The 1,038,332-nt window shown below is 36.9% G+C and overlaps 3 protein-coding genes and 5 pseudogenes across 3 annotated transcripts; 5 read left to right on the forward strand and 3 right to left on the reverse strand.

The window, feature by feature from the left end:
• Window positions 1–41,931: 41,931 nt before the first annotated feature.
• Window positions 41,932–42,413, reverse strand: LOC118889017 (annotated as a pseudogene).
• A 166,878-nt stretch (window positions 42,414–209,291) lies between these two features.
• On the forward strand, window positions 209,292–209,606 carry LOC118888792 (small integral membrane protein 12-like). Its single transcript, XM_036840244.1, has one exon. The coding sequence runs from the start codon at window positions 209,297–209,299 to the stop codon at window positions 209,573–209,575; it is 279 nt and encodes a 92-aa protein (XP_036696139.1). The 5' UTR covers window positions 209,292–209,296; the 3' UTR covers window positions 209,576–209,606.
• A 60,565-nt stretch (window positions 209,607–270,171) lies between these two features.
• Window positions 270,172–272,184, forward strand: LOC118889019 (melanoma-associated antigen B16-like). The gene is made up of 2 exons (XM_036840561.1): window positions 270,172–270,282; window positions 271,090–272,184. The coding sequence occupies exons 1-2, from the start codon at window positions 270,172–270,174 to the stop codon at window positions 272,182–272,184; spliced, it is 1,206 nt and encodes a 401-aa protein (XP_036696456.1).
• A 780-nt stretch (window positions 272,185–272,964) lies between these two features.
• LOC118888252 lies at window positions 272,965–280,239 on the forward strand (annotated as a pseudogene).
• Window positions 280,240–356,298: 76,059 nt separating this feature from the next.
• On the reverse strand, window positions 356,299–358,865 carry LOC118889211 (annotated as a pseudogene).
• A 19,596-nt stretch (window positions 358,866–378,461) lies between these two features.
• Window positions 378,462–389,801, forward strand: LOC118888254 (annotated as a pseudogene).
• A 95,481-nt stretch (window positions 389,802–485,282) lies between these two features.
• Window positions 485,283–974,849, forward strand: CFAP47 (cilia and flagella associated protein 47). The gene is given in 73 exon segments (XM_036839258.1): window positions 485,283–485,477; window positions 489,194–489,345; window positions 492,768–492,883; window positions 498,377–498,515; window positions 500,685–500,913; window positions 501,270–501,430; window positions 503,457–503,501; window positions 503,503–503,579; window positions 506,192–506,427; window positions 520,902–521,091; window positions 521,828–522,041; window positions 524,678–524,827; window positions 525,462–525,645; window positions 525,746–525,842; window positions 533,672–533,888; window positions 534,192–534,433; window positions 545,126–545,256; window positions 548,295–548,417; window positions 549,697–549,846; window positions 553,838–553,915; window positions 556,866–556,925; window positions 556,927–557,011; window positions 561,518–561,612; window positions 574,244–574,385; window positions 585,578–585,672; window positions 596,979–597,138; window positions 606,201–606,396; window positions 619,902–619,937; window positions 620,205–620,259; window positions 620,262–620,383; window positions 647,792–647,892; window positions 648,768–648,819; window positions 651,497–651,621; window positions 652,779–653,007; window positions 663,567–663,788; window positions 677,529–677,610; window positions 678,516–678,644; window positions 694,991–695,183; window positions 710,687–710,784; window positions 711,071–711,187; window positions 718,166–718,300; window positions 722,380–722,492; window positions 728,863–729,013; window positions 731,544–731,632; window positions 743,605–743,691; window positions 751,773–751,843; window positions 753,118–753,261; window positions 768,184–768,297; window positions 769,047–769,273; window positions 775,015–775,116; window positions 797,860–797,873; window positions 801,223–801,260; window positions 803,918–804,114; window positions 804,600–804,743; window positions 805,491–805,664; window positions 813,702–813,813; window positions 831,740–832,087; window positions 834,946–835,086; window positions 841,505–841,602; window positions 857,319–857,494; window positions 859,052–859,159; window positions 861,363–861,471; window positions 865,437–865,472; window positions 868,478–868,634; window positions 879,125–879,223; window positions 904,669–904,828; window positions 905,884–905,972; window positions 906,510–906,602; window positions 909,966–910,115; window positions 922,241–922,412; window positions 934,267–934,428; window positions 967,815–967,983; window positions 974,637–974,849. Coding segments are annotated over 73 exon segments (9,912 nt in total).
• On the reverse strand, window positions 507,133–507,614 carry LOC118888784 (annotated as a pseudogene).
• Window positions 974,850–1,038,332: the final 63,483 nt, after the last annotated feature.

The raw sequence follows: 1,038,332 nt of genomic DNA on the forward strand, positions 1-1,038,332 counted from the left end.
TCAAGTTCAAACAATTCTCAACACCAAAACTCTAACAAATCAGGGCTCACTTATGAAGTCAGTGATATTGAAATGCTTTTATTTTCATCAGTTTAATTATCACAAACCTTTTTAGGTACCCAGGCTCAGAGATTGGTGAAGAATGTGTAGTGGAATCTTCACTGTGCCATTAAAATAGCACAATGCTTAATTTTTTAAGTGAAGGAATAAATCTTTAGATAAATCGGGGCTTTGAGCCTATAAATAACAATTCTACTTGAGACTATATCTTATGAATTCATTTATAAGGAACTTGAGTACTGCTAAAATAAAATCAGAGGTTTTTTTGGCAGCTGCAGTGATGATCCAAACAATAAGACAGCAATGTCTAAAGTAAAAAAAAAAAAAAAAAAAAAAAAGCTTCAAGATTTAAATTAGGATAAAATACAAAATATGGATTTATTAAACCTCTTCTAAAAATGCCAGTTTTCAGTCTATGTACTGATTTTTCTTTTCGACAGATTCAACAACAAACTAGGAGGCAGATTAATTATGAAAGTTCAAAATGAGTTTACCAAAAAGTGCCAGTGTGGGGCTGAGAGTGAGACATATAGCTAACAGGATAGAAGCATGCACTCTGAAACCAAAATGCCTGAGTGTGAATCTGACTCCACCAGACTGTAACTGTGTGACCTTTGACAAGTGACTTAACCACTGCACTTTAGTTTCTCTGTCTGTAAAATGAGAGTGATTTAGTACCTACCTCACTCAAAATGTTATGAGGATTAAATTAGTCATTGTGTGTAAAGAATTTACAGCAGTTTAAGCGCCATGGAGTTGTTTGATATTACTATTCTTAAAATTATTTTGGCAATACCAGTATTGTAGTCATGGAAATTGGTCTATTTTTACAGTTGTTGAGGTATAATGCTGTATACTTGAAACTTACATAATAAAAAAAAAATCTGTTTTGAGACATGTTTCAAATTTTCTATTTTGAGACAAGTTTCTGGCCTTCAATATGAGAAATCCAGAAGATGGTATGTGATCCAGCCATTTGAACTCGCATAGAATAATTTGCCTGTACAATTGTAAAGGGGATTTTTGTCTGCCAATTTCCTGGGGAACCAGTGAGGTGTGAATGGGAAAGAAGTTGCAAATATTTTTTTCACAGCTTTTCATATTTGATGGAGACAGAGCTTTATATAAATATGAGAAATAATATAGGTTTGGGCTTCCCTGGTGGCGCAGTGGTTGAATCCGCCTGCCAATGCAGGGGACACGGGTTCAAGCCCTGGTCCGGGAAGATCCCACATGCCGCGGAGCAACTAAGCCCATGCGCCACAACTACTGAGCCTGCGCTCTAGAGCCCATGAGCCACAACTACTGAAGCCCGCGCGCCTAGAGCCCGTGCTCCACAGCAGGAGAAGCCACCGCAATGAGAAGCCCATGCACCGCAATGAAGAGTAGCCCCCGCTCGCCACAACTAGAGAAAAGCCCGCGCGCAGCAACGAAGACCCAATGCAGCCATAAATAAATAACTAAATTAATTAATAATAATAATATAGGTTTGAGGAGACCCAAGTATGAGAAAAAGGCTTTCGCTGCCTGACTCTCCATTTACTTTAAATAAGTCATCAATTCTCAGTTTTTCTATTGATTATTTACTCCCACATCTGAATGTGCAACCTGCTAACAGCAAAGACAAATGCCCAGAATCCAACATAGCACCATTTTGAGGGAGAAGACAATGAGCTACCTGGTGGCAAGTTGATTATAATTAATTCCTTACATCATTTAGGGAGCAGTGATTTGTCCTTCTACCATTACCGCCATCAATGGATGTACAGAATCCCTCATTCATCAACATGGTATCCACACACACATTGTAAAATCTATTTCACAGCAAAGGAAGTAAAGGAATTTTGTCCTGTTCATTCATTGATTTTACCATGTTTCACAACACACAGAAATAAGCTAAACTGTGAAGAGCCTATTGAAGGCTCAGTATGGTGCCCTTGGATGACAACACATTGTGAGTTGGGTATCTGCACTTAAAGGCTCAGTATGTGCTCTGAACCAATGACCAGTATAGGATGCCAATTGTTTCACAGCCAGAATTCCCAAGGCGATGTACCAAGAGGTAGAAATGGAAGTGCCCTCTCTCACTATTACCAGTGATAAGACATGAATAAAAATGTGGCTTCCTGCCACAGTAACTTTGTACTTCCCTGGTTTAGAGCGTTAGTTCCCCCTCCTAAAAGGAATACTTCCACTAGGGTCACAAGAATTCTTCCAGTAAAGTGAAAGCTGAAATTGCCACTGTCCTATTTAGGATTCAGCATTCCAGTTAATGGAAAGACAGAAAGATTTCTCTGTTGGTTCTGTTAGTTGATCCTGATGATTAAGAGGAAACAGGGGGGCTGCTACACAGTTGGATCAAGGTGGATATGTATTAAGTGTGGAATTCAAATGATTCTTCTTTGCAATTCTGAATCTAGTGGTAAAAGTTAATGCAAGATATAGCAACCCAATGCAGGCAGAACTCTAAGGATTCTAACCCTTTAGGAATTAAGGTTCTGAGTCACATCTCCACTTAAACAAATATGACCAGTGTGAGAGCAAAGGAAATATTGACTAAGGAAGAATAACGTTATAAATGCCAACTATGACACTGTGACCAATTACAGTAATCAAGACTTTAGAATGTAAGCAAGTTTTATTCTGCTTGCTTTTTAAATATATATACCAATTTATGTTTTTTATCTTCTCTTTGCCTACTATTTTCTATAATTCATTGTAGGTAAACATCATTTTAGCTTAAAATTTTAAAATATCAAAGGGAGTTTGTGACTGAGGTAGAAGAGGAAAAAATATCGCCCAGTAATGGACAAAGTTTATTGGGAGTTAGTTGTTTCATTTTGGGGATAGAAGGGGAAAGCATTTTCTTTACATCAGATATAGTCACATCATGTTATGGGAAAGCAGGATCTGTTGCTATTTTGGTCATTTGAAAGTTAAATATGGGCAAAAGGGGTGTGTGCATATTGAATTGTCAAAGGAGTAGACTGTATCAGATTATCTGTGTCAGATCAGTATAATCCATACACTGATTTATGCTTGATTCTACATCACAGGGGGAAACTTCAAAACTATATTTCTGAGACTTCACTGACAACAGAGTTCAGGGTTAAATTTTGCCAGTAAGAAGAATCCACATGCTGTTTGAAAGGCAGAAGTGAAGTAGAAGCCATTATTGCCCAGCACATTAAAAAGAGACTCTTGGGAAATGGTAAACATGAGTTTGCGTTAGATTTAGAGTGAGGTCCTTGCTTTAGTCCTACTGGCAGCTTAGATTATCATCAGTGGCTTCCACTTGATTCTTATATTTCCAGATTTCCTGAAAGCCAGGAGTGTTATTTCTTTGAATTTTACTTCTCCAGCACTTTTGATGATTATTACTCTAATTCTCTATATTAAACCACTTTCCACTTGAGATGGGTAGGGGGGCATCTCTTCTATTGACTGATTTCTGATGGATATAGTCACAGATCCATATCTTATGCTGAGGAGGAAGGATTTGGAGAGTTAGGAAGGAAAGTCATTGTTTTAAGTCAAAATGATGCTTGAAAAATCCTTCATAAGGTAACACATTAGGGGCCAAAGTATTACCTAAAAGTTCAACATATGATTTTTTCCAAAACATGGGAGCAGGTTGCTGCTTCTTTGGTTTAGCACCAGATAAAGTGCATGGCTTGCTTTCAAAAGACATATTATATGAAAAATACATATCTTTAAACACTAGAATCACACTCAATACAGATAGCTATTCACTTTATGGGAGCCAATTCAGGTTTCTCACTTTATATTCTCTGTAGGCTGTATGTTTACTGATTGGAATGGTGGACTGAATTGCCCACATTATTTGAACTTTTATTCTCTCCCTGTCTCTTATTCTCTCTTTCTTTCCCCCTCTCAACTCATCCTCACTATCCATCTTACTATTAATCCTTTCCTCTCTCTCCTAAAAAGATAAAATTGAATTTATCTAAGTTAAATGTATAAGTACTTTATGTCCATTGACTTTCCTTTTGTTAATTGCCCTTCTATCTATGTCCTTGAATCATTCATTCCTAGGTATCAATATAAACATATTATAGCCTAGACATAGAATAATTTAAATTTTCTCAGGAAATTTGTCACTCAAATTATACCGTATCCTTTATTTTCAGGTTAACAATTTGAATGAGGTAACAGTTCAACACTGTCATATGTAAATATTTAATAGAATAACATATAAGACATAGATTTTGAGCTCTTGGTTAGCAATAAAAATTACTTTGAACCACAGGGGGAATACCCTAAAGTGAAAGTGATTTAGAATCACAAATATGCTTATATTTGAGCTTTGGACTGTAGTTCCCATTGCAGCTGTGTCAATAACTGCAAAGGATCTCAGATTTACATTGTTTATAAGCTAATAAGCTAGCCTATTTTTATTTCATAGATACTGGCGTAAAGCATAAGATTCCTGGGTTAGGGATAAATAACTTTATTACTCACAGCACGATAAATAGCATAATCATCACCATATTTGTGTCAGTTTTCCTTGCCTAAAGTTCCACAAGGGCAGCACAGATTACTTCCGACCGTAAGCTTAGTGAACCTGAATCTTTTTATAATGGGCAGTAAGCATGCCCTCCCTTTGGTCTAGATAAAGACCTTGTCATTATTATAGTGGAAAGTAAGCTAACCTCTCCTTTGATCCAATGGAAGACACTACATCTGTCTTGCAAGGCTGGTCACTACACAAGCATCCTTGAAGAAATGCAATCCCTTTGCTCACAAGATATCCAGACACATGAGAGTCCCAGGGAAAATTGTCTCTCAACAGGCTGACTTTGCAGTCTAAGGCTTATCTCTTCATTGTGACTTGCTCCCCTCTGCCTGGGAAATGCATTATCAATGTACTGTCTCCTGAAATATTTTTGACTTGAAGTCTTTATGTTTAATCAAAGGACTAGAAGAAAACATGCCCCATAATTTTAAATACTGTGAACTCACAGAAATAAAGTCAACAAAGGACCAATAGCTCTGACCTTCACTTCCTGAATACACACACACACACACACACACACACATACAAATGGAGGAAACAAAAGAGCTTAGCCAAAATTCACTTTATCCTGAGAGAAAAAAATCCTATTCAAAAATAACCAGATACACAAACTGCCCTTCTCCTGGAACCAGGGTTATTTTTTCTTCCAAAAAACAAGTTATATAATGCAGACCAGTCTGACCTCAGGGCAAACCTCTGTTTCTTGGTCAAAAAAAGATGGGTTCGGAAGAGAGACTACCCTACTCCTATTTTTTTTTGGAAATTAAGTAAAAGAGGTAGATTCTTATTTTGTCCTGGAACTGAGAAAGAGAGAAACAGAGACAGACAGACACAGAGAAACAGAGACAGAGAGACAGAGACAAAAAGAGAGCAAAGAGAGACAACAGTGTGGAACCTTGGAAGAACATGCCAGAGCTTTATACAAAGATATACCTGGGTTTCGGTCATAGATCTGCCCCTTACTAGCCATATGCCTTTTATAAACTGAGGTTCTGTGAGCCTCAGTTTTCTTAATTTTTAAATACAGTGCATTCAATAAATTAGAAATAGTTACATGAAAAATCTAGCCCACACTTGGTATTCAATCAGCGTTAGCTGCTAATTACAGGGAGTTGGTAATATATTACCGGAGAAGTCTGGTTAAAGAACTGAGATTCATCCCCATGAGGTGTTAGATAAGTTGTGGAAGTGGATGAGCCCTCCAAAGAAGAGAATATAGATGAGTCAGCATTGCCAGTCCCCAGAGACTAAACAAGGACATTGACGTAGTCTGTGATATTGGCTGCCCCCAATGAATTCACACCCTTGGTCGTCTTCTCCCTTTGAATCAGGGCTGGGTCAGTTTCTTGTTTCAATCAACAGAATGTGGCAGAAGTGATACTATTCCAGTTCTGGGCGTAAGACTTGAAAGCTACTAGAAGCTTCTGCTTTTGTGCTCATGGAACCCTGGGAAGGAGTCCTGTGGGAGGTTCCATATGGAAATAATGTGTAGAAAAGCCATGTGGAGAGGTAGAGGCTCTGTGACTGCAGAGAGAGGGAAAGAGAGAGAGAGACCCAGTCATCCTGGTATCTCAGCAGACCCCAGCCTTCCAGGAGCTGGACCTGTGAGGGAAACATCGTGGATGTTCCAAGCCACAATCTGGCTGGAGCAGCACAAGAGGTTTCAAGTGAGACCAGCAAAAGAATTGTCCGGCTGAGTCCCAGTCATCCACAAAACAGTGAGAAATAGTAAAACATTGTTTTATAAGCCACTAAGTTGGACCAGTTGGTTACACAGCAACAGATAACCGAAACAGACGAGAAAATGCTACATTAAATTTGTCTGTAGTCCATCTGGCCCCAGTGGTTTTCTGCAGGGGACAGATTTTAGGAGCATGATAGTCCTGTCCATAATATTATTCTCAAAAATAAATGATATGTTAGCATCCTCAATTTCCCCATTATATATGTGATTTGCAGTGTATCTAAACCATTCCTGAATCTATGTATATCTTTCATATGCATAACTTCGGGGCATAAATGTTACATATAGTTAGAAACTATCATGTTGATTGTCCATCCTATAAATTGTTCTCAGAAATTATTTTAAATGCTAAGCAATAATTACATTTTGCCTTTTAAGCCAACATTCTCCAAAGAAAAAGCAAGGGAGAGAAATTGAAAGAAAATTAGATAATATATCTGTAACATTTCACTAAACTATTCAATATCTCATGATTTATACAACTGAATTCAGCTCAATTTCTTATTGATCTTCTAGAATTCAAATAATAATATCCATGATGAAAGGGAGTTTGCCTACTTTTGAGGCACTTCTCAATTTGTTTATTTAGCATATTATTAGTGGTAAATTCCATCTAAGATAATCTTAAAGTATATACATTTAATCAGTTCTTAATCCTCTTGCCCTAACTTCAGGGAAGGGAAGCCTCTCCCCATTTACAGGAGTCCATGCTACTGCAGAGATGTAGGTTTTTATTCTATGATTTCTTTGACTCTTTTTTAAACCTTTACGTACAAATATGTGGCTGGAGATGGGGAGGACCAGGGTAGAATGAGAGAGAAAAGGGTTAGAAGAGATGAGGATACTAAGAGCAGGTGATTTTGTCCTGAGATTTATTTACTGAGAATGGCCTGGTCTGAGAAGTTAGGATGTGGCTCAGTGCGGGGTAGTTAAGAAGGAAAGCTAGAATTTCTGTGGTCCAGATACACATGTGAACCAAAGAGAGGATGAAAGAAGAAGCCAGAAGTCTGGTGGACAGTTAGGTAGTAGGTGTGCATGTGGTGTCAAAGAACAAGGCAAACAGTGAGTCAAAGACCAAACCCATTCGCTCTGGTGTGAAAAGGCAAACGTACCAACGAATAAAGAAGGGCTGATGGTCACTGATGGAGAGAGTCAAGAGATTAGTAGAAACCCAAGTAATAAATAAAATAAAATGAACTAAAATTAACTAGGGAAGATGAAGCAAGAAAAGAGACGGCTCTCCTGCTGAACTTTCTGACTCTCACTCTACTCTCTTTCATTAGTTCTGGGCCCCAAGCACAGTTTCCACTTTTGACTGACTGGCTTTATAAAGGGAGTATGGTATGACTCAGTCTCTCAAGTGTTTTGTTCAGCTTTCATGGTAATAGACTCTGAGGATTGGAATGCCCTGTCAAATGCTTATTTTTAAGGGCAATAGAGAGCACTGCTGGTGGACAAAGCAGTGTCGTGGCAGCACTTGCTCCCCCTGCTCAGCCTCAGCACAAGAAATCATCCTTTGTTCCTTCCAAAACAAGGATGAATGGTGTTTTGAATTGGAATGAATTAAAAAAAAATCATACTTTATATTCCATCCAAAGAGGAAAGTAAATCACAACAGAAAGGTATCACACCATCAGCCAGAGGTGCAATCTAAAATCAGGTCTCAAGACTTGCTCCTTTTAATAAGTGAGAAAAACTACATTTTCACCAGCAGTTACAGTCTCAGACCCAAGCATGACAAATCTGGGAGGGGAGGTCATTTCTTAGTCTTTAGCACACGGCTTGACCCAAAGTCTAGACACCTCCAAGGAGCTACACATAGGGAGGAAGAAACTATACATATCATGTGTCATGTGTTGAAGTGTGCTTAGAGAGAATTTAGATGGTCACCATGACAACTGCTAGCCGAGGAGAATTTTTGGTAGTGGGGGTACAGAAATCATTAAACACCACGTGCATGGGGTCATGTTAGTCATATGGCCAAGTGGACCGAAAGCAATTTGACTCCATTTATTCCCATTGTGAAGCCGTTTTATCTCAGTCTTACAATAAATGTCAACAGCAAAGAGCTCAATGGCAGTTACTACACAAATATCTTTGCAGATAATCTTGCCTCATTCTTTTCCCAGCTTCAGACAAACATTTCAAGTGTGGCTTTGCTTAAGTCAGCATAATTAAGAAAAAACACAACTTATTAGTGAAAGCCATTTTGCATCTCTCCCTTCAAAAGTGTTTTTGCTCAACACTTTGTCACTTCCTTTTTGTTAAGGAAGGCTATGAATATCACGTTTCAAAGTTGCTGCCTTGTTTAACAAAAGATAAATGATAAGAGAATTTATTCTCTTGCTGATCCAGCTGAGGAGAGAGGCAGAGAGAGAGAGAGAACATAATGTTGAAATTCCTAATGACTTCATTAAAAGCCCTTTTGTCCCATCTTCAGAAGTAAAACTCCATATACAAAATACACATGGTAGGAATTAATCCTGAATGCTATATATCAAATTCCAAAGCAGTGGTGAATCATTCTCATTTTCCTCTCATTTCCTTCCTTTCCTATTCATATTGGACTCCCAAATCTCTGAATGCCATTCTATAATAAGTTACATACACACTACATGCACTTTTGTAATTTTTCAATAGAGTAGACTTTACAACCTCTTCTGAGTTACTCTTGGTTAACACCCAGTCTCAGCTGCGTGGAACAGTAACTAGGCATGCTGTTTGATGGATGGATTCCATATAAGCTGCAGCAACCTCCATCTCCCCTTCCTCGTGTTCCAGCCTCTCTCCCCTTCACTATGGAATGCACTATGGAATTACATATTCTGGGATATACATGTCAACCCTATTTACTGTCTTATGTTTATGTCAGAGAAGAAGCTTTGTATTAGAGGTATTGAAGGAGGGATAGCAATCAAGCTGATGTCCTAAATGAGATGCTGGGAATCTCTGGATGGGAGACTGGATGGAAGGCTAGAGTTGAGGCTTAGAATAGGAGATGACAGAGAACTGGAATAGGGGCCAAGATGGGTTCTTATGGAATCTATAACCAGTGGATTAGAGGTGGAGTAATGAGGTTAGTCAGAGGGATATTTGAGCACAGAGACAGAAGTCAACTGGGGACTCACACACTCAGGCCAGAGGAGAGGGCAGTTCAGAGGTCTACAGGTTGAGTTTAGTATACAGAATCCTTTTAAGCAAAAGCCAGAATCAAATGCTTGCATCCCACAAAAAGGACCTTTATTTTCCAGTGGCTACAAAGGCTGAAGAACATCACTGTACTGAACTGGCTGGTAATTATCAAGACAAGACGATTATTGTTAAAGGACTAGATTACTGGCTGGGTGCTACCCCTTCAGATGAAAGAGCCTGGAAACACAGGGTATTCTCTTAAATTAGTTATCTGAATAATATGAGACAGCTACAGTTATTTACCCATTCCGTGAATTGCAAAATTCCTAGTGTTCTTTGCTGTTATGAATTATACATTTTAAGCAGTTCTCTGTGATGAACTTCAGTGGAAATTACAAGGAGTGAGATCCAGTGACACTTGGTTGATTATGAAAGCACCAGGCCCATTGTTGCTTAAGTATTATCTATATTATGTCATGATCCCAGTGAACAGACAACACCCATGGCACTCACTGGCCAGGCCATGATTCATCTTTCTGATTACCCATTGTTGCCCATGGTGTTATCCTCTCCTGGACTTGAAATATCACAGTGACTTTATATGTTTCCATCTATAGTATCTAACTGCACATTATATCTAAATAAAACCTTTTAGTCTCCCAGGCCCTTCATGGTGTGACATCAGCCTCCCCTCCCCTCCCCATTACTATGACAATGACATAGTAATTGTCATTATCATCATCATCATTATCATCATCATTTCTAACAGTTATTCAGCATTTATTATGCACCAGACTCCTTTACATAATGTCCTTATTCATCATAACAATGCTATAAAGTGGGCTATATTATTGTTCTTAGTTTACCAATAGGGGCTTAGTGACATTAAAAACCTTCCCCCACACAGCACAGTGTGTAGTGGAGCTGGGATCTATACCATGTCAGTCAGCTTTGAAACCTAGATGTCTCATTGGAAATGCATTGAAAACACAAGGATGATCTTTATAATACATTTATATATCTAGCCAATTTTCTATTTTATTTTATTTATTTGGCTGAATGGGGTGTTAGTCGCGGCGCACGCACGGGCTCTTTGTTGCGGCATGTGGGCTTCTCTCTAGTTGTGACGTGCAGGCTCCAGAGCACATGGGCTCAGTAGTTGCAGCCTGCAGCCTCTCTAGTTGTGGCACACGGGCTTTAGCGCATGCGGGCTCAGTAGTTGTGGCACACGGGCTTAGTTGCCCCACAGCATGTGGGATCTTAGTTCCCCAACCAGGGATCGAACCCACGTCCCCTGCATTGGAAGGCAGATTCTTAACCATTGGACCACCAGGGAAGTCCCCCTCTAGCCAATTTTTAAAGCAACAGGAACTAAGGAGTGTCATAGAAAATTAACCTTAAAAATTATAAACAAAGATGTATAAATCAGGATATTCTGATATAGAATAATCTTGCACAAAGATGGAAGGAATATGGACAAAGAAAGAACTTATTGTCAGGCACTATGGTACCAAAAAGTTGTTTTGTGGTGTATGTAGTTCCAGTTAAAATTCTAAGAATCCCATTGGTTTCTGACCAGCAAACTAGCTTTTGAAATAAGAAATTTATTGGGGTGCACGTATCTTTTCAAATTAGTGTTTTTGGTTTTTTCGGATATGTCCCCAGGAGTGGAATTGCTGGATCATATGGTAGTTCTACTTCTACTTTTTTGAGAAACCTCCATACTGTTTTCCACAGTGGCTGCACCAATTTACATTCCCACCAATAGTGTACGAGGGTTCCCTTTTCTCCACATTCTCACCAACATTCCTTATTTGTGTTTTTTTTGATGTTAGCCATTCTAACAGGTGTGAGGTCATATCTCATTGTGGTTTTGATTTGCATTTCCCTGATGATTAGTGATGTTGAGCATCTTTTCATGTGCCCGTTGGCCATCCACATTTCCTCTTTGGAAAAATCTCTATTCAGTTCTTCTGCCCATTTTAAAATCAGGTTGTTTGGTTTTCTGATGTTGAGTTGTATGAGCTATTTATATATGTTGTATATTAACCCATTATAAGTCATATCATTTGCAAATATTTTCTCCCATCCTGTAGGTTGTCTTTTGGTGTTGCTGATGGTTTCCTTTGCTGTGCAAAAGCTTTTGAGTTTAATTAGGTCCCATTTGTTTATTTTAGCTTTTATCGCATTTCCTTTAGGAGTCAGATCCAAAAAAATATTGCTATAATTTATGTCAGAGAGTGTTCTGCCTATGTTTACCTCTAGGAGTTTTATGGTTTCTGGTCTTACATTTACATCTTTAATCCATTTCAAGTGTGTTTTTGTATATTATGTTAGAGAATGTTCTAATTTCATTCATTTACATGTAGCTGTCCAGTTTTCCCAGCACCACTTATTGAAGAGACTGTCTTTTCTCCATTGTATATTCTTGCCTTCTTTATTGTAGATTAATTGACCATAAGTGCATGGGTTTATATCTGGGCTCTCTATTCTGTTCCATTGATCATTTTTGTGCCAGTACCATACTGTTTTGATTAATGTAGCTTTGTAATATAGTCTTAAGTCAGGGAGCATAATTCCTCCAGCTCTGTTCTTCTTTCTCAAGATTGTTTGGCTATTCAGGGTCTTTTGTGTTTCCATATAAATTTTTAAATTATTTGTTCTAGTTCTGTGAAAAATGCCATTGGTATTTTTTTTTTGGGGGGGCTGTGTTGGGTCTTCATTTAGTGTGAGGGCTTTCTCTAGTTGTGGCAAGCGGGGGCCACTCTTCATCGCGGTGCACGGGCCTTTCACTATCGCGGTCTCTCTTGTTGCGGGGCACAGGCTCCAGACGCGCAGGCTCAGTAGTTGTGGCTCACGGGCCCAGTTGCTCCGCGGCATGTGGGATCTTCCCAGACCAGGGCTCGAACCCGTGTCCCCTGCATTAGCAGGCAGATTCTCAACCACTGCGCCACCAGGGAAGCCCTGCCATTGGTATTTTGATAGGGATTGCACTGAATCTGTAGATTGCCTTGCGTAGTATGGTCATAGCAGCATTATTTACAATTGCCAAGATATGGAAGCAACCTAAGTGTCCATCAACAGATGAAAGGATAAAGAAGACGTGGTATATAGAGACAATGGAATACTACTCAGCCATAAAAAAGAATGAAATGTTGCCATTTGCAGCAACATGGATGGACTTGGAGGGCTTTATGCTAAGTGAAATAGTCAGACAGAGAAAGACAAATGCTGTATGATATCCCTTATATGTGGACTCTAAAAACTACAACTAGTGAATATAACAAAAGAGAAGCAAATTCACAGAGAACAAACTAGTGGATACCAGTGGGGTGAGGGAAGGGAGGAGGGGCAATATAGGGGTAGGGGATTAAGAGGTACAAACTATTAGGTATAAACTAGGCTACAAGGATATATTATACAACATGGGGAATATAGCCAATATTTTATAATAACTATAAATGGAGTATAACCTTTAAAAATTGTGAATCACTCTATTGTAGGCCTGTAACATATAATATTGTATATCAACTATGCTTAAAATAATAAGAAATTTATTTTGGACCTCATTTCTCTATATATCATTTGGACAAATTCTTTTCATTAATTGATAACAGATAAAGAGAGCTCCTACCCTCATATCCTCTTTTTCCCCACCCTTTCCTTTTAGAAACCCAACCTAGATCTTTCACTTGACCCTCTCTTGGGGCTGGTTCCCTGAGTGCCAACAGACAGGATACTTCTTAGGAATGCTTACTTCTTAGGAATCTAGGTCAGGATCCCATTCAATTGGCCTTTTCTTAAACTTTTTCCCAAAGAACACACATGCAGACATCTTCCTACCCCTAAATCTTAGGAATCCTGCATCAGATGCCCTTTCACCATGCCTTTTCTCATCTGTGATTCCTTGAGTGCACATAAGGTGGCCACTTCCTGTATGCTCTTCTTAGGAATCCAGTGTAGGATTCCCTTTCACGTGGTCTTCTCTGGGGACTAATTCCTTGAGTGCACACATGCTGGCCTATTCAATCGCTTTTCTCTTATAAATCCTGCATAGGATTCCCTTTCACCTGGCCCTCACTTGGGGCTGATTCAACCGCTGAGCTTCATCTCCATGGCATGGAGAACAGAGAACTTGGATACAGTTAGTGCTTTTCTGTTTTACAGTCAACTAGAATTATTTACATAGAAAATCTTGGTGGCTTTTTGCATAAGGAGGAGCCCCAAACGTCCTGGTGTTTTTGCATTCCCAGGAAGCAATCCTCTTATTTTATGTAGCACCCACTGACATCTCATTCTGAAAATTTGAGATCTGGATCTCTCTTGCTTGGTTAAGAACCCATCTAGTTCTTCTCTCTGCCTTAGGAACACTTTCAAAATTCAATTCAGGATGCCTAGAACTCAAATTCTAGAGCCCAATTTCTAGTTGTACGTGATCTACAATGTCTACTCATGTCAACAAGTCTCAGAGGACAGAGACAAGGAGGTTCATTATAATAAATCAGGGCAGTCTCTTGAGCATCCATCAAGTTGTGAGTAGTTTGGTGAGTTATGAGAGGCTGGTTCTATAGAAATATAGATCCTTATCCCGTAATTGCTATGGAAAAATACAACTGTGAAATACTGGGGAAAGGGTAAGCAGGATATACAAATAAAAACTGACCTCAGCCAGATTTATTCTAGGAGATCCGTTGGCTCATCTTCCTTCTACCACATGGCCTTGGCAGCCTTTGAAACAATCAAAGGTAGAAGGACTGGCATGAGACAGTACCTCTAACATGCAGGGTACAAACTATGCTATTTGTGAACTCAAGCCTTCTTGATTCAGGGCTTTTTTTTAAAACTTTTTTCCCCCTTTTCTTCAAAAGACATTTTTGAAGCAAATGGATAGCTTGTTTCAACAAGAAATGGGATCATTACTTTGCCAGCTGATGACAATGTTCAAGGTCAGTTTCTCACTAGTAAAAGAAAGCCAGCCCCTGCAGACATCTATGTATCGCTTCAGAGGACTCAGAAGTTATGAGGGAATCACAACCCTGCCAAGCAAACATGCAAACTGTGGAAGTGCACAGCTACATCATTCTGCGGATAAAATTGGAGCATATTTGTGATGATCCATTTCCTTCTCCATGTAACAGGCAGCAGTAATTTTTTTTCTAGTTGTAACTGTACCACAAATAGCCCTCTTCACATGCTAGGGGTACAAATAAGGTCACAGTGGTTTCTAATAATCCACTCAATATTTCTGTAAGTTCTCATATCAGCACTGCAAGGTTATCCATCCCTCCCCCTGTGGGCTCATCACCAGCATCATCCCACTTCTAGCATATGGATCAGAGACCACATACTGGAATATTGTATTCTGTGGGAACTACCTCATGTTTGGAGTTGAAACCCAAATATAAATTGAGGAATTCTGCATCCACTACTGGAAGCAGATGCTAGTCAGCTCACAGTAAAGCCAGAGACTAATGCCCACGCATGGAAATCTGGGGAGGCCATTCCCAAACCTCTACTGTCATGCCAAAGTGACTCACTCTAAGCAGAACACAGAGGGCCAGATTTGACTCCACACTATCTCCACCTCACAGTGTCACTGTTAAAAATCACGTGGTTTGAACAGTCCCATGTCATTCCTGTTTACTGATATAGTAATACTTTCGCTGGTTTGTTTTTTCTTTGAGTTCCTATTGTTAGTTGGAGGTGAGGAGGATATGAGAGTGTGGAGATAAAATGCTCTCTCTCCTCCCACTGTCACGATCAGCTGTGGCTACCACATATAAACTATGTTATAACCTACATTATAACCTGTTATTTTACTATTAATATGCAGTCATTAATCTCAGAGCCATCCCATGTGGTGTTTGAGTTATTTAGTCATAGGAAATGTTTAGATTCAACCTATTTTGCTTGGAACTCCATGCATCAGAGATACTGGCTGGTTGTTTACCAAACCCATTTCCATTTCTTCACAGTCACCTTTTCTGACCTCCCTTGCAACAGGTGAGGCCATGTGGATGAAAGTGATGAACACCAACCACTTACAGGTCCAACACAACAAAATATCTCTTGATCCTCCACTTTCCTATGGCAGACAGAAGAAGAAGAAGAAAAAAAAACAGCAGGAGAACCTGAAGTCCTCTGTGGCAGCAGTGCTATAAGGAGGAACCTGGATTTGAAATCATTCCATCAAAAGCCACCTATCAAACACCCATGTTAAACTAATGCATAAGCCAGCACTCGATCGGTATTATATTAAGCCTCTGAGATTTGGGAGCTGGTCATTGGTCATTACAGTCATAACCTTCCTGGTCTAATACATCCTGGTAATTTAAGGCCAGATTAAGCCTTAGTTACCACTCCAAATTCCTTTCTACTGCTCTCTGCCCAGTTCATTTATAAAAAGATTTCTAAGAATGTGGGATCCCAAATGAGGAGTCATATGTTTTATAGATAGATAGATAGATAGATAGATAGATAGATAGATAGATAGATAGATAGATAGATAGATAGGTAGATGTAGATATACCAAACAAACTTTTTGGCCAACCCAGTATATGTTTTCTCTGAAGAATATTTGGCTCCTTTACTAATTTGTCTATGTCTTTCCTGACAAACTGCTTCTTTCTCCAAAAAGTATGGGAACCACAACTTCTGTGGCTGAATACTTCATCAGTTACTTAGCTGAAGTAAATCCAATTCTCTATGGAAGATTGTACTTTGAAGTCCAAAAATTACTCCAGTTAAATTTGTGTGACATATAAGATCACAGTAATACACACACACACACACACACAGAAAGTACCATAAATGAATGTTGATAAAAACATTAAACTTCAGTATCAGATCCACAAAGATTGCAGATATTGGAATTATCAGACTCATGTTTAATATGATTAAAGAAATAAATTATCATGATTATGACTATGACAAATTCTATACTGTTTGGCAAATATATACCTCCCACCCCTATATGTGAATGTATATGAGGATGTTTGTTGTCTCTGGGCTAGGCTACTGAAACATGACTGAGAATTTTTACTGGTTCCTCCTTGAGAAGAGAGTACTTCCATATCTCCATCCCACTGAGGCTGGACTTGGTCACATGGCTTGCTTTGGCCAAAAGAAATGTGTGGAAGTAACAAGTTGCCAGTTCCAGACCTAGGTCTTAAGAGGCATTGTGCGTTTCCACCCAACCTTTGGGAAAATTTAGATTTCTTCCATGAGAAGAATATGAACTAGGTAGCCATTGCCCCTTCAACCTGTGTCCAAAAATGATACACAGGGGAAGACCTCAGTTTGACACACAGCCTGAAGCAGAGCTTTTTCTAATCACACAAAGGCACTGTATTGGCTAGCAATTGTATTGTTCACATCATTATTCTTTGAATATGTTTGGTGATTTTATATGTATAATGTGTGATAGTAATGGTGATGATGATGATGATAATGATGACAATAAAAGCAGACATCTTATATATTTCAATAGGTATTGAGTCCATATTCTTTCATCAGTGCGTAGAATTTGAGGAATTTTAGGCTAACTGGAGAAATCAGTCAATCTGTGTCAACAGCTATTTTATCAAAAGGAGTAGAGAGGAATACTCTGTGTATTAGTCCCCACCAAGGAAAGGATGAAAGTGACTATGATTATGTCAGCACAGCTCTGAGTTTAGCAGGGAAAATCATCTATGCATTTGGTGAGACTGTTTTAGATAGTTGTGGTTTTAGAGTGTACATTTCCAAAAGAATTTACATAAAGGTATCTGTGGTACTCCTGGGTCAGTGTTCCAAGTATGAAAAAATAAGTATATTTCCAATGCTTGCTTAAAATAAATAGAATGGATGTGTTCCTATGTGTATGTGAATACATATGTGGACCTTTATTTTCTCTGAGCTAGGCTACTGGAATATGGCTGACAATGTTAACTGGTTCTCCCTTAAACAGTTTCAGCTGAGTCTTTTAGAAACTGACGGATCAGGGTTACAGTCTGAAAATAAATCTTCTGGAACACTGTCAGGAAACGAAGGAAATGTGATGACCCAATTTTTGCCCACACAGCATTGCTGGGTAGTGACCTTCCCCTGAAAGTGCAAGTCTGTCAAACCCTAATTGCACCGCACAGTTCACACTGGAGGCCTTTGGATGGCTGTTCCTCATTTCTTCTCATACCAGTGCTCTGACTCCAAATTAGAAAAGTTTATCTTTCTCTACTTAAAAACTGATTTTCCTAACTTGATATAGAGACAGTCATGGTTTTAAGACTGATTTTGAAAATCTAGGAAACAAGTGACAAACTGCATTTATACTACAGTATCTGACCATACAGTGCATAATGCCATGTATTTACCTTTACCCTTGGCATCAACATGCTTCCTTGCCATCATCTGTCTTCTGAGTGTACACAGAAGTTAGCTTTGTGACTGCCAGTGGGTTTGTATAATCAGAGGTACAAACTGCAAAGTGAAATGTAACTCTTCAAGAACAAAACTTAATGAGAATTGTGTGATTAAAATTAGTTTGTAGGATAATCTTGAAATCAGCAGGAAAGGTTATAATTGATGCATACATGGTATGACCTTGGACCTAGATGACTTGTGAATTTTTAAAAATTAAGCATCAATTTGAATATAATTCAGTTTTTATAATTTAATTTTTTATTATAAAATATACCTAACAAAATTTACCATTTTCACCATTTTATATATATATATATATATTTTTTAAAAAAACGGAAGAGAGCAACCAAATCAATAAACAAATCTACCAATGATAATAAAATCTACACACTAAACTAAGATAAACATAAAACCAGAAACAAATTAGATGCAGAAAGCAAACCCCCAAGTCTACAGTTGCTCCCAAAGTCCACCGCCTCAATTTTGGGATAATGTTGTCTATTCAGGTACTCCTCAGATGCAGGGTACATCAAGTTGACTGTGGAGACTTAATCCGCTGCTCCTGAGGCTGCTGGGAGAGACTTCCTTCCTCTTCTTTGTTCACACAGCTCCTGGGGTTCAGCTTTGGATTTGGATCCGCCTCTGCGTGTAGGTCGCCTGAGGGCATCTGTTCTTCGCTCAGACAGGATGGGGTTAAATTAGCAGCTGATTAGGGGGCTCTGGCTCACTCAGGCCGGAGGGAGGGAGGGGTACGTAGTGCGGGGCGAGCCTGCAGCGGCAGAGGCCGGCGTGACGTTGCAACAGCCTGAGGCGCACCGTGTGTTCTCCCGGGTAAGTTGTCCCTGGATCACTGGACCCTGGCAGTGGCGGGCTGCACAGGCTCCCGGGAGGGGAGGTGTGGAGAGTGAGCTGTGCTCGCACACAGGCTTCTTGGTGGCGGTAGCAGCAGCCTTAGCGTCTCATGCCCGTCTCTGGTGTCCGCGCTGATGGCCGCAGCTCGTGCCCGTCTCTGGAGCTCCTTTAAGCGGCGCTCTTAATCCCCTCTCCTCGTGCACCAGGAAACAAAGAGGGAAGAAAAAGTCTCTTGTCCCTTCGGCAGCTCCAGACCTTTTCCCGGACTCCCTCCCAGCCAGCTGTGGCGCACTAACCCCTTCAGGCTGTGTTCACGCCGCCAACCCCAGTCCTCTCCCTGGGATCTGACCTCCGAAGCCAGAGCCTCAGGTCCCAGCCCCCGCCCACCCCGGTGGGTGAGCAGACAAGCCTCTCGGGCTGGTGAGTGCTGGTCGGCACCGATCCTCCGTGCGGGAATCTCTCCGCTTTGCCCTCCGCACCCCTGTGGCTGCGCTCTCCTCCGTGGCTCCGAAGCTCCCCCTCCGCCCCTCGCAGTCTCCGCCCGCGATGGGGCTTCCTAGTGTGTGGACACCTTTCCTCCTTCACAGCTCCCTCCCACTGGTGCAGGTCCTGTCCCTATTCTTTTGTCTCTGTTTTTTCTTTTTTCTTTTGCCCTACCCAGGTACGTGGGGAGTTTCTTGCCTTTGGGAAGTCTGAGGTCTTCTGCCAGTGTTCAGTACGTGTTCTGTAGGAGTTGTTCCACATGTAGTTGTATTCCACATGTAGATGTATTTGTGGGGAGGAAGGTGATCTCCCTGTCTTACTCCTCCTCCATCTTGAAGGTCTCCTCAATATTGCCTATCTCTGATGAGTTGTATACTTGCCCTCATGTAGTGAATTTATTTATTCCTAATAATGCTTTTTACCTTATGATTTATTTTGATGTTAACATTAATGCAGGGGCTTTCTTTTGGTTCGAAAATATCTGCTATATATTTCCCACTTTTTTAACTTTAATACTTTTGTTTCTTTATATGCATGTTTACTCTCTTTTTTTTAAATATTTGAATTTTATTTTATTTTTTTGTACAGCAGGTTCTTATTAGTCATCAGTTTTATACACATCAGTGTATACATGTCAATCCCAATCGCCCAATTCATCACACCACCACCCCCACCCCCCTGCCGCTTTCCCCCCTTGGTGTCTGTACATTTGTTCTCTACATCTGTGTCTCAATTTCTGCCCTGCAGACCGGTTCATCTGTACCATTTTTCTAGGTTCCACGTATATGCGTTAATAAACTATATTTGTTTTTCTCTTTCTGACTTACTTCACTCTGTATGACAGTCTCTAGATCCATGCATGTCTCAACAAATGACCCAATTTCGTTCCTTTTTATGGCTGAGTAATATTCCATTGTATGTATGTACCACATCTTCTTTATCCCTTCATCTGTCGATGGGCATTTAGGTTGCTTCCGTGACCTGGCTATTGTAAATAGTGCTGAAATGAACATTGCGGTGCATGTGTCTTTTTGAATTATGGTTTTCTCTGGGTATATGACCAGTAGTGGGATTGCTGGGTCATATGGTAATTTTATTTTTAGTTTTTTAAGGAACCTCCATACTGTTCTCCATAGTGGCTGTATCAATTTACATTCCCACCAACAGTGCAAGAGGGTTCCCTTTTCTCCACACCCTCTCCAGCATTTGTTGTTTGTAGATTTTCTAATGACGCCCATTCTAACTGGTGTGAGGTGGTACCTCATTGTAGTTTTGATTTGCATTTCTCTAATAATTAGTGATGTTGAGCAGCTTTTCATATGCTTCTTGGCCATCTATATGTCTTCTTTGGAGAAATGTCTATTTAGGTCTTCTGCCCATTTTTAGATTGGGTTGTTTGTTTTCTTGATATTGAGCTGCATGAGCTGCTTGTATATTTTGGAGATTAATCCAGTGTCTGTTGATCTGTTTGCAAATATTCTCTCCCATTCTGAGGCTTGTCTTTTCATTTTGTTTATGGTTTCCTTTGCTGTGCAAAAGCTTTGAGGTTTCATTAGATCCCATTTGTTTATTTTTGGTTTTGTTTCCATTACTCTAGGAAGTGGATCAAAAAAGATCTTGCTGTGATTTATGTCAAAGAGTGTTCTTCCTATGTTTTCCTCTAAGAGTTTTATAGTGTCCGGTCTTATATTTAGGTCTCTAATCCAATTTGAGTTTATTTTTGTGTATGGTGTTAGGGAGTGTTCTAATTTCATTCTTTTACATGTAGCTGTCCAGTTTTCCCAGCACCACTTATTGAAGAGACTGTCTTTTCTCCATTGTATATCCTTGCCTCTTTGTCATAGATTAGTTGACCATAGGTGCATGGGTTTATCTCTGGGCTTTCTATCTTGTTCCATTGATCTATGTTTCTGTTTTTGTGCCAGTACCATATTGTCTTGATTACTGTAGCTTTGTAGTATAGTCTGAAGTCAGGGAATCTGATTCCGTTTTTTTCCCGCAAGACTGCTTTGGCTATTCATGGTCTTTTGTGTCTCCATACAAATTTTAAGATTTCTAGTTCTGGGGCTCCCTGGTGGTGCGGTGGTTGAGAATCTGCCTGCCAATGCAGGGGACATGGGTTTGAGCCCTGGTCTGGGAAGATCCCACATGCCGCGGAGCAACTAGGCCCGTGAGCCACAACTGCTGAGCCTGCGCGTTTGGAGCCTCTGCTCCACAACAAGAGAGGCCACGACAGTGAGAGGCCCGCGCACCGCGATGAAGAGTGGCCCCCAGCTCGCCGCAACTGGAGAAAGCCCTCGCACAGAAACGAAGACCCAACACAGCCAAAAATAAATAAATAAAATAAATAAATAAAAGAATTATTAAAAAAAAAGATTTCTAGTTCTGTAAAAAATGCCATGGGTAATTTGATAGGGATTGCACTGAATCTGTAGATTGCTTTGGGTAGTATAGTCATTTTCACAATATTGATTCTTCCAATCCAAGAACATGGTATATCTCTCCGTCTGTTGGTATCATCTTTAATTTCTTTCATCAGTGTCTTACAGTTTTCTGCATACAGGTCTTTTGTCTCCCTAGGTAAGTTTATTCCTAGGTATTTTATTCTTTTTGTTACAATGGTAAATGGGAGTGTTTCCTTAATTTCTCTTTCAGATTTTTCCTCATTAGTGTATAGGAATGCAAGAGATTTCTGTGCATTAATTTTGTATTCTGCAACTTTACCAAATTCATTGATTAGCTCTACTAGTTTTCTGGTGGCATCTTTAGGATTCTCTATGTATAGTATCATGTCATCTGCAAACTGTGACAGTTTTACTTCTTCTTTTCCAATTTGTATTCCTTTTATTTCTTTTTCTTCTCTGACTGCTGTGGCTAGGACTTCCAAAACTATGTTGAATAATAGTGGTGAGAGTGGACATCCTTGTCTTGTCCCTGATCTTAGAGGAAATGGTTTCAGTTTTTCACCATTGAGAATGATGTTTGCTGTAGGTTTGTCATATATTGCCTTTATTATGTTGAGGTAGGTTCCCTCTATGTGCACTTTCTGGAGAGTTTTTATCATAAATGGGTATGATAAAAATTTTGTCAGAAGCTTTTTCTGCCTCTATTGAGATGATCATATGGTTTTTATTCTTCAATTTGTTAATATGGTGTATCACATTGATTGATTTGCGTATATTGAAGAATCCTTGCATCCCTGGGATAAATCCCACTTGATCATGGTGTATGATCCTTTTAATGTGCTGTTGGAATCTGTTTGCTAGTATTTTGTTGAGGATTTTTGCATCTATAGTCATCAGTGATATTGGTCTGTAATTTTCTTTTTTTGTAGTATCTTTGTCTGGTTTTGGTATCAGGGTGATGGTGGCCTCATAGAATGAGTTTGGGAGTGTTCCTTCCTCTGCAGTTTTTTGGAAGAGTTTGAGAAGGATTGGTGTTAGGTCTTCTCTGAATGTTTTATAGAATTCACCTGTGAAGCCATCTGGTCCTGGTCTTTTGTTTGTTGCAAGATTTTTAATCACAGTTTCAATTTCATTACTTGTGATTGGTCTGTTCATATTTTCTATTTCTTCCTGGTTCAGTCTTGGAAGGTTATACCTTTCTAAGAATTTGTCCATTTCTTCCAGGTTGTCCATTTTATTGGCATAGAGCTGCTTGTAGTAGTCTCTTAGGATGCTTTGTATTTCTGTGCTGTCTGTTGTAACTTCTCCTTTTTCATTTCTAATTTTATTGATTTGAGTCCTCTCCCTCTTTTTCTTGATGAGTCTGGCTAATGGTTTGTCAATTTTATTTATCTTCTCAAATAATCAGGTTTTAGTTTTATTGACCTTTGCTACTGTTTTCTTTGTTTCTATTTCATTTATTTCTGCTCTGATCTTTATGATTTCTTTCCTTCTGCTAACTTTGGGTTTTGTTTGTTCTTCTTTCTCTAGTTCCTTTAGGTGTAAGGTTAGATTGTTTGAGATTTTTCTTGTTTCTTGAGGTAGGCTTGTACTGCTATAAACTTCCTTCTTAGAACTGCTTTTGCTGCATCCCATAGGTTTTGGATCATTGTGTTTTTGTTGTAATTTGTCTCTAGGTATTTTTTGATCTCCTCTTTTATTTCTTCAGTGATCTCTTGGTTATTTAGTAACGTATTGTTTAGCCTCCATGTGTTTGTGTTTTTTACGGTTTTTTCCCTGTAATTCATTTCTAATCTCATAGCGTTGTGGTCAGAAAAGATGCTTGATATGATTTCAATTTTCTTAAATTTACTGAGGCTTGATTTGTGACCCAAGATGTGATCTACCCTGGAGAATGTTCCGTGCACAGTTGAGAAGAAAGTGTCATCTGCTGTTTTTTGGATAGAATGTCCTATAAATATCAATTAAATCTATCTGGTCTATTGTGTCATTTAAAGCTTGTGTTTCCTTATTAATTTTCTGTCTGGATGATCTGTCCATTGCTGTAAGTGAGGTGTTAAAGTCCCCCACTATTATTGTGTTATGGTTGATTTCCTCTTTTATAGCTGTTACCAGTTTCCTTATGTATTGAGATGCTCCTATGTTGAGTGCATATATATTTATAATTGTTATATATTCTTCTTGGATTGATTCCTTGATCATTATGTAGTAACCTCCTTGTCTCTTGTAACATTCTTTTATTTAAAGTCTATTTAATTTAGATCACTTGTGATTTTTTAAAAATTAAGCATCAATTTGAATATAATTCAGTTTTTATAATTTATTTTTTTATTATAAAATATACCTAACAAAATTTACCATTTTCACCATTTTAAATGTATCGTTCAAAGGCATTAAAGTACACTCATTGTTGTACAAGGATTACCACTCTCTCTAGAACTTTTTCATCTTTCCAAACTGTAACTCTGTATCTTTAAACAATAACTTCCCATTCACTCTTCATCACAGACTTTGGCAGCCATAATTCAACTTTCTGTCTCTATGAAGTTCATTGCTCTAGGTATCTCATATAAGTGGAATCGTACAAGATTCACCCTTTTGTGACTAGCTTATTCACTTAGCATAATGTCTCCATGGTTCGTTCATTCATCTATGCTGTAGCATGTGTCAGAATTTCATTTCTTTTTGAGGTTGAATAATATTCCATTGTATGTATATATTCACATTTTGTTTATCTATTCATCCGCTGATGCACATTTGGACTCTTTCCACCTTTTGTGAGTAATGCTTATATGAATATAGGTGTACAAATATCTGTTTGAGTCCCTGCTTTAAATTTGTTTGCATAAATACCCAGAAGTGGAGCTACTAGATCATATGATAATCCTATGCTGAATTTTTTGAGGACTACCGTGCTGTTTTCCACAGTGACTACACAATTTTGCATGCCCACCAGCAATGCATAAGGATTCCAATTTCTCTACATCCTTACCAATACTTGTTTTTTTCTTTCTTTCTTTCTCATGTTCTTTCTTTCTTTCCTTTTTTTCTTATTATTCAATCTTTCTCTTTTTCATATGCAATCTTAATGGATGGTAACTGGCACCTCATTGTGGAGTTGACTTGCATTTCCCTAATGATTAGTGATGTTGGGCATCTTTTCATGTACTTACTGGCCATGAATATCTGTATATCTTTTTTGGAGACATGGCTTTTCAAACCCTTTGTCTATTTTTAATTGGTTTTTTTGTTGTTGTTATTGTTGAGTTGTAAGAGTGATATATTTTAGATGTTAATCCACTATCAGATATATGGTTTGTAAATATTTTCTCCCATTCTGTTGATTCTCTTTTCACTCTGTCGATAATGTCCTTTGATGCATACATTTTTAAAAATTTTGATGAAGTCCAATTTATCATTTTTTTTTCTTTTGTGGCTTGTGTTTTGATGTCAAATCAAAGAAATCATCGCCAAATCCATTGTCCTGAGGATTTTTCCCTGTTTTTCTTATAAAAGTATTATATTTTTAGCTCTTATGTTTAAGTCTTTTATCCATTTTGAGTTAATTTTTGTTTATGATGTGAGATAAAGTTCCAAACTTCAATGTTTTGCATGTGAATGTCCAGTTTTCCCAACACTATTTGTTGAAGACTCTCCTTTTCCTGTTGAATGGTCTAGGACCCTTGAAGAAAATAATTTGAGCATACATGTAAAGGTTTATTTCTAGATTCTCTATTCTACCCCATTGGTCTATATGTTTGTCTTTATGGCAGTACCACACTGTTTTGACTAGTATAGCTTTGTATAAGCTTTGAAAACAGTGAGTCTGAGTGCTCCATCTTTGTTCTTTTTAAAAATTATTTTGGCTATTCTTTGTCTTTTGAGATTCCATATGAATTTTAGAATGGATTTTTCTGTTTCTTCAAAATACATCATTACAATTTTGATAGGGATTATATTGAATCTATAGATTGCTTTAGTAGTATTAATATCGTAACAATATAAAGTCTTCTAATTCATGAATACAGGGTATATTTCCATAAATTTATGTCTTATTTCTCTTCTCAATGTTTGTTTTTTTTAAAAATTTATTTATTTTACTTATTTATTTTTGGCTGCATTGGGTCTTTGTTACTGTGCATGGGTTTCCTCTAGTTGCGGTGAATGGGGGCTACTCTTTCTTGCGGTGCACGGGCTTCTCATTGCGGTGGCTTCTCTTGTTGTGGAGCACGGGCTCTAGGCGCGCCAGCTTCAGTAGTTGTGGCATGTGGGCTTCAGTAATTGTGGCTCGCGGGCTGTAGAGCGCAGGCTCAGTAGTTGGGGCACACGGGCTTAGTTGCTCTGAGGCATGTGGGATCTTCCCGGACCAGGGCTTGAACCTGTGTCCCCTGTATTGGCAGGCGGATTCCCAACCACTGCGCCACCAGGGAAGCCCTTATCAATGTTTTTTAGTTTTCAGTGTATAACTCTTTTGCCTCTTTGGTTAAGTTATTCCTAGGCATTTTCTTCTTTTTGATGCTATTATAAATGGAATTTTTTCCCTTAATTTCCTTTTCGGGTTGTTTATTATTTGTGTAGAGAAACAAAACTAATTTTTTGTGTTGATTTTGTGTCCTAAAACTTTGCTGAATTAATTTAATAGTTCTAAAAGTTTGCATGTGTGTGTGTGATCATTATGGTTTTCAACATATAAGATCATGCCATCTATGAACAGCGATAATTTTACTTCCTCCAATTTCAGTGTCTTTTATTTATTTTTCTTCCCTCATTGCTCTGGCTAGAACTCCAAATGTTATTTTAAATAGAAGTAGCAAAAACAGACTACAATGCAATTTTTAACATCGACCAATATCTATTTTCACTGAAGATCAAATGTACAGTCCCAGTTTACATTAACTCTAATTGATTCATGAAAAAGAAAATAACTTGGGAACATTTACCTTCCTTCCACTAATTACAAGTTGGGAGACCAACAGAAATTAAATAGGATGGATGGGATGGAGAAAGGGTCTAAAAATAAAAAGTAGAATTTGGAGCAAAAGCTAAGAGGTCAGTAGGAATAGCAGCTCTGGATTTTGTAGGATCCGAAGTTTATACAATTTTGGGGTGCTCCTTTAAGGGAAAAAAATACAAAATTATGAATACAAAGTTAAGCAGGAAATTGAATATTTATTTAAGATGAGAAAATAAATAACAAATGTTTGTAGTCTTAGAAATTCAGGTTCTTTCCTCTGAGAAAATTTAGGAAATCCATCAGCAATGATTTTTTTAAACAGGTTTCCTGATTACAGTCTGGTTTCCTCTCCCCATCGACAATACTCTACAACTCCCAGAAACTCTCAGCATTATCAGAAGTCCATAGAATCGGGGCCCTGTTGATGCTGAAGCACCGTTTGCTTCCTGGGGAGTTCACCAGCTGATAGTAGAATGCCTGATTATATATTATTTCCTCACATGTTGGCCCTGATGAGTAAGACTGGGAATAGTTACATTGTATCATTTTGTACAGTTGCTCTAGGACTAAAACTTGAAATACCTGTATTGCATCTGTATTTGATTTTTGCTTGAAAGGAAGGAACATAATCTATAGCCTTATTATAATGCCAGGGAATAAAAAGCATGATTTATTAAACCAATTTATCGTGAAAATTCTTGCGAAGGAAACTTGATTATTGGAAATTCCAGAAGGATTTGCTGACCACTCAGACTCATCCATAGTATAATCACCAGAATTATACACCTCAATATTGTCCGTAAAACTTTTTCAGTGTCTTTAAAAGCTGCGTGTATGTATGTGAATGTGTGTGTGCGTGTATATGTAACCCCTACCAAGGACTCTGATTTTTAGTTCCTTAAAAATATCAGAGGGTTTCCCTGGTGGTGCAGTGGTTAAGAATCCGCCTGCCAATGCAGGGGACACAGATTCAAGCCCTGGTCCGGGAAGATCCCACATGCCATGGAGCAACTAAGCCCGTGTGCCACAACTACTGAGCCCATGTGCCACAACTACTGAAGCCTGCGTGCCTAGAGCCCATGCTCTGCAACAAGAGAAGCCACGACAATGAGAAGCCTGCGCACTGCAACGAAGAGTAGCCTCCACTCACTGCTACTAGAGAAAGCCTGCGCACAGCAACGAAGACCCAACACAGCCATAAATAAATAAATAAATAAATTTATATTTTAAAAAATCAGAAATTCTGCATTAGTGTTTTCACAAACTCAGTAATGTGATATATTCAATAAGAAGAAGAACAGAAAACATTGATATTTTGGTAATTGAGTGTCAAGCCATATTCTTGTATTTACTTACTTGATTCTCACAGCAACCCTATGGGGAAAATTCTGTTATTCCCATTTCCCATAAGAGAAAGCTGAGGCACAAAGAGGATTATTATCTTTCCCAAGATAAAAAATGTAATAAGGTGTGTGCTGGCTCCGGAGACTATGAGCCCAACTGCAACATTTTACTACTTCACCAGGCTGCACCAACTACTAGTGAGTATGTTGTATTTATTTGTGATGTGAGGGTCCTCGATTATAAACGGTTATTCTTTCACCCCCTCAGTAGAAGACCAATTATTTTACATCCTATCCTGTTAGTCACAGAACATGTGGCTGACGTATATTTGCTTTTTGAACTCTTGCTCACCTATTTTCTAGGAAATCTTCCTTAGCTTGTGTACTAAGACTCAACTCTGTCTTCTTTAGTCTCATTTTGCTTTCCCAATTAGAGTTTGTGCTTCATGAGGTCAAGAACCATATTTTCTATTTCCTCTGAATCTCCCAGAATTAGCCCATGGTACTAGATTCATAGAAAGGTAATGATAAACACTGACTTATTTACTGATATTTTTCTAACAACAAGCCAGTGGTAAAACTCAGTTATCTGTAATTTGCATTAAAAAATTATGTGAACCACACATTCCTTCAAACAAGATTTATGGAGGGCCCATATGTGATAAGGATGCAACAAGAATGAAATACAGTTCTGCTGCCATTGAGGGCCTTATGGTATAATAGACAAAATGTAAACAAATAGTTTAGTGATGTGTTACAGAGACATTGTTAAGATTCAGTAAACGTGATGAGTAAATAAATTAGCTTTAGTGGGGATGGAGTGATGTAATCTTGGTAAGAGATACCTGACCCATACTCTATTAGAATTGAAGTAAAGTTTTAGGGATTATTTTTGTCTAATCCTTTATCTTATAGGTAAGAAACTGGAGTAGTAAGATATTGAATGGGATTTTTCCTGTTAGTCCAGGCTTGGCTATTAGGAAAAACATCTGGTAACAAAAGACCCTACGAATCCACTTCATCTGAAGAGGGCCTTTCTATGAACACCATCTTCTTGAAGGAATTTAGAGGCAACAGAATTAGCTCTACTACTACTGTGCACCCTCCCATCCCAGAATTAGCAGAGACTTAGAGACGGGAGGAAAGAGAGTCACGCTGGACAGTTTTTGGAGCGTGCAGGTGCCCAAAGAAAGGCTCTTTCCTTCCTTTTACAAGTTTTTCCTCCTAAATCCAAATGTTGACAGTGATGGGTTTGTATTAAGAGAATAAATCACACATTTTGGCTGAGTCTGCGAGAAGGAGAGACTGAGATCTCTTTTCCTACTTTCTCATCTGGATGTCCTGGTACCATACCCTAAGGGGAGTCAGTAACAAATTTTGGGAATAGTTCGATAAGTGTTCTTTGGAGGTTGGTGGCATATGGAAGAGAAAGATTGATGCCACTTTCTGATCTAGAGATTTCTGAAGATGAGAGTCCCATCGCAGGGGTCAAGACCAGCAAGGCTTTAAGAGATCATGTTTGGAGGCATCTTCACCTCACCCCAGTTTCCACAGTCCTTGGAGAAGGAGACAACACAGTTCCTATGGTTCCAAGAGGAGCTCCAGGGTTTCTCAAGCCACTGACAGTCCAAGCATTGGGATATTCAGCCCAGAGAAGGGATTGGGAGTATGGAGTATTGGCAGGAGGCCAGGGGGAGATAAGGGACTACTGCTCTCTAGGGGTCCTCAGCGATGGAGTGATCCTGGGTAAGGATCACTGATAACCTGAGTATCACCATTCCACCTACATACCAGTAACCACAGAAAGAATTAGACCAAATCAAAGTGAGAAATGGGGCTCCAAAAGGCAGCAGTTACATACAAACATCACTACATTCCTGACTCTCCTCCCTGTTTCCAAACCTGGAGGAGCTATATGCTTAGGAGGGAAGTAGAGAGAATATCCCACCAACATATACACATACACACACACACACACACACACACACACACACACACACACGGTGTCACATTGAGGGAAAGAAGTACGAGAAGGGGAACAGATCACAACCTCTACAACTCCAGTCCTTTTTAGATACAAACCCAGCATTAACTATAATATCTTTAGAATAACAACTGTGATATTAGAGTTTGAAAGAGGACTAGAGAAAAATTTTACTATTCAAAAATAAAGGATTTGCCCAATATTATATTATAAAGGAGAATTTGAGATTTCATGGTTGAGAGTAGTTAAAATAAAGACCATTTCACATTTACAATTTAAACAGTTCATATCAGAATATCAAGGTGGGGAGTGGGCGATAGGGGTGCAGTCTGCCTAGACAGGGCAAGCGATTTTATTACTGACGTTGTTTAAAATTACTGGACCCAGGCTGATAATAAAAAGCATACCTACTTTTCATTGGCTTAGTTATTGTTTTGTTTTCTCCTCCAGGGACAATGCACTCCTTGACTGCTTGGTCTTGGAGCAGGCCCTACCACACCTCCCTTGATACAGGAAGCCAGTTGAGACTCCCCAAAAATTCATTTGCGCTGTGACCAGCCCAAAGAAATAAAACTTCTTTTCCTAGCAAAAGAAAATGTATTAAAGGTGGAGAATTTTGTAGACATTTTATAATTTCTGGCTTTGATTTAAAATCATTTGTATTTTTCTTTAAATTAGTTACAGGTTGAGGCAGATACAGTGGATCATTGGGGTTCTTTGGGAAGCAAACATGGAGACAGAGTTGTGAGCACAGATGATTACTGTGGAATAATGCCTGAGAAAGATAAGGAGGGGGCAGGACTGGGCAGAGAGAGCCTTACTTTACAATGCAGATCTGACAAAGTCTCAGCCAACCCAGTAGGGAGCTGGGAACAAGGATTACTTGTTAGTCCCCTGCATTGGGCAGAAATGGCCAGGTTCTAGTAATACTACTGCCCAGCCATTGACTGGGGGCTACCCAGGAAGACCATGGCATTTTCTGGAAAGCTGAGGCGGATCCTGAAGGCAGTGCAGCTAGAGGCTGTCAGCCAAATGCACCCCTTGCAGCTGAAGAGCACTTCTCTCTTGAAAGGAGATCTAAGTAGTGCATATCCCTGGCTGCCACACCTGATCTCAAGTTAAATATCTGCATCTCCAGCTTTTCTGTTAATTTTACAAGTGTAATAAGTGCTTTGTGATGCCTCATTAGATATTCATCCACCACTTCTATACAGCCAAGTACCATTTGGACACCCAGCATGTTCAACTGTTAAGAAGAGTCAATTTAGTAAACATGGAACTGGAGGCACTGTGTGACTTGGCTCGATTCTGTGTCACATTTCAGCTTCTTTTTGATCAAATAAAGTGCTGATTCTCTGACAACAAAGGAGTATCTTTTATTCATATTTATATCTTCTCACCCCCTACACAAAAAAATACAGGGCCTGACAGGGCAGCTGTTGCCCCGGGGGATGACAGTAAATGTTGTATGTAATAGAATGACTGATCACAGAATGTTTTCCCTTCTCTCCTTTACTCCATATCCATATAAACAGTCTTTGCGTGACTTGATATTGCTGGTGGTTCTGAATCTGGTTTTGAAATCAATATATTTTGTCAGTCTTCTTCTTTATGAAAGAAGGAATAAAAATCCCCAATGGTAAGAGATAATTCAAATAAAACCATGCTAAGAAGAAGAAATGCTGTATATAAAAAAGACGGAAGAGCCATTTTCCGGGACCTGCCACTCCAGTGACATCTCCAGCAAGCTAACCTTCCTCCCACCACACTGGAGAGCAAGGCTGGGAGCAAGATATGTTACAGATTGAGGGAGCCAAGCCCTCATATGTCAACACAAATTCAGAAAAGAAGGAAGGGAAGAAAGAAGGAAGAAAAGGAGGACGGTTATAGAAAATAATTATTTACAAAAATATGAAGGTTGGAAGGCTCCTTTGTGTAAATTTAATAACAACTTTCATTTTATCAGTGGACTGAGGATAGTTTTATGATTGGGGGAAGCTTCCATGATGAGGACATCTAACTACAACAGGGAGGTCCAGGTGGTAGCTAGGATGAAACGTGAATGTCAGAACCTTTAGCAGCCGCCAAGGAAGAACCTGTCCTTTTCAAGTCTGGCGAGTCATGAGGCTGCCATTAAACCTAAATAAGTGAACAGAAACAGTTGTTTCAGAGGATGTGGCTTCACCTGCAAAGGTGTCCACTGATGGATGCCCTTCTGTGCTAGGAGACAGCCGTTGATTCCTGACTCCCCGAGGGGAGCCGTGGAGAGCTGCAAATGGGGAAGCTGAAACAGAGCCACATGGGGGCTTCCTGGAAGGCTCTTTGATGCAACTGATTATGATGTTCTGCGGGATAATTTACTTGTTTCAAGTGCATGATGAATGGGATTATTATTCATAATTAGGAAATGCCCAGAGAGAAAAGAACACAAACAATGTCCTGACTAGCTATCAGTAATTATCAGGCACACACAAATAATGCCCAGGAAATGAAAAGGCTCCAGCATTTTCCTTTAATTTTGTTTAGGAATGTGATTTCCTAACAGCAATCGAGTGCTGTGGGCAGTGTATGTCCTGCCAGTTGTGTCACCTCAAAGCACCATTCCTCACGGCATCCCTTGCAGCATACACAGAGGAGGCCCGTCAGATAGTATTCCTTAATTAATTATGGTCTTTCTTGTAGGCGTCTTTGTAAACAATATCCCCCTCTTCTCCTTCCTCATCTCTTCCTAAAATTGCATGTGCTGCCTGTCCCTTTAGGAGACACACTATATCGGAGAAACTGAATTCTGTTAGCTACCAGCTTAGCCTGTAATGAGAAAGCTTTATAAGGCCAATCAACTCGGTTTGTATGAAATGTCCTCTCTTCTGGTAGTGAGGGGGGAAAAAGTCTTAGCAGCTTTCTTTCTATAGGAACTGCTCCAGTTTTTCTTTTCTTTTTCGTTTTGTTTTGTTTTCTTTGGTACAACTAAATCAAAATACTGTCATGCTCACCATTGCAAATTACTGCAAACTGCAATGAACTGTAGAAAGACCCCGGTCAGAGTGAAGGACCATTTGTAGAGGCACTTGCCAACTTCTCCAGTGGCATATCTTTGGGACTACAGTGATCAGAAAAGCCTGGGCTCCCCTGCGCAAGTGTCCAAAGAAAATAAACAGCGATGAGAGGGAGGAGATAACGGGCCTCAAACACATTTCACAACTCGCTTCTCATTTTGAGTGTGTTCTGTTGGATTTTCAGAAGAATGTATGGCTGCTGTGCTGGGTGCAGCTGTTTGAGTTCTTACAGTTCTAATAGCAAGACAGGGAGGAGGCAGAGTGCATTAGCGAGGACCAATTCAAAGCAAGCTAAGTGCAAAAAGCTAAATGTGGCCATTTGGGCAGCAGGAAGCGAGAGCCCAAACTCTCTGCACAGTTCACACACGCACACAAAAGATTATATTTGGTTCTGCCTCAGAGCACCTAAAGCTATAGTTGAACTGCACAATTTTATCCCCAAATGGGTCACTTTTGCCCATGCCAAGCTGAAACAGAAAATGGAACGGGAGAAGGGTTAAGGTAGCTGGTTCCTACCGGGGCTCTGGGCACAATATTTGTCCCTTCAGCGTATCTAGCCGCTCGCTACTCAAACTATGGTGCATGGTCCAGCATCACCTGGGCGCTTGATAGAAATGCAGAATCTTGGACCCTACCACAGACGCACTGAATTAGAATCTGCATGTTAACAAGATACCCAGGGGATTTCTATGCATATGGCACTTTGGAAAGCCCTGGCCTAGGGCACTTGCTGAAGTTACCTCTGCAGTTTAGAAGGGAGGAAGGTCCATACTGAACTTCATGAAAAATCAGAATAAATCTGTTCAATATCTTATTTAACTTTCTTTCTATAGGAACTTGATTTCCTTTTTAAAACAACTCGATTCCCAAATTTTTAAAAACATAAGATGTACCGTGGCGATGACAAGCATTAGATTTTCCATAACTGGGGAAAAGTTTTAGTGAACAATGGGCTATTTTTAGAGCAGATTTTATATTGTTAGCCCCAGAATTACTATAAATAGTGGGATTCCTCTTCTATGCAGTTGTGGCAGCAGACAAATTCATGGGTACTGCATATTTTATCTCCCAAGGTGCTGAAAATTCTTTTGATCACGTTAAGAATAAATGGCCAGCAGTCTGTTCTCTTTACCTCACTTGAAGTTTTACTATTTTCCATAATATTTATCACCAGAAACGTACTTATTCTATTTAGTGTTTGTTTTATGTCTACCATACCTCCCACTGCTCGAAGAATGTTAACTCCAAATAAGTAGATATCTTGCCTGTGACAGCACTTGGCATATCATAGATGCTCAATCAACTTGTGTTGAATGAGTGAGACTCTGTTGTAGGATAGAGATATTTCTTGGGTCCTTCCAATTATTAGGCATAAATCCCCCTAAACTGTTTTACTCACATTGTTCTAGGTTTATCCTCACAAAGCAAATTCATGTATACTTTGTCTTCCAGGATGTCTGGAGAGTGAAAAAGGAATCTTTGGATTGGACAGTGTTGTTGTTGTGTGTGTGTTTTTTTTTTCCTTTGGCTGCGCCACATGGCATGTGGGATCTTAGTTCCCAGGCCAGGGATTGAACCCGTGCCACCTGCAGTGGAAGCACGGAGTCTTAACCACTAGACCGCCAGGGAAGTCCTGAATCTATGGACTGTTGTTGAATACATCCCTCTTTGGCTTTATTAGACATGATGGTCTCTGGGGAAACTATTGCCCATTAACATTAACAAATTGGCTTCTCTTTCACATAATAGTTTTGTGTGATTTAGTGTGAATCCATTGCAGTGACTAGTCTTTGGGTATATATTTTTTTTTTTTAAGATTTTTTTAAAAATTTATTTATTTATTTATGGCTGTGTTGGGTCTTCGTTTCTGTGCGAGGGCTTTCTCTAGTTGCGGCAAGCGGGGGCCACTCTTCATCGCGGTGCGCGGGCCTCTCACTATCGCAGCCTCTCTCGCTGCGGAGCACAGGCTCCAGACGCGCAGGCTCAGCAGTTGCGGCTCACGGGCCCAGTTGCTCCGCGGCATGTGGGATCTTCCCAGACTAGGGCTCGAACCCATGTCCCCTGCATTGGCAGGCAGACTCTCACCCACTGCGCCACCAGGGAAGCCCAGTCTTTGGGTATATTAATTGCATTCATTTCTATGCCCGAAAAGCTGAGACCAGATGCCAGCACAACATGACTTACACAAGGTGATAATCCTAAGAGGGTGACCAGTTTGCAGCTTTATATGACATCCACCTCTGCTCCTCACCTCTCCCTGGCCCCCACAGGCATGGCAGACACTGTATGCAAAGGGACTTAAGATTTCTTATTCTGCAGTGTAACCAAATGTTGGGAGGTTAAGCATCCCTTATTGTAATTAATGGCACAGACCCACAGAGCATGCTGACACACTGAACAGGTTTAGAAAGTACCATGCAACCACGACGGGGTTCATGCTATACAGTCCTTTTCTGTTTCTTTCTCTTCTTTCTGCCCCTTAGCCTTGGATTGCCCCAGGGTTCAGTCCTTGGTCCCAACTTTATATTCAATATTATACTCAACTCCTTCCCTGTCCCTGCCCCTGGTGAACTTAACTCCCATGGCTTTAAATACTATCTAACTACACTGAAATGTATATCCTAGCTTTGAACTCCATCCTGGACTTCATAGTTATATATACAAGTTGTACATCCAACAATTCTACTTGTTTAACATACATTTCAAATTGAGTGTGTTCTTTTTTAATTTTAATTTTGTTATTGAGATATGATTAACATACAATATTATATTAGTTTCAAGTGTGCCACACAGTGATTCAGTATTTTTCATACATTATGAAATGATCACTGCAACAAGACCAGTTACCATCTCTCATTCCTTGTTAAAAATTTCACTCCCCAAACATACTTTACTCACCATCTCAGTTGAGGGCAATTCTGTTATTTCACTTGTTCAAGCCAAAAACCTTAAGAGTTGCTCTTGGCTCTTCTTTTTCCTTCCCAAGCCTCATCAAAACTGCCAAGAAATTCTGTTGACTCTAACATCAAAATACATCTGCTATATGCCCACTTTTCTCCAGCTTTATTGCTATCCTGGTTGGAGCCACGGTTATTATCTCTTGCCTGGATTATAGTAACAACCTCCTAATTGGCCTCTCTGCTTCCAGTCTCAGGCCCCAATAGATGATTTTCAACAAAACAGCCGGAGATATCCTTTAAAAATTATAGATTACATCACTCTGCTTATCCCCTCCAATGCCTCCCTAGTCCATTCTGAGTCAAAACCAAAGTTCTTACGGGGTCTGGCCCTCTGTGACTGCTCCAACTTCATCTCCTTCTCCTCATCCTCTCTTACTCCACTCCTGCTGCCCTGGCTTCTGCATTGTTCTTGGAACACACCAAGCACACTCCTGCCTTGGGGTTTCGCTCAGTGGTTTCTTCTGCTTCGAACATTCCTCATCCCAGACATCCACACGACTTGCTTCCTCACCTCCTTCATATCTTTGTACAAAGTTTACCTTTACATTGACCACCCCTTTTTGAGTTGCAACTCACTTTTCCCATGTGGTACTCCCATTGATTCTCTCTGCCCTCATTTTTAAAAATTATTTTTTACTGAGGTAACATTGGTTTATAACATCATATAAGTTTCACGTGTACATTATATTTCTCCTGTTTATACTACAGCATGCTCACTACCAAAAATTTAGTTTCCATTTATCACCATACAGTTGACTCCCCTTTACCCATTTCACTTTCCCCCTGCCCCTTCCCTTCTGGTAATCACTATTCTGTTCTCTGTACCTATGTGTTTGTTTTTGTTTGTTTTTTTCATTTATTTTGTTTCGTTGTTTGTTGTATTCCACATGTGAGTGAAATCATAATTTGTCTTTCTCCATCTGACTTATTTAGCATAATACCCTCAAGGTCCATCTATCATGTTGCAAATGGCAGGATTTCATCTTTTTTTATGGTTGAATAGTATTTCATTGTATAAATATATACATCATTCATTGATGGGCACTTAGGTTGTTTCCATATCTTGGCTATTGTAAATAATGCTGCAGTGAACAGAAGTGTGCATATACTTTTTCAAATTAGTGTTTTTGTATCTTTGGATAAGTACCCAGAAGTGGGATAGCTTGATCATATGGTAGTTCTGTTTGTAATTTTTGAGGTATCTGCATACTGTTTTCCATAGTGGCTGCATCAATTTACATTCCCACCAACAGTGTATGACGGTTCCCTTTTCTCCATATCCTTGCCAACACTTGTTATTTATTACATTTTTGATAACAGCCATTCTAACAGGTGTGATGTGATGTCTCACTGTGGTTTTAATTTGCATTTCCCTAATAATTAGTAATGTTGAACACCTTTTCATGTACCTGTTGGCCATCTGTATGTCTTTTTGGGAAAAAATGCCTATTCAGCTCCTCTGCCCATTTTTAATCAGGTTGTTTGTTTTTCTGTGGCTGAGTTATATGCATTCTTTATTCTCTGCATTCCTTTTATCATTGTTTAATTGTACTTAGCACTCCCTAGCATGCTACATAGTTTAGTTATTATCTTTATCGTTTATCGTTCGTGTTTCGAAACTGAAAATGAAGCCTCATGAAATGCAGATTTTGTCTATTTGGTTCACTAATAAATGACAAGCATCTATAACGGGCTGGGTTACTTAGCAGGTGCTTAATAAATTTGTTAAAGGTGTTAATATTTACTAAGTTCCACTTTTACACTGATTGAGAATTTGCCTCCCTGCTATCCTGAAAAACTGACTCCTATTTTGCCCTCTAAAAGAACACAGGGAAAGCTTGCTCTAAGTTTCTCAGGATAACCCCTGGCCAGAGAGTGTATGTGGCTTTTCCCACATACAAATCAGATGCATTTTGCCTGGAACTTTTCATTTATTCCAATGGTGTCTATAATTTTATCCCAGGCCTACCCTGCCATACTTAAGGTAAGCAGTGATGTTTTCCTAACTTCATGATCAATACACAGGCTTGTGTTCATGAATATGATTATGATTTTTGATCCATTAATCTCTGGTCATTATCACCAAAGCCAGGAAGGACTGAACTATTTGAATAGTTTTGCCCAATTGTTGAGGCCATCAGAGACAAGTAGGCCCCAAATAACATTAAATCCAAGGGCATTTGCAAAAACCTTGTGAGTCAATATTTTACAGCTCATATTTCCTTCTTCTCCTTCTGTAACTGATTTATGTAGTCAAGTTCCCTGTGAGTTGAAAGCTTACACCTAGCTGAAAATGACCCACGTGTAGAATCTTGGGCTTTGCCCAGAATATCTCAAGAGAACATAGAGGTTGAGTTGAAATACCAGAAACAATTTAACTCATTATCAACTCAACCAGTAACAGGCATGTCTGGGAAGGAAGCTGCCTAAACTGCATGTGGCCTGTACCAGACCATTAAAGGTTGTTCATGCCCAGAATGTGTTTGCATCCCCAATATGTCAAAGGTCCCTTTGAGGAACTTAACTATTTGAAATATTATTTATATGTCACACATCCCAGTGTCTTAATTTGGGAATACAGGATAGAGTTCTGGAGGAGAAGTAACTGAAAGCTCTTGCTAGAGAAAATGATGGTGCTAACTCTATTGCATCAAATATATATTTACGAATATTTACAAATTATAAACCTCAAAGTAGCCTGGATAGTCATACTATCTATGAAGAAATAATTGCTTAATATAGACTGAAGAGTGTTCTGTCATATTATATCAGACTCATAGAAAGAGCAATGCCATTTCCACCTCTGAGCATTGTGAACTTATTTCCAGAATATTCTTATAACAAAAATCATTTAAGTTTTAGAGGTCTTTTACTTTTCAGTTGACACAGTATTTCCAAATATATAGTTTCAGTAGTCTCATGGAGATGATTTCATCTTTGTTTTGCGGCTGAAGATAATGAAAGTTACAAAGTGAAAGAACTTGCCTAAGACCAAATACCCAGTCTGTAGCACACACAGTCTTGTTGTTCTTGGTCCAGTATGCCTTCCTCCATACCCAGGTGCCTTCATATGCAAGTCTACAGTAGAGTTCTGGAGGGAAGAGGTTTCTCGAAGTTCTTGCTAAAGGAGGTGAAGATGATAAACTCTACTACAGCAAATAATACTTATTTCCATATCTGCCTTTCCTATTAGATGGTAATTCTTCTTAAAGACAATACATTAAATCTGCGTTCCCCCATACCTTGCACAGTATCTAGAATGTAGTCAGTACTAGAAAGATTGAATTTAAAAAGGCTTAATGAGTACAAATGTCAAACTCTCTCAGGTACACCGTGTCCTGTCACTAAGAGCACAGACCCGTCTCCAGACCTGGGAAAATGTTACAAGGTACATGGGAACTGAGTTCATTCATTTAAAAATAAACTACTTACTGAGCATCTACTATGTGCCAGGCACTGTGTTAGGCAAAAGGCATAGTACTGCAGAAGACAGACATGGTGCCTATACTCATAAGAGCATCCAGAGACTTGGAGCTGAGCCTTTAACTCTTGTTATAAAGTATGGACCAGTGATTCTCAAACTTGAATGTGTGTACGAATTGCCCAGGGACCTGGCATTCTGATTCAGTAGGTCTGGGGTGGGCCCAAGAGTCTACATTGCTCACAGACTTCCAGTTGATGCTGATTATGCTGGTCCCAGGCTCACCCCTTGAGTAGCAAGGACCAATGTTATAAAATTTTATTCTCTTGAAACACTGTCCTGTATTACTTCCCCTGCAAGATTTCCCCAGTATTACTTGTTCATGTGTGTGTGTTTAGTTCTATGCAATTTTGTCACATATGTAGGTTTGTAGATTCACCATCACAGTAAACATACAGAACAGTCTTATCACTGCCAACACCCCATCCCACAACATTGCTCACCTCTGGCAACTGCTAATCTGTCATCTATCTCTACAATTTTGTCATTTCGAAAATGTTATATAAATAGAATCATACAGCACATAACCTTTTGAGATTGGTGCTTTCACTCTGTGTACTTTTCTTTTTGCCTGTATCGATAGGTCATTCCTTTCTATTTGACAGAAGTGTTCCATGGGATGAAAGTACCACAGTTAGTTTAACCCGTCACCACTTGAAGGATATCTGGGTTGTGTCCATTTTCAATTATTACAAATAAAACTGCTCTGAACCTTTGTGTACAGATTTTTGTGTGAACATAAGTTTTCATTTCTTTGGGATGAATAACCAAGATTGCAATTGCAGGGCAATATGGCAGTTTCATGTTTAGATTTATAAGAAAGTGCCAAATTGTTGCCCAGAGGGGCTGTAAAATTTTATATGCCCACTAGCAAAGTTTGAGTGTTCCAGTTTCTTTTCATCGTTGTCAGCATTTGGTGCTGTCACTATTTTTTTTTTTAATATTAATGCACACTTCTTTTTATTATATTAAAATCAGGCAATGGTCTGAAAAATGAAAAGGCTGCTTATGGAATACTGTTATGTTAAACTTTACTTACAGGACGTTAAGTCCTTAGAACTAAGGTTTTCCCCAGAAAAAGATTAATGGTAACATCAGCTGTTTTCAGACTTGATGGTTGCTGCTTCTAAAGGTGGTTTTACACACACACTAAAAAAAAAAAAAAAAAAAAAACCTTAGAATACAATGAATTGCTTTTATTTTGGTATGCATCCACATCTCAGCATTTAGTGGTCCTGAACAGAAAAGTGGAAAAACGCAGCAATTTGCCAGGAAGTCAAGCCCACCAATTTTGGGGATCCATTTGGGGTGCAAGCAAGTTCTTTCTTATCCCTGCTGAGGGCCGTGAGAAGCAGCAGCACTGAAATCAAAGTATGCACTGAATCTAAGGTTCTTTTTGTTCCAGTTGTCAGATTCCAAACTAGACCCAAATGGATTGCGAGGATGACCCAATGAGAGTCCTGTTTAAAACGTCTTCAAATTTTAAAAGCAAAAGCTATTACAGGAAAAGAAAACAATTCATTCAGAGGGATTGTGTGTGACTACAAGTGTCTTCTGTGGCCTTTCTCCAAGTTTAACCACCAAGGACTTTGAGAGCTGGCAGGCCTGTGACCCTGGTGACTGTTCTTTTCACCTTATCAAAACCTGAGCTAAAAAAATGCATCAGCTGATGACGACAGCAGAGGGTGGCAGGGCTGAGCACCCAACATTCATTTCCCAGGCTGGTGGAGAATAAAAAGTGTGGTTCCAAAACTAAATGAGGGAGGTCAGAGACGCTTTCCAACCTTACCTGATGGCTTCTGGCCAAAGCAAGGAAGTGTCATGGAAAGTGCTGGGTGGTGATGGTGCAAAAAGGGACTTGAGGAGGAGGAAGGACAAAGCAGCACCCTCGATTAAGGTGGAGGGAGAAGATATAGGGAAAGCCCTGAATTCCTCACCGAAGGCCAATTTCAGAGGGGAGCCGAGGGGGTTACAATCTATGCTCCGCCAAGGGTGGTAGTGGAGAGTGGGAAGAGGATGATGGCTTGGAAGGGGGGCACCATTTAAGACTTAAAGAAAGAAACCAGGGGTGCAGACGAAGCACCCCACACACACCCAGCAGTAGTCCCACAGGCTGTGACCTGAAACCCTCACATCTACTCTAAGAAGCCACCCCCAGCTGGAGGGCTGTTGCAGGGAGGGAGGAGGCAGGGGGAGGGGAAGGGGAGAAGGCAGAGATCCCAGGCCATGTAATCAGCAGCAAGGTGATGGTGTGATGTGTCTTTTCACAGTTGAGTTAGATGTGCCCCACCAGTTATGATGGGAATCGATTTAAATACACTTTCTTGATCCCAGAAGTTCATATGTGGATAGTGGTTACACTTGACAGGATGATTTGTTATGGCACAACTTATATATTTCAAATGGACAAAAAAATTAGTATCACATTTACAGTATCTTAAGATAAACTGCCTTTGAATGGGAGTTTCCTTTCCAGCACTTTGAGGTATACAAGACGTATCTAGAAAATTTACTACTGTGGAAAATGAAGACTGTTTAAATCAAATGGGGGTTAAGGGAGGGCTGGTGGTTTTTCTTTTTGATTCACTGCTGTAACACTGTCCTTCAGGCGGCTGAGGGAGTTTCATATTATCTTTAGACATCATTAGGTACTGAAGCTCTTGCAGGACAACTTTGATGCTATATGAATTCTGCCATTCTGCTAGCACTGATTTGGCTCTTGGGTCCACCACTCCATTAGAACTATTAACTCCATTCATATTAATTTTTGTTACAAATCTTACAAAGGGGGGTGCTTCTAGGTATTTAGCTCCACATTCTATTTTAAGGCTGTATATTTGGTTTTCATAAATTGTTCTTGGGGGCTCAATTATCAACCCTGTCCATCTTGTGTCATGTCTTCATCATCTTCTAGACCCCAGATAATTGTACCAGCTCCTACTCCTTTCTGGCCTTCGTTGAGTTCTTCCAGCAGTTGGAGATGGCAAGGGACTTTTAGTCGCGAGCCTGCAGTGGCTGCCATCTTGTGTTGCTGTCGCTCCTTCACTATCTTTTTTTTTAATTTTAGGAATTCTAATAGACATGTAGTGGTATCTCAGAGTGGTTTTAATTTGCATTTCCCTAATGGCTAATGACGTCAAACATCTTTCTTATGCTTCTTTGTCATCTGAATATTATCTTTGGTTAAGTGTCTGTTTATGTTTTATCCCAGTTTCTAATTGGATTTTTCCTTTGTTGTTTCCATTGAGTTTTAAGAGTTCTTCATATGTTCTGGATACTACTACTTTGTCATATTCTTCTTTAGAAATATTTTCTCCAAGTCTTAAGCTTGTATTTCATTTTCTTCACAGGGTCTTTTGCAGAGCAAAAGTTTATAATTTTAGTGAGGTCCAATTTATCATTTTTTCCTTTTATGGATTATGCTTTGGGTATCAAGTTTAACAACTGTTCACCTAGACCTGATCCCAAAGATTTTCTCCTAGTATTTCTTTTCTCATAAAGGTTTTATAGTTTTAAGTTTTACATTTGAATGCATGAACATTTTGAATTTCTTTTTTTTTTTGGTATAAGGTGTGAGATTTAGATCGGAGTTTATTACACCTGTTGAGGTGTAGCATGAGGTCCAGGTGGGGGTTATGTTCAGTTTCCCACTGGACCCGACCAGCATCACCCTTACAAAAGAGGAAGAGAGCACTTACACCTCACTGCAGACAGTTGAGGTGGAAGTTCAGCCAGCCCTTCCCTCTGCTGACATCTTCCCAGCAGATGTGTGACACTGACTTTCACTGCCTCGTTGATGCTGAGTGAATGTGGAAGCTCAGGTCCCCGCTGGACCCCACTGACACTACATGAGGAGAGGGAAACAGAGTGTCTCCCAGCTCCACCTCTCATCACCTCATCTACCTCATTGCTGCTGGTGGGGGGAGTTGAGAATCTGCTTCCCATTGTGTTCCACAGACACAGGGAAAGGACTGCGAAGCCTAGTGGGGACTAGCTCTGCCTCATACCACCTTATTTCTTCCAGGAAGATGTGGAGAGTCTGTTCACTGCTGGATCCCACTGACACCATCCTGGGGGGGAGGGAGAATGGTAATAACGCCTGCTTCTGGCCGGTGGGGGAATGGAAGATCAGATCTCCACTCAGCTTCGCCAGTACTCTTCCTGTAGGGGAATTGGTGCATAGCCTGCCTATGCTGGGCAGAGGATAGATGACTAGCACCCCCCTCAGCCCTGCCAACTCCACTGGGCAGGGGAATCAGAGGGCTGCCACCTCTCTGTGGTGCAGGGGGGAGTGGCAGAGTGAAAAATCTGCTTGTGCTTGGTTTCAGTGGAACTTTGGGGAAGGGGTACAGTTTTTCCAATGTTCCATTTATTTTGCGCTGGCTTCAGTGGAACTTTGGGGAAGGGGTACAGTTTTTCCAATGTTCCATTTATTTTGCGCTGGAGTAGGGTAGCTATTGCCAAAAAGGATTCTGTTGTTAAGGTACCCATTTTCTGGGCCTTTAGCTAGGGAAAGCAGGTTTTTGTTTTGTTTTGATTTGTTTTAATCTGTGCTTGTTGGCAGTTCTGTGTTGGAAGCTTTTGTAGCATCCTGTCACAAAGATGTATGGAAGTGATAAAAAAAAACCCAGGAAACTCACTGCCATGTTGTTCCTCAAGCCCCCTGCAATCTAAACTTACAAATAACAGACCGCTCTGGGAAGGAATTGGCTTCCTCTGGATTGTTACTGAGGACTGACCCCTTTTCTCAGCCCTGGATATTACGTTCTCTGAACCCTGAGGGCCCAGTCACATGATGCTTTCTTGGTTTCCCATTAAATTGCTCTTTAATAATGATTGAAAGGAACAAGGCTTCAATTCTGAGAGCGACCCTGGTGGCTTCAAGTCTCAAGAAGTGCTATCGGCATCTGGGGGGTTACATGGGATGACAGCAAAGGAAGCTCTGGCCTTCCTCCTTGTAGCTTGATCACATCTGGAAAAAAAAAAAAAAAAGACCTCCTGGCTTCTCTCTCTGCTTCTGAATGTGGTCTTTGCTTATACCCTTCCAAGTCTAACATGCTTCATGTTCCTAATTACTTAGCTTATATTTTCAAATGCTCAGCTCCAGAAAGGTCCTGGCAATTGATGGTGGGACTTCATAGAATTTATTCCTAACCTCTGCCCCTCAGTTCATGTCCTCTCTGCCCACCCTAAGGATAACTCAGAGTGCCCCAAGTTTCATGACACTGTGCATTTTTAACATCCTTTTATGAAATAGAGGAATGTGGCAGACTTGCAGAAATATGTGACAAGCTTTGGTGTTTAAAACACCTTTAAAAACACTTTTAAGATTCATACTAAGACTTTATTAATAAATAGTTATAACTCAGAGCTTACGTGTAAATTTCTCAAATGTATTTTAGTTATAGAAAGTATAAGTTCTCACTCTGTATCAAATATAATGCAGAATCATTAAAGACACAAGTAAATCAACCCAAGTCATCTAGACTTAATAGTAAAATCCAAACACCAATGCCCTTTATAATGGGAAATCTGAAATATTTTCTGTTTATGAAATGATATTATATTTTCTAACTGCACTTGGAGATGAGGGCCCAAAAGGTCACACAATCCAGACTTCATTTGGAGATGAGGAAGCAGGCTCAGAGACGGTAAGTGGCTTGTCCAAGATCACAAACCCAATTAATTCTGAATTACAATTCATATCTCTTAACTCTTGGACCAATATTATTTTCATTACATCAGTGGTTCTTACATTTTAGGGTGCATTAGAATCACCTAGAGGGCATGTTTAAAAACAGAATGCTGGGTCCCACCCTCAGAGTTTCTGATTGAGTTTTCAGGGTGGGACCTGAAGATTTGCATTTCATACCAGATCCCACAAAGCTGCTCATGCTGCTGGTCTCAGGGACCACTTCTGAGAACCACTGAATTGCAGCATTTTCCTCTATTTCTATTCTATTTTACTTCAATGAACACCTTTAACTTTATATTTTGGATAATTTTGAAAATGCACAAAAGTGGACCCATGACTATGTATAAGGAACTCATAAATCCATCGAACACCAACAACCATCCAACAATAGCCAATCTAAAGAACTTCTTAACATACCACTTTATTTTTTATGCATTTTTCTCTTGGGCACAGGTATTCTTAGATGTCCAAAATGTCTAATGAGAACAAGGTCTTGTATTGTTACTCTAGTATTTTTCATTTTGTGGTTTTATGTAATGTAGATTATCTTTACAACTTTACGAAAAGGTAGAGACAGTTGTTTACCAGCTTCTTTATTACAATGAAGGAAAAGGAGGCTCACATGCTTCTTAAGTGATTCACCCAGGACTCATACGGAAGTCTGACTCCACAATTTACCTTGTTGATCATCATCATTCGGTTGCATTAATTAAAGCCAAACTCATCTGATTTAAGGCAAAAGCACTCTCTTAGTCCATTCAGGCTGCTGTAACAGAATGCCATACGCTGGGTGGTTTAAACAACATTTATTCTCACAGTTCTGGAGACTGGAAAGTCCCAGATCAAGGCTCTGGCAGATTCGTTGTCTTGTGAGAGCCTATTTCTTGGCTCATAGACAGCCATTTTGCTGTCTCAAATGGTAGAAGGATGAGGGATCCCTCTAGAATCTCTTTTATAAGGGTACTAATCCCATTCATGAGGGTTCTACCCTCACGACCTAATCACCTCCCAAAGGCCCTACTTCCAAATACCATCATACTGGGGATTAGGATTTCAACATACGAATTTTGGGAGGATGCAAACATTCAGTCTTTAGCAAGCACAAAACTGGCTGCACTTATTTCTATATATGTAGCCAGTAACAGTGACACAATGTTAGTACTTGTGGGCAAATGTTAAGTGGTTAGTGGCCCAGTAAGATTCAGACCTTCTGGTGGAGTGGAGGTGGCTGTATTTTCAGTCAAACTTCCAGTGACATTAATTGCCATAAGGATTTCAACATCACCACCTGATTCAATGTTCATGCTAGAGGATGGAGTTCTTCATTTATGACCTAAGTCTCACTGAGACTGTCTCTTGCTTTCAGAAATGTGGATAGTCTTTGCCATTTATGTGCCTCCAACAAACTGTGAAGTTTAATGAACTATCAAGAGCTTTGTAGATGAATATTCATATATAGTACCATGTGTCTCTAAATAGTTCTCTATATTATACATTTATGAGTAATTCATATGCAGTTATGATCCAGTACTCAGAAATATAAAAGTATAAAATACCTACATGTGTCAAATAAAATGCCACTTAACATTGGCGTCTTATGAAATTTTATCCTAAACTCTAAACCCTTACACTGCTCTAACAGTTATCACCTTTTGAGATATAACTGATATACGTAGTGTGATAATGTACCTCTCTGATTATTTGTGACAGACATTATACCCTGGACTTTCTATGATTAGCACAGAATAAAAAACAAAAAGAGAAAAGCTACCTGAGATGAAACTTGGCAGTTATAGTACTTTCTTATCACTGACCTGTGGCTTTTTAAAATGTGATTCTGGTTTCTTTTGTTCAAGTTTATTAATTTGGGATAATAATGAATAGTTTTAGGAAATTTTGTGAGTTGACAGCTGTTTTTATCTAAGATCTAGAAGAAAAATAAAAACATCTACTTTATGGTACTTTTTATATTAAAAGATTTGCATCCAACACAGATTGATTAGCATATGAAAAGTTGCTCAATATTATTAGTCATCAGAATTGCAACTGCAAACCTCAATGAGATATCACCAGAATAGTTAAAATTAAAAGGACTGACAATGCCAAGTGTTGGCAAGGATGTAGAGTAACTGGAATTCTTTCACACTGCTGGTTGGAAATAAATTGGTAAAACCACTTTGGAAAAATGTTTAACAGCAATTGGCAAGGCTAAAATACAAATACCCTAGGATCCAGTAATTCCACTCTTGGCCACATACACAAACATAAATGTGTACACATGTACCAAAATGCATGGACAAAAAATGATCTTCCCAGCCAAAACCTGAGAACGACACAAATGTGCAACCATGGATGAATGGATAAATACATATGATATATTCATACAATGGGATATAACTCAGCAATAAAAAGAATACACTACCGATATATGCAAATACATGGATGAAACTCACATACATAGTATTGAGCAAAAGAAAGTCAAACACAAAAGAGGACAAACTGTATAATTCCTTTCATATCAAGTTCAAAAAAACAGCCAAAACTTTTGGGAGTATTAGCTAGGAGAGGGCACAAGGGAGCTTCCTGGAGTGCTGGATATGTTCTATATCTTGATGTCAGGTGCTGGTTTCATGGGTGTAAAAATCCATCAAGCTTACTATTATCTACCTGGAAAGGACTATCCTACAAAGGTACACAAGATAGGATGGTGCTCTTGACCTGAAGAGATTCCGGCTATGAAGACATCTGCTGAGGTGTTGCATTTTGCTTTTGCTAAAGTACTGCACCATCCTCTGTTGCCCCAGATACAAAATGACACAGGGAATTAATTCCCAGGAATGAAGCTTAAGTCATGGGTTTTGTTTGTCTTTGGAATGCTTTTTCAGCACTGCCTTTCTGATCTTTGAAATGGAGCAAACCCTTGTTTCCTGGAATTAATTTTTACACCAGAGGACATTCTTGAATATCATTTTTCTTTTGAGAGGGGTCTGTCCTTCATATTGTGGTCATGACATCTTACTAAACTAACAGACTGTTACAAGCCAGGTGCTACTCTTAGGATAGAGAGAGTAGCTGAATGGCTGAAACAAGGTAGAATATAAAAGATGTTTCATGTCCATGGAAGTGGTAGAGGCAGAAAATGAATTGGATTCCTTTAAGATGAATCTTTTATGGATCAGCAGATCTATTTGGAGTTACTAAAAAGGAGTTATTTCATTAGCAACTAACTCTGATCTATGTCAGCAATAAGGCATCCTTAGGTCATTTATTTCAGTATAAGAAGTCACTGCAGAAGAAATGTGATTATTGACTATCTAAGATGGAGATAAATATTGAGGCAAAACTAAGACTTTTTTTACAGAATTATGGATATTACACTTGATTTTAAGCTTCATTTAATCAAAGCATTTGGCTATTATACTTTGGTGAGTAAGTTTATGATCAGGAAAGATGAAATAATTATTTTTTAAAGAACACTAAAGCTAACACATTTTTGCAAAGTTTTTAGCAATGATTTAAGTACAATGCTTAGAGCTATTATATAAGGAGTATGGGAAATGCTGGTTGCTCAACTGATTTTTGACAAAGATGCAAAAGCAATTAAATGGAGAAAAAGTTACCTTTTCAACAAATGATGCTGGAGCAATTGGACATCTACAGGCAAATATATAAAATGAACTTCAGCCTAAATCTCATACCATATACAAAAATTAACTCAAAATGGATTACAAATTTAAATATAAAATTTAAAACTATAAAACTTTTAGAAAAAACAAAGGAGAAAGCCTTTGGGATCTAAGGCTAAGCAAAGAGTTCCTAGACTTGACATGCTCAAGGACAGTCCATTAAAGAAATTCATTAAAGAAAATACTAATAGCAGATTTCATCAAATTTAGAAACTTTTGTTTTATAAAAACACTGTGTTAAGTGGATGAAAACACAAGCTACAGACTGAAAGAAAATAGTTGTAACCAAACCACATACCTGCCCACAGGATTACTATCTACAATATATTAAAACTCTCAAAACTCAACAGTAGGGCTTCCCTGGTGGCCCAGTGGTTAAGAATCCGCCTGCCAATGCAGGGGACACGAGTTCGATCCCTGGTCTGGGAAGATCCCACATGCCGCGGAGCAGCAAAGCCCGTGCGCCACAACTACTGAGCCTGCGCTCTAGAGCCCATGAGCCACAACTACTGAGCCCGCATGCCACAACCACTGAAGCCCGTGTGCCTAGAGCCCGTGCTCCACAACAAGAGAAGCCACCACAATGAGAAGCCCGCACACCACAACAAAGAGTAGCCCCCACTTGCCACAACTAGAGAAAGCCCGTGTGCAGCAACGAAAACCCAACGCAGCCAAAAGTAAATAAATAAATTTATTAAAAAAAACACAAACTCAACAGTAAAACAACAACCAGAACAAAAAAATCTGACTAGAAAATGTTAAAAAGATATGAAGAGGCACTTCATGAAGAGGATATATAGAGGGAAAACAAGCATATGAAAAGATGTTCATCATGAGATGTTACAACAATGCAAATTAAAACCACAATGAGATACCACCATGCCTCGATCAGAATAGTTACAATTAAAAATATTGGCAACGATATTTCTAGAGAGGCTGTGGAGAAACCTGCTCATACAGATGTTGCTGGAGGAAATGTAAAACGGCACAGCCTTTCTGGAATCAATTTGGCAGTTTCCTATAAAACTAAACATACAACTGCCATACAGCTCAGCATTTGCACTGTTGGCTATTCATCCTAGAGAAATGAAAATTTTTGTTTTGCACACAAAAACCTATACATGAAAGTTCATAGTAGCTTTATTTGTAAGTCAAAACTGGAAACAACTCAGATGTTCTTCAACAGGAGAATGGTTACACAAACTATGGCACATCCCTACCATGGACTGCTACTCAACAATAAAAAGGAACAAACTGTTGATACAGTAGTCTGGATGAATCTCCAGAGAATTGTTCTGAGTGAAAAAAGCCAATACCCAAAGGTCACATACTGTATGATTCCATTTATATAATCTTCTTGAAAAGATGTAATTGTAGAAATAAATGGAGAATAGAATAGTGGTTGTCGAGTTTAAAAGAGATGGTAAGAATGAGAATGAGGTAAGCTTGGCCACTGAAGAGCAGCATGAGACATCTTTGTAGTGATGGGATTAGTCTGTATCGATGTCAGTATCCTGGTTATGATATCATACTATAATTTTGTAAGATGTTACTGTTGGGGAAACTAAGCAAAATGTATATGTAATCTCTTCATTTTTACCACTACATGCGAATCTACCATTTCCTTAAAATCTTTTTTAAAGTTTATTTAAAAAAATCATATTCACAATGTGTTTGTAAATTGTGTCAGAAATTGCATTCAGAAATATTATGAATGAGTAATACTGAGATTCTCTTGGACGAAGATACCATAAATCTCCACTAAAAAGCATTTCTCTCATATATAGAAAAAGGACATTACATAGGTATTTGTTCTCTCTATGTCTGGTTTCACCACCTCACCCCAGATTGTCTGACCCTGGTGTGGTAAAAGTGGAGGCCATGAACCTTCTGTATCCCTTATCCATATCCTAGTATTCTTGTGCTTCTTCTTTAAACAGATTCAGAAGGAAATCCATCTGGTAAGCTCATTCAGAGTAAAGAATTAGTGCCTGAATTTTAAATGTAAAGAAGAAATCTGTCAGAAGGATCCAGGTATAATACATTAAACCCAAAGATATGCAATACAGACAGACATCCCCAGTGATACGAACAAGCCACTGGAATGGTATTAGTAAGCAACACACATCATAGCAGCTGCAATTTGTCTCTCTCTGTACAGTTACCTTATCTCTCTGTCTGAAGTCGGGACTTATTGATGGTTGTCATCATTTATTGATGCATACATCGCCGTCTCACAACTCCCAAATTTACCTAACTGAATATTTTGTACCAAAATAGATTCTCCCATCACAGTGCCAAATTCCTACGAAAGAATCTTATGGTTTTTTCCAAGGTCAGTTCCCTGCCCTTTATCCAGTTAACTATGGGGTCATGCAGGAGGATGAACATGGATATTGAGGACTTAGATCTAGAGTCCAGTGGCATTTAGCTTTTGAAAGCTATGATGCACTACACAAACAAATTGGTAAGAAGAGAATCACAGGCATGAATGAGGCACATAACTATAGATGAACCCTTTCTTGGAGTCTGAAAAATACCACTGCCTGGATAGCTTATACGTGGAGTGGGGATGCCCTCATCTATGTGTTGTATAGATGGCAAACGTTTCTGTATCAGTAGTAGGGGAAGAAAGTCATTCATCAGCCTCTGTTAGTATCTCCCCTGTACTCCCTCAACAGTCAAAGTCAAGCACCTGACAACCATGCCTCACTGCAAACTTCTGCCTAAAGACTTTCTTTCACACAAGTGTAAGTTAATGCCCCTAGAAAGATAATGCTACTAGGGAACAGCCCTAAGCCATGACAAATGAGAAGCGGAGGATAAATACCAGACCTAACTCAAAGGAGGGGGGCAACTCTGAGATGTGTTCTGTTCTGGCTTCCAGACACATCCCCTACCCCCAGCAAAACTGAGCCACACTTGTACATATTACTAACCTCTAATAGCATGTATTTCCTGTGGCTTCCTCCCCTTCCTGTCTCCTGTCTCATTCCCCCAATGGCGCTTCCTGTCATCAATTACCAAATAAACTACCTGCCCTCAAGTTCCTAAGGTTTTCTTCTTTGGTATGCAATGTAAGACAGGGGCATAGGACATAAATTGCCAAATGCTCATCTTCAGGGCTGGCATGATGGAGGGAAACAGGAGAGGCCAATAGTTGGCAAAGGTAAGAGAGAGAAGCAGGAGCTGTGAGAAAGCTTCAGGTCTACCATGGACCTGGCTGAGTTGAGTCAGGGTGCACAGTGTGAATACAGCTTGAACACTGGAGGAAGATCTGATCTTTGCAGAGAAGGAAAAAAGAAGCATTGGAGAAGAGGGGGCAACGTCCTCAGCTAGATCATGGCGCAAGATCAGTAACAGACAAGCTAAGTAAGACTCATCCCCTTGAAATCTTAGCAGATGGGAACACAAAGGGAGCAGGGCCTTGTTAGCTTCCGGGAGACATTGGATTCATGTGGTCAGTGACCTGAGGTCAGGGGAACCTTTGAGGTCCAGGGGTGTGAATTAATCCATCAAGCATACAGTCATCCCTCCTCTCAGTATCCATAGGGGATTGGTTCTAGGACCCATTCCAGACACGAAAATCCAGGGATGCTCAAGTCCCAGAGATGGCCCTCCGGCCAGCCCTCCATATCTGCAGGTTCTGCATCCACAGATTCAACCAGCCATGAATCATAAATGTAGTAGAACCCATGGGTGCAGAATGCCCAGAGGGCCGACTGTAGTCTTAGTTCATTTGACTAATTGGTAACCTCTCTAAGCATTAAAATGCAGCCATACCCACAGCCACATTAGATTACTGGCTAATGTTTTGCTTTAGATTAATGAAGAGCTTTTTATAATACAGAAGAACTGTCTCCCTGTAGATATAATTTTAAATAAGGCCCTCAGTTTAAAAGCTCTATAAAACACAATATTTTAAGTCTTCACAACAGAATTTTACTCAGGAACGTGTTAATTTATAAGCAGAGATATGAAGATCCAACAATTTGATATTCAGTGAGGATATGCTAACCCTGGCAGAAAAGGGCATAGCAAATTACTTAGCTAATCCTAAAATGTGGAGACCAAGTCTCTTCTCAGTGATAGCTGATGAGGAGGGACCAGTTCCAATATCCTTAACTAGTTGATTGAATTGGAAAATTTTACATAGCTCTTTAAATGTTAAGCATCTCCTAAAACAGAGCAAAAATAATTTTAGTAACTGATTATCATCTATATTTGTAAAATTCTGGAAACTCCACAGCCATTTTCACTTGAAAGTGGTTGGATTTCCTTCATCAATTAATTTGGCAAAACTCGAATAGAATGTGTAGTTTAAAATTACCCCAGAAACACCAGGAAAAATGGCACACATTCTGTCATTGATGTATCCCCTTTTACTCTACAAACTTGTCAATGAAAGATAAATTATAAAAATAAAAAAAGAATCAAAGAACCTTAGATAAGATAAACATCTCCATAGACCAGAGACAAAACAGAAAGCTGGAATTATAAAGTGAGGCTGAAGATCCATATTCTGAAGCAGGCAGTGGGAGGTATAAATTCACCTCCTTTGGGAAAAGAAGGACTAGAGGTCTTCCATGTGAAATGGAAAAACAGAGTCAGCTTCACTGCATAAAGGCAGGGGCTATAAGTCATAAAAGTAAGGTGAGAAAAATACTGACAACTGCTGCCTGGGGCTACAACTACATGGAGCTGCCAGGTAATGTAACCCTGAGGATATGGACATAGCCTCAGGACAGAGCTGCCTGTGGCTCACTAACCATTTCTGTATATTCTTCACACCCCTACCAGGGAGGAGGCCCAAGCCTTCATTATGAGAGCTGTTTCTCAACTAATGGCCCCAGGACATTCATGGAAGTAGCCTCACAACTTCTTGTCAGTGAGGAAGGAACCTAGAGAGAGAAAGAGAAAACAATGCAAAGCAAAAAAAAAAAAAAAAAGAAAGTTTCCCTTAGATAAGCCTGTGATCTGGAACTCTAAAATGCATGAAGAAATCTAATGTTAAGGAAGAGCCAAAAAAAATAAACCTTAGAACAGGAGTTATTTTCTAATGATGTAAATGTTATGAAATAGACAAATGTTTTAAAATAAGCATGGTTGGGATACTCAAAGGTGTGAGGACCTAACATCCATAAAAAGAACAAGAAAATATTACACAAAAATTTACATACGTAAAAGAAGGTGGGTGTAAAAAAGAATTAAATTGAAATATGGGAAACAAAAATATAATAAAAATAAAATTAATAGACAGGATAAACTCTAAACAGAACACCACTGAAAAGATTAATCCTGACTGATAGCACTGAACACTTCACCTACCACATAGTAAAAAGATAAAAGAGATACATGCAAGAGCAGTTAATATTCCCACAAGATCTGTTGAGTTCTTTTACACTTAAACTTCACTAATCTCTTTGAAAACATGTCCTAGCATACAGACAATACAATGGCATGAAAAGAATATTTGATATTAGCTGAGAATTTTCTGACATTGAAGAGAGACAAAAGTGTTCAAATCAGTAATGCACTTTGAGTACCAAGCAGAAGAGTAACAATAAAATAATAATAACAGAGACTTCCCTGGTGGCGCAGTGGTTAAGAATCCGCCTGCCAATGCAGGGGGACACGGGTTTGAGCCCTGGTCTGGGAAGATCCCACACGCTGTGGAGCAACTAAGCCCGTGTGCCTCAACTACTGAGCCTCTGCGCTCTAGAGCCCGTGAGCCACAACTACTGAGCCCACATGCCACAACTACTGAAGCCCATGCACCTAGAGCCCGTGCTCTGCAAGAAGAGAAGCCACCGCAATGAGAAGCCCAGGCACTGCAATGAAGAGTAGCCCCCACTCTCCGCAACTAGAGAAAGCCCACGTGCAGTAACGAAGACCCAACACAGCCAAAAATAAATTAATTAAAAATAAATAAATGAATAAATGTTTAAAAAAATAATAATAATAGATCCACAGGTAGATACATAATAGAGAAATTTCAAGAAATCAAGGATAAAAGAAAAAAATTTAAAAGCTAGAATAAAGAAAAATCAGTTTATCTAAATGGTAATGGCAATTTGACAGACAGTGTATTTCTCATTATCAACAAGAAAGGACAGAGAAAATGGAATAATAGCCTCAAAGTTCTGAGAGGAAAAACAATTACTATATGAACCCAGAGTTCTATACCCAGCAAATTGTAATTCAAAAGTAAGGGCAAAATGAAGACCTTTTTAGAAATAAAAAGACTAAATGATGTTGCCATAAACAAACCTTATAATATTGACTTTGGTTAGAAGGAAGACCCTAAATAAATGCCATTTTTTTCTTACTGCAAGTAAATTTCAGTAAGATATTTACAGGGAGATTAGATAAGTCTCAAAACTTTCCCCAGACTCTTTATAATCCCCTCTTAACCTTTTCCTTCCCGGGGTGGGGGGAGGGTTGGGGGGGCAGGGAATACTCCATGTTGTCCAGTCTGTTCAGGATCTATGCCTTGCTGTGGTTGGCTTAGTGGGGACAGGACCCCTGACTGATGTACCCTCACCCCAGAAGCAGAATCTAGATATTTCTCATTCTAACCAGTTTCTTCTCAGTTTACACCACTGCCTCTTTTTCTGTCTGTTCACTGCTCTTTAAATGTCTGTTTTTCAGGGTTGTATTCGTGCCCTATTTCTCTTATTGAATATTTTGTCCCAACGTGAACTTTTGAATCACCTGGAGAACTTGTTAAAATATAGATTCTTTAATCTAGCCCCACATACACTGAATCGCAATGAAAGAGAGTGAACCTTATACCTGCATTTTTAGCAATCAACTCAGATAATTCTAATGCATACTAGAGTTTAAGAACCACCACTTTTATAAACTTTCTGTAAGCATTATCATGTATAGCTTTGCTTTTGACTCATAACAATTCACCAGTAAGTCACAAAATTTACGTCAGAATCAAAGCCATGTTCTAAGTTCCACCTGCTAACTGGCCATTTCAATATAAATGTCCTATATTTACCTCTCTTCTAACCCCTTTATTTCCTGAGCTAAGAATGTGAATTACCTTAAACTCCTCTGTTCCCACCTACATTTGTTCCCATGTTTTCTGTCAATCCCCAACCCATTTATCCTGAGCTCCAACCATTGCTTTACTGGTTCCCAGACATGCCAGTCTGAGAGTTCACATGGAAGACTTCACATCCAGGAATATTCTTTTCAAAAGTAATCTTTTCCTTGAAGTCTTTTCTCATTCCCCAGTCAAGCCCCCACCTCCATGTTTCCACACCAAGGTCTCAATCACAGCACTTTCTATATGATCTGGAAACTACTTGCTTGCACCTGTCTTCCCCACCAGTCAGGGAGCACTTGCAGGAAAGGTTTGATCAGGGCTCACTTGTTTTTATATCTCAAGGTTGAGTACAGAACTTAGCTTGGAGTAGTACTTAACACCTGTTTTTTAAGTAAGGGTATAAACACATGAGCAAACTGATAGATACCTGACTAAGGTTCATTGAATCTACAAATTCCAAATCAGCATATGTATTTTCTTAAAGGATAGCGTACGTTTCATGTGGATAAGATTCCCAGAAAACTCGTATCTTCCATTCTGCAGGAAATTCACATAGTAATGAACAAATTGGTGACCCTCAAATAAGAAACTCCAAGTAAAACCTTTTATTGCTTTTTCAGATTCCTTTTTCAATATGAAGCAACGAACATCAACACAATATAGTGTTTTCCTTGTCCTCTTAAGAAGAAGTTTGTGGACATGGGTAGACCTCTTCCTGGTTACTCCCCAGTGTAACTGCTCTAATCTCTGAATTGATCTGATGCCCTTTGATTTTAAGAGCCATTGATATTCACAAGTGTTGGACAAAGAAATAATGAAAATATACAATGCAAAGCTTTCCTCTCCCTGAATCATTTCCCAACACTGCTGGATTCTTAAAGTAAAATAAAATAAAACAAGGACTGGTCGTGCTTGAAGACTCTTTAAAGTTTTACTGATCTCATGTTGCTCCATAGGTTATCATAAGAACTAGGACCATAGCTATATAAAGACAGACATTCTGAACAACATTTCTATAGGAAATTGAAAAAAGTAAAACTGCCAAAGGAACATTTTAAACTCCTGATCTAATTTCAAATCCCTTACAATATTAAAATAATCCACAAATGATGGGTGAGCAGAGCATTTGACACTATGACCTTGCCTCTTATGTCTTCGTGACACTTTTTGTGCCTTGTGACATAGATCCATAAGTCTTGAGGATTCAGATATTTCTTGCTGTCTGGCTACACTGGGGACCATTTCAGATATTCAGATAAATATCAAATTTATAAACTAGGCAAAATATGAAGCCCAAATATCATAAAACAAATAAAGATTGAGAGTTATTTGCTATATGGTTCTGACAGTGACTAGGACTTTGGGAGATCACTTGACAATAAATATTAACTAGAATAGCTTGTACTTCAGATGCCTGCCAGTGGAGAGAGGAATCCAGAATCACCCTCCAAGTCCAAGAGAAGTTCCCACATTTTAAAAATTATGGTATTGATTTACTTCTCTCCCTTACTGCTAGATGCTATTTACATTGACATAGGCCAAATCTCCCCACACCAGTCATCTCAATGGACTGTTCTGGGATTCAAGAACAACTCTTGCATGTTACCTTTTAGAAAACAGCAAAGAAGTAAAAAAATATATATATATATATACATATATACACACACACACACATATATATAGTATATTGAATATGTAGCAACAGTGTGTGACTGTTTATTCATCTTCTTGATGAATACCTTGAAAATCCCACGTACACATGTACCAAAATCACTTTTACAAGATATACATCACAACCAATTAAACTACCCTGACATCCTATGTTCTTCTCAATGCAACATGACTAAAAATTGATTGATCATCTCGTGTCTATATAATAATCACCCCCTAGTGTATGCATAGAAGGGTTCATTAGTGTCAGATCAAAATTCAAAGACCACCATTGCTGATAAAAACAAGCAGAATTAACTGCCCTCCAGGCCAGTGCCTTGAGAGCCAGGAATATCACTCAAGAGACAGGTTCACAGGGTCTCACCAAGTTAAAAGCAAGGCTGGATACAGCGTAAAAACAAAGATTTTCACAAACTAAGGTTCTGAAGGTCATGATTTGAATGAATAAGGAGAGGATGGTAAAGTCTCTTTGGGACTGGTCATGGCACCGGTTTACATCACAAAAGTGTGGGCCCAGAGATCATACATTTACATTAGCAGAGATAATCATTTTCCACTTGCATGGCAGACTACAAGCTCATGGGCCTGGACTTTGTTTCAATTGGTTCTGCACACCAACACCATACCCCTTGTGTCATGCTGGGCGCGTAATGACTGTAAAAAATAATTTTTGAGTAAATGAATGCATGCACATAGGTTATGCAGATGCCACAGCTTTGTATCATCCTCAGAAATATTTGCCTCCATGAATGATTATTTCCAAGTTGAGCACAGTGCTACGCTTTTCCATGTCAACGCTTTCTCTCCAGGAGATTTTCTACTTTGTTATGGGTCTTTGCATGGTTTATAACTGATTCTTTGTCTTCACTTTATTTTCACACTGTGTTCTCTCTGGACCCATATATAAATACAGTACAAAAAGGCCTTTTAAATGAAAATGATGTCAAACACTGAGAGAGTGTCCCCTGAGGACATACATTCTAGTCCACTGGATTAAGGCTAGAATTTCACTCTGTTTTTATCTCTTTGTCTCAATTCCCATCTTGTTTCTGTTTTTAGTCAAGGATGTTAAGGCTTCTTCATCTTTCTCTCACGTGTTCATATAGCAAACTAAATTAAATACCCACTATTAATCCTTTTCTCTCAGCAGTTTGTCTATTGAAGAGCTGCTTAAGCAATCCAATAAATACTTTTAGGGTGCAGGGCTAAGTACAGGTCTGACTGATGCTCTTTGGCTTAATAAGCACTTCTGATACATCAATAATTCTTATCTAGGTCTCTAATAATCATATCACCCCTGCATATGATAAGAAGTTAAGATTCCTCCCTCTTTTTAATGTGTCATCTCTCATCCTAAAGAAGCATGGGTGTGTGGGGAGTAAACCACAGTGTGGCATAAAGGAACAGTGAAAAATGGGGGATGATGTCAGAAGGAGAAATAAAATCAAGAGCCAGGTGGAATATCAAGGTGTCAGTTGGAAGAGGCTATTCAGAGGGCAGAACAGGTGAGGCCTGACAGCAACAAAAGCATCAGAGAATCCAGACAAGAGCGGCTACTTGAATTCCTTGCACGGGTGAGCGTGCGAGCGGCTGGGAGTTGGATAAAGGCGGTCATTCTCAGAGAACTGCCTGAACCCCTGAGGCAGAGCTGTGGACTCATCTCATATTGTGATTGTAGCCCAACCAAGGAAAAGTGAGGGTGGACAAAGAACCAAACTATGGAGGGCACTGTCCCGAGCTGTATTACGAATGGTGCTTTTGATAAACATATTTAAATCCATGGTAATGTCTTGGAAACTGCTTTTACTGGTCCCAAATGTATGGCAGGTAGAAAAAGCCCTGAACTACTAATAGGGAGACAGATTCCAGGACTGCCTCTCCTACTCACTTAAGACTTTTGATGCAAATGTTAAATTCACTTCAAATAACAAGACAATTAATGAACGCTATGCATAACGAATAGCAGTAGGTAATGTGGCAGATACAAAGATGATTAAGTTCCTATCTTCTAAGGGCTCAGAAATAAAGTGAGGGAAACATTCACCCCCAAGTGATAATGAGGCACAGTGTGACAAGAACTGCAATGGTATAAAGCACAGAGAGAAAGAACTCGAATAGAAAACAAGTTAATTCAGATGGAAAACATCTGACATCTAAAAAACTTTATGCTGGAAGAAGAATTTGAGCAGAGTTTTGAAAGACGGAACATATGTTGCTGGGCAGGTATGAGACAGAAGTGTACTTTAAGCAAAAGAAACTGCACAAGCTAAGTTACTGGGCAAGAGATTCACTGTGACCTAAGCTCTGGCTTTGAGGCAGAAGAGGGCACAACATTGTGGAGATAAGACAGTGCAGGGAATGGGGGAAGACTGTTGAATGATTTGGATTTCAAGCTGAGGAAGATGATCTACACTGTAAGTGATGAGAAAACCTTCACAAGTTTGTGAATATGACGAATATTATAAACAAAAACTGTGAATGCATTGGAAAGTGACAAGCTATAGCAATCTAGACACGCTATGGTGTCTGACCAAGGCAGGTGCAATGAGCCTAGGAAGAAAGGGATCGTTACTCATGATGCTAAAAAGGATGAATCAACAGGATCTGGAAAAGAAAAAAAAAAATCAGAAAAGAGAAAAAGGAACTTTTTGGACCAGTTATTAAGTCTGTGGCTTTTAAATCACCTTTGGAGGGCTAGGTTCCATCTCTAGTCTCATGAGTCAGGTTGGCTTGAAGAAGAGGCTGAGGGGGGGGCTTCCTGCTGGAGTGCAGAATGCAGTCAGCAGGTAGTGGGTCCCTTTAATGCTCTCAGATATTGTTATCTGCCTCTTTCCAGATCTCACCCACCCCTGAGCCATGGAGGTCCCACCTCAATACCCTGGGTGCTGCAGTAGTGAAATGGGTTTCTCCAGCAGCATGGCACACAGCTGGGGAAGCAGGGCACCCTCTCACCCCCTCACCAACTTCTCTTTCCTCCCCCCCAGGAGAGGTCAAGGTGGGCAAGTTCAATCACGCTGTGCCACCTTGAGGGAGGGGCGGTGCTGTCAAAATTCCACTTACCTTGTCTAATGCGTCCAAACTCGTTACATTTTTTTTTTCCTGCAACGAAGTGCTGGAATCTCTTTTCAGGAAACCAGGACTTCTACGATGCTCTCTCGTCGTCCATAAGTCAGTGCCCTCCAGGTATTCCGGGACCACAGCCAAGAGGGGCTGAAGTGGGTTCACGAGGCTCCTGCTGGTTCCACAGCCTCTGTCAAGGTCTGTCTGCCTGTTACCCGATTCCCCCCCCACCGCCCCCGCCGAGTCTATGGCCATATGGTCTGCATCTCACAGCTCCCACAGAGGCACTTTTGTTCGTAGATGGATGTCGTTTTAGTTGCTAAAAGGGGGGAGGGGGGCAAAAAGCTGGACGTTTTACACCACCATCGCTGCTGACGTCACTCCACAGTTCCTGTTTTAAATTTTTTATTGGGGCTTGACCTTTCTTTGACCTCAAATAAGTACTGTGAAAAGATTTCGATCTAAAACGGACGGAACCGGAGAACCTCATGCATGCGCCCTCAAAAGAATGGAACTTAACTGAGACTGGCTTTCTGGAAATGACTGATTTACCCAAGACCGAGACTTATCTCCTGACCAATGAACATCCGCCGTGAATCTCTCCCCATCCTCAAGCCAATGAACTTACAGCTTACTGGCTGGACTTCCTGCTCTTTGTGCTCCTTCGCGATAAATACAGCCCATCCTGAACTCTTCACGGACTGGCCCTGTAACTTGTAACATTGTGTCTTCTGGAGTTCTGGTTCCTCTGCTCTTTCCGAGTGAACTCAAGTTCAGGTAATTGGAGCTTACTTCAGTTTACCTCTTTATTTAGGTTGACAGTACCTTATATTCCCTTAAACAAGTTAATTTTTAAGTAGTGGTCGTGTGACAAAAGTAAAAGCAGATCTCCGGAGTTTTGTAGGAAAGGCTAGGAAAAAAGGAATGTTCCTTTTAGACATTAATCATGATTTTATTTTCTGTATTTTATGATGTTTCGATATCTTAAAAATCTTGCTGGCTGGAGAGTGACTCCCCCTCCCAGGGTTAGCCCTTTCTTGGAGATAGCAAAGCGCTCTAGCCAGGAGAATATCTTTTATATACAAACCAACCAGCCCTGAGTCTGTAGCCCGAAACACCTCCTTATCTGACTCCCACTGACAAGCCGGTATTTCCTCTGCCTCATCCTAGGGCCAAGTACAGATAGCTAGAGACCACCCTATAGCCCAGATGCTGCCATAATTACTCAAAGTAGCCAATTCTAAACAACTTTCTCTGCTTTCTCTCACTTTTCCTTCAGAAACCCCATTAAAGGCTCTGGCCTAGAGTTTCCTCTTGCTCCTGTCTTTGCCACCCGACCAAAACCTGGAGCTTCCTCTTTGGCCCTGCACGGCATGCAGTGACTCCCCTCTGGAATCTGTGAGTTTTATAAACTTTTTCCTTTCAAGCCTGGTTCTCATTTCCTCCTGTGGCCACACTCACTTTTCCGTACCATATCCAACATTTACATTCTTAGAATGCTTTACCCATCTACTTGAAGCTGAAAGGATGGAACAGGTGTACTAAAATGCCCCATGAAGGAAGAAACTGGAACTGCTAGACAGTCGCGTGTAACCTTGAAATGGAGCTTACACGGAGCAAGAGATGAAAAGAGATTCAGTCTTAATGACTTTGTTTTTATTCTAAATCTAACCATGGTTGAAGCTGCTTCTTGAGTTTTCAGTAATGTGAGCTAAAAATTCACTTTGTTATTTAATCCAGTCTGAGTTGGGTCTGTTGCCAATTGTACCACAAACAAACCCAGCTGAGGGAGTGCTGAATGTGATGGATCCTACATTATTCAATTAGCTAAGCAGAAGTTAGGTGGAAGCCATTAGGAACTGATATTTTGCTTTGGTATTTGGTACTTTTAAAAACTAATAGTAAGATAGTAGGTTAACGTGTTACTTGTTTTATTTGGCACTAAAACCATGCCAGTGAGGCTGCAGCATCTGGGGTTTGGAAGTAAAAATTCAGGATACACCTTGGAAAATGTTGCGTAGGTTTTTTTTTTTTAATCAGTTTCATGTGGAATGTACAGTGAACATTCAAGCTATAAATATATGCATACATATATATCTCAATGTAAAACTTTAGTTCTCACTTGTTGTTTGAGCCCAAGCCTGCCAGATATATTCTCCTGGATATATCTCTCCAAAAATGATGTGAACAAACTCTAGATGAACAGAAACAAAATCATTATCTACTTCTCTGTTTCCAGTCTTTATTAATGGTACCAGCACTTTACAACTAACCTGGCTCAGAAATGTAGAGACAGGTTTGCTGATGCCTCATTATATTGCCTCGAATGGCCTATAAGATGAAATCTCTATCTTTATTTGCTGTCTTTTTCTTACATTGATAATATCCTCATGTCGTAGCCATATTAAAATTCCCTAATGCACAATTGCTTTAATTGCTCTCCTGTTCAAACATCTTTTGATATCTCCCCACAGCCAATAACACCAAAAAATCAAATATGTACATTGTAGTCTGCCAGTTGAGCTTTTACATAATATGACCATATTTGAACTGAATTGTCTCCTACTACTCTTCCATGCATACCCCCGAAGAGAACTATTCACGGTTTGACAAAATCGCCCCAGACTTTTCCTGCTTCTGTGTACACTGTTCCTTCTGTCTCAAATGTGTCCCCTTTCATCAGTCTTTTATCCTTCACTGTCTAATTCATGTTTTATCTCCACTAGGAACCCTGTTCCATTTCTGTCTCAATTTTTTTTTTCTTAAAGAATCTGAGAGGGGAACAGCATTGACTTGTTTTTCTTTTTAATTAATTAATTAATTTATTTATTTTTTGGCTGCATTGGGTCTTCGTTGCTGTGCACGGGCTTTCTCTAGTTGCGGCGAGTGGGGGCTACTCTTCCTTGCGGTGCTTCTCATTGCAGTGGCTTCTCTTTGTTGTGGAGCACAGGCTCTAGGCACGCAGGCTCAGTAGTTGTGGCTTGCAGGCTGTAGAGCACAGGCTCAGTAGTTGTGGCTCACGGGCTTAGTTGCTCCGCGGCATGTGGAATCTTCCCAGACCAGGGCTCGAACCCATGTCCCCTGCACTGGCAGGCAGATTCTTAACCACTGTGTCACCGGGGAAGTCCCTCTGTCTCAACTATTAATGGCAATTTGTACCTCTCCCAATGTTGGTTGTCACATTCTGATTTGTAATTAATGTTATTTTTTATTTTACTCCCCCAAACTATAAATACCTATAGGATAAGAACTATAGGAGCTATGTCTTTAAATATGCTTCCCAACTCCAAATTAATGCTTTAGAATTTTAACGAGTTGTTTCCATAATATTTTATAGGCATATTTAAATAATGTAGGCTCTTGACAATTTCAAAAATAAGTTAGGACTATAGCATACTCAGTTTAATGTGTGAGTGTGTGTGTTTATATGCGTATGTGTGTCATAAACTGATTCTGAATGTCAATTCAAAAAGTGAAGCTACATATAGTGTTTTGAACAATTGAAATATTACTGTATGTATTATTTCTGAGTGTATAGCAAATGCAGTGTCAAGAAGATAAAATGATTTGCAGCAAAGCTTCAAAATTAGAGTACTCAAACAAGGCTTCATTGCCGAGGTGAGCCTTGAAAAATCAGTAGGCTTTGGATAGGTAGAGCAGAAATTGGAGAAAAAGTCAGGGGAAAAAGGAAAGACATGAGCAAAAGTACAGAAATGAAAATAAATGACGATGGTTATTTTGAAAAGGAATAGGAGGAGCCTTGTCTGCTGACAACAGAGACTAAATGTGAAGGAGGAGGCGTGGTAAATAATGCTGGATGAATAGCATGACGTCACGTTTTAGAGGGCTTTGAAAAATGGTAGAGAGATTTGGACTTGATGTAATAATAATTTGTTATGCTTGTAAAATGACTTATAGTTTACAATGCACAATAGATTTTTTTCCATTTAAACTTTAATTTGTGACAGGCATTTTTGTTTGTTTGTTTTGGATTAACTTTTTTTTTAATACTTCTTTTTTTTGCTTTTAAAAAAAGTTTTATTGAGCTATTTTACATAGCATAGAATTTACCCATTTTAAGTGTACAACACAATGAATTTTAGTATATTTACAAAGTTATACAATCATCTACCAGAATCTAATGTTAGAACAACTCCATTACTCTAAAAAGAAGTTTGTGCCCATCTAATCACTCCCTATTCCCACCTCTAGCCCTAGGCAGCTACTAATTTTCTTTCTTTCTTTCTCTATATATTTTCCTTTTAGGATATTTCACATATGTATTATAGATGAGGAACTAGAACCAGAGCAGTTAAGAACTGCTGAAAATCACGCAGCTAATAAAATGCAGGACACCTGACTTACTACTCAATGTTATTTTTGTGTCTGCACCATGTTATCTTCTGCATTTTTAGGGAACAGATAGAAATAACTGGTATTTTAGGAAATGTGTTCTCTCTATATTGGAGGTAACTCTATTGGAAATATCCAGTTTACAGTATAGAGGCTAAAGATATTTTCTATGTCTAAAACAAAATAGAGGTTAATGGGGCAGGAGAGTGAACACAAAGATGGTAGAAGTTGATGAATGAGATTTTCGTGGGGGGTATCATTTGGAAACAAGAAACAGTTTCTTGTGGTGGCTACTTCCGTGGTGATAGCAAAGCAACATTTCTCTGCATATCACAGTCAGAATGTGTAACTACGTTTCCTTTCTAGAATAGGGATTAATATCAAAAAGATAAACCCTATCCTGTTAAGAAAGCAGATATCAGCACTTAGGAGAGGAAGAAGGCATTCCATAAAATCTGTAAGTCAGATATCAGTGTGGCTTTGCTGTAGCATTGATAGAAAAAATAAAGGAAAATATTCCTAAAAGTTTATGAGACTTTTGCTGGGGTAAAATGTGTTCCTCTATATTGGAAAAGACAAATGAATTCTTCCATCAAACACTGAATCAAATGCAGGTAATGAGCAGTTGAAATATGAAGAGAGGGCAAAAGGGAGACAGGGTGCTCTGGGGAGCATAGATGAGTCAACTTTTTCACAGCAATAACATTGCTACCAGTGGCAATAAGCAGAATGTGTCAGAGGACTGAAATGGCAGCCTGATATTGACAGTCCCTATCAGAGAGTTATAGCAATAAAATGGATTAAATAAATAAAAGTAAACAAGATAAAAAGATATTTTACTGCCTCTAGAATCAATGAGTGGGCTTGTTTGGTAACTTTTTTTTTTTGGTTTTTTACTTGTTAGTTTTTTAAAACTTTTAAAAATGAAAATACATGTCTAGAGAATAAAATAAATGAGTATTAAAATGATTATAGGGAATACGGAATTTAAAGTTACTCTTACAAGCCAATTTTTAAGGAAGAAAGAACATAACAATAGGGGTGCACTGTGTGTTGTTTTCAGATCAATAATTTTATTTTCTAATTTCTTATTTAAAAGATGGGACTCGCATAAAATACCAGTAGCTGAAACTTTCTGAGGCTATTATCAAAAGTGACAGCAATAATAAAGTCACTTCTGATACATTTTTTTTTTTAAGTTTTTTTTTTTTAAATTTATTGATTGATTGATTGATTGTTATGTTGGGTCTTCGTTTCTGTGCTAGGGCTTTCTCTAGTTGCGGCAAGCGGGGGCCACTCTTCATCGCAGTGCGCGGGCCTCTCACTATCGTGGCCTCTCTTGTTGCGGAGCACAGGCTCCAGACGCGCAGGCTCAGTAGTTGTGGCTCACAGGTCTAGTTGCTCCACGGCATGTGGGATCTTCCCAGACCAGGGCGCGAACCCGTGTCCCCTGCATTAGCAGGCAGATTCTCAACCACTGCGCCACCAGGGAAGCCCCCTGATACATTTTAATAGAAGAAGAGTCACAGGTGGAAAAACTGTCAGGCAATTTTGAGATCCTGCTTTTTTTTTTTTTTTTAATTATTTATTTATTATTTATTTATTATTTTAATTTTTGGCTGTGTTGGGGCTTCGTTTCTGTGTGAGGGCTTTCTCCAGTTGCGGCGAGTGGGGGCCACTCTTCATCGCGGTGCGTGGTCCTCTCACTATCGCGGCCTCTCTTGTTGAGGAGCAGAGGCTCCAGACGCTCAGGCTCAGTAGTTGTGGCTCACGGGCCCAGTTGCTCCGCGGCATGTGGGATCCTCCCAGACCAGGGCTCGAACCCGTGTCCCCTGCATTGGCAGGCAGATTCTCAACCACTGCGCCACCAGGGAAGCCCGAGATCCTGCTTTTTAAAGCATAATCCTTGACCTGAAATTCTATGAATTAACTACTTTTCAGCAGCTATGCACCAAGTTACTAAGCATTTAAAGCATATTGCACAATTTCACTGAAAATCAATCCAGTTTATCAGTAGCCTTTCTTCATTGATTATTTTGACTGATAATGACTAGAAACAGTGTTAATATGTGATAGCATAAAGAAAGATAATTTTCATTATTTGATACAAACATGTCAAAAAGCATCAATAACTATAATCTCTGAATGAGTTCATGTACTTTTTCCCCCCCTGGATCCTGAAGTGTGTGCTAAGATAATCAATTCCATGATTACATCTTTTGTATCCTAGATGCCAGACGTTGGCAATTTAAAAGGCAGATCCTAAAATATGATGAATTACTGACCTCTGACATGGCATTTTCGTTGTCTCAAGATAAACGGTATCTAATAGGGATACTAAAAATTTGTTATTTAGAGGAATAATCTCTGATCCATCTTTCAGAAATCACTATCAGCATATAAGGAAAAATGGTAGGCTACAGTTTCTAACCTAATATAAAGTTTTTTTGATGAACTACATTTTGGGAGAAGATGAATACATTCAGAGTTACTGACATAAAACTAGTAATAGCTTACATCTCAGTAGTATAGATGTGGGGAACATTGCTGTGTGCACTCAGATACCACCTCAATGAAGGACTTAATGCCCCAACTGGTAAAAGTGCTGTAGAAAGAATGTCTTTGGCTGTTAGTCCCTTAAGGAATTGCCTCAACTGCAGAGAACGACCTCCTCTAAGGTTGCATCCCTTTCCAGATTGATCTACATCAAATATCAGGTCAATATAAGGGTGTAAATTCCTGGCCATATCAGCCCTACTCCAGACAACTCTAAAGGTATATTCTAGCAGCAGAGATCCTCATGAGGTTGGTCAGAGTTGTCTTTGGGACTGCGTTGCAGCCTAACTTCTTCCTTTATCTGGTCCTGCTTCCTTACCTTTACTTACACGTGTCTTGAGTCTAAAGGTACTCCTTACTATCTCCTGCACGGTAAACCCCATCTCAGTATCTGCTTTCCACAGGACTCAACTCACAGCAATTGTCATTAAAAAATAAACCTTATCTTCCTCAAGAATTAGCTAATTACCTTAATAACTCAAGCACAAATTGAAATACTTTTTTCTTTCTTCTATATGTGAGAAAAAATTTATGTGATTAAAAGTTTAAACCCGAGAGGACCTTCAAGATGGCGGAGGAGTAAGACATGGAGATCACCTTCCACCCCACAAATACATCAAAAATACATCTACATGTGAAACAATTCCTACAGAACACCTACTGAATGCTGGCAGAAGACCTCAGACTTCCCAAAAGATATATATATTTTTTTCCTTTTTCTCTTTTTGTGAGTGTGTATGTGTATGCTTCTTTCTGTGATTTTGTCTGTATAGCTTTGCTTTTACCACCATTTGTCCTAGGGTTCTGTCTGTCCAGTTTTTTGTGTTTTTTTTTTTTTAGTGTAGTTTTTAGTGCTTGTTATCATTGGTGGATTTTTTTTTTGGTTTGGTTGCTCTCTCCTTCTTTCTTTTTTTAATGACTTTAATTTTTTTATTTTTAATAATTTTTTTATTTTAATAATTTTATTTTATTTTTTATATTTTTTCGTTCTTTTTTCTCCCTTTTCTTCTGAACCATGTGGCTGACACGGTCTTGGTGCTCCATCTGGCTGTCAGGCCTGAGCCTCTGAGGTGGGAGAGCCAAGTTCAGGGCGTTGGACCACCAGAGACCTCCCGGCCCCATGTAATATCAATTGGCAGGAGCTCTCCCAGAGATCTCCATCTCAACACTAAAACCCAGCTCCAGTCAACGACCAGCAAGCTCCAGTGCTGGGCACCCCATGCCAAACAACTAGCAAGACAGGAACACAACCCCACCCATTAGCAGAGAGGCTGCCTAAAATCATAATAAGGCCACAGACATCCCAAAACACACCACCAGACATGGTCCTACCCACCAGAAAGACAAGATCCAGCCTCATCCACCACAACACAGGCACCAGTCCCCTCCACCAGGGAGCCTACACAACCCACTGAACCAACCTTACCCACTGGGGGCAGACACAAAAACGGGAACTATGAACCTGCAGCCTGAGAAAAGGAGACCCCAAACACAGTAAGTTAAGCAAAATGAGAAGACAGAGAAATACGCAGCAGATGAAGGAGCAGAGTGAAAACCCACCAGAGCAAACAAATGAAGGGGAAATAGGCAGTCTACCTGAAAAGGAATTCAGAATAATGATAGTAAAAATGATCGAAAATCCTGGAAATAGAATGGAGAAAATACAAGAAACGTTTAACAAGGACCTAGAAGAACTAAAGAGCAAACAAACAATGATGAACGACACAATAAATGAAATTAAAAATTCTCTAGAAGGAATTAATAGCAGAATATCTGAGGCAGAAGAACAGATAAGTGACCTGGAAGATAAAATGGTGGAAATAACTGCCACAGAGCAGAATAAAGAAAAAAGAATGAAAAGAATTGAGGACAGTCTCAGAGACCTCTGGGACAACGTTAAATGCACAACATTCGAATTATAGGGGTCCCAGAAGAAGAAGAGAAAAAGAAAGGAACTGAGAAAATATTTGAAGAGATTATAGTGAAAACTTCCCTAATGTGGGAAAGGAAATAGTCAAGTCCAGGAAGCACAGAGAGTCCCATACAGGATAAATCCAAGGAGAAACATACCAAGACACGTATTATTCAAACTATCAAAAATTAAATACAAAGAAAAAATATTAAAAGCATCAAGGGAAAAGCAACAAATAAACTACAAGGGAATCCCCATAAGGTTAACAGCTGAACTTTCAGCAGAAACTCTGCAAGCCAGAAGGGAGTGACAGGACATATTTAAAGTGATGAAAGGGAAAAACCTACAACCAAGATTACCCAGCAAGGATCTCATTCAGATTCGACAGAGAAATTAACACCTTTCCAGACAAGCAAAAGCTAAGAGAATTCAGCACCACCAAACCAGCTCTGTAACAAATGTTAAAGGAACTTCTTTAAGTGGGAAACACAAGAGAAGAAAAGGACCTATGAAAACAAACCCAAAACAATTAAGACAATGGTAATAGAAACATACATATAGATAATTACCTTAAATGTGAATGGATTAAATGCACCAATCGAAAGACACAGGCTTGCTAAATGGATACAAAAGCAAGACCCGTATATATGCTGTCTACAAGAGACCCACTTCAGACCTAGGGACACATACAGACTGAAAGTGAGGGTATGGAAAAAGATATTCCATGCAAATGGAAATCAAAAGAAAGCTGGAGTAGCAATACTCATATCAGACAACATAGACTTTTAAAAGACTGTTACAGGAGACAAGGAAAGACATTACACAATGATCAAGGGATCAATCCAAGAAGAAGCTATAACAATTGTAAGTATTTATGCACCCGACATAGGAGCTCCTCAGTACATAATGCAAATGCTAACAGCCATAAAAGGAGAAATTGACCGTAACACAATAATAATAGGGGACGTTAACACCCCACTTTCACCACTGGACAGATCATCTAAAATGAACATAAATAAGGAAACACAAGCTTTAAATGGCACATTAAATAAGATGGACTTAATTGATATTTATAGGAAATTCCATCCAAAAACAACAGAATACACTTTCTTCTCAAGTGCTCATGAAACATCCTCTAGGATCATATCTTGGGTCACAAATCATGCGTCGGTGAATTTAAGAAAATTTAAATCATATCAAGTATCTTTTCCAAACACAATGCTATGAGACTGGATATCAATTATAGGAAAAAAAACTGTAAAAAATGCAAACACATGGAGACTAAACAATACAGTACTAAATAACCAAGAGATCACTGAAGAAATCAAAGAGGAAATTAAAAATACCTAGAAACAAATGACAATGAAAACACGATGACCTAAAACCTATGGGATGCAGCAAAAGCAGTTCTAAGAGGGAAGTTTATAGCAATACAGTCCTACCTCAAAAAACAAGAAACATCTGAAATAAACAACCTAACCTTACACCTAAAGCAATTAGAGAAAGAAGAACAAAAAATACCCAGAGTTAGCAGAAAGAAAGAAATCATAAAAATCAGATCAGAAATAAATGAAAAAGAAATGAAGGAAACAATAGCAAAGATCAATAAAACTAAAAGCTGGTTCTTGAGAAGATAAACAAAATTGTTAAACCATTAGCCAGACTCATCAAGAAAAAAAGGGAAAAGACTCAAATCAACAGAATTTGAAATGAAAAAGAAGTAACAACTGACACTGCAGAAATACAAAGGATCATGAGAGATTACTACAAGCAACTATATGCCAATAAAATGGACAACCTGGAAGAAATGGACAAATTCTTAGAAAAGCACAACCTTCGAAGACTGAACCAGGAAGAAGTAGAAAATATAAACAGGCCAATCACAAGCACTGAAATTGAACCTATAATTAAAAATCTTCCAACAAACAAAAGCCCAGGACCAGATGGCTTCACAGGTTAATTGTATCAAACATTTAGAGAAGAGCTAACACCTATCCTTCTCAACCTCTTCCAAAATATAGCAGAGGGAGGAACACTCCCAAACTCATTCTACAAGGCCACCATCACCCTGATACCAAAACCAGACAAAATGTCACAAAGGAAGAAAACTACAGGCCAATATCACTGATGAACATAGATGCAAAAATCATCAATAAAATACTAGCAAACAGAATCCAACAACACAATAAAAGGATTATACACCATGGTCAAGTGGGGTTTATCCCAGGAATGCAAGGATTCTTCAATATATGCAAGTCAATCAATGTGATACACCATAGTAACAAATTGAACGATAAAAACCAAAACCATATGGTAGTCTCAGTAGATGCAGAAAAAGCTTTTGACAAAATTCAACACCCATTTATGATAAAAACTCTACAGAAGGTAGTCATAGAGGGAACCTACCTCAACATAATAAAGGCCATATATAACAAACCCACAGCCAACATTGTCCTCAATGGTGAAAAACTGAAACCATTTCCACTAAGATCAGGAATAAGACAAGGTTGCCCACTCACCACTGTTATTCAACATAGTTTTGGAAGTTTTAGCCACAGCAATCAGAGAAGAAAAAGAAATAAAAGGAATCCAAATCGGAAAAGAAGTAAAACTGTTACTTTTTGCAGATGACATGATACTATATATAGAGAATCCTAAAGATGCTATCAGAAAACTAGTAGAGCTAATCAGTGAATTTGGTAAAGTAGCATGATACAAAATTAATGCACAGAAATCTCTTACATTCCTATACACTAACGATGAATAATCTGAAAGAGAAATTAAGGAAACACTCCCATTTACCATTGCCACAAAAAAGAATAAAATACCTAGGAATAAACCTACCTAAGGAGACAAAAGACCTGTATGCCGAAAACTATAAGACACTGATGAAAGCAATTAAAGATGATACAAACAGATGGAGAGATATACCATGTTCTTGGATTGGAAGAATCAACATTGTGAAAATGACTCTACTACCCAAAGCAATCTACAGATTCAGTGCAATCCCTGTCAAACTACCAATGACATTTTTCACAGAATTAGAACAAAAAATTTCACAGTTTGTATGTAAACACAAAAGACCCCGAATAGCCAAAGCAATCTTGAGAAGGAAAAACGGAGCTGGAGAAAGAAAAATCAGGCTCCCTGGCTTCAGACTGTACTACAAAGCTACAGTAATCAAGACAGTCTGGTACTGGCACAAAAACAGAAATATAGATCAATGGAACAGGATAGAAAGCCCAGAGATAAACCCATGCACAGATGGTCACCTTATTTTTGATAAAGGAGGCAAGAATATACAATGGAGAAAAGACAGCCTCTTCAATAAGTGGTGCTGGGAAAACTGGACAGCTACATGTAAAAGAATGAAATTAGAACACTCCCTAACACCATACACAAAAACAAACTCAAAATGGATTAAAGACCTAAATGTAAGGCCAGACACTATAAAACTCTTAGAGGAAAACATAGGCAGAACAGTCTATTACATAAATCACAGCAAGATCCTTTGTGATCCACCTCCTAGAGTAATGGAAAGAAAAACAAAAATAAACAAATGGGATCTAATGAAAATTAAAAAGCTTTTGCACAGCAAAAGAAACCATAAATTAGACTAAAAGACAACCCTCAGAATGGGAGAAAATATTTGCAAATGAAGCAACTGACAAAGTTTTAATCTCCAAAATTTGCAAGCAGCTCGTGCAGCTCAATATCAAAAAAACAAACAACCCAATCCAAAAATGGGCAGAAGACCTAAATAGACATTTCTCCAAAGAAGATATACAGATTGCCAGCAAACACATGAAAAGATGCTCAACATCACTAATCATTAGAGTAAAGCAAATCAAAACGACAATGAGGTATCACCTCACACTGGTTAGAATGGCCATCATGAAAAAAAATCTACAAACAGTAAATGCTGGAGAGGGTGTGGAGAAAAGGGAACCCTCTTGCACTGTTGGTGGGAATGTAAATTGATACAGCCACTATGGAGAACAGTATGGAGGTTCCTTAAAAAATTAAAAATTGAACGATCATATAACCCAGCAATCCCACTACTGGGCATATACCATGAGAAAACCATAATTCAAATAGCATCATGTACCACAATGTTCATTGCAGCACTATTTACAATAGCCAGGACATGGAAGCAACCTAAGTGTCCATCGACAGATGAATGGATAAAGAAGATGTGGCACATATATACAATGGAATATTACTCAGCCATAAAAAGAAACAAAACTGAGTTATTTGTAGTGAGGTGGATAGACTAGAGTCTGTCATACAGAGTGAAGTAAGTCAGAAAGAGAAAAACAAATACTGTATGCTAACACATATATATGGAATATAAAAAAGTAATGGTTCTGAAGAACTTAGGGGCAGGACAGGAATAAAGATGCAGACGTAGAAAATGGACTTGACACAGGGAGAGGGAAGGATAAGCTGGGAAGAAGTGAGAGAGTGGCATTAACGTATATACACTACCAAATGTGAAATAGATAGCTAGTGGGAAGCCGCATAGCACAGGGAGTTCAGCTTGGTGCTTTGTGACCACCTAGCGGGGTGGGATAGGGAGGGTGGAAGGGAGGCACAAGAGGGAGGGGATATGGGGATATATGTATATGTATAGCTGATTCACTTTGTTATATAGCAGAAACTAATACAACATTGTAAACAATTATACTCCAGTAAAGATGTTAAAAAAAGAAAAAGAAAAAGTCTAAACCCAGGGTTAATTTGAGAGTATGATTCATTGAAAGCATCGAGATGAAAGAATAATCTGGCCCTCTGGTTGATTCATAATTTTAGCAATTATTTGGAAATGCTGAGCAAACACTTGCTGGAGTGTATTTATTTTGTTATATATTGAGAAATACTACCCTGATACAGTTATGAAAGTAATTGGCTTTATCGAGGAATCATAGCCCTTAAAATCTCTTGGGTATTAGTTTTCTATTGCTATGTAACAAATTCCCACAGTTTTACCAGCTTAAAACCAAATGCATATATTGTCTCACAGCTTATGTAGGTTAGACGTCCAGGCATATTTTAATTGGGTCCTCTGCTCAGGGTTTCACAAGACTGAAATTAAGCTGTTGTCTGGAATGCAGTATTATCTGGAAATGTGACTAGCAAGGAATCCATTTCCAAACTTATTTAGGCTGTTGGCAAAATTACTGCCATGTGGTTGGAGAACAGAGTCCCCATTTTATTGCTGATCGTTGGCTGGGTACCACTCTCAGCTGCTATAGATTGCCTTCAGGTCTTTGCAGTCTGGCATCTCCACAGTCTGATCACAACATGGTATTTGCTTATTTAAAACCAGCAGAAGAATCTCTCTTATTTTGAATCTTTCTTGCTCTGAATTCCTCTCTTGAAGGAAGACCTAGATCCTCTTTTAAAGGGCTCCAGGATTGAACAGTGTGGAGGTTCCTTAAAAAACTAAAAATAGAACTACCATACAACCCAGCAATCCCACTACTGGGCATATACCCTGAGAAAACCATAATTCAAAAAGAGTCATGTACCAAAATGTTCATTGCAGCTCTATTTACAATAGCCAGGGCATGGAAGCAACCTAAGTGTCCATCGACAGATGAATGGATAAAGAAGATGTGGCACACATATATAAAATGGAATATTACTCAGCCATAAAAAGAAACGAAATTGAGTTATTTGTAGTGAGGTGGATGGACCTAGAGTCTGTCATACAGAGTGAAGCAAGTCAGAAAGAGAAAAACAAATACCGTATGCTAACACATATATATGGAATCTAAAAAAAAACAAAAAAATGGTTCTGGCGAACCTAGGGGCGGGACAAGAATAAAGACGGAGACGTAGAGAATGGACTTGAGGACGGGGAGGGGGAAGGGTAAGCTGGGACAAAGTGAGAGGGTGGCATGGACATATATACACTACCAAATGTAAAATAGATAGCTAGTGGGAACCAGCTGCATAGCACAGGGAGAGCAGCTCGGTGCTTTGTGATCACCTAGAGGAGTGGGATAGGGAGGGTGGGAGGGAGACGCAAGAGGGAGGAGATATGGGGATATATGTATATGTATAGCTGATTCACTTTGTTATAAAGCAGAAACTAACACACCATTGTAAAGCAATTATACTCCAATAAAGGTGTTAAAAAACAAGCAAACAAACAAACAAAAAGGGCTCCAGGATTAAGTCAAGCTCAGCCAGGAAAACCTCACTTTTGATTAACTCAAGGACAATTTATTAGGAGCCTTTATTACATCTGCAAAATCGCTTCACCTTTGTGATACCAGGTAACCTAATCAAGGAGAGACATCTCACTATATAAGTCCTGCACACACATTCAAGTGGAAGGGATTATAGAGGGTCTGTGTACATAGTGCAGGAAGGGGAATTTCAGAGTCCATATTAGAATTCTGCCTACCACAAATTGGTTTTGTGTTTGGAAACGCCACATTTTCACATAAATTAAATAACTACACATATCTACTTGTCTCAACCCAGGCTTTAGAGCTTTGCAAGGTACTTGACATACATTTTATCTGGTGTGTATATATGTGTGTATGTGTGTGTGTCTGTGTGTGTGTGTGTGTGTGTGAATTATCCAAAATTAGAAGAAAAAAGGAAAAATGTGTGTGTGTGTGTCTTGGCAGGTATTTAATGTCCTTTGAATATTATAGGAGTCACAGGTCCATCTAAAGATTATTTAGAAGAATGAACTTTGACTCACTGTTTACTATTGATTAAGGTTCCCAGACATGATGATGATCCATGTTAAATTACAGATTTTCTTTTAGTATAGGTTCAAATAATTGGTAGAAAAGATAACCCAGAAGTTATAGTTTATAACCATTTGAGTCAATAACCAATTGTATATGTAATCTAGCAATTTTTATATTCCTTTATTAAATTATTTCTATATAGTTCCTCAATTTCTCTTTTAAATGAGTCTCAAAATTGTATTGGTCCCCTCATTCATAAACTACTTAAATAAAGCTTTGACCTCATATATTTACATGAAGGTTATCACAATTACAAGAACTATTTATATAATCCAGCTATTCACCTGAGACTTGGATAGTTTTTACACTCTCGCTGCCAAAGTCAACCTGAGTTTGAACAACATCAGTAATGGGGATCTATTTCCCCATGCTTCCTTTTAATTTTAAGTTGACAGAAAGTCCTTCCTAGAATGAGGGATGATTTCAAAATAAGACAGATTGATGGATAGATGAGTGTGATAAGCAATGGTAAATGTTGATTATAGATTAAGTGATAGGTATATGTATATTCCCTGTATAATTATTTCAATTTTTCTACTTCCTTGAAAATATAATGCAGAAAAAATTTTAATACGGACCCAAATTCAAATTTCTTATACTATATATGTTTTTCTACAAAAATAACACCTATTCCTTACTAAAATTACTTTAGTGGAATAGTCTTATGACACATCAGAAATGTGCAGTGTAAAAAGCAATATTTTCGGGCTTCCCTGGTGGCTCAGTGGTTAAGAATCCGCCTGCCAATGCAGGGGTCACGGGTTCGAGCCCTGGTCTGGGATGATCCCACATGCCTCAGGGCAACAAAGCCCGTGTGCCACAACTACTGAGCCTGCGCTCTAGAGCCCGTGAGCCACAGCTACTGAAGCCCATGTACCTAGAGCCCGTGCTCTGCAGCAAGAGAAGCCACTGCAATGAGAAGCCCATGCACCGCAACGAAAAGTAGCCCCTGCTCGCTGCAACTAGACAAAGCCTGTGTGCAGCAACAAAGACCCAATGCAGCTAAAAATAAAAATAAATAAATAAATAATTTTATTTTTAAAAAAAGAATAGCTATGATTCTCAAAATTTCTTTATATCTTAGCACTACTAATATCAAGCCAAAAGCATCTTCATTTTGTATTAGATGCTTAGGTAGTCAACACCTCATATTTGAATTAATACCTCACGATTTTCAGCCTTCCATTTTTTTTTTTTTGAATGGCAAGATAGCAAATAAAAGAGGAAGAACAGCGCAAATCAGCTGAGGTAATGTTCAGCCACAACAGTTCAAGGAAATAAAAATTAGCAAACTAAGGATGGAATCAGGCCACTTTTTAACCATTGAGTTAATGGGGACCAGAGTTGCATTTGATCAAAACTTAGTATAGCTCAGTAATGCATGTTAAAAAAAAATCAAATTTTCACTTTTAGTTATTCTCTGAATCGTTACTTAGCCACTTTACTATGAATAATAAATATGAAGGCAAAAGTAGTTCAAGTACACTTGGAAAAGTATGCTTAATAACATTGTCAGACCAAAGCTTATAAATAACCAATAAGCAAAAAATCTAAAAGAGATTGTACAGATCCTACTGTAGGCCCAGAACTATGCAGTTGTAAGGCATGCAAAAAATCTTTAAGGAAAAGACTCTGCCTTCCTGAATTTTGTCACCTGATTGAGAGAAATTGGAAGTGATAACATAAGACACTTGGATGTTGGTACAACCACAATAGAATTTGTATGATTTATTTAAAATAGCCCCCTAATTAAGTGGGCTCTTAAACACACTGAGCATGATACAGATAATAAAGTTTCTGTTTTTTTAGTTACTTTAAAATTTTTATGTTTTCTTTTATTTAAATAGAGCTATAATATTTCCTGTTAAGGTCAATTCTCTGATTTAGTAATTCATCAGAATAAATAGATGTTCAGAATAAGAAGGCAAGGAGAGCTCTGAAACAACCTTTGAAAATACACATCCATGTTACTTTGCATGGTGTTTGTGAAGCAATAACACTAGTTGGGTCTACCAGACGTTCTAACACTTGATCTTAGATTGATGAATACCCTGTATATTGTAATAAACTCTGACTTAACAGTCACATAAGCCTCAGTTAAAATTCCTGCTCTGCCACTCACAAGCTATGTGATCATAGAAAAACTACTTTATGTCTTTGAGTTGGCTCTTTCCCTCAGGGTAAATCACATCTATTTTTCAGAGTGAATAAATAAGAAAATATGTCTGTCATAGAACAATTCAAGTACTTATTAAATGGTAGTTCTTTTCCTTATGCCTGCTTCATCAGAATTAGGTTTAAAACACATTTAGTTTTTTCCATCAATATGGCAGAGTAGATGCCCTGGAAAAAGAAAGAAAATAAAAATTATTAGCTAAGTATCTATCAATACTTGGTTAAAAAAAATGTAACAAATGCAGAGATGAACATGTTAAGTAAAGAGATAAAAGAATCTCATAGGAAATGTCAGAAATAAACATAAAAATGAAGGTTAGAAAAAACAGAGATAAGCTAGGGCAGATGCTAAGTCTATGTTGGGGGCTTTTTGCTGATCTTAGTAACCAGATTTTAACAGCTGTGTCAGTAGAGAAGCAAGTCTCCACACGGCAGGGAGTCAAAGATGAGCCTCTAATTTAAAGCCAAGGGCCTTGGAGGGCTGTACCCTCAGTGAAAGTGTAGACTAGATACAGTCTATATGCCAGAAAAGTATGATTAGGAAAATTGAGAATTTATAACCACATGCAAATCCTCATGTTGTACTGTTGCTTGAATGTACAATATCACTAGGATTTGAGAAGTGCCCAAACTAAGATAGTACCATAGATTTGACTCAGGTTAACAATGTTAAAAGCGAATTCTTTATAATGGGACACATCTTCAACCAAGGTCATGCAGTATTCCCACAGTTAGAGTCCTGCTAAACACCAGATCACAAACAAAAATTATAAACAAATGAAAAAATAAGCCATAAGCGCAAAAGTTAGAAAAACTTTAAACAGCAGAAATAAAATTTCAGGAACTACAATTAGTTGAACGTAGCTAGATTTCAAGATATGGCATAGAAGTCACCCAGTTGAAAGCTGGCGATGTGTAATTATGTTTATTTTTATTATAAACAAGGCATGAGCAAAGCTCAGAGAAGATAAACAGGATGTTCAGTTTTGCTGAAAATAAAAGGTATAATGTGTGTCAGTTATCATTATTGACATCACCCTGATAGTATTCTATAATATAGTAAGTACTGGGACTCAGTGTGAAATCCTGGCTGTGTCAAACACTAACTCTATGGCCTTGGGAAAGCTACTTTTACTATCTGTGTCATTGTTTCCTCACTTGTAAAATGAGGATAATAGAATATCTGAGATTAGTGTTTTTATGAAGAAAGAAAGAGATTATGAAAGCATACAATTAGTTCTTCAGTACATATCAGTAAATATTCAACAGGAATATTTCAGTGTATTCATATTATTCAAGTGTGCATTCAAAACATTTTACTATGTGATAAAGTGTTAAGCATTGGTGAACAAAGCTGGTTAAGAAAAAAATAAATGGTCAGGTGGGAAAACTATGCATATAAACTAGCAGTTACAATGCAATGATTTTTTTTGCATTATTACAGATGCATATAAATTGAAACTAAAATATGGAAGAGTGAAAAGACTTTATCATGATATAGTCAGCTTCACATGGAAGGAAATACTCAAGCTGAATGAAAAATGGTAAATAAGATGCAAACTATTATATATATAATAAATAAACAACAAGGTCCTACTGTATAGCACAGGGAACTATATTCAATACCCTGTGGAAAACCATAATGGAAAAGAATATAAAAGAATATAAAAAAGCATATATATATGTATAACTGAATTACTTTGCTATACAGCAGAAATTAACACAACATTGTAAATCAGCTATACTTCAATTTAAAAAAAATGGTTAATAAGAGGAATGGAGACAACAGTGTGGGCAAAGTAAAAAAAAAAAAAAAAAAAAATGTGGGGCATACAAGATTGTACTCCAAAAATGGCAAGTAGTGCCTTGAGGATCAAGTTTACTATATTAAAGGGAATATGGAAGAAAATAAAGAAAGTAGACTAAAACTAGATTGATATGGCTTTGTATGTGACTCTTAGGAGACTACAACCAATATTAAGCATTAGGGGATTTTAATTCATTTTTTAAATTATTTTTCTTTTTTTTTGAATTTTTGAATTTTATTTTATTAATTTTTTATATAGCAGGTTCTTATTACTTATCCATTCTATACATATTAGTGTATACATGTCAATCCCAATCTCCCAATTCATCACGCCACCACCCCCACCCCCGCCACTTTCCCCCCTTGGTGTCCATATGTCTGTTCTCTACATCTGTGTCTCAATTTCTGCCCTGTAAACCGGTTCATCGATACCATTTTTCTAGGTTCTACATATGTGCATTAATATACGATATTTGTTTTTCTCTTTCTGACTTACTTCACTCTGTATGACAGTCTCTACAAATGACCCAATTTCGTTCCCTTTTATGGCTGAGTAATATTCCATTGTATATACGTACCACATCTTCTTTATCCATTCGTCTGTCGATGGGCATTTAGGTTGCTTCCGTGACCTGGCTATTGTAAATAGTGCTGAAATGAACATTGCGGTGCATGTGTCTTTTTGAATTATGGTTTTCTCTGGGTATATGACCAGTAGTGGGATTGCTGGGTCATATGGTAATTTTATTTTTAGTTTTTTAAGGAACCTCCATACTGTTCTCCATAGTGGCTGTATCAATTTACATTCCCACCAACAGTGCAAGAGGGTTCCCTTTTCTCCACACCCTCTCCAGCATTTGTTGTTTGTAGATTTTCTGATGACGCCCATTCTAACTGGTGTGAGGTGATACCTCACTGTAGTTTTGATTTGCATTTCTCTAATAATTAGTGATGTTGAGCAGCTTTTCATGTGCTTCTTGGCCATCTGTATGTCTTCTTTGGAGAAATGTGTATTTAGGTCTTCTGCCCATTTTTGGATTGGGTTGTTTGTTTTTTTAATATTGAGCTGCATGAGCTGTTTATATATTTTGGAGATTAATCCTTTGTCTGTTGATCCGTTTGCAAATATTTTCTCCCATTCTGAGGGTGGTCTTTTCATCTTGTTTGTAGTTTCCTTTGCTTTGCAGAAGCTTTTAAGTTTAATTAGGTCCCATTTGTTTATTTCTGTTTTTATTTCCTTTACTCTAGGAGGTGGATCAAAAAAGATCTTGCTGTGATTTATGTCAAAGAGTGTTCTTCCTATGTTTTCCTCTAAGAGTTTTATAGTGTCCGGTCTTACATTTAGGTCTCTAATCCATTTTGAGTTTATTTTTGTGTATGGTGTTAGGGAGTGTTTTAATTTCATTCTTTTACATGTAGCTGTCCAGTTTTCCCAGCACCACTTATTGAAGAGACTGTCTTTTCTCCATTCTATATCCTTGCCTCCTTTATCATAGATTAGTTGACCATAGGTGCATTGGTTTATCTCTGGACTTTCTATCGTGTTCCATTGATCTATATTTCTGTTTTTGTTTTTGTGCCAGTACCACATTGTCTTGATTACTGTAGCTTTGTAGTATAGTCTGAAGTCAGGGAGTCTGATTCCTCCAGCTCTGTTGTTTTCCCTCAAGACTGCTTTGGCTATTTGGGGTATTTTGTGTCTCCATACAAATTTTAAGATTTTTTTGTTCTAGTTCTGTAAAAAATGCCATTGGTAATTTGATAGGGATTGCATTGAATCTGTAGATTGCTTTGGGTAGTATAGTCATTTTCACAGTATTGATTCTTCCAGTCCAAGAACATGGTGTATCTCTCCATCTGTTGGTATCATCTTTAATTGCTTTCATCAGTGTCTTATAGTTTTTTGCATACAGGTCTTTTGTCTCTCTAGGTAGGTTTATTCCTAGATATTTTATTCTTTTTGTTTCAATGGTAAATAGGAGTGTTTCCTAATTTCTCTGTCAGATTTTTCATCATTAGTGTTTAATTTAATTAATTTTTGTTTCAATGGTAAATAGGAGTGTTTCCTAATTTCTCTGTCAGATTTTTCATCATTAGTGTATAGGAATGCAAGAGATTTCTGTGCATTAACTTTGTATCCTGCAACTTTACCAAATTCATTGATTAGCTCTAGTAGTTTTCTGGTGGCATTTTTAGGATTGTCTATGTATAGTATCATGTCATCTGCAAACCGCGACAGCTTTACTTCTTCTTTTCCAATTTGTATTCCTTTTATTTCTTTTTCTTCTCTGATTGCTGTGGCTAGGACTTCCAAAACTATGTTGAATAATAGTGGCGAGAGTGGACATCCTTGTCTTGTCCCTGATCTTAGAGGAAATGCTTTCAGTTTTTCACCATTGAGAATGATGTTTGCTGTGGGTTTGTCATATACGGTCTTTAGTATGTTGAGGTAAGTTCCCTCTATACCTACTTTCTGAGGGGTTTTTATCATAAATGGGTATTGAATTTTGTCAAAAGTTTTTTCTGCCTCTATTGAGATGATCATATGGTTTTTATTCTTCTACTTGTTAATATGGTGTATCACATTGATTGATTTGTGTATATTGAAGAATCCTTGCATTCCTGGGATAAACCTCACTTGATCATGGTGTATTACCCCTTTAGTGTGCTGTTGGATTCTGTTTGCTAGTATTTTGTTGAGGATTTTTGCATCTATGTTCATCAGTGATATTGGCCTGTAGTTTTCTTTCTTTGTGACATCTTTGTGTGATTTTGGTATCAGAGTGATGGTGGCCTCATAGAATGAGTTTGGGAGTGTTCTTTCCTCTGCAGTTTTTTGGACGAGTTTGAGAAGGATGGGTATTACCTCTTCTCTAAATGATTGATAGAATTCACCTGTGAAGACATCTGGTCCTGGACTTTTGTTTGTTGGAAGACTTTTAATCACAGTTTTAATTTTATTCCTTGTGATTGGTCTGTTCATATTTTCTATTTCTTCCTGGTTCAGTCTTGGAAGATTATACCTTCCTAAGAATTTTCCCATTTCTTCCAGGCTGTCCATTTTATTGGCAAAGAGTTGCTTGTAGTAGTCTCTTATGATGCTTTGTATTTCTGTGGTGTCCTTTGTAACTTTTCATTTTTCATTTCTAATTTTATTGATTTGAGTCCTCTCCCTCTTTTTCTTGATGAGTCTGGCTAATGGTTTATCAATTTTGTTTATCTTCTCAAAGAACCAGGTTTTAGTTTTACTGATCTTTGGTATGGTTTTCTTTGTTTCTATTTCATTTATTTCTGCTCTGATCTTATGATTTCTTTCCTTCTGCTAACTTTGGGTTTTGTTTGTTCTTCTTTCTCTAGTTCCTTTAGGTGTAAGGTTAGATTGTTTATTTGAGATTTTTCTTGTTTCTTGAGGTATGCTTGTACTGCTATAAACTTCCTTCTTAGAACTGTTTTTGCTGAATCCCATAGGTTTTGGACCATTGTGTTTTCATTGTCATTTGTCTCTAGGTTATTTTTGATTTCCTCTTTGATTCATTCAGTGATCTCTTGGTTATTTAGTAACGTATTGTTTAGCCTCCACGTGTTTGTGTCTTTTACATTTTTTTCCTTGTAATTGATTTCTAATCTCATAGCCTTGTTTTCAGAAAAGATGCTTGATATGATTTCAATTTTCTTAAATTTACTGAGGCTTGATTTGTGCCCCAAGGCGTGATCTATTCTAGAGAATGTTCCGTGCACACTTGAGATGAAAGTGTAATCTGCTGTTTTTTGGATGGAATGTCCTATAAATATCAATTAAATTTATCTGGTCTATTGTGTCATTTAAAGCTTGTTTTTCCTTATTAATTTTCTGTCTGGATGATCTGTCCATTGCTGTAAGTGAGGCGTTAAAGTTCCCCACTATTATTTTGTTACAGTCGATTTCCTCTTTTATAGCTGTTAGCAATTGCCTTATGTATTGAGATGCTCCTATGTTGGGTGCATATATATTTATAATTTTTATATCTTCTTCTTGGATTGATTCATTGATCATTATGTAGTGTCCTTCCTTGTCTCTTGTAACATTGTTTATTTTAAAGTCTATTTAATCTGATATGAGTATTGGTACTCCAGCTTTCTTTTGATTTCCATTTGCATGGAATATCTTTTTCCATCCCCTCACTTTCAGTCTGTATGTGTCCCTGGGTCTGAAGTGGGTCTCCTGTAGACAGCATATGTATGGGTCTTGGTTTTGTATCCATTCAGCAAGCCTGTGTCTTTCGGTTGGAGCATTTCATCCATTCACGTTTAAGGTAATTATGGATATGTATGTTCCTATGACCATTTTCTTAATTGTTTTGGGTTTGTTTTTGTAGGTCCTTTTCTTCTCTTGTGTTTCCCACTTAGAGAAGTTCCTTTAGCATTTGTTGTAGAGCTGGTTTGGTGCTGCTTAATTCTCTTAGCTTTTGCTTGTCTGTAAAGCTTTTGATTTCTCCATCGAATCTGAATGAGATCCTTGCTGGGTAGAGTAATCTTGGTTATAGGTTCTTCCCTTTTATCACTTTAAATATATTTTCCACTCCCTTCTGGCTTGTACAGTTTCTGCTGAGAAATCAGCTGTTAGCCTTATGGGAGTTCCCTTGTATGTTATTTGTCGTTTCTCCCTTGCTGTTTTCAATAATTCTTCTTTGTGTTTAAGTTTTGCCAATTTGATTACTCTGTGTCTCGGCGTGTTTCTCCTTGGGTTTATCCTGTATGGGTCTCTCTGCACTTCCTGGACTTGGGTGCCTATTTCCTTTCCCACGTTAGGGAAGTTTTCGACGATAATCTGTTCAAATATTTTCTTGGGTTTTTTCTCTCTCTCTTCTCCTTCTGAGATCCCTATAATGTGAATGTTGTTGCGTTTAATGTTGTCCCAGATGTCTCTTAGGCTGTCTTCATTTCTTTTCATTCTTTTTTCTTTATTCTGTTACGCAGCAGTGAATTCCACCATTCTGTCTTCCTGGTCACTTATCCGTTGTTCTGCCTCAGTTATTTTGCTATTGATTCCTCCTAGTGTATTTTTCATTTCAGTTATTATATTGTTCATCTCTGTTTGTTTGTTCCTTAATTCTTCTAGGTCTTTGTTAAACATTTCTTGCATCTTCTCAATCTTTGCCTCCATTCTTTTTCCGAGGTCCTGGATCATCTTCACTATCATTATTCTGAATTCTTTTTCTGGAAGGTTGCCTATCTCCACTTCATTTAGTTGTTTTTCTGGGGTTTTATCTTGTTCCTTCATCTGGTGAATAGCCCTCTGCCTTTTCATCTTGTCTGTCTTTCTCTGAATGTGGTTTTTGTTACACAGCCTGCAGGATTTTAGTTCTTCTTGCTTCTGCTGTCTGCCCTCTGGTGGATGAGGCTATCTATGAGGCTTGTGTAAGTTTCCTGATGGGATGGACTGGTGGTGGGTAGAGCTGGTTGTTGCTCTGGTGGGCAGAGCTCAGTAAAACTTTAATCCACTTGTCTGCTGATGGGTGGGGCTGGGTTCCCTCCCAGTTGGTTGTTTGGCCTGAGGCGACCCAACTCTGGAGCCTACTGGGCTCTTTGGTGGGGCTAATGGCGTACTCTGGGAGTGCTCATGCCAATGAATACTTCCCAGAACTTCTGCTGCCAGTGTCCATGTCCTCACGGTGAGACACAGCCACCCCACGCCTCTGCAGGAGACCCTCCAACACTAACAGGTAGGTGTGGTTCAGTCTCCTATGGGGTCACTGCTCCTTCCTTTGGGTCATGATGCACACACTGCTTTGTGTGTGCCCTCCAAGAGTGGAGTCTTTGTTTCCCCCAGTCCTGTTGAAGTCCTGCAGTCAAATCCCACTATTCTTCAAAGTCTGATTCTCTAGGAATTCCTCCTCCTGTTGACGGACCCCCAGGGTGGGAAGCTTGACATGGGGCTCAGAACCTTCACTCCAGTGGGTGGACTTCTGTGGCATAATTGTTCTCCAGTTTGTGAGTCGCCCACCCAGCAGTTACGGGATTTGATTTTATTGTGATTGCACCCCTCCTACCGTCTCATTGTGGCTTCTCCTTTGTCTTTCGATGTGGGGTATCTTTTTTTGGTGAGTTCCAGTGTCTTCCTGTTGATGATTGTTCAGCAGTTAGTTGTGATTCCAGTGCCCTCGCAAGAGGGAGTGGGAGCATGTCCTTCTACTCTGCCATATTGAACTAAAATCTCTCTTATTTTTCATATAGACTTCAGTTTTTAGAGTTCAGAGCAAAGTTGAATGGAAGATATAGAAACTTCCCACATATCCCCTGCCCACTACACATGCATGGCCTTCCCACCATCAACATTCTGTATCAAGGTGGTACCTTTGTTACAATCAGTGAATCAACATTGACACATCATTGTCACCCAAAATCCATAGTTTATACATTAGCATTCACTCTTGGTGTTATACATTCTTTGGGCATGGGAAAATATATAATGACATGTATCCACCATTATAGTATCAAACAGGATAGTTTCACTGCCCTAAAAAATCTCTGTGCTTTATCTAGTCATTCCTCCCTCTCTTCCTAACCCCTGGAAAATGCTGACCTTTTTACTGTCTCTTTATTTTTGCTTCTTTTCCAAATGCCATACAGATGGAACCAATTATTTCAGATTGGTTTCTTTTACTTAGTATTAGGCATTAAAGTTCCCTGCATGTTTTTTCTCGGCTTGATAGCTCATTTCTTTTTAGCACTTAATAATCCATTCTTGGACTTCCCTGGTGGCGCAGTGGTTAAGAATCCGCCTGCCAATGCAGGGGGACACGGGTTCAATCCCTAGTCTGGGAAGATCCCACATGCCACAGAGCAGCTAAACCCATGCGCCACAACTACTGGGCCAGTGCTCTAGAGCCCACAAGCCACAACTACTGAGCCCATGTGCCACAACTACTGAAGCCTGTGTACCTAGAGCCTGTGCTCTGCAACAAGAGAAGCCACCACAATGAGAAGCCCGTGTACCACAACGAAGAACAGCCGCCACTCACTGCAACTAGAGAAAGCCCGTGCGCAGCAACAAAGACCCAACGCAGCCAAAAATAAATAAATTAATTTTTTAAAAAAGAGTATACACAATTATTTTTAAAAAAATTATCCATTCTCTTGATGTACCACAGTTTATTTATCCATTCACCTACTGAAAGACAGCTTGGTTGCTTCTAAGGTTTGGCAATTATGAATAAAGCTACTTTAAACATCCATGTGCAGGTTTTGTGTGTGGACGTAAGTTTTCACCTCCTTTGGGTAAATACCAAGGAGCACAATTGGTGGATCATATGGTAAGAGTATGTTTAGTTTTGTGAGAAACTGCCAACTGTATTCCAAAGTGGCTGTACCATTTTGCATTCCCACCAGCAATGAATGAGCGTTCTCTTTGCCCCACATCCCTGGCCAGCATTTGGTGTTGTCACTGTTATGAATTTTGGCCATTCTAGTTGGTGTATACTAATATCTCATTGTTGCTTTATTTTTCCCCAGCTTTATTGAGATATAATAGAAATATAACATGTATAAGTTTAAAATGTACAACGTGATGATTTGATACCTATATATATGTGTGTATATATATACATATATATATATATTAGTGAAATGATTACTACAGTAAGATTAGTAAACGCCTCTATAAACTCACATAATCATCTTTTTTGTTGTTATTTGAGGGAGTGAGAACATTTAAGATCTATTCCCTTAGCAAATTTCAAGTATATAATACAGCATTGTTAACTATAGTCATCCATGCTGTATATTAGATCCCTAGAATGTATTCATCTTATAAGTGGAAGTTTGTACCCTTTGATCAACATGTCTGCATTAACCCTACCCCCTAGCCTCTGACAACCACCATACTGCTCTCTATTTCAATGAGTTGGCTTTTATAGATTCCTCATTTTAGGTGAGATCATACCCTATTTGTCTTTCTTTGTCTAATGTATTTTACTTAGCATTAATATACTCAAGGTCCATTCATGTTGTCACAAATGGCAAAATCTTTTTTATGGCTGAATAAAAGTGCATTTTATTATTACATTATTATTATATATCTACTATATTTTCTTTATTCATTCATATATTGATGAACAGTTAAGTTGTTTCCATGTCTTGGCTATTGTGAATAATGCTGCAATGAAAATGGGAGTGCAGGTATCTGTCCAAGATAGTGATTTCAATTCCTTTAGATATATATGCAAAAGTGAGATTGCTGGATCATATAATAGTTCTATTTTTAATTTTTTGAGGAACCTCCATACAGTTTTCCATAATAGCTGTACCAATTTGTATTACCACCAACAGTATACAAAGGTTCTCTTTTCTCAACCTTCACCAACACTCGTTATCACTTCTCTTTTTGATAATAGCTATCCTAAGAGGTATAAGGTGATATCTTACTGTGATTTTGACTTGAAATTCCCTCGTTATTAGTGATGTTGAGCATCTTCTCATGTACCTTTTGGTCATTTGAATATCTTCCTTGGAAAAATCCCCATTTAAGTCCTTGGCCCACTTTTTAAATTGGCTTATTATTCTTTGTTGTTGTTGTTGTTACTGCATTGTGTGAATGCACCTTATGTATTTTGGATATTAACCTCTTATCAGACATATGGTTTGCAAATAATTTCTCCAATTCTGTAGGTTGCCTTTTCATTTTGTTGATTGTTTCTTTTGCCATGCAGAAGCATTTTAGTTTGATGTAGTCCCACTTGTGGATTTTTGTTTTTGTTACTTGTGCTTTGGGTATCATATCCAAAAAAAATCATTACCAAGATCAGTGTCAAGTTGTTTTTCCCTGTAATTTCTTTTAGGGGTTTTGTGGTTTCAGGTCTTAAGTTTAAGTCTTTAATCTATTCAGAGTTAATTTTTGTGAGTTGTGTAAGATAGGGGTCCAATTTCATTCTTTTGCATGTGATTATCCAGTTTTCCCAGCACCATTTATTGAAGAGATTATCCTTTCCCCATTGAGTATTCTTTGCTCCTTTGTCATATGTTAGGTGACTGAATATGCTTGGGTTATTTTGTGGCTCTCAATTCCGTCCCATTGGTCTATGTGTCTGCTAATTCTTTTGTCTGATGTTTCATATTTGCTGTTGAATGCCTGTAGTGAAACTTTCATTTTAGTTACTGTATTTTTCAACTCCAGAATTTCTGTTTGCTTCTTTCTTATAATGTTCACCTCTTTATTAATTTTCTCTATTTGATAAAACATGGTTATCATACCATTCTTTACTTCTTTAATGATGGTTTTCCATAGTTCTTGGAAATGTATAATGGCTACTTTAAAGTCTTTGTTAAATCTAACATCTGGTTGCTCTCACAGGTAGTTTCTGTTGCATACTTTTTTTTTCCCCCAGTAGATGAGTTATACTTTCCAGTTTCTTTGTTTTGGGGATCAAGGCGGGGCTGCCCCAAAATATGCCGAAGAAGCATATTGATTATTTTGAATTAAATTTTCTTAAGAAACAACCAATACAAGAGGAATACTCTGACCCTCTTCTCTGTCTCCCTGAAAGCAGGAGTTAAATCTCTCATGTAAAAGGTGCTCTCCCTGTATCGGGAGGTAGAAGAATACCCGTATCGCCAAAGACAGGGAATTCAGGGCCAAGAAGCCTCTATAAACAAACTTTGTTACTTCTTTACTGGTGACTGCCCAAGCCCAAACTTTGCTTAAATTCTTTACTAATTAAGTACCCAAACCTAAATTTCTTTGTCCTATCAATTCTTCTCAAATTTATTGTTTCTTTGCCAAAAATGTATAAAAGCTGCCCCTCCTAGGACTAGGAAGTAAAGCTGCCCCTCCTAGGACTAGGAAGTACTGGGGCGTGAGGAAGCTTTGTTTTCTTCCTTACTCCAGTCTAAAGTGGAGTGTCCATCTCATTGACCTTGACCAGGGGAGGGAAGACATGGATCTTGGTTCAGATACCAAAGACTCTCATAATTTTTACCATGCTGTAGTAGATTTTCTTGGATAAGTGTTCTTTATTTGTAGTTCGCCCTTAGGGCCATTTTCTGAGATATTAAATGGTTGTCTTTTTAAGTAATTTTTTGCAGTTTCAATGGCAGGTGGGTCTGTGGAGCTCCTCACACTGCCATGCCAGATGTGGAACCTCAGTTCTTTTTTTATCATGACCTAATTTAATAATGTATTTTATGTCATAATCCAGTAAACACACACACACACACAAAATCGGATTTTACAGAACAATACTTTTCCTTACCAAGTGTGATTCTTGTCAATATTTTTCTATTCTATTTTGCTTAATTAAAAACTGTACCAGTTGGCAATATCTAGATTGATTTTCCACCCACTAACAGATTGAAAAACACTGTTCAAGTTGATTTGCAGTCTTTGTTTATTTGCCCACTCATTTATTCTTTTAATTCAATCTATAATAATTTAGAACAGTAGTTCAATTTTTATTTTTGAAAGACCCACTATGAATGAAATACAATTATTTATTCAGAGGAGCTTAAAATCTACTTGGGGAGCATGTTAAGTGTGAAAATGCTATTGACAAGAGACATACTGTTGGAAGTTTTTGTAACAGGAAAGAGCTAAATCAGACTCCACATTGGATCTGTTTCTTTGACTTTAACTTTGCGTTTCGTTGCTTTGGTTATTCTAATCATACATAATGGCCTGCCTCAGGGAACCCTGCCCCTCTGCTGCTCAGCTCACAGGGAGACAGTCTGACCCTGACCACCTGTGAATGGCTGCAAGAAAGAAGAAACTAACACATCCCCTCATGGAGGCTGGCCATTCCAGGGAATATTTGCAAGACTGATGGCCCTTTTTACTTTACTTCTTCACCGCCTCTCCCTCTCTGAGTCTGTAAAAGAAACTGGCATCCAAACCCCGATAAGATGGTTTTTCAGAGACACTAGTTTGCCATCTTCTCAGTCTGCCAGCTTTCCGAATAAACTTGTGTTCCTTGCCTCAACACCTCATCTCCAGTTTATTGGCCTGTCATGCAGCAAGCAGAGCGAGCTTGGATTCTGTAACATTTTTAACCAGAGGAGTAATGTAATCATGGCTATGTTTCAGTAAGTTAAATCTGGTGGTGGTGTAGAGGTTGGATGGGGACGGGTGATGGGGAGAAACCACAATCTGTTATATTGGTTTGGAGGCTTTTGCATTAAGTCAGTAAACATGGTGTGAGGACTTCCCTGATGGTCCAGTGGTTAAGATGCCATACTTCCACTGCAGGAGGCATGGGTTCGATCCCTGGATGGGGAGCTAGGATCCTGCATGCCCTGTGGTGCAGCCAAAAAAGAAAAAAAAAAAATGGTAAACATTGTGTGAACCCAAATTTAAATATTATGGTAGAATCAGATAAGAGAAAGTTGACGGATGGGAATATAAGAGATATGTAGCAGATAGAGCCAATTAAATGCAGTCATAGGTGGACTTTAGAATAAAGAAGTTTCTTGTACAGTGGAGGGTGCATGCGGCCTTATTAACTTGAGGTGGGAATAGGAGGAAGGAGGAATATGTTTCGAGGAAGTGGAAAAGAAAGTTTCCTTTTGTGCTGATAATTTCTTCATAATTGAGAAAATATGAACTGTTGTTACCAAGTCCAAGCTCACTCTGCTTTTTGCAGCACGACAGGCCAATGAATAGGAGATGAGGTGTTGAGGCAAGGAACGCGACTTTATTCGGAAAGCTGGCAGACCGAGGAGATGGCAGACTAGTGTCTCTGAAAAACCATCTTATCAGGGTTTGGATGCCAGTTTCTTTTATAGCACAGAGAGGGAGAGGAGATGAGGAAGTAAAGTAAAAAGGCCATAAGTTTTGCAAATATCCCCTGGAATGGCCAGCCTCCATGAGGGCATGTGTTAGTTTCTTCTTTCTTGCAGCCATCCACAGGTGGTCAGGGTCAGATTGTCTCCCTGTGAGCTGAGCAGCAGAGGGGCAGGGTTCCCTGAGGCAGGACATGATGTATGATTAGAATAACAAAAGCAACGAAAATCAAAGGTTAAAGTCAAAGAAACAGATCCAATGTGGAGTCTGATTTAGCTCTTGCCTGTTACACTGTGAGGAAAACATTAACTAAAAAGTCCAGTAGAAATTGTAGGAATTTAACAGAAAGTGATCCACCACTGAGTGAAAATAAAAATTATTCAGTAACCCTGATATTTATGGAATTAAAGAATTTTGACTTAATATGTATTATGTAAATGGTATTATTGTTTTTGTGTCTTTTAGTATAGTGCATATTGTCACTTTCATTTTAGTGAAGAGTAGTAATTTATTTAAAAAGAAAGCATTAATTTAAAGAGTTAAGGTAAATTATCTAAAGTACAATGATTACATTTGAAATCATTTATGAACTAAAAAAATAATTTGCAAGAAAAGACCATGATATCAATACATTTTGACTTTAGAATAATAATAGTGAACTATTTTAAAATAAAGTAAGGGACTAAGTTTAGACATTTACTACAGTGCTCTTGATGCTTCTGGGTCCATTAAAAGCAGCAAAAAATAATATTCATTTGTACTTGTTTACTGTAACAAAAATAACATCTGCTTTTTTTTTTTAACGTTTTTATTGGAGTATAATTGCTTTACAATGGTGTGTTAGTTTCTGCTTTATAACAAAGTGAATCAGTTATACATATATCCCCATATCTCTTCCCTCTTGGGTCTCCCTCACTCCCACCCTCCCTATCCCACCCTTCTAGCTGGTTACAAAGCACCAAGCTGATCTCCCTGTGCTATGTGACTGCTTCCCACTAGCTATCTATTTTACATTTGGTATTGTATATATGTCCATATATACACTACCACTCTCTCACTTTGTCCCAGCTTACCCTTCCCCCTCCCCGTGTCCTCAAGTGCATTCTCTAAATCTGCATCTTTATTCCTGTCCTGCCCCTAGGTTCGCCAGAACCATTTTTTTCTTTTATTTTTAGATTCCATATGTATGTGTTAGCATATGGTATTTGTTTTTCTCTTTCTGACTTACTTCACTCTGTATGACAGACTCGAGGTCCATCCAACTCACTACAAATAAGTCAATTTCGTTTCTTTTTATGGCTGAGTAATATTCCATTGTATATATGTGCCACATCTTCTTTATCCATTCATCTGTCGATGGACACTTAGGTTGCTTCCATGTCTTGGCTATTGTAAATACAGCTGCAATGAACGTTGTGGTACATGACTCTGTTTGAATTATGGTTTTTTCAGGGTATATGACCAGTAGTGCGATTGCTGGGTCGTATGGTAGTTCTATTTTTAGTTTTTTAAGGAACCTCCATACTGTTCTCCATAGTGGCTGTATCAATTTAAATTCCCACCAACAGTGTATGAGGGTCCCCTTTTCTCCACACCCTCTCCAGCAATTATTGTTTGTAGATTTTTTGATGATGGCCATTCTGACCGGTGTGAGATGATATCGCATTGTAGTTTTGATTTGCATTTCTCTAATGATTAATGATGTTGAGCATTCTTTCATGTGTTTGTTGGCAATCTGTCTATCTTCTTTGGAGAAATGTCTATTTAGGTCTTCTGCCCATTTTTGGATTGGGTTGTTTGTTTTTTTAACATCTGCTCTTGATCACATAGTTAAGAACCAGTTTCAGATTCCCACACAGTCACTTACTACATGAAAATGAAAAGTAATTTTTTCTTTAAACTGTTTCTTCATCTAAAAGCGAAAAGTAATACTAGCTCCCTCCTAGAGTTGTTGTGAGGATTTAATGCAGGAGCTAAGTAAAGGGATCAGCACCCACACCTGGCATTTAGTAGGTACAAATGAATGAGATACAGAGAAAGACCTGCGTCCACACCACAAAGTTAGTACAAATGAGTGACCTGCTACATCTGACTGCACACAGGATTTCTGGAAGCAATGCAAGAGAAGCAGTATTCCTCCAGTTTAATAGCTATGTTATGGTGCCGAATGACTAATGTCTTTGATGTGAATAATATTATTGCTCAAGTCATGTCATTTTTAGTTAACAGTAATGGCTATAATGCACAAAATTTGACGATGAAGATAACTACATTAGAAACTACTGCCCAGTTGAATGTTTAACCATTAAAGTGGTTTATATATTCCTATATTTTCAGTAATTCTAAGCATTCCAAATAGCTCATATCCTTAGGAACTGCTTCATAATTAGCAGTTACTAAAAAGGGTCAATTTTTGTTAAATGATTACATGTGGTGGTACTAATATATACAGAACAAATTCTCAAATGCAAATTTCTATTAAATTAGTTGTGTGTAAGTTAAAAGTGAGAGCAGAAGCAAGAAGAACTATAATTCTATAGCCTGTGGAAGGAAAACCACATTCATAGAAAGATAGACAAAATGAAAAGGCAGAGGACTTTGTACCAGATGAATGAACAAGATAAAACCCCAGAAAAACAACTAAATGAAGTGGAGATAGGCAACCTTCCAGAAAAAGAATTCAGAATAATGATAGTGAAGATGATCCAGGACCTCGGAAAAAGAATGGAGGCAAAGATTGAGAAGATGCAAGAAATGTTTAACGCAGACCTAGAAGAATTAAAGAACGAGCAAACAGAGACGAACAATACAGTAACTGAAATGAAAAATACACTAGAAGGAATCAATAGCAGAATAACTGAGGCAGAAGAATGGATAAGTGACCTGGAAGACAGAATGGTGGAATTCACTGCCACAGAACAGAATAAAGAAAAAAGAATGAAAAGAAATGAAGACAGCCTAAGAGACCTCTGGGACAAATTAAATGCAACAACATTCGCATTATAGGGGTCCCAGAAGGAGAAGAGAGAGAAAAAGGACACGAGAAAATATTTGAAGAGATTATAGTCAAAAATTTCCCTAACATGGGAGAGGAAATAGCCACCCAAGTCCAGGAAATGCAGAGAGTCTCAGGCAGGATAAACCCAAGGAGAAACACGCCGAGACACACAGTAATCAAATTGACAAAAATTAAAGACAAAGAAAAATTATTGAAAGCAACAAGGGAAAAATGACAAATAACATACAAGGGAACTCCCATAAGGTTAACAGCTGATTTCTCAGCAGAAACTCTACAAGCCAGAAGGGAGTAGCAGGACATATTGAAAGTGATGAAAGGGAAGATCCTACAACCAAGATTACTCTACCTGGCAAGGATCTCATTCAGATTCAACGAAGAAATCAAAAGCTTTACAGACAAGCAAAAGCTAAGAGAATTCAGCACCACCAAACCAGCTCTACAACAAATGCTAAAGGAACTTCTCTAAGTGGGAAACACAAGAGAAGAAAAGGACCTACAAAAACAAACCCATAACAATTAAGACAATGGTAATAGGAACATACATATCGATAATTACTTTAAATGTGAATGGATTAAATGCTCCAACCAAAAGACATAGGCACAGTGAATGGATACAAAAACAAGACCCGTATATATGCTATCTACAGGAGACCCACTTCGGACCTAGGGACACATACAGACTGGAAGTGAGAGGATGGAAAATGATACTCCATGCAAATGGAAATCAAAGAAAGCTGGAGTACCAATACTCATATCAGATTAAATAGACTTTAAAATAAAGAATGGTACAAGAGACAAATAAGGACAAAATGATCACGGGATCAATCCAAGAAGAAGATATAAGTATTATAAATATATATGCACCCAACATAGGAGCACCTCAATACATAAGGCAACTGCTAACAGCTAAAAAAGAGGAAATTGAATGTAACACAATAATAATGGGGAACTGTAACACCTCACAGCAATGGACAGATCATCCAGACAGAGAATTAATAGGGAAACACAAGCTTTAAATGACACAATAGACCAGGTAAATTTAATTGATATTTATAGGGTATTCCATCCAAAAACAGCAGATTACACTTTCTTCTCAAGTGCACACGGAACATTCTCCAGGATAGATCTCATCTTGGGTCACAAACCAAGCCTCAGTAAAGTTAAGAAAGTTGAAATCATATCCAGCATCTTTTCTGGCCACAACGCTATGAGATTAAAAATGAATTACAGGGAAAAAAATGTAAAAAACACAAACACATGGAGGCTAAACAATACGTTACTAAATAACCAAGAGATCACTGAAGAAATAAAAGAGGAGATCAAAAAATACCTAGAGACAAATTACAACAAAAACACAATGAACCAAAACCTATGGCATGCAGCAAAAGCAGTTCTAAGAGGGAAGTTTATAGCAATACAAGCCTACCTCAAGAAATAAGAAAAATCTAAAATAAACAATCTAACTTTACACCTAGAGGAACTAGAGAAAGAAGAACAAACAAAACCCAAAGTTAATGGAAAGAAATCATAAAGATCAGAGTAGAAATAAATGAAATAGAAACAAAGAGAACAATAGCAAAGATCAATAAAACTAAAAGCTGGTTCTTTGAGAAGATAAACAAAATTGATAAATCATTATCCAGACTCATCTAGAAAAAGAGGGAGAGGACTCAAATCAATAAAATTAGAAATGAAAAATGAAAAGTTACAAAGGACACCGCAGAAATACAAAGCATCCTAAGAGACTACTACAAGCAACTCTTTGCCAATAAAATGGACAGCCTGGAAGAAATGGGAAAATTCTTAGAAAGGTATAATCTTCCAAAACTGAACCAGGAAGAAATAGAAAATATGAACAGACCAATCACAAGGAATGAAATTAAAACTGTGATTTAAAATCTTCCAAGAAACAAAAGTCCAGGGCCAGATGGCTTCACAGGTGAATACCATCAAACATTTAGAGAAGAGCTAACACTTATCCTTCTCAAACTCATCCAAATAATTACAGAGGAAGGAACGCTCCGAAACTCATTCTATGAGGCCACCATCACCCTGATACCAAAACCAGACAAAGATACTACAAAAAAAGAAAATTACACCAATATCATTGATGAATATAGATGCAAAAATCCTCAACAAAATACTAGCAAACAGAATCCAACAACACATTAAAAGGATCATATACCATGACCAAGTGGGATTTATCCCAGGGATGCGAAGATTCTTCAATATGTGCAAATCAATCAATGTGTTACACCATATTAACAAATTGAAGAATAAAAACCATATGATCATCTCAATAGATGCAGAAAAAGCTTTTGACAAAATTCAGCACCCGTTTATGATAAAAACTCTCCAGAAAGTGGGTATAGAGGGAACCTACCTCAACATAATAAAGGCCATATATGACAAACCCACAGCAAACATCATTCTCAATGGTGAAAAACTGAAACCATTTCCTCTAAGATCAGGGACAAGACAAGGATGTCCACTCTCACCACTATTATTCAACATAGTTTTGGAAGTCCTAGCCACGGCAATCAGAGGCGTAAAAGAACTAAAAGGAATACAAATTGGAAAAGAAGAAGTAAAACTGTCACTGTTTGCAGATGACACGATACTATACATAGAGAATCCTAAAGATGCCACCAGAAAACTACTAGAGGTAATCAATGAATTTGGTAAAGTTGCAGGGTACCAAATTAATGCACAGAAATCTCTTGCATTCCTATACACTAATGATGAAAAATCTGAAAGAGAAATTAAGGAAACACTCCCCATTTACCATTGCAGCAAAAAGAATAAAATACCTAGGAGTAAACCTACCTAGAAAGACAAAAGACCTGTATGCAGAAAACTATGAGACACTGATGAAAGAAATCAAAGGTGACACAAACAGATGGAGAGATATACCATGTTCTTGGATTGGAAGAATCACTATTGTGAAAATGACTATACTACCCAAAGCAATCTACAGATTCAGTGCAATCCCTATCAAGTTAACGGTGGCATTTTTTACAGAACTGGAACAGAAGATCTTAAAATTTGTATGGAGACACAGAAGACCCCGAATAGCCAAAGCAGTCTTGAAGGAAAAAAATGGAGCAGGAGGAATCAGGCTCCTTGAATTCAAACTATACTACAAAGCTACAGTAATCAAGACAATGTGGTACTGGCACAAAAACAGAAATATAGATCAATGGAACAGGATAGAAAGCCCAGAGATAAACCCACGCACCTATGGTCAACTAACCTATGACAAAGGAGGCAAGGATATATGGTGGAGAAAAGACAGTCTCTTCAGTAAGTGCTGCTGGGAAAACTACACAGCTACATGTAAAAGAATGAAATTACAACACTCCCTAACACCATACACAAAAATAAACTGAGAATGGACTAGAGACTTAAATGTAAGACAGGACACTATAGAACTCTTAGAGGAAAACATAGGAAGAACACTCTTTGACATAAATCACAGCAAGATCTTTTTTGATCCACCTCCTAGAGTAATGGAAATAAAAACAAAAATAAACAAATGGAACCTAATGAAACTTAATAGCTTTTGCAAAGCAAAGGAAACTACAAAGAAGATGAAAAGACCACCCTCAGAATGGGAGAAAATATTTGCAAACGAATCAACGGACAAAGGATTAATCTCCAAAATATATAAACATCTCATGCAGCTCAATATTAAAGAAAAACAACCCAATCAAAAAATGGGCAGAAGACCTAAATACACATTTCTCTGTAGAAGACCTACAGATGGCCAAGAAGCACATGAAAAGCTGTTCAACATCACTAATTATTAGAGAAATGCAAATCAAAAATACAGTGAGGTATCACCTCACACCAGTTAGAATGGGCATCATTAGAAAATCTACTAACAACAAATGCTGGAGAGGGTGTGGAGAGAAGGGAACCCTCTTGCACTGTTGGTGGGAATGTAAATTGATACAGCCACTATGGAGAACAGTATGGAGGTTCCTTAAGAAACTAAAAATTGAATTACCATATGAACCAACAATCCCACTACTGGTCATATACCCAGAGAAAACCATAATTTAAAAAGACACATGCACTGCAATGTTCATTGCAGCACTATTTACAGTAGCCAGGTCACGGAAGCAACCTAAATGCCCATCGACAGATGCATGGGTAAAGAAGATGTGGTACATATATGCAATGGAATATTACTCAGCTGTAAAAAGGAATGAAATTGAGTCATTTGTTGAGACGTGTATGGATCTAGAGACTGTCATACACAGTGAAGTAAGTCAGAAAGAGAAAAACAAATATTGTATATTAACGCATATATGTGGAACCTAGAAAAATGATACAGATGAACCAGTTTGCAGGGCAGAAATAGAGACACAGATGTAGAGAACAAACGTATGGATACCAAGGGGTGAAACTGGCGGGGGTGTAGTGGTGGTGGGATGAACTGGGAGATTGGGATTGACATATACACACTAATATGTATAAAATAGATATCTAATAAGAACCTTCTGTAAAGAAAAATAAATAAAATTTAAAAAAATAAAAAAATAATAAAAGTGAGAACATTATGTATATGGAGTTGCGGATGCCAAAATTTTTAATACATTAGTATCTTAACATAAAGTATGTTGCTCCATAGAATATTTCCTGATAAATTTGAATAATGTACTTTTGGGGATTAATATATGAAACTATCTGCAAGGGCCCATTGGAAATAATAACCTGTAAATATTCTAATTTTAAAGCCTGAATTGTGTGCATTTCAATTAAGTTTCAACTGATTTTACATTAAGAGAACTATATTTTACATCTATATATATTTATCTTTCTATTTATATGATATGATGTGCTAGATATGGTAGTAGATGACGCTAAGCATAAAATGTAGTTCAAAATAGACCAGGGGTATTTCATTTTCTCATATTATTAGAAGGAATGACTTACAGTGGTGGAGTCACAAAATCAGTTAGTAGAAAGTTGACCATATCATTAATCCAATACACTATGTGCTAATAAGCAATACAAGGTTTACTTTATAAAAATAAAGTTAAAAAAATGAAATAAAACGTCTTATATGCCTTTCAGCTAGTTATCAGAGAGATTCACCTTTCCCACCACTTCACCTATAGGGTTTTAAATGTAATCCTGTTACTCATAAACACTTCTCCAAGCCCTCTGAGATGTCAGTTGGACAGACAACTGTGGGCAGTGACAACCAGGCAGCCTGTTGCCAGAGAAGAAGAATGATACTCCTGCTCTAGGGGTTCCTGGTGTGGTGCCCTTGGAGCAGTATCACTGTGTAATTTCCCTTTTCGTTAGCCCTGGTCCTGGAGCAAAATGACTATGGGAGAGGAAAAGAGATAGGGAATATATAAATAACTTGTGTGATATAGAAGTGTGGTAAATAAATATGTATACTTACTTGACCTCTATTATGCCCTTTTTTAGTCTGTGCTTTTGGAAGGGGGTAGGGGGCAGAAGATAAAGACATAACACTTGGGATTTTCAGACATGTCCATGGCAGCAGGCAGGGCTTCCAGCAGAGCTTCAGGTCCTCTGGCCCGTCCAATGCTCTGGGGCCTAGCCAGTCACTGTGAATCTCACACATGCACACACACACACACACACACACACACACACACACACACACACACACACACACACACGGGGATGATACCAGCCACTCCCTACTTTTATTAACCCCTCCAAATCATAGTTCTTATACTGATATTTAACATTCTTTAATCAAATTATAAATAAAAAACAATCACTCCCACGCATGCATTTTGGGGAAGGAAATATTTTCCTCTACCATGTTTGGCTCAAATAGTTGGGAGCCTGAGGACAAACTGACCATAGAGAGATTAACAGGAGAAAAGACAAGGTTCATAAGGTTCATTTACATGTGCACATAGGGGTTGCTCAGTAATGAGCAATTTTGATGAACAATGAGAGATAAAGTTCCATATGCCAGTTTAACAAAACTCTGAGGTAGGGCTTCAGTGGGAAATGTAAAAGCTTCTGTTGGGCTTTTTGAGGCTAATGCACAGCTTAATTCGCACTTCCCAGTGCTAAAAGTCAGTCTTTGCCCAATCAGGAAACTGCCTTGGGGTCAGTGGGGAGGGATATGGCAATAGCAGCTGCATTTTGGGGAGAGTCTCCTTAAGTTTAGATGATGCTTCTTTAGTGGCTGATGATGATTTAGATATTTTCAGTTTAAAGTAATTTTCGTACCACTTTGGTGGACTATGAATCCCAATATTTCCCCCATCTGAAATTTCTCTAAAAGTCTCAAAACAAGTTGCTGGATGGATTGCTGTGGAGAGAAGAATTGGGTTGGAAGTTAGGAAGTAAGAGATCTATAAAGGGCAAGATGAATAGAAATTAGAACAAGGAAATAGGAAGAAAAACAAAGATTAATGATTGGAATCGACTGTAAAACAAGTTTCTGAGTCCATATATTGCAGGAAAGAGTGGGGCATGAGAGGATGGTCACATCCCAGGGCTCAGGTAAGTCCCTGGGACAGGCCAACAGGTGTGGGTTCTTGGCTTCATGCAGGAAAGAATTCAAGAGCTAGCCATAGTAAAGTGAAAGCAGGTTTATTTAGAGAGATGCACATTCCATAGACAGAATGCTGTCCATCTCAGAAAGTGAGAACAGCCCTGGGAGAAACACACTCCACAGACCGAGTGTGGGCCAACTCAAAAGGCAAGAGGCCCCAAAATATGGGGTGGTTAGTTTTTATGGGCAGGGTAATTTCATCGGCTAATGAGTGGGAGGATTATTCCAACTATTTGGGGAATGGGAAGAGATTTCCAGGAATTGGGTCAGCACCCACTTTTTGGCCTTTTATGGTTAGCCTCAGAACTGTCATGGCGCCTGTGGGTGTGTCATTTAGCATATGCTAATGTATTCCAATGAGCATATAATGAGGCTCAAGCTCTACTGGAAGTTGAATGTTCCTCCATCTTAGACCTGGTTATTTCTGACCAGTTTATGTTGTGTCCTCAAAAACTATGTCATTCTTTTAAAGATTGTGCCCTGCCTCCTTCCTGTCTCACGTAGGGAAGCCAGTTGAGAAGATATCTAGATGTTGGGCTTGAAACATCTTTAAATGGTGGAGTGAGGCATCAGTGTCACAGTCATGGTTATTTCCCAGAGCAGAGCATGGAAGATGTGGATGATCTGGTGAACTTCTTAAGTGGCCCGAACTGTTGTGCTGGGAATTCATTTGAAGTCTAGATTGGCTTGTAGCTGCCCTTTGCCTGAAGGCCTACAAACTGAAGCTACATGACTTGATATAAACTTCAAATGACTCAGTAAGGATCTGGGCAGTTAGATTTCAGTTTTTAGTGACACCAAGTCAGGAGAGTGGGAGGAAAAATTAGAATCAATTAATTACTGGCAAAATGTTGCTGAACGCAAGTTCATGGGCTCTATGCACAATGAGGCCAAACAAACAGAAATGTCGGAATTTGGAGCAGAGAAAGGTTTATTGCAGGCCAAGCAAGGAGAACGGATGGTTCGTGCTCAAAAGACCTGAGCTACCAGATGGTTTTCAGGGAGAAGTTTTTATAGGCAAAATTTGGGGTGCGGGCTGCAGGGTGTGTGACTTTCTTCCAATTGGTTGGTGGTGAGGTAACAGGGTGGTGCTCCAGGAATCTCATGCTCAGCCTGAAGTTACCATCCTCCACCTGGGTGGGGTCCTTAGTTCCTGCAGAAGAACTCAAAGGTATTATGTGTATCCCTTGAGGAGGAACCAGGACCCTGCCCCATCTCTGCACTATTGTTTCTTGTCTGCTCCTCCTTTGCTTCTGTGTCCCCTCCCTTCCCTAATTAGCAACTGTTTGAATCTGCATAGGGAAGGTCTAGGAGGCTGAAGCCTTCTTCCTGCAAACCAAAAAAATGGGGACACGGAAAGGCTTTTGTACCTAGGAGGGCCCCACAGGGTCTTGCTTAGTTTCAAAACTGCACAAGACAGCAAGATTAAAATGAAAGATTGTGGTGATCATTTTGTAATGTATTGAAATATTGAATCACTGTGTTGTGCACCAGGAACTAACATAGTGTTATAAGTCAATTATACTTCAAAAACGAACAAACAAACTCATAGAAAAAGAGATAAGATTTGTGGTTACCAGAGGCAGGGTGGAGGAGGGGGAATTGGAAGAAGGTGATCAAAAGGTACAAACTTCCAGTTATAAGATAAATAATGCCAGGGATGTCATGTACAACATGATACATATAATTAACACTGCTGTATGTTATGTATGGAAATAGTTAAGGATAAATACTGAAAGTTCTTATCACAATGAAAAGTTTTTTTTCCTTTATTATGTATCTATATGAGATCATGGATTTTCACTAAACTTATTGTGATAATCATTTCATGATGTATCTACAACAAATCATTATGCTGAACACCTTAAACTTACACAGTGCTGTATGTCAATTATATCTCAATAAAATTAGAAGAAAAATAAGGATTATAATATATACAGTAATACTCATTAGATAGTGATTTAGTTTTTAAATGTGTGTTCTTATTTGTCTTCTGAGACAGCATGGTATTGTTGTTAAGACCAGGCTTTAGGGTCAGACAGACAAACTTTGAACCCTGATTTTTATGATTCTTGGTTTTGATATACATAATAATTTGAATGAATCTCAAGGGTGGTATGTTTAGTTGTAAAAAGCTAATCTTAAAAGGTTACATAGTATATGATTCCATTTATATGACCTTCTCAAAAAGACAAGAGTATAGAGATAGAGAATAGATTAATGGTTTCTAGGGATAGGTAGGCAGTTACTGGGTTGGATTGGACTGTAAAGTGTAAGCACGAGAGAATTCCTCTGTGGTAATAAAGTAGTTCAGTTACTGAACCAAAAACGTGGGTCTGCTTGCCCTCGTGCAGTAAAGCTAATCTGCTGACACCGGGTTGTGGTGAAGGAAAGTGCATTGTTTATTGTAAGGCATCATACAAGGAATCCAGGACAGCTAATGCTCAAAAAGCCCAAACTCCCCAATGAGTTTTAGGGAGGCCTTTTTAAAGGCGAGGTGAGGGAGTGAAGTCACTAGTACGCAATCACCTCATACACAATTCTCTGATTGGTTGATGGTAAGGTAACAGGGTGGTGTCACAGGGGTTTGGGGGCTAGGTCCTCATGGTCATCAAATAGTTAACTTCTTCCATTTTGTGGGGGTTTTAGCATCTGTAAAACAACTCAGGAAATGTGCATCAGATACTATTATCTAGGTACTTCAGAGAGGAACTAAAGCAGAGGACATGGAGGGGTGGGAAGGTCCCATAGGGTCCTGCTCTGTTACAGTTCTGTATCTCTGTTGTGGTTGTCATGAAACAAATCCATATGTGAGTTCAAATTGACTAGAAACACACGTATACACTCACAAACAAATGCGTGTAAAAAATGATGAAAATGGGATGAAGTCTGTAGTCCAGTTAATGGTATTTTACCAATGTAAATTTCCTTGTTTTGGTATTGTACTACAGTTATACAACATGTCACCATTGGGGACAACATTAGGGTAAGAGTTCACAGGACTCTACTATTTTTGCAACTTCCTATGAGTCTATACTTATTCTAAAATGAAGCTTAAATAATGTGAGAATTATAAAACAATTGAAAATTTGAACACTAAATGTGTATTTTATGTGTTAATATTAAGTAATTATTGTTAATTTTTAGATGTGATATTGGTTATGGTTGTGATTTTTGACTTTTAGAGATTAGGAAATATTTGCAGGTGATAGGATGTCTGGGATGTTCTTCAAAATAATATGGAAGGTAGGGAAGGGAGTGGGTATCTGAAGCAGGATTGGCCATGAGTTCGTAAGTATTCATACTGGATGATGAGTGTTTGGAGATTATTCTATTTCTGCACATATTTGGTTTTCCATAAAAAAATAGAATCAACAAAATAGTAATTCCTTAAACATGTTTCAGTCTCAATTTTCCCCACGTAAGCTTTTTTCAAATTGTTCAACTTCACACTAACTGCAAACGTCATGTTCTCAGTCAATACCATATACCAACTTACTGTCTCACAGGAAACCTTCAGTTCTGCTGCCGGTGATTTAATTGTCATATCAATACAGGGCAACCAGGAACATATTTTATTAATAAATCCTCATAAGTAGTTAATTTTAAAAATGTCCATTGTGTGTTAGATAAAATAAACATCATTTTAGTTTGCAAATCTATCTTTAAGAGATTATTTAAGCTCCTTAGAAGGAAAGTATATCCTCTTTTCTTAACCAGCAAGTACAACATGATCACTTTAAATCAAGTATCAGTGCAGGCAAAGGGCTATTTGCAACAAGGCTCTAGAAGTTTTATATTTTTATTACCTGGTTTGTAAGAACTCTTAGAAAGATGAAAAACAGCAATAATTTTCTCAAGCTATATTCAGCATTTTTCTTTTCTCTGTTCATGAAAACAGTAACAACATATTTTTCTGCCCATGGCACTGCCTAATTAGTGTCTAACAGTTTGGTAATCACTTTGGCACCAAGAGTTGTATCTTGAAACATGTCTTTTGTGCCTATGCTACTGAAAGTAGACACAGGCAATAGGCATTTTTTCAGAATTAATTTGAAAGTTATCTTTAACCTAAAAGTTCTTAGTAGAATATATGTGGGAAATTTTATACAGAAATTTTGCCCACTTGTGGAATCTGCAAAACTGTATTTTCCTTTGCTATTAATGAAATGATAGTTTAGCAGACTTTTATATTAATGGCTCATTTTATACTTATTATTTCAATTCAAAAAAATTTAATTATATTTAAATTTTATATTTAATTTATATAAATTTAATTTTATATTTAATTTTCCTCAACATTTCAGACTCAGTTTTTTGCTTACAATACCCTATGCCTTAAAAAAAGATTCCAAAATCTATATCTCAAATCACCTATACTTAATAAAGTCCTTGAAAACATATGTTATAGAAAGGTAATATTTTAATATTAAACCTTTCCGCCCTAGTTTGTTTAATGCTTTTAGTGACATCAAACATCCTTGACTATTGCCTTTATAGAAGTCCCCTGTATCACTAATGTTGCTTTGTATTTTCTATTGTACATTCAAGGTTTAAAACACACATTGATGAGCGTTCCTTCAGTGTCAAATGGAAGAAGTTCTCCAACCTGAGGCTTTACCAAAACTCCAGATCGCTACCAGGTAGGAAGTTTGTGGTGAATTGCTCAGCAAGTCTAGAAAAAAAGTGTAAAAATTGACCTGTTAGATTTGATCATTACCCCATTCTCTTTGTGAGACCTTGATGACTGGAGACTGTATCCTGCTGCAATAGCACTTAGCAGCTGTGAGCCTGATACTTGTTACTGATGCCGAAAATTCAGCCTCTGTGCATCAGTGCCAAGTTGAATATCGGAGACAGAGTTTTGGGTGAAGTAGAAAAGAATAGCTGTATTGCTTTGCCAGGCAAAGGGGACCACAGAAGACTTGTGCCCTCAAAACTGTGTGTCACAGCCCAGGGGGATTTGGTGAGGAGTTTTATAGCAGTGGTTCAAGGGCGGGGTTACTGATAAAGATCAGGGTGTGTGCAGGGCCTTCATTCCTTTAATCTGGCCTCAGGTGGTCTCCTGATGAGCTTCTGTGGTTCTCGAGGTTATCCAACTGTGACCTTCTCTCTGGAATGAACAGTGCTTCATCAAGTAGTTAACATCTTCCATTTGTTGGGGGTTATAGTTCTGCAGAAGAGCTCAAAGTTATTGTTATGTGTATCCCTTGAGGTGGAACCAGGATCGTGTCCCAAGACTGCACTATAGTTTCTTGACTGTTCCTCCCTTGTCTCTGCATCCCCTCCTTTCCCTGATTAGCAACTGTTCAAACATGCCCTTTGGAACTCAGGGAAGGTCATGGAGGCTGGAGTCTATTCCCTACACACAAGAAATAGGGGACAAAGAAAGGCTTCCATGCCCAGGAGCCCCACAGGGTCCTGCTTGGTTTCATTACTTTATGGGATACTTACAGAATAACAGTCAAGAGGCATTTTTTAAATTACTGAAAGGTGTTATTCTTCCCAGAGTAACAAAATGGAATCCTAAAGATTTTTTCATGTATTTATAGTGTACAGAGAAAAAATGTCCCTGTAAAAGAGGGAAGAACTCAATGTCCTATATGAAAATTCAGTCATTTGTGAATTCATATATAAAATGACTGACCACAACAGCTATCATAGTGTTGCCAAACACAAGTTCCTGTGCCCGACACACGGTGAGGCCAAACAAATGGAAACATTCAAGTTTGGAGCAGAGAAAGATTTATGGTAGGGCCAAGCAAGGAGAATGGGTGGCTCATGCTCCAAAATCCTGACCTCCAGGATGGTTTTGAGGGAGAAGTTTTTATAGTCAAAATCTGGGGAGAGGGCTGCAGGGTGTGTGACTTTGTTCTGATTTGTGGGTGGTGAGGTAACAGGGCAGTGCTCTAGGACTCTTGTGCTCAGCCTGAAGTTACCATCTTCCACCTGGGTGGGGGCCTTAGTTCCTGTAGAAGAACTCTAAGATGTATCTGTCATGTATATTCCTTGAGGAGGAACCAGGATCCTGCTTTAATGGCTGCACTATTGTTTCTTGACTGCTCCTCCTTTGTTTCTGCATTCTCTCCCTTCCCTGATTAGCAACTGTTTGAATCTGCCCTTTGGAATTCAGGGAAGGTCAAGGAGACTGGATGAAGCCTGTTTCCTACAAACAAGAAATGGGACCATGGAAAGGATTGGTACCCAAGAAGGCCCCACAGGGTCCTGCTCAGTTTCAATAAGTTTTTTGTTTTAACTACTATTCCATTGTGATATTTACTCACTTCCCTTTAGCTCTCCATTTGCTAACTGAGATGGAAGCACTTTACAGGCTACTTGAGAATTCTTGGGCCTGAAGATGGGTTAAAATGATCTGAAGTGAAGTGAGTGACATTTAAGACTCAAGTGACCATCTTCATGCCAAGGTTAATTACATTTGGGATGAAGACTGTGAAAGAAGTTGAGGAACTTCTTTGTCGAATAAAGCAGGGGAGGAGCATACTGTGTGGGAGGTTGTACACAAAGGAATTTAAAATTCAAACTGATGGGAGATGTAGGTAGAAGGTAAAGTGCAGCCTTCAAGAATGGGTACAACAGTAAAACAAAGAAAAAGAGACAGGGGACATTTATGTTTGGACTCTCTGATCCATTGAGCAAATGTGTGTTGAGTATTATGGCAGAAGTTTTGATAGTGGACTGTGGATATGGATGGCCTGGATTGGAACCCTAGTTCTGTCAAGAGGCATGACTTCAGGTCATTTACTTAACGTGTGCCTCAGTTTTCTCATCCGTTAAATGAACTTAACAACCCATGTAAAGCCATCACATTAGTGCTTGATGTGAAAAGTATCGAGGATTAACCAATATTACTATGGTCATTATTGTTGTTATTGTTTTAACATTTCATTACCAGTGCTAGGCAATGATGCATGATCTAATAAATGAGAGATGAATAAGACAGAGTGTCCATTCTCAAGAAGCTCAATCTAGTGCAGTATTTTAAATCATTGATTTAAAAGCAAAAAATTTCTTACATACATTTCTAAAATGTAAAAGATAAATGTAAGGTATGTAAAATATAAGTGAATTGTTGCCATTAAAGTTGTAATAGGGATCCAGTTAGGAGATGTTGTTGTAATGTTTATTTGTTTTCTAGTTATCTAGTCATTAAGAATAGAGTTTGTGGCTTGGGGTAACCCAGTGCTTCCTAGTATTTTGCTGAGATGTTTTCATAATCAGGGTGTAAGAAGTTTCCTGTCTCTGAATTAATTTCATTATGTGTGATTTCCAATCTTTTACAGTCCAACAGAAAAATATGCAAAATATCCAAGAAACTTAAACACATAAAATCTTAACTACAAAAAATTAGGAACTGAAAAGTCCCATAGATCTAGTACATAAGTATTAGTGACGTAAGAATTACTGATATCAGAACTATATTCATATACCCATGGGCTCTATAGCGCATCTCTATAATAGGTTCATGAATAATAAGGCTTCTTTATTAACAGTTTTAAAAATAACATGTTAATGTGCAGGAGGAAAAGTAATTTTCCCTCTACCCTTCTAGGTTATTGGCTGAGACACCCTGTAATAAAAGATTAAAAAGAGAAAAACAGAAGTTTAATAACATGTATACCTCCTGAATACATGGGAGAGCCCTAGGAAAACTGGGTAACTCTGAAATGGCCCAGGCCACCACCTTAAATACCATCTTTAGCTAAAGACAAAGAAGATGGTGGCGGGAGGTGGGGAGTGGGGGGTGGGGAGCCAGTTTGGGGAGGTAACCAGGAAAAGCACAGTAAACAAGGGTAAGAGTCACCCTTTTCTTCCTGGTACAGAGGGGGAGACACCCTTACAAATGGACATTTCCCTTATAAATGTAAATGTCTCTTACAAAATGGGAACTTGTACTCAGTTTTCAGATCTTATCCTGTATCTGCTATTTTTTTTTAAAAAGTAATCAAATTACCTAAAGTAATCTTCATGCCAAAAAGGCATATTTTGGAGTGATATAGTTTCTTCCCCTTCATTAATAAGGAAGCTTTGTGTTATTTATAGCAGAAACTTAAAATTCGGTATAATTCTAAAAAGCAACTGTTTTTAGAAAACTATGACCCATTTTTCTGTATTTCTTAAAGTTGAGGCACAGAAACCAAGTCTGGGATCTTCAGGAAAAAAATGTTTATGGTGTTAAAAAACAAAATTCAACTGAGTAAATCTGAAGATCTAATTTGCTTTATTCAACAATATGTGAATCAGGAAGCATTACATCTAGCAAGTAGAAAGGTGCTCCAAGGAGCTGTACAAAATGAAGATTTTTAAAGGCAGAAAGGGAATGGGGCAAGAAAGTAAAAGCAAAAGAAAGGACTATTTCAGGCAAGGTCACCTTCCTTTGGGGGAAGGGTGGGAGTCTGTCATGTAGATTACCTCACTAGTGTTGATCAGGAAATTCCAGACTGGTTTAAAATTTCAGTTGTGTAAAGACTAAAACTGCAATTATGTTAGGTATTAAGTTGTGGTTTGCTGACATGGGGCTTAGCACAAGTGACTCCATTTGGGCCCTGCGGTTTCTTTTTTTAAACAATGGACATCAGTGAGCTATGCAGTTTGTTCTTCTTCAATACATTCTGCTATTTTTTTTTTTAAACAAAATCCAAGCAGAACATTAAGGCTATGCCTGGAACTGAGGAAAAAACATCATTGATGAATGGCTCTATGCATGGATAATAAAAGTAATAGCCATCATTTATTAAACTTCTGTCACATCAGATTTCAATCACATCTCTTAAATGAACTTGGAAGAAAGCTTTAACCAGAAATGGGGACAATTTAGACTGGTTTTCAGGAGGGAGAAGGTCAGACAGAAGCCTGGGGTCTAGAACTATATTTCCTAGGGGAATAGAAGAAACTACAAGTATACTCTCTTGCTAATGAGTGAGATGGGCTGATGGATTGGGAGATTTAGTCCCAGGCCAGATGTGGTTGTCTGCCCTTGACACACAATAGCACGTGCTGGTTGTGAAAGCAGTCATCACCGCTTGGGGAGAAGTCATTACCTAACAGTGGTAGCACAGTGTTCCATTACTCTCTCCATTATTGAACTGAGGTTCGGCTGCTTACTGCTGGAAAGTCAATACTCAAGAGACAAGTGTTGCTTGGAAAAGAATGTTTGCTTTGTTTAGGAGGTCAGCAACCAGGGAGAAGGTGGACTCATGTCCAAAACCCAACTCTGAAGATTCTGCTCAACCGTGGAAGTTTTTAAAAGGGAGAAAGGGGAAGTTAATTGCAGTTAATCATTTGGGGAGGGGGTCAGAATCTTTGTTATCTTATACTGTGTGCAGACTTTCTTCTGATTGGTTGGTGGTGAGGTAACAGGGCGGTGCTCTAGGGATCTTGTGCTCAGCCTGAAGTTACCTTCCTCCACCTGGGTAGGGGCCTTCGTTGCTGCAGAAGAGCTCAAAGATATTGTTATGTATATTCCTTGAGGAGGAACCAGGATCCTGCTTTAATTACTGCACTATTGTTTCTTGACTGCTCTTCCCTTGTTTCTGCTTTCCCTCCCTTCCTTGATTAGCAACTGTTTGAATCTGCCCTTTGGAACTCAGGGAAGTTCAGGGAGGCTGAATGAAGCCTATTTCCTACAAACAAGAAACAGGGGACATGGAAAGGATTTGTACGTGGGAGGGCCCCACAGGGTCCTGCTTGGTTTCATCTCCTCTGTGGTTATGCATGTATGCAAGCTTCTCCAGGCTCCACTGGAATCCTTGGCCCCTGTCAAATGAGGAGAAAGCCTGAGCAGGGGTGGCATTGGCCTTGAGGAAGGCAAAAATATGAACAGACAAAGAACTCTTCAGGAAGCTCACAGGGCCTCAGAGCCATGTCCATCCCCCAAAGGCAGCATGGGAAGGGGAAGGGGATGGCAAATATGAGACACCTCAAAAATCCCCTCCCTTTTAGAGCTAGAGAGAAGAAACAGGAGGAGCCCAGACTCAGGAAAATAGATGTGTTATAAATATATATCCAGCCTATAATCTTAAATTCAGGTTTTACACAGATCCCTGTCACACAGACAGCTACCAGCATATTAGTTATTATTATAGTTTTGCCATTATGATGTTCAGACCTAATTGCTTAATGATAGAATTATCTAGATTTCCTTTGTGAGACAAATCTTTTTAAATACCTGCTTTTAAACTGACTTCCCAGTTTACACACGTTTGTTCCCTAGTGCTGACAGATATGGTTTGTGTAGTCTCAGGGATTCATGAGCAGCACTGACATTGTACTAGCAGAGTGATCTGAATAGAGACAAACATTTGAATTATACAGACTGAGGGAGAAGTAACAAGTCACTGAGCCTGTCCTATCCTTGAGCAACCCTAGCGAAATAATGTTCTGTCTTAGTCGTCCCATATGCAATAATAAATCAGTGTTTTATTTTGAAAGTACGTCAAAAATTAAAGATGTCAGCTATTGCCGATGATGGGAGAGGATAAAACTCAAAGCAATTAGTCAAATTTGACTTTTAGAAGAAATACAGAAATGCTGGTTGCATTAGATAATGCAGTGTTGAAGCAGTAGCTTCAACTTGTTATATATGATGTGAATGGGCCTCCTGCAGTTATGGTGAGGAAACAAAAAAATAGGGGGTTTTCTGAAATGACTTTGGTGGATGCTCTGGTCTATGCAAAATATGCTCATCCAATTAGAAAAAAAGCATTAAAGAAAATTGGAGAGTCATTTTAATTGAAGTTCGGGAAATGTATAACTTTTCAAGAGAAGTACAATTCCAGAGACACTCAGCAGGTATTCCTCTATCATCATTACTTCCATTTCATTACAATCAGCTAAGTTCATCTTTAACCTCACTAGAGTTATAATATGCTATAAGATTGGGTATGAGAGTGGCAAAATTCGTTTCAATCGATTTACAGAAAATGTATCCTATATTTATAGAATCATTGAGAGTTTTCAGAGATTGATTTTTTTTTGTTTGTTTTCCTTACAATGTACCATACTTTATGGGGGAAATGATATACTGGAGTTATGGTCACAATATTGGAAATGCAAGAGCTTAAGACATCCCCATCTAGAATATTAAGGGCATGTATTACCTCTAGTTATTTCATTTATTGCCAAATATACTGAGTCCCTATGTTTGTTACATATCCCTAATGGGGGATAGTAACAAATAGAAGTGTAACAAATAGTTCCTGTATTCAAGTAGCTTGGACTCTACTTGGGAAAATGAGCCATGTAGACAAATACCTGTAAAAAAAGAACCAATTAAAATTTGAAAAGATACCATATATCAACAACTAAATAAATGCTGTAGAAAATAAGGATTTTAGGAACTCACAGGAGAAAGGAATCTATGAGGTGGACTGGTCAAAGAAATAGTAGAAGCTTATACTTTAAAAGAATCACTCTGGCTATTCCAAGAATAGACTAGGTAGAAAAAGAACAGTGAAGAAACTTTGCAGTAATACAGGCTGAAGATGTTGGTTGTTAGATCAAGATGGCAGTAGTAGTAGTGGTCAAAAGTACTTGGATTTTGTTTCTATTTTGTAGCTTACGTCGACAAATTTGCTAATGGATCAGATGGGGAGTATCAAAGTTTGCTCGAAGTTTCTTGGCCTGAAAGAATGCAATAATAAAATTGCCATTTACTGAGATGGGAGGACTTTTTTAAAAAATCACTTTGGGAAAACATTCAAGAATCTGTTTTTGGCCATATTATTGATAAAGATGAATATTAGCATACAAATAGTGATGTTGAATAGGTAATTGGTTATATGAGCCTGAAGTTCAGGGAAGAGGCCTAGACTGCAAGTAGGATTTTTGGTTTCTCCAGAGTACAGATGGTAAAGTCATTAGAATGGTGAAATCACCTAGAGAGGGAATGTGGATAAAACAAAAGTCTAAAATTAAGCCGTGGGGCATTACAATGTTACAAAATTAGGGAAACAAGAAAGGATAACTGATGGAATCTGAGAAAGAGTGGCAGTAACAGAGGAGGAAATACAAGAAAGTGTGATGCTTTGAGGGTGGTATGAGCACAGTGGTTCAAGAAAGGAGTGGTGAATGGTACCAGATGATGGACACAAGTTAAGTGAGATGAGGAGTAAGAATTGATCTTTTATTGAAAGCGTGGAGAGAGTACAACAGCCCAAGAGGCAATGGTACTTGGATGCCTCATCTCAGGGGATGTTGAAATCATGGAGAGCCATGCCAGGGATGGTACAGGGGAGTGACATTGAACTGGGTGCTAAGAGGGAGTTATTACAGTGTCTTTAAAATGACAGTATCAAGAAAGAGTAGAGGTGGGAGACAATATAGAGTGAAGTTACCTGCCCAACAGCAGACCCAGTGATCTCGGAGTCATGGGGATGGGAGGTTTAGTACTCCTCCTCCAAGGCTTTAAATGTCTGTAATACCCAACCAAACACTCCCCCATGAATTTTTAAGTACCTTCTAAGAGGGGTATTATGACCCCTGGTTGAAAACCACTGGACGTAGTTCCAAAGCTCATTTGCTCGCTTTTTGTTGGCGCTGCCTCAGCTCTGTGACCTTTTCAAACTTGTAAAGTTCTGTGCACATCTACACCATGATTATTTTTACATAGCAGCAACAGTCTGTTTTAATTGGGGTTGGCATGGTTTCTGGGAGATTCTCCTTTTTTCACCTGGTGTTTTGCAAGACTTCTGTTTTATTGATTTACATTTTTAGCCATGGACTCCTTTGTTCAAACAAGTTATATAGAAGACAAATGAATAAAACAGATGAAATAGAGCTTTTATTTTTAAATACTAATGGTTTGTGTGTGTTTTGGTGGTGGGGGTGTTGGTTGGGGGAGAGAATAGGGTAGCAGTTTTTTAAAATAACAACCTTAATACAAAAGATTACACTCCGAAAGAAGAATTGCAGACCCAGTATGTGATGACAGATATTTATAGAAATTATCCCTTCCTCTATGTGGTATTCCTTAAATTATACTGCTCAGCAGGATACCTATTCTGCCAACATCTGCCAAAGCTAATGCTGGAGATACCTCTAATGGAACAGAGATGCTTAATAGCTTTCTCAGTGATTTTGGTATTGAAAAGATAGCTGGCAGATCTCCTGTGTTCTTTAGTCTACTACAGATCAGAATGGTCTGAATCTGAAATTCACAGAACACTAAGCTAGAGTAGGGATGTGAATAAGGGTGTTTCTATTGAAATGGAGCTGGAGGGAGGTGACAAAGACAATCCTTGACCAAACTTTAGACAGGTTCCTCTGTGCCCTCTTCTCAGCTAGGACTTGACCTTGGGCTTCCCCATCCATCCTTGCTGAGTCCAATCCTAGCAAGAATCCTGCTAAGTTGGTTTAGAGAGAATCTTCCACCCTTGCTATCTCATCACCTTGGCCTGCCTTCAGTAAGAATCCTGTTAAGTCAATTTAGCAAAAATCTCCCTACCCTTGATGTCTCCTCTTAGTAATTCTTCATCCGCTGACCCCGTCACCTTGCTCTTTGTCTATAAATTCCCACTTGTATTTGTAATTGAGCTCATTTCTATACCGAATTATCTTTTTCCCTATTGCAATAGTTTCTGAATAAAATTGGTCTTTACCACTTTAACTAGTATCTAGCTCTGGTTCTCTTTAACAATTTCTTGGTGTTGTGTCTCGGATCTGGATTGGAACCACCATCGGATCCTCAGACATGACACCCAGACCTCTCAGCATGCACCAAGGCCTTTTGTCTCCAGTCTGCTTGCTTATTTTGGTATCCAGTGGTGAATCTGATTCCAAATCCCAGTGCTCCAGATAAATATCCATTCAAGCATGGTGAGAACAGATTGATTTTAAGAATCAAATATACTCTAGAAGTTGCATTAGAGTCTCAGGCAAATAAAAGCTAGTCCTAGGCCTCTCTGTCCATAAGTATAAAGATATCATTAGTCAAGAACATGGAATATTCTTAAATTATTAAAAACCACCCCCCCCCCTTCTCAAACTCTTGCTGACTATATGCTTAACCACTACACTCTAATACTATCCACTTTCTTTCTCCCTGGCAAAGTTTACTAGACACTCATTTGAGCTGCAGTGGCCCCTCTGGGGTTTCTGGGATATCCCCAAATTAATCCACCTGAAAGGAGCCCTAGAGTAAAAGGTACAAAAATCTTGGACACAAAGTGGTCTGCTTATTTCTCTTGGTATGAAGAAGCTGAAAAATGGCTAAATAATTCAAGCCTCCCTCAAACTATTGAAATTTCTACAGAAAAAGTTTTTCTGACCCAGTAAGCTGTCTAGACTCCCTTCCCCTTGGCACCCAAATATTTCCCTCCTAGTTCTCCTCTGAATCCTTCTTTTCCCCAGAATATCCTCCATCATTCACACCCCAGCCCTTCAACTCCCTGTAACCATGAAGTTCACAAGGCCCCCATCTTTTGCACATGAAGCCTAGGGACCTTGGTTTTGCTTTGAATTACATGCCATCACCAAGGGCTTCTCTGACTTCCGAAAGGAAAGGGAAAGATTTACTGAACAATTTAGAATTGTTCTAGGAACATGTTCTCCTGGATTCCCCAATTTATATCAACTTATACACCTATTGGTTGGACCTGGAGATGCCTCCCTTTGATTTAAAAAGCCAAAAGGCCCACCTTTAAAGACCTTCAGAGGTCTCAGACTACTCGATTCCCATTGGAAACTGAGGGAAGTAAAAGAAAAATTACTAGGGGGCATTCCACAACAAAGAGATAAAACTATGGCTATCACCATTGATTGAAGAGAACATGGAAAGGCATTCAGAGCTAGAAATGACTTCCCAAACAGCCTCTGACCACAAACTTCATAAATGGTGTCAGACCAGAGCTCCATGACACATTATAGGAAAATATTAACTGGCAAAATGCAAACACATCTGAGGTCCAGACATTAGCCCAGCATTACGAAAACAGTGTTTCTGAAAACGGAGAATACACAATGCAACCTTATGGCCTTGCAATTAAAACAGTCAGAAAAACCTGAAAAATTTAATCTATGGCAAGCTGCAAAATCACAGTTTCTCACTCATCAAGACACTTGCCAAAATTTTAAGGAAAAAAGACACTGGGTCTGGGATTGTCTAGACCTCAAGAGGAAGGGGAAGCCCGAGTCTTTTTCTCATCAGAGCATGACTGACTATCCTCAGAGGAAGTAAGTGCCCACTGCCCTCAACTATCACTAAACTTGCAAGAGAAAAATAACCCTGCAAGTTGAAGGGCACCCCGCCAAGTTTCTCATTGATATAGGAGCAGCATGTTCCACTTTTAACATCAGTTCATTTCCTGTCCCCCTTCCTCAGAGTCCAAAACTTTAACAGTGATGGGTTTGATAATTTACCTCATGATTTCTTCTGTTGCAACCTCTTAATATTTCTACAAGACCTTTTAAAGCTCAAAACAACTTCCTTCTCAGTTCTACCACCCAAGTAAATCTGTTAGGGAGGGATCGTCTCATGAATTATGGTATCAAAATTTATTGTGCCTCTAAAAGACTCCTTCCTACAGGTCCTCAGCTCCTCCCCTTCATGTGTATGTCCCCTAAGGGCTTTGTCCAACTTGCCTGAGTTTCTTTGCCCCCTTCAGCCTAACACTTATTTGAGTGAAGATTTAAATCAACTGTTAGATAAAATTCTTTCTTATTTATGGGCAACAAATTCCACTAATATTGGACACATGCAGGATGCAGAATCCCTCAAAGTGGAAATATATTCTTTCACACTCTTCCCCAGGATTCCTCAATATCATCTAAAACCAGAAGGACTTGAGAGGCTTTGCCCAATATTCCAGACTTTATTAGACAAAAAACTTTGTCTTCACTTTTGGTCCATGCAATACTTCCATTTTGGCTATTAAGAAAACTAATGGGAAAGGATATCAGTTAGTTCAAGGTCTAACATCTGTCAATAAAACTGTCAAATTTAGATTTTCCTTGTTGCCTAATCCTAACACTATCCTCTCTGCTATCCCTTACAGCACCCAATATTTCACAGTCGTTGATTATGTTCAGCATTTTTGTATTCCCTTTCACAAGGAATCCTAACAGTTGCTTGCCTTCACTGGGGAAACCAACAATATACCTGGCCTGTTATGCCTCAAGAATTTACTGAGGCCTCTACCTTCTCTTGCATACCCTGAATGTCAATTTGAAAGACTTAAAAAAAATCCCAGGAGACTCCACAGTAATCCAGTACATAAATGACTCCCTTATATGTTCTGACAGTTATGACAGGTCCCTTGTGGACACTGAATACCTTCTTAAGACATTAGCAAGAATGGGTCACAAGATGTCTAGAGACAAAATTCAGTTATGCTCTCTGTATATCTGATATCTTGGTCATGACATCTCAGCCACAGGAAAAACTATCTCCGCAGACCAAGAATTTACCATCCAACATTTTTTTTCTCCCTGAAACAAAATGACATCTGAGAGATTTTGGGGGTCTTGTGGGATATTATAAGGTGTAGATACCTAATTTTCCTATGATTGCTTCACCTCTCTATGCTGTGACTAGGGAGTCATCCCCAGACCCAATAATCTCGAATCTCCTATCCGAAGATGCTTGTGAGAACCTTATGGGATCTCTGCTTTCACCTCCCACCCTTGGACTTCCCAATTGCTCTCTGCCTTTTCCCTTGTTTGTTGATGAATGAGAGGGTCATGCCATTGTAGTATTATCCCAGAGGACTAATGGATACCAGAGACCCATGGGGTATTATAGCTTGGCCTTAGACCCAGTAGCTGAGGCAGCCCTCTTGCCTGTGAGCTGTGGCCACAACTGCCAAAATTGTCCATGCTACCTCTGATTTAGTATTAGGTCATCTGCTTGACATAAGTGTTCCTCATGGTATATAAACCCAATTTCTTAATGAATATACACAGTACTGTTCCATATCTTGACTTACTATTTCTTCTTCTCTCTCATCACCATACATTCCTGTTAGAAACTTAACCTTGCCACCCTGTTTGCTTTACCCACTGACAGAATCTCCATGATTGCTTCACTAATACCAGATAATTATCTTATTGTAGGCTAGATTTATCAGAAAACTTCCCCCAAGTTGATCTCATTATTTATGTTCATGGTACCTCCCTCCAGAAGGAATATGGGACCTCCCAGGTTGGGTATGCCCTCAATGATCAACACAAATCTCTTGAATATAAAGCCCTGCTAAATGTTAAGTCGGCTCGGATGGCTGAATGAATTGATATCACTCAGACTTGCCTAAAAGCAGAGGGAAAGAAGGTTAACATTTATACTGACAGCCGCTATGCCTTTAGGGTAGTTTATGATTTTGGTATGTTATGGAAACAAAGGATTCATGACAACAGCTGGTATCCCAGTCAAAAATAGACCCGAAGTAATAGAACTTTTAGAAGCATTGTTATTACCCCAGCATATTGCTATGGTTAAAACTGAGGGGCATAGTATAAAAAACTTAAGCAAGACCCAGGAAAACAAATTGTCTGATAAATATGCTAAACTAGCAGCCTCTTCCCATACCACCTAAGATATTCAAGTGGCTTCCGACTTGGGGCTATGCCCCTGGAGTCTGTTTCAAGGCCCTGCCTGGTGGAATTATTCACTTTTCCTTGAGGGAAACAAATTCTTTAGAATGACTCCCAAGGAAATAATAACAGATATCTGCATGACTCATATAACAGCTTCAGCCTCAAAAAGAACTGGATGGGAAAAGTGGGATGTTCAGTCTACTTGGATAGGCTTTGGAAACACCAAGATGGCCACTGGATGGCTCTTAAGTCTACTGCCCAAGTCATTGTGTATAGTTTACATGATATGACTCACCACGGAAAGGACAAAATGCTGGATATATTAGACAAACAATAGTTTGGGCCATTTAGCTTTTATTTGAACCAAGTAGTTGCCACTTGCTTCATATGACAGAAACATAATCCTGGAAAAACTGTGTGTCCTTTGTGGAGCAAGGAAGGGAGGTAGATCTTCCCCCACCAGACTTTCCTTCATTTGCAAATAGATTACATCAAATTACGAAAAGCACAAGGCTATCCATGTATACTACTCTAATCTGCATGTTTTCTAAATAGTTAGAGGCTGTCCCCTGCCACAATACCTCAGCAACATCAGTTGCCAAAGTTTTTGTAGAATGAATCTTCCCCTCTACTATATCTAGTGACAGAAGATCACATTTCATTGACAGAATTATACAGGAAATTGAAAAGGCAACACGCATTAGTCAAAATCTCCGCTGCTCTTACCATTCTCAGTAATCAGTCACCATAGAAAGAGCCAACAGTACCTCGAGACCAAACTAGCTAAAATATCTGAAGAATGGGACTTACTATGGCCATGAGAGCTTCCTATTGCTCTTATGACTCTCAGAATTTCACCCCTATCTATGCATAAACTATCTCCTTTCGAAATTATCATGGGAAGGCCCATGAGGATGCCTTATTCATTTTGGACTGCAGAAGATTCTATCTTGACACAGTCTGTCATCCTTAGATACTCTCAAGGGTTAATAAAATATACTCAATCCTATATCAGCAAATGAAGGCTGCCTTCCCCTTAGAATTTCCTGATTATCCTTTACATGACTTACAAATAGGTGATCTGGTATTCTTGAAATGCCACCACTGGAAAACCCACCTTGAGCCCAGATGGAAGGGATCTTATTCCAGTTTACTCTGCTAAAACTCCTGTCAAATTATCAATTGTTCAACCTTGCATTCATGTTTCACAATTAAAGAAATACAAGAGCTATTCAGACTGGAGAAGTATTTTAACCAGAGACCTGAAACTGAGGCTATATCAGGAGTTCCAGAAGCAGACAACAGCCAGAAGCAGACAGTCATCCCAAGAACCTCCGAATAAGTAGACTGATATCATAAGGTAGTCAGCTTCTGCCCAAGGGTCACAGAACAAGACTCACCTGGATTCCCCTTCCTTATCCCCTGCTTCTTTTTCCTTGTCATTTGCCTAGAGACTCTCCTGCTCTTTCCAACTCTTTTATCAAGATGTGTTTCTACCCACAATAACTTTCTACCTTCAACATGACCTTTCCTCACCTTAAACTTCATTTTTCTGCCCCTAAATTTAAGATTTTCTGCTCCTCCCTCTACTCCTTCCCCTCTTCCTACCTCTCAGTAAGACTTTTTCACCCACAGAACCTTTGGCAACCCTGGGCCAAACTTCACTAAAGTGAGCATTACTCCATTGTAGCAGGCCTGCATATCCTTAACTCTTTTCTCATTGAAAGGTGGACCCTATGTTCCTTCTCTTCACTGTAACTAATAGAATGTGGCTGAAGTGATGCTGCCTAACTTCTGTGTCTAGGTCAGACAATGTCCTGTGTCTTCTGCCTGGTTCTCTTGGGATACATACTCTATGGGAAACCAGTCATCATGTAGAAAATGCATCTACTTGAAGGATGAATACATATTAGACTATATGTAGGCATTTTTGTTGACAGTCCCAGCTGAGCTGGCAGCCAACGACCAGCATAAACTGCCATTCATGAGAGTTAGCCAGTCAAACCTTAACATGACTGTGGACATGACCAACAAGGGATTGCAACCCTAATTATGAAAGAACCTCAATAATTAAAATGCACCAAAAATGCACCCCAAGCCTACACATTGAATGTAGTTAAAGGAGGAAAATCCCATTTGCTACTGAATATTTTTTAGTCTACCAGTATCAGTATGTATAAGGCTTGCATTATTACATTCTCAGAGCCAAAGTTATACAAAATTAAAGTCTTTATAAAATATTCTGCTGGCACTCTGGATTACTTGGTAATTCTAAGTAATTCACTCAGTATAAAAGGATTATCAGAGTTCAGGGCAGAAGAAACAGTTTTCTTTCATATTTTGAATTCCTTTGACATATATGATTTGATATCATAGAATTCCTGATAAATGCATTCTTTCCCTAGGAAAATGTTTATTGAAAATTAATGAAGTAGGTCTATTTCATATTTCTTTTGAGAGTGTTTTTAAAATTAGTACTTGCATAAATACCCCAGAATAAAAGATAAAAGTTGCTTCTAATTTGAAACAAACACCTCACAGTATATTAGGAATATTAATTAAAAATGAACTCAGCCATTAAGTATGAAACAAAATTATTGCTTTCTGTTTGTTTCTTCCATACAAATATTTTGTCATACTTGCTTCTTTTATTCTCTTAAAAAGATACCAAGGGCATAAGGAAGCAGACGTTATTACATAAGAAACTGAATCTTGTGTCATATATTTTCCAGTGGTACCCATAACTAAGTTACCACAAGGACATAAAAACATGAAGATGTTCAGTGAAAATATGAAATTAAACCAAATGCCAATCTGAAGAAATTAATTTGTAATTGTCTTAGTGTTCTCTTAAAGGCCTAGGGAATGTAGAAATGTAATCTGAAAATCAACTTGGAATTGGATTGAGAAGAAATGAATAAATGTAGGAGAATAAAGAAAGCAAAAGTTGAGCTTCTAATTTATTACTCTGAAAAAACTGATCAAGACATGGATTCAAAATTATCACTTTTATCATAGAAAATAATATGTTCAGCATATCTGTAAAATATTAACATTAGTATTATTACTACTACAGTAGAGTCTATCAAAATTAGGATGATACCCCCCAAATTGAAAGCAAGTCTTACTGGCATCTGAATTAAATTATATATTCAGTAGGATGTGATATGCCCCCGTTCTTCCTCATCTTCTTTCTGAACCTAAATATGGGCCTGTGTTCTATGTCTCCAGTTAACTAACTCCAGGCAGAGTTCCCAGTCACATTTAAAGACAAATTAGACTAATGAATTTTTTTCAACTTAAAAATAATCACGATAGCATTCTTGCAGAAAAAAGCATTTCATTTCAAATCTTTATTGAGAGTTTTCCTTTGTGTCAACCAGAATTTTGAGACTTGTGTTGATTTCAATCTCTTATCACTGATGATTGAGTTACTTAGTTTTATCTGTCAAAAGCAATCACAAGGAGGCAATAGAGGATGGAACTTGTGTTATTTTAATAGAAATTATTTGGTTGCTCTGTTTTCATCAAATTACATGCAGTATACTATTACAGGATGATTAATTAACAAGGGCACAATATAATAGCTCAGTTACTCTGAACTCTATGGATTATTTTCTACAACCAGGAAAGAATAAAGAAAATTTTACTTGTTAAAGACCCATAAAAGTTATGAAATCAGTTTATTTTATTATATTTTAGGTAGAATACATCTGGTATATGTTTAGTTTATTTTCACCTACACTAGAAACTTGTGATGTAGAACATCTAAAATACACTCCTACTAGCAATCGCTCTGAACAAAATCCCAAGTGTTATGTAGGCCAGATGAACATACAGAACTGAATGAAGGAAAATCGATTTCCTACCCAAGAGGCAAATTTCTCAGAGTAAACAAGTATAGTACAATCTACTGACTGCCAAATAAGTAGAAATTCATTTTTGCACTCCTGATTGCAGAGGGAATATTTTCAACCTGAACAAACTGGGAAAGTTATGCAGAACATTTCATCAATTAGTGAAGGAGCAGAGCTCTCATTCATGCCCATAGCTGTGTTTCTTTGGCGCTGATTAACCCATTGAAAAATCCTGTTGTTTATGATAAACAATGTACTTTGAAAAGACTTCATATATATAGATGTACTGGCTTTATCTAGTAAATAGGGATAAGGGTTGCCACAACATAAAACAAACATACAACTTCTTTTTTAAAAATACTTGAAGTTTTTCAAAATCTCTGATTAGAAAAAGTCATTAATTATATATGTCAATAAATTCCCAGAAACCCAAGAAATATACCAAGGCTCTCTTTTCTCCCAAGAGTACTTCAAGGCAGATTTATATTCAAGGCAGATTTATATTTAACAACAGTTAGCATCACCAACTTGTTTGTTAGTTATTGTGGAAACCAAAGTGCTTGGGAATTTTCATTCTTTCTAGGTATACTTATTAAGCATCTCTTACATGCTTCGCACTGTGTTGGTTGTTGGGGATACAGTGGGTGAACAGGGTGACCATGGTTCCTACCCTCATCGAACCCAGGCGCATGATGATAGCAGACATTGCACAAGTAAGGACAACAACATGGATCATTACGAAAGAGAATGATGGTGTGGTGGTGTTATAGGAACATACTTCTAGCTCTCCAGTATGCTTCCAGAAAGAAACAACATTTAGGTTGAGACCTGAGAAATGAGTAGAAATCAGTAGGTGCCGGGAACACTGATGTTCTGCCCGGGTCACCTTTCATGAATGAAGGACTTACTCCCCCAGCTGATGAGAATGTAGCACAAAGCTGTCAGGCCTCTCCAGGAAGTACCCTCATCTGAAGAGAGCTACGTTATCCAAAGACACCCCTCCTTCCTTGGGGGACTACCTGTTAGTGACTAGCCAAGGGAGAAAGAGAAAAACGAGGCCTTCTTACTCCAAACTGGGATAAATTAGAAGAGTTAAGAGCTTGGATGAATCTTTGTTGGGTTTGCATCACAGAGCAATTTCTCCCTCTGCTAAATCCTGCATTTTTTTCTTTCTCCAATGTGTGTTGATTCCCGAGAACACTCTTTACACCATCTGGCTCTGACTGGCCTCTCCAGCAACTTGCTGCCTTTGACGTTTCCTTAGCTTCGTTTTCTCAGTCACACTGGCCTTCAGTGGTCCCATGTCCATGTCCTGCTCTCTCCCCACCAAAGGACCTTTGCCCATGTGGCTTTTTCTGCCTGCAGTCTTCTCCTCTTCCTTCGCCTTCTTACCTCTCTACAACCCTCAAATCTCTCTTCCTGGTAGAGTTTACCTGACCTACACGGAGGAACCAAATTTCCTTATTATATGTATTCAGAGCACTGTTCACTTCTTGTCTTAGTTATCACAGTTAAACTTTCACATTTTTTGTATGATATGTAGTTAATACATTGATTGACTAAATTAATGAATGATAAAATAATTAATGGCTCACACAGGACAATTTTTAAAAACTTTTTCTTCTGCCGAACCTGGGTGAGATGATTTTAAATCTCCTTATTCTGCTTTTGACGTGTTTCTAGATGCCTTAGAACTTTTCAGTGACCTTCTTACAATGCACAATTCAGAATGAATCAATTATTGATATGTCTCTGAGCAGCAGTGTTGAAGCTACATGCTTCAAAATATCCAGATTTTTCTTCCTTGTTGTTATGGCCATTTCTTCCAAATACTTGTGATTTCTACATAATTAAGTTCTTCCTTATGGGATAGAACTAACTGCAGAGGGTAGTAACCATTCTGAGTATAAACCCATCAGCGAGACAGTTAATTTAAGCAATATGGCTAATAGTTGTTACTGCTCTGTCTTGCTTCCTGCCATTTTTTATTATCAGCACAAGGGAGTTACCTCCCATGGCTTATGTCCTGCCAAGTGACCTATAATGTAATTGCTCTTCTCATTTCTTAACCCAAACAAGTTGAGACCTGTTACCACACACAAAAAAAGTTATGCCTTATTACCTATTCATATATATTTGCCTGTTCTAAATATTACCCATTATTTTTGAGAAAAATCTTATGGTTTGAGGTTCTGTTTGTCACATGTGGTATAAATTGATCCAAAGTATTTTTTTGAAAAAAATTAACATAATCCCTACTATAATCTAAATTAATATTTATATCCTGTTCTTTAATAATGACAAAGACTAATAACTTTAAATACTTCTCAAATAGATGAATGATTTTTTTAACCTAAGAAATGACAGTCTTCCACCATGGTCTCTCTTTTCTCAGGTAACCACAATGATTCAGACTTGATTATACTTTTTTGGGGGAATATTAAGGTTCCACACAGCTGTCAAATGTCTACCAGCAAATTACATCCCACCAGTGAAACTGCCTCATTTTTGTTGCTCTCCTCTAAAACCACACAGAAAGTTGATCACATGTTCATTTTGCTATGAAGATTTTTAAGGTGCAGAGAAATCTTACCCACTTACAGCCTTCTCACAGTTCCAAATAGCCATTTTTAATTTACAATTTATAAAATAGTTTTTAAAAAATGAACAAGTACCCAGATAGATACTGAATCTATAAAGCAGAAAGAATTGAAATATATGAAAAAAAGTTATAAACTGTGTGTAAATATAGGATATATGTATGTTTTCTTCCTTTTGTGATTTTTAAATACCTGATTAGGTTGATCCTCAAGAATGATCTCTTCATTCTAATTTCATAATTTTATTTGTGAATTGACTAATCAATATTTCCCAAATCTTAATATGAGTCATTTATTCTACTAGGTGTTAGGTCTTGTGCTCTAGGAACTCATATTCTTGTCAGTGAGAGAAATAAATATGATAACAGGTAATATTTGCTGTAGCTGTAACAAAGATCTTATGGGCACAGAGGACTAGAACAGGAGTGTGCATAATAGTTCTTTATCGAATAAATGAATGAAGAATATTGCCAAAATCAGTTGCCTTCTTACCAGGCCTGAAAAGTGAACTAATCATAGACTCTGGGGGCCCATATACTCATGTTGTTAAGGACTTCTCAATGAAAACTTATCCAGGCTCATCTGCTCCCAGTTTCATTGTGGTAAATAAATTCCAATAATTAGAACTCTTTGTGATTCTTCAAATAGAACATATTGTTTCATGTATCTTATGTCATATGTACACACTGTTCTCTCATCCTGAAATTCCTTCATCATCCTCCTATATATGCCTTGCAAACAACTGTTTAATCTTCAAACCTGAGCTTTAAATGTCTGTTGACTGAAAGAATATATTGAGAAAGTAGGTGGTGAGTTTGCAAATATGAACAATATATAAACCCAGTGGAGCTCACATTCTATGGAGTTGTGGCAGATTATTTTTGCCAAAGCTGGCTGTAATAATCTTTCAACATGCTCTTGCACAGTACGATTTGGGCACCTCATCCTTTGAGAAGAAGAGTCTCAGACTACATCCCTTGAATCTGGGCAACCTTGTGACTATTTTGACAAATAAAGTATGGTAAAATGATGCTGTGTGATTTCTGAGGCTGAGTAGTAAAAGGAGATTCAATCCTGAGATATTCATAGAACTCTGATACACTATGTAAGAAGTCTGGCTACCTCAAGGCTTCCATGCTTTGAGGAAGCCTGCGTCACATGGGGAGGCCACAGGTGATGATGTGGTAGATGCTAAAATCCCAGCTGACAGCTAGAATCAGCCACCAGATATGTGAGTAAACAAACATCCAGATGACTTCAGCCCCAATCATCAAGTCACTGCCAGCCTTTCAGTCTTCCCAGTTGAAACCCCAGACATGGTGGATGGGAGATGAGCCATCTGCACTCTCTGTTCAAACTCCTGACAGAATAAATAAACATAATAGAACAATTCTTTTTAAGTTTTAAAAACTTTTTAACAAAGTTTTTAGTGGTCTGTTATACAACAATAGTGATATCACAAAGAGTAATACATATAATTATTATTTTTCCTTCTTGTTGTCTGATTTTCACAAAGCTTCATCTTCTTTGTATTTGTCTTTAGTAACTAGCATAGTACCTCAACTAAATTAACATCTATTGATTACCCACTATAAGTCAATAACTTACAGACATTTTTTAAAACATAAAAAATTGCATAGTTCTTTAAATTAATGGCCATATCACAGTTTTGATTTTGGTTTATTTTCTGATATTAAAGGAGAGTGACATCTTGTGTTTCTTATACATAAATATAGCAAATTTTTCTAATATTAAAATTATATCCTATTTGACTAAGTAGAACTTTTATCTTGGAATTTTGTTGAATAAATCAAAGAATGAATTATTTCTAAATTATTTTTCATGTATTGATTTCAAATACTAGATGATCTAAGATTACAAAAGATAGTGATAATTACAAAGAGAAATTGTATCTGTTGCCTAAGGAATGTTTCTAACTGGCTGAGGATATAAGTTATAGTCATTAAAAGAAAAGAAAGAAGTTTTCGTTTCAGTTATAATGAAATAAGTAGATTCAAACCTGTATTCCAACTGAATGCAACTAAAAACCCTGAGTTCATTAAGAAGTTATTGAAATAATCTGAAAAGTAATCATAGCAGGTAAATTGGGGTAGGAAACCCAAACTCAAAGTAATATGATTTAGTGGTGAGTTTGCTATTTGTTTTTTGACTCCATTAGGCTTAGCCCTGGAGCCAAAGACAACCAAAAACCCAGAAGTAAGCAGCACTTCTGAACAGAAATAGCTCCAAGGAATCCTCTCTTTTTCTTGTCCAAGAAATGAGCAAGAGTGCCACTGAGGGTTAGAAAAAGTAGAGAAGATGTGAAGTTTTATTTTAGTTTTTTTACCACTCTTTTCTATCACCCATGCAATCCCAAGGCAGCAAAGGAGGTGGCAATGTTGAAATCATTGGCACAAGACAGGCCTTACAACTCAGAAGGAAGGGAACCTTTTTCTGTGACCAGAGGAAATGTGATACCAAGACTGTGGGGAAAATCCCCATTGCTTTTCCCTCACTCTCCCCTCCCATTCCTTGGAAACAGAGGTAGACACAACCATAGAAGTGTATGAAAGAGCCCCAGTTTCTAACTAGACAGCCACACAAGATAGCCACTTTGAGCTGGGAAATGATAGTGAGGAAGGAGTTCAACAAAGCAGTGACACAAAGTTTGGTATAAACTCAAGGACTCACTACAGAAATGCTATCATTTCAGTATGATTATAAACAGTATATCAAAGGCTTTTAGATTGTACTGTGGGATAGATGACCAGCCAGGTCCAGACTGTCCATTGGGTGGTATATAGAACTGAAGATCACTGCAGACACTTTGAAAAAATGAACTGACCTAAGACTATCAGTCCATAGAATACAGTTTGGAAGTTGCAGTCTATACTGAAATAAAACGTCCTACTAAAATGGCAACAATAACAACAAACAATTTCTATAGAAATTAAACTAGACCTATAGACTGTGATAACATAGTATTCAAAATGTCCAGGATAAAAACTAAAATGACTTAACATAAAAGAAACAGGAAAATTTCAAAAACTTTCAAGGGAAAAGACAATTAACAGAAACCAATACTGACATGAAACAAATGCTGAAATTAATAAAGAGTTTAAAGCAACCATTATAACTGTACTATAAGTAAGAGAAGATACTTTTGAAATGAATTTAAAGGCAAGATATCTCAACATGCAAGTAGGTGTAAAGCAAGAGAACAGTAACAACAATTCACTCGAAGTCCTCAAGAACAGGATGGAAATGACAGAGTAAAGAACCAGTGAACTTGAAGATACATCAATAATAATTGTCCAGTCTGAATAACAAGCAGAAATAAATTGACAAACAAAAACCAGAGCTTCCAAAACATGCGGGGCAACACAAAAACGTCTAACATTTGTGTCATTGAAGTCCTAGGAGGAAAGGAGAAAGAGTTTGCTTCATAAAACATATTTGAAGAAGTAATGCCTGAAAATTTTACAAATTGGGAGGAATACAAAAACTTACAGGCTCCAAAACTCAACAAATCTTAAGCAGAATTAACCCACAGAAGCCTATGCCCAGGAAAATTTATAATCAAACGGCTGAAAACTAAATGGAAATAAAAAGTCTTAAATGTAGCCATAGAAAACTGATGCATTGCATGTAGGAGAATAACAATTTGAAAGACTGTAAACTTTTCATCAGAAACCATGGAGGTCAAAAGGCAGTGCAGATATATTTATGAAGTGCTGAGTGAAAATAAATGTTAACTCATAATTCTGTATCCATAAAATATAAATGCCAGGAATTAAGCTCAATTAAAGACATTCTCAGATGAAGGAAACTAAGGGAATGCTATAAGAAATTTTTCAAAAGAGAAGGAAAAAGATACAGGAGAGAAAATTGGAACATTATGAATGAAGGAAAAGTGACAGAAATGGTATATATCTGGGTAAATGTAATAGACAGTTCTTCTCCTTCTGAGTTCTTTAAAGCATGTATTATTGTTAAAAGCAGAAGTTACCACTGTGCTTGATGTAGTGTTAAATGTCTGTAGATGTAATTTATATGACAGCTCCAATATAAAGGGGAAGAGTGAAGGGATGTGTATTGTGGTAAGGGATCTATATTTCAGTTGAAGTCGTAAACTATTCTATGGAGAATATGAAAAGTAAAATGCATAAAGTAATCTCTAGAGAAACTAGTAGTGTTTTCTTCAAAAATATATAGTGAAAAGGATTATATATTTTTATATATAATATAAAAGGATATGCTAAAGTATTCAACTAATCTAAAAGAAGGCAAGAAATGGGAAACACAGAAAGAAGAAAAGAAGAAAGAAGAGGGGTAGAAGGAGGAGGGGGAAGAGGAAGAGAGAGGAGAAGAAGAACAAAGAAAAAGAGAAGAAGGAGGGGGAAGAGGAAGAGAGAGGAGAAGAAGAACAAAGAAAAAGAGAAGAAGGAGGAGGAGGAGGGGAGGGGAAGGGAAGGAGAAGAAGACCACCAATTCCATGACCACCACAACCAGTAGCACCTGAGGGATCAAACAAAATAACTATTAAAATGCTAGACCTAAGTTCAAATATTGTGATTATATAAATGTAAAATGTCTAAACAGACCAATTAAAAGACAGAAATTGTTGGAATTAATTCTAAAACATGTTATCTATAAGAAATCCACTTTAAACATAATGCTATATGTAGGATCAGATTAAAACGATAGAAAGAGAATGTAGCACGCAAAAGCTAAAAACTAATTAAATTAAACTTGGTTGGAATAGCTATATTAAAATCAGACAAAGTAGCCAAAGGCATTGCATAACAAAAAAGGGTTAATTCACCAAGGACATAATAATGTAAAATGTGTATACATCTAAAAACAGAGCTTCAAAATACATGAAACAAAAATTGATAAAATGGAAAGGAGACTTGGACAAATTCACATTATATTTGGAGAATATATCAACGCCCTCTCAGTAATCAATATAGTAAACAGAAAATCAAGGATATATTCGAACTAAAAAAGATTATAAAACACTAACAATGAATCATCCTAAAAGGAAATGAAAAAAAAAATCCTTAACAGTAGCATCAAAAATAATAAAATATTAACAACGAATTTAGCAAGGAGGTAAGAGACTTGTACATTGAAAACTACAAAACATCCGTGAAAGAATTTTAAAAGACATAGTAAAATGGAAACATATTCTGTTATCAACAAACTCCAACTAGAAAAAACACAAAGAAATCTACACCTAGACATATCACAATCAAATTGTGAGAAGACAAAACAGAATCTTGAAAGCAGCAAGAGAGAATTGACTCATCAGATACAGGGGTTTTAACATAAGATGAATAGCTAATGTTTCACCAGAAATAGTAGAGGCCAAAATGCAATGGGATGATGTATTCAAAGTGATAAAAGAAAAAAAAGATTGTAAACCATGAATTCTATTTCCAGAAAATCTACCCTGCAAAAATGAAGAATTTAAGATATCCCCAGATATACAAAAACAGAGACCCATCACTAGCAGGCATGTCCTATAAGAAATACTAATGGCCTGGGGGGTGGGGGGGGTTCCATGCAGGCTGAAATGAAAGGACATTGAACAGTACCTTGAATCCACATGAAGAAATAAAGAACACTGGTAAAGGTACATACACAGTCAAATATAAGATGCTGTATAAATGTATTTTGTATTTTAATGTTTTCTCCTATCTCATTTAAAAGACACCACATAAAGCAATTATAAATATTTGCTAATGGGCACACAATCTATAAATTTTTATTACAATAACAGCAGAAAGGAGGGGAAATGGAGGTACACAGAAGAAATTTTTTTGTACAATATTGAAATTAAATTGGTATTAATCCAAACTACATTGATAAAGGTTAAGATGTAGATAGTAATCCCTAGGGCAACCACTAAGAAAATAGCTCAAAAATACATAGTAGGATAAACAACATTTAAATGGCACACTAGAAAATATCTATTTAACACAAAACAGAACAGTATGGAAGAATGGAGGGTAAAGAGATACTAATCATACAAAAAACAAATAGCAAAATGACACATATAAACTCTAACTTATCAGTAATTAAATTAAAAGGATTTAAACACACCGATTAAAAGGCAGATAGAATTGATTTTAACAAGGATGATCCAATGGAGCAGAATAGAAAGCCCTGAAATAAATACACTCATTTGCAGTCAACTGATCTTCAACGATGGTGCCAAGAACACACAACTGGGAAAGAAATAGTCTCTTTAGCAAGTGGTACTGAGAAAACTAGATATCCACAGGTAAAAGAATGAAGTTGGACCCTTTATCTATTACAGCCATTTAATTTCTAGTAATAAAAACGTCCTTCCCCACCCCCAGAATACTTAAGGCTAGATAGTTTCACTAGTGAACTCGTCAGACTCGAAGAAGAAATAACACAGATTCTACAAAATCTCTTCCAGAAAAAAAGAAGAGGAGGGAAAACTTTCCAACTCATTTTATGAGACCATAATTATCCTGATACTAAAACCAAAGACAGTATAAGAAAAGTAAAATAAATACCAATATCATTCATGAACGTTGACACAAAAATCATCAAAAATATATTACCAATGAAAATATATGAATGGCAAATAATCACATCAAATGAAGTTCACCGTCATTAACAATTAGGGAAGATACAAAGTAAAACCACAAGGAATAACCCCTACATACCTATTAGACTGCCTAAAATCACCACCACCATCATCATCTAAATAACTGACGGTACCAAGTACTGGGAATTATGTGGAGCAACTGGAATTCCCACACTTAATGGTGAGAATGCAAAATGATAAAGCCACTCTGGATAACAGTTTTTTTATAAAATTAAACATAAACTTACCCAGAAATAGGGTCAAAACTAGAGTGAAACAAGTGAGGCATTCATCTGAAGAACAAAATTTAAGGGCAAGTCAAAAAACTCAGTAATTGCAATAAATATTATTTTAATATAATATTTTAAAATATCAAAATTAATGCCAAAATACATAAAGAACAAAACAGCAAAATTTGAATTAGAGAAAGGATCAGTGTTACTGATTATCCCTTAGGCCTCTGGCTCCAGTGTGTCTCAGCATAGCCCTGCCCAGCAGTCTCACACCCAGGTAATTATCCCAGAAAAATGAAAATATGTTTACACATAAACCTGTATACAAATGTTTATAGCAACTCTAGTCATAATTGCCAACACCTGGAGACAATATGAAAGTCCTTTAAAGAGTGAATGGATAAATAAACCATGGTAAATCCATGTACTAGAATACTACTCACAAATAAAAAGAAGCAAACCATTAATACACGTGACAATTTAGATGAATCTTAAAGGCATTATGATGAGTGAAAGAAGACAGTCTGAAAAGCATACATGCTATATAATTTCATTTATATGACCTTCTAAGCAAAGCAAAACTATAGGGATTGAGAACAGGTTGGTGGCTACCAGATATTAAGGATAGGAAGAGTGTTTACAAATGTGCAATAGGAAGGAGTTTTTAGCAGTGATGGGATTTTTCTGTATCTTTATTCTGGTGGCAGTTACAGGAATATATACCTTTGTGAAACTCAGAACAAAGCAACCAATAGTAAATAAGTGAGCTATTCAGTAAGTAAATACATACATACATACATACATACATGAAACAAGTTAACACTATATTGGCATCATAAAGTGAAGTGTGAAACTTGAAAAATAGAATTTAAGTATCAATAGATGGAAAGGAGGTAAGAAGGGAATTTTAGGAGCCTAAAGAAATGAAGGCAGCTGAGAGGTAGTGATGCATGAAAGAGGCTCTGGAAATAGTGACCCTTTGCATAGATTGAAGCAGAGGATCTGTATTAAACATTGGAGAGGAAACCTGGAAAGTCTGAGTAGCCTAGTACTATAGACAGCATTTATAAGTGGAATACTACTCTGCGTAAGTGACAGGGAAACTTCGAATGATTTTGATAAGGGAAGTGACATGTTATAACAATGTACCTATAAGGGAGATTAGTTTTATGACACTCTGTAAGGTGGATTAGAGGTGAAAGAGACTAATTGTATTAGCTCAAACATGAGAAAAACATCCAAGCTAAAATGATATTATTGTGATTGAAATTTTTTTTAAATTAGAGTGACAAATAGTTTCAACATCGGATATAATTTTAAAAATATAATTTCTTGTGACCTGTTTCAACTGTTCTTTGTTAATATTGATATTGCAAAATGTTTCTAACATTTGTTCTGGGGATCACAATGATTATTGGTAAAACCAGTTGAAAATATTTCCCTAAGCCTGAAAAACTCTTTTGAAGGTAGTAAATATATTTGGATTAAAAAAACTAATAATTTGCAATATTTGTAGTTAATTGAAAGAAAATGGTTTAATGACAGTACTGTAACATATTCAAAATGGCTAACTGAGAGCCTTTGCTATCAAAGATGAGAACTCCAGTTATAATATTGATAGGCGATCAGACATTTCACTGCTCATTATTTTTGACTTAAGCCCATAGAATGCATTCATACCTACCCAGTGCCTTTGTAAAGTTCATTTCTATGGTAGATAGAGACCATCCTGAGATACCACAAAGCACAGACAGGCAAGTCATGCCAAAACCATTCTCTGGCAGTTGTAAAAGGAAGAAAATCAATAAATTAGGTACTGCCCTCCCAAATTCATACATCTCCCACCTTGTCTGGCACCAATGAGGGAAGTGTTCAATATGACTTGGGGACATGAACCTCTTATTTCTCCACCCACTAAAGTTTAGCAGTCTGTGTTCAGTGGACACAATGAAACCTCATTAGGGAAAAATCTGCCTTATTCAAACAAAATACCATTTCTCTAGCATGTGGCGAAGAAACTTAAAATAATTAATACCAGTTCCTAGTCAGCATTTCAAATATAAAATAACAGGGAGCATTTGTAGTCAACCAAAGTGTACTTAAAATATACTGTACGTGTGCATGTGAGACAGGCTGAAATGTTGTCACGTAGCATATGATATTACAAGTACAATAAGGACAGTTATAGTAAAACAGGAAAATAAGATAGAAAATGGAATTAACGTGTCACCCAATCATCTCCACTTAGTTAAAGCATTTCATAAGGTAGCACTTTTAATTCTTAATGGAAAAAACCCCACATATGTTAAAAAATAAAATGCATTGGGTTGCCCATTGAAAACCAATAGAAAAATTTTCCTAAAGAATCAATATCTAGTTATTTCCTTTTGCCTCCAACTTTCTTTGGTCTTTACTTTGCAGACACCATATTTTAGCAAATATACTAAATGTATAAAGTTTGAGCATAGAAGCCATGCTGCTCTGGCTTAAGCAGGAAAAGAAGACACAATAGGATTTTCCATCTTAAATTTTGTTTCACAGTTGAGTGTAAATTGCATTAGCAAAAATGAGCCACATACTTTTTCTTGATATATTACCTTCTCTGACTTGTCAGCCTAGAGCCAGTAATAGATTACTTAAAGAAGCCAAGCCTTTCAGTGTCAATGACACCATCCACTTCAAGTTCAGTGACGACCAACATTATGGGAAACTTCCAGATCCTATCATGCACTCTATTATCAGTGTGACTTGAGACACTGAATAAAATAAGAGATGTGTAAAAAATGCTTGTGAGGAAAACAAAGAAAACCATAGCATGTTAAATCAATATCCACGGTGAAAATGTAAACCTTGAGATTTTGGCAAAGCCATTGTGGGTTTTCTTTAAAAAATGCAGGTGGCTATAAACTTGATTTCAGAAATAATTTTTATGCTACAGTTTAAATTGTTATGTTCCCTTCAGGGTAATCATTTTGTAGGGCATCTTATCTAGGCTCCATTTGTTTACTAAGAGCTGGTAGCTTGTATCTAATGGGTGCCACAAATATAACCAGCAGAAACTTTTATAAAGAATACAAGGAAAGATTTGGAAAATAAGCCCAAGTATTTGGATAATAGGCAGGATACATGAGGGTTTTTTGTTTAAAATGGCTAATTGTAAAATAATCATTTTAACTCTTTCATCTCTTCATATAGAAAATGCATATTTTCTGTGAATACTTGCAAAGCCTCGTGACATTACCTAAGAAAGATTTCTATTTTTTAAATTAAATTACGACTGATGACCACAGATACATACCAGCATAACACCCTGTTGTTAATATCACTTCAATGTGTTCAGGGAACTGAGAGTAGAGCCCACTGTACAGTAGGGCAAAACATTGTTTAGTTAAATTCGGCGGTTATGAAAAAGGGAGAAGAAGAAATTTGTTTGTTGACTGTTACCAGCTATTGAACTGATGGCTTTCTGCAACATCTTTTTAGGGACAGCGTTCTTTTTCTAAGTTCACATTCCTTTGTGGACTTTCATACACATACTACTGAGACACAGATCCCCAAACATGGACAGTAATCTGTGATGTCAAAGCCTAAGGGCACGAGGGGAAGCTGCAAACAACATGTTTGGCCTCAGATGCAAACAGTACTTTCCCTACTGATCTGTCTGCCGTGGAAAATTGCCCCAAGAACTCTCATCAGTGTGGCAGGTTGGGTTTTGTGTAAAGTAAGTGCTTCAAGTGCTGGCTTAGCCTAGCCAGGTATTTAAGGTTTGCCAAGATCTCCCATCACATCTTTTAAGCCACACTTAAAGGAGAATCCCTTTTATAGTGACATTTTGTGATCGTCCTTGTAACTTCTCTGTGTCTTCTGTGGGTGAACTGCTAGTCATGTCAAGGTTGGGAGGAACTAGAAGTTGAAATTAGACAAAGATGGATTCTATAGTTTTGTGACCTACTGTATGCACCCTTAGAAAAGTTACATAATTCCATGCAGTCTTGGTTTACTTATATTTATATCAGAGATTTGTATGCAATTAAGTGGCATATGTAACACACACAATGTTTGGCATATCATGAATTCTCTAGATATGTTAGCTTTCTTCTCTTTCTCATATCTTTTCTAGTGACAAAAAACAAAATACATCAAATTGTAAGTAAATGTGAAACTTAATTTCTGAATATGTAAATGAGTACCATCTGTGTATCTGTGAATCAAATTATGAATTTGACCTCAATCCCAGGTTATTGACATTCCTGATATAATTAGAATGGCTTTGGCAAATGGATGCCTTCCTTAGCTACCTTTCACTTTCTTTCTTTCTTTCTTTCTTTCTTATTTACTTTTAAAAAATGAGGTACATTTTGCATCCACTGAAATAAGTTTCCTCATGCCCCTTCCCAGTCAATCACTCCATCCACAGGCAACCTCTCTTCTGATTTCAATTATCATGAGTTAGTTTTGCCTGTTTTACAGCCTCATATGAATGGAACCATACTCTTCTCTATTTTTTTCACACAGCATGAAATGTTTGAGATTCATCCATGTTGATCCACATAACACTAAGTTATTGCTTTTTATTGGAGAGTGGTATTCAATTGCATAAATATATCAGAGTTGTTTATCCATTCCCCTCCATTTTTGCACTTATTTCTTTGTCAGTGTTTCAGTTTGGAAAGTACAGTTGATCATTTGAGCAGGTAAAAAGTTACAGGGATTGTTAAGATAACTAGTATTTCAGAATATATTCCAAGATAGATGATATGTATGGGTCAAATCTGGCGCACCACCTGTTTTTATAAATAAAGTTTTATTGGAACACAGCTATGCTTATTCGCTTATATATTATTTATACCTGCTTCCATGCTACCATGGAAGCATCCACAAAGTCTAAAGTATTTCTATTTGACTCTTTACAGAAAAAGTTTGCTGATCCCTGTTCTAGAATGATTATCAGACTGATTAATGCTATGTGCATCTGCACCTAATCAAAATGTTTTCACTGACTTAAATTATAATATTATATCTTTGATTTTTATTTAAAATCAATATAAAATGACCAAAGGCCATGGAAATAATATTCCTCCATCTTTAATTAAAAAACATAATTTTAGGTCATTGACCATTATTATGTAGTACAATGTATCTTAAAATATTCAAACTAAAAGTTACCTAGAATTTATCAAAGAGATACATTGTTCTGAAGCAATGGTACATTTTCCTTTACCAAACCATGAAAATATGTAATGCATAGTATTTTCTACCTTGCCATTCAAGAAGAGTTAAATTTAATACTTTATGCTGAGGTTTTATTATAATTATTTATTCTGATTTTTTCATAATCTTGAACTATCACTTTTATATTTACTGGTGTTATTTATGTGTGTCTCTTCCAGTGAAGCAAATCAAATACATTTGCAACAAGGAATGACAGAAATCAATTAATATGTAAATATATGCATAAAATAGAATTGTTAAAATACATCAAACCGTCACACAATACTCATAGAAAATTATGAACCTCATGCACACAAATTGTCCTAACTTGGTTTCCAAATTCTTACCAAGAAGCTGTAAATCCAAAAAATTTGACTGAGTATAAATATGGGCATTGACTCTGCCCATATTTACCAATATTATCTCCTCCTCTTCTAGTATTTGCTGGTATTTTTTCATATCACTAAATTAACACAATTTTTAAAAGTGTGAACAAATACTAAAAGTTAAGCACAGAAAACTATGAAAATCAAAGATAAAATGGGGGTAATATTTCAGGTGTAGAGCAAAGTGATTCAGTTTTTTGTTTTTTTGTTTTTTACATCTTTATTGGAGTATAATTGCTTTACAGTGGTGTGTTAGTTTCTGCTTTATAACAAAGTGAATCAGCTATACATACATATATCCCCATATCTCCTCCCTCATGTGTCTCCCTCTCACCCTCCCTATCCCGCACAACATTGTAAATCAACTGTACCCCAATTAAAAAAATATATTTCAAACTTAAAAATAAATTAATTAAATAAAAATAAAATTTTAAAAATAGCGGTAATATTGATATTTATAGCTTAAGTTCTTTGTGTGTGTGTGTTTGAATTACCTATTTTCTGAAAGAGCGTGATTCACAGTGTTAGAACAGAAAGACATGTTAGAAATTCTGCAGTTAATCCCCTCATTCTATTAGACGAAGAAGACAAAGCCTGGCAGATGTTCCCTGGCGCACCAAAGTCAGTGGGAACACCAGGGGCAGAATTAGAGCCAGTTTGTACTGTAATAGTTTATTATCATACCTTGTTGCCTTACCCTTCCTTCCTCCCTCCCTGAAGTATAGTTGAGTTACAGTGTTTCAGATGTACAGCAAAGTGATTGTTATACATATATATATGTGTAACATTCTTTTTCAGATTCTTTTCCATTATAGTTATTACAAGATATTGAATGTAGTTCCCTATGCTATGCAGTAGGTCCTTGTTGGATATCTATTTTATATTTAGTAGTGTATATGTGTTACTTCCAAATTCCCAATTTGTCCCTCCCCTGTCTTTCCCCCTTTGGTAACTACAAGTTGGTTTTCTATGTCTGTGAGTCTATTTTTGTTTTGTAAATAAGTTCATTTGTATCATTTTTTTAGATACACATATAAGTGATATCATATGATATTTGTCTTTTTCTGTCTGACTTACTTCACTTATGTGATGATCTCTAGGTCCATCCATGTTGCTGCAAATGGCATTATGTAATTCTTTTTTATGGCTGAGTAATATTCCATTGTATGTATGTATGTATGTGTGTGTGTGTATATATATATATATATATATATATATATATATATATATATATATATATATATATATATATATATATACCACATCTTCTTTATCAGTTCATCTGTGGATGGACACTTAGGTTGCTTCCATGTCTTGGCTATTGTAAATAGTGCTGCTATGAACATTGGGGTACATGTATCTTTTCGAATTGGAATTTTCATCTTTTCCAGAAATATGTACAGGAGTGGGATTGCTGGCTCATATGGTAACTCTATTTTTAGTTTTTTAATGAACCTCCATACTGTTTTCCGTAGTGGCTGTACCAACTTACATTCCCACCAACAGTGTAGGAGAGTTCCCTTTTCTCCACAACCTCTCCAGCATTTATTATTTGTAGACTTTTTAATGATGGCCATTCTGACTGGTGTGAGGTGATACCTCATTGTGTTTTTTTTTTTTTTTTAATATTTACTTATTTATTTATTTCGCTGTGTCGGGTCTTAGTTGCGGCATGCAGGATCTTTAGTTGTGGCATGCAAACTTTTAGTTATGGCATGTGGGATCTAGTTCCCTGACCAGGGATCGAACCCAGGCCCCCTGCATTGGGAGTGCAGGTCCAGTGGCAGTGGGAGTCTCAGCACTGGACCACCAGGGAAGTCCCCTCATTGTGATTTTTGATTTGCATTTCTCTAATAATTAGCAATGTTGAACATCTTTTCATGTGCCTGTTGGCCATCTGTATGTCCTCTTTGGAGTAATGTATGTGTAGGTCCTCTGCCCATTTTTTGATGGGGTTGTTTGTTTTTTTGATATTAGCTGTAAGAGTTGTTTATATACTTTGGAAATTAATCCCTTGTCAGTTGCATCCTTTGCAAATATTTTCTTCCAGTCCATAGGTTGTCTTTTCATTTTGCTTATGGTTTCCTTGGCCATAAAAAACTTTTAAGTTTAGCCCCATTTGTTTATTTTTGCTTTTGTTTTCATATAACTTATGTTCTTCTTGAAACTTGATTTTATTGCTGCTTTCTAAATATTATTCTGGTATCATTTAGTAATTAGGCATATATATTCAAGGCCATTTTAAGTACATTCATGACCACATTAATAGATACTTTATAGTCATAATTGAAAAACACAATAGATACTTTTGATGTTTTAGGGGATAGGAAAGCTCTTGCCCACCAATCCTACCACTTACTTTTCAGGAAAGATAAAATACCACATCACAAAATATATGAGGGCATTATGCTTAGTGAGATAAGTCAGACAGAGAGAGACAAATACAGCATGTTTTCACTTATATGGGGAATCTAAAAAATGAAACAAATGAACAAATATAACAAAACAGAAACACATCACAAATAAAGAGAACAAACTAGGGGTTACCAGAGGAGAGAGGGGTAGGGGTAGAGACAAAATAGGTGAATGGGATTAGGAGGTACAAACTACTAGTTATAAAATAGCTGAGTTATAAGAATATAATGTACAACACAGAGAATATAGTTAATATTTTATAATAACTTTGTATAATGTGTAATCTATAAAAATATCTAATTATTTTGTATACCTGAAACTAATTTTATATTGTAAGTCAACTATACTTAAATTAGAGAAAAAAAAAATAGTACAGGTGAGAATGAGTTCCCTCCATTGAACAGGTCAGGACAGGTCACATATCCCTGAGCCTGGGGGACAAAGCTACCAGAAATTCTTCTGCTCTTGGAGGAGGAGGATTCTGAGAAGAAAGGACTTAGACATACATGATAATTTTGCACCCAAAGAAGGCCAGATGCGTCCATGGATCTTTTCATGAGACCTAAAGTGATAGAATGGCTCAGTTAATGGAGGGCAGCTTGCCATATCCTGTGACACTCTGTAGGAAAGGCAAAGGAAATCACACAAGTATCTTCCTTAACAGTCCCATATTCATGTTGTCTGTGGTGATTAAGTGTTCACAGTGTATCATTGGCCATATTAAATTAGCATTCTTAATTTGAATGTTTTGGTTTGGTTGTTTTCTTTTTATTGAATTCATAAACTGATTATTTTTATAGCCGCATAAAAGCTGTAAGCTAAAGATATGCTTTTTTAATATATTTGTTTGAACAAATTTAGTAATTGGCTAGTAAAAATAATTGAAACCCACAGAGGGAGAAGAAAATAACTTTTTTCTTTTCCTTAAATTGTCTGAACAGTGACCAAATTTGAGAAGCATGGCTTTCAAAAAGTAACAAATGCTATTAAGATGGTCCCCTTGACAACAGAATAATAAAAAATTGTGCTGCCAAAACAAGCTTGAAAATACAGATGAAAACAACACTGAGACATTTTCCCTCACCTATCAGATTGGCAAAAAAAAATCAAAGTTTGACCATTCACCTTTCTGTGACATTATGAAGTACTAGGCACTGTCGTACACTGCTAGTGTCAGTGCAAAATGGTACATCCCTATGGAAGAAAATCTGTCGATATTTATCAAAACTACCATTTGATCCAGCAATCCTACTTCTAAAAATCTACCCTACAGATACACCTGCATATGCACCAATTGACAGGCTTTTTAGCTAGATCAATAATTCTGAAAGGAGGGGGAGGTGATTTTTGCCTTCCACCAGGGGATATTTGGTGAAGAGTGGAGACTTTTTTGGCTGCTACAAATAGGGGAGGGGGTGCTATTCGTATCTAGTGGGCAGAGGCCAGGGCTGCTGCTAAACATCGTACAATGCATAAGCTAGCCCCCTGAACAAAGAATTATCTGTCCCAAATATCAGTAGTGCCAAAGTTGAGAAACCCTGATATAGATCAGTTCTTTTATTTATATGATAAACTATGCTACTTTGTATAATTCATATCTTCTGTTTTGCTTTCAGATTTTAGGGACAGCTTTCACGGTTCTAGTCAGCATTTATGGTTTAGGTTTGTTTTGCTATGATTCCTCTGTGATAACAATGAACTTAGATTAGAAATATCTAGTAAGGGACTTCCCTGGCGGTCCAGTGGTTAAGACTTCACCTTCCAATGCAGGGGGTGCAGGTTCAATCCCTGCTCAGGGAGCTAAGATCCCATATGCCTCAGGGCCAAAAAAACCCAAAACATAAAGCAGAAGAAATATCTAGTAAGTTAAAATATTTTAATAATTACAGCCTCTCAAGGGGGAAGAAAGTCTACGTGCCAAAACAAAAGCAATTGTAAGCATTTACTTGCTGCCTCTTACTTAGCTTTTTGTATCCCTGCACTGAAAATCTAATTTAGAGCTTTGAAATCAGCAAAATACAATTAGATTTTCATCAGATACACAAAGTCTAAAGGGTACTGTGTTACTATATCAGTATTTCCTTTCTGTGAATATTTAAAAATTTCTGGAGGGTTCCTTGACACAAATGCTGCCTAAACAAAGTGACAGCAGCTTGAGGCAAAGAGGTCATGTACCTTCACTGAAAATTGTGAGCTGTATGATTTGCACATGTGATCACTGTACTTGGAGCCCAAAATCTTTTCAAATGTTTATGAAAAACAGCTAACACATAAAACATCAGAAAAATATAAACTGTTTTATGAAAGTACTGTGCTATGATAACTAACGCATAAAGTTTACATCTCTGCTTCTCAAAGAATGTGTATATATTTTATACTTGAAAAAATTTTAAGATCCTTTATCTTTGTTTCTCCAAAAATGGATTGTACAAAATCCTGTTTTTAGGAGAGAACTTTCTCTCTCACTCTCTATAGAAAAAATATTTTGAAATTGAGAAAACCTCCACAAAAATTCAACCACTCCCTCATTTTCTTCCTCTCTCTTACTTCTGGATATTTCCATTTCCCTTCAGCCTAATATTTCTACTGGATATACTAATCTACTTCCAGAGACATAAGTACTGTATATAGTTGATATCTGCATGTATTTCTGTTTAATTATTGAAGCCTTTATGAGCAGTGTCAAAATGAAGCTAAGAAATGAGAAGCTAATTTTAGTTTCAGAAGTATTGAACCTCCTGTGGGGATCTGTCTCTATGGCTGTAATAATTCTGATTATAAGAATATCTACTGGCAAAAGTAGAGATGTGATTATCAGCTGTGGGCAGAGGGTGAGGCAAGTAATAACCAAGCGAGTATATTTTCATGATACATACATCCCCCTTGTATATAACTCAAATATATTGGATATAAGCCCCTAAGGAAGAAGGACAGCATCACAATTGACAAAAATTATGATAAACTGACATTTCACATTATGTTTTAAAATTGATCTGTTAGAGTTTCAGTATTTTATTTGAAAAGTCATATTCTTAATTAAGAAATATGCCATTCACTGTATTTCTAATTTGGCAGAATCTATATAGTGTGTGGATTGGGTTGATAACAGCTGTCATTGAATTATCATCAGGTTGTTAGATAAAATCAATCTTTTATGATAAACATAGCTGACAACTTTAAGAGAATAAATGTAGGTTTCTAAAATAGTACTTCTAAATTCAAAGTTACAAGTCAACAGTCCTTAGTACTACTGTTAACAAACCTTTTAATATTGGAGAAAATTTCTGCCCATCTTTAGCAAATCCTTAGAAAGACACTTCGTGAAATATGTACTCAGAATAAGTATATATTTAACCTCAGTTGTGTTTGAACAGGGGTGTAAATATTTAATAACTTCTTTGTTTTTCTATCTTACAATATAGAATGATTAGCACTGGCTTCTCTCCTCAAAGCACCTCCCATTGTCAGTTGTCTCCCATTCTCTGAAGAGCTTCAGGAACCACTGACTAAGACCTATAGATTCCACCACAGTTAAACTTTCTTATTGTGGCTAAATTCATAAATATGGGATAGATAATTTTGTTTCTACAGCCAATATCTAAACATACTTTAAAAACATATTTCTTATGATTTATATTTTCATTCCTTTATTCATTCAGCAAATAGTAATTGAGGGCTTTCATTGAAATGAGAAGTATCATTCTTGTCCTCATGGAGCTTATGATCACTAGAAAAGAAGTGACAAACTGCCAATAACACAACTTGTTTTAGAATGATTACTGTGGAAATAAATAAATAAATAAGATTACTGTGATAACTGTTACCATGAACAAGTCAAGGAGGCTATGAGAGCATAGGTCCTGGGACCCTGACTACCAAAGATCCACCATGAGAAGACCAATACACCAAACCTGAAGGGTGAGTCAGAGTTAGCTGGACATGGAGATGGAAAAAATCACCTTCTAGGCCTCAGAGAAGCATGCGGGAATTTTTCATGGTGGAAACCAGCTTGGCCCGTTTGAGCAAGAACTTATGTGGGTGGAGCAGAGGGAATAGAAAGAACTTGTCAAGAGAGAAAGTAAGCAGGGACTTCCCTGGTGGTGCAGCGGTTAAGAATCCGCCTGCCAATGCAGCAGACACGGGTTCAAGCCCTGGTCTGGGAAGATCCCACATGCCGCGGAGCAACTAAGCCCGTGTGCCACAACTACTGAGCCTGCGCACCACAACTACTGAAGCCCACCTGCCTAGAGCCTGTGCTCCGCAACAAAGAGAAGCCACTGCAATGAGAAGCCCGTGCACCACAACGAACAGTAGCCCCCGCTCGCCGCAACTAGAGAGAAAGCCTGCACACAGCAACAAAGACCCAATGCAGCCATAAGTAAATAAATTTATTTTTTAAAAAAAGAGAGAGATAAAGTAGGCAAAGTTGGCAAGACCATGCAGGGTATGGTGAAGATTTGGGACTTCTAATAATAGTGGGGGCCACAGAATGTTTTAAATATGAAAATAATAGGTTCTTTTAATGGTAAATTGAGTAAAGGAGATTCAAGGAGAAAAGTTAATGAGGTTTCCACAGTAGTTCAGGCCAGGTAGTGGCTTGCACAAGGGTGAAAGGAACATGTTAATTAAGATCAAGTAATGCCCTGCTATGTATGAAGCAGGTGCTATGTGAGCAGTCATGACCGGTAACTAGAATCATCAATCATCATGAACTTACCACTTCAGTACTGAATTCACACCCTTTATATATATATATATATTTTTTGTTTTAATCAAACAGGTTTCAGAGAATTGTAGAGTTATCAATCTACCTATCTATCTAACAAAATAGTGTCATAAAACAATAATGGTAATAATCATTTGGATGTGCCAGCAAACTCATTATACTGCACAAAAGGGGTAAGTCTCCTATCCAGATATTGTCCCTGCATAATTAGTATTCAACCTAATGTGTATATTATAGTGCCAGCAGATCGTGCAGTAAGAGCTATATTGGCCAAGAGTGCCTGTTATTTGGGTGAATCAGGAAGTGTGATTGAGTTTTAATCAATACAGTAAAATATTAGTAATTTTTAAAAACAGAGTACTTGATTAAACATGATAAATTTGTTAACTTTATTTATTTTAAATTTATTTTTGGCTGCTTTGGATCTTCATTGCTGTGCGCTCTAGTTGTGGCGAGCGGGGTCTACTCTTCGTTGTGGTGCGTGGGCTTCTCATTGCGGTGGCTTCTCTTGTTGTGGAGCATGGGCTCTAGGTGCGTGGGCTTCAGTAGTTGTGGCACTTGGGCTCAGTAGTTGTGGTGGACAGGCTTAGTTGCTCCGCAGCATGTGGGATCTTCCCAGACCAGGGATCAAACCCGTGTCCCCTGCATTGGCAGGCGGATTCTTAACCACTGCGCCACCAGGGAAGTCCCTGTGATAAATAATTTAAAATTCTACTGAATTATAAAAAATTATTTACAAAATCATTAAACATTTTAATCTATAAGAAATATTTTTTATGGCAAACAACAAAAATATCTCAATGATGGAGAAATAAATGTCAAGGTATAATGGAAATTGTTATCCACGTAATTTCCATGAATTTCTGTTGTTTTCTATGCTGTAATATAAAGCATATACACTTGTTTAACAGGAGAACTTAATAGGCATATAAGAAATTAATGGAATCACTGAAGGCACATTTGAAATAAGATAAAGATTACAAGGTATTCAGAGAAAATAGAGGATGATGGATGAATTACAAGAAGTTATTTTATTTGAATATATAATTAAGTAATGCCACCTATATACTCGTATTATCTTTACAAACTTGTGTATCTTTTTCAAGAGGTATTTCATTTACCTGTTTTTACTTCACTTTCATAAGGTCATTTGAAAGACCAGACATTTTGATTAACTTAAAATAACTTACATTTTCCTCTGCTATGGCTGCAAGAACAGTAAACAACAAAATAAAAATTCAGAGAGAAAAGTTGCTGCACATCTAATGCTCTTCTTACATGTTTTCTTCTAAAAAATGATACTAGAAATGAAAGATACGGGGACTTCTGAAACATAAATATTTTATCTGAGCTTTTAGCGATTAGCATCCAATTTCAGACTCTATCCACGACTTAGGCTTCATGTTTTGTACTTTATTTTCATAGAGTATTCTTTTGTGTAATTCTGAGAAAACTTACCAAAATTAGAAGGTGGGCACTCTAGTACATCACTGTCACAGAATACCAAACTAGAGCTTAAATGATAATAATGGTAATGTGTAACACTTACGGAACAGTCACTGGGAACCAGGACTTTCTAAGGATTCCATATGCATTTGCACCTTGAATATCCAAAAATAATCTTTGTAACAGATACTATCATCATCTCCCCATTACAGTTGAAGAAACTGAGTTTATAGTGAAGAAATTTTCTCAAGGTCCTACAGAGACCAAATGGAAGAACCCAAGGCGTCTGACTTCAGATGTCACAACCTAGGATACCAGGCCTGTCATATGGCACAACTACTAAGAAGATGCCATCAGCATCATCATTAAATGTGCAGGATGTAACCTGTAACCTGTGCAATGGAGTATGGTGGCCCTCAGGGTCAGAGATCAGAGGAAGAGGTCAGAGATCAGAGGAAGAGGAATAGAAATGGAGAAGGGACAGCCAGGGTGATAATTAATAAAGCTAGTCATGAAAGCCAAGAACAGAAAGAACTTCAGCTGGTCAAACAGTAAATACTGCTGATGGGTTGAGTGAGCTCAGAACACAAATCTGACCCTTGGATTAGAGGCATAATAGACAAGGTTGGCAGTCTTGTCAAGGGCAGTCCTACTAAAATGAGGAGGACGGGAGCCTTAACAAAGTGAATTGATGAGAGGAAACAACGTGAGGGAGAGTGGAGCAAAGGGTCACAGTCTGGGAGCCAATGTGGGGTCATGGGAGGACCAATGACAGGTTTCTCAGGAGCTGTTTGTGATTACAGACCAAACCCGATGTTGGAGATTACATTCAGCTTGCAAACAAAGCACAACAAGATGACTGGCCTTGAGTGAAATGAGACCAGCATGACTCATAAATCAGCAAATCAGACGCAAAAAAAGACAAATTAGTCAAAGAACAATGTCGTCGAGCTACAGAACACCTGGGAAATGAAAGAAGAGTCATGAATCTGACATACAGTTAAACAGTAAAACCACTCCCACAGAGAACATCCCACACAGAAAAGTAACTGAACTAATCCCCAGGGAGGCACAAAGAGTACCTGGACCAAGAGTTACTTAGGAAGAAGAAATACAAGTATAGGGCAAATTTTGCCTGCAGAGAATGATTTGTAATCTTAAAGAAGTGACATGGCGAAACAAAGTCTAAATGTCTACCGAGAATAATATCCTGGCAAGGAAATACTAACTGATTTAAATAGAATGGACGCATAAATAAAACATGTTGGAAAGATGTTCATCAAACCTCTTGACAACGGAGTCTGTGTTTTGTTCATTTTAGCATCTGAGACTGAGCATACTATCTGGCAGCAAAGATGCACACTCAACTGTTGTTGAATGATAACAGTGTTAAAATGATCTATCCTGGTTAGTGCGAGCACATGTGTGTGAGGAGTGGGGATGGAGAGAGAGAAGAGGGGTCCTAGCATTTTCATTAAATGAGGCTTGATAGTTTTACTGGACAGATGGAACAAAGATAATGAAGATAAAGGGAGGCTGATGGAAAAGGAGTGGTGAGGATTCTTATCTCCTACTTACCACGTTTACATATAAGAGCCTGTTCGCTCAGGAGGGGGAAAAGTATAGGAGAAAAAAAAATCCCAGCTTCAACCTGCCTCCTCCCTCATGATTCCCCATGGGAGAAAAAGCAACGTATCAGTTCAGTGAATTTGGGTGAAGGAATGAAACATGAGCGGATGATTGGAGGCTTCTCTTTCTTTCCCAGTAACTTGAATCCAGGAATCCATCTTTTCTCCTCCTCCTCCTTCATGTGCAGGTTTTTGTTTTTTTTTTTTTCCTGCAAGAAGTCTACAGCTGGCCAGTTTGGTGTGAATACGTTCAATTTTGGTGGAAAGTATTAATAAGCCAGTTGTGTCCAAAGTGCCAAACCACCATCCAATTCATCTTTATAAATAATTAGCTGACATTTTAATCTTCCTCTGCCTTATTTCTACATCTACTTCTCAGTTGGTTTTACACTCAGATGAGGTAAGGGTGTCATTAGTTAGTCCTAACACCTAATCACAGTCCAAGCCACAGAGTGAAGTATTTTCATTTCTACCATAAGGCATTTAAGAGACTATAAAAAGTACAAAATTGCACAGACAACATTACCCTTTTGGACACTATTTAATGTGCTGAGTAAACTGTAATTAAGTTATACTCAAGGGGGAGTATAGCTGGTTTGCCTCTACATATGCTAAAGAATAAAATCATATTCAGAGTTGTGACCAAACTCGTCCCTTCATACAAAAAATAGGTATTTTAGTTTCCACATCTAAGCAAAAATATACAGTATTTGTCTTTCTCTGTCTGACTTATTTCTCTTAGCATAATATCCTCCAGGTCCATCTGTGTTGTTGCAAATGGCAAAATTTCATTCTTTTTATGGTGCATGGGTTTATTCCATTGTGTGTGTGTGTATATATATATATATATATATATATATATATATATATACACACCATATCTCCTTTGATCCATTCATCTCTTGATGCACACTGAGATTGCTTCTATATCTTAGCTATAGTAAATAATGACGCTAAGAATATTGGAGTGCATATATCTTTTCTAATTAGTGTTTATGGTTTTTTGGGGTTTTTTTTTTTTTGATATATACCCAGGAGTGGAATTGCTGGGTCATATGATAGTTCTATTTTTAGTTTTTTGAGGACCTCCATAGTGTTTTCCACAGTGGCTGCACCAATTTACATTCTCACCAATAGTGTAGGAGAGTTCTCTTTTCTTCACATCCTCGCAGTGTTTGTTATTTGTGTTCTTTTTGGCAATGGCCATTCTGACAGGTGTGAGGTCATATCTCACTGTGGTTTTGATTTGCATTTCCCTGATGGTTAGCGATGTTGAGCATCTTTTCATGTGCCTGTTGGCCATCTGCATTTCCTCTTTGGAAAAATGTTTATTCAGTTCTTCTACCCATTTTTAAATCAGGTTGTTTGGTTTTTTGATGTTGAGTTGTATGAGCTGTTTATATATTTTGGATGTGAACCCCTTATCAGTCATATCATCTACCAATATTTTCTCCCATTCTGTAGGTTGTCTTTTCATTTTGTTTATGGTTTCCTTTGCTGTGCAAAAGATTTTAAGTTTCATTAGGTCCCATTTGTTTATTTTTGCTTTTATTTCCATTATTCTAGGAGACAGATCCAAAAAAATATTGCTGCGATTTATGTCAAAGAGTGTTCTGCCTATGTTTTCCTCTAGGAGTTTTATAGTGTCTGGTCTTACATTTAGGTCTTTAATCCATTTTGAGTTTATTTTTCTGTATGGTGTTAAGGAGTGTTGTAATTTCATTCTTTTACATGTAACTGTCCAGTTTTCCCAGCACCACTTGTGGAAGAGACTGTATTTTTTCCATCGTATATTCTTGCCTCCTTTGTTGTAGATTAATTGACCATAAGTGCGTGGGTTTATTTTTAGGCTCTCTCCTGTTCCATTGATCTATGTCTCTGTTTTTGTGCCAGTACCATACTGTTCTGATTACTGTAGCTTTGTAGAATAGTCTGAAGTCAGGGAGCGTGATTCCTCCAGCTCTGTTCTTCCTTCTCAAGATTGTTTTGGCTATTTGGGGTCTTTTGTATTTCCATACAAATTTTTAAATTATTTGTTCTAGTTCTGTGAAAAATATGATTGGTCTTTTGATAGGCATTTCCCTGACAACATGAATGGACCTGGAGGGTATTATACTTAGTGACATAAGGCAGACAGAGAAAGATAAATACTGTATGTTTCCACTTATATGTGGAATCTAAAAAACAAAAAATTTGACAAAATAGAAACAGACTCACAGATACAGAGAACAAAAGAGTGGTTACCAGAGGGGAGAGCAGTGGGGGGTAAGGGAAAAATAGGTGAAGGGGATTATTAAGAGGTACAGACTACGAGTTACAAAATAAATAATTTACAAGATGTAATGCACAGCACAGGGAATATGGTCAGTATTTTATAATAACTTTGTATGGAGTGTAATCCATAAAAATATCAAATTACTCTGTTGTACACCTGAAACTAATATAACATTGTATGTCAACTATACTTTAATTGAAAGAAAAAGTAGGGCTTCCCTGGTGGCACAGTGGTTAAGAATCTGCCTGCTAATGCAGGGGACATGGGTTCAAGCCCTGGTCCGGGAAGATCCCTCATACCACGGAGCAACTAAGCCTGTGCACCACAGCTACTGAGCCTGTGCTCTAGAGCCCGGGAGCCACAACTACTGAAGCCCATGTGCCTAGAGCCTGTGCTCCACAACAAGAGAAGCCACCACAATGAGAAGCCCATGAACCACAACAAAGAGTAGCCCCTGCTCGAGAAAGCCTGCGTGCAGCAACGAAGACCCAATGCAGCCAAAAGTAAATAAATAAATAAATCTATAAAAAAAAAAAAGAAAGAAAAAGTAAACCAGTTGGTGGGGGGGGGGGAGATCATAAGGGAAGGGTAGCAGGGGGACTTATTAAGAGTGCAGGCAAGTTGATCACACCCTTAGAATAAGGGTAGGGAAAGGAATCACATTATTGCCAAGTGCCTTTAAGGAACCCAGACGAGGCAGAGGTCAGCTGATTTATCAAATATTCAGGTACCATAAAGACAGAGAAAAATATTAAAGTCAGGTGGGGACTGATCAAATCTACTTCCATATGGCAAGACATAGTTCTGGAGAACAAAAACGTTCACAAATTAAAGTGTCTTTAGCCTTAAAATAATGAGCTTGTTGAATTTGGTAGCACCAAGCAGAGAAAGAAGTATTTCAGAGGGCATTATGGGTGAAGATATGCCTGTACTCTTTCCATATAGTTATTTTTAGCATTTAGTATTATTTTTCAGTATGAAAAGCAATGAAGCAGTAAAATTAGGACCATATCAAAACATGTATTTTCAAGAGCTATTTGAGAGAGATTATTTTTCTGTTTTGCCTTTCAAATTTTCAAAAATGATATTGGAATTTTCCTTATAGATCCTGTTATCAGATAGGAGAAAGTACAGCGTTTCTTAGGTAGTAACATAAAAAAAAAATTTTTTTCAGTTTTATTGAGATTGCTGGGGAGGAGAAAATTTCCCCATTTCCCCTCTTGAGTTTTTGTGGTTGGACTAATAATAAAATTGACACAAGACAGATTAACAGGAGAAAAAGAAACAAATTTTAACTCATGCGCATGGAGGTCCGATAAAAATTGGACCAAAGAAGTGACCAAAGCAAACAGCTTTTATACTTTTTAGACAAAAGAGTTTGTGATGAATTGACCAGACAAAGAAACTTAGGTTTTGGGTGCTTAATTAGTGAGGAATCTAAACAGAGTTTGGGTTTGGGGTAGTCAATTAAAGAAGTAACAAGGTTTGTATATATAGACTTCTCAGCCTGAATTCCCCATCTCTGGCGATAAGGATGTTCTTTTACCTGCAGATGCAGGGAGTGCATCTTTCACATGAGAGATTTTGTTTCCTGCTTTCAGGGAGACAGAAGTGTCAGAGTGTCCCTCTTGCATCGGCCATTTCTTCAGTAACTGTAATTCAAAATAGTAAATATGCCCTTGAGGTACATTCGGGGGTGGCCTACCGTGGGCCCCAACAGAATATAACTGACATACAGTACTGTATAAGTTTAAGGTGCACAGCATAATGACTTGAGTTAAATATATTTGCAAAATGATTACCACAGTAAGTTTAGTTAACATCTATCATCTTATATAGTTACAATTTTTTTTTTCCTTTTGATGAGAACTTTCAGGATCCTACTACTCTCTTAGCAACTTTCAAATATTTTAGGTAGTAACTTTTAATCAATTTATCAGATTTAATATTTCTTTAGTTTACAACCTGAAAGCGTACAAGGCAGTAGTGAGTTACAATGGTTCCTACATACAAACATTCATTCTACCTTCCTTTATATATAGAACTGTTTTCCTTCCTCAGGATAGGTTTCCAATAGAAATAAAGCCTTAAACACTTAACCCCAGTTAAGTTTCTACAATGAAATTTAATCAACCATTAAACTTCACTTAGGTGTAGCAGGATGACACAAAACAATCTTTTCACATCTGAATGAGACTGGTCATTCCTGGGGTACTATAAATGTCGTTTGTCTGCTTATTAAAATTTGTTCCATTTTAATCATGAAATACTTAAATTTGTTTTAGCCCATGAAATTGGCAGTCCAGTGTTACACATTTGAACTAGGAGGCAATCCACTCTAATATCTGCTTCCCTGATTTGCCTATTAATCCGTTTTTGCTGTTAGTTGAAGAAAGGAAGGCTTACAGGGTTCCATTTATTAAATATTGTATTTCTAAAATTTCTCTAATTATTTTACTAAAGCCAGTTCTGGATCCAGGTTATAATATTTCCAAGATAGGAGGGATTGGTTTCTATCTGTCCAATTTTAATTTGAGGAAATAATTCCATACATTAAAGAGTAAGTGAGAAAGTTGGCAATAGAATAGTCTGTACTTTCCATCTGGATATAGTCCAATTTTATTTATAAATTTAAGCCCTATGTGATTAATTTGGCCCTGTTTACTCAAACAGATTAAAAGAAATAACAACTATTAAAATTTAATTGTACAGCCTAACAATACTGTTTCCTTTTGCATAATGTGTATTACTATTATCTAGTTGGTAAATAAAAAGAATGTAATTTGTGTGAGTTATCAAACTTTCTGTGAAATTTCTAAGAACCTATGGGTTATAATTGGGTGCATATAATAGGAGATTTTCATTTCATAATTCTTTCTCCACTCTTAAGAAAAAATAATTATCTGTTTCAGTAAAGATGGGAGGAGAATTATTCTGACAACTTTTTTCATTTATTTACTTAATGAAATTTAATAGTTCCTAAACTCTACCATGTGTTTTGTCAAGACTATAGTTTGCAAGAAACAGCACCCACTGAAAGTTCTGTGTCCTGGGAAGCGTTTTAGTCACGAGGAAACTGGGATTACTAGTCACCCTATTCCTATTCCAGTACACTGGAGCTTAGAAAAGATTTCTCATCTCAGTAGGGGATTTGACATACTGACCAGAAACTGACTGGGGCTCTATCCTGAAGAATGGGGACACCAACTTTGATGGTTGGAACGAGGTGGGAGTTTGTGAAGGCAAAAGCTTCCCTCACCATCATGTCACCAGGCACAGAAAAATACTTCATGTATAATAGCTTCTTAATAAGTACTTTTGGATAGATATATAGATTTTATAAATCCATAGTAAATAAAGTATGACAGATTCTGCTAAATGTTTCCCCAATATTTATTTCCTTCCTTCCCCTTTTTAAATATAGAGGGTCCCTCAGTTCTATGAGGGCATGCCGAGAGACATTTCCCAGCCTCAGTTGCAGCTGGGAGCATCCATATGACTGAGTTCAGACCAATGGGATGCAGGTAGAAATGATGTATGCTTCTTCAGGTCATAGTTTAAAGGGAACCAGCTTGCTCTTCACTGCAGATGTGACTGTACAATTGATCATGTGGATGAGGACAACTTAGTAGGTGGTGGAGCAATAAGAAAAAAGGAACTAGAATCCCTGAAAATCTCAAGGGGCGTAGGCACTACATTCCCTAACCCATGCACAAGTCCAGGCTTTCGTGTGAAAAAGAAATAAGCCTGTCTTATTTGTCACTGGTTTTCGGTCACTTAAAATAGCTGAAGTGCATTCCTAACCAACATGTACCGTGACTTATTTGTTTTCTGTTTAAAAAATGTTCCTGCTTCTCAAGTATTCATGGAAGCATGGACGATCATGTGCCTAATTGTTTATGGTATAACATTATCTGAGTTGGATTGGATTGAGTTGTGGGAGGAGGGAGCTATCCATATTACTTCAGCAACTTCTTGAATTGTTAAAAATGAAAATTTTAGTAAAGTAATAGAAGTAGCCATTATTATAAAATATTAAAACTACTATATCTCTCTCATAACTCCTTCAGTTATGTCTCATTTATTTTCTTTTATCATTGAAATACTTAGAGACAGTGTTAATAAAACTAAGATCAAAGTAAAACAAAATAGATATAAGTGAAGCAAAGTAGGGAAGATATTTGTGTTCTTGCAAGGAATTGTGTGTTCAATTTTGTAGTCAGCTTGCTTTTTACATAATATATAACTATAGATTTTTTTCCCCTTGAATTTAATGAAATACTGCTATAGGACTATCCCTTTTGATGTGGATTAGGCTCATTCCAATGTAGTTCATCTGGAAATCAATTGAAAAATAAAGTTTGCATCATTGGGATTTGATTTTGCCAGATGATTATATTGACTTTTTGAGAAGTCTTAAGACTAAATGTCAGAGGGATTATGGGGGACCAAGTTCACTGTCTGAAATTCAAATCAAGATGGTTTTGTCTTTCTGTACTCGTGTGTGGTTTCTGTCCTTACTAAATTCACTTTTAGTCAAGTTTGGCCAAAAAACCTGAATCCTAAAGCTGAATTTGTTTAAAACAGACCTTTCACTAATTAGTAGCTTCTATCTGTGCTTAAAAACAAATGCTGCTTGCTGAGCACTGTACAGACCTCAGAAGAATGATCACTTTAGATACCAGAGGGAGAAAGTGATTGCCTTGCTGGTATCTTAGCACTTTGACTTTTATTTACTTTTTTACTGGTATTATACTAAACACAAACATTATGGTTATTAAGCTTGACTTCCTAGCAGGCATCAGATACATCTAGCAATAATGACTTCCACAAACATAAATCACTCCACTACTACCAGGGTCAAAACATTTCATTACCAAAATGCTTACCTGAAAAGATGAAGTGCCCCAAATCAATATCTTGATATATATTCAAAAGTACAAAACTTATAAGAGCAATCAGTAGCTTGTTCAAAATGCTGTGTCTTCCGTGTGGTTGGTGGTATATTTTTTTATTTCAAGTGAAAAATCTCATATTTGGAAAATTAGGTAAAGTATTTCAAATTATTTAGAGTCAAAATTAGATATCAACTTTATGAGTAAAAAGCTGTAATTTAAATGTAATGTATGCCTTATACTTAATTATAAAAAATGTTTGGGCATTATATCTAATTTGTGTCCATTTTTCTATTTCGTTAAATAAGAGGCATTTTATCCAAGCTTGTATTTCTAAAATTAAGGCTGCGACACATGGCCTCAATCATGTTACTTAAAATCAAAAGGAAATCACAAAGAGAAAGGAAGAAATTAAAGTAGGCTGGAAGTAGAAATTGCAGTTATTAGATTTTCCTCTTTTCACTGCTGACAGAATCACAGTCTGTGTCTTATAAACCTGTTAATAATTTTAATTGCCGTCATTTGGGGGTGTTACCATGAAGTGAAGACAGCAAATGTAAGAACTGAGCACTCATTAAACACTACTCAAATGATGTATTATATTAAAAAAGTAAATGGACAGCACTCTGCAACTCAAGCAAACTGTGTTTTTAATGGCTTAAAAGAAGATTCATGATTGTGATTCTCTTACCCTTGACATCTTCATTACAATTATCTGAACTCCTTTATAAAACACTGCACAGTCTGTCAGTTTGAGATAAAATTGTTCAAAAAAAATTCACCAGTGTGACTTCTACAGTATTCTCCACCTGATTCCTAGAGAGAAATTTTTCCAGTTACTTTGACTCTTAGTTTATATGATCATACTTGAGATATCAGAAAATAAACTATGTCATGAAATATAAAACTTCCTTGGTTTGTATTATCTGGTCATTTCCTGTGGTATTTATACATAAATACACAAATAACTATTATACAAGTATAATAGTGGGCCAAAAGGTTCGTTCAGTGTTTTCTGTAAGATGGCTCCAGTAGTACTTTGTTGTCTTTAACTTCATTCAGAACAATTTTGTTAGATTGTGTGTGACAGCTGTCATATCAGCATGCATTTAAAAAAAGACTTATCAAAATTGGTGAATCTTTGTGTAGTCATTTTAATATTGAAGTTGGAAGAAAAAAAGCAACATTTTTGGCATATTATGCTTTATTATTTCAAGAAAGGTGAAAATGCAACCGAAATGCAAAAAAAAGATTTGTGCAGTGTATGGAGAAGGTGCTGTGACTGATCAAACCTGTCAAAAGTGGTTTGCGAAGTTTCGTGCTGGAGATTTCCTGCTGGACGATGCTCCACGGTCGGGTAGACCAGTTGAAGTTGACAGCAATCAAATCAAGACATTAATTGACACCAATCAACATTATACCACGCGGGAGACAGCTGACATACTCAAAATATCCAAATCAAGTGCTGAAAATCATTTGCACCAGCTTGGTTATGTCAATCGCTTTGTTGTTTGGGTTCCACGTAAGTTAAGCGAAAAAAATCTTCGTATTTCCGCACGCGATTCTCCACTTAAACGTAATGAAAACGTTCCGTTTTTAAAACAAATTGTGACGGGCGATGAAAAGTGGATACTGTACAACAATGTGGAACGGAAGAGATCGTGGGGCAAGCAAAATGAACAACCAGCAACCACACCAAAGGCCCGTCTTCATCCAAAGAAGGTGATGTTGTGTATATGGTGGGATTGGAAGGGAGTCCTCTATTATGAGCTCCTTCCAGAAAACCAGACGATTAAATCCAACAAGCACTGCTCCCAATTAGACCAACTGAAAGCAGCACTCGACAAAAAGCGTCCAGAATTAATCCATAGAAAACGCATAATCTTCCATCAGGATAACGCAAGACCGCATGTTTCTTTGATGACCAGGCAAAAACTGTTACAGCTTGGCTGTGAAGTTCTGATTCATCTACCGTATTCATCAGATATTGCACCTTCAGATTTCCATTTATTTTAGTCTTAACAAAATTCTCTTAATGGAAAAAATTTCAATTCCCTGGAAGACTGTTTAGCACCTGGAACAGTTCTTTGCTCAAAAAGATAAAATGTTTTGGGAAGATGGAATTATGAAGTTGCCTGAAAAATGGCAGAAGGTAGTAGAACAAAAGAGTGAATGTGTTGTTCAATAAAGTTCTTGGTGAAAATGAAAAATGTGTCTTTTATTTTTACTTAAAAACCGAAGGCACTTTTTGGCCCACCCAATATATATATAAATATAAATTTATATATAAATATATGAACACACACACACATTCTGCCTGCAAAAAAAGGGATAACTGGTAACTGGTAAAGAATATACAGGATTATGGAGATGAATACTAAATAATATATAAAAAAGATGCTACTACAAAAAATATGTATGAAAGATATGGACTAGATTAAAGAAGACCAGATTAGTACATAGGAAATCTGCTCCAAAAATATAATTATATGACTAATTCAACTGGTCACTGTGAACATATGAATTTTGTCATTGTGACAGTAATAACCTCTATTTTTATAATAACTTTGTATTACTTAGTGTGACACTATAACAAATGTGCTTTATGTTTTTATGCTTTAAATATTTTTCTTATTCAAATAATTCCTTACTCAAACTACTTATTCAAATGTACCTTATTAATGTTTATTTAAACTAATTTTGTAAAATATTTTAAATTTTTATTTTTTGAATTGCTCTTCCATTTATAAAATTAACAGACTATTATGTTTTTAATTGTGAAGAAACAAATATAGTTGTAATTAATTATCTCAAAAATAAGCTTACATACAAGATTACATTTTCTGTTTTTTGATTTGTCTTGTTTTGTGGCTGTACCTTGCAGCATGCGGGATCTTCCCTGACCAGGGATTGAACCCATACCCCCTGCAGTGGAGGCACGGAGTCTTAACCACTGTACCGCCAGGGAGATCCACAAGATTACATTTTTATGGAATGCATATATATATTTCTATGTAGATGGAGGAGAAATTGTCAGTGATCTTGTGAGAAATAAAAACATAATTTATCTGGACAGACAGTAATTACGCAAAGACATGGTATTAATATTTTCCTTGTGCCTTAGCTCTCAAGTATTCTGGAGACATGTTAGAGTTCAAATAAATACGAATATGGTTCCTCACCAATATGTCAGGTATTATACTTTTATTAAGTCAGATGCACAGAAAATATAAATTCATTCTGTGGGAAAAGGGGAATTATAATACAGATAAGAGATTTTGAATTTATTATACTATGTTTTGTGGCATAAATAATCATATATCCATCTAAACTGCAAAATTGCTAAGTGTGCTCAAATTTATGTGTATTTGCAATATAATATGTAGCACATTTGTAATATAATATCTAAAATTTATATTTATTCTAAAATTTACAGGTTGATATAGAACACTCTAGACCTAGATTAAATATGTGAAATAAACAATAAAGATACAGTTAGATGTAATTTGTGAGGATTGGAATGGCTGAGAATATGTATAAGCTTTTCTGATTATAATTAGCTTCACTGGCTTTTAAAGCATTAAATTGAAAATTAGTGTGATGAAAGTTACAGTATCATGTCACTGATCTTTTCCTATAAGTCCTTAAGAAATTAGTGCCCTGACAGTGGAAGCACCCACTCAGTCATAATGAATTCATGTTTCATTGTATTTCCACTGTGACAGGGAATAAGTCCTTTTCCAATAATCTCTCCCAGTGGGCAGAAGATAAGAGTGCACAAAGAGAAAAGGTGGCTCACAAAATAAAACCAAAAAAGGACCTTGGACCCCGTGTTTGCAGATAACATAGGTGATAGATACATAGAAATAAATAAATAAATAAAAGTAAAATATCAACAGATGATCCAGTTGAAAAGGAGAAGTACACAGCTAATCTCCTATGATCTACTAAGTAAATACTGGGGACTGGGCTCTACAGAATGTCTATGATACATATCTGTACAATTACATCAATGTGCTTCTTAAGGACATTTATAGATTAAAAATTACTAATATATCTTTCAGTTCTTTGATAAAATGATTTAGTATCTAGTATACAATCTATTTCACAACACTGCCATTAATGCTTGTTTTTGCTACTATAATCCAGCATAGCCTTGATAAAGACCTCACATTTAATTTTATAATCAAGTAATTGCGAAGCCAAGTGAGTAAAGGGAACATGTCTACATCACCTATAACTTTCTGGACCTTGTGCTGAAACTTTCATGTAAAATGATGTGCAAGAAATTTATACTTTTGTGTTCTCATTGGCCTTGTTTTAGATGGAAATTTTCTCTTTTCATTTTTAATATGGGAAAAACAGTGTCTCCAGAAGACACAAGCAACATTACTGTTAAAATTCCAGTAGAGCAATAGCTAGGCTCTATTATATCACTTTGATTAGATGACTCAGTATTATAAATTTAAAACTTCTTATCTGTGGAAACTATACAATCAGTTATCTTCTAGAGAAAAAAAAAACAAAAACATTTTGACCTGTTTCTGAAACATCTTGAAAATAATCTAGTAGTTAATGAAATATTTATATATGCTATATGTTTTTTTTGCCCAAAAGTAAGAGTACTACAAGTAAAAAAAGTGATATTATTGTCAAAAGTACTGCTAGAAATGTGGATTTTCACTCCATTTGTTAAAATTAAAACTATATAAGCAATGGTTTTGGCTTCCATCCACGCTGGCTTTTAGAGAAGTTGAAAGGAGTTCTGCTTCCACCCTTACAGTAAAAAAGAGCCAGAACAACTTCAAATTACATGGCATTTCTTGAGCTACCAGAAAGCTGAGGTCACTGGTCGCAAATCCAAGGAAAGACCATGACTGCAGGGAAAGATAAGAGATGAACATGCACTCACCTGGGGTAGACATAATCAGGTCCCGATAAGAAGAGTTCAGCTACAAGCAAGGACAATTGGTGAAGACCAAGTGTGGCCTGTTGAGACAGTGTGAAACCCCTGAGAGCATTGGAAATTGGAGGAGTCCATGTCCCCTTGCATGTCCTTTCTCAGCAAACCCCAACAGGTGCTTGCAGAAAAGATTGGAAAGAGCCCTGAGGAATGTCCACTGCAGTGCAGGCCCTAGACGGAAGCAACAGCCATATGGGAGGGGCAAGAAACTCTACCAGTGTTCTTTTCCTGGAGCTCCTATACAGAACAATAGCCTGCCTCTGTGAGGAGAAGGGCAACAAGCACTGTTGATCTTAAAGAATTGGCGAACAGTCATGACATGTGGGATAATTGAATAGGTGTAAAAACCCTACTCATGGAGAAGAGGAATGATTACACATTCAACTTATGGCTGCAATTTAGAGAGAGGCAGGATAACCAAGAAACCACATCCCTGGCACTCGAGTAAATTGTACATGCCTCTGACCCTTAGTCACAACAGCACCACCCCCATTGCCATGGTAAGACATTTTAAGTAACAAGTGACAGCGGACTACAGCTGGAATAGGACAGGAGAGGAATAAGTGTGCAAAGAAACTTTCTCTGAGTCACAAAGTGACACAGTATCCCCTAGTCATGTCAGTGTTTCATTAGGATTTCCATCACTTGGTGAATGCCAGCATCAGAAGTCTTATACTTTTCCCAGACATACCTGTTTGAGGTTGTTCTCTGGATACTGATTATTTATTGTCTTAGTAGACACTAATATCCCAATTTAAAAGGAATCTTCTTGCATGTCTCTGACTATGATTTATTGGGAATGATACTGACAGTTGAACTTGTTCATCACTTCAAACTTCAAATCAGCAATGGAATATACTATACTCAAAATAACATATTTTCCCCTTCTGAGAATATAAATCTCATCATTTAAGACATCATGAAATAAATTCATCACCACAGAATCATGAATTTTATATTGTATATGCATAGCATGTAAAAGAAACCAATCAGATCAGTGTTAGTTAAAATAATTTCACCTCGATATTCTTATTTAAATGTTTTATCTCTATATCCAGTTCATCACAATCGTAAATTTACCATTTGCACTCATCATCTGAATAACTACCAGTGTTTTGTGTAATTTCATAAAGCTGGAGCTAAATAGTAAGAGTATCTGTATTCTTAGAGGTAGTACATTTACATCTGTAAAGCATTAAAAATTAATTTTAATGTGATAAATATTTGCGGAATACAAATCTAGCAGCAGTAGTAAGTAATCTACTTCCTTTAGAGATTATCAATGTATCAAAATCACTTTTAGATTCATCTGGATATTTATCCAAAAGAATAGAAATCAGGATCTTGAAGAGAGATTAGCATGACTATGTTCATTGCAGCACTATTCACTGTAGCCAAGGTATAGAAACAATCTAAATGTCCATTGATGGATGATTGGATAGAGAAATTGGGCTATATACAACAATGGAATACTATTCAGCCTTAAAAAAGTAGGAAATTATGCCATGTGCACCAACATGGAGGAACGTTGAGGACATTATGCTAAGTAAAATGAGACAGTCACAGAAAGACAAATACTGCACAATTCCACTTATATAAGGTATCTAAAATAGATTCATAGAACCAAAGTGTGAAATGGTTGCCAGGGGCTGGGAGAAGGGGGAAATAGGGAGTTACTAGTCCATGGGCATAAAATTTCACTTAAGCAAGATGAATAAGCTCTAGAGATTTTCCATACAATAAAGCAACTATAGTCAACAATAATAATGTGTTGTACACTTAAAAATTGGTTAAGAAGGTAGATCTCATATTAAGTATCCTTACCATAATAAAATAATATTTTTTAAGAAATTGGTTTTAAACAAAAATTACAGTATGATAAATTGCAGGTGTTCTGTTACCATTTTATCTCAAAAGATATCAATCAGCCCTATTAGAAAACAGTCAACCCTTATTTCTCTGGGAAATGTCATAAGGAACAGCTGGGGTTTCTGAGATAAGGAACCGTAAAACTCATGAGTCTATCTTGCTTCACAGAAAGAGAAATTACATCCAAATGCATTAGTTAAAGAAAAAACTTTCGTTTCTGGTGTATGTATTTCCACTGTAAAACAGGTCTGGGTCTCCATTTGAAGCCTCAAAATTGCTGCCAGTAATCACTGTTCATTTCCTTGACTGATCCAAGATGGAGATCAAAGGTTATTTGTAAAAGAAAGAGGAAAATTCTCACTCTTGTGAAAGCCAGAAGGCAGAATGATTGATAGCAGTTTCTTATGTCATACTAGATTAGGGTTTCTTAAACTTTAGTATGTATAAAAATCACCTATGGAGCTTGCTAAAAAGAAAGCCTGATGAGTCCCACCTCCTGAGATTCTGATTCATTCAATCTGGCTGGTGTCCAGGAAGCTGCCTTTTTTTTTTTTAATTTATTTACTTATTTGGTTTTGGCTGTGTTGGGTCTTGTTTTGCTGTGCGCGGGCTTTCTCTAGTTGTGGAGAGCAGAAGCTTCTCATTGCGGTGGCTTCTCTTGTTGTGGAGCACGGGCTCTAGGTGTGCAGGTTTCAGTAGTTGTAGCACACGGGCTCAGTAGTTGTGGCTTGTGGGCTCTAGAGCGCAGGCTCAGTAGTTGTGGCGCACGGACTTAGTTGCTCCGTGGCATGTGGGATCTTCCCGGACCAGGGCTCTAACCTGTGTCCCCTGCATTGGCAGGCGGATTCTTAACCACTGCGCCACCAGGGAAGTCCCGAAGCTGCCATTTTAAGGCACAGCTTTAATTACACACTAAGAGATTCAGAATTAAATGATCATGGGGGCATACTTTGAAAAACAACATGTTTGTGACAGGTATTGAGAGGTTGCAGAAGTTAGGAGTTTTTTTACTGTCAGTAACAGTGGGAAATTAAAAAAGAATGACATCTTCCTTCATGATACTAAAGTACTGTTGGCTGTATTTTTCTCTTATTCTTTCTAATAAGACATACGGTATTCAGAGACATTTCACCAAAGGTGATACTTTTTACTAAACCATTAATAAAGTCAAAAAAAGAAAGAGAAATTTTCCCCAAATTAACATTCTTATAATCCCCCTAAATGTTAACTTTATTCCTTAATAAATGCGAATTTATCAAGTTCACTATTACTAAATATACCACAGAGAGTAATTAATAGTAACTAATTATTAAGTCCTTAATATGTGCTGGTCTCTGTTCTAGGTATTTGGCTTATATCATCTCATTTAATCATCAGAAAACTTCATATGAGTTAAGTGCTATAATTATTCCCATTTTATAAATAGGAAATTGAGATAGTAAGATTAAAACATTTGCATAATGTCACAAATCTTGTAAGATACAGTAATTATATATTTTTTCAGAGATATCAATAAAAGAGTATGAGGTTAACTAGCATATCTATATAAGGCTTTTTATCTTCCAATTTGTCTTTATAAGCTCTATATTTTTCATGAATCATTGTTTTGTGAGATACCATACAGTTAATAAAAAGGGAACATTTTTTCTGAAAAATAAACATAGTATAAAATATTATGTTTGTCATTAAATTATGCATGCACTAAAATCTTGGTATAGATCTGTAAGACCCATTTGACTCTTAAACCTTTTTTTTCCATTTTAATCAACATTTTACTTATGATTCTTGATCATTCATAGCAAAATAAGAAAGACCTTTTGTTAATAATTTAAAGTCTATAAATTCCCTTGCAGGGTTATGAAAGAATAATGTAGTTGACTTCATATTTCAAAGGTCACAAGTACAAATCTGATGAAGTATATAGTTTGTGAAAAAATCCACCTCTTCTTTTTTCATTATACTACAATAATAGATCGGTTCTTTTAAAAATATTTTTGGAACACAAAACAGCAAGAGCTGATTCAAGTAAACCATGCATCTCAAAATAATCAAGTTTAGGAAATAGCATTTAAACTGACAAGAGCTATTTTTCACTAAAAACATACTTTGACATTTATGTAATCTAAGGAGACAAAGCATAGATAAGGTTATCCATTCTTTATACCATCCTTGCTTATAATATTTTAATTAAAAAGCAGGATATGATGATGTCAAGACAAATAAGCTCATTTAAGTAAAAATCCAGTAACATGTTTGTGCCTATATCTATTTGCCACATCTAAAAGGAGAATCATAGTTTTCCCCTGAATTTACCGTAAGACTTCTTTAGTTTTAATTATACTCTTAAAGGGTAAGAGTCAGTGTTCTTGCTAACCTGTGAAACTGTAGTGCAATGTTCACAACTTCTGAGAAATAATAAAGTCTTGAAATTGAAGATAACTTTGAGATTTTATCAAATTCATTTAATATCTCACTAATAATAAATATTCCATAACATCTGTGTATTTTCTGTTCTTCTTGGCAACATTCTGAACAGGAAAATGGAGATGGGGATAATTTTGATGTAATATAAATGGAAGAAGTCAGTAGGCATGCATGTGTTCTAACAGTGAATAAAAAAAGCAACAGGACAACATGGAGATCCTGAAATGCTATTTGAAAGACAATGAAAATTGTAAATCAAAGAGATTGCAAACTAAAAAAGAGTTGAAAGAATTTATCTGAGAAGTGTTATGAGTTTTTTTCAAAATAAAATATGCTTTTTCAAGGGAAAGCATGTCTTCTTAGCCATTTTAAAGTCTTTCAGTTCAGAGCATGGCACATAGTATGCCCTGAAAGAATAAATGGATGAATGAATTCATGAGAGCTCTGCCTATGTGAGAGCAACCTGATACTGGCAGAGTTTGGAGAAAGAAATTGGAGTAGTATTTGGAAATTTCAGAATGCTTTTGAGATCTTTCATTATCTCATCTTCATCATTATGAACATCATTTAGATTGTACTCCTAAGAAGACAGGTGCATAAAAACTAATTAAGACCTGGTAAAATAGCAAACTTCCTAAATTATAAATATATATATATATATATATGTATTAATGTAACGTGGGAATGGAGGATGTACATCACCACACAGTAATTACACAGGCAAAATTCTCATAATAAGTGATGTTTATATTCTACCTGGCTTGAAAGTCACACTAAAATAAATAAACTCACTGTTGAGCATGGTTATTATCTCCAGAAAACCAGGGTCACAATGAGAATTACAGGAGTGAATGAAGATCCTGAAAAGTGTCTCCTCCTCTAACTTTTACTTTAAATATGAATGTATTTAAGTTGTTTCACCTTAAGAATCTCAATAAAACTGGAAGAAAAAAAAAGAATCCTTCGGTGGAGAAGACAGCAACCAGAAGTAAGGGAGGCTCACCTACATTTTGGATAATGAACATTAGTCTACCTACAGTAATACTGTATGCCTGGCTTTATAATTCCAGGCTTGGGAAGGAGACTTCAGGGAATTGAGGAAGTACTATTGGATAGGAAAGTATTCTGCATGCTGCATGCAAACTGTGGAAATCGGAATGAAGAAATTAAATGGAAAGAGATGAAATGAACAAATCAAAATGAAGATTGTCAGATGGGATTTAAAAAAACACAACGTATATACTGTTTACAAGAGACACATCTAACATATATGGATACAGAAAAGTTGAAAGTCAATGTATAGGTTAAAAAATTCTCTGTAAATATGAACCAAAAAGAGTTTGTAAAGTTAAATTTATAGAAAACAAAGTAGACTTTAAGGAAAAATGATTACTGGAAATAAATGGGAGTATTTTATAGTTATTAAAGATTAAATTGATGAGGAAGATATAATTCTAATTTATTAAAAAATCAATATCTATAAAAAACAAACCATCAGGATACATAGATACATACATAATGAGGTTGGAATATATTAACAAAACCCTCTCAGCAGGCTTCCCTGGTGGCGCAGTGGATAAGAATCCGCCTGCCAATGCAGGAGACAGGGGTTCGAGCCCTGGTCCGGGAAGATCCCACATGCCATGGAGCAACTAAGCCTGTGGGCCACAACTACTGAGCCTACACTCTAGAGCCCGCAACTCACAACTACTGAGCCCACGTGCCACAACTACTGAAGCCCGTGCACCTAGAGCCCATGCTCCGCAACAAGAGAAGCCACAGCAATAAGCCCGTGCACCACAACAAAGAGTAGCCCCCTCTCACCACAACTAGAGAAAAGTCCACGTGCAGCAACGAAGACCCAATGCAGCCAAAAATAAATTAAATAAATAAATAAATTTATTTAAAAAAAAAAACCCTCTCAGTAGCACATACAACCAGCAAGTTAAAAATTACTAAGGGTTGGGACTTCCCTGGTGGCACAGTGGTTAAGAATCTGCCTTCCAACGCAGGGGGCCCCGGTTTGATCCCTGGTCAGGGAACTAGATCCCACATGCTTGCCACAACTAAGAGTTCGCATGCCACAACTAAGGAGCCCATGAGCCGCAACTAAGGAGCCCACCGGCTACAACTAAGAAGCACATGTGTCGCAAGTAAAGGAGCCGGCGAGCCGCAACTAAAGGAGCCGGTGAGCCACAAATGAAAGAGCCGGTGAGCCACAACTAAGAAGCCCGCCTGCCGCAACTAAGACCACTGGCGCAACCAAAATAAATAATAAAATAAAAAAATTTTTTTAAATTACTAAGTGTTTAGAAGATATAAACAATGGTATTAAGAAATATAACCTAATATATCTGTATGGAATACCATACCCAACAATTCCTGAATTCATGCTTTATAAGCACATAGGCAGTATTAACAAAAATGTGTCATATATGTCTCCATAGAAGATATAAACAATGGTATTAAGAAATATAACCTAGGGCTTCCCTGGTGGCGCAGTGGTTGAGAATCTGCCTGCTAATGCAGGGGACACGGGTTCGAGCCCTGGTCTGGGAAGATCCCACATGCCGCGGAGCGGCTGGGCCCGTGAGCCACAATTACTGAGCCTGCGCGTCTGGAGCCTGTGCCCCGCAACGGGAGGGGCCGCGATAGTGAAAGGCCCGCGCACCGCGATGAAGAGTGGTCCCCGCACCGCGACGAAGAGTGGCCCCCGCTTGCCGCAACTGGAGAAAGCCCTCGCACGAACCGAAGATCCAGCACAGCCAAAAATAAATAAATAAAAAAAAAATTAAATAGCTTACTTTAAAAAAAAAAAAAAAAGAAATATAACCTAATATATCTGTATGGAATACCATACCCAACAATTCCTGAATTCATGCTTTATAAGCACATAGGCAGTATTAACAAAAATGTGTCATATATGTCTCCATATAGCAAGTCTCAAACAATTTCAAGAGATAAAACTCAGAGTAATTTTCTGATTGCAGTGCAATTGCAGTAAGAATCAATAACAAAAATAGAGGCAAAAATCTCCAAATGGTGATTATCAGGGGCTAGAGGGAGAGTGAAAAGAGGAATTGTTTTTAGTTGGGTATAGTGTTTCAGATTTGCCAGATGAAAAAGTTCTGAGGATCTATTTCATAACACTGTGCATATATTTAATGTTAAAGAACTTAAAAATGGTTAAGATGATAACTTTTATATTGTATTTTTTACCACAATAAAAATATTTGTGGGATAAAACTAAATCATAAATTAAAGAGTATTAATTTTATGTGAGAAAAGGAAGGCTGGATATTTTCTTTAAAATCTATTGCCACAGGACAGGAATAAAGATGCAGACAGAGAGAATGGACTTGAGGACACAGGGAGGGGAAAGGGTAAGCTGGGATGAAGTGAGAGAGTGGCGTGGACATACATACACTACCAAATGTAAAATAGCTAGCTAGTGGGAAGCACCTGCACAGTACAGGGAGATCAGCTTGGTGCTTTGTGTCCACCTAGAGGGGTGGGATAGGGAGGGTAGGAGGGAGATGCAAGAGGGAGGAGATATGGGGATATATGTATATGTATAGCTGATTCACTTTGTTATACAGCAGAAACTAACACACCATTGTAAAACAATTATACTCCAATAAAGTTGTTTAAAAAAAAAAATCTATTGCCAAATCTAAGGTCTTGAAAATTTACCCCTATATTTTCTTATAAGACATTTGCAGCTTTAGCTAGTTCATTTGGGTCTTTGATCCATTTTGAATTAATGTTTGTACATAGTGTGAGCTAGAGATCCCACTTTATTCTTTTTCATGTGATGTGGATATCCTGTTGTTCCAGTGCCATTTGTTGAAGAGACTATTTTTCCCCCATTGAATGGTCTTGGCAGTATTGTCAAAAATCATTGTATGTCAGATGGCCAAGAAGCACATGAAAAGCTGCTCAACATCACTAATTATTAGAGAAATGCAAATCAAAACTACAATGAGGTATCACCTTACACCAGTTAGAATGGGCATCATCAGAAAATCTACAAACAACAAATGCTGGAGAGGGTGTGGAGAAAAGGGAACCCTATTGCACTGTTGGTGGGAATGTCAATTGATACAGCCACTATGGAGAACAATATGGAGGTTCCTTAAAAAACTAAAAATAGAATTACCATATGATCCAGCAATCCCACTACTGGGCATATACCCAGAGAAAACTGTAATTCAAAAAGACACATGCACCCCAATGTTCATTGCAGCACTATTTACAGTAGCCAGGTCATGGAAGCAACCTAAATGCCCATCGACAGATGAATGGATAAAGAAGTTGTGGTACATATATACAATGGATTATTACTCAGCCATAAAAAGGAACGAAATTGGGTCATTTGTTGAGACGTGGATGGATCTAGAGACTGTCATACAGAGTGAAGTAAGTCAGAAAGAGAAAAACAAATATCGTATATTAACACATGTTAATAGAACCTAGAAAAATGGTACAGATGAACTGGTTTGCAGGGCAGAAGTTGAGACACAGATGTAGAGAACAAACATATGGACACCAAGGGGGGAAAACCGCGGTGGGGTGGGGATGGTGGTGTGCTGAATTGGGAGATTGAGATTGACATGTATACAATGATGTGTATAAAATTGATGACTGATTAAAAAAAAACATTGTATGTATGGATTTATTTCTGGACTCAGTTCTATTCTGTTGGTCAAAAGGTCTATCCTTATGACAGTATGAAGCTGTTTTTGTTACTGTAGCTTTGTAGTAAGTTTAGAAGTCTGGAAGTGTGAGCCCTCCAAATTTTTTCTTTTTCAAGACAGTTTTGGATATTTAGGATTCCTTATGAATTCCATATGAATTTTAGGATCAAGTTTTCCATTTCTGAAAAAAGATCATTAGGATTTTATGGGAATTGCAAAGAATCTGAAGATAACTGTGAGGAGTATGGCTATCTTAACAATATTAAGTTTTCAGTCCGTGAACCCAGAGTGTCTTTCAGTTTGTTTGGGTCTTCTTTAATTTCTTTCCCAATTTTTTGTAGTTTTCAGTGTATAAGTCTTACATCTACTTGGCTAAGTTTATTTCTAAGTACTGTATTTTTTTGGATGCTGTTATAAATAGAACTGTTTTGTTACCTTCCTTTTCAGATAGTTCATTGACGGTATACAGAAATGCAACTGAGTTTTTACATGCTACTCTTATATCCTGCAACTTCACTGAATTTATTTATTAGCTCTAACGGGTTTTTTTGTGTGTGTGCATTCTTTAGGATTTTCTGTATATACGGCCATATCATCTGTGAATAGAAATAGTTTTCCTACTTCCTTTCCAACTTGGATGCCTTTGACTACTTTTTCTTTCCTAATTGCTCTGTCTTGAACTTCCAGTATAATACTGAATAGAAGTGATGAGGTGAATTTCCTCATCTTGATCTTAGAGGAGAAGCTTTCACCATTAAGTATGATGTTAGCTGTACATTTTTCATAAATGCACTTTATCATTTTGAGGAAGTTCCCTTCTATTCCTAGTTTGTGGACTGTTTTTATCAAGAAAGAGTGTTGGAGTTAGTCAAATACGCTTTCTGCATCAATCTAGAACATCATGGGTTATTTTTTCCCCTTCATTTCACTAATGTAGCTCCAGAGTAAAAGAGATGATCACCTGTGAAGTAAGATAAGTATGATTTAATAATTGAATTTGCCAACATGGGAATCATAGTGACCTGAACAATAGTTGGTTTGATGAAATGTAACAAATCTTGACTTGACTGAATCCAGGCTCAACAGGAAATGAGAGGTGAGAAATTAGAGCTCTCAGCTCTTGAGGTCTCTTCAGCTCTTTTGAGGAACTTTGCTATAAATGAGGGGTTAGGAAATGAGGAGGTATCTTGAAGGAGATGCAGTGGGTATGAGTTCTTTTTAAAGATAGGAGAAATTATAGCATTTTATACGCAAATAAGAATGATTTAGAAGGGGGGGAAATTGAAGCTAGTGTTAAAGGAGAATCACTGGAGCCAGTAAGGATGGTGTCTAGTAGACAGGTCGAGAGAGTGACCTAAACAGAAGTTCTGACAGTTTCTCCACCATAAAAGGAAAAAGACCATATGGTCACAGGTACATGTATCTGAGTTACTGAGATGGTGAGGGTTTTTAGATGTTCTCATTTGATTGCCTCTGTATTCTCAGTATGTTAGAACTATCAACTGTTGAGACTGAGGATGTGGGAAGAGGTTTTAGCTGTATGAGGAGAGAGGAAAAGGTGTGAAATGGTCAGAGGGAGAAAGCTCAGGAAATGTGATATGATTGTAAGGTGTCATTTGGGACCTGATATATATTATATAATATATGCAAATATATATTATATACTTTATAGAATTCTATGTATTATGTATATAAAAGTCTATATAAAAATTATGTATATACATATAGAGAAATATGTGTATATATAATTATATATTATGTAATTATTAATGGTTCTATATTATATATATATATATGTATGTGGAGAGTTTGCTAATGTACCCAGGAATTGAGTGCTTGGTACAAGATGAATGTCTCACCATTTGCCCTTTTCCTCCTATCAATTTTCCTTATGATAGAATTTGTGGTAAATATCAGCACATCATTTACATGTGATAAAAAGATAAATATAACTCAATGATTACTCTGTCTACTTCTAACAAGGAGGCAGGGGTCCCAGTACCTGCCCGGTTTCTATAGGAAAGGACATCTATTTTAGCTACCATAATTAAGGAAGAATAAACAGGAACAAAAAGTCATGAGTCGTTGTGCCCAAAGGAGGGAAATCTGAGAATATATTTTTTTAAAGTAAAATGTATTCACTATTTCCCTTATATGAGATGGCTAAAAAAATGTGAAACTAATCCATTCTGTAAGACTAAACTGACTTGCTCACAAAGCTGTTGATGGTAGAATTTTTAGTTTGTGTGAATTCTTAGATATGACACAAAAAGCCAAACCTCTATTATCTAAACCCCAGCTAACCCACACATATGGGTTAGTGTAAAGTCTTGTCGTTCTAAAACACAGTTTTAAGGTGTTTTTAAAATTTTTTGTAGGACATCTGTAGCAATAACTGCTGGAGCCACTGGGGGGACATGATCTTACTATTGAGATACCTACAGTATTCCACACACAGTGCTCTTCTATAGAGGCCTGATGACTAAATGAATGAACAATTAAAAAATTAAAACTTAGCTTCCACATTTAACACCAATTGTGATTCCAGGAATCACATCTCTAATATAAATAATGCCCTTGAATTGTACCCCAGCTACAATGTTCCTTAATTAAATACTATTCATGTCCATTATACAAGTATCTGAGTTAGAAAATGTTACCCTTTTTTATCTGATAATTTTGTACATATATTACTGGCTAACTTTATTTTTTGTTTTATTTAATAAACATTTATATTGAGCTTATATGTTAGATACTCTTCTAAGTAACGATAAAAATATTGATTTCCTCCTCATAGAATTGTCTGTGTTAGGTGTTGTTATCAGTTTTATTCTAAAGATAATTAAACTGAGGCTCATAAGTTTAAGCAGTTTGTCTAAAGTAATCAGATATTAAGTATTGAAGCTGGGTTTGAATACAGGCAGTCTGGCTTCAGGATCTGGGCTCTTACCCAATAAACAATACTGTTATAAATAAAATATAACAGTAAAAGTGGATAAATAACTAATAAAATGAAAATGTAAAACATTTGTCTGTATATCACTCAGAATTATCTTAATTAACACTGTTCAATGTCAGGGAGCATGCACTGAAAAGGAGATTAGTTTCCAAGAAGTTTATTAAGGAGTGCTTTCAGGAGCAGCACCTGTTGGGGAAGAGAATGAAACATGATTAAGCAGAAGGTGGGCTGTGATTCAGTCACACGCAGAAAAGTCTTAGCTGACCTCACGTGAAGAAGCTCTGAACGTAGAAAGACTCTTCAAAGTAGTCCTAAATTGAGGTGTTGGAATCAAGATTTTATATCCCTGCCTCCACCAGTCCTTGGATACAGTCTGCCGGCAGAAAAAAGGCCTAACCTTGTGCAAGGCTGCTCTCTTCAATCAAGGGCAATTCTCCAAAAGGGCTGACAGCTGCAAGTTCTCTCTCAACAGATAGTACTTCCCACTAGCTGGGTTTCCATTTTGAAGCGTTTGCTGGGTGGTATATAATAGCCTCCACTACAACTTCCACAGGTATAGGAAACACAGTTTGGGTAGCATTGGCCTAAGCCATGATCTTTTAGAACACTTTACATCACACCAGGTCAAGAGTAATCTGTATTTTGTTAACTACCCTTTTTTACACAGGGGTAGTGAGTTTGAGGGATTTCGAGGCTGATCGAAAAGGATCTGATCAATAGGTAGCATACAAGGAGTTGTATTCAGGCAGCATTTGGATAGGTTGGATTCAAGGGGAAGTCCCTTACTGCAGGCCACCTTCCAGAGGCAGCAGCGCAAGGGCTGCCCCCACAAGGGGAAAAGGACATGGGAACTCCTGGGGGAGATGGGGCATCAGGAGGTTTATGTGTGTAGGTGATATTGATTGCTCAGCAGCAAGGTGGGGAGTCTTTCAGTCAGAGAACTCTGAAGGGCAGCAGTGACTAGGGTCTTTTAGAGCTACAGAGTTTATCTAGATTTAACAGATGTTGGGTGCAGTTTTGTGGAGGTATGCAAAACAGGAAAGGTCTCAATGGCTAACAATCTGCTTTATTTGTGGTATTTTAAAAATAATCAGATATATAAAAATTTAAGTTTGGTGCCGATAGGCTTTTGGCTACTGTAAGAAGTAAACAATGTAGAGCCAAGGCACATAAGCCATCTGACTCATTTATATAATACCTGCTATGGCCTTTATCCAGGTACTAAAGCCTATATAACAAGACCACCATATGTATGGCATTCAACTTAGTGGAATACAATTCCTGTATTTTAAAATTTAATATGAAAATACAACCAATGTAATGACATCAGAATATTTTTTAAAATGCTACAAATGAATATTCCATGTGGCTTAAGTTGTATTCTTTATTATAAAGTGTAAATTTTGCTATGTATCCATATGATCTACATTATTGATTTGGTATTTCATGTACTAGAGCCTTACTGAAGTATTAAAGTATCATAATATTAGTGTGTTTTTATCTTTTATTTTCTCCTCGTATCCCTTGTGGTTGCTCTGTTTTTATTTATTTATTTATTTATTTTTGGCTGTGTTGGGTCTTCATTTCTGTGTGAGGGCTTTCTCTAGTTGTGGCGAGCGGGGGCCACTCTTCATCGCGGTGCGCGGGCCTCTCACTATCGCGGCCTCTCTTGTTGCGGAGCACAGGTTCCAGACGCGCAAGCTCAGTAGTTGTGGCTCACGGGCCTAGTTGCTCCGCGGCATGTGGGATCTTCCCAGACCAGGGCTCGAACCCGTGTCCCTTGCATTAGCAGGCAGATTCTCAACCACTGCGCCACCAGGGAAGCCCGGTTGCTCTGTTTTTAGTGCATAGTTATTCGTAACTATTATATATACAATTTGATTATGACTTCAGTATTAAAAAGTGCCATTCTTTCCCATGAATAATGCTTTTGGCTCAAATTATACTTTATTTGATATCAGGTATTAAATCTTTGATTGCTTATTGTTTCCTTTTGCCTAGTACATCTTGGCATATTCCTTTATTTTAGCCTTTATGAATCACTTTGTTTAATACAGAATATACTTGTATCTTAGATTGTAAGTCAGATTGGATATTATTTTTAATACATGTGTTAAGCCCATAGTGTTTCTGACAGGGTTGAATTTGAACATTTTTTTGACTCCTAGTCAAGTGCTCCTTGTAACTCTATCAGTGGCTTCCAACCCTGGATCCTTAGAACCCTGGATGTCTAGGGATACTTGAAGGAAGAAATATGGGCATTATTTTAAAAGCTCAAGTAGAAATCAGTTATCCATTTCCCCATAAAAAGGCCATGTGGGTAAATGAAAAGGTGAAGTGTGGTAGCTGGAATTACAGGAACTCAGTGAGGAACATAGCTATTCCCTTACTCTTGAGAGAAACTCTATTGAATGATTTCATATTTTAATAAGAATAGGTAAATGAGGATTAATCAGTAAACACAACTTTTTTGAAAGCCAGCATCTTTCAGAACACCAGGAAAAATCAAAATAAAGGTCATCTTGGTTGAAAAAGGGTTGTGAACTGTTACACTGAAATATGCATACCATTTTATACATTTTATTTTTACTGTCATGAAATATATATATAACATGAAATTTGCCATTTTATCCATTTTTAATGTACAGTTCAGTGGCATTAATTACATTCACAATGTTGCATATTTATTATCACTATTTTCACCTCAAACATAAATTATGTAACCATTAATCAATAATTCTGATTCCCCCTCCACCCAGCTCCTGGTAACCTCTAATCTACATTCTGATTATATGATTTTTTTTCTTTTCCAGATATTTCATATAAATGAATCATATAATATTTATACCTTTGTGTTTGGCTTCACTTAGCATAATATTTTCAATATTTGTCCATGTTATAGCATGTATCAGAACTTCATTTTTTTATTATTTAGGGCTGAATAATATTCCATTGTATGTATATCCCACATTTGTTTATCCTTTCATCTGTGGATGAACACTTAGGGTTTTTCTACCTTTGCCTATTATGAATGATGGTACAATGAACAATGGTACACAGTGTATGAGTGTTTTTAGTGATTTTGTGTATATAACTAAAAGTGGAATTTATAGGTAGTATAATAATACTATGTTTACGTTTTAAGTATTCAAGTCCTTTGCACATTTTTTTAGTTGAGTTGTTTGTCTTTTTGTTGAGTTGTAATATTGTTTGTGTATATATATATTATAAAGCTATAGATATACACACAGAAAAATATATGTTCTAGATATTAAAACTTTATCCAATACATGATTTATAAGAATTTTCTCTCATTTTGTGGGTATTTTCACTTCCTTAATAATGTCTTTCGAGGGACAAAAGCTTTTAATGAAGTCCAGTTATCACTTTTTTCACCTTGTGCTTCATGCAGATTTCAAAAATAGTTCAGCAGATTCAATGACAGAACTTTAGTTAGCAATAATGTTGGAATTCTGAAGTTGCCCAGGACTAATAATGCTATCTTAGGCTTTTAATTGATGTTCAAATCCTGACTTTTCCAGTGCCAGATTATTTCTGTGGGCCCTAAGGGCCTATGTCACTGTGAATCAGCATGATTGGCATGCCATAATTAAGCACAAAATATGACAAATAACTGTCATTCATTTTTACCAAAATATTTTTCTGCATACTGCTGACTTCATAAATGGGGATACATTTAAAAACCCAGGAAGGCAATTACAGAGAAACGTAAAGTGATAAAGTTGTGATGGAAGTATTAGCTAGTTTAAAAGTAATATCTTGTACTCTGATAGGCACCCTGTACATTACATCTGTTAAAATCAGACTGGCAGTTAGAATTTAAGAAAATAGGTTTGACAGCATAGCCAAATGCTCACCGATTACACAGATGACTCAATATGTAACTTCCTGGCATTTTGATAGTTGCTGAGATTAATAAAGCACATCAGTGATTACCATAAATAATATAAGAATGTATTTTGAGCACTTATAGCTAGCTAGATTATCAAAAATTATTATACAGCTATTATAAACAAAGTTCTATGCTGTCTACCCAGCCTATTTTCGGGCCTGTAAGTAGGCACACCCTTATAACTTGATGTATCCACACAAACGCACATGCACACACACACACACCCTGCACTAAGAACATACTTCAATAACATAAGATAAAATGAGGTTTATGCACTTAAATGATCACACCTAGTGGCCATCCAAGAGCAAGAAGCTTTGCGTGCATTCTGTCATGCTTCAGCACCACAACCAGCTTGGAAGCGAAATTCCCCAAATGGATAGTCCAGAAGATAAATATTTGGTTATGGCTTATTGATGCGTCCTTGAATCTCCATCCAGGCACCCCATCCCATTCATGTTTTGTAGTTGGTAGGCATTAAGACATGTGTGGACCCCTGAAACATAATCTTTTCTATACATTGCCTTGCATAATGCTCAACTGAAATTTCTTTCAAGAGCTTGCTATGTTTCTTTTGCTTTAGTTTGTACGTGTCCTTGCCTGGAGTCTTCTGTTCCTAAAGTGAATAAGACAGGAAAAATCCAAAAGAAGTTGAAAACTGCAGTCCTCTCCTATTGGTTTATCACGTCATGGGTAGGATATTTCCGCAGCAATCAAAAGTTTTGAAATAAACTATGGTGCTTCTTGGCTCATATGTGCATTTACTTATGCTTCATCTGTTACAAAAACTTTTAAAGGTATCACAAAGATATAAAACACAAGAAAAAATGAATTACAAGTAATTTTTTAGGAAGTTGAAACAAGATTAGAGACATCACGTGCAGTCAGGGATGAGATATAGTATGGTCATGTCACTTGCTCTGGAGAAGCCAAAATGTTTTTCTAGCAGCCAGTGTATGGAGGAAAAATGAAGAGTGGCACAATCATGCTCCATGAGATAAAAACCAACTAATTACTTCAGAGTCAACTACTCTTCCTGATACTAACATCTGAAAGCCATTTCTCCCTAAGTTTTCATTGAAAAGACTGGAAAGCCTTTGATAACATCCTTACCTAAACATCAAGATGAATCCCTTAGAATATTTCTGTGTCATCTGAAGTTGTGGGTAGATGACATCACAACACAGTATTCACTGAATGAAATCTTAGTGTGGTTGGGAGAAGACATAGTAGATTTTAGGTACAGGGCTCTTGGCTCAGTGATTTAATCATTGAGTAGATTTTAGAGCACCTAGAGGAATAGATAGATTGCAAGACTTTCCTCTAATCATTTACTAGTATTACTTTTTCAGTAGAGATTTTAGGTTTTGTGTATACCTAGGTGAGCAGTTAGTGAGATAGTGTTCTGTCTGTTTACTGAGAGACCGTGTGCAAAGTGATTCAGAGACCCAGCTTTGCAGTCTTGGGTTTTTATGCCAGCAACATCACTTAATACCTCTGTGATCTTGAGCAAGTTGTTAAGCCTTGCTATGCCTCAGTTTTCTTATCTGTAAAAACAGAGATAATTGCCTATTTGAAAGGGTTCGTGCCCTGGGTAGGCTGAGCAGGCTTTGACGTCCTGAGAAAGCTCCTAGGAAATGAGTTGTGGTTCTTGGCAGTTGGAAGATGGCCCAGATAAATTCCATGCAGGAAACCAAAAATGTCCTGGGATGAAAATGAAGGGCTCTGTAGAGTGCCTGTCATAATTCCCATCTTAAATATCAGCTATTGTATATCACCTAAATTACAGCCGTTCAGTTACAAGTAAACAATATATACCGTAACTAACAGTTGAGTTAGAGGTTGAGTTCACATCCTCCTGTGGAAATTGAGGAGCATAATAAGGATTTATGCGTAAGTGGAAGGCAACCCACCCCACTCAGGAAGTTCTTGTGAATGGGGTCAAAATTCTCCTTAGGACATAATTGTGAGCCTGCTTTAATGCACAGACCAGTGTGTGAGCAAGGTCTCCAATTTCTGCTCCAAAAGCACAGCCAGGAAAATTTTTAACTTGGGATATTTTTTTTTTAATTGTGGTAAAATTGATGTAACATAAAACTAACAATTTTTAAAGTGTACATCTGGTTGGTATTTAGCACATTCACAATGTAGTACAACCACCATCTCTATCTAACTCCAAAACTGTCACTTCTACAAAAGGAGGTCTTGTACCCATTAAGCAGTTACTCCCTAAGGTCCTCTCCTCCAGCTTCTGGCAAGCACCAGTATGCTTTCTGTACTATGGATTTACCTCTGCTGGACATTTCATATAAATGGAATCATACAGTATCTGATCTTTTATATCTGGCTTCCTTCACTTAATGTTTTCAAGGCACGTTTATGTTGTAGCATTTATCAGTACTTCTTTTCCTTCTATGGCTGCAAAGTAATGCCACAGTTTATTTATCCATTGATGGGCATTTGGGCTGTTTCTACCTTTTCACTACTGTGAATAGTGCTATGCGAACATGTGTATCAAGTATTTGTTTGTGTATCCTTTTTCAATTCTTTTGTTTTTAAACCTGGAAGTGGAATTCTTGGGTCATATGGCATTCTATGTTTAGGTTTATAAGAGCAGCTAAACTGTTTTCCAGAGTGGCTGCTCCATTTTACATTTCCACCATCTATTTACAAGGGTTCCAATCTCTCCACATCCTCACCAATACTTGTTATATTCTATTCTTTTTAAATTACATGAAGTGGCATATCATTGTGTTTTTGATTTGCATTTCCCTAATGGCAGTTGACATCAATCATCTTTTCATGTGCTTGTTGGCCATTTGTATATCTTATCACATATATGATTTGCAGATATTTTCTTCTATTCTTTAGGTTGCCTTTTCACCTTCTTGATAATATCTTGTGATATACAATTTTTAAACATTTTTGTTAAGGTCCAGTTTATCTATTTTTTTCTTTTTTTGCTCATGTTTTAAGGTCTTATCTAATAATCCATCACCAAATCTGTAGTCACTAGGATTTCTTCTAATATTTTTATATTTTTAGCTCTAATACTTAGGTTACTGGTCCATTTTGAGTTATTTTTTTGTATATACAGTACTGTAAGGTAGAGTTCCAAATTCATTCTATTGCATGTGGACATCCTTTTTTCTCAGCACCATTTGTTGAAAAGACTACCTCTTCCCCCATTGAATGGTAAATTCTCTCTTTCTCTCTCTCTTTTCCCCAAATGACCTGTGCATCTTTCTCATATACCTATGCATGCTCTTCTTCTGCCTTCAGTTCTTTTCCCCACATTTTCATCTGCCTAACTTTAGTCACCCTGTCTTCAGGTACCATCCTGTCTTCAGGTGCCATCCTGTCTTAAGGTACATGACACCTCTCTCCAGATCTTCTCTGCATCTGCTAAGCCTGGAATGATTACTTCCCTTACTGGAATCATGTGGCAGCTGATACACACCTTTATTGCAATATTTGTCACTGTTATTATAGTTAATGTTTGTCTTTCCCACCATATTGTGAGATCTTTTGAAGGCAGGGTTTGTGTATTAGGCACTTGTATAGCAAATGGGAGAGAGCAGTCCTTCAGTGCTTCTCTGCTGGATGACTGGACCATGAATAAAGTATTATAAATATCTAGAAGTTAGAGTTAACAAACTAGAAATAAAGTGAAAAAGATTACTTGATTTTCAAAGGGCAATATTTCTGGGACAGGTGGTAAAAGTGGAAATAGCCAAGATGTCAGGAGGAAAAAAGATGTTAGAGAAATAAGGAATCTAAAAGTTTGATAATGAGTTTGCAACTCCAAAAATTATTTTCTTGGAAAAATAGTGGTGTGTGTGTGTGTGTGTGTGTGTGTGTGTGTGTGTGTGTGTGTAGAAGGGGGGCAGCCAGGCAAGATGCAGGATCTGAAATACTGTGAGATCACTAACATCCACAAATTTCCCATTTGCTGATACATCATGAACCTTACTCTCAACCTGCCACTAACAGAGATCCTGTGATTTCTGTACCATCTAAAGGCACATTCATATTGTCTGTTGAAAGACAGCAAGAGAGAACATAGTCCTCTCTTGAAATAATGTTAAGACATTTACAAGTATTTAAATGAGAAGTGATTAGTGCCTTTTGTAATGAGTACATTTAGCATATATGTTAAACATGTTTATTCTTCCTGGCATCATGTTTCCCTATAGCCCTTTGACAATGCAGGCCACATTATGAGGCTTTGTCACCAAGGAATATGAGTACAACAAGATATGTAGTTGGTGCCTAAAGAAAAAACAAAAGACAGAAAGTAAGTTATTAGAGAGAGGGAGATATCATTACCAAGAAAAGGTAAGGAAGATCCTTTTCATATAGAAGAGAGAGAGAAGATATCGGAGGTTGGTGTCTTTCTTTGCTCCCATTCCTTATAGTGCATTTCAGAGGGGGAAGGCAAATGAGAAGATTAGAAAAACAAGATAATTGTTGCAGAAAAACAGACCTCAGAGGCAATTTTGTGCCACATCGAGTTTGCGAACCTAGGTGAGGAGCACCTGACGGTGAGCACCCTGTGAACACATGGTACCCACATCAGAGTGAAAGTAAAGTGTGAAAAGTAGAATTTCAGGCAGAAGGAAGATGAAATAGAACCGAAGGGTCTCCTGTGGCAGCTGTGTGCAATCGATCCATGAGTTCCTTATTGCCCTATTGAGGTCATATAAAATAGCTGATGGTGTAGGCTAGAGGTGCAAGGAGATCAACAGAGTGCGTCAAAGAGCCCATCTGTTTGAAAGCTACTGGGCCAGTTCATGCCTGTTCAGTGATTCCGATGGGCGTTACAGTCAACCTCGTGGGACTTCTCATGCTGAGATAAAGCCTGCTCAGCCCTTAGAACTTGTCTATGACAAGGGAATAACTCAGACCTTTCACCAGCCTTGGATTTAAAGAGAGAAGACCACCAAGGACCACAAGAATAGTAAGAGGATTCAGCTGTGAATGTAGAGCTACCTCTCCCATCACCAGAAAAGCACTCCAGCAGTACACTGTTCATTCCTACCCACACCACTATATGAAGAAAAAGGGAGGAGAAACTCTGAGAGTCTGAACATTTACCCTAGAGATAGTGAGTTTACTGGAAAGAAACTTTTGAACTTGAAACACATTGGTATTCTTTTGATTGGCAAGTTTACTGTTTTTTCTAGCTATGGAGTAGAAAGCAGTTTAAACCAATTGTGAGATATTAAAAAGAAAAACTATTTCCCAATTTATTTTTAATGTTAACATACTGATCCAACTGTATTTTCATAAATTTCATATTCATATAATGCTTTATTAAGTATTTGATCTCTTTGTTAAAAGTTTCCCCACAAAACATCTAAAACATTTAAGATAATAAATCATATTTGGTTACTATCAGATAGTTTAAATTATTTGTGTATATGATGCTAAGCGTGCATTTATAAAGTAACATGTCCACCATCAAGAGAATAAGGAAGGAGCTGGCACACTAGGGCCCAGGGGTCAAATGCAGCCCACTGCTTGTTTTTGTAAATAAAGTTTTATTGGAATGTAGCCATGATCATCTGTTTAAATATTGTCTATGTCTGCTTTTGCACTAAAACAGCAGAGTGGTTGCAACAGAGACCATGTGGGCTGCAAAGCCAAAAATATTTACTATCTGTCCCTTTACAGATAAAGTTTGTTGAGCCCTGGCATGAGGAATCAGTCATTGCAGATATTTGACATATTTTTATTTTATTGCAATACCAACAGTCTGTCTCTGCAGCTTCTATTTGTTAAGGAGCTTAACTCACAAATATGTGAAGATATTTTTAGAAGCACACTGAGTATCTGCATAATTATGTAAAGGCTTAGGTATAATTAGATAACAAATGGTTGCTTACTTTTTGGGTATTTTATGAAATAAATCCTGTATAACAGAAATCACGTAACTTGAAACCATCACGATGACAAGCTACAAAAAGAAGAAAGTCATGTTTTCTTGTTTCCCCAAGTGTCCTGGTATAATGGAGTTTTTCTGTGCTTCTCTGCTAAGACACATTCTGCAATTGAACACAATAAGCAGTGGAACACTAATATCCACTAATGCCCTAGCCGTTGCTTAAATTATCCACTTGGGTGTAGAGAAGAAAATTAAAAAGTAACCTGGTGAGCATGTGCATTTTTAAAAAAACAAGTAACATTTTTAGCCCATCTTAATTGCAGTCTTCTAAAGGAGAGGCAGTAAAATCTTTAAAGCTTCAATTCTATTGTTTCTAAAAGATAAAACAAGTAGAGGCAGAGAGAGCAAATCTGGCTTACACATTGAGCAGAGCTCCAGGATGTCAAAACGTGCTGAAAATCAACAGAGCTTTGCATAGACACAGGCTGTGAGGACCATAGACTCAAGCTGGGTTATCAAAACACTTTGATTGTATATCTTCTTCCCTCATTTTTGCTATTCTGACCTTTAGGTGAAGAGAGTCAAACAATCAAGTAAGAATCAAATAAATAATGCCAACTCTTTGAAAATTAAAAATGGAACAACTGAAGACCAAGAAAGAAAATATCAGAATATAGTGTTTCAGACCAAAGAGAGCCCCCAATTCCCACATTTGTTGTTTATTACTGTTCCTTTTATCCTGTTATGCAGTAATGCAGTCTCATTTAGAGACTCTGGTAGCATAATAGGAGTTCATGATATTTGCACTTGTGATATCTTAACCAAATTAATTTCAAGATTCAAAATCTACACAAAACAACTCTAGCCTAAAGATTTTGCAATGCAGAGATCTTTACATGAATCCAAGCCAGAAACAAATGAAGCGAATAGTAATCCATAGCCATTTTCCCTAGTTCAGGCAAGCGGCGTGATCAGAAATAGTTAAAGCTTATCCTATAAGCACTGCCATTTGTTGATTTTAGATTAGTCAGCGATTCAGATATATGTGTCAGTTCAGATACATTTAATCAGTGAAATCAAGAGAAGAAATACAATCTGAATGAGGTTTTTTTTCATAATGGCTAAAAGTTATTTCAGACTCTTAGATCTAGAAAAATAAACCCTGAAATTTTATTTTAAAAAGCTCCATTAGATGTCTGCACTTACCTGATATACACTATATTTTCAAAAGTTTATTCAATTAACACTTTGCAATGAACTGCTTTTTGTTTGAAAAGAATGCCAACTAAATGAATTAAATAAAAGAAGAAAACCAGAATGATTCAGGGATGAAAAGGGCAGGACAGATTGCAAAGGTTAGAGCAATACATTGAAAAGGTTGAAGGAGTTTGGATCCAGCAGCTGAAAGGATGAGTTATTGATTCAAGTCTAGCTTCAGATGAATTGTTGGAGATTTGTTACATCTCATGAGAAGATACTCAGAATGAAATCAAGTACCAGTACTCAACTGGTCCACAAAAGATTTGAGTTGATTATTTACTTGTTTGATTTCTTTTGTGTTTGGTGGAGAATTTCAGCTTCCAGACTAGGATCTCCTAATGCTATTAATATTCAGAACTGATAATCACCCTGCTGATCTATTTGTATAAAAAAGTAATCTCTTCTATATTTTCCCTTCTGTATGAGGATTACTGTTTTATTTATTTATTTATTTATTTATTTTTTGGACAATCAAGAATATTTCTAAAATATTTGGTTGAGGTCATGTATAAATCAGTTACCTGTTAGTCTCAAAACAATTCTTCTAAAACATAATTACATTTGGAAAAGGCAACATTTCAATTACCCACAAGCTATGCACTGATTTTAGGACTCCTGTATTATATTTGATTGCACTGCCTCTCAGATGGCAGAGTTATTAGAGTTCTTTGGTGTTCTCCAAGATATAAAGTGCATTCCTCCATTGACTTTCTTCCCCATCAAGATTTAAAGAAAAAAATGAATAATAATACCTTTAAGTACTGTCTACATTTTTCATTGGCAGTAAAAGAGTTACAATCGCTTGGCAAACTGTAGGTACCTGTGAAAAGTAGTCGTGAAGACAAACTTAAGTCAGATATCCTGGGTTCAGGTCTTGGCTCAGCCTCTTACTTGCTGCCTGATCTTAATTTCTCTGTGTCTCAGTTTCCTGATCCATAAAATGGGGTCGAAAACAATACTTCCAGTATAGGATTATAGTGAGAATGCACTGAGAAAATTCTTAGGCTGGTAGGTAGCACCTTTAGAGATGCTCAAAAACTGATTAACTATCGTTGTTTTTAAAAATTATTATTCAAGCATACTGTGCAGATGAAATGGAGTGAAAAATAACACATATGCAAAATCACACTCTCTACATTTTTATATTTATGTTCGTAAAAAGTTGAATAGTAAAAACCCAAGCCAGAAAATTAACATAAATGCCAGCAATTTGGCATTTACATTATAATACCTATCTTTTAAATCTGAGTATAGATTCTGGTTGATTCAAGCAATCTAGTGATACAAATATTTATTGATTTTAAAATTTAATTAATTGACTTGGTCTAAGAATACATTATCATATCTTAGCATAGTGGAAGTTGATTGGAGCCTGATGAATAACCTTCCTGAGTACAGAAGGATGAAACTGAACAGATACCTCTACAGTGAAGTGAAGAGGTATGAGCAACTGTGCAAATATGGAGAGAAGCAAAAGAGAACAAAAATCAATACTATTGTTTGAGTCAGCATCTTTGTGTACTAGGTATAGGCAAGGTTGATGTTCATGTGATTAATGTCTTGCCTTGCACACATTCTTCATTCTCAGCAGGCCTGCTCAGGATATTGGTAAAGCAGCCCTTGGTAAACAGTGTTTAGTGGTGTTCGAAGCACACTGACCACCCGGAATTACTGGATATATAAAAGGAAGTCAGGATTAATTTTTTAAGCTGATTCAGAGGCCCCAATAGAAATGTACCTTTTATTTTGAAGCCCATAGTGCACAGCTGGTTCTTCATATCCATGGGTTCTATGTCTGTGGATTCAATCAACAGTGGGTTGAAACTATTAAGAAAAAAAAATTCCAGAAAGTTCCAAAAAAGCAAAACTTGAGTTTACAGCTATTTATATAGCAGTTACATTGTATTCACAGCTATTTACATAGCATTTACATTTTATTAGGTATTCTAAGTTATCTAGAGATGATTTAAAGTATACAGAAAGAAGAGCATAGGCTATATGCAAATGCTACAGCATATTATATAAGGGATTTGAGTATCTGCAGATTTTGGTATCCTTGGGGGTCCTGGAACCAATCCCCTGTGGATACCAAGGGATGACTGCATCATTCATCCAGTGGTACATATCAAAGCACTGGGAACCAAAGGCTTGATGAAGTCAAAAGATTCTAAGCATAGATATGACTTTTTTTTTTACTATGCAATGAAGTTTTTCTTATTCTCCTATCACATACACATTCAGGGTACAAATATGATCAGCTGGAATAAATTGAGACTGTATGGTGTTAAATTAAGTTACCACTTTAGAAGTTGTGAAAGAAGCCAGCAACTCCATCACAACATAATGAGAGCGAGAGTATCTTCTGTCATCAAAATGCTACAGTGGGCATAATGTAATATTTAATATGAACATTTACAGAATGAGTGATACATGTTTGAAAGGTAAGCCAATTATTTTTCACTAATGTGTTTTGTCAGATAATGTTTCAAAAAATAAAATTACAATTTAGCAGTATAATTCAGTCTTTGTAAAATATAGCACTTGATACTCAAGAAACTTTGATAATTATCATGAAATACAAAGAAAACTAAATTTTTTATTTATAGCAGTGTCATTATGTATATGAGTAGTTTATCTACAGCAAGTATCTTTACCTCGTGCTGGCCTCCCTCTGACACCTCAAATATTACAGGGTTATCAGTTAGTATACACTTCAGGAATATAAATTAATTTTTATATCAGTCTTAGCCAAAAAAAAGTAAATAAGAAAATAATTGCACTCCATATATTCTTGCAGCTTAGCTAATATGAAAAAGAAAGTGGTGTGTGTAGGTATCTTTCTCTGTCTCTATCTCTGTCTCTTTGTTTTTCTGTCCATATCTATCTATATTTACTTATAGGGAGCTATCTATTTCATTGCAAAGAAGATAAATTACTACATGAACCTGTATTTTATTCTCGTTCTGCCACTTGTCAACCATGCAGTTTAAGTACTTTACCCTCTATGGCCTCAAGTGCCTCCTCTATAACTGTATGTGAGAGGCCTATGGTGTAGATTAACTGAAGTAGTGTAAATAACTAATCAGTAGTTCAATCAAAATCCTTTATTTTTGCTAAAAATTCATTGAAATTCACTGAAAATATATCTTCCATGGTTTCAAGGAAAGAAAGATAAATACCATTGACAGCAAACTACTGGATTATTGAAATGGGCTATATTTAAGATGCTAAATGTAGGAAATTTTCAAACCTTTAAAAATATTTTATTAAAAATAAGTGTCAAGAAGTGACATCAAAAGATGGTAGAGTAAGAAGACCTGGACCCTCCTTCCTCCCACAAACATACCAATTCATGGACAGTTCCCTTTGGAACTTTTTCCCTTCTGGAAAAATCCAGAAACTAATTGAAAGGACCCTGCATCCCAAGTGAATGCAAAACCAGTCTTCAAAGCCAGTAGAGAGATTCAGGACACCCATTCACTGGAGTCCTTTCCCCTGGCATAGTACCATACAATCAGGAAGAGACTCCCTATCTCCCAGATTCACCAGGGGAGGAGGGGAGTTGGTTCACATGTCCAGTACCCCAACTTTTCCCAGAGGGCTCCCTAGAGGACTGGCTTATGGTTTGCCAGTCTTGGAGCTCTGATGAGTGCAGCACAGTCTAGCCACTCAGGGTAGAACATAGGTGGTGGCTAGGGCTGGTAGGTGTCATAGATCACCCCTTTCTCTGCTTAGCAAAGAAAGAAAAGATGAAAACTCCCAGCTCTCAGCTTTTCCCTTGGGGGGGAAAGGGTTGATCTAGATGTCCTGTGTCCCAATTTCTCCAGAGCTGCCCAAAGAATTGTCTGCTGGCCTGCATCTGAACTGGCTTCTTGGAACTCTGATAAATATGGCAAAATCTAGACACCTGGGGAGAACATAGATGATGGTTTGGACAGGTAGATGCCATCGGTCCCCAACCACTGGATCAGCACAGAGTGAATAAGACACGACCACAGCTACCTGCTTCCTCCTGGAGAGGGAAGGATTTTGGAGGGGGTGGGCAGAATCTCTGGCTGGACTGATTGGTGAAGATCTTCTCCTGTATGAGGCCAGGACGGCTGGGAGAGGTGCCTGTTTTGTCTAATTTGCAGACATCAATACAGAAAGTCAAGGAAATTGAAGAATCAGGCAAAAATGTTCCGAACAAAGGAACAAGATAAATCTCCAGAAACCAATCCAATGAAAGTTATGATGTACCTGGCAGAGAATTCAAAGTAACTGTCATAAAGATGCTCACTGAGGTCAAGAGAACAATGCATGAACATTGTAAAAATGTCAGCAAAGATATAGAAAATATTAAAAGGTACCAGACAGAAACCATGGAGCTGAACACGATAATTGAACTGAAAAATTTACTAGAGGGGTTGAGCAGAAGACTAGACCAAGCAGAAAAAAAATATCAATGAAATCAAAGACAGGTCATTGGAAATAATTCAGTCAGAAGCACCAAAACAAAACAGAATGAAAGAGTAAAGAACACTTAAAGGACTTATGGGGTCTAATAAAGCAGACCAATATACACATATGGGAGTCCCAGAAGGAGAAGAGAGAGAAAGGACAGAAAGCTTACTCAAAGAAGTAATGGCTGAAAACTTACCAAATCTGGGTAAGGAAATGGACATCCAGACCCAAGAATCTCAAAAGAACCCACTAAATTATATGACTCTAAAGAAATCCACACCATGACACATTATAATCAAATTTTCAAAAGTCAAAGACAAAGTTTAATTTGTGAAAACAGCAAGAGAAAGGCAACTTGTCATACATAAGGAACTCCCATAAAACTGAGCTGAATTTTCATCAGAAACCTTGTAGGCCACCAGGTAGAGGGATGATATATTAAATGTGCTTAAAGAAAAAAAAACCTACCAGACAAAAATACTATACCTGGCAAAAGCGTCCTCCAAAAATGAAGACTTTCCCAGACAAACAAAAACTATACCGATGGACCTACCTTACATGAAATGCTAAAGGTTCTTCAGGTTGAAAAGGAAAGGGTGCCAAACAGCAACATGATAGTGTAAATGAGTATAAAACTCACTGATAAAAGTAAATATATAGACAGATACATAATACTGTACTACTGTAACTGTAATCAGTAAATGAGTTTGAATTTAAAGTTAAAACACAAAAGTATTAAACATTACTATAACTAAAAAAATATATTAAAAGATAATATGAATAGTGTAAATGGTGCCAACAGTAAGATAAAATATAGATGGGGGGAGAAGTTAAATGCAGAATTTGTATACAAGATTGAACTTGAACTTGTTTTTTTCAACTTAAAGTAGATTGTTATAACTGTAAAGTATTTTATGTAAGCTCCAAGGTGACCACACACACACACACACTCACTCGCTCACTCTTATACATCTGGTAAATGAGAAAATACCCACATCACCCACCTCAAAATGGAGAAAAAAGCCTGAGACACTCACCGTAAAACCCTTTCTCAGCATAGTGCCATACAATTGACAGAAGACTCCCAACTCCAAGTGTCTCCCCAGGGAGTGAAGAATTTTGGGCACCACATCTAGAGAGGCCCAACTTTTAAAACTCCCATCTTAGGGACAGGACCCCAAAACAGTTAGCTCTGAAAGCCCATAGGGCTTGTGTCCATGAGGCCCACAAGGGTATAGCAAACAAAGAAACAGTTCCTAAAAGGGCTCATGAGGGCTTGCTGGGGCTATTACCTCAAGGCTCATGAGGACTTGCTGGGGCTATTACCTCAAGGCTCGGAGCAGCAGGAGCAGGCAAAGAAGCCTGCCTCCCAGTCTCCCTGAGAGAGGCCTGCTTACATACCTTAACAGCTACTGCCTGAGGGTCACACTTCTAATGTAATATGCATCTAGGGACTAAGTGTGATTCTCCCAAGAAACCGGGGAAGACAGCGAACTCCACCTCTGCCTTCTCTCTTGAACCTGCCCCAGGTCTCCAATATCTTTCTGGAAGGAGCTTGCACACATCTGGCAGCCCAGCTTTTGTACCTGCTGCCCAAGGGATGGACCCCTAGATCACCTGGCTCTGATAGCCAATGGGGCTTGCATTCACCAGTCCCATAGGACTATGGCAAACAAAGAAACAGTTCTTAATCAGCTATCCTCACAGGGCTCCGGAGAGGGAACAGACAGTCTTTCCCTGAAAGAGGCCTATTTGCATACCTTAAACTGAAACTTCACTCCTAAGGCGGGACTCAACCCAGCCCAAACTCAGTTTGGGGCTGGGACTTGAACCCACCTGCACCTCAGATTGGGATTTGAACCCAGGATCCTGACTTAGGAGGGGACTCAAACCCACTGTCTTTCTTTCTTTCTTTCTTTCTTTCTTTCTTTCTTTCTTTCTTTCTTTCTTTCTTTCTTGATTGCTGCATTGGATCTTGTTGCTGTGCCTGGGTTGCGGTGCTCGGGCTTCTCAGTGTGGTGGCTTCTCTTGTGGAGCACAGGCTCTAGGCTCACGGACTTCAGTAGTTGTAGCACACAGGCTCAGTAGTTGTGGCTTGCAGGCTCTAGAGCACAGGCTCAGTAGTTGTGGCACATGGGCTTAGTTGCTCTGCGGCATGTGAAACCCGCTGTCTTTTAATGGAAACTGCTCATCTGGTGTCAGGACTTACTGAAGCTCAGGTACTTTTTGTCTAATTGCAGAAAGAATTCAGCATGAGGCAAAGTGGCAGGCAAAGAGTGAGTTTATTAGCATAGGACACTAGTGAGAGATACAAACGGACAGCTCTGCCCTGAAGACTGAGAGGACTTTATTTTTTGTATCTTTTTTTTTTAGATTTCGCATATAAGCAATATCATATGATATTTGTCTTTCTCTGACTTACTTCGCTTAGTATGATAATCTCCAGGTTCATCCATGTTGCTGCAAATGGCATTATTTCATTCTTTTTAATGACTGATATTCCATTGTATATATGTATCACATCTTTTTTATCCATTCCTCTGTCAATGGACATTTAGGTTGCTTCCATATCTTAGCTATTGTGAACAGCACTGCAATGAACATTGGGGTGCATGTATCCTTTCGAACCATGTTTTTCTCTGGATATATGCCCAGGAGTAGGATTGCTGGATCATATGGTAGCTGTATTTTTAGTTTCTTAAGGAACCTCCATACTGTTCTTCATAGTGGCTGTACCAATTTACATTCCCACCAACAGTGTAGGAGGGTTCCCATTTCTCTACACCCTCTCCAACATTTATTGTTTGTAGATTTTTTTGATGATGGCCATTCTGATGAGTGTGAGGTGATATCTCATTATAGTTTTGATTTGTATTTCTCTAATAATTAGCGATGTTGAGCATCTTTTCATGTGCTTCTTGGCCATCTGTATGTCTTCTTTGGAGAAATGTCTATTTAGGTCTTCTGCCCATTTTTTGATTGCATTGTTTGTTTTTTTGATATTGAGCTGCATGAACTATTTGTAAATTTTGGAGACTAAATCCTTTGTCGGTCGCATTGTTTGCAAATATTTTCTCCCATTCTGAGGGCTGTCTTTTCATTTTGTCTATGGTTTCCTTTGCTGTGCAAAGGCTTTTGAGTTTAATTAGGTCCCATTTGTTTATTTTTGTTTTTATTTCCATTGCTCTAGGAAGCGGCTTGAAAAAGATATTGCTGCAATTTATGTCAAAGAGTGTTCTATGTTTTCCTCTAAGAGTTTTATAGTGTCTGGTCTTACATTTAGGTCTTTAACCCATTTTGAGTTTATTTTTGTGTATGGTGTTAAAGAGTGTTCTAATTTCATTTTTCTACATGTAGCTGACCAGTTTCCCCAGCACCATTTATTGAAGAGACTGTCTTTCCTCCATTGTGTAGAGAGAGGACTTTATAAACAAAAGAAAAATGGGGAGGGGGAGAAGACCACTTTCTTCCTTGTTCTTGGGTAAATGTCAAGGCTTATATCATTAGTTCCTCCTTTGACCCTATATGGTTTAGCCAGGACTGTCTTGTCGCTATTTAAATCATATGTATATTAGCAGAAGGGTGGTACCATATACTAAAATATGGTAATTCATCTCAGGATTTGGTATAATGTCCCCTTTCACCTAATTTTTTTCCCCTTTCACCTATATTTTTGTCTTGGCTACATGCAGAAATGCTACTCTTCAAGGGCTATTAACTCCCTGACTTCATGTAACAAGAATCAGACCCCATATCTATTGTCTTGTGTTTTAACTGTCAGGGTTTGTGGCTTGAATGTGTCTGGCACTTGGATGCACCTGGTCTTCCTTCAAGGTAGTATAGATTGTTGCTAGGTTACTGGATTCTTTTCTTGAGTGGTCATTAGCTTACAACAGTCTCCCAAACTCCCTTAAAATTCCCTTTCTGTCTTTAATCCCCTAGTGTGATTTCTAAACTGACTATTTAATTATCCTACTCTATCCCTATCAAAACTGCTACCTGAGGGCTTGGCTTCTAATTTAGCATACATCTACTGGCTCACTGTGATACTCCCCAGAGACTGGGGAAGCCTATGCACACCTCCCCTGCGCTCTCTATCTAGCCTGGTCCAAGTCACCATTTTCTCCCTGAAAGGAGCTTATACATGCCTCTGGTGCCCCAGCTTTTGTGGATATATACCCAGAAGTGGAATTGCTGAATCATTATGCTAAACGAAATAAGCCAGTGACAGAAGGACAAATACTGCCTGACTCCATTTATATGAGGAATCTAAAATAGTCAAATTCATAGATGCAGAGAGTAGAATGGTGGTTGCCAGGGGCTGAGGGAAAGGGAAAATGGGAAGTTGTTGTTCAAAGTGTATACAGTTTCAGTTATACAAGATGAGTAAATTCTGGAAATCTGCTGTAGCACATTGTGCCTATGGTTAACAATAGTGTATTGTACCCTTAAAAATTTAAGAGGGTAGACCTTATTTTAAGTGTTACCACCACAATAAAAAAAAAAAAATGAAAGTAAAAAAGTCACTTGCTCAGAGAAGACTGATTGTCTCATTGGCTAATAAATAAAGAAAAATCCTTTATTCACATTTCTTCGAGAAACTTGATTAAAGAAATGAAAGTAACATTTTAAGCCATTTTTCCTTTTCATGTTTTTATTGATCCTGAAAGTAGCAACTGGAAGACTGAAGTTCAGTGGAACTTTAAGCTAACTCATAAGTCTGCAGCGTAGGGGAAGGCATGATTTCAGGGTCAATCATGGAGGATGAGTCCTAGAAGAGACTTCAGACTTTCCACTGGAACCATGAAATAATCCCCTCTGAGATTAACAGTATAAACTTCAAGCATCTCAATTCCTGATTGGATTTATGTGATTTGGACTGCTGGCTCACCTCTCTTAGCTGATTGCTCTGTTGCATTATTATTTTTTTTTAAATTAATTTATTTATTTATTTATTTTTGGCTGTGTTGGGTCTTCGTTTCTGTGCGAGGGCTTTCTCTAGTTGCGGCGAGCGGGGGCCACTCTTCATCGCGGTGCGTGGGCCTCTCACTATCGTGGCCTCTCTTGTTGCGGAGCACAGGCTCCAGACGCGCAGGCTCAGTAGTTGTGGCTCATGGGCCCAGTTGTTCCGCGGCATGTGGGATCCTCCCAGACCAGGGCCCGAACCCGTGTCCCCTGCATTGGCAGGCGGATTCTCAACCACTGCACCACCACCAGGGAAGCCCTATTATTTTTTTTTTATGGCATGAAAAGAAACTATTCTCCAAGGTCACAAGTTACTTCTGGTATTGTGGTTGGTTGTGGTATTTCAGTAGTCAATCTCAGTAAATATCTCAACTCTAAAACTTTATCAGGCTGAAAACAAAACTAGAGGAGATACATGTATATAATCTTGTCATTACATGTAGTTTTCATAATAATTTTGATATAAAAGTGCAAAATTGTTAGAATTATATGGTTTAAGGTGCCCTGTTGGTAAATGCACTGTGACACGGTGCTCATTGTGATGTATTTTTTAACATTTATTTTATGGTGAAGAGATTACTTCATCATTTCTTACTTAAGAAAAATAGTGAACTTGGCATTAACACTTGTTAAACTTAAGGAATTTTAATGTATTGTCTGAACTAACACAGGAAATGTAATTAAATCAAATTTGGTTTCTTGAATTGAATGCATGTATATTTTTATGTGAATGTTATCAAGTGACATATATTTCTGGAGGGCTCCATTTATAATCAACATGTGTTCAGCTCCAGTGGAGAGAGCCTGTGACACACTAATATCTTAACTGTGCTGGTATCCCAGCTCCATCACTATTTATTTGTACAAATTTGGACAAGTAAATTAAGATCTACAAGCCTCAGTTCCATCATCTATAAAATGGGATGATGCATTCATACCTCTTATGAGTGCTGTGGGAATTTTCTGTGTGTATGTGTAAAATACGTGCCACAATGAAGATAACAGAGTAGACAGTCAATAAGTATTAGGTAAAACTATATCTTAATGTAGGCTGATAAAGAAAATACAAGATTTGGTCTTTGCTCACAAAGTTCATACAATCACATTGGGGAGATGAAGTTGAAAGCCACCCCCCCCCCAAATGATATATCTGTGTCAAATTCCTGGAACCTGTGAATGTTACCTTATTTGGAAAAAGGATATTTACAGATGTAATTAATTTAAGGTCTTAAGATAAGGAGATCTTCTTGAATTATCCCTCTAGGCCTTTAATACTGTAAGAGTCCTTATAAGAGAAAGGCAGAGGGATATTTGAGATAGAAGGGAAAACAGAGAGAAAAGAGGTTGAGGCAGTGTGACCATGAGACAGATTGGAGTGCTGGAGATGCAAGCCAAGAAATGCCTGCAGCTAACAGAAGCCAGAAGCAGTAGACTCTCCCATAGTGCCTTCTGAGGGAGTGTGACCCTGCTGACACCTTGATTTCAGACTGTTGGCCTCCAGAACTGGGAGAAAATAATTTTTTTAATTAAAATTTTTATTTTGAGATAATTGTTGATTTCCATGCAATTGTAAGAAATAATACAGAAGGATCCTATGTACCCTTCACCCAATCTCCCCCGATGGTAACATGTTGCAAAACTTTAGTATAATATCACAACCAGGAAACTGACACTGATACAGTCAAAATATAGACCATTTCATCATTCCACATTCCATCACCATGAGGACCCCTCATTGGGAGACAATGAATTTCAGTTCTTTTGAGCCACCCAGTTTGTAGCAGCTCTAGGAAACTAATATGGGAGATGAGACAAGGCTATATTTCTAGTGGCAGTTTATTAAAGAGTGCCCATTATAATAAGTTATATACTTTTTTTTTTTTTGCTTCAAATTACAAGATAGTTTTAGCCTTTAAAACTTGGCAGATTAAGTCATTTATTAGTGCATTTAAGTGGTAATTACTTGGTTCTGATAATATGACAGATCAGTGCTAGGGGAATAGATATGAATTATTATTACTCTGAAAGAGCTTATAAACTAACAAAGGGTGTTTTCGTGGAATAAAATTAAATTCAATGTACAAATCATACCTAAGTCACTTGTGGACTTTAAAATAGCAGTAAATAATTTAGAGATTAATTTTGAAACACATATCATAAAGTTGATTTTATTAAAGTAATTGAATTACTCACGTGTATATACACACATACATACATATATATATGTGTGTGTGTGTCTTTTCACAAGTAAATTTTTCACAAACAAATTAAATGCTAAAAGATCACCTGCTAACATTTTTTATTTAAATTTTTTCTTGTTCTCTAAACGGGCACTGTCTGATTACTGGAGAATTTAAGTGGAAATTAATTTTTATTAAGGGAATTGAATAGTCTGATCCTTCTCATATAATAATTTTCATTTGGTTCTATTTTTTGTTCTCAGAAAGTGAAATGGAAAAAAGAGGGGGGGCATAAAGAGAAATTTAGGAATTATTTAATTCAGTATTCCATAAGGCTATTATTAGGCAGAAATCATTTTAATTTTAAGAAAGACCAGTTGTACATAAATAACATTTTAACGTAAGAAATAAAGAAGAGTGGCACTTTGGATATAAATCAGAAGTGGTAATGGATATAATTTAGAACAAAGAGATATTTTGACATTTATCAAATAACATTACAGAGGTGACAAGACAACTTTGATAATAAGGTGGTGACAGAAGAGATATTCACAAAGCACATCTTCAAAATGACGATTACAGCTTGGTCCGTAAGTATTTCAGAAGGCCCAACTCCCAGAAAATATGCTTGGTTACCTCTGCAAATAAATAAGTGGGGGAATAATACGTTTTAGGAGATTAGAGACAAAATTTAGGGCAGTGAATAACATCTGGCGAGGAAAGATGGAAATCAAGAATATACACAAGTTTACAATTCAACTTGAGCAATTATAATTTATTATAAATAAGTTTTAATTGTAAAAACAATGGAAAAGTGCTTTCTACAATAGTTACAGGTGATGTTAGAATCATGGGTTCATAAGATAAATGGGCGCTCAAAGAACTACAGTAAAATATTCAATGCTTATAATTATAAAGAAGCAAAAATAAAACTATAAAAGGCAAAACACTGGACAATGACTAATTTCCTCGTCAACATGGCATATTTTATAAAATTGGTATAGGATTAGGCCTCCAAGGAATATTTCAATGGTCAAGCAAATCAACAACTAAAGCAAAGGAATATGCCAGAATAACAAACACCATCAACCATATATTGCCCTAGAAACTTTGCCTAGGGTTTAAGAGAGAAAATGAGAAAATTAAAATGATATATTTGTGCCTAGGCATTTGTTCTGGTCTAATATTCAGATATTTATTAGAGAAGAACAGTGTCAGTTCAAGAGAATGCTACAGCTTCTTCACGGAAGTGAAAATGCCAATGATTTTCAAGATGTTTTCACCCCAGAAGTATCACAAAATAATTCCTACCCTTACCACATGTGATGTTCTCTGATATTTTCTATTCTCTTTTACTGTAGTCTATTTCTTCAAAAATAATGCTACTTTTGATTCACTCATGGATTGACACCTGCATATTGTAAAATCCTCGTCGAAAGAGGAATAAAATACTGGAATATAGAATTGACTTAGGTCTTATCGTCACGTATAAGCCTTGAACACAAAATAAAACCACTAAAACCTACTCTTTTCTCTGTGAGCTGCAACCTATTTAATAGGAGCATGCCCTCATGTTACAAAGTTGTGAGCTGCAACCTATTTAATAGGAGCATGCCCTCATGTTACAAAGATGTTATAACATTCTATGGTTGGCTGAATCTTAAGAGTAGGAAATGGGGATAGCAGCTGTGGGGCTTATGTCACAGCTGTTCCTTGGCATCCTTGCCACATCCATGGCAAACATCACTAACTGATCACTCTAATCAGTAGGTCTGGTTACCCCTTCAAAATCCTTCACACAGCAACCCTTCAGATAGCCAGTGTTGATTGATTAGAGCTGCCAGCACAGCAATCTCTTGGGAACCCCTGGAATCTAATTCTCTAGGGTTTCTAAATAAGAAAGAGACTCACTAGAAAGAAAATTTTTCATTATAATTAAAAGTTTAAGCTTCTAATTACAGTGACGTCAGCATTTGGTAGAATAGGAAGCTCTCTCCCCATGGAAACAACAATTTAACAACAATGCTAATCGCCTTTAGGAGAAATCCAGAAACCAGTTAAGAAGTTCCTGCACCTCAGGTGACACATAGACAAGAAGAACCATATTGAGTCCAGTAGGAAAAGTTATGGCATTTACTCTCTATAGTGCCTCACTACAGGACAGCACTACATGATTGGGAAGAAATTCCCAATTCCCAGCTTCTCACTGGAGAGGGAAAGAGAAGAGTGGAGCATATATCCAACATTCAACATTCTTACTTTTTGAATGGCTGACTAAGGGACTAGTTTCAGTCTTGCCTGAACCTAAGTGCTGACAGGAACATGCAACAGGTTGGAGGCTTCTGAGAAATAAGATCATTGCACCTTAGACTAGCACCAGAGAGCCTGCAGTACCACAGACACACACTACCCAAAACAAGTTTGAAAAAGATGATAGTCAGAGCCCTCACACTTCCTGTTTTGAAAACATACTACAAAATAACAGTAATCAAGATGGTGTGCTACTGGCGCAGATAGGCCAATGGAACAAAACAGTTCAGAAATAAACCCTTGTGCCATGTGGTTAAATGTGGTTAAATGTGGTCAACAGGGGTGCTACACAATGGGGAAGGACAAATGGTGTTAGGAAAAATGGATATCTACATGCAAAAGAATGAAGATAGACCCTTATCTTACACCATACACAAAAATTAACTCAAAATTTTACATCATATGCAAAAAATTAACTCAAAATGAATTAAAAACCTAAACACAAGACCCCAAACTGTTAAATTCGTAGAAAAAAACATAAGGAAGAAGCTTCACAATATTGGATTTGGCAAGGATTTCTTGGATATGACATCAAAAGCATAGGCAACCAAAGTAAAAATAGACAAATAAGACTACATTGAACTTAAAACCGAATTGCATCAAAGGAACAATTGATAAAATGAAAAGGCTCCCTGTGGAATGGGAGAAAATATTTGCAAATCATAATCTGATAAGGGGTTAATAACCAGAGTATGTGAGGAACTCCTACAACTCAACAAAAATTTAAATAACCCAATTAAAAAATTGACAAATGATTTTTTTTTTAAAGTTAAATTTTTTTAAATTTATTTATTTATTTACTTATGGCTGTGTTGGGTCTTCGTTTCTGTGCGAGGGCTTTCTCTAGTTGTGGCAAGTGGGGGCCACTCTTCATCGCGGTGCGCGGGCCTCTCACTGTAGTGGCCTCTCTTGTTGCAGAGCACAGGCTCCAGACGCGCAGGCTCAGTAATTATGGCTCACGGGCCCAGTTGCTCCGCGGCATGTGGGATCTTCCCAGACCAGGGCTTGAACCCGTGTCCCCTGCATTGGCAGGCAGATTCTCAACCACTGCGCCACCAGGGAAGCCCAATGATTTTAATAGACATTCCTCCAAAGATGATATATAAATGACCAAAGAGCATATAAAAAGATGCTCAACATGACTAATTGTATGAGAAAAGCAAATCAAAACTGCAGTGAATATCACCTCATACCCATTAGGATAGCTACTATCAAAGGAAGAGACAATAACAAGTATTGGCAAGGATGTGGAGAAATTGGAACCCGTGTGTACTGTTCCTGGGAATGTAAAATGGCGCAGCCACTATGGAAAAAATTAAGGAGTTTCCTCAAAAAATTAAAACTAGAATTACCATATGATCCAGCAATCCTACTTCTGGGTACATATCCAAAAGAATTTGAAGGAGGATCTCGAAAAGATGTTTACACACCCATGTTTTCTGCAGCGTTATTCACAATGGCCAAGAGGCGAAAGTAACCCAAATGTCCATCAAGGAACAAATGGATAAAGAAAATGTGGTATAAACATACAATGAAATATTATGCAGCATTTAAAAAAGATGAAAATAATGTTACATGCTGCGACATGAGTGAACCACGAGGACATTATGCTAAGTGAAGTAATAAGCCAGTCATGAAAGGACATAGACTATATGATTCCACTCATGTGAAGTATCTAAAAGTCAAAATGATAGAAACAGAAAGTGGAAAGGTGGGTGGGTGCCAAGGGCTGGGAGAAAAGGAGAATTAGTGTTCAATTAGAGCTTCAGTTTTATAAGATGAAAAATTCTAGAGATCTGTTGCACAACAATGTGAATATACTTAACACTACTGAACTGTACACTTGCAAATGTTTAAGATGGTTGTTGTGATTTTGTCAAATTAGCACTTATTATTATGTGGAGCATAGGGTACCAGATGGTGAGCTGTAGTTCAGTAATAGACCACAAGAGGAATTGAAATAGAGAAATTTACTATTCACAATACCTGGCAACCTCTAGGGCCCACACAGGGAAGTCAAGACAGAGTGCAGACAGAGAGAGGCAGGACCTGGAGCATATGCTTTTATTAAGGTCCATGGGTGGAGTGCTCTGAGGTTTCTTGGCTAAGGCTGGACTAGTCAATTCAAACCAAAAGAGCAGGGTTTTGGTAAGACCCACAGGGCTCTTATCTTAGGGATGCATAAGGCATATAGGTGCTAGAAGGCTGGGGAGACTGTCGATCACAGTGGTTGTTGGGGAAGTCATATCAGAAACTTATATTTACTTGTGACTCTTCTGGCTGCTACATAGGGCATGTGCTTGCATGAGGGGCTAGTGCCAGCTTAAGGCCATTGTAGGCTGCTTGACCAAACAAAATGGATGCTGAAGCAGCAATACCATGGCGTAGCTTAGCTAAATTCTTGACAATGGTAAATATGTAATGCGTTTTCTACAATTAGAAAAAAAAGTTTATACCTTCCAATTAACCATAATGAATCTCTATGAGGCTAAAAAAAAAGTCAAACTTAACTATAATATTATAAAAATAATTTCTAAATTTAATTATGGTTTGAATATTATTTTCTTCCAAGTTTGAATATGTAAACGTATCTAAATGACACTTTTAAGCTATGTTATTATACTAATAACTTTTATAATAAATATCCATCTGCCAAAACGTTGTCACATCAAAACTAATTTAGGCAATGTTAGTTTCCTAACCAACAATATTTTTAATTCTAAAAAAATAGACCCTTTAGTTTAATGTATTTATTAGACTCAGTAAGTAAATGAGAATGACATTTTGTTATTCATCATTTTATGAGATGGCCAAAATACATGTAAATTCATTCTTGGAACGTCTCCCTTATGTCAACTATATCATTCCAGAAATGCAGAAGTATCTTGAGCAAACACCATGCAAAATAAAATTTATAAAGAAAATTCCATATGTAAAAGCAGTTTATCTTGTTGTCTAAGGTATCCTGCCCCCATCCCATTTAAGAGAAATGGGTCTCACACAGGAAGTACACCAAGTACAGTCTTTTGAATTTCTGTGAAAAGTTTAATATGTTTGGATATTTGGCTAGTATCTTGGCTTACTTTGATGAGTGGGCTTTTATTCCTCCACTTTGATGAGTGGGCTTTTATTGTTAATTTATGTTTATGACTGTTAGACCAATTTTTTTTTAATACAGGTAAAATAATAATGACTGTACGTGGTGACTTCAGAAAGTGTATTTCATCTTCATATGGACTCTTTTAGGTTCAATGATAGAGAATGTTGGGGCTCAGGGTGGGCTGCCCCAAAATATGCTGCAATGACATATTGATTATTTTGAATTAAAGTTACTTAAGAAATGGCCAGTGCAGAAGGGGCACGCTGATTCTCCTTTGTCTCCCTGAAAGCAGGAAATAAATCTCCCATGTGAAAGGTGCACTCCCTGCATCTGGAGGTAGGACACCCTTATTGCCAGAGATGGGGAATTCAGGCAGAGAAGCCTGTATAAACAAACCTTGCTACTTCTTTAATGGACTACCCCAAGCTCACACTCTGTTTAGATTCTTCACTAATTGAACACCCAAAACCTAAGTTTCTTTTTCCTGTCAATTCCTCATAAATTTTTTGTTTCTTTGTTTGATAAGTATAAAAGCTGTCTACTTTGGCCACTTCTTAAGTCCTATTTCTATGAGACCTCCATGAGTTTGAATTAAAATTTGTTTCTTTTTCTCCTGTTAATCTGTCTTGTATCAATTTTATTATCAGTCCAGCTACAAGAACTCAAGAGAGGTAGAGGGGGAAATTTCCCACTCCTCATCATGAACATTCCTTTATAAAGCGGTTTTTCTCTTACATGTACTTAAAGAATAGATTAACCAGCATAATGACTTAACATTCTATGTGAAAGAATTTCTGCTTGTTCAAAGAAATTGCCTCCATTTCTCACAATCTTTTATTAAAGGACTATACCATGTATATTCAATCTTGTGGCATAGAAGGGCAGATTTTAAAACAAGGACGTTCAAAAGATGTTGAAATTTAGAAAACTGAAAACAAATTCAAGTAATCAGAAAAGATGGGGATACTATTTTAAAATATGAACAGACGTGTATCAAACTTTGCAAGTTATAAACCTTTTCAGTAGAAATTTTAATACCTTATACATTTTTAAATAGATGTAAGGTATTTGCAGCAATTAAAATAGTATAATTTTTGTTATTATTTTCTTAAAGACAAGAAACATTTGAGAGGTAGTAGACTCTAGACACATATTGAATTAAATTACCCAGCTACAATTCCAGGGAACACAGTTAAGGAAATCCTGTGCTAGGATTTTTTTTTTTTTTTAAGTTGAGTTCATTTTAATAGAAGTAAATGTGACTTCTTGATCATGCAGGTTTTTTGTACCACAGCCAGATTAAAACCCAGGTTCCTATATTCCCAGGCCAGGGATCTTCCTGTTACTCCACATTGTTTAAAAGTTTTAACAAAGAAGAGCAGATTGGAATTTTCATCTGTGGCAAAACTGCTTTTGGTATTTCACCTTTATTTTCTGCCATTTTATCACTTTGCTAACTACATGTAATTGCTCTTTGATGCATGATGATAAATAGTTACATAACCATGGTTATGTGGACATATAAATTATAATTGTGTTATTTTAAATATATTATCATATTTCATTTATTCATTTGTTTAGTCAGTAAATATTTATTGAATTCTGCTCTGTGCAAGGTGTTGTGATAGACACTCAGAATAGAGCAAATCAACTGGACAGTAATGACCCTGTGTTAGTGGCACTTACATACTAGCAAGGGAAACATTAAATATAATGATTAGTTTAATTATAATTGGAATTATTTAACTAGAGCAGTGATAAATTACAAAGGAAAAGTGCAGGCTGGTATGAGGGCATACAACAGGGGACGCTGAATAAGCTGGAGAGTTAGGAACGGCCTCTTTGAGGAACCGACCTCTAGAGGATGAATAGTAGACAAAAAAGTAGTAGGGAGCAGGGAAAATTAGAGCAGAGGTAAGAAGAACATTCATTTCTAGGAGAAGCTCCGTAAAGGTGCTGTGGCTAGAGTTGGAGACTAGGGGGAATGATCACAAGATTTTATGTTGGTGAGATGGGCAGGGGCTTTTAGGATATATTAAAGAGTTTGATGTTTATCCCAAGAACAATGCAAAGTCATTGCAGTGTTTTAAGGAGGAGACCCTCATCATTAGATGGATTATTTTGAAGCAGTGTAATGAATGCTACAGGGAAGATGAGTTGGAAGGAGGCAAGACTGATTTGATTGGATATAGATGGTCAGGACAAGGGTCCAATTCAAAATATTTAATGATTGGTCCGTGGGTGCTACCAATCAGAACAGATGTCACCAATAAACAATAATCATGGCAGCATAAGTGTGAACCTCCTGGATATAAGACCAGGCTGGTGAACTTCAGTGCATAGCTGTATCTCTTGCCGAGATGGGAAGAGTGGGAATAATTTTGAAGAAACAGGTAAGGCTTAGAATAATGACTATTTTAAAAGCAAGTTAAAGAGACAAAGTAAAGGTATAACTGATTTCCCTTTATTCATTCTGCTATGAAAATTCCAATCAAGGAGGACACTGAAAGGCTGAATAAACCATATTCCATAATAATCTTATTTTTAAAAGGAGAACCTTCTTCTGAAAATTTCTGCTTGCTTAATATTCACTTCAACTAATTAAGCCTCTTGAGAGGGGATATTTTTCCTAAAAAAGAACTTAATCATTTTTGCACTAAAAATATTATGTCTATTATTGTTATAAAATTAAACAAAGCTATATGAAGCCATATTAACGCTGAGTTTAACAATGACTTTAGAGGTCACTGAAGAAGTCATTTCTAATTAAAAATTACAAGTTTAAAAATTACAGCATAGGATCCAAAGAAAAGTTACAGTAAATTTTCAAAATACTTTGCTTTAAAAAATTAATATCCCAATATTATATCACTTATAGTTCCATGAAGTTTTCTCTCCCTTTCTAAACATTTGTTTTCCTTAAAAATTCTATTGTATTTTCAGATGAATTCATGTTATCCCTAAAATAGCCAATTTGGTACTCTATAAACATTTGACAAACAAATGAAGCAAATGTGTTTTTTACACTATTTTTTTCTCCCTCTAATAAAAACAACATAGAACTCAAAGCATAGAAATCACAGTCAGAAAGCCTGGGTAACAGTAGATGCACAGTATATGTGAACCACAGTTTCCTGATTTGAACACAATACCTACCTTTAAGGGATATTAAGCTGTACAGATCTTTACAGAATATTAATTTTTGTTATTATCCCTCCAGATGATTGAAAGGAATTATATTTACTGGTGTTAGTACTAAGCTCTCAAAGAACCATTGTTCCCACTCCAAATTGTTACCCAGAATCTTGTATAGCCCTCAAAAAAGGTAGTTACATGTTCAAGTTGGAACAGTAGAAAAATCACTTTGAGTTTTTGCATGTGGACATTGGTAGAGAAAGTAGAGCCAATAAAATAAACAAACACACACATTCAGGGATTGTTTTACCTTTTTTAAATTGTTGGTAAAGATCATAAATTCTGGGGCTTCCCTGGTGGCGCAGTGGTTGAGAGTCTGCCTGCCAATGCAGGGGACATGGGTTCGAGCCCTGGTCTGGGAAGATCCCACATGCCGCGGAGCAACTAGGCCCGTGAGCCACAACTACTGAGCCTGCGCGTCTGGAGCCTGTGCTCCCCAACAAGAGAGGCCGCGATAGTGAGAGGCCCGCGCACCGCGATGAAGAGTGGCCCCCGCTTGCCGCAACTGGAGAAAGCCCTCGCACAGAAACGAAGACCCAACACAGCCATAAATAAATAAATAAATAAAAATTAAAAAAAAAAAAAGCAACAGTCTTTAAAGATTATCTTTAAAAAAAAAAAAAAAAGATCATAAATTCTGAGGATGTGCTATCCACTACTGTAGCCATATGCTCTGTTAAAATTGAGACAACAGGCCCAAAATGGAGTCACTTATGCTAAGCCCCATATAACCAAACCCAGACAGCTTAATTACAGTTTCAGCTTTCCCAGAAATGGAATCTTAAACCAGTCAATCAGGAATAGCCTGATCAGCACTAGTTAGGTAATCTGCCTCATAGACACCTGCCATCCCCTAAAGGAAAGTAAGCTTGCAATAACTGACCTGCTTTTTTTCCTAGTGTAGCTTCCCTATTTTTGCTCCCTTCTGTCTATAAAAGTTTTTCATTTTGTATAGCTCCTCTGAGCTCCTTTCTGCTGTACTAGCTGCTGCCCAATTTGGATTGATTTTTGCTCACATAAACTCTTAAAATTTTTAATATGCCTCAGTTTATCTTTTAATTCTTAGCATTTGAGACATGACTAAATTGAGATGTATCATAAGTCCAAATACACACTGAATTTCAAAGACTTAGTATGAAATAGGAATGTAAACCATCTGCTGAATAATTTTAATGTAATCAACATCATATTGGATTATATTATTAATATATATAATATTATAGTGAAATTATAGCAATGTTATATTGAAATTATAATATTTTGGTTATGTTGGGGTAAAGTGTTTTTTGAAATTAATTTCACTTGTTAATTTTTACTTTTTAATTGTAGCTACTAGAAAATATAAAATTACATATTAAATTATATTTTTATTGGGTAATACTGTTCTAGAAGGCACAAAGGATAAAAAAAGAGGCCCCTACTTTTCTTCAAGCTGTACACCATCATGCCCAATTGTTGGTTTACACTAATGCTCTTACAATGTTTATATACATACATGAAGCATAATAAATGCATCTACATGAATTATGTTAATACCTAGAGATATTTTTCATGAATATGTCCTCTTCAGAATTATGTATATTTTAATTCTGATAATAATCCCAAGAGTTTACCATCTTATCTTCAAATATCTCCTTGATTCGAGGTGAGAAGAATATGTGTGCAAACAGAAGAAAATGCATATTTTAGTTAATAAATTGTTCACACAGATATTTTAATTAGGAAACTTTGTCATAGCTTTCCCAATGCTGAAGACTTTGTGTACTTTTCATTCTGACTGTTGGGTAAATACTCTAACAAAGAACGTGATAGTAGAAATTATATCTCGTAACATAGCTGTCTCTATGTTGCTGTGATGGTAGAGAAGACAGTCTGATCCTGACATCAGAACTCCTTTGACAGATGTATGATCTTACCACATATTAATAAAATGACCTTGGTCAACTCATCTCACCATCTGATACATGTTGATACATTAAGCTTGGTAACTTCTCTACCTCTGAGTATATATGGCCCACTCCTATGCAGAAGTAAGGGAGTTTTTCATGCAGGTAGTAACGTTATCTGGGCACCTCAATTTTCATAATAGAATGTCAACCCTACACCTGGCATAAAATTCTTCAGTAGAAGCCCCCATCAAGAAGTACGATCTCAAATTCTCTGCTATTCAGCCCCCATCAAAAGTTTGATACAGGAAAGTAAAACTTAGACAACTTTATATAAAGCACTAGTTCTCAACTGCATATATTTTATGAAAAAAGTATAGGAATTATTATCGTTCATTGATAATAGCCTACACCAATACTGCTGATAATAATATTTATTGCCAAAGTTGTTAAACATAAAATAATGTTGTTGCCAAGGAAGTTTTTTTAAGAAAATCCATAGCCTGTAGTTCTGTTTTACTCAATCTACTACCCAAGGCTATTGCTAATACGCCATGATGTACCATGATAGGGTATGTATGAGAATTGTTTGAGTTAGTAAATGTGTGAATAATTTGTACATAAGATCAAACTGTAGTAATGACAAGTATAAAAAAAGTTTGTCATGGTAATTCTTGTTTTTTTGTTTGAATTCTAAGGATTTTTGCTTCAGACCAATGCTTTTAATGTCAGTCAGGTGATCCATGAGTATATAATGAGACAAGAGAGAGGGACTTGGTGAGCTGAACAGAGACAGAGGGAATTATGTCATAGTAAAATTTCTAGTTCTATTAAAATATAATCAGTTGAACCTATACAGTAACATTTTATGTTTCTGTTTCCATCTCTGTTTCTTAGAAATATCTCCGAATTAATACAACAGTACCTAAACCTGTATTTCATTTCCAGTTAGAATTTGATAGAGTGAATTGAATGATCTCCAAGATTTCTTTAATGACTATGATTCTAAGATTTTTCTCTAAAGATTTGATTCTCCATTCCCATTGCTACCCAATGCATAAAGTGTCTCCAGAGAATTCTTGCTGATGGCCCTTCCTCTGTATTTCTCCGTCCCCTTCTATTGTCCAATTTTTGACATATAATGTAGTGAAGACTTTACCTTGATGTCATTTTGAGCTTTTCACTTAAAATTACTCCAGGTATTCCTGTTGCCAGAAACTCTTCCCTTAACCAAAGGGCCTCTTATTCTACTTGATTTGGGACCATCCAGCTCTTACTGTATTTGGCAGTACTGCAAGCCAACCCCCATATAAACTGTCCTCTCTTTGGCCTCTATATCACTAAATATGCCACTTAATTTGCCTAGAAGTCGTCCCCATTTTGCAGTGTCAAATCATCTGCCTCACTCATTAAAAACTTTCTCAAGGCCAGTGATCCTAATTATACAATGAAACCTCTTTATCCAGCCTTTTCACCAGTCTAAACACTTAAGCACTTAATGGGAACATCTATAATTGGCTGTATAAATGTTTTCTACATATGCATAATTTTCTTTGGTTCTTGTATCTCTCTCATTAAGCCAAACAACTGACTTCAGGAAACTTATCTTTTATTTCCCTTGAAACTCTTCACTGCATCCAGCAAAGGGTTCAGCATTCAGAAGATGTCTAACAAATATGTTGCCTAAGAAAATCAGCACTAGACCTTGATAAACTATTGCTCTCTGTGCTTCAGTTTTTTTGCAGTTTACAAAAAAGAATACTGTGAAGGTAATTTACCATTAGAAAAGTGTTTTGAAATCCTTGAACAGAGAGTACTCTTCAGCAATTGCATGAAATACTGCTGCAATTACAGTGATTTCTGGATGCCACTCTGCTACAAATCTGCCACCTCGGAACAAAAGAAAATGCCGCTTGAAGAAAACTGGTTAACAAAGTGCTGTGCAAGGCCAAATGCCACCTCCTCCACCCTACATCAAAAGTAGACTTTGCTTTAGTTTCCTGATACTAGAAAAAAATAATTTTAAGAAAATTTTAGCTAAGGAAAAACTCTTTGAAAAAAAACAAAAGAATTCTCTACAAAGAACAGCTTGGTTCCAGCCTGGAATGCCTATTTTCTTTTTTTCTAGGTAATCTGATAGAATTTAAAAATTTCTAACAGATGGACTCTCTACTGTAAATCAGTTTAAATAAGTGGTCACTTAACACTATAAAAGTCTGTAAAATTTTTTGAATGAGTAGCTAGGAAAACATTCTACTAATCTAATGACAAGGAAATAATTAGAAGAGAAGATTTCAAGGGCTTCCCTGGTGGTGCAGTGGTTAAGAATCCACCTGCCAATGCAGGAGACATGGGTTTGAGCCCTGGTCTGGGAAGATCCACATGCTGTGGAGCAACTAAGCCCGTGTGCCACAATTACTAAGCCTGCAATCTAGAGCCCATGAGCCACAACTACTGAGCCCACGTGCTGCATCTACTGAAGCCCGTCTGCTCTAGAGCCCATGCTCTGCAACAAGAGAAGCCACTGCAATGAGAAGCCCACACACCACAATGAAGAGTAGCCCCCACTCGTGGCAACTAGAGAAAGCCCGCACGCAGCAACGAAGACCCAACACAGACTAAAATAATAAATAAATAAAAATAAATATTAAAAAAAGATTTCAGTATTAAATGCTAACTCAAAATTGAGCAAATGATGGGCTTCCCTGGTGGCGCAGTGGTTGAGAGTCTGCCTGCCAATGCAGGGGACACGGGTTCGAGCCCTGGTCTGGGAAGATCCCACATGCCGCGGAGCAACTAGGCCCGTGAGCCACAACTACTGAGCCTGCGCGTCTGGAGCCTGTGCTCCGCAACAAGAGAGGCCGCGATAGTGAGAGGCCCGCGCACCGCGATGAAGAGTGGCCCCCGCTCGCCGCAACTAGAGAAAGCCCTCGCACAGAAACGAAGACCCAACACAGCCACAAATAAATAAATAAATAAATTTATTAAAAAAAAAAAAATTGAGCAAATGATACAGTCAATTCATTACAATAAAAAAGGCCTGATTCTTGAAAGATTTTATAAAGAATACTTTAAATAATTAATATGATGGTTTAATAATAAAAAAATGTTGACAGATTCTTGAAAAAACTACTGATTTCCATTATTTAAAACAATTCTAATGCCCTGTAATGAAAAATATTTGGACAATACCTCTGAATTGCTCTTATTATCAAATTGCTTTTTTTTCTTTCTGGAAGGTTCCATATGTTTCACTTTTCCCCAGTTTAACTCCTTCTCATCTTTCTGATCTCAACCTGTTGTCACTTTCTCAAATTGGCATTTTTCTTAGCCCCCAAATATAACCACTTTTTTCCTGATATCCTCCTCCATTGCATCTTTGTATATTCTTTTAAAACACTTATTGCAATTTATGATTCTGTATTTATTTTGTATTTATTTCCTTATTGAATTTCTCTCCAGCTAAACCTTAACTTCCATGAAGGTAAAGTATCTGTCTCGCTTTTTTTTTTTTTTGACGTTCCAGACCAGCATATAGCACAATGCTCGGCTCTTAGTATGTGATCAGTAAATACTTGTTGAATGAACTGAAGAATAAAAAAGTGATAATCCCTCATCATGTTATTTGATATTTCCAAAACACTAATTCATTTTGAGAGATAAAAATGTAAATTAAAAGCACTATCACATGATCCGGCAATTCCACCTCTGGGAGTATATCCAAAAGAAACAAAAACACTAACTGGAAAAGATACCTGTACCTCCATGTTCACAGCAGCATTATTTACAATAGCCAAGATCGCGGGTGCCAGTGGGCGGGGTCTGGGGCGAGGCCCCGAGGGCCGCTGGGACTGGCGGCTTCGGTGCTCCGGAAGTGGGAGCACAGGCGGCGGGTGGGGACCAGACAGCGAGGTGTGAGCTGCGGCGCACATGTCATGTGGCCTGTGCTTTGGACCGTGGTGCGTACCTATGCTCCCTATGTCACCTTTCCCGTGGCCTTCGTGGTTGGGGCTGTGGGCTACCACCTGGAATGGTTCATCCGGGGGAAGGATCCCCAGCTTGTGGAGGAGGAGAAGAGCATCTCGGAGCGCCGGGAGGACCGCAAGCTGGATGAGCTGCTAGGCAAGGACCACACCCAGGTCGTGAGCGTTAAGGACAAGCTGGAATTTGCCCCTAAAGCTGTCCTGAACAGAAACCGCCCGGAGAAGAATTAATGGAGGACACAGGGCCCTATGGGTCCTTCTGGGGGCCAAGACTGGTCCTGCCACCATGTCGACTCAGCAACCAGAACCCACATCTGATTTGCTTTATTGTTTCTTCTGGCCCCTACCGCCCCACACAGCCACACACATACTGGCTGCTCTGCTATGGCCAGGCAGACACACTAGTAGCTGAGGGCCCAGTGAAGAGGAAGGCCCGTGAGGGTTCTGGCCTGAAGGCTGCCTCTGCTGGATGGTGGCCACAGCTGCTCAGGCTTCTGCGCTGCTAGGTGCACCACTGGGAGGACAGTGATGAAATGAACATTGGCTGTCAGTCCCTGTGGGGAGGCAGCTTGGCCTCAGGTGGGAGTGGCTGGGATTGGGGTGATACCTTTAGGAGGGGTACCTACATGCCTAGTTCTAGTTTGCACTGGGAAGAGTTCAGAAATCTACCTGGCTCCCTTAACTAGCTTGCTTTGTCCTTTGTGCTCATTCTCCCTGAAATCCTGTCCTGTCAGCTCAGGAAGGGGATTCCCCTGGGAAGGAAAGCAGTTTTCTGTTCTTGGGAGCCCCGGCTGTTCACCTTGGGGCAGGTGAATTTGCTTGAAAACAATCACCGTCTTTCACCCCCACCCCATCACTGTGTAGTGCAAAACTTGATTAAAGTGGCGTCTGAGAACCATTTTGATCTAATCCTATCTTCCAGGTGGTGCTGCGGTCTCCTAGGAGTTAGGCAAAGCAGTCATCTCTGGGTAGGATAAAATTGGCCTTTAACTAAGGACTCTGGGGCCCTGGAAGCTTTGTTTTACTAGCGTGGCTGCATTGGATCCTGGAGGCCGTGAGTCCTGGAGGCGCAGGTTCCCAAGGGCCTTTTTATCATGATAACATGAGGCTTATATACTTTCAAAGTCTACATTAAGAGTAGACCAGGGAGCTTAACAATTGCTATCAAATTTTCCAACTTCATACACACATGCACACATACTTTTCTCTATAAAAGTAGTATATGTACGTTAAATTTGGTAGGGGTTTAAAAAAGGTTACCCACACTCTGAGGGCTCTAGTACAGATAAAATGTTAACATTTTGGTATCTTTCAGTAATTCTCGGACTAGTTTTTTTAGGTATTTATTACTGTACATTTAATTTTATATTCTTTTTTTTACATAGTGTTTCATATCATAGTCACTTTCCTATCTTATCACATGGTCTTCATAATCCTGATTTGTTTTCATTAGCTGTATAATTGCCCATCAAGTGGGAATATAGCATAGTTTGTTTTTAACAGTTTCCCTATTGCTGGACATTTGGGTTGTTTCTGGTTTTTCACTAGGAGAAATAATGCAAAGAGTATCTTATATAAGGATTTTCCTGCATTTTTGGACTAAATGGTAGGAACAGTAAATGGCATTTTGGACGAAATGGGACGAACAGTTTTAAGGGCCTCAATGCATAATACTAAATGTCTTTCCTGAAGGGCAGTAGGAACTTAAACTAAATGCTACCACTAAAGATGTTGTCGGTGAGGTTGGAAGGGGTGAGAGCAGAGAGCAGACCTGTTGCCTTACGAAGTCAACTGACCTTTAACCTGAGTGAGCAAAGGCAAGTAATGAGCATTTGATGAAGAATGAACCTGCCTTAAAGGGGGAAGGGTGTTTGCCTGCCTCTTACCTCAGGATCTGAGGCCCAGTGGTGTTAACAGGGGGTGAAGGTAGAATTCCTGAACAGATAGAGATGCCGGCTGTGGAGTGGGAGGAGCGGGGGGCTGTGGAACGTGGTAGGCAGGGAAGGAGGGGGCAGGTCGAGTCGTGGCTCCCCCTCAGTCGCCGAGGCCTGGTGGGAATGTGGAGATGCTGTTGCTTCTCAGGGCATAAATCCGATGGGGAGCGTGGGGAAGCAGGGTCTGCTGCTGAAGTGAGGATGACGTTTCTGGTTCTGAAAGGATGTGCTAATAAGCTCAGCTTGGTTACAGGCTCAGGCTGACGCAGGCCTCATGGGCAGACCAGTGCTGCCCCCCTGCGGCAGTTCTGAGGGCGACCAAGCCTGGGATCCCTTCACTGGGCTAAACCACCAGTAGCAAACTCTCTTGCCTACAGGGGTCAGTCAGGTGGCTTAAATGAGTGGCCAGGCCAGGTACCGGAAAGCACAGGCCTGCCTAAAGGGGGCAGTGGCTGTGCAGCTTCTTCCAATTTGTGCTGCTTGCCCAGAGATACCAGATTGAACTTCTGATTTTTAAATGTTGACAATTTATTTTTTTTAAAAATTCTAAGCATGCTAACATACCCATAGGGTTAATTTGACCCAGTGGCGGCCAATATGCCACCTGTCAAGCTGCCCCTTGCCTTCGAATGAAATCTGAGAGATACGCTTTGTTTTTAAGCAATCTAACAACTGTGGCAAACATTAGATCCCAGGATTGGTTTCCCTCGAAACACTTTTGGGCATCCTGCACATATGTAGTTTAATATCAGCCTAAGCAAAACATTACAGGACAGAAAACCTACAGAAATAACACACAAAAAGTTTTCCCACAGACTAAGATATATTTGGGTTTTCAGATATTTTGGAATAACCCTGCCACCACTGATGTACGTCCTCCCAGTGCCTGATGGAAGAAGCACTATCTTTGGAAGTCCAAGTTGCTCCCTTTTTCTAGTCTCACTTTGTGCCCCTTTTAAATAATTTTATTTCCTCGGGCTTGCCCTCGCTGAATTTTTGCCTCCAGCAAGTCTATTAGTATTCTCAGCTGGCTCTTTCTTTCCCAGGGCTGGCTGAGCTCTGCTGCTACCATGGGGCTGTGAGATCGTGCGTGCTTTCTTGCCTCTGCTCAGGTGTCATCAGGCAGCGGGGTTTCTGTGGATGGGGCAAAGGTGGACCAGGCTTGCTGGGACCAACCAGGGCGTGGACTGGTTTTCTTCCACTCTTGCTGATTCACCTTGGAGGCGCGTGACCCTCTTTTGGATTGGCCCAGCAGTCACGATTCACTGAAACACAGTAGTAAGTAGATGTGCTTGGGGCTTTTACCCACCCCTCCCGGCCCCCGCCCCGGGTCTCTTCCCAGCCTGGTGATAGTGGTGGCTTTAGAGCTGCGTTATCCCGTCTGAGCATGGCAGGGATCACTTCTCTGCCCTCAGCGGCCCAGGGTCTGGTGCTTTTCCACTCTCTCTCGAGCCTTTCCTGTTCCTGTTGCTGTGTTAGCTCAAGTCAGCTGGGCAGCTGCCAGGACAAGCCTGCCAGGGGGCCCTTTGACTCCTGTCAGCTTCCCAGGGCCCCGGGCTGGTGAGGCCGTCGGCCGAGTGAAACACCATGGGATTAGCTTCCCCAGAGTCACTTGGGAGCCAGGCAGTGAAAATGAAAAGGCTCGTGCCTTGCCTCACTTTTCCTTTTCCACTCTGGTGTGGGTCTCTAGGCACTTGTAGAGTGGTGAGCCAGGGTGGTGTGGTACAGTGAAAATAAAGTGGATTCTCGAGTCTGACAGACTTATGAGTACTGCCTCAACCACTAGCTGAATGACCTTGGGCAAGTCACGTAGCCTTTCTGAGCCTCGGGTATCAGTTATCCTCATCTGTAAAACAGGGATAAGAGTACCTATTTTTGCTGGGTTGTTGCAAAGTTAAGGTAACATATGTAAAGTTCTTAGCAGAGTCCATGGCAACAAGTAGGTGCTCAATAAATGTTGGCTGCTGTAGTTTTATTGCAGGAAAAACAGTTCCATGTAGCCTGTGATCCTAGTGAGCTAGGGATCCGGAGGGGAGAGCAGCCTTGGTTGGGAGGGTGATCACAGGGACCCACCCTCACAGGGACCCTCTCAGGCCTGGTGGTTGAGGGCTTCTTAGGAGTATCTTACAGGAAAGACTGCCTTGTCCAAGAACCAGGCTGGCCACGGGGGTGCAGGCTTCAACCTGTGTTGCTAAGTAGTAGCCGCATCGGTGCCATCTCAAGGTCAGAGTCAAGACGGGCGGAGCGAGGTGTGGGGGAACGCCTGAGAGTAGCATGCGTCAGGATGGGTGGAGGTGAGAGCCCTAGACTTGGAGGCAAGAGACTGGGGTGGCCTGGGACATGCCCCTTCACCTCTTCTGGCCTTGGAAGAATAGGGGTGCTGATATCCTTCCTGCTGTAGTGTAAAAAGAGTGAGAAGCCAGCTTAGAGCTTCGAAAACGTGCAAGTGCTGTTCTATCCCAGTAAAATCTCCCTTTTATCGAATCAGGATGGCAACCAGTCTGAATAATGGAATAGACATAAATGCTCCTTTATTCTTTTTCTGAACAGTCTCTTAAAGTATTTGCTAAGTAGAAGTCTTTGGGGAATCAGCTTTAAGAGTAAAGAGGAGTAATTAGTAATTAGTGTGTATCATTTTGCATCCTGTTCCAGTGGTACCTTGATGTACTTAAAAACAGTCTATTCTTTTTTAATTAAATTTGTTAACATTAGTTATCTGTTTATCAAATCCCTTTTACACAATGCAGAGATGAACCTTGGCTTTGTTTTTTTTGTTTAAAAGTTCCAAATGGGTCCTCCAAATCTTTTTGAGATTTTTAAACATCTTTACTGGTGTCCCAGAAAGGGCAGTTCTTTCTCTAGAAGAGTCCAAAGTCCCTTGTACCCTTATTTCCCTCTCCACTGCCCCTTTTCCTTCACTTCCAACCCCAGGTCCACTGTCCATTTCTGTTTGCTTCTGGGCCTGAACTGTCCAGTGCAGCTAGAGAATTTTGCATAACCGTGTGGCCTGACACTCTCCATATATGGGTTCAGATGCAACCTTCAAGGTGATTTCTTATTTATTTGTCTTTTTTGGCTGTGCTGTGCGGCACGCAGGATCTTAGTTCCCCAACCAGGGATCAAACCCGTGCCTCCTGCATTGGGAGCGTGGAGTCTTAACCACTGGACCACCAGGGAAGTCCCTGATTTCTTTTTTCAACCAAGCTTGTCAAGCCCTCAGCCCCATCCCGGCACTCCTCGTAGCCCTTGCTGCTTGCTCTCCGCTTCCACCACTAAAGTGGTGAAACCAGTTTGGCTAAAAGCCTTTGTGATTGCACATGTGGTGTCCATTCCCAGTCATACTAATGCTTTGCAGTGTCCGGCACTCTTCAGTGAATTCTGTCTTGACTTCACCACCGCCTCTGTTTCCTTTTCCAGCCGTCTCCTCTGCCACTGGCTCCTCCTGTTCTCCTAACTGTGAGTGTTCTTCCAGTTTCATCCTTGGCTTTTTTCTTGCTGCACAGTTTTAGCCTCACCTGTGGCTTCAACCACCTGCTGATCTACCTTGAGGACTCCCAGATGCCTTATCTGTAGTCGTGAATTTCCCCCCAAGCTCTAGATCATTCTCTGAAACAGCTCACTATATATCTCTGTCTAGATTTGTATGACAGTTAAAGGTGTTGACCTGGGTTTGAAGCTTAACTCTGTAATCTAGTTTTGTGATCAGAAAAGTCACTTAACTTCTCTAAGCGGTCATCTGTACAATGGGGACGATTCTTGTGAAGATGGAGAGTGTGTGTAAAACACCTGGCCTGGTGTTTGGCATGGATTCCATCTCCTATCTCCTGTTGCTCAACTTGGTTCTGACTCCCCCTTCCCCCAACCTGTGGTGACCCACTTCTTCATCTGGAATTCATCCTCTGTTCTCCATCTCACTTCCCTGCCCTCATGATCTCTTTTCTAAACTTTTGGTCTCTTCCTGAAAATTCTTCCCGTTTCTGGCAGCATTTTCTCTCTAAAACACATCTTTAATGAGGTCACTCCTTAAAGACCTCCATGGCTTCTCTCACCAAAGGCCCTTGTGTGCCATGCAGATTCTTTCATCATCTTGCCCTAGCCTCCCTCCCGTCATCCCCAGGACAGAACATGCTTTGTATTGATACCATTTCCTGAACGTGTTATGCTCGTTCAGGTCCTGATGCCTCCGGGTGCACTGTGCACTGGGCCTCCTTGGCTGCCTGGTGAAGTCCATTACACCACAGGACAGCCTAGGTAGCTAAGCAGAGACTGCCGTTCCCTCTGCCTCTCTAACCCTGTGTCCGCTCTCCTACTGCAGCATTTACACAAGGCACTGTGACGGTCGTGTGTCTGTTTCCCTAGACTGTGAGTTCCTTGAGGGCAGGGACCAAGCCTTGCACAGAGTCATTTCCAATAAATGTTGAATGAATTAAGAGAAGAAAAAAAATTAGCCAAGGTGTGCAAAAAACCTAAGTGTCTATAGATGCATAAATTCTTCAAGAAATTGATATCGATATATGTAATTCAGCCATAAAAAATTGAGAAAATCGTACCATTTGTGACAACGTGGATGGACCTTTAAGGTATTGTGCTAAGTGAAATAAGTCAGACAGAGAAAGACAAATATTGTATGATCTCACTAATATGTGGAATCTAAAAAAAAACAAACAAACATAGAAAAAAGACCAGACTTGTGGTTACTAGAGGTGGACGGTGGGGGGAAGGGGAATTGGAGAAAGATGATCAAAAGATACAAACTTCCAGTTGTAAGATAAATAAGTACTAGGGATGCAATGTACAATATGATGACTGTAGCTACCACTGCTATACAATATATAGGAAAGTTGTTGAGAGTAAATCTTGAGTTCTCAACACAAGGGGAATTTTTTTCCCTTTTTTCTCTTCTTTTTTCTTTTCTTTTTATTGTATCTATGTGAGAAAATGAATGTTAGCTGCACCTATTGTGGTAATCATTTCACAATGTGTAGATCAAACTATCATTCCTTAAACTTATAGATGAGGTGTGCCACTTATTTTTCAATAACACTGGGAAAAAAATGTATAATTCGAACTCTGTTTCTGATTTAGGAAGGATTATTCAGGCCCTAAGATACTCTCCAGTGAATGGTACCAATTAGATGGGCAATCTGTTTCACTTTCCCTTCTCATTCTTTTCAAGCCTGTCATAAATTGCATCATAAATTGGTTTATAGGGTGACAATTTTAGCTATGCATTTTTTATATAAACCTTCAGAAGCTGGATTTTATTTATCAGAAAAATTTTCCTCTGGGAACAGGTAATGCAGTATTCTTACTGACAATTTCCTACCCTCCTCCTGGGTACTCCTGCAAAAATAGGAAAAATGGATTTCAAGGTTGAGTGAAGCCACTACAGTACTATCTAGGCATTGCATCTCGTGGTTTGCACTTTTGTAATTGGCACTATAGCAGTTGCTATGTAGATTCCAGAGTTAAGTAATCAGTGATATTCTGGGAAGCTTCAATATTATGCAACTCATTTCTCTCAATCTAGTATATACCAGTTCAGTCCAACCTTTCAAGTTTAGCCTATTTTTTCTCTCCTCTAATACCTGGCTCATCTAACTAGGAAGAAAAAACAAGCAGGGGAAATAAACATATAGTTTCTAATTTCCTACCATCTCCTCACTTTTGCTGTTTATTTTGTTAACATTTTTATTTAGAAGCCTGTGGAATCAAAACATTTGCAAAAATGGCTAGGATTTACCATATATAAATACACACATTGACATTTAGCATGTAGAAGATAGTTTTTTTAAAAAATCATCAGGATTATAACATATATAGAGAGAGAGAGAGAGAAGAAGGAGATATTATTCGATATTATGTTACGTTGGGTAATGGGAAGCCCTTTCACTTAATATAGTTGGTAATCATCAACAACGTTTTCTAGATTCCTAACAAAAATTCTATACACCATGAAGAGATTAGGAAATATAATTTAAGTTTTAAAACATAATTTTAGTTGACAGAGATCCCCATGATTAATATAACAAATGATTGAAAAGTAATATAAGAAGTAATGAAGGCTATCTTTTCAAAATAAAGGAGTACCAAAACTAGACATTTATAGTACTTAACCTTAAGACAGTTTCAATTAATGAAACATATAGTTTGATATCTGTAAGGATTTCACTCAGTTGTTTACAAACGCACATTAGTTCTAACTTGCTCACTTTTTTTTCTTAAAATTAATCAGTACATTTATAAGACAAAATTCTAGTCTCCCTATATGTACTATAGAGCTGTGCTGTCTAATACTGGAGCCCCTAGCCACATATAACAATATACATTTAAATTAATAAAAATAAGTAAAATTTAAAATTGAGTTATTCTGTTGCCTTAGCCACATTTCAGGTGCTCAATAGTGATAAGTAGCTAGGGCAACCATTTTGGTGATACTGTATTTTTGTTGTTGTTTTATATTTTTTATACAATTTTAAAGGTTACTTTCCGTTTACAGTTATTACAAAATATTGGCTATATTCCCCATGTTGTATAATACATCCTTGTAGCCCATCTTACACCCAATAGTTTGTGCCTCCCACTCCCCCACCCTATCTTGCACCTCCCTCCCCACTGATAACCACTAGTTTGTTCTCTATATCTGTGAGTCTGCTTGTTTTGTGTTATATTCACCAGTTTGTTGTACTTTTTAGATGCCACATATAAGTGAGATCATACAGTATTTGTCTTTCTCTGTCTGACTTATTTCACTTAGCATAATGCCCTCCAAGTCCATCCATGGTGCTGCAGATGGCAAAATTTTGTTCTTTTTTATGACTGAGTAATATTCCATTGTGTATATATACCACTTCTTTATCCATTCATCTGTTGATAGACACTTAGGTTGCTTCCATATCTTGGCAATTGTAAATAATGCTGCTATGAACATCGTGGTGCGTGTATCTTTTCAAATCAGTGTTTTTGGTTTTTTTCGGATGTATGCGCAGGAGTGGAATTGCTGGGTCATATAACAGTTCTATTTTTAGTTTTTTAAGAAACCTCCATACTGTTTTCCACAGTGGCTGTACCAGTTTATATTCCCACCAACAGTATACAAGGGGTTCCCTTTTCTCCACATCCTCACCAGCATTTGCTATTTGTGTTCTTTTTGATGATAGCCATTCTGACAGGTGTGAGGTGATATCTCATTGTGGTTTTGATTTGCATTTCCCTGATCATTAGTGATGTTGAGTATCTTTTCATGTGCCTATTGGCCATCTGCATTTCCTCTTTGGAAAAATGTCTCTTCAGTTCTTCTGCCCATTTTTTAATCAGGTTGTTTGGTTTTTTGATGTTGAGTTGTATGAGCTGTTTATATATTTTGGATATTAATACCTTATCTGTCATATTATTTGCAAATATTTCCTCCCATTCTGTGGGTTGTCTTTTCATTTTGACAATGGTTTCCTTTCGTGTGCAGAAGCTTTTAAGTCCCATTTGTTTATTTTTGTTTTCATTTCCTTTACTTTAGGAGATGGATCCAAAAAGTAATTGCTGTGATTTATGTCAGAGAGCATTCTGCATATGTTTTCCTCTAGCAGTTTTTTAGTATTTGGTCTTACATTTAGGTCTTTAATCCATTTTGAGTTTATTTTTGTATATGGTATTAAAGAATGTTGTAATTTCATTCTTTTACATGTAGCTGTCCAGTTTTCCCAGCACCACTTAACAAAGAGACTGTCTTTTCTCCATTGTATATTTTTGCCTCCTTTGTCAAAGATAAGGTGACCATATGTGCGTGGGCTTATATCTGGGCTCTCTGTCCTGTTCCATTGATCTGTGTGTTTGTTTTTGTGCCAGTACCATACTGTTTTGATGACTGTAGTTTTATAGTATAGTCTGACATCAGGGAGCCTGATTCCTCCAGCTCTGTTCTTTCTCAAGATTGTTTTGGTTATTCAGTGTCTTTTGTGTTTCCATATAAATTTTAAAATTATTTCTTCCAGTTCTTTGAAAAATGCCATTGGTATTTTGATAGGAATTGCGTTGAATCTGTTGATTGCCTTAGATAGTATGGTGATTTTAACAATATTGATTCCTCCAATCCAAGAACACCATATATCTTTCCATCTGTTTGTGTCATCTTTGATTTCTTTCATCAGCATCTTATACTTTTTGGAGTACTGGTCTTTTGCCTCTGTAGGTGGGTTTATTCCTAGGTATTTTATTCTTTTTGATGTGAAGGTAAATGGGATTATTTCCTTATTTTCTCCTTATAATACTTTGTTGTTGGTGATAGAAATGCAACAGATTTCTGTATATTAATTTTGTATCCTGCGACTCTACCAAATTCATTAAAGAGCCCTAGTAGTTCGCTGGTAGCATCCTTAGGTGATACAATGTTTTATGTGAACATTTTCATTGTCACGGAAACTTCTGTTAGAAAGTGATGCTATAGAGTTGATTTAGTGATAATTTAGGCATATGAACAATACGTTTTAATGCATGTTTATAGCTATTAATAACAATGTAAGATTTTTCTGATGTATTGCTGTTTGGATCAGTACTCAATTCTGATGTGTGGGGGGGTGCCCTCACACCACCAAACAACTCAATTCTGACACTGTTTACCCAGAGATAGCATCAGATTCCGCAGGTTAAGTGCTCAGTCCCAGCAGACTGCCTCCGCTTGCGTGCATTTGCATGCATACAAACACACACACACACACACACACACACACACACACACTTCAGACACACTTGCAAATCCAGGTTGTTATCTGTACTTCTGACTGGCTGTAAACCTGAGGTTCCCACAACCCCCTCCTTGGGTTTGATTAATTTGCTAGAGTGGCTCACAGAACTCAGAGAAACCTTGTACTCACTAAATCACTGATTTATTATGGTTTATTATAAAAAGATATAACTCAGAAACAGCCAGGGGGAAGAGAGGAGTACAGCAAGGTAAGGGAAAGAGCACGAAGCTTCCATGCTCTCTCTGAGCGCCACTCTCCTCAAATCTCCATGTGTTCACTAACTGGAAGCTCTGGGCTCAGTCCTTCTGGGTTTTTGTGGAGGCTTCATTATATAGGCATGAATGATTAAATCATTGGCTATTGGTAATTGATTCAACCTCCAGCCCCTCTCCCCTCCCCAGAAATCAGGGGGTGGGACTGAAAGTTCCACCCCTCTATTTGTGGTTGGTTCCTCTGGCAACCAGCCTCCATCCTTAGATGCTTTCCAAAAGTCATTTCACTAATATAAACCCAGTTGTGGTACAAAGGGACTTGTTATGAATGATAACACACCTATTTCACTTTTATGGCTCGGAAGGGATTTTAGGAACTGAGGGCAAGAGACCAAATATTATAACAAAAGATATTCCATTTCTATTTTCTCAGGAAATTCCAAGGATTTTGAGAGCCGTGAGGCAGGAACTGTGGATGAAGACCAAATATATATGAGAAATAGATTTTGGTCATCTGAATGACCAAATACATATTTCTTATCAGTCACAATATTACAGTTGTAGAGTATAGAATACACAAATTTCCATTACTTGGGAACATAATTTAATTTTACAAGTAAAGTTTTATATAAGCTCTTAATTGGACATCAGATTTTATTATAAATAATACGAGAGTCTTGACAAAATATATTCACTCTTATAAATACATTGATTCTTTCCTCCAAAGGAAGTTTAAGAAACTAGTTGTGATCCATCAAAAAAAAAAAAAAAGGTATTATATCCATTTTTAGGTCCTGTGTCTACCTACCAAGGACAACATCTCAGGTAACCAGAACCTCCAAGATACTAGTAAATCTCAAACTTGGAAGTTTTCCAACAGTCCAAAGCTTTCAGCTATAAGTAACATAGTGTCAGACATTAATTTGGATGATTTTACACAATTGTAGGCATAAAACCATAGTGATAAATATAGTGGTGGTGTGCTTATGAATTAGTAATATAGATCTGAAGAACAAAAGCATACTTAAAAATAGAATAAGTATCTATTCTGGAAACCTGAAAGTAAAATAGTTGAAAAGCTTTCTTTGCCCATGAAGAAAGGTAGATGTCCAGTTTCCAAAATGCCTCATGATATATCTTTATCTTGGTGAATTAACTACAGTATTACCTATGCCCCTTGGTTTTACAACATATAAATATTTAGACTCACTATAGAAATATTTAAAATCACAAAGACTAAATTTGCTAGGTCAACTCACAAGACTCTGATGGCAATGAAGGGGAACAGAATTTTTCCACTCCAAAATATGCCACATCCCACATCAGCATGAGATTTGTTAACGCAAGTTCGTGTGCCCGACGCACAGTGAGGCCAAACAAACTGAAACGTCGGAGTTTAGAGCAGAGGAAGGTTTATTTCAGGGCCATGCAAGGAGATGGATGGCTCATGCCCTGAAAAGCCTCAAGCTCCCCTAAGCGGTTCAGCAAAACATTTTTAAAGGCCAGGAGGAGGGTCGCAGGGTATGTGATCAGCTTGTGCACAGTTCTCTGATTGGCTGATGGTGCGGTAACAGGGTGGTGTCACAGGGGTTAACATTACCAGTCCTTAGGCTCCAGGAGGCCTGGGGCTATGTGCTCATGGTTGTCAAGTAGTTAACATCTTCCATTTGGTGGTGGGGTTTTCACATCTGCAAAACAACTCAGGAAATGTGCATCAAATACTGTTATCTAGGTACTTCAGAGAGGAGCTAAAGCAGAGGATATGGCGGAAGCCCTGTCTCGGGAAGGCCCCATAGGGTCCTGCTCAGTTACAGATTATTTTGAGCTAAAGACAATGAAAACCCAGCAGATTCAGGAAAAATCCTTTACCTCCCCATCCTCAACTGCCAAAATTTGCATTGGAAAGGGGGCCTATACCAGGAAGAGAATTATTAGAAATACCTTTTTACTTACGAAACTTACCTGCATAACAGGGCAACCTTTGTTTTCCAGACATCTCCTCTGCCTTCCTGTGAATGGCCTTCTTTTCTTTGTATCCCCAGACCCCACTCCTTTCCTTATTAGCTCAGGATGTTATATAAGCTTCAATCACCTGGCTGCCTTTTGGGTCTCTTATTTTTATGGGAATCCCATGTGTATGAAATTACATTTGTTTTTTTCCTGTTAATAACATTTTAACTGTTTGACCTGCCACAGAACCTGGAAAGGTAAAAAGAAAAATTTTCCTCCCCAGCAACATATCATGAGGAAAAAAAACCTGTCCAGTGAAACAGAGATTTGCACTGAATGATAAGATTAGCACATCCCCTTTCTTTAGATGGAAGGCAAATTGTCTGAAGTCTGCTTGATCAATACAAGATCAAGTTCAAGAGAAGATAGTGGCTTGATACAGGCATTTGATGACATCAGTCTCTGATAGATTAATATGCACATCTTTAGCCAGGCCAGTTGGGATTCTGTATCCACTTGCTGGAGGGGGCGGGGAGGGGCATCACCTTGTGCTTTGATAGACACTGTGACCATCTGATTCTCGTCAGAATTCTCTGCCTTTTGAGTGGAATAGTCTTTCTCTGTGCAAGCAACTTTGTTATTTTGGTTTTCACCACAAACACATTATCTTTATTTCATTGAACTTTTTCTATCTCTAATTTGTTTTATGTTGCCTTTATGCTACCTCTCAGAACGAATGCGTGGTTGCTTATAAAACTCCTCCACTTCTGCTCTACATACACATATATCCAAATAACTTCCCCAGTGGAAAGTATAATAAAAGTGTCAATGCTGCCCAAAAGAGGGATGTATTTATAAAATCAGTATCAAATTATAAAATAGACACTTCTGAAAAATTTCCTTGAGATCTGTTATTTCAACTAAGATCAACAGTCTGTGTTTCTTAATAAGTCAAATATAAAACTACTTTACTGATGTTTATTCCATCAACACCATAATTAATTAACATTTGTGAATATTTTATTTCTGCATATATTTTTTGAAACACACACTTCCTCTCACCAAGGAGTTTATGTTTGAAGATAAACATGTCATGATTAATGAGAGATGTTTACTGGACAGAGCACTGGATTGGAAGCAAGGGCTTTTGTTTCATTAGATGTAAAATGAGGAAGCTGGGCTTTATTATTCTTGTCACAGCTTCTAACATTATGATGTTATATCCTTAATAAGAAAATGAGACAATCACAAGACACAGGGTTAGAAAATCAAATCGAAGTCAAATCAATAAAATGAGTGTTATTGTACCATCACATAATTCTGTTACATCTTGAGGATTTTAGTCTTTATAGTATCTTCTAAGTAAATCCTAATGAGTAAATAATCAGACTCCCTTGTGAGCTAAGGTGTTCTGTTCAGTGTGTTAATCTTCTTTCAAAACTCTAGGGAATCATTTATTCAGGAAAATAATGTTCTAGAAGGGTAAATGGTATTCTAGTGGCCTTAATTTGTACAATCAAATTTCTTTAAGTGTGGAGAAATGTTATTGAGGCTTATGAAAACAGCAAGAATATTTAAGGAGGAAAGCAATTTTTTTTTCTTAAAATAATGTATAGAAAAACTGTTGATAAAACAACAAAATAGCTAGATAATTTATTTTAGAAAATCTAAGCCTTTTAATAAGAACTTTTTGGGGCTTCCCTGGTGGCGCAGTGGTTGACAGTCTGCCTGCCAATGCAGGGGACACGGGTTCGAGCCCTGGTCTGGGAAGATCCCACATGCCGCGGAGCAACTAGGCCCGTGAGCCACAATTACTGAGCCTGCGCGTCTGGAGCCTCTGCTCCGCAACAAGAGAGGCCGCGATAGTGAGAGGCCCGCGCACCGCGATGAAGAGTGGCCCCCACTTGCCACAACTAGAGAAAGCCCTCACACAGAAACGAAGACCCAACACAGCCATAAAATAATAAATAAATAAATTGTGAAAAAAATAAGAACTTTGCAAATAAGAACACTGACATGTGAAGGGAAACAGAATACACCACCCCCAAAATGTGCCACTTTGGCATGGGGATTATTTTGAGCTGAAAGCAATCAAGACACTGCAGGTTCAGGAAGAGGTTTTTAGCTCTCCTTTAACATCCTAAAAGCATTTAAATAGGTGGCCTGTACCAGAAAGAGAACTATTACCAGAGATAATTTTTTTTTTTTTTAGAAATACTTACCTGCATGGCATGGCAAATATTTGTATACCAAACATTTACTCCTCTCATCTTCTCGTGAATTGTCTTCCTCTCCTTTGAAGTTCTAAAACCCTACCCCCCTTCTCCTTAGCTCAGGATGTATGTAGGCTTCAATTACCAGACTGCCTGGGGGTCTTATATCTTTGTGGGACTCCCATAGGTACATAATTAAATTTATTTTTCTCCTGTTAACCTTTCTTATGTCAATTTCATTATTAGACCAGCCAATGAACCTAGAAGGGAAGAAGGGAAAATATTTCCTCCCCAACACATGTTATAAAATCCACAGAAGCATTTTGGGGCAAGGGGAGTTAGTCTGGAAAATAACTCCTTTCAGTCTGACAGTTCTCCTAGCTCAGCTCTAGAAACAACTGCAAAATTCTTCTCTCTCTGACTGGCTCTACCAAATCCTTATACTGGTGGAAATTTTGACTAACCTATGAAGGCCTAATATTTACACATGATTTGAATGGGCAAATGCTATTGAATCTGCTGGCTTTCCCTTCTTTGTCATTCATTTTTCAGGTGAAGAACACTCCAAAGCCTTGTAGTAGTTCTTATCCATTCTCTTTGTTGTTACAAAAGCCTTTCTTGGTCACAATGTTTCCTCATCAGAGGGCTGTGACATGGACTTAAAAAGTCTTAAAAGGCACATGAAGGCATCTAGAAGCAACTGGTACCTAAATAACTTAATCACTTCTGTGGAATTAGGACTCAAGAGCATCCCTGAAAAGTGTACTTTAAAACCCTCCTCTTCAGCTTTTCCTTACAAAGGACTGCTTATTGTGGAATGTGGGTTGTCATGGTGACTGAATGAGGTAGGATTTAAAGATTTTCAAGGCATTGTTAGTAGCTAAGAGCACTGACTTCTGACTTCAGAGCCAAGTTCCCTGAGTTTGAATCCAGGCTTAGCCATTTACTAGTTGTGTGACACCGATCAAATCACTTAATTTCCCTGTGCCCCAGTTTTCTCATCTGTAAAATGAGGATAACGGTATTACCTCAAAGGGTTATTGTAAGAATTAAATGAGTTACTATTTGTAAAACATTTAGAATAGTGTTTGGCATATAGTTAGTGCTGTATAAATACATATTAAATATTGATAAAAACTAAAAATTGGAAAAAACATACAAATATACAAAATAAATTGGAAAAAATATACAAAACTAAAAATTGGAAAAAATATACAAAGTTATATTCCTTCTCTGAATATAACTTGAAATGGGGCAGAGCTTGATTTCATGGTCCTGGAGAGCATTATGAGAGCAATAAAGAATCCTAAAATTCAGTGCGCCTAATGTCTGTTGTTTTTTTATTGGATATCATAGAACATTAAATGATGATGGCAAGGTGGGGATTGAGGAAATGATTTGGTCTTATTAAAAATTTATATCTTAGATTAGATAATAATATTTTTACAGAGAACATAAATTTCACTCCTACATTTACAAGTTATCACAAAGCATAAATTAATGGAATCCAAATTAATGAGGTTTAGCTGAAATACTTTAAGCTAGCAAGATCTGACACATTAAATTGAAATTATACATAAAATTAAAGCACGCAGAATTCCTTTGGGAAATGATTCATTCTTTTTTGTGTGTTGCCAAGGTTCTATTTAGCACATCAAAGAAGACTTTGCCAATTATTATTAGCTGTGTGACTTTGGGAGAATTACTCAGATTATCTAAAGTCCTTTCTTCATCAGTAAAATGGAGTTGACAACAACTCCAGAGCTTGTCCCTCAATCCCCACCACATCCTACATCTCTCAGAGGGCAATTAGGAGCATAAAACAGTTTTGTATACAGTAGAACTATATGCATTAAATTGAGTGTGTATCTTAGTTTGGATCTTCCTAACAGCAGAGCATGCAGCAATTTGAGGGAATAGGATATTTATTTGGCAGGTTATCCATGGAAGGATAAAGGAAAGAGCAGGGAATGTAATGTCAGACTGGAAAACCAATAAGGAGCTGGTTTTCCCCATGAACAAATATGCTGTCTCCCTGTGTACCTTATGAGGAATTGTATAGAATTCCCTATGGAATTGGCTTCCCGCATAGGAGAGGAGGCTGGAGCATTTCACTACAGACTCCCATCCTACACTGGTTGATGTGTTTCCTTGAGAGCATTAAAACCCTGATTGGACTTATCATCAGTCAGGAAGAAGCCTTGAGGCAGAAAAGCAGAGAGACAATGGTGCCCTTAAATTGGCATCCTGGGAGTTTGTAAAGTGTAGTCCACTATAGCTTTAGATGAGGTGAGAGGTGAGCAGAGGAGATGTGGTCCAGACAGTAACAGTATCTGCCACAGTGTGTATTACTATGCCCTTGTGAGTAGAATTAAATTTGAGGTATGGCATAGGGGGTAATAATTCACTCTGGTCCATCAGTGCCTTTTTGTTTGCTGGGTTGTATTGCAACAAAGTACTTACCCACTCTATTCTTGAGAGCAAGGCCAGGCGTCCCTCATCAGTTCTATGATCCTTTAATTCCTCTAACTTCTCAAGACAGATTCTTCCACCCTCACATGCAGGACGCCGAATTTAACAAGTCCACGTCCGCTAGCATCTGCCTTGCCCTGGCCACCATTATTAAAACTGGGATTCGGCATTATGTATTTACCTAGCTTTCCTCTGTTTTCATGATATTTATCATATTCTACTGTAGAAAGATATTTGAATTTCTACTTTTTCTTTCCCAACCTCGATCCATATTAGACTGTGAACTATTAGAAAGCAGTATCAATTAATTTTAAATGCAAACAACTAAATTTTCTACAATCTTCAGAATATTTTAAAAATCTATGTGGTGGTTAATTTTAGCTGTCAACTTAACTGAGCCACAAGGTGCCCAGATAGTAGATTAAACATTATTTCTGTGTGTGTCTGTGAGGGTGTTTCTGGATGGGATTAACATTTAAATCAGTAGGCTGAGCAAAGCAGATTGCCCTCCCCAATGTGGGTGGGACTCATCCAATCATTTTAAGGCCTGAATAGAATAAAAGGCTAAGTAAGGAAGAATTCTCTCCCTCTGCCTGGCTGTTTTTGAGCTGTAATATCAGTCTTCTCTTGCCTTGGGACTCAGTCTTGAACTCAGCTTGGAATTTGCACTATCAGCTCTCCTGGGTCTGGACTTCTCTGCTTCCATAATCAAGTTAGCCAATTGCTTTAAAAAAAAAAAAAAAAAATGCACTCACACACATTCTATAGGTACTGTTCCTCTGGAGAACCCTGACACATGCAGTCTACTTTAATTTCCAATAAGATTGAATAAGTTCCTCACTGACCTATAATCTTCTATGGTCCTAGTTTTATTTTGTGAAAAATACCTATGGGACTCTAAGTAATTCTGCTTTATACCAAAAGAAAAAATATATATCTCCTAAATACTCTTTGATTTTATGTTCTTTTTTACCCACAAAATAGCCCATTCAAAATAAATGGAGTGTTAGAGCTGCTCTTATATATTGGCTAAAATTCCCAGCCAACAACTTCATTTCTTTAAATAAACAAATACCTCTGGGACCTTTAGCAGGAAGATGGAGAATATTTTTCTTCTTTTAATATTTTCATAGCACAATATTCTGTTAAAAAGGCATGATAAATATTCAAACAAATATTCTGAAGTTATAAAACTCATGATGTAAGTGTAGAAAGAATTAAAATTTGGAAAATTACTAAATAAAATACAGTCATTAGTTGAAATTATTAGTGGACATCTACATAAAAGCAGGGATGCTATTTCGTGTTTCATAAAAAACAAGAGATATCTGGCTGGTGACTAAATAAATTGAAGGTGAATTATAGATGACCAGTGTCTTCTTTGTCTAATTTCAATATTCATGTTGTATATTTCAAAGTATTACAGAGAAGTGAAACACTTTGGGATCAAAATTGTAAATACTTACCTGGAAATCAAATATTAATTTTTTTAAAATAACAAATATCATATTTTAAAAGTATCTTCAAGATGTATGGTAATGATTAAGATCACAGTGTTAGCTGCATCCAGTCAATAATTTTTCCTTTGAAAGATTACCAAATATTTCATCATTAAAATATATTTAAAGGTAGCATCTATCTTTTTGTATGCTATATTACCCTCCAACAGTTATGCAAAGTTTATAAACACTATAAAGTTTAGATTTATTACTCTTATCATACCATAAACTCTGATAATTTTAAGCATATAAACATGAGTGAAAAGATGGATTATAAAACCATTCAAATACTATTATCCTGGATGGTGTGGCAAGTGGAGTAATATTCCCCCAAAGATGCCTATGACTTAATCCCCTAAACCTGTGAATATGTTCCTTTATGTGGCATATTTTTCAGATATGATTAAGTAGAGGATTCTGAGATGGGAAGATTATCCTGAATTATCTGACTGGACCCAATGTGATCACAAGTTTCCTTATAAGAGAGAAGCAGAAGAATCAGAGTTAGGGAAGGAGATGTGATGGTGGAAGTAGAGACTGAGATGATGCTGCCCAGGCCAAGGAATGCAGGCAGCCTCTTGAAACTGGGGGAGGCAAGGGATGGATTCTCCAGAAGGAATGCAGCCCTGCTGACACCTTAATCTTAGTGCTATGAGACCTGTTCTGATTTCTGACCTCCTGAATTGTAAGATAATAAATTTCTGTTGTTTTAAGTAACAAAATTTGTGATAATTTGTTACAGCAGCAATAGCAAACTACTATAGATAGAGGAATTAAACCTTCCATATTACAGTAGCAGTTTTTTATATTTCTAAAGATATCTTGCTTAGCTTGATTCAGACCCTGTACAGATATGAAATATGTAATTGTTAGAATTCTAATTAGCAATCACATGGTTATAAAAAACACTCACTCAAACTACTTAAAATAAATAGGGAATTTATTTTACTCTCTAGTAGGAGGAGAATCTTACAAGGCCCAATATTTGGAAGTGTAGCTGAATTTTACAGAAACTAAAAAATCATCAGGCATATAGTCTTACACTTACTCTTTCACTCTCTGGCTCTTTTTCTTGCTCACACTCCCTTATCATCTTCCCTCTCTCTCATCCACAGTGTGCCATACCTTTGTTTTTATTCTGCAAGCCTACCCCAGCCTCCTTTCTGAACACTGACTTGCCCTGAAAATACTTAGGATTTGCTACCCCATTACTTTGGTTTGTATAGAGCTTTAAACTTCTATACTGCCAAATCTAGTCTTGATTCATTATGGCAGGTCTGATATCTGCAGACACAGCCTAAAATGTTATTCCAAATTCCCCAGAGAGGTATTCTGGTTGTCAAGTGTCCACTCTTGATCCAATCAGCTGTAGCCACAGAGATAGAATCATTTACCCCAAATATGGCTAAGACAGAATCTTTTATAAGAAGGGCTGACAGTTGAGCCAATGGTATAAGCTTGACCTACAGATATTTTATTTTATTTTTTAATTAATTAATTTATTTATTTATGGCTGTGTTGGGTCTTTGTTTCTGTGCGAGGGCTTTCTCTAGTTGCGGCGAGCGGGGGCCACTCTTCATCGCGGTGCGCGGGCCTCTCACTCTCACGGCCTCTCTTGTTGCGCTCTCTCTTGTTGCGGAGCACAGGCTCCAGATGCGCAGGCTCAGTAATTGTGGCTCACGGGCCTAGTTGCTCCGTGGCATGTGGGATCTTCCCAGACCAGGGCTCGAACCCGTGTCCCCTGCATTGGCAGGCAGATTCTCAACCACTGCGCCACCAGGGAAGCCCTACAGATATTTTATAAGCATATTTACATGGTGAGTATATTTTTATAGGTACAATGTGTATTGTGTTACTCAGCTACAGCTAATTCATTGAACCTTAATTATGTGAATTGATGCTAAGCTATTATGAATAGCACCAAGCACTGGCCTGCCAAGAATAGGACAGTAGTACATACCATAAATCTTTTAGTATAGAAGCTAGGCATCAAAACAATGGTGCAACTTTAATTGCTTATCATGTTACAAGTTATTCTAGTTAGATGATCCTCTCACAATGTCTTCTTCACTGGTAACTTAACATAAAACTATTTTCCAGGACAAAGTTAAAAGAATTATTTGGTAGCCTACAGTAAGTAAACCTTTGCTTCTGCCTGTAAAGTAGAGACATCCCCTGCAGATACAGAGTAATAATAAAATGACTCAATAATTCCATGATGGAAAGAATCTTTGATAATAGTAACACCCAGAACGTATTACATCAATGCCTATCATGGGTCACAACCAAGCAATGGAATCATTTATAAAATCTCTTTTAACATTCTCAACCATTCTTTAAGATAGCTATTTTTTAGTTCACATTTTATAGAGGATAAAACAAAGGCTCGGGAATAAAACAACTTACTCAAAGCAAAATGAGTAAGAGGTATAACCCAGTTCTGAACAAGATCTGCCTGATTCAAAGCTAATATTCTATCCCCTATATTAAACTACTCAATGTTTGTCACTGTACTGATGAGAACATAATAGATTCTCCTTGTTGGTTATAAATAATAACTTATACACAGCTTAAAATGTACAGATTGTCATTCAGTGCTACTATAAACGTATTACAAAATGGACTTAAAGAAAAAGTAAAATCAAGATCAACATTTTTACAAGATTTACTATGGTATATTTACGCTACTCTCAAGTCACTTACTTAAATTACAGACTTAACTACACCATCTCTCTTTGCTTTCAGCCTAGTTCCATCCTTGTCCCAGCAGTGGCAATGAAATGGCTACGAGATAAAAGCACAGTATGTATCTGGAAAATTGGCAGTTCTGTTTAGGAGCTTAACAGCAGATGTTATAACAAAGGTAAGTAAGGCTGTTCTCACACTTGTAGTCAGGCGCACTCGGGGAGAAATTCAGGTTTTGTGGCGCTTGAAACTTGTATGATTTGCACAGCTTCTTTAAGAGAAGAGAATATAAAATTGAAACTAAAAAATTAGGTATTAAAAGGACTATGAAAATGGGAAAAGAAATCACAACGAATTATAAATTTTGAAAGGTGATAAATACTGTAAGCACCACAAAGTCCAGAAAAATAATATAACTTGATCAACTACTTGAGATACCTGTGAAATGCTTTTATATTTGTTATTTCTTGTCTATGTACTTTTTGATTCCCATGGCAATGGTTTTGTGGTATCATTTTCTAAACATATTCCACTTGTGCTGGTTAATTTTATATGTCAACTTGAATGGACTAAGAGATGCCTAGATAGCTGTGTCTGTGAGGGTGTTTCTAGAAGAGATTAGCATTTGAATTGGTAGCCTGAATGAAAGAGATTGCTTTCACCTTTCTATGTGGGCATCATCCAATCCACTGAGGGCCTGAATAGAACTAAAATTTGGAGGAAGGGTGACTTTGCTCTCTGCTTGAGCTGGAACACCCATCTTTCCTGCCCTCAGAAATTGGTTCTCCTTGTTCTCTGGCATTCCTGGAACTGAGGCATACACCACTGGCTCCTCTGGTTCTCAGGTCTTCGGGTTTGGACTGGAACTACACCGCCAGCCTTCCTGAGTCTCCATTTTGCAGATGGCAGATTGTGGGACTTCTCAGCCTTCATAACTGCATGAGCCAATCCCTCATAATAAATTTCTTTCTGTATATCTATCTACCTACCTATCTATCTGTCTATCTATGTATATCCTATTTGTTCTGTTTCTCTAGAGGATCCTGTCTAATACAGCAGTCATTCCACTAGCATGACTAACTTGTCAAATATGTCTTAGTCAGGTATATTTCATGAGTATTGAATGCAATTGTGCTCATCTCTTTGGAGCCCCACTGCACTGTGGTGATAGCTTCCTAAGCTTCCATGTAAAGTTTTAAAGTTTCAAAATTGTTGAAGAATCTTCCAACCCTACTGATTCCAATAGGCTATATTTAATTTCTCACATATTAGGAAAGCATTTTTGAAGAGTGCTTTGAATTTGAAGGAGTATCTAAAAAAAGGATGATGTATGAATAAAATAGTTTATAATAAACCCCTATATCTGAGATTCTTAAGTAAATGCTTTACATCAGAAAAGTTTATCAAATCACATTTTCATTTAACTGTAAATAACTGGTCACAACATATAAAAATTCTTTTTTATTTTTCAGATTGTTTTATTTTATAGGTTATTACAAGATATTGAATATAGTTCCTTGGGCTACACAGTAAATCCTTGATGCTTATCTATTTTATGCACAGTAGTTTGTATCTGTTAATCCCATACTCCTAATTTTTCCTTCCCCCTTCCTCGTTGATAACCATAAGTTTGTTTTCTATGTCTGTGAGTCTGTTTCTGTTTTGTATAGAGATTCATTTGTATTATTTATTAGATTCCACACATAACTACTTTCATATAATATTTGTCTTTCTCTGACTTCCTTCACTTAGTATAATATAATCTAAATCTAGCCATATTGCTGCAAATGATAATATTTCATATTTTTATGGCTGAATAATATTCCATTGTGTATATATATGTATATATTCTCCGTAAACCAATCACCTGTTGATCGGCACTAGGATTATTTTCATGTCTTGGCTATTGTAAACAATGCTGCTATGAACATTGGGGGTGCATGTATCTTTTCAAATTAGAGGTTTTGTTTTTTCTGGGTACATACCCAGGAGTGGGATTGCTGGATCATATGGTATCTCTATTTTTAGTTTTTTAAGGAACCTCCATACTGTTTTACATAGTGGCTGCACCAATTTACATTGCTACCAACAGTGTAGAAATGTAACAGAAGGTTTCCTTTTCTCCACACCGTCTCCAGCATTTATTATTTGTAAAGTTTCTGATGATGGCCATTCTGACCAGTGTGAGGTGATACTTCATTGCAGTTTTGATTTGCATTTCTCTAACAATTAGTGATGTTGAGCATCTTTTCATGAGCCTGTTGGCCATCTGTATGCCTTATTTAGAGAAATGTCTATTTAGGTCTTCTGCCCATTTTTTGATTGGGTTGTTTGTTTTTTTGATATTGAGTTGTATGAGCTGATTATATATTTTGGAAATTAATGCCTAGTTGGTTGTATCGTTTGCAGATATTTTCTCCCGGTACATAGGTTGTCTTTTTGTTTTGTTGATGGTTTCCTTTGCTGTGCAAAAGCTTGAAAGTTTAATTAGGTCCCATTTGTTTATTTTTTGCTTTTATTTCCATTGCCTTGGGAGACTGACCTAACAAAACATTGCTATGATTTATGTCAGAAAATGTTTGGCCTATGTTCTCTTCTAGGAGTTTTATGGCATATTGTCTTATATTTAAGTTTTTAAACCATTTTGAGTTTATTTTTGTATATGGTATGAGGGAGTGTTCTAACTTCATTTGTTTCTATGAGGCTGTCCAGCTTTCCCAACACCACTTGCTGAAGAGACCGCCTTTTCTCCATTGTATATTCTTGCCTCCATTGTCGTAGATTGATTGACTGTAGGCGTATGGGTTTATTTCTGGGCTCTCTGTTCTGTTCCATTGATCTGTATGTCTGCTTTTGTGCCAATGTCATGCTGTTTTTTTTGTTTGTTTTTTAAATTTTTTTTTAACATCTTTATTGGAGTATAATTGCTTAACAATGGTGTGTTAGTTTCTGCTTTATAACAAAGTGAATCAGCTATACATATACATATATCCCCATGTCTCCTCCCTCTTGAATCTCCCTCCCCACCCCATCCCACCCCTCTAGGTGGACACAAAGCACTGAGCTGATCTCCCTGTGCTATGTGGCTGCTTCCCACTAGCTATCAATTTTACATTTGGTAGTGTATATACGTCCATGCCACTCTCTCACTTCGTCCCAGCTTACCTTTCCCCCTCCCCGTGTCCTCAAGTGCATTCTCTACGTCTGTGTCTTTATTCCTGTTCTGCCCATAGGTTCTTCAGAACCTTTTTTTTAGATTCCATATATATGTGTTAGCATATGGTATTTGTTTTTCTCTTTCTGACTTACTTCACTCTGTACGTCATGCTGTTTTGATTACTGTAGCTTTGTAGCATCGTCTGAAGTCTGAGAGGGTTGTGTCTCCACCTTTGTTCTTTTTCCTCAAGATTGCTTTGGCAATTCTGTGTCTTTTGTGGTTCCATATAAATTTTAGTATTTTTTGTTTTAGTTCTGTGAAGAATGTCATGGGTGTTTTGATAGGGATTGTATTAAATTTGTAGATTTCTTTAGGTAGTATGGTCATTTTAACAATATTAATTCTTCTGATCCAAGGACATGGGATATCTTTTCATTTCTTTGAATCATCTTCAGTTTCCTTTATCAATGTTTTATAGTTTTCAGTGTATAGGTCTTTATCTCCTTGGTTAAGTTTATTCCTAGGTATTTTAATTTTTTTTGACATGATTTTAAACGGGATTTGTTTTTACTTTCTCTTTTTGATATTTCATTGTTAGTTTAAGAAATGAAACAGTTTTTTGTATATTAATCTTGTATACTGCTATGTTGCTGAATTCATTTATTAGTTCTAATAGTTTTTCTGTGGAATTTTTTTGGTCTTCTATATAGAGTATCATGTCATCTGCAAATAGTGACAATTTTACCTTTTACCTTCCATTTTGGATACCTTTTATTTCTTTTTCTTGTCTGATTGATGTTGCTAAACTTCCAATACTATGTTGAATAGAAGTGATGAGAGTGGGCATCCTTATCTTGTTCCAGGGTTTAGCAGGAAGGCTTATAGCTTTTCACCATTGAGTATTATGTTGGCTGTGGATTTGTCATAAATGGCTTTATTATGTTGAGATATGTTCCCTCTATACTCACTTTGATGAGAGTTTTTATCATGAATGGAGGTTGACTTTTATCAAATGCTTTTTCTGCATCTATTGAGATGATCATGTGGTTTTTATCTTTTCTTTTATTAATGTGGTGTATCACATTGATTAATTTGCGTATGTTGAACCATGCTTGCAACCCTGGGATGAGTCCAACTTGATCATGGTGTATGATTCTTTTTACATATTGTTGGATTTCGTTTGCTAATATTTTGTGGAGGATTTTCACATCTACATTCATCAAAGATATCGGCTTGTAATTTTCTGTTTTAGTAGTGTCTTTGTCTGGTTTTGGTACCAGGGTGATGTTGGCTTCGTAGAATGACTTTGGGCATGTTCCCTACTCTTCAGTCTTTTGGAAGAGTTTGAGAAGGATAGGTATAAGTTCTTCTTTGTATGTTTGGTAGAATTGCCCAGTGAAGCCATCCAGTCTTGGACTTTTGTTTGCAGGGAGTTTTTTTTGGTTTTTTGTTTTTTTTTTCAATTACAGATTCTGTTTCACTTCTAGTGACCTGTCTGTCTGTTCAAATTATCTGTTTCATCTTAACTCAATTTTGACAGGCTGTTTTTAGAAACTTGTTCATTTTCTGTGGGTTGTCCATTTTGTTGGCATGTAACTGTTCATAGTATTCTCTTATGATTTTTTGTATTTCTGTGGTATCGGTTATTATTTCTCCTCTTTCTTATTTTGTTTATTTGGGTCCTCTCTCTTTTCTTCTTGGTGAGCCTGGCTAGAAGTTTGTAGATTTTGTTTATCTTTTCAAAAAACCAGCACTTGGTTTTATTGATCTTTAGTATTGTTTTCTTGATCTCTATTTTATTTATATCCTCTCTGATATGTATTATTTCCTTCCTTCTGCTGATTTGGGTTTTATTTGTTCTTCTTTTTCTAATTCTTTTAGGTGGTAGGTTAGGTTGTTTAGTTTAGATTTTTCTTGTTTTTTTGAGGAAGGCCTGTTTTGCTATGACCTTCCCTCTTAGAACTGCTTTTGCTGCATCCCACAGATTTTGTAAGGTTGTGTTTTCATTGTTGTTTGTCTCAAGATATTTTCTCATTTCCTCTTTGATTTCATTGTTGATCCATTGGTTTTTTAGTAGCATGTTGTTAGTCTCCATGTGTTCATTTTTTTTTTCCGTTTTTCTTTGTGGTTGACTTCTAGTTTCATACCATTGTGGTCAGAAAAGATGCTTGAAATAAGTCACAAATTTTTTTTTGATTGGCCGTGCAGGACACACACACATACACATATACACACACATGCATGCATGCACACACACACAAAGAGTTTTATCTACTCAATATAATTGCAAAACATATATTGGCAGTTCAACATTCAGATATAAAGACTTTAAGTAGAATGTCCAGGATTGAGTCATCAGCCACTAGAACCTTCTTCCTAAAGCAACCTGAATTTATATTCAATAGAGCATCTACAGCCTGTCTTGCACTCCCAAGAAGAACTATGTCCCTAACACATGATCAAGAATTACAAATTAATAGTGTGCCAGTTAAATGTGGGTTTCACAGTAAACACTAGAATTGCAGGACTGTCTTTCCCTTCAGCTGGACAGAGTAGATGCAGTTGTCAAATTTATGCTTTTCTCCAAGTTTACAAATTTTCCTTGATCGTGTTCTTGTATTTTATTGCCCTCCCATTATTGCACTACTGAATACATCTTTTAATATTTAGAAACAATTTTATTTTTGAACTGTATTTTTTCTTTCACTTAATATTGACTGGATACCTGCTGCTGTATGCCAGGTGTTGGTCTAGAGGCCAATGGTGGACTAGCAGATAAAGGACAGATCATCTTATGTAAAAACAGAAACTGCAGGATACATCATCACTCACTGATTTATTAACATGAATGAATTTATCTCTAGCTGGTCATCTGAGTTGATGTTGGGTTACAATTGGTATACATCTTGATTTGATGGACAAGGGCAGGAGGAAAAGTTCTAGTGCTCACAAGCTCTGGAGGATAACACCATCCTGAAGGTGGCTAGAGCTATCATAAGACATCAGGGCCACCTGAGAAAGCAGAGATGGTAAAAGCAAAGAGGAGGGTCCAGAGGACATTGCAGGATCCAAGCATACCTATTCTACTCTCTCTGAAGTTCTTCAAAGCCCTGCTTTTGAAAACCATTCTTGTCCTCTAAAAAAGCATGAAATGGTTTGTACCAACCGATACTTCAAAGACTAGTGGCACCTGATTGGTTTTTATGCTCCTACATCTATGTGACAGACCACACTGGTAATAGGAACAATACAGCAAAATACAAATTTGATTTCAGCCAAACTCTTGACATTACGCTTCCTGGCTTTCTTATTGAGACAAGCTAGGAGAGGGTGGAAGACAAACGGAGTCCAAAATCTACCATATACTTATATCATGTTAGAGAGTTTTCATAAAAGGGATGTATAGCCATCTGGCTATTCCCTTTAGGTGTTTGTTTGCCAAACTAAGAAGAGAATAGTGAGGAGAAGAAGACAGAAAAAGCAGAAGTTTACATTAGATAATACCTTATAATTTTCTGTGGTCTGTGGTCACTAGCTTTCTTTCAACATTAAAGAGAGACAGTATGGCACATAGATGCAAAGACTGTGGAGACAAACTGCCATGGTTCAAATCTTATTTTTGCCACTGATGAGTTACGTGAATGTCAACAACTCACTTAAGCTCTTTTGTGCCTCAGTTTCCTCCTCTTTAAAACAGTGGAAATAATCTTACCTATATCAAATGTTTGTGGGGATTAGTAAAGTAGATAAGATACAGATATAGTGTTAGTAGTTATTGTTAATAAAGGAGCCATGTGTTGTTCTAATAGTTAGTTATTAGAACACATGAAAAAGTGAAACTGATCATCATAAGCAGATTTCTCATGAGCTTCAAATGATACACAGAGTTTTTTTCAGCGGTACAAGTAAGTGGTAGATTTACATTTGTACCATGCATCTTCTAAGCCAGTTTCCAAATAGATTTTCTCTAGGGCTTACTTTATTTAAAAATTAAAGAGTAAATTTCAGTTAACCCAGTGTTAGCATGCAAAGGATGCCCCTACATGATTTTTTTTTCCATGTTGAAAAAGACTGTGTTACCAAATGTGAGGGCCAGAGATGGGGTGGAGATGGGAGTTAGCATGTTAAATAAGAGTGATAAACATTAATTGAGCCCTAGTAGTTGTGTGCATTTCACTTATTCTCATTTACTGCCCATACCCATCCTGAAAGGTTAAATATTATCTGTATTTGACAAATAAGAAACCTGACATTTAGTGAGGTTAATTAGTAACCCAAGGTCACACAACCAGAGAATGACATAATTGGGAGCTGAAGTCATGTTTATTTGATGGTGTAAAATAATGAGGAGACCTAGCATTTATTTAGTACCTTCTGCATGTTCTGTGTTAGGGGCTTCATAGCACTATCATCCATTGATGGTATAACAGCTGATGACGTAGGGAGTATTTATGTTATCATTCCATGGATGAGGAAATTGAGGTTTAGGGGGTTGAATAACCTGGCCCAGGTCCCAGAGACAGGAAGTAGTAGGTAGGAGATTCAGAGTCTGTTCTTCACGTAACATGGAATTATAAAAAGTGATCATATTTTGATGATGGCTTTTGATTTTTCAAAAGCTACATCTTTGAGACAATATTACATATTCTTATGATACATAAAACAAACTAAAACTAGATTTTATGTAACGTGATTCTTTGTTGTTACAATATTGTTGGAAGCCTTGAAATAGCTGTATGTCAGTTTAAATGACAGAAATCAAAGGATGGCTTGCTCAAGATATAAAAATTAGTGTGGCTTATATTCAAGAGAGAAATCTCTCATTAAAAAGAAAGTTTACTGATTTATTGATATTTTAGAAAATAATATTTAAAATATATTTTATAAAAGTAAAAATGGAATAAGCCTATTATATATGCTTTATGTTTTTTAAAAAAGCCTTTCTCAGGCCAACTATTTTGGTTATGGAATATTGTCTTAAGAAAAAGAATAAGGCTAAAAATCGATTGAAATATATAACCTTGGCTTTACCTTGAAATGTTTTCAAAGGGATATTTTAAGGCATTGAAAATGAATTATTTGACTTCTGAATAAGTTCTTTTTGCAATAACAGTTAAATAGGAAATTCTGAAATACAAGATGTGCAATTTTCCTGTTACAATGTGGTGGATAGAATAAATATCCTTCCCAAAGTTAAATGAAAATGCAAAATTAAATGGTAATACTTTTGTTGGCATTGCTTTCTAAAAAGGTACAGGGCAAGTAGTACTTCATATCACACATAGTATTAGAAATCAAATTTTGAACTGAATTTCTCATTTTAAAGATGGCAACTGGTAATAAATGTGTTTCTGGAAAGTGTATTATTTCAGAGAGTGGTAGAATGTTGACTATAAAAACTATTTCTATCTTGCTTTAATATAGGCCTAACATAAGAACAACTTTTTTGTGCTCACATTAAACATTTTATTTAGACATTAAACAGAAGTTTTCTGATGTCAAGCCTTTACCAAAGCTGAATAAAAGCTTGTTTGCAGTTGTTTGCATGAGGCTTTCTTGTGCTATTGTCATAAAAGATTTCTTTCCAGTGTGCTAATTTCTGAACTGCAAATTTTTAGAAATGTGTCTTAGCTATAATTCACACTTGTAAGAAGTAAATGAATACAATCACTTTCCAGCAAGTAAAAAAGCACTTATAGCTGCTATTGAGCAGAAATACAGGGTATTTGTTGATGATGTTAAAACATCATTGTTACTTATTTTCTGGAGCTACAAGCTTAATTGACTATTTGTTACTATCAAAGGTCATGAATAATAGGATTGAACTTCAGACTAGTATATTAAGAATGTTCAGGGTAGAGATTAAATTTACTAATAGGACTAGAAACCACCTTAATTGTAAATTCTCAGTATTTAGTTTTCTAATGAGGAGTAAACAGAGTTAAAGCACCTTGGTGACTGCACTGAACTATGTCCATGTAATGTTCTGTAACATCTAAAGATTTGCCCCTGTAAGTAAATGCTATATAAAAGTATTCTTGTTGTTCAATGTTTGGATATTATTTTAGGCCATCAGCCAAGATCAACATATTAAATTCTTAGAGTCCATTCTTTTCCAAAGTAATCTACAGATTCAATATAATCCAAATCAAAGCTAAGCAAGTTATTTTTTGGATATCGACAAACTGATTCTAAAATTTATATGGAGAGGCAAAAATCCAGAATAGCCAACACAATATTGAAGCAGAAAAAAGTTGAAAGACTGACACTGTGTAACCTCAAGACTTACTATAAAACTACAGTAATTAGGACAGTATGATATTGGCGAAAGAAAAACAAATAGTTCGATGGAACAGAATACAGAGCCTAGAAATAGACTCACGTGAATATTGTCAACTGATCTCTTATGAAGGAGTAAAGGTAATGCAATGGAGCAAAGACAGTCTTTTCAAAAAATGGTATGGGAACCACTAGACGGTCACACACACACAAAAAAATCTAGACACAGACCATACACCCTTCAAAAAAATGAACTCAAAATAGATCACAGACCAAAATGTAAAACACAAAACTATAAATCTAGAAAATAACATTGACAAAAACCTAAATGACCTTAGGTATGGCAATGACTTTTTAGATAAACACCAAATGTATGATAAACTGGACTTCATTAAAATTAAAAACTTCTGCTCTGTGAAAGCAAGTCAAGAGAATAAGACAAGCCACCGACTGGGAGAAAATATTTGCAAAAGTCACATTAGATGAAGGACTGTTACCAAAAATATAAAAAGAACTCTTAAAACTTTACAATAAGAAAACAACTGAATTGAAAAATGGACCAATGATCATAATAGACACCCCACCAAAACAGAAATACAGGTGGCAAATAAGCATAGGAAAAGATACTCCACATCAAATGTCATCTGGGAATGCATATTAAATGCATATTAAAACAATGAGATATCACTATGCACCTACTAGAATGGCCAAAATTCAGAACACTGACAACACCAAAATACTGGCAAGATTGTGGAGCAACAGGAACTCTCATTCATTGCTGGTGGGAATGCAAAATGGTATGGTCACTTTGGAAGACAATTTGGCAAATTCTTTGTCTTTTTTCCCAGGTTTATTGAGATATAATTGACATATAACATTATGTCAACGTAAGGTGTACAGTGTGATGATTTGATATACGTATATATTGCAAAATTATTGCCACAATAAGGTTAGTTAACACATCCATCACCTCACGTAGTTACCATTATTTATTTTCATGGTGAGAACTTTTAAGATTTACTCTCTGGTAACTTTCATGTATACAATACAGTACTATTAATTATAGTCACCATATTATACATTAGACCCTAGAATTTACTCATAACTGCTTACCTTATGTGAAACTATACTATTACTTTGTCTCCTGTGTTTTGGGATTTTCTTTCACTACTTCTCTGCTCCTTCTCCATGTAGCACTCCCCCAAAGTTTTGTTTTTACCTCTCTGCTCTTCTCTCACTCTGCACATTGTCCTTCAGACGTCTTACCACACTCACTCACAAATCCAAATACCATCTTGTTCCATATAATTCCCAGCCTCCCACCCAGAACTTCAGTTCAAGACTAACAAGTACCTGTTGGACATTTCCTCAGCCATGATAGCAAGTAGTGAACATTTAAAATAAAAGACATAATGTGTCCTCCCCAAATATATTTTGACTTACTTCTCTGCTTCTGTTTATATTGAAATAATTTTCATATTGCCTGACTAGAAAACATTATTAATGAGAACTTTGATTCTTTATCCAAATTCCACATTCATCAAGTCTTGGTAATACATCACACTACCTGGTAATTTACCCCTCCCTCTTAAGGGGGGACAGTGACAGTGATATCTCAACTCAACCCATACTTCCTTCTCATGCTTTACTCAACCCCCGTCTCAGTTTCAAGCCATCTTGTTCACCACTAACAGGGTTATAAAGCTAAACCACTGCTCGGATCATACTAGCATGCTATCAGAAAAGTGTCAAAGGCTGGAAAATGTCTATGGATTGAAGTCTAAGCTTCTTGTTCTCGAATTTACATTCCTTCACCATCTGGCCTCACTTGCATCAAAGAAATGCCCTCAGGGGAAGGATTTCATTGAAGTGGACTGAGCAGAAGAACCACTGGACTGACTTGCCAACCCCAAACTCACCACACATGTGGCTCTGGCAGAGGGCAGTAGAGCAGGGTGTGCCATGGGTTTCTCACCTAGCAGCCATGGTCCCCCAGAGGTTCCCATGTATAAAATTCAGGGGATGGGGAGGATGAAGAACTGGATGGAGAAAAATGACTTTTATGTTTTCATGAATGCCTCACTGAAATGTGTCATTTCCTTCAAGTATGAATATGGGCAACCAACCTAATAGGTAAGAAGTACCTATGACCAGGTCACCAGTAAACATCCCAGGTATTTTTAAACCATGCAACAGTCATATCACACATATTGAGATTATGAAATCACCCACTAAATCTTGTTGCTCAGTGCATTAAGGAGCATATATGCTCCTACTTCACAGATGCATTTCATAGTTATTTTGACAGCACTATTTTAAAATTACTGGTTTCCTTTGCTATCTTTTTAAAAATTTTTATTTTATATTGGAGTATAGTTGATTTACAAAGTTGTGTTAGTTTCAGGTGTGCAGCAAAGTGAATCAGTTATACATATATATATATATTAATTCTTTTTCAGATTCTTTTCCCATATAGGTTATTACAGAGTACTGAGTAGAGTTCCCTGTGCTATACAGTAGGTCCTTATTGATCATCTACCTTATATATAGTAGTGTGTATATGTTAATCCCAGCCTCCTAATTTACCCCTCCCCTACCACCTTTCCCCTTTGATAACCATAAGTTTGTTTTTTAAGTCTGTGAGTCTGTTCCTGTTTTGTAGATAAGTTCATTTGTATCATTTTTTTAGATTCAACATACAATTGATAGCATATGATATTTGTCTTTCTCTGACTTACTTCACTTAGTATGATAATCTCTAGATCAATCCATATCGCTGCAAATGGCATTATTTCATTCATTTTTATGACTGAGTAATATTCCATTGTATATATGTACCATATCTTCTTTATCCATTCATCCACTGATGGACATTTAGGTTGTTTCCATGTCTTGGATATTGTAAATAGTGCTACAATGAACATTGGGGTGTGTGTATCTTTTTTTTTATAAATTTATTTATTTTTATTTATTTATTTTTGGCTGCATTGGGTCTTCGTTGCTGCACACAGGCTTTCTCTAGTTGTGGCGAGTGGGGGCTACTCTTTGTTGTGGTGCACGGGCTTTCTCATTGTGGTGGCTTCTCTTGTTGTGGAGCACGGGCTCTAGGCGTGCAGGCTTCACTAGTTGTAGCACGTGGGCTCTGTAGTTGTGGTTCATGGGCTCTAGAGCGCAGGCTCAGTAGTTGTGGCACACGGGCTTAGCTGCTCCATGGCTTGTGGGATCTTCCCGGACCAGGGCTCGAACCCAGGTCCTCTGCATTGGCAGGTGGATTCTTAACCACTGTGCCACCAGGGAAGGCCACATGTATCTTTCTGAAGTATGGTTTTCTCTGGATATATGCCCAGGAGTGGGATTGCTGGATCATATGATAGCTCTGTTTTTAGGGTTTTTTTAGATTTTTTTTTTTTGCTATCTTATATATTATTATTTATATACAAACAGTATTCTGAGTATATTTTTTTAGACTGCCAAAGGTGTCTGTGTCAGAAAATAGGTTCAAAACTGCTACACTCTATACCGCATGGTCCAGAAGTAGGTAACTGATAACACATAAGAGTGGTTCTGGAGGTGGTTCTATAAATTTAAACCCATTAAATTTATCTGATTGTTGTTATTAAAATTTTATTTTTAAGGATATATTATGGCCCTGATATTCACAAGCTGGAGGGCCTTGAGCTGATCGGAGTGACATCCTCCTAAGAAATTTAGAACCGTCATGCCAGAGATACACCTCAGATATATGGCTTTTATATAGATTATTAAAGAGCAACTGGAAAAAATTATTAGAAAAATGATGTGCAAGTTATACCACATTATACAACCTTTAATTGGTACAAGTTAATTTTCATAATACTGCATTAGGAGTGAGTTGTCTCTGTCTTATGAACATGCATGTTTTATAGCTATCTCTAAATTTTATTTATGAATCGTATTATTGCAATCAAAATAAATTTAAGAATTGCTGTTACTAAAGTATAAGTTAACCACTTAGGACAAATTATCTTCATCTAACTTTCAGTCTTGTGCAAAACAAACTTCTTCCTGAAGAAAAGTAGAAATGTACTTGCATATTTCACTACTTCATCTAAACAGCTGGCCACAGCATTGCATTTCTACAGTTTGTTACATATCAATCCTGTAATAATGGATGGTAAAATGAGCTTTTCAAATTATAATTTTTATCCAGACCAGAGAGCTATCTGTGTGGTTATGCAGGAAAGAATCTTAACTTTCATCATGTCTCAAAGCATGATATCATTAACATTATTTCTATCATGACCTTAAGAAAAATAGACTTCACACATAGTGTATTTGCTTGCTTGCTTTTGCTTCTTTTTTTCATTGAGATAATGTTAGGTTTATAAAATTAGTTTCCATATTCTCATGTCTAGATCAACTTAATTTTTTTTCTGAAATGTGTTGGCCAAAAAAGGTAATTTTGATCTCAACATTTAACTGAGTTTTTAATCCCTTTTTCCTCTTTAAATTGTGTCACCTTCCTTAGGGCTTCTCAATATCATTATCATATTTACCTCTTTTTTCTTCCTCATCTCCCTATATCCAATTATCACCAAATGTACCTGTGGTGGATACTCTCAGTCATCAACCAGGAATTATCTCCTCAGCTGGTGGGTTCCTGTGGAAAGATAGCTTTTGGCTGTCAGTCTTCTCTCAGGGCTTCCTTAGCTGAAGAAAACTGCTTCACCCAAAATCATGCTTCCTTCCAAAGCTAACCAACTTCCAATGAACAAACAACAGAGGGGTATAAAGACCTGACCCCCTTGCCCCAGCTCAGGATAATCCTGAAGGGTCAGCTCAGCTATAGCATTCCCCATGAGGTTGACTGAGCCCTTTGTTGGGGCTGCATCACAGCTCAACATTTACTTTCTCCAGTTCTATGTTATACCCTCTTCCCCCAACACACATACTTGTTGATACCAGTAGCACTTCCTAATAAACATCCTGAGTGCTAAATTCCCATGGAACCCAACCTGTGACAGAACCATTTTACCTTTTTATTTCTCTTGAAATTCTCTTCCTTTTTCTCACTGATCTAGTTCAATCTACCATTAACTTTCATTTTGAATGGTCACTCTTTAATTTTATTCCTTGCCAAGTGGGCTTTAAAATAAATATTGCTCCCACAGACACATGGATTTTGACTGGAGCTCACTGAAGGCATACATTTCCACTTCACCCTTTTCTTAAAACATTTCCCTACTCACCTATATGGCATTACACCCACTGAAGCATATACAGTTGGCTCTCTGTATCCATGGGTTCTACATCCGTGGGTTCTGCATCTGCGGATTCAACCGACCGTAAATCAAAAAAAAATGTTTTAAATCCAGAAAGTTCCAAAAACCAAAACTTTTGCCACAGGCCACAACTATTTACATAGCATTTACATTGTATTTACAACTATTTACATAGCATTTACATTGTGTTAGGTATTATAAGTAATCTAGAGGTGATTTAAAGTATATGGGAAGATGTGCGTAGGTTAGATGCAAATACTATGCCATTTTATATAAGGCACTTGAGCATCCAAGGATTTTGATTTCCATGGGGGTTCTGGAACCAATCCGTTGCAGATACCGAGGGGCAACTGTACTGTGCTGAGCCCATATATCCTCCATAATGGTTCCCATACACACTCATGTCTTCCTGCATCTCTGATTGAAGGCATTGTTTGTCATGGGAACATATTTAGTCTGTTTATGTCAGAAACATCTGGGAGATAATATCTCAAGAGTGTTTCTCAAATAATGAGGCATGGATATAGTGAATACATACTCAGCTTCCTCACCCTACGATGTGACAGTTCTACATAGGGATATTCTACATAGTCTCTAACAAGGTCCTCAGTGAGGTACCCCAGGTTTCAGTAGCAATCTGTTTGTAATTCTATCCTTTATTGTCTTTCACTCTTCACTGTCTTAATTTCCCACTTCAGAGGGTTTCCTAAGATTACCTTCCAGATAAACAGATCCTTGTTTCAGAGTTTGCTTTCTGGGGAAACCAAAATAAGTTACTTATATTGATAAATGATGACCTAGGACAGGAGTCAACAGGCCTATGTGCCAAATCTGACCTGCCACCTATTTTTGTAAGTATTGGAACACAGCCACTCACATTCATTTAGGTACTCTCTGTGGCTGCTTTCACACTATAACAGTAGAGTTCAGTAGTTGCGTTAGAGACCAGATGACCCACAAGCATAAAATATTTACTATCTGGGCCTTTACAGGAAAAAAAAAAAAATTGTTACCTGATCTGAATTATTGCCAAAGGCCCCTAAATGATCACCCAGATCTAGCTGCCTTACTTCTCCCAGCCCATTTGTTTTATATATTACCTATAGATTTCTCTTTCAGAAACTATTGACTCATGCCTTTTGCCTCCTCCAAAATCTTCAATGGTTCCCAGTGCAATAAGAAGTAAAACAAAACTGCCCTACAAATTCTGCCTGTATTCTTAACTGTATGTCACTCTGCATTCGCTACCACACACACACTCCAGACGTACCCTTCTAGTCATTATTTACAGAAATTGTCTTCTCTGTAATTGTAATAGAAATTGTCTTATTCTACAGTAAGGTTGTTTCATCTGCTACAATGCCATCCTTCACCCATATTGGCTCATCATTCAAGGTCCAGGTAAAACCCAGTATCTCCTAAGAAGCCCTCTCAGCCCCCCGCTGTTGTGATTAATCTCTTTCCACCATGCTCCACAGCATCATGTTGAAATTTCCAGTCTATCGGAGTGTACTTTGTATTGAGAAGATTTATGGGTGTCTGTTTCCACCACCAGATATGAATTCCTGGGAGGCAGGAGCCATATCATATCTATCTTTGTATCCATTGCTAATATTTGAAATAATTAACAAACATAGATTCGAGTTCTTACCAATCTGAAAGGATGCTGATCAAAGTCCTGAGACTCCCTGACACACTATGTGTTAACTCCTTAGCTGTCACTGAATTATTGGGAGATGCAGGGGGCTCTGGGGGAGGGGACAAAGTAGTTAGAGGGCCAAGGGTTATACTGTAGTAAAAGCCACTGTTACGATATTTTAACAAGCAGAGCATAATGCTTGAATGCCAGCCTTGTTTATAACTGCTATGCTTATCAAGGATTTCCTAATTATAGGCCCTCAGTAAATAACTGTTGTATACTTAAGAACAGAACTGAAAATGAGCACTTTTTTTTAAAGACTGCTCACACACACACACACACACACACACACACAAGCTGATGCATATCTTTGACCAGCATGAATAGGGAAAATTTCACATATGTGTGAAAATTTTATATTGTAATTTTCCTCATATTATTTCAGATTAGCTAACAGCTGTTCAAAAAGAATTACACTTACGGTGTTTAAAAACATGTACAAGTCTTCCAATAGTAACATCAATAAAAATGGAATTAGCCCTTCCTTGACTAGCTCTCTTTTTCCAGAGCATAATGGCAACATTAATTCAACTCTGAGGGAAAACTCTGGGCACAGCTATCATAAACATGTTTTGCAAATGTTTTTCAAAATGATGAAGCCTGTAAAACCTCTTATGTAACCACCAGCATTTATCCTAATCAACCCTCACTTTGCGTTGGGCCCTGATTCGCCTTTAGTTCCCTAAATTCCTTCGAAAATCTTTCATACAATTATGTTAAAAGAGCACATATTTGCTTACTGTAAATATGTCTTGAAATGTATAGCCTCACAATTGCTGGTAAGAGCAATACAAACAAGGTTATACAAAGGAAAAGCATATCAAATCCACTTATTTAATTCCTCTATTTATTTCAATAACTCCTAGCCCAGGAGTTTCTTTCAAGGTTGTCATAAACACTCCTAATTCAATAATGTTCCACAGTTCACGATGCCTCTTATGTTTCTTCTCCTAAGTAGCAGACCTTGCTGCCTTATGTACAGTAGGATACTGAAGTTCGTTCACTATGTTTTGTCTAAAAATAATCATGCCAATTCTGAGGGACCTGTTGCTCATTACAAAAGAATAGTTAAATTGCACAGCTGTCATTTGATGATCAAGATTAAAATTGAAATACAGGTTAATTTTTTGTTTCTTCTTATAAAATATTCCTTCATTTTATTTTATTTTATTTTTAATTAAAACATTGGATAAAATATTTCTTTGTAATTTAAAAAATACATTGTACTATTTACTAAGTAAAAAATCTTCTGAGGCAGAAAACCAAGTGAAAGAGAGAGCAGTTTCCCTGGAGTCACGTGATGAACCCTGAGTTTTGAGTTTTGCTTTTATAAAATTTTTTTTTTTATTGAAGGATAGTTGATTTACAATATTGTGTTAGTTTCAGGTGTACAGCACAGCAATTCAGTTTTATATATATATATTGTTTTAAATTTTTATTTATTTATTTTGGCCACACCTTGCGGCATGTGGGATCTTAGTTCCCCAACCAGGGATCAAACCCATGTCACCTGCATTGGAAGCACAGAGTCTTAACAACTGGACTGCCAGGGAAGTCCCCTATATTGTTTTTTAGATTCTTTTCCATTATAGGTTATTACCAAATATTGTAATAATTGCATCTATATTCATCAAAGATATTGGCCTGTAATTTTCTCTTTTGGTAGTGTCTTTGTCTGATTTTGGTATCAGGGTGGTGGTGGCTTCATGGAATGACTTTGGCAGTGTTCCCTACTCTTCAGTCTTTTGGAAGAGTTTGAGAAGGATCAGTATAAGTTCTTCTTTGTATGTTTGGTAGGATTCCACAGTGAAGCCATCTAGTCCTGGACTTTTGTTTGCAGGGAGGTTTTTTTTTTTCCCCGGACAGATTTTATTTCACTTCTAGTGACCTGTCTGTTCAAATTATCTGTTTCTTCTTGACTAAATTTTGGCAGGTTGTATGTTCCTAGAAACTCGTTCATTTCCTGTAGGTTGTCCATTTTGTTGGCATATAATTGTTCATAGTATTCTCTTATGATTTTTTTGTATGTCTGTGGTATCGGTTGTTCTTTCTCCTTTTTTCATTTCTTATTTTGTTTATTTGGGTCCTCTCTTCTTTTTGGTGAGCCTGGCCAGAGGTGTGTTGATTTTGTTTATTCTTTCAAAAAACCAGCTCTTAGTTTTATTGATTTTTTTTTCTATTTTTAAATCTCTTTTATTTATATCCTCTTTGATCTTTATTATTTCCTTCCTTCTGCTGATTTTAGGTTTAGTTTGTTCTTCTTTTTCTAATTCTTTTAGGTAGTAGGTTAGGTTGCTTACTTGAGATTTTTCTTGTTTTCTGAGGAAGGCCTGTATTGCTATGAACTTCCATCTTAGGACTGCTTATGCTGCATCCCATAGATTTTGTTTTGTTGTGTTTTCATTGTCATTTGTCTTGAGGTGTTTTTTGATTTCCTCTTTGACCAATTGGGTTTTTTTTAGTAGCATGTTGTTTAGTCTCCATGTAATTGTTTTCTTCTTGTTTCTCTTTCTGTGGTCAATTTCTAGTTTAATACTGCTGTGGTCAGAAAAGTTGCCTGAAATAATTTCTATCCTCTTAAATTTGTTGAGGCTTGTTTTGTGTCCTGGTATGTGGTGTCTCCCAGAGAATGCTCCATATGCACTTGAAAAGAATGTGTATTCTGTTTTTGGGGGGATATACTGTCCTGTAGATATCAATTAAGTCTACCTGTTCTGTTGTGTCATTTAGGATCTCTGTTGCCTCATTGATTTTCTGTCTTGAAGGTCTGTCCATTGATGTCACTGGGGTCTTAAAGTCTCCTACTATTACTGTATTCCCATAAATTTCTCCCTTTATGTTTGTTAGTATTTGTTTTATATATTTAGGTGCTCCTATATTGGATGCATATATGTTAATCAGTGTAATATCCTCTGCTTGTATTGATACTTTTATCATTATATAGTGTCCTTCTTCGTCTTTCTTTATGGCCTTTATTTTGAAGTCTGTTTTGTCAGATATTAGTATTGCTACCCCTGCTTTCTTGTCATTTCCACTTGCATTAAATATCTTTCTTCATCCTCTCAGTTTCAATCTGTGTCTTTCACAGTAAAGTGGATCTTTTGTAGGCAGCCTATTGTAGGTTCTTGTTTTATTATCCAATCTGCCACTCTGTGTCTTTTGATCGGAGCATTTAGTCCATTGACATTTAAAGTAATTATTGATAAGTATGTATTTACTGCCATTTTAAACTTTGTTTTCCAGTTGATTTTGTGTTTCTTCTTTGTTCCTTTCTTCTTTTTGTTTTTCCTTTTGTGGTTTGATGGTTTTCTTTTGTACTATTCTTGAATTCCTTTCTTTTTGATTTTTGCCTCTTTGTTGTATGTTTTTGATTTGAGGTTACCCTGGTTTTCAAGTATGTTGACCCATTACTATGTCTACTTGTTTTAGACTGGTAGTCATATAACCTCAAGCACATTCTAAAAGATCTACATTTTATTACTCTCCTCCCCTGCATTTTATGATTTTGCTGTCCTATTTTACATCTTCATGTTTATCTTTTTGCTGTTCATTGTAGGTATAATCACTTTCACTGAATTGTTTTTATTGTTTTCTTAATATATGTGCTGGCTTATTTAAGTGATCTTCAGTCCTTTTATATATTTGCCTTTACTATTGTGATTTTCCCTTTCCTATAGATTCTTGCTTCTTTTCCATTTAGAGAAGACCTGTCAGTATTCTTTTAGGATAGGTTTAGTATTGCTGTATTCTTTTAGTTTTTGCTTATCTGAGAAATTCTTAGTTTCTCCTTCTATTCTAAATGATAATCTTGCTGGGCAGAATTTTCTGGGTTGCAGTTTTTTGTCTTTCAGGAATTTGAATATGTCATGCCACTCCCTTCCAGGCTGCAGAGTTTCTGTAGAGAAATCAGCTGATAGCCGTAAGGGGTTCCCTCGTAACTGACTCTTTTTCTCTTGCCATCTTCAGAATCCTCTCTTTATCTTTAACCTTTGCCATTTTAATTATGATATGTCTTGGTGTGGGTCTGTTGGGGTTCATATTGTTTGGGACCCTCTGTGCTTCTCATACCTGGGTATCTGTTTCCTTTTTAGGTTTGGGAAGTTTTCAGCCATAATTTCTTCAAGTACGTTTTTGATCCCCTTTTCTCTTTCTACTCCTTCTGGGATCCCTATTATGTGTAGATTGGCACACTTAATATTATTCCGTAGGTGTTGTATGTTGCTTTCCTTTTTTTTTTTTTTTTTTTTTAAGTCTTTCTGTCTTCTCTTCTGATTGGGTGATTTTCATTATTCTATCTTCCAGATGAGTTATCCATTCTTCTTCATTATTTAGTTTGCTATTCATTGCCTTTAGCTAGGTTTTTGTCTCAGCAATTGAGTTGTCTAATTTTGATTGGCTATTGGCTCCTCTTTATAGCTTCTAGTTCCTTGTTCCAGTGATCTGCATTTCCATTGATAATCTTTTCTAATTCCTTAGCATTTTTATTACCTCCATTTTGAACTCAGCATGTGGTAGACTGGAGAGGTCTATTTGATTTTTTGTTCTTTCAGGATATTTCTCTTAGTCTTTTAATTGGGAATAGTTACTCTGCTTTTTAATTTAACTTAGATTTCTTTGACTCTATGAAGTGAGGAGAAATATTTATCTACTGTGGTCTTTTTTTTTTTTTGGCCGCACCACACGCAGCTTACGGGATCTCAGTTCCCCCACCAGGGATTGAACCCGGGCCACAGCAGTGAAAGTGTTGAATCCTAACCACTAAACCACCAGGGAACTCCCTACTGTGGTCTTGAAGGGCTGCTTTTATGTGGGAGCATCCCTTTGTAGACTGTGTGAGTCTGAAATATTTGGTGTGAGGACTGTTTTTGGTATGGATGCCTCCCATGTCTTTCCTTATCATGTGCTGGCCATTGTCCCCTTGATAGGGGGTGTGTTTATTGTTATGGTTATCAGAACCTGCACTGGATATTTGGTGGAGCCTCCTCTTTGCTCTGTGGTTGTCACAGCCCTGTTGGGGACAGGATCTGCTCCCCAGTTCTTGAAGTAGAAGCCCCAGATCCAGTTCTAAGCTACAGTTGAAGTAAGCAGGACTGGAGCACTCCCACTGAGAAAGGAGCTGCCGCATATTCCTCCACAGGAGCTGTCCACAGGGACGTGTGACTCTGTGATATCACCTGCCACCTGGTGTGTGCACCCACAAAGTCCACTGTTGCTGTGGGAGTGCTGGTAATTGGCTCTGACGTCCTCAGGTATGTGTACACTCCCAAAGTCTGCTGGCGGGAAAACCCACTGAAACCACGCCCCTGAACCCACCAGGGGAGCACTGGTAGTCGGCTCATATTTCAGCCCCATTTCCACATGTGCACTCCCAAAACCCGCTTCTGTCAGAGCCATGCCCTGGTGTGAGAATGCTGACAGTGAGACTGCTGTGGTAGATCCATGCCCCTCCCTTCACGCGTTGATAATTGGGCTTCTGTGACAGACCCATGCTGTGTCCTCTTGTACCCTCAGTTTCAGCCCAGACCACACTCCCAGCCCTTCAGTCTGTCTCCATGCAGCCAAACTGAGTCCTCTCCCCAGGTTTGTCCAATGAAGCCTGAGTTTCAGCACCCAGCTACTTTGAACACGAACAGGCTTCCAATGAAGCCTGAGTTTCAGCACCCAGGCATGTGTTTTGGTCTGGGAAGTGTGGCAATGTGGCAAGGACTGTCTGTACTGGCCTCTTTGTACACTGCCTGGCCAGAAGCCACCTCTCACACTGTCCTCTTAAGCCTCTGAAGCTCCCTAACTATCCCTGCAGACCTTCCAGCCAGTGAAGGAGGTTCCCAGGGTGAGGGGACCTTTCCTCTTTCACAGCTCCTTCCCAGGGGCACAGGTCCCATCCCAATTCTTTCTTTTTTTATTTTGTCCTACCCAGTTACATGGGGATCTTTCTTGCAGCTTTGGTTGTATGAAATCCTCTGCCAGCTTTCAGTAAGTATTCTGTAAGAATTGTTCAACGCGTAGATATATTTTTGATGTATTTGTAGGAGGAGGTGAGATTCATGCCCTTCTACTTCACCATCTTGATCTCCTCCCAAAACATGGGTTAATTTAATTAATTTTATATCCCAGATTATATGCAAAATGGTGAAATATACTACTTCATTGAAATATTTGGAATAGGTTTACTATAATCTATGATGAATTCTTAATGGACTTTGTAAAGCAAAATTCTTAAAAGTGATGGGAAGATTTCAGAAGATGCTAATGACTATTGTTGTGGTGCCGTTTGACGTCAAGCACACTAGAAGCTGAGGAATGAGCCAGTGGACTCTTCCATCACAGTATGTTTTGTTGCAGTGGCAGTGAATCATGGAGTCAAGCAGAGCTCCAACTTTATGCCAAGTTTATGCCTTTTAAGAATTTCCTTTCTACTTGCTAATAGTATTTAGATTCAGTCTGCTATCTTTGCACTTCTTTCTTTGCTCTGGTTCTCTACACCTTTTATACCAGGTGTGGACTCTGCCCTCAAACAATCTTTGGTTCTCCCATTCTTACCCAGTTCAGTTCCTCAGTTCTCTGGTATCTTCCTGCTCATCCTGCTCAATACGCCATGTAACTTTGTTCCAAGTCACCCATATCTTCCCACTTAAGCTTGAATTGCTATTTCCTCAAACATTTCCTCAGTCATCTCCAAAATTTAATCTGTTTTCTACCCTTCCAGACTCAAAAGAAGGCAAACAGGATATGGATGGACCTTCATAGATAATTTCAGACCATTATTCTTCCACTGTCATTCATCAAAGACTTTAGAATTTCATAACCTGAGATTATCTCTTTCTTTATCATGTGTTTACTTCTCTATCACTCATTTTTTTTTAAAACACAAAATCCAAGCCCAGAATCAAGGTTTTCCTTGACTTGTCTCTTGCCACCATCCTTGGAAATTCAAGATAATGTAGTAATAAAAATTTCTGACAGTCGCCTTGATAATTAACATGGATCTCATGGCCAGCTATTCTAAAACTGCCCTTAAATCTCCTACTTATTTGATCTGTTTCATTGATACCATGGAACTTATCTAGTCTAGGCTGGCCTTACCCTCCCATTGATTTTTTAATAATTCCTACAAAATGGTAAGGAAGTCACAAATAGGGGTTAGCCCTAAAATTTGGGGTGCTCTAACTGCCCTTTTTACTCCTGCTTAGCTGTATTTTATCAATCTCATATTGCCCTAACATGGCATTTTCCAAAGGGCTCTTCACATCTTTCCCTAAGCCCTTTAGTTCCAAAGTCTCATCTCTTCTCATCACGTTGAAGAAATGGTTTTGCTACCTATTTTCTGTAGTAATTACAGATATGCAAGATTTTGTATGTGAATGTTTACCTGGCCTCAACTCTGGACAGTTGGTTTAAAGAATCATAAGTTCCCTTCATACACACACACGTTTCCACAGACTAGACCTGATCTCTCTCAGCATGGGTTGCATTAACCCCCAAGCTGGTGGACCTCTGAGAAACTCTGAAAACCTTGAGGAAATATTTATACTCATATTTGTATCCTCAATCCAGTTTATGTCCTTTGAATTATTTAACTTATGTGAAAGTAAAACAAACTTGGTTTAAGTAATCATTTTGAGAGTCTTTATAACTGGGTTAGTGTTTGTAGGCTGGCCTGGCATACAAGTCCTACCAAATATACTTCAATTTATTTATTTATTTATTTATTTGCCTCTGCCCCTATTTGTCCGTATCTATCCTCACCACTCTTGTCCATGACTTTGTGACTTCATGGCTAGACTACTGAAAACATCTACCACATCGATTCCATAAACTCAGAATAGTTTCTCTCTAATGTTAGACTGCTATATTAACTTTTTGGAAAACTATTTTTATGTTATACTTCCACATAAAAATTTCCCGTGACTCCTCACTACTCGTTGAATGATGCAAAAAATCACTGACACAAGCCTACCTTTACAGCCCCAACTCCCCAAGTTTCCCAAAGGCTCAGTGTCCCAGTTAATTTGGAAAACTCCATATTCTGAGAATTTGCTTTGTCGTCCACCTTCCCTGAATTTATAGCCACATCCAAGTTTACGTATAAATGTACTACTCATTCTCTAAGTCTCAGTTACGATGGTAGCTTTTTTAGATAGTCTTTCCCTAATAGTCTAACTAAAAGAGATTCATCATCTTATGGATTCTTAACATTTATCACTTATATGGCACTTGCCTTTATCTAGGGAGCTTCAACAGAACAGTACTCTAAAGGACTCTTGGCCACTTATTCTGGTGCATAAAAACAATATTTGGACTTTAACAAATATTCAGGCAAGTGGGGATGAAGAGACAGCACTCACCCGGAATTGCTGCTAGATGTGTGTTTCTCACATTACAAGTTTGCCTCTATTAACTTTGACCAGCCTTTGATCTCAGTCCCTAAGGCTCTTTCAAGATTATATGTTTGTTTATTGCATTACTCACCTAACCAACTTGCTTTCCTCTGAAGCCATCAGTTCTTTAATCCAAAGGAAACATGGACATTTTAAGATCTCTTGAAGCTTGTTGGAGAAGTAGATTTATACAAAGACGTTTTGGTAACACTGATATACCTACTTAAGACCAGCTGTAATATTGGCTGGCCGGAAGAAACTCGGTAGAGTTTGGCACTTGAACTCTCTATTTAGAAATATAGTAATATAGTTTACTGGAGCATGAGCATCCCTGAGAAGCATTTGTTATATTTCTTTAGTTAACATAAGATAAAAAAATTGCATTACTATTGGAATATTCTAAGTCAGCTCAACCATTGATGCCTGGGGGAAAAGTAACCTGTGAAACTGAGGCTGAGAGAGGGCAAGTAAATTGTTTCAAATTATATAACTAGTATTTGACTCCAAGGTCAGTGCTTTGAAATCTTTGTGATAAATCAAATACAGCATAGTATCCTTTCTTATATGGTGTTTTCTTTTTACTCTGATGAATTAGTAATAATAACAGCAGCAACAGCAATAATAACATTGAATTAGCATTTATCATGGTCCAGACACTGGCTTAAGTGCATTAAGTATATCATCACATGTTCTTCATTGAACAATCCCTGTCCCCATATGAGAAAACTGACTTGTCCCAGGGATAGTAAGTGCTGGTGCTCGGGTATGAACCTTTTCCTGCTTCTGTTCTGCTTTACTGTCTGCCAAGCAAAAGGAAACATCCTGCTGTTAGAGCTTTTATGAAGTTAATATTCTCCTTGTTTGCTCTCTCATTACATTATAAACTTGACCCAAATTTAAAAGGAGAACAGTTACATTACTAATATTTCAACTTTATTAGGTTTCACATATTAGGTTTAACTATCTTCAAAATAAATTGCTTTGTTCTCTCATAAGGTCAAGATTAATGATCTGTTAATTTGAAAATTATTATTTTATCTGCTTTTGTTGAGCAAAATGTTATATGTACTGTGGAATGTTTTTTTAAGTATGTCGTTTTTTTGCACATAATTACTGTTAATTAAACAATTTACCTTTAACCAAAATTCATGAGTATATTTGCCTGTATGCAGTTTCATCCAACTAGAGTAGTACAGGAAACACTGAACACGAGCGCCATACTCAAATTTTGCTTCAGTGTGTGCGTTTCATTTTAAAGAAAAAATTTACGGTGTTATGAAATTCACCATGTGATGCTATTGCCCTGTGTTTAAAATTAAGCATATAGTTAAATGTAGTCAGATAACATAAAGAAAACATGTTTCTCTCGAAGAGGAAAAACAGAAAATGTTATTAAATAGGTACACTAAAAGGGGTTTTTGAAAACTCCAAACAACATTTCCTTCCTCACCAAATATCTTTTTTCATAGTCACACTCTTGAGTTTCTTCGTATTCTTCTTCCTAATTGCAGGATGCACATCACTCAGTTTGCCATCTTCAGTTCTTAGTTCCTTCTTTCCCTAGAGAGAATATGGAGAATCATTGCCTACCTTTATTGCCCCTGGATTAACCTATCATAATTATATAGTTTAGTTTCTTGAAAGTGCTTAAAGTTCAATATGTCTGACTTTTTTTTAAATCTCCCATCTGTGCAGCAAAATCTTGGCAATTGCTGTTTTCTCAGACACAATTTCTGACTCCCACCATTTGTCCTCATTATACATTTTGGCATGTCTAGTGCCAAACACAGACTCCGGCACATAGAAGGACTCACCAACATTAATTGAATGAAAGAATAAATAATAAATGAATGAATGAATGAATAGTTGATTTTCAGCATTTTAGCACTGCATTCAGAAATTTCTGCCCCCTGGACTGATCTTTGTTATACAATTTTCTAATTGGACTGTGGCCCCAAAGGATCCTCCAACACCTATAAGATAAACCCTTTCTACAATTTCCAAGTGACTTTGGCATTGATCTCCCCCACCCCGCCACTGTCCTATTTTATCTTCACCATAATATCTTAGGAGATTTTACTTTTCCTCCACTCCAGATTCTTGTTTTCCCTCTTATATCTATGCAAACTATATTTTTGAGGATAGCACATAAATAATTTAAAACGCTGGTTTAATCCAACTGAGAGCAGGAGACAAGAACAATTTAATCTATTTTTATTAAAGTGTGCTATTATTTTTTTTAAGGAGAAACTCTGTCTTCAAGTCTCACTTCTAGACCACTCACAGGATGTCCAGTCTCTGCAGACATGAGTGTATGTATTCTTTCCTGCAAATATATCTTAACTAATACATAATTTATATCCAGTATGTATCCAGAGGTACTCAAATGAAGTTCTTCCTCCTTGATAGTTTTTTATATTTTGTGTTATCTAATTCCATACTAAGCAAAGAAACTGTCAAAGAATTTATGGCAAGAAGCCAATAAGCCTCCTCCATTTAAGTAATTGTTATTCACCATCCTGAAGCACTCAGAAACATGCATATTTGTTAAGCCCAGCTAAGCTGCTGAGCTGAAATATGTTAAATCTTGGATAATAGAGAATGAAGCATATAAATTTGGTCATAAAAAGTGCTTTGTTCACTTTCCAGTTTTCTTCAAGTCTAAGTCTACAACGGACTATCTGAATGTCTCAGATTACTGAATAATGATCCCTTTCCTTTAACAAACATGGAATTTGCCAGAGGGAGCGGAGCATGTTGCTAAAAAGGGTAGAAGGTGTAACAGCTGGACAACATAACTATAAAAAATTATCTTGCTCTACTGAAGACTTTTTTGTTACCCTGCTGTTTATCCATGGAGAGCTTTCCTGTTTCTTTAAGGCCCTGGAGCTAGTTAGGCAGGCTATCCTTTGTTTCACTTATCTATGCTGGTCTTTTCCTTTCAAGCAATGTCACTTTTCTCTGAAGGTTTCCATTTTTCTAATCTTAATGAAATCAGAGCATAGTTATAAAAACCTTCTCAACCCTAAGGTAGGATACAGTATAAAAGCATAATACAAATTTCACTATTGCACTTATCTTTCCATTTATTGCCAATATACATAAGTAATCAATATATAACAACAAATGAGAAAAAAGTGTCCTAAGGCTTAATTCCATGTAAGGAAATTCTCCAGAAAACTAGAAAAAAAAGTCAAGCATATCAACCAGACAAGTATCATGACAATGAAACTAAATGGATATGATTTTAATTCACTACTGTGAGCAGCATTAAACAAATCAAATTTTAAAGATGGCAACTTTGTTTTCAAATGCACTGAAGTTTATGTGTCAAGAAAATCAGTCACTCCTGCAAGAATATTAAGTATGTTAAATCCTTTGTAAGACAAATTGAGGGTTTGTGTGTGTTTATAATATGTTTTATATATGTACTATATTTTATCACAAATTAATTACATTTTACACATTAATTATACATTATATAGCACATATTATATATGACGTGCTGCTATATACATATTCCATATTATAATTTTATATTATATACTAAAACACATTGGCAGTGGATCATAGTTGAAATTCATACTGTGTCTAATCAAAACCCCAAGACTCTCAGCTGGCTATGGGGCAAACAAAGAGTTACTCTCAAAGACTGTCAGAATATTGCTATTTTTATTCCATCCTACTCAAGTATAAATATAATTTTAGAATATAATTTTCTCTTGGCAAAAAAGGGCTCCAGGTACATTTTATCATCTTTGTTCACTGATTACTTTCATTCTCAGAGAAGTATTTGGTTTGTGGCAATCTCATTAGAGCAAATCAGGAGAAAATTGCTTGATCAAAATGTGTTGTTTTATTAGTAGAAATCTAGGGAAAAAATGCCTGATTTTTCTCGTGCATGAACAGATTGAAATAAAAACCTTTAGAATAGGAAATTCAAATAAAATGAAATGTTTAGAATAGGAAATTTAAACAACTCAACAGTAATTATTAATGTTATCAAAGACAAAGAATCACTAGCTTTTTCATAGTATACAAAAATAGAAATGTACAAGTTCAAGTATAAAGTTTCTGTCAAAAGCTTTATGTTATACACTATTTCCTTTTCCCTGAAAATATTCATTTCCTAATGATATGGAATCTGAAAGTGAAAGCCAACGACCTTCTTAAGTGTACATTTTCCAACTCATGAAATGTTCGTGAGCAAAAACCCAAAGGAATGCACAATGCCAGCCCCCTCCCTTACAAGTCCATAAAGAAATCCATCATAATAGTGGAATTCATGGAAAAGATGGTTCTATTTTTGAAGATGTATTGATAAAATAATATTTCTTTTCTTAAAATCCAAAATAATTTGATTCATATAAAAAACATAAATAGGAAGATTTTCATATGTTATAAATCAGAAGCCACTTCTGGGTTAAGAGATTCATCAACCAGTATCCACATCCCCTCAGATGTAAAATAGCAAAGGTAGAAACTATTTTGATCCTTAGAAGCTTGGAAATTTTTCCTGGCCACATTGTGCCAGCATACCATCATTCTCTTTTAGGGACATGTTTTCTCAAAGTTCTTTCCAATTCTGATCTGTAGCAGATGTCATCCATGCCCTGCCATGTCCCTTCACATTTAAATCTTCCCTGTAGGTCAGTGGCTTCATGAAAAACTGCTCCTTTCTCCTTGAGGGCTTCCTCTGTTCTCAGGAGGGTGCCCAGTCCTCACAGGCCTCAGGCCAGAAGTTGCAGTTAAAGCCTGTAGGAGCAGTCCTCAACCAATGATGGATGGAAATTGGTGGAAAAATAACCCATCTTCCTTGCCCTTTGGTTGGAATAACTCTGAGGTGAATTATTCCAGAGGTCCACAATGGGAATAAGCCCCAACTGCCCACAGTGGTAACCCGCTCATTAACACCCATTGAATTAGTCTCTTCTCTTCACTCTTAGTACAGAATGTCTACCAATTCACATGGCGGAATAAACTTTTATTGTATTAAGCTCTTTATATTTCAAATTTTGTCTGTTATATCATTTAGCAGACACTTTTTCCGGCTAAAACACAGCTACTCTTTCTGGTGTTAGGCTTATTTAATATTTTAATTACTAAGGTAACTGTAAATACATTCTTGTTGCAAGAAATTCTAACAATTTTCTCCCTTTACAACTCAAAAATTCTGTTCCTTCCTCAAAGGTAAACACATTTAACATCTGAAATATATTAATTTAAAGCTCATTCTAGTTATTTGTTTTTTCATACATAGATATACCATAAAAATATGTTGTGCTGTTTTTCACGTACGTGGGTTCACTGATCCTTTTTATTGTTTCAGTATCCAAACCAATGTATACTTTTATCTCAGACACAGTAGCTTTACCTCTTCACATTCATTCTGAATCTTCTCGTATCTTCTGTGTCTCCAACCCACTTAATTTTTATGTTGTTTATTGGGCATATGAAATATAGTTACGATAACTTTCAATGTCCTTGTCTATGCATTTTATCACGTGTATCATTTCCAGGTCAGTTTTGATTGCTTAATTTTTTCCTAATTATTGGTTATATATTCCTGCTTCTTTGCATGCCTGGTGATATGTGGTTGGATGCCAGACCTTGTGAAATTGTGATTTTGCCTTGTTTACACTTGTCCAGAACAAATGCACAGTTTTATTTTTTTTAATTTCAATATATCAATATTCTTAAGCTCTGTTTTGTAATGAATATTAAGTTACTTAGAAACAAAATAATCTTGTCAGTTCTTGCTTTCCAGCTTTGTTAGTTGGGACTAGAACAGCATGAACCATGGCTTACCTCACCTCACTTCTGAGTACTCTCCCTGATGCCCCATAAATGATAAGGGTTTATCACTTTGACAGGAAGTACTCCCTGCCCTGTGTGGGCTCCACAGTTCTTTCTCTGTGCAGCTCTCTCCTCTCTGGTACTCTTTCTTAGGAGCTCTAGCTGCATCGTCCTCTCACCACTCTCAGCTTCATCTTATCAACTCAGAGATACCACAGGCTCCACTTGAGCTCCAGGCAGCAAGCTGGGGTAATTATAGGCTCAGATCCATTCTTTCCCATGTCTCAGGGATCACTGTTTTCATGGTCTGATGTCCAGTATATTGAATAATGTTGTCGTGTATTTTATCTATTTTTTAAAATTGTTTCAGACAAGTGGGAAAATCCAGTCCCAGTTACTCCATCTTCAGCATACTAGAAGTTGTAAAAGTCATAAGTAAGATCTAAATTATTGCAGCACACAAGTGTCATGAAAGAGTAAACCAGCATTCCAAACACATTAAAATTAAAATTGGAATATGAAAGACTGTGGCAAACACACACACACACATACCTATATAATTTTAGCCTTTTGAGAATTTTATGTAAATGAAATTATAGAGTAGATAAGGTTGACCTGTAAGATTGGCTTTTTTCATTCAGCATTATTTCTGAAGATTGATTCCCGTTGTAATATGTATGCTTGTCCCCTTCTTTTTTATTGTGGTGTAATATGAATCAGTCTTTTATCAATTCCTCATCGTAGGTTGTTTGGCTTGCTTCCGCTTTTTGGCTATTACAAACAAAGCTTCTATAAAAATTCAGATGCTGTTTTTTTTGTGTGAGCGTAAGTTTTCATTTCTCCATGAAAATATCCAGAAGGGGCCTTTTCAAACTTAAGTAATAAGTTAGTTTTATCAGAAACATCCAAATGGTTTTCCAAAGAGCCTAGCTCATTTTGCATTCCCAAATCAGTGTATGAGAGATCTGATAGCTCCACAACCTCACCAGGACTTGGTATTTTTAGTATTGTCTTTTTTAGCCATTCTAATAGATACGTAGTGGCATCTCATAGCAGTTTAAATTTACATTTTCTTTGAGTGTAATGATGTTTAATGTATTCTCATCTCCTTATTTGGCAGCCATAAATCCTCTTTGGTAAGCATGTATTCAAGTTTTATGCCAATTTTCTAACCGAACTCTGTCTATTACTGTTGAGTTTAGAGAGTTCTTTTTATTTAGGGAACAAGCCCTTTCTCAGATATGTGATTTGCAAATATTTCTCGCAGTCTTTGTGTGGTAATTTCTTTTTCTTATCATTGCCGTTCACAGAGCAAAAATGTTTTAAATTTGATTAAGTCTAATATAGTGGGATGAATTGGGAGATTGGGATTGACATATATACACTAATATATATAAAATAGATAACTAATAAGAGCCTGCTGTATAAAAAAATAAATAAAATTCAAAAGTTCAAAAAAAATAAGTCTAATATAGATAGGTTTGATTTTATGGATTAAAGTCAGGTGTGAGAACTTTTCACAGTGGACGGACTGGGCATGCTATGCAATTGTGGTGAGTCTGTAATCTACAATAGAAGAGAGAAGACAAGATAGATTAGAGGGAACATTTTAAAGTTCCCCCTTAGTTATTCCAAGTGTGGCTTGGTTCAATGGATTTCTATTGCTTCACTGCAGGAATCTGAGGTAGCACCTGAAACCACAGCTGCCATCAACCATCAGTAAGGTCATTTCAGTAAAGCATAAAAGTTTGAGTTGCTTGAGGCGGTATGACTCCGGAGTGTACAATAACCACCTAAAGCCTCTTTAATGGGTGAGAACTGGCCTATTATTATTTTTATTTTAATAAAATGTAAAGAATAGACTAGGAATAGAATTGAGGATATCAGAGTAAATCGCACACAATAAGGCTGGGGTGGTTTTTTTATGAAACTCAGATAATATATGTATACATACACACACACACAAACTCTTGTTAGACATTCTTAATAGTTTATATATATTCTCATTATGAAGGATGGTAAAAAAAAAAAAAAGAGTCACTACACTAGACAATGCAATGTAAGATAATGCCCAAAATTTAGGGGCTCACAAAATCCTGAACTATCAGATTCTTCCGTATAGTAAGTACATCTTTAAGAACTGAAGGTCCTCAAGAGGCTAATTCTACAGGGTAAATGGAAGGAATAGATCAGCCTGTTTTTTCTCTAACAGCCCATCCTCCATTCTAAGGCTCCTACCTTGTGCTGCAGCTCCTCCATTGTGCTTAGATCCTGATCCATTTTGTGTAAGAGTTGGGCAAAAGTCTCAGAGCAGGCAGGAAGGTAATATTATCAATAGAATAAACTAATTAAGGAGCTGGAATTCCAAATACAGATATAGACCACCATGAGAAAGATCTGAAAGGACCACGTGCTCCAGAACTTGGGTAGCAAGGAGCAGAGATCTGTTCCTGCTTTCAGTCTGGAGAGGCTGTAGGCTGCTATAGCTGAGGTGAGATGTAGAGTTTGGGGGGGGGGGGGCGGGTTTCAGACTACCACTGTAGCTGAAGAAGAGTCCCACTCTTCTGGCTCTTATCTTTTCAAGGGTATTCCCCAGACTTACCTGTTTTGGGGACACCTGTGATTCTCCAAGGCCCTCCGAGAGCCCCCATCCACCATCACTACTGCTGTAGCTGTATCATGCACAAGAAGCAATAAAGGAGCTAACAGAGTCAAGAAAAGGAAAATTCAAGCACCTCATGGGCCCTGCCTGACAATAAGTGCTTGTGTGCAGACCCTGTATCGAACAAGGTGACTTTTTTAGTGTCGTTTCTGTTGCTCATTAATAAAATGAAAGCGCCCATCACAAAGACACATATGCTAATGAATGTCAACAACAGGACCACTTCCCTGAAATCAGGATAGCTTCTGAGTAGATGGAACTGGGTTTTATCACTGATTTGAAGAAAGTTGTCTCCATGGAGCGCTTCCATGCCCTTATTAGCAAAATGGACCTTACCTTTGATAGGAAACTGAGTAATGACAAGGACGTGCCCAAGGCCGGCCACTAGATTACTAAGGACAACTGAGCCACTGAGGAGGAAATCTGGGAAGAGATTAATGTAATGAAGGTATATGTTGAGAGGAATCACTTCTCTACTAAGAGCCCATGAATCTCATCTGATTCATGGATGGAAGAAAATACCTGATGCGCTGGAAGATTCTCAACAGTGATCTGCATGCTATGAATACGTGTGGATTCCAACAGTCCATGCCGAAACCAGCACAATGAAAGTCTTGGTATTTTCCACCAGGGCCCATGTTATAGTCCCCACTGCACTCCCTTCCTGATATGAAGAGGCTCTAAGAGATGAGGAGGGGAAATCCCAAGGCAAAATTGCAGCCAGGGTTGGCTCTACTGCCATGGTCAGTGTACATTACAGGGCCAAGTTCAACAGCTTCTCCTGAGGCAGACTTTTCACTTAGTGTTTAAATACTAAGGTCAATATTCTAAGTAGCTGAGGTCCAGTATAGGGCTGGAGGGAAAATTTTATATCATTTTTGTATTCCTGATTTATGTGGTAACTTGGGAGTTTTTCCTTCCTTCCTTCCTTTCTTTTCACACTTCCTCCCTTTCTTCCTTTTCTCCTCTCTCTCTCCATCCCTACTTCCCATATAGCCTTGCTTTCTTCTTTCATTTATTTTTCAAGTGCTGTTCTTTTTATACATGTTTAAATAGCTTTAGAACCTATGTTTATGTATAATTTTGGTTGAATATTTACTGCTTTGTATCAAGATTGAGTAGGAGTTTCGTGACTGTAAAACAATGTTTGCAATCCAGAACAGGGTAACCTGGTATTGCAGTCCATGTTTCTTAGGAAATCTGAAAGAACTCAGTAGTAAAATCATTTACCCCAAGAAATTGATGCAAATAAATTAAATGTTGGTCAATTCTTGTCTTTCCTAATGCTTTTTACTGTCATTTTGTAAAACCAAAGGTATCTATTTATATTTAGTTATAAAGAATATTGGAGAAATTAAATCTTAATAATTAGATACCAAGCTCGTTCGTTCATTTATCTCTAAAACATTGAGCATCTGCTCTTTGGGAGACACTGTACCATTGCTTGAGCTGCTCAGATTTTTGTGTGTAGAAGTTGGAAGAAGTGAGGTAGCACGGTAAACCAGAGGGACAATTTTTAACAAGGAGTTAGGAGGCATGAGTTCAAGTTAGAATAGTCATCTATAAATGTCCCATTGCATGGCCTTTTGCACATTCAGTAAGCTGCATGTCCTTCGTGAGAGTGAAGTTTAAATTTAGCTTCGGAGTGGGCAAATCAAAGGCGTTGGATTGTTCAACAGATAACAGGTCCCTCAGATGGTATCTCACAGTTGAGAGACTAAAGCCTGGAATGCAAAATGGGTCTCAGCAATTAGTCTTGAATCCTGGATACACTAGAGAGGTAGGAGTTTGGCCCCTGTCTCAATACATTTGAGGACAGTTTGCAAAGTAATTGCATTGCATAATCAGTTATAAACACATATTCCCTTCCATAACAAATGAAGGATGACTTCAAGGAGAAACCTAGAACCCAGAGAGTGGCATTTGGAAATTTATCTGAAGGCCTTAAAATCTAATCAAGGAATTCACAATATATGCCCAACAGGCTTTCACAATGCTATGGGCCAGGGAATGTTTATACCTTCCACTTTTCCTGTTTTGAATAAGAATGTCTATAGTTGCTGTCCTTTCCCTGTCCCAGTATTATATATAGGGTGTGTTGGGGCCTGATAATTTGTTTCTTTTATTTCACAGGTCCACAGAGAGAGAAGTATTGTGCCCCAGTTGGTATACTTAACTGTATGTTCCCCAAGAGCCTCATCTTCATAGGAGCGTATTTTAGGTGATGAGATTTGGATTTTAAATTGCTGTTGTAGTAGATTCAGATTTGGGGGGATCTTGGGAGAATATTAATGTATTTTGGATGAGGAAGAGACTTGGTTCATAGAGTTCAGAGATAAATTGTGGTAGACAGAGTCTAAAGTAGTTACCATGATCTTGACCATTTGGTATTCATGCTTCTGTATACTACTCCTCTTGAGTATGGGCAAGGCCTGGGACTTGATTGTAACCAACAGAATATGGAAAACTGATATGTCACACCCATGATTACATTACATTTGATGCCAAAAAAGATGGGACATCATTCATTTGATTACAGACACCATATATGACTCTGTTTTGCTAAAGACTTGCTCTCACTTTCCTGCTGGCACTGAAGAAGAAATCTGCTATGTTGAGAACTTCCTATGGAGAGGGTCACCGGCCTGGAACTACAGGCTACTTTTAACCGTTTAAACTGATTTTACAAGAGTTTTTTTTTGTTTTTTTTTTTTTTTTTAATTAAGCTCTTAGTTCTTCAGACAAGAGGAAATGAATTCTGCCAACAAACTGAGTGAGCTTGATACTGGATTTTTCTCTAGTCAAGCCTTCAGATTAGAGCAGAGCTCAGTAAATACCTTAATGTCAACTAGGAGAAACCCTGAATCAGAGAAGGCAGTAGAGCTATGCTTGGACTCCTCATACACAAAAACCATGAGAGAATTAAATTGTGTGTGTTTTTTTAACTGGTATGTTTGTGGTAATTTGTTACGCAGCAAAACAGAACCAATGCATGAAGAATAGTGTATGCTATTCTTCTGGATATAAACTCTTCTTTTTTCTCTTTCTTCATTCCTATATTTCATGTTTCAAACCTGAAGTGGTTATCTCATGACGAGCAGAAATAGATTCATATAATGTTTGAGTAAGTAGGATTGTTCCTTGATCTCAAGGGTGAAGGGAGCTGGAATGAAGTGTGTGGAGTAGAGATGGGTGTGTGCCTTGCTCTGGGCTAGTAATTATCATGATTGACGATGATCTAGATGGTGTCCTTCCTCTTCAAGTTCCCCTCAGCTTAGGACTCTGTGGAATTATTTCTTGGAGTCCCCTTTGACATTTCAGCATTGACTGTCAGACTAAACTCTCAAACCAGGAACCCAGAATACCATTTAGATGGTGGAAGTTTCTCATTTAGGCACTTTCAGGACCTGGCCTGTCAGGAGTGGTGATAATTTACTTTATGGATGAAGAGTCCCTCCCTCTGGGTTCACTAAGAGCTGCCTGCCCATTTTGGAATTAGCTCAGGGTTCCTGAGTCCTGCCCTCTCTTAAATCAGACTCTCCTTAACGTCAGCAAGTGGAGAGACCTGTGCCTTTCACATTAAAATACTCCAAAGCCCAGTCAGGGGCCTCTATAAGGGGGTCTCTGTGCTAAACAGCAGAATCTGCAGGACACTTTCACTTGGAAAATAAAGGAGAGAGGCCCAGTCCCCCAAATTCCTAACTTCCAGAAGGAACACTCATCCTGGTGGAAAACAGGTGGGATTCTATTCCCATCATATCTGTACACCCTGGCATGGCACTGCATCTAGGTCAATAATGACCTCTTGGTTCTCAGTGTGTCTGTAATCAACAGGCTATTCCCTGGTGTCTCTTCTCTGGAACAGTACAGTACAGAGCATATAATTCTTGGAGGTGCAGAGCAACACAAGTCAGCATGGGGGATGATGTAGTGGGAGGTGAAATGAACATATCATTGGCTCAGATAGCATTCTCCCAATGCAGCATTCTCCCAAGTCCCAGTTGTCACATTTTGAAAGTAAAGGTCCAAGAAGAAAAACTACCTGTGGAACATGGGGAGAAAGAGCTGGCATTTCTTCTTCTGTCCAACTCATGTCATCTCACATGCTTATGTTACTGACCTGATAGATGTCCCCAGACTTTTCATTCTTTCTCCTCCAGATTTACTGATGTGCTCGATGACCAATGTTGCCGGCTCTTTACTTGATAGAACATGTGAAGATTTTGTATGTTGTTTCTTCTGTTATGTAAGATCTATATGACCAATAATTTATAAGTATTACCAATTACAAAAGAAACAGAAATAAGTAATAATAGTTAAAAATAGTGTATGAAATATAGGTGCAGAGAGTTAAGTATTTTAAGAGAACACTAACAGTATTTTAAAACAATACCTCAGCAAAATGTGGCAACAAGGAAAGGTTTCTGCCTATAGAAAATTTCTGTTAATAATTTAAAGATATGGTAGAATGAGAAAATTACCATGCTAGCCCATAATGGAGAATGGAGAATGGTCATAATTATCAGAATGTGAAGATCACAAAAAAGGAAGACACATAGACATTATATATCTCCTAATGGAAGTATAAAGTATCACCTGTGGAGTGCTCTTGCCAAAAAAACAAACACATTGACCAAAAAAATACTGATATGATCAGACTTCTACTTATAACTATTGATGATGGTTATGATGAGTGTCAGGGAAACAGGGTTCATAGTACTGTTTTGTGTACTACACTAAATGTCAGAGAATTTCTATGTAAAATTATTTATTATAAATATCATGCCTTTAACTTTGAATACCCAAGAGAAATGAAGAGAAATGCTGTTTTTCAGCAAAACATATACTGCAAAGGAGGCCCATTAATAATAGAAAATTGAAATCAGCAATCACAAACTGAAACACTAGGCCAAAGCCACACAGATCACATCAGGCTTAGAGGCTACTTGCACCATATAATCAGGGAAAACTAATCAGCATGTTCTGTAAACTTTTCCAAACCACACAAAAATACTTGAAATTACTCCACACATTTTAACAAGCAGGCTCCCCTTGATACAAAAACCAAATAGATGAGGAGACTCAAGAAAAGAATATTTAAGCCACTGTTTTAAACTGGACTAGAAAACAAAGCCACAGAGATAAGAATAGAAAAATAAACCAGAAGTATAAAAATGCAAATAGATAACATTCATCATCTGCATATGATTACTGCATATTACAGGTGTGGAACAACCTCATAAAACAGGGGCTTTCAAAATCATTCGTCTCAGTTGCTCCATGTACAAAATAAACTTTGTAGTGGATAACCTATGAAAGTGGCTAAGTCTGCCTGGTGAAAGCAGGAATAGATGGCTATGACTTTTCTCTGACAGCCCACCCCCCTGTCCTAGCCCCTGCCTGTCTTGTGCTCCAACTTCCCCATTTTCCATTGAGGCTGGAACATGACCCATTCCAAGCACTGCAAGGATTGTAGTAACTGAACTCATCAAGGCTTTGCTGGGATCTGGCATTTCCCAGGAAGCCTTAAGTCATGAAAAAGGAGCCAAAAAAGAGAACCCTTTGTAATGAAAACAGAGGAAGGGCAACACCAAAGAATAAAGGGGGCGGTCACACGAAGACGGGCTAGCGGCTGCTTTTCACCCTAAAGGTCGGGCAAGGCTGTCTGGCTGAGACACGCCCTCAGTTACTCTTCAGGGTTCTCAGTGGCAAGAGGACCTTGGCATGAGGGTCAAGACCTCAGCTCAACAGAGGGAGGCAGCTAGAGCGCGGCAGCCAAAGTGAGGGCTGGGAGCCGGACCAGCAAGCACCTCCCTTCTGAAACTGAGCGCTGCGTGCGCAGTGCGCCGCCCCTACTGGTGACCCCGGGCGGTCCCAGGCAGGCCTTACCGGATGTCACGCCCCCTGACTTCCGCCTCCAGAGCGCAGGGCTGCGTGGGCTTTCGTCTGAGGCGCAGACTCCAGTCAGCAGCGCGAGGAGCCCCAGGTGCCGCTCGGTGTCAGGTGAGACTCTAAATGAGGACTGAGGGGACCGTCGGCCCCAGAAAGGAGGACGCCCACCTGATCAGAGCCCCACCCCAACCCCGGGAGGCGCGGGCAGGTTCAGGCTGACCTACCACACACGTCCTGTTCGGCCATCTAATTGAGGTGGTGGCCTTTGTGCGTGGGGCTCAGGGTCCCCGACCTACGAGTCTTCAAGCAAAGGCCCCTGAGTGAGACCTGAGGGGACCCTCCCCCACAATAGTAGCGACTGACTGAGCCTCGGCCGGGAGGTCGGCCTTGGGAGGCCCCGGGCAGGAGCGGCCGGAAGTGGTGCTAATGACCTCGGCCATTGGAGTCTGAGGGAGGGGAGGCCTTAGTCTGGGACAGGCGGTGTCCTGTCACCAAAGGAAGGCATCTCAGGCCCTGCAGGAGTCCTGGTGAGGACCCCGAGTGAAGCCTTAGGGATCCTCAGACCCCAGGACGGCTGGTGTGCACAGTGTTCATCCCTGTTGTCAGCTGTGGATGTCCTGTCATGAGGTTCTCCTCACTTCCATTTTGGGGGTCTCACGGAGATGCGGCCTTGATTGGAGGGGGGCCTCAGGCAATAGATGGCGGCGGGCACCTTACCAACGAGGATCTAATTTGAGAAGCGTATGTGAGGATTGTGGGGCTAACCAACCCATGGCAGAGGGGGCTCCACAGCCCTGAGAGATCCAGGGAGTGAAGCTGGCAGAGGCCACCCCTCCCTTCCTCCTCTGGGTCTCAGGAAGAGCCGCCACAGTTAAGTTTACCAGCTGAAGCCGCTCACGTATGCCCTGTTTATCTTAGGTGGTGAATCTCATTGCCCACCGTCCTGTCCACGTACTGCTACCCACAAGAGTCATCATGTCTCAGCTGCGTCCTCAATACTCATATGATCAATGCCATCAGGCCTTCAGTGAGTCCCAGGGTCTGGAGATTACACAGGTCTCCAAGGCTCTGGAGGAGACCCAACTCTCCTCCCATCCTCTAATGCCTGGCGATTTGAAGGAGGCTTCTGGTGCTTGTATACCCAGCACTCCTCAGGGTCCTCAGAATTTCTGCTCCTCTTCCATTGCTATCAAAGCCACCTCACCCACCAAATCGGATGAGGGATCCAATAGCCAAGAAAGAGAGTATACTCTGAGCACCTCACAGGCTGTGCTAGACCCCAAGAATGTGCCCATAGATGCTCTAGATAAGCAAGTAGCTATGTTGGTAAATTTCTTGCTGTTCAAGTATCAAATGAAAGAGCCAATAACAAAGGCAGATATGTTGAAGGTTGTCATCAAGGAGTGTGAAGTCCACTTTCCTGAGATCCTCCTGAGAGCCTCTGAGCGCATGGAGATGATCTTTGGCCTTGATCTGATGGAAGTGGATCACACCAATCACCACTATGGCCTCTTCATCAAATTGGGCCTCACCTATGATGGGATGCTGCATGTTGAAAGAGGCGTGCCCAAGACCGGCCTCCTGATCCTTATCCTGAGTGTGATCTTCATGAAGGGCAACCGTGCTACCGAAGACGAAGTCTGGGAAGTTCTGAATGTGACCGGGTTATATTCTGGGAGGAAGCACTTCATCTTTAGGGAGCCCAGGGAGCTCATCACCAAAGAATTCGTGAAGGAAAAATACCTGGAGTACCGGCAGGTGGCCAACACTGATCCTGCGCAATTTGAGTTCCTGTGGGGCCCCAGAGCCCACGCTGAAACCACCAAGATGAAGGTCCTGGAGTTTCTGGCCAAGGTTCATGGGACTGACCCAAGTTCTTTCCCATCTCAGTATGAGGAGGCTCTGCAAGATGAAAGAGAGAGAGCCCGAGCCAGAATTTCAGGCAGGGCTTTCTCTCCTTCTGTAGCCACTGCAAGTTCTAGTGCCAAGGCTAGCAGCTTCTCCCACACCTAGGGGAGTCAGGGATACTTTCTTCATGCATTGTTGGAAGAGGCAGTTAGTGCTGGTAGAATTTAGTTCTGAGGCGGGGGCAGAAAGGAAGACTATATTTGCCTATGTGTTCCTGTTTTGTATGTATAACTTGAAAGTTTATTCTCTTTTTTGATGTATGTATTACTCATATTTTTTAATATGAATGTAACTGGTTTCAAAATATCAAGGCTTATGAATGATACTGGTCATACATTTACTACTATCATGATGTTTAAAGCAAGAACTTTGTTGTTTTGTGAAACAGATTGTGACACTGTTCATCTTATTTTATCATCTGGAATAAGAAGATGGCATTGCTATAGGCATTTATTTCCTTGCACATGTGAAAGGTCAGCTTTAAGATAGCTGGGATCAATAGAAAAAATAGAGAAGGATCTCTAAAAGATATTCAAAATTTGCTTTTCATATTCCTTTTAGTTCTTGTTCTGTAAAATTAAATGATACATGCGTGGATTTGCTTAAGCTCTTTAAAGAATGTATAATAAATGTTAACAAATTAGACCTCATGTTCACTGGATCATTTATTTGACAAACCTTTATTGAACAGCTGCTCTTTGAAAAGAACTGTAGATAGTATTGGGAATGCTAGGATTAATGACTCGGCCTGCTCATAGCGTTTTAACATATAGGAGAAAGAATCCTTCATGGACAATAATGAGATCTTCTAATTCTTAAGGGACAAGTAAAATGAAGAAGTGAGTAGGTAGAGGTGGACAGTCCTATGAGACTGTCAGCGTGGTAATGCAGTTAGGCGTGGCCATTTGGGGCTTTGGGAAACTTCAGGTCTTTCAGTGGGAGTTAATTTTACATGAAACTGGGTGGTGAGCAACATGAGGCTGAGGGCATTATGAGAGGGTCCAGACCCTCTAATGGTCTGTCTGAGTTGAAACCCAAATGTCTGGAGTGGTAAACTGCTGTTAGCTGTTACTTTTGGATCACAAGTAAACCAGAGAGAAATTCTCACCTGGAACAGGAATGGAAGGTTACCTGAATCTTATTCCTGTGCAGCTGAACGCATGCACAAAGTTTTTTGTATATGTCACCTCTAAGGAGTTTCTGAGAAATATAAATACTTATTTGAGATCAGACACCCAGAAGCTACTGGGCTGACAGTTGGCCATCGCCTAGGAGAGCCAGCGCTTACTTCATTCAAAAGAAAATTTAATTAAGCTGTCTTCAGTCTAATTTGGAAAAAAATAAGCTAAAGCTTAATTTTTGGTGGGGATGAAATGAATGAAAAAGTCGGGCAGCGTTGCATAAGGGAGGAAAAGTAATTTTCCCTCTATCCTTCTTGTTCTTGGCTGAGACCCTCTTGTAATAAAAAGAGTAACAGGGGAAAAACAAACTTAATTTTCTATGTATGGGAGCCCCACAAATATATGAGACTCAAAGAAGTACCAGAGCAGGAAGCTTTTATACCTTTTAGACAAAGAAACAATGAATTGAAAAGAACTGACAAAGGGGTTTAAACTAAGGCAAGTCAGTAGTGAAACAGTAAGAGGGTTTGTTTATATAGCCCTGTTGGCCCTAAATTCTCTGTTTCTGGTGGTAATGCCTTCTACCCTCCTGGTGCAGGGAGGGTACCTTTCACATGGGAGGTTTATCTCCTGCTTTCAGGGGAACAAAGGAGGGTCAGAGTGTCCTTCTTTCACTAACTGTTTCTCAGGTACCTTTAATTCAAAAGAACCTGTATGCCAAAGTGGCATATTTGAGGGTGACATACAGTAGCCCGTCCTTACCCCAGTTTTGCTGTCCAAAGTTTTACTCACTGCAGTCCACCATGGTTTGAAAATATTAAATGGAAAATTCCAGAAATAACAATTCACACATTTTAAATTTTATGCTGTTCTAAGTGCTGCGATTAAGTCTCATGTGGTCCTGCTCCATCCAGCCTGAGATGTGAATCATCCCTTTGTCCAGTGTATCCCATCTGTTAGTCACTTAGTTGCTTTCTCTTTTATCAGATTGACTATCAAGGTTTTTCAGCACTTGTGTTCAAGTAACCCTTATTTTATTTAATAACAGCCCCAAAGTACAAGAGAAGTGATGCTGGCAATTTGGATAGTCTCTTACTGTGCCTAATTTATAAATTAAACTTGATCATAGGTATGAATGTATAGGAAGAAACATAGTATATATAGGGTTCAGTTCTAGCCACAGTTTCAGTCATCCGCTGAGGTCTTGGAACATATCCCACACTGAGAAGGGGGGACTGCTGTATTATGAACCCCTACAAACAGCAGCTGGGAGGGAGGCAAGGAGTTTGTCCTTGACACGGTATCTAGGACATTTGAATTACATCGAGATGAGGAAGACATTCCAACACCCAAATTCAAGAACATAAACTCTGAGGGTAAATTTTTACAAATTTTTTTTTTTGCTGAGGAACATTTTTGTCTGATTTCATATACCATAGCACTTTATGTTTTCTGAGAAAGTCTAGATTTAGAGGAACACTCATACACACGCATACACAGGTGAGGGGGTAGGATTTGGAATCAACAGTCACAGCAATAACTCTCATTCATTAAAGCCCTGTGATATGCCAGACACTGTGCCATGTGTTTTGTATACTTAATACACATTGCAATAGTCCCAGAAGACAGGACTTACCAAACCAAATTCACGTAAAAGAAGATCCTCAGGCTCAAAGACCTTGTGATCGTACCTGATTTCACATGACTAGACTGTGACAGAGCTGCCACTAGACCTCTTCTCTGAATTCATCTGGAACTCACTAGGTTCCACTCTTCCCAGCCTGAGTCAGACCTTCTGACCTTTTATCTGTCTTCTCACTACTCCTTAATACCTCTCAGGATACAGAAAGAAGAATGTAGTAGCCAGGAACTTAAAGCAGGTATAAAGAAGGAAGTTTGAAATAAGAAACACAATTTGGGGATTGTCTCTGAGCTTCATTTACCAATGTCTTGAGAGCTGATTCTGCCTAGGGACTGGCATTTCTATCAACTTCTGCTCTCTCTGCAACATAGTGCCTTTCCCCTGGGTCTTCTCCAGTGAGCCTTCTTGTTAACACTGGAACCTGACCTGCTGGCTAGCTCTGCAGTCCTCCTCTGAAAGCTGTACCTGCTCCCACTGGAACAATTAGGGCAAAATTCACCTGCCTCCCCCTGACTTGGAGCATTCCAGTTCCCTGGTGGTCCCCTCCCTCACCTGTACCCCTGTGATAGCAACATCCTGTTCCACATAAAAGGTAACCTGATGTTGAAAGTTAGACCTGGCCGCCAGTTTTGAGCATCTCTGCCTCAGTCTCAAAGCGTTTTCCAAAGTGCTGGTGAATTTAGTCCAATTTGTCATACAATCTACTAATTTGGGGGATAGAACCCTGAAGTTGGAGAAGGGATTTTGAAACTACCTTGATATTGCAAAAGAATTTTGATGAGTATATATTTTTTTGAGACTGGCCATTGAACATATACACATATGTAATTACCTATGTGGTTAATAATCAAAGCTTTCTTGGGACTTCCTTGGTGGTCCAGCGGTTAAGACTTTGCCTTCCAATGCAGGGGGTGCGTATTCAATCCCTGGTCAGGGAGCTAAGAACCCACATGCCTCGCGGCCAAAAAACCAAAACATAAAACAGAAGCAATATTGTAACAAATTCAATAAAGACTTTAAAAGTGGTCCATGTCAAAAAAAAAAAAAGTTCTCTTCATAAGTGAGAAGTGCAAGAGAATTAAAGACCATGGAAATCACCGCAAAGCAAGCATCATCTACAGAGGATTAACATCCTTAAAGCCCTGCAGTCCTTCCAGGAGGTGAAAAATTGTTTACTGACAGACATGCTAACCTTGGGTGGCAGAGATAAAAATAATTCAACAACCTTCTACTGCCTCTTGTCTAACTGCATGATCCGCGAGAAAATTATGGATTTTCCTTGTGCCTAATGACACCTGTACAGTGTTGAGCTATATTCAGTCATCTTGAAGGTGGCAGAAATTCATAGATTTTGACCAGGCACCAACAGGAAGAAAACTTTCATCCCATTAAGATTTTAAAAGTTAAGGTTTAGGTCAGTGCAGGAAGGTACTACTGAGTGAAGAAGGCAAAATCTTTCTTCTGGTATTTTACAGGATCCTTTTTGAAAATTTGATGTGAGTCTGTGTCTGGAAGCAACTGTCACATAGTAGGACCTCAAAAATGTTGAAGAATTTCAAGGAAATTGAGCCTCCTCAGAAACTCTAACAGGAAATTAAGAGGGCTGTTGCATAAATTTTACTAGTTGCATTTCTTCTATTGAGCACTTACTTTGTAACACTTAATGGGGGAGATTACAAGTGCTTATCTATATCTTGCCTTCCTCTCCTTCCTGGGCTCATCCGGAGATTATATTACCAAGTGCACTTGTAGTTACAAAGGATCATGTGCCCTAGCTCTTGCCATTGATCTGTGAGCAGAAGCAGTATTTGTCATTTTCAGGCCAAACATTTGTTATCCACTTTACCGCTTTACATGTTTTTACTTGCATTCATCAGTAAACATGGAAATCATGGGTTTATGGGGTGAACCTACAAGAAGGACATAGCCTGGACCCCTGCATCACCTGTTAGTACAGAACGTCTGCTAGTCTGCATGGAGAGAGAAATGTTTATTGTATTAAGTTCATATTTCAGGCTCTGTTATTTATCAGTCACTTTTCCTGGCTAAGGCACAGCTACTCTTTCTGGCGTTGGGCTTATTCAAATATTTAAATTACTACAATAACTGCATATGTTGTTATTGCAAGAAATTCTAACAATACTGAGAAATCACAGTTGTCCCTCTTTATAACTCAGAAATTCTGCCCCTTCCTCAAAGGTAAATACAACTAACATCTGGTATATATTATTTTAAAGCTGATCCTAATTTTTATTCTGTACATATGTGTACTATAAAAATATGTTGAGTATTTTCACATACATGTCTTCACTAATCTTTTTCATTGTTTCAATATCCGACATAAAAACACATCTGAGACGTTGTTTTCACCTCTTTGGGTTCACTTTGAGTCTTTTTATATCTTCTATGTCTCTAACCAGTTGACGTCTTCTTGTTTTTTGAACATATGAAGTACAGTTATAATAACTGTTTTGATGTCCTTATTTACTCGTTCTGTCAACTGTGTTATTTCCAGGTCAATTATGAGAGATTAATTTTCTCCTAATTTTTGGTTACATACTGCTGCTTCTTTGCATGCCTGGTAATTTTTTTTTTAATTAATTAATTAATTAATTTATTTATTTATTTATGGCTGTGTTGGGTCTTCATTTCTGTGCGAGGGCTTTCTCCAGTTGCGGCGAGCGGGGGCCACTCTTCATCGCGGTGCGTGGGCCTCTCACTGTCGCGCTCTCTCCCGTTGCAGAGCACAGGCTCCAGACGCGCAGGCTCAGTAGTTGTGGCTCACGGGCTTAGTTGCTCCGCGGCATGTGGGATCTTCCCAGACCAGGGCTCGAACCCGTGTCCCCTGCATTGGCAGGCAGATTCTTAACCACTGCGCCACCAAGGAAGCCCCATGCCTGGTAATATTTGATTGGATGCCAGAGATTGTGAAATTGTGGTTCACCCTGTTCACATTTGTCCAGAACTAATACACATTAAACATTTTTTTTTAATCTGCAATATAGTTTACATACAATATTATGTTAGTTTCAGGTGAACTACATAGTGAGTTGACATTTACATGTTAGGAGATGATCAACGTGAAAAGTCTAGTAACCTTATGTCCCGATAGAAAATTATTACAATATTGTTGACCATATTCCTTATGCTATAGATTACATCTCTGAGGCTTACTTATTTTGTATTTGTTTTTTTGTTGTTGTTGTTGTTGTTTTGGGTTAAGACTGGGTAGATCTATTTATAGGGTTTTCTTAAAAAAAAACAAAATGAACTTTAATATCAAAAGTACACTGATGCATAACTAGAATTTGGTTTTCTCTCTGTTGAAATAACAGTCTTTTTTTTTTTAATTTTTGGTCTGCTCTTAATAATAGATTGTAAAAGGTTTTTCTTTACCTTTTAAGTAATCCCCATAAGAATCAAAGGTACTGTGTCTTATCAGAATAATTAACTATGCTTTATGTTAACCTTTATCGTGTCCTTACTTATTTTTTTCTTTTAACATCTTTATTGGAGTATAATTGCTTTACAATGGTGTGTTAGCTTCTGCTTTACAACAAAGTGAATCAGCTATACATATACATATATCCCCATATCTCTTCCCTCTTGCGTCTCCCTCCCTCCCACCCTCCCTATCCCACCCCTCTAGGTGGTCACAGAGCACAGAGCTGATCTCCCTGTGCTATGCGACTGCTTCCCACTAGCTATCTGTTTTATATTTGGTAGTGTATATATGTCCTTGCCACTCTCTCACTTTGTCCCAGCTTACCCTTCCCCCTCCCCATAGCCTCAAGTCCATTCTCTAGTAGGTCTGCGTCTTTATTCCCGTCCTGCCCCTAGGTTCTTCATAACCTTTTTTTTTAAGATTCCATATATATGTGTTAGCATACAGTATTTGTTTTTCTCTTTCTGACTTACTTCACTCTGTATGACAGTCTCTAGGTCCATCCACCTCACTACAAATAACTCAGTTTCGTTTCTTTTTATGGCTGAGTAATATTCCATTTTATATATGTGCCACATCTTCTGTATCCATTCATCTGTCGATGGACACGTAGGTTGCTTCCATGTCCTGGCTATTGTAAATAGTGCTGTGATGAACACTGTGGTCCATGACTCTTTTTGAATTATGGTTTTCTCAGGGTATATGCCCAGTAGTGGGATTGCTGGGTCATATGGTAGTTCTATTTTTAGTTTTTTAAGGAACCTCCATAATGTTCTCCATAGTGGCTGTATCAATTTACATTACCACCAACAGTGCAAGAGGGTTCCGTTTTCTCCACACCCTCTCCAGCATTTATTGTTTGTAGATTTTTTGATGATGGCCATTCTGACTGGTATGAGGTGATACCTCATTGTAGTTTTGATTTGCATTTCTCTAATGATTAGTGATGTTGAGCATCCTTTCATGAGTTTGTTGACTATCTGGATATCTTCTTTGGAGAAATGTCTATTTAGGTCTTCTGCCCATTTTTGGATTGGGTTGTTTGTTTTTTTGATATTGAGCTGCATGAGCTGCTTGTAAATTTTGGAGATTAATCCTTTGTCAGTTGCTTCATTTGCAAGTATTTGAGGACCCACTCCTGAGGGTCCTCAGAGTTTCTATGCATCTCCCACTGCCATCACAGCCACCTCATCCAGCAAATGAGATGAGGGCTCCATGATCCAAGAAGAAGAGCCTAGTCCAGGCATCTCACAGGCTGTGCTAGACCCCAAGAATGTGCCCATAGATGCTCTAGATAAGGAAGTGACTCTGTTGGTGAATTTCCTGCTGCTCAAGTATCAAATGAAAGAGCCAATAACAAAGGCAGATATGTTGGAGATTGTCATCAAAGATTGCCAAGTCCACTTCCCTGAGATCCTCCTGAGAGCCTCTGAGTGCTTGGAGATGATCTTTCACCTTGATCTGAAGGAAGTGGATCCCGCCAACCACCACTATTGCCTCCTCATCAAATTGGCCTTACCTATGATGGGAAGCTGCACGGTGAAGTGGGCATGCCCAAGACTGGCATCCTGATACTTATCCTGGGTGTGATCTTCGTAAAGGGCAACTGTGCTACCGAAGACGAAGTCTGGGAAGTTCTGAATGTGACCAGGTTATATTCTGGGAGGAAGCACTTCATCTTTGGGGAGCCCAGGGAGCTCATCACCAAAGATTTCGTGAAGGAAAAATACCTGGAGTACCGGCATGTGGCCAACACTGATCCTGCGCAATTTGAGTTCCTGTGGGGCCCCAGAGCCCACGCTGAAACCACCAAGACGAAGGTCCTGGAGTTTCTGGCCAAGGTTCATGGGACTGACCCAAGTTCTTTCCCATCTCAGTATGAGGAGGCTTTGCAAGATGAAAGAGAGAGAGCCCGAGCCAGAATTTCAGGCAGGGCTCCTCTCCTTCTGTAGCCACTGCAAGTTCTAGTGCCAAGGCTAGCAGCTTCTCCCACACCTAGGGGAGTCAGGGATACTTTCTTCATGCATTGATGGAAGAGGCAGTTAGTGCTGGTAGAATTTAGGTCTGAGGTGAGGCTGAAAGGAAGACAGTATTTATGCCTATGTCTTCCTATTTTGTATGTTTAACTTTAAAATTTATTTTTTGATGTATGTGCTATTCAAATATGGTTTCTTTTAATATAGATTTAACTTCCTTCAAAATCTTCAAGTTTGTGAATGGTGTTGGTCGCACATTTAATGTTATAATGAGGTTTAAAGTAAGAGTTTTGTTGTTTTGTAAAACAAATTGTGAAACCATCTTATTTTGTCACCTGTAATAAGAACATGGCATTGCTATAGACATTTTCTTAGAAATGTGATGGATCAGTTTTAAGACAGTTTGGATCAATAAGGAAAAATAGAGAAGAAAGTCTAAAGATATAAAGGCATTCTTATCCTTTTTAGTTCTTGTTTTGTAAAATTAAATGAACTGTACATGGATTTGCTAGTTCTTTCAACAATGTATAAGAAATAAATGTTAATAAATTAGACCTCACACTCACTGGATCAGTTATTCCCCGAACCTTCAGTGAACACCTGTTCTTTGTAAAGCATGGCAGTAGTACTGGGAATGCTAAGATTAAGGATTCAGAACCTGCCCATAGATTTTGATATATAGAAGCAGTCATCTTTGGAGGACAATTGTGGGATCTTCTGTGTCCTAAATGACAAGTAAAATGAAGGAGTGAGTGGGTAGAGGTGGACAGTCCTATGAGATTGTCAAAGTGTTACTGCAGTTAGGCATGGCACTTTGGGACTTTGGGAAACATCATGTCCTTCAGTGGGAGCTAATTTTACATGAAACTGGGTAGTGGGCCACCCAGAAGCCACTGGGCTGACAGTTGGCCATCACCTAGAAGAGCCAGTGCTCACTTCATTCAAAGGAAATTTTAATTAAGCCGTGTTCAGTGTAATTTGGAAAATAAGAAGGAAGAGTTAAATTTTTGGTGGGGAAAAAATGAATGAAAATGTGTAACAAGGTTGCATGGAAGGAGTAGGGGAGGAAAAATAATTTTCCCTCTATTCATCTTGGTTCTTCCCTGAGATACCCTTGTAGGAAAAAGATAGATTAACAGCAGAAAAATAAATTTAATTATGCTTGTAAGTATTGGAGCATCACAAATATATGAGACTCAAAGAAATGCCTAGGGCAGGAAGCTTTTATACCTTTCAGACAACGAAACTGTAAATTTGTGTTTATAGTTTAATTGACATGACCAAGGGGTTTGGACTAGGAGTAGTAAGTGCTGAAGAAACAACAGGGTTTATTTATACAGCCTTCTTGGCCCTGAATGTCTCTCATGGTAAGAATACCTTCTACCCTCTTGGTACAGGGAGGGTGTCTTTCATAGGGAGATTTATCTCCTGCTTTCAGGGGGACAATGAGGGTCAGAGTGTCCTTCTTCCATCGACTGTTTCTCAAGTACCTTCAATTCAAAATAACCTATATGCAAAGTGGCATTTTTGCGATGACAGACAGTAATCCCTCCTTATTCATGGTTTCAGTTACCTGTGGAACCACGGTCCAAAAAGATTAAATAGAAAATTCATGAAGTAAGTAATTCATTAGTTTTTTTTTTCAGGTGTTAAATATTTATTGAACAACTATTATATATCATGAACATATAAGAAGTGCTGGGGATACATAAACTGATAAATTAGACATGATCGACTACTTATTTTTAAAATGTTACACCCAAAATTGACCAAATACATCAGATGATTTCACACCAGTGCAAAGTTCAATGGGACATTGATCTGACTGTACACTTTGAGGCAGACAAAGGAAGCAATAGATTTTTGGGGGCTATTTATTCAATGGTAGGTCATTTATGAATAATTCATTAGTTCTAAATTGCACTCCGCTCTGAGTACTTTGCTGTCCCACTTCATCCTGTCTGGAACATGAATTATCCCTTTGTCCAGCATATCCTGACTCATTCCCTTTAGTAGCCTTCTGGGTTATCAGATCAACTGTCATGGTTTCACAGTGCTTGTGTTCAAGTAACTCTTATTTTACTTAATAATGGCCCAAAACACAAGTGTAGTGATACCGCCATTTTGGATATTCTTTTACTATACATAATTTATAAATTAAACTATGTCATAGGTATATATATGTAGGAAGGAATAAGCATAGTATATGCAGGGTTCAATACTGCCAGTGGTTCTAGACATCCACTGCTGTTCTTGGAACATATCACCTTGGATATGGGGGGGCTACTGTATTAGAACCCCTACAGAGTGCAGCTGGGAGAGAGGCAAGGAGTTGGTCCTTGTCACAAATTCTAGGAAATCTGAATTACATCCAATTGGGGATGACATTCCCACACCCGAGTTAAAGAACATAAACTCTGAGGTGAAATTTTTTTTGCTTGTTTGTTTCTTTTATTTTCTTGCCATCTCATTAAGATATAACTGACATACAGCACTGCACAAGTTTAAGGTGTTCAGCATAATGATTTGACTTATGTGCATCATGAAGTGATTATTACAATAATTTTAGTGAACATCCATCATCTCATATAGATACAGAATTTAAGAAACAGAAAGAAATTGTTTCCTTGTGATGAGAATGCTTAGGATTTACTCTCTTAACTTTCATATCTAACGTACAGCAGTGTTAATTATATTTATCATATTGTACATTACATACACAGTACTTATTTATCTTTTAACTGGAAATGTGTACCTTTTGACCACCTTCATCCAATTCCCTCTACCCCCACCCTCTGGTAACCACAAATCTGATCTCTTTCTATCAGTTTGTTTGGGGGAAATTTTTACAAAATTTTACTTGCTGAGAAACATTTTTGTCTGATTTGATATACCATGGCCTATAGCACTTTGTGTGTTCTAAAAAAAAAAGCCTAGATTTAGAAAACATACTCATAAACAGACACACACACACAGGTGAGGGGGATAGGATTTGGGACCAACATAATCACAGTGATAACTCTCATTCTTTAAAGCCCTACAATATTCCACGCACTGTGCCATGTGCTTAATATACTTCATACACATTCCAACAGTTCCAAAAGACAGAACTTACCAAACCAAATTCACGTAAAAGAAGGTCCTCAGGCTCAAAGAGCTTGTGATTGTACTTGATTTCACATGTCTAGTCTGTGACAGAGCTGCCACTAGACCTCTTCTGTGAATTCATTTAGAGTTTACTCTTCCATTCTTCCCAGCCTGAATCAGACCTTCTGTCCCTTAAGTTATTTCTCTTCTCACTACTCCTTAATGCCTCTCAGGATATAGAAAGAAGGATGTTGGAGCCAGGAACTTATTGCGGGTTTAAAGAAATAAGATTGAAATAAGGCACACAATTTGGGGATTGTCTGTGAGCTTCTTTTACCAACATCTTGAGAGCTGACTGCCTAGGAGCTGGCATTTTTATCAGCTCCTGCTGTCTCTGCAATAGAGTGTCCTTCCTTTGGGTCTTCTCCAGTGCACCGTCTTGTCCAAACTGGAACCTGACCTGTTGGCCGGGTCTTCAGTCCTCCTCTGAAAGCTGCACCTGCTCCCAGTGGAGCAAACAGGGCAAAATTCACCTGCCCTCCCCCTGACTTGGAGCATTCCAGCTCCCTGGTGGTCCTCTCCATCACCTGTACCCCAGTGATAGCAAAATCCTGTTCCACATAAAAGGTAACCTGGTGTTGAAAGTTAGACCTGGCCACCCAACAATGATCATCTCTGCCTCATTCTCAAAATGTTTTCCCAAAGAGGTGGTAAATATGGTCTGATTTAGCATAGAATCTGCTAATTTGAGGGATAAAACCCTGAAGTTGGAGAGAGGATTTTGAAATCACCTTGATATTTGCAATATAATTTTGATGAGTTTTTTTTTTTTTTTTTAGATTGCCCACTGAGCACATACACTTATGAGCTTACCTATGTGGTTAATAAGCAAAATTTCCCTCATAAGTGATAGTTGAGGAGAGGTGAAAGACCTTGGAAATCACTGCACAGCAAACATCTAGTGAGGATTAATTTCTTAAATTCCCTGGAGTCCTTCCAGGAGGTGAAAAATTGTTTATTGACAGACATAGTATCTTTGGTTAGGAGAAATAAAAATGTTTCAATGCAGTTTTACTGCCTCTTGTCTCACTATGTGACCCAAAAGAAAATCCTGGTTTTTCTTTGTGCCTAATAATACCTGTAAAAGTGTTCAGTCATGTTCAGTAATCTTGAAGGTGGCAGAAATTCATAGATTTTTTGACCAGAAACCAACAGAAAGAAGAAAATTCTCATTCCATTAAGATTTTAGGAGTTACAGTTTAGGTCAGTGCAGAAAGGTACTACTGAGTGAAGAAGACAAAACTCTTCTTGCTGCTTTTTATGGAGTCCTTTAGAAAATCTGATGTGAGCCTGTGTTTGGGAGCAACTGTCACATAGTAGGACCTCAGGAAAGTGGGAGAATTTCAAGGAAATCTGGCCTCCTCAGAAACTCTAACAGGAAATAGAGAGGATGATTGTCATAAAAATTCTACTAGTCATGGTGTATTGAGCACTAACTTTGTAACAGCTTATGGGGAAAACTGCAAGTATTCATCCACATCTTGTCTTCCTCTCCTTCCTGGGCTCATGGGGAGACTATGTTCCCAAGTGCACTTGTAGTTAGAAAGAGCATTTGACTAGCCGTTGCCATTGATCTGTGAGCAGAAGCAATATTTGTTATTTCCAGACCAAAGCATTTGCTGTCCAGTTTACCACCTTCCATGTTTTTTCTTGCACTCATCAGTAAACATGGAAATTGTGTGTTTGTTCATGGACCCACAAGAAGGAAGCAGACTGAACCCCTTTGTTACCTGTTAGCACAGGTTGTCTGCCAATTCACAGGGAGAAATAAACTTTTATTATATTAAGCTTTCATATTTCAGGTTTGGTCTGTTACATAATTTATCAGTCACTTTTTGTGGCTAAAGCACAGCTACTCTTTCTGGCATTAGACTTATTCAAATATTTTAATCACTACAATAACTGCATATGTGTTATTGCAAGAAATTCTAACAGTACTGAGAAATCAGAGTTGTCCCTCTTTATAACTCAGAAATTCTGCCCCTTCCTCAAAGGTGAACACATTTAACATCTAGTATATGTTATTTTAAAGCTGATTCTAGTTTTTATCATACATAGATATACTGTAAAAATATGTTGTGATATTTTTTCACATACATGGATTCACTAATCTTTTTTATTCTTTCAGTATTCCAATCCAATGCATATTTTTATCTCAGACATTGTAGTTTTCACCTCTTGAGGTTCATTTAGGGTCTTTTTATGTCTTCTATGTCTCTAACCAGTTAATCCTTCTTCTTGTTTTTTGAACATGTGAAATATAGTTATAATAACTGTTTTGATGTACTTAGTTACTCATTCTGTCAACTGTGTCATTTCCAGGTCAGTTTTGATTGGTTAATTTTCTCCTCATTTTTGGATATATATTTCTTCTTCTTTCCATGTCTAGTAATTTTGATCAGGTGCACAATATTGTGAAATTTTGATTTTACATTTTCACACTTGTCCCAAAAAAATACGCATTTAATTTTTTTTTTACTTGAAATATAGTTGACATACAATAGTATGTTAGTTTCAGGTGAACTACATAGTGATTCAACATTTATATACATTACAAAATAATCACCACAATAAGTCTAGTAACCATCCATCCCCATAGAAAGCTATTACAATATTGTTGAACATGTTCCTTATGCTATATATCACATCCCCATGGCTTATTTATTTTATAATTGGAAGTTTGTACCTCTTAATCCCCTTCATCTATTTCACCCAACCCCTTACCCCTCGACCTTGGGAACCACTAGTTATCTGTATTTGTGAGTCTGTTTTCATTTTGTTTTGTTTGTTTTGGTTTTAGATTCCACATATAAGTGATATCATATGGTATTCTCTGACTTATTTCACTTAGCATGATACCCTTTGGCTCCATCCATGTTTTTGCAAATGGCAAGAGATCATTTTTTTAATGACTGAGTATTATTCCATTGTACACATTACCACATCTTCTTTATCCCTCCATCTATTGATGGACACTTAGGTTGCTTCCATATCTTGCCTATTGTAAATAATGCTGCAGTGAACACTGGAGTGCGTATACCCTTCTGAGTTTGTGTTTTGGTTTTCTTTGAGTAATACCCAGAGAGAAATTCCTGGATCATATGGTAGTTCTAGTTTTAATTTTTTGAGGAACTTCCATTAAGTTTTCCATAATGGCCATGCTAATTTACAGTCCCACCAACAGTGTGCAAGGGTGCCCTTTTCTCCACATCTTCGGCAACACTTGTTACAACTTGTTGTCTTTTTGATGATAGCCATTCTGACAGGTGTCAGTTGGTGTATCATTGTAGGTTTGCATTGCATTTCCCTGATGAATAGTGATATTGAGCATCTTTTCTTGTGTCTGTTTGCCATCTGTATGTCTTCTTAAGAAAAATGTCTGTTCAGGTCCTCTGCCCATCTTTGAATTGTTTTGTTTTTTTTTTTAATGTTGAGTTGTATGAGTTCTTTGTGTATTTTGGATATTAACCCCTTATCAAATAGATTATGGACAAATGTCTCCTCCCATTCAGTAGGCTGCCTTTTCATTTTGTTGATAGTTTTCCTTCACTGTGAAAAAGCTTTTTAGTTTGATGTAGTCCTTTTTCTTTATTTTTGCTATTGTTTCCCTTGCTTGAGGAGACAGATCAAAAAAAATATATTGCTAAGACCAATGTCAAAGAGTGTACTACCTATGTTTTCTTCTGGGAGTTTTATGGTTTCACGTCTTACATTTAAGTCTTTGATCCATTTTGAGCTTATATTTGTCTATAGTGTGAGAAAGTGGTCCAGTTTCATCCTTTTGCATGTAGCTATCCAGTTTTCCCAGCACCATTTATTGAAGATGCTGTCTTTCCCCCATTGTATATTCTTGCCTCCTTTGTTGTAGATTAATTGACCATATGTGCATGGGTTCATTTCTGGGCTTTCTGTCCTGTTGCATTGATCTATATTTCTGTTTTTGTGCAGTGCCATCCTGTTTTGATTACTGTAGCTTTGTGGTATAGTTTGAAATCAGAGCACATGATACCTCCAGCTTTGTTCTTCTTTCTCAAGATTGCTTTGGCTATTCTGGAAAACGCACATTTTAAAAAATTTTCAGTACATCAAGATCTCAAGCTCTCTTCTGTAGTGTTATGAAGTTACTTAGAAACAAAATAATCCTTTCCATTCTTGCTTTCAAGCTTTGTTAGTTAGGACCAGAGCAGCATGAACTATGGCTTACATCAGCTCACTATTGAGACAAAGCACTTCTGAGTACTCTCCCTGATGCTCCATGAATCATATGGTTTATTACTCTGACAGGAAGTACTCCCTGCCCTGTGTGGGCTCCTTTTCTGTACAGTTCTCTCCTCTCCAGTACTTTCTCTTAGGAACTCTCTCTGACTTGTCCTTACCAGACTCTTAGCTTCATCTCATCAATTAACAGAAACCCCAGGCTTCACCTGGGCTCCAGGCAGCAAGCTGGAAAAATTATAGATTCATATCCTTTGTTACCCATCTCCCATCACTGTCTTTTATGGTCTGATGTCCAATATATTGAATATTGTTGTATAATTTATCTGTTTTTTAACTGTTTCAGGAAAGTGGATGAATCTGGTCCCAGTTACTCCATCTTCACCAGAATTAGAAGTTGTAGAAATAAGTAAAATCTAAATAATTGTAGCATGCTAATGTCTCAAAAGAACAAATCAACTTTTCAAGCACATTAGAATTAAAAATTAAGATTAAAAGACACTGGCAAACACACTAACATATATAACTATAATTTTTCCTTTTAAGAATTTTGTATAAATGGAATTATAGAGTAGATAAGGTTGAACTTAAACATTGGCTCTTTTTCACTCAGCATTATGACCTTGAGATTGATCTGGGTTGTCACATGTACATGTTCTTTTTTTATTGCACTATAGTATTCCATCATATGGATCACAGTCTTTTAGCCATTCCTCACTGAAAGACATATGGTTTGCTTCCAGTTTTTGGCTATTACAAACAAAGCTTCTATATACATTCAGATGCAGTTTCTTGTGTGTGAGATAAGTTTTTGTTTCTCTATGAAAATATGCAGCAGGGACCTGTTCAAACATAATTGTAAGTTAACTGTATTAGAAACTCCCAAATGGTTTTCCAGGGAGCTTGACTCATTTTCCATTCCCACAATCAATGTAGGAGAAATCCAGTTGCTTCACATCCTTACCAAGGCATGGTATTTTTAGTATTTTTTTAGCCATTCTAATAGATGTTTAGTTGTGTCTCATAGGGTTTAAATTTACATTTCCTTAAAGGATAATGATGTTTAGTGTATTTTCATCTGCTTTTCTGGTGTCTGTATGTCCTCTCTGGTAAAGATTGTGTTCAAACTGAAAAGGTTCTGCAAAGCAAATGAAACAGTCAGCAAAATGAAAAGGCAATCTATGGAATGGGAGAAAGTATTTCCAAAACATACATCTGTAACGGGTCAGTATCCACAATATTTAAGGAATTCATACAATCAATAGCAAAAAACAATTTGATTTAAAAATGCACGGAGGGCTTAGAAGACATTTTTCCAAAGACATACCTATGGCCAAGAAGTATAGGAAAAGGTGCTTAATGTCCCTAATCATCAGGGAAATACAAATAAAAACCACAATGGGATATTACCTTACCCCTGTTAGAATAGCTATTATAATAAAGACAATAGGTAGCAAGTATTGGTGAGGATGTGGAGAAAAGGCAACCCTTGTGCAATGTTCGTAAGAATGTAAATTAGTATAGTCACTATGGAAAAAAGTATGCAAATTCCTCAAAAATTAAAAATAGGACTACTATATGATTGAGCAGTCCCACTTCTCGGTATATACCTGAAGGAAATGAAAACACTCATCTCAAAGAGAAATATCTGTACCCCAATGTTTATTGCAGCATTATTTACAAGAGTCAAAATGTGGGAACTACCTAACGGTCCATCAGTGCATGAGTGGATAAAGATGTGGTGTGTATACACACATACATATATACACACACAATGGAATATTATTCAGCCTCAAGAAAGAAGGAAATCCTGCCTTTTGTGACAACATGGATGGACCTTGAATACACTATGCTAAGTGAAATAAAGAGTAGAATAGTGGTTGCCAGGGGCTGGGGGTGTGGAGGAAATGGGGAGATGTTGGTCAAAGGGTACAAACTCCCAGCTATAAGATGAATAAGATCTGGGGCTCTAATGCACAGCATGGTCACTATAGTTAATGGTGCTGTGTTATTTACTTGAATGTTGTTAAGAGGGTAGATCTTAAATGTTATCACCACACACACAAGAAAACTGGCAATTATCTGATGGGATGGAGGTGTTGGCCAATTATTTTAGTAATCATTTTGCAATATATACATGTAACTAATCATACATTGTACACCTTTAACTTACATGTTATCAATATCTCAATAATCTGGAAAAAATAAAGAATATAAAAGGAGGCAGGATCGGTCAGAAATAGAAGTTGGGATGAGGCATGGGAACGATTGAGCTTTTCAATCAGTGGTATCTCAGTGTCACCCTCATCTCTGTTGTTAGCTGTCTTAAATATAACTGAACCAAGTAGGGACAATCAAGGCTACTGACTTTTTGCCTCTTGTGAGTCCTGGAAATGGAAATGCAGATGTATTGTCTGAATTATGGCTTCCACCTGTGGGCTTCCAGAGCAACTTCTATTTGAGGATACTGTTGGTCACAAGGTATAATCCCACACTTCCTAAGACTTCCTGCTGCCTTCAAGTCACCTGTACTGGTTACTCCACTAAGGTGGCAACCCATGCTGAAAGTACAGACCACAATTCTATTCTCAACTCTTTGTTGCTCTCACCACAGGGGCACATGTGGATGTCAAAGGGAAGAAAGTGGAGCTCCAGTCTTGAAGTCCCTTTCACTCCCAGGTAAAGAGTATGTATGGAACACATGAACTCTCTGATCAAATTGGACTTAACTTCTGGACAAAACATGAAGCAGAGCTTGTCTGAATATCATTTCGTAAGTGCTGTTTAAATAAAGCAGCTGTTTCAATTAGTGATGAACATTTGGGGATCAATAAAATTGCTCAAGGCATTAGCACACAAGATTAAAAGATGATACGTACATTTGTTAACGGAAGTATGGGTGACCCCAGCTCAACTTTTAAAAAAATGCATAATGGCTACCCTCTATTAAAGAATTTCATTACAAAGAGAGCTTGACTGTGGTTAAAAATTAGCCAGTTAAATACATAACAAAGGAGTCACCAGTGAATCTTCAATTTTTTTATGTACTGTAATAGTTCATAGTACAAGATATAATAGAAAATTTGAACTGGAAATAAAGGACTGTTCTATGTCTTAGTATATACATACACATCTTTGGAGTGGTTTGAAAATATGTCCACAATTTCTTTAATACTGCCTTGAATGTGGTGATATGCCGGGCCAGCTTTAGTGACAAATAGTATGCTAGAACATCCTAACAAATAGTATGCTAGAATGCAGCAGAAGTGAAGCAATGTGATTTCTGATACTAGGTCAGGAAATTTTACAAAATTTCTGCCTAGTCTTCTATCTTTTTGGCTTACTTGACTTTAGAACCAAATTGCCATCCTATGAAATAGCCCGGGCTACATGGAGAGGCCACCTGTAAGTATCCAGGCAAACAATCCCTGCTTGAGACAATTTGCTAAGTAGCCATAGGAGACTGATAAAATCTCCAAACCTCAGTTTGTTCAACACTTGCAATCTCCATTACTTCAATCTTTTTTATTATAGTGAGTAGAAAAACAGACTAACTTAAGCTTTATCTCCATTACTTTTCTTTCCCTATTTTGTTGGCAAGCAGCTAATGAAAGTGGTTTTTTGAATAAATCAAAAAATTGCTTCATCCCCAAAGGAGCCTCTCAAACCCAGGAAACAGAATTAAGTGTACTATAGCAAAAACGGGTTAGAAAATCTTTGAGAACCTAAGAATTTGTATTTACCTGTTTACAAAGCTAATTATTATCATTAGTGTTACTTAAGAGATGCCAGAATAAAATTTGATGAAATAATTTGTCTTGGGAAAATACTGTTTTTACTTGATTAATGTTCCTGGGTCTAGAATGTCAGTAATGAACATATCTTGTTTATAAAACCAGTATCATATGTACCCTGAAGATGGAACAGAAAACACCTTCATAATAGTGATACGAGATCAAGTTTTAGATTCATCCCATCTTTTATGTGTCCAAGAGTTCAAAAAAGAGACAAGTGGCCATCTAGAGGACAGTAAAAATGGGATGTTTGCTGCATTTTGTACTGCTTTACCTCTAGGAAATTGAGTATCTTAAGCAAGGAGCCCTAACCTGTAGTCTAAAAACAAAGTGGATATGTGAAATTCCAACTTTATTTTTACTGACTTTTAATTGCATTATAGCATTCCCAAACCACAGTATTATTAGTTGTACCTATAACTTGGCCACCGAAGAATCACAAATGTTTATATCACATTTCTGTTGTTTGAAATATTGTTTATATTCATCACTACTTTGAAAGTATGACAGTCATTAGATCTGCCATTAGATCTTATGCATTGTGTTAATGAAGAAGTCTACATTTTATATAATATTTTTTACTTTTTGATAGTCCATTGGAATATTAGCTTCTTCCATAATTCTTGCATCTTATTTTATGTATTTTAAACACCCTATACTGTGAAGAGGCATAGGCTTCATCAAACTACCAAAGAGGCTGATGGCATAAAAAATAATTAAGTAACTCTGATCTGGAGTGAGAGGATCAAGGCAGCTTACCACTTAGTATATACACTTGCCTGTGATTTGCTCTGGTTAACTTAGAGACTTGCCTAATTCAAATTGCTAACTCAGTGCAATAGAATGAAATATTTAAAAATTGTGGCTCTCCAGAATCCAGCTTTTGGTGAGCTTTTAGTGAGGATCAGGACCCACAAAAATATCTCCATGAGGGCCTTTTTTCACTTGGCTGAGTATTCTGGATCAACCTACTCTGGGATACAAGCCTGAATGATGAAGCCCCTAAGTTCATGTACCATACAGTCTGCCATAAAATGCAGGCCTGCAAGAAATAATTACAATGCAGAATGATAAATACTTTAATATCTTTTCAACCTTCATTCACACTCTCCTATGTTGACCCTGTGGTCCATATGCACACACATATGGCTCGTGCTTCCCTTTGGCTACCCCCAATGCTTCTGTCATCCCCTCTTTCCATGTTCCCTTTTCTTGTATGGAACTTATTCCCCTTCTCTAGACTCTGACCATCAAGAGCTTATTCATTTTTTGGAGCCCGATTTGTATATGATCAATAAAAGCAACAGAGTACAGTGTATATGTGAGAAAAGGGCTTAGTACCTCTTAATTCTCCTTAAATGTCCTCTCCTCTTCCATGAAGTTCTCTATCAGATCTAAATAGTGATATTCTTCTCCTATCAACTCATAGAGCATTTTTTTTTTCATATAACGTATGATACCAAATGCATCCTGCCTTGTACAAATGCAAACACTGTGTAATTGTTTTTCACAATTGTTGATGGTGGGCTATTTGAGGACCAGATCTGACTTATTCATCACACTATATGTTTCCAGTACTAAAAAGAGTGCTTGGGGTGCCATTTAGTATGTATCTGTTGAATGAGTACATAATTCAATATTGCTGGTAAGAACGGCAAGTCGTATCAGTGTAGGAAATAATTTTCAAAGGATTCATTTCTGAGAACAGCTTATCCATCGATCAATTTTAAATTGTGGCTAAAACCAGTCTTTTATACTGATCCTTGGCATCCAATTCTTTTGGGATTAATTAGAATAAGAATTTGCTAACTGTTCTTGCTTATGCTAATGCTTCATATTCTCATAAAGTAAAATGTGTGATAACTATAAAGTTTACCTCCCACACCATTTAATAAAGAACAGGTTACAGATAGAGACTTTAAAATTTTTCTTAGTAATGGCTTCTATTATATTTTTAACAGCATCTGAAAGATAATTTCAATACCATAAGGCTCACTTGGGAAGAGAAAATTTATTCTTTTGAGACACATTATGTTGCAGTAACAAGCAACATCCCAAATCAGTGGATTTGCATAATAGTTGATTTCTTCCTTATACTACATGTCCATTATAGATGGAGAAGGTACAATCAGAGACCTATGCTGAGGGAGACTCAATTTCTGCATGTGCTTCAGAACTCATTACAGCTGGGGAAAGGAATCTGAAAAATTGCCCAGTGGCACTTAAACGTGGAAAATAATGTACAGCACTTCTCACATGCTTTTGGCCAAATAAATTTTATGTTCACACATAACTTGAGCATTGGTGAGGAAATGCAATATTACCATGTGCCTAAAAAGAGAAGAACATGAATATTTTTTAAAAGCACCAGAAGCAATCCAGTCAGTTTATGGGGAATTTTTTTTTTAACCTTTTCTTGTCTCCCTGCGTAACCCTGCTGGTTAAACCTAGAGACCAGACCTGGGGTTATTAATGAGACAATGTCATGTTATTACATTTTAGATTACATAAGAAAATTAACTATAGAGGTACTATGCAGGACTTCCGTTCTAATTATGATTTTAAATGTGTGTTCTTATATTTTATTTGTGCCTGGAATTCTCTTCAAAAATAATAATGAGAGCTTTGAGAAAAATGTGATCTTGTAACATTACTGTTATTTTATTAAGAAATATTTAAATATCAGAAGGTCTCATTATGCCTACATAACCAGATAGCCCTCTAACCATTTTACCTTTCCTCCTCACTGACAAAACTTTGACTTTATTTAGGCATGTGAGCATAGGTTCAGTCATCTGATTAAGATTTAGCCCATGGGCTACAAGCAGAAGTGCTGTGTTGTGTTTCTGGAGAGAAGGCACACTCTTTTCACTGCCCTTCCTATTTTTCTGCTGTCTAAAAGGTGGGTATTATTGTTGGAGTTCTGGAAATTTTCACTGAGCCTTGAGTAGGTGCATAGGATTTTTCCTGTTACATGACCCAGAGCCTGGAGGTGCCATAAAAAAAATAGTCAGGATCCCAGAAAAAAGAAGAGACTCTTTAGCCAGCCTTTTTAGTGAACTTGTGACTACTCTATCTTAATTCATCATATGGCTTTAGGGCTCAGCAATCTATGTCAGTTGCCAAATGACAAATCAAGGATTTGTATAAATTGGCCAACGCCTTTTCCTTGAGAAATCCTCCTGTGGCTTTTGCCTTTGTAAGTCCCACCCTTGCCTTTGATCTGGGGGACAGTCTTCACAAAGGTATATGGAATAAATCCTCAATCCTTTAAACTAATGGCTCTGATTTATTCTTTGGGGGTTAGCCTGCAGGATAGTGACTCCTCTGTGTTGGATCATGTTCTTTCTGACTTCTGTTAGATCATGACTCCCTCACTCAGTGTTTCAGCAACTTTATGTTTCTTTTGTCGCAGGGAGGGTTGAGAGAAGAACTGAGATACTCAGTATTATCACTGTAAACGGAAGAGACTATATGAGAAAGAATAATCAATAAATCTTGAGACCATAGTAGACGTACTTCTTAACCTGTACTTTAAGCTGAGTTTGTAATTATTTTAGATAAATACTTCTAAGGTTTCCTTTCCTGCCAAAATTACATTATAAATGTTTTTATACTCCATTTTGGTTTTGACTTGGCACATGTGCCATAAAAAGAAACATACCTCTACCTGTAACTTTACTGTCTATGGTTTCAATTACTTTGGACTTTGGATCTAGTCAAACACATTCCAGAACATTATATAAAGAAAAAAAAATGTTACAGTCTGTGAGACAGAATTCTTATATTGCATTCCAAATTTTGAAAGTAGACTCAATTTTGCTGTTCATTAAACTGAGTCAATTTTTTTGTTACTTGTGCTCACAGATACCTACAGCGTTGCTTTGAAGTTCACCTCTAGTTTAATAAGTGATATCATAAATTATTCAAAATAAAAAGTAAAGAAAATCTTTTTTTTTTTTTTTAGAAATTCACGTTCTTTTATTTATTTATTTATTTATTTATTTATGACTGTGTTGAGTCTTCGTTTCTGTGCGAGGGCTTTCTCTAGTTGCGGCAAGTGGGGACCACTCTTCATCGCGGTGCGCGGGCCTCTCACCATCGCGGCCTCTCTTGTTGCGGAGCACAGGCTCCAGACGCGCAGGCTCAGTAATTGTGGCTCACGGGCCCAGTTGCTCCGTGGCATGTGGGATCTTCCCAGACCAGGGCTCGAACCCGTGTCCCCTGCATTGGCAGGCAGATTCTCAACCACTGCGCCACCAGGGAAGCCCAAAGAAAATCTTTTTTGAGACAACTCAGGAAAAATCTACATGACAAAGCAACTGTTTAATCAAGAAGATGCAAGGGACTAAAAAGTTAGATTTCTAGAAGAACTGTTTACCAGTGTTTGGCAATAATAATATTTGATATCTACAAATAAGTTAACATAATATGCCTAGAATTGCCTGGTATGATATGGTATGGTATGGTTTGATATGGTATGGTATGGTATGGTATGGTATGGTATGGTATGGTATGGTATGGTATGGTATGGTATTATAGGGGCGGAAGGCAGGCTGCCCCACATGTTGCCTCAGTGGCACATTAATCATTTTGAATTAAAGTTACTTAAGAAATAGCCAATGCGAGAGGGACACTTTGACCCTCCTCTTTGTCTCCCTGAAAGCAGGAGGTGAATCTGTCATGTGAAAGGTGCTCTCCCTGCATTTGGAGGTAGAAGGACACCCTTATCACCAGAGACAGGGAATTCAGGCCAAGAATCCTGTATAAACAAACCTTGTTACTTCTTTAACTGACTACTCAAAGCCCAAACTCTATTTAGATCCTTCACTAATTAAGCACCCAAAGCCTAAGTTTCTTTGTCCTTTGGGTTTCTTCGTCCTGTAAATTCCTCACAACTTTATCGTTGCTTTGTCTAAAAAGTATAAAAGTTGCCTACTTTGGCCACTTCTTAGGTCCTGTTTCTATGAGACCTCCATGTGCACAAATGAAAATTTGTTTCTTTTTTCTCCTGTTAATCTGTCTTGTGCTAATTTTATTATTAGATAGTCCAGTCACAAGGGCTCAAGAGGGGTAGAGGGGGACATTTCCTCCTCCCCAGCAATGTGGTATAGTATTAAAGCTCAGCTCATCAATTCATGTCGTACTGATTATTAAAGCCGAGTGAGAAAACAAGGCTGTGAATGCCCAAGTTAAGCATAACATGACCATTAATAAAACAAATACAGTGAGACCAAATGGCATCTTCTTTCACAACTTTTCTCACAGAACAACCAATAAGGAAATCAAACATAATATATATAATTTTTATACTTTCTTAAAAATATTGGCTTGAGTATACTTCACTTTTGGAAATTAATATACATTTATTTCAATCTTAGCAAGATTGGCCCAAGCATTGTAATGATTTCAGATAACTTTTACAACCCATGTTGTCAAAATTGCCCCAATTTTTACCTGCTGAACCTTTTTTACACCTAAAAGGATCACAACAGACAGAGGCAAACAAAAGTGTAATGTAAACTAACAGTATAGCAGTAAAGGTCAATATATAAATCCATTTCATTAATATAAATCTGCATTATTTTCTTTTGCCCTGACATTCCTTAACTGTCATAGCACTACTTTTTATTGCTTTACTGTCAATAGATTTCTGTAGTTTAAAAGATATTAGAATTATAAAGCAATCTAAGTTTTAAAAACTTTGCTTCTATATCCTGAATTCAGACTCTTTAAAAAAATCTATAAACACTGACTTCACAAATTAGATGGAAGAAATTTAAATATTAATGCTGTCAAGTGCATATTTATTCAGTTACCATGCACATGAACCTAGTAACACATAAAGAGATGTATTTGAATAAAAATGTGAATAATATAAATTAACCATTTTGAATACATTAAAACCAATATGCAAATTTATAGTAAATTTATTCAGCGCAAATTATAGTGAATTCCCTCTGATAATTAAGAATTTATAAAATACAAATATTTACAGTGGTTCATGTGGTTAACTAACTGGCCAGGTTTAGTTAATTGTTATAGTAAAGATACAAACGTTGAGGATTCCACCAAAATGACACCAAAATAAACGAAACAAGAATTATTTAGAATTCTGCTTCACAGAAATCCACACAACCACAAAAAAATTCTTCCCTTTTTTTCCACCATTCATGAAAATTAATTATAGTCAGAATAAATTACAGTTTAAGGAGTCTAAGTCTTCTCATTCTACCACGCAAAACTTATGTTAGAAGAAGAGAAAGCACAGATTCCTGGGCCCCTCTTCTGGGAAGTCTGATTCAATTGGTGGAGAACGGGACCTAGAAATTTTTTTTAAAAATAGACATCGGGACTTCCCTGGTGACGCAGTGGTTAAGAATCCTCCTGCCAATGCAGGGGACATGGGTTTGAGCCCTGGTCTGGGAAGATCCCACATGCCGCGCAGCAACTAAGCCCGTACACCACAACTACTGAGCCTGCACTCTAGAGCCTGTGAGCCACAGCTACTGAGCCCGCGTGCCACAACTACTGAAGCCCGTGCGCCTAGAGCCCGTGCTCCGCAACAAGTGAAGTCACTGCAATGAGAAGCCTGCGCACCATGACGAAGAGTAGGCCCCGCTCACAGCAATGAAGACCCTATGCAGCAAAAAATAATTAATTATTTTTTTAAAAAGCCATATCAGCTTCTTTAAAAAAAAAAAAAAGCAAAAAAAAAAGATATATCGTAAAATAGCCTTATCAGAGAAAGTTAAGAAAAAACGAGCTAGCCTCAGGAGGAGGTTCTGGGAAAACCCATAATCTACCTGACCCAGGATTCCAAAAGACAAGCTGCCCCTGTGCTTAGGATGCCAAAAGCCACCTCTGTGCCTCAATCACTCCTCGCCTTGTTCACTCCTGCTAGAAGAAAGATCTAAGGGTAAGTGGAGAAAGTTGCTTTTTCCAGCCAAGTTTCTCATAGTCATTTCACTATTCCTCAAGCCAGTATTCAAAGGAAAAGAAAAAAAAAAAAAAAAAGAAAACGGGGAAGGAGAAGCAGTAACATATATACACATGATGCTATGCTATGCCAAGTCACTTAAATGTTGAATTACTCATATCACCAGTTTATATTGTGTATTCTTTAATAGCTGTACTAGCAAACATTTAGAATAAGTAATATGATGACTTCTGAATGTAGAAAAATTGAATCAAAAACCAAGCCAGTACTAAGATTAAAGATTTTTTTACCCTTCTTAACACACACATGTGCATGCACACCACACCTGCACAACTGCAATATTTTTGTATATCCTGACACTTGAAAACTAACATCAGATTCTGTCCTTTTGTTTTAACTTGATATTTCTAATGCTTTCCTATTTGACTTGTAAGGTGTACCAATAGTGTATACCAGAAAATGTCCAATATATAAAATTAATCATAGTAAAAGGCAATCTATGAATGATGCAAGACACATGACAGATTTTCAGAGGTACCTATATCACTGTAAAGTTACAGTTAGGCAAATATGTAAGGAAGTGTTCCTCTCCAGAGAGTAATTTAAATTTAAAACCAGGCACTGAATTCTCATTTAAATTTCATAAAATTATGAGGCAAAAAAAAAGTCTCCAATGCTTCTCTTGATTTTAAAAAAAACCTCCTTGATGACTGCAATTTCTAAAGCAGTGGTTCTCACATTTCAATGTACATAATAATCACCTGGGCTGCTTGTTTAAAGTTCAGATTCCCAAAGTTTTACCTGACAGGATTCTGATCAGATAAATCTGACATGGGTCCCAGGACCCTGCATTTAAAACAAGCTCTCTAGGTGCTTTTTATTTTTTTTTCTTTTTTAACATCTTTATTGGAGTATAATTGCTTTACAATGGTGTGTTAGTTTCTGCTTTATAACAAAGTGAATCAGCTATATGTATACATATATCCCCATATCTCCTCCCTCTTGCATCTCCCTCCCATCCCCCCTATGCCACCCCTCTAGGTGGTCACAAAGCACCAAGCTGGTCTCTCTGTGCTATGCGGCTGCTTCCCACTAGCTAGCTATTTTACGTTTGGTAGTGTATATATGTCCATGCCACTCTCTCACTTTGTCCCAGCTTACCCTTCCCCCTCCCCGTGTCCTCAAGTCCATTTTCTATGTCTGCGTCTCTATTCCTGTCCTGCCCCTAGGTTCATCAGAACCATTTTTTTTGTTGTTTTTTAGATTCCATATATATGTGTTAGCATATGGTGTTTGTTTTTCTCTTTCTGACTTACTTCACTCTGTATGACAGACTCTAGGTCCATCCGCCTCACTACAAATAACTCAATTTCATTTCTTTTTATGGCCGAGTAATATTGCATTGTATATATGTGCCACATCTTCTTTATCCATTCATCCGATGATGGACACTTAGGTTGCTTCCATGTCCTGGCTATTGTAAATAGAACTGCAGTAAACATTGTGGTACATGACACTTTTTGAATTATGGTTTTCTCAGGGTATATTCCCAGTAGTGGGATTGCTGGGTCGTATGGTAGTTCTATTTTTAGTTTTTTAAGGAACCTCTATACTGTCCTTCATAGTGGCTATATCTATTTACATTCCTGCCAACAGTGCAAGAGGGTTCCCTTTTCTCCACACCCTCTCCAGCATTTATTCTTTGTAGATTTTTTGATGATGGCCATTCTGACTGGTGTGAGGTGATACCTCATTGTGGTTTTGATTTGCATTTCTCTAATGATTAGTGATGTTGAGCATCCTTTCATGAGTTTGTTGACTATCTGTATATCTTCTTTGGAGAAATGTCTATTTAGGTCTTCTGCCCATTTTGGGATTGGGTGGTTTGTTTTTTTGATATTGAGCTGCATGAGCTGTTTATATGTTTTGGAGATTAATCCTTTGTCAGTTGCTTTGTTTGCACAAATTTTCTCCCATTCTGAGGGCTGTCTTTTCATCTTGTTTATAGTTTCCTTTGCTGTGCAAAAGCTTTTAAGTTTCATTAGGTCCCATTTGTTTATTTTTGTTTTTATTTCCATTTCTGTAGGAGGTGGGTCAAAAAGGATCTTGCTGTGATGTATGGCATAGAGTGTTTTGCCTATGATTTCCTCTAATAGTTTTATAGTGTCTGGCCTTACATTTAGGTCTTTAATCCATTTTGAGTTTATTTTTGTGTATGGTGTTAGGAAGTGTTCTAATTTCATTCTTTTACATGTAGCTGTCCAGTTTTCCCAGCACCACTTATTGAAGAGGCTGTCTTTTCTTCATTGTATATTCTTGCCTCCTTTGTCAAAGATAAGGTGACCATATGTGCGTGGGTTTATCTCTGGGTTTTCTATCCTGTTCCATTGATCTATATTTTTGTTTTTGTGCCAGTACTCTTCAGGTGCTTTTCATGTTACTTGTCCACGGATTCACCCCTGATAAATCCTGCCCTAGACCTGCCCCTCTCTAACTTAATTCTGCATAAAAATCCCCTGGGGATGTTGTTAATGTGCAAGTTCTGATTCAATAGTTCTTGAGAGAAGGGTCTGAGGATTCTAACATGTTCCCAGGTGAGATCAATGCTTATGGTCCATGGACCACACTTTGAGAAGCAAGGTTTTAAAACCTAAACCTTTGTTAAACATAAACCAAGACTCTCAGAGATATGAGATATGACAGTTATAATACTTACCAGTAAGTAAATTAATGAAGTACTGGTGGTGGTGGTGGAGGTGATTTGGAGGTTTTTAGCTAGAAAGGGGGTTTCTTAGTGATTATGCTAATTAAGGATTGAAAACTAGCACATTAGAGAGGACTTGAATTGTCTATAGGTCTGTACGTATTTTGTTTATTTATTTATTTATTTTTGGCTGTGTTGGGTCTTCGGTTCGTGCGAGGGCTTTCTCTAGTTGCGGCAAGCGGGGGCCACCCCTCATCGCGGTGCGGGGACCGCTCTTCATCGCAGTGCGCGGGTCTTTCACTATTGCGGCCCCTCCCGTTGCGGGGCACAGGCTCCAGACGCGCATGCTCAGTAGTTGTGGCTCACGGGCCCAGCCGCTCCGTGGCATGTGGGATCTTCCCAGACCAGGGCTCGAACCCGTGTCCCCTGCATTAGCAGGCAGACTCTCAACCACTGCGCCACCAGGGAAGCCCCTGTACGTATTTTGGATAAAAAATAAATCCTGCTATTTGTTGGACAGAAAAGCCCCTTCCGTTAGGTCCAGTAAGAGTCATTAAAAGATAATGGTATTTTTTCAGCTTCAGCTGGTTAGAACATTTTTGATGAAGCACAATGTTCAGTTTTATACCACCTAGACAAATGCTGCTACAGGTGGGGATTTTTCCTTTTAACACTACTAGTGGAGAATTTGCTCAGCAAAACAGGGCAGATAGATGATTATGAAGTCATAAAAGTTTGGTTAGCAGATTTATTTTCTCAAGTGCCTTTTTCCAACATTAATTCTGTTTTCATCTTACATTAAGTAATAGATTCAACAGTTGCTAGAATTCAATGTCAGTCCCTTGATTCAAACAGCAAACAGACTTAATGCTGAGTATTATGTGTACGGTAGAGAAGGAACTCTCAGCTTACCGTTTATTTCCTTAAGTTGCACCAAGCAGACATGTTTAAAAGACACTTAAGTCTTTTAAACATGTTCAATTGCCAGAGCGTGTGAAATCCATGGTTCTTTTGGAAATCCATGAAATACAAATGGTAAGTTTAACCGAGTACATAATTTTATGCAATACCAAGGACTTTAGCAAATGTTAGTAAACATAAGTTTTGTTGAGTAGTGATAGTTTTTCAGCAAAGTGTTCTGCTGACTCTCTTAGCCAATATCAATCCTGGAAAAACTATAAAGAGTGGAAACATGTATTTCAGGAACTTAACCATCACAATAAACCTGGAGAGAGGGAAGGTTGTTGGGGACTGTTTGGGGATGGAGGGTCAGGTGAGAGGCTGCAGGTGGGAAGGAGGAGGCCATGAGAGGAAAGGTTGGAAAATCATATTAAGTTGTGTTCTGTGTCTGTCCCCTGAGTTGTCTGGGCACAAATGCTCCTGGTGAATGTAAGGTTCTTGTCCCATCGCAGAAAGAATTCAGAAACGAGACAGGGAGCTCAAGAAAGTAAAATGAGGATTTATTTAAGCAAGAATACGCTCTCAGAAAGAGAGTGGGCAGACAGGTGAGTAGCTGCCCTGGGTTTCTTTGGCAAGCCAGGTATGTGGGGCATACAAATGAAGGGATGGAAAATGTCAAATACTAAGTATTAGATATATGTGTAACTTCCAGGTCTCAACAAAAGTATTGATCTGAGGATTTGATTTCTGAAGCTGAGTGAAATAGAGTTCATAGTATTAACATTTGATATTTTCACTTATAATCTATCTTCTCCCTCAGCATGTAAAACTGTAGGAATTTTGACAAATTCATTAAGAACAGATAAGTTATTTTTTACATTGTGTCCATAAATAATATTCAAGCATTTTATTGTTTTTTCATCTCAAATGTATTTTTTTGTCGTTGTTGTTAATCTCAAGACAGGCACATGTACATTGAATGTGCCGTACTAATTAATCATGATGCCCTAAGTAAAAGTTCATTTCCTGTTTAAATCAATATTTCAGTTTTCATGTTTAACAGATGAAGTAAAATTAGAAGAAAAAAGGCTATTAGTTATAAAATTTTAAATATTGACAGAACGCTGAATCTCAATTATCAGAAAGACAAGATTTATAAATCTGAAGTAGTCTGCTTTGTGCAGATCAAACAACATTTCAAGGAAAATTGATTTGCCATGATTATTTATTCATTTTTATCTGATGATGCTTATAAGTTTATAGAGCTGTAAATACACGTAATTTCTTTTCAAAGAGATGAAGAAAATTACATATTTCTCTTAAGAGTGAAGAATGCTAATTTCAGTGAGTTTATACCAAGACAACTTAAGTCCTCAGCAGTTTGGAAGGGGTTTTGACATTCACAGTGACTTCTTTCCATTGTGGTGTTTTGCGTTTTATAACTTCCCAAATAACAAACAAATAAAATATCTGATAATAACAAAAAGGAGTGTCTTAAATTAGGAACTATAAACTTAAAAAATATGCAAAGCATTTCATTGTAAATATTACACTGATATTAATTTATATAATTCCCGTTTTTCCACAAATAGCGTGCTGCTAAAATCTAGACGGGAACGGATAAAAATATACTTTATCTCATCGCCGATACACAGTACTGTGCTAACAACTAAACTCTTGGTCAAAATGATTTCTCCCAAATTGATGTCCTTTAAAACTGATTTTGTTAATGAATGAACATGATTTTGAATTTGTAATTAATCAAGCATCTATATCTATATCTATATATCCCTAATATGTATGACATAAGAAAGAAGCTGATGTGTGTGTGTGTATGAATACCTCTGTGTGTGAGTGTGGCATGCCCGTGCTTATAATGTTGCGGCTACATTGGCATATTTGTACTGTAATAAAAGCACAGATATAAAATTAAAACTTCAGATTACCCAAATGACTTCCATGGAGGGAAACCTTTTGAGGAATTCTGTATTTTTAGACTGATCATGTCTAAAATCTTCAGGTGTCAGCTTTTCTGCCCCCAGAACCATGTTAATGACAGGCTAAAATCAGCTATGTCTCTTAGCCACATGTTGCAAAGCAACGTCTTGTTTCAGAGAATTTCTTTGAGAGGGCTGAGAAGTGTAAGTGTTCATTATTCAGGAGGAAATCAGAAGATCACAGCACATATCTCAGTAACAATCAAGTGCCCACTTCCGGTTCTGTCATTATCTAATCAGACAGTCTGCTCACATGAGCATTTTGACACTTTCCTCACACATCTGGCCACTACTCAACCCTCCCAGTGTCATCCTCTCTGTTTCCCATTCTTGCACCTGCCTACCTAAAATTCTTTATAAATCTATATGAGAATCCAGTAACGTAATGAATTTACTTGCTTTTTACCATACACATCCATGGTAGAAAATAATATTTAGACAAGATAATGGCTACAAAAGTCAATCATGATAATGTCACAGTAATTTTATTAAGATTTTAAAATCCACCCCTCCTTGAGCTGTAAACACTTAGAACTCTGCCTGGAACATCATCACTTCTCCCTAAATGCCAGCATTAGCATTATCTTTATAATGGATTTGCTCTACAGGACACTCAAGATAAATTGATGAACGCTCCTGTCAAAGAAGAGAATAGTCTTCTTTTCTGCGTAAACCTCCAACTCTTAATCCAAACAAAAACACAGACAGGCTCAGGGACTGCTTTAACTTAAATCACAAGTCTCCATGACAAAAGGAAATATAAGTTGCTATGTGTATAGTGAAAGACTCCTTCATGAAAAGCACAAATGTAATCCTAAAAAGCTGACTGTAAAATAACACTCAATGCAAGTTCTTTTTTTTTTTTTTTTTTAATATTTATTTATTTATTTATTTGGTTGCACCAGGTCTTAGTTGTGGCATGGCATGTGGACTCTCTTAGCTGCGGCACACGGGATCTAGTTCCCTGACCAGGGATCGAACCCAGGCCCCCTACATTGGGAGTGCAGAGTCTTAACCACTGGACCACAAGGGAAGTCCCTCAGTGCAAGTTCTTTCAACTTCTTTTATAAAACTGGAGACTTATTTCCACAGGAAGAGTAGCAGAGTAGGAATATCAGAGACACAAAAGCCAAGAATTGTGCACATGTAAGTATGTGCTCATCTATGTGTCTGTACACACACACACACACATCACATCTTTATCCATTCATCTGCAGACAGACACTTAGGTCGCTTCCATATTTGCCTATTGTGAATAATGATGTGATGAACAAGGGAATGCAGACATCTCTTCAAGATAATGATTCCATTTCTTTACATAGGTGCCCAGAAGTTGAATTGCTGGATCATATGTTAGTTCTACTGTTATTTTTTTCTCAGGAATCTTCATACTGTTTTCCATAATGGCTGCACCAAAGTATATTTCCACCAACAGTACACAAGGGTTCCTTTTTCTCCACATCTTTGCCAACACTTGTTATGCCTTGTCTTTTTGATGTTAGCCATTCTAACAGGTGTGAGGTGATACCTGATTGTGATTTTGATTTGTATTTCCCTGATAATTAGTGATGTTCAGCATCTTTTCATGTACCTGTTGGCCATGTGTATGTCTTCAGGCCTATTCAGGTCCTCTGCCCAATTTTTTTTTTTTTTTAATAAATTTATTTATTTATTTATTTATTTATGGCTGTGTTGGGTCTTCGTTTCTGTGCAAGGGCTTTCTCTAGTTGCAGCAAGTGGGGGCCGCTCTTCATTGCGGTGCACGGGCCTCTCACTATCGCGGCCTCTCTTGTTGCGGAGCACAGGCTCCAGACGCGCAGGCTCAGTAGTTGTGGCTCACGGGCCCAGTTGCTCCGCGGCATGTGGGATCTTCCCAGACCAGGGCTCGAACCCGTGTCCCCTGCATTGGCAAGCGGATTCTCAACCACTGCACCACCAGGGAAGCCCTGCCCAATTTTTAATTGGAGTGTTTGTTCATTTGCTTTTGAGTTGTATGAGGTGATTTGTTGTTAAGCTGGGTGGTGGAGAAGATACAACTATGAGAGAGGTGAGCAGGAGCCATATTCTCAGATGGTGTAACTCAGTGTTCAGAGATAAAAACCTGGAGTGAGAATTTCCAGCCGTTACTTTGAGATCATGAATAAAGGCAAGGATGGAAGGTGTCCTGTGCTTTTGTCCCAGCACAGTTGAACACATTGCAACCTAAATGTTTTATGCACATTATCTCCAAGGAGCGTTTGAGAAATAAGTATGATAGTCCCTTGAGATGATATGTGCAGAACACACTGGGCTGGCACTGTATATGTAGGGCTTGGAGGGCCAGAGTCCACTACATTCATAGAACATTTTAATCAGGTTATCTTGAATGTATGTTGGCAAATCTAATCTGGGGCTAGATTTCTGGTAAGGGTGAAATGAATGAAAACGGTGGTTTGCATGGCATGCAGGGAAGGAGTTAGTCCTTGACACAAATTCTAGGATCATTGAGTTTCATCCAGTTGGGATGACACCTCCACACCTAAATTATATAATAGACTCTTTGAGGGGAAATTTTTATTTGATTTTTACTTGCCAAGTAACAGTTTTTATCTGATTTGATATTTCACGTCCTACAGCGATTCATGTACTCTGATACATCCTTGATTACTTTTTTAATTAAAAAAATAGGTAAAGGTGGTTCCGTTTGTGGTCAAAATAACCAGAGTAATAATTCCTATTCATAAAGATTTAAGGTATACCAAGCACTGTTCCAGGCGTTTTACATACATTACGTGCATTCCAAAAGACTTTTGACATAGTGTTTATTAGACCAACTGCAGAGATGAAGAAACTGAGGTTCATAGAGCTTGGGATGTGCCTGAATTAACAGAATAGTTTGTGACTATACTGGGACTAAACCCCTGATCTGAACTGGTCTAGAGCCCACACTGTTCCACTCCTGCCAGCCAGAGGTAAACCTTCTGTCTTTTATCAATAATTCATTTCTGGGGCTTCCCTGGTGGCGCAGTGGTTGAGAATCTACCTGCCAATGCAGGAGACTACGGGTTCGAGCCCTGGTCTGGGAAGATCCCACATGCCGCGGAGCAACTAGGCCCGTGAGCCACAATTACTGAGCCTGCGCGTCTGGAGCCTGTGCTCTGCAACAAGAGAGGCCGCGACAGTGAGTGGCCCGCGCACCGCGATGAAGAGTGGCCCCCACTTGCCACAACTAGAGAAAGCCCTCGCACAGAAACGAAGACCCAACACAGCCATAAATAAATAAATAAATAAAAAGACTTTCTCTCTAAAAAAAAAAAAAAAAAAAAAAAAAAAAAATAATTCATTTCTCTTCCCACTATTCCATAATGTGTCCCAGATGATAAAAAAATGGACTCTGTCACCGAAGTACTTTATGCAGGCTTAAAGTAGGAAGATGAAAATGAGAATAAAGTATAATTTAATGGCATGTGTAGTTTTTGTCCCCATCACGTGTCATTGGACTAGCCCTTGCTGCTGACATATGAGAAAAAGCAGTTTGCCACCTTCAGGCCAAAGAATATGAGAGTCAGTATGCCACCTCTATGCTTTCTCTTTCATTCAGCAACATCCCGGAGAGTTTGTGTTGTGATGGTGGAACTAGAAGATGGAACAGCCTGGATCCATGGGTCACCTGATAGTAGTGTGGCCAGGACAATGTACATCAGATTTCCTCTTCACAAAAATATCTTTGTGTTAAGCCATTCAAAATTCAGGTTTTGTGTGTTGTATCATGCAGCAATCATTCTATCTTATTAACACACGCTATCTTATTAGCTACTTTCTTTGTTTGGCCTATTTTAATACCTTAATAAGAAAGCTACTGATGCATATATTTTTGTGGCAAAAGAGTTTTAATAATATACATAAATCAAAGTTCTCTGCTTTACAGTATTTCTCCAAAATTCATGCCCTCACTGAGAGGTTACCACAAATGAGAGTCTAGTGTGTATCATTTAAAAGATGACTCTGGGATTTCCAATATAGAGATGTAGTATAAAAATACATTCTATTTTTAATTTAGTGGATAAAAGTAACATGTTTTTCTACTTGCCCTTGCCACTTAATAAAATGAATGTGGATCTTTCCATGATAACACATATAGGTAACCTCACTTATGTAACTATACCCAAAGCAAGTATGTGTCATAATGAGTTTAACCATTCTCCTACTAATTAGAAACTAAGTTGTTTCCCATTTGTTAATATGATTTATAGAACTGAAGTCAACATTTTGGAAATGCATTATAGGGCCCATGTGCATGCTTTCTCAAAGGAAAGATAATGCAAAATGTGAATTGGGTTAAAGTGGAGAAGATTGTATATTTTTATAAATATAGCCCAAATTTATTTCCAAAATTTTTCTTCTAGTTTTGTCTCACAAATTAATGTATTTTAATACCCTACACATTTACAGACACTTTAATTTACCAATCCTTTAAAGTATAGTCAAACTTAAGAGTGAGAAAATATTGTCTCACTAATATTTTGTATTTCCCTGTTTTCTAATTAGGTTTAGCCAAAAATTATATTACAACCTCTCTCATATTAAGCTGAATTTATACAGTGATTTCCTGAGTAACAGGATATTTCTTGGAATGCTTTAAAATTCTGATATGTCAACATAGTATTTCTCCTTCATGTGAGAAGCAAGGATTCGATCAGAATGACCAGGTATCAAGGAATAGGGCCAGACAGGAAAATCTTAGCTAGTGAGGATCCAAGAGGACAGCATTATCCAGGGCCCATGAGAGTCACATACGAAGCAAGTCCAGGGACCCCAGTGTAGGATAGCTGTCAGGATTCTGAGTCCAGAGCTCAGCATTATGTGGGGAAAGCACAGGAAGTAGAGAAGATGGGGAATTTGGGGGCGGGGGGGTGGGGAGGGTCCAGGACAAATTACATGAACAGGTTTGGGAAATATCACCGTTGCCAGCGGAGCAGTAGGGACATCTCAGTGTGGTGAGTCTACTGGATGAGAGGAATCCTGACATGAAAGACAGCCGCCTTACCTTAGAATACCCCCTACATACCGGGAGTCCAGTGCACCCCTCGTGGTGCTCCAGGGCTTGTGGCTGTCGTGTGTGTGTGTGTGTGTGTGTGTAATAATAGCACTTAACGTGAAATCTACTGTCTTAAAACATTTTAAAATGTACATTACTTTTTGATTATAGGTACAATGTTGTACAGCAGAGGCTAGATCTTATCATCTTGCTTAACTGAAACTTTATGTCTGTTGATTGGTAACTCCTCATTTCCCCTTCCCCTCAGCCCCTGGCAACCACCATTCCAGTCTTTAATTAAGTGAATTTGACTATTTTAAATAACTCGTCCAAGTGGAATCATGCAATATTTCTTTCTGTCACTGGTTTACTTCACTTAGCATAATATCCATGATGCTCATGCATATTGTTGCATTTGGCAGAATTTTCTTCTTTTTCTAAGGTTGAAGAGTATTCTATTGTGTGTATATACCACATATGTTACTGACCCTTTAGAGTCGGGCCCCAACAAGGGTCCTTCTGCCTAGTGTCTGCCTTCAAGCCAATAGGAGGCAGAGTTCGGTTCAGAAGCAAACGAAAGCTTTCTTCTTTGATCAAAGAGTGGAGAGGTGTGTGCTTGTGCTCTAGAGCACGTGCTCTCCCTGACAGGCCAGGCCAGGGGCGGGGCTGCTTTATTGGGATCAGCGGGGAGGGGGCGGAGTTCTCACGGGAGGCGCAGACGTGTTACTCGTGCTCCAGATCCCAGTGCGGGCGCCGCGTCTCTGCACACAACCCGCCGAGCTGAGGTGTCCGGTGCAGCCGTCTTGCACTCAGAATCTGGTCTGAAGTGCCGGGTACAAGGCCTCCGCACGTAGCACCGTATGAGCAAGAGAAAGAAGACGAAGCACAGAGGAAAAGAAAAAAAAAAAAAAAGGTTAGACTTTATCGTATTACCCAGATTCTATTTCCCAGGAATTGTTAGTAGCTTTGCTGGTGACAATTCCCTCTTCTGCCTTTCGGTGGCTCCTCATTCTCGAGGGGCGCTGAGGGGCGACGGTCTGTCTCCTGTGACTGTTTCCTGCTGATTTGGGGGGTCGTCATAACCCCAGGGAGAGGAGCAGAGCTTCCCACAGCTGTCTTCAGTTATTTTTGATTTTCCCCAGGCCTTAGCCCTAACTGTTTGCGTGCCTGAGCGACCACCCTTGGAAATTTTATAGATTCTAACCTTTTGGAGACAAAAGACGCAGGACAATTTGATACATGGCCCAAGTGTCAGCAAGAGGACAATGGTTATTAAGGGGCCCAGGAAAAGTAGAAACCGGCGACCCAGGGGAGGCCTTGTTTTTACCCGGCTCCACGTTTGTTCGGCCGGATGAGGCTGGCTGCCTTCTGTTTGGCAAGTTGCTGTTTCCAGTAGCCCGTCTGCACTTTCTTCAGTCAGGCCACTTGCACTGAAGTAAAAGCAACATGGCGTATTGGCCAGCACACAGACCCTTCCCTGGTCAGCTAAGAGACCTTAAAATCTCTACTGCTCAGCAAGCCATATAGGCTTACTTATCGTTTGCTGTTTTTCAGAAAAGGAGTTTTAGGTTGGAGAAAGGTTCAGAAGAGGAGTCAGAAGGGTCCATTGTCTTGGGTTGTTTACTCTCAAGTGATGTACCCACGGAGTAATCCCCTGCAACAGAGTTGCGAGTCTCCATGGGCTGTTAGTCCAGATTCCCTTGCCGACCAGTTGACATTGGAGGGCAATAGCCAGTAAACGGGCTTGCGTCCAGGCCTTTTATCCTGACTTTTTCTCCTCTCTATCTCAGTTTTTAAACAGCCAGTGGGCAACCTTAACGAGGCAAGAGGTAGGGGTATCTGGTTCTATTTCCAGTTTCTGAAGTTTATGCTTGCTAGGGACACTTTGGGAAATGAAATACGACCTCAGGATTACATCCCCCTTCAATGACTCAGGGTCAGTGGTAGTATAGACTCCAAGGTATTCCCTAAGGCTTTAGGAATGCTAAAGCGTTTTCTGTTGGTTCATGATTGAATTCCTTTATCTATTCCAATTGACAGGTTTCTTTCCTACTACCTGGATTCCCTTTAGGATCATATTTTTATAATGAGTCCGTCTCTGTCTTCCACCTTCTTTTCCATTGTCTCGGTGGTCCCAGGTGGGTTCATTATCTGGGACCACTTAATTTCCTGGTCTGAAAGTAACACAAACTACATTGTTTCTGTTCTCTTTGTTTGCTTCCTCTCTGGCTTTGAAAAAGACCTGGGCCTTTTCTTCCCCCATTAAGAGTACATTGAGTAAATTGAGTAAATTATAGTCAAACTTAAGAGTGAGAAAATATTGTCTCACTAATATTTTGTATTTCCCTGTTTTCTAATTAGGTTTAGCCGAAAATTATATTACAACCTCACTCATATTAAGCAGAATTTATACAGTGATTTCCTGAGTAACAGGATATTTCTTGGAATGCTTTAAAATTCTGATATGTCAACATGGTATTTCTCCTTCATGTGAGAAGCAAGGATTCGATCAGAATGACCAGGTGTCAAGGAATAGGGCCAGACAGGAAAATCTTAGCTAGTGAGGATCCAAGAGGACAGCATTATCCAGGGTCCGTGAGAGTCACATACGAAGCAAGTCCAGGGACCCCAGTGTAGGATAGCTGTCAGGATTCTGAATCCAGAGCTCAGCATTATGTGGAGAAAGCACAGGAAGTAGAGAAGATGGGGAATTTGGGGGCGGGGGGGGTGGGGAGGGTCCGGGACAAATTACATGAACAGGTTTGGGAAATATCACCGTTGCCAGCGGAGCAGTAGGGACATCTCAGTGTGGTGAGTCTACTGGATGAGAGGAATCCTGACATGAAAGACAGCCGCCTTACCTTAGAATACCCCCTACATACCGGGAGTCCAGTGCACCCCTCGTGGTGCTCCAGGGCTTGTGGCTGTCGTGTGTGTGTGTGTGTGTGTGTGTGTGTGTGTAATAATAGCACTTAACGTGAAATCTACTGTCTTAAAACATTTTAAAATGTACATTACTTTTTGATTATAGGTACAATGTTGTACAGCAGAGGCTAGATCTTATCATCTTGCTTAACTGAAACTTTATGTCTGTTGATTGGTAACTCCTCATTTCCCCTTCCCCTCAGCCCCTGGCAACCACCATTCCAGTCTTTAATTAAGTGAATTTGACTATTTTAAATAACTCGTCCAAGTGGAATCATGCAATATTTCTTTCTGTCACTGGTTTACTTCACTTAGCATAATATCCATGATGCTCATGCATATTGTTGCATTTGGCAGAATTTTCTTCTTTTTCTAAGGTTGAAGAGTATTCTATTGTGTGTATATACCACATATGTTACTGACCCTTTAGAGTCGGGCCCCAACAAGGGTCCTTCTGCCTAGTGTCTGCCTTCAAGCCAATAGGAGGCAGAGTTCGGTTCAGAAGCAAACGAAAGCTTTCTTCTTTGATCAAAGAGTGGAGAGGTGTGTGCTTGTGCTCTAGAGCACGTGCTCTCCCTGACAGGCCAGGCCAGGGGCGGGGCTGCTTTATTGGGATCAGCGGGGAGGGGGCGGAGTTCTCACGGGAGGCGCAGACGTGTTACTCGTGCTCCAGATCCCAGTGCGGGCGCCGCGTCTCTGCACACAACCCGCCGAGCTGAGGTGTCCGGTGCAGCCGTCTTGCACTCAGAATCTGGTCTGAAGTGCCGGGTACAAGGCCTCCGCACGTAGCACCGTATGAGCAAGAGAAAGAAGACGAAGCACAGAGGAAAAGAAAAAAAAAAAAAAAGGTTAGACTTTATCGTATTACCCAGATTCTATTTCCCAGGAATTGTTAGTAGCTTTGCTGGTGACAATTCCCTCTTCTGCCTTTCGGTGGCTCCTCATTCTCGAGGGGCGCTGAGGGGCGACGGTCTGTCTCCTGTGACTGTTTCCTGCTGATTTGGGGGGTCGTCATAACCCCAGGGAGAGGAGCAGAGCTTCCCACAGCTGTCTTCAGTTATTTTTGATTTTCCCAGGCCTTAGCCCTAACTGTTTGCGTGCCTGAGCGACCACCCTTGGAAATTTTATAGATTCTAACCTTTTGGAGACAAAAGACGCAGGACAATTTGATACATGGCCCAAGTGTCAGCAAGAGGACAATGGTTATTAAGGGGCCCAGGAAAAGTAGAAACCGGCGACCCAGGGGAGGCCTTGTTTTTACCCGGCTCCACGTTTGTTCGGCCGGATGAGGCTGGCTGCCTTCTGTTTGGCAAGTTGCTGTTTCCAGTAGCCCGTCTGCACTTTCTTCAGTCAGGCCACTTGCACTGAAGTAAAAGCAACATGGCGTATTGGCCAGCACACAGACCCTTCCCTGGTCAGCTAAGAGACCTTAAAATCTCTACTGCTCAGCAAGCCATATAGGCTTACTTATCGTTTGCTGTTTTTCAGAAAAGGAGTTTTAGGTTGGAGAAAGGTTCAGAAGAGGAGTCAGAAGGGTCCATTGTCTTGGGTTGTTTACTCTCAAGTGATGTACCCACGGAGTAATCCCCTGCAACAGAGTTGCGAGTCTCCATGGGCTGTTAGTCCAGATTCCCTTGCCGACCAGTTGACATTGGAGGGCAATAGCCAGTAAACGGGCTTGCGTCCAGGCCTTTTTATCCTGACTTTTTCTCCTCTCTATCTCAGTTTTTAAACAGCCAGTGGGCAACCTTAACGAGGCAAGAGGTAGGGGTATCTGGTTCTATTTCCAGTTTCTGAAGTTTATGCTTGCTAGGGACACTTTGGGAAATGAAATACGACCTCAGGATTACATCCCCCTTCAATGACTCAGGGTCAGTGGTAGTATAGACTCCAAGGTATTCCCTAAGGCTTTAGGAATGCTAAAGCGTTTTCTGTTGGTTCATGATTGAATTCCTTTATCTATTCCAATTGACAGGTTTCTTTCCTACTACCTGGATTCCCTTTAGGATCATATTTTTATAATGAGTCCGTCTCTGTCTTCCACCTTCTTTTCCATTGTCTCGGTGGTCCCAGGTGGGTTCGTTATCTGGGACCACTTAATTTCCTGGTCTGAAAGTAACACAAACTACATTGTTTCTGTTCTCTTTGTTTGCTTCCTCTGGCTTTTAAAAAGACATTGGCCTTTTCTTCCCCCATTAAGAGTACTTTGAGGGGGCTCTGCAAGTCAGCCCAGGTGGGGTCATGGGCCTGAAGGATTCCCCTAATCAGATTCAGGAGCTCCTGTTGATCTTCCATCAACCCCATGCTGTGACTTTTCCAGTTATACAGATGAGAATTGGTAAATGGGACATATACCTGGATGAGTTCTTCTTCTCCATTGGGGACCTGCCTCAAAGAGAGTACTTTTCTTGGTGGGTTGTTGGGCCTTGGCTGGTAATTAGTAGACCCATAGGCCAACTTTACCTATCTGTCAGCCGGTGTTGGAGGCAGGCTGTATTACGTAGGAAGATTAAATGTTTTCAGTCAGGGGGTGATACCTGAAAAACTTCCAGTTCTGCAGGATACACCCTAATGGGCTACCCTTTGATATGGCAGATGTTTGGTTCCCCATACCTTAGGTGTTCTGTTTTGGATTTGTTACTGGTTACCGAGGGGGCGGTTGGAGTGATTTGTTGGTACACAAATGCCCCAAGATTTGACCCAAATAAGATTTCTGGTTTGGGAAATTTGGAACCAGCAAGCAAACCATTAATGGATTCATTAAGAGACCCAAAGAGGCATGGGATCTGATACAGTTGGGGGTTCTCTTTGAATTCATAATGCCCTGTGCTTGAAATAGTCAGTCCTTCCTCAGTCAGAATGTCCCACAGGAGGTTGGACAGGAGTGCCTCCAGGCCAGAACAGCTTAGCCATGTTAGTTCCTAACCACCTTAGTCCTTAGGGAGTGGCGCAGCTGTCTGAGACGGGGCTCTTCTCTTTCCTCCTTTTGGCTGAAGAGGAGGAGTTTTCAGGCTTCTTGCCGGGTGAGAGCTAAAAGCACGAGGGATTCCCGTGGGGTACTCACCAGATCACTGGGGCAGCTGGTATTCTGTGCTGATACCGGGAGGAGAGCCCGTGGAACCTCAGTCAGTAAAGAATCACCCAAGGTTCGCCTCCCATGCAGAGGGGGGAGCACAGGTCGGGCAGTGGGTGTTTCCTATTCTTGCCAGCAGCTCACAGGGCTTCCCAGTAATGATCTTGTGAGTGGCTCACAGGGCTCTCCAGCCCAGTTCAGACAAACTAGCACTGACCAGAAGAGGTCAAGACCCCGGTCGCATACCTACCTTGGGACCCATTTGCATTTGGGCATCTTCGGTGCCTTTTCCTGAGCTCAGATCGAGCATCCTCATTCTGTTTTGTCAGGTGGTCCTTATTACCTGGGCCTTGTTCTGGTCTCACCTCCTGGCTCACGGGGCTGCTCACTTTCCTTTACCACACTGAATGTGACTATGGAGAATGCTACTGTTGACCCCTGGAGGTGGGCGAGGAGGGCAGAAAGCCCTGGTGTAACTGCTACTGCCTTGTACAGGGGTCAGGAGGTCAGCACTGCTGGTGAGACAGCGGGCAAGACTGCCGTGGTTCCCTCTAGCCCACAGATCCTAACCGTCCCCAGGCGTGCGGTACCGAGGGAAGACCAGCCAGAAGCAGCGGGCAGATAGGCACTGAGTTTCAGGCTCTGATCCCCAAGGATGCCAGAGTATGATCCCCTCAAAGAGTCACAGTCCGGATTACTCTGGGAGCTACGCTGTGTGCCCACCACACCTGGGTATTGGGTTGCTGGGCAGAGTTGCTCTGAATTCGGCCAAAGACTACTGCCATTTTACCCCATCAGAGTGTAGTCAAAGATCACAGTCAGTCATCCTCACGTGAACCTCCCAAACCCTCTGCCTTCCTCCCACTGGAGCTGGGATGAGCCCAGAGCCTAGTGGATAGGTGCAGGCAAAAAGGCCACGGTCCATCCCGTCTGGGTCACCAAAATTTGTTACTGACCCTTTCGAGTCAGGCCCCAATAAGGGTCCTCCTGCCTGATGTCACTTGCTCCAATAGAAGGAGAACAAGTTTGGTTAAGAAGCAAAGGAAAGCTTTATTCTTTGATTAAAGAATGGAGAGGTGTACTCTCACTCCAGATTGCACACTCTCCCCAAAAGGCCATCAGTGGGGCTGCTTTATAGGGTTCTCATCTGTGGAGGGCGGGGCAGAGTCCTTGAGGGTCAGGTGCAGCTGTTCTCCTCATGGCACTTCAGACTGAAGCACTGGGTGCAGCATCTCTGCACACGGTATGCTATTGCCATCTTGAATTGTGTCCTGCTCAGTACTTTTGCACACAGCATGCCAATTGGGTTATCAGGCACGGAGATTCTGTACTAGGAGCTCTAATCTGACATGTTAGGAACAAGGCCTCTGCACATGGCCCTCTACTGGCAAGTGAAACTAGACTAAGCACAAAAGAAGTTAAACTTTATCTTATCACCTAGATTCCATCTTATTTTTCTCAGGGACCCCAGTGGGCATTGCTGGTGACACATATTTATCCATTCATCCACCCATGGATGTTTCAGTTGTTGCTGGGGATTGTCTTACTGCCTGCTGGAGATGGGTATTTCTTCCCATGTGGACAGTGGCGCTCCTCCCCTGATGCTGGGGCTACGTAATAGTTGACATTGGTGAGTGATGACAGGGAAGACAGGCCAGGAGTCCCATGAGTAGTGGAAGTGGGTGTGCAGGTTCAAGTATGTCTTGTTTTTCCACTTGGAAATTAGAGGCAGGGATACATGGGTGCTAATTACCTCAGTAACTCAACAGATGAAAGGCTGGATGTGGAAGACATGTCTTCTGAATCAATCCAGATGGTGTCTTTAGCTCAGACTCTTTTCCATGGTTTCTGAGAGCTTGGCACACTACAGAGTAGGTGTTCTGTGGCTTTGATTGCTGGCCTACATTGGCACCAGTTACTGCCTGGAGTAGGAAGTTGGCTCAAGGTATAGACTTTGCAGGTTGGATGCAGAACCCATGAAGATGGCACACGTTCTTCTTAAATTGACTGGGGTAACATGGATGTGTGTAGTGCAATGCAGAAAGCATAATATATCATCCTGTTGTGCACACTCCCACCTCTAAGATGAAGAGTTTAGGGCCTGGGAATGAGATGTCCATTATGACATTCAGAGTGGTAGTTTCACATGGGAATTCTCAAGTTAGATGAGCAGCTGTGTTGCAGGAGAGGGAAATGTCACATCCTGGGACCCGCGGGAGTCCTTAGGACAGACTGCCAAGTGAGGCTCCTTGGCTTTGTGCAGGAAAGAATTCAAGAGCAAGCCAAAGAAAAGCGAAAGCAAGTTTATTTGATAAAATAGAGGGATACACACTCCATAGGCAGAATGCAGACCTTCTTAGAGGCGAGAGCAGCCCCAGGGCGTGGGGGTCATCTCAGAAAGTAAGAGAGGCCCTGGGGTATGGGATCATTGGTTTTTATGGGCTGAGTAATTTCATACGCTAATGAGGGGAAGGAATAGTCTTGCTGTTTCAGGGAAGGGTGGGGATTTCCCAGGAATTGGGCCACTGCCAACTTTTTGGCCTTTTATGGTTCGTTTCTGAACTGTCATGGCATAAGGGGGAGTAATTTTGAGTATTACAGTTAAGGTATAATGAGCTAAATCTCAATGACGGGACTCTTCTCAAAGCCACCCTGGTTTCAGTTGTTTCCAGCCAGTTGGTTCCAGGTTTTTATTGCATCCCAACAGCTGCGCCCCTTCTTCATTTACCTAACATTTGTGTCCTGCCCCCTTCCCTCCTATCTCAGCGGTAGCACTTTGAGTTTTTTCAGTGGAGGCAGAGGTAAGGCTCTACATTTTGAATCAGGGAATGTGATTCTTTAGTACTTTGATTCATTCATTCATTCATTCAGCAAACACTGATTATATGCTGAGAGTGAAACATAGACAGTGTGATCAGCAGGTGTAGATAAAGGAACTTAACTACTTTCACAGTTTCACAAGAACGCTGGCAACTTCTGAAAAAAAAGTGTGTTATCAAAATTTCTACCTTCATTTTCTTGAGGATTTGGGCATCTCACGCTGCTCACTTGTACATATCAGTTAAAAAGGGGACCAAGGCTACCCCAGCAGGTTTTTTTCCTTTCAGTTAATTAACTAATTATTTTTTCTTTGGTGTTCATTAAGAGACAAGGTAATTTTAAGCCTCAGACATTTATTTGCAACATTATTTAGGTTGCTAATTTCTATTTTCAGGAAGTTTTGGTAATCATACTAAACCCAACATGAACTACTGCTGTTTGATAGTCCATAACCACTCCTAAGACCTTAGGGAAGCCACTCTGTCTGATTGTGTCTGTGACACAAAGGTATTGTGCTCACCTCTCTTCAAACTGTTCCGTCAATTTTAATAGCTATTACTTGAGGTTTCTTTTTAATCTGTTTAAGGGGTTTGAAAGTGTTGGTAAGAATGACATTCTGTGATTTAGGCACTACCATCTCATGATATTGGTTCACAGAGGTAAACTGTGCCAAAGAATCTCAGCAATTCCATATTAGTGATTTTCGTAAGTGGAATTTAATAACAAACTTAATAACAGAGTAATTCATATTTTCTATTGCATTTATTTCTGATTTCCTTCCTTTAAAGAATCTTACCTTACATTTGTGAAAATTATTGTCTCTATAATCTTGTCTATGTTCTTTAGGTCTAAACATTATTTCTAGTAAAGGGCTAAATAAATTAAGAAAGCATGTTTCCAGTCAAATATGCTTTAATTTGATGTTTACATCATAATTAAAATTTGTGTTTAAATATTAGCTAGCATAAATTCTTGTGCTTATGAAACTTATCTTGAAGTCAAAAGTCACTGCAATGTAATTACAGCTCTAAGCCTGTTAACGTCCTCAGTCCTTGAATGTCATTGCAGTTAGGGAATTATCTTAGTAAATACTGCTGAAGAAATTTTCATGTAACCTTTATATCTCTTCTGAGAAACACAGAAAAATAAAATCAAGTACAAGAGAACACATCTCAATATTTCTTAGCAGAAAATGGGGAGGGAGATGCTTTTCTTTCTCTAATCTGAGCCCTTTACCCTTTGAGACAAGAATTTAGTTTTTTTCCAATTTATAACTGAATCCTTATCAAGCATTACTCAAACCCACTTGCAGCCTACACAGTTTTTTTTTTTTCCTCAAGGAGATTACAGTTACAACTTAAAGTTTACCAGAACATACTTCTAGAGACCAGTATGAACAAGTTTTCAACATAAGAATAAAATTATTTTATCCTAATAAAAATGTGGATAAGAGTACATAGAACAGCCTGAAGAAATTAAGATGAATCAGATTAAAGTGGCAAAATATTTATTATACAAAATAAGATTATATCATCCCATAATGTGCTGAGAAAAAAAATCTGGTTGAAGATTTTATAAAAACTAGTAGAAGGGATAGTCTTAGATAAATATAAGCAATTTAAAATCATGTGCTAGAAAATATTTCTTAAGTCCTAATATGGAACAAATAATTTGGAAAAAAATGAGTTCAGTGTACCCTGACAAGTTATTTTCCCATCGAAGATGATACTTGGAAGACTTGACATAATTATTTAGAAATGTTATCAGCACACCAGGCTCAGAAATTTCATTTTCAATTTCTTCTGCAAGTTGATAAATATATAGTTACATTTTTAGTAGTTCCAGCGTATACAAAAACCTTTAGTGGAAATCAGGTGGTCCTGGTCAGGAGAATTATTTTTATTACATCCCTTTTTACATCCTCATTTGAAAAACAAATTCATCTAGAGTGTAAATGTCTAAAGAAAAGCTGAACACACTCAGACCACTAGATTCCCCTTAGAGTGTCAGTCGTTTCAAACATGAAATAGATCTCAAGAAGCCTGGAGGCATTGGACCTTCAAAAGTACTTAACTCTCATTTCCCATGTCACCAAACTCCATTAATTTCATGAATTACAAAGGACTATGATTCATTGTTAGTGGTTATTATAATTAAAGGTAAATGTTTCTTTCACTTATAAATCCTGCGTCTAGAAGAAGCATATTTGCTAAGTCATTCAATTTTAATAAAACTTATCATATTAATAATTGTTGTTAATTGGGCATATGAAGGAACAATCTAAAACCCAACTTAAGTGCTTGAGTCACATGTATTTTGGTCCCAAAGGTACTCATGCCTGTCTCATCACAGTGTCATGTAGAGTACAATGAAAGAATGTCACCTTCTTCGGGAGATGTATTAGTAATAATTCACACATGTAGACAGAAAGCATGAGCATTGGGATTGGATTTGGGTCACAAATGTCAGTGACCCACTTTCATAAAAGAAAAATATAAATTTAGAGAATATACAGATTAATTTAAATGTATAAAAATGAGTTAAAACATAGTACAGCAATCATTACACCTTTTTTAAGATACTAATAGTCAATAGTGCTGACCTGTAGAAACAGCAAACTGCAAATTGAAGTAAATCAGAAGATATTGCCTTCTGTGTTGAAAGATTAATTAGAATTACTAAATGATAAATTAGTTGTGTTCTAAGTAGAACACTGACCTCACAGCCTCAAAGACTATAATAGCTAGTCAGAGGGCAGAAGAATGCTAGACTTTAGAAACAACTATAAAGTGACTAAGACACTATCCCCATCTTAGAGAATCATATAGTGGAGTAAAATACAAATGGCAAGTAGACAAACTTGTGCAATGAAGAAAGGATGGCAAGAGATTTTCAAGGAAAAGCCCATTAGAGGAGGCTGCATTTGAGATGTGCCTTGAAGAATGCTAGGTTACTGAATAGGTTGTGTTTGGGGCAAGGAAAATTGCGAATTCTAACAGAAAGGAAAAGCTGTGTAGGATAATATATAAAGATGTATAAAACTGTATAAAGCACTTTAAGGCAAGGAGATAGGTAAGCACAATGTTTGTTCAGGAAACAAAAGAAAGTAGAACTTGAATCATGCAAAAGATAAGACGGGACAAGTAGTGGGTGAAGAAACAAAGGAGTATCAGGGCCTTATTGTGGAGGGCTGGATGTCAGAGTGAGGGACTTGGTATGTGAACAAGGAATAACAACAAGAGTAACAGTTCAGGCAGATCAAACAGAAGTGGTTGGGGAAAGTACTTTTCCCAGGAAAGACATTGTAACAAGGTAGACATGATAATTATATTAAAAAACAGATAAACTAAAGATGGGGGGACTTCCCTGGTGGTGCAGTGGTTAAGAATCTGCCTGCCAATGCAGGGGACATGGGTTCGAGCCCTGGCCCGGGAAGATCCCACATGCCGTGGAGCAACCAAGCCCATGCGCCACAACTACTGAGCCTGCGCTCTAGAACCCACGAGCCACAATTACTGAGCCCGCCTGCCACAACTAGTGAAGACTGTGCGCCTGGAGCCCATGCTCTGCAACAAGAGAAGCCACCGCAATGAGAAGCCTGCGCACCGCAATGAAGAGTAGCCCCCACTCGCCGCAACTAGAGGAAGCCCGTGCGCAGCAACAAAGACCCAATGCAGCCAAAAATAAATAAATAAATAAAGATGGAGTATGAATAACTTTGAGATAAAAACCAATATAGAGGAATAACAAACAGCAGGGCCAATAAATATAGCCAAATGTAAGTTGGAGCCAAAAATATAATGAGGGTCAGAAAAAGGATGGATTCTTTCTGTCAATGGATGTAGTGTCTAAGATCTAGAAAAGGGTGGAGGTACTGGGGGAGGATTATTCCTGGCGAAGAAGTACTGAGGTTGCTGTGAGGTAAGGATTAAGACACACATGGACACTAAGTGAACCATCATCTCTCTGCACTTCCATGAAATGAAGATTTGCTATGGCTTAAAAACATACATTCAAATTAGCGACTGAAGATGATCTGAGCCTAGCCTGGAAATGCAAATGGTAAAATGTTAGAGGAGACCTAAAGTGCCATGTGGAAGGAATGCACTTGATGATGATGTTTGGTAACAGTTATTAGAGAATAACACTATTCTCTCTGATAATCCAGTACTTCACACATTCTTATAAACTCTGCTCCTTCTTGTGAAGAAGGAAAGGGTTTGTTCTTTCACTTTTTTTTTTTTTTTTTGGTCAATAAGCAGTAATGTTTACCAATAAAAGTGCCTGGGGAAAGGATTGTTAGTTTAAAAAATAAATAAATAAATAAGGTAGCTGGCCTGCCTCAGCAGAGTAGAAAGCTGCTTGTGATTATGGTTTGAGAAAAACTAAGATATATACCAGGACCCCAAAGTTTCTCATCAGTATTCTGGGATTCCACATTTTTCCAGTAGAGACAATATTAGGCAACAGACATAGGGAAATGATTGCAGAGATGAACAAAATCAAAAACAAAAGAATTGGATTCTGAAGTTCACTTTTGTAACCTAAGAATGTAAATTTCAAAATGAAAAATATGTCCCTGCTTGGCCCAGTGTGATGGACCAGCCTATAGGTTTGATCCAAAGAGGGCTGTTTGGGGTGATGGGAAATGTGTTTATTGGGGAAATGGGGAAAACCAGTAGCAGAAAACTCTGGGCTCAAGCCTGGGGCTAATAAAATTCTTTTGAAACTTGTCTTAGTATACATGACTTAAAATAGATAACAATATAAAACTTATTTCAAAAATGAATCTTTGAAAAGATATATATTGTGAGCATGCAGTAATTTGGTAAATGAAAAAAAATGTTTATCTTAAAGGAAAAATATACTTGATAATTAAGACTATACAGTGAGTAACCAGATAAAACTCTTTAAATGAAAGAACATTCATAACTTTCCTTATGATACATTTCAATGAAAAAAGCAAAAGAAATTACATTTTTCTCACTCCTACATTTAAAAAATATTAAACCCAAGTTTCTCCTAAACACAATTCGCATGTGAATTATCTTGCGAAACATAAAATTTCCCTATCTCTCTTTATCCAAAAAGAACTAAGTTGTTTAGATCTTTGATTTTTTTCTTCTTGAAGGTAGTGTTTTGCTGCTGGACTAGTGAAAGACAAAAAATTAAACCAACAAATGAGGAGAAAAAAATCTTCATAATAGAAAAGATGCTGGAGTCAAAATCTGGTAAACTTGAAGCAAGTCCTACTATTACACAGTACCATGACCTTGGATTGGATGGTATTGAATTGGGTTTCCTAGGCCTCGATTTCCTCATCAGTAACTAGAAAAGGAAAGATGATCATGAGCTTCATGGTGGATTTAGTTTGCTATGATTTCATGATATCACCAGCTTTCACACTTTACCTGAATTATAACTACCAGTACCCATTGATATACTGTAATCCTAGAGAGGACTCAGTTGATTACCTTTTTAACAGCCATTTCTCCTTTCTTCTTCACTAATAATCCCACTTTTTGTAGGTGTACCATTTCCTTTGTCAAAGCCTGGTTTTTCCACAGACATGGTACACAATTCTGAACAGTGAGATGCAAGGGGAACTCTGCTGCATGGCTACTGGGAAAGGTTTGCCTTCTGGAAAAAGAGAAGCACAAGGAGAGATACCATTTGTCTTTCACTAGGAATACCTGAATGAAGGTGTTATGTAAGAACTTTGGTAGATTTTTTTTGATTTATTAGTGTATGTATTTAGAACAAAGCCAGCAGGCTGGGAATAGCTGGACAAAAATAAATCCCTTATTTTTATGATAAATTGAATAACTACTCACCTGATTACTTCTACCACCTGATTTAATGTACTACAAAATATTGAATTTTCCTTATTTTTAAACCACTTGTAATCACGAGTTCTGCTATTTATGGATGAAAAATCCTAAGGGACAAAAACAAAAATAGACAAATCTTTAAGGGCAAAATTAGAGTATCTAAGTATCTATTTACGTTTAACAGTACCCAGTGATCAGCATGTACTGTGTACTAAAATCTGTGTAAATGTTTATTTTTTTATATCTTTCTTTCTGCATGCATTTTGTGCATCCATACCTTCTATGGTGAATCAGAATATTTTGATGACTTTTTTTCTCTTAAAGAAAGCATGAATTAGCAATGATTAAGTGGAATTTGAAATTAAAAATTCAGTATAATTTACAGGAGCACCTCCAAAATGAAATACTTAGGTATAAATCTAACAAAATAAGTACAAGATTTGTATGAGGAAAACTACAAAACTGTGATGAAAGAAATCAAAGGAGAACCAAATAAGAGGAGAGATATTCCATGTTCATGGATAGGAAGACTCAATAATGTCATGATGTCAGTTCTTCCCAGCTTGATCTATAGCCTCAATGCAATCCCAGTAAGAATTCCAGTAAGTTATTTTGCAGATATTGACAAACTGATTCTAAAGTTTATATGGAGAGGCAAAAGGTAGCCAGTAAAATATCGAAGGAGAAGAAAAAAGATGGAGGACTGACACTAACTGACTTCGATTACTATGAAGCTACAATAATCAAGTCAGTGCAATATTGATGAAAGAATAGTCAAATAGATCAAAGGAACAGATTAGAAAGCCCAGAAATAGGCACATGTAATATAGTCAGTTGATCTTTAACAAAGAAGCAAAGGCAATACAATGGAGCAGAGATAGTCTTTGCAACAAATGTTTCAGGAAAAACTGGACATCCACCAAAAAAAGAAAAAAAAAAAAATCTAGACGACCTAGGCCTTATACCTGTCACAAAAATTTATGAAAAATGGGTAAATGTAAAACAAAAAGCTGTAAAACTCCTAGATGATAAGAGGAAAGTGAGATGATCTTTAGTGTGGCAATAAAATTAAGATACAACAGCAAAGGATTGATACAGCAAAGGAGATGATAAGCTGGACTTCATTGAACTTAAAAATTTTTGCTCGGTAAAAAACACTGTCAAGAGAATTAGAAGATAAGCCACAGACGGGGAGAAAATGTATCCTCAAGACTTATCTGAAAAAAGAGTGTTATCCAAAATATTTAAAGAACTCCAAAAATTCAACAAAATATACTCAAATTTTTTAATTTAAAATGTTGGCTACACAATAAAATAAACATATCTTGAGTCAACATATCTGCAGAAGTTTTATTAAAAAGCAAAGGAGTGAATCACAATGCAAGATACTTGCAATGAGTTTTCTCTTCCTCAAGGGAACAGCTTATATATCATTGCGTTAAAGTTAGGTAAAAAAGTAGATGGTTCAAAATACAGTAAGTATACAAAATATTTTAGATCATTGTAATGGTGTACTGGATGTGAAAGCCCAAATAGAATTATAACTCAGAGGCCCAAATAAAATGAAACATACTATTACTGTAGAGATCTCCACACATTTTAACTTAAAAATATAAATGAGAAAACTGACATTTTAATTTTTTTCTACTGAATTAGGAAATAATTTTAAAATATATATGTGTACAGCTCTGCTCCGTAAATTCATTCATAGAGTTCTGTTAATGTTAATAAAACACTCACACTTCATTTATGTGTTATATGATACCTGGACCTTTCAACAGAATGGCTTCTTTATTATTTACAGTTGAGTAAATACACACACACACACATATACACACACACACATTTTTTGTAATGCAGTCAATTTCTATGGAATCATTTTTCAGTATCTATACTATAGTAATATCCTATTGAAACCAATAGGTGTGGTTTTGGGGTCTCCAAGGAGCCTGGTCCTTTATGTCTCAGGGCAGAAAGAATTCAGTGAGAGGCAAAGTGATAGATAAGAAGTGATTTATTACAATAGGATGCTTGTGAGGCTTACAAACGGGCAGGCAAGCATTGCACTGCCCCGAGTACTTAGTGGGTTACATTTTTATAATCAAAGGAAGAGAGGGGAGGGGAAGAAGACCTTCTTTGTCTTTGTTGAGTAGACGTCACATTTCCATCATCAGCTCCTCCTCCAGGGTGGACAGGGGAGTTTTCTTGTCCCTACATGGTCAGGCCAGGACTGTCATGGCACTTTAGAAAAATTATTTCAGGTCTCAGTACAATGAGGGTCTTTCACTTTGAAATGTCACCTTTCCATAAATGACTTTTTTTGTGTGTGTACGCAGAGCATGTCCTGGGGGTCATTAACTTGATGACACCACCGGGCAGATTGTAGGCCTTATTCTCCACTATTGTTTTATTGTTTTGGGGGCACTGTGCAAAGAGCATGTTCTAGGGGTCAAAGAGCATGTTTTGGGGGCCATTAACTTACTGAGCTCACTGGGCAGGATGTGGGTCTCATGCCACCATTGTTTTATTGTTTGGGGGCATGTCTCGTGCTTCTGTTCCATGGTTTTGTTGCTAATCAAGTTAGCTTGATTTTGTTGTTAAGCAAGCCAGTCTGGCTTTGATGCTAACCAACTTGTTCTGCTTTATGAGTCAAGCAAGCCCACATTGTTTCAGAATTTTCCCATTACTTTCTTGAGTGATCATTAATCTTATTGTGGTCTCCCAAAGCCCCCTAAAGTTCCCTCTCTATCTACAATCCCCTAATGGGGTTTCTAGCTAACTATTGATTATGAAGTATGTTTCAATTCAGACTTTTACAATTTATGAGCAAAGTATTATTGTAAAGAAATAAAGTAACAGAGGATACTCATAAAATGTTTACAGATTGCATGATATAAAGAATACACCTGTATGTCTATGTCAAAGTAAATTTCACATAGAGTGTTCACACTGTGGGGGAGGAAAAATAATTTTCCCTCTTCCCTTCTAGGTTCTTGGCTGAGACACCCCAGTAATAAAAAGACAGATTGAAAGGAGAAAAACAGAAGTTTAACAATATGTATACCTGCTGTATACATGGGAGATACACAGGAAAATTGAGTAACTCTCCGAAATGGCCCAAGCCACCACCTTAAATATTACCTCCAGCTTAAAACAAAAGATGTTGGGGGTCGGGCAGAAGGTCAGTTATAAAAGGTTACCAGGAAAACACAGTAAACAAGGGTAAGGTTGTTATGCAGATTTAGGCCCACACCTCCTGCATAGGTAAATAGGTTTGTAAAGATTGAGTCATCTCCCTCTTCCTGTACAGCAAGGGCGATACCCTTACAAATGGAGATTTCCCTTGTAAATATCTCTTACTAAAGGGTAACTTCTGCGTGGTTTTCAGAGCCTCTCTCATATCTGCTTTTTTAAAAAATGATCAGCTTAAAATAATCCTCACATCAGAGAGGCATATTTTGGGATAAATTCTGCTCCCTGTACAATGATCGGGCAATTGTGCAGATACTGTTTAGGACAGTTCAACCTTTTGCATATATCTACCAAATGAGAGTCTGGGAAACACACTATTCAATCTTTTAGTAATAGAAGCAAATTGCTGCTTCATTAGCTTTCTTTGTAGTTCAATGAAAAGGTATTTGAAGGTTAACACTTAGGCCATTTATTGATACATTAAATGCAAAATGCAAGAATAAATTAAAAAGCATTGATAGCATAGTTTGAGAAGAACTATGTGTTTGGTAGAATTCACCTGTGAAGCCATCTAGTCCTGGACTTTTGTTTGTCGTGTTTTTTAAATTACTGATTCAATTTCATTACTGATAATTGGTCTGTTCATATTTTCCATTTCTTTTTGGTTCAGTCTTAGGAGACTTGCATTTCTAGGAATTGGTCCATTTCTTCTAGGTTGTCTATTTCATTGGCATATAATTGTTCATAGTAATCTCTTATGATCTTTCATATTTTTGTGGTGTTGGTTGTAACTTCTCCTTTTACATTTCTGATTTTATTGATTTAGGCCTGATCTCAATTTTTTTTATCTTTTCAAAGAATCAGCTCTTAGTTTCATTAATCTTTCTTTGTTGCAAGTTTTTTTTATTTTTTAAATTTATTCAAGTATAGTTGATTTACAGTGTTGTGTTAATTTATGCTGTATGGCAAAGTGATTCAGTTATACATATATATACATCATTTTTCATATTCTTTTCCATTATGGTTTATCACAGGATATTGAATATAGTTCCCTGTGCCATACAGTAGGACTTTGTTGTTTATCCATTGTATATATAATAGTTTGCCTCTGCTAATCCCAAACTGCCAATCCTTCCCTCCCCTACCCCCATCACCCTTGGCAACCACAAGTCTGTTCTGTGTGTCTGTGAGTCTGTTTCTGTTTCATAGATAAGTTAATTTGTGTCATATTTTAGATTCCATATATAAGTGTATATGGTATTTGTCTTTCTCTTTCTGACTTACTTCACTTAGTATGATAATCTCCAGGTCCATCCATGTTGCTGCAAATGGCATTTCATATATTTTTTTTATGGCTGAGTACTATTCCATTGTATATATGTACCATATCTTTTTTATCCATTCATCTGTTGATGGACATTTAGGTTGTTTTCATGTCTTGGCTATTGTGAATAGTGCTATTTTTTTTTTAATAAATTTATTTATTTATTTATTTTTGCTGTGTTGGGTCTTCGTTTCTGTGCGAGGGCTTTCTCTAGTTGCGGCGAGTGGGGGCCACTCTTCATCGCGGTGCGTGGGCCTCTCACTATCACGGCCTCTGTTGTTGCGGAGCACAGGCTCCAGACGCACAGGCTCAGTAGTTGTGGCTCACGGGCCCAGTGGCTCTGCGGCATGTGGGATCTTCCCAGCCAGGGCTTGAACCCGTGTCCCCTGCATTGGCAGGCAGATTATCAACCACTGCGCCACCAGGGAAGCCTGCTGCTATTTTTTTGATGTGATTTTAAAAGGGATTTTTTTTTTACATTTCCTTTCTGATATTTCATTGTTAGTGTAAAGAAATGCAACCAATTTCTGTATGTTAATCTTGTATCCTGCTACCTTCCTGAATTCTTTTATCAGTTATAGTAGTTTCTGTGTGGAGTCTTTAGGGTTTTCTATATATAATATTCTGTTATTTGCATATAATTACAATTTTACCTCTTCCCTTCTAATTTGGGTACCTTTTATTGCTTTTTCTTGCCTGATTGCTGTGGCTAAGACTTCCAATACTATGTTGAAGAGAAGTGGTGAGAGTGGGCATCCTTGTCTTGTTGCAGATTTTAGCAGGAAGGCTTTTAGCTTTTCACCATTGAGTATTATATTGGCTGTGAGTTTGTCATAAATAACTTTTATTATGTTGAGTCATTGATCTTTTCTATTTTTTTTAGTCTCTATTTCATTTATTTCTGTTCTGATCTTTATTATTTCTCTTGTTCTACTAACTTTGGGTTTTGTTTGTTCTTTTTCTGATTCTTAAATTTTAAGTGTAAGGTTAGGTTGTTTATTTGAAATTTTTCTTGTTTCCTGAGGTAGACTTGTATTGCTATAAACTTCCCTTTTAAAACTGCTTTTGTTGCATCCCGTAGATTTTGGATCATTGTGTTTTCATTTTCATTTGTCTCCAGATATGTTTTGATTTCTTTGATTTCTTCGGTGATTCATTGCTTCTTTAGTCATGTACTGTTTACCCTCCAAATTTCCAGTTATAAATAAGAACTTTGGATATAATGTACAACATGATAAATATCATTAGCACGGCTCTATGTTATATATGAAAGTTAAGAGAGTAAATCCTAAGAGTTCTCATGACAAGGAAAAATATTTTTTTCTGTTTCTTTAATTTTGTATCTATATGAGATGATGAATGTTCACTAAGCTTATTGTGATAATCATTTCATGGTGTATGTAAGTCAGATCATTTTGCTGCATACCTTAAACTTATACAGTGCTGTATGTCAGTCATAACTCAATAAAACTGGAAGAAAAAATGTGTATGGAGTCTCAGAAAGGATGGGTTACTTGTAACTCTAAAGTTTCATTGTCGATTTCCTTCTTTGTTGAGCAAATTTTCATACATGTAGAACAAGTATATGGAAGGCTTGGCATAAATAAGAGAAATTTTATGGCTTAAGGAAGGCAGAATTATTTGACTTATGAAAGACAAGGCAGAATTAAGGAAAATAAAAGGAATTCTCAATTACAGAAAGTATCACTACATAGAGATTGGAACAAAAAATGAAACCTTCTGAATATTAAATAAATATCTGAGTGGAGGGAGGGTAACTTAAATAGTGGAAATTACTGCCAAGTTGAGTGGGGGCATCTCAGTAGTTAAAGAGTTTCCAAATTAGCCTAGCTTCTCAATGGGATGAGATGATTTCTTATATGAATGTGAAGGACACAAGTGGGTGATCTTCATATATCCATACAAATCCCATGAACCCTACTTGCTGTGAGGGAAAAACGATAGAATATACTCATTCCATGTTGTGATATTGTGATTTATAAGAAATACATATTTGGTCTTCATTGGGGTTCCAGGCTCACAGCTCCTAAAACCCTTGGAATTTCCTGAATGATAAGAGGAATGGGAACATCTTTTGTTAAAATATTTGGTCTCTTGTCCTCAGTTCCTGAAAATGCTTCAGAGCCATGAAGGTGAAATGGGTATCTTGTTATTCATAACAAGCCTCTTTCCACCAAAACTGGTTTATGTCGATGAGATGACTTTCAGAAAGCACCCAAGGATGGGGCGGGTGGGGGGAGGGCTTGTTGCCAGGGGAATCAACCATGTGATTAGAAGGTTGGAACTTTCAGTCCCACTCCCTGAGGGGAGAAGGGTTGAAGGCTGAATCCATCATCAATGGCCAATAATTTAATCATTCAAGCCCATGTAATGAAGCTCCACAAAAACCCAAAGGGAGGGAGTTCAGAGAGCTTCCGCATTGGGGAACCAGAATGCCTCCATGTGCCACCATGCCAGGTCTCACACTCCATGAGGACAGAAGCTCCTTTGTTCAGGACTTTGCCCTATGTATCTCTTCATCTGGCTGTTGATTCCTATCCTTTAATATCCTTTGTACTAAATCAGTAATCCAGTGAGTAAACAGGTTTTCTGAGTTCTGTGAGCTGCTCTAGCAAATTAATCAAACTCAAGGAGGAGGTCATGGGAACCTCCAGTCCGTAGCTGGTGGGTCAGAAGCACAGGTAACAACTTGGCTTTGCAGTTGGCATCTGAGGTGGAGGGCAGTCTTGTGGGACTGAGCCCTTAACCTGTGGGATCTAATGCTGTCTCTGGGTAGACAGTGTCAGAAATTAGTTAAATTCTAAGATACCCAGCTACTATCAGAGAATTGTTGGTATTTCCCCACACATTGGAAACTGGGTGACCAGAACCCTTACATGTGTATTAACTTCACAAACCAGGATTGCTTTACCCCTGAAATTTGAAGACTTAGTTTTCTCTAGAACCCCAAATGTCTTGGATGCTTCCAGAAACAGTACTGGTTACTTTTTCATCTGAGATGCCACACCCTTGAGCATTTTTATAGCATATCATTTCAAAATCAGTCTACTCAAATAGAAGTTAAAATAGATAACCAACAGGACCTACACAATAGGGAACTCTGCTCAATATTCTGTAATAACCTAAATGGGAAAAGAATTTGGAAAAGAATAGATACATGTATATGTATAACTGAATCACTTTGCTGTACACCTGAAACTAACACAACATTGGTAATCAGCTATACCCCAATATAAAGTAAAAATTTTTAAAAAATCACTAGAAGTCTTAAGCTAATATACAAAATTAGTTGAAATTCTACATTTTCTGTGTTATAATTTTTTCCTGCTAGAAACCTATTAATATTTTTATGTCTAAGATATAATGCATCTCAAAGGAAATGATTTTAACATTCTTATTTCTATTTGGCCTAATATGTATGAACTAAACATGTTTCTTTTAATGTGTAATCAACATCCATGGCTTTCAATAACAATTGAGAGTTTCACTGTGTAGCCAACATTCATTTTCTGTGTACTGAAAACAAAAATGCCTTTTGGTTTGAAAAGAGCAATTTACTAGCTTTTTAAGGCCTTTACATATGACACTGTTTTTCAGGAAGGTGATAGTGAATGTTAGCAGTAGGTATAGACTGTGTCCTCAAAATATACCATCCCTACTTGCTGTCATCATTGTGTGAACCTAAATAATATTGAACCCAATTCTGGTAAGATGAAATGTAGGTTTGTAGGTATTAAGCAATTTATCCTCTCTCTTCTTCTCGCTCTCTCTCTGTTACCTGTATCTTTCAATGGCTTTTGAAAAAGTATTTTATAGTCCCATGTATTTGTACATACCTCAGAGTTTATTGGGAGAGATATATATATATATATATATGTGTGTGTGTGTGTGTATATGTGTGTGTATATGTGTGTGTATGTGTGTATATGTGTGTGTATATGTGTGTATGTAAATGTGTGTATGTGTGTATGTGTGTGTATATGTGTGTATGTATGTGTGTGTATGTGTGTGTATATATGTGTGTGTGAATGTATATATATGTGTGTGTGTGTATATATATATTTGCCTCCACTATTCTCATTGCAGAGGAATATTGGAAACTTTCCTATAAATCAATGAAGCTAATTTTCAGTTGTGGTTATATGATTATTCTTATTGTTTTGAAGTCACATATAGTGTATTAATGATTTTTTTTTTCAGCCTGAGGAACTCAAAATTCAAAGATATCATACAGTAACTTAACCATTCTTGTAAGAACCAAATCCTATCCTTTTTTAAAACAGTTTTTCCAAGCACTTTTGCATCACTTCACTGTCATGATGGCCTCCTTAAGAATCCTAATTTAATCTGAAAACAAACATTTTTTGAGTGCTTACTATGTATCAGGCACTCTTTGAGGCTCTAGAATTATAGATAACAATCTCTGTCATCAGGTTGCAGATAGACTAGTGAGGAAGGCAGGTAAGCAAAGAGTTACACTAGTCGTGTGTAAATTCTAAATGACTGACTACATACAAAGACCCGTGGGAGCAGAGTGGCACCATGCCTCATCTTACCTTGATCTTATCTGTGTTCGTTATTTATAGCTGTGTAACAAGTTAACACAAATTTAGCATTTTAAAACAATGCACTTTATTATCTCACAGTTTCCTTGGATTAAGAGTCCAAACAAGACTTGGCTGAGTCATCTGCTTAAGATCTCACACATTTTCAATCAAAGCATCAGCCAGACTTAACCTAGTATATAGAGGATCATTTATACATGAAAAATAATACAGAATATTAGATATGTAAAATAAACTTTAATTTTACACATAAAATTACACATATAATGATGTTGTATGGTAATAGTAAATCTTGTTTATCTTCTTTAAAGTAACATTTGGCTTAACTGAATTCTCCTATATAAAACTTTGTGAAAAAAATAAACTACAATGTGATCAGTGGTTTAATCAGACGCTTCTGAATCCCCTTGTTGTGTTTATTCATAATATAGCCTTAGAAAAATGCTAATAGCTTAGCTAATGCTCAGTGGCATAGTAATGAAGTCAATTTTATTCTTTCAATTAGACAATTGGAATATTAATATTTTACTCCCTAACTTTATATCAGTCAAAATATAATTACACTTATTTTGGCATCTAAATGTATTAAAACATGTCTTGATTACATATACTTTGTCTTGGTAGAAAAAATATTAGGAAAAAGCGACAATCATAAAATTATATTGCTGTCAAATAAGAAATACTGCTCTCAATCTAATGGATTATATTGAATTGCAAATACTTATGCAGGAAATGTGTCTACTAATTTATGTACTCAATTATATTGGTAAGCATACCGAAAAATGCAATAATGAACTTAAATATATAATCAGATCAACATCTAAGTCCACCTAGTTGGCTCTTATTCTAATTAAATGTGCAGTAACTTCTTTGCTATTAAGAACCACATGTTGAAACCTGTAAAGTAATTAGACCTCTTTTTGATGACTTTACATATGTATAACAGAAACATTTCTACTTTACAGTGCTCTAAGGAAAGGCCATTTGTTTCATTTTAGCTCTTCTATTTGAACTTTCAAATAATATTGAAATAATTTATTTAAAAGCTCTTTGAAAATAGAAATGGTTCTACAGAACTCCCACTGAGATTCATAGAAATTCTAAAATTAGGGGAAAACCTACAAAAGCCTTGAAAATTCATGCTCTCAAATGCTGCAAATCCAAACAAATTTCTGCTCATGCATAGACAGGGGCAGATTGAATGGAGGAACCTGGAGCAGAATCATGACCCAGTCCCTGAGGAAATGCACTTTCTGGGAGGAGGTATTCACAGACCCCCACACAGAGCACACAAACACTGCACAGCACAAAGCCATGTACTGACACAACCCTGGGACTCTGTCCTCACTTTTGGTGCCCATGAGAACATCTGCTCTGTGTAGTCCTGGGTTCCAAAGTTGGAAACCACCCACATTGCTGGGCTTATCTCTATGGGGAAGGTAGAGGGGCCAAGTATGGGCATCGATTATTATCTGTATGCGGGGGAGGCAAGGGATCCTTGAGTTTGGGCTGGGTTAAGAGAGGGTTCCAGTTTGAGCCATTTGCTGTGGCCTAACCAGCCCTTTCCCACCAAATCTTGGGCCTATCTTTGAGGTATAACTAGACTCAACTTTCCCCCTAGTAGATTTCTCTTCCACGCCTTTTCTGTCTACAAATGGTTGTCAGAAACAATTCCATTATGTTCTTTGCTTCCATGAATTTGACTATTTTAGATACTTCATATACGTGGAACCATACAATATTTGTCCTTTTGTGACTGGCATCTTTCATTTATCATAATGCCCTCAAGGTTTATCCATGTTGTCTCATATTCCAGCATTTCCATGTTGTCTCCGATTCTAGCATTTCCTTCTTTTTTAAGGTTTAATTCTTATTTTTAAGGTTTCCTTCTTATTTAAGGAATAATATTCCGTTGTATGAATATACAACATTTTCTTTATCCATTTATCCATCAATGGACATTCAGCTTGTTTTCACATCTTGGCCATTGTGAATAATGCTCCAATAAACATAGGAGTGCAGATATCTCTTTGAGATCTTGATTTCAATTCTTTTAGATATATACCCAGAAGTGGGACTGTGGGATCAGTGGTAGTTCTATTTTTAATTTTTTAAGGAATCTCCATACTGCTTTCCATAATGGCAGTACCTCAGATACCTTATACTAGATTAAAGAACAGTAGTTCCTATTTTCCCACATTGATGTTAATTTTATGGACCCATGTACTCTTGAAGGAAACCATAGAATATGGGGAAAGACTGTTGCAAATTTTTAAGTTGGCCATTTCAAGTTGAATTCTCAATAAGTTTATTATTGTGTTCACTCCTCCCAACAAAATTTAATTAATTAAATAGGGAATGTTAATGAATGAGAAAGAGCATGAACCCTGCGCTTAAGTTTGTCACAATCAAGTGAAGAGGGCAAACTTACATAGTGCTTCCCTATGGAGTAGGTGCCTCCTCCAGGTGGATGAGAAAAGCTTGCTGAGCATATATCAAATTTGCAAGAATAAGAAAAATGCACCTCTTGTTTCGGTGGATGGAGCCTTGTGCTGGGACAACCTTGCCCTCAACAAGATGCCCCTTGTTAGGCATAATCTTTACTAGTGTACATGGCATCCCAGAACATGGTTACTAATTTCTGTAATACAGTCAACCAGACAGACTGACAATTTCTGGAATAGAGAGAAGAATGCATTTCTGTATGATGGTAGAGATGGGGATAGTTGATTAAGAGGAGTTTGATCAAGGAAGATGAGTAGAAATTTGCCAATAAAATAATGAGATGGCAAGGGGCAGATGTGCTTGGGAGAAGACTGTAAAAAGAGCAGCTAAGCATGAAATTCCATGGACACTTGAGTGGATAATTCTGAGAATGGTTTACAAGAAGTGTCAATAAATTGGTTGCATGGGTAGGACAAAATGGAATTGAGGAGACCAGTAAATTTTAAGTTGAATAACAGGTTTTGTTTTACTGAAAGCAGGAACTCAGTGGAAGGTATTGATCACAGGCAAAATCTGTGTTTTAGAAAGGGTCTCTGGAGCCCATGTTGAGAGTACATTAAAAGTTTGGAGAAAGAAATCAGAGTCAGGCATACTGGCTAAGAAGCTCAGGCATTCTATTTCTACTGCCCTTTGGTTTTCCTTCTGTGATTCTGGCAAGGGCCACAATTTGATTACTAGCAGTAAAAAAGAAGGATGTGAGGAGCAATAGTGAAAAAAGCAGTGACAGTATTGCACTTGGAGAAAGGAATAGGAAGAAGGACAGAGGAACAAGGGACAACTGTAAAGATGAATCTGGATATAAAGATTAATCTTCCATATGACCCAGCAGTCCCACTCCTGGGCATATACACAGAGAGAACCATAATTCAAAAAGACACGTGCACCCCAGTGTTCATTGCAGCACTATTTACAATAGCCAGGTCATGGAAGCAACCTAAATACCCATTGACAGACAAATGGATAAAGAAGATGTGGTGCATATATACAATGGAATATTACTCAGCCATAAAAAGGAACGAAATTGGCTCATTTGTAGAGACATGGCTGGACCTAGAAACTGGCATACAGAGTGAAGTAAGTCAGAAAGAAAAACAAATATCGTATGTTAACGCATATATATGGAATCAAGAAAAATGGCATAGATGATCTTATGTGCAAAGCAGAAGTAGAGACACAGATGCAGGGAACAAATGTATGGATACCAAGGGGGAAAGGGAGGGTGGGATGAATTGGGAGATTGGGATTGACATATATACACTATTGATACTATGTATAAAATAGATAACTAATGAGAACCGACTGTATAGAACCGGGAACTCTACTCAGTGCTCTGTGGTAACCTAAATGGGAAGGAAATCCAAAAAAGACGGGATAGCTGGGACGAAGTGAGAGAGTGGCATGGACTTATATATACTACCAAATGTAAAATAGATAGCTAGTGGGAAGCAAACGCATAGCACAGGGAGATCAGCTCAGTGCTTTGTGTCCACCTAGAGGGCTGGGATAGGGAGGGTGGGAGGGAGGGAGGGAGACGCAAGAGGGAGGGGATATGGGGATATATGTATACGTATAGCTGGTTTACTTTGTTATAAAGCAGAAAGTAACACACCATTGTAAAGCAATTATACTCCAATAAAGATGTTAAAAAAAAAAGGAGATATATGTATACGTATGGCTGATTCACTTTGCTGTACAGTAGAAACTAACACAACATTGTAAAGCAGCTGATTCACTTTGCTGTACAGTAGAAACTAACACAACATTGTAAAGCAGCTATACTCCAATAAAAATTAATTTTTAAAAAGTTTAATCTTAATATCAGTTTAGTTGATAGTCACAGTTGAAAGAAAGCAAATTTTAATTTACTTGCAGAGCAAATTGGTGGCATTTTTAAAAATAGAAACTCTTTTTTTTTTTTCCAAGAAATGTGGCAACAGTGAGGAGGAAGAGTATTAATTTTATCACCACAATGACTTCTGCAGTCTAGACACAGTTTCCTGGTATTTGCTGAGATAATGTCATACAGCACACTACATTTTTATTAGGAAACCCATTTGTATGTTTTTTCATTTAAGTATACATTACCTTCTCAAGATGTCTGTGGAATCATCTCTGACGCATGCAATTAAGTTGGGTTAAGATTGTGTTCAAATGACTGAATTTTTCACTGCAGGCTTACAAATTTTTTTATGAATCTTTCACCTGCACTGAGTTTTCCAACACATTCCCCTGAGTTAATTATTATTAATAATTCAATTAAAATTATTCTTTTCAAAATAACAGCAATTATTCTGCCCTGGTCATGTTATATATAATTTTTTAAAGTCAAGTAGTCATCTTGAATGATTAATGGCCTTTTTCTAGAGTATGCAATTTAAAATTTTATAATTTCAGTTTAGCTCTCATTTGCCTCTCTAGCCTTCAAACTCGTGTAATTTGCCCACAGGATCTAGGCTCAAGGTAAGAGAATAAGTAGAATTTAAGATCTGTAAGACAATATGGATATCTGTCTAGGACAGTATCTTTTTATAAGATTGAGGTTATTTGTATCTAGAGGGCATTCACAACATGTCCAAGGTTACCCAGATAATTAGTTACAGAGCTAGGATTAGACCTTTTCTGCCCATTAAGTTTTGTGTCCTTCCTTTCTGGGTCATTAATAGTTGGTCTTCTTGCAAAGTTGCATGCAGCTGTGCTATTTGAGGAATGCAATTACCTAGATACACAGAATGAACAAAATATTTTCTGACTGTTTCTTAGTTTCTCCCAGGATAATATAATTACAATAATCAAGTACAATAAAAATATGAAATTAAGAGCAGGAAGGAATTTGTACAGGTGACTCTAAGGACAGCTCACAATGGCAAGTGTCTGCTGTGTTTAAGAGAATTTCATTTCTCTGGCCGTGATCTCTAGACCTATAAATTAAGGAACTTTTTTCCCAGCATTACTGAGATATCATTGACATGCAACATTGAGTATGTTTAAGGTTTACAGTGTGGTGATGTGATAAATTTATATATTACAAAATAATTGTTACAGTAAGATTAGTTTACACATCTATCACCTCACATAGTTACAATGTGTGTGTGTGTGTGTTGAAAACTTTTAAGATTTACTCTTAGCAACTTTCAAATATACAATACAGTATTTAAAAAAAATTTTTATTGAACTATATTTGATTTACAATATTGTGTTAGTTTCAGGTGTACAGCTTCAGATTATTTTCTATTATAAGTTATTGCAAAATATTGAATGTAGTTCTCTGTACTATACAGTAAATCTTTGTTGTTTATTTTATATATAGTGGTGTGTACCTGTTAATCCCAAACTCCTAATTTATGTCTCCATCTCCTCTTCCCCCTTTGGTAACCATAAGTTTGTTTTCTATGTCTTTGAGTCTGTTTCTGTTTTGTAAATAAATTAATTTGTATTACTTTTTTAGATTCTGCATGTAAGTGATACATTTGTCTTCCACTGTCTGACTTACTTCACTTAGTATGATAATCTCTAAATCCATCTATGTTGCTGCAAATGGCATTATTTCATTCTTTTTATGGCTGAGTAATATTCCATGGTATACCACACCTTCTTTATCCATTCATCTGTTGATGGACACTTAGGTTGCTTCCATGTCTTGACTGTTGTGAATAGTGCTGCTGTGAACATTGGCTGCCTGTATCTTTTCAAATTGGAGTTTTTGTTTTTTCCAGATATATGCCCAGGATTGGGATTGCTGGCTCATATGGTAGCTCTATAGTTAGTTTTTTAAGGAACCTCCATACTATTCTCCATAGTAGCTGTACCAATTTACCTTCACACCAACAGTGTAGGAGAGTTTCCTTTTCTCCACACCCTCAGTAGAATTTATTATTTGTAGACTTTTTGATGATGGCCATTCTGACTGGTGTGAGGTGATATCTCATTGTAGTTTTGATTTTCATTCTTCTAATAATTAGCAGTGTTGAGCATCTTTTCATGTGCCTGTTGACCATCTGTATGTCTTCTTTGGAGAAATGTCTGTTTTGGTCTTCTGCCCATTTTTTGATACAATACAGTATTTTAAACTATAGCCACCGTACTGTACATTACATCCCCAGAACTTTTTCTTTAAATCAATTAATTAATTTATTTTATTTTTGGCTGCATTGGGTCTTTGCTGCTGTGCACGGGCTTTCTCTAGTTGCGGCGAGCGGGGGCTACTCTTTGTTGCTGTGTGCAGGCTTCTCATTGCAGTGGCTTCTCTTGTTGCAGAGCACGGGCTCTAGGTGCACGGGCTTCAGTAGTTGTGGCACACAGGCTCAGTAGTTATGGCTCACGGGCTCTAGAGCGCAGGCTCTGTAGTTGTGGTGCACAGGCTTAGTTGCTCCGCGGCATGTGGGATCTTCCCAGACCAGGGCTTGAACCCGTGTCCTCTGCATTGGCGGGTGGATTCTTAACCACTGCACCACCAGGGAAGTCCTACGTCCCACGTCCCCAGAACTTATTAATCTCATAACTTCCAACTGTCCTTTATTACATTTGCATCCCCTTCTTAGTCTGATCTTATTTCAAGAATAGTAGAGAAAAATAATTACGTCAGACTACAGGTTAAAGTTGCCTGAATAACTTCTCTAACATAAGCAAAACAAGAATTATTTTCATTTATTTTAAGTGTTGTTATATAATAAGGAGAACATATTCAAAATGAACAAGTTAGGTAAAATAATTTTTAGAGAAATGGTAATATACCATCTGTGTAAGAAATGGAATTGAATGGAGACTAATTTATTGATATCTTCATAAAAATTGGCTAATCAATGGCTGGAAAACAGTTTATCATTTGTATTAGATTTTGGAAATAACAGTTTACTCCTTTTATATAGACAGTCATGGTTTGATCCTCATTTGCATGAGGTAGACAAACTTCAGGTTTCATTCAGCCACACACAAAAACACTGAAAATTAGGATAATATTTTAATCACTGAGTCTAATTGCTTATGAATAGTATATTTTGGAGAAAAACAACTGAATTTTAAATTAGAATAGGGATGCCATGACAATTCAAATAAAAGTAAAAGAACTATTTCTTGTTTTCTCAAGCCTCTGCTTTGTTGAGCTGATACTTTTGTCCTCTATTCTAATTACTATTGAAAATTTTCCATCATTATCATTGATCAGTCAGCTATATTTGTACTTTAGAAAAATGTTTTTTGCATCCTGCAAAATACATGGCTGCTTAGGAAATATTCTGTATTCAAATTATATAAAAATACTATGTATTTCCTGGAGTAGCTGAACTGAAGACAAATTGTGTATCTTAATTAATGAAATTCTAGGAAACTTCATCTTATGTAAGTAGACCACTAAATGAACTATAATATAAACAAATGTCAGTTTGGGAAGAAGGTAAGGAAGCTAGGAATGTGACCTTACAAACAAATTATTTATTTCTACATTGTCTTCCTATTTAATTTTCAGTTTCCAGTGTTTTACTTCTTACCTATTTATACTATTTTGGAATATTTAAAAATAGATTGCATACTTAAAGATATCCATGGAATACTCTCTCAGGCATGCAGTTAATAGTGTTTTAAGATTGCCTCAGGGCACTTCAAATGAGTTAAAAGCCCTCCTCAGAGTTGGATTTGATACTCTGTTGGTTACCTCATATAATAGTTATTTGTATGCCTGTCACAAGCCCATGTAGTTGCAAGATTCTACACTGTAGGCCCAAACCTGAATTTTCCAGCCTTTATTTTCATTGATCCTTTCTAGTCTTGGTCCTTCTAGACCTTTTGTGTCAGAATCTGCATTTCACAAGATCCCCAAGTGATGTGTATGCTCATGAAAGTTTATGAAGCCCTGCTCTCAAAGAATGGTACCAGTCTATTTAAATGGATCCCTAAATACCTCATACGTGCCTGGAAAAGGGGTAGGCTTCTAATATGTGTTACTTCATGTAGTCCTTACCACATCCTTACTATCATTCTACTTCTTAAGATTTAAGGATTTTTTAAGTTAATTATTGAAAATATAAAATATATATAATTGTAGAGATAAAATAACAACAAACCTCTGTTGTATCCTCTACCCAGATTCCATTGCATGGCCACACATTTTTCATAATTATTTTGAAGCAAATCCTAACCATCACACCATTTTATCCTTAAATAGTGCTGTGTTTCTAAAACAGTCTCTCTATTTTTGACACAGCCATGCTGCCATTACTACTAAAAATATTTAAGTTATTCCTTAGTATCCTCGAACATCCAGGCAGTGTTCATACCTCCGTAATTGTCTCATAATTGTGTTTGTCTTATTGCTGATGCTTCTTTTTAAGTAACTTTGTTTCAGTTAACATCTAAATAAAGTTCATCTATTGTGATTGTATGTTTTGTCTTTTGACTGTCTCTGTCTCTCTCTGCAATATGGTGACTTATAAGAAATATACATTTCGTCATTCATGTTAGCAGAAGAGAGTCTGGGGACCCCTCCTGCCAGGGCCTCTGTTCTTGGTAAGGACGCAAAGAAGAATCTGAGGTCTTACCCGTTGCAAGAGAGTTTATTGAAGATAAGGAGAGAACAGAGAGAACACCTCAAGAGAGAGGTGGGCCAGGCCAAGGAAGGCAATGGCCCTGGAAGCTGGGATGTAGAGTTTTTAAGGCAAGGTCTTTGATTGACAGTCTTGATTGACAGCTGCAGGTTATATAACAAGAGGCTCTGCTGTGCATGTCCTTCCCATAATTGTCTGTTATAATCAGATGTATGTATTCATAGAATATTTATGAACATTTAATGAGCCTAAAGGCCACCAAAGGTTATCTATGGACATGATAGCGTGAGGTGCGCGCATGTGCCAGAGTGGGGAAAGTCCCTCCAGTCGGCCATTGGGGGATTTTTCTGGTCCCCTGACCATTTTGGAGTCCTGATGGGGGTGTGTTTGGGGCGGGGTTGGCAAATAGCTTGGCAGGATTTAGGCGGCTACTGGACGTTCAGCCGCCGGGGCCGCCTCTCATTGCTCATGGCTAACTTCCTGCCTAACGTTCAGATGATCAGAATCTATTTTTCATATATATTTGGTCTTCATCCACAGTTCCTGCCTCACAGCTCCCAAAACCCTTGGAATTTCCTGAATGATAAGAGGAATGAGAACATCTTTTGTTAAAATATTTGGTCTCTTGTCCTCAGTTCCTCAAAATGCTTCAGAATCATAAGGATGAAATGGCTATCTTATTATTCATAATGTAGGGGAGGAAAACTTTTCCCTTTTTCCCTTCTAGGTTCTTTGGCTGGTCTAATAATTAAATTGACATAAGACAGGTTAACAGGAAAAACCAAGTTTAATTTTGTATGTACAGGAGCTCAAAGAAATAGGAGCTCAAAGGAGTGACTAAAGCAGGCAGCTTTTATACCTTTTAATCAAAGAAACAATTTTTTTGTGAAGAATTGACAAAGGCGTTTGGACTAGGGGTAGTAAATGGCCAAGAATTAACAAGGTTCGTTTATACAGTCTTCTTGGCTCTAAATTCCCTGCCTCTGTTGATATGGATGTCTTCTACCCTCCTGGTACAGGGAGGGTACCTTTCACATCAGAGATTTATTTCCTGCTTTCAGGGAGACAAAGGAGGGTCAGAGTGCCCTTCTTGCACTGGCTGTTTCTTGAGTAACTTGAATTCAAAATACTCAATATGCCAAAGTGGTGTATTTGGGGATGGCCTGTCCTGAACCTGATCAATAACAAGCCCATTTCACCACAGCCAGGTTTATGTTAATGAGGTGACTTTTGGAAAGCACCTAAGGATGGGGGCTGGTTCACAGGAGAACCAATCATGAATAGAGAGGTGAAACTTTCAGTCTCACCCCCTGACCTCCTGGGTGGGGAGAGAGGCTGGAGGCTGAATCAGTTGCCAGTGGCCATGACTTAGTCATGCCTACGTAATGAAGCCTCCATAAAACCCCCAAAGGACAGAGTTTGGAGAGCTTCTGGGTTGGTGAACACATAGAGATCTGGGGACAGGGGAGCACCTGGAGAGAGCATGGAAGCTCCAAGCAATTTCCCTATACTTTGCCCTAGGCATCTCTTTCATCTGGCTGTTCCTGAGTTGTATCTTTTTATAATAAACTGGTAATCTAGTAAGTAAAATGTTTCTCTGGGTTCTGTGAGCCACTCTAGTAAATTAATCAAACCCTAGGAGGCGGTTGTTGGAACCCCCCATCTATAGTTACCCAGGACAGGTGACAAACTGGGCTTTCCACTTGTGTCTGCGGTATGTGTGTGTTTGGGGGTGGGGACAGTCTTGTAGGATTGAGCCCTTAACATGTGGAATCTGATGCTATCTCCCAGTAGATAGTGTCAGAATTGAGTTAAATTTTAGGATACCCAGCTGGTGTCCCAAGTATTTGCTTGGTGTTACAGGGGGAAACCCTCCCCCCATACATTAGAATTGGGCATGTAGAATCTAAATACTCTCCCTAAATCTCATTTAATCTCTAGGTTCCTACAAAGGAAGGTATTTTTTATTCCAATTTACAGAGGACAAAACTGGAACTCAAGTTAAGTACATTGCCTGAGATTAAGTAGCTAGTAAATGGCAGTGCCAGAAATGAAACCAGGCCTGTCCGCTTCCATTAATTCTTCTCTACATCATGTTACTGCCCTTACATCGTCCCAGTTTTATTTCTTCACTCTCATTTAGCTCACTGACTTCTTGCCTTTTCATTCTTAAAGATTGTTTGTACCCACACATGTCCATTTAGGAAGTCCACAGGTTAAAGTCTAGTTTCCTGGGAAATCAGACACACCCTGAAATGATGTCACTACCCTCCAACAATAAGTTACAGAATGAGGAAAAAGGGCTGTGTGTGTGTGTGTGTGTGTGTGTGTGTGTGTGTATGTGTGTGTATGTTTTGGTTGCTTTCTTGATTGTTCATTAATTTTAAGGTTGCATTCTTTCAAAGATTATATGTGTCTGTAAAGATTCAATTATTGTTGGTTCCATCCTGGGACCTTTTAAATCCACCCACCATGTTCTGGTTGCATGCAAAATTTCCTCCACACTATTGTAGGGCTATATTTATACCTGACCTTTTCTCCACCCATTTAGGACCTATATTGCATAATGTATGGATCTTACTGTTGCATGCTGACTCATTCTCAGGAACTGTTTAGTTCTGCCTTTAATATGGAAACAGTTTTGTTTTATGATTTATCATAATTTTTCTGAACTTTAAAAAATATTGTCAAGTTGTTATATATTGCAGAATTAATATACATTGTGCAAGGAACAAGTATGATCCCTCTGCCTTCCACCTTCCTTCCAAGAAATTTTTAAAGTTTACTTAACTACATCAGTATTCCAGAATACATTACAGTACCTATACATTATATTTATTTATAATGCTGAGGGATGGGACTGGTGTTCATATAGTCACCTAACCATCTTCATAGCAAAATTTTCCAGTATGTGATTGGATTTTGGAAGGCACCCTTTTAACTTTATTATACCAGCATGCATATAATAGAGCAACATTTCACCAATTTTAAAAAGTATTAATTATGGTGCTCTTGTAAAACTTTATTTTTTGATCTTAAGATTGATATCAAAATTTGGTATGTAAATTATTTACTCAGCAAAACTTTCCATTTCTCAAATGATTAGGAAACCACTGTATTCTCATAATCTGTGTATTATGGTATGATCTAGAATTCTATCCCATGTTTTATTTGCTTGATTATTGACCACTAAAGAATTGAATATTAAGTGGTAAAGTTGTGACCAAATGTTCATTCACTATGGCCCGTTACATACCCTCTACCTTACCTTAACCAACTTTTAGTCAGGGTTTTCTCCACCCTACAGGTCCCTGAACTTTGGCTTGCCCTAGAGTTTAATCATTAAAATGCAGAACATACCCCCTTAACATCTCATCCTGAGAACTAGCTGACCGCATTGAAAAAGACAGCCCTGATCATGCTGTCTGGTCACTCCCACTCATTCCCCCATTTTCCCTTCAAAAATTCCTGCTAGGGCTTCCCTGGTGGCGCAGTGGTTGAGAATCTGCCTGCCAATGCAGGGGACACGGGTTCGAGCCCTGGTCTGGGAAGATCCCACATGCCGCGGAGCAACTGGGCCCATGACCCACAACTACTGAGCCTGCGCGTCTGGAGCCTGTGCTCCACAACAAGAGAGGCCGCGATAGTGAGAGGCCTGCGCACCGCGATGAAGAGTGGCCCCCGCTTGGCGCAACTAGAGAAAGCCCTCGCACAGAAACGAAGACCCAACACAGCCTAAATAAATAAATAAATAAATAATAATTAAAGGTGCTAAAAAAAAAAAAAAAAAAAAATTCCTGCTAGCCCTGCTTACCCCTCTCTATAAGAGAAAAGCATTTTTAAGTTTGATTTTGAGACATGTTCAGATCCTAAGGTTGGAGCATCCTCCCTATTGCAAAACTTTTTGAGTAAAGTCTCTACTTATCCAAGTCCAGATTTGTTTTTATTTGACATTTGTTAGCATCTCCAACTCGTTATACTCTATTTCTTTACATTTATTTCTACTCTCCGTGCCTTCTAATGCCCAAAAAAAAGCATAATAGTCACTAAATTTTTTGAGCATGTTGATGATGTTTCTTTGAGAGAACTGTTTGACTAGAACACATACTTGATATTGTTAATAAAATGCCTCTTCTCTAATTCTTCTTGAATCACTAAATTAGAACTACTAGAAATGGGTTATCCATTTATATTACCCTGTTTAATGAAGTTCATGACTGCACTTTTATGTTTCATATCTCCCAAGTCCATCCTGGATAACAATGACAAGGACATAAATATTCACTCCAGTCACCAATGTTTTTGCTTCCCCTAGTGTTTAATAAGGAAGACCTAGTTCTGTATTTGGAATGAGAGCTCCTTCAAATACTGGATGTGGAGCTCCAATTGCTGCTAATGAAGCCAAGGGAAAGACTTTGGCTTTTGAAGCATAGCAATAGATGTCACACATGAAGTCTGAGCAAAGGTTGATGACAGGCACTGTGGAGAGCAGTAGTATCCAAATGGTCATTGCCCTTCTGAGGCCGACCAAGGTCATGATGGGACTGGAAAATAAGTGATGCACTTAAATTACTCACTCATGAAAAATGTGTACACAACTGTCACCACTTAATCAGTACCAATATTTTTGATAGAAAACTTGGGGTTTACACGGAAGACTTTTTTTCCCCAGAAAGCTCAGTTTTTTTTTTTAAAACCTCACTAATAATATATTTGAACCAAATTGTTCTGCTAGGTAATTTTAGGCATTACAGTATGGTTGATATTTCACAGTAGTTCTCAATTCTGGCTCTACATCGGGATGCCCTGGAGAGCTGATCCCAGTGCCCAGGCCCCACCAGAACAATTCAGTATCAATCTCTGGAAGGGGGTGAGTGGGGACATATTCTAAAAGTTGTCCAGGATATTCTGTTGTTCATCCAGAGAGGATCATTTCTGGGGTCAGATTACCAGGCTGAGAATCCAGACTCTAACACTGTCCAGCTGTGTGACTGTGAGCTGGTAACTTAAAACTCCTCCAGCCTTGATTTTTACATTTGTAATAAGGAGATAATGGTCATTAATGAAAACTAAGTGAGATAATTATATAAATTTAGCACAGTACCTAGTATATAATAAGTGCTCTCTAGATGTATGGCATTGTTGCTGTTGTTACTGTAGACTCTATTATTACAGCTTGAACTCTATCTTATAATTGAAATAAAGTACAGTCGAGCTCCACAGAGCCACCAAAGCGATTCTTCTAAAATGGAAACCTGCGCCCTTTGCTCCTTTGCTCCCCTGGCTTTTCCAGCTTGTGTCAGAATGAAAACCAACATCTTTACGGTGGTCTTCATGACCCTTCTGGTCAGGCCCATCCCCTTCCCTGACCTCAGCATCTCCACTGGAGCCCATTTACTCCTGTCCCTCTATGTGCACAGGCCTCCTTGCTGTTCTTCCAGCACCTGAGGAAGGCCTGCTCCCTGCGGCCTGTGCACATCTGTCCTTTGTTACTTTTCCCTGGACGTGAGAGGCTGCGTCCCTCAGTTACTTCAGGTCTGCTGGAATGCTACCGCTGAGGTTCTGCTTTACCAACTTGCATTTTTATTTTTTCATTTAATTTTTATTTTATATTGGAGTATAGTTGATTTACAATGTTGTGTTACTTTCAGGTGTACAGCAAAGTGGTTCAGTTATACATATACATATATCCCCTCTTTTTTAAGATTCTTTTCCCATATAGGCCATTACAGAGTGTTGAGTAGAGTTCACTGTGCTATACAGTAGGTCCTTATTAGTTATCTGTTTTATATATAGTAGTGTGTATATGTCAATCCCAGTCTCCCAATTTATCCCTCCCCCCCTTACCCCCCTGGTAACCATAAGTTTGTTTTCTACATCTATGACTCTACTTCTGTTTTGTAAATAAGTTCATTTGTACCCTCTTTGTAGATTTCACATACAAGTGATATCATATGATGTTTGTCTTTCTCTGTCTGGCTTACTTCACTCAGTATGACAATCTCTAGGTCCATCCATGTTGCTGCAAATGGCATTATTTCATTCTTTTTTGTGGCTGAGTAATATTCCATTGTGTATATGTACCACATCTTCTTCATCCATTCCTCTGTCGATGGGCACTTAGGTTTTTTCCATGTCTTGGTTCTTGTAAATAGTGCTGCAATGAAATTGGGGTACATGTATCTTTTTGAATTGCAGTTTTCTCCGGATATATGCTCAGGAGTGGGAGTGCTAGATCATATAGGAGTTCTTCTTTTAGTTTTGTTTTTTTTTTAATAAATTTATTTACTTATTTATTTATTTATTTTTGGCTGCATTGGGTCTTCGTTGCTGTGCACGGGCTTTCTCTAGTTGCGGCGAGTGGAGACTACTCTTTGTTGCAGTGTGCGGGCTTCTCGCTGCGGTGACTTCTCTTATGGCAGAGCATGGGCTCTAGGCATGTGGGCTTCAGTAGTTGTGGCTCGCGGGCTGTAGAGCGCAGGCTCAGTAGTTGGGGCACGTGGGCTTAGTTGCTCCGTGGCACGTGGGATCTTCCCAGATCACGGCTCAAACCTGTGTCCCCAGCATCGGCAGGCAGATTCTTAACCACTGCGCCAGCAGGGAAGCCTTTTTTTTTAGTTTTTTAAGGAAGCTCCATACTGTTCTCCATAGTGGTTGTACCAATTTACATTCCCACCAACAAGGTAGGAGGATTCCTTTTTCTCCACACCCTCTCCAGCATTTATTGTTTGTAGACATTTTGATGACCACTCTGACTGGTGTGAGGTGATACCTAATTGTAGTTTTGATTTGCATTTCTCTAATAATAAGTGATGTTGAGTATCTTTTCATGGGCTTTTTAGCCATCTGCATATCTTTGGAGAAATGTTTATTTAGATCTTCTGCCCATTTTTTGATTGGGTTCTTTCTTTTTGATATTGAGCTACATCAGCTCTTTGTATATTTTGGAGATTAATCCCTTGTCAGTCACATCATTTGCAAATATTTTCTCCCATTGTGTGGGTTGTCTTTTTGTTTTGTTTATGGTTTCCTTTGCTGTGCAAAAGCTTGTACTTTAATTAGGTCCCATTTGTTTTTGTTTTTGTTTTTGTTTTCATTAGGAGATGGATCCAAAAAGATATTGCTGCGATTTATGTCAAAGTGTTCTGTTTATGTTTGTCGTAGATTAACTGACCATAGGAGCATGCGTTTATTTCTGGGCTTTCTATCCTGTTCCATTGATCTATTTTTCTGTTTCTGTGCCAGCACCATACTGTTTTGATGACTGTAGCTTTGTAGTATAGTCTGAAGACAGGGAGCATGATTCCTCTAGCTCTGTTTTTCTTTCTCAGTATTGCTTTAGCTATTCAGGGTCTTTTGTGTATCCATACAAATTTAAAAATTTTTTGTTCCAGTTCTGTGAAAAATGCCATTGGTAATTTAATAGGGATTGCACTGAATCTGTAGATTGTCTTGGGTAGTACGGTCATTTTAACAATAGTGATTCTTCCAGTCCAAGAACACGGTATACCTTCCATTTGTTTGTGGTGTCTTTGATTTCTCTCGTCACAGTGTCTTATAATTTTTGGAGTACAGGTCTTTTGCCTGCTTAGGTGGGTTTATTCCTAAGTATTTTGTTCTTTTTGATGAGATGATAAATGGGATTGTTTCTTTAATTTCTCTTTCTGATCTTTCGTTGTTAGTAAATAGAAATGCAAGATATTTCTGTGTATTAATTTTGTATCCTGCAACTTTACCGAATTCATTGATGAGCTCTAGCAGTTTTCTGGTAGCATCTTTAGGATTTTCTATGTATAGTATTATGTCATCTGCAAACAGTGACAGTTTTACTTCTTCTTTTCCAATTTGGATTTTTTATTTCTTTTTCTTCTCTGATTTCCATGGCTAGGACTTCAAAACTATATTGAATAAAAGTGGTGAGAGTGGACATCCTTGTCTTGTTCTTGATCTTAGGGGAAATGCTTTCAGCTTTTCACCGTTGAGTATGATGTTAGCTGTAGGTTTGTCATATATGGCCTTTATTATGTTGAGGTAGGTTCCCTCTATGCCCACTTTCTGGAGAGTTTTTATCATAAATGGGTGTTGGATTTTGTCAAAAGCTTTTTCTGTATCTGTTGAGATGATCATATGGTTTTTATTCTTCAGTTTGTTAATGTGGTGTATCACACTGATTGATTTGCAGATATTGAAGAATCTTTGCATCCCTGGGATAAATCCCACTTGATCGTGGTGTATGATCCTTTTAATGTGTTGTTGGATTCAGTTTGCTAGTATTTTGTTGAGTATTTTTGCGTCTATGTTCATCAGTGATGTTGGCCTATAATTTTCTTTTTTTTTGTGGTGTCTTTGTCTGGTTTCGGTATCAGGGTGATGGTGGCCTCATAGAATGAGTTTGGGAGTGTTCCTTCCTCTGCAATTTTTTGGAATATTTGCAGAAGGATAGGCGTTAGCTCGTCTCTAAATGTTTGATAGAATTCACCTGTGAAGCCATCTGGTCCTGGAATTTGTTTGTTGGGAGTTTTTAAATCACATTTCAATTTCAGTACCAACTTACATTTCTTCAAAAATCCCTACTTCCACCAGCCACTCCCCAAACCCTAAACTTCTTTCAGATTTCTCTGTAGTTATCATTTACCATCTGAGAGTAGTATATTTATGTGTTTACTCTTTATCTCCAGCAAGGGAATTTGTGAGAAGATATTTGTTTAGTTAGTTCTCATATCACTAGTGCCTACAAAAGTGTGCACTGTGCCAAAGGTAGTCACTAAATCTTTGTTCACTGAAGAAATAAATAGTAATTTAAAAAATCCTACTAGTTTAACATTAGCCTTAATCTACATAGGTTACAACAAAACCCTTGGCATTGTAGGCATAGTTTCTTTTGTATTTGTGAGAATGCCAGAATCAGTACAGGGGGAAAAAAAGTTTACCAACTATTAATGATGGCTTTTTAAGAATGTCCCAAAACATCAAGGCCTCAGGTTCTGATGCCCTCTTGATTGATCCATCCATTCTGTGCTTCTAAGAAGCTAATGGCTCTCTTCAGCTCATATGTAAAAGCCTACTTCTACTATAGAATAGTGCATTTGGGAAGGTTTATGTTCAACTTTCAGTGCACTATTACAGTAAAAATGTTCAATGAGTGGCCATTTTAAACTTTAAGCCTATCTTAGAGTGCTTTCTCACTCTCCTTTTAAATTCATTTTCTTCATTCTTATCTCTTTTCAAGAGATTTTATTGAAATGGAAAATGGTTGTCAGAGATAATTTTGTACAAGGACCAACTTTCTATGATGAATGTACTTACACTCTGAATTTTCTCACTCTGTCTTTGGCTCTCTCCCTGGAACCCCGTACACTTATTGTGTTAATTACTGTGTCATTGCATCGATCAAATTATGTTTTCTATTGATTTACTTTTACATTTACCTGTGCTGCCCACCAGGTTGTGAATTCCTAGAAATCTAAAGAGCTTTTCTTACGTATATTTTTGTCTCTCTCTCAATGTTTTGTGCATGATATGTGCTCTGTCATTGTTTAATTGAATTAAACATATGCCTGAACAAAAAATGGCTCTTTTAACCTACTTGACTCACACTCTTTGGGCTGGATTTATCTGCAGTGTCCCATTTTAGATGGAACTGTATTGAACTAGATTATGTCTGAAGAAGCATTATGCATGGGGGCATTATGTGGACGGGAGTAAAAATGGTGGACGGAATGGTGGACGGAAGTAAAAATGTCTAAACTAGATAAGAAGAATTTTGGAAAGCTATGGAGGGGTGGGAACTAGTTGCTTTTACATATTTATAAAATTGTCATTAGTAAAAGAGGGGGGACTCACTGTGTACTGCTAATAAGAATATGTCTGTTGGGTAGATGTTAAGGAGCACAAGTTTCAACTCAAGCAAGAAAGCACTTTCACAATATCATTCATCAGTAGAATGGTTTCCTCACAAGTCAATGAATTCCTCAACACTGAAAACATTAGAGCAGGAACATTAAGCACCTCTTGATAAAGTGTGGCTCCATTAGTTCTGTGAAATGTGTTGGTGTTATCTTCCAGTAATTAAATAAAATTTTGGCTAAAGAAATGAACCAGTTCAACCTCTTGATGGATCTTTTCTCCAAATATGAAGTCTAAGTACATAATGCTCTTTTTTGTTTTGTAAGTAAAAGTTAAGAGAATTCCATTCTGATTTTTTACTCTGTTTATTTGCAGTCCTTTATCCTCTTTAATATCTCAAAGTTGAGGAAGCCTAAGTTCATTTTATACATGAGAGAACTGAGCCTTCTAGGATATTTCAGTATCCCCAAGAAAATCTACATCCCTCAGATTCTGGAAATTCAAGCTACCTTGACTCAATACCAAGGAGTTAAACTTCAAAGAAAACAGGTTATTAGTAACATGCATAATGCAGTATCTAGTACTGTCCCTTAGTACTGCAGAGTACTAAAAAAGGAGAGATTATCTTCACTAACAGGAGTTCGTAATATAATTGAGGAGAGATTCAGCTACTTGAATGCCAATTATTGAATGATATTTTACATTATAAATAAGCAACACATTACATCACAGTAACCTAAATTATATACTAAATTTGAGTGCTAAATACTGGTATTAAAATTTAAAGATGTGTCTTTCTTAAAGAATAGTTATCTGATAAAGACCATGAGTACATTTTAAGAGAAATGAGTTCTTGATCTGACAGTGAACTTGGTTGCAGACGTTGCGCTGGAGTTCAGGCTTAGGCTGGCTCTAAAGGATAGGAGGGATGTTGATGGCAAGAGCATATCAGAGGAGAGTGATGGATTATTTTTGAGTAATTTATCTTTGATCTGGACTAGAGCTTTTATTTATTGATTACTTACTTATGGTCTCCTGGTGCCCCTTTATTCTGTTTTTGTAATCTAGAAGAAATAAGCCAGATTTAATGTAAATGTTGATATATTATTAAATACAAGTGATAATACATAAACAATGTGGCCAAATATTTTTAACAATTCAAAATTCCCTTTCTTTTTTCTTACACTTCCTTCCAGACTGCTACATAATAACAGAAACATAATTTATTCTCTTGGGCTATTCCTAGACTGTACAGTATATCCAGTGTTATGGATTCTAAGTTATGTTTTCGCTATATTTGGTCTTGTTAAATTTTCATTTGTTATTCTAGGATGATTTATGTTAAATATAATATAGTTTCTAAGTCTCAAAGAGTGAAGGCTACAGATTATAAGTTACAGGGTATTCTGTTCACTTGAACTTCCCAGAGAAGTGGGATCCTAGATTCAAATGCTAAGTGGCCAAGTAGATAACAAAGATGTTAATATTAGGTCTAGTATAAGCAATAGGGGTGATGTAGCCTAGGGCAAATGGCAAATTGGAAAGTAGATGCCCTGACTGAATGTTCAAGTTAAAAGAAAAACTAAAAGCTTGGGCCAGCCAAACAATGATGGGGTCATATTTAGCTCACCAGCTGCCAGTTTGGTATCCCTCATCAGTTGGTTTTTGTTGGTTTGGTTTGGTTTTATTTTTGTTTTTAAACTTGAAAAATGTAAAAATGCAGTTGTCCTACCAGACTTTGTCTGACTTCTGCTACAGGCCTCAAATAGACTAGACTCAAGAATTAGGGAATGCATCCAGAAATATCTACTTGACTAGGATAACAGGGATTCCTAGATATAGAGATAAAATTTGTGGGAAGTGCCCTAGTAAATAATTTACTCTAATTGTAGCTAACATTGGTGTGAACATGTTGAATGTCTCCAGGTGGCCTTCAGTGCCTCCTTAAAAATGAAGTCATCAATATAAAATAACTAGGGAAAAAAGTATAGTTTGGGAAATTACATTACGTCTGTAATGACAGGTGCTTTGGATAAGTGATGAACATTTAAACTGGAGCTGAATAATAAGAATGTCCAAGTGTTCAATTCAGCACAGCCTAAAGTCAAGAGCAGCTTTAAACATTGAATGCAAGTTTCCAATTCAGTCACCCAAATCTCTTTACTGTAACACTATTCTCAATTATTAATCTGAAATTGTGGATAAATATTTGAGTCATTTATTCATTCAACAAATATTTATCGTGTATTGTGTGCCAGACTGTGTTTTAAGCACTCAGATTACATCAGAGACCAAAACAAAAATCCCTGCCCTGTAGAGCTTAGAGTCTAGCAAAGGGGTTACAGACAATAAACAGTACACATAATAAAAGATAAATTTTCTTGTATGTGGGAAGTGATAAACACCAGAAGAAAAAAGAAAAGGAGCAGGGTAAGGTAATGGGGAGTGCCAGGGAGTGGATGTAGTTGGCAGTATGATGTAGAGTGGTAAGGCGGGATCCCTTAAGAGGATGAGAACTGAGGGATGTGAAGAAAAGGAGTAAGTAAGACAGATATCTGGTGGAAGGGTCTTCCAGAAAGAGGGAACAGTTGTTATGAGATCATCAAGGGGGATGTTATAAGGAGGCTGGTGTGGCATAAGTGGAATGAGCAAAGAGAGAGGAAAGTAGGAGAAAAGGTTAGAAAGATAACTGAGCATTGGACCCTGTAGGGACTTTGAGGCTGGCTCTCTTAAGGATTTTTTACCATGAATGAAATGAGCTATTGCATGGTTCTGAGCTTGAGAAAGAATGAGGCAGCCACCAATTTATATCTATATCTATATCTATATATCTATATCTATATATCTATATAAGTGATTACTTAAAAAAATTAACTGCTTTAACTTAAACTGTTAAACTTAAATTGATTGCATGATTCAATAATTACAAAAACACAATTTACATTTAAAAAGTAAAAACTAGAATCCTAAACACATGCCAGACCCACAGAAGGTCCGGTAGATCAGGATAGGGCAGGCAGGTGCCAGGTGCGGAGCGCTTTCAGGCACGGAAGTGATGGCACCCGCATCACTCAGTGCCTAGTCATGGTAAGTGCACATGCTATACAGTGTTGCCAAGAATATGTCAACCAGTTGGAGAGCAGAGAAAATCCTAAGACAATACAAATTTAGGAAAATGACACCCCACTGTCTTCACAGTTGCTCAGAGGTCCTGAGGCCACAGATAACAAGCTGTGTCTGCTGGCCACAGTAAATTACCAACTTTTTTTTTTTTTTTTAAATAATGTGAGGTTTTTTTTTGTTTGTTTTTTTGTTTTTTTAAAATTATTATTTATTTATTTATTTATTTTTGGCTGTGTTGGGTCTTCATTTCTGTGCGAGGGCTTTCTCCAGTTGTGGCATGCAGGGGCCACTCTTCATCGCGGTGCGCGGGCCTCTCACTATCGTGGCCTCTCTTGTTGCGGAGCACAGGCTCCAGATGCGCAGGCTCAGTAGTTGTGGCTCATGGGCCTAGTTGCTCCGCGGCATGTGGGATCTTCCCAGACCAGGGCTCGAACCCGTGTCCCCTGCATTGGCAGGCAGATTCTCAACCACTGCACCACCAGGGAAGCCCATAAATTACCATCTTTTAATGAGATATGGTAAAAAATCTGATTCCTAAACATGTAATACATGGAGGGATGATATTAATACATGTGCAGAATATCACTGCTGACCAAGGGCTGTGGGGCAATATAGAGGAGTATGCTAGATGATTCCACATGATCAGTGCTGGGTTACCAATCATGGCATCTTCATTCATGACCAGGGACCAGGGAGCAGTGTGGGTAGTGAAATGTCCCATCATCTGCTTCATGGCTCCCTTGGGCTCTGGCCACCTTCTAGCCCCAGGAGTCCTCTAAGACCCCTGGGATATTCATTGGCTAAGAATGAGTATTTTTATGACAGAAATCAGGAGCTGTGGGAGTGACTGAGAAGCAGAGAATGCAGCCAGACTTCCCAATAGCAAGTAGTAGTGAAACTTCCTGATTGTGATGAAGGATGGACAGATACACGCAAGGGACCCAGAAGAGTGGGCTAGGAGGTAGGGATGACTATAAAGCCCACTGTTGGTGGGCCTCTACCCATGACTAAAGAATTGGTAGAAAGACTTCTGCAGCTTAATATGCAATAGCTAAGTGAATAAAAATACCACAAACTGACCTCTATTGCTCTGTCTTCAAAATTCTAGTGTCCATGAGAACAGTAAACACTTTTGTATTCTCCTAAGACTTCAGGAAAATAGCTTCAGAAAATAGGAAAAATTATATTGTCTGAGGCATTATCCAGAGAGGCCACATTGTATATAAAAAAGTTTCCTTCAAATGAGACATGGAATCATCCATAGGCATAGTTGAGCACAAGCCCTAATAGGTATCTCAGTTTGTTCTGAATAGGAGGTAGACTGAACGGTGGCCTTCCAAGGGCAAACGTAACAGTGTTGCCTCGTAGCTATGCAGAAGAATGGATCTTGTCTACCACTATTGAACAATATGACCTAAAGCTGATCATTACAATAATATAATAAATATTTTCTTCCTTTTCATATTTACAAATCAATTCTACATTTCCTTAAACAACGATAAAGGTTCAACATCAGCCTTGGCACTGACCTGACCATGAGGGGCCATAGATCAAGGAGCTTCAGGTGTCACAGGACAACTGCTGCAGGCCTTCTAGTGGGAGCTGGCTCTTCTAGGGAAGGGTGGAGCTCAGTAGGCTGCTGGGGTTGGAGTTGAGTGTTTGTTGGAATATGAATGAAGCTCTTTGTCAAATTCCTGGTCAGGATTAGACACGCTTCTCAGAGATGTGGCCACTCCCATCTCTGATCCATTCAATGAGAACCTTGAAACGTACATTTTTTTTTTCTGGACTGAGTCTACTGAGAAAGATTGGCTGGAGCAGGATCTAGCCTTTCCTCCAGTGAGGGAAGCAAAACATTCAGAATGAGAGCTATGAGGACTTGCATTCCATCTCTAGGCCGTGTGTGAGTCATATAATTGAAATTGGCTAGGTTGATATAGTTTTGGAGCTCATTCTGTGTCTCTAGGCATTGCTCACCCACGTTGTAATCTGTCTTGCTCTGGAACTTCTGCAAGTATCTGACACCCTTAACATCTCCAGAGGACTTGTTCTTAAAGTAGATTAAGCATGGAAGCTCACAGTTGAGGAGGTCTGATGGTACATTAAGAGTGTAGTGGTCTTATCCTTCTCAGACCAGTTATTTGGACCCATTCCATAGTCTTAACATCATCATTAAGATGTATTGATATCACACTCACTGTATACTGTGACATGGGGAGAGCAGTAACTATAAGTAACTATAGTTTGAGGGCCATATTAGCTCCTGCATACTTGACCTTTGATGTAAGTCTACGTGCAATCCCATATGGCTGAAGCATATGGGATAGGTATTCCTCATTATTGAGCTCCACAGAACAAATGTCCTCAAAAGATTACAGTGAGAGGAACATAACTGAGGGGCTGCTGGAATTTACCAGGCTTAGAGATTGCCCATTTTCATGGATACTCAACAGAGAGAACCCAGAAGAGTAGCCAGCACAGAGCTTTTCCTTGAACATTGTCATGCACTGTACAGTTCCTGGAGCCACAGTTTCATTGAACTGTCTGTGAGAAGGTTTAGTTCTATGGATTTCGTAGCAAAAGATCAGGCATTTCACTGCTACAAGCAGACAGGTTGAAGAACTCTTCCTACGTGTTGAGGTTAGGATGACTAGGCAGCCCTTTATTTCTGAAAGCTTGATGTCAAAGCTCCCTTCCACTGCCTCAAAGGAAGAGTATGGATAAAATGGAGCATGGTCCTGATAAATTGAATATTTATAAATGGAATATTTCCTGCCATATCAATAAACAAAGGATGTCACAGTCACCAATGATTGCAACCCTCCAGTGTGAGCTGGTGAGCCCTGAGGAAACTCAGGGCTGAAAAGAATACCTGCCATCTAGCAACCATCAGACAGCAGCCACTCCCTGCGGTGAGCCCTGAGGAAACTCAGGGTGTGAAAATACAGACCCCAGATAGCTGAGGTGCATATCAGAGGAATGATTTCAGTGAGTCCAGACTCTTGCATCTTCCCATACATAGAAAAGCGCTAAATTCCTTAACTTGAGATATCTGGTTTTCTTTATTTAACAATAATCGTTTGACCTTACCAATTACCTGCTCTTTATTGCAAAACTCCTATATATCCTGGCCCCTCCCCTCGCCTCTTGGGCTGCAGCCCTCATTTTGCCCCAAATAAAACTTAACTCACAGCTCTCACTTTGTGCATTTTTTTTAAAGTCAACAGTCCTAGCAACAAAGCTATTCCAAAAACAGAAAAGGGTTGTAGTTTTCTTCTTGGGGAGAGAAAGTTCAGTATGGTACACTTTCTTACAAACAGTAGCTTAAATGATCACATCACAGGTAATCTCTATTATGTACACACTTTGCTTTAAACCGACTGCAATCTTAGATGATTTTCCATAACAAGTGTCAGAATTGCTTTAATAAGAGACAGTATCCTGTCATAGGCTTCTAGTGGAATATGCACAACATGATTTTGCAGTCTGTTTTTATGTAGGATAGATTGGAGTCCTTCTAGAAACCTAGCCAATTTCCTCTTTTCTTTCTCATTTTCTGTTAGAATTAGTAAAGAACTAGTCTTTAAGTTGTACTTAAGAGAGAAGCTGTCACCCTGAATATACAAGGAATATCAGCTCGGATCACGTATCACAACTAACGCGAGGATAAAGCTCATCAAAAAATCCTCACCTCTAAGATACAAGATTGGCTCACAATAACTCCAGGCTGGGTGGGTTTTCTTTCAGGCAAATCATACAGAAAGAGTAGACAGTTATATACCAATACATAAATCTTTGTCATCCTTTCTCCACACTGGTATGTTTTGCACCTTAAGGTAAACTTTGTAGGGTGTTCCTAGGCCTTTCTGCACATCCACTTTAAGAGGCCTCTAGGACTGCCTAGAGGCTGTACAGACCTTGGGAGCACTGTCTTTGTGGGATACACACCTCCAAGCATTAGCCTTGTTAAATTAGTCCAACCATGAGTGAGGTGCAATGGCTACAGCAAGTAGGACTGGAAAAAAACTTGATGCTAAATCAATGACCTTTTGGCTTTGGTTCAACCCATAAGAGGGCCTGTGTGGTGACAGTGGCACAGCAGCTGGACTTTGCTGCAGCCGAGACATGACTTTTTTTCTTAGATAATGCATGCTGAATATTTAGGGGTGTATGTGCCTGTGTGTGTGTGCACGTGTGCACATGCACACATGAAAATACCTTAAGAAAATCACAAATGAAAGAAGACGAGAGAGGAAGGGAGAAAGTAGATATGGCAAAATGTCAACTGGTGAACTAATGGAGGATTATATGTGTTTCCTGTTCTAGTCTTCAACTCTTACGTAAATTTGGAATATTTTAAGGTACAGAGTTGGGGTGGGAAGAAGAAATCATTAATAAGTATTGGATGGGTCTGAACATGAAAAGGATAAAAACTAAATAGTACATTCTGGGTATGTCTTCCTATGTATTATGGTATTTATCATTTGATTTATTATACTGAACTATCAAGAGTTTGTACAAGAGAATCATATGTGAATCAGCATTAGACAGAAATTAGCCAGAATATCTTCTCATAGTCACATTTTATAGCATTTCTTAGAACTCGAGTACCTTTTTTTTTCTTCGAACTTTCTATCTTTGTAAGAATTTATCATGTGCTCCATAGAAGTACTTGGTCAAATAGTATGAGTGTGTTTCATGTTTGGTAATTGCAATCGTTGTTGCTTTTGTTGTGGTCATCCATGTACAATGCTTGGTGTCAGTCTATTTATCTCTTGTAAAAATAAAATACAGTGTGTGTGTGTGAAAAAAAAAAAAAGAAAAAAAAAAGTACTTGGTCAAGTCAATTTTGTAAGTATTGGTTATTCTTTCCTCTGGGAGCATTTAAATCAAATGTGTTTCTTCCTGGGAACCAGAGGAATATTTATAGCTTCCAAAAAATGCTACTGTTTAAACTACTTTTTACTATGAACATATACAATTGCATATTTTTAGAACAGCTAGAAATTATTAAAATGCATGTTAGTTAATGATAAAGTTGAGAAAATAAGTTAGTGCAAAAAGGTTATAAGTGTTTACATTCATCATTGTCTCTATGGTTTTATTCAGACCTCCTAAATGTAGGCATCTGTGCAGCCACAGGTCTGGAAACTAACCATTTTCATGCAGTGACTAAGAACATAGCTTTGTTTCAGGCAGGTTGAACTTGAACCTGGCCCCACAATTTTCTACTTGTGGGACTTTAAACAATTAATGACCTTTTCAGGGCCTTGTTATCATAAATAAAGTCCGAGGAAGATATTACCATCTGCTCTCTGAGACTGTTAAGAGGATTTATAGAAATGAGATAGTGCACATTATGTATTCAAAAGAGTATCTGACACAAATAGTACAAGCCCATTACCACCACTTTTATCTACATCCACACCAGATCATCCTCCTTGTTGTCACCAGGAATGTCCATCCTGATTTATGCCGAGTAGAAACACTCTAAATCATTTATGCCAGAGGTGTGTTATTTAAATCCCAGAATGGAGTTGAAAACCATGGTGTCAGGTGCCTTTTCATTTTACTGTCACTCTAACATTGAGTATTTTTAGAATAAATTCCTTACCACTGATTGTTCCTTTCTGTACCGATTGGCATAGGAAATCCATAAATGTTACCATTGTTTCCTGATGAGGTACCATAAATTATCCTATATTCCAGGAAATATTTTTATTAAAATAAAATATTTTACTTAACTTTAAGTTTTTTTAATTTGACAATATTTATTATAATTTATAATGATATACTATTATGGCATAATATGTAAAATAAATATAAATTTATTTTTATTCAATATAAATTAAATTATAATTCATTTAAAATTAAAATATAATATTAAAACATAGAGTATTAGTGTTACCATCTGCGTGTCCCTTTTCTTTTTTAACATTTTTAATGATGATACCAATGTATAAAGTGCCCATATAGCCATGCAGTATAACTTGTTAAATTTCTGTATCATGTGCTTCATGGAAGAATGTGGTCAAGTCAATTATGTACGTATTGGTTATGAAACTGAGCAGGACCCTGTGGGGCTCCTGGGCACGGAAGCCTTTCTGTGTCCCCCATTTCCAGCCAGCCTCCATGACCTTCCCTGAATTCCAAAAGGCAGATCAGTTGCTAATCAGGGAAGGGAGGGGATGCAGAGACAGGGAGGAGACCACCTGAGGCCAGATTAAAGGAGTGCAGGTTCTGCACACACCTTGATCCTTATCAGCAGCCCCGCCCTTGAACCATTACTATAAAACTCCTCACCAAATCCCTCCAGGTTGGGACACACAGTTTTTCAGGGCACAAGCCCTCTGTGTCGCCCTTTGCCTGGCAAAGCAATAAAACTATTCTTTTTTACTTCACCCAAAACTCTGTCTCCAAGATTCAATTTGGCACCAGTGCACAGAGGCTGAGTTTTTGGCATCAGTTATTCTTACTCTGAGGAGCATCTGAAATCAAATGCTATCTTAATTAATAAACTGATTTTGTGAAATTTTAGTCTCACAGTAAAATTTTCAACTTTTTTCCTTTAGTCCTTTACCATTTTACATCCATTCAATAGTGCTTCTTCCATTCATTCATTTGATAATTGTCATGGGTAGCTGCTTGTGAATTGTTCCTAAGTGTTGGAGGATTCAGGGGTATGTGGTTTGTTAAGGAAATGATCCCAGGGGAAAAAAGAAGTAATGGAGTAGGGGAAACAGGACAGAGAATCAGTCACCCTAAATAAAAGTGACATTTCAGTCAAAGCTCAAGCCTCACCCTCATCCTTGGGGTTCTCAAGAACTGAAATTGCACCACTGAGTTTTTGGACTATTTGAGGCAATGGAGCTGGACTTTTAAACTCCCATACTACATGGGCATTGGCTTGGACTTGCTACAGGGCACATAAGCTCCCAGGCACTTCAGGCTTTGAACAGCTACAGTAGCCCAAGGGAAGTTCTCTGAAGAAGGTTAGAGGTACCCATTTAGGACTGTCGACAAAAAATTAATCAGTCAATCTAAGAAAGAAAGGAAAATTTTATTCAAGCCATATGAAGGATTATAACCCAAGAACAGCCTCTCAGAAAGCTCCGAGAACTGTTCCGCCATTTAAAAGTCAAAGCACATTTATATAAGTTTTTGAGACAGAGGGCTGTACATTAAATGACCTACTATCGACAGTTTACACAATCTAGGGAGTAGTGGGTCATGCGTCATCATGGCCCCTTTCAAGATTCAGAAGGAATGTTATCTTTTAAGGAGTTGTAAGGAGCCACCAGTCTTACTGGTGCTAGGAGAATGTTGTTTTTTTATGGTTGAGCAGGTATTCCTGCCGATGGGGGAGGTTTGGTCGATGCATAATGCAGATACACAATGCACAGTAGAGGGGAAAGAGGAGGCCGAAGGGCAGAGAACATTTTTTATGTTTAAATTGTATTTCTTCTTCTGCCATAAAATATTAATTTTATTTCATAGGACTAAGCTTGTGGAAGCTGGAGGATAGGAGCATACCACAGGTGATCTGGGCTGAATATTGATAGCATTTGCTAGAGTGCTCTTTTTTTTCCTGAAATAGATAAAACAAAATTTTTTGATTCTATGATAGCAATGATGATGATGCCATGAATAAAATATTTTATTTGATCTAGATAATTATGGTTGAAAACAGATGCTCAGGTAGTAGAATGTTTAATCATTAGGTTTAGCATAAATATACAGTAAGCAAAAGTAGTAATTCCTGATGTCAAGGAATTTTAAGCTTTATTTGTAAAGAGAACAACACATGAAATAATTACACATATTTGTTAGTTTCCTATTGCTGGCATACCACATAAGCATAAACTCAATGGCTTAAAACAATGCCCACTTACTATCTCACAGTTCTCTATGTCAAAAGTCCAATAGAGCCTGGCTGGGTTCTCTGCTCAGGTCCCACAAGCTGAAATCAAGGGATTAGCTAAAACTACAATGCTTATCTGAGGCTTGGGTAGGTCCTTTTCTAAACACAGTGGCTATTGCTAGAATTTGTTTTCTTGTGTTTGTAGGACTGAGGCCCCATTTTCTTGCTGGCTCTCAGGCAGAGGTGACTCTCATCTCTTAAAGGTCTCATACTCACAAGTCATCCCACAACATGGTACTTTATTTCTTCTTCCTTTAGGCCAGCAGGAGCACATCTCTCTCTGACTTCTGCACATCCAGAGAAAGTCTACTGTTTAGCTTCTCACCTGGTTGAGTTGGGCCCACCCAGATAATCTCCATATCTTAAGATAAACTGACTTGAGACTTTAATTACTTCTGTAAAATCTTTCCCCAGGAGGACATAAATTAGTGTTTGACTGAACAACCAGTGGACTGGAATCTTGGGGGACCATCTTTAGAATTCTCCCTGTCACAGTATACAAATGCAAATTAACACAACAAGGAAGTTTGATGTATGTGCTTAGGATGCAGAGAATAGAATGAATGGTTTGGCTAAAGGGTTTTAAAAAAAATTCTGAGTGTTGTGGATTTTGCACAAAGTTTTGAAGAATTTTAAATGTTAAAGATAAATGGATAGGGACTTCCCTGGTGGCGCAGTGGATAAGAATCTACCTGCCAATGCAGGGGACACAGGTTCGATCCCTGGTCCGGGAAGATCCCACATGCTGCGGAGAAACTAAGACCGTGTGCCACAACTACTGAGCCTGCCCTCTAGAGCCCGCATGCCACAACTACTGAGCCCGCACGCCTAGAGCCTGTGCTCCGCAACAAGAGAAGCCCCCGCTTGACTAGAGAAAGCCAATGCACAGCAACGAAGGCCCAACGCAGCCAAAAATAAATAAAATTAAATCTTTAAAAAAATATAAAATAAAAAAGAGTACATCCTTAAAAAAAAAAAAAGATAAATGGATAATGCACTTTGTAAGGAAGGAATAGCATATGTAGGACCATGAAAGAAATAACAATTTAGTTATATGAAGCAGATGTATAGGTTTAATATCCCTGAGAACTCCTTATATTTGAGCTAAGATTTTTTTTTTTGGTTCTGTGATGGGTGACTTTACATAGTGGTAGGAAGTTGGTGAGATTAATTTAGTTTTAAAATTAATTGATAAAATAAGTTTACATCACTTTCCTTCTGCCGTATGTGTACTGACTTCCTCTTTTCTTTCCCACATACACCAATCATATGTGCATGTGCACACAAATGTGGACACTTGCATACATCTGTACACACATACACATTCACTAACTGTAACACAAAAGAAGTTTCTTAGTCCATTGATTACACATCTATCACAAGGCATCCAGTTGGAAAGTCATTCAGTGAACTATTTCAATAAATAGATTGTTTCTCTGCTCAGTTACAAAATTTGTCAACCAGTGTATGGCATAATCCACAACTGAAAAAATAGATTGTTCTCATGTAAGGAAAAAGAGGAATGATAGGAATCAAAGGAAAGTTCTAGAGGAGCAACATAAAAAGAATTTGAAATTTTTCATCATGGCAGCAACAACATTGTAAATATTTGAAAGTTGAATGATGTTTCTGAAGGATATCAGAATATGCCACCACAAAATATGCCTCTTTGGCATAAGGATTATTTTGAGCTGATTGCTTTGAGAAATTGCAGACACTGGAGAAACTCTGAAAACAGAGTAGAATTTACCCTTTTGTAAGGGGAATCTACATTTATAAAGGAAATTTGCATTAAAAGAGGGGAATTACTGGAAAGAGTTATTATCAGAGTTAAATTTTTCACCTGAGAGACTTACCTGCAGGGCAGGGCAACCTTTGTTTACCACACATTTTCTCCTTTCACCTTTCCATGAATTGCCTACCCCCAACCCCCAACAACATATTTCTTTTGTCTGTAGCTGAAGATGGAATTTAAGGTGGTGACTTGGGCAATTTGAGTTAGTTACTCTTTTCCTGGATATCTCCTATGTATGCAGGAGGTATACACGTTAATAAACTGTTTGTTTTTCTCTTGTTAATCCATCTTTATTACAGGGAGTCTTAGCCAAGAATTCAGAAGGGTAGGGAGAAAATTATTCAGCAAATACTTCATTCAGCAAAGAATTTTTTAATCATCCAATGAGTATGAGGACTGGAATAAAATCTGGCTCAAAATTAAGGACAAGATAATGGCAGGGGAAGCAACCATCAGTTAATCGGAGGAGGGCAATGAAATTACTAAAATGTCAGTGAATTGTTTCAGTCTGGCTAATGTATCTTATGTCTTAATGTAAATTAGTTTATAGACCAATTACTGTAAAATTCAGTGGACTGATTGGAACATATTGGAGGACAATGGTGAATCAATAATTGTTCTCGAGTCCAAGTCCCTTTGCCCGACACACAGTGAGGTCAAATAGACCTAAATGTTGATGCCAAAAGCTCAGCTTCTCTGTACACCAGTGCCAAATCAAATCTCAGAGACAGAGTTTTGGGTGAAGTAAAAAGGATAGCTTTATTACTTTGCCAAGCAAAGGGGGACACAGTGGGCTCCTGCCTCAAAAAACTATGTGTCCCAACTTGGAGAGGATAGTCAGAAGTTTTATAGTAGTGGTTCAGAGAGGGGCGTAATCAGTTCATGGACATTCTTCTGATGGGTTGGTGGTGAGGTAAGTAGGAGTCAGCATCATCAACCTTCTGGTTCCAACTGGTCTGGCGTCTGTGTGCTTGTGGGCAGCAGTTAACTTCTCCCACCTGGAGGGGGTTTCATTATCTGCAAAACAGCTCAAAGATATTGTTGTGTGTATCCTTTGATGGGGAACCAGAATCTTGCCCCAAGGCTGCACTATTGTTTCTCTTGACTGTTTGTTTCTCCCTTGTCTCGCATCCCCTCCCTTCCCTAATTAACATCTGCTTGAACCTGCCCATTGGAACTCAGGGAAGGTCACAGAGGCTGAATGAAGCCTATTTCCTGCAAAGGAATGGGGGATACAGAAAGGCTTTGTGCCCAGGAGCCCCACAGGGCCCTGCTCAGTATCAGTGTCTGAGTTTGGAGCAGGAAAAGGTTTATTGCATGGGCCAAGTAAGGAGAATGGGCAGCTTGTTCTCAAAAGACCCAAATTCCCTGATGGTTTTCAGGGAAGAGTTTTTAAAGTCAACATTTAGAGTTGTTACCAAATGCAAGTTTGTGTGCCTGATGCACAGTGAAGTCAAACAAACCAAAACCTCAGAGTTTGGAGCAGAGAAAGGTTCATTGCAGGGCCATGCAAGGGGAACGGGTGGCTCATGCCCCCCCAAGCCCCAAACACCCCCAAGGATTTCAGCAAAGCATTTTTAAAGGCAAGATGAGAGAGGGGCATCCCAGGGTATGTGATCAACTCATGCACAATTCTCTGATTGGTTGATGGTGAGGTAACCAGGGCTGTGTCACAGGGGTTAACATTATCAATCCTTAGGCACCAGAAGGTCTGGGGGCTATGTGCTCATGATTATCAAGTAGTTAATTTCTTCCATTTGATGGTGATTTTTAGCATCTGAAAAACTCAGGAAATATGCAGAAGATACTATCATCTGGGTACTTCAGAGAGGAGCTTACAGCAGAAGATATGGGGAGAGGTCTGTCCAGGGAAGGCCTTATAGGGTCCTACTCGGTTACAGGGTGACTGCTGCAGAGTGTATGACTTTCTTCTGATTGGTTGATGGTGAGGTAACAGGGTGGCATTCCAGGAATCTCAATCTTCTGGTTCTGGGGTCTCAGCATGTAGTTAACATTCTCCACCTGGGTGGGGGCCTTAGTTCCTGCAGAACTCAAAGATATACATCAGATTGTTATGTATATCCTTTGAGAAGGAACTAAGACTGTTTTTATCACTGAACTATTGTTTCTCGATTGCTTTTCCTTTGTTTCTGCGTTCCCTCACTTCCCTAATTAGTAACTGATTGAATCTGCTCTTTCGACTCAGGGAAAGTCTAGGAGACTAAAGCCTTTTTCTACAAACAACAAATGGGGGACACAGAAAGGCTTTTGTACCCAGAAGAGCCTCACAGGGTCCTACTGTTAGAAGTCAGTAAAGCCATAGAATAGACTTAGAATTGGGTTGTTAAAAGAGGAGGCCCTAGGAAAGAAATGACTGATTTTATCTGTTGTGATAAGTCTCTGTTTCCGTGATCCATCATATTAATTACATTTTTCTAACCAAATCATTTTATTTCATAAAGTATAAAGTTCTCATACATTATAGCTTCCTTAAGAAATCTGAAGTAAAGGTAAAGCAAGGGCAAATAAATTTAGTTGACTAAAAACAAAAAAAATAGATGTCAAACATAAAAAAGCGAATAGACACTGTGTGATGCAATTGCATCCAGAGGTTATGACAGCAAAGGTCAGGAATAACACGTTTTCAATATCCGGGCTAATTCTGTAATAAGTAATGTTGACAAGCAGTCAGTATCCTGAAGATTATTAAAACACCAAGATTGAGTTTAAATGAGTAGCTTTCAATGATTAGACTGTCCCCATATCCATCCCAATGATCATTAAGAAAGAAAAATGTTTTTATAAAGTACCTGAGTTGACTGGTCATGTTTATTAGCTGATGGATGACTTGGAATATTTAAATCATCAGGGTCTTTGGAAACTGGAAGTATGCAAAGAAAAATCAGTTAGGTTAACCAAAAGATGCAGATAATTTATGATTTATTTTGTAATTATAAATACAAAATATCCATTCCTTGTATAATTTAAAAGCTCATATAGATGTTTTCCACTTGGATGGCATTTATCATATATCTCTACATGGCTAACATTTGTTATGTCCATGGCTTCCCTTTATTACAAGCCCCCATTGCATGTCCCCAGCTCATGGCTTCATTCTCAGCTCTGAATAACTTTCCCTCTACATCCATGACACATTTGGGGGGAGTCAGTCTGTTAGGTTCACGTAAGCGATCTATTCTCAGAAAACAGCTCTGCAAAGAATATGAGTAAGTTTTGTTTCCATAAATTACTTGTCAGGGACCATGGACCTTTAGGACTTCCTACAGATAGTCAAATCAACAGTTTGTTAAATTAATTAATGCCAAGGCTTTTGTGATATATTCGTGTGTGTGTCTGTAAATGTGTATATTTATATGGTAGTTATATGTCTACTGTATGGCAAGCAGGCTAATAAGAGTGCCAGTCTGAACCTCTACTCCAGCACTTAGTAACTTAAGAGCTATGTGATACCAGGCAATTTTTTAAATGTTTCTGTGCTTCAGTTTTCTTTTAAACATGTGGATGCAAATATGCTTATAATGAGGGTTAAATATGCAAATGTACATAAAGTGCATATTCCTAATGTTCAGTATGCAGTAAATGTTAAATAATAGATATTAATGTGTATATATAACATGTTTGTCATGTGTATATATACATATGCGTATGTGTAATAAACCCAAATGTACATATAAAAGGGCCAGAAAGAAATTAACCAACATGTTAGTACAACTATGTTTATCTGATGGGAGTTTTCATTCTTCTTTATACTTTGCTGCAAATTTCAAATTTTCAACAGTGTGCATTTATCACATTTATAATCAGAGAAAAATGATAAATATTTATTCACTTGGAAGAAAATGGTCTGACACATCAGAGAGCTGGTGTGGTTATCAAGAATAATTTCTTCGTAATGAGACCTTTTAAATACTGGAATAGACTACTAGGTTTATGGAGTTTTGCTTTTTGGAAACCTTAACACTCTTCTCCTTTTTAATCCTAATTGAAGGAGGAAGAGTACATCTCAGGTTTTCAAAGCCTTGACAGCATGACAAATAGTTCTGTGGTTACAAACAAGTTAACTTCTATTACAAAAGGTATGTTTCGGGACTTCCCTGGCTGTCCAGTGGTTAAGACTCCACTCTTTCACTGCAGGGGGCATGGGTTCGATCCCTGGTTGGGGAACCAAGATCCCGCATGCCGCGTGGTGTGGCCAAAAAAAAAGTTACGTTTTGTCAATCAACACACAGGGAAGCAGAACTACTAAAGTACCTGGGAAATTGATGTTCTTTTTCTTTTTTCCAAGGAGTTTTCTTCAGAATTGATTGATAATAAGGAAGCAGGTGAACATTTTTTTCCCCTCATATTTAACTCAGAATGGATATACTTCCAACCATGAATATTCAGATTTGATCATATATATACCCTTTAGCAGGGAGCATTTACTGAAGAAAACAACCACAGTTTAAAGACACAAACCAAGAAGATCATTTCAATTGGATCCTGGGTATTTCAAATATAATTTAAGCTTGACCCAATCCAATAATTTCTGCATTTGATCTACTATAAGTAATAAAGATTACAGTTTAGAAATAAATACAGCCTAATATATAAAGACCAAAGAGACAACTAGGAAAAGTGCTTTTTTTCCCATTCTGTCTTTCTGAACTGGTAAAAATAATTGAATGCAAAAAATTCTAAAAATTACAACTGGTTAAAGATCATAAGTGCTTATGAAACTTGTCAACTCTTCTGGTACCGACACTGCTTGTATTATTATTATTATTTATTTATTTATTTAATATAGATTTATTTATTTATTTATTTATTTTTAGCTGTGCTGGGTCTTTGTTTCTGTGCGAGGGCTTTCTCTAGTTGCGGCGAGCGGGGGCCACTCTTCATTGCGGTGCGCGGGCCTCTCACTATTGCGGCCTCTCTTGTTGCGGAGCACAGGCTCCAGACACGCAGGCTCAGTAGTTGTGGCTCATGGGCCCAGTTGCTCCGCGGCATGTGGGATCTTCCCAGATCAGGGCTCGAACCTGTGTCCCCTGCATTGACAGGCAGATTCTCAACCACTGTGCCACCAGGGAAGCCCCCTGCTTGTATTATTTAAGAAGAGTATTTGTCATGTTTAGCATCCATTGGTACATCATTTGGGACTTATTGATCCTGGAAGCAGCATATATTTTGCTCATATTTATGTAAATATGACTATTCTCTGGGATTCTTATGCATACTTTATTTTTTAATTTATTTGATTTTTATTAGTTTAATTGTATACATTTTGCATTTTTATGAATTTGCTCTTTTGTTTCAACTTACGAAATATTTAAGGCACAAATACATATACAGAATAATTTAATAAGCACCTGTGTAACCAACACTAAAATTAAGAAATAAAACATTGCCAATATTATTTAAGCACCCACTGTACCTCTCCCCAATAATACCCTGTCCCCTGGCCACCTTGTCAAAGGAAAATATTTTCCTGGATTTTGTGTTAAATATTCCCATTGTATTTTTATACTTTTACTATATGTGAAAATGTCCATAAATTATACATAGTATTTGAAAGTTTCTGTACTCTATTTTTCTGGGGTTTGACTTCTCCATTGATATTATGTTACAGCCATCATCCGTGTTGACTACGGGTGCTCCAATTAATTAATTTTCTCTGTATTTAATATCCCATTATATAATTGTAGCACATTCTCCATATAAAGGATGCTTACTTTGTTTCCAAGTTTTTTAGTATCACAAAGAGTGCTGCTAGGAACATTCTGATACATTTCTCTATGTGCACATATGCCATAATTGGTATACATACCCCAAAGTGAATTTAATATGTCATAGGAATTTGCATATTCAGATGAACATGTTATTGGCAAATGTTTGTATCAATTTACTCACCATCAACAATATTCTTTACCAATATTATCAGACTTGCCATTTGGGTTTCTTCTTTGGTAACTGACTGTTCATGTCTTTAGCCTATTTTTTGTTATGGGATTTATCTTTTTATCTTTTTCTGAATTGATTTTTAGATCTTTGTATACTCTGGACATCAAGCCATTTTTAGTTACATTCATTAAAAATAGTTTTTCTTGGACTAGGACTTATCTTTTCACATTATTCATAGCTTTTTTTTTAATTCATTAAAAAATAGACTCAAGAGATGTTGCAAAAACAGTACAGAGTATTGCAATCACTAAGCTTAATCCATCTCTCAGCTTCTCTCAATGGTGTACAATCACCCAGTTTCCCCAATAGTGACATCTTATGTAACTATAGTACATTATCCAAACCAGGAAGTTGATATTAGTATAATGAAATTAACTACACTAGAAATGATACACACAGTTTGGCAGTTTTTGCTTGCAACTCTTGTTTTGGGGATGTCTTTTTTTAGAATTCTACAATGTATGTCTAGATTCGTATGTATATCTATATATGTATTAATTCATATAACTCCCACCACATTCGAAATACACAGCTGATCCACTGATACAAAGTTGCTCCCTCATATTATCACTTTATAGTCACACACTCCTTCCTACTTTACTAACTCATGGCAACAACTCATCTGTTACCCATCTCTGTATTTTGTCATCTCAAGCATGTTATATAAATAGAATCATACTGAATGTAACCATTTATTTTGCAATAATTACATATTATTGCAAAAGAAATTGCAAAGATCATACAGAGTTCTCATGTAAATTTTACCCAGTTTCCCCCAGTGGTATTTATTATCTTATATAACTATAGTACTTCGGTAAAATGTATTGGTTTAGACCTATGTCCTTTTATCACGTGTGTACATTTATGTGACTATCACTGCAGTCAAAATTCAGTACGGTTACCTAGTGTTACCCCTTAATAGTGGTGCCAACCCCCTTTGCCCAACCATGCCTAATACATAGCAACAACTAATTTGTTCTCCATTGCTATCATTTTATCATTTGGGGAATGCTATGAAAATGGATCATATGGTATATGACCTTTTGAGACTGCTTTTTTTTCACTCAGGAAGTATGGCCTTTAGATCCATCCAAATTGTTGCGTGTATCAATAGGTTTTTTTTCCCCTTTTCATTCCATTGCATAAATGTCCCAGTTTTTTTTAAACATTCACCTACTACAGGACATTTTGCTTGTTTCCCGTTTTCAGCTATTACAAACAAAGCTGCTATGAACAATTGTGTGCAGGTTTCTTTGTGGACATAAGATTTCATTTTCTAGGATAAGTATCCAGTTGTGCCATTTCTAGTTCATATGGTGAGTGTATGTTTAGTTTTGTTTTTTTTTTTAACTTTCCAACTGTTTTTTAGAGTCACTGTGCCATTTTACATTGTGTTGACAGAAATAATCAATAAGCCAATATATAGTAGGAATAGAAAAGAGTTTTATTTGAGCCAAACTGAGGCCTATAGCCCAGGAGACATGATTCAAGAAGCACTTAAATTGTGTTCCACTGGACTACAAATGGGGGAGGCTTATAAAGGCAAAAACCACAAAATTACATAAGTTGTTTGTCATGAATTATAATTGGAGCTGGCAAGAAGTAACGGTGCTTGTTAAGCAAGGATTGGGGTCTGAAATGGTTGCATAGTTACACGGGGAGGCCCTGAGACCACAAAGTTGCAGCTGGCAGCTGTCAGCAGATATAGTTTTGAGAATGGCCGGTGGTGTCCTTGAGTCTGATACAGTCCAGAAAATTCAAGTTCTCAGTGATGCAGGAGCGTGTCTGAAACCACATCCTCAGTGGCCACTCAGCTCCATTTTGGATACCTGAACCATAGTTGCTCCATTTTGATTTTTAAATGCATTCTTTTCTTTAGTGGTTAAAAAGGATGTACAATGTATGTTTGATAGGCCACAAAGCAGGCTGTTCTAATTATCATAAGTTTAAGTTAAGCCATGTATAAACCTGAACTACCTCCTCATACCTCAACATGTGAAAATTTCTTCCAACAATTTCCACCAGCAATGTATGAATGATCCAGTTTCTCTGCATCGTTGCCAACATTTGATACTGTTACTTTTTTTTTTAAGCTGTTCTGATAAATATGTAGTGATATCTCATCGTCATCCTTAATTCACATTTCCCTGAAATCTAGTGAAGTTGAACTTCTTTTAATGTGCTTACTTGCTATCTGTATGTCCTTTTTAGTGAAATCTTTCTTCATGTCTCTATAAGAAAAAACTCAGTTTTCCACCTTCTTGTGTGAGGAAAAACCCTGTTTGTCCCTACTGTGTGTTTCTTTCCTATGTGTCTCCTTTACCACTCACATAGAACACTCATACTTCTGACATTCTGGTCACCAAATGTTTGGAAGTTTTTTCCCCCTCAAAAAGCAATTCTCTGTGACACCAGCTGGGTATCCTACAGTTTAACTAGGACACTATCTACCTGGAGAGAGCATCAGATCCCACAGGTTAAGGGCTCAGTCCCACAAGAGTGCCCATCCCTCCAACTCCAGATGCCAGTTGCAAGCCCAGGCTATCACTTGTGCTTCTGACTAACCGGCTATAGATTATACAGAGGTTCCAAAGACCCCTTCCTTGGATTTGATTAATTTGCTAGAATGACTCACAGAACCACTTACTTACACTTACTGATGTATTAAAGGATTTGATAAAAGATCTAGATGAACAGCCAGATGAAAAAATATCAGTACATAGGGCAAGGCCTGGGAGGGTCCTGAGCATAGGCGCTTCTGTCCCCATGGAGTTGGGGTACCTCACCCTCCCAGTGCAGATGTGTTCTCCAGCCTGGAAGCTCCCCAAACCCTGTACTACTGGGATTTTATGAAGTCTTGCTCATGTAAGCAGGATCAATTATTAACTCCATTTACAGTCCCTCTCCCCTCTCTGGAGGATGAGAGATGGGGCTGAAACTTCCAAGCTTCTAATCATGGCTTGGTCTTTCTGGTGACCAACCTCCATCCAGGAGCCCACCCAGACTCACCTCCGTAGCACCAACGATGCTCCTAGTGCTCTTATTACTTAGGAAATTACAAGAGTTTTAGGGGTCCTGTGTCAGGGATGGAGTCAAAGACAAATATTAGAGCAAGAGATGTTCCTGGTGTTCTTACCACTTAGGGAATTATAAGGGTTTTAGGAGCTCTGTGCCAGGAACTGGGGGCAGAGACCAATATATACATATACATATATATATATATAAAATTTATTTATTACTTCATAATATCTTTTGTCCATTTTCTAATTGTTTCCTTTTTTAAATGTTGTTTTCAGATGTCTTTAGATATTCTACATATGAATCCTTTGTACATATTTGGTTTGGCAAATATTTTCTTTGGCTTGTATTTTCATAACTCTTGAAAAGATTTTTCATGAATAATTTTTTTTTTATTTTGATGAAGTCTAGTTTATCAATCTTTTCTTTTATGTATGGTGTTTTTGGTATAATGTCTAAAATCTTCAGTAGATCCCCAAAGCTTGCTCCTACATTTTCTTCTAAAAGTTTTATAGCTTTACATTTTATATTTAACTCTTATGTAACATTGAATTTATTTTTGTATAAGATCTGAGATTTAGGTCAAAATGCATTTTTTCCCAGTGGATGTTCAATTGCTCCAGCACCAGTTTTTGTAAAGTCTGTCCTTCCTCCATTTAATTGCTTTTGCAACTTTGTTGAAAATCAATTTCCATACTTATATGGGGGTATTTCTATGGTCTCTTTTCTGATCTATTCGTCTAATGTCCACCCAGCCACCAATATCACAGTCTCGATTGCTACAGCTAATCAATGTCTTGAAATCTGATAAAGAGATTCCTCCCATTTTTACTCTTCTTTTTAAAACATTGTTTTAGCCGTTCTAGTTCCTTTGCCTTTCCATATAAATTTTTAGATGAGATTAACTAGGCATGGAAAAAAATCTTGCTGAAATTTTTATAGGAATTATGTTAAACCTGTTTATCAATTTGACAAAAATTGAGATTATTACTATATTGAGTCTTTTAATCCATGAACATATATCTCTCCATTTATTTAGATATTCTTTTATCTCATTCATTATTGTTTTGTACTTTTCTGCATACAATGCCTGTACATATTTTTTTAGATTTATACTTAGGTATTTCAGAGTTGTGTTGTTTTTTGAGTGAGTGTCAGTGGTATTGCATTTATAGTTTCCATGTGTTCATTACTACTATATAGAAATACAACTGATTTTTGCATATTGATCTTAAAGTCTGCAACCTTGCTGTGTTCACTTACTAGATCTAGGAGTTGTTTTGTAGATTTCTTGGGTTTTTAAATATACACAGTCATGACTTCTTCAAAGAGGGAGCGTATTATCTATTCATATATGATTCTTAAGACTTTTATTTCTTTTATTACCTTATTGTGCTGGCTAGACATTCTAGTACTATGTTAAATAGCAGTGGTGAGAGTGAACATTCTTGCCTTGTTCCTGATCTTATGGAAAAGTTATTCAGTCTTTCACCATTAAGTATAATGTCAAATTTAGGTATTTTTAGATGTTCATTATCAAGTTGAGGGAATTTGCCTCTATTACATCCTAAGAGTTTTGTTATACATAGGTGCTGAATTTTGTCAGTAATAATAATCATCATCATCATTATTTTCTGTCTGTACGACATTCTGCTGTTCATTTAAGACTTTGGTAACTTCTGTCTTCTCTCTTTTCTTCTTTGTCAGTCTTACTAGAGGTGTGTCAATTTTATTGGTCCTTCCAAAAAAAAAAAAAAAACCCACACAAAAAAAACACAAGCTTTTAGTTTCATTGATTATCTCCATTTTTTTTGTTTTTTTGTTTACAATTTCATTACGTTCTGCTCTTTATCATTTTCTTTCTTCTCTTGCTTTTGGTTTATTTTGCTCTTCTTTATCTAGGTTCTTGTGGTGTGAGTTTAAATTACTGATCTGAGACTTTTCTGCTTATTTAATTTACTATCTTAGTGCTATAAAGTTCAGTCTCAGCACTGCTTTAGCTGTGCCCCACAAATTTTGAAATATTGCATTTTCATTTTAATTCAGTTCAGCATATTTTAAAATTTCTTTTGAGACTTCTCTGACCCACGGATGATCTAAAAGTGTTTTTTAGTTTCCAAATATTTAGAGTTTTCCTGTTGTCCTTCTGTTATTGATTTCAATATTGGCTCCATGATCATTAGAGAGTGCACGCTATATGATTGTAATTATTTTCAACTTGTTACGGTTTGTTTCATTAACTAGGATATAGTCTGTCTTGGTATATGTTGCATGAGGTCTTGAAAAGAATGTGCATTCTCCTTTTTTTGTGTAGAATGTTCTATAAATGTTTGTTAGATTTTATTGGTTGATGGTTCTTCTGTATCCTTGCTGATTTTGTACCTGGTTGTTGTATCATTTGTTGAGAGAGAAGAATGTTCAACACTCCTGGTATGTCTTTGTTAAATTAACATATGTTAAAAGGAACACAAGTTAAGGGTGCTGAATGGTGAGCAGTGGTCCAACAACAGACCACAAGAGAAATTGAAATAGAGAAGTTCGTTACTCACAGGTCCTGTGGGAAGTACATCCAAGCCTCCAGGGGCCACATGGGGAGATCAAGGCAGAGTGCAGACAGAGGCAGAACCTGGGACACATGCCTTTATTAGGGTCTGTGGGTGGAGTGCTTTGGGATTCCCAGGCTAAGGCCGGATTGGTCAATTCAAAACAAAAGAGTAGAGTTTTGGTAAGTTACATGGGATCTCATCTAAGGGGGTGGCCCTGAGAGGCAGAGGAGACTGTTGATCACAAGGTCTATTGCAGAAGTCATATCAGGAACTTAATTTGCTTGTGACTCTGTGGGACGCTATCTAGAGCATGCACGTGCATGAGGGGCTAGTGTCAGTTTAAGGTCTCTGCAGGCTACTTGGCCAAACAAAATGGATGCCAAGGCAATAATACTGTGGAATAGCTTAGCTAATCTTTAATAACTCTAAACATAATTATAGATTTATCTATTTTTCTTTTCAATTCTATCCGGTTTTGTTTCACTTATTTTTCAGCTCTATAGTTCAGTGAATCCACAATGAACACTGCAGTATCTTCTCGGTAGATTGACCCTAAAACTTGCAGAAAGTAATGTAGTCCTGTCAACACATTGATTTTTGCCTCACAAGACTTATGTCAGACTTTGGAACTACAGAACCATAAAATAATAATTTGTGTTGTTTTAAACTGCTAAATCAGTGGTATTTGATAAAGCAGGAAAGGAAAACTAATATGCTAGTATAAGCAATTAGTGCTATAAATTCTTCTAATCACTGCCTTACTTGCATCCCATAGATTTTGATATATTGCATTTTAATTTTCATTGATTCATTTGAACATATTTTTAAAATTTACCTTGAGAAATCCTCTTTGACCCATATATTCTTTAGGGGTATGTTAGTTAATTTCCGATAATTTGAAGAGTTCCCTGTTGAGTTTCTGTTACTGATTTCTAGTTTCAGTCCATTACATTTAGAGTCCAATCACACTCTGTGTGATTTCATTCTTTTACCTTTGTTAAGGTTTTTTTATTACACAGGGTCTAGCTTGTGAATATTCTATGTGTGCTTGAAAACAATGTGTGTTCTGTTGTGTTGGGTCGTGTTCTATAAACACTAATTGTATCCTGTTAGATTATGATGCTGTTCAGTTCTATATCCTTTATACTATATTCATATCCTCTAAATCCTTGATGAGTTCTTTTCTACTGTTACTGTTGATCCCTTAGGGAAAGGTGTTTAAATCCCTGACTATAAGTGTGGATTTGCCTACAAGTCCGTTCAGTTCCCTCATTTTTTGTTTTAGTTTTTTAAGCTCTTCTTTGAGGGCCTACATATTAGGATTGTTGTGTCTTTATAATTTCTGTGGTCAGCCCTTGAAGACCCTGGGCCAGACTGTCAGGCTAAGCGTCCTATTCACTTCTTTATATCAGGTCTAAGGGGATGATGGTGTAGCCGTTGGTCACCAAAGGGAGTAGTCCCAGGAGCCAAGGTGAGGATGCTCCTTCAATAATTAGGAACCAAGTATCCCAGGACAGAGAGGGACCAACAGAATAGTCAGTACTAGGTATCCCATGGTAGGGGTGGTGGTTGACACACCCCTTGACTTCCTTTTCCTGGGGCCCCGTGGAAGTTAACTGCTTTGGTTTGAAGTGTCAACTTCACAGCAGCAGAGAGGAGGGGACACAAGCCTAGCTAATATGATGATCTTGAATGTGAACTAAGAGTATGACTCACTGTAGAACAGAGGGGCCCTGAATGCCAGCCCCTGCTCTCACCCCAGTGTACCTCAGGCAGGGCTGGAAGGCCTCATCCTAAGACTCCGTGTAACTTCCTCCCTGGGTGTATTAGCTTCTAGGACTGCCAAGACAAGTACCACACATCTGGTGGCTAAAATAACCAGAAATTTATTCAATCACAGTTCTGGAGGCCAGAGGTTTGAAATCAAGTTGTTGGCAGTGTTAGTTCCTTCCGGAGGCTCTGAGGCAGAACCTGTTCCATGCTTTAACCTGGCTTCTGGTGGATTGCCAGCAATATTTGGTATTCCTTTGGCTTGTAGAGGCATCACTCCAATCTCTGCCTCTGCCATCACATGGCCTTCCTCCCTCTGTGTCTCTGTATCCAAATCTCCCTCTCTTCTTCTCTTACAAAGGTATCAGTCATTTCATTTAGGGCCCACCCTATTCCAGGATGACCTCATCTTAATTTGATTACATTCGCAAAGATCCTATATCCAGATACGGTCACATTCGCAGGTACTGGAGAATAAGGCTTGAACATATCTTTTGGGACACACAGTTCAATCCACTACACCAGAGATCTTAGGGGCAGGAAGAAGAACAGGAGCCCTGCGGGTTCCTAGAGTAATGCCCTCAAAGAAACCTGCGAAGATGGTCTTTATTATAGCTACAGGATTATCTCCCTGCTGAAGATGAGCACACCCTCTATCCTCCTTCCTCCACTGGACTGGAATTACCTGCTCTCCTGCCCACACTTACGCCTCATGACCCTGGCCAGTGTCACCATGCCTTGGGAGCAGAGCAGTAAGAAATGTGGTGAGAAACACTACAAATCCCAAAGTCAGACACTTGCCCTCCTATTTTGGGGGATATTGCCCAGAGCCACCCCCCCTGCTGCTGGCATTCTTAGGAACCTCAGAGAGCCACATCCACTACCATTGCTTCTGCAGGTGTTGCATGCATGAGATCAGATGAAGGTGCCAAGAGCCAAGATGAGAAAAGCACAGGCACCTCTGAGGCCCCGCTCTCATTTCAGAGCTGACCCAGACGCCTTCTAATGAGGAAGAATAGTGCAGTTGACAGCGCAGTTCCTGCTGCACAAGTATAAAATAAGAGACCCACTACAAAAGCAGACATGCTAAAGATTGTCAACACAAAGTACAATGCAAGCACTACTTCCCTGAAATCTTCAGGAGAACCTCTAAGTACACGAAGCTGATCTTTGGCATTAATGTAAAAGAAACCAACCCCAGAAGTTACTCTTATGCCCTTGTTAGCAAGTTGGACATGACCAGCAAAGAGAGTTTGATTGGTGGCAGGGAGGTGCATGAGACAGGGCTCCTGATGCCTCTCCTGGGTTTGATTTTCATGAATGGCACTTACGCCACTGAGGAAGAGATCTTAGGATTCCTGAATAGCGTAGGGGTATATGCGAGGAGAAGGCATTTAACTTGGGGGGAGCCCAAGAAACTCACCACCAGAGATTTGATGCAGGGAAAGTACCTGGAGTAGGGGCAGGTGCCCAGCCGTGATCCTCCAGATGTGATCTGTGGGGTCCAAGAGCCCAGGTTGAAACCTGCAAGACGAAAATCCTGGGAGGTTTGGCCAAAGTCAAGAAAGCTGTCCCAGTGCCTTCCAGCCCTGGTATGAAGAAGCTTGGAGAGATGAGAAAGAGAGAGCCTGAGTGAGAGTTGCAGCCAGGACTGGCACTACTGACGTAGTCAGTGCAAATTCCAGGGCTATGTCCAGTAGCTTTTCCTGCCCCTAGTGAAGTCTGAGGCAGATTCTTCATGTTGTGGACGAAGAGTGAACGTTCTTAGTAATGGAGGGCCAAAGTGGGCTGCAAAGAACACAGTGGATAAGATCTTTCTGTTCCTTTTCTGTATGGAGAACTTTCACCTCTTTTTTTTTTTTTTTTTTTTGTATTTTTCAAATGTCATTTTTATGAAAGGCTTATTTAGTATCAGAATCTAAGTTTATGAATGACATGGATCACACATCTGTTGCTGTTGATCAGGTTTAAGAGTAAGAGTTTTGGTATTTTCTTGGAAATACGAAAGAATCACATAGTGAAATGTCAGTAATTAGGATCACGAAATAGAGGCAAAAATAAAATGGTTAATTATTGTTTTTTTATATTTTAGTCTTTTAGTAAAATTAAAGACACAGATTTGCTTAGCTTATTCAAGGATGTAGGAGAAATAAAACCATTGTTAATTAACCCTTAGGCCATAGGCCCTTTCATCCTTCAGACATTATTGGGCATCTGCTCTTTGGAAGACTCCTTATTAGTACTGAGGATGCTAAAATAAAGAAGATCCAGCCCTTGCCTATGGAATTTTAGAGTCTAGGAACCGCTTTCACATGATGAAGGTGGTGAAATACTCTGCACAAATAAAATATAACAAATAAAAAAGAGTTAAGCAGGATGGGCTCCAGATGAGAACAGTCAAATGTAAATGTCATAAAGCAAGGAAGTTTGAGGTTTTGGACCCTGCAGTTTCTCCAGTGGGAGGTACTTTTAAGTTAAGTTGGCTGGTGGACTAGGTGAGGCTCTCAGTGTTGTGAGCAGAGGCCAGACACTCAACCGTTGTATCTTAGAGTTGAGAGACTAAGCCTGGAATGAAAAACTGTTCATAGCAGTTACTTTGGTATTTTAGGTAAACTAGAGAGAACCTCCATCTGTGGCAGTAATGGAATGGGTCCTGCGCTTTTCCCAGTTCAGATGAACCCAGTACAGAAACTAGATGTTTTATATATATTGTGTCCAGAGGGTTTCTGTGAAAAAAGTTTGTCACTAGATTGAGGTAAGATGTGAGGAAGACACTGAGCTGTCACTCTTTGTCTTTGTGCTAAGAGTCAGAGCCTGCTCCATTAAAAAGGGCATTTGAATTGTTATCTTGAATGTAATTTTGTAAATCTACAAATGAGGGCTAGATTTCTGCTTGTGGTGGAATGAATGAAAATGGGGTGGTTTGGATGGAAAGGCAGCTGGGAGGGATAGAAGAAGATGGCCCTTCACACAAATTTTAGGAGTTTTGAGTTGCATCCAATTGGAGAAGACTCCCCAGCACTCAAATTAAATAATATTGTTACTGAATGCAAGTCCATGTGCCTGATGCACACTGAGGCCAAACTATACCGAAACATTGGAGTTTGGAGCAGAGAAAGGTTTATTGCAGGGCCATGCAAGGAAATGGGTGGCTCATGCCCTAAAAAGCCAGAACCCATGGTTGGTCAGGTCACATGATGTTCCTGTAGACCTCCAACAAGACAAAGTTATTCTCTGTTCAGGTCAGGTCATGGTCAGGCTATCCCGTATATTTCAAGCTATAGGCAACATTCTTTTACAAAAGGTGCAGAGCCAGCATGACTAAGCACAGGCAGCAGAGCACAAAGGTTAAAGTAAGGTTAAAGTGAAAGGAACAGATCTAATATGGAGTCAGATTTGTTCTTCCCTATTATAATATGTCTTCAAATGGGGGAAGTTGATGAAGCTTTACTTGCAAATCAGCATTTTGGTTGATTTGCTATTCCACATCCTATAGCACTTCATCCTATAGACATGTATTCATAAACTATTAATCATCTAAGATATGCCAGTCACTGTGATATGTACTTTATATATATTACATATATTCCAACAGTCCTAGAAGACAGGGCTTATCAAACTCACTTAATAGATGAAGGGCCTGAGGCTCATAAAGTTTGGTAATGTGCCCATGTTCACAGGGTTAGAATATGACAGAGCTGGGGCTAGAGCCCTGGTCTGAATTCTTCTAGAGCCAACTGTTCTGCTGTCATTTCTTCATAAAAATACTGCTCTTTCCCCACTTCTCTGCAATGGCACATTTTTAATAAATCAAGCAACCATGTACAAGTGGGTCTGTTTGGAGACACTCTATTTGATTACTTTGGTTTATTTGCCTATGCCTGAACTTAATGCCACAAAATCTTGGTTACTATAGATTTTTTCTTCCTTTATATCTTTATTTATTTTTTTAAACATCTTTATTGGAGTATAATTGCTTTACATGGTGTGTTAGTTTCTGCTTTATAACAAAGTGAAAGAGTTATACATATACATATGTCCCCATATCTCTTCCCTCTTGCGTCTCCCTCCCTCCCACCCTCCCTATCCCCCCACTAGGTGGTCACAAAGCACCGAGCTGATCTCCCTGTGCTATGCGGCTGCTTCCCACTAGCTACCTATTTTACGTTTAGTAGTGTATATATGTCCATGCCACTCTCTCACTTTGTCCCAGCTTACCCTTCCCTCTCCCCATGTCCTCAAGTCCATTCTCTAGTAGGTCTGTGTCTTTATTCCTGTCCTGTCCCTAGGTTCTTCAGGACCATTTTTTTTTTTTTTTTTAGATTCCATATATATGTGTTAGCATACAGTATTTGTTTTTCTCTTTCTGACTTACTTCACTCTGTATGACAGTCTCTAGGTCCATCCACCTCACTACAAATAACTCAATTTCGTTTCTGTTTATGGCTGAGTAATATTCCATTGTATATATGTGCCACATCTTCTGTATCCATTCATCTGTCGATGGACACGTAGGTTGCTTCCATGTCCTGGCTATTGTAAATAGAGCTGCAATGAACATTGTGGTCCATGTCTCTTTTTGAATTATGGTTTTCTCAGAGTATATGCCCAGTAGTGGGATTGCTGAGTCATATGGTAGTTCTATTTTTAGTTTTTTAAGGAACCTCCATATTGTTCTCCATAGTGGCTGTATCAATTTACATTCCCACCAACAGTGCAAGAGGGTTCCGTTTTCTCCACACCCTCTCCAGCATTTATTGTTTGTAGATTTTTTGATGATGGCCATTCTGACTGGTATGAGGTGATACCTCATTGTAGTTTTGATTTGCATTTCTCTAATGATTAGTGATGTTGAGCATCCTTTCATGAGTTTGTTGATTATCTGTATATCTTCTTTGGAGAAATGTCTCTTTAGGTCTTCTGCCCATTTTTGGATTGGGTTGTTTGTTTTTTTGATATTGAGCTGCATGAGCTGCTTGTAAATTTTGGAGATTAATCCTTTGTCAGTTGCTTCATTTGCAAGTATTTGAGGACCCACTCCTGAGGGTCCTCAGAGTTTCTATGCATCTCCCACTGCCATCACAGCCACCTCATCCAGCAAATGAGATGAGGGCTCCATGATCCAAGAAGAAGAGCCTAGTCCAGGCATCTCACAGGCTGTGCTAGACCCCAAGAATGTGCCCATAGATGCTCTAGATAAGGAAGTGACTCTGTGGTGAATTTCCTGCTGCTCAAGTATCAAATGAAAGAGCCAATAACAAAGGCAGATATGTTGGAGATTGTCATCAAAGATTGCCAAGTCCACTTCCCTGAGATCCTCCTGAGAGCCTCTGAGTGCTTGGAGATGATCTTTCACCTTGATCTGAAGGAAGTGGATCCCGCCAACCACCACTATTGCCTCCTCATCAAATTGGCCTTACCTATGATGGGAAGCTGCACGGTGAAGTGGGCATGCCCAAGACTGGCATCCTGATACTTATCCTGGGTGTGATCTTTGTAAAGGGCAACCGTGCTACCGAAGATGAAGTCTGGGAAGTTCTGAATGTGACCAGGTTATATTCTGGGAGGAAGCACTTCATCTTTGGGGAGCCCAGGGAGCTCATCACCAAAGGTTTCGTGAAGGAAAAATACCTGGATTACCGGCATGTGGCCAACACTGATCCTGCGCAATTTGAGTTCCTGTGGGGCCCCAGAGCCCACGCTGAAACCACCAAGACGAAGGTCCTGGAGTTTCTGGCCAAGGTTCATGGGACTGACCCAAGTTCTTTCCCATCTCAGTATGAGGAGGCTTTGCAAGATGAAAGAGAGAGAGCCCGAGCCAGAACTTCAGCCAGGGCTCCTCTCCTTCCGTGGCTACTGCAAGTTCTAGTATCGAGAGTAGCAGCTTCTCCCACACCTAGGGGAGTCAGAGGTAGTTTCTTCATGCATTGTTGGAAGAGGCAGTTAGTGTTGATAGAATTTAGGTCTGAGGTGGGGCTGAAAGCCCATATAACAGTATATATGCCTATGTGTTCCTATTTTGTATGTGTAACTTGAAAATTTATTCTTTTTTTGGTATATGTATTATTCAAATATTTCTTTTAATATAGATTTAATTACCTTCAAAACCTTTAAGTTTATGAATGATGTTGGTGATGTATTTAATTCTATAATGAGGTTTACTTGTAAGAGCTTTGTTATTTTATAAATAAATTGTGAAACCATCCATCTTATTTTGTCATCTGGAGCAAGATAACATGATACTGCTGTAGGCATTTCCTTGCAAATGTGAAAGAAATCAGCTTTAAGATAGATGGAATCAAAAGGTAAATAAAAGAGATACTGAAATCTTAGTTTTCTTATTTTTTCTTGAATTTTATTTTATTATACAGCAGGTTCTTATTAGTTATCCATTTTGTACATATTAATGTATATATGTCAATCCCAGTCTCCCAATTCATCCCACCATCACCCCCCTCTTCTTATCTTTTTTAATGCTTGTTTTATAAAATTAAATGATAGGTACATGAATTTGCTTAGTTCTTTCAAGAATGTATATGAAATAAATGTTAATAAATTAGACCTCATATGTATTGGATCGTTTATTCTCCAAACCTTCACTGAACAGCTGCTCTTAGGAAAGCACCGCACTAGTACTGGAATTGCCAGGATTAATGACTCAGGACCTGCCAATAGAGTTTTAACATATGGAACCAACAATCCTTCAAGGACAATTATGGAATCTTCTAATTCCTAAAGACTAGTGAACTGAAGGAGTGAGTGGGTAGAAGTGGACAGTCCTATGAGACTGTCAGCGTGGTCATGCAGTTAAGTGTGGTGGTTTGGGACTTTGGGAAACTAAGAGAGAAACTAAGAAGCAGACTTACAGATATAGAGAACAAACTAGTAGTTACCAGTGGAAGGTGGGGGGACAATATAGGGGTGGAGGATTGGGAGGCACAAACTATTGGGTGTAAGATAGGCTCAAGGAAGTATTGTACAACATGGGGAATATAGCCAATATCTTATAACAACTGAAAATGGAAAGTAACCTTTACAATTGTATATAAATGTTTTTAATTAAAAAAATACAATCTTCCTAAAAAATTTTAAAAATAATAGAAGAATATAATTCTAAAAGAAATTTTAAAATAACGAATAAATAAATAAAATTAAGGGATGGGGAAAAAGAAACTTCAGGTCCTTCAGTGGTAGTTAATTTTACATGAAACTGAATGGTGAGCCAGATGAGGCTGAGGGCATCGTGAGCAGGGACCAGACCCCCAGGTGATGTGTCTCAGTGTTAAAACCCAAGTGTCTGGGATGGTAAACTGCTGTTAGCTGTTACTTTTGGATCCCAAGCAAACCAGAGAGAAATTCTCACCTGGAACAGGAATGGAATGTGACCTGTATTCTCGTCCCAGTGCATCTAAACTCATGCACAAACTGTTTGCTTTTTTTTAATTCTTTTTTTGTATGTGTCACCTCTAAGGAGTTTCTGAGAAATATAGATGATACTCCCTTAAGATTAGACACCCAGAAGCCACTGGGCTGACAGTTTGCCATCGCCTAGGAGAGCCAGCATTCACTTCATTCAAAGGAGAATTTAATCAAGCTGTCTTCAGTGTAGTTTGGCAAACGATAAGTGAGAGCTAAATTTTTGGTGGGGTTGAAATGAATGTAAAAGTGGGGGAAGGGTTGCATGGAAGGTGAAGGGAAGGAAAAATAATTTTCCCTCTACCCTTCTAAGTTCTTGGGTGAGACTTCCTTGTAATAAAAGGACAGATTAACAGGGGAAAAACAAATTTATGTATGTATCTATGGGAGCTCCACAAAGATATGAGACTCGATGAAGTGACTAGAGCAGGAAGCTTTTAGACAATAAATCTGTGAAGAATTGACATGACAAAGGTGTTTGGACTAGGGGTAGTAAGTGGCCAAGAAGTAACAATGTTTGTTTATACAGTCTTCTTGGCTCTAAGTTCTCTGTCTCTGTTGATATGGATGTCTTCTACCCTCCTGGTACAGGGAGGGTGCCTTTCACATCGGAGATTTTACTCCTGCTTTCAGGGGGACAACGGAGGGTCAGAGTGTACTTCTTGAACTGACTGTTTCTCAAGTACCTTCAATTAAAAATAACCAGTATGCCAAAGTGGAACTTTGGGGGTGACATATGGTAGTACCCCCTTATCCTGGTTGTGCTTTTTGATGTTTCAGTTACCCGCAGTCAACTGTGGTCTGAAATGTTAAAATATTAAATGCAAAATTTCAGAAATACATGATTACAAAATTTCAATTCCATGCAATTCTGAGTACTATGATTAAATCTCATTCTGTCCTGCTCCATTCCACCTGGGACATGATTCCCTTTGTCCAGTATATGGCTCCTGTTAGTCAGTTAGTAGTCTCTCTGTTACCACGTCGACTATTGAGGTTTCACAGCACTCATGTTCAAATAACCCTTATTTTACTTAATAATGGCCTAAAGTGCAAGACTAGTGATGCTGGCATTTTGTATATTCTCTTATTGTGTCTAGTTTGTGAACTAAACTTTATCATATGCATGAATGGGAAGAAACATAGTATATATAGGTTTCATCTGTGGTTTCACTCATCCACTGTGGTCTTGGAAGGTAATTCACACAGAGAAGGAAGGACTAATGTATTATGAACCCCTACAAATGGCGGCTGGGAGGAAGGGAAGGGGTTCATCCTTGACACAAATTCTAGGAAATTTGAATTACATCCACCTGGGAAGATATTCCCACACCCAAATTAAAGAACATAAACTCTGCAGGGAAATTTTTACAATGTTTTACTTGCTGAGAAGCATTTTGGTCTGATTTGATATACCATGTCCTATAGCACTTTATGGTTTCTGAGAAAGCCTAGATTTAGAAAACACGCACTCATACACACACACACACACACTCATACACACACACACACACACACACACACAGGTGAGGGTTAGGATTTGCAATCAACATAGAGCAATAACTCTCATTCATCAAAGCCCTATGTTATGCCAGGCACTGTACCATGTGCTTTATATATATACTTCATACACATTACAGAACTCTTAGAAAACAGGATTTATAAAACCAAATTCACATATGGGATCTTCAGGCTCAAAGAGCGTGTGATTTTATCTGATTTCACATGTCTAGTCTGTGACAGAGCTGCCACTAGACCTCTTCTCTGAATTCATCTAGAGCCCACTCTGCTCCACTCTTCCCAGCCTGAGTCAGACCTTCTGTCTCTCACCTCTCTTCTCACTACTCCTTAATGCCTCTCAGGATATAGAAAGAAGGATGTTGGAGCCAGGAACTTATTGCGGGTTTAAAGAAATAAGGTTGAAATAAGGCACACAATTTGGGGATTGTCTGTGAGCTTCTTTTACCAACATCTTGAGAGCTGACTGCCTAGGAGCTGGCATTTTTATCAGCTCCTGCTGTCTCTGCAATAGAGTGTCCTTCCTTTGGGTCTTCTCCAGTGCACCGTCTTGTCCAAACTGGAACCTGACCTGTTGGCCGGGTCTTCAGTCCTCCTCTGAAAGCTGCACCTGCTCCCAGTGGAGCAAACAGGGCAAAATTCAACTGAACAAATGATAATGTGGTTATAATAACTGCTTGGTTGTCCTTGTCTACTCATTCTATCATCTGTAGCATTTCCAAGTCAGTTTTGATTGATTAATTTTCTCCTAATATTGGTATTATATTCTTCCTTCTCTTCAAGCCTGGTAATATTTGATTTAATGCCAGAGGTTGTGAAATTGCAATTTTACCTTATTCACACTTTCCTATAAAAAATGCAACTTTTTAAAAATTATTTTTTATTGAAATATAGTTGATGTAATATTATATTAGTTTCAGGTGAACTACACAGTGATTCACCCTTTACATGCATTACAAAATGATCACCACGGTAAGTCTAGTAACCATCTGTTCCCATAAAAATTTACTATAGTAGTGTTGACCATATTCCTTATGCTGTATATTACATCACCATGGCTTACTTATTTTATAATTAAGAGTTTGTATCTCTTAATCTTCTTCACTTATTTTGCCCAACTCCCCACCACCCTCCACTTTGGCAACCATCCTTTTGTTCTCTGTATCTATGAATCTACTTTTGTTTTTTGGATTACACATATAAGTGTAATCTGTATAATCTGTAGTATAGTCTGGAGTCAGGGAGCCTGATTACTCCAGCTCTGTTTTTCTTTATCAAGATTGCTTTGGCTATTCAGTGTCTTTTGTGTTTCCATACACATACACATTTGTCTTTCTCTGTCTCACTATTTCACTTAGTGTAATACCCTCTAGATCCATCCATGTTGTCCTAAATGGCAAGATTTCATTTTTTTAATGGCATCTTTTTTATCCACTTATCAATTGATGAGCACGTAGGTTGCTCCCATATCTTGGCTATTGTAGATAATGCTGCAATAAACATTGGGGTGCATGTATCTTTTAGAATTATTGTTTTTGTTTTCTTCAGGTAAATAACCAGAAGTGAAATTGTTGGATCATACAGTAGTTCTGTTTTCAATTTTTTGAGGAACCTCCATACTGTTTTCTATAGTGGCTCTACCAATTTACAATTCCAACAACAGTGGATGAAGTTTTCCTTTTTTCCACATACTCAGCAACATTTGTTATTTGTTGTCTTTTTGATGATAGCCATTCTGACAGGTGGGAGGTGGTTTCTCATTGTGGTTTTGAGTTGCATTTCTCTGATGAATAGGGATATTGAGCATCTTTTCATATACCTGTTAGTCATCTGTAGGTCTTCTTTGGAAAAATGTCTATTCAGGTCCACTGCCCATTTTTTAATTGGGTTGTTTGTTTTTTGGATGTTGAGTTATATGAGTTCTTTGTATATTTTAGATACTAACTCCTTATCAGATATATCATTTGCAAATATCTTCTACCATTCAGTAGGTTGCCTTTTCATTTTGTTGATGGTTTCCTTACCTATGCAAAAGCTTTTTAGTTTGATATAGTCCCATTTAGTTGTTTTTGTTTGTTTGTTTTTTGTTTTTATTTTTGCTTTTTTTCCCCTTGCCTGAGGAAACAGATCCTAGAAAATATTGGTAAGACTGACATCAAAGAGCATACTGTTTCCTTCTAGGAGTTTTATGGTTTCAGGTCTTACATTAAGTCTTTGATCCATTTTTATTTTGCTTTTGTGTATGGTATGAGAAAGTGATCCAGTTTCATCCTTTTGCATGTAGCTGCCCAGTGTTCCCAACACCATTTATTGAAGATGCTGTATTTTCTCCATTGTATGCTTTTGCTTCCTTTGTCATAGATTAATTGAGCATATAAGTGCGGATTTATTTCTGGGCTCTCTATTTTGTTCCATTGATCTATGTGTCTGTTTCTCTGCAATGCCATACTGTTTAGATGACTGTAGCTTTGTAGTATAGTTTGAAACAGGGCAGTGTGATACATCCAGCATTGTTCTTATTTTTCAAGATGGCTTTGGTTATTCAGTGAAATACATTTACTTTAAATTTCAATACATCAGTGTACTCAAGATGTGTTCTGTAATGCTATGAAGTTACTTAGAAACAAAATAATCCTTTGCGTTCTTGCTTGCAAGCTTTGTTAGTTGGGGCCAGAGAAGAATTAACTACGGCTTAACTCACCACACTACTGAGACAAAACAATTCTTAGTACTCTCACTGATGCCCCATGAATCATATGGTTTATCACTCTGACAGGAAGTACTCCCAGCCCTATGTGGACTCCACAGTTCTTTCTCTGTGCAGCTCTCTCCTCCCCAGTACTCTCTCTTAGGAACTCTATCTGAGTTACCCTCCCCAGACTCTTAGCTTCATCTCATCAACTCACAGAGAACCCAGGTTCCACCTGGGTCCAGGCAGTAAACTGGGGAAATTACAGGCTCACATCCTTTGTTTTCCATCTCTCAGCCATCACTGTCTTTTATGGAATGGTGTCCAGTATATTGATTATTGTTCTCATATATTTTATCTGTTTTTTCAGTTGTTTCAGGCAAGTTGATAAATCCAGTCACAGTTACTCCATCTTCACCACAAGTATAGGTTGTATAAGTCATAAGTAATATCTAAATAATTGAAGCATGCTAATGTCTCAAAAGATAAAACCAACATTTCAAATGCATTAAAATAAATTAGGATTGAAAGACTGAAGCAAACCTGAAACACATATACCTACATAATTTTGTCCTTTTGAGAATTTTATATAAAGGAAATTAGAGTAGATAAGGTTTACCTTTAAGATTGGCTTTTTTCACTCATCATTATAGCCTTGAGATTGATCCCAGTTGTAACATGTACGCTTGTCTCTTCTTTCTTATTGTGGCGTAGTATTCCATGGTATGGATCACAGTCTTATCTATTCCTAATAAAAGGGAATTTGGTTTGCTTCCAGTTTTTGGCTATTACAAATTAAGCTTCTATAAACATTAAGATGCAGATTTTTTTGTGTGAGTATAAATTTTTATTTCTCCATGAAAATGTGCAGTAGGTTCCTGTTCAAACATAAGTAAAAGTTAACTTTATTATAAACTTCTGAATGGTTTTCCAGAGAACCTGGACTATTTCACATTCCCACAATCAATGTATGAGAGATCCAGCTCCTCCACATCCTCACCAGGACAGGGTATTTTTAGTACTTTTAAAGCCATTCTCATAGATATGTAGTGTTATCTCAGTGGTTTAAATGTACATTTCCTTAAAGGATAATAATGTTTAATGTGTTTTCAGGTTTTCATCTGCTTATCTGTATCCACATGCCTCTTTGGTAAAGCATGTGTTTAGGTCTTATGCCAATTTTCTAATTAGACTCTGTTTATTACTGTTGGATTTAGAGAGTTCTTTTTTATTTAGGGAACAAGCCCTTTTTCAGATATGTGATTTACAAATATTTTCTCCCAGTCTGTATATTGTTATTTCCTTTTCCTACCAGTGCTGTTCACAGAGAAAAAGTATTTCAAGGTTCATTAAGTCTAATACAGAGATATTTGATTTGATGGATTAAAGTCAAGTATAAGTACTTTTCGCAGTGGAGAGGAGGGGCATGCCATGACGTTGTGTTGAGACTGAAGTCTACAATACAAGACAAATGACAAGATAGTTTGGAGCGAGCATTTTAAAGTTCCCCTTTAGCTATTCCAAGCGTGTCTTAGTACAATGGATTTCTATTGTTTCACTGCAGGAATCTGAGGTGGCACCAGAAACCACAGCTGCCATCAAGTATCAATAGAGCATCATATCAGGAGAGTAAAAAATTTGAATTTCTCGAAGCAGTATGACTCCAGAGGCTACCATAAGCACCTGAAGTCTCTTTAATGGGTGAGTACTGACTTTTTATTATTATTATTTTAATAGAATATAAAAGAATGGACTAGAATATAAAGACTAGAAATAGGACAGAGACTATCAGAAAGAATCATATATAGTAAGACTAGGTATTTTATTATATATATTTATATATTCTTATTATGAATAATGGTAATTTTAAAAGTCACTACACTAGACAATGCAATGTTAGATAATGTCAGAAATTTACGGGCTCACAAAATCCTGTGTATCAGACTTTTCCATGTAGTAAATATATCTTTAAGAAAGAAGGTCTTTAAGATAATAATTCTACAGGATAAAAGGGAAGCAACAGATCAAAGTGTTTTTTCTCTGACAGCCCACCCTTGATCTTAGGGCTCCTGCCTTGTGTTGCATCTTCTCTACTGTGCTTGGGACCCTGACCCATCTGTGTAAGGGTTGGGCAAAATTCTCAGCACATACAGGGAAGGTAATATTATCCACAGAGCTTATAATCAATGAGCCAGAACTCCAAGTACAGACAGAGATCACCATGGTAGAGACCTGAATGGACTACATGCTCCAGAACTTGAGTAATGGGGAGCAAAGACCTGCCCCTGCTGTTAGTCTGGAGAGGCTGTAGGCTGCTGTGGCTATGTACATCTGAGGTGAGATGTAGGATCTGGGAGGTTTTGACTCTCCTTTGCAGCTGGAGAAGAGTCCTACTCCTCCTTCTCACTTATTTTCAAGGGTATTCCCCAGACTTGCCTGTTTTAAGGACACCTAGCACTCTCCAGGGATCTTGGAGAGTCCCATCCACCATCACTACTGCTACAGCTGTATCATGCACAATAACTGATAAAGGTGCCAACAGAGCCAGGAAAGGAAGACAAGCACTTCATAAGCTTTCCTCACAATGAGTGCTTGTACAGCGACCCTGTAATTAAGAAAGTGGTTTTCTTAGTGTCATTTCTATAGTTGAAGTATAAAATGAAAAAGCCCATCATGGAGGCACACATGCTGATGAATTTCAACAAAAAGAATGAGGACCACTCCCCTGAAATCAGGTTTTCTGTGTAGATGGAGCTGGTTTTGTCATTGACTTGGAGGAGGTTGACTCCACCAAGCACTTTCATACCCTTGTCAACAAAATAGACCTCACCTTTGATGGGAAACTGAGTAAAGACAAGTACATGCCCAAGGCTGGCCACTCAACTGTCCTGTTTATAACCTTAAGGATGGTAACTGGGACACTGAGGAGGAAATCTGGGAAGTGAGAAAGTGATGAGGATATATGCTGAGAGGAATCACCTTACCCACTGATAGCCCATGAAGCTCATCAACAGAGATGTGATGAAGCTCATCAACAGAGATGTGATGGAAGAAACTATCTGATGTACTGGTGAGTTCTCAGCAGTTATCCTGCATGCTGTGAATACATGTGGAGTCCAGCAGCCCATGCTGAAATCAACAAGATGAAAGTCTTGGAATTTTTCATCAGAACCTATGTTACAGTCCCCACTGCCCTTCCTTTCTGGTATGAAGAGGCCCTAAGAGATGAGGAAGAGAGATCCCAAGCCAGAATTGAAACCATGAACAGCTCAACTGCCATACCTGGTGTATATTACAGGACCAAGTTCAGCAGCTTCTGTGAGGCAGATTTTTCACACTGTTTTGAAGATGACAATATTCTAAGTAGTTGAAGTCCAGAGTAGGGTTGGAGGGAAAAAGTATATATCTCTTTATGCTCCTGATTTATATGGTAACTTAGATTCCTTCCTCCCTTCCTTCCTTCCTTCCTTCCTTCCTTCCTTCCTTCCTTCCTTCCTTCCATTCTTCCATTCTTCCTCCCTCCCTTCCTTTTTTCCTTCCTTCCTTTCTTCGTTCCATCTTTTTTGCTCCTCATTTTCCTCCTTCCTTTCCTTTCTCACGTCCTCATTTTCTTCCTTCCTTCCCCCCTCTCTCCCACTCTTACCCTTCTTTTCTTGTTTTCTTTCTCCAGCTGTCCCTCCCTCCCTTCCTTTCTTCCTTTTGCCTTCTTCCTTTTTTCATTAGCTTTCGAATGTTGTCTCTTTCAATAGAGGGTTTAAATAGTTTTTGTATCTGTGTTTATGAATAATTTTGGTTACATTTTTACTGCTTTGTATCAAGTGTAAGAGTAGGAGTTTTGCAACTCTGTAAAACAGTGTTTATAATCCAGAACAAGGTAACATGGTATTCAATTCATGTTTGTTTGGAAAGATGAAAGAACTCAGTAGTAAAAATTTCTGCCTAAAAAATTGATAGCAGTAAATTAAAAGATGATCATTTCTTGTCTTTCCAAATACTTTTTACTATGTCCTTTTGTAAAATAAAAGACATCTACTAATATTTGCTTAGCTAATAAAGAATTTAGGAGAAATTAAATCAATCATTTAGATACAAAGCTCATTGGCTTATTTATTTCCAAAACATCGGGCATCTGCTCTTTTGAAGGCACTGTGCTATTGCTTGAGTTCCTCAGATTTTTGTGTCTAGAAGTTGGAAGTAAGTGAGATAGTATGGAAAATAGAGGGACAATTAAAAAGGAGTGAGGAAACATGAGTCCCAGGGATAATAGTCACCTACAAATGTTCCAAGACATGGCCTATTGTGCATTCAGTAAGCTGCATGTCCTTCAGAGAGAATGAAGTTTAAATTTAGCTTTGGAGTGTGTAATTCAGAGGTGATGGAGTGTTCAATAGAGAGCAGATCCCTCAGATGGTGTCTCACAGTTGAGAGACTAAAGCCTGGAATGCAAAGTGGGTCTTAGCATTTACTCTTGAATCCTGGGTAAATTAGAGAGGAACATTTTTTTCTTTAATTTTTGCCTACATTGGGTCTTTGTTGCTGCGCATGGGCTTTTCTCTGGTTGTCGTGAGCAGGGGCTACTCTCCATTGTGGTGCGCGGGCTTCTCATTGTGGTGGCTTCTCTTGTTGCAGGGCATGGGATCTAGGCGTGTGGGCTTCAGTAGTTGTGGCACGCAGGCTCAGTAGTTGTGGCTCGCGGGCTCAGTAGTTGTAGCTTGCAGGCTCTAGAGTGCAGGTTCAGTAGTTGTGGCACACGGGCTTATTTGCTCTGCGGCATGTGGAATCTTCACTGACCAGGGCTCGAACCTGTGTCCCCTGCATTGGCAGGCAGATTCTTAACCACTGCGCCACCAGGGAAGTCCCATAGAGAGGAACTTTTGACTGACAGAAGTAAGGTAGGAGTTTTGGGTCCTTTTCTGAATGCATTTGGTCACAGTTTTCAAAGTAATTGTTTTGCATACTCAGCTGTAAACACGTGCTCCCTTCCATAATAAAGCAACGATGACTCCAGGGAGGAACAAAGAACCCAGAGAGTGGCCTTTGGAAAATTATTTGAAGGCATTAAAAGCTCATCAAGGAATTCACAACATTTATTCAAAAGGGTTTCACAACACTGTGGGCCTGGAACTATTTTATACCTTCTACTTTTCCTGTTATTGAACAGGAATGTCTATAGGTGCTGTCTTAAGCCTGTCCCACTATTACATATTGGGTTTTTGGGGACTGTTGCTTTATCTCAGAAGTCCACAAAGAGAAAAGAATGTTGCCCCTATTGCTGTACTAACTACATACTCTCTAAGAGCGTCATCTGCACACGAGCCTTATTGAGATGATGAGATTTAGATTTTGAATTGAGTTACAGTAGATGCAGGATTTAGGGGATCTTAAGAGAGGGTGAATATATTTTGGAGAAGGAAGAGACTTGGATCATTAAGTTCACAGCATATATTTTGGTAGACAGAGGCTAAAGTAGTCACCGTGATCTTGGCCTTTTGTTGTTCACACCTCTGTATATTACTCTTGAATGTGAGCAATGCATGTGAGTTGTTTCTGACCAATAGAATATGAAAAAATGATGATAAGCCACATCCATGATTACATTATATTTGATGTCAAAGAAGATGGGACATCATTTATTTGATTACAGACACCATATATGACTTCATTTAGCTAGAAGACACACTGTCACTCTCCTGCTGGCATTGAAGAAGAAATCTGCTACACTGAGAACTTCCTATGGAGAGGATTACCCTACCTGGAAATGCAGGATACCTTTAGTAAATATTAAATCTGATTATGCAAGAATTAGAAAAAAACTAAACTCATAGTTCTACAGGCAAGAGGAAATGAATTCTGCCAGCAAACTGAGTGAGCTTGGCAGTGCGTTTTTTTCCAGTCAAGTCTTCAGGTTAGAACACAGCTAAGTAAACACCATAATTTCAACCAGGAAACAACCTGAACCAGAGAAGGCAGTCGACCTAAATTTGGACTCTTGATTTCAAAAACCATGAGATAATAAATTTGTATGTGTTTTTTTAACTGGTAAGTTTGCAGTAATTTGTTACGCAGCAGTAGAAAATGAATGCATGAAGAACAGTCTGTGATACTACACTATAAAGCTACAGTCATGAAAACAGTATGGAACTGGCACAAAAACAGACATATAGATCAATGGAATAAAACACAGGGCCCAGAAATAAACCCACCCACCTATGGTCAATTAATCTACAGCAAAGGAAGCAAGAATATACAACGGAGAAAAGACAGTCTCTTCACTAAGTGGTGCTGGGAAAATTGGACAGCTACCTATAAAAGAATGAGATTACAATATTTCCTCACACTATATAAAAAAATAAACTCAAATTAAATTAAAGACCTAACTGTAAGACCTGAAATCATAAAACTCATAGGAGAGAACATAAGCAGAACACTCTTTGACATAAATCATAGCAGCATTTTTTGGATCTGTCTCCTAAGGCAAAAGAAATACAAGCAAAAATATACAAATGGGATATAATTAAACTTAAAACTTTTGTACAGCAAAGGAAACCATCAATAAAATGAAAAGACAACCTATTGAGTGGGAGAAACTATTTTTCAATGATATGACTGATAAGGGTTTAATATCCAAAATATATAAACAGCTCATACACCTCAATATAAAAGGAAGGACAAACAACCCAATTAAAAAATGGTCAGGGTAGACCTTCAAGATGGCGGAGGAGTAACACGTGGAGATCACCTTCCTCCCAATAAATACATCAAAAATACATCTACATGTGGAACAGCTCCTACAGAACACCTACCGAATACTGGCAGAAGACCACAGACTTTCCAAAAGGCAAGAAAATCTCCACGTACCTGGGTAGGGAAAAAGAAAAAAGAAAAAACAGAGACAAAAGAATAGGGACGGGACCTGCACCTCTGGGAGGGAGCTATGAAGGAGAAAACGTTTCCACACACTAGGACACCCCTTCACTGGCGGAGACAGGGGGTGGCTGGGGGGGAAACTTCGGAGCCATGGAGGAGAGCTCAGCAATAGGGGTGCAGGGGGCAAAGCGAAGAGATTCCTGCACAGAGGATCGGTGCCGACCAGCACTCACCAGCCTGAGAGGCTTGTCTGCTCACCCGCCGGGGCAGGTGTGGGCTGAGAGCTGAGGCATGGGCTTCGGAGGTCAGACCACAGGGAGAGGACTGGGGTTGGCTACATGAACATAGCCTGAGCGGGCTAGTGTGCCACAGCTAGCTGGAAGGGAGTCTGGGAAAAAGTCTGGACCTGACTAAGAGGCAAGAGATCATTGTTTCGGGGTGTGCGAGGAAAGGGGATTCAGAGCACTGCCTAAATGAGCTCCAGAGACGGGCGTGAGCCGTGGCTATCAGCTCAGAAACCAGAGATGGGCATGAAATACTGCTGCTGCAGTCACTAAGAATCCTGTGTAAAAGCACAGGTCACTATCCATATGGCCTCCACCCCCTGCCAGGGAGGCTGTGAAGCACGCCACTGCCAGGGTCCCATGATCCAGAGACAACTTCCTCGGAAGAACACACGGCGCACCTCAGGCTGCTGCAACATCATGCCTGCCTCTGCTGCTGCAGGCTCGCCCCGCATTCCAATTATAACTACTGTACCCCTCCATCCCCCCGGCATGAGTGAGCCAGAGCCCCTTAAACAGCCGCTGCTTTAACCCCGTCCTGTTTGGGCAGGAACAGAAGCCTGAGGGCAACCTACACGCACAGGTGGGGCCAAAACCAAAGCTGAACCTCAGGAGCTGTGTGAACAAAGAAGAGAAAGGGAAATTTCTGCATGCAGCCTCGGGAGCAGTGGATTAAATCCCCACAATCAACTTGATGAACCCTGCATCAGTGGAATACCTGAATAGACAACAAATCAACCAAAAATTGAGGCGGTGGATTTTGGGAACAACAGTAGACTTGGGGTTTCTTGTCTGCAATTGACTTGTTTCTGATTTTTATATTTATCTTAGTATAGTTTTTAGAGCTTGTTATCATTGGTAGATTTGTTTATTGGTTTGGTTGCTCTCTTCTTTTTTTTTTAATACTTCTAAATTTTTTTATTTTAATACTTTTTAAATTTTAATTATTTTATTTTATTTTATTTATTTATTTTTCTTTCTTTTCTTCTCCCTTTTCTTCTAAGCGTGTGGTTGACAGGGTCTTGGTGCTCTGGCCTGGTGTTAGGCTTGAGCCTCTGAGGTGGGAGAGCCGAGTTCAGGATATTGGACTACCAGAGACCTCCCTGCCCCATGTAATATCAGTGGGCGAGAGCTCTCCCATAGATCTCCATCTCAATGCTAAGACCCAGCTCCATCCAACGGCCAGCAAGTTCCAGTGCTGGATGCCCCATGCCAAACAACTAGTAAGACAGGAACGCAACACCACCCATTAGCAGAGAAGCTGCCTAAAATCACAGTAAGTTCACAGACACCCCAAAACACGCCACCAGACACGGCCCTGCCCAGCAGAAAGACAAAACCCAGCCCCGCCCACCAGTCCCCCCCCACAGGAACCAGTCCCCTCCACCAGGAAGCCTACACAACCCACTGAACCAACCTTACCCACTGGGGACAGACACCAAAAACAATGGGAATTACCTACCTGCAGCCTGCGAAAAGGAGACCCCAAACACAGTAAGTTAAGAAAAATGGGAAGACAGAGAAATTGCAGCAGATGAAGGAGCAAGGTAAAAACCCACCAGACCAAACAAATGAAGAGGAAATAGGCAATCTACCTGAAAAAAGAATTCAGAGTAATAATAGTAAAGATAATCCCAAATCTTGGAAATAGAATGGAGAAAATACAAGAAATGTTGAACAAGGACCTAGAAGAACTAAAGAGCAAACAAACAGTGATGAACAACACAATGAATGAAATTAAAAATTCTCTAGAAGGAATAAACAGCAGAATAAATGAGGCAGAAGAAAGGATAAGTGACCTGGAAGATAAAACAGCGGAAATAACTACCACAGAGCAGAATAAAGAAAAGAGAATGAAAAGAATTGAGAACAATCTCACAGACCTCTGGGACAACATTAAATGCACCAACATTTCATTTATAGGGGTCCCAAAAGAATAAGCGAAAAAGAAAGGGTCTGAGAAGATATTTGAACAGATTATAGTTGAAAACTTCCCTAACACGGGAAAGGAGATAGTCAATCAAGTCCAGGAAGCGCAGAGACTCCCATACAGGATAAATCCAAGGAGAAACATGCCAAGAAACATATTAATCAAACTATGAAAAATTAAATACAAAGAAGAAATATTAAAAGCAGCAAAGGAAAAGCAAGAAATAACTTACAAGGGAATCCGCATAAGGTTAACAGCTAATCTTTCAGAAGAAACTCTGCAAGCCAGAGGGGAGTGGCAGGGAATATTGAAAGTGATGAAAGGGAAAAACCTACAACCAAGATTACTCTACCCAGCAAGGATCTCATTCAGATTCGATGGAGAAATTAAAACGTTTACAGACAAGCAGAAGTTAAGACAATTCAGCACCACCAAAGCAGCTTTACAACAAATGCTAAAGGAACTTCTCTAGGCAAGAAACACAAGAGAAGGAAAACACCTACAAAAACAAACCCCAAACCATTAAGAAAATGGAAATAGGAAGATGTATATTGATAATTACCTTAAATATAAATGGATTAAATGCTCCAACCAAAAGACATAGACTGGCTGAATGGATCCAAAAAAAAGACCCATATATATGCTGTCTACCAGAGACCCACTTCAGACCTAGGAACACATACAGACTGAAAGTGAGGGGATGGAAAAACATATTCCATGCAAATGGAAATCAGAAGAAAGCTGGAGTAGCAATTCTAATATCAGACAAAATAGACTTTAAAATAAAGACTATTACAAGAGACAAAGAAGGACACTGCATAATGATCAAGGGATCAATCCAAGAAGAAGATATAACAATTATAAATATTTATGAACCCAATACATAAGGCAAATGCTTACAGCCATAAATGGGGAAATTGACAGTAACACAATAATAGCATGGGACTTTAACACCCCACTTTCACCAATGGACAGAGCATCCAAAATGAAAATAAATAAGGAAACACAAGCTTTAAATGATGCATTAAACAAGATGGACTTAAGTGATATTTATAGGACGTTCCATCCAAAAACAACAGATTTCACTTTCTTTTCAAGTGCTTATGGAACATTCTCCAGGATAGATCATATCTTGGGTCACAAATCAAGCCTTGGTAAATTTAAGAAAATTGAAATCGTATCAAGTATCTTTTCTGACCACAATGCTATGAGACTAGATATCAATTACAGGAAAAAAAAAAACTGTAAAAAATACAAACACATGGAGGCTAAACAATATGCTACTAATAACCAAGAGATCACTGAAGAAATCAAAGAGGATAAAAAAATACCTAGAAACAAATGACAGTGAAAACACAACGGCCCAAAACCTATGGGATGCAGCAAAAGCAGTTCTAAGAGGGAAGTTTATAGCAATACAATCTACCTCAAGAAACAAGAAACATCTCAAACAACCTAACCTTGCAACTAAAGCAATTAGACAAAGAAGAACAAAAAAACCCCAAAGTTAGCAGAAGGAAAAAAATCATAAAGATCAGATCAGAAATGAAGGAAACGATAGCAAAGATCAATAAAACTAAAAGCTGGTTCTTTGAGAAGATAAACAAAATTGATAAACCATTAGCCAGACTCATCAAGAAAAAAAGGGAGAAGACTCAAATCAATAGAATTAGAAATGAAAAAGGAGAAGTAACAAGTGACACTGCAGAAATACAAAGGATCATGAGAGATTACTACAAGGAACTATATGCCAATAAAATGGACAACCTGGAAAAAATGGACAGATTATTAGAAAAGCACAACCTTCCAAGACTGAACCAGGAAGAAATAGAAAATATAAACAGACCAATCACAAGCACTGAAATGGAGACTGTGATTAAAAATCTTCCAACAAACAAAAGCCCAGAACCAGATGGCTTCACAGGCGAATTCTATCAAACATTTAGAGAAGAGCTAACACCTATCCTTCTGAAACTCTTCCAAAATATAGCAGAGGGAGGAACACTCCCAAACTCATTCTACGAGGCCACCATCACCCTGACACCAAAACCAAACGAAGATGTCACAAAGAAAGAAAACTACAGAACAATATAACTGATGAACATAGATGCCAAAATCCCCAACAAAATACTAGCAAACAGAATCCAACAACACATTAAAAGGATCATACACCATGATCAAGTGGGGTTTATCTCAGGAATGCAAGGATTCTTCGATATATGCAAATCAATCAATGTGATACACCATATTAGCAAATTGAAGGATAAAAACCATATGATCATCTCAATAGATGTAGAAAAAGCTTTCGACAAAATTCAACATCTATTTATGATAACAACCCTCCAGAAAGTAGGCATAGAGGGAACTTACCTCAATATAATAAAGGCCATATATGACAAACCCACAGTCAACATCGTTCGCAATGGTGAAATACTGAAAACATTTCCAGTAATATCAGGAACAAGACAAGGTTGCCCACTTTCACCACTATTATTCAACATAGTTTTGGAAGTTTTAGCCACAGCAATCAGAGAAGAAAAAGAAATAAAAAGAATGCAGATTGGAAAAGAAGAAGTAAAGCTGTCACTGTTTGCAGATGACATGATACTATACATAGAGAAACCTAAAGATGCTACCAGAAAACTATTAGAGCTAATCAATGAAGTTGGTAAAGTAACAGGATACACAATTAATGCACAGAAACCTCTTGCATTCCTATACACTAATGATGAAAAATCTGAAAGAGAAATTAAGGAAACACTCCCATTTACCATTGCAACAAAAAGAATAAAATATCTAGGAATAAACCTACCTAAGGAGACAAAAGACCTGTATGCAGAAAATTATAAGACACTGATGAAAGAAATTAAAGATGATACAAACAGATGGAGAGATATACCATGTTCTTGGATTGGAAGAATCAACATTGTGAAAATGACTATACTACCCAAAGCAATCTAAAGATTCAGTGCAATCCCTATCAAACTACTGATGACATTTTTCACAGAACTAGAAAAAAAAATTTCACAATTTGTATGGAAACACAAAAGACCCCGAATAGCCAAAGCAATCTTGAGAAAGAAAAACGGAGCTGGAGGAATCAGGCTCCCTGACTTCAGACTATATTACAAAGCTACAGTAATCAAGACAGTATGGTACTGGCACAAAAACAGAAATATAGATCAATGGAAAAGTATAGAAAGCCCAGAGATAAACCCACACACATATGGTCACCTTATTTTTGATAAAGGAGGCAAGAATATACAATAGAGGAAAGACAGCCTCTTCAATAAGTGGTGGTGGGAAAACTGGACAGCTATATGTAAAAGAATGTAATTAGAACACTCCATAACACCATATACAAAAATAAACTCAAAATGGATTAAAGATCTAAATGTAAGGCCAGACACTATAAAACTCTTAGAGGAAAACATAGGCAGAACACTCTATGACATAAATCGCAGCAAGATCCTTTTTGACCCACTTCCTAGAGAAATGGAAATAACAAAAATAAACAAATGGGACCTAATGAAACTTAAAAACTTTTGCACAGCAAAGGAAACTATAGACAAGACAAAAAGACAACCCTCAGAATGGGAGAAAATATTTGCAAATGAGGCAACTGATAAAGGATTAATCTCCAAAATTTACAAGCAGCTCATGCAGCTCAATAAGAAAAAAACAAACAACCCAATCCAAAAATGGGCAGAAGACCTAAATAGACATTTCTCCAAAGAAGATATACAGATAGCCAACAAACACATGAAAGGATGCTCAACATCACTAATCATTAGAGAAATGCAAATCAAAACTACAATGAGAGGGGCTTCCCTGGTTGCGCAGTGGTTAGGAATCCGCCTGCTAATGCAGGGGACACGGGTTCGAGCCCTGGTTCAGGAAGATCCTACATGCTGCAGAGCAGCTAGGCCCATGCGCCACAACTACTGAGCCTGTGCTCTAGAGCCCGCGCACCTAGAGCCGGTGCTCCAAGACGAGAGAGGCCACCACAATGAGAGGCCTGCGCACGGCAATGAAGAGTAGCCCCTGCTCACCACAACTAAAAAGAAAGCCCTCAAACAGCAGCGAAGACCCAATGCAGCCAAATATAAATTAATTAAAAAAAAAAAAACTACAATGAGGTATCACCTCACACCAGTCAGAATGGCCATCATAAAAAGTCTACAAACAATAAATGCTGGAGAGGGTGTGGAGAAAAGGGAACCCTCTTGCACTGTTGGTGGGAATGTAAATTGATACAGCCACTATGGAGAACAGTATGGAGGTTCCTTAAAAAAGTAAAAATAGAACTATCATACGACCCAGCAATCCCACTACTGGGCATATACCCTGAGAAAACCATAATTCCAAAAGAGTCATGTACCATAATGTTCATTGCAGCTCTATTTACAATAGCTAGGACATGGAAGCAACCTAAGTGTCCATTGACAGATGAACGGATAAAGAAGATGTGGCACATATATACAATGGAATATTACTCAGCCTAAAAAGAAACGAAATTGAGTTATTTGTAGTGAGGTGGATGAACCTAGAGTCTGTCATACAGAGTGAAGTAAGTCAGAAAGAGGAAAACAAATACCGTATGCTAATACATATATATGGAATTAAAAAAAAAAAAAGGTTCTGAAGAACCTAGGGACAGGACAGGAATAAAGACACAGATGTAGAGAATGGACTTGAGGACACGGGGATGGGGAAGGGTAAGCTGGGATGAAGTGAGAGAGTGATATGGACATATATACACTACCAAACGTAAAATAGATAGCTAGTGGGAAGCAGCTGCATAGCACAGGGAGATCAGCTCGGTGCTTTGTGACCACCTGGAGGGGTGGGATAGGGAGGGTGGGAGGGAGGGAGATGCAAGAGGGAAGAGATATGGGGATATGTGTACATGTATGGCTGATTCACTTTGTTATAAAGTAGAAACTAACAACAACAACAAAAAAAACCAAAGGCCTCTTACTCACATGAGCAGGGGTCTCTTTATTAAACAGAACATATGTTTTGACTTTTGCCACAGTTAAAACAAATCACCAGATGTTATGAATTTTCAAACATAGACTAGGTTTTTAGTGTTATTTGTTTGTTTCTTAACGTGGTTCCCAGCAACCATCTGTAGTTAGGAAAGGAAATTTCTCCAAAGTGGATTTGACTGCCTGGTACCTTGTGCTCTTGGGCAAGTCCACAGAAGGCTCAGGACTAAGATACTTCAATTGGTTCTCAGTTCAGCTGCCAGCTGGAACACTGGTTCTATCACAGTCTCCAGCTCATTCATCTCCCATGACTTTTCAATGCTGATATTTTAACAGTTGGTTTTCTTTATTTAGAAGTAAACAGTTTGCTTAAAATAACTGTAGGTCCATGAGTTATTCTTTGACATTTCAAACTATCTTTTCTTTTTTTTAGATCTACTCCTCAACCCTTCTCTTCAAGAGACATCCTCTCATCTTTCTTACCCATATTGATCATCTCCATTCTTTAGATTTCTTCAGTTTTTATCATTTCTACCACTTGCTTTAGAGACTTAACAAATATACAGCCCTGAGTGACCACTTAGCTGTTTCCTGTGTACAGTTAAGTCCCTGATTGAATTGCAAACAGTGGAGACCATATATTATTATTTTTTTAATCTATCTCTACAATTTGAAGTGTTATTCAAAATAAATCTAAGATCAGGATTTTTGATGCAACTGTTTTTGTTTTTAATAGTCACCTTCCTCGGCCTGTACCCTTCTTTTTTGACACATTATCTCTTGTGTCCTATGAGACTACTCTTCCCTTCCCTCCCTCCTTCTACCACTCTGTCTTTTCTTTCTTGCTCCTTCATGGAATTATCCTCTCCAACTTTTCCATTCTCACTCTTTATATTCATCCTAGAATCTTTCCATGGCGTTTATCAGATGACTCCCAAACCCATCCCAATAACTTCAACCTCATTCCCACCTTTCAGAATGTTGCTGCATGGCTCTAGCTCCAATTCAACATAGTCCAAATGCAGCTCATCATCTTCAGCCCCAAGTCAGTTCCTTTCTTTCACTCCTTCCAGTGACTTACTCCAGATAGCTCAAGCAGATCTTTGACTCTCCTTCATATTCTGCCTCCCAACAGTGGTGAATTTCCATAGATCTGGACTTACAACCAGGCCCACATTTGTTTTCTCTTTTCTGTCTCTAGTTCCACCATGAGCCTTCTATCAGTATGCTCACTTATGTAATAGTTGTTGAGCTGATTGCTACAAGCCCCATCCAAATGCTCCTTCTTACTGCCAGTGGACTAGTTACCCTATAATATGACTCTGATCCTGTACCTTCCTAATGAGTTAGTGAAAAAAATCTCTTTAGCAGTCTCCATAATGTAGTCTTAACTGATCTTTAAAATCTCTCTCACTACTTCCCATATTTGTGAAATGATTTAATTGATCTATATTCTAAGCTGCCAGTTAAATGTGATGCAACTTCATTTACCACCTGCTCTTTGCTTATACTGATTTTTCTACCTCAAATGATTTCCATGTAATCCCCACATGTCAAGATGCCACTGAGGCTCCTTCCAGATATTTCCACATCCAGGCAGCTCTCCTTTAATCCTGTAGTTCCTTGTTTCTACACTTTCAGCAGTCATTGTGTTTTCTGTATATTATATTTCCCAGGTAAATACTTCATCCTGGGTTTTTATTTTTCTGATAGGGGTGTTTGGGGACAGAGGCAAACTTACTCATTTTTCTAGACTCTGGAGGACCTTGCATAGTTCCTCACATATGCAAGATTTTATTATGTTGAAATTGAAGATACTAAAAGTATACTAGAAGAATGGATGATAAATACCCTGTACTTCAAAAGGAAAATGAAAGGCTTTTTGTCAGAAGGAAGAGTTAGAGGCAAAAATTAGAAGGCATAGGGCCATAAAGTGTGTCACTTGGCCTGCCAAACCAAAAGCTCATCTAAAGCAATTATACCATTGCATGTTTAAGGCAAGTGAGAGACGGTGAGAGAATCATGTAGCAAAAGTAGGTTTGTTAAATGTAGATAGCGCTTTGTTCCTTAGAATGCACTTGTGATCAAGAGTTCCTGAGTTTTCAGTCATTAAAATCTGTCCTTCTAAGCAATCATATCTTGGCACACAGTTTTAATCCTGGCTGCTTCTAAACAAAAATATATTCTAGTCCTAAAAAAAAAAAAAATCACAGTGATTTATTCCTTCTCTTCACCTTCTCTTCATAAATTCTTTTCTAAAAATTAATTTTCTACAGGGAGAGACTGAGGTGAATGATTTTGAAAGCCCCTGATGTTTTGGGGTTATTTGACATTGAATATGCACCCACTTTTCTTCTCCAGTACTATGTGGTCTCAGTTCATTTAATAAGAGTACCAATGTACACCTTATTTTAAAAGAACATCAAAACCCTTTCTCCTACAATTATTGTAAAAGAAAAGATAATAATTTCCTGTTCTGCCATGAAATCTGGAACATGACCACAGGTTAAGGGAGATTATCAGCAGTGAAACCAGTGGTAACATTAGTGACTGACTGAAGATAAGGAAGGGGTGCTAAGAGAGAGAGAGAGAGAGGGAGAGAGAGAGAGAATTGGGGGAGGGGTAGAGAGAGAGAAAGAAAGAAAGAAAGAGAATGAATGAGAATACTGTCACATCTGGGGGGGAAATGGTTCTCAGGGTTTAATGTACATTAGTAACACAATGGTAAGTTTGTTAAAAAGGAGATTACCAGGTGATAAACCCAGAATGTCTAATTTAGACCGTCCTGGGTAAAGCCTCAGAATTGCATTTTAACAAGCATTCTCAAGTGATTCTATGCCTGAAGTCTGTGGTGCATATTTTGAGTTAAAATTACTTTAGGTTCTGGCCTTGCACTAATTCCCACATCAGCACCTCCTAAGTCCTAGAGGCATAGTTCAATAACAGAAACCATTCCATTTACATGAAGATATATCATAGGTTTAATTTTTTAACCTGGACTCCACTGAATATTCTGATGAATTTATTAAAAATCTCTCCATTTGTGTGCTCTAAATCACCTTCAGTAATTTTACTCTAAAATGAGCAAGAGGTACAGCTAGTGTTGGCCACAGACCTGATTTTGGGCTTTTTACTTTATGTCATTGGAACGCTATTTGGTTTTTGGCCATGGAGAAATGTTCAGAAAGAACCAATTTTAATGTCATTCCATAACATTTTAAAATGTCCACTGAACAAGAATTCTGAGCTACCTAATCATTTTATTTTGTAATGCAGTCCATGGTACCTCCACTGGCATCTAGCCAACACACCCGGGCTCTTTAATCAGTACATAGTTAAATATATTTTAATGACATGTCTGTTGAAACTGTTATTATAAAATATAACTGCAACAGTTCTGGCTATGAACAAATTTTACCTAATATATACTACATGGCCTATGTCAAAATAAAGTATTTGACAAGGGAGAGGAAAAAAGAGAGAGATTGACTGAGATTTGTTCTGACTCTAAAGAAAAGGTCAGAGTTATTTGATCTTGATCTCCAGATGGGAAACTACAGATTTATCCCTTATTACATGTGCTTATTTTTCTGCAAAATCTGTGATGAATGAATTTTTGTGAGGATAGTCACATTTTAAGTTCACAAGAATGCTATCAATGGCTTCAGTAAAGATAATTATCCTAATTTTGTATCTGTTAACCCCTTTATATATAAATCCACGTTTTAACTGTCAACTTTATTTTTACAGCTAAACTTGTTTGTAATATTATTCTTTATTTCCTGCCATTTGTAGATATTCTCAACAAAGATAAACCATAATTTCACCATGGCAATGCCACCTTCCAAATTTGCCTGTCTGCACATAACACGTCAAATTTTACTCCATTACCTTCTCGTCAAAGATACTGTGCTGGTGCAATCCCTTGCCAAATAATATTGACTTGTTTAATGTTTGTTATCCTCATAGTAATTTTTTAAAGGAGGGACACCCAGGAGGTGTAAAATTGTTCTTTGACATTTTTGATAATTTATTTTAACTGAGCTAAAATTTACCTCACCTACAATTCACTATTTTAACAATTTTAAAGTACACAATTCAGTGGCTTTTAGTACATTCAAAATGTTGTGTAACCATCATCACCATCCAATTCAAGAATATTTTCATCACCCCAGAAAGACAACCCATACTCATTAAACAGTCACTCACTATTCCTCCCCTCCCCTCAGCTACTTGTGACCACTAATCTGTATTCTACATCTGTGAATTTGCCCCTTATGGACATTTCATATAAACAGAATCATAAATTATGTGTCCTTTGGTCTTCTGGATTCTTTCACTTAGCACAGTATTTCTAAGATTGATCCATGTTGTAGCATGTATCAGTACTTCATTCCTTGTTATGGTTGAATAATATTCCACTGTGGGAATATACCACATTTTGTTTATTCATTTATCAGTTGAGTTGTTTCTACTTTTTGGTTATTATTCATAATGCTGCTATGAACATTTTTGTTTGAGCTCCTGTTTTTGGGTATATACCTAGAAGTAGAGTTTCTGAGTCATATGGTAATTCTCTGGTTAACCTTTTGAGGAAGCTCCAAAATTTGCAGAGCACTTCAGCATTTTACATTCCCACAGCAACACATAAGTGTTCCAATTTCTCTACATCCTCACCAGCACCTGTTATTTTCATTTTGTGTTTTTAATTATTGTAGCCACCCTAATGGGTATGGAGTGGGATCTCATTGTGGTTTTGATTACTTGCTTTTCCTCAATGGCAAATATTGTTGAGCATCTTTTTATGCGTTTTTGGGCAATTTGTGTATCTTCTTTGGAGAAATGTTTATTTAAGTCCTTTGCCCATGTTTAATTTAGCATTTTTGTCTCTTTTTTTTTGAAATTTTTATTGGACTATAGTTGATTTACAATGTTGTGTTAGTTTCTGCTGTACAGCAAAGTGAATCAGTTATACATATACACATATCCACTCCTTTTTAGATTCTTTTGCCATATAGGTCATTACAGAGTATTGAGAAAAGTTCCCTGTGCTATACAGTAGGTCCTTATTAGTTATCTATTTTATATATAGTAGTGTGTATATGTCAGTCCCAGTCTCCCAGTTTGTCCCACCCCCCCACCCCCTGCTTTCCCCCTGGTAACCATAAGTTTGTTTTCTACATCTGTGACTCTATTTGTTTGTCTTTTTTTTTTTAATAAAATTTAATTGGCATTTTTGTCATTTTAAAAATTGAGGTATAACTAATATACAAAAAACTGCACATATTTAATGTATACAATTTTATGAGTTTGGATGTATGCATACACCTGTGAAACTATCACCACAATCAAGGTAATAGACATATATATCACCTCCAAAAGTTTCCTTGTGTCCCTTTGAATTTTTTTATCATAAGAATACTTAACATGAAATCTACCCTCTTAACAAATTTTTAAGTGCACAGTACAGTACTGTTGACTACTGCACTATGCCATAGAGCAGATTTCAAGAACAAATTTATCTTGCATAACTGAAATTTCATACAAATTGAAAAAACAGCTCCCCATTTCCCCCTCATCCCCCCGTCCCTGGTAATCATGGTTCTAATCTCTGCTTTTATGAATTTGACAATTTTACGTACCTCATATAAGTGGAACCAAAGCAATATTTGTCTTTCTGTGACTGGCTTTTGTTGTTGAATTGGAAGAATTTTTAATATATTCTGGATACTAGATCATTATCAAATATATGAGTTGCAAATATTTTCTCATATTCCATGGATTGTTTTTTCACTCTCTTGATAGTATCCCTTAATGTACAAAAATGTATGATTTTGATTAAATCAGCAGATCCATTTTTACCTAGTTTTCTTTAGTCACTTGTGCTTTTAGTGTCATATCTAAGAATCCATTGTCACATCCATTGTCTTGAATGTTAACTCCTATTTTTTCTAAGAGTTTTATAGTTTTAGCTATTACCTTTATCTATCTTGAGTTAATTTTTGTATACGGTATGAGGTAAGGGTCCAATTTCATTCTTTTCCATGTGAATATTGGTTGTCTCAACAACATTTCATTAAAAAGACTATTCTTTCCCCATTAATTGTCTGTCACTCTGTGGAAAATCAGTCAACCATAGATGTATGGCTTTATTTGTGGACTCCCAATTCTTTTGATCTATATGTTTACCTTATGCCAATACCACACTGTTTTGATTATTGTAGCTTTGTAGTAAGTTTTAAAACTGAGAAGTATATGTCATCTAACAGCATTCTTCTTTTAAAGACTATTTTAGTTATTTGGGGTCCCTGGTAATTCCACATAAATTTTAAGATCAGCTTGTCCATTTCTGACAAAAAGGCAGTTGGATTTTTGGTACAGATTGCATAGAAGCTACAGATCAGTTTTGGAGTGTATTACCATTTTAACAATATTAATCGATGAATGTGGGATGTCTTTCTGTTCATTTAGTTCTTTCATTTATTTCAACAGTGTTTGGTAGTTTTCAGTGTACCAGTCATGCACATTCATTGTAAATTTATTCCTAAGTATTCCGTGGTGTTATTGTAAATGAAATAGTTTTCTTCATTTCATTTCAGATTGTTAACTACTGTAGAAATAAAACTTATTTTTGTATGTTGATCTTATGTACTGCAACTATGCTGAATTTATCTATTATCTCTGACAGTTTCTTAGTAGACTTTAGGATTTCCTCTATATGATATCATGTCATTTGCATATAGAAATTGTTTCACTTTTTACTTTCCAATTTGCTAATGACTTTCTTTTGATTACTTCATTTACCTACGTAAAACTTCCAGTGCAGTGTTGAATAGAAATAACAAAATGGACAGCCTTATTTTGATCCTGATACTAGGGAGGGAACTTTCCATCTTTCTCGATTTAATATGTTCTTAGCTGTGGGTTTTTCAGAGATGCCTTTTACTGATTAAGGATGTTGCCTTCTATTCCTATTTTATTGAGTGTTTTCTTATCAATAAAGGGTGTTGCACTTTGTCAAATGTTTCTTCTGCAGCAATTGAAATGATCTTTTTTCTTTCATTTTACTAATATGGTGTATTAAATTTATTTTCATATGTTAACTCACCCTTGTATTCCAGGGATAAATCCTGCTTGATCATGGTGTATAATCCTTTCAATATGCTGCTAGATTCAGTTTGCCAGTTTATATTGAGGATTTTTGCATCATATTCTTAGGGGACATTGGTTTGTAGTTTTTTGTTTGTTTTTAATGATGTCTTTGTCTAGCTTTTGTACCAGAGTAGTACTAGTCTCATAAAATGAGTTAGAAGTAATCACTCCATTATTTTTAGGGAGAATTTGAGAAGGATTGATGTTAGTTCTTCTTTAAATGTTTGACTAGAAAAGCCATCTATCTGGTCCTGGGTTTTTCTTTGTTTGAAATTATTTGAATGCTGAGTTAATCTCTTTGCTTATTATAGGTTTGTTTATGTTCAGTTAATTCAGATCTGTTTTGTGAATAGGCAACTGATGGGGTTCAGGGCAGGCTGCCCTAGAATGTGCCACTTTGGCATGTGGATTATTTTGAGCTGAAGGCAATCAAGGCCCAACAGACTTAAGAAGAGCTTTTTACCTCTCCCTTAACTGCCTAAGTAGACTTTAGAAAAGGAGCTTATACCAGAAAGAGAGCTATTACCAGATGTAACTTTTTACTTTAGAAAGATTTATCCTCATGACAGGGCAAACATTTGCTGTTCCCATCTTCCTGTGGATTGCTTTCCTCCCTTTGAAGTTCCAGATCCTTGCCTGCCCTCTTCTGCTTAGCTCAGGGTGGCATGTAAGACTCAAGTGCCTGACTGTCAGGGAACTTTATATTTTGGGTGCTCCCGTACATACGAAATTTAATTTGTTTTTCTCCTTTTAATGTGTTTTATGTCAATTCAACTATCAGGCCGGCCAAAGAGCCTAGAAGGAAAGAAGGGAAAAGTTTTCCTCCCCTACACAAAGAAAAAAGATGATGATTTCAATCTTTGCATTGTCAAAAAAATCTCTACCTTTACTTAGACTATTTAAGTAGTTGGCTTGATTTTACAGTATTATCTTGAATAGTCTTCTTCTGGCCAGAAGGAAATGATTAATTGCCAGTTTGTGACCTTTCTTTTAGACTTGGGAATGCCTGAGGGCTTGGCATTTAGTTGGAATCTCTTTACACCTTTAACTCCAGGAACTTAGAGGAGTATGCCAGATCTAAGTTGAGAACCCAGTTGAGGATTGTGTACTGGGCCAAGCAACCATACCTCATTTTCAAGATTGTTTATTGAGTAATGGATAATTACTCATTACCCCAAGGGTGTTGCTTGACTATGTAAAAATAAAAACTGAAAGGATGTCAGACTTGAAGGCATTCCTGAGTTGAAACGATCCATGCCCCCATCTCTTGTGATCATTTGTGACTTGAGAGTGGAGTGAATAAGACATTGAAAGCTATGCCTTGAGTCAAGCACACTCCACTTTTCAATTGTTGTGCATTCTGTGTGGTTACCAAATTGTATAACCACAGGTCACTTAATATGCATTCAACAACCACAAAGATTGTCAATTTTGGTAATTAAAACAAGATTCAATATAATTTTAAATATTAGGGAAAAGCATTATTATAAAAATAGTGATAATAATAATAATGGCTTCATATCAGTGGGAGGAATGATATTGTTAGAGTCTCAAAACAGAACATATTTATTTACCTAGGTGGTGGATACATTGAGCTTGTAGATCACTCTACATATTCGATGTTTATTTTTCCATACTCTATTTCTACTAAGCATGAGAAAATACTCTCTCACAATTATGGGTTAACAAAATTGGTGGTTCTGGAAGATAGTTCTGGATATTCAAATGAAACATGAAGTGAAGCATTCTGTGGAGGTTTCTCATGGAAATCTACTATCCAGATTCCATCAGATGCTAAGCTGTGATGACAAGCTCAATAGCAGAAGGTAAAATAGAGCGGGATAGATAAAATAGGGATAGAGTGGCAAAGATAAGAATAATTTTCAGTGTTATTCAAAGTTTCTTCAGATTCTGTTACCAGAACTTTATTAACCTGTACAAAACACTTATATAATTTTTTTTAAGTGTGCCTCAGTCCTCTCAGAATTGACATAATCCTGTATTTACAGTTGACCGTTGAACAACACAAGTTTGAACTGATGCGTCCATTTATATGCAGATTTTTTTCAATGAATACATACTGCAGTACTGCAGGATCCACAGTTGATTGAATCTGCAGATATGGGACCATAGATATAAAGGGCTGACTGTAAAGTAACATGCAGATTTTCCATTGTGCAGAGGGTCAGTGTTGCTCAAGGGTCTATTGTACCTGGTTTTACCTGATGGTATCTTTGTGCAAAGAAAGATTCATCTGTTCCTCTAGTCAGGCACAGCTTTAAATATGTGTATTGACTTAGCAAGTAGTATGTAGGCTAGATATCAACATTTATAACCTCAGTTGTGAATGAATGACATACCAATAAATAACAGTTATGTCCATTAAGTATTTGGAATTTGTAGCCTATATCTTCAAAGAGCAAATGAAAATATGTACCTCAGTATTCTCAATTTCACCATTTCATTAACACCAAATAGAGAAAACTAATTGCCAACATTTTCCTGTGAATAAGGTTTCAAATGCAACCTCCCTTATTCACATAAACACTCTCTTCCTTTCTAGCCTCATGGCTCATGCTCTATCATACTTATCCCGAAATCTCTTCTCTGTATCGTGCGTTCATTTTTAACTTCGTGACAAAAATGACTGGTATCATATGTGAGTAGTTGTTCTTCCACATTGTATGTCAATAGTATTGTGGAACATCTTACAGAGACATTTAAGAAAATGCTTTCACCAATTGCATCTTCTCCAGAATTATATTTTGGAATTGATATTGCAATATGAGGCCCATGTGTTATTTTTATTTTATTTTGTTTCATTTCATTTTTGCTGCATTTTTATAAACCTCGGTATGCCTCTGTAGTTTTGTTACCGAGTCCAAGCTCGCTCTGCTTGCCTCACGACAGGCCAATGAATCGAAGACAAGGTGTTGATGCAGGGAATACGACTTTATTTGGAAAGCCGGCAGACAGAGAAGATGGCAGACTAGTGTCTCTGAGAAACCATCTTATCAGGGTCTGGATGCTAGTTTCTTTTATAGCACAGAGATGGGGAGGAGATGAGGAAGTAAAGTAAAAAGGCCATAAATTTTGCAAATATCCCCTGGAATGGCCAGCCTCGGTGAGGGGATGTGTTAGTTTCTTCTTTCTTGCAGCCATCCACAGGTGGGCGGGATCAGATTGTCTCCCTGTGAGCTGAGCAGCAGAGGGGCAGGGTCCCCTGAGGCAGGCCATTATGTATGATTAGAATAACCAAAGCAACGAAAAGCAAAGGTTAAAGTCAAAGAAACAGATCCAACGTGGAGTCTGATTTAGCTCTTCCCTGTTAGAATTTTTGTCTCATCTCCCTATGTTCAGCAACAAAATGCATCAATTTAATTCTATAAAGCATAATTTAATACTGGTTCTGAGGAAATTTCATTGATTTACCAGAAGGATCCCTATTCTTTGTTTGAAAATATCTAACTTTACGATGGAATTGTGCCACTATTTGACAAAACTTTATAACAGACAATACGTGGAAGAAATTAGTCAACAATCTAATTAAACCTGCCTTTCAGATATTTATTGCTATATTCCCATCACATTTTTCTTTTCTAGCTCCTTCTGTAAAATCATCATAGGCACAGATGCTCTTCTTTAATCACATGCAGATTTATCCTTTGTATTCATGTGGTAGCTCTATTTACATTTACATTCTGAATTCATGTGTTTCTATTATCCTTTTTTCATCTCACTTGTGCTTCATGAACAATTTTTCAGTTATCAATGTGTTTTTTGATGAATTCTGGAATATAATGCAAGACAATGGCTGTAATTGAACAAGCAAATTGAACAAGCAAAAATAACCAAATGACACAAAATCAAATTGGGTGAGACAAGCTATATCCTGTTATCTAAACTATTAGTCAAGGAGAACTGCAAGGACAGCCCTGGAAGGCATGCATGATCACTAGGAAAGAGACAGAACTTAAAAGGATTTGTGTCAGAATCACAACATTCCATGTCTTTTTCTTTAAATCACTTATTGAAGTGTGATATGCAAAAACTTGGACATTTGATGTATACAACTTGATCCATGCAATTGTCATCGCAGTCTGTGCCATAAACATATCCAACACCTCTAAAAGTTTTCTCCTGCCCTCTTTATTTGTAATTATTTTTGTGTGTGATAAGAAAACATAAGTTCTACCCTCTAGCAAATTTTTAAGTGTACAGTACAATATTGTTAACTACAGGTACTGTGCTGTACACAGAATAAGTTCCATAGGACTTACTCATCTTGTGTAGCAAACTTTGTACTCTTTGACTAATACCTCCCCATTTTTCCCTCTCCCAGGCCCTGGCAACCACCATTCTACTCTCTGCTTCCATGAGTTTGACTATTTTAGTTTCCTCATATAAGTTCCTCATGTAGTATTTTTTTGTCCTTCTGTATCTGGCTTATTTTGCTTAGTATAAGGTCTTCAAGATTCATTCATGTTGTCACGAATGTCAGGATATCCTTTTTTATAACTGAATAATATTCATGTGTGTGTGTATACATATATGTGTGTATATATATATCACATCTTCTTTACCCATTTCTCTGTTGATGGACACTTAGGTTGTTTCTGTGTCTTGGCTATTGTAAATAATGCTGCAATGAACATGGGGTACAGATATCTTTTCAAATTAGTGATTTCATTTCCTTTGGATAAATACCCATAAGTGAAATTGCTGATCATATGGTAGTTCAATTTTTAGTTTTTGAGGAACCAACATGTTATTTTCCATAGTGGCTGTACCACTTCACATTCCCACCAACAGTGCCTAAGAGTTCCTTTTTCTCCATATCCTCACCAACACTTATTATCTCTGGTCTTTTTGATAATACCCATTCTAACAGGTGTGAGGTGACCTCTCATGGTTCTAATTGAGCATTTAATATGATTTACTTTTTTCCCTTTCTTAGCATATCAACTGTACTTCTTTTCTTTTTTAACTTTTATAGTGTTTGCCTTGAGTTTACAATACACATTTATAATTAATCCAAGTCCACTTTCAAATAACACTATACCACTTTACAGGTAGTGCAGGTACATTATAATAATAAAATGTTTCTAATTCTTCCCTCTCGTCCCCTGTATTAGGTAAATATATATATATATATAAAGTGATTTTTTTAAAAGAGACTTCTAAGTCACAACTGGTGGGTAATGAATTCTTAATGCCCAATGAATGATTTCCCCCAAAATGAAAGTACATTATTAAAAGCTACTTAAAATATGTAAAAATTTCAATAAATCAAACAGAAAATTAAAGTTAGAATTAATTCCTGGGGAAAAAATTCCCAGATTAAGGTAATTTTATTATCAAGTCTTTAAATTTTCAAGATATTTGCTGGTTAAATTTCCCACTGTATAGAAACTTGAAATATTAGTTCATTAAATCCATGGAGCTGGGTTTGTCTTATTATTCAAAAATGGAAAAGAATAATATATAAGAAACATATAGAACTAGCTCAGTTTAGCTTGCTCTTGAATATAGATGCAGAAATTCTAAATATAGCCATTCTATTTATAGTGATCAAGACTCACATCTAATGTGTCAGCAGATTACCTTGGTGGTTAAAATTATGGTAGAGAATCTCTGACAACCCACCACACCTGCCATCTTGTAACTATCAATGGGACCCAAATTCCTATTTAAATTAACAACAAACATACATGGCTTGATGTAACCAATACAATGTAATTATTTTTGACATGCTAAGTAATAAAACAACACAATTAATTAATTAACTGAGGTAAATATATTGTCAAAAAGAAGATAATGTCAAAAAGAAGATAATGTCAAAAAAAGTGACTGCTCCCTGCTCATTAATACTATTATGTGTCTACTTGACTATATGCTAGATTTAAGGTAGATATTTTATTTCTATAGAAATGTGCAGCTTCTAAATTTTGCATGTTTAAATGGACTCTTCTTAGTTCTAGTTCAACTTTCTCATTTTACAAGTGAGGAAACTGAAACTCAATTTTTCATTGCTTGCCTAAGTCACAAGATGTTTAGAAAAAATGAAAAGTATGTGGATATTAAACAATTTATATTTGCAAATTTTTGGTCTTCTTAACAACTCCCTCATAATTTATAGTTTAGCACAGAATAAATATAGAATAGAATAATAAAAAGAAAAGAAAACAATTAATATATGTTTAAGATGATTCCAAAGGATACACTGTATTTTATTATATGACACAAAGCAAGAGATTCGGAGAAAGGTGTAATAGTCACCTTCTTATTGGCTCTGGAATAGAAAGGGAATGGAGTCTTTGGGGCCAGCTTAAGTGACTAAATCAGGACTGAGCTGCATCTACAAGATTCTGAAAGAAATTATATGCCTTTTTTTGTCTTTTTTCTCCACCTCTTCCATATATCTGTCACCTTCTTTCTTTGATGATTTATTTTCCTCCAAATTCAAATTTTCATTTAATATATCAACAACTAAGTACTCATAAGTATTGGTCAAATAAGGTTCCTTGAATATTATAAAATATTCTGTTATTACTACTTGTATGTGACAAATAGATCCCATTATACTTATTCTATGTTCTTTAGGAAGAAATTCTAAGTCAGTTAGCTGTATCTTAAAAGGAATATATCTCTTTTCAAAGATCTAACAGAAATGTCCAGAAAACAGGTCAATTTTAACAAACAAAACCATTTAATTTTTCTTATCATCATAATAGTATGTAGAAACATCCCCTCCAAAATATTCTTTTACATTCAACTACTTTCAAAACATCTTGAAACTTCCTAGCATTCTTAATTAGCCTGAATAAGACTTTAGCTGCAGACATGACAGAGGCAAAAGCAGCTTCAGATTCAAAATAAGTTTATATCCAAATAAAATAGTTGAAACAGAACATTTTCTGAGTTAACAATATTTTCTAGACCAAAATATGATTTAATCACAATGTACATTCACACACACACACGTATGTCCATCTCTTCACAAGACAAGCAATCTCCTATCTAGCTAACTCATAGTAGCTATAAGCATAAGCTTCTCAACCTCTCTAGGATGTAGTTTCTTAGTCTGTAAAGTGGGATCAATAAGGTCATCTAATTCAGAGCTGTTGGGAGGGCTAAGTGAACCAATAAATGTAAGGCACATAGCAGAGCACCTCATACCAGGAAAACACTAAATATATATTAGTGATTATTATTACATGTATTTCTAAAGTTATTTTAAAATAGTTAAGAATCATGATGTCCATCTTTAGAAGTATTTCTCCAAATGGATGCATTATTTTTAACCCATAGACTTCTTTCCCAATAATCAAAGAAAAACAAAGATTTTATTCATATAAGAATATTATTTATTGTAGTGCAATTCCTCATTTGTTTTTGTGGAAGCATCTTATGAAAAAATGTAACAGTAAAAAAGCAATAATAACAGTTATAGCAGCAATAATAATAAAATTATAGTAATAACACCTTCCAACTTTTTACAGTCTATGAGTCCTCACAAAAGCCTTCAAATAAATAAAACAAACATTATAAATATCCTGTTACCCTACCTACCAATGTGCACATTTTGTTTTAATAACAGATGAGAAATTTGAGGCTCTAAGGGATAAAGATAAAATTATACGGCAGATTGGTGAGGTGAGCACACAAAATAGAATTTCCATCCAGATTCTGTAACTCTTCATCTATTGCTCTTATCACTGTTATCTGAAATCTTCCTTCTAGTATATTAGAATACAACATTAGGATTAGTCAGAAAATCCTTTTTATTTTGACAATGTTTGTAAAATTGTGATAGGAATAGATATATAGATATAAAAGTCCCCTCCTGCCAGCAGGATTATTCAATAAATGCCTTTAAAATCAATGTCCTGTCATTCAGAACACACTATTCCACATAAAATCCACTCCCTTATGAAACTGCATTGCTAAGATATGCTTTCCTGGTAGTCCATAATTCAGACTATCCATTCTATAGCATTGATTGAATACGTTTTATATGCTGGGCATGGTGCTAAGCACTATGGATACAAGGGTGAAAAGGGGAGATACGGTTCCTGCTGTCACTGAACTTACAGGTATCAGTATTTAGAATGGATATGGATAATAGGACGGTTAAGTCACAATGTGGTTAAGGGCCATACAGGAGAATTGCAGAGCTATGAGGGTGCACCAGGGAAACATAAGATCCCTACATGCAGAGGTATGGTTCTCCTGTATATGTATAGGTTGTGGTAGGGGAAAATGCCCCAGTTATAAGAAAGACCATCAGCAAAAATATAGATGCTGGAAGAACTCAGTGAAGTATAATGTGGCTTCGACATAGAGGAAGATAACCAGAAGTGAGAATGAAGTCATTGGCTGGGGCCATGCCATTAGGGCCTTGTAGACTTCCTCCTATTAGCAGTGAGCTTCTGTGGACAGATTTTAGGCCTGGTAATGACAAGACTGGATTTCAACTTAGAAAGACCACTGTGTCCAGAGTGTGAAGGATGGTGTGGGAAATGTGGGGAACATCGTAGATGGCAGAAGAACAGTTTGGAGACCTTTACAGTGATCCTGGCCTGCCTGAATGTGGGGAGCTGGAGAGGGAGTGGAGAGGGAGAGAAGTGAATGCATTTGATAGATATTTAGGAGACAAAAGGGATGGGAATTGTGGACTGGAATTGGAGTGGGAGAGAGAAGACATTGTTTAGGATGGCACTCAGCTTTCTGGATTGGATACCAGGAGGGATAGTAGGTACAAACACAGGGTTGGGGTGTTTGGAAGAAGATGGTTTCAGAAAGGGGAATTCATTTTGTGCCATGTTGTTGAAATGCCTATGGGAATCCAAGGAAAGATATCCAGAAGGCAGTTGACTATAGATTCCTGAATCTCTGGATTGGGATCTAGGTTGGAGATATAGCCCAGGAATTATAACTGAGATCATGGAAGGGAGAAGAGAAAAGGAGCTAGGAGAGAATTCACATTGACAAAGAATTTAAAACGGCAGGTAGAGTAGGTGGATCCCATGAGGGATACTCAGAAGGAATAGTCAGAGAGATGAGAGGAACCCCAAGGCAGTACGGTATGTGGAAGCCCAGAGAGATTTTGAAGAAAGAATAGTCACAGTATCAAATGCTGCTCAGAAGTCAAGTTATAATGGAGGGATGTGTTATCCTTACCTCTAACATTTCCTTCCAGTTAAAGGGGAGCTAAAGTATGTACTCTAACTGCCTCGTTCCTCTGCTAGCTTTCTCTTTCTTCCTGGGAAATACGGTGATTTATTTGATTGGTAAATTTGGAAAGAGTAAATTGGGCATGTATGGCCTGAATCAGCCCTCTTTCCTGTCTGGGAATGAGCCTGTCCACTGAGGGAAAAAAGTCACTTCTGTCCTTCCTGCTGCTATATCTGGACACTCTCCCAAAGAAGCCTAGATGGAAGCAGAAGTTGAAAGTTAAGAGTGAGCAATGATTTGAAATGAGGCCTTTGGGTAAAGGGATTCATTCCATTAGGGGAAGGAATGACATGACCTAAGGCAACAGACAGTTCAGCTCCCTGCTTTGTGACAAGAGCCAAAGGACAGATAATAGGTTTCAATTAGTATTTGGTAGTTGAAAATTCAGAGTATTCCTGCTTAGTGGTCTTTATTTGTTCTAAAATTTAGAGAAAAGGGCATCCCCTGAGCTTGAGGAAGAAGGATGAAACAAATTTCATAAGAGTGGTAAAGAGTTGAAGAAAGTATGGACAATCAGAAAACTGGATAAGAATACAGACACCTTCCAATCAACACTGAACATGAAGGCCTTGACAATCTACATTCTCAGCAGCTGGGAGAAGGTCTAAATTTTCAAAGATCCATGGGTGGAGTTTTACCAGACAACTGTGAGTAAAAACTGTGAAGAAAGGGGACTCAGGTACTGTAAAGAGAGACAGTAAAGTGATAGGCAATGGAATCTAACTTGGCAAGAAATGGGGTTAGAAGCGAGGGATTCATAGGTAAGAGAACTGGAAAAATGGGAATTGCCCAATGAGAGTGAGAGGACGAGGGTTTGGAGTCATAAGTATGAAGGTATAAAGTATGAATGTAGTCTGTCATACAGAGTGAAGTAAGTCAGAAAGAGAAAAACAAATACCGTATGCTAACACATATATGTGGAATCTAAAAAAAAAAAAAATGATCATGAAGAACCTAGGGGCAAGACGGGAATAAAGACACAGACCTACTAGAGAATGGACTTGAGGGTGTGGGGAGGGGGAAGGGTAAGCTGGGACGAAGTGAGAGAGTGGCATGGACATATATACACTACCAAATGTAAATTAGATAGCTAGTGGGAAGCAGCCGCATAGCACAAGGAGATCAGCTCGGTGCTTTGTGACCACCTAGCGGGGTGGGATAGGGAGGGTGGGAGGGAGAGGCAAGACGGAGGAGATATGGGGATATATGTGTATGTATAGCTGATTCACTTTGTTATAAAGCAGAAACTAACACACCATTGTAAAGCAATTATACTCCAGTAAAGATGTTAAAAAAATAAAGTATGAATGTATGATGTCAGAAGTAGAGCAGTTCTGGGGAGAGGTGTGATCTATGATACCGCCATGGAATTGGTGGTGAAGTAGAACATTGACAGTTAATAAATTGAGGAACTGTGTTTAGAGTCCTGAAAGTTTCTGTCATCTGGAGTGTGGCAGGAATCAGCATAAAGACACAAAGAGCAAATGTGCAGCTAGTTATTCAATGAATGGAGTGAAGAGACTGAGTTGGTTGAATCCAGGAATGAGATTTGTAGAGGGCAGTAGAGTCAGAGGGCTTGAGACAAAATGCAACAGGAGAATTTAGATAACATTAGAGGTGAGTTTGTGTGGAAGTAGCAATGGAGTTTAAAGGGGAAGCTGATCCCACTTCCTGGCATAAAATATCTGAAGTTTGGGAAACAAAATGCTCACCTCATGAAAAGATGGCGTGTGACTTTGTAGAGGAGCTGGGGGAGGGGGGTGGAAGGAGCTTTCCATAAAAATTGAGGACCGAGTTGGTTCACACACACATGTTTATTTTAAAATTCAATAGCTTTGTGTGCCCATAGGCACTGTATATGTAGATAACTGTATACAGATAGGCAGAGATAATCCAAAATACTAAAATATTAACAGTGGGTATCTTAGAAAGGTGGTGTTATGGTGAACTTTTCCTCTATACTTTTCTATAACTTCCGAATTGTTTACAATGAATATATACTACTTTTACAACCAGAAAAGTAATGCCAGGGTTTTTTTTTTTTTCAGTTTATATTTACGAGTTTCCATAGCAATATCATGAACAAGATCGGTTACTTTAAATTTGTTCTAACTAATCAAAAGTACTTGATTTGGATGTGGTTTACAAGAGGGTGTATGATGAACGCCATCCAAACAGTACAAATCTATACGTACTTGTAAATTACTCAGGGAATATATTACATTTAGTATTTATAATTACAAAATAAATCATTTGCATTTTTTGGTTAACCTATTCTTTCTCTTTGCATACTTCTGGTCTCCAGAGCCCTTAATGATTTGAATATGCTAAGCCATCCTTCAGACATAAACATGACCAGTACACTTCAGGTGCTTTATAAAAATATTTTTCATTTTTTATGATCACTAGGATGAAGATGGGGATGCTCTCTAATTAATGAAAACCATTCATTTAAACTCAATCTAGATGTTGTAATTGTGTCTGTAGAGTATTGAGTGCTAATGAACATAGCTTATTACAAAATTAACCCAGAAATTGAAAACCTGTTATTCCTGACCTTTGCTATCATAGCATCTGGATCCTAGCATTTTGCTATTATATCACCAAATTTCCTATTCTCTTTTTCACGTATGACATCTATTTTTTTTCTTTTTCTGTCAACTGAATTAAATCACCCTGGCTTTACCTTTCCATTAAAGATTTGTTCTTAAGAAAGAAAAAAATGCATGAGAATTTAAATTTATATTTTATAGTAATAATGTGCCTTGGTTAGAAAAATAAGATTAAACAGATGGTTCACAGAAGTAGGACTTACCATAGCAGATCAAAGTAGTCAGTTATTTTGTAGGGCCTCTCCCCTTCCTTTAACAACCAAATTCTTAATTCCAACAGTTCATCTTGTATCCCTGATTCAATATTGTCTTCAAATCCCCTCCAATTACTACTAGTCCATTGAATTTTACAAGAATTGTTTTATTAACTAGTTTACATTAAGACATAGGCTTACACATTAGCCAGATTTCACACCATCATAATTATTTGAAAGAAGCAGTTCACACTGAGCTTTCAGTGATTTCATTGCTCTCCTTTATTTCCCTGCCATTTGCTTGTCCTCAATTTGGAGACAGGTTCTATTCCATTCCTCACACTCCTTTTGATGATAGCTAGTAAGTTCCTCTTTGTTGAATAAAGAATCATTCAACTTCCAAATATTTTAAGAGATATTGATGCTGTCATGATGAAAAATGTCAAATTCTGTTCACACTGTCCCTCTAGAGCATGCCTTTGATACCTCTATTTCCTCTTTGTCATTATGTGCGCAACGTCTGTTTTGCCAGTACTGGAGTATATCGGGTACTAGTTGATGGATTTTGTAACTGCACATAGAAATAATGTATTTATTAAAATGGTTCACTGAGTGATTCTGCAACTGGATGTCTTACTGTAGTTGTATAATTGGTGGGCTAAGAAACTTCCTTTGTGTTCCAGTTAGTGTAGGTGTATGTGTGTGCATGTGCATGCACGTGTATGCATCTATCCACATATATGTGTACATACACACACAACTGGTGTATGTCTGTGAGAGGGAGAGGAGGAGAGAGATTAGTACACATAATACAGAAGGAAAGTGATTTAAACTTATTCTATCTAATAATTTAAAACCTAAATTAATCTAATTTCCTAGCACTATATTAAGTCCACCTATCACAGAACCAAGAAAAATATCTTAGCTCAAATATAAATAGTTCTCAAGGATATGAAAACTATGCACGTATTCCATATAACTGAATTGTTATTTCCCCCTTGGTCTGCCAAATATTTCTTCCTTGTAGAATACAGTATTCATTTATTTTTAACATTTAAAACTCTTCAAAAATCTTTGCAAAATCCACATACTTAAAGTTCTCCTTTTAAACCATTTATCCAAACCAGTCATTCTATTCACTGCAGCCTAAGCACATACATCAGATTTCGTTGTTGAGTGCTAATTTGCATTTGCATACTGTAATAGGCAGAATTCTAAAGATGGTTCCCCAAGATTCTAGCCCCCTGGCTATTCAATCAGTGATGTATATATCCTGCTGGAAAGAGACTTTATAGATATAATTAAAGTCTCAACTCACTTTAGCTTAAAATATGGAGATTGTCTGGGTGGGCCTGACTCAATCAGGTGAGAGGCTAAAGAGTAGAGTTTCTCTGGATGTACAGAAGTCAGAGAGAGATGTGCTCCTGCTGGCCTAAAGGAAGAAGGAATAAAATGCCATGTTGTAAGATGGCTTGTGAGTAGGAGGCCTTTAATAGCCACCCCAGCTTGACAGCCAACAAGAAAATGGGGCCTCAGTTCTACCAACACAAAGAAAACATTCTGGCAACACCCACAGTGTTTAGAAAAAGATCCAAGCCTCAGGCGAGCATTGTAGGCTGTTTGATAACTTGACTTCAGCCTGTGGAACCTGAGCAGAGAATGCAGCCATGCCACACTGGACTTCTGACCTACAGAACTGTGAGATAATAAGTGGGCATTGCTTTAAGCCATTGAATTTGTGCTAATTTGGTATGGAAGCAAAAGAAAAATAATACATATGCGTAATTATTTTATGTGTTCTCCTATTTAAAAATGAAACTTGAAATTCCTCGATAGCAGGAATTATTGCTTAAATAAGTTGTGTGTCTATGCTAAACACTGATAGATCAAAAATTCTGTTAACTGACCAACTGTGTTTAACCAATAATTACCTCGATTATATACATTTTTTAATTCACAGACATCATCATCATTGATATCGTAGACTCAAAAGTGTTATTTTGGTTTTAACAGTGATTCCAGAAGAAGGGGGGAAAACAAGAAGGACAATTTTAGTAAATGCTTTGGATACTCTGCTCTTATATGCTTATCCCCTGGCATCCAGTTTACTTGTGCTGTTCTTTTATTGGGGAGAAAGAATTTTCCTTCACCGTTCAAAGGTTCTTTTGGCAGGTCTAATAATCAAACCAACATGAGACAGATAAACAGAAGAAAAACAAATTTAATTTTATATGTACGGGAATCCCACATGCATGAGAGGGTCAGAGACAGAAGGGTAAAATGAGATATATATGTCATCCCAAGCTAAGGAATGGGACAGGGGCCTGGGGCTTCAGTGGTTCCAGTGTGCAGGTACTGAGTTACTCTCCAAAATGGCCCACATCATCAACTTAAATACATTTGTCCCCCAGTACCTGCAGGAGTTTGTTTTCAGGAGCCCCTTGGATACCAAAATCCTTGAATGCTCAAGTCCCTTATATAAAATAGCATAGTATTTGCATATAACATATGCACATCCTCCTGTATACTTTAAATCATCTCTAGATTACTATATAAATAGTTACCAGAACAAGGCAAATTCAAGTTTTGCTTTTTGGAATTTTCTGGAATTTTTTTTTTTTTGATCCGTGGTTGATTGAATTCACAGATGCAGAACCTACACATATGGAGGGTCACCTATACCATTTTCAGCTAAAGATGGGGAAGTGAGGAGGCCAATTATGGAGGTTATCAGGAAAAGCACAGTAAACAAGGGTATGTTTGTTCTGCAGATTTAAATCATTGCTTTCTCCATTGATAAGAGTTTCTAGAGATTTAGTCATTCTCCTCTCCCTGGTACAGAGAAGGAAACACCCTTACAACTGGGGATTTCCTTTGCAAATGTCTCTCACAAAAGGTCAACTTCTACTCTTGTTTTCAGAGCTTCTCCTGTGTCTGCTGTTTATTAAAAATAATCAGCCTAAAATAATTCTTATGCCAAAGAGGCATATTTTGGGGTGAGAAATTCTGCTCCCCTTTAGTGGGTTACCTATAACTTTCTTCAGAACTATCATTGCACTGCTGAGGTTGCTGAAAACCAGAAGTAGCTGGTAGTTGATGTCTCCTGGGGCAGGCCCAGAACCAAAGGCTATATGGGGTGGGAGTTTGAAAGCCCAGCTCCCTTGCCTCTAACAGAAAAGAAAAAAAAAAAAAAAAGCCACTGGTGTCGTTTCAGCTCCAGAGAACACCATGGAATCAGGCTAGGGCTGATACATTGCCTTAAATCCCACATTTCTTTGGAATATCTGATTTGCTCTTCTGCTTCCATCCCCACTTACTTGTTTTTCCTGGAATTATTTCCTTAATAAATCACATATCATTGAATCCTCATCTAAAGATCAGCTTGAGGACAATCCTGTCCAAGAAAAATACAAAATGAGCAAACAAAAGAAGCATTGGAAATTCAATCATTTATAAAAAGGTAAGGGATTAATGAAAATAATGGTGAAAATAAGAATTTATTCTGAGTATCAAATGGGGAGTAATATACTAATATGTTGTTTTGGTTTTTATAGAAAACTACTTTCTTGAAGATGATTGCATTTGATTTCAGATGCCCCCTCAGAGTAAAAAATAATTGACATATACAAAATTGACTTGGCCCTATTCTTCCATGTAGCACATGATACAGAAATTGAACAAGTTATACAGCATGGCTATATGGCCTCTTTATACATTGGTGTCATTAGTATTAATAATATATTAAAACAGAAAAGTGACCTGTAGTTGGTAATACTAATATTCTATATTTAAATAAAAATATTTCCTGGAAAATATATGATACGTCATTCAGGAAACAGTGATAAATATTAATGGATTCCCTTTGCCTTTCCAAACAGATAGGAACACTAGCAGTATGGTCTTTACTGTAAAAACACTCAATTTAGAGTGACAGTGAAATAAGAGGATACTCTGGCACTGTGGGTTTCAATACCATTCTGGAATTTAAGTATCAGCTTTCAACCATTAATGATTTAGAATGGTTCCACTGTGCATAAATCAAGTTGGACATTTTGGGTGACAAGAGGGTTGATGATTTGACAAGATGTTAATGAAAGTGATGGAAATGCGCTTGTATGATTCATGCCAGGTACTGTGCTGAGCACTGAACATATATTAGTTCATTTCCATAAATCCTCTCAACAGTCTTAGAAATTATGTATTATTATCTTTCTCAGCCTTTAGTTATGATACCAAGGTCCTGAAAAAAGTCAGTCACATAATAGAAAGGAAGGAAGGGAGGAAGGGAGGAAGGGAGGAAAGAAAAAGTCACACAATTAGAAAATAAAGGAGCCAGGGTCAATATCAGCCTGTTTGAAATAAGTTTATATTCTTAACTACTACATGGGAATGGTAAGCTACCAGATCTGTCTAGTGCATCTGCTCAAATTTAGGAAATCTGTACAAAGCCATATAGACGATGAATTTAAGCACTTAAAACTTTTCACTAACTTATCAATTTGTCATTAAACAAAATACATTTTAATAATTTATCCCTGTTCTAATAATGTACAATCTTATTTGTTCATATTAGAAAGTAGTTTAAATTAAAGCTTCATTTTTGGAAGCTATAAATATTGTTCTAGGTGCTCAGGAAGAAACATATTTGATTTCAGATGCTCCCCATAGTGAACAGTAAGTGGCAAATACAAAACCGACTTGGCCAAATATTTATATGGAGCACATGATAAATTCTTGCAGAGGTGGAATGTTTGTAGTTTTATACAGAAAAAGAGGTACTCCATAACCATACGGAACATTGTTAAATAAATACAGAGGAAATCATGGCCAATTCCCATGTCACACTGCTTCAGATACAATTCTCATGAGCCAGGTACTGATATTTCAGCGTAAAAGTCAAAGAACAAATACTGTAAAAAATAGGCATATATCAAGTGCACTGTTTATTTTTTATCCTTTACCATTTAAGCATACGCAGCACTTGTTATTAATATTCCCTCATCCCAACTATGTAGTTTAAAATACTCCAAACTTAAAGAAAAGTTGAAAGACTAGTATAATAAACACACATATATCCTTCACTAGTACACCAATTAGCATTTTGCCACATCTGTTCTCTCTCTTCTTCTCTCTGTCTCCTCTATTTGCAGTTTATTTTCTTAATGTATGTGCATGCGTGAACATGCACGCACACAGATTCACACCCAGATATTCAGCATGTATCTACTAAGAATGAGAACATTTTCCTATATAATAGTAATCCCATCATCACAACCAAGAAATTTAACAATGATATGACAACATTTTCTAATTTATAGTCCATATTCAAGAGACCCAATTATGTCAGGGTCCAAATTAGAATCACCCTATAAATTTAGTCTCCTTTTTTTTAGCTATGTATAATATGCTTTATTTCTTTTTTTTCTTTCAATTTTATTGAGATATTATTGACATACATCACTGAACAAGTTTAAAGTGTACAGCATAATGATTTGACTTACATACATCATGAAATGATTGCCACAGTAAGTTTAGTGGTTATCTATAATCTTTTACAGACACAAAATAAAAGAAAGAAAAATATTTTTTCTTGTGTTGAGAACTCAGGATTTACTCTATTAACAAATTTCATATGCAGTATACAGCAGTGTTAATTATAGTAATCATGTTGTATATTACATCCCTAGTACTTTTTTCTCTTACAACTGGAAGTTTGTATCTTTTGACCACCTTCATCACCATACAAAGATATTACATTATTTTTTTAATTTATTTAAAAATTTTTAAATTTTTTATACAATTTTTAAAGATTACTTTAAAGTTATTACAAAATATGGCTCTCCAAGTCCATCCATGTTGCTGCCAATGGCAAAATTTCATTCTTTTTTATGGATGTAGTATTTCATTGTATATATATACCATATCTTTTTTTTTATTGGAGTATAATTGCTTTACAATGTTGTGTTAGTTTCTGCTGTATAACAAAGTGAATCAGCTATACATATACATATATCCCCTCCCTCATGGACTTCCCTCCCACCCCCACCCCGCGATCTCACCAATCTAGGTCATCACAAAACACCGAGCTGAGCTCCCTGTGCCATACAGCAGGTTCCCATTAGCTATCTGTTTTACACATGGTAGTATATATATTTCAATCTTAATCTCCCAATTTGTCCCACCCTCCCATTCCTGCCCCACCCCCAAGGCCACATGACCATTCTTTACATCTGTGTCTCTATTCCTGCCCTGGAAATAGGTTCATCTGTACCATTTTCTAGATTCCACATATATGTGTTAATATACGATATTTGTTTTTCTCTTTCTGACTTACTTCACTCTGCATGACAGACTCTAGGTCCATCCATGTCTCTACAAATGACCCAATTTCATTCCTTTTTATGGCTGAGTAATATTCCATTGTGTATATGTGCCACATCTTCTGTATCCATTCATCTGTCGATGGACACGTAGGTTGCGTCCATGTCCTGGCTATTGTAAATAGTGCTGCAATGAACATTGTGGTACATGGCTCTTTTTGAATTATGGTTTTCTCAGGGTATATGCCCAGAAGTGGGATTGCTGGGTCATATGGTAATTCTGTTTTTAGTTTTTTAAGGAACATCCATACTGTTCTCCACAGTGGCTGTATCAATTTACATTGCCACCAACACTGTAGGAGGGTTTGCTTTTCTCCACACCCTCTCCAGCATTTATTGTTTTTAGATATTTTGATGATGGCCATTCTGACTGGTATGAGGTGATACCTCACTGAAGTTTTGATTTGCATTTCTCTAATAATTAGTGATTTGAGCATCTTTTCATGTGCCTCTTGGCCATCTGTATGTCTCCTTTGGAGAAATGTCTATTTAGATCTTTCACCCATTTTTTAATTGGGCTGTTTGTTTTTTTTGATATTGAGCTGCATGAGCTATTTGTATATTTTGGAGATTAATCCTTTGTCCGTTGCTTCACTTGCAAATATTTTCTTCCATTGTGACAGTTGTCTTTTCATCTTGTTTATGACTTTAGCAGGTGGGTCAAAAAGGATCTTGCTGTGATTTATGTCATAGAGTGTTCTGCCTATGTTTTCCTCTAAGAGTTTTATAGTGTCCGGCCTTACATTTAGGTCTTTAATCCATTTTGAGTTTACTTTTTTGCATGGTGTTAGGAAGTGTTCTAATTTGATTCTTTTACATGTAGCTGTCCATTTTTCCCAGCACCACTTATTGAACAGGCTGTCTATTTTCCATTTTATATTCTTGCCTCCTTTGTCATTGATTAGGTGACCATAGGTGCATGGGTTTATCTCTGGGCTTTCTATCCTGTACCACTGATCTATATTGCTGTTTTTGGTGCCAGTACCATACTGTCTTGATTACTGTAGCTTTGTAGTATAGTCTGAAGTCGGGGAGCCTGATTCCTCCAGCTCCGTTTTTCTTTCTCAAGATTGCTTTGGCTATTTGGAGTCTTTTGTGTTTCCATACAGATTGTAAAATTTTTTGTTCTAATTCTGTAGAGAATGCCATTGGTAATTTGATAGGGATTGCATTGAATCTGTAGATTGCTTTGGGTAGTATAGTCATTTTCACAATATTGATTCTTCAAATCCAAGAACATGGTATATTTCTCCATCTCTTTGTATCATCTTTGATTTCTTTCATCAGTGTTTTATAGTTTTCTGAGTGCAGGTCTTTGGCCTCCTTAGGTAGGTTTATTCCTAGGTATTTTATTCTTTTTTGTGTGTGTGTGATGGTAAGTGAGATTGTTTCCTAAATTTCTGTTTCTGATCTTTTGTTGTTAATGTATAGGACTGCAAGAGATTTCTGTGCATTAATTTTGTATCCTGCAACTTTACCGCATTCATTGATTAGCTCTAGTAGTTTTCTGGTGGCATCTTTAGGATTTTCTATGGATAGTATCATGTCATCTGCAAACAGTGACAGTTTCCTTCTTCTTTTCCTATTTGGATTCCTTTTATTTCTTTTTCTTCTCTGATTGCTGTGGCTAGGACTTCCAAAACTATGTTGAATAAGAGTGGTGAGAGTGGACATCCTTGTTCCTGATCTTAGTTAGAGGAAACGCTTTCAGGTTTTCACCATTGAGAATGTTTGCTGTGGGTTTGTCATATATGGCCTTTATTATGTTGAGATAGGTTCCTTCTATGCCCATTTTCTGGAGAGTTTTTATCATAAATGGGTGTTGAATTTTGTTGAAAGCTTTTTCTGCATCTATTGAGATGATCATATGGTTTTTATTCTTCAGCTTGTTAATAGGGTGTATCACATTGATTGATTTGTGTATATTGAAGAATCCTTGCATCCCTGGGATAAATCCCTCTTGATCATGGTGTATGATCCTTTTAATGTGTTGTTGGATTCTGTTTGCTAGTATTGTGTTGAGGATTTTGCATCTATGTTCATCAGTGATATTGGTCTGTAATTTTCTTTTTTTTGTGATATCTTTGTCTGGTTTTGGTGTCAGGTGATTGTGGCCTTGTAGAATGAGTTTGGGAGTGTTCCTCCCTCTGCAATTTTTTGGAAGAGTTTGAGAAGGATAGGTGTTAGCTCTTCTCTAAATGTTTGATAGAATTCGCCTGTGCAGCCATCTGGTCCTGGGCTTTTGTTTGTTGGAAGATATTTTATTACAGTTTCAATTTCATTACTTGTGATCGGTCTGTTTATATTTTCTAATTCTTCCTAGTTATTTGTCTGTTTCTTCCAGGTTGTCCATTTTATGGGCATTTAGTTGCTTGAAGTAGTCTCTTCTGATCATTTGTGTTTCTGTGGTGTCAGTCATAATTTCTCCTTTTTCATTTCTAATTTTATTGATTAGAGTCCTCTCCCTTTTTTTCTTGGTGAGTCTGGCTAAAGGTTTATCAATTTTGTTTATCTTCTCAAAGAACCAACTTTGTTTTTATTAACCTTTGCTATTGTTTTCTTTGTTTCTATTTCATGTATTTCTGCTCTGATCTTTATGATTTCTTTCCTTCTACTAACTTCGGGGTTTTGTTCTTCTTTCTCTAATTGCTTTAAGTGTAAGGTTAGATTGTTTATTTGAGATGTTTCTTGTTTCTTGATATGAAACTGAATTGCTATAAACTTCCCTCTTAGAACTGTTTTTCTGTGTCCATAGGTTTTGGGTCATTGTGTTTTCATTGTCATTTTTTTCTATGTATTTTTTATATCCTCTTTGATTTCTTCAGTGACATCTTGGTTATTTAGCAGAGCACTGTTTAGCCTCTAAGAGTTTGCATGTTTTACATTTTTTGTTCCTGTAATTAATTTCTAATCTCATAGAGTTTTGGTCGGAAAAGATGCTTGATACAATTCCAATTTTCTAAAATTTTCCAAGGCTTAATTTTTGACCCAAGGTGTGATCTATTCTGTAGAATGTTCCATTTGCACTTGAGAAGAAAGTGTATTCTTCTGCTTTCGGGTGGAATGTCCAAAAAATATCAATTAAATCTATCTTGTCTATTGTGTCACTTAAAGCTTGTGTTTCCTTATTAAATTTCTGTCAGGATGATCTGTCCATTGGTGAAAGTGGGGTGTTAAAGTCCCCTACTATGATTGTGTTACTGTCGATTTCCCCTTGTATGGCTGTTAGCATTTGCCTTATGTACTGAGGTGCTCCTATGTCGGTTGCATAAATATTTACAATTGTTATATCTTCTTCTTGGATTGATCCCTTGATCATTATGTAGTGTCCTTCTTTGTCTCTTGTAACAGTCTTTATTTTAAAGTCTGTTTTATCTGATATGAGTATTGCTACTCCAGCTTTCTTTTGATTTCCATTTGCACGGGGTATCTTTGTCCATCCCCTCACTTTCAGTCTGTATGTGTCCCTGGGTCTGAAGTGGGTCTCCTGTAGACAGCATATATATGGGTCTTGTTTTTGGATCCATTCAGCCAGTCTGTGTCTTTTGGTTGGAGCATTTAATCCATTTACATTCAAGGTAGTTATTGATATGTATGTTCCTATTACCATGTTCTTAATTGCTTTGGGTTTGTTTTTGTAAGTCATTTTCTTCTCTTGTGTTTCCCACCTAGAGAAGTTCCTTTAGCATTTGTTGTAAAGCTGGTATGGTGGTGCTGAATTCTCTTAGCTTTTGCTTGTCTGTAAAGTTTTTGATTTCTCCGTCTAATCTGAATGAGATCCTTGCTGGGTAGGGTAATCTTGGTTGTAAGTTTTTTCCTTTCATCACTTTAAATATATCCTGCCACTCCCTTCTGGTCTCCAGAGTTTCTGCTGAAAAATCAGCTGACAGCCTTATAGGGATTCCCTTGTATGTTCTTTGTTGCTTTTCCCTTGCTGCTTTTAATATGTTTTCTTTGAATTTAATTTATGTTAGTTTGACTAATATGTGTCTAGGTGTGTTTCTCCTAGGGTTTATCCTGTATGGAACTCTCTGCACTTCCTGGACTTGGGTGGCTATTTCCTTTCCCATGTTAGGGACGTTTTCGACTATAATCTCTTCAAATATTTTCTCAGACCTTTTCTCTTTCTCTTCTTCCTCTGGGACCCCTATAATTCGAATGTTGTTGTGTTTAATGTTGTCCCAGAGGTCTCTGAGACTGTCCTCAATTCTTTTCATTCTTTTTTCTTTATTCTTCTCCTCAGCAGTTATTTCCACCATTCTTCCTTCCAGCTCACTTATTCGTTCTTCTGCCTCAGTTATTCTGCTATTGATTCCTTCTCGTGTATTTTTCATTTCAGTTATAGTGTTGTTCATCAGTTTTTTTGTTCTTTAATTATTCTAGGTCTCTGTTAAACATTTCTTGTATTTTCTCAATCCATGCTTCCATTCTATTTCTGAGATTTTGAATCATCTTTACTATCATTTCTCTGAATTCTTTTTTAGGTAGGTTGCCTATTTCCTCTTCATTTATTTGGTTGTGTAAGTTTTTGCCTTGCTCCTTCATCTGTAACATATTTTTTTGTCATCTCGTTTTTTTTGATGGGTGGGGCTGTGTTCCTGTCTTACTGGTTGTTTGGCCTGAGGCTTCCAGCACTGGAATTTGTAGGCAGTTGGGTAAAGCCAGGTCTTGGTGCTGAGATAAGGACCTCCAGGAGACCTCACTCTGATTACTATTCCCTGGGGTCTGAGGTACTCTGTTAGTCCAGTGGTTTGGACTCAGCACTCCCACCACAGGAGCTCAGGCCCAACTCCCAGCCTGTGAACCAAGATCCTGCAAGCCGCATGGCATGAAAAAAAAAAAAAAAAAGAGAGAGCAGAATGTTAACAAAGAATGAAAAATAAAGTACAAATAGAAAAATTAAAATATATTAGAAAAAATAAAAATATAAGTGAAACAACAGCAACAAGGTAAAACAGAGCCACAATAGCAAGAAAAAAAAAAAGGCCAGAAAAGACCTTGGCTGTGAGGGGGTGAGGCTTAGGCGGGGGTGGGGTTAACATAGGGGTGGGGCCTATGTCAGGACCCACACAGCTGGAAAAGGCCCTCAGGGGTGGGGCTTAGACCCAGTGTGGCCAGAGAGTGCCTCAGACTGTGGATGTTTAGGCCCAGGACCCCAGCAGGTTCACTGGGGCCCGAGTGGGCATTCCCTTCCAGTCAGTGCTGATTCCCCTCACCCTGAGTGGGCCCTTCCTGAGCGTGGCCCCTCCTCTCCCCAAGATGCCCCTCAGGGTCACAGATCTGGTCTTGCCTCTACTTTTCCTCCCCCCCCGTCCCTCCCACTCCCGCAGTACCCTTGCAGCTGGAGGGGGCCTCGGAGTGTGGAGGATCAGGCCTGGGACCTCAGCAGGCTCCTCAGGGCCTGAGTGGGCAGGGGAAACACTGGCCATGTTCCCTTCTGATCCTCTGATCCCCCGAGGGTCTCTCCCTGTCCCTGTTGATCCCCTCACACTAAGTGGGTCCCTCTGAGCGTTTGAACCCCTCCCCTCCCCTAGCCACCCCTCAGGGGCGCCAGTCCCATCCTGCCTCCACATCTCCCCCTTCACTCCCTCCACATCCTACCTGGTCACTCAGGGGTTCCTCCCGTCCCCTTAAGTGTTTGATGTCCCCCACCAGCCCCTAGTAGGTGCCCTAGTTGTGAGGAGATGCGAACTCCATGTCCTCTTACTCCGCCATCTTGACTCCGCCCCCTATACCATATCTTCTTTATCCATTCATCTGTTGATGGACACTTAGGTTGCTTCCATATCTTGGCAATTGTAAATAATGTTGCTGTGAACAGTGGGGTGGATGTATCTTTTCGAATTAGAGTTTTTGGTTTTTTTGGATATATACTCAGGAGTGGGATTGCTGGGTCATATGGTGGGTCTATTTTTAGTTTTTTGAGAACCCCCCACACTGTCTTCCATAGTGGCTGCAGCCTTTTACTGACTATATTCCCCACTGTACATTTCATCTTGGGACTCATTTATTTTATAATTGGAAGTTTGTACCTCTTAATTTCCCTCACCTATTTCACTCACCCCCCCCACTTGTTTATTCTCTGCACCTATGACTCTATTTCTGTTTTGTAATGTTTGTTCATTTGTTTTATTTTTTCTATTCCACATATAAGTGAAATCATATGGTGATTGTCTTTCTCTGTCTGACTTATTTCACTTAGCAATACCCTCTAAGATCCATCCATGTTGTCAAAAATGGCAGGATTTCATTTTCTTTTATGGATGAGCAATGTTCCATTGTATATATGTACCACATCTTCTTTATCCATTCACCTATCAATGGGCACTTAGGTTGCTTCCATATCTTTGAATTTAGTTTCCTTTAATCCGGTACAATCAATTGTTTGATCTTTCATGGCATTGACATTCTTGAAGAGAGGAAGCCAGTGCTCTGATTTTCCTCTCATGACTGGATGAGTTTAAACTTTCATGGCAAGAAAATTCCCTATGGGCTATGGTAAAATTCACATAGCATCTCATCAGGAAGTACTGCAGGTCACAGTGCCACATTATTAGTGATGCTGAGTTTTGTCATGAGGGGAGCAGAATTTGCCACCCCAAAATATGCCTCTTTGGAATAAGGATTATTTTAGGCTGATTATTTTTAATAAACAGCAGACACAGGAGAAGCTCTGAAAACAGACTAGAAGTTTCCCTTTTGTAAGAGACTTTCATAATGTATTTATAAAGGAAATCTCTATTTTGTAAGGGTGTCTCCCTCACTGTACCAGAAAGAGAAGGATGGCTCTAAATCTCTAGAATCTCTTCTCTGTGGAGAAGGCTGGGACTTAAATCTGTATAACAACCTTACCCTTGTTTAATGTGCTTTTCCCAGCAACTTCCCAAAGTGGCATCCACCCCACCGCCCAGCATCTTCTTTTGTCTTTAGCTGGAGATGGTATTTAAAGTGGTAGCTCAGACCATTTCAGGGAGTTACTCAGTTTTCCTGGGTCTCTCCCATGTATACAGGAGGTATACATGTTATTAAACTTCTGTTTTTCTCATCTATGAAAGGATTTCTGTCTAAAATGGAACCACAGGATTTGATATGGAGAATGTCATGCATGCATCCTCAGAAGAATAGAGTTTAAGAGCTGAGAGACTGATTTCCCATTAACGCCTGATTTACAGAAGACTAAGCCTTACCTCTCTTTTTTTTTTTTTTATAAATTTATTTATTTATTTATTTTTGGCTACGTTGGGCCTTTGTTGCTGCACACGGGCTTTCTCTAGTTGCGGCGAGCTGGGGCTACTCTTCGTTGCGGTGCGCGGGCTTCTCATTGTGGTGGCTTCTCTTGTTGTGGAGCACAGGCTCTAGGCACGCAGGCTCAGTAGTTGTGGCACTCAGGCTCAGTAGTTGTGGTACATGGGCTTAGTTGCTCCGTGGCGTGTGGGATCTTCCTGGACCAGGGCTCGAACCCGTGTCCCCTGCATTGGCAGGCGGATTCTTAACCACTGTGCCACCAGAGAAGTCCTAAGCCTTATCTCTTGACCAGTGAACATCCACCAAGAATCTCTCCCCATCCTCAAGCCAATGAACTTACTGCTTACACTTTGGCTGGACTTCCCCTTCTTTTTGCTCCTTGCCCATAAATATAGCTGACCCCAAACCCTCAACAGACTTGCCTGTTACTTGCTATAGCACGCTTTTCCCAAATTACAATTCCTCTGCTCTTCCCAGATAAACTTGATTTCAGGTCATTTGAGCTTCCCTCAGTTTACCTCTTTGTTTAGGTTGACACCTGATAACCTGTCCTTTATTACAAGGGTGTCTCAGCCAAGAACCTAGAAAGGTAGAGGAAAAATTATCTTTCCTATCCCACAGTTATCTGGTTATGGTATAAGATAACAGATATCTTCATATTAAAGCTATCTTTCCCTTTGGTAATTAATAACTAACGTGTGGATGAGACTTTGAGACTGTGTGAACATCCACTTCCTTATCAACTTTTGCCTCAATGGTCCTGCATATAAAGTATACACTTTGTGTCTGGGTGGTTTAAAGCCTCTGGAAGGGCTCCTCCAAGCAGCTAGGTCAGTGGTTCTCCAGGCTGAAAACTACCCAGTCAGACTCCAAAACTGAAAAGTGCAGTGCAGGGCAGCAGCATCAGAAGATGGGAAAGAAACCAGATGCTTTTTGGGAATTCCCTGGCGGTCCAGTGGTTAGGAATCTGTGCTTCCATTGCAGGGGGCCTGGGTTTGATCCCTGGTCGGGGAACTAAGATCCCACAAGCCCCACAGTGCAGCCAAAAAAATAATAAATTAATTTTAAAAAAAAAGAAACCAGATGCTTTTTATAGCAGTGTGAGGAAGTGAGTGTGTAAATTTGTTTTATGCATTATAAATTTACAGAATCAGTACGTCTTTTAAGTAAAACAGCCAGAAATTATTATTACTCTTTTTATGAACTTCAGGCCCTGCATGTAGACCTCTGCAATTTCTCTACTTTCCTCCAACAGATTGTCTAAGAATAGTAATATTTTAGAACCATATAAAGCTAAGAATTATAGTGATAATTGATCTATATCTATGCAAATCAATTATTCTTATGTTAACATGTTTACTATGATACATCCTTTCTGTATAACTTCACTTCCAAATATATTGTGTTAATCTTTTGCTGGTTCATATTTTATAGGATTAGAGTTAGTTCATCCAACCAAATCATTTGGCTAAGTTCTGCTAAGAATTCAATGACAAGAATCTGTTGGTTTAATTTATATATTCAGGAGAATGTGAAACTTATACCACTGATTGTTAAAGGGCTTTAAAAGCTTTTTATTACATTTGGTAACAAAATTCTAGGCTTAGTTGTAAAATCCTGGGTTAACTATCATTTGGAAATTTAAATATACATTACAGTAAACATTTAGAAGATGTTTTTCTAAAATGTTCCATCTAGGTCAATAAACTTGTCTGTAGAAGTCTTTTATAAGGATAAAAAAAAAGAAAAAAAAAAAAAAAGAATCTGTTGGTTTCCAGTATAAATCAGTACACAATAAATGCCATTGACTCACAGCTGGGATGATAGTTCTAATATCACAGTTCTAAAAATGTACTTTTATAATTCTTACTTTTTCACAGCATGGATGCTCTCAATCTCCTATGAAACTCAGAAAGCTAGAATTAATGAACACTGCTTTTAGAACTCTCATGCCTTAAAGTAGTTATTTTTCTTACATAAACAACACAAGAAGAAATTAAAATATGAAAATACAAATATATTTCAAATAGCATCAGTAACATGGTTTCTGAATGAAATTTAAGAGCTATATAAATCAGTAGGTCATTTTATACTGCTATTATGAAAATCTGATTTCTTTGCTTCATTTTTATCTATAGAACTTATTATTTTAGCATATTGTTCTAATGTCTATGAAAATCTTAACCCAAAACTGTACATTTTAAAAGTTTATTTCCTCTTTAATTGAAGTACATTTGATTTACGATATATTAGTTTCAAGTTTCAAATATTAGATTCAGTATTTTTATAGATTATATTCCATTTAAAGTTATTATAAAATATGAGCTATACTCCCTGTGCTGTACAATATATCCTTGTAGCTCCTCTTAATCCCCTACCACTATCTTGTCCCTCCCGCCTTCCCTTTCCCCACTGGTAACCAGTAGTTTGTTTTCTATATCTGTTTTGTTATATTCATTTATTTTTTGATTTTTTAGATTCCACATAAAAGTGATAGACAGTATTTGTCTTCCTCTGTCTGATTTATTTCACTAAGCATAATACCCTCCAGGTCCATCAAAGTTGTTGCAAATGGCAAAATTTCATTCTTTTTTATGCTGAGTAATATTCCATTTGTGTGTGTGTGTGTGTGTGTGTGTGTGTGTGTATACCATTTCTTCTTTATCCATTAATCTGTTGATAGACATTTAGGTTGCTTCTATATCTGGCCTTTTGTAAATAATAATGCTATGAACTTTGGGGTACATGTCTCTTTTCAAATTAGTGTTTTCATTTTCTTCAGATATATACCCATGAGTGGAATTGCTGGATCATATGGGAGCTCGATTTTTAGTTTTTTGATGAAGTTCCACACTGATTTCCATAGTGGCTGTGTCAGTTTACATTCCCAGTGTACTAGGGTTCCTTTTTCTCCACATCCTCCCCAGCATTTGTTATTTGTGGTGTTTTTGGTGATAGCCATTCTGACAGGTGTGAGGTGATATTTCATTTGGTTTTGATTTGCATTTCTTTGATGATTAGTGATGTGAAGCATCTTTTCATGCGCCTGTTGTATGTCTTCTTTGGAAAAATGCCCATTCATATTTTCTGCCCATTTTTTAATTGGGTTTTTTGTATCTTTGATATTGAGTTGTATGAGCTGTTTACATATTTTGGATATTAACCACGTATTGGTCTTAGCAGTTGCAAATATTTCCTCCCATTCAGGAGGTTGTCTTTTCATTTTGTCAGTGGTTTCCTTTGCTGTGCAAAAACTTTTAAGTTTAGTTAGGTCCCATGTGTGTATTTTTGCTTTTGTTTCCATTACTCTAGGAGAGAGATCCAAAAAATATTGCTACAGTTTATGTCCAAGAGTTTTCTGCTTTTGTTTCCTTCCAGGAGTTTTGGGGTTTCCGGCCTTACATTTAGGCCTTTAATCCATTTTGAGTTTATTTTTGTATGTGGTGTGAGAGAATGTTCTAATTTCATTCTTTTACATGTAGTTGTCCAGTTTTCCCAGCACCACTTATTGAGGAGACTGTCTTTTCTCCATTGTATATTCTTGCCTCCTTTGTTGTAGATTAATTGACCATAAGTGCATGGGTTTATTTCTGGGCTCTCTATCCTGTTCCATTGAGCTATGTGTCTGTTTTTGTGCCAGTACCATACTGTTTTGATTACTATAGCTTTGTAGTATAGTCTGAAGTCTGGGAGGGTGATAACTCCAGCTTTGTTTTTATTTCTCAAGAATACTTTGACAATTCTGGATCTTTTGTGGTTCCATATAAATTTTAGGATTATTTGCTCTAGTTCTGTGGAAAATGTCATGGGTATTTTGATAGGAATTGCAATAAATCTGTAGACTGCTTTGGGTAGTATGGTCATTTAGCAATATTAATTCTTCCAATCCAAGAGCATGGGATATCTTTCATTTCTTTGTATCATCTTCAGTTTCCTTTATCACTGTTTTATATTTTTCAGTGTATAGGTCTTTTACCTCCTTGGTTAAGTTTATTTCTAGGCATTTTTTTTGGGAGGGGGGGTGTTGTGTGTTTTTAAACGAGATTTTTTTTACTTTCTCTTCCTAATATTTCATTATTAGTATAAAGAAATGCAACAGATTTCTATATGTTAATCTTGTATCATACTTCCTTATGGAATTCACTTATTAGTTCTAATAGTTTTTGTGTGGAGTCTGTAGGGTTATCTATAATAGAGTATCATGTCATCTGCAAATAATGAAAGTTGTACCTCTTCCCTTCCAATTTGGATACCTTTTATTTCTTTTTCTTGTTTGATATCTGTGGCTAAGACTTTCAATACTATGTTGAATAGAAGCAGTGAGAGTGGGCATCCTTGTCTTGTTCCTGAATTTAGTAGGAAGGCTTTCAGCTTTTCACTGTTGAGTATTATGTTGGCTGTGGGTTTGTGTAAATGGCCTTTATTATGTTAAGATATGTTCCCTCTATACCCACTTTGGTGAGAGTTTTTATCATGAATGGATGTTGAATTTTGTCAAATGATTTTTCTGCATCTGTTGAGATGATCATGTGTTTTTTGTCTTTTCTTTTTTTAAGGTGTTGTATCACATTGATGATTTGCATATGTTGAACCATCCTTGTGACCCTGGAATGAATCCAACTCATTCAATGTGTATGATCCTTTTTATGTATTGTTGGATTCAGTTAGTTAATATTTCTTTGAGAACTTTTGCATTTATATTCACTGGAGATATTGGCCTGTAATTTTCTTTTTGTGTAGTGTCTTTGTACGGTTTTGATAACTGTGGCCTCATAGAATTAATTTGGGAGTAGCCCTGCCTCTTCAGTTTTTTGGAATAGCTTTAGAAGGATAGGTGTTAGCTTTTGTTTACGTGTTAGGTAAAATTCTCCTATGAAGCCAAGAGGTCCTTGATTTTTGTTTGCTGGGAGTTTTTTAATTACAAATTCAATTTTACTACTAGTGATCAGTCTGTTTATATGGTGTATTTCTTCCTGGCCCAGTCTTGGAAGATTGTACTTCTAGAAATTTATCCATTTCGTCTAGGTTGTCCAGTGTCGTGGCAAATAACTCTTCATAGTACTCTCATGATTTTTTTGTATCTCTGTGATATTGGTTGTAATTTCTCCTCTTTCATTTCTTATTTTGCTTATTTGGGTCCTCTCTCTTTTTCTTCTTGATGAGCCTGAGTAAAAGTTTGTTTTCATTAATGTTTTCTATTTTTTTTTTTTTGGTCCCTGTTTATTCATTTCCTCCCTGATCTTATTATTGCCTTCCTTCTGCTGACTTTGGGGTTTCTTTGTTCTTCTTTTCTAATTCCTTTAGATGGAAGGTTAGATAGAGATTTTTCTTGTTCCTTGAGCCTGTATTCCTATAAACTTTGCTCTTAGAACTGCTTTTGCTGCATCACATAGATTTTGGAAAGTTATGTTTTTATTTTCATTTGTGTCAAGGCATTTTCTGATTTACTCTTTCATTTTTTCATTGACCCACTGGTTTTTTTGGTAGCATGTTGTTTAGTCTCCACGTGTTTGTGTTTTTTTCCCATTTTTCTTCCTGCAATTGATTTCTAGTTTCATACTGCTGTGGTCAGAAAAGATGCTTGATATAATTTCTATCCTCTTAAATTTGTTGAGACTTGTTTTGTGTCCTAGCATGTCATCTATCCTGGAGAATATTCCATGTTCACTTGAAAAGAATGTGTATTCTGCTGTTTTTGGATGGAGTGTTCTGTAGATCTATTAAATCCAACTACTCTAATGTGTCATTTAAGACCACTGTTTCCTTATTGATTTTCTGTCTGGATGATCTGTCCATTGATATAAGTGGGGTATTAATGTCCCCTCTTACTATTTTATTGTCATCAGTTTCTCCTTTATGTCTGTTAATATTTGTTTTATATATTTAGGTGCTCCTATATTTGGTGCATATATGATAATGTATGTTATATCCTCTTTATCATTATATATTGCCCTTCTTTGTCTTTATTGTAGATTTTGTTTTAAAGTTTATTTGGTCTCATATGAGTATTGCTACCCCAGCTTTCTTGTTTTTACCATTTGCATGAAATATATTTTTCCATTCACTCACTTTCAGTCTGCGTGGTATGTCTTTAGCTTTGAACTGAGCTTCTTGTAAGCAACATATAGATGGGCCTTTTTTTTTTTTTAATCCAATCAGCCACCCTCTGTCTTTTAATTGGAGCATTTAGTTCATTGATGTTTAAAGTGATTATTGATTGGTATGTAGTTATTGCCATTTTGTTACTTGTTTTCTGGTTGTTTTAGTCCTTCTTCTGTTCTTCTTTTAGTTTCTTCCCTTGTGGTTTGATGATTTCCTTTAGTGGTACGCTTGTGTTCCTTTCCCTCTTATTCTTATATATCTATTGTAGGTTTTTGATTTGTGGTTACCATGGGGTTCATATATGTTGACCTATTACTATATCTACTTGTTCTCAACTGGTAGTCATTTAAGTTCAAACACGTTCTAAAACATCTACATTTTTTACTCCCTTCCCCCACATTTTGTGTTTTTGATGTCATATTTTATATCTTCATCTTTATCCATTAACTGTTTGTTGTAGTTTTAGTTGATTTAACAATTCCCTCTCCCCACAACAGCACCTGTGCCCCTGAGGGGAGCAGGGCTGGAGCAAGACAGACTCAGTGTGGGCCAGGTCACACCACTTAGAGCTTGAGACAGCTCCCTATTCACCACCTCTGTACACACAAGTGTAATGGCTGCTCTCACTCTGTTCGGATGCCATACCAGGTCATAGCCGGCTCTGTCCCCTACAACTGTGTACTCTCTTCAGCAACAGCAGCCTTTACCATGTTAGGGAGCTGCAGTGGAGCAAGAAGGCCTGGAGTGGGCACTCAGCATGGGCCAGGTCGTGTGCTGGGGCAATGCTGGTACATCATTCAGAGTTCCATACCACTCCCAATTGTCACCTCCGTGAACTCCAGTAATGGCTGCCCTCACCCCATGTGGATGCTGTGCTGGGTTCAAGCCAGCTCTGTGCCCCACAGCTACGAACTCTCCTCAGCAACATCAGTCTTTGCCCTCGTGTATAGCTGCACTAGAGCTAGAGGGGCTGTAGCAGGCACTTTAGCATGGGCTGGGGCATGCACTGGAGCAGTTGCAGGAAACCCACCAGAGTCCCAGACAGTTTTTTTGTTTGTTTTTGTTTTTGATAGAGAGCCATTCACTTCTGTTTAACCACAAAGTTTACCTCTTTCAAGGAGTCTTTACACAGTCCATTAGACATGTTTCTGTTATAAATTTTTCCATTATACTGATTTAAAATCTTCAAACTTTGATGTCCAAACTAGAAACAGAGACTCACAGTGGCATAGGATAGAAAAATCCATACATTAGTGGACTTTCATTCAACTTTTCGTTCATTATTCTTGTAATGCCCTTTAGTGAAAAGAGCTAACATTTGAGCGTGGACAAACTTGGGTTTGAATCCCCAGCAATGATACATAAAAGCTATATATACTTGAGCAAGCTACTTCACTCCTCTGGGTTTCAATAATCTCTTCTATGAAATCAGCATAATTATTTATTTTAACTATGGAAAAGTACACATAACATAAATTTTACCATCTTAAACATTTTAAAGTGTACAGTTCAGTGGCATTAAGTACGTTCACATTGTTGTACAACCATCACCCTCATCTGCCTCCAGAACTTTTCCATCCTGCAAAACTAAAACTCCATACCCATTAAATAACTCCTCAACCCCTCTTCCCCTCCACTGGCAACCACCATTCTACTTTGCCACTATGAGTTTCACTATGCTAAGTACCTCATGTAAGTGGAATTATACAGTATTTTTCCTCCTGGCTTATTTCACTTAGCATGATGTCTTCATGGTTCATCCGTGTCATAGGATGTCAGAATTTCCTTCCAGGCAGTTTTAATCTGATTCTTTGCCTTGTTCCTGGCAGTAAGCAAGCATATGTGCATTTTTGATGAGTGGAGTCTCAGTTTCTTACAGCCCTCCTGTTAATTCCACTGGTTTTCAAACCACGCAAGGGAATTTATCTTCCTGGTGTCAAACCCCAGGGCTGGGGTGCCAAGTATGTACTTAGAACCATTCACTCCCCAGGGAGGATTTCAAAGCCCATGTAATCCCCTCCTGGTCTCTGTCCCCTGCTAGGAGCACAGGTCCCTATCTGACTGCTTTTCTTCCTTTTCTACCCAACTTCATGTGGATCTTTCTTTGTAGCCCTGGTTGTATGAGACTCCTGCCTGTCGCCAGTTTGTTTTTAGTAAGAATTGCTCCCAAAGTAGATGTATTTTAGATGTGTTTGTGAGGGGAGATGAGCTCTGCCATGTTGATCTCCTCTCCCCAAATTGTACATTGTTAAAAACAAGACAGCAGGCCCAAAATTTAGTCACTTATGCTGAGCCCCATGTTACTAAGCCAAGATTTAACTTAATTACAGTTTTAACTCTCCCAGAAATGGAAACTTTTTTTTTTAAATTTAATTAATTAATTTATTTTTGGCTGTGTTGGGTCTTTGTTGCTGCACGCAGGCTTTCTCTAGTTGCATCAAGCGGGGGCTATTTTTCGTTGTGGTGCACGGGCTTCTCATTGCAGTGGCTTCTCTTGTTGCAGAGCATGGGCTCTAGGCACGCAGGCTTCAGTAGTTGTGGCACATGGGCTCAGTAGTTGTGGCACGCGGGCTCAGTAGTTGTGGCTCATGGGCTCTAGAGCGCAGGCTCAGTAGTTGTGGCACACGGGCTTAGTTGCTCCATGGCATGTGGGATCTTCCGGGACCAGGGATGGAACCTGTGTCCTCTGCATTGGCAGACGGATTCTTAACCACTGCACCACCAGGGAAGTCCCAGAAATGGAATCTTAAACCAGGCAGTCATGAATCATTTGATCAGTACTAGTTAGGTAATCTGCCTGATGGACCCCTGCTATCCCCTAAATGAAAATAACCTTGTAATAATCAATTTGCTTTTTGTCTAGTATAACTTCCTTGTTCCTGCTCCCTTCTACCTATAAAAGTCTTTCATTCTGTACAACTCCTTGGAGCTCCTTTTTATCTGCTGGATTAGATGCTGCTCAATTCATGAATCATTGAATAAAGCCAATTAGAGCATAGAGAAAACACCACAACAGCTCATGTATAGACAACCTTCATGCCCATTGCTGTGTGGGCCACTCAGAATGTTCACTGGAACACTGGATGACATCACCAGAGGCATTCAGACTGGGTTTATACTTTGCTGCAAACCTTAATCTTTGTTTTTCTTTTGTTTCCATAGAAATATCTCTTATTAAATACCTCACTGCTAGCACCATACAGGCCTAACTTTGGGAGCCCACCTGTAATACTGCCTTCTGAAATGAGACACAACTGCTTAACTGAACTGACCTATTTTCTCAAGACTAAGAGAATGGTTTAATGAAAATACGGAGTGATTTACCAACTCAGCTTCTGCATTGTGAAACTTCTTGGGAGTTTCAGAGGTGGAAATGAGGGGGAACAGAATATGCCACCCTTAAATATGCCTCTTTGGCGTGAGGATTTGGGGGGCTGATTATTTTTAAGAAATAGCAGACACTGGAGAAGCTCTGAGAGCATAGTAAAAGTTACCCTTTTGTGAGGGACATTTACATTTATAGGGGAAATCTCCATTTGTAAGGGTGTCTCCCTCTCTGTGTCAGGAAGAGGAAGATGATTAAATCTCTAGAAATCCTTATCAGTGGAAAAGACAGGGACTTAAATCTGCATAACAACCATGTTTACTGTGCTTTGCCTGGAAACCTCCTATAACTGGACTCCCCTTCTCCCTCCATCTTCCTTAGTCTTTAGCTGGAGATGCTATTTATGGGGGTGGCTTAGGCCATCTCGGGGAGTTACTCAGTTTTACTGGATCTCTCCCATGTATATGGTGTGTATACATGTTATTAAATTTCTGTTTTCTCCTGTTAATCTGTCTTTTTATTACAGGCAGGTCTCAGACAAGAGCCTAGAAGGATAGAGGGAAAATTATTTTTTCTCTCCTATGTATAAAACATTACAGAAATCTCATAAAGTCTCTCTATTCATCACTTCACTCATTACCAGAGGAATACTAACTCTCTAATCTCAAATCTCCCATCCTTTCTTCACGATTAGTGAAGATAAGAGGCTTCGTCTTTGCAAATTATTTTAGGGATGGAATTTTGAAGTTTTATATTGAATTTCTGTGATAAATGGCACTTACAATATCATATGAAGTCCTGTGATCTACTGCCCACAATATGCCAAGTACCATAAGATTGTTTTGGTATGTTTATCTTTCTGATCTTAACTAAGTTTATTCTCCTACATATACTGTTAGAAAACAGATCTTGTGTTCAAAAAATAGTTCGATTGAAAATGGTTTTAATTCATAAAAACAGAGGAAGAGAAAGGAACAGGGTTTCATGGTGCAGCTTCTAGAAACACGTATATCTGGTCTTAATATGATTGCCTATATAAACCTTTTTCCTCAAGGCTGCTAAATCAAAAATTACATGTTGGCAGAATTGACCGTGGCTGTGAAGGATTAGTGAAAGAGTTTACTGCTAACACTGCTTTGGATTAGTAATTTACAACTCTATTTATAGAATTGAAAAAAAGTGAAAAATAGGAAAATAGAAAGAAAAAATGCTGGGTCAGCCCTTTGAAATTGCTATTCACTGTGAAAGCCACTACTACCAACAAAACCATCTAAAAAACAAGTTGCTTTTTACTATCCATATAGTTTTAAGTAAAGACTTACAGTCAATGGAATGATTCTGAATGGCTGTACTTGCTTAAGGGAGTGTAATTACAGAAAACAAACTTCTTTTAGCAAGCTTTCTGAAGCTTCTTTTATATCTATACCTATCCAAGTTTCTTACTTTAATAACTGGTGACAATATTATTTGCATCTAACTTTATTTACATAAAAGAGCTCATGTTTCTTTAAATATTTAATGTAGCTAGTATATTTTTGTTGGTTAGGTCAATCTATGGGACAAATGAATTTTAATGCTGATGATGTACTTTTTATATTTATAACTGTACAGCTCATCCACAATGTTGTAACATGCAAGAGTGTACCTATCATGTGTAAGGACATCAAAACTTGTTTTTTTAGTCAGTGATCATCTTTCAGAGTTTCAGTGAGTTTATTTCTTTTTAATGCATCAAAGACACTCATAAGATTCCCTGTCATAATGTAACTGTTACTCATTTGTGTTTCAGTATCCTTGCATGAGGGAGATAAGAGTAGAGTTACAGCTACTCTTCTAGGCATTACAATAACCCAGACTATATGTTATGTGGAGCCCAAAAAATCACCGTTGTTTATGAACATGAACGTTTCTTGAGGAAGTGTTAATGTACTAAGTTAGTGCCCTAAAATTGTTTTTAAGTTTTATCTAAGTGTGCCTAAGTCCCTGCAAGTGAAAATCTTCCAATGACTTCATTACAGCAGAAAAAGATCTTAGAACATGTCTTTAAACCATCTACAAGTTCCATAAATATTCACCATGTATAGTAATATATGTCCATATATTATCCTTATCAAAACCATAAATTATTTTCACACAAATCATCTCTTGTGTTGGATACCCAATAACCTGGTAAGTAAGAAAAGACTACAATTTATATAAAACATTTGAGAAATTGGAAAATCTCTGTTAGGGCCTACTTTCACTCTTTTTTTAAAAAAAATATATTTATTTATTTATTTTTTTGGCTGCGTTGGGTCTTCGTTGCTGTGCGTGGGCTTTCTCTAGTTGCAGCGAGCGGGGGCTACTTTTCATTACGGTGCACGGGCTTCTCATTGCGGTGGCTTCTCTTGTTGCGGAGCACCGGCTCTAGGTGCGCAGGCTTCAGTAGTTGCAGCATGTGGACTCAGTAGTTGTGGCTCGCAGGCTCTAGAGCACAGGCTCAGTAGCTGTGGCGCACAGGCTTTTAGTTGCTTCGCGGCATGTGGGATCTTCCCGGACCAGGGATCGAACCTATGTCCCCTGCATTGGCAGGCAGATTCTTAACCACTGCACCACCAGGGAAGTCCCTACTTTCACTGTTTTAAATTATTACCTTTGATTAACATCTATCAGTGCATATTTTCTTTCCAAGAGAGTATACCTATGGGAAAAATTCGTAATCTATTGTTAACACAGTTTAAAATAGTTTCCAGGAATGAATTGTGACAAAACTGAAAAATTACCATTTCTTAAACATACTTAAGTTTGGGCCAAATCCTGTACGTGTGTGTATGTATATGTATGTACTTGTATGTATACTCTAAATTTATAAACTTTTTGGCTTAATGTAATGGATATATATAAATAAATATGATTACAAAAATATGCAAGGGCAAAACATAAATATTCAGAAAGACATACAGATTACTGCAAAACGGTAAATATCATTGCCTTAGCTCTCAAAGAGTAGAACTTCTATATATGGTAGATTGCTCTCGTAATGCAATCAACCTTATAACGTCCAATAAAGCTGAGTCGAAACGTTATTTGTAAACCATATGAACCATTAGCTGTTCTGCTGTTTACATCCTTAATGGTTAATTCCAAAGAATTTCTGAGCAGAGGCAACAGCCTTTAAATATATTATGTGAATCAACATCCTCACCCTGCTGGTAACAAAAAGCTGAAACTTCCACTGTGATGGCATGAACACACATAAACACAGCAAGCTCATTTTCATTAAGCTATCTTTAGAAATATGTAATGTACTTTAATTTAGAAGACAGCCATGAACTAGGTAAAACATAGACTAGGTACTTTTCATAGGTTATTTTCATCTTACCTCTTACGTTTCAGGATGTCTTCAATAAACACAGAAGAAGGGATAGTTATGTTTTGAAATACCTGGAATCAATCTATTCTAATGCAGAGATTTTTAGAAACAGGTAGTAACAAAGACTAATGTCAGAGCTGGACTTAAAGGAGACCAGCAACAAGGTGTTAAGACGGAGTTCCCTCTGATGGAATCCCTTGTTAAAATGTATTTCCTTAATCATCTGGGCAAATACCTGAAATATCACCATAAAATGTGTATTCTTATTAGTTACAGCAATGCTAAAGATGAATTTTTAGTTGACTGTAGATTACTAGCTTGAAGGTTAAAATGTGAATGCCTAAGCAAGGGGACAGCTGGGCCATGATGAAATGAGCACAGGGACTTGGGAAACCAGAAGACTGTCTGGCATCACTTTCATAAGGAGTATGGTTGCAAAGGATGAGGGCAGCTGGGGACCCCTCATAATAGAGGAGTGGCTCACAAGGAAAGGGAAAAAGTAAATTAAGCACGAACTATGATGTACCAAGACATTGGCATAAGACACAAGCATAAGACATTCTTAGCTTATTTATCAATAATATTTCAAGTTACATGATCTCTTTCAGAATACTCCCATTGTATGTAAGTCTAATGTTAGGAAACTAGACAAATTCATTTGCATTGCATTGTTTTGTACATTTCTAATAAGGTGTCAGTGAAATCCATCCAAAATATCTCTACTCAATATCAATAACAGACTTGTAATGGTAAAATTACCAACGGGTTTCCATCATCTATGAATATGGAGCCCTAACTCTAGGCTGCAGACAAATGAGGGGCAATAGAAATATAACCAGTTGAGGATCTGTATGTCCTTAGTTAGGCACAACAAATAGTCAAAAAAATAGTTTGTCAAATACATGTTTTTAAACATGATGTTACAAATTGTCAGTGCCTGCTCTAATAGTTAATAAAATGAAAATTTTAAGTGCTGATGAATTTAGAGTAACTTTTGGCCTATGTTTTTTCAAACAGCAGAGTAAAGTGGAAGCATTCTAATGTAGAGGGTCTAGTAAATGATTTGAGGCTAAAAGTGCTTATAGAACTTGAAAAACATGGAACCACTGCTCTTCAGTGTGAATCTAGTCTAAAATAAAGCACTATAGGATCCCACTAGTTTACGGAAAACTGAGATAAAGATCATTTAGAATAGAATGAAGATAAGTGTCATCACAAGCATTAACGTGGAATTCTGAACTACCTTTTGTATTTTAGTAGGGGAGAGATGAATTCAACTTCTTTCCATTGAGGTTTCTTTCTGACATATCTAGTAGTAACAGGAAAGCAGTACTATGTCTAGCAAGCTATTGGGAAAAGTCAGATTCCGATATCTACAAACAATTATGTGCTGGCTACAAAATGCAGTTGGAGACTGATACCCACAGTTACAGGGGATATGTTTTTTAACATCAGGGAGCTAACTTTTGCTGAACTTGGATACTGGAGAATAAAACCCTTAAAATATAATAAACTCTGAGGTTAACTACCACCACTGTAGTTCTATCCCTCTTTCCAGCATCAATCTGGTTTATTTGCTATCAATCTTGTTTATTTATTTACAGATATCTCTACTACTGCCCTTTGTCCTTTCTTAGTCAACTTGCACATAAATATCTCTTCCATCTGGCTGAAAGCTCTGTTAAAGATATTTGCAAAATGTATCAAAGATGGATGGGTGGATGGATGGATGGATGGATGGATGGTTGGAGTCTGACATCGTCATTCAAGATAAATTTGAACTAGTAGAAAAGACCGCTTTGTAACCATCAGTAGGGAACCCCAAAAGTATAACATCTAATCCCTAATTGTCACAAATTGAGTTTACTGCAGGCAGAGAGAGTTTGAGGTGTAAGAGGTTTATTAGGGATCAATTTCTGTGTAAGGAGTAGAGAGGAAGCAGGTTTGGGCAGATTAAGAAATAAAACAGCTACACAGACCCCATGAGGCCTTGGCCAACATGACAGGGACCTCTGGATTGCCCTTCAAAATATTTGGCACCAGTCTGAACTGTCTGAACTTCTAAACCCTGACAATCAGGCAGAGGATGCAGGCTTGCATGGTGGGGTGTAACCTAGGGCCAGGTGGCTGAGACACCCACTGTTGACAAATGGAGGCAGTCACTTGATCACACCCCACATGGCAGCATGTCGTACCTTGAAGGAGCTCTAGAAGGTACAGCTCCATGTCTTCCATACTAATAAACCCATTTTTATCTTGATTTCCAAATCAGAAAAATCTAACCCATGAGATGATCATCTACTATATTATTTTTCCTCCCCCACATAAGTCAGCCCCACTGTATATGTCACATATCACTCAGCTACTACAGTAAGTATTATTTGGATACTTAATAACTGAAGTGGTCCAGTATGTTATTTTAAACTGACGGTTTTATTAAGTGGGAAAAAACTTAATGCAAATAGAGAATACTTTTATTCTGAAAGTAAGGGCATGAATAAGTCCTCTGAGGTTCTTTAAATTGACATTCATCTTTGAGTAAAATCCAAGGATTTAAATAATGAATTTTAAGTAGTCTGCTGAAATTCTGAAACTCTTTTATTAAAGCATTTTTTGTATTGATTTCTATTCAGTTGGAATGCTGAAACTGTTCAGGCTATAGGTAAAGGTCAAACAAAATTAAACACTGTTATTAAAGGTTTTAAAATAAGATAGTTCAATATCCTTAAAGTAATTAAATAAAAAATGAAAGAAATACATTGTTTTATATTGAATAGATACTTATAAATAGAGCCAAATATTTCTTTCAGTTGTATCATATTCTATCTTTATTTTTAACCTGAGAGAAGTAAAAAAAAATTTGATTTCCTATAACACTCTTTTTTTAAAAATCAAAGTATAGTTGATTTACAATATTGTGTTAGTTTCAGGTGTACAGCAAAGTGCTTCAGTTATACATGCATATATATTTTTTCAGATTATTTTCCATTATAGGTTATTGCAAAATATTGAATATAGTTCCCTGTGCTATATAGTAGGTCCTTGTTGGTTATCTATATATAGTGGTGTGTATATGTTAATCCCAACCTCCCAATTTATCCCCCCTCTTGCACCCTTTGGTAACCATAAGTTTGTTTTCTATGTCTGTGAGTCTGTTTCTGTTTTGTAAATAAACTCATTTGTGTTATTTTTTAGACTCCACATATAAGTGATATCATATATTTGTCTTTCTCTGTCTTTTTTCACTCAGTATGATAATCTGTAGGTCCATCCATGTTGCTGCAAATGGTAGCACTTCATTTTCTTTATGGCCGAGTGATGTTCTATTTTGTGTGTGTGTGTATACAGACACACACACACACATATATGTCACATCTTCTTTATCCATTCATCTGTTGATGGACACTTAGGTTGCTTCCATGTCTTGGCTTTTGTAAGTAGTGCTGCTATGAAAATTGGGGTGCATATATCTTTTTGAATTAGAGTTTTTGTATTTTCTGGATATATGCCCAGGAGTGGGAGTGCTGGATCATATGGTAGCTCTATTTTTAGTTTTTGAAGGAACCTCCATATTCCTTTCCGTAGTAGCTGCTCCAATTTACATTCCCATTTAACAGTGCAGGAAGATTCCCTTTTATATATACCCTCTCCAGCATTTATTATTTGTAGACTTTTTGATGATGGCCGTTCTGACTGGTGTGAGGTGATACCTCATTGTAGTTTTCATTTGCATTTCTCTAATAATTAGCAATGTTGAGCATGTTTTCATGTGCCTGTTGGCCATCTATATGTCTTCTCTGGAGAAATGTCTGTTTAGCTCTTCTGCCTACTTTTTGATTGGGTTGTTTTGTTTTTTTGCTATTGAGTTGTATGAGCTGTTTGTGTATTTTGGAAATTAACCCCTTGTTGGTTGCGTTATTTGCAAATATTTTCTCCCAGTCCATAGGTTGTCTTTTTGTTTTGTTTGTGGTTTCCTTTGCCTTGCAAAAGCTTATAAGTTTGATTAGGTCATGTTTGTTTATTTTTGCTTTTATTTCTTTTGCCTTGGGAGACTGATCTAAGAAAATATTTCTGTGATATAAGTCCGAGAATGTTTTGCCTATGTCCTCTTGTAGGAGTTTTATGATGTTATGTCTTATATTTAAGTCTTTAAACCATTTTGAGTTTATTTTTGGATATGGTGTGAGGGAGTATTCCCTATAACACTCTTAATAAACATAAAACTTTAGGGGGGGAAATAATTTTTCCTTTACCTTTCTAGGTTGTTGGCTGAGATCCCCCTGTAATAAAAGACAGATTAATAGGAGAAAAACAAACAGAATTTTAATAACACGTATACCTCCTGTGTACATGGGAAATACCCAGAAAAACTGAGTAACTCCCTGAATGGCCCAAGTCACCACCTTAAATACCATCTCTGGCTAAAGACAAAGGAAAATGAGGGGGAGACAGGGAGACCAGTTATGGAAGGTTACCAAACAATGCACAGTAAATTAGGGTAAGGTTGTTGCGCAGATCTAAGTTGGTACTTCCTCCATTGATAAGACTTTCTAGAGATTTAGAGCTATCCTCTTCCTGGTATAGAGAGGGAGACACCCTTACAATTGGAAATTTCCCTCGTAAATATAAACGTCCCTTACAAAAGGGTGACTTCTACTTTGTTTTCAGAGCTCCTCCTGTATATGTTGTTTCTCAAAATAATCAGCTCAAAATAATCCTATGCCAAAGAGGCATATTTTGGGGTGGCATGGTCTATCATCCTTCAGATTTTAGAAGACCAATGATGGAAATATGACAGGTTCAAAGAGCACATGCAGGAGGTGGTGTTCCAAATATCACTTCAAAAGTAAGCCTAACTATGAAGAATAACAAATAAGTTGTTATATACTCCTTTATATATAAAAAATAGTTTGAAAATGGCATTTAATATGCTTATTCTGGTATGGGCTATAAACTATTAAAGGATTGAGGAAGATGCTTTAAATAAAAGATACAGACCAGTATGGACTTCATCAAAAAGAGGAAAAAAACTCTCCTAGATGCTTTTTCCCAGCTCTTTCCTGCTGCTCTTTTGCTCTGGTTTGCTTAAAGTAGCTAGTTGTCAATGCTGTCACTGTGTGAGGTTTATTACAGGGGAAATTCTGTATCTTTATGTAGCAGGATTTCTCAGCTTGAGAATTTTCTAAGCTATATGCACTCTAGATGTTTGGCTTGTGAAACATTGGGGCTATTTACAAGAGAACTAAGAAGCTCTGAGAACAAGCTTTCCAAGGGGTGTGAAAGTGTAGCCACACAAATGTGATTCAAGAACAATGGGTCAGAAATGGAAGAGGTTGGAGATTTGGATACAGCTCAAGGTGGGTCATATAGGGGTTCATAAGAAGCCTCCCCCAAATGTGCCACTTTTACATGAGGATTATTTTGAGCTAAAGGCAGTTGAGACCTTGTGGGTTCAAGAGAAACTACTGCCCCTCCCTTAGCTACCTAGAATTTAAATTGGGAGTATTTTCCAGGAAAGAGTTATTACAGGAGATAAATTTTATCTAAGTGCCCCAGCTATATGGCAGGGCAAATATCTAATTACCAAACATATGCTCTTCTTCTTATCGTCCTTTGAGTGACACTGCTGTCCTTGGAAGCTCCAGTCCCCTATCCCTTTCCTTAGCTAAGGTTGCTCTAGATACCTCATTTTAGCTTTTTGTCTCTGAACCTCTTGTATACGTGGGATTCCCATTCTACAAAATTAAATTTGATTTTCTCTTACTATTCTGTCTCATGTCAACTTAATTCTTAGACCAGCCAGAAGAACCCAGAAGGGTAGAGGAAAGTTTTTTCCTTCCCGACAGTCACATATATATCCCTGTCCCAGCATTCTGGCCCCCGTGGGAATCCAATGAAGGGGCAAGAAAGAAGGAGTGAAAAATAAAACCTACCACAGTTAAACTCCTGAAAGCCCTGAGAGTATAAGGCAGCCCTGCTTGGTGGCCAGTCTAACAGTCTAGTCAAAGTGGAGATAAAGTGTATCTGGCCCCCTTAAGGATAATATTAATGGCAAAGGTTGCATCTACATAGCAAAGGTTGTGTCTACAAGGCAAAGGAAATGGAACATTTCCATTTAAGGGGACATCAAGGCCTTGATCATGGCATGGGACAGGAGGTTCACATCACAGCCAGATTAGGAGGGGAGATAATGGCAAAACAGAAGCGTAATCACTCATCAGTACATGCCAGAGGGAAGTGGCAGATGATATGTGATAGCTCAAAGAACAAGGGTAAGACTCCACCATGTGTAATTGGAAGGAATTTTTAAGTCAGTTAGAGACCCACAGTTCTCAGTCACAAGGGGAAGGGAGAAAATACACAAGCTCTTTTCTGTGCTATTTATGACACTATTTTTACTCCTGGGCTCTTGTGACCTGGGAGTGAAAAGGCAAAGTTATATTCATAATATTATTGGAGTCATGATTTGAACACAAGTGGGATGTCATGTAAAGGGACTGGGGAGGGATAGGATTTAGGGGAACTGGAAAACTGAATTTTAATTTTAAAAAGTAAAATGGTGCTGTTGAAGGTTGTTAAGTAGAGAATTGGTCTAGTCTAAGAGCTTTGGTTCTCTTTACCAAAACAAACAATTGGAAAAATTTTGGTTCATCTGAGGTGTGCAAATGCACAGAAATATTTCTGGTTTCTATGCTTTTTAGAAGGGAATGACTACTGCAATTTGTAACATGAAAGATAAGAATCCATTTTTCAAAATCCTAAAGTGAGTTATAATTACATGTTAAATAAAAAATTAATGTTCAGGTTGTTCATCTATGGCAATAGTACAGAGTTTGGTGAGAAAGGGCAACACCCAGGTCACTCCATCTTGAATCTAGGATGTATCCTGGCCTTGCCATCACCATGGTAACCAAGGTAGTTTATTATGACTGCTTCCGCCAGTGCCCCTGCCATCCTGTTCTCTGCTCTATTTCTCCAACACTTCAACTACCAGACTACTTTTCTGAAAGCATACCATGAATCTTTCAGTCTCTTGCTCAAGAACTTGAAATGGCTCCTAAGTGCTTACTAATCAATTATGGCAAATAAATGGCTCGATAATTCCTAATAAAATGTATTTCCCATTTCCTAGCCCCTTATATTCATTTCCACCAAGTCCATTGCAAAGTTGCTTCCACCTATTCCACTTTTAGGACTGTTTAAAAACTTGCCCAACCTTTTCCCTCCACCTTCTAAATCTCGTCCAAACCCCCCCTTTTTCAGTAGGTCATCTCTGATAAGCTGGGCTCTTTATACTATAGGGGAGCAAAATTTGCTACCTCAAAATGTGTCTCTTTGGCCTGCAGATTATTTTGAGCTGAAAAAAATCAAGGCCCAAAAGAAGCAGGAAGAAACTTTGACCATCCCCCTAACTGCCGAAAAGAATTTCCCAGAATAGAGCTATCACCAGAGAAGTATGCAAAGTACTTGGGCTAGGTATGGTGGAGAAAACTCAGCAGGGCCTAGAGATGAGAGTTCACCCTGTGTCCCATTGTCTCTGCAGGGCCCAGCAAACATTTGTTTACCAAACATTTGCTTTTCCATCTCCATGTGAATTGCCTTTCTCCCCTTTGAATCCCCAAACCACTAACCCCAACATCCTCTTAGGTGAAGATGGTATTAAAGGTGAGGATTTCAGCCATTCTGGTGAGTTAGTCAGTTCTCCTGGGTCTCTCGCATGTATATAAGTTATTAAACCTTTGTTTGATTTTCTCCTGTTAGTCTGTCTCACGTCAACTTAATTCTTACACCAGCCAGAAGAACTTAGAAGGGTAGAGGGAAATTTCTTCCTCCCTGACACTTCCCTGTACTTCCTCTGTGGTTATGAGGAAATACCACACACAATAGCAAGTAAGTAGTCTGAGTGTTTCAAGTTTACTTGGTTACCGTATGCACCAGTTTCTTTAAAAACAATTGGAGGACAAGGACAAAGACTGTATCTTACACGTTTGTCACAATCTATATGAAACCCAACACAGTGCAAGATCCATTGTATTGAAGGGGAGCAGAATATGTCACCACCAAATGTGCCTTTTGGCCATAAGGATTATCTTGAGCTGTTTATTTTTGAGAAATAGCAGACACAGGAAATGCTGGAAACTGAGTAGAAGTTGCCATTCTGAAGGAGACATTCACATTTAGAAGAAAAATCTCCATTTGTAAGGAAGAGGAGGATGACTAAATCTCTGGAAAAGCTTTATCAATGGAGAAGGCAAGGGATTTAAATCTGCATAACAACCATACCTTTGTTTACTGTGGTTTTCCTGGTCACCTCCCATAACTGGCCTTCCCTTCTCCCAACATCTACCCTTGTCAATTAGCTGGAGAAGATACTTAAGGTGGTGACTTTGGCCATTTGGGGAGTTACTCAGTTTTCCTGAGTCTCTCCCATGTATACAGCAGATATACATGTTATTCAACTTCTTTGTTTTTCTTCTGTTAATCCGTCTTTTATTACAAGGGGGTCTCAGCCAAGACCCTAGAAGGGTAGAGGGATAATTATTTTTTCCTCCAGTATAAGATACACATAGGAAATAATCATTTTTCTGGGCTTTCATTCCTTACAGACCTGGCACTTGACTTTTTAGCTTCTTCCCTTTTAGTGGTGTTATGTCTCCAAGTTATAGCTTCCTCATAATTAAAATGGACATAAGACCTATTCTCATCTGAGGATATAATGTGACACTGTATGCCTGACAAATAATGAGTGGTCAATAAATGTGCTCTTAGTAGCCTATAAAGATACAATTGAAAGCATTGTTTTTAAAAGCCTGGTCCAGTTGCAGGTGAAAAGAGACTTTTACCACATTCTCAACAGGTAATACATACCTACTGCTTTGCTCAAAGATGCTCTGGGGACAGAATCTGACAGGTGTGAGAAGAATGGAGGTGGTTATATGGATATATGTAATCTGATATCAGTAAACCCTCTCCACTGAAAAATTATGATTCTCACAAGCAACTCCAGCCTGCCCTCCACATTGGGGGAAATATTTAGAAGGCATTTATTTGCCACAGTCCTGGTCAAAGTTGTCAAGAACTGGAACACAGGAGATAACATTAGGAGTAGACATAAGGAATGGAACCAAGAAAGTCAACAAAGAAAGAAAGGACAGGACCTGCTGTTCCAGAAGTACTGCTTAGCACAGCTAAGAGATTAGCACTAAGCTAAGGGAGGTATTTCTTCTCTTGATTAGAAAATCGGAGAAGTTTCCCAGAGTATTATGACATTCAAGTCTTGGACTATATTCTAGAAATAAAGGACAGTGTTTACAGCAGTCACATAATAGTAATAAAATTATATTTCATTGCTGAGCTATCACTCTGTTCCAGATCTGTGCAGTGTCTCTGAATCCTCACAACGTCTCTAAGATGCAGTCACTACTATTACTACCTATTACAAATGAAGAAACAAAGCCTGGTTTACAGAGGTTTAGTAATTTTCCTAAAGTCACATAGCTGGTAAATATTAGAGGCAGGACTTGATTCTGGGTCAGGCCTACTCCAAAGCCTGTGCATTAAACTGCAGTTATTACACTTGCCAAGTTGTATCAGATGATTGGCTCAAATGGAAATTGCGATGCCCCACCGCTCATGGTTTCTTCCTTTTTCTCATCTTTATCTATATGTGACTTTAAAGGCTTTACGTTTATGCAAGTTTTTCAAGCAGCAATAACAATAACAAACATCTATTGAGACTTACTGTGTGCCAGAGATGATAATGTTACTGAACCAAACTTGGGTCCACTCAACCGCACAAAGTAAAACCAATCTACTGACACCAGGTTGTGGTGAAGGAAAGTGCAGCATTTATTGTAAGGTACCATATAAGGAGTCCAGGAGACCTAGTGCTGAAAACTCCCTTATGTGTTTCAGCAAAGCATATCTAAAGGCAAGGTGAGAGAGGGGGGGTGCAGGGTATGTGACCAGCTTGTGCACAGTTCTCTGATTGGCTGATGGTGAGGTAACAGGGTGGTGTCACAGGGGTTAACATTATCAGTCCTTAGGCTCCAGGAGGCCTGGGGGCTGTGTGCTCATGGTCATGAAGTAGTTAACATCTTCCGTTTGGTGGGGTGTTAACATCTGTTAAACAGCTTAGGAAATGTGCATCAGATATTATCATCTAGGTACTTCAGAGAGGAGCTAAAGCAGAGGATATGGGGGAGGCGTCTATCCTGGGAAGGCCGCATAGAGTTCTGCTCTGTTACAATTACAGGTACTTTTTCTGTGTTCTTTTGTTTAATCTTCACAGTCAACCTTCAATGTAGGCATCACCATGCATCACTGTTATCACCATCATTCACACTCAACAAATGAAGAAACTGATGCACAAAGAGATGTGTCATTGCTAAGGACTCACTGTCAGATAGTGTTAGCACCAGTATTCAAACCCTGTCAGACTGATCACTAAGCCTGTACTCTAACACACAAGACAAAAAATTATCTTGCCAGGATTTTGTCTTTTTTTTTCTTTAATTCAATTTTGCCTTGTTAGTTTCAGTCCATTATTCCAGTCCATCAAGAAGATTTGAATCTTGATTCTCTCATCCATCTATTTTATTAGGTAGCCTGCCAAGCTCTCCAGCATCTGCAAATTTGAGATTTAAGTTGCACTTTTTTTCCTTACCTTTCTTGAGGTATAATTGACAATTAAAATTTGTATATATTTAAGGTGTACGGCATGATAATTTAAAATATATATACTGTATTGTGAAGTAACTACCACAATCAGGTTATTTAACACATCCATCACCTTACATAGTTAACATTTGTGTCTGTGTGCGCATTTAGTAAGAATACCTAAGATTTACTCTCTTGGGACTTCCCCGGTGGCACAGTGGTTAAGAATCTGCCTGCCAATGCAGGGGACACGGGTTCGATCCTTGGTCTGGGAAGATCCCACATGCCACGGAGCAACTAAGCCTGTGCAGCACAACTACTGAGCCTGTGCTCTAGAGCCCGCGAGCCACAACTACTGAGCCCACGTGCCACAACTAGTGAAGCCCTTGCATCTAGAGCCTGTGCTCCGCAACAAGAGAAGCCACTGCAATGAAAAGCCCGCGTGCAGCAGTGAAGACCCAACGCAGCCAAAAATAAAAAATTAATAAATAAACAAATAAATAAATTTATATATATATAAAAAAAAGATTTACTCTCAACAGATTTCAGGTGTACAATACAGTATTGTTAGCTATAGTCATCGTAGATCCCCAGAACTTATTCATTTTATTACTGAAAGTTTGTACCCTTTGCCCAACATCTCCCCATTTCCCCCACCCCCCAGTCGCTGACTACCACCATTCTAGTCTCCGGTTCTATGAGTTTGACTTCTTTAGATTTTACATATAAGTGAAATCATGCAATATTTGTCCTTCTGTGTCTGGCTTATTTCACTTACCATAATGTCCTCCAGATTCATCCATATTGTCACAGTGGCAGTATTTCCTTCTATTTTATGGCTGAACAATATTCCATTATATATCACATTTCTTTATTAATTCACTCATTGATAGACACTTAGCTTGAATTGCATTACTCTGCCTAGCAATAGAATTGAATTATGAACATTAATAAATCCAAAATAAAATTCTCTCTCTCTCTCTCTCCTTCTCTCTCTCTACACATACACACAGACCCCATACTTAGACACTCATACACATGCACACAACAAACTAAACAAATCACTAGACACTATATGGTATAAGTGACTAAGATCTTGGATAATTTATCATTCACAATAATCACAAATTAATTTTATTCTATGTTTATATCTGACAAAATTCTGTATTAGAATCTAACAAATTGAGTTGCTAATAGGTTCCAAAATTATTCAGGTATAAAGCTACCATGACATCTCATTTCCTAAGGCTGAGAACGTATACTTTATATTTGACTTTTCGGACTTAAAGTATCTTCATTGCATCTCCATATATATCATTAGGTTATTTGTAATATCTCTGTGATTTGGGCATTTGTTAGAGTATCTTACGATAGATGATAGTGTTTAGTTTTGAACATATAATGATGTTCAAGTGACAATTGCTATGGCCTGAATACGTGAACAAGCTATATGCTTTTATTTTTTAAATTTTTATTTGGAAATAATTATAGACACACAAGAAATCGCAAGAATAATACAGAGGTCTGTGTACCCTTCCTCCCTCCAGATTCCCACAGTGACTATATCTCACATGATTATAATGCAATATCAAAACCACAAAATTGACATTGGTACCATACAATTAAGGACACTACAGGTTTATTCAGATTTCACCTATTTTTACATACATAGATTTGTGGTATGTGTGTGTATGTATGTATGCAGTTCTATGCATTTTTTCAAATGTATAGATTCATACAACTACGATAACAATCAAGATTCAGAAAATCCCATCACGACAAAGAAATTCCCTTTTACTACCCCATTATAGTCATATTCTTGCCTACATCCCTAACCCCTGGCAACCATTAATCAGTTCTTCATCTGTAAAATTTTGTCATTTCAAGAATGTTATATAACTGTAATCACACAGTATTTAACTTTTTGTCTGTACCTGTTGGCTTTTCTGGGCTGTGAACTTCTCTAGCACCCTGTCTGGGGCACACAGGAGGCAAAATGAAAATGAAAACCCAGGGAGCTCCCTGCCGTGCTGTTCTTCAGGTCCCAAGGACCCTAGCAAATTTGCCTCAGTCTCCCCAACATTTTGGAAGGTCTTTTTATGTTTGTTTTATGTATTATATATAGGGGTTTTAGCTGTAGGAAGAACAGAGAGAAATAAGTCCATTTTACCTTTTCCAGAATTGGAAGTCCAAACTTGCTTTTAGAAACAAAATTATATTTGCCCTTTGATGACAGCTCACACACACACAGACGCACGTAAGGAGAGCTGTTAACAGTGGTTGTGTTAGAGTGGCAAGATTATTCTTCTCTTTTACCAATATTTTACCACGGCATTTACATTACTTCAAAGAAGACAAAATTAAATTTCTTTTTTTAAAAACCACTTTATTGAAGTAAAATTGATGTATAGAAAACTGTACGTATTTTAGTGTATATAATTTGATGAGTTTGGACATATTTATAATGTGCTTCCAAAGTGTGTTTTATGGTTTTTATTCATCTAAATACTCTTTAGCTAGACTCAGCTTTGCTTACTTTCCTACCACCGGTGCCAACTTCTCTATTTAGCAGCTCACAGCTGATTTTTCTTTTGAGAACGTTGATATATTTAAAGAAGTAAAATATTCCATCTTTTCTGGTGTGTCAGTCAAGGTCCAACCAGAGAGGCAGGACCAATAGGAATTAATGTTAAGAGATTTATTGCAAGGAATTGGCTTACACAGTTGTGGGAGTTGGCTAGGCAAGTTCGAAATCAAAAGGGCTGACCATTAGGAAAGGCAGACTGAAACTCTGGAACATGACCTGAAGCTGCTGTATGCAGGCAGAATTTGTTCTTCTTCAAGGAAGGCCGAGCTCTGCTTTTAAGGCCTTTCAGCTGATTAAATGAGGCCCATCCCAATTATCTTTGCTAATCTACATTATTTAAAAATCATCTGTTTATGGACTTAAATCACATGTACAAACTACCTTTATAACAACATCTAGATTAATGTTTAGATAAATGAGGACTAGCCTAGCCAAGTTGATACATCCAAAAGACAACACACTGAATAATCTAATACAAAATTTGCTGCTAATAAATATTTTATTTCAAATATTTCAAAGCCAAGTATCAAAATTGTATCAGAGAATAGATCATGTTGAAAATGTTAGTTGAAAATGAAGAATGTTATTTAATCATTGTGTGTGTACAAGATGGGGCAGAAATTGAATTCTGGGATAACATTATCTTATGGTTTTGAGATTTTTTAAAAACAGGAAAATGATATTGTGAAAAATGCCTACAAAATTTTCATTGTAATCAATAATATTGTCTTAGCTATCTTTTTATCAAAATTAGTTAGTGTCTTATGTAATCTATGAAATTCAGTATTTTTAAAAAATTAATTTTAAACAATTACACTTAGGAAATATTTTAAATAATAACGTGATTTTCAGTTAAAAATATAAGATGCAAAATTTTATACATATGTTATAAACTCAATGCTAATAATAATGTTAACTATTGCTAAAAACCCATAATCAACACTTTATATTAGGCCTCCTAATATGTGCCAAGTACTCTAATAAGTGTTTTATATAAAATATATCTAATCCTCATAACAGCCCTATTAGGTATTATCATCTCCCTATTGAAGATGAGAAAATTGAAACTCCAAGAGTTTCAGTAGCTTGATGGGATTAAATCTGATCCTTTCCGTGTTATATGTTCTGGTGCCGATTATCAATTTATTACCTCTCAGTTCCAGATGCACCATTTTAGACTGCTCTGGGAAAATGAATGTGGGTAATTTTTCTTTTGCCGGCTGACACAGAATCTTTCTCAACAGAGGGCGCTAGAGATACACTGCAGGAGGAACCGTTTTGCTTCCGGGTTCCAGTGTGCTGGGCCCTCTGGCTCCTATAACTACAGCACAGGCTGTTTCTCCAGCGCCCAGCTCTTGCAGGATGTGGTGGGCAGCAGAAGGCAGCAGTAAGTAGCTTCCCCGCACCCTCCCTCAAGCAGTTGTGTAGCAGAGTGTCTGAAGAGACACTAAGCCACGAACTACTTTTCTCCTCACCCTAGAGGGAAGATTTCCAGCAAGTGTGTCTGCCAGTGTCCTACAACAGCAGATTCTCTGCCATTTATTGACCCACGCCTGCACTCTCTCCAAGAAGGTCTGGATCTCAGCCCTGGGGCAGAGGCAACTTCCTGGTGTGCTCTATCTTAGCCTTAGCATAGTGGCTGATTTTTTTAGCATAGTGGCTGAAATTTATATATAAATTTCCATATTTTTTTAGTTATCTTTCCTCTTTACTAGGTAATCCATCATCATACCAATCCCATCATAGTTAATGATTCTTTATATTAATCTTTCCCTGTTCAAATTACTGTCTTGCTTCCTTCTCTTGGTTGAATCTAGACTGATACATACTTGGTACTTGGTAGTGATCCCAGGAGATAGATCCTCAAAGATAGGATTTTGGTTTGGTCATGCCTTTGGGCTTGGGCACAGTGCTGAGTTCTTTGCCAGTGGGCAACAGGATGCTACTAAAACAGCATGCAGTGGCTTCACAATTAATCCAGCTTTCGCTTGTGGTTGATTGTGATGAAATGCCAAATGAAACTTGTGCTTTGGGGGCCCAAGTGGCTGCTGCACTTGATTATTATGGCAGTAATGACTACTGAAGGGACTATAATATGGGATAGATTCTTTTGAGTTCGCTTGCGTGCTCACAAAGAGAAAATGATGAGAGTTTCCTTGTCATTCCTAAAAGAAGCTTTTACTTCTGTGGTCACAGGGTTGATGCTGCTGAATATCAAATGCAAAATTTCATTGTGTGGGTTACTGAATCACACTGACAGTTAGTCAGAGGCTTACTAAGTTTCTCATGTGAAAGTCTGGGCACTGATTGACAAAGAATGGGATCCTGAAACTTGGAGTGAAAACAATAGGCTGGATCCATACGAAACTGACCATCTCGAACTCCAGCCTTGGGCTTTCTAAAGCATCCGTCACAAAACCTGTGGGCAAGAGCCAACAAGCCAGGCTTGGAGGTGCATGTGATGAAAGGGACCATAGGCTACAGACTTTACAACTGTAGTGCTCTTTGAACATTTTCAGAGGTGGAAGGTATCACCTTATAGGATCAGTTCCAGAAACTTGGCAGTGGATAAGAAAACTCTGAGAGAGCGCATCTCTCGTGAAGAGAAAAGAGACCTGTCTTCTGTAGGATAAGTAGAGGAAGAGCCCTGAGGAGGGCAGAGAAATAAGATGAAATAGGAGAAAGGGGTCTTGTGGAAGACAAGGTAGGAGGGTGTTTACAAATCATAGAAGGAGTCAATGGTATCAAATACAGCAGTAAATTCCATTAGCGAAAAGACTGAAAAGTATCTCCTGGATTTGCCCTTGGTGACTTTTGCAGAGTAGTTTGAGGAGAGTGGAGTAGAGGGTGGAATGAGAGACGAGGAGGTAGAGATCCAGACTATAGTAAATTAACCCTGCTGTGATAAATACTCCCTTTGAGTTTGCCACATGTTTCTTCAACTGGCACAGTAATTCTGAAATACTATAAGCATTTCCTTCCAGGAAGCAACAAGGTCAGGATGCCTAACATTAACACAAGGATTCAACATAATTCTAGATATTCTAACCATAAAGACGAAGAAGGAGAGAAGAAGGGGAAGAAGAGGCAGAATAAGGAGGAGAAGAAGAAACATTAGTCAGTTACCATTTTATGAGACTGATAAACTGTTTACTTAGAAAACCTTGAAGGATAACTGAAAATACACCAGAACTAATCAGAGAAGTTCAGTAAGAGAATCAGATGCACGATGAAATGGAAATAAATAAATTAAGCTGTCTTTTGGACTAGGAATAACTAATTAAAAAGAATAATGGAAAAATATTCTCTCAACACCTATACATATAAAGATAAACTTAAATGGAAAAACACGCTTTCTTGAATGGGAAAACTCAGTATTTTAAATATATCAGTTTTCCCAAACTTATGCATACATAAGGTCATCCCAATTCAATATCATAAAGAGCCTTTTTTCTTGAAACAGGAAAAAAAATATTCTATTGTTTATCTCTTTCATCTAGACAAGTAAATGGGTGAGAAGAGTCAAGAAATCTGTGTAATGGATGTCTTTGAGGTAAGAATTTTTGTACCAAGTAACAAAGAAGAGTCTAAAATTGCTGAAATTCAAAACGAAAAATTGAAATGCCAGGATTTCAGTGGACTGATAGATCAAAAGATATAATTAATTCGGATTCTATAAACAGACCTAAGTACATAAGAGAATTTAGTGTATCATAAAGGAGTCATTTTAAGTCACTGTAGACACTGAATGTTATTCGATAAATAGTGCTGGAATATCAGAGAAAATTGAAGGAACAAATATTGCTAGATCCCCACCCCACAGCCTCCATAAGAATAGATTTCAATATTTCTATTATAAATGTGTATGTGTATGAGTTTCCTCTAAGTTCTAAGAAATTAGTCATAAGGAAAACATATGGAGAATTATGAAAACAAATGTCAATAAAAAGCTACTGATCGTGGTTCTAGTATAACACTAAATAGATGGAGACAACCTAAATGTCCAAAGAGAGAATTGGTAAAATATATTAGGGTATATCTATAAAACTGAATGATATAGAGCCATCAAAATGATTATTTAGATATGTATATATACATATTTTTATAAAAATGTATAAAAGTATGTTTAGAAAAAATTCAGAATGCTGATAGTGATTACAGTTCAGAATGCTGATAGTGATATAATGCCTGTGATATTTGTGCAATTTCTCCCTTATATTTTTTGATATAACTTTTCATTTATATGAAGTAACAAATTTATTTTATAAATGACAGTAGTACATTATATGGAAACCATTTTTGTCCATTAACAGAAGCTGTATTTCAGATTATCTGTAAAGAAAATATTTGTATTAGTTAGATACTGCTGCATAACAAATTATCTCAAAATAATCAATTACTATCTATCATAGTTACTATGGATCAGAAATTCGGGAGTGGCCTAGATGGTCATTTCTGCATTTGGGTCTCCTATGTTGTCTCAGTCAGGACTCAGACTGCAGAGCTTGAGTCATGTGAAGTCTTGACCTGGACTGAAAGACCAGATTCCAAGATGCCTCACTCACATGGCTGGGAAGGGGGTGCCGGCTACTGGAAAAAGACCTTAGTTCCTTTCCTCATGGGATTTTCCACAGGGCTGCTTATGTGTCCTCAGTATATACCTGCCAGCTTCTCCCACAGTGAGCAATCCAAGAGCACAAGGAGGAAGCTGCAACGCCTTTTATGACCTAGCTTGGAAGTCACAGTGTTGTATCCAGAGTACCCCCTGGGTCACAGGTTTGCCCTAGTCAATACTGGAGGGGACTAGATAAAGGCATGGATATTGGGAGGTGAGGATCATTGGGAGCCATCTTGGAAGCTGACTAACATAATTATATAAAGAAAAATAAAAATTAAAGAAATATCTAAAAATCGTAAGATATAGAATATTTATGTTGTACCAGCATAGCAAACTGATGAACCTTATGCATCAACTGAAATTATTAAAAGTGATAATTATAGAGAAAATATTTTTAAATTAATATTAGGTAAATAAACATACATATAAATAAATATCAATATATAGGCTATTACCTACTATTTCAAGTGATCAGCAGACAAAGATTTGAGGTAAAATGAAGAAATTCAAATGATTATATTTGAGGGCAGGATTATGGGTAGATAAAAATTTTTCTTTTCTACTTTTTTTTAATGTTGCATTACTATTTTTTAGTAAGACGTATTTAAAACAAAGAAAATTAGTAAGTATTATACTAGAGTTTAAGTCATTAAATATTAATTCTGTTACTCTATAGTTGAAGTAATGGACTAGTAATTCAAAAATATATTAAAAATATTTTAAAATACAAAATACTAAAAATCAATGGCATCTAATTTACAAGAAAATCTTACAGACATCAAAGAGCAAATATAACCCAGTGATACATATGAAAAAACCAATATTGAGTATGCTTCTACAAAATTTAAGGGTTCATCTCTAATAGCTCTTTAAAATATGAGTTGGTCTCAATCCCCAAATTCTGAACGGAAATTTTCTCCCTCACTCCGAGCTCCTTAGAGAAGAATTAATAATTGAGGAATTAGGCAGAGTAACAAAAGCCTATTAGTCTGCCTTGACACTGGGGGAAAGATGAAGGTGAATATTCTTTCTCTTTCTCTGTGTGAGGACCAGAGAGGAATTCTATCCCAAAATCTCAACTTTGGAAAGTTAATACCATTTACCAGACCCACTATTCTAGTGACTGACTTAATTTTCTTATGCATGTGCTAGCTTTATTTAAACCTAACACATTTAGGTTATGTTAAAATTAAGTTTAAAAAAATCAACTCTGTAAGTCTTTCTTCATGGTTCCTTGGTCAGAGTCTAAAAGTAGGAGGAGGAAAATGAGAAAGAATGACATATTTCAAGAGTGGGAAAAGGAAGAATAATAATACAGCTGACACACCTAAGCCTTCAAGATCATAATAAGCTTTGATGGGTTCAGAGATACATATGACTAGTGTTGTGCTATACTCATAAATTCCATGCTAACATCCTGAAAATTTTTTTAATAAAATGAAGAGCTAAATAATATAAAGGGAATACTTTCAGCTCCAGTCAAACGTATTGCCTACTGGGCAAAACAGTTGAGTTTTCATTTTTGTTTTTATTTAACATGAACTGGTCAATTCCTTCTCTTGTCATAGAATTTTTTGGAAATAGTTTGTTCTCATAACAGAGTTATAGAAACATAAAATATCAGAGCACTTATTACTAGTTATATAGTTCTTAAAATATGGCTGTTGCGATGGAGGAACTACATTTTTTTTTTTCCAAAGGAATTCCTTTATTTTTATTATTTATTTATTTATTTTTGGCTGTGTTGGGTCTTCGTTTCTGTGCGAGGGCTTTCTCTAGTTGCGGCAAGCGGGGGCCACTCTTCATTGCGGTGCGCGGGCCTCTCACTATCACAGCCTCTCGTTGCGGAGCACAAGCTCCAGATGCGCAGGCTCTGTAGTTGTGGCTCACGGGCCTAGTTGCTCCGCGGCATGGGGGATCTTCCCAGACCAGGGCTCGAACCCGTGTCCCCTGCATTGGCAGGCAGATTCTCAACCACTGCGCCACCAGGGAAGCCCAAGAGGAACTACATTTTTTATTTCACGTAATTGTAATTAATCTAAGCTTTCATTTAAATCGTCACACATGGCCAGTGGCTACCACGTAAGGACGCACAACTCTATACACTGACCCAGGAGACATGCGAGTGGCCCACAAGGAAAGGAGGGGCTTGAGTAACTTAGAGTAAACAAGCCAGTCCAGCCACAATACCAAATACAACTGCAGTTGTCCACCAGTCCTTTTCATTGTACCCAAGCCTGATGCAGCGTAGGAAACGAAAGGTTACAACGAGAAATAAATCAAGTCCTTTATTGCTGATGTGTCATTTTCCTGCTACACAGGTCAACCAAGAGAGCACCCACTGGCTATTTACATTTCCACAAGAAAACAACAGACAACTTACAGCTAGCTATAAATATAGGGAAGGACATCTGAAACGACTAGAAACCAGATAATCAATTTGCCTCACTGGCACAAATTTAGTGAGCAAATTCTCACAGGGTGTGCTGTCTCCGCAGGATTTTATATGTTCTTCTCACTGTCTGGCTGAATTACACTCTTATACATGAAGTAAATCTCCCTCTAAATGCACAACAAAAAATGGAACGATTTAGAATTTTGAGTAAAAGTGTGACACTCGCCATACAAAGTATTGTAAACAAACGCATTGAGTTTCTTTATTTTGTTTTTAGATCTCATGTACACTTTATCCAGATATCCCAATGGTAACATTTTGGGGTGGGGTAGGGAATTCCATAAAACTTTTACTTATTTGCATTTATTTAAAATTCTATTTTGTTTAAATTTTATTTAAAATTTCAATTTTGTGTTAAGAGATTTGTAGAGTCACATGCAATTGTAAGAAATAATACAAAGATGTCTGTGTAATATTTTCCTAGTTTTCCTCAATGGTAACATTTTGCAAAACTATAATATCATAACCAGCATGTTGACATTGATATAAGGCATTGATTTTATTCAGATTGCCAGTTTTACCCATATTCATTTGTGTGTGTATGTGTGTGTGTGTATTCAGTTCTGTATAATTCTATCACCTGTGTAGGTTCATGTATCTACCACTACAGTCAAGATATTGAACAGTTCCAACACCACAAGGATCCCTCCTCTTACCCTTTTAGAATCACACCCAGCTCTCTTCTGCCTTATCCCATACCTAACCACTGATATGCCCTCTATTTCTGTTATCACTTTAAACATGTTATATAAAGGTTACATATACTATGTAACCTTTTAGAATGGATTTATTTCACTTACCATAATCCTCTGAAGATTTTTCCCAAGTTGTTGTGTGTATCAATAGTTTGTTTCTTTTCACTGTTGAGTAGTATTCCACAGTATGGATATATCAGAGTTTATTTGCCTGTTGAAGGCATCTTGACTGTTTCTAACTATTATGAATAATGCTAGTATGAACATTCAGTTATTGTGTGAGCCTAAGTTTGCATTTCTCTAGGATGAATGCCTGTGAATGCAATTTGTTGGTCATATGGTAGTTACATGTTTAGTTTAATAAGAAAATGCCAAACTGTTCTACAGAGTGGCTGTACTATTTTATATTCCCACCAGAAATTTATGAATGATTCAGTTGCTCTATTCTCACCAGCATTTTGTGTTGTCATTATTTTTTATTTTAGAAGGTGATGATTTAGTAATCTCATCAACCAGCTCACCAGCACATACATATGCCATTTTCCTGATATAGTTATACTGTAATTTTGTTTGGATCAATATTCTTCTTTTATATTATTATATCTCAGTAAATAATAATCACTTTTAAGTAATATTGTTTTTTTTTAAATTAATTAATTTACTTTATATTTTTTATTTTTGGCTGTGTTGGGTCTTCGTTTCTGTGCAAGGGCTTTCTCCAGTTGCAGCGAGCGGGGGCCACTCTTCATCGCGGTGCGTGGGCCTCTCACTGTCACGGCCTCTCCTGTTGCGGAGCACAGGCTCTAGACGCGCAGGCTCAGTAGTTGTGGCTCACGGGCTTGGTTGCTCCGCGGCATGTGGGATCCTCCCAGACCAGGGCTCGAACCCGTGTCCACTGCATTGGCAGGCAGATTCTTAACCACTGTGCCACCAGGGAAGCCCTTAAGTAATATTTTAATTTTCATTTTCATACTAAGCTTTTCATTTTTCCAAGTAATTAATGTTATTTTTATGTTTTTATTTTGCTTCTATGTGTTTTTCACTAATGTATTCCTCCCAAACCTCCCCTAGTTGTTTAAATAATTTCTCAACACATTAAAACTCATCAAGCATTCTATTCATTCACTCTTCTTGGAGACATCTGTTCTGTTGCCCTCTGACCTTCAATCTTCAGTGGATCCTTGCTAGGTTTGTTGCATATCTGTCATCTCCCTGAGATTTTCTATCACCACTCTTAAGTTGGATGCCTTATTTCCTAAATACTATTTTTGTTTTCCTTGGCCTTGTTTGAGTAGAACATAATCTCTTAGTTGGTTTCCTGGGAAAAGGGCCTGTGAGGTAAAGTTAAGGCCTTGATTGACAGAAAATACTGTCAGTTTACCCACACATTTAATCAGTAGTTTAATTTCATATATAATTATCTCTTAAATCTTGAAGCCGTTGCTGCAGCATTTTCTAGTATTCAATATTCTGCAGAAGAAGACCAGAGCCATTTTGATTTCTTGTTCTTTGCTTGTGTACTTTCCCACCCCCCACCTGCTTCGGAAACTCTTGGGATTTTCTCTTTACTTCTTTTCTTTGAAATTTCCACATTTTTACCTAGTCATAGATGTGTTTGGATCCATGGTGTTGAGAAATAATGAGACCTTTCAATCAGGAAAATCATATCCCTAAATTCCATAAAATCGTCTTGAATATGCCTTTGATTATGGCCTTTTTTGTTTTGTTTTTCCCTTCTTGGAACACCTACTATGTGGCCATTGGACATATGGATGTCTTCTAATCTTATTGTGTTTTTCTGCCCTTTTTTTCCCATCCCTTAGGCTTTTGAAAGTATCTTCTAGGTTAAAGATTAGCAAACTGCGGTCCATGGGTTAGCCACCCATTTTTCTAAGTAAAGTTTTATGGGAACCCAGCCACATCCATTTTGTTATAACTGCAGAGTTGAGCTCCAACAGAGACCATATGCCTTGCAGGCCTAAAATATGTAATATCTGGTCATTTAATACAAAGCTTATTGACATCTAAGAGATTTTTTTTCCAATTTTGTCTTCCAGATTTTCTATCGAATTTCTCATATCTATGTTCATATTTTCAACTTCCATTCATTCTATTTATAGCATCCTGTTCTTAAGTCATGGCTATAATATTCTCTATTATCTTTCTGAAGATATAAATAATCTTTTCTCTGTTCTTAAGATTTTATCATCCAGTATGGTCTCTCTTTCCTTTAAGTTGTTTATGCCTTATGTCTTTGGTCTCTGTAATGTTAGCACTTTTAAAATGATTATAGGAGAGCCTTGACTACTTGCTCATATTTAAGAGTGAGGTACTAAAATGCTGAAATTTCTGTACACATAGATGAATATTGTAAATTGTGAGCTTTCCAGAATGGCAGTCTAGTAAGAGTGTTTTCTTAGGGAAATGCTGTACTCAAAGGCAATGCCCAATGGCAGTATTTCCCCTTGGAGTAGTCAGATTCCTTCCAGCTTTTATAAGCTTGCTGCCATGATATCCAAATGAGGTAAGAGGACTGAGAACTTTTAACACTCTTTTTAGTATAGTACTCTGCCCTCAACAATGCCAGGTGCCCCTCAGTTGGGAAGTCTCTGTTTTATACTCCTCTGGAAATAAATATTCAGTCTTATGCCTGAATACGGGTCAGGGTCAGGAGATCTAAATCTTGTAAATCCCTAGATTTAGATAAATCAATAGATCATATTTTGTTGGCCTGTTTTATTTTACCAAAATTTTTGTTAAATATTTTTTCTCCAATATTAACATTTTTCAAAGTATTTTATCCAGGTTTTAAACTTATAATATGTTAAAGCTGAATGATGCTACCACTACCCTCCTAAACCAGGACACATTCAATTCCAAGTATCAGAAAATTCAATGCAAGCAAAATTAAACAAAGGGCATTATTGACCAGCTATAATATAGACCTATTTTTTTATTTGATTCAGTAGATCAAAGATTGCAATAAATATGTGTAACTTATTTCAGCCCCAGCTTCATGATGTCAGTTGCATCTTTAGAATGCCTTTCTTCTTGGTGACAAAATGTCTAGAGCAGTTCCAGTCATCACATCCACCCACCACAACATCCAAAAGGGAAGAGCAATGATCCCTTCTGGTAATTCTTTCAAATAGCATAGACATTGTATTCCAAGAGGCCCTCAGCAAACCACTAGTTGAAACTTAATGACCCAAATAGAGTGCTGAACCAATCTTGTCAACTAGGAGAATATCACAGATTAATTGACTTTCCTTGGGATATCTGAATCAGTCACTTTGGCAAGGAAGCAGAACAATCCTGATTGGCTTTCACCAATCACTGTCTGCTCTTAGAGCCTTGGATAGGTTCAATCCCTTCCAAACCATGTGATTTTTATACCATGACACAGTGGGGTAGAGGGAAATGTATTTTTGGGAGTAATGACAATATTCACTTTACTCCCCATCTTTCTCCAAATCAACAATTATAGGTGAACATTTTAATACCTCTTGGCCAATAATTGATAGACCATGTAGGCAGAAAATTGGTAAGGATATAGAAGCCCTGAGGAGTGCTATCAGCCAACTTGTGCTAATTGACATTTATAGAGCAATCTACCCAACAGCAGATTGCTCATTTTTCTTCATAAGCACATGAAATATTTACCAAGATAGGCCATATTATGGGTCATAAAACAAGTTTTATTCAATTTAAAGGATTCCATTCATACAAAGTATGTCCTCTGACCACCATAAAATTAAGTTAGAAATCAAAAACAAAAAGTCTTGAAAATCTCCAAATATTTGAAAACTAAGTAATACACATAATCCATGTATCAAAGAAGAAATCAAAAGAGAAATTAGAAAGTATTTTGACCTTTATGAAAATGAAAAAAAGAATGTATTATACTTGTGTGATGCAGCTAAAGCCATATTTAGTGGGAAGCTTATTAAATTCCTATATTAGAAAAGAAAAAAAAAATGTCTCAAATCAATGTCTTCAGCTTCCACTTTAAGAAACTAGAAGAATAAAAGCTAATGAATCATAAAGTAAGCAGAAGAAAGGAAATAATATCAGAACAGAAATCAATGAAATTTAAAACAAAAAAAATAGAGAAAACCAGTGAAACTAAAAGCTGGTTATTTGAGATGCTCAAGAAAAATGATAAATTTGTGTCCAGGCTGATCAGAAAAATAGAAAACACACAAATTTCCAATGTCAAGAATGAGAAAGGTGGCATCACTACAAACTCTACAGATATTAAAATGATGAGTTATTATAAACAACTTTATGCTAATAAACTCAATAATTTATATGATTCTATAAGTTCCTGAAAGACAGAAACTACCAAAGTTCGCACAAGAAAACTATAACCCGAATAACCCTATATCTAGTAAATTAATGGAATTTGTAGTTAAAAAGCTTCCCACAATGAAAACCCCAGGTTAACATCACTTCCCTGGTGAATTCTGAAACATTTAAAGAAGAAATAAAACCAATATCAATAATATCAATTATGCAAGATCTCCTTCCACAAATTGAAGAGGAGGGAATTCTTCTTAACTCATTCTATGAGGTCAGCGTTAATCTGATACCAAAAACTAGAGAAAGACACCATAAGAAAGAAAATTATAGGCCTATATCTCTTATGAACTTATTTATTCATTCTTTAGCTTTCAGGAAAACATTAATCACCTCTTCAGGGCAGCCTTTGTGATTTCTTTGACTAGTTAAATCTCCTTAATTTATGGTCTTGTAGCAACACGTACCTCTTCTTCATTAGACTTATATCAAATGTATTTATTTTATGATAATATGTAATTAGAATCTTTCTCCCACACTAGACTGTAAAGTTTTGTTAGGGTGAGAATGTTCCTAGCCTGCTTCTGAACATTTTTTTCACAACTGTTTAGCAGAGTATCAGGCACATAGAAAGTGTTCAGTAACATTAAATATATATATATATATATTTTTTTTTTTTTTTAAATATATATTTTTTTGAATTAATGAATGACAAGTTGTTGATGAGATGCTATTGCCATCTATTATGCATAGTGGTGATCTTGGGATGTGTGTAGAATGGGATGAAGGTAGTGAATGAGCTAGGGACATAGCTGGTTGGTTACCATTTTATTAGTTGGGTAATTAAATTCAATGTATCGAGTGCCTGGGATCTCTTTGGTGGTATTGATTGCATATGTTTTCTGATATAAGTAACAGAAATCCATACAAACAGGGTCTTAAACAAGTGTGGGTTTTCTCAAGGAGCATGAACTCTGGAGTAGGCCATGCTGGCACTGATTCATCTGCTAAACTATTCCATCAAAGATTCATGCAATTTCTATCTTTCTGCTCTCCCATACTTAGTGTATTCATCTTTTTTCTTTATGCTTGTTGACTCGTGGCTGAAAGATGGCTATTGCATCTTCAGCCACTGTACCCCATCTTAAGGCAGGAAGGATGAGGAAGGGTGGCGCCAGTCAAATTTGACCCTTTCATAAGCAAAACTTTCCCAGAGGCCTCTATATTTCTTCCAGATTTACTCTTAAATGGTATTAACTCAAACTGGTCTCATAGGTCAAGCCTAGATGCAAGGTAGACTGGAGAATTGATGATCTAAAGAATATGTTTGTCATAGTTGCACAGTCTATGACCAATCATCAGTCATTTACTAGGGCTTGGGAACTTTATCCCCAAGCAACTCTTCATCTAATTCTTTTTTTTTTTTTTAAGCAAATAAAAATTTAACAATGAAGAAGTTTGTTATCAATTAATAACTATTGGGTAAGCAAATAACAATGTTGGCTACTTTTGCTCAGGTACTGAGTAGGGCTAAATTCCAAGGGCTTTCATAACTTTCACCTGGTTAGGTCATGGTAAGCACAGACAAATATTTTATTCAAAAGTAGTTAGAGAAGGGAAGATAAATTCTTTTTTTTTTTTTTAAATTTATTTATTTATTTATTTTTGCTGTGTTGGGTCTTCGTTTCTGTGCGAGGACTTTCTCTAGTTGTGGCAAGCGGGGGCCACTCTTCATTGCGGTGCGCGGGCCTTGCACTATCGCGGCCTCTCTTGTTGCGGAGCACAGGCTCCAGACGCGCAGGCTCAGCAGTTGTGGCTCACGGGCCCAGTTGCTCCGCAGCATGTGGGATCTTCCCAGACCAGGGCTCGAACCTGTGTGCCCTGCATTGGCAGGCAGATTCTCAACCACTGCGCCACCAGGGAAGCCCCGGGAAGATAAATTCTTAACCTGGATTTGTGTGTATAAAATAAATGGCTTAGGTTACTCATGTTAATAAGTATAAAACATAATAAGTAATAATAACATATTACTACAATATGTTATCTTAACAAGCATCAAGTAAGCCTATTGTATATCATAAATAGTGGTCAAAAATTGCATGTATTACATTTTATGACCTCTGTCCAACACAATAAGACAAGACATACATAACATGTAATTCAAGGCAGGAAAATGTAGAAAAAGGTCAGTAAGATTTGAGCACTATTTCTGACCATAGTTTGGTGGGCTTGAGCTTTAATATATTAAAACCTTAAAATATCTAAGTAGGAACAAAGGCTGTTATAATCATGTTAAGTGATCAAGAGTAGTATAATACATATTTTAATGCATAAGAATATGTATTAAGACTATGTATTGATATATGTATTGAGAATATACTTAAAAACATATTATGAATGCATATTATAGTGTATATATTTATAACGTATAAGAATATATTGATCTCTCCAACTGGTCTTATTCATAGGCTAAGTGGCTAGCTACCTACATAGCATGATTTATGAGATTTTAATAGGATGCTCCTTCTCTACTCTGACATAGTGGTTATCCTATGATAGGCAGCATAATGTAGTGATTGTGGAGAACAAAGTCTAGAGCCATACCATCCAGCTACAAATCCTGGCTTTGCTACTTACTAACAGTGTGACCTGGAGCAATGTATTTAAACTCTTTGTGCCTCAGTTTCCTCTTCTGTAATATAGGGATAATAACAGTACTTCTATGGGGTTTTATGGAAGAGTAAAATAATTATTTTTTCATAAAGCACTTAAATAAATGTCTGATGTACAGTAGGTACCATATAAATATTTGTTAAATGAAATAAAATTTAAAATTTCATTCAATAATTGGTGGCAATTATTAAGGTATACAGTCAGTTATTGGGACCTCCTGGTTGAGTGCTTATCCCATTACCCACCTACAAATTGGGGTCAAATTCCAGTTGAAAAAGCTGGCTTTCATACGGTGCTAGCCTTAGAAAGAGACAGTATTTATTTCTCATTTATGTAGATTGCATTTGGACTATATTTATCAGTGAATTGCCAAGAACACTATTTTCCTCAACTGATTGCGTCCATCTGCAACATCTCATTAAATAAGAATTAAAAGAATGTAGTGAACTCTCTTCCATGTCCTCCCAATACAATGGACATTTAAGTGGAATAACTCTTTCATTCCACTGAAATCAGACTTATTAAAATGTTGTGGGTAATCACCTTACTTATTCCCTAGATGTGAATTTAGGATCTGAGAAGACCCTGGTTCTATAGGCCTTTAAGTTTATGTCTATGGCTGAAAACTTCCATAAGGGGACAGAGGAGGTGAAGGGAGGGCGATCTGGGAATCTCAGGAGAATCATTAGCCAAAGACATATGACATGACATATATACTCTTTTTAAAGAATAATGGAACCAATGAAACCAATGAAAATTTATATCAAAATTATCTTAGTGCATGTGCATGCATACACACACACCCCCCAAAAAGAACCCAGTTCCCAGAACATAGCCACTTGTTGAACGTGGAGTAAGAACCTAAGCTACGACAATTTCCCGTAAAAGTATCTCTTCTCCAGCTTTTTTTCAGAATTGACAAGTATACTGCCTCCTGTGCTCCCAAACAATCTCTTAGTTTCTTTTCCTAAGGTCTTGCTTCCATTCTTCTTGTCAAGGTTGAGTATAACTCTTCAAGAGAGAACAGCTGGTGTGTGCTGTACCTACTCTGAAGACCTTAAGGAGGAACGTTGCCATAGGTGATATTTGGAATATTTAACTGTGTACAGAAAGGTTACCAATCAATCAGAATGGATACCAGTTGGAATGAACCCCCTATGGGTACGTGAAGACTGAAGTTTAGTTCCAGATAAGTTAATTCCCAGCAGCACAAAGGAGATCCAGGCTGTGTTTTTAACTAGACTCTACTGAAGCCTTTTTGTTAGGGGAGATTGCTTTCCTGTTTTCTTAAAGAAGCCACTTTTAGGGCCCCAAGAACCGGTCTTGTTCTTAAGCTTCAGCCTCATTCCATCAGGTCTTCACACAGGGTGGTGGCTCTGTTCTCACACATGGGATTCTCCAGGCAGCCTCACCCATGTGGGAGGCCAGGTCTATCTGTTCTTTGGCCCTACAGAAAGATGTAAATTCTTCCCTGTCTGCTGTCAGAACTCACCTCCTCCTCTATGCTAGGATTATAAATGTTTAAGTACATCTCACTCTTCCATGGGATGTGGCTTGGCCCATTCATGGGTTGACCAGGTCAGTCACAATGATCAGCAACGCATTTCCAAAAATCTGGCTTATTCAGCCTTAAATGAAACCATGTGCGGAACATCAACAGTTCAGAACATGATGTCCTGTGGCAAATGAAGTGAAATAACTTGTCAGAAGATTCCCTTCATCATGAGGAGAGAGAACATGAGGTCTGATAATATCAAATTGCTATTAATGTGGCTAAACTCTTCCTTTCAATTTCTGTACTTATCATGGACCAGGAACAAAATGTTCATGGACTGAGGCCCTTCCATGGACCATACTTTGAAATGCGCTACTCAAATATCTTTATCTCTAATCTAATACTTGGATAAGAGCACACACACACACATACAAATTTCCCAATAATGAACAAAATTTTTCAGGTAAAGGACCGATTTTAGGGGAAAAATTCCATTTTAGGAGGGGCAGATCCACCTAATTCCCATCACTAAATAAAGAAATTAACATCTCAGTTTGAAGAAGGATTATTTCACTGGTTCAGAAATTCCCTGCAAAGAGGCTTTCCAATCTATTTTCATATTGTGGCACACATAGAAAGTACTATCTGTAAGTCACTTTGAGATGTGATACCCTGAATAAAAACATTCTTGTCAGTGGGTAATTCGACTCCCTCTCCTCCCCCCTATTCTCTTTCTCTTTGTGTGTGTGTGAACATATGTACATGCAACACATACACACACACATATGTTTCTGTTGAACACTGGAGATTGAGTGAGAACTGAATTTTAAAGCTTCTGATCCCAGAAACATTTCTCTCTTTTTCTCTTTTTCCAGCAGCTTTTCTCTTATCAGAAATTTTAAAATTATTTTACTTAACATGTATCATAGGATCCCTTCACATTACATCAAGAAAGTCTTGGTATCATAATTTCTTTTTTTATTTTATTAATATAAAAGAAATGTCTGTCAATTGTGAAAACTGTACGTAAATCTGGTTGCAAGAGAGATTATTGAAGGTTAAGCTAAAAAAGAAAGGGTAATAAGGAGGAGAAGGGGGAGTGGGAGGGTTGGGGAGATGAGGAAAGAGACAAAATAAAACTTTCAAAAGCTCCTTCATGGGGGTGGGAGGACAGAGGAGAGAGTTTCTGCTATATGCTTACAGGGTTGAAAAAGGTAGTTTATACAACATTGACTTATATGATGGAATTGGATACACTACAAGTTATATTTTCTCCAACTATTTAACAGGAACAGAACTTCCTTTTCTCACCCTCACCTCCCCATGCCTGCCCCAAAGTTGTAATTGCTGGAATTCCTGGCAGACTTTAGTCTCAAAAGTGTCCTTTTATTTATGCGTATTTTTAATATTTATTTATTTGGCTGCTCTGGGTCTTAGTTGCGGCCTGCGGGATCTTTGTTGTGGCATGTGGGATCTTTTAGTTGCGGCATGTGAACTCTTAGTTGCAGCATGTGGGATCTAGTTCCCTGATCAGGGATCGAACCCAGGCCCCCTGCACTGGGAGCACAGAGTCTTAGCCACTGGACCACCAAGCAAGTCCCTCAAAAGTGCCCTTTTAGAGACTTGCTCTTTATTATGAAAAATCAGCTATTTATAAATTTATAGATAAGGGAAGCATACTGAAAATGAATATATCAAATCATATATACATAGATACATATTTCTTTTAGAACCAGTAATTGAAAAGATTTTTTCATTACCTGTTTTACAGGTTTTTCCTCCCCTTTGGTTACAGAATGGGTTTTTTAAATGTTCTCATTCATTTTGCCAGTCTCATAAGCCCTTTAGAAACAGATTTTTTAAAATTCTATTTCAAATAAGTAATACCAAAGGGGTTTTGGGATTCACTGGGGTCAAACAGGAAAATAAAGTACATATAGAGCTATAAATGAGTTGAGGAGTGAAAGAATCTTAAATCATTTGATGAACAATACCTTTCATAATCACCCCTTTGGGACTTTTTTTCACATTGATTTCAGCCATCAACTAGTCACATTTATCAGGTCCTGATTTGATGGTGGTTACATTTTATACTTCAATAAACATCAATATCTTATAGCCCAATAAAATTTGATACAAAGCCTATACTATGAGACTAGCCCTGTCTAAAGCCCTGGTGTTATGTGGTTCACCAATCAAATACTGAACTCAAATAAAAGAACAGAAAGAAATGGCAGTTTTTACTTCAGCAAAAGCATAAACTTAAAGGGAGAAATGATGAAAATGGAATTGAAAATGTAGGACAAAGGGAATGAGCAAAAATGCAGAGTATGTTGAAACTGTGAAAAAAGAGTGGAAAATAATTAAAATAATAGTAATTATTATTAATAAAAAAATTCAAGCAGTTTCCTAGATATACTAAATGATAACAGAGAAATGCAATTATGAATACAAATGGAAGAGAAAAAATAGATAAATCAGTGTACAAAAGTGGTAATGTATTTGACAGAAGTACTGAATCTCAACAAGAAATTCCCAGGATAAAAACAAGGGAAAAGTACTATCGAGAGAATTTATGTTTAGTTGTTAACTGCAGCTAACCCAGCACTAAATAAAACTTTTGAGGGACCATATTTTGAAATTCTTATTGGAAATTATTCAATAAATGATGTTGGGGTTTTCTGGATTGATATCTAACTTTTATACCAGGATAAATTTCATATGGATATAAGATGTAGATGTTGTAAACAAAACAATAAAATGCCAGAAGAAACCATGGAAGAACTTGTATATAAGGAAGGCCTTTCTAAGAGCAAATAAGAATACCTTTTAAAATCCTGAAGCCATAAAGCAGAAAGCATTAAAAAGTATTAAAAAGCAAAAATATATTATAAATTCAGCCGAGTTCTTTCCTAACTCTTCATATTTTCATACTGGAAATTCATGATTTTAGATTGTTTTATTTTAGATTGTTTGTCTTCTCCTTGATTCCTTTAGATGTCCTTATCCAACTCTGCTGAATCTTTCTTGAGATTGATCAACATCACTTCAGGTAGGATGGGAGATGGTCCTGAAGGAGGGTGAGATAATGCAGTAGTGACTATCCTGTTACCGCCAAGTGAGGCCTGTTCTGCTGAGATGTATTATACTGGGTAATTGACTTTTAATTCATTGTTTCACTCAGTAACCTGCAATTACTCAGAAAGCAAAGGTATTATTTGACACCAGGTATTTGTGCCCAGTAAGCATGAGGGGCAAAGGCAGAGTCACCACAGCAGTTTGGTGGTGAGAAGGGTTGGTAGGAGTTTTAGATGGCTAAAACAAGGTTTTGCAAAAGTTACAAAGCTCTGTCTACTAGCATAGTGTTATTGAAACTGGTCCTCTTCATGGGAACATGTCCTTCTGAATTCCTGCCCTGTGTTGTTGTCTGTATTGATTAGGTTCAGCTATTCTAAAGGGACTCAAACCAGTAGTGGATTAAACAAGATTTAGTTTTAACTGTCTCGCAAATAAAAATCCCAGCTGGGTTGGTGGCTTTGCTATCCAATTTCAGGGCCCAGGCTTCTTCTATCTTCTTAGTATATTTACCTTAAAGTGATCAGATGAACCCCTGTCATATTTACACTGAGCCAGAAAAGCAGGATAAGAGGAAGGAGAAAGCATCTCCCTTGATTTTAAGGCACTACTTTAAGGGAATAATTTAGAAGCAGTGCACATCAGTTCTACTCATATTCAGAACTTATTTGCATGGCCATATTCAGCAGGAAAGGAGGCTGTAAAATGTAGAAAATGTAGTCTTAACGTGTACAGCCGTATGTATATATAAAAATTCTACCACTAAAGAAAAGGAAAATGAATACCAAGGCACAATTAGCAATCTGCAATGATGTCTGTGTGTAGTAAGACACACTTGTTGTTAATGATAGAGAAACTTGTGTCCTTTGACCTGGGTCAGGTGGTGGCTTTCTATCATTCACTAAATGCCTTGTGAAAATAATGGATAATTTTTCTGTTAGTTTATGTTACTGCCATCCAGTTCATGCTGTTCTACTATATCCAGACATTAGTCTCATCAATCTATTCTTATTGGCATGGCTCTTCATTATCTGGAAGAACTTTTAATCCTATGTAATCTTAGTGAATTTCATTTTATACTATCCACTTTTAAATTATTTTATAAACACGATGGTTACCACACTTTTAATACTCTTCTGCTTAAAGAAGTTCTTTTTACCCTCTTTCAATAACTCCTGTTTCTAAGTCAGTACTCTAACCACTGTAATAGATTTTCCTGGACTTCACTCAGACTCTTTTCCAAAAATAATTTGAACTTTTGAAGATTTTAAATCGTGAAAGTAATATCCACTGTTTTCCCTTTTTCCCTTTGTCGTCAACTTTTTCAGTCCCTTAAACATGTCTAGAAGTAAACATCCAAAAATTGTACTAGGGATCATTTTGCTTGCTTCCTCATTGTTACCCCTTCCTTAGTTTTCAGAAACTCTACCCACCATTAGAGTTTCCACCAGTTAAGTATGAAGTAGGACTTCTGATGTCTATTTCACATGGCAAAATTTATAGGTAATTGATAGGAGTTACGTTTTTTCTCTTAAATTAATTCAGAGTAGAAGTATGGCAAGTCTGCAGTGGACGTTTAGCGTGTCTCTGCTTAACATTCAAGTCCCCATTATAGTATAGTTCACCATTTATTATAATGAGGAACAAAATTTAACCTTGTTTATAATATATAAAGTATTCCAGTCAGAATACCTACTTTGATTTTTATACAGGAGCCCTGCCAACCATGCTGCCTTGGAAATCTGAACAAAGATGAGCACAGACATTTCATCCATGATACGTAACGAGCATTATTCTCCATGAAGCTATATTAGAAAATGATATTAGAAAATGATATATATAAGGTACAATTTATCTTTTGAATTACTGTTATGTAAAAATCTCTTGTTGTTATGTTATTTGTCCAGCCTTAAACTAACTATATAATCATGCATAGTTGAAAATTTTGGCTAAAAACAGCTTACAGTTCACCAAAATATGCCTTTATATGGCCATTGTTTGATAATGGAAATTGGACAAGACATTCTGGAGTTAAACAAGTAATGCAAATGTTACAGTACTTCATCTTAAGTTTACATTTAAGGTAGATAAAGTAGGTAAAAAATCAAGGAGGCTTAATTATAGTTACTAAGGGCAATGGATTGAGCTCTAGGCTTGGGGAACTTGGAGAGAGCTATGTGACACAGTTGATGAGAGTATGAACAGGACAGGGAAACAAAATTGTTCTCCATTTGATTTGCATCACTATATCTTTAGGATCTACGCAGAAATCTAGACTTGAACCCCAAAATTGCCTACTGCCCAGAATGGGCAGTCAAGTTCTTTGGGCCACTGTTGTCCTCTCAGTGCTGTAAAATTGTCCTGCATAGGGGCTCAAAGATATGCACTGGGTTTGTACTGTGATATCATAGTAGTGATTAGCGTAAAAATCCAGGTGTGACTCACATCTCCCACTTCTTAAGTCAAAATATATAGAATTTCAAAAAATGATGCAGATGCTTTTAATCAATCATTTCATAAGAATTTGCAAATAATAATGTCTACCACCACTACTTCCACTGTTTTCAACTATTGACGACAACAATTCCAAGAAATTTTAAAGCTTCTCTTTATAGTTACTTTATAGTAAAGTAATAACTTATCAATCATCTTGGCACTGTGAGAATCTTGTAAAACAATTGTGGGAAAGTTTTCTACAAGGATATTTAGGTCTTGAAGGATGAGTAACTGTTTGGCCAACAGATGGAAAAGCTAGTGCCCTCAGAGTGAAAATCATGTGCCATGGCAAGGAGGAAATGAAAGCACCGAATTATATACAAATTTTAATGTGAGTGGGGAATTCTATATAGTTTTTAAAACAAGGGAGGGGGAAAGTAAAGGTCAGTGGAAGAAACTTGTAAAATTATAAGAGGCAAATTTAAGGCAGGGAAATACCACTCATCTAATATGCTTAGAAACCAAGGACCATCACAGCAGATGAAGGATGATGACAGACAGTAGGGACTGGGCAGTGTGAATTTGGACCTGTTGGAAAGGTGCTCATCTAGCTATGAAGATGTCTGATCTCAGTCTTCTGAGCAGTACCTTGTTTCACAAATGTAGGAACTTACACCTAGAGTAGTTAAAGTTCCTATAGCCTCTCTACTCAGTGTGTGGTCCCTGGACCTGCAGCACTGGAATCACCTGGGACTGTGTTTCAGATTCTTAGGCCCTGCCCCAGATCTACTGAGAACAGACTCTGCATTTTAACAAAAGACCCAGAGGATTGCTATTAGATTTTTAGAAACGCTAGCCTAAAGGTAACTGAGCCGGACACCTAGGGGGCTCTGACTCTGCTTCCATTGAATTCCTCCGTTACTGTTATATGTTGCTGCTTTGATAGACCCCATGGGCACATTACTTCCACTGCTCTTTAAGCTTAATCTTAAGAGAGGTCTAGGAAAGTGCCCAGCCCGCCAGTGACATCTTAAAATCCTGCCAGCCAATGGCAAAGTGAGATCCCTCTGGGATTTCGGCGACCAAAGCAAGTTTTCCGGTTACTCTGACGACACCTGCGATCCTGGGGTTCTTTCGCCAGACGCCTGCAGCTTCGGTTGAGGTTTTCAACTCACGCAGCTTGGGCGGCGTCCATGCTAGTCATCGGTCAAATCTGCAAAGGTTTGTGGGATACCTAGAGCACGGCTATGGAGTCCGAGAGGAGCTCACTCATGGCCCGGGACTTGGAGACCCCAAAGAAGGATATGCAGCTGCGGGTGATCCCGTCGGAAGTGAAGTTCCTGGACGCGATGGCAGGGAGGGTCTACTGCCTCCCAATTACCGTGCACAATCTAGGCCGATACAGCCAGAAGATTCGGTTTCAGGAGCCTGTCAAGCCACAGGTAACACACCCAGGGGTGTTCAGAGCAGGACCTCAGGGGGGCCGCTGTCCGAGAATGCCTACCCACCTGGGCACCTGCTTTGTCCTGAGGAGTAGGAGCCCGGCTTCTGCGGGGGGTGCGGGCAGGATTGAGCTTCCTGGGGAGCGGCGATTTAGTGTGCTGGCCTTTTTGTTTTGTTTTGATGTTTTTTCCTTTCTGCTTGGGGCTGGGAGACAGGGTGGAGAAAAGTCGATCTGGAACCTCCCAATTTCTTCATTGGGAGTTTGGAAAGAAGGGAAGAGGATTTCACGTCTGTCTCCTCTTAACAGCCCAGAATCTATGCTTCATGATACTATAGAATTATGACAACAGATTCTCTATTAACTGCCCTTTGGATCATAAAGTGCCTGTTACTCCAGATACTGTAGGATAGTGGAAAGGTTTATTATTTCGTATTCTAACAAACATTTGTTGAGAACCTGCTACAAAATAGGCAGCAAGTGTTAGGGATGTAAAATGGAGAGAGTCCTGCCCTCATAAGACTTAGAAACTAATGAGGGAGTTAGTACTAATAATCAGCAAAATTAATGTTCTGAGAGGCTATCCCTATCTTCTGATTTAAAAGTTGACAAGAACTTCATCTCTATCTCACTGTTATTTTAGATTATCTGTGAAAATGGATGGATATTAGTTTACTGTGATCATCTGTTATAGGACAGGTGAAACGAATTTTTGATATGTAAGTGATGAATAACTGCATTTTTTTGTGGGATAGTTCTAATGATAATATTGAATGCAGCTGGACTTCTAGATACAGAAATGGAAAGGTATCTATGATTTAATTAAAATCACACATATTTGTTTGTATATATATAGATAAATGTATGGTAGTGATTAGGAGGGCAATGAGAAAAAGGACTTTTATGTTCTACTTTTTACACTTAGAAAATTGATGTACTATTTACCTACACTAAAGTGCACAAATCTTGAAAGTAAACCTTGATGAATTTTTATATACATATATCTCCACGTAGCCACCACTTGGATCAAACCATAGAATATTTCCAGCACTCCAGAAGGTTCCCTATAGCACGTGGAGTAATCACCCCATGGAGGTGACCACTATACTAATTTGTAATGAACCAGATTAATTTTGTCAGTTCTTGAGTTTCATATAAATGGAATCATTCTTTATTGATTTTTGTATGTACATGTTTTAACAACAGTAATGTGTTTATTTTGTAATAAAATTGTACATCACAGAGACTATTAACTACTCTTTAAATCAAGAAGTACCTGATTACTCCAGACACTGTAAAATTAGGGGAAAAGTTTATTATTTCATTAACTCACTACCTATTTATTGAACAATTGAATGTATATCTGAAAATATTTTCTTTTAAAACTCAAGCTGGCAGCAAATCCCAGATGTGGGCAAACACTATTTTATGTATGTCCAGGAGACACTTGTATGGATGGTTTTTATGCAGTCAGAAGAAAAATAATATAATTAGTTTTACTGTGGTTTTTATTTAGACCACAGGTCTTGACATTGGCAAGAGAATGGCCAGACAGGTTTACTAGTTAGAGGCCAAGGCCATGAGTTCAGTATCTGTTGCAAGATCATGATATGCACTTCTGGTCCTTCACAGGCATAAAGGGAATTAGGGAAGGGATAGATTAGCAAAAAGTATATTAACTGTCTTGGAGGAAGAAAGAAAAAATAAAAACAGGGCGCTACGTAAAGGGCATTGTCATCATCACTGTTGTAATTATTTAGGAAATGATTCTCTTAACACACAGCAGTGCTTGTTTTCCACGATCCTGCCTTGCCTATGTATTGAGTACCCACTATGTGCCATATGCAGTGCTAATGCCACCTACTGTGGGTTGCTGTTAGAAAATTAAGACACAGTCCTTATCTTCAGTGTTTTGCTGACTCGTGTGGCCTTTGGTTCTGTCAGGCCAGTCTTACTTGTAATTGTCCTCTTACCCCCATGGCTCAGACTTCCTTTTCTTTTGACCCATGTTTTCATTCCTCCCTCCTGCAAGAATCACCGCCTTCCAAATCCCACCCATCTTTGAGGGTCAAAGTGAGTTCTCATTTTCTGAAACAAGTCTTCTCTTATATTATCTCCAAATTATTTCTCCCCTACTGGGTACTAATTGCATTTACAGACATTCATTATAGTTTGGACTTGTATCCAGATGGCTCCTGGTAAGTGTTACTTTCACCTCAATGGTCAGTTCATAAGCTCCTAAGAGAAGGGGTGGTGCCTTACACACCTTTGCAGACCACTCAGAGTGCTGAGAAACCTGTAGTTTGGGCACATGCTGCTGAAGTACTAGTTGCCCTTCTTTTTTAAAGGAAGATGGTCAAACCTGTTATGTGGACTTCCAGCACCCAAAGACCTATGTGGGGAATAATCTATCCCTTTTTTTCTTACTGTTTGGTGATGGATGGGGGTTGAGAGTTGGGCTGTTGTAGTTATGAGGTGTCAGAATCATTGTTTGCTGGAAGTATGATGCTTTCAGACCAGTGGTATCAACACATCACTCCAGTTCTCTATATCTCTCATTGCTGGAAAGCCCTGCTTAGACTCAGTCTGACATTAAAAGCCCTGAATAATTAATTTCAACTTGACCTCCATTGTTACTTATTGAAGCTCTTTGCCCAGCGAGGCTAGCTTATTAACTGCCTGCTAAGAGATTATTTTGCTTATTCTTTTCTCTGCGTGTGCCTGAGATATTCCCGCCTCCATAGGGAGCACCTTTCTTGCTTCTTCTCCACCTTTTACATCCATCCTCTAAGCCTGGGTTGAGTGTACTCCTTCTGAGCCCACAGTAATCATGTTCTCTCATGGATTTTCATGATACTTATGTCTGCCTCACTAACATGACACTTGATTAGTCCCTGGCTTACATTATTTAATTTTCAAAGGGTATATAGTCTGCTTCTTTAAAGAGATTATATATTCAGGAGATTCTTTCTAGTTGTGGGGAAAGAGCTTAAGTTTTAGAGTCAGACAGATGTGTGTTTTGAGTCCTCACTGACACAGTGACCTTAGGTATTAATTGCACCTACAGGTCCCAGTTTCTCATCTCTACACTGGGAGCCTTAATATCAGCCTTACAGGGTAGAAGTGTATTAAGTGAGCTAATAGACATCGAATGCTTCACCTACCAGACGTACTCAACACAAAGCAGTTCTTCTCTTTCCCCCTTCAGATTTTTCCTGGAGTCTAGCAAATGTTTTTCAAGAACAAAAGTTATTTTTCCTCATTGATCTATTCCTTTTTATATTTCCTCCAAGTTATGAAGTCCAAGTCCTTATGCAGAAAGTATATAAAATGCTGTATGTATTTATGATTGTATGTATGTGTGCATGTTTATATTGTGTGTGTATTTAGACTGAGTAACATTTTCATTAGATTGCTCTTCCCTTTGTTTCTGTATTCTAGTACCTAATACTTCTAAAGGAGCCCATGAGCATTTACATATTTCTTGACTGACTGCATTTTCAGTTTCAGTTTGTGTACCATTAAAAGCATATCTGAAGCATCTAGAATCTGATAGGTATAAATATGGTCATTAAGTCTTTGCCTTTAGGGCCGGAATATTGCCTATGTCTTGATATATCTCTTGAAATAATGTATACTCCTAACTACAGTTGCTCATACTATTTTCTTATTAGGACTTAAGATGTATAATTTGATTTTTTTTTCCTCCCACTGAAGTTCAAACTGATTTTGACCAATCTGGATAAAGCACTTGCTTCTGGCCTTCAGATGACAGCTATGGTGAAATATCATCCTGATAAGAATGAAGACACTTTTGACCAACTTCTTATTTCAATAGGAAACAAAACAATAGAGATCCCTCTAATTGGGTATGTATTCTTCATATTTCGTGCTAATATTTTGAGCACTCTTCAAATATTAAGGGTCATAGTAATATTTTGTATTTTCTATGACTAATAGGGCTTTTTGTATCTACAGTTTCCTTACAACTGAACTTAAAGAACAAATTTTTAGCAAATTGTAGTGTTCAAAACAAATGGAAGACTAGTTTTCCGTTATTTTTTAATTAAAATCATTAAAAAATGTCCAACAATTGCATATTTTCTTTTTTTCCCCTTGAACTCGCACCCTATTTTATTTCCACCATATTTTCTGTAACTTTCGATAGCAAGATTTATTAAAGAATGCTATTTTTGCTGTCTCTACAATCTTACTTTCCATTCTCACTCCAGCAAACTCCAGAGGGGCTGTTTTCCCCAGCTTTCCAGTGAAGTAGCTCTTGCATATTGCCAGTCTGTTGGTACCTCCTTTGTCTTTATCTTACTCCATTTCTCAGAAGCATTAGACACAATTAACCATTACTGCCTTTGTGGGCCACTTTATTCTCTTGATTTCCCTGCTACTACACCTCTTCAATGATTGTTCCTTCTCATCCTATGTTATTTTTTTTAATTGAAATACAATTGACATATAACATTGTGTAAGTTGAAGGTGTACATGTTGATGTGATACATTTATATATTGCAATATATTACTACCATAGGGTTGGCTAACACCAGTATCACATTACATAGTCATCATTTCTTTCCTGTGGTGGGAACAATTAAGGTCTAGTCTGTTAGCAGCTTTGAAGTTTATAATACATTTTTGTTGCCTATGATCACTATGCTATATGTTAGCTCTCTGGGACTTATTTATCTACTAGTTCCCAGTTTGTACCCTTAAACAGTATCTCTCCAATTCTCCTACCCTCCAGCCTCTGGTAACCACCCTTCTACTTTCTGTTTTTATGATGGATGTATTCCTAAATGAATTATTGTGAACCCATATTCACATTTTAATTTAATTTTAAATTATTGTCATATTTACTTCACAGAATTTTAAATAATGCAGATGTTTGACTTCAAAAAAATCAAAATGGTGTTTTTTTGAGATTGGCTGAAAAATATGGACTGACATAATGAATATAATACAGAACTAAGTAACTGGTTTGCAGATTAACTTTAATACAAATAATTTATTTGACCAGGACATTGTGCTTTTAATTTTATATTGAAATAAGTATAGTTCTGTTCATTATAAAATTACTTGTTAGAGCTACTGTTAAAATTTTTGTGTTTTTTTTTTCACATACATACATGCATGATCCTTCTTTTCCCAGCAAAATATGATTCCATAGGTGTTATTCTTTTGTCTCTGTTTGTCCAGCACCAGCAGAATTAATATTAGAATATTAATATTTAATATTAATATTGGTATTAGATATAAGTCTTTTAATAATTTCCCTTGCATTTTTTCATTTTCATAAACTAAATTTAGATGTGCAATTATTTGGGTTCTCAGTGTTGTTGAGAAGTTCTGCTTTCGCACAACATCCCATTCTGCATAGGAGTCAAACAGCTGACACATGTTAGGAAAGGAATAAGCTACTCCTTTGCATCATTGGAAGGTATTTATTTAGCTATCAGAGCATCCCCGAGTTTGGAGACCACTGGTACTTGGCATTAGTGTGTTGGTCATTCCCCTCTCCAGAATTTCCTTCAACTCTGATCCTTAGTCAGTGTTCAACTGGTAACTCATCTTGCAGAGAGCATTTGGAGTCAAGAGGCACTTCTTCTGATAGGTGGCTCCTTTATTGTCCTCAGAGGTCAACTGTCTTGACGTGTTGTGGTGCATATGGGGCCAGAAAAAGTTTTTTATACAAGGAGAAGAGAAACCAGTAGGAAAGCCAGAGAAACTGTTATATATTGCCATTTAACCACACCCTTACTGCTAAGGTTAAACCATATATATGTATGTGCATGTATGTACATGTATATGTGTGTGTATGTGTGAAGATTCTTAAGAAATTCTTCTTAAGATACTTTTCCACATCTAGCTAGAGAAAAAGTTTGAAAAAACGTTCAGCTTCACATCTTATATTGTTTGTGTAACTGGTTCCTCTTTTAGATCCTGTAAACTATTAATGCAATTATGTATACACATATAAATATATTGTAAAGAGATGTACAAGGTCATTGATCTTTTCCTGTCAAAAAATTACAATCTCTATGAGAAGAACATGGGTATTTCTTAGACTATGCAGCATAAGTAGGACATTCCTGGCTGATCTCTGGAATGTCTGTACCTATCCAATAATACACAAACACATATAAACACAGATCCCAGAAAGAAGGCCCAGACCACCAATGTATAGGCAGTATTTGTGAATGTTTTGTTCAGGTATTTTTATTTATGAATTTTGGTGTGTTCGTATGTATATGTGATTATATGTATGTATGCATTTATGCTTTGGAGGTTGTATCCTAAGTGGAGTAAATTACTTAATTCATGTGTCTGGCACATAACCTTAGGACTCAATAAAGATTAGTTATTACTATATTTATTACTGATGCTGTTGTTATCGTTGTTAGGTTTCTAAGGTAATGTACTTGAAGTCTAACAAAATGGATTCAAGTTTAAGTTCCCTAATGTTATATCCAGATAATTCCTTAGATAAATCATTTAAGCTTTTTAAGTCTTTGGCTTTTCATCTGTAACCTAGGAGCCGTAATATTTACCTACCTTTCAGGAAATTTGTTAATATCAAACAGGATAATATACTTAATGGTGCTTTATAAACTATAAATTATTATCCAGATATAATATATATGTATATGTATATCATTATAAGATGTGTATTTAGGATTAGAATGGATTTTTAAAACGCTTATGAAAACATATGCTACAGGCACGCTACAGTGAGTCCTTTAAATTAGAGACACACATGGAAAGTCAATTGTATCCTTTTGTTCTTAGACCTTGTTTTAGTCCCCAAGTGATATTTTATAGTATCACAGCTTCTTTTATTTCATCAGATTGGGCATCATCCAAACTAGTTTACTTTGTTCAGATAACTTGCACCCTTTTGGGGTCGGGGCGGGGGGGGGGGCAAAAGAATGTATTATAGGCTTAGGTGGAGATTCCAAAACAGAGTTCCAAATATATTTTGAGCTATAAAAATATTGAGATATGTGAGTAACCTCTCAAGGTGAGTACTTGGGAAGGCATACCATGTACTTATGCATAAAGTCTGATTTCTTTATTTAAAATGTGTCTCATTATCTTTTTTTTGTGTCTTTATTTTACAATTTGTTTTACTGACAGATGTGCCACCAGCAGACCTATAAGGAAACTGAAATATCTTTTAAGGGGTTAAGATAAAAATATCTATATATGTCCCCCTGTGGATTTAACCATGAGGTTATAGTTGTTAAAGTTCATCATATGGTCCTCTTTTCTCCTCTTCTAGGTTGATTCTATCCTGTCAACTGGAAATTGAGTCAGAAGTTAATTTTGGGACATTGGTTGCCAATAGTAAAGTATATTGTAAAGAGATTAATATCATTAACCATGGCAGAGTACCAGGTAAATACTTTCTGTCATATAAATTAACTTACACTTTTGGAAGAAAATTGGTACTGTTTGAAATATATACCTTCTGCAATTAATGGATTCTCTGATTCACCCTACCCCTCCAAAAAAATTATGTTATTTGAAAAAGCTCAAAACTGAAGGTCCTTAAGTAGGATGACTGTAAAAGACTGATAGGCAATATCAGGAAAGATGAAGCTACATCCTTATGATTGTTATTAATACAACCTGACTCTCAGATGACTGATGATCTCCCTGAGGATAGAAGGCAAGGTGGTGTCGTGGAAGTGACATAGTCCTTAGAGCTTTCCAGAGATAGAATCAGGACACAGTGCCTTACTAGCTGTGTGATCTGGGGCAAGTATCTTTAAGGACATTGAACTTCAGATTCCTCATTTATAAACTGGCTAATAAAATATACTGTGGTTAATTATGTATATACTTAAGGTTGTAATATGGTACTTGACTTACCACAAGCACTCAGTAAATATTTGTTTTTTCTCGATCATATTCAACTTTGAATTCACATGATGATCCCTAGAAGGCTCTTACTAATATTTTGTTGAAAGAAAAAGTGCTTCTCTCTTCTCCATACTGGATTATTTCTAGACATTCTTACTGTGACCTAAGAGTTTCCATAAAGGCATAGGTGTGCCTGTGTCTTTGTGTGTGTGTGCACACGCATGTGTGTATGCACACTCTTCATTGATGATATACTGTAGGCATAAAATCACTTATCCTTTCATTCACTTGATTGGATGGTCAGCATCTGGGATGATAAGACTAACATTTTCCCCAAGCTGAGATGAGGACTAGCTCCAGACAGGGAGGGCATTTCTCTCTGAGACTGCTTGTTGGACACATAAAACAGGTCTTAAATCCAAACCCGTTTTACAGTAAGTGAGGATGTTCTTCGGGGTTGCTTGAATGAGCAGTGGGAATTATTAAGACAAAGGCAGTCTGTCACTTTACTGATTTCTTCTGGGATATGAACAAATAAAACTGATAGTTGTTCCTCACTGAATGTTATTCATTTCACTTTCCATGCTTTGGTTTTTAAATGGCTGAATTTCTGATGCCTGTCAGACTGTGGAATATTAGGCTCATTTGTGGTCTGACTCCAGTGTTAAGGATGAACTCTCTTATGGTGATTGACTGTGGGCTGTATGGTCCTTCAGATTGTCTGGTTATAGAGCAGTGATATGTAATTGAGAGAATTTTATTTGTATTCTTTACTTTCCAAAATCTCTCTTAACTGTTGTCCATTCCAAAACCTTTAAAGTTTTGATCATATCCTCTCTTTATTCTAAAATCTCACCAAATTGTACAGTTTTATTACTTATAAAAACTCTCTATAAGTAAAAAATATATAATTTTAATTTTAATTGAATATTTAATATTATTTTACTTAATAAAAGTATATGTGTGGACCCGAGTCCCTACATTTTAGGAAAAGTAATCCACATTGACTTTTAGTACTGTATTAATATTTTGTGTGTGCATAGTATTTGTAGTTAATACTATATTGGTAAATTATAATTGAGTATTATGAAATGTTAATTACTCTTACCTTACTAACTGAAACAAATTGTTATCAATGAATCACATTTTCTTAGTGCTGACTTTGTCCCTCATTTTTGGAGTTGAATGATATTATTTTTTCCACACTTACCAAAATTGATAGTATGTTTTATATTCACAGTAGCAAGTGCCCGTAAAGTGTCATAAAGTCCTCATTACCCACAAGCACAATATGTAAATATTCATGAGAATTATAATGTATTTTCATGAAGAAAAACACTTAGGCAGAAAATAGATTCAGCAACCAAAGATGATTTTAATAAAATTTTCAAAAAGGATTTTATGTGACAAATATTGTATAGTTTTAGAGTCAAAGATCAAGTGTTTACAAACGTGTATGTGTACTTAAGAGGACATTAAAAAGCCACATTCAGCAGATTAATGATTTGTATAGCTTTGTTTTCTCTCTCTGGTAGTGTCACTGAGGTTATTATCTTCAGTTTTATAGAAGCTAGTGTTTATGTAACAACTTCATGATGTTTTATTTTAATAGTTTATTACGCAGTAACCATCCCTAGATTTAGCTGAAAGTTGTTGAATACATTTTGTTGTCTTGCCCCTTATAAGAATGTTTCCTAAATTTACAAAGTAGTGCTTGTCTTTTCATCTTGAAAAGACATGGTTTAATCTTTAAGATGTTTCTAATATTAGTGTTTTGTGAGCTGGGGAACTCCATGTTCTCTTTTATGTCTTTATTGTTTCTCAGTTTTTATCATTGAAGATTGAAAAAACATTATTTTAGCATGCCTTGAATTGCACACATTTCCCTCTTCCCCTCTTGAATCTTTGGGTACTTTTTCTACTACTGTGTTATGATGTAGAGTAGTCTTTAAAGTCCCTAGTGTGATCTTTACACACCATTTCTGGGTTTGAACAGCTACCTTAGGACTCCTTTAGGTTTTTTGGGGTTATTTTGCCCCAAATATATGACCTTTCTCTTGCTCTTAATGTCTGCTGTCCCCCTTCCCCTGATCATCAGTATCATTTCTCTACATCACTGTCTAGAAAAGCCTGGCATCATCTGTAAACCAGAAAATTTGCTAAAGTGGACCAGACCCAGGAGTGGTCCTCAGAATCCTCTCTAACTACCCAGAGAAGCACCCACTACTTAATTGTCAATGCATTTTTTTGTTTTGTTTTCATGGAAACTGATGTCATGAAATCTCAACATACTTTTCATGCATAACACAATGTTGGGCATATACCAGGCATTCAGTAAGCCTTCATTTAATTGATTTGACCTGGAGCAAGGTGTTCCAGGTCCCAAATCTTGGTTACAATATTAACTGGCTGGGAGGCCCCAGGCAAGGAATTTACACTTTCCAAACATTCATTGCCTCCCTTATACATTAAAGATAAACATAGCGCCTTCCTCCTCTAATTGTGGTGACGATTAATAAAATGCTTAGCACACTTTCTGACATATATTAAGTGTTCAGTAAATATTCATTATTGATGTTAGAATTCTTCTTCTTCTCCCTCCTCCTTAATTCTCTTTTGTGGACTGCTGTCCGTTTTTTCAGTACATTAGAAGTGAGTGTTCCTTAGGATTTGTCATAGACCCTCATGTTTCCTCAGTCACCCTGCTCTCCCTAGGCAATCACTTCCATTCCTGTTACTTCACTGAAGTCTGTACAAGACTTTGCATTTCCTTCAGGTTTTTCAAAGTTAACACGTCTAAAACTAAACTCCTCAACGTCTCCCCCAAACTTCTCCTTTTCTGTTTTTCATTGAATGTCACCACCATGTATATGGCCAAGTCAGAAACTTGACAAATCCTTGACACCTCCCTCCTTTTCACCCTCTACCCCCTTACTCAGTCAACTATTAAATCCTGTCTGTTCACTTCCTTATAGTGTGAGTAATCCTACTTTTCTCTGTCCCATTGTCACTTTTTTACAACAGTCCATAATCTTCTCTTGCCTTATAATTACATCAACCTAAATTATTTGTCTGGAGTCACCTCTTATCTCCTTCTAGTTCATTCTCCACACATCAACCAGTTTCACATCTAAAAAGAAATGAAAATTTGATGACAGAAATTCTTCAATGACACCCTTCTCCTTGCATGATGTTCTTGCTCCTGTTGTTAGCAATTTAAAAACCAGTCAAATATTTCATTATTACTAATGATATTAAAGTTACATAAGACACAGTAATGTTTGTCAGCTCACTGTTTTAATATATTTAAAAGATTGAACAATGTTCTTTTGTTAGGGGTTGTTCCTGAATAAGCTTTTGAACCATTCACTTAAAACTCTTTTGTCAAATTACAGAAAAGTGGTTCCAGTATAGAAACTATTTCACTGACTCAGACTTAACTGAACTCATATAGTTTTCTTTTCCTGGAGAATTGAGTCAATAATACTTATTCATAATGGATATAGTTTTACAGAGTTTTGTTTTATATTATGACAGAAAAAAATAAGCCTTAAATATTATGTCATTAGCAAGTCTCTAAAAATGATTGGATTAACAAATTTTGTCGCTGTTTGCCTTTTTCATCTGGTCATCTCTGGACCTAAAGTTTTATTATCTTTTATATTTTCAGTACTTTTATTACGCTAATATTACATTCTCCGAAGTTAAATGAATAATTTTGGAAAATGTCATCAAATGTGATTTAAAACTGGTAAATTAGGAATTTTCAAAGTTGTTTATGTTGGCAGCATGCTCATTTGTGTTAATATTGTATAATGATATCAAAGAAACTCATGACTGGTTACCTCCCATTTATTGAACATTTTGAACACTGCTTGGTGCTAGGCACTGTGTGGGGTGCCAGGACCACAAAGATGAAAAAGAGATAGTATCTGATCTCACCTGCATGCTCTAAGATAGGCACCAAACATTACCATAAATTATGGACCATTTCTGCTTTCAGAACAAGAAATTTTTGTGGCCTCCTCATATGCTATTTGAGTCTAGAAACCCATTTCTTTCACCCTTTCCCTATGCGAACTGCATTAATTCATTTATAGAGTAGTGGTAGTGGCTAGAAGTGTGAGCCCTGTGGTCAGAAACATCCAAGTGAAAATCCCAGCTCTATTAGTTAGTTACTAGCTGTAGTAGTAGTCAACTATTGCTATGTAACAAACCATTCCATAATTCTATATCTTAAAAAAGTAATTTTTTTTTTTTAGTTTCTCATTTTTATGCAGATTAGCTGGAATTTGACTAATCTAAGCTGCGTGACTCTGCTTCAAGCTGAGGCAGCTGGGGCTGATCTGTTACTCACCGCAGGTCTCTGAGTCAACAGGGTGGCTCTGCTTCACATTTGCCCATGCTGGGGTGCACAGGCCAACGGGACAGCAGTTTCTTAAAAGAAACACTTTCCATGGTAGAAGAGCAAGAGAACATCTGGGGATGGAGCTGACATGTTGTCACTTCTGGCCCCATGCTATTTGCCAAAGTGAATCACATGATCAGGCCCCGTCAAGGGGTAGGAAAACATACTTAGTCCACGGGAGGGTAACAGTAAGGATGCAGAGAAGGTTAAAGAATTGGAGTTGATGATCTAATCTATCATAATAGTTGTGTATTTTTGGACAAGTTACTCAACCTTTCTAAGTGTCTATTTCCTTATTTATAAAATAGAGGTAATGATTGAGCCTGTATCATAGATTTCATTATGAGGACTAAATAGAATAACATATGCCCAACTCTTAGCATAAGTGTCTGAACACAGTAAGCAGACAGTAAATTTTAGCTATGAATGAGGGTTGAGACCTAACACTAGGCTCACATTTATTGGATGACCCTAGAGACAAGACTTACAATGAAAGCTGTGATTCTTGGTCCACAGTAGACTATATACTCTGTAATGTGTCTCTGTCCTCTACTAAGAGTGTGAATGTTAACATTATAAGGATCCAAATGTAAACCATCTGCTCTTGTTCTCCTTAGGTATGTTTAAAACAGAATACCAGGGCCAGTTACCCATTGTCATTTTTCCAACCAGTGGTATTGTGCAACCCAAGTCATGAATGGTTATTAAAGTGGATTTCTGTGCAGACTGGCCCATAATTGTAAATGAAGTGGCAAAGTGAGTATATACTATGGTTCTTAATTCTAGTGTAGTGCTTAATACTTTCCTGTTTCACTTTTCATATATGCCTGTTGTCTTTGAATGTATGTTAGCTTCTTCTTTCAGTCAGCATTCATTTATTGAGTATCTACTATTTGCCAAGCACTAGGGACTGAAAAATGGGAAGAACCAGAGAATGGCTATGGGTACACCTAACAGGAGCTCCTAGTTTGGATTTTGTTGGGGTGAGGGAGTGGATCAAGAAAGAGCTCCACTAAGGAGGTGATAGTTGAACCAAACACCTGTTGTTGAGTAGAAATTAGCCAGGCAAAGAGCAGTGGTGTGATTTGGGCTGAGTGTATGTGTGTATGTATGTGTGTGTGTGTGCAGGGGAGGTGGGTATTGGTGATGAGAGTGGGTTAAAGGAGTGATTTCAGGCAGTGCAAGTAGAAGACTTGAATTCCTACAGGTTAATAGACAGTGTTACACATCTAGAGATCTGAGGCAAAGAGATGGAGGTGAGGAGTGATGAGAGATGAGACCAGAAAAACAGAATGGTGCAGGGTCCAGTTAAGGACCCCATAGGACAGCATTTTTTAATGCTGTATGTCTCAGTTCATTAGCAGAATGTGCAATCACTATAATGGGCCACCACCAGTATTAAAACAATGAAATAGAAAACATCAGAATGCATCTCACATGGTAAGGGCAAGTGGCGTTTTGTAAAATTTGTTTCGTGTGTGTGTGTGTGTGTGTGTGTGTGTGTGTGTGTCCTGCATTGTAATGTAAAATGCATTTCTAACTGAAGGTCACAATTAAAAAAATGTTTGAGAAACAGTTGTGAGCCCCGATAGGAGCTTAGGTTCTATTGTAAAGGCTGTGGAATCTCAGGAAGGTTTTAAGATGGGAGTGTCTTGATTAGTTTGCATTTTAGAAAGGTCATGTTGATAGCAGTGTACAAAATCGAGGAGTACAGATGTGGAGTGGATAGCCTGACTAGAAACTCTAATAGTAAAGCAGAAGAGAAATAATGAAGGCCTCAGTTAAGGTACAAATTGGGAGTATGGAGGGAGAGAAGTGTGCGGATTGGAGATATGTTATGGAGGTAGATTTGACTACATTTAGTGACTGGTTATAGAAAGGGAAGGTAAGCGGAGGTTCAGGTCTGTGGGAGAAGATCTTGAGTTCTGTTTTGGAATGCTGGAATTGATTTGCTTTGCAGAATCCTGTGGAGCCTATTAGATTTACTTATCTTGAGTCCCAGAAAATAATTTGGTCTAGGTATATTGGTTTGAGAGTCGTCAGTTCATAAGTTGTAGATGAAGCATGAAGTGTTGAAAATAAGTTTGAGAAGGAGGGTAGAGTATAAAAAAAGTAGGAGAGAAACAGCATTATTCATGGAATTTACAAAATATCCAAGTCTTAGAAGAATGAGAAGGCAGAGTCTAAATAAGTTAGAAGGAAAGCCATGAAAGTATGGTGTCAAGAAAGCTAAGGGAGGGGAGATGTGGAAAGAGATGGTATCAACCGTGCCCAATGTGACAGAGATACACAGAGATACAAAGTTAAGGACTTTGGTGATGGCTTGGATTGGTCAGTGATCTGTGGTATCTGACAGGGTGAGATTCAAAAGAATTGCATTTATGCCAGAGAGGGATAAATGCGGGATGGAGGGAAGTTGCAACAGTGAATTCAAATTAGTCTGGAAAGTGAAGTTTTATGAGGGAGGATATTCATTTCAGCAAAGAAGTGGAGTTTTGCTGAGATACTTCACTTTGTAGGGAATTGGGTTATTAGGATGGAGATGAAGTTAGCTGTTGGACTTGGGGGAATGGGATGAGTTAGAAAAGAATCTCAGAATTCTAGAACTAGAGGTGACCATGTAAATCACTGGTGATATGGAAATATCAGTAAGTGATTTTGGGGGTCAGTTCATGCCGTTGTTTTCCATCTTTGTTGTTTCCTGGAGACAATGAATTAGGTTGCACATATGCTATTCTACTTTGCAGATTCAGACAGACAGAAGGACATGACAGTCTCTGGCACATACGTGAAAGGAACTGCTCTTAGGCCTTTGAATTTTAATTATTATGTGATTTTATAAAATTTCTGTTTATATAAACAGGAGAAAAATAAAATATATAGAATTCTAATTAAAATATGTGTGTATAATTCATTATCTTGTAGAGTGAGTTTGCAAGATCGTCCAGACATATTTTTGAACATCAAAGCTCATGTTGTTGAGCAGATTATTGAATTGTTAAACATGAGTAATGATAAGAAGTTGGAATGCATAAGCTTTGGTTCTGTTTTCTTTGGAATGTCAAAGATTGAACATGCACTTCCATACAATAATAGCCCAGAACCTATAAATTGGGTAGCCATAATGCAAGATGATTCTGTTGGAGAAGAATTGGTAAGTAAGTAGTGCAATTTACTAATAACCAACAAGCTGTTTAATTATTCTAAATATGTTTTAACATGAAGATAGATATGATTTCATTTCACGTGTCTCCAAAGGTGACCTAAAAAAGTTCAGTAAATTAAGCTGACATTGATAGTAATCTATATCTGTTCTTATCAATTTTTCAATAGTTCTTTTAATTTTATGAGGTGCCTTGATCAAATTTATGTATGTTACTTCAAAAACATACATATTCTCTATATCTAGACTCTGGAATTTCAATAATTATTTTATGACCTCATCTTAAAATATTTTATTTTGTTTGTGTTTTGCCTGAATACTCTTTTATTTCTGATTTTATATTACAGGGTACAAATGTTCAACAAAGAACAGATGTTGCTTTAAATAATCTAACCTACTTAAGGAAAATAAAGAACATAGATATTACCACATTTATCTCCTATGTTCCTAATGAAGGGAGGTTACAACCTTATCAAAACATTTTAATTACATTTTGTTTCAGCCCAAAGTAAGCAAAAATTAATTCCATTATGATGTTACTTATTAATGGAAAGTATATTAACCATACATTCATCAGATTGACTTTAATAGTAAAACTTGGTGGGCTTCCCTGGTGGTGCAGTGGTTGAGGATCCGCCTGCCAATACAGGTGACATGGGTTAGAGCCCTGGTCCGGGAAGATCCCACAGGCCACGGAGCAGTGAGGCTGCCACAGCTGCTGAGCCTGCGCTCTAGAGCCTGTGAGCCACAACTACTGAGCCCGCGTGCCACAACTGCTGAAGCCCGCGTGCCTAGAGCCCGTGCTCTGCAACAGGAGAGGCCACCGCAATGCGAAGCCCGCGCATCGCAACAAAGAGTAGCACCTGCTCACCGCAACCAAAGAAAGCCCGCTCACAGCAACGAAGACCCAACGCAGCCAAAAATAAATAAATAAAATAAATAAATTTATTAAAAAAAAAAAAAAACTTGGCAGAAGGCACAAATCGGGTTTTTCTTATTATGGTTCTAAATATTTCTAACATGGTTAATATTATTTCCAATATTTAAAAATGTTTCTAAATACTTCATTTTAAATTAAAAATCTCTCCAGACCTTGTGGAAATGAGGTGATGGAAGTTTTGGGTTGCTTTGGATTTTGGCTGCAAACCAATCTGTTCAACCAAGACCTTGTTGTTCCTGCAGAAATAGTCAGGTGATGGCCAGGGGCATGCAGTATGTTCTAGACGCCTCCAAAGAGGATGCAGTGCTCCTGCCAGGGCCAAATGCTTACTGAGTATCAGGAATATTAAGCCTATAGCAGCTGCTGGGATCAACCACACTTGCTTGCTGAAACTCATACAGATGTTTCGGACTTTTGCCAATGTATATTTTTCCCTGTACTTGGTTTGATTATTTAGTTTGAAAATATACTTGGCAATGCTGTTTTAAATATATAGCAGCAATTTCAGCTACACTTGACAGGTTGCAGTGTGTGACAATAACCAATCCAATTGTCAGTATGTTTACCCTTGTTTGTAAGAAGGCAATGTTTAATGTACTTCTCTCTGTGGCAACAGGGTCACCTGGTGATACCAACTGTCCGATGAAGACTGAGTTGTGGTTTAATTTAAGGAGGGTAGTAAATCAAGTAATTGCTCTATTTGTACAACCTATAATTGCCTTATTAATCATCTCTTCATGCAGGAAACTTCTTTGGTGAATCTATAAGATTCTGTTTAATACACAATCTTTGAAATTCTAAATATTCTTTTCATGGCAACATGTCCATTTTATTTGAGAGTCTAGCATGAACACATAGGAATAAATGTGATTTGTAGTCTTAGTTAAAGATGTTCTCACTATGCTATTTTGTTTCCTATGTAATATTTCACGTCAGCCTTTTGTGTGTATGTTTGAGTATCTGCTGCTAAAAAGCTGAGCTCTAGGTAAGGCAAGTAAAGATTGCCAGTGCACAAGCCTGTGATGTAACCCATCTCTGTCTTTGGTCTTACTTCCCTTCTTCTCATCTTTCCTTTGCTTTTCTCCTCTGCCAAGATTTGGCTGTTACCAAATCTTATTCTCCAAATTACTTGTTCTCCTCTAACAAGAATGTGGCTAGCAATGTGTGCTTAGTCCATGGGAGGAGACAGGTACGTACGAGAGGTTTGCAGTTTCACCCTGGTGTAAGAAGGACTGTTGTAGAGAGTTGAACAGAGACCTTAGCTAGCAGTGAAGTTTGCCTGGAAAGAAAATCCTGTACATAGAAAGTGGCGGTGGAGGCAAGACCTTGACAACCTAGTATATTTAAATTCCTCTTATCTTACAAATATCATTGTGAAGTCATTTTTTGGATCTTCACATAATATGAGTATGGCCTTCTTTTTGGCAAGTCTCAACGTCTTGTGCAGTAATTTTGGAAAATGGATCACAGTTACCTTTTTATTCCTGAATTTCATCTGTTTGCAGAGATTTAAGTATTGGGTTGAAATTCCCTTTTGAGAGATAATAAAGTTATCATCTTTGCTTTAGAAATAACTGATTGTGATTTTTTACAGGCTAATCATTAATGGTCAAAAGGATGATCCTTCACACAGGCAAGACTGCTCTCTTTCTGAGATTTGAGTCTGTGGGAAGTAAAGATGGATTTTTGAGAGATGATAACAATAAAACCATCAAAAGTAAGTACGAAATGAACATTATCATCAAATGTATAGCTGTTTAAATTGTTTAAAAGTTTGGACAGCAATATTTGTAGAGGCAGTTTAATAAAAATATATAATTCTGGACTAGAATAAAAATGCAAACATTCGAGAGACCTTAACACGTCTTCTGTGGAACGTTGAGAAAAGTCAGCCTCAGCATCATTTACATGATAATTTTCCAAGTTAAAATTTAGTTGACTTTATTATTTTATTTTATTATTTAAAAAAAATATATTTATTTATTTATTTATTTTTGGCTGCATTGGGTCTTCGTTGCTGCACACGGGCTTTCTCTAGTTGCAGCGAGCGAGGGCTACTCTTCGTTGCTGTGTGCGGGCTTCTCATTGCAGTGGCTTCTTTTGTTGCAGAGCATGGGCTCTAGGTGCACAGGCTTCAGTAGTTGTGGCACATGGGCTCAATAGTTGTGGCTCGCGGGCTCTAGAGTGCAGGCTCAGTAGTTGTGGCGCATGGGCTTAGTTGCTCTGCGACATATGGGATCTTCCCGGACCAGGACTCGAACCCGTGTCCCCTGCATTGGCAGGCAGATTCTTAACCACTGTGCCACCAGGGAAGTCCCGACTTTATTATTTTAAAATAACATTAGATAAACATGATGATGTAGAGTTAAGGGAATTAAAAAAGAAAAAAACAAAAAAACAACCTGCCTTCTTTTCTTTGTAAGCCTAGGTTTTCTCTTAGAGATTAATATGGGAACAAATGACCTATTTCATCTTTATCAAACCTTTTGCTCTCTTAGAATCTGTATAAAGTGACAGTCACTTTATTTACTAGTCACCCTATTTACTAGAGCTCTAGTAAATAGAGTGTAATATCCTGCTATAGGATATTGATAAGTGCATGTGCTTTGCCGGCCACATGTAAAGATGCAAGGCACTTTTTACATTTTTGGGTAATATTGCATGCATTGCAGTGAGGAAAATGGAATTGGACTTCAGTTTAGCAAGAAAGATCAAAGAGAAAAATATAGGCAGATGAGAGATGAAATCCAGAAAGATGAGCCATGGCAAGTCAAGAATCTAGAAGATTTACATGTTGGTACAAGTGATGTCATTGAGCAGAGTTGAACTGTGTTCCTAGGGCAGAAATTGATTGCTCTGTTACTATTTATGCCATGGTTGGTGATACGGAGCTCTGTCTGCTGATCATAGACAGAACATTTATTCTGGGCTTGCAAGTTAATCTAGTTTTCAATGGCTAGAGATACAGATGCTAGGTTTTCCTCAGAGTCTAGGATTGGCTAGTAAGACCAAGAGTGAAGAAATATAAACTCTGTTTATGGGATTCTAGTTACATTGCTTTCTCTGCAAAACAGTTCTTTCACTCAATTAGAGCTCACAATTCATAGGTACTAGCTTCTTTCTAGTATCTCCAAAACTTCATATTTATGTTATTGCTCAGCTTATATTCCACCATCCATTATTTTAATCACCTTTCCCCAAGTATATGTAAATCTCTTGGCTCAACTCCCATTTTGGCTGAGTGGAAAACCTCTAATCTGATGAAATTCAACTCTTAGTCTACTCTAGCGCTGCACCTGGGAAGCTAATTGCGCTGGCGAAAAACACAAAACCAGGCTGTGAGGTTTCACTTTATATCTATAACCACTAATCCCAACTGAGTCCTGGTGTTTGCCATTCCTGCTGTGTTCCTGCATGCATTCACTTTCTCTCGATTTGAGATTAGTATCACACAGCTTCTCTTCTCCCCTCAAAACTCCAATCCTTCCTCCTTTATCTTCACTCTAAGGTTACAAATATATTAAGTGACCTAATAAGACATTTCCACTTGGATGTCTACTAGACATCTCAAACTTAACATGTCCAAAAAAAGAACTATTGGTTTCCCTATAACCTATCCCTCCTGAAGTCTTTCCTGTCTCAAGAAATGAAAATTCCATCACTTCAGTTGCTTATGCCAAAAACCTTAGCATTATCATTTATCGTGTTCAATCTCCTATTCTACATGCAATCCGTCAGCAAATTTTGTTAACTGTACCCTCAAAAGTATATCTTAAGTCTGATCATTTCTCACCATTCTTCAACTGCTCTTCCACAGCCATACTACTTCGTTCCTGGGGGGTTTTTTTGAGCATGCCAAGCCATTCCTACCTTAGAGTCTCTGTACTTGCTGTTTTCTCTGTTTAGAATACACTTTTTTTCTGGATTTTTCACATGATCTTCTTCCAGAGTCCCTTATATCTTTGCTCACACATCTCCCTATCAGAGAGGTCTTTTGGGACTTCCCCATATAAATGAGCAGCCCCCAAGACATTGTACGCTGTCTTATTCTACCTTATCTATTTATTTTATTGTCAGTGTCACCTCACTAGAATGTAAAACCCATGAGAGCAAGGACATTGTCTATTTTATTCACTGCTGTACCCCCAAGGCCTAGAAAAGTCCCTGGCACAAAGAAGGCCCTGGCCCTCAATAACTTTGTTGAATGAAAGATTGAACGAGCTACCCATGTCTCATCAAGTCTTTCAGATGACACTGTTTGGACTGAGCAAATATATTCTGGAGTCCCAAAACACTTTTAATGTTAAAAAGCTATTATTGCTTTTACAGGTGATTGATTCCAGAAAGTGGAATTAGCCCTGACAGGCTCAGGACTTCCTGTCTTATTACAGTTTGATCCGGGAAGGGTCCTTAATTTTGCACCTTGTTTCATGGGTGGACGTTCAGAGATTCAGTGTATTATGCAAAATCGATCCAAATCACTTCCTGTGATGTACCGCTTTAAAAAAACTGCACAGTTTAAAGTTGATCCTGAAAAGGGCAAGATAGATGAAGGATGTATGCAGGTAAGATAATCATTCTGTGCTTTCACATGCTTTAAATATTTTAAGGTTGGCTTAAAAGCCATGCAGAGGATTAAAAGCTACATTTGTTGTACCAGTGTTTATAAATTGTATCTCTTTTGTGGCCTAGTTATGAATACTTTTGTATTGGTACCTATACAATATCCGTAATTATTTGTTAAGTGCCTTTCATGTGCCAGGAAAAGCACTTGACACTGTAGGGAATGTAAAGTACAAAACATAGTTACTGCTTCTAAGGAGGTTGGCCCCTAAACTTAAATATCCAGCATGGAGCTTTGGCCCTCCCACACGAGGGTGGATGCAGGAATGGGTCCTGGAGCCCTTGTCTAGGGCAGTAGAACCCAGGGACCGGAGATGGGATGCACCTGAGCCAGCGGCTGCTGATAGCAGCAAAAGGTGAAAAGGAGGTGGGAACCAGAAACTCATCCCAACCGCAGAGCTGCCGAAGGTTGGTCAAGCTTGGGTGCACACATGTGGGAGAAGTGGAGGTCCAGTGCCATGTGCAGAGGCTGGAGCCCAGGTGTCCGCCCCAGTGCCAGCTAACTCAAGACAGGAGAGAGGGGGTGGTGGCAGTTTTGCCACCAAGAGGCCCAGGTCTTACACTCCTGTGAGGTGAGGTGGTAGAGGGGAAAGCGGGCACTGTAGTCTGAGTACTTGCTGAGGGATGCATCCCCCAAGGCCAGCTCTTCAGAGGCTGGTGTGGAAGGCGCCCTGCAACCACTGGTCATGGGCATAGTGCGTCTGGGGCACAGTGAGGGGTGGCGGGTTGAGGGGCAGGCTGGTATCAGGAGGCTCGTCGTCATCAGGCCAGTGTCGGGTGGGTAGGAGCTGAGTGCAGGGAGGACCAGTCTTGTCACAGGTGCTTGCAATAGTTCAGGATTGACTCGTACAGCGCCCCAGCTGGCACAGCAGGGATGCGTCCGCCCACCGTCACTTACGGCAGCGCGGCAGGCGGGGTCAAGGTGGGCGGCGTACAGGGGCTGGTCCCGGGCGCAGGAGGCTTGGGCGCGCTCGTTGCGGCTGCGGCTGCGTGGGCTGTGGATGCGCCCCAGCTCCGGCCACGAGCCCCGCGCGGTGAGCGAACCCATGAGGCCGTGCGGTAGCGGCGGGAGCCCGGCCCGGACGCAGCCCGCGCCGACCGGCGCCTCGGCCCGGAGCAGCCCGTTCATGGCTCGGCGGATGAATTTCTATGGCTCCTCCTTCCCTCCAACGCTCCGCCAGGTAAGAATTTTTTAATGCATTAAGGAAGTGTAAGACATACACACAAACAGGTAGGGTTCAAGAAGAATGCAAAGTGTCTTAAAACAGATCTGTAACAAGGTGATATAGAAACTACAGCCAGGTAGAAAGGTCTTCCAAGATAGTTAACATATGAGCCAGACCTTGAAGGTTGAGTAGAATTTTTTAATTGGAAACAGATGACACTTAATTGACCGAGGCCTTGTACTGCTGGTGCAGAGCAGAAAAGTTGAATGACGAAGCACACCTGTGAACACCAGGACAGCTTGTGGATGTCAGGGTCTGCTTTGCTCTTTCTCACTACTCAGACAGCTCTTTCCCAGATCCTCTAAACCAGGGGTTGGCTGACTATGGTCCACAGGCGGCCTGCCGCCTGTTTTTTTTTTTTTTTTTTGGTGTTGTTGTTTGTTTGTTTTAAGTAAACTGCTATTGGAACGTAGCCCCTCTTATTTCTTGCCTATTGTCTATAGATGCTTTCATGCTACAAGGGCAGTGTTGAATAGTTGTGAGAGTTGTATGGTTTCATAAAGCCTAAAATATTTACTGTCTGGTAATTAACAGAAAAAGTTTGCTGAGCCTTGCTCTAAACAGTAGCAAACATGAGTGCCTTCAGTTTCACCTCAGGTTCTTATGTTATCATCTTTCCTCCAATGCATAGTGATATGGTTCATAAAGTTATTGATGGAAGCTTTCTCCCAGTTGCAGTCAAGAACTGTTGTAAACATGTTTAAATGCATGCAGTTCATATGTATAACTCTTCCTGCTTCATTAGAATGACACTCCTCCCACAGTTTTAATAGAGCTAATTAGTCTTCACAGAATAACAAGTGTTAACCACATTATGCAAAACGCTTTCTTTTAAATGGTTTCTTAGACTTTAGTCTAAGTCTCTTAACCCTACCAGCATAATTCATTTTCTCCAGTAACCTGCATATCTTTCAAAACATAGCTGATTTTCTCTGATCAGAGAAACTGACAAGGATCACAGGAATCTGGTCAATTTCTCTTAGCAGTCAGCTCCAAGTGTTAAAGACTTTGAAAGACACCGATTACCAATTTCCTACAGAAGCTCTTCACACCAGGATAAGAGAGTGGAGGTGGAAGTTGAGAAAGAAACGAAGTGGGGAGAGGAGCAAAATGAGTGGAAGATTGAAAATAGCAGTGCTACAGAAAAGATGGGAAATAATAGCCCAAAGGAAACAGAGGCTAAGGTGAATTTATAATGTGGAAGGATTACATCCTTTGTGATGCTTTACTTTTGCTAGTTAAAATGTTTCAGAACCTATTGTGGCATCCAACCTCAGTTTGACTAGCATTATCTTAAGAAAGGGCTAAGTACCCAGGAAACAAGAGAAAATTTACAGCATGAAATATGTAGTGGAAAATGATAGCAATAAGATGTTTTTTAATATATGGTAGGCATAAAATTAGTAACAGTAGATTAGGGATGGGCTGTTCCTAGTGGTTATGTTGAGAAAATGTGTAGGATGGCCGACAATTTAAGTGGACATGATATGAAAAGGTTAATTCAGTTTGAGTGTAGAGGGGGAGTCTGAGTGTTTCGAGAAGATATATGGGTGACAGCTGATAAATATGTGGCTGAGCAGATAATGAATCACTGTTGAGAAAGGAACATTTAAAGAGGGTATAATAAGGGGTCTTTCCTTTCATTATTAAATGAAAATTGTTCTGTTTACAAAGGTTTTTAATTTCTATAATGCAAGACAGACCTGAAGTATATTTGCCACTTAAATTTAGGTCAGCATATAATCTTCTGGGCATAAAAAGAAATATATACTTTTGTGCATCTCTGAAACCAATTTGGGAATTTCACATTGAGAGGGGCTCCTGGGAACACCCTATGCTATATAAAATTTTCAAACTCAAAAAAGAACCCCATAAGGGACTTCCCTGATGGTCCAGTGGTTAAGAGTCTGTGCTTCCACTGCAGGGGACATGGGTTCAATTCCTGGTCGGGGAACTAAGATACCTGCATGCTGCGTGGCTTGGCCCAAAAAAACCCAAAATACCAAAAAACCAAAAAAAACCCCATAGCTGATAGTTACCAAATTGCAGGTATAACAATATAGTATTGTTAACTATAGTCATCATGCTGTACATTAGATCTCCAAAATTTACTCATCTTGAGTAACTGAAACTTTGTACTCTTTTGACCAACATCTCCCAATTTCCGCCCCCTCCCTGCCCCGTCAGCCAACATTCTACTCTCTCCTTCTATGAGTTTGACTATTTTAGATTCCACGTATATGCCACATATAAGATTCATGTACTATTTGTCTTTCTGTGTCTGGCTTGTTTCACTCAGCATAATGTCCTCCAGGTTCATCCACGTTGTCACAAATGGCAGGATTTCCTTCTTTTTTAAGGTGGAACAATATTCCATTGTGTGTGTACAATATTATCTGTATTCATTCATTGGTGAACATTGAGATTGTTTTTCACTCTTGGCTATGGCAAATAATGCTGCAATGAACATGGGAATGCAGATATATCTTGGAGATACTGATTTCATTTCCTTTGGTTATATACTCAAAAGGGGGATTGCTGGATCATATGGTAGTTCTATTTCTAATTTTTTGAGGAGCCTTCATACTATTTTCCCTAATTGCTGTATCAGTTTACATTCCCAACAACAGTAAATAAGAGGTTCCCTTTTCTCCATAACCTCACCAACCTTTGATATCTTATTTTTTCAATAAATGACCATTTCAACAGGTGTGAAGTAATAGCTCACTGAGGTTTTGATTTGCATTTCCCTGATGCTTAGTGATATTGAGCACCTTTTCATATACCTGTTTGTCATTCATATGTCTTCTTCAGAGAAATGTCTATTCAGGTCCTCTGCCCACTTTTTTTTAGTAGATTTTTTTTTTTAACATCTTTTTTGGAGTATAATTGCTTTACAATGGTGTGTTAGTTCCTGCTGTATAACAAAGTGAATCAGCTATACATATACATATATCCCCATATCCCTTCCCTCTTGCATCTCCCTCCCTCCCACCCTCCCTATCCCACCCCTCTAGGTGATCACAAAGCACCGAGCTGATCTCCCTGTGCTATGCGGCTGCTTCCCACTAGCTATCGATTTTACATTTGGTAGTGTATATATGTCCATGCCACTGTCTCACTTAGTCCCCCCTTAACCTTCCCCATCCCCGTGTCCTCAAGTCCATTCTGTAGTAGGTCTGCGTCTTTATTCCCATCCTGACCCTAGGTTCATCAGAACCATTTTTTTTTTTTTTTTTTAGATTCCATATATATGTGTTAGCATACGGTATTTGTTTTCCTCTTTCTGACTTATTTCACTTTGTATGACAGTCTCTAGGTCCATCCACCTCACTACAAATAACTCAATTTTGTTTCTTTTTGTGACTCAGTAATATTCCATTGTATATATGTGCCACATCTTCTTTATCCATTCATGTGTCGATAGACACTTAGGTTGCTTCCATGTCCTGGCTATTGTAAACAGAGCTGCAATGAACATTGTGGTACATGTCTCTTTTTTTTTTTTTTTTTCATGGCTTTTTTTGAATTATGGTTTTCTCAGGGTATATGCCCAGTAGTGGGATTGCTGGGTCGTATGGTAGTTCTATTTTTAGCTTTTTAAGGAACCTCCATACTGTTCTCCATAGTGGCTGTATCAATTTACATTCCCACCAACAGCGCAAGAGGGTTCCCTTTTCTCCACACCCTCTCCAGCATTTATTGTTTGTAGATTTTTTGATGATGGCCATTCTGACTGGTGTGAGGTGATACCTCATTGTAGTTTTGATTTGCATTTCTCTAATGATTAGTGATGTTGAGCATCCTTTCATGTGTTTGTTGGCAATCTGTATATCTTCTTTGGAGAAATGTCTCTTTAGGTCTTCTGCCCATTTTTGGATTGGGTTGTTTGTTTTTTTGATATTGAGCTGCATGAGCTGCTTGTAAATTTTGGAGATTAATCCTTTGTCAGTTGCTTCATTTGCAAATATTTTCTCCCCTTCTGAGGGTCATCTTTTTCGTCTTATTTATGGTTTCCTTTGCTGTGCAAAAGCTTTTAGGTTTCATTACATCCCATTTGTTTATTTTTGTTTTTATTTCCATTTCTCTAGGAGGTGGGTCAAAAAGGATCTTGCTGTGATTTATGTCATAGAGTGTTCTGCCTATGTTTTCCTCTAAGAGTTTGACAGTGTCTGACCTTACATTTAGGTCTTTAATCCATTTTGAGTTTATTTTTGTGTATGGTGTTAGGGAGTGTTCTAATTTCATTCTTTTACATGTAGCTGTCCAGTTTTCCCAGCACCACTTATTGAAGAGGCTGTCTTCTGTCCACTGTATATTCTTGCCTCCTTTATCAAAGATAAAGTGACCATAAGTGCATGGGTTTATCTTTGGGCTTTCTGTCCTGTTCCATTGATCTATATTTCTGTTTTTGTGCCAGTACCATGCTGTCTTGATTACTGTAGCTTTGTAATATAGTCTGAAGTCAGGGAGCCTGATTCCTCCATTTCCATTTTTCTTTCTCAAGATTGCTTTGGCTGTTCGGGGTCTTTTGTGTTTCCATACAAATTGTGAAATTTTTTGTTCTAGTTCTGTGAAAAATGCCAGTGGTAGTTTGATAGGGATTGCGTTGAATCTGTAGATTGCTTTGGGTAGTATAGTCATTTTCACAGTGTTGATTCTTCCAATCCAAGAACAGGGTATATCTCTCCATCTATTTGTATCATCTTTAATTTCTTTCATCAGTGTCTTATAGTTTTCTGCATAAAGGTCTTTTTTCTCCTGAGGTTGGTTTATTCCTAGGTATTTTAGACTTTTTGTTGCAATGGTAAATGGGAGTGTTTCCCTAATTTCTCTTTCAGATTTTTCATCATTAGTGTATAGGAATGCAAGAGATTTCTGTGCATTAATTTTGTATCCTGCTACTTTACCAACTTCATTGATTAGCTCTAGTAGTTTTCTGGTAGCATCTTTAGGATTCTCTATGTATAGTATCATGTCATCTGCAAACAGTGACAGCTTTACTTCTTCTTTTCCAATTTGGATTCCTTTTATTTCTTTTTCTTCTCTGATTGCTGTTGCTAAAACTTCCAAAACAGTGTTGAATAATAGTGGTGAGAGTGGGCAACCTTGCCTTCTTCCTGATCTTAGTGGAAATGGTTTCAGGTTTTCACCGTTGAGGACGATGTTGGCTGTGGGTTTGTCATATATGGCCTTTATTATGTTGAGGTAAGTTCCCTCTATGCCTACTTTCTGGAGAGTTTTTATCATAAATGGGTGTTGAATTTTGTTGAAAGCTTTCTCTGCATCTATTGAGATGATCATGTGGTTTTTATTCCTCAATTTGTTAATATGGTGTATCACATTGATTGATTTGCATATATTGAAGAATCCGTGCATTCCTGGGATAAGCCCCACTTGATCATGGTGTATGATCCTTTTAATGTGCTGTTGCATTCTGTTTGCTAGTATTTTGTTGAGGATTTTTGCATTTATGTTCATCAGTGATATTGGTCTGTCATTTTCTTTCTTTGTGACCTTTGCCTGGTTTTGGTATCAGGGTGATGGTGGCCTTGTAGAATGAGTTCGGGAGTGTTCCTCCCTCTGCTGTATTTTGGAAGAGTTTGAGAAGGATAGGTGTTAACTCTTCTCTAAATGTTTGATAGAATTTGCCTGTGAAGCAGTCTGGTTCTGGGCTTTTGGTTGTTGGAAGATTGTTAATCACAGTTTCAATTTCAGTGCTTGTGATTGGTCTGTTGGTGTTAAAGTCCCCTACTATGATTGTGTTACTGTCGATTTCCCCTTTTGTGGCTGTTAGCATTTGCCTTATATATTGCAGTTCTCCTATGTTGGGTGCATAAATATTTACAGTTGTTATATTTTCTTGGATTGATCCCTTTATCATTATGAAGTGCCCTTCTTTGTCTCTTGCAATAGTCTGTATTTTAAAGTCTATTTTGTCTGGTATGAGAATTGCTACTCCAGCTTCCTTTTGATTTCCATTTGCATGGAGTATTTTTTTCCATCCCCTCACTTTCAGTCTGTATGTGTTCCTAGGTCTGAAATGGATCTCTTGTAGACAGCATATGTACGGGTCTTTTTTTTGTATCCCTTCAGCCAGTCTATGTCTTTTGGTTGGAGCATTTAATCCATTTACATTTAAGGTAATTATCGATATGTATGTTCCAGTTACCATTTTCTTAATTGTTTGGAGTTTGTTAGTGTAGGTGTTTTCCTTCTCTTGTGTTTCTCGCCTAGAGAAGTTCCTTTAGCATTTGTTGTAAAGCTGGTTTGGTGCGGCTGAATTCTCTTAGCTTTTGTTTGTCTGTAAAGGTTTTAATTTCTCTGTCGAATCTGAATGAGATCCTTGCTGGGTAGAGTAATCTTGGTTGTAGGTTTTTTCCCTTTCATCCCTTTAAATATGTCCTGCCACTCCCTTCTGGTTTGCAGAGTTTCTGTTGAAAGATCAGCAGTTAACCTTATGGGGATTCCCTTGTATGTTATTTGTTGTTTTTCCCTTGCTGCTTTTAATATTTTTCTTTGTATTTAATTTTTGATAGTTTTATTAATATGTGTCTTGTCGTGTTTCTCCTTGGATTTATCCTGTATGGGACTCTCTGCACTTCCTGGGCTTGATTAACTATTTCCGTTCCCATATTAGCGAAGTTTTCAACTATAATCTCTTCAAATATTTTCTCAGTCCCTTACTTTTTCTCTTCTTCTTCTGGGACCCCTATAATTCGAATATTGGTGCATTTAATGTTGTCCTAGAGGTCTCTGTGACTCTCCTCAATTCTTTTCATTCTTTTTTCTTTATTCTACTCTGTCATAGTTATTTTCACTATTTTATCTTCCAGGTCACTTATCCGTTCTTCTGCCTCAGTTATTCTGCTATTGATTCCTTCCAGAGAAATTTTAATTTCATTTATTGTGTTGTCCATCATTGTTTGTTTGCTCTTTAGTTCTTCTAGGTCCTTGTTAAACGTTTCTTGTATTTTCTCCATTCTATTTCCAAGATTTTGGATCATCTTTACTCTCATTACTCTGAATTCTTTTTCAGGTAGACTGCCTGTTTCCTCTTCATTTATTTGGTTTGGTGGGTTTTTACCTTGCTCCTTCATCTGCTGTGTGTTTCTCTGTCTTCTCATTTTGCTTAACTTACTATGTTTGGGGTTTCCTTTTCACAGGCTGCAGGTTTGTATTTCCCGTTGTTTTTGGTGTCTGTCCCCAGTGGCTAAGGTTGGTTCAGTGGGTTGTGTAGGCTTCCTGGTGGAGGGGACTAATACCTGTGTTCTGGTAGATGAGGCTGGATCTTGTCTTCCTGGTGGGCAGGTCTGTGTCCAGTGGTGTGTTTTGGGGTGTCTGTGACCTTTTTATGATTTTAGGCAGCCTCTCTGCTAGTGGGTGGGGTTGTGTTCCTGTCTTGCTAGTTGTTTGGCATAGGGTGTCCAGCAGTGTAGCTTGCTGGTCATTGAGTGGAGCTGGGTCTTGGCGTTGAGATGGAGATCTCTGGGAGATTTTTTCTGTTTGATATTACGTGGAGCTGGTGGACCACGTCCAGCTGGTGGAGCTGGTGTTTGATATTACCATTGCCCTGCTGGATCAATGTCCTGAACTTGACTCTCCCATCTCAGAGGCACAGGCCTGACACCTGGCCAAAGCACCAAGATCCTGTCAGCCACATGGCTCAGAATAAAAGGGAGAAAAAAAGAAAGAAAGAAAGAACAAAAAATTTTAAAAAATAAAATTAAATAAAGTTATTAAAATAAAAAATAAAAATTATTAAAAATTAAAAATTAAAAAGTAATACAAAGAAAGAAAGAAGAGAGCAACCAAACCAAAAAACAAGTCCACCAATGATAAGAAGTGCTAAAAGCTATACTAAAAAAACAAAAACAAAAACGGGCAGACAGAACCCTAGGACAAGTGGTAAAAGCAAAGTTATACAGACAAAATTATTCACAGAAGCATACACATACACACTCAGAAAAAGGAAAAAAATATATATATTGTTGCTCCCCAAATCCCCCGCCTCAATTTGGGATGATTCGTTTTCTATTCACGTATTCCACAGATGCAGGGTACATCAAGTTGATTGTGGGGATTTAATCCGGTGCTCCTGAGGTTGCTGGGAGAAATTTCCCTGTCTCTTCTTTGTTTGCACAGCTGCTGGTGTTCAGCTTTGGATTTGGCCCCGCCTTTGTGTGTAGGTTGCGTGAGGGCGTCTGTTTTTGCCCAGACAGGACGGGGTTAAAGGAGCAGCTGCTTAGGGGGGCTGTGGCTCACTCAGGCCAGGGGGAGGGAGGGGTACGGAGGCGGGGCGAGCCTGCGGCGGCAGAGGCCGGCGTGACGTTGCAGCAGCCTGAGGCGCGCCGTGTGTTCTCCCGGGGAAGTTGTCCCCAGCAGTGGCGGGCTGCACAGGCTCCCGGGAGGGGAGGTGTGGAGAGTGACCTGTGCTTGCACACAGGCTTCTTGGTGGCGGCAGCAGCAGCCTTAGCGTCTCATGCCCGTCTCTGGGGTCCATGATGTTAGCCGCGGCTCACGCTCGTCTCTGGAGCTCGTTTAAGCAGCGCTCTTAATCCCCTCTCCTCACACACCAGGAAACAAAGAGGGAGGAGAAAGTCTCTTGCCTCTTCGGCAGCTCCAGACCTTTTCTCGGACTCCCCCCCGGCTAGCTGTGGCGCACTAACCCCTTCAGGCTGTGTTCACGCCGCCAACCCCAGTCCTCTCCCTGCGATCCGACCGAAGCCCGAGCCTCAGCTCCCAGCCCCGCCCGCCCCAGTGGGTGAGCAGACAAGCCTCTCGGGCTGGTGAGTGCTGGTCGGCACCGCTCCTCTGTGCGGGAGTCTCTCCGCTTTGCCCTCCGCACCCCTGTGGCTGTGCTCTCTTCCGTGGCTCCGAAGCTTTCCCCCTCCGCCACCCGCAGTCTCCGCCCGCGAAGGGGCTTCCTAGTGTGTGGAAACCTTTCCTCCTTCACAGTTCCTTCCCAGTGGTGCAGGTTCCGTCCCTATTCTTTTGTCTCTGTTTTTTCTTTTTTCTTTTGCCCTACCCAAGTACGTGGGGAGTTTCTTGCCTTTTGGGAGGCCTGAGGTCTTCTGCCAGCGTTCAGTGGGTGTTCTATAGGAGCAGTTCCACGTGTAGATGTATTTCTGATGTATTTGTGGGGAGGAAGGTGATCTCCACCTCTTACTCTTCCGCCATCTTGAAGGTCTGTCCAGTAGTAGATTTTTATAGAAAGACCTTAAGCCATCATTGTCCAGAGGTCTATCTCATGCTGAGGTTGGCTATCCTTATGCAGTAGGAGACAGCTTATCAAACTGTGGTCTTGTGCCAGGACTCCCCACTACTGAGGCACACTGCAGGTGCAGCGGCAACGCGGAGCGGCTCACTCCCTGCCCGCCACCATGTTTCCGCTGCACCTGCCCATTTTTTTAATCGGGTTATTAGTTTGCTTTTGATTTGTATGAGTTCCTTATATATTTTGCATATTAACCCTATATCAGTTAGATGGTTCACAAGTATTTTTCCCATTCTGTAGGATGTCTCTTCACTATGTTGACTGTTTATTTTGCTGAACAGAAGGTTTTTAGTTTGATGCAGTCTTGTCTATTTTTCACTTCTGTTGTATGTGCTTTTGAAGTCTAATCCAAAAAATTGTTCCCAAGACCGAATATGTGATGTTACATGGCAAAGGAGTTTTACTTAGTGGTACATAGTGTGAATAATCCTTTGTATGTGTTGCTGAATTCAATTTGATAATATTTGGTAGAGTTTTGCATATATATTCATAAAGGACATTAGTCTGTAGTTTTTTTTTCTTGAATGTCTTTACTTTTTACATTAGAGTAAAACTGGTATCATGGAAGGATTTGGAAAGCGTTCCCTTTAATTTTTGGAATAGTTTTTGTAGAATTGGTGCTAATTCTTCAAATGTTCAGAAAAATTCACCATCAAAGCCATCTGGTTCTGGACTTCTCTTTGTCAGAAGTTTAAAAATTCCTACTTTAATCTCTTTACTTGTTATCCTAGGCTATTCAGATTTTCTGTTTCTTCTAGAACCATTTTCAGAAGTTTGTGTCTTTCTGAGGATTTGTCCATGTCATATAGGTTATCTAATTGGTTGGCATATGATTGTTCATTGTATTCCTTCATACTCCTTTTTATTGATGTAGAGTTGGTAAAGATGTCCTCTCTTTTATTCCTGATTTTAAGAAATTGAGTTTTTATTGTTATTGTTGTTGGCTTGGTGTGTCTAGCTCAAGTTTTTTTTCAATATCATTAATCATTTCAAAGATATAGCTTCAGGTTTGTTGATTTTCTCTGTTGTTTTCTATTCTCTATTTCATGTATTACATGACAAAGGCCTTTGTCTTTTTAAATATAGGTGCTTACTGCTATAAATTTACTTCTAATCACTGCTTTTGCTGCATTCCATAAGTTTTGGTATGTTGAGTTTTAGTTTTTCTTCATCTCAAAGTATTTTCTAATTTCCTTTGAGATTTCTTCTTTGACCCATTAGTTGCTTAGGAGTGTATTGTTTAGTTTCCACATATTTGTGAGTTTCCATATTTGTGAGTTTCCTTACATTCCCTTGTCTTTATTTGTTCCTTTTAACAATTTCTGTACTTTATTGATGTGCTCTATTTTGTGAGATGTTGTTCTCATATTTCCTTTAAGACTTCAGACATGTTTTTCTTCAGTCCTTTGAACATATTTATAGTAGTGTACTTACTGTCTTTGTTTAATAGGTCCAATAGTTGTTTTTCCTCAGGGACAGTTTCTGTTTACTGCCTCTCTCTTGTGTATTGGCCGTAACTTCCTACTTCTTTGAGTGTCCAGTAATTTTTTGTTGAAAACTGAGCATTTTAAATAATATAATTTGATACGTCTGGAAATCAGATCTCCCACAGGATTTTTACTCTGTGTTGTTGTTGTTTTATTTGTTTAGTGACTTTCTAGACTAATTCTGTAAAGGTTGTTTTCTTTGCTGTGTGCAGACAGTCAAGTGTTGCTCAATTAATTTAGTGGTCAGCTAATGATTGGGCAGACACCCCCTTAAATTCCTTGACTCCATATGTCTCACAGCCTTTGCTGAGTACCTCTGTATAAGTGTGTTGGGTGGGCCATGACTTCTGTGTTCTACCAGGTAGTTTGCAACTCTTTCTGGCTTCAAGTCCTCCTTGTACAGAGTCCCAAAGTCAGCCAGAGGTGACAGATTAGATCTTTCTCAAATCTTTCCTGGGGATATACACTCTCTTGCACATGTGTGTGGCAATCTAGATTGCCAGGAATATGTCAGAGCTTTTCTAATACCCTCTGAATATTTTTGGCTTTGTTTGTTTATCCTGTTATTTCTTATTAGCCTTAAATGCTAATGCTATCTCAGGTTGCTGTGATGTTCAACAATTGCAGCTGATTCTTTTTCAAGGGGAGGGTGGCAAAACCCTAGGGAGAGAGTTGTTCATACAGAGTGAGCTCTGAATCAGGTCAGTTAAAGCCATGCTCTCAAACTAGGCTTTTCAACTAGCTTTCAGACAGAACACATATGAGCACTTCTCTGGGGATGGGGTTTTTGGAGAGTTTTAAACCCATTCTCCCTCGATGGCTGCTAGGCTAATCATTTTCACAGTTACCATAGTTGCAAGGCTGTTGTTTTTCAAGGCGAGCACGAAGCTGGAATAAGAGGATGTGATTACAGTAGGTAAAAATGCCGCAAAGCCTGTTACTTGTTTAGAATTCAGCCATTTAAAAAAAAAAAAATACTCTTTGGACTTTCGCAATATTTTAGGTAATTTTCAAATATCCCAGAAGTTGATTTTGACAGTTTTCCTAGTGTTCTCTTTCTGTTTGTGGATGAGTAACTATTTGGAGGTCTTTAATCTGCCGTTCTGGAAGTGCTTCAGTACCATTTATCTTAATTTTTTCTTAGATAATTTTCCAGTAATGTGTATCTTAAAGGTTTGTCAATGCTGTATAGGATATTTCTAAAGACTTTCATATCACCACGATAAACTACCTTTCCTTAAAGTTTTATAAGCAGTATTTTTTGATCTGCTTTTTATTTTGTCCTAACAGTACAATAGTTTTTCTTAATCCATTTGGGCTGCTGTAAGAAAATACCATAGACTGCACAATTTATAAGCAACAGAAATTTATTTCTAACAGTTCTGGAGGCTGGACGTCCCAGATTGGGGTGCCAGCATGGTCAGGTGTGGGCCCTCTTCCTGGTCACCGACTTCTTGTGGTATCCTCACATGGTGGAAGGGGCTAGGGAGCTCTGTGGACCCTCTTTAATAAGGGCTCTGATCTCCTAGTTCTATCCTATAGGGCAGTGGTCCCCAACCTTTTTGGCACCAGGGACCGGTTTCATGGAAGATAATTTTTCCACAGATCAGGGTGGGTGGGGGATGGTTTCGGGATGATTCAAGCGCATTTATTGTGTACTTTATTTCTATTATTATTATGTTGTAATATATAATGAAATAATTATACAACTCATCATAATGCAGAATCAGTGGGAGCCCTGAGCTTGTTTTCACTTGCCACTCACTGATAGGGTTTCGATATGAGTCTGCAAGCAATTAATTTATTATGGTCTCTGTGCAGTCAAACCTCTCTGCTAATGATGATCTGTATTTGCAGCCGCTCCCCAGCGCTAGCATCACCGCCTCAGCTCCACCTCAGATCATCAAGCATTAGATTCTCATAAGAAGCGTGCAACCTAGATCCCTCGCATGTGCAGTGTACTGTAGAGTTCGGGCCCCTATGAGAATCTAATGCCACTGCTGATCTGACAGGAGGCGGAGCTCAGGCGGTAATGCGAGTGATGAGGAGCAGCTGTAAATACAGATGAAGCTTCGCTTGCTTGCCCACCACTCACTTCCTGCTGTGCGGCCCGGTTCCTAACAGGCTATGGACCGGACTGGGACCAGTACTGGTCTGCGGCCCAGGGGTTGGGGACCCCTGCCATAGGGCATTAACATATGAGGATTTAACATATGAGTTTCAGGGATTTCCCTGGCAGTCCAGTGGTTAAGACTCCACAGTTCCACTTCAGGGGGTGTGGGTTCAATCCCTTGTTGGGGAGCTAAGATCCCGTGTGCTGCGTGGTGTGGCAAAAAAAAGGCAAAAAACAAAAAAAAAAAAAATGAGTTTTAGGTGTTCACAAACATTCAGCCTATAGCAATTGGTCACTTTTCTTCTTTTTTCAGAATGTGACATGTTTATTCATTCCACATCAAGTTGGAGTCTTTAAAGTGAAGCAATTTACAGAGATTATTGGCTCAGTGACAGATGAAAATTTGCAGTCTTCGTCCCTGAAGCCTTTCCATCAGATATGTTTATATTTCAGTAGTGTCTGCAAACCTTCCACCAAGAAAGTTGTGATGAAAATTAATCCTGGTATGCTACTGGGGGTGCTTACCATTTATTTATCTATTTTTGGTTAATACAGGATTATCTTAACATACTAATGCTTAGCTGTATATATCAAATGTGGTCTAATCTAATGGTTCTCAACTTTTGCGTGCATCTAGGCCTGTTAAAACATATCACTGTCCTATGTCCCAGCGTTGATTATTAAGTAGGTCTTTGTTGGAGCCCAAAGATTTGTATTTCTTACATGTTTCCAGTAGATGCTGATGCTGCCATTTTGAGGCTCTCACTTTGACTAGCACTGGTTTAGTGATCTATAAAATTTATTAAATATTTTAATGGTTTTTATATTTTATTCTTTTACTTCTTTGTTTGAGTCTGTAATGTTAACTGGTTTTGACCATTCCATGGATTTTCTGGTTGCTGCTGTTCAACTAATTCTCAGTTATCTCTTATACATTGAACCATATGAAATTGCTGATACTCAACTCTCTTTAACGTATAAAAATTTCAGTTTCATGTGTGCCAACCCAGTCCTTCAAGTTACCATGTTTTAGTTTTTTTGCATGCATTTTTATTACTTATGCATGCATTATTTTGCTAAATTGTTTTATGTAGATCCATTTATTAAATGAATTATTCATATTTTCTGAATTTGCTTAAGGATTTAGCTTTAAGTTGGAACCAGTGGTCTAGTGTAGTAATTAATTCATGGAAGTTCAAAAAAAAACATATTTACACTTAATATTCAATTCTCTAAAAGGTATATCCCCTTTGATCAGTAATCCTATGGGACAGTTTGTGGTGAAAGACTTGGCAAAATACAAGGACCATGCACCTGTCACAGTGCTTCAATCAACCACGGCACACATTCACAATCATAACACAAGTAAGGAGTTAATAAAGGATGCTCTGATAGCCTTTCCCAATTACCGAGCTGCAAGTATCCGGTCTGGAGAAGAGCATAAACATTTCAGGTAATGTGCTATATTAAAAACCTGAAATTTTGTAAGATACAATAACCAGCATGACATGCAGAGATCTTACCAGATCCTGCTGTAACAAATTAGTGATGGTAATAATAATAATAGTAGTAAAATTAAATTTTCTCTCTCTTTTTTTTTTTCTTTTACATCAGAGGAGTGGTTGCTGAATGCTATTATCTAACCTCTCATCTCTATTGCGTACTTGCCAGGACTTGTGAATGGTTTACCAGATGATTCTTAAAATATGCTGTTAACAAGTAGAGAAGAATAATAGAAATAATCACTTTTGGAAATGTATACAGTCCTCAGAGTAGTCATGTTCATTAATTATGGCTGAGAGCCTGAATTTATCTAAGATGAAAAATTTTAAACTGTGATAAACAAGTTGTTCTCGTCTTCATTGTCATTATCTTCATCCCTATGCTATCATCTTTGTTCAATCCCCTCAAAGTCACATTTCCAATAACCTTTCCCAAAGTGAACTAAAACCTCCCCAATTATAAGGACTATGAGTGATAGTAAGCCTCAATTTAAAAATTACCCCATTTTCAAAGAAATTACTACCATGTCAATGCTTAGTGAGAATAAACCCAGTCAACCTGACATCTTTATTTGGGCCATTAGCTCAGGAATGGTTTTTATACATTTGAGGATGAACTGGGTTTCTTTTCTGCCTGCTTGTTTAACTGTCTAAACTTGACCATGACCCTGGGCTTTCTCTACTTGTCTCTTTACCTTTGGTGAGTCTTCAAGTTCACTTACTTTTATAGTCATTTTCTTAAAATACCATTTGATTTTTTAGTCCATAATTGTTTTATTATCCACAATTGGAAAATTCTGGGTTTTTATATAGTCTATTTTATGATTTTATTTTACAAATTCCATCCACAGCAGTCTTTATCTCTTTTTTTACTTGACAAGTACCATAAAACACACAAGCATAAAAATTATGCAGACTCCATTTTAAATAATTATACAGTATAAAAAAAGGAAAACTCATCCCACCCTGCAGAGGTAGCTGCTGGAAATAATTTTTAAATGTATCATTTTCAATTCTTTCCTATGCTTATACAAATATATCTATATAGAGATATAATGTGTTAATTTAACATTAACATTTTGTTCCTGTCTAAGTATTAATCAGATGATCTCAAAATGCCAGGATTTTTTTGAAGAAGGCTAACGTAAGCGTCCCATGGCCATAATTATTTTTCTCAATTTACTCTTTTCCATGCTAACAGAAATACAAAATTTAGTCCAGTTATTTTCTGGCTAGCAAATAGTAATGAAAATTTAAGTAATGAAATTTTATAGTGTATTAAGTTGTTGGTAATTATAATTGCTGTTTTATTTTTTAATGCTTTTTACCTTTTCAATTTTTGAGAAGAAAATAAGGTAAGAATTTTTGTCTAGTTTTATTTAATGCAGTATATGTCTTGTGTTTAGTGTATAGTAGGCATTCAGTAAAAATTTTTTTAATAAATAAGTGAGGAAAAATGCTTTATTTACATAGTAATTTTTGTTGTCTGTATTTTGCACATTAAAAAAAAATCACCTACTCAAAGTTGCAGAGGTATTTCTTAAAGTTTATTCTTTAAGGAGCTGATAAGCATTTAGATATGTTAGTAACCAGCTCTTTGTCACTTCAGGCACCTCCTGTACTACTTCTTTTTAAGTCCCTCCTTTTCTCCTTGTTACAGAGATAGGGACTTCAGATATAGGAATTATTTCTAGGTTCTAAAGGTGGTTAAGGATCCCAGAGCCTGAAGGGAGATTTAAATATATCAACAACTATCTGAGTAACAAAGCATTTGTTTCTCTCTTATTGCCTCACTCTCTTAAAGACTTTAACTCAGTTCAAGCTGTATTACTGTTACCACTGAGGAATTATCAAAAACAGGAAGAAATATTAGATATTGGATTAAATTTCATTTGACTATATATGACTACTAGGTTTATACTTAGGAGTTAATTATTAAGGGTGAGAATCTCAATGATTACTAAAACTTGATGAAGACTGAGGTAGCCTAAGGCCAAAAGATGTGAATAATTGTACTTCTTGTTTTTATGGAAAATATGTGGTAGGTGAAAGGAAGTGCATGCACCCAGTTGAGTGAATGTGAGATGTAGAGTAGTTTGCAGTTCTTCTTTGGATTTTTTTTCTCTGTACAGATGTATTGCTGATGGTTATTTCATAAGCTCTGAGATATTAAGAAAGCATGATTTAACAAAAGGATTCATTATTCTATATATTCTTTTATGATTTTGATCACAGTGATCTAAAAGTAATTAACTATTAGGAAACACTAATCAGATTCAGATCTAGTTCCATCTGTAATCTAGAACTGCCCAAATTGCCTACTTGACTAATACTCCAAGAGTGGGTTTAGGGTAGGTGCTACTTCTTCCCAATGACCTTAGGGATTTCCTGTGATTAGGGTAAGAAGAAAATTAGATATCATTCTATTTCTACATGTAATAATGTCTTGGTATATAAAAGGACTAGAATCTGTCCTGTTCACCATTCTGTGCCCAACTCCTGGCATAGGAGGCACTCAGTAAATACTGATTGAATAAATGCATACATATATACACCTAAATATTAACATGTCTTGCTCATACTGTAGGACGATTTTCACAAAGATTCCAAGATATAACTATGTGGATCCTGATTTTGCATATACTAAATTTGAAAAAATAGAAAAGAAAGCACATGAAAAGCATTATGCAGGATACATTAAATATTTAAGAAATGTGCGCCTGCAGAAAGAACAGAGGTAAAGTTCACTTCCTCAAACAGTGTGAAACAGAGCATGGTGCCTTAGAGCCAGAATTTTTTTCTTTACTCTTTAGGTTCTTTTTTAGTGATTTAAATGACTTTTCATGTATGAAAATAGCAAAACATTGAACTACTTTAACTGCATTTACTTCCTTTTTTACTTTTGATTTGGTAATGTCTTAGGTGGGCTTCCCCAGAAGCAGATTCTGAGACAGGAATTCCAGCACATGTGATTTTTGGAGCATGTTCTTTTGGGAGAAACCTGCACAATATGAGGAAAGCAGGAGAGGGCAGAAGAGAGAACTCAGAAATAATGTGTTTCAAATAAAGTTTACTCTCAGCCTGATACCTAGGGTCTTTTGAGCATAAATTATACCATGTTGTTGTTCCTGCCTTGAGTCATTGACTGTGAGCTGTCCTTGGGTATGGTAGGGTGGGCGTAGCTTCCTTGAGAAGGTGTTTGAGAATGGGGTCCCCTCAACAGAGGGCAATTTTATGCAGATTAGTGCTTCTGTCTGCTTCAGTGGATCTGAGTGTGTCAGTAACAGCATGTACTATGGGGAATATTTGGATTTACTGATGTATTTTCTAAAAGACTTAGCCTCAGTTAATTATTATTATGATTTCACTAGGAAACACATGTACTCATATAATGATACAGACATAGGATTACAGCCAGCATCGGGTCTAAAGTCACCCACACTCTCAGAAGCGGAAATAGAAGAGTTATCTTCAGCACAGCGTCGGATCAAATGTAACCAATTGCTAAGTACCAGAAATACAGCATCCACGGAGACAAAGTCTTTGAAAAGAAAGGCATGTGCAATATTTTACATTTTATTATACCATGAGAATTCTTAAAATATCTTTTGCTAATATTGAACAATTAATTTTGGAATAATGTGATTTCTCACAGGTTCTCAAAGGACTTAAATCAGACCCATCCTCACCCCATGAAAAACATGATTGCAGCTTAATCTTGACACCAAAGCAAATTCATCAAGTAATTGTTGATAAGAATCTATAAAAACCTACTGAACAATTTTTTAACAGATTTATTGAAGTAATAATTTATATTACATAAAATTCACCAGGTCAGAGCATGAAAATCAATGAATTTCAGTGAATTTACAGGTTTATGCAACCGTCATCACAATTCAGTTTTACAGTGCTGCCATCACCCTCATGTCTATATGCAAGTTACTCCCAATTCCCAGCCCTAGCCGCAGGCAACCATTAATTAGCTTTCTATCTCTATAGATTTGCCTATTCTGAACATTTCATGTAAAAAGAATCATATAATATGTGGTTTCCCTTATATTGTTTCTTTAGCTTAGCATAATGTTGGTAAGGTTCATCCATGTGGTAGTAGGTATAAATATTTTGTTCCTTTTTGTATCTAAATAGTATCTCATTTTATTAGGAATACCACATTTTGTTTATCCATTTACCAGTTGATGGACATTGAGCTATTTCCAGTTTGAGACTATTGTGAATATTTCTGCTATAAACACTCACATATAATTCTTCGAGTGAACATATGTTTTTATTTCTTTTGGTTAGATTCCTAGGAGTAGAATTGCTGAGTCATATGGTAAGTTTGTGTCTAACTTTTAAAGAAATTGCCAAAAATTTTCCACAGTGACTGCACCAAGTTACAATCCATCCAACAGTGTATTAGGGTTACAGTTTCTCCACATTTTCACCAGCAATTGTTATTTTCTGTCTTTTTGATTACAGCCATCCTAGCGGGTGCAAAATGTTCTCTCATTGTGATTTTTTTTTTTTATAGATTTATTTATTTATTTATTTTTGGCTGTGTTGGGTCTTTGTTTCTGTGTGAGGGCTTTCTCCAGTTGCGGCGAGCGGGGGCCACTCTTCATCGCGTTGCACGGGCCTCTCACTGTCGCGGCCTCTTTTGTTGCGGAGCACAGGCTCCAGACGCGCAAGCTCAGTAGTTGTGGCTCACGGGCTTAGTTGCTCCGCGGCATGTGGGATCTTCCCAGACCAGGGCTCGAACCCATGTCCCCTGCATTGGCAGGCGGATTCTTAACCACTGCGCCACCAGGGAAGCCCTCTCATTGTGATTTTGATTTGCATTTCCTTTTTGACTAAGATGTTGAATATATTTTCATGCATTTACTTAGAGGTACAACTATTTAAATTGTATATCTTATTTGGAGAAATGTCTTTGCCCAATTTTTAACTTGAATATTTACCTTCTCATTATAGAGTTGTAGGAATTGTTTATGTATTCTGAATACAAGTTTTTTATCAGATATATGATTTCCAAATATTTTCCCTAAGTCTGTGGCTTGGTGTTTTGTTTTTTTTTTTCTTTTCATTTTCTTAATAATGTTTAAAGCACAGAAATTTTTAATTTAAATGAAATTGAATTTACTAAATTTTTTACTTTTATAGATCATGCTTTTCATATCATGCCCAACAATCTTTAGCTAGCTCAAGGTCACAAATATTTTCTCCTATTTCCTTTTAAACATTTTATATATATATATATTTTTTCAGTACTTCATTCTTTTTGCTTCCTGAGTTGTAATCCATTGTTTGAGTATATCACAATTTATTTATCCTCTGATAACTTTTTTTTTATTATTATTTATTTATTTTTTAATCAGTCATCAATTTTATACACATCACTGTATACATGTCAATCCCAATCGCCCAATTCAGCACACCACCATCCCCACCCCACCGCAGTTTTCCCCCCTTGGTGTCCATACATTTGTTCTCTACATCTGTATTTCAACTTCTGCCCTGCAACCCGGTTCATCTGTACCATTTTTCTAGGTGCCACATACATGCGTTAATATACAATATTTGTTTTTCTCTTTGTGACTTACTTCACTCTGTATGACAGTCTCTAGATCCATCCACGTCTCAACAAATGACTCAATTTCGTTCTTTTTATGGCTGAGTAATATTCCATTGTATATATGTACCACAACTTCTTTATCCATTCGTCTGTCGATGGGCATTTAGGTTGCTTCCCTGACCTGGCTATTGTAAATAGTGCTGCAATGAACATTGGGGTGTATGTGTCTTTTTGAATTATGGTTTTCTCAGGGTATATGCCCAGTAGTGGGATTGCTGGGTCATATGGTAATTCTATTTTTAGTTTTTTAAGGAACCTCCATATTGTTCTCCATAGTGGCTGTATCAATTTACATTCCCACCAACAGTGCAAGAGGTTTCCCTTTTCTCCACACCCTCTCCAGCATTTGTTGTTTGTAGATTTTCTGATGATGCCCATTCTAACTGGTGTGAGGTGATACCTCATTGTAGTTTTGATTTGCATTTCTCTAATAATTAGTGATGTTGAGCATCTTTTCATGTGCTTCGTGGCCGTCTGTATGTCTTCTTTGGAGAAATGTCTGTTTAGGTCTTCTGCCCATTTTTGGATTGGGTTGTTTGTTTCTTTAATATTGAGCTGAATGAGCTGTTTATATGTTTTGGAGATTAATCCTTTGTCCGTTGATTAGTTTGCAAATATTTTCTCCCATTCTGAGGGTTGTCTTTTCGTCTTGTTTATGGTTTCCTTTGCTGTGCAAAAGCTTTGAAGTTTCATTAGGTCCCATTTGTTTATTTTTGTTTTTATTTCCATTACTCTAGGAGGTGGATCAAAAAAGACCTTGCTGTGATTTATGTCAAAGAATGTTCTTCCTATGTTTTCCTCTAAGAGTTTTATAGTGTCCAGTCTTACATTTAGGTCTCAAATCCATTTTGAGTTTATTTTTGTGTATGGTGTTAGGGAGTATTCTAATTTCATTCTTTTACATGTAGCTATCCAGTTTTCCCAGCACCATTTATTGAAGAGACTGTCTTTTCTCCATTGTATGTCTCTGCCTCCTTTGTCATAGATTAGTTGACCATAGGTGCGTGGGTTTATCTCTGGGCTTTCCATTTGTTCCATTGATCTGTGTTTCTGTTTTTGTGCCAGTACCACATTGTCTTGATTACTGTAGCTTTGTAGTATAGTCTGAAGTCAGGGAGTCTGATTCCTCCAGCTCCGTTTTTTCCCCTCAAGACTGCATTGGCTATTCAGGGTCTTTTGTGTCTCCATACAAATTTTAAGATGATTTGTTCTAGTTCTGTAAAAAATGCCATTGGTAATTTGATAGGGATTGCATTGAATCTGTAGATTGCTTTGGGTAGTAGAGTCATTTTCACAATATTGATTCTTCCAATCCAAGAACATGGTATATCTCTCCATCTGTTGGTATCATCTTTAATTTCTTTCATCAGTGTCTTATAGTTTTCTGCATACAGGTCTTTTGTCTCCCTAGGTAGGTTTATTCCTAGGTATTTTATTCTTTTTGTTGCAATGGTAAATGGGAGTGTTTCCCTAATTTCTCTTTCAGGTTTTTCATCATTAGTATATAGGAATGCAAGAGATTTCTGTGCATTAATTTTGTATCCTGCAACTTTACCAAATTCATTAATTAGCTCTAGTAGTTTTCTGGTGGCAGTTTTAGGATTCTCTATGTATAGTATCATGTCATTTGCAAACAGTGACAGTTTTACTTCTTTTCCAATTTGTATTCCTTTGTTTCTTTTTCTTCTCTGATTGCCGTGGCTAGGACTTCCAAAACTATGTTGAATAACAGTGGTGAGAGTGGACATCCTTGTCTCGTTCCTGATCTTAGAGGAAATGCTTTCAGTTTTTCACCATTGAGAATGATGTTTGCTGTGGGTTTGTTGTATATGGCCTTTATTAGGTTGAGGTAGGTTCCCTCTATGCCCACTTTCTGGAGAGTTTTTATAATAAGTGGGTGTTGAATTTTGTCAAAAGCTTTTTCTGCATGTATTGAGATGATCATATGGTTTTTATTCTTCAATTTGTTAATATGGTGTATCACATTGATTGATTTGCGTATATTGAAGAATCCTTGCATCCCTGGGATAAATCCCACTTGATCGTGGTGTATGATCCTTTTAATGTGTTGTTGGATTCTGTTTGCTAGTATTTTGTTGAGGATTTTGCATCTGTGTTCATCAGTGATATTGGTCTGTAATTTTCTTTTTTTTGTGATATCCGCCATAAGATTATTAGATCTTATGTTTAGCACTGCAATTCCTTTTTATGTTTTAAAAATTTTTGTTTATGGTATGAGTTGCGTCTAAATTCATATTGTTATATATGGATATTCAATGGTCCCAGCACCATTTGTTGAAAATACTATCATTTCTCATTGAATACCTTGACACCTTTGTCAAAAATCAAATGACCAAATATGTCAAGGTTTGTTTCTGGATTCTTAATTCTGGTCCATTGATCTGTATGTCTATCCCAATGACAATTCTATACTGTCGATAAGTAGCTTTATGGTAAGTTTTGAAATCAGTAAGTGCAAGTCCTCCAAATTTGCTCTTCTTTTTCAGGATTGCTTTGGTTATTCTAGGTATAAATAGGATCTTATTAGACCCACTTTGTCTGTCTTGTTCTTGTATCTCTGTCTTAATATTTCTGGCTCACCTCTGTATTGCTTGCCTCAACCAGTACTGAAACCTCATAATTCATGGGACATTGAGGCAGAGTACTCAGAAAGTTCTTACCTCAGTAGTGGAGAATAATTATTACTCTTTAAAGCACTGCTCTGGACCCGGGTAACATTCATAAAAGAAAGATCTGGAAGGACCAGTCTTTTTATTTATTTATTTATTTATTTATTTATTTATTTATTTATTTATTGGAGGTGTTGGGTTTTCGTTGAGGTGCACGGGCTTCTCATTGCAGTGGCTTCTCCTGTTGTGGAGCGTGGGCTCTAGGTGCACGGGCTTCAGTAGTTGTGGCACACAGGCTCAGTAGTTGTGGCTCACGGGCTCCAGAGTGCAGGCTCAGCAGCTGTGGCGCATGGGCCTAGTTGCTCCGCGGCATGTGGGATCTTCCCAGACCAGGGCTTGAACCCGAGTCCCCTGCCTTGGCAGGCGGATTCCTAACCACTGCGCCACCAGGGAAGTCCCAGACCAGTCTGTTTTAAGGTAACTTCCTTCCAGGGCAGAGCTCAAGAACATTATAGAAATATGAAAAAGTATCCAGTACCTAATGAGGTAAAATTTACTATATTGACATCCAAACAAAGATTACAATACATAAGAAGAAGCAGGAAAATACAACCCATAATAAAGAGAATTATTAATCAGTTAAATCTGATTAATACTGATACGTAGGTTAGAATTATCAGACAATGACACTAAAACAGTTATTGTACCTGTATTCCATTTATTCAAAAAGTTATGCAGAGACATAGAAGATATGCAAAAACGATCCATATAATCTACAGATTCACCACAGTTCCAACCAAAATCCCATCAGGAACTTTTGTAGAAATTGACAGGCTCATTTTAAAATTCACATGGAAATGCAATGTAATTAGAAGAGTCAAAACCGTTTTGAAAAAGGAAAACATGTTGGAGATAAAACACTGCTTGATTTCAAGATTTATTATAAAGCTATAGTAAGCCAAACTGTATGTTACTGGCATAAATATAGACCAATGAAACATAAGTAAGGTTCAGAAATAGACCTATATATATTGGACAACTGAATTTTGACAAAGGTAAAAGGCATTGAGGTTCAAAAAGGTGCAGAAAGCATAGTCTTTTCAATAAGTAGTGCTACAGACCTACTAGAGAACAGACTTGAGGATATGGGGAGGGGGAAGGGCAAGCTGTGACAAAGTGAGAGAGTGGCATGGACATATATACACTACCAAACGTAAAATAGATAGCTAGTGGGAAGCAGCTGCATAGCACAGGGAGATCAGCTCGGTGCTTTGTGACCACCTAGAGGGGTGGGATAGGGAGGGTGGGAGGAAGGGAGACGCAAGAGGGAAGAGATATGGGAACATATGTATATGTATAACTGATTCACTTTGTTATAAAGCAGAAACTAATACACCATTGTAAAGCAGTTATACTCCAATAAAGACGTTTAAAAAAAAAAAAAAAAAGAATGTGACCATATACAAAAATTAACTCAATATGGATCAAAGACCTAAACTTAAGAGCTAAAACTATAAAACTCTTAGAAGAAAACAGGTGAAATTTTTCAGGGCATTGGGTTTGGCAATCATTTCTTGGATATGACACCAAAAGCATAGGCAACAAAGGAAAAAATAAACCAGATTTCATCGAAATGAAAAACTTTTTTGTGCATCAAAGGACACAATAGAGTGAGAAGACAACCTTCATAATACGAAAAACTATTTGCAAATAATATATTTGATAAGTGATTAATGTCCAGGATGTATAAAGAACTCCTACAACTCAACAACAAGAAACACAATTAAAAATGCACAAGACTTGAATAGACATTTCTCCCAAGAAGACATACAAATGCTCTGTAAGCACATGAAAAGATGCTCAATATCATTAGTCATTAGTGAAATGCAAATCAAAACCACAGTGAGGAACCACATCACATGTGTTAGTATGGCTGTGATTAAAAAAAAAAAAAGTAGTGCTAGAACATGAAAGTCACACACCAAAAAAAAAGAAAAAAAAGGAGTTTGTAGCCATACCTTATATCATGTGCCAAAACTAAATCAAAATAGATCATAAGCCATGTGCTTCCTTCCTTATAGAAGATATGACAAATAAGCACATGGAAAGATGCACAACATTGTTCATTGTAAGGGGAACACAAAATAAAACCGCAATGAGATACTGCTATTAATCTATTAGAGTGGCTGAAAAACTTACCATTTCAATTGTTGCTGAAGATGTGAGGGAACTGGGACTCTTTTACACTGCTAGTGGGAATGTGAAATTATACAACCACTTTAAAGCAGTTTGGCAGTTTCTTAAACATTTAAACACACATGTACCATATTACCCATCCATTATACTCCTAGATATTTATCCAAAAGAAATGAGGGCATATTTTCAAACAAATACTTGTTCGCAAATGTTTTAGCATCCTTAATTTTAATAGGCCATACCTGGGAAGAATCGAAGTGTTAACAGGTGATATATAAACATTCACCTATAATGGACTACTACTTAGTAATATAAAGGAATGGACTGTTGACACACGAAACATCTTAAATGGATCTCCAGAGAGTTTGCTGAGTGAAAGAAATCAGAGAAAAACCATACATGCTATATTATTCCACTCATATTAAAGTCTAGAAGATGCAAAGTGATCTATAGTGACATAAAGCAGATGAGTGGTTGTCTGGAAAGGGGGAATACAGAGGATGGTGGTAGGGAGAAACTATAAAGGGGCCAAGAATACTTTTTGGAGTGATGGATGTTCACTCTCTTCATTGTGGTGATCGTTTCAGGTATTTCACCTGTATACAGGTGTATATATATGTCAACACTTACGGAATTCTGTACTTTAAACATGTACAGTTTGCTGTATACTAGTTAAAATTAAGCTGTTAAAAAAGCAGGATAAGACATAATTAAGATTGTTATGATGTAAAAACTTCTAGCATTTAAAGGGGAAAACTTAAAATTTAAACAGTGAGTCATGGGAAGTTACCAATTTCTGTAAGCTCTGGATAAGTGAACATAAATGCATTTATGGGAGTGGAGAGGGTGTAGGAGAATGCAAATTCATGTACTGAGTTATAATTAGTGCTAATAATTTTGTCATGTAATTTTCCATATAATCACAATATGTATTGAATTTTGGCCTATCACCTCAAATTATGGACATTTAGATAAAAAGCTCTGTTAATAATTTCTGATATTATAGTAAATATTTTAAGTACTATTTTTAACGAATTAATCGATCAGCATATAGTATGAAAACTTAAATAAGTCAATGAACATATTTGTCAACATTAAACTTAGTAACTTTTCATTTTTTCAAGGCCCTCTGTCCTTAACTTTGGTGATGTTTGTGTGAACTCAACAAATACTCATCTACTACATGTTATTAATATGCTACCTATTCATATTTTGATCCAGTTAGATGTCAGTTTGCAAGAACTTCGGAAAACCAACCAATTTTCATATGTGATTCCACCTACAGCTAGTACTTATGTTTCAGTGATATTTGAATCTCCCACTATTGGAAAATTTTGGAAGTAGGATTTATTTTCAAATTTCTGTTTGCTAGAATCAAAATGTCCTTTTGTATATTTACCCCAATTATTGTAGTATATATTATGTTTGGTCCCCAAACATAGAAACTATATGTGCAGCAATTTGTAGATTTGTAGAGTCATATTTCAATGGTAGTCTAATTACCTTTCATAATTATTTTGATATTGTTTACTAAGAATTGTTGATGTCAATCAATAATATATGCATTTTTACATGTAACTGAATTCTACCATTCAGTTAAGAGGTGTTATCAGTTAAATTTGGATGCCTTTGCTGTGTTACAGGTCTTTCACCTTTACAGTGAACAATATGCCTGGTGGGCACATCCTAGTGATGGCAGTTGTCCTGCCAGTAAAACTTGAGCTATCTGCTAATGAGCTACTACTGAGACCACAAGGCTTCTTGGTGAAAACATGTTTTAGGGGGATGGTTAGGTTGTTTAATCCTCAGAATTATTTTGTCAAATTTGAATGGCAACCGATAAATACAGGAAAAGGGATGGCATTTTCCATTCGTCCAGCTAAAGGTAATAGTTTATTCTGTTTGTTTGATTTAGACATTCATTTATTCATGTATTCAGGCATTAATCATATCTGGAGTGTGTACTGTATAACGGTGATAAGAACGTAGAAGTAAATCACAAATGGTCTTGGGACAATGGGACATTCCTTCCCTCCTTCCTTCCTTACGTCCTTCCCTTCCTCTCCCCCTCCCTCCCTCTTTATCTCTAATTTAGAAATAGTCTTCATTTGCGATCTAAGTAGACTATACTTCAGGTCACAGAGGAGTCCTGGTTTGTTGAATTCTTGCCTTAGGTGCTTTTCCTGTGAATATCAGTCATTCCCAAATCATGCCTTCTATATAACTCTACCAGTGTTGGTAACAGGGAGTGTTATAAACAAGCTCGAGTATTAATTTAAGTTCACTTAATTTTAGTGCAGATATAGGTGGATGTTGACAAATTTAACAAGTGGAAGAGGAGGACTGTCCCTTTATTATGGCTGGAGATCATTGATATAACCATATTTAATCTTTTTATTAATCTGGATAGATTTAGCACAATCCCAGATTATAATTTATTAAGCATTCGAGGTATACTTCTATCAATATTTAGCAGATTCATTTGACCAAGCTCTTTTTTGTTGTTGTTGTTATTAATACTGGAAATACTGGGTCCTGCCCCAAACTAGAAAAAAGTGGAGTAAATGATCAGAGAAGAAAAAGAAAATATTTCTGCAGATTTCAGAGATTCTAGATAAACCTTCTCCAGTTTTTTTGAACAGGTATCAATTGTAGTTATATTATCTGCATTCCAGCTATAGGTTCTGATCAAGCACGTGATATGGCACTAAGGGTGTCAGAAAAGCACAGTGCCCAGGTACTTTTCCTTGTATTTCTGCATCCTAGCCAGTGTTGAGTGGCTGGGCTTGTGGCTGCCATGGAAATGCTGTGAAACTGCTTCATTTGTCAAAAGTGGAATTACAATGTTATAAACTTCTCATGGTTTTTAGTACTCTATTTTTACAGGGAGATTTTAGTATTTTCTTTTCTTTGGGTTACTCATAACACCTCTTACATTTTGTTAAATCAAAGCAAAAAACACAAAGACATTTAATTCCAAATACAGTATTAATATGAATAATACCATTAGCCTTTAAGTACTTGTAATTTTTTTAGAACACAAATGATACAATACTTGAATCTATTTGATATAGCATCGAGGAAAGTATGCATAATTTATATTATATACCTAGATTTCTCTAATGTCATTTTCCTTCTGCTGCTCAGAATATTCATACAATAATTACTCACTTTTGTTTTTGCCTCTTTGTATAAATCTTTTTGTTTTTAACATCTTGATTGGAGTATAATTGCTTTACAATGGTGTGTTAGTTTCTGCTTTATAACAAATTGAATCAGCTATACATATACATATATCCCCATATCTCCTCCCTCTTGCGTCTCCCTCCCACCCTCACTATCCCACCCCTCTAGGTGGTCACAAAGCGCGGAGCTGATCTCCCTGTGCTACGTGGCTGCTTCCCACTAGCTATCTATTTTACATTTGGTAGTGTATATATGTCCATGCCACTCTCTCACTTTGTCATAGCTTACCCTTCCTCCTCCCCACACCCTCAAGTCCATTCTCTACGTCTGCATCTTTATTTCTGTCCTGCCCTTAGGTTCTTCTGAACCATTTTTATTTTATTTTTTTTAGATTCCATATATATGTGTTAGCTTACGGTATTTGTTTTTCTCTTTCTGACTTACTTCACTCTGTATGACAGACGCTAGGTCCATCCACCTCACTACAAATAACTCAGTTTTGTTTCTTTCTATGGCTGAGTAATATTCCATTGAATATATGTGACACATCTTCTTTATCCATTCATCTGTTGATGGACACTTAGGTTGCTTCCATGTCCTGGCTATTGTACATAGAGCTGCAATGAACATTGTGGTCCCTGACCCTTTTTGAATTATGGTTTTCTCAGGGTATATGCCCAGTAGTGGGATTGCTGGGTCGTATGGTAGTTCTATTTTTAGTTTTTTAAGGAACCTCCATACTGTTCTCCATAGTGGCTGTATCAATTTACATTCCCACCAACAGCGCAAGAGGGTTCCCTTTTCTCCACACTCTCTCCAGCATTTATTGTTTGTAGATTTTTTGATGATGGCCATTCTGACTGGTGTGAGGTGATACCTCATTGTAGTTTTGATTTGCATTTCTCTAATGATTAATGATGTTGAGCATCCTTTCGTGTGTCTGTTGGCAATCTGTATATCTTCTTTGGAGAAATGGCTATTTAGGTCTTCTGCCCATTTTTGGATTGGGTTATTTGTTTTTTTGATATTGAGCTGCATGAACTGCTTGTAAATTTTGGAGATTAATCCTTTGTCAGTTGCTTCATTTGCAAATATTTTCTCCCATTCTGAGGGTTGTCTTTTCGTCTTGTTTATGGTTTCCTTTGCTGTGCAAAAGCTTTTAAGTTTCATTAGGTCCCATTTGTTTATTTTTGTTTTTATTTCCATTTCTCTAGGAGGTGGGTCAAAAAGGATCTTGCTGTGATTTATGTCATAGAGTGTTCTCCCTATGTTTTCCTCTAAGAGTTTGATGGTGTCTGGCCTTACATATAGGTCTTTAATCCATTTTGAGTTTATTTTTGTATATGGTGTTAGGGAGTGTTCTAATTTCATTCTTTTACATGTAGCTGTCCAGTTTTCCCAGCACCACTTATTGAAGAGGCTGTCTTTTCCCCATTGTATAGTCTTGCCTCCTTTATCAAAAATAAGGTGACCATATGTGCGTGGGTTTATCTCTGGGCTTTCCATCCTGTTCTATTGATCTATATTTCTGTTTTTGTGCCAGTGCCATACTGTCTTGATTACTGTAGCTTTGTAGTATAGTCTGAAGCCAGGGAGCCTGATTCCTCCAGCTCTGTTTTTCTTTCTCAAGATTGCTTTGGCTATTCGGGGTCTTTTGTGTTTCCAAACAAATTTTGAAATTTTTTGATCTAGTTCTGTGGAACATGCCATAGATAGTTTGATAGAGATTGCTTTGAATCTGTAGATTGCTTTGGGTAGTATAGTCATTTTCACAATGTTGATTCTTCCAATCGAAGAACATGGTGTATCTCTCCATCTGTTTATATCATTTTTAATTTCTTTCATCAGTGTCTTATAATTTTCTGCATACAGGTCTTTTGTCTCCTTAGGTAGGTTTATTCCTAGATATTTTATTCTTTTTGTTGCAATGGTAAATGGGAGTGTTTCCCTAATTTCTCTTTCAGATTTTTCATCATTAGTGTATAGGAAGGAAAGAGATTTCTGTGCATTAATTTTGTATCCTGCTACTTTACCAAATTCATTGATTAGCTCTAGTAGTTTCCTGGTAGCATCTTTAGGATTCTCTATGTATAGTATCATGTCATCCACAAACAGTGACAGCTTTACTTCTTCTTTTCTGATTTGGATTCCTTTTATTACTTTTTCTTCTCTGACTGCTGTGGCTTAAACTTCCAAAACTATGTTGAATAATAGTGGTGAGAGTGGGCAACCTTGTCTTCTTCCTGAACTTAGAGGAAATGGTTTCAGTTTTTCACCAGTGAGAATGATGTTGGCTTTGGGTTTGTCATATATGGCATTTATTATGTTGAGGTAAATTCCCTCTGTGCCTGCTTTCTGGAGGGTTTTTATCATAAATTGGGGTTGAGTTTTGTTGAAAGCTTTTTCTGCATCTACTGAGATGAACATATGGTTTTTCTCCTTCAATTTGTTAATATGGTTTATGACATTGATTTGTGTATATTGAAGAATCCTTTCATTCCTGGGATAAGCCCCACTTGATCATGGTGTATGATCCTTTTAATGTGCTATTGAATTCTGTTTGCTAGTATTTTGTTGAGGATTTTTGCATCTGTGTTCATCAGTGATGTTGGCCTGTAGTTTTCTTTCTTTGTGACATCTTTGTCTGGTTTTGGTATCAGGGTGATGGTGGCCTCGTAGAATGAGTTTGGGAGTGTTCCTCCCTCTGCTATATTTTGGAAGAGTTTGAGAAGGATAAGTGTTAGCTCTTCTCTAAATGTTTGATAGAATTTGCCTGTGAAGCAATCTGCTCCTGGGCTTTTGTTTGCTAGAAGATTTTTAATCACAGTCTCAATTTGAGTTCTTGTGATTGGTCTGTTTATATTTTCTCTTTCTTCCTGGTTCAGTCTTGGAAGATTGTGTTCTTCTAAGAATGTGTCCATTTCTTCCAGGTTGTCTATTTTATTGGCATATAGTTGCTTGTAGTAATCTCTCATGATCCTTTGTATTTCTGCAGCGTCAGTTGTTACTTCTCCTTTTTCATTTCTAATTCTATTGACTTGAGTCTTTTCCCTTTTTTTCTTGATAAGTCTGGCTAAAGGTTTATCAATTTTGTTTATCTTCTCAAAGAACCAGCTTTTAGTTTTATTGATCTTTGCTATTGTTTCCTTCATTTCTCTCTGATCTGATCTTTATGATTTCTTTCCTTCTGCTAACTTTGGGGCTTTATGGTTCTTCTTTCTCTAATTGCTTTAGCTGTAAGGTTAGGTTGTTTATTTGAGATGTTTCTTGTTTCTTGAGGTAGGATTTTATTGCTATAAACTTCCCTCTTAGAACTGCTTTTGCTACATCCCATAGGTTTTGGGTTGTCATATTTTCATTGTCATTTGTTTCTAGGTATTTTTTGATTTCCTCTTTGATTTCTTCAGTAATCTCTTGGTTATTTAGTAGTGTATTGTTTAGCTTCCATGTGTTTGTATTTTTTACAGATTTTTTCCTGTAATTGATATCTAGTCTCATAGCGTTGTGGTCATAAACGATACTTGATTCGATTTCAATTTTCCTAAATTTACCAAGGCTTTATTTGTGACCCAATATATGATCTATCCTGGAGAATGTTCCTTGAGCATTTGAGAAGAAATTGTATTCTGTTGTTTTTGGATGGAATGTCCTATAAATATCAATTAAGTCCATCTTGTTTAATGTATCATTTAGAGCTTGTGTTTCCTTATTTATTTTCATTTTGGATGATCTGTCCTTTGGTGAAAGTGGGGTGTTAAAGTCCCCTACTATGATTGTGTTACTGTCGATTTCCCCTTTTGTGGCTGTTAGCCCTTGCCTTATGTATTGAGGTTCTCCTCTGTTGGGTGCATAAATATTTACAGTTGTTATATCTTCTTCTTGGATTGATCCCTTGATCATTATGTAGTGTCCTTCTTTGTCTCTTGTAATAGTCTTTATTTTAAAGTCTATTTTGTCAGAATTGCTACTCCAGCTTTCTTTTGATTTCCATTTGCATGGAGTATCTGTTTCCATCCCCTCACTTTCAGTCTGTATGTGCCCCTAGGTCTGAAGTGGGTCTTTTTTAGATAGCGTATATACGGGTCTTGTTTTTGTATGCATTCAGCCAGTCTGTATCTTTTGGTTGGAGCATTTAATCCATTTACATTTAAGGTAGTTATCAATATGTATGTTCCTATTACCATTTTCTTAATTATTTTGGGTTTGTTATTTTTGGTCTTTTCTTTTCTTGTGTTTCCTGCCTAGAGAAGTTCCTTTAGCATTTGTTGTAAAGCTGGTTTGGTGCTGCTGAATTCTCTTAGCTTTTGTTTGTCTGTAAAGGTTTTAATTTCTCCATCGAATCTGAATGAGATCCTTGCTGGGTAGAGTAATCTTGGTTGTAGGTTTTTTCCCTTTCATCACTTTAAATATGTCCTGCCACTCCCTTCTGGCTTGCAGAGTTTCTTCTGAATGATCAGCTGTTAACCTTATGGGGATTCCCTTGTATGTTATTTGTTGTTTTTCCCTTGCTGCTTTTAGTATTTTTTCTTTGTATTTAAATTTTGATAGTTTGAATAATATGTGTCTTGGTGTGTTTCTCCTTGGATTTATCCCGTTTGGGAGTCTCTGTGCTTCCTGGACTTGATTGACTATTTCCTTTCCCATATTAGGGAAATTTTCAACTGTAATCTCTTCAAATATTTTCTCAGTCCCTTTCTTTTTCTCTTCTTCTTTGGAAACCCCTACAATTCGAATGTTGGTGCATTTAATGTTGTCCCAGAAGTCTCTGAGACTGTCCTCAATTCTTTTCATTCTTTTTTCTTTATTCTGCTCTCTGGTAGTTATTTCCACTATTTTATCTTCCAGGTCACTTATCCATTTTTCTGCCTCAGTTATTCTGCTATTGATTCCTTCTAGAGAATTTTTAATTTCGTTTATTGTGTTGTTCATCATTGTTTATTTGCTCTTTAGTTCTTGTAAGTCCTTGTTAAACGGTTGTTGTATTTTCTCCATTCTATTTCCAAGATTTTGGATCATCTTTACTATCATTACTCTGAATTCTTTTTCAGGTAGACTGCCTATTTTCTCTTCATTTGTTTAGTCTGGTGGGTTTTTACCTTGCTCCTTCATCTGCTATGTGTTTCTCTGTCTCCTCATTTTGCTTAACTTACTATGTTTGGGTTCTCCTTTTCACAGGCTGCAGGTTCATTGTTCCCATTGTTTTTGGTGTTTGCCCCCAGTGGCTAAGGTTGGTTCAGTTGGTTTTGTAGGCTTCCTGGTGGAGGGGACTAGTGTCTACGTTCTGGTGGATGAGGCTGGATCTTGTCTTTCTGGTGGGCAGGACCACATCCGGTGGTGTGTTTTGGGGTGTCTCTGATCTTATTATGATTTTAGGCAGCTTCTCTGGTATTGGGAGGGTTTGTGTTCCTGTCTTGCTAGTTGTTTGGCATAGGGTGTCTAGCACTGTAGCTTGCTGTTTGTTGAGTGGAGCTGGGTCTTAGCATTGAGCTGGAGATCTCTGGGAGAGCTTTCGCCATTTGATATTATGTGGAGCCGGGAGGTCTTTGGTGAACCAGTGTCCTGTACTTGGCTCTCCCACCTCAGAGGCACAGGCCTGACACCCGGCCGGAGCACCAAGACCCTGTCAGCCTCATGGCTCAGATGGAAAGGGATGAGAGAAAAGAAAGAAAGAATAAAATAAAATAAAGTTACTAAAATAAAATATTTTAAAAAATTAAGAAGTCATTAAAAGAAGAAGAAAGAAGAGAGCAACCAAACCAATAAAAAGTCCACCAATGATAACAAGCTCTAAAAACTATAGTAAAGAAATAAAACAACAAAACACGGACAGACAGCCCCCTAGGACAAATGGTAAAAGCAAAGCTATAGAGGCAAAATCGCACAACGAAGCATACGTATACATACTCCGAAAAAGAGAAAACGGAAAAAGATATATATAACTTTTGGGAGGTCTGAGGTCTTCTTCCAGCGTTCAGTAGGTGTTCTGTAGGAGTTGTTCCACTTGTAGATGTATTTCTGTTGTATTTGTGGGGAGGAAGGTGATCTCCACGTCTTACTCCTCTGCCATCTTGAAGGTCTCCTGTTTAAATCTTTTTATTGAGTTCTTTTTCTTACATCCCTTTTGTTATATCGTGTTGGAAAAGAAGTTTTCTTCTACCCTTAGGTTCTTCTAGTTGGTGTAAGAATTAAACTGACATGGGACAGATTAACAGGAGAAAATCAAACAAAAGTTTAATAACATGTATCCATGAGACAGACCCAGGAAAACCCAGTAACTTGCCAGAGTGGCCAAATCCTCACCTTAAATGTCATCCTCAGCTAAAGACAAAAGAGGATGTTGGGGGTAGTGGATTGGGGCTTCAAAGGTGAGAAAGGGAATTCACATGCAGATGGAAAAGCAAATGTTTGGTAAACAGATGTTTGCTGGGTCATGGTACACAGAGTGGACTTGATCTCTAGGCCCAGCTGAGTCTCCCCTATCACAGACAGCCCATATTCTTTGCATGTATCTCTAGTGATAGCTCTATTCTGGGAACTAGCCCTTTATCTAAATTCTCTTAGGCAATTAAGGAAGAGGTAACAAGAAAAAACTTCCTGAGTCTTCTGTTTCTTAAAAATAATCAGCTTAAATTAATCCTCATGCCAAAGAGACACATCTTGGGGTGGCAAATTTTTGTGCCCCTTGAATTGGTTTTACATCCTACATAATGCATTTAATCATATCCCTCTCTATATTTTTGTAAACTAAAGTGAAGAGTTATAATTTAAATTTTATGTTGTGATTGTCCTTTCTTCCTGAGGCATGATACATTTTGGATTTGTATTTGGATAGTGGATATTATAAGGGGAGAATGGAAGAGTGGATTGATGTTTTCTAAGATAGAATTGGTTTCTCATTTGACTTTTTCATTAGATATTGTTTATGTTTCTGCTTGTTTTGTTATGTGTTCATCCTTGTTGTCTTTAACCATACTGAACTCTTTTTTTTTTTTTTTTTTTTTTTTATAAATTTATTTATTTATTTTTGTGTTGGGTCTTCGTTTCTGTGCGAGGGCTTTCTCTAGATGCAGCGAGCGGGGGCCACTCTTCATCGCGGTGCGCGGGCCTCTCGCTATCGTGGCCTCTTTTGTTGCGGAGCACAGGCTCCAGACGCGCAGGCTCAGTAGTTGTGGCTCACGGGCCCAGTTGCTCCGCGGCATGTGAGATCCTCCCAGACCAGGGCTCGAACCCGTGTCCCCTGCATTGGCAGGCAGATTCTCAACCACTGCGCCACCAGGGAAGCCCCATACTGAACTCTTGAGTCCACTCAATCCTCAGACTTGTCTTCAGTCGGTTCACTCTCATTGTCTTTCTCAATTCTGTCACTCCTTGGCCATTTGTAGTACCTTCCCTGCCAGTCCCAGCCGTGCTCAATTCAGCCATCCAATTTATTTCTCCTGTCCCATGATATACATAATATTCCTATATAAAAATATATAGCCATGCTGGTTGAAGGGAAAATATTGACCTCAAGCTAATCCTCTCAACATGGATCTATAATCCTTGTGCTGTTCTCAACTCTTCTCTGAAAGCTTAGGTGTCTTTATAAATAGCATTGACTCTTCTTTGTCAGATTTACTTCCCATCACAGTCTTCTCTACACATTACTCTCTTCTAGTACCATCACTTGACTTCGACATTTCCCGCAGACTTTGTTCTCCTGCAGAGTTCCTGCTCATTCTTCAGTCACAACTCAAATGCCATCTCCTTATGATGAAGTTTCCTCCACTTTCTTGGACTAATTTAGAACTCCCCACCCAACCTCTTTTCCACTCCCATTGTGTATTTGTTACGTCACCTACAGTTATTTGTTTATGTCCATCTCCTGTTGTGTTAGGTGTTACTAAGCCCATATCTGATATCCATTCCCCTTCCTTATGGGACCCTCATTTTGTTTGGGGAAGCAGTGTTCTTATTTACATATCTCTTTAACCCAGCCTTTCTTGCCAATGAGATATGGACAGAAATTTCTTTTAGCTTCATCCCCCTTCTATATGCCAGGTACTGTTTGAAGTACTTCTGCTTATATTAGCTTATTTAGTCCCTATATCAATTCTCTAAGAAACAGTTGTTATCCCCACTTTATGTATGAGGAATCTGTGTTACATAGGTTTAGTAAATCGTCCAAAGTCTCAGCTAGTAAGCGTCAGAGCTGAAATTTGAACCAGGGAGCCTGACCGGAGAATTTGTGCTCTTCTTAACTACTGTGCTTTGATACATTTCCACACTGAGGAAGGCCACGTGATAAGGAATGGCAGTGTGGGAAGCTAGGAGCATTGCTCCTTGAAGGCATTGTCAACCTGTTAAGGCAGCCCTGGAATACCTGCCCATGGACTTCTGATTGCATAACATAAATAAACTCGTATCTACCTAACCCACTGTAACAGGACTTATTGTTACTTATAGACAAATATAATTCTGATGGATCCCAACTAGACTGTTAGCTCTTCCATGAATAGTTTCTCTTCTTTTTATAAATTATTGTGCCAACCATAGTATTGGCATTCAAGAGTATTAATAATAATATCTGACACTGGGTGCTTTCTGGGCATTACACACTATGTTAATCCCTTTATGTGTGTTGTTATCTCCCTATCTGGCCACTGCAAAACTAGGAGGTAGGCACTATACCTTTTTCAAGGTTGAGAAAACTACCATTGCATGTGAGTCAACCTGACTCAAGGCAAAGTTTGTTGTGATGGTCATGCATCTCTCTGTTCAGTATCCTGTGCCTTTGAATCTCAGATGATCCTCTCTTCCTGAGGGAAGAGCTTCTAAGTCATTCTTTCCATCAAGTATTATTTTCTTAGACCAAAGGAGATGATGAATTTAAACAGGTAAAGCAGCTCACAGCAAATGTGCCTTATACCCTCCTGGGTTCTAAATACATTTGAATTATAGAAATGTGTTAATTACTAATAGCTACATCAGAAGTTATATCTCTAGGGATGTGAACATTAAAACAAAAAAAAGCCTCTGGTAATGATAATTCCTTCCTCCAAAAACTGAATGAGTGTCTGGTGTGTTTCAGAGTGTTGAGAAATGTGGAGGGGACATTTGATCAGGGATTGCAGATGGTTTTCTACTGTCTAGATGTAAAGTCATCTCTAATCCTAGAGTGTCGCTTCATTGATAAATTTTAAATTTTTTGCTATATGTTGGCATACTTTTTCTCAGATATTTTGATCTGCCTATTAAAGTTGGAGCATAAGGTATTCCCTGTATTTTGTTTAATTTAAATAATTTGTTATAAAATGTCATTACATTTTTATGCCATCTCTTATTTTGGGTATTAAAAAATAAATATAGTTAAAATGTGGTAAATTTCTTGTTCTCTCTAAATTCTCTGTAGGCACTGTTGAACCATACTCCCTATTGGAATGTGAAGTGACATGGCAGCCGGGTTTTGATTCTCCAGAAAGGGGAGAATTTATTCTTCGCGTCAATGAAGGAAGCACACTGACACTGAAATGTCTTGCACATGTAATGATTTCCCTTGAATATTATTTTTATTTTGAGGGCTATAAATTGGTTGAGTATGCATATGTGTATATAGTTGCGTATATATACTATGTTAGTAAAAACTGATTTGACATGTAATACTTAGTTAACTAAACTGTCTTAGCATCTTCTTGGAGCCACTTCTCTACCATAAATGAAGACTTTGCTAAAAAATGTGTTGTATTATCTAGAATTAACTCAGAAATCCAAGGCTTTTGTGCCAACAATACTACATTGTTATTAGAGACTCTATAAATATATAATACCATGGGAGCCACTTGAAATTAAATTATTTCTTTAATAAATGCCAAAGAAAAATAGAGAAAATTATATTATTGCATTTTTCGTATTTAGTTGTAATTAATAATTCAGTATGAAATGGATCATGTGATTTATATAGCAAGGAAAAATAGAAAATTCTTCCATATTCCATATGGAATATGCTTATAATAAAAATGTAAGTAAAGTGAAGGCTGCAATATGTAATTTTAACTTTCTTTCTGTGGTAGAACCCAGAAGACCTTAACTTCATGGCTGTTAATTACCAAGGATATGCTTTACATGTGTACCAAATTCCCTTCCCAATGTTCTTAGTAATTTAACACAACCCAGTGCTGTTTTACTAAATCCCATCTCTGTCTCCAGGCCATGATCATGTTCTTACATATTTTAGCTATGAAGAAGCTTATAGCCTTAAGATATAAGAGATCCATCCACTTTTATGATGGCAAGTGGCAGTCAGAAATCAGTAGGGTCTTTCCTTTGCCCCAGGCTTGAAATAAGCTACTGCTTTCACTATGTTTAAATCACTTATTAATTCTTTTTAAAACTTTGTATTGAAGTATAGTATACTGCAGAAAGGTGCACATATTGTAAAGTATGTATCACTCAATTATTTTTTACAAACTAGTAACACCCTTGTAACTCACACCCAGATCAACCTGATCAAGAAACAGAACATGACTAGCATCACAAAAGAACCCCCCTAGTCCACACTTCTAGTCACTGTGTGTCCCTCCCAGGATCATCACAATCCTTACTTCTAAGAGCATAGATTAATTTTGGTTTTAAAGTTTATATAAATGTCATCACACCATATGTTCTCTTCTATGCCTGGCTTCTTTTGTTCATCATTAGGTTTGTGGGATGCATCTATGCTGATACATGTGGTGATAGATTATTCATTCTCACTCCTGAATAGCACTCCCTTTGGTTAGACTATACAGTCAGTTTTCCATCACACAGCCGATGAGGGTTTGGATTGTTTCAGATTTTTGGCTAATGTAATAGTGTTTCTGTTAACATTCTTCTGTCTTTTGGTGAACATATGTATACAGTTCTTTAACTGTTATTTACATAACTGTGTTTGACAAGTTTACTAATATAAATTTGCTCATATACTCACCCCATGTGTATTTTTTCTAACAGATAAAAGATGAGCAATTTAGTAATGTAGACTTAGCATTAATAATAAGTATCATTTTTAAAAAAAATTTATTGGAGTATAGTTGATTTACAATGTTGTATTAGTTTCAGGTGTACAGCAAAGTGAATCAGTTATACGTATACATGTATCCAGTCTTTTTTTTTAAGATTCTTTTTCCATATAGGCCATTACGGAGTATTGAGTAGAGTTCCTTGCACTATGCAGCAGGTTCTTATTAGTTATCTGTGTTATATATAGTAGTGTGTATATGTCAGTCCCAATCTCCCAGTTTATCCCTCCCCCCCCCTTATCCCCTGATAACCATAAGGTATCATTTATTATTGTGTCTCAGGTACGATGCAAAATGGCGTTCTTGTATTATCTCATTTAATCCTTACAACAACTCTATCAGGAATGTATTAATAACTCAATTGATGGGTGAGGAAATGGAGCATTAGAATGGTTAATTATCTAGTACAAGTTCACACGTGCAGTAAATGCCCTATTGGAATTTACATCCAAAGTGATCTGCCTCCACAGCCTTTGACGTTACCCTCTCATAAAATTTGATTTCCGCTTTCCCTACACTAGGATTGGTTAAGAATTAAACTCTGAGATATCAGTATACTGAACTAGATTATTTCTGGCCAATTTTTCAAGCCCTTGAGGTTAAGTGAACTTACTTAAGAGTAAGTGAAGTGTTACTCTTAAGAAAGTAAAGAAGGAGGAATGTGAAACAATTAAATAAAATGTTCATTTAAGGTTTTTCATTAATTATGAAGGACCTAATTGACCATTTTTATCTTTTGTTAGCTTTGTTTGAAAGTTTATTTTTCCAGTTATCCGAATCATGTTCTTCAACTAATTATACGAATGTATTAAAATCTCCTAAGACAATAAGAAGTAATATGTATTATTTATAGTAGGGTCTATTGTAAAGAGCACTGAATGAGGAATTAGAAATCTTGGGTTCTAGTTCACCTTGGTTACTGTTTGCTTTCCTGTAAAATGGGAGAGGTGGATAATATCAACATTTCCAAAAAGTGTTTTATGTTGCCGTAGTTCTGTGAAGTGGTTTGTGTAGGACGGGGCGAGGGAGTCCTGTGCCTAAGTAATTCTGTGTATCACAGTGTACTACCTCCCCATTCTCAGATAAGCAAAGTGTACATTATCAGCATATTAAGCCCTATGAGAAGACTTCTAGTAGAAACATGCCTGGATAATCTCTTTTGGCATGTTATTTCCCATACTTACATGACCCTTGAACTTTTTCCTTTTGTGTAGCACATGGTAACACCTTGTACGTAGTGGGGCAGATGATCTCTAATATCCCCTTCAGTGACTAATCTACATGCTTCTCAGTCATGGATTTACTTCCTCCTTAGAGTTATCTTACTCTCTCTGCCTTCCTCAGTTTAGGAGTACATTGTAAATATTCCACTCTTTTCCTTTCTCTTAAGCACCCCATAAAATCTGATAACGCTTCGTATTTTAGAAATTTCTATGAAGCTGACAAAGTTTGAGTTGTCTGCTGGGGGATAAAAAAATGTTTACTGTTATTTCAATTTCATGTTCCCTTTCTTCCTCTTATTAGCTTGGTCACACCAAGGTCGTTCTTTTAGAGCCAAGGATACTCTTCAGTGATAGCCCTCAAGGTTTAACAACTTGGAGGAAAGCCATTCTTCACAATATAGGACAAAACCATGCTTATTTCAAGGTAATGTAGAATCTGGAAATCTTACTTGGATCAGATCACATTATAATTTGAACTATTTATTGCCATGAGTTCTATGCCGTTAATACTTTAGTCTTTATAGATTGACTAATGCTAATATTTAGGTATTTCATAGCAGATTTATCTGAATACTTTTCATCTACTTTATCCTTTTAATTTCCCATAAAATTTGTCTCTATCTCTCCCTTCCTTCCTTAATCTCTGCCTTCCTTCTCCTCTTACCCCTCTTTTTCTTTCTTTCTGTTATTTTGTTTTATTGGAAAAAAAAAGATGATTTCAAAAAAACTAACATTTAAAAAATATACATTGTTTATGTTACATTCAGTATTTAATTACATGCTTTTCCTTTTTTTCCTCATTTTCACTCTGTCATCAAGACTGTTATGGTAGCAACTGGGACCTAGATCAAGGCCATTCTAAAGATATTCTATTTATAGTTGTTACTCCTGATTTAAATTGTGGGGCGGGTGGTGTTTAAATTGGTGATAGAGGTTGTTTTTTTTTTTTTTAACTGAGAAACATTAAGATCTCCTAATAGTGACAGTAGAGGTTAGCATTTGAGATCTTTCTTTCAAGCTTGTATTTACATGTCTGCTGCCCAAACAAGCAAAGGAGGATACCCTTTTCTACTCTGTTGCTTCAGAATTAGTTCTGAAGTCTGTTTGTTCCCTCATCCCCTAAAATATGTTAACCAATTTCCCTTCAAATTATTCTGACTTAAGGCATGATAGATAAGCCTAAATTGGCCTCTGACAAACCACACCTTAACTCTTTTGGTAAGTTACTTTTTTGAAGGTCAAAATGATATCTTAGACATTAGGCTATAAAGGAAATAATAAAGAAGAGTAGGTTGCTTTATCATCTTGCCTCCCCACTAACTTTGCTTTCAGTTTTTTAGGATCAGGGAAAAGACAGGCTGTCAAAATAGTATCTAGAATTTTGGCATCTCTCCAAGAGATACATCTCATCCTTTCCTTGTAAGTTTTGCAAAGTCTTGAAAACACTTCAGATAAGAAGCTTCATCGTCCTGTTTGAATTGGAAGATGCCATTGCCAAAAGTTCTGTTTGCTGGGTTAGGGGTGCAAATCCTTGTTGAAGTTCAAATTGTTTGTCTGGTGTTTGAAAATCTATTTCAAAATCATCTCATGCTATGTGCCTATAGGTCCTCTCTCTATGTAGTGGTCTGGAAGTTTTCCTATGAAAGCTTTGGAACAATAACTTTAAAGGATAATGTGGCATTTCTGCAAATTTTTGATTATAGGTTTGTGACCAGAGTCTTTTGTCTGTGATTGACGTTCCATCACAAGGAATCATTCCATTGCGGGGGCTAACTGTTCTCAATATCTCCTGTACTCCTACCGTAGCAGGAAAATTTGATAACAGGAGCAAAGGTATGTTTATGCATAGGTGTGTTCGCTCTTTATATATGTATCTGTGGATTTGTTTGGTTATGATATTTATAATAGTAGGTATGATGCTATAAAATGTTAAATACATGTTTATTCTTGGAAAGGTTGTTTTAATGATTTCTTCTAATGGGGATGGGTTTTAATATTATGACACTAAAGAGGAATTTTTAAAATTTCTGTTATTTTTCTATTCTAAATTTCTAATTGAGTTAGCTCTAAAGAGGTGCAGTTTTTAGAAATCTAAAAAATGAACAACCTTACTTATACATCTGTTGTAAAAATGGTTAGCAGAACTTGGCAAGAGGATTTGTAGAAAATATTTTTGGTGGAAGTTGCTAATGGAAGTTTCTACTAAGTTGAAATGGATACATTTCATTGATATGAGGCATTTTTCACATGAACTTGGACTATTTGGCATCTCTAACTTGTGACAAGCCCTCACTAGTCACAGAGCAAAGGATTGTTTTTCCCATGGTGTTAATTAGATACCTAAGGAAAAAATAATCAATTTTGGAATGCTAATTTTAAATAGCTTTAATGACTATAGGAATTATAGGCAAATTGTATATGAGGTTAATATCTGTATAGCACACATAAAATGTTTTACTATTTTATGTTCTGGGAATTATGTAAATGAAAAGATATTACCTTGATTTTAGGGACTTCTCTAAGTGTTCATTAAACAGAATAAATAAAACATGTAAGACCAGTCTGTAGTAAATTTTACTTATTATAAACTCATGGAATGGAATGCTCTTAATCTTCAATTTGATGATCAACTGTGTGCATTCACTCACATTAAAAAAGTAATATGTGCACTATCATCAGATCAAAATGAACGGCTTAAGACGTATCCTCCATTTTATCCTTCAATTTCCCATAACCATTAGTTCTTAAATAACATTTAGCTTAATATAATAAACACCAATTTGCCTGGCCCCCAAATAAACAAACTAATAATTATATCTTACTTTTATAAAGAAGTATAGGGGGCTTTCCTGGTGACGCAGTGGTTACGAATCCGCCTGCCAATGCAGGGGACACGGGTTCGAGCCCTGGTCCGGGAAGATCCCACAAGCCTCAGAGCAACTAAGCCCGTGCGCCACAACTACTGAGCCTGCGCTCTAGAGCCCGCGCGTCACAACTACTGAAGCCCATGAGCCTAGAGCCCCTGCCCCACAACAAGAGAGGCCACTGCGATGAGAAGCCCGTGCACCACAACGAAGAGTAGCCCCCGCTCGCCACAGCTAGAGAAAGCCCGTGCGCAGCAATGAAGACCCAGCACAGCCAAAAATAAATAAATAAAATAAATAAATTACAAAAAAAAAGTATATATTGAAAGATATTTATAAAGTGTATATTGTGGTATACAGTCTGATATTTGGGCAGAATTTTTGTATATTATTTTGGAATAAATAAAAAACATAGCCACTAAAATATAGGTTTTACTGAGAATAGTTTCCACTGTATTTTAGAGAACCATGCTGTTTTTACAAAGCTTACCTTTTTAACAGTATACTATAATGAGATTCCTTTATTCATCCATTCCATGCGTACTTACTGGGCACATATTATGTGTTAGGCTCTGCTGCAGTTGCTAGGAATGCCAAATTGAACAAGATAACTAGGGTCCTTGGTCTCTAAGACGGTACAATATGATGGGGGATGCAAACAACTCAAAATTAAAAGATAGTGTAATAAGTACTATGATGGAGAAATACAGTAGGCTGAGGGCGTACACGGGAGAGGTTTGCAACCCATGCTTAAATGGTCAGGGGCAGTTTCCTAGGGGAAGATACATCTAAAAGACACCAGAGTTAAGAATCAGCCAGAGGAAAGGGATAGTAGTGGGGTGAGGGAGGAGAGGAGGAAAGAGTATTCAAGGAAGACAAAATTGAATGTGTTCAGGCATGGGAGGAGAGAGAGAGCTACAAGGCAGATATGAAAAACTTAGTTTAACATGACTTGGTTATAGATTGAATGGATGATAGTGGGGAAAGATGTATTTAGAGACCTGTATAAATTTTAGTCATACAGGTCCTTAGCAACAACTTAGGAAGTCAAAATTTCATCTTAAGAGCTTGGAGTTTTTAAGGATGGAGAGTTTCACAATCAGATTTGCATTTTTCAGACATCACTTTGGTTATAGAGCAGTGTTAAACTGGGACCAGTGCAGAGTTATTAGTCTGCTGATGATGTCCAGGCAGGAGAAGATTGTGTTCTCAGGAGGTAGGATTCTAGACAAATTCTAGTCAAATTTAGGAGATGAATATTTAGGGTTTGATGGTTGAAAGGGCTCACATATAAATAAAACAGGTAAGTCAGGTGTGAGACAGGTGGTAACAACATTTGAAGAAAGATTAGAGGATGAGTAGCAGATTTTAGAGGGAAATCATGAGTTTGAGGCACCTTTTGCATCCCTATGTAGAGATGTCTAGTAAAGAGGCCATTGCTTATACATGTTGGTCTGAAGGCTAAGGATTAATCTTAGAGATGATAGAGGTTATTTCTGTTACCCCTGTGAAAATCAAGATGAATATAAGTGGATCGAATATATTGGTGAGAAATTGGAATGATAAACTTTGTTGAATAAAGGAGAAAATGGAGACAGGTAAATTGGGGCTGATCAGGAAAACATCACACATGTGACATCGTGGAACTCTTGTCTCTGAAAATGGGTGAGAAAGCAGGGATGAGAGAGGGTTGTGAGAAAGAGAGGGATGGATGAATGTATGGTTTCTGAGGCCATGGATTTGTGACGGATGATATTGTCCAGGGTACAGATTAAGTCTCAGGAGATGAAAAGGTCAAGTGAGCAGTTGGTGAGGGTAGTAAATAGGTTATGGCAGCCTGGAATCTTCAGTTACCCACGAAAGGAGAAGTGAGTAAAAGGCAGCCATGGGGGTGTTGAGACTTACATACGGTGTTCATCATTGAAGCATATATTGATTTGTAATTACTTCTGAAGCATTGAGTTATGCTTCTTATGATTTTAGTCAAGTATTTTAGGTACTATATATTCTGTAAATAAAATATAGAAATCATATAGTAGTATGAATTAAGCAGTTCGGTTAATAAGATTGTCTAGATGGCACTCACTTTCCTTAATAATTCTGAAAAAATGGTATTTTGTGGTTTCTTTACCTATAAACAATGTCACTGATTCTATCGAAAGAGTGAAATACACTCATATCTCTTTCTTTAATATACATTTAGATTTAAATCTCGAAGTTGACCGCTAACCTATTCTTATACAGGTAGGGCTTTCAGGGAATGATATTTTTGTGCTTCTGAGATTTTGATTAGACAATTATACGTTCATGTAATCTATAGTTCTTATTTTGTAGGAGTTATAGGACTAAATTCTTATTTCACTGTCTTAAATTTCTTGGAAGAAATTGAGTGCTCAGGCGGTTCTTGGTTCAAGTTTAGCCACTGCTGCTTTCAAGTTTTGTGACCTCAAGCCCCAGTTTTCCTCACTTGGAAATTAGAGTATTAACAGAATACTGAAGATTAAAAAGGAGATAATGTATTTAGCAGTATACTTGGCCCATATACTCAGCAATTTTTAGCTGCTCTCATTAGAATTATGGTTGTTTTGGATATTAGTATCTTTCTATGTTTGCACTCAGTTTCTTGCTTGTTTTAATTTTGAATATTCCTTTGGAATTAGGTAAATACAAAAGGCTCACACAGAGTTTGAAGCAATAATGTCAAGGCAAATGGGTAGAACTCTTCAGTCAAATTCACAAGCTGTCAGCTGGTCCCCTTTGTGATGGAAGTTTTTAAGAGTTGAAAATTCACTCCTTTAGGAATATCAATTGTACATCACAAGAAATGAGATGATAACTGCCAGAATAAATCTTGTGACATTTATAATAAGTTATGATTATTTAAATTATAAAATGTTCTATAAATGCCAGGTAATACTTCAGCAGTACATGAGTATATTTTAGTGTGGTTTCTACAGAGTTTTATGTTTTTCTTAAATAGATTGCTATTCGCCATGCAGAAGACATAGACCTTAGGTTGGGTGGATCTGTTGAGATTGCTGATGTCGAAGTCAATCCGGTGAGTATGTTACCTATTTGTATAATCAATTTATGAGTGTGGTGATTTTTATTTATGTGTCCCTAGTCAACCCATTTAGGTTAAAACATTTTTATTATGTAGTAATTTGTCACATAGAAATTAATATATGTAATATAAGTATAAGTGATGAAGCAGAGTGTTAAGCCAATTAATGAAGGTTTAAGAATTCACCACTGAACTTAAGTAGCAGAACAGTTAAATTATCTGTAGGCTTCATCATGGTCCTACCCCTCTTAAGAGATAACTACTTTCCTGAATTTTGTCATTTTTCTCCCTTTACTTTTTCTAATTAGGTTACCACATATGTATGAATTCCTTAACGGTTCCTTATTTAGTTTAGTTTGTTCATTTCTGAGCTTTATAACAAAGATATATTATCTTTGATGGGTTACTTTTAATTGAATATTATGTTTTTAAACTTCATCTAGGTTATGTGTAGCTGTACGTTATTCATTTTCCCTGCTGCTTAATAGTCCATTATGTAGACATACTGTAATTTGTAGACTCATTCCATTGTCCATCCAATTAGTGTCTGTTTTTTTTGGTATTACAAATACTATAGCTATGAACATTCATGTACATATCTTCTAAGGTACTTATGAAAGAGTTTCTTTAGGAATGGAGTTGCTGAGATGCAGATTATGTACATATTTGACTTCACAAGATTATTTCCATATTTTCTTCTCAAGTTTCCATTGATCCACATTCTGTTGCTCCATAAGTTGTATTATAAGACACAATGTTTGCCAATCTATTGAGTATAAAATACCTCACTGTGGTCTTGATTTACATTTTCTGAACTATAATCAAATTTATTTTTTGAATTATTGTTCTGTACCCTAATAAAATTTTGTTCTACAGTTGATAGAGCGCACATACATGCTTTTCTTTTTTTTTTTTTTTTTTTTTCCTGTCCAGGCTTTCAGAGTTAGATCTGGTCTTACCTACCTAAAGAAACTTTCCCTGATCCAAACATCTTAAACTCTGGGAACATCTCCATTGTAGCAATTGTCATATTATTTTCAGGTTATCTGCCCTTTTGTTTTTCTATCCCCAGTACCTAGTACCATTCTGGTGCTGAACTAAATTGAGTAGAAATTGATAAGGCTGCTGGTTGCCTCAGGTAGGGCCTTACCACTAGTCTGCACTTTAACGGCATCACCACAAATCTAGGCTTTAAGTTACAATTTTCTAACCTTTCTTTTATTCAGTGTTGAAGGCATGGTAAGTCCAGATAGACTGATGGATACTAAGCTAGCTTATCTAAGACGATGGTGATTCCTGTAGTATCCAGAGTGCTTTTTTTCAATTGATATGGTGTCCCTCCTTGAACACTGTTAGACAAAGATGGAGACTTTAAATATTGCATTTCCTAGTCCTAAAGATATTTGTGGCAGGCTTTGCATGTTATGGTACAACTGAGTAATTTATAGGACTTTAATATGTATTTATCAATATTTCTTAATTATGTTGGATTTTTAAACATTGCTGCCTAGTTACCTTTTAAAAACCATATTCTAGTATTACCAGATATTGTTAGCAATATATCTAATAACTGTGTGGCGTTGACTGTGTGTCTTAATAACAATTAGGAAATTTTATCCAAATGAACCTAGGGGAAAGACCAGAAATGGGATAAGAGGAGTGATTTTTTGCATATGAAGCATCAAACTTTCACTACCTGTTTTGGATTTCACAAATTTCACCTGTAGAACTGGGTTGATATTTTAAGTGAAGCAAATAGTGGACAGTTGACCTTAATGCCATGTTTTTCTCAGCATTAGGATACTGTTGCCTCTTTCTCTTTTAATGGTGTATGTGATTCTTTTACTAAGGAACTGTAGAGTATATATAGCTACTCTGCCAGAAGAGGAATCCTGCAGAGCTTTGTGGTGTACACATGCCTGGCATATAAGCTAAAGTTAAGATACATTCAATAAACATTTCTTATATATTTAAGCTAGATGTCAGATAGGTGCTAGAGATGTAACAATGAATTAGACTTAAGGTCCACTAGAAGAGATATAAATAGACAAATAAATGGACTTTATGATGTCATAATGTGAGTAAACATAAGGAACAGAAGTAGTCCTGATCATACTGTAATTAATTGTGGCTTATCCAACTGGCGTTTGAAGGATGCATAGTATTTTATCAGGCAATTACAAGTTAGAGAAGGGCCTTCTGACAGAAGAGACACCTTGATAAAGACACAGAAGGGAAAAGCGTCAGGTATTGGTTGGAAATGACAAGTCATACAGCTTGCTGAAATATGAAGTCATAGGGGTGAGAGTGGAGCTAGATGAGGCTGGAACATGAGGCAGGGGAAGGTCATGGTGAACTTTATGAGCCCTGCTAACAAACTTGACATTGTCCTGTAGATCTCCTGTAGAGGAGAATCATCAAATTTTAAGACAGCAAGTGATGTGGTCAAATTTTTAATTAGTTTAATTGTGACTTAGGTGTCGAAGGGAGAATTGGAGAAAGTCAAATCTAGCAATGAAATGAAAAGTGATGAGTTACTAACTTTATACAATTACAATAAAGATAAGAGGTGAAGGAGTCAGAATTAATGGGATTTGGTAACTGATTACATGCAGGAGGGAGGGGGAAGAAGGAAAATGTAACTAATTTGTATAGAATACTACTGTAATAATGTCCTTGATAAACATGAGTATAATTTTTTATTGAGGTATAATTGACATATAACATTGTTAGTTTCAGGTGTACAATATAATGATTCAATGTTTGTATATATTGTGAAATGTTCACCATGGTAAGTCTAGTTATCAGTCACCAAACATACAGATTTTTTTCTCATAATGAGGACTTTTAAGATCTACTGTCTTGCAATGTAATTTTTAGTTTACATTATTTTCATAAATTGTTACTCTACCTTCTAATTATGATTTCTTTTTTTATATTTTAGGATGTATTTAATTTCAGTGGCACCTATGTTGGTGCTACCCAGATTATTCCATTTTTAGTAAAAAAACAAAGATATAACACGTGCCAGAGTAGAGTTTAATCTGGAAGACTTTGAAGGTTTTTCTGTGGATTTTAAAGACAAATCAGGTATATATTTTATACCATTATGATATTATTGTAAAAGTAAAACAGTTTTAAGTTTGCTCTAAGGAATAATGTTAAGCAAATACTGTAAGTCAAGGGCAATTATTCTTAAGTATTTTTAATGACTCAGTGCATATTGTTCTTATATCCTATAAACCATCATGGTTCTATTTCTAGAAATACATGTATGTTAATATCAGAAGACTTTGATAATGCATGACATATAACTGTGCTTATTAATTGATATAATATAGTAGGTTAAGTATGTTATACATAAGTATATACTATAAATTAAAATAAAATTAATTGCTAGTTTTAATTGCTTAAGAATTTCAGGTAAATGTTTTGGAGGGTTCTCTGTGTTTACCTATATATTAGGTATCTTTTTTTTTTTTTTAAGGATAATCTATTTTCTGTATCAAAGCCAGTAGTTTGTTGGGGTTTTTTTTGTTTGTTTTTTTTAAAAAATTAATTAATTAATTAATTAATTTATGGCTGTGTTGGGTCTTCGTTTCTGTGCGAGGGCTTTCTCCAGTTGCGGCAAGCGGGGGCCACTCTTCATCGCGGTGCGCAGGCCTCTCACTGTCGCGGCCTCTCTTGTTGCGGAGCACAGGCTCCAGACGCGCAGGCTCAGTAATTGTGGCTCACGGGCCTAGTTGCTCCGCGGCATGTGGGATCTTCCCAGACCAGGGCTCGAACCCGTGTCCCCTGCATTGGCAGGCACATTCTCAACCACTGCGCCACCAGGGAAGCCCTAGGTATCTTTATGTTAAATTAAGTTTGAAAAAAATGCACTTTTATAAATGTATTTCATTTGTTTACTCCAGGTGTCGGCAAACTAAGGTCTATGGGCCAAATCTGTCCTGACACCTGTTTTTTTATAAATAAGGTTTTATTAGAACACAGTCACACTCATTTGTTTGTATATTGTTTCTGTATGCTTTCATGCTATAATGGCAGAGTTGAATAGTTGTGATAGAAACCTTATGGCTTGCAAAGCCTAAAATATTTGCTATCTAAACCCGTACAGAAAAATGTTTGCCAGCCATTGGTTTAGTCATTTCTTCTTCAGTACATACTTGTTGAATACCAATTATAGGCCAGATACTAGACTTTGAATCTATAAAGATAATAAGACATCTTACTTGTTCTCCAAAAGTTAACAGTAAGTTTATCAGTCAGGGTCTTAGTAGTAAACAAATGACTCAAAGCATTTAACTGAAGATGATTTAATGAAGGAATTATGTGTGGACCTGGGAGCCAGGTTAAAAGAAAACTGACAAGGGATGGAAGCTGCTTCTACCTCTAGGCCTGAAGGAGCAAGAGGAGGCAAGATATTATTGAAGCCCTGAGAGTGGTGAAACTCTGGAAGAGAGGCCATCTAATAAAAGCTATAACTGTAAAAAAAAAAAAAAAAAAAAAAAAAAATGGTGTCCTTGCCAGAATTGTAGCCAAGGCAGGGGAGACGTGAGGGCATAAATACCTCCTACCCTCTGATATCTTACTGGCATTTCCCTGTGGTTGAACCAAATCAGAGACAGAAGAGCAAGGGACCTAGATGAATCAGTCTGTAGAGGTCGGGACAGAGGAGAGCAGAGAAAGATGACTATTGGATCTAAATGACAAATGGAGACCACCTATATAACAGTAGGAGAGAGAGACAAAGAATTGGGTTATTACCATATAGCATGTGGATGCTACAAGACAGGTCCGTACCTGGTGCTAAGGAAGCATATGCTAAGGGAAACTAGCTGAGAATCACCAATAGGAAAGATTTCTTGGAGAAGTTGATGCCTAATCTAGATTTAGAAGAGTAAGGAGAGAAACAGAGAAGGGGATATGAAAGAATGCAAGTAAAGGCCTAGAAATGAGTCAATATGGCAAGTAGTTTGGACTGTCTAGAGTATAGAGGGACAGGACTAGAGGGGCAAGTGAGACCCAGGTAACTAATAGTTTTTTCTGGACATTTATCCTAGAGGTTAGGCAGCACAATTAAAGGATTGATATCCAGGCAATGGTGTGAGTAGGCTTGCCCTTCACTAATTTTCCTTTTGGAGGAAAGTTGAAAATGGGCTGGGGGAAAAGGTGGGTATGGGAAGGGCAAAAACGGAGACAGGGAGATCAGTTAGGTGTGGTGGCCATAGAGGTGAGAAGTGATGAGAGCCTGAGCTCAGACATTGATACCAGGGACGGGAAGGAGGAGAGTACAGAGGTGCTGAGAAATTAGAAATGCTTCGATGTGGTTACCAAGTGGACATCAGTATTAGGGAAGAGGAGGAAGTCTTGGATCGCTCCCAGTTTTTGACTCTAAGAGGTAGGTGATGGGAGGGACAATTCATAGTTGATATAATGTGAGGGAAGGAATAGATCTAGGCGAGCATGCTATGTTTGAGGGGACTGTGGAATAGCCCAGGAATCATAACAGTAGGCAGTTGGAAATCCATATGAGATTTATATTCATTTTTGGAAAATCTGGATGTTGAAACTTTAGTTGCCTTAACACTTTACTCTGACTGCCTCATATGCATTCATGCACCTTGTTAATGGATCACAGACTCTTCCTGGTTATTCTGCAGAGCTACTCGGCAAGATGCATTTCTTTCCACGATTCTGCCTTAGCCCTAGCTCAAGCTTCCCTTCTAGGTCACTGGATCATCTTTTAAAATGCTTTCCCTGCTTCCAAGCCTTTATCCTCATATGCCTATACCAGAGAGTGATCTCCTTCAAGCAAAGATCTTATCCCATCTGCCCTCTGCTTGAAAAGCTTTGCTGGTTTCCTGTTACCAGTAGCAGTGGGTCTCAACAGCAGGCTGCTGACACAGTCTAGGATGTATATAAGTTGATCTTAACGATTATTAACAATTTGCAATAAAGTTTATACTTAAAATGTCCTGAAAATGTATTTTATGAGTATGTTAAAACATAGATGTCCTTCTGTGACAAGGTAGACTTGGTTTTTCACATTATCGTTTCAGGACAAGAATGACTTAAGGGGGAGGAAATACTGAGATCCATTTAGCTATGACGCCACCTTTTCTTTCCAGTCACCTCTCCCATTGTAGGCTCCATCAGCTGTCTCTACTGCAACTAGATTGTGTTACACATTTCCTCTGGCACTGGGCTTCTCTCCTCCTAGGCTAGTTCCTCCTCTTCTGTCCCTGCTGCCTGAGATTCCACCCTCTTTTATAAATTAGCATCAACCTCCTGCATCCTATAAATCATTAGCCCCATTCGTACCCCTATCCAATCGGTTGAAATTATTTTTTTGCCTTTGCTCCTTTCAGACATTAGGTAAGTTTTATTATAGCACTAACCAAATTGTACCTTGTATCAAAAAGAGCTTTGTACTTGTTTGTCTCCCTTACTACGCTGTGAGCTCCATGAGGTCAAGGACTATAGTTCCAATTTTTGTTTTCTGCTAGAGTTGTCTGATATAGTTCTCTGTACATTATAGGTGCTCAAGAAATATTTATTGATGCTGTCTTGGATTATTGCATTTCACAATCTATATGTTTATGTATACTTCAAATATATTTAAGATTATCTATTTTTATTATATTTTATGTATCCGAGATATATATCCATTCTAGGTGGATATTCTTTGCTGTATATGTATTTTTTCCCACACCACAAACATGTTTGTGTTAATAAACACTTAATGGATCCTTTTTGTTCATTTGTTTAATGGTTTTTATATCATACATCAAGTTGAGAGAAATTGAGTAGGGTGAAGGAGAATGAAATGAGTTATTTAAGTTTATTTTGAGACGGGGTAATTGAAATTATTATCGTTCCTTGGATTAATCAGAAAACTTTAGGGAGAAAAAGGGATTTTTAGAATTGTTTAGATGAGGGCAGAGGTTCTATTGTAGCTAACATTTGATCTTTCAGGAACTTATTTTAGAAGTTTATTTAAGTGCTTATAATTTTTGACCCTGAAGTTTGTGTTACTATTTGACAGTTGTTTCTGTATCTCCACCCAGTGCCTTTGTATCTGGAGTGATACCACTTTGTTGAAAAGTTTTCTTGTACAAAATTGTGTTTATCTTCTTTGTGAATTCCGTAAGGCATCAGAGAAGGTCTGGGTTCTCCCTGTTCCATCTTCACTGGAGAGGGAGTCTCAATTTTCTCAGACCTAAGATTCAGTCAATTATTTGACCTTGACCTTTATACCTTTTTATATTCATCTGAATATGACTGTGATATCATTCTTGAACTTTGGAGATTTTAAAAAATAGGTTTACCCTCTCTGTTTTGCTGATTGAATATATGTTTGTTCCATTTTTGGATACCAGTTTTGCCGATTAGCATCTTGGCATTAAGAGTGATTCCTTAGCCTAGCAACCTTATGCAGCCCGCACAGATGTTTTAGCAACTGTTTTTTGATTGTTGTGGACATTTTGATGAGGTTTCTCAAAGTTTCATTTCCACATTTAACAATAGCATCATAGATATGTATCTGGCTTAAAAATAATAAAATTAAAAAGTGTCCTTTTTCTGGTTTTATAGGGGAATTCACAGACCCTGCATTTCCTGACATATATTCCTTGGAGTTAGAGAGAGAGACATCTCTGGAGTGTAGCCTAGCATTTTCTCCCAAAGAAGTAAGTTAAGCTTTCTATTACTCACATTACTGGAGAGTTGTGGAGTTAAGATAATCCTAACTAAGAAGCTATCAAAGATCACCTAAGTTCTTTTTGTAGTGGGTCTTTTTCTACCTGTGAGCATGTCTGGGTATACCCTTTAATTCAGTAAAATGATCGCTGGAGGTGTCTGGCTTCATGCTTGCAGTATATCTCAAGAGGTGCAGAGGGCACACACACGGAACCTATGTGGTCTCATGGTTTCAGTTATGCTCTCTAGAAAATTCAAGATATGACATGTGAAGAAGAGGAAAGTTGAGGCTAACCCCAAAATCACTTATATTTGAGCCAGCATGTGCTTTCTACTTATATTTGAGTGGGGTACGCTTGACGTTCTTAGAATCATCACCTGAAATCACCAAAGACATGCTGTGGAGATTTAAGAGGGGTTGCTATGACACTGGTTCTTGGGTAGTGCCCCTCGATGTTTGGTGATTTTAAAACACCAACAAAAACAACAAACAGAGAAAATCAAAGAAAAAAACCTTTCCTAGAATGTGCCCAGGAGGAAGGGATACCACTGGCAAAATTTCAGGGGCAATCTCTGATATGCTTTTGCTTTGAAGGTGATAGAAGTGCCAAAGAGAGAGCATCTTGCTACCTATGATATGGAAAGGTGTGTCGCCGCATCCTCCCGAACAAGAATCAAACTGCTAAATGGCAATTAGAGTATGAGACTCTTTTGTCAAAACATTTTTTATATTCCAGCATAACTAGCATGATGCCTTGTACCCAGTAGGTGTAGAATAGAATCAACTAAATAAAAGGAATTAAAACACAACAAGAAGGTGTATTGAATGCTAACAAAGTACGTCTTTAATAATCCATTTTTTAGTAATGTTGCTAAACTACAGAGTTTACTGAGATTAAAATCTTATTTTAGGAACAATAATAACTGTTATTTAGCTTTCAGGAGGAAAAAGTCAAGAAAATTTAAGGACACATTCAGATTTAAGAAAATGCTAAAGATTAATTTTGCCTTCTTAGGTGCAGTACATTAGTTGGGATGTATTTTGTGGGTTTTGTGCACATATGGTTCACATGGAATGATATTGTCTACAGAGTTCACTCTTTTGTCTGTTCTACTTTTTGACAAGCATGGTGGATGAGATATCAAAGGTTACTCTTCCGATATTAAAGAAAATGAAAAATGTTAATTTTATATACAACATTAAGTTGTATTATACAACATTAAGATGTAAAACATACTATATTTGATTTCTACAGGTTTAGTGTATAATAATTATTCATCTACATTCATGAACCAGTGACATTTAGATAGATACTCTTTATTTAGCAAGGTTATCCAGAAGAGAGAGGACATCTTTGCTTTTTTTTGAAAGTCATTTTAGGAATAATTTCCTTTGGCCTAATTTGGGCTATCAGATAATATCAAACTACACATATTATTTACATTTTCCTTTTATCTTTTCAGCAAAGGATTTTGAAGTACATGAAATATTGTCAAGGTATTACAGTTACTTGTTGAATAATACAATCTGTGACTTGTCTTTCTACTTCAGACAAAAGCATAATTAACAGGTTATTTGAAGAGATTCAGAGGATGTTTATCTTTTTAATTTTTACAGTATTTTAATATCTTTCAAAGCCTACTCAACTCCCACATATCCTAACGATTTGCAAGTTTTCTCAGCATCATCTTATATTTCAATCTTGCATATCAGTGATATTCTCCTCCCGATTATTAAAGTCTATTGTCAAAATTAAATGGGAAGTTTAGAAGAGCAGAAAGAAAGAATAAACAATAAATAAATCCTAATATATAACAATGACCTCTGTTTATATTTTGGGGTATCTTTGTTTTTTCTCCTTCTATCTCTATACTTATATTTCTATATCTATAATTATAATGAAATAATACTTTATGAACATTTTTAACCTGCATTTTTTTTTTTTGCTGAGTGTATTAATTTAAATGTTATCAATTGCTTTTTGTGTCATTAAGTATTCTAAATGCAATTTAATTTTTTAGGGATAATATTTTATGGCTCTACTGTTATAGTTATTAAACTAATCCTTCTTACTGTACACTTAAGATTTTTCCATTTTTTGACTCTATAAATGATTCTGTAAGAAACATCCTTGTAAATAACTGTTTGTTTTCACATTATAGGTGTTCATTATATCATCCTAGAAGTAGAATAATTGGGTCAAACTCTATGCACATATTTTAGGCTATTGATATGCGTTGTCAAATTGCTCTTCAAAAAAGTTATACCAATAGTATTAGCCACTAGTAACAGTGTAAAATGTTGCTTACTGTCGCCTTTCTTTGTATAACTAGGTTGCATCCATTATATATGTATGTATATGTAATATTCTGCCAACCTCAGAGGTGAAAGATGAATTTTAAATTGAACTTAAAATTCTTTGATTCTTCTTGCATAACAAGCCACCATACAAAAGTAATGATTTATTTGCTAACAATTTGGCCTGGTTGGTACTATTAAAGTTCTTTTAATTCTCTGGTAGGATAACTATACTCTATTCTTTTCCTTTTAAAATATCATTGGCCATTTTTTTTGATGAACTTTAGAATCTTTTTCTCGAGTTTATAGCTAAAACTTCTATGGTAATTTTGGTTTGTGTTGCATTAAATTAATAAAAAATTTAGAGAGAAGTGATTTCTGTATAAAATTGAGCTTCATATTCAGAAAAAAGATATGCCATTTATGTTATTAAAGCATTTTATACTACTCAGCAAAAGCGTGGAATATTTTGAAGTAATTTTTCTATGCTGTTTTGTGCAGTGTAGATGATTGGGTTTTATTATTTTTATGCTCTCATATCAGTATTTTGAAAATAAATTATGTTGATGAGGTGTAAAACTGTTTATCTTACTTTAAGCATCAGTTACTTTTAATTATCCTTCAATTTATTTTAGATTTTTTTAGGAATACTGTAATAGATTGCAAATATTATTGTCTCTTCCATTTTAATAATGATAATTTTTACCACTTTTTTCTTATACTACCTTGTTTAGAATTTCTAGAACAAGGTCAATTATTTTTCTTGGCTTATCTTATTCCTCATTTCCTATGAAGCAATATGCTTTAAGGCCATGTTGGGAAATATCTTTCACATACTAATTTAACACACATTTTAACCCAGAATAGATGTCATTTCTTAATCTAGTCAGATATCTGTATGCCGTCAATCATATTATTATTCAAAGGAGGAAAACAGTATGATATATAGTTCAACATTATATTTGTAGCATTAATATATTTTTTGACACACATCAGACAATAAGTATTCAATGAGTGAATTAAAGTGCAGTGAATAAACTGGCATGTTCATTTCTGAGAACTTGTTCTGTTGTTTCTTTTGGATATTTAGAATTGGAATTGGTGAGGAAAGATTATGTGCATTTTACTTACTGGTACATATATCCACATTGTCACCACAAAACTTGTATCAGTTTATATTTCCATCAATCATCATCATTCAACAAATGTTTATTGGGCACCTACTAGGTATCCTGCATTATTCTTGACTTTAGGATTATAGTAGAAAGCTTACATCCTGTTGTGGCACCAAGCTGTATTTTCTTCACATCGTCTTCACACTGGGTGTTATCATCTGCTAATATAAAAGACACATGTGACAAAAGTCCCATGTATCTCTTTTTCTTTTGTCACTTGTGCTTTTTGGTGTCATATCTAGGAAGCTATTACCTAACTCAAGTCATGAGATTTCTATGTTTGTTTCTAAGAGTTTTATTTAGAGTATTAGCTTTTACATTTAGGTCTGTAATCCATTTTGAATTATTTTTTGTGTATGTGTGATATGAATCCAGTTTCATTCTTTTGCATGTGATGTCCATTTTGTCCCAGGACCATTTATTGAAAATATTGTTTTACCACATTAAATTGCCTTCACACTCCTGTCTAAAATCAATTAAACATAAATATAAAAGTTTATTTCTGGACATTCAATTATGTTCCATTGATCTATATGTCTATCCTTACTCCAATAACACAAGGTCTTGATTATGATAACTTTGTAGTTTTTATAATTGGAAAATGTGAGTCCACCAATTTTGTTCTCCTCCAGTAGTATTTTTGACTACTTTGTGTCCCATGCATTTCCATATGAATTTTGGGGTGACCTTGTCAATTACTGCAAAAAATCTGGGTGGGATTTTGATAAGGATTATGAAGAGTCTTTAGATCAATTTGGGGAGTAGTGCCATATTAACAATATTAAGTCTTCTAATCCATGAACATAGGATGTTTTTCCATTTATTTAAATCTTTCTTAATTTTTTCAACAATGTTTTGTAGTTGTCAATGTACAAATTTCCCCTTTCCTTATTAAATTTATTTCTAAATAATTATTTTTGATGCTCTTGTAAATGGAATTGTTTTCTTAATTTTATTTTCAGATTATTCATTTCAAGTGTATAGAAAAACAATTGATTTTAAACATTGATCTAGTTTTTCTGCAACCGTGTTGAACTTATACATTAGTTCTTACGGTTTGTTAGTAGATTCCTTAGAATTTCCTGTGTGCAAGAACATGCCATCTGCAAATAGAGCATTTTATTTCTTCCTTTCCAAGTTGGATGCCTTTTACTTGTTTCACTGCCTGATTTCTAGAATCTTCAGTACAATGTTGAATAGAAGTAGCAAGAGCAAAGATCTTTGTCTTGTTCCTCATCTTAGGAGGAAAGCATATGTCTTTCACTTTTAAATATGATGTTAGCAGTGTTATTTTTAAAAATGTTTTGTTGATTCCCTTTATCAGGTTGAGAAAGTTCCCTTCTATTCCTAGTTTGAGTATTTTGATCATGAAAGACGGTTGCATTTTGTCAAAAATTTTTTTGCATGCAGTTTGATGATCACATGATTTTGCCCATTATTCTGTTAATGTGGTACATTATATTGACTGATTTTTGTATGTTAAATCAACCTTACATTCCTGGGATAAGTCTCCCTTGATCATGGAGTATAATCCTTTTTATATATTTCTAGATTTAGTTTCCTAGTATTTTCTTGAGTTTTGCATCCCTATTCATAAGGAATATTGGTCTATAGTTTTCTTCAACTATCTTTGTCTGGTTTTAGTATCAGGGTAATATTGACTTCTTAGAGTGAGTTGAGAAGTGTTTTCTCCTCTTCTGTTTTTGAAAGAATTGTGGAGGATTGTATTACTTCTTCTTTAAATTAGTGATATGTTTCATCATTGAAGTCATCTGATCTCAGGCTTTGCTTTGTCATATGTTTTCTAAATTACTAATTCAGTCTACTAGATCTATTCAAATTTTATATTTATTTTAAAAATTATAATAACAATCCTTTAGTTGATAATTATATAGTACTTAGAGTTTGTAAAGTGCCCTCATATCCAATGTCACTTAATTTCCATATGAATCCAATAAGACAAGCATTGAGACCTTAGATTTTTCTCTTTTTTCCAATTTTAGAAGCCAATGCACAGTGAGGCTAGGGGACTTGTCAAGGCTAGCTGCTGGTGATCTGTAGAGCTTAGACCATAAATGTTACGTCCTCAGCCTCCTGGCCTGTCATGATACCATCTTAGGGATCCAAACATGATGAAGAATAGTATATATTTCTTTAGCCTATAGACACGAAATTTTCATATCCTTTCTTGAGGCGTATTACTTTCCTTCTAGTCATTAGCATTCAGAATCTTCAGTTTCATAAGGTTGCCATCATCAAAATGTCAATGACCATTTTTATATAGTCCCTTTTTTTCTGTTCCACTTTCCATATCCATAGGGGGAAATTTGCAGTCACAGTTTGTTTCTTCTGGGATTAAGTTTGGTTGGGGGATAATTACCATATGCTTCAGCCTTTAATTACATATACAAGGGTATTTGTAGAAACTAATAAAATATAACCCATAATAAAATGGAAAGAAAAGAAATTGACAGAAATTGTCAGGATTTTGTAGAATATTGGGAAATACTATATTGAATTAAAAAGATACAAATCTGAACAAGACAACGCAAAAAACCAAATCTATGTCATTGAAAGTGGCATGATTTTATTACTCGATATAGTGTATCTGTCATCCCACTCCTTAAACATGAATAGCATTTCTGTGTCAGGTCAAATCATGGGTAGCCTTTTCTGTTTTTAATTTTTGCATATATTTCTCATAGTAAAAATTTATAGCATCTGCAACAAAAGGAGAGTTCTTCTTTCTCATTTCTCAATTCTTTCTCTGTCAGTATTGCCTCTTAGATTTTATATAGATTTCACATGAGTTTCCTCTGTGTAATGTCCTGCTTTGGATGGAGCCCAATGAATGTTTGTTTAATTTCCTATTACTCATTCTGATATGACCTGATGTTCCTTTAGTATTTATATTTTCTCTCTTGGGAACTTTCTGTTTTGCTAAAATTAGTACTCCGACTTCCCTTGAGTAAACTAAGGCCAATAGTTCTTCCCTACTCCCCCACCCCCCAGCTTCATCTATATTTTAATAGTTTTCTCTATACTTTTTCCAGGTGAGTTTCCATGTTTCTTTCTTTCTTTCTTTCTTTTTTTTTTTAATGAGACCTATAATTATGAGACTAGTATTTTCTTTCTTTTTCCTAATAATTTTATTTATTTATTTATTTATTTAGGCAGGCAGTGCCAGGTCTTAGTTGTGGCCCTCAGGATCTTCATTGCGGCATGCAAGCTTCTTAGTTGCTGTATATTACATCCCCAGGACTTACTTATCTTGTAACTGGAAGTTTGTACCTTTTGACCACCTTCTCCCCACTTCATGGGTAAAGGTGATCAAATTTTGTATTTCTTCCTGAGAAATTTTGTCTAAGTTATCTAATTTAGTGGCATACAGTTATTCATGGTGTTCTCTTACTACTTTTATTTCAGTAAGGTTGGTAGTAAAGTTGCCTATTTCATTTCTGATTTTATTAAATTATCTCACCTTTCATCTTAGACTATCTAAAGGTTTGTCCATTTTGTTGGTATTTTTAAGATTCAGCTTTTGGTTGATTTTCTGTACTGTTTTTGATTTTTGATTTTGTTCATTTTCACTTTGTCTTTTATTATTTACTTCCTTCTGCTTTCTTTGAGTTTAGTTTTCTTTTTTCTTGTTTTTTAAGGTAGAAGGTATTGATTTGAGATTTTTCTTAATTTTTTACATAGGTTTTACAGCTATAGATTTCTTTCTAAGCATTGCTTTACCCATATATCAAAAGTTTTGGTATTTTGTGTTTTCCATTCATCAGAGTTTGCAATTTCTCATGTAATTTCTTCTTTGACCTGTTGGTTATTTAGGATGTTATTTAATTTCCACATATTTGTGAATTTACCAAATTTCATTCTGTTATTTATTTTTAATATAATTACATTGTAATTAGAAAATATTCTTTGTATTATTTAAATAGGTTTAAATTTATTGAAGCTTGTTTTATGACACTCTATGTAGGTTATTTAGCTGTGTTGAGGTAAATCCAAAAGAAATAACTAGGAGAGTCGAAAATGATTGCATCTGGATTTGTGTGTGTTTGTGTGTATATGTGTGTGTGTGTGTGTGTAAGTATACAATGGTGGAGGGAAGGGAATGCTGATTTTCAAAATAAGCTTTGTAGGATTATTTTTCTTTTATTTCCTCAAGTATGTACTCTTATAATTTTGATAAAAACAAAACCTCAAAATTAAAAGAAAATAATCCTTTTGTGACAAATTATTTTGAAGCATTGAAGTATATCATTCTCTTACCCAATGCCTGCATCTTCATCTTTCATGTGTACAGAGGTATGCAGACAGACACACACACACACATACACACATTCTTCAATAAGGAAAATAAATGAGTTTGAGCAGTAATTTAATCTATAGGTTTTTAATTTTGCTGAGAACAGGTTATATCTTGTCTTAATAAGTCGATACTGTGATTTTATATTTTCATACTGTGGAAGTATGTACTATGTTTTTAATGTCATCCTTTATCCACAAAAGCATTTAGCTTAAGGGTCACTAAAAGTTAGAACAAATACATAATCCAATTTAAATGTTACATGACTTTTGGGGAGGATGCATATGCAATTTGATAATTTTTCAGTCCAGTTTACTATTTAACACTTTCAACAGTTAAAAGCTTAGAAATCTATTTCTTAATGTTTGGACTGTGGCTCTTCTAGTGTTCTAAAGCTGATTATAAAATTAAAATAAATTATATATATTTATAGTTTTCTGGAGTGCTGCACATTGCTTAAGATTTTGAATTGTTCAACATTTACTAGGTAGTTTAAAGGGAGATTTACGTAGTGTATAGAAGTATAATTCAATCCGACAATAAGAAGAACATAAAGAACCCTGCAGAGACAGCACACCCTGTGAGATTTTGCTCACTAAATTTGTGTCAGTGAGGCAGATTGATTATCTGGTTTCCCAGCATTTCATATGTCCTCCACTATATTTATAGCTACTTGTAAGTTATCTCTCTTTGTGTGTGTGTGTGTGTGTGTGTGTGTGTGTGTGTAGATGTAAATTGCCAGTGGGTGCTCTCTTGGTTGACCTATGCAGCAGGAAAATGTGAAATCAGCAGTAAAGGACTTGATTTATTTCTAGTTGTAACCCTTCCTTTCCTACGTTGCACCAGGTTTGGGTACAATCAAAACTGCTGGTGGACAATTGCAATTGTATTTGGCATCCTTGACTGGACTCGTTTGTTTACACTAAGTCACTCAACCCTCTCCTTTCCTTGTGGGCCACTCACATGTCTTCTGTGTCAGTGTATAGCATTACTTGAGTTTAAAATGTGTTCATATTATATGAAAAAAAGGAAAGAATACGATAGTAACCTAAAAAATAATATAAATACTATTAAAATATGTGTGAGAGAAAGTATTGATTTCTATTAATATAATAAATAAAAAATGAAAAAAAAAAACCAGAAGAGGAAAAACAGAAATGAGACAAAATATAACTGGTTGTTGATGACTAACAATGAGAAATTCCAGGAGGAATAAGATCAAACAAAGTTTTGTTTTGTTTTGAGAAAGATATGAAAGGGTAGTATTTGGACATGAAGTATATCTTTTTTCAATTTACTCCTTGACACCTGTGTGCTGGTATCACTGCAGAAATAGATTATCATGGGAATGAGTTGCTTGCTCTGATTTGTCAAGATAAATGAAACATCCATGAAAATAAAACATGTTACAGTATTTTTATGCTTCTATAGTTCTGTTATGGGAACAGATTATTTACAAAAGATTCTATGACGGGAGATGGAATTGGCAGTGACATGGCCATTGTCTTAGTCTGTTCAGGCTGCTATAACAATATACCACAGGCTGGGTGGTTTATAAGTAACAGAAATTTATTTCTCACAGTTCTGGATGCTGGATGTCTAGGATCATGGCACCAGAATGGTGGGGTTAGGGCCCCTTCTGAGTCGTGGACTTCTTGATGTGTCCTCACAGGATAGAAGGGGCTAGGAATCTCTCTGGAGTCTCTTTTACAAGGCACTAATTATAGTTATAAGACTAATCCCAGTCATGAGGACTCCATCGTCATGGCTTAAGCACTTCCCAAAGCCCCACCTCCTAATTGTATCATCTTTGGGGGTTAGGATTTCAACATATGAATTTTGGGGGGATATTTTCAGACCAGAGCAGCCAGCTAAAAAAAAAAAAAAAAAAAAAAAAGCCCAAGAGTTTGCCTAGTAGGGTAATATGCATGGCAAGCTGTAAAGCTGTAACTATACATTTTTTTATTATTTAGCTCTTCATTTTATTTAAAACTTATTTTTTATTTCTCTAAAATCTTGAGATCATCACATGGTAGATATCTGGGGAATTCCTGGAAACCTCTGATTGATTTGTCCTCATTTATTTTTTAAAAAATAATTTATTGAGTGGCAATTTCTTTAACATAAAATTAACCATTTGGAAGTAAACAATTTAGTGCCTTCACAATATGGTATAACCACCCCATCTATCTCATTTCAAAACATTTCCGTCACTCCAAAGTAAAACCCTTTACCCATTAAGCAGTTTCTCCCCAGCCCTCTTCCCACCAGCCACTGGCAGCCACCAATCTGCATTCAGTCTATATGGATTTATCTATTCTGGATATTTCATAGAAAATCACCTCTCCTAAATTTTTCTTGTCCCTATTTGTAGTCACCTTCTCCCCCAGCTTCAGTTCAGGGCAAAAACTGATGTCACTTTGTTTGTATAATTTTGCCTTTTCACTTGTATATGATATGAATGAAATCATAAAATAGGTTGCCTTATCAGTCTGGCTTCTCTCACTTAGAATAATACATTTGAAATTCATCCATATTATTCTGTGTAACAGTAGTTCATTCCATTTTATTGTTGAAAGCTGTTGGATGCATTTACCATAGTTTGTTATCCATTCACTATTTGGAGGGAATTTGGCCTGTTTTCAGGTTTTCACGATTATGAATAAGGCCACTAAAAACATTTGCATGCAGGTTTGTGTATGAATAAGTTTTCATTTCTCTTTGGTAAACACCTAGGGTTGGGAGTTCTGGGCCTTATGTTAAGTCTTTATTTAATTTTCTAAGAAACTAGAAAACTTTTCCAAAATGACTATGAAATTTTGCATTCCTATCAGCAATTCATAAATGTATTAGGTGCTTACGTCTTTATCAGCACTTGGTAATATCATTTTTATTTAAGCATTTTGATAGGTATGAAGTGTTATCTTCTGTGATTTCCAGTTGCATTTCCCTAATATCTGATGATGTTAAACATCTAATTATGTGGTAATATGTCATATGTACATTTTCTTTCCTGAATTGTCTTTTCAATACATAGTTTTTCATTGGGTACTTTGTTTTTTATTAATCTTTGTGTGTTCTTTATATATTTTGGGTGTAAGATGGATTGTTTTGTCAGAAATATGTTTTTGGCTTGTAATTTTTTTTTTAACATTATCATTAACAGAACAGATATTTAAAGTTTGAGAGGGGCTTCCCTGGTGGCGCAGTGGTTAAGAATCCGCCTGCCAATGCAGGGGACACGGGTTTGAGCCCTGGTCCGGGAAGATCCCACGTGCCGCGGATAAACTAATCCCGTGTGCCACAACTACTGAGCCTGCGCTCTAGAGCCTGCAAGCCACAACTACTGAGCCCACACGCCGCAGGTTCTGAAGCCCGTGCGCCTAGAGCCCGTCCTCCACAAGAGAAGCCACTGCAATGAGAGGTCCGTGCACTGCCGCGAAGAGTAGCCCCCGCTCGCCACAACTAGAGAAAGCTCGCGCAAAGCAACGAAGACCTAACGCTGCCCAAAATAAATAAATAAATAAATTTAAAATTTGATAAAGTACAATTTATTTTTTTATAGATGATTATTTTTGTATTGCACTTAAGAAAGATTTTTCTCCTACATTTTCTTCTACAAGGTTTATAGTTTTAGGTTTTATATTTAGGTCTTTGGTCCATTTTGAATTAATAGCAATTATTTTTAATATTTTTATTTTTTATTTTTAAGAATTATTTTTGGACTCATGAAAAATAAGCCAAGTCTTATTTTGAAAAAAAATATTCTTTCAATGTCACATGATAATTTTCTTTTTGAAACTGTCTTTTCTTTAGAACTGCTGTTTTGCTAAATCCATAGTATCTCGTTAGATCTCCAGAACTTATTCATCTCGCATAACTGAAACTTTGCACCCTTTGCCCAACATCTCCCCATATCTCCCTTCCCCCCAGTCCCTGGCAACCACCATTCTACTCTCTGCTTCTATGAGTTTGACTGTTTTAGATTCTACATGTAAGTTAGACCATACGTTATTTGTGTTTCTGTGTCTGGTTTATTTCATTTAGTATAATGTCCCACAGGTCCATCCACGTTGTTGCAAATGGCAGGATTTCCTTCTATTTTTAAAACTGAAAAAATATTTCGTTGTATGTGTATACCACATTTATTTTTTTATCCATTTATGAATATGTAGGTTATTTCCATATCTTGACTATTGTGAATAATGCTGCAGTGAACATAGGAGGGCAGGTATCTCTTTGAGATCCTGATTTCAGTTCCTTTGAGTAAATATCCAGAAGTGAGATTGCTGGGTCATATGTTAGTTCTGGTAACAATATTGTACTTTATACTTGAAATTTGCTAGGAGGGTAGATCCTAAGTGTTCTCTCTCTCTCTCTCTCTCTCTCTCTCACACACACACACACACACAAGAAGGTAACTATGTGAGGTGATGGATATGTTAATTAGCTTGATTGTGTTATTTCATTATGTATATGTAAATCAAATCATCAAGTTGTAAACTTTAAATATGTACAATAAAAAATAGTATTGGTTGAAATAGGTGAAGGGACTAAAGAGATACAAACCTCCAGTTATAAAATAAATAAGTCACGGGGTGTAATATACAGCATAAGGAGAATGGTCAATAACATTGTAATAACTTTGTATGGGGACAGTTGATTACTAGACTTATTATGGTGATCATCTCATAATATATGCAAATGTCAAATCACTGTGTAGTACAACTGAAACTAGCATAATAATGTATGCCAACTGTATTTGAATTTTAAAAAATCACAATTTTTATAGCAAAAATAGTCACATTTATAATGTATTTTTTGTCTGTCAGGTGGCAACTTATGACTTTAGCATTCAAGTTCGAATTAATTTCTTCGCAGCTTCAGAACTTTACACTCAGTGTTGTTTGTCAGACTCTCCTATGATTCCACAAACGGCACCACTTACTCGACCATGTTACGTTCAAGCTACTGGTATGTAATATGAAACATTCAATTGATGTGCATAAACCAAATATTTATGCTTAAGGAGCTAGAAGTTTAAAATATTAGAGCATGATATTTATTTTTTAAAAATAGAAATATTAGAAAGTAAATTTATGATACGATTCTCGTGTGTTTGTGAGTCTGTGAGATTGAATTTTGATAAATAGCCTGGATATAATCTCACATGATTTACCTTTGCTTAAAAAAATAGGATATAGGGACTTCCCTGGTGGTCCAGTGGTTTAAGACTCTGTGCTCCCAATACAGGGGGCCCAGGTTTGATCCCTGGTCAGGGAACTAGATCCCGCATGCCGCAACTAAGACCCCGTGCAGCTAAATAAATAAGTATTTTTTTGAAAAATAAGATATAATAAAAAACAAAGGTCAGGTTAGTACTTTGTTTATTGTGTGGGCAATTTAAATGATTAAATCAAAATAGAAATTATTAAAATAAAATACATTGGTTATAAAATAAAATGATGAAAATTTTATTTAAGGAAATGTTTTTCACCCCAAAGGGATGGGTTACTAAAGAACTAAGTACAAGTAAAGAAAGATAAGTATATTAAAATTTTGAATTATTTATTGAATATTTATTCATTTTCTCCAAGAGTTCAAGTATAAAACTGATGCCCTCTGTAAACCATACTTTTGACTGGCTTTGGCTTTGCATAGTATTATATGTGCTTAAGTATTTTTCTTGAAAAGTTAAGTCTAGTTTATATTATACTATGTTTTTATGGTTCTGACATTAATTGTCTTTAATAATAAAATAATGATCAGTTAATAATTGTACTTGGCACCTAGTAAGAGAAGCCTCATTAAAGTAGCACATATAGTATAGAGATTTATTTCACTCCCATTTAAAATACAGAATGAGAAATTCCACTACTGGTAGAGAGGCTCCATGAAGTTAAAAATTTCTCCCTTGTTTTAAGATATCTTTTTAGGGAAAGAAAATAATTATTGTGTAATTTTTCTGAATTAGGTAAGTTATTTTAATGAAAAAGAAAATAAAATTTACAGATTTTATAATTAAAAATTAATGTATCATCATTAAGGAAAATTGGAAAATGTAGAAACACAGAAAACATCACCTGGAATGCGAATATTTAGAGCATACTCTTATTAATATTTTGGTGTCTTACTCTTCTTTTATTCTCTATTTTGCTTTTATTAGCTTATTTATAACATAGTTGGGATCTTACTGCCTATGTTAAGTTGAAACCTGATCACTCAATAGAAACTTTTACTTGGATGCTATAGACTCTTATTAATTATATAAATTAACACTGACAACTATTGTAGAGTATTTCATCCAGTAAGTCTCTCTTATAGATTACTTAAACATAATCACAAGCATTTAGGTTGTTTCCTTCTTTTATTTTCTTGTTAGTGTAAATACTGTATTAGTGAACATTTTTGTGTATAATACTTTTTCCCTATTTAGATTTTTTTGAAGGTGAGAGTTTCTGAATTGCCTGCGTTTTTTCTAAAGTATGTATCAGTACATATTTGCAAAAGGGCTTTTGTAAAGAGCTGTGTCAGTGTCATTTCACCCCTCCTCCAGTGTCAACTCTAACCAGCATTGAATGAAAGAAATTGGATCTCTTTCTTTGTGATTAAAAGTTCTTCATTTCAATTTTCATTTCTTTGATTGCTCATGAGAATTAAAATTTTCTATCTTTGCTGTTATGTAAATTATCTGTTCATGAACCTTGCCTTTATCACTGAGGTTTTGTATTTATCCAATAGATGTCAGTGACCTCTTTATTGATAATAATTTTTTTCATGTTTACTGTGAATGTTTTCTAAGATTTGTTGTTTGCCTTTAGTTTTATTCATTTTTCAATAGATCTTTTAAATAATTTTATGGTGAAACCTATCTATCATTTCCTCTGTGATTTCCAACATTGCTTTAAAGATTAGATCGTCTTCCCCATCTACAGGATTGGTAAATATGTAATTCTGTTTTTTTCCCCTATTTTTAATGGTTTAAAATTTATTCAATAATTTTTATACTTACTTAATTTATAAAAATATTATTGTATTTCCACCAACAGTTGAAACGTCAAAGCAGACTTAATTATATCATATAACTTATCAACACCAAAGTTTGCTAATTATTCAAATGATACAAGTAAAATTAGACCGAGATGTAATATTTCTTCCTGTAGAACTTGGCATCTTCCAACCTGTCCTTTGATCCCTCCTTAGGATGCCTTTGGTTTTGAAGTAGCAGATGACTTTTGAATGATATTTGTAGAAACCTTGTTCTCAAAGGATGCCGTTTTTGTTTGGAGCTCTGCATTGTTTTTTAATCTTCATAGTTATACAGATAATGCCTATGTGATAAATACCCATTCTCCTAGGAGCAATGCCCCATAAATCCCAGATATTTTTAATTGGCTATTTGGACAGATAATGTATGCCAAGTTTCTTCTTTGAATAAGTCCACTGGTCCATACCATTTTTATGTTTACAAGGAGGTGTGATCAAATCCGTTACTCTCTCAGCCATCACCTCGGTAGGATGATGATACCTAAATTGGAGGCTCACAAGCCTGCTGTTATCTCTTTACTCCCAAATTACATGCGTTCATTTTTGAGTTAAAATAGTGCTAATCCAGAATTGCAATCCATTATCTCTCTCCTCCTTGAGGCTTATCCTGCACCCTAGAGGCAGTGATTTTCCTCGTTAATTATCTAATGAAAACACTTATTTGATGATAGGCAACTTGACTCACTGAAAGCTCTAACTCCTCTTATCCTTTTTCCTAATATAATTATACCTTTAATTTCAATTAAACTTTTTATCAGATTTAATTATTATGATGATGGATTGTACATTGTTTAGCCAAGTAATGTATCATGCAGAGTTATTTTATTTCCTTTATTTCAACTTTTTTTTTTTTTTTTCCTGGAGCTAATAATTGCTTAATTGTCCTTAGGTATTTGACTAAATCCTCCCATGCCATAAAGCTCTATAATATGCCTTTCAGGACAATATTCCACATAGTCTAGTCTGTCAGATAATATGTCATGTCTTCTTATTCTCTTGAAGCAACCCTCCTGGAGCACATCAACTTCCTGTTCCAACATGGACTAGATGCTTTCTTTCCCTGTGGCAGAGTTGGAGACTTCCGTTCATTCTACTTGTAGGGATTCCTTTTGACTCTCTTTTACCTTGAATCTCCCGTTTCTTCAATTTCTCACCTTCCTATTTCTTGGTTTACTTCATTGTACTGATAGATTACATCTTCCAGGAGCTTCCAAAGAAAGGGTGCAACGGAGTTACCTTTTTACAAAATCCATGTCTGAAAGTATCTTTGTTTTTCCTCCTACACTTGAATGATAGTTGAGTGTGGAATTCTAGATTGAAAATAATTTTCCCTCAAAAATTTGAAGGTGCTATCATTATCTTCTAACTCCCATTGTTGCATTTAGAAGTCTGATGCCATTCTTCTTTCCCACCCATCATATATTACCCACTGTTTTTAGAAGGTTATAGAAACTTTTTTATCCCTGTACTCCATTATTTCCCATTGATGACTTTGGTGTGAAGCTTTTATCTTTACCACTGTCCTAAGTTCTTGTGGAGCTTTTCACTCTAGAAGCTTATGTCCTTCAGTTCTATAAAGTTTTCCTAAATTGTTTCCTTGAAAAACTCCTTCCCATTGTTTTCTTATTTCTTTCTCTGACTCCTATTGGTTAGACTCCTATTTGTACCTCTTTGATTATATTATATATTTTAATTATCTTATATATTCTCCCTTATTATCCTTTTCCTCATCTTTTCATTTTATTTCCCAGGATATCTTTTTCTGACTTGACTATTTTATTTCTTAAAAAGTTATCTTGGTGATTTCAAACTGACAAGATTTTTCAACTTTTTTCTGACTATTTCTTTACTTATAGACTTTTTTTTTAAAATGAAAGCAACACGTTTTATCTGTAATTATATTATAAATTATTTGAACTTCTGTTGACTACATTGTCTCAATTTTTGCTGAATTATTTTTCCTTTATTTCTGTCTCCCTCATGTTGAGGAGTTCCTTAAATGACTATTGATTCTTGCCTATTATGTTTCTTAGTGAGTCTCACAATGCTGGCTTCAGTTTCAACTATTACATCATTTCCTGACAATCTGGATGCCAGTGAATGTTTTAATTTAGGGGGGGAACCAAAATATTAGTATGTGAGACTTTAATCTTGAGAAACAGTTTCTCCAGAAACTTTCTCCAATAATGTGTTGGGTAGAATGTAGCTTTATATAAATGAAATAGAGATATCTAAATGGTGTCATAATATGGCAGAACAGTGCTTTGTTTTTAAAGCTATAACCAATCTATTATTTCACTGATTATCCCCAGTTGCCAAATTGCAAATAGGCAGAACATCTTAGATGTGCTATTTCTTGTAGTGTGCCATAATATCGTCTTTTCCTAGGATTTCTCATGACAAGAGTTGGGGGTGACACAATGATGAACACTATCTACACATTTCTCCTATTCCACATGTCCTAACTCCCTGCCAAAGCATCTATTAATTCCACTGGTATAATAAAAGCACTTGTAAGATGCATGCGTTTTTGCATCAGAAATTGGTTTCTTTCCAGGGACTTACATTCCCATAAACTTGTAAGATTCTTGAGTTTTCATTAAGGATTACAAACGTCTCCAAGGTAAGTTTCAAAAAAGTATAGATTTTCAATTCTGGTCTCTGGTTCAGTGTGTAAGAGGCTTGGAAGTTACTGCTCCATCCTTACAACAAGTACAAAAGCTAAACAAACTGAAAAATCAACAAATAGTTGTAGATCTATAAGAGAAGTGAGGTCACAGGGCAGATTCATGCTCCTGAAAATCGGAAGAGTCATGGGCAAATACAGAGAATCACAACTTGCTGGAATGGAAGTTACTTCAGGAATCAATGCTTGAGGAAGGAAACCTGTACCATAATTGATGAATTGCTGGAGGTTCAGCATGGACAAGTCTGAGAGAAAATCTCCATGGATCCCCAGTCATTAGGGGCTCTGATAGTTTTGTGAATTTTACGTCCAGGAGCTTGACTTGAGTCTCTCAGTGAATATAGGAGAAAAATCCCCTCATGTTTCTGGCAGGGGTGAGGAAAAGGAATAATTTTGAAATATGCCAGAGCATTCTGTTCTGCTTAACAGGGACTGCCCTCAGGAGAAACTATTTGACCAGATCCTGCTAGGGTTTTATCAGAACCTCACTGATCTCAGGGAAGGGAAATATCCAACTCCAGCCTCCTGTAACCTTCTATGTGGGAGAAGAGAAATACCCAACTCAGCCCGCTCTAGCCGTTTAGTCCCAAAGTGGTGGTGGTGGGGCACAGATTGAGAAGCACATGTAAAGTTCACAGTCTAGAGACACAGGCTCACCTAAAGACTGAGATCTAATCATAGGATTATAGAATGTTTCCCCTCCCCCCACAACTTACTACCACATTACTAAAGGTCTGTTTTCAGCAGTTCCTTTTACCCAGTACATCATGTCTAAGTATCAAGAAAAAAGTACAAGACATACTAAAAGGTGAAAAACATAGTTTGAAGAGACAGAACTAGCGTTGAAAACCAGATGCTGATATGGCAGAGGTGTTGGAATGATTGCATTGGGAATTTAAAGCAACTATGATTAATATGCTTAGGACTGTAATGGGTAAAGTAGACAGCATGCAAGAACAGATGGGCAATATAAGCAGAGAGGTGAAAATTCTAAGAAGATCCAGAAGAAGTGCTATAGATCAAAAACACTGGAACAGAAATGAAGAGTCATTGATAGGAGTATTAGTAGACTGGACATGGCTGAGGAAAGAATCTATGAACTTGAGGATATATCAATAGATATCTCCAAAGAAAAGCAAGGATAGAAAAGACTGAAAAAAAAAAAAAAAAAGAACAGACTATGTACGTACTGTGGGACAACTACAAAATATGATGTAATATATGCATACTGGAAAGACCAGAGGGAGAAGAAAAAGTAACAGAAGAAATATTTGAAACATAATGACTGGAATTTCCTCCAAATTAATGTCAGACACCAAACCATGGATCCAGTAGGCTCAGAGAATACCACACAGGATGAATGGCAAAAACTACACCTAGGCATATCACTTTCAAACTGCAAAAAAAATCAAAGATTAAAAAATCCTGAGAATTCATGCACCCTGATGTTCATTGCAGCACTATTTACAGTAGCCAGGACATGGAAGCAACCTAAATATCCACTGAGAGAGGAATGGATAAAGAAGATGTGGTACATATATGCAATGGAATATTACTCAGCCATAAAAAGGAACAAATTAATGCCATTTGCAGCAACATGGATGGATCTAAAGATTGTTGTACAAAGTGAAGTAAGTCAGAAAGAAAGACAAATACCGTATAATATTTATGTGGAATCTAGAAAAATGGTATACATGAACTTAATTGCAAAGCAGAAATAGAGTCATAGATGTAGAAAACAGACTTATAGTTATCAAGGGGGGAAGGGGGTTGGGATGAATTGGGAGATTGGGATTGACATATATACACTACTATATATAAAATAGATAACTAATGAGAACCTACCATATAGCACAGGGAATTCTACTCAGTGCTCTGTGGTGACCTAGATGGAAAGGGAATTTAAAAGAGTGGATATATGTATATGTATAACTGATTCACTTAGCTGTACAGCAGAAATGAACACAACATTGTAAAACAACTACACTCTAATAAAAATTAATTTTAAAAAATCCTGAAGTAATTCAGAGGAAAAAACACCTTACTATATTGAGGAGCAAAGATAAGAATTATATGTGACTTCTCAGAAACTATGCAAGCAAGAAGAGAATGGAGGGAAATATATGAAGTGTTGAGAGACAAAAAAACACCAATCTGGAATTCTGTACCTTGAGAAATTATCCTTCAAAAGTGAAGGAGAAATAAAGACTTTTTCAGAAAAACAAAAATTGAGGGGATTTGTTGCCAATAGACCTGCCTTGAAAGAAATATTAAAAGAAGTTCTTTAGCGAGAAGAAAAATGATATAGGTGAGAAACTTAGATCTATATAAAGAAAAGAAGAGCACTGGAGACTAAATAAATAAAGGTAAAATAAGAGTTTTTATTTTTCATATTCTTGATCTGACGTTTAAGTTTATTCAACATAATGGCAACAGGTTATTTATTTATATATATGTTTATGTATACTTATATGTAAGTGAAATTAATGACAATGAAACAATGACAGTCATCAAACAATTATGCTATAAGTATGTTAAGGAAGGTAGGGAGGAATTAGGATTATTTTGTTATTAAGAAGGTCCTTGCAGATAAAGACAAATACTCTGTTATCACTTGTATGTGGAATATAAAAAATAAATGAATATACTGGGTTGGCCAAAAAGTTCATTTGGGTTTTTCCATAAGATGTTATGGGAAAACCCAAATGAACCCTTTGGCCAACCCAATATATAATAAAACAGGAACAGACTTACATATATAGAGAACAAACTGGTGGTTACCAGTGGGAAGGGGAAAGATAGAGGTATAGGGGTATCTCATGTATGCAAGGCTGGTTCACATTCAAAACTCAATTAACCAGTTTTCTTATCAGTAAAAAAGGACAATTGGTAGCTTCCTTGCATACTTGGCAAAGTGGAAAGCACTGTGCAAAGTAAAAGCACTAGAGGAATTGAAGGTATATTTTAAATCAGCAAACTATAACTTAAACCAGTGAAATAATATATATTATAGATACAACCCCCAAATAACAGTTTTCTCTGTTAAGAACATTCCTTAGGAATTTATCCTAAGAAAACAAAGCAATATATAAAGATGTTCATTAGAGCATTACCAATGATGGTGAAATACTGGGAGTAACCTAAATGTCCAGCAATAGGGGATTGGCTAATTAGATTATACTATGAGTTTATTAAGGAATGCTATACTTCCAAGAAAATTCATGATATCTTGTTAAATTTAAAAAAAGTGTAGATTACAAAACGTGGTTATATGGCCCCACTTTTGGGTTATGGAAATATATATGTATATAAAAAATTGTATGTAGACAAAACATAAACAGTAATGATTTCTGAGTGGGTAGAGTATAGATAATTGGGGGGGGTGATTTTTTTGTGTTCTTACTGTTTTCTTTATGAAGAACATACAACTTTTTTATTAGAAAGAAAAAAAATTAATCCATCACATTAACAGGCTAAAGAAGAAAATATCACATGATCATATCAGTAGATGCAGAAAAAAAGCATTTTACAAAATCCATTACCCATATATTAAAAAAAAAAAAATCAGTAAATGAGTGATGGAGGGGAACTTTCTCAACTTGACAGAAAATATCTACGAAAACCCCCCACAGCTAACATCATTCTTAATGGTGAGAAACTTGAAGCTTTCTCACTAAGAACAGAAACCAGGCTAGGATATCCCCTCTCACCACTATTTCTCAACATTGTACTGGAAGACTTAGCTAATGCAATAAGACATAAAAAGGAATTGAAAGGTATACAGATTAGGAAGGAAGAACTAAAACTGCCTTTGTTCACGGATGACATGATTGTCTATAGAAAAGCTGAGTAAATTAAAAAAAACAAACTCCTGGAACTAATAAGCTATTATAGTAAGGTTGCAGGATACAGGCTAATATACAAAAGTCAGTTGCTTTCCTGTATACAAGTAATGTAAAATGGAATTTAAAATTAAATACAAAATACCATTTATATTAGCACCCAACAAAAATGAAATACTTAGGTATAAATTGAACAAAATACTTAATAAGAGCTATATGAGGAGAACTACAAAACTCTGATGAAGGATATCAAAGAAGAATTAAATAAATGGAACAATATTCCATGTTAATGCATGGAAAGGCTCAGTATTGTCAAGTTGGCAGTTCTTCCCAACTTGATCTAGAGATTCAATGCATTCCCAATCAAAATCCCAGCAAGTTATTTTGTGGATATTGACAGACATATTGATTCAAAGTTTATATGAAAAGGGAAAAGACCCACAGTGGCCAACATGCTATTGAAGGAACAGAACAAAGTTAGAGGACAGACACTACCCAACTTCAAGACTTACTACAAAGGTACAATAATCAGGAGAGTTTAGTATTGACAAAACTAGACAAATAGATCAATGGAACAGAAAAAAGAGCCCAGAAATAGGCCTGCATAAGTATAGTCAACTCATCTTTGACAAAGAAGTAGAGGCAGTACAATTCGGAATAGTCTTTTTAAAGAATGGTACTGAATAACTGGACATCCATAAGCAAAAAAATGAATCTAGACACAGACTTTATACCCTTCACAAAAATTAACTCAAAATGGATTGCAGACCGCAATGTAAAATGCAAAACTAAAACTCATAGAAAATAACATAGGAAAACATCTCTAAAATGACCTTGGGTTTGGCAGTGACATTTTAGGTACAACAACAAAGGCAAGATCTATGAAAGAAAGGATTAATAAGCTGGACCTAATTAATATTAAAAATTTCTGCTCTGCAAAAGACACTATTAAGATACCAAATGACAAGCTGCTGACTGGGAGAAAATATTTGCAAAAGACATATACAGAGAACTCTTCAAAATGCAACAATAAGAAAAACCAATTAAAACATGGGTCAGAGATCTGAACATACACCTTACTAAAGGAGATATACTGATGGCAGATAAGCACATGAAAAAATGCTCCACATCATATGTTATCAAGAAAATGCAAATTAAAACAACAATAAGATACCACTATACACCTATTAGCATGGCCAGAATCCAGAACACTGAGATGCTAAATGCTGATGAGGATGTGAACAACAGGAACTGGTGTGAATGCAGTTGCTAGTGAGATTGCATTGCTGATGGGATTGAAAGATAATATTGCTTCTTTGGAAGACAGTTGGGCATTTGGTGGTTTCTTCCAACACTAAACATACTCTTAACAATACAATCCAGCAGATCATTCTCCTTGGTATTTACCCAAAGGAGTTAAAAACTCATATTCACACAAAAGCCTGCATGTAAATTTTATGGCAGCTTTGTTCATAATTGCCAAAATTTGGAAGCAACCAAGATGTCCTTCCAAATCTTGTTTATCCAAGTAGGTGAATGGATAAACTGTGGTACATCCAGACAGTGGAATAGTATTTAGCACTAAAAAGAAATGAGCTATCACGTCATGAAAAGACATGGAAGAACCTTAAATATACATTACTAAGTGAAAGAATCTAATCTCACAAGCCTACATTACTGTATCATTCCAACTGTATAACAGTTTGGAAGATGTAAAACTATGGAGGCAATAAAAAGATCAGTGGCTTCCAAGGGTTGTGGGGGGAGAGAGACAAATAGGTAGACCACAGAGGATTTTGGGGGCAGTGAATTTCCTTTGTATGAAACTATAGTGGTGGATTGATGTCATTATACGTTTGTTCAAACCTAGAGAATGTACACCATGAATGATCACTAATGTAAACAGTGGGCATTAGCTTATAATGATGTGTCATTGCAGGTTCCTGTGTAACGAATGTACTGCTGTGGTAGAGGATGTTGATAATGGAAGAGGCTGTGTGTGTGGCAGTGGTGAGGGGGTTATATGGGAAATCTCTCCTCAGTTCTGTGAATCTAAAATTGCTCTAAAAATCTATTAAAAATATAGGAGTTTCCAGCAGATAATATCTTCTCTAATGTATTTTTACATATGAGTCCATTCCTAATCTTCCATAGAATAGCCATTTTCTCTGTAGAGCTTTTCTGTTTCATGTATAAAATGTTTTATTATATGCCATCTATATATTTTCCCTTTATTCCAATAATTTTTCCTTCTATATTTCTTTACACTTCTGTACTTCTGCAATGGTGAAACTTTACTGTGGAGATCATTTTAACTTTGTCTATTTTTTTCCTGAGGTCAATATTTAGTATATTTTATACTCTTTTATTGACTCAAGGGTACATTTTATACTTTACTTGTAATTAACTACCATTACAAAATTGGAACTTACAGATGTGATAAACCAAGATATTCTGAAATGTTTTTAAACATAATTTTGTTTTCTGGCTGGAAATACAAAAATAGGTAGAAAATTTAAATGTAAAGTAAAAATTATCTGTGAGCTTATGTCTATTAGTATTTTAACAGTGTATTTGCTTTTCTCTCACAGTGTTGCAAGCACCAATGACATTTTCCAGCACTGATTTTATATTTGAAATTCCATTACATACTATGGATCTTAATAAAAGTGTCACAAAAACTCAGGTGTGTATAGAGAATTGATGCAATTTATAATTTTTTTCTGATTATGGTTTTCAGTTTATTAAGGTGATTATTCTGAAGCATGTGTTGTAAGAATACTTTCATTTTAGAGAACTTGCATATATATATATATATGTATATATAGACCGTATTTCTCAGAAGTAATAATCAGTATACAAACATATAAAGCCACTTACTTTATATATGTATATTTTAATAGGACTATTCAAAATATATTAAATTGAATGGTTATCCCTCTTTCTTTATACAAATGGGAGCTATGATTAAAATTAACATGAAATATGTTCCATACAGGTGAGGAAATGTGAGAGGCAATAATAAAAATTGCAAAAGTCCAGATATATAATACAGTCACTTCTATGATAATCTACTCTTTATTTCTTATATTTCTGCCTCTCTTCTAACTATGAATCCATCTGGAAAGAAAAAAAGAGAGACATGCATAAGAAAGAAGCTCAGGCATACATTGTAGAAATTTGTATTTGTAGTGCCCCTTTTTTTGTCTTTTATATCAGTTTTCCTGCATTTGTAAATACAGTCCCTTATACTGTAAAAGATACTTTGCTGAGGTATAATGTAATTAGAATAATGATCTTGAGCATGGGAGATTATCTGAGATTACGTAGATGGTCCCAGTCTAATCACATGAAGAGTTAAAAACAGAGAACCTTTCCTGACTGTGGTCAGAAGGATATGTGATGATAGAAGAGGGGTCAGAGAGATGTGATGTTGCTGGATTTGAAGATAGTGCAAGGAGGCCACCAGCCAAAGAATTTGTCTGAACTCTAGAAACTGAGACTGGCAAGGAAACAGATTCTTCTCTAGAACCTCTGGAAAGTATCATAATTCTTTCTAACACCTTGGTTTTAGTCCAGTGATATCTGCATTGACCTTCTAATCTACAAGACTGTAATGTGATAAATTTGTTTTGTTTTAAACCACTAACTTTGTGGTAACTTGTTATGGCAGCAATAAAAATCCTAAAGTAAGCTATATCAGCACCACATTTAGAATAGGCTATAACTATTAGAGAAAATTGAAATAAGAATTGGTTAAAATTGGTTGCTTCTGGGAAGCACGACTGTTGATGAGGAGGAGCTGAGTGGGCCAACTTTTTTATAAGTGTATTTCAACTATTTGTGTAAGCTATATACATGTATCATTTTGATGAATTTATAAAGAAAAATAACCATACTACACATGCTAAACTAATTAAACAATGTTTCTCCATAGAGGAACAGTTCAATTCTTAGGACAGGATATAGAAAGTGGATAGTATGTTAGAGATCTTATACCATTTACTCAATTTCAGAATGAGAAATATGAGGCATTCACATAACTAGTATGATACCATGCTCACCTTCTGTATTAAGAGATGTTTTCTTTATTAGGTGCAAATGAACTTTGTTATAAAGTACACAAATATTAGAGCTAAATAGATGTCTCACTACTTAGAGACATCTGGGAGTAAAATCGCCTCATTTTTTTATCCTGAATATTTTAAATCAATCATGCATTACAAAGAAACAAAGTATATTATTTTGTTGTGGTGACAATTGCATGGATCATTCTACACACTTCCAATTTGGAAGAATAAAGTTTAAAAAAACCTGGTTAAAGCTTTTATTTTCATAGCGGGTTGCACTGGAAAGATGAGTTTGCACACAAGTCATGTACATAGCTCCCATATTTATAGGAACATCACAAAGACAGTGCAGAGACTTTCTGCATACACGTTACACAACTTTCCCTAATGTTAACACCTTATACAACCGGAGAAGAATTTTTTAACACTAAGAAATTAACATGAGTAAAATATTATTAACTAAACAACAGACTCTATTCACATTTCACCAGGTATTTACTAAGGTCCTTTTACTGTACTAGGGTCCAGTCCAGGATACCATATTGCATTTAGTCTCCTCTAATATATGACAGGTTCTCAATCTTACTAATTTTTTATGACCATGTTAATTAAAAAAAAATACTGGTCTGGCATATTTTTTTTCCAGAATGTTCTTTAATTTCAGTTTGTCTTATATTTTCCACCTGACTAGGCTCAGTTCTTATTTTCCATGGACTTTGGGGAAGAATGTCACAGAGGTGAAATGTGCTTTTTGTCATATCATGCGAAGGGAGGACATGATATCAATATACATGCCAGGTTTCTCCACTGTAAAGTTGGAGAAACTATTTTTCCCTTTCCACACTCTGTGCTTTGGAAGTGAGTCATCGATTTCAGCCCAGACTCAAGGGGTAGGGTCAAGCTCCACCTTCTGGAGGGGATATTTACATATATTATTCGGAATTTTTCTGTTAGAAAGGTTATTTCCTCTCTCCATTTATTTATTTATTTAGTTAGTTAGTTACTTAATATATCTGTGTGAACTCACATATATTTATTCCATACTTTTAGCTTTAATCCAATGTTACCTTTTTTATTTTGTTGCTAAAACTGTTCCAGCTTTGGCCATTAGGACCTCTTTTAGATTGGCCCTTTGATATACTCCCTTCTTTATGATTTTAAAGCATTCTCTTACTTCCTTTGCTACAGAATGGTCCAGGGTCACTTTTTTTTTTCTTTTAACACCTTTATTGGAGTATAATTGCTTTACAATGGTGTGTTAGTTTCTGCTGTATCACAAAGTGAATCAGCTATACATATACATATATCCCCATATCGCCTCCCTCTTGCGTCTCCCTCCCACCCTCCCTATCCCAACCCTCTAGGTGGTCACAAAGCACCGAGTTGATCTCCCTGTGCTATGCGGCTGCCTCCCACTAGCTATCTATTTTACATTTGGTAGTGTATATATGTCCATGCCACTCTCTCACTTCAGCCCAGCTTACACTTCACCCTCCCCGTGTCCTCAAGTCCATTGTCTACGTCTGCGTCTTTATTCCTGTCCTGCCCCTAGGTTCTACAGAATCTTTTTTTTTTTTTCTTAGATTCCATATATATGTGTTAGCATACAGTATTTGTTTTTCTCTTTCTGACTTACTTCACTCTGTATGACAGACTCTAGGTCCATCCACCTCACTGCAAATTACTCAATTTCCTTTCTTTTTATGGCTGAGTAATATTCCATTGTATATATGTGCCACATCTTCTTTATCCATTCATCTGTCGAGGGACACTTAGGTTGCTTCCATGTCCTGGCTATTGTAAATACTGCTGCAATGGAAATTGTGGTACATGACTCTTTGAATTATGGTTTTCTCAGGATATATGCCCAGTAATGGGACTGCTGGGTCACATGGTAGTTTTATTTTTAGTTTTTTAAGGAACGTCCATACTGTTCTCCATAGTGGCTGTATCAATTTACATCCCCACCAACAGTGTATGAGGGTTCCCTTTTCTCCACACCCTCTGCAGCATTTATTGTTTGTAGATTTTTTGATGATGGCCATTCTGACTGATGTGAGGTGATACCTCATTGTAGTTTCGATTTGCATTTCTTTAATGATTAGTGATGTTGAGCATTCCTTCATGTGTTTGTTGCCAATCTGTATATCTTCTTTGGAGAAACGTCTATTAGATCTTCTGCCCATTTTTGGATTGGGTTGTTTGTTTTTTTGATATTGAGCTGCATGAGCTGCTTGTAAATCTTGGAGATTAATCCTTTGTCAGTTGCTTCATTTGCAAATATTTTTCCCCATTCTGAGGGTTGTCTTTTTGTCTTGTTTATGGTTTCCTTTGCAGTGCAAAAGCTTTTAAGTTTCATTAGGTCCCATTTGTTTATTTTTGTTTTTATTTCCATTTCTCTAGGAGGTGGATCAAAAAGGATCTTGCTGTGATGTATGTTATAGAGTGTTTTGCCTATGATTTTCTCTAAGAGTTTGATAGTGTCTGGCCTTACATTTAGGTCTTTAATCCATTTTAAGTTTATTTTTGTGTATAGTGTTAAGGAGTGTTCCAATTTCATTCTTTTACATGTAGCTGTCCATTTTTCCCAGCACCACTTATTGAAGAGGCTGTCTTTTTTCCATTGTGTATTCTTGCCTCCTTTGGCAAAAATAAGGTGACCATATGTGCGTGCGTGGGTTTATCTCTGGGCTTTCTATCCTGATCCATTGATCTATATTTCTGTTTTTGTGCCAGTACCATACTGTCTTGATTGCTGTAGCTTTGTAGTATAGTCTGAAGTCCGGGAGCATGGTTCCTCCAGCTCCCTTTTTCTTCCTCAAGATTGCTTTGGCTATTCAGGGTCTTTTGTGTTTCCATACAAATTGTGAAATTTTTTGTTCTTGTTCTGTGAAAAATGCCATTCGTAGTTTGTTAGGGATTGCATTGAATCTGCAGATTGCTTTGTTAGTATAGTCATTTTCACAATGTTGATTCTTCCAATCCACGAACAGGGTATATCTCTCCATCTGTTTGTATCATCTTTAAATTCTTTCATCAGTGTCTTTTAATTTTCTGCGTACAGGTCTTTTGTCTCCTTAGGTAGGTTTATTCCTAGGTATTTTGTTCTTTTTGTTGCAGCGGTAAATGGGAGTGTTTCTTAGTTTCTCTTTCAGATTTTTCATCATTAGTGTGTAGGAATGCAGGAGATTGCTGTGCATTAATTTTGTATCCTGCTACTTTACCAAATTCATTGATTAGCTCTAGTACTTTTCTGGTAGCATCTTTAGGATTCTCTGTGTATAGTATCATGTCATCTGCAAACAGTGACAGCTTTACTTCTTCTTTTCTGATTTGGATTCCTTTTATTTCTTTTTCTTCTCTGATAGCTGTGGCTAAAATTTCCAAAACTGTGTTGACTAATAGTGGTGAGAGTGGACAACTTTGTCTTGTTCCTGATCTTAGTGGAACTGGTTTCAGTTTTTCACCACTGAGAATGATGCTGGCTGTGGGTTTGTCATATATGTCCTGTATTATGTTGAGGTACGTTCCCTCTGTGCCTACTTTCTGGAAGGTTTTTATCATAAATGGGTGTTGAATTTTGTTGAAAGCTTTTTCTGCATCTACCGAGATTATCATAAGATTTTTCTCCTTCAGTTTGTTAATATGGTTTATCACCTTGATTGATTTGTGTATACTGAAGAATCCTTGCATTCCTGGGCTACACCCCACTTGATCATGGTGTATGATCCTTTTAATGTGCTGTTGGATTCTGTTCGCTAGTATTTTGTAGAGGATTTTTGCATCTATGTTCATCAGTGATATTGGCCTGTAGTTTTCTTTCTTTGTGACATCTTTGGTTTTGGCATCAGGGTGAAGGTGCCCTCGTAGAATGCGTTTGGGAGTGTTCCTCCCTCTGCTATATTTTGGAAGTGTTTGAGAAGGATAGGTGTTAGCTCTTTTCTAGATGTTTGATAGAATTTGCCTCTGAAGCCATCTGGTCCTGGGCTTTTGTTTGTTGGAAGATTTTTAATCACAGTCTCAATTTCAGTGCTTGTGTTTGGTCTGTTTATATTTTCTGTTTCTTCCTGATTCAGTCTTGGAAGGTTGTGCTTTTCTAAGAATGTGTCCATTTCTTCCAGGTTGTCCATTTTATTGGCATAGAGTTGCTTGTAGTAATCTCTCATGATCCTTTGTATTTCTGCAGTGTCAGTTGTTACTTCTCCTTTTTCATTTCCAATTCTATTGATTTGAGTCTTCTCCCTATTTTTCTTGATGAGTCTAGCTAATGGTTTATCAATTCTGTTTATCAAAGAACCAGCTTTTAGTTTTATTGATCTTTGCTCTTGTTTCTTTCATTTTCATTTATTTCTGATCTGATCTTTATTATTTCTTTCCTCTGCTAACATTGGGGTTTTTTTGTTCTTTCTGTGATTGCTTTAGATGTAAGGTTAGGTTGTTTATTTGAGATTTTTCTTGTTTCTTGAGGTAGGATTGTATTGCTATAAACTTCCGTCTTAGAACTGCTTTTGCTGCATCCCATAGTTTTTGGGTCATCGTGTTTTCATTGTCATTTGTTTCTAGGTATTTTTTGATTTCCTCAGTGATCTCTTGGTTATTAAGTAGTGTATTGTTTAGCCTCCATATGTTTGTATTTTTTACAGATTTTTTCCTGTAACTGATATCTAGTCTCACAGCGTTGTGGTCGGAAGACATACTTGATACGATTTCGATTTTGCTAAATTTACCAGGGCTTGATTTGTGACCCAGGATATAATCTCTCCTGGAGAATGTTCCATGAGCACTTGAGAAGAAACTGTATTCAGTTGTTTTTGGATGGAATGTCCTATAAATATCAATTAAGTCCTTCTTGTTTAATGTATGATGTAAAGCTTGTGTGTTCTTATTTATTTTCATTTTGGATGATCTGTCCATTGGTGAAAGTGGGGTGTTAAATTCCCCTACTATGACTGTGTTACTGTCGATTTCCCCTTGTATGGCTGTTAGCATTTGCCTTATGTTTTGAGGTGCTCCTACATTGGGTGCATAAATATTTACAATTTTTATATCTTCTTCCTGGATTGATCCTTTGATCATTATGAAGTGTCCTTCTTTGTCTCTTGTAATAGTGTTTATTTTAAAGTCTATTTTGTCAGAATTGCTACTCCAGCTTTCTTTTGATTTCCATTTGCATGGAGTATCTTTTTCCATCCCCTCACTTTCAATCTCTGTGTGTCCCTAGGTCTGAAGTGGGTCTCTTGTAGACAGCATATATACGGGTCTTGTTTTTGTATGCATTCAGCCAGTCTATGTCTTTTGGTTGGAGCATTTAATCCACTTACATTTAAGGTAATTATCGATATGTATGTTCCAGTTACCATTTTCTTAATTGTTTTGGGTTTGTTATTGTAGGTGTTTTCCATCTCTGTGTTTCGTGCCTAGAGAAGTTCCTTTAGCATTTGTTGTATAGCTGGTTTGGTGCTGCTGAATTCTCTTAGCTATTGCTTGTCTGTAAAGGTTTTAATTTCTCTGTCGAATCTGAATGAGATCCTTCCTGAGTAGAGTAATCTTGGTTGTAGGTTTTTCCCTTCCATCACTTTAAATATGTCCTGCCACTCCCTTCTGGCTTGCAGAGTTTCTGCTGAAAGATCAGCTGTTAACTTTATGGGGATTCCCTTGTATGTTATTTGTTGTTTTTCCCTTGCTGCTTTTAATATTTTTTCTTTGTATTTAATTTTTGACAGTTTGATTAACGTGTGTCTTGGAGTGTTTCTCCTTGGATTTACCCTGTATGGGACTCTCTGCACTTGCTGGACTTGATTGACTATTTTCTTTCCCATGTTAGGGAAGTTTTCAATAACAGTCTCTTCAAATATTTTCTCAGACCCTTTCTTTTTCTCTTCTTCTTCTGGGACCCCTATAATTTGAATATTGATGCGTTTAATGTTGTCCCAGAGGTCTCTGAGACTGTCCTCAATTCTTTTCATTCTTTTTTCTTTATTCTGCTCTGCAGTAGTTATTTCCACTATTTTATCTTCCAGGTCACTTATCTGTTCCTCTCCCTCAGTTATTCTGTTATTGATTCCTTATAGAGAATTTTTAGTTTCATTTATTGTGTTGTTCATCATTGTTTGTTTGTTCTTTAGTTCTTTTAGGTCTTGTTAAATGTTTCTTGTATTTTCTCCATTCTGTTTCCAAGATTTTGCATCATCTTTACTATCATTACTCTGAATTCTTTTTCAGGTAGACTACCTATTTCCTCTTCATTTGTTTGGTCTGGTGGGTTTTTACCTTTCTCCTTCAGCTGCTGTGTTTTTCTCTGTCTTCTCATTTTGCTTAACTTCTTGTGTTTGTGGTCTCCTTTTCTCAGGCTGCAGGTTCGTAGTTCCCATTCTTTTTGGTGTGTGCCCCCAGTGGGTAAGGTTGGTTCAGTGGGTTTTGTAGGCTTCCTGGTGGAGGGGACTGCTGCCTGTGTTTTGGTGGATGAGGCTGGATCTTGTCTTTCTGGTGGGCAGGACTGCGTGCGGTGGTGTGTTTGTGTGTGCCTTTGACCTTATTGTGATTTTAGGCAGCCTCTCTGCTAATGGGTGGGGTTGTGTTCTTGTCTTGCTAGTTGCTTGGCATAGGGTGTCCAGCACTGTAGCTTTCTGGTCGTTGAGTGGAGTTAGGTCTTATCGTTGAGATGGAGGTCTCTGGGACAGCTTTCGCCGTTTGATATTAAATGGAGCCGGGGGGTCTCTGGTGGACCATTGTCCTGAACTCAGCTCTCCCACCTGAGAGGCACAGACCTGACAGCCAGCTGGAGCACCAAGACCCTGTCAGCCACATGGCTCAGAAGAAAAGGGAGAAAAAAGGAAATACAGAAAAAAATAAAATATAGTTATTAAAATAAAAAATTTTTAAAAATTACTAAAAAGGAAAAAAAAGAAAAATAAAAAAAAAGAAATAAAGAAGAGAGCAACCCAACCAAAAACCAAATCCACCAATGATAACAAGTGCTAAAAACTATACTAAAACTAAACAAAACAAACAGAAAAACCAGACAGATAGAACCCTAGCACAAATGGTAAAAGCAACGCTATACAGACAAAAATCACACAATGAAGCACACACATACATGCTCACAAAAAGAGAAAAAGGGGAAAATATATATATATATCGTTGCTCCCAAAGTCCACCTCCTCAATTTGGGATGATTCGTTGTCTATTCAGGTATTCCACAGATGCAGGGTACATCAAGTTGATTGTGGAGATTTAATCTGCTGCTCTTGAGGCTGCTGGGAGAGATTTCCCTTTCTCTTCTTTGTTCGCACAGCTCCTGGGGTTCAGCTTTGGATTTGGACCTGCCTCTGCGTGTAGGTCGCTCTCTGTCTTCTGTTCCCCACCCAGACAGGAGGGGTTAAAGCAGCGGTTGATTAGGGGGCCCTGGCTTGCTCAGACCTGGTCATGTGAGGGGTATGAAATGCGGGGCGTGCGTGCGGCAGCAGAGGCCAGCATGACATTGGACCAGCCTGAGGTGCGCCGTGTGTTCTCCCGGGGAAGCTCTCCCTGGATCACGGGACCCTGGCAGTGGCGGGCTGCACAGGCTCCTGGGAGGGGAGGTGTGGATAGTGACCTGTGCTTGCACACAGGCTTCTTGGTGGCGGCAGCAGCAGCCTTAGCGTTTCATGCCCGTCTCTGATGTCTGCGCTGTTAGCTGTGGCTCACGCCCATCTCTGGAGCTCGTTTATGCCGTGCTCTGAATCCCCTCTCTTTGCACACCCCAAAACAGTGGTCTCTTGCCTCTTATGCAGTTCCAGACTTTTTCCCGGACTCCCTCCCCGCTAGCTGTCACGCACTAGCCCCCTTCAGGCTGTGTTCACGCAGCCAACCCCAGTCCTCTCCCTGGGATCCGACCTCCGAAGCCCGAGCCTCAGCTCCCAGCCCCCACCCGTCCCAGCGGGTGAGCAGACAAGCCTCTCAGGCTGGTGAGTGCTGGTCGGCACCGATCCTCTGTGCGGGAATCTCTCTGCTTTGCCCTCTGCACCCCTCTTGCTGCGCTCTCCTCCGTGGCGCTGAAGCTTCCCCCCACCACCCCCCGAACCCCCCCCTTCAGTCTCCGCCCGCGAAGGGGCTTCCTAGTGTGTGGAAACTTTTCCTCCTTCACAGCTCCCTCCCACTGGTGCAGGTCCCATCCCTATTGTTTTGTCTCTGTTTTTTCCTTTTTCTTTTGCCCTACCCAGGTACGTGGGGAGTTTCTTGCCTTTTGGGAGGTCTGAGGTCTTCTGCCCGCATTCAGTATGTGTTCTGTAGGAGTTGTTGCACATGTAGATGTATTTTTGATGTATTTGTGGGGAGGATGGTGATCTCCCCATCTTATTCCTCTGCCATGTTGAAGATCTCCCTCCCAGGGTCACTTTTATTTTAGTTGTTCCAGCTCTTGAGTCAACATTTTTTCAAAGAAACCTCATTATCTTTTACAGGAGAATGGTATTTAGAAACCAAGATCTGTACACTAGGTGTGCTAGCTGCTACTGTGGTGTCACGTGTTCTAGGCCCTTTTGGCAAATAGAGCCAGGAACTATTTGTATGTGTAATAATCCATGAATACACATATATTGGTAATTATCTATCTGTCTATCTACCTATCATCTATTTATATCTGTCTTTTCCTCTCTTTCTATCTAAACATGAATTCAAACTGATAACTCTGACTCTAATCCCGCACCACAAGGTTCATTTCAGTCTTTCTCCCTTGTTCATTTTTAACTCGTTTGTCTGACAGTGAGAAATCTGACTCCCTTATTTGTAATGTATTTAGTTATTTTTTAACCCTGGTAGACTTAGTAAAGAAGTTTCAGAATTTTTAACCTGTACCCTTTTAGAATTATTAACATATTTTCCAACTAGGGTACAGTGTTTATAAAGAGTATCTTTTTGTCTTTAGCTTTATAGTTTCCAGTCAAAACACAGTTTTCCAGAATTACTTAGGACACTCCTTACCACCCACACTACTGTAGATTGTCACAGTCTACAATCCATGCTGGGATCCCCAGCATCTTGGTTGATTGTTTTTAATTTACATACCTTTAAGTTCACTCTATGCAGTATACAGTTGTATGAGTTTTTAAAAATGTATAGAATAATTTATTTACTACTTCAGTGCCATACAGAACAGTTTCATTATACTAAAAATTCTCTGTATAACCCCTTAGCAATCACCTACTTCTCCTTACACTGACACTTGGCAGCAATTGATTTTTTTTTTTCCACCCACAAAATTGTGCATTTCCAGAATGACAGGTAATTTAATTATACCATATGTAGAAATTTGGGTCTGACATCTTTTACTTAACAAAATATATTTAATATTCACTTATGTTTTTGCATGAATTAATATTTTACTTATTTTGTCACTGAATTTTATCCCATTGTATGGATGTACCACAGTTTGTTTATACATTCATTTGTCGATGGAAATCTTGTTTGTTTCTACTTCCATTGGTTGGTGATTATGAACAAAGCTATTATAAATATTCACATGCAGATTTTTGTGTGAACATAAATTTTCAATTTACTTAAGAAAATACCTAAGAGTAGGATTACTGCATCACTTGTTAGACATATGTTTAACATTATAAGAAGCTGTCAAACTGTCTTCTAAAGTGACTGTACCAATTTGCATTCTCACCATCATGAATGAAGGTTCTTGTTACTCTGCGTCCTTGCTAACTAGCATAGCTCCCTTGAGTACTTTTCATAGTTGCTAACAGGCTGTGAACATATTTGCATACCCCTTTGTTTGCCTAACATCACTTTTAAAACATTTTATCTATGATTACCACTTTTAATTGCTTGACTTTGTGCCTAGGACTATCAATTTGCTACAGCAATACAAACTAAATTTTATATTGCATATTATAATCTTTATAAATCTCTTCTTTTATTTTTTATGTGTGAACAGGATCTTGTTTTACATATTACTTCAAAAAAAGATGTAGAGTGGAATTTGGATATTAGTAATACTGGTATACTTTTCGAAGATGGCATATTCAAATTTAGCGTACTCAGTGGGACTCTGCGACCAATTGAAGAGTGTAATGTTTCTATAAATTTCTGTCCAAGTAAGTAGTTTTTTCCTTTATTTGTTGTTGTTTCTATATCAGTTTATCCTTCACATATTTTATTTTATCAAGTATATAAAAGTTTAGATTATTTATTATATGTTCTTAAAACAGATTTAAGAAATTTCTTACTAAAATTTTCTGGTAACCGTCATTATAAATGACACCCAATGATCCTTATCTCCTGGTATTCATGGTGTTATGTAGTCCCCTTCCACATCAAATAGGGCTAATATATGACCCATGGGATATTATGGATGGATGGTGTGTGACTTCTAAGATCAGAAAAGACGCTGCAACATCTGACTTCTCCTCTTGGATTGCTTGCTTTGGGGGAAGCTGGCCAGGATGTCTATTTACCTATATTTCCACTTTTCTGGTTTTTTTTTTTCTAATTACAAAAAGTTTTCTGTACCTTTTAATAATTGGTATGGCAAATTTTCTTTCATTAAACATATATTTCAAAAATTTTTGGCAATTCTTATACATTTACTTTTCTAAATGAACTGTAGATTATTTTTTCCAGTTTCTAGAAAATGCATATAATTGAGTTTTTCCCTTCAAAGAATAACATGCTTTTACAGTAACTAAGGTGTCATTCTATATGCATCATTATATAAAGAACAAGAATATCTTTTCCCCACTAAATTATCTCGGTACCTTGTTGAAATTCAATTGACCATAAACAGAGTTGTTTATTTCTCTTAACCTGGTCTTAGAGAATGGCTTGTGAAGTATTCCTTCCATTTCTGTTTTTGTGAAGATTATTAATTCTTCATGAGATGTTTAGTACATTTCACCAATGAAGTTGTTTGGGCTTTGGCTGTTCTATGTGAGAAGTCTTTTGACTCCTACTTCGATCCCTTTCTATAAGTCTATTCAGATTTTATATTTCTTCTTGAGTCAGTTTAAGTAATTTGTGTCTTTCTAGAAATTTGCATATTTCTTCTAGGTTATCTAATTTGTTTGTATACAGCTGTACATTGTGTTTCTTTATAATCCTTTTATTAAATTTCTGTAAAGTTAGTGTTTATTTTCCCTTTTTTTAATTCATGACTGTTGTAATTTGAATCTTCTCTCTTTTTTTTTTTCTCTTGGTCATTCTTGCTAACGGTTTTTAAAATTTGATAATGTTTTCAAAGAACAACTTTTGATTTTCTTAATTTTTTCCTATACTTTAATTCAGTTAATTTCTGTTCTAATATTTATTATTTTCTCTATTCTACTTTGTTTGGCTGTAATTTGTTTTTTTTTTTCCTTGTCTCTTATGGTGCAAGATGTTAGGTACTGATTTGAAATATCTTTTAGATAGAGGCATTTATAGCTATAAATTTCACTCTGAGTACTGCTTTAGGTGCATCCCATAAATTTTGGTATGTTTTGTTTTCCTTTCAATCTAAAATTATATTTAAAAATTTACTTTGCCATTTCTTAAGAATTAGTTTTTTGGGAGTGTGTTGTTTAATTTTCACGTATTTGAGAATTTCCCAAATTTTACTTTATTATTGATTTATATTTTTATTCCATTGTTGTTGCAGAACATACTTTGTATGGTTTCAGTCACTTTTAATATATTGAGGCTTACCTTACACTCTAAAGTATGGTCTACCCAGGAGAACGTTCCACATGCACTTGAGAAGTGTATGTATTTTGCTCTTGTTGGGTGGAATGTTCCATAGATGTGTGTTAGGTCTAGTTCATTTATAATGTTGTTTAAGTTGTTTATTTCTTTAGTGATCTTCTACCTACTTGACTTACCCACAATTGAGAGTGGAGTATTGAAGCTTTATAGGGTTATTATTTAATTATTTATTTGTCCTTTCAGTTCTACCAGGTTTTCCTCATGTACTTTGTGCACTGTTAAGTGCATATATGCTTAAAATTGTTATATCTTCTTGATGGTTTATCCTCTTATCAGTACATATAATGTCCTTATTTATCTATAGTAGCAATTTTCTTCTTAATATTTATTTTTTCTAAATTTATCATAGCCACCACTGCTCTCTTTTAGTTATTATTTGCGTGTATATCCTTTCTTCATCCTTTTACTTTCAACTGAATTGTGTTTTTGAATCTAAAGGTGTCTCCTGTAGATGACATGAATTTGGATTATTTTTTAAAGTTTATTTTACTTATCTCAGCCTTTTCATTGCTGTACTGAATTATTTTATATTTACTGATTAATTAGTAATGAAGTTAAGGAAAGGTTTACACCTGTCTTTTTTTTTTTTTTAAATGATTATTCTGTGTTTATTTTATTTATTTTATTAATGGCTGTGTTGGGTCCTCGTTTCTGTCTGAGGGCTTTCTCTAGTTGTGGCAAGTGGGGGCCACCCTTCATCACGGTGCACGGGCCTCTCACTATCGCGGCCTCTCTTGCAGCGGAGCACAGGCTCCAGACGCACAGGCTCAGTAATTGTGGCTCATGGGCCCAGCCGCTCCGCGGCATGTGGGATCTTCCCAGACCAGGGCTCGAACCCGTGTCCCCCGCATTGGCAGGCAGACTCTCAACCACTGCGCCACCAGGGAAGCCCTACACCTGTCTTTTTGCTATTCGTTTTCTGTATGTCTTTTAGTTTAACATTTAACTTCCCTTGTTGTTTCTTTCATAATAAAATTCTGAGGTATTTTCTTAGTGATTTCCCTGAAAAATACTAGTAACATCTTACTTTTTAAAATGTAATTGAGAATAATACCAAGTTTATTTCAACAGTATGCAAAAACTTTGCTCCGATATAGCATCCCCTTCCTTTGTACTATTATTGTCATGCAAATTACATCTTTGCACAATATAATCCCATCAACACAGTTTTATACTACTTTCTTATACTTTTTTTCTGTGTAGTTTTAAGGTTTTTTTTCCTTTTATTGACGTTTAGTTGTACGATATTATATAAGTTACAGGCATATAATATAGTGATTCACAATTTTTAAAGGTATACACCATTTATAGTTATTATAAAATATTGGCTATATTCCCCATACTGTACAATATATCCTTGTGGCTTATTTTATACCTAATAGTTTGTACTTTCTAATCCCCTACTCCTATATTGCCCCTCCCCCCCCACCACCACTGGTAACCCTTAGTTTGTCTCTATACCTGTGAGTCTGCTTCTTTTTTGTTATATTCACTACTTCGTTGTATTTTTTTTCAGATTCCACATATGAATGATATCATGCAGTATTTGTCTTTCTCTGTCTGACTTATTTAACTTAGCATAATGCCCTTGAAGTACATCCATGTTGCTGCAGCCACTGTGGAAAACAGTATGGAGGTTTCTCAAAATACTAAAAACAGAACTGCCGTATTACCCAGCAGTTTTACTCCTGGGTATACATGCGAAAAAAACAAAAACACTAATTTGAAAAGATACATGCACCCAAATGTTTGTTGCAGCATTATTTACAATTGCCAAGATATGGAAGCACCCTAAATGTTCATCAACAGATGAATGGATAAAGATGTGGTATATATATACAATGGAATACTACTCAGCCATAAAAAGAAAAGAAATTTTGCCATTTGCAGCACCATGGATGGACTTGGAGGACATTATGCTAAGTGAAATAAGTATGCATTTAAAAAAAAATCAGATAGTCAAGGAAAATAAAAACAAAACTACTTTTATATTATCATTTATATTTACTCATATATTTACCTTTACCTCTTTATTTCTTTCTGTGATTCAATTTACTGTCTAGTGTCCTTTTATTTCAGTTTCAAGGGCTCCCTTTAGTATTTCTTCTAGAAAAGGTCTGCTGGTGATGAAGTCTGTCAGTTTTTGTTTATCTGGGAATGTCCTAATTTCTTCCTCATTTCTGAAGGATAATTTTGTTGGATATAGAATTCTTGGTTGACAGTCTTTTTCTTTCAGTACTTTAAATATGTCTTCATACTGCATTCTGGCCTTCATGGTTTTTGATAAGTCAGCTGTTCACATTATTGAAGATCCCATATATATAATGAGTCACTTTTTCTGCTTTGAAAACTCTCTTTCCTTTGGTTTTTGGCCATTTGACAAATGTGTCTGAGAGTATATCTCTTTGAATTTATCTTACATGGAGTTCATTGAAATTCTTACATGTTTCAATTAATGATTTTCATCAAATTTTGTACGTTTTTGGCCATTATTTCTTCAAATAGTCTTTCTGCCCTTTCTTTCTCTATCTCTGGGATTCTCGTTTTGTGTATATTGGTTTACTTGATGTTGTCCTGTAAATCTTTGAGGCTCTGTTCAGTTTTCTTCATTCTGTTTTCTTCTGTTCCTCACACTGGAGGAACTCAAGTGACATTTTTTTCATGTTGGCTGATTCTTTCTTTAGTCAGTTTAGATCTACTGGTGAAACCATGTTGAATGAATTTTTCGTTTCAGTTATTGTACATTTCAACTCCACAATTTATGTATAATATATATTTATATATAAATGTGTGTGTCTATGTGCAATGTTTGAACTTTCTCAGGGACAGCTCCTACTGACAGTCTTTTTTCCTGTGTATAGATCATTCACTGTTGGTGTTTTGTGTGTCTCAAAATTTTATTTTTGAAAATGGGGCATTATAAGTAATGTAATATGGCTACCATGGAAATGAGAACTTCACCTTCACTCAGTAGTTGTTGTTGCAATTTTTGGTTTGTTATTATTGTTACTGTTTGTTTGTTTAATGACATTACAGAACTAATTCTGTAAGATTTGTATTCTTTTTCTTATGTGTCCACTGAACTCTCAATTTAGTGCTCATCTAATCATTAAACAGTGATTTCCTTAAATGCTTTAAATCAATTAAGTTGCCCATACTTTGCTGAGGGATTCTGTGCACATGTTGGAGCATGTCATTGATGGATGAACGGACAAAGAAGATATGGTATATACTTACAATGGAATATTATTCATCCTTAAAAAAGGGGACTTCCCTGGCTGTCCAGTGGTTAAGACTCTGCGCTTCCACTGCAGAGGTTGTGGGTTGGATCCCTGTTTGGGGAACTAAGATCCCACATGCTGCAGGGCACAGCCAAAAAAAAAAAAAAGAAGGAAATCCTGTAATGTGTGACATGTTTGAATCTTGAGAACACTATACTAAGTGAAATAAGCCAGTCACAGAAAGACAAATACTGCATGGTTCTACTTATGTGAGATACTAAAATAGTCAAACTAATGGAAACAAGGAATAGAATGGTGCTTTTCAGGGTCTAGGGAAGGGGGAAATGGAGAATTGCTAATCAGTGGGCATAAAGTTTCAGTTATGCAAGACGAATAAGTTCTAGAGATCTGCTGTACAACATTGTGTGTACATATAAAAATACTGTAATGTACCCTTAAAATCTGTTAAAATGGTAGATCTCATATTAAGTGTTCTTATCACAATAAATTTTTTTAAATGTGGGGATAAGAGGTATCTCTCTGCATCTGTACATTTCAAACAACTAAAAAATTCCTCCAGTCTTTTTTTTTTTTTAATCAGAAAACTGTTAGGACAAATTAGTTTCCTTTTGGACAAGTTACAATGGTAGCATTTTGATTTTTGACTCAAAGTCTGTTTTTCTATCCACCCCTGGCCCCAGACCGAATCCCTTTGTCCTAAATCTGATCCATTGTCTAACTTTTTTACACCCCCCCCCACTTATGTGCAAACCATGATTCCAATAATCTTATTAACATAACTTCTCACCCACAGGTCACAGGGCTTTGGAAGGACAACGTAATAAGCAGCACAGAAAGCAACTTGTTTACTTTTCCCAGCCTCTTGAGAGATGTGGGTCTCTAATTGACTTAAGATTTCTTTTAATCACACCTAGTGAGATCTTGTCCTTGTTCTTTGTGCTATCCTGTAGCATCTGCCGTTTTATTCTAGCAGGCATTGGTGATTGATTACACTTTTGTTCTGCCATTTTCTCTTCTTGTAATCTGACTGTGGTATAAGCCTTTTATTTCAAACCATGGTCAGGGCTTCTATGTCTCCTATTTCCTTTGCCTTGTAGATGGAACCTTTGCCATCAGTATCACTTAAAGTAGGGCAAATATATTTTATCTCCACTTTGGGTAGACCCTGTTATACTGCTAACCAAGCAGGGCTCCTTTATACTGTCAGGGCTTTCAAGAGTTTGAGTGAGGTGGGTTTTAGTTTTCACTCCCCCGTTATTGCTCTTCCTTGGACTGCCACAGGGATAGAGGCAGGGCTGTGATAGTATCTGTTATCCACACTGGTATGTAGGCAAATCATCAATCCCTTCTGAATCTGAACCACTGGTCTTGAATCTAATTTGTGTGGCTAGACTCTCACTCCCCTTGGATAAGATTGTTCTTAGTTCTCATGTAAATACCCTCAATGTTTCCTGAGCCTGACACCCAGTATGCGCATATCTTAGAAGATTCTCAGCATGAGAATCCGTGCTACATTAAAACATAGAATTTTTCAGATAATGAGCTTTAGGAAGTGAAGGTATGGCATCTAGCTTTTTTAAGCACACAGGAGCAAAGGAACAGCAGGAAGGTGCTTGAAAAAACATCTATGCACTTTTTTTTTTTTTCTCTCTTTGAGGAAGTCTATACTACTATTTGTCTCTAATTAAAAGCATCTGCTTAAGTACCTTTATAGTTTATATACTATAACTAAAGCATACCAAATGTCATTTCCAGACTATTTTTCTATTTAAAAGGGTGTTATAGTAACTTACCTGTGTTTCTTCCTAATTATTCTTACTTATGAAGCAATGTTAGGATTACAGCTTCTTGTATATGCTATTTGGGCCTATCCAGATTCCAATTACTGGGCTTTTCGATCCCTCTCTCAGTTGTGGGTGTTGGCTCCTGGCAGGTTATGTTTGTCCCTTTCTCCAGGGGATTGCCCTTGGCTGGAGGAAGATACCTCATGAAGAGATAGCAAGGAGATTAAGTCTAACCACCACTACTACCTCAGGTGACCCAACGCGCTCCCTCCCACCCCCTCCCCCTGCTCTGTCCGACATCCCAGAGCTCCCTGTGGAATCAGGTTGAATCGATTCTAAAACTACAGCTTCTCATAGCTTCTTGCCCGGCCCTGTTCTGCTTCCCTCCTTTACCCACAGGTTCCTCCTGAGAGCACTCCCTCAGTAAATCACTTGCATTGGGATCTCTCGGACACTACTATGTTTTACACATGTGGCAATCTAATAAAATACCCGCGGCTAGCTATGTTAACAATAGAAAAGGCAGGATAAGAACCTCTTAACTGCTTTTAAGCTTTTTAGAGAGTTCATTGAGCTGTGTGTTTGCTCTCTCCATAATATTCTGTTAGCACGGTATTGCATTAAATCTATGTCCAGCACATCTCTTAGCCTGGCCTTGTATATGCACTTTAGATTTATGTGTGAGAAACAGTACATAGGATACTGTGATTAGTATATTTTTTAAATGTTTCATCTTTTATTACCTCTGTTTAGAACTCTGAAAAGATGATAGAAAACATCAAATATTCCCTGCATTCTGAAGTTTACTTTATAAAAATTAGTAGGTTTCATTATATATTTCTTTGTATTTCTTCTTAGTGTCTAATGTGTCTGGTCCTAAAAGAAATAGTATAAAAGCTAGTCCAGCTAAAGCCACCACCTGTATTTCTATACAGAGCTTCTCCTTTATGTCCTTATCAACATTTATATCCAGATGAAATGGACTGAATCATCTAGAAGGAAATAAACATTTCCATTTGCCTTTTCCTTCAGTATGGGGCTGAGCCCAAGCAGTCAAACCTGTAGGTTCCTTCCTTAGGATCTCATCCTAACTCTTAAAAAAAAATTAAACATGCCTATAACACCTTTATATAACTTATATCTCAGATGAGAGAGAAGGCATACCTGAGCTTAAAAACATGTGTTACTGAATCCCCAGTAAGTCTTAGGTTACACAAGGAACCCCCTTCTCCATTATCCCAGAAACCTTTAACACTTCTAAAACCCAGGAATAACCTCAAAGCAATCCATTCAAAACTCAGAATTCAGTAAGTTTTTTTGTTTTTTTTACTTTTTTTTTTTTTAAAGGAATTCCTTTATTTTTATTTTTTATTTATTTATTTATTTATTTTTGGCTGTGTTGGGTCTTCGTTTCTGTGCAAGGGCTTTCTCTAGTTGCGGCAAGCGGGGGCCACTCTTCATCGCGGTGCGCCGGCCTCTCACTATCGCGGCCTCTCTTGTTGCGGAGCACAGGCTCCAGACGCGCAGGCTCAGTAGTTGTGGCTCACGGGCCTAGTTGCTCCGCGGCATGTGGGATCTTCCCAGACCAGGGCTCGAACCCGTGTCCCCTGCATTGACAGGCAGATTCTCAACCACTGCACCACCAGGGAAGCCCCTCAGTAAGTTTTTGATTTCTAAATTATAACTTTGCATTCATACTCATGAGATCACATTTTTCTGCCTGTGAGACTTATGTTTGGGGATTTGGGTCTTAAAAGGCATTGGCAACTGGCTCTGATGGCACCTGTTGTCCAAGACCAGCCTGCTGCTTCTGTGCTGAGCCTTTTTCTCCTACACAAACTGCCTTTCCTCCTGTGAGTTGCCATGTGGCAATTTCCTGTTTTTTCCTACCAGGTGAAATTGGCCAGTCGACCCTGACAGCCTTACATAAACCTAAAAATCTGCAAGAAAGCACATTCCTTTCCTTTCAGCATATCCATTTCTCAGTATTCCCTGAGATCTTTATGGCAGTTATCTGACCTCATCTTCATGCTGCATATACTAAAGGGATGGGCAGCTCCTGTTAAGGCATGGAAAACAATTTAAAAAAGAAGTCCTGTTGTACTGTTTCCCCAAGGTATATGTATTTTCCCATAATAATGAAAATCTACTGTAAGGAGACGTACTCTATTTCTAGACAGAGTGCACTTTAAAAGATTTTTATTTCAGTGACAGCTCATTACAAGTCTTAAGTTCCTTGGCAGGATAAATCCAGTTTCTGGGTAATCTATTCTGCTCCATTGAGCTGTAACTTCATAGTACATCTTAATATTTAGTAATGTTTAAGTTATGTAAATGTTTTTTGGTGTGTGTGAACTAATCTAAAATACTTAAAAAATGTTTTTCTTTCATTAGGACAGCCTAGAAAATACACCGCTGATATTCCTATACATTTAAATGATAATCCAGTTTGCTTTCGAATGTTATGTCTGGTCGGAGAGGTAAAATTACCCAAGTTATTGTTTGACCCTCCTTTCATATTTTTTACTCCTGTTCCTTTGGGTGTAACAACTGTGATGGATGTCAACATTTTACCTCAGAACTATTTCAGGTAGATGCCTAATGTGAATTGACCACATTTTCTTTAGGTGCTTTTTTCTTTCTGTCTGTGTTATATGAGTCATGAACAATGCCTGACTTGTTTCTATAGTTGGAGTGAACTACTAAAATATTTAACTGTACATTTAAATTAAAAATACCCCCCAAAAGCCCATTTAGTTGTCTCACCGTTAGTCATTCAATTTTCTGGTACAAATTTTTGGTATATCTCTTTTTGTGGTATGAGAAGCAAGCTTAAAAACTCCGTGTATTAGTTTTCTTTTGCTGTGTGACAAATTACCACAGACTTAATGCCTTAAAACATGAATTTGTTCTCCCAGTTTCTTTGGGGGGGGGTAGGTGATGGTTGGGTCAGGAGTCCAGGTTAGTTTAGTGTCCACTGCTCAAGGTCTCAATAGGCAGAGCTCAAGGTGTGGGCTATAGCAGCAGTCTCATCTGAGGCTCAGTCCTCCCCCATGCTCTCTGGTTGTTGGCAGAACTAATCCTTGTAGTTGTCGGACTCAGACATCGTTGTTTTGCTGGCTGTTGGCTCGGATAACTCTCAGCTCTTAGAGGCCACCGTCAAGTCCTAGACATGTGGTCCCCTCCTCACAACATGGCATTTACCTCATTCAAAGCCAGAAGTACACCATCTCTCTGACTTTTCTCTCTCACCTGATTAAATTGGATCTGCCCCTGATTATCTCCCTTTGCTTACTCAAATTCCATTGACTAGGGACCTTCATTACCTATGGAAAGTTCCTTTACTATTGCCGTATAGCATAACTTAATCACCAAAGTGATGTCTCATCATATTTACAGATCCTGCCACCCAAGGAGTGGGAACTCTGCAGTTTGTACAGTAAGGAACAGGACTCTTGGTGGCCGTCACAGAATTCTGCCTATCATGTGCACACAGTATAGGGAATGCAATCTGTTTTCGTTTTTTAAAAAATTTATGAACAGCTCAAATCCCAGGACTGTACTGGCCTAGATATATTATGAGCCCTCACATTACAAAACAAATAGAGCTTCTGTTTGTGTGTGTGTGTGTGTGTGTGTGTATATGTATGTATGTATTAATATATATATATATATATATAACTGCTGGGCTGCTGAGAAGTGTGGGAGGTCTCTAAAGGGTATCAGATCAAGCCAAACCAGAATACATTCTTTTTTTTTTTTTTTTTAAACATCTTTATTGAAGTATAATTGCCTTACAATAGTGTGTTAGCTTCTGCTTTATAACAAAGTGAATCAGTTATACATATACAATATGTTCCCATTTCTCTTCCCTCTTGCATCTCCCTCCCTCCCACCCTCCCCATCCCACCCCTCTAGGTGGTCACAAAGCACCGAGCTGATCTCCCTGTGCTATGCGGCTGCTTCCCACTAGCTATCTATTTTACATTTGGTAGTGTATATATGTCCATGCCACTCTCTTACACTGTCCCATCTCACCCCACCCCCTCCCCATATCCTCAAGTCCATTCTCTAGTAGGTCTGTGTCTTTATTCCCGTCTTGCCACTAGGTTCTGCATGGCCTTTTTTTTTTTTTTTCCTTAGATTCCGTATATATGTGTTAGCATACTGTATTTGTTTTTCTCTTTCTGACTTACTTCACTCTGTATGACAGACTCTAACTCCATCCACCTCATTACAAATACCTCCATTTCATTTCTTTTTATGGCTGAGTAATATTCCATTGTATATATGTGCCACATCTTCTTTATCCATTCATCTGTCGATGGACATTTAGGTTGCTTCCAGGTCCTGGCTATTGTAAATAGAGCTGCAATGAACATTGTGGTACATGACACTTTTTGACCTATGGTTTTCTCAGGGTATATGCCCAGTAGTGGGATTGCTGGGTCGTATGGTAGTTCTATTTGTAGTTTTTTAAGGAACCTCCATACTGTTCTCCATAGTGGCTGTATCAATTTACATTCCCACCAACAGTGCAAGAGTGTTCCCTTTCCTCCACACCCTCTCCAGCATTTATTGTTTCTAGATTTTTTGATGATGGCCATTCTGACCGGTGTGAGATGATATCTCATTGTAGTTTTGATTTGCATTTCTCTAATGATTAATGATGTTGAGCAATCTTTCATGTGTCTGTAGGCCATCTGTATATCTTCTTTGGAGAAATGTCTATTTAGGTCTTCTGCCCATTTTTGGATTGGGTTGTTCGTTTTTTTGTTATTGAGCTACATGAGCTGCTTGTAAATCTTGGAGATTAATCCTTTGTCAGTTGCTTCATTTGCAAATATTTTCTCCCATTCTGATGGTTGTCTTTTGGTCTTGTTTATGGTTTCCTTTGCTGTGCAAAAGCTTTTAAGTTTCATTAGGTCCCATTTGTTTATTTGTGTTCTTATTTCCATTTCTCTGGGAGCTGGGTCAAAAAGAATCTTGCTGTGATGTATGTCATAGAGTGTTCTGCCTATGTTTTCCTCTAAGAGTTTGATAGTGTCTGGCCTTACACTTAGGTCTTTAATCCATTTGGAGTTTATTTTTGTGCATGGTGTCAGGGAGTGTTCTAATTTCATACTTTTACATGTAGCTGTCCAATTTTCCCAGCACCACTTATTGAAGAGGCTGTCTTTTCTCCACTGTATATGCTTGCCTCCTTTATCAAAGATAAGGTGACCATATGTGTGTGGGTTTATCTCTGGGCTTTCTATCCTGTTCCATTGATCTATATTTCTGTTTTTGTGCCAGTACCAAACTGTCTTGATTACTGAAGCTTTGTAGTATAGTCTGAAGTCAGGGAGCCTGATTCCCCCAGCTCCATTTTTCGTTCTCAAGATTGCTTTGGCTATTCGGGGTCTTTTGTGTTTCCATACAAATTGTGGAATTTTTTGTTCTAGTTCTGTGAAAAATGCCAGTGGTAGTTTGATAGGGATTGCATTGAATCTGTAGATTGCTTTGGGTAGTAGAGTCATTTTCACAATGTTGATTCTTCCAATCCAGGAACATGGTATATCTCTCCATCTGTTTGTATCATCTTTAATTTCTTTCATCAGTGTCTTATAATTTTCTGCATACAGGTCTTTTGTCTCCTTAGGTAGGTTTATTCCTAGATATCTTATTCTTTTTGTTGCAATGGTAAACGGGAGTGTTTTCTTAATTTCACTTTCAGATTTTTCGTCATTAGTGTATAGAAATGCAAGCGATTTCTGTGCATTAATTTTGTATCCTGCTACTTTACCAAATTCATTGATTAGCTCTAGGAGTTTTCTGGTAGCATCTTTAGGCTTCTCTATGTATAGTATCATGTCATCTGCAAATAGTGACAGCTTTACTTCTTCTTTTCCGATTTGGATTCCTTTTATTTCTTTGTCTTCTCTGATTGCTGTGGCTAACACTTCCAAAACTATGTTGAATAATAGTGGTGAGAGTGGGCAACCTTGTCTTGTTCCTGATCTTAGTGGAAATGGTTTCAGTTTTTCACCATTGAGGACAATGTTGGCTGTGGGTTTGTCATATATGGCCTTTATTATGTTGAGGAAAGTTCCCTCTATGCCTACTTTCTGCAGGGCTTTTATCATAAATGGGTGTTGAATTTTGTCGAAAGCTTTCTCTGCATCTATTGAGATGATCATATGGTTTTTCTCCTTCAATTTGTTAATATGGTGTATCACATTGATTGATTTGCGTATATTGAAGAATCCTTGCATTCCTGGGAGAAACCCCACTTGATCATGGTGTATGATCCTTTTAATGTGCTGTTGGATTCTGTTTGCGAGTATTTTGTTGAGGATTTTTGCATCTATGTTCATCAGTGATATTGGCCTGTAGTTTTCTTTCTTTGTGACATCTTTGTCTGGTTTTGGTATCAGGGTGATGGTGGCCTCGTAGAATGAGTTTGGGAGTGTTCCTCCCTCTGCAATATTTTGGAAGAGTTTGAGAAGGATAGGTGTTAGCTCTTCTCTAAATGTTTGATAGAATTCACCTGTGAAGCCATCTGGTCCTGGGCTTTTGTTTGTTGGAAGGTTTTTAATCACAGTTTCAATTTCCGTGCTTGTGATTGGTCTCTTCATATTTTCTATTTCTTCCTGGTTCAGTCTCGGCAGTTTGTGCATTTCTAAGAATCTGTCCATTTCTTCCAGGTTGTCCATTTTATTGGCATAGAGTTGCTTGTAGTAATCTCTCATGATCTTTTGTATTTCTGCAGTGTCAGTGGTTATTTCTCCTTTTTCATTTCTAATTCTACTGATCTGAGTCTTCTCCCTTTTTCTCTTGATGAGTCTGGCTAATGGTTTATCAATTTTGTTTATCTTCTCAAAGAACCAGCTTTTAGTTTCATTGATTTTTGCTATTGTTTCCTTCATTTCTTTTTCATTTATTTCTGACCTGATCTTTATAATTTCTTTCCTTCTGCTGGCTTTGGGGTTTTTTTGTTCTTCTTTCTCTAATTGCTTTAGGTGCAAGGTTAGGTTGTTTATTCGAGATGTTTCCTGTTTCTTGAGGTAGGCTTGTATTGCTATAAACTTCCCTCTTAGCACTGCTTTTGCTGCGTCCCATAGGTTTTGGGTCGTCGTATCTCCATTGTCATTTATTTCTAGGTATTTTTTGATTTCCCCTTTGATTTCTTCAGTAATCACTTCATTATTAAGTAATGTATTGTGTAGCCTCCATGTGTTTGTATTTTTTACAGATCTTTTCCTGTAATTGATATCTAGTCTCATAGCGTTGTGGTCGGAAAAGATACTTGATACGATTTCAATTTTCTTAAATTTACCAAGGCTTGATTTGTGACCCAAGATATGATCTATCTTGGAGAATGTTCCATGAGCACTTGAGAAAAATGTGTATTCTGTTGTTTTTGGGTGGAATGTCCTATAAATATCAATTAAGTCCATCTTGTTTAATGTATCATTTAAAGCTTGTGTTTCCTTATTTATTTTCATTTTGGATGATCTGTCCATTGGTGAAAGTGGGGTGTTAAAGTCCCCTACTATGATTGTGTTGCTGTCGATTTCCCCTTTTATGGCTGTTAGTACTTGCCTTATGTATTGAGGTGCTCCTATGTTGGGTGCATAAATATTTACAATTGTTATACCTTCCTCTTGGATCGATCCCTTGATCATTATATAGTGTCCTTCTTTGTCTCTTGTAATAGTCTTTATTTTAAAGTCTATTTTGTCTGATATGAGAATTGCTACTCCAGCTTTCTTTTGATTTCCATTTGCATGGAATATCTTTTTCCATCCCCTCACTTTCAGTCTGTATGTGTCTCTAGGTCTGAAGTGGGTCTCTTGTAGACAGCATATATATGGGTCTTGTTTTTGTATCCATTCAGCCAGCCTGTGTCTTTTGGTGGGAGCATTTAATCCATTTACATTCAAGGTAATTATCGATATGTATGTTCCTATTCCCATTTTCTTAAATGTTTTGGGTTTGTTATTGTAGGTGTTTTCCTTCTCTTGTGCTTCTTGCCTAGAGAAGTTCCTTTAGCATTTGTTGTAAAGTTGTTTTGGTAGTGCTGAACTCTCTCAGCTTTTGCTTGTCTGTAAAGGTTTTAATTTCTCCATCACATTTGAATGAGATCCTTGCTGGGTAGAGTAATCTTGGTTGTAGGTTCTTCTCCTTCATCACTTTAAGTATATCCTGCCACTCCCTTCTGGCTTGCAGAGTTTCTGCTGAAAGATCAGATGTTAACCTTATGGGGATTCCCTTGTGTGTTATTTGTTTTTTTTCCCTTGCTGCCTTTAATATGTTTTCCTTATATTTAATTTTTGACAGTTTGATTAATATGTGTCTTGGCGTGTTTCTCCTTGGGTTTATCTTGTATGGGACTCTCTGTGCTTCCAGGACTTGATTAACTATTTCCTTTCCCATATTAGGGAAGTTTTCAACTATAATCTCTTCAAATATTTTCTCAGTCCCTTTCTTTTTCTCTTCTTCTTCTGGGACCCCTATAATTCGAATGTTGGTGCGTTTAATGTTGTCCCAGAGGTCTCTGAGACTGTCCTCAGTTCTTTTCATTCTTTTTTCTTTATCCTGCTCTGCAGTAGTTATTTCCACCATTTTATCTTCCAGGTCACTTATCCTTTCTTCTGCCTCAGTTATTCTGCTATTGATCCCATCTAGAGTATTTTTAATTTCATTTATTGTGTTTTTCATCATTGCTTGATTCCTCTTTAGTTCTTCTACGTCCTTGTTAAATGTTTCTTGCATTTTGTCTATTCTATTTCCAAGATTTTGGATCATCCTTACTATCATTATTCTGAATTCTTTTTCAGGTAGACTACCTATTTCCTCTTCATTTGTTAAGTCTAGTGTGTTTTGACCCTGCTCCTTCATCTGCTGTATGTTTTTCTGTCGTGTCATTTTGCTTATCTTACTGTGTTTGGGGTCTCCTTATCACAGGTTGCAGGTTTGTAGTTCCCGTTGTTTTTGGTATCTGTCCCCAGTGGCTAAGGTTGGTTCAGTGGGTTGTGTAGGCTTCCTGGTGGAGGGAACTAGTGCCTGAGCTCTGGTGGATGAGGCTGGATCTTGTCTTTCTGGTGGGCACGTCCACGTCTGGTGGTGTATTTTGGGGTGTCTGTGGCCTTATTATGATTTTAGGCAGCCTCTCTGCTAATGGATGGGGCTGTGTTCCTGTCTTGCTAGTTGTTTGGCATAGGGTGTTCAGCACTGTAGCTTGCTGGTCATTGAGTGATGCTGGGTCTTGATGTTGAGATGGAGATCTCTGAGAGATTTTTGCCGTTTGGTATTACGTGGAGCTGGGAGGTCTCTTGTGGACCAGTGTCCTGAAGTTGGCTCTCCCACCTCCGAGGTACGGCCCTGATGCCTGGCTGAAGCACCAAGAGCCTTTCGTCCACACGGCTCAGAGTAAAAGGGAGAAAAAATAGGAAGGAAGGAAGGGAGGAAGGGAGGAAGGGAGGAAGGAGCTATAATATAGTGAAGTAAAATAAAGCTATTATAAAGCAAAGCTATACAGACAAAATCTCCCCCAGAAGCATATGCATATACACTCACAAAAAAAAAAAAGGAAAAGGGGAAAAATTAATATATCCTGCTCCCAAAGTCCACCTCCTGAATTTGGGATGATTCGTTGTCTATTCAGGTATTCAACAGATGCAGGCACATCAAGTTGTTTGTGGAGTTTTAATCCGCTTCTTCTGAGGCTGCTGGGAGAGATTTCCCCTCCTCTTCTCTGTTCGCACAGCTCCTGGGGATCAGCTTTGGATTTGGACCTGCCTCTGCGTGTAGGTCGCCTGAGGGCGTCTGTTCCCCGCCCAGACAGGACGGGGTTAAAGGAGCAGCTGCTTCGGGGACTCTGGCTCACTCAGGCCGGGGGGAGGGAGGGGTACAGAGGAGGCGGGGCGAGCCTGCGGCGTCAGAGGCCGGCGTGACGTTGCAGCAGCCTGAGGCGCGCAGTGCGTTCTCCCGGGGATGTTGTCCCGGGATCACGGGACGCTGGCAGTGGCGGGCTGCACGGGCTCCCGGGAGGGGCGGCGCGGAGAGTGACCTGTGCTCGCACACAGGCTTTCTGGAGGCGGCAGCAGCAGCCCCAGCGTCTCACGCCCGTCTCTGGGGTCCGTGCAGACCGCCGCGGCTCGCGCCAGTCTCTGGAGTTCGTTTCGGCGGCGCTCTGAATCCCCTCTCCCTGCCCGCCGCGAAACAAAGAGGCAAGAAAAAGTCTCTTGCCTCTTCGGCAGCTGCAGACTTTTTCCCGGTCTCCCTCCCAGCCAGCTGTGGTGCGCCAACCCCTTCAGGCTGTGTTCACGCCGCCAACCCCAGTCCTCTCCCTGCGATCCGACCGAAGCCCGAGCCTCAGCTCCCAGCCCCGCCCGCCCCGGCGGGGGAGCAGACAAGCCTCTCGGGTTGGTGAGCGCTGCTCGGCGCCGAGCCTCTGTGCGGGAGTCTCTCCGTTTTTCCCTCTGCGCCCCTGTTGCTATGGGATCCGCGCTGTTAGCCGCGGCTCGCGCCCGTCTCTGAAGTTCGTTTAGGCGGCGCTCTGAATCCCCTCTCCTCGCGCACCAGGAAACAGGGAAGAAAAAGTCTCTTGCCTCTTCGGCAGCTGCAGGCTTTTTCCCCAGACTCCCTCCCGGCTAGCTGTGGTGCACTAACCCCTTCAGGCTGTGTTCACGCCGCCAACCCCAGTCCTCTCCCTGCGACCGAAGCCGGAGCCTCAGCTCCCAGCCCCGCCCCGGCGGCTGAGCAGACAAGCCTCTCGGGCTGGTGAGTGCTGGTCGGCACCGCTCCTCTGTGCGGGAATCTCTCCGCTTTGCCCTCCGCACCCCTGTGGCTGCGCTCTCCTCCGTGGCTCCGAAGCTTCCCCCCTCTGCCACCCGCAGTCTCTGCCCGCGAAGGGGCTCCTAGTGCGTGGAAACCTTTCCTCCTTCACAGCTCTCTCCCACTGGTGCAGGTGCCGTCCCTATTCTTTTGTCTCTGTTATTTCTTTTTTCTTTTGCCCTACCCAAGTACCGGGGGAGTTTCTTGCCTTTTGGGAGGTCTGACGTCTTCTGCCAGCGTTCAGTGGGTGTTCTGTAGGAGCAGTTCCACGTGTAGATGTATCTCTACTGTATCTGTGGGAAGGAAGGTGATCTCCGCGTCTTACTCTTCCGCCATCTTCTCTCCTCCCCCCCAGAATACATTCTTATAAGCTGAAACCAGAGTAGGAGTGGTGAACTGTAATAACATGCCAAATGCAAGCTTGTTCTTAAATTGGGACAACTTCAAGATAGGAAAACTTAATCTCTGATTCCTGGATTAATCTGGAAGAAGCTAAAATGGTTCCACGTGAGTAAGTCCTATCTTTCAGCAGAAGCAAGCAAATCTTCTCTAGATCAGTGGTTCTTAAACTTTGGTGTATATCGGAATCCGAATTTCTGTATAGGAAATTAAAAGAATGTATATGTAGATATTTAAAACTATGAAGATCATTTATCAAGATAGACAAATATAAGTCCAATATTTAAAATTCAATAGCATTTCAGCATACAACATTTAGAATGTGCAACTGTAAAACTACTATTCATAAAAACATTAACAATTAAAGATAATAGGAAGAGTTGTATGGAACTGTATGGAGAAAATTATAAAATTTAAGTCAAAGAACTCATAAATAAATGAAGATTTACACATATTCATGAATTGGGGTACTTAATATTATAAAAAGGACAGTTTTCTACAAATCAATTTAGATATTTCATGCAACTGAAATAAAAATTCAAATAAATTTTTTCATAGAGATTGACAAGTAAAATTCTAAATTTTATATGAAAAAATCAAGGGTCAAGAGTAGCCAAGCCACCCCTGAAGAAAAAGAATAAGGTGAGAAGGGCTTGGCTTCCCAAATATCAAGACTAATAAATCAATGTGATAGTGGTGCAGTGATAGAGAAAATGTGCAAAGGAGTAGAATAGACTTAAAAAAGGCCCACACATGGATGGATACCGAATATATGACAAAGGTAGTATAGATCTATGGAGCAAAGAGATTACTATTCAATAAATGGTGCTAGAATAATCGACTATGGAATATTTCAAACTGGATTCCTGTCTTAATACACGAAAATTCATTACACATGGATTGAAGGCTTAAATGTGGAAGGTCAAATGTAAAAAAAAAAACTTAGAGGACTTCCTTGGTGGCACAGTGGTTAAGAATCTGCCTGCCAGTGCAGGGGACATGGGTTCGAGCCCTGGTCCAGGAAGATCCCACATGCCATGGAGCAACTAGGCCCGTGCACCACAACTACTGAGCCTGTGCTCTAGAGCCCACGAGCCACAACTATTGAGCCTGCATGCCACAACTACTGAAGCCCCTGTGCCTAGAGCCCATGCTCTCCAACAAGAGAAGCCCGCTCACCACAATGAAGAGTAGCCCCCGCTCACCACAACTAGAGAAAGCCTGCACGCAGCAACAAAGACCCAATGCAGCCAAAAATAAATTAATTAATTAAAAAAAAGGCAATTTGAATATAGGCAAAAAAAAAATTAGAGAAAACAATTTTAATGTCTGTGGGTAGAGAAAGATTTCTTAAGCCTTAAAATCATGCTAACAATAGAATAAATAACTGATACAAATTAATCAGAAAAATATCAAGTAACTCAACAGAAATGTTGACAAAAAGTTTCAATCACTATTTCACAGATAAAATGGAAAATAAACACATGAAAACATATAATTGACCTATTTGTAAACTTGGAAGTAAAAATTAGTGACTGCAATAAGATAGCATTTTGCTTGTCCTAGGTAGGCAAACATTAATAAATCAGGTTACTAGTTACAGTGTCAGTGAGTAGGACCACACTGGGTAATACTATGTAAAGTGTAACATCGGCATATTTCATAGCCCAACATTTACACTTCACAGTATATACAAGAAAAACTCATCAGGGAAATGCAAATCAAAACCACAATGAGATATCGCCTCACACCTATCAGAATGGCAGTTGTCAAAAAGACAACAAATAATAAGTGTTGACGAGGATGTGGAGAAAAGGGAACCTTAGTTCACTGTTGGTGGGAATGTATACTGGTGCAGCCACTATGGCAAACAGCATGGCGGTTCCTCAAAAGATTAAAAATAGAGCTATCATATGATGCAGCAATTCCAGTCCTGAGTATGTATACAAAGAAAATAAAAACACTAATTAGAAAAGATTGATGCACCCCAGTATTCATAGCAGCATTATTTACAATAGCCAGTGTATGGAAGCAATTTTAGTGTCCATCAACAAATGAATGAATAAAGAAGATGTGTATATATTCTACATATTCAATGGAATATTATCCAGCCATAAAAAAGAATGAAATTTTGCCATTTGCAACAACATGGATGGACCTGGAAGGTATTATGCTTAGTGAAGTAAGTCAGACAGAGAAAGACAAATACTGTATGTTTTCATTTATATGTGGAATCTAAAAAATAAAACGAATGAATATAACAAAAGGGAAACAGATTCATAGATACAGAGAACAAACTAGTGGTTACCAGAGGGGAGAGAGGTAGGGGGAGGGTCAAGATAGGGGAAGGGGATTAAGAGGTACAAGCTACTATGTATAAAATACATAAGCTACAAGGATATATTATACAACACAGGGAAGATAGCCAATATTTTATAATAACTGTTTTTTGATTTTTTTTTTATACAGCAGGTTCTTGTTAGTTATCTGTTTTATACATATTAGCGTATATATGTTAATCCCAATCTCCCAATTCATCCCACCAACACCACCCACACCCCACTTTCCCCCCTTTTCCCACTTTTCCATATGTTTGTTCTCTACATCTTTGTCTCTGGTTCTGCCTTGCAAACCAGTTCATCTGTACCATGTTTCTAGATTCCACATATATGCGTTAATATACGATATTTGTTTTTCTCTTGACTTACTTCACTTGGTATGACAGTCTCTAGGTCCATCCATGTCTCTACAAATGACCCAATTTCGTTCCTTTTTATGGCTGAGTAATATTCCATTGTATACATGTACCACATCCTCCTCTTCCATTCGTCTGTCAATGGACATTTAGGTTGCTTCCATAACCTGGCTATTGTAAATAGCCAATATTTTATAATAACTTTAATATTGAATCACTGTGCTGTACATCTGAAACTAATATAACATTATAAATCAACTATACTTAAATAAAGTGCACATGTGTGCTACAAGGTATGTTTGAAGTTAGTCATAGTTGCATTATTCAGAATAGCAAAATCTGGGAACTGCACAAATGTCCAGTGACATGTAAAGGGATAAATAATTTGTGATATATGTGTACGTGAATATTCTATAGCTGTGAAGTGGAGGAACTTCAACTAATGAGACAACTGTATTATGAATCCTAGAAAAGAAAATATTGAGATTAATAAAAAGTTAAGAGAGACTACATATATTGATATCCTTTATATAAAATGACAAAAAAGGAAAGCAAAACAAATTTTTATTTAGAAATATACGCCTGTCTATATATACAAAGAAATAGATGTAAAGAGTGGCTGGTTTACATCTTAAAATTATATAAATTGTGAGGATTTATATACTGATGTGAATTGCCTATTAGCATTACTTTCATAAACTACCAGATCTTGGACCCACCTCAGAGCTTCTCTAGTTCAATACCTTATTTTACAGTTAAGCATTCTGAGATCCAGAGAAAATGAGTTCCGTGTGTGATGTAATGGTTGGAAATAAATGAAAATTGTCCAAGTTGAGGAGCATAGAACGGCCTTTAGTTTCTAACATTTGGCCTGCAAGATATGATGAGTGCTTACTTAGGCCTCGGGGGCTTACTTTAAATGCCATTTTGTGAGAGAGTGTAGTTCCTCAACATTAACTTTACAACTTTGGGATTCACAGTTTTTCCAAGACCCTATGTTGTAAGCAGACACTAAACTTTGTTGCTTAAATAGGAAATAGACATGACTTGAATTACCTTGTACTAGAAAGTACTTTTTTCTTGGTCAAGAAACGTCTCATATATGAATTAATCTTTTAATCTTTCAGCTTTTAAGTTAATGTATAATGGTATCAATTTTAAAAATACTTCAAGTTAAAAGCTGAGTCTTACAAAACATGGTATAATGAAATGAGCATGTAAAAGGGACTGTAGAGATGATGTAACCTATTCTCATTATATATACAATAAAGTCAATAGCATTAATGACTTATCCAATGACAGTTAATTAGCAACAGAATTGGATTCAAACCTGATTTATAAACTGCTTTTTCATGTTTTATCCAGTGAACCATATGAGTTTAGCTAATTCAAGTTGAGAGCTTTCTTTACTTTTTCTAATTAGCTGAATAATCTTCAGTCTAATTAAGGTACTAGGGAAATATGATTCCCATTTGATAGCACTTCTTATTTGCTATAGGAACCTACATATATAATAAAACAAAGTAATATGGTGAAATATTTATTGACAACTAAAATTTACCAAGTATTAATTAGAATTGAGGTGAATACTACATACTATGCTATTAAAAATCACAAACATTTTAGATTGGCCAAATAAATTATAGTATATAATGAAATATGCAAACATTTAGTAGAATATTTTTAATAGTAATGATTGAAAAAATATTCATGATATATGTGTACAAGTGCTTAATTGTACCCAAATTAAAGAAAAAATATGTGTATATGCATTTGTTAATATTTAGTCTACATGCATTAAAGCTTTAGCTGTTTTAAGCAGTAATTTCTAGTAAATTTTTGTCAGGACATATTTAAGGACAGTGCTTTTAGCATGGCTGTGGTTAAAAACACATTGCACCTTATCAGGCATTTTAACCCTGTTATTTTAATCCTGACAGGTCAAAAGGAACTTTTGATCACCTCATGTAGTTCTTGGTTAAATCAACATATTATCAATTTTACTTATATTGTGACCAGAAAACGAGAGATGATACAAAAATATCTTTAGTAGTTGGGCATATTATTGTAAATATTTATTGTTTTAATTTTTCTAATGATTCAAAAAACAGAGGAAACCACATTTAAATCCAATTACTTGTACATGTTTTGAGCTAATTTTTTCTTTTAATTTTAAACAGGGATTCAACTTTCAGTGTCCGTATTTCCCCAGCAAGGCTTCTTTTTTTTTTAACATCTTTATTGAAGTATAATTGCTTTACAATAGTGTGTTAGTTTCTGCTTTATAACAAAGTGAATCAGTTATACATATACATATGTTCCCATATCTCTTCCCTCTTGCATCTCCCTCCCTCCCACCCTCCCTATCCCACCCCTCTAGGTGGTCACAAAGCACCGAGCTGATCTCCCTGTGCTATGCGGCTGCTTCCCACTAGCTATCTATTTTACATTTGGTAGTGTATATATGTCCATGACCCAGCAAGGCTTCTTGATGGTGACGTGATTCAACCTCTTTCTGTGAATTTTCCAAAAGGCAAATAATTTTCATTATGGGCTCTCCCAGTGGAATTAATGCTGCGCCCACCTGCCATCTCAGCTTCAAATCATCTAAACCCGTGTCATTTTTCACCAGTGTTCTCTTCTGCGATAGCAGGGATAAGTGGTAAGACATTTAAATGGTAAGACATTTAAATGTAGATTCATTTGTATCCGACAGTGAAGAATAATAGATTTATATTCTACACTATTATAAAATGTTAAAAAGAGGGACATCTAAAATAATGACTTTCGACATAAAGGTTTTTTAAGGAAGTTCCAAATGCAGTGTTGCTTTTATGAGAAACAGGGTGATAGTGGCTGCCAGCCTATACTCTGGAGCTAGGCTGCCTGGATTTGAATCCTGGCTCTGTTAACTTTGGTGAAGTTATGTCATCTTCTGAGCCTCTCAGTTCCCTCATCTGTAAAATGGAGGTCATAGCAGAGCCTATCTCATCTGTAATAATGAGGAATTCATTGAGTTAATTTTTATTCAGTAATTGTACAGGAACTGGCACAAAGGAAATGCTAAGTCAGTATTAAATGAAAATGAGAAACATCAGCATAACGAGTTTCCAGACAATATGATTTTGTTACACGTTCCTTTGACAGACTCAAGGAAATTAAAGTACACCTTGGTTAAACCATGTTTCTGGATTTCTTACCTTGTAAGACCAGAAATTTCCCTTTTACATTATACCCTGAGATGATTTGACTCTCCAAAGGGCCAGAGGTGAATGTATACAGCAATAAAGTTTGTTAAAAATGTTTACAGTGTAGAGTGAATTGTATATTAAAGATGAGTATGTACTCTGTGTGATAATTTATTAACTTTTAGTGAGGTCATTACTATATAGCATATTTATAGTCTAAGAATTGATTTATGCATTAGGAATTAGAAGGGTGAGAGAGACAGATGGTACTGGAATGTTGCATCCAAGGCAAAGCGTGGCTGTATCCAGGACACGGTTCATGGAGTTCTGAGCTCCAGCTTCCATGTCCCTTTCTCACATATGTTGATGGATAAAAGTATCTAAATTATACCTCTCAGACTCCTGTTTTTCTCTTTTGATGCGCACAGTCCATCTTTTGTTGACATTAAAAAAAAAAACCTTTTTTTTAATGGCGTTGCTTTAGGCTCCTATCAAGAACTGAACTCCATGCCTCCATCCTGGGAGGTTTTCTGTCTTTTTCTGTGTTACTGACCTTGTTCATAGAAGTTTAACTTTACTTTCCTCTAGTCCACAAATTCAATGCCAAAAGCACTAAGTAAGGTGTACCTTTGAGCTCACGAATAAAAATCATGAATAACTTATCCATGAATGTCTTCAAGCTAATGAAGGCTCAGACCACGTTCACAGGGTGAGGAAGGAAATAGCTTCAGTAAGTGCTGTGTGAACTAGATGGCTTCTTGGACGGTGGTACAGTTGCCTCTAAGAGAGGCATAAACAGGTTCCACTGTTACAGTGTGTTGACGTCTGGTCAGCAAACTGGATGTAAGGAGACCTGACAACAGTCTCCAGAGAGAGGAGGGTCATATATTTGATGATTTTCTTGTCTTTTTGTTGTTGTGTGTTTCCTTTCAGCCTTGAGACTCGTTTGCTCTTCAGTAGATTTCCCCACCCTTCTTCCCTTACCCTAAACTCCAATTCAACATTTAGCAGGTTTGGGATAAGGTAGAGCTTTTGGAACTAATTTAGAACCTTTGGAAATCATAAATGGGCTACAAAAGACTTTTCCATGTACAAGGAAACATTCCCTGGAACCTTAATACTGACAAATCCTTTTACTGATGCCTTGTTAACTCCTTATCTGGTTACCCATAGTGCATATGATCAGCTCTTCCTTCTCAACTCTCCGAAGCTGTCTTTGCCTTTCTCTCACTACACGTTTTCGATCCCATTGAGATAAATGAGGTGTTCCAGCAAGAACGTCCTCAAAAGCCTCCCTTTCACCTCAGCCTGTTTGGAATAAATTTGATTCTTTTGATTCTTTTATTGCTTTTTATCTGTTAGTTTATATTTATTTGTGAGTAATCCTTGTGAGCTCTGCCCAAGGTACTGGGTAAGCAAAGATTAAATAGAAAGTGGCTTTTCCTTGATGGAGGTCAATATAGTAGGGAAGGTAGACTTTAAAAAAGTGTTTGGTACCAATAGAGGTAGAGAGAAAATGCAACACAAAAGGAGCAACTAATAATGTCCTGGGGTGGGGGTGGGACTGGGGACGGCTGCATGGGCTTCTGAGTAAAATCTCAAAGGACAAATTATACTTGCTGATGTTTGTCCTAAATTAAAGACTTTATTTGCATCTGGTTTGTCCGTGTTGAGGCGCATGGGTGCAATGAAAAAATGAAACACTCATTTCTTCATGTTTTGGGTTTTTTTTTACTTAGGTAAGACCATTTCATACCGTGGCTCCCCTTGGAGGTGAACATGCTTGGCTTTTTATTTTGTTTTCTTCTTTTGACTTTGTCACATTTGGTTTGGCTCACCTGGCTGTAGAACTATTAATTATAGCCTGCTAACGTGGCTGCTGGTCTCCTCCACACTCATGTGTCTTCAGCTTGGTGGTTGCACATCCTGCTTTTCTTTTCCCTAAATTTCCAAAAAATCTGGGGTTTGAGGTTGTATATATCTATGGGAGGGATGGTGATGTGGGCAGAGTATTACAAGTTGTAAAAAAAAAAAAAAAAAAAAAAAAGCACTGGATATGGAGGCTGAAACAGGCTTGTATTTGGGGAATATTTTTGGGTTTTTTTGGTTTGATGGATACTGGCCAGGCAGAGCTGAGAGATGAAGGTGAAAGAATAGCAGAAGCAGATTATGAGAGTCTTACACACTCTGCTTTGTTATCCATGAGTAAGACATAGGACAAGAACTGGGAGAGAGGCTGATTTTATGGAAATCAAAGCTTGGATAAATATAGGAATCATGAGGTCAACAGCTATCAGTTAACACAGGTCAAATTCTAGGTCATAGGCTGGATATCATGGAATCCACACAACAGCCCTGAGATGTGGATGTTTTTAGATCTTCTTCTCTGTTTTACAGAAGAGATATAAGGCCCATAGTGTGAGATAACTTGCCCAAGCTTACTCACATGTTAAGTGGGAGAGCCAGGAATTTGAACCAAGTTTCTGTTTCCAAAGATTATGCACTTAGTCACCTTGTTTTAACACCACTTAGATTGTATAGAATCATATAGAAATTTTATTATAGGTACACTCTTTCGAGAATAACACTGTCATATGTCAGCTATAGACTTTACAAAGAATAAGAAAAGGAAACTTTACATTTTCCTCTTTTCCTATTCCTTTGCATCTCTCATCTTTCTCTCTCACACACACACAACCCTATCTTCTAAGTACCCTTATATAATAAATTTATTTTTAAGTAAATAACATTTTAGTTTCTATATTGCCTTTAAGTACCAAGAAATTTAGTTTATAATTAAGTGCATTTTGAGTTACAGGTCTTAAATAGGCTATATGCTCTAGAATTAGGGAAGTGATCAAGAAATATCCCCTGAATAGAATACATTAATAAATATTCCATGTTTGATATATAGTAATGATAGTAATTAAAGTTACTCAATAAAAACTGGGAAGTTATTCATTTATTTTTATTGATATATTAATTTATTGATGAGGCAAAAACCCATAAATTGTCTCCATAGTTATAGGATGAAGTGAATGTTTATAGTTTCACTGAAGAAGCCTGTTTTACAACTACCATCAGTAAACAACTCTACAGAAGATACTTACTTAAAAATAAATTTATTATATATGGGTACTTGTAAGATATCATATAACTATTTTAGATATTTTAAATTAATAGTGTTTGCAAAAGGCTTCAAATCAACTTATGAAATTGAAACCCAATATCAAAACCAATGCTAAACTGCTCTTTTGAAATTGTACATTTCACATCAATAAAATTTCAAAATGAAAAACATATTCCTTGTAAAAATTAAAATATTTTCTTTTCCTACAAAAAAAGCATGTACTTATTACTGAAACAAATTTATATCTTATTTTAGAAGTTTATGATTTTATGTGGGATTTTTGTGTCCATTTATAGTTGCTTAAATGATATTAAGAATGGTTTTTGTGATTTTCAAAAGAAACAAAGTCTTTGTTTGCAGAACCAGAATGGATATTCCTAGCCACTGTGTTTCTAAGATAAATTATTTAGAGTTTTCTTTTGTTTAACATCACCTAGATATTGGGTAGCACCAGTAAAGTAACGTCCTTGTTTATGCTGAATTATCTGATTAGCTATGATATTCTAAATACAGAAGACACTGGTTTGTTGCACTTTGTGTCTTCCAAAATTAATAACCAGCCTTTCCATCTATTTCCTAAGTTATAAAAAAGTATAATTTTATGGTAAAAAAAAAAAAAAAGAATGGTTTTTGAGGGAGTCAAGGAACCCAATAGTAAAATACAATTCTCTCCTTGCTGCTTTTCTTTTTTTTTTTTTTAACATCTTTATTGGAGTATAATTGCTTTACAATGGTGTGTTAGTTTCTGCTTTATAACAAAGTGAATCAGTTATACATATACGTATGTTCCCATATCTCTTCCCTCTTGCATCTCCCTCCCTCCCACCCTCCCTATCCCACCCCTCTATGTGATCACAAAGCACCACCTTGCTGCTTTTCGAATTAACCTCTATTTTAGATTAACTGATTATATTCCTTATGTGCTCATCAATTTAATTTTTTCTTCTTGAATTTCCTTATTTTTACTTTTGGCATATGAAGTAATACTGTAGGGGTGTGTGTGTGTGTGTGTGTGTGCGTTCGTGTGTGATAGTGAGAGAGAGAGAGGGAGAGTGAGAGAAGCAATATATATGTATGTATATATATATATACATATATATATACACACATTAATTATCTGAGTAAAATGGCTAGAATATGTTTTCTGGTTTTTTGGGGGTTTTTTTTGAGTATCTAGAATATGTTTTCTGTTTGTTTTTTTTTTTTTGAACTTAACATTTTAGTTTCTGTATTGCCTTTATGTACCAAGGTATTTAGTTCATAATTATATGAAGTACATTCAGAGCTACAAGTCTTAAATAGGCTATACTCTCTAGAATTATCCTGAATAGGATAACAGGAAGTCCGTTACATAGATAAGACTTGTGGAAACCATCCTGAGAAATAATCTGCCTTGAATAGGAGGCATTTGTTAAATGTTGATAAGATTAGTGAACTTCCAAAATGAATGCAGGTGACTCCTCAGCCTCTTTATTTATTTTTTTATTTTATTTTTTTTAATTTATTTTTTTATACAGCAGGTTCATATTAGTGTATATACGTCAATCCCAATCTCCCAATTCATCCCACCACCACCACCACCCCCCCCGCCCCCACCGCTTTCCCCCCTTGGTGTCCATACATTTGTTTTCTATATCTGTGTTTCTATTTCTGCCTTGCAAACCTGTTCATCTGTACCATGTTTCTAGATTCCACATATATGCATTAATATACAATATTTGTTTTTCTCTTTGTGACTTACTTCACTCTGTATGACAGTCTCTAGATCCATCCACGCCTGTACAAATGAACCAACTTAGTTCCTTTTTATGGCTGAGTAATATTCCATTGAATATATGTACCACTTCTTCCTTATCCATTTGTCTGTCAGTAGGCATTTATGTTGCTTCCATGACCTGGCTATTGTAAATAGTGCTGCAATGAACATTGGGGTGCATGTGTCTTTTTGAATTATGGTTTTCTCTTGGTATATGCCCAGTAGTGTGATTGCACGGTTGTATGGTAGTTTTATTTTTAGTTTTTTAAGGAACCTCCATACTGTTCTCCATAGTGGCTGTATCAATTTACATTCCCACCAACAGTGCAAGAGGGTTCCCTTTTCTCCACACCCTCTCTAGCATTTGTTGTTTGTAGATTTTCTGATGATGCCCATTCTAACTGGTATGAGGTGATACCTCATTGTAGTTTTGATTTGCATTTCTCTAATAATTAGTGATGTTGATCAGCTTTTCATGTGCCTCTTGGCCATGTATATGTTTTCTTTGGAGAAATGTCTATTTAGGTCTTCTGCCCATTTTTTGATTGGGTTGTTTGTTTTTTTGATATTGAGCTGCATAAGCTGTTTATATATTTTGGAGATTAATCCTTTATCCGTTGATTCGTTTGCAAATATTTTCTCCCATTCTGAGGGTTGTCTTTTCCTCTCGTTTACAGTTTCCTTTGCTGTGCAAAAGTTCTTAAGTTTCATTAGGTCCCATTTGTTTATTTTTGTTTTTATTTCCATTACTCTAGGAGTTGGGTCACAAAAGATCTTGCTGTGATTTATGTCAAAGAGTGTTCTTCCTATGTTTTCCTCTAAGAGTTTTATAGTGTCTGGTCTTTCATTTAGGTCTTTAATCCATTTTGAGTTTATTTTTCTGTATGGTGTTAGGGAGTGTTCTAATTTCATTCTTTTACATGTAGCTGTCCAGTTTTCCCAGCACCACTTATTGAAGAGACTGTCTTTTCTCCATTGTATATCTTTGCCTCCTTTGTCATAGACTAGTTGACCAGAGGTGCGTGGGTTTATCTCTGGGCTTTCTATCTTGTTCCATTGATCTATGTTTCTGTTTTTGTGCCAGTACCATATTGTCTTGATTACTGTAGCTTTGTAGTATAGTCTGAAGTCAGGGAGTGTGATTCCTCCAGCTCCGTTTTCTTCCCGCAAGACTGCTTTGGCTATATGAGGTCTTTTGTGTCTCCATACAAATTTTAAGATATTTTGTTCTAGTTCTGTAAAAATGCCATTGGTTATTTGATAGGGATTGCATTGAATCTGTAGATTGCTTTGGGTACTATAGTCATTTTCACATTATTGATTCTTCCAATCCAAGAACATGGTATATCTCGCCATCTGTTTGTGTCACCTTTGATTTCTTTCATCAGTGTCTTATAGTTTTCTGAGTACAGGTCTTTTACCTCCTTAGGTAGGTTTATTCCTAGGTATTTTATTCTTTTTGTTGCAGTGGTGAATGGGATTGTTTCCTTAACTTCTCTTTCTCATCTTTTGTTGTTAGTGTATAGGAATGCAAGAGATTTCTGTGCATTAATTTTGTGTCCTGAAACTTTTCTAAATTCATTGATTAGCTCTAGTAGTTTTCTAGTGGCATCTATAGGTTCATTTATGTATAGTGTCATGTCATCTGCAAACAGTGACAGTTTTAGTTCTTCTTTTCCAATTTGCATTCCATTTATTTCTTTTCCTTCTTTGATTGCTGTGGCCAGGACTTCCAAAGCTATGTTGAATAAGAGTGACAAAAGTGGACATCTTGGCCTTGTTCCTTATCTTAGAGGAAATGCTTTCAGTTTTTCACCATTGAGAGTGATGTTTGCTGTGAGTTTGTCATATATGGCCTTTATTATGTTGAGGTAGGTTTCCTCTATGCCCACTTTCTGGAGAGTTTTTATCATAAATGGGTGTTGAATTTTGTCAAAAGCTTTTTCTGCATCTGTTGAGATGATAATATGGTTTTCATTCTTCCGTTTGTTAATATGGTGTATCACATTGATTGATTAGTGTATACTGAAGAATCCTTGCGTCCCTAGGATAAATCCCATTTAATCATGGTGTATGATCCTTTTGATGTGTTGTTGGATTCTGTTTGCTAGTATTTTGCTGAGGATTTTTGCATCTGTATTCATCTGTGATATTGGTCTGTAATTTTCTTTTTTGGTAGTACTTTTGCCTGGTTTTGGTATCAGGGTGATGGTGGCCTCATAGAATGAGTTTGGGAGTGTTCCTTCCTCCGCAATTTTTTGGAAGAGTTTGAGAAGGATAGGTGTTAGCTCTTCTCTAAATGTTTGATAGAATTCACCTGTGAAGCCATCTGGTCCTGGACTTTTGTTTGTTGGAAGATTTTTAATCATAGTTTCAATTTCATTACTTGTGATTGGTCTGTTCATATTTTCTATTTCTTCCTGGTTCAGTCTTGGAAGGTTATACCTTTCTAAGAATTTGTCCATTTCTTCCAGGTTGTCCATTTTATTGCATAGAGTTGCTTGTAGTAGTCCCTTATGATGCTTTGTATTTCTGTGGTGTCCTTTGTAACTTCTCCTTTTTCATTTCTAATTTTATTGATTCGAGTCCTCTCTCTCTTTTTCTAGATGAGTCTGGCTAAAGGTTTATCAATTTTGTTTATCTTCTCAAAGAAACAGCTTTTAGTTTTATTGCGCTTTGCTGTTGTTTTCTTTGTTTCTACTTCATTTATTTCTACTCTGATCTTTATGATTTCTTTCCTTCTGCTAACTTTGGGTTTTGTTTGTTCTTCTCTCTCTAGTTCCTTTAGGTGTAAGTTTAGATTGTTTATTTGAGATTTTTCTTGTTTCTTGAGGTAGGCTTGTATAGCTATAAACTTCCCTCTTAGAACTGCTTTTGTGCATCCCATAGGTTTTGGATCATCGTGTTTTCATTGTCATTTGTCTCTAGGTATTTTTTGATTTCCTCTTTGATTTCTTCAGTGATCTCTTGGTTATTTAGTAACGTATTGTTTAGCCTCCATGTGTTTGTGTTTTTTACGTTTTTTACCTGTAACTTATTTCTAATCTCATAGTATTATGGTCGGAAAAGATGCTTGATATGATTTTAGTTTTCTTAAATTTACCGAGGCTTGATTTGTGACCCAAGATGTGATCTATCCTGGAGAATGTTCCGTGTGCACTTGAGAAGAAAGTGTAATCTGCTGTTTTTGGATGGAATGTCCTATAAATATCAGTTAAATCTATCTGGTCTCTTGTGTCATTTAAAGCTTGTGTTTCCTTATTAATTTTCTGTCTGGATGATCTGTCCATTGCTGAGAGGTGTTAAAGTCCCCCACTATTATTGTGTTACTGTCGATTTCCTCTTTTATAGCTGTTAGCATTTGCGTTATGTATTGAGGTGCTCCTATGTTGGATGCATATATATTTTTAATTGTTATATCTTCTTCTAGGATTTATCCCTTGATCATTATGTAGTGTCCTTCCTATTCTCTTGTGACATTCTTTATTTTAAAGTCTATTTTATCTGATATGAGTATTGCTACTCTAGCTTTCTTTTGATTTCCGTTTGCATGGAATATCTTCTTCCATCCCCTCACTTTCAGTCTATATGTGTCCCTAGGTCTGAAGTGGGTCTCTTGTAGGCAGCATATATATAGGTCTTGTTTTTGTATCCATTCAGTGAGCCTGTAACTTTTCATTGGAGCATTTAATGCATTCACATTTAAAGTAATTATTGATATGTACGTGCCTGTTTCCATTTTCTTAATTGTTTGGGTTTGTTTTTGTAGGTCTTTTTCTTCTCTTGTGTTTCCCACTTAGAGAAGTTCCTGTAGCATTTGTTGTAGAGCTGGTTTGGTGGTACTGAATTCTCTTAGTTTTTGCCTGTCTGTAAAGCTTTTCTTTTTTTTTTTTTTTAAAGATTTAATTTTATTTATTTTGGCTGCATTGGGTTTTCTTTGCTTTGTGTGGGCTTTCTCTAGTTCAGGCAAGTGGGGGCTATTTTTCGTTGCGATGCACGGACTTCTCATTGCGGTGGCTTCTCTTGTTGCAGAGCACGGGCTCTAGATGCGTGGGCTTCATTAGTTGCAGCACGCCGACTCAGTAGTTGTGACTCGCAGGCTCTAGAGTGCAGGCTCAGTAGTTGTGGTGCACGGGCTTAGTTGCTCCGCGCCATGTGGGATCTTCCCAGACTTGGGATTGAACCCATGTCCCCTGCATTGGCAGGCGGACTCTTATCCACTGCACCACCAGGGAAGTCCTGTAAAGCTTTTGATATCTCCTTTGAATCTGAATGAGATGCTTGCCAGGTAGAGTAATCTTAGTTGTAGGTTCTTCCCTTTCATCACTTTAAATATATCATGCCACTCCCTTCTGGCTTGTAGAGTTTCTGCTGAGAAATCAGCTGTTAACCTTATGGGAGTTCCCTTGTATGTTATTTGTCGTTTTTCCCTTCTTGCTTTTAATAATTTTTCTTTGTCTTTAATTTTTATCAATTTGATTACTGTGTGTCTCAGTGTGTTTCTCTTTGGGTTTATCCTGCCTGGGACTCTCTGCACTTCCTGGACTTGGGTGGCTATTTCCTTTCCCATGTTAAGGAAGTTTTTGACTATAATCTCTTCAAATAGTTTCTTGGGTCTTTTCTCCTTCTGGGACCCCTATAATATGAATGTTGGTGCATTTAATGTTGTCCCAGCGGTCTTGTAGGCTGTTTTCATTTCTTTTATTCTTTATTCTGTTCTGCAGCAGTGAATTCCACCATTCTGTCTTCCAGGTCACTTATCTGTTCTTCTGCCTCAGTTATTCTGCTATTGATTCCTTCTAGTGTATTTTTCATTTCAGTTATTGTATCGTTTATGTCTGTTTGTTCATTCTTTAATTCTTCTAGGTCTTTGTTAAACACTTCTTGCATCTTCTCGATCTTTGCCTCCATTCTTTTTCCGAGGTCCTGGATCATCTTCACTATCATTATTGTGAATTCTTTTTCTGGAAGGTTGCCTATCTCCACTTCATTTAGTTGTTTTTCTGGGGTTTTATCTTGTTCCTTCCTCTGGTACACAGTCCTCTGCCTTTTCATTTTGTCTCTCTTTCTGTGAATTTGGTTTTTGTTCCACAGGCTTCAGGATTGTAGTTCTTCTTGCTTCTGCTGTCTGCCCTCTAGTGGATGAGGCTATCTAAGAGACTTGTGCAAGCTTCCTGATGGGGGGGGACTGGTGGTGGGTAGGGCTGGGTATTGCTCTGGTGGGCAGAGCTCAGTAAAACTTTAATTTGCTTGTCTGCTGATGGGTGGGTCTGTGTCAGCCTCTCAATAGTGATACCATTGGCTAAGAATGCTGGGGGCACTCACCTGGTCCCTTACTACTTATGGCAGCCCCCACAGACATTTCCCCTTTCAGAGTCAATATTGTGGCTGGACCTGCTTTTGTGGTTCCTATTATGATTGCAAGATATATCTCAGCAATAGCCATCAGGGAACTTTGAAAAATCAAGGTCTATTACTCATAGGTACTGGAGGGTACCTGGCATGCCTAGGGCCATGCAATGGGCGGGGGGGGGGGGTGGAGGTGGGGAACAAGTGCACACAGGTCTGGGTTCTGCCTTTATTGGGATCTAGAGTGGGATGCCTAGGCTTTTGTACGTTCACTCTTTATTGGTGAATTTAAAACGTAAGTGTGGGAATTAAAGCTCAGGAGGGGAAAAACTAGCCGACAATCAGTCTGGTTGGTTATCTAGGTCTACCAGAGTTTTCTAAGAAGGGGAATTTCTTGGGTGGGGCAGCCTGGCTCTTCATGTATTGTGGAGATGAAGTGTGTTTATTCTAAATGGTTGTTTTTGAAGTGGATGCCTCAACAATCAAAAGTTTAATGTGAGGCACTTACACTGTAATCAGGAAAGCTCATTGTCAAGCCCTTAAACTACGTGTTAATATACACCTCCCTTTTAGAGTATAGGGTTCATTGATATTCAAAGATGGATATTTTGATTATCACCCCCATTTTCATATGAAATGTGATTGTCTTTCCAAAAAGCATAGTTAACGTACTTCTACGAAATCAGGAACAGGGGTCCTGCACATTTGCTGTTGGCTGGTGTTCAGAAGCTTCAGTGTCCTTAGCTCTGAAGCTGCCACAGAAGTGTCTACTCTATAAATTTCTTGGCACACAAACTCCTGGGTAGTGCCTGATTTAGTTGCTCAGTTGAAACCAATACAAATTTGTTCTTTTCTTAATCATGAGCAAGATATGGTTTAGCAGAATTCATGGCCTTTTCTTAAAAATAACCAGTCACTGTCTTTTGTTTTGCCTTACTGATTTTAAGGTACTGGGTTATATGTATCTTCTGACATTTAAACAAGTGCAGTAAGGACTTTGCATATACAGATAAATAAATGCATTAATAAGAGTATGATAAATTATAATTTCTCCCTTATTCATTGATATATGTTAGCCATTCCATTCTAACTTTAGAGGTGAAGAACATAGTCTTAATTCCAAATGTAGTGAACATTTTGCTGGTGGAGAAATAATGTGCAGACCTGTTGTTTAAAACTGAGAACATACAGCTCTTAATTATATCAACTCTTTTTCTATATACAGTAGAATTTTATCAACTTGTTATGGATTAAAAAACATTTTGATGCATAATAAAACTAGTTATGCTTACCTCATTAACGTAATAGGGCATTGACAGTAACTTAAATTGAAATTACCTATTTTTGAAAGCATTCAGTATAATAAAAAGGAAATGAGGACTAATGAAAGCTGATTCTAATGATTATTTACTCAGTGCATAATTTGGTATTTGTGTAGGGTATACTTGGCAACTTTGGGTCTGTTTCCAGTATTTTAAAAAGTATTATTATCATGCCTCTTCCAGAGACTTTACTATTAATTTTGAAAGGGTAGGAACCTGCATCACATGAAGGAAACCAGCAGAGAATGAATCAGACCCAGAGGCATGTGGAGCATTAATGCGTTCAGGTTGGCAAGGCCACCTTAGTAACTATAGTGTGAATTAATATCTGCTCTTTTTTTTTTTTTTTTAAGAGAAAGGTAATTTTAAATTTATTTATTTATTTATTTATTTATTTATTTTTGGCTGTGTTGGGTCTTCGTTTCTGCACGAGGGCTTTCTCCAGTTGTGGCAACTGGGGGCCACTCCTCATCGCGGTGTGTGGGCCCCTCACTACCGCGGCCTCTCTTGTTGCGGAGCACAGGCTCCAGGTGCTCAGGCTCAGTAGTTGTGGCTCACGGGCCTAGTTGCTCCGTGGCATGTGGGATCTTCCCAGACCAGGGCTCGAACCCGTGTCCCCCGCATTGGCAGGCAGATTCTCAACCACTGCGCCACCAGGGAAGCCCTAATATCTGCTCTTAATGTGCTTTTCTGGGATATTTAGATATTTAAAATAAGGATGTAGACATATATTTTAAATGATATTTAAATATTTAAAATACATATGGAAAGTGGGTCAAGAACCTCTAAGGGACACTACCAGATAGCTAGAAGCAACTTTTGAGTTATTCAGTGCTCCCCTTACGGATTAAGAGGAGCAGTATTTAGGACGTGTTTGTCTTCTGGAGATTCCATTCTTAGCACAAACCTGCTGCCCATGGACAATGAACCACCTAGAGTTTTAGCATTGTGGCTGCTGAAAGGCAGGTAATTGGAAATCTCAAGAGGATTTCAGTAATCATCTAATAGATGTAACTGAAGGTAGTGTTGAAATATTGCCCTAAACATTATTTGTCGTGTTTTGGGGGTCTGGGTTATGCATGACAGCATGTATTTATCCACCTTTCTTAGTGGTGTGTGTGTAGGTATAATAGGCAGTAAGGGGGGGAGTAAACTTCATAAGGAGCCATGCTTTGTCCTGATATAATCATCTGTTCCTTATTGCTTGACCTAGTTTTATGGAAGGCTATGTGTAATGGCACCTTCATTCTCTGAAGAACATTATTTTCATGGTAAATCTGTTAAACCAAATCGCAGGATTGTAGCACAGTCTCAATTATAAAGTAGAATGCTTCCTTATATTTAACTAACACATAGGATAGCAGTGTATTATAATAAACTGTAAACAGAAAAATATTCATAATTATGATTTGTTTGTCATGCACTTGTGGCAAAATGGCAGTGTTTAAAATTTGTATGGAGATTGCAAAAGCCCAAAACTTCCAAGATAATATTTACCATCTCATCTCAGATTATTAAAATCATACTGCTTTTAACACCAGGTTGCAGACTAAAGAAGTTAACCATAGAGGATGTGATTTCTCTCTTTTCCTCCTTTTTCTTCTCCACTCCCCCACTCCCCTCGCCATTCTCTTTGGAGTCAGTGGTGGTTGGAGGGCCTCTGCCCTGCTGAGAGATTTTTCATTTTGGAGGAAGTTCCAGTGTCTTGCCCTTTGTCTCCCCCTTAGTGATTGTGAGCACTTGCCTGCTTGCTGGTCTTCCCAGAGCTTCTGGAAGTTGGATGCAATTGGCAGAGTCCTCTCCACCTCTCCTTCCTCATACCCTGTCTACCCAGTTCCTCAACTATTTATAAATGTGAATTGATTAATCAGGAAACTAACGGGATTATAATATTTGATTGCAACATTTACTTTATGCATAGAATATCAGGCATTTAAATAACAAAAAGGAATGCATGCTCATTATAACAATTCACAATGCAAAAGTTTAAAAATACCATTAATCGTTAACTTCTCCACCTTTCAGTTTTACACAGTCACATCATGCATTAAAAATGTGGTATCTTTTCATATGTTACCTTAGTTATACAAATGTATGCAACACTATGTATGTGTGTATATATGCAGAAATATATATATATGGATTATTTTTAAGATAATGTAATATTATACATATTAATTGTGGGTTTTTTCCCCTGCATATGCCACACAATATAATGGAGTGGGAAGGCAGTCTGGGGCTTGTGGGCCAGCTCCATCATTTTTTTTTTTTAATTAATTTATTTTATTTTTGGCTGCGTTGGGTCTTCGTTGCTGAGCGTGGGCTTTCTCTAGTTGCGATGAGCAGGGGCTACTCTTTGTTGCGGTGCACAGGCTTCTCATTGCGGTGGCTTCTCTTGTTGCGGAGCATGGGCTCTAGGTGCGCGGGCTTCAGTAGTTGTGGCACGTGGACTCAGTAGTTGTGGTGCACGGGCTTAGTTGCTCCGCGCAGCTCCATCATTTTTGACACACGGCTTCTGAGTTGGCTTCCTGCTGTTGTCATTCCTAGGCTAATGGAATAGAATGCAGAGAATGTAGGACAAAAATTTTTAAGGAGATGAACCAGAACAAGCACTCATTACCTTTGCTAATCTGTCACTGACCCAAGCTAGTCCCATGGGCACGGGTAGGTGCAGGTGTGGGTACATGCGTGGCTATGTGTTCTGCTGACACTTGGGAAGGGGATTGTGTTTCTATAAAGAAGAGCATGGCCTCTGGGTGATAGCAGACTCTACTGCAAGTAGTAACAGCTCTTTCTCCTTTTCAGTACTTTGAATATTTTATTAAATTTTAAATTTTTAATGTTTTATAAACCCTTCTCGGTGTTCTAATTGCATTTCATACAGTCAGGACCTTTAGGCAATTGCATGTTTGACCTTCTTCACCAGAAGTTCCACAAGACCCACAAGGCTCTGACACTGGTGCCCAGTCTGTACCGTCAGGCTTGGTAGTTGTTTTACCAGGGTCTGTGTGGAAGAGGGTGGCATGAATGCACGTCGGCCCCAACTCTTCTGAATTTTCTTTTTGCTGCTCAGATATGTTCCTCCTTTTGTGTTTGTATTAAATCCTTGGATTTGTTTTTAAACATATCCTAACTTCTAGGTTTGTCCATTCTGCATTTCAAATTCCTCCAAACAAATATACTGGTATAATTGTATACTGATCTATTATTAATAAAAAGAGGTTTGTTCAGATACTTCATTGTATGGCACTTGGGGTTTTTCTCTACTGACAGCTAAAGGTTGCTTCTTGCAGTCTTTGTCGATTATAATCTTCGTTTGGGGATAGTGTGGGGAGATATTTGTGCTAACATTCCCAATTCTTAGCTGCCAGCGTTGATTCCACATTTGCAAGGAAACTTCCAGTCTCTTCTAAATTTGTACTCAGAGGAAGTGATAATTCCACGGTGATAACTTTCAACTCCCCCAGCAGTATCAATTTGAGGACATTTGGTTTACAAGTTGCTTTTTGGATTGTTTGGCTTGTTCTGAAAAAATTTTTTTTTTCTTGAAACAATACAGATCAAACTATGTAAAACTAATTTGCATGTTTTAACAAAGTAAAAGTAAACCTTCTCGTGCTTACCACTCTGGTCAGGAAATAGAACATCAGTGACAGCCTCAGAGATCTCTTGTGTATGTATCCTTCCAGGTCATGACCTGGTTTAAATTCTGTAGTCGTTAGTTTTCTATAACTATTGCCTTCTGTAATTTTGGGCATTTCATGTTAGATAGGTTGATCTTCAAACTCATGCTTTTTATGGTTACAGAGGGTGTTATTAGAAAGAAAAATTCATTTACTTCCCTCAAGTTAAAAAGAAAAGCAGAATGTGATACAACTAATTGAAATTTTTTTTCTGTTTACAAATTTCTATTCAACTTAAAGCTAATGATATTACTTCCACTCCTCATTTAATTACTTTTATTAAATATATTGAACTGTTTCAGAATTTCTGCAGACTGCTTAAAATTCATCATTTAAATGCTTAGATTTTATTTAAAGATGAATGTCGTTATAGTGAATCTTAGAGGATGTTGTCATGCCCTTACTTTCGAAGGAAAAGTATTGTCTACTTGCATTCAGTTGGTTCCCACTTGATAAAACCATAAATTTAAATACCATACTGTATCACCTTGGTGGTCATTAGGTATTCAAATAATAGTTATTGCAGAAGATGAGTGATATGTGATATATACAGAGAGTTCATACTAATAAATAAATGCTGGGCATGAAGAAAATTGACTAAGAAGTGCATTTCACATTTATAGCCAATAGAATTCCAATAAGAGCCTCAAGATTCTGTGCTCTCCAAAGAGCTTCATAGATTTAGGCGACATGAAGTCCTTGACTGGTCACTCAGTCTCTCCTTACTTAAACAGGGCTGCTTAAATGAGGTATTGACCTACGTGTATCTCCTCTGTCGTAAAATACACCAAAAGTTTTAGGTTAGCAGTTTGTAGAGCTTGCTATACCAGGTGATCATCTCACCTGTTAGAGTTTCCTGATTCAGAAATCAAGATCAAAGTGAGTTGGGAATTCCCTGGCGGTCCAGTGGTTAGGACTCTGAGCTTCCAATGCCAGGGGCCCAGGTTTGATTCCTGGTTGGGGAACTAAGATCCCGCAAGCTGTGCGGCCAAAAAAAAAAAAAAAAAAAAAAAAAGATCAAAATGGGAAGACATGGGACTGCACATCCTAGTGCCCCTTCAAAGCAGGATTTGCTGCTCAACTATGTGAAATGAGGTCAGCCGACTGCCTCCGTTTGTCAGGAGGATCTGTCTTATCTACAGGATCTGTCTTATCTACTTGGTACCACTTGGCCTGAGGTTACACCCCGCCAGGCAAGCTGGCATCCACTAACTGATTGAGGCAGGTTTAGAGAGCCAGGCATTTCAGCCTAAAGCTAGAAACTCTGAAGGGCAATCCAGAGCTCCCTGCCCAGTTGGCCAAAGCCTCATCAGGCCTGTAAAGCTGTTCTACATCATCCTGTTCTCCACACCCTGCAGCCCTGCCCCTTCTTCCTACTCTCTTCTCCAGCCTGCTTCCTTCCCCTTCCTTATACAGATGTTGATCCTAATAAACATCTTAAACCCCGGACTGTTTTCTTCTAGTAAACCCAACCTATGGTAATTAGAGATTGGGTATTATGCTTCTGGGGTCCTGATGATGGCTATGAAGTGGTCTTTTCTTTTAGTTCAGGTGGATCTTTTTTTAAATTTATTTATTTTTATTTATTTACGGCTGTGTTGGGTCTTTGTTTCTGTGCGTCGGCTTTCTCTAGTTGTGGTAAGCGGGGGCCACTCTTCATCGCGGTGCGCGGGCCTCTCACTATCGCGGCCTCTCTTGTTGCGGAGCACAGGCTCCAGACGCGCAGGCTCAGTAATTGTGGCTCACGGGCCTAGTTGCTCCGCGGCATGTGGGATCTTCCCAGACCAGGGCTCGAGCCCGTGTCCCCTGCATTGGCAGACAGATTCTCAACCACTGCGCCGCCAGGGAAGCCCAGTTCAGGTGGATCTTGATTGCAGATGTCAATCACTCCATCCATCCATCCATCTGCCCATGTATGCAGTCAAAACTCCCAAGTATTTTTTATGTGCTCTGTGCTGGTCTTTGCCTTTAAGGAGCTTTAGCTAGTTGAAAGAGATAAGCTATTTATGTGTTAGGTGGCTATGAAAACACAAAGACCAGAAGTAGAGAGATCAATAGATAAGCTCTCCCAGATGGATGCTATGAAGAGGTACAGAACTATAGTGGTTGTAGTTACAATGAAAAGAAAGCGAATGGAAAAGAGTGATTTTGATTGAATAAATATAGGGACATGGTGACTGATGGCACTGTTGGACTTCAACAAACCTTTGAAATGAAAGAGAATTAAAAAGTAGCATATATGAATGTAAATTAGGTGCTCCGCCTTCACAAATCAATCTTTGTAGCTGGCTGTACTTTGTTTTGTGTAATTGAATTTTTAAAAACTTTTATTTGTAAATGAAATGTCCTTTATCCTACTAATCTCCCACATATAGCCCTTGTAGTCATTAGTAAAACTCCAAACCTTATCAGTCAATTTATTGAAATGGCCATGCAAGTTTATTATGTTTTATACTCTCTTTGATGCTTTTCGTTCCTCCCACTCTCGTACTTTATTGTTCTCTTGACAACTGTTTACCTCAGTGTTATGATATTTTAAGGGTTTTATTTTCTAATTTTCAAATCCAGCAGCAGATATTTGCCCTGTGATCTTAATAACATATTCCCTGTGACTGTGTGAGTCAGTCTCCAACTGCGTTTTGTAGCCGTCACGTGGGTGTTTGTAGATACTGGAATTTGATCTTTTCCAGGGTCTTTCTGGACATAGTGTTTACCTATTACTACTAGATAAGTCTATGTAAAGAAGTATCAATGACAAGAAGTTGGATTCATTTCTTCCATGCTAAGATGAAAAAGGTGGTTCAAGGTTCTACTTTAGGGTTTGACATGACAGCTGTAGTTCATGTGCTCTGAATGATCTTTATCTATCTTGCATGAACTAATGGGATGCTACTGTGGTCTATTTTAGACTATATTCAAGTTGAAGAGCAGTGGTTTCATACTTTTCAAGGACTGCACATTTAAACCATTTCCTGGACCCTCTACATGAGAGTACTTATATTTTACTCCATTTATTGAGAAAACATATTACCAAAAGTTACTCTAAATTCAGGAACATTTTAAAGTAAAGTTTCTTTTTATTGACTATTAGAGCACATACTGAAATCTGTTAGTTGATTTTTTAAAACAGATGTGAGAGTCTGCAGCCTAAAAATCGCAAACCATTTCCATAGATTATGGAAACCTATTAATAGTTTTAGTGTTCCAAGTCTGTTAATGATATCGAAGAGATACCTTTGGATGAATTTTATTTACCTTTTTGGAAGGGAATAAAACAGTGAAATTCAAATAAAATTTTTCTGTTTTCCTATTACTGGACTTACATCCAATGGGAGTATTCTGATAGAGATCATCTAACTTTGGAATATTAAATGAGAGAAGAGTGTTTTATGCTGTACTTAGTACATTGTAGTTCCTGGTTAGTTCACTTTTCCCCTTCCCTCTGGACCACTTTTCTATTGCCAGGAGTCCTCAGCTGATACCACCCTCTGCAACCATATTCCCTTTGAAAGCAATGCCAGGCTATTTCCTGGTTTCTCAAACCCTTGTGATCATTTCATCATATCCTAGTTTATCACTAATAAGTATTCCCTTGCCTAGGTGTTAATATTTAACTTCCAAGCTACTAATTTATAATCAACAAATATTCTTCTGGATTGCATTCCTCTAACCAATGAGAATACATATTTCATGGTGGAAACTTAGGCCTTTGGCCAGATGGTTGGGAAAATGATTTTTCACAAGGAATTCTATTAGAGGAAGTTCCATCATGACACAGAGATGGCCTCCAATTCTGACCAATTCCAGACGTTTCAAATCACAAATATCCCTTCTTTCCTTTTAGATTCATTAAAAAAAAAATATATATATATATATATATTTTATATTTATCTCTTAGAAGATTTCATGGAGCTTCAGTGTTTCATTTCTAGAGTGATATGGGATGACAAGCATAAGAGTCTCTTATCTTCACTACTGCTTGGGACAGAATTAGACATGTGTAATTAGAGTATTAATTATTCACCAGCTAATGACTGGAGAGATGAATGATGAGACTTTCCACACCTTATTTAATGAATTAATGTGGTCACCATGCCATTTGGTATCAAAATTGTGATTTGTAAAAATATAATTTGCATCTTATTGGTTATTCTCTGATGTAGACATAAACATTCTTATTTGACTTACTTTTCTTTCTCTAATTTAGCATTTCTTTTTTGTTGGTTTTACCTTTGTTAGCTTGTAGTGGCTTCCTTCCTAGAATCCAGTAGTGTGGAGGATAATCAAATAGGACTAAGGCAATAATGGCTGTTTGGGTATGGAGAAAGGTATATAGTGTGTGATGTGTGTGTATGTGTGTGTGCATATGTGTATACATGTGCACATGCACTATGTGTGTATACATTAGATTAAGGGAGGCAGATGTATTAGGCCAATTTTATGAAGTTGCCAGTATCATAGGTGAAAACTTATGAACAGTGGCAACTTCATTTCAGTCAGTGGGGTGTTTAAAGATATTTTTATGATGCCTACAGATTTAGTAAAGATCAAATGATGCCAGTGACACTATAGGAATATCTTGTTCTTAAACTTGTAGCATTCAGAGGCATCCTTTCTGTGGTAATAGAAAATAAAGATAAGTACAAAATAGCATCATGAGAATATTGAAATGAAAGTAAATGAGAGTTCCTTTATGATCCTGAAACTTGAATCAGTTTTGATTCATTCCAAAAAAATAAATCAATCAAAACTCTGGAACTTTATGACTATACTGCCATATACTTATTCTCTTATCTTCTCTTAAATGATTCTTAAAAACACTTGCACAAAACAATATAAAATTGTATAGTTGGGCTAATAGCATATAGAGATATTTTGTAAATAACATTACAAAGCAGGGCAATAGAAATGAACCTATATCAGAGTAAGGAAATGACACTGTATAGTAAATTGAATCCACAGAAAGAAAAGATGAGAACCAGAAATGGTAATGAAATGTAATATAAAGAACTATATAAATAGATTTTTCCTTTCTTCTCTTAACATCTTTAGAAGACATAAGGTTATATAAAATAACAATTATAACACTAGATTGTTGGGTTTGTAACACATAAAGATGTAATTCTGTGTGACAGTAAAGAAAAGGAATGGAGCTATATTGGAGCAACATTTCATAACATAGTAGAATTGAGTTAGTATAAATCTGGAGTAGATGCTAAGTTGAGATGCATATTATAATTCTGAGAGCAACCAATAAGAAAATAACTTTAAAATGCAGTTAAAAATCATTGAGGAATCAACATGGTATACTAGAAAGAATCCACTTAATATAGAAGAAGACAATAAAGAAGAGACAAGAGAAAAAAATATGAAGCATACAGAAGACAAATAAAGTAGCAGATATAAATCCAAAAATATCAATAATAACCCTACATGTGAATGGATTAAACAAGCTAATCAAAAGACAGAAATTGTTAGGCTTGATTTAAAAAAAAAAAACTACAACTATATGCTGTTTACAGAACACACGCTTTAGATTCAAAGATATGATTAGGTTGAAATTAAAAGGATGGAAAATGTTATACCATGCAGTTACCAACCATTAGAGAAATGGAATGGTTATACTAATATTATTAAAAATAGACTTTAAAACAAAGTGTTGCTAAAGAAAAAGATGGATATTTTATAATGATAATTATAAATTGTCAATCCATCAGGACCATATAACAATTATAAACATAAGCACCTAACAAATGATCCCCAAAGTGTATGAAGCAAAACCTGACATATATGAAAGGAGAAATAAATAATTCAGAGATAATTGTTGGAGACTTCAATACTCCAATGTCGATAATGGAGAGAACATCTAGACAAAAAATCTACAAGGATATTAAAGACTTGAAAAACACTATCAGCCAAGCGGTCTTAATAGACATCTATAGAGCATACGACCTAATAGCAGCAGAAAACACATTTTATGTCAAGTGCATATGAAACATTCTCTAGGATAGATTATATGCTAGACTATAAAACAAGTCTCAATATTTTTAAACACAATTGAAATCATACAAAATATGGACTCCAACACAACGAAATGAAATTAAAAATCCACAGCAGAAGGAGATTTGGGAATTTCACAAATGTGTGGAAATTAAACTACATACTCCTAAATAACCAGTGGGTCAAAGACTAAATCATAAGGTAAGTTAGGAAGTATCTTGAGATAAGGGAAAATGGAAACATACAATATCAAAATTTATGGGATGCAGCTAAAGCAGTGCTTAGAGGGAAATTTATAGATTTAAATGCCTATATTAAACATGATGAAATATTTCATATCAATAGCCTAACCTTCCACCTTACAAAACTGGAAGAAACTAGAAAAAGAGGAGCAAATTAAATTCAAATAAAGTAGAAAGAAGGGAATAATCTGTATGCCAACAAATTAGATGATTTAGATGAAACTGACAATTTCCTAGAAAGATACAAACTATCAATACTGACTGAAGAAGAAAGAGAAAATCTGAGCATTCTTATTATTCTTGTTAAAAAATTGAATAATTATTTAAAAATCTTCCCACAAAGAAAAGTCCAGTCCCAGATGGTTTCATTGCAGAATTCTACTAAACATTTAAAAAATCGAGACTAATTCTTCACAAACTCTGTCTTGCACTATGCTTTTCAGTTTTGAGACCTGCCTCAGTGGTTGTCAACCTTCAGAGCCACTGACCTATTTGCTTGGAGGAGCCCTTCCAGAAGGCTTTGCACAACCCAAACACATAGTATATACTTTATATACATTGGGTGAAAGGTTGATGAGGATGAGATGTTCACATGGTCTCAACATTTCGTCCACAGATTACTTATTACTTGCTTTTAATTGCAAGTAATAATTCTAAATTAATTATTTAATGTCCAGGATAGGCAAATCCATAGAGACAAAGTAGATTACTGACTTCTAGGGTCTAAGGGGAGAGGGAAATGGGGAGTGAATGCCAATGTATATGGGTTTTATTTACAGGTGATGAAAGTATTTTAAAATTAGGTAGGAATAATATACAATTCTGTAAATATATTAAAAACTATATTATACATCTTAAAAATAATGGATTTTATGATATGTAAGTTATATTTTTAAAAATACTGCTATAAAAAATGACATCTGATGGACACTACCATATCAAATGACCATACTTAGCATCACAAATAATGAGGAACAGTAACCTACTGTGCTTTCTGATGCAGTTAAATGGGAACTGTGCCATAACACATGAGGTTTTCTTGCCAGAAATGTTTAAACCTTATCCAGTCATGAAAGGACAATCAGAGCAATTCAGAAAACTTGACTCTTAAAGATGTCAATGCCATGAAGCATCAAACAAGGCTGGGGAACTGTCCTGGAATAAAGGAGACTAAATTCAATGGGTGATCCCAATTTGGACCCTGGCATTATTGGGACTCTTGAATAAGGACTATAAATTAGATAATATTCTTGTACTAATGTTAAATTTGATGGTAGTGATGATAGAATTGTGATTATATGGAAGAATGTTCTTGTTCTTAGGGGATATATGCCAAATATTTAGGGGTAAATTTGTGTACGCACACCTTTTAAGAAAATTAATTGCAAATAAAAGAAGAAAGAGAGAAATAAACAAATGTGGCAAAATGGTAATTGATAAGGGATACATATGTGTTTATTTGTCGTTCACTTCTTCTGTAAGTTAGGAAAAACTTAAAGTACATAGTTGGAGGCAGAGGAAAGAAATCATTAATGAGAAATATTGAGTGAGCCTGAAATAACAGAGGAAAAAATAAATCATGTACTCCATATATGACTTTCCATACATTATGGTATTTACTGCTTGATTTATCATACAAAAATATCAGTAGTTTGTACATAAAAATTCTATCTAAAAGAGTGGCCAGAGTTTTTCTTATTGCATTTTGCATTGTTCCTTAGGGTACAGCAGTACCTTTCGTTTCTATATACACAACTTCACGATTTCCACCTCTAGAAGAATTTTCATGTGTCTAACGGGAGAATTTGTTTACGTTGACTTTGTAAATGCTGGTTATGGTTTACTTAGAAGGGCATCTGAGTCAAATGCTTCTTCCTGAGAACCCAGGAGAATATTTATAGCTTCCAAAAAGACTTTTATTTAAACCAGTTTTAAATAGGAACTTTATGTAATTTAACATTATTAGAAGAATAGCTAGAAGTATTACAGTATATGCTGTTTAATGAGATAATTAATAAAAGATGCTAGTGAAAAACATTTGTGTTTACATTCATCATCATCTGTATGATTTTATGCAGACTTCCTAACTTTGAGCATCTGTGCAAGACAGATCTGGAAGCTAACCATTCCTATGCAGTGGCTTATATCAGAGCTTTGTGTCAGGCAGATTGAATTTGAACTTGGACCCTCTCTTTTCTAATTGTGTGACTTTAAATAATTATTGACTTTTTCTGGACCTTGCTATTGTAACCAAAGGCTGAGAAAATTAATAATACATATCCTCTAGGACTGTTGAGAGGATTTATGTAAATGAAATAATGCATGTTAGATGCTCAGCACAGTAGCCGCCACATTTCCACCATGTTCATCAACATCTGCATCATATCAACTCTGTTGTTACCAGGAATGTCCATCCCAATTTTGGTCCAGTGACACCATTCTAAATCACTCATGCCTGAAAACTTCTATTTAAATCCCAGAATGGAATTGAAACCCATAATGTCAGAGTGCTTTTCATTTCACTGTTACTGTAATATTGAGTATTTTTAGAGTAAATCCTTTACCACCAATGGTTCCTGTCTGTATGGATTGGCATAGAGAACCCATAAATAATACCATTATTCTCTGATAAGATACCATAAAGTACTCTATTTTCCCAGAAATATTTTTGTTAAAATGTAGTGTATTAGTATTACCAACTGCCAGCCCCTTGAATTTTTAATAATTATGATATCAATGTATAAAGTGTCCATATTCCCATACTGTATAACTTGTACAATTTCTGTATCATGTGCTCCATAGAAGAATGTGGTCAAATGAATTTTGTACATTTTGGTTAGTCTTTAAGGAGCATCTGAAATCACATCTTACCATCTCTGACAAACTAGTTTTATAAGAGAAAAAAAATTGGTATATTTATTCCCATTTCATTCTCAGAGTGAAATTTTATTTCAACCTTATTTTCCTTAGTTTTGTACCATTTTATAAATGTTTCAAGTGATAGTGCTTCTTTTTTTTTTTTTAATTTAAACTCATTGATTGATTGATTGATTGATTGCTGGCTGTGTTGGGTCCTCGTTTCTGTGCGAGGGCTTTCCCTAGTTGCAGCAAGCGGGGGCCACTCTTCATCGCGGTGCGCGGGCCTCTCTCCATCGTGGCCTCTCTTGTTGCGGAGCACAGGCTCCAGACGCTCAGGCTCAGCAATTGTGGCTCACGGGCCTAGTTGCTCCGCGGCATGTGGGATCCTCCCAGACCAGGGCTCGAACCCGTGTCCCCTGCATTGGCAGGCAGACTCTCAACCACTGCGCCACCAGGGAAGCCTGATAGTGCTTCTTTTGTTTGTTCATTTGGTAGTGGTCTTGGGTAGGGTTGTCCACAAGCTAACTTTTAGGTGAGGACTCGTGGATATGTGAGAAAAAAACAAGTAAGGGAAGTAAGCGAAGCAGAACAGGGAATCAGTCATCCCAGATAAATATGAAATTTAAGTCCCAACCTCAGCTTGGTCCCCAGGATTCTCTGGAGATGAAGTTACCATTGCACAGTTTTTGTCCTATTTGAAGTAAAGTTGCTGGGCTATCAAACTCCCACACCATACAGGCATGGACTGCAGGATTACTCTAGGGACCATAAACTCTTAAGGCAGTTGGGACTTTCAGCAGCTTCAGTAGCCCAGCAGTAATTCTCTGAAGAAGGTAGCAGTTACCCCACCATGCCCACCCAGAGGATGGGAGCCCAACACAAAGGATTACATCCTGGGGCATAAGGACTTAAGGGCCGAGCACCCACAGCATTTGCTAGAGTCACCTTTTTTTCTTTCCTTTTTTTTTTCTCCTCCTGTAATCACTGTTAAAACAAAATGACATTTTTGGTTCTAAGATAGCAATGATGATGGTGTCTACAGATAAACTATATTATTTAATCTGAAAAATATCATTAAACATAGTTGGTCAGTTAATGGACTTTTGATTGGCTGCTACGTTTAGCATAAATGCATAATATGTATAAGTAATGATTCACGCTATCAAGGAATTTAAAATTTCATTTTAAGAGGGAAATCATGTGGAAAAAAATTACATATAAAAGTACAACTTAATCCTGAACAGGGCAATCTGATGCTTGTGTTTAGGATGAGGCAGGGGAATGACTAGGGTTGGTTAAACAAGACAATGTTGAATCTGTATATTTTGCATAATATTTTAATACCCACTAAATGATAAAGATAAAAACAATGCATTCCTTATGGGAAAATATCATATGCAGAGCTGAGGTGAAAATCAATTCATTTACATATAACATGTTTATTTTAATGTCCCTTGACAACTCATTATATTTCAGCTACAGATTTTTATTAGTCTCATCCTATTCTATATTTTACTTGCATTAACTTGGATTATAACATGGGATTTTGTCATTTCACCTTGGCCAGTAACCATAAGCTAGATAGAAGAGTGAGTATGATAGATGATTCAAGAGTAGAATTATCTTGATATGCTATAATGCAGAACTGAAACCAATAAGGCGGTATTACAGTGGTATAGATATAAAATATAGTATTTATATTAAAAAATCAATTGCACAAGGACAGAGTTGTCATATAAATTAGACAGGTAAAAATAATAAGACTATTTCACAATGCTTTCATAAAATAGAGTATGCAGATTGTGGAAGGTAATAGTACTCTTTACTGGTTGAATAACTTTTAAAGTATTACTTTCAGTTCTCAGACACATTTAAAGAAGGACAAACACAAAACAAAAGATAATCTAAAGAAGTTAGATGGTATGTGAAATATTTAGAGACCTTGCAGTTGAAAGAACTCTTGAACATTCTAAATGTTTGCAATATGGAAAAGAGAGTTTAGAGAAGATATAGTGAACTGTCTTTAAATATTTGAAGGAATGTAATGGGGACTGTAGATTGTAGATTTTGTTCTGTGTTGCTCTGAAATAGGATTTATGAGGTTACAGTTCTCCAGATATGAAATGGGTTGTCACTGAGTCATGTGTCATCCTGGTGGTATCTCCCTAGTAGTAACATCTGAGGCTAGATAACATTTGTCACGGATTTTATAGAAGAAGGTGAGTAAATTAACTCTGAAGCTCCTTCAACTCTAAAATTTCCTGAATCTGTTTGTGAACCTGCATAAGTACAAGCTGTGTTCTAGAGCACACTAGACAGAGAAATTTACCGTCTCTGTTAAAAGCTTTAAAAGTAAATATTCTTGAACCATTAAAATAGATACAGTAGGTGGTTAAGAAAAACAAAGTAGATGGAAAGAAAAATCATGAATAATTCATGTCTTGATCATTATAGGCATCCAGGATACTTAAAAAAATCTTTCATTGTATTTACTGCATCTGAAAATTTTATTTTATTGAAATGCAGTATTTTCACTTTTAGGTTTGCACTTCCAGTTACCGCAACAGCAGAAAACTGCATTCTTACTCTCTATTTATATATGGCAATTCATCTTGATGAGCAAAAAATTATTTTAAAGAATGGTAAGTTATACATGACTACTGTTTTGAACTCTCGCTGTATATGTTCTTCTTATCCAAGGCTGACACCTAGAAATAGAGTGATTTTAAGATTAACAGATGTTTATTAAACTCCTGCCAGTACCGGGGGCTGTGTTTAGCATTGAAGGTAGATTATGGCAGTGTCTCTTAATTGCAAAAGTTGACAGTCTAGTGAAAGATACATAAACAAATTAATACAAAGATTGAATTAAGAGCTCTGTATATGAGCCAAATGATTTCTTGGGAACGTGGTGGGGGGTGCAGAGGTTAATGCTGATGTTGGAGGTTTGGATGTCTTTATAGAAGAGATGACATTTGTGTAGAGTTTGACAAATGATCTTGAATAGGACAATTTGGACAAAAAGGCAATATAGCAAAGGCATGGGGGTGTGATGGGAGACATAAGGCAGATAGTGTGGGTATGGGACCACACCACTGCACCCTCTATTCTGTAATAGTGGGGACCTTCTGTGGCTTTTGAGGACATTGATCAGTGTATTAGAAAGGAAGCAATTGTTGAGATGTGAGGCAAATTCAAGTGGAAGGAGAGTGATCAGTAGACCAGCTAGGAGTTGCTCCAGGAGAAATGGTGAGAGAAGCTAAGAACAACAGAAGAGAAGCTGCAGAGTAGGGAGAAATTTGAAATGTAAGACACAGAGAAGGATGCTTACTGAAGTAAATTTCAGAGGGAGAGAACAGTGGAGAGTGGGAAAAAATTCTCTGTGTAGATTGTCAAGGTCTTAAGTTTCAGTGCTAAATTGCAGGTCTTTCCTGGGTTTTTAAATTTTCTCATCTTCTCCACTTGCTTGAAATGTTTACCACTCCTTTGAAACCTATTCAATCCTGTTCTGCCTCAGTCTCAGGGGATGAACTTTTCTCTAACTTTTCAGAAGAACTGAAGACCACCAGGCAGGAACACGCTGATTTTCCACATACCAAACATGCCTTTGAACCCATCATCTCTCCCATCACAAAGCCAAGGAAAGAAGACTCTCTCCTCCTTAGGCTGTTCCTTTATCTGAATCTCATTATCCAGAGACCTTGCTTAATCAACTAACCCTGCTTACTCTTGCCGTTCAACTTCTGCTTCCCTCTCTTAGCTACTTTGGGTGAGTGTGCAGGTTGACAATAGGGAGGAAACAGGAGACTATATCCCATCGTTGGATAGGCTCATTCCCAAAGAGGAGAAAGAGTGAATTCAGGTCATGCTTGCCTAATTTACCAATCCAATAAACCACTCTATTTCCCAGAAAGAGGGAGGAAAATAACAAAGGAAGCTAGGATTAAACTGTTGTCACTGCACTACTGAACACTGAACAGCAGTTTACACTGTTGACCTGCCCCCCTCCCCTCATCAAACCTCTAGGCTTCCACATACCATACTTCCCTTGGTCACTTCTCACCTCTCTGATTGTTCCTTCTCAGCACGTATATATTACAAATTTTACACACATTCTCAGAATTTAAAAGACTTTTCTGATGTAACCTGATGTTATATTTTTATATTCTTTTAGTATAGTGGATGGGTGGGAGGGATTTCAGATAACACAGTGTAATAGAAAGAGCACAGTATGAAAAGTCACAGAACCTGGGTGGAAATTCTATTTTGTGTTCTAAACTCACCATTTTGCCATATGCTTTTATCTTTAGTTCTCAGATCCTTAAATATCTGTTATTAAACAAAATGTGCATGATGGGGGAGTAGCGCGATATTAACGATATCTGTTTATCTATAAAAAAGGCTTTTGTGAAGACTCATAGGCTATAAATAACTGGAAAGTATTATTATCACTTCATCATTATTGCTATTATAACTTATTATTATTGCTTTACCACTCTTTTATATTTTTCATAATATCTCTCCCACCCCAAAATAATGAGGAATTACTGTACAAAATACTGCTGTCTCTTTAGAATGAAAAAAATGAAGTCTTTGTGTTTGTATGATAATTGTTTAAAGTAATACATCCATTTGGGTAAATATTACTATAGAAAGATATGATTCTTAAATATTCTAAAATATTTTTAGAAATATGTATAACAGTAATTTATAACATATATTTAGTGCCTCCCAGGCATATGATGCTCTTCTGAGTGCCTTATATTTGTAATTTCATTTAGTCCTCACAACAACTGTGGTTCAATACTCTTATTAATCTCACTTTACAGATTAAGAAACTGAGTCATAGAGAGGATGAGCACATTGCCCCAGGGAATTCTAACCAAATTTGTGAGATCTCAGAGCGTACATACGTAGCTAATGTGCTCTAGAGTATGATATGTTCAATAAAGCTGAAACCTTAAAACATACTAAGTATATCCAAAAGTAAAGAAGTATGATTTACTTGTTATACTTAATATGCTAATTAAAAAACTATCATACCGATTTTAGTTGCAGGGTACAGATGTGGGTTTGTACCCCATTAGGAACTTTTTGTCATTTGATGGTGAGTTGAAAAGGTACTGCCTAATGCAGTATGATTATGTCAAAACGAATCATTCTGTCATTGAATTTCCTAAGGCTCACTTCTATGAAGTCTGTAGTGGCTTAGCATTCTGGAGATAAGCATACTTACTGGGTAAAGGTTCACTGGCAAATTCTGAATGACTTTGTACTGAAAGAGTGGAAGAAACTTAGTATATACCAGCTTATTTATATGTGTTGTTGCCTATAAAGTAATCGTCAAAACAAACACATGAGCTCAGAACCCTTGGTTTCATTTTATGGATCAAAACAGACGTTTCAGAGAACTTGTATAATGTACCCTTGGTTTAATAGCTCAGGAGTTGTGGTGCCAAGCTTTCAAATTAGATCTTTTTAACTGCACAGGCCATGCTTCTCCGACAGAATAACATGAATATGTGTGTGTGTTCATATATATACATACACACATATATGTACACACATATGCAGATAGATAGATAGATAGATAGGTTGATAAGTAGATAGGTAGATAGATAGATATCTGGCCGTCGGTTACATCTTCTTCCTTTTCTTGGTCAGCATTGCCTGTGGTTGGGTTTGGATTACCATGCTGGCAAACTCTACTGTATGCACAGCGGCTCTAACTGGAATAGAGATCAAAAGCTGTACAAAACGATATCAGCTCATAACCAAGCAGTGCTTTCATTTTCAGAAAATCAACTAGGAAGAAATTACTTTTGTTAGTGACACTCTTCTTATATTCGATTTTAAGCACTATATATAATAATTCTAAAAATTTGGGTGTATAAACATTTTAAAAACTTTACATATCTTTGTTCATGCTAAAGTTGAACATTGTTCATTCTCCAATAACTTTGAAATACCATAATTGCCTTATTAATAAAGTTCATTCAATTCAGAAAACCATATCACCCATTATTTTATTTTTTCTTATTTGACATCTTACTTCATGTGTAATGGGCACTTAGACATTTTTCTTTTATTTGGTACTGTGTACAAATAATAATGTTTGTATATATATACACACATATTTCCTATATATATTTATATATTTGAAATTATGAAATTCAGGTTCAGTAACTTGGTAGTGAATTCACAAATGTTTGTTTGACCTACTATGATCCAATGTGTCGTTTGTAGAAAAGGATGCCAGTTCTGTGAAGGCCGGAGCAAGGTTTTGCTTGCCAATCGAGAAGCTGGATTACCCTCTCCTGCTCCTAGTAAATTTAGTGGTGCTGAGCCTGAAAAGGGAAGATTATTTGTTGGTATGTGGCAAATATATAGTGTACCACCCAAACCCAATCCAAAACATTATCTGTTTAATATTATTTGATTCACAACTTAGACTTTTTCAGATAATAAGAAATCCATGAAGAAAACTGAATTTGTCATTAGTTTTGAGTGGGTCATCTGCTTTGGGAGCTCTTTCCAATGATTTAGAGCAGAGATTCTCTAATGTTTTTGGTTCATGATGTGCTTAGTATCTTAGTACTTTTCTGTTAGGCCAAAAGATGTACCAAGCAGTTCCATTTATTAAATTGTTTGGTAGAAAAACCTAAGAGTAGAATCAATAGTTTATATGATATCCAACAGATGTTGTAGTGGTATTTAACTAAAATGTTAAATATCTGGCAGAGCCCCTGTGAATTTGCTGTGACCCTCTGTACACAATTCGGGAACTGCTGAACTAGGGGTTTGTCTCCTAATTATCTAGCTGGATCCAATGTTGCTTATCTTAGAAAGAGATGCATGCAGATAAATATGTGAATTTGATATTATTATTTGTAATTAACTATTCAAATATTCCTTTCTCTATTGAAAATTTTGAAAATTTTCCTTTTTAATGAATGGACCAAACCAAATTAAATATTGAGAGGTTTTGAAATGAGTGTGTGCTTGTACCATTACACAACCAGATATTTACCAAAAAAAACAACAATAAAATCATTTTATATTCTTGAAAATTTCTCTAGTTCAAACATGTTTTGTTTTACTGAAGTGCTTCATTTGGATAGAATGTCATTTTGAATCTGAAACCAATATTTTGTTTTTATAAGTTTTTCAGCTAAAGTTTAATTCTGTCTAATAAGTAAAACTGAAGAATTGTCTAAATATTTTACATATGTAATACTAAATGAAAGTTTCCATTTTAGAGAATGTTTTCACATACCATTATGGCAAGATGAAAATTTAATGGTTTTCTTTATTGAAATTCATCTCTTTTTAAAGTATTTCTGTTGGGGATTTGAAAATAAATGTCTTCTTTATGTTAAGGTACAGTAAATTGACTCAGAGTTTCTTTGAGAACGTAGAATAATTTGTAAAATGAGCTCTGTTTGTCTACTTACAGATAGCACTAGCTGACAGACTATTTTACTCTGTGGTCAAGTAACCCTTCTTCATAAACAAATTTGAATTTTAGGAATGGAAATAATACCTGAAAGGTTGAACTCAGGAAAAAGTGAAATGTCAAAGAAAAGCAACAGATCTATGGAAAAGGAGGTGAAAGACGAGCAGTTCTTTTCTCCTGAAGAAGGTACAAAGACATATGACTTCTTTCAGAAGGTTGTAAATGCAGCTCAGACCTGGTTCAGTCTCTTCGGCTGGCCTGAAGGACCCCATTCTCTTTCTATTCCAGAGACTATAAGAAGGTGACAGCTATATGTTTCTTTAAATCCCTTGTCTTGTATCATATAATAAGATATCTATTTATTGGGGTTGTTTGAAGTAAAATACAATTGTTAATTTATTCTAAACTGATAAATTATGAGGAGGCTGTTAAGAAAAGCAAAAGGATGCAAACAGAAATTCTTGAGTATGCGTGTACTTTTTAATTTCTTCTGAACATCCAGTGGTTTTAGGCAAGCACTGAAAGTCTCTGAACCTCGCTTTCCTCATCTGTGAAATGAGAATGGATGAACTATGGGTAGGAAATCCTTTTAAACTTAAAAAACTTAGTAACCCCACGTTTCTATATAAATGAAATTCAGCTGTCTATCAAGAGTATCATCAGGTAGTCAGTAAATTGTGTTAGTGAAGAGGGAAGACGCAATTTCTTTGATCCTATCTCCAGTTTGACAGTATCTTTAGCTAACTCTTTCATGTGTTGTTTTATTACTCAGAATGTCTAAAATAGTTAACTGCATTGGTCATATCAAGTCACTTTATTATGTTTTTAATTTTAACAGGAATTTAGGCACCTCCATTTTTATAACTTTACTGGTGTAGTGGTTCTTAGAGCTTTCCTACCTCCTTTTTCATCACTGGGGTAACTTGCTGGCACCATAGGGGCAAGTACTAATCTATGTAACTAGAAGGGCTGTATTAGAATTTTTGCATCTATACTCAGGAGCAAGCTAGGTTATTCTAAGTCTATAGTTTTCCTATAAGTTATCTTTTTCAGTTTTTTAAGTAAGACAATATCAGCTTCATAGAATGAGTTAGATAATATTTTCATCTTTGCCTACGCTGAGGGAAAATTAATACAGCAGATACACTGAATATTTACAGACTTAATCATAAATCATCTGACTCCAGGGAATTTTTTAGAGAAGTTACTCTCTTATAACTTTTCATTTTCTGTTTTGGTGTTTTTTTCTACTGAAAAGTGTATCTATTTTTAGTATATTTTAATGGTTTATTTTCATTTTCAGAGAAATCATTGATTGGGCATTTACAATTCATTATTTAACAGTTGTGACTAGTAGTATTATGGTTTATATGTTTAAAGTCTCTTCATTTATAATTTTAATTTTATTTTTTCTTGATTTAGATATTTTACTTTTATGTCTCATAATGAATAAGTTCTTTGATTTATTCATCTCTGTGTTTTCTAAATAATGCTGGTTTTTTTTCTTTATGATTTACTTTTCCTTTAAACTTGAATGGTATGCTTAATTATTTTCAGGTCTATAAATTTATCTCTATTCCACTTTGGATGGATTCCAGATTTTTTGCTATTAAGCATTCTCATTTTTGTTGTTTTTTATAGAGCTTGTGATTTTAACTTTCATTTTCTATATTTTTTTCCAAATTATTGATTGCTAATTTGTTGTATAATATGTTATTGTCTTCATGCATCATTATTTATTTGCCGATTCTCACTAATTGTTGGGCGTTTACTTATGTTATTTTGTTTTGTATTTTCTTAAAAACAATGCCAAGATTGAACATACCTGTTTATAAATGGTAGCAGATATTTCTAGATGTTACATAGGAAGGTTCTCAGAGGTGAGATCACTCGATCAAATAATATAAGCTTTTAAAAATCTCTTATATTTTCAGATGATTTTCTAGTAAGTGTTCTGTTGTATATCCCTACTAATGAATCACATTGTGGGTCTGGTTGTTTCCTGATGGAATTGAGAACTTTGCTGTTTTGATACATGAGAAACAGCCCATGCATACAGCCTGGGGAAAGGCAGTTCTGGAGGAGTAGGAGGGCCTCTCTAGCCCTGGGAAGGAAGCTGCCCACAACCAAAAAACTTGGAATTGTTACTTTGTCCAAGTAACAGTGTTATTCAGTGGTAATTCTTTATTTGGAATCTTTGGATCATGGACTCCAGGCTAAGAAGATATTTTTTCAAGATCATGTAATGTTGCCAATATTTGAGCCCCCTCCTCAATGTCTCCTACATTACCCCGTCAGCTAGATCATTCAGTGTTTCTAATGAGAAGTCTGATGTCGTATTTTGTGAGTACCATGTTCATTCTCTCAAACTTATTTTATGGTTTCCATTTTTTTCTGCTAATCTCCTATTCTGCAACTTATTGAAATAAAATCTGAGTGTGCGAACATTTTATATCATTCAATCTGCTTGGCATTTAGTAAGCCCTTTCACTTAGAAAACTCATCTTTTAACTGTTTTTCCCTACCTCATTTTCTGCTATTTCCTTCCCTTTGTTTTCTCTATTTTCTCCGTTCTCTCTTTCTTAATCTCCTCTTGGAATGATGGTGAACCTGCATGACTAATCTATATCACTCTCAGTTATGTCTTATGTTTTTCATCTTTTTCTATATTTTGCTTTCTTATACTTACAGATCTCCTTCACTTCCTCTTCCAGTCTTCATTAAAATTTTAAAATTGATATTGATAGTTTTGTTTTTTTAAGAACTCGGTGTTATACTTTAATTATTTCTTCCCTCCTTCCCACCCTCCTTCTTTCCCTCCCTCCTTCCTTCTGTCTTTTTCTTTCATAATATCATCCTATTTTTATGTTATGGATGCATGCCTTCTCAAATACCTCTTCCATATCTAGTACTTCTATTAATCATCACGATACTGTACCCCAGGTCACTTCCTCCCTCTGTCTCTGCCAACTCTAAGGTTGGAGCCTCTCTTCTGTTCCTCTAGGAAAAATGGCTTCCTTTTGCCCTGTAGCCTACCTACTGCTGTGCAGTCCATCATTTTGATTTATTCCTCAATACAATTCTATCCATTCTCTGTCTTCCAGATATTCTTCAAAGTTTCTAGTACACTAATGGTCCTTTTCCCAATGTCAATGTTGTTGTAGGTTTATTCCCTTTCTCCAGTCTTTCTGATATTTCTGAGAAGATAAAGGATATATGTTCATTTTGTTGTCCTGAACAGGAAATTGCCCTTCCTCCTCATAGTTTTGTATACTTCTCTTCCAGTTATCTTCTTATAGTCCTAACTTAATGACTCATCATTTCTGTCACTGCTTTCATTATTGAGGTCTAATAATCCATGCTCTACTGAACTTGCTTTGCAATATCTCTCTTACCTTATTCCTTTGAAAATAATTTAGTGATATTTTATTAAAAATAATGATTAATATATACTAGACTGTTACTATAAACATGGCATTATTGTATGTATCTTGTGGGTATTTAATTCATTTACTCTTTATAACTACCTTTATAGGTACTATAACGTGAGGTAGGTACTATTATTATCCCTATTTTACTGATGAGAAACTGAGGCAGAGAGAGAATAAATAACTTTCCCAAGGTCATTCAGCTGATGAATAGCAGAGCTAGGATTTGAACCCAAGCATTCTTCTCCCAGAGCTAGTACTTTTAGGCATCGTGCCACTTGCCAGTTACTGGGGGATCAGATTAAGAATTAGGAAACTTTAACACTTGAAAGACGTGAACTCCACTACTTGGCATTTTCATCTTTGGCTTTAGGCTGGACACTCTAAGTGCCTATGGTTATGTATATCAGTTCAAGGAGAAAAAGAATACAGTAGTCTGGAACTGAGGATAGTTATGTAATCCTAATGTTTACGGGTTAAATTGAGGATTTCAGACCAAGTGAAGCTTAAAGTCCTGGGAAAGCCATGAATTCTAGTGAAGTCATGCATGTTCACAGGCAAAGTGGAATTGCCAGGCCTTCTGTGCAATAACCCCCGGCTGGAGGGTCATCCACTGCAAGCAGCATTACCTGGAAAACGAATTCATTGTGAATTGCGGTGTGAATGTCAAAAAGTTTCTGTTTTCTTTCCAACATTATTGAACATTTTCGAACACACATGTTTGAACACACCTTTTTTGAACCTGAAGATAAGGTTGTTAGAAATGCTGCTTTATTGATGTTATCTCAGGTAATTTCACTCTTTATAATAACAGTTTGCAGCAGCAAGGCAATATATTGCCATTTCATTTGTTGATTTGAGAGCGATTTAGGTGGATTAGCAGAAGCCAAAGGAATTATTTGAGGAAATTACCTATTTATTGATTAATTATTAGTCTGTTTTCACTTCTTAGAGGCTCTCAGATATTATTTTCAGCCCTTCCCCAAATCAACAAAAGATGGAAATAACTATAGAAAATTGAGAGACCACAAAATTTATGTTTCAGAAATCATCAGTCGACTAACTTTAAGTTGGATGAATTATGGGAATTAACGTTTTCTCCAGACACCACAGGTCACAGTATCATTTAAATTGTACTGGAAATCCCAGTTCATCTGGAAGGAGTGATTGTTGTACATTTCAGTGCTAGTACAAGCTTCTGCCCCAGTATGTGTTTCCCTGAAGCTGTCACACACTAAGAGCACGTATAGGAATGCCAGTCAGGAAGCTTAGGAGGAAGAATTCAAATTGTTCCAAAGCTAGGCATTCCCTATCATAAGGTCTCATTTAGTATATAGAATCTCACAGAAAATCAAATTAATCAGTGGAATGTTCTACAATTCATAACAAAAGCATGAAAAATAAGGAAAATATTTTCTCTATGCCTCCATTTCTTCATTTGTACAAAGGAGATAATGATGATACCTACCTTATAGTGTTGTGATATTTAAAAGAGGTAATGCCTTTAAATCATATAAAAACAGAGCTTAGGACCTAGTAAGTGTTCAATAAATGTTAGCTATTATTATTAAATGTAATTAAAATTACGTTAATCCTGTTACGTATTTCTGATTTCATTCATCATATTCACCAATTCTTCTTCTATTTAACAGTGGAAGGTAAATTTAAAGCTTATTGTTTCCAAGCACTTACCCAAGTGATATTTCATTAATAATATTTCTCCTTCCCTTGCAGGATCTTTCCCCAGCTTGATTTAGGAACTTTTGACATATAAAAAATAGATGTGTATGTGTGTATATGTATATATATATATATATATATATATATATATACACACACACACATACAGATACACACGTACATATGGCATGTTTTTGTCTTTGTGACTTTGAGCTGCTGGCAAGCTCATTGATAAACTTAATAATGTAAATGTAAAGCATAACCTCCATTTCTGGGCAGTCTGCCTATTCATATTGCCAACAGGGTCCAACATAGTCACAATATTGTGTCTTTAGATTGAAACAATGTGTTAAAATGAAAGTGGTTATAATAACTGATTAGAATTGAGTTCCTTGAGTTTTTTTCACTTCTCCACATTACTATAACAATAATGAACATTTTACAATTCTTATTTTCGGAATAGTTTTCCTTCTTTAACCATTTTACCACTTGCTTGCTGGTGATAGTGGCAGTAGAGGGTGGTTTCTTTACCGGGAAAGATAGATCATAAGTACACTGAGCTTTGAGGTGTGCATAGTTTCAAGTCTCCAAAGCAGGGGGACTCTCATAATTGAAAATGAAACTTGAAATCATTAATATCTTAATACTAAAGAGGAAAAGGAATGTGGTTAAAAATTATCAAGTTATCAAGTAATATAAAGTTCACATTTGTGGGATATGCATACATGTAGATAATAAAGAAAAGACTGTGTAAGTTTTACATCATAATTTGTTCTCCCAATGGGCAATTTAGTTATTGACTAACAGTGTAACCTTTTTCTCTAACAAACCTCTGGACACTAAGTTAAACTAGCTAATTTCAGTCAATCTTCATGATGTGCTAAAGGAACTTTGAAGACCCAAGCTGTTTCGTCTTGACTTTTAAAATCTTGACAGAAAACACAAAGAGAAGGGTTCACAGCTAAGTGCAACCCCTCAATTTACTCCTAGAGCAAACCTCTGTGCAGGCATCACTTTGCCAGCACCCCAGGAGCCTCTTGTGACCCTCACAACACTACCAAATCTCTACAACTGAAAGGAAACTACTAGCCTGACTTTTATGGTAATCATATCCTTGCTTTTTTTTTTTTTTTTTTTTTTTTAAGTTTTATCACCTAAGCATAGATCTGTAAACTCCAGAGTTTAATATTTTTGCTTGAATTTTAATAGTTTTTATCACCATGTGACATACATGTATAGCTAACACTTACACCAAAAAAATAGAACATTGCTTGTATCTCCTAATCACCCCCACCTCCTGCATCCACTTTCACCTCTAAAGGAGGCAAACATTATCCTGAATTCTAACACTAAATATTAGTTTTGTCTGCTTTGAACTTTATATAGGAAGAATCATACAGTTTACATTTTTTGCGTGTGTCAGGGTTCTTTTGCTCAATATTATGTTTATGCGGTTCATATATATATATTTGCATTTAGGAGAAATTTATTTTTAATGCTGTACACTAGGCCATTGTATGAATATTCTACAGTTTATTCATTCTCCCATTGATAGGCATTTTGCCACCTCCCATATTTTTCTATTATGAATATTGCTACCATGAAAATGTTAGTATAGGGGCTTCCCTGGTGGCGCAGTGGTTAAGAATCCACCTGCCAATGCAGGAGACATGGGTTCAAGCCCTAGTCCGGGAAGATCCCACATGCTGTGGAGCAACTAAGCAGGTGTGCCACAACTACTGAGCCTGCACTCTGGAGCCTGTGCTCCGCAACAAGAGAAGCTCAAGCACCACAATGAAGAGTAGCCCCCTCTCGGTACAACTAGAGAAAGCCCGTGTGCAGCAACGAAGACCCAATGCAGCCAAAAATAAATATATATAAAAAAAAGAAAATGTTAGTATATGTCTTTTTGTACACATATTTCTGAAAGACATATATATAAGGGTAAAATTGCTGAATCATAAGATAAAAATATCACTTTTAGGGGGTACTTACAAAAAATTTTACAAGGTGGCTGTACCAATTTCTACTCCCACAGATCACAAATGACAGTTCCAGTTGCTCTATATCTTAGGAAATATTTAATATTGTCAATCTTTTCAATATTAGCTCCTTCTGGTGGGTGTGATTTGAATTCATATTACTGGTATTGATATTAAGAAAAATTTTACCTGTTCTTGGTCATTTAGAAATACTTTATCATAAAGAGTCTGTTCATGATTTTTCCCCATTAAAAATAAATTAGATTCCCTTTTTCTTATTTGTAGGAATTTTATGCATTTTGTAAAATTTCAAACACATCTGCAAATAATCCCTCTTTTTTTCTTTTTCAGTTCTTATATCTTTGATTTATTTTTCTTGCATTATTGCATTGGCTATGATCGCCAGTTAAATATTGAATAATAGGCATCTTCCTCTTAATCTCAATCTTAGTGAGAAAAACCTTTAACACCATTAAGTATGACGTTTACTCTGTGATTTCTATAGAAACACTTTATCTGTTTATTAAGTTTATTTCTAGTAGCTATGAGTTTTCAAATGAAAACATTTAATTTTTAAACTATAGATTTTCTTCTAAAGTTGTCTTTACTATCTGAATTGCGTATTTTTATATGTAATATGTTATTTCCATTCCATTCATATTTTTTTCTAATTTCCATTGTGATTTATTTTACAAAGGTTATTTAGAAGCTTACATTTGGTGATTTTGTTGTTGATATTCAGCATAATTTCACTGAGGTCAGAAACGATCCCCTTTGAAATTTTTAGGCATTTGTTTATTGGCCACCATTTATTTAGATTTTATAAACATTTCAACTTGAAAATATTGTGTATTTTATAGTTATTGAAAGCTGTTTTCCATGTACACATGGTACACGTTTGCTTATTATACTCTTTAAATGATATATGTGCTTACTGATTTTTAAGTTATCAATTACTGGGATAAATTTGTTAGTCTTCCTTTGTGTATTTGACTACTTCTTTTTCATTCAGTCAATTTTGCTTTATATATTTTGAAGCTGTTACCTTGTACATTCAAATGTGCAGTTGTAATACCTTTGTGGTGCATTGCCCATGGAATTTCTTTATACTTAGTAATGCTTTGTGCCTTAAATTCTAACCTGTCTTTTACTAATATAGGCACATTACTTCTGGTTAATATTTACATAGGATTTTTTGAATCTTTTACATAAATCTTTATTTCCTGTGTTTTTGGTTATATCTCTTTTTATACCCTATATTTAGCTTGTTTCATATTATTCTTTCAATCTTTTTCTTTTAATTTGAGTTTATGGTTTATATAAATTTAATATAAATACTGTAAATTTAGATTTAAATCTATGATGTTTTTAAGTTCTACTTTTCTGTCTGCTCTGTGTTCCCTTTCTCTCCTTTTTTGCCTTCTCTTGGATTGATGAAAATTCTCTCCTTATTTCATGATTTATCCTCTACTAGCTTAGAAGTTAAGTACACTTCTCTTATTCTTTTAACAATTACTTTATATATTACAGCATACATTCTTAATTTATTAAATTATTGTCGAATTAATAATTTTTTCCTCTTCCCTGATGTTACAAGGACTTACAATATTTTTAATTTTATTTTCTTCCCTCCAACATACACTATTGTTGTGTACTATAATTATATATATATATATATATATATATAAAATATCTGGAGTATATATATATACCCCAGATATTATTATTTAATCAGTCAATATTTGCCCATATATTTACCAATTTAATTTTTCTTCATTCTTTTTGTATCTTTGATCTTCCAAATAAGATGATTTTCTTCCTCTTGAATAATTATCTTTATATCTTTTCATTAAGGTCATATGGTAACAAATTCTGTATTTTGTTTCTGAAAATAGCTGTATTTTTTTCACCTTTATTCTAATTGTATAGTTTTGTTTGGTATAGGATTCGAGGTTGGCAGTTATTTTCTTTAAGCATATTTAAAATATATAATTTTTTTCCTGTATTCTACTGTTTGTGTTAAGAAGTAATCTGAAATTCTAATTTTTACTGCTTTCAAGGTGTTTTCTTTTTGGGAGGAGGGGATCACTTTTAAGAGTTTCTTTTTATATTTGGTTTTCAACAGCTTTACTCTGACGTGCCTAGGTAACTTTTCTTTGTAGTTATTCTTATTGGGGTTCATAGTGATTCTTTCATCTGTGGTTTGATTTTTTTATTGTCAGTTTTGGAAAGTTCTCACTCTGTATCTTTTCAAATTATATGACTGCTCCATTCTTTTGGGCTCCTCTTCTTTGCTCACTCTTCTGTATTTCCCATCCTTTTGTCCCTCTATATTGCAGTATGGATACTTGCCTATGGCCTGCATTTCAGTGCATTACTTTGCTCTTCACTTGACTTAATCTGCTGTTAAACTCATCCATTGCTCTCTTAATTTTACTGACTGGATTTGTTTATTTGAAAATTTTCCATTTAGTCATTTGTTATATAATTTATAGCTCAGTGGCAAAATTCTCAATTTTAAACATAGTCCGTGCACTTAATTTAAAATCTGTGTCTTACAACTATAATAAATGGAGCCCCTGTGTGTCTGTTTATAGTGTTTATTGCTTCTTTCCATTTGCACTCATCTTATTGCTTTTTTTTTTCCTTTTACTTGGTCATTGGTTATGTTTTAATTCTGTTTAGACCATTTATCTTCTTCATAATTTTTTGTAGAACTATTTTAAAGCCTATGATGGTGCTAATTTTCTCCATGAAATATTTGGTTGATTTGTTGGTAACTTCAGGATATACTAGGTTTATTATGTACATTACTTTTCAGGAGGTTGAGGAAAGAAAGGTCAAGTTACTTCCATAAAGTCATAGAGTAAGTGGCAGAGCAAGGGTTGGAGGAATGGTAGTCAAACCCTTACTTGTACTTTTTCTTGTATATGCTATACAGACCTACTAGCTACTAAACTGGAGAACTGCCATTCACAATGGCCCCTTGGGCACTTTTTATTTGTCAGTCTAAGCGAGTGATGCATTTGTGACTCTCATTGCTAGCAAACAAATAAGCAGTGTAGTATTAGATATTTGATAAACTGTAGGCAGCAAGAATTAGTTGGAATTTTTTGCTCCATTTAAAAATTAACATGCATCACAACTTGGTATGGGAGATATCAGGAAATAGAGATTATATTGTGTTATTTAAAAAACAGAAAAATATGTGGAAACAATAGATTTCTGGACTTTATCTTTAAAATGAGAATCTCCACTCATGCAGCCAGTGTGCAGCATGTGCCCTTCTGACTATTAAAGTATAAATATTGAGAAAATATATATAAATTTGTATATATTGATATATGTATGATGAACGTTTGAAATCTTTCTTGGAAATTATTATAGGCATTATTATCTCCAATTTATAGTGTACAAAATTGAGTTCATTAAGTTTAAATAAACTCATTATACTCACACAGTTGGTAGGTAATGAGTCCAGAATTTAACCCTTATTCTGTTTTTCCAAAGCACTTAACATTTTCTAATCACAATCCAATCTTTTGGACTTGACAGTAGCAACATTAGATAATGATGTGTGCTTAAAACAAGATAATGGAAAGCTCTGAGGTTATAAAAAAAAATCTAATTTTTACTAACAAATAGGTAAATGAAGTGAATTTTGTAGTTTCTTCTTTGATTTTAAATAGAATTTTATTTAGTCATTGAGAATAGTTTTTTTTCCTATAACATTGTGAGACGTTTACAATTTTAAAATTGTTTTCCCATAGGAATGTGTATAAAATACAATTCTACTCATCAGCTCCATCACCCAAAAAATTTTTCAGACAGAGTGACTTTTCCAAGTGTAATAAGACCATTTATGATGTGATGCTCCACTTGAGTGGAAAAATGCCACCTGGAATTACTTCAAGTCAGTCTTTACCTGTGGATTACACTGAAAGGGTGATTCAACTTCATTTGCAACATTCTTCACTTCGTGACTTTCTCAGGTAAGAGCATGGATGTACTAATTTAAAAATGTAACTGTGGCATGGATGGATAGATAAGTAAGTAGATGGGTGGGTAGATAGATAGACAGGCTTTGATATTATTTGTCTTTTTATAAAATATTTACTAAGTTTCTACAATATACATAACCCTGTAATACGTACCTTAGAGAAATAATAGAAAATAAGCATTTTATGACCTATTGAATTTATAATCTAAGGCAGTCATTCCCAAACTTTATCATGCATCCAAATCATTGTGATGGTGTGTTAAACAGGTACGGGTTCTTCCTCACAGAGAATATGATGCTAATTTGCATTTATAATAAGTTTGCAGTGATACTGATACTTGTGGTCCATGAACTCATTTTGAGAACCTTCAGGTAAGACAAATATAGAAATCTATTGAGTTAAAAAAGGGATGAAACCAATAAATTTATTCCTCAGATTACTGTTAATATAATCTCAAGTCCTGGATACTGTGAACTTTTAGTCTGCATATTAAAGTGTTTTAATATTCAAATAATAAGCATATGAAATTTTCCAAAAATGGTTGATAGAAAATACTGGAAAAATACTTGTCGTCATAATGTCTGTGTTCCTCTGCAGACATTAAGTGGCAATTGACCAAGAAATGGGAAAATAATGTTCATTAAAAGAGTCAGGGGAAAGGAACTTCTCTAGGCAGGAAACACAAGAGAAGGAAAAAACCTACAAGGAGAAACCCAAAACAATTAAGAAAATGGTAATAGGAACATACATATCGAGAATTACCTCAAATGTAAATGGAATAAATGCTCCAACCAAAAGACATAGACTGGCTGAATGGATACAAAAAGAAGACCCGTATATATGCTGTCTACAAGAGACCCACTCCAGACCTAGGGACACATACAGACTGAAAGTGAGGGGATGGAGAAAGATATTCCATGCAAATGGAAATCAAAAGAAAGCTGAAGTAGCAATTCTCATATCAGACAAAATAGACTTTAAAATAAAGACTATTACAAGAGACAGAGAAGGATACTACATAATGATCAAGGGATCAATCCAAGAAGAAGATAGAGCAATTGTAAATATTTATGCACCCAACATAGGAGAACTTCAATACATAAGGCAAATGCTAACAGCCATAAAAAGGGAAATTGACAGTGACACAATCATAGTAGGGGGCTTTAACACCCCACTTTCACCAATGGACAGATCATCCAAAATGAAAATAAATAAGGAAACACAAGCTTTAAATGACACATTAACCAAGATGGACTTAATTGATATTTATAGGAGATTCCATCCAAAAATAATAGAATACATTTTCTTCTCAAGTAGTCATGGAACATTCTCCAGGATAGATCATATCTTGGGTCACAAATCAAGGCTTGGTAAATTTAAAAAAATTGAAATCGTATCAAGTATCTTTTCTGACCACAACACTATGACACTAGATATCAATTACAGGAAAACAACTGTAAAAAACACAAACACATGGAGGTTAGACAATATGCTACTAAATAACCAAGAGATCACTGCAGAAATCAAAAAATACCTAGAAACAAATGACAATGAAAACACGACAACCCAAAACCTGTGGGATGCAGCAAAAGCAGTTCTAAGAGGGAAGTTTATAGCAATACAATCGTACCTGAAGAAACAAGAAACATCTCAAATAAACAACCTAACCTTACAGCTAAAGCAATTAGAGAAAGAAGAACAACAACAACAACAAAAAAACCCAAAGTTAGCAGAAGGAAAGAAATCATAAAGATCAGTTCAGAAATAAATGAAAAAGAAATGAAGGAAACGATAGCAAAGATCAATAAAACTAAAAGCTGGTTCTTTGAGAAGATAAACAAAATTGATAAACCATTAGTCAGGCTCATCAAGAAAAAAGGGAGAAGACTCAAATCAACAGAATTAGAAATGAAAACAGAGAAGTAATAACTGACACTGCAGAAATACAAAGGATCATGAGAGATTACTACAAGCAACTATATGCCAGTAAAATGGACAACCTGGAAGAAATGAACAAAGTCTTAGAAAAGCACAATGTTCCGAGACAGAAGCACGAAGAAATAGAAAATAAAAACAGACCAATCACAAGCACTGTAATTGAAACTGTGATTAAAAATCTTCCAACAAACAAAAGCCCAGGACCAGATGGCTTCACAGGCAAATTCTATCAAACATTTAGAGAAGAGCTAACACCTATCCTTCTCAAAGACTTCCAAAATATAGCAGAGGGAGAAACACTCCCAAACTCATTCTATGAGGCCACCATCACCCTGATACCAAAACCAAAGATGTCACAAAAAAAAAGAAAACTACAGACCAATATCACTGATGAACATAGATGCAAAAATCCTCAACAAAATACTAGCAAACAGAATCCAACATCACATTAAAAGGATCATACACCATAATCAAGTGGGGTTTATCCCAGGAATGCAAGGATTCTTCAATATATGAAAATCAGTCAAGGTGATACATCATATTAACAAATTGAAGGATAAAAACCATATGATAATCTCAATAGATGCAGAAAAAACTTTCAACAAAATTCAACACCCATTTGTGATAAAAACTCTCCAGAAAGTAGGCATAGAGGGAACTTACCTCAACATAATAAAGGCCATATATAACAAACCCACAGCCAACATCGTTCTCAGTGGTGAAAAACTGAAACCATTTCCTCTAAAATCAGGAGCAAGACAAGGATGCTCACTCTCACCACTATTATGCAACATAGTTTTGGAAGTTTTAGCCACAGCGATCAGAGAAGAAAAAGAAATAAAAGGAATCCAAATGGGAAAAGAAGAAGTAAAGCTGTCACTGTTTGCAGATGACATGATACTATACATAGAATATCCTAAGGATGCTACCAGAAAACTACCAGAGCTAATCAGTGAATTTGGTAAAGTAGCAGGATACAAAATTAATGTACAGAAATCTCTTTCATTCCTATGCACTAATGATGAAAATCTGAAAGAGAAATTAAGGAAACACTCCCATTTACCATTGCAACCAAAAGAATAATATACCTAGGAATAAACCTACCTAAGGGGACAAAAGACCTTTATGCAGAAAACTATAAGACACTGATGAAAGAAATTTAAGATGATACAAATAGATGGAGAGATATACCATTTTCTTGGATTGGAAGAATCAACACTGTGAAAATGACTCTACTACCCAAAGCAATCTACAGATTCAATGCAATCCCTATCAAACTACCACTGGCATATTTCACCGAACTAGAACAAAAAAATTCACAATTTGTATGGAAACACGAAAGACCCCAAATAGCCAAAGCAATCTTGAGAACGAAAAAGGGAGCTGGAGGAAAAAGTGAACCCTCTTGCACTGTTGGTGGGAATGTAAATTGATGCAGCCACTATGGAGAACAGTATGGAGGTTCCTTAAAAAACTAAAAATAGAACTACCATATGATGCAGCAATCCCACTACTGGGCATGTACCCTGAGAGAACCATAATTCAAAAAGAGTAATGTACCACAATATTCATTGCAGCACTATTTACAATAGCCAGGACATGGAAACAACCTAAGTGTCCATCAACAGATGAATGGATAAAGAAGATGTGGCACATATATACAATGGAATAATACTCAGCCATAAAAAGAAACGAAATTGAGTTATTTGTCATGAGGTGGATGGACCTAGAGTCTGTCATATAGAGTGAAGTAAGTCAGAAAGAGAAAAACAAATACTGTATGCTAACACATATATATGGAATCTAAAAAAATAAGTAAATAAATAAATGGTTCTGATGAACCTAGGGGCAGGACAGGAATAAAGACGCAGACGTAGAGAATGGACTTGAGGACATGGTGAGGGGCAAGGGTAAGCTGGGACGAAGTGAGAGTGGCATGGACTTATATACACTACCAAATGTAAAATAGATAGCTAGTGGGAAGCAGCCGCATAGCACAGGGAGATCAGCTCAGTGCTTTGTGACCACCTAGAGGGGTGGGATAGGGAGGGAGGGAGGGAGACAGAAGAGGGAGGGAATATGGGGATATATGTGTACATATAGCTGATTCACTTTGTTATACAGCAGAAACTAACACACCATTGTAAAGCAATTATACTCCAATAAAGGTGTTAAAAAACTTTTTTTAAATAAAAGTTTTGTTCATATTAAAAAAAAAGTGTCAGGGGAGTGTTGGTAAACTTATACCACTTCCTCTGCCTACATTTGCAGTATCCTTGTCCACTGGAACTCTCCACATCCATAGGCAGCCTTATTACTCCATCATCCATGCTCCTGTACCACTAAATAGCATTTGTTACTTATAGTTATTTATGTAATGTGGTTAATATATTTTGAAATATCATATTTTTATGTTTCTTTTCATGTGGAATTTACTCCATAGTTGGCCAGAGGTGTTCAGCTCCTTTAGCAGGAATGGGGATGAAGGGTAAGAAGAGGGCACTTATAGCAGGAATGCAAATCAAAGTTTCGATGTTCATTTTTTTTTTTTTTAATTTCCGGATCAGAATTTTTCTGTCCCTAGCAATACTGTGGTCTTAAAAATTAGACATGGTACTGAACAAAATATTTTTTCTTTGTGTCTTAGGCTCTCACTGTCATGTCAATAGCCAAAACTGGCTTAAGTTTCTTGTGGTTGGAAGGGATATAGGAGTTTCAAAGTCACTGAAGGTGACTGAGTTAAGACCCAGGCAATCTTTTATGGAGCCTGACTACATGAGAGGGACTCCATTGAATAGGTAGAAGAGTAGGAGATGGCTGGCTCTGCAGCCACAGCATTAATGAAAAATATATGACAACTGGGAAGTGGCTGAGTCAGTTATGAGACCCTCTTGGTCCTGGGTGGGACTAAGAGGAGAGACTCAAGATCCCTATCTCAGGCCTCAGTAGCAGATGGCAACCTGTCAGTAGGCTCCAGGTAGAGAGGGGGCATTGCCAAAGAGACTGAGGATCCAGAAAAGTAGTGACAGATGCATGTACAGACACAAGAGCCCGTCTCCCCTACCTCATGAAAGCCCACTGCAGGGCTGATCCATGTTCTGAGAGGCCTTACACAATTTGGAGATCCCTTCTTTATAAAATAATATCAAATTCTAAATACAAAAATTACATACATATCTTTAGAAGAGGCTCATGAAAGTGAGGAAACCTGAAGTTGAAGCTTTGTTTAGTAGAAAATAAATCTACCTCTTCCCAGATGCCATCTTGTTGGGGGGACGGGAAGGTCTGAAATTTTGACTATTTATCCCAAAGAACAGAGTTATTGTAAAGAGACTGTTCAGGTTAGAAGAGACTAAGATATGTGAAGATCCAAGTCTACATTTCCCCCTGTTCCTCTACAACCAGTCTGGGTGGGAGAATGAGGAAGATTCTGTGAAGGAAAACAGCACAACTGTGTATAACTATGTAAATTATTTTAAATACCACTGACTTATTCATGAGTCTGTGTACCCCACTAATTATTAAGCATGCTGAGGACGGGAAGCACATCTCATTCATCTGGCATCTCTAACACCCAGGGTCATTGATAACGTGGAATGTGGCCAGTGTTCATTAAACATTTATTTATTAACATTGTCACTCACAGAGCTTTAGTTTTTGAGCTTATGTGGTGAAAGAAATAAAACTTTGAAATTGGATCTCAGGATAGTCATAAAACAGGAAAATTTTGTGAAATATAAAAATTAGGTGTAAAAGAAGAAAAGGTAAAGGCTTTGCATTCTAGGAGAGATTCCAGTGAGAGAGGGTCAAGTTGGAGAAAGGTGGGGTATGTACTATGAATGTCATACATTGAACATTATGTATAATATTAAACTATAGAGTCTTAAAAATAACTTTAAGTCATTTATTCCATAATACCTATATTAGTTTGCTAGAACAACCATAACAAAACACCACAGACTGGCAGCCTTAAACAACAGAAATTTATTTTCTCACAGTTCTGGAGGCTGGAAGTGCAAGATCAAGGTGTCTGCAGATTGGTTCTCTTCTGAGGCCTCTGGCTTGGCTTGCAGATGGCCGCCTTCTCTCTGTGTCCTTACATGGTCTTTCTTATGTGTGCACACCCCCCTGGCGTCTCTCTGTGTGTCTAAACTCCATCTTCTTATAAGGACACCAGTCAGATTGGATTAGGGCTTCATTTTACCTTAATCACCTCTTTAAAGGCCTTAACTCCAAATACAGTTACATTCTGGAATACTGAGGGTTAGGTTTTTAACATATGACTTTTGGAGGTACATATTTCAGATCATAACAATGCCATGTGTCTTCTATTATTAAAAATATATATAAATTGGGTGTTATATTTTACAATAAATTTTATATTGCTGTATTTGAAATAATATGCTTAATGTTTCCTGTCTTTTGTGCCTGTTATAGAATGAATTGTGTCTCCCTAGAATTCACTTGTTGAAGCCCTAACCCCCATTATGACTGTATTTGGAGATAGGACCTTTAGGATGTAATTATGGTTAAAGATGTCATAAGGGTGGGACCCTAAGCTATCTTCTTAGGAAGAGAGGTCTCACCAGAAACTGAATTGGCTGGCACCTTGCTTGTTCTTGGACTTCTTGCCTCCAAAACTGTGAGAAAATAAATTTCTGTTGTTTAAGTTACCCAGCCTATGGTATTCTGTTATGACAGCCTGAGCAGACTAATACAGTACCTAACATCCTTTGATATAATTTCATTTGTTTATAACCAGTAATCATTTTTATGATGTGATTTTCATTGAAAAATAAACTTTTTTGATTTGTATTTTCCATAATATAAAACTCAAAATAGAAGCAGAATATAAACATCATGTACCCTTCATTGAAACTGTAAAGTAGGATATCACATAAAATAAGACTACTATAACTGTTACTTTCTAATTCCATTGATTTTTTTTTAACTTCAGTTAACATTTTACTGTATTTCCTTCAAGTCAATTTTATGCATATTTATTTCTTAGTTGAGATTCCCTTCTAAACATATTTTAATCCTGTTTTTTTAACTTAACATAAACATTTCCCTGTTTTGTTAAAAACTCTTCACAAACATCACTTTTAATTACAAAGAGATACCATTGTTTATGGAACCATTCCCATTCTGTTGGACTCATTGATTTTTAAACAAATTGTTCATACACCAAAATAAATATACTTAGAAAAACTAACCCTCTTCCCTTTATAAGTATTGGGTTGGCCGAAAAGTTCATTTGGTTAATGAATACGTTGTTCAATAAAGTTCTTGGTGAAAATGAAAAATGTCTATTTTTACTTAAAACCGAACAAACTTTTTGGCCAGCCCAATAAATTTAATTCCATTTATGATTTCACTTCTTTTATCTTTAAAAACTTTATATCCTTCTTACTTTTGCATGACCATTATAGTATCTTATTTAATGGAGTTTCATCTAAGAATGGAAATATTTCAAAGCAACAGCATAAGAAGTGATTCTGGAACAGTGCAGTGAAGTGGGTTAAAGAGCATGACTTTTGAATCAAACAGATGCAGGCTTAAATTCTAGCTCTTTTGTACTTTTGTGACTTTGTACAAAGTACTTAACCTGTTTAAGCTCCAATTTCAATATCTGTAAAATTGACAATGACAATTCTTAAACTTCTTTGGTTGATAAAAAGTATTAGAAATAAAAAAATGTGTATTACGTGATGCATAGTAGATTATTATTATTTAAATAAATTATGATCTATGGCTTTCATATGCCAAAATGTTTTCTTAAATTATTCCAGTGTGATAACCATTAGTGACATACTGAAAACTGACTCTTGTGATATTATTTCAGGAAATAGAATATTTTAAAAATCTATTCTATTAGAAATAAATGTTTTGTTGTTATAAGAATGCCAGAAAACCAGTATTTGTCAAGTGTGTCTTTTATTTTTATTTTTAAAAAATTTTGTTGAAGAGGGTGGGATGAATGGGGAGATTGGGATTGACATATATACTCTTGATACTATGTATAAAATAGATAACTAATGAGAACCTACAGCACCAGGAAATCTACTCAGTGCTCTGTGATGACCTAAATTGGAAGGAAATCCAAAAACGAGGGGATGTATGTATACGTATAGCTGATTCACTTTGCTGTACAGCGTAAACTAACACAATATTGTAAAGCAACTATACTCCAATACAAATTAAAAATAATAAATAAACTGGAAATGAACCCAAAGATCATCTATTCAACCCCACTCACTTTTCACATAAGGAAAAGACTGTATTCTTCTTTAGAAAATAAGATCTTAATAGAAGTTAATGGCATTTTACATACATATTTAACAAGTTTCTAAGCAATTACTCTAGACAGAATTCAATTTGGTGTTTTTTTAACATTACTTTTTCATATGAAAGTTATTATTTTCTAAAAAAAATTTTTACTGAAGTATAGTTGATTTACAATGTTGCATTACTCTCTGTTGTACAGCAAAGTGACTCAGTTGTATACATATATATGTATATATATATGTATATACTTCTTCATATTCTTTTCCATTATGGCTTATCACAGGATATTGAATATAGTTCCCTGTGCTATACAGTAGGACCTTGTTGTTTATCCATCCTGTATATAATAGTTTACATCTACTAATCCCAAAGTCCCAATCCTTCCCTCCCCCACCCCCATCCCTCTTGGCAACCACAAGTCTGTTCTCTATGTCTGTGAGTCTGTTCCTGTTTTGTAGATATGTTCATTTGTGTTGTATTTTATTTATTTTTTAATAAATTTATTTATTTACTTATTTATTTATTTTTGGCTGCCTTGGGTCTTCGTTGCTGCCTGCGGGCTTTCTCTAGTTGTGGCGAGCGGGGGCTACTCTTTGTTGCGGTGCACGGGCTTCTCATTGCGGTGGCTTCTCTTGTTGCAGAGCACGGGCTCTAGGTGCACAAGCTTCAGTAATTGTGGCTTGCAGGCTCTAGAGTGCAGGCTCAGTAGTTGTGGCACACAGGCTTAGTTGCTCCATGGCATGTGGGATCTTCCCGGACCAGGGCTTGAACCCATGTCCCCTGCATTGGTAGGCAGATTCTTAACCACTGTGCCACCAGGGAAGCCCTGTATCTTATTTTAGATTCCACATATAAGTGATATCATATCGTATTTGTCTTTCTCTTTCTGACTTACTTCACTTAGCATGATAATCTCTAGTTCCGTCCATGCTGCTGCAAATGGCATTATTTCATTCTTTTTAATGGCTGAGTAATATTCCATTGTATATATATCCCACATCTTGTTTATCCATTCATCCTTCAGTGGACATTTAGATTGTTTCCATGTCTTGGCTATTGTAAGTAGTGCCGCAATGGACATTGGGATGCGTGTATCTTTTCAAATTATAGTTTTGTCTGGGTATATGCCCAGGAGTGGGATTGCTGGATCATATGGCAACTTTATTTTTAGTTTTTTGAGGAACCTCCATACTGGAGGTTTTCATAGTGGCTGCACCAATTTACATTCCCACCAACAGTGTAGTAGGGTTCCCTTTTCTCCACACCCTCTCTAGCAATTATTATTTGTAGACTTTTTAATGATAGCCATTCTGACTGGTGTGAGGTGGTACCTCATTGTAGTTTTGATTTGCATTTCTGTAATAATTAGCGATGGTGAGCATCTTTTCATGTGCCTGTTATCCATCTGTATGTCTTCTTTGGAGAATTGTCTATTTAGGTCTTCTGCCCATTTTTTGATCGGGTTGTTTTTTTTTTTGTTATTCAATTGTGTGAAATGTTTGTGTATTTTGGAAATTAAGCCCTGTGGGTTGCATCATTTGCAAATATTTTCTCCCAGTCTGTAGGTTGTTGTGTTTTCATTAGATAAAATGGGAATTTTATTTAAATTTTTATGAGTTTAAAATAGAAAGCACATGACTTTTAATTTTACCACTTCCTACGCTTGGTCCTTGATGATTCATGCAATAAATTAAATGCTCTAATTCAATAAGGCAAAAATTCTAATGCTCTTCTTGTTTAGAAAGTTCGTTGTGCTTTTAAAATCTAATGGAGTATTAACTGTGAACAAAAGAAGGAAGTTTCGTTACTTAAATAAATCCTTATTGTTTGTGCATTATAAAAATCAGTTTTCTGATAGCATCATTAAACTCTATGGTACTTGTGATCGTCATGTTATTCTTGGAGCATTATTATTGTCACAGCTCCCAGTAGTGTTAACATTAACATGGGTGGTTTCTGTTTTGACATTTTATGGTATGAGGATGCAGGTATGGAAGAATGATTTTGGAATTAAAGCCAAGCTATTCAAATTTATTGCTCTTTTATCAGCAAATACATGCCTATCAGGATATGTTGGCTGTGATAAAATTCTTCAACATTTAGAAAGTGACAGTATGGTTAATAAAATTGGGTTGTTAATCCAAGATATGTGTGTATGTTTCATTATGGAAATAAATGTATTAAAGTTCAAAATAATCATAAATGTTATTAGCTTTCCCATTTAAATTTGATGTCAGTGAGTGAGGAGTTCTGTACAAGTGAAATTATATGTTTTACACAGTAAACAAGAAAGTATAATTTTGCAGATTAAGTTTAGAATTTAATAACTCATTTCAATTAATTTTCTTCTACTCTGTAAACTCAGAAGAAGGTTCAAATAGAAAACCTAGCATAAATGTAATCAAATGTAAAATGTAATCAAATCAATTATGAGTCAACTCTATAAAACTACTAACCACACATAAAATCTATTGACAAAACATAATTGTAAATATTGTCTTATTGTTTGATGAAGTTAGGCCTTGAGATATATTCAGAATGAAAAGAATGAAACAAGTCTCATGTAGAGGAGGAAAACTAATTATTCCTTTACCCTTCTAAGTTCTTGGCTGAACCCCAAGAATAAAAGATTAACAGGAGGAAAAAAACCATACTCAATTACCTATGTAAGTAGTATGGTAGCCTCAGAAAGATATGACTCAGAAGGCAGCCAGAGGATTGAGGTTTATGTGCAGTCCTGACCTAAGGTGTATAGGGGTCTAAGGCTTCAAAGGGTGGCAGGGGGGTAGAATTTACTGGAAGGTGAGAGGAGGCAATGTTTGGTAAAGAAAGATTGCCCTGCCAGATAAGTCTCCTGTGTGGAAAAGTTATCTGTAGTAACTTAAAGGGGAGGCAGGCCCCCTTTCTAATGTAAATTTGCTTTATAAATGTAGATTTCCCTTACAAATGGATAACTTCTACTGTTTTCAAAGCTTCTCCTGTCTCTGCAGTTTCTCCAAATAATTGGTATGCCAAAGAGGCATATTTTAGGGTGGCTTATTCTGCTACCCCTCACTTCAAAGCAGCCTCTGTGAAGTGCTGTTAAAGAACAAAATTCAGCTGAGTAAATTTTAAAGATCTTCCTGGCTTTCAGCAATTCATCAGTCAGCATTCAATCTAGCAGATAGAAAGGAGCTCTGAAGAGGTATAAGAGGCAAGAGATTTTTATAGGCAGAAGGGGGCAAGAACAGGAAGTTGAACTGAGGCAGTGAGAGGGAACAGAATATGTCACCCCCAAATGTCCCCCTTTGGCGTGGGGATTGTTTTGAGCTAATGGCAATTGAGAACCAGCAGACTCATGAAAAGCATTTTATCTCTCCCTTAACTGCTTAAAAGAATTTAGATAGGGGGCCTGTCCCAGGAAGAGAGATATTACTAGCAACAACTTTTTACATCAGAAAGACTTATTTTCATGGCATGGCAAACATTTGTTTACCAAACACTTGTACTTCCCATCTTCCCGTGAATTTTCTTCCTCCTCTTTGAAGCCCCAGATCCCTACCCCCTTCTCCTAAGCTCAGCATAGTATGTAAACCTCAACTGCCTGACTACTTTTGAATCTTCATGTCTTTGTGGGGCTCCCATAGGTACGTAATTAAATTTGTTTTTTTCCCCTGTTAATCTGTCTTATGTCAATTTTATTATTCGACCAGCCAACGAATTTAGAAGGGAAGAAAGGAAAAGTTTTCTGCCCCTACAGCAAAAAAAGCAGATTGGTTATTCCAAGCTTACTTTACTTTAGGGAATGGCAGGTGTCTGTCAGGCAGATAACGTAAGTAGTGCTGATCAAGCGATTCCTGATTGACTGGTTGAAGATTCCATTTCTGGGAGAGCCAAAACTGTAAGAAGTCTTGATTTGGTGAAGTGGGGCTTAGTATAAGCAGCTCCATTTTGGGCCTGTTGTCTTGTCTTTAACAATGCAAAAATGCATTCTTTGGCCTCAATTTGCTACTGAGGGCCTACTCTCTGCTGAGCACTATGGAATACTCAAATGAATACTGTGTGGTCTCCCTCTTCAGGAAACTCTCAGTTTAGTGGTTCCCTGATAGTTTTCCTTAGGCTGTCAGTTGCATTTGATAGAAGCAACTATTTCCTCTTGAGATCCTGTCTTAGCTTTGCATGCAAAGAAGTATTCCAGTTTCTTCATAAGGCTCTGAGCTGTTTGTTTTACCTCTAGGATTTCAAGTTAATGGACATCATCTCATTGAATTCTTACATAGACTTTAGTGTGGCTACTTCTGCTAAGGAGTGGTGTACCATTAAAATTAGATTTTATTTAAACCTATAGTAATTCCAGTGTAATGAAGATACACAGGAATAATGCAAATGCAGACGGGAAATGCGTCAAAATCAAAGAGAAGGAATGATGTTTGTTTTCCAAACAAAGGAGCTTTATGTATGCAACATGATTTCTTCCACTAGCTTTGACTGGCCCAGGGCCACAGCAAACTTAACAACTCTGGAACCATGCTGTCTGCTCCCACTCCCACAAACATGGCCTTCCTCTTCTCATTCATCTGTGCTATCTTTAAGGTTTGAGCTTTCAGAGTCATCTTTCTGCTTTTTCTTTTTCCCACTTTTCACTAGTTACAGGACTGCAAACTGCTGAGGGTGTTTATAGAGTTAAGTACTAGATCTGGCATTCTCTGTTAAATGCTTATGGTAAATTCTCTGTTAAATGCTTACGGTAAGTGGCCTTCTCTGCGCACTCAATGAGTTAGCCCTAAACACCCAAATCCCCACTGAAAAACACTCCTGCCAGATTTGTATTAGATGGCTATAGAGTGATTCTGGTGGTAGTGGACATGCATATGAAGACTTCGGATAAAAACATTTCAAGAAATATGACAGTGAAAAAATATATTTTAAAATATAAATTATATACATGTATATGCTATTACATGTATATAATAATATAAATAGATATTTGCTGCTTCAGATACTATAAATTTATATAATCAAAGAGGCCACAATTTTTGGATGTTCTCTGGAAAAATAGGCAATGGATTATATTACACTGGAGTTTTCTATATTCAGGCATACGTGGTGATAGGCATTCCATGAACATAGGGTGATTAATGATCTATCTAATAGATGTTCTATTGTGTTCAAACTTTTTGCAGGTATTTTTCAGTTTTATAATATTATAACAACAATAAATGGTCTTGACAGTAGGGTCCAAGTCATATAACTGTCTGTGTCCCATTAACATGTAAAGGTAGATGTGTATGGTTATAGGCACTTAGTAAGTTCTTTCTCATTATTAATCCTCCAAAGGAAACATCATATGCACATTTCATTGTTAAGGAAAGTTTTAAATTAATTGTATAAATTTTAAATTTGAAAATTAAAATTCAATACATATATAAACTATGACATTGAAATAATTTTATCGAAGTTCAAATGCAAGTAATAGATCGATCATATTATGCTATAATAATGTGTTTTTTTCTTTTTTTCTTTTAGTGCTCAAGGAGCATGTATTTCTCATGTACTGCCAGAATTTCTGCTTGAACCAGAAGATTATAAGAAGTGGATTGAAATTACAGTAAGGGAATTTAATTTCTTGGAAAAATCTGCACTGTTATTGAATTTACTGGTTTTTGGTCTTTGTTAGATTTTATTTTAGAATCTTTGATTTTTAATTTATGAAATATCCTAAGGATTATGCCTCTCTGGACAGTATATATTTGTATTTGTCTAAAAATCTCTGTGGAGTTCCCATGCAGAAATGATTACATGGCTTCCTTAAATATACAGGTAATTGCTTCTTTTAAGGGATTTAGAAATAAAGAATGGTCTGTGCTTATTTAAATTTTTTCTTAAAATACATCCTTAGACTATATATCTTTCAAAGAAAATACTGGTTTATTTTCCCTGCCACTTGCCACTTCCTTTCTTTAGTTTTAGAGAAGAATAGGGAGAAATTAAACAAGATATTCATTTTTTTTTCAAATTATACAATTACTTTTATGAAAACCTATTGAGAAGAGGAATTATCTTGAGAAGCCTGTAGGCTTTGAGGCAACGCTCCTTTAGTTGTGGCACTGTTACTATAGTTACCACATGACATTAGTAGAAGAGCCAGGGGCCTGTTCTTTGGCACCCTGCTGAGTTCCTGTGGCTTCATCCAAAGGGTGTGACTCTTTTGGGGGTTCAGAATTCAGAATAATTTTGCATCTCATTCTACCACTTCTGCCACAGAGTGAGCTAGTAGGTACATTGTTTGAATAAATCTACAACCTGAAATAGGGGCTGTGAGTTCCAGAAAGTTACCTGTGTTGATAGTTTCTATTACTGGCACATGGGGAATTAGAGATCTGGATGAGTGGGAAAAAAAGACATGTAAAGGTTTTGAAAAGAAAAAAATTGTATGCTAACTAAGTAGTTAAAACTTTGTACTTACATTTGCCTTGCATTGTAATTAATGTTGTGATATTTTATTTCTTATAGTCTTCCACTAATACCTTGCCCAAGTTTTCCAATATACCTAAGGAAAAGCATTCTATTGTTATAGATGTTACAAAGTTTGAAGGCTGGAGTAAATGGGGATGGACAGATGTATTCCTTCAGACATACCAGGTAACTTTTCCACTTTTGTTCACTGCTAGGGGTTTTTTTTGGTTGATTTATATGAATAGTGTAGTAGTTAAGGTATAGGTAGTGCTTCTGTAAAAGATTAAAAAGCACAGTGGCCCAAATAAGATAGAAATATTATTTTTCTTTCTCATGGAATTGTGGAGAAGTGGTTTAGAAATAGTGGGTGTCTCTTCCATCCTCAGTACTGGACTTTCATTTCTGGATCAGTTTCTCAGAACAGGGAAGAGCAGGTTAAAGAGTAGAAGACAAGTAAATACCTTTTAAGGATGTCATCTGAAAAATACATCATTTCCATTTCACCTTCCATTGGGCAAAATTTAGTCATATGACTGCACCTAGCTTCAAGGGAAGTTGAGAAATGTAGTCTCTAAAATTGGTAGGTACAGACATATTCTGGTACATAAAAGGAAGGATTAAAGAATAGATGTTGGGGGACTTCCCTGGCGACCCAGTGGTTAAGACTCTGCGCTTCCAATGCAAGGGGTGCAGGTTCGATCCCTGGTCGGGGAACTAAGATTCCACATGCTGCGTGGTGTGGCCAAAAAATAAAGAAAGAAATAAAGAAAGAAAGAATAGATGTTGGTGAAAATTATGGTCTCTACCTCTAATGCTTAGTAGACTCTTGGTATAAAGTTATCCTGGAGAGATATTTACTAGGAATCATACAACTGTAGGTGAGACCAGGTGTTGATGAGATTCTCCAGTTTGCTTCATGTTAAGTTCCATATTTGGGTAGATTAACGTAGCATAAATTGCACCTTCACACCCTATATCTTTATTGCTTAAACAAGTCCTGGTTTCAGTCTTTGAAATCATTCCCTAGGTTTCCAAATATGGCGCTGTGGATCTTGCCCACTAAGACCAATAGAGGCTTTTGCTCTGTCCTCATAGATTACAACCACAGATAGGGTGAGCTGTAGGGTAGGGAGTTGAAAGAAGGAAGAAGTCAAATAGAAGCAGCAATTAGTCACTCAAAGGAAAGGATAAAATGAAAATCTAAATAGTGAGTAATATATGTAAGACTTTTGTCACAAAATGCTTTTTAAATGTGATCTTGTTTAGTCTTCACAACCAGTAATATCCCCAGTTTAGAAATGTGGGTACAAAGGTTCACATGCATACATACTTTCTTCCAAGATCACCTGATTTCGGCCATATAAAACCATCTGATGTAGGTAAAGCTCATTTCTTCCTTGTTGTTCTCTGCTGGGGCCCAGGAGCCCAGGTCCTTCTTGTTGCCCTCTGGCACTCTAAATCCTCCACTGCAGCCAGCCACCCAAGCCTACCCTCTGGCGAGTTCCTTCTGCGGCTTGATTCCCAGTTACTCCCCCTCTCTACCTTTTCCCAGTAACCTGCCCTGTCTTTCTTGCTGGATGTCAAGAGGAGAAATCCTGTATTTTTTTTTAGTAATTCCCAGAATTTGTGACTCTCACCCAAACTTAGATTTGGGAAAAGACAATTTTCTTCTTTTCTTTCTTAACTCCAGGCTGCCTTCTATATAATTTTGTCTACTGATAAAGAGGAGCACCTCCATAACAGAAGAGCTGCACATGTCCTAGTTTATGGACAAGCTAGTATTAATCTTGGTTTGTGGGCTTCATTCACTCACCCGTTCACTTATGCGCTCCTGCATGCCTTCATGTATATGTCTCATTCATTTAACCCATTTTCCCCAACCTATAAGTCTATGAATTTAGATACCAAGTATCACTTGTAAACTCAGAACTTAGTAGTGTGTCAGCTACATAGTAGATGGCTCAACAAATATTTGTTGAATGAATTTATTCAACAACTATTATGGTCCAGGTACTATACTAGGTTCTGGGGGTATAAAAGTAAACTTGATATAGTCTGTCTCTTCAAGGATTTTGTGTCCTGGAGTATGTAAGCAACTAAATATATATTTATTTATATATAAATATATATAATTACAGGGAAGTATGACAAATGTTATAACAAGGTAAGCCCAAAGAACTAAGGATGAGCGGACGTAGAGAGGAACCTAACTTTCCTGTGTCTTGGAGAAGGTTTCTAGGAAAAAGGTGGATTTAAAATGAGCCCTGAGCAATGAGGAGGGTTTGGCAGGCAAGGTGGGGCATAGATTAGAGAGAAAGACAGTACAATTTGTGTGAAGGAGGTGGTAGGTGAGTTTTATTGGGGGGGTGGGGCAATAACATTTTTCCAGATAAAGGGAATTCAGTGTGGAAGTGCCTGTGGTTTGATAGAGCATTGTACGTTCTGAGGAATAAAAACAGTATGGCTGTGGGTAAGAGGAGTGGACTATGAGCCTGGTCAGAAATTAGACCGTGGTTGACTTCATAAGCCAAACCAAGGCATCTGGACTTTATGGATTTTAGCACAAGGTCAGTACAGAAGTCCTGAAGGATTTTAAACACAAGGTTGATATGATCAGTTTTGCATTCTAGAGAAATCACTCTCGTACGGTGTGGAAACTGTTTGTGGATTGATTTACAATGTTATGTTAGTTTCAGGTGTACAGCAAAGTGATTCAGTTTTATAAATATATATATATATTTTTTTTCTTTCTTTTTCAGATTCTTTTCCCTTATAAGTTATTACAAAATATTGAGTATAGCTCCCTGTGCTATACAGTAGGTGCTTGTTGGTTATGTATTTTATATATAGTAGTGTGTATATGTTAATCCCATTCTCCTAATTTATCCCCCCCTTTCCTCCCCTTTCCCCCTTGGTAACCACAGGTTTGTTTTCTATGTCTGTGGGTCTATTTCTGTTTTGTATATAAGTTCATTTATATCATTCTTTTTTTTTTTTTAGATTCCACATATAAGCAATATTATGTAGTATTTGTCTTTTTGTCTGACTTTCTTCACTTAGCATGATAATCTCTAGGTCCATCCATGCTGCTGCAAATGGCATTATTTCATTCTTTTTTATGGCTGAGTAGTATTCCATTGTATATATGTACCACATTTTATCCATTCATCTGCCGATGGACATATAGGTTGTTTCCATGTCTTGGCTATTGTGAATAGTGCTGGTGCTGGGAATGCTTGTGGTAGTAGGAAAGATGAGAAAGGGGCAGCTTTCATAAATATTAGGAGTAGAACTCAGTAGGAGTTGGTGAATGACTACATCTTATGGGGGTGAAGGAGACAGAGAAGTCAAAGATCACAATGGGTTCCTTGCTCCGGTGACTGAGTGGAATTTGATCCCAGTCACTGAAATACAAGACAAGGGATGATAACAGGATTTTGTTTGGGGAAGACAAAGGGACACAGCAAGAGGGCATGATGAATTAATTTTGGTCCTACTGTATCATGGTGCTGTGTATGATTACCAGGTGGGTTGATCCTATAGTCAGGAGGTTGATCTGAATGGTAGCACGTGGTTGAGATTCTTCACTGATTCAGTGACAAAGTCATAGGCATGGATGATTGCTCAGTAGATCACCTGTAGAGCTGTGTTTCTCCATATATTGTGTCTAAAGCATGCGTAGCTCTAGGCATTCTACTAAATCAGTAATGGATTGACAATTTGACTTTAATAAAAAGCAAGCAGTGTTGCTGAGATGAGTTTTACAAGTTAGAAATAGAAGATTGTGATTTTCACACAAATCCCTTTAGGTTCTAATTGTCTCTTTCCTAGAGGTCATTCGTGCATTTCAGGAATGCCTTTGTCAGTTCTTCTTTGCTAATAGTTTTGATAAGAGGATATAGCTTGTCTTAACCAATTTGATTTTGTGTCATTTGTGTTACTTTTGCTTGTTAAATTTACATGTTTAATTGTTGCTATTTTCTTTCATTATATTCCCAATTCACAAAAATGTATTGATGGCTAAAAAAATGGGTGATTGAAACATAAGGGAGATGAAAACAGTAAGAGAAACACTTAAACTCAGAATGCTGTTCTAAATGTAAATTATAAATAGGGCTCTCATGTGGATATAAAGGATGAATATGTATGTGCTGAAAGAAGTGAATGTGATAATTTTATACAAGAATCTGGAAGAGAAAAAGATGATCAGAAATAAATATCTCAATAATAATTTTAATTAAACTGTTTATTCATTTGTTCCCAGTGTATTGTCTATCAGAAAGGTTTTTTTTTTTTTTTTTTAATAGTGGCACAGTTCTGTCAAATATATGGATATTTTTAAACAAAGAGCAACAATCTTTCTGGTTAATTAAACACATTTTCCCCATACCAGTTTAAATTCTCCCTATAATAAAATTGGAATATTTGTTGTTAAAGGAGGTAAGATATCAATTCTACTGAATATTTTAAATGAGCTTCAATAAAATATGATTGGCGAGAAAGCATAATTGGTGAAATTCTTTTATTAAATGGATTTGTAGGATGTCCCATAATGTCCCTGGAATGCAGTGTGGAAACACGATTATTCTCACATGAGATAGCAAGTATTGCACAGTTTATTTGGATTTAACCATGTATAGGGAACATATGAATAACTCTTTGCACATCTGTAATAATTATATAGTTGCCCCTGGGTATCGGAAGGGGATTGGTTCTAGGACCCCCCACAGAAACCAAATGCTAGGATACTCAAGTCTTTTATACACAATGGCATAGTATTTGCATATTACCCAGGCACATGCTCCCATATGCTTTAAATCTCCCATATACTTAAAATCATCTCTAGGTTATTTGTCATACCTAATACAATATAAATGCTCTGTAAATAGTTGTAAATACAGTTTAAATGTTTTGTAAATAGTTGCCAGCGTGGGGCAAATTCAAGTTTTGCTTTTTGGAATTCTGAATGTTTTCTATCTGTGGTTGGTTGAATCCAGGGATGTGGAACCCACAATGGGGAACCAGTGTATATGGAGGGTTGACTGTATATGAAAGAAGTATATGATAACATTTTCTTCTCTTTATCAGAGAAAGCCCATGCTTTATGAGGAGTGATTCTTTGTTATTTAAAGATTAATTTGTAAGGTACGTGGAGAAAATCCATCAGTGGTATATATTAATAGAGAATGAGCCATATTGGTCACAACAAGAAAAGGTGTCACAAATGAACCCTTATTCATAGGGAAATGTGGGATTAAAAATATGCTTCTGTTCTGAATTCAGTGTAAAAAGACATAGAAAAAAATTGTAAACACTGTCAAAGTAAGGCTACTGAATTATATAAGTTTATTGTGATCTCTGTGAATTCAACATCCTTCTTTCCAATGTTGAGATGTACTAGTTATGCAGGGATGGTCACTCTCATGCATTTTTCCAATAGGAGTGAGATTAAAAATAATATTTTCATAGCACTGATGTTTTCTGTATATACCATTTCCATTATTTTAAGTGGCTGGCTCAAACGATGCATCAAATGATGCTTTCCATGTCTTGGATACACTGCACATATACCTATAGGATTTGAATATCATGGTTTTTAATGTGGTACAAATCACTAAGCATTAAGAGTTTGACCGTTTCCAAAGATTTATTGGAGAAAAAAATGTATCTAGTTGTTGAAAGGACAGATAAACTGAATATGATTGTGTAGTTTCTGTACAGCTGAATTGATGAATGGGTGCTGAAATCCAGTCTACATGCTGCTTTCTAAGACTGGGGACCCTGGTCTAAGCTGTGTCTCACCAAAGTGGGGGGCGGGAGCTCTTAATTTAAATGCAGGTACTATCAGGACATCATGCTCTCAGAGGGACTGACATTTTCTAATCTGCACAAAGACACTATATAGTTTATTCAGGTCCTGGGAATGAAGGCTGAAGAAACTCTTCCCCAAGATGAATGCTATTGAGGAGTATTATACTATTTGCTTTAATGTTATTTTCCAAGTTTAGTTTTTTTACCGTCTGCTTTTGAGTGTGATATGCTCATCAACCACCTTAGCATTTGATTAGTATTTGAAAGTAGATTTTAAAGAAAAATATCTCTATTATTTCTCATTTCATATTGGGCCTGACTGTCCATAACAATCAAAATGGGCACCCATTCTGTTAACTTATGATTATGAGTTATGATTTTCTCATTTAGTGGAAACAGAGTAAGAAAAGAAGCTTACTGAATATATAAAGTGATACAGAGTTGAATATATTCATCATCTTGATAAATGTTTATAACTTGATAGAGATTTAACAATATCATTCATCTCACTGATATGAAGCTATAGTTTTTCTCATTACTACCACTAACAAGTATTTTAAATATTGTGTCGAATCCTATTTTTTGAATTATGAAAATTGGTGGTCTGCGTGGTTTCTTAATGCAAATTTAGTGGTTTATAGAGGATAAAATTGGGATAAACACAGCTATAAAGTGAAAAGAAAAGACAGCATAGGTTAGAAACCCAGTGTCAAAGAAACCCATTATTTAAATAGAAAAGGAAGAGAATCCTGCAAATGAGCCTGAAATAGGCAAAAGGATGGCAGTAACACTTTATGATATCATGAACAAGTACGAAGGAGAGCCTTTGAGGGAGGATGTGGTTAACAGCATCAGATGAAATTGAGAGGTTGCTTAAGATAATGATTAAAAAACTCTTTTGTTATTGGACAGCAAAGATGCCAAAAGACTTTCAGGGCATGGTGGTAGTGATGAGTTAGGGAAGGTCATTAGGTGTGCCTTGGTTTGATGAACAAAAGGAATAAATGAAAGTGGAGACAGTGAGGGTAGAAATCTCTTTCAAGAATTGTAACTGGTAGAGGGAACAGAAGAATCAAGGAGAATCCAATTTTGGGAGAACTCTCTAAAAGCTGAGTATAGTGAGCATGTTTTGATATGGCTGAAAAGGAATTGGTCGGAGGGAGAAGTTAAAGATCCAAAAGCTAAAAAAGACAGCTGATGTCGGACAGTAACAAAGAAGATGAGAAAGGCTGGTGTCTAGTACAAGAGAAGGGAGCGCTCATCCATTGTGGCTGTAGAGAAGGAAGAAAAGTGAGTGCAAATGCAAGAACTTTTAGACACGTGGTAGGACACTGACGTGTTCTCATTAAGATGTCATCCTTTCGCTCTTTAACATAGAGATGAGGGATTTTCTGAGAAAAACTAGCATGTAGGCTGAGAGGGGAGGAGGTTTGATAAAGATGATTAAGGAGTCAGGAGCCACCATGGATAATGTGAGTGAGAAGACAAGGGAAACGGGGATTTTTCTGGGCCTGCAGACTTCATCTTTCACTCAGGCACAGGTGCCTTTCAGGTTTCCTGGAAGCCCTGGCAGTGACCCCCTGGATGATGCTGTGCACTGCTGTAGAGCTGAGATCAGATCGATGCCGTGTCTTCTACCACCAGAAAGCTCCCCTGTAGCCTCAGTCTCTTCTTGGAGCTTTCTCTCCACCTCCTGTCTTAACTGAAACTTGCATCTTCTCCTCAGAGTCTCTTCTTTTGTTGTCCTCTTTAATAGGGGCTGTTGATGAACAAACTTGAATGCTTTTTAAAAAAATTTTTCTCTCTTCCTTTCTTTTTTAAAAAAACGTTATTGTTTTCTTTTTTGTAATTCTTACCTTATGGAATTAAATTATATTTTCTTTACAACACATTTGTGATCTTGATAATATTTAGACTTAAATGACAGTAATGTTTTGTTATGGTGATAAACATTTATGGTGTATTCAAACATTGTTTATTATGTCCTTCCACTTAAACAATCTGATCAGTGGAAATGTAAACTTCTAAAAGTTAAATCTGATCTGATTCTTGCTGATTCCTACTGAAAATAATTGTGCCCCAAAATATATTTTTGAATTAAGATTTACTACAATAATTTGTACACAGGTTAGAATATTCAGTGAAATTGTAACAGATTAGTAAAATTAAAATTTGAGCTCATGTCATGATCTACATTTTTTTTTTAAATGAGGCAGTACTTCACATTTCTTCATTTCTATTCTATTTATTCATTATGAGACCAATCTTTATTTTAAAAATATTGTTTTCTTTAAATGTGGTCTAAAAATATAAGAACCATTTCCTGGTGGAAAACAGCTTGAATTTTAGACCAGGAAGAAACACTGACAAATGCAGGTATGATAAGCCTTATTCCTTGGAAACTTTGGAAAAGGAGTTAAATTTGGTAGCATTTTTTTTTTTCATTCTACTTTTTATACTTTACCTTTTTTAAAGATTTTGCAATTCAACCATTTAGGATTAAATACCTTTCTAAATATACTTTAACTAGAGATTGCATTGTTGTATTTGTCATGTTTCTATTTCTAAGTACAGTAACTGGCTTTGTATTATGTACTCAGTGTGTAATAATTGAATAAAGGAGTAGACATAGGCCTTCTTTCCTCTTAAATAGAATATGGTTTGAAATGGTTGAAATATTTGTATCTCCTCAGTATCCAGTATAGTGGTCCACAGGACTGTATACAAGCCTATGTCTCCTCTAAATGGTGCTGAGATGCTTGGATTATTATTATTTTTTTTGGGGGGGGTGCTGAGTTGGGTCTTCATTGCTGTGCGCGGGCTTTCTCTAGTTGCGGTGAGTGGGGGCTACTCTTTGTCGCGGTGTGCAGGCTTCTCATTATGGTAGCTTCTCGCTGCGGAGCACGGGCTCTAGGCACGCGGGCTCCAGTAGTAGTGGCACTCAGGCTCGGTAGTTGTGGCTCGCGGGCTCTAGAGCGCAGGCTCAGTAGTTGTGGCACACGGGCTTAGTTGCTCCGCGACATGTGGGATCTTCCCGGACCAGGGCTCAAACCTATGTCCCCTGCATTGGCGGGCAGATTCTTAACCATTGCGCCACCAGGGAAGTCCTTGGATTATTTTTTAGCTTTTAATAGTTTGTTTCTTTATTCACATGTCAAATGACTATATCCTCTCGCTTTTTATTACTGTTATCAATGCATCTGCTTACACTAATTCCTTTTCCTAGTACTTGTAACTTTTTTGTGGCCTAAGAAACCAGATATCCAAGGTTATTACTTTTTTTTCTGTAAAATAAAAGCAAATAAGCACTGCCTTAAAGTACACAAACAGGTTTTTATAAATTAAGTGGAAAAAAATTATAGACTTTGAGACTTCACAGATTGTAGCTCAGAATATTTACATATGTATTATGTGCTTGCTGGCTTGCCTGCATGAGGTTTTCAGAGGTAGCTGAGATTTGGATAGTGAGTTATTTACTGCATGTGCTCTGATTTTCATCTTTATTGCAGCACAATAAAAATCCATAGTAGATATGATTTTTTAAAATCTACTTTACAGACATACTTAAGGATGCTCAAGTTCTTTAAATCCTTCAAGAAAATTTCCCTCTGTTGATCACAAAGATTATGGGAAGACTCAGCTCATTGCTAACTGATCGCTAATGCCTAACGTATCCCGGTCCATAGGCAAAAATATATTGGAAGTGTTATCTTTTGCATAGTCAGTCATATAGGGCCTACTCTGCTTCACCAGCAGCATGGCCTTGGGTTTGGTTTGACAATCAAAAGTGGAAAATACACTGGACTTCACATAGCAACATGTTAACTTAGCTTTAAGGAAGTGTACAAGATAAGTAAAAAAGAGAATGCACAGTAACAGCAAAGTTGGAGGGCTTATCACTCATATCGTCACTTCTAGTGTCCCACTCACTCCACACTCAAATCAGAAATGTACACAAAGATGGAGCCCTAGTGGCCATGGACCATTTCAGTTCAGGGAAGCCTTCAGTCTGAGGTCCTTTCCATTTTCTCGTCATGCAGCACACTCAGGGTGATGAGTTTAGGGATGGAAAAAATTTCCCTTCTTCCCTTCTAGATTCTTTAGCTGGTCCAATAATTACATTGACATAAGACAAACAGGAGAAACAAGTTACATACATACAGAAGCCCCATAAAAATATGAGACAGTCAGACAGTTGAGGCTTATATGCCATCCTGAACTAAGAATAAGGGGGTAGGGGTCTGGGGCTTCAAAGTGGGGGAAGACAATTCACAGGAAGATGGGAAGAGCAAATGTTTGGTAAACAAATGTTTGCCCTGCCATGTAGATAAGTCTTTCTGATGGAAAAAGTTACCTCTGGTGATAGCTCTCTTTCTGGTACAGGCTATCCCTATCGAAATTCTTTTAGGCAGTTAAGGGAGAGGTAAAAAGTTTTTCCTGAGTTTGCTGGGTCTCAGTTGCTTTCAGTCAAAACAATCCACATGCAAAATTGGCACATCTTGGGGTGACTGTATTCTGTTCCCCGTCATGACTAATCATTCATTAACTAATACAAAGTCTTGAAAATGATGTCTGGGTGCTTGGTCCAGTACACCAATCCTCAACTGGATTCTCAATTAACTCGGATCTGGCATACTCGTATAAGTTCCTGGAGTTAATGGAGTAAAGAGACTCCAACCAAGTGTTAAACCATCAGGCATCCCTAAATCTAAAATAATCATCATAAACTGGCTATTGATTCTTTCCTTCTGATCAATGTAGGCTGATTCGAGATGATTCTTCAGAACAAATCAAACTATCTGAATAATCTAAGAAAATGCAGAGATTTTTTATGGACAATGAAAAGATGAAAATTGTCATCTCTATGTCAATTGGCAAAATAGATTAAAATAACACATAATTTAAAAAATCTGTCATTGAAAAACATTAAGTCACATGTAATAGTGAAAGTCATGTGGAACTAGAAGTGCATATGACAGTGGTTGGATAGCACTCAATATATGTAATGAAAGAATGTTACCGAGTCCAAGCTCGCTCTGTTTACCGCACGATAGGCCAATAAATCGGAGATGAGGTGTTGAGGCAAGGAATACGACTTTATTTGGAAAGCCGGCAGACTGAGAAGATGGCAGACTGATGTCTCAAAATTACCATCTTACAGGGGGTCTGGATGCCAGTTTCTTTTATAGAGTCAGAGAGGGAAGTAAAGTAAAAAGGCAGAATAGAGAGGGAGAGGGGGGAGGAAGTAAAGTAAAAAGGACCATCAGTCTTGCAAAACATCTCCTGGAATGGCCAGCCTCTGAGAGGGGATGTGTTAATTTCTTCAGCCATTCACAGGTGGGTAGGATTCCCTGAGACAGGCCATTATGTATGATTATAATAACAAAAGCAATGAAAAGCAAAGGCTAAAGTCAAAGAAACAGATTCAACATGGAGTCAAAATTGGCTCGTCCATGTTACAATACTGTGATATTGTGATTTGTAATAAGAAATATAGATTTGGTCTTCATTGCCATTTCTGGCACAGAGCTCCTAAAACCCTGGGAATTTCTTAAGTGAGGAGAGTGGTGAAGGTGTTTTTTGTTATGTTAATGAGGTGACTTTTGGAAAGCTTCTAGATCACCTAAAGGTGGGGGCTGGTCACCAGAGGAACTATCCATGTGATTAGAGGGTTGGAACTTTCATCCCACCTCCTGACCTCCTAGGAGGAAAGAGGAGCTGGAGGTTAAATCATTTGCCAATGGTCAATGATTTTTTTTTTCTTTTTAAATTTTATTTTATTTTTTTATATAGCAGTTCTTATTAGTTATCTATTTTATACATATTAGTGTATATATGTCAATCACAATCTCCCAATTCATACGTTTGTTTTCTACATCTGTGTCTCTAGTTCTGCCTTGCAAACCGGTTCATCTGTACCATTTTTTCTAGATTCCACATATATGTGTTAACATACGATATTTGTTTTTCTCTTTCTGACTTACTTCATTCTGTATGACAGTCTCTAGGTCCATCCACGTCTCTACAAATGACCCAATTTCGTTCCTTTTTATGGCTGAGTAATATTCCATTGTATATATGTACCACATCTTCCTTATCCATTTGTCTGTTGATGGGCATTTAGGTTGCTTCCATGACCTGGCTATTGTAAATAGTGCTGCAGTGAACATTGGGGTGCATGTGTCTTTTTGAATTATGGTTTTCTCTGGGTATATGCCCAGTAATGTGATGGCTGGGTCATATGGTAGTTCTATTTTTAGTTTTTTAAGGGACCTCCATACTGTTCTCCATAGTGGCTGTATCAATTTACATTCCCACCAACAGTGCAAGAGGGTTCCCTTTTCTCCACACCCTCTCCAGCATTTGTTGTTTGTAGATTTTCTGATGATGCCCATTCTAACCAGTGTGAAGTGATACCTCACTGAAGTTTTGATTTGCATTTCTCTAATAATTAGTGATGTTGATCAGCTTTTCATGTGCTTCGTGGCCGTCTGTATGTCTTCTTTGGAGAAATGTCTATTTAGGTCTTCTGCCCCTTTTTGGATTGGGTTGTTTGTTTTTTTAATATTGAGCTGCATGAGCTGTTTATATACTTTGGAGATTAAGCCTTTGTCCGTTGATTTATTTCAATGGCCAGTGATTTAATCAATCATGACTATGTAATGAAGCCTCCATAAACACCCCAAACAAACAGGGTTCAGAGAGCTTCCGGGTTGGTGAACACGTGGAGATGTGGGGAGAGTGGAGAGCCCAGAGGGGCATAGAAGCTCCTCACCCTTTCCCACATACCTTGCCCTAAGCATCTCTTCCATCTGGCTGTTCCTGCATCATATCCTTTTATAATAAACTCATGATCTAATAAGTAAAATGTTTCTCTGAGTTCTGTGAGGCTCTCTAGCAAATTAATTGAACTCAAGGAGGGGGTCGTGGGAACCTCTGATTTATAGCTAGTTTGTCAGAATTATAGCAACCTAGACTTTCAGCTGGCATATGAATTGAGTTACCAAGGAGGGTGTCATTGGAACCTCCAGCGGGTAGCTGGAAGGTCAGAAACAAAGGTAATAGCCTGGGCTTGCAGTTGGTATTTGAATTGAGGGAGGAGTAGTCTTGCAGGACTGAGTCCTTAACCTGTAGAATGTGATGATGTCTTCTGGTAGATAGTGTCAGTTTTACGTTAAATTGTAGGATGCCCTGCTGGTGTCTGAGAATTGCTCATTTCTGTGGGGAAGCTCTGCCCCCTCCACATGCTGAAATTGGGTGTTGACCCAAAAGATATACTATTAGCAGTTTTGTCATTGTTGTTTTGAGTCTTTCAAATACTTCGTGTGGATTGAATGTTAAGCAAAAAATAGTAACACTTCTTACACATAGTGGATTTGGGTTTGCTTGTGATGGGGTCTTATATTTTGTATGTTCTATTCTGCATTTCATTTGTCTAGGAATTTATTTTTAGAGTATTTGACAAAATTAGTGTTTTGTGGCAGAGTAAAAACTAACGGGTCTTTCACTGCCGATAGTTGGAGAAGCGCTGCTGTAGAGCTAAGTACTCAGGGTGGTGGCTCTTCTTGTGGTAAAGGTCACACGCATCCTCTGTGTGGGTCCATCATTAAATCCATATTTGTAGTCCGGGGTCACTTGTAGATCTTGTCTCATTTGCAGAGTGGAGGTAAGAGATGACAGATGAATCCTGAGCCAGTTCAGGTTATTAGCCTCAAACATTTATCTCAGCTGTTCTCAGGTGTTTCGTCATTTGGTAATCCCTGAGAAGGGGAAAAGGTTCTTTTCAAAGGCTTTTAATTGCATTGTTACAGAATATGTCATTTGAAGCCTAGGAACCCTAAGTCGCATAACTACCAGAAAGAAGGAGGAAAGAAGTTTTGTTACACTTCTGTCAAAAATGCTTAAATGATGCAAATCACATTTTTGAATGACTATTCTTACTAGACATATGCCAGATAATTATTCAGAATTCAGACATGGATTTTTTGATGGAATTTTAAAATAGTTCTCATTGTGGCAGAGTTAAGAATAGTTCTGGCACTCTTGTAGATATTTTAATACTTTTTAAACTGTAGCCATTTAAGACACTACATAGTGTAGATATGTTATATGTAAAGAAATGAGCGCTTTTTTCTAAAGTTAGAATTAACGTATACTTGACTAGGAAAGTACCAATACTTGTCTTAGACTGCATTCTCCTAGAAGCAGGCTCGGAGACAAGGTTTGAGTCCAAGTAGTTTATTTCAGAGGGGATCCTAAGAAGCATGGGTATTAGCGTAGGGAGTTGAATCAGAGAACGTGAGGACGGCTGATAACAGATGTGGTTTCAAACAGGTTCCACTGTGGGCAACTGAGGCTCAGTTCCACAGGGGGTCTGTAGGAGCACTGAATAATAAATCTCAGAGTCATCCCAACTGAGTGATGAGGAAGCTGGAGTATTTATCTGCCAGTTCCCTGACCATTCTTGGTAGGGGGCTGCTTCAAGGGTCATTAATCTTCTGGCACTCCTGGCTGAGTGTGCTCCCATGGGCCAGAGAAAAAGCCCTCCAGCAGAGATTTGTAGGTCTTTACCTACAAAGTAAGTAGGTGAGTAGCTTTCCGAATGAGAGGTGAATGCTGGAGAGATATGGTCAGGCTACCGACAGTATCACTAAAGCATATCGCTCAGATTGTGGTCTTCACACCCATGCCTGTCTATTACAGGTTTGGGATGAACCAAGGAGCTGAGTTTGTACAGTAATGTAAACCAAATGCTCTGACTCCTTCATTGAGAAAGTCTTGCTGTATATATGTAGGTTCTGGGTGGGATGAACAGCTTGTGATCTACTACCTCGCTAGTAGAGCAGCACTTTTGAGTAGCTCATTGCTATATTACACTACTGATCAGACACTGGTTTCTTTACTTGATCTTAATATTGCTTAATTATTTTTAAACTCAGATGCGTAGCTTCATGATCAAACATGTGGTGTATATGTAGTGAATGGTGCTATGATGTAAAGACACCAAATTTTATGGTATAGGATACAAACATGCCAAATTTCAAAATTGTATACATTTTTGTTGTCTTAAAAACAGACCTCTTAAATATCATTATCACAATCAGTTGTGACTTGATAACTTATTCTTTGATTTTCTAAATTTTACTTTTATAAGTTATATAAGCTGGCAAAGAAATGAGAAAGGAATTTCAAATCCTTGTGTTTTTTTTTGTTTTTTTAAATTAATTAATTAATTTATTTATTTATTTTTGGCTGTGTTGGGTCTTTGTTTCTGTGCGAGGGCTTTCTCTAGTTGCGGCAAGCGGGGGCCACTCTTCATCGCAGTGCGCGGGCCTCTCACTATCGCAGCCTCTCTTGTCGCGGAGCACAGGCTCCAGACGCGCAGGCTCAGTAGTTGTGGCTCACGGGCCTAGTCGCTCCGCGGCATGTGGGATCTTCCCAGACCAGGGCTCGAACCCGTGTCTCCTGCATTGGCAGGCAGATTCTCAACCACTGCACCACCAGGGAAGCCCCAATCCTTGTGTTTTTAATGAAATGGCACTTGAAAAAAATTGTCCTCCAATCAGTTAATTTTTTAATTAGGTAATGCAATATTATGATTTATAAGAAATATATTTGGTCTGACCAAATATATATATTTCTCATTTATATTTGGTCCAAATATATATATTTCTCATATATATTTGGTCCAAATATATATATTTCTCATATGTATTTGGTCCAAATATATATATTTCTCATATATATTTGGTCCAAATATGTATATTTCTCATTCATATTTGGTCTTCATCCATGGTTCCTGGCTTATAGCTCCCAAAACCCTTGGGATTTCCTGAGTGATAAGAGCAATGGGAGCATCTTTTGTTATAATATTTGGTGTTTTGTCCTCAGTTCCTGAAATCCCTTCAGAGCCATAAAGTTGAAATGGATATCTTGTTATTCATAAGAAGCACCTTTCCACCACAACTAGGTTTACGTTAATGAAGTGACTTTTGGAGAGCACCTAAGGATGGGAGCTGGTTGCCAGGGGAACCAACCAAGAGTAGAGCATTGGGAACTTTCACTCCCATGTCCTGATTTCCAGGGAGGGAATAGGAGCTGGAGGTTGAATCAGTCCCCAATGTCTAATTATTTAATTAATCATTCCTGTGTAATGAAGCCCCCCATAAAACCCCAAAGGAGGGGGGTTCAGAAACCATCCAACCAGAATGCTTCCACAAGCCACCGTGCTGGGTCCCAAACTCCACGAGGAGAGAAGCTCCTTTGTTCAGGACCTCACCCTATGTATCTCTTCATCTGGCTGTTAATTCCTATCTTTTAATTTCCTTTGTAATAAACCAGTAATCTAATGAGTAAAAGGGTTTCCTGAGTTCTGTGAGCTGTTCTAACAAATTAATTGAACCCAAGGAAGGGGTCGTTGGAACCTCCAACAGATAGCCCATTGGTCAGAAGCACAGGTAGCAACCTGGGCTTGTGATTGACATCTGAAGTGGAGGACAGTCTTGTGGGACAGAGCTCTTAACCTGTGGACTCTGATACAACCTCTGTGTAGATAGTATCAGAATTGAGTTGAATTGTAGGACATCTAGCTGGTGCCAGAGAATTGCTTGGTGGTGTGTATTTACTCTTTGCTTGGTAGTATTTACTCTTTAAATACTAGTTTTTATTTTGCCATTCAGGTCTAGTAACATTTCTTTCTCTCTCTCTTACCCAAATTTTAGGCTCTGGTACTATACCGAGTTGTACCACATAGCATCAATAATCTGCCCCCTGTACATGTGCAAAATTCACCAAAAGTCAATCCTTGTTTTGCATCCAGCAACATGTATTCTAATCCTGAAAGGATTCTGCTTAGTTGGATGAACACAAATTATGAGAACAGCTGACATGTTATTTGGAAAAACTGTCCCAAAGGTGAGAAATTTTTTTCTTTAAATAAATTATCACAAATTGTAGTCTGACAATATAGAAGGAACCACAGAACCAAACACAGAATCCATAGATTCTAGACCTGACTACAGCATTTACTCTGTTCTACAAATAGGATGTCCTATAACATTTTCAAGATCAGTTTCCTTACATGTGTCAGGGAGGGGGAAATTTCCCCCTCTACCTGTCTTGAATTCTTGTGGCTGGACTAATAATAAAATTAACAGAAGACAGATTAACAGGAGAAAAAGAAACACATTTTAATTCATGCGTATGGAGGTCCCATTAAAAATTGGACCTAAGAAGTGGCCAAAGCAGGCAGCTTTTATACTTTTTAAACAGAGAAATTGGTGATGAATTGGCAGGACAAAGAAACTTAGGCTTTGGGTGCTTCATTAGTGAAGAATCTAAGCAGAGTTTGGGCTTGGGGTAGTCAGTTAAAGAAGTAATGTTTTGTTTATACAGGTATCTCTGCCCGAATTCCCTGTCTCTGGTGATAAGGGTGTCCTTCTGCCTTCAGATGCAGGGAGTGCACCTTTCACGTGATAGATTCATCTCCTACTTTCAGGGACACAAAGAGGTGGGTCAAAGTGTCCCTCTTGCATTGGCTGTTTCGTAAGTAACTTGAATTCAAAATAATCAATATGCCATTGAGGCACATTTTGGGGCAGCCTGCCCTGGGCCCCAACACATGTAAAACGGAAATACTAAAAGATGCTTCTTCAATTTATTTTGAAGAATAAATGGTAAAAATTAAGTAGAGATGCTCTACAAATGAAAGATCGCCTTAACACTGCTGGCATTTTCAGCTTTATAAAGTACTAAATTTAGGTGACACTGCTGAAACCTTGTACATAATTAGTTGAGACCAAGTGAAAATTAACTAGAAAACACCTTACATGTCATTGTGACAGTCATGTTGGTAATCACTAAGTGTGAATTTTGAGGGGGTAGGTCATATTAAGTCCATATACCAAGACCAAGACAAGCGGGTGATCATAGATAGACCTGCTCCAGTGTTCAGGAGGGCACTCCCTGGTTCTGTCATTGAGGAATGAGGCTTTATAAATTTCTACCCTGAGAGCCTTACATTCTTTGAAATAGTTCCAATTGGCTAGTATAGCTGTGCATTTTTTTCTTCATCATAAGCATTGCTTGTATTGAGAAGAGGACATGTGCACGTTGGTTGTTTCTTTGGCTTCCATTCAGCTACCCTCTTCCAAGTACATACAAACCTGTCATGTTCAGAGTGGGTTATGTTTTATTTTTTACACAGAACCCTCAGAGTTTAATCTAAACTTTAGAAGTAATGGGAAGATTAAAAGTATGATTTAAAATGAGACTTTGAATTACAGTTGCTCCTAACTTAAAGGCATTAGTTTAGCAAACATAGTGACATCAAGATTGAAAGACATATATTGATATATTGGTATTAGAGAACAGTAAACATGGAATATTTTATTACCTTCTAATTGACATGCTGATAATATCAAGCAATTTGCCTTGAAACTGCAATTTAATAAGATTCAAATCTTATAAACATGTATTTGGCCCATTCAAAGATGTAAAACAAGGTGTTAATAAGTAGTTTGATTACTGAGGAATAACACTTTAACCAGAGTGTTATACAATATGTACATATATTAGAAATGAATATGTTCTTTTGTTGTAAAATTATTATGGTTCTATTTTTTACCAACAAAATGATGTACACAAGTTGTTTTCACAGAGTTTGCTGCATTTTTTAGAATAATGCATTATGGGCACTGGCCTATTTTCTGCTTTTTAAAACACTGTGTCTCATGCCTTTGCAAAGCCCTTGCACTTCCTGTTCCCTCTGCTTGGAGCTTCATTTTCTTGGATATCTTCACGATTCATTTTCCCACTTCACTCAAGACCCTGCTCAAATATCACATTATCTGAGAAGCTTTCCCAGTACCCTCTCTAAATTAGTACATCCTTCAGTCCTTCTCTTTCTTGCTTATTTTTCTCAATAGTGTTGATCCCCAGTCATACTTATACCCTGCCTTCTCCTGTAGAATGTGAGCTTCTTAACAGGAACAATCTATTCTGTTTTGTTGTTTGCTGCTGTAGTCTCAGAAAAGTGCCTGGAAAATAACAGATATCAAATATTGTTTGAGTAAATAAATAAATGAATGAAAAAATGAGTGAATAAAGGGGCACACTCAGGTTTTATATATTCCTCTACCCTATTTCAGACAATTGAGTGTATATTAGCTTACTAGTTTGTACCTGCTAGTACCAATGTAGGGATCAGGTCGAATGGTTGAGTTAGAAAGAGGCACTTTCCGTGTTCAGTATGTACCTGAGTACAGGTCTGCATGGTTAATAACTGTGGCGGTCCATGAGGAGAAGCTCTCTGAAGGGCTTTGCTTAGGTTAACTTGGGCTGAGAAAAAGTCATACTCAGTGCCCCGGATTTTTACTTCTCAACATTGACACTTACTCCACTCATCCCTCTCCATTGGTAAAGTCTCACCATGGTTACAGCTTGGTGCAGTGGTGTTGTGCAGAGTAGATGGATAGAGCTGCACTTCACACCTGTTGATTAAGAAACTCTGAGGATGGGGCCTAGCAATCTGTGTTTTAGTAAACCCTCCATGTGATTCTGACGCACTCTAAAGTATGAAGCAATTAGCCCATAGTATCGCAAAAAGCAATTAGTGCTTTTAAATTGTTCACAGAATGGTATTTATTTACCAGTTACATTTGAAAAAGAAGTCCCTTCTTTAAACAACAATTCCTTTGAAGTAATAATGACTGAGAACTTCTCCAAATTAATGTCAGACATCACACCACAGATCCGGGAAGCTCAGAGAATACCAATCAGGATAAATGCCCCAAAACCTTTATACCGAGGCATATTATATTCAAACTGCAGAAAATCAAAGATAAAGAAAGAATCTTGAAAGAAGCCAAAGGAAAAAACACCTTACCTGTAGACAGACAAAGATAAGAATTATATCCAACTTCTCCTCAGAAATCATGCATTCAGGAAGAGAGTGGAGTGAAATATTTAAAGTGTTGAGGGAAAACTAACCTATAATTCTGTACTCTGAAATTATCCTTCAATAGTGAAGGAGAAACATTGCAGAGAATAGATAGTGGGCCTCGATTACACACTTTTTGGGTAAACTGATCAGATGGCAGCTTGTAGAGTCAACCTTAAGGACAGTGTGTCCTTGATCAACCTGATGGAGCAACAAATAAAGAATTTTTCGTTGATAATGGATTTCTCAGAAACTCTTGTGAGTTTAGCATTGGAACCAACATGACAGGTTGTTTGCATATTGCGTATCTGCTGAGGTCTTGCTATCAGCACCTCTACCTCACTTAGGACAGGGCTGATACATTCCTTTTTTAAATTATTTTTTATTTTTTTCCTTTAATTTATTTATTAAAATTTTTTTTTATTTTGTTGAGGTAACATTGATTTATAACTGATACATTTCTGTCATTAGAATTTTTAAAAAAATTTTATTCACTTTATTTAAACAAAGCAAAACAAAAAACTGTTCAGCCATTTCTTTTACCTCCGTACCCCCTACCTCTTGTAATCACCAGCCTGTTTTCTGTGTCCATGAGCTTGGTTTTTGTTGTTGTTGCTTTAGATTCTACATAGAAGAGAGATCATATGGTATTTGTCTTTCTCTGTCTGACTTATTTTACTTAGCATAATGTCCTCAAGGTCCATCCATGTTGTGACAAATGGAAAGATTTCACTTTTTTTATGGCTGAATAACATTCCATTGTGTGTCCGTGTGTGTGTGTGTGTGTGTGTGTATGTATACCACAATTTCTTTAGTATTTATTTATCTATTGATTTATCCATTTATCCATTAATGGACATCTAGGTTGTTCCCATGTTTTGGATATTATAAATAATGCTGCAGTGAACATGGGGACTCGTATATCTTTTCAAATTACTGTTTTCATTTTCTTCAGATAAATACTCAGAATTGGACTTGCTGCATTGTATGGTAGTTCTCTTTTTAGTTTTTTGAGGAAGCTCCATACTGTTTTACATAGTCAGTGCACCAATTTACATTCCCACCAACCATGCACAAGGGTTCCCTTTTCTCCACACCCTCGCCAACACTTGTTATTTCTTGTCTTTTTGATAATAGCCATTCTAACAGGTGTGAGGCCATATCTCATTGTGATTTCGATTTGTATTTCCCTGATGATTGGAGATGTTGAGCATCTTTTCATGTACCTGTTAGCCACCTGTATGCCTTCTTTGGAAAAATGTCTGTTTACATCTTCTGCCCATTTTTCAGTGGGATTGTTTAGGGGGTGTTTTGCCATTGAGTTGTATGAATTTTTTATATATTTTGAATATAAGCCCAGTGATTTAATTATTCATGCCTATGTAATGAAACCTCCATAAAAATTCGGAAGGACGGGGTTCAGAGAACTTCTGGGTTGGTGAATACATATGTTGAGATATGGAGAGAGTAGTGCACTTGGAGAGGGCAAGGAAACTCTGCCCCCCTTCCCATATACCTTGCCCTGTGCACCTTTTCCATCTGGATGTTCATTTGTATTCTTTATCATGTCCTTTTATAATAAACTGATAAATATAAGTAAATTTTCCCTGAAATCTGTGATTGCTCTAGCTAATAAACTGAATCCAAAGGGGAAGGAGGTCATGGGAACCTCTGATTTATAGCTAGTTGGTCAGAAGTACAGGTGACAATCTGGACATGTGACTGGCATCTGAAGTGCACGGAGGGATTCCTTGGAATCTTCAATCTGTTGGTCAGAAGAATCAGTGTTAACCTGGACTTGCGATTGGCCTGTGAAGTAGAGGGCAGTCCTGTGGGTCTGAGCATTTTACCTGTGGAATATGATTCTATCTCAATTCTGATAGTGTCAGAATTGAGTTGAATTATAGGACACCCAGCTGGTGTCCTGAGCATTGCTTGGTGGTGTGGGACCCCTCCTCCCCAACATGCACACACATTCATGTTGGAATTGGTCTCAGAACAATTTTACATTTGTAAATAGATAAGAGCATATATTTTTAAGAGCAGAGGTTAACAACCATTATCCCCTAACATTTACTTTGTTTAAATAATCAATATTAAAATATATCTGCTAATAGTTTACAGCTTAACTCTTTGTCCATTGTGGCAGTAGAAACTGTAATCCTGTAACTGAGTACTGATTTGTCTGACTCAGTGTTGAGTCAGTATTGACTGACTCAGTATTGACCGAGGTCTTAAGTGTCAAGAGCCATGAAAGTAGCGTCAAGTCCCTTAAAAATGTAAAAGGGTTGATAAATCACAGCACAGAGAGAGAACGTTTTTTTTTCTTTTTAGGGCGAGGAGAGTTGTTGGTCTTGAATTTGTTGACTTCAGTGACTGTTCTTTAATTTATTATATATATTTTATAATTTCTTTATTCCTTAGCTGAATGATAGACATATATATTGTTTCCATTTTGTGGCTATTATGAAGAAAGCCTCTACAAACATTTATATACTAGTCTTTTATAGACATATGTTTCTATTTCTCTGAGGTAAGTATCTAGGATTGGAGTTTCTGAATCATATGGTAAGTGTATTTTTAATAATTTATCAAGATATAATTCCAATACCATAAAATTCATCCATTTACAGTATATGACTTAATAGTTTTCAGTATTTGATAGATTTGTGCAACCATCATCACAATCTAATTTTAGAACATTTTCATTGTCCCCCAGTGGGTACGGGATGTTTCTATTAGCAATCACTTCTCACTCCCCCAGCACCAGGAAAACACCAGTCTACCTCATCTCTATGGATTTACCTATTCTGGATATTTCATGTAAATGGAATCATATAATAAATATCTTTGAGGCTGATTTTTTTCACTTATTCCAGGTTCAGACATTTACAAATAATATTCCATTATACGCCTGTACCACATTGTGTTTATCCATTTATCATTTGATGAATAGTTGGATTGTCTCTACTTTTTGGCTGTTATAAATAATACTGCCATGAACATTCATGTAAAGGTTTTTGTGGACATATGTTTTCATTTTACTTGAGAATGACATAGGAGTGGAATCTCTGGACCATATGATAACTGAATGTTTAACATTTTGATAAATTTCTAAACAGTTTTCTAAAGTGCCGGTACAATTTTACTTTCCCACCATCAATGTGTAAAGGTTCCAATTTGTACACATCCTCAACAACACTTGTGACTGTTTTTTTAACTATAGTCATTAGGTGTGTGTGAAGTAGTGTTTTATTTGGGTGTCAATTGCATTCCTTAGTGACTAATGGTGTTGTGAATTCAGTATTTTCAATTTGTAATACTTTTTCTTCAACTTTTTCTTTTTATTATACTTTAGTATGTGATAATATAAGATCCTCTTAACCCTGTCCACAACTGTGTTCTTCTAAAATTAGATGGTTTATTCGCTTGCTAGGTTTCCAAGGTTGGCATTGTAATAACAAAATTTGGAAAAAATAATACAGAGAAAATGTTAAAGGAAACATATGACAAAAAATATTCAATGACTAATATTAAAAATATTAAAAAAGAATCAGGAATATTCATAATTGTAGTCAGCACAATAGGGGACTCAGAACAATGAAAGCATATTATAGAATTTAATATGGATGTGACATTTCAAAATCCATAATAAATATATTAGTTCATTTGGTAAATAGTGCTAGATCAGTTGGCTGACATTTTGTAATTAAGGTAAAGTTAACTCTGTACTATACACTATATACTATAAATGAATTCTAAATGTATGAAAAAGTATTAAGTATAAAAACAGACTATAAAATAACTTGAAAAAAATAAGTTAATCTTTATGTGAGTTTACTGTGATAATTCATTTTTTAAAACTCTAACAAGAAGAGAAGCAACTGAAAATATTATTTGTTTAGCAAATATTTATTAAACACCAATTTATATGCCCAGCACAGTTCTGGGGATTAAAGATGCAGCAGAGAACAAAAAAGCCCAAATCCCTTCTAACATTGCAGTTATATTCTAGTAGAAAGAAGTTAGCTGCCTGGGCCTCGGAAATAAATCTAGTCTCTCTTAGGTGGCAGGTGAGAATTTTTTTGTCACTCCCAACATCTTCACAAGTTGACTAATTAAAACCCTATTATCTTTGTGATTGGAGCCCTTAGTTGCTCACTGAACTGAAAAAATAGTTTAAGAAATAGAATCATAAACAGTATATATACATATATGTATGTATATATGTGTATATATATATATGTGTATATACATATATAATATATATACACAAGTAATTTAGCATTTTTAAAATACAGAACAAGTACATAAGTAGATATACATCAATTCACCAACTGTTTTACCAGTGTTTCCACTCCAGTGATTTCCTATTCAGTCATCTTCTGTTCCTAGCCCCATGATCAGGACAAACTGTCAGTTACCATTTCTGATGGTCCAAGAAGGATCAGTGCTTGTGATATCACTGTAACAGGAAGTTAAGGAATGAGGCAGACAGCCAACCATCCTTTTCCGTAATGCTCAGAGTTATTGTATAGATAATTCATTAGGGGAAAGTTCGTATCTTTTTTTTTTTCAGTATTTCATAATTTTGGCTGTAACATTAAAGTGACCTTCAGACAGTCCCAGACATTAGGTATCTGATAAGAATTCTTCTAATATTTAGCTTTTTTCAAAATGCTCTAAAAAGATTCACAAATATTATTCATCTCTTTGAAGGGAGGGAGACAAGACTCTTTATAAAATAGCTAGTAAGGGATTTTCAGCCTTGTGGAAGGAAAACATGTTTAAAATAGGACAAAATGAAAAATAGATTCAGCTAGCATCTTCTCTTCAATGTAGTGGACCACAGTTCTAATTGGACACTTGACAAAACCATGATTAATAATAATAATAGCCCACATTTGTGATATGCCAATTAAAGGTCTACGAATTTCACATATATTTGTTTATTTAATCTTCAAAACAAGCAACTTGATCAGGTAACTGTTATTACTGTTATTTAATTTAAAAAAATAAATACCAAAGCAGAGAGGTTAACATATTTTCCTAGGTGAGGTTGTGGCTGGGATTTGAATCTAAGCGGTTTGACTCCAAGGCTCATGTTAAGTAGCATTGTGTAATGCTGTTTCTTCAAAATATTAATTCTTCAGTAACTTAGATCTGTCCAGTTCTTGCTAATTCTTTTCAGCTATTCAGAGAGAGATCTTGTTTTCTTTTTCATCCACAGCAGTGGATTTTCAAATCTGGATTCCCATTGGAATCACCTGGGGAATTAAAAGAAAATTCTGATGCCGCCACCTCAGGCCAATTGAAATGGAATTTTTTGAGGTGTTGCCTGTACATGTGTAGCTTTTCAAAGCTCTTCAGGTGGTTCTACTGAACAGTGAAGGTTAAAAACTAATGTGTGCAAATACAGAAACAAGGAATAAGATTAAATAGTGCAGAAGTACCATATAACGTAAATACTTGTCCACCACAGGAAATAATATTTCCCAACATATACCTCAACTTTAAAAGAAGAAATTTATGAATAACATTGAGTTCTGAGGTTTTCTTCGTTTTGTTTTGTTGCTATCTGTTTTGATTTTACATAGCATTGATAGTCATTGCTCTGACAAGTGAGGTAATTATTACTCTCATTTCCTCTCACCTTCCTGCCCGAGTATCATCATTTTGTTAGATTTATTATACCTACATTGTCAATGCTTGTAACACGCATATCCACTCTATCAGTGTTCGACTGTGTGTCATTTTACCAGAGTTCTCCATTTTTAATTATTTTTGACTCAGCTGTTGGATGGTTGGATTTCATAATTATTTTGTCTTTCTAATTATCATTTCAGGGGCTCTAGTCTCTGAGTTCTCTTTGTAAACATCTTCATTTTATTTACATGTGAATGGCATCTTGACTGAGAATCAGACTTGGGAATCACTCTTTATTTTTCTCTGAACTCTATGGATGGTACTCCATTGTGTTATGCCTGCAAAACAGCTTTGAAAAATGAGATCAGCCTGATAACTCGTCCCCTATAAGTGAATTGCTTTCTTCGGCTTTAGACTTTTTATATTCTCAAAGTAGGTGAGGTGTTCAAGACTGTGAAACCTGTTCTAAAGCATTTCCTTTGTAAATTTGGCATATGACGTATTTTTTGTACTCCTTTTGAAGTGTAAGATATTGGTTGAAACTGAGCCATGAAGAGACTTTTTCTAACCTTCTATTAGCATAGATAATCTTGTATTATACCTGATCTTCTTCATATTTAATCTTAGAGTATATTCCACATTTCATCAGTAACTGTGATATTTACTGTAGGATTATTTTGCAGATTATGTTCATTGTGTTCTGGAATTTATATCCTCTCCTTAGTTTTGTAGGAATTTTTATAATGAATACTATAGAATTATCTGGATAGATAGCTAGATAGATATGTATCTATGCATTTTAATATGGTAAGTTAAATTGATTTTTAAATGTAAACTAAACTTGCAGTCCTGGCACAAATTCAATTTTGCCATGATAGCTAATCTTTTTTTAATACCTTTCTAGAATTAGTTTACTAATATTTTAATTTTTTGCTTCAGTTTACAAGTGATAATTTGTAAATATTTTCTGTACATTTTAGTTTTTTGTGTGTAAATCTCTAATTACTTGAAGAGTCCCTCTTTTGTAAGGGTCTCTATAATAGTGAAATTGGTTGTTTCTTAGATTTTGTAGAATTTACTGGTAAAACCATCTGGGCCTATTATTTCAAAAGGGATGATTAAATAACTAAATCAATTCTTTAATTATAGTAAGATTATTCTTATTTTCTATTTTCCACTGAGTGAGATTTTATAACTCACTTTATGAAATTAATGAATATCATCTAAATTTTTAAAATATATTAGCATAATATTATTAATCATTTGTGTCTGTTCTGTTCTATGTAGCTGCTATAATTTCTTTCTTTCTTGCATTTGATATTGTTTTCTTACACCTTCTTGTATTGGGTTGGCCAAGAACTTTTTGGACAACCCAGTATTTCTAATCAGTCTTCTCCATAGTAATTATCACCCTGGTACAGAAGAGCCTTCACTTTCTTTCTAGTTTAATGATGCACTTATATGGAGGTTCTACCAAGTATTATATACATTATCTCAATCTCATGTGGCTGACCTGATAATTATTTAGAGTTCACATATCCTAATAAATCAACTGCCTTTAGAAGCAAGATGACTTCTACATTAAAGCATATATTACATAGCATTTCCAAAGTCTTTTAAAAAATAATTTAAAATGTCCTGTGTTATCTGTTATGAATATAGGCACAGAAATCCTCAAAAATACTAGCCAACAGGATCCAGCAACATTTTAAAAGAATTAAACAAAATTACTAGATGAAATATATCTCAGGAATGAAAGATTGGTTTAGCGTGTAAATACCAATCAATGTGATACACCATATTAATAGAATATAAAGGAAAAAAACATTTCAAAGGACACAGCAATAGCAAAATCACATATCTAGCAATGATTTTAACAAGAATATATAAAAAAACATTTAAAACTCAACAATAAAAAAACAAATAACAATTAAAAAATGGGCAAAGGATTTGAATAGACATTTTAAAAATTAGAAGGTAAGTAAATGGCGAATGAGCACATGAAAAGATGCTCTATGTAATTAGTCATTAGGGAAATGCAAAGCAAAACCACAGTGAGATAGCACTTGTCACCAACTACTATGACTTAAACTATTTAAAAAAAAAAAAAAAAGAAAGGAAGTCATATTATAGCAAGTATTGGTAAGGATTTATAGAAATGAGAACCTTATACATTGCTAGATAGATTGGAAAACAGTGCAACCACATTGGAAAACAGTTTAGTAATTTTTTTGAAATATTAAAAGTAGATTAACAATATCTTCTAGCAGTTTCACTCATTGGTTTATACTCAAGATAATTGAAAACATGTTCACACAGAAACTCCTATATAAATGTCTATAGCAGTGTTATTTATAATAGTCAAAAAGTAGAAACCACCCAAATACCCATAAACTCATGAATGGATAAACAAAATATGTATGTTCATAAAGTGAAATATTATTCAGCCATAAAAAGGAATGAAGCACTGATACATGCTACAGCCTTTAACCTTGAAAACATTATGCTAAATGAAAGAAGCCAGAACAGAAGGGGATACATATTTTATGATTCCATTTCTATGACATGTCCAGAATAGACAAATCATAGTGACAGAAAGTAGATTAATTTTTTCCAGGGGATGAGGGAAGAAGGAAATGGGAAGTGACAGCCAATATGTTTGGGATTTCTTTATGTGTTCATAAAAATATTCTAAAATTATATAGTAGTGATGATTGCACAACTCTGTAAAAATAATAAACAACAATGGACTGGACAATTGAATTGGGTGAAATTTATGATATGTGAATTACATATTAATAAAGCCATTATAAAAATGTACTATTATAATACCTAAAATATTTATATAATAATTATGATATTCATAAAAATAAGTGAATGTACTTATTCCTTCAGTATATAAAATGATTCAGTTTTATGTGTAACAGCCATATCTCTAATTCATAATAATATTAGGACCAGCATTTTTATTAATATTTTAATATTTCTGAATATTTGGAGTGATATAATTGAAAAACAGATAAAAATATAACTTCCAAATTAGAATTTTAAAACATCTGTGAAACATCACTTGACTTTTCTGGTTCCTGACAAATGGGGACCAGATTAGACCACTGGTTCTCTCGCTGAAAAACAACCCTAGATCAACACTTCTCAGACAGTAATGTGAATATAAATCGCTCGGAGATTTTGTTAAACTGTTTTTATGTTTCAGTAGGTGTTGAGTGGGGCCTGAAAGTCCTCATTTCCAACAGACTTTCAGTTGATGAAGGTGCTGCTGATTCACAGAGCGCACTTTGGAGAGCAACATCTTCGTGGGAGTAGAGAAGAGAGAGTAGCTTAGATCAAAGGAACTAACATAAAAGCAGAGAAAATCCTTGGCATTCCTAAGACTGTGGTACAGTGTAATGGGGGCTTGTCAGCAGCCTTGTGTATGAATGACAGGATACAGGCATGGGATCAGAGACAGGAGAAGAGCTGTGAAGTTTGGTTCTTACCTTTTCCCAATATTGTCCTGGAGAATTATGGCCAACCTATTCACACTTGGAGCAGCAACAGTCCATGCCAACAATTGTTTGACAAGTAATATCAAAGCAGTTCCAGGGTTATGATGGGTTGACCAAAAATAGGTGCTGCTGGTTTCCACTCAGGGAGGTAGAAGACCAGAAAGAGCTTTGCTCCCACCCCTAAAATAAGAGTGACAGCAAAAGCCATACAAAGCAAATTCTCAGTTTTTTTTAAGCTCCCCTAGAAAGCTGAAGCTGGAGGGCAATAAAGTGGCCCAAAGTTCAAGGAGGAGTAGGTGCTTACAGGAAGAAGTGGGATGATAGCAATTTTCTTCTTGTGGTAGAGATAGCTAGGTGCCGAGGAGAAGAGTTAAGGTGGTTGGTGAATTGGTAGAAACCTAGTGTACTCTGATGAGAGAGCATGAAGTCTCTGGGGGCCAGAGTTAAAGGGAGAGTCTGCATCCTCTTGAAGGTTTTTACTCCGCAAACCTCCCTGGTTGCTCACAGAAAGGACTGGAGTGAGTCAGGAGAATGTGCTCCCTGTAGCGCAGACCTGGGGGGAGGGGCAGGCAATTTGCCCAGATTCCTATATTCCCTGTAGAACAAAAGTGTTCATCTGTGGGGAGAAGAGCAACACATACTGTCATCCTTAGGGCCCTGGTGAAAGCTCATTGCAGCTTCAAAAAACCCTTAAAAACAAAAAACCCCACCTCTCCCCCTGGGAAAGAGGCTGGAATTTGACATGACAATCAAGTAGAAGATCCCAAAGAATCTACAGAAAAGGTCCTAAACTAGTATAAGTGTTTATCAAGGTTGTAGGATGGATATATGATCAGTATACAAAAATAAATTCTATTTCTATGTAATGGCAGTAAACAATTGGAATTTGAAATTATCTATTTATATTTATACATATATATAATTTATCATAGCACCATTAAATTCTTAAGTGTAAACCTAACAAAATATGTGTAGAATATATGTGCTGAATGTTACGAAACACTGATGAAAGAAATCAAAGATAACTAGATAAAGAAATACACCATGCACGTGGTATTGAAAGACTCAATATCGTTAAGATGTCAAAATGATCTGTAGATTCAACGTAACCCCAGTGAACATCCTACCACACTTTTTTTTGTAGATATCAATAAGTTGACTCTAAAATGCACATGAGAATTTTGGAAGTGATGAAACTTTTCTGTATGGAAATGTGATGGTGAATACATGATAATGTATCTCTCAAAATCCTAAAAGTGTATCCCTCAAAATCCAGAAAGAGTGAATGTTAGTGTATATATGTATTTTAATCAACCAAGACATAGAAGTAGTAATCCAGGATGGAATGCAGACTGTGACAAATGAATCTAACTGCATTACAGATGTTTGACAACCTCACTGAATGTAATGGAGGAGAAAGGAGCTGACTTAATTCTCTCTTGAATATAGTACCATGACTGCATAATGTAGAACTAAAGACAAATAGAACTGTACATATACAAGTTACTCTAGTTTCTTACAGGGGGATGGGTTTGCAATTCTGAAAGTACTTTATATGTATACTGTGGCTCAACAAATAAGTAAATCTATTTTCGATAGTGAGAGCCATGTTTTTCACTGTTGAAAGAAACAAGTTAGAAATAGGCAAAGGGGGAAGGTCATAATGAACCCTGTGATGCTGGATTGCAGTTGTTGGAATTGGAAGTGACAGTATAACACTTAGGTTTTGCTATATTGTTATCTATTCATTAACTTCTAGTTAGGAAATATTTCATTAGTTTTCCTCTTGTGGTGGTTATCTTTCCTCAGTAAGATGTTAAATTCTTTCAGGGGAATTTCTGTCCCTTGTCTGATGTCGGTACAAGATAAGGATGAGATACTTAGAGGTCACAGTCTATATCCACTGCCAACTGACTGTTTCACTATAAACTTAAAAGGCTAGTAAATTGCCTTTTTCAGATTTAAGTTAGAATTGTTGTTTCTAGTTCATAGAAAAATGAATTTTGGCTACAAATTGAGACCCTTTTTATTAAAAGCTATGAGTGGCAAATATACATCAAGAAGTACATTTAGACTATAATTATTCAGACAACTAGAAATGTACATTTTACAATAATTACTTTGGTTGTATCACATCTTATATCAGACATACAATTATTTATAGATTTCTGCCAGGAAAAAAAATACTTTCAAAAATATAGTGCAGAATGTTGTTTGCTATGTGTTAGTTGAAAATTCCTAGTGATCTTTGTTTGCTAGACTAATTTTGCAATAATATACTATAGAAATCCTCTAGAAATGTTCAATGTTGCAGCGTCTCAGATGAAAAAGTACTGGGCACTGTTTCTGTGAAATATCCGGGACATCTGTGGTTCCAGAGAAAATTAAGTCTTCCAGTTCCAGGCGTAAAACAATCCTACTTTGTGAAGTCATATACATGTCATGAACATATCCCATCATGGTTTCTTCTTCGCGGAAAACGAGAATCAAGGGATTTGAGGGGGTTTATGAAGATCACCAATTTTTCCCCCTCTTTTCAGACAAGAAATTATCTCAAACCATTAAGAATCTAGGCCCTTTTGGAAACATTTTAAAAAAGGAAATGTCACATTCATCACAGCAATAATTTCTGATGTTTAAATCATCTTTCCTTCCTCCCAAATATAGGACAGGTTTGTTTTTGTTTTGTTTTTCACTAAATATCCAGATACTTTCACTTTTTTTTCCTAGTCTCAGCATAGTGTAGTCGTCTCTGTAACTGAAAACGTCTTTTTTTTTTTTTTAAACTTCTTTTATTATTCCTCCATCTTGTATTATCTTTTATAGGTCATTTCTGGTTTCTTTAAGCCATAAATCTCCAACCCCTTTCACATACTTACCCTACATGTGGAGGATTTTCTGCAGCAAATAGTGAAACTGGCACACTAAAACTTTAGAGTTACAGGAAACCTCATGCCTTCCGAGCCTCCTTACCCATGTTGATGATCATTGATCAAACATTTGAACTTCACGGTACTCAACAGAATGAGTAATTTTGAAATATCAGATTTTTTTTCTATTACTGCATGGTCGTATATTCTTCAAAGTGGTTCCAATAGAAATAAAGGAGACAGCTTGCAGTTGCCTGTAATACCTTACAGATATATTTCATGTTACTAAGCTTCTGAGGTTTATTTATTTATTTTTTTATTTCCAAAATAATATGTTTTTTCTTTTCCAAGCTAAGGCAAATTTCTCTTTGACTATTGCTCAAATTTCCATAAGAGATATAGTTAGAAAAATAAAACTATTATGATATTTACTCTCTCTCTCTTTTTTGGGGGCAGATGTTATTCCCTCTGAGAGATGGATAGTAAATTTTGACAGAGACCTTTTAAATGGCCTTGTTTTTGCAACTCTGTTAGGAGCCTATTGCCCATTTTTGGTAAGAGTCCTTTTTATGCAGAGTGGTCTTCTCTTATTTGAAAGAACTTAGCAATTAAAATTTGAAATACTTTCTGCAAACTGATTCTTTTGAAGTTTTAATTTTAAGTCATACCTACATCTGAATGGCTAGCATTCCCTTTTTATTTATTCTTTTATTTTGAGTATAATAATCTCCTACTGACAAATGTTAGTATTTAAATGATTCTTTGCTGAACTACAGAGAACAGTTAAAAAGCAGTAATTTTTATTCCGTTACTAAAAGACTTGATTGTTGTCTTTTCCAGATTGAATCTCATTTTGTAAATATGTACACACAACCGAAAAGTTCTGAACAGTATCTGCACAATTGCCTGATTATTGTGAATGTTCTTCGTGAAATTGGCTTTGACATGGACATACAGGTGGGTGCCTTAAAATCACACATTCTATAAATATTTTATGAATTTCTTCTCTTACTTTTTCCAGCTTTTTAAGTTACGGCTAGCAAATAAAAATTGTGTATATTTAGCTTGTACAATGTAATTTTTTTTGTGTACAATGTGATGATTTAACATACATATACGATGTGAAATGATTACCATGATCAAGTTAATTAACACGTCAGCATCCATCACCTCACATAGTTACTTTGTTTTTTGTGGTGAGAATACTTAGGATCTACTCTCTTAGCAAATTTCAAGCGTACAGTCCAGTATATTATTAACTATAATGACCATACTTTACATTACTTCCCCAGAACTCAGTCATCTTATAATTAAAGATTTGTATCCTTTGACCAACATCTCCCCATTTCCCCTATCTCCATCCCCTGGCTACTACCATTTAACTCTCTGGTTCTTTGAGTTTGACTTTTTTAGATTCCACATATAATTGAAATCATACAGTACTTGTCTTTCTGTGTCTGGCTTATTTCACTTACTATAATGTCCTCCAGGTTCATCCATATTGTCACAAATGGCAGGATTTCCTTCTTTTTTATGATTAAATAATATTCCATTGTAAGTATATACCACACTTTCTTTATCCATTCATCTGTCAAGAGACACTTAATGTTGTTCCTGTATTTTGGCTTTTGTGAATAATGCTGCAGTTGAACATGGAAGTGCAGATATCTGTGATGTAACTGATTTTATTTCCTTTGGATATATACCCAGAAGTGGAATTGCTGGACGATGTAGTAGTTCTATTTTTAATTTTTTGAGGAACCACAATACTGTTTTCCATAGTGGCTGCACCAATTCACATTCCTACCAAGAGTGTGCATGTGTTCCCTTTTCTCCACATTCTCACCAATTCTTGTCATCTCTTATCTTTTCGATAATAGCCATTCTAACCAGTATAAGATGATCTCTCCTTGTGATTTTGATTTACATTTCCCTAATGTGATTTTGATTTACATTCCCATTCTAACCAGTATAAGATGATCTCTCCTTGTGATTTTGATTTACATTTCCCTAATGTGATTTTGATTTACATTCCCATTCTAACCAGTATAAGATGATCTCTCCTTGTGATTTTGATTTACATTTCCCTAATGGTTAGTGATGTTAAACATCTTTTTATGTACCTGTTGGCCATTTTTATGTCTTCTTTGGAAAAATGTTGATTGACTCCTTTATAATATTCCTTTGTTCATATATTTTACAGTTTTTGTTTGTTTGTTTGTTTGTTTTTTTGTTTTTTTAGCCTAGCTTTATTTATTTATTTATTTATGGCTGTGTTGGGTCTTCGTTTCTGTGCGAGGGCCCTCTCCAGCTGCGGCGAGCGGGGGCCACTCTTCATCGCGGTGCGCGGGCCTCTCACTCTCACGGCCTCTCTTGTTGCGCTCTCTCTTGTTGCGGAGCACAGGCTCCAGACGCGCAGGCTCAGTAGTTGTGGCTCACGGGCCCAGCCTCTCCGCGGCATGTGGGATCTTCCCAGACCAGGGCTCGAACCCGTGTCCCCTGCATTGGCAGGCAGACTCTCAACCACTGCGCCACCAGGGAAGCCCTGTTCATATATTTTAAATCTAAATTGAAACAGTCTTCTCATGGGATATTGCTAAAATGTGGAAATTGAAGTATGACTTCATAGAAATCTACTGGCTGTTTTTAAATGTGTGTAATTATGTACATCTGACTGTGTAATAAGCACGCAGTTCTAGCTATAGGTCCAGTTTTCTTAAACCCCAACAATGAAGTTTAAGTGCTTTATTAATATTATCTGAGCTCTAAGAATGAATTAAAGGAGCAGATTGTTTGAATATAGATGTTCTATTATTGTTTTCCTATTTGGTAGCAAAAAAGAAGAATTTTCACCTTAGTTTTAAAATAAATATTGATGTAGAGGTCACAATGTCAATACAGAGTTTTATTATATTTAGACCTCCAAGTTATAATTCCATCTGGCCTTTCACATCATCCTCTATAGCAACAATCAAAAACATATTATATGCTTACCATTTTCTGAGACTTTAGTTTGTTACTTTAGAGTAATGAAGTAGTATAATAAATAATTCCTGACTTCAAAGAATATGCAAACTCATTGAATTATCAAGATATATGCAAGTTAAATGATAAATAATGTTCTACTGATTTAATTGTCAATGTAGGAAAAGAATAAAGCGTAGAATTCAGATAAAAGAAGAGATCAGTGTGATCTAGATTGATCCACCAAAGACTTTGTGGAGAAGGCAGGACTTACTTGGGGTCTTGAATGGTGGGTTGGATTTGGATTGGTAGTGGTAAGAGAGGGTGTTTATTCAGGCATAAGCAGAATGTAGAATGTGGATAAATGACATACATTAAGGAAATTGTGTGAATAGTTTGCCTTAGTTGGAGTTTGGGATTGGAAAAATAGACATAGGGCATATACTGGGATCTTGGGTATCAGCATAAAAAGTCAGGAGTTTACTATGTGGTTGTTGTGGGAATAAAGGTGTTTACTTTTACAGCAGTGGTGAGGATGGACCTAGACGAAAGGCACTGGAAGCAGGGAACACAGTACAATAAAAATGCCATTGCAGTTGGTCAAGGAGAAAAGTAGTTTCTCTACTCATATCATTTTAATGGGGAATTAAAATAATAAACTGATAGGGGAGATATTGTGAGGTTTGTGAGACCTGGTGACCAGACACAAAAGGACACAAGAGGACCATTACAACAAACTCTGAGTTTTCCGTTCTGTGATTCAGAAAGATTGATGATGCCAGTGCCCACTTGTGACTTGGTAGAAAGTGCTTCCTTACACCTGCTGGAGAAATGATGTTTCATAACGGCTTGCTTTTTCCTTGTATTGAGGTCACTTATATGTTAAAGTCAGTTTGTACCAGGTCTGACATTTATCTTTTATATTGGTAGAGCTATAAAGAGATACTGTAATCAGGGGTTTTGGCCAAAGAGTTCTTTTGTAAGAGTTTTAAAGATAAACTCTAATTAAATACTTTAGTGTGGAAGAAAAAAATATTATAGTTCCCGTCAATTTGACAGGTTGAATATCCTCCATGAAATATGCTAGATAGACCCTGCAAGGGATACAGATATGGTGAAACCATACTCATGCCTTCAAATATGTTACTGACTAACAGTTGCACATATATCTGGTACAAAGCAGCCAGTGCATGCCAAGAAGACATAGAAACAGTATGCTTTGGGAATCAAAGGGGGAGAGAAATCATTCTGAAAAAGGAACCAGGAAGAGTTGCATAGGACATTTGATGTTTAAGGTAACCTTTGAGAATTGGTAAGGGTTTACAAGAAACTTAAAATATCTTTGTTTAGAAAATATAATTCATCATACATTGTGATTCTCTCCTTTGCTTTTTGACTTCCTCAGATAAAGTGACTCAAAATGTTTATTTTATTGTGTAGCCAAAAAAAAAAAAAAGATTTTAAAATTTGAGTATCTACTACATAAAAAATGTAGAGAAGATGTCTAAGATTTGATGAATGGAAAAATTGACAATTAACTTAGCTGATAATTACCAAGCTTTAACGAGCCAGTTCCAGTTCCCTACCTTTTTATCAGCCTGAATTTACCCACTGCATTAAATGTCAAAGTTTTAAAAATATCACTCTTAAATTAACTTAACCATAGTGAATTAATGCTGATGCTTAGCACTGGTCCACATTTGAATCTTGTGAAATTCACCGCTGGACTTATTTATAAATGTTTAAGTTCCTTATTCATCATGTCCTTCTTTGCAACTATTGAATCAGTTGGATAAGTTTCTGTGCCAGTGTTATGCCCTGTTGGTGGAATCCTGCCAGCTGGAATGTAACAATTATTACATATCCTCCCTTTTAAAGCAAAGATATTGTGCAAATTATTTGGACTCAGCATAGAATGTATTTTTATTCCCTCATGTAGAGAGAGAGAGAGAGATTCTCCTACACAGAATTCACTGAGTAGTGATGGAAGCTAAGGGTGAATAGATAATCTAACTTTTCTCTTAAAAATGTTGTTACTTTATATCAACTTGGATGCTTTCAGCCTTAATAACAGAATTCATGAATAAAAGTGTTTTAAAAGTAAAGAAAATCAATGTTTTATGTAAGATGAATTCAGGCAGTAGAAGATTGTAGGGATAGTTATTCATTTCCTCAACAAAGTTATCAATGGTTCATTTTTGCTCAGCCCTTCTCAGCCTGCTGGCTTTGTTTTAAGCACATGCGCTAATAACCACAAAGTTCCTACTGAAAATCTTACATAACGCCATTATACAGCTGTTCTTGGTCTGGTTGAATAGGACCTCTTCTTGTGCTTCTCATTTTCCATAAAGCAAACTTTCCCAATGGTCCCACAGCATACTTCCCATCGTATATCATTGACCATAATTGCATCCCATGTTTGTAGTTAAACCAGTGTTTGAGAAAGGTAATGGAACAGCCACAAAAATTGGGAGTCTTAGTAAAGAAGAAAGGAGAAAATTGCTGTTGGCAAGGCAACCAGTAGTGTTCTCTGTAGGATTATGGTATGTCATTGGGTACTACTAGTTTTGACTGGTATCTAGTTTGAAAGCTGGGATATCTTGAAGTCATAGCAAATTAAACCCAGATGAGGACATTGAGACCTAGAGAAACCAATTGATTTAGTAAAGATTATGGCACTTTGTGGTAGCAGGACTTGATTTTAGTTTACTAGATTTTTACTCCACCATTTTCCTCTATTATGGCATTTTAAAAAAAATTCCCTGTCTTTTGTTAGTCCAGTTTGAAAATATCATCAGGGGAAAAATGGATCAATACAAGTGAGGTTCTTCTAGGTTAGAACTGTGTAGAGAAAGTGATGATTATCTTTGAAATATATCTCACATGAAAATCTTGTTTTAAACAAACATAACTTATTTTGACATTTGGCTTTTTAAGCCTAGGATTGACTAAAATGCAATTTCTTTAGGTTATTTTCATTGAAATTTATCATAAAGGTAAGACTGTGCTTTTCTGTGGTTTTTCACTCTAATACCCTGATTATCAAATATATTTTTCAATTAAGATAAACATTTTTTTTCATTTCCAAAATACTACCTCTTCATCCTATTACATATTTTTCAAAGGTGAGTTTTTGGAATAATTTTGTATTGCTGCCTATATATTTTATGCTGTAGTCACTATAACTGTTCAGAAGACTTTTACTGGCCTCAGACTTGGGAACCAGAGTATCCTGCCACTAGTTCTACCCTTTCCCCAATGAACACATTTCCCATCACTGTAGATAGCTCTCTTTGGATCACGCCCAGAGGCTGGCCCATATTCTTCATTTCGTGGGAATTAAACACTGTATTCCATTTTTCAGTTTGTCCTTATGTTGAATAATTTTCTTATATATGTTGACTAACATTGTCTTTAGTGAAGAAATGTGAGATGACAGAATACTGATGAGAAACTTTGAGGTCCTGATATATTTCTCAGTTTTCCTCACATCATACTCACTAACAGTTTTCTACCCTGCCAAGGCTCCCCCTTTTCCCCCTAATAATCTCCTCCCCAGGCACCTTTATTGGTTAGCCTTACTGCTTATTGACAGAACAAGAAAGAATAAACCTTTGTGTCCTTTCAAAGAAGGAAAAGAATGTATTCGGGAATGTGGGCTAACAGATGATCAAAGGGGCTGTCATTATTCTGTGCTAACTGCTGCCAGATTTCAGAATCAAGTGCTTTAGTTCCACATAACACTTTAGATATCCTTAGCTCTGGCACTATTTGTGTTTCCAAGCCAGGCCCAGATCATTTTCAGTTGCTAATGTGAATGTGTGCCATTAAGTCATAGTAGATATTCATTTTTGGGAAATGTTAGGAGCTCCCTGTTGACTAACAATGACAGAGCTGCTTGTTTATCAGTGGTGTTTATATGTCTTTGAGTCTTTGCCTCAGACCAATCCCAATACTTCATTGCTATGAATAATTCTTCCCTGCTACTTCCGCCTTTTTCTAGGAGATATAGGCACTACATAAACTGAGAGAAAGAATCCTTCCTCCTCCTGCTCCTGACTCTACATTTTGGGTTTAATGCACATTCTGGCTATGTTGATTGTCCTGCTGTTATTCCTCTCTAATTCTGGATTTTCTCTCAAATCTCTTCCAACAACCAGCACTAATTTATCTTGTTTATCAGTATAATTACATTTTCTGCCTTACTGTGATTTGTTCTAGGCAAAGTACTTCCCCAGCCACCTCCCCCTGCCCCTACCTGATCTGCCCGAATTGTTGCTCTTGTGTTATTCCTTGTTCTGAAATCAAGTCCCTCACCCTGGCATCCACACCCTCCTCTGTGTGGCCGTGGCAATCTTTAGTCTTTTCTTCCACAACTGGCCCCTTCTGATCTAATTATGCATGATTCGGATTGTACTTTTTCTTTCCCGAATGAACACTATACTTCCTATATCCTTGTCCTAGAGTTCTTTACCTTTCTGATAGAATATACCTTTCTCTCACTCCAAACACCAGCTTATTTAAAATCCAAGCATTCTTCAAGGCCATCCCATCTGCTACCTCCTCCTTTGGGCTTTTGCTTGAAAACCTCTTGCTATCTTTTACCTTAGTAGTTTGTCTACTATTACCTTTTACTGTATTATATACTTTAAGTCAGGGATGGTATCTTAATCACATTAGTATTTCTAGTGCACAGTATTTTTTCTGACTTCTGACTAGCTTTTATGACATCTTTGAGGCTGTGCGGTCATTGTTATATTTAGAATACATCTAATTTATCTTTTAACACATAGGTGAAGCTGTTCTGATTCACAGCAATATTTTGTTTGCTCATAGCAACATTTCAGTGTCATTGTCAATAACATTTTAAGATGTTTTAAGTAATTCAACAATTGATGTACTGTGCTTTAGCTCTTTTTATATATTTTATTTGTATTTCTTGTAATTTATAATTCTCTTCTTTGAAACTAGGCTACTGACATCTGTGATCCCAATCCAATCCCGATGCTTATGTTTTGTGTCTGCATGTATGAAAGACTTCCTGCATATCTCCCCAAGAAGGTGGTGCCCTTTCATTGTACTCTACATGACACTGTGTTGAGAGAGGTAAGGATACCTTTGGGGCCAAAATATACGTGGAGTTAAATATTTAAGTGGGTTTTAGATATTTCTTTCTCAACCCAAAATTAACAAAAGTATCAGTATGATAAAATAAGCCTTAAATGTTTTTCCTTCTAAACTAAAGGTATAGCAGAGTGAAAGGGAGAATTTTTCCTTAATAGCAATCATTACCTGCAATGAAATAATGACTCTTTCATTCATTTGAGGAATGGGGTGGGGAGATGGAAAATGAAAGTTAAGCACTTTGAAGGGAAAATCATTCAGGAAACTTGAGATCCATTTCATATACAAGAAGACTGACGCTGTAAGTAGAAACTTGTGATCGGAGTATGCTTGGCTTTCCTTTAGGGAACTTTACACATCTAGATGGATTTTGTTCAAATGAGGATATGGAAAGGGAAGTAATAATGAAAGCACTCCTGACCAGGGCCACCATTAATCCCACTAAAGGATTTTATATATGCTGGAGCTGCTAAATGTGTAACAATGAATTTTTTAATATGCAGGAAAAATTAAAAATGAAATTTTCAGTCCTGTGACCATGACAAAACTATATAAATATGTCCATGTTTTGCAAGTGTTTTCTTTGATTGAGAAATATCTTGTCAGGGATCATCAACATCACTTTGGTTTTCAAACAATATGTTTCATATGAATACTTGTGAAATATGTTGAGCATACAGTTTTGTTTTGTTTTTTTTAAATTTATTTATGGCTGTGTTGGGTCTTCGTTTCTGTGCGAGGGCTTTCTCTAGTTGTGGCAAGCGGGGGCCACTCTTCATCGCGGTGCGTGGGCCTCCCACTATCGCGGCCTCTCTTGTTGCAGAGTACAGGCTCCAGACGCACAGACTCAGTAATTGTGGCTCACGGGCCCAGTTGCTCCGCGGCATGTGGGATCTTCCCAGACCAGGGCTCGAACCCGTGTCCCCTGCATTGGCAGGCAGATTCTCAACCACTGCGCCACCAGGGAAGCCCGAGCATACAGTTTTATTTCTTATATTTGTTTAAGACTGTTCCTTCTACTAGTTTTCATAAAATCTTCAACCAGATTTATAGTTCTCTCCTTTCTCAGGACAGTCTGGGCTGTTAGAATCTTACTATGTACAGAAGTTAATTTACCTCTTTGGTCAGATCATTTTTATTCCTTGTCCTCAGGCTGTTTTATGTATTCCTCCTCATGTTAAGCTGGGGGAGTGGTAATTTGATACTTTTGATGCAAAACATGTCCATATTTGGTCTTCAAAAGATACATCCTGGTGTTTTGTAGATGTAACCTTTTTGAGAAAATAACTGTGCAGGCTCTGTGACTGTATGAGTGATGGTTAATAAGGATTCAGTTAAAAATCAGGAAAAACTCAGGTCCTTGTCTCGAAGTGTAAAGGGCTCAATTTAGGGAAAGGAAAGCCACTTCTACTGATTTTCTGTTAGCAAACATTGAGATATGATCCCTTTATTTATTTATTTTATTTATTTATTTATTTATTATTTATGGCTGTGTTGGGTCTTTGTTTCTGTGCGAGGCCTTCTCTAGTTGCTGCAAGCGGGGGCCACTCTTCATCGTGGTGCGCGGGCCTCTCACTATCGCGGCCTCTCTTGTTGCGGAGCACAGGCTCCAGACGCGCAGGCTCAGTAGTTGTGGCTCACGGGCCTAGTTGCTCCGTGGCATGTGGGATCTTCCCAGACCAGGGCTCGAACCCGTGTTCCCTGCATTGGCAGGCAGATTCTTAACCACTGCGCCACCAGGGAAGCCCGAGGTATGATCCCTTTTTAAAAATTTTATTCCTTTCCCTTTTTTGTTGGAAAAAGAGGTACAAAACTCTTCAGAGAACATTTTCAACAGTATTTTGTACGGTAATTCACTACGTGCAATGATAATTAAGGGCCTTGGGTACTCACTGGCCTAGAGCTGTAATTACAATGAAGAGGACTTTTGACTTCAGAATCAAATTTCTGAAGAGTTAGAAATGCTTTGCTTAAGCCTGCAGAAGATAGGAGAGGTCTGAATTAGATTTAAGCAGTGATTTATTTCACTTAAGTATTATTACTAGTTTTCTAATTTTGTACACATGTTTGAATTTCTTTATGCCATTTGATTATTATTTTGAAAAAGTTAATAACACAAGCTAATTTTTAAACATAAATTTTATTTGTGATGTTAAAAATCAGATTAAAGCATATTAAAATGGAAACATGATTTCTTTCCACACTTTTTACTAAGAATAATGTTCATACTTTATAGATGCGATTCTACATAGAGCTTTTATTTTTCACAAATATAATAAACATCTTTTGAAGGAAACAATAAAAATTAAATAGAAATGCAAAATAAAATATCAATTACAACATGCTTAGATTTTGTATTTCATTCAAGAAAATCACTGATTTGGAAATTGCTGAGAATCTATGGCATAGTTTGCCCGTATGCATCAACACCGTAAATGACAGTGCCTAAGTAGTAGAATGTCATTCTTATCAACGCTTTCAACCTTCCAGTATAAAGAAAAATCTCAAGAAACGGCCACTATAGTTGAAAAAGTATTTTTGTAGCTATGTGTCACAAATAGAATACTGGGACCATTAAACAATATAATGATCAGTGAAAAAATGTAGAGTGCAGTGATTTTCTGAGATACTTTTAAAAGCAATTGAACTATCTTTTTTTTTTTCCTTTTTGAAACAAAATTTACACAGGAGCACAATAGTTAAAGAATGGCTCTTATTGCAAAAGGAGAATTGAGGTTCCAAAACTTGCTTTCTTTCCTTGAACAGCTTTCCCTTCTCCCCATCTACCACTCACATGACCCCTACATGAAATCCTGGAGTTGGGTGGAATAATCTGACCACAGATGGGCCCTATGCCTTTGCATCATTTACTTATTTATTTATTTTTATATAAATTTATTTGTGTGTGTGTGTGTGTGTATGACATAATGAGAATGAGTAGCTTTCTTCAGATTTCAGGGCTGGTTATGGAAGTTCCAGGACTATAAACCAGTAACAGTTCATAGTACATCTACTATTATTTTCAACATTTCCTTCCAGAAAATGGAAATTAGCTCTCTGTGACTTAAAATCACTAGATCTGTTAATTAATACTTGAAATGCACACATACATACATAAAAAGTAAGACACTACAGGAGTCTTGCCTCGATTGTTACTGAGATCTGTAAGCAGGTAAGCAACATGAGAGCCCCAAATTTGAGGGTAAACAAAGGGTAGAAACTCTTCGGCAACAACATACTTGTCTTGGTGGTTACCAAAGTTCTTACTGAAATATAAAAGTAGTTAATTTATCTTTCAACAGATGTCTACCATATTCTATCTATGACTATAGTTCCTGGACTGCCTAAGTGCTGTCACCTTTTCCTTACTCTAATTTGGCCAGCCATTCACTTCCCTCAGGTCTTCTCCGTCCTCTGGATCAGTACTTTCCATGATAACTCTGTGTCGTTCTAATGTGTATATTTTTTAATCCCCATTATATTCTGCATAAACACTTATATACTCACATTTTTCATGAAATGCTCTCTAAAAATGAAGTAACTCATTCTCGAATATTCTCCATATCTTGGCATCAGGAAGGAAGGGACAGCCAACCCTTAGCTCTACTACCACTTCTAGATGAGGCCACCATCGTTTTCAGCCTGGACCTCTGATACTAAACCTATACTCCTTATAATGCTTTCTACACTGAGCAGCCAGAGTAACCTTTTTGTAAATTGGATTATGTAAGTTCTCTGTTTCAAATTCTTTAAAGATTTCCCTTTGCAGTACAATTAAAATCCAAGTTGCTAACTTTGGATTTCAAATCTTCGATGATCAGGTATTCTTACATCTGTCATTTCCTTGACTGATAGCTCTTTCTCCCTGCCCACTTCTGGAAAAAAAAACAATAATACACACACACACTGTCTTTGAACACAAATTCTGCTTTCTTCCAGTTACTACACTAGGAGTAAGTATTTTCATGGTTAAAATATATAACTCTTTGATAAAAAATAAGAAATGTTAAGTTGTATATTTTTAAAATTCATGATCTCATTTATACTCTTCTTCAACATAGATTCTACTGCAAAATTCAAGCTTGAAAAACATAGTGTATAGTGCTACAATTATTGGAAGAGATGCCACTGACTTCTCCCTCTCCCAAGGGAAGGTTGTGACAGTTTCTCCAAAGTAAGTGTTTTTTTTCTTTTAATTTTGCTTCATTGAACATATCAACCCTAGAGATTTAATGTGTGTTATAATTACAAAAGAGTGACCTGGATTTGTTTTTTTGTTTTTTTGTTTTTTTAAAAAAAATAAATTTATTTATTTTATTTATTTATTTTTGGCTGAGTTGGGTCTTCATTGCTGCGCGAGAGCTTTCTCTAGTTGCGGAGAGTGGTGGCTGCTCTTTTCGTTGCGGTGCGCAGGCTTCTTATTGCGGTGGCTTCTCTTGTTGTGGATCATGGGCTCTAGGCACGTGGGCTTCAGTAGTTGTGGCTCCCGGGCTCAGTAGTTGTGGCTCGCAGGCTCTAGAGCGCAGGCTTAGTAGTTGTGGCGCACGGGCTTAGTTGTTCCCCGGCATGTGGAATCTTCCCAGACCAGGGCTTGAACCCGTGTCTCCTGCACTGGCAGGCGAATTCTTAACCACTGTGCCACCAGGGAAGTCCCTGGATTTGTTTTTAACAGATATATATGTGTAATGAAAAGATCGCCACTGCTGATATAGATAAGTTATTCATATGTTACTGAGATTTCTCACCAATTTTGTTGAAACAATTCTAACAATATAAAGCATTTGCTTTTTATGCATGCATTTAATTTTAGTTTATTTTGCATGCATATGGTCCGTAGAGAATAGCCTCTAAGTTCTTTATGTACTATAGTCCCAGTCCAGGAAACTGGAACCAGTGTGTGCTAAATATATATATATATATAATATTTAGTTGTTTCTGATTATAAATGCACTTCGTGCTCATTGTAAAAATGTAGAAACTATGAAAGAATGAAGAAAAATAAAAGTAAAGGCTAAAAATCTTACCTCAAAGATACCCCCAGTGTTTCCATTTTTCTCTGTTGCTTCATAATCATTGTATATTTATGTATGGATGTATACATACATGTACACTCCCAAATTGTGATGATATTCTATATAGTCTCATTTTTATTTGATTCTGTTCACATGATACTTGTTTAGTGTTTCAATTACTAGCCCATTCTCAAAAATAAGGAACAAATGAAACCCTCAGAGAATAGTCTTGAGAAATTAAATACGAGCATAATATATAATTCTTCCTAGATCAACAAAGCCTACTTCATATATAATGTGTTAATGATGACAAATACTCTTATTACATATTACAACGATGATATGAGAATAGCTGTGTCAGTACCACAGGAGTTGACAGATTTGATAACCAGTAATGGACTTTAACCAGTCTTAAATTTTAGTCATTATCTTTGTATTCGATTATTTTTTCCTTGTGCAAAGCAACAGACTATAACTGCTAATTATCTTTTTGGTTTTTGAACTATACCTTAACCTGAATTACTTTTCACATGTAGTCTTTATTACTTCTAATATATCAAACACAGAAATAATTGGAAATGGGAGCCAGCTTTAATTGTATTTAAAATACGAAGAAACCCAGTTGCAGTAGTACATTTGACTTGTGTCATTAGCCTCTGTTCATTTTCTTCAGTTGCTGCTCCATGCTAAAGGAGTATATAATTTATAAAATCTCAATATTCATGGTTGAGACTATATCCAGATTGAATTAAATATGAGAAAAACAATTCTCCACTCACCTCTATGTATATTATAAATCAAATCCCAGAATAAAACTCTTTGTAAAAACAGCCCATTCGTTTTCCAAGCTATATTTCTTATATGTCTGTTATAAAACACAACTTTGGTAATACAAATTCATTTGGACATTGTCACAGTACCATTTGTCTTCCCTCAGGACTTTGATAAATGATCTCTTCTCTGCCCTTCAAATAGGATGATACAAGTGAAAAGGATTAAAGTCTCCCCCGACCCTTTGTTCACTCATAAACCTGATAGCCTCTTCCAGTATTTCAAAGTTCTCATGATGTGGAAATTCTTCCTAACAACCACACTAAACCTCTGATGTCTTAGCTTAAGACCATTATTCTTGTTAGTTAAATTAACAATTAAATTTATAGTTTCTATTATAAATGTAAAACCTGTATACCTGCATTGCTGAAAATTTGCACTTAACAGAAAAGTATAAAGAGGAAAACAAAAATTGTCTAGAATTCCATCAGATAAACACATTTAATTTATTCATTTCTTTCCAGTCTTTTTATATGAACAAGTATGTGTTTATTATAGCATATGCATAATTAGATGTTTACAAAGTAAACACATTATATATGTAAATATTAAAACAATATATGTTAAATATTTGTTATGTATGAAATCTATATAGCATACACTTTTATGTACCTTTTCATATTTAATCATTCTTGCAACCATACTAGTGTCCTCGTTTTACAGAAGAAGACATTGGGCACAGAGACATTAAATCATTTGCCCAATTTTCCCTGCTATTAAATGGTGAAATAGAGATTCAAAACCAGCCAATGTAAATCCAGAGTTAGTACTCTTATTAAACTAACACCTGCAATACTGTGTGTGTGTGTTTGTGTATATCATATTCATCCAAAGCCCTTGGCATTCAGTGAAATGTGACTTTGACTATTTTGTAAGAAATCCTGAAGATCCATGACATGTAATTATATCATTTTTGTTTCTTCAGGAGCTGGTTTGTGAGAACATTTCACTTGGGTGAACGTAATTCCCATTAATTTCTCAGCAGTGCTCTTTTCTTTTTATTCACCATTATACCTTTAATGGTCTGCATCAGTATAGACATATTTATGAATATTAGCTTCTTGAGGTTTTTAACACATGCCAAGTGAACATTAACTGACCATATATCCATGTACACTTATACATGTAATCATGAATATATGTATTCATATTTTGACCATATTGTACATGTACATATATTCTTGTTTTCAACTTCTTTATCTTTTTTTAATCAAAATTTAATTTGCATCTGCTTTAACAACTCAAATACAGAAGAGTTTAACATGCAAAGGAAATCCTTCTCCCCTCATATTCCCATCTCCAGCGATCCACTTCTTGAGTGCCTACTTTTAACTCTTTCAACTATGTCTAGTTTTAGTTCTTCCAATGGTTACCTCCATAAATATAAATAATCTGTATATCTTTGCCAGTATTTTTATTATGTCAACTTCAGAAATAATGTCTTGACATATAGCTATAATATTTGATGGTCTTGCTTACTTATTCCTCTAGATGGATCACCCTCCCACCAAACATCACTAGTTTTATCCTCTGTTCATTACTGTTCCAAGAGTAAAAATGTGTTTTGTAAATATTTCTTATGCAATCAGTGTACAAAGCATCTTTTGATTCTTTTTTTAAGCTGAGAAAATAAATTCTAAAGAAGTGCATAAAATCCTTCCTTCAAGTATACCACATTCTAGAGCACTGTACCTATCATTCTTATTTGGACTGAGTGCTTTCCAGACCTACTGAAGAGCTTAGTATTGGGCATTCTATATTTCTCTTTGGATAGAAACTAATATCCTTCTCTTTCTTAGTGTACTCATTTATGAAAAAACTTCCTTTATGAAACCTTCTAATAAAAAGTATGGGAGAGGTAAATTTCCTAAAATTTTTATTTTTAAGCATGTCTTTTGACTACCCTTACACTTGATTTATATTTTGCTTGGTATATTTTTCCAAGATGAAAAGGTTTTTCCTCATAACTCTTGAGATAATTGTTCCACTTGCCTCATGGTATTCAGTATTTGTGATGAGAAAGTCTACTATAATTCTGTTTTCCCACACCTCTGGACATTTTTTTAGGATCTTCCATTGTGTTGTGATATTGTTCCAGAATGCATCAAGGAGGGACTTTTTAAATTCACTATCTGGGTGCACAGTGAGTCCTTTAATTATGAACTTGTTTTTCATAAGCTCTGGAAAATTCTCTTAAATAATTTCTTTCATCATTCTCTCCCCTCCATTTTCATTGTTCTCATTTTCCAACCTTTAGTTGTTGGATACTACCTGTTAATTGGATCCTCTGTATATCCTATCTTATCACTCATATTTTTCAGCTCATTGCTTTTTTCTCTCTTTATCAACAAGCCTTCTTTTCCAACTGTTTCCTTTAGGAGATAGATAGATAGATAGATAAATAGATAGGTGATCTCCTATATATATTTGTAAGAATACTTTCTTTTGCATTGAGTATCTCTATTTCATAGCATCCTGTTCTTTTTTTAATGTAAATTTGGTCATGTTACTCTTCTGCTTAAAATATTCCAATAGCTTTTCATCGCTATTAGGATATAGACTGAATATCTCAACATGGCCCATGTGGCCTTTCATGGCTGGCTCTTAGCTATATCTTGCATCACTAACACCCTTGCTCTCTAAGTTTCAGCAGCACTGGCCTTTGGTAATTTCTTCAAACACATCATAATTCCTCATTTTAGAGGCCTTGGATGCCTTCTTTCATCCCCTACCAATTCTACCTAACTCATTCTCATCCTCCATATCTTACCTAACATATCACTTCCTCTGATCCTTCAGACTATATCACACTCTCCATTATGTGCCCTTCTATCAGTTCATAGCACATACATAATTTGTAATTTTCACATTTATTTTATGATGACATAATTAACGTCTGCCATATCCTATAAAATGAAAGATCCAGGAGATCAGGAATAGTGTATTTTTTTTTCTAATTACTATATCTCCAAAACCTAAAACAATGTCTGGAACATTATAAATTATAAATATTAATTGAATGAATGGCTTTCTCTAGTAATGAATTTTAGAATATCTAGAAAAATCCTAAGTCACTCACAAGTATCGTAACACAGAGTTTGAGCCTATACACCCAAAAAAAGATCTCAAGGTCAAATATTCTTTGTTTTCAATTAAATTTAAGCCCATGAGCTTTTCGTAATAGCCAAGAAAGTGTCCTTTTGCAGAGGTTGAGGAGATTAGTGATATTATATCTGAATAAAATCATCCCCATTCCTGCTGGTTGTGAGTTGTAATTTTCCCTAAGAAACAATTTTGAGAATATTTCAATTGATTTTGAAAGTCCTCCATTCATTTTACTCTATGCTGCTCCCTAAACTCACCCATTTAACAGAGATTCCTCAAAGGTTCTGGGGAAGTTAAGCCAAAGTATAATGCCGAGAGAATCTATTCCCATCTCCATTCCCAACTGTGTCTATCCTAAGGGAAGGTAATAGGTGATAGTTTGTACAAAGAATAACCGTGATATGATGTATAATGCTAACTGTGCTAAAAGCCAGCGAAAAAGCAAAGGTAAAAGGTCCCCACGGTTTACCACCCACAGCTGTGGCAGCAAGGCAAGGCAGAAAGACTCAGCCATTAAAGAAACATTGAGCCCATTTTTTATTCAGAGACCTCATTACTTATATAAACAGTGAAAGCAAGAGTTATCAAAGGGGCCAGATCTCCATGTCCCTTATGCAGAGCGACACCAAAACAACAGGGACCAGATGACTGCATCATGCATGGTAGGACACCTGTTGCTGACAGTCAATTTCATGCTGCAACTAAGCAGTTTCTAGCCTGTAACTCTACCCTGTAGGAGGATAGGCAGCAAGCCTCAGACCTCATCAGAATCTAGGAGGCAGTGAGAAACTGTCTGGTGACAGCCTCTCAGGGAAGATAGGGAGGCAAGTGAAAAATGTTCTTGTAGCAGTGCTTCCTGAAGCTCCGTGCTCTTATGTTATGGGAGATCACAGAGCTTTCTGCCAAGACTTATATCCACTGCAGTTAAGCCTTGCATGTGTGTGGCCTGTGTTGTTATGCAGGGCTGCCGGGGTGCCATGGTTGACTCATTCCCCTAGAAACTGGGAAGTAAAATTTCCGAATCCATCGATTCTTTAACCATTTTACTATGGTTTAGACTAGAAAGTTGAAGATTAAATGAGATGGACATGTTTTCTTTATTCTTTCTTTTAATTAAGTCTATCTTTCAAATAAAAGTCATGCTACTTATATACCGTTATTTTGATTTGAGGTTCGAATTTTATTTTCAACCACAGTTTTAAGTATTTTTTGAATTCTTTGTCTTTCTCATTTTTTCCTCCATGTAATCAAAAGTCATTGATATAATTAAGAATGTGCCTAAACAGTAGCACAGAATGTCCTATGAAATTCACACAAAAATACATATATGATTTCCTGTGGCTAGCTCTTAGAAAATCCAGTATTGAGTAGATTATACATACATTTGGAAGTTAACTTTAGGTTTTACATACTGGATCAAGATGTTTTGACTGACAGCAGTAACTAGATTGTAGGCTTTCTAAGATCTGCAACAATCTTTAATTTTATTGTAGAAGTGAGTATTTTGCAGGGTGTGGTTACTAGGCACATGCACTGAATAGATGCTTGCTGTCTTTTTTCACTACAATATTTTCGTTTTTATCTTTTGTTAAATAGAAACCAAATTACTGTCACTCTGAAATTTACCAGTCGCTTCCTCCATCCTGCTGAAGCTTCACTGCTATTAATTTCAAAACCTAAGAATGGAACAGGAGGTACTACGATGACTTTTGCTCTCAAGGGTGAAGTCCTCAATTTTAAAGCCATCGTAAGTAAATGTTACCTATTTTATATGTTTCTGCTTTTCTCAGGCCATGGAGTGTCCCAAGCACAGCTGTTCTTCTAAGTTTCATCTCCTGGCAGCTCTTGTTCTTTGAGATCATGTGTGTATACAGACACAGATGTGTACTTACTTACATTTGCACAGTTTTTGGCTTCTGTATCTCTGATATTTTTACTTTGATACTCTTTCTTTGGAAATAAGTCTCAATTTTATAATAGAAGTTGAAAGGACTTGTATTTTTTTAATTTTGTTTTTTAAATGTTTTATACAATTTTTAAAGGTTACTTTCCATTTATAGTTATTACAAGATATTGGCTATATTTGCCGTGTTGCACAATACATCCTTGAGCCTATCTTACACCCAGTAGTTTGTACCTTCCACTCCCCCCCACCTCTAGTAACCATTAGTTTGTTCTCTGTATCTGTGAGTCTGTTTCTTTTTGTGTTATCTTCGCTAGTTTGTTATATTTTTTAGATTCCACCTATAAGTGATATCATACAGTATTTCTCTGTCTGACTTATTTCACTTAACATAATGCCCTCCAAGTCCATCCATGTTGCTGCAGATGGCAAAATTTCATTCTTTTTTATGGCTGAGTAGTATTCCATTGCATATATATATGCTGGACACTTAGGTTGCTTCCGTATCTTGGCAATTGTAAATAATGCTGCTATAAACATTGGGGTGCATGTATCTTTTCAAATTAGTGTCTTCATTTTCTTCAGATATGTACCCAGGAGTGGAATTGCTGCATCACATGGTAGTTCTATTTTTAGTTTTTTGAGAAACCTCCATACTGTTTTCCACAGTGGCTGCACCAACTTACATTCCCACCAACAGTGTACAAGGGTTCCCCTTTCTTTACATCCTCACCAACATTTGTTATTTGTGTTCTTTTTGATGATGGCCATTCTGACAGGTGTGAGGTGGTATCTCATTGTGGTTTTGATTTGCATTTCCCTGATGATTAGCAAGGTGGAGCTTGTTTTCATGTGCCTGTTGACCATCAGCATTTTGAAGGGACTTGTATTGAGTGCTATTTTAAGTTCAGCTTTTTAGGATTATATCTGTGCTTTTTATCAAGGAGTCATTCACTATACACATAGCAATTTACATGCCCTTCTGCCATGGAGACTTGTGATTTAAGTTAAAGCAGTCCCGGGGCCTATGTCTGTTTTTGTTTGAATTAAGGTTTGGTGGTTTACACAGCATAGAAAATGTTTCTCTTTTCTGATAGGAACATTCATCAATTTATCTTGAATGTCCTATGGAGCAAATCCATTAGAAGGATTACTAAGACTGGCATTTAGTGAGAGTTGACGATGTTCCAGGCAGAGTTCTAAGTGTTAATATCTCAAAGGGTGGGGGAGAAGGATTTTTAAACCTCTGTAAAATGGTTGTGATATTGCTTTGATTGACTTTGTGTAGCCATTAGTTTGTCTAAATATTATTTTCTACCGTGGATGTATGGTAAAGAAGTAAATTTATGTTGCCAGATTTCCATATGGATTACAAAGAATCGTAGGTGTGCAGTGGCTTGAGTGGGAAGAAAAGAGAATGACTCTAGTAAAGGCCACTTGTGTGAGGAGAGCATTAAGATGCTCACCTGGACAGAATGGCTTATTCAGTAAGGACACCCAGGACAGGGAGCAGGCATTTGATTGTCACTGAGATGTATATTGTGATCTTCTGATTTCCTCCTGAATAATGAACTCTTACACTTCCCAACCCTCTCACACAAATTCTCTGAAACAAAACATCGCTTTGCCACATGTGTCTAAGAGACATGGATGGTGTTAGCGTGTCATTATCATGGCTCTGGGGCAGAAAAGCTGACACTTGGAGCTTGTGTGATCTCTGTTTACTTCTCCATCTGGCTACTCATGGTCTTAGACACCAGGAAATAGTTTGGATAATAATGGAGAAATAAGGTAAGAATATGATTAGTCTAAAAATGTGGAATTCCTAGAATCTTTTCTTTCATGGAAGTCTTTTGGGTAATTTGAGTTTTAGTTTTATATATTTGTGCTTTTATTATAGTTAAAATATGTCAGTGTAGCCACCACATTATAAACGCAGGCGTGCCACAGTCACACACATTCCAACACAGATGTTCTTGCACTCACACACCAGTGTGCACATGCACACACACACATACACACCTGCCCCTTCCTTATGTCATATGTATTAGGTATAATATAAGATTGATTAATTTGCAAATGTAAAATCATACTCAGTCATTAACAAAATGAATTTTAAGGAAATCAATTTGGGAGACACTATTGTGACAGATCATTCATTTGTTAGCATAGTACTATGGATCAGTGATGAGGTATAATCTATTTTTATTTTTTCCCACCCAGATTTTAACAGTATAATGTTTATATAAATTAATATCACTATGGTATTTAAATGGACAGTTTTTTAGGTACTTTAAGTTTGTTTTTTATAATTGAGGATATTATTTTTTGTTATTATCATATTGTATGTTTTATTTATTTTTTTTTACCTTAGGCAACTATAAAATGCAAATCTCCGTGTTATAAATGGAAAGAAATCACTGTGAATGTTAAAAATCCCTTCCACCCTGCTGGGGATTTCAGGTAAGTTATTGTTTTGACATAAATTCATTGCAATTAGCCATATTGAATCTTAAGAGAAGTATGTAATTTTCTTCAACATGAAATGTTTTGAGCAGAAATTTTATATATTTACATTGCTATAAATTTATAAGCATCAGCAGATAAAATAGAACAAATAATGAAGGTAAATCAGTTTTCCTTGAAATGCTATTTGATCTCTACAAAGCTAAGGCTGATCATATCAAATTTATGAATTTTGTCTATAAGCTTTCTGTTTATTGAGATTTACAATTCTTTCATTTTTCAAAATTTATAATTAATAGACTTTTTAACTTCTAATTTTATCCTATCTGTTAATTTACAAAAGTGAAATGTTGATTCAAGCGGAAAATTTATTTCTACCTAAAGCATCATGATTAATTAAAACTGCACATTAAACGTGCTTTTGTGCATCTTGAGATTTAGCAAGAACAATAACAACAGCATATATTTGAAATTAAAAGAGAATAAATTGCTTAAGTATTATTTAAGGTCTCAAGTAGAAAAATATCTTTCTATAAATTTACATATAAATTTACCTTACGTATTGCTTAAATTATGAACTCTGTTTCCACCAGCTTTAAAAATCAAATCCTTACAGCAATACTTGTGTCGAGACTAGAAGTTGTATGTATGCTTATTATTTTAGTAGTTGATAATTTCCAGTTTTTAAATCACTATATGTCTAGGCTTTTGGTAATTTCTTATTAACAATATCATTTATTGTTGACAAAACAAAAATTCTTTTTTTAAAACAGTTACTGGTGAATTTATGGTTCCCATGTTCAGTGAGGGAGAATTTTTTTTACCCTAATTTTATTAAAGTGTTATATCAGAATGTAAGGAATAAAAAATACAAGAATATGTGGCATTAATCCAGTATTAAAATATGCCCTTAAATGAACCAAATGACTGCAGTTCTTCAGAGGAAATCAGGATCGAACATGTTTAGACTTATTCTAGTGGTTGAACTGAAAGTAAATCTCAAAGTTCCTGGAATTGGTAGAATATTATAATTGTATGTTTCTCAAAAAATTATAATATTTTATTGTTATTTTATGGTTTATCTCAGATTGAATTAAAATTGTTACTTCTTGTGAGGAGTGCATGGTTTGATAGAGGACAAGATTGTTAATTGGGGACCTTTGACTCCTTCCTCTCTTATTTGAATGTGGCCCTCAAACTTAGGCAATGGGCATATGAACTCAAAAATTTAAGGCCAATCACAAAATTTGTAAAATCAATATTTTACTGTAAACATATATTACTTTTAAAGATAAAATATAATAAAAGAGAATGAATAAGAAAGGAAATTTAAAGCCAAATAATTCATATAGAGATTATTTTAATGTTATAAACAATATAACAATAAATGACCTAGTTTTTCATATTATACTTACAAAAATGATCAGGATTTGCTTATTATTAATAATCTCATATTAAGTGTACTTTAAAGTAAAATTTTAAATTTCATATATTTTCCAAAAATTTATATGCATCACAGTGATCAGATTTGATTCTACTTTGTCAAAATTTAATATTCTTTTTAACAAATAAGGTGACCCAGTCTAGATTTTAAAAAAAATTTTTTATTGAGCTGTGGTTGATATACAATATTATATATTCTGGTATACAGTACAGTGATTCACAATTTTTAAAGGTAATTCTCCATTTATAGTTATTATAAAATATTGGTTCTATTCTCTTTGATGTACAATATATCCTTGTAGCTTATTTATTTTATACATGGTAGTTTGCAATTCTTAATCCCCTATCCAGTCTAGATTTAACAGAAACAGGATTAGCTCCCACACCTCTGTGTACCAGATCAGTAGTTCTCAAATTCCTCTTTAGCAGGATGCAACTATTTCATGCTGTATAATTCTTTTTTACGTGTTGTAAGATTTGGTTTACTAGTATTTTGTTGAAAATTTTGCATTTATAACCAAAGGATTTACTAGTGTAATTTTCTTGTGATGTCTTTATCTGCTTTTTGTATCATCAGTACTACCCTCAGAGAAAGATTTGGGAAATGGTCCTTTCCATTCTATTTTTGGGGAGAGTTTGTGAAGGATTGGTATTAATTCTTTTAATGTTTGGTAGAATTCACAATTGAAGCCATCTGGGTCTGAGCTTTGCTTTGTGGAAAGTTTATTTTATTACTAATTTCATCTGTGCCATTGTAGGAATTTATACATTTCCTCTAAATTATCTAAGTTGTTGGCATGGAAGTTTTCACAGTATTCCCTTATAATCCTTTTTTTTCCCCCTGCAAAGGCAGTAGTGATGGCCCTTCTTCCATCCCTTACTTTGATTTTTCTCTCCTTTATTCTTGATCAATCTAGGTAAAGATTTGTTAATTTTATTGATCTTTTGAAAGACCCTTCTTCTAGTTTTCCTTGATATTTTCTATTGTTTATCTTTTTTTAAAAAAACATCTTATTTTGAGGTATAGTTGATATGCAAAAAAACTATACATTTAAAGTATACAATTTGATGAGCTTGGACATATGCATGTACCATGATACTATCACGACAATTAAGGCAATAAACATATCCATCACTTCCAAAAGTTTCCTTGTGTTCCTTTTCTCTTTTTTTTTTTTTTTTTCCTTTTTTGTGGTAAGAATTTTTAACATGAGAATTGCCCTCTTAACAAATGTTTTAGTGCACAATACCATGTTGTTATTTATAGGCGCTATGTTGCATAGCACATCTATAGTACTTATTCATCTTGCATAACTGAAACTTTATACAACAACTCCCATTTCATCCTCTTCCTAGCCCCTAGCAACCACCACTCTATTCTCTGCTTTATGAGTTTGACTATTTTAGATACCTCATGTAAATAGTAACTTAATTCCACTGAGATTCACAAAGTGTTACTCTTACATAGCTCTATTCCCTTCCCCCTATTTTGTGTTTCTTTTGGTCATATGTATTATATCAATAATGTTACAATAATCAGTAATATTACATAATATTTATGAATATTTCTTTTTATTTATTTTGTATATTTTTTATGATTTTAAGAAAACTGAGAGAAAAAGGGACAGTATATCAATTTGCTAGGGCTGCCAGCACAAAATACCGTAAGACTGGGTGGCTTAAACAACAGAAATTTATTGCTCACAGTTCTGGAGGCTAGAAGTCCAAGATCAAGGTGCTGGCAGATTAGGTTTCTTCTGAGGCCTCTCTCTTTGGCTCACAGATGGCCACCTTCTTTCTGTGTCTTCACGTGGTCTTTTCTCTCTATGTGTGCATGCCTGGTGTCTCTTTGTATGTCCACGTTTCCTCTTACAAGAACACCAATCAGGATGAATTAGGGCCCACCCTAATGGACTCATTTTAACTTAATCACCTTTAAAGGCCCTATCTTCAACTATAGTCACACTGTGAGGTGCTAGGGTTAAGGCTTCAACATATGAAGTTTGCGGGGGGGGGCACAGTTCAATTCATAACAGAAAGTACATATTTATAGCCTTCATTATATTAGTCTTCTTATTTATCATTTTTGTTTTTCTTTAATTGTTCTTATAGATTCATGTTACCTTCTGGAATGATTTCCATAGCCCAATCCAGCTTTGCTCTCACCCACCTCACTTCTTCCTTCCTTCCTTTCTTCCTTCCTTTCTTCCTTCCTTCTTTCCTTCCTTCCTTCTTTCCCTCCTTTCCTCCCTCCCTTCTTTCCTTCCTCTCGTTCACAGAAAAACAAATGTATCATTTAATAAACTATTATAAAGTAAACACTCTTGTATTTGAGTCAAGAAATAGGACTTTGTCAACCATCCCCAAATCTCCTCTTTCTTTCTTGAATAAACTGCTATCTTGGCTTTCATGGTAATCAAGGAAGTGACACACACAAGTGTGAATTTCTGGGCACTGGAGTTTACTCTTGCTGATTAAAAAAAAAATCATGTGCCTTTTAAATGATTTACAGGTTCCTCCTCCATTTCTTTCTTTTCCTTACAATCATCAGTTGAAGAACATGAGCTGATTGAGCTGCAGTTTCCCATGTCTGGATTTTGCTGATTTCATGTTTATGGTATAGGTTCACATGTTCTTTTTTCAGTTGTATATTTTGTAAATTCACAGCTGGATACAGAGGAATGATTAGACTCAGGTTCAGTTGCTTTGGCAAGATTAAAGGAAATGACATATTCTTTCTTTAGGAAACATATAATATCTTGTCTCTTTTTGGAATGTTAGTAACCATTGATACTCAGTGGGTACCTCCGTTATTCACGGGTGGTTACAAAATGGTGATATTCCATTTCTATCATTTATGAAATGTATTAGTTAGAATATTTTTACAAAGAGAACATCTTCTCATCTCTTTGGTTATCCAGTGGTACAGTTCATATAAGAAAAGTAAAATAAATGTTTAACTTTTTCCCTTTATTTTTCTTCTTTTTACCTTTTGACCCCCTTCACTCATTTATCCCACCCACCCCATCCCCCAACTCTGGCATCCACCAGTATGTTCTCCATATCTATGAGCCTGTTTTTTTCAAGATTCTACATATGAGAGAGATTATATTATATTGTCTTCTTCTGTCTGACTTGTTTTACTTAATGACCTTGAGATCCATCATGGTTTTGCAAATGGCAATATCTTGTTGTTTGTTATGGCTGAGTAATATTTCATTGTATATATACACCACAATTTCTTTATCCATTCATCTGTCAATGGACACTTAAGTTGTTTCCATATCTTAACAATTGTAAATAATGCTGTGTAGTGAACATGGAGGTGCATGTATCTTTTAGAGTTAGTGTTTTTGTTTTCTTTAGATAAGTACCTAGAAGTGGAATTGCTGGATCATATGCTAGTTCTAGTTTTAATTGTTTGAGGACCCTCCAAACTATTTTCCGTAGTGGCTGCACCCATTTACGTTCCCACCAACAGTGCAAAAAGGTTCCTTTTTCTCCACAACCTCACCAACACTTACTATTTCTTGTCTTTTTGATAATAGCCATTTTAACAGGTATAAGATATATCTCATTGTGGTTTTGGTTTGCATTTCCCTCATGATTAATGATGTTAAGGATTTTTTCATGTGCCAGTTGGCCATCTGTATGCCTTCTTTAGAAAAATGTGTATTCAGATCTTCTGCCCATTTTTTAATCAGATTGTTTGGATTTTTGCGATTTAGATATATGGGTTTTTTATATTTTGGATGTTAGCCCCTTATCAGATATTTGATTTGCAAATATTTTCTCCAATTCATTAGGTTGCCTTTATATTTTGTTGATGATTTCCTTTACTGTGCAGAAGCTTTATTTTAGTTTGATGTAGTCCCATTTGTTTGTTTTTGCTTTTGTTGCTTTTCCTTTTGGTGTCAGATTCAAAATATCACTAAGACCTATATCAAGGAATTTACATAAGCCTGTGTTTTCTTCTAGGAGTTTTATGGTTTTAGGTCTTATGTTCAAGTCTTTAATCTATTTTGAGTTAATTTTTGTGTATGGTGTTAAATAGTGATCTAGTTTCATTCTTTTGCATGTGGCTGACCAGTTTTCCCAGAACCACTTACTGAAGAGACTGTCAGTACCGCATTGTATATTCTTGGCTCCTTTGTTGTAAATAATTGACCATATAAGTGTGGATTTATTTCTGGGCTCTCTATTCTTTTCCATTGATCTATGTGTCTGTCTTTATGCAAATACCATACTGTTTTAATTACTCTAGCTTTGTATTGTTTGAAATTGGAGAGTGTGACACTTACAGCTATGTTCACCCATCTCATTTTTCCAATGTTTTTTCTTTTCCTTTCTCTTTCTCCTCTCTTTCTGTTAATTTCATTAAACATGTGTTGGTCCATTTAAGTGTGTACCATATATATGTGACTTTATTTTTCTTTTTCTCTCTGTTTTCAGACTGCATAATCTCTATCAATCTTGAAGTTTGTTAATTCTTTTTTTCCTGCCAATTCAAATCTCTTGAGCCCCTCTAGTGATTTTTTTATATCTGTATTGTTGTTTCCAAATCCACAGTTTCCATTTGGTTCTTTATTAATTTCATTCTGTTTTGATATTCTCTATTTGATGTTACATTGTCATCATGCCTTCCTTTACTTCTTTAGTCATAGTTTCCTTTGTTTTTGAAGACACTTACAATGGCTATTTTGAATTAGTGTTCTGTTAAACATGGTAGCTGATCACTCTAACAGGCAGTTTTTCTTGCATGCCTCTTTTATTGTTTCTTTGCTTGTTTCATAATTGTTATGTTGGAAACTGGACGTTTTTGAAAATATATTGAGTTCTGGTCCCACTTCCCACAGGATTGTTAATGTTGTTTGGTTGTTTGTTTACTGAGTAGCTGGCTTATTTTAGTGATGTCTACTCCCCATCCCCCTTCCAAAAAAACCCCACATACATAGTGTGAACCTTCTAATGTTGCTTCTAGGGGATACAGCCTTGGGTATGCTCACAGTCACTCTGGGTTAACAGTCGTTTTGGCAGGGCTTTCTTTGACTATCTGTGTCTCTGTCCACACCTAGCTATTAAATTCCCCTAATTCCAATTCTATGGAAGGCATAAATTGCTCCTCAGGCCAATTCAATCAAATCCAGCTCCTTTGAAATAATAATTTGTTAGGTCAGTGTTTGAGATTTATTCTGTCCCCAGGAGGGCTCCTCCCAGTGGTTTCTTGCCCCAGGTTTCTCCAACAAACTAGCAGGGATTCTCCCAATTGCCTTTCACTACAACTTCACTATTTTTTTTTTTTTTTTTTTGGCTGTGTTGGGTCTTCATTGCTGCACGGCTGCACGCAGGCTTTCTCTAGTTGTGATGAGCAGAGGCTACTCTTCATTGCGGTGCGTGGGCTTCTCATTGCGGTGTCTTCTCTTGTTGTGGAGCATGGGTTCTAGAGCGCAGGCTCAGTAGTTGTGGCGCACGGGCTTAGTTGCTCCGCGGCATGTGGGATCTTCCCGGACCAGGGCTCGAACCCGTGTCGCCTGCATTGGCAGGTGGTTTCTTAACCACTTCGCCACCAGGGAAGCTCCACCTGTACTATTTTTAAGAGCACCCTTGATCTTCACGTTTTTGAAAATGGAATCAGTTCCTTTGTGAAGAGATTAAGAACTATATGCTTTAAGGTCAGCTTCTCCCTCTTGGCAAAATCTCTGAGCCACGGCTCTCTTGGTGGAAGTGGGGACAGTGGTACACTTTTCTTGGAGAATCAGTCCCACATTAGGAGCTGAGTGCTAGGTGGGATGGGGGACAGTAGCTTCAGGTCTTCCTGGCTTGCTTCTCCCAGCATAGATCCACCACTTTATAAGGTAGGGCAATGGCGATTTCACATCCATGTAGAGCCTGTGGTCCATGATTTGGTGCTGGGCAGAAGAAGGGAGCCCCTTGGCTCCTCTCAGCTGCATTTGCCCAGAACTTAGCCTCAGCAACATGTACTTGGGGCAGGATGAGAAATGTTGATGTCACACATCTCTCAGAAAGATAGTTCTTTATCTGGGAGCTAGGGGAGGAATGAGCCCTATATTCTTAGCTGTACTAGTCTAGAGTAGAGTTTATGTCTTAATTGGGTGAGGAAGGAGGAGGAAGAGAGTGGTCTTGGTTCAAATGCCACAGACTACATCTTTTCTTACTGAACTTAGTAAATATTACTGAAGAGGTGTGGGTTTTTTTGTTTTTTGGGTTTTTTTTTGCTATATGCCCTCAAAATCATTTCCAGAGAGTTTATATAGTTGATTTTTATATTTTAACTCATTTCCCTGGTAAGTAGTCCGTGGAGCTCTCATGCTGTCATGCTGTGCTGGAACAATGTTTGCTTTAAGTTCTATTTTGTCTGTTATTAATATAGCCACTCCAGTTCTCTCTTTTTTTTTTAACTGTTTGCATTGTATTTTTTGTTTGTTTGTTTGTTTTTTAATTCTTTTGTTCCCAGTCTGTGTCTTTGAACCAATGTTTGACTTTTTCTAAGCTATTTGTTCCATTTTGTCAATCTCTGCCTTTTGATTAGAGTGTTAATCCCTTTATAATTAATGTAATCTCTGATACAGTAGGGTTTATGTCTGCCATTTTGATACTTGTTTTCTATAAGTCCTGTGTCTTTGTTCATCTGTTTCTTTATTACTGCTTGATTTTGTTTTAAATATTTACTTTTAGTGTGCCTTTTAAAATTTTTGTTTTGTTTACTGTATGTTTTCTTAGTTTTTTTCTCAGTAGTTATCCTGAAGATTATAATTAGCACCCTAATTTAAAATAATCTAGCTCAGATTGATACCAATTTAATTTCAATATAATTCAGAAACTTTGCTTCAGTGTATCTCCTTTTCCTAGCCGCTTGTTAGTGCTATTGTTGTTATACCCATTACATCTTTATAAGCTATAAGCCCATAAAACAGTTTTACATTTATTGTCTCACACTGTTTTATTTTAAATCAGAAAGGAGAACAAAAAGGATTGCAAATAAAGTACATTTATAGCCTATTTGTTTTATGTATTTACCTATGTAGTTACCTTTACCTATGCTTTTTATTTCATCATGTGGTTTAGAGTTAACTTCTAGTGTTCTTTTACTTTAGCCTGAGGAAATTCTGCTAGTATTTCTTGTAGGGTGGATCTGTTAGCAATGAATTCTTTCATTTTTTTGTTTGTTTGGTAATATCTTAATTTTTCCCTAATTTTTGAAGGATAGTTTTGCTGTATATATTATTCCTTATTGATAGTCTTCTTTCAGCATACTGTATACATCATCCCATTGCATTCTGTTCTTTAGGGTTTAAATGGGAATTCTATTGTTAATCTTACTGAGGAGCAACATAGGTGTTGAGTCAGTTTTGTTCTGCTTCTTACTGTGTCTTGGCCTTTCAATGACTTGACTCTTATTGTCTAGCTATGGATCACCTTGGGTTTATCTTGCATAGAATGTTTTGTACTTCTTAGATGTGTAAATTAATATTTTTCATCAAATTTGGGAAGTTTTCATCATTTATTTCTTCACATTTTCTGTCTGCCTCTTTTTCTCTTTTCAGGATTCTGATTAGGCTTATGTTTGTCTGTTTGAAGGTTTCCCACAGTTCTCTGAGGCTCTGTTAATTTTTCTTCATTCTTTTCTCTTTACATTCTTTAGAATTAATCATTTTACTTGACCTATCTTCAAGTGTACTGGTCCTTTTGCCACCTCAAACCTGCAGTTGAATCCTTCTAGTGCTTTTTTATTTCAGGTATTGTACTTTTTAAGTCCAGAATTTATAATTCTGGACTTAATTCCTATATATAGGGATATATGTATATATATCCCTATATATAGGAATTATATATAATTCCTATATAACAAATAGGCTATAAATGTAGTTCTTTTGTATAATATCTCTTTATTGATATCCTTTATTAATTGTCTCCATAAGTGGGGTTGAAGGTCTTTGACATATATTGGGTCTCTACTGAGCTATGGCGACTCTGCCTATGGGCATCTTGTCCCCAGATCTTCCTTTTATGTTTTGTCAGGCTCTTATTTGATCCAATTGCTGTTGCGGCCTCAGGCATAATTGCTACTGATTGTTTTCAACTAACATCTTGGGGATAGGTGTTTTCCTTTGAGTCAGTTTGATTAAAGACAACACCTTGCATATTGAGATCTTCTAGGGAACTGTGAGACGGGTTACACAGGAACAATGATCAGGGATGGGACTTTTTTGAAGAGCTCCAGTCTCAGTCTGTTCCCTCCTGTGGCTGCAAGCCTGAGCATTTTTTAAAACTACCTTGGTTGCAAGGCTGTTAGTTTTGAAGGCTACTATAGAGCTATGGAAAGGAGGAGGGAGAGTTACAGCATAAAAGTTACAAGGCCACAAATTCTACTGTTCTTGCCAAGGTTTGGCAGCTTTTCTTGAATAAACACTACTTAGATTGCTGCAAGCCTTTCTTTAGTGAACTAGAATTCTGAAAAAGTTACTTTGGACAAATTTTTCCAGTGTTTTTGTTGCTTTTATACAGTAGTGAATATATGGTCGTTCTAAACCATTCCCTGCTTTTCTTTTTCTGGTGGCCTGGTTTTATTATTTAAAATATGTGGGGTTTTTTTTTGTTTTAGATTAGACTCGTGCTTCTCAAAATGTCATCCTTGAGTCAGCAAAATCAACATCACCTGGGGGCTTATTAGAAAAACAGACTCTCAGGCCCACTCCAATCCAATTGAGTTAGAATCTGCATTTAACAACATCACCAGAGTATTTGTTTGTACATTAATGTTAGAGCAGTGCTGGTCTAAGTCAAGATTACTCAGAGTTTAATCCATAGACAGGCTATTTTAAAAACACCTGGAGAGCTTGTTTTAAATGGAATCCATGCCAGACTAAGTCAGAATTCATGCAAATAGAAGCTTGGGAATCTGCATTTTGAACAAGCACTCCAGATAATAATAATGCACATTGAAGTATGAGAACCACTGATTTAGAAACTGCAGTAATGAAACAAGATCTTTTTCCATTTTAATGACAGTTTATATTTCATTTTACAATTAATATGTCTATTTTGAGGAAAGCATGTTCATTGTAATTAAGCAGGGGTTTTTCAAACAGAAGCATACAGAATGCTATTTTATCTCAAAAATGGTACATGTATAGTATATGAAAAATGTAATATTTATTATATTGGTTTAGTTTTTTATTTGTGTGTCAAGTAATATTATCCTTGTGATTGTTTTTTAGCCAGAACAAATTATCACCAAAATAAATTGCCCAATGATTCACCATGGATTTATAGAAATAAAAAGAAACATTATGTTTTTTGCCTCATAATTTTATGATATTTAAATGAGAATTTAGTGTATGACTTTACATTTAAATTGCTCTCTGGAGAGGAATTATTCCTACATTTGCTTAACTGTAACTTTACAGTGATATAAGCAAATCTGCTAGTTTGATACATAGCTTGCATTGTTCATAGTTTACATTTTATTACAGTTAATTTTGTCTCTTTAAAACTTTTTATTATTTAATATTTATAAAATTCCTTACAACCCTTATATGATGGCACCAGAAATATCAAGTTAAAACAAAAGGACAAAAACTGATGTCAACATTCAAATGTTAGGATATATAAATGTGTTGCAGTTTAGTTCATATATGTGTGTTTGTGAATGTGTGTGTGTTTTAAGACTAAAACATTTGATTAATTTTATTACTGATCTGGTTTTCATTGTAAAGCTAGTATTGTGAGATATTAATAACTGTTACATAATAAAAAAGGTTTCCTTTAACAAATCAAGTTTGGGTAAATCTGTTCTTAACAATATTATACAGATTCTGTTCAACTCTGCAGGAGGGATTAGGCATTCCTGAAATGACTCTTCATGATATCTTTCACCTGCCGCTAGAGTGTCATTTCTCTACATTGTGGGGGGCTGAGAGGATAACATATTCATGTTTGTACTTTCCAGTACCTAGTCCCACACCTAACACATAATGGAGTCTCCAAAACTGTTTCTTGAAGGAATGAGCATTATTATATAGGAAGGACGGAATTTCTGTGTGATTCCAGATGATGGCATAATTATTAATGCACTGATTTAACTAGGTACCCAAATCTCATGTCCACTCCTGAAAGAAACGTTTCTCTTTTCTGGAAATAGGATTAGAAATTATTAAATGTGTATAGCTCTGACAGTGTATTAAGACCAGTGTGTAATTTCCTCTTTCTTTCTGGAATATAATTTGGGTGGTCATTTTTGCTCTAAATTTCCTTGTTATGAGAATTCAGTATTGACTTTCCATATAAAAATAGCATTTTTTACCTATTTCCATTCCAGATCTTTTCTTTCTAGCCTACGTTTTGAGTTGCAGAATGAGAGCACATGGACTTTTTGAATTGTAATTTATTCTGATTCTAATTATAGTTTATGAATGATGGAAAATAATTTAAAAGAAGAATGTTTTGTGGTCATCTGAAATTTGTTACAGTAGAATTCAAAATAATCCTTTTTTCATTTATTTTAGTGTAATTTTTGTGGAATCTTCAGCATTTATCTCTTTGCCATCCCAATTAACTGAAGTTGGAGAATTTGTTGACCACATGAACGATGGGTAAATGTCTATATATTTTATGCTCATAATTATCTGAGGCAAATTTCTGAGAAATTAGCATTCAAGTAAACTTGTTATATAATTACACAGTAGTTTTCATTTATTTGAAATATTTAATTTATATTATATATATAATTTATATTATTCACACTGTTATTCTCTTTATATATTTCTAGGTTTATGTGCATGAAAATTGAATACATATGCACTTTATTAAATGCACTGGATTCTCATTATTCATGGTAGTTATGTTCTATAAAGTTGCCATAAACACTCAGTGAATATTGCACCATTACTCCAAGGAGAAGTATATATAACCACATAGATTATAATTGTAAACCCTAAAAACCACCTATCCTGGTAGATTCCACTTTTTTTTACTTTACACAGAGAAAATGAAGTTCAGAAGTGTTAAATGACTTGCCTGAGGCAGTCCCACTAACAGGTACCAGAGAAGGGTTTTAAACCCTGTCCTCCTGATCTCAGAGCTAGAGCGGCTTGTGCTTCTTTTTTTTTTTTTTTTTTTTTTTTTAAATTTATTTATTATTTATTTGTTTTATTTTTGGCTGTGTTGGGTCTTCATTGCTGCACGCGGGCTTTTTCTTTAGTTGCGGAGAGCGGGGGCTACTCTTCATTGCCGTGCGCGGGCTTTCTTATTTTGGTGGCTTCTCTTGCTGCAGAGCACAGGCTCTAGCGCATGGGCTTCAGTAGTCATGGCTCTCAGGCTCTAGAGCACAGTCTCAGTAGTTGTAGCGCACGGGCTTAGTTGCCCCGCGGCATGTGGGATCTTCCTGGACCAGGGATTGAACCCGTGTCCCCTGCATTGTCATGTGGATTCTTAACCACTGCGCCGCCAGGGAAGTCCCTCGGCTTGCACTTCTGTACTTGTGTACTACCCCCTACCATCTCCATCCTCTGCTTATCTATGCTGGAAAACTGAAATAGAAAAGCCCAGTGTCACCTTATTCGACCTCAGCTGGGAACTTGTGTGACCAGCTACTGGAACTTTCCACCATTCTGCACATGCTTGCGAACAATTGTGAAAGTGCCATAAGTATTGATTTGTGGGTTACAAATCAGTTTTAGTGAGGAGGTGAATTTGCAAATACGGGATTGGTGGATAATGAGGATTGACTGTATTTAAGCTTATTTGACCCATGTTATGAAGTCTGTATTTAGTTTAGAAAGGAACTTTGACTTCTCAATAGAGAAGTAGAATTTTTTAAAGTTAGATTGCCTCATATGTCTCATCTGTTTTAAACTATAAAATAGCTATTTAAAGTGAAGGAGAATAAAACAATGTTATAAAGGTTGAAGAAAGTCAGGCAGAAACAAAATAATGCAGGTTTCTATTATAGAAGTGCACTTGACCGTTAACTGCTGTGTTGTTAGTTTATTTTATACCATTGTCTCTGTGTAATGCTTGACAGCATCAGTGTCATCCTTTTAGCTGCAAAAACATTCCAAGAGGCAAGGATTTGGCAGTGTTGATACATTGAGCTATAAGGCAACATTACAGATATCATAGGAATGGAATATTGTAGGCATTTATGTTAATTTCTTTGTAGTATGAAATGCTAGTATTGCCAAAAAAACTTCGGTAAACAGTTCTCCTGGATTTTTTTTTTTTTCCAGTCCCTTGCTTCTTGATCAAGAAGTTGCTTTGTGGTCACAGATTTTGCCTGAATGGCTTTGAAACAATTTCTTCACATTAATTGCAAATAATTTATAGTATCACATAATTAAACTAGAGTCAAATCTCAAAGAAATGCTGTAGGTATCTGTGAGCAGAAGTAACTCAAAGTGGGTCTGTTTAATGAAGAGCAAAAATATTGAGTCTACCTTCATAATTTGGAACACAATATGGAAATTCTGTACCCAGATTTTAATATGATTTTTCTTCATACAATGTTCTGAAGTGGTTTTAGTTAGACCCAAAGTTCCAGAATTATTGAAGCCATAGAATCTCAAACTACAGGTAAAGATATGTTTTTAAGTTATGCCTTTCAAATCAAAAACAAAATAGAGTCAACAAGTATGAAAGCATTTGTAATTTAATTTAGGAAAGGAAGGAAACTTTGGAAATACTCATGCAAAATAATTCCCAATTCAGCATGAAGTATCGCTTAAGAAGTGTGTCTACCACAGTCTCAAACTTTATTGGTAGTTATTTCTCATATAGTCTCTTCCATTTGTATTTATAATACTGTGCTGTCTTAGTTCTTCTCTCAAATCTTCCTGTGAGAAAAGAAACATAAAGGTACAGTGACATTGAGTGTTGGGTCAGGGAGAACATAGAGTAGTCAGGCTTCGGCAGATTAGCTCTCAAAGAAAAATTCAGAGCCGTTAATTTAAAGGATCGCAGATTTACTCCTGTGCACCTCTGTAAAGACTGTCTCCCAGATCAAAGGCAGGGGTGAGACAAAGGCGAAAGCCACACGGTTCCTCAAGGAAAAGGGCTGGTCCTTGGTATGTCATTTCAGCACTGACATGGATTGAATACTGAGCCGCAAATCCATATGTTGAGTTGTGATAGAATAGTCTCAAGTTCACCAAAAAGCTTGCTTTTCTGACAATTCTGAACAGATTTATTAGAAGCATTACCGTGGCTCCTTCTTCTAGGGTCCTGACTGCTTTCTGTGTAACACCTCCAGGCTCCGGTTCATGTAACAGGCAAGCCTTTATTCATTTTCTCAAGGATCAGCTGAAGTATCCAGAACTCCAGCAATCAAGTCCACTTTATAGGCAGCAGAAAGGATAAGAGTGTGCCCTATTTCTGGAAGGGAAGCTTCCTAGAAATACCACGTAGCACTTCTGCTTGTAGCCCATTGATCCAACCTTAATCAGATGACCAACCCTAGCTGGAAGGAAGACTGAGAAACTGCCCTTCTCCACATACACATCAAAAGAAAATGAGGGTTTTGTCAGGGAGGAGGGAAGGGCCAGTGGTTATTGGGATAGGCAACCAACAAGTTCCACCCTGAGGGGAACACAAAAGAGCGTTTTTCCTCCAAATAGCACAATGTTATCTAATATTTCATCAATCTGGCTTCATTAGCATAATGAGGCCTTTTGATCTTTAAATATAATCTTAATAAAACAATACTTAATAATGTGACACATCCTGTTTTTCTTAAAGCTCTCCTTAATGTTTGTCTTGAACAGATTTCCAGACACAAATAAAATTTAAGAACATGCATTTTCAATCATGACCAGAATGGAAGTCTGGTGCAGTACCTCTATGATTAACTTTCATGTGTAATACACCATATAATAAGTATTACATTATCTCAATAAAGCCCTGGTCTGGTCTCTAGGTTTAATCATCAAGGTAACATAAGAGAACAAGAAAATGTTTTTAAAAATCTCTATAAGCTAACTGGATTATTTTTAGAGCTTTTTTACAAATATCCTTGTTTTCCTCTTTTAGGCACATGGTAATATTGCACTTCCCCACTAATGTTGAAGTTATCCATGAACACATAACTTAATCGGCCAATGGCATGTGAGAACTGCTGACTATTTTTTCCAGGTGGTAGCTTTAAGACCCAGTGAGCAATTTTTCTTGTCCCCTTTCCCTGCCACAGTTATGAGAGAGGCACATTTAGAAATGGAGGCCTCCTTCACCAAGGATCACTACATGTGTGAGCAAGAAATAAACTATTGTGTTAATCCACTGAGATGTGGAGTTGTTACTGTAGCATGACCTAGCATATACTAACTGATACTCCTCTTCAGAGTCACTTCTGTTAATATCTCCCCACATGATAAATAACCTCTTCTCAAATGAGCCATAAAGTGCTGAAATTATCTTTCAGGTGGCATAAAAATGGATCTCCTATTTAAAAATGTAAAATGTCTCTGTAAACTGGTCTTCTTAAGCAACAGATACATATAAAACAACACACTTGAAACCACATGGATGAGGAAACTTTATGTTCATCACATATTTTACTTTATGGGAACATGATCCCTGAGCATAAGCAAGAACAGTTAAGAAGTTTTTATTCTAATTAAATCCCAAGGATTATCAGAAAGGATCAGGACAGGAGACTGATTTTAGCCACACTTTAAAATTGAGTAACGGATCAGCAGTGCTCAGAAATGGGCAATTTGTAAACAATTTCCTACAGTGATATGACTTGCAATTTTTTTCCAGCAATTTTGAATTATTTATCACTCAATAAATTTTTACTAAGTGGCACCTTAAGTACTGTTCTTAGTACTGGAGAAATATTGGGATAAATAAGTCGCAGATCTGGCCCTAAAGTTGCCAACCATGAAGCAGAGAAGAAGAAAAATCTACACAAATGGAAGCAATTGTACAGGGCAGAATGCATTCAGTAGTATGTGTTATACCAAAAAATAATATATATATATGTATATGCTCTGTGAGCTGATTGGCAAGGAATATCACTATGTAGATATTATTGAGATCTTCGTGAAAGATAAAACATTGAAGGAGAAAAATGAGGTCCTAGTAACCTATTTTTCCATGCATACACCATGTTCTCCTTTATCATATACAAATTGGGATCTGAAATATGAGTATGATCTTGATGGCCAGAATCTAAAGCAGGGACAGAACTTTCCTACAAATATCCTACAAATATAGAAATATCATAGGAAGAGGGAATTGCAGAAGCATTGGGGGGAGTGGGGGGCAGGCAGGCAAGGGGAGGTACAAGGCATACGCTTATAAATATGGACTATAGGGTCAGCATAGGAAAGTGTGAATTCAAGTTGAAGAGGTATTGAAGTGTTTATCATTCTGCTTTGTACTTATTTCTTGTAGAGCTACTTTGCATGGCAGACTGGATACTCTATGAACTGAGGGGTTTCATCATTCGTCATTGTTCCCAGTATAGCTTGGCCCAGAATAGCCACCCAAATGAAAGAAGGCCCTGGTAGAGATATGTTTCTGAGTCCTGATTCTTGTTTTAAAAAAAAAGCTGGGTTCTGGAGAGCCATGATTTTAAAATATTTCATTCTGCTACACTGAATAATTAGTAACAGTTAGAATTAGGCAAGTCTGTAAGGAAAGCAGAGTCTTATGAAGCCTATTCTACTTCACAGAATAGTGTTTTATAAATACATAAAATAAGATGCAAGGATTACAGAGTGTCTTAGTCTACTTGGGATGCCATAACAAGATACCATAGACTGGGTGGCTTAAACAACAGAAATTTATTTCTCACAGTTCTGGACACTGGAAAGTCCAAGGTGCCAGCAAGTTAGGTTTCATTCTGAGGCCTCTTCTTTTGACTTATGGGTGGTAGCCATCTCACTGTGTGCTCACATGACCTCTTCTTTGTGCACACATGGAGAGAGAGGTTGAGCTCACTGGTGTCTCTTTCTATAAGGATGCTAATTCTGTCTTATTAGCACCCCACCCTTATGACGTTATTTAACCTTGATTACCTAACAATATGCCTTCTCTCCAAATGCAGTCATTTTGGGAGTTAAGGCTTCAACATACGAATTTAAGGGTGACACAGTTCAGTCCATAGCATAGAAGAAAGTGATAGTCTAGTAGATTATCAAAATATTTAAAAATTGTAATATGTTAAAATATATACTTCTTCATTAACACAATACATAGTAAGATCTACTGGTAGAGATTAACTACCATACTTTAAAAGTAGCAATGAAATAAATGACAGCTCAAGATATGTGCAAGAACTGAAATGTGATGTATACATATTTGTGATTGTTTGGTGATCAAGTCATAGTACAGTTAACCACTACTACTGTGGTTTGGTTTAAATTGCTATTAAGAGTTAGTGGACATAAAGATGAATTTTTCCCCATTTAAATTCACAGATTCACTCTGTCCTTGTACCACAGGTTAGCACCCCTTGCTTTAGAGACTTCTCAACTGTTCAGGAGCCAGAGTGGTACAAAAAGCAGCAAACATTCCATTTTAACAGCCCTCCAGATGGCCATGGGGCCCTATTTTGACAAACTCATGGACACATGGAGGATGGAATGAATCTAAAAATTGATCCTCTTATATTCCTTCCTGTGATGCATAAAAACTAGACTTGAACCAGATCATTTGCTGTTTGGTTTGGATGCAGCCCTGAATGCTAACCCAGAAGTATGAAAGCTTATAATAAAGATCTTCCTTCCCTGTTGGAGAAGCTTGAGAAGGAAGCCATTCTTGGAGCTGATTTATTCATGCCCTGACTAGAACCAGTTCAATATCGTTTTGATTATTTTAGCTTGAAAAGAGCTGTATACCACTATTGCAGAGGAAAAAGTAATGCCATCCCTTCCCACCTCATAAGTAAGTTCTACTCTCTGACTTTGGCCTACTACTAAATTAGCAGAAAATATTCCATTGCTTGATCTACAGTGTTTTGTATAATTTTAGCCTTTTTTGATGCTATTCTTCCTTAAGACCAAGGCTTTGAAATGCTCCCTCTGCCTTAGCTTCAACAATAATCAATGAGCATTTAGGAAAATGGTAGCATGGATTGAGGTATGGGGATTAACAAAAGGGTAAATGAATTGTTTTCTTTTCTGTCTTTGGAACATGCAAGATACTGGTTTTGTAATCAAGTTGGGTTTGTCATCAAATTTCTAGGGTCAAGAACATTGATCAGGTAAAATAGAATTTTCCTGAGCCAGATTATTTTATTAAATTATATTCTGATGTCTCTGAATTAATCATGACAATCATTAGCTTTATGAGCAAGTCAATCAAATTCTTAGGTCTGTAAATTATTTTTATTTGTCTTTACCATAAATAGTACAGGTAACTCAATTTTTTTGGGTTTGAGACTTTGCTTTGAGGATAAGACAACTCTGATTTATTCAAAAAGGCACTTTCATTAGCTGTTCTCCAACAAAATAGGTAAAGAAAAGAAAAAGGAGACAAAGCCCAAATTGCTCTGCTTTTCTATTCACTATGAAAAAATAAAAATGACTGAAGGGCTAGTGATTGCAAGTATTGAACAAAATGAGGTTTGGAGATTATCTGAGCATTTTAATCAGGCATTCTACCCAGAGCTCCATTATCAAAGCGATGGCATCAGAGCGGTACATTGAGAAATAAGCATTCTTTGTTGTTCTTTCCACTCTTTGTATAGTCTCTCTTATAAATGCTAAAATATCCATCTACTATGTCTAGCATAGCCTTCAGGTATCTATCAAATGCTCAAATGACATAAAAGTATTAAATGTTCTTTTTAAAAAAAGGGGATTACTGAAACCGATAGTCAGAATGCCTGTGAGTAGAAGTAAAGCACAGAATAATGACAAGATGTGGTAAATAACCTTATTAAGAATGTGGTGTAAAGAAAAGACAGTGTTTGGAGAAAAGGAATGGATATGGTTGGAAGAACATTACTTAGAAATAGTATATTTTTACAGCATCAAATTCAGACAAATCAGCTGGCAAGGTGAGAAAATACGGGATTTTTATAATCTCAGAAAAAAATCAGGCAAACAATATCTTAGAGCCTAGGTACTAATTGACAGCAAAATAATCATGAATACCAAGAGGAGCAATTTGGAGAAAATTGATGGGTTCTGGAAGCCATGGAACCTTTCAAGGGAGGCCCTTGCTTCAGGCTGTGATTGGCTAATTTTCAGGAGTGCAACAAGAGATTAAACAGCTGCCCATGTCTCCTTCTACCTTTATGAGAAAGAAACAAATGTGGGGACAGTTAGCTTAGAGAAGACAGTTTTTCAAGAAATCAGGTTCTAGAACCATTTTTGGAGAGACTACCTATGTAGTCCTAAGTTGAGACACCCTCCTTTGGGGTCTGAGGATTTGGGTTTTTATTATTATTATCAACTGTTTACTTCTCTACAGTATTTGCAAGTAAAAAGGAATTGTTTTTACCAAATTTTTAGAAAAGCAATGGTGAAAATATAAATGATTTTTCTTATTTTTAAAATTTCTAAAACAATATAAATGTAAAAATGATCTTGGAAATACATCTGTGGTCTTTGCATATCGTACTGTAGGTAGCCATAATTTTTTAAGGATGTGTAAGATTGAATTAAGATAGAATATTGTTTTTGAGTCTTGTTTGTGCTGTTGATGTTGTCTTCCTGTTCCCTTATGACAGCGGTGCTGTGAGTAGCAGTGAACATGATGTTGCTGAGGGCTGTTCCCAGGCCCCAGATGCCTTAAAAACCTGTGAGTGCTGCAAATAAAAGCTTTTATTTGTTTGCATTTCTTATTTTTATATATAGAGCATAATATGAAATGAAATAGTCAATAAATCCGACTGTAGACAGAACGGTAAGCCCTGGGGATTGCTAGCCACGTGGGAGCCCGAGGTGTTGGTCCTCAGCCTTTTCTGCACCATGACCCTTTGGAAAACTCTGTCCACATCTTGCCTTTCACTGCTGGGTCTTAGTTTCCTCGCCTGTACAATGAATGTATTTCGATAAGGGACCTTTATGTTTCCTTTGGCTTATTCTGAACTGTTTAAACCTATTTAGGTGACAGGTCTCACCATGTTTAAAATGTTAAGCAGAAGACAGATTTACTTTGTTTTATGAAATAACTATAGATTTAGAAAATGTGGATGGAATGATGGATAGGAAAATGGATATGGGGATGTGCTGGTGATCTCTAGCTACAGAACAAACCACCCCAAATGTAGTGGTATTAAGTAACAAAAATGCCTTATATTATTATCTCTCACACTTCGGGGGTGACTGGCCTCAGCTAGGTGACTCTTGCTCAGGGTCTCTCAGGCAGTTGCAGTCAGATCGAGGGTGGGGCTGTTGTCTTGGACGCTTACATGTGGCCTCTCTATGTGGCCTTGGCTTCTTCACAGGATGGCAACTTGGTTCTAAAAGCAAGTGAACCAGGAAAGAGAGATGATTAGGAAGAAGTTGTATTACATTTTCTGATCTAGTGTCAGAAGTCATACTGCTTGATTTTGCTGCATTCTGGCATACTCTCCGTTAGGATCAGGTCACTAAAACTGGCCCACCGTATCTCCACATTCAACACAGTATTGAGGATTTTGTGGATATGTTTTAAAAACTAACAAAAAGATAAAACTATAAACAGTCCTTTATTTCCAGTTTAAGTTGTCTGTTACACCCTGTAATTTGAATCATTGCATAGTCCACAAAAAAGCTGAAGATTCTGGAATGATCTCTTTGCTATTTATTTTTATATGTATATCCAGGCTAATTTTAAACACTAGTGAAATTCCTTTTGTTTTTTAAGGAATCTTGAATAGAGGGTCATAATTACACATTTTTATTATGTCAAGCTTGGGCTGGGGTCCCCCATACTTTCATTAACAAATGCATCATCTAATTTTGTGTGCTAATGCTTTGAACATTTTTAAAATTCATCCCCAAACTCTAATCACTAATTGAAACAGCTGCTTTATTTGAACAGCACTTACGAAATGATATGTAAACAAGCACTACTTCATGTTTTGGCAGCAATTAAGTCCAATTTCATCAAAGAGTTCTTCTGCTCTACACATACTCTTCACCTGGGAGCGGAAGGGACTTCAAGCCTGGAGCTCTTCTTTCTCCCCTTTGGCATGCACACCCGCTACTGTGTCATCATCTTCAGCAACAAAATGTGAGAATGGAACTGTGGTGTGTGCTTTCATCAAGGGCTGGCACTTTAATGGAATAACCAATGCAGGCAACTTGAAGGCAGCTGAAGACTATAGGAATGTAGATAACAATGTCAGCCCTCTAGTTGCTAAACAAAGAGCTTATCCTCAAGAATAAGCAAAGAGTTACACTAGTTGTAAATTTTATTGGGTTGACCAAAAAGTTCCTTCGGTTTTAAAGTAAAAATAGAAGGCACATTTTTCATTTTCACCAAGAACTTTATTGAACAAGGTATTCACCGTTTTGTTCCACTACCTTCTGCCATTTTTCAGGCAACTTCATAATTCCATCTTCCCCAAACTTTTTATCTTTTTGAGCAAAGAACTGTTCCAGGTGCCTTTTACAGTCTTCCAGCGAACTGAAATTTTTTCCATTAAGAGAATTTTGTAAAGACCGAAATAAATGGAAATCCGAAGGTGCAATGTCTGGTGAATACGGCAGATGAATCAGAACTTCCCAGCCATGCTGTAACAGTTTTTGCCTGGTCATCAAAGAAACATGTAGTCTTGTTGGAAGACTATCCATTCTATAGACTTCCATTCTATCCTGATGGAAGATTATGCGTTTTCTGTTGACTAATTCTGGATGCTTTTCATCGAGTGCTGCTTTCAGTTGGTCTGACTGGGAGCAGTACTTGTTGGAATTAATTGTTTGGTTTTCCGGAAGAAGCTCATCATAGAGGACTCCCTTCCAATCCCACCATGTACACAACATCACCTTCTTTGGATGAAGACCGGCCTTTGGTGTGGTTGGTGGTGGTTCATTTCGCTTGTCCCATGATCTCTTCCATTCCACATTGTTGTACAGTATCCACTTTTCATCACCTGTCACAATTTGTTTTAAAAATGGAACATTTTCGTTACGTTTAAGTAGAGAATCGCATGCGGAAATATGGTCAAGAAAGTTTTTTTCACTTAACTTACATGGAACCCAAACATCAAAGCAATTAACATAACCAAGCTGGTGCAAATGATTTTCAACAATTGATTTGGATATTTTGAGTATTTCGGCTATCTCCCGTGTGGTGTAACGTTGATTGTTCTCAATTAATGTCTTGATTTGATCACCATCAACTTCAACTGCTCTACACAACCTTGGAGCATCGTCCAGCCAGTAATCTCCAGCACGAAACTTCGCAGACCACTTTTGACACGTTCAATCAGTCACAGCACCTTCTCCATACACTGCACAAATCTTTTTTTTGCGTTCCAGTTGCGTTTTTACCTTTCTTGAAATAATAAACTATAATACGCCAAAAATGTTGCTTTTTTTCTTCCATCTTCAATATCAAATTGGCTACACAAAAATTCACCAATTTTGATAAGTTATTTTTTAAATGCACGCTGATATGACAGCTGTCACAATACAATCTAACAGAATTGTTTCTAATGAAGTTAAAGACAACTAAGCACTACTAGAGACATCTTACGGAAAAAACCAAATGAACTTTTTGGCCTGCCCAATATAATGGTTGGATAAGGAAGTCCCGTGGGAGCAGAGTGGAGGCAAGCCTGACCTGCTGGGCCCTATCTGTATCAGTTATGTATGGCTGCGTAACAAGTTACTAAACATGGGGCTTAAAACAATCCGTATTTATTATGTCACATTTTTCACAGATCAGAGATCCAGACATGACCTAGATAGGTCCTCTGTTTTAGGTCTATCAAGTCTTCAATCAAGGGATTGGCCAGTGCTGGGTTCTCCTCAGAGGCTCAGTTGAGGAAGGAGCTGCTTCTAAGCTCTCTCAAGTTGTTGACAGAATTAATTTTCTGGCTCTGGGATCCATGCATCTTGCTTCTCTAAAGCCAGGGAAGGAGAGAGACAGAGAGAGGAGAGGAGGCAGGGGAGGAAGGAGAGAGAGAGAGAGACAAAGACAGAGAGAGAGAGAGAAAGAAAGAAGACAGGCTTAGAGGAAACGTTTTACGGCATTATTATTATTATTTTTGTTTGTTTGTTTCACACACACACACTGTATTTTATTTTTACAAGAGATAAATAGACTGACACCAAGCATTGTACATGGATGACCACAACAAAAGCAACAATGATTGCAATTACCAAACATGAAACAGACTCATACTATGTCATAATATTGACATTCAGTCCAGTAATCCTCCACTGTAACAGCTCCTTTACTTTGCAGTGAAAATTGATTTGTATATTCTTTGCCTCTGAGTCCTTGTGGGATTTTTTTTTTTTTTTAATTCAGACAGAAAGTCACAAAAATTATACTCATCCTCATCAGTTCACTCAGTCCCATGTAATTAATTTTTTTTTTCATCTTGATCTTTTGTTAGCACTTTTATGAGTTCATCAGTTTTTCATTAGAGTTCTGAAAATGCTTATTCATTCAGTTCAGCAGTACAGTCAGTTACCAGAAACCTGTACTTGTCAGAGTCTTTTCCATGAATTTCTTGAAGATGAAACCCTTTTATAGGAACACATTTGCAAAATCATCAGAGTACACCCAGAACTGTCCATAAATGACAAAAGACTTAAAAATGACCACGGTTAAAGATTTGATGAAAGTTCATAATAATGCAGTTGACAAGAAAATTAGTTATTTCTGAGATATACATTTTAAAGTAATAACTAGGATTATTACTTATAACATTATACCAGAACATATAAGATTTTTAGAAATTTCATGTAATGTCTGAAACATTTATATTAACATATTTCCATACATATTTCCATACCAATACAAATATAAGATTTTTAGAAATTTCATGTAATGTCTGAAACATTTATATTAACATATTTCCATACAAATAACCCAATGAAAGTTTAGTATTAGTTGTTTTGTTTGTTTTTTTTATACTGCAGGTTCTTATTAGGCATCAATTTTATACACATCAGTGTATACATGTCAATCCCAATCGCCCAATTCAGCACACCACCATCCCCACCTCACCGCAGTTTTCCCCCCTTGGTGTCCATATGTCCATTCTCTACATCTGTGTCTCAACTTCTGCCCTGCAAACTGGCTCATCTGTACCATTTTTCTAGGTTCCACATACATGCATTAATATACGATATTTGTTTTTCTCTTTCTGACTTACTTCACTCTGTATGACAGTCTCTAGATCCATCCACGTCTCAACAAATGACTCAATTTCGTTCCTTTTTATGGCTGAGTAATATTCCATTGTATATATGTACCACATCTTCTTTATCCATTCGTCTCTTGATGGGCATTTAGGTTGCTTCCATGACCTGGCTATTGTAAATAGTGCTGCAATGAACATTCGGGTGCATGTGTCTTTTTTTTTTTTAAACATTTTTTCAGAGATAATTTTTTTTTTTTTTAATTTATTTATTTATTTATTTATTTTTGGCTGTGTTGGGTCTTCGTTTCTGTGCGAGGGCTTTCTCTAGTTGCAGCGAGCGGGGGCCACTCTTCATCGCGGTGCGCGGGCCTCTCACTGTCACGGCCTCTCTTGTTGCGGAGCACAGGCTCCAGACGCACAGGCTCAGTAGTTGTGGCTCACGGGCCTAGTTGCTCCGCGGCATGTGGGATCTTCCCAGACCAGGGCTCGAACCCGTGTCCCCTGCATTGGCAGGCAGACTCTCAACCACTGCGCCACCAGGGAAGCCCCGCATGTGTCTTTTTGAATTACGGTTTTCTCTGGGTATATGCCCAGTAGTGGGATTGCTGGGTCATATGGTAATTCTATTTTTAGTTTTTTAAGGAACCTCCATATTGTTCTCCATAGTGGCTGTATCAATTTACATTCCCACCAACAGTGCAAGAGGTTTCCCTTTTCTCCACACCCTCTCCAGCATTTGTTGTTTGTAGATTTTCTGATGATGCCCATTCTAACAGGAGTGAGGTGATACCTCATTGTAGTTTTGATTTGCATTTCTCTAATAATTAGTGATGTTGAGCATCTTTTCATGTGCTTCGTGGCCGTCTGTATGTCTTCTTTGGAGAAATGTCTATTTAGGTCTTCTGCCCATTTTTGGATTGGGGTGTTTGTTTCTTTGATATTGAGCTGAATGAGCTGTTTATATATTTTGGAGATTAATCCTTTGTCCGTTGATTCATTTGCAAATATTTTCTCCCATTCTGAGGGTTGTCTTTTCGTCTTGTTTATGGTTTCCTTTGCTGTGCAAAAGCTTTGAAGTTTCATTAGGTCCCATTGCCTTCCAGAAAGACACTGCCATGTGTTGATTTGAGGAAGGAATTTATAACCCCCAGGAGATAGTCCCAAATGTATAAGTTATGTATCAATTATGTACTATATTGAATGCATATTCAATGAAATAATGGTAACTGGAAAGAGGTATTATATTGACCTGTTTTCTGTAGGATTATTTACACCTGAAAAATAGTATAGCTTCTTAAACATGTAAAAAATAGTTTAATTTTACACTGAAAATGACCATTTAGGAAGAAAAAATGCTATTTTATAGTAATGCTAAATCTTGTTCTTCATTTCTTTTAAAAAAGTTTAGGGTTTAACTGAATTCATCTATATCAAAATTTGTGAAAAATAATAACTATAGTGTGACCAATAGTTAAAATGTTTCACAATCCCTTTTTTTAATATCAATTTATTATATAGCCCTAGAAAAATGCTAGGGTTAATTCTCAATAGCATGGTAAGGAGTTTGATTTTATTCTTCAAATTTTTTTTTTTTCTTGCCCACGCCTCACGGCTTGCGGGATCTTAGTTCCCCAACCAGAGATTGAACCCAGGCCCTCAGCAGTGAAAGCACCAAGTCCTAACTACTGGACCTCCAGGGAACTCCCATTATTCTTTTAATTAGACTATTTGAATATTAATATTTACTTCCATAAATTTTATCTAAATTAATCAAAATATAATTACATTTAACGTGGTATCTCAGTTTATTAAAAGTCTTTTGATTACATATATTTTGTTCTTATCAGAAAAAATATTAAGAAAAACAATGATCATGAAATTATATTGCTATCAATTGAGAAATAATGCCCCTAATCTAAAGTATTGCATTGAATTACAATTACTTAAGTGGGGAAACACATCTATTAATTTACACGTTCAATTTTATTGCTAATTATATTGAAAAATGCAATTACACGCTTAAATAGATAATCAAACATCCAAGTCCACCTAGTTAGCTCCTTTTCTTATTGAATGTGTGATAACTGCCTTGCCATTAAGAACCACCTGTTGAAAACTGTAAAGTAATTAGGCCCCAATTTGATAGCTGTCCATGTGTGAAACAGAAACGTTTCTACTAAAACTGCTATCAAGGGTCAGCCATTTGTTTCATTTTGGCTGTTCCTTTTGAACTTTCAAATAAAACGAAATGACTTATGTAATAGCTGTTTGAAAGTAGAAACAGTTTTACAGAACTTCCATCAGTGTTCATAGAAATTCCTCAATTAGGGGAAAATCTACAGAAGCCCTAAAAATTCATGCTCTTAAATGTAGAAATCCAAAGAGATTTCTGCTCATGCGTAGACAGGGGCAGATTAAATGGAGGAACCTGGAGCAGAATCATGACCCAGTCCCTGAGGAAATGCACTTTCTGAGAGAAGGGGTTGACAGACCCCCACACAGAGCACACAAACACTGCACAGCACAAAGCCATGTACTGACACAACCCTGGGACTCTGTCTTCACAGTGGTGCCCATGTGAACATGCGCTCTGTATGGTCCTAGGTTCCAAAGTCAGAAACCACCCAGCATTGCTGGGATCATCCTTATGAGAGAGGCAGGGGCATCAGGCAGGGATCCTTGACATGGGGCCTGGGTTAAGAGTGGACTCCATCTGTAGCTACTTACTGTGGCCTGACCAGCCCTTTTCCACCAACACATGAGCCTTTTTATTGAACCACACCAGACTCCTTCTCCCCCCCAGTAGTTTTATCTTCTAGTCCTGCATTGTCTTTTTTCTGTCTACAGAATTTGGTCAAAACAAATAGAAACCAAAGTCCATATCTTGCTGACTTGAGGAAGTGGGAGTCAGAATCCCTGAGCAACTTATGCAATGCAGATTGGTCCTGTTGCACACCAAAGAGAGCTCCAGCCTTGCCAGGTCAAATCAAGAGTTGAGAGGGCAAGGGTGCCCACTGCCTGGTAGAAGACCCCGCAAGGTCTTCTTGTTGATTTATGGTTTACAACAATTTAGTCTAAGGCCGTGCCATACCAGTTGTTAAATATATTGTATGTCACTCTGTCCATCTCCCTTAGATTTGCGTAAATAAGTGGAACCCCTCGCGTGACTTTTTGCACCGTCACTTGTCTCATTCTCCCTCAGTCTCTCTGTCTCTGCTGATGCAGAGATTAAGCTGGCAGTCTCTGTTATGTATATTTGTAACTATTCTGCAATCAGTGTGCAAGTTTTTCAATCATAATTTAAGGTGCAGACTTAAATAATACTGATTTTTGCATAATTTTACAGACTGTCAAGGTAAAAACCTTAAATTATATTATGCTAAAATCTTTGTATAATTTAACATTTAGGCAAACTAACTTCAGTTTTATGAAAGTTATTTTTATAGCTGGAGGGACCGAGTATTATTTGCGGGTGGTTTCTTTTATTTTCCATGATTTTTAACAGCAAACCACATTTCATTCGCCCTTTGATTTTTCTTTCGATTTGTTACAACTGCATTTTTTTTTCTATTGGTAACTACACTCCTTCCCACAGAACATACCCCTGATTTGTTCCCTGGGAAACATAGAGAAGATGAAATCCCGTCTGGCTCATAAACACTTTGAAACATTTATTAACCACAGGATGCCTGCTGGCAATATGGGGGCAGGTTAGGTGAACTTTGAAGTTTTCACCAATGTGGTAAATGTTCTCAAAGATATGCATAGCTTGAGCCCCTCCACACTGCAAGGCCTTCTCCTGCTTCACCTACCTTCCTTGCCTCTGTTACTGTGAAACCACCAGCATACAATAAGCACTGCAGCCTTTTTCAAGAAAAATATGAGAAGAAAATCTGAAAATGAGAATTTTGTACCCAATGGTAGTTATTTATTTTCGGGGGTCTCCTCTGGGCTCCTTATCAATGATACAACCAATTAGTCTGTAAAGATTCCGCATACCTCTGGGGTACCAGTACGGTAGCTCCAGGGGACTGCACTTCAAATGACATGTAAAATATGAGGAAACAGTAATTCCTATTTTCCCAAAGCCATGTTAACTTTATGGACCCTCTCATCCTTTTGTTTTTATTGAGATATAATTGACAGATAACATTGTGTAATTTTGAGGTGTACACCATGTTGGTTTGATACATTTCTATATGGCAATATGATTACCACAGTCACGTTAGCTAATGCCTTTATCACATCACACAATTATTGTTTCTTTTTTGTGTTGAGAACAATTAAGATCTAGGGTCTTAGCAACTTTGAAGTTTATAAAATACTATTTTTGACTATAATTACTGTGCTATGCATTAGATCTCCCGAACTTATTTATCTGATAGTTGCAAGTTTGGAACCCTCTCCTTCTTGAAGGAAACTGTAGAATATGGAGTATGGCTTCTTGTAAGTTTTAAAATTTGACACCCTCAAGCTATATTCTCAGTAATTTCGTTTTATCATTCAGTTCACTCCTCCCAACACAGTTTAATTCACCAACTGTATAAAGCCAAATTTCTAGGTATGGAGAGAGTGAACACACAGAAAAGGCAGGAACACTGAACTCAAGAGGGACTTACATTCCAGTGGAGAAAACAAACCTGCACAAGGCTGGCCCAGCTCACACAGAAACTTTGTGTTAATTTGAAGTAGGTGCTCCCTCCAGGTTTACAAAAAATGCTTGCTGAACTTATGGCACATTCATAAGAATTAGAAAAATACATTCCTTCCTTCGATGGATGCAACCTTATGCTGGGACGACCTTGCCCTCAACAAAATGCCCCTTGAAAGACATACTCTTTTCTTGTGTGCGTGGTGTCCTGGAACATGTCCACTCATTTCTATAACATAGATTGTGACCATTTCTAGAATAGAGGGAAGAATGCATAACAGAGGCAGGGATAATTGATTAATAGAGGTGTTTGGTTAAGACGGATGAGTAGAAATTTGCCAATAAGCAGAGTTTGGGGAGAGAAGTGTGCTTAGGAGAAGATTCTAAGAACGTTAGGTAAAAGAACTAAGCGTGACATTTCACGAATACTTGAATTGCCAATTCTGAGAATGGAATGTTGGAAATGACAGAAAATGGGTTGGATGGGTAAGTCAGACTGATAATGAGGAGGGCAGTGAATTTTAAGTTGAATAACTTAATTTATTATTATTGAAAGCGGGAACCCAGTAGAAGGTATTGAGCATAGGCGTGATCTGATTTCATTTTGTTTTAGAAAACATCTCTGGAGCCAAAACAGAGAGTAGATTAAGAGTTGGAGACAGAAACTGGAGACTGAGAGACTGGCTAGGAGACTCTTGCAGTCTATTACACTACTCCACACACCTCCATTTTCTACTGCCCTACTAGCCGTCAAATAGAAGGATGTGAGAAGCAGTGGGGAAAGAAGAGGTGATGATGTCGGATTTGGGGGAAAGAAGGGGACAAGAGAGAACTGTGAAGAATATTGTTATAAAGATCAGTCTTAATGGCAGTTTCAGTGATGTTCACACTTGAAGGGAAAGCAAATTTTCATTTATCAATACTTGCAGAGCAAATTGGTGGCAAAAAATTTGAATAGAGACTTCTGAAAAATATGGTGATAAAGGCAAAGAGAGATTGTTAATCTCATTGCCACAGTAGCTTCTAGAGTCTAGGCCCAGCTTCCTGTTTATTTCAGAGATGTTTTCCTACAACATACCATGTGTTTTTATTAAACAATCAGTTCGTATTTTATGCCATTTAAATATATGTTGCCTTCTCAAAATGTCTGTGGAATAATCTCTCAGGCATGCAATTAACAATGTGTTAAAACTGTGTTAAAAAAGTTGAAATTTTTAGTGCAGGCATATAAATCTTTTCATATGCCTTCTTCTCACCCTCACTGAATCTCCTAGCTCAATCATTCTATGAAAAGTAGTATTTTAAAAGAACAGCAATTATTCTTACTGATCAGTTTCATTTTATAATTATTACAAAGTCAAGTAAATAGTCACATACAGTGATTAATGATCTCTCTCTAGTGTATGAAATTTAACATTTTAGAATTTTAGCTTAGGTCTCACTTGCCTGTTTAGTCATCAAAGTAATATAATATTGTTCAGCCAATTCAAATACACAAATTATAAAACCTAGCAAGATCTAGTTCCAATATAAGAGAATAAGGAAAATTTAAGACCTATGAAACAACATGGGGACTTGATTTTCTGTCTAGAAATGCTTTTTTTTTTTTTTTTTTTTTTTTTTAAGATTGAGGCTATTTGTATCTGGAGGGCATCCATAACTTGGCCAAGGTTACCCAGCTAATTAGTGGCAGAGCTGGGATTAAAACTTTCCTGCCAATTTAGTGTTTGTGTTCTTCCTTTCTGGGTCATTAACAGCTGGTCTTCTTGTAAAGTTGCATGAACTGTATTGTTTGAGGACTGCATTTAACTAGATACATAGGAAGAACAAAATATCTTTTGTGAGAGTTTCTTACAGTTGACAGTGGGCATTGGTATCTTTCTGGAAAATATAAATTCAAGTAAACATGCCGACTGGAAAATATAAAATTAAGAGCAGAAAGGAAATTTAATAGGTGACTATTAGTATAGCTCACATTGACAAGTACCTATTATGCATCAGATAATAGGTACTGACGCATACTGTCAGTATCCTTGTCACTGCCTCTACACTTGAAATGAAAAGTGCATCTCCACTTTAAAAGAGTTCTTTATTGCATTTGTATTCTTCCCTGGTCTGATTTTATTTCATGAAAAGTGGAGGGAAATAATTAAATGATACTACAAATGATTTCCCTAAATAATTTGCTGGAACAGGCATTATTTTCAATTAAATTGTTTCTTTTTAATAAAAAAGAACTTTGAAAGTGAACAAGTTAGACAAAATACTTTTTTGAGAAACGATAACATATTGTCTGTTTAAGATGTAGAGTTGAATTGAATGGAGTCTTAGTAACTGATATTTCAAGTGGCTAATCAATGGCCAGGAAGCTGTTTATAATTTACATTTTAGAAAAATATTCTGGAAAATAACAGTTTACTCCTTTTGTATTAAATCCTGTGAGTTGGTATTCATTTTCATGGCGTAGACAAGCTATATAGATCTGGTTTCATTCAGGTACACATTAAAAAAATGCAATTATTATAACTCTATACTCACCAAGTCTAATTTCTTATGAAGACTATGTCGACACAAATCATCAATTAACAATCTATAGTAGGAATAGAAAAGAGTTTATTTATTTATTTATTTATTTATTTATTTTTATTTATTTATTTATGGTTGTGCTGGGTCTTCATTTCTGTGTGAGGGCTTTCTCCAGTTGCGGCAAGCGGGGGCCACTCTTCATCGCGGTGCGCGGGCCTCTCACTGTCGCGGCCTCTCTTGTCGCGGAGCACAGACTACAGACGCGCAGGCTCAGTACTTGTGGCTCACGGGCCTAGTTGCTCCGTGGCATGTGGGATCCTCCCAGACCAGGGCTCGAACCCGTGTCCCCTGCATTGGCAGGCAGACTCTCAACCACTGCGCCACCAGGGAAGCCCCAGAAAAGAGTTTTATTTGAGCTAAACTGAGGACTGTAGCCTGGGACACAGATTCAAGAGGCACTTGAATTGTGTTCTCCCAGACTACAAAATGTGGGAGGCTAATACAGGCAAAAATCAAAAAGTTACATAAGCTGTTTGTCAAGAATTAGGATTGGAGCTGGCAAGAAGTAAGGATCTTGTTAAGCAAGGATTGGTTTGGAGTCTGAAGTGTTTTCACAGTTACAAGAGGAGACCTTGAGACCATAATGTTGCAGCTGGCAGCTGCTAGCAGGTATTGTTTTGAGAATGGCTTGTGGTGTCCTTAAGTTTGAAACAGTTCAGAAAGGTCGAGTTCTCAGTGATGCAGCAATGTGTCTGAAACTACATCCGCAATAGCCACCCGCATCCATTTTTTTTTTTTTAATTTATTTATTATTTATTTTTGGCTGTGTTCGGTCTTCGTTTCTGTGCGAGGGCTTTCTCTAGTTGCGGCATGCGGGGGCCACTCTTCATCGCGATGCGCGGGCCTCTCACTGTCGCGGCCTCTCTTGTTGCGGAGCACAGGCTCCAGACGCGCAGGCTCAGTAGTTGTGGCTCACGGGCCTAGTTGCTCCGCGGCATGTGGGATCTTCCCAGACCAGGGCTCGAACCCGTGTCCCCTGCATTGGCAGGCAGATTCTCAACCACTGCGCCACCAGGGAAGCCCCTCCGCATCCATTTTGAATGCCTGAACCACAATTACTCCAATGATTTTTATTCTTTTCTTTAATGGTTAAGGCAGATGTAAAATTCTTGTTTCACGGGCCATAAGACAGGCTATTCTAGTTAGCATAAAGTTTGAGCCAAATCATATATAAGCCAGAATGATTTCCCCATACCTCAACATGTGAAAATTTCTTCTATCAACTACACTTTGGGTAAAACAACTGATTTTTAGATAAAAATAAACATGAGAAAAAAATTAAAAGTAAAATATTAACATATTGTTTTCTCCAGTCTCTGGTGAACTGATACATTTGCACTCCAATTATCATTGAAAAAAAATTTTTTGGCCGCACTGTGCAGCTTGCGGGATCTGAAAATTTTATAGCGTTAGTATCGATCACTGGGTTGTATGTAGTAAAACACACACATACACAGTAAACACATTTCAGATTGCTAGCTTGCATTTATGTTTGAAAAGTACATGGCTGCTTAGTAAAAATTACTATATGAAAATTATATATAATATACTATTTATTACCAGGAGTGCACAGATTTAAATGCTAAGCAATTTAAAACATTCAAAGTTTTCCATATTCCATTTTTCAGCAGGAACTAAAGATAATTGTGGATTGTAATTAATAAAATTGTATTGAACATTATCATGAAAGTACAAGACAAAACTAATTTTATTATAAACAAATCTCATTTGGGGAGGGATAATGAAGCTGTAAATAAATTGTCCTCACAATCAGAAATTGTTCATTCTTATATTGTTTCCAGATTTTTACTTCACTTGTTATCAAAGATATTTACAATATTTTGGTATATTTTTATTATGTAATCAGTTTACTTTTATATCATTTATGTGTGTATTGCTTGTTCAAAGATATCTTTGGAATAGTCTCTCAAACATACAGTTGAGATTATTTTAAGACTGTGGAACAGTTCAAACTAGTTACAATCCCAGCTTCGAAGTTAGGTTTCCTTTTGCTTGCCTGGTAGTTAGTTGCATGCCTGTCACAAGCCCATTCTGGTACAAGATTATCCGTTGTGTGGCTTAAACCTAAATTTGTCAGTCCATGTTTTCACTCATCCTCTCAAGTCTTGGCTCCACCCTAGATCTTTTTTTTGGTTTTTTCTTAATTTAATTTTTATTTTAAACCCTCAGGTGATTTACATGCACGTGAAATTTGGGAAGCCTGCTCTCACTCCATTTAAATGGATCTCTTAAGTGCCGGTACGTGCCAGGCAAAGGGTTAGAGATTATTCTAAAGATGTCTTTGAACAAGCAACGTATATGTAAATGATATAAAAGTGGACTAATCACATAATAAAAATATACCAAAAAATTGTAATATCTTAGGTAGCAAGTGAAATGGCAACAATTGTTTCATTACCTCCTGTAGTCTCACCACATCTTTACTATCTTTCTACTTCTTAAAATATCAGCATTAAAAAAAAGGCTTTCAGACAGAGAAAGACAAATACTGTATGATATCACTTATATGTGGAATCTAAAAAATACAACAAATGAATGCATATAACAAAAAGAAACAGACTCACAGATACAAAGAGCAAACTAGTGGTTACCAGTGGGAAGAGGGAAGGGGAAGGGGCAATATACGGGTAGGCGATTAAGAGGCACAAACTACTATGTATAAAATAAATAAGCTGCAAGGATATATTGTACTACACAAGGAATAGAGCCAGTATTTTATAATAATTATAAATGGAGTATAACCTTTAAAAATTGTGAATCACTGTGTTGTACACCTGAAACTTATATTAATATTGTAAATCAAATATACCTCAATTTAAAAAAAGAAAAAGAAACAAAGAAAAGACTGTATTATGGAAAATATAAAATACACAGGATTGTAGAAATAAAACTGTAGTAAATCACCCCCTGTATCCTTTGCTCAGTTTCAGCAGTGCATTGCCAAGCAAGTTTCATGAAGCAAATCCCAGTCATCACAACATTTTATCCACAAATAATTCAGGAAGTGTCTCTACAACAAAAAGACTCTGGGTTTGTTTTTTGTTTTGTTTTGTTTTTTTGACATAACCATGATACCATTACTACTAAAAATATCATGATTTTTTTTAATAGCATCAAAAATCAAGGCATTCTTCGTATTTCCCTGATTGTCTCATTATTGTTTTTATGTTTGTTTGTTTGTTTTTATCATTTCATTTTAAGTTTCTTTGTTTGAAATACAGGGGAGGAAAAATAATCTTCCCTCTACTCCTCTGAGTTCTTCTTGACTAAGACCCCTGTAATAAAAGACAGATTAACAAGAGAAAAACAGAAGTGTATTAACATGGATACCTCATATATACATGGGAGAGACCCAAGGAAAAAGGAGTTAATTCCTTGAGGTGGCTTAGAATTCAGGCTTAAATACCATCTTAATAAGGAAAGGGGAGGGGGAGATGTCAGCCACTTAGAGGAGAGTAAATGATTTTTAGGAAAAATGAATAGGCCCTTAGAAGAGTAGATAAAAGATATGATAGTTTGTGACAACGTTTGGTTGTGGTGTCAACTTCTAGTCTCTTCTTGTGACAAGGGTCAATCTTCCCTAGTTGATGAAACTCTCAGGGAGGGGATTTATGACAATCGAGTTCCTTTTGGAGGATCTGTCTTAGGCAGATAAGGGAAGTTCAGAGAAAGCTCTCCCTGTTTTTCAGGTGCCTACAGCTCAAAAGAATCAATATACCAAAGCAGCATATTTTGTTGTGGCACATCCTGAACTCCTACAGTCATGTTTTGGGATAGCATAGTCTGCTACACTGAAGAATCAAGATCTAGATGATATTTATCCATTGTGATTGTATGATATGTCTTTTGAGACTTTCTCCCTCTCCTTTTTCATTTAATCTCTGGGTTCCTAACATAAAAGTGTTGTTCATCCCATTTTATAGAGGAAGAAACTGGAACTCAGAGATTCAGTAAACTTGCCTGAGGCTTATTAGTAGGTAGTAAGTGCCAGTGCCAGAATTAAAACCAGGCTTGTCCACCTCTGTTGGTCTTTCCCTATATCATGTTGTTGCCCTTGCATTGTTCCCACTTTTATTTTCATGCTCTCTGTTTAGTCTTTTGTACTTCTTGCCTAATCACTTATTCTAAAAGATCTTCAGACCCTCACATGCACATTTTGAAACCCCCCACTTTAAAATATAGACTCTTAGGGACTCAGACACCCTGCAAAAATGATGTCACTCCCTTCCAACAATAAATCACAGAATGAAGGAAAAAATTTTCTCATTTGCTTGAATTCATTTGTTTTAAGCTAACAGTCTTCCAAGGATATTTGTACCTATAACGATCAACTGCTGTCAGTGCCGCCCTGAGACCTTCTCAATCCATCTCTGTTCTGGTTGCATGCAAAGTTTCCCTCATACTATGGTAGGGCTGTATTTAATCCTTCCCTTTCTCCGCCCATTTAGGGCCTATGTTGCTTAGTAATGCATGATACATGTTTTTATAGTACAAAGATTTTTCTCATAGGTGAAAGATTTATCCTAATTTTTTTCTGAGCTTTTAAAATTTAATATTATTATGCGGTTGTGTTTTAGATTGGAGAATTAATATATGTTTTGGAAGGAAGAGGTATGATCCCCTTGCCTTCCAGATTCTTTCCAGTGGATTCTTCAACTCCGCTTGACCACAGCAGTTCTCCAGAAGAAGGTAGAGTATCCGTGCATTTTATTTCATTTCTAATGTTGAAGGATGGTACCATTCCTCATATAGTCACCTAAGCACCCTCACAGCACATTTTTCCAATATATAATTACATTTCAGAAGGCTCCCTTTTAACTTTATTATGTCAGCATACATGGAATAGAGTACCATTTTAACAGTTAAGAAAATGTCGATGGTGATTCTTTTTTAAATCTTTATTTTTTTAGTCTTCAGGTAAATATTATAATTTGGCATTCAAAATATTTACTCTGCAAAATTTTCCATTTTCCAAGTAACTTGGAAATAACTACAATGTCAAATTCTGTATACTATAATATAACCTGTACTTCTACCCAGTGTTCTAGTTTAAAGTGTAAGGTTATTACTGAAAGAAAATGGCAGTTCTTGCCTGTCCTTGAGAGATGTCTTTCTTTACATTTCTTTCTGTTCCTCCTACCTTCTAATCACTGATAGGAGCACAATGGCCACTGAATTTTTTAGCAAGTTGATGATGTTTCTACGAAAGAACCACTTGACTAGAACTCTTTGTATAGAAAAATATCTTTAATTCCTGAAGACTTACTCTTGAATTACTGAATTAGGACTACTAAAAATGTGTTGCCTATTTCTTTCTACTCTGGTTAATAAAGGCCGTAACTGCAGTGTTATATTTCAGACCTCCCAAGTCCATCCTGGATAACAACGTCAAGGGCGTAACTGATCATTGCAATCATGAATGTTTTTGCTTCCCCTAGTGCTTAATAAGGAAGATCCGGTTCTGTATTTGAAATGTAAGCTCCGTCAAATCCTGGATGTGGACCTTAAATTGCCACTGACTAATGAAGCCAAGGAGAAGGCCTTGGCTTTTGCAGCACAGCAACAGATGTCGAAGATCGAGTATGAGAGAAGGTTGATCACGGGCACTCTGGAGAGCAGTAGCGTCCGCGTGGCCATCGCCCTCCTGGGGCTGACCAAGATCGAGGTGAGAATGGAGGACAGAGGATGTGCTGAAATTAGTCTCTCTTTAAAAATGTACAGAGATCATAACAATGTTTTTACATATAAAAATGATGAAAGCTGCTTTTCCTCAGAAAGACAGCTCAGTAGCTTTTTTCTTTTTTACCTCGTTAAATAATAAATCTGAAACAAATTGTTCTGCTAGGTAATTTTAGGCATTACAGTATGGTTGATATTTCACAGTAGTTCTCAATTCTGGCTCTACATCGGGATGCCCTGGAGAGCTGATCCCAGTGCCCAGGCCCCACCAGAACAATTCAGTATCAATCTCTGGAAGGGGGTGAGTGGGGACATATTCTAAAAGTTGCCCAGGATATTCTGTTGTTCATCCAGAGAGGATCATTTCTGGGGTCAGATTACCAGGCTGAGAATCCAGACTCTAACACTGTCCAGCTGTGTGACTGTGAGCTGGTAACTTAAAACTCCTCCAGCCTTGATTTTTACATTTGTAATAAGGAGATAATGGTCATTAATGAAAACTAAGTGAGATAATTATGTAAAATGCTTAGCGTAGTACCTAGTATATAATTAGTGCTCTCTAGATGTATGGCGTTGTTGTTGTTGTTGTTACTATTACTGTAGACTCTATTATTACAGCTTGAACTCTATCTTTTTTTTTTTTTTTTTTATAATTGAAATAAGGTACAGTTGAGTCGCCACAGAGCCACGAAAGCAATTCTTCTAAAACGTAAACCTGCGCCCTTTGCTCCTTTGCTCCCCTGGCTTTTCCAGCTTGTGTCAGAATGAAAACCAACATCTTTACGGTGGTCTTCATGACCCTCCTGGTCAGGCCCATCCCCTTCCCTGACCTCAGCATCTCCACTGGAGCCCATTCACGCCTTTCCCTCCCTGTGCACAGGCCTCCTTGCTGTACTTCTAGCACCCGAGGAAGGCCTGCTCCCTGCGGCCTGTGCACGTCTGTCCTTTGTTGCTTTTCCGTGGATGTGAGAGGCTGCGTCCCTCAGTTACTTCAGGTCTACTGGAATGCTACTGCTGAGGTTCTGCTTTACCAACTTGCATTTTTAAAATAATCCCTTACTTCCACCAGCCACTCTCCAAACCCTAAACTTCTTTCAGTTTTCTCTGTAGGTAGCATTTACCATCTGAGAGTAGTATATTTATGTGTTTACTCTTTATCTCCAGCAAGGGAATTTGTGAGAAGATATTTGTTTAGTTAACTCTCATATCACCAGTGCCTAGAAAAGTGTGCACTGTACCAAAGGTAGTCACTAAATCTTTGTTCACTGAAGGAATAAATAGTAATTTTTAGAATCCTGCTCGTTTAATGTTAGTCTTGATTTACATAGGTTACAACAAAACCCTTGGCATTGTAGGGGTGATTTCCTTTTTTATTTGTCAGAATGCTAGAATGAATATAGTCTAAGCACCAATTTCTAACAATTTGTGGTGATATTTTATGGATGACCTGGATTTTTAAGTTCTGATAAGGTCAAAAATATCAAGGCCCAAGGCTCTGATATCCTCCAGACTGACCTGTACACACTGTGCATCTAAGAAGCCAGTGGCTCTCTCTTCAGCTCATACCAAAATGCTTACTTCTACTATAGAGCAGTGCATTTGGGAAGGTTTATGTTCAACTTTCAGTGCACTATTACAATAAAAATGTTCAATAGGTGGCTTTTTTCAAAATTTATGCCTATTATAGTGCTCTCTCTCTCTCTTTCTCTCTCTCTTTTCTTTTAAATTGTCTTCATTCTTACCTCTTGTCCAAAATTTTATTTAAGTGAAAAAATGCTTGAAGGAGATGAATTTTGTCTGTGGATCCCTTTTCTATTATTTATGCATGTATATAGTTTCTATCTTTCTCCCTCTTCTTTAACTTTCTCCCTGGAACCCAGCACACTTTTTGTTTCTTATTGCATTTACCAAATTATGGTTTGTATATGATTTTTTTTTTATTTACCTATTTTCCCCATCAGATTGTGAATTCCTAGAAATCTAAAAACTTTTGTCATGTGTTTTTTTGTCTATCCCTCAATGTCTTGTGCATGAGAAGTGCTGTCATTGTTTAATTGGATTGAACATGTACCTGACAAACAAATGGTACTTTAAACCTGTAGTCTTCGTTGTATAGGCTGATGTCAGTCCAGGTTGCCTCATAGCCTGATTTTTCACAAAGTCATCTTGCTGTTTACTTATCCTTATTTCCCTCCCACCTTTGCAGGATGGGTATATGTATGTCTCCACTTCTCCAAAACTGTTGGCAGAAATAGTAATAATTATTATTATTTATGATTAAATCTTGACTTCTTTAAAATTTAAATGTATTAAGTAGTCTGTAAATTTAAAATGAAAAGTTTTTTTTTCACTTGAAGATTACAGTTTTCTTTGAAGTCTACAAATACCATGAATTTTTTTTTTATTTCAGCAAAAACTCTCTAAATGCAAAAAATAACTACAGAAGGGTTGACTATGCCAGTTTAAGAAAATCAGCTACACCAAATCAGAACGTATAGGCACATCTTATTCTGCTGATATACATGTAGTCATAGAGTTTTCTTTTCAAGTGCAATTATCACTGCACTGTTGAAATATAATAATGTTAATACAGCAGAACAGTAAACAGGATTGATTTTATAAGTGCTCTTTCTTTGTATAATATTTGACACCTTTTTTTCCCCAAATACTTTTATGTGCACTTTTCAAATTATTTCCATGACCCCATGGAGAAGTGGAGAGAAGGTAGGATTACACTTGTAATACAAAACAAGTGGAATGACTGAGGCGTAAAAAGATCTAAGTTGCCCTCACTGACAGGGCAGAGATTACAGCCTAGATCAGGGTAGAGACATTATTGTATTTTAAAGCTGGAAAATAAATAACGCTGAACACTCAGAGACACATAGTACAACCTCTTACTTTTACAGACCTGTAAACCAAGACCCCAAAATAGTAAGATAGTAGCCCAAGGTGACACCACTGATTTGTGACAGATTAGAAATGGGCCTAGGTTTTTACCTCCCAGAGTCCATTACTCTTTTCCTTGCCCTGCATAGCCTCCAGATCGTATGTTCATTTCTTAGTTTACTGCCATGAAATTGTATAATGGAATAAATGAAAGTCTAGAATTCTCTGTTATAGCATAAAATAACTATATAACAAATAAAATCTAAAATTATCCTTGAAATAAATCTGTTTAGAACAAAATCTAATTGAATAAATGTAATTACTTTTCTACCAAAGAAAAGTGACATGCCTAATTTTTTATTATACAGCCATGTGCAATTTGAATTGTTGAAATATTTATAAGGTAATAGCATTATGATGTATCTACTTTATATACTGTGATAGACAGGATCTTTTGTCAGGAGCATGAATATCTGGCACTTAACACTTAGCACTCAGGTATTGAATTCATATTCTCCTGGCCATTAATAAACTAACTCTAGTGATATACTCATTGGTAGTAGGAAGATTCAGAGCTTGCAAGGGAGTTTCCTTATGTTTTCTATTAACTTCCTCAATTTTATGTTTTAAAAGCCATGCTTTGTACTCTGGGATAAATGGTGAGGAAACTCATTGAAATTTTGAAATTTGACATTTTTAAAAAGGAAATCTGAAAGATCCCCTTGGTGAGGATTCGGTAGCGTAGAGAAAAGGTTTTTGTATTTGTATAATTTAAGTGTACTTCAAATCGTGAAGTAAGTACCTGTCGATACTGTCAAAGATAAACAAAGCCAGACACTAGTTAAAACAAGCATAGACTTTATTCAGTAACTGTTGCATCAGGGAGGAGGATCCAGCATGAGCTGAACTCAGGAGAGAGAATGAGCTGGGGCCTGAGAAGTGTCAGGGAAGTGAAGTTTACAAGAAGCAGGAGGGAATTGGTCACAGCAATCTGGACTTGTTAATTGACGCTTATAAAGAGAAGCAAACTTCTGGAATCTTTATGACCGAAGGGAGGTAGTGATGCAAGTTAGAACTAAGTACCCACCTGGCTGGGAGCATTATCTCCTTGAATTTTTGCATTTCAAAGGGAGGGCTCTGAGGTCCTTGAGAAGACAGTTCTGAATGGTAGATTTACATCTGAAAAGGAGAGAGAAGGGAGTTATAATTGCAAGCTTTCTAAAGTAACTGCTCTAGGAGGGGTTCAGGAGCCTATCTACCTATCACCAGATTTTGACTGGAACAAACAGTAAATTATCCTAGCAGCATTGGACTTTCCCAGATAGGGACCTTAAGGGGGACTGGAGTCGTCCTAGGGATATGGCCTTGAGCTGTTAGCAACGTTGCTAGTGTTTGTTCAAGTCTCTTAGTGTGTGTGTGTGAGGGAAGGGTGGACAAAATCATTTGTGCTGAAAATCTGCATTTTTTTATAGGCTAAAGTTGAGGCCTGGTTGAGAAGATGGCTTGGAGGAGGCTGACTAGAGTTTGATCAAGAAGAGAGTGTGTATCCGCATATATTATTTTGAATGACTTGCAGATATAGAAGGCAGATGATCCACTTTGGGGTAAAGAACTAGTTGCTGATATGAATAGATAATTTGTTCATGATAACTAGCAAAATAAACCAAGCCAAAACAGTGGTAAATGTAAATGAATTAATTTACCTTTCTGAGTTTACATGATTTTAATTGCCAAAATAAAGTAGGTGGAAAATGTGGCTTTGTGAGAAAAAAAAAAAAAACAAACAAACTTGTGGATTTTATAGATAATGAACTAGGGGATGAGATAATTGCCAGAGGAACTAAAGCTTATTTTTGCTGAGTAATGATATCATGGTCACAATCGTGATGATGACAAGGGCAACAATGGTGATGATAATGACAGCCAACGTTTATTGAATTCTTAAAATATGCTCCAAGGACCTGGCATTTGTTTATACTTTAAATATACCAGGGATAGGCAATGTGAACTATTATTGCCCATGTTTCACAAATGAAGACTTTGTGGCTTTGGTTAATAACCTAGCCAGGCTTGTTTAGAATTGGGGTATAAATTCAGGCAGTCTGGCTTCAAGAAGGCTTGGTCTAACCCTTAGGCTCTACTACGTGTTTAGCAGTAGAAGGTCCAGATAAAACTAAATGATTGCCTACTTCTGTGCTCTGCATTGCTTGGTTCATACTTAGGGAGCTGGGTTTATCTTAGGAATGACAGTATTGAACTAGATTGTGTCTAGAGAAGCATATGCATGGGGGTAAGTTGTAACCCACATTATATAAGTAAACATTGAATGGACTAAAAATATCAGACCTATTTGAAAGGGATGTTTGGAGGTTTGTGGAGGGGTAGGACCTAGTTTTATAGATACGTATTTTTTTCCCCAAAATTGTCATTAGCAAAAGAGAGGGGATTGACTGTACTGCTGATAAGAACTAGAGCTGATGGGAAGATGTTAAGGAACACCAGGTTCGACTCATGGAGGGAAGTGCTTTCTCAGTGCTGTTCACTAGTGGAATGACTTCCTGAGACAATGAATTCCTCAACGCTGAAAGGATTAGAGCAGGTGACATTGAGCATCTCTCAATAAAGGATGACTCTTTTGAGTCTATGAAACATGTTAGTGTTGTCTTCTACCAATTAAACAATAGTATGTCTAAAGAAATGAACAAATTCAATCCCTTGAGGGATTTTTTTCCCCCAAATATGGAGTCTAAATTCATAATGCTCTCTTTTTTGTTTGTTTGTTTTGGAGGCAACGGGTAAGAGGATTACAGTCCAATTTTAGTTTCTGTTTATTTGCAGATTTGTATGCTCTTTAATATCTCAAAGTTGAAGAAGCCAAAGTCCATTTTATACAAAACAGAGCTGAGCCTTCCAGAACATTTGATATCCCCAAGACAATCTGCATTCCTCGGATTCCGGAAACTCAAGCTAAATTGACTCAATATCAAGGAATTAAATCTGCAGAAAAAACAGGTAACCAATAAAGTGTAGACTGCAATATCTAGCACTGTCTCAGGTACCTGCAATACTAAAATACAAAGAAGAGATTATGTTAACTAATAGGATGTTCGTAATATAATTGAAGAGATAGTCCAGCTACATAAATACCAGTTGTTGAATGATACTTTACATTATAAATAACCAATATACTACATCATAGTAATTTAAATTATGTACTGAATTTGGGTGCCAAATACTGGTACTGAAATTTACTGAAATTTGCCAACCTGTCTTTGTTAAAGAGTGGTTATCTGATTAAGACAATAAGTGCTCTTTGAAGAAGGTGAGCTCTTGCTTTCACAGTGAACTTGGTTACAGAAGCTGCGCTGGAGTTGAGGCTTAGGCTGGCTCTAAAGGATAGGAGGGATATTGATGGCAAGAACATATCAGAGGAGAAAAATGCCATTTATGAGTAATTTATCTTTCATCTGGACAAGGGCCTGTTTTAGTTGAGTACCTACTTTTGGTCTCCTTTATTCTGTGTATTTGTAATCAGGCAAGACTAAGTCATTTAACAGAATACTAACATATTTATATTATTAAATACAGTGATAAGATGTAAAAACTGTGACAAAAAAGTATTCAAAAAGTTTTTTTCTTTTTTAATTGGAGTATAGTTGATTTACAATGCTGTGTTACTGCTATACAGCAAAGTGATTGTGTGTGTGTGTGTGTGTATATATATATACACACACACATATATATACACATTCTTATTTTTTTAATATTCTTTTATATTCTTTTCCATTATGGTTTTTCATAAGATATTGAATATAGTTCCCTGTGCTATACAGTAGGACCATGTTCTTTACCCATTCTATATATAAAAGCTTACATCTGCTAACCCCAACCTCCCATTCCATTCCTCCCCCATCCCCCTCCCTGTTGGTAACCACCAGTCTGTTCTCTATGTCTGTGATTCTGTTTCTGTTTCATAGATAGGTTCATGTGTGTCATATTTTAGATTCCACAAATAAGTGATATCGTATGGTATTTGTCTTTCTCTTTCTGACTTACTTCACTTAGTATGATAATCTCTAGTTGCATCCATGTTGCTGCAAATGGCATTATTGAATTCTTTCTTATGGCTGAGCAGTATTCCATTGTGTATATGTTGCACATCTTTATCCATTCATTTGTCAATGGACATTTAGGTTGTTTCCATGTCTTGGCTATTGTGAATAATGCTGCTATGAACATTGGGTGCGTGCATCTTTTTGAATTATACTTTTGTCTGGATATATGCCCAGGAGTGGGATCACTGGATCATATGGTAATTCTATTTTTAGTTTTCTGAGGAACCTCCATAATGTTTTCCACAGTGGCTGCACCAACTTACATTCCCACCAGCAGTGTAAGAGGGTTCCCTTTGGTCCACATCCTCTCCAGCATTTGTTATTTGTAGACTTTTTAATGATGACCATTCTGACTGGTATGAGGTGGTACCTCATTGTAGTTTTGTTTTGCATTTCTCTAATAATTAGCGATGTTGAGCATCTTTTCATGTGCCTGTTGGCCATCTGTATGTCTTCTTTGGAGAAATGTCTATTTAGGTCTTCTTCCCATTTTTGGATAGGGTTGTTTGTTTTTTTGTTGTTGAGTTGTGTGTGCTATTTGTATATTTTGGAAATTAAACCCTTGTCTGTCACATCATTTGCAGATATTTTCTCCCATTCTGTAGGTTGTCTTTTCATTTTGTGTATGGTTTCCTTTGATGTGCAAAAGCTTGTAAGTTTGATTAGGTCTCATTTGTTTATTTTTGTTTTTATTTCTATTGCCTTGGGAGACTGACCTAAGAGAACATTGGTATGATTTATGTCAGAGAATGTTTTGCCTATGTTCTCTTCTAGGAGTTTTATGGTGTCATGTCTTATATTTAGGTCTTTAAACCATTTTGAGTATTTTCACATATGGTGAGAAGGTGTGTTCTATCTTCATTGATTTACATGTGGCTGTCCAACTTTCCCAACAGCACTTGTTGGAAAGACTGTCTTTTCCCCATTGTATATTCTTGCCTCCTTTGTCGAAGATTAATTGACCGTAGGTGTGTGGGTTTATTTCTGGGTTCTCTATTCTGTTCCATTGGTCTGTATGTCTGTTTTTGTGCCAATACCATGCTGTTTTGATTACTGTAGCTTTGTAGTATTGTCTGAAGTCTGGGAGGGTTATGCCTCCTGCTTTGTTCTTTTTCTTCAGGGTTGCTTTGGTGATTCTGGGTCATTTATGGTTCCATATGAATTTTAGGATTATTTGTTCTAGTTCTGTGAAAAATGTCATGGGTAATTTGATAGGGATCGCATTAAATCTGTAGATTGCTTTGGGCAGTATGGCCATTTTTACAATATTAATTCTTCCAATCCAAGAGCATGAGATACCTTTCCATTTTTTTGAGTCGTCTTCAATTTCCTTTATTAATGTTTTACAGTTCTCAGCATATAAGTCTTTCACCTCTTTGGTCAGGTTTATTCCTAAGTATTTTATTTTGGGGGGTGCAATTTTAAAAGGTATTGTTTTTTTTTTACATTCCCTTTCTGATATTTCATTGTTGGTTTACACCAACAATGCAACCAATTTCTGTATGTTAATGTTGTATCCTGCTGCCTTGCTGAATTTGTTTATCAGTTCTAGTAGTTTTTTTGTGTGGGATCTTCAGGGTTTTCTATATATAGTATCATATCATCTGTATATAATGACAGTATTACCTTTTCCCTTCCAATTTGGATACGTTTCATTTTTTTTTTTCTTTTCTGATTGCTGTGGCTAGGACTTCCAATACTATATGAATAGAAGAGGTGAGAGTGGGCATCCTTTCTTGTTCCAGATTTTAGCAAGAAGGCTTTCAGCTTTTAACCATTGTGTATTATATTGGCTGTGGGTTTGTCATAAATAGCTTTTATTATGTTGAGACATGTTCCCTCTACACCTACTTTGGTAAGAGTTTTTATCATGAATGGATGTTGAATTTTGTCAAATGCTTTTTCCGCACCTATTGAGAGGATCATGTGGTTTTTGTCTTTTTCTTTTGTTAATGTGATGTATTACATTGATTGGTTTGCATAATGTTGAACCATCCTTGTGAACTTGGGATGAATCCCATTTAGTCGTGGTGTATGATCTTTTTTATGTCTTGTTGGATTTGGTTTGCTAATATTTTGTTGAGAATTTTCACATCTATATTCATCAAAGGTATTGGCCTGTAATTTTCTTTTTTGGTGGTGTCTTTGACTGGTTTTGGTATCAGGGTGATGGTGGTTTCATATAATGTCTTTGGGAGTATTTCCTCCTCTTCAGTTTTTTGGAAGAGTTTGAGAAGGATTGGTAATTCTTTGTGTGTTTGATATAATTTGCCTGTGAAGCCATCTGGTCCTAGACTTTTGATTGTAGGGAGTTTTTTTCTTTTTTTTTTAAATTAATTAATTAATTTATTTATTTTTATTTTTTTTGGCTGTGTTGGGTCTTCGTTTCTGTGCCAGGGCTTTCTCTAGTTGTGGCAAGCGGGGGCCACTCTTCATCGCGGTGCGCGGGCCTCTCACTATCATGGCCTCTCTTGTTGCGGAGCACAGGCTCCAGACTCACAGGCTCAGCAGTTGTGGCTCACGGGCCTAGTTGCTCCGCGGCATGTGGGATCTTCCCAGACCAGGGCTCGAACCTGTGTCCCCTGCATTGGCAGGCAGACTCTCAACCACTGCGCCACCAGGGAAGCCCAGGGAGTTTTTAAATTATAGATTCTATTTCACTTTTAGTGATCAGTCTGTTCAAATGATCTATTTCTTCTTGATTCAACTTTGGTAGGCTAAAGTATTCAAAAGTAATTTACATTTTTCTTTCACTTTTTTCCTAGTTGGTGGATAATAGTAGGAATATAATTTCTTTATTAGGGCTTTTTATTTGTTATCTTCCTATGGCTTTGTGTTAGCTATACAATTTTTCTAAATCTGAAAAGGTGATTGCAAATAATAAGGTACAGGGTAATCTGTTCACTTTGCCTTCCTAGGAGATCTGAGAACCCAGATTCAAATGCCAAGTGGCCAAGCAGGTAACCAGGATTTATGAATTGGGTCTGGTCTACGGCAATAGGGATTATGGGGCCTATGACAAACTGAAGAGTAGATGCCCTGTCTACACATTCAAATTCCAAAAATAAAAATAAAAATAAAATCCTGAGCTAGACAAACAAGTGTGAGGTCATGTTTGACTGACCAGCTGTCAGTTTGAGACCTTTCAGGTTAAGTTGTTGTCTGTTTTTTTTAATCTTTATTACCTCCAGCTTTTCTATGTGCTATTAAATTTTTAAATGAAGAATTTATTTTCATAACATTTTAATCCCTTTTGCGATAACTGGATAAAGCTGTGTGCATTATAAACCTGGCTAGGATTGTCCTTTCAGGCCACTCATTTATTCAGCTGTTCATTCAACAACACTGTTGTGCATTGATTCCTTTGGGCAAAATGATGAAAATTGCCATATTCATCCCTTTGAAGGACTAATAGATAAGTAGCTCTTGTAATACAAAGGGATAAGTATTGATAGAGAGGCACTTATATAGAGTATGTTTACAAATAAAACTAACATTAATACAGTTGATTATAGAGGGTAATTCAAATTTAAAAGAATTTTCATTTTGAGAGAACAAATAACTAAGGATACATAGCATAGGCTTGCCATGAAACTCACAGTATAGTCTTACAAATGAAGACTGTGGCATATTAAGATGCTGTTTAATTATAAATAAGTATGAAGTGATTTATATTTGAAAGTCTTTCACTCAGATATTTTTCTAAGACTAATATGTGTCTTTCATATCAACTGTTAACTATCCATTTTAGTAAGAAAATTATTGTGAAAATTAAGAAAAAATAGAACTGCACACAATTTTAAAGGATTATCATAAAACTTTTACAATGTAATTAGCCAATCATGGTTCATGTCTAACTTAATTGTTTATGCAGTTGAGTTTATAGAGGAAGCTTTAAGCCCAAATTTCTGTTTTCATTTCCTTCAGCATACATTTAAAATACAGTAAGTTTACATAAACAGAATATTCTAACTCAGGATAGTAGCAGGTCAAATAAAATACATACCCTTAGCAATGTACATTCTATTGTGAAGCAGTGGACTTGATTAATGAAAAGGAAAAGAATGTAAGCATTTTTACTGTAATAAATAACCTTCTATTAGAATTTGAAGCAAAGAATATTAGATTTAAGGGTTTAAAAAACTTATTTTTATGGTATAAACTAATTTGAAGAGAACAAACCAGCAAATTCCTAGCAATAAATATAGTAATGTAAAAGCAAATTTTTTTTTATGGGTGGCTTAGAGAAAGAAAGAAATAACAAGTGTTTATGTGGAGAAGTGGAGGTAACCCAGTCTTCCTGCTAATTTCAGGAAAGGGGTGGAAGTAGAGTCATATAATCTCTTGAAGTTCTAAACTCATTAAAAAGAACTAGTTTTGATGTATTAAAAAATGGCTGACTTCGGCCCTCTCATATTAATGTTGCCTATCAGTCTTTACCTTTTTGAAATTCGTAAATAAAATTCCACATTTCTGAATACATAGCTGTTACCAAAATTATTAAAAATAATCTACTTAAATCTGTATTTATTTCAGCCCCATCATTTAGAAAAATATTATTTTTTCCACTCTACCATTTAACATTATAATGCTTTCATCAGAAGGAAATGAAGCTGTAAAGAAAGTGCATGTGCACATAGTAGGTGCACCAATCTCTGTAGATGTGACAGATATACATATATGACAACAGTTTCCCATAGAAAGGATACATCACTTGTCCGACTTCACAGATCTCAGAGATCCTGTGACTCCTTTATGATAGTGGACTGGGGTAGGTCTAACGTTTGTTGAGCACCGACAATACGCAAAGCACTGCAAGGGTTGGTTTGTGTACATTTTCTTTCTTTTTTTTTTCCTCCAATTTATTTATTTTTTAAAATAAATTTATTTATTTATTTATTTTTGGCTGCATTGGGTCTTCGTTGCTGTGCACGGGCTTTCTCTAGTTGTGGCGAGCAGGGGGGGCTACTCTTCGTTTGCGGTGTGTGGGCTTCTCACTTCAGTGGCTTCTCTTGTTGCGGAGCATGGATTCTGGGTGTGCGGGCTTCAGTACTTGTGGCTCGCAGGCTCTAGAGCGTAGGCTCAGTAGTTGTGGTGCACGGGCTTAGTTGCTCCGAAGCACATGGGATCTTCCTGGACCAGGGCTCGAACCCATGTCCCCTGCAGTGGCAGGCAGTTTCCTAACCACTGCGCCACCAGGGAAGTCCTGTGTACATTTATTCATTTAATTCTCCTGATAGATATTTCTGTCTCAGACCCTATTTAGGCATTAACTTCTATTTGCTAATCTGTGTACTCTTGCATTTCTCACAGCAATCTTTCCAAAGTGTTATTAGTCTTTTCAAACATCCTCTTCACTCCAGTCTTTTCCCCATCTCCAACCTCCACTGGACAATGACTGCATCTACTCTCTCATGGAGGAATAGGGGCTTCATGAACATATACTCTTCCTTAACCCCCTTATTGCTTTCACCCCAGTCTCTGAATAATAGGAATCTACTCTATCAACCTTCCAATGTGTATCTTTTATCTTATCTCAGAACCTGTTCTTGGGCTCTTCTCCATCATTTATCACAGCTTTGTCTTTCTGTGAAAAGTTCCTTCACTTTTGGCTCCCAAGTGTTGTCAAACTTCAAAAACTAAAGAAACTCCTACCTTTCCCTTGGCAAACATATTTCTCAGTAGAGGGATCTGCATTTGCATTTTCTATTCATGCATGATGTTCTCAACTTCTCAAATCTGGCTTGTGCTACTGCTGTAGCAAAACAGCTAGTTGGTTTCAGTGGACCATTCTCAGTCTACATCTTACTGAGTCTCTATAGCATTTAACCTGGATGATTAAGCATCTACTCTTAGAATTCTAGGCATTTGAGATCAAGGCTTTATCCTTGTTTCCTGCATTTCTTCTCCATCCCCTTGACAAGATTTCTTCTTAGTCTCTTTGTGAGTTCTTCCATTTACCCCATCAATATGGGAATCTTCAAGGTTCTTCTTGCCCTAATGGGGCTATTATTACTTTTTACCCATCCCCTAGGGGATTTTGTACACTCCCATAGTTACAACTACCATTTACATCACCAATATTTATCTCTATTCCTAACCTTTTCCTTCTGTTTCCAACTTATATATTCAGAGGCAGACTAGTCATGCCTACCTAGATATATATGCAAATAGATAACCAAGTAGATAGATAGATAGATAGACAGATAGAAAGATATAGAGATATATCCCTCTAACTCAAAATGAATGCATTATTATTCTCCATTTATTTGTTCCTCACTACATAATCTTTATAATTTCAGATGGTGGGACTTGACCTGTCTCTTACATTAGAAATCTGGGCATGCTACTTGAAGCTTTTTTCTTCTGAGCCCATACCTGAAATTCATCTTGTAGTCCTAAATTTTCTGTAGTTTATTTCCTTTTCTTTTTCTCTACTCCCACTGTTATGATTCAGGTGTTCATCATCACTTCACAAAATGAGAAAATAATCACATCTCTCTCTTCTCTCTTTGGTGCAAATTTAAGGAGATAACATTATGTCAAGAATTAAATGCCTTATGGTATACCTAATAAATGTTGGCTATTAATAATATTCTAATCCCATCACCCTTTTTACACTTCACCTTTAGGCACAAGAATTATTAACTCTGACTGTGAAATATTACTGAAACATTTAGTGATTTTAGGTACAGACTTACTCTGATTCTAAAGGAGCATAAACTTTATGAGTCTTCACTTTTTCAACCCCCCTTTCTAGACCCTATACCTACTTTTATATTTGTAATTTTACATTCTTTCTCTTGAAGAAGGCCCCCTAAATTGTGAAAGCCTCAGGCTGCAGAAAATCTGGACTTTTCCCTGGTTGTAGATATTGACTTAAAATATCATCTACTTGTGGTTCTGGGGATGTTGAAATTTATGAACAGGATGAGTTCTATGGACCTTAAATAGGTATAGGTAAGCAAGAAAACTCCAGTGGATCCAGGAGCACTTATCTAAGTCACCTCCCCAATGTCGAAGGTCTTATGTGTTCTGTGCCACGCATGAAAACTCTGTTCAAGGGCACTCAAACAAAATGCTCTGGGCTGATTTTGCTGATCAACTTAAACAGAGCTCAAACCCTCATTCCTAAAGATTATCACTTCAGTTTCTAGCACTTTGTGCTATTGACCCAGTTTCTTCTTCTCTCCCAAGGGATACATGGCAGACATATTGGAAATGCATATTGTAGGAACAGTGTTTTCCTTCTTTCCTTCCCCCATCTAATTCCAGTTTTCCTAATTTTCTAATATTTACTAATAATTAGCAGTCAAATAGGTGACAAATATCCACTAAATCCTTCCATGACAATGATCATGTAAAGTGATCATAAACATGTAGTAAACATTTGCTAGTAATAACTAACACTGTAGGTAGTTCTACCCATTTTACAAAGATTAAATGCATTATTGTAATGCCTAAATTATCCTTCAGTATGAAAAAGACTGTAAAATTGTTGCAATAAAATGAACCTAAATTCCTGCTTAAAATTTATTAAATATTCTTTGAAAAATAAACCCTACATCTGCATTATATCAAATAACCGCAAATGTATTTCAAATAGAATAAAAAATAAATTTCATTTAACAGAGTATCATTTAAAATGTTAGTTTTAGTGATTAAACTTAATTGAAACAATCTACTATATTTTCAGCATTGCCAGTGGTCACCTAATTTCAAAAGCGTGCTTTAATTAATTTTCATCAACATATCTTGAGTTAAACTTGTATTATTATTATATTACATTTGGTTTTGGCAAAAGCTGTTTTCAAATTTGCAAAGGCTTTTTGAAATAAAATTACTTTAATTCACTTAGAAATATAATTCAAATCCTCTGCATTTTCCACATAGGATCACAATTGTAAGCCATCAAGTTCGATTACAGTGTATAAAAGAATGGGAATAGATTTTGGAAGGAAATTTGTAATCCATATACTACATCGAAATCTCTCAAGAAAGGTAAGGGACACACAGCTCTGTTATTAGTCTTTAACTATATTTCATTACGAATATAATAGGTTCTGTTATAGTCTAGCTTCTGAGAATACTTGCAAGTATAGTCATATAAGTTAATACCTGTCACTTGAATTTACGTCAAGTGAAAACTAAAAGGATATTCACCTATATTAATTCTCAAAACTTTATTCTCCTATTTATTTAGGTATTCCATTTCTAACAGCTTTATTGAGATACTATTCACATACCGTGCAATTTACCAACTTAAAGTATATAATTCAGTGGTTTTTAGTATATTCATAGATACATGTTACCATTACCACATTCAATTTTAGAACATTTATATGACCTCAAAAAGAAACACAGTAACCTTTAGCTATCAACCTCTTATCATTCATCCCTCCCTCTAGCCCTAAGCAATCGTTAATTTACTTTATCTATATATAGATTTGGTATTCTGGAGATTTCATATAAACGGCATCATATAATATGAGGTATTTTTGTGACTGGCTTCTTTCACTTAGCATAATGTTTCTATAGTTCATCCATGTTTTATCATGTATCAGAACTTCATTCCTTTTAATGGCTAAACAATATTTCATTGTATGACTATACCATATTTTGTTTATCCATTCGTTATTTGACGGACATTTGGGTTGTTTCTACCTTTTAGTTACCATGAATAATGTTGCCATAAACATTAGTGTACACGTTTTTGTGTGCAAATGTTTTCATTTCTCTTGGGTGTAATACATATACATACACACACACACATACACACACACACATGCACACATCCATAGCTGGGAGTAGAGTTGTTGAATCATATGGTAACTGTGTTTAAACATCTGAGGAACTGCCAGACTGTTTTCCAAAGTGGCAGTTCCATTTTACGTTACACCAGCAGTGTATGAGGGTTCAAATATCTCCACATCAACAGTAACACTTACTATCGTCTGACTTTTTTATTGTTGCAATCCTTGTGGGTGGAAATGATATCTCATGTGATTTTGATTTGCATTTCCTTGGTGTCTAATGATGTTGACCATCTTTCCATGTGCTTATTAGCCACTTATATATTTTATTTGTACAAATGTCTAGTCAGATCCTTTGCCTATCTTTTAAGTTGAGTTGCCGTTTTATTATTGAGTTGCAAATGTTCCATGTATTCTAAATACAATACCTTATCAGACATATGATTTTCAAATATTTTATCCCATTCTATTGGTTGTCTTTTCATTCTCTTGATAGTATTCTCTGAAGCAAAAAGTTTTTAATTTTGATGAAGTCCAGTTTATCTTGTTTAGTTGTTCCTATTGTTCTTGCTTTTGACGTCATATCTAAGAATCCACTGCCAAATTCGAGTTCATGAAGATTTAGTCCTCTGTTGCTTCTAAGAATTTTACAGCTTTAGTTCTTGATTTAGTTCTTTGATCCACTTTCGTTAATATTTGTATCTTGTTTGAGGTAATGTCTAACTTCATTCTTTTGCATGTGGCTATCCAGTGGGCTTGTCAGCATTTGTTGAAAACACTGTTCTTTTGGCATTAAATGATCTTGGCACCCTTGTTGAAAATCAACCGTTTATTCCTGAATTCTGTTTTATCCCATAGATCTGTAGGTCTATCTTTATGCCAGTACCACACTTTTCTTAATACTATTGCTTTGTAGTAAATTTTGAAATCAGAAACTGTGAGTCCTGCTGCATTGTTCTTTTTGAACCATATTGTTTTGGCTGTTCTGGGATCCTCACATTTCCATATGGATTTTAGAATCAGCTTGTCAGTTTCTACAAACAAGCTGCTGGCATTCTGATAGGTATTGCATTGAATTTGTAGATCAATTTTGGAAGGAGTGTCATCTTAATATTGTCTTCTGATGCATGACCATGCAATATCTTTCCATTTCTTTAGGTACTCCTTAGTTTTTTTGTAGTTTTAAGAGTGGAAATTTTGTATTTCTTTTGTTAAATATCTTCCTAAGTATTTAATTCCTTTTGATAACATTGTAAATAGAATTGTTTTCTTAATTTCATTTTTGGATTATTCATTGCAAATGTATAGAAATACAGTTGATTTTTGTGTATTGAAATTATATCATGTGACCTTGTTTACCTGATTTTTGATTCTAATATGTTTTACTGGATTCCTGAGGATTTTCTATATACAAGATAATGTCATATGCATATAGAGATGGTCTTACATCTCCCCTTCTAAAATGAATTCTTTTAATTTCCTTGCCTAATTGATCTGGTTAATATGTCCAGTATGTTAAATGTAAGTGATAAGAGGGGACCTCCTTGTCTTCTTTCTGAGCTTAGGAAGAAAGAATCCAGTCTTTAAATTCTCATGATAGCTGTAGGTTTTTCATAGAGGCCCTTTATGAGACAGAGGAAGTTTCCATCTATTCCTAGTTTGTGTCATTTAAGTTATCTAATTTTTGGCATACAATTGTTTATAGCATTCTCTTACATTCCATTTTTTTCTGTAAAACAGAAGTAATGCCCCCACTTTCATTTCTGATTCTAATAATTTGAATATTTTCTCTTTTTTCCTTGGTCCATTTAGCTAAAGGTTTATCAATTTTGTTTATCTTTTCAAAGAACTAGCTTATAGTTTCAGTGATTTTTCTCTATTGTTTTATCTTCTCTATTTCATTAATTTCTCCTTTAATCTTTATTATTTTTTTTCATTCTACTTTTTTAAAGCTTAGGTTGTTCTTCCTTTTCCAGTATCTTAAGGTGGAGGGTTAGGCTTAGATTTTAGATCTTTCTTCTTTTTGTAATAGTCATTTACAGCTGTAAATTTCCCTGAAGCACTGCTTTAGCTGAATCCCACAAGTTTTTGTATGTTCTATCTCCATTTTCATTAATTTTAAAATATTTTCTAATTTCCCTGGTTTCTTCTTGACCCATTGATTAAGAGTGTATTAAGAATAATAATAGAGGGGCTTCCCTGGTGACGCAGTGGTTGAGAATCCGCCTGCCAATGCAGGGGACACGGGTTCGAGCCCTGGTCCGGGAAGATCCTACATGCCGCGGAGCAACTAAGCCCGTGTGCCACAACTACTGAGCCTGCGCTCTAGAGCCCACGAGCCACAACTACTGAAGCCTGTGTGCCTAGAGCCTGTGCTCCGCAACAAGAGAAACCACTGCAATGAGAAGCCCGCGCACCGCAACAAAGAGTAGCCCCCGCTTGCTGCAGGTAGAGAAAGCCCGTGCGCAGCAACGAAGACCCAACTCAGCCATAAATAACTAAATAAATAAATTTATTAAAAAAGAAAAAGAATAATAATAGATATTTTGAAAGGCAGGTTGAAATATTATGAGCCATGCAATATATAAGTTAGATAAATGTAAAGCTTCTCTGTTCAAAACTAGAGAAGACGCTCCAGAGCTCTGTTTGCTTGTCCTTCCCTGCCTCCTATTGTATCCCCAGTAGTGGTTCATGAAGCAGATTCTCATAAGGCTGGGGTTCTGATGAATACAGGTTTTAAGCCACTGATTTGCTCCAGCCTCCACATTTATAGATGAGGAAATTAAAACACAGAGAGGTTCAACAGTTTAACTAGAATCAAGTAGTTAGTGACAGAATTTGTTACCAAGTCCAAGCTCATGCTGCTCTCCCCTCAGCAGGCCAATAAATCAAGAGACAAGTTGTTGGGGAAAGGAATAGCAACTTTATTCAGAAAGCCAGCACACTGAGAAGATGGTGGACTGGACTAGTGTCCCAAAGAACCATCTTGCCTGAGTTAGAATTCAGGCTTCTTTTATACTGAAAGAGGAGGGAGTAACGTCAAACATTTCCTGGTTCTGGTCAGCCTAAGGAGGGGATGCGTTAATTTCTTCCTTCCTGCAGTTATTCACAGGTGGGCCTGGTCAGGATGTTTCCTGTGAGCCAAACAAAGGTATTTTAACTTAACACTCATTACGTGGGATGCAGGGTTCCCAGAGATGGGCCATTATGTGTAATTTAAGCTTATAGGTAAAATCCCTTTAGTGATTAACTTGTAATAGAATACCAAGTTTCTTCCCTATTACAAATTCACTCTTGAACATAAATCTTCACCTTCTTTGAACAAAGATGCTAAATGATGCGATACTTTATTCAACAAATATTTATTGAGAGCCTGCTGTGTGTAAGCAGTGTTCAGGCACCAGAGATATAGCAGTGAACACAATAGAGAGGGTCCCTGTGTTTTAGAAATTTGATACAAAAAGTTGTCCCTAGTGTTTGCCATCCTTGGGACATATGTTTTGAATGGCATTTTCAGTACTGGTTCCTGCTCTTCTGTGACTCATTCTTTTTTTGTTTTTTAATTAATTAATTTATTTATTTATGGCTGTGTTGGGTCTTCGTTTCTGCGCAAGGGCTTTCCCCAGTTGTAGCAAGCGGGGGCCACTCTTCATCGCGGTGCGCGGGCCTCTCACCATCGCGGCCTCTCTTGTTGCGGAGCACAGGCTCCAGACGCGCAGGCTCAGTAATTGTGGCTCACGGGGCTAGTTGCTCCGCGGCATGTGGGATCCTCCCAGACCAGGACTCGAACCCGTGTCCCCTGCATTGGCAGGCAGACTCCCAACCACTGCGCCACCAGGGAAGGCCCCTGTGACTCATTCTTTCATTCCATCTTTTTGACTGAGGGTATTACATTTTTGGATAATTAGCTGGTTAGACATACTGAAAATGGTTGTAGCATAGAGAAATATGACAAGCCACGTGAGAACTTAACCCAAATTTTTACTTCAGTAGTATTGGTTTTTTTTTTAACATCTTTATTGGAGTATAATTGCTTTACAATGGTAGTAATATTGTTTTAATAAAAAGGGTATTGCCTCTGGTTTTCAATTTTAAATGGTCTACCAATTATTAGTGGCTAGGTTGACCTATTATATATGTATAATTGTCAGCTCTGTTCATAACTCTCAGCCATTTATATTTTAAATCAATTGTTTTTACCACATAATATCTGATTGAAAATAACTGCATGGTCTTCTTCCCCTATTTGATCAACTTTTCATGTAATGCTTGAAGGTTCTGGTGCAATAGTCACTCTTTATTTTTCAGAAAAACAAAATGAAGGTGCAATTTTTTATGAAGTCCATTTTATATTTTCATGCATGGTGATTCAAAAGGGATTTTAATTAAGGTGTATTAAATTTCATGCACAAGACTTTAGTATAGTGACATTTAGCAATCAGGAAAGTAGTTAGGTAAGTTAACCGCATTAACACAGTTTGGAAAATCTTCTGATTTTGCTTGTCACTGCTATGTCATTTTATTTTTTGGTGAACAGAGTATAAAACTTTTTTTCATTTTTTTAAAAATAAAAGTCAGTAGAAAAATAGTGGCTGAACTGGAATTTTGTTTTTAAGTTTGTGGGTGATTGTATGCTCATTTGAATGCACAGGTTGCTAACTAGTGGCACATTCCGCTGTAATATACACATGGGTGTCATAAAGCGTAAAGAAGGTATATGAAGTCAGATTCTTTTAAGCATTGTGTCTATGATTATTTACTATTCCTATGCTTAGTAAGTTTCTGGATTTTACCACTAAACATAGAATCTTAGAGACTTTTTATTTGTCTTTTATGCTTCAAACATTTTGATCTTTGTCTTTCGTGTTTTAATAAGTATCATGACAGATACTGTCATGATAGTTCTTGTGGAAGGAAATAATTATGCTGTCTTTCCTCAGAGAGGTGCCTCCTGACCACCTCTGGGATGTGAAGGGCTTCCCCAGGTGCACCTAACCATTCGACTTCATGTTGAAGCGTATTTGGATCTAACATTAGGAAAAGGGGGGTCTGGTGATGCAGTGAAAGAGGGGGTGATGTTAGTTTCAGCAGTTCGTAGGTGAGTAGTTACTTAAAAGGTAAAACCATGAGCACCTTATCTACACATTTCAAAGTCTGACCATTGATACTTATATTTTAGTGATTACTCTGCTTTCTATCATGCTTTTTATTCTAATCTGAGTCAATGACATGCATTACCTTTGGAGAATATGTTCAAGGGCAGTGACAATCCTCTGCTCCCATTCCCTAATCATACTTCAGGGTGCAGGGGTCAGTCCCATTGATCAAAGTATTGTCCTCAATTCACAAGGGTGTCTAATGTCACTGCTCACCCATTCCTTGGCTGAGTCAGAAAATTGGTCATGTGCTTTTGTAATCTGGCCGCAATGATGGGTAAATGATTGAGCTGCTGAGAATGATCACTCCCATCTCTTTCCATTTCAGGGTTACTCTTTTCCATTTCATTTCTTTGCCTCACCTGTGGGGACACTGAGTTTCTCCCTTCTGTATGAACTCCCTTTTACAAACATCATGTTGTTCTTTTCATTTTATTTCTAGCCATCAACCTTGGTGTTTCTCAGAAAAAATGATTTTAGACTTGCAGTTAATATTGTGATTTTTGAGATGAATGTTATACGATAATATATAAATCTTTACCAAAATATGTGAGCTGTAATTATGCGATTCCAACAAATCTTAAGATAACAGGAAAGAAAGAACTGGAAATGCTTACTGAAAAAGTTAGGAAGGAATTTCTGTGGAGGATTGATAGCGTGGATTGACTTGGCATACTACATGTTATCTCACTTATAAAAATAATTTAATCAATAATCCATACCTATATTCATATCTAAGCTGTGTTCCATTTCACTTAATTATTATTTGTCCTAAAAATTTATCGTTTAATTGTAGTATTTGTACCTCTTCCATTCTTCATGTTTCGTTACTTTAAAAAACTTATTTTTGTTAGAAATTTCATTATATTATATTGAAATTAAAGAGTTTTGTTCATTCATTTGGATTTGTTTTCAAGGGATTCAAATGATGAAGAAATCTAAGTTCTTATCCTCAGGAAGCTTATAGACTAGTGTAAGCGACAGCAGTGGGCACATAATAACCATAATATACAATTCAAACTGATAAATGCTTCTCTGTTACCCAAAAACTGGGTTCACCTCTTGGTGGGTGTTGAGTCTAAAGACACAGCCAAGCCAAAGATTGGGAGAAGGAAGGATTTATTACTTGCAGCAAGTAAGGAAAACACCAAGGATCTTTCCCAAAGAAGTTTCTCCCTGAACATCAAAATTGGGGAAGTTTTAAGCTAAGGGTACATGCATATTCATGAAGGGACTTGGGTGGTGTATGCATATTCATGAAGGGTCTTGAGCAGAGGAGAATTCAGCATAAAATCTGGGCAAAGGTTGACAAAGTCCAAGCTTTAGTTGACTGAAGTCAGAAAAGGTCAACGTCTGTCTTAAAGGACACTAGTCCACGCTTCGCCAGCCAGAGGGGCCAGCTGGACTCCTGGGCTGTTGCAGTGATCTCCATGCACCCGTAGAGGGGACCAACCTGGCAGGCTTCAGTGATGCTGGCAATAAACACTCCTTTGGCAGCCCACCCACGCCAAAGAGAAATGCCCTTTCAACAGTTTTTATTCTTATTCAATTAAGCTATTTCTGACTTGAAAAATCCCTCTTCTGCCAATGAAGTGTCCTCTTCCTTCCCACATGGTGTGGTCACTTGCTGTGAAAACTGGTCACGTCAGAAAAGGTAAAGCTGGCTGTCCACAGACCCCCGCTTCCTCCCTTGGGGAGACAACCATGGTGATTTCAGTGTGTTTTGTTTTTAATTTTCACAAAGCTTTTATCTGTGATTCTTTCCTTTCAAGTACAGTGTTGTTATCGTTTTGAAAAAAAAAAGGAAAGGTCAACATCATCATTCCATCCTCTACCTGGGAACTCAAAGATATGTATCATATTGTTATGTATATCCCTTGAGGAGGAACTAGAACTCTGATCACTGAACTATCGTTTCTTGACTGCTTTTCCTTTGTTCCTGCATTCCCTCACTTCCCTTAAGAAAATTAATTACGGAGACCTGTTCAAGGGTAAGCATTGTGGCCAGGCTTACATCACAAAATGGCCTAGGCCAAAAATGGCTTCTCTTACGTCAAGAAAGCCATGCCTGCTTCTTTTTCTCTGGAGACCCTCTACCTCATCTGCTTACATCTCTTCTTAGCTTTCTGGTCCCTGGAGTGTTTATTCACCTGGTTACAGAAATGGTTTCAGGGCTTGAGTTGACCACAGTTGATTCAGGGAGAGGCAAACTTGGGACTTTTGCTGGAATTTTGGGAAAGGGATGGCTTTTTTTTTTTTTTGCCAGTTTTTGGTAGGATAAGTTGGGAGAGTCTACAAGAATGAGGTCAGCACAGAGGAAAGCAAAGTCAAAAGGCTGAGAAAGAAAGATGATATCTCATGATCTCAGGTGTGTCCCTGGATGCTCTCATTGTTAAAGTGGCCATTCCGTCTGTACATGCCAGTTACTGAGTCAGTAAATTACCTCTGGAGCTCCTGCTAGTTTGGGATGGGTTTCTGATGCTTATAAATGAAAGTGATTTGAGAAACGCAGAATCCAAAGCCTGTGCTCTTTCCACATTGCCAGTAGTTGCCAACCCTGGTTGTACATCAGTGGCTCCTGGGTATCTTTTAAAAAAATACAGATTTCAGGCCCAAATCTAGACCTACTGAATCATTCCTAGGTTGGAAAAGGTATAGGAATTTGTATTTTAAAAGTTTCCCTCCAGATCACTGTCATTGTTAACCCGCATGTTAGAATTGGGAAACCACTGCTCCACAGCATAATGCTACCACTTTACAAGTGGAGAAAGTCAGACTCAAAAAGTTTAAGTCCCTTCAGGAGGCCATGTAAGATGGTTGCATCAGGTCTCCTGAGTAAGCACTTAAGTCTACTAAGTCTTTGTCTGTTGCTGTTTCCATTGTGCTATGCTATATAAAATAGTCACACTGCTCTTTCTTCTTAGGTTAGTAATTGTCTCAGTTTGAGTCCCCTAGAAAATGAAGTCTGAGGCAAGAATTAGATACTGATGCTTTACTTGTATGGTGCTGTCTGGGAGGAAGAAATTTTCTTTTACTCTTCTAGGTTCTTCTGGCTGGTCTAAGAATTAAATTAACATGAGACAGATTAACAGGAGAAAATCAAAGTTTGATAACATGTAGACATGGGAGAAACCCAGGAAAACCGAGTAACCCACCAAAATGGCCGAAGCCCTCCCCTTAAATACCATCCTCAGCTAAAGACAAAAGAGGGTGTTGAGGGTGGGGAGAGTCGGTTTTGTGAGGTGACCTGGAAAAACACAGTAAACAAGGGTGATTGTGATGCAGACTTAAGTCATTGCCTTTTCCATTGATAAAAGAGTTTCTAGAGATTTGGTCATCCTCCTCTTCCAGGTACAGAGAGGGAGACACCCTTTCAAATGGAGATTTCCCTTACAATGTAAATGTTTCTTACAAAAGGGCAATTCCTACTTGGTTTTCAGAGTCCTTAGCAGGTCTGCTGTGTCTCAGAAAATAGCCAACTTAAAACAATTAATATGCTAAAGAGACATATTTTAAGGTGGCAAAATTCTGCTCCCCTACTGTGCAGACTCAGGGTAGTGAGTGTGAGAAAAAAGAGAAACAAGTAAGGGAAGAATGGGAAGCAAAGCAATGAATGCCACATGGGCTAATACCTTAGTGTCCACTACTTACCTCTAGGATGAGATGCAACAGGTCACTCAGCAGGTGTCACTTTTGAAAAGCTATGTGAAAAGAAAGTGCCCCTGAGCAGTCAGTGTGAGAGAGGAAGGAAAGGAATATCTCCTGTCTCCTGCTCCTGTTTGCCAGATTTTACTCCATGGGTGTTAAGGGTCCTAGGCTTCAAGGTGGCATTCCCTGGCCCCATGGAATGCCAGGTTCTATGCCCTATCATGGCAAGAGAAGCCCAAAATTCTGAGATTGGGACTGATCTACCTGTGTGTAGAGCAGCAGCCAAGGGGTTGACTTCATTAGTTCTAGAGGAAGTTACAGGTCATCCTCAGGCAGAGGAACACGGAGGTGGGACAAGTGGTTGAAGTTGCTGGAGGTTGTGGAACCAAGGGAATCTCAGGAAGCACATAAAATGTACCCCTTATAGCAATGTTATCTTACTGTTAATATTTTAGAGAATTCTACTAGATAAACTGTCTGCAGCTTTCAAGAAAGACACTGTCCAGTTTCCTTCCCTTTCCCCTACCATCTCTGCGGACATGCTTCAATCACAGGCCCTGAGCCAAATCTCATCTCAGACCCAGCACCTAGGGGCCCATCTATGCTGACCCCCCCACCCCACCCCAGTCTCCAGTGTCATCCACGTTGTCTCATGAGTACTATTCCTGTTACTGAGCTGAACTTGAGTCCGCTCGCCTGCACAGTAAAGCCAATCTACAGACACCAGGTTGTGGTGAAGGAAATGCAGCATTTATTGCAGGTGCCAAGCAAGGAGTCCAGGCAGCTCATGCTCAAAAGACCCAAACTCCCTGATGGGTTTCAGGGAAGGGGTCTTAAAGGCAAGGTGAGGGAGAGAGTCACATGGTGCATGATCAGCTTGTGCACAGTTCTCTGATTGGTTGATGGTGAGGTAACAGGGCAGTGTCACAGGGATTAACATCATCAGTCCTCAGGCTCCAGCTGGTCTGGGGACTATGTGCTCATAGTCATCATGCAGTTAACTCCTTCCATCTGGTGGAGGTTTTAGTATCTGCAAAACAACTCAGGAATGTGCATCAGACTGTTATCTTTGTCCTTTAGGGAGGAACTAAAGATTTTGTGACCATTATATGACCGATTTATCATTTAAGTTGTTACCAGTTCTCCTGGCCTAACTGCTGGTTTTTTTTGTTGTTACTATATGTTCACATACTTTCAGTCATTAATTCTTGAGCCAGCCTTTTGAGACTCAGGGCAGGCCTGGGAAACTAAAGCTTTTCTACAAATAAGAGGCAGGTGGAGGACATGGTGGTGGGGGGGGTGTCTGTCCTGGGAAGTCCCCATAGGGTCCCTCTCGGTTCCATTCTGACATTAAATCTGGCAGCCCTGGCTCCTCATTCATATGCTGTCATCCTTGTGATGCATCTCCCTCTTTCTGGTGTGTTCCATTACCCAGGCATAGGTTTCTACTTTATTTCTTAAAATCCAGGTGTGTTGTTTCCAGACTCCTTCCCTGGGTACTGGTACACTTTTCCTGCCATCCACGCTTGTTCTGACAGCCCAAAGCCCCTCAAACAAGAATCTTGCCCCTGAACTTGGGATCCTGGGTCTTTCTTGACTGCAGACTGGCCTCTGACATCAGCCTGACCTAGTTCCTTTTTTCTCTGGACCACTTACGTGATTATAATTTCACTTCCTACTTTTGAAAATCCCAGTCATAACTATTGTTTGACTAAAATGACTTTCTTATCTGGCTACCTTCCTATACCTGTCCTCCCATAGTCAGAGTTTACAGCTTGTTGAGTTGCCTATACGTGTCCTCTCCTAACGCTTGGGTTTTTGCCAGCTCCAGCTTCTTTCTTTTTACTCTGTACCATGCAGTAATGAGATGTGATTGTGTCCTATGTTATCAATGAAAATATACTTTAAGTCAAATAATTTGCATAACCAAGTCAAAATAATTGTAATATCCATGACTGTGTATATTCTTTATCCTTATAGTTTTAATATAAGGTATTTTCAGTTTGATAAATGTCTTACTTTGCCTTTTATTGTTTTACAGCTGTGGACATAAAGCCTGTAAGTAAAAAAGATGTGAATTTTAAGCAGTGTCTTATTCTTCCTATTAGGTGTTCAATAGTGAATATATGCTGTGCAATAGTACGCTTAGGGAGTCATTTAATCAAAAATTGTATAACCTTTTCCCCTGGTCTAAGTCCTAGAGAATGTGCTTTTTATTGGCTTCCTAACAGTTCATTCAGACTAATTTACACACTTAGTAAATCAATCTATGAGAATTTAAAACTCAACTCTGTTCAAAACATTTTATATTTAATACAAGACAATTAGAGAAAGTTTATGGTATTCAGAATTAAAAATGCAAAACACAAAGTTAATTTGCTGTCTGCAATCTCTTGCTTCTATCCCCATGGAGGGGTTAATTAGAAAGTGAAATCTTATTTTAGTTCTTTTCTTCTGGAAATTTTGTCTTCTGAGAAAAGTTATATGAAAAAGACAACTTCCTAGTTTAAATACCAGCAAGCTACAATTCCATGATAGGCTGTCTCCTAATTTTCCATTAAATGATCCGTGAAGACATACAGAAATTCAGAAATTCAATATCAATGTAAAGTAAAGATAACAGCCACTCATTTGCATAAATCCTATGAGGAATTCCCAGTAGTCACTGAAAGGATGTGGCCTGACTGAAAAACACATTTAATAACCTCCATAGGCTCATGCTCAATTAAAACATAATTTAGGTATAAAAAGAAAACAATCTAGTCCTATGATCTGCCTTTTCCTCAGAAATTTATTTTCTGCAACATACCAGAAAACTAGGAAGCTGCCTCCTTATTGCATACCTCCTGGTACATAGTAGGTGTTTTAAAATATTTTTCTAATGAATGAATATAGGTGAAATACTCTCCAAGGTGATCCTCTATTAACACTTCTTTGTTTGCACCTCTCTTAAGAAGACAAACCCCCTGAACTTAAAATGACTGTAACTGTAAGAGGAAAATGTGGAAGAACATCATTTTATCATAAGGATGTATAGAATCTAGCATGTAGATCTGGTGGTGGTGACAGAGATTGGAAGAGTCCAAGTGATTTTTGGTACATGTTGTTGGTGGGATTAGAGTTTATCCAGTAACAGGAAGTTCATGAAATTTTCTAAGATGTAAATTTTCCCTTAGGTGATTTGAAACCTGCCAGTGGATATAAAAAATATCCCCCCTACATCTAATAGACATATGCTTGTTTGATACAGGAAATTGACCCGGGGTATGCATTGAGCTACCTCCACATTTAGATCTAAGAGATCGCTGCAGAATGAAAGGCAAGTGAGACCCTGTAGAAGTGACCACTTAGGAAAGATAACCCTCTCCTATTTATAGAAGCAAACGAAAAAGGAAAAGACAGAATGGTTTTTTAAATGCTAGAAGTTAAAAGAGTGACACCTAAATTCACACTTATAGTTTATCGTGAAACAGTTGAATGGCAAGGACAAGAGAAATTCTGAAAAGCAACAAGAGAGACATATTAGTTTCAAAGGAACAAAAATTATACTGAAGGCAGAATTACCAATAGGAACAATAGAAGCCAGAAGACAGTGGTATTGTAGTACTGAAGCAAATTAACTGTCAGCCTAGAATTTTAAATGCCAGTAAACTATCACTCAAGAGTAAGATTGAAATAAAATTATTTTCAATTCAACAGTGAAATTGGGACAATTTAAAACTCACAGATAGTTGCTAAGAGAACAAAGGAGGATTTACTTATGGATGAAGGAAGTTGAATTCAGAAGAAAAACTTGGAATCAAAGAGCTGTGATTAATAAAATAATCACAAAATGAGATATTAAACATATCATTAATCATGATAAATATAAAATTTGATATTTTCACAATGGAAAGTGAAATACAGCTTTATGCTGTTTACAAAATTACCTGGTAAAATATCCAAAAACTTATGCCAGGTATTAGCTAATCAAAAAATAGCTGGCATAAATATAGAATAAGTAGACTTTAGGGAATCCCCTGGTGGTCCAGTGGTTAGGACTCAGCACTTTCACTGCCGGGCCCGGGTTCGATCCCTGGTCAGGGAACTAAGATCCCACAAGCCGTTCAGTGCTGCCAAAAAAAAAAGAATAAGTAGACTTTAAGGCAAATAAATGTGTTAATTTAAAAAGGAATACTCCAATGTAGAGAGAAATTTTGAACTTATTTCCTCCTAATCACATAATCTCAAAATGTACAAAGCAAAAATTGGCAAATATGGAAGAAAAATGAACAAATCCACAGAGCAGGAGTTTTATTACACATCTCTCAATAATTGATACATCAAGCCAACATAACATTAGTAAGGCCCTACTAGTCTTGACCAATGCAATTAATAAGATTAGGTATTCCTGTACCTATTAAACCTAGCTTGACTGTGCTGGAAATAATTGGCAGTTCTTGCCATTTACTTATTATAGTACTTTGATATCCCTCTCTGGTCTTTTTCCTGTGCTTTAGGGCACCTGGGGGGATTTCTGACTATTGTTTGCTAGTAATATCCTTATATAATTAACTATAGAAGATAATGACCAATTTACTGTATTACTTAGTCTCTTCCACTTTTCTGATGTACTTTCATATAATCATGGAATGTTAAAGCAGAAAGAAACCTAAGAGATCAGTTAATCAAATTATATTCTTTAGAGCTGTAACATTCTTCTGAAGTGCTTTGGTTTGTCTATAGGGAGGCTGTGGAAGTGAATAGGAGCTTCTAGTGTCTTACTTCAACCAGATTGACTCTAGGTTAATTTGTTTTATATACTGAGATTCTGTCTTAGGTATTGTTCGGATACATTCCCCACCCCGCCCTGCCCCACCAAGCCAAAAAATAAAATGTTTGAAAGCTACTGATCAAATCTCACTCCTTAATTTAAACAGATTAAGAACTTGAATTCTGAAAAAGACCTCTAAGTTGTTTGCCCAAGATCACACAATGTAGAAGAGGAACTAAAACTAGAAAACAGAACTTTTAACTGTTAGTTGATTGCATCTTTCACCTCACCAGTTTAATGCATGTATCTTGCTTTGGAGTTAAGACATGGTAGATTGTTTCAGTAAAAGCCCAGGTGGATCCTATCTGCCTGTACACATGTTATATGTGGTCTCAGCTCCCTGGTCTTGGCCATGTGACTTGCTTTTGGCCAATGGATTGTTAAGGAATTCGAAAGAAGCAGATATATGATAACCGTTTGTGCACAGGGCTCTCATTCTTTTGCTACTGGTAATTCTGTACTGTATGAAAAATATTGGGCTCATCTCATAGAAGATTAGAGAGCTCATGGACAGAATTCCCAGTTGAGGTCCTAATGCATGAGTGAGCCCAGCCAATACCACATGAAGCAGGTAAACTTTCCCAAATGAGGTTAGGCCACAGAATCATGAACAAATAAACGGTGGGTTTTTGTTTTAAAACCACTAAGTTTTGGAGAGTTTGTTATGCTGTTTTAGCTGACCAAAACAGCGGTATTGATTTATTGTCCCAACCATGACCTATTCTAGGATCTGAAATTGCACATTTTTTTTAACAGCAAGATTTTGCAATTTGTTGGAAAAGACTGAATATAGGACATTTAGGGCATCCTGACAAAGTCAACACATGCTTCAGGAAAAAATCATGAAATATAAGGGCATGTTCTATATAGAGAGAACGCCTGGAAACCCTGTGACCCATGGACACCCCTCAATACAAGCTTTTTCTGTCACTGAATTTTTTTTTATATTGAAGTATAGTTGATTTACAATGTTGTGTTAGTTTCAGGTGTACAGCAAAGTGATTAGTTATATATATATATTTTTATATATATATATATTCGTTTTCATATTCTTTTCCATTGTAGTTTATTCCAAGATACTGAATGTAATTCCCTGTGCTATACAGTAGGACCTTGTTGCTTATCTATTTTATGTATGGTAGTTGGTATCTGCTAATCCCAAACTCCTAATTTATCCCTCCCCCACATTTCCCTTTTGGTAACCAGAAGTTTGTTTTCTATGTCTGTGAGTCTGTTTATGTTTTGTAAATAAGTTCACTTGTATCATTTTTTTTAGGTTCCACATATAAGTGATATCATATGATATTTGTCTTTCTCTGACTTACTTCACTAAGTATGATCATCTCTAGGTCCATCCATGTTGCTGCAAATGGCATTATTTCATTCTTTTTTATGGCTGAGTAGTATTCCATTGTGTACATATACTACATCTTCTTTATCCATTCATCTGTCGATGGACAGTTAGATTGCTTCCATGCCTTGGCTATTGTAAGTAGTGCTGCTATGAACATTGGGGTGCATGTATCGAATTAGAGTTTTCTCCAGATATATACCCAGGAGTGGGATTGTTAGATCGTATGTGCTGGCTGCCCATTTTTATGGGTTATTTTAAAAACGGTAGATCACACTGACTTCTTCCAGTAGCTAAAGTTACATAAAAATAAGTATTTTTCATTAGAGAGATTCTCTGTTTATGTTCCTTTATTTTCTTTAGTAACTATAATCTGGTAAATTTACGTACCTTTGGTTATCTTTCATTACAGAACCCTAGCAACTCCCATAGTTACTAGGATCACCTGTAAAGAAAAGGCCCCAGGTGAGCTACATCTAGTAGAGTAAGGATGGAAGGGACAGGTCCAGATTGTCCCTGACATTTGTAATGCCCAGGTCAAAAGTACAAAGGGAAGCCCATATACCATATATCTAAATTTTAAAAGTGGTAAATCAAACTAACAAAGTTTTAAATAGAATATAGTCTATTATTCCACCTTGAGAAATAAAGCTTTATACCAACCTAGAAGACCAAATTTGAATTTAGAATTCTTGGCCTCCTCAGAGTTTTGCACTAGAACATGAAAACACAGGATAGCTGGGCCCTGGGCATGTGCCCACCCCATTCTCTTCTTTCTTTCACATCTAACATGTATTGTAAGAGGGCTTGTGTACAAATTTGTAGGTACCTCAGCCCACATAATTAATCTTGCTTGACATCTTCCCCTTAATAGCCACCTCTTAGTTAGAGGTGGCTATTCTAACTTAGAATTCTTCAATTCTAAGAGTCTTCCAACAGGAGGACTGACATAGGGAAGAGTTCTGTGCAGGCACTGGAAATGGGATCAAAGCACTTTGGATTGTGAATTGTGACATTCCATGAACTTGGAGCAAGGATGGGGTTGGGCTCAACATAGGCCTGTCCCAGTGGGCCCATGTCCTCCTTGCATATGCAGAGAGACAATGACAGGAGATTCAGAGTAAGGCTCTAGAAAGCATGAGGCCCAGGACAGCAAGCTCTCTTTCCTTGGTCTAAGGGTATGTGTTAGGTTGGGGATCCCCAACAGCAGACCCTGAGACCAGGTCTTGAGAGCAAGTAGTTTGAGAAGTGATCTCAGGAACCGTAGGTAGAAGTGTGAGAGCGTGAGAGACAGCAAAGAGAGGAAGCCAGTTCAGGGAGTGTTCATGAGCAGTTGTCACTGTGAGCAATTTGGGCTCAGTTGCACTGGGGAATCTCTGTGAGTTGGTGTAGAATTCACCTCAGAGTTATTCCAACCCAAGGATAAAGAAGCTAGGTTATTTCTCCACCAGTTTGATACATTATTTGTTGAGAACTGCAACTGCAGGCATCAACTGTCACTTCTGGCCTGATCCATGTGAGGATTAAGCACCTTCCTATGACTAGAGGAAGCCACTGGCCTGCAGGGAGGATTAAATGCCAAGGGGACGTGGCAGGGCATGGATGACATCTGCTACAGAGCAGAATTGGAAAAGACTTTGAGAAAACATGTCCTTAAAGGAGAATGATGTTAAGGTGGCACAGTGTGGCCAGGAAAATTTCCAAGTTTCTAAATATGAAAAGTCTCTACCTCTGCTATTTTACATCTAAGGTGATGCAGATACTGTGTGATGAATACCTTAATCCACAAGTAGCTTCATGTTGGTAATATATGATAATATTCCTACTCTTTTTTTCTAGCATGAATTAATTAAATTATTTCAGATGTTTAAGAAAAAGAAATATTGTTTTATCAATATATCTTCAACAAAACCATCATTTCCATGAATTCCACTATTATGATGAATTTCTTTTTGGACTTGTAAGGGAGAGGGGCTTGCATGGCTTATTTCTTAGGGTCTTTGCTCATGAACATTTCATGAGTTGGAAAATGTACACTGAAGAATGTCCTTGGCTTTCACTTTCAGACTCAGTATCAGTAGGAAGTGCATATTTTTAGGGAAAAGGAAATAGTGTATAACATAAAGCTTTTGATAGAAGCTTTATACTTGAGCTTGTACATTTCAATTATTGTTTACCATGAAATGGCTAGTTATTCTTTATCGATGATGAAAATAATAATTACTGTTGTAAAGCAATTATACTCCAATAAAGATGTTAAAAAAAATTACTGTTAAGTTGATTAAATTTCGTATTCTAAGCACTTTAATTTTATTTAAATTACCTAATCTAAGTATTTTAACTTCAATCTATTCATGAAAGAGAGAAATGTGGTTTCTTCCTTTCTGATAATAAAGCAACAAATTTTAATCAAATAATTATCTCACCTGTTTTGTTCTAATGATGTTGCCGCAATTCAAATACTTTTCTCAGAATGAAGGTAATCAGTGAACAACAGATGATAAAATGTGCCTGGAGTCCTTTTTGACAAGAAAAAAATTGTATTCTAAAATTAGATTTGTACTTGAATAGGACGGAATAAAAATTACAACATTCTGACAGCCTTTGTTTCCTCCTTAGACCAGCTGAGAATCTTGGACTTTGGTTAGATGTAATATAGATTTCAAGTGTGATCCACTGTCAGTGTTTTTTAACATATAACTATGGCATTATACATAATATATGACATATACAACACATAATATATTCTATATAATATATGATGAATATATTTTTAAAATATGTAACACAGAACATAAAACACATACATACACATCTTCAATATGTTTTAAAAATGATTTAAAACAGTTAATGTTCTTGCAAGAATGACTGGTCTTCTTGGCATATAGACTTCAGTGTATTTGAAAACAAGTTTGTCATTTTTAACATTTGAGGTGTTAAATGTGAGTGAATTAAAATTATAGCCAATTAATATCATAATACTTGTCTATTGGTTGATAAGCTTGATTTGTCTTCTTGGTTTCGGAGAATTTCCTTGCACAGAGTTAGGCTTCTAAACATTTTTTTAGCACTTGTTTCTCATCTATAACTTAAATACTTTGGCCTTAGCAGTGAAATTTGTATTATAGTATTATACTGCATCCTACTTTAGGGTTGAGAGATTTTTATAACTATTTTCTCATTTCCTGGAGAATAAGAAAATTGTGACCTTCAGAGAAAAAGTAGTATTGCTTGGAAGGAAAGGACCAGCATAGACAGCCTGCCCCCATAAGAAATGATATTAGCTATTAACTTAAGGTATATGGTATAACAAGGTGATATGAGAAGTATTCATTGGACATGCCTCTTTTGGCTTCCCTTGGTTATTAACTATGAAAAATTATTTCTATCTGCTGGTCAAGTTGCAACTTATTTTGATTGCTATGGGACAGAACATTTCTATGTCATAGAAATGTGGCAGATAATAATGCTTGCCAAATATTCCATATATCTCTCAGTTCTCAGCCCCTGTCAGCTGAGATAGAACCGTGTGGTTGGGTCTGACCAGTTAGCTGTGATGTGTGTTAACTTTGGGCTGAGCACTAAAAAGCCCTTGAGCAAACTTTCAGTTACTCTTCCCTGACCTGTAAACAAAGGAGGAGTGGTGTGCCTGGGTCCCTCAGTGGCTTTATGGAGCAGACCTTCCTCTGACCTATGCAGGATATATTCTGTCATTAATAAAAAATAAACTTGCTTGTAATGCCCAGGAGATTGAGGGGTAGTGTGTTACCTTGCTATAACCTAGTCTCTTCTGGATTATATAATACAATTAAATACAAAAAAATAAAATATTGCTTTACCTGAAAATGAATCTTAGGATTTACACCATCAAAAATGATTAAACCATTTTTTAATTGTTTTGATAGTTACAGATGGATCTGTTCCAGTTCCTTTACGATTTGTTCCTCTCAGTCCTGGACGCTACCCTTGTAAAATCTTGTTGACATCAGGGTATGATGTGCGTGTCTATTGCGTTGAAGGTGTGGTAAATGAAGAATGTCCAGAGGCCAGATTTGATTTTGAAACACCAGCATTTGAAGCCCTTACCCAGAATATTCCAATAGTCAGCACAAACTTTTTTTTTTTTTCGTACTTTTCTTCATTCTCACTGCCACTGTCTCAATTAAAGTCCTTCAAACCTTTCATCTGAACTCTTACCGATTCCTAATTGCATTATGTGTGGCCATTTGTTTCTCCATATTGATGTCACAGTTTTATTCCCGAATATAAATGTTATCATATTACTTACCTGATTAATCACTTCTGCTGGATCTCTTTGCTTAAAACATTAATTCTAACTTCCTTAACCTATCATCAAACCAAGCAGAGTCATGGTCTCTCAGATCACTGCTCCAGATTCAGTTGTGATCTTAACACTTGATTAAGATGGGCTCATAGGCACTAAGAACAGTGATTGGCTGTAGCTTGGCTATTAGTGGGTGATAATAGCATCAAGGAAGGTAATATAATTGTAAGGAATTTTGAATTTTTTACACTGATATTTTTCTGTCTCTCTGATATTTTTCTGTCTTTATTTTCATGCTTTAGAATAATAAAACAAAGAATGAATGGAAATGTCAAGTTACTGTAGAAGGAGAATGGTTTTATGGGCCTCCTGTTTTACATGTTGGACCAGGTGAAACTGTGAATTATCCTCTCACATTCAAACCTATTTTGGAATGTGAGATTATGGTATGAACTCACTGATTTTTTTCCCTAGCTTTAATATGTCAATAAACCAATGTGTGATGTTAACATATATAATTAATGATAAATTTTCTTGCAGAAAAGTTATATTTTCTGGGGGAGGGAGTGGTGGTGTGATAAATTGGGAGATTGGTTGGGATTGACATATATACACTAATATGTATGAAATGGGTAACTAATAAGAACCTGCTGTATAAAAAAATAAAATTAAACTAAAAAATTTTTTTAAAAAGTTATATTTTCCATGAATTTGATCATTAGTGTTCACTCTGCTTGAAACTTTAATAAATGTTGTAACTTGAGGGATAAATATTCTGAAAGTCACAATGTCATAGGCTGTCAATATTTATGTCTAGATTATTTTTACATAATATGTTTAACAGAGTAAAATCATTGCTTTGTTTGTATTCAGTAAGGAAGTTTGTACTTCAGAAAATATTTTCTTAAGTCATATTTCTTTGACAAGGACGTAAACAGGCATATAATTGCTATGTATGAGAATGCCTATTAAACTGTCACTTAGAGAAAGTGAAAAGAAATGAAGAGCTTTTCACAGGAAATTCATCTTTATTCGTTCAGTAGAAGTATTTATATATAAACTGGAAAAGCTAATGACTAGCACCTCCTTGAAAGCTCATTTCATTGATCAGATTCAAGATTACTAAAATAGAAGAGATTGTTGGCATCCAACTGTCACTCCTATAGAGCTGAAATTTGGCTGATTTGTCACAGGGCAAACTTACCCTACAAAATGAAGTAGATGGTATGGAGCATATCTTTGACATAAAAGGGGTTGGAAAAAGACCGCTGGCCTTGGAACACATCACCGTAGACTGTCAAGTGGGGGAGATGACAAATAAACCCATAATGGTGCCCAATTATACAACAAGCATCCTAACATTTAAGGTAAGATTTTGGTTTTTTTTTTGGTATGAAAGTGTTTTCAGAAGGAGTGTATTGAATTATATGATATTTAAAAACATTTAATTTTACATAACTAGGTGAAGCAGTGTGACATAAGGAGATGGTTAGAATTCTCCTTTCTATTAGTCCAACAGCTTTTAAAATGCCATTTCAATTATAAAGTTGAATTAGCACCAAACAAGTTTTATATCTAAGTATTAGTATATAATCATAAAACACATTAAAATTTACTTATTTGAGTCATGTGTATTTTCACTTGAAGAAATTGTACATGACAATGAAAGATATTTTTTAAAAAACTTTTAAACAGCTTTTAAAATTGTAATGTGATATCTGCAGGCATGAAATTTCAAAAGTGTATGCTATCATTTACCAGTGTGAATAATAGCGGGAATGTGAAGGAATGCATAATTATTTACATCTTTATTTTTTATGAGGTTTTGTACTTGGCCCTCCTCACTTGATTTGTTTAAGCAGATCTGAAAATAAATTTTTCTACTCCCCACTCCCATATTTATCTACAAATTATGTGCCCAGTAGAATCCTCAAAGAAGCTTCAAATATCTATCCATCATAGATGCCTGAATCTAGTTTTAGAGGGTACATCAGAAGTTTAGAAATTCTCTGGGTTTGTCCTCTTTTTTTGGTAATCTTGAAAAATATGTGCTTTGATTTTCTTCTTCTTTCCTTACTGGATTGCAAATAGAGTGAATATTATGAATGAAAATCTCATCTTCTCACTCCCCTGCTAAAATTCTTCACTGTCATCTCTTGCCTTCAGGATTGAGTCCGGGCTCCCTGAAGTGGCTTTCACGTGTTTCAAAAGCCTATCTGCTCAGCTTCCTCTCTTAGCACTCCTGGCTCCAGCCACACTTAGGCCATTGTATATAGTATTTCCTTTTACTACAGCCTGGAAATCTCTATCCAATTCCCTATCTTCCACTTCTCTGTGTATGTCTAACTCCTTTTCATTCTTTATGGCAAAGCTTAGATGCCACTTTTCCAAGACTCCTTCTACATCCCCATAAACCTGGATTAGATGCCTTTCATGTGCTTCCACAGCATTTTTTTTTGTACTTTTCCCACCATCATGTACATTACATCCTATTGCTATTACCTATTCTCCACCAGATTATTCTTCTCCACCAGATTATGAACTGTGAGAAAGGGGGCATGCCCCTCGTATCCATACTTTTGTACTTAGCATAAATCATAGTATCAAGCACATAATAGTTTTTCAAGGAAGATTTGTTTAATGAACAAACATAATGGATGGCTTTTCAAATGGAAGGAAGAAAGAAAGGAAGGAAGGAGGGAAAGAAGGAAGGAAAGAAAAGAAAAGAAAAGAGCATGAATACTTGCACTTGCTATAAATAAGGAAAAAAATCATTTTTCCACCACTCCCTTTCCCCTTCCAGAATTTTCTGGTGAGCAAGAAATCCTGTCTTATGAGTTTGATGAAAACAGGTTAAAGAAAAAATTGCTTACTTTCTTAACATTGGTTATTTCATTTTGTTATGGCAGAGGTGATGTCTGTAGGTTTTTAAAGTTTTTATTCTTCAGAATGAATGCATTTTTTAAAAAAGGTAGACCTTTAAAAATAATAATTATGCTATATTAACTATATTTTTCTAATTAAATGTAGAAGTGGAATTCTATTCATAACAGAATTATACTTACAGGAAATAATAATCAAAGTCTATATTTCTATGGTTTCAATACACAAATAAAACTGAAGAATCTGGTTAATTTTACCTTTAGAGTGTAAGTTTTCAGTGAGGCCCTTCCTGTAATTAAAGATACTACATATTAAATTAATTAAATGTCATTTCATTAAGATATTAATAATACTGTTCATGTATTCCAGTTCTTCTATATTTCTATATTTAAATAGCACCAACAATTATAAAAGAACAGAAACATGTTTAAGACCGAAGAAACATTTGTCCCTAGAGATATTATGAATAAAGTATCACCTTTCTTAATTTGAAAATCACCATTATTTTTAATCAGCATGTACTAATGAGCATTACCAATTTGCCCTTTCTTTTCATTCATAATATTTAGTTTATTGCTGATATTTCAATGGAAATTCTATTGAGAAACAACTGAGATGCTGCTAAAGAGAAAGGCTAGACTGAGAAACTTTGCTTTATAGTGTCAGGATTCATCTTGCACTTCCTTTGAGACTACTGAAATGCTTCTGATTCTCCATCTTCATTCTTCAGTGTGTAAAATGAAGTTGGCTTCTGTGCACTCAAGGCTGATTCTCATTCTTTTCCCCCCTCTCTTTCTTTCTCTCTCTTTCAATACCTTCCTTATCGTTGGATTATTTTTCTTAATCTATAAATATTCTCAAAGATTTTCCATTATAAGATAAAACTTGTCTCTAACAATAGCCCTTCAACTATTACCCTCTATACTTTCCGTGATTGCTAAACTTCTTGAAAAAGCAATATTTACATGATCACTTCTTATTTCATGGTGGTCTATTTGTATCTCCTCTACTCTGTTGAAACTTCTGCCACAAAGATCACCCATAACTTTTGGTCAAGAAAAATCAGTTCTTTTCCCAAGTTATCTGCCTCAAAACTCCTATAATGTTTGGCACTGTCTATCTGCCTTCTTAACACTCTTCACCCTTTATTTTACATCATTCTATATTCCTCATTTCCGTGCCATTTCTGGATTATTACTTATCTGGTCCTTTTATTCCTCTAGCCTTCTCATTTCTTTTCAAGTTTCCACCTTCTAAAGCATTCTTATGTCTGTACAGCATCCCACTTGGCAGTTTCTTGGCTTCAAACTATCAACTAGGTACAAATGCCAAATTCATACTTTTACTCAAGATGTATTAGCTTCAGCCCCTCATTTTTGACTGCTTGCTGTACACCTCCACTTTGACAGTCTGCTAACAACTCAGACTCAGTATATTCTTTTCATGTCTTTTCCTTGTTCTATTTTTCATTGCTGTTAGTATTGATTTTTATGATGCTTTGTATTTTTTAAAACAAAGCCTTTTAACATATATTTAATCTCATTGCTACAAGAATAGTTTGCAATAGAAGGTTGAGACTGCCCTAACAGGAAAGAGAATATAAAAAAATCAGAGAATATAATTGAGATACAGGTAAAACGCTATGGCATTTTATCAAAGTGACCAAGGAGTAGGAAATAGTTATGCAATAAAGAAAACAGGAGACCTGGGACTTCCAGAATGGTGGAGCAAGGGGTTTCATAAATCTGTTCCTCCTTAAAAGCAATAAAAGCACTGACAAAAATTGTCAAAATGAAAATTTTTAAATCTTGAATTTAAACGAAGATTTCAAACAATCTGAGGAGTATTTACTCAAGAAAAACTCTGAATCCTGGTAAGAGCAGGGTGATTTGTGGCATTTTGACTTGACCCATTTCTATCCCCCTCTCCTCAGCTCTGCAATCTTGCAATCACAGTAGCTATGAAAACTGCAACCTTGCAAACAAAGGAAGAGGCAGACTGAGTATGGCTCTCCTCACAATTCCCATCCCCAGTACACTGTCACAACTTGACCTTTCTCGTAGCTCTCTAGCAACACCCCACCCCACGAGCAAGGTGTTGTCATCTTTTGACTTGTCTCATATCTTGCTCAGGTGGAAAGGCCCTATCCTCAGGACATTTGCCAAAAATATTCAGTAGTTTGACATTGCAGTTGCCTGAGGCTACAGTAACAGTCGTGGCCAACTAGAATTTGGCCAAAAACTTGAAAGGAAGATCTGGGGAATAAGATGTCCATAGGGGATTTTATTATTATTTTTTTTAACTATTTTTTTTTTTTAAACTTTGGGTTTATTTATTTATTTATTTTTGGCTGCGTTGGGTCTTCGTTTCTGTGCGAGGGCCTTCTCCAGTTGCGGCAAGCAGGGGCCACTCTTCATCGCGGTGCGCGGGCCTCTCACTATTGCGGCCCCTCTTGTTGCAGAGCACAGGCTCCAGACGCGCAGGCTCAGTAGTTGTGGCTCACGGGCGTAGTTGCTTCGCGGCATGTGGGATCCTCCCAGACCAGGGCTCGAACCCGTGTCCCCTGCATTGGCAGGCAGACTCTCAACCATTGCGCCACCAGGGAAGCCCCATAGGGGATTTTAAAACTCTGACATATCCCTGGGGAACAAGCCAGCCATGTGCATGTGCAGAGTGGTGCGCTTGCCCAGGGAAGGCAGAGAGGGTGCCAGTTTTTTCATCTCTGGCTGATGGAGAGGTGCTGTGTGAGCTGGAAGTTAAGGCTAAGGTAGAGTTGTAAACTACCTGAGTGATGAAGGTATGCCACAATATGTATGCAGTGCTCCTTGACAAAGGGTAAAAGATTTATTGTTTCAGACATGTAAAGAAACCTGTGACAAGCTACAGGCATACTTTGGAGATATTTGGTTTGGGTTCCAGACCACCACCACAATAAAGCAAATATCATAGTAAAGCAAGTCACACGAATTTTTGTTTCCCAGTGCATATAAAAGTTATATTTATGTTTACACTATACTGTAGTTTAAGTACACAATAGCATTATGTCTAAAAAGAACAATGTACATACCTTCATTAAAAAATACTTTATTGCTAAAAAATGCCAAAACAATTACAATAATAACATCAAAGATCACTGATCACCATAATAAATATAAAAATAATGAAAAAGTTTGAAATATTCCAAAAATTATCAGTGTGACAAAGTGAACAAATGCTATTGGAAAAATGGCACTTGTAGACTTGCACGACGCAGAGTTGCCACAAACCTTCAATTTGTAAAAAAAAAAAAAAAAAAAAAAATGCAATAAAGCAAAGCACAGTAATGCTAGTATGCCTGTATTACTGACCACTAAGCTATTTAGTGGACAAACACTACAGTGAATGCAGAATTTACAGAGTTCATCCAGAAAAATCACTAAATCAGCAAAGAACAAAGCAACAAAAACAAGAACAACATAAACTATGGGGAGGTAGTGATCTGATTTCAAAAATGGCTACATTACCTTATATAAAATGTATATTTTTCAACAACAAAAATTATGAGACAAAGAAAAAGGAAACAAAGAAACAGGAGAGTATGGCCCATATACAAGAAAATAAGCAGTCACTAGAAGTTGTCTCTGAAGGGGCCCACATGTAGGATTACTGGACAGAGACTTTATAATAAAACCTTTGTAAATATGTTCAATGAACTAAAAGAAATGGTATCTGAAGAATTAATGAAAAGTTTCAATAAAGAGATAGTATCAGTAAGTATTAATATATAGAAATTATGAAAAGATAAATTCTACAGTTGAAAAGTACAATAAAAAAGGGAAACATTCACTATATGGGCTCGAAATATTTTCTGATTTCCCTTGGGATTTCTTCTTTGACATATTGGTTATTTAGGACTACGTTATTTTAAATTCCACCTATTTAAGGATTTCCCAAATTTCTTTCCATTTTTGATTTCTAATTTAATTCTGTTGTTGTCAGAAACATACTGTGTATGATTCCAGCCCTTTTAAATTTATTGAGGCTTCTTTTATGTCCTAAGACGTGGTCTACCCTGGAAAATATTCCATGTGTACTTGAAACATGCTAAAAGGCATCCATGAAAATCCCACAACTAACATCATACTTAATGGTAAAACACTGAATAACTTTCCCTGTGATCAGGAGCAAGACAAGGATGTTCCACTCTTGCCACTTCTATTCAACATTGTACTAGAGGGTACTAGCTAGTGCAGTTAGTTAAGAACAAGAAATAAAGGCATGCACAGTGAAAAGGGAGAAATCATACAATCTGTATTTACAGATATCATGATCTTATAAATAGAAAATTATACAGAATCCACTAAATATACTATCAAAACTAATAAATGAGTTCAGAAGATTTGCTGGATATGAGATCAATATACAAAAATTAATCATTTCTATACACTAGTGATGAGCGATACAAAATGAAATTAATAATCATTTATAATAGTATCAAAAAGAATAAAATGCTTAGGATTAAGTTTGACAAAAGTAGGTCAAGATTTATACACTGAAAACTACAAAACATTATTGAAGGAAATTAAAGAAATTCTAAATAAATAGAAAGACATCACATGCTCATGGGTCAGAAGACTTAATATTGTTATGATGGCAATATTAAAAAAATTGATATACAAATTGAACACAATATCAAAATCCTAACTGACTTTTTTGCAGAATCTTCCAAGGTAATCCTGAAATTCTTACAGAAATGCAAGGGACACAGAAGAGCCAAAGCAATCCTGTGCAATAAGAAAGAAAGTAGATGACTCACACTTTCTCATTTTAAAACTTACTACAAACCCTTAAATACAAAGCTATAATATTAAAGAAAATGTACTGGCATAAGGTAGACATGTAGATGAATGGAATAGAATAGAATGTGCAGAAACAAACCTTTATAATAATGGTTAATCGATTTTTGACAAGGTTACTAAGAGAATTCAGTGAGACAAAATAGTCTTTTTTAAAAATCATGCTGAGACAACTTTATAGTCACATACAAAAAAATGAATTTGGACCCCTTAACTCTTACCATGTGCAAAAGTAAACTCAAAAAGGATCATAGACTAAAATTTAGTAGCTAAAACTATAAAAATCATAGAAGAAAACATACAAGTAAATCATAGAAGAAAACATACAAGGTCTTGACCTTGGGTTCGGCAATGATTTTTTTAGATATGACATTGGTGTGACAAAACAATAAATAAATTCAAAGTTGAAATGTTTGTGCTTCAAATGATACCTTGAAGAAAGTGAAAAAACAGCCCACAGAATGAGAGAAAATATCCACATGCCCAATATCTGATAAGGGCCTTGTTTCTAGAATATATAAACATCTCTTACAATTTAATAATAAAATGACAAGTAACACAGTTTTTTAAATGTGTGAAGAGTTTGAACAGAGTCCCCAAAAAGGATATGCAAATGAACAATAAGCACATGAAAAGATACTCAACATTATTAATCCTTAGGGAAATGCAAATCAAAACCACAGTGAGATACCACTTCACACTCATTAGGATGGCTATCATAGAAATGACAGACAAAAACTTTGAGAAAAGCTGTAGAGAAACAGGAACCATCATTCATTGCTGGTGGGAAAGAAAAATGGTGCAGCCATTTTGGAAAAGAGTTTTGGAAAGCAGTAATTTAAAAGCTTAAACATCTGGTTATCATATGTCCCAGCAATTCCACACCAAGATGTATGTCCATAAGAAAAGAAAATCTGTGTCTACTCAAAAACTTGTACATGTTTTCATAGCTGCATTATTCATCATAGACAAAAATGGAAACACCCCAAATTTCCATCAACTTGTGAACGGATACACAAAATGTGGTTGTTACAATTTAATACCATTCGTCAATAAAAAGAAATGATGTGCTGATAAACACGACAACATAGATGAACCTTGAAAACATTATGCTAAGTGAAAAAAAGCTAGTCACGAAAGACCACATACTGTATGATTTCTTTTTTATTGTTCAAGATAGGCACATCTATAGAGGGACAAAGTAGATTAGTGTTTGCCTGGGCAGTGGGGGGGGAAGGGGGGGTGGCAAGATGAAAGTACTCACTAAGGTGAAAGTTGAATCTAGCCAACAAGAGTTGTGGTCAAATGCTGCTTAAATATTATTTATATGCTGTAGTAATTTTGATGTAGAAATTCATTGAAATGGTTTATCTTTTGTACATCAAATTGCATAAAGAAAATTCTGCATGGCCTAAAAAAGCTAGTCTGATTGTCTAAGCATCAGTGATCTTGCTACAAGTAGCAACAGAAAATAAACATTGTTCTTTTGTTCTATTTTTTCATATGTCTCAGATTTTTCTTCTACTGTATGTATCATTTTTCTGGTTTGCTTTTCATTTAAAAGTGAACAGTTTTAATGGAGGTATTTAAGTTAAATTTCAGCTTTTCCTATGCTTTAGCTTATTATACTAATTTCATGGAAATGTTGACATTATATAATTCCTGTTTTTGAATACTCTTTTCTAGGTGTCCTCAGATCTTCCAATGGTGTGGGGAAACCCAGACATCACCATAGACCCTGATAACGCAATTCCCTATATTCTACACATATGCCCTTGGAAACGTGGTGTATTCAAAGGTAACAAAATCGTTAATGAAATATTATTAACTACCATACTGGGAAAGATGCGTGATGAGAAGAAATTAAAAAGTAACTTAAATTTCCCCTTTCTAATAAATAACCCAGAGGGAAATTTAGTTTTCCATTTCAGTCATTGCCTTTCTAAATAATCAGAGCTTTGGGGCATACATTTTATGTCTATAGTGCTATACTCTCTTGTCCATTTTTAAAAATTTATTTGTGGGGCAAATTCCTGGAAGTAGAAATATTTAGTTAAGGCATCTACATTTAAAATTGTGGTAAACACTTTCAAATAGTTATATCAATTTATGAGCCAGATAGCGTCCTATGAGAATATCTCTTGATAGGACTACGTATTATAAAAACATGTACATATACTTAATTGAACATGAAAAATAGGTTAAAGGCTTTGGTATATGTGAAGTTTTCTTTGTTTCTCTCTAGTAAAGCATTCATTTATACAAATTGCCTGATGGTCCCTGAAAAGAATTGCTTGCTTGGGAATGGGAGTGAGGGGTATTCCTACAAAGCTTTTGATGAGAGAGGAGGTGAGAGGTGTAGAAGACTAACAGGGAAGAACTGAGGGACTGTAATTCATCAAAGGAATAATTGTTCTATTCGGGAGAGAATTCAGTGTCCCGTGGTGGTTAGATCCTGCTGAGGAAGTTATTAAAATGTTGGTAAATGGATACAATTTAAAAATGTAGAAAGCATACAGCCAGTAGCAATCTTGTACTTCCTGGGAGCACTAGCCCCTCATCCTTGCTTGCCTCAACAAAGAATGTTTTAGGAAAAGGTCTGTACCTAGCATAGGAGGTGTAGAGAGCTGCTCCAAATAAGAAAGTACATAGAGAGTAGGCTGAATGCCAGCGCTGTTAACAAGCAGAAGGGAAATTTCGGAATGGCAACCACAGTGATCCAGTTACTACCACTGTGATAGAATATGCTATGGGCGAAGAGCCAACCCGCGCATCCCCACTCTCTGCTTCTAGTTGGCTTGACCTCAGATGTCACCACAGTCATAGCTGTTGGCATCCTGTGAAATCTTCCCGTCACTCTTCAGACATTTGGCTTTACAAAGCCCATTAATAATTCTCCATGTGATAGGCAGATTTTGAACTAGAGTGAGCCTATTCCAGGCAATTCAATAAAGTAGCATATTTTTTGCCATTTTTAATGTAATTCACAGGATAGAAATGTAAATTTCAGTTTTCATTTTAATCATCAAATGACACTCCTAATGTTCCTTAGTTTTAGAATTTTAACTAGTCTTTTGTAAAGGGTAGCAAGTGATTCAGAATTGCCATTATTATTTTTTATGTAAGTAATAAATCTGAGTTTCCTGTTCTATAAAAGGCAGTGAGGTTTGCTGTGTGTGAGAAGGAACATAAGAGGAACTTCAAACAGTAGAACATTGTTGAATTAAGAGTGTTTATGACTCCTTTAAGCAAAACGGAGCTGCTGTTCCATGAATCAGACTCTTAAAGTTATAGAAATGGAGCTAAGAAGAATTAAATAATCAGATTGAATATATCTTTCCTTTGTATAGTCATTTTTGTTGATTTTGGCAGCATTTCTGAGACCATAAAACTTCAAAACGTATTTTCACTGATCAGATAAGGACTCTTAGCATGCTGATTTGAAGGACTTCAGAAGAAATTTGGGGAACTTAAAGGCAACTCAGGATACGTCGTTAGGTGAGGATGAATTGGTAAGTATTGCTGGCTACTCAAGAGCTTTTGCAGCTTCATAATTTTGAAAAATATTTGCAAGACATGTTCATGATTGTTCTTCCCAGGGCGGTCCCTTAAATTTGAATCAATGTTGCCATTATGATTTGGACAAGCTGAGCCTGTAAAGAAGGCAAACTCCGTTTTTATTGATATTACTGTTGGAAGGCTGCTACAATATTTTAAGCAGTGTAAATGTAATTGCTTCTGAACAGTTGTTAAACTGTTGTAATATAAAGAAAACTAGACTAAAATTTTCATACATATATGAGAACGTTCCTATTTGTGCTGGTTAAAGAAGTATGTCAATGTACATGTGTATATCATCCATCTTAAAAAGAAAAAAACTTTGTACACATTTTCAGTTCTGTCCTTAATTATATAAACAATTATTTACAAAAGGCCTATAATTTGGAAAGTCTTGATAAGTATAGTAGTTATAAATAAAGCTGATCTTTAACCACGCTCTGTTAAAATATTTTCACAGATGCTTTTCCTCATATGTTGGCAAATACTCAATTGTTTGAGCTCCACTTAGGTGTAACTTTTGATCTCTAGCCACCACAGCCCCTCCCTTTGCCCCCCACCCCGACTTCCCAACAATTCAGCAACAAATAAAGGGTTAACACATGGCTCAGGACTTGGATCCAGTGTCCTTCCTGACTGGTCAGAGCTGGAATATAGGTTTGTTAATTATTTCAAATATTACCACTGGATACAAAGATAGATGCCGTATGGCTCCTGCCTCCTAGGAATTCATATCTGGTGGTAGAAATAGATATCCATAAGTCATCTCAGTACAAGGTACACACTGATATACCACGAGTTTAAACATGGCACTGCAGAGCATGATATTGGGAAACGTTAACCCTAACAGTGGGAGTCCAAGAGGGCATCTTAGGGGATAATGGGTTTGATCTGGACCTTAAAGGATGAACTGGGATTTATCAGCCGATATGGTGGGGAGGGCATTCTAGCAGAGGAAACAACCTTATTGAAAACACAGAGAAGTTACTTTCTGTAAATAATGAATAGAGGGGTGTGTCTGGAGTGTGTGTTTGTGGTAGCCAATGCAGAGTGACATACAGTTAGAAAAACAGGCAGACTTTGTTGGACAGAGTTGTGTTTTACTTCTTATTGCAGTTGGAGCCATTGAAGATTTCTGAGCGGCATGAGTCAACTGAGTTTTAGAAAGAAAAGTCTGGAGGTAACATATAAAATGGATAGGAGGTACAAGAGAGGGTGGATAGATCTGAGAGATCATTTAGGGGCCTTTAGCAATATTCTGGTTGATTAGTTCTCAATATTAGTTTGTGCCTCTTCTCCCAAAAGCAGACCCTGAGAAAAGAGTTTAATTGCAAGTAGTTTTTTTGAGAGGTGATCACAGGAAGCACGCTGACCAAATGGGGAAGTAAGATGCTGAAAGGAAAAAGTCAGAAAATGAGCTAGATATCAGATTACTGCTGAGACCTGGGGAACCTCACTGGGAACTTTCTGAGAGAATTGTCAGGCTGAAGGGTAAGGAAATTGGGGTAAACATCCTCTACCTCCTTTCCCTCAATGATTAAAGTTTGTTCTTAGGGCAGATTCCCATGGCAGTGAATTCCCACTGGAAAAGAGTCATAGGAAACCACTGGTGTGAATGCGAACTGTCTGCAGAAGGGATTATCATGGGGCACTGAGTCATATGTGGCATATACTAAAGTAGGTGTCATGGCATATTGATTGGTAGGTAGAAATTTTGAGAAATGGATGGAACTGGAATTAACACAGGAGCCTGCAGTGAACTACAATCATGTTTCAGGCGTGCCTATATGGAGGTTTAAATTTGAATGCCTCTTTGGCCATGGAACAAAAAGTTAAGGTTGACCATTTAAATGAACATTAAGGGCAGACCAAACTAGGCCAGTGATAGTGGGTTAAAAAAAACAGAAGTGAAGTTTCAAGAAAAGTAACAATGGAAAATGATGCTGTAGCAGCTTGGGTTTCCAGGGAATCAGACTCTGAGATGGGAGATTAGTTTATAGGACATTTATTAGGGAATGTGTTGTGATCAACACTTGTGAAAGGAAAAGGTAAGAAAACATAGTGACCGGAGGGAAAAGTTGAGTTTCCGGACAGGCGGAGTGAAGGCTTTTAGTCAACTCACTGGGGCCTCTGAAGCTGGGATGGTCCTCTGGACTTGTCCCAAGTTAGGAGAAGGGGACTGGGCCTTTATGCTGCTGTGCTGATCAGTCATTGAAAGTGGAGTACATGTGGAAGGAGGTTTGACCTTGGGTGAGGCTTTTTTTTTTTTTCCACTCAATGCGCGATGCCTAAAGAGGGCTTGACCAAATAGTCATTTTCCAGCATTATTTCTAGTAGCAACAGAAATAAGTCGTTCATTCCTGAAAAGGAAAATGGTTGATGTAGCATAATGTCTACGAGAGCTGCATTTGATCAAAATTGAATAAGGAGAGAGAGGGAGAAAGGCGAGTCAAGTGTACTTCTGATAGTAAGCAACGCTAAGGAAGGTGATACCGTTAACTGAGAGAGAGAGGGGTGTTGGGGGAGGGAGGAAGGGAGGGAGCGAGAGAGAGAGAGAGAGAGAGAGAGAGAGAGACGATTAGCAGGATTGATTTACTAGTTAGGGAGGGAAAGCCCAGTTCTATCTTGATTTGAAGATTATCTTTTCTGTGTCAATAAATTTCAGAAAAATGGAAAAATATTGAATCAGTCAACCTAGATATGAAAGCATAGAACCTTAAAGGGAAACAGACACACAAAACCAAGCAAACAAAAACACCGTGTGTAAAGGCAGAAATGTGTTAATGACTAAATGCATTAAAACGTAATGGCCTAATTCTCTCCTTAACAACCAGAAAATGACCTCTCTGGTCATTAGAATGCAAAAAGCTAATATTACTGTCCATTATTACAGGATTAGTATGTAACAAAATATAGAAATGTAGTAATGGCCTGTGGCTTATTTGTAGTAGTGAAATATGCAACTAAATTTCCATTCGTCTCAGGTAGAAACTTGATTTTTTGTACAAGGCCAATATTTAGTGAAGATGATTAGGCATTAACGGTTAGCATATACTTTAGTAAGAATAATCCTTAAATTTATTTTGGTTGCAATAACATGATTCACAAATATGATTTAGAGATGGCTATAAACATGCATGTTCACAACATAGAGCAACTCACTCCTAATATAGCACTAAGAAAATGAACTTGTAAGAATTAAGGTTATACAATTTGATATAACCTATATATCATTTTTTTCTAATAGTTTGCTCCATTTGCTCTTCAATAATCTACATGGAACACATATGTCTCTGGCATAACTGTTCTGAGTTTCTTATGAGGAAATCACAGTAATCAGCTCAGTGCCCTCCAGCTTGTGAATATCAGGGTGATAATATAACTTTAAAAAGCAGATTTTAGTAAAAACAAACAGGTGACTGTCTAAACTTGTGGGGATACCACTAGGGCCCCCTTTCTGTGAAGAGAAATGAAGAGTTATGAAGCTAAATAATTAATTTGGGGTTTGGTAGTCCAAAAATATAATGTGAAATCGGGACCCCAAACCATGCAAGCCTGGGCTCTTTGACAGGTTTGTTTTCTGATTCCCAGTTATGACCCTGAAAGGCAAGACTCCAGGATACCACAGAGTAGTTCATATTCCAGAACAGATATCATCTCCAGTGATGGCTCAGTGTAGTGGATTCCTGCTTTCTTAGCTTGTGTGTGTGTTTAACTTAAAATTGTCAGTTGAGAGAGGATTCTCTTCCAACATATTATGGAAACGGCGATCCCTAGATATCTTTAAACAGCTTTTATCTTACTGTTAACCAATGCAGTTGATTTATCTAACCTAAGCATAAGACTTCATAATTATCCCTTATGATCCCCCAGTTGTGAGGAACATACTTTCATCTCCAGGGAAGAAGTCTTTAGAAATCCTTCCAATTGTTAATGACATTTATTTATGATCAAAAAAAGAGTGGGGGGGTGGGAAACTTGGGTAGTTGAATATCTTATCTTTGTCTACAGAGTCGTGGAAGTCCACAAGGACTATTTATTGAACTATGAGTCATTTAAATTTATGAAGTGTAATCAGACTGAAATAATTTAATATGTTGATCATGGCATGGTAGCCTAAAATGATCTCTAAACATTAAACAAGAGTATTTTTACGCCTAAAACTAATATAATGTTATGTGTCAATTTTATCTCAATTAAGAATAAATATTTAAAATTTTTAAAGGATATTTTCATAAACCATTCACTTACAGTGTCAAGTATTTAATTGTTCAGGATACTACATGGACACAGTTCAATACCGTGCTTTAATTGTTTATTCTACAGTAGAGAATTAAATGCTGAGAATCCACATTTTAAGATGGTTTCCAGTCATGTTAGTAAATTTAGTCTCTACCCTGAACATTCATGATAAAGTAGTCTTAAATTCTCTCTTATGTCCGTGCCCCTTGACAAGCTGATAGCTCTAGAAAGTTGGTAACAATGGTGATTTTGATGTAGCCCACAATTACCTTGTATTTTTTCAGCAGCAGCCGAAAGTGCTTTTTCACTTGCTGAAAAGTGATTGCATTTATTCAGTTCAACACAACTGTAAATTAGAGCTAAGATTTATTTCTGCAAATTTGCAATTCAGAAGTCCTTATGCTAGAATGAGATCTATTATGACATTGGCACAAGAAAGCCTACTCTAAATGATTGCAAACAAGCTTTTAGTCAGCTCTGCTAAATATTTTTAAAAATTTATTTTTGATGAACTTCTGCTTAATGTCAAAACGAAATGTTTAATGTGTGCATAACAAAGTTCTTATGTTAGGCCTATGTTTAAACAAGATAGGAATAGTTTTTATAGCTGGCGTCCTGCTACTCTCCACTATCTAGACAGATATGTATTACCAGTTGCCATCTTTGAAATAGAAATTCAGTTCAAAATTTGATTTCTAATGTTGTATGTGATGAGAAGCCTGCTTGTCATGTGTATTTTCAGAATGTGATGCTGAGCAAAAGTAGTGCTATTTAAATTTGCATTTTTTTCATTTAAAGTTTGGGCAGTATATTCATGCTAACCAGCACATCACAATGGCAAAATTGCACATCTTTTCCTTTGCCATCTCTTATCTTACTGCTATTGTGTTGCAAAGGAGCACGTTTGGAGGTCACGTGTGACTTCAACCTCCACTTATATCATTCTCTGGTTGGGCGACCTTGGTGGTAAACTTAACATCACTGATTATCAGGTTTCTTACATGTTAAATATAGATAATACTTAACCTTTCCTTAACCTTAACCCAGGGTAGTTATGGGCATAAAATGGGAATATATGAAAAGTACTCATCTAGTAGGTGCTCAACTAATGTTTATCACTCTTATTTAATATGCTAACTCCCATTTTTGAAAATTCCCTGATATGATATGGATATATGGGAGGATTTAGGACTTCTTTTGTCTCCACTCTCTCCTAGTTTGTCTCAATGAAAATGCCAGAGAAAGTGCTATCAAAAGCTTGGCTGAAACTGAATTTGGATCTTGCTGGCCTGTTCCCACCAGTGTTGTAGACTGTGCACAGTTATAGGAGCATAGAAACCAATTAGATGCCACTGGTCTTTCAAAACAAATGTTGGCTGCTTTAAATGCCATAAAGCATTTTCATGCTCTTTTAGGTGAAAAATGTGGTTTACAAAAAAAAAACAGGGCCTGGAGGCACTGCAGAGAGAATGAATTGGGTTTGTTTGGATCCTCTCATGGTCTTCTGGGCTTTCCTCTTTGCTTTCACCATCTCTGCTTTCCCAGACAGCCTCTGCTCTGATGTTTCGTAAAAGCTCTAGCCACCTGCATGGTATTACCCTGGGGGGCTTGTGAACGTTAGATTTGTTCTTCCTGCCCCTGACCCCAAAATCAAAATCAGTATTAACTCTAGTCTCAAGGTCTACTCAGATGATTGGCTAGAGATAAATTCATGCACGTTAATAGATCAATGAGCGACGACAAATCCTGCATTTTCTGCCTTTACACAGGATGATCTGTCCTTTGAGTGCCAGACTAGCATTGGCCTGCAGACCAACACCTGGCATACAGCAGCAGGTATCCGGTCAGTGTCAAATGGAAGAAGAAATACATTTCAAAAATAAAATTATTTCTAAAATATTTTTTAAATTGCTTAGTAGTGCAGTAATAGGAGTGCAGTAAAATATGAGAACAAGGAAGATTTACAAACTTGAAGAAAAACATAAATTTGAAAACTGCATATATTCTGTGAAACTGAAGGAAGACACTCTTGCAATTCCAGTGTTTGCCGTGGAGTCATGTATCAGAGACATAGTTCTCCCTGGGAGTGCAAGGTAGGCCGTAGATGCTCTATTGAATATGAATTTAGGTTGCTTTCAGAAGAAGGCTCTAGTGGCTTCCCAATCCACCCATGATATTCTGGTTAAAAGCTTCATATTTGAATTTTGAACTAGTGATATATATATATATGTATATGTATATATATACACACACACATATATATCATTGTTATTAAGAAAATAAAACTTTCTCCCTCATTTCGCCACCTCTCTCTCATCCCCCCTCCTGTGTGTGTGTATGTTGTATGTGTGTGTGTGTGTGTGTGTGTGTGTGTGTGTATCCTGCTTTACTAGTCAAAAGAATTTGTGTATTTTGTAAGGAGTTATTTATAGTAAAATGAAAATATGATTTGGGAAGTCATTGGCTTTTTTAAATTTATTTATTTATTTATCATTTATTTAATTTTTGGCTGCATTGGGTCTTCGTTGCTGCGTGCGGGCTTTCTCTAGTTGTGGCGAGCAGGGGCTGCTCTTTGTTGCGGTGCGCGGGCTTCTCATTGCAGTGGCTTCTCTTGTTGCGGAGCACGGGCTCTAGGTGCTCGGGCTTTAGTAGTTGTGGCTCACGGGCTCTAGAGCACAGGCTCAGTAGTTGTGGCTCACGGGCCTAGTTGCTCCACAGCATGTGGGATCTTCTTAGACCAGGGCTGACCCGTGTCAGCCTGCATTGGCAGGTGGATTCTTAACCACTGCACCACCAGGGAAGCCCCCAAGTCATTGGCTTTTCTCATGTAAAACTTTTACTGAAGAATCTCAGAGAGGGGGGTTTATTGTAAATAATTTATTCATACATTTTTGAAAAAAAATTTCAAATTCAAAGCATCTTTCAAAGAGGCTTTCTAATATGTGAGGAATTAAACATAACCTCTTGGAATTAGAAGGGTTAGAAGAACATTCAGAAATTATGAAACTTTAAAACTATTTTTTGTCTTTTAAATATTTTTTCTTCTTTTATTGAAGTATAGTTGATTTACAATGTTGTGTTAATTTCTGTTGTACAGCAAAGTGATTCAGTTATACATATATGTACATTCTTTTTGTAATATTCTTTTCCATTTTGGTTTATCACAGGATATTGATTTTAGTTCCCTGTGCTATACAGTAGGACCTTGTTGTTTATCCATCCTATATATAATAGTTTGCATCTGCTAACCCCAAATATAATAGTTTGCATCTGCTGACCCACCCCGGCAACCACAAGTCTGTTCTCTATGTCTGTGAGTGTGTTTCTGTTTCAGAGATAGGTTCATTTGTGTCATATTTCAGATTCCACATATAAGTGATATGATATGGTATTTGTCTTTCTCTTTCTGACTTCACTTAGTATGATAATCTCTGGCTCCATCCATGTTGCTGCAAATGGCATTATTTCATTCTTTTTAATGGCTGAGTAGTATTCCATTGTATATATGTACCACATCTTCTTTATCCATTCATCTGTTGGTGGATATTTAGGTTGTTTCCATGTCTTGGTTATCGTGAATAATGCTGCTGTGAACATAGGGGTGCATGTATCTTTTTGAATTATACTTTTGTCCAGATACATGCCCCGGAGTAGGATTGCTGGATCATATGGCAACTCTATTTTTAGTTTTTTGAGGAACATCCATACTGTTCTCCGTAGTGGCTGCACCAACTTACATTCCCACCAACAGTGTAGGAGGGTTCCCTTTTCTCCACACCCTCTCCAGCATTTATTATTTGTAGACTTTTTAATGATGACCATTCTGACTGGTGTGAGGTGGTACCTCATTGTAGTTTTGATTTGCATTTCTCTAATAATTAGCGATGTTGAGCATTTTTTCATGTGCCTCTGGGACATCTGTATTTAACTATTTTTTCTTAACATGGATCTACTTCAAAAAGTTTTGTGAATACTGATGAACATTTCCCTCTTAACATTCTGCAGTTTTATAAAATATGACTCCTGTTTTTATTGTGTGGATGGGGTCTAAGGATGCTTTTTAATGCTAAAATCCATTTTTATCTCATGCAGAAATTAATCATAGAAATAAGTTGAAAATAAACAAAAAATGAGGGCTTTACATGGAGGCTTAAGAAGCCACCTTCACAGTGCAGTGAATCCAGACAAATGAGCAAACAATTATATTTGATATCAACGAAACATGCATAGCTTTATGGAACAAGAGGAGATATAGATAGAGATTTAAGATAGATAGATACATAAAAGTCTTCTGGCTATTTAATATGATGGCTTCATTAATTATCCTGTATTAATTATCTTGCACATGACATTGCCTTGTGCTGGAAAGATACTCATTGGTGGCTGTGAACTTCTCTTAAACACATCCTGCTTATACAGTACTTCCAATTTGGGGAGACAGTTCTCAACTTCTGTCAATATTCTGCTCAGAAGTGGTGGGTATAATATCTGAAATACACTGTATTTTTTTAACACCTTTATTGCAGTATAATTGATATACAATAAGTTGTACATATTCAAAGTACAATTTGAGAATTTTTAACATATGTGTACACCCATGAATCCATTGACACAATTCAAATAATATATTTTACCCCCTGAAGTTTCCTTGTGTTCATTTTTAATCTTTTTGCCTCTGCTCCCTTCCTGCTCAATGCCACTATTGCCCTGGACAACCATTTATCTGTTTTCTGTCACTTTATATGCATCTTATAGCATTATATATATATATATATATATATATATATATATATATATACACACACACACATACACATACACACATGTATATATATACACACACATATATATATACACACACACACTATATATATATAACTATATACATATATATACTATATATATACACATAATATATATACATAATATGTAATATTTTATATAGTATACTAAATATATAATAAATATTTATAAATAATATATTTATATAAAATTATATAAATACGAATATTTATAAATATATAATATATAATATAATTATAATATATATAATAATATATTGTGTATTGTATATATGTATGTTGTGTATTGTGTATATTGTATATATGTGTATATATACACACTATATATATTGTGTATATATATATTATATATTATATAATAACACATTGTACACCCTTTTTTTTGGCTGTTTTCTTTTGTGCATTGTAATGTTTTTGAGATCCATCCACACAGTGTATCTATCAATAGTTTATTCCTTTTATTGCTGAGTAATACTCCATGGAATGGATATACCACACTTTGTTCACCTATTTACCTATTGATGGACATTTGGGTTTTGGCATTTTTTGGTAATTACAGGTAAAACTGATATGAGCATTCATGTATACGTCTTTCTATGGGCATATACTTTCATTCCTCTTGGGTAAATCACTTATATGTTGGATGGCTGGGTAACATGGTTGTTGAATTTATAACGTTTAAAGAAACTGCTAGACCGTTTCTCAAAAAGATTGTTCCCTTTTCCATTCCCACCAGCAGTGTATGAAAGTTCCACTTTCTCTACATCATTGACCATACTTAGTAGGGTTAGTCCTTCCAATTTTTTCCATTTTAATTTGTTGTAGTGCTATTATAGTGTGGTTTTAATCTGTATTTCCATAATGAATAATAAATAACGTTGAACATCTTGTGCTTGTTTGTCATCCATACAGCTTCTTAATTTAAATTTTTTTTCAAGTCTTTTGACCATCCCCCCCATTGAGTTGCCTGTTTTCTTATTGTTGAAATTTTAGAAGTTTTTAAAAATATATTCTGGATGTATTCCCTTTATCAGTTATGTGCTTTATAAATTTTTCTCCCATATGTAGTTTTCCTCTTAATTTGATTAACAGTGTCTATTAAATAGCAGAAGTTTTAATTTTTTTCCAGCTTCATTGAGGTATAATTGACAAAAATTGTATATATTTAAGATGCACAATGTGACGATTTGATGTATGTATACATTATGAAATGATTATAGAAGTTTTTAATTTTAATGAAATGCAGTTTATCAGTTTTTTCTTCTATGGATCAGGAAGAAGCATGCAGTTTTAATTGCAATCTAGACTATCATTGCTTGCTCCAGAAATGAAAGCATAGGTTCTTGTTAAAGTTAAAATGTAATCAACCATTCTCTGCAACAGAAATCTGAATCCTATAGATTTTAATAATCCTTTATAATCCTTTCCTGTCGTCTTTAGTGTCTTGATATACTCATGCCAAAATGTATTATAGAAAGAACAAACAGTATAATTCCATGCACACAAAAAAATGGAGCCTTTAGTACTACCATTGGGTGCTAAACTGCTGTACATTTTATCGTAAAAATTAAGCATTTAGAAAGAGTGGGAGACAAGAGCTCTATTTATGGCAATTGTGGCCCCAGCACTGGGTTTCTTTATCTCTGTTTTTTATCAGCCACATAATTTTGTTTTTCCACCTTGCCTTTTGGTCCCCTAATGAAGGGGAAATAAAACAAAAGAAAGTGAGTTAGATATAAGGTTAAAATGAAGAAAGAAAAAGATAAAGAGAGAGAAGGAGGAAGAGGGCTAGTAGAGGATTCCTTAGGCTTGCTACTCAAATTTTAAAGGGTCGTATGATATTAGAGAAACAACAGTTAAGATTAATTTGATCATGTGTAATATAACGTGCATAGAGCAAATACTTACGAAAAAACTTCTTGACGGAATTCATGTGCCTCCAAGAAATTCACAAGTGGATAAAATCCTAGCCATACGGAGATTTTCCATAACAGTTCTCCTCATTAGGGAGAAGGAGTGGTGAAGGTCCAGTGGAAGGAGCAGGAAGGATGTGAAGGGACCAAGTGCAAAGAGGTCAAAGACCTTACCAGGTTTAACTGTTGCCATGGAATCTTGCTTTTGCAGGTTTTGTAAGGGATAAAATAGTTTAGGTGATCACTGAGCAGTATCTGAGACCTATCACTTTAGGTCAAAATAAATAAATATTTTCTAAGTATACGAATGATTTTACTATTTTTCTGATCAAAAGCCCATTTATTCCATGCTATTTACACATGACTTAATGTGCCATTTCCCATATTCTGTGTCAGGTAAATGTACATGCCTTTGTCACTTACTAACTGTGTGACCTGGAGTAAGTTATCAAACATTCTCTACAGCCTGGGTTACTCAGCTTTAAAATAAATCTAATGAGTAATTAACTCATATGTTTATTAAAGTGGTTAAATAGATAATGAATGTGAAGCATTTAGCATCACCTAACACAGAATAAGCATTCAATAAATAATTTTCCATTATTTTCAAAAGAAATTAATATGAAATTACATTGCTCAGTCTATAAACTTGAGTCTGATATTTACATTTTACAAGAGAGTATGAAATTAGAGAAAAATAATTCCTAATTTTTTTAAATGACTTAAATACTAGGGAATATTTGTTTTTTGACTATTCAGACCCTTAGAGTGTTTAGCAGAGGAAAATAATCCATTTCTCAAAATATAAGCTTGTGCTATTAAAAATATAATAGCTATAATTATGATTCCTATTAGATTTTTTGTAACACTCTATTCAGACAAACTGAAAATCTCCATTAAATCAATGATGTTACATTTTAGAGAGTTGCTTTTGCTCACTACTATTATTTCTGTTACACCTATAGTTTTTCCAAAGCAGTCTAATAATTTTCCTATCACTCTGATAAACTCAAGCACAAATAATCAAGCTTTTATTTATTTTTGTTCCCTTTTGGATTGGTTGGTGTTGGCCTGAACAGAGGAATACAGGGAACAAAGTAATCACATGTACATATAGTGTGGCAAAATATTATCATCTTTTGAAACACATGTTCTTCTCATAATTATTATTTACTGCATTTGGTTTGAAGTTTCATTGCTACCAGTCATGCCGCTGAGTCTAAAGTTATTCCTTGTAATAAAAGTTTACAGGAATTCGACCACTTGTCTCTTCTACTGTAGCTAATTAATAACCAAAATAAAGATGTAATTTAAAAATGTAATTGTTTAGAATTAAAATGAAAATTACATTGCCAAGAAAAAGGTTTTTCACTGGAAAAAAATGTATATAAGTTAGTGGTATAATTCTAAGATGCATTTTTAAAAGTCTACTTTCAATTAAAACATAAGCTACTATATAGGCCTATAATTTCTTCCATAGTTCTCTTCATCCATTTCTATTTTTGAGATAAATATGTAATTTCTCATTCTGGTATATAATATATGGTCTTATATAGGCCTTTTGAGTTGTTTTACAAGTGATTGTCCAATTTCTATTTGCTATGGGATAATAAAAATGCAAAAATGTTTAAATGGGTGTGTTGGAGGAAGAAAAATATGCTGAGTATATAAATGAACTGAAATGAGAAAGAATGGAGAAAGTGTACTTTTAATTCTTGAGAATATTTCATAGTATTTGAAATATTGATTAGGTTTCCTTATTATTCAGTGCACACATATTAACATATATAAGGTTATCCAAATAATGGTTTTATTTAACTGAGTTGTTTCCTTAGTTTTCTAATTGTTCATTGCTAGTGTACAGAAATTTACCCTTCATTCATTCATTCATTCATTCATTCCTGAAATGAGTCTCATTTGATTATGGTATGTAATCCTTTTGATATGCTGCTGAATCCAATTTTCTAGTATTTTATTGAAAAATTTTGCATCAGTGTTCACCAGGGATATTGGATTTTAGTTTTCTTACACTGTCTTTGTCTGGCTTTTGTATCATGGCAATGCTGGCCTCCTAGAGTGAGTTAGGAAGTTTTCCGTCCTCTTCAATAATTTGGAAGTGTTTGAGAAAAAACCTTGTAAATTCTTCTTTAAATATTTGGTAGAATCAAACAGTGAAGCCATCTCATCCTGGGCTTTTCTTTGTAGGGAGGGTTTTGATTACTGATTTAATCCTCTTACTAATTTTATGTCTATTGAAGTTTTCTATTATTCATGAGTCAGTTTTAGTAGATTGTGTGTTTTTAGGAAATTGTCCATTTCATCTAAGTTATCCAATTTTTGGCACATAATTGTTTATAATATTCTCTTTACATATATATAATGCTTTTTATTTTGGTAAAAACAATAATAATGTCCTACTTTAATTTGAGTCTCCTCTCCTTTTTTCCTAGTCACTCTAGCTAATGGTCTATCACTTATGTTGATCTTTTTAAAGAACCAACTTTTGGGTTTTTTGGTTTTCTCTGTTGTTTTTCTATTCTCTATATCATTTACCTCCATGCTAATCTTTATTATTTCCTTCCTTCTGCTAGTTTTGGGTTTAATTTGCTCTTCTACGAACTATACTAGTTCGTATAGTGTACATTTAGGTTGTTGATTTGAGGTTGTTCTTTTTTTTTAACGAATTCATTTACTGCTATAAATTGCCCTCTTAGCACTGCTCTTACTGCATTCCTTAAATTTTGTATACTGTGTTTTCATTTTCAATTGTCTCAAGATATTTTCTAATTTTCATTGTGATTTCTTCTTTGAAATATTGGTTGTTTAAGAGTATGTTGTTTAATTTCCAAATTTATAAATTTCATTCTTCTGTTATTGATTTATAATTTCTTTCCATTATGATGAGAAAAAAATGCTTTGTACAATTGCAGTATTTTAAAATTTATTAAGATTTGCTTTGTGGCCTCACATGCGATCTATCCTAGGCATTGTTCCTTGGTCATTTGAGAAGAATGTGTATTCTGCTGTTGTTTTGTGGAATGTTCTTTGTAAGTCAGTTAGGTCTAGTCATGTTACAGTATTGTTCACCTCCTTTATTTCCATATTTGTCTTCTGTCTGGTTGTTCTGTCCATTAATGAAAGTGGGGTATTGAGGTCTCCAGCTATTATTGTAGGATTGTCTATTTCTCCTTCCAGTTTTGTCAATTTTTGCTTCATATATTTTGGGCCTCTGTTTTTAGGTGTGTATAGGTGTATAATTTTTATATATTCTTGCTGAATTGAATCTTTTTTTTGATTTGATAATTGTTTATATTGTAAAATGATCACCACGATAAGTCTAGTTAACATCCATCACTACACATAATTACATTTTTTTTCTTGTAATGAGAACTTTTAAGATCTATTCTCTTAGGAACTTACAAATATGCAATACAGTATTATTAACTGTAGTCATCATACTGTACATTACATCCCCATGACTTATTTTATAACTGGAAGTTTGTACCTTTTGACCCCCTTCACCCATTTCACTTATCCCACCCCGACCGCCTGCCTCTGGCAACCACCAATCTGTTCTCTGTATCTATATATAAGCTCAGTTTTGTTTGTTTGGTTTTTGATTTTTTAGTTAATTGAATCTTTTATTTATATATAGTGTCCTTATTTGTCTCTTGTAAACTTTTTGGATATCTAATAATGAGTGGTATCCAAAATATATTTTAAAGTACTAAAACTCAACAACAGTAAAATAACTCAACTTTAAAAATTGGCAAAAGATCTGGAGAGATACCTCACCAAAAAAAAATTCTGATAGCAAATAAGCATACAAAAAGATGTTCAACATCATATGTCTTTAGGGAACTGCAAATTAAAACAACAATGAGATAACACTACATACCTATTAGGATGGCTAAATTCAGAAGCCCTGACAATACCAAATGCTGACAAAGATGTAGAAAAATTGGAACTCTCATTCATTAATGGCGAGAATACAAAATGGTACAATGGTACAGGTGCTTTAGAAGACAGTTGGGCAGTATGTTACAAAACTAAACATATTCATAACATGATCCAGAAATCACAAGCCCATTTGGTACTTACCCATATGAGTTGAAAATTTATGTCCACACAAAAATCTGTACATGAATGTTTATAACAGCTTTATTCAAGATTGCCAAAATGTGGAGGCAACCATGATATCCTACAATAGGTGAATGGATAAATAGTGGTATATCCATACAATTGGATATTTTTCAGTGATAAAAATAAATGACAAAAAGACCAGAGGAAGCTTAAATGCATGTTGCTTAGTGAAAGAAGCCAATCCGAAAAGGCCATCTATACAGCATTCTGAAAAAGATCAGTGGTTGCCAGTCCCTTGGGGAGGTTGGGAGGGAGGGATGTATGAGTGGGGTACAGGGGATTTTGGGGGATATGAAAGTATTCTCCATGATACCGTAATGGTAGATAGATGAAGTTTTACATTTGTCAAAGCCATAGGATGTATAACACAAAGAGTGAACCAGAATGTGAGCTACAGACTTAAGTTAATAATGATGTACTGTTATTGACTCATCACTTATAAGTAATGTACCACCTAATGCAGGATGCTTATAATAGGGGAAACTAAGGGAGGTATATGGGAATTCTCTGTACTTTACACTCATTTTTTTGTAAACCTAAAACAGTTTGAAAAATAAAATATATTAATTCAACAAAGAGTGTGAACTTTAAATCACAATGCTCATGTTCAAATTCCAGCTGTATTATTACAAGCTGATTGACCTTGAGCAAGCTACTGAACTTTCTTGTGTCACAGTTGCGCTTCTTTAAAATGAGGATAATAATAGGACTAATTTCATAGGTATGTTTTGTAAAAATTTGTCAATTTTGTAAATCCGTAGAACAATGCCTAACATACAGTAAGTCCTACATAAGCATAAACTACAGTCATTTAATCCTCAAAACAACTAGCACCATTTTACGAATGAGGTAAATAACATGTTCAAGGCTAAGTTAGCAGTAGTAGAACAAGAGTTTGAATCCTCATTCTGTCAGAAGCCTGTGTTCTTTCCACTAGATACCCTGTCTTTCCACAATGTGTTTGTGAGCATATACCAAGCTCCTATGTAAACTAAGAAAGCCATGTTTATAGTAGGACCTGAAATTTCACCTATAACTTAAGTGACTGTCATATTTCAAAATAAAGGAATTGAAAATGATAAGATAGTAGTGACATCAGCAAGATGGAAGAGTAGAAGATCCACCAATTGTATCCCTCTTCAGCACAGTCATTTGGAAGCCATGCAAGGACAAAAGTGCCATTGTGGGAGCTTTGCGATCCAGGTAGGAGACCATGAAACCTTGGTGGAGTCCAAAACCGAGGAGGGCCATTTTGAAAAGGCAGACTCATGCTCAGATGACAGACTTGCCAACTGTGGTCCTGGCTACAACCAGGAAACAGCCCTGTGGACTGTTACAATCCCATTTGACTTTGGTCCTGCCATCAGCACTATCTGCCAAGGAACCTGTCAGGAGTCATGCCTGCCCATGCCCTGTATAACAGGCCCACAGAATTCAGTCCCATGTGTGGACCCTGAAGTGGCCCATGACCCAGCTTCAGCCCCTCTTAACCACCATTTCTACCCATCTGGGGACCAGGTGGAAGACACACCTGTCTGCACCCCTGTGACGGGCCCTCCGACTTTGTTCCAACTGCAGATCCTGAAATGACCCTGTAACGTAGCTCCAGCTACTCTCAGCCATGGTCTGGGAACACTCCTACCGTGAGACAAGCTTGTCCATGCCCCGGAGGTAGGCCCACTGACTATGTTCTGTCTGTACATCTGGAAGCATCCCTATAATCCGGCTCCAGCCCCTCACAGCTGCAGTCTGGGAGCAGTTCTGCCTGCCCAGGGACCTAGTGTCTTAACCACTGATATCTGTTAAAGTGATCCTATTTAGAATAGGGTCTTTGAAGATATAATCAAATTAAGATGAGGTCATGCTGAATTAGGGTGGGCCTTGAAGCAATGTGACTGTTGTCCTTATAAGAAGAGGAAAATAGACATGGATAGATATGGGAGAAAACACCATGCAAAGGTGAAGGCAGAGACTGGAGTGATACGTCTACAAGCCAAGGAATGCCAAGGATTGCTGGCAAACAGCAGAAACTAGGAGAGGGGCATGGAACAGATCTCCCTCAGAATCTCCAGAAGGAACCAACTCTGCTGGCACCTGGATTTCAAACATCTAGCCTCCAGAACTGTGAGAAAATAAATTTCTGTCCAAATGCCAATTCATATTTGTATATATCTTTTAAACACACACACACACACACACACACACACACACACACACACACAAATATACACACACACAGTCCCCCCACACACAATGGGCCATATGAGACGTAAAACTCTGTAAATGGCTGCTTTCACTCATATTATCATGGATGTATTTTCAGTTCGGTTTTCATAGGTTTTTCTTTTGACTAGATGAACAATAATCCAAATAAATGTTTATCTGAATTCATGTAACTAGTCATGCATAGGTGGAAATCAAGTTCCTCTTTTTTTCTTTTTTCTTTTTTTTGTAATTACCGATAATATTGCAACAGCATCTTTGTAAATAACTCTGCTAGTCTACCTATGGGGTAAGATTTAAGATATAAGGTATTTATAGCATAAAAAAACAGAACTGACATGTCAAAGGAGATGTGCAACAACTTGGTGGATGTTGCAAAATTACCCCCCAAAATATGTAGTACCAATTTTTACCCTTACCCACAGTATCTGAGATGGGGGTTGTTAACTCAGCACTCTCATCAAAAATTAATGTTATCAAAAGTGTTAAGTTATCAATTTGAAAGAACAGTACATTTTTTACTTTTAATTCCTGGGCTTTTTTGGGGGGGATAAGATTTTTGAATCTATATTCCTATGTATTATCTCTATTAAATTTTGGTATGTGTTATTTTAGCTTTAAACATTAAACTGTGGGACTTCCCTGGCAGTCCAGCGGTTAAGACCTTGCCTTCCAATGCAGGGGGTGAGGGTTCAATCCCTGGTTGGGAAGCTAAGATCCCACATGCCTCGTGGCCAAAAAACCAAAACATAAAACAGAAGCAATATTGTAACAAATTCAATAAAGACTTTAAAAACGGTCCACATCAAAAAAATCTTTAAAAACGAAAAAAAATTGAACTGTAACTTTATCTCCTATTTTTCTTTATCTTTAATTCTCTCTAAAAATTTAAATTTCATGGCAATATTTTGTTCTTTGCCAATTTGAAAGTCATTGATTAAACCTGCTTAGATCGGTGCCAAGATATCACTTTGATTTTTTTTTAAATGTATTTATTTTATGCCTTGAATCATTTTTGTGATTTATGTTGTGTATTTCATCCTGATTTTAGTACTAAGCCTAACATGGTATTACGTAGTGCGTGTGTGTGTGTGTATACACAAAAACATATAAAAATACATAGATTTACACATACACATTAGATGGAGAGAAGGCTTTTTGGAAGTTGGGTGTTATTACAGCATGTTTCAGAGGGAGAATTGAAGATGCAGAAGGGAGTGGGGAACATTACAGTAGCCAGATCCTTGGGTAGACTAGAGTAGATGGGATCTAGTGCACAGGTCCAAGGGCTGGTCCCAGGTAAAAGTGTATCAATCATTCTTACAAGAGGAAAGCCAGAGGATGAGGTCACCATTGTGGAAGGGTTGGTCAGTGTGGTGGTGGGACTGTGAAGGAATTCTTTCCTGGAAGTGTCCAGTTTCTTAGTGAAATAGAAACAAGATGATCAGCTAGGAATGAGGAGGGAGAAGGAAGTATTGGAAATTGAAGGGGAAAGAAGATTTGAACCATCCTCTCAACATGGATAATAAGACTATGAAAATAGCAAGCTGGTATTGAGATATCAGGACCAATTTCTGAATTATTTCCATATGTATGTTAGCTTCAATTTAAGAGTTAATACCAATCTTTTATAAGTCAATTTTAGTATAACAGAAATTCCAGAGAAAGAGTACCAATTTTTGACACTAACAGTTTTTTGTAACAAAATTTAGTATTTTACATATTAAATGTTTAAAGGAAAGTTCATGCTTAGAATATTGTATTAAACAAAGTAAATATTTTAATGAGGTAATAAATGAGTGTTAAAAATGACTTAAGAAGAAAATATGTAAGAATACTCACCCAAGACAGTACGTTTTCTGAAAGCTGTTAACAGTTCTGTTATTTGCTGCATTTTCTTAATTACTATGAGAAAGCTGTTTAAAAATTACCATTTTAATGGACATTTAAAAATATTTCCTTGAACTTTCCATTAAGTTGTTCTGTTTAATTGTTAGTTTAGAAAACTAAACACTGGTTAATCTGACATCTTGCACCTATATGTTGTAGGTACAATTTCGTTTTCCGTTAAAAGCAGACAAAATGGTGATTCTCAGGGAGACTCAGATGAAGATAAAGATAGAGATCTAATACCCTCCTTTGAGAAATCATTATCAGAACCATCTGACAAGTTTGATGAGGAAAAACCAGGTAAATTTATTATTATGGAGAGTTTCATGATCAATTTTCATAAGCCCTCATCATTTACTTATAAATCAATAGATACTTTACATTCATAATACGTATACAAATGTGTATTTCATATATCATCTGTAAGAATTGTATTATTTCAGGATTACCTTGATGTAGTTCACTTTCTGGATTTGTACTGCTATTAAAATTAGTAGATTATAATACTTCAGCTTGAAGGCTGCCTACTCTTTCATAAGTGAAAAACTTTACACATATTTCTGTTACTAAACAAAAAATTTCAGTCAATTTCTAATAAAATGTTAATGAGTATATCATTTTAACAATGTAATGTGTTCTCCTTTTTTAAATATAGGAGATGGTAGCAGTCTTCCTCATATGCAAAAGAAAGCAAATGCAATTATTTCCCCTTCCTGTATTATAAAGCTTTATTTGAATGTTGTTAAACATCATATCGTTTCAGTAGAAATTCAGAGGAAAATGAGAGTATGGAGAGTTGGAATAGACAGTGCAGGTTTCTTAGAGAGTGGGTAAATGAGTTCTCTTTTGGGTGAGTAGCAGGGACGGAAGAGGGCAATAGAGAAGAGTGGGTCAACAGGGGCAAAGTTCTAGAAACAGAGGTGTACTGAAGAAGAAATCTTTATTGAATGAATTTCTGTTTAATCAGGATTCTTCAGAGAAACAGATACCACTATGATATAATATAATATAATATAACGTAATATAATACAATACAATATAATGCAATACAATATAATATAGTACAATATAATACAATAACCTATATCTGTAGAGAGAGAGACATTTTAAAGAATTGGCTAACGTAACTGTGGAGACTGGCAAGTCCAAAATCTATAGGGCAAGCGAGCAGGGTAGACAATTAGGTAAGAGTTGCTGTTGCAGTCATGGGTCCAGATTCCCCAGGGCAGACCGGGCAGGCTACAAGCTCAAGCAGGGTTTCCATGTTTCAGGCTTGACTAAGAATTGCTTCTCCTTCAGGTCACTTCAGTCTTTGCTCTTAGGGCCTCCAACTGATTGGAGTTGGCCCATTCACATTAAGCAGAGTATTCTGCTTTACTCAAAGTCTACCGATGAAAGTATTCACATATGTTTTTAAAAAATACCTTCCCAGCAACATTTAGATTGGTGTGTAATCAAACAACTGGGCCCCATAGTCCAGCCAAGTTGACACATAAAATGTACCATCACAGAATACATGGATTAAGAGTGATATTTAGGCACTATTCAAAATAGTTTGGGAAGGGAAGAGCAGTTGGGGCAAGCTCGCCACTGCAACAGCTAACTGGGTTTGAAGTGAAGAGAACAATGTCTTTTAGGGTGGTGATGGGGATAGAGAAATACCATGAAAGATGGAAAACATTTCAGAGACTAGCATTAGATGACTCTCTTGAGAGAGAAGACAGAAAGTGAGAATTGATTCCAAAAAATAACAAGTTTTCTTTGTATCTTGTTTGTATCTTGAGGATCTTATCTAAGGGCCGCACAAGGGGAAGGCACGAGAGGCAGGGGAGGGTCCTTATCAAAGTCTGCTGATTCAAGTGTTCTTTGCAGGGGAGGTTGGGGGAGTCATGTTAGGAATTACATCTACTTGTGACTGTGTGGGCTGTTAAATTTTTTTTAAATTAAGTTTCAATTATTCAACATAATAAATCATAAACATTCTTATATTAAAATATTTGTGCATATCATCGATTATTTTATTCCAACAAATTTCTTAGAATGAAATCATTGGCTCGAACGGGATAAGCAATTCTTAAACATTTTAAACATGTTAAAGTGCTCTTCAAATTTTTATTGATTCAGATTTCCATTATAATGTATAATATTATCTCTTTCAACCTGACCCTTATTAAAGCTGGGTGTTACCGTTATTTTTCATATTTCCCTATTTGGAAGGTTAGAAGATTCTTAGTTAGTTGTTTTCATTTCTTTCTGTCCCAGCTTTACTGAAGTACAACTGACTATTAAAAATTGTACATATTTCAGGTGGACAACTTGATTAGATATACATATACATTGTGAAATAATCACCACAATCAACCTAATTAACATATTTATCATCTCACATAGTTACCACCTTTTCATGGAAGAAGGTGAAGACACTTACGATCTACCTTCTAAATGAATATTGTTAAAATGTCCATGCTATCCAAAGTGATCTATATTCAATGTAATGACCTATCACAATCCCAATGGCATATTTAAAAATATTTAATTTTTAGGGCAGTTTTAGGTCCACAGCAAAACTGAGAGGAAGGTTCAGAGTTTTCCCTAACACATGGATCTTCTCCCCCATCGTTAACATCCCCCACCAAAGTGGTACATGTGTCACAATTAATAAGCCTGTATAGACACACACACACACACACACACACACACACACACAAGATCTACCTTCTAAGCAAATTTCAAGTATACACTACCACCCTATTAACTATAATTACCTTGCTGTACATTAGATCTCCAGAACTTACTCATTTTGCATAACTGAAATTTCCCTAATTGAAAAGAAATGTACTACTGAGCGATCAGTAAGAAAAAGACCAGAGTATTACAGGGAATGGAAAGGTTAATTCTGTTTGAGTAGGAATATGGGAAGGCCTGTCTGAAGAACTGCAGATACCTGTACATGCATTTTTCCTAGCTCTTAATCTATCTTGCAACCTGTCATCACACAGCTTAGATTTTTTTAAATAAAATGATCAGCGATATGCACACATATTTTAATATAAGAATGTTTTTATATGATTTATTATGTTGAATAATTGAAACTTAATTATTTTAATTTTTAAATTTGATTAATTTTTTTTTTTCTTGGCTGTGTTGGGTCTTTGTTGCTGCACGCAGGCTTTCTCTAGTTGCGGTGAGGGGGGGTTACTCTTGGTTGCGGTGCGCGGGCTTCTCATTGCGGTGGCTTCTCTTGTTGCGGAGCACGGGCTCTAGGCGCACGGGCTTCAGTAGCTGTGGCACATGGGCTCAGTAGTTGTGGCTCGCGGACTCTAGAGCACAGGCTCAGTAGTTGTGGTGCACGGGCTTAGTTGCTCTGCGGCATGTGGGATCTTCCCAGGCCAGAGCTCGACCTGTGTCCCCTGCATTGGCAGGCAGATTCTAAACCACTGCGATACTAGGGAAGTATCGATTTAAAATGTTTTTGAATAGGTATTATCTGCCCATAAATTTTTTTCCATTTTTATTGAAAAATAGTTGTCATACATCACTGTATAAGTTTAAGGTGTACAGCTTGATGGTTTGATTTACACATATTGTGAAATGCTTACCATAATGGGTTCAGCTAACATCCATCTTCTCATATAGATACAATAAAAAGTAAAGAAAGAAAAAAGAAACAATTTTCTCCTTATGAAGAGAACTCTTAGAATTTACTCTCTTAACTTTCCTATGTATGATACAGCAGTGTTAACTATAGTCATCATGCTGTACATTACATCCCTAGTACTTATTTATCTTATAACTGGAAGTTTATGCCTTTTGACCACCTTCCTTCATTTCTCCCTACCCTCACCCTCTGCCTCTGGTAACCACAAGTCTGATCTCTTTTTCTATGAGTTTGGGTTTTTTGTTATTGTTTTGTTTGTTTATTTTAGACTACACATATAAGTGAGATCATACAGTATTTTTTCTTCCCTATCTGACTTATTTCACTTAGCATAATGCCTTCATAGTCCATCCACGTTGTCACACATGGTAGGATTTCCTTGTTTTTTAATGGCTGAATAAGATTCCATTGAATATACTATAACTTCTTTATCCATTCATTTGTTGATGACACTTAGGTTGTTCCCATGCTTTGGCTATTGTAAATAATGCTGCTTTGAACAGGAAGGTACAGATATCTTTTCGAGTTAGTGTTTTCATTTCCTTTGGATATATTCCCAGAAGTGAGATTGCTGGATCGTATGGTAATTCTATTTTTAATTTTATGAGGATCCTCCATACTGTTTTGTATAGTGGCCATATGAATTTACAATCCCACCAGCGTGCACAAGGGTTCCCTTTTCTCCACATCCATGCCAGCGTTTGTTATCTCTTGTCTCTTTGATCATGGCCATTCTAGCAAGTGTGATATCTCATTGTGGTTTTAATTTGCATTTCCCTAATGCTTAGTAATGAACTTAAATTTAATAGTGAATATTCTCTGAATGATAGAAATGTGTATATACAAATGCACGTGTATATATGGATCTATTAATTATATATAATGTGTATATCCCAGTGTATTTATATATGTATATGTCTATATATTTATGTCTTTATTGATATACTACTCTTGAAATTTTATACAAAAAAATAAGTACTCTTGGTCATGAGATGGTGAATAATTTTTATTTTTTAAAGTTTTTCAGTAATTTCTTAAATTGCTATAGTGAATACTCCTAATTTTATAATTAGAAAAAAGTTTTAATATGTTTAAAGCTTGTAGTTAAACAAAGTTTAATAATTATTATTTTTGTTGTTCATCTCATTAATAAATTATCACTAATCCCACTCTCACCAATAAATTCATATTCATTGTATGTTTTTAGCTCCGTAGGAATTAAATTAGCTTCATCACAATACTACCTTATGTGATAGTCACAGCAATTACAAATGGGAGGTGTTCTTGTCCCCGTGATAGTTAATTTTATGTGTCACCTTGACTGGGTCATGGTGCCCAGATATTAGGTTAAACATTATTCTGGATGTTTTTATAAAGGTGATTTTGTATGAGAATTACATTTAAATCTTTAGACTTTCAAAGAAGGTTGCCCTCCATAATGTGGGTGGGTCTTACCTAACCAGTTGAAGGTCTTAATAGAACAAAGGCTGACCTCCACAGAGCAAAAAGGAATTCTACTGGTAGACTGCCTTTGGACTTGAACTCCAGCTCTTCCCTGGGTCTCCAACCTGCTGGACTAACCTGCAGATTTTGGACTTACTGAGCCAATCATTTGAGCCATGCAATACAATTCAATATATTCAATGTAATTCAATAATGCAACATAATACAATGCAATGCATTGCAATGCAGTGCAAAACAAAGCACTTTTTCAGAAGAGAGAGTCTGAGAACTGTACTGGTCTGGGCCCCTTATTTCATAGATAAGGAAATTAAGGCCCAGAGAGGCTTAGTGATTTACCTAAGTAAGTTAATCAAACATTGCAGTTCTTGGAATCTTTAAAACTTGACAGTACTGATATGATATGCAAACAATTAACTGAAACTGAAGGTCATCTTAAACTGTAATCTAGCTCAACATTGGAGAATAAAGAATATCAAACTGAGAAGCTGAGCAGATGAGAACAAATAGAAAAAACATGGGTTTGATGCCAGTACAAACCCTGCTACACAGGGCTTTTATGGTTGACCAGGGTTCTGGTTTCAGGATTTAAGGGTGTGACTTTGGACATCACCGGAAGCAGAAAGGCCTGTTTTAAAAAAAAAAAATGTTGGAAAACCCAGATGTAAACATTACTTTCTCACCGCTTAGTCCTGTTAAAAAACAAAATTCAGTTGAGTAAATATGAAGATCTAATTGACCTGATTCATCAATTCATTAATCAGGCAACATCCCATCTAGCAAATAGAAAGCTACTCCCAGGTTTTATAGAAATGCTGGCGGAGGGGGTGGGATATGGACAAGGAGGTTATTAGCAGAACAAAAGAAAGGATTGTTTCAGGCAAGGTTACCTCTCTAGAGCTGACCAGGAAATTGCAAAAAGTCCATTCCTGGGAGAGGTTGAAACAAGTCTTGGTTTACTGTCCCAGAGGCAAGTGGCTCCACCTTGGGCCTGTTCTTTCTTTCTTCTTCTTTTTCTTTTCCCCCTCCCCCCTTCTCCTTTTTCTCCTCCTCCTTTTTTTTTTTTTTTAACAGTCCATACCCCATTTCAGCTTTTTTGGGGCTAAATTGCTAGGATCCTCTTTCACACTCCCAAAAAACCAGAAATTTCATGAACTATTTCTGATTTTTTCCTTAGGCTAAATTTTTATGGTACTGGAAATGTAGCCTTGTATATTGTAATACCATAGTTAGATATTTCTACGTATAATATGTGAATACGTTGGGAATTAAGGGGGAAAGATTAGTTATTTCTTTTGAAATACTAATCCTTAAAAGTAAAGCACTCTTATTTTTGTGGGGAACTTAGTGAGTTACGGGGCAGGCATGAGGCAGGGAGCTTTCACAGCCCATTCTCATGGCCATGCAGGCTGGGGCTTCTCTTATTGCTCACAAACTGTGATGAAATCAGCTTTTCACCTTCCTCACAGATCTCTTGACAAATGAGTCCATCAGAAAGAGTTTGAAAATGATATCTAATTCATGTTTCTCAAATTTTTATGTTAAATATGGTTTTCTGAAACCTAAATTAAGATGTGCTATGTTTTTTTCTTGTTTCAGATGATGCTATTAGCAGTTTACAAATCTGGTATTATCCTGAGATCCATAGTGCTCCTGGACCACCCTTAAACACTATTGAAGTGAAATGTATTGCTCTGGTAAGAGCCCCATTAATTGTTCATAGGCTCCTTTTTGCAAATATTTGGGGCATTTGTTGTAAACCTAAATTGCTATTCCTAAAAAATATCTATATTAAATGAGCATTTTGGGATAAATTTTTCAAATTACAGCAATTTTATTTTAAATCCAGTAAAATGCATCTTAAATGCTTATAGAAAACATCTTTTAGTTCAATGGTATCATAGTGGCTGCCCCAATAAGCGTTTTACCTGCATGTCTCAAGAATTACTAGAGCAAAATTAACCTTAGCCTACATGCTTTCCTCACACATCTGATAAAAGCAGGATTGTGCTCTCTGGACTCTTTCAGTATTGATTCCTCCTGGTTTCTATAGCAGGCCTTCCACTCTGAAATATATTTCGAGCAACTGGCATAGATTTGGGGTTTTAAATAATAGTGACAAAGAATAGGATTGTCTTATGTGAATTATTAAAGTATTACTAAATCCATGTCCAGAATTATTTGATAAAGTCAAATATTGAGTCTTCATTTAAATAAAATATGAGGACAATATTGTTATTAATCACATTTGGATTTAATTAATTTTCAATTGTTGGTACTCTTATTTAAATCAAATATTTAAACTTATGATAAATAATGGTTATTTTCATTTTTAAATACGCAGATGAATTTCTTCATAGAATGGTTATTTAGAATCTTCAACTTTCGCTCCAACAGAAAATAAATTATTTCTGTCTGTAAATCAATTATTTGCTCACCTAATCTCTGGGTAAATCTCCATTGAGACATAGAAAATGGATGATTAAACTATTGAAATGCACTCAAGTGCCACTTGCAAAAGCTTTCTCTTCTACCTAGAAAATTATTTAATGGGATGACGATAGGATCATTTCACTCAGTGGAAATGTCCTATTTCCGTGACCCTGTTATCACTGCAGAATCAAATCTTTATTAAAGATTATTTTTAAATGACATAACTTTAATTATGAGACCACTTGCATCTTTAGCTATAGACAAAAGAGGATGTTAAGGGTAGTGTTTTGGGACTTCTCAGAGGAGGAAGGACACTCACATGAAGATAGAAAAGCAAATGTTTGGTAAATAAGTATTTGCTGGGCCATACAGAGACAATGGGACACAGAGAGAAATTTTAACAAACAGACTTTGCTAGGTTCTTCCTGTCTACACACCTAGTTCACACTAGTCTGTGGTGATAGCTCCCTTCCTGGAATAGGTCCTCTCTCTACATTCTTTTAGGCAGTTAGGGGGAAGGTCAGAGTTCCTTCCTGAGTCTTTTGGGCTTTGATTGGTTTCAGTTTGAAATAATCCACATGCCAAAGAGACATTTTGAGGCGGCAAATTTTGCTTGAGTACAATAGTTATCTCTTTATTGGGACACAGGAGAAAAAAAAATTTTTAAATGGGTCCAGGAGAAATTGGGACCATGAGGTGGCACCTCAAAAAGGGAGACATTGGCTTCCTTACTAATAAGGAGCAAGACCTAGCACCATCAGATGCTAGATTGCTCTCTTTGCAAATACAGGCAGATGTGCTGAACTAATTAAATGTGCACTTTCAACAGAAGTTGGTGGAGAAGGGGAGTCATTTTCAAGTAACTCTGCCCAAATAGGCTACCAATGACAGTGATGTTGCCAAGTTACTAAGTTTTCCCACCTTTCTAATAGTAATTACCTAAGGTGAAAACTTGTTAGCTCTATAACTTTCGGACATGAAGATTTAGTCTTTGGAGGTGGTATGGGTTGTTTTAAATAATCCCATCAAATAAACCTTTGTGCACTTCTTGAAGAACATGCTTTCTGAATACTTTCAGAAGTACACAAAAATGGCTGTCCACACCTATATATAGTTTCCTAATATTTTTGACTGCATTTGCTGTGTTTGCTCAACTTTTGAGAAATACTATACTTAATCCTTAGATCATCAGATGTGGCAATGAAGGTTTCAAGACACTAAGTCGTCTCTGATTTTCCATCTGTATCTCAGCTTTTGTTACATTCAACTCAATTTCCACACCTTCCCTAGAGATGAATGAATGGTTAGAATCTCTTTAAATAGGGTTTTGTAAGAAATATTTACATCCTCGAGGCACATAAATTTGGTTACTTCTTACAGCAGGTTCCAAAAATCAGGTTATATTTATAATAAACAACAATTGGTTGATAGTAGTCCATTCTCTTTTGTGTAAACTATTTAGGATGTCTTCTTGAATCTTTTTTCTTCCAGTTTTATTGAGATATAATTGACATACAGCACTGTATGAGTTTAAGGTGTACTGGATAATGGTTTGACTTACATACATTATGAAAGTTTAGTGAACATCTATCATCTCATATAGATGCAAAATAAAAGAAAAGATTTGTATAACTGAAAATAAAGCAAACAAGCATACAGAGTGTACAAACCTTAAAAACAAACAAAACACCCTAACTCCCACAATAATAGGTGAAAGTGGAATCCTGTATGAGCTTTTAATTCTTTGCTTATTAATGACCTTGATCATTGTTCTCTCTGTACGATTGTTGGGCATTTATATTTCTAGTTGTGTGAATTTGCCTTTAAATTTTAGGTTTTGCTTTTATAAGTAATCAAACAAATTGCTCTTTTCCTACGTGATTTTTTCCCTGTCTTTTCCTGTTAAACATGGAGACCCTTGGCAATCTGAGGATTTAATAAATATTCATATCCTTAAAGAAAAAAAAAAGAAAAAGAAGAAAAGTTTTTTCATTGTGATGAGAACTCTTAGGATTTACTTTCTTAACAACTTTTCTATAAAACATACAATAGTGTTAATTATCTTTGTCAGGTAGTACATTACATCCCTAGTGCTTATTTACCTTATAACTGGAGTTTTGTACCTTTTGACCACCTACATCCATTTGCCCCTCCCACCACCCTCTGACTCTCGTAAACACAAATCTGATCTCTTTTTCTTTGAGTTTGTTTGGTGTACAACATAGGGATTTGATATTTTTATACATTACAAAATGACTACTACTGTCTTGGAAATTTTAATGGGTAATAGCTGCTATTCCAGTTTCTTTGAACACAAAAATCTCTTGTGTATCATATAGTTTGGGGGTGGCAGAATGATGAGCATAATCTACTGTCTTCCCACTGACAGTCAGTAATTTCAATATACAGCAATGAGCTGAAAACAAATCTTAAGTTTGTGAATAAAACCTTATAGGCTTTAAATTTTAGGTCAGTCATAGCCTTCATAATATTTGTTCTCTTGTCAGTGAAAATTGCATGACCATTTCTTTATGTATTTTTTCATTCTATAATCAACCTTCAATTAAATTCATTATATTGTTAATGGTGAGGCCCAGAAACCTCTCCACAAGTTAGTAAGAGAGAAGCAGAGTTAAAAACACTATTAATCCACTTGGTATCAAATATAACAACATGTATCAGTTGCCAACCATTTCCAATAAGTTTTCAGTTTAAAATTTTAGCCTCCATCATATAAAAACTGTATTTTGAGGTTTTCATTTTATGTATTTTCTTCCTTCCTTCAGGTTTTATATTCTTTATTTCTTTCTGTGTTAAAGATAATATATCATGAGTATTTGTACATGTTATTGAAATTTTTGATCCTCATGAAATGTTGAAGTAGCAAAAAATAGCATTCTGCCTTGAATTTATCTTGACAAGTTGTGAAAAATTCTTAAATAGGATTTTTAAAAAATCTCATGGCCTATTTATGTTAAACCAAATATATATATATAGCTGTGCCATAGATAGATAGAAAGATAGATACTGTCTCTCCATATATAGGTAGATATATATATGCAGGTAGATATGAATATATCATTATATCTAAATTTTTTTTGACATCTTTATTGGAGTATAATTGCTTTACAATGTTGTGTTAGTTTCTGCTGTATAACAAAGTGAATCAGCTATACATATACATATATCCCCATATCCCCTCCCTCTTGCATCTCCCTCCCACCCTCCCTATCCCACCCCTCTAGGTGGTCACAAAGCACCGAGCTGATCTCCTTGTGCTATGCAGCTGCTTCCCACTAGCTATCTATTTTACATTTGGTAGTGTATATAAGTCCATGCCACTCTCTCACTTCGTCCCAGCTTACCCTTCCCCCTCCCCGAGTCCTCAAGTCCATTCTCTATGTCTGCATCTCTATTCCTGTCCTGCTCCTAGTTTCTTCAGAACCATTTTTCTTTAGATTCCATATATATATGTTAGCATACGGTATTTGTTTTTCTCCTTCTGACTTACTTCACTCTGTACGACAGACTCTAGGTCCATCCACCTCACTACAAATAACTCAATTTTGTTTCTTTTTATGGCTGAGTAATATTCCATTGTATATATGTGCCACATCTTCTTTATCCATTCATCCGATGATGGACACTTAGGTTGCTTCCATGTCGTGGCTATTGTAAATAGAGCTGCAATGAACATTGTGGTCCATGACTCTTTTTGAGTTATGGTTTTCTCAGGGTATATGCCCAGTAGTAGGATTGCTGGGTCGTATGGTAGTTCTATTTTTAGTTTTTTAAGGAACCTCCATACTGTTCTCCATAGTGGCTGTATCAATGTACATTCCCACCAACAGTGCAAGAGGGTTCCCTTTGCTCCACACCCTCTCCAGCATTTATTATTTCTAGATTTTTGATGATGGCCATTCTGACCAGTGTGAGGTGATACCTCATTGTAGTTTTGATTTGCATTTCTCTAATGATCAGTGATGTTGAGCATCCTTTCATGTGTTTGTTGGCAATCTGTATATTTTCTTTGGAGAAATGTCTATTTAGGTCTTTGCCCATTTTTGGATTCGGTTGTTTGTTTTTTTGATATTGAGCTGCATGAGCTGCTTGTAAATTTTGAGATTAATCCTTTGTCAGTTGCTTCATTTGCAAATATTTTCTCCTATTCTGAGGGCTGTCTTTTTGTCTTCTTTATGTTTTCCTTTGCTGTGCAAAAGCTTTGAAGTTTCACTAGGTCCCATTTGTTTATTTATTTTTTTATTTCCATTTCTCTAGGAGGTGGATCAAAAAGGATCTTGCTGTGATGTATGTTATAGAGTGTTCTGCCTATGTTTTCCTCTAAGAGTTTGATAGTGTCTGGCCTTACATTGAGGTCTTTAATCCATTTTGAGTTCATTTTTGTGTATGGTGTTAGGGAGTGTTCTAATTTCATTCTTTTACATGTAGCTGTCCAGTTTTCCCAGAATGACTTATTGAAGAGACTGTCTTTTCTCCATTTTATAGTCTTGCCTCCTTTATCAAAAATAAGGTGACCATATGTGCATGGGTTTATCTCTGGGCTTTCTATTCTGTTCCATTGTTCTATATTTCTGTTTTTGTGCCAGTACCATACTGTCTTGATTACTGTAGCTTTGTAGTGTAGTCTGAAGTCAGGGAGCCTGATTCCTCCAGCTCCGTTTTTCTTTCTTAAGATTGCTTTGGCTCTTGTGGGTCTTTTGTGTTTCCATACAAATTGTGAAATTTTTTGTTCTAGTTCTGTGAAAAATGCCATTGGTAGTTTGATAGGGATTGCACTGAATCTGTAGATTGCTTTGGGTCGTAGAGTCATTTTCACAATGTTGATTCTTCCAATCCAAGAACACGGTATATCTCTCCATCTGTTTGTATCATCTTTAATTTCTTTCATCAGTGTCTTATAGTTTTCTGCATACAGGTCTTTTGTCTCCTTAGGTAGGTTTATTCCTAGGTATTTTATTCTTTTTGTTGCAGTGCTAAATGGGAGTGTTTCTCTAATTTCTATTTCAGATTTTTCATCATTAGTGTATAGGAATGCAAGAGATTTCTGTGCATTAATTTTGTATCCTGCTGCTTTACCAAATTCATTGATTAGCTCTAGTAGTTTTCTGGTAGCATCTTTAGGATTCTCTATGGATAGTATCATGTCATCTGCAAACAGTGACAGCTTTACTTCTTCTTTTCTGATTTGGATTCCTTTTATTTCTTTTTCTTCTCTGATTGCTGTGGCTAAAACTTCCAAAACTATGTCGAATAATAGTGGTGAGAGTGGACAGCCTTGTCTTGTTCCTGATCTTAGTGGAAATGGTTTCAGTTTTTCACCATTGAGAACGATGTTGGCTGTGGGTTTGTCATATATGGCCTTTATTATGTTGAAGTAAGTTTTCTCTATGCCTACTTTCTGGAGCGTTTTTATCATAAGTGGGTGTTGAATTGTGTCAAAAGCTTCTTCTGCATCTATTGAGATGATCATATGATTTTTATCCTTCAGTTTGTTAATATGGTGTATCACATTGATTGATTTGCTTATATTGAAGGATCTTTGCATTCCTGGGATAAACCCCACTTGATCATGGTGTATGATCCTCTTAATGTGCTGTTGGATTCTGTTTGCTAATATTTTGTTGAGGGTTTTTGCATCTATGTTCATCAGTGATATTGGCCTGTAGTTTTCTTTCTTTGTGACATTTTGTCTGGTTTTGGTATCAGGGTGATGATGGCCTCGTAGTATGAGTTTGGGAGTGATGAACACCATTTATTACGAAGAATATTTTACCCCCCTGAGGGCTCCCTTATCAAATAATTGACCATATATGCATGGGTTTATTTCTGTGCTCTCAATTCTGTTCCTTTGGTCTATGTGTCTGTGGGTAAGGTTGGTTCAGTGGCTTGTGTAGGCTTCCTGGTGGAAGTGACTGGTGCCTGTGTTCTGGTGGGTGGGAGTGGATCTTGTCTTTCTGGTGGGCAGGGCCACTTCCAGTGGTGTGTTTTGGGGTGTCTGTGAACTTATTATGATTTTAGGCAGCCTCTCTGCTAATGGGTGGGGTTGTGTTCCTGTCTTGCTAGTTGTTTGGCACTGGGCGTCCAGCACTTGAGATTGCTGGCTCTTGGGTGGAGCTGGGTCTTAAGTGTTGAGATGGAGATCTCTGGGAGAGCTCTCGCCGATTGATATTATTTGGGCCCGGGAGGTCTCTGGTGGTTAGTGTCCTGGACTCAGCTCTCCCACCTCAGAGGCTCAGGCTTGACACCTGGCTGGAGCACCACAACCCTGTCAGCCACACGGCTCAGAAGAAAAGGAAGAAAAAAAATCAAATTAAAAAAAATTTTTTTTAATAATAAAATTTAACAATAACAAAATAAAAAAGAGAGCAACCAAACCATTAAACAAATCCACCAGTGATAACAAGCACTAAAAACTAAACTAAGATAAAGATAAAAATCAGAAACAAATCAGTCACAGGCAGCAAACCCCAAGTCTACAGTTGCCCCCAAGTCCACCACCCCAATTTTGGGAACATTTGTTGTCTATTCAGGTATTCCACAGATGCAGGGTTCATCAATTTGATTGTGGAGATTTAATCCTCTGCTCCTGAGGCTGCTGGGAGAGATTTCCCTTTCCCTTCTTTGTTCACACAGCTCCTGGGGTTCAGCTTTGGATTTGGCCCCGCCCTGCGTGTAGGTCGCCTGAGGGCATCTGCTCCCCACCCAGATAGGAGGCGGTTAAAGCAGCAGCTGATTCGGGCTCTGTTGCTCAGAGGCTGGGGAGAGGGAGGGCTGCGGTGGTCATAATTGAAGTGCGGGGCAAGCCTGCAGCGTCAGAGGGCAGCATGATGTTGCCACAGCCTGAGGCACACCGTGCTTTCTCCTGGGGAAGTTGTCCCTGGATCATGGGACCCTGGCAGTGGCGGGCTGCACAGGCTCCTGGGAAGGGTGTGGGTTGTGACCTGTGCTTGCACACCGGATTCTTGGTGGCAGCGGTAGCAGCCTTAGAGGTTCATGCCGGTCCCCGGGGTCTGAGCTGATAGCCGCAGCTTGTGCCCATCTCTGGAGCTTGTTTAGGTGGTGCTCTGCCTTCTGTGGGCACACGAGGAAGGAATCCCCTCTCCTCGCACACCCCGAAACTGTGGTCTCTTGCCTCTTCGGCAGGTCCAGACCTTTTCCCGGACACCCTCCCGGCTAGCCATGGCACACTAGCCCCCTTCAGGCTGTGTTCACGCAGCCAATCCCCCGTCGTCTACCTGGGATCTGACCTCCAAAGCCCGAGCCTCAGCTCCCAGCCCCCGCCCGCCCCGGCGGGGGAGCAGACAAGCCTCTAGGGCTGGTGAGTGCTGGTCGGCGCCGATCCTCTGTGCGGGAATCTCTCCGCTCTGCCCTCCGCACCCCTGTTGCTGCGCTCTCCTCCGTGGCTCCGAAGCTTCCCCCCTCCGCCACCCCCAGTCTCTGCCGGCAAAGGGGCTTCCTGGTGTGTGGAAACCTTTCCTCCTTCACAGCTCCCTCCCAGAGATGCAAGTCCCATCCCTATTCTTTTGTCTCTGTTTTTCCTTTTTTCTTTTGCCCTTCCCAGGTACGTGGGGAGTTTCTTGCCTTTTTGGAAGTCTGAGGTCTTCTGCCAGCGTTCAGTAGGTGTTCTGTAGGAGTTGTTCCACATGTAGATGTATTTCTGATGTATTTGTGGGGAGGAAGGTGATCTCCATGTCTTACTCCTCTGCCATCTTGAAGGTCCCCTCTATATCTATATCTTGAGAGAGAGAGCCTATATTAAACAGGCTAAGCAGGAGGGTACTTCCTAGGTATTTGTCCCTGTAATTAGACATGTTTCTATTTGTCACTGCTTTTCATAGTTTTTCCCCCTTCAAGGTTGTGGGAAATGTCTGAATACACGTGAACAAACCTATAGACTCTGCAGGAGTTTCTGGCTTTTTCACAACTCCACAGTGCCTATCAATGCATCCTCACCCCACATCACTCCCAGTCTGGAATTATCTCCCACTTTGATTGCACCTCTGCAATCTGTATGCCTCAGATTGGATGGCGAAGGACTGGAGTTGGTGAGGGGGGATGTGAGGCATGACTTCCATAGACACAGTGACATGTAGATGGCGGTAGCAGAGGAATGACAGTGGTGCTTGTAGTTTACAGCTGTCTACCTGATTCCTCTGAGTCCTGAACTGCTAGCACTGACTTTTCAATTTAGAAAATTACTAGGACAGACCATAGTTATCACTTCTTCTGAATTGCATGGTACACTTCAAAATCCCCTTTGGTACAATTTATGTATTGACTTGATAATGTTTTCAAGTTGAATAAAATTAAAATTCCTCAATAATATGCCTTATTTAAATTAATATTATTGTGGTTTTCGACCTCAGAAATAATCCTTTTATAATGAACTCATGATTGTCTTCTAGGAGAGGATATGGTGAAAAATACTTCCTGCTAGTGCATATTGAATTGTCATTGACTCAATTAGGCTTTTATGGGCAAAAATAATAATAATCTTCATTTTCTCTGACCCATTAAGAATAGGAATTGATGAAGTTTTCAGTACAAATACTCAGTGAATTAAATTTTTCCTGTTCAGAGAAGGTGTGAACCAGCAACCAACTGATAAAGTTAACCCAGTGTCTTTCTCCCATCTGAGGCAGCTGTTCTTTCCCAATAACTTTCATGAAAGAGGTCAGCCTGAGTTAACTTGATATTTTTAAACTCCTCCTGAGTCAGGTTTTATCAGTGTTTTTGCTGTATTATTTAGTTCAGTGTTGTGATTATCCAGAATATTAGACATATTAACAACTAGATTTATATACAAACATTAAAGCCTCTTACAAATTGCACATTTTCTTATTTAATGAATATTTATTGTCTCTGGTATCCCTGGCACTATTCTAGATGCTGAGGAAAGTGATGAACAATACAAACAAGGCTCCTGTTTGCATGGAGCTAATATTTTAGTTGAGTTAGAGAGGAAACAAAAATAAAATTGAAATGGGATACTCTATGTGAAGTTTTTCTGTTGTCTTAGATTTTCAAGTAAAATACAAACCTGAGAACTATAGATAATTCTTTCTCCATGCTGTGAAAGGTTTTGCCATTTATTTAGGACTCACTAAATGTATAAGTTAGGGCATCTCTAGCTGATATAACAAACTCCAGAATTTCAATGGTTTAACACAATCAAAGTTTTTAATAATTGTAACAGTCTGGTTCATTTGTTCCTGGTTAATGGCTGGCGTCCTCCATGTTGAGATCCCAGGATTCAGACTCCTCCCATATGGTGAATCCATCATCCTTTAGGGACTCAAAGGTTCTTGCACATAGGTGGAGAAAGAGAAAAGAGAGGAGAGAATTCCCGCTAGTCACATAGAAGTGGCACACATCACTTCCACTCACATACTATTGGGGTGATCTAGTCACACAGCTATGCCTGGGTGCAGGAGGGTCTGGGAAGTGTAACCTCTGATTGGATAGCTGCTACCCAATGATATCTTTATATTATGAAGGGGAGCACAGAATTTTGCTGGAGAAATGATATTTCTGCTGTGTCTAGGGAGATGAGAAATCTTTAGCCTATCATCCACTTTCTAGCCTGTGTATGCCACGGCCAGAACACAAAGAGAGTGGTGGTGTTTTCTTTAAGGAGTGGAAACGGACAGTTTAATGCCCATTAGATTTTGGTGAGTTCCTGCCCACAGATTGGACCGTACGTAAAGGGAAAATGGCTAGAGTGAAAGCAGCTACCCTTCCACTGACACATGATAAGACCTTCTGGATCAAAATGGATTTTACTCTATGGAAGGAGACTGGGCTTAGACTGTTTTAAAAGAATCTGCCTCAAGGTACATTCTACTAGAGTGAGAAGAACCCAGAAGAGTCTACATGAGGGTAATGCTAGAAAGAGTAAGAAAGAGGGACCTAGAAAGTCAGCTGGAGAAGATCACCCAGCATCAATTAAACAAATGGCCTTTGTTCTTTTACCTCTCATCCCATCTACATCCTGTAACCTGAAGGATCCATATTAGCACAGTGATTGCAGGAGGAGAGGAAGTCAGAGCAGGGAATTGAAAAGAACAGATCATGTGTACCTTCTTCTTCACAGGCAGTCTGAAAAATCACTAGATAGTCCTGGAAGTGGGGACGGTGTGCCAGGGAGAGAAATCAGGAAAAGTATTCGTTGGATGTGAGATGAAAGTGTTGATTGATTTTGTATTTCTTTACATATCTGACAGTGAGACTGCTCTAGCATTGCGAACCATCCTAAGATAACAACAGGAGTGGGGAAAGGGAGATCCTGCCTGGTTTGGAGAGCAGCAGTGGGGGAGAGAAACCGTTTTCAGATTACACTCCACTAAGTTTAGTTCACCAGGTGAACCCATTACCATGACAATAAATGGACAAGATGAATTTAGACAGTGATAATTCTACAAACGAAAATAGTCCAGGGTTTCATTGAGGATGACACAAAGACTGAAGCAGTACAACCAGGTAGAGAGACTAACCAACGTATAAGCCCTCGGGACAAAATCAGCTTGGTGGGAAGTGACCTACCAGGAAGGAGCCCAGGCACTCCAGGAACAGAAAAGAGGCTTGTGAGGCTGGAGCTTGGACAGAAATGGTAAAGGTATGATTTGCGATCAGAGGGGTCTATAGGACACCATCTTGTAGGATCTCAAAAGGCAAGATGAGAGTTTTTATTCCTTGTGCAATTAGAAGCCACTAGAGGGTGTGAAGAAGGGAATGACCTGATCTAATTTATGTTTTTGAATCTCTCAAAATGTTTCTTCTATTTTAAGAAAATAATAAACATATAGCATGTATTTAGATGCCGAAAATATTTTATATTTGTTTTAAGATAAACACAGATAGTCAAATTCCCTCTGAAAAGGTTTATAACTTAACAAAATTCAGTACAATTGTTTGTACATATTTTAAAATAGTATTCCAGACTTCTCTGAGTATTTGAACTTTTTCAGTAGTCTAAATTTCAGCATCTTATGAATGTTCTCATGCTTTAAAATCTTTACCTATAGTCCACAGGATTAAATATACCCAATTTGGTTTCTCTACAAAGGATTGTGAAAAATGGAAGCAGTTTCTCTAAACAGTCATTATGTTAGCTAAAATATTCCTTAAGTACAATCAAGAGAAAAATACTAGACAACTTATGAAGGAATACTCTCTATCTTTGAACCTAAAAGAGGCCATGTGAAGATGAAAGACAACTTTTGAAGTCACCATATACAGTCATTACTATTTTACTATTTTTCAAAAAAAAAAAATCAGTCGAAACTGATTTATATTTAATTCTAAACATAAACTGAAAAAAATCCACTCATCAAAGTGGAGTAAAATGCCATTGGCAAGATATATACTAGCCCATTATTTCAAACTTTTTTAATATATCAAGTTCACAGAAATTTAACTGACTTTGTACTTCCTATTGAATAAGTTATTTATCAAAATATGGAATGGGGGTGGTAGGATACCTTAGGCAACAAGACTATTAACCATTTTTGCAGAGTAATTTTTTATACATTTTGTTTTGTATGTTATTTACTCAAAATAGTTATGTATTTCTGGATTACGTAGATAACACAAAGGAGGTGTTCCAAGAATAAATTTACAAATTTTGATCATCTTGTAAAATGGTGAATGACAAAAATTTCTTTTCTTTAACTTACTGAATGCATCAGATGTTTAAAGAAATATCTAATTTTTATGGCCTTAAGAAATCTAGTTGTAAAATTAATCTTGTCCAAATTAATTTTGACATTATTTTGGCAGATGGGTATTTAATAGAAATTATTTATATAACACCATATATGAAAGGTATCATTTAGGGATTTTTATCTGTTTAAACTTTGAAGAAAATGATATTCAAACCATAATGAAAGTTAGAAATTATTTTTTATAATATTGTAGTTAAATTTGACATATATTTTACCATGGTAGGAGTACAGGACAATTAATTGGAAACTTCAGTCATTCTAGTATAATGAAATATTCATTTCTATTGAGTCTGTTGCTATTTTCAAGACTCCAAAGAATTTGGTTGCAGGGATTCTCCAGAGGTTGCCGTGGTACTTAGTGCTGGTAAACAATTGATGATTGCTCTCTGGAAGGCTGCTCTGTGAAGAATTTTAAGGGGGCATCCAGTCCTACTGGATAAGAGTGAAATGATCAGGTAGTGATACTTGCAATGGATGTGTCAAGGAGGAGCTGTGACAGAGGTGCCCCTTAGCTGCCATCCACATTTCCCAAGAGATTTGGCCAACTGTGTAGAATGTCATCACGCATTTGTAACACAAAGCATGCTTCTGTTATATGGCTTGTAGTTCACAGAGGAAACAGTAGCTTTAAAGTGGTTTTGTTTTATTTTGTGTTCATAGTTTACATGTGATAAGACTTAAAGCAATTCCATATTCCAGGACTTTTTTTCCTTTTTAGACCAGAGTTTTTCAATGTACAGGTCTTAAAATGTGACTGGGTCAAAATGAGCATTATTTTTTAAAGAGATGACTAGAATAGAGTAGAATAGAATAGATCATAGAAATCACATGTGGTAAGAGTAGGGACTGTTTTGTGAAACTTCCTTTTCAGTAGTATGTGTATATGAGCTGATGGTGATATAAAAATGAATTACTCTGATAATCAGTGGTTTTGATCTTAGCATTTTTACTACTTTGAAGAAGCTATAAGACTTCCTTGGTGGCGCAGTGGTTAAGAATCTGCCTGCCAATGCAGGGGACACGGGTTCGAGCCCTGGTCCGGGAAGATCCCACATGCCGCGGAGCAACAAAGCCCATGCATCACAACTACTGAGCCTGCGCTCTAGAGCCTGTGAGCCACAACTACTGAGCCCACGTGCCACAACTACTGAAGCCCGTGTGCCTAGAGCCCGTGCTTCGGAACAAGAGAAGCCACCACAATGAGAAGCCCGCGCACCGCAACAAAGAGTAGCCCCCGCTCACCGCAACTAGAGAAAGCCCGTGTGCAGCAACGAAGACCCAACGCAGCCAAAAATTAAAAAAAAAAAAAAAAAAGCTATAGCAGTGTCTTAAACTGACACTTTCTCTGAAGAATATCTGAGTAATAGACCAGGACACATATCTAGTCCAAGATGTCTCATTTCAATTTTCTGTCCAAAGACCTGGGCAAAGTTTCTAGGCTAATATATGGTGGTTGGTATTTGTTATCATGGCATATTCCTTTGGGTTAGTTGTTGATTTGCTTGACCCTCAGAAACTTCCTAGGAGGCTCTGTTCTGTAACAGTCTTATAAAATATCTCAGGTTGCCTAAGAAATAGTAAATTTTGTGATGTAATGCCACTGTTGAGTTTTTTGCATGTTATATCTTATTTTTCCTTCTTTATAATTATGAGCATGGGTATTTTACTGTAGGAATTTAATGGCCATTTATTTTAGGAATCCATGATTCTAGTATCTCCTGAAACTATTGTAGATGGCCATTTTCAATTGCATTCATAATTAAATCTGATTTGTAGTAAATGATATCTACTCTCATCTAGTAATTATAAACTTGTGTATATCCTTGATTTCCATCTTTCCTTGCCAGATGATGTTCACCACACTAAATGCTTTTTCCATCCCCCTAAAGTATAATACTTATCCACTCATTTATTTATACAGAGGTAATGAAGCAAATGCTTTTTCATGGACAAAGCTGTAATGTCTATCTTGAAGATACATTGTGTGAATAACTCTCTCCCCATCACCACCTGTCCCCACCAGCTCCTGTAATGTGACTTGATAAATTTCAAAATAGCTCCATGTCCCAAAGTACATCCATTACCCAACTTTAAATTATGACTAAAATGTCCAACATTCTCCATTTAATTAGGTTAAGGCATTATAGACAATTGGTCTTTGTTAAGATTGAGATATGTCCTGTCTATTTAATCACCTTTGACACATTTGCTTCAATTAATGGCTTTTACTGTAGTGGAGATCATGGCTGTAATGGGATAAGATATAAGTCACTACATGGAGAACAGACTTGTGGTTGCCAAGGGGAGGAAGGATGGGAGAGGGATGGATTGGGAGTTTGGGATTAGCAGATGCAAACTATTATATACAGGATGGATGAACAACAAGGTCCTAGTGTATAGCACAGGGAACTATATTCAATATCCTGTGACAAACCATAATGGAAAAGAATATGAAAAATAATATATGTATAACTGAATTACTTTACCATACAGCAGAAATTAACACAACATTGTAAATCAACTATACTTCAATAAAATTTTTAGAAAAAGATATAAGTCATTAGCCAGAATGGTTCAGAATGAGAATCAGGAAATGTCTTGGAACGTGAAGTGTGCCTTCCTTGGCTGAGTGGATGTAGCTCGGGAGGCAGGACAGGAGAAACCAGACAGAAGGGAGGAATCTAAACAGGAAGGTAGTCATGTCACCAGCATAATTTGACTTCTTAGTTCAGATTGTCTCTAGAACTTGATACTAACGTACAGAGCTACTCGGAATCAGCAGCAGCAGCCACAGCTTTTTAGAAAGATAAATTTTCGGGCCCCATCCCAGATGTACTGAATCAGAATCTTTGAGGAAGAGGGCCAGTAATCTATATTTTAGCAACCTCTACGGATGATAAGTCTGAGTACCACAGCAAGAAGAAACATTGACAGACAGACCTCATAATAATAATGGTACTGAAGACAAATATATTTTAAATGTAATTTTGCAGTTTCCTTAGCATTTAGCTAGGTGGATCTCTTGGACTATTTGTTGTTGAAAAAAACATTGTCACCATTTAGCAAGGCTAAACGAAGAAAATATATGAGATTAAAAGAGAGTGAGGTACATTCAGTAGTGGGTCAAGGAGAAAAATAAACTTTTATACATTTGGCCATTGTTTTATCGGCTTCCATAGGACAATGATTCTGTGCTGACACTAAGAGCTAATTTTATATTTTTTATGTAATTCTAGGAGAGTGTTTGTATTGAAATACGTCTCTTTAATCCAAAAGAGAAACTTATTCACTTAGATGTGCAGTTATCGAGTGCTGCTGTTAGTGGACTCAAGGAACTTGTACTATTTCCACTAGATTCTCTCAACTGTGTTGTACGGTATTCTCCAGCGACTACAGGCTATAGAGAAGAAAGGTATGGTTTGAGTGTGGCATTATACTTATCGTTGATCCTTTGAAATTAACCTTTAAAATTATTTCTTTGCATGGTATAATCATTGAGATTACACTCGCTCATAGTTTTAGCTTTGTTTAATACCATTCATTGGTAAAATGTACTAATTTAGAATTACCATTGTTTTCTTTAATGCAAAGATATTATTTATTAGAATATCAAGTTAAATAATTCCTAAATTGCCCCTTATATACTCTCTTTCACTTCACTTTTTGTTAACCATATTTTTCTGGATTGTACCAAATGAAAATGATTCTGTAAGAACTAGGGGTTAAACTTTCAATTTTCATGATAAAAATTCACTTATATCTTATATTCTCAATTAAATGAAAATCACATACACCCATACACACACATATATTAACAGTGCAATGACGAGTGTTCTTATAGCATAATTATGAAAAACTTTGCACTATGTATTCTCACACAGAAACACATAGCTTCTATGCTCACGATTAACTCAGTTTATAGTAAAATAATCAACTTTCTTTGTTTTAACAGTAATATCCAATTTATTTGTTATAGTTTTAAAGACTGTACTTAGTATTGGTGTGTACAATGCATTCCATTACTCCATGAAGATGTCTTTTGCTAGTTTATATGCTCTTTCAGAGTTAGAATAATTCTTATTTTAATGAATGATGAATAAATAAATATATTTGTGAAATTTTAAAGGATAAACATTTTTATAATGTGAAACATGAAAATTAAGACCATAATGTATATAAAAGACACTGTTTTGCTAGATTACCATTAGAAACGTGTTCTCGTCTCCTCTCTGCATTGTGACTATAGAGGCTTTGTGAACACAGACTGAATCTTGGATTTTCTTTGTCAGCATACATTAAAAGACACACTTTGGGCTGATACTTACTGACTGCTTTCTCTGTTGTCATCACTGGAGCATGTATTTTACATACGTATACACCTAAAATTCTCACAGTAACCATAAGTGTTCCCATTTTATAAATGATGAAATTGAAATTCAAAAAGTTAAGTGACTTGTTCAAGGCTGTACAAATAAAAGATGACAGAGCTGGGATACCAGCCTAGTTTTACTATTAGACTGTCACACACTCTCTGTCTCCCCAAAGATGAGCACGTGCTGATGATAAAGGAAGCTCTCCAGAGCTGCATGTCACTTGATAACCTTCATATGAAAACGCACGTGTGTTCGATTCAACAAACTACATTTGGTTTAACCACAGTTCAAATGCAGGACTTTACTTGTTCTAGCTCCTGCAAGATATTTGAATCACCTATGTTTAAGCATTTTTCATTGATTCAACAGGCATTTATTAAACAGATATTAATGATAATACTTCTTCTTGAATACAAAGTGATTTTCTCACCAAAAATGAAAAAAATTTAAATAGATCTACAAGAGTAAGCTGTATCACAGAACAATTGTCAAGTGTTGTATTTGGAGCCACCTATCTGGCATTTATTTTTTCTGCCAAATTTATTTTATATACAAACTAAATTGCTGACAAGATTTTGTATATTTCTCTCCACCAGCATTATTTTTCAGCCTGATACAGCTCTAGAGTTCTGGTATTTACTGAAAGTAACTACTGACATACCAAAACCAACCATAATGCCAGAAATACATTGTGACCTTGGAAAGTAAGTTCTATTTAATAAATAAAATTATTTCATGGAAGAAAAAAAAGTTTATCTAAAATAATATTGTTATAATGCATTTAGTATTTTAAAATAAGACATAAATATGTTTTTAGTAATTGATTTTCTTCTCCAGGGAGGTTTGATATTTAAACGACCTTGTGGAAAACTTGTGTGAAAAGAAAAACAAGTCAGGACTTAGTAAGGAGAGGCTTTTATTCAAAATGATTATCGCAAGGGAGGAAAAGGGACTATTGAAATAGTTGGCGGGGTACTATTGCAATTTGGAGATCATTCCCCTCTCAGAAATCTACAAGCTACTCAACATCAAACCGAGCAAGCTTTTTCTTTTATAGGCTAAAGGAGGGGCAAGCAGAAATAAGCAGAATCTTTGGAGGGAAAGCTGGACAAGGAAGGGAAAATGACCGGTGGGGACTGATAGGAAAAAGGGTTCTGCCGTGGTCAGTTGATTCCCAAGAGAAGCCCAGAAGGGAGGCACATTTTACTTTTTTGGTGCTTGCTCAGGCTTGGGGACAAGCAGAGTTCAGGGGCCTATGGGAAAGATAGAAAGCTGACTAAAGTTTGGTCAAGGCAAAGCAGAGGGTAAGCATTGGGCAATTGAGAATACTTGGTCATTTGGTTAATACCATATGCCCTTGAAATATGACCTTTATATTTAGGTGATTGAGTTCCTAGTACATGTCTGGCGTCACGTTTGGCGCTGATGCATAGGGATAATCAAGTCACATTTCCTGCTTTTAAAGAGCACGTGTACCAGTGGGCAAATCAGTGCCTTCTCATTAATGTCTCTCCCTCACCACACCAAAAGAGTGTTCAATCCTCCCAGTGCCAGATCTTGAGCCAAAACATCACTGCAAGTGATTTATTAAGGAGGTGTGATCTCAGTAAGAAAAATTAGTAAGAGAACGAGGGAAGCAGAATAAGCAAAGGGAAGAAGCTAAGCAAGGATGTGATTGCAGGTACAGTCCCAGACTTTATCTGTTCCTGTGGAGAGCTTTGGAGCATAAATCACATCTCAGAGTTTGTCTTGTCTCGATGCCAAGATTCTGGGCTTTTGAACTCCCATACTAGTCAGTATAAGCTTCCTCTGGATGAGCTATAAACTCCCAGGCACTTCTGCCCTAGGGCTGAGGACTTCAGGATCCCAAAGCAATCATCTGAATGTCTCAGCTGGAAGATGAGCAGCAAGCATGCGGAAGTTGGGGGATGGGGCAGGAAACTAGGTGGAGCACCGACAGTGTCTGCTACAAGTTATTTACAAATTTATTTCTAGATTTAAGTTTTTCTTGTTTTAAATATATACCAATATATGAAAACTATATATATATATATAACTCTAAACTATATATATACAATTGTTAATAAATATAAGTCAGTGTTGTGAAAATATTTGGCTCAACCAATTTTACAGTCATGTTTCTTTTCATTCTACCAAAAAGTGCTAGCCTTTTTTCTTTCAAGTTCTTTTTGTTCTTTAACGTTTTTCTAAAACAACTACTTTTTATCTAAGTCATACTGTGTATAATTTAAAGTTGCATAATATTAAAAGATGTTTGATAGTTACTGTATTTCTAACCAGTCTTGTGGATCTTTTTCCTCTTCTGAAGTTTGCATGGTCTTTAATTTTACCTAATGTCCTTAAAATTCTTAATGATATACATTGGTGTGGCTCTATTTTCGTACATTTTTCTGTGTAGTTGGGGTCTCTTTCAATATGGAAACACTGAGATATTGTTTCACACTTGTTAGAGTGGCTAGAAGTTTGAAATCAGGGTTTCAGCAGGACCATGCTCCCTCTGAAACCCAAAAGGGAGAATCCTTCTTTGGCTCTTCTGGCTTCTGGTGCTTGCCAGCAATCTTTGGTGTTCCTTGAGTTGTAGATGTATCATTCCAATCTCTACCTCCCTTCTCGTATAGCCTTCTCATGTGTCTTCACATCATCTTCTCATAAGGACACCAGTCATGTTGGATTAAGGGCCACCCTACTCCAGTGTGACCACAACTTAACTAATTACAACTAATTACTACTCTGCGATGACCCTGTTTCCAAATAAGGTTACATTCTGAGGTACTGGGCGTTAGAACTTTACTATATCTTTTTGGGGGATGCAGTTCAACCCATAATAGTCATCAAGTTTGTGAAATTATCATTGAACAACTTTACTAGCTTTGTTCTTCCTTCCAGGTTTGTCACTCAGATAATTCCTTTAGATAATCCTACACACGAAACCTTAGAATTGCAAGCAACAAACAGTAATCCTGATAATTTTGTCCTGGAGGTTAACAGATCACCAGTAAGTATATTCAGAAAGCCGAGTAATCTACCACTACTAGAACATTTTCCAGTTCTGATTTTGGGACACCATGGAGTATTAGCAATTGAATTATTAATAAGGTTTCAAATGCTAAAACTTTTAAATATAACGTATACATTGCCAATTTTAATTTATCAAGAAAATCAATATCATGTTCATGTAAATTTTTGAAATTATATATGCTAGATTCATGCTCATTTTCACTGAACCCTAAATAAATTGGTTGTGCTTTATTTCTGACCACTTCGGTAACCAGTTTTTGCAATAGTTTCCCAATAATATAATTTTTTTTTTGATTTTAATTGGAGTGGTGTTTTTTTTTTTTTTAAAGAGACAATTGTTTAGAGCAGTTTAGGTTCACAGCAAAATTAAGCAGAAGGTACAGAGATTTCCTATATACATCCTGCCTCAGTCTCCCTCCCACCCTCCCTATCCCACCCCTCTAGGTGGTCACAAAGCACCGAGCTGATCTCCCTGCGGTATGCGGCAGCTTCCCACTAGCTATCTATTTTACATTTGGTAATGTATATGGGGCACAGAGAATTTGCTTTTCTAAAAAGTTCTCTTGCTGCTGCTGCTGCAGCTGGCGAAAGACCACACTTTAAGAACACTGATTAAGATATGTACAGTTTGGAGAGTATCTCAAAGGAACATAAATTCAGGGAATATTCTTAGGCAATTGGCTATGTGGCTCTGAAATTCAGGGTAGAATATTAAGCTAGAAATGAAGACTTGGGGGATCATCTGCACCAAAATGATAACTGAAATTTGGGGAGTATATGGGGGGAGGTCTGTGTATATAGAAAAGTAGAAAACCCCCAGCCTCACTGACCCTTGAGTGTAGAGGAGTGAGAAGAGTCCACAGAGGAGACCCACCCTCCCTCTTGCGTCTCCCCAGCTATCAACGTCCCCACCAAAGTGGTGCATTTTAGGAATATGATTTGACTCAGTGGTTATTCTATGTGTCCAGGCCCCAGGACGCCAGTTCTTTTTAGCTTTTCCTTAGTTCCTACCCATCACCCCCTCCCCACAGACAGTGCTGACAGCTCTGCCCCTCTCTCTTTTTCTCTGCCTCATTTTCTCATTCCTTCATTCCTGGGAGAGACTAGAGCCAGTCAATGGGCCTCAATCACTTTATCCTCCCCCAAGTAGCAAAACAAGACCTGAAGGTTCCGCATCCCTGTCTGTATTTCCAAAGCCTACGATACCAAATATGTATAGTGAATGCCAAAACCTTGCTTTCAAGTAAACTTCGAAATGATAATTGCAATAGATTATTTTCTTCAGAGGACCTCACAGTAAATCATGGTATTTAGAAAAAGCCTTTTACTATTTGCTGTTTGATGATTGTTTAACGAATCTACAATGTGATTTCTTTATTTATATTTTAATACCTGTCTCTTGTCACTCACTGGTTGCCAACTAATATCATGATATGAAATTAGTTCTTAACTGCCATGATGTGTCAAATCAGATATCGCTAAGTATTACATTGCTAAAATTGGTGTATATAGTGTAATCTTAGAAACATTATTTTAAAATATACATGTATGTTTGTATTACTTAACACCATATTTTCCATAAATTAAACAGAATACGATGTTCAGGCTATAGTTTACATTTAACAGAAATTACTCATTAGTGATGTTTTAATATCCTTCGTATCACTACTTTTACAGAGAATGTAAACTGTGGTACAAGGGAAAACAAATGCATTGTATTACAGATGCCATCTTATGTTGCATAATGAAAAAGATGGTCTCGGCTTTAACATTTCCAACCATGGTTTTCTAGTCCATTCATTCTTTCGTACACTTATTAAATATTATTGACCACAGAATATGCAATTAATTTAATATTTGGAAACAGCTCAAAAATAAATTTACAGGTGAGAAAAATACTATTATATGTTATAGAACAAGTAGGAACATACATTAATGGTAATGATAATAAATGGAAAGTATATCATATATATATGTATATACTTTATATAGATATGTATATATAACTTTATTCCTGGTTTTGTTGTGTAATATTCATGTTTACATAGGTAAGGATTTTTAAATATTGGTGATTACCTGTAAATGCTTCAATAAGTAAGCATAGATTGATAATCAAGGCAAATAATGATATTAAAAATTTACTGTCCTCCATCTATATATTATGAGAAATTTCAAAAAGATACAGAAGTGGAAAGAATAATACAATGCACAAACTTATACCTTCTATCTTGGTTCTTATAGTAACAATTTGTTACATTTTTTCCTCTCTTTTCTCTCTTACATTTCTTACTATTCAATTTAAAGGTAAATTGTAAATGCTATTTTAACAGTAAATACTTTAGATTATATTTCGTAAGAGCATATTAGTCTCCATCATCTAATATCCTGTCCATATTTCAGTTTACCTGTCGCAAGAATATCTTTCCCTCTTGAACTAGGATCTAGTGTAAGCTCAAACAGGGGAATTGGTACTCCTGATGACACTTGCTTGTAATAAAATGTTTTTAAGTTTCAAAAGCTGATATGTTTAACATATTATTTATATATCCCATTACACTAAACCAGTAGGTTTGCTACAGTTAAATTCCATCCAACCGTGTTTATCTTTTTTTCCTTGAAACCAGGGGAGATGCATTTTTCAGTAAATTTTAGGTGGAAATAAAGGAATTGAGTTATTGCTTGGTTGTATACACTACCTCAGTTTTCACCACATGCCTCTGACATATATTTATAGAAAAGGAATTTGAAGCCAGAGAGGCTAAAATATTTAAACCACATGATTAGTCAGTGGTAGAACTAGAGTTAAAAATCTAAGTTAATATAGTATTATACATTTTTCCAACAAAATGGGTGATTTCTTTTATATATATATGGGGGGAGGAAGAGAAATATTTTTGTCACATTTGCTAAATTGAAAGAACATATGAACTGCAACTTTTCTGGGTTTTTTTCCTTTGCTAAAGTTAATTCTGATATTAATTTGAACTCCTTAAATGTGCATTAACTGATAATGTCAAAACTGATAATGAAGTATCAGAGGGACACCCAGCCTGAGATAAAAAATATTTGCTGTAGATAAACCACATGTATAATAAGGAGGTAACTCTGTTCTAAAATTAAGTTTGTATTTTTTTTCATGGTCGTTTTCAGAGTTTATTGAAGAGCAAGTGCTGTATTCTACAAGGATTGAATGACTTTGCCAAATTGCAAGTGTTCTTTTTCAAAAGTTATCTGGCAAAATACATTAGTGAAAAAATAATTGACTTCTCAAATGTGCCACTCATTCTGTCATTCTATAAGGGTTGATAATAAATATTACATTATTCACAGTGTAGCTTTTTGATTACTTAAGATCTTCAAGCCTTCATTATATTGTGATGGAGTTTCTAGCTTCTTTCACAATCTCTAAAGAGGTAACTCAGATTAATACATTTCAGACTCAAGTTATTCTAGCAGGTCACACCTTGAGGGTCTGTGTAATAGGACAAGGAAAAAACTTCATTGTACAATAAAGAAGCATGTCTTACATCTGCACTTAGACTCAGTTCATTTCTTTTGACCTTGCCAACACTACAAGTTAGGTTCCCAGTGGTTTGACATGTATTTTGGGATGGATAATAAGCTATGGGTTCTTTAAATAAAATGTACATTTCTATTATTGGGGATTCCAACTCAGATTAAAAAATTCATCCTGATTTCCTTTTATCGATCGATGTGGTCATTGTCTGGGGGAAGAACATTGTGTGAGCGCTAATAAACCCTGTTTACTATGGGCTGTTTCACCAATATTCCCCAAACAGGCATACTGAGAATGGTTAATGTGTATAAGGCAACACGTTAATCACATGAACATCAACCTGGTATACACCTAGCACACAAAGATGCTGACTCAAACAAAAGTACTGATTTTTGTTTCTCTTTCTTGTTTCTTAATTTACACAGCTGATCATACCACCTCACTCCACCAAAGAAATATGTGTAATTTAGAAAAAAGTTTTTGAGGCTAATAAATTTTTTACATGATTACTGACTTATACATGACCTGAAGCAATACTGTGGAAGTATGCTTGACTTTCAAAGATATTAAAGAAAACAGACAAACCAGTAATCCTTCTCATAAAGAAGGGCAAGTATAGTAGAGATATTTTCTTTCACAAAAATAATTTTAACACAGCTGATCTTTTAAATCATTGCTTCATAGCAGGGTCAGGCCTTTCGTCTTAATTCTTGGAGATAACTTAGTTGCTTGCATTTCTGGTGGAAATTACATCTACTCAAGGTAGTCTGGCACATCAGCAGGATAGTGGTCACTTCTCCATCTTAAAAGATTTAGAAAATCCTAGCCTAGAGGCTGAACTCAAAATTCTTTATCAAATACCAAAGAACTCAAACAAGTAAGTAATCCACTCAAACCTTTTTGTCAATCACTTTAACACTGGGGCTTGATTTCAGTCACTCTAAGCCTCTCCTTCCAAGTTGTAGTAAATCTCCAAGGCTTTATCTCTGGTTAGACTTAAATCAATAACTCATTCTTTTAGCTACTGAGTCCAGACCGCTTCAGCCTTTTCAATGTATTGCCCTAACCTTTGTGATTTTTCTTGCCTTTTCTTTTTTATTTTTTTGCCTTTAATTTTTTTTTTCCTTTCTATCCCTGAATAATTCAGATCTTCCTCTTCTTTTAATTCATCTAGTTGACATTCTTTGCAGGCAAAACTGGTTTATCCTAAAGTATTAATTGAATGAACTTTTGAAAATGCAGTATATATTATGTATGTGTAGGCATCTAAAGAAGATATTTTTAAGAAGAAAATTTTAGGGCTTACTTTTCTAAGTCTGAGAGTTTGCAATTAGGTTAACCACTAGGGAAAAACTCACATAGGTTTCTGTCCCTCTCTTGATTTCACTGATAAATATATCTGAACTAACACACACAACTAAGTAGCTGATTAATCAAAAATCTAGTATGGTAGTGCTTGTAGGATAAGTTTTAACTATTTCTGAATATGACTGTTTGCTGAACTTAAGGAAATGGCTATTGTTTATTATTTGTTTCATTTGTTTCCAGTTTGTATCCATGTGAAGAACTCTGCATTGTAAAAAATCTAACTTTAGGCTAAAGTTGTTTGTATAGATTTTGAATCCTGAGATTAATTTGGTTAGGGCATCACAACTGCGAATATCATAAACTCATAATATGCTACCAGAATCTCTCAATGAGATTGTTACTGCATAACAGCATAAGAGGAACAATAGTAAGCAGCAAGTGTGATAAACAGGCCTTCTCTGATATCAAACATTATGTTCTGAGATTTTCTCTTGGTTTTCAGTCGTTTCATTTTTATTTTCAAATAGTTGCCATTATTTATTTCATTTATACTTGATGTGGGACTCACTGCATCTAAAGGTCAGAACAGTGAAAATAAAGGAAAAAGAGATAAAATCAGAGTGATTTTATTACCCAGCATGTGTCTATGGTCCTTGCAGCCTGTGTCTATGGCAGACTCTCTTGATTCTTAGCAAGCTCAAATGCCCTTGAACTCTACTCAGTGTGCAAGCCAGATCTACTATCTTTTACCTCCACTTGTTTCTTCTTTCAGAAACATTGGAATTGAATCTTTAATGGTTTTACTCTGTCTCCTTTCAAAGAAGTTTGAGATAAAGATGGACTAAAAATGTTACTTTTTTTTAATGCATATGTTCCCTGGGGTACTTTTTAATTTCCCTCTGTGAACCCAGGTGGATAATTTAAGCAATGCTACCGTAATTGTTGGATACTAGTGTCCAGGAATGGTAGGATATGGTTTAACTTAGAACCTCCAGTATTCCAGGCCACTTGGCCAAACATGAAAACATGACCTTCTTGTTTTTGTAGTTTGGCTTATTTCCAGTGGTTTAAATTAACCTAATTTCTGTCATCCATGATTTATTTTATAAAATAGCCAAAAAGTAAGTAATTTACATAAAACAGTTGTTACTATAATTGAACTCTGACACTTGGTTCCAGGCAGTCAATTACGTGTGATCAAGTTCAGACATCGTAAGTGAAAATACAGTGAACTTATGCTTGTAGACTCTCTAACTAAAAGTAATACAGTCATTTGAAGACATATGCAGATAAAACTTGCCTTTTCATCCTCACTTACTTGAGACAGCATTTTATGAATTTCCTGTCACCACCCATCCTACTTCGGAAACAATCTTAAAGCAAGTTTCCCTCTTTTTATTGGAACTTAAGCTTGGAAACATATATGTAGTTTGAGAGGTGATAAACCAGGACATTGTTCGCTGGTTTTTGGTTAATGACCTCGTCATTCACCGGTAACGTTAGCAAAGTGTTCGGTGTAGAACAGAGTCTCAAGGGACTTTTATTCTACATGAATACAAAGGAACATTTTCAAGCAGAGCTTTGCAGGCTTATGAAACACAGATAAGAACAATGGCCACATTGAATCTTCTTCACATAATTTTTGAGCCATTTTTTCATATCATGTGATAAAACATACACTGTACTAGATGATGGGTGTAAATAATATGGCAATAAGTTGTATACACTTCTTTTTAATGGGACTGCAATCTGTGTCTCACCTTCTTTGCCTTCCTGTGATAAATATTTTGGAAACTTCATAGAGCATTTAGTACCCAGTTTGTTAGGCAAATTGATTTTTTAAAAACTCTTGAGCAGAAATGCATGGCTTTCATTAAATTTTCTCTTTTATGTTGCTATCAGTAAGCTTGTGTGTATTGAAATGTGTTTAATATTTGAACATTGGCCTTTTGCCTTTTTTTCAGTGTAAAAACACATTGATTTTTTCAATAAAATCAAAAGGACTTTGGAAGAAGAAGGAAAGATGAAAACAGTGCATGTTAAATGTTAACAAAAAACTTATCTGCCAAATTTTTTTTGTGTACTATATTTATTAAGTGGTACAAATAAAAAGTATGTAATTAGGACATATATGTTATGGATGTTTATCTTTATACAGTTTAAAGAATGGATATTCTACATCTCTGGAAGAGGACTATTCCCCCAGCCTCTAGAAATAGAAAGAATGACCACATACCTTCGTCTTCAATCATCTGTTCTTATACCTTTCCAAAATCCCACCAAAGAAGATGTTTTAATCGATATCATACTAACAGGTAAGTTGTTTTTCTTTTACTTTACATATGTTATTTTATAATTATTAATCACACTTATTCTATTATAGAGTCCAAGCATTTTAGAGGTAGTGGACACTTCAGGGATCTGTTAGTTCAACAACATCATTTTATTAAAGAGAAAGTATACATGTAAGAGATGAAGTATCATGGCCAAAATCACAAGTCTAAATCACAACTCTAAATCCAACTCTAAAAGCGTAACGTGTAAGAGATGAAGTATCATGGCCAAAATCACAACTCTAAACTCCTGGATCAGAAATTAGGAATCTGTGTACCAAGTCAAGTTCTTCTAATTTTATCTGGAAACCTGAATATGTAAATCAGTAAATTTGTACAATTCTTATGATATTACTCAAATATGCCAATGTTTATTCCTCAAAGTTTATAGAAATTCCAGTGTTCTAATTTTGTTTCCTTTGCCCCTTTTCTATATAAATAGACAGCATATTTGGATTAAATTTTGGCTCCAGCCAAGCTTGTTCCTTTTTTCGTGTCATATTGAAGATGCATGTTTTTAAATTCAATTGTGTGAAGTGTTTGATCACTTTGTATTAAATGACCAAATAATGTGGGTCTGAAATAAAAATCAACTCATTATAAGTTTTCTGAAACACATTTTAAATGTAATGTTGAACATTAATAATTTTAACTTTTCATCTATTTTTACTACTTCTACTAAAATTACAACTACTGTGATCCATTTTATAAAGTTCAATTTCAGGGCTAAAAGGAACACATATGTTAAGGGTTTTGATATAATTAACCAATTTACTCTCCTGAATGGTTATCCTATTGCACTTCATGCTGCCATCAGGAGTATATTACAGACATAACTGCCTATTTTCTTGAACCTTGTAAGCCCTGAGTATCAGCATTCTCCTTAATTTCCAGCAGTCTCATTGTGGGAAAATTGTATCTTATCATCATTGCAAATTTTCTATTTTTTATTAATGCTGAAGCTGAACACTATCATTTACCTGTTAGAGTTCTCATCTTTCCTGATTATCTCTTCATGCTTGTGGTATGAAATAAGAAAAATTAAGAACATAATGTCATCTCATGTAAAATTCCCTTATGAATACTTTGGTTATGATGAGAAGGAGAGACATGCTGTTTAGTAAAACTTGACTGCAGGCTCAAGGAAGTCAGTACTTTAATGTGGAAGAGACTTGAGCATATATATAAGCAGAAGGAAGAAGCCAGGGTTGAGAAAGAGTTAAAGCTATAAAGGACATAGGGTTTAACCAGTGGGCCAAGGCTCTGGGAGGACTGGTATCAGAGTTGAGGTAGAAGGAAGAGCTATGAACAGGAGGGGCATTTCTACTTTTGAACAGGTGGAGGTAAGCTAAAACAAATGTCAATGTAGATAAATTGTAGGTAGTAGAGGGGCTTTGGAATTAAGAGCAGTTGGATTTATATTTTCATCTGCTGAGAAAAGGAGATACAGTAAGAGATTTGAAGAGTGGCACAGTGGGTTGAAATAACTGCTGGAGGGAAAGGAAGATGGAACTGACAAAATTCAAATAGAAAAGGTATTGTATTTGGCTGGAATTGGAAACCACAAATTTAGGTAGGCGCCAAGAAAGTATGTGTTTGTAAACTTTGTACCAGTTGTAGGGCTTAGAATTCCTGGTGTGGGAACACACAAGTCTGATTAATGGAACTTTCCAGGGAATGGAATTTTCAAGGCAGCTGCATAGCTATAAGAGTGTTATAAAAGCATATTAGGTCAATATTTTAACATTAAAATAAATTGTGAAATAATTTGTGGCTTCTTGATTTTCTTTAATTGGTAAAAAATTTTTTCTACTATGTAACAGAAAAAAACAGTAAGCTTGATAATTAAAAATGTATTAGTCTTTTGTAGTTTAAAACAGTCTTTTTTAAGTAAACTCACTCTCTCGGGTGAATGTTTAGACTCTTAGGTTCTCCCCCTTCTTCCTTCAACCCATGGAGTCTGGGGAATAAGAAAGACACTGACCTCTGATATCTTTCTCTCTTCCACTTTCTCCATTAGTTTATGAAAAGATTCCTCCTTTCCTTTTCTTGGTGATGGAGTCTCTCTGTCACTCTGTCATAACCTCCTCCTTCTTTCTTTTGTGGACTCTATTTTTTTTTTCTAGCCACCATGTACATGTCTTCTTGTAATCATATTTCTTGGCAACCTGGCCTCATAATTTGGCCTGAATTGTTGAAGGGCCACAAGGAAATATGACTGACAAGAAGAATAAAAATATTTAACACATATGCCAAATATACTCATTAGAGAAAGTACTACATTAATACCTTCTCATTTAAATATTTGTAAATGTCTTAAAATTATTTCATGGTAGGACGATGGAATACCTTGCTGTCTTTCAAAAGAAGATGTAAATGTTCCTGCAGATGCTACATAATTCACAGAATCCCCTTAGGGAGGTTGATAGGAAGACTCAATATAGCCCCAAGAGAGTGGTTGATGCGTGTGAGAGATCCCACAGTATTTCAGATCCTGCATTCCTCATCTCTCTTTCAGATAGATAGATAGACAGACAGACTTTATAGATATTTAAGATATACAGATGAAGATATCTTTCAAAAGTCACTGTTTTTCCAAGAAGGCAACATTTTTAGAATTGTAAACTCATCATCAAACTTTTATATTGCCCAATTCTCTAACGTCTTTTCTTCTGCTATCTTGGCTGTTTTCATTTTAATCACTTCTCCCAGATATATTGCCCTTTGATATTCAAATAATCTATTTATTATCTTTAATTAAATTCTATTTAATTTTTTAATTCTACTGTGTGTTGTCTATACATTCTTTCAGTTGACCATTATGCAAGGCAAGGTATCAAAAAGATTATATTTGAGGAATCTATTCATATCTGAATCTATGCCAACTTAAAAAAGTAATGAGATAGGGAGGCTAGAGAGGAGATGGCCTAAACACCTGGAGAATACTAGAGATGTGTCCAAAGCACACCATTAATGAGTCCCACGAGGACCAGAATGCTACAGAAAAGCTTTCAAATAGCATAGAAAACTAGGATTTGTTATGCATCCACTATGTACCACACTTAAGCTCTATAAATGTGACTATACCCAATCTTTACAAAATGACTCTTGGAGGTTTTTTCAATGTGGAACCTGAGGCTTAGAAATTTCCTAAAGCCATGCAGTGGATAAGTGATGGAACAGGTTCTTGAACTCATCTTCTCCAGGACCACCTCACTGTCTTTCTAAGTTGTCTGCTTACAGATGGTGCTTTAAAAGCCCCATACTGGATTAACAGATGCAAACTATTATATATAGAATGGATAAACAACAAGGTCCTACCGTATAGCACAGGGAAGTATATTCAATATCCTGTGATAAGCGATAATGGAAAAGAATATGAAAAAGAATGTATATATACGTATAACTGAATCACTGTGCTGTACAGCAGAAATTAACACAACATTGTAAATCAACTATAGTTCAATAAAATAAATTTTAAAAAATAAATAAAAAAATAAAAGCCCCATACTGATAAGGCTCTAAAGAAAGGCACTTGCCCTTCTTTTTGCTTCCTCCCCCCAGATCTCAGGGAAAGAGGCCTCCCTGCATCCTATCAAAGGACCTCAAGAAATGCCCCTGACTACCACTCCTTTCACATTTTCTCAGCTCTTCGGGACTCTCCTTTCTCTTTTTAACATTGCCATCAGACCCTAGCTCACATATGCTTGGATTTCCCATCTTGGCCGCCTTATTCGGCCAGGACACGTTCCCTTCCTCAGCGACTGGTATCCATGGACTCAATTCCCACAACCCTCTCTCGTCAGTAATTACGCCCTCCACCCCAGCCCCCTACTCTTAAGTTTCCTTCCTACTTAGCTGGAAGTAAAAGTGGAAAAAGGGAAGGTAGCTGTGAGTGGGAAGCAAGCATCTGAGTTGAAACATTAGAAATTAGGGCCCAGTGTATACATTAAGAATTTAAGGACCCATCTCCATTATATGTATGTGTGTGCCCTTGTTCATATAACCGTATTCCACACCTGCTACTTTATATGCTTGCTAATGTCAGGGGTTATATTAACTCATAGTTTTGCTCCTAACTAAATGAGTATTTCAGTGTTGGCATGTATGTTGATAAAGCAGGAGTTGAATATTCAGTCACTGTTTATTGAGCATCTGTTTTGTGCTGAAAACTGTCATATGCACATTTCAAAGCTACCTCATGTGTGGGATATACATACACACAAAAATATATACACATTGCATTTTGATTTTGTGTGGTATTCTACTTGTGAAATATCACTATGGGTTATATACCTAAAAGTTGCATAAATGAATGAAGCAGTAATAGATGTATGCAGAGTAGTTGTTTTGATTATTTCTGTTAAAGTAGCTGTAGTCTTGAGATTATTTGATCTTTTACTTAATACAAATTTAAATGCAATATTAGTGATTTGATTCAAATGTTTAAGTATAAGTGGATTCTTTTCCAGACATTAGTAGTTTTATTGAAGAGCAGAACAGAATAACAGCAGGGATAAAGGTATGCATACCAATTAACATATTAGTTTTACAAATATCAACTTCCATTTTGAGGGTTGATAAAATATAAACAAGGTACTATGTTGAATTGTTGTTGACTCAGGTTGATTATGACCATGGTGTTCACTAGTAATATAGTAATAAAACAAACAATATAACACAGTTACGATAAGTTAATCACACTTACGGGATGTGGAGAGGCAATACCCAGTGCATTTGATTTCACATGTTTGAATTAGTTTATGAAAATCTTGCCCCTGGAGGCCCTCTGAATCTTATCTGAAGTACCTCCAGAGTTGAATAAATATTTATGTTAAATATGTAGTGATCATTGTACATTGCCAGTCAAGGTGTGCATAGCTTAATACATAAGAGAGAGAAATAGGTGTAAGAAAAAGTCCCACGCTCTCAAAATCTCTCCCAAATTCAGACAGTCAACTATTTAAATATTTGAATTAATAAACCACTGGGAGATTTGAGATTGGTGGGCAGGAAAGTTGGAGTATCAAATATATAACAGTCTATTTATACCTTAGTTTAATTGGATTATTTGTCTTAGTTTGATTTGCTCATAACAAATAGCTAACACTCATACTATGGAAAAGTAGACGTGAAATTACTGTTATCGCCACTTTTCAGACAAGTAATCTGAGACTCAACTTGCTTATAATTACTTTAATTATTTTTAGATACTGTTTGGGAGCCTTAATACTTGGAATTCCTTTTTTCTCACTTAGTAGCTTTCAAAATTCAGTAAGCAGTAATTGGAAACTTATCAAAATTTAGATTCTCAGGTTCACAGTTACTCTGATTCATTACGTCCGGGGTAAGACCCTACCATCACAAGTTATTCCAATGTAGGTTGTCAGAAGACAGCACTTTCAGAAATATTGCTCTTTACACAATGGTCTTGAAATATATTTTAATATCATACACCTCAATTAGTAAATATTTTTCAGCATTCACTTCAATGTATGCATATTTACTTGTGAAATATTTACATATAGCATCATCACCTCATATATTTAATGTCAGTAAAGCTTATCTCCTTTCCATAGAGAATTAACTATAATTTATAATGTTTCCCCCATGACCCAGTAGTTCAACTTACACAAATCCCATTTTAAAGATAACAAAATGTGCTTCCATTTAATTAAAGCTATAGGAAATTTTTTTTGCATTTAGTCTTTAGTCCCTCCCCACAAGACACAACTTTTTATTTTGAAAAATGTCACACCTACAGAAGATCATAGTACAATGAATAGTCCTATATTTTTCATACAGATTCATCTATTTCATCATTGGTAACTTCTGTGGAACTTGCTTTATATCCTATCTCTATCTGTAGGTATATAATTTTCTCTCTAAAGTATGTATGGCCTTAGAAAAAGGACTTTCTCCAACATAATTGCAATGCCATTGTCATACACTAAGATTTAACCTAGATACATTAATATTTTTAAAATATTAAATATCCACACTAAAACTTCTCCAATTGTCCCAAAAATGTTCCTTATAACTTTTAAAAATGTTATCTTTTTTCCAGTCTGGGATTCAATCAAGGATTATTCATTTCATTTGGTTTCCAATCTCTTACATCTCATTTAATCTAAAAATTCCCTCCTACCTTGTTTTGTCTTTTAAGGTATTGGTATTTTGGAGAGTCCAGGCCAGTTGTCTTGTAGAATATTGCATGTTATGGATTTCTTTATTTTTTTCTGTACAAAAATTTCTTTGTCTTTATTTCATATTATATATCTTGGAGGTCATATGATATTAAAAACTACCTAAATATATTTACAGCTCCATAATGTTACACTGCATTGATGTACTTTGATTTATCTTATCTTTGTTTCTTCATTATTCAATTCAGATTAAACATTTTGGTAAGAATATCACATATCGTGTACTTCTCATTGCAACATGTCCGGAGACACAAAGTCCCATTATTGGGGATACTAAGTTTAATCACTTGGTTAAGGTTGTGTCTGCCAGATCTTTATATTGTAAAGATTATCTTTTCCCTTTATAACTAATAAATAATTTGGGGGGGGTGTGATAATTTGAGACAATGTGAATAACCTCTTCCCTTACAACCCTTCATTTGATGGTTTTAATATCCTTTCAGATATGCTACCAGTATCAATTATTATGTCCATTATCCTTGCTATTTTTTATTAGCTGAGATTTTTAAATTAAAGAAAAAAGCTTTTTCTCTGCTTCTCGCCTCCCCCCCAACTCTTTTTATTTTTAAGTACGAGTACAGATTCATGGATTTTTTAAATCTTTTATATTTCAGCATTTATTGTTTTCAAATCCCCATCACATTATCATATTTAATCACTGAACATTTAATTTATAAAAATGTGAGGGGACCTAAATTCAGAAGACACAAGCTGTGTGACCTTGGGTAAGGAACTTTTATTTTTTTGGCTTTTGTATCTCCTAACACTGGGGGAGGTACCAGGTAATCTCTGAGTTTGCTTCTAGCTGGTGATTCTATGATTCTTTGACCACTGCATGTGTATTGTTTGATGGCCCACTCTTTATTCAGGGGAGGCTCCTTGATTTCTATCATTATCATTATATTTCTGAGTAATGTCCCTGAGTTTGGAAAAACAAAAACAAAGCCAGATGTTAACAGAAATGACTTTGACACCTACCTCTTCCTTCTCTGGATTTCTCTGTATCCAGATCTCTAGGAGGAACTTGTGGCTCTTATGAGTAATTCAAAAATACTAGAGCTAATATTTGTACAAATCCATAGCTATTATATCAATAGAAAAGAATAATCTCTCACTCCTTTTCCTTTTTCTTCTTGCATTGAAGACTATTGAACTTGTTTGACGCATCTTTGAATTATAGCAAATTTTTATGGTTTTTGAAAAGACATTGATTCAAAGAGTAGTGCCAGAGGGACTTCCCTGGTGGTTCAGTGGTTAAGACTCTGTGCTTCCACTGCAAGGGGCATGGGTTCTATCCCTGGTGGGGGAAGTTCCACATGACCTACTATGTGGCCAAAAAAGAAAAAAGAAAAGAGTAGTGCCAGAGCAGACTGGGAAAAGACAGTTCCAGACCTTTTTCTTTTTTATTTCTTTCTATTACTGATTCCCTTATGGTCCAAAGAACACAATCTGTATGATTTAGAGTATTTTAAATTTGTTGAGGTTTGTTTTATGACCCAGTATATGGTCTCTCTTGGTGAATGTCCCATAGGACTTGAAACAAATAAGTATTCTTCTGTTGTTTTATGGAGGGTTTTACATATCTCATTCAAATTCTCAGTTAATTTTGTTATTTGGGTCTTCTGTATCCTTGCTGATTTTCTGACTAGTAGTTTTTCCTATCACTTGGTGAGAGGGGGATATTAAATCACACAACTATAATGGTATATTTATTTCTTCTTTCCCCTCTATTGAATTTTGCTTCATGTAAGTTGAGGCTTTGTTATTTGTTATAGACACATTAGTATTATATGTCTTCCTGGTGTATCCATATTTTATAATTATGTATTGCCCCTCTTTGTCTCTGGTAATTTTCTTTTCTCTGAAGTTTGCTTTACATGATAGTGATGTAACCATTTTTGTTTTTTAAAATTAACATTTTCATGGTACATCTTTTATCATCCTTTTTCTTTCAAACTACCTATGTCATTAAATTTGGAGAAGTCTAATTTAGACAGAACATTGTCGGACCATGTTATATATAAATATTTCAACTCTACCCTGGCTAGCTACCCTTTCCCTCAGCCTGCTACCCCAGCAAGAGAATTGGAGTGCCGCCTGTTTCTACCAAGCAAGAGATAGAAGATCAGCTCCCCTCCCCTTTATTTTTCGGCCCCCCTTAGTTGATCTGGGTTGGAGACTTGTTCAGTGCCTTGTCCAGTATATATGAGAGGCAGTATGGAAACCTGGAAACTCACCACCATGTCGTTCCTCAAGTCCCAAGGTCCCTAAGCAGGCTGCCTTCTTCTTTCATATTTCAGAGTCTCCCCATCCTTGTCTGTTGTGTGTTATGTCTGGCAATTTTTAGTTGTAAGAGGGGGAGCCTAGGAGGAATGGGGCTACTTCATTTTTGTGGATTTTTATTATTATTCTTTTGGACACTCCCTAATTTGGCCAGTGGGACCCTTTACAAGACAACCCCTAAGTCCTTTTGATCGTCTTCGTTAGTTTTTGAATATTTTGTTACTTTCTGGCAGTATAAGATGTTCTAGTTTCACCTAGCACTCAACTTGCTGTAAAACTAGAATTCGGCATTTTTCAATGGTTTGCTATACAGAGACAAGGTATTCAGTGTCCAAGATATGGGCACTAGACGTGCTCATTGCTGCTAGGTTATTCCTTTCAGGGGACAGAACAAAGAAGTATAATTATTAAAATAATTATTAAAAACAATTATCTCATACTGATACCTCCTATTCCGATCCTACACCATAAGGTTCTTCCTCAATTCACCTCACTTTCTCTTCTCCCATGTGAAAAACCTCACTCCCAACACATCAATTCAGTACCCATTTGCTCTATCATACCTATATACCCCTTATATTTTCTAAATTACTATATTCTTAACTACCAAAAAAAGAGAGAGAGAGAGAGAGAAGAAAAGAAAAAGGAACTGAAAACTACTAAATCTAAAGCTATCTTTGCAGTTGATTTTTCCTCCTGGAATATATTATACTACAATAGAACAGTCAGAGAACTATGGCCAAAATATTCTTTAATTAATTCTTTATTCTGTATAGTTTTGTTGTCAATTTATATAAAGATGGATTCTTTAATTTTTAATTTGAATTCAGTTTTAGCTTTGCTTTTTCACACTTTCTAAATTTATTTTTGAATTTGTAAAACACGTATTGTTCAAAACTCAAAGCTATGTAAAATGTTCTACTTAAAGAAATCCCATTCCCATAACTCAACCATCCACCACTTTCTCAAACAATCATATAGATGACCATCATCATTTGATTCTGATTTATCCATACTGTGTTTATTTTTGCAAAAATGAGTATATATGAATAAATGCATATGTACACACATGGTTCTGTTTCATCCTCTATCTTACACAAAGGTAGAATACTGTATAATTTCTTTTGCACCTTGCTAACTCCACCTAATTATATGTCTGGAATCCTAGTAAAATAGTTAATAGACATCTTTCTCATAGATTTTTATGATTTTTTAGTACCTCAGTTTTTTTCCTGCACTATTGTTTATACACAACTAGTCTCCAGTGCATGGATCTTTTCATTATTTCTAATAATTTGCTATACAAATACTGCTATGCAAATAATGCCTTTGTATATTTAAGGTGTATTTCTACAAGTAGTATTGATGGGCAAAATGGTAAATATATATACAATTTTACTGTATGTTACAAAAATCCCCTTCTTAGAAGTTGTAACACTCCAATTCCTTTCCAAGGCATCAGCTGATATCTAGTTCAATATACTTAAAATTATAAATTTCTGTGCTGACAGAGTTTTTTACTTTTTATACATGGTAGCACTAAAAGCAAGTACATGTTATGTAGCCCATAAGCACGTTTTGAAAAATTGATTGATTTTTGCATATATTAGTTTAAATTATTAACATTGCAAAAGTGTATATTTATACATGTGTAAATATTAACTACTACACTCCATTTTTATGTGGTAGGTTCAAACAGGCTCTCAGTAATATCTTTTATTTGAATAGTTTAAATTAAAATTCCAAGAATTTATGAGTTGATTTTATAATATTTTTTGAGTATTATAGAGAAAATCATTAATAGTGTTGAATGTGTTCTTCAAAAATGCCATTTAAATCTCATCTTAAAATGTACTTTGAAAATGATCATCTCAGAAATTTCCCATTAGAAGGAAGTTTTGATTCTGTTTCAATCTCCACTGATGTTTTTCCTCTTGAATGTGACATTGAAGTGTAATATCTCTTTATATTTTTTTTGATTAGGTCAGGAGAAGTACAAGCATCTTGTCCTGGCTCCATACCGGGACAGCTTCCTCGAAGAGACTTCTGCCTTCAAGCTTAGTGGTCTGAGTCACACAAAAGGTACAGTATTTCTGCCTTATCTTCTGTCATTCTATATGCTATCGCATTTCAGAGATGATGAAATATATGTCTTGTTGTCTTAATAAATATTTAATGAAAATTAAATGTACAAGTTAAAAATTTTGACACAAATTTTAGTAAGTTGATAGAAAAACATGGAGAGTATAACCTTTACATATAGTCATTATATCTTCACTTTTTTTTTTTCATTCCTTATCGCATGAATACAACTTGCAAAAAATCTTATCTCTGAGATTGTGAATGGTTGAATGTCATGCCACTTAATACATAACTGTGTGAGTCAAAGAAGATTTTGGAAAATTAAAAATACCTAGTGTGCTAAAGCTGCTCGCACTTATGAAAATAATTCCATCTTTGCAAAGCTGACAATTCCCTGAAAATGTATTATAGGGTGTACATGTATTAGTAATCCCAACTGCATATTGATGAATAGGAAAAAAAAAATCTAAGGCATAAGAAATAATGAATTTGCTTAAAAATCTAAAGCTCACAAAATATGAATTTGCTTAAAATACTTTTCATTACAAGAAACTAATCATAATAATTATTGTACATATAAAATACAAATTATCTTAACATAATTATTACAAAAATAATAACTAAAATCAGTAACTACTACTAACATTCCAATATAAGTGGGTTCATGACTTTCGTTTATATTTACTATAGTCATTTTTATTAGCATCCTGAACCTCATTAATTTATTTCATTTGATACAACAACTCCATTGTATAGGTGTTATTATTATTATTATTGAATCAAGGAGATTGCAATTCAGAAAAATTAACTTACACAAAATCAAAACAGTTGCTTACTGGCAAAGCCGAACTACCATATGTCTGATTTCAACATCTTTGTTTTCTCTTTCTTTGCAATGTATTAAAAGGAGTATGAACTGCAGTTCACAAAAGAGGAAGTACCGCTGTCCAAATAATGACTGAAAATATGTTCAAAGTCCCTAATATTCAAATAGATCTTGATTTAAATGATAGCCAGCTAAGTTTTCTTTTTCCTTTTTAAAAAAATTTTTCTATTTCAATTAAACTGTGATGAAATTGGAACAAACACTGATTAGTGGAGTATAAATCACTACATAATTTCTGGAAAATACTTTGTGTAATGTATATAAAGAAACTTAGACATTATCACGTTTTGGACCCAGTAATTCCAATTCCGGTGAGATCTTTACAAGAAATAATCAAAAGATGGATTATTTATCCACAGAGATGTTTGATATTGAATTATTTATAACAGGAAAAAATTGGAAATCACCTCAATGCCAAATAACAACTTTGTTGTATTTGTAGTAACTATTTATATGTCTGCTTATATTTTAATTTTACTTATCCATTAAATATATGAGACATTTTCTTTTTTTTTCATTTTTTCCATTGATTCTGCACTTTCAAAGCCTTTCTACATTTGAATCAATTGAAACTTCACCTCTATTTTCTTTTTTTCTTCTCCTTTATAATGGGGAAAGAGTTATAGGTAGGTAGGTAGGTATCTTTTTCATTTGTTCCTTTAATTCATCCAGATTTTGCTTTTTTGCTCTGTAATTACAATCTAATTTGATTCCCCCTTAATTAGCAAGATTTCCATCTTTTAATTGAATAATAATTATTATTCTGTTGTTATTTATTTTTGCAATGTGACATCCTATATTCAATCATCTATACTCTGTTACATAGATCTGTATTTCCGGTCTTGTTCCAGTGCCATATGGTTTAAATCCTACAGGTTTATGTTTTCTTATTTTATTTCTATTTTCTCATTATCATTTAAATCATTTCTTTCCTTTTATCATCTATTTATCCTTCTGGAAAAAAATTTAGAACAACTTTTTAACAAGTTCTGAAAAGTCCCAGTAAACATTTGATTGAAATTACATTAAACCTATAGACAAATTTGGGAAGAACTACATCTTTACAATATTTAATCTTCTTATCCATGACCACTTATTTCCTCAATATTTTTGAGCACAGTATTTATAAATATTAATAAAGTTCATTTTTCCATGAAAAAAACATAAAGTTTCCAGTGGCAGTACTTTTATTTAAATAATACAAATAATGGGTAAAGGTGGTCAAAAGGTAAATAAATTAATAAAATGGCAGGGAATCATTCACTCTAAACATAGAGTATGGGAATTATGGAAATTATTGTTTCTTTTACCAAAGTCAACAATCTTATTGCATTAGTTTATAAAATTTTCATCTTTGTTTACTAATTTTGGACTACTTATATATTGAAATGACTGCTTATTTTTTGTTTGTTTGTTTCTTTTTAAACTCCTGGTTCTTTATTCTGCAGCAAGTGATTTTTAAGATGTTTTCAAATTAAAAACTAACTAAATAATCCAGTTAGCAATTATATATAATGTAATTTCTATGCAACACAGAGACTAACATTTTGTGTTCCATTTTAAAATTTTCAAATTTGAAAAATTATAAATGTACTTTCTTTTTTTAAAATTTTGCTTTGTATATTTTAAGGCAATGCCATTTGGTACATAGATATTTATTTATTTTTTAATATCCATTTATTTATTTGGCTGCACCAGGTCTTAGTTCAGCATGTGGGATCTTCATTGCCGTGTGTGGGGTCTTCGTCGTGGCATGTGGGATCTTTAGTTACGGCATGCGGAATCTTTAGTTGCAGCATGTGGTATCATTAGTTGCAGCACGCGGGATCTTTAGTTGAGGCATGTGAACTCTTAGTTGCGGCATGTGGGATCTAGTTCCCTGACCAGGGATCGAACCCGGGCCCCCTGCATTGGGAGAGCAGAGTCTTAGCCACTGGACCATCAGGGAGGTCCCTAAGCGTACTTTCTTAATTATAATTTATATTGCTCTTTCTGTCTTCAGATGGTTTTCAAATTTAATGCCGTCTTTGCTGGATTTTTCAGCTAGCATTGGACAACCCTGACTGTGCAGTGGGTTGACAGTTCCAAATATATTCTCTGCTGCTGTATATAATAAAATCTCCAAAGGGGTTTGTTTATTTTCAAGAAATTTGTTATTTGCTCTGGTATTCTTATATGTTATAATATTAGTATTATGGATATCCCTGATGATTTGGGGAGCATAAACAGTAAGGGTACAACAGAAATGGGATCTCTGTTTCTTACACTGCTATCGACATTTTTAGAGACTTTGGGATTCATTGACCATATTGTAAAAATTGCTTCTAGGGAAAACCTCATATACCATATAAAGCATATGTATCCTTAAAACTAAGTCTTTCTACATCTACATGATCTCAGGTGAATTGATTGAGTGGAGAGGTTCTAAACTTGTATCGTCCAGTTTGCCAAGTAATGTGACAGTGCATTCAGTTCAATTCAGTTAAGTGCTAGGCATTAAAGGGAAACCAAGTGATAGCTGGTAAGACTAGTATATATTCCTCAAATGTGAATGCTGCTGCTTCGGTCCATGGTAAGCTGGTCTATGCATCATCCAGTCACAGCCTGACTTTACCAACATTTTGCTCTATATATGACAAAAGGACATGGATAAAAATAATTTCTGCAAATACTCCTCATATTAACTTCTTTCTGAAATTTTAAGTTCCTTTGCATTTATGAAATCCCTTAATAAAATTGGATGGGTGGGTGGGTGGGCGGATGGATCGATAGATGGACAGATGGATGGATGGATAGATACATACATAAATACGTACATACATACATACCAAGACAAGAACTCTAGCCATTGACACTATTTTTTTTTTACATTGGAAAAAGATGTTCACATCCATTTCATTCCTCCAAGGAAACATTTTTGTTTTCCTAGAATTTTTCTTCCTTAGAATGAGTTCCGTACTAGGCTATAGATAGCTAAATACTTCATTTTGTTTTTAGTAGTTTCACTGTTATTTTCATTATCTTTCTTTCAAAACTGGTGACAGAAACTAGGCAGGAGTTTAAAAAAAAAAAAAAAAAAGGGTCTTCCTGTCAGCGAAGAATCTTAACCTGCCAGGTTTTCAGTTTGAAGCTCATTCTTGTCTACACATCTAATTAGGTCGAGTAACCAAAAATGAGACAAGAGTATAGGTGAATTGTGATCTCAGAAGCCATCCTTCTACAACGCTGATACATGTATAAGAGTTGCAGTGTTCCTTTTCTCTTTTACTAGGAAGTAATCAAATGTCACTGAAGCCAAATCAAGATTAAACTCTTGAGAAAAAAATCTTAGCTGAAACATTTTCCTGGGTCCTCTGACTGTGATAGTTTAAAAAAAAATGGGGGCGGGTGGATTAGCATTATTATATATCATAGTGTAGCGCTGGAGAGTAAGGTACTAGTTTACAAATCTATATATGTATAAAATTAGATGTAGGACTTTAGTAAAGGAGTCAAGCTGCAGGGATAGGGCATTAGACTTGCAGTGTGAGAATCTGTGTTCTAGTTATGACTGTAATGTGGAAAAGCTGTGTTAGCTTGAGCTGGTTTCTGTACTCTCTAGACCCTGTTTTGGACATCAGAAGAAATGAAAATCAGTTTCACCTAATAGGATATTTTTTGAAGAACAAACGCAGTTGTGCATGTGAAGAAATGTCTAAACACTAAAGGTATATACAAGTATTGTTTATTAGTATTACTTGTATAGGTGACAATAGGTAAACCCAAAGGTGGATTCCTGATTTTCTTCAGTTTTAGATGAAACAAGACCTAGTACACTGCCAGTACATGCCAGGAAATATATTTCTGAAAAATGAACAAAGAAATAAATAGCAGTTATTTTTCTTCTGAAATCCATTTGTTCTTTAGGTGACACAGTTATGAGACAAATGATTTTAATTTTCATCAACTACTCATTGATGAAACAGTCTTGTTACCTTGGTGAATACCTTTTCTAGAAAAGGATATCTTACAGGACAGTAGATATCTATTTCTGTATTTATATCCGTATTTTAAGAGTATCCAACTTTGTAGATATCTATATCTATAACTATATTTAAAAAATAATTCAAACTTGTTCTTCCTTTTGATATCCCTAATCCTTTATGTATTCTATTCATTCAACATTTTAATTTTAAAAAATCAGCAAATTCATATACCACTTTCACAAATTTTGGCATTCCCTTGTATCACCTATATAATAATTTACCTAATTGTATTTTAATAGAAAGCAGTGTCACTTGTCATGAGCAGTAGCAATGTACTCTGTTCCAGGAACTATTTTAAGCACTTTACAAATATTAATTCATTTAGTCTTCACAACAACCCTATGAGATAGATTCTATTAATACCCCTATGCTAGAGATGAGTATACTGAGACGTGTAGGAGTTATATCCAAGATCACACCCACAGTATGTGCTGGAGCTTGTGCTTGAATGTAGGGCTTGGGCTCTTACTCAACTACAAAATACTGTTATAAATAGAAGACAGCTTTAAAACGTCAATCAGTAAATAATAAAATAAAAATTTTAAATATCTGTCCAACTTTCACTCAGAAGTACCTTAAATGTCACTGTTGCAAAAAAGGTTTTCCTGGGAAGCAGTCTCTGAGAAGGAGGTGAGCATGCAGGAATTGTATTAGGGAGAAGTGTATGAGGATCAACAGTACTGGGGGAAGAAGAGGATGAAGCAAAACTGAACAGAGGGAGGTGGGGACAAAGGTGTCATTTCACACCCTGGCAAGCACCAAAACTAGGATAGTTCTTAAGACTTTCCCCAATTTGGGATGAGGAAGCCAGGATTTTATATCTCATTTCCTCACCCACAACCCTCCCACCCCCCATCCCATCAATCCATCATGAAATGTAGTCTAATGCTGGAAAGGAGTTTAACCTTGGTCAGGTGACTCTCTTCGGCTGAAGGCAATTCTCCCAGAAAGTTGATATCTAGGTACTGTATACTGGCAATAATCTTAATAGCTTGGGACATAAAGTCATGAAGATATGTTCCTCTTTTTACTAGAAGCATTATTCAGTTTTCCTGATACTTTTCTCAATAATTTTAAATATGATAAGATATCAGAGTCAAGGTTCATTTTATTCATTATGTGTACCTAATTGTCCTAGCACCATTTAAAGAAAAAGCCATCCTTTCTTAAATTGCAGTGACACTTTTCTCCTAAATCCATTGGCAGAATGTGTATGAGTCTCTTTCTGTACTCTATTCATTTCTAGTTGTCTATTCATATATTTTTGCACCAATACCATATGTCTTAAATACTATAGCTATATGGCAAGTCTTAACATGTAGTAACGTAAATCCTTCAAATTTTTCCTCTTCTTCAAGATTTTCATAGTTATTCTAGATCCTTTGCACTTTCATAATAATTTCAGAATCAGCTAGTTAATTTCCAAACACACACAGGAACACAGATACACACACATACCCCCGTGAGGACTTCGAATTGTATTGAAACTATACATTGATTTGGGGGCAACTGGCATCTTAGAAATACTGACTTATTGAGTCTTTCAATCCAAGAACATGGTGTTTCTCTCCACCTAATTTACCCAAATGACTATCTATTTCTTCAAGATTTATTTAAAAGCCCATCTTATCCCTACTGATTTGACATGCCAACATTATCATAGACTGCCATATGTACTTGGGTTCTTTCTGGGTTATCTCTACTATTCTACTGATCTGTCTTTTAGAGCCAAAACTACACTGTTTTAATTAGAGAGGCTTTATAATGTGCTTTAATACGTGGTGAAGATGGCTCTCTCATATTGCTTTTCCTTTCTAAGATTTTATTGGCTGTTCTTCCCTATTTATTTATCTGTAGGAACCTTATAATAAACTTGACTACCTCCAGAGAAAAACTGATAGAATATTTACTGGAATTAAATTTATAATTTAAATTATAACTCTATACATGTAAGAAGAAATGACATTTCTGTGATATTGAATCTTTGTATCAATGTCATTTTATGTATTTTCACTAGTTCAGCAGCTTTGTGCCTTCAAAAACATTTAAATTTTATTTTTTAAATGTTTTTTGCATGTGTTCTAATGGACAAATCATGCTTAAAACCACTTTAGATCACCTTTTAAAAAAGTGATAGTATTAACAATATATCTCATTATTTTTGTGATATTAGAGCAACAGAAAATATACAATTTGTTGTCACATAATATAAGCTACCTTTATGATCATTTATACTTAATATTTTATTACTGATTTTAAGTGTAACAGCTCACTATTATATTTTCTCTTATTGCTTCCCAGATAACAAAAAAGGCTTTGCTTAAAATAACGCTTTACTCAAGAATAGAAAACCTTTAGTCATTTTAATGAGAAAGGGTAATATAATTAAAAGTACTCATATAATGACTATCATATCGCTTTAGTACTCTTGATATTCCATGATGCAATGGTAAAAGGATTAGCACACTATTCAAAACATTTTACACAGTGTAAATAATTTCTGTAAGGACTAATGAAATTTTATCTTCAATTTAAAAGAAAATATTTAGAGCCTTAACTTAGATTGTTGTCCACAGAGTAATTTCAATGTTAGGGAATCCTACTTCTGGTTAGATAAAGATTCCTGGCAGAAAAGCACATAGGGACGATACATTTAACTGTGTTGCTCTATTTATATTTTTCTTTAAAACATCAGGCCTTTGTTTTTCCACATAATTTTCTATATCTAATTGAAACTAATCAGATATGATTTTAGTTAGTGTCATTTTTATGTGACTTTTAAAAATGTCAGTATTCTATTTTAGCTTTATTTAAATATAGATATGTAGGTAGACAGATAAATGTTAGGTAACATCCCCTTCTTTGAAAATTAATGCCTCTGTTGTCAACATGAAGCCATTCAGCTGGCTAATGTAAGAAGTCCATTGGGTTCCATGAAGCAGAACTTTCAGATCTAACATTAATGTTTACATTTGACTTTTTGTAAATTGCATTTTCATAACTTTTGCCAATTTTTAATGATACTACATTGTTTTATATCTGCCATTAATTTGTAAAACTTTTCCATATCATTAATTTAAAAACTTTTTAATTGAAGCACAGTTGATTTACAATATTGTGTTAGTTACAGTTGTACCAGCAAAGTGATTCAGTTATATATTATATATATTATGTATTCTCTTTCTCTGTCTAACTTATTTCACCTAGTGTAATGCCCTTGAGATCCATCCATGTTGTTGCAAATGGCAAGATTTCATTCCTTTTTATGGCTAAATACTATTCCATTGTATATACCACGTTTTCTTTATCCATTCATCAGTGGGCACTTAGGGCATTGTGCTGGGTTCCCTTTTGTCCACATTTTCACCAACACTTGTTATCTCATATCATTTTGATGACAGCCATTCTAACAGGCATGTGGCTATATCTCATTGTGGTTTTGATTTGCATTAGTGATGTTGAACATCTTTCCAGGTACTTATTAGCCATCTGTATGTCTTCTTTGGAAAAATATCCATTCAGATATTCTGCCCATTTGTGATCAGATTGTTTTGGGGTTTGTGTTTTTTGTTTGTTTGTTTGTTTGTTTGCCATTGAGTGTATGGATTCTTTATATATTTTGGATATTAATCCCTTATCAGATATATGATTTGCAAATATTTTCTCCCATTCAGTAGGTTGCCATTTCATTTTATTGATGGTTTCCTTTGCTGTACAGAATGTCTTGACTTCTTTTTCTCCAATTCTCAAACTCACTTCAGTGACGATTTAATCTTGACAGTTTGACTGAAATTGCCTTTGTCTAGGAAATCACGACTTTTATGTTTCATTATCTGTAGGTCAGTGCTATGTCCTTATCTTACTTTATCTCTCAGTAGCCTTTGGCGTAGTTGTCTTTTTTTCTCCTTAAAATGTTATATTCACTTGGCTTTAGTTTTCCTCCGATGTCATTGTTCAGTTCCTCTAAATCTTCTTTTCTGTCTCTTACCTGCTATCAGAATTCTAGATGTTGGCTTGATTTAGGGCTTATCCCAGTCTCTTCCCCAGTTATAATATCTTCCTGGACTTTTTTTTTTCAGCCTTGTGTATACCATCTATACATGGCCTCTTAATTTATATCTCCAACTCTAAACTTCCTCCTGAGTTTCAGCTGCATGTTTTCATCTTCACATGGATATCTTACAGGTATCTCTTACTAAATATTATGCTTGATATACCTGTCTCCTCACCCATGCTAGTTTATTCCCCAAATAATTCTTCATCTTAGTCAATGACACCATTATTTATCCAGTTTATCTTTCCAAAAACCTAGGAGTCATACTTGATTTCTTTTATTTTCTCATTGCAAATTTCCAGCCCATGAGTAAATACTGATAGCAAAGCCATAAAAATATATCCCATTTCTGATCACTTTTTAGCACCTCCACCCTAGACTATACCACCCGAACTACTGCAACTGCTTCCTGTATTTCAGTCTTATACCCCATACTCTAATCTGCACACAGAAGACAGAGCGATTTCTGGTAAAACAAAAATTGGGTTGTATCACTATGCTGTTTAAAACCTTCCCATGTTTTCCACTTCAACATTAGGAGGTGAGGTCAGAAAGGCCCGCCATGACCTGGTCCGTGCTTTTCTTTCTGACCTTACCTTCTCTACTCTTTCCCACCCTTCACTGAGCTACTGACTGCATCAACATTCTGAGCCAATTCCTATTTAAGCTTTTACATTGCTCACACTTCTGGTTGCAACACTCTTACCCAACTTCTTGTTTAACTTTCTCCAAATCCTTGAAGCCTCCACTAAACGTCACTTCTTTAGAGAAGTTTTCTCTGAAAGCACCCTCCACTAATTCTCCCTAAATAATTAACTTGAAATCTATTATGCAGTTATCTGTTTATTCTCTTCTTTTTCTCCACTAGAAGTTAAGTTCCATGATGCAAGAGATATTTTCTGTCTCATTTCCTACAGTATCCCCAGCAACTAGAACAGTTCCTTGCTGAATCCATTTAAATACTAATATTTATTAAGAACTACCATATGCTAAGATCCCGTTCTAAGTTCTATAGATACACAGGGAGCCAAATAGACAAAAATCTCTGCCTTCCTGGGATTTACATGCTCATGGAAAGAGACAGACAATGATCAAATAGGATGGGGGGAGAAATTAGGCAGGGGAAGGGGTTAAAGACAGTCATAGTGTTGGAGGTGCAGTTTTGAATAGGGTGGCTAGAAAAGTCCTTACCGAAGGGAAAAAGTGAATGCATGAATCAACCTGCACTGACGGCTATAATAAATTGCTGACAGAGTCTTGTTGGAGTCCATGTCATCTATGTCTTACGTAAAACCATAGACTATTTAGCAACTTTATGTATTACAAAAAACAGGAAGAGAAAGTCAGTATGCTAGAATGCCAAATGTATAATTAATCTCAATATTCTACAATGTTTGACTGTGGTCTTCAAGACATAGTATTTTGGAGATCAGAATGTCTCACGTGTGGGTTCAAAGCACCAGTAGCATAAATTGAATACGTGGTGTGTGGCTTGGGAGCACATTGTTGGGTTTGGCTTACCTCTTTCTTTTTTTTTCAATTAATTAATTAATTTATTTATTTATTTATTTATTTTTGGCTGTGTTGGGTCTTTGTTGCTGCATGTGGGCTTTCTCTGGTTGCGGCGAGCGGGGGCTACTCTTCGTTGCGGTGCGCAGGCTTCTCATTGTGGTGGCTTCTCTTGTTACGGAGCACAGGCTCTAGGCGCACGGGCTTCAGTAGTTGTGGCACACGGGCTCAGTAGTTGTGGCTTGTGGGCTTAGTTGCTCCGCGGCATGTGGGATCTTCCCGGACCAGGGCTCGAACCCGTGTCGCCTGCATTGGCAGGCGGATTCTTAACCACTGCACCACCAGAGAAGTCCCTTCATTCTTGATAACATATTTTGTAGTAAGATTATCTACAAATGTAAAGTAAATTTCAATCATGATAGTAAAATTGCTTTTCTCAGGTATGAGAATATAGGTAATTGCTATGAACTAATTAGATCATACCTAGATAATTTGGGTCTATTAAACATGCTATCTATTAAGATACTAGAAAATAGATTGCTTCTTTGCATGGATATTGCTTGATGAAGGATCCTTTGTCATATCTTAGGAAATGGCTAATAAATACCTTATAAATAGCTAGACAATTCTACTTGTAGCCAAAACCTCCAACTAGACCTATTGATTGAATTTACACTGGTGCTGCAGAAACCAGACATAATTATACCTGTTAGGAAAGAGTGAAATTGGAAATTTGGAAAATCTTGCATTAAGGATAAAGCAACAGACAACATGTTATAATCTAGGTGTAAGTGGTGATGTCCTAATGGGCAGGTAGTCCATGGAGTTAGAAATTCAAGGACAGTATTTAGAGATCCAGGAAATCATTCATCATAGGTGAAATATAACACATAGCTGAGCTTACCGGTTTTGGACCGCCTAGTAAAGGACCCAGCAGAGACAAGATAGTCAGGATGTTAAGTCCTTGAAAATCTGAATAACTAGCAAGATACTGGCAAACATATAGAACTGGGTCTAGTGCTTGAGGGGATAGATTATAGTGAGCTTGGAAAAATAGTTTCTCCAAGTGTGGAAGACAAGAGTTTAATTTTCTGTATCCCTGCTGAGGGCAGAACTTCAACCAGAGACTGGTTAGTTCTAAGCAGTGGAACTAGGGGCTCAAACAAGGAAAAACCTTCTAATTTTGTTTCACTGAGTACCATAAGAAATAGGAATTCCTCATCAGATGATGGGTCCAAATGGTTCCTGAGGGGCCGTCTTGCATAGACTTCTTACAATATGTTGCTACACTCATTGGGAGGTTATAAATGAGGACCATTAAGTTAGAACTCAAAGATTCTATCATTCTGTATTGGTAACATTAATAAAAACTGATCTATATAGGTTCAGGATAATTGTTTTGGAACAATTATGCTAATTTCGATGTTAAGTTTAAAATATTTTCTTAAAAAAATGGAACCCTTTTTTCTTTAGGTGCTAGAAAAGGCATAAAAAAGAAAAATTTAGAATAAAAGTGCTCAGAAGTAAAATGAAAAGTCAATTATATACTTTTCTACTAGTTTTGGAATACAACAGGACGTTAGTTAGAGAAATTTTGTTTTGTAAATGGAATATACTCTTTCACATTTTACTGGTCTAATGATGTTTTTATTATGTTCGGATCAAGTATCAAGTGCCTGTCTTGGGGAAAACATAAAACATGCTTAAAATTGGGCATTTATCCACATGTATGAGATAGAGAAGAAATCAGGGTAAGACTGTTGAAGATCACTGGCACAGAATCCACGGGTATGGAAAAACATACAATGCATTAGCTTCTATGCAAGAGCCTCAAGAGATGGAAACTGTAAATAAAGTGTGGAGAGAGAGTAACAGTGGTGACAGCTTTAGCACATTTGGGTCACTTTTGAGAAACAATGCAGTTTTGTAGACTTCACATTTTTGTTTTAATTCTTAGACTCTGATAAGTGAGAACATGTTTTAAGCCATACCTTATGACCTGTTTGGTGCATTCTAAAAAACAAAATTCCTGCTTTATGCTACATAAATATGATATTTCTCATTATGTTTATTTTGTATGAAAAAATATAATATCAGACTCCAATTCCAGGGTAGGTATTACATTGTCAGTGAAGTTAATTAAAATCTTCTATCACTTCAAACCTTTATTTAATTTAAAGCAAAAAATTCCAGAAATAACCAAGTATGTTGGATAAGAAGAGCTTAAAATGAAAATCAATATGCATCTGTCAAATGTAATCAGAGCTCTGATATGTCAAAAATCCAATTACACCTGAACTGAAATTGTTATTTTTTCTTCTTCTTTTAGCTGACACCCCTATTTATATTTAAGTCTAAAAGGAAAATCAGATGGATATAAGTTGTCATGGTCTCCATGTGTAGGAAATGAGTACACAGTCGAAACTCTACTGTCACCAGCTCTATGGACAAGTCAAAATTTAATCTTACAAAAGGATTAGATTTCTGTTTTTTCAGTTATCTCATAAAAGGAATATGGTGAATGCATTTTAGGAGAACATCCATTCTAGGATTTCCCTATTTTGACTAGGCACAACCATTCATTACCTTTTGCCACTTGTATTCTTCCTGAATTCTTGTAGCTCTAATTGATTTCTTTTCCTGTAGCAAGTGGGCATGCTCTGAAATCCCTAACCCCTCGATAACAGCAGAAGACGCCAACTTTGAGTGTTATTTATCTTATTATCAAATATAAATGGTGCCGTAATCTTTATCAAAACTTCTTATCAGGAAGAAACTGATAGGAGGAAAATGCAGATGCTGAGACATTTGTCTTGCAGACAAGCACTCAATTCATGAGTACGTTAGCAAATTCAGCATTTGGCATTAGCTTGTTATTTATGAGACCTGAGTTTTAAGAATGCTAAGCTTATATATAGCAAAGTATATGCCTATGTTTAGGTAGTTAGAGAATGTTGAATAATTGATGGATTATTTTTAAGCCATTAGCAAATCCTTATATGTAATGTATATTTGCTAAGTTATCCGTTCTTTTCCACCTCTAAAGTCTCATCCTCATAGTGCAAGTGTGAGATCTTACCACCACCATCTATCTTTCTTTCATCAGGAAGTATATAAGTATGTATTTATCCTTTTTTGTATCTGTTACCATATGAGCACCTGTTCTTCCAGGTCATCCCTCATTCTCAACATTCATATCCCCAGTGGCAGTGTACATCACTTTTTTTTTTTCTTAACCACAACTTCCACTCCTTTCTAAATCCTAAAACTTTACCACACCATCTTCTAGAATTTGTGATCTATCGTAAGGAAAATACCCTCTATCCTAAACCTGCTTAGTCTTCCCATGAAAACCACAGTAAAGGCTCTTGGCCATTCCCTCACCCCATGACTAATTTTGATGATTCCCCATGTGTCCCTGCATGGCATACTATGCCTCCCGTTCCTAGGGATATGTGAGTATAAAACTTCTTTCTTCATGACAGTCATTTCTGTGTCTGTATGTCTCACCATACCGGATTAAAACAAATCCTGAGTACATTTTAAAACATAAGGTACATATTGATACATTTCATTCAATTAAACATTGATACCTATGGAAAGCAATAAGTTGCGTATGTATATTGAATTACCATTTTAAACAACTAAGAAAATTGTATGAAGTGATAGACTCAAAAACACTATAAGTCAGTTAAAATCCTAAAATATGTTCAAGTAACCCATGGCAACATCACTACAGATAACCTAAGACATTAGAAAAATAAGGCAGTATTATGAACAACTATAAACACATAAATTCAACAACTTAGGAGAAACTGATCCATTTCTCGTAAATTCCAAACTACCAAAATCCACCAAAGATGAAATACATCATATGAGTAGTCGTCTATTAAAGAAATTAAATTAATAATTGGGAAACTTCCAAGGCGAAATCTTTAGGCCCAAATGGCATCACTGGCAAATTCTACCAAACATGTAAAGAAGAATTAACACCAATCTTTCTCAAATTATTCCAAGATGGAGAAGAGGAAAAAACACCTTCCAACTTATTCTATGAGGACAGCATGACCCTGATACAAAAACTAGAAACATATCACAGTTAAAGAAAGCTACAGACTAATACTGTTCCTGAAATTAGACACAAAAATCTTCAACAAATATTAATAAAATGAACCCATCAAAATATATAACAAAAAAATATACCCATGAGCATATTGGCATTTATTCCAAATGTAAAGGCTGGTTGAACATTTGAAATTTCATTAATGTAATCTACTCTCTTAAAAAGAATAAAGGAAAAAGATCACAGGTCATTCAGTATAGAAAATATAATGTCACCTTCAGTTATGAAACATTGAATACTTTCTCTCTAAAATAGGGAGCAACACAAGGATGTCACTCTCAGCGTTTATCATACTGTTGGAAGTCCCAGCCAGTGCAATAAGGCAAGTAAAGAAAAATGAAAGGCAAATAGAATGAAAGAAAGAAATGAACTGTCCTTATCTTCATATCACATGATTATCTACCAGAAAATCACAAGGAATCTTAAAAAAAAAAAAAAAAAGCTTGTAGAAGTATTAAGTGAATTCAGCAAGGTCATGGTAAATAAGAACGACACACAAAGAATCAATCGTATTTATATATATTACCAGCGAAAATGTGGAAACTGAAAGTTAAAATCTAATATTGTTTGTAATCTCTCCAAATAAATAAATTACTTAGAAGTAAATCTAACAGAGCATGTTCAGGACTTGTATGCTGAAAATGACAAAATCAAATGACTTTTAAATAAATAGAGAGATACACTCTCTTCATGAATTGGAAGACTCAATATAGTAAAGATGTCAGTTCTATCCCACTTGATTTATAGGTTTAATGCAATTCCAGCCAGGATGCTCAGACCTTATGCAAAAATTGACACAATGCTAAGCAAATAGTTCTTGCTTTTAACCAATAAAAAATCCCATAAGAGGAAAAATTAATAAATTGGACATCAAACTAAAATATTTTTCTCCATAAAAGCCCGTGAGAAGATGATAAAGTGGAAAGCTATAAACTGGGAGAAAATGTTTGCAAACCACATATGTGACAAAGGGTTAGTATCTAGAATATATAAAACATACTGAAAACTCACTAATAAAAATACCATTTTTAGAAAATGGGCAAAGAATATGAATAGGCATTTCACCAGAGAAAATATACTGATGGTTAATAAGCACATGAAGAGATGTTCAACATCATTAATCTTTAGAGAAATGCAAAATAAAAACACAAGGAGTTTTCACTACAAACCTATCAGAATGGCTAAAATAAAAAATAGTGACATCAAGTATTAGGAAAGATGTAGAGAAACTGGATCACTCATACATTGCTGGTGGGAATGTAAAAGGGTACAGCCATTCTGGAAAACTGTTTGGTTGTTTCTTATCAAAGTAAACATGCAATTACCCTACCATCCAACAATTACACTCATGGGAATTTATCCCAGAAAAGTAAAAATTTATGTCATTCAAAAATATGTGCCTGAATGTTCATAGCAGATTTATTTGTAATAACCAAAGTCTGAAAACAACCTAGATGCCCTTCAAAGTGTGAATGGTTAAACAAACGGTGTTATATCTATACCACTGTGTAGTATTCAGCAATAGAAAGGAACAAAGCATTGATAAGTACAACAACTTGATTGAATATCCAGGGTATTATTCTGAGTGAAAAAGCCAATCCCCCAGATTTATATACTATATGATTCCATTCATAGAGTATTCTTGATGTGACAAAATTACAGAAATGGAGAATAGTAGTATTCAGGGTTAGAGTAGTGGGGGAGGTAGGGATGTCTGTAAAAGGTCAACCAGAGGGATACTTGTGGTGATGAAACTTCTTTTTTTTATTTTTATTTTTATTTTTATTTATTTATTTATGGCTGCGTTGGGTCTTTGTTGCTGTGCGCGGGCTTTCTCTAGTTGCGGCGAACGGGGGCTACTCTTCGTTGCGGTGCACGGGCTTCTCATTGCGGTGGCTTCTCTTGTTGCAGAGCACGGGCTCTAGGCACGCGGGTTCAGTAGTTGTGGCGCACGGGCTTAGTTGCTCTGCGGCATGTGGGATCTTCCCGGACCAGGGCTCGAACCTGTTGAACCTGTGTCCCCTGCATTGGCAGGCGGGTTCTTAACCACTGGCACCACCAGGGAAGTCCGAAACTTCTATATCTTCACTATTTCAATGTAAATATTTTGGATTTTGTATTGCATTATAGCTTTACAAGATGTTACCATGGGAGATAACTGGGTAAAGGGTACTTTATTTCTTACAACTGCATGTTTATAATTATCTCAAATGTTTTTATAATGGATAAGGATTATATCATATTATAATAAGAGAGAATAATCAGAAGGCTAATGATATACACTGTGTTTGGTATCTATAATATCTACTTTTTAAAAGATAAAATATACATAATTTATGTGATTGTTAATAATTAGAGCTAAATAAGCGTTTAGAAAAGAGACGTATGTTTTTTTCCTCATGGGAGATAATTGCTATGTCTCGTGTTGATTTTAGTTAACATATATCATGCAGTTTGGCAATGAATAATAAAAATATTATATGCAGAAAAAAATGTTTTTTCAAATTCAGTGTTGCTACTTGTGAGTTGGAAAACGTCTTCAAGAACTCAGTGTTTAGTGGCATTTAATGTGTGCTGCTGCCTGACGTAAAGCATACCCAGGTCTCCAGATAATTGTCATGAATGTTTATTAAATTATGTTGGCAGCTGAGCATAATTTCATGTTTTTTGTAAAATTTCCCTTCCTATTATGTCAGGTGACCAATTTTCCACACAAATGAGCTCAGGTTCCAATCAGACAGATTTGTAATTATGATTTTTAGCATAAAGCAAGCAGATTTCTAAGCTAATCAGTGAAGCTGCTGATTTTATTGTAAAACACAAAGCTATAGCTCTTGTTATGCAAAGATGCCTGGATGCCTGCCCTTCAGAAAAATCTCTATAACCTGAGATTTAGACCTACTTCTACCACTAGAATATTTCTATGAAGAGAATGAAAATCGAACTAATTAAAATATTTTATATGGTCTGGGCTTGTAAAATGGAACCCAAGGCTCACAGTACCATTTCTCTTTTCTGTCATTTTATACAATTTTCTTAGCTTCAGAAATACAGATAAATATTCTAACAGAGAGAGGACTAATATCTTCTTAGGATTTAGAGAATTTGGGGCTTTTACAATAGGTAGAGTGGTTGATGGATGTAGAGATGGATAGATAGAAAGGGAGATAGAGAAATAAGTAAACTGTGAGTGAATGATGAACTTTTGATGACACATTCTTTTCCTTTAGTAAAATTTCCTACAGTGAATTGAAACCTGATGACCACTACTGACATTCAGCATTTCCTCCCCTTCTCTCATCTGATATTCTTTCTTCCCATTTCATTAAGAATATAGAGTCAAATCAGAATCTAATTGTCTGGTTCTTCCATTACATCCACCAGCCTAATTTTATTTTCATCCATGTGCCTTGCCTCTCCTCCCATTACATTGGAAAAGCTCTTTGTGTTCTTATGGCCAGCCCTCTACCTGTTCACTGAATCCCATGCCTACTCAACTATGTGGAGCTCTCCAGCTCTTTCCTATGTCTTCTGTGTAATAATTCTTGTGGGATTATGCCTATCAACATAGCAAGCATGCAGTAATACCTCTTAATGTTAAAAGACATGCCTCTCTTTACCCCTTATCCCTGCCAGGTACTATCCCATTTCTCTGATCCCTCTTTATGGCAAAACAACTTGAAAGGTTGTCTATACTTATGGCCCTCATTTCTTATACATTATCTTTTTTTTTCATTTTTTTTTAATTGAGGTATAGTTGATTTACAATGTTGTGTTAGTTTCAGGTGTACAGGAAAGTGATTCAGATATATAGATAGAGATATAGATATGGATAGATGGATAGATAGATTCTTTTTCAGATTATTTTCCCTTATAAGTTATTACAAAAGCTAATCTTACTTTATTCCCCATCATTCTACAGACGATTCTGCTCTTTTGAAATTCATCAGTAACATAACATTGCCAGATCTGATCATCTGTGTGCATCCTCATCTTGCTCAACCCATGAGCTCAGCTTGATACAGTTGATCTCTCACCATTTTGGGAACAGTTGGCCTCCAGGATTCAATTCTCCCTTGATTCTCCTTCTATCTCTCTAGTAAGGCCTCCTCAGTCTTTTTTGCATGTTTCTCCCCTGTTCCTATCACCTGAATTCGCAGAGGCCCAAGGCCCTGTCTTCTCTTTTCATTTCTATCCATACTTGTTCCTGATGAGCTCTCATTCAGTCATAAGTGAATTCAAACAACTTTTAAATTGATAGCCCCAGCCTCAATTTCCCCTTAAATTCAGACTCATATAGCCACCTGCTGTCTTAGTATTCCCACCATGGATGTCTGCAAGGCTTCTCAGACTTCCTTAGGTGCTTTGCTCAAATGACACCTATCAGAGAGGCCTTCCTGGACCACCCTATATTAACATCCACATCACTCTCTAACTCTTTATTGTTTACTTAACAACACCATACATATAATACATTTTATTTATTGTTTGACTTCTCACCCCCAACACATTCTGGAATGCATGATCCAGAAAAGCAAGGGATTTATTTTCTTCCCTATTTTATCCCTTATTACAATGCATGGCACAGAGTATTTTCTGAATGAATAAGTGAAAGAATAAAATAGTGTACAATCAATGTATACTGTACAAAATGGGATTATCTGGATGGAACTGAAGTAGTACCTTTACCATAGCAAAATCTTGATATATATATATTATATTCATATATATATATATATATATGCTTCCTTTTTCATATGAGGAAAATCTCACTTAGAAATTTAAATAACTTTCACAGTTTCCCAGAACTAATGAATATCAGAGCATAGATTTAAACTTGTAAATCTCAAATGCTTTACATTATATCATAGAGTATTCTTACAGGTGAAGAGAGAGATTTTACATACACACACACACAACTTAGCAGTGCAGAGAACAAGGAAGGCATGGTAATTGATCAATAAGGGATATTATTTTAATTGAAATTAAGATCAGTTACTTTCCAAGAAAATATTCAATTTCCTGACATTAATTTTTAAAACCTTAGTTATCTTTTCTATTTATAAGGAAAAATGTTATCATAGAATATTAAGACTGGAAGGCATATTAAGATATTTTAAATATTCATGTAAAGCTCAAAACCCTTCTCTTGGTCATCACTGTCAGTGGTTATTAGCCTGTGCTTGAAGGCCTTCAATAACAGAAAACTCTGTCCTTTACTGTGTCTCTGGTCAGGAGGCTCTGATAGTGGACTTTTCACTCATTTTTGACCCAGCAATGGAATGTTTACATTGGAATCAGTATTTCCTTTAAGTTTTATTTGTTTATTTTTTACTAATGTATTCTTAGATTTTTAAAAAAGTAAACATAAAACTTTAACTTACAGGTGCTTAGTTCCTGATGTAAAACTTACTTTAGCAATCATATTTGTGTTGAATAACCCCAAAATTCTACTTTAAAAGCATTATATGTCTCAAACTGAACATTTTTTCTAAGAAGCATGGATTTGTATCTATTCCCCAATGACCTATACGAGTAAATGTGACCTTCTACTTAGTGCTCACTTTTTGTACACTAGTCCTTTTAATGGTGTCTTCTTTGGACAAGTTCTTTATTAAATCTCAGACATTAGCTAGCTCTATAAAAGATGGAGGAGTAAAGCAGCAGCAGTCTCTAATCCTTCATGAAGGAAATTCCATCCCTGAAAGGCCCTTCTTGCTCTTCAGTAGATGCTTCCATTCAATACATGCACCTCAGTCAGCAAGATACAGGTTGGAAGGGAAGACTGCTTCGTCCCTAGCTTTTCCATGATCATAGCAGCCAAATGGCAGTCAGAGTCAAATTTCTCTATCTGTCCTGTTTTGAGAGCCTGGAATTAGAAATTCTCTAAGCAAGTTCAGTGGCATCCCATGCCTCAGCCTCTGAGATAACATAGAAGGAAAGATAATTTCATGTATCAGTTTGCTAGGGCTGCAATAATAAAATACCAGTCTGGGTGAATTAAACAAAATAAATTTATTTTTTCATAGTTATGGGGGCTGGAAGTTCAAAATCAAGGGACCGAGATATTTGATTTCTTCTGAGGTGTCTCTATTGGGCTTGTAGCTGGCTGCCTTCTCACTGTGCCCTCACATGGTCTTTCCTTTGTATGTGGGCATCCTTGGTGTGTGTCTGTGTGTCAGAATTTCCTTTTTTTATAAGGACACCAGTCAGACTGGATTAGAGCCCACCTTAACAGTCTTATTTTAATTTAACCACCTCTTTAAAGGCCCCCAACTTCAAATACAGTCACATTTGAGACACTGGCAATTAGAACTTCAACATATGAGTTGGGGAGGGGGGCATAATTCAGCCTATAATATCTCTGAAGAACCAATGAAAGGACTCTTCTCCAAACTACCACATTAACAATTCTGTTCTATTTTTTAGTGATAATTTAAATTAAATCAGTTATTGAAAATATAAAGTATTCAAGTAGAAAGTGCACACATTTCATGTGTGAAAGTGGTTGATGAAAAGTCACATTTTTTTTTTTTTTTTTTTTAAATTTTTATTTATTTATTTATTATTTTTGGCTGTGTTGGGTCTTCGTTTCTGTGTGAGGGCTTTCTCTAGTTGCGGCAAGCGGGGGCCACTCTTCATCGCGGTGCGCGGGCCTCTCATTGTCGCGGCCTCTCTTGTTGCGGAGCACAGGCTCCAGACGCGCAGGCTCAGTAGTTGTGGCTCACGGGCCCAGTTGCTCCGCGGCACGTGGGATCTTCCCAAACCAGGGCTCAAACCCGTGTCCCTGCATTGGCAGGCGTATTCTCAACCACTGCGCCACCAGGGAAGCCCAAAAGTCACATTCTTGATGACTTGATGTTTTAAAAATAAAAGCTTGCTTTCTTATTTAAAGTAAACCACTATAGCAGCAACATGGATGGACCTAGAGATTCTTGTACTAAGTGAAGTAAGTCAGACAGAGAAGGACAAATATTATATGATATCACTTATATGTGGAATCTAAAAAAATAGTACAAATGAACTTATTTACAAAACAGAAAGAGACTCACAGACATAGAAAACAAACTTATGGTTACCAAGGGGAAGATGGGGGAGGGATAAATTGGGAGTAGGGGATTAACAGATGCACACTACCATATATTAAATAGATAAACAACAAGGTCCTACTGTATAGCACAGGGAACTATAATCAATATGTTGTAGTAAACTAACGGGATAGAATCAAAGAAAAGAATATAGATATATACACATATATATGTATAACTGAATCACTTTGCTGTACACCTGAAACACAATATTGTAGATCAACTATATTTCAATTAAAAAAAAACAGACATTTGGCAAAAGTATAAATAAATAAATTAATTAAAGAAACCACTATAACAAAAATAATAGCATCACTTAGGGAGCTAGAATGTTTAAGTATCTATTTGATTTCCTGACATGGGCTATTTCTAATTCCATGCTAAATATTAGAAATTATGCTGTGGGGAGCAGTAGTGTAATACCACTAAAGTGATTAAAAATTAATCTCCCCAAATGAAATATTTTCATTACTAAGATGAGTATTATGCTCACTTTACGCTCTTGAGAAGATTTTCTTCTAAGAAGGCAAGTAACCTCATACCATTAAAGTATTGTACAATTTCTATATTTCAAATTGGAGATCAGTGCATAAATATTTCTATTACGTTTAATCAAAAGAGCAGTCAAAATAGCAGTAGTAGAATACACTGAATAAAATTTGAATGTTAAGTGCAGCTAGGCCACAGCAGATTTCAAAAGCAAAACAACAATAATAATAATACAATGAATGCCACTCTTTTTAATATTTCTCAGATGCTAAACATGACGTATTATCAGGGTCTCAAAATTATATAAATAATGTATACTTCTCTCATAAAATATATAAGTACCTAAAATCAGTTATGTAAAATAAAATGTGCATATTTCCCCCTAGATGCTTATTAGGATTTTGAATCCCCGAATGGTAACTGTAATAGAAAAAAGTAAATACATCTGTAGTTACTTTGTGTACTTACTATATGGAAATGGAGTAAAACAGAAAAAGATAAGCTTAGAAAATGTTTTGAGTTTAGAATATGTTTTATTAGATTGTTTAACCTAATAGATGTAGTAATCATCACACAAGCTAGATTTCCCAGTCAGAAGATAGAAACAACTGATGTGGTTTCTCCCAGCTTCCTGCTAAACACATATGAAGATGCTGAAATGAGCCTCCAGCAACACTGAAAACTAACACTGGCTGAAAACCTATTCCAAGAACCTAGAAGCACTTAATATAATGCTCAAATGAGAAAAATAAAGGCCATATCCTTGCTCTTGAATAGATCGTGAATTGACAAAAATGTCAGTGATCCCTAAAGCGTAAATGTGGGGCAGTCCCATTAAAAGAACTGTTTGCCAGGCCATCCCCTTCTTGGAGCTAACTGTTCATTCCAAATTTAGAAAAATTCTTTTAAAAAAATGAGCTGGAGGAGGAGACAGTTCTAGTAGAAAATAAAGCATCTATAATTAAAACAGTGTGGTACTTACACATGAAGAGAAATCTAGGGACTCCAGAAAAAGGCCAAAATATATAAGGAAATGCCATGTAGGTGGCATTTCAAATCATTGAACTTTTAAATAAGTGGTTTTTGGATAATTAGTCTCATATAGAAAATCAACAACATTGGATACATTCTTCATTCCTTACATATGGATAAATTACAAGTGGATTGAGTATTTAACTATAAGGATGAAAATATATAGATATTAGAAGAAAACATAGGTTAGATTCTTTATAAGATAGAAGTGTGGACGGCTTTTCTGTCTCTACTCAAAGTGTTGCAAAGGACAATGGGAAAACCGCAGGAAATATAAATTATTTGTGAGACACGAAATGAATTTGATGAATTCTCAAAGTTCTTTTCATTGCTAAGTTTCAGTGATTTCTTGGAAGTTTATTAACATTGCAGTGACTTACTATTCAAACATGTAATAATAGTTAAAGAAATGTATGGTGAATTCAATAGGGAACTATAGTTCTATTTGTAGACTGGTAAAAAGTTACAGCCACAAATAGCCTACTAGATTTTAATTAAATGGGCTTATTGGTTATAGCATTATCTTTCATTTCAAATATTATAAGAAAGCATGATGTTAGCAATGAAGTACCCTTTTGTATCTTTGTCTTGACTCCTTACACCATCTAAATGTCTGGGTTTATTTTTAGTTATAATATAATCTATTTTTAGTGGTAATATACTTTTGTAAGGGTAAATGATCATTTCTAAACTTTTCCTTGGAGATGCAATGTATGGTTTATTTGACTCAGCTCTGCTTTTTTTATCATATTCCAGCTCTTTATCCTATTTTATTTTGGCTCTTACTGTTTTTACTTATTTGAATGCAGCAATTCGTTGAAAATACAGAACTCATAAAGGCAAAGTTGAAGATAGAAATTTTTCAGATATCTTGGTAAACAACATGATCTTTCATTGGGACTTTGGGCAAGTTGTTTAACCAAATTGTCTCAATATCTCCATCTCTAAAATGAGAAACATAATAACTCTTGTTTATGGTGATTTTCTGAGAATGAAATGAGATATTGTGTGAAAAATACTTAGCACAGAGCCTGGCATAGAGTCAGTAGTGAATAAATATTAACTAGTAATCATATTAATTACTAGTTATTGTTAAGTGTGACAATACACCTTAGAAAATTTTCATTTCCTGAAGGAATAAACTTTAAAATTTGAAAATTTATAAGAATTTTGTGTTGGGATATTTTGCAGAGGGGCCATTTTCTATTTTCTTTCTTGATGTTCTTAATAGTTTAGTACAGTATTCTCATCTGAGACAAAATGACTTAGAATATCATCAATCTTATAACAAAGAATTTTAAAAAAACAATATAGTCAATAATCCCTCATTTTCTTGTAAAGAGTGTTACTCTTCAAAATAAAGGAAGACACCGATCACTTGGAAATCTTCACTGTTATAAATGGCTAGAAGCTCACTACTCTTCTAACCTCTCAATACTTGTCCAATAGATAGAGGGTTTTTTTCTAAGTATGGTCTCATGATCACCTGCTTCTGGATCTCATGAGCTGCTACGTAAATATGCAGCTTTGAGGTCCCAGCCCAGACTGAACAAATCAGAATCTCTGTAGTTGGGCCTTAGCAAACTCCATGTCTAACAAGTTTTTCGCAGGTGGTACTTATTCAAAGCAAAGGTTGAAAAATTCTAATCCTCTAGAACACAAGAAATTGCTGTCTGTTTTTCTGTCTTCTGATTTTTACAACCTGAAGTGGATGCCCCTTTCTTTCACAGATAAGCTTTGGCTTCCTTCGTGAATCAGTTAAAGAAATGAACAGTTTACTGGTAGCAATTCTGGGGCTCCAAGCAGAAACATGGAGCTGTTATGGTCTAGAACAAAAATATGCAAAGAAATGAAAGGGTCAGAAATTGCTGTACTTTGCCTTATGCAAAATGTGGTAAGACTTGAAAAGATCCATGGGTTTTATGGGTTTTTTATCACTCTGGGAAACTCAAGCCATCACTATCAACATTTCTTCAATTCTTCCAGCCTCTTCAGGAGAACCTTCTTGGCTCAGGATAAAATGTGTTTTTTAAAGAATTTTGGTGACATTTGAGGAAAACTAGTGAAGCCAGTGAAGTGCACTTATAATTTAGCATAATGTGTTTTTTTGTTCAGGAGTGATTTTGAAAAATTTAGGTGATCAGTAAGGAGAGGTTACTTTCTGTGGTTAAAATTATTATATTCTAAAAACGTTTACCACATTAAAGCTTATTTTTGTGTGTTTTTTTTTTTTTTACAGGAATTGCATTGCCTCCTAAAGGGACTGTAGATATCCAGGTGTTACTTATGCCCCAGGTTATGAAATTACAAAAAACAATGGTCATTGTTCAAATGAAGAAGGCAAGTGGAGAAAGGTGGCCTATTGACAATTTTAAAGAATTGCGCACAGAGGTGAAAAGGTAACATTTACATAGCACATTGAAGGAACATGATTTCATTTTGGCTGGCATTGATATGATCGGTTTCTTTTATATGTTACGCAATGTAAAGTTCATGAAGTGTTGAAATTTACATGGTCAGAGGGGGAAAATATATTTGATATATGGGGATTGTATATATATCATTGCTGATTTGAATTTCAGAGTGAGGAACAAGTCAATCTAAGTATCGTATCAGTGAATCATAGATACATGCAAAGGGACTCCTTTTTGAGTCTGTATCTAGAGAACAACCTGGAACAGCTTGTCTGGGCAAAGCATAGGACTTCTGATGCTCGCATTCACCAAGTGATGGCCCTGTGCCCGGTATATGACGTCCTGATGAAATACTGCCATGACTAGGGTGTGCTGTCATTGCCAGAATGCAGGTTACTTGTCCCCTCTTTGCTCAGCTGAAATTTAAGCAGACTCCAGTGATGATGCAAAATTTAAATGTTTTCTCTGCTTTTATCATTTTAATTAAATAATTGTCTAGAAACCTTAATTAAAAAGAAATTCTTACTTTGTCCTATATGTGCATATTTCTTCTTCACTCTCAAAAAATTCTTTCCTGCGGCCTCAGTGTCCATTCTGCCATGTTTTTCACCACTCCTGCAATCAAGACTGCCGACGTGATCTGGGTAAAATGAAAATGAGGAGGCCCTTGTTCAAAAAGTGTTAAGAATTTCAAGACATTAAACAAACATGAGCAATTCCAAGTGTGGAGTTCTTGCATACGTCACATGCCCATGAAGCTGGTCCTGCCTGTCGTGTCTTATGTTCCATTTTTCATAAGAAAAGCCTGTTTTCAACAACGACCAGAATCATTTTCTAGTATTGCTGTTCTCCTGATGGTGTATGATGGACGTAGAATAATTTTACAAATGCCCTTTTTCTTTTAACTGGTAGCCTCCAAAAGTAAATTCCTGGTAACTTTCTGAAGTCCTGTACTTAATGGCATTTTTTGTGTTTTGTGCTTTGCCCATCCAGTTTAGAATATAACCCATGGAAACTGTATTACCTCTGATTAATCACAGTTTAGTCACATCAGTAAATACCAATACAGTCGTCCCTCAGAATCCATGGGGTATCGATTCCAGGACCCCTGCAGATACCAATATCCATGGTTGCTCAAGTCCATTATATAAAATGGCATAGTATTTGCATATAACCTATGCACATCCTCCCATATACTTTAAATCACCTCTACATTACTTATAATTCCTAATATAATGTAAATGCTATGTAAATACAAGTTTTGCTTTTTGGAACTTTCTGGAATTTCTTTTTTTTTTTTTCTTTAAATATTTTCGGTTCACAGTTGGTTGAATCTGTGGATTCGGAACCCACAGATATGGAGGGCCAACTGCTGTACCAACCTTTGAATGTAGAGAAAAAAATTCTTCAGTTTTAACTTGCGTCTCACAATGGTTGTATTACATTTTTCTTTGTGACAGTTTACCAGTGTTTGGTTTGAAATGGTTATAAAATCAACATTTGCAGAAAATATTTTGTATTTCATACTTACTTTTTCTCTGCCAAAGTTTAAATTCACAAGCTTTGCTAAAATACCATTAGGTTACTAAAAAATATGTCATTTCATGCTAATATTGAAAGTGTTTATGCTTTTGTTCACTCTTAATAATTTAATTTCCAATTACAGCTTTGGGGATAGACAGTGAAGAAATCCCAGGAATATGCTGGATATACCCTATTCTTGGATTCCCACAGGCACCACATCCTAAATGCCCCCAAGGTAGGTATATCTTAGAGTCAGAGAACACCAGGATTTTAGGTATCTTAGAGACCTTCTAATCCCATCTCTTCTTTGTACAAGTAAGAAAATCCAGGTCCAGAGAAAGTAGGTTGTAAAGTGACCCAGCCCTATTGGTGGAAATGCTAGGACTGAATCTGGTCTCTTAACAATAAGTCCAATGATCTTTCCACAAAACCATACCATTTCCTGTTGTTTTCCTTGTTGGTGAAACCTACAAATCAACTAAGATTGAAATAACATTAAATTCAGACCCCTTTATTTCATATTCTTTGATGTGCTCAGAGCCCTGCACTAGATCTGTAAGATTCCTGGGTACTTGGGTTCTTGGATCACATTTAATCACCATATTCCAGCTTCTGTGTAACTCATGGGGTCAATGATTCCTCTATTAGTTGTCCCAGATACAAAACTTTTATGATGTTCTCCAAAAACCAGTCAGAATGTACTACAGATTTTAGGGAGGTGGGCTTGGCCACCACACATGCAACGTAAAATCCCTACTCTTAAAATGCCTTTTTTTTCCGTAATGACCCCTTTTTTCCTCCACATACGCCAGGCTTCTCTCAAGTTTCTGTATGTTCTCTTTCCTCAACACTCTTCTCACTTCTTCCGCATACTTTCATTTTCCCATTTTGTTCCCAGGGTCAGCGTAAGAATCACAACTCCTCTTAGATAACCATAAGGTGAAATTTAGTATCCCAACCTCTTACCAGGCTCTAGGCATAGTTCTTCATAACTAAGAATCACTGAATTGCACAGCAAAGGGATATCTATTTTTGATCTCCACCTTGAGCAACACAGATAAGCTAAAAGAAGTCTTGAAATTTTGAATTTTTCTTCTCCCTCCAATACCAATCTTTGCTAGTGAAAAAGAGCTAGTCTTTACTGATGCAAATTATGTCACCACACTTAGAAGAGAAAATAGTCAGTTTTGCTTATGAATAACAGCATTTCCCCAGAGACACTGGTTATAAAGGAAGGCCAAGATGATATATTTCCTTATGTAGTTTAATTTTAACTAGAGTGAAAATCCACTTAACTAACAGTACCTTTGACAATAAATGTCATTTGTTTTACTTGAAATATTTTTACTCTTGAGTTAAAAAATTATCAACACATAAATATTTTAAATATACTAAATTATCTTCAGAATGCTTCAAAAACATGTCAAAAATTTTTTTTTTATTTCCTTCAAAACATAGTTGTTTGTATACTTTCCAAAGAGCTGAACAGTTTAAAATTTATAATAGTCTTCTGATCAAAGTGATGTAATACAGCCTAGACATTACTCTGTTGGAATTCTAACAGCAGTGTTGCTCGTGTCTACCCCAGACACTGCTTGTTTTTTTCCCAGATTAAAGAGTTAAAGCAGATTTTTTAAAGTCTAAAATAAAGCCTATGAGAAAATAAAAACAGATTTCTTGCACAGTTTTCTTCAAAGAAGGTTAAGTATGCTCCAGAAACATAGAAATTTTCTATCAAGTCACTTTTGATAATTATTAGATTTTTAAAGTAAATGTGAGTTCTGTAAATAGCCTGTGTTACATTAGCACAACCAAGTAGTAACATCTGTGTTCTGAACAGATTGTGTACTAGTTATTAAATCATTTTACCAAAAGTCTAAAACCTATTCTGGTAATTCTTTTTCTCTACAAATGCCCTTGAGAAACAAGTGGGTATGATTTTATAAATAAATATTATTTACTTTCGGTACAGTCCATTCTTCATTCTTAAGAACACATCAGAAATAACCCATTGCTTTCCCTGCTCAACTGTGTCACCATCAATGTTTGTTGTTTCTTTTTTTTTCTATGTATCTATAACCCAGGTTATTCTCAAGCCCAGGGTACTTTTGTTGCTCTGTGAACCACCTTTTCTCCTGTCCTTTGGGGTAGATGATTGGAAAAAGGCTGTACTCCCTATCACAGTGTAAAGACAATGGAATGTGAATCCGTTGTGGTTTAGTAATCCTGGCATTGCTAGGGCAGTAATTTCCTAAGGACTTACAGGACAAGACCAATGACATGATACTAATTGTAACTTTGATCACACTAATTTCCAATTTAATGCTTTAAGACTGAAGCTAATTATAACCAGAAAAGCTTGTACATTTTCCTCAGCCATTTCAACCCACTTAATTTACATCTAACTTTGTACCCTTGTTGTACATTTCACATATTAATTCTAAGTCCAAAATGTTCAGTATTAACCTGTAAATTTAAGAATTAAAAATAAATTTATTTTAAACATTTCTTTACTGTAAATGTGGTCTATACTGCGAAAACACATAAATCTGAGGACATTGTCCAATCTTGCTGTTCAGATGAACATATTATCAATATTATTGATGCCACGAAAGCATAGTGTAATCCATTTCAAAGCTTTTTTAGTATTATGACTCCCTTTTTATCTCATATTCAATTTATGTCCTATGTGCATCTGAACTGATAAAAATGTAACAGTTAATATATTTTAGAGAAATAATATTCTTAAATATGGACTCTAGCATACATGGCCCCATAATATTATACAACTAATGCCAATATATTAATATTCCTTTATATAATTAGTAGTTGATATAGACATAATATTTTGGTTGCTCACAAGATCATTAACAACTTCTTCTGCACTTTATATAAGAAAATGTTGGAATTATTTATAGAGAGAGGGAAATATGTAAAGTTACATATTAATTTAATGTTTTGGTGCTGTATGCTAAATTAATATGTAATAACATTTTAATATTAATTTTAAATAATTCATTACAATTTTTAACTACTAAATAGTGTATTTTGTAAATTTAAAAGCAATTCACAAATGGAAATCAAAATATTTTACTTAAATAATTTAAGTGAATTTTAAGGTGCATGTAAATAAACTAATATTTTTGGTTTAGGAGATATTTTAATAAAATATATTTTAAAAGTGTTATTACAAAATAAATATTACAGAACTTATTTTTAAAATTATTTGAAGGTATTTGCTGTAGTATTTTTATATAAGTAAAGTTTGATATTTACCACAATGAGTACAGCTAGCTGAAAAATCCAGTCCCTGAATCACATTTCTACATCCTAATGCAATCTTCTGTACTTTGGTGTATCTTCTAGATTTAGCTCTTGTCATGCTATTTTTACATATTATTTAATATTCATGTTGCTTTCAAAATGTCAATGTATGTTGATACTGAATGAGTGTATGTGTGTTAATACCAGATGCAGTGACATGTCAAAGTATGCCAAAGGAACTTTTATTTTTCATAACATAATTCATTTTTTTCTATCTCAAGAACGATCATATAACCCAATAGTCAAATTAACTGAAAGTATTTCTCTCCTGTAGTTGTCATAAAATGTCAGTCCAGGAAGCGGGTAGAAGAGGAGGTGGAAGTCACATTGGATGGAGATTTTTGGGGACAAAATCCTATAGAACTGACAGACTTTGTAGTGATTCCAAAAAGAAAGTCATATGATTCTTATGAAGATATCAAAGGTAAGAGAACCACAGTCATGGGTATAAAAAATTATAATAAATAAAAACTCAGTTTTCCTTAAATTTCAGGTTGCTGATTACTCAGTTGCATGAAAATCCATTCCCATTTATTTTTCACATACAATATCATTAAAATAGTGCCCGAGTATTCGCTTATGTTTGTTCTCTTCACATAGAAGTTTTCTCCAAAACGACAATAATTATGGTTATCAGTGGATTTATAAAAATAGGTTGTGATTTTGTCATCAGTGAGGAAAGAAAAAGTTACAGTAACTGTAATTTTCATTTCCTTTCAACTTTAATTTCTTCCTTTACTCTCTTTTTCTGATTTAAGGAATATGATTGAAGCCATGGCTTCAGCTTTAAATTTGGAAGCAGAACCTTGAATAAAATGTTTCTTATTTAAAGAAATAGAAAAATTGACATAAATTAGATGTAATACCCACATATATTTTGTACAACTACCCCTCTGACATTTAGAGTCTTAAATAAGACTTTTCAAAAAGTTAGTATTATGGTCTGGCAAAATCAAATCTCAGTGATGCAAACTTTATTTTTCAGCTATCTCCCAGATGAACTAAAGTAGAATGCTCCTATTCACACTGAAAGGGAAATTCCCATAGCAGTGTTTTATTAGAATCAAGGGGAGAAATCTATGTTTATGTATTATTTAAAAAGCAAATTAACCACAAAATTAAGTATGAAATTCCATGCAGAAACAAAATATCTTCTCTAGTTTTCTCATTTATATCTTTAGTTTTTTACTTTAATCTCACTATTATCATCTAATTATTTCAGTGATAAGAGAATGTAAATGAGGTATAACTGAAGAGAGAGAGTATACAAGCGTATAGAGAGAATATACAAGAGATAGTAAAATAGTTTTTTATAATTTTATATTATAATTTAATTAATTTATATTTAATTTTTTTAAATTTTTATATTTAATTTAATTTAATTATAATTTAATTTAATATAATATATAATTATATTATAAGTTTTTATAATAGCAGCTATTTCTACTAAGTAATAAATGCTCATTTTAAATGGTTCAAGAAATTCCTGAAGTAATATGGATAGCAGCCCCTCAACTCAATTCAGCCCCACTCAGATGGTGTTAGAATATAATAAACTTGATATATACCCTCTCATACTTCCAGCCATACTTGAGTGATGGAAACATGTTAGGAATTTAACCAGTTATTTTAACTAAGACCAATTAACAGTGACAAACAAGACAGGCGTATTTCTCTTTCACATGTAAGCCTGGACTTGTGCGTGGTTTAGGCAGTGTAGTGCCTCTGCCCCTTGAGATTTTCAGGCATTCAGGTTCCTTTTCTCTTGTTGCTCCACCATCCACTAAGTTGTCCTCATCTGCATGATCAATTCTACAGTCACGTCCACAGTGAAGAGCAAGCTGGTTCCCTTTAAAGCCATGACCTGAAGATGCATATGTGATTTCTACTTGTATCCCACTGGTGAGACCTCAGTCATATGGGCACACCTAGCTGCACTTGAGGCTGGGAAATGCCTCTTGACAGACCCAAATAAAATTGGGGGGCATTCTATTATGAAAAAAGAGGAAAAGAGAGAAAGTAGATATTGGGGAGACAGTTAGCAGTCTCTGCCATATTTTATTTGCTGTGAACTGTTAAAATCTATCATCAGTCCATCCGAAAGTACTTAATGAGGACCTATTATACATCAGGTGTTTTCCTGGGCATGGAAATTCACACATACCCCTATCCCTCTCCTACCATCAGACTGGTATCCCCACTGTGTAGGATAGAGTTCCAGTCAGTTTCTGGTCAACATCTCAAATCACCTACTGAGATGAGGATCCAGATTTAACTGGCTGGCTCTGCACAGCCCCTGTTGCCGTGAACCGAGTACCACCCTCCATTCTCCAGTTCTCTCTGCCACCTATCTGATATAAAGTCTTGTCACTCTGTCCGTGCCTTCTACCATACCCCAAACCCGGATTAGAACCTTTCTGATATCCATGCTGGTTTATTTATTAAGCACTTAGTCTTCCAAGAACAATGCTAAGTGTTTTATGTTTTGTACTTATTATATTATTATAGGACTTATCATCAAAGAAACCCTATGAAGCACATAGTATCCCTATATTTTTATTTTACAAGTGAGGAAATCTAAGTAAAAGAAGTTTAGTGACTTGTCCAGGGTCCTACAATGCAGCAGTGGAAGGGATAATGCATGAATCCAGGCCTATTTTTTAAAACCGTTTTAAAAAATACTTTAGATTTAAAACCTAAAGATGAAATAGTAGGTTCTGAGCTGTTCATATTGGCATCAGACCTACCCTAATTGCTTTTTCTTTTAAAGCCCTGTAGAAATCAAAAACTTCTACAAGGGAAAAGCTCTCTAAGAGGTTCCCTAACATAAGGTATAATGCCCGGTACAAAGTGGCCAATCAATAAACAAAGAGTTGTTTCAGCTTTCCCTTTATTATCACACTCTCTTCTATTTCACTTTGCACCCTGTTTTATCCTGTTGCTCTTTTTTTCAGTAGTAGTGTTTACACATTGCTTGCTGAATAAAAAATGACTTTGCAACATATAAAAGTACCAATACCCATGAATTTTTCACCTATAAAAATATCTATTCCATATGAAATGATATTTGATCACTTTTACCTACTAAAATGTTTTTGATGTGATTCAATCTATATAAAATAATCCTGAATTACATTCACCATTTGTTCCCTACTGTCATTCCAGCCTGTTTATCTTTATTTGCTGAAGCTGTAATGTGTAGAGCTAGGGAATATTTATTTCTCTGCTTTTCTATGCAGGCCTGCTTTCTCCTCTCTTTGCAGGTCTCCTTTCTCTGCCTGCTCATCGACTTATACACATGGCTCCATCATGCTTAATCACCACTTCCATTTGCTTTATGAAACCCTTGGTGTCTTCCAAAAAAGATTATTCAAACTGGGGTTCTATTATTTGCAAATAACATTCTAAGAGTAAATGTAGAAGAGGATCTAGAAATAATAAATATTTCTTAAATGAATTACAAAAATGTCAGAATAATCTCTGCTATACACTTTCACTATAAAATTTGCAAGGCAATATTTGAAAAGCTGGAGATGGAATTATGAAATGAGTATCTATGTTATATGTATCCAATGCATTTCAAAAGATCTTTGGAATTCCAAAAGTATTAGTTCACCCTAACTGTGTTCTTTTTATTTACTGGCTAGTTATTGATAGTATGAAGTATGTGAGAGTAGGAGATAGTAATACAGTTACTAGGTTGCACAATGAGATATTTAATTCTTAATTATATTAACTTATTACTTATTTTTTCCCTTTGGTTGAATTTTAGTTTTGTCATTGCAAAATGCCAGTATAATCACAAACTGCTTAAATTTATAAAAAGTAAAATAAGTTTATATGAGGAGAGGGGAATTTTCCATTTCAATGCCTGTTCAGTTACTCTCTATTTCAAAGAACTATCTATTAATAATGGAATCAGACTGATACAAAGCATTTCCATTTATCTCAAAAAAGTTATTATAAATTGGATATAGATTTTGCCTTAGTGAATCATGTAATGACATTAGACAAATGTAGGAAATGTAATCTTTAAGTAAATGAAATTCTGTTGGCTTTCTTTTCTTCAACCGATAGCCAATACTCAAAGAAAATTCTGATTGTTTATGCATATCAGGGATAAGAATATTAGTGTAGATTAACCTCAGAATTCAGATGTGTAATACAACTTCCAATTTCCAGTGATAAATAAATGTAAGTACTTTCTTATTAAAATAGAAAATAATTTTAATAAGCAGCCAACCTATAATAATTGTACCCCAGTGAATGTCCAGTTTCCTTCTGAAGTGAAACCATTGTTTTGTGTGTCATCCTGCTATGCTTCAGTGAATTTTTTTTTAAGGGGGGGTTCTTTATTCTTTTTTTTAAAATAAATTTATTTATTTATTTATTTATTTGTGGCTACGTTGGGTCTTCGTTGCTGCATGCAGGCTTTCTCTAGTTGTGGCGAGCGGAGGCTACTCTTCGTTGCGGTGCACAGGCTTCTCACTGCGGTGGCTTCTCTTGTTGCAGAGCACGAGCTCTAGGTGCGCGGGCTTCAGTAGTTGTGGCTCACGGGCTCTAGAACGCAGGCTCAGTAGTTGGGGCGCACGGGCTTAGGTGTTCTGCGGCGTGTGGGATCTGCCCCGACTAGGACTCGAACCCATGTCTCCTGCATTGGCAGGTGGATTCTTAACCACTGCACTACCAGGGAAGTCCGCTTCAGTGAATTTTAATAGTTTAGTGTTCAAGCCTTGATTTTTATTTGAAATCTATCCTGTTGAAGGCAAAATGTTGATGCTTCTATGACATGAAGTGGAAAGGAAGGTAAAGAAATGCTTATATCCAGGACTCATCTTAATATGTTCTTGCTACTTTAAATTGCTTAAATTGTACTCTTGTCAGGTTGCAAGCTAAAGAAATTATAATTCTGATAATAGAAATTGATTAAATCTTATTACCTGAAAAAAATCCACTTCCTCCTAGATAAGCAGGGTCTATGAGGAAGCTGCCAACATCATTTTGAGAGGTTTGAAAGGCATGTTAGGAAAACTGTCTCTCTCAAATAGCTCCTGAAAATACACCTTTTGATATGGTTCATATTTTACTGCTTCATTACTTTTCATGATGAAAAATAATGCTTACTATTGAAAATAACTATTTGGAAGGTTTGCAGGCTTATCTCTTCCCATCATTCTCTCTAAAATAGCTTTTTCTCTGCTCAGTACCACCAAATGCAAGAAGCTAGCTATTTTTTGGCAAAAGACATTTTAATTTGTGAACGTTTATTTCTGTTCTGAAGCATGTCTTGCTATACAGAAGTAGGTTTGTTCAGTCCCCTCTCAACTTTAATGTTTTTCTCTGTCTTAGTGTCTTTTCTCTGAATATTTAATAAATCAGTTGACCTCTCTCTTTCCTGAGTTCCTTAAAAGCATCTGGTAATAACTGGATTCCTTTCACTGCTGTTATTCCAAAGGTGTAACCAACTTACATGCACTCTCTGTAATTCTTCCTGCTCGCCCTTTCCTTCTCACCTATTTCTTTATGGAGGGACGAGTCCGGTCACAAGTCTGAATACTATTTTAGACTTTGTGCAAAGGCAAACCAGCTGTTTTCACCTATGTGTGTCATTTAATTATAGTTTACTCAACACATTAAATAGAATTCAAAAGAATCATGTTGTTTATGCCATTTTGTACTTCCTATAGTCTCTTAAATCCCTTATGGTGGAAATTAGAGCACTTCACTCTGTGGCTTGAACTTTGATGGGGCTTTTTTAGGTGTGATCATTAGTTACACCCTGTATTCCCTCATCCGAATTTATAAGCATCTGGGAAGTAGATGTAGAAATAAAGCAGCTGGAGATCAAAAGGTACCTTTATATAAAGGTGAACTGGAAAATGACTTTGGATTCGTTTGGGCTTATTAATACCTTCCACCAAAATCAAGTGCATTAACCCCAACCTAGCCAGTTGTAGATTCCTTACAGGAACAAACAACCAACACATGAAGAAGGAAGAGAAAGTGTACATCCTGGATTCAGGACATCGGGAAAGAAAAAAAAGGGTCTGCTCATCTGCTCATGCTTTATTTCTTCACCCAAATTCACTGATCGGATGTGTTGCTTTTCCTCGGATGGCAAATCATGATGGAGGAGGCAGATTGATGCTGAGATTTTTTTTCCTCCTATACCTTTCCCTTCTAGTGAGTGAATAAGCCTCTCTATGTAAACATGATCAGTAGGAAATAAGGATCCCCACCACCGCCTTCCCATTATTTCCCTTTATCTTCATCATCTTCTTTCCCTGAGAGTCCAATAAAACTATCAAACCGCATTAAATGAAAATACCAGGACCTCTCTGTTCTCTTTCCACCCTGACTCCTCACACACACCATTGAGTTAATGAAGATTGATCACTTCCATATCTTTTTTATTCAACAACAATCTAGGGAGCATCTTTGCTGCCAGGTATTATGCTGAGTCCCAGAGATGCCAAAATTAACAAGACACAAACCGTTGTGAAGGAATTCAAAAAACATCTATCCAATATGTTGGATTTATGCACCTGTACTATTTAAATCAATTGGTGTTGCCCCACTGGGATATTATAATACTTGTATTTTTAGACTGTATTTTGAAATGTCACTTCTGTAAGACTACAAATTATACCGTGTGGGCAGAATTTCCCCTATAGTTGTGTTTATTCTTCCTAAGTAACTCATAGTCCGTGCCTTCTTTGTGCCTCTCTGGAGATTAGTTCAGTGACTCTCTCTCTATGGGACTTTTTCTGTGAGAGTAGTTTTGCCATTTAACTGCATAACAGATTCATGCCTCTTCCTGTTATTTCCCAGTGTTCAGTAGCTTGAGGCTGTTTTTCTTTGATTAATCTATTGTCTTTTTTTGTGCCTGATTTGCTGATTTATGTGTCACACTGGTCGCATTTCACCCCCCAGGCCAGTCATCTTGTTGCATGTTGTTTACATGTTGAGTGTAAACACCCATGTTGGGTTTGGTCTATGATCACAAATAGCTCCTGAGAAGCTCGTCATTGGTCCTCCCATGACCCCACATTGGCCTCTAGACTTGATCCTTTCCTCTGCTTCTCTTTATTTTGCTTTCTCTACTCAACTCACTCCATTAAGCCTTCTGTCCTAACTACTCTAATGAGAGTACCCCTGACAAGATTGTCAACCTTATCCAGTATGCCTAATCCAGTGGTCAGATTTGTGCTCTGAGCTTGCTCATCGGCAGCATTTACCAGTTGACCCAGTTAAAGAACTTTCTGCTCTTGGCTTTCATGACTAGCTTTATTTATCTCTCCCTTTTCCATCTCTGTTGTTGGCTCCTCTTCCTCTGATCAGGATCTAAATGTTTGAGTGACCCAGGCCTCTGCCCTGAGGGCCATCACACCCCCTTGCGCAGGTGATGGCCTGCACATTTCCAGATGCAGCTGCTGATGGCATCTTCTCAGCAGTTGTGCCACTTGACAGGCCTGGTATCCTAGGTTGTGACATCTGAACACAGACAACTTGGGTTCTTCCATTTAGTCTCTGTAGGGCCTTGACAAAATTACTTTAGTTCTCTATAAACTTTGTTTCTTCAATTGTAGTATGGAGATAGTAATGGTATCTATTTCATAGGATATTTTTTTAAGATTAAGTGCAATGCATAGAATCCGTAAAAGTGCCTGATTCTCAGTAAGTATCTCAGAAGTGTTAGATATTACCATTATTATCATTTAAAGCTCTGGTTAGGCATTCTCTGACAGTGATGTAACTATAGGGCCCATCTTCAGTCACTGACAAATGACATGTTGAGATGGAAACATGATTCTTTCAATGTCATTCAGTGGGTTTTCTCATTAATACACAAAAGAATATTCTGTCAAAAAAGAAAGTACAAAAATATGGTACCTAAATCTTAGAGTCTGAAATTGGGTGCTAATTGCTAAAAGCTTAGATAAAATATTTATGTTACAAGAAGTTCCTTTATCTTTTATTTCTGGTTTCTTGTTTAAAATGAAACATGTAAGAAGAGCATCAGCTATGTGGCCACTTTCTTCCTTTAATTTTCATTTTGTAGTTTACTGTACTTGCAGTTGTATCAAAGGAACATGCAGTTATTTTAAGTTAATCAAAATGTTTGGTCTATTAAATGACCTTATGAAAGTGAAGTAAAGCATGTAAATGAAATACCCCTTCAAAAAGGTACATAATTTTGTAAAAAAATAATAAGAATGTGCAGATGGCACATTCTTCATTATCTGTTCAAAGAAAATAGCTTTAGGTAGTTTATCCAGTATCCTCTCTTTTCTTTGAATACCTTGTTGTCGTCATCCTATTTCAGATTTGTCTTCGGTACTCCATTCATTCCTTGTATGATTACTATGTTCTTTCAAACAAATGTAGATGCCTGTTATTAATGAAGAGATAACTATAGAAATTTAGGGAAAGAACATGAATAATATTGTTCTTTATACTTTGATATTCATTTCTCTATAATTGAGACATTTTGGTTCGGTTTGCTATGAAATGTATTTCTTACAGATTAAAATATATATGGTATAAAATATATAATTTCAAAGTACATTTTGCAAATAAATTGGTTAAAATTCAGTACTTTTTGATTATTTATCATATTTAATCAAGGGTTCTCTTTTTAAAAATTACTAATATTCTTCCACATTGAATAAAATTCAGTCATTGCCCTGAGAAAATTCACCCAAGTAATAGGCACCCTTGGCCAACATAGTGCCCGTTGCATGATTTATGGGCATGATGATACAAGCATTAGGTTGAATGATAATTATGCAGGCATAATATCTGGATGGAGACATACCCCTCTTATTCAATATAATGACCTTGCTGTCATACCCAAATGATTATTACCATCATTATTTTATGAGACAGTAGATGATCGATAGATAGATAGATAGATATAGATATAGATATCTCATACTCTACAATTCTCTGAAACCTGTTTGATTAAATATTTTGTATGTATCAATATGTTAAGGGTATGAATACAGTACTGAAGTGATAAGCTCATGATTCTAGTTACCAGTCAGGACTGCTCATGTAGCTGCCATTTCACACATCACAGGGCATTGCTTGAGCTTAATCTACTTCTTCCTCTCACCCTTGTGAAAGTCACCACCTGGCCTGAACTACTGCAGAAACTTCATTACCTTCTCTCCTAATCCCCTTTTGCTCAATTTACCATTCAACGATCGCATCACTTCCGTACTTAAAACATTCAGTAGGCTCTTGTTATTCTTAGAAGTCCCAAATCATCACTGTACCCTGCATGGTCTTGCCTATTTTGCCCATTTCATCTCTTGACAAGTTCTTCCCACTCCCTTTTGCTCCACCTGCTTAAGTTCTTTCCCAAATGGGCTGAGGTGGTTTCCACCGCGGAAAAATTCCCCAATGCTACTCTGATGCCTAGGAGGCATTTACTTTCTCTCTACATCCAGGAAACCCTTATCACCTTTCAACTTTGGTGTACTGGTCTCCTCCTCAGGACCTTAGAAGTCAAGTTCCCAGGACCTTTGCTCTCATAGCCTCTTCTGCTTCTCCATAGTAGCCGTTATCACAGTAGTCATTTAAAAACTAGTGACATAATTGGTAGTTTATTGGCAGTTTTTCCCCTCCCAATCATAAAGCTCCATGAGGACAAGAACCTTATTTGTCATTTCAAGGAAAGCTTTCAATTATTATTCATTGAATGAATAAAGAAATGAAAATATAAATGATAAGAAAAACGTTTTTAAAGTCTGTTTAGATGTTGGCTGTGGAAACAAAATTATCTGCCTCATATTCATGAATTTAGCCATAGCTAGGAAGTTTTACTGGGGCAAATTCTACAGGTCTTAGTGAGCAGTTTATGAAAATCTTCGGAGAATGGGAGACCATTGAAAATGGGAAGTGCTTTTAGACAAGCCTGTGATAACCATTATATATTGTAAAATACAGAAAAAAAGAGGTTAGTAAATATTTCAGTACCTGTTAAAACACAATTGAAATTAAATATATATTTATCATATTAATTTCATGAGTTCAAGTGTCTTTTTAAGGGATTGCTAAAAAAAGGACAGAATTTTCCTCCTGTATTTGTTACAGTAGTCCCAAGAACTGTTGACTTGTAACTTTGAAATTACAAACTGTATTTTACAAACTGTATTAAGAGAAACTACATTTATTTAGATATTTTTTTAGAAATGTGCAATTAATCTCTTAAAGTTATGAGCTATGTTTGTCATGAGTGATTAATTTTATACAACAATCAGATGATAATTAATTTACACTGGCCTCACTGATTTAGCTCTTATCAACCATGTCCACATAAAAGTACTATACAGATTCTCTTCCACTTAGCAAAAGGCATGTTTTTAACTTGATAATATGACTTTTCAAGTAAAATGCAGAGACTCTAATATGATAGCTTTAAGACACGTTACAGAATGTCAGTTTATGATTTTGTACAACCCAATTCTGTCCCTCTCCCTTAGGTGCTAGTATCAACATATTCGAGTTACAGGTAAGGGGGATATGTGTAGTTTGAAAAAATACTAATGTTCCTAGTTGCCTCACCCCCTGTCCCTTGCGGATAATCATGTCTGTATTTTGTACCAGTGGGTTTTCTTATTTTTTTTTTTTATTTTTTATTTTTTTAAAGATTTATTTATTGATTGATTGATTGATTGCTATGTTGGGTCTTCGTTTCTGTGCGAGGGCTTTCTCTAGTTGCGGCGAGTGGGGGCCACTCTTCATCGCAGTGCGCGGGCCTCTCACTATCGTGGCCTCTCTTGTTGCGGAGCACAGGCTCCAGGCGCGCAGGCTCAGTAGTTGTGGCTCACGGGCCTAGCTGCTCCGCGGCATGTGGGATCTTCCCAGACCAGGGCGCGAACCTGTGTCCCCTGCATTGGCAGGCAGATTCTCAACCACTGCGCCACCAGGGAAGCCCCGGGTTTTCTTATGATTGGAATTATGACATCCATAGAGACGGATTCCCCACAAGGGGTTCAATGCTTCTGAAACTAAATTTAGCTTCTCATTTCCTATCTTCATTCTGACACAGCCTTTCCCATAAAGGCTTCAATAATTAAGCAGAAACAGATGCATATCTCAACTACATACAGTATTTACTTTGAAAAATATAATGTCATTTGAATGCAGTGGAAATTTCATCTCCCACTAAACACTCTAAAATTCTTAAATACTGCTTCTCTGTATGGAATGCTGCTTCCTATACATTTCCATATCCCGTCCCCAAAACAAGTAGACACATTAAAGTAGACATGTTGATTTTGCTACAACAAAGAATGGTTATTGATAGGAACAACAGTTGCCGATTTTGTCAACAGGATGAAAACTAGCAATTCAGGAGGTCAGAAATTTATTTTTACGCGTGGAAAAAAAAAAAAGATCTTGTAAGGGTGTGGGTCAGTCAGTTATTTTACATTAATAAGGTTTGCTGAGTAATCATTAAATGTGACTTGGGCTTGTTACAGCCAAGCTATTTTTCAGAGTTCTGTGGCAGAAATTATAATCAGCTACTTCTGAAAGGTGGTCTGGTTTCTGTTAGGATTGCTTAGAGGTGGCCGTCAGTTCTGTGAATCCAAGGATCACGTTTACCTTTACACACTAGAGACAGACTTTAGAAATTAGCTCAGCTGTGTACCAGGTCAAATCATGGTTCTCTGGAGCTCTCTTCCATGATCTATATGCAACAAACTTCTTGATTTGCAAGTTGGGCTCCTTACATGGACATGGAGCATAAATATAATAAATGATTGTGCTTCTCTTCTACATGCCAGTCTTGAATTTAAGATACTTTTCACATGTACCTAACAAAACTCTGCTATAATTAACTTTCCTCTGGTAACCTACTGCTTAAGAAAATACAGTTAACCATATTGTCTATAATAACCCAAGACTAATGAAGAACTCTCTCTTGTATTAAACTTTACCAGGGAATTGCCTGGTGGTCCAGTAGTTAGGACTCCACGTTTTCACGGCTGAGGGCACAGGTTCAATCCCTGGTCGGGGAATTAAGATCCCGCAAGCCGTGCAACGCGGCCAAAAAATAAAAAATAAAATATACCAGTGTTTGAAAATCCTGCCCTAGTCGACTGGGATGCAGTTTTAATATTGTTTGAACTTCATTCAAATCGTTCTTTATAAATTACAAGTCTATAGGCTTTTAATATATTTTTTATAGAGAGCACGTCATTATTTTTATTTTATAGTAAATATTGATTTTTAGTTTCCACTTGGCTATTTCTTGTTTTATAAGTCTGAATTTTAAGGATTTAAGATGGTGGGATTTAAGGATGATGGGTGCATGTATTTTTTTTTATGTTCATTCATTTATTTACCTTTTAACAAAAGCATACTGAGTACTATTATATATCTGGTAATGCACTAGGTATTATGAACACAAAGCTAAATAACATATACCATCTTCCTCCCTCTAAATACTTGTGCATGATTAATGCTGACATAATTGATTTTCAACCTATACATATTTAATTGAATTAAAATGCATTTTAATCTTAATTTTCTTAGATATACCTGTAAAACGTGAATTTGAATATGAAATTCAATTTGAATCTGAAGTCACGAAGGCTAATTTGGAATCCTGCGTGGCTTTATATTACATAAAAAAATCTTATAATATCAATGCTGAAAGGGTAACAGTGGTCTTCAGTCTGATATTTGCACCAAAGAAACCATTGAGGTAATAAACCTGCTTTTACCCCTATTTTCTTTAAACAATATCATTACTCTTTTAAACTAAATAATGTGATATTTTCTTTACATCTTTCTATATTTCAGTTGCATTACTTCTTTGATGCTGTTGAGGTGAATAGATTATTTCTTTTTTTTTTTAACATCTTTATTGGGGTATAATTGCTTTACAGTGGTGTGTTAGTTTCTGCTGTATAAAAAAGTGAAGAATCAGCTATACATATACATATATCCCCATATCTCCTCCCTCTTGTGTCTCCCTCCCACCCTCCCTATCCCAACCTTCTAGGTGTTCACAAAGCACCAAGCTGATCTCCCTGTGCTATGCGGCTGCTTCCCACTAGCTATCTATTTTACATTTGGTAGTGTATATATGTCCATGCCACGCTCTCACTTCGTCCCGGCTTACCCTTCCCCCTCCCTGTGTCCTCAAGTCCATTCTTGACGTCTGCGTATTTATTCCTGTCCTGCCCCTAGGTTCTTCGGAACCACTTTTTTTTTTTAGATGCCATATATATTTTTTAGCATATGGTATTTGTTTTTCTCTTTCTGACTGACTTCACTCTGTATGACAGACTCTAGGTCCATCCACCTCACTACAGATAACGCAATTTCATTTCTTTTTATGGCTGAGTAATATTCCATTGTATATATGTGCCACATCTTCTTTACCCATTCATCTGTCGATGGACACTTAGGTTGCTTCCATGTCCTGGCTATTGTAAATAGAGCTGCAATGAACATTGTGGTCCATGACTCTTTTTGAATTATGGTTTTCTCAGGGTATATGCCCAGTAGTGGGATTGCTGGGTCGTATGGTAGTTCTATTTTTAGTTTTGTAAGGAGCCTCCATACTGTTCTCCATAGTGGCTGTATCAATTTACATTCCCATCAACAGTGAAAGAGGCTTCCCTTTTCTCCACACCCTCTCCAGCATTTATTGTTTGTAGATTTTTTGATGATGGCCATTCTGACTGGTGTGAGGTGATACCTCATTGTAGTTTTGATTTACATTTCTCTACTGACTAGTGATGTTGAGCATTCTTTCATGTGTTTGCTGGCAATCTGTATATCTTCTTTGGAGAAATGTCTATTGAGGTCTTCTGCCCATTTTTGGATTGGGTTGTTTGTGTTTTTGATATTGAGCTGCATGAGCTGCTTGTAAATTTTGGAGATTAATCCTTTGTCAGTTGCTTCATTTACAAACAATTTCTCCCATTCTGAGGGCTGTCTTTTGGTGTTGTTTATGGTTTCCTTTACTGTGCAAAAGCTTTTAAGTTTCATTGGGTCCCATTTGTTTATTTTTGTTTTTATTTCCCTTTCTCTAGGAGGTGGGTCAAAAAGGATCTTGCTGTGATTTATGTCATTGAGTGTTCTGCCTATGTTTTCCTCTAAAAGTTTTATAGTGTCTGGCCTTACATTTTAGGACTTTACTCCATTTTGAGTTTATTTTTGTGTATGGTGTTAGGGAGTGTTCTAATTTCATTCTTTTACATGTAGCTGTCCAGCTTTTCCTAGCACCACTTATCGAAGAGGCTGTCTTTTCTCCGTTGTATATTCTTGCCTCCTTTATTAAAAATAAGGTGACCATATATGCGTGGGTTTATCTCTGGGCTTTCTATCCTGTTCCATTGATCTATATTTCTGTTTTGGTGCCACTACAATATTGTCTTGATTACTGTAGCTTTGTAGTATAGTCTGAAGTCAGGGAGCCTGATTCCTCCCACTCCATTTTTCTTTCTCAAGATTGCTTTGGCTATTCGGGGTCTTTTGTGTTTCCATACAAATTGTGAAATTTTTTGTTCTAGTTCTGTGAAAAATGCCAGTGGTAGTTTGATAGGGATTGCATTGAATCTGTAGTATAGTCATTTCCACAATGTTGATTCTTCCAATCCGAGAACACGGTATATCTCTCCATCTGTTTGTACCATCTTTAATTTCTTTCATCAGTGTCTTATAGTTTTCTGCATACATGTCTTTTGTCTCCTTAGGTAGGTTTGTTCCTAGGTATTTCATTCTTTTTGCTGCAGTGGTAAATGGCAGTGTTTCCTTAATTTCTCTTTCAGATTGTTCATCATTAGTGTATAGGAATGCAAGAGATTTCTGTGCATTAATTTTGTATCCTGCTACTGTACCAAATTCATTGATTAGCTCTAGTAGTTTTCTGGTAGCATCTTTAGGATTCTCTATGTATAGTATCATGTCATCTACAAACAGTGACAGCTTTACTTCTTCTTTTCCGATTTGGATTCCTTTTATTTCTTTTTCTTCTCTGATTGCTGTGGCTAAAACTTCCAAAACTATGTTGAATAATATTGGTGAGAGTGGACAACCTTGTCTTGTTCCTGATCTTAGAGGAAATGATTTCAGTTTTTCACCATTGAGAATGATGTTGACTGTGGGTTTGTCATATATGACCTTTATTATATTGAGGTAAGTTCCCTCTAGGCCTACTTTCTGGAGGGTTTTTATCATAAATGGGTGTTGAATTTTGTCAGAACTTTTTCTGCATCTCTTGAGATAATCATATGGCTTTTATCCTTCAATTTGTTAATATGGTATATCACATTGATTGATTTGCATATATTGAAGGATCCTTGTATTCCTGGGATAAACCTCACTTGATCATGGTGTATGATCCTTTTAATGTGCTGATGGATTCTGTTTGCTAGTATTTTGTTGAGGATTTTTGCATCTAAGTTCATCAGTGGTATTGCCCTGTAGTTTTCTTTCTTTGTGACATCTTTGTCTGGTTTTGGTATCAGGGTGATGTTGGCCTCGTAGAATGAGTTTGGGCGTGTTCCTCCCTCTGCATATTTTGGAAGAGTTTGAGAAGGATAGGTGTTAGCTCTTCTCTAAATGTTTGACAGAATTCACCTGTGAAGCCATCTGGTCCTGGGCTTTTGTTTGTTAGAAAGTTTTTAATCACAGTCTCAATTTCAGTGCTTGTGATTGGTCTGTTTATGTTTTCTGTTTCTTTCTGGTTCAGTCTCAGAAGGTTGTGCTTTTCTAAGAATGTGTCCATTTTTTCCAGGTTGTCCATTTTATTGGCATATAGTTGCTTGTAGTAATCTCTCATGATCCTTTGTATCTCTGCAGTGTCAGTTGTTACTTCTCCCTTTTCATTTCTAATTCTATTGATTTGAGTCTTCTCCCTTTTTTTCTTGATGAGTCTGAGTAATGCTTTATCAATTTTGTTTATCTTCTCAAAGAACCAGCTTTTAGTTCTATTGATCTTTACTATTGTTTCCTTCATTTCTTTTTCATTTATTTCTGATCTGATCTTTATGATTTCTTTCCTTCTTCTAACTTTGGGTTTTTTTTGTTCTTCTTTCTCTAATTGCTTTAGGTGTAAGGTTAAATTGTTTATTTGAGATGTTTCTTGTTTCTTGAGGTAGGATTGTATTGCTATAAACTTCCCGCTTAGAACTGCTTTTGCTGCATCCCATAGGGTTGGGTCATCGTGTTTTCATTGTCATTTGTTTCTGTGTATTTTTTGGTTTCCTCTTTGATTTCTTTAGTGCTCTCTTGATAATTTAGTAGTGTATTGTTTAGCCTCCACAATATCTGGTCTCATAGCATTGTGGTCCAAAAAGATACTTAATATGATTTCAATTTTCTTAAACTTACTAAGGATTCATTTGTGACCCAAGATATGATCTATCCTGGAGAATGTTCCATGAGCACTTGAGAAGAAAGTGTATTCTGTTGTTTTTGGATGGAATGTCCTATAAATATCAATTAAGTCCATCTTGTTTAATGTATCATTTAAACCTTGTGTTTCCTTATTTATTTTCATTTTGGATGATCTGTCCATTGGTGAAAGTGGGGTGTTAAAGTCCCCTACCATGATTGTGTTACTGTTGATTTCCCCTTTTATGGGTGTTAGCATTTGCCTTATGTATTGAGGTGCTCCTATGTTGGCTGCATAAATATTTGCAATTGTTATATCTTCTTCTTGGATAGATCCCTTGATCATTATGTAGTGTCCTTCTTTGTCTCTTGTAATAGTGTTTATTTTAAAGTCAATTTTGTCTGATATGAGAATTGCTCCTCCAGCTTTCTTTTCATTTCCATTTGCAAGGAATGTCTTTTTCCATCCCCTCATTTTCAGTCTGTATGTGTCCCTAGGTCTAAAGTGGTTCTCTTGTAGACAGCATATATATGGGTCTTGTTTTTGTATCCACCCAGCCAGTCTGTGTCTTTTGGTGGGAGCATTTAATCCATTTACATTTAAGGTAGTTATCGGTATGTATGTTACTATTACCATTTTCTTAATTGTTTTGCGTTTGTTACTGTAGGTCTTTTCCTTCTCTTGTGTATCCTGCTTAGGGATGTTCCTTAACATTTGTTGAAAAGCTGGTTTGGTGGTGCTGAATTCTCTTAGCTTTTGCTTGTCTCTAAAGGTTTTAATTTTTCCATCGAATCTGAATGAGATCCATGCTGGGTAGAGTAACCTTGGTTTTAGGTTTTTCCCTTTCAGCACTTTAAATATGTTTGCCACTCCCTTCTGGTTTGCAGAATTACTGCTGAAAGATCAGCTGTTAACCTTATGGGGATTCCCTCATATGTTTTTTGTTGTTTTTCCCTTGCTGCTTTTAATATTTTTTGTTTGTGTTTAATTTTTGATAGTTTGATTAATATTTGTCTTGGCATGTTTCTCCTTGGATTTATCCTGTATGGGACTCTCTGCGCTTCCAGGACTTGACTGACTATTTCCTTTTCCATATTACAGAAGTTTTGAACTATAGTCTCTTCAAATATTTTCTCAGTGCCTTTCTTTTTGTCTTGTTTTGGGACCCGTATAATTGGAATGTTGGTGCGTTTAATGTTGTCCCAGAGGTCTCCTAGACTGTCCTTAATTCTTTTCATTCTTTTTTCTTTATTCTGCTCTGCAGTAGTTATTTCCACTATTTTATCTTCCAGGTCACTTATCCTTTCTTCTGCCTCAGTTATTCTGCTATTAATTCCTTGTAGAGAGTTTTTAATTTCATTTATTGTGTTGTTCATCATTGTTTGTTTGCTCTTTAGTTCTTCTAGGTCCTTGTTAAACGTTTCTTGTATTTTCTCCATTCTATTTCCAAGATTTTGGATCATCTTTACTATCATTACTCTGAATTCTTTTTCAGGTAGACTGCCTATTTCCTCTTCATTTGTTTGGTCTGGTGGGTTTTTACCTTGCTCCTTTATCTGCTGTATGTTTCTCTGTCTTCTCATTTTGATTAACTTACTGTGTTTGGGGTCTCCTTTTCACAGGCTGCAGGTTCATAGTTCCCGATGTTTTTGGTGTCTGTCCCCAGTGGCTAAGGTTGGTTCAGTGGGTTGTGTAGGCTTCCTGGTGGAGGGGACTGGTGCCTGTGTTCTGGTGGATGAGGCTGGATCTTGTCTTTCTGGTGGGCAGGACCGCATCTGGTGGTGTGTTTTGGGGTGTCTGTGACCGTATTATGATTTTAGGCAGCCTCTCTGCTAATGGATGGGCTTGTGTTCCTGTCTTGTTAGTTGTTTGGCATAGGATGTCCAGCACTGTAGCTTGCTGGTCATTGAGGGAAGCTGGGTCTTAGCGTTGAGATGGAGATCTCTGGGAGAGCGTTCGCCATTTGATATCACATGGAGCCAGGACATCTCTCGTGGACCTATATCCTGAACTCAGGTCTCCCACCTCAGAGGCACAGGCGTGACACCCAGCTGGAGCACTAACACTCTGTCAGCCACATGGCACAGAAGGAAAGGGAGAAAAAAAGACAGAAGGAAAGAAAGAAAAAGATAAAGTTATTAAAATAAAAAAAATTTTTTAGTTATTAAAAATAAAAAAATTACAAAGTAATTAAAAAAAAAGGAAAAGAAAGAAAGAAGAGAGCAACCAAACCAAAAAACAAATCCACCAATGTTAACGAGCGCTAAAAACTACTAAAAAAAAAAAAAATAAACAACAGACAGAACCATTCGACAAATGGTAAAAGCAAAGCTATGCAGACAAAATGAAACAAGGAAGCCTACACACACACACTCACAAAAAGAGAAAAAGGAAAAAAAACTTTATATCTATATGCAGAAAAAAAAAAAGGAAGAGAACAGCCAAATCAATAAACAAATCTACCAATGAGATAATAAACTGTAAGTACTAAACTAAGATAAACATAAGACTAGACACAAATTAGATGCAGAAAGCAAACACCAAGTCTACAGTTGCTCCCAAAATCCACCACCTCAATTTTGGGATGATTCGTTGTCTATTCAGGTATTCCACAGATGCAGGGTACATGAAGTTGTTTGTGGAGATTTAATCCGCTGCTCCTGAGGCTGCTGGTAGAAATTTCCCTTTCTCTTCTTGTTCGCACAGCTCCTGGGGTTCAGCTTTGGATTTGGCCCCTCTTCTGCATGGAGATCGCCTGAGGGCATCTGTTCCCTCCCCAGACAGGACAGGGTTAAAGTAGCAGCTGATTAGGGGCCTCTGGCTCACTCAGGCCGGGGGGAGGGAGGGGTACGGAATGCGGGGCGAGTCTGTGGCGCAGAGGCCCGCGTGACATTGCAACAGCCTGAGGCATGCTATGTGTTCTCCTGGGGATGTTCTCCGTGGATCACGGGACCCTGGCAGTGGCGTGCTACACAGGCTCCCGGGAGGGGAGGTGTGGATAGTGCCCTGTGCTTGCACACAGGCTTCTTGGTGGCTGCAGCAGCAGCGTCAGCATTTCATGCCTGTCTCTGGGGTCCACGCTGATAGCCGTGGCTCGCACCTGTCTCTGGGGCTCGTTTAGGCGGTGCTCTGAATCTCCTCTCCTCGCGCACCAGGAAACAATGGTCTCTTGCCTCTTAGGCAGGCCCAGACTTTTTCCCGGACTCCCTCCCGGCTAGCTGTGGGGCACTAGCCCCCTTCAGGCTGTGTTCATGCAGCCAACCCCAATCCTCTCCCTGGGATCTGACCAAAGCCCGAGCCTCAGCTCCCAGCGCCCACCCACCCCGGCGGGTGAGCAGACAAGCCTCTCGGGCTGGTGAGTGCTGGTCGGCACCGATCCTCTGTGTGGGATTCTCTCTGCTTTGCCCTCCACACCCCTGTGGCTGCGCTCTCCTCTGTGGCTCCGAAGCTTCTCCCCCACCACACCCCATCTCCGCCAGTGAAGGGGCTTCCTAGCGTGTGGAAACTTTTCCTCCTTCACAGTTCCCTCCCAGTCATGCAGGTCCCATCCCTATTCTTTTGTCTCTGTTTTTTCTTTTTTCTTTTGCCCTACCCAGGTACGTGGGGAGTTTCTTGCCTTTTGAGAAGTCTGAGGTCTTCTGCCAGCATTCAGTAGGTGTTCTGTAGGAGCTGTTCCATACGTAGATGTATTTCTGATGTATTTGTGGGGAGGAAGGTGATCTCCACGTCTTACTCCTCTGCCATCTTGAAGGTCTCTCCCGAATAGATTATTTCTAGCTATCAAGCTGTGAAAAGTATTCTGATGAATAAAATATTCTAAATTATTAGAAATCTGAGATATCCTTCAGGAATTGTGACCTCCCCAAGGTCATTAGGATATGCTATTAGCAAAACAGGGCTGTCTACTTTAAAAAAAAATTTTAATTACTGACTTGGTGCTGTATATTGGCAACATGATGTTTCTTGATACTACTTCTCACAAACAGTTCAAATGATGAAAATGCCTAAACTGTGTTCTCCTTTGCAATTGCTGTCATTACCATTTTACCACCCAAAACCATAGCATTGCACATCCTTTAGTAAAGTTTAAGAGGGTCACACTGGAATCTGTGAGAATAGTAAGCTTTGAATGTCTGTCCTCTGAGAAACCTCATCCAGCATCTTTATATTTACTTTTTAGGCAACTGATATTTAGCACCTACAAGTACCGTATGATAGGTCACATCCAAAACAGGACTTTATTTATGTCTTAATGCAGAGATACTGATCAGTAGCACATATAAGTACAAAATACAGCCTGGCAATGAAAAAACAATTGAAAGTATTATTTGTGCTTTTAACCATTTCTGTAATTTAACTATGTATTGGATGTAGCCATGCATGTATTTACAGTGGCTTTGAGTATGTTGTTCAGTAACTAAAAGATACCAGGGTCATCTTGAGGAAGCAGTAACAAAATCAGACTGCAAGAAGCAAGTATACTATAAACATTGACCCTCTTTTATCTTCTCTTTCGTTTTCATAGTATTCTATGTTTATTTGTTAGTATTTTTTCACATTTATCTTAGTATTATGTTGATTTAGTGACATGAAAATTACCAGCAAAAACCAGAAGGGGAAAATGGTATCATTAGTGAATATGAGCAGAACCAATGTAAATTTATATTCGTTCCACATTTTGTGGATTTAGAGCTTTTTAGTGAATATTTGAGAAACTGATTTAGGACAACTTATATTCATGATTTATAAATTTTTGTGAGTGTTTTGTGGTGTTCTGATGTAGTTCAATAATTCTGTTTTGTGCACACATATATATACATATTCATTTGCTTTTGTCATTCCTTCTTCCATATGTATTTGGGATGGTTCACTGCAATACACACCATTAAATTAGAAAAAGCAAAATAAAACCAGTAGCTCTAAATTTTGAAAAAGAACAAGAAAATAATTATACCCAAATCATACTTTACCTAGATAATTTAAATAAGTATTAAATTTAATTCTTCTCTTCCTGATTGACAAGGTAAAAAAGACAACAAAATTTTCATGTTTTGGTTAAAGAAAATGTAACATTGTTTCACAACAGTAAAAACAAGGTAATTTTTCACATTCATCCTTTCACAGAATAGTGCTGACATAATAAAAGTAATGGTCAGGGGCCTAAATGGTGTTGTTTTTTTAAAAAATAAATTTATTTATTTATTTATTTATTTATTTATTTTTGGTTGTGTTGGGTCTTCGTTTATGTGTGAGGGCTTTCTCTAGTTGCGGCGAGCGGGGGCCACTCTTCATCGCCATGCGCGGGCCTCTCACTATCGTGGCCTCTCTTGTTGCGGAGCACAGGCTCCAGACGCACAGGCTCAGTAGTTGTGGCTCACGGGCCCAGTTGCTCCGCAGCATGTGGGATCTTCCCAGACCAGGGCTCGAACCCATGTCCCCTGCATTGGCAGGTGGATTCTCAACCACTGCATCACCAGGGAAGCCCCTAAATGGTGTTTTTACAAAAAATAAAATATAATTAAAAGCAAGAATATTATTCCTAAATGTCTTGACCTTTCCTTTTTTAAAATTTGTATTGGAGTATAGTTGATTTACAGTGTTGTGTTACTTTCTGCTGTACAGCAAAGTGAATCAGTTATACATATACACATATCCACTCTTTTTTAGATAAAAATCAAGGGTCTAATACCAAAACTTATAGATCAATAGCTTATCAAAAACTTATAGATCAATAGATCTATAAACTATGATCTGTAGATCTATAAACTATGATCAAAACTTTGATCAATAGATCAAAAACTTATAGAATCAATATTGTCATGAATCAGTCTGATGATTCTAATTTAACACAGGCCTGAACTTTGTTTTTTAGTAGAGAAATTATAGATGTCATTTGTCTTAAGGAATGTTTAGAAATAATAATTATCTTAGCCTAACGTTTTCCTGGAACTTTTTATCTGCTCAAGAGATGAACAGAGTGAGAACCCAAAGTTCCTTTTCACAGCGTTTGGGACAGGCAACTTGGCATAGGGAATATCATATATGTACATTGTTAGGAATCCACAGTATTGACTATAAAATGGTTCACTGTGTCATCCCTGAAATTGAGTGGTCTTCGTCACTGTGGGCCAAAAAGGTTGACTCAGTGGCCTCCCACTAACTCAAAGAATTGGCTGCTGAATGAAATTATTCAACATTGTTCATTTGATCATGTTTATTCATTTATTCAAAAATCATTTAGCATCTACAAAAGAGACAAAATCCCTGCACTTTTGGAATATTTAGTCTAGTGAGAGTGATAGATGAGAAAATTAAATACATAAGTAAACAAGAACATTTCAGATTGTCTGAGAAGGAAATAAATAAAGGGAAATAGAGAGCTATGGAGGATGTACACCAGATAAGGTAGACAGGCTTCCATGAAGAGGTGATGTCTGAAGAAAGACCTTACAGATGAGAAGAGCTTGGAAGGGTATTTGAGACAGAGGAGGTAATAAATGCCGAAGCCAAAGCCGTAGCCCAGGAAAACGTTTGGCATGAACGATGAATAATAAGCAGGCAAATCTTTCTCTAATGCAGTGAGGAAAGGAGAAAGTAACTAATTGGAGGAGAGTTTGGCCAGGATCTGATCACATAAGGTCATGAGGCTATGAATTTGTCTTTTATGCTAGAAACAGTTGGAAATGACTGAAGGATAAATATTTGAGAGACTGTTTTAGGACAACTTGTGTATGTGATTCATAAAATTCTGTAAGTGCTGTGTGATAACCTGGTGTAGTTTAACAACTCTCTTTTGTGCATATGTGTACATATTCATTTACTTCTGTGATTCCTTGTTCCACATGAATTTGAGGTGGTTCAAATGTAGACATAAAGTTAAAAAGAAAAACTAAAATAAAACAATACCTCAAAGTTGTGGAAGTCCTCTCCTTCTTGTGAAATGGCAAGAGTAGGACCGGGTAGACCAGTTATTGAAATAGTGCTCTTGAAATAGTGCTAATAGAGGAATATGGTTTCATTCACTAAGACAGGACAGTGTGAGAGAAGTGTAGCTTTAGAGTTTATATTTTGGATATAAGTTTAAGATGATATGTCAGTCATCATGGACTTCATTATACTGAATAATATTTCACTGTTTCAATGCAATACACTTTATTGTTACTAGCACTCTATTGAAGGAATATTTTTTTAAATTTTGGTACCAGTTTTTTGATAGTATAAATAATGCAACAGTGGACATCCTTATACACATTGCTTCTTGAAATCTTTGAGGTAGATCTCTGAGGGAAATTACTAATAGTGAATTAGCTGGGTTAGTGTATGCAACTTTTCAAATTTATCTAATTGTTCCCCAAATGGTTGAGTAATTTTACGGTCCAATTTAAAGAGGGTAAGAGTTCCCAGAACTGTTCTGACAGTTTTATGTAAGAGGATTGTGATTTCTTGGTCCAGTCTGACATATGATATGATATTGCAACCACACCATTTTACGTTTGAGTCATTTCCACCCTAAGCAAGCAAACACACTGGAAACCATTCCTCAACTTCAGCTACTGACCTTTATCTCCACTCTTCTTCAGAGCCAAGTGCTTAGAAAGGCTATCTTTACTGTCTCCATTAATTCAACTGCCACTCAATTATATGTTATTGCGTAAAGTGTTCGTGGTGTTTATCATTTGCAATTTAATTTTTTAAAGCTTCAGTTTAAGTTAATTTTGGGGGCTTTAGAAGTGTTCACAGAAAATGTAATTTTTCTATAAGAAGCAAGAGTTCAAAAAACTTTCTCATGGTGTTTCATTTTTTTACAGAAAATCCCCATATGGAATACCTTTTAGTATAATAGTTGGGTCCATTTGCCAACCTCTCCTCAGATTCTCAAATAATATGATATTCTATGCTGGTTACAGAAAATTTGCAGAGTCAATTCTGCATATGTTACTGGTTCTTAGTAAATAACTAGAGAGTAAATAAGATGCCCTACAAAATCATTACCTCAAAGGGAAGATGATAATATGGACTGTGACCTACAAAATTATTCCTAAAATGTAATTAACAGTCATCTACATTTTTTTAAAGAATTAAAAGTCTCAGTATTCTACTGAAACCATAGGTTTACTTACATTTTCACCTTAGATGTTGATCTGCCATACTGTATTCTCTTTGCTTGTTTTCCTGTAGTATCCTTTATAATTCTCTTTTTCTATTGAAGGTCTCAAATTACACTGAAAATAGAGTGCATAACAGATGGAATCTGGAAATTTCCCATGATGTTGGTTGCTACTGAGCCTGATGTGGATGATGTCATTGACATTGAAGGGGTTGGTTTATTTAAAGGATCTACTGTTGACTTCAGGCTGACAAGTCAGACAAGGTAATATATCAAACAAAAGTATGTAACTGGTTTTGTGAATGTAATTTATGCTGAACTGGGAAACAGAATTTAAGATGGAAAATTCTATTACGTCATCTTTTTCTGGTTAAGCCAGAGCATTATTGCTTCTATGAATCAAAGCTTTATATATTTCGTATTTTTTATTTAAAACTTGGAAAATAGAATCTACAAAGTGAAGACCAAAAAACAATAAGAAAAAGTAAATAGACACTGAAATTTAGAATAATACTTCTATTTGTTTTTCAAAGGATGTTTTAATGTATTTTTTCAAAGATAGATGGGATGTTTCTAGTAAATTTTAACAGTTTTGGGTTTTTAAGTGGTTTAATTAAGTAGAGATGATTAGGCAACCTATATTGATTCCATTTTCTGTATTATTCTGCTCAACCATAGCTATCTTTGTTATACTTGTGATAACGTAGGCAGCATGACAATACTTTTACCTATCTCACATGTAAAATATATTTTTACAGCTTCTTTTGAGGTATAACGTACTTTCCATAAAATTCACCTATTGTAAGTGTGCATTTCAATATTTTTTGAAAATGAATAGAATTGCAATCATAGCCACATTCTAGGTTTAGAACTCTTCCATCTGCCCCCAAATTTCCTTCAAGCCCCTTTGCAGTCAACCCCCACTCCCATCCCCAGTCTCAGGCAACCAGTGATTTGCTTTCTGTCTCTACAACCTTGCCTTTTCTGGATATGTTATATAAATAAAATCACCCAGTATGTAGTGTCTTTTTTAAACTGTTTTTAAGCAGTTTAGGTTTCCAACAAAATTGAGAGGAAGGCATAGAGATTTCTCATTTACCTCCTGCCCCCATACATGTGTAGCCTCCCCCATTATCAACATCACTCACAAGAATGGTACATTTTTTAATAAGGATAGACCTTCGTTGACACATATAATCATCCAAAGTCCGTAGTTTGCAATAAGGCTCACCATTGGTGTTGTACATTCTGTGGGTTTGGACAAAAGTATGATGTCATATATGTATCATTATAGTATCACACAGAGTGTTTTCACTGCACTAAAAGTCCTCTGTGTTCTCCCTATTCATCTCTCTTACTCCACCCTTGGAAACCACTGATCTTTCTGTTGTCTCCATAGTTTTGTCTTTTACAGAATGTCATATAATTGGAATCATACAGTATGTAGCCTTTTCAGATTGGCTTCTTTTACTTAGCAATATGCAATCAAGGTTTACCCATGTCTTTTCATGGCTTGATAGCCCATTTCTTTTTAGCATTGAATAATATTCCACTATCTGGATGTATCAGTTTATTTGTCCATTCACCTACTGAAGGACATCTTGCTTGCTCCTAAGTTTTGGCAATTATGATTAAAGATGATATAAACATCTGAGTGCAGGTTTTATTGTAGATATAAGTTTTCAAGTCTTTTGAGTAAATACCAAGGAGCACAATTGCTGGATCCTACAGTAAGAGTATATTTGGTTTTGTCAGAAATTGCCAAACTGTCTTCCAAAGTAGCTGTACCGTTTTGCCCTCCCACCAATAATAAATGAGAGTTCCTATTGCTCCACATCCTTGCTGGCGCTGGATGGTATCGGTGTTCTTGCTTTTGGCCATTCTAATAGAAGTATAGTGGTATCTCATTGCAGTTTTAGTTTGCATTTCCCTGTTGACATATGGTATGATGCGTCTTTTCAAATGCTTGCTTGCCATGTGTATATCTTCCTTGGTAAGGTGTCCAATAAGATATTTTGCACATTTTTAATTGGGTTGTTTTCTTGTTTTGAGTTTTAAGAGTTCTTTGTATGTTTTGGATAACAGTCCTTTATCAGTTGTGTCTTTTGCAGGTACATTCTCCCAGTCTGTGGCTTGTCTTCTAATTCTCTTGATACTGTCCTTCTTTTAATGAAGTCCAGGTTATCAGTTATTTGTTTCATGCTGTGTGTCCTTGCTATTGTATCCAATAGGACATCACCATACCCAGAGTCATCTAAGTTTTCTCTTATGTTATCATGTTATCTTCTAGGAGTTTTATACTTTTGTGTTTTACACTTAGGTTTATGGTCCATTTTAAGTTAATTTTTGTGCGGCCTGTAAGGTATGTGTCTACATTCTATTTTTTTTTGCATGTGGATGTCCAGTTATTCCAACACCATTTGTTAAAGAGACTGTCTTTGCTCCATTGTATTGCCTTTGCTCCTTCATCAAAGATCAGTTGACTGTATTTATATGGGTCTATTTCTGGGCTTTCTATTATGTTTAATTGATCTATTCTTTAACAAATACCATCCTATCTTAATTACAGTAGCTTTATAGTAAGTCTTCAGGTCAGATAGTATTAGTACTCCAACTTTGTGTTTTTTCTTCAATACTGAGCTGGCTGTTCTGAGGCTTTTGCCTCTCTGTATAATCCATTTGTTGATATCCATAAAATAACTGCCTGGGATTTTGACTGGGATTGCATAGAATCTATAGGTCAAATTGAGAAGAACTGCCATGCTGACAATATTGAACCTTCCTATCCATGAGCATAGCATAGTTCCCCATATATTTATTTATTATTTACTTTCATTCATCAGAGTTTTATAGTTTTTCTCACATATATCTTGTACATATTGCTAGATTTATACCTAAGTATTTTATTTTGAGGGATGCTAATGTAAATGATCTTGGTTTTTAATTCCAAATTTCACTTCTTCATTGTTGGTATATAGAAAGCAATTGAATTTTGTATGTTAATCTTGTATCCTGCAACCTTGCTATAATAGCCTATTAGTTCCAGTAGTTTTATTGTCCATTCTTTGGTAGTTTCTACATAGATGATCTGTCAACTGCAAATAAAGACACATTTATGTCTTCCTTCCCAATCTATGTAACTATCATTTCCTTTTCTTGCCTTACTGCATTAACAAGGATTTCCATACGATGCTGAAAAGGAGTGGTGAGAGGGGACATACTTGCTTTTATGAGATCATAGTGGCAAAGCTAGATGTTTCTCACCATTAAATATGATGTTAGCAGTAGGATTTTTGTAGATAGTTTTTATCAAGTTGAGCAAGTTCCCCTCTATTCCTAATTAACTGAGAGTTTTTATCATTAATGAGTGTTAGATTTTATCAAATGCTTTTTCTGTATCTATTGATATGACCATGTAATTTTTTCTTTTTAAGTCTGTTGATATGATGGATTTCATTAACTGATTTTCAAATGTTGAACCAGCCCTGCATACCTGGGATAAATCATATTTGATCATGGTGTATAATTCTTTTTATACTTTTTTGGATTCAGTTTGCTAATATTTTGTTGAGTATATTTGCATCTGTGTTTACGTATGAACATGAGAGATATTGGTATGTAGTTTTCTTGTAGTGTCTTTGTCTGTTTTTTAGTATTAGAGTAATGCTAGACTCAAAAAATGAGTTAGGAAGTAATCCCCCTGCTTCTATCCTCTGAAAAAGATTGTAAAGAATTGGTATAATTTCTTTCTTAAATCTTTGGTAGAATTTACCAGTGAACCCATTTGGACCTACTGCTTCTTGTTTGGGAAAGTTATTAATTATTGATTCAATTTCTTTAATAGATGTAGGCCTATTCAGGTCATCTGTTACTTCTTGTGTGAGTTTTGGCAGATTGTGTCTTTCCATGACTTAGTCCATTTCATCAAGGATATCATATTTGTTAGCATAGACTTGTTCATTGTATTCCTGTATTATCTTTGTAATTACAAAGGGATCTGTAGTGATGTCCCATCTTTCATTTCTGAAATTAGTAATTTGTGTCCTCTCTCTCATTTTTTTTACCGTTTGCCTGGCTACAAGCTTATCAATTTTATTGAGTTTTCAGAGAACCAGCACATTGTTTCATTGATTTTTCTCTGTTGATTTCCTGTTTTCAATTTCATTTATTTCTGCTCTAATTCTTATTTATTTTCTTCTTTTTATTTTGGGTTTAATTTGCTCTCTTTTTCTTAAGTTTCCTAAGGTGGAAACTTAGATTATTCCTTTAAAATTTTTCTTCTTTTCTAATATACGCATTTAATGATATAAATTTCCCTCTAAGCATTGTTTTCACTGTATCCCACAAATTTTGTTGTGTTTTCATTTTCATTTTGATAAAAATATTCCTTAATTTCTCTTGAGATTTCTTCCTTGACCCATGTGTTATTTAGAACTATGTTGTTTATTTTCCACACATTTTGAGTTTTTCAAGTTATCTTTCTAGTTAAATTCCACTGTAGTCTGAGAACAGACATTGTATGATTTCTATTCTTTTAAATTTGTTAAGGTTTGCTTTATAGCCCATAATGTAGTCTGTCTTGGTGAATATTCCATTTGAGCTTGAGAAAAATGTGAATTCTACTGTTTTTGGATGAAGTAGTCCATAGATGTGAATTATATCCAGTTGATTGATGGTGTTGTGAGTGCAACAATGTCCTTACTAATTTTCTGCCCACTAGATCTGTCCTTTACTGGGAGAGGGGTGCTGAGGTCTCCAACTGTGACAGTGGATTTATTGATATCTCCTTGCAGTTTTATCAGCTTTTGCTTCAAAAGTTTGATGCTCTGTTGTTAGGTGCATACATGTTAAGATTTGTCATATCTTCTGGGAGAATTGACCCCTTTATCATTATGGCATGTGCTTCTTTATCCCTGATAACTTTCCTTGCTTTGAAGTCTGCTCTGTCATTCTTTTTCTGCCTTATGTGGTTTTAATTAAACATTTTATATGATTCAGTTTCTCTCCTTTATTACGTTATATTTCTCTTTTTTTTAACTGTTTTTAGTGTTTGCCCTACAGTTTGTGATTTATATTTATAAGTAATCCAAGTCCACTTTTAAATAACGCTGTATGCTTCACAGGTAGTGTATCTTATAATAACAAAATAATCCTATTTCTACCCCTGTCGCTTGTTTCATTGCTGACATTTATCTCTCTCTCTCTCTCTCTCACACACACACACACACACACACACACATATACACATATATATACACACACATCTATATGTATACATAAGCATACACACATGCACATACACAAGATATATACATAAGCATGTATAATTGAATATATCGTTGCTATTATTATTTGAACAAACTGTTACCTGTTATATTAAGAATAAGAAAAATAAAGTTTTTATTTTATCTTCACTTATTCCTTTTTGCATGTTTTTCCTTTCTTCTTGTAGATTCAAGTTTCTGGACTATATTATTTCTCTTCTCTCTACAGAACTTTTAACATTTCTTGCATGGTAGGTCTACTGGCAACAAATTCTCTCAATTTTTGCTTGTCTGAGAAAGTCTATTTCTCCTTCATTTTTGAATGATATTTCCGCAGGGTTCAAAATTCTAGGCTAGTGTTTATTTGTTTTTGTTTTTTTTTTCTGAAAACTTTAAATATTTCACTCTACTCTCTTGCTTGCATGGTTTCTGAGAAGTTTGATGTAATTTTTATCTTTGTTCCTCTTTATGTAAGTAAGGTGTTTTTTTGCCTCTGGATTCTTTCAACGTTTTTTCTGTATCTTTGATTTTCTGTAATTTGAAAGTGACATGCTTAGATATAGTTTGTTTTTTGGCATTTATCCTGCTTTGTGTTCTCTCAGCTTCCTGCATCTGTGGTTTGGTGTCTGTCATTGATTTGGGGAAATTCTCAATCATTATTGTTTTGAATATTTCTTCTTTTCTTTTCTGTCTTCCTTCTCTTTCTGCTATTTCCATTACATATATGTTACACCTTTTGTAGTTGCCCCATAGTCCTTGGATATTCTTTTCCTTTTTTCACTCTTTGTTCTCTTTGCTTTTCAGTTTTCAAGGATCCTATTAATATATCATCTGGTTCAGAGATTATTTCCTTAACCATGTCTAGTCTACTAATAAGCCCGTCAAAGGCAGTCTTCATTTTTGTTAGCGTTTTTATCTCAAGCACTTCTTTTTGGTTCTTTCCTAGGATTTCCTTCTTTTTGCTTATATTACAAACATTAAAAATGAAAAAACTACCTTGAGTATGTTTATCGTGCATGTGGCAAACAAGACCTTAAACCACAAGATTTTACTTTCAAATAATGAATAATATTTAGAGAATATTTAATATATCAATGACACTATTAATTATTTTTGTGGTCATAGGACTAAATTTGTTTGGGTCAGGAAATGAGTAAAAATTATATTTTTGCCATTATTCTATAAAATTATCAGACTAGGTAACTTAGTCTTTAATATTAAAGATTTATTTCCACACAGCATGCCATAAGGGATTGCTGAGGATCTTATATGTAATGCAAAACGGACATTGTTAAGAGCAGGCCCTGTAATACAAGAAAGGGTAACAGATTATAGCCTGTGCCAGGAAATTCATGGAAGTTGTGTAGTGACTGGCTCATAAACAGGTACCCCATAAACATTAATTGAAGGAATAAGGTGGATTAAGAAGGAAAATTATTAGAACAATATTTATGTCTTCATCTGCTTAGTATAACCATGTAGAACATACGGAGAACAAGCAAAGTGTTATTTTTCCCGTAAGAAGACAGAAATCTATTGCATACACCATTGGGATTTGGTATAAGTAGATAATATTGAAGCATTCATTTCTCATAGACTTTATTTTTAGAGCCATTCTTCAGGTATACATAAAAAATTGCACATAAAGTACAGAGAGTTCCCTTATACCCCCTTTCCCCAATCCCCAACACAGTTTCTCCTATTAGTAACACCTTGCATTGGTATGTTACACTTGTTACTATTGATGAACCCGTATTAATATATTATTAACTAAAGACCATAGCTTACATGTAGGGGTCACTCTTTGTGTTGTACAGTTCTATGGATTTCGACAAATGCATAATGACACGTATCCACAGTATGATACGAAATAGTTTCAACTGACCTAAAATTCCCGTCTTCCACCTATTCATTCCTCTCCACTCACCTCCACCCCCACTCACCCTCCTCTCAAACCCTTGGCAACCACTGATCTTTTTACTGACTCTGTGGTTTTGTCTTTTCCAGAATGTCATGTGGTCGGAATTACACAGTATGTAGCCTTTTAAGACTGGCTTCTTTCACTTAACAATGTGCATTTAAGGCTCCTCCAAGTCTTTATTTTATGGCTTCATAGCTCATTTCTTTTTATAGCTGAATAATGGACATCTTGGTAGATTCCAATTTTTGACAAGTATGAAAAAAGTTGCTGTAAACATTTGTGTGCAGCATTTTGTGTAGACATACATTTTCAAATCATTTAGATAAATACCTAGGATTATAAATGCTGGATTGTATAGAAAGCCTATGCTTAGATATATAAGAAACTGCCAAATTATCTTCCAAAGTGGCTATGCCATTTTGCATCCCTACAACCAATGAATGAGAATTTTGTTGCTCTGAATTTTCACCTGCATTTAGCATTGTCAGGTTTGTTTTGTTTTGTTGTCATTGTAGCCATTCTAATAGTGGTATATCATTGTTTTTGTTTTTTTTTTTAAAGTTTGCATGGATTTGCTTTTTTTTTTTTTTAATTATTTATTTATTTATTTATGGCTGTGTTGGGTCTTCGTTTCTGTGCGAGGGCTTTCTCTAGTTGCGGCAAGTGGGGGCTACTCTTCATTGCGGTGCGTGGGCCTCTCACTATCGCGGCCTTTCTTGTTGCGGAGCACAGGCTCCAGACACTCAGGCTCAGCAATTGTGGCTCACGGGCCTAGTTGCTCTGTGGCATGTGGGATCTTCCCAGACCAGGGCTCGAACCCGTGTCCCCTGCATTGGCAGGCAGACTCTCAACCACTGCGCCACCAGGGAAGCCCTATGTCATTGTTTTAATATGCAGTTTCCTAATGTCAAATGATACTGAGCACATATGTCCTCACTTGCCACTTGTTTATCTTCTTTGATGAGGAGTTTGTTAAGATCTTTTACCTATATTTTAGTTGTATTGTTGGTTTTCTTTTTGCTGAGTTTGAAGCATTATTTGTAAATCTTTTATCAGATATTTGTTTTGAAAATATATTCTCCCAGTCTGTGGCTTGTCTTTTCATGCTCCTGACAGTGGTATATATTTCCTCCCATTCCATAGGTTGCCTATTCATTTTGTTGATTGTTTCTTTTGCTGTGCAGAAGCTTTTGAGTTTTATGTAGTCCCACTTGTTTATTTTTTCTTTTGTTGTCTGTGCTTTTAGTGTCATATGCAAAAGAAATCATTACCAAGACCAATGTCAAGGAGCTTTTTCTCTATGTTTTCTTAAATTTAAGTCTTTCATCCCTTTTGAGTTATTTTTTGTGAACATTGTGAGATAGGGCTCCAATTTAATTCTTTTGCATGTAATTATCCAGTTTTCCCAGCACCACTTATTAAAGAGACTGTCCTTTCCCCATTGAGTGATTCTTGGCTCCCTTGTCAAATATTAGTTGATCATATATGTGAGAGCTTACTTCTGGGTTCTCAATTTTGTTCCATTACTCTATGTATCTATTTTTATGCCAGTACCGTACTGTTTTAATTATTATAGCTTTGTAATATAGTTTGAAATCAGGAAGTGTTACCCCTCCAGCTTTGTCATTCTACTCAGGATTTCTTTAGCTATTTGGGGTCTTTTGTGGTTCCATATGAATTTTATAATCTTTTTTCTTTTTTTTTTGGGGGGGAAAAAATGCTCTTGGAATTTTGATTGAGATTGTGTGGAATCTAGATGACTCTGGGTAGTATGGACATTTTGACAATATCAGTTCTTCTGATCTGTGAACACAGGTTATCTTTCCACTTATTTGTGCCTTTTTCTATTTCTTTCATCAGTGTCTTATATTTTTCAGCGTACATGTCTTTCACCTCCTTGGCTAAATCTATTCCTAAGTACTTTATTGTTTTTTATGCTGTTATAATATGATTGTTTTCTTTATTTCTTTTTCAGATAGTTCATTGTTTTCTTATTGTATAGAAAGCCAACTGATTTTTGTATGTGGATTTTGTATCCTGCAATTTTACTGAATTCAGTTATTAGTTCTAGTAGTTTTTTGGTGGAGTCTTTAGGATTTTCTATATATAAGATTATGTCATCTGCAAACAGACAGATTTTACTTCTTCCTTTATGATTTGGATACCTTTTATTTATTTTTCTTGCTTAATTGCTCTGGCTCAGACTTCCAGTACTATGTTGAATAGGAGCAGTGAGAGTGGGCACACTTGTCTTGTTCCTGATCTTAGAGGAAAAGCTTTCAACCTTTCAACGTTGAGTATAATATTAGTTGTGGGCTTGCCATATATGGCCTTTATTGTGTTGAGTCACATTCCTTCTAAATCCAGTTTGTTAAGAGTTTTTATCATGAAAGGATGTTGAATTTTGTCAAATGTTTTTTCTACGTCTATTGAAATTATCATATGATTTTTATCTTTCACTCTATTAATGTGGTGTATCACATTTACTGATTTGCTTATGTTGAACAATCTTTGTATCCCAGGGATAAATCCCACTTCATTGTGGTGTATGAGACTTTTAATGTACTATTGAATTGAGTTTCCTAGTATTTTATTGAGAATTTTTGCACCTATATTCATCAGGGATATTGGCTGGCAGTTTTCTTTTCTTGTAGTGTCCTTATCTGCCTTTGGCATGAGGGAATTGCTGACCTCATAAAATGAGTTTAGGAGTGTTTCCACCTCTTCACTTTTTTGGAAAAGTTTAAGAAGGATTGGCATTCATTCTTTGTAAAATACTTGGTAGAATTCACCAATGAAACCATCTGGTCCTGGGTTTTTTTTAATGGGAGGGTTTTGATTACTGATCCATTCTCCTTACTCATTGTGTTGCTGTCTTCTCATTTGAAGTAGTAGTCACCTCCTCCGATCTTTGCTGACTGTCTTCAGGAGATAATTACCTTCTTTCAGTCCTACTTGGGATTTCAAGGATTTCTCGGTCCTTTTCTCTGTGTATGCCTGCTCCACACTTCTTACTCCATCTCATGGCAGAATACTAAAGCTTGTATGCCTTCTCTTGATCCTGTCAAGCCAGTCCTAGTGCTGACAGCCTCCCTTTTGCTTTTCCTAGGGCAGTGCTGAATGTTCAACTTTGTGTTTCTTGCAAGCCCTCAGAGTTGGGCTCTGTGTTTCTACAGATGCTCAGTAGCCATCTGCAAAGCCTCTGTCTTGCTGCTCTTGGGAGCACACACCAGAAACCAGCCACAGGGATAGGGTGTGTGCAGGTAGGGCACCCAGAGTGCTGAGGGTGCCTGTAGGCCAGCTGGGGGAACTGCAGGCAAGAAGTTCCCATTGTCTAGTGGGTGGGCCTTCTTGATAGAGTCTGTGATACAGTTGGTAGGATCCATGTCCCTTTAATGCCCTCTAAGAGCCCTATCCTTTGCTCTTCCAGCAACTCCCTGGCTGGGTACTCACTTACATATTCTCACTTTCCTAAGTGCGAGAAATCACTAGCTGAGAAGTTATCTCTGGGCATTGGGCTGTTGCACCCTGGGGGAGGGCTCACACTGGTAAAGTGAAATTGTTTTTCTTACCCTATCTAGCCAATGTGTCCAGTTTAATTTTTTTTTTTTTGCTCCAATGGTGTGCTGGGACCTCTCTCCTCAACTCCTGGACTTCCACAAAGTCTCTCTTGTCTGTCCATGGGTAATTGTCTGAATCAGTGCTCTCCAGGGGTGATTCCAGGATCATGGCCAAGAGGGGCTGGAGCTGGTTCACAGGCCACTTCAGGGTCTACAGCAAGGACTGAGGGCTGTATGCCTATTAACCTACACATGGATGTGTGCCTCCTCCTGGGTTCTTTGGCACATGGTGCTGGTGATAGAACCAAAGCCATATTGGGCTGTAGCTAAGTCCTCAGGGGTATGGAGTTGTTTCCTTGCCTGTGGCCATGGCCACGGTCAGCAAGTCAGCCACCTGGGTGTGGGCCTGCATTATCAAAATGGCTCCCCTCGTTCTTAGACTGCACCAGAATTTCACAATCTCCTACCTAGATCCCAAAGCTCCCACAAAGGTACTTTTGTCCATGGATGGATACCGAATTATTGTTGTTGAGGATGTGAGTAAGGGACATGTTATTCAGTCATCTTGCTGATATTACTTCTATTTTGATCTTTATTATGTGGTTTCTTGAAGTGGGAGCCTAGATTATTGATTTGAGATCTTTCCTTTTTTTTCTATTGTATTTTTTGTGATAAATTTCCCTCTGGGTACTGCATTAGCTGCATTTCACAAATTTTGATATATTGTATTTTCATATTCATTCAGTTATAAATGTATTTTTTTAATTTCCTTTGAGAGTTCCCATTGACCCATGGGTTATTTAGTATTGTTTAATTTACAAATATTTTGGAGGATTTCTGTTATCTTTCTATTATTGATTTCTGGTTTGATTCTTTTCTGGTCAGAGAACATACTCTATGAATTCAATCATTTTATATTTGTTGAAAAGAATGGATATTTTTCTTTTGTTGGATGGAGTGTTCTGTACATATCTATTAGAGCCTGTTGGTTGATCATATTTTTCAATTCCTTTGTTTCCTTGCTGATTTTCTGTCCCATAGTTCTCTAAATTGATGAGAGAGGAGTGTTCAAATCCCAGGACATAATTATGCATTTATTTATTTCTCTTTTAAATTCTGTTTTTGCTACATATACTTTTGAAGTTCTGACATTTGGTACATGAAAATACAAGATTCTTGTGTCATTTTTGGCATACTTACTCTTTGTCATTATATAATATCTCTTTTTGTATGGTAAATGTATTTGCTTTGAAGTCTACTTAATCTGATATTTATATAATCACTCGTGCTTTACTCCTGCTTTTTATTTTTTTATTACTTTTTAAAAAATTTTTTTAAATTAATTTATTTGTGGCTGTGTTGGGTCTTTGTTGCTGCATGAGAGCTTTTCTCTAGTTGCAGCGAGCAGGGGCTACTCTTTGTCGTGGTGCATGGGCTTCTCATTGTGGTGGCTTCTTTTGTTGTGGAGCACGTACTCCTGCTTTTTAAAAAATGAATATTTGCATGGTATAATGTTTTTCATGCTTTTATTTTCAGTCTACCTGTATCACTAAATTTGAAGTATATTTCTTATAGACAGCGTATAATTTGATCATCCTTTTTAATTCCCTTTGCCAGTCTCTTAACTTCCATTGGTGTGCATTTACATCACTAACATCTAAAGTAATGATTGATATATTAGGTTTATTTATGCAATTTTATTATTCATTTTGTTAGTTCATTTTGTTTCTTTCATCTGTTTTCCTTTTCTTGCCTTGTATTGGTAACCTGAACTGATTTTAGAATCCATTGTTATTTATCTATAGTATATTTTAAAGTATATATCACTGTATAGTTTGTTTTTAATAGTTGCTGTGTACAACATATTCATATGCAACATATCACGGTCTACTGCTATAGACATTTTGCTACCTCAAGATAAGTGTGGAAACTTCATTTCCATTGGTTCCTTTACTCCCCCCACTTTCTAAATATAAAGTCACAACATACATTGAACACCATGTCTGATGATGTTATAATCTTTGCTTTAGTTGTAAAATATAAAAACTCATGAAAAGGGTAGTTCATTATACCTACCCCTGTTTTTACCCATTCCATTGTTTTTCTTTCCTCCTGAAGTCCCAGCCTCCTCCTATTTTAATTTTTTTTGTTCAGGGAACTTCCTTTAGCTCTTTTTTAAGATTAGCTCTGCTAGTGACACATTTTCTTAGCTTTCCTTAATCTGAGATTACTCCTTCATTACGGAAGAATATTTTTGCTTGATATAGAACTCATGATTCAGAGTTCTTTTCCTTCATCTCTTGAAAAATGTGCCACTTCCTTCTGGCTTGCATGGTTTCTGAGCAGAAATGTGCTGTCATTTGAACTGTTGTTCCCCTATAGGTAACATTTCATTTCTCTCTAGTTTCTCTCAGGATGTTTTGTTTGATTTTAGTTTTCAAAACTTTGATTATGATGAGTCTTGTCATATAATATCTGCTGTCACTATTAGTCTGAGTTCAATGAAGACAGGGACAAGGACTGTCTTGGTCAGTGCCAGATATATAAGGGATGCTTGATAAGTATGCCCTGAAAGAATGAAAATCCCCAGGAACTTTGGTTTCCATGACAATAAGTAACAGTTATTATTGGATATAAATTTGCCTTGATGTGCTCTTAGGGGCGAAACAGAAGCTTGGTGTATTTCTTAGGTTTCTGGGATTTAATGGCACATAGAATTATTTGCTGTTTCTGTTGAGATACCGTTTAAAACTCTTTAAAACCATTTTTAAAGTTCATTCATAGTTCTTTAAAGTTATTTGTATCCTTAGGTACTGCATAAAACTATTACATCAATATATTTGGAGTCTTTTCAAAGTAAATTGTTCATTGTAACCAAAATTTTTAATAGGTTAAGTAGCTCCAAATAAACGCAGTTATGGGCATGATTAGAGCTCTGCTCTTTTAGTAACTTATTAAGTATTCTTAACTGATTGGCCTGTACAGCTCTCTCAGTTGGTCAGTTTTAAAATATTCCCTTTGCAATCAGGAGTGCAAAAATGAATTTCTATTTATTGGCAGGCAGGAAATTTTAATATCATACTTGTTTACTTTGAGAAAGCTGCCTCTTGGGCTGGAAATCAATTTTCCTTCGTCCAGTTTTTTTGTTGTTGTTGTTTTTTGGATATTTGCTTGGCATTTATTTGGGGTACCTGTCTGTGATTCATTCATAGAGTTTTAGGTTAAAAGTCTGAATAACTTCATCCAGTTTTATATGTGCATTTGGCCTACACACTTGGGCTTTGCTACTACAGATCTGTTTTACATAATCTACAACACATTTCCCAAATAGGTGAAAATTAACTAAAGAGAGGCAAGGTAGATGCTACCTAAAATATGAGAAAGTGAACAGATTTCATAACCTGTATGGGCCTTTAATGAGTAAAATTAGCTTTCTTCTTTCTTGGTTATAGAAAATAAATAATCCATAGAGTTCAGAGTATCTGAACCATTATATTCTGTCCTTGTTAATTAATTACTTTGTAATATTATCCTGTGTTTAATTTAATAGAAACATAGGAACTAAAGCATTTGAATTCAAGATAATACAAATTCCACCCTTCATTGCCTCACTTGTGATTGCTTTTGACTGATACAATTATATAATTTAATCATCAGTTATAAGAGATTATAATAAACAAATCTGAAAATTTTGGATAATACTCATAAAGGAAAACACTCAATAAAAATATAAAATGAAATGTATGAGTTTTCTGAAAGAATATCATGATTATTTCTGTCTAAATTGAAAAATAAATCATTTTCATTAGTCTACTTTATTTCTTAATCTAATTGGAAAGTCTGCCTTCATTTAGATAGTTTGAGACGTAGACCAAGGCCCATGTTTACTGTCAGAAAGAAGGAAGAACAGGAACATGTTACATCCTGGTGAATAAACACTTTAATTCAGAAACCAATATGATTCATTCCCCCAATGCCTTGGGTAATGTCATCCTAGGTTGTGTAGACTCTGACCATAATAATACTAATGTTAATATTTTACAGATATGCTGAACCTGATATTTTTGATAAAATGATAAAAGGTCAAGATTATATCTATGTCTCACTCAGCCTTTTCAAAGAAATAAATTAGGAGCTTAGTTCTCACTTTCTTGATTCCCCTACATTTATTAAATTCTTCTTAATCCATTTGCAATAGATTTGCATCATACCTTTATACTTTGGCCTGGCCTTTGGAAAAATATAAGATAATTGCAAAGTCAGTTTCTTCAAACTACCTTTAAGTTTATTTTTGTATCTTTACTGGGTATCTTGATTTCTAAATGTCATTGAGGTAAGTTTTTATGGGTACAACCAGAAAATATATGACATACAATTCAGCCTCTAACACAATAGTCTGTTTCCTTATGCCCTTGTATTTTCCTTTTTTTTCCAAGATTTTAATAACTTTTTTTAAAAAAATCAGTGATTTATTATTTTTCTGTTGATGAACTAGTTTTTAAATTTTTAGGGGGGGTATAGTTGCTTTACAATTTTGTTGGTTTCTACTGTACAGTGAACTGAATCAGCTATATGTATACATATATCCCCTCTTTTTTGGATTTCCTTCCCATTTAGGTCACCACAGAGCATTAAGTAGAGTTCCCTGTGCTATACAGCAGGTTCTCATTAGTTATCTATTTTATACATGTTAGTGTATATATGTCAATCCCAATCTCCCAATTCATCCCACCCACCCCTTTCCCCCCCTTTGGTGTCCATACATTTGTTCTCTACATCTGTGTCTCTACTTCTGCCTTGCAAACAGGTTCATCTGTACCATTTTTCTAGATTCCACATATATGCATTAATATACAATATATGCCCTTGTATTTTTCTATTAATGTTAAAAGAAAAGAAAAAAAAGGCAATTATGGCGGTATATTTGTGTAGAAGAAGCAAAAGAGAAACAACCTGCTTCATTACAATCACAATTATCTGAGTTCATTTTTAATTAATACTGCAAATATTCCCCTAGATATTTTGTTTAAAATTAGAAGCAGCTAGTATCTCTTATTCTGATATATTTCTGCAAACATTAAGTTCTAAGAGAGTATCAAGAGAAATATGAAATATACCTCCTCCTTTAGATTTCAGTAAACATTTTCCTAGTAGATGAATGCATTTATCAGAAGTTCTAGGATATACAGTTATATTTGTCAAATGTGCTCACAATATGAGATAAAATTTGATTCTTACGTCCTGAAGTCTGATAACCCGCCTATATTGAGTAAATGACTTAAAATTACTGAGAAATCTAAAAATGCCAACAGACTATTTTCTAAAGTATAGATTTTGATTTTGTTCAGTTTTGGTTCTGAGGATATAATAATGCATGCCTTATACTATGGGCACAGGAGGGGTTTTTTTAAGATTTAACAGAAAATAGCGCAAGTTTGGGGTGCATATGTGGTACGTCTTAATGACTGAGGCTCCCTCATGAGGCTGTAGTTACATGTTGGCAATGTCCACAGCCAATTTAAGGCTTGATTGAGCTAGCTGATCAAAATGGTTAACTTAACTGGCAGTTAATGCTAGTTGTTGTCTAATAGTGCAGCTATTATTGGCTAATGGTGCCTACATGCAGTCTCTATATAATGTGTGTCTGAAGTAGTTGGATTTTGTACACAGTGACTAGTTTCCCACAGTGTGTATTCCAAAAAACTGCAGGGCATTTTCTGATACAGACCTAGAATTTATGCAGCTTCACTTTAGCTACATTCTGTTGGTTACAGGAGAGTCACTATGTTGACTTGGATATATGAAAGGGAATATAGGCCCCACCTTTTGATGGGAAAAGTGTCAAAAAATGTGCAGGGCTGCCACGGTGGAATCTGCTTACTTGAGAATGTTGAGCCTCCTCTAAGTCAATAAACTCTCTTCAGAGTCCTCCTAGTTATTATCTTCAGCTGGAATTCTTTGAGGGGCAAGGCTCAGATCATGGTGGGTAACATCCTAAACTGCCAAAGGGGATGAATTTATTTTCTCTTCACGGATCAATTCTGGGGAGCAATTCAAAACTACCCCATGCCAAGTCTGTCTTAAATTTATTTTAGATGACTCAATGGTGTAAATAAGCTCCTGAATATATCCAGTTTACTTTCCATCCCTGGGGAGACTATACCTAGGTAGGTATTAGAAATCTCAAGTCATTCAAAAGACCTATGAAACTAGTGGGGAACATGTCAGATAGGCTGACCTAATCACATTTAGTGTTTGACCAGCTTCCCCACGAACAAACTCAACACTCAACATCTCGTTTTTCTCTCTGACCAAGAGTAAAATATCAATAAGTTCTGAAGAGAAATGACTATGCCCTGGTGACTACACATTCTTCGTGTTTACTGGGCATGTGGGGAGGGGAAAAGAGGAGAAAAAAATGCATGACAAGCCATGAGGTGGTGGCTGTTCTATCTTCTAAATTAAATGATCTCGGGAGGAGCTTCAAGATGGCAGAAGAGTAAGACGCGGAGATCACCTTCCTCCCCACAAATACATCAGAAATACATCTACATGTGGAACAACTCCTACAGAACACCTACTGAACGCTGGCAGAAGACCTCAGACCTCCCAAAGGCAAGAAACTCCCCACGTACCTGAGTAGGGCAAAAGAAAAAAGAAAAAAGAGAGACAAAGAATAGGGGTGGGACCTGCACCAGTGGGAGGGAGCTGTGAAGGAGGAAAGGTTTCCACACACTAGGAAGCCCCTTCGCCGGCAGAGACTGCGGGTGAGGGCAAAGCGGAGAGATTCCCGCACAGAGGATCGGTGCCGAGCAGCACTCACCAGCCCGAGAGGCTTGTCTGCTCATCTGCCAGGACGGGTGGGGGCTGGGAGCTGAGGCTTGGGCTTCAGTCGGATCCCAGGGAGAGGACTGGGGTTGGCTGCGTGAACACAGCCAGAAGGGGGCTAGTGCGCCACAGCTAGCCGGGAGGGAGTCCGGGAAAAAGTCTAGAGCTGCCGAAGAGACAGGAGACTTTTTCTTACCTCTTTTCTTGCCTCTTTGTTTCCTGGTGCATGAGGAGAGGGGATTCAGAGTGCCGCCTAAACGAGCTCCAGAGATGGGCGTGAGCCGCGGCTATCAGCGCGGACCCCAGAGACAGGCATGAGACGCTAAGGCTGCTGCTGCCGCCACCAAGAAGCCTCTGTGCAAGCACAGGTCACTGTCCACACCTCACCTCCTGGGAGTCTGTGCAGCCCGCCACTGCCAGGCTCCCGTGATCCAGGGACAACTTCCCCGGGAGAACGCACAGCGCACCTCAGGCTGGTGCAGCGTCATGCTGGCCTGTGCCGCCGCAGGCTCGCCCCGCATCCGTAACCCTCCCTTCCCCTGGCCTGAGTGAGCCAGAGCCCCCGAAGCAGCTGCTCCTTTAACCCCGTCCTGTCTGAGCGAAGAACAGACGCCCTCAGGCGACCTACACTCAGAGGCAAGTCCAAATCCAAAGCTGAACCCCAGGAGCTGTGTGAACAAAGAAGAGAAAGGGAAATCTCTCCCAGCAGCCTCAGGAGCAGCGGATTAAATCTCCACAATCAACTTGATGTACCTGCATCTGTGGAATACCTGAATAGACAATGGATCATCCCAAATTAAGGAGGTGGACTTTGGGAACAACGATATATGTATTTCTTTCCCTTTTTCTCTTTTTGTGAGTGTGTATGTGTATGCTTCTGTGTGTGATTTTGTCTATATAGCTTTGCTTTTACCATTTGTCCTAGGGTTCTCTCTGTCTGGTTTTATTTGTTTGTTTGTTTGTTTTATTACTTAAAAAATTTTTTTTCTTAACAATTATACTTTATTTTTCATTTTAATAACTTTATTTCATTTTATCTTCTTTCTTTCTTTCTTTCTTTCTTTCCTTTTTTCCTCCCTTTTATTCTGACTCATGTGGAGGACAGGCTCTTGGTGCTCCAGCCAGGCATCAGGGCTCTACCACAGAGGTGGGAGAGCCAAGTTCAGGAAACTGCTCCACAAGAGACCTCCCAGCTCCACATAATATCAAATGGTCAAAATCTCCCAGAGATCTCCATCTCAACACCAAGACCCAGCTCCACTCAGCAACCAGCAAGCTACAGTGCAGGACACCCTATGCCAAACAAATAGCAAGACAGGAACACAAACCCACCCATTAGCAGAGAGGCTGCCTAAAATCATAATAAGGCCACAGACACCCCAAAACACACCACCAGACATGGACGTACCCACCAGAAAGACAAGATCCAGCCTCATCCACCAGAACACAGGCACCAGTCCCCTCCACCAGGAAGCCTACACAACCCACTGAACCAACCTTAGCCACTGGGGACAGACACCAAAAACAATGGAAACTACGAACCTGCAGCCTGCGAAAAGGAGACCCCAAACACAGTAAGTTAAGCAAAATGAGAAGACGGAGAAACACACAGCAGATGAAGGAGCAAGGCAAAAACCCACCAGACCTAACAAATGAAGAGGAAATAGGCAGTCTACCTGAAAAAGAATTCAGAATAATGATAGTAAAGATGATCCAATATCCTGGAAATAGAATGGAGAAAATACAAGAAACGTTTAACAAGGACCTAGAAGAACTATAGAGCAAAGAAACAGTGATGAACAACACAATAAATGAAATTAAAAATTATCTAGAAGGGATCAACAGCAGAGTAACTGAGGCAGAAGAATGGATAAGTGACCTGGAAGATAAAATAGTGGAAATAACTACTGCAGAGCAGAATAAAGAAAAAAGAATGAAAAGAATTGAGGGCAGTCTAGCAGACCTCTGGGACAACATTAAACGCACCAACATTTGAATTATAGGGGTCCCAGAAGAAGAAGAGAAAAAGAAAGGGACTGAGAAAATATTTGAAGAGATTATAGTTGAAAACTTCCCTAATATGGGAAAGGAAATAGTTAACCAAGTCTAGGAAGCACAGAGCATCCCATACAGGATAAATCCAAGGAGAAACACCTCAAGACACATATTAATCAAACTTATCAAAAATTAAATACAAAGAACAAATATTAAAAGCAGCAAGGGAAAAACAACAAATAACACATAAGGGAATCCCCATAAGGTTAACAGCTGATCTTTCACCAGAAACTCTGCAAGCCAGAAGGGAGTGGCAGGACATATTTAAGGCGATGAAGGAGAAAAACCTACAACCAAGATTACTCTACCCAGCAAGGATCTCATTCAGATTTGATGAAGAAATTAAAACCTTTACAGACAAGCAAAAGCTAAGAGAATTCAGCACCACCAAACCAGCTTTAGAACAAATGCTAAAGGAACTTCTCTAGGCAGAAAACACAAGAGAAGGAAAAGTCCTACAATAATAAACCAAAAACAGTTAAGAAAATGGTAATAGGAACATACGGATCGATAATTACCTTAAATATAAATGGATTAAATGCTCCAACCTAAAGACATAGATTGGCTGAATGGATACAAAAACAAGACCCATATATATGCTGTCTGCAAGAGACCCACTTCAGACCTAGGGACACATACAGACTGAAAGTGAGGGGATGGAAAAAGACATTCCATGCAAATGGAAATGAAAAGAAAGCTGGAGTAGCAATTCTCATATCAGACAAAATTGACTTTAAAACAAAGACTATTACAAGAGACAAAGAAGGACACTACATAATGATCAAGGGATCAATCCAAGAAGAAGATATAACAATTGTAAATATTTTTGTACCCAACATAGGAGCACCTCAATACATAAGGCAAATACTAACAGCCATAAAGGGGGAAATCGACAGTAACACAGTCATAGTCGGAGAGTTTAACACCCCACTTTCACCAATGGACCGATCATCCAGAATGAAAATCAATAAGGAAACACAAGCTTTAAATGATACATTAAACAAGATGGACTTAATTGATATTTATAGGACATTCCATCCAAAAACAACAGAATACACTTTCTTCTCAAGTGCTCATGGAACATTCTCCAGGATAGATCATATCTTGGGTCACAAATCAAGCCTTGGTAAATTTAAGAAAATTGAAATCATATCAAGTATCTTTTCCGACCACAATGCTATGAGACTAGACATCAATTACATGAAAAAATCTGTAAGAAATACAAACACATGGAGGCTAAACAACACACTATTTAATAACCAAGAGATCACTGAAGAAATCAAAGAGGAAATCAAAAAATACCTAGAAACAAATGACAATGAAAACATGACGACCGAAAACCTATGGGATACAACAAAAGCAGTTCTAAGAGGGAAGTTTATAGCAATACAATCCTGCCTTAAGAAACAAGAAACATCTCAAATAAACAACCTAACCTTACACCTAAAGCAATTAGAGAAAGAAGAACAAAAAAACCCCAAAGTTAGCAGAAGGAAAGAAATCATAAAGATCAGATCAGAAATAAATGAAAAAGAAATGAAGGAAACAATAGCAAAGATCAATAAAACTAAAAGGTGGTTCTTTGAGAAGATAAACACAATTGATAAACCATTAACCAGACTCATCAAGAAAAAAGGGAGAAGACTCAAATCAATAGAATTAGAAATGAAAAGGGAGAAGTAAAAGCTGACACTGCAGAAATATGAAGGATCATGAGAGATTACTACAAGCAACTATCTGCCAATAAAAAGGACAACCTGGAAGAAATGGGCAAATTCTTAGACATGCACAACCTTCCAAGACTGAACCAGCAAGAAATAGAAAATATGAACAGACCAATTACAAGCACTGAAATTGAAACTGTGATTAAAAATCTTCAAACAAACAAAAGCCCAGGACCAGATGGCTTCACAGGCGAATTCTATCAAACATTTAGAAAAGAGCTAACTAGACCTATCCTTCTCAAACTCTTCCAAAATATAAGAGAGGGAGAAACACTCCCCAACTCATTCTGAGGCCACCATCACCCTGATACCAAAACCAGACAAAGATGTCACAAAGAAAGAAAACTACAGGCCAATATCACTGGTGAACATAGACGCAAAAATCCTCAACAAAATACTAGTAAACAGAATCCATCAGCACATTAAAAGGATCATACACTTTGATCAAGTTGGGTTTATCCCAGGAATGCAAGGATTCTTCAATATATGCAAATCAATCAAGGTGATAAACCATATTAACAAATTGAAGGAGAAAAACCACATGATCATCTCAATAGATGCAGAGAAAGCTTTCGACAAAATTCAACACCCATTTATGATAAAAACCCTCCAGAAAGTAGGCATAGAGGAAACTTTCCTCAACATAATAAAGGCCATATATGACAAACCCACAGCCAACATTGTCCTCAATGGTGAAAAACAGAAACCATTTCCACTAAGATCAGGAACAAGACAAGGTTGCCCACTCTCACCAGTATTATTCAACATAGTTTTAGAAGTTTTAGCAATCAGAGAAGAAAAAGAAATAAAAGGAATCCAAATCGGACAAGAAGTAAAGCTGTCACTGTTTGCAGATGACATGGTACTATACGTTAAGAATCCTAAAGATGCTACCAGAAAACTACTGTAGCTAATCAATGAATTTGGTAAAGTAGCATGATACAAAATTAATGCACAGAAATCTCTTGCATTCCTATATACTACTGATGAAAAATCTGAAAGTGAAATTAAGAAAACACTCCCATTTACCACTGCAACAAAAAGAATAAAATATCTAGGAATATACCTACCTAGGGAGACAGAAGACCTGTATGCAGAAAATTATAAGACACTCATGAAACAAATTAAAGATAGTACAAATAGATGGAGAGATATACCATGTTCTTGGATTGGAAGAATCAACATTGTGAAAATGACTCTACTACCCAAAGCAATCTACAGATTCAATGCAATCCCTATCAAACTATCACTGGCATTTTTCACAGAACTAGAACAAAAAATTTCACAATTTGTATGGAAACACAAAAGACCCCGAATAGCCAAAGCAATCTTGAGAAAGAAACACGGAGCTGGAGAAGTCAGGCTCCCTGACTTCAGACTATATTACAAAGCTACAGTAATCAAGACAGTATGGTCCTGGCACAGAAATAGAAATATACATCAGTGGAACAGGATAGAAAGTCCAGAGACAAACCAATGCACATATGGTCACCTTATCTTTGATAAAGGAGGCAAGAATATACAGTGGAGAAAAGACAGCCTCTTCAATAAGTGGTGCTGGGAAAACTGGACAGCTACATGTAAAAGAATGAAATTAGAACACTCCCTAACACCATACACAAAAGTAAACTCAAACTGGATTAAGGACCTAAATGTAAGGCCAGACACCATCAAACTCTTAGAGGAAAACATAGGCAGAACACTCAGTGACATAAATCACAGCAAGATCCTTTTTGACCCACCTCCTACAGAAATGGAAATAAAAAAAAAAAAAACAAATGGGACCTAATGAAACTTCAAAGCTTTTGCACAGCAAAGGAAACCATAAACAAGACGAAAAGACAACCCTCAGAATGGGAGAAAATATTTGCAAATGAAGCGACTGAGAAAGGGTTAATCTCCAAAATTTACAAGCAACTCATGCAGCTCAATATTAAAAAAACAAACAACCCAATCCAAAAATGGGCAGAAGACCTAAATAGACATTTCTCCAAAGAAGACATACAGATTGCCAACAGACACATGAAAGAATGTTCAACATCATTAATCATTAGAGAAATGCAAATCAAAACTACAATGAGATATCATCTCACACCAGTCAGAATGGCCATCATCAAAAAATCTCCAAACAATAAATGCTGGAGAGGGTGTGGAGAAAAGGGAACCCTCCTGCACTGTTGGTGGGAATGTAAATTGATACAGCCACTATGGAGAATAGTATGGATGTTCCTTAAAAAACTGAAAATAGAACTACCATATGACCCAGCAATCCCACTACTGGGCATATACCCTGAGAAAGCCATAATTCAAAAAGAGTCATGTACCAAAATGTTCACTGCAGCTCTATTTGCAATAGCCAGGACATGGAAGCAACCCAAGTGTCCATCGTCGGATGAATGGATAAAGAAGATGTGGCACATATATACAGTGGAATATTACTCAGCCATAAAAAGGAACGAAACTGAGTTATTTGTAGGGAGGTGGATGGACCTAGAGACTGTCATACAGAGTGAAGTAAGTCAGAAAGAGGAAAACAAATACCATATGCTAACACATATATATGGAATCTAAGAAGAAAAAAAAAGGTCATGAAGAACCTAGGGGTAAGACGGGAATAAAGACACAGACCTACTAGAGAATGGACTTGAGGATATGGGGAAGGGGAAGGGTAAGCTGTGACAAAGTGAGAGAGTGGCATGGACATATATACACTACCAAACGTAAAATAGATAGCTAGTGGGAAGCAGCCGCATAGCAGAGGGAGATCAGCTCGGTGCTTTGTGACTGCCTAGAGGGGTGGGATAGGGAGGGTGGGAGGGAGGGAGATGCAAGAGGGAAGAGATATGGGGACATATGTATATGTATAACTGCTTCACTTTGTTATAAAGCAGAAACTAACACACCATTGTAAAGCAATTATACTCCAATAAAGATGTTAAAAATAAATAAATAAATTAATTAACTAATTAAATGATCTCTAAGACATAAGGTCCTCTGGAGAGGAAGAAAGAGAGATGGACCAAAGGAAAGCTATTTTAAGGAGTACATTTCACTTTGTATTTTCATTATTTAAAAGGACCAGAGTTTGTCAACGGTTAATTTTAGGTATGAAGATTCAGGGATAAGAAGTACTCTGAAGAGTTAGGATAAACACATGATAGAGTTTAAAGTATCGAAACAGCTCAACTATTATTCTTAATGATATTGTTGTTTTAAAAATACTGAAAATAATGTGTTTCTAGTAAAGATCCAGAGCTGTGTTAAATCTAGGACAGTAATGAGCCTACTTGAGTGATTATTCATGATCATCACATTTTTCTTATCCTCTTTTCTGCCCTACCTAAGAACAACACAATAAACACAATAGTAAATATGTGTTTCATGCCTACTAAATATGTTGCATATATAGCATTATTTAATTTAGTTTTTTAAATACTAAATAGATATCGCTGTCTCCAATTTACTTAAGACCCACACATACACACACCCACCCCACACACACATACACACACATACACACACACACACACACACACACACACACACACACACACACACATCTTAACACAGTCACAGCAAAGAATGAAGTAAATTACCAGATTTGGTAGTATGTAGTGGGCAGGGTGTCCGTTTAGGTAAGATGCCTCAGCTCCTGTCTCCTCTCCTCCAAACCCATCTCAACAGAGAAACCTTTGTTCACATCCCTATCTTAGCTTAGGATCCTGTGAACCTCAAATTCAGGCCATTCTGAACTGTGGTAGGGTAAAGTATATGTCAGACCCTCAAGCTATATTTTCAATATCAATAGCCCTGGTAAAGCTGATAAAAATTTCTGTTCTTTTAGAAGGTTAAATACGGCATTAACTTTGACAGATGTAAGCAGTATAGGTACCCTACTGGACAGTGTAATGTAAGAAATGCCACATAAAGAAAGGAAAAATTTCTGTAATTATCTGTCATCACTGAGATTTGAAATTCTCCAATCAGAGGCTTATCCTTTTGTATTAAGTTATTTTAATTTTTTTTTATTTTTCTAGCTATACTGAGGTATGATTGACAAATAAACGTTGTATATATTTAAGGTAAACAGTGTGACGATTAGATACAATATATATTGTGAAATGATTCTCCCAATCAAGGTAACCTGTTCAACACCTCACGTAGTTACCTTTTTGGTGTGTGTGGTGAGAACACTAAAGATTTATCTTAGCAAATCTCAAGTGTACAATACATTATTATTAACTACAGGCTCCATGCTATACATTAGATCTCCAGAATTTATCTTATAACTGAAAGTTTGTACCCTTTGCCCAGTATTCCTCTGTTTCCTCTAACTTCCATCCCCTGACAATCATTGTTCTACTTTCTGCTTCTATGAGTTCAGCATTTTTAGATTCTGCATTTAAGTGAGATCATGCAGAATTTGTTTTTCTCATCTGGCTTATTTCACTTAGCATAATGCCCTCCAGGTTCATCCATGTTGTCCCAAATGTCCCAAAACTTCCTTCTTTTTTATGGCTAAATAATATTCCATTCTGTGTATATACCAGATTTCTTTATCCATTCAACTGTAGACAGACACTTAGATTATTTCCATAGCTTAGCTTTTGTGACTAATGCTACAATAACATGGGAATGCAGATATATCTTTGAGATACTGATTTCATTTCCTTTAGATATACAATCCAGAAGTAGGATTGCTGTATCATATGGTAATTCAATTTTAGCTTTTTGAGGAAACTTCATACAGTTTTCCACCATGGCTGTACCAATTTTAAATCCCACCAACAGTGTTCAGTGGCTTTCTTTTTTTCCACATTCATGCCAGCACTTATTTTTTGACTTTTTGAACAGGTGTGAGGTGATGTCCCACTGTGGTTTCAATTTGCATTTCCCTGATGATCAGTGATGTTGAGCACCTTTTCATATACTTGTTGGCCATTTGTCTGTCTTCTTTAGAAAAATATCTATTGAGGTCCTGTGCCCATTTTTTAATAGGGTTATTTGTGGGTTTTCTTGCTATTGAGTTGTATGAGTTCCTTATATATTTTAGATATTACCCCCCTATCAGATATATGGTATGCAAATATTTTCTCCCAGTCCAGAGGTTGCCTTTTCATTGGTTGATTTTTTTTTCCTTTGCTGTGCAGAAAAATTTTAGTGTGATATAGTCCGACTTGTTTATTTTTGCTTTTGTTGCCAGTGCTTTTGATGTTATATCCAAAAAGTCATTTCTAAGACTAAGGTGAAGGAGCTTTTCCCTTGTTTTCTTCTGAAATTTTTACTTTTGATTTATACAGGGTTTAGGTCTTATGTTTATATCTTTAATCCATTTTGAGTTGATTTTTGTTAGTGGTATAAGATAGGGGTCCAATTTTTTTTTTTTTTTTGTATATGGTTATACAACTTTCCTAGCACCGTTTATTAAAGAGACTGTCCTTTCCCCATTGTGTATTTTCAGCAACTTTGTCGAAGATTAGTTGACTGTATATGTGTGCATTTATCCCCAGGCTCTCTGTTCTGTTCTGTTGGTCTATATGTCTGTCTTTATTCCTGTATCATTCCATATTGATTACTGAAGCTTTGTAATAAATTTTGAAGTTACTAAGTATGAGGCCTCTAGCTTTGTTTTTATTTCTCAAGATTGTTTTGGCCATTCAGAATCCTTTAAGATTGCATATGCATTTTACAATTTTTTTTATTATTTCTTCAAAAAATGCCATTGGGATTTTGCTGGGGATTGCATTGAATCTGTAGACTGCTTTGGATAATATGGACGTTTTAACAATATTGATTCTTCCTGTCCATGAGTATGGAGATATCTTTCCATTTATTTGTGTCTTCTCTAATTTCTTTCATCATTGTCTGTTAGTTTTCAATGTACAGATCTTAACATTCTTGGTTAAATCTATGTCTAAGTACAGTTGACCCTTGAACAGTATGGGAATTAGGGGTGCTGACCTTCCAGCAGTCAACAGTCAGCCCTCCCTATATGTGACTCCACACTGACAGATTGAACCAATCACAGATCGTGTAGTACTGTAGTATATGTATTTTTAAAAATCCATGTATAAGTGGACCTATGCAGTTCAAACTTGTGTTGTTCAAGGGCCAACTGTATTCTTTTTCATGCTATTTTAAATAGGATTTTTTTTTCATTTCTTTTTTCAAATAGTTCATTGTTAGTATATAGTAATGCAACTGATTTTTGTATGTTGATTTTGTATCCTGCAACTTTACTGAATTCATTTATTAGTTATAACAGTTTTTCCTGGAATCATTCTGCAAATAAAATCATGTCATCTGCTAACAGAGATAATGATCTCAGAGGAAAAGCTTTTGGTTTTTCAACATTGAATATGATATTAGCTGTGGACTTTGCATATGTGGCCTCTATTATGGTGAACTAATATTCTTCTATTCCTAGATTGTTGAGGTTTTTTTAATCATAAAAGGGTGTTGAGGGCTTCCCTGGTGGCGCAGTGGTTGAGAATCTGCCTGCTAATGCAGGGAACACGGGTTCGAGCCCTGGTCTGGGAGGATCCCACATGCCGCGGAGCGGCTGGGCCCGTGAGCCACAATTACTGAGCCTGCGTGTCTGGAGCCTGTGCTCCGCAACAAGAGAGGCCGCGATAGTGAGAGGCCCGCGCACAGCGATGAAGAGTGGCCCCCCCTTGCCACAACTAGTGAAAGCCCTCGCACAGAAACGAAGACCCAACATAGCCATAAATTAAAAATAAATAAATAAATAAAAATTTAAAAAAAAAAGTTTAAAAAAAAAAAAAGGGTGTTGAATTTTGTCAGATTTTTTTCTGCATGTCTTGAGATGATCATGTGTTTTTTATCCTTCATTCTGTTAAAGTGGTTTAGCATATTAATTGACTTTCTTATGTGGAACCTTCCTTGCATCCTATGGTTAAATCCTATTTGGACATGGTGTATGATCCTATTAATGTGCCATTGAGTTCAATTTGATAGCATTTGTTGAGGATTTTTGCATCTATATTCATGAAGGATATTGGCCGGTAGTTTTCTTTTTTTGTAGTGTCTTTTTCTGGCTTTGGCATCAGGATAAATTATGCTTGGAAGTATTTGGAAGTATTCCCTCCTTTTCAATATTTTGGAAGAGTTTAAGATGGATTAATGTTAATTCTTCTTTAAATATTTGGTAGAATTCACCATCTGTTCTTGGGCTTTTCTTTGTTGGGAGGATTTTGATTACTGATTCAGTGTGCTTAATATTTATAGATCTGTTCAGATTTTCTGTTTATTCATGATTCTGTCTTGGTAGATTACATTTTTGGGGGAATTTATTCATTTCTTCTAGGTTATACAATTTTTTGATATGTAATTGTTCACAGCAGTCTCTTATGATCATTTTTATTTCTGGGGCATCAATTGTAATGTGTCCTTTTTCATTTATGATTTTATATATTTGTCTTCTCTTTTTTTCTTAATTAGTCTAGGTAATTTTGTTGATTTTGTTCTTTTCAAAAAACCAACTCTTAGTTTCACTTTTAGTTGATTCTTGTCTATTGTCTCTGATTTATTTCTGCTCTACTCTTTATTATTTCCTTCTTTCTGCTAACTTTGGATTGAGTTTTTCTTCTTTTTCTAATTTCTTGAGGTATAGAGTTAGGTTGTTTATTTGAGTTCTTCTTTATTTTTTTTAATGTAGGCATTTATCACTATAAACTTCCCTCTTAGTACGACTTTTGCTGTATTCCACAAGCAATGTTGTGTTTTCATTTTCGTTTGTCTCAAGGTATTTTCTAACACCTTTTTGACTTCTTCTTTGGTTCATTGGTAGTTCAAGATTTCATTGGTTTTTTTTTAATTAAAATTTGATTGTTTAATTTCCACATATTTGTGTATTTCCAATTTTCCTTGTGCTATTGATATCTAGTTTCATTCCACTGTGGTGGGAAAAGACAACTGGTAGGATTTCAGTCTTCTTAAATTTGTTTAGACTTGATTTGTGACCGAACATGCAGTCTGTCCTTGAGAATGTTCCATGTGCCCCTGAAAGGAATGTAAATGCTGTTGGTGTTGAGTGGAATGCTCTGCGTATATTTGTTAGAACCATTTGTCTATAGAATTGTTCCTGTCTTCTTTTTTCTTATTGATCTTCTTTCTCGGTTTTCTATCCATTATTGGAAATGGGATTTTGAAATCTCCTATTATTATTCTATTGCTTTCTATTTCTCCTTTCATTTCTGTTAATCTTTGGTACATATATTTACATACTCTGTTGTTGGGCATATGTATAGTTATAATATGTATAATTGTTATATCATTCTGGCAAGTTGATCTGATATAAGGTCCTTCTTTGTCTTCTGTGACAGTTTTTTATTAAGTCTGCTTTGCTTAATATAAGTAAGGCCATCCATGCTCTTTTGTTTACCATTTGCCATCTTTCTTCCCTTTAAAACTTTCAGCTTATGTGTATTTTTAAACCCAAAGTTAGTCTCTTCTAGACAGCATATACTTGGATCTTGTTTTTTATCCTATCAGCTACTGTCTCTTTTGAGTGGGGAGTTTGATTTACATTTAAAGTAATTATTAATAGGGAAGGACTTAATATTGCCATTTTGTTGTTTTCTTTATGTCTTATAGCTCTTTTGTCCATCTTTTCTTCTCTTGCTGTCTTCCTTTATGTTGTATTGATTTTTTTTCTAGTAACATGCTTTGATTCCTTTCTCATTTTCTTTTGGGTATCTTCTGTAGGTGTTTTCTTTGTGGTTACCATAGGGCTTACATAAAACATCTCATAAGTTTAACAATCCATTTTAAGCTGATAACTTGACTTCAACTGCGTGCAAAATCTGTACACTTTGTTAGTGATGTACAAATTACATATTTTATATTGTGTATCCATTAATATATTTTATAATTATAGTTATTTTTATACTTTTGTTTTTTAACTTTTATGCCACAATTAAAAGTGATTTATGTACCACTGTTACACTATTCAATTTGTGTATTTTTCTATATATTTACCTTTACCAGTGAGCTTTATACTTTCACATGCTTTTGTGTGGCTGTTTGGCATCTTTTCATTTCAACTTGAAGGACTCCCTTTAGCATGTCTTGTAAGGAGGCAGGTCTAATGGTGATTAGCTCCCTCAGCTTTTCTTTGTCAGGGAAAGTATCTACTTCATTTTTGAAGGATGGTTTTGCTGGTTATAGTATTTTTGTTTAGCAGTTTGTTTTTTATCACTTTAAATATATCATCCCTCTCATTTCAGGCTTACAAGGTTTCTGCTGAGAGTCTTACAAGGATTCCCTTGTATGTGATAAGTTATTTTTCTCTTGCTATTTCCAAATTCTCTTTTTGGCTTTGTTGACATTTTGATTATGCATCTCATTGTGGAGTTATTTGGTTTCATCCTATTTAGAGCCTTTTGGACTTCCTGAATCTGATGTCCATTTCCTTCCCTAGATTTGGGAAGTTTTCGGCCATTATTTCTTTATTTATTTATTTATTTTTGGCTGTGCTGGGTCTTCGGTTCGTGCGAGGGCTTTCTCCAGTTGCGGCAAGCGGGGGCCACTCTTCATCGCGGTGTGGGGACCGCTCTTCATCGCGGTGCGCGGACCTTTCACCATCGCGGCCCCTCCCGTTGCGGGGCACAGGCTCCAGACGCGCAGGCTCAGCAGCTGTGGCTCACGGGCCCGGCCGCTCCGCGGCATGTGGGATCTTCCCAGACCAGGGCTCGAACCCGTGTCCCCTGCATTAGCAGGCAGATTCTCAACCACTGCGCCACCAGGGAAGCCCCATTATTTCTTTAAATAAGCTTTCTGCCTCTATTTTTCTCTTTTCCTTCTGAGACTCATAATGTGTATATTGGTCCTCTTGATATTGTTGTGTAAGTCCCTTAGATTTTCTTCACTCTATTTTATTTATTTTTCTTTTTGCTCCTCTGACTGGATAATTTCACATGACTTTTCTTCAAATTCTCTGATTACTTTTGCTTGATCAAATCTGTTGAACCTCTAGTGAATTTTTCATTTCAGTGAATTTTTCAGCTACATTCCTCAGCTCCAAAATTTGTTTGGTCTTTTTTTATATTTTCTATCTCTTTGTTGAAATTCTCATTTTGTTCATGCATTGTTTTCCTGATATTGTTGTACATCTTCATGACAGTTATTTTGAATAATTTGTCAAGTAATTCCTATACCTCCATTTCTTTATGGTGTGTTTCTGGAGACTTATTTTATTTCTTTAACAGGGTAATTTTTTTCTGTTTCTTCATATTCTTTTTAACTTTGTGTTGGTATCTACACATTTGAAAAAATAGCTACCTCTCCCATTCTTTACATACAGGCTTTATAGAAGGAAAGGTCTTCACCAAGCAGTGCAACTAGAGACTCAGGGGGCCTCTCAGATCTTTTCTGTGAATATGTCTTTCTGATCTTATGTATGAAGATTACTAATTAGAGGGGCTTGCCAGCTTCTGTTTTCTCAGGAGTTTGTAATCTCTTGCTGCCTCTGGTGTCTGTCTTCTGTAGTGTGAGTACTCTGAAATAGCACACTGCCCAGATCTTTTTTTCAGCAGCCTCTAGGCATCTAGAGTTTGTCATGTTCTCTCAGTTCCATAAGACAAGCAATATAGAAACAGAACCTTAAGCAGCCCACTGAAAAGCCAGAAATTTGGACGCATGTTCCACTCTTCTTTTTCTGCACTTATGGAGAGCCTTCTGAGCTATATCAGTTTCTGTCTGCCATACCATGAGACCTCTGTAGAACCAGTACGCTGTCCAGCTCTTTTTTGTTCTCAGAAACTACCATGCTTCTAGAGTGTGTCAGGTCTCATCAGTACTTCAAGATATGCAAGACAGAAGCCAGTCCCCCAGTAGCCCCACACCTCCAATATCCAGTTGTTGGATGTCTGGTCCACTCTTCTCTTTTCTTCACCTGGGAGAAGTGAGACCTGAGAATTTCCTCCTAATCCTGTGGTACTGTGCTCAGGAGGGAGAGCTTGTGGTGACAGCATCCACAAATTTTCCTCATAGCTTCAAAGCAGCTGATTTTGCACTCACCTGGAGGGCAGAAGCCTCTTAACTGGTTTCAGAATTTCTCACAATGGAAATTGGCCTGCATATTTTTGAATCAGTGTCTCCATGGAACTGATCTGGGGCTTCCTATTCTGCCATCTCCCTGACATCACCCCTCTGGATATTCTGTTTTATACATCTCTTATTTATTGGATCATGCATCATTGCCTAGCACTGGTAATAAAATGTTTTAAAACAATAACAATCATAATGACTATATTAATATTAATTAGTCCTTGTCAGGTACTTTCCATGTGCCAGGAAAGATAATAATCTTTATGGGTATTATTAATTTAACAGAATGAAAACTGAGGTTCAAAAAGACTAGGCAAGTTGCCTGAAGTCATGCTCCCAGATAGAGCTAAGATTCCAGTCTAAGCCATCTGTATCCTTAGTCCACTTTCTCAGACCACCTGCTATGATACTCAATACACATTTACTGAAAGGATCAATGAGTGCCAACCTGAATCTCCCATCTGCTCTTCTGTTTCACTGTTGGATCTTTTCTAGGAAACTGTTCTTTACCTTCTGCCTGTATCTCCCCTGTCAGTTTGGATTTTAAATTCCTCACAACCTCCCATGTACTGTGCCTCTCTCCTGCTTTCTTCTACCAAGAAGTTCCTCAACTTCTTTCACAGTCTTCATCTCAAATGTAATCTACCTTGACTTCAGGATGGTCACTTGAATCTTAAATGTCACTCAGTTCACTTCAGATCATAGCAGCTCATCTTCAGGCCCAAGAATCTTTAATGAACCTGTAAAGTATTTATGTCTTACTTAGCAAGTGGAAAACTGAAGGAGAGTGAGCAAATATCACATTGGAATAATAGTAAAAACAAAGGCTTTATGATAGCTGCTGTGGTCAGGCATTTTACATATTAATTTATTTAAAAATAATTGAATTTTCATTTGGGACATTGAGTTCTTCCAGTTTTTATAGGGACAGCATTGTATTCTTTGTACACTATAAAAATAAAATGTGATTGAAAATATCTTTAAGATTCCATTTTTGTCACCCTGCAAAGAATGACACTTTTCGGTAATTTAAAAAATGCCTCCTCACTATTACTCTGTAAGCATTCCATCAAGTAACAAGTATCAGACTCACAGCTGCATAGCAGCATTAATGTTTAACTGTAGTCCTATGCAACAGGATATAAACCAAGCCCTACGCATCAAGTTCTCATAAAGAGAACAGGGTAATGATACAATTTTAAAGGTTGATATTATATTTTTGTTCCAGAAATCCCGAGCCATTCATGGCATACTTCCTACCTGGCAGTGATCCTGAGTTTTTTGTAAAACCTCAGGTTGGAGAACTTCTTCCTTTTGACACTGAAGGAACTCTAATCGTTGTGGGTTTTAAACCCAAAATGTACAGCAGGAAATACACAGCAACATTAGCAATACAGGTGAGTTCTACAAAGGCAGTAGTCAAGAATGTTTGATGTCACAAAAGTCATTAAATGACTTTGGGAGAAAAGGTTTCACCCAATGATCACAGATAAAGAATAGCAACATTATCTTGCAAAAGTCAACATATTTCAACTGCTGTGTCTTGTTTTAATTTCCTTTTGGTCAATAAAGAAATTTTAAATGTGCAGTATAACCAAAAATATTGTTATCACCAGTGAAAATAAGAAATTATTTCTCTTCCATATTAAGGAATTGTGGAAGAGAAAAATAATGACTGTAAAGTGATTTGTATAGTCACATATTATTTTCTGTAATAACCTATTCAAAGACTTTAGGTGATTTGCGATAGAGATTTTGAAACCTTTGATTAAGGGATAAGATGCTTTCAAAATGTTAAAGTCTAAAATGAAGTAAATTAAATAGAAGATAAAATTTATCTTGAATTGGAAAAAAAGAACGATGTGAGATGGGTCATTAATGTAAAATAATGTTAAAGTGATCATTTTATTAAAAGTTAAGGTAAGTACAATTCTGAAAATTTATCCAGTAAGCAACACTTCTCCATAAAATTTCCCACATATATGCCACTAGGAACTTTTTGGCTTAAGATAACTTTCAAGTTATTTCTGAAAAGATGCCTATTGCCACTGTCTGTTTTCAGTAGCACAGGCACAAGGGACTTGTAGTCATGTTTTGAGACACAACTACTGATGCCAAAGTGTCTACTAGACTTCTGAATCAGACACTAATTAAGCAGCACCATTGGCAGAAAAATGTGTTGTTACTGTTTTAATGAATAGAGAAAAATGTTGAATATTGCTTGAGAAAATTATTTTTATTTTTCATCTTAGAGTCCTTACAACCCAGGTAATAAAAATATAAAGCCTCTGGAGCCTTGCTGCACATAACCCACTCCTGTGTTAATATTTGATTTTAAATGATCATGTTGATGTATTTCCTTCTTAAAATGATATTTTTAAAATAGATTTGTGAATAAAATTATATTCAGTTTATAGCATATGGTGGACATTTCTGAAACTAACTACTTAGGAGGTTTTACCAACAAAATTCTGTTTCTGATTTCCCTATGCAGAATTGACAATTAAATCAGTGGCAGCAGAATTAAAGGGTTTCTGTGAAAGAATAAGTTAGTATATAGGATCAACTGAGAATATAACATTTTCATTTAGTCTGAAGTAATATAGTTTGATAAAGTATATACGGGGAAAATTGAGAAATCACTGTTTGGATTTAAGAAGTCACTATTTTGTTGATCCTATTTTTATTATGGAAAATTCCAAATACGTGTAGAAATGGAGAGAATAATTAATCCACATGTGCTCATCATCCCATATGAACACTTATCAACTCAAGGCCACTCCTGCTTCAAATATATTCCCACCCCCCTTCCTGACTTCCCATATTATTTTGAAGAAAATGCCAGACATCCTACTATCTGCAAGTATTTTCTACTAATCTCTAAAAGACAAAAATCTTAACCGTAATACCATTATCACATCTAAAATTTAACAATAATTCCTTAACATCAGTACATACCAAATATCCATTTAGTGTTCAAATTTTCAATTGACTCATAAATCTCATATTTTTTAATTTAAATAAATATGTAAAGACATAAAAATAGTACACAGAGTCCTGTGAATCCTTCCCCCAGCTCTCCCAATGGTGACATCTTATATAGCTGTAGTAAAATATCAATACAAAGATACTAACTTAACAAAATAGTGTTAACTAGGCTAGAGACCTTATTCTATTTTTTACATTTTTCACATGCATTTGTGTGTGTTTGTGTGTGTGTGTGTGTGTGAGTGCATGTCTGGTTCTAGACAGTTTGAACCCATGTATAGATGTGTATAACTACAGTCACAAGTGAGATGGAGAACTCTTCCATCACAGCAAGGGAACTATGTCTTGCTAACCCTTTCTAGTCATGTCCAATACTGTAACTCCCTCTCTACCCCTGGCAACTAGTAATCTTTTCTCCATCCCTTTGATTTCATAATTTCTAAAATATTATATAAATGGAATTATATGTAACCTTTTGAGATTGGCTTTTTATGCTAAGTATAATGCCCTTGGGGTTCATAAAGGTTATTATATATATATCAAATCAATGATTTTGAAATCATGGTTCAAACATTGTCTATCTGACTCCAAAACCCTGCTATTAATGATAACACCATGATGTCTCACATGATAAATGTGAAGAATTTTAAAAGTTAGTTCATTATCTAAATAAAAATTATTGTTTACATTATTATCTTTTGTAAACTGTTGGTTTTAAGCATTAAGGCAATTAATACTTGTAACATATATGAAACCTATGGTCTTCATTGTGCTTTACTTGGAAATAAAAAGTAGGATTCTTAAGAACAGTTTAGTTAAATATTACCCTATACAAACTTCAACAACCATGTTAACAAGCTTCATAAGTTCCCTTTCAATTAAACCATATTTAGAATGATTAAAAAGTGTCTCTTCCCCACTGTTATACAAGGCATATAGCTTTGCTAGACTTAAGTTAACTTGGTCAGAGTATTACAAAAAGCAGTGTGACTCAAAGAGAGTCGACAGTCCACTCAACTTCCATGGTGGACATGATGAATCTTAAATAATTTATATAAACTTCTGAGGGCTATCAGAATTACCCAATATAAAACATATAAGGCTTGTACAAAAGAAATATTTATATGTAGAGGGACCTGGTATAACTAGAGACATAGCTAGGCATAGGCATAAGTAATATGTATTGGTTTTAAAGGAATTGGCCATTGCCATGAAACTGTGGGATAGATAGAGATATATATATATATATATATATCTTGGTTTGTATTTTCTCATAAGCAGATCCTGAAATAAGGATTCAAGTCCATGTAGCATATTTACCATGTGATCACAGGAAACAGATGTAGAGAAGCCAGGATATGAGACACAGAAGGAATAGAAACCAATAAAGAGTGCTTTTATCAAGGCAATTACCAGAGTGGGCTCCTGGAATTTAAAGCCATGGGAGTTCTCTGGGAAATCATGTGGAACTCACACCTCAGAATATTCACACCTGAGGGGGCCAGGGAGTTGGAGGGTTTATACACCAACTACTACTGTTCAATCATTGATTGAGGAATGTTCCCAGGAATTGTTAATTCCCTGGCAGCACAGAAGCCTTCTGGAGTTTCTGAAAAACTTCAAGTCAAAGAGGTGCAGATACTGGCAATTGGAAATTGGGCGGCAATGAAATGGAAACGTCTGAGGGATGTACCTGGGTACAGGCCACATCAGCTAATGTTGTTTCCATTCATAAGAATGTGCCCTTTAAAACATAGCTTTGGGAATTTATTCCATGAGTTCATTGGCTTTGGTTGATTCCTTTTCAAACTAGAGAGATATTATTTAAATATGGAAATCACATCTGTTTAAAAAATACTTGTTTTTTAAAATTCATTTAAATAAATAGTTGAGTATAATTGTCAGTTTGGCATTATTTTATAAGAATCAGCACAGTGATTCTTTCACACATTAGCTACATGGAGGTATTGGTTTATTCTTATATTATTTTCACTTCTGCTTTTTTATTTATATTTTCAAAGGGAGATTGAGTATAGAAGATATAGAGCTATATCTTTAAAATGTTTTCAAAAACATGAGTTCTTTTCACAATTGGAAGAAAGTTAACTATAGATATAAGAACTGTAATATTTAATCTTTATAAAATAAATATGTTCTTATTACTATCTAAAGTATTGAAATAAAGGACATGAACAACTTCTTAGGAATATATTTATATTTGGATTATATATACTATATGTATACAAACACACACAGCATCACTTATTGCAAAATTATTTGAATTTTTTTATCAGTTAATCAATTTTATTTTATTTATTTTTGGGAGGTTGGGATTGACATATATACACTATTGATTCTATGTATAAAATAGATAACTAATGAGAACCTATTGTATAGCACAGAGAAAGACTTTTTTTTAAGTTAGAGTATAGTTGATTTACAATGTTGTGTTAATTTCTGCTGTACAGCAAAGTGGATCACTTATACGTATACATATTTCCACTCTTTTTTAGATTCTTTTCCCATATAGGTCATTACAGAGTATTGAGTAAAGTTCCCTGTGCTATATAGTAGGTCCTTATTAGTTATCTATTTTATATATAGTAGCGTGTATATGTCAATCCCAATCTCCCAATTTATCCCTCCCTCCCCCCTTTCCCTCCGGTAAACATAAGTTTGTTTTGTACATTTGTGACTCTATTTCTGTTTTGTAAATAAGTTCCTTTGTACCATTTTTTAAGATTCCACATATAAGAGATATCATATGATATTTATCTTTCTGTTTCTGACTTACTTCACTTAGTATGATAATCTATAGTTGCATCCATGTTGCTACAAATGGCATTATTTCGTTCTTTTTTTTATGGCTGAGTAATATTCCATTGTATATATGTACCACATCTTCTTTATCCATTCATCTGTCGATGGACATTTAGGTTGCTTCCATGTCCTGGCTATTGTAAATAGCACTGCAATGAACATTGTGGTGCATATATCTTTTCGAATTATGGTTTTCTCTGGGTATATGCCCAGGAGTGGGATTGCTGGATCATATGGTAGCTCTATTTTTAGTTTTTTAAGGAACCTCCATACTGTTCTCCATAGTGACTGTACCAATTTACATTCCCACCAACAGTGCAAGAGGGTTGCACTTTTCTCCACACCCTCTCCAGCATTTATTGTGTGTAGACTTTTTGATGATGACCATTCTGACAGGTGTGAGGTGGTACCTCATTGTAGTTTTGATTTGCATTTCTCTAATAATTAGTGATGTTGAGCAGCTTTTCATGTGCTTTTTGGCTATCTGTATGTCTTCTTTGGAGAAATGTCTATTTAGATCTTCCACCCATTTTTTGATTGGGTTGTTTGTTTTTTTGTTATTGAGCTGCATGAGCTGTTTGTATATTTTGGAGATTAATCCCTTGTTGGTAGCATCGTTTGCAAATACTTTCTCCCATTCTGTAGGTTGTCATTTCATTTTGTTTATGGTTTCCTTTGTGGTGCAAAAGCTTGTAAATTTGATTAGGTCCCATTTGTTTATTTTTGTTTTTATTTTCATTACTCCATGGGGTGGATCAAAAAAGATATTGCTACAATTTATGTGAAAGAGTGTTCTTCCTATGTTTTCCTCTAAGAGTTTTATAGTATCCGGCCTTACATTTAGGTCTTTTATCCATTGAGTTTATTTTTGTGTATGGTATTAGGCAGTGTTCTAATTTCTTTCATTTACATGTAGCTGTCCAGTTTTCCCAGCACCACTTATTGAAGAGGCTATCTTTTCTCCATTGTATATCCTTGCTTCCTTCGTCATAGATTAGTTGACCATAGGTGCATGGGTTTATCTCTGGGCTTTCTATCCTGTTCCATTTATCTATATTTCTGTTTTTGTGCCAGTACCATACGTCCTGATTACTGTAGCTTTGTAGTATAGTCTGAAGTCAGGGAGCCTGATTCATCCCGCTCCATTTTTCTTTCTCAAGATTGCTTTGGCTATTCAGGGTCTTTTGTGTCTCCATACAAATTGTAAAATTTTTTTGTTCTAATTCTGTGAAAAATGCCATTTGGTAATTTGATAGGGATTGCATTGAATCTGTAGATTGCTTTGGGTAGTAGAGTCATTTTGATAATATTGATTCTTCCAATCCAAGAATGTGCTATATCTCTCCATCTCTTTGTGCTGTTGATCCTGAATACTTAACTACTATGAGCACTGGATAAAAAAGCCAGTTACGATTAAAACAGGGCCATTCCAGTGGCAAGAAATTCCTGCACTTAGCATTCGGTGATTGATATCACATTACACATTAAACCCTGATGTTACTGCAGTATTCTCTTGGCCCGAACGTCTCCTGAATGAACGTACATGGTACAACTCTTATGTGAAGAAGATGGCCTAGATAAACACAGGTAGCATTAGAAAACTCTGTAAGAGTGATGGGATTTAAGTATGAACATAAATGTGCAGAAAATGCTAGACTGCCTCACTCAATATTGCTATTCTGTACAAAAATGCAGAAGAAATGAAGGATTTTTAAGTAAATCCCTGTATAAGTTGTACTGACCTGGTTTTAGATTATGATTGTCATTAATGAGTTTGCATCATGCTCAGTAATTACAAATAGTTATATTAGTGATGTGCTTTCATAATCTAAAAAACAGAAGCTTGGCATATTTACCAGTCAGTTCTATAGCCACACTGAAACTCCCATAGATAAATCTTGTGACGTATTATTTCCATTACATATAGTTTATGCTGGGCAGTGGTCTCATGCAAACCAAGTAGATGGCTTCCCTTTAGATCAGATGGATGCTTAGTTCATCCAGAGGGCAGACCTCTAAGTACGAGAGACTTTTTAGTGAATAGTTTTTAATTCATAAAGCCAAATGCTTTCCTGAATTTATTTTCCATGTTAATTATTTATTATCAGTGCAGTTTCAGTTTTGTGCCCTTCCTGTACCTTTCATGGAGAAGAGAGAAGGTGTTAATTTGGTAAACTTTTTCTTACATTTTTCTCAGTCCCTGGATATTGCATATAAAATATCTTCCTCTCTTTGTTTCCAGACAGCAGATATGTACTGGTTGTATGATATTAATGGGTTACCTCAAGTTACCATACCACCAGTGAATGTAAAAGCCAAAGTTGACACTACTAACAAGATGTTTGACAAAAAGCCAGCTCATCGGCACAATTTTATCTATGAAAATGCTCAAATCACAAGGACAGGGGTATCCTCTACCATCAAGGGTGCTCCTTTGATGTTGAAGAATAAATAAAAAAATGTTTTTCCCAAAATATTTCTTGGTCTTAAGTAGAATTGAATATATTTTCACGAAGATTATTTCGTTTCTTAAGAAAACTATTTCAAGTATAATAGGCCTTCTATAGTTTCTTTTTGTGAAACCGACTAAATCTATTCTCTGAATATGTTACACTTAATTTTTGAGTTATGTATGCGTTATAAAATGGACTGGTTGCAAATACTGGGATTAGTTCACTTTTAAAGAACAGGAGTACATTTGTAGTAAAACTGAAAAATGATTTCAACTTACAAATCCATGCACATAAGCGTATATACTCCATATGATCCTATACTGACTCTTTAAATAATAAAGATATATTTCAAAATGATCCAGGAGAAAGCTTATTTTCTTAAAGGAGAGTATGTCACTTGGTTCTTATCATTGAGGGGAAATATAATAATAAAGAGCCAATTTAGACCATCTTTAAGACAGTTTGACACAAAATGAGTAGCTCTGCCAGAGGTCATTCATGTGATTTTAAACAAGTCACTTACCTTTTTGTGCCCTATTTCCTTGTGTGCAAAATAAAACAACTGTACTAGGAACAAGAGTTGGCAAACTATAGCTAAGTCTAGTTTACCACCTGTCTTTGTGCAGCCTACTAGCAAATAATGATTTTTGTATTTTTAAATGGTTGAAAAAAATCAATAGAGGAATATTGAGTAACACCAGAAAATTATATCAAATTTAAATTTCATTGTCTACAAGTAAAGTTTTATGGGAACACAGCCACATTCATTTTTTAATATATTGTCTGTGGCTGCTTTTGTGCTATAAAGGTGAAGTTAAGTGGACAGAAATCATATAGCTGAAAAGCTTAAAATGTTTACTCTCTGGTACCTTATAGAAAAAATTCGGCAACCCCTGTACTCGGCCAAGAATGACCTCTAGGAACCACTGTCAATGGATTGATCATAATTTCTTCACATGGTGTTAATCTTGTCTGCAGTTATTGAAGTAGAGGAGAGTGGAGGCTCACGTACCACAGATTTGCCATCCTGGAAAGGAGAAGAATTAAAATTAAAATTCTAAAAGCCCTTCTTGTTCTCTGGCCCTCTGAAGATGTTTCTTTGAGTATAGAGTCATAGATCATTTGTCTGTCCTTTCCTCTGCTGTGCTGTTCTGAGGAGGGGTGGTGTCAGTCTCTGAGTATATTTCTGACAAAGGCTTCATAAAACCTCTCCAAATCCTTAAGAAAGTAGAATCGCATTAGCCGTGAATATACTTAGAGATCTAATTGCTTTTATATTTTGTTGTTTATGGTAATGCGTAATATTTAAATAATCTTAAACCTCTTTATATTGAGCCTTCTGAGAGTCACAATTGCTCTCCTATCTGAAATGCTCCAGAAATTGAAATTAGACACCCAGAATAGAGTCCATTTGGATTTGACTTTTCTCAGTCAGAGAAGGGAGTGTGAATGAGAACCTGGGAGACATGCTATTAACTATGTCATGTGTGAACATTTCAAAAATGCTTAAAATTGTGATGCTAGATTGTCATGTTTCAGATCTTATCCTGGATGTTACCTTCTTCAGAAGAGGTATCTGTAATTGGAAATGTCAGTGCAAACTATTATTTGTCCAAATGAAAATGGGGCAAGAGCAGCACAAGTAGACAAAACTGAATAGTGAATAAAATTCTAAGAATCTAAAGGTGTTTGGAAAGGATTCAGGGAGAGGAAACTGTTGCTTTGTATATTTTAGATCATTTCTTAGTCCAGCACTTGTGAATATCAGTGGCTCTTAAAATCAAAGGGCATCATCCACTCTCACTTCTATTCAACATTGTGTTGGAAGTCCTTGCATGCAATCAGACAAGAAAAGAAATAAAAAGTATCCTAATTGGAAGGGAAGAGGTAAAACTGTCCCTGTTTGCAAATGACATGGTACTCTCTATAGAGAACCCTAAAGTCTCCACACAAAAACTATTAGAACTAATAAATGAATTCAGGAAGGTAGCAGGATACAAGATTAACCATCCACCTCTCTAGTTTATTGTTTTTTAAAATTTCTTAATCAATATTTTTTATTGAAGTATAGTTGATTTACAATGTTGTGTTAATTTATGCTGTACAGCAAAGTGATTCAGTTATACGTATCTATATATTCTTTCTTTTATATATTCTTTTTCATTATGGTTTATCATAAGATATTGAATATAGTTCTCTGTGCTATACAGTAGGACCTTGGTGTTTATCCATTCTGTATATAAAAGCTTACATCTGCTAACCCCAGTCTCCCACTCTATCCCTCCCTCAACACCCTACCCCCTGGCAACCACCAGTCTGTTCTCTATGTTTGTGATTCTGTTTCTGTTTCATAGATAGATTCATTTGTGTCATATTTTAGATTCCACATATAGGTGATATCATATGGTATTTGCCTTTTTCTTTCTGACTTAATTCACTTAGTATGATAATCTCTAGTTGCATCCATCTTGCTGCAGATGGCATGATTTCATTCTTTTTTTGGCTGAGTAGTATTCCATTGTATATATGTACCACATCTTCTTTATCCATTCATCTGTTGGTGGATATTTAGGTTGTTTCCATGTCTTGCCTATTGTGATTAGTGCTGCTTTGAACATAGGGGTGCATGTATCTTTTTGAATTATAGTTTTGTCTGGATATATGCCCAGGAGTGGGATTGCTGGATCATATGGTGATTCTATTTTTAGTTTTCTGAGGAACCTCCATATTGTTTTCCACAGTGGCTGCACCAACTTACATTCCCACCAACAGTGTAGGAGAGTTCCCTTTTCTCCACACCCTCTCCAGCATTTGTTATTTGTAGACTTTTTAATGGTGGCCATTCTGACTGGTGTGAAGTAGTACCTCACTGTAGTTTTGATTTGCATTTCTCTAATAATTAGCAATGTTGAGCAACTTTTCATGTGCCTATTGGCCATCTGTATGTCTTCTTTGGAGAAATGTCTATTTAGGTCTTCTGCCTATTTTTCATTGTGTTGTTTGTTTTTTTTGTTGTTGAGTTTTATGAGCTGCTTATATATTTTGGAAATTAAGCCCTTGTCAGTCACATCATTTGCAAATATTTTCTCCCATTTTGTAGGTTGTCTTTTCATTTTGTTTATGGTTTCCTTTGCTGTGCAAAAGCTTATAAGTTTGGTTAGGTCCCATTTGTTTAGTTTTGTCTTTATTTCTATTGCCTTGGGAAACTGACCTAAGAAAACACTGGTACAATTTATGTCAGAGAATGTTTTGCCTATGATCTCTTCTAGGAGTTTTATGGTGTCATGTCTTATATTTAACTCTTTGAACCATTTTGAGTTTATTTTTGTGTATGATGAGAAAGCGTGTTGTAACTTCATTGATTTACATGCGGCTGCCCAACTTTCCCAACACCACTTGCTGAAGAGACTGTCTTTTTCCCACTGTATATTCTTGCCTCCTTTGTCGAAGATTGACTGTAGGTGTGTGGGTTTATTTCTGGGCTCTCTGTTCTGTTCCATTGATCCATATGTCTGTTTTTGTGCCAATACCATGCTGTTTTGATTACTGTAGCTTTGTAGTATTGTCTGAAGTCTGGGAGGTCTATGCCTCCTGCTTTGTTCTTTTTCTTCAGGATTGCTTTGGCAATTCTGGGCCTTTTATGGTTCCATATGAATTTTAGGATTATTTGTTCTAGTTCTGTGAAAACTGTCATGGGTAATTTGATAGGGATTGCATTAAACCTGTAGATTGCTTTGGGTAGTATGGACATTTTAACAATATTAATTCTTCCAATCCAAGAGCATGGGATATCTTTCCATTTCTTTGAGTCATCTTTAATTTCCTTTATTAATGTTTTATAGTTCTCAGCGTATAAGTCTTTCACCTCCTTGGTCAGGTTTATTCCAAAGTATTTTATTTTGTGGGGTGTGATTTTAAAGGGTATTGTTTTTTTTACATTCCCATTCATTGTTGGTATAAAGAAATGCAACCGATTTCTGTACATTAATTGTGTAACCTACTGCCTTGCTGAATTCGTTTATCAATTCTAGTAGTTTTTGTGTGGAGTCCTTAGGGTTTTCTATATCTAGCATCATATCATCTGCATACAATGACAGTTTTAGCTCTTCCTTTCCAATTTTGATAACTGTATTTCTTTTTTCTTGTCTGATTGCTGTGGCTAGGACTTCCAATAATATGTTGAATGCAAGAGGTGAGAGTAGGCATCCTTGTCTTGTTCCAGATTTTAGTGAGAAGGCTTTCAGCTTTTCACCATTTAGTATTATATTGGCTGTGGGTTTGTCATAGATAGCTTTTATTATATTGAGATATGTTCCTTCTGTACCCACTTTGGTAGGAGTTTTTATCATTAATGGCTGTTGAATTTTGTCTAATGCTTTTTCCACATCTATTGAGAGGATCATGTGGTTTTTGTCTTTTCTTTTGTTGATGTGGTGTATCACATTGATTGATTTGCATATGCTGAACCATCCTTGTGAACTTGGGATGAATCCCACTTGGTTGTGGTGTATGATCTTTTTTATGTCTTGTTGGATTTGGTTTGCTAATATTTTGTTGATAATCTTCACATCTATATTCTTCAAAGGTATTGGCCTATAATTTTCTTTTTGGTGGTGCCTTTGTCTGGTTTTGGTATCAGGGTGGTGGTGGCTTCATGGAATGTCTTTGGGAGTGTTCCCTCCTCTTCAATTTTTTGGAAGAGTATGAGAAGGATTGGTATAAGTTCTTCTTTGTATGTTTGATAGAATTCGCCTGTGAAGCCATCTTGTCCTGGACTTTTGTTTTTAGGGAGTTTTTAAATTATAGATTCTATTTCACTTCTAATGATTGGTCTGTTTAAATTATCTATTTCTTCTTTTTTGTCTATTTCTTCTTGATTCAATTTTGTGGGCTGTATGTTTCTAGGAACTTGTCCATTTGTTCTAGGTTGTGAAATTTGTTGGCATATAATTGTTCATAGTATTCCCTTATTTTATTTTATTTTTTTATTACTGCAGTAGGATACAAGATTAATATACAGAAATCTGTTATATTTCTTTAAACTAATAATGAAATATCAGAAAGAGAAATGAAAAACAATCCTGTTTAAAATTGCATCAAAATAAAATAAAATATCTAAGAATAACCTTAACCAAGAAGTTTAAAAACCTGTGTGCTGAAAACTGTAAAACACTGATAAAGGAACTTGAAGATGATGCAAACAAATGGAAAGATATCCCATGCTCTTGGGTTGGAAGAACTAATATTGTTAATGTGGCCATACTACCCAAAGCAATCTACAGATTTAATGCAATCCCTATCAAAATACCCATGACATTTTTCACAGAAGTAGTAGAACAAATAATCCTAAAATTTATATGGAAGTACAAAAGACCCAGAATTGCCAAAGCAATCCTGAGGAAAAAGAACAAAAAGCTGGAGGCATAACCCTTCCAGACTTCAGACTGTACTACAAAGCTACAGTAACCAAAACAGCATGGTATTGGCACAAATATATAGACCAGTGGAATAGAACAGAGAGCCCAGAAACAAACCCACACAGCTACGGTATATTAACCTATGACAAAGGAGACAAGAATATGCAATGGAGAAAAGAAAGTCTCTTCAGCAAGTGGTGTTGAAGACAGTCTCCTTAGCAAGTGATGTTGGGAAAGCTGGACAGCTACTTGTAAATCAGTGAAATTAGAACACTCCCTCACACCATATACAAAAATAATCTTAAAATGGTTTAAAGGCCTAAGTATAAGACATGACACCATAAAACTCCTAGGAGAGAACATAGACAAAACATTCTCTGACAAATCATAGCAGTATTTTCTTAGATCACTCTCCCAAGGCAAAAGCAATAAAAGCAAAAATAAACAAATGGGACTTGTTCATACTTAAAAGCTTTTGCACAACAAAGGAAACAATCAACAAAAGGAAAAGACAACCTATGGAATGGGAGAAAATATTTTCAAACTATGTGATCAACAAGAGGTTAATATCCAAAATATACATACAGCTCATACAACTCTGTATCAGTAAAAACAAACAATGCAATGAAAAAACAGACAGAAGATCTAAATAGACATTTTCCCAAAGAAAGCATACAGATGGCCAATGACACATAGAGAGATTTCCAATATCACTAATTATTAGAGAAATGTAAATCAAAACCACAGTGAGGTATCACCTCAAACCACTCAGAATGGCCATCATCAAATGTCTGCAAATATTAAGTGCTAGAGGGGTTGTGAAGGAAAGGAAACCCTCATACACTGTTGGTGGAAATGTAAATTGGTGCAGCCACTATGGAGAACAATAGGGAGATTCCTTAAAAAACTAAAAAAAGAGTTTCCATATAAGTCAGTAATCCCACTCCTGGGCATATATCTGGAAAAGATGAAAACTCTAATTTGAAAAGATACATGCACCCCAGTGTTCATAGTAGCACTAGTTAGTTACAGTAGCCAAGACATGGAAACAAGCCAAGTGCCCATCTACAGATTATTGGCTTAAGAGTATGTGGTATATATATATATATATATATATATATATGTATATATATATATAATGAAATATTACTCAGCCATAAAAAAAGAATGAAATATTGCCATTTGCAGCAACACAGATGTTCCTAGAGAATATTTTACTTTGTGAAGTAAGTCAGAGAAAGACATACTACATGATATCACTTATATATGAAATCTAAAAAATAGTACCAATGAATCTACATACAAAGCAGAAGCAGACAGATACAAACTACTATACATAAAACAGATAAGCAACAAGGATTTATTGTAGAGCGTAGGAAATTATATTCAATATCTTACAATAACCTATAATGGAATATACTCAGAAAACACTCACTGAATCACTGTGCTGTATACCTGAAACTATCACTATAGTGATAGTTTTGTATCATAGATAGTATTGTAAATCAACTATACTTCAATTTTAAAAAATCGAAGGGCACCAAATCAATTCAGAGACTAGAGCAGTTACATGAGCAGTAAGGGGAGTAACCAGATAAAGAGCTAACAGTGTCCACAAACTTCTTTCTTAACTCTAGAGGACACAGAACATGCTGTTGATATTTGTAGCTTCATATTTAAAAAGAAATCTGAAAAAGCATTAAAACATTTTACTTGGAGTTTCTTATTTGAGGATCTCAATTTGCTCATTAGTATGTGAATTTTCTGAAGAATGGAATGTAAGAGTTTTCTGAGATTCTGAAAGTTCCATATGAAGCTGACACTGTACAGTTTAAAAAATACATATGCTGATTTGGAATTTGTGAATGTTGGCCAAGTATCTATCAATTCACTTGTGTGTTTATGCCCTTACTTAATAAGCACATGCTGAGTACTACTCCAAGCTAGGTTCTGTACTGAACTTTGAGATATAAAAACAAATGAGCACTGATCAGACCTTCCTGCAAGTGCTCCATGACTGGTGTAAATAGGTAGTTTCCAGACCACATGGAAAATGCTGTGATTGAGACCTTGGTGTAGAAAGACAGAGGTGGGGACCTGGCTGGGGAGTAAGAAAAGGCTTCACAGAAGACATTACATTTGACCAGGATATTAATGGAGTTGTTGTCTTCTGGGTATAGAAGGAGAGTGTGGCCTCTCAGACTGGGAGGAGGGACATGTGCCAAAGCATAAAAATGTGACAGTACATAGCATGTCCAGGAGTAAACAGTGGTTGGAGCTCAGGATTATTGGGTTGGGGATTGACAGAAAATGTGGGAACAAATGTTGGTGGGAACACATTCTCAGCTAAGGGACTACATAGAGTAAAGGGGTAGGAAGATGGGTAAATAAAGGACATTTAGATTGAAATGGCCAGTTAGCAGGTGAATATATGCATATGGAACTCAGAACATGGGTTTGATTCTGATAATTTTGTGACTTATTGGTATGAGTCAAAAGCAAAGCATGATAATGTTTATAGTAAGCTTATAAAAGCAGTGGTTCTCAAATCCTAGTATGCATTAGAATTGTCTTAGTTGATTGCTAAAAATGCAGTTACAAGGTTCACTCTCCTCCATTCTGATTCATTATTTGAGGCTAAATGCAAGAATCTACATTTTAACGTGTGTTTGGGTGCTTCTAATGTTCACACGTTAAGACAAAATATTCAGTAAGAGAAGAGGGCCATGGATATGACTCTGAAAAACAAACATTTAAAAAGTAGCAAGCAGAGAGAAGAGGCAGTGGTGTAAACTAAGAAGAAGTTGGTTAAAGAGAGGAATATCTAGATCCTGCTCCTGATGTTGGGTACAGCAATCCGGGGTCTTGTCCCCACTGAGCCAAACAACCACATAGCAAGGGTAGTTCCTGGAGAACAGACTGGGCAACATGGGGTATTTACCCTGGGAAGGAAAGAGTTAAGCTGGGGTTGTGAGGAGCCTGGGGAAGTTTTGAGTCCTATTCAGCCTCCTTGTAAACAAAACACATGGTTGAAACATACAAGCAGGAAGAAAAAAAATTGTCATTCACTTAAGATTTTTCTTTTAACCTAAATCAATATTGTAAGGGTTTGTTTGTGACCACTTCTTTTAGTCTTTTTATTTCTAGAGATGTCTTCATTTTGCCCTTACTTTCAATTTACACTTTCTCTAGGTGTAGATTTCTGGGTTCATAACTATTTTTCCCCTCAGCACTTTGAAGTTATTACCCCATCTTCTATGACTGTTCTTGTTGATGAGAAATCTGTTATATGTCAAGTTTACCTAAAAGGTAAACTGACTTTTCTTTTTAGCTTTTAAGGTTTTTTTCTTTCATTCTTCATTTCCTGAAAATTTCTCTATTATGTATCTAGCAATGGGTCTATTATGTTATTTTATTATTGTTATTATTATTATTGTTATTATTCTGCTTGGTACTCAAAGTGTGCTATCATTTTAAATACTTATATTTCTCTTCCATGTCAGAAAATTCTCAGCGAATATCTTATCAAATATTCCTTCTTTTCCTTGCCTGCATTCTCTGTATTCTGGAAAGAGATTCCAAGAGCTTAGGGCCTGAAGCTTAAGTGTAAAGGATCTCAGTCGATCTTGTGGGAATATTAACAGCTTGTGCATATATTTTACCTCTTTTATCTCTTTGCTGTGTGGTAGATGAAGTGTTCAGTGCTATCTTCCAAGTCAAGTAATAGTCTTTTCAGTGGTGTTCTGTTTAGAGTTTATCCTGTCTATTGATTTTATTGTTTATTGCGATGATATTTTTTATTTCTTGTATTTCGATTAGTTTTTTTATATTCACCTTTTAAATATATGTAACTTCTTGTTTAATGTTTTCTTGTTCATTCCTTAATAAGATTTTATCTCTGAGTATCATAGCAGTGTTTACTATAAAGCATTTGTCAAAATATTCCATAAAGTTAATATCATGAGGAGATAATTCCTGTTCTGATGTTTATCTTATTGATTGTCTTTCTTAGCATTAGGTTTCTTCATGCATTTTAGAATGGTGGATCACAGGCTTATCTAAGGGGAATATTTTTTTTTTGCCTTGCATTGTTTACTTTTTCTTTCACTTTCTGGGCTCTTTCCTCTCTGACAAGGAGTTATGAGGCTACTTCCAGGAATGTCCTGGTGCCCTCAGTTAACAAGTAGCTCTCATAATGAAGGCTTGGGCCTCCTCCCTGGTAGGGATATGAAAGATATACAGGACTGATTAGTGAGCCTCAGGCAGCTCGAGCTTACTTACATTGCCTGCAGCTCTGGGCAGCAGTTACCAGAGTTTTTTCACCCTACTTTTAGAAATCATAGCCCCTGGATTTAAGCAGTGAAGCCAACTCTTTTCTCCATTTCACATGGAAGATCTCTAGTCCTTCTTATCCCAAAGAGGTAAATTTGCATCCCCCACTGCCTGCTTTGGAATATAGACCATCAGCTCCACTAACCACTCCAGCTTTCTATATTGTCTTTTGTGTACGAAAATGCTTATTTTGTCAAAGTCTCTTTGATTCTTTATTTTTAAAAATTTTTTTAAATTGATTTATTGATTGATTGATTGATTGATTGCTATGTTGGGTCTTCGTTTCCATGCTAGGGCTTTCTCTAGTTGAGGCAAGTGGGGGCCACTCTTCATCGCGGTGCGCGGGCCTCTCACTATCGCGGCCTCTCTTGTTGCGGAGCACAGGTTCCAGACGCGCAGGCTCAGCAGTTGTGGCTCACGGGCCCAGTTGCTCCGTGGCATGTGGGATCCCCCCAGACCAGGGCTCGAACCCATGTCCCCTGCACTAGCAGGCAGATTCTCAACCACTGCGCCACCAGGAAGCCCTGACTCTTTATTTTTATATTGCTAAATTTTTAGAGCCAAAGGGTATACATCAAAGAAGCAACAGAGTGCCTTTTTCCTAGTGTCTCTGGGTTAATTTTTAACTACAAATTTTATTAGAATGTTGGAAATGTAATTAATAAAGGAAATCCAATCACTTTCAAGTAGAATTAGCTATGGAGTTTCTAGAGGTTTAATTATATAGATTATAATCAGTTACTAAAGTTTTTCTTTTTTTTTTTCCCCTCTGGAAATACTTAGCTTTGAAAGAGTTATGTAAAACTTTGCAATTCAGTCAACTAGTGAAGGATATTGGAACTGGTTCTTTCTCATCAGCTATCACTGAAAAGAACCTTGGTGTCTACAGTTTAGGATTAGATAAGTAATTTCTATGCTTTTTTTCTGTCAGAGTTAGTGTAGTCTCAGTGAATACATATCAGATTGTTGGATCTTTATATGTTTGCTTATTAATTAACATGTTCCTGAGTAAAACTCTGAAGTTCTCTCTGTTTTTAAGCCTTAGAATATGGTGTCTTATACAGTTTTCAAATGAAGGCCTTATCTTTTTAATATTATGTCTGCAAGGAAAGGATTCTTTCCTCTTACAAGAAGCACTTTACTGAAGTGAAACATTAGGCAATGGTTTCATTTGTAAGGCGCAGTATCTTTATATTGACTGGTTAACAATTAATTACTCAAGTGAAAACTAAGAATATATTAGTGGATTGTTCATTCACTCCTCTGGATCTCAGCTGAGAAGTTTCCCTAATACATCTCAGGTCACTGACCACATGAATCCCATGTCTCCAGGCAGCCAGCAGGGCCCTGCTCCCTTTGTGTTCCCATCTGCTAAGATTTCAAGGGGATGAGTCTTACTTAGCTTGTCTGTTACTGATCTTGCGCCATGATCGAGCTGAGGACGTTGCCCCCTCTTCTCCAATGCTTCTTTTTTCCTTCTTTGCAAAGATCGGATCTTCCTCCAGTGTTCAAGCTGTATTCACACTGTGCACTGACTCAGCCAGGTCCATGGTAGACCTGAAGCTTTCTCACGGCTCCTGCTTCTCTCTCTTACCTTTGCCAACTACTGGCCTCTCCTGTTTCCCTCCATCATGCCAGCCCTGAAGATAGGCATTTGGCAATTTATGTCCTATGCTCCTATCTTATGTTGCATCCCAAAGAGGGAAATCTTTATATGGTATGTGATAGGAGGTAGTTTATTTGGGCGTTGATCACAGAAAGCACCATTAGGGGAAGAAGATAGTGAGATGATATGTGGAAGGGGAGGAAGCCCAAACGAGGGTGAGTTATTAACAGGTTTGTTCTATGTCCAAATGGATATCACTTCTCCTCAGGATCTCTGAAGTGCAAGATAGAACATGCCTCAGAGTAATCCCCCTTCTTTCTCAGAGCCAATGGGGTCCATATTCATCCTCCAGTACTCATTTGTCATTGCTAAGGGCTGCTCCATAGGAACATTTACTTTCTAAGGGCATTAATTCACAAGTATCTGAAAGAAAGCCCTTCGGCAGAAATTTGCAATGGACCAGGGTTGTCTATGTACTGGCCAGTGAGTGTTGAATGAGTATGGGAGAGGTACGAACAGGAACTGATGAATCACGCCCATCCTCTAATACTTATGTAGGAACTGTTGACATCTGCATCACACAAGTGAGAGAGGTGAGGGCATCCCCACTACACGCATAGGCTGTCCAGGCAGTGGTATTTGTGAGGCACCAAGGGTTCATCCAAAGTTATCTGCTTCATTCATGCCTGTGGTTCTCCCTTACCAATAGCTTCATTTCTTTCAAAAGACAAATGTCACTGGATTCTAGATCTGAGTCCTCAGTATCCGTATTCATCCTCCCACATGACCGCACAAATCAATTGGAAAAAGAGCATGGAACTCACCTGGGCAAAGCCATCAGATTCTTTCTCTAGGAATTTGGCTTTGGGACGGGAGAAGCTCTTTTGGTCTCAATTATTCAGTTAGGAAAATTTGGGAGCCAAGGTATGACAGTGTATGCAGCAGACAAAACATCAATAAGTCTGAACTCCAGATAGAGAAATAAGGTAAACGTACAGAGAGAAACAAACTGGAGCTGCTATGCTGTGTCTTGCTTACTAATACCATTCGAGTGGCTTGATCATACCGCTGGGGAAGTCTGTCTATATTGCTTATCCCTGGGTTACACCTGAATCCTGACATTCATTTTAACAATTTTGTGTTATGTGTGGTAAAATACACAAAATTTACCATTTTAACCATTAAGTTTACAGTTCAGTGGTATTAAGTACATTCACATTGTTCAGCTATTAACACTATCTATCCCAGAACACTTTTCACCTTTCCAAACTGAAACTACATACCCATTAAACAATAACTCCCTATTCTCTCCTTGCTACAGACCCTGGCAACCACTATTATACTTTCTGCCTCTATGAATTTGACTACTCCAGACACCTCAGATAAGTGGAATCATACAGTGTTTGTCCTTTTATGACTAGCTTATTTCACTTAGCCTAATGTCCTCAAGGTTCATCCCTGTTGTAGCATGTGACAGAATTTCCTTCTTTATAGAGCTGAATAATATTCCATTGTGTGTCTATATATATATACCACATCTCATTTATCCCTTCATCCATCGATGGACACTTGGGTTGCTTCCACCTTTTGACTATTGTGAATAATGCTGCTCTGAAAACGGGTGTACACGGTCAGAATGACCATCATTAAAAAATCTACAAATACGAAATGCTGGAGAGGGTGTAGAGAAAAGGGAACCCTCCTGTGCTGTTGGTGGGAATGTAAATTGGTATAGCCACTGTGGAAAACAGTATGGAGGTTCCTTAAAAAACTAAAAATAGAGTTCCATATGATCTAGCAATCCCACTCCTGGGCATATATCCAGAGAAAGCTATAATTTGAAAAGATACATGCACCCAATGTTCATAGCAGCACTATTTACAATAGCCAAGACATAGAAGCAACCTAAGTGTCCATCGACAGATGAATGGATAAAGAAGGTGTGGTACATATATACAATGGAATATTACCCAGCCATAAAAAAGACTGAAATAATGCCATTTGCAGCAACATGGATGGACCTAGAGATTGTCACACTAAGTGAAGTAAGTCAGAAAGAGAAAGACAAATACCATATGATGTCACTTATATGTGGAATCTGAAATATGACACAAATGAACATTTATGAAACACAAACAGACTCACAGGCATAGAAAACAAACTTATGGTTACCAAAGGGGAAAGGGGGCGGAGGAGGGATAAATTAGGAGTTTGGGATTATCAGATACAAACTACTATATATAAAATAGATTAACAACAAGGTCCCACTGTATAGCACAGGGAACTATATTCAATATCCTGTAATCAACCATAATGGAAAAGAATGTGAAAAGAACATGTTATATATGTACTGAATAATTGTGCTGTTCACCAGTAAATCAACTGTACTTCAATTAAAAAGAAAAAAGAAAATGGGTGTACAAATATGTGTATGATTCCTTGCTTTCAGTTAATGGGTATACAGCTGGAAGTGGAATTGCTGTAACATATGGTGATCCTATTATTTATTTTTTGAGGAACCGCCATACTATTTTCCATGCACCATTTTACAATTGCAACAGCAATTCACAAAGGTTCCACTTTCTGCACATCCTTGCCAATTGTGTAGACAAATGTACGTGTGTAGACATTTTTGTATTATTCCCTTATTAACCTTCTGATGCCTACAGGGTCTGTAATGATACAACACGTTTCTTACCTAATAGAAAAATGCCAATCTTCTCCCTATTTTTAAGCATTTTATTTTTTTTAATTTGTCTTTGTTCACTCAATTTTTTGTTTCTCTGTTTATGATCCTGTCTTGCTGTGGTTTACTTGTAGATTTTTTAAGTCCCATTTTGATTCATCTAAAGTGTTTTCTAAGAGTAGCTCTTTGCATAAAATTTTCATGATAGCTTACTTATTGTATTATATATTCATAACTTCTCAGTCTACTGATGTCATTTTATCAGTTTGAGTGAAGTGCAGCATTCTTACCTCCCTTTATGCTCCCTTGCTTATTATATAATTTAAAAAAATATTTCCTGTACAGGTATTTAGAACCACATCAGAGAATGTTATAATTTTTTCTTCCAACATCAGTCATAATTTAGAAAACTCAAGAGAAGAAGGAAAGTCTCTGATATTTACCCACATGTTTGCTCACTGCATTCTTTCTTCCTTTCTTATGTTCCAGTATTCCTGCTTTTATAATTTTCTTTCTGTTTAGAGAAATTCTCTCACCTTTAGAGTCAGTCTCTAGGTGACAAATTCCACTAATTTTCCTTTGTCTAAGAATATCTGGGCTTCCTTTCTGAACAAAATTTCCACTGGATATAGGATTCTAGGTGGACAGTTCTTTACTTTCAGCACTGGAAAAAAAAAATGTGTCACCTCCATGGTTTCTAATAAGGAATTCATTGTTATTCTAATTGTTTTTCCCCTGTAGGTAAGGTGTCATTTCTCTGAGCTGCTTTCAAGATTTTTACTCTGTTTTCATTTTTCAGAAGTGTGACTCTATTGTGTGTTGTTATTTCTTTGGATTTATCCTATTTGGAATTTTATCAGTTTTTAGAAACTGTAGGTATATGTCTTTTGCCAGATTTTGGAAGTTTTCCTCCATTATTTCTCCAAGTACGTTTTCAGCCTTATCCTTTTTTCCCTCTCTTTCTGGGATTCTGATGACATGAATATTAGATTTTTGTTATAATCTCACAGATCCCTGAGGCTGTCTTCATTTTTTAGATTCTCCTCTGTTATTCAGATTAGAATTAGAATTGTTCTCTCTTTCAGTTCACTAACCCTTTTTTCTGCCCCCCTCCATCGTGCTGCTGGTGTCCTCATCATGAGCGAGAGGTGGTGAAAGTCTTGTCTCTCCACCACCCCAGTTGGGAGGGGCAGGAGCGTCTTATTGCTGCAGGGTGTGGGTAAATGTTCAGGCTTTCCACGCAGCGGTCTCCCCTGACAGTGTTGAAGGCAGAGCCTTATTACCACCTAGCAGGGCTGACTATGGAAGCCCTGGCCCCTACTCAACCTTCTCTGACACCACTCCAGTGGAGAATTATGGCACTTCCTTACAGCCTAGCAAATGTGAGTCTGAAAGTCTTAGGCCCCCATTTGGCCTTTATTGGTGAGGGTGAGTGTGAGGCAATAGTTTTTTCTATAGTATTTGGCTGGAGTAGAGAAGCTGTTGTTTAAGTTTTCTCTCTGCTAGGCTGACCTTTTCTGAGTCCTTTCTCTAAAGAGAGCAGACTTTCCTTGGGAACTCACAGCCATGTTGTTCCTTGAGTTCCAAGGTTGTCCTTAGTCCATCTGCCTTCTCTCCATCTTTTAGAGTAATATACATATTTATACATACATACATATATATACTTACATATATATGTATATATGTGTTTTAGTTGTACTTATTGGGAGGAAAATGGACAAATACATTTAATCCATTTTCCCAGAAGAGGAGATCTAGCTTCATATTCACTTAATTAACTCAGAGAAAAAAATAACATGAATGCTTTCAGTTTATTCCAGCATCCTTGTCATCCACTTATTTCAAAAGTCAAAAGGGGTTCAGGGCTCTTTACCTCTCTATCCTATGAGAAACCAACTTTCAGCATGACTCATAGACCCCTTTGGGATTTTTCTACTATCTGCTTCCATCTTGTTAATGCCAAAAGAGATTCTAAAGTGTAGGGGCTTGAGGTTAGGCCCAACGCAGTCAAGATGAAGGTCACTCTGCATTAATAAGCCTCTGAACGCTAACCTCTCCAAGTTTCCCCAGCACTTGAGGCCAGGCGTCCCTTCATGTCTGGTAGTACCCCTGTCCTACAACACAGGCTTGGGAAACTCCAAATAGCATCTCCCATCCCTTCAAGCAATAGGTCCAACCATTTGTTCCTGAAATCATTGCTATGAACTTTGTGCAAATATGTTAACATTACTGTTCTTTTTAAAAAAAAAATCATTTACCTTTCCCGATCATAAACTTACAAAAATAAAACAAATGCTTTGATTAAATGAAGCAAAAAATCAAGCATAATGTTCATAATTCTATAAGAAAAATGACCTAGTTTTACCTCAGTATTTATTTGCCTTTTAGAGATTCAATAGCATTTTTTCCTGAAGTGACTTCTTGTGCTAAAATAAATGACTGAAGAGTATCTTATTGCTGACACAGATCACAGTTTGTTGCTAATGGAATGTTAACTGCTTTTTAAGTAACTCTGAATAAATCTGCTGATCCATAAAAGATTCATCTAAAAGGAATCCAATTCATTTTCTGGCTCTGCCACTTCCACTGATGTGAAAAATCTTCCTCCATATTCCACTTTATTTCAGCCATTGCAATGCTGAGAGCGGCACCTGGCTTGTAAAAGGATATTTTAATTGGGAGAGGTGACACATTTCATAATATGTCAAGGTTACCATTTAAAGAACAGTCACTCTCCAAAAGAAAAATGATATTTAAGCTTGTCCTCTGGTGTAAAAAATCATCTCCAGAGTATGAAGGTTTGCTCCATTTCCAAGATCAGAAAGGCAGGACTGAAAAAGAATCCTGAGATTTCCAAAGATAAACAAAACCTGTGACTTCAGCTTCATCCCTGAGAATTAATTCCCTGTGTAATTTTGTATCTGGGACAGCCACGACAGAGGATTTTGCAAAACTTTAGCAAAACTAAAACTCAACACCTCAGCAGATGTCTTTGTGGCCTGAATCTCCTGTGTCTAGAGCACCTTCCTGCCTTGTGTGCCTTTGTAGAATAGTTCAGCTTGGGTAGAAAATAGTCCCATCCAGAGTATGGTTTGGAAATAGGGGCTGTATCTTTCTTCCAGGTCTGCATGTTATTTATCATTCTTTGAAACAACGATGTGTCTGAAAATAAGGCATATATTTAAAAATTGTGAAACAAGGTATTTATTAGACATTTATTTTTGTAAATCTCAAAAAAGATAAATATTTTTTTAAGCAAAGCTCTTCTTTTAGACTTATACTGCAGTCCTCCAAGAATAGATACACCTTTGCAGTTACTTAAACGATAGCTTACAAGGAGTTGTATAAATTGTGGCTACATAGATGTATACAGGCTGTAAATTGTTTTCAAGTTGTTACTTCTGTGCTTAAGAAAGAAAACAACGGGGCTTCCCTGGTGGCGCAGGGGTTAAGAATCCGCCTACCAATGCAGGGGACATGGGTTCGAGCCCTGGTCCAGGAAGATCCCACATGCCGTGGAGCAACTAAGCCTGTGCGGCACGACTACTGAGCCTGTGCTCTAGAGCCCGTGGGCCACGACTACTGAGCCTGCATGCCACAACTACTTTAGCCCACGTGCCTAGAGCCTGTGCTCCGCAACAAGAGAAGCCACCACAATGAGAAGCCCGCGCACCACAACGAAGAGTAGCCCCCGCTCTGTGCAACTAGAGAAAAGCCCTCGTGCAGCAATGAAGACCCAACGCAGCCAAAACTAAATAAATAAATAAAAATTTTTTAAAAAGAAAGAAAATAATGAGTTATATGACTGAGTGACATTTCACAATGAAAAGAAATGATACTAAACCTACATTTCAGCATCACTTGCTCTAGGTCACTACGATTTCAAATGCTATCATTATGGAAGAATTGTGGCTCTTTTGAACCTCATATAGATGGAATCACATAGTTTGTCCTCTTTTCTGTTTGTCTTTCTTTCACATAATATTTTGTCTGTGAGATTCATCCATGCTTTTGCATCTATCAGTAGTTTATTCTTTTCATTGTGAGTTATATCCTGTTATGTGAATCACATTATATATATCACATTATTACATTGTATGAATGTATCATATGTAGTTTTCCTTTCACTTGTGGTTGGACATTTGTGTTGTTCCCAGGTTTTGGTCTTTATGTACAAAACTGCCAAGAACATTCCTGTCCATGTCATTTGGTGCACATGTGTAGACATTTGTGTCGTGTATTCAGCTAAATAAGCTTCCCAGACTCAATTCCAATGTGTGTATGTGGATGCTTTCCCACACCAACAAGCAATTCTTGTATTCTAGCAAGGTGTCCAAGAATTCAACTGAATTCTGACACTACCTACCCAGAAATAGAATGAGGTTCCACAGGTAAAGGGCTCAGTCCCACAAGACCACCCTCCACCTGAGACACCAGCACAAGCCCAAGTTTGTTACCTGTACTTCTGGCAGGCCACCTAAAAACTGGAGGACTCAACAACCCTCTCCAACTCAGACTGCCAATCAGAAGTCCAGGTTGTCACCTGCACTTCTGACCAACTGGCTCTAAATCAGAGGTTCCCACGACCCGCTCCTTGGGGTCAATTAATTTGCTAGAACTGCTCACAGAACTCAGAGAAACATTTTACTTACTGGATTACTGGTTTATTATAAAATAATAATCTAAAAAAGTGAACTTATAAAAACAGAGAGTAGAATGGTAGTTACGAGGGTCTGGGGGGTAGGGGAGGAAATTGGGGAGATGTTGGTTAAGGGCAGAAACTTGCAACTAGTAGATGCATAAGTCTTGGGGATCAAATGCACAACATAGTGACTATAGTCAACAATACTGTATTATAAACTTCAAAGTTGCTAAGAGACTAGATCTTAATTGTTCTCAACTAAAAAAGAAATGATAATTACGTGACATGATAAAGGTGTTCGATAACACAACTGTAGTAATCATATTGCAATATATAAACACATACACCTCAAACTTACACAATGTTATATGTAAATTATATCTCAATAAAATGTATCATAAATTAAATATTTTCATTTTTCTTCATAGATCTTAGATAAAAATAGATGTCATTTCACAAATTCCCTAAAACCATTCTTTACTATTCCATTTTAATAAACTTGAAGAAACCGGAATCACATTTTAAAAAGTCACAGGTCATTGTTAAGAAAGTATTGTAACTGCCAAGCTTTATCTCAGACAGCTTTTTCTACCTTTTCTGTTTGTTCTGTTCTAATCACAAAATGTGCAGAGCACCATGTCCATCACAAATAGAGACGCACGTAACAACACTGACTAAATCAGTTATGTCTCAAAGATAATAACTATTAGAACATTGCAAAGATTAGCAGTCTAGGATAAGATTTCATTAACCATGATCAGTGGCATTTTATTTGACATACATAGATGTTTTAAAATTTTGTGTGAGCATTGAGTCATAAATGCAGATGTATAACTCATAATGTATATGCATATGAATATGTATGTGTAGTACAGAGAATTATTTCAAGACCATGCTACTATAAATGAGCATTCATCTAAACAGTTCTTAATTCATTAAGCCTCACAAGTCATCTGAGACACACAGATGACAAAAACTATGCATATTTGTGAAAACAAGAGGCAAGAGTCTGTAGGTGAGAAAAATTTGGTACCCCAAAATATATCTCTTTGGCAGATTAATTATTTTAAGCTGGTTGTTTTTTAAGAAGCAACAGATAAGGAAAAAACTCAGAAAACCAAATAGGAGTTACCTTTTTGTAAGAAACATGAACATTTATAAGGGAAATCTCCATTATTAAGTTATGTCTGCCTCACTGTACCAGGAAGAAGAGGATGACTCTAATCTCTAGAATTTCTTATCAGTGGAGAAGATGATGACTTAAATCTGCATAAAGATTGTTTACTGTTCTTTTCCTGGTAACCTCTCCTGACTCTCGCCTCCCTCAACATCCTCTTTTGTCTTTAGCTGAAGCTGGTATTTAAGGTGAGGGCTTCAGCCATTTTGGCGAGTTACTCAGTTCTTCTGGGTCTCTCCCGTTTAGACATGTTATTAAACTTTTGTTTGATTTTCCCCCATTAATCTGTCTCATGTCAATTTACTTATTAGAACAGCCAGAAGAACCTGGAAGGGCAGAGGAAAATGTCTTTCTACTCGACAAGTCCCAAGGAGACTCAGGTCCTAAAGGAAGGAAGAACTCCAACTCTGGCATGAAGAATGAGTCAGGTGATGGTGTCTAAATCCTAATAGCAATTAACCACACTGGGAGTTTGATTGAAAATGCAACCAGTACCATTCCGCCAGGAGGTCTGAATCTTCCTGGGCCACTAACCACATTAACACTCGGCCACAAGTGCTTACGTTGTGTCACCATTACCGGCTACACATATGAAAGTAAGTGCAGCTGAAATGTGCTTTTGCCTTAAAATCAGGTGAGTTTGACTTTAACTGAAACAATTGAATATAGTATCTGTCATGATAAGTTCTGGAGTTGGACTTAAGTATGAGTCCTGGGTGAGTTGCTTAATGACCATCTGAGCCTCCATTTCCCTCATTGTAACATGGAAGCTGGGAAACCACTGTCTCTGACTTAGAGTTGTGGAGACAGTGTACATTAAGTAACACTGCAAACTAAACATTAGCAGAGTAATAATGCAAAACAATTTTTGTTAGCATCTTGGAAATTATGAGAATGCCTGTCTCCCAGGAGAAAGTACAGAAAAAAATAAAGTGGCATGCTAAGAAGTCCTTTAGATGGTCCCTTGTTGGATGGTTGTCCATACTCAGTAGAGTTGTGAGGGTTCCTTATACGTATCTGTCCACTTTTGTGTATTTACAAAATTCTCCCAAATAAAAAGTTTTTAAAAGTCCTTTAAAAGTAAAATACTACATAAATGTAAGAGGAAACCACTGTAGTGCCGTGGTTCTCAGAGTGGTCCCTGGGACCAGCAGCATCAACAGCTATCTGGAATCCTGTTTCCAATGCATATTCTTGGGTCCCACCTCAGGTAAATTGCATCAGAAACTCTGAGGGTGGGAGCCGGCTGTCTGTGTTTTAACATGCCCTCCAGGTGATTCTGATATACCACTAAAATGTGAAAATCATTAATATAATGAAAATAGGATTAGTCTGTGTTGGAGGTTGGTCCCTAATGGAGGCTAGACTTAGGCAATCAGAGGCTCCTTACACCCCACCCCCACTCCGAGGAACTACTTCAAGGACGCAGCCTCAGATCATAATATGTTATTGAAACCATCTGGGCATATAGGTGACGGAACCTCGTGAAAGCCTCTATATAAACGTTTCTTTTTTTAACATCTTTATTGGAGTACAGTTGCTTTACAATGGTGTGTTAGTTTCTGCTGTATAACAAAGTGAATCAGCAATATGTATACATATATCCCCATATCTCCTCCCTCTTGCGTCTCCCTCCCACCCTCCCTATCCCACCCCTCTAGGTGGTCACAGAGCTCCGAGCTGATCTCCCTGTGCTCTGCAGCTGCTTCCCACTAGCTATCTATTTTACATTTGGTAGTGTATATATGTCCTTTCTCTTCTGTGTTCGCACAGCTCCTGGGCTTCAGCTTTGGATTTGGCCCCACCTCTGCGTGTAGGTTGCCCTCTGACATCTGTTCTTTGCCCAGACAGGAGGGGGTTAAGGGAGTGGCTGATTAGGGGGCTCTGGCTCACTCATGCCAGGGGGAGGGAGGGGTACAGTAGTTATAATTGGAATGCGGGACAAGCCTGTGGCAGCAGAGGCCGGTGTGACTTTGCAACAGCCTGAGGCACGCCGTGTGTTCTCCTCCTCTCACCGGACAGATTCCTGGAGTCTTCCTCTCAGACGTTCAGAAGTGCTCTATATAAACTCTTAAGATTCTGGCAGGCGGGTGAGGAGATCATCTTGAGGCCGCCGGAGAGAAACTTCACATGTAAGTTCCCTTGTTTTTTGTTTTTAAACCTGCCACCTACCAACCTGGAGTGGTCTTCTTCTTTCTCTGGTTTCTCCTTGCTGTCCCTGTACTGGGGCCAGTTTCACATTTTACCCAGGGAACGCCCAAGGTTTGAAACCAACAGTCCGGGAGTTAAGAGGTCGGAATTTGAGTCTAGGGTCAACTGGTTTTATTACCATGGACAAGCCACTTACCTTGAGCATCAGTTTCCTTATCTCTTAATGAAATCTGAGTTTTATGGCCTCCTGAGCCATTTCTAGTTTGGCCTTTGAGGATGACTCTGGTACACACAGCTTAAGTGAGAAAATGTGGTTTCCGGGAAACTGATCTCTGAACTTGGAAAATTATGAGCCTTGGTTAACTATGCAAACTGCTAATAATTAAACAATTGTCTTTAATTAATGGATTCTCCATGTATAGCTGGGAGAGTTCATTTTCATCTCCAAATACAGTTTGAAAGTGCAAATATTGTTTCACAAATAGAAAGTATTTCATGTTTTTCATTACAATAGTCATTGGTGTTTAGATATTATTAAGTATAGATGACGGGGTAATTTATTTGTGTTTTTATAGCTTTGCGTTCTATTTGCAGAGGAGGGTTTTAGACTTTCTAGAACACATTTAAGAAACTAACAATATGCTCTTAATTATAACTATAGATAAGAGTTTGTTGTGAATCTAAAAAGTGTTGTTAAAGGACTTTTTAGCACCTAACCTTGTCAGGTATTTGCCCAATTCAATCACCCTCCTTTGGTTCACAAAAAGATGTTAAAATTTACAAGAGTCATGAAACTTTGGCCACTCCGAGTTATCTTTAGGGAGGGCAGAGATTACATGAACTGGGGGGGGGGTGGGGATCAAGGGTTAAGAATAATTTCTATGAAGTGCCACAATTAATTGCCAGGATACTCTTGAGGCTAAGCATTTAAAAACAGCAAAGTAATGAGGAAAAAAAAAAAAGGCATACTGGACTTGAAAGTATGTTGCTGAGTGCCACGTTGGGAAGCAGGAGAAGCCAGAAGCTCATTTTCTCAGATGTGATTCAGCTGAAAGGAAGAAGGCCAGATCTTCCTTTGTTATCACATCCTGCAGCTCCATGGATGATAGTAACATTTCTGGGGTCCTTGAGCCACCAGGGCACCTCTTAAGTGTTACTGCTCACCCCTTTCAGTCAATATTAAACAAAAATTTAATGGGAGACCAGAGAATACAGTATCCAGGCCTGAGAAAAAGATCAAACATCCTCCTTAAAAATCCACAGGAAGCACCTTGCATCCCATAGTGGTCTATTATTTACAGATTTAAAGTGTCTTGTGGATAAAGGAGATACTTAACTTTTAAAAAAACAAAAAATCAGTATTTAATCCTTGCAGATACTGACAGCAATAGGCTGGAATTAAGTTGCACAAGGGACAAATGTAAGGCTTGCAGTGCGGCCACTATGGAGATTTATAACAAAGGCACAGATGAGTATTGATGTGCCGTAAAGCAAGTTAAATCCTTATGGATGCACGAACTAGCAAAGAAGAAACAAGTCTAGGTGTTTGAACTGGTCAGGGTCTCTAGTTGGGTATTACTTAGGGAGTAAATTAAAAGAGGAGAACAGTGAAGCGGGGACTGAATCTGATGCTTATTTTATTCCCATTCATGCTGAGCATATAGCGATATGAACAGGGGGGTCACAAAAGAAACAGCTAATCCTGACCCATAGCTGACACATGCCTATTTCATTTGATCCTTACAAATTGGAAAGGGTTTACATAATGTAGTCATCCTGTACTTCTGCCTGGTGACCCTTAGCAGGAGACTTCTGGTTCCAGCCAAGTTGGAGAAGTCCCCTTTCTTCTAGGTCTTCAGTCTTAAAATGAAAAGTCCTAAACCTGACACAGTAAAAAAGCATAGGAAGACTTTGAAAGGCAGAAAGCTGGTGAGATGACTAGGAACGTTGAGACTTGAGGAACAGCATGGCAGTGCTTTCCCTGGTGTATTAGTCTATCTGGGCTGTCCTAACAAAGGACCAGACTGGGTGGCTTAAACAACAAATTTATTTTCTCAGAATTTTGGAGGCTAGCAGTGCAAGATCAAGGTGCCAGCAAGCCGGTTTCTTTTTATTACTAATTTTATTGTGGTTAGAACACTTAACATTTAACGTAAGAACTTAAGAACACAACAAATTTTTAAGTGCAAAATACAGTATCATAATCCATAGGCACAGTATTGTTCAGCAGATCTCTACAAATTATCCATCTTGCATAACTGAAATTTTATAACTGTTGATTATCAACACTCCATTTACCCCTCTACTCACCCCTGAAAACCACAATTCTATGGTTTACTTCTATGGGTTTGGCTATTTTCCATATCTCACATAAGTGGAATTGTGCAGTATTTGCCCTTCTGCGACTGGCTTATTTCACTTAGCAAAGTTGCCCTCCCGGTTCATTCATGTTGTCACGTATTGCAGAATTTCCTTCTTTGTAAAGACTGAATGATAGTCTACTGTATGTGTATACCACATTTTCTTTACTCATTAATCTATCTATGGACATTTAGGTTGTTTCCACATTTTGGCTATTATAAATAAGCTAGAATAAACATGGGAGTGCTAATACCTCTTCAAGACCCTGATTTCAATTTATTATGGATAAATATCCAGAAGTGGGATGGCTGGATAATATGATTTTTCTAATTTGAACTTCTTGAGGAACCTCAAAAAGTTGTTTGAGGTTTTTGAAAACAAAAAATAGTTTTCAAAAGTCACTGCACCATTTTGCATTCCCATCATCAGTGTAAAAGGGTTCCAGTTGATTCACAACCTCATCAACATTTGTTGTATTTTGTTCTTTTGATAATAGCCATCCTAAGAGGTGTGGGGTGATGTCCCATTGTGGTTTTGATTTGCGTTTCCCTGATTAGCAAGGTCAAGGATCTTTTCATATACGTGTTGGGCATTTGTATGTTTCTTTGGAGAAATGTCTGTTCAGGTTCTTAGCCCATTTTAAAATCACATTAATAGGTTTATTTGCTACTGAGTTACAGGAGTCCTTTATGTTTTTTTGGAAATTAACCCTTTATCAGATACATGGTTTACAAATTTTTTTCCTATTTCTTAAGTTGGCTTTTCATTCTATTGATTGATTCATTTGTTATACAAAAGCTTTTCAGTTTGATGTAGTCTGTCTTGTCTATTTCCGCTTTTGCTGCCTGTGCTTTTACTGTTAGAGCTATGAAATCATTAGATCTATGTCAGGAATCTTTTCCCCTATGTTTTCCTCTAAGAGTTCTATAGTTTCACATATTACATTTAAATCTTTAATCTATTTTGAGTTGATTTTTGCATATGGTGTAAGTGAAGGTTTCAATTTTATTCATTTGCATGTAGATAACCAATTTTACCATCACCATTGGTTGAAGAGACTAGTCTTTCCCTGCTGTGTATTTTTGGCACACTTGTCAAAGATCAGTTGAGCATATATGCATGGGTTTATTTCTGGGCTCTCTATTCTGTTCCATTGATTTATATGTCTTTATGCCAGTGTGATTACTAGAGCATTATAACGTATAGAAATCAGGAATGTAATGCCTCCAGCTTTAGGCATATTTTTCAAGATTTGTTTTGGCTATTTGAGGTCTTTGTGGTTCCATATGAATTTTAGAATTTTTTTTTTTCTATTTCTGGGAAAAAAGTACCATTGTGATATTGATAGGAATTGCATTGAATCTATAAATCACATTGGGTAGTACGGCTATTTTAACAAGAGTAAGTCTTTAAATCCATGAACACAGGATATCTTCATTTGTATCATTTTTAATTTCATCAGTGTTTTTTAGTTTTCAGTGTACAAGTCCTTCACTTCCTTAATTTTATTACTAAGTATTTTATTTTGATACTGTTATAAATTAGATTGTTTTCCTAATTGCCTTTTCAGATAGTTTATTAGTGTATTGAAACACAATTGACTTTTGTGTGTTGATTTTGTATTCCAAAACTTTTCTGAATTCATTTTTCAGTTCTAACAATCTTTTCTACAGTCTTTGGGGTTTTCTTTATTATCATATCATCTGCAGACAGGGACAGTTTTACTTCTTTGTTTGTAATTTGTATGCCATTTATTTCCCCTCCTTGCCTAATTTCTCTGGCTAGGACTTGAAGCACTGTGTTGAATAGAAATAAATGGAGTGGGTATCCTTGCCTTGTTTCAGATCTTAGAGGAAAAGCTTTCTGTTTTTCATCATTCAGCATGATGTTAGCTGTGGGCTTTTCACTTAAGGCCTTTGTTATGTTGAGGTAATATCCTTCTATACCTAATTTGTTGATATTTTTATCATAAAAAATGTTGAACTTTATTATATGCTTTTTCTGCATCTACTGATGATCATGTGAATTTTATCCTTCATTCTGTTAATGTGGTGTATCACATTTACTGATTTTGATATGTTGAATCATATTTTCATGCCAGGGATAAATCCCCCTTGGTTATGGTGTATGATCCTTTTAATGTGCTGTATTTTGCTAGTATTTTGTTTGCTAGCATTTTGTTGATAAATTTTGCATCAATATTCATCAGGGATATTGACCTATAATTATTTTCTTATGGTTTATTTGTCTGGTTTTGGTACTGGGGTGATTCTGGCTTCATAAAATGAGTTTGGAATTGTTCCCTCTTCAATTTTGGGAAAGTTTGAGAAGGACTGGCATTAATTCTTTTTCCAGCTTTATTGAAGTATAATTAACAAAAATCATGTAAATTATATATATTTAAGGTGTACAACAGAATAATTTGCCGTGCATGTACATTGTGAAATTGTTACCACAATCAAGCTAATTAATACACCCATAGACTCACATAGTTACCTTTTTTTTTGTTTGGTTTAGTGAGAATACTTAAGATCTACTTTCTTAGCAAATTCCAAGTGTACAATACAGTTTAATTAACTGTAGTCATTAATGCCTATCTAAATGTTAGGCAAGTTTTGCTAGGGAAGCCATCTGGTCCTGGGCTTTTTTTGTTGGGAGGTTTTTAATTACTGATTCAACCTCCATGCTAGCTATAGGTGTATTCAGATTTTCTATTTCTTCATGACTCAGTCTTGGCATTTTGTATATTTCTGTAACTTATGCATTTCTTCTGTGTTGTCCAATTGGTTGCTGTATAATCATTCATAATAGTCTCATGATCCTCTTTATTTCTGTGGCTTCAGTTGTAATCTCTTCTTTCATTTCTAATTTCATTAACTTGAGTCTTCTTTCTTAATCTAGCTAAAAAAATTTTTTTTCAGGAAATGATGCCACACATCACCTGGTCCATCCCTTCATGTTTTACAGTGGAAATATGTCAGGGGAGGTGACTTATTGGATGCCAAACAGTGCAGGGCATAAACTTACATATCTTCACCTGGTGCTGGCTCTATTACACCAAAAATTATATTCTTAAACAGCTCAAATATCATCAGCAGAGGCTAACAGGCAGAGCTCTTTCTTCCTATATTTTTTACCCCAGAATCTTTGCATAGGAGTTGATCTGTGGCAGTGCGAAAGAGGATGGAATTCTTCATATATTTTATGTCAGTTAAATATGACCCATGTGTTAGAAGTCCTTAGTCTTGAGATTGACACATAATATTGTTCTTCTCTTTTGTGTATGTTCAGATTTTTTTTTTTAATTTTTATTGGAGTATAGTTGATTTACAATGTTGTGTTAGTTTCAGGTATATAGCAAAGTGAATCAGTTATACATGTATCCACTCTTTTTTAGATTCTTTTCCCATATAGGCCATTACAGAGTATTGAGTAGAGTTCCCTGTGCTATACAGCAGGTTCTTATTAGTTGTCTATTTTATATATAGTAGTGTGTATATGTCAGTCCCAGTCTCCCAATTTATCCCCCCCTTATCCCCTGGTAACCATAAGTTTATTTTCTACATCTGTGACTCTACTTCTGTTTTGTCAATAAGTATGCAGGATCTTAGTTCCCTGACCAGGGATTGAACCTGTGCCCCCTGCAGTGGAAGCTCAGAGTCCTAACCACTGGACCGCCAGGCAATTCTATGTTCAGATTTTTGCCATTGAATACTTAGCCTGAGACCATGGATAATTATTGTTCATACAGATGATGATTGATAAAGGCAAATGCCCTTAGTTTGTTCTCAAGATGCATTGTCATTAGCCCCACTTCTCTTGTTTCAGCTGCCCCATCCATCTTCACACACCATTTGCTCTGTAAGTATAAAGCTACTTTTCGTTCTTTCAAACCTCCATGCCTTCATATGCCACCATGACTTTGCAAATCCAATTCCCATTGCCAGAAATGTCCTTTATCCTTGTCTTCCTAATGAGTTGGAACTTCTAGACTCAGCTCACACTTTACCTTCTCAATGAAAATTTTTCTGATTGTCCTTCCCCAAAAGAGTTAGCCTTCCTGTGCCCCTGTTTACCTCAGCCACTCCCATCTCCCTCTGTGCATTGTAAGATCCTTGGGCTGAGATGTAACATCACTCTTCTGCCACTCATTGTCCTCCATACTCAGCAGATGTATTTAAAGACTTTACATTGACTAAATTAATCCCTTTCATAGAAAGTCAGATCTATCTGATTAGGTGACTGCAAAATCATGATACAGATATTTATGATAGAGAAAGTATACATTGTATGAAGAATTTGTGAACTTCACTAGTACCTCAGTGGCTAGGGTCAAAAGAAGTAAAATAATCTGAGTAATTCTGTGTGCAGTGCAGTTCAAAGAAAGGTGGGGAGGTGAATATATCAATTAGAGTTAAATATAATACCAGTTTATAGTCACCTTTTAATCCTCAGAAGAAACATATGAAGGAGGTACCATTTTTATCTCCTTTTAGATAAAAGAAGTGAGGCCCACAGCTACACTGCTAGAATATGATAGAACCGAGATTTTAATCAAGACCTCTCTGACTCTAGAATAATATGCTAAAATAATATGCTGTTTTTGTCCATTTGGACTTCTAAAACAAAAATACCATGCACTAGGTGACTTAAACAGCAAACAGTTATTTCTCACAGTTCTGGAGGCTGAGAAGTCCAAGATTAAGGCACTGGCAAATTTGGTTATCTGGTAAGGGGCTCTTTTTGGTTCATAGACAACCATTTTGTTGTGGTGTCCTCACATGGTGGATTTTGTGGGGACACAAATATTCAATCCACAAGGCAGGCTAACTCCTGAAAGAAGTGTTCAAACAAATATTAAAGCAACATTACATGAAATGAACAGAGAAGCTAACTTTGGTCAAAAATATCTTTGATAAATTGAAAGTTATTCTGATCAGCTCACTTAGCTAAACACCCTATTCTTTGAGGATAAAATCTAATGGTAATATTATGAATCATTGGTAACTTCCTCACTTCTATCATTCAGAAGTTTGCTGAAACGTATAAGCAACCATCTGTCCATAAAAACTGTTTAGTTCTGAGTGTTCTTCCTGCCACAAGTTTCAGCGTCAGGATCTGGACTGAACTAAGAACTCTAGGAGGTCTGCCCTCTTTCTTGGCAGTGCACCCCTCATGCCTACAAGCCCTCTGTCACGGTGCAGTGAGGCCAGGCATGAGGAGGGTGTCTCGTTCCTGTCAACAGTGATAAAGGTAGCACCTATGGTCTAAACTTGCACACCTGAAAATAGACACTGGCTTGAGGATCCAGTTGAAATCCCAATTCCTGGTTAACTATGTTGCCAGGAACTTGCTACAGTAGTTTTGTTTCTCTAGCCCCTGTATAGGCAGACCTTGTTAATGTTGTGGGTTTGGTTCCAGACCACAGCCATAAAGAAAGTCACATAAATTTTTTTGGTTTCCCAGTGTATATAAAAGTTATGTTTACACTACATGTAGTCTATTAAGTGTGCAAAAGAACTATGTGTTAAAAATGTACATACCTTAATTTATAAAGTACTTTACTGGGACTTCCCTGGTATTCCAGTGATTAGGACTCCATGCTTCCACTGCAGGGGGCACGGGTTCAATCCCTGGTCAGGGAACTAAGATCCCGCATGCCACGTAGCCAAAAAAAAAAAAAAAGTACTTTATTGCTAAACAATGCTACCCATCACTCTGATAATGCAGGGCTGTCACAAACCTTCAGTTTGTAGAAAACGCAGTGTCTGTGAAGAGCAATAAAGCAAAGCTCAATGAAACGAGGCATGCCTGTACAGCTTTAAGCCACTCACCTGTTTAATATTTGTTTAATGTTTAATATTAGGATTAAAACCAGGAAACATAACCAACATATGACACCAGCATTAATCCCATCTCCTTGAAGTCACACTTGTCAGGGTGTCCTCTTTATGGAATGTTCTCCAAAGGGTTCTTGGGAACCTCAACGGCTAGTGCATTGATGAAGAGCATTGAGTGAACCCCACTCATTGCATGGAAATTCCCAATAAGCTCTTAATGCCCACTAGCCATGTGGATCTGATGTCACTTTTTTTGTGTTCTTAGCCAGATAACCCACACTAACCAGGGAACATCATTCCTTTCCATTCTATTTAGAAGTGCATGGCATAGAAATACACAGTCTTCCTTCACAGATAGGGCTGTGTATTAGTGGAGGAAATAAGTCAGTGTGGCAATGGCATGATCCCATGTTGTCCAGCCCTGCCCTTGTCATTTGGCAATAATAGTGGGTCCCTTTTGTTCGGACATATTAAGTGATTTTCTAGGAAATCTGTTCTCCAAGCCAACATTAAAGAGAATGAATGGTAGTCTTGCAAACTCTTGAATCAATAATATAATCAACTAAGGAAGCAGGATCATGTTACAAGTCCTGGGAAAGATACAAGCAGAACAGAGGGCTAACTTACTTAATTGATATTTACCCCAAATCCTAGGGAGATCACTCGATCACCCATTTACAGCTTCTGCATCAGAAAAATACTGTCCTGATAACTTATTATTACTTACAAGAAATACTAGGTATTGGAAATAATTCCTTGCTTGATTATGCTGTAACATGTCAAAGCTTCTGATGCTAGGTCCTTAGATGATGCAGTTGAAATATTAGAAAATAAAATTATTTAAACTTGATTTAAGCCGGTCTTAAGTATGCAGAATTCTTCAATTTCATATTTTACTATACATGTGTACCTCGGCACAGGATATGTGTAGCGCCATTTTAAACCCACTGCATTGTTTCATGCATATGTATCTTTTCACACCCTACACTAGCTCCTTTTCTCCTCCTGTCACCTAAAACTTTATGAATCCTCAGTGTTACCTGTAACTCGCATGTCTATCAATAGTTCTTTAGTTTCACCTCCACTTGGCTTCTGCACAGAAACCTCAAATTCCTTATGTTCAAAATTAAACTGATAAGTGTGCATGGGTACACACACACTCGAATACTCAGTGAAAAATATACTAAAATGGTATAGCACAGGGAACTCTACTCAATACTCTGTAATGACCTATATGGGAAAAGAATCTAAAAAAGAGTGGATACATGTATATGTATAATTAATTCACTTTGCCGTATACCTGAAACTAACACAACATTGTAAATGAACTATACTCCAATAAAATTTTTAAAAAACACAAAATGTTCTTTATTTAATTACATCTTACAGTAACTGAGAATAAAATGTTGAAAACTGAAAAGAAAATATATATATATATATATATATATATATATTACATTGTTTACCAGATTCCACATGTAAGGGAATAGGTCACATGTATTAGAGGGGGCAACTGTAGGAGAGAACAAAATGGGAGCACAAATGGGGAAAAGGTAAAAATTAAAAAATATACTGGAGAGGTGACTTTCACAGATGAGGAATGTCAGTGCATTTTAAGATGAGAAGTAAATGAACTATTCAACTTTCCAAACCTGAGATGCGGCCAGGTAGAAAGAGTCCACAAATACTCTCAGTAAAATGGTTAGATGGCTGACTTTGCCTAGGACAACAAATATGTCAACAGGGCTATCTTATGGGCCCATAACTGACATAGAAACTAAACTCGTGACCTCATAAGTTACACAAGAAAGGGTCTTGTCTTAGACACAATAACAGTTAGGGGCTCCCGGTTACTCTCCTGGCCTCTGTCCGGTCAAACCCAAGACTGTATTGTACATTTATATGCTATTTTTCCAGAGAGAGTATAGTTGCAATTTTGATGTAAGTTGAAAAGAAGTCATCAACAATTTCCAAGTCTGTTATTCAAGGTGAATTGAATGGTGATACAGGGCGCAGGGGCTGGGGCTGTACACTCGCTCTTTGGGAAATATGGTGTCCGTTCTGTCTGCCTTCTCCCAGCTCAGAAGGTAGCTAAATCTTGAACTTGCAGGAATCTTAACCTGGCCTGTCTCAGGTGTGTTGGGGGAAACTGAGGCAGCTTACTGCCCATGCTCCACTAAGAATAAACCCAGAGCTCTCTAAACGTTAAAAAATATTTTGTTTGCATCACATATAATTTACCGTAGTTTATTTTTTGTTAGTTTCTTCCCATACCTCAAAATATGAACGTCAAATGTGTAAAGTACATTTAGGATCACATCATTGCAGTTATGTTTAGGGAGTCTTTTTAATGTCTTCTGACTCAGTTGCTACTTTGCTGTCAAACTCGGCTACTCTTTGGTCTGTGTGGAAATAATATACGGAGTAAAAGACAGCTAGTTTATTATTATTATTTTTTTTTTTTTAGACCTTTCTTTTTCTTTTTTAATTTTTATTTATTTGTTTATTTATGGCTTGTATTGGGTCTTCGTTTCTGTGCGAGGGCTTTCTCTAGTTGCGGCAAGCGGGGGCCACTCTTCATCGCGGTGCGATGAACATATTAGTATGAACATATTACAGACCTCAAATAATTGAAGTTTTCTCTGGAAAAGTTACACATGACCTAAACTTGTCCTTTATTCTCAGCTTCATGATTTAGTTCAGGTAACAAACAATTCAACACTGTCATAAGCAAATCTCTACTATAATTATATATAAAATGTAGGTCTTGCATTCTTGGTGAGTATCACTTTTTGTAAACCACAGCCAAGTAGCCTAAGGTGAAAATTCTGGATCACTAATATGCTTATACTTGAACTTGGGACACAAGTTCCCACCTAGGCTGTGTCAACAAATGTGAAGGGTCTCAGAATTTATACTACTTGCAAGCTAAGTCAGTCTGCTTAAAAGATACTGTCAGAAAACATCAGAATCGGTGTCAGAGGTAAATGAAATTATTAATCACAGCTCAGCCAGCAACATGAACGTCAGAATATTTGCATCAGTTCTCTTTGCCCCAGTTCTGTAGGGGCAACCAATGGCTCTATATGGATGTCTGCACAAACATTGGGTTGCCTTTCAGAAGAGAAACCCTGAGATAAGAGAATCTCAATCAGTTTATAATGGGCAGTAAGCATGCCTTCCCTTTGATCTGGAGGGAAATACTGTGTTGATTAGACTGGACAATAAGTGACCGTGCCCTTGACTCCAGCGACAGACACTACCTATATCATCCAAGGCTGCTCATTATACAAGCATCCTTGACAAGATAGTCTAGAACAAAGGCACTTAGAGTCTCTGTTCATAAGACTTGCAGAAATATGAGAGAACCATGGAGGATTGTGTCCTAGCAGACTGCCTTTGCAGTCTGAGGCTGATCTCTTCTTTGTGACTTGTTTTCAACCCCTGGGATGTATATTACTAATACATTGCCTCCTGGAATGTTTTTGACTTGGCATTATTATGTCTAATCAAAGACTTATAAGAAGAGGTACCCTGTTTTTTTGTTTTTTTTTTAATTTTATTTATTTATTTATTTTTGGCTGTGTTGGGTCTTCATTTTCGTGCGAGGGCTTTCTCTAGTTATGGCAAGCGGGGGCCACTCTTCATTGCGGTGCGCGGGCCTCTCACTGTCGCGGCCTCTCTTGTTGCGGAGCACAGGCTCCAGACGCGCAGGCTCAGTAGTTGTGGCTCACGGGCCTAGTTGCTCTGTGGCATGTGGGATCTTCCCAGACCAGGGCTCGAACCCGTGTCCCCTGCATTGGCAGGCGGATTCTCAACCACTGCGCCACCAGGGAAGCCCGGGACTGATTCTTGAGGCACAAATGTGAGGCCCTTCCTGCCCTTTCTGTTTAGGAATCCAGCCAAGGACTCTTTCATGTGGCTTCTCCCTGGGCTGTTTCCCGAGTGCACACATGCAGGCCTCTTCCCACCCGTTTCTCTTGGAATCAACCCTAGGACTCACTTTCTCTTGACTTTCTCTTGGGACTGATTCACTGAGTGTACACAGACAGGACACTTCCCATCCTTACTTCTTAGGAACCTAAGTCAGGACCATGGGAAAGCACTTGCCTCTGCTCAGGTTTTTCCCCTTAGAGCACACTGCTGGTGTTCTCCTTCCCTTGCCTCTTAGTAATCCAGCAGAGAGTTACTTTCACTTGGCCTTCTGTCAGGTCCGATTCCCACGTGCAAACATGCAGGTACCTTTCTCTCCTTGAATCTTAAGAATCATGCAGCGGACACCCTTTCACCATGCCTTCTCTGGTCTGATTCCTTAAGCACACATAAGCTGGCCCCTTCCTGTCCACGCTTCTTAGGAATCCAGCACACGATTCCCTTTCACTTGGCCCTCACTTGAGGTACATTCCGTGAACGTACATATATAGAACCATCTTAACTTTCTCCTTAGGAATCTTGTGTAAGACTCAAACTTGGCCTTCTCTAGGGCTTGATTAAAGGAGTGCACATATGTTGCGGGGCCTCATCTCCGTGGCACATGTGGTAAGACAGAATCTGAAGTATAATCAGTGTCTTCCTGTTTTACCATACACTAGAATTGTTTGCATAGTAAATCTTGGTGGCTTTTTGCATAAGGTGACCCCCAGTGTCCCTGTTTTGTTGTTGTTGCATCCTGAGATTGATTTAGATTTGTGATAAAACTTTTTCCATTCCTAAAAGCAGCTTAATTTAACCCAGGAGGGCCTGGAGCTCAGGCTATGCGGAGCAATCCTATTTGTTATTCAAATGTAGCACCCACTGCCATCTTTTCCTGAAAATTTGAGATCTGAATCTCCTTTGCTTGGTTATTGCACATCTTGTTCCACTTTCTGCCTTAGGCATACTTCCAAAATGCACTGCAAAACTCAAATCCTAGATCCCAATTCCTGGTTCTACATGATCTACGTTTGCTAATGCCAACAAGTCTTAGAGGTCAGAGATAAGAAACAATTCACTATAATAAATCAGTGCAGTCTCTTGAGAATCTGTGAACTTGTAAGCAGTATGGTTTGTTATGGGGACAGAGAATCTCACGCACCAAGTCAAAAACTGATAACCTGGTCCAGATTACAGTGCCTGCAACCTAGGACATGAGCATAAGACTTGAAGGAGGCCCTGTGAGTCAGGCTTTTCTTCAGGCACACTGAGCACAAATAGAAGACCTTGTAATCACTGTGGAAAAACACAAGTAGGAAATTTGAGGAAAATGAGAAGCAGGATATACAAATGAAAACTGACTTTGACCAGATTTATTCCAGGAGACCATTGGCTCACTGCTTTGTACCACGTGGCCCTGGTAGCCTTGTGAGACAGAGCAAGGACTGCCATGAAACAATGCCTCCAGCATTCAGGGTACAAACTATGCTATCTAGACTCAAGCCTTCTTGATTTGGGGCATTTTTTTAACCCTGTTTTTTTAATCTTCTACAATAAATACTTTCGGAGCAAATGGATAGCTTATTTTGACAAGAAATGGAGTAATTACCTTGCCAACTGATGGCGGTGTTCAAGGTCAGTTTCTTTCTGAGTAAAGGTAAGTTAGCCTCTGCAGATGTCTATGTGCTGCTTCAGAGGACTCAGAAGAGGGAAAGAAAAACCATGCCAAGTAGACATTTAAACTGTGGAAGTTCATAGCTGTACCACTCTGGTAGTAAAATCTGGGCATGTTTTCTGATGATCAATTTCATTCTTCCCACAATAGCCAGCAGTAATTTTTTTTCCAATTCTAACTGTAACTGATAAAGCCCTCTTTACATTCTACCATTGCGAATAAGGTCACAATGATTTTAATGATAAAGTCAGCATTTCTATGAAGGTCCTATTAGTGTTGCAAGACTATCCACTGCTTCCCTCATTGGCTTATCACCAGGATCATCTCACTCCTGGTATATGGGTCAGAGACCACTTACTGGAATATTGTATTCTGTGGGAACTACCTCATGTCTGGAGCTGAAACCCAACTAGAAGTTGAGCAAGTCTGCTCATAAGGGGTTAATACCTAAAATAGGTAAAGAACTGATACAACTAACGTGTGAGATGATATCTCATCCTGGTTTTGATTTGCATTTCCCTGGTGATTAGTAATCTTGAGCATCTTTTTTATGTACCTGTTGGCCATTTGTATGTTGTCTTTGGGAAACTGTCTATTCAGTCCCTCTGCCCGTTTTTTAATCAGGTTATTTGTTTTTTTGCTATTGAGTTGTATAGTTCTTTATATATTTTAGCTATTAACCTCTTATAAAATATCTTTTGAAAGATATCCAGTTCTATAGGTTGCCTTTTCATTTTGTTGATTGTTTCTTTTGTTGTGCAGAAGCTTTTCAGATTGATATACCACTTCTTTATTTTGATTTTGTTGTTTGTGTTTTTGGTGTCGTATCCAGGAAATCACTGCCAAGCCCAGTGTCAAGGAGATTTTTATCTGTTTTCTTCTAGGAGTTTTACAATTTCAGATCTTATTAATATATTTAACTCTTTAATCATTTTTGAGTTAATTTTTGAGGAGTTTAAGATAGGAGTCCAATTTGATTCTTCTGCATGTGTTATAAACACCATTTATTGAAGTCTGTCCTTTCCTCATTAAATATTCTTTGCTCCCTTGGCAAATATTAGTTGACTATATATATATGGAGGTTTATTTCTGGGCTCTTGATTTTGTTCCATGGGTATATGTGTCTATTTTTCTGCCAATATCATACATTTTTGATTACCATAGATTTGTAGTATAATTTGAAATTGAAAAGTGTGATGCCTCAGGCTTCGTTCTTCTGTCTTAGGATTGCTTTGTTATTCAGGGTCATTTGTGGCTCCATACAAATTTTAGGATTGTTTTTTCTATTTCTGTGAAAAATGCCATTAGAATTTTGATAGGGATTGCATTGAATTTATATATGACTTTGGGTAATATGGACATTTCAATAATGTTCATTTTTCCAATCCATGAACACAGGATATCTTTCTATTTCTTTGTCTTAAATTTCTTTAATCAAAATCTTTTTTTGTTTGTTTGTTTTTGGTTTCTTTTGCCTGTGCCACGCAGCATGTGGGATCTTAGTTCCCCAACCAGGGACTGAACCCACACCTCCTGCAGTGGAAGAGTGGAGTCTTAACCCCTGAACCGCCAGGGAAGTCCCTTTTTAATCAAAATCTTATAGTTTTCAGTGTACAGGTCTTTCACCACATTGTTAAACTTATTCCTAAGTATTTTATTGTTTTTGATGCTATCATAAGTGGGATTTTTGTTTCTTTTCTGGATATTTTGTTGTTAGTGTATAGAAATGCAACTGTTTTCTGTACGTTGGTTTTGTATCCTGAAACTTAACTGAATTCATTGATTAGTTCTAGCAGGTTTTTTAGTTGAGTCTTTAGGATCTCTATGTATAAGATGATATCGTCTGTAAACAAAGAAAATTTTATTTCTTCTTCCTTTCTGATTAGGATGCCTTTTATTTTCCTTGGCTAATTGCTCTGGCCAGGACTTCCAGTACTAAGGGACTTCCACCACTAAGAGTGGTGAAAGTAAGCACACTTGTCTTGTTCTTGAGCTTAGAGGAAAAGAGATCAACTTTTGAGCACTGAGTATGATTTAGCTGTAGGTTTATTATATATGGCCTTCATTGTGTTGAGGTACATCCCCCCTATACCCAATTTGTTTATTTTTTATCATGAAATGATGTATCTTACATGCTTTTTCTGCATCTATTGAGATCACATGATTTTTATCTTTCTATTAATGTGGTGTATCACATTGACTTTGTGTATGTTGAACCATCCTTGCACCCCAGGGATAAAACCCACTTGAGCATGGTGTATGATTCTTTCAATGTTTGGCAATATTTTGTTAATTTTTGCAGCTGTATTCATCAGGGATATAGGTCTGTAGTTTTCCTGTAGTGCCCTTTCTTGGCCTTGGTATCGGGGTAATGCTGGCCTCATAAAATGAATTTGGGAGTGTTTACTTCTCTTCAATTTTTTGGAAGAGTTTGAGAAGGATTGGCTTTAATTCTTCTTTAAAGATTTTGTAGAATTAGTCAGTGAAACCATTTGGTCCTGCGCTTTATTGTGTTGGAGTTTTTTGATTAATGATTAGATCTCCTTACTTGTTGTTTATCTGTTCAGATTTTCCATTTCTTCATGTTTCAGTCTTGGTAAGTTTTATGTTGATAGGAACGTATCTGTTTCTTTTAGGTTATCCAGTTCATTGGCATATAATTGTTAATAGTAGACTCTTAGAATCCTTTGTATCTCTGTGGTATCAGTTGAAATGTCTTCTCTTTTATTTCTGGTTTTGAGTTCTGTCTCTTTTTTTCTGAGTTAGCTAGCTAAAGGTTTGTCAGTTTTGTTTATCTTTTTGGAAAAAACAGCTCTTAGTTTCGTCTTTTCTATTTTTTCTGGACTACATTTTATTTATTTCTCTTCTGATATTTATTTTCTTTGCTAACTTTGGGCTTGGTTTATTCTTTCTCTTGTTCCTTGAGGTGTAAAGTGAAGTTGTTTGAGATCTTTCTTGTTTCTTTTTTTTTAATTGAGATACAATAGACATCCTTCTTGTGTAGGAATTTATCTCTATAAATTTCCTTCTAGAACTGCTTTTGCAACATCTTGTAATTTTTGGTATGTGGTATTTTTATTTTCATTTGTCTCAGGATATGTTTTGATTGCTCTTATTACTCTTTGACCCGTTGGTTGTTCAGAAGTGTGTTGTTTAATCTTCACATATTTGTGTATTTTCCAACTGTCCTCCTGTTGCTGAACTGTAATTTCATACCATTGTGATCAGATATTTGGTATGACTGCAGTCTTCTTAAATTTGCAATGACTTGTTTTGTGACCTATCATGTGATCTGTCCTTGTGATGATGTGTGTGTGCTGCTGCTATTTGATGGAATGTTCTGCATATGTCTCTTAGTTGCATTTGGTCTGAAGTATGATTCAAGTCCAAAGTTTTTCTGTTGATTTTACTGTCTGTATGGTCTTGGATTGTTGTCTGTTTCTCCCTTTGGGTCTGTTACTGTTTGCTTAATATATTTAGCTGTTTCAATGTTGGGTGCATATTTTTTTATGATTATTTTATCTTCGTGTTGAATTGACCCCTTATCATTACATAATGATGTAAGTATAGCTACCTCTGCTCTCCTTTGGTTTCCACTTTCATGGAATATCTTTTGCCATCCCTTCACTTTGAGCCTATGTGTGTCCTTAAAAATGAAGTGAGTATATTGAAGGCAGCATATAGTTGGGTCTTGAGGTTTTGTTTATTCGTTTGGTTGTCCATCCAGCCACTCTGTGCCTTTTGATTGGAGATTCAGTCGATTAAAATTTAGAGTACTAGTTAATAGGACTTACTAATGCCATCTTATTGATTTGCTGGATGTTTTATACTTCCATTTTTCTTTTCTTGTTGCCTTCCTTTGTAAATTGATGATTTTCTGTAGTGGTAGGCTTTGATTTCCTTCTCTCTACCTTTTGGGTATCTATTGTAGATTTTCGCTATGTAGTTCCCATGAGGCCTATATAAAACATTTTATATATATGTAACAGTCTCTTTTATGCTGATAACAATTTAACTTCAAATGCAGACAGAAACTCTATCCTTTTGCTCCCCCATTTTGTTTTTGATGTCACCATTTACATTATTTTATGTTGTATATCCAATAACTAATTACTGTAGCTATAGTTATTTTTAATGATTTATCCTTTAACCTTTATACTAGAATTAATTAGTTAATACATCACCATATTACAGTATTATGGTATTCTTAGTCTGACTATCTACTTACTTTTTCCAGTGTGTTGTATATTTTCACATGTTTTCATGTTACTAATTAGCATCCTTTTGCTGCAACTTGAAGAACTACTTTGAGCATTTCTTATAAGGCAGATTTAGTGTTGAGGAATTCCCTCAGCTTTTATTTGGAAAAGTCTCTATTTGACCTTCAGTTCTGAAGGACAGCTTTGCTGGATAAAGTATTCTTGGCTGGCAGTTTCTTTCTTTCAGCACTTTTTTCTTTTTAAGATTTTTTTTTTTTTTGATGTGGACCATTTTTAAAGTCTTTATTGAATTTGTTACAATATTGCTTCTGTTCTATATTTTGGTTTTTTGGCCCTGAGGCATGTGGGATCTTAGCTCCCCAACCAGGGATCAAACCCACACCCCCTGCATTGGAAGGCAAAGTCTTACCCACTGGACCACCAGGGAAGTCCCTCTTTCAGCACTTTGAATATATCATCCCATTCTCTCCTGGCCTTTAAGGTCTCTGCTGAGAAATCGTCTGATAGCCTATTTGGCGTTCCCTTCTCTTGAGTGATTTTTTTTCTCTTGCTGCTTTTAAAATTCTCTGTCTTTTGACAGTTTTATTATTGTGTCTTGGAAAAGATCACTTTAAATCAAAAATTTTAGGTGAGCTATTAGCTTCATGAACTTGGATGTCCAAATCTCTCTGCAGGTTTGGGAATTTCCTAGCCATTTTTTAAAAAAACTTTTTGGAGTATAGTTGATTTACAATGCTGTATTAGTTTCAGGTGTACAGCAAAGTGATTCAGTTATACATATACATATATTCTTTCTTATTTTTTTAAAGAAGCTTTCTACCCCTTTTTCTCTCTCTTCTTTTGGGACTGCAATGATGCAAGTATTATTTCTTTTGATGGTGTCGCTTAAGTCCTATAGGCTTTTATCATTTCTTCTCATTGTTTTTCCTTTTTGTACCTCTGACTGGATAATTTTAATTTATCTGTCTTATACCTCATTGATTTTATGTTCTGCTTGTTCAAGTCTGCTATTGAAGCTCTATATTGAATTTTTTAGTTCAGTCATTGTACTAAGCTCCACATTTTCTGTTTCATTCTTATGTTTCTTATTTCTTGGTAGAACTTTCCAGTTTTTATTGTATCATTTTCTTATATCATTAAATTGTTTATCCATGTTCTCTTGTAGCTCTCTGAGCATCTGTAGAACAATTACTTTGAGTTCTTTGTTGGGCAATTCCCAAATCTCCATTTCTTTAGGGCTAATTACTGGAGGTTTACTGTATTCCTTTGGAACACATTTCCCTGATTCCTTGTAATCCCTGTAGTCTTGTGTAGGTGTCTGCACACTTGAATAAGCAGTCACCTCCTCCAGACTTTATGGATTGAATTCAGTAAGGGAAGACTTTGACCTGTGGGTGGGAGCATGCTGGCTCAGGCTGTGACCCCGAGTCTCATGATGTAGTGTACCAAGTGCAGAGGTGTGTGGTGGCAGTGGGTTGAAGAGGGCGTGAGGTCTCTGCAGCTCAGGCTGCTATAGTCCACGGCATCAACAACTGTGTGCATCCTGATGAGCACTGCCGGGGAATTTCAGTGGCTACAAGGGCTGTTGGGGTCTTAATATGTGCCTCCAGGTCTGGTAGTTAGGGATCAGGGCAAGCAGCAGTGGTGGCTGGAGCCAGTGGTTTTCACACACACAGCTGTGAGGGTTATCTGCAGGTGCCTATGTAGTGGCAGGGACCAGTTGCAGAAACATTCATAGTGATGGTGGGGTGCCAGGGCAGGTAGCAAGGGCCAGGGCCCACTATGGGCTCACTGGCTATCGGCATGCTCTCCTGTAGATGTACACTATCCCCCTGAGTGTGTATACTGCAGTATAGTCCCATGGTAGAATTTTGGCTGAGGGGCATGCAAGTGCACAGCTGGAGGGGCTAGCTACAGGTGGGCACATTGGTGCCAGCCAATGAAAGAAGGCAGGACCTGATCTGGACAAAGCAGCTGCTGGGGCCCTGGTTGTCAGTGTGTTCTCCTATAGCTGTACACTCTCCCTCCAGGCATATACACAGAAGTGGAAGCCAGTGACTAGTGTCAGGCCAGTGGCACGCAGGTGCATAGCTTAATGTGCTAGCGCTGGGGGCAGGCCCAGTGGTAGGGTTCAGCCAGGGGGACCAAGGCAGGTGTCTTCACTCTCATAGCTGTAGAACCAGATCTGCCTGCACGTGTGGCTCACGAGCTCCAGTGGGGGTAGGGAGGGACCAGGCGGTTAGCATCTTATACTTGCACGGCCGCAGAAACTGGATTTCTGCCAGCAGTTTCTGGTCTCCACTTGGAGGAGGGCGGTGTGGGAAAGGAGCCGGGAGAGACTCAGGCATGTGGCCTCAGCAAACATGAAAACCTGTGGGGCAAGAGTTGGAGAGATTTTTGGTCATCTGTGGTAGTTGTGCTGGCCTTCAGCTTCATAAGTGGTGAAATCTGAGTTTGTCTGAAGAATAGGTGTCTGCGAATCAAGATCACTCCCACTGCATGTCTGCTAATAATGACCTCTACTTTCCCTCCTTGTTCCTAGCCGGCTCAATACTATCTCAGCTTTGCCAGCCTAGGTTGGGTGAAACCAAACAGGACACTCATGCAGTGTCCTGAGAAGCTGGTCAGTCACCCTGCTTTTCCTTTTCTGGCCAGAGGAACTCTTTCTAGCTGGGAAGTTCCTTCTTGACTCTGAACAGTGCCAGCTTGGGGGATGGGATGATGCAGGCAAAATGAAGTTGTAATCTTTTCCTTCTTGTGCAATTATTCTCAGTTTTTTGTTCTACCGTGTTGCTCAAACTTCCTAAGTGGACGCTAGAGGTCTCCCAGAGCTGTTTTTGTTTGTGATTAGCTGTTCAACCATTGATATTTGGTGTTGGCGGGGGGGGGGGGGGGGGGGGCGGGTAGCTGGGTTCTCCTATGTTGCCATTTTTTTCCTCGCAATCCTGGAAAAGCCAAAATTTGCACAGCCTGAAGTAGAGCTTTCTTTAATCACACAAAGGTGTTGTCTTGGCTAGAAATTGTATTGATCACTTCATTATTCTTTAAATCTGTTATATATGGTATACATGCTAGTTTGTGTGTATAATGTATGATGATGATGATGATAAAAGCAAACAGTCTTATTTTTTAGCAGCTAAATTATGCATATTCCTGCCTCAGGGCATAGAATGGGAGGTATTTTAGGCTGACCACCATGAGAAACCAGTCAACCAGGGTCAACAACTATATAATGAAAAATAGTAGAAAAATACCCTATTGCTGTGTGCTAGTCCCTAGCAAGAAAGAATGAAATAAGCATGAAAGGCTATCATTGATCGACACATGATATGGCCTTGGAGACATAGATTACTTGTGATGAACCTATATGTTCACTTAAATACCAGTTTGAATATAATAATGCAGTTGTAAACATAGAACAGTAGTTCTTACTTTCAATGATATTTCAAATCAAATCTACAGTCCTAGTTCACATAAACTTTCACTGACTGATGAAAAATAAATAATTGGGGGAATATTTACTTTTCTTCCACTAATTAGAATTGGGGGAACCAACAGAAATTAAATGGGATGGGCAGGATTGGAGAAAGGGTCTGAGAACAAATAATACAAGTTAATGCAAAAGCTAAGAGGTCAGTTGCAAGTTTGGATCTAGATTTTGTGGGATCTGAAGTTTATGCAGCTTGGGGATGCATCTATAAGGATAATGATAGAAGATTATGAATACAAAATTAGGCAGAAAATGGAATAATTATTTGTAATGGCAAAAGAAATGACAACATATTTTGATTGTCTTGGAAACTCAGATTTCTCTGAGAAAAATTAGGAAATTTGCCAGCAATGCTTCTATAGACTGGTTTCCTGTTGGCAAGGTAGCTTCCTTCCCCCATCTAGAACACTCTAAATCTCCCCAGAAACTCGCAGCACTCCCAAGAGCCCATGCTATTGAGAGGCCCTGATGATGCTGAAGCATCCTTTGCTTCCTGGGGAATCTACCTCTGGTCAGTAGTAGGTCTGATTATATATTTGCCCCCCCAACTGCCATCCCCCAGGTATCTGTACCCAAGGACCTGGGTTCTAACTCCTCTGTCTCTGGGAGCTGCCAGCGCTGACCCTAACCCCTGGGGGCTTCTGAGAACAAGTGATGGTTTCAAACAAGCACATAGGCACCTCCCACAGCTCCTCTCCTGGCTCAGCACAGACAGCAGCCACTAAAGCCCAGCTCACAAGTTCTTCTTGAAAGGACTTTGCCTGCACATTTAACACCCAAACTTTTCTGGCTGCTACCCCAGAATCTGGCTTCTAGCTTGCCTGTCTCTGAGAGCTGACAGGGCCTGACAGATGCCAGGTCCTGGAGGCTACAGGGAACAAAGCAGCACTTGGAAGGATCTTGGGGGCAACGCTACAGCTCTTTCACCAGCTCGGGGCAGAGCAAACAGGTGATAAACTCCAGATACAAGCTTTTCCCCTAAGGATCAAAGGAGTTGGGCCACACTTCCAGGACCCCAACATTTCCTGCTGCTGTTCCAGGGACCGATTTCAGTCTTGCCTGTCTCAGAGCACTCACAGGACCTCGCAGACTCTAGAGGCCTGGGGGCTGCTAGGAACAAGACAGTGCTTCGGAATAGCACAAAGGTTTGAGAAACACCCCAGATCTCTGGCTGAGCAGATTGAATGTCTTCTCCTGTACAAGGCCAGTCTGTGAAGACTGGGAGAGGTGACTCTTTTGTCTAATGTGCAGACCCCAACACAGAGAGTGAAGGAAAACGAAGAAACAGGGAAATATATTCCAAATAAAAGAATAAGATCTCCAGAAACCAATCCTAATGAAACAGATATATGTGAAATACCTGACAGGGAATTCAAAGTATTGATAACGTAAAGATGCTCCCTGAAGTCAGGAGACCAATACGTGAACCTAGCGTGTGCATGGGTGCGTGTGTGTGGTGTGTGTGTGTAACTCCTAACAAGGACTGATATTTTTCAGTTGTTTAAGATTAACACAGATCTTGCATTAGCACTTTCACAACCTCAGGAGAGTGATATATTCAGTAATAAGGAGGGCAAACATTGATATTATGGTAATTAGGTGCCAAGCCATGTTCTTTATTTGTATTTCCTTACGTGATGCTTACAACAACCTGATGAGGAAAATTCTATTCCCATTTTACATAGGAAGAAGCTAAGGCACAGAGAGCTTTATTAACTTTACTAACATCACAGAGCTAATAATGTATGGCGTTGGGGGGGCGCTCTGGAGACTGTGGGCTTAATTGCAACATTCTACTACCTCACCAGGCTGCACCTACAACTAATGGGTATGTGGTGTTTATGCCATGGGGGTCCTCAGCTATAAATGGTCGTTCTTTCACCCCCTGTGGAAGACCACTTATTTCATATCTTATCACAGTAGTTGTAAGAGAATGTGGCTGGAAGTATACTTCCATTTTTTATCTCTCACTAATATGTTTTCTTTCTCTTTTTTTGTAGTTCTTTTTCTTTATATTGGAGTATAGTTGATGAAGAATGTTGTGTTAGTTTCAGGTGTACAGCAGAGTGATTCAGTTATACATATACATGTATCTATTTATTATTTTACAAATTCTTTTCCCATTTAGGTTATTACAGAATATTGAGCAGAGTTCCCTGTGCTATACAGTAGGTACTTGTTGGTTATCTATTTTAAATATAGCAGTGTGTACATCTCAATCCCAAACTCCCTAACTATCTTTCCCCCCCACCCTTCCCCCCTGGTAACCATAAGTTCGTTTTGTAAGTCTATGAGTCTGTTTCTGTTTTGTATATAGATTCATTTGTATCATTTCTTTTTAGATTCTGCATATAAGTGTTATCAGATGGTATTTGTCTTTCTCTGTCTGACTTACTTCACTTAGTATGATAATCTCCAGGTCTATCCATGTTGCTGCAAATGGCATTATTTCATTCTCTTTAATGGCTGAGTAGTATTCCATTGTATATGTGTGTGTGTGTGTATGCATATATATATATATATATATCACGTCTTATCCATTCATCCATCAGTGGACATTTAGGTTGCTTCCATGTCTTAGCTATTGTAAACAGCACTACAATGAACATTGGGATGCATGTAACCTTTTGAACCATGGTTTTCTCCGGATAGATGCCCAGGAGTGGGATTGCTGGATCATATGGTAGCTCTATTTTTAATTTTTAATGAACCTCCATACTGCTCTGCAGTAGTGGCTGTACCAATTTACATTCCCACCAACAGTGTAGGAGGGTTCCCTTTTCTCCACAACATCTCCAGCATTTATTGTTTGTAGACTTTTGTATGATGGCCATTCTGACTGGTGTGAGGTGATATCTCACTGTAGTTTTGATTTGCATTTCTCTAATAATTAGTGACGTTGAGCATCTTTTCATGTGCCTCTTGGCCACCTGTATTTCTTCTTTGGAGATATGTCTATTTAGGCCTTCTGCCCATCTTTTGATTGGGTTGTTTTTTTTTTTTGATATCAAGCTGCATGAGCTGTCTGTAAATTTTGGAGATTAATTCCTTGTGCACTGCATCTTTTGCAAATATTTTCTCCCATTCTGTAGGTTGTCTTTTCATCTTGTTTATGGTCTCCTTTGCTGTACAAAAGCTTTTGAGTTTAATTAGGTCCCATTTGCTTATTTTTGTTTTTATTTCCATTACTCTAAGAGATGGATTGAGAAAGATATTGCTGTGATTTATGTCAAAATGTTCTGCCTATGTTTTCCTCTAGGAGTTTTATAGTAGCTGGCCTTACATTTAGGTCTTTAATCCATTTTGAGTTTATTTTTGTGTATTGTGTTAGAGAATGTTCTAATTTCATTTTTTTTACATGTAGCTGTCCAGTTTTCCCAGCACCATTTATAGAAGAGACTGTCTTTTCTCCCTTGTACATTCTTGCATCCTTTGTCATAGATTACTTGACCAAAGGTGCGTGGGTTTATTTCTGGGCTTTCTATCCTGTTCCATTGATCTATATTTCTGATTTTGTGCCAGTACCATACTTTTTTGATGACTGTAGCTTTGTAGTAGAGTCTGAAGTCAGGGAGCCTGATTCCTCCAGCTTCACTTTTCTTAAGATTGCTTTGGCTATTCAGGGTCTTTTGTGCCTCCATACACATTTTAAAATTTTTTGGTTCTAGTTCTGTGAAAAATGCCATTGGTAATTTGATAGGGATTGCACTGAATCTGTAGATTGCCTTGGGTAGTATAGTCATTTTGACAATATTGATTCTTCCAATCCAAGAACATGGTATATCTTTCCATCTGTTTGTGTCATCTTCGATTTCTTTCATCAGTCTCTTATAGTTTTCTCGCTAATACATTTTCTAAGAAAACTTCTCCAGCTTGTGTGTCTTCCTTAGTTTCATTTTTTTCCCCAGTTAGTTTGTGCTTCATGAGGTCAGAGACCATGCCTTCCATTTCCTATCAATCTTCCAGAATCATGGCATGGGGCTAGGCTCATAAGAAGGGAATAACAAACATTGGTTTATTCACTGTTACTTTTTTTAATCCACAAGCCACTACTGACAGTTACCTGTAATTTGCATTCCTTCAGACAAGATTTATTGAGGGCCCATTATGTGGTAGAGATACAGCAAGAATAAAACCATTCTGCTGCCATTGAGGAACTTACAGTGTAATAGGAAGAGACATATGTGAACAAATTATGCAGTGATGTGATATATCAACAGATGTGTGATGAGTAAATAAACTTAGTTTCAGAGGGGATGGAGTGACCTAATGCTGATTTTGGTAAGAGAGATCTGATTCTCACAATCTTGGAAGTGAAATAAACTCTTAGTGATTATTTTGTCTGTTCGCTCATTTTGTAGATAACAAATTGGAGTAATGGAATGTTGAGTGGGATTTTCCCTGTTAGTCCAGGCTTGGCTATGAAGAAAAACAGTTTGTTAAAAAAAAAAAAAAGATTATGAATAAGCTTAAAGTCAAGAGAGCCTTTCTCTGAACACCATCTTCTTCAAGGGATTTAGAGGCAATAGAATCAGCTCTACTTCTGTCATGTACCCTCTCATCCCAGAATTGGCCAAGACCTAGAGACAGGAGGAAAGAAAGTCATGCTGGACAGTTTTTGGAGCATGCAGGGTGTCCAAAGAAAGGCTCCTTCTTTACCTTTCCTTTTCTGACTCTCCTCCTAAATCTAAGTGGTTACAGTGATGGGTTTGTTTTAAGAGAATTGTGCAAATTTTGGCTGAGTCTGCAAGAAGGGGAGACTGTGTTCTCTTTTCCTATTTTCTCATCTGGATGTCCTGGTCCCACAGCCTAAGGGGAGTCATTAGAGACTTTGGGGAATAGTTAGATAGGTGTTCTCTGGAGGTTCATGGCTCAGTGAAGAGAAAGATTGATGCCACTTTCCGACCTAGAGATTTCTGAAGATGGGAGTCCCACTGCAGTGGTTGAGGCCAGCAGGAGATCATGGTGTAGGAGGACTTAAGAAAAAATATGGAAGCATCTTCACCCCATCCTAGTTTTCCATAGTCTTTGGAGAAGGGGACAATAGCAGTTCCTGTGACTCCAAGAGGAGTTCCAGAGTTTCTCAAGCCATTGACAGTCCAGGCGTTCGGCTATTCAACCCAGAGAAGAGATTGGGAGTATGGAATATTGGCAGGAGGCCAGCGGGAGATAATGGACTACTGCTCTCTAGGGGTCCTCGGTGCTGGAGTCTCTCTGGGTAAAGCTGATGCCCACCCTGAGTATCACCCACACCACTTACATACCAGTAACCACAGACAGAATCAAACCAAATTATTGATAGAATGAGACATGGGGCTCCAAGAGGCAACAGTTGCATATGAGCTTTTCTATGCCCCTGATTTTTCCTCCCTGTTCCCAAACCTGAAGGAGCTACACATGTAAGAGCAAGGTAGAAGGAATATCCCAGACCCAGACCCCATCAACACATAAACACACTCATAAAGTGCTACACTGACGGAAGGAGGAGTGAGAAGGGGAACAGACCACAATCCGTATCACCCCATTCCCCTTGACACACAAACCCAGTGTTAACTGGAAGATCTTTAAAACAGTGTGATATTAGAGTTTTATATAGGATACAAATTTAATATCCAAAAATAAAAGATTTGCCCAGTTTTACAATAAGGGACTGGAAAAGGGAGAATTTGAGATTTCATAGTTGAAAGTAATTAAGACTATTTCACATTTATTTTTTAACAAGTTCACAAGTGTACCATGGTGGGAGGTGGGAGGCATGGAAGGCTTCCACCATGACAGGGAAAACTATTTTATCACTGACATTGTAAAAAATTACTTGGCATATGCTGATGATAAAAACATACAAACTTTTAGTTTTTCTTATTTTTAATTTCTCCAGTGGCAATGCACTCCCTGCCCTTGGAACAGTCTCTACCAAATCTCCCTCTTGTTACACGATTGCCAGTTGAGATTCCCCCAAAATACATTTACATGGGCTTGGTGATTTGCCCAGAGAAACAAACCTTCTTTTCCTAGGGAAGAAAATTTATTTAGGGATAGATAATTTTGTAGACATTTAATAATCTCTGGCTTTGATTTTAAGTCATTTATATTTTTCTTTAGTTACAGGTTTAGGCAGATACAGTGGAGCATTGGGGTCCTTTGGGAAGCAGACATGGATACAGAGTTGTCAGCACAAGAAGATTATTGCAGAATAATGCCTGAGAAAGATTTTTCTTAAAAAAAGAGAGGGAGCAGGATTGGGTAGAGAGAGCCTTAGTCCACAATACAAACCTGACAATGTCTCAGCCAACCCAGTAGGCAGCTGGAGAATGAGGATTACTTGTTAGAAGACCCTTGTAATAGGCAGGAATGACCAGGCTTTAGTAATCCCACTCTGGATGGCCCTTGACTGGGGGCTGCCCAGGAAGAGCATGGCATCAGCTGGAAAGATGTTATAGTCAGTTCAGGCTGCTATAACAAATATACCACAGACTGAGTGGCTTAAACAACAGACATTTATTTCTCACAGCTCTGGAGGCTGTTGAAGTCCAGGATCAAGGTGCTGGCAGATCTGATGTGTGGTGAGGGCCCACTTCCTCATTTGAAGACAGCTACCTTCTCATTGTATTCTCACATGATGGAGACCAGAAAGAGAGGAAATAATCTCATGTATTATGTACGATATGGTATATAAGGGCACTAATCCCATTCTTGAGGGCTCTTCCCCCATGACTTACTCACCTTCCAAAGGCTCCACCATCTAATACCATCACATTGAGGGTTAGGATTTCAACATTTTATCAACATTTTAAAAGGACACAACATTCTAGGAGGACACAAGCATGCAGTCCCTAACACCTTAGGTAGATCCTGAAGGCAATGCAGCTGGAGGCTGTCAGCCAAGTGTGTCCCTTGTACTTGAACAGCAAGCTCTTTGTTGAAAGGAGATGTAAGTGGTATATATCTCTGGCTCCCACACCTGATCACACATTAAATTTCTGCATCCCCAGCTTTTCTATTAATTTCATAACTGTAATAAGTGCTTTGTGATGCCTCATTAAATATTCATCAACCACTTCTCTACAGTCAAATACCATTTGGACACCCAGCATGTGCAAATGTTTAGAAGAGTCAATCTAGTAAACACGGAACTGGAGGCACTGTGTGACTTGAGTCAATTCTGTGTCACATTTCAGCTTCTATTTGATCAAACAAAGTGTGAATTCCCTAACAAAAAAGAGTACCTTTTTCGTCTTCATACCTTCCCATTTCCTTCTCACCCCACACAAAAAAATTACAGAGCCTGGCAGGGTACCTGCTGCCCAGGAGGGTCATGGTAAATGTTGTATTTGATAGAATGACCACTTTCAGAATGTCTTAACTTCTTCCCTTCCCTTCCACTTCATTGTGAGTGCAGACAGCCTTTGTGTCACTTGCTGTTGCTGGTGGTTCTGACTCTGGTTTTGAAATCAATTCGCTTATTCTGTTTTCTTCTTTATGAAAGAGGGAATACAAGCCCCAATAGCATGGGGTAATAAATACTGAGAAGAAGAAATGTGTTATTAAAAAAAAATTGAGCTACCATTTTCTGGGACCTGCCACTCCAGTGACATCTCCAGAAAGTTAATATTTCCAGCACCACCCAGTAATGGCCGGGAGCAAGACATGTTACAGATTGAGGGAGTCAGACACTCAAAATGTGAACACAAATTTAGGGAGGGAGGAAAGGAGGAAGGTTATAGAAAATAATTGTTTACTGAAACTTGAAGCTTGGGAGGCTTCTTGGAGTAAATTTAATGACAACTTTCACTCTGTCAGTGGACTGAGGATAATCTTATGACCGTGGGATGCTTACAGACAAGATCAGGACACCTAAATACAACAGGGAGGGCCAGCTGGTAGCTGGGATGAAATGTAAATGTCAGGAATCCTTAGTAGCCACCAAAGAAGGACCTGTCCTTTGCAAACTTTGGAAAAAGGAGCAAATGGTCACTGTTGGCCTATAGCAAACTCTGGCGGTCGCCTGCAGGGTAAGTCTGGTGAATCATGAGGCTGCCATTAAACCTAAATAAGTGAATAGAAACAGTTGTTTCAGAGGATGTGGCTTCATCTGCAAAGGTGTCCACTGATGGATGCCTTTCAGTGCCAGGAGACAGCCGTTGACTCCTGACTTCCTGAGGGTAGCTGTGGAGAGCTGCAAATGGGGAAGCTGAAACAGAGCCATATGGGGGCTTCCTGGAAGGCTCTTTGGTGCAACTGATTATGATGTTCTGCAGGATAATTTACTTGTTTCAAGTGCATGATGAATGGGATTATTATTCATAATTAGGAATTGCCCAGAGAGCAAAGAACACAAACAATGTCCTGACTAGCTGTCAGTAATTGTCAGGCACACACGAATAATGCCCAGGAAATGAAAAGGCTCCAGCATTTTCCTTTAATTTTGTTTAGGAATGTGATTTCCTAACAGCAATCGAGTGCTGTGGGCAGTGTATGTCCTGCCAGTTATGTCACCTCAAAGCACCATTCCTCACGGCATCCCTTGCAGCATACACAGAGGAGGCCCATCAGATAGTATTACTTCATTATGGCCTTTGTAGTAGGCGCCTTTGTAAACGATATCCCTCTCTTCTCTTCTCCCTCATCTCTTCTTAAAATAGCATGTGCTGCTGGTCCCTTAACAAGACATACCATATTGAGGTAACAGAATCTGTTAGCTACAAGCTTAGACTCTAATGAGAAAGCTTTATAAGGCCAATCAACTCAGTTTTCATGAAATGGCTTCTCGTGTAGTTGGGGAAAAAAAAATCTTAGAGCAGAAAGCTGTTATTTCTTTTGTTTTCTTTACCACAAGTGATCAAGATACTGTCATGCTCACCATTGCAAATTACTGCAAATTGCGATGAGCTGTAGAAAGACCACAGTCAGACTGAAGGACCATTTGTAGAGGCAGTTGCCAACTTCTCCAGTGGCATATCTTTGGGACTATAGCGATCAGAAAAGCCTGGGCTCCCCTGTGCAAATGTCCAAAGAAAACAGGGATGAGAGGGAGGAGATAACGGGCCTCAAACACATTTCACAGCTTGCTTCTCCTTCTGAGTGTGCTCTGTTGGATTTTCAAAAGAATGTATAGCTGCAGTGCTAGATGCACATATTTGAGTTCTTGCAGGTCTGGGAGGGAGCAAGACAGGGAAGAGACAGAAAGTGCATTGGTGTTGATCAGTTCAAAGCAAGCTAAATGGAAAAAGCTAAATGCGGCAATTCAGGCTGTAGGAAGAAAGCCCAAATTTTATGCAAAGCTCAGAAAAAAGGATTGTACTTGATTCTGCCTCAGAACACCTAAAGCTGTAGTTAAACTCCATAATTTTATCCCAAAGTGGGTCACTTTTGCTTATGCCCAGCTAAAACAGAAAATGAAAAGTGATAAAAAATTAAGGTAGCTCATGCCTTCCAGGGCTTTGGGCAGAATATTTGTCCCTTCAGCATGTCTAGATGGTGGCTACTCAAAGTATGGTGCATGGTCCAGCATCATCAGGAAGCTTGTTAGAAATGCGGAATCTTAGCCTCCGCCTAGAACCACTGAATCTGAATCTGCACGTTAACACCCATGTTTCTATGCAGATTGCAGTTTGGAAAGCCCTCGTCTAGGGTACTTGCTAAAGTTACCACCGTAGTTTAGGGATGAAGATGTATAATGGGCTTCATAAAAAGCAAGAATAGATCTATTTACTATCTTATTTAACCTTCTTTTTTAAAAAAAATTTTTTTCTACTTGTTCTTTTTTTTTTTTATTAATTTATTTTTGGCTGCGTTGGGTCTTCGTTGCTGCGTGTGGGCTTTCTCTAGTTGCAGCGAGTGGGGGCTACTCTTCCTTGCGGTGCGCGGGCTTCTCATTGCGGTGGCTTCTCTTATTGCAGAGCACAGGCTCTACGCGTGCGGGCTTCAGTAGTTGTGGCACGCGGGCTCAATAGTTGTGGCACATGGGCTTAGTTGCTCCACGGCATGTGGGATCTTCCCGATCAGGAATCAAACCTGTGTCCCCTGCACTGGCAGGCGGATTCCTAACCACTGAGCTACCAGGGAAGTCCTTTATTTAACTTTCTTTTGATAATTACTTTCTTTTTAAAACAACTTGATTCCCAAACTTTTGAAAAGATAAGTTGAAATGTTCTGTGGGAAAGATAAGAGTAAGACTTTTCCATACCTGGGTAGTATTTTTAGTGAACAGTGGGCTATTTTCAGAGTAAATGTTATGTTGCTAGCCCCCAAATTACATGAAATACTATGAATAGTAGGATTGCTTTTTTTCTTTTGGGGCAGCAAGCAGATAAATTAATGGGTGTGGCCTACCTTATTTCACAGGGGTCTGAAAATTACTTTGATCACATTAAGGAGAAATGGTTAACACACAGCAGGTTTCCTTTAAAAATGAGGGTTTGTTGTGCAGGGCAATATAAACAGTCTCCAGGGGTCGAATATTAAGTATGAAATATTAACATTCCAACAGCAGCAGAATGCCCATTCTTCTCAAACACGCATAGAATATTCTCCAGGATGCATCATATATTAGTCTTAACAAATTTCAGAAGATTGAAATCATACCACCTATCTTTTCCAACCCATAGTATATGAAACTAGAGATCAGTAATAGGAAAACTGGAAAATTCACAGATATGTGGAAATTAAATAACACACTCCTGAACAACCAGTGGATCAAAGATAAAATCAAAAGGGAAATTAAAAAAATACCTTGAGACAAACAAAAATGAAAATACAACATACTAAAGCTTAGGGGACATCGCAGAAGCAGTTCTTGAGGCAATAATAGTGATAAATGCCTACATGAAGAAAAAATAAAGGTCTCAAACAACGTAAATCTACAACTCAAAGAACTAGAAGAAAAAAAACTAAAAGTTAGCAGAAAGAAGGAAATAACAAAAATCAGAGTAGAAATAGAGAATAGAAAAACAATAGAGAAGATCAGTGCAACTAAGGGCTGTTTTTTTGAAAAGGTAAACAAAGTTGAACCTTTGCTGAGATAAATTAAGGAAAAAAAGACTCAAAATCAGAAATGAAAGAGGAGACATTACAACTGATACTGTAGCTGTACAAAGCATCATAAGAGCACTATGGACAATTTTACACCAACAAATTACATAACCTAGAAGAAATTCCTAGAAACATAAAACCTACCAAGAGTGAGTCTTGAAGAAAGAGAAAATTGGAGTAGTCTTATAACTAACAAGGAGATTGAATCAGTAAACAGAAATCTTCCAACAAAGCAAAGTGCTGGACCCAGTGACTTCACTGCTGAATTCCACCAAACATCTGAAGAATTAACATCAATCTTCTCTAACTTGTCCAAAATTTGAAGAAGAGGGGACTCTTCAAACCTCATTTTAAAAGACCAGCATTACCCTGATACCAAAGCCAGACAAGGATTCTACAAGAAAAGAAAATTAATCAATGTCAATAAATCTAAACATTGGGAATGCTGCCCTCTCTAACTCTAACACAAATCAGTATTCATTCCTTTGCTCTTGGCTCATGCCTTTTTCCTAAATATGCTACTTCCAACTTCTCAAGGGAAACCATTCAAGGGTTATCCCAAGATTTAAGAAATGTTGATTGATAAATATCTTGCTTTTATCTGAGTCTATATTGATGAATCAGGTGAAGATATGACTCAGGGAATACAGAGGCAAAGACTAAGAAAATGAAAAAAAATTTCTCCTACAAGTGATACTTAAAATACCTGGGTTCACCTATAGAAATATGTATTATACATAATAAGATGTGAAGTCCACAGTGCCAGCAGACCAAAGCAGGCAGGACTTCTTCCTTTCAAATATCTTTTAAGCTGCACATCCATCTTGTGAGATCTTTTATTCTTAAATGACATAATTCATGTTTACTGAAAAGAAATTATTATAAGATATATATGATTTACTCTGGGGCTGATGGCCTAGAGGGATGTTACTTCCCATCTAAGGGGCTTTAAAAATTCCGCAGTGGAAGTGTGTTTCATAGGGTTCCCTAAAAGCAGAACCTGAGACAAGTTTTTTATTTGAAAGGTATTCCTTGGAAACTCTTTTAAGGGATAGTGAAGTGAGATGAGAAAAGGAGGAAGCCATAAACAGTGTGTTAGGAAGGTAGTTACTAATGTGAACAATTGGAGCTCAGCCCCACTAGGGACCTCTGGCTTGCCCATCGCTGGTTGAGAGCTGCTTCTTGGGGGTACTAACTCTGTTGGGCACTTTGGTCTGCCCACTATGGAGACTGAGCTAACTCCGGACAAAGCCCTCATGCACCCAGTAGCAAGTGTTTGCCGTAAGCAGCCTTTTGCACGCTGGGGTGAATACCAAGGGTAGAGGGATAGGATCCTAACAGCATCTGTTAAGGGGCCCAAATCAGATGAGAACACAAAAACTTTCATTTACCACTCAGAACAATCTAGACTGCCATGACAGAAATCTTTGAAAGCTTCTCTTCTTCTGCAAGGCCAGTCAGAGTGCCAATCGTGTTTCCTCTGACAAGTATCATGTAGAAAGGAGACGGAGGCCAGGTCCAATCTTGTGCAGAGTGTGTTGGCATTTCTACACTCTTTGACAGAGACGCACCCATTTAGGAAATTGCTGCTCAGTAAGTATCCTACCAACATCTCAGGGGCTTGCTGGGAGTTGCCAGTGAGTCTCAGATGTGAAACTTACCCAACATTATTGTAGACATTATTGTCTGCGTAAGTTGATTTTCCATCAGAGTGAGAACTGTGGGGAAAATAGGTTCTAGCTTTTTCCCCAAAGATGAATCTCAGTGGTGGTATTAATACTTTCCACTCAGATAAAAAAAAAAACAAAACTTTGTTCTTATTGCTGCAAATATGAGCCATTTGCAGTATCAGTAAACTTATTTCTCTGCTGCGTGAAGATTCTTTTCGGAATTTTAACAACAGGTTTAGTAGTATTTCAGTTGCTAAAAACATGAGTTTTATTTCAGCATTGTTACATGAAGGGAGAAGAGTTAATTTTTTCATCCCAGGAGCAGCATGAGTTTTCCTTTATTTGTGAATCTTATGAAAGGCTAAACTCTGGTGACGATTTTTGATTATTTATAATAATTTAATAACCTTTGAATTGTGACACTCAGTATGGCTCGTGAAAACAAAATCTCCACTTGTTGACTTCCTGCCTAAATTTCTTAAGATCAAGGACATTTTATTCCATAACTGTAATGCAGTTACCAACTTCAGATAAGAAAACTGAGGTGTAAAAAATTGAATTTTTCAAGGTCACAAAGTTTTATCTATAAAAAGGATAATGGAACTCTATAAGCGTGTTATGAACTTAAGTGGGTAATATTTATGAAGAACTGATAGAATGAGATCTATATAATTTTAATAAAATAAATAGCTAACTAAATCAGCTTCCTTTTTCTTCTTTACTTATTTTCTTGCTTCCCATTTATATTAGATGCAAAAAGGACCTGTGAATTTTTCTACGAAGATGTTGTATAAATTAAAGAACATTCATTTTTATGTAAGTTGCATGCTTTATGACATCATTAGAACCAGGCCTGAGGTACAGGATCGTGTTTAAAATTGAATTATGAATATTGCCCTTATCCCGGTAGCTGGTTTTGTGAAATGGAGCTTTCCAGATTGTTTCACGTTGTCCATCTATATTTAATTTTTTTTTAATATTGAAATATAGTTGATTTATAATATTGTGTTAGTTTCAAGTGTACAGCAAAGTGATTCAGTTATATATTTTCTCAGATTGTATTCCATTATAGCTTATTATAAGGTATTAAATATAATTCCCTGTGTTATACAGTAAATCCTTGTTGCTTATCTATTTTATGTATACTAGTTTGTATCTGTTAATCCCATATTCCTCATTTGTTCCCCACCCCCTCCCCCCACCTTTGGTAACCACAAATTTGTTTTCTATGTCTGTTAGTCTGTTTCTGTTTTGTATATAGATTCATTTGTATTATTTTTTTTTAGATTTCACATGTAGGTGATACAGTATTTATCTTTGTCTAACTTCATGAAGTATAATATTGTCTAGGTCTACCATGTTGCTGCAAATGGCAATATTTCATTCTTCTTTATGACAGAGTAATATTCCATTGTGTATATATATACCACATCTTCTTAAGCCAATTGTTTGTTGATGGGCACGTGGGTTGTTTTCATGTCTTGGCTATTGTAAATAGTGCTGCTATGAACACTAGGGTGCATCTGTCTTTTCGAAGTGGAGTTTTCATTTTTTCTGGATATAAAATCAGGAGTGGGATTGCTGGATCATATGGTAGCTCTATTTTTAGTTTTTTTTAAGGAACCTCCATACCATTTTCCATAGTGGCTATGCCAATTTACATTCCCACCAGTAGAGTTGGAGGGTTCTCTTTTCTCCACACCCTCTCTAGCATTTATTGTTTGTAGACTTTTTTTTTTTTTTTTAGAATTTTGGTAGGAACTTTATAAATTTATTTATTTATTTATTTTTGCTGTGTTGGGTCTTCGTTTCTATGTGAGGGCTTTCTCTAGTTGCGGCGAGCGGGGGCCACTCTTTATCGCGGTGTGCAGGCCTCTCACTATCGCGGCCTGTCTTGTTGCGGAGCACAGGCTCCAGACGCGCAGGCTCAGTAGTTGTAGCTCACGGGCCCAGTTGCTCTGCGGCATGTGGGATCTTCCCAGACCAGGGGCTCGAACCTGCGTCCCCTGCATTGGCAGGCAGATTCTCAACCACTGCGCCACCAGGGAAGCCCTGTTTGTAGACTTTTTGATGATAGCCATTCTGAACAGTGTGAGGTGATACCTCACTGTGGTTTTGATTTGCATTTCTCTAATAATTAGTGATGTTGAGCATCTTTTCATGTGCCTTTTGGCCATCTGTATGTCTTCGTTGAAGAAGAGTCTATTTAGGCCTTCTGCACATTTTTGTTTGGGTTGTTTTTTTGATATTGAGTTGTATGAGCTGTTTCTATATTTCTGGATATTAACCCTTGTTGGTCGCATCGTTTGCAAGTGTTTTCTCCCATTGCGTAGGTTGTCTTTTTGTTTTGTTGATGGTTTCCTTTGCTGTGCAAAAGCTTGTAAGTTTGATTAGGTCCCTTGTCATTTGTTTATTTTTGCTTTTATTTCTTTTGCTTTGGGAGACTGATCTAAGAAAATATTGCTATAATCTATGTCTGAGAATGTTTTGTCTATCTTCTAGGAGTTTTATGGTGTCATGTCTTAGATTTAGATCTTTAAACCATTTTGAGGTTGTTTGTATTAATACATGGTGTTGAGGGAGTGTTCTAATTTTATTGATTTACATGTAGCTGTCGAGCTTTCTCAACACCACTTGTTGAAGAGACTCTGTTTTCTCCATTGTATGTTCTTACCTCCTTTGTCATAGATTAATTGACCATAGCTGCATGGGTTTATTTCTGAGTTCTCTATTCTGTATCATTGATTTATATGTCTTTTTGTGCCAATACCATGCTGTTTAGGTTACTGTAGGTTCATAGTATTGTCTGAAGCCTGGAAGGGTTATTGCCTCCAGCTTTGTCCTTTTTCTCAGAATTGCCTTGGCAATTCTGGTTCTTTTGGGCTCCGTATAAATTTTAGGATTATTTGTTCTAGTTTTGTGAAAGATGTCATGGGTATTTTGGTAGGATTGCATTAAATCTGTATATTGCTTTGGATGGTATGGCCATTTTAACAATATTAATTCTTCCAGTCAAAGAGTGTGGTATATATTTCCATTTCTTTGATTCATCTTCAATTTCCTTTATCAGTGATCTATAGTTTTCAGCATATAGGTTTTAACCTCCTTGGTTAAGTTTATTCTTAGGTTTGTTTTTTTTTTGATGCAATTTTAAATGGGATTATTTTTTACTTTCTCTTTCGGATATTTCATTATTAGTGCAAAGAAATGCAGAGATTTCTGTATATTAATCTTGTATCCTGCTACCTTGCTGAATTCATTTATTCTAATAGGTTTTGAATGGAGACTTTAGAGCTCTCTATAAAGAGTGTCATGTCATCTGCAAATAGTGATGGTTTTTTTTCTTCCCTTCCAATCTGGATATATTTTGTTTCTTTTTCCTGTTTTGTTGATGTGGCTAGGACTTCCAATACTATATTGAATAGAAGTGGTGAGAGTGGGCATCCTTGTCTTGTTCCTGAATTTAGCGGGAAGACTTTCAGCTTTTCACCATTGAGTATTATGTTGGCTGTGAGATTGTTGTAAATGGTTTTTATTATGTTGAGATATGCGCACTTTTTATTATGTTCCCTCTATGCCCACTTTGATGAGAGTTTTTATCGTGAATGGATGTTGAATATTGTCAGATGTTTTTTCTGCATCTGTTGATATGATCATGTGGTTTTTGTTTTTCCTTTTGTTAATGTGGTGTATCACATTGATTTTGCGTATGTTGAGCCATCCTTGTGACACTGAGATGAATCCAACTTCATCATGGTGTATGATACTTTTTTTTTTAATTTATTTTTAATCAGTCATCAATTTTATACACATCACTTTATACATGTCAATCCCAATTGCCCAATTCAGCACACCACCATCCCCACACCACCGCAGTTTTCCCCCCTTGGTGTCCATACGTTTGTTCTCTACATCTGTGTCTCAACTTCAGCCCTGCAACCCGGTTCATCTGTACCATTTTTCTAGGTTCCACATACATGCATTAATATACGATATTTGTTTTTCTCTTTCTGACTTACTTCACTCTGTATGACAGTCTCTAGATCCATCCACGTCTCAACAAATGACTCAATTTCGTTCCTTTTTATGGCTGAGTAATATTCCATTGTATATATGTACCACATCTTCTTTATCCATTTGTCTGTCGATGGGCATTTAGGTTGCTTCCCTGACCTGGCTACTGTAAATAGTGCTGCAGTGAACATTGGGGTGCATGTGTCTTTTTGAATTACGGTTTTCTCTGGGTATATGCCCAGTAGTGGGATTGCTGGGTCATATGGTAATTCTATTTTTAGTTTTTTAAGGAACCTCCATATTGTTCTCCATAGTGGCTGTATCAATTTACATTCCCACCAACAGTGCAAGAGGGTTCCCTTTTCTCCACACCCTCTCCAGCATTTGTTGTTTGTAGATTTTCTGATGATGCCCATTCTAACTGGTGTGAAGTGATACCTCATTGTAGTTTTGATTTGCATTTCTCTAATAATTAGTGATGTTGAGCATCTTTTCATGTGCTTCGTGGCCGTCTGTATGTCTTCTTTGGAGAAATGTCTATTTAGGTCTTCTGCCCATTTTTGGATTGGGTTGTTTGTTTCTTTAATATTGAGCTGCATGAGCTGTTTATATATTTTGGAGATTAATCCTTTGTCCATTGATTCGTTTGCAAATATTTTCTCCCATTCTGAGGGTTGTCTTTTCGTCTTGTTTATGGTTTCCTTTGCTGTGAAAAAGCTTTTAAGTTTCATTAGGTCCCATTTGTTTATTTTTGTTTTTATTTCCATTACTCTAGGAGGTGGATCAAAAAAGATCTTGCTGTGATTTATGTCAAAGAGTGTTCTTTCTATGTTTTCCTCTAAGAGTTTTATAGTGTCCAGTCTTACACGTCCTTCTACTCCGCCATCTTGGTTAATCTCCCATATGATACTTTTTATGTACTGTTGGATTTGGTTTGCCAAGATTTTACTTAAGATTTTTGCATGTATATACATCAAAGATACTGACCTGTAATTTCCTTTTTTTGTAATGTCTTTGTCTGGTTTTTGTGTCAGGGTGATGGTGGTTTCATAAATGATTTTGGGAGTGTTCCCGCCTCTTCAGTTTTTTCAAATAGTTTGAGAAATTTCCATGTAAGTTCTTCTTTGTATGTTTGGTAGAATTCCCCGGTGAAGCCATCCGGTCCTAGACTTCAGTTTGCAGGGAGTTTTTAATTACAGATTCTATGTCACTTCAAGTAATCAGTCTTTCAAATTACCTGTTTTTGCTTGACTCAGTTTTGGAAGCCTGTATGTTTCTAGGAACTTGTCCATTTCTTCTGGGTTACTGAGTTTGTTGACATATAACTGTTAATAATATTATGATTTTTTGTATTTTTGCAGTATCAGTTTTTTTCTCCTTTCATTTCTTATTTTATTTGGCTCCTCTCTTCTTCTTTATGACCTGACTAGAGGTTCTTCAGTTTTGTTTATCTTTTCCAAAAACCAGCTCTTTCTTTTATTGATCTTTTCTATTGTTTTTTGATCTCTATTTTATTTCCTCTCTGATCTTTATTACCTTCTATCTGCTAATTTGGGGTTTTGTTTATTCTTTTCTTATTCCCTTAGGTGGTATTTTAGGTTGTTTATATGAGATTTTTCTTGTTTCTTCAGGAAGGCCTGTGAACTTTACCCTTAGGACTGCTTTTGCTGCATCCCATAGATTTTGCAAGATTGTGCTTTCATTTTTACTTGGCTCATGGTATTTTATGATTTATTCTTTGATTTCATCGACCCATTTTTTTTTTAGTACCATGTTGTTTACTCTCCATGTGTTTGTTCTTTTCCCATTTTGCTTTTTTTTTAACATCTTTATTGGAGTATAATTGCTTTGCAATGGTGTGTTAGTTTCTGCTGTATAAAAAAGTGAAGAATCAGCTATACATATACATATATCCCCATATCTCCTCCCTCTTGCATCTCCCTCCCACCCTCCCTATCCCACCCCTCTAGGTGGTCACAAAGCACCGAGCTTATCTCCCTGTGCTATGCGGCTGCTTCCCACTAGCTATCTATTTTACATTTGGTAGTGTATATATGTCCATGCCACTCTCTCACTTTGTCCCAGCTTACCCATCCCCCTCCCCGTGTCCTCAAGTCCATTCTCTACATCTGCATCTTTATTCCTGTCCTGCCGCTAGGTTCTTCAGAACCTTTTTTTTTTTTCTGATTCCATATATATGTGTTAGCATAAAGTATTTGACTCTAGGTCCATCCACCTCACTACAAATAACTCAACTGTGTTTCTTTTTATGGCTGGGTAATATTCCATTGTATATATGTGCCACATCTTCTTTATCCATTCATCTGTCGCTGGACACTTAGGTTGCTTCCATGTCCAGGCTAATGTAAATAGAGCAGCAATGAACATTGTGGTACATGACTCTTTTTGAATTATGGTTTTCTCAGGGTATATGCCCAGGAGTGGGATTACTGTGTCGTGTGGTAGTTCTGTTTTTAGTTTTTTAAGGAACCTCCATACTGTTTTCCATAGTGGCTGTATCAATTTACATTCCCACCAAGAGTGCAAGAGGGTTCCCTTTTCTCCACACCCTCTCCAGCATTTATTATTGGTAGACCTTTTGATGATGGCCATTCGAATGGTGTGAGGTGATACCACACTGTAGTTTTGATTTGCATTTCTCTAATGATTAGTGATGTTGTGCATCCTTTCATGTGTTTGTGGGCAATCTGTATATCTTCTTTACAGAAATGTCTATTTAGGTCTTCTGCCCGTTTTTGGATTGGGTTGTTTGTTTTTTTGATATTGAGCTGCATGAGCTGCTTGTAAATCTTGGAGATTAATCCTTTGTCAGTTGCCTCATTTGCAAATATTTTCTCCCATTCTGAGGGTTGTCTTTTCGTCTTGTTTATGGTTTCCTTTGCTGTGCAAAAGCTTTTAAGTTTCATTAGTTCCCATTTGTTTTTTTGTTTTTATTTCCATTTCTCTAGGAGGTGGGTCAAAAAGGATCTTGCTGTGATTTATGTCATAGAGTATTCTGCCTATGCTTTTCTCTGAGAGTTTTATAGTGTCTGGCCTTACATTTAGGTCTTTAATCCATTTTGAGTTTATTTTTGTATATGGTGTTAGGGAGTGTTCTAATTTCATTCTTTTATATGTAGCTGTCCAGTTTTCCCAGCAACACATATTGAAGAGGCTGTCTTTTCTCCATTGCATATTCTTGCCTCCTTTATCAAAGATAAGGTGACCATATGTGCCTGGGTTTACCTCTTGGCTTTCTAT

Source organism: Balaenoptera musculus, chromosome X (assembly GCF_009873245.2).
Source record: "Balaenoptera musculus isolate JJ_BM4_2016_0621 chromosome X, mBalMus1.pri.v3, whole genome shotgun sequence".
NCBI lineage: Eukaryota > Metazoa > Chordata > Mammalia > Artiodactyla > Balaenopteridae > Balaenoptera > Balaenoptera musculus.

Bases quoted from the DNA above. Each gene is read 5' to 3' on its own strand.
- LOC118888792 (XM_036840244.1), top strand. From the start codon at position 209,297: ATGTGGCCTGTGCTTTGGACCGTGGTGCGTACCTATGCTCCCTATGTC.
- LOC118889019 (XM_036840561.1), top strand. From the start codon at position 270,172: ATGTCACGCCCCCTGACTTCCGCCTCCAGAGCGCAGGGCTGCGTGGGC. The intron at 270,283-271,089 runs GTGAGACTCTAA...TGTTTATCTTAG, and splicing joins CAGGTGCCGCTCGGTGTCAG to GTGGTGAATCTCATTGCCCA.